The following is a 1,124,864-nucleotide window of genomic DNA, read 5'->3' as shown; positions in this document are numbered from 1 at the left end:
GGTGCTCCTATTTCCTCCCACCCTTCAAAAAAAAAAAAAAAAATGGGGGTATTTGGGTGGCGTGGGCTTGATGGGCCTGTTACCATGTTGTATGTAATATATCTAAATGCGTATCTAAAATCAAGACTGCCAGGCTGGAAAATAACTTCTTGCAGATTGAGGAATAGTATCCTGTAAACTGAGGAAATCATCCCAAAACTTTTATATTATATTTAAATTATATCTCTATGTATACATGAGAATTTTATGTGCTGTGTTTTGTGCGTGCATGTGTTCTAGAGAAATGTTTTATATATACAGAAAATGATAATAAACTTGAACAGGGTTTCAAGAAGCGCCTTGCATTGAATAACAACAGGAAGGGCTAGATTAACCACTAAATGTATTCTTTAGTCACAGCCGTGACTAATTATAATCTTAAATCCTTCATTCCAGGACATGATTTCCCTCATGCCCTGAGCCTACCAGAAAGAGACTTCGATGAAGAATTCATAATGGTATAATGGACGCATGAACGAAAAGCAAACTGTTGTCGAACTCAGCGTCCATGGAGACCCCGCATTTGGATGGTATTTCGAGTCTCAATCCAAAATGTCAAATGTCCATTTCAACCCCCTCCCCCCCCCACCAAGATACTGCTCGATGGCAGAGTTTCTCCAGCTGTTTCTTTTTGCTCTAGATGCCAGGATCTACAGTGTCCTGTGTCTCTAAGATTACCCACACCAGAGGAAATGAAAATCCCAATTTGTTCTGGAAGATTCTAAATTTCTGGGATGGAGGATTTGTCCCATAAGGGAAGATTAAGCCGACCGGGTTTACCATCTCTATGGAGAGACTAGAACTAGGGGACATAGCCTCAAGATTCAGGGGAGTAGATTGAGGACAGAGATGAGGAGGAATTGCTTTTCCCAGGGGCTGGTGAATCTGTGGAATTCACAGCCCATTGAAGTAGTGGAGATGACCTCAATAAATATACTTAAGACAAGGTTGGATAGATTTTTACATGTAGGGGAATTAAGGGATATGGTGAAGATACAGGTATGTGGAGATGAGCCTATCATCAGATCAGCCATCATCTCATTGAATGGCAGAGCAGGCTTGACGGGCCAGATGGCCGACTCCAGCTCCTATTTCTTATGCAATTATGAAAGATGATCTTGGTCTTATGGAAAATGAGGGATGATGCTGCCTCTGGTTGGGAGTGGGAGAGCAGCTAGAACCAGGAGAGCAAGAGATTCAAGATCAGGAGATGAAAAGCCTTCAACCCACAATATATTGAGGAGAGTCACGTGATGGAGTAGTGGCCAGTCGGGTAAAACTAGCTCTCTCCAGAAAAAGAGAAAAAAGTTAGGAAAAGATAAAGCTCAACAAATATAAAATATAAGAAATAGAAGATAAAGTTGCAGAGAAGAGAAAGAAGATGGCACCCAAGGAGGAGAAAGTAAAAACAACCGAAAAAAAGGTCACCAGAGAAGAAAGAAGGCGGCCTTACCTGCACGAAGGAACAGGGAGCTGTGGTGGCGAGGAGCGCCCGATCCCCGAGGTTGGTGCCTGCCCTGCATTGTTGCGACCTCCCGACCGATGGACTTCAAAAATGGCTCTCGGAGCCAAACAAAGTGCGCAATGAAAGGAAAATGAAAACACCGACAGGAGGGGTGCTCAGCAGAGGAGTGGGCAGCCACAGCGTGACCAGCTGAAGGACGCCCAATACCAGGGCGCTCAGCTGGAATATGAGGATGGCGGCAGGAAACAGACGAGGGAGAAAGACGGCGGGGTGTCGGACAAGAGGATCAAGGGCAGGAGGCCCGGCCGACAGGCAGCCTAGGAGGGGAGGACCAACAGCAAGAGGCCCAGCAAGGAGTCCTGACAAAGAGATACAAGCAGCTCATCAGGAAAAACAAAAGAGATACAGACACAAAGAAGAGAAGACCAAGATCTTCATAGAGAAATAGAAGGTAAAACAGATGGACAGAATATAGATAAAGCCTTTTTTGAAGAACAAATGAGATCATTAAAAGGATGGTTATCATTAGAATTTAGTCCAATTAAAAGAAATTAAAAGATACCGCCTCAAACCGTGCATCTTGGCGCCTCACAGTTCGGCGGGCAGCAACCTCCTTTGAAGAAGACTGCAGAGCCCACCTCACTGACAAAAGACAAAGGAGGAAAAACCCAACACCCAACCCCAACCAACCAATTTTCCCTTGCAACTGCTGCAACCGTGTCTGCCTGTCCTGCATCGGACTTGTCAGCCACAAACGAGCCTGCAGGTGACGTGGACATTACCCCTCCATAAATCTTCATCCGCGAAGCCAAGCCAAAGAAAGAAAAGAAAAAGAAAAAATGAAAAGAGCCGAAGATAAAATGCAAAGTTTAGAAATGGTCATGACAGAAATAGGGAAAAGAGTAGAGAATGTGGAAGAGTGGAAAACAGCTGTAGAAATGGAAGTAAATGACAAGAGAAAAATTGGAAGCAAGTGACAAAAAGAGACACAAGAGTTGTTATCTCAGAAAATTGATATGTTGGAAAATTATAGTAGGCGAAACAATATAAAAATAGTGGGCCTGAAGGAGGGTGAAAAAGGCACAGACATGAAGGAATTTATAAAAGGATGGATCCCAAAAGTCCTGGGAACAACAGAAATGCAGGAAGAAATTGAAATAGAAAGGGCACACAGAGCATTAGCTCCAAAACCACAGACACATCAAAAACCAAGATCCATCTTAGTAAAATTTTTGAGATATACGACAATATACTGGAACGGGCAAGGAATAAAGTTAGAGAAGATATTAAGCCATTGGAATACAAGGGTCAAAAAATATTTTTTTAACCAGACATCAGTTTTGAACTCTTAAAGAGGAGGAAGGAGTTTAATACAGCAAAAACGATTTTATGGAAAAAAGGTTATAAATTCATGTTGACATCCAGCTGTGATTAAAATATTTATACCCGGGGAGCAAAACAGACTGTTCTCAGATCCAGAATTCACAGAATGTTTGCAGGACAGGAGATGTAACAAGAATGAAAGACGGCGATAAAGTATATATAAAGATGTAAAAACAATGTATGTGTAAAGAACTTAAGAGGGAAAAGAGAAGGGAAGGAAGGAAGGGGAAAAAAAGAGCTTTGTTATATGTAGAAAAAAAAGTTTTCTGGGGGGGCTGGGGGAGAGGGAATATCTGTCACTGCAAAATCAGTTGATGCTTACAAGCAAGATCACAATCCAAATGGAAAGGAGGGGAGGAGCATTTGGGGTTAAGGTATTATTGGGTGTGGGAATTGTTGGGAGTATTTTAATGTTTTAAATGTGTTGTCGTACATTTTTAAAAAGGGAAAACTAAGAGATGAAACTGGGAAAAAGGGGGATGGAGGATGGGATGAAACGGAAAAGAAGTGTAAGCAAGATATAAAGTGGCCACGTTGAACTATATAACTATAAACATTAATGGAATACATAACCAAATTAAAAGAAAGAGGCTACTAAATTTACTGAAGAAAGAAATAATAGATATAGCATTTGTACAGGAAACGCATCTAACTGAAGTGGAACATAAATTAAAGAGAGACTGGGTAGGACACGAAGCAGCAGCATCCTATAATTCAAAAGCTAGAGGTGTAGTCACACTAGTTAACAAAAATGTACTAATCAAAATAGAGGAGGAAATAATAGATCCAGCAGGGAGACATGCAATGATAAAGTGTCAGATATACTCAGAATTTTGGAATTTGATCAATATATATGCACCTAACGAGGAGGATCAAAAGTTCATGCAGGATATTTTTTTGATGATTGCAGACACACAAGGAAATATATTGATAGGAAGGGGATTTTAATCTTAATTTGGATCCAATGTTGGATAAAACTGGATAAAAGACAAGCAAATAGAATAAAGTAGCTAAATTTATGATTAAATCAATGTAGGAAATGAAACTTATGGATATATGGAGGAGGCATCACCCAAGAGAGAAGGAATATTCATATTTTTCGAGTAGGCATAAAACATACTCAAGGATTGATATGTTTTTGTTGTCGGCCCATATTCAAGGGAGAGTTAGGAAAACTGAATATAAAGCTAGACTACTATCAGATCATTCACCCTGTTATTAGCAATAGAACTGGAGGACATCCCACTAAGAACATATAGATGGAGGTTAAACTCCATGCTACTTAAAAGGAAGGTATTTAGAGAGTTTATTGAATGCCAAATTAAAACATTTTTTTTAAACTTTATTTATTCGTTCAAAATACAAATAGTAAATAACATATACAACAATTAACCATAAACATGAACGTTATATTTTATAGAAAAAAAAAAGACCCCCCCCCCCAACCAACTCTCCTAAGGAGAGCCATAAAGAAAGAGAAAAAAAAATTAAGGAAAAATTAAACATACATATTGAGATTTAATAAATGTAAATCAAAATGTAAATATTCTGAATATAATAACCACTTATTAATAAAAAACTATAGTTATCACGCGAAACATATGTATTTTTTCCATTATTAAGCAATATTTCATCTCATTATGCACAAAGGAGGAAAAACCCAACACCCAACCCCAACCAACCAATTTTCCCCTGCAATCGCTGCAACCGTGTCTGCCTGTCCCGCATCGGACTTGTCAGCCACAATCAAGCCTGCAGCTGACTTGGATATTTACCCCCTCCATAAATCTTCGTCCACGAAGCCAAGCCAAAGAAACAATATTTCATCTCATTATGCCATCTATTAATATCAATCATATCTGTACTAGCAATACATTTTTTCGCTACAGATAGTGCTAAATATACAAAAGCAAGTTGAAATTTTATCTAATCCCAAACCTTTCAGAGGTTGCAAACTGCCCAATAAAAATACTGTCGGATCTAAAGGTATTTTAATCTTATACAGGTATTCTAAAAACAATTGAATTTTCTTCCAAAAAGATTGTATATGTATACATGACCAGACAGCATGAAAAAAAGTTCCAACAGCGTTACCACATCTAAAACACAAATCTGATTCATGAAAACCATACTTTTTTAGTTTTTCAGGTGTTAAATATAATTGATGTAAAAAATAATTAATCATTGCATGGCGTGCATTTATCAATCTAGTTACACTATCATAACAAATATCTGACCAATCAGCCTCAGAAAAAATAAAACCAATATCCACTTCCCATTTACTTTTGGATTTATCCCAACCCTTTTTATCCATACCATCCTGTAATATTTGATACATAACTGAAATATAACCCTTCTCTGGTGCCTTCATAAGTCTCAAATTTAGTCATTTCAGGTAAAATCATATCTCTACCAAACACATGCTTTACCAAAGATCGAATTTGATAATAAAGAAACAAAGAATTCTTATCAATACCATAACTGTCCCTCATCTGATTAAAAGATAAAAATTTACCTTCTTTAAAAGAATCTCTCAAATTTTCCACACCTTTAAATCTCCAATGTAATAAACTTCAATTGTGTATTGAAAAAGAAATAAGTTGATTATTATACAACAGAGTCAAAGCTGATAATTCACCCCTAGAGCCTATCATTTACTTTTCCTTTGTCCATAACTTCATTAAATGTTTTAATATAGGCACATTATGTTGCTGTAGCAAATTTATATTCCATCTAAACAAAAATTGATGTATTTAAAATTCAGAAATATTTGCCATCTCAATTTTGGCCCAACTAGGGGGCCGTTCCAAATCCATCAATGAACTAATAAATTTAAGTTGGGCTGCTTCATAATAATTTCGAAAATGTGGTAAACGTAATCCCCCAAACTCATATTTCCAAGTTAATTTATTCAAGGCTACTCTTGAAAATTTACCTCTCCATAAAAACTCCCTAACCATTTTATTCAAATCCCGAAAAAAAAAATATTATCAAGTAACTACGGAATGGATTGAAACAGATATTCATCTTAATCGTATTTATCCTACCCAATAAAATAGGTAAATCTTTCCATTTAATCAAATCAGTTTTAAATTTTTTTTATTAACAGAACATAATTTAATTTATATAAAGATTGATAATTAACATTCAAAATTATACCCAAATACTTAATTCGATCCGTCCATTTCAAATTAATAATATTATTATAAACTGAATAATCTCCTTCACTTACCGATAATATTTCACTTTTTTCCCCAATTAATTTTATATCCTGAAAGATATCCATATTTCATCAGACACTCCTTCAAGTGCAAAAGTGATTGAGCTGGATTTGTTAAATACACAAATACATCATCGGCAAATAAATTATTTTTATATTCCTCATCTAAAATTTTCATACCTTGTATCTGTGCATTTTGTCCTATCAACTGAGCTAAAGGTTCGATCACTAACACAAACAAAGCTGGTGATAAAGGACAACCTTGACGACTTGATTGAGTCAATTTAAACAGTTCCGAAATCAAACCATTCGTCAATACTCTAGCTACCAGTTTACTATATAAAGCCTTAATCCAACCAATAAAGATAGGACTAAACTTAAATTTCTCCAGAACTTTAAACAAAAAATTCCACTCAACTCTATCAAATGCTTTTTCTGCATCTAAAGATATCACCATCGGGTGATCTAAAGATTGTCGAAATCTATTAATCAAACTAATCACACGCAAAATATTATCTGAGGCATATCTATTCTTTATGAAACCTGTCTGATCCATATGAATCAACTTAGGTAAAAGTTTAGCCAATCTATTTGCTAAAATTTTAGCTATTATTTTATAATCTACGTTTAACAACGAAATTGGTCTATATGAAAATACTTTCAAAGGATCTCTATCTTTTTTTGGGATTACTGTAATTAAAGCACTAGAGCAAGACTCAGGTAATTCATAGTGTTCTCTAACTTGACGTAATACATCTCCAAATACTGTAGAAAAATCATCATAAAAAATTTTATAAAATTCAGCCGAAAATCCATCATCACCAGGCGATTTACCGTTCGGCATTTCCATCATAGCCATTTTAATTTCCAAATCAGTAAATGGTACTTCCAACTCCTGTATATCTGAATCTTCTAATGTCAGTAAATTCAACTGTGATAAAAAAAAGATCAATCAATCCATTTTCTTGTTTTCCTTCAGATATATATAACTTTTTATAAAATGAAAAAAATTCATCATTAATCTCACGAGGTTAATAAGTAATAAGAGAATTACGTCTAACAGCATTAATAGTCCTCGAAACCTGTTCTTTCTTTCATGGCCATGCCAATACCTTATGTGCTATCTCTCCCCATTCATAATACTGTTGTTTAGTCCTATTAATCATACATTCAAATTGATAAGATTGCAAAGTATTATATTCCAGTTTCAACCTGGATAATTCTATTTTCTGATCTTCTGTAGCATCTTTCTGAAATTCCTTTTCTAACTCAATCTGTTTCTCCAATTCAAGACTCTGATTTAATCGATTCTTTTTTATTTTAGAAGTATAATTATTTGTCCTCTCAAATAAGCTTTCATTGTATTTCATAATACAAACTTACTTTGAACAGAATTAGAATTTTCTTTCAAATAAAAATTAATTTGTTTTTTCAAAAAATCAATAAATTCCATATTTTTAATAACATTGTATTAAACCTCCAACGATAGGCCACTTGAATTTTCTCAGAGGTTGCATATGTAAAATATAACAAAGAATGATCTGAAATCACCCTAATTTTGTATTCCACTTGTTATATTTTACCTTGTAAATGTGCCGATACTAAAAAAAAGTAAATCCTTGAAAACGATTCATGTCTAAATGAGTAAAAGGAGAAATCTTTCTCTGTCGGATTAAAACGTCTCCAAATATCTACTAAATTAAGATCTTTCATCAACGCTTGAACCATTTTAAATTTCTTAACTTTCTTCGGAGATTTATCTAATAAAGGTTCCAAAACACAATTAAAATCACCACCAACTAAAATATTCTCATTAGCCTGACCCAGATATAAAAATGCATCTGAAATAAATATTTCATCATCTGCATTTGGGGCATAAATATTAAGTAAAGTCCAAAATTCACTAAAAATCTTACAATTCAATTTAAGAATACATCCTGCCTTTTCCTCCATTGATTGTAATACAAAAGATATTTTTTTATGTATCAAAATTGCTACGCCTTTAGCCCTGGAGGTAAATGAAGAAGAATATACATGCCCAACCCAGTCCCTCTTCAATTTCATACTTTCCTTGACATTCAAATGTGTTTCTTGTAAAAAAGCAACATCAATTTTCATTTTCTTAATATACGCTAAGACTCGCTTAAACTTAATCGGACTGTTTAAACCTCGAACATTAAAAGTAGCAAACCTCAACTTTGACATATCTACTAATATTACTAAAAACTAATAATATCTTTATATGAAAACTTAAATCAATGTAAATAGGCCCTCCAATAGGAGAACAAAAATCACAAAGGCTAGATAAAATGAAAATTTTTAAAAATTTTAAAATTAAACCCCCCCCAAAAAAAAGCTACCAAAAGGTAGTAATCCCTAAACAAAATTTGGGTGTGGATCACCCACCAGTGGCTGATGACTAATAGAACTTAGAGCAAATCTCTCCCTCCCCAGCCGAACAAAGAATAACATCAAAATATCATAATAACATAAAAAGTAAAATAAGAATAAGAAAATTCTTCTATTCATCCTCGGAATTCTATTCAAACTCGGAGCTCCCATTTCAAAAGAAGTTGGACTCTTTCCATTCCCGTTTTTCCCATTTCTGCCATTTCTTCCATTTCCAGAACAACCAGATTTTTCTTTAGGAGACAATGGTGGACTATGTCTTTGTCCTCTTATATCTGGCAATGAATCAGCAAAAATCATTGCTTCACGATCATTCTCAAAAAAACCGAGATTGATAGTCTCCATAAAACACCTTCAACACTGCCGGATAGCGAAAAGCAGACTTATAACCTTTGCGCCACAAAGCTTCTTTAACTGGATAAAATCGACGTCGACGTTAAATGACCTCTTGACTCAATTCAAGATAAAAAAAAACTCTGCTATTCTGAATCATTAACAGCTGTAGCAAGTTGTTTAGGCCCCAAATCTACAACTTCAAAAATGTAACTTCTTCTGCACTTGAGGTTTAACCTTTTTACCATTAATGGCCATAAAAGTTCCTTAATACTTTAAACTAAAATTTTAAAAGTTTAAACTTGAAAACAAGGGGTTAAAAAACAGGTACTTAAAAGTCCGGCCAGAGAGGTCGAGATCACACGTCTAGACTCTAAGCCATCTTGCCATGCCCCACCCCCCCAATTAAAACATATTTTGAAATAAACACAGAATCAGTAAAAAGACAAATTTATATTATGGGACACAATGAAAGCCTTCATTAGAGGACAGATAATAAGTTATGTAACTAAGATGAAAAAGGAGTACAATCGTGAAATAGAGCAGTTGGAAAGGGAGATAGAAAGTACAGAAAAGGAACTACTAAAAAGGGATGATATAACGAAAAAGAGAGAATTGGTGGACAAAAAAATAAAATACAAAACATTACAAACGTATAAGGTAAGAACATAATGAAAACAAAGCAAAAGTATTACGAACTGGGAGAAAAAACACAAAATATTAGCCTGGCAAATTAAAACAGAACAAGCTAAAAGAACTGTATTGGCATCAAGGAAAAAGGACAAACAAATTACATATAACCCAACAGAGATTAATTAAAACTTTAAGGAATTTTATGAACAATTATACCAAACTGAGAACAAGGGGAAAGATGATAAAATAGAGGAGTTTTTAGCTAAAATTGAACTGTCGAAATTGCAAGAACAGGAACAAAACAAACTAATAAAACCATTTGAAATAGAGGAAGTACAGGATATATTAAAAAAGCTGCCAAATAATAAAAACACCAGGAGAGGATGGATTTCCAATAGAATTTTATAAAACATTTAAAGAGTTATTAATTCCTCCTCTCCTGGAACACAAAACTTGCCAGATTCATGTAAGACAGCAATAATTACAGCAATACCAAAGAGTGGGAAGGATCCATTAACACCGACATCATATAGACCAACATCTCTACTCAACTCAGATTATAAGATAATAGCAAAATTATTAGCAAACAGATTGGCCGATTGTGTTCCAAAGATAGTAAAACAAGATAAAACTGGATTTATTTAAAAAAAGAGGAACAGCGGATAATGTATGTAAACTTATTAACCTAATTCATACAGTTCAAGGAAATAAGAAACCAACAGTGGCTGTTGCTTTAGATGCAGAAAAAGCCTTTGACAGAGTAGAATGGAACTACTTATTTAAAGTATTACAGAAGTTCAATCTACCAGAAAAATATATTAATTGGATCAAAGCATTGTGTAATGGACTGTTGGTGAAGGTAGCAGTAAATGGATATGTGTCGAACCAATTTAAATTAATTAGGTCAACTAGACAGGGATGTCCATTATCCCCCCTCATTGTTCGCCTTAGCAATAAAACCTTTGGCAGAACTGATAAGAATAGAAAATAAAATAAAAGGGATAAAAATAAAGGAGAAGTATAAAATCAGCTTATTTGCAAATGACATCATAGTATACCTAACAGAACCAGCGATATCAATAAAAAAATTACATAAGAACTTGAAGGAATATGGAGAAATATCGGGGTACAAGATCAACACAAAGAAAAATGAAGTGATGCCAATGAGTAATGCAGATTATACAGAATTTTTAAAAGAATCACCATTTAAATGGCAAACATAAGCAATCAGATACCTAGGGATCAGGTTAGATAATAACTTAAGCCACTTGTACAAACTAACTTATCAGCCACTAGTAAAGAAATTGCAGGAAGACTTAGAACATTGGAAAGAATTACCGCTAACATTGACAGGGAGGGTAAACTGCATTAAAATGAACGTGTTTCCAAGGATACAATACTTATTTCAAACGTTACCAATTCCCTTCACAGAAAAATTATTTAATGAACTAAAGAGAATAATAAGGAAATTCTTGTGGAAAGGGGGGAAACCAAGGGGAGCGTTAGATAAATTAACAGAGAGGTATAATCAAGGTGATTTTCAGTTACCAAACTTTAGAAATTATTAAAGAGCTGCACAATTAAGGTATTTATCAGATTTTTACCTGACTGGACTAAGATAGAACTAGATAAAATAGGGGAGATGGTACCGGAACATATAAGCGGGATGAAAAGTTGGTGCAATATAAAAGCTCACCAGTATTGCATCATTTACGTAATATATGGAAGAAGATCCACTTAGAAAGTAAAAAAAATGAATTAACAAATATCAAAATTATTATTGATGCAAAATCCACTAATCCCTTTTACAATAGACAACCTTTCCTTTAGAGAATGGGAGAGAAAAGGAATCAAAAGAATAGAAAATTTATTAACATTTAAACAGCTGAAGTACAAATATGGAATAACTCATGGTACAATGTTTGCTTACCATCAACTGAAAGCCAACTTAAAGGATAAATTGGGAAACAGATTGAGATTACCAGAAGGAAGCATCTTTGAATATGTGATTACAGACACAATAATAATTAAAAGATTTATAACCAACATGTACATTAAGCTGCAAGATAAGGAAAATGATGAAATAAACTATAAACCTGAACAGAAGTGGGAAAAGGATTTAAACATAAAGATAGAAAATTAAGCATGGGAAAAGTTATGTTCTGGAACTATGAAGAATACAAACACAAGGTTATGCATGAGACAGTATAATTGGTTATATATCACTCCTCAAAAATTAAAAGAATGGGATCCAACATTATCAGATAGATGTTTTCGCTCTAAGAAGGAAATGGGAACAACAGTACATGCAATGTATGAAAGTGAATGCGTTTTGGGAAGAACTAAATCAGATATTAAATAAAATCACAAAAAATAACATATCAAAAAATCCAGAGATCTTTCTTTTAAGTAACATAGGAAGTAAAGAATTAGGCCTCAAATTGGATAAAGCGCAAAAAAGATTCATTATGATAGCCTTAGTGATAGCAAAAAAATGTATAATGTTAACTTGGAAAATGGAAGAGAGCATGAGAATACAGCAATGGTACATGGAAATGAATAAATGTATTCCATTGGAAAAAAATAACATATAATTTAAAAAATAAAGTCACATTATTTAAACAAATTTGGGAACCGTACATGGAACATAACAGAGAGAGCTTGCCTCGGACCTCCACCCCCTAAAATGATAAGAAGACAAAATGACTTGATTCAGTGTGTAACAAATCGATTACGCATTTTTCTTGTTTATTTTCCTTTGTGTGAAGATATTGTTTTATGGTTTTATTGTATTGTATATGTTGAATATTTATGGGTTTTGGAGGGGGGGTGGGAAGAGGGGAGGGAGGATAAGGGGGAAAAAAAGGGAGAAAATGTCACTGTGTATATTAAATGAGAAACGTTTGTACATATTTTGGTTGGTAAGGTTCACAGAGTGAAAAATAAAAAATTATAAAAAGAACCCCCACAATATATTGAATCTTTGGAATTCCCCCCCCAGAAGGGCTGGGGACATGCAATTGCTGAGTATAGGGCAGGCATCAAGGGGGTTGGACAGTGCATTGAAATGGCACTGAGGTGAATGATGGAGGAGATATGAGGGGCTCTTGGCCTCCTTGCGTCTTGAATGCGAAGTGGCAAAGTTCATTTTAAATGGGGACTATCCAAGGTTGGGTCTCGAACTAGCGGTTGGCCTCAGACCCTCCCCCAAGCCATCCATTGAACTTTGTTGTGTTCCTGACAGAACCAAACTAATTGCTGCATTTTCAAAAATTCTAATACTTCAAAGATCCATGAAAGGTGCTGTGGCTGTCAAAGTTTCTTACTGCTCTAGTCTAGGCCAGCAGCAAAACAAAGGGGGAAAAAAAGGCTCATGAACCTCACTCCCATTTCTGAATTATTTTTGGAGGAAATAAACTACGATATTTAGCTGTAAAATTATTTTCATCAACTAATTTATTGTGAGAAATATGCAAGATGCTCCAAGATGGCAAATAAATACAAATGATCAATAAGCCCATTATCAAAGTCACCCTCCTGACCACTTTCTCTTTTGGTCAATGCAACAAGGAGATTAACTCTTTGAATGAATCTGATTCTTGAGTCTTGCTGTGTGCAGATTGGCTGCTTTATTTATTTCACAATGAGATTGACCACACTTCAAGCAGAAATTAAATGGCCCACGAAACAAACCTGAACTTCCCAATGCGATGAATCCTCTATTAAACAATCATGGTGAAAAATGTGAAATGGACTTTACTTAATAATATGGGGAAGGACCCTACAATCACGATTTGATGCTGGTCTTGAAGATTCAGTGATCTTTGAGTCTGGTCTTCCCCTTTCACACCAAAATCAGTTACTGTCAAGCATCACTTCTAATGAAGTTCTGCAGAGACATCTTAACCAGATTTAAGCAGCCAATAAATTAATTAAAAAATAATTTTACCTAACTTTTTAATCATTTCAAAACTTGAAATTAAAAAATTAATAATAGGACAAAAATGTGAAAGAGTTCAATAAAAAAATCATATTTTATCTATTCGAAGGAACTATAATCCAAGCAGCAGGGAATTTTTTTGTTCATTGTCACATGTATCAAGATGTAATGACAGAGGTCGTTTTGCAAGCAATCCAGTACACATCTCACACTCATGAATGTTCAACTCGACAGGCAGGGTGGAATGAGACTTTTAACATCTTGGCTGCTTTCCCAAGAGAGATGGAGTCGACAGAAGGAAGGTGGGAGGTGGGCTGATGAGCTGATCCACGTCCTCTGCAGTTTCTTGAGGTCTTGAGGCAGAGCAGTTCCTGTCCCACTCAGTGACGCACCCCCGGCAGGATGTCAAAGTTGTTAAGGGTGCTGGTGATAATGCTAAGTTCCCTCAGGCTTCTGAGGCAATGGTGCAGTTTGTTAGCCATGGCATTGACGTGGGTGGACCAGTGGAAGTCACTGGAAATTCTTAACACCAGAAGTTTCAAGCTGTTTCTGCCTCCTCAATGCGGACAGAATGGTGAGCTCTGCTCTGCAAGTCTATAGCCAGTTCTTCAGTCTTGTTGACAGTGAGGGAGAGGTTGCTCTCCTGGCACCAACCCCCTTTCTCTCATCTGTACCAAGTTTATGCCACTATTGAACTCACTCCTACCTAATGCAACAATGCAAGACAGATTCAAAATACTTTAAAGTGAGAAAGGCTTGAGAATAGGCAGCACAGCTTGTAGAGCTGACATCTCACAGCTCCAATGGTTGATCCAACCCTCCAGTCTCCCTGCATGGAATTTACTAATTTGCTGACGATACCACATTAATGGGTTGTATAAAAAGAGGTGATGATTCAGCATACAGAAAGAAGACTGAAAATCTGGTTGAATGGTGCACGAGCAGCAACTTTGCACTCAATGTCACCAAAACCAAGGAGTTGATTGTGGACTTTAGGAAGGTGTACAATCCAGTGATCATTGGGGGGGAAAAAAAAATCAAAGGGTGAGCAAATTTAAATTCCTGGGAGTCACCATCTCAGATAACCTTTCCTGGACCCAACACACGGTGGTCACTGTGAAGAACGTCAGCACCTCTACTTCCCCAGGAGTTTGTGGAGGTTCGGTATGACATCAGAAACCTTTGCAAACTTCTACAGCTGTGTAGTGGAAAGTGTGTTGACCAGGGTCGGATTAACATAGTAACAAGAGTAGCAAATACTACAGGCCCCGCATTTATGTACTGGGAACTGTAAGAAACATTTTTGTTTTAGTCTTTGTGCAGCAGCTATCAGATTCCACTGTGTTAATAACCCCATTAATAACCCCGCCATGGAAACGCAGTGCGGTTCCAGCTGCGTGGGGGATTATGGGTAATGAAGTTAGAATTGGCTAAAAATCACTAACCTTAAATTTAAATCGGGGTTATCAACACAGACTATTCGCGACGGCTCAATGCGGGGACAATGGTTATCTTGGTTGTACTGACAATAACCACACCAGCAGTGCGAGTATAAGACAGCTTTAATCAACTAATATGTACACTAAGAGGTCTTGTCTCTCTGCAAGACAAACCTGGAAGGCTAGAGTGTAGCTCTGGACTGCTTTATATATAAGGTCACCGGGATGATCCCTGGTGACCTAGTGGTGTAATTACATATCATCACATTGGTTACCCATAATGCCCCATGTAGCTGGAACCACTCTGCCAGTGTCACCGCCATGGAAACGCAGTGCGGTTCCAGCTGCGTGGGGGATTATGGGTAATGAAGACAGACATTGATCCCGCATGCCACCAGCCACCACCACAAGTTTCTTTTAACAAAATGTGCAAGTTTTAACAGGGGTGAGGAGCAATTTCAGTGTAAGTGCTTCCCCCCCGCCTTTTCCTCACTGCACATGCACCAGCTGGCACTATTTAGGGCCTCTTTAAAATATTTACGACAGGCCCCACAATACCATAATCCAGCACAGATGCTGAGTGGCTGCATAATAGCCTGGTAATGGGGGCACCAGTACCTCTGAGTAGAGAACTCTGCAAAAGGTAGTAACAGAGGACAGTAAATCACAGGCAAAGCTCTCCTCACCATCAAGAAAATCCTATATGCCACATTACCATCAGAGAGCAACAGCAATCTTCAAGGATCCACATCACCCAGGACATGCTATGTTCTCGTTGCTGTCATCAGGAAAGAGGTATAGGTGCCACAACACTAATACCACCAGGTTCAGGACACAGTTCCTTTCCCTCCACCATTAGACTTCTAAATAAAATACTCATTTCAGGACTCTTACTTTACACATTGTTTATTACTGATTTTTTTTCTGCATTGCACAGTTTGTTTACATTTCTTTCTCGGTTTACATTGTTTTCTCATTTGTATAAATATCTCTTCTTGAGCACAATTTTTTTGCACCACTGGTAAGTAAAAGTTCTGCCTGGCCAGTAGGAAAAAGAATCTCAGGGTTGCATGTGATGCTGTGAGTATATTCTGACAATAAATCTGAACTTTGAACAAGTTCTCATTCTAATCGGGTGGGTTTCCTCCAGGTGCCACATTCCAAATGCACATTGGTTTTTAAATTAATTGGCCCCTGAAAAATACTTTTAGTGTATTATGTCATAGACTCAAAAAAAAGTGCACAAATCAGAATGAAGCCTTTCAGCCAGGCACCCATGCCAACTATTAGACATCCATTTATGCTAATCCTACATTCATCCTGCCTGGACCAGGGCCGCCGCCTCCTTCTTCTTTCTTCCCAGACCGGGGCCTCTGCCTGCTTCACTCTGCCCAGACCGGGGCCTCTGCCTGCTTCACTCTGCCCAGACCGGGGCCTCTGCCTGCTTCACTCTGCCAAGGCCGGGGCCACCGCCTCCCCCTCGCTTCTGCCCGGACCGGGGCCTCTGCCTGCCTCACTCTACCGAGGCTGGGGCCGCCGCCTCCCCCTCGCTTTTTACACCCCAGTTACACAGCAGTAAGAAAGGGTGTGACTCGGTCAACCCCGTCAGAATCCAACCAGGTCCCTGGCCTACCTCAGAGGTAGTTAGAGAACCCAATTAAACTTACCTAGGCCATGTCCACAGGTGATTTGCGACCAGGTATGGTCCGACCTAGGAGGGGAGGCAGGCCCCTCAAGCCCGGGTAAGAAACCTGCATAGGAGAAGGCCACTCCGATATAAAACCTACGACCCAAGGACCTCACTGCCACGTCCCAGCTTGCTTGGCCACGGCACATGAACCATGGGTGTAAAGGGTGGGGCCAGTACTGCGCACACTGCACTCCATCTAAAAGCTCCTTTGCGCAGGCCCGAGGACATGTCCACGTCCTCCCCCTCAAAAGATGCACACAAACTCAAGCTGGAACATCAGAACCATACTAGACAAGGCTCACAGCCACTGACCTGAACGGTCTACCCTCATCGCACATGAAATCCTCAGACTTGACGTCGACATAGCTGCTCTCAGTGAAGTCCGCCTTGCAGATGTAGGCAGCCTCCAAGAACGCGGCGCGGGCTACACACTCTACTGGTCTGGCAAGCCTATGGATGAACGACGCCTATCTGGTGTAGGCTTCATGGTCAAGAACTCCATTGCCTCCAAACTTGAAAACCTCCCGACAGGCCACTCGGACCGGATCATGTCCATGCGACTCCCCCTTCAAAACAAGCATCGCCTCACCCTCATCAGTGTCTATGCTCCAACCCTCCAGGCGGAACCAGCAGAAAAGAACAAGTTCTACACTGATCAGCGCAACCTCATTCAACGCACCCCTACAGACGACAAGGTTGTCATCCTTGGCGACTTCAACGCTCACGTCGGCAAAGACTCAGAAACCTGGCCAGGAATCCTGGGCAAGCATGGTGTCGGCAAGTGCAACGACAACGGGCGCCTCCTGTTGGAGCTCTGCGCAGAACAGCGGCTTGTCATTACAAACACTCTTTTTCAGCAGAGGGACAGCCTGAAGACTACCTGGATGCATCCCCGATCCAAACACTGGCACCTCCTGGACTACGTCCTGGTGCGAGAAAGAGACAAACGAGATGTGTTCCACACCAGGGTCATGCCCAGCGCGGAATGCCACATTGACCACCGGCTGGTTCGCTGCAAGCTCAACCTTCACTTCAAGCCAAAGTCCAGGAACAGTAAAGCCCCCAGAAAGAGGTTCAATGTTGGAAACTTGCAGTCAGATGAAGTGAGAGGAAACTTCCAGGCAAACCTCAAAGCAAAGCTCGAGGATGCAATCCGCCTCACAGACTCATCCCCAGAAACCCTCTGGGATCAGCTGAAGACTGCCATACTGCTACACTGCAATTCACTGAAGAGGTACTGAGCTTCTCCAGGAAAAACAAGGACTGGTTCGACAAAAACAACCAGGAAATCCAGGAGCTGCTGGCAAAGAAGCGAGCTGCCCACCAAGCTCACCTTGCAAAGCCGTCCTGGACAGAGAAGAAACGAGCCTTCCGTTGCGCATGCAGCCATCTTCAGCGCAAACTTCAGGAGATCCAAAATGAGTGGTGGACTAGCCTCGCCAAACGAACCCAGCTCAGTGCGGACATTGGCGACTTCAGGGGTTTTTATGAGGCTCTAAAGGCTGTATACGGCCCCTCACGCCAAGTCCAAAGCCCGCTGCGCAGCTCAGATGGCAAAGTCCTCCTCAGCAACAAGATCTCCATCCTCAACCGATGGTCAGAACACTTCCAATCTCTTTTCAGTGCCAACCGCTCAGTTCAAGATTCCGCCCTGCTCCAGCTCCCTCAACAGCCCTTAAGGCTAGAGCTGGATGAGGTCCTCACCCAGGATGAGACATATAAGGCAATTGAACAACTGAAAAGTGGCAAAGCAGCAGGTATGGATGGAATCCTCCCAGAGGTCTGGAAGGCTGGCGGCAAAACTCTGCATGTCAAACTGCATGAGTTTTTCAAGCTTTGTTGGGACCAAGGAAAGCCGCCTCAGGACCTTCGTGATGCCATCATCATCACCCTGTACAAAAACAAAGGTGAGAAATCAAACTGCTCAAACTACAGGGGAATCACGCTTCACTCCATTGCAAGCAAAATCTTCGCTAGGATTCTCCTAAATAGAATAATACCTAGTGTCGCCGAAAATGTTCTCCCAGAATCACAGTGCGGCTTTCGCGCAAACAGAGGAACTACTGACATGGTCTTTGCCCTCAGTGCAGAGAAAAGTGCAGAGAACAAAACAAAGGATTCAACATCACCTTTGTTGACCTCACCAAAGCCTTCGACACTTTGAGTAGGAAAGGGCATTGGCAAATACTAGAGCGCCTTGGATGCCCCCCAAAGTTCGTCAACATGGTTATCCAACTGCACGAAAATCAACAAGGTCGGGTCAGATACAGCAATGAGCTCTCTGAACCCTTCTCCATTAATAATGGCGTGAAGCAAGGCTGCGTTCCCGCACCAACTCTCTTTTCAATCTTCTTCAGCATGATGCTGAAACAAGCTATGAAAGACCTCAACAATGAAGACGCTATTTACATCCGGTATTGCACGGATGGCAGTCTCTTCAACCTGAGGCGCCTGCAAGCTCACACCAAGACACAAGAGCAACTTGTCCATGAACTACTCTTTGCAGATGATGCCGATTTAGTTGTCCATTCAGAGCCAGCTCTTCAGCGCTTGACGTCCTGTTTTGCGGAAACTGCCAAAATGTTTGGCCTGAAAGTCAGCCTGAAGAAAACTGAGGTCCTCCATCAGCCAGCTCCCCACCATGACTACCAGCACCCCCCACATCTCCATCGGGCACACAAAACGGTCAACCAGTTTACCTATCTCGGCTGCACCATTTCATCAGATGCAAGGATCGACAACGAGATAGACAACAGACTCGCCAAGGCAAATAGCGCCTTTGGAAGACTACACAAAAGAGTTTGGAAAAACAACCAACTGAAAAACCTCACAAAGATTAGCGTATACAGAGCCGTTGTCATACCCACACTCCTGTTCGGCTCCGAATCATGGGTCCTCTACCGGCATCACCTACGGCTCCTAGAACGCTTCCACCAGCATCGTCTCTTCTCCATCCTCAACATTCATTGGAGCGACTTCATCTCCAACGTCGAAGTACTCGAGATGGCAGAGTCAGACAGCATCGAATCCACGCTGCTGAAGATCAAACTGCGCTGGGTAGGTCACGTCTCCAGAATGGAGGACCATCGCATTCCCAAGATCGTGTTATATGGCGAGCTCTCCACTGGCCACCGAGACAGAGGTGCACCAAAGAAGAGGTACAAGGACTGCCTAAAGAAATCTCTTGGGGCCTGCCACATTGACCACCGCCAGTGTGCTGATATCGCCTCAAACTGTGCATCTTGGCACCTCACAGTTCGGCGGGCAGCAACCTCCTTTGAAGAAGACCGGAGAGCCCACCTCACTGACAAAAGACAAAGGAGGAAAAACCCAACACCCAACCCCAACCAACCAATTTTCCCTTGCAACCGCTGCATCTGTGTCTGCCTGTCCCGCATCGGACTCGTCAGCCACAAACGAGCCTGCAGCTGGCGTGGACATTACCCCTCCATAAACCTTCGTCCGCGAAACCAAGCCAAAGAAGACATTCATCCTGTTACGTATTCTCTCCCAATGGTTGTGGTTGGGAATGCAGAGATAAAAGGCTTCGGGGGGGGGGGGGGGGGGAAAGAATTAGTCGGGAATTGGGATTGCACTGTGACCCAGCATGGATTTGATGGGCAAAGTGGCCTCCTTCTACGTCTTAACATCACATAACAATTGCAGCACTGAAACAGGCCATTAGGCCCTTCTAGTCCGCACCGAACCAAACACCCCTTTCTAGTCCCACCTCCCTGCACAATGCCCATAACCCTCCATCTTCTTCTCATCCATATACCTGTCCAACCTTTTCTTAAATAATACAATCGACTCCGCCGCCACTATTTCTCCCGGAAGCTCATTCCACACGGCTACCACTCTCTGAGTAAAGAAGTTCCCCCTCATGTTACCTCTAAACCTCTGCCCCTTAATTCTTAACTCATGTCCTCTTGTTTTAATCTTTCCTCCTCTTAACAGAAATAGTCTATCCACATCCACTCTGTCTATCCCTTTCATAATCTTAAATACTTCTATCAAATCCCCTCTCAACCTTCTACGCTCCAAAGAATAAAGACCTAATCTGTCCAATCTCTCCCTATACTCTAGATGCTTAAACCCAGGTAACATTCTGGTAAACCTTCTCTGCACTCTCTCCACTCTGTTTATATCCTTCCTATAATTAGGCGACCAGAACTGCACACAGAACTCCAAATTAGGCCGCACCAACTTCTTATACAATCTCAACATCACCTCCAAACTCCTATATTCCATGCAATGATTGATAAAGGCCAGCATACTAAAAGCCTTCTTCACCACCCTATTCACGTGAGTTTCTACCTTCAGGGAACGATGTACCGTTACTCCTAAATCTTTCTGCTCTTCTGTATTCATCAATGCTCTCCCATTTACCACGTATGTCCTATTCTGATTCTTCTTCCCCAAATGAAGCACCTCACACTTATCAGCATTAAATTCCATCTGCCATTTTTCAGCCCACTTTTCTAAGCAGCCCAAATCCCTCTGCAATCCTTGAAAACCTTCTTCATTATCCACTATTCCACCTATCTTAGTATCGTCTGCATATTTACTAATCCAATTCACCATCCCATCATCTAGATCATTAATGTATATAACGAACAACAATGGGCCCAATACAGATCCTTGAGGCACACCACTGGTCACCGGCCTCCAACCTGACAGACAATTATCCACTACCACTCTCTGGCCTCTCCCTTTCAGCCAATGTTCAATCCATTTGACTATCTCAAAATTTATACCCAAAGACTGCACCTTCCTAACTAACCTTCCATGTGGTACCTTATCGAAGGCCATACTGAAGTCCATATAGACAACATCCACTGCGCTACCCTCATCCACATTCCTAGTCACCTCTTCAAAAAATTCAATCAGATTGGTCAAACATGACCTTCCTCCCACAAATCCATGTTGAGTGCTCCTGATCAGACCCTGTCTATCCAGATGTTTATAAGTACTATCTCTAAGAATTTTCTCCATTAATTTACCTACCACAGACGTCAAACTTATAGGCCGATAGTTGCCAGGCTTCCTCCTTGAACTCTTTTTAAATAACGGAATCACATGCGCAATGCGCCAATCCTCCAGCACTATCCCCATATCTAATGACATTTGGAAAATTACCGCCAGAGCCTCTGCTATTTCCTCCTTCTCTTCTCTCAATGTCCTGGGGAAGATCCCGTCTGGTCCCGGAGACTTATCCACCTTTATATTCTTCAAAAGCCCTAAAACTACACCTTTTGTAATCTCTATATTCCCCATATTTACCCAATTTGCTTTTTTTATCTCACATCTCCCAATATCCTTCTCCTTAGTGAATACCGAAGAAAAGAAACTGTTCAATATCTCCCCCATTTCTCTCGGCTCCACACACAGTTTTCCGCTCTGATTTTCTAAGGGACCAATTTTGTAGAATTCTCACCGGATCATGAATGTCATTTCGTTCAACGAAAGAATATTGCAAAACAGAGTGGCGTGTTGTGGAGATGATTGACAGCAACTATGAGAATCCAAAAATTTTCCACTCACTAGAAATCTCAAAAATTCCTGACAGCTTTACAATGTAATAACAGGGAACTTGAAAAGCAAGAATGCTTGCCTTCATTGAACAACATAATCTAACCCCAAGCTGCATTGAACAGCTACTTAAAACTATGATACCGAGCATTCAGCAACTGTTACTGCTATAATTAAATTCATCAGAATACACTTTTCCATTTCAGTGACTCTTGAAGTAACGGAAGAATCCACTTCCCTTTCTTATTTCAAGGGTGCAGTGAGTTTCATGAGCCAGCAGAGGGACTCTCAGTGCAAAGAACAATTCTTGAGGCTCAAAAGCTGGTGTCCATCAATCCCTTGTCCAGAATACCCCCAGCAGTTCATTAAATAGCAATGCACTGGAATGTGCATCATTTTAAAGTGAAAGCAAGTCTACAATGTGATCTTGTCCCCTATGTCTATACAGAAAGACAGATTTGGAGATTAGTAACAAGGTGCAAAGAGCTCCTCAAGATGTTGTTTTGTCTAGGACGAATGGAACCTTTAATGCAGGGTGCGAAATAAAAGCAGAACAAGACATTTTGTGCGGCGATAAGAAGAACATGGAACCCATTTAACAACTGGGAAATTACAACTTCAAGTTCACACATGAAGGAATGTTATTGCAATCCAATAATGAACGTTGTCCTCTTTCCAACTCCATTGGATTGCATGATTATAATCTATCCTTAATTCTCAAAAAGCAGTTCATTTAGATACAGTGAAATCATATTACAGTATGACGAGGCAGAGAATTACAGTTGATTCTGTTGCTCAAATAATATTTCTGATAATATTTGGCGGGATGCCACTTAAGGCTGTAAAAATATTCCATAAAACAAATCATTGTTTGATGTGTACTAGGTCCAGTCATGTCATCATCCGTCAATCATTAAATGACAGAAATAAGTTTTGGCTACGTTGGTGTGTGGTTGGTGGAGGGTCATGTGGCCTCTTCATCAGGAACGTGGATTGTGGAGTGTCACGTGAACCCTCCACCTGGAACCCAGTCGGAAGTCGCATCACCTGCCAATAAAGGTTGGGCTTTGCCGACCCATTAGTGCATACCTGACCACTGGTCCCTTTAATCACCTGGCGATTACCTGAGCCAAACTCCCCAGCTTACTGTACTTTAAAAGCCTACCAGATCATTCTCTTTGCTCCTTGGTCCTGACTAGAAACACTGCGCTGTATCAGGCCGCGAACTGTGGACATCGCTGGAGAAGTCATTGATAAGGTGTGCACTACACTGAGAGTGGGAGCGTGGTATTGTGTGGGAATACTCAGCACTGTGTCGTACTCCATTAGAACAGGAAGTCGGGAGTGTATGTAGAGACTCTGTATAGTAAGAGTGTGCCAGCTACTGAATATTACTGCATATGTGAGCAAGAAAGGAGAACGTGAAAGAGTGAGAAGCTACTGGTATTGGAGATTATTATATCCAGTGTGACTGCTTAGATTTTTTTAAAGTACCGTGTTGTTTTGTGTCTTCCCCTTTACTATTTCTCTGTGTGTGTTTCTTCAGCCTACATGTGGATTTGTTTCTCTGTGAACCCACTAAACCTGATTTGATCACGTGTTGCTTATAAGAGGAAGAGATTCAAGGCAAGACTCTAGGGGTCTACTGCACTCTTCAAATTACTGCCATGACAATTCTTGGACAGAGCTTGCTTTCACATCTTACCTGCCCTCTAGCCTGGTTTATCTCACGTAGGCACATTCCCCACTAGTATTCAGCGTTACGGCGAACATCTGATTTCCAGTTTACTTTGTTTGTTGGCTGCAACAATGGAGGTCCCGCTGGTTGGGTGTTGGTCAGGTGGTTCTAAACAGGACAAGATCCCACTCTCACTTTCCTTATGGGAAACAACAGGAAACAGTTGCCAATGTCCGTGCTTCTGGGTACCTAAAGAAGCCATGCTATTAGAGGTTCAACAACTTTCCTTTGCCGAGCAAAGGTTAAGGAGGATGGTCTATAGAATTTCTTTCTGGGGATGGAGGTGTATAGGGACTGGATGACCATCGTAAAAATGAGGTGATTGTTACAGGCTTATCTTATCCTTAATATTTATTTTACATATATTTCTTAGTAAAGTTACTGTGGAGGTTTGGACCAAGGAAAGACACATATAACAACATTCTGGACACAGCATGTCTATAAGCTCAGAGCTGTAAACAGCTTACTTAATGTTCAATTTAAATGCTGAAACAATAGAATGTTTACTCAAAGACATAGGTTCAAACAGAAGAAGACTACCTGCTTATGACTCATGCTTTTGAGAAATGAAACTGAATCAGTTCAAACAGTCATGCGATTAAAGACCCTTGGAAAAGCAGCATTTTCATATCCAAATCAGAATTTTGACACAGAATCAAAGTGACTAGGAAAGATTGCCTCTTAAGCTACTTCTCCTTGTCAAGGGGATACTGTCGCCATTGTTATGGTCACTTGTTACTAACCCCACATCTAGGAAAAGAACAAGATCATTCTTGCATTTGGATCGTAACCATTTTGATGGTTACTTTGGCTGACACTTGCCTGGGTCTGTGAAAGCATCATGGAGGTCACAAGCTTCATAACCCCTACACAAGGGGAAAGTTGTGACAAATCATTTACATGAAGAAACGTTTCTCTGAAAGTAACTCGACAAGAATTGAAGAATATTGAGAAGTCTGATGACTCAGTATCTCAACTACGTAATTGGAGATGTTCCTTAAAGTTCTTGCATACCTTCAACATTTTTGGAGTTCAATTAGAAAGGGCCATTAATTTCACTGAAATATCAGAAATGTTATTACTTCTACCACACTAATCAGTGGCCATGGTGAAGAAAGAACTGGAATAAACCCAAAAAAAACCCCGTATATCTAAGCCAGCTGCAGAGGTTGATCATATACATTCTGGAGCAGACCCATATCAGGTTTCAGTTGTCTGGAAGTTTAGGCCACCTCAGTGACAAGGCGTCCCGCAGAAACCTGCCATAAGTAATAGCACCCTCTAACAGCCCATTGAACAAGGATATGAAAACCAAGAGGGGATAAGTTTAAGGTGAGAGGATTGAGTTATAATGAGGATCTGAGGGTTATGTTGTGTCTGAGGCCAGTTGGAGCTCACTGCCAGAGGAGGTGGAATCAGATACAATTGCTAAATTTAAGAATTCTAGACATGTATTTAAATAGGGAAGGCATAGAAGGATTAGGGATTAGACCCTAATGCAAGGAAATGGGATTTGTGTAGATTGGCAAAAAGGTCAGTTTGGACATAATGGGCCAAAGTGCCTGTTTCCATGCTTTATTTCATGGCCAAACCTGCTGCATGAAGGTCAAGGGCAGCAGATGAATGGAAACTGCACTTCCTGCAGGTTCCCTTCTGTGTCTCATGCCATGTGACTTGGAAATATATCACCCATCCTTTTCCATCGCTGGGTCAAAACCAGAGACTTCCCGATCGACCAGAATCCTGTGAGTGCCATCATCAGAGAGACTGAAGCAGTTCACTGTCTAACTTACCATCAACTTGTCAAGGGCAATCAACGATAGACAACAAATGCTGGCATTGCTAGATCGTAAAAATGAATAAAACAAAAAAAAACCCAATAAATTGGAACACAGAACATTACAGCTCAGTACAGGCCATTGAGCCCACAATGTTGCGCCGACCTACAAACTACTCCACAACAGCCTAATTCTTCCCTACCTCAGACACAACTATTTTTCTTACATCTCTCTGTCTGTCACATTTAGAGAACAATCTGTTTGACCCTCTCTGCTTGCAAAACGACATGGCCTTCCTAGAACAGCAAACTACCTTCAGACTGATTGTGGTACCAGACCCAATTTTCTGAGTCCGTTCATCTGTTGCTTTCCAAAACAATAATCCATTACTCCACAGCATGTCCAATTAACACCTACTTGTGAAGAACTTCAGCAAAGCAGTTTCTATCGTCTTTACACAAGAACTGGGAGTCTGGACTGTCTGACTTGAGCAGATCTCTGGCATTTTAAATGAGATCTGTGTTTGTGCTTGTTTGTGACCTACACTAAAAAAACCCCACAATTTATCTCCTTTAAAACATATCTATATACGATATAAAATATAACATACTCTGTCACACCCCAACTAATGAAGGTCAACAGATCATACGCCTTCTTGACCATCCTTTCAACTTGCCTAACAACCTTGAGGTATCCATATCAGCTTTCAACCTTTCTCTCTCTGTTACAACTGCTGTACATTTCCATGAGCAAATTTCGCAGTCAAGGAGTTGGTAAATAGAGGAATTTTATGCTGTATTGGACTCCCATGTAGAGTGCTAGGAGCTATTAATTCTTCATGCCTAGCATCCTCCATCCCTCCCGCAAAGTTAAGGTCTTTCAATTGCAAATGGTTTGAAATACACATTCCTTTTAATAACTTGAGAATTATTAATGACTAATGGTTTACCAAAAGCAACAGTCCATAAAGGATGGTGGGAACATGGAGTGAGTGCTTCAAGCATACAACTGGTTTCCAGAACCAAGCACGGGCAGAGATTTGGCACAAACAAGTTGTTCATTTTAAATGCTACTGTGTCTGTGCTGCTTTGTTTTGGAATCCATTGAGAGATGGGTGGGGACGAGATGCTGCTGGAGTGGCGGAGGAAGGATAGAAAAGAGAGAGGGAGGGAAAGTGAGAAAGAGAAATGCAGAAGAAGTGAAGATAAAGGTGAATGAAGGGAACATGGAGAGGCAGAAAGACTAAAGACAAATGAACAAGAGAGCTGGCAATAATTTAGACTCCATCAGCTGCAGAAATATATATTTTTTTAAAATAGAACTATTCTTTGAAAAATAGAAAACTTTTATCCTGTTCAAATTTTCCTAAAAATTGCAAGGTTTACAGGTAAGCCTGTCACTGAATCTCTAAAAACCCTGTGGCACAAATGAGCAAGAGTGTTTTTTTTTAATGCTTGACTAAATTATTGTGATTCACAATTCCTGTTCCTCCCAGGGGGTTGGCCGCTCTGTCTTTATTCCATTAAAGTCTTGGTTGATGATTGTACCTTCCAAGCCTCCTGTACTGCTCTGGTAAATGTCACCATGTTCTTATTTGTTGCCTCGGTTTACAGACAAGGCCTCTCCTTGTCCCACAATTCATTTGGATAATCTGGCTGACACAGTAAATGACTAACAAGTCCTTTGGGAAGCTGTAATGTTAATGAGGGCCTTGTAGACTTGTCGGATTCTCGATCGCTAACATATTGCTCATTAGACGGTCTATTCGTGTATATCTGCTGCTGTTTAATTGCAGCACAAATTAAATGTGAATTATTTTTCTTAATGAGCTCCATTGGTACAGGCATTCTCACATCATGTACCTCAGGGAAAAGGAAATGTGAGCACAGTATGTTCTGAAGGGACAATGATGGAGGGGCAGTAAATTTTGAGCATTAAGTCAAATTAGTGCTTCTGAACAAATCTCTCCGTTTGCACCGTCATCCTTTATGGACCGTTGCTCTTAGTAAATCATTTGTCATTAATAATTCTCAAATTATTAAAAGGAATGTGTATTCACAATGGAGAGCCAGCAAGAGAGACAAAGGATTCAAGAATTAGCAGCTCATATTCCTCATCTAACCACCTTTTCATAGAACTTTGAACACTACAGCACAGTACAGGGCCTTGGGCCATCGGGATGTTGTTCTGACCCATATATTCCTCAAGTACTACACCCACCCTACCCCTTAACCCTCAATTTTTCTTTCATCCATGTGTCTAACAGTCTCTGAAATGCCCCTAATGTTTCAGCTTTCATCACCACACCTGACAAGGTATTCCAGGCACCCACAACTCTCTGCATAATGATATCTCCCCTAAACTTCCCTCCCTTCACTTTTTACGTATGTCCTCTGGTGTTTGCTATTCCTGCCCTGGGAAACAGGTGCTGGCTGACTACCCTATCTATGCCTCTCATAATCTTGCAGACCTCTATCAAGTCTCCTCTCATCCTTCTATGCTCCAAAGAGTTTCCTTCTATGTCAATAGTGTGTGTTAACGTAAAGCCATCAACTGATAGAACCATAGAAACAATCATATGGTCCAAACAAGAGTTCCCAATGACCCCTCCCCAAACTGTCACAGGAATGGAGCCAGACCCCCAGTCACAAGCAAGGTGGAATGCCTGAACCAGCCCACCAACCTCAAAAAGTATGAGTTTAGTTGATCAAGCAAGAGTCTGGAATAGCACTGTTCAAGGCTCTTGAGCAAATGATTGGCCTGGTCCTCTGAGTCCCTCCAGTTTCCTGCTGCTCAAGATTCCAGGATCTGCAGTTTTTGTGTCCAGTTCAAGAGTTCACACCCAGTAGAAGAAAATCAAGATGCAAGCCGTGAGAGATTCCATGAAAAGAAATGTAAGGGCCATCACGGAATCTGACCAGCAGCAGCAGTTCCCCGCTTGCTTTACCTCTATTCTTGAATTGGCCCACTGTCTGAGCTACTCAGTCTAAACCCCATTAATCACATCAGAAGACTTATTTGCCTATAAGCTTCGATTCTGTTCTTCCTGGCCCATTGACCGGGACTTCTCTATAGAGCAATCCCTTGTCTTTTTATTGAATAGCCAGGTTCTGCCCATAAATCCCTGTCTCATAGACACTGGTGTGTTGAGGTCATGCTGACTGACTGAATCCTCCAATCTTTTGGACTTGTCAATCTTGCTGGAATGTTCTGGAACAAACTCTACCTTTGCTTGGCATTTATTTGTTGTATTTTTTTAAAATCTTCTTTTCAAAACGGATGTATTAACATATTTGCAGCAATGACATTGCACTCAATCCAGTGCTTACAAATATGTATCAATTTAAAATTTCAAGAAGATGCTTTATGTTGCTGACCCCAAGAATAGCAAAGAACACCTTCTTTGCCAGGTTTTGGGGAATTATGTCAATTTTGATTCTTCAATTCCTTCCTTTTTAATATTTCTATTAATTTTTACATAGATAACATACATGCACAAAACATTTATGGAATGCACAACAATAATGACAAATTACAAAACTCAATAAAATATACAAGCACAAATAGGACATCCATAATACAAAGGTAAATCAAAAAGAAAAGTTTAATCACATATTGGTGTGATTCTAAACCCCGACCCAAACCAACATTGCAAAGAAAAATTGTACTTCGTTCCTGAAATAAAACGGCAAAGTACTGAAATTCGGGGTTAATATTATGCCTAGAGGTTATGGAAATAATTTGGAAATGGTCCCCTTAGCATTTGAAACCTTGTATTTGCGTTATTAATTGAGTAACGAATCTTTTCTAAATTTAAGCAGGACGTAATGTCCCTCAGCCACTGAGCATGGGAAGGTGGGCAGCATCCTTCCATCTAAACAGTGTTGCACATCTGGCCAAAAGAGAGGCAAAAGACAAAGTACGACATTTGATTGGAGTTAAAAGAACATCATCCTCTCCTGTGGTACCAAAAAGAGCAATCCTGGATCTGGATTAAGGATTAAAGACAAAGTTTGAAACACATCCCTCCAGTATTTTTCAAGGACAGGACACATTAATTAAAGAAGTCTCTCCTCTCTTACATTTATCACAAGAGTTTACATCTGAATAGATACGAGATCAATTAACTTTAGACATATGGGCCCTATGTACAACTTTAAATTGTAACAAATATAAGGATGTCATAGTAACCATCTTAAAAATTAAATCCCAAACCTCATCTGATGATGAAAAGTTTAAATCCTATTCCCAGGCATTTTTAATTTTAACTAGAGGGGCATGTCTCAAACCCACCAATTTATCAGAAAAAATGGATATTAAGCCTTTGCAAAAATGTTATAAACTTTAAAAATTACATCAACAATGTTCGCATCAGGTGCCCCAGGGAAATCAGGTATCTGAGATTGAAGAAAATGTCTGATTTTCAGATCTCTGAAAAAATGAGTATTTGGTCAATTAAACTTTTCAGAAAGTTGCTTAAATTATGTAAAGCTGTTCTTAATACAAAGATCTTTGAAACATTGAATCTATGTCATTCGTGAAAAGTAAGATCATGCAAAGAAGATTGAAAAAGATGATTGGATAGACCTTGAAAGAGAAAAACTATGGTTTCCAAAATGTTTTCTGAATTGCACCCACCCTCTCACAGTGGGCCTTACAACAGGATTGGCAATTAATTTATTTAAAGAGAAGGGAAGTGAGGATCCAAGTAGTGCTGAAATTGAAACGTTTTTAGCACAGTTCAGCTCCATTCCTCCCCATATTGTTCAGTCCACAAAAACATAACGTTACGTATATTGGCCACCCATTAATAAGATATGAAATTAGGTAGCGCCATGCCTCCATTCTTTTAGATTTTTGAAGATGACCCTTCCATCTATAAGACTATTTAATTGAATAGAATGAATCAAATTTAGGAATGAAAATTGGTATAGATTGAAAACAGAATAAAAATTTAGGTAAGATATTCATTTTAATAGAATTAATACAACTGACCAAAGATACAGAGAGGGGCAACCATTGTGTTAAAGATTGCTTTAATAATGTAAGAATTTTTTTTTCTTTTCGGATATTTTGTAATACTGAGGTGATTAAATTGATTTTCCACAATCTTAGAAGGCAGATGCATTCAAAGGGAAAAGTTCACTTTTATGCAAATTTAATCTGTATTCTGAAAACTAACTAAATTGAGAAAATATTGACAGCAGGGATGGTAAGGAAGTGTCTGGGCTTGATAAGAAAAGCAGAAGATCATCCGTATAAAGTTCAATTCCCTTCCTACAAATCCCTGAAATATCCTCAGGCTCTCAAAATGCCATGGCTAATAGCTCTATGCCCAAATCAAAAAGTGAAAGAGGACACTCTTGTCAGTGTCCCCGTTGGAGATTGAAAGGTTGTGACTGTTGAAAATTAGTGAGAATTGAAGCCATAGGGCATGAATACAATAATTTAAGCCATGAAATAAAACACGGTTCAAAATTTAATTTTTTCTAAGATCATAAATAAATACATCCATTCAACTCGATCAAACACTTTCTCTGCATCAAGCAAAAGAACACATTCAGGATCTCCAATAAGTGATTTATATTAAAATAAGAGTAACTGTTTTAATAAAATCAGTCTGATCTTCAGAAATGATAGATGGTAAAATATTCTCCAATCTACAGACCAAAATTTTAACATCATCATTTAATAAAGAAATTGGCCAGTAGGAGGATCACTTTTACTATGAGAGATATACACACTTCATTAAATGTTGCCAGGAGATTACCCTGCCTAAACAAATCAGATAACAAACAACTTAATTGAAGTGAAAGCAATCAAGAAAATTATTTTAAAAACTCCACAGAAAACCCATCAAGTCCTGCAGCTCTTCCAGAATGCAATAAAGAAATAGCATCAGCTATTTCCTCTTGTGATTATCGGTTCATCTAGTCTCATTTAGTCATTTGAAGAAAGTGTGGGAATATTTAAATGATCCAGGAAACTATCCATTCAACTGCTATAATTTGTGAATTCAGAAGTATAAAGTCGGGAATAAAATTTCCTGAATGTACCATTCATCTCAAAATGATCTGTAACAATGTTATCATACTCCCTTAGACATTGTAACTTGCTGCTTAGCTTCAAAGCCTCTCAACTGATTAGCGAAAAACTTAACAGATTCATCAGCATGAATATAAAACTGACTTACTCTTCAACAGTTAGCATCCAATCAGATACATTGAAAAGGAGATCAAATTTAGTTTGAAGTTCAACTTACTTTTATATAAATCAGGATTTTTAATTTGTTCATATTGTTAATCTACTTATTTCATTAATTCTAATCTTTATTTGCCTTCATTTTTATATTCACAGTATAAGAAATAATCTGCCCCCTCAGACAAGCTTTCAAAACATCCCAATCAAACTAGAAGTTTCTGATGAAGTATTTGTATCAAAGAAAAAAAAGTTGTCTGCTCCTCCATAAATTTCACAAAGTCATTATCTGATACTAAAGTTGAATCAAAACACCAATGTCTTTTAATTTGAAGGAGGTCAGGAAAAGTCATAGATAATACAACAGAAGTATGATCTGATATTACTACACTTTGAAATTCACAATAATGAGCCAGTGGGATCAGTTGATTATCAATAAGAAAATAATCAATTCACGAATAAGTTCGATGAACACGCAAAAAGAACACTGTCTCCTATTTGGATAGAAAAAACTCGAGACGTTAGAAATGCCATAATTTGATAAAATAGAATTAATTAATGAGGCAGATTTACTCATTGTGGTAGGGCTAAGAGATGAACGATCCAAAGCAGGGTCTAACCAACAGTTAAAATCCCCACTGAGAAACAGAGAGAATATAGTCAAGTCTGGTAAGGAAGAAAAAAAAATTCAAAAACCCCTACCTCATCTACATTAGCGGCATAAATATTAGCAAAATCTACGATTTCATGACACAATTTCCCTGAAACAATAACATAAGGAACATTTATATCTGATACGACATTGTGATGAACAAAAGGAATATTTTGATTAATAAGAATTGAGGACAACCCTTCCCGACTTTAGCCTGAAAGAAGGAATGAAAATGCTGCCCCCTCAACCTTGTCATGAGGTGAGAATTATCACAACTACAAATATACATTTCTTGTAAAAATACAATAGTCCCTTTAAGTTGCTTAAAATATGAAAGCACTTTTCTTCTCTTAACCAAATGATTCAAACCTTTTACATTCCAACTAAGGAAATTCATACAATTATCCATACTTTTTCATAAATAATGCAAGTTGATTAGCACAATTAATATTGAGACACCAGGTGTCAGCCTTAAGGCAAATATTTGACACTGGTATTAAATTGTAAATATCCTTTACAAGGTCAAAATTTGTTGAGATGCCTAAAGCCATAAAACCTTGAGAAAATAACCCCACCCCCTCCCCAATCCAAAAGCCAGACAGCTGCTAAAGATGTGAACAGCAATCTCTTCAAAACAATCCATTTTGCACCCAAATAAATCTTCCTGCTGAACATGTTAGCTCTGGCTCAATTCCTGTTAATGTAAAGATAATCAGCTCTTCCAAATGATACTTTATTATAAATACACCCAAAAAAATAATTTTAAAATTTCTCATGCAATTTTAAAAAGTAGATGATAAAGTAAAAATTTGAACTATTACTACTAAAAGAAAAATGAATGTAATATTCTTCTCAGTATTATTCTTGTAAAACATTTAACAGCTTAATGGATTTAATAGAACTCCTGAACACAACTCTCCTAGGTCTATTACCCCATTAAAAATATTTTCAAGGCAAAGAGAGCCAGCCAGATCTCAACCAACAAAGATTATGTAACAAGTATTTAAAACCTCAAAAGTAATAATAGTGAGTCATCAGGTAGAAATTCACATTGGGCATGACATTGTAAGGAGATCATCTAGGTAGATCTGAGCCTCTTCAGCAGAGTGCAGCCACTTCTTGAGTCCGTTAGAAAACGTAACACAGAGACACAGTGAGGAAACTTGTAACCATGCTTGTACTACTCCAACATTATTTCTCTGTATTCGGAGTGCTGCTTCAGAACTTCGGGGCAGTAATCTTCTACAATCCTGATCTGCTGTCCACTATAATCAAGTTTCCTTCTTTAATGAGCTTCACCAATCAAAGAATGCTTTATTTGATAATGACATAGCCGAAGAATAACTGAGCGCAGCCTCTGCTCCCAAGATGACTTAGGTATTAAAGAGAAGTGAGCTTTATCAATCTCTGGTGGAGATGGGAGCAGCTCCTACCAAAGACCTCACAAAGCAACTCCAAAAAAAATTGTAGATCCAGCCAAACCCAGAAAACAGATTTTATTGTCTGCTCCTGCCTTCTTGATCAACAAATTTCACTGTAAGCTTCAAATTACTGCCACTTGATTTGGAGCCTGCATTTTCCACTTCATCGGTGAAGTAACCTAAGTGGTTCAATTCTTGCTCAACAGATGACAAACTTTCACCCTGTTCCTTGGCTAATCTCCGGAATTGGTCTGACCCAAGATACCTTTGTCTGCGCTGATTCAGTCGATCAGAAATATCCTCGTCAGATTAGTTGGAACTATTTTCTTCCCTGATTTGCCACTTCTTCTAGCATTTCAATGTAAGTATAAAGAAGGAAAGGCAGGTAATATGAAACACTTTGGTTGTAAAATAAAGAACCAAATAGATGGAAGAAATGTAAAGCAAGTGGGAGTGTCAGACTGCTGTTGTTACACCATGCTGCAGCCAACCGGAAGTCCCTTCAATTCCTTTCTCTTATGGCCAGGTGAACAATGTTATCTATGAGTAAACACTTCTGTAGCAAAACAAAAAAAGAGGTGGGGGAGCTTAGCAGATCAGTTAATGTGTCAAGTCAGGACCCCTTATCGAGATGAAAGGAGTGATATCAAGTCAAAGAAAAAGGGGGCAGGAAGGAATTGGGGAGAGGCTGAGATTATAGGATGTTGATAGAAGGTGGGAAAGGTGGAGAGACTGGTAAAGGGGGAGAACACAGGGGGGCGGGTGGAGGGTAAAGTTAGAGAGTCTTTTTCAAGAATGGGAATAGGTTGTTCATCATCTTACTCCAGTTGGTTCAAGCTGGACTTTGCTTCAAGCTTAACATACACACATGCACCCATACAGATTGGGATAGTAGTCACTTTGAACAGAGACTATCAAGTATCATTAACCAGCTACAGGAGCTATTCATCTTTGATGATTTACAGCTGTCAGGAAAGCAAAAATAAATAACTAGGCTATTTTTTTTAGTATTTCCTTGGCATTGGAAAGACATGATAAAAGTTTATTCCAGTGGTGCTCAACCTTTTTCTTTCCACTCACATACCACTTTCAGTAATCCTTATGATGTCGGTGCTCTGTGATTAGAAAGGAATTGCTCAAGGTAGTATGTGGGTGGAAAGAAAAAGTTTGAAAACCACTTCTGTTAGCAAAACAAAGAGTAAAAACTTACTGTTTTAATTGTACCTAATTGACTTGTTATGTGCACGGTTTCATAACTCCAAAGGAAATGGGCCAATTACCATTTTTTCTCAAGCAAAATATTTCAATAACAATTGGACCTGGAGCAGTGATTCTCAACCTTCCCTTCCCACTCACATCCCACCTTAAGCAATCCCTTACTAATCACAGAACATTTATGGCATAGGGATTACTTAAGGTGGGATGTGAGTGGAAAGAAAACGATCAAGAACCACTAGTTTATTCATTTTCCTCTAGGAATAACGAACCTGAGACTGTATAACTGAATCCACAATATCATGGTAAACTCTCTAATCAATCACAAGGTTTCAGTTTGAAATTAACCTGTTGAGCAATCCACATTAATAATTCCACCATGAAGAAAATATACTCAGACAACTCTCCAATGGTCATAGGTACATAGGCGTAGGTTCAATTACTTCATTCAGTGCAGAGTGGTTCAGAAATTTCAACAACTTACTGCAGGTGTTTTTGGCATTTTACGTCAATGTTTGCCTGGCAAAGTCACCTTCAGCCATTGGTCTGAAGGATTATCAGGATGGGTTTAAGATTTAGGCCTACCACTTTGCATCCATAGCCAGCCTCTCTAGGTTGGTCATGTCAATAACATTGTGATGGTTTGTCCTGAAAATGTGCTCCAGGATTAGCGAGTCAGGTCTAATGTTCAAGTTGTTCTGCACTGCAAGTTCAGAAGGAATACAGAAATTCACCCTGCACCTTGAAACATCCAAAAGAACATGGAAAACACAAGTCCCATGGTACCCCCAATATAATATTGGGAAGGACATTCGGTGGGTTACTCTGCTTCCCCTGTGCTTTGACTATATGCTTGAGCTTTGCAGTGATCACAATGCGGAAGGCCACATGCCTTACAAAACCCAAGCTTCGGCAATTCCTGCTGTAGCTACCACCTTCCCCAAGGAGAGCCAAGACCACCATTTGAAAATAGTAGAGATAATTTCATGCGATTTCAAAAGATCACTCCCACACTTCACAATGGCAAAAAACTTGACTTCTCTTGATCAATGTTTCAAATTCAGATCTGCCTTGGGCATTCTGCGAAAAGTCAACACTGAGAAAAGGAGATGGATATGGGAAAGCCCAAGGTCCCCACTGAACCTTGAACTCTCGTTGAATTATCCTTGACTAATTCCTCGCATTCTACTGTTAAGACCAGATTCTCATCTGCCTGATCAACTCCTAGAGTGGCAGGAAGCCAATGTGAATGAATCAGATTTGCCGGTCATGTTAAAATGCTGGAAACCCAGTTTGACCTTTGCCGAGTTTAAGCTTGTGAATTTGATTTTACAGTGTGTTTATTTTCCCCCCCAATCTAAACTAGCATTATGCAATGCCTGGATAGCACACTAAATTAAGCTTGTCTGTATCTTGGTACACGTGACAAGAAACTAAAATCAAATCTAAACTTAAACTAACTTGACAGCTGATTCTACAAAATATCTCATTTTATTGCACAGACTGGGCCCAACACTAGATGCAAGCTGATTAAACCGATGCCTTCTGACAGATGGATCCAACTTTCAACCACAGCACTTGCTCAAAAATAATCTTAAAATATGACCATTGTATTCAAAGGGAGCTGAAAGTCTGCCGTGTGTTCTGCTTCAGTGAAGCATGTCTCATTCCTGACTGTGCTGTTCAACCGGAGGGCTTTTCAACCCACTGGGTTGAAACAGCATGTTTGGGAAAAGCCAAAAGGTGGTGGTGTCTGCTTCCTCATCCATACTGTATGGAGCTTGGACGTGGCAGTCCTAGTTACCTCCTGCACCTGGAGTACCCAACCATGAAGTGCTTTCCTGGCCACCTGCCGCAGGAATTTAAATTAGCAATACTGGCAAAAGTCTGCATCTTAACCCAGAAGAATGTGAAGCTAGATGACCTATACTCTTCCATCAATAGTCATGAAATGAAGCATCCTCAACCAGTGTTCTTTGTAGCTGCAGAATTCAGTCACGCTGACCTCAAGGCTCCACCAGCATCTCGCCCAATATCCTCGACCACTACTACACAACTATCAAAAATGTCAACCGCTCCGTTCAATGAATGCAAATTGGAAATGGCAGAACCAGTCAATACCTTTGTACAAGCAGAATCAGACGCAAGGACCGGGTAGTAAAAGTTAGACATCACTGGGCTGAGGTATCAGACAACATCCTCGGTGACTCCTAGATACCTGTATTCAAAGGCTCAGCAATCAACTTCAATGGAAAAAAAAATGCTATCCTTATGATTTATTACTGTACTTTTCTCTGTACCCTGCACTCTTTGACTTCCTATAACACAACACCCTGTACTTTTGATTTATTATTGCACTAACTGTTGCACTCCAGTACGAGTTGACTGGATAGAACACAAAACTTTTCAATCATCTCTGTACTTATGACAATAGGCAAATCAATTCAACAATCAATCAGGCTCCCAAAGATAATTGGATGGAATTTCAGGAAATAAAAATTATTTTCCTGGCTGGTGAGCTTTAGATGAGTGGTAAGAAATAAGAGAATTCTTACAGATAGTTTCCACTCGCATCTGGAAAAGTACAGATACTTTGGAGATGGTCATCGTGGCTTTGTGCAGGAAAGGACATGGCTTACGAAGTTGATTAAGGTTTTTTGAGAAGGTGACATAGATGATTGATGAGGGTAGGTTGTCTTCAAGGATATTACTCCTGTTGGGGAAGAGATATGGGAGTATCAGAGCCAGAAAAAAGGTTCTTCCCATGGTCTGCGAGACGGCTGAATGAACTGCTCGGACAAACCCGCAGAGACTCTACTATTTACTAAGCAATATTTAATTTATATCTTTCTTTGGCTTGGCTTCGCGGACGAAGATTTGTGGAGGGGGTAAATGTCCACGTCAGCTGCAGGCTCGTTTGTGGCTGACAAGTCCGATGCGGGACAGGCAGACACGGTTGCAGCGGTTGCAGGGGAAAATTGGTTGGTTGGGGTTGGGTGTTGGGTTTTTCCTCCTTTGTCTTTTGTCAGTGAGGTGGGCTCTGCAGTCTTCTTCAAAGGAGGTTGCTGCCCGCCGAACTGTGAGGCGCCAAGATGCACGGTTTGAGGTGATATCAGCCCACTGGCGGTGGTCAATGGGGCAGGCACCAAGAGATTTCTTTAGGCAGTCCTTGTACCTCTTCTTTGGTGCACCTCTGTCACGGTGGCCAGTGGAGAGCTCGCCATATAACATGATCTTGGGAAGGCGATGGTCTTCCATTCTGGAGACGTGACCCACCCAGCGCAGCTGGATCTTCAGCAGCGAGGACTCGATGCTGTCGGCCTCTGCCATCTCGAGTACTTCAATGTTAGGGATGAATGTTGAGGATGGAGCGGAGACAACGCTGGTGGAAGCGTTCTAGGAGCCGTAGGTGATGCCGGTAGAGGACCCATGATTCGGAGCCGAACAGGAGTGTGGGTATGACAATGGCTCTGTATACGCTTATCTTTGTGAGGTTTTTCAGTTGGTTGTTTTTCCAGACTCTTTTGTGTAGTCTTCCAAAGGCGCTATTTGCCTTGGCGAGTCTGTTGTCTATCTTGTTGTCAATCCTTGCATCTGATGAAATGGTGCAGCCGAGATAGGTAAACTGGTTGACCGTTTTGAGTTTTTTGTGCCCGATGGAGATGTGGGGGGGCTGGTAGTCATGGTGGGGAGCTGGCTGATGGAGGACCTCCGTTTTCTTCAGGTTGACTTCCAGGCCAAACATTTTGGCAGTTTCCGCAAAACAGGATGTCAAGCGCTGAAGAGCTGGCTCTGAATGGGCAACTAAAGCGGCATCGTCTGCAAAGAGTAGTTCACGGACAAGTTTCTCTTGTGTCTTGGTGTGAGCTTGCAGGCGCCTCAGATTGAAGAGACTACCATCCGTGCGGTACGGATGTAAACAACGTCTTCATTGTTGGGGTCTTTCATGGCTTGGTTCTGCATCATGCTGAAGAAGATTGAAAAGAGGGTTGGTGCGAGAACACAGCCTTGCTTCACGCCATTGTTAATGGAGAAGGGTTCAGAGAGCTCATTGCTGTATCTGACCCGACCTTGTTGGTTTTCGTGCAGTTGGATAACCATGTTGAGGAACTTTGGAGGGCATCCGATGCGCTCTAGTATTTGCCAAAGCCCTTTCCTGCTCACGGTGTCGAAGGCTTTGGTGAGGTCAACAAAGGTGATGTAGAGTCCTTTGTTTTGTTCTCTGCACTTTTCTTGGAGCTGTCTGAGGGCAAAGACCATGTCAGTAGTTCCTCTGTTTGCGCGAAAGCCGCACTGTGATTCTGGGAGAATATTCTCGGCGACACTAGGTATTATTCTATTTAGGAGAATCCTAGCAAAGATTTTACCTGCAATGGAGAGCAGCGTGATTCCCCTGTAGTTTGAGCAGTCTGATTTCTCACCTTTGTTTTTGTACAGGGTGATGATGATGGCATCACGAAGGTCCTGAGGCAGTTTTCCTTGGTCCCAACAAAGCTTGAAAAACTCATACAGTTTGACATGCAGAGTTTTGCCGCCAGCCTTCCAGACCTCTGGGAGGATTCCATCCATACCTGCTGCTTTGCCACTTTTCAGTTGTTCAATTGCCTTATATGTCTCATCCTGGGTGAGGACCTCATCCAGCTCTAGCCTTAAGGGCTGTTGAGGGAGCTGGAGCAGGGCGGAATCTTGAACTGAGCGGTTGGCACTGAAAAGAGATTGGAAGTGTTCTGACCATCGGTTGAGGATGGAGATCTTGTCGCTGAGAAGGACTTTGCCGACTGAGCTGCGCAGCGGGCTTTGGACTTGGGGGAGGGGCCGTACGCAGCCTTTAGAGCCTCGTAGAAACCCCTGAAGTCGCCAATGTCCGCGCTGAGCTGGGTTCGCTTGGCGAGGCTAGTCCACCACTCATTTTGGATCTCCCGGAGTTTGCGCTGAAGATGGCTGCTTGCGCGACGGAAGGCTTGTTTCTTCTCTGGACAGAACGGCTTTGTAAGGTGAGCCTGGTGGGCAGCTCGCTTCTTTGCCAGCAGCTCCTGGATTTCCTGGCTGTTTTCGTCGAACCAGTCCTTGTTTTTCCTGGAGGAGAAGCCCAGTACCTCTTCAGTGGATTGCAGTATGGTAGTCTTCAGCTGATCCCAGAGGGTTTCAGGGGACGAGTCCGTGAGGCGGATTGCATCATCGAGCTTTGCTTTGAGGTTTGCCTGAAAGTTTCCTCTCACTTCGTCTGACTGCAGGTTTCCAACATTGAACCTCTTTCTGGGGGCTTTACTGTTCCTGGGCTTTGGCTTGAAGTGAAGGTTGAGCTTGCAGTGAACCACCCGGTGGTCAGTGTGGCATTCCACGCTGGGCATGACCCTGGTGTAGAGCACATCTCGTTTGTCTCTTTCTCGCACCAGGACGTATCTGCGAACTACATATGTCTTTTATGTCTGCGTGCATTATATGTGTGGATCTGTGTTTGCGGCTTTTTTTACACTAAGAACGCCACTTCATTAGGATGTACTTGTACAATCAGTTGATAATAAACTTAAGACAAGGTCCCTCATGTAGGTCAATGCAGAAAATTAAGTCACACAGGTCCATGGAAACTTGGTGAACTGCAGCACCTTATACCCTGAATATGCCAAAGATTGTCTGATCTCGGAAGCTAAGCAGGCTCAGAACTCGTCAGTTCTTGGAGGGGAGACCACCTAGGAACACTGGGTGCCAGGAACCTGGCACCAGCAGGAGCACCCACCATAGCACAGCATCCTCCAGCCCAGGACCACGCTGGCCAGACACACCCCAGACTCCGGACAGCTAAGGGGCACTCAAGACCTCCTTGGGAACCAAAGACTTGCTACAACCGTGGGGGACGAACCCGCCCCCCCGCCCATCCAATGCAATAAACGTGACTTAACCCCAGCCACTCCTCCGCGCTACACCACTCCAGCTGCTCTGGCCCCTGCCCCCAGCACCTCCCCACACCGACCAGGAGCCAATCCTGCGACGGTCGCAGAGACTCCGACAGCTGCCGGACTGTCTTAATCTGTAAATAATGTGTATATGTTTTGCCACTTTACTGCAACTGATCCCCATGACCCCGCCGCCCACCCAGGTCAATTTTAAAGGAGGTGAATGTGGTGGTACACCACTGGCCTACTGCAGGGGGAAACCTTTGTACTTGCAGAAGAGCATGGGGACAAGACAACACCTGGCCGTCTGTCAATCGGCTGACCTGAATGGACCAAGCCCCACCCTCCGGGATACAAGCTTGAACTTGCCCTTCGAAGTCACCCTCAGAGTTTACAGTAGTACATCTCACAGCTGGCTCTGTGGAAGTTTATGTAGTATAAAGCCTGTTGAAGAGTTGGTTTTGTGTGTTTGCTTCTGACCAACAACACACCACAGAGGCCAAATGCAAGAAAAAAGCAGGCAATAAATGGTAGGACCCTTTAAAGCAATGATGTCCAGAAGTATCTTGGGGTGCAAGTCCCTGGCTCCTTCTAATTCACAACACTAATGGATAGAGTGAAAGAGAGTGAATGGCATGCGTTCATCAGATGGGATGTTGAGTGTAAAAGTTGGGAAGTCATGTTGCAGGTGTTTTGCTAAGGCCACATTTGGAGTATCGAGCCCAATTCTTGTCAGCACACCATAGGAAAGACATGGAGACTTCAGAAAGGGTTCAGATGTTCACCAGCATGCTGCCGGATAAGAGGGAGAGGTGAGGGCAAACTTGGATTGTTTTGTTTAGTGCATGAGAGGTTAAGGGATGAAGGGGAAAGATTAAAAGGAGGCTCACAGGGCACACTGGATTTGAAACAGAGAGTGGTAGGTGCCAGCGGAAGTGGTGGAAGCTGAACTATAACTCCTGACCTTCGAAGCAGAGATGGAAGCATTTTGATAGGTCATTTACCTGGCGGAGAATGCAGAAGTGCAATTTAAGAACTGCTGGAGGAACTCAACAGGTCAGACAGCATTGATGGGTTTGGGGAGAAGGAGACAAAAGATGTGAGAGACAGGTTGAAGGAGAAACCAGATGAAAGCAGGGTGAGAAAAATTAGAGGAGAAAAAGTTAAGTATAGGAGTAGATAAAGAAGAGACAGCTAAATCAGATGGGGGTGGGGTTACCTAAAATAAGGAAAATCAATGTTCGTGCTATAAGGTTTAAAGCTATCCAGAGAGAATATGATGTGTTGTTCCTCAAGTTTGCATTTGGCCTCATCCTGAAAATTGAGGATGCCAAGGACAGACATGCCACTGTAGAAATGGTTGGGAGAGTAAAAATGGTTGTCTTAGACCCACAAGCAGAGCATAGGTATTCAGCGAAGTGGTCACCCAATCTGTGTTTGGTCTCAACAATATAGAGGAGGCCACCTCGGTGCATGCCGAATCCACTAGATTAGGTAGAACAATGAGCATGAAACTGTGATAAAGAGTTCAGACCCAAACTGTTGACTGACCATTTCTACCCTTGGTCGCTGTCTGACTTGGCAAGTTCCTCCAGCATTTCTTTATTTTCTCTGGACTCCAGCATCAGCAGTTTAGGTCTCTCAGATGTGCAATGTAATTTGGTGTCATGTTTTGGCTTAGACGTGGTCGGAAGGGCCTGCTTCTGTGCTTTCCCATTGGCTGCTCCATGAAAGAACAGAGGAAAGGTTCTAAAATCAGAAACTGCTGGAAACAATCAGTAGGTTAGACAGCACAGGGGAAAACACAAACAGTCCACATTTAAGGTCAAAGTCACTTTAGAGGGATAATGAGTTCAGCTGGTTTGCTTCATATAAAAGCTTGTTTGTTTTTGAGACATTCCACACACCCCCCACCATTTCCTGCAAAAACAGTGGTCACACCTCCTGGACACAGGAACCTTGCAACTCATATTAAAACATCTGAGCAGCTTATCCTGACGGTGACATATATTTTGTAGCTTCTGATTCATACTGTGAGTCAAAAAAAAGACAAAGGTAAGACTATATCTCATCTGGAAGAGTGAATGTATGTAATCTCATTTAAAACATTTACATCAAATGAAAACAAGTCATAAAAGGTCACCACGCATCTTCAAATTTCACCGATGAATCAAATACAAGATATCCAAGTTTTTCTGAACTTAAACAGGACATAAATATGAGAGAACGCTGTTGGAGGTCTGGAGTCTTGCCATTTGAATAAGATGACTCTTCTAGTCAACAATGTAGAGAGGGCCACAAATCTGTTGCTCAGGTACAGAAAAAACTCTCTGTGACAACGCATTAAAGACCATTCCTATCTGTCTTGTTTCAATTTTACATTAACTTCAGTTAAAAGAGCTTTTGAAACTCAGGAGTGAACCATGATCTCTGGAATTGTGAAGCTGCAGATCTGCGCTGCTCTAAGCTTGTATAATAAAGACTGTCACTCTGAGAACTGCAATGGGCGCAACATTAAACAACGGGCAAAATAGAGAGCCGATTACTCACATGCCACGTAGAGGGATGCATTTTTACTCAAGGCATATCCCAGATGGTTTCTCGCCACGCATGTGTATACACCCTCATCAGACTTTCCTTTACGGCCCTGGTGCAGCTGATAGAAAAAGAGGGAGCCATGTGGCAGGAGAGTCCGCTGGGACAGAGGGTCATCCTCGCTGGTCTCCACGCGTTCGCCATTCCTGTACCACTCGATAACCGGGTGGGGCCTGCCCTCAGCCCGGCAGTTCAGGGTAGCTGGCTCACCCCGGAACACAGCAAGGTCAGCTGGATGTTCAATTATCTCAGGGGGAGATTCTTCCAAGCGTAGCCCAGAATCTGAAATAAAAATATTCCGTTACCAGCAACTACTCCCCCAACAAGATGCCTGGTTAACACTGTATCATCAAATTCAATTGAATTTTTTATTATCATGTGAACAGAAGTACAGTGAAAAGCTCCATTTTCTATGCTATCCAGGCAAGTCAACCTCTACCTAGTATGACAGGCAATAAAAACAGTGAAAACAAAGATATTCTGGAGTAATTCAGGTCTCACAGCATCCATAGGAGATAAAGATATACAGTACAACGTTTCAGGCCTAAGCCCTTCTTCAAGGTATGAATAAAAAGCAGCCAGGTGCCTGAATAAAGCCAAAAACATTGGTTATATATTTTACCTCCTATTGATGCTCCAAGACCAGCAAGTTCCTCCAGCATTTCTGTGTTTTCACCACAATCATGGCATCTGCAGACTTTGTGTTTCATTTCAATAGCAAACATAGTGTTTCAATAAGCTGGGATAGTGTCACGCAAGACAGAAGTGGAGGGTAGAAAGAGTTAACAGTGCAAGCTATCATCTTGTGCTAATTGGAGGCCCATTCAAGAGTCGGATCACAAAAAGAAAGAAACTGCCCTGGACTCTGGAGCAAGGAATCTATTTGAATCAACAAGTGACTGAAATCATTCCACAACCAGAAACTCGTATCAATAATGTAGCTCAACGGCTGCAATAAAATGAGCCATCCAGAGATGAAACCTTCAAATCTGGTATATTTGGAATGCAACAATTTGATCATTTTCCTCAAATTGGTGACAGAAATGGAATCCCCCCCACACCCAAATGAATTTGCAAAATGCCTTCTGCAGAAACAGAAATAGTGCCAATTTGGATGAAGTGTCTCAGACCCTATAAGTTAACAGTGTGGTTTAACTTTCTTGGTCACATTTTGCCTAGTGAAGGGAGAAGGTTTCTTCTGCGAGCAGTCTAACAGGTTCGCTCCAACATTCAGACAGCTGCAGAGGTAGAAGAGCACAGTTTACAGAGTAGAGTCACAATGTAAAACAAACAACAAAACAAAATCAGAACCAAGCAAGGGCAGAAAGAGAGTTCAGTCAGGATAGCTGCAGAGCTGCCACTGTTTTTAAGCATGAGATGCTTGCTTTCACACTCTTAAATGGCAGGAGGGAGAAGAGGATGTGTCCGGAGCAGGGCTAGTCTTTTAGCAATGTTGGCTGCCTTTCTTCAGGACTACAGATACTGAATTTTTAGTTTTGACTTCAGATTTACAGCACCTGCAGAGATGTTGATTTTTATTTATTGCAAAAGGTACTTAGGAGAATGAGACCCAACCAGCACACAACCCGTGTCCCATATTAACACTCTGCCTTTCCCTTCCAGTACAAAGATGACATCCAACATCAGGCTCACTGGCAGCACCAAAAGACCCACCAATTAATTTTAAAGAGATGCTGATTGTGTTGGCTTGTGGCTCTAGAATTAATGCCCACACATCCTCAATTCCTGCAAAGTGTTACAGAAGTGGTCACCCCCACCCCTTGCAAAGACTGTTACCTCTGTTGGAGGACACACAGAGGACTCTGTTCAAACACTGTGACTAGCGCATATGTACACCTTCCAACAGATGGATGCTTGATAATGACCCAGAATGGCCATCTTGGCTAATCTGTCTCTCCCCAGCCTATGGGCTATGAACCCAATTCCTCTTCACCAGCTTCTAATCTAACCCAGTCATGTTCTACACTGTAGTGCAATTGTTACTTTGCATCCCACTCATTTGTGGTATGGTGAAGAGACTGATATTTTCTTTTTATTTAATAAATACGGGGGTGCCCGTGAAGGAAATTAGCCACTGCAAGCAGAAAGTGTGACCTGTCACAGAGTAATATGCCATCCAGATGGGAATGAGGCTCTCCCAGAAATCTATAAACCAAAATTACAAAAGGAAAAATAAATCATCCCTGCAGAAATTGCACTCATGAAATTTACCTTACTTAAGTAAGGTAACTACAACCATCTCACCAAATTTCACTCATTGCCCTGACACATACTTTCCTCGTCTGCCTCTATGTTGCCCGACCATTTTGAAGAATTTACTGGTTGTTACAATGTGTCAAGTAAACACGAGAGGGTGGAACTTGTTTTGACACACAAAAATTTTCCTGCACAAGGCTTTTCTCAAATGCAAAGGATAAAAAAAAATTCACGGCTCTTCCCCAACTCAGCTACCAAAACAGGAAACTTTTGGAATAATAGATGGCACATATTGAGGTCTCATTGTTCCAACAGTCTACCCCAAGTCACTGAGATAAACTGTCCAGAGTTCCTGTATGATTCATTGGAATATAATGCAGCAATGAAATCTATCGGACTTCTTCAAGCAACAAAATGTTTGATCTGCTCCACAGCCCAGTTCATTTTATATTGGGAGCAAGAGCTTAAAATTGCTAAGTTTCCAAAACCATTAGTTGATTGAAAGTGTTGTCTTTTCATGAGATACTAGACATCACTCTCTAAAGTAAAAGCACAAGGCTGGAGAAACTTAGCAAGTCAGACAGTGTACTTTATGCAGCCAAAATCAAGATATATAGTAAAACCCATATTTCAAGCTTCAACCCTTTAGGAAGGTATGTGCAAAATATAGGCAGGCTCTCAAACAAAATGGTGGGGATTGGGGGGGGTGGGGGGTCGGAGAACGGAAGCATAGGCCCATTGGCAGGAGGTAATAGGTAGATACAGGAGGGAAGGCACAAGACCAAACAGGGGGAGGGGGATGGCTCTGGGAATGGGGTGGGGAGCTGGAGGAAAGAAGGGATGGGGAAGAGAGGGAGAAGAGAAATTATGCTCTGCAACTTCCATCACCATCAGTCACATCTTCCCCTCTCCTCTCCTTTCCCTTCTGCCTTCCGTAGGGACTGCTCCCTCCATAACCCCCTCATCCCTTCCGACCAATTACCCCTTTGGAACCTTCCCCAGTGAACGCAGGAACATACCAACACCTCCTCCATCATTCAGGGCCTCAACTGTCCTTCCAAGTGAAGGAACACTTCACTTGTAAATCTGCAGGGGTCATCAAATGCATCCGGTGCTCCCATTGTGGCCTTCTCTACTTCGGAGTGAGTGGATCCAGTCTGGGTGATCAATTCACTGAGCACCTTTGCTCTGTCCAGATCAATGACAGGGATCTCCCAGTGGCCAACCATTTTAATTCTGTGCCCCACTCCCACTCTGACATGTCTGTCGATGACCTCATGTACTGTCAAACCAAGACCGCCCGTAATTGGAGGAACAACATCTAATATTCCTTCTGGGCACTCTCCAACTGGATAGCATTAACACTGACTTCTCTGGTTTCTGCTAACCCACTCCCTATTCTCCCTCCCATCCCCATCTGTTTGTCCTCCAGCTCTCCACTCATTTTCCTCTCCATTCACAGAACCACACCCCCCCTCCCTGTTTGCTGTTGTGCCCTCCCTCCCTTATCCACATTACCTCCTGCAATGTGGGACCACGCTCCTTCCCCCTGCCCCTCCATCATTTTACTTGGGTGCCTGCCTACATTTTGCTCATACCTTGATGAAGGGCCCAAGCCAAAAACATTAGCTATGTATCTTTGCTATTTAAAGTACGCTCTCTGATTATGTTTTTACTTCAAATCACAGCGTCTATGGACTGATGCATTTTACTTTTTACTCTCTTATGGATTTTCTACTTTTACAGCCCATTCCAAAAAGGTGAAACATATCCCCAGAGAGTTCCAAATGGTTTATAGTTAATAGAAGGTTTGAAGAGTCTGTTTCCACGCTGTACCTTTCTATAAGGCCCAATACCCACAGAGGGAAATAACACTGCCATAAGGAAAAAAAACATTCAAGAAAGTCAACATGAAATACACCTTTCACTTCAGAACAACATAGTGAACCAATAAAGGCTTCTGAAGTAAAGGCAGAAATATCAAAACTCTGCTTATAAATTGCATGGTTAATTCAGCAAACTCTAATTAGATCAACATGACATCAATTGAAGTAAAAATGTCACAGAAGGTGTTGTTCTTTTCTTCATGATGTCATGGGAACTTTTCTGTCCAATGAAGAAAGGAGATAGGACCTCTATTTCCTGTTTCATCTGATCAACATGACTCAGGGATTTGATTAACCTTTCGTCATGTGTTCAAGTGTCTGAAATCAAAGCCAGTGGCAGGATTCCATAGATATGGAGTTTGTCTTCCATATGGTTAGATGGAGAATATTTCTCCTCAAGGTATCTAACATATATGAGCAAGTGTAAAGGTAATGAAACAGTCAAACCTTGATGCCCTTTTCCTTGTCTATAGGTCCATCTACGGCTAAAACTCATTCACAATGTCTTTGGGTGCCAAGAGCTCTGACATTCTTGAATGCCAACCCATCATCAGAACATTTAAGTGAAATTTTACAGAGATATTCAGCCTCTTCTTTACATGCTATAGTTCTTCTTCCTGTTTCAGGCACAGAACCTTTTTGCCTTAAAATTGGATGCGTGTTGGTTGTTGCTTGATGGTTACACAATTTCTGTGGGATGAAGGGCCTTTTCTTGTTCTATGACTTACCCACCATATTTTAAAGTTAGACATACAGCATACTAGCAGGTCCTTCTGGGCCACAAGCCTGTACTGCCCAATCAGACCGACTAACCCTGTATGTCCGTCAAACACTAGAGGAAATCAGAGCCCCCAGATTGAACCCACGTGGTCACGGGGAGAAGGTACAGCTCCTTACAGATTGTGCTGGATTCAGACCAGTGACGCCGGTGCTGTAATAGCGTTGCGCTAACTGAATGTCAACAAGTACTTCCTTCCCAACAGATCGTAACTTTTGGGCATCCATTAATTTCCTCAGAAACAGGCATGATGTTATCATACTTCTAGGCTAAATTACTTTGAGATTGATTTAAGCTCAGTCTTTCATAAAAAGTTAAACCAGATGATACAGAATTTATCCAGTCATTGGGAATACAGGTAAAAACATTTGCTAATCAGGTGTCAATTCAATGGAATTTCCTGTAACTAATTCACTTATAACCTGCACAGATCCCAGCAACCACTTCCATTTTTAACAAGGTCTCTTGACATGAAAGCTTTTTCCAATATTCAGTAACTGCAATGAAAGACAGAGGAAGCAGGTCATTGTGAAAACAGGGCTATTTCTACTGTGAGCAGGAAGTTTAAAAGTGCAAGAATGGAGTCAGTGCCCAACTTTGGAAACAAGTATTAAAAGCACCAGCAACAAAAGCCCGACATCAGGATGTCCGTCTTTTATTCTGCAAGGGCTCTGGAAGATTTGTACTGATGATAAAATACTGTTGTTGGTGCCTTTGTAAGGAAGACAAGTGGCTTTGAGTCTGCTTCAATCCTTGCTGTCTCTCTCAATTGCATCTCCACACAAAAAAGATAATTAAATTATTTATTCAAGAGATCAACAACAATCACGTTTCCACCATCAGCATCAACTGGGGCGGTGTGTAATGTCCATCGCCAATTCCGATAAAGGAACCAAAACTTGGAATTGTATCAGAAAAAAAATCATTGTGCCTATTTTATTTATTGGCTCTGTATATTGTGCTTAAGAGCATTTGGGGATGCTTGAAAATGTTTGTCCTGTCCGTTGGGAAACTGTACAGAGCTCTTCTGGCCATAATTCACCTGAACTCGGGTATCTTCCCCAGAGGATGTTGGTGCAGGTGATGACTCACTGTTGGAAAAGCAGCAAATCAGGAACGAGGTGTCAGTGCCGCAAGACTCGCTCCACCAGATTCAGCGAAATCTGCTCCCCCTCCACCATCAGTCTCCTCAACAACAAACTCAATCAGGGACTCATTTAAGGAGTCTTCCTTTTGCTCTTTATTGATTTTTTTTCTCTCTATTGATTTTTTTTCTCTGTTTACATTTCTTTATTTGTTTTCATGTGTACATTGGGTACAGGTTTTTTTTCCACTCCTAATAAGTGGTAATTCTGCCTCGCCAGCAGGAAAAGGAATCTCAGGGTTGTATGTGATGTCGTGCATGTATTCGGACAATAAACCTGAACTTTGAAATGGTACACCGAGTCAGGATCGAAGCACTTGGACATTGAGTTTATCATCATGGAATATCCCACATCGGTTTCCACCAGCTGTCTTCTTACATATTGCAGCATCTCAGCAATATGCATCCCACTGCAAATTGCTGCCATATGTTGCCCCAGCAGATTCTCTCAGGACCTGCTCCATACTATGGAGTGGGGAAAAGTCTTCCGATCATATACTGCTGCCCATTTTCCACACCCCTTAATTTTCTCTTCCATTCCCCCTCCCCCCCCCCACCCCACCCCAATATCATTGGACCCACAGAGAGGATCCACTAATTGTACCGTCCCACTCAGTAGTATGCAAATAAGATAGCAGGCAATGCCGAATTGGGTTCTGTCATGGTTTAAATGGGAGAAACCCCATTTTATTCCTAAAAAGGATGCAATCAGTCGTTAATGGCATCACCCCTGATGGGGGAAATATTGCACTCCATTGATGAAATAGGTTTGAGACTCCTGGTAACTAGGAATGTGTAACAAGCTATCTGCAAGTTTTACCAGACAGGGGTGATAAATTCTCTTTCTTATGAACCACAAGAGTACCAGATGGACTTCCTTGCTCTTGCTTTGCCCCTTCCCACTCTTGGCATAAATACCCACTGAAGACTGACACCTTTACATTGGAACATGCATGCCCTGAAATCTTCCATTGAAGAAGGAAGTTTTGGGAGTGCAGTGGGGAACACTTCCCATCTTTTCCACAAAGAAGTTTAGGCAACAAAAGGAACTTTGATTAAATCCACTTTACCCTCTGCTTTCCACATCATCCATTTATTAGATGTTCAGATCCAGAGGTAACTCAACCTAGGAGTGAAGTCTGCAGTTGCTGTGATTGTAATCAAAACACAGAAATGCTGGAGGAACTCAACAGGTCTCGCCATGTCCATAAGATATATAACCACTGTTTCAGGCCTGAATCCTTAAGGAGGTAGGTACCTTGAAGAAGGGCTCAGGATAAAACGTCAGTGATAGATCTTTACCTCCTTTGGATGCTGCAAGACCAGATGAGTTCCTTCAGCATTTCTGTGTTTTAACTCAACCCAGGTCACACCACCTTGTATCAGCTTGGCTCGTTCAGAGAACCGATACCAGAGTCGGAGAACTTTGAGTTTCAGCCCGATATTCTGAGGAGAGAGCTTCTCAGCTAAAACTTCAAGCAGTGCTGAGGATGTGCTACATTGCTTGAGATTTCATCTTTCAGCAAAGAATTGAGGCTCAGATGGACATAAATGATTCCGTGGCACGACTCAGACTAAGAACGATTTGCTTATCACCCTTTAATCGGGTACAGGCACTCTCCTCCAATGCACAAATAAACTAATTCAGCACAGCCCAGGGATTGAATTTGGGACCTTCTTGCCTACATCACAGTTATGCGTTATTTACACACCTAACCATCAGGGATCGCATTTTAATCTTAGCTGTAATCATGTGCACATGATTACTCGACTCCAAAGTGGAACAAAATAATATCCACGTTAAAATAAAAGTGAGTTTAAAAAAACTGAGGAAGCAAATAATTCTAATTCTAGAACACCTAGTTAAAAATCAGACCTCAGAGGGAAAGAATACATATATAGAGGTTTAATTTGGAAGGCATGCAAAACTTTGGATGCTAATTCGGTTCACCTGTAGCTGCAGTGAAGTACCTGAAACAGATGTTAAATCCCTTGAACATACAAAGAATTGTATTTAAGTACAATGGTTTGAATGAAGTCCACCATCCAAATGGCTCGCTTGCGTGTCTGGATTAATGGATCTTCCTAGTGTCTAGCCAGATGCCCCTGAAAGGATGACACAAAGATTGGTGGTGTTGTGGACAGTGAGGTAGATTACCATTGATTAAAAGGTGATTTAGGAAGGCTGGAGGTGTGGGCTGAGAAATGGCTGATGGAATTTAATACAGATAAATGTGAGGTGCTACATTTTGGAAAGGCAAATTTAAATAGGTCATATACATTGAATGGTAGACAATTGAGTAGTGCAGAGCAACAAAGGGATTTAGGATTATGGTAAATAGTACCCTCAAGGCTGATACTCAGGTAGATGGTGTGGTGAAGAAGGCATTTGGAATGTTAGCCTTCATAAATCGGAGTATTGAATTCAAGAGTAGGGAGGTTATGATGAAATTGTACAAGGCATTGGTGAGGCCAAATTTGGAGTACTGTGTACAGTTTTGGTCACCAAATTATAGGAAAGATATAAACAAAATAGAGAGAGTGCAGAGAAGGTTCACGAGAATGTTGACAGGATTTCAGGGTCTGAGTTACAGGGAAAGGTTGTGCAGACTGGGGCTTTTTTCTCTGGAGCGTAGAAGATTGAGAGGGGACTTGATAGAGGTGTTTAAGATTTTAAAAGGGACAGACAGAGTAAATGTGGATAGGCTTTTTCAATTAAGAAAGGGGGAGATTCAAACTAGAGGACATGGTTTAAGATTGAAGGGGGAAAATTATAAGGGGAACATGAGGGGACATTTCTTTACGCAGAGGGTGGTGGGGATGTGGAATGAGCTTCCGGCAGACGTGGTCGAGGCGGGATCATTGGTTACAGTTAAGGAAAGACTGGATCGTTACATGGATAGGAGGGGACTAGAGGGGTATGGACCGGGTGCTGGTCGGTGGGACTAGGAGGGTGGGGATTTGCTACGGCATGGACTAGTAGGGCCGAACTGGCCTGTTCTGTGCTGTAATGTGGTTATATGGTTATGGTTAAAACTTCCTCAGGTTGGAAGAGCGCCTGCGTCTCTTCCACCACTTGGTGAAAGTCACCGGAGTATGAACGAGTGGGGAGCCAATTCATTCCCCCAACCCTGCTGCTCTGCACCACCCATCGGTTATCATCAATCAGAACATTTACTCATCAGGGTCCTTCCTTATAATGAGATAGTTTTTTTTTAAAAACTATAATTGATGGAATGTCATTACTATTTGCTTACAACTCTTCCAAATGTCTGTGGGAAAATATATTTTCAAGTTTCTCATTTCATAACACCTTTACATGAACCAATGCTGTAATCACAATTAAATCACAGTCATACAGTAGAGTCATTATTTTCATCACAGCAAGGTCGGGTGGGGGGGGCTAGGGGAGAAGGGAGCACAACACTTCCTCAGGGTCTATCGCTGAGGAGTACACACAAATGGTTATTGTGATATTTTCTAGGTCTCTCTTAAGGTCACTGAAATTCTGGATACCCACAGACATTGGGGTGTCAGCAATGGAGACAACCCCCAGTATTCCTCTACCTGTCACTGCACACCTTCCAATCCAGAAGAAATAAGCAAGCTCTTATCTCTGTCACGCTCTGGCACCAAGTGAACCCTTGCCAGATGCCCAGCTTGTGCCGGTAGGATTATGCAGGTTAGATTTTAGAAACAGTTGAGACAAGTCATGGCTAGCCCTGAATCTTTGGTCTGCATCAGGATAATGGAGCTACCCCACAGCCTCTGACAGCTCCTAGACCCATTCCACATTTAGAGAAGGAATGAGGAGTTCCTTCAACATTTTTTTTGTTCACCTGTGTGTTCTCAGCTCATTTTATCACCACCATCTTACAAAGACCTGCTTTTTCATTTCCTTTCAAAGCAACTGTGAATGGGTGTTAAAAAGATTGAAGGGGGAAAATTATAAGGGGAACATAAGGGGAAATTTCTTTACGCAGAGGGTGGTGGGGATATGGAATGAGCTTCTGGCAGACGTGGTCGAGGCGGGATCATTGGTTACATTTAAGGAAAGACTGGATCGTTACATGGATAGGAGGGGTATGGACCGGGTGCTGGTCAGTGGGACTAGGAGGGTGGGGAAACTCTCCAGGTCAAACAAGATGTACTTTCTCCAGCATGTAAATCACAAAATTCTGTAGACACCATGATTGAAGTAAAAAAAAAACACTAAATGCTGGAGAAGCTCAGTAGGTCAAACAGTGTCCTTATCAAAGGTAAGGATACATGACCAACGTTTCAAGCTTGAACCCTTCATCAAAGTACCCTTGGATGAAGCCCAAAGTGTCAGTCACATATCTTTACTTTTGCTATATAAAGGACACTGTTTGACCTGTCGATCTTCTCCAGTATTTAGTGTTTTCCCTTAAACTTTCTCCAGCATTATGTTTTTACTTCATGCACGCACAGTTTGGCGTAGCAGGTGGCGCAATGTTTATACTGTGCCAGCGATCGGACTGAGGTTCAAATGCTGTGCTGTAAGGAGTTTGCCTACTCTCCCCGTGTCTGCGTGGGTTTTCCCCAGGGGCTCCGGTTTCCTCCCACCATTCAAAACCTATTGGGAGTGTAGGTTAATTGGATGTAAATTAGGCAGCATGGATTCATGGGCCAAAATGTCTAAACCATGGTGTCTGCAGATTTTCATGCTTTATATACATTACATCTATTTTGACTCCTTACTATAGAGCCAAACAACTAAAAGGGCCATAAAGAAAAGACTGGGCTCAGGATAGCTCAAAGAGTCATCCAGTTTCTTTCTTCCTTTTCTTTTACAGATCCAATCCCTTTGGATATGTAATTAATCTAATTCTACCACCAGTTTCGGCTGCATATTCCAGATTGTAAAATAAATACATCGGGTAACACAATGATTGACATCATTGGAACATTTCTCATGATGAAGTTTTGGAGTCCTGCCAGAATTGTTTGGTAGGTAATTAGCCTTTTCCCATATTCAACAATATGTGGATATGTGCTCTTCTTCTTTTCATTTCATCGGTGTTAGTGACTCATGCCTCAAGCTTCCCATCCAAAACTACTGTATTAATAAAGGAATTCCCTCCTAAACATCACTCCCACTCTTCACTCCAATATATTCCTCAAAACTTCCTCTTTGATCAAGCTTTGGATGGCCTGTCCTTTTTAAAATCACAAACGGTAATGAGGAAGCTCTCAGGAGGGAGATGGATCAGCTCGTTGAATGGTGTAATGACCACAACCTTGCGCTCAACAGCACCAAAACCAAGGAGATGATTATGGACTTCAGGAGAGAAGTCAGGGGAGCACGACCCAATCCTCATCAAGGGCTCAGAAGTGGAGGGGATCAAGAACTTTAAATTCCTGGGTGTCAACATCTCCAAGGATCCATCCTGGAGCCTCCATGTTGATGCAATTACAAAGGTGGCTCACCAGTGGCTATATTCTGTGAGGTGTCCGAGGAGATTCTGTATGACTCTCAAACTTCTACAGGTGTACCATGGAGAGCATTCTGGCTGGTTGCATCACTGCTTGGTATGGAGGCATGAACTCTCATGACAGGAATAAACTCCAGAGGGTTGTTAACTAAGCCTGCGACATTACAGGCACCAGATTTCATCAAGGACATCGACATGAGGCAGTGTCTTTAAAGAAAAGCCTCTATCCTCAAAGACCCCCACCACCGCCCAGGCCACATCCTCTTCACTACTATCAGGAAAAAGGTACAGGAGTCTAAAGGCGAGCACTCAGCAGCACAAGGACAGCTTCTTCCCCGCCGCCATCAGATTCTCGAATGATCAATAAACCAATGACACGGCCTTACTTTTCGTGCACGGTTTTTTTAAAATCGTGATGTTGTAAGATGGTTATAATATGAATGTTTACACTGTGATGCTGCCGCAAAACCCCGAATTTTATGACAATAAATTCTGATTTTCATTATCTATTTGTGTGGCTCAGTATTTATATCGTTCAAGGTCCTGTGAGTATCACGTGAGGTTGTACATAAACACAAGCTGTTACCCATTGTGCAAACCAGCATGCCCAGAAACATAAGCACATTTTCTAGCAGGAGTGAGCAAATGAGGCTTCTATCCACTGTGTTGAGACCAATTGTAATGGCTCACTGCCCGTCATGCTGCTATTAGTGCAGCTGGTCCTTTTTGTATGTTTACCATCAACATCGAAAGAGGTTAGATCAAAGCAACATAAAAACAAGTGGCGGTTAATATTTATGGGCCAAGAGGCAACAGGAGGTATTGTAATTAAATCTGACTAAACAGGTAGCTTTTCCAAAAGTACAAAGGAAATCAAATTAAATAGATGTTCTTTTCAAAATGTGAATTAATAAAATTACTGGTGTACTCAGATGCAGGTTAGTGCCTGCATTTCTGTGGAGATGAAATTTGTTGTGTCTAGTTCAATACCTTGAAGAGGGCCCTTTTCAAAGAGATCTGTTAATCTGTACCCCCCTCACCTGGCTAGACTCCATCACAAAAGCTGCACAATACTACACCACCCTCAACTTCAAAAGCACCCAAATGCTTATTTTTGCAGCTTCAAAGGAACATTTATCGCACCTGACATTTATTAACTACTTTTTACTTTGCAATTCTCACCAGATCCATCTCTACAGAGAGAAAAAGTCATGCTATTCAACAATGGGATGACACCCGATTACTGCAAGGGCAGAGTCTTAAATAATCATGTCAGTCTCGAGCAGTGCTTCTCAACCTTTTTCTTTCCACTCACACACCACTTTAAGTATTCCCTATGCCATCGGTGCTCTGTGATGACCTTGTGGACAGGGATGTCCACGAGCTCCCTTGTGGACAGGGATGTCCACGAGCTCCCTTGTGGACAGGGATGTCCACGAGCTCCCTTGTGGACAGGGATGTCCACGAGCTCCCTTGTGGACAGGGATGTCCACGAGCTCCCTTGTGGACAGGGATGTCCACGAGCTCCCTTGTGGACAGGGATGTCCACGAGCTCCCTTGTGGACAGGGATGTCCACGAGCTCCCTTGTGGACAGGGATGTCCACGAGCTCCCTTGTGGACAGGGATGTCCACGAGCTCCCTTGTGGACAGGGATGTCCACGAGCTCCCTTGTGGACAGGGATGTCCACGAGCTCCCTTGTGGACAGGGATGTCCACGAGCTCCCTTGTGGACAGGGATGTCCACGAGCTCCCTTGTGGACAGGGATGTCCACGAGCTCCCTTGTGGACAGGGATGTCCACGAGCTCCCTTGTGGACAGGGATGTCCACGAGCTCCCTTGTGGACAGGGATGTCCACGAGCTCCCTTGTGGACAGGGATGTCCACGAGCTCCCTTGTGGACAGGGATGTCCACGAGCTCCCTTGTGGACAGGGATGTCCACGAGCTCCCTTGTGGACAGGGATGTCCACGAGCTCCCTTGTGGACAGGGATGTCCACGAGCTCCCTTGTGGACAGGGATGTCCACGAGCTCCCTTGTGGACAGGGATGTCCACGAGCTCCCTTGTGGACAGGGATGTCCACGAGCTCCCTTGTGGACAGGGATGTCCACGAGCTCCCTTGTGGACAGGGATGTCCACGAGCTCCCTTGTGGACAGGGATGTCCACGAGCTCCCTTGTGGACAGGGATGTCCACGAGCTCCCTTGTGGACAGGGATGTCCACGAGCTCCCTTGTGGACAGGGATGTCCACGAGCTCCCTTGTGGACAGGGATGTCCACGAGCTCCCTTGTGGACAGGGATGTCCACGAGCTCCCTTGTGGACAGGGATGTCCACGAGCTCCCTTGTGGACAGGGATGACCACGAGCTCCCTTGTGGACAGGGATGTCCACGAGCTCCCTTGTGGACAGGGATGTCCACGAGCTCCCTTGTGGACAGGGATGTCCACGAGCTCCCTTGTGGACAGGGATGTCCACGAGCTCCCTTGTGGACAGGGATGTCCACGAGCTCCCTTGTGGACAGGGATGTCCACGAGCTCCCTTGTGGACAGGGATGTCCACGAGCTCCCTTGTGGACAGGGATGTCCACGAGCTCCCTTGTGGACAGGGATGTCCACGAGCTCCCTTGTGGACAGGGATGTCCACGAGCTCCCTTGTGGACAGGGATGTCCACGAGCTCCCTTGTGGACAGGGATGTCCACGAGCTCCCTTGTGGACAGGGATGTCCACGAGCTCCCTTGTGGACAGGGATGTCCACGAGCTCCCTTGTGGACAGGGATGTCCACGAGCTCCCTTGTGGACAGGGATGTCCACGAGCTCCCTTGTGGACAGGGATGTCCACGAGCTCCCTTGTGGACAGGGATGTCCACGAGCTCCCTTGTGGACAGGGATGTCCACGAGCTCCCTTGTGGACAGGGATGTCCACGAGCTCCCTTGTGGACAGGGATGTCCACGAGCTCCCTTGTGGACAGGGATGTCCACGAGCTCCCTTGTGGACAGGGATGTCCACGAGCTCCCTTGTGGACAGGGATGTCCACGAGCTCCCTTGTGGACAGGGATGTCCACGAGCTCCCTTGTGGACAGGGATGTCCACGAGCTCCCTTGTGGACAGGGATGTCCACGAGCTCCCTTGTGGACAGGGATGTCCACGAGCTCCCTTGTGGACAGGGATGTCCACGAGCTCCCTTGTGGACAGGGATGTCCACGAGCTCCCTTGTGGACAGGGATGTCCACGAGCTCCCTTGTGGACAGGGATGTCCACGAGCTCCCTTGTGGACAGGGATGTCCACGAGCTCCCTTGTGGACAGGGATGTCCACGAGCTCCCTTGTGGACAGGGATGTCCACGAGCTCCCTTGTGGACAGGGATGTCCACGAGCTCCCTTGTGGACAGGGATGTCCACGAGCTCCCTTGTGGACAGGGATGTCCACGAGCTCCCTTGTGGACAGGGATGTCCACGAGCTCCCTTGTGGACAGGGATGTCCACGAGCTCCCTTGTGGACAGGGATGTCCACGAGCTCCCTTGTGGACAGGGATGTCCACGAGCTCCCTTGTGGACAGGGATGTCCACGAGCTCCCTTGTGGACAGGGATGTCCACGAGCTCCCTTGTGGACAGGGATGTCCACGAGCTCCCTTGTGGACAGGGATGTCCACGAGCTCCCTTGTGGACAGGGATGTCCACGAGCTCCCTTGTGGACAGGGATGTCCACGAGCTCCCTTGTGGACAGGGATGTCCACGAGCTCCCTTGTGGACAGGGATGTCCACGAGCTCCCTTGTGGACAGGGATGTCCACGAGCTCCCTTGTGGACAGGGATGTCCACGAGCTCCCTTGTGGACAGGGATGTCCACGAGCTCCCTTGTGGACAGGGATGTCCACGAGCTCCCTTGTGGACAGGGATGTCCACGAGCTCCCTTGTGGACAGGGATGTCCACGAGCTCCCTTGTGGACAGGGATGTCCACGAGCTCCCTTGTGGACAGGGATGTCCACGAGCTCCCTTGTGGACAGGGATGTCCACGAGCTCCCTTGTGGACAGGGATGTCCACGAGCTCCCTTGTGGACAGGGATGTCCACGAGCTCCCTTGTGGACAGGGATGTCCACGAGCTCCCTTGTGGACAGGGATGTCCACGAGCTCCCTTGTGGACAGGGATGTCCACGAGCTCCCTTGTGGACAGGGATGTCCACGAGCTCCCTTGTGGACAGGGATGTCCACGAGCTCCCTTGTGGACAGGGATGTCCACGAGCTCCCTTGTGGACAGGGATGTCCACGAGCTCCCTTGTGGACAGGGATGTCCACGAGGTCCCTTGTGGACAGGGATGTCCACGAGCTCCCTTGTGGACAGGGATGTCCACGAGCTCCCTTGTGGACAGGGATGTCCACGAGCTCCCTTGTGGACAGGGATGTCCACGAGCTCCCTTGTGGACAGGGATGTCCACGAGCTCCCTTGTGGACAGGGATGTCCACGAGCTCCCTTGTGGACAGGGATGTCCACGAGCTCCCTTGTGGACAGGGATGTCCACGAGCTCCCTTGTGGACAGGGATGTCCACGAGCTCCCTTGTGGACAGGGATGTCCACGAGCTCCCTTGTGGACAGGGATGTCCACGAGCTCCCTTGTGGACAGGGATGTCCACGAGCTCCCTTGTGGACAGGGACTTTAGTCAGGGATGGCTTAAGGTGGGATGTGAGAGGAAAGAAAAAGTTTGAAAACTACTGTTTTAATCGACCCTCATTGACTCGTTATGTGCACGGTTTCAGATCTCCAAAGGAAATGAGCCAATGACAATTTTTCTCAAGCAAAATATTTCAGTAACAATTGGGTCCAGAGCAGTGATTCTTAACCTTCCCTTCCCACCTTAAGCCATCCCTGACTAATCACAGAGCACCGATGTCATAGGGAAATCTTAAAGTGGGATGTGAGTGGAAAGCAAAAGATTGAGAACCAAACGGACTCCAGAACAATTCGTGTCCCGTTGACTCTAGGGCTGGAAACGTTGGGTCTCCACGTCTCGACCCCAAAAGGTTGACTGACCATTTCTCTCCATGGGCGCTGCCTGGCCCGCTGAACCCCCACCCCAGGTCTCGTTTTAGGCATTTAAGGAGATGCTTCATCCAATTAACTCACAGTATAACATCGGATGGGAAATAAATACTGCAGTCGGTCAGTCAGGCAGCGCCTGTGGAGAAAGAAATCGGGTCGGTGGCTCGGGTCAATGTCCTTTCCCCCGTGCACTTTTGGGGCATTTTGGAGTTTCGTCCAACTTGCAAAGGGAGAACCTCAAACTGTTTTGGAACTAAAAAGATGAAGAGATTCTATGCAACGAATTTCACTGAATTAAAATAGCAATTTGGGGATTCCTGAGAGTGACCTTAAAACTCCATACAAATCTGAAATGCTATTAAAACAAAACTATCCCACTCGCCTTCGAAAGAGGAGCAAAGTTTCCAAAGCAGCAGAACCCGGAGAAAGAGTCCGGCCACGGTCCCCATGGGCGCTGCGCATCCGAGCCAACAGCACCGCTCCGTATCGCTGGACCCCCCCGTCCGCCCGCCCGCCCGCTCCCTCAAAGTTTCACAACTCGCGCAAAACTTCTGCCAACTCTTTTTCAGGGCGCTGTCTGCTCCGCTCGTTTCCATTCATCGTTCTCCCGGCTTGAATCCCGTGGCTGTGGTTCCTTTGACGAAGCCCCTTGTCAATGCCGACCTGCCGCTCCCCTTCGCTCCGGTTCGTTGTATTTCCTTCAGGGCCGGGAGACGCCTCCGGTCACACGGTTCTCCCACCACCCCGAGCCCCGCCCTGTAATTTAACTCCTTCGAGGCGACCCATGAGCAACAAAAAAAAAGAACCCGCTGGAATAAAACCAGAATACTCAGGCTGCCAGGCAGCATCGATGAAGAGAGGAACATTACCATTAATCCCGCTGTTCTCTCCACAGAACCTGTCAGATCTGCTGAAGCATTTGTGTTGATTCAGAGTAGACCTTGAACCCAAGAGTCCACAAGGTCATCACACTGGAGGAATGAAGGCTGGGGTCCCTGGAGAGAGATGGAGCTATGGGGACAGAGAGGAATGGGGTCAGCCGTGGGGAGACGTAGGCCTTTTCACCCCGCCTTGTAAAATGGAGATTCCCCCCGGAAATTTTCCCGCGAACCTGCGGTGTGAAAATGTCGGCCTGGGAATTTTAAACGGCCTGGGGAAATTTTTCCCTGATCACCCCTCTCCCTGCGGTGTGAAGAGCCCAATGGGGCACGGGGGAAGCCTCGTGACTTGCACGCTGCATCACGTAGGCGAAGAAAATTAAAAGATATTCCCCACCTGATGACAGCGGGCTGCTTCGGCACGTCGCAACAGCAGCACAATGCGGGATGAATGGCCTTCCTCCTTAACCACATTTCCTCATGTTGCTGGATTTCCCAGAGTGGTTCCAGCTGCGTGAGGGATTATGCGAAACTAAGTCATCCATTCATCCCGCATTGTGCTACCTTTACGACGTGCCGAAGCGTCGGGGGAGGGGGGATGGGCGACAGGTGGCCGGTGATCGACAGACGGGGGTGAACTTGCGTAACTCGTCATTGGTTGGGGGAAGGACCTCCCTAAGTTGCCGGGGAGGGCAAATTCCCGGGAATGTGGACCATGGTGTGAAAGGCCCACGAGGTCCTGCATTCCGGGGAATTTCACCGGGACACAGTAGGGTCACTGCTCACCTGCGGTGTGAAAGCAGCTGTAGAAACACAAAGAAGAAGGCTGTTCAAGCCTGCTTCACCATTCAGTACGAACATGGGAGGCCAGTACCTTATCTGCACACCCCTCGATCCCTTTAGATATAGAGTTGCAATTCCTTTTTCAATATATCTAATGAACTGGTCTCAACCACGTTCTATCAAAGGGAGCTTCACAAAATTCACAACTTTCTGAACAAAAAAAAATCCTCATCTCAGTCCTATATGGTTTATCCTCTATGGCTCAGCCTACGACATCACAGGCACCAGTCATCACTCCATCCAGGACATCTACAAGAGATGGTGACTTTAAAAAGCAGCCTCTATCCTCAAGAATTCCCCCCCCCCCCCCCAGGCCATGCCCTCTTCACACTGCTACCATTGGGAAAAAGGAACAGAAGCCCAAAGACGAGCACCCAGCGGCACGACAGCTTCTTCCCATGTCCTCCGGTTCCTGAATGAACAATGAACCATAGACACTGTCTTATTTTCTATTTCTCTTTTTATTACATTATTTTTTTTTATTTTGTAAGGTGGTTTATGTAAATGTTTACACTAAGATGCTGCTGCAGAACAACAAATGTCGTGACTTGCTCATGACGATAAATCCTGATTCTGCCCTTAAACTGTGACCCTGTGTTCTAAACTTCCTGAACATCAAGAACATTCTTCCTGCATCTAATGGGTCTGGTCCTGTGAGAATAATATGTCTCAATGAGATCCCCTCTCATTCTCCTAAGGAGTCTGAATTTAAAACTGGTTGAGAAGCAGTGCAGGTGTGAACAGACTTGGAGCAATTTAAGATTGGGGGAAATTTTTCACACAGAGGAGAGTGGGTGTTCAGAACGAGCTGCCTGAGGAAGTGGTGGAAGGAGGCACAATTACAATGTCTAAAGACAGTCAGACTGGAACAGGGATAAGAAAAGTTTTGGACAATGTCAAACAGGGAAGATTTAGAAGAATAAGGCAATGTCAAGTGATCTAGGGCTGTGTTGGTCAAAAAAAAAAGATGAGCAATTTTGACAATACAATTGAGACCTTGAGTTTGTGTTTTCAACCAATATTGCTGAGGGGGCAGCATTTATAGAACATAAAGGATCGGGGATCATTCTGGGCTATTAAGATTTTCAGCTTTCAGATTTATTGTCAGAGAACAAACATGACATCATATACAACCCTGACATTCCTTTTTCCTGCAGCTGAGGCCAAATTATCACTGATTTGAAGTGCAAAAAGTAAATTGTACACCAAGACCTGGAAAAAAAGATCATAGATAAAGAATTCCCACAGGACTCAGAGCTGTTCCTGTTGGGAAACATAATAGACATAAGACTTACAATGAACCTGTCCAGATTTCAAATCCAATTCGCAATGATCGCATTGGTAGTGGCCAGGAAGTGCATAGCAGTTACCTGGAAATCCGACTCCTGCCTGAGCATTACTTGCTGGAACATGGAAATGCAAAGCTATGTTCCCCTGATGAAAATTACTTACAACTCAAGGAAAAAAATACAACACTTTCTTGAAAGTTTGGCAACCATACCTAAAGTCCATAGGAGCACAGTTATCGTGCCTCGCTGCCCTACCTTCCTGAATTGGCAGGGTGGGGGGAGGGAGATGGCAGAAGGGCCCATCCCATTCCAACCAGGTAAAGTCAAGAAAAAGAAAACACCCTGAGCACTGGCTGCCTTGGCGTGACAAACCCATAAACCCCTGATATGTGTTTCATACCTTTGTTGTGAACATCCTGAATGTTGGTTAGTTACGCATTAAATGTGGAGGGGAGGGAAGGGACATAAAATCTTGCATAGAATTGATCATTGTAAACTGTAATCAGTGTTGACGTGAGCATTAATATCAATATGATTAATAACTGTTTGAGTTTAATTTTGGAAAATCACAAATAAAATATATAAAAACTAAGCTGTTCACAGCGTAAACATGTAAACAACAAAGAATTATAAACAGAACGAATGTAAACAAACTGTTCAATACAGAGAGAACAAAAAGAAAATCAATAAAGTGCACAAGTAAGAGTCCTCAAATGAGTCTCTAATTGAGTTTGTTGTTGAGGAGCCTGATGGTGGAGGAGTAACAGCTGTTCCTGAACCTGGTGGTGCGAGTCTTGTGGCACCTACACCTCTAGCAAGAACAGAATGTGTGCTGGGTGGTGAGGGTCTTTGATGATCGCTGCTGCTCTCGGACGGCAGTGTTTTCAGTATATGCACTCAATAGTGGAGGGTTTTGCCTGTGAAGTCCTTGGCTGTGGCTTTACACTCAGGGCTATTGGCATTCCCATACTAGAGCATGGTGTAGCCGGTCAGTGTACTTTCCACCGCACCTCTGTAGAAATTTGCCAGGGTTTTTGATGTCATTCCTCTGTAGCAGGACACTCTAGTTTAAACAATTCATAGCCCAAGCTCCAGGTCCAAACCTCCAATATGATCAGAAGTGATTGATAAGGAAATAAAAACACTTCAGATCATTTTCAAGTTACCTTTTAGTAAATAAAAACAAAGGAATATATCTGAAATAGAGGCACGACAAGAAAGGTTCACTAAATTGATTCCTGCTGTTCTGTTTTGACTTTTCAGGAGAAAATAACAGAGAGTTTATGAGATGTGATCTCATTCAGTGATACAAAATTCACATGGATTAGACAGGGTAGATGCAGGGAAGAAGTGCTCCTTGACCGGAAGACCCAGTCTTGAAATAAGTGGTCAGCGATTCAGGAATGACATGGGAAGAATTCCTTCATTCAGAGGATAGAACTGCTGAGTGAATTCAAGACTGGGTGTGATAGATTTTTGGAAACTCGAAGGATATGGAGTAAGTGTAGAGAAGCATCACAGTTATTGTCACATTGATTGGCTCAATCCTGATCCTATTTCTCATGTTTATATCTACACCAGAACGAAGCTGGAAGGACAAAATGTTAGCATTGCCAGAGGTGCTGTAATGGCAGCAGGAGAGCGGACATGGAAAAGTGTGGAGCAGAGAGACAGAGCGGCTCTGCAGGGCCTTACTACCTGGTTCTAATGCTGATGACACTATAGAAGCTTTAAACCATATGTTAAAGGAGCAATTTGGTGTTTTTTCATTAAAATCTTGCCACCTCAGGGTCTTTACCCAAGGTAACGTCCCTTGTGCTGGACAGAGTACCAGAAAGTGTTGCAAACTCCAGGAGAGAAAGAACAAGGGGGTCAGAAATGGGAAGAAAAACCATCATTGAGAAGGAGAAGCATGGGGGGGACAATCCTATAGGGAAAGTAACCTTGACAGCAGACCAACGAGGAGCTCAGCATCTGAAGGACCCACTCAGGCTCTGGGCCATTGGCAACTTGGAGTCAAAGGGGCTGCTTGACATTGGTTCATGGGAAGCAGGTATCAGAACTGGGATTCAAGTGGGCAAGAAGAACTCCCAAAGACTGAAGGCTTCCTGATTGTATTGGAGGCTTGGACCAGGAGCTCGGCCTATCAATAGTTTGAACTAGAGTCTGTCCTGCTGCAAAGCCTGTGGGAGTCTTCAGATTGAATGAATGGTTGCTGCAGCAGTGGGAATGGTTGGGGACTCCACCCAGCTGGTCAAAGAGACGATGAAAAATGCAGGAATCATGTCCTTTGTGCAGAGAGGCCATGGAGACCTCAGGGCTGAGTTCTGACAGAAGGCCCCAGGGATGCTTCTGTGAGGTGCAATACCACAAGAATGCACTCTCTGAATTTTGCACATTGGAGAAGCCATTATGCAAGCAAATGCCCATGCCCCCTCTAACTGCTCCTGGGTATGGAAGGAAATGGCACAGTTAGCGTAGCGGTTAGCCCGGCGCAATTACAGTTCCAGCAACCCAGGTTCGAATCTGGCGCTGGGTGTAAGGAGTTTGGGTGTTCTCACCGTGACCTGTGTGCATTTTCTCTGGGTGCTCTGGTTTATTCTCACCGTCCAAAATGTACGGAGCTGATAGGTGTTATTGGGCAACACAGGTTTCAGTGGCTGGAATCAGCTGCATCAGTAAAATTAAAATTTAAAAAGTAATGGTAAAGGTTCCATTATTGTCAAGTGATACTATACTTAGAATGGAACATAAAATGAAATCTTTAACTTTTGTCTACTGTAAGGAAGACAGAGAGTCACCACTTTGACCAAAGCCCCTCACAGAAGTGAGGCCCCAGCGAGGAACAAACTCACAAGCCCTGGTTTACAAGACCAGTGCTCTAACCACTGAGTTATTGGAGCCTCTGCTGAGCTATTGGAGCCTCATGTAAATGACATCTCAATAGAACATAAGAAATAGGAGCAGGAATCAGCCATCCGGCCCAGCAAGCCTGCTCTGCCTTTCAATGAGATCATGGCTGATCTGATGATTGTCTCATCTCCACCTACCTGCATTTTCCTCATATCGCTTAATTCCCTTACTATGTAAAAAACCTATCCCACCTTGTCTTAAATATATTTACCGAGGTCGCCTCCACTGCTTCAATGGGCAGCGAATTCCACAGCTTCAACACTGGGAAAAGTAGTTCTTCCTAATCTCCGTCCTAAATCTTCTCCCCTGAATCTATGTCCCCTAGTTCTCATCACCCCTACCAATGAAAACAACTTACTGACCTTCATCTTATCTTCATAATTTAATACATTTCTATCAGATCCCCTCTTCTAAATTCCAGCAAGTATAATCCCAGATGGCTCAACCTCTCCTCATAGGCTATCCTTCTCATCTCTGGAATTAACCTGGTGAACCTCCTCTGCACCTCCTCCTAAACCAGTCCATCCTTCCTCGAGTAAGGAGACCAGAACAGCCTGCAGTCCTCCAGACGCGGGCGGCCTCACCAGTCCCTTGTACAGCTGCAGCAGAACCTCCCTGCTCCTAAGTACAATCTCTTGAGTATGGACTTTGGCAGATGCAGCAGCGAATAGCCAAGAGACATACGGCAGAGATCATATGCAGCAGCTTGGAATGATCTTGAGGCTTGGAAGCTGAGCGTGATAATAGCGCTGACCTGCACAAGCAGAGCAGGCCAGACTTCAGCTGGGGCAAAGAATGACGTTTAAACAGTGTAGTACAAGTGGGAAAAGGTGTAGCAAACCTCTAGGTAAATAAAAACAGGGCCACGGAGTGTGTAACTCGTGCTGAAAGAAGGCAAGAGCTTGAAAGAATTGTTGGGCATGATGTTAATGCTGGCACCTTTTGGAGAATTCATGTAGAAAATAGATGACAAAGCAAAGTAAAATCCTATCAAAACATTTAAGACACAGAGAAACCAGTACAAGATCCAGACAATTTTTCCAACTGCACAACACTGGTTATTTGGTGTTTGGTAAAAGGATTTCTAGGCCCAATCCTTCAACTATCATTAGATTTGAAATTCCCTCTCAAAAACTCTCCAACACTTTGAATCTTTTTTTTCAAGATTCTACATAAAACGTACCTCTTTTACTATTTAGTCGTGAACTTGGATTTCTCCAATTGTGGCAATGTTATAAAATTTCCTTACCAGGTATTGTGTGAATCATCAGGATATCTTACAACACAAATCTCTTATATAAATACAATGTTGGCTCTCACTTTTACAATGATCTGCTTTATGTTCTGCCATATCACAACTCCCCACTAGTGGGCACCCATTAGCTCCAGTCCTGTTCGAGAGCGGAGCAGGCACTCTGAACTGAGGGAGTGATCCTCCGTCAAGAGTACAATCATTTTTATGAGTTTCAGGTGGTAGAGGTAGGTTAGAGGGTGCCCTGTAAAGGTAAGCAGTAATAGTTCAAAGAAAGCCTTGCGCAGCATACAAATACACATAGCCAGAGAGCACGGTAACAGGCCCTTTCGGCCCACAAGCCCATGCTGCCCAATAACATGCAATAAGCCTATGCCCCTAAAATGTTTTGAAGGGTGGGAAGAAACCGGAGCTCCCGGAGGAAGTCCATGGCAGACATGGGGAGAACGAACAAACTCTGTACAGACAGTGCAAGATTCAAACCCGGATCGTTGGGTTCACCGCTAGGCTAACCGTGCCATCCCATGTGGCACTTGCTCAATAACTAAATTGAAAGATCATCCAAAATCATAATTAGTGCTGGAAATTACAAATAAAGATAAAAAGAAATACTCAGGTCAGAGAGCAATTGTGGAGAAAGAAAAAGAGTTAACATCACCAAGATTGAGCTCTGGTCGAACAACATTGACTCTTATATTTATTCTCTCTCCTCAGATGTTGCCTGACGTGCTGAGAATTTTCAGCATTTTAATGTATTTTTCTGGATTATTTTAGTCATTTTTCATTGCTCATTATCACCATTTTCAGCATGAATTGTAATATTTAAGCATCTGTGGGATCCGATCTGTGATATTTTAAGTTTGCTTTAGTGAGATTGAGGAATTATGAGAGTCATGAAATGGACAACAAAATTTCACGAACAGTAAAATGTTGCTGAGCAGATTAAGTAATCCACTTTTCATTTGATTGTAAATTCTGAGGTTTTGGCATCTGCTTTACCTGGTTCTGAATCACATGCTCTCCTTAAACTCAGCAGGGGTCCATTCCCATGCTCCATGGAAATGTACTGGAGCCACAATTACCACATTCCCTTTAAAATAACTGGATCCCTGTTCTGATGCTTCTCTAAATCCCAAACTCATTCTAAACTCACCAGGGCCCATGTCCACATTCCTTATAATCTCATCCTGTTCACTGGAACATCTATTATAGTTATGTGTTACATCCAAAAGACAACTAGTCCACCGGTCGGAGTAGTTGTTGAGGTATCAATGGGACACATCTTCTCTTGCATGGCTGCCCCGTTCCACACCGCCTGTTCCCGTGTGACCCTGGCACAGTTGCCAGACCTCGGCAAGGCCCAGCTCAGGGCGCATCTCGATGCAAGCGGCCTGCTGTTCTCATATAATGGCTTTGGCAGCTGAAAGGCCCACCCTTATGCTCACAGGCTGCCAAACCTGTCAGTGTCGTTGAGAACATCTTGCAAATTCACAAACGTTCAGTAGCACTAATGTATGTAAAAAGTGTAAAAAGTAAAATATTCTCTAAAAAGCTGAAAAAAAAGGACACTCACGGGTTTAAAAATTAAATGATTAGAAGTGTAAAATAAAACATATATTTAACTTAATTTTAATCATTTAAATTTTAAATAATTATAATTAAGTGTATAATAAAAATATAAAGTTAATTTAATTATTTAAATTGTTTTTTTTAATTCTCCAGGGACGCATTATCTCCGAACTCATCTTAATTGGTATGGTTCCACTGTTTCAAGGCACACAGGCTCAGAGGCAGGTTTCCCAGCCAGAAGACCTGGCCAGTGTGTGGAAGATCTGATAAAGCCCATTGGACTTTATGAGAAGCATGAGAAGCATAGGATCAGGTATCAGTATGGGCAGAAACTGGAAAATGATATTTCCAATTGAAATCAAAGCCATTGCAACAAGGCCAGATTTCCACAGGGGATTGATGTGGAAGAGCGGGTCAATGTGGATCAAGACCAATGTTATTTGATGCTTTCGAATGGATGGAGCCGTTGTTTGATGAAGGACGGTACTTCTGACAATGCTGCGTTCTTACAGCACTGGCACTGGCAAAGAGGCGCAGTTACGTGCTCAAGATTCTGGAGATCAGTTTTGAACTCCCTGAGATTTCAGATTTATTGTCAGAGTATATACATGACATCACATACAACCCTAAGATTCTTTTTCTTGAAGGCGAGACAGAATCACCACTTATTGGTAGTGCAAAAAAATGTTTTACTCAATGTACACATGTAAATAAATTAAAAAATCAAGTCAAACTATGCAATACCGAGAGAAAATATCAATAGGGTGCAAAAGTAAGAGTCTTTAAATGAATCCCTGAATGAGTTTGATGTATAGGAGACTGATGGTGATGGGGTAGCAGCTGTTCCTGAACCTGGTGGTGCAAGTCTTGTGGAACCTATACCGAATGGTAGTGAGAGCAGATCATGTGCTGGGAGGTGTGGCTTCTTGATGATTACTGCTGCTCTCCGAAGGCAGCGTTACCTGTAGATGTTCTTGATGGTGGGGAGGGTTTTACCCATGATGTCCTGGGCTGTGTCCACTACCTTTTGCAGGGCTTTATGCTCAGGGGCATTGGTGTCCCTGCGTCAGACTGCAATACAGTCAATCAGCACACTTTCCACCACATATCTAGAAATTTGCCAGGGCTTCTGATGTCTCCGCAAAGTCCTGAGGAGCCATGGGCGCTGACGTGCTTTCTTAATGTTGCCATTAGCGTGTTGGATCCAGGAAGATCCTCCGAGATAGTGACTCTTAAGGACATAAATTTGCACAACCTCTCCACCTCTGATTCCTCATTGATCACTGGATCGTACACCTCTGTTTTTTCTTTCCCGAAGTTAACCATCAGCTCCTTGGTTTGGTGACATTGAGTACGAGGTTGTTGTTGGTGGATATGACGTGCTCCCATTTTTCAGTCCATTTTCATTTGTGTGGGACTGTCACTTTAAGAGAACAGATTTAACAAAAACCTGCAAGTTTTGGAGTGTCTGTGAACTGACAGTGGATTTGCAGACACCATGTTCCAAAATTGGATAGATTTGAAGAGAAGATGCAGAGACCATGTGACCATATATATATTCGCGCATAGTTGTGGGTTAAGTTAGATAAGTGTAAATAAGTTAGATAAGATGTTATATCATTGTTAATTAATAATTAAAAATATTACTTTAAATATAACACCATCTGGGCTCATTTCTATTGCTGCTGTCTGTGACGTTATCAATGCACCATTCGGCCAAGTTTTCAATCTCCCTCCTATATGCTGACTCATCACCCATTTTTATACAACCCACTACCGTGGTATCGTCATCGAATTGATCGTGAGCCACTGCCAAAAATAATATAAAACATGAAAAGCTGCAGACGTAGTGAGTGAGGTAAAAACACAATACTGGAGAGATTCATCAGATCAAATAGTGTACTTTATATTGCAAAGATAAAGACGCACAACCAACGAGCAAAATGCAAGCAGGAGCCTGAACAAAATAGTAGGGGTGAGGGGCAGGGGCTAATAGGTGCATAAGGGAGGGAGGGCAGGATGAGAAGGGATGGCTCTGGAAATGGAGAGGGAAGCGGGTGGAGAGCTGGAGGAAAGAAGACAGGCGGATGGGGAAGGGAGGGAGAACGGGGAGTGGGCTAGCAGAAACTGGAACAGTCGGTGTTAATGCCACCCGGATGGAAAGTGCCCAGTCGGGACATTCGGTGTTGCTCCTCCGTGGGCGGCCTTGGTTTGACAGTACATGAGGCAAAAATAATGTGTGAGCACTCGTGAAGCAACTGATATTTATCACCTCATTTTATATCCACTTGTTTCCTTCTGCTGTCTGGAGGGGCAGGATGACTTTGCTCACAGGCTTCTGACACTGGATGGTAATCCCTGTGAGAGAGATGCCTGCCCCTCACGTTGCTTATCTCACCTCTGTCCCTGTGGGTTGTGCTTAACCCCTCACACCCCAAGCACAAAACATTGGCTCGCTCACTTGACGTGGAGCAAACAAAGTAAATTCCCCTCGTGCGCATTCACTCCTGGGCCGCGCAAGCGAGGTTTGTGCTGCTCTTTAACCTTGAAAGAATACAAGATGGCCAATGTCTGGTTGGTTTCCCTGCTTTTCGTTTTTTTTTATTTAAAATTCTCAAATCTGAAGGGTCTCTTATGTGAAATAATAACTCATGGTCTCTCTCTGCTGTTGTATATGCAGAATTTTCATTAAAAATACAGTCGCCATTGACCATTTGTTGTCCTCTTACAGATCTTTTTTCTTTACTGTACTGACTAAAATGCACCATCCCTGGGCACACAAACACATTGCACCAGAGTTGCTATTGTACACTTCGCTCAGGTTTTTCAATTTATGACATTTCACTAAACATAAAATTTTCCATCAATTCATTCCTTTCATAAATGTATAAAAGTGAACATTAGCGATGAACAAGTCTGAACAGAAATCTTCTTTGATTGGGTACATATTTCAATAAAAACCATCTAAAATCAAAGTCCAGTGTGTTATTTATCGTATCAACCAGCAGCAAACCATTCCAGTTGGTGCCTCCTTCAAATTTTTAACATAGAATTCTTCTTAAATTCAAAATTATTTTCAACACCAGCAGAAATTCTTAATTGTGCAACATTTACCAGCTTTTGTAGCTTTTAATTTCTTTTTCACTTCTGACAGCAGTGGGTTTGCTATATCTGTTGAAAAATCAGTGGCTTCCACTTCCATTATAATTTAATGAATAGGGTGAAAATTATGGGGTCTGCCTGCAAACTCCCAAGCCTATTAGGAGTACTGGATTCTGATCTTCATAGCTTTCTAATGTTCCTTCCTTTTGAGTTTGAAAGACAATGTTTCTCCGCTCGCTTAAGTCTAAATCATTGCATCAGAAATCACGCAGAAATTGAATTAGTGGTCTATTCTGACTTTGGAATTGAGTATTTATAGCGAGAGCTTGCATTGGGCTTCCTTAAAACTCCTGCAAGGTGTTGGTCCGTTCTCTCCATGTCTGCATGAGTTTCCTCCGGGTGCTCCAGTTTCCTCCCAGCGTTTAAAACATACCGGGCCTGTTACTATGCTGTATGTCTACATTTAAATTTAAAATGAAATTCAGGCATTTTCATTTGGCTTTCCGTTCACTTCCAAAATCCATTGAAGGAAATTCTTGGAAACTGGCTTTAAAGACCACTGGTAGAAGGCCATTTACTGGGCTATGACCAAGCGGAAACTATTTGACCCTGATATTTTTGTCCAAGACCAGAAATTTCATTCATTGATGAATGAAATCAAAAACACACATTAAGGATTTGTCAGATCACTGAGTTCTATGCCTTCCACAGTATAATTTTAAGTTAGTTAAAATATAAATTTATTTATATTGTTTGCTTCGATGTTTCATTTAAAAATTAAAGCCCAGAATTCAAATTTATTGCTTTATCACTTCCAAAACCTGCCTCTTTCTTCACGGTTTGCTTCATACCCTAATTTTGCCCTGATGTGACTCCTTTCTACTTAATATACCCTCTGATTGTCTTCTTGTAGATGAAAAGTCAATGCAGGTGTTCCTCGATTTATGAATGTTTAATTTATTGGTTTTAATACGTTGCCGTCAGGTCTTTGTCATAAGGGCCTTCAAATTAAATATCCATTTTTTACTATTATGAACTTCTGTACGCACAAACAAAAGTTACCAAAATTGCCATTATGTATTTTTGCCCAATCTTTTCAATTTATGAAATTTCACAACAAAATTTATCTCTATGAATGGCTTCCATCACAATTAACATTGCCAACAAAATCTTTTTCAATTAGCTACTTATTTCAATTTGATTTTAAAATATCTGCAAAGTATTCCACAAGCTGCACGGCGAACAATTCCATCAGATGTTTTATTTTCAAGCTTCTCAGCAGTTTCTGAAATTCATAATTATATTCAGCCACCACAGACATTGCAAATTATGCTAATTTAAGTTTATCATCTTTGAATTAGGGGGTGATAGAGGAACAGATAATATTTCCTGCATTAAACTGAGTGAAATGATTCATGAGCTGATAGTGTTCTTTTCCAAATAAATAGAGTACCAAGGCTCTAATGCATCATAAAACAGAAATATCAAATCACTTAGTTTCAGTATTTAATTTCTTTGACTTAGACTGGGCAATATTTTAAAGACATTCAAATCTATCAAACAAATTTGCTTGTTTTAGCTTTTACAACATCCAGGTTACTTGTCCTCTGTTACGAGTGAACACTTCATGAATTATTTCAACACAACAGTTAAACCTTATGAGAGATAATGGTAAAATATCTGTACAAGGAAGGATTAACGGGTGAATTAACAGAGGATGTTTTAAAAATGATAATCTCAGGATGTGGGTATTGTTGGCCAGTCTTTGACCTGATAGCTGTAACTGTATTGCTGACCAAACCACTGAAGAGGCAGTTCAGAGTCAAGCAGATCAGTTGGAGAATGAAGTCGCATGTAGGCCAGACAATGCAGGAGAGCAATGTTTTGTCCCAAACGGGCATCATTAACGTCTGCGAAACAAACAATCACAAAATAGATGGAATCCAAGGTACATGTGTAACAAGAATAACCTAATGGAGTTTTAACACAAAACAAATCCAGTGCAAATTTGACATGAGAAAAGGGGAATCTGGTGGGAACTGTCAGTAAAGGAACATGGCCTGTTGCAAATTTAGTACAAAGCAATCACAATGCAAAGAAATTTGCATTAATGGAGCATTTATTCATCACAAAAATGTTACAATGATTGACAAAAGTAACATTTTCAAACCTGCTGATACTCTTTGAAAGGATTGATTTTAAGGAGAATTCTTTTTTTCTCTCTTTTATTGAGTGTTTGGATTTTCTAGCCTCTCGTTATTGCATTAAGCATTCCTGCTTAGAATTTCATTGAAAATAATAGACATTCAACTAAAATAGACTTAAAACTAACTGAAGAAAATTTAAAAAAAACATTTTCCTGAGATGAAACAACAATTAAGGAAGGAAAAATCTGCAGATGTCCGGAGAGGATTTTTCGACGAAAGCCAGCGGGTTATTGCTGTATTTTTGGTGATTCTGTGTATAGCTGAAGAGAAGCTTAATTTCCAAAGATAGTCCAGCTGAATTGATGCTGAGGTCACTCATTATTGCTCATGCCTATAGGAAAGTGGCATTTGATTCCCATGATTTATTTTATTTTGGACGAATCCATTTCATCTTTAATTCTTCAAATATATAATTATTGTGAAAAATTAAATCTTATGGAGACAATTGTACATACATGGAAAAAAATATGCATTTAGAGGTAGATGAATATTGAATGAAAATTCACAGAACCACATGCATACTGTATATATTTGTTCCGATATTATAGCTACAATGTCCAATCTCTGTTTCAATTTCACTGAACAATCAATAATGAGGTGTTAGTATTTTAAAATATTTCTTAACATTTGCTTTGTGTTCAGTAAATCTACCTGTTCTCCCTGTTAAGTAGACGACTTTTAGTCAGCAGGTCTGAACAGGTACCTTTGGGATCTAACAGTGGATTTGTAAAACCAACCGACGTTACATCTGCCATGGACAGAAAGTTGCCGGTCATTCCTGCCCGCTCCCCTTGCAGTCCGTGTTAATGCTTACGTGCTTATTGACTTGGGTAGCTTTTAAAACACTAAAATCTTTAGTTTTCTTCGTGTACTTTAACCATCTATGATATTCTGAGCGTGGGTGTGGATTGATCCAGCTTTCTGGAGAGCTAAAGGAACTATAATTACGCAGGTGGAAACGGATGGCAAAATATTTCAACAGTAACTAAAGTTACATTTACTGGCAACATTTACGGGATTTTATGGTATTTTGGAAGAAAATAACATATGTTAATCTTTTGCTACTGATTGAAAGTACAATGCAAACTTTAACTTGAGAAGATATTTAAAATACTGTCATATTTTTATCCTCGTTTTAAAATTTACAATTTAAATATTTTATCCTAACTCCTTATTTTATTTTATTAAATTTGCAAGTAATAATTTTCACTTTATTAAGACCCATTGTGGGTCAGATAAAGCTATTTAGAATTCTGTTTGTTTTACCTCATGTCTGAGTTTTGACCCGTGGCCACAATTCAATAGTAAATTGATATATAGAGTTTCGTCAGGGTGTTATCTCTATACACGCAGATGCTCCAACAACTTAACAAAAGAAACACTTAACTAGTTTTACATATTTCTTTGAGGGAAAAAAAAGAGGCTTGGTTAATGAGTCAGGAGAGAAAAGACTGAATTGCATATCAAAAAGGTCATTAAAATTTGTAATCAGTCTTATTGTATTGAAGCAACAGGTGTTTATTTGAGGACAGAATGAGAGAGGCAGAGAGATGCTTCGAGAATCTGTCAAGCAATCTGGACTGTTGAAGCAAAGCAATTGTAAAGGGTTTGTGTGAAGAAGTTTTGGTACTTACTTCGAGATCTGTAGCTAGGCTTGAATGAGTGTAGATGTCTTGTCCCCTTCAGAGGCCTGTCCAGCGGACAGGTACATTGACACCGGCAGACTTTAGAGCACTCTGCCCCAGCAAAAAGAGAAAGATAAAGCAAAAGCGAAGCAAAAGAAGACATCGTTTAGGACATAGGCTGGGGAAAGAGTGGCTCCAGTAGCAACTAGCAATGCCAACATCAGCAGCACCGACTTAGTCTGATGCCTGTCTGATTCAAGCCCCTTGGTAAATTATTGGAATTTGTTATCATGCATGTTTGCAACTGCTTTTGTGGTTTTCCTCTTCTTTTTCTAAGTTGTTGAACAATGGGGGAGAAAGGCTTGAAGGCACCATGCTGAGTCGAGGGCTGAGCAGGGGACAGGGGCTGACTATAACATCTGTGGGATCCAGAGAGGGGTAGAAGAGAAAGAAAGATTCTTTCTTAAAACCCTAACTCAAAACCATGCAGACAGAAAAGAAAACACAAACACAAGGGTATGATCTGCATATAGATATACATTTTTTTACTTCTGCAATTTCTCAGTAGAAAATGTAGATTTTTGCCCGACTGAGTTGGTTTCTTCCTCTCTGAGATCAGGGAGGTATACATTTGCCATCCTTGAAAGATTGTCACATAAAGGATGTCAGTCCTTTAGAAATTCTGTTTTCAAACAGTATTGACTGTCCTGTGATAGATTTTACCGCCTGTCTGCGCTGCCTTTGTGAAATTTCTGTTGAGTTCGGGTTATAGGAAAGCAAGAACAACAGTTCGTTAAGAATGGCAAATGTTTCTAAAACAGTAGCAATAGACAATCTCCCCCCCCCCCCCCCCACCCAACTCACCAAACAAATTGCAATTTCAAATTCAAAAACATGTATGTTTAAAAAATAAATTATATTTTATTTATTAGGCATTTCACCATTCATATTAATCTGTACCATGTTTGCTTTTCAATTAGTTCTGTAGCATTGTTCAGTCGCATTGAGGTAACCATGCCCAATCAAATAAGGTTTGGCCATGGTTCGAAATGTGCTTAGCATTCCCTTGTTTTAGTTTTGCGAGTAAGCTAGCTTCCAATCGAATTTAGCTTGAATACAAATGAGCCTTGACTGGCTTCGCTAAACATTCAGTAACGAACTAGCCGCTTCATTTGATATTTAATGACGTTGACGTCAGTGAGGTCAAGGAGACTGAGTGGAGACTGGAGCACGTCACGAGTGGATTGTGTGATGTCGCCCAGGACGAATTTTAAGCCCCTCTCTCCACCACCCCCCACCCCCCTCTGCATCATGTAACTTAGTCCTCCCATTCTGGGGCGTGAGAGAGTCAAAATGTGAGAGGAATCCAATCTCCAGTCGCAAATGCTGTGTTCACACAATTTATTTGTCCTGCTGAGATTATTTGCTGGGTTGACACGCTTCATCAGGAATCCATGTTCTGACTGTTAGTTTGCCAGTTTATTGGATTGATTATTAGTTACACTGGATATCCTCTTAGGTGGCTGTCAGGCCCATCCCAGCAGGCCTGTTGTTATGATCCCAAAGGACCCCAAAACCCAGCAGCAATAGATATTCACCATGAAAAGTAGTTACTTAAACAAAAATTATTTTTAATTATCTTTAAACATGAAAACAGAATCAAACTTTAACTTATCTCTATTAACTTAACTAACCCAACTTAACCCCCTTCTAATTCTAAGTGCACATGTATGTAATGTGTGTGTAAATTTAAGAAAAGTTCTTTGGTTCACAGTTCAATCTCACTTTTCATTCTTCCAAGTTCACTGGTTTCAGGCAATTCTTATACTGTGTACAGCATTTAACATGTATAAAGTTCACCAGGCTTTGGTGCTTGAAAGGTAAATGTTTACTGCTCAGGAAGGTCCTTGTAGGTTTGCAGAGAGAGATGTGTTGTTCCAGAATTTCCACAACTGAGGTCCCACCATTAGTCACCTCAATGTCTTGCTGATGAAACTTGCCCCATCAGGGTTCTCCAGATGATAACCTCTTTCTTTCAGGCTAGCACAGTTCCTTTCTGTTTCACTTATTCCGAAAGAAACATCAGACAGTTTGCACTTCCAGCCACCTGCCACTCTGGAGCTTCTGTTTCAGTTCCAACAAGCTTCTCATGGCTTGTTTCAGCTGTGCCTCTCTATATCTCAGACTCCAAACTGCCAGCAGCATGTCCTTCTCTCTCTCACTTGCAAAACCCCCTCCTTCTCCAGCAAACAATAGGAGTCAGTCTTTTAGTCCATCTGTTGTTTTAGGTAAACAAACCTCTCAATGATCTCTGAGTGAGCACGTTGCAGAGAGGTCAAAAGGCTTGCAAAAAGGTCCAACATAGACAACCTGGCTCTTCCAAGACAATAGTCTATTCATTTCATGACATAATTTCAATTAGCACCTACATGTGAAATGTGCATAGCATTCTCCATAGTTTCTGTAAAGTCACTGAATATGAATTCTTCAGTATTTCAAATAAGGTCTGTTTTAAAGTGTGAGTATGTAACCTACTCTAATTTTACCAATTTATCTCCCCAAAACATTCCCAAATATTCCATCACACTGTGCTCCAGATATAGAGCTTCTGAAGGCAAGACCCTGCGCTCAAGATTCACAATTCAAGGTTCCTTTATTGTCAAGTAATAAAAACAGTGCAATATTATGCAGAATTTGCTTTTGTCTGCTGTAAGGCAGACAGACTCGCCATCAGCAGAAACTTCCTGAAGTATCTCTTACAGCCAGCGAAAGAGAAGCAAAAGAGGGTCACTGAGTGTCCGTAGATTCTCCTCCAACACTGCTGCAGCCTCCACAGGCATACAGAGTCTAGGCCGAATTCCATGTCTGATCCTCTGACACGATCAGGAAACCTTCAGCCCCCTCAGCACCCTCTCACATCCCAGTTCCGATACCTGGTACCCCTTCAGCCAGTCTCAAGCCAGACTCTGGTAGTCCGCAGCCTGGTGCGAATCCCTTGACTGCACTCACCAGCAGCCCGCAGCCTCATCTCGAGTCACCAACAGCTCGCCCCCTTCTGTGTGTTCTTCAGGAACTCACTGGTCTGTCGCCAGGGTCAAATTCCCATGGGGTCATCTTCTCTGTTTCTCCTTCTCAAACAGGAGATATTCTCCTTGCTTTCTGGTCCTCTGCTTCTCCGGTGTCTGCAAACCCTTGGGTCTGCTGCTGCTCATTAGGCGCCACCATCTTTGGCCCAAACGTCGCGGTCGCAGGATTTTCAAATAAAACCACCATCAGCTCCATTATTAGGCCGTTTAAAGCCTGTACGAAGTTGATGGCAGTCGGACTGGGTGGTTGGACCCCACGGGAACACTGTGTCTCTGCTCCTCATTCTCCCCAGGTCAGCACCAGTGGGACCGCTACCATTACAACAGCTCCAGCAGTGTCTGTGTCTCTGGAGGAAGTTAGGGGAATTCTGCCCACTGTTGTTGAACAAATGTGAGCTCACCTTCATTAAGGAGATGTGGGTGAGACCAGTTATTTGCCATTTAATATTAAACAAGGTTTCAAATTTACTGCTAAAAATATATATTGCATATTAAAATCTTAATGTGGCTTTATTAATTGGAAGTTTCTTTCAAACCTTCAACTTCCTTCCATTCTCTGCAAAAGTCAATCAATTCAGAGTCCATTCTTATTCCAAGGCAACATCAAAATTCACATGTATCCTATTTGTCGTAAGTCATTTGGGTGTAATTGGGCCGCACAGGCTCATGGGCCAAAATGACCTGTTACTGTGCTGTATGTCTACATTTTAAAAATTAAATTTATTTGGGACATCTAAATCACTATACAACATTGCCAATGCTCTATTAAAAGATCACAAAATGCCTCTAATTTAAAAATGATTTGGTCTCCCTCTTGATACAGAGATGGTGGGCATTATTCTTTAGATGCACAGCTGAGCACCCATCTCTTCATATGACATGGAAGAATGCCATTCAGCCCATCGAGTCTATGCTGGCCCTCAGAGCCATCTCATCCCTCCCATCATCTGCACTTATTGCCCTGCAACCTAATCCCTTTCACATGCCCATAAAACCCCATCCCCAGTGATTCTCCAAAGAAGAAACTTTGAACAGTCTATTAATCCAGCAACCCCTACCCCTTTGGGGAGTGGGGAAAGCTTGCACGAAATCTACATAGTGTAGACTTCACACAGACGACACCAGAGGGCAGGATTCAACCCGGGTCAGTGGAGCTCTGAGGTTGCACCACTGTGTTGCTCATCAATAGCCTTCAAGGCACTACTCAATATTTGGAAGAAGATTCATGTAGAAAGAAATAAAACAAATTATCAATTACCAAAACTAATATTGACGCAAAACAAGTTACTCCCTTTTACAATAGATAACCTTTCCTTTAGAGAATGGGAGAAAAAAGGGATTAAAAGAATAGAAAATTGTTTTTCAGGAAATAGATTATTATCCTTTGAACAAATGAAAGATAAATACAATATAACTCAAGATACAGCGCTGGCATATTACCAATTGAGATCCTACTTGAAGGATAAATTAGGAAGCAATTTGAGTTTGCCAGAGGGAAGTAACTTTGAACATGTGATTACAGATACAATGATAATCAAAAGATTTATAACAAATATGTATATTAAACTGCAAGAAAAGGAGAATGAGGAAACAAATGGTAAAACTAAACAAAAATGGGAACAAGATTTAAATATAAAGATAAAAAAGGAAACATGGGAGAAGTTATGCTCTGGAACGATGAGAAATACAATAAATACGAGGTTACGTATGATACAATATAACTGGATACACAGGCTATACATTACACGATGTTTTCGATGTAAAAAAGAAATGGGAACAACAATTCATGCAATCTGGACATGTGAGAAAGTAGAAAAATTTTGGGAAGATCTAAATCAGATATTAAATAAAATAACAGAAAACAATATACCAAAGAATCCAGAGATCTTCCTCCTAAGTAACATAAAAAACAAAGAATTTGGAATTGATTTGGAGGATGCACAAAAAAGATTTGTTAAGATAGCTCTAGCCGTAGCAAAAAAATGTATTATGTCAACCTGGAAATTGGAAGATAATTTGAAAATACAACAATGGTATATAGAAATGAATAAATGTATTCCATTAGAAAAAATAACATATAGTTTAAGAAATAATATTGAAATATTCGAACAAATATGGGAGCCTTACATGAAACACAATAGCGAAAACTTACCGGGGACAATCACTACCTAAGTTAACGGAAGGAAAAGGAAATTAAAAGAATGGACTCAGTGGAATTTCTGGTGTATTTTTATTGAATGACAACATTGTCTGACTGGTTTAATGTATCCTAGATTTTGTACCTTAAATGGACGGGAGGGGGGAGGTAGGGAGGGTGGGATGGGAGGAGGGAGGGGGGGGAGAAAATGGCACTGTATATGTGTGAAAAGGAAAAAGTGTGTATCATGGTTAATGTGATTTATGGTGTGAAAAATAAAAAATTAAAAATTTAAAAAAATAGCCTTCAAGGCACAAATGTAGAAAACGATCAGAAGTCCTCTAGCTACTGAAGACTACTGTTGTCTTAACCAATGTCATCCCTGTGTTTCCAAAAAGGTAGGAGGAGTGCTTCTAGGATTACTGCCAAATACTTCTTTAGTTTAGTCGATCACATCACATTCAAGGGAGCCACAGAGTCCAGGGAATAAAGGACAGGATACTGATTCTGAAGGTCAGGCAATAAAGGAATGCCCTTGTTAATTCAAGAATATTGGCTACCCTGTCTGAAACCTGCCTATCACCTCAGGAGGGAGGTTACTGCAAGGATGTGTGTGCAGTCTCAGTCTGCAGTTTGGAGAAGCCAAAGAATTCTCCCTTGCCACTCTTCCTGTCCCTGTGGAGAAATAGATGGAGTTGAGATGTCAGGGGTAAGTTTTTTAAGCTGAAAGTTGTAGGCACCTGGAATGCATTGTCGGGGGCGGTGATACAATAGGAACATTTAAAAGACTCTAAGATAAGCACTTAGATGCAAGAAAAATAAAGAGTTATAGGTGTGAGGTAGGGAAAGTTTATATTGTTGAATAGGTTCATATAGGTCGGCATGGCATTGTGGGCCGAAGGGCCTGTACTGTGCTGCAATGTTCTATATTCAAGACCAGTGAAGCAGAGATTATCAGTGGTTTCTGAATGCAAGTGATCAGCATGCTGGAGAAACTCAGCAGGTTATGCAGCATTTATCAAAAGGGCGGCAGGGTTGGTGTGGCGATTAGCGCAATGCCTTTACAGCTCCAGTGACTGGGACTGGAGTTTGAATGAAGGAGTTTGTACGTTCTCCTCGTGTCTGTGTGGGTTTTCCCCGGGGGCTCCTCTTTCCTCCCATCGTTCAAAACTTACCAAGGGTTGTAGGTTAAATTGAATTTAATTAGGGGGCACAGGCTTATGGGACAAAATGGCCTGTAATTGTGATGTATGTCTAACTTGAAAGTAAATTAAACATTTAAATTAAATTTAAAATGTTAAAGGGTTACCAACATTTCAGGCCTGGGCTCTTTGTCAGGAATAAGGAAAAATACATTTACATCTGGATAAAAAGGAAGGGAGGGGAGGGGAGAGGAGAGGAGAGGAGAGGAGAGCCAACAGGAGGTAATAATGAAAATAAACATTGGTTACCTTTTGCTTTCTATGGACGTTGCCTGACCTGCTGAGTTTCTCCAGCACATTTGCACATTGCACTCGACACCAGCATCCGCAGACTTTCTTGTTTAACTCCATTCAGCAGTTAATGTGTGGTGTACATTATCAGGCCTGCACTGGATTAATCCTGAGCTAGGAGGTTGAGAGAGAGTTCTTCTGGTCAGCAGGAATACCTGCGATGCAATGAGACTTCATTTGCACACCCACATAATCCATAAAAGAAAAGATGTAAATCCCGGATGTGGATATTGAAATGGAGACTTGGTCAGAGAAAAGTGTTTGAGGAAGCAAGAAAGCTTGTGTGCTGAATGTAAGCAGTGTTTGAAATAAGCTGTGGCTGTGTAAGGTCTACAGCCAAATCTACGAATGTAGATTTACAATGAAGGTCAACAAGAAAATCTGATGGAATATGGGAATACAGAGTAGCGTTCCCCTGGAGAAAATCGGCTACAATTTACAGAAGAGTTATGACACATTGGTTGAAGTGTGGCAACTGAATCAGAGACACATTGGGACACAAATATAATTCACACACCACCCCCCACCCACCCCGAATAAGAAAAAAGAATCAATCCGTCCCAGCAGGTAAAGGATTAAGAGTATGAAATGGAGAATGTGGCGCAGACGACGTGCTTTTGCCTCGACCTGTCTTCATTTAACATCCAGGGTCCTCCAGCCTCGAGGAGAATTGTTGTCTTTACTGGTATTTTGGCGGTTTTTGTATTTTTGTATAATTTAAGAGATGGAGGAGGGGAGGGGGAAATAAGGATTCCATCAATCATATTGTGTGGAAAGAGAACGCAATGTTTTTGCTTGTTGGATTTACACGAGTCTTTGGAAAATCAAAAATTAAATATTCCAGAAAAAAAAAGAAAATCTGCAGACACTGTGGTCTAAGTGCAGCACACAAAAGCGCTGGAGAAACTCAGCAGGTCACATACCATCCACAGGAAGTCGACGTTTCAGGCCTGAGCCTTTCAGCAGATTTACTATGATTAGCCCTTTATATTACAGCAGTGGTTTTCAAACTTTTTCTTCCCACCCACATAACACCTTAAACAGTCCCTTACTAATCATCGGACACTGATAGCATAGGGATTACTTAAAAGGGTATGTGAGTGGAAAGAAAAAGATTGAAAACCACTATATTACATAGCATGGAATCCTCAGCATTGAAAAACCTGATTCTGCGAGAGCATCTATCTTTAGGAAAAATGCAACTGTAAATCTCACAGAGAATGAATTTTGGGCATCGGGGCCTCTGTTTACATCATTTGGCAAAGAGATGCTATAAAAAAGTGTCCAATTGAAACACAAGAATACCTCACACCACATTAATCATAAATATTAATGACTTGGGGAATATAAAATAAACAGAACATACACAAAATTCTGTAACCGTGGGGCAGCGTGGTTAGTGTAGCGGTTAGCACAACATGATTACAGCTGCACAATTGTATTTGCCACCTTTAGTCAAGTTAATTCAATTTATTGTCACCTGATTGTCCGAGTACAACCCGACGAAACGGCATTCTCCGGTCCTCAGTTCAAAGCATGTCGACACACAGCCAGACATAATATATGTACAGACAAACAATACATATGCAGAACAAGTATTTTATCTATTCCAATAAATAAATAGATATTGTTTTCTATATGAGAGTCTTGTTTTACATATGAGAGTCTCAGATGGTTAGTGTGAGGAGTTTCTTTGGTCGATCAGCATCCTCACGCCCTGTGGGAAGAAGTTGTCCCTCAACCTGAGACTCCTGTATCTCTTTCCTAATGGGAGCAGCTGAAAGATGCTGTGTATGGGGTGGAAGGAGTCCTCAATGATTTTGTGTGCCCTCTTCAGACAACAATCCCAGTAGATCACGTTGATGGGGTGGGGTGGGAGGGGGAGAGAGGGAGACTCCAGTGATCCTCTCTGCCATTCGAATAGACCTGTGGATTGACTTCCGATCTGTAGCAACCGTACCACACTGTCATGCAGCTGGCCAGGACACTCTTGATAGAGCTCATATAGAAGGTTAATTTTAATTTAGACAGACAGCCGGGTTACAGGCCATTTTGGCCCACAAGTACATGCCACCCTGTTACACCCATTTAGCTTATAACCCACACAGATACAGGGAGAACATACCAACTCTTTACAGACATTGCATGATTCAAACCCTGGTCCTGATTGCTGGTGATGTAACAGCACTGTGCTAACCATACCACCTATGTGACATAATGGTAACTGGTAGCCTTGCCCACTTCAATCTTCTCAGAAAGTGCAGTTGGTGTTGTGCCTTCCTGACAAGTGAGGAGATGTTGAGTGTCCACAATAGGTCAGTAGTTAAGTGTTCTCCACTCTCTCTACTACAGAGTTGTTGACGTGTAGTGGAGGGTGGTTGTTCTTGGTCCTCCTGAGGTCCACAATCATCTCCTTTGTCTTGTCCACATTAAGCCTCAGGTTGTTACTCTCATACCATATCATGAGATTTTCCACCTCTTCTCTGTAGAGCGATTCATCGTTGTTGCTGGTGAGACCAACTATCATCTACAAACTTGATGACACTTTTGGCGATGGATTTGGTGATGTAGTCAAGGGTCAGTACCATGAACAGGACCAGGCTGAGCACATACCCCTTAGGACTATATCATTCTATATCATGCCTGTTTGAGTGCTTATCTTGACATTAATCTTCAAACTGTTTGACTCGAAAATATCTCTCTGTGGAGATTGTCAGTGGTTGACTACAGAATAGATCTGCTCCTGTCACCATGGAACTCTGACAGAGATCCTGCACTGTCCATCAGCTCAAGAACCCAGGTGACAACTGCTACTCCCGCCACTCCTCTCCCATAGTCCAGTTCATAATAGGCAACTTCACATTGCCAAACATCCAGCGACTTTTGTAGTCAGATGCCTGCAGTAGGGATGTACACCTCATGGCAAACCAAAAATCCGCTGAAATTCCAAAGGAATCCAACAGCAGTGTTGAATGGACCAATGTACAATGGCATGTTACAAAAAAAAATAGACCCAGGGATGGCTGCTTCCAGCTTTCATTCCCAAAGTCAGACACCCATAAATCTTGTCTTATTATCTAGTCTAGTCTGACAACACAATGCATGTCCACCAGCATACCTTATGTAATTCCTTTATTTAAATTTAAGACATTAATTTTGCCGTGAACTACATCATTTTCAAACTCATTAAATGCCATCATATTACGGCCACTGACCCCAAAGACCTCTTAACAACAAGACAATTGACTATCCCTTTCTCATTGCTCAAAACAAGATCTAAAATGGCCATTTCTCTTTATTCCTCAGTGTCGGAGAATAAGGGAAGATTTGATAGAGGTATGCAATCTTCTGAGCTTGGGTGAGACAAAAACTTGAGGATGAGTTAAAGTTGAAATATTCAGTGGGGAAAATCAGAGAGGATGTCTTTACTCAGAGGGTGGACTGCCCAATCTCTTTTTTTTAAACTATGCTGCCTGGTAGAAGGCATTTTGTTCCCATGAAACCCATGTGCCCAATTAAACCCAAGTAACCTACCAAACCTCATATGTTTCGCAGTTTGGGAGGAAACCGAAGCGCCCTGAGAAAACCTGCACAGGTCATGGGGAGAACTCCTTACAGATAGCACCAGATTTGAACCTGGGTCACTGGCACTGTAAATAGCAGTGCACTAACCACTGAGCTAACTCTGCTATCCTGTGGTTCTCTCCACTCATTGTTTTTCTCTCTCCGCAGAGGCCACCACTAATGGAGTTCAATCACGTGCCTGTCTGACATTGCAAAAGTGATGCAGCTCCGGTGAGGCACAACCTAGAGCTCAATGCTCACTGTGTAACTCGCAGACAATCAAGAGTTGCGATAATTCGAGGTATGGTATATCTCACACACAGTCTGTTCCAGAATGTGACACATTTGCAAAAACATTGTGATTTTGCAAAAGAACCATGCTGACTGCTGGAGAGAAAACAGCTCTTTGAAGCAGCTCTTGAGGCCCGCTATTTTTGTGGAATTCAGGGCAAAGCATACTCTGTGAATGACTTTTCAGTGGAGTGACATGTGCCAGGAGGGTCTTTTGGGCAGCAAAGTGCTTCATTTTGATTGTCTCTCACTCGGAGAGACGGCTTCATTTTAAGTGTGACGAGCAGTGAAGTTACTTGGAGAAGACCGGTGCCAGGATCTTAGTTTCATGGAGGTCACCCAGTTCGAGTCGCGCTTACAAAAAGACCAGGAGTGTTGTAACCACAGTTTGTGTGTGTAGTACGCGTCGAAAGAACCAAAGACTTGTTGATCCAAACCAAGGCTTTTATTAACTAAAAGACTGGAGCATATGACAAGTAGGTTGACCAGTCCAGAATGACCTGGTCTGGCTAGGAGCAATCCTTTAAGACCTGCCAGTCTTCCCATCAGTTCAATGTTAATTCTGGGCATCAAATTCCAAATGCTTTCGTTTTAACACTGAATTTAAAAGACAGAACTTTGAAGTAACTCTCTAGATTTTGGCCTGGACTGTAATGGTCTGGGTATATCTCACACACACACACAGACACACACACAGACACACACACACACACACACACACACACACACACACACACACACACACACACACACACACACACACACACACATAGCTGGGGATTTTTAGTGTTAAGGATAGTTTAAAAGTTAAGACTATAGTTTAAGATTTAGAAATAAAATTAGTGTTTTAAAATTAATCACTGGTTCATTGTTTATTGCTGCTCGTTACACGTTATTTTGTAATAGACTGAAGTTGCAAAACTGGCAGGCTTTTATAACCATAGACTGGAACAGCCGTCAACCTCAATGACTGATCAAGGCAGAGTGAAATGGGGAGCATGCAAGGGGCTATGGGTAGGATTGGTGTCCAGCCGGCAGCAGTCACACACTGCAATGCACAATAACAAAATGTAAATATGAATATGACACAAAGATTGTAAAAATTCTTTGTATTGTTTTCCTTTGATTATATATTTTTTATTATGATTAGTTAACTTTTGAAATACAAAACATGTCATTATTGAGAGCTAAAGGCCATTTTCATGCATGAAGATGCCACATCCTACTTGACATCACTTACCCCAAGCCCAAGGAAGATGTGTCAGGAAGCTGTAAGATCAGCAGGGGCCACCACTGCGTCTTTCGACGCGTACTACACAAACAAACTGTGGTCACAATTCATGTGGCTGTCTAACATTGCGAAAGCTACACATCTCTGGTGAGGCACAGGGGAAGTATCTGAATGCTTACTGTATAACTCGGCAGACAATCAAGGGTTGGGGTTGGCCTGGAGTGATGAGATGGGACAAGCCCCTGCTGACAAAGATGTCCATCATTGTCAAAGAGGGAACAAACATTGTTTGAAGAAATAGTTTCACCGAGGTACTCCAGGACACAGACAAACATGATGGAGAAAGTGTAGTGCCTGAAAACTTTCCAGTTTAATGGTGTTCCAGGAAGGGCAGAGGACCAAGGAGTTTCAATTGATTTGCAGGTAAGAGAATGGTTTGTATGAGAGTTAAATAAGTGAGAAATAAAGCCATCAAGATGGAAAGTACATCAGATGGTCAGGGACCTCTGTGGCGAGGAAAACATGGTTAGCGTAGCGGTTAGCACAACGCTGTTACAGCGTCAGAGTCCCGAGTTCGAATCTGGCGCTGCCTGTAAGGAGGTTGTATGCTCTCCCCGTGTCTGCAAGGGTTTCCTCCAGGTGCTCAAGTTTCTTCCCACCCTTCAAAGCATATAAGGGTTGTAGGTTAATGGGGTGCAATTGAGCAGCAATGGACTTGTGGGCCAGAAAAAGCCTGTTACTATGCTCCATCGGTAAATATTTAAAAAAAATAACATTTAAAGGTCATGGTTCCTCTTTGGAGCGGTGAAAAGTGAGAGAGGAAATGATTTCAAATAAAGATAAAGTGGGGCAGGAGAACATTAGAGAGTTTTGTGATATAGAGCAAAGTATAAGGAGAAAGGATTGAATGATACTAGTGATAAAACTTCCTGAACAAGGCGAGATAAGAAGCTATACACAAAAATATCCAGACACTGTAATTATACTTCAAACAAAAATATTGCAGAAACTCAGAGTTCTTTATGTAACAAAGATAAAGATACATAACAAACACTTTGGGCTGAGCCCTTCATCAAGGTATGAGCTAAAAGCATGCCCTTCATCAAGGTTCAAGCCCGAAACGTTGGTGATGTCTTTATCTTTGCTGTATAAAGGACATTGTTCAACATGATTATCCAACTGCACGAAAACCAACAAGATCGGGTTAGATACAGCAATGAGCTCTCTGAACCCTTCTCCATTAACAATGGCGTGAAGCAAGGCTGTGTTCTGGCACCAACCCTCTTTTCAATCTTCTTCAGCATGATGCTGAACCAAGCCATGAAAGACCCCAACAATGAAGACGCTGTTTACATCCGGTACCGCACGGATGGCAGTCTCTTCAATCTGAGGCGACTGCAAGCTCACACCAAGACACAAGAGAAACTTGTCCATGAACTACTCTTTGCAGACGATGCCGCTTTAGTTGCCCATTCAGAGCCAGCTCTTCAGCGCTTGACGTCCTGCTTTGCGGAAACTGCCAAAATGTTTGGCCTGGAAGTCAGCCTGAAGAAAACTGAGGTCCTCCATCAGCCAGCTCCCCACCATGATTACCAGCCCCCCCACATCTCCATCGGGCACACAAAACTCAAAACGGTCAACCAGTTTACCTATCTCGGCTGCACCATTTCATCAGATGCAAGGATCGACAATGAGATAGACAACAGACTCGCCAAGGCAAATAGCGCCTTTGGAAGACTACACAAAAGAGTCTGGAAAAACAACCAACTGAAAAACCTCACAAAGATAAGCGTATACAGAGCCGTTGTCATACCCACACTCCTGTTCGGCTCCGAATCATGGGTCCTCTACCGGCACCACCTACGGCTCCTAGAACGCTTCCACCAGCGTTGTCTCCGCTCCATCCTCAACATCCATTGGAGCGCTTACATCCCTAACGTCGAAGTACTCGAGATGGCAGAGGTCGACAGCATCGAGTCCAGCTGCTGAAGATCCAGCTGCGCTGGATGGGTCACGTCTCCAGAATGGAGGACCATCGCCTTCCCAAGATCGTGTTATATGGCGAGCTCTCCACTGGCCACCGTGACAGAGGTGCACCAAAGAAAAGGTACAAGGACTGCCTAAAGAAATCTCTTGGTGCCTGCCACATTGACCACCGCCAGTGGGCTGATATCGCCTCAAACCGTGCATCTTGGCGCCTCACAGTTTGGCGGGCAGCAACCTCCTTTGAAGAAGACCGCAGAGCCTACCTCATTGACAAAAGGCAGAGGAGGAAAAACCCAACACCCAACCCCAACCCACCAATTTTCCCCTGCAACCGCTGCAAGCGTGTCTGCCTGTCCCGCATCGGACTTGTCAGCCACAAACGAGCCTGCAGTTGACGTGGACTTTTTACCCCCTCCATAAATCTTCGTCCGCGAAGCCAAGCCAAAGAAAGATAAAGGACATTGTTTGACCAGTTGAGTTTCTCCAGCCTTGTTTTTGCTTCAAGCACGGTGTCTGCAGATTTTCGTGTTCAGGTGCTCCCCAATTTATGACGGGGATACGTTCCAGCAACAAATCCATTGTAATTTTTTTTTAAATTGTGTCAAAAAAGAATACTGCACCTACCATTTTTTATACTTAAATTTTGAATACCTTTATTCCCCACTGAACAGGCCATTATTGCTGAAAGCACACTGGGCATGAAAAATGTTTGAAGCATTGAACTAAAATTAATTGCTGGATGGTGAGGATACTCAAACAACTGAGTCAGGAATTTCATTCTCTTCCGATGATGCTCACGAACAGCTAGTAGAGCACACTCCCATCAACCAGCATTGCAAGAAAGTAGCATATCTCATATCGCAAGCGCGGGAACAGATCAGAATTCGAAATTGCGTGTGGATTCTAACCATTGTAACTTAGAAAAATGGGAAGTCGGACCATCAGAAGTAGGGGAGCACCTGATAAGGTAAAAGCAGGCAGGCACCTGAATAAAATGGTGGGGAGTGGTGGTGATGCAGGGGAGGAGCACTAGGCCACAGGCATTGGTGGATAGGAGCGGGAAGGCAGAAGAGAAAAGAAGCTGAGAATTGATAGGGGAGGGGATAGCTCTCTGAATGGAAAGGATGAAGGATCAGCGGGTGGAGGGAAAGTGGAGGGGCTGGGGAAATCAGATGGGGGTTGGAGAGGTTGGGGAGAGTGGCAGGTAGGGGAGTTGTTGGGGAGATGAGAGAGTGAGGTCTGGGGAGTTGAACTACATCTGCCGTTCCTTAGACCAGTTCCTCAGCTGTTCTTCACTGTCCACTGTAGCATGTATTTTGGTGTCATCACTAAACTTACTCATCTTGCCACAAAGATCCTTGACGAAACCATTTGTGGACATTGCATAAAGCAGGGTCCTAGTACTGAGCCACTGGTCATTCTGCTTCCCCCGGCAAGTTCAATGGTAACTTTGCGAACCCATTAATATAGTCCAGGTGCAGGGTCTCGATCTGAAACGACGATCAAACCTTCCCCTCCACAGACGCTGCCTGACCTGCCCCAAGTTCCTCCTACTGCTTGTTTTATGCTGCAAATTCCAGCAGATTTTCTTTTTGGTCTCTTATTTCTCCACTCACTTCATTAAATTCAGTTTCACAATTTGCAGGTAAAAGATTTGTCTTTGGAATGTCAAATTCCTTTGATAACTGGTCCATCATCTTCCATCACCACTAAAAAAAATCTTGTTCTTATTTAAATAGTATCATGTGACTTTTACCATCAACGTGGATGGGCAGATGGTGATGGTTTAACATCCCATCGAAGGAAGATGTGGGTGGGGGGTGGAAAGAAAGAAGCTTTTGTTTCTTCTCAGTCGTTGCCCTAAACGGCATCAATAACACCACTAATCTCTTTCTAAAGAATGTTCAGACTGTGCAGAGAAGCTGATATTTGTGGGAGTTTCATCTCTTTTAATTAATTATAATTCCATGTGATAGCTATCATGGGTTGGTAAAGAGCAAACTGACATGCGGCCCAAATGCCAAAGAATTACTATTATCAACAACAGAAGATGCATAGAAACATGATGTTAAATGGAGGTAACATAGAAACACCATCAACAATAGGGGACCAAAAACTCAGCTCAACCAGGTTATAATTTCCTTGAGAGAAGATGAACCCTTGGGTATCCTGAAGCAAGTGACTCACCTTCTAAGGCTCAAAAAGGTCCACGTTGAAACAGTAACTTAATACACAGCTGCAACAATATTCATCACTGTTCAAATCAAACTGATGTACTTGATTGGCAGATCACACACCACCTTAAACATTAGCTTCAGTAATAACCTTTTGAAGAACAGGGGTAGAATAAGGTCAGGAACTCTGTTCCCCTCTGATACACAAGGCATGCTGACCCGAACCAGGACAAAATCATGGCATTCTCTACAGAAGGACATTTACACTACAGGGAATGTAATGATACAAGGAGAACATAGAACATGACTGCACAATACAGGCCCTTCAGCCCTCAATGTTGTGCTGACCCACATATTCCTTAAAAAAAACTAAACCCACCCTACCTCGCAACCCATGTGCCTGTCTAAGAGTCTCTTAAATGCCCCCACCAACCCTGGCAATGAATTCCTGGCATCCACAACTCTCTGTGTAAAAAACGTACCCTTCATGTCTCCCCTAAACTTCCCTCCCTTCACTTTGTACGGATGTCCTCTGGTGTTTGCTGATTCTGCCCTGGGAAACAGGAGCTGCCTGTCCATCCTATCTATGTCTCTCATAATCTTGTAGCCCCCTATCAAGTCTCCTCTCATTCTTTATGCTCCAAAAAGTCCCAGCTCTGCTAAGCTTTCCTCATAAGAAGCTCACCATTACCTTCTCAAATACAAATAGAAGATGATCTTTGCTAACAAAACACCAAATTCTCCATGTCCAAAATAATTTTTTTAAAGTTGGTCCCATTAAAACAGAAGTTCTGGGACAAAGGGGGTGGGGGGGGGTTCTAATACTGACGGGACATTATTATATATGATAATACTATCCCCACTGCATAAATTGGAGGGTCCCAGGTCAGGTCGCAGCTCAGAGCAGCCATTCTCAGCCTTTATTCAGCTATGGCCCACTTAGAACTCTTCTCAAAGTTTATGGGCCCCCTTCCCTGTAAATCAATTATGTTTTTTTTTTTCTGTACTTCTCTCCCACTGTCTGCAAAACATTAAAAATATTTACATTACATGAGGTGCAAAGAAAACAAAGCTTTTACTTAAATATGCTGTGTCCCCCAGGATGGGGGCCCTTGGGCCTCTGTTGAGAATGGCTGGTTTGGAGCATAGTCACTGCAGGACATTAAAGTCAATGATAATTGAAATTGCCCTGGAGACATGCTCCCAAAAAGCGTATGCATTCACTAGCTCAGCAAAAGCAACAGGTATTTCAAAATTGTTCACGTGCATTTAGAAAAGTACTCAAAGTTCATTGGACAACTACCATCAGAAACCATAGAAAGAACAAACTCCCAGCTGCCATCCCTGGTCCAAACTTCACCCAGCTCCCCTGCAGAAAATTCAGGTATTTTCATCTGTACAAATCCAAGTTGATCAGCATCAATCCATGTTTCATTATTGTGCAAAGAGATCATTGCATGTACTGCCTACAGGGAAATGTTAAACTTAGGTTCAGTCCACCTCTGAGGGTGCATATTAAACATGCTGCAGCAACCATATGGGGAGCCCTGGTTAATTCATGGGGAGCCTCCATGTCGATGCAATCACAAAGAAGGCTCGCCAGCAGCTATACTTTGTGAGGTGACTAAAGAGATTCGATAGGTCACCGAAGACTCTCATGAACTTCTACAGGTGTACGGTGGAGAGCATTCTGGCTGTTGGCATCACTGCCTGGTATGGAGGCGCCAACTCTCAGGACAAGAATAAACTTCGGAGGTTATGTCGGCCTGCGACATCACAGGCACCAGCCTTCAATCCATCGAGGACATCTAAATGAGGCAGTGTCTTAAAAAAGCAGCCTCTATCCTCAAAGAGCCCCACCACCCAGGCTTCATCCTCTTCATTCTGCTAACATCGGGAAAAAGGTACAAGAGCCTGAAGACGAGCACTCAGTAGCACAAGGACAGCTTCTTCCCCATTGCCATCAGATTCCTGAATAATCAATGAACCAAAGACACTCTTCATGCACTGTTATTTTTTATATAGTAATGTTGTAAGATGGTTATAATATGAATGTTTGCTCTTTGATGCTGCCACAGAACACTGAATTGCATGACAATAAATCCTGATTCTAATCCTGATTCTGATCTGTTAAACCGAATCATGACCAAATCATTATGGTTTTAACTAAAGACTCTCCAAAACTTCTATAGGTGTACCACGGAGAGCATTCTGGCTAAATGCATCACTGACTGGTATGGAGATGCCAACACTCAGGACAAGCAAAAAACTCCAGAGGGTTGTTAACTCACCCTGCAAAACCACGGGCACCAGACTTCACTCCATCGAGGACATCTACATGAGGCGGTGTCTTAAGAAAATAGCCTCTACCCTCCACCAACCAGGCCACGACCTCTTCACCCTGCTACCATCGGGGAAAAGGTACAAAAGCTTGAAGACGAGCACTCAGGACAGCTTCTTTCCCGCTCCCATCAGATTCCCGAATGAACAATGAACCTTAGACACTGCCTTCCTTTGACATTTTTTGCACTATTTTTATTTATGATATGATATAAATGTTTACACTGTGATGTTGCTGCAAAACAATGGATTTTGTGAAATGTTCATGAAAATAAAATCTGATTCTGATGTTTGTGGGTTCTTGCTATGCACTAAGCAGCTGTCACACCGTGCACCATTAAGTGACTGTATTTCAAATACAGCTGGTCCCCATTTGACAAACACCTAACATGGACATCCCAACATATAATCATGTATCCAAATTACGATCAAGTTCAAAAATCTAATGCATGGACATATGCTTGTTCCTAAGGACATTAGATCTTGTTTCTTCTCTCTCTCCATTTTTAGTCATTCTTCCTTTTCAGACATGTGCTTTTCATTCCATTCACTACAATTCAATTTTTTTTGACAAAAATCAACTAACAAATGCCTGTAAAAACAGGTCCCATACGTTACTCAGGAAATAATAATTTCAACAGCTCTTTGCCACTGTTTGAGACCTTTAAAAGTGCTATATAAGTATAATTACTTTTGGAAAATATATATCAGGTAGAGTTGAGAATTTAACTTGATGGACAGAGAGTTAGGAAACTTCCCCATAACAGAGTGACCAAATCCAGAGGTGTAGGTTTAAGGTAAGTGATAAAAGATTTAGAAGGGAATCTGAGAAAGAAGGTTTCCACCCAAAAGGAATGCCTGAGAGTACAGTGGAGGCAGATAATCTCACTACATTTAAAAACTATCTGGAAAGCTCTTCAATTATAAATGTATACACTACTGATTGGGAACAAATGAGATGGGTATAGGCATGTGCTGAATGGTTAACTTTGCCCATCAGGATGATGGGCAAAGGGCCTGTTTCTGTGCTGTATTTAGAGTCACATAGCAGAGCCCAAGCCCTTGGCCCAACTTGTCTACGCCAACCAATTTGGCATTCTGAATCAGTCCTATATGCAAGCAATTGGTCCATATCCTGAGTCCTTTTCATCCATCCATCTGTCTAAATGCTTTTGAATGGTGTAAATTTACCCACTTCTATAGCTTCCTCTGGCAGTTCGTTCCACATACATATCATCCACTGAATTGAAAGGTTTCCTTTCAGCTCCCTCCTAAATCTCCCCCTTCTCACCTAAACCTATGCACTCGAGTTCAGAATCATTTACCTTGGGAAATAGATTGTAAGCATTCACTTTGGCGCATCACAGTTAGTGTCATGGTTAGTGCAATGCCTTTACACCGCCAGTGATCAGGACCGGGGTTCAAATCCTGTGCTTTCTGTGAGGAGTTAATACGCTCTCCCTGTGCCTGTGTGGACTTTCCCTGGGGGGGGGGGGGTGGGGGTTCCAGTGTCTTCCCACTGTTCGAAAAGTATGGGGGAAATTGGGTGACAATTGGGTGACATGGCCTCATGGTCCAAAATGGCCTTTTACCATGCTGGTCTATATTTAAATTTAAAAGCTCTATTCCCCCCTCATGATTTTATAAACCTCTATATGGTCACCCCCTCAGCCTCCTAGGCTCTCAGAAATAAATCCAATCTTAGTCAACCTCTCCCTATCTCAAGCACTCTAGTAGTGAAGTTTCTTTGGCTTGGCTTCGCGGACGAAGATTTATGGAGGGGGTAAAAAGTCCACGTCAGCTGCAGGCTCGTTTGTGGCTGACAAGTTTAGTGGCATGCAAAATATATAACACCTAATAAATAGAATAATTGTAAATACTTTTGGAAGGCGCTGTTATCGCAGCGTCAGTGAACAATTTAATGCCATAAGCTGAAGCCAGATTATCAGCATGTGATGGTGTCATTCCTCACCTGCTGGTCTCAACACAACAGGGGCAACACTGACACACTCTGGTCTGTATGTCAGGTGGTTCAGGAGCAGGTCGAAGCGGCAGGGGCTTATTTTCTCCCAATTTGACCTTTAAATTGGACCCTAATCATCCCTGCAGGGAAACAGCACTTTGTAATCCCCCCCTGCTTATGGCATACCATTTTTCTGAGCCACAGGATTCTACCGTTCCAACACAGAGCCTGACAAGCTGAGCACTGACAATGCGTGAAATGGAGCTAGGCAGAGGCCCCCAAGAGCAAACCTTTGTGCTGCCTCTCGGCAGGTGAGCGTTCTGAGTGCCAGACCACACACAACCTCCCCTTAGAATTCCAAGGTACAGACGTCCTACCCCCAGATTGCTCTTCCGCAACAGCTGAATCGAAAATGGAGTCCCTGGATGTTTTTGCGAGTTAGTTAATTTCAAAGTACATCCTACTCCGACAGGCTGCAGAGAAAGGGAGGCATGCTGGAAACGAGGGGGCCTGAAAGTGTTTTTTGTGCTTGGACAAAGAGCTGCGGGGCAATGATGGACTTCTGCTTGACTGGAGCTCAATGGAGGGAGCCGCGGCGAAGGTGCTGCACTCTCCATCCAGACCGGGTCCAGCTGGCTGCCAACAAAGAGGCGGCTCTCAATTCGGAATGACATGCCACTGAAACCCGGCTTTGTCTAAATTATTTTCCCACTCTGTGAGAGAGTGGCTGCTCAGAGAGAAGGGAATCCTTGATTAGCAAAGATTGTTCAGAAGCGTATGATGTGCGAGAAAAAAAAGGTGGTTGCTAATGGGAGGGGGAGCTTGGGTGATGAAGATTCTGGACATGTGCCAGCTATGATAGTTTGAACACAGACACTCTCTGCTGATGGGCAGTCTCCCATTCATGTTCCAATGCAGGAATGATTTTGCCAAATTAGCACAAGTCAATGCCACTTAAACAAATCCTTAATGAAATATTATTGCAACTGAACCAAACCAAAATGAAACAACTGTCTCCACAGCCAATCCAAAGTGAGCCTCATTCTGAAGGATCTTCAGCTGTAAATGCTTTGCAGGCAAAGATATATGATGTAATATAATGCACAATGACTTTTAAATCTCCTAGAAAAATCTCAAGTAATACCTTATATTCAATTCACGATAATAAATGTTAATATTATTAACAGCAAAGAACAAATTGTGTGAAATGATCATGACCATTGAAACATAAAATGTAGAACCACTGAATATTAGAGCACAGAAGCTGGCCCCTTTGGCCCTTCTAGTCTGTGGAAAACTATTATTCTGCCGAGCCCCACTGACCTGTATCCAGTCCATAGCCCTCCACACCTCTCCCATCCATGTACATGTCCAAATTCTTCTTAAGTATTAAAATTGAGCTTGTTTTCACCACCTCAGTTGGCAGTTCGTTCCACACTCCCACCACTCTCGATGGGAAGAAGTTCCCCTAATGTTTCCCATAAATGTTTCCCTTTTCACCCTTAATCCATATCCTCTGGTTTGTATCTCATCTACCCTCAATGGTAAAAGCCGACCTACATTTACTCTGTCCATACTCCTTATAATTTTAAAAATCTCTATTAAATCTACATTCCAAGAAATAAAGTCCTAACCTGTAACTCGGTTCCTGAAGTCCAGGCAACATCCAAGTAAGTCTACTCTGCATTCCTTCTAACATTGATATTTTTCTTGTAATTAGGTGACCAAAACTGCACACAGTACTCTAAAAGTAAATCACAAAAATTCTATAGACAAGGTACTTGAAGTAAAAAGCACACCGTGCTGGAGAAGCTCAGCAGGCCAGTATCCATTATGTAGCAAAGGTAAAGATACATAACGGATGTTTCAGGTTTGATCCCTTCATGAAAGTAACTTGACACCATACTCAAGCCTGAAACGTCCGTTATGTATCTTTGCCTTTGCTACATAAAGGACACTGTTTGATCTGCTGACCTTCTCCAGCGTTGTGTTTTTACACAATACTCCATATTTGGAACCTCACCATAACATCCCAACTCCTGTACTCAATACTTTGATTTATGAAGGCTAATATGCCAAAAGCTCTCTTTACACCCTATCTACTTGTGACTCCATTTTCAGGGAATTATATATCTGTATTCCAAGGTTCCTCTATTCTACCGCACTCCTCAGTGCCCTACCATTTACCATGTATGTCCTTTCTTGGTTTGTCCTTCCAAAAGGCAACATCTCACACTTGTCTGCATTAAATTTCATCTGCCATTTTTCCATTTGGTCCAGATGCCTCTGCAAGCTTTATAGCCTTACTTGCTGCCAACAACGCCTCCAATCTTAGTGTCATCTGTAAACATACTGATCCAATTTCCCACATTATCATCCAGATCATTGATATAGATGACCTTTTTCATTTTTTCTTTGTTTTGTGAATATGTTTGGTTGTGTAGCCATGGAAATGCTGGAGAAAATGAAGAGTTTCTGACAAGAATAATCCTTCTTGAGTCTAGGCATCCTCTGAAAAGTCTGAAACTGAATCGGGGAGATTTTCATTTGGTGGAGAGTGTTAGCGGTGAAGAACCCCAAATGGCCCATGGACGTAGATGAGCCATGACTGGGTGAGAGTGTGGAGCAACGTAGGTTGCTGCTTGGCTCACAGCTCCAGGGTTTGATTCTGACTCTTGGTGCAGTTTGTGTGGAGTTTGTATATTTTCCCTCAAGGGTTGTCCCTGACTGCACCTGATGCCTTCCACATCTAAAGATGTGACGGTGGGAAAATTGGCTACTGTAAATTGTCCCTGGTATGAAGGCAACTTGTAGAATCTGAGTGCACTTGATGGAAATGTCAGAGGAGTAAAATGGGATTAGTGTGGCTTTATTGTAAGGCAAGAGAGGCTGTTACCATGCTGTGGGTATCTCATTGGAGAGAATAATGGCCTTGTCTTATTCCTAGTTATGGTTAGGTCATTCATGTAACCCAGTACCAACTGTTGCACGGTTGGATGGTGGACAACTGAACCGGCTCCCCCACCTGGGTTGCCTGGTGCGGAGGGTGACTAGACACCTTGCAGGATGAAAAACAAGACCTTTCAAAGGGCAGTCGATCCCTCTTGTAGGGTCAATGGCCATCTAGCAAACGTGTGTCGTGAAGCACGGAAAGGGCATCCCTTGCATCGAAGCTTGGTCTGGTCATTCACTGCAACAGAACTTCCCCCAGCCGTCTTGGACCTCACCATGCCACTGGATTTGGGAGGGGATGTCGAGAGGGTGGGTCTGGACTTGTGCAGCCTCCTACTCACCTAAATCCATTCACAGACTCGCTGTTCCTTTCTGAGATGTGGGGTATCCTCATATCAAACCTTATAAACTGACTGAAAGGAACCATCATCATCTTATGAGATGGGTAGCCAGAAGAAGATTTATGGTTAAGGACAAATGACCTCATCAGGCATTGTATATTGGAAGAGCAGTTAAACAGCACTTTTGTTCATGTCCAATGTTCAGAGAAGTGCTTTAGAAATGTGTATTTTCTAAAGCATCTTCTGATTTGCAGTGGAGTTTTCATAAATGCTTTTAATTATGCCTGAAAACAAAATTAATTGGATTAAAGGGGCGGTGGCAATGTGTTAACAAGATTGATCAATGGTCGATGCGACAATTAATACTGGACTTCGGGTGAGAGACGAGTTAGTGTTCCAGGATCATTGCTCAGAATGTGGAAGGAGCTCAAATTTAACAGATTATTGGAGATGCAGTAAGCAATGAAGAGAATATTAATGCAAGATGGTGATTTTTGATCAAAAAAATGAGAATAGAGAGTACAAACCAAGTTTTTATAGAGAGCACAGTGACAGAGTTTGTCTGTTTAAAGTTCCATAAAGGTGCAATGATTGAGAAGGAACAAAGTATAAAAGTGTGTGTACAGATTGAGATTATATCAATGAAAAGAGTATAAATTAGTTAAAGACTCTGAAACAGCTGGAACTGTGGCAGATGATTTTAGTCTGTGGATTGACACAAGGGATTATGACATTATGCTATTAGAGAGACTTGGTTGCAGGAGGGGCAGGACTGGCATCTTAATGTTCTGGGGTTCCATTGTTTCAGACCTGATAGAGGGGGTGAGATGAAAGGGGGAGGAGTGGCATTGCCAGACAGGGAAAATATCACAGCTGTCCTTTGCCAGGACAGCCCAGAGAGCTTGTCTACAGAGGCCATATGGGTGGAGCTGAGGAACAGGAAAGGTGTGACCACACTGACAGGGTTGTATTACAGACCACCCAATAGTTAAAGAGAATTGGAGGAAAAAATCTGTAGAGAGATGGCAGTCCGATGTAAGAAACAGAAAGTTGTGAGAGGAGGAGATTTTAACTTTCCATATTTTGACTGGGACTCCTGTACTGTAAAAGGGCTGGATGGCTTGGAGTTTGTCAAATGTGTTCAGGAAAGTTTTCTAAATCGATATATAGATGTACGAACAAGAGAGGTTGCAATACTTGATCTCCTATTCGGGAACCAGACAAGTCAGGTGACAGAAGTAAGTGTAGGCGAACATTTTGGGTCCAATGACCATAATGTCTTTAGTTTCAATTTAATTATGGATGAGGGTAGGTCTGGTCCTCATGTTGAGATTCTAAATTGGAGAAGAATAATTTTGTGGAAATGAGAAAGAAGTGGATTGGTATAAGTTGTTTTCTGGCAAGGATGTGTTCAGTAAGTGGAAGGCCTTCAATGCAAAATTTTGAGAGGGCAGAGTTTACATGTTCCTGTCAGGGTTAAAGGCAAAGTTAACAGGCACAGGGAACCTTGGTTTTCAAGGGATATTGGTGATCTGATTAAGAAGAAGAAAGAGGTGTATGATAGATTGTGATGCACTGTTAGCCAGAATCAGACACACACCAAGATAAAGACTGTACAACAGGCTTTAATCCACAAAGACTTCCACAGAGCTAGGCTGGCTGTGGCTGCAGCAACTCTGAGTGAGGCCTCGGGAGCCCGACGCAGGCTTATATCCCGGAGGGTGATTGACACCCAACAGGGTGGGGCTTGATCCATTCAAGTCGACTGATTGACAGCCGGCCAGGTGTTGTCCTGTCCTCTTACACTCCTGCAGGTACAGAGGTTGCCCCCTGCAGTAGGCCGGAGGTGTACCACCTCACAGATATAGGCAATGAGGAGCAAATGAAGTATATGAAGAGTACATGTGAGCCTGACGTCAGTAGTAGGTAAATTATTGGAAGATGTTCTGAGAGATTGGATATACAGGCATTTGGACAGCCAAGGACTGATTAAGGATGGCTTTATGACTGATAGGTTTAACAAATCTTATAGAGTTTTTCGAGGAAGTTACCAAGAAAGTAGATAAAGGAAAGTCTGTGGATGTTGTCTACATGGATTTTAGTAAAGCCTTTGACAATGTCCCACATGGGAGTGCAGAAGTTTTAGATACTAGGAATCCATGGATTTGAAATTGGCTGTATGGGAGAAGACAGAGTGGTAGTGGATGATTGCTTCTCAGACTGGAGGCCTGTGACTAATGGTCTGTGTGGTGAACTGCTGCACAGAACTGTTCTGTAAATATACACATGGCTTCTTGCTCTTGACCCTGTATAAAAGCTCCAACACCATAACCCTTCCCCTGAAAGCCTGGGTCACAACACAGGATAACCTTCAAGTTTATTGTAAATAAAAGCCTATTGTTATATAACTCTAGTCTTTTGAGTTATTGATAGCACATCAGTGTGCCTCAGGGATCAGTGCTAGGACCATTGTTGTTTGCTGCCAATATAAATGATCTGGATGATAATGTGGGAAATTGGATCAGCAAGTTTGCTGACGACGCTAAGATTAGAGGTTTTGTGGACAGCGAGGAAAAAATTTCAAAGCTTGCAGAGGGATCTGGACCAACTGGAAAAATGGGCCAGAAAATGGCGGATGGAATTTAATGCAGACAAGTGTGAGGTTTTGCATTTTGGAAGGACAAACCAAGGTAGGACAAATACAGTAAATGGTAGGGCACTGAGGAGTGTGGAGGAACAAAGGGATCTGGGAATACAGATACATAATTCCCTAAAAGTGGTATCACAGGTAGACACGGATGTGAAGAATGCTTTTGGCATTTTGGCCTTCAACTCCTGTACTCCTGAGTACAGGAGTTGGGATGCTAATGGAGAAGTTGTATGAGACATTGGTGAGGCCAAATTTGGAGTATTGTGTGCAGTTCTGGTCGCCAAACTGCAGGAAGGATATCAGTAAGATTGAAAGAGTGCAGAGAAGATTACTTGGATGCTGCCAGGTCTTCAGGTGTTGAATTACAGGGAAAGATTACACAGGTTAGGACTTTATTCCTTGGAGCACAGAAAAGTGAGGAGAGATTTGAAAGAGGTGTACAAAATTATGAGAGATTGAGACAGAGTAAATGGAAGTAGATTCTTTCCACTTGGATTAGGAGAGATAAAAACAAGAGGACATGGGTTAAGGGTGTAAGGGGAAAGGTTTAAGGGAAAAATTGGGGGGACTTCTTCACTCAGAGAGTGGTGGGAGTGTGGAATGAACTGCCATCAGAAGTGATAAATGCAGATTTGCTCTTAAATTTTAAGAATAAATTAGATAGATACATTGATGGGAAAGGTCTGGAGGATTATGCAGGTCAATGGGACTGGTAAAATGATATTTTGGCACAGACTAGAAGGGCCAAATGGCCTGTTTTCTGTGCTGTAGTGTTTGCTGGTTCTATGTGGAAGGAGAGATGTGATGGAGGACCATCAGGAATCTCATGTCTTGCTTCTCCAAAAGGGTCTAAGCTGATAATCATTTCTTCATGATCAGATGTCCTGTTAATATGAATCACATTGCATGCTTGTCAAAAGTCCAAAGTTACTGGATTCTGCTCACTCAGCCTAAGAGGGAAAGAAGCTGTATTTTTATTTATTTTGTCTTAGTCTTGATAAAGGATCCAGACCCAAAACATTAACTGATGGTTTCTACTCATTGATGCTCTCTCTCCTGAGAATCAGAATTTATTGTCATGAACATGAGTCATGAAATTTGTTGCCTTGTGACAGCATTATTGAGCTTTGCAGGTGCAAAAACTGCTATAAATTTCATTTCTGTAAATACACTATTTATAACAATAAATAAATCAGTGCAAAAGAAGAGAGATGTGAGGTGGTGTCTGTGGTTAAACGTCTGTTCAGAAATCTGATGACAGAGGAGAAGAAGCTGTTTTTGTACCATTTATCTTCAGGCCACTGTACCCACTTCCTGATGGCTTTGGGGTGTGGGAAGAAACAGATCACTGGGACAAACCCAGGCAGTCGCAAGGAGAACAGACAAATTGCATACAGAGGACAGGATTGAATTCAGATCACTGGAGATGAGGCAGCAGCTCTGCTCACTGTACACTGCAGTCAACAAATTGCAATCTTAGTGTATTACTGACGAGCATCATCAAACCCAATTTTGTGTGCTTGAATGTGGGTTGATTTGTCTGCCTAGCACACAAATGTTTTTCGCTCTATCACTCTGCATGTGACAATCAATAACTCAAATCAATTTAATGCTCAGTTTGAGTAATGAGCTGAAGAACACACAGGCTGTTGGCTGCGGTCAAGGGGCTCGCCCCAGGCTGCGGACCTCTGGAGGGCCGCCGGGGTGTCAGAATCAGGAAGGGAGAAGGTGCCGAGAACCTCGAAGACTTCTTGGTTGCGTCGGATCTGGAGCTTGGGGTGCCGATGGTTTGAACTGAAGGCCATGTGGCTGCGGAGGCTGCAGACAAATCCGTTAATGCTCGGTGACTCGGGGGGGGGTGATCTTCGCTTTTGTTTCCCTTTCATTGACTGTAAGGGGCACCAGGCAATTTGTGCTGGTGGCGAATCGTTGTCTGCCTTACGGTAGGCCAAAGGAAATTTTATGTCATATTTTCCACTTTCTTACATGACAATAAAATAATCTTAGATCTTGATAAGAAATTTATTATGGTTTTCTCGCAGTCCCCGGATTAGAACACAGGGCAATCAGCTCCCATTTCCAGTAAAAAGGCACATAGAAAGACTAGGTGTAATTAGCAATTGGTCTTGGGCTTTCCGCCTGGAAAAATAACAGCTTGCAAAGGACATATTGCTGCAATTAAGGTGTGAGTCAATCAGTGCAGTCAAGCATTGAAAAGGTACTCCCTGAATAGCAAATCTGAACTTGTATCATTCACGATTTACTGCCAACGCTTTGCATGTGAAATATCTGAACTTTAGTCTCTTTTTATATTTCTTAAGAAGTTGCTGGATTTGCATATTAATTGCTCATTATGGTTTCTGCAGGAAGTTAAGTTTAGTAATTAGTGGTGTAAGTACCTTTTAACTACATGCTAATTATTAATACAATTGCAGTCAATCTCTTCAGTCTGGGATTAGAATGGCTGACACTATGGAATTAAATTTCATCAGTTTAGATCTCAGTGATCTAAAAGGAGCTGGATTGTGGCGAGTTTTTTTTAGACATACTGCTAACAGGTCCTTCCAGCCCACACTCCCCAATTACCCCAACTAACCTACTTTTTTGAAGGATATGTTAGAAACAGAATTACCTTTAAAGAAATTACTCGAGACAAAAATTGAGAACAAAGAACATTTATTATAACAACAATGCAAAGTTGGGTGCTTTCCCCTTACCCTGGGAATACACACATACACTGGGGCTCACCCAACTTTTATACAGTAAATTTCAGTATCAGAATACCCTCCCCCTTACATTCTTCTGCCCCCTGGATGGGTTTGGCATAGGCAATCCTTCCTGCCAACGTGCAATTTCAGTATACGTGGAGGACCAGGGGGTATCCTGTCGGTGTCCCTTCATGTTATTGTCCTTATTCACACCTTCCTGATTCTCGGAGCTACAGTCTCTTGGTATGCAGAGTTGGCTCATCCTGTTTAGGGTTGACTAATTTAATATGTATAACTTTGTAAATCTGTGTAAGGTTAACTAATTAGATATGTAGAACTTGGCACTTCTGTCTATCCAGACTACCTCAACTTCCTACATTCTATTGTTCCTTACCGCTCCTTATCTTATTCTTATGGTGGCTCATTGATCTTGTCACAAAGACTAGAAGATTCTTATGTTAATCGTGCTGACTCTGCTTTCCTGCATCCTAATTCCCAAGCTCATCCTGTTTGTACTGGTTACAGCCATTAACTGATGTATGAATTTTAGTTTCCTTCATGTTCATAATTTTAGATCAGTTTTCCCATCTCTCACAGATGGAAGGAAATCCACGCAGTTTCCAGTCCTAGACGATCCAAAATCAATTTAACCATGAGGAAACGGGTCTGGTGATCAATTCCGGGTGAAGCAAACATGGGTGCACCAGTGAGGTTGCAGTTGAAATGAATGTGGGAGAGATGGAGAGACAGGGAGAGGAAAAGACCACAGTGGGGAGGGGGGGTGGGCAGGAGAGTTGGGGGTATCTTAGGAGAAAAGCAAAATATGCAAGTAAAAGACAGATGGAACCAATGGAACCGGATTTGGGAGGAGTTGAGCTGAAAGTGGAAAATTCATTGTTAATACCATTAGGCTTTTAGTCTACCCAGAAGAAATATGATATGTTATTCCTTAAGTTTTTCTCTAATAGTCGAATTTCTTGGACCAATATTTTGGGTGACATTTGGTGGGGGAGGGGGTTCGATTTTTACTCAGTTTTTGACTGTGTTAAGTACCTGCATCGTTCAAGGCATCAGTGCTCGGATGGCTGAGACCGGGTGGTAAAATTGCATTCAGGGGATCAGGAGGCTAGGGTGAGAATCTGAGGTCGGGGCGTTGCGAGCTCAGATGGCCAAATGGCCAAGGTGAAGATCTGCGGTCGGGGCGCAAGGATCTCCACTTGGTGGGTGGCCAGGAAGTTGGGAGCTCGAATGGGAAGGAGGCCGGGGCGAGGATCTGCGGTCAGGGCTTTGGGAGTTCAGGCGGCCGGACGGCCGAAGCAAAGATCTGTGGCTGGGGCAGTTGGATGGCAGCCAGGAAGGTGGGAGCTCGGATGGGCAGGATGCCAGGGCGAGGATCTACGTAGGGGAGCTCCAGTTGGTGGGCGGTCAGGGCATTGGGAGCTCAGATGAGTGGGCAGTTGGGACATCAGGAGCTCAGGCGGGTTGGCGGCCGAGGCGAAGGCTCGTGGTCAGGGAGTCAGGAGCTTGGATGGGTTGGGCCAAAATGTTTGGAGAGGTGTTGATTATTACACAGGATCAACTATTACAAGAGTATATATGGTTTGTTGAGACTCACCCAGATAACTCAGCTAAAGCTGACGCCCAATTTGCATTTGGTGTCACCAATGTAAAGAATACCAGTTCAAGTGCACTAGCTGCAGACAACTGGGTTCAAGCTCATTATCATCTGACTGTATATATACAACCAAATGAAACCATGGTGCACACATACACACACACACACACACACACACACACACACACACACACACACACACACACACACAAATTACATGGCACATAATAATAATAAAAATAATAATAATGTGTACATTAATATATGATTGAAAATCAATATATATAAATATTTTGGAATGAATCTCACTCAATCTCACTAACCTGGCTGTTACAAGATCACGAGACAAAGGAACAGAAGCATTTGGCCCATCGAGTCTGTTCTGCTGCTGTTCCTCCTTTCTGATGGGAATTGGTCAATGATACTCTCTGATGGATGGAAAGGGTTCTCAATAATTCTGTGAGCCCTATGTGAAACTCCGCCTCATCTAGATGATCATAAGGGAATCCGAAGACTTTTTTCACCCAAGAGGGTAAATGGAATCTAGAATGCCCGCTGGTAGTGTCAGAACATCTCAACATTGGAAACACCACGCCAGAGAAGGCCAAGGGGCAACAGATATAAAATGGGATAAGAATTGATTGGTAGTTTAATATTTTTTAAATATGTAGACACACAGCACAGTAACAGGTGCTGTACAAATACCCCCATTAATCAACAACCCTGCACATTTTGAAGAGTGGGAGGAAACCAGAGCACCCGGAGGAAACACATACAAACTGTTCACAGACTCCGGTCGCTGATGCTGCCACAGCATTGCACTAACCGCTGCGTTAACCATGCTGTGCTAAATTGGACTGTGCGATTCCAATCCGAATCCCTGTCTGATTGCCTGATAGTTTCAGACAAGGGATGGATCATCATCTGATGCAAGTTGCAGCCACTCTCCAGGCAGCTACTGTCCCGGGTTGGTCTCAGCAGGTCCAGGAATATCATGTATTATGTTGTTGGCCTACCTAATATTTGAAATGACAAACCTGCTGTCATTGGACAGCTCCTAACCTCACCTACATTCCAAAGTGTTCAAAGAGAAATAGGAGCAGGACTAAGCCATTCAGCTCAGGCCTGAAAGTGTTGTCTGTTAAACTTTACTGCCTATGGATGTTGAGTGACCTGCTGAGTTCCTCCCGCATTTTTGGCTATTTAGCTGTAAGCTGCTTAATATTTCATTTAATTTAACAATCGATTACTCCAAACCCAGACTTACTGTAGTTGCCGATTCACAAAGGGTGTGTTGTAGCACAAAGCACAGACATTATTACTCAGAGAAACAGCGGATCAATTTTTTTCTGACTGACAACGATGACACACCAAAGCAAGTGACCTATCACCTCATGAAGCAAAGGTGTTGTCCATTTGGCCCCTTGCTGAGAGTCACCTCAGTAGCACTTTCCTCCACCCTAATATGTAAAAATTTACTGATGCCTATCTTGAGTATACTCAGAATGCCGAACCCTCCAGGGAAACTAGGGATAACCTGATTGCATTGTCACTGGTTTCTAAAAGCTTTCATTTAGTAGCTGTTTTTTTATTGACGTTATGGGGGAGTTTCTGATACAAAATGAGTCTTATAGATGGTGAGGTGATTATTTTATAGAGCTCCCAGTGGCTACACTGAAAGGAATGTTTTTGCAATAGGGAGGGCTCAGCAAAATGACAAGGCTCACAACTCCAGAGTATTGAAACTCTTAGAACCAAATGTAATTTCAATGGTGAGAAAAGATTGAAAAGAGACATGGTTCCTTCCGTTCATTAAAACTTGAAAGGTATAAGTACTGCTTGCCTATTCCCACAACGCATTAAATTCAAAATTCTTAGCCTGGATTATAAATCCATTTACAGCCTCACCCTCACCTCTTCCTGTCCCAACATCCCTCTTCAGTCCCATTGAACAGCTTCAATGGCTGTCTTTGTTACACATCCCTGCACCACCCCCTCCCACCATTCCACCCCACCCCCATTCCTCACAGCACGCTATTGACGGTGAAGCTGCTGTCATCATCCGTTCTCCAAGGCCCACTCCCCCACATCTTGCTTCTTCTTTCTTTACAAGCTACTTTGAAACCTGCTCTTCATTCACCTTTGTCAAGACAGCATGGTTAGTGTGACGGGTCGCGCAACGCTATTAGAGCGTCGGTGGCCTGGGTTCGAATCCACCACTGTCTGCAAGGAGTTTGTATGATCTCCCCATGATTACGTGGGGTTCCTCCGGGAGCTCCAGTTCACTCCCATATTTCTAAAGACATAGGTGCTGAGAAGATGAATCGGTCACATGGGTGTATTTGGGCAGTGGGGGCTCGTGGGACGGAAGGGCCTTTTACCATGCTGTATCCCTAAATTAAACCTCACAAACCCTTGTGACTCCCAGGGCACAAACAATGTTTACTGAATAAGTCACGGTGTTCTCACAAAAGTTCAAGAACAAGTTGTCTGTTTAACAAAGACATTTGGTGCTGAATGAGAAAATGTGCATGCAATGAAACTATACTCTAAGTCAGTGGTTCTCAACCTTTTTCTTTCCACTCACATACCACTTTAAGTAAACCTATGCCATAGGTGCTCTGTGATTAGTAAGGGATTACTTAGGGTGGTATGTGGGTGGAAATAAAAGTTTAAACACCACTGTTTTAATCATACCTCATTAACTCATTATGTGCACGGTTTCATCACTCCAAAGGAAATAGGCCAATGACAATTTTTCTCCAGCAAAATATTTCAGTAAAAATTAGGTCCAGAGCAGTGGTTCTCAACCTTCCCTTCCCACTCACATCCCACCTTAAGCAATCCCTTACTAATCACAGAGCACCGATGGCATAGGGATTACTTAAAGTGGTATGTGAGTGGAAAGAAAAAGGTTGAGAACCACTGACTTAGAGTATAGTTTCATTGCATGCACATTTTCTCATTCAGCTGTTCTAAGTACTATCTGAATGACCCGATTGAGTTTGTACAGTGGTGGAGCATTTAATATCAGAACATGAGAAATCGGAGGAGGAGTCGGCCATCTGGCCAGTCGAGCCTGTTCCACCATTCAATAAGATTTGTCCATGGACTCAGCTCTGCATTTCTGCCTTTTCCCCATGACCCCCAAGTCTCCTACCATGCAAAAATCTATCGTTTTAACGTAGAATAATTATATTTTTTTCTCTCCTGCCTTCTGAAATACTGAGAGACTGCAGTCTAGACTTTGGCAATACCTCACCTAAATTACCATCTTCTTTTTATAGCACCTGTCACAAGTATTTTTCGGTTGTATGAAGGAAATGGGTGCAGTGTGGCCATGACAACAGATCACCAAAGATGCCCACACGATTATCCTTCTCTTTGAAATCTCCCACGTTTCTGTCCAATGTGCTTCGCACTGGATCCTTTCAGTGGGCTTGTGGCAGAGTGGGATCAGAGCTCCCTACCTCCCACAGAGGCTTGCTGGCTTTCCCCTGCTGAGTTTCCTAATACTCAGTGAAGGTGCCTTGCTGCATCAAGGCCCAAGGTCTTCTGTTGTATCCCAGGGCATCATTAGAAACCTCTGTAACAAGAACAGCCTTTTATTCTGCAAATTCAATCGGCTCCAATTAATGCCACATTGTCCCGTGAGCTCGGCAGGATAATTAAGTGCCATGCAAAATGAAATTGAGTCGATGGTTAGCGCCATTGTCCTCTTGTGAAAGCTCTATTTTATAATGGAGTGCAGTTCTAGCCATGGAGCTATTAATGTTTTGTTATGGCGAATTTCTGCCTTTAGTTAGTGTTAGGACTTCCGATCTTTTGTGGAAGTGTTAACGTGTGTGTGTGTGTGTGTGTGTGTGTGTGTGTGTGTGTGTGTGTGTGTGTGTGTGTGTGTGTGTGTGTGTGTGTGTGTGTGTGTGTGTGTGTGTGTGTGTGAGTGTCCTACACAATTCTGCAACTCACTTTATCAGTGAGCAACTGCTGTGACCACTTTAAGGCGGAGATTCTGTGGTTCAGGATGACAAGGCTAGAACACCCATACCCTCACCTCCCCACTCCCAAACGTAAGGAGCAAGAGCTCATCAGGGTTGGTCTCACAATCATCCAGAACAAAGTAAAATGACCAGAGGTTTAGAAAGATCAGAGAATAAGTGAGAATGTGAGAAAGTATAAAAGAATGCCAATGTGATTTAAGCACTTAATAATTTGGACAGGAACATGGATGGGAGATGTATGGAGGGCTAAGGACTGGGTGCAGGTCAGTGGGACTAAGCAAAAAAGAAATGGTTCAACACAGACTAGAAGGGCTGAAGGGGCCTGTTTTTGTGCTGTAGTGTTCTATGGTTTAACTGAATGATTGGGATACAGGATGGAGCGAATGCTTGAACAATACAAAGAGGGAAGGGGATAAGGGAGTAGGGATGTTCACTGCAACACTCGTCAATGGGGAAGGGGGTCAGGGGAGAGTCACTAACGGTAGGGTTTGGGGAGGTTCATTGGGGATAGTGAGTGAAATATGAGATAGTGGCGATGGTCGCTGTAACTGGACTGTGGGGAGATTCAGAGGGAAGAGTCACTGTAACCTTTGACTGTGGAGAGGGTGACTGGGGAAGCTCACTGTAATGCTTAACCGTGGGGAGGGGCACTGTAATCCTCAACTCTAGGGTGGGTCATTATAACTCTCAAAACCATTGGAAGGGTTAGTGGGGAGGGTTACTGGAACTCTCATCCATAGGAAGGGTTGCTTTAACCCTCGACTCTAGGAAGGGTCACTTTAACTCCCGATTGTAGGAAGGGACACTTTAACCCTCGACTCTAGGAAGGGTCACTTTAACTCTCGACTGTAGGAAGCATCACCTTAACTCTCAGCTGCGGGGATGGTCACACCATCTGAGATATTTTGCAAGTTATTTGTGGATAAAAGTTGTTCCGTGCCCTCAGAGAGACGTATACCACAACAGCGAACGTCACTCAAGCTGAGGTCGCATCCACCTTGGTGGTGCAATGGATGGTCTGACCAACTTATACAGTGCCTTCTTTATAGCTTCTCGCATTGAACATATCACACTCCACAAAGTCAGGCTTGGAACATCCTCAAAGTTTGGCAGGAGAGAGAGAGAGGTGGCAGCACCTTTTAAATTATGGTTATTTAGCAGATGCCAAATTGTGATGGGGCAGAATGACATCAATGAAGTGGATGGTGAACAGCCAACAAATCCGGCAACTAAATGAGAGACCATGTCCTGTGGCAGTTTGAAAGTCTCTTCTAATATTCAGCAGCTCAGCTGTCCTGCAGCCTCATTCCCCTCTTGACTTAAGGCACGCCCCTTCTGCGGTACCTTGCGGTACCTTGTTCACTGCCACCTGCACTCCATACCTCCCCTGTGATTATTGGCTCCATTCCGCCAGCCCACCTCCTGAGCAGCATTTGAGTGCTCGATGCGCAAGTGTCATCGGAATATCAGTCAGCCATTTAAAATCAGGAGATTAGCAACTGCATCCAAAATTGTTACAGGAGCCAAGAAGTGTTGGGGTAGCCCCATGGTCCAGACTCATTCCCACTTTATCACTGCATGCACTTGCACCGAGAGCCATGTGGTGTACGCTGAGAGTAGAGGAAAGGGATAGTGGCAGTGAAAATAACAAAAAAATGCTGATGGTGGCAATCTAAAGACAGAAAGTGCTGGAAATACTCAACACACCAGGCAATACAGTAAAACATCTGTTATCCAGAATTGAAGCAGCCACCAACCTCAAGCAACTGGCAAAAAAAATCGTGGAAAATAAAGAGGGGAAAAAATAAGGAAGTTTAAAATTGGCGCACCTTGCTATTAGTTTGCCATTAACGGAACTCAAAATCTCAAGCAACCTGAAAATTCACTTATCCGGCATTTACTGATCCCCGTAAGTGCTGGATTCCAGGGGTGTTACTGTTCGAAGGCACCACAAACTTTGCCTAACTTAGCCAATCAGAATCCATCCCATCCTGACATTGCCTGATCTAGCCAATCATAATCCATTACTGGTAAAGCTCCAACACTCTCATCACGTCCAGGGTCACAGCTCTCGAGACCTGACGCCTGCTACTGCCTTGGATAAAAGTTTTGGGAGAGTGATCTTAGTGCCATTTCGTTACGCTATCATACTATCCTGGGTCGCAACTTTTAGCCTAGGTCAGTGGTTCTGAACTTTTTTTATCCATTTACTTAACATCTTGGGTAACCCCTTACGAACCATAGAGCACCTATGCCATAGGATGCAGTAAGTGCTCTGCGGTTAGTAAAGGATTTCTTAAGGTGGTATGTAAGTAGAAAAAGAAAGGTTGAGAGCCATTGCCCTGGGTTATGGCAGTGAGATAATTAATAGATACAGAGGTAAAACTTCAGGTTACAAGGAAGGCAAGAGTGAGTGAAGGAAGCCCTCCCACAGAAAAGTGTGGTGAGGGAATGGATGGTGAGATGGGGGTTAATCTAAAGGGGATCTTCTTTCTTTAAAATGTGCAGGAGGAAATAAGTAGACATGGTGCAGTAACGTGGTCCAGCTGTGAGAGTTCAAACTCCCTGCCTGCTTCCAAGGCCTGTCATTCAAACTGCTCTTTTAAAACCTGGTAACATTCCACTCCACGCACACAGCCCGTGACTAATAGGATTGGCTCTGACTCATTAAGTCCTTTTTACCCACGCTGGTTGTCCGTTCACCACAGGCACTTTTCCCAACATTTATCACGGATTAAGGAATGCTGTGAGCTCATGTTTCTACAGAAGCCTCTCAGGAAGGAATGGGTGCAGGGCAAGTGGGCAGGGGGTGAGGGTGGGCAGAGGAGAGGGGGGGCCGTGAGATACTTTTGCACAGATAATTTGGATTTTCTACTTTGAATCCTCCTCTCCCCTGCCCAGAAATAGTACTTAATCCTCCTCGTTGATTCATTCCCAACCCTTGCAAAATCCTTATGCATCAATACTTTGGTAAAAGCAGAGAGACTCGTTTAATCTCAGTTGGAACAACTTGGTTCTGCAGAATAGTGATATCCTCAGCTTGCAGAAGCAGCCAGAATACTCTCGGGATAATTAATAATCTGTTGTGATGGTGAAATTGCTATTTTCATGTTGCCCACTTGTGCAGAACAGCAACAATGTGGATTCAATGTGAATTGGCAGGCTGGTTAAAAGTCTTGACAGCTCTCGACAGCAACACTCCTTCCTTTGGTTAGCTTGCACCAACCAACAGAGAGAATGAATCCTGAATGGAAGAAGGACATTGTTGGGGCCCAATCCCCATAATAACAAGGGAACACAATGTCCACCATCTCACTGAAAGTACGACCAGAGCCTGAGATCTCTCCCACTCATGACAACTGCCCAGAGCAAGTTTGAAAACCTGACCAGGGTGAGGAACACAGAGGACAACCTAGGATGAGGCAGCAGACATAGAAAAGGAACAAGACACAAAGAAAGAGCTACAGCCTCTATGATCTCCCTGGGTTGCACCCAGCTCTATTCTCCCTGTGTGTAGGTTCTGGGATCATGACTGCATTCTTAAAGCTGTGCCTGCTCCAGATTTACCATCACAGAGGCTTCAACAACATCATCCACTCAGCATGCTCCTAGGCCTGGGACTCAAACACCCCACTGTGAAATTGGATCCTGGATTTCCTCACCTCCAGACCACAATCAGGGAGGATTGGCAAGAACATCTCCACAATCTCCATCAGTACCGGAGCACCACAGGGCTGTGATGTTAGATCCCCCCACCCCTGCTCTTCTTGCAATGCTCGTATGACTGTATGGCTCGGGACGAGAGTAACACCGTCTACAAATTCATTGATGACACTTATGGTAGTGGTTTGAATAAAAAGGAGCGATGAGTCAGAATACAGGAGGGAGATTGAAAGCTTAACTAAATGGTGCACCAACAACAACCTCACACTCAACATCACCAAAATCAAGGAGCTGATGGTTGACTTCAGGAAGGGAAAACCAGAGGTTTACGATCCAGTGATCATTGAGGGATCAGAGGTGGAGAGGGTCAGCAAATTTAAGTTCTTGGGGGTCACTATCTCAGAGGATCTTTCCTGAACCCGACACACTAATGGCATCTTGAAGAAAGCATATCAGCGCCTCTTCTTCCTCAGGAGTTTGCAGAGCTTTGGTATGACGTTGGAAACCCTGGCAAATTTTTACAGACGTGTGGTGGAAAGTGTGTTGATTAGCTGCATCACCATCTAGTATAGCAACAGCAATATCCCGAAGCATAAAGCCCTCCAAAAGGTATTGGATACAGCCCAGGACATCGCATGGTAAAACCAGCCCCACCATCAAGAACATCTACAAGGAAGACTGCTGTCGGAGAGCAACAGCAATCATCAAGGATCCACACCACCCAGTACACGCTCTATTCTCACGTCTACCATCAGGAAAGAGGTATAGGTGCCACAGGACTCGCACCATCAGGTTCAGGATCAGCTGCTCCCCCTCCACCATCAGACTCCTCAACAACAAACTCATTCAGGGACTCTTACTTGACTGAGTTTATGAGCTTTGCACCGTGCTCCCCTTCTAACACATTAATGCCCCCCCTCTAACATTCATTCTGGTGCCGACACTGCCCAACTCATTCATGTCGACCAAGATGCCTTTCTTGCTTCCATTTGGTCCATATCCTTCTGACCTCTTCCTATCCACAAAGGGCAGCGCTGGCTCATGGACCTGAAGTGTCTCTTATTGTGCACTCTCTTTCTCTCTCTCTCACTCTCTAAATTATCCATAAATTTATCCAAATGTCTTTTGACTGTCAAAGTTATGCCCTCTTTTCACTTTCTCTGGCAGCTCATTCCAAATACGGTCAACTCTCTGAGTGAATATTTTCATCATGTGCCCCTTAAATTTCTCTCTTTTCACCTTATTCAAGATTCTTTTATTATAATGTAATAAAAACAGAAAATGTAATATTACCCAAAATGTCCTTTCATCTAACATAAGGCAGACAAAGATTCACCTTCAGCAGAAATTTCTCTTACAGTCAGAGAAAGAGAAGCAAATCCTCCCCCCCACCCCCCCAACCCCCATCCAGAGTCACTGACTGTCCATGGATTCACCCCCAGCGCTTCCACAGTCTCTGCAGCCACACAGCCTTCAGTCCAAACCATTGGCAACCCCAGTTCCAGATCCTAACCTCTGACACAATTAGAAAGCCATCAGAGCCGTCAGCCTCCTCCCTCAACCCGGTTATGATAGCTGGTCCCCTTTCAACCAGTCTTCAACAGTCCGCAGCCTGGTGCAAGTGCCTTGGCCACAGTCACCCGCAGCCCACAGCCTGCTTGGGTTCCTCACCTTGAGTCACTGACATCCTGCTGCCGCCTGTGTGTTCTTCAGCTGTGGACACCATCACTGGTCACTGCCCCATGGGTTGTCTCCTCTGCTTCTCAAACAGGGGGATGGTCTCCCTGTTTTCTGGTGCCTTGCGCCAGTCCTCCACTTCCCCTGAGACTGCAACCCCTCAAGGCAGCTGCAGACAACATTGTGGAGTCCAAACCCCACAGTCGCAGGATTTTAAAATAAAAAGAACCTCTGTTGGCTTCTTTAACAGGCCATTGAAAGCCTCTATGGAGCCAATGGCAGTCAGATTTGGCAGTTGGACCCCACAGGGGAACACTGTGTCTCCATTCCCCATTCTCCACAGATCCACACCAATGGCAGTGCTACTCTCTTTTGAATGCCCTCTCGTTCTAGAACCTTCTACCCTGGGAAATATCCTGTGTGCATTCACATTATCCATGCCCCTCATGATTGCATAAACCTCCATACAATCATCACTCTGCCTCCTACACTCCAGAGGCCCAGCCAATCCAACTTTTCCCTATAAATGGTACAGCAGAGATTTACTAGGTAGGAGAATAGACTAAAATGGGGGCTGTTTGACCAGAGAAGGTAAAGGAGAGATTTAATAAAGTCATAATTCTGATGGTGTTCGTATAAAATAAGGAAAAAACATCTTTATCAGCAGTTGGATTGCGAACCAGTAGATTCTGGCATAATATAGGGAGTAAAAGGATTAGGTGTTGGTGGGAGGTATGGGGGGTTGGGGGGGGGGGGGGGTGGGAGTGAAACATGGTGGTGGTGAAAACAATTAGAGTTCATGGAGTCATGTGAAGTGAAGTAGCTCTTTCTCCCATTGATTCCATACTGACTATCAAACACCCATTTAAACTTATCCAACATGAATCCTATTTTAACCTCCTCTCCATTTAAACTTATCCAACATGAATCCTATTTTAACCTCCTCTCCAACTCCCCCCAGGTTGTCCCACACACTAGGGGGAATTTACACCAGCCAGTTAAATTGCCCAGCCTGCCTGTCCTCACAATGCAGGAGGAAACAGGAGCAGCTTGAGGAAACACGAGCCTCCAGGATGAGAAGGTTGAATTCCACACGGATGACGTGACATCAGGCTTGAGCCTGGCTCGTTAGGGCTGTGAGGCAACGGAGCTTCTGGCTGCACCATGTTACTGTTGGATTTTAATGCAGCCAGCTGTGGAACATTGGACTTGAGCTTTTGAGGAAGCAAACCAAAGAGAACATGGAGAAAGGGAAAAGAGTGAAGGAAAGTTGATTGCAGGACGATGTGTGAAAGAGGAGCTATTGGAATGTTCTGGCACAGATGAGATGAGCCGAATTGTCTCCTTCTTTGCTGTACGAGTATTGAGCCTGTGATACGGCATCCAACATTTCTTATCAGGTAGATGCTGCAGCATTTCTCAAAGTGAGTAGCAAGGAGAGTGTCATTGAAATTACTTCAGGCAGTTCCACTTGGCAGCTTATTCCTATTCCCTTGGTTTTGATCAAGTCAAGTTTATTGTCATCTCATTGTACAAGTACAACCTGACGAAACAACGTTCTCTGGTCCTTGGTGCAAAACACATGGACTCATTGGCAGACATAACACACATACACACAAACAATACTTTAAAAATTTAAATGTAGACATACAGCACGGTAACAGGCCATTTCGGCCCATGAGTCCGTGCCGCCCAATTTACACCCCATTAACCTACAACCCCTATACGTTTTGAAAGGTGGGAGGAAACTGGAGCCCCCAGAGAAAACCCACGCAGACACGGGCAGAAGGTGCAAACTTCTGACAGACAGTGCAGGATTCAAACCCCGATCCCAATCGCTGGCGCTGTAAAGGCGTGGCGTTAACTGCTGTGCCAACCGTGCTGCCCAACAAGTATGCAGGACAAGTATTCGTAGATGCAAATAAATGAATAAATATTTTGTATGTTTGCTAAAAACAGGTGCTGTTATAATGATGCCAACATGAATATCAGAGTAAACCTTTTGGTGACGACTCTGTCATCCAATGTGGCGAATTTGGGCTCGATGGTGTGTTTTAAGAATTAATTGGATTGATACATGGATGGGAGAGGCCTGGAGGGTTATGGAGTGGGAGCAGGTCAGCGGGACTAGGGAGATGATGGTCGGCACAGATTAGAAGGGCCGAATGGCCTGTTTTCCATGCGGTAGCGTTCAATGGATGTGAGACTTAAGAGACACAAACAATGAGACAGTTGCAACTGCATTTGTGGTTAGGAGTAATGGGTATGCATTTATGATATTTAATCCAGAACAGTAAAGCAGATTGGTTTGATTAGACTGCAGCAGACAACATCCTTCTGTACCAGTGACCCTCCCTCCCAGACTCTCTGCCTGGATCCTGTTTCCAAGATTAAACCAGACCAGTATCTGCAAAACCAGGGAGTAAATATTATCTTCACAATGCCTCCAGTCTATTGCTTGGCATTATTCAAAGCAAATTATTTTCATTGTATTTCATTTGTTTTATTTCTACACCATCAGGTATTCTACTGGCACGATGATCCGTAAAGCAAAAGAACAAGTAACTTTTGAGGAAGCAGTAAGACACATTTAAACACAAGGATACATGAAAAGGAAGCATTTGAGGACAAATCAAGCCCATGGGACTTAATCACTGAAGTACCTCGCTTCAATGTTGGAGCATCACTAAGAATGTTCCTGGGTTCAAGGTGACAAGAATATAGCAATGCCTGGGGCATCCATTAAATTATGCACTAAGTGCCAGAGGCATTCAGAATAGTTTGTGTAAAGTAGGGGTCTCCAAAGTGGTTAATATCAACTCCCAGGGGTCAATAGGATCATCCAGGAGGTCAATAAATGCCGGAGGTAGAGAGGCAGTCAATAAAACCAGGGGGCTGGTCGATAACGCAGGGGGTAGGTCAATATAAAATAGCGCCTCCAAACCACATTCCCCCCCACCACCCGGTCCAGCACTTGGGAGGGGGTTAAGGAGGCTTACCTCCCATGAATCTTCGTGCACCGCTGTCACATTTCCCCCTCATTGCATATGCACCAGCTGGCCATGTGCGGCCTGTGGACTCCGGGACGCTGCATTCAACAGGTAAGTGTCCTTTCTGCCCCTTAATTTGTCTTTCATTTAGGGGTTGCAGGGCCTACATCCCCTCAAATGGAGGACAAATTAACATCCAAATCGATCAGAGGACAGAGGGATTAAAAGTCAGACTGTCCGGCGTAAAACCAGACATTTGGGCACATTAGCCTATGGTTCCCCCTTACAGTTTCCCCTACAGCCCCCACTCCATCCAGCCCCCTCCCCAACCTCCCCCCCCTTCTTCCAGCCTTCCCTCCATCAACGCCCTGCCACGCACCCCCCCCCCCCCACCTGTCCAGTCTGGGGGTCGATGAGGGACTACATAGTCCTTGATGGGGTTGTAAAGGAAGATGATCCCATATCCTAAAGAAACACAAAGTCTAGTCGCATTCTGCGAGAGGTCAGAGTTGCTAACAGCTCATCCTGGGCAGGGTAAGAACAATGGAAATGCAAGCAGACTAAAGGGACTCGTGTGGATATGAATGTTATAGAGAGGGAGAGTTTCTATCAACAGAATGATTGGGTCAGTATCTGGATAAGTTGAGAAGATGGGTCCAAATTTAACTGTGACAAGTGTGAGGCATTGCAGCTTGGAAAGTTGAACCAGGGCAGAACTTGTAGGGTGGAACAACTTGTAGAATGGAACAAGCTGCCTGCTGAATTGACAAACGCAGGCTCAATTTTCACATTGAAGAAAAAAAATTCATTCGATCCATGGATGGGTGTAGGTCAGTGGGGCTAGGCAGAATACTAGTTTGGCACAGACTAGAAGGGACAAAGGGCTTGTTTCTGTGCTGTTGTATTCTATGCTGCACAGAGAGAGGATTTACCAACTGGGTTTTTATTTCCGGAAGCAGAGGAGGCTGAGGAGTTTCATAAAATCATCAGGGGCATGAATAAAATGGACCAAACACAGGCAAATGGAACCAGCCTTCAATGGTCAGCATGGATGAGTTGATTTGAAGGGGTGGTTGGACACTATGGGAATGAGGGTAAAGAAGCAAAATATTGTGGGAGGGCCTGGAAGGTAGAATGAAGGGAATGTGAAAGAATAAGTTCAACGCATATGCTTAAAAAAGGGTTAATGAATTGCGTACAAATAGAGTTGCCTTGTAACATAGGTGAGAATGTTGACTGCCTTCTAATATGACCTTCCCTTTGCCATCTCGAGATAATAACTAACACCAAGGACATCCTGTTTTTGCCACCACAAGGGAACATATTGCTGTAAAAACAGGAATCTTGCAGGGTCTCATGCAGACCCATGCCCAAAGGTGTATAAAAATGGGATAAGTACTCTGTATGCATTGAGTGGGGGTCAATATTGAGAACGAGTTACTGAACTCTTTCTTTGTACCCCTCTGCGGTGGTACTCCACTGGCCTACTGCAGGGGGGCAATGTCTGTACCTACAAGAGTGTACCGGCTGGCCTACGGCAGAGGGTAACCTCTGTATCTGCAAGAGTATAAGGGGGACAGGACTACACTTGCAGGCAGCCTCCAAGTTGACCCACACCATCCGGAAGCCCAGACACGCTTCGAGATCTGGCGGCACACGGTTGAAGCAATCATCGAGGCACCCGCAGACAGCATCCTGGAATCAAATCGGAAGAAGCTTGTTCTACTTCGGTCAAAGCTGGGTCCCTACGCTTTCGAGGCAACCAAAGGCTGCTCCAAGTACAAGGAAGCAATAGACTCTCTCGAGACCTTGTACAAGCCCCCCATGAATGCGGTCTTTGCAAGGTACATCCTCAATACCCAAGCCCAGCAACCCAGGGAAATGGCTGAGTCTTACCTGGGGCACCTGCAAGAATTGGCTTGACCGTGTCTGGCTGAACCCAGGGAAGGCGCAGAGGAGGTTGAGAGGCTGATCCAGGACGCCTTCGCCTGAGGGCTACACTCGAGGGCCATCCAGCAGAAGCTGCTGGAAGATAGTATCTACGCCCTGACCAAGACTGTGGAAGTGGACCAAACACTGGAGGCTGCAGCCCTGCACATCAAAGCATTCGATTCCAGGCTCCCCCAAGCTCCCTCATGGCTGACTCACACTGCAGCAACAGTCCTAGACTGAGCTGGGGAAGAGAACATTGCTGCGGCGGGCGCCCAGTGCCCCTGTAAGTACTGTGGGTCCTAGTGTGGGTCAGACCAACGATCACACCAGAACTGCCCGGCTGGGAACCAGTACATTTCCCGATGTGGCAAGAAAAACCACTTTGCTAAAGTGTGCCTCTCAAAGCTAGCTGGCAGCTCAGCAGCCCTGTATGACCTCCCCACCTCCCCGCAGACCCCTCCACATGCGCGTGCCGAGCAGCACCATTGTCCCCGCTACAACTTCTGCCTTCCCCAACCCCAACGGTGCAGCATCTAGCCCCACCAGCGACAATCGCAGTGTGTGCCCTTTGCACCCGGACCAGCCCCCGCTCTCACCAGCATCACTCACCAAAAACTACAATGATGACACTTCCGACTGACAGGGTGATGTCACTTCCACTGGCCGCGATGACGTCACTTCCCCCGGTGCGACGAACATGACTGGGGAAAGAGGCCAGCCACAATGCGGGCCCCCACGTGGTGCCGCCATCTTGGGCCGGGCAGAGGCTGACACGGAGGCTCCCCGACGACGATGGGGATGACGTGGTCAACACGGGTGATGACCAGGCTGCCCCACCAATGCTCCCCACACCCCCGGACGCCATAAATCACCGCACACAGCTGGAGAGTGATGACTCCGACCCCAAGATGATCCTGGCTGCCACCACTCTGATCAGGAACATCCCCCACGACCTCGGGCATTCTATGATGGGCGTGCAAGTCAACAGGCAGGTAACAAAGTGTCTGTTCGACAGTGGCAGCACTGAGAGTTCCATTCAGCTGAGCATGGCCCACTCTCTGAAACTAAAAGTCCACCCCACCACCTTCTTGATCGCCCTTGCCGCCAAGGACAAGACTGTTGGTACCCTCGGGCGGTGCTCGGCCAATATAACTGTGGGAGGGGAGACATACACAGGCGTTAGGCTCCTGGTCATGCCCAAACTCTGCCCCCCAGTCCTCCTGGGCCTGGATTTCCAGTGCCACCTCCAGAGCATCACCCTTGCCTTCAGGGGGCCCCAACCTCCACTCACGCTACACAGAGCACCAACCTACCAGCCCTGGCCAACTTCGGCCTCTCCATACTACACATCATCCAACCCCCCCCTCCCCCCCCCCCCCCCCGGCACTCTTCGCACACCTTACACTAGGCTGCAAGCCGATCGCCGCCAGAAGTAAGCGCTATTGCACTGCAGACAGAGACTTTATCAAGGTAGAGGTGTGGCGACTCCTGGTGGAAGGTGTCATAGAGCCCAGTAACAGCCCTTGGAGAGCCCAAGTCCTGGTGGTCAAATGGGGAAGTAAGCTGAGGATGGTCGTGGATTACAGACCATAAACTGGTACACCCAATTGGATGCCTACCCTCTACTGAGGATAGCGGACATGGTCAATGGCATAGCCCGCTACCGGGTTTTCTCCACGATTGACCTGAAGTCAACTTATCACCAAATCCCCATCCACCTGAGGGACAAGCTCTACACCGCCATCAAGGCAGACGGGCGTCTGTACCAGTTCCACCGAGTTCCTTTTGGAGTCACAAACAGGGTCTCCAACGGGTGATGGATCACATGGTAGACGAGCACAAGCTGAAGGCGACATTCCCGTATCTGGATAACATCACTATCTGTGGCCGTGACCAGCAGGTTCACGATGCCAACCTGGAGAAATTCCTCCAGATGGCGGGGAGCTGAACCTCACTTACAACAACGAGAAGTGAGTGTTCAGCACCACCCGCCTCGCCATCTTGGGGTACATCGTGGCCCATGGAGTCATCGGCCCAAATCCAGAGAGGATGCACCCATTAATGGAGCTACCTCTTCCCCCCACACTAAAGGCCTTCGGCAGATGCCTTGGCCTGTTCTCCTATTACTCACAGTGGGTCCCTCGCTTCTCGGACAAGGTCCGCCCACTGGCCAAAGCAACAACTTTTCCCCTCCCACCCGAGGTGCAGGCATCCTTCACCAGCATCAGGTAAGACATCACAGAGGCCACGATGCAAGCTGTGGATGTGGACTCCCCCTTCCAGCCTCCGATGTAGCCCTCACTGCTACTCTCAACCAAGAGGAGCACCCCATCAACTTCTTCTCTAGGACCCTCCACGGCTCGGAGCTAGGGCATTCTGCCATTGAAATGGAGGCCAGACGATTGTGGAAGTGGTCTGCCACTGGCGCCACTACCTGGCTGGCAGGAGATTCACCCTCCTCACCAACCAGCAGGCCGTGGCATTTATGTTTAACACCACCCACAAGGGCAAGATCAAGAACGACAAGATCTTGCGCTGGAGTGTCAAGCTGGCAACCTACAGCTACGACATCCAGTACCGCCCGGGGAAGTTTAACGACTCCCCCAATGCCCTCACTTCGACCTGTGTGTCTATGCATGATGACAGGTTGCAGCCACTGCATGAGTCACTCTGCCATTCGGGCGTCACCAGGTTGTATCATTTTATTAAGTCCCAGAACCTGCCGTACACCATCAGGGATGTCAGGGACATGACTGAGGCCTACCAGGTCTGCGCGGAGTGTAAACTCCGCTTCTTCCGCCCGCCCCAGGCCCATGTCGTAAAGTCTACCCGGCCCTTCGAGTGTTTCAGCATGGATTTTAAAGGGCCCCTGCCTTCCACAAACCGAAACGTCTACTTCCTCACGGTAGTGGACAAGTATTCATGCTTCCCTTTCACTATCCCTTGCCCGGACACCTCCACGGCCACCATCATCAGGGCCTTGGAGCAGATCTTCACCATGTTTGGCTACTCCACTTTCATCCACAGCGACCGGGGGTCTAGTTTTATGAGTGATGAACTGCGCCGGTACCTGACAGCGAGGGACACCGTGACTAGCCGCATGACTAGTTATAACCCGAGAGGCAATGGGCAAGTGGAACACGAAAACGGGGTGGTCTGGAAGGCACTCCTCCTTCCCCTCAGGTCAAAAGGGTGGGCCGTTGAATACTGGCAGGACACCCTGCTTGAGGTGCTCCATGCCATTAGGTCACTTCTGTGTACAGCTACCAATGAGACCCCTCATGAACATCTGTTCTCATTCCCCAGGAAGTTGGCGACTGGAATGTTCCTCCCAGCATGGCTTGCATCCCCGAGACCGGTGCTCCTGCATAAGCACATATGGGCACCCAAGGTCGAACCCCTGGTCGAGCAGGTTTTTCCTCCTACACGCGAACCACAACTACGCCTACGTTAGGTTCGGCAGTGGCAGGGAAGGCACCAGCTGAAGCACCCACCATTCCAAAGCATCCTTCAGCCCAGGATGACGCCGACCGGGCATACATCCCCATCCCCAGGCAGCTCCTCCTTGACCACCAGGGGCCCACTTCAGCCATGGGGGATGAACCTGCCCACCCCACCCATCCAATATGATTCTCACACATCGATCCTGGCCCCCTTGGACACCCCTCCGCGTGGCACCATAACAAGTCTCTCAGACCCCTGCCGCCAGCCCCCCCCCCACTTCCCCTCCGACCAGTGACCAGGAGCCAGTCCTACGATGGTCATAGAGACTCCGGCGGCCACCGGATCGTCTCAATCTGTAAATAGTGTATTTTGTATCGTGGGAACGATCCTTTGTTACTGCCCCCCATGGGATAATTTTAAAGAAGTGGGTGAATGTGATGGTACACCACTTGTCCAACTGCACGAAAACCAACAATGTCGGGTCAGATACAGCAATGAGCTCTCTGAACCCTTCTCCATTAACAATGGCGTGAAGCAAGGCTGTGTTCTCGCACCAACCCTCTTTTCAATCTTCTTCAGCATGATGCTGAACCAAGCCATGAAAGACCCCAACAATGAAGACGCTGTTTACATCTGGTACCGCACGGATGGCAGTCTCTTCAATCTGAGGCGCCTGCAAGCTCACACCAAGACACAAGAGAAACTTGTCCGTGAACTACTCTTTGCAGACGATGCCGCTTTAGTTTCCCATTCAGAGCCAGCTCTTCAGCACTTGACGTCCTGCTTTGCGGAAACTGCCAAAATGTTTGGCCTGGAAGTCAGCCTGAAGAAAACTGAGGTCCTCCATCAGCCAGCTCCCCACCATGACTACCAGCCCCCCCACATCTCCATCGGGCACACAAAACTCAAAACGGTCAACCAGTTTACCTATCTCAGCTGCACCATTTCATCAGATGCAAGGATCGACAATGAGATAGACAACAGACTCGCCAAGGCAAATAGCGCCTTTGGAAGACTACACAAAAGAGTCTGGAAAAACAACCAACTGAAAAACCTCACAAAGATAAGCGTATACAGAGCCGTTGTCATACCCACACTCCTGTTCGGCTCCGAATCGTGGGTCCTCTACCGGCATCACCTACGGCTCCTAGAACGCTTCCACCAGCATTGTCTCCGCTCCATCCTCAACATCCATTGGAGCAACTTCATCCCTAACGTCGATGTACTCGAGATGGCAGAGGTCGACAGCATCGAGTTCACGCTGCTGAAGATCCAGCTGCGCTGGGTGGGTCACGTCTCCAGAATGGAGGACCATCGCCTTCCCAAGATCGTGTTATATGGCTAGCTCTCCACTGGCCACCGTGACAGAGGTGCACCAAAGAAAAGGTACAAGGACTGCCTAAAGAAATCTCTTGGTGCCTGCCACATTGACCACCGCCAGTGGGCTGATATCGCCTCAAACCATGCATCTTGGCGCCTCACAGTTTGGCGGGCAGCAACCTCCTTTGAAGAAGACCGCAGAGCCCACCTCACTGACAAAAGGCAAAGGAGGAAAAACCCAACACCCAACCCCAACCAACCAATTTTCCCCTGCAGCCGCTGCAACTGTGTCTGCCTGTCCCGCATCGGACTTGTCAGCCACAAACGAGCCTGCAGCAGACGTGGACTTTTACCCCCTCCATAAATCTTCGTCCGCGAAGCCAAGCCAAAGAAGACTGCAGGGGGCATCCTCTGTACCTACAGGAGTGTACCACTGGTCTACTGCAGGGGGCAACCTCTGTACCTGCAGGAGTGTAAGGGGGACAGGACTACACCTGACCGGCTGTCAATCAGTCGGCCTGAATGGATCAAGTCCCACCCAGTCGGGTGTCAATCACCCTCCAGGATATAACCCTGCGCCAGCCTCCTGAAGTGTCTCTCAGAGTTACTGCAGCTACAGCCAGCCTGGCTCTGTGGAAGTCTTTTTGGATTAAAGCCTGTTGTACAGTCTTTACCTTGTGTGTGTCTGGTTCTGGCTAACAACGCACCACACCCCCATTCCCGCTAGCATGAGACAATAAAGAAGTGATTGAATGCTCTTTGGTTCTGCAGTTTGGATTATTTCAGTGCAGGCTGACTTTCACAGGCATACCTCTGATAGGGTGAGAATAAATGGAGCTAATATGTCAGACATTATCTGTACTTATGTTCCCAAAGGCAGATCTGCAGGACGTGCATCACATCAGACCATCCTCTTGGAGAGAGAGGAAAATGGAGCCACAATCAGACAGGAAATGGGTGGTTCTTATATAGACAGAAAGAGCATGTTACCTGAGGTTGCTGCAGGATGCAGACAGAAAATTAGATGTTATTCCTCAAGCTAACATTGAGCCTCATTGTAACGGTGCAGGCAGATTGGTCGGAGATGGAGGGATGGGAAACAAAAGTGCAGGCATCAGGAGGGTCTGGTTTACCCCCGTGGACTGACACCAGTGCTTGGCAAAGGGATTACCCAGTCTTCGTTTGGCTGCTCTAGTGTAGAGGAGCTCATGTTGTGAACACTGAACACTAGACTGGAAGAAGTCACTGCTTCATCTGGCAGGACGGTTTGGGTCCCTGGATGGTGGGATGGCAAGAGGTGAAAGGACAAGCGTGGCTTCTCCTGTGATTCAGTGAAAGTTGTCCTCAAGCTTGATTGAGGAGTTTGCACCAAGATCCAATCTCCCGATGAAATAAACAAAAGGAAAACTAACTTTAACACAAAAAAAATCCAACATTAGTAATATAGGAAATGAGCTGTTACAGTGCCAGCGACTTGGACTAGAATCTACCGCTGTCAGTAAGGAGTTTGCACGTTCACCCCAGGTCTGTGTGGGTCTCCCTGGGGTGCTCCGGTTTCCTCCCATGTTCCAAAGATGTAGAGGCTTAGCAGGTTAATTAGTCACATGGGTAGATTTGGGGTCATGGGCTGGTGGGCCGGAAGGATCTGTTACTGTGCTGTATATCAAATTAAAAATTAAAATTAAAGAAGTGTCTGCTCTTCTGATTATTCCCATTACAGGATTCTGTAATATTACTGTAAAAACACAAAATTCTGGAGAAACTCAATTGGTCAAATGGAGACCTTTATGTAGCAATGGTAAAAATACATAACTGACATTTCAGGCTTGAGCCCTTCACCAAGGTTTAGAAGAATGTTGCCGGGTGACTGAACAGAAGGGTTGTGGGGAAGGGCGGGGGTTGGGGGGGGGTGTCAAAGGCAGGAGATGGTAGGTTGAGAAGGGAGGGAAGGGACAGCAGAGATCAGGAGGAGGAGGGACAGCTGGGGTGGGTGGAGGAGTAAGGGAGAGGGAGAATTGGAAAAACTGGAAAGGGGAGGGGAAAACAAAAGGCGAGCAGGTTAACAGAAAACAGAGAAGTTGATGTTGGCCAGGCAGAAAATAAGGTGGTCATTCTTTTAATCTGCGGGTTTGTCTGGGTGTGATAGTACATAAGGCCATGGACAGACATGCGAGTCTGGGTGTGTGACTCAGAACTGAAATGGTTGGCTACTGGGAGGTTTCTGTTGTAGCAGAGGGAGTAACCACTTTGCAATTTGCAACCACTCTCTCCAATGCAGAGAAGGCCACAAAGGGAACTCCGGATGCAGTAAATCAGTCCTGTGGATGTTGCTTCACATGAAAGGCCTGTTTTCGGCCCTGGACCCTTGTGCCCACACTTCCTGCCCCACCACGGTCCAGGGCCCCAAACCAACACTTGTGCCCACACCTCCTCACTCACCATGGTTATGCATTTTTAACTTTGCCACATAAAGAACATTGTTTGACCAGCTGAGTCTTTCCAATATTTTATGTTTTTAACTTCAACAGATTTTTGTAATTTACTTCTGTAATAGTACTGTTTGAAAGCAATCTGTGTGCTCAGACCGCCACCTGCTGGAATCTGCTGGAGAAATGTGGGAAGATCACACTGTCGGTCCAAAAATATGAATGCCAGATATCCACACCCCACCCCTGAGAATCCAGACTAATGAATAAATGATCAAAATGTACCTGTCCATCTCTTCTTTATTCCTGCTTAAATTTGAATTTTTAAACTACTGCCCAACAATCGGGAAAATCTGAAAATCCCCGTGCAGTCCAGATTGTCTGTCATTCTTTTGAGCTTCAAAAGGAGCATTGAATCTAAATTGGAGGGGCTGTGGAATGGGTTATAAGCTTATACTAGTTCAGTATTAGGACAAAATTTTAATTGTGCCCCCCCAAGTTTCTGCTTATGGTAGAATCCAATGCAAGGATTTAGGGAACTAAATCCCACAAAAAATATAGTTCCTTTCCATGGAGAGTCAATGATTTGGCTTGAAGTCCTGATCAGTGATGCCCATTTACCTCCATGGACACCCACTTGACCCACCGAGTTCCTCCAGCAGTTTTTTTTTGCTCTTGAATCTTCCAGCATCTGTAGTCTCTTGTGCGTCTGGGGATATAGTTGCTGTTTGGAATTACAATCGGAATGTGAAATTCTTGAGTAGATAGAGTTCAATAATGATTAAATGAATCTGCACGCACAGACAACAGAACTATTCTGCCTGCAGAGACTAATTGAAAATGCTTTGCATTTTTTTTACTGTTATCCACTATTTTGCATCACTCAGAATTGCTTCACTCTTTTCTTTGCCTGTATTGAAATTCATTTGCTTATTTTTACACGCTATATTGCTTATTAATTTCCTAATAATCTCTGTAATACTACAGAGAGGAAAAGGAGCATTGTCCTAACTCAAGTGCTGCTGCGATCTCCCCCGAATCCCCTAAATGGTGAACTGCTGAGAAGCCAGGACGATCACAGCCCCTAATCAACAATCGCAACCAGCTGCATGACTCAATCTACCCCTTCCCTTCCCAACCCATTTTTTTTCCCACTCACATACCACCTTAAGTAATCCTTTACTAACCACAGAGAACCTATGCCATAGGTAGCTCCGTCACTAGTGAGGGAATTCCTAAGGTGATATGTGAGTAGAAAAAAGGTTGAGGACCACTGCCTTAGATCAAGCCCCTTGAGAAGTGTATACAGTGTGTACACAACACAGAAGATGACAGTTTCCAACTCCTGGGCTGAAGAAATTTTTCAAAATTAAATTTAAATTTAGACAATCAGCACAGTTACAGGCCATTTCAGCCCATGAGTCCGTGCCGCCCAATTTACACCCAATTAACCGCCAACACTCCCGCTACGTTTCGAACAGTGCGAGGAAACCAGAGCCCCCAGGGAAAACTCGCGCAGACACAGGGAGAACGTACAAGCTCTTTACAGACGGCGCAGGATTTGAACTGGTCCCGATCGCTGGCGTTGTAAAGGCATTGTGCTATCTGCATCAGAACAAGTTCAGGGAATAATTCTGAGCTTTGATTGAATGTGTTGCCAATTAACAGATCAGTCAGCAATATATAATCTCTCCTCCTACATCTGTGATACTTCACATGCCCTCCATCACTTCAACAACTTCCAATTCCATGAACCTGACCACCTCATCTTCACCATGGACACCTCCATCCTCCATACTGAAGGCCTCATAGCCATTCATTTCTTCCTCGACAATAGACCAAACCAGTCCCCCTCCACCACTACCCTCCTCCAGCTGAAAGAACGTCCTCAGCCTCAATAATGTTTCCTTTGGCTCATCCCACTTTCTCCAAGTCAAAGGAGTAGCCATGGGTACCCACATGGGCCTCAGTTATGCCTGCCTTTTTGTTAGCTATGTGGAGCAATCCATGCTACAAGCCTTCACAAGCAAGGCTCTCAAATCTTCCTCTGCTTTGTTCATGTCTACCTTGGGATTGTCTCTTGCACTAATCACAAAGCACCAATGGCATAGGGAATACTTAAAGTGGTACGTGAGTAGAAAGAAAAAGGTTGAGAACCACTGGGCTACGACCACCTGCAAAATTGGAATAACACATATTCCGACCAGCCACTCTTAAAACAGACTTCTTCAGTATCAGCTCCTACCACCCCTCCCCCAACTGCCGTCTCTCCCCTTCCCCTATGTCTACTTTCCTCTAGGTCTCGCTCTTTCCCTCTTCCTCCTTTCCTCTAGTTCTGTATTCACAGAGCCACCTCCTCCCCCAGTCAATTCTCACCTTTCCTCTCCTGTCCTCCTATCCATGTCTACCCCCTCCCTCAGTCAATTCTCACCTTTCCTCTCCTGTCCATGTCCACCCCCTCCTCTGATCAATTCTCACCTTTCCTCTCCTGTCCTCCTATCCATGTCCACCCCCCTCCTCTGATCAATTCTCACCTTTGCTCCTGTCCTCCTATCTATGTCCACTGGATTGTCCTTCAAATTCTGGCTTTCTCCCCTCTTCACTCTTAACATTGACGAAGAGTTCCAGCCTGAAATCGAGCCGCTGAATTCCTCTAGCAGATTGCCTAATAAATTGGGAAAAATCATAATAGCAAATATGAATCTTCTAGATAAGGTATGAAAGTGTTAACTGATGGGAGAAATTCCAACAAACTGAAAGAGTGAGATATTAGCACATGTTCCAATAAATAAAAGGAAGAGGCCATGTATTTATGCAAAACATTTCATAACCTCAGAGTGAACCGATGCTTTGCTGTTGTAATTTACAAAATATAGTGTTGTGAGAAGCAGAGGTGCCTTCACAGATTTCACTCGAGACAAAAATTGAGAACAAAGAACTTTTATTATACTATTACAACAATGCAAAGTTGGGTGCTTCCCCTTACCCTGGGAATACACGCAGATACTGAGGCTGACCCAACTTTTATACATTTCATTTCAGTACAGAGATACCTTCCCCCTAACATTCTTCTGCCTCCTGGATTGGTTTAGCATTAGGTAATTCTGCCCACGTGGATTCTAACTTCTTATCAGTTTATGTGCCTTCCTGCAAACTTGTTAGCCAGGAAATATCATGTCTTTGTTCTTTACTCATTAATCAATTCCCAAGACTTGCTAAAGCTATTTACTTGCTATCCTGTTTTGAAGATCCTTATTTTATTATACTTTTATAACCCTTCCTAACCCTTCCTCCCATTCCAGCATCCCTTCACCCTGATTTAACCCATAATACTTCATTTCTAATGAGCACTTGCTTGACTCCTCACTTTCCAGTATCCCTTACAGTGTCTACATGAGTGTCCAATGCAATGCTCTAGCAACCAGATTACCTCTGTTAGTGATGTTATTATTGGTCAGTAAGTGACAGGAAAACTCTGATAGTTTCTACAACTACTTCTAAACATAGGAAATAATTATTTAGGTTAAATAGTGTAAGCTCTAAGTTTAAATGGGTAATGAACTAGCTGAAGTGTTAGAGGAACTCACCAGCTCCAGTAGGTAAATAACCGACATTTTGGACCTGAGCCCTTCTTCAAGAGTAAAAAACAGACAAGTGCCTAGATTAAAAGGCTGCCGAGGAGAAGATATAAACAGACAAACTTCAGTGTGGATATGACAGGAGAGAGGAAAGGTAAGAATTAATAATTAATGGGGGGGGGGGGGGTCGGTTGGCTTTGTGAGTGCAGAGCTGGGGGAAAGGGAGAGGCAGAGACAGAGCTAGAGGAGACATGGGGAAAGTTGGGATGGGGGTGGGGACTGGCAAAAAGCCAGTCCATGTTTATAGAACAGCGTTAATGTGCAAAAAAAAATACTGACAGCAGGGGAGGTGGGCGAGTTTATGGAGTATAAAGCAGGTGAATTAGCATCTCTTTCCCTTTGAGTGGTTAAATTAAATGCATTCCTCAATTTAAAATGCAAATTTCCTCATGTCTGAAGGAACCAGGTTAATGTTGTAAGGTATCGACACTTTTCCTGAACCCCTCTCAAGTTCTGATGAAAACCCAAATCTCATGACATCAGTTGATACACCTGCTGTTAATCCCATTGTGACTTCACGCTTGTCACCCTGGGAACAGTGCTTTGCATTGTGACATCCTGTGACCTCACACTTATCTCCTAGGAAACTTGTAAAACATTCCGACAGGAACTGCCACAAAATACAATCACACAAGTATCCAAAGCCTCAGTATCATTTAGTTAGTGAGAGCCCTTTGTTTCTCATTGCAGTTGAAGAGAGTGTGTTCATTCACCTCTGCCAGGCCTGCATGAAGTAGTGTTGAACTCAGAATTGAAGGCTAATCAAGGCTAATCAAGGGTGGATGGAATAATCGTAGCTTCACATCTTCCCTAAACGACCAAATAAAATCAGACAGAGTAAAATCATTCACATTTGTCAAAACCACCATATGTAAATATGTGTGATTATTTCAATCGAGAAAGACAGAAAAAAAAGTTACCATGCTTTAGTTTTCAAACCACCGAAATCCCAATTGTTACATATCAATCTCTCCGACAATCACAACCCAATTCTCTATGGCAACACGATGCCATGGTAGCACGTTACCCTGGTAACTGGTTGGATCAGTTTGGGGGAGAGTAAAAACACGAGGAGGGTGCGATTGGTGTTGCCGATGATCTGTATGTACATTGTTTTAAGTTAAATATTTCAGCAAGATGGCTCAAAAGAAGGGCTGGTTGAAGGAGAACAACTTGTTCAGGCGGATACTGTTGTTTATCATTAGGATCTTCAAGTTATCGAATAAATCCAAAGATGAGTGAGTGGAAAATGTGTAAAAACTTTTGACCTTCTGAACATGAAGCCACCGTCCTTTGACATTTGGGTCCATTTTTAGTTCCCAGCAGAACGATCCTTACCACCCCCCCCCCCCCCCCAACTCATATACCCACAACCCATTCTCTCTTATAGGGTCATCAACTCCCCTCTGGTTCTTCCTGCCACTGTCCTACACACCATGTCAACTCTTTGGGGCACAGGAGAAAACCAGAGCTTCCAAAGGAAAACCCGGGGTGGGGGGCACAAGGAGAAGGTGAAAACACAGCAAACACATGAGCACATGGGGACAGGATCGCGCTTAGGTTAGGGGAGATAGATTTTAAAAGGATCAGCCCCTGACAGGTTTCCCAGGACAGGTACATTCTTTTCTACTTCCAGATCTTCAGCAACTTGAAGACTCTGGGGATTTTACAGTGTATAACATCTTGCACACAGCTATTAACATGACAACATGTTAATATTACTTCAATGCACTAACCCAGTGGTTCACAACCTTTTTCTTTCCACTCACATACCACTTTTAAGTATTCCCTATGCCATCAGTGCTCTGTGAATAGTAAGGGGTTACTTAAAGTGGTATGTGGGTGGAAAAAAAAATCTTTGAAAGCCATTGTTCTAATTGGACCTAATTGACTCGTTATGTGCATGGTTTCATCACTCCAAAGGAAATGGGCCAATTGCCATTTTTTTCAACCAAAATATTTCAGTAACAATTGGGGCTAGAGCAGTGGTTCTCGACCTTCCCTTCCCACCCACATACCACCTTAAGCAATCCCTTACTAATCACAGAGCACTGATGGCACAGGGATGACTTCAAGTGGGATGTGAGTGGGAAAAAAAGGTTGAGAACCACTGCACTAACCCTATAACTCTCTGCATTCTTAAATTATATAAATCCATCAGTCTCAAGCTTGAATATAGACAGTGTGTCTTGAGTGGAGAATTCTCAAGATTTACAACCCTCTGAACATGTCTTTATTTTCAATATGTGACAAATAACTTTAGATTCACCCCGCCAGCAGACACATCATCTGTGTCTCCACTTCGTTGCACATCTCAATAAGGTCACTTTGCATTCTTCTATACTCCAGGTAGTATGGATTTGTCTGCTTCTCATATGGTCAACTTGGTGAGCCATGTGGTCAGTGCACGTTCCCTTTGCAGGGACATCAGACCTGCTCAAAGAAAGTTTCAAGCAGTTCCAATGAAACCTGACGATAGCTCTATTATCTTTTGCCTTGTTGCATCGCAGCTTTCAGAAAGTTAATTGCAATAATTTCAGATAATCAGCCTTTCAAAGTTCCTTTTATTGCCACGTAATAATACATTAAAATGTAATACTTTAACTTTTTCCTCCTGTTAGGCAAACACGCGTCACTATTAGTATTGGCTGCTGCCTTTTACAGTAAGAGAGAACAAGAAGCAAAAGAGAGTCCCTTCAGAGACATTGTAAGAAGCAAAAGAGAATCCCTTCAGAGACATTGTGTCTGGGGATTCGCTTCCAGTGCTCCCAGAGCCTCTGCAACCCCAGAGACTCCTGTTCGATTTGTCGGCACCCCAAGCTCCAGACCCAAACCTCTGACATGATCAAGGAGCCTTCAGTCCTGAGGCTCTTTGGGAGCCCTTCTTGCTCTCAGAATCCCAGCTCAGATACCTGCAAGCCTGTGCGGGTCCCAGTCGCCCGCAGCCTATGTGGGCCCTTCAGCTGTTGAACCTCTCGCTGCTCCGCTGCCATGGGCACCGCTCTAAGGTGCTGTCTCCTCTGCTTCTCCATCTCAACATGGGCATTCTCCCCATTTTTGTTGCCCTTCGCTGCTCCGTCGGCACCTGAAACCCCCCCCCCCCATGGCTGTTGCCATGCGCTGGCCTCGCCGTCTTGGGCACAGATCTCAAGGCTGCTCTGGTGTTAGACCAGGAATGCTGGGGCCCTTGGTGGATTTTCCATAGGGAGGGAGCAGGCTTATACATTTGAGTCAATAATCTTTCATAGTCAGAGGGGAAATCATTAACCTGGAATGCTGGATCCGTTTCTCTCCAGATGCTGCCTGGCAAGTCTTTCCATCGTATTTTGTTTTCATATGTCCATACTTCGTCGCGTTTCAGCCTGGGCTGGTTCCAAAATAACTAAGTTTTCCTCTTTCCACAGATGCTGCCTGCCCTGCTGAGCTTTCCCAGTATTCTCCTTTATCTCCAATCTTCAGCAACTGTTATGTTCTGTATCTCAAACACCCAACAAAATATTTTTTGTTTCGCTCTTCTTGTCCTCCCCTCTCCTTACACCTCCTCCAGGCAGATCACCTGCCTTCAACAAACGTTCACCCCTTTCTCCCAATCCACACCAAGATGCCATCTGTTTTCTCTTGTACTCTACCCTTGCTCTCTCTCCCCCTTGCCCCACCCCCTAACAACACGGCTGCTTCCCAAATATCTCCAGTTCAGAAACGCGGGCACTGTTTCTCTAACCGCACATGCTGCCAGGCCTGCGGAGTCATTGCAGCATTTTATGAGGTTTTTTTTTGTGAATTTGTGATCTCTAGGATTTCCCCTGATGCAACCAACTATAAAAATCATTTAGAATGGAAAAGACAGACCCTGCAGCCCAATGAGTCAACACCAACCATCAACCACCCATTTCTACCAAGTCTGCATTATTCCTAATTTTAATTCTTTCCACATTCTTGTCAGCTCGCAGTGATCTGCACACTGAGGGATTGATTGTTCATGGTGGTTAGTTAAACCGCACATCTTGCGGGAGAAAATCGGAGAATCCGAATGGTCACAGAGTAGGTGCAAATTCCATGCAGGCAGGATTGGGCCGAGGTCTCTGGAACTGCCCAGCAGAGGCTCCAGCAGCTGATGCACTGCATCATCCACCAGCCAGGACACTGGATCAGGAAGTTTGCTGATGACACAAAGATGGGAGGTGTTGTGGGCAGCGAGGAAGATTTTCAAAGCTTGCAGAGGGATCTGGGCCAGCTGGGAGAATGGGCCAAAAAATGGCAGATGGAGTTTAATGCAGACAAGTGCGAGGTAATGCATTTTGGAAGGGCAAACCAAGGTAGGAGATATACAGTACGTTCGGGCACTGAAGAGTGTGGAGGAGCAGAAAGATCTGGGAATGCAGATACATTATTCCCTGAAGGTGGTGTTGCAAGTGGACAGGGTTGTAAAGAAAGCTTTTGGTATCATAGCCTTTATAAATCAAAGTATTGAGTACAGGAGTTGGGATGCTATGTTGAAGTTGTTTAAGACATTGGCAAGGCCAAATTTGGAATATTATGTGCAGTTCTGGGCACCTAACTCCAGAAAGGGTATCAATAAGATTGAAAGAGTGCAGAGAAGATTTACTAGGATGTTGCTGGGTCTTCAAGAGTTGAGTTACAGGGAAAGATTAAACAGGTTAGGACTTTATTCCTTGGATCGAAGAAGAATGAGGGGAGATGTCATAGAGGTTTACAAGATTTTGAGACGTATAGACAGAGTGGAGACAAATAGGTTTTTTTTCCACTTAGATTGGGGGAGATAAATATGAGAGACCATAGTTTTATGTTGAAGGGGGAAAGGTTTAGGGCGAGCATTGGGGGAAGTTCTTCACTCAGAGAGTGGTGGGAGTGTGGAATGAGCTGCCTTCTGATGTGGTGAATGCAGACTTGATTGTGTGTTTTAAGAGTAGATTGGAGAGGTACATGGATGGGAGAGGCCTGGAGGTCAGTAGGATAGGGAAGTGTTGGTCAGCACAAACTAGAGGGGCCAAAGGGCTTCTTTTTTGTCATATATCGATCAGACAGGGTGGAACACGAATGTATGCAGGCCCTGTGATTGTAGTAAAAACACAGAAATGCTGGAGGATCTCTGCAGATCTCCCACTGTCCATAGATATAAAGATGTTTAGCCGACATTTCAGTTTTGCATGCCTTGAAGAAGGGTTCAGGCCCAAAATCTCAGTAATAAATCTTTACTTCCTATGGATGCTGCAAGACCAGCTGAGTTCCTGCAGCACTCTTGTTTTTACTACGGATCAAACACCCTGTCATCAACAGTAGCAGGGAGTTGTGACAGGCCTTATCGAAAATAATGGATTGCTGAGTGGAAAGTCAAGTTTGACAAATATTAAGGATATTTTTCAAACTGTAACTAGCAGGATAGATTAGGGAGAACCAGTGGATATTGTGCATTTGAATTTCATAAAGCCTTTGAGAAGATGCAGCTAAGAGATCTTTTAAAATTGGAGCACATTGGTTTGAGGGCAATATACTGACAAATACTGAAGATTAATGAATGGAAAAGAGAGTCATAGAATCAGAGAGCTATACAAAAGGAAAAAACTCCCTTTGGACCAACACAGTTGCCTATCTGAGCTTGTACCATTTGATTGAGCCTGGCCTGTATTCCTACGGAAACCAATTTCATGTTGGGAAGCTCTTCCTATTGGGATGCCAATGGAATGATGGTAGAGTCCACAATCTACATCGGTGATTTGGTCAAGGACACTCTGTTTGTTGATCATTCACAGTTGGATGCTAAAACGAGTAAAGAGGAGGATGCAGGGAGGGAGAGGGGGGGATAAAGACAGGGCAAGTGAAAGGGCCTGACAGAAAGAAAACAATGTAAAAATGAGAGGTCATCCCACGTTAGTAATAAAGTGGTGTGAGATTCAAAGTTGCTGGTGTTCAGAGGGAAGTGGGGGTTCTTGTGTGTGAATCATGGAAAGTTAACTTGCAAGAGTAGCAGCCATTTAGAGAAGGCAAAAAGTATTTTGCAAGAGATGCATTACAGTGAGACTGTATAAAAGGTCTGTGCTTTCTACCGAAGGAAGGGAGTACAACAAAGGCTCAATAGATTGAGACTTGGGATGGCCTTTCCTCCACATGGATACTTGAGGCAGATTATGTCTATATAACGTTGGAAGAATGAAAGGTTACCTAATTAAAAAGAGTAAAGCTCTAAGTTTGCGCTAAGTTCTTGTCCTTTCTTACAGCTCTGATGACTACATGAACCTCGTGGACAAGTTGAGAGAGAAAAACCTAGTTCCCTACCAGGGGCCCATCAGCAGCTGTGCAAAGCCTGAGGTCAACCAGCACATGTTACCGCTCGATGACCTCGCACGCGAGACCTGTTTCATTGGGGAAGACCAGGAAAGTCTCAAACACCCACAGGACCAGATCAGCTGGCACAACCACCCCAATCTCAAACATGCCTACTCAGCAGTGAACAATGAGTCGCAGGGCGTGCAACAAGCGGACCTTGAATTCCAAGAGAAAAGGGGAGGAGTGCAGGACGATACCAAAATCTCCACAAGAAGCAAACTCTGGAACGATGATTCCCACGGCGACTGTGCCCATGGAAATCAGAGTCGAAAAGGCCTGAAGATATTGTCCTTCAGTGGGCCGCCGTCAGCCTTGGAAAAGCATTGGAAGAGGTGTTCCTTCAATCCCTTCTTCAGTGCCAATCAGTATCATGTCCTGGATGCAGTGGCTGACCCTCTAGAAGTCCGGGATTATAGCAATCATGGCAACAAAGCTGTGCCATTGGAAGTAAAGGAACCCTATCAAAGTAACTTACCAATCGGGAGTGCTGATCTACTGGGCCAAGCGAAATGGGACTGATTTGTCTTTGTTGTCCCCCTTTCAGCTAATAATGAATATTGCAGCACGTCTGACAGATGTAAAGATAATGGAATAAACATTTATTGCTCAAAATGCTCTCCTCTTTTTATGGTTCTCAATCAGCCATGGAAATAACTTATTTTCTGATGTTTTGCATTGCTTAATATTTAACACATTGATTCTGATTGGGTCATCACATTCTGTGCCCGACGGTACTGGTAGACTTTCTGGGTTTAAGTCAAAGAGTAAACATCAGTTCTCAAGGAGTAGGTAAGAATATTCAGCAGTGCTCATGACGGACACATTTAAAGGATAAACAGCAACCAAAAATGTAGCTGGGACCTAACTTGGGCTTGTAAGCAATCTGCAGCTCAGACAGTGAAAAAAACCAAAGCAAAATATCATGTTTGATCATTTTTAAAATATGATTAAAGGTTCAGTTACCTGCTGTACAAAACTTCACCTACAAAGAGTTTAGAGCAGATGTACATCCACTCTTAGAATATTAACAATACATTTTAGAAAAATTTTGCATAGCAATTAATTAATTCTACTAGTAACATTATGTGCTCTCAAACTTTTGCTATACTGAATCACTGAAAATGAGAAACTGAGATTTGGTGATGACTCTTCAATTATAAAATACACTTTTAAAAATATTTTATTAATGATTTTCCAATTAAATACATGTTGTTTTTTTTAAAGAACCCCAAAAGATACAGTTGAGAAGGCCGGAGGAAATTTCACCTCTTCTGCTTTTGAAAAAAATGCCTCCAGGCCTGCAGCACCATGATTCACCACCTTGGAGGCCATTTTAATAGAACTGAACACTGGCATAATTTTAAGTAGCCCATCCCAAGTGCATTGCGGTGAAGTTCAGGCATCAATTTTCTTCCAATAGAGGAACAGGTGTCATGCTGATTTGGTTCTATTGTCCACGTGTTCTATCCTGAATATTCTATTACACCTGTTTAATAATGCATTTTTATTCTCGGTCCAGTGTCAATGAACCCCAAACGAGGTATTGTGACCCCCCCACCCATGCTAGGGTGGCAAGATATCTGGTTTTAAGCCAGACAGTCTGGCTTTTGAGTCATTTGTTCTTCATCTGGTGTCACCCCGATCCAGATGTTAATCTTCCTCCTATTGGGGGCGTAGGGGCATAAAGGGGATACTTCCCAAGTTTAATGTGGCATCCCAGGGTCCGTAGGCCGTGTGCGGCCATGTTTCTTCTTGCGTACATGCGCTAATGCCAGCTGGCGCATACACAATGGATTGGAGTACCGTGGCCACTGGCGTCACTACCATCAGAGGGAGGGGGAAGTGACGCCGGTGACCCCCCCCCCCCACTCCAATCCATTGTGCACACACCAGGCAGCACTAGCACATGCGCACAAGAAGAAACATGGCCACACAGGGCCTACGGACCCGGGACGCTGCATTTAAGTGCCCCCCCCCCCACCTGCGCTAAGCGAGTTTTCGAGCTTTAGATTGTGTTCCCCCCCACCACCTCGCAGTTACCCTAATGCCCCCCACTAAGACTTCTTCTGGCACCGACCCTGTCTTGGACCTTCCACACCTTAAATTTAAAATTCCATCCCAGTGTTATCATTTGAACTGTAACACTTTTAAGTATTGCATTATGTGACCTGCTCCCTCTCTCATTTGATCAGCATTCAGAGTGGGATGTTGCTGGCCATTATGTGTCTAAATTACTTTGTGGAATTTTAGACAGAGGAATATTTTGCTAGAGTAACCTTCTGCAATCCTACAAGCCTTTGATCTTCAAATCTGGCATATCGTGGGCCTCCACCCGCTAATTGTTGGTTCAGCAATCTTCACGACTCTTTTAGGTTGGTGTCAGGTTTGCCCGGTTACCTTAGTGTTTTGCTATCTGAAAGGGGTGGAACAGTTAACATAGTGGTTATGGCCGTGCTGTTACAGAGCCAGCAGCTCGAATCCGGCACTGTCTGTAAGGAGTTTGAGCATTCTCCCCGTGTCTGCGTGGGCTTTCTCTGGATGCTTGTTTGTTCCCGCTGTTCAAAGCATACTGGTTTGTAGGTTAATTGGGTGTAATGGGCCTGTTACTGTGCTACCTGCCTAAATTAAAACTAAAGTCACAAAATAAGTGCACGTTATTGTTACTTTGATCAGCTTCAATGGACTTGCCAAGAATGGTCTAAGAGCCCAAGAGAAATGTTAGGGATTAATCAATCCATCCATTTCAGGATGGATTGGTGTCTCTGGATTCTTGTTGCCACAAACACAGGCACAAAGCCTAAACTACTTAATGACAGCAGCATGCGTAGGGAGAAACTCTGGTTGAATCTTTCCCCTCTTTATCCATTTACCATGGATAAATGTGATGTTGCTCAGCACTGCAACCAATAATTCATTGCTATACTGTAGGAAAAGTGACAGCTAATCTTTTTAGATTTTAAGGCATACAGCATGGTAACAGGCCCTTTTGGCCTAAGAGCCTGTGCCACCCAATTAACCTACATCCCCGGTACGTTTTGAATGGTGGAAGGAAACCAAAGCCCCAGGGGAAAACCCACACGGACACAGGGAGAATGTACTGATGGGCAATACCAATAACCGCAGTGACTAGATGGAGGGAATGATAGGCTTTAATATACACAAGAATCTTGATGGCCCAGATCAAGGTATAGGAATGGAGGGAAGGGAGTGGTGGCTCAACCTTAATGGCCCAGGACCACAGTGGAGGAGTCATCAGTGGGCGGGCCAGCTCCATATATACAGTAGTCAACAATAACTATATACAATGGAGGAAACATATCACCACACCTTACAGTGTGGGATTTGAACACTGGTCCCGATCGCTGGCACAGTAACAGCGCTGAGCTAACCGCAACACTAAATGTACACTCAGACAGATAAATGAAGGGTTCATTATTCGTTGACATAAACGTGGTGTGGTGGAAGAAAAGTCATCTGAGATTTTCTCAGTTTGTTCTTGTGTTTCCTGCTGGAAACCAGTGTCCTGGTTTTCGGAGTGAGCACACAATGGGGGATGAATTAACTTTCCTTCCTGTCAAATATCCAGCCAACATCCATCATTGTCTGAGGAAAATGCTCACTTGGGAGAATGAACCTGCTCGTCAGCAACAGGACTGTAACTCAGAAAGAGCGATGAACACGCTGGAGAGGCATCAGAGATTCAAACTTCATCATCCCCAAGAATTAAATGCTATTTCAGTGCCAGTGACCCAGGTTCGAATCTGGCACTGATGGTAAGGAGGTTATATGCTCTCCCAGTGTCTGCATGGGGTTTCACCAGCTGTTCGGGGAACGAGGGTTGTTGGTTGATTGGTGTATTTGGGCCATCGAGGCCTGTTACTGTGCTGTATGTTCAAGCAAAAAAAAACAATACAGGTAATTAAAGTAGAAAATCTGCAGATGCTGGAGTCGAGTGCAATACCTGAAGCCCAGACCTAAAACGCTGGTTATCCTATACTCCCAGTGGTTGCTGTGTGACTGGCTGAGTTGCTCAAGCACATGTGTATTGCACCATACCCAAGAACACATTTCATTCCCTCAGATTAGGTGTGTGCCCCAGGAGAGCATCCAGAACCAGCAGGGAGCTGGTGCTTGGGAGTTGGTCATCGGTGCTGGTAGTCTGTGGTCTGAGGACCTCTGGCCTGTCATTTTCCAGGACAGATCTGCCCTGGAACTGTTGTATCAATTGGGGCAGTGCATTCTCATGCCTTTGCATTCTGCAGCGCCATCGCCCCTCATCCTTCGGTTGGAGGTCTGGCTTTCACTGCCTTGTTATTCGGGTACAGGCATGGTTCCTCAGGAAGGATCTGTTGGTCTTGGGGGAAAGTTAAATTGCAGCATGAGGCCAGTCCTTAGTTCCTCATGTAGCTCTTTGCATCACCCATCCCCTGAACATAGTTTCTCTTGGGGAAAATAGACATTATCTATGCAAGGCTAAGCAACAAAGTAATTTTGACAGAACATAGAACAGTAGAGGACCTGAACATACAGCACGGTAACAAGCCAGTTCAGCCCACGAGTCCTTGCTGCCTAATTTACACACCTTTAACCTATGCCCCTAGTACATTTTGAATGGTGGAAAGAAATCAGAGCCCCTGGAGGAAACCTGCGTAGATATGGGGAGAACATACAAACTCCTTACATACAGCGCGGGTTTCGAACCCAGCACTAGCCACTAGACCAACTATCCTGCCTTTAATGTTGCCAAATTAAACTAAATCCCTTCTATCTGTGCATGATCCATAACCATCCATTCCCTGCCAGGGCCACATGTCTATTCAGGCTCCTCTTAAACTCTCCTATCATGTCCGATGTTGAAGGCATCTACCACTCTTATCACAAAACACCTTGCCCCACATGTCTTCTTTAAACTTTCCCCTCTTACCTTCAATGCATGCCTCTAGCGTGTGCCATGTTTACCCTGGGATATGGATCCCGACTGCGTACCCTAGCAATGCCTCTCACAATTTTATAAAACTTCAATCAGATTTTCTCCTCAGCTTCCATCACTCCAACCTCTCCTTATGGTTCATTCCCTCTAATCCTGGCAGGTTCCTGCTAAATCACAACCATACCCTTTCCAAAGTCTTCACATCTTTTCTCTAATGGGGTGACGAGAAAGGCTCACTGTACTTATATATCACAGAACAGTCCATTCGGTCCAGCTCATCCATGCCAACCCAATTAGTATTCGGGGTTACTCCTACTTGCCTGCATTTAGTCTCTATCCTTCTAAGCCAGTGGTTTTCAAACTGCCCCCATAAACCCACATTTCACCTTAAGTAATCCCTAAGCCATAAGTGCTCTGTGATTAGTAAGGGATTGCTAAAGGTGGAATGTGGGTGGAAAGGGAAGGTTGAGAACCACTGCTCTAGACCCAATTGTTACTGAAATATTTTGGTTGAGAAAAATTGTCATTGGCCCATTTCCTTTGGAGCTATGAAACCGTGCACATAACGAGTCAATTAGGTACGATTAAAACAGTGGTTTTCAACCTTTTTCTTTCCACCCACATTACTAATCACAGAGCATCTTTTGCATAGGGAACACTTAAAGTGGTATGTGAGTTTTGGAGGGGAGTTTGAAAACCACTGTCCTAAACCCTTCCTATCCATATATCTGAATCAAAAATGCCTTTTGAATATCATAACTGCACCCACGAGTGAAAGGATAAGTTTAATTAAACAAGGGGTTAATGAATTCAGTGAGAAAATACAAGTAGCTGCCTGTGAGATGGTGGGAAAATAATTTACCTTCTTAACATGACCTTCTCTGTGCTGCAGTGAGATAGAAACAAACACCACAAGAATACAAATACACCAAGAGTAAGGAGACCCTGACATTTCCCAGTTGTCTGCAGACACTACAGGGGAACATGTGATTGTAAATACAAAATTGTCAGCTGTGTGAAACTCATGTGAACCCTGTCAGGTCTCACACAAACCCCTACCCAAAGGTGTATAAAGATGAGAAGGGTGCTCCAAATGCTTTTGAGTAGGGTTAAGTGTAGAGAACGTGTTATTAAACTTTCTCTTATCTCCCCTCATTCCCGCTAGCATAATCAAGACTAAATAAATAAACTGTTGTCCACCTAGCCTAATACCCAACTAGCCTACAATCCCCAGTACATCTTGAAGGATGGGAGGAAATTGGATCCTCCGGGGGAAAACCCACACAGACACGGGGAGAACATACAAACTCCATACAGACAGCACAGGATTCGAACGCCTGATCGCTGATGCTGTAACAGCGTTACACTAACCGTACCACTGATCTTTGTGACTGTCATATGGCAGTCATTTGCCAACATAGGAAAGAGATTAAACTCTGAAGCTCATAACTTGACAACATTCATGCACTTCTGACAAGCTTAAAAGCCAGCTCTAATTATTCCATGTTTAATACTTTATGTTCCCTTTTTGTCCATTTCCTGATTTTGGCTTATTCTGCTTATTCCTTGATGAAGGGCTCAGGCAACATTGGCAATGTATCTTTGTCTCATATGGGTGCTGAAAGACCAGCCGAGTTCCTCCAGCATTTCAGTTTTTAGTACAATCACAGCGGCTGCAGACTCTCCTCTTTCATTCAAATTCAAGGGGTCCACTTAACAAATAGAGTCCAACTGCAATGAGCAGAAAATGAGGGAAGTCTTGAAAAATGGTTGTTCTAATGAATTTCACCTACCATTGATGTAACATTTCATGTGTCTGACCGGTTCTTTTTTACCATGGGAAACTCCGAGGTGGGCAGTGTCTTGGTTTGTGCTAGATACAGCCAGACCTCAAGGTGATTTTCTGACTGGGAGAGACTGGAGGGAGAGCCTGCACCTCCACTTAACCAGTTGTCGGTGAGCTCAAGAGGAAGTTGGCCTCATGTGGGGCAGAGGAGGGCATCAGTGTGTAGGGTTTCCCATCCTTAACCTGTGGCCAAACTGAAGAGGAATGTGCTGCCAGTGATGTCTGGGATAGAAATGAATGGAAATAACCCCCTGTAAGCTGAGTAGGTGAAAATAAATTGATTAGGAACTAGAATGCAGAGAGGCAGCCAGCTGTTGTGAAGCTCTACACTTCTGTGGAGAGGCAACATCACTGGAACAGTCTGCTGACAGTTACAAGCTGTCTGTCAACAGTCACAGCAAAATACCACCCATGTTCTGTGTATGGTTATGGAAGGTGAGAAGACCCAATCAATAAGAAATCAAATTCAAGGTAAATAAGCTATAGAAGTGATCAACCAGGAAACTATTCCTCTTTGGACTTGACAAGTTCAGTTCAGCTTCACTGAGACTTAAGTTTAGACATTTAAATTTAGACATACAGCAAGGAAACCGGCCATTTTGGTCCAGGAGTCCGTGCCACCCAATTTACATCCCATAAAACCTACGTTTCAAGCGGTGGGAGGAAACCAGAGCCCCCCCCCCCCGGAGAAAACCCATGCAGACACAGGGAGAACGTACAAACTCCTCGCAGACAGTACGGGATTCGAACCCCAGTCCCGACCCGTTCACTGGCAATGTAAAGGCGTTGCGCTAACCGCTACGCCAACCATGCCACCCAAGCTTTGAAAAGATTTACATTTATTGAGTGCAAACTACGCTGCAGAGGTGAAACAGCTACGAGTTGCCCTGCTTGTGACCTGCCAAGCTGACAAATCAGAGATAAAAGTCAATGCTCTATTTACAGTGGTTATCTGCATCTTTTTGTTTATCACGTGTTTATGCATGCAAGTGTTTGTTGGTTCAATTATTACAATTTGCGCTCCTTCGTCAATACATACTCCAAGTACTAGACATGAATCCAAAGACTTGGGCGATACCAGCATAGGAGTGAATGGGACACCGCACAAGTCTTCCTTTGGTGGGATGTTAAACCATTACCCATCCATGTTGATGGTAAAAGTCACATGATACTATTTAAATAAGAGCAGGATTTTTTTTTAGTGTGTGGCGGAAGAAAATGACTTTTGACATTCCAAAGACAAATCTTTTACCTGCAAATTGTGAAACTGAATTTAATGAAGTGAGTGGAGAAATAAGAGACCAAAAAGAAAATCTGCTGGAATTTGCAGCATAAAACAAGCAGCAGGAAGAACTTGGGGCAGGTCAGGCAGCGTCTGTGGAGGGGAAGGCTTGATCGTCATTTCAGATCGAGACCCTGCACCTGGACTATATTAATGGGTTCGCAAAGTTACCATTGAACCTGCCGGGGGAAGCAGAATGACCAGTGGCTCAGTACTAGGACCCTGCTTTATGCAATGTCCACAAATGGTTTCGTCAAGGATCTTTGTGGCAAGATGAGTAAGTTTAGTGACGACCCCAAAATACGTTCTACAGTGGACAGTGAAGAAGGTTATCCAAGTTCACAACAGCTGAGGAACTGGTCTAAGGAACGGCAGATGTGGTATCAGGTGTGCTATTTGGGTAAATCGAAGCGCGGCGCGACCTACTCTGTTAAAGGCAGGGCCCTAGAAAGTACTATGGAGCAGAGAGAGCTAGGGATGCAGGGACAGAGCTGGCAGCACAGGCAGACAGAGTAGTGAAGAGAGAGGTTAGAACACTTGGTTGGGTCAGTGAATACGTGCGTTGAGACGTCATGTTGAAATGGTGCAAGATGTTGGTGAGGCCACACTTGGAACGTTGTGTGCAATTTTCTTCACCTAGTTATAGGAAGGATATTAAGAGTGTGCAAAAGAGGTTTACGAAGTTGTTGCCAGGATTAGGGAAGTTCTCGCGAGGTTTGGAAAAACTAGGCCTGTTTTCCTTACAGTGTAGGAAGTTGAGGGGAAGCCAAATTGAGGTTTATAAACTCATGAGCATCACAGATAAGTTGAATAGTGATAGACTGTTTCCTAGAATAGGAGAATCTAAGAGTGCATAAATAGAAGATGAGGGGGTGGGATTTACAAAGGGGCGTAGGGGAACAGTTCTTCATGTAGAAGTTGGAACAAATTGCCAGGCAAAGTGGCAGAGGCAGGTGCGTTAGCTTACTTTAAGAAGGACTTGGAAAATTACATAGATAGAAGGGGTTTGGAGGGGTATGGCTTTAGTGTGGGCAGGTGGGACTTAAGAAGAGGGTGCGTTGTTTGACATGGATATTTCTGCATACTACTCGACCACTGATGTCTGTCCTTAGACCCTTGTCAAACAACATCAGAGGAAAAATGAACTGCCCACATTATTGTAACTGACAGGGGTTTACATGAATGGCCACTGCTAAAATTGCTTTAGGATCATTAACAGATGGGGACTTACCTTGGAACACTCTGTTACCGCATATATATGCGTGTAATAGTCGATACCGTCTAAAAGTCGACCCTTCCTATTTTTGGCCCCAACATCGGATATTTTTCATATATCGCTTGTAAAAGTCAACCTCCCTATCTTCACTTCTGGCCGCCCGCCCACTGGAGCTCTCAATGGCCCGACTGTGGATTCTTGTGTAGGCCCCAGCCGCCTGCAAACCAGAGCTCCCGAAACCCTGACCCCGGATGCTTGCAGAGGCCCCGGCCGGCCTACCACCCATCTGAGCTCCCGACACCTTGAATGACATCGGTACTTACTGCGGTCAAAAGTAGTTGGCACGTAATAGTCGACCCCCTAAATTTTATCCTAAAAAGTGGTTCTATTCCATGTGTATATATGGTATATGTGTATTTTACACAACTGTTAATTTTTCATCAATTGGCTTGCATGAGACATTTCAAGGATACAAGGATTAAGCCTTGCAAGAATTACTTAAACATTTCACACAAATGATGGTGAATATCTGTAAAAAGCTAGCAGCTGTGGTAAAATTTAAATATTTAAAATCAATTTATATTTTTATTGAATAAAGATATCCAGGGACATCTAGTGATGGTAGTAAATGGTGGGGAGAGGTTGATTAGTCATGATCTAATAGCAGATCATGATGGAGACGGTGGACTTATCCTGTTCCTATGAAATTAGCTACCAAGGTACACAGTAATGATCCTGGCTGTAATGTCAATTCAACTCAACTGTTGAAAATCATTTAGAACACTGAAAGCAAATGAGATTTAGGACAGTACAATCCCTATATGCAGACAACAAGAAAGAACAAAGTCAGGGATTTATTCCCAAAGAAAAGCTTGGCTAATGGGACATTCCTGATCTGATTTATCTTCTCCTGAAGGTCAGCAGAAACCTTTTCTAATTTACTGCCATGGAATTCAAGAGTAGTCGTTTCCGAGGGTTTGTACGACTGGAATCCTGCTCTGCTCCATGTGAGGCAGGAACCATCCAGCATCCAAGAGGAGAAGACTCCACCTCTGCAGAGCACAAGCTCTGTCAGTGAATCTTATCAGTAAATTGGGCAGCGCAAACCCCAAGTGGTTCTGGGCCCGACAGCACCACCCCACCCTCCACCTCCCAGGGGCCACAGTACAGAAGTAAAAGCCTTGTTTTCTTTTCACCTCGCTTAGTCAGTAGGAGAGAAGTACCGAAGAAACCAGAACCTGACTGCTTTATGGGAAGGGGGCCCATAAACTTTGAGCAGAGTCCTAAGCGGGCCGTAGTTAAACAAAAAAGAAGCTGAGAATGGCTAATATACAGAATAGAGAAATCACTTGGTGCTCATTAACAACATTCTAACCGACCTGTGTGGTTGCAGGAACCACTCCTGCGATTATGCTGTGTCAAGGTGAATTCTGATATGACTGCTGCTCTCTACTGCAACCTGTTGGACCAGGACATTTCCCTCATCATTGGATGGGCTCTGTTACAGGTAATAGTCCAGGTGAAAACAGCTTAGTTTCTCAATACTAATTCAGTCCAGTGAGGAAAGAACAGGCAACAGGCCATTGGGCGGATGCACCTTGAAGCTGTTGTGGACATCTCAACACTTTCCCCCAGAACCTATGGAAACCAGGAATGCTCCCTCAGAGAAACATATTTTACACCTCAGATTTTTTTAATATCTGAAATATTAGAGAAATATCTAAACAGATTAGCTAAATTCAAGTGTCTGGTTCAAAAATGTGGAGATTCCAGGAGCAAACACATCTTTGATGTTACAAGGTGATCAAGAGAAAAATCCTGAGGTGATAAATTAGGTATAAATTCCTCATGATATCTATACTGGAAACCGCCATAAATCTTGCAGACACTGTCACGAGTGAAAAGGCAAGAGAAATATCTTAAGGGTATTAAAATTCTTTTGAGACACGAGAGCAGAAGTAGGCTGATCGAGTCTGCTCCACCATTCTAATCAGGAGCTGATCCATCCTCACACTCAGCCACACACTCTGCCCTTCTCCCTGTAACCCTTGATGCCCAGACTACTCAAATACTTGTCAATCTCTGCCTTAAACACATCCAATCACCTGCTTCCACAGACTCACGACCCATTGACTAAATCAATTTTTCTGCATCATTGCTTTAAATTGATGCCCTTTCATCCTGAAGTTGTGCCCTCTGGTCCTAGACTCCCCTACCATGGGAAACATTCCACTCTGCCCAGTCCTTTCAGGATTCAAAATACCTCTATGAGTTCCCCCATCATTCTTCTGCATTCCAACAGATGCTGGAATCTGGAGCAACAAACGATTTGCTGGAGGAACTCGGCACTTCAAGCAGTATCAGTAGCCCCTTTTCTACTGGCACCCTGTCCCAGGAATTAACTGCGACAGGGTCCAGTGGAAAAGGAACACTGTCCGGAAGCCAGCGTCAAATGACGTCATTTCACGCCGGGGGATTAACCGCCTCGACCCCTACTCATATCCCCGGCCAGCGTGATGATAAAACCAGAGGAAAGGGGATAGCAGAAAGTCACCAGCTGAAGGTAGAACACTCCGATCCCTGGGGATGAGTTGTGTTCAGTGGAAAAGCAATTAAGTGTCCCAGTTAAGGGTGGCCCAGTGGAAACGGCACAAAGGACTTCCTATCCCTGGACACTGCACGGCCAATGAGCTGTAACCCAGTGGAAAAAGGGCAAGTGGCAGATAAAGGATTGATGACACGTCAAGCTGGAACTGTTGATCAAGGCTGAGAATGAAGAGGAGAGATACTGGTATAAAGTGGACAGGGTGGAGAAGAAAACTGTTTTATTTTTGTTTGAATGCCTTTATTTACTATTTATAAAAGTATACAAGATGGGCATCAAAAGGCTGTCTGACTGGGGAGAGTTATTGGAGACCCAAGTCGTTTGATGAAAACTCCAGGAATGCATCCAGTCCAGGGTGGTGGACCTGGGCAGGTTCTGACACTTGGAGCACAGATTGGTGAGGACCATCTCTGCTCAATCTGGAGGGCAGGAGGGAGGAAGCGAAAGTCAACAGCCGATTCTTACCCTTGTTTTTCCCAACGTTATTTATTTCAGTGGGGAAGGTGGAAGGTGGGGGTGGGGTGGAATACGTCTGTCATTTTGCTCAGCACTCCCTCCTTAGCTTCAGTCCAAGTGAAAAGGCTGGGGCAGTGAGGGCCCTGTGGAAATGATCCACAGCAGCCATGTAAAAAATACAAATGTAAAACAAATGTCAAAAAATGAAGGATACATTCACAATAACATTCATTAATACAGAATTAATCACAAAATAGATTTTAGACACGGGGCCTTCATTCTTATGACTGTCACATCCTTGTGACTTGTTCTTGGAGAAGAGTTTTTAATTACTGTAATTTTTTAAAAAAACAGTCCGCGCACTGGTCAAGCTTTACTTTCTTTGTCTCCAGGCAGTGCTGTTAGTCAAGTGAGTCACTATTGTCCAGGCCCAAGTCATTTACATTGGTCGTCTGCAGTTCCCCAGTGTCGTCGTCTTCTTCTTCGTCCTCCTCTTCAATCTCCTCCTCCTCATCCGTTGCATCCAGTGAGTCATCGCCCGCATGGCCAGCCATCATGGCCTGCTGCATGGCAAGGGTGGCAGTGTCGGAGGACAGTGTCTGCAGGCTGTCCATGGCTGTGGTCATGGTGCCTGCAGAGGAAGAAGCCCATTACTGTCTGTCGTGGAGATCAATGTGTTAGAGGGAGTGGAGTGGTAAATATAGGGAGAGAGGCGGAGAATGGAATGGGGAGGAGGGAGAGAGAGAGAGGCGGGGAATGGAAAAGGGAGGAGGGAGAGAGAGAGAGTGTGGTGTTTCTTTTAATGTATAAATAAACTTGGGTTCTTTTATAACAAATATATTATATTAGCTTTGTAGGCATGACCTCATGAGGCATCTATTTTGATTCTACCTCTAGCTGCAACAACTCACTCGCCCTATCATTACATTCCCTTTCCTTGAGATGTTTAATCTAACAACATGACATAGTATTCATTTCAATTTAAAGTTCAACACAAATGTAAACACAAAGGTTGGCAGCACAAACTTTTTAAAGGGTGCAGTTCTTTTTCTTTTAGAGATTCAGTCTGTCAGGTGCTTTGATAACGCATGTGGATCTTCTTAACACAGGGCCTTGTGTAGGCTCCGCTGGTCCACTACTGTTTGGCACTGGTGGTGTTTCCTCTGTTACCGTGCAGGCTGAATCCTCCATTTTTGGCTGTTCTTGTCGCGTCTCTTGCATTTTCAGCAGGCTCTTTCCATTCTTCTTCAGTATTTGACCCTCCTCTGTTCTGACAGGGTAGGATCTTTGATTTACTTCTTCCAGAAGAGTGGCCATTTTGTCCCAAGTGAGTCCCCGTGTCATGTTGTGCCGGTGGCCCTAAGCTTCTTGCTGTCTTGTCATAATTTGCCTTTTGTCTTTATTGAAGATTCTTTTGTTTCCATTCAGCACCTTTCACATTTGTTCTTGTTTGGGTCTGCAGAGTAGTGAAGTGTGGTGCGTAGTCTACATCCCATCAGAAACTCAGCGGGTGACATGCTGTGTTCAAATGGTGAAGCCCTGTAACTCAATAGAGCTCAATACGGATCTGAGCTGCTGTCTTGTACTTTCTTGAGCAGCTGTTTAACTAATATTAACTCCTTTCTCTGCTTTACCATTTGAATGAATGCAGAGGACTTGAAGTCACATGTCGAAAATCATACTCTTCTGCAAAGTTCTGGAATTCTCTACAGTTGTAGCATGGTCCATTGTCACAGTATACAATTTGAGGAATTCCATGTCTTGCAAATATCAATTTCATATATTTGATCTTAGAAGCAGCAGACGTGCTAGGAAGCAGTGCAATCTCCAGATAGTTCAATAGATAATTAGTAACCCACAAGTAATTCTTTCTATCCATGTGGAACAGATCAGTCCAAACTTTCTACCATAGTTCCGCTAATGTCAGTTATGATTATGGGTTCCTTTGTCTGCTTTGCGCGATGTTTCAAACAGGTCTCATAGCTTGAAACCATCCTATCAATGTCTGGCTAATAAAGGTGATTTCCTTCACACCAAATTGATATTTTTCTTTAACTTTAATCCATACATCTGGATGTGTTTTAGCCTCATTGTGTTGTTCTTGTGAAGATCCCCACTGGATCACGACATCCAGGTACACACGTTTCCCATTTCTGCTTTCTATGATGTGGTCCATTCTCACTACCTCACTCCTGGCACCATACGATGTCTATTTTATTGCAATAAAGAAACGGGTTCTTTTATAACTATATTTTATTATCTACCCCTAGCTAAAACAATTTGTCCCTGACTCCCTCTAGTGGTCAGGATTATCATTACAAAGGGATGCAAAATAGAATGGGGAGGAAGAAGATAGAGAGATGGGGAATGGAATGGTGAGGGAGGGAAAAAGAGGTGGGGAGTGAAATGGGGAGGAAAGAGGGAGACAGGCATGGAATGGTATGGCAGAAATGGAGAGGGAGGTGGGAGGAAAGGGAGCAGGGAAGAAAGAGATGGGAGGAATGGGGAGGAGGGAGAGAGGTAGAAAATGGAATGGTGTGGAGGAAGGGAGGGAGAGAGGTTGGGGAAGAAATGGGGAGGAGGAAGGGAGATAGATAGCACAGGCAATACTCCAGGAAGGAGAGTGGAAGGAATGGGGAAAAGAAGTCTGAAAGAGAGGGAATTGGGGGAGGGGGAATTTAGAGAACTGGGATAAGACAGAGATGCATTGTAAATGAGGGAGTAGCCAGAGAGCTTGGGATGGGGTAGTCAGGGTGAGGGGATTAAAAAGGAAGCATGAGAAGAAGAATGAAAAGGAAGTCAGAGATAAAGTAGGAAAGTTAGAAAGAATGAAAGGGGTTGGGAAAGGGAAATGGAAGTGTTGGAGGGAGAAGAGGCAGAAAAATAAAGGGAAACATTGATGAATACATGAAAGGCTAAGAATAAAAACAGGGAAGAGGAGGAAATGAGAGTGTGAGAAAAAAGTAGAAAGTGAGAGAGAGGGAGAGAGAGAATAAGGGAGAGAGAGATAAAGAAAGAGGGAAATGGAAAGAGAGAAAGAGAAAGAGGGAGAGAGAAAGGGAGAGCTGCAGACTGAAGGGACAGGGAAAGTTGAACAGGAAGAATAGAGTGGTCACAGTTTATGTGAGAGAGAGAGAGAATAGGCTGCAGTACAAGCAGATGCTGAGGAATTCTGTCTGCATTTTATGTGAGTGTTAACTGCATGCTCACTGTCCGGGTTACTGGGATTCCCTCCTTGCTGCTGGAGAACACCGGCTGCAATGGAGTCAGGCCAGAAACGCTGAGTTGGCCGGTGCTGGGATTTGATTTTCTTCGCCTTGGGAGCTGGGTCAGGGTTGCTGGCATCAAGCATTGGCTGTAGGATTCGCCGCCTCGCATTGATAAACCTGGAGCAGAACAGAGCGGTGTTAGTACAAGGCTCAAATGCTCAACAGTTTACCCCATGGATACAATTACACTACACAAAATCCGAGCATCTCCTTTATTTGTGGGAGTGCTAGAAGTTTCATATTCTCTTCCAAGCTACATTCCTTCTAACAGATAATTCTCACTATAAATAAATCACAGTCCAGGATCTCTCAATTCCCAGCCCACGTGGAAGATGCATCACCTGCAGGAGTGGTGGTGAAGCTGGCGACTGTCATTCAAAACCCACTAATGCACCAATGATTCTTTGAGCAACCTGTGTCGCCAGTCCTGTGCTACAACGGGTGAATTTAACTGCCTCCTGAGGTGACCTCAGAATTCACTCAAACCTGTAACTCACTGCCGCCACAATCTTCATTTGACGAGGGTGGGACTGTCTGCAATGACCACATCCATGTGAAAGCGGCCCATCATCATTTGTTCAGAAACAAGAGCCAGGCAATTGAGTGGGTCCCCCTGGGGGCTCTGGTTCCCTCCCACCATTCAAAACGTGTCGGAGGTTGTATGTTAATTGGCTGTAGTTGGCGATGTGGGCTCTTGAGCCACAATGGACATGTTACCCTGCTGTTTGTCTCAAAAAAAGATTGTGTGCCATTTCCAATTCATTCCATGGTACGAGAACCAGTTTCTCTCCTAGACAAAATGAGAATCAGTTCTGCTGAGATTTACTACAATACACAAACGGGCTGGAGAAACTCAGCAGGTCACGCAACATTTATAGGAAGCAATCTACAGTTATGGGCCTGAGCCCTTCATCAAGGTATGAGGTAAAACCTTGGCCTTGACAAATACAATAGGATGGGGCCCATGGCGATCTGGTGAGGTCCCATTTACTGAGAAATAGAGAGGCTAAACCTTGGTTGCTGTAGCACTGTCTCTGCTACTGTCCGCTGTTGATCACTGATCTGGGAGTAGACTTGAACCCTGGCAATGGGAATATCAGCTTCGTGGGAAGGAAAAAGGAGGGAGAATGCAAAGAGCAAACTCCTGAACGAACTACAGCTGGGCTGCCAAAACGTGGAGCAGGGCTTGCAGTGAGGCTCGCTGTCAAAATTCTTGCCAATCACTTTGTTGGGACCAGAATGAACACGTGGAAACACTCAGCAGATCAGGCAGGATCTGTGGAGTGGGAACCAGAGTTCTGGTTGGAGACACCCCCTCCTCTCACGAATAAAACAAGGCCAGTCATGCTTTCGAGTCCAGCTCTTTGCTATTGCAATGGTAGTCACTGGGTAGGGTCATAGAGTAGCAGTTCAGACCACAAATACTCTGACTACTGTTTTTAGCTCACTTCATCAAGCAATCATCAATGAAAGACCCTTTAACTTTGATCAAGGCACCAAGATCCTTTGCACAGATGCAAGGGAAGAAAATGCATGCCTCAGTACTGGTGTTAAAGGTCTTAAAAGGGGTAGATAAATGTACATTCGATTAAAAATCCATAGGAGGGGCCCTGGCTGGAAATTGTAACAGTTGTGAGTACTAACCTGGGATTTAATCCAAGATAATGTAGGTCTGCGAGGTACAATGCCAGAGCATTTGCAGATCAAAACGACAAAAAGGTTTATAATTAATGACCTTTTGGTGTGCTGGTGGGACTTGCTTTATTTGCCCACAGCATTGCCTTCTCTGTAAAAGAATCCAGCCCCAAACCACTGTGAATCATGCCTCAAATGTGGCAGGGAATTCTGACAAGTACTGGGACCCAGGGTTCAGAAGGAGAATTCAACTGACTCTCACTTCCACAGGTGCTCAGGGTCAAGGATAACTTATTTCCACTCCAGTTCTCTGGGTCCTCAGGTAGATGTTGAGACAATATGTGGGGCCTGCAGGGTCAGTCTTTAAATATTGTCAGAGGCTGAACTCACTTACTGAGGACAATGGTCAATTTCACCATCAATGTCTGCCTTTGCTAAATCCCAGATATTCCAGCATCTTCTCATGGACTAATAGTAGGGCAGAATCTTAGTACTGTAGAGTCCATTCTTTTCTAGGCTTCAGGGAACAAGTCAACAATGACATGGATATTGGCCGCTGAATGTGCACATGGGCAATCATCGTCTGCACATATGACCAGAGATTGTGGTCGGAGTGACCTGGGTTCAGAGTGGAGGCGAAATTTTAGTTTAATTTAAAATTTTAACAATACGACATGCTAGAAGGACCTTCCAGCCCATGAAACCTGCGCCATCCAACTAACCAACCGACCCCTTTTTGGAATGTGGGAGGAAACTGGAGCACCCAGAAAAAACTCATGCAGGTCACAAACTCCTTATGAACCTGGGATGCTGGCACTGTAATAACATTGTGCTAATCGCCACGCTAACCGTCCCACAGATTTACAGAACATTTTCACATTCATCTAATATATTCGCTCCACTCCGATGAAACACAACAAGGGAATTCTTGCAATGATGACAGGCATGGCAAAACTTGCTTAACACAAGAGCCACATATTATAAACTTCAGAACTTTGAGAGGCATAAGACATGAAAAAATATTACATCCACGTTTTTAATCTTACACACATATTTTGGTACAAAAATATATATACAATTGTAGCGGCTCACCGGAGGCTTAATCGAACCGGCTCGGGAGGTTCCGAGTGACGTCATGTCATCACAATGCGATGACGTCATTTGGAAAGTGTGGGGTTTTAAAAAGCTGCGTGTGATTATTTGAGCAAACGACTTTTACTGAACCATCTTGACTATGTCTGATCATTTTCTCATTCTTCATTTCACACTCTGCAACACAGTTGCTGCATTGGACATGTACATAATAATATTTATTCATGTATGTAGTTTTTAAATTGCTAATTTTTATTAGTTTCAATGATCAAAAAGTGCACATATGCATACCCAATATTTTGGTAAATCCACGTCTGGGCATCAGGAGCTTGGATGGGAGGGCGACCGGGGACGACGGGCGCTCGGATCGGCAGGCAACCAGGGCGTCGGGAGCTCGGATGGGAGGGCAGCAGGAGCCTAGGCGAGTGTGTGTAGCCGGGGTGTCGAGAGCTCCTCCCATGTGTGGGAGCTGAGGTTGTGAATGTTTATCCGGGGTTCCTCTCTGCCAACTTTTCGAACTGCAGCAGGGTAATATATCTCCAGACATCTTGGTAGTGTTCAGTTGATTTATGATCTTTATAAATTCGTGGGAACAAAGACCAGTCAAAGAAATGGAATAGAACTGCAAACAAAGAAAAGCTGGCGGGGACTCAGCAAGTCAGGCAACATCCATGGAGTGAAGTTCACAGTCAATGTCTTTGGGCAAGACCAAATTGGGAAGGAGGAATAGAAATCATAAAAAGAGAGAGGGGAGGAGTTTATCAATTTTAGGTTTTTTTTAATTTTAGACATAGCATGGTAACAAGCCATTTTGGCCCACAAGCCTGTGCCACCCAATTAACCTACGACCCCCCCTGATATGTTTTGAACAGTGGGAGGAAACCGGAGCTCCTGAGGAAAACCCACATGGACATGATGAGAACAAACCAACTCCTTGCAGACAGCGTGGGACTCGAACTTCAGTCCCGATCGCTGCCGCTGCAAAGGCGTTGCACTAACTGCTGCACCAACATTGCCGCCCTGAGAAGGGGCCAAGGGAATAGGATACTGGCCAATGAAGATGGGAGAGGTAGAGTGGAGAGAACACCACTTGGCATTGAGGGAAAATGGGAACAGGTAAAGGGATAGATGGAAGCCATTAAAACCATCTTGGCTGGATGTGGTGTGGGAACTGATCAACCCAAGATCGGAAGAACCTGCAGAATATGGTGACTGCAGTTCAAAATGTCACACAAACACCTTCAAACAAATTCATCAACACTTTCCACTGCCTCCAACAGGCAGCCAACAGACTGAAGGCTCACCTGCCCAGATACACTCTCATCTCTTCCTCCCATTGAGGAAAATGTTCACTGATTTGAAGTTGTGCACCAATGGGCTCAAAGATGGCATCTTCCCTGCAGACATCAGGCTCCTGAATGAGCCCCATGACAAAGCTCTCATGCTGTCATTGCCATGTAAGGATTGATCTTTTCACTGCAACATTGCATGCACTGTAATATGCTTGCTCTTATACACTGCCCTCCATAATGTTTGGAACAAAGACATCTTTTTTCCTTTATTTCCCCCTGTGCTCCATCATTTTAAATTTGTAATCAAACTATTCACAGGTAATTAAAGTGCACATTCCAGGTTATATTCAAGGTTATTTGTATACATTTTGGTTTGACCATGTAGTAATTACAGCACTTTTTATACATAGTTCCCCATTCAGTGCACAATAACTTGCTTCAAAGCTTTTGATCACCTTTGATGCCCGTATTTGCTTTTTTTTCCAACGTGAGGACCAGAGTTGTGCCAATGGAAGGAAAAGAAGCTATTCAGAGGCTACGGAACAAGAATAAAACAGCAAGAAACATCACCCAATCCTTAGGATACGCAAAATCAACTGTTTGTACTAGTGAGCTCGGTAATCACAAATGAACTGGTAGGCCAAGGAAGACCTCCACTGCTGTTCACTGAAGAATTCTCATCATAATGAAGAGAAATCCCCAAACTTGTGACCGACAGATCAGAAACACTCTTCAGGAGGCAGGTGTGGATGTGACAATGACTACTGTCCACAGAAGACTTCATGAACCTATATACAGAGGCTACACTGTAAGTTGCAAACCACATGTTTGCCACAGACACATGATGGCCAGATTACAGTTTGCCAAGAAGTATTTAAAAGAGTCTGCAGAATTCTGCAAAAAGGTCTGGTGGACAGATGAGACCTGTAACAGAGTGGTGGCAAGAGCAAAGGGTGGAGATGTAAAGGAACTGCCCAAGATCCAAAGCATCCCACCTCATCTGTGAAACATGGTGGTGGGGGTGTCATGGCTGCCACAGGTACTGGCAAACATATCTTCACTGATGATGTAACTGCTGGTGACAGTAGCAAAATGAATTTGGAGGTGATTAGAAACATCTTATTTGCTCAAGTTCGAGCAAATGCCTCCAAACACATTGGATGGTTTTATCCCACAGCATAACAATGATCCCAAACATACTGCCAAAGCAACAAAGGAGTTTTTCAAGTCTAAAAGCTTAAAAATTCTTGAATGGCCACCTGACCTAAATCCAATTAAGCATGTTGAAGAAAAAAACTTAAGGGGACAAGCAGAAGAGAAAATGGCTGCAGTGGAGGCTGGTATATAAATAACCTTGAATAAATCTGGAATGAGTGCTTTAATCATGTGAATTGTTTGATTGCAAATTTAAAACTGTGGAGCACAGGTGCAAATGAAGGAGAAACGTGTCTTTGTCCCAAGCATTATGGAGGGCACTGTACACTGCATGACTCGCAGAAGTACTTGTGAAAGAAACCCTTCTTACTCTACCAGGCATAAAGTGACAATAAACTTGAACCTGAATTTGAAGTTGAAACAGCGGAACAAGATCGGGGTTACCTGAAATTAGAAAATCAATGTTTCCGTCATTTGAATGACATTACAGTAACAGTATGCTACTGTCATATTCAGCTGCTGCAGTCATTTGACAAGAAAAAAAAACATTTTGATCATCTGATCTTCAAAAATACTTTGAATACAAGATGGAAACTGAGCCAAGAAAGAATCGAGTTTTGATAATAAGATTTTTAAAGCATATTCATTGGAAGGAGAATGAAGGTGTAATCCAATGTGTGTCCTCTCTTTGTGCATGTACCTTCAAAATGACCCTCGTATGGGCCAATGGGCCGGGAAGCCATACAATGGAGCAACCAATGAGCAGAAAAGACTTTGGTGCATTTGTCAAATTCAGGACCATGAATGGAAATTAAAATGAAAGCCATTCCAAGTGCCTTGAAATTTGAACTTTGAGGATAGTGCTCAAGGAATAGAAAGCACTAAACATGATTCCAAGCTAAAGGAAGAGCATTAATCACAATACAAGTAGCAGAGCAGTAAGTTTATGGTCAGATGCTGGAAGATAAATAGTGTCAGTGCAAGTCAGCAATTGCAAAAGGATGTGTCATGCCAGACCTGACAGAGATTTTTGGCTTCACACTGAGCCACAGTTGATACTAACAAGTCCACTGCGAATTTAAATAAACCATTACATTATTGGCTACACAAGTATTGACAACAAAATTGGCATTTACACCAGAGCATGTCAGTCAGAGCAGCTCGATCCAAGATACAGCAGCCCAACAATTGGGCTTAAATGTTCAGGCTTGGTCAATGAAGCTGGATTCACCATTTCGTCCCAGGAGATGGCAGCACCAGTCTACAGCAACAGCTGGTCCGTGTCGAGCCACACACGCTGCTGGTTTAATCACACCCCATGGACACAAGAGGGTTACAGAAAATTTCCACCAATGGTTCAAATCGTTTCTGGTTTGCAAAAAGCGGAAAAGGTACCATGCTATCGTCGCAAAATGATTATTTCAGTAATCTTTCAGAGATAATAAATGGAAATCAGAAAAAAAAACAGACACTTTCAACACAGCCACTGGCTCGATCATGAAATATTACTCAGATTAGTATATTAGAGCCTTTCAAAATATTAACAACCATCGCAGAGTGTGGCATTTCGCAACGTAAAATTTTTCGCAATGTTCCTAGGCTTCTGGATACTGATCCTGTTGTGCGATTTCAAATCTCTATCTGTTCTCCTTTAAAAGAAAATTGATTTAATTGGTGTAATCACACAGCATTTTGTTAATGGTATAAACCACTGGTACTGAGGTAATTACAGTTCGTGTCAGATAACCATCATTATTAAGTTTCTGAAGTGAGAGGTAAATATGCAGCATCATTATACCAGGCAGAACTATTAGCCAAATAATTTTACTTTACAATGAGGCCCAGCGGAATCTGTGCATATACACCCTGGTATTCTCTGCAGTGCTGTGTGCTCATTGATACAAGCACAAATGAGGGAAGGTGTTTTCAACTCACTTTTAGACAGAAACAAAATACCTCCTTTCTCACCTCGAGCATCTAAAACCTCTGATGCCCATGGATAGGGCAGGTATTTATCTGAACAAACAATGAGCTGCCTTGATAAAGGGTCCCATTCTGAAACGATGACTGACTGTTACTACCCATGGATGCTGCCTGACCTGCTGAGCTCCTCCATCAGCTCATTGCTTGGTCAAGATTCCAGCATCTGCAGTCTTTGTGATTCTCTTTTTGGCAAAATTTTTATTTATTCTATCTGGGACGATGTTTCACTTTGTTTGCAATTATACACCGGGCGGCATAGCAAGTGGAGTAATGAGTACAACTTTGGGATTGAAGGGCACCCACTTAGAAAAGAGATGCGGAGAAATTGTTTCAGCCAGAGGGTGGTGAATCTGTGGAGTTTGTTGGTGGTCACTGGGTGCATTTAAGGCAGAGATTCATAAGTTCTTGATTAGTCAGGGCAGAAGATTATGGGGAGAAGGCCTGGGAGTGGGGCTGAATGGGAGAATGGATCAGCTCATGACTGAATGGTGGGAAAGTCTCGATGGGTTGAATAGCCTATTTCTGCTCCTACATCATATGATCTTGGTAAATGTATTGTTTGGTTGGTAAAAGGAGATAAAAAGGAAACAAGGGAGCTGAGGGAACAGGAGGGAAGAAGGGAGAGAGGGAGTTGGGGTATATATCTGTCTGATACCACTGGATACCGTAAGCAGTTGAATGTCCACCCCCATCCTATCCTTACTCCTCTATTTACAGCTCCAACCATCCAAGTGAAGCTCTGTGAGAAATCGGCCCACACGAAGTCAACTGCAACTCAACTTGATGAGAGGTGAGGAGATGAAATCACCAACAAGGACAAATAGCAATGAAGATTAGTGAGGAATTTAAAAAAAACAAAGATAAGACAGTTAGCCCTGTAATGATGTTCAGCCACAGATACAGAAGAAGGTTAAGAAGGGCTGGGATTTTTAGTAATTCAAAGATTCCTAAGGTTTGGGAAAATCTACCCATGGATGCTGAATAAGAAAGTAGCAAACATTATTGAAAGCAAAAGGATGAGCATGCAAGCCAAGGAATTACAAGGTAGTGAGTTTAATGTCAGATATTGGGAGAACAGGGAACACTGGGAGTTGGAAGAAGAGAAGCTGATGAAGGAGTTTGCAGGGTTTGGGAAAGTTGTGTCAGGCCTGACATGAGAGGGTTATTAAGGAGATAATCAGAGAGCAATGCCAATCACTGAGTTACAATCTCACTGCCTTCAGCTGTTTATATCTGAAATGCATCTACATGGCCATATGGGTGCAAGAAAAATTACTTACAAGGTCTCTCCAATGTCTTGGTCAATATTTATCCCTGACCGTCAGCACTAAAATAGATTAAGCCATCTTTAACGCTGCTTTGATGTGGGGTCTTGCTGAGTGTGCTTTGGTTACATGTCCAAAGAACATTGCTGTGATGTTCTGAGACAATACAAGGGCAAGGTGGGCATGGGTGAGGGGGCTTTATGTGGATGTCAGGCCCAGGAGGGCTCAGCAGGAGGGATGGAAAAGAAAGAGTAGAGATGGGAAGAGTCATGGAGGGCTTCTGGGGGAGGGGCTGGTGGGCTGCAGGCGAAGAGATGGTAGGCTATAGGGGAGGAGATGGTGGGCTGTGGGAGAGGGACTGTGGCAAAGGCTGAGAAGGTGGGGATGATGGGGGATGTGGGGAAGGGCTGTGGTAGGCTGAGGGGTTGGGGATAGTAGGCTGTGGGAGAGAGGCTTTGAGGAGGGGATGGTGGTGGGGTGTGGAAGAGGGGGATGGGGTAGGCTGAGGAGATATGGATGGTGGGCTTTGGGGAAGGTGCTCTGCGGGTAGGAATGAGGGGAAGGAACAGTGGGCTGTTGGGGAGGGGATCAGTAGAATGTACAACTGCCACATAAAGCTCTGTAAGATGAGATGCAACACTGGAGAGTCACCATCCACTCAACGTTCATCTAAATCCCGATTTGGACATTTCGCAGCTGTTGCCTCCGCCATATCCCTCTCTCATTCAAGCTCCCCTCACACCCTAGCAAACTACGTTGGGAAAGTGCACATCAAGGAGACAAAGGCCGTGAACCATGGCTACTTCCAGCATGTAGTCAGCGCCAGGCTGGGATTACTGTACAAACACCAACATCAGTGGCCGTAATATTGTCTGAGGCTACTGCATTCTGGTTTCACCATGTGAGCAATGGCTGTGACCTGTACAAACCAAGCCTTCAGAACACCACTTTTTAAAAAAAAATCTTTGGTTAAAATATATTTGAAAGCATTTCTGCTTCAGCCCTTTGCCGCACCGACCACTTTCAGGGCAGTGTGCAGGTAGAAGCTAACTATGGAGCTCAATTTAATCTGCCTGTAAAGTGTCCCTTTGTTTCCGCCTGCCCTCCTACCTCCCTAGGTCTATCTGTTCCACTTCACCATAATGCTACACCGAAAAGCACATATAATGGATGAATTCTTCCAAGGAGATAGGTCCTGCTGTGTTCTCGACCCTCAGCATGTGGAGCAGCTGAAATGCTGCAGGTCCTCATACAAGGCTTCCTTTGTCTGTCTCTCTCCTTTTAACCCCGGGCGGTGTTGGAAGGGCGCCCATAGCCCAGGTTGGCAGGAATACATTCAATAAGTTTTCTATCAAAATTGTTCACAATCTGCTGCAGGCAGGATGGCTTTTAACTCTTTGTGTTGTGACAAGGGAGTGGCCGTGCATTTGTGTCACCGTCACCCTGCAGACTCAGATGAGCGAATAGAGGACCTGATGCTGAACATCATCCACAAACATACAATGACGGATACAAGCTGCTCTGCTGCCCCACGTTGACATGGGGCAGGTCCGAGAAAGAGGACCCACTGGGCAGGTTCCGAAGTGCAAGAAAATGAGGTCGTTGGGCAGGGTAACACATTGACATCTCTGCATGCTGCAGTGAATTGTGTGACAGAGTATATAGATATGTTTTTGGGAGATGAATTGGGAAAGGTTTGTTAGAGTAGGTCACATACAAACACTTTAAAACAGATCGTATTTGAAATACTGGAGCTCTGCTAATGCTAGACATATCGGCCTCACAGCCTTTGCAAAGCTTTGGAGAGTTCCCAAGAGACTTCATTAATGGATTGTTGTTTACAAAAAGGCAACAGATGAAAGAGCTTGTTGGAGCCGCCTTCTGTCTGGAGATGTTCTAAGAGGGTCATGTGGTTTTGCAAGCAAAGAGAGTAAAGCAGACTTTCAGTGAGAGAGAGAGAGAGAGAGAGAGAGAGAGACACACACACACACACACACACACACACACACACACACACACACACACACACACACACACACACATCACTTCTACAGTGTTACAGCCAGTAACAACAGCTGGGACTGGAACAGGACAAGCTAGCAAGGTTGTGAAAAACCCCATTTGGAAGACGGGTTTGTAAGTGGTTTGTTCAGCCTGGTCAAAGCCCTTATGGTTCATGCAAGAGGAGAGGACTGGCTGTCTAATATTTCAGTTGGAATAAGAGAAGCAAAAAGGCACTCTGTGGTGACCTGAAAGAAAGAGGTTATCATCTGGAGAACCTTCATGGGGTAAGTTTGGTCAGCAAGACACTGAAGTGGCTGATTAAAAAGGAATTGGTTGTGGGTGTCCTGGAACAACAAATCTCTCTCTGAAAACCGACAAGAACCTTCCTGAGCAGTAACCATTTACCTTTCAAGCACCAAAGCCTGGTGATCTTTATAAGTGTTAAATTCTGTGCAGAGTATAAGAATTGCCTGCAACCAGTGAACTTGGAGGAATTAGAAGTGAGAATTGGACTGTGAACTAAACAACTTTTCTGAACTTACACACACATTACATATACATGTGCTTAGAATTAGAAAGGGGTTAAGTTAGGTTAGTTAAGTCAATTGTGATAAGTTAAAGTGTGATTCTATTTTCATGTTTAAAGATAATTAAAAGCAACTTATGTTTAAGTAACCATTTGTCTTGGTGAATATCTATTACTGCTGGGTTTATGGGTCCTCTGGGCTCGTAACAGGTGTGGATACCTCTAGGACTGAATGCAGCAAGAATGAGAAGCAAGGAGTCAGCGGATCAGACAGCATCCATGGAGAGGAATGGATGGTCAGCGGCTGTGGTCGGGACCTTTAATCCAGATTTATCGGGTCTCGACCTGAAGCACTGACTGGCCATTTCTCTCCATCGACCCTGTCTGACCCACTGAGTCCCTTTTGCTTCTCATTGTTCGCTCAGTATTCCAGTGCCTGCAGTTTTCATGCTTTTCCCGGTGTCTGTTTTATTTCAGATTTGGTTTGGTTTCCTTGTCAATAGAATTGTGAGGGGACAGCCTGCGCCAGTACCACCTATGCACTGACCCAATAACAGACCCAAACCCCACCATCTGTTCTGTCATTAAATCAGAGCCCAGCGGAGAATATTGGAAATTGACACACACACACACACACACACACACACACACACACACACACACACACACACACACACACACACACACACACACACACACACACACACATTATTCATTTCACCTCTCAAGCCTTCTCCACAAGTCATTGAGATTACTGCCTCATTCACTGTTTTGTTTTCTCCACCTGAATGCCAGCTCCTTTTCAATTCCCTCAAAAATTGCATCGATGTGCACTGGTTAGTGGGGAGGGTCACTCAGATTTTGCTCCTGGGCCGGGGCCAAGGTTGCCATCCATGGGTGCAGGCAGTGGGCAGTTGAGGGTTCAGATCGGGCTGATTTGGGTTTAGGTCCCTGCCCGGGCATCTGTGGACGAGGATTCAACAGGGGCTTGAGTGCATTGTGGACAGTAATAACCATGTTATAATATGAACCAGTGTGCAACTGGAGACAGAGTACTACAGCATTAAAGCAATCTCTTAAATAAACCACCTTGGTTAAAGGAAAAGATTCAAAGACTGAGGTACAGTTCATGAACAGTGGTGCCAAGAGTGGAAGTGGAATAGTCCAAGCAAAGCAATCAACAATGCTTCTGAGAGGTGTTGACCTTTAATGTTTTATTGAGGTTTCAGATTCATGTTGGTACCTGAACCCGAGATGGTCCTCTAGATTTACTGCTCCCAATACATGCAGAGGATAGATCCGGCTATTGTAGTCAGACACCTCAAAACACTCTCTGAAAAGGAACCTTTTTTTAAGAATCCAGGAACGGAATGATGTCCATCACTCCAGAACCGTGGTTACTCAAAACTCAACTCTGCTTCATTTTCGGCTGGGTTGTGAGAAGAGGATTGAGAGAAATAATAACTTGCATCCAGAGGAACGAGGAGAGATGGACTGTTTTGGGTTGTTCCTGAAGGCTGGCTAAAGTTCCAGTTTGGGACAAAGCATCACAGATTAGGCCAAAGAGCTCACTGCAAAATATTATCAGTTGTTCTTCTGTGAGCTTAATGTGAAGACAATATCCATTGGAATCCAAACCAAACATTTCACTTTGGTCTGACACAAGCTGGGAACAAACATGCCAGAACTGCCATGAAGTGATTAATATACAGTTCATGCATAATGACAAACCAGGTGTCTCAGTGGACAGGTGTACCATGGAGAGCATTCTGTCTTGTTGCATCGCTGTCTGGTATGGAGGATAGGAAAAAAAACTCCAGAAAGTTGTGAACTCGACCTGCAACATCACAGGCACCAATCTTCACTCCATCGAGGGCATCTGCAAGAGGCGGCGCCTTAAGAAAGCAGCCTCTACCCTCAAGGACCCCCACCACCCAGGCCATGCCCTCTTCACTCTGGTAACATCAGGAACATACAGGAGCCTGAAGACGAGCACTCAGCGGCACAAGGACAGCCTCTTTCCCACTGCCATCAGATTCCTGAGTGGACAATCCACCTCAGGCACTACTTCATTTTATCCTATTTTCTTGTACTATTTATTTATTTTTGGAATGTAATTTATAGCAATATTTACCCTATGAAGATGCTACGAATATGCTTATTGTTCACAACAATAAGCTCTGATTCGGTCTCGAAACATCTAGCGGCACTCCTGATATGCTGCTTAATGCCTCCGATCCCGTGGGCTTGCTAATCAAGTCCTTCACTAGACCCTTTAATCTCTGGCTTCAGCTGAGCTGTTCAGGTTGCTCCCTTCCAGCCACCACCCCTTCACGTTGTTTAGAATGCCATTATTCTTTTCCCTCGATCAGCAATGACACATGTCACCGACCTCCAATTCCCCATTCCCATTCCTGGCTGCATCTGCCCAAAGCAACCTGAACATGTGAAGCAGTGAGAAGAACTCCTACTATGTGGGACTGGTAGATGTTTCTCACAGTAACATTCAGTATCAGCCTAATTACCTGCAATTTGAGATCCATGATTAAATTTGCACAAAGCCCGAGCGTTGGAATATCACTCCTCTGCAGCCTCAAATGAAACAGTCATGGGTTCTTATGTGGTGCCATTTCAACATGTATATTAACCACAGAGCAATTTCTAGACCAGAAGCTTTCCTCTGCACTCTTTTTGAGAGAACACCATAGCACAGAATGTCAAAATCCCACTCCCATTCACCACTTCCACTGGCAACTCATTCCACACTCTCGCCATCCTCTGAGTGAAGAAGTTCCACTGAGTTCAAGATGGCGGTGACAGACCCAGACTTGAAATAAAACTGGTGGCAGCGACTACCCCCGACCATGGTTGCTGCAAGAAATTAGATGTTTGGAACCATGTGCAACTTTTAATCGGAGGAAAGGGGACATCGGACTGCAGGGAGTTGTGTGTTGCCTGTGAAACACGCCGAATGGATGAGGATCCGAGTGGCTGCTGCACGGGCTATGGGACTCACCTGACGGAGGTATGGAGCTTCAGACTTGGCCGAGTGGAGGAAGCCAGGCCACTGCAACGCTGGAGGCAGTGGTTCTTCGGCTTTCTGAAAGCGTTGTCGGAAATATTCACTGTCGGGCTGAGTGGAAAGATGAGCAGTGGAGTCGGAGACAGCAATCGGCACGATCGAGGGTTGCGGAGACCAGGAGAGACGGGCCCAGGCCCCATGGACAATATGGAGGACTTGAGGCTGTGATGTCTGGGCCTCATGGGAAGGACAGCGCCGGAGGGTTTGGGATGCGGGAATCTATGACTGGGCAGTAGTTGGTGAACTTGACATCTGTGAGGGGAGGGGGGTTGAAAACCCAACCTCTTGAAGGCTGGGCGAACAGAGCCTGCAGAGGTCCCTCAGGTTCAGGGAACATTCTTCTTCACTCATAACTGGCAGATTTTTATAACATTTAGTGTAACCTGTCTCCTTGTACCATGGTCTGGTTTCTGAAAACTGATTGCATGATGCCTTGCATTGTTAGGAAGTTTTTGTACCAGGTCGGAGGAACATTATCTCGTATTTAATGCTCCAATGGTGTTAATGGCAACAAATAAACTGATACCTGATACCTGAATGTTCTTCTTAAACATCTCACCTTTTACCCTTACCCATGTCTTCTAGTTCTTGTCTCATCCAACCGAGGAAAAAAAAACACCTCCTTGCATTTACTCCAGTGGTTCTCAATCTTTTTCTTTCTATTCACATTCCACTTTAAGTAATCCCTATGCCATAAGTGCTCTGTGATCAGAAAGGGATTACTTAATGTGGTATGTGGGTGGGAAGGGAAGGTTGAGAATCACTGGTCTAGACCCAATTGTTACTGAAATATTTTGCATGAGAAAAATGGTCATTGGCCCAATTTCCTTTTGAGTTATGAAACCGTGCACATAACAAATCAATGGGTTATGATTAAAACAATGGTTTTCAAACTTTTTCTTTCCACTCACATCCCACTTTAAGCAATCCCTTACTAACCACAGAGCACCTTCTTCTTTGGCTTGGCTTCGCGGACGAAGATTTATGGAGGGGGTAAAAAGTCCACGTCAGCTGCAGGCTCGTTTGTGGCTGACAAGTCCGATGCGGGACAGGCAGACACGATTGCAGCGGTTGCAGGGGAAAATTGGTTGGTTGGGGTTGGGTATTGGGTTTTTCCTCCTTAGCCTTTTGTCAGTGAGGTGGGCTCTGCGGTCTTCTTCAAAGGAGGTTGCTGCCCGCCAAACTGTGAGGCGCCAAGATGCACGGTTTGAGGCGTTATCAGCCCACTGGCGGTGGTCAATGTGGCAGGCACCAAGAGATTTCTTTAGGCAGTCCTTGTACCTTTTCTTTGGTGCACCTCTGTCACGGTGGCCAGTGGAGAGCTCGCCATATAACACGATCTTGGGAAGGCGATGGTCCTCCATTCTGGAGACGTGACCCATCCATCGCAGCTGGATCTTCAGCAGCATGGACTCGATGCTGTCGACCTCTGCCATCTCGAGTACTTCGACGTTAGGGATGTAAGCGCTCCAATGGATGTTGAGGATGGAGCGGAGACAACGCTGGTGGAAGCGTTCTAGGAGCCGTAGGTGGTGCCGGTAGAGGACCCATGATTCGGAGCCGAACAGGAGTGTGGGTATGACAACGGCTCTGTATACGCTTATCTTTGTGAGGTTTTTCAGTTGGTTGTTTTTCCAGACTCTTTTGTGTAGTCTTCCAAAGGCGCTATTTGCCTTGGCGAGTCTGTTGTCTATCTCATTGTCGATCCTTGCATCTGATGAAATGGTGCAGCCGAGATAGGTAAACTGGTTGACCGTTTTGAGTTTTGTGTGCCCGATGGAGATGTGGGGGGGCTGGTAATCATGGTGGGGAGCTGGCTGATGGAGGACCTCAGTTTTCTTCAGGCTGACTTCCAGGCCAAACATTTTGGCAGTTTCCGCAAAGCAGGACGTCAAGCGCTGAAGAGCTGGCTCTGAATGGGCAACTAAAGCGGCATCGTCTGCAAAGAGTAGTTCACGGACAAGTTTCTCTTGTGTCTTGGTGTGAGCTTGCAGGCGCCTCAGATTGAAGAGACTGCCATCTGTGCGGTACCGGATGTAAACAGCGTCTTCATTGTTGGGGTTTTTCATGGCCTGGTTCAGCATCATGCTGAAGAAGATTGAAAAGAGGGTTGGTGCGAGAACACAGCCTTGCTTCACGCCATTGTTAATGGAGAAGGGTTCAGAGAGCTCATTGCTGTATCTGACCCGACCTTGTTGGTTTTCGTGCAGTTGGATAATCATGTTGAGGAACTTTGGGGGACATCCGATGCGCTCTAGTATTTGCCAAAGCCCTTTCCTGCTCACGGTGTCGAAGGCTTTGGTGAGGTCAACAAAGGTGATGTAGAGTCCTTTGTTTTGTTCTCTGCACTTTTCTTGGAGCTGTCTGAGGCATTGAGAATACTTAAAGTGGGATGTGAGTGGAAAGAAAAAGGTTGACAACCACTGCTGTACACTCATCTGCACTCTTCTAAACTGTTAGCTGTAACTGTGGGGGATGCTCGAAGTATTTTTCATTGTTGATTCACGGACCTCAAAGGAACCAGCTGCTGTATTTGTTCAAGAGCAGGTTGGAAAATTCAACCACACCATTTTTAAAATGGGACGGCATAGTTAGTGTATGATTAGCGCAATGCTGCTACAGCAACAGTGATCGGGACCAGGGTTCGAATCCCGCACTGTCTGTAAGGAGTTGGTATGTTGTCCCTGCGTCTGCATGGGTTTTCCCCGGGGTCTCCGGTTTCCTCTGACCATCCAAAACAATGTACTTAGGGTTTTAGGTCAAATGGGTGCAAATGGATGTCACGGACCCGTGAGCTGAAAGGGCCTGTTACCGTGCTGTATCTACATTTAGAAGAAATTTTAAAACATTTAAAAATACAACAGGTGAAGATGATTCAGTGTTGCAACTTGAAAGGCTCCGTGCTGCAACTTCTGAACCAGAAATTGTAGCACCATTTTGCTGCCCAATCGAAATAAAAGTGCATCTGTTATTCGGATCTCAGGTTGGGTCCTGGGTGTGAGGCAAGACCGAGGGAGTGGGGGCATTGTCAAAGGTCAGCTGATGAACAAATCAGCTGCAAATCAGGCAGGGGTCAGTGGTAGGATAGGAGTCAGGATACGAGTGTGAGATGACCAGGCTGTGGGTGTTGCGGAGGGGGAAAGATTACTGAAGGACCTGGGCCAGTCCACTGACAGGATTGGTAGGTCAATGGACAGTCAATACGAGACTTACCGTAGTGGAGTCTCAGTCAGCACTGCTAGGTCATCCATGGAATGACGGTCAATGACTATTCTCATGACAAAGTGTATTAACTTTGTTAGCTACACATGAATGCTTTGCATAAGAAATTATGTCATTTGATGTTGAAACCCTGCATGATGCGCAAATGGCGCATTCCTAGTCAAATTCCTAGTCATGTCAAATGAAAATGTTGAAGTTTCCTCATCTGAAGTTGATTTTCAATTAAGCCGCATGAATAAACTGCACTACATAAGACAAGTTCTAGATCTTGTATCTTTAGACATATAGCACGGTAACATCCTTTCAGCTCACGAGCCCGTGCTGGCCAATTACACCCCATTGACCTCCAACCCTGGCACATTTTGAAGGGTGGGAGGAAACCACACAGATGCAGGGAGAATATACAAGGTCCTTACAGGCAGCACTGGATTTGGACCATAGCTGATGGCACTGTAACAGCATTGCATGAATTGCGACGCCAACCATGCTGCCTGAAATGGGAGAATGACATAACTTGCGTCATATAAGAATCTTATTCCCTTCTTTTCTAAACAGTGTAGAACACAGAACATTATAACACAGTGCAGGCCCTTCAGCTCAAGATATTGTGCTGATCTATTCTTAACAATATAATTTTCCCTACCTTACACCCATAACTCTTCTTTTTCTTACATCCATATGCTTATCCAAGAGTCTTTTGAATCTCCCTATTGAATCAGCCTTCACCACCATCCCCAGCAATATATTCCAGGCACCCACCACTCTCAGTGAAAAACATACTTCTGACGTCTCCCCTAATCTTTCTTCCACTCACCTTAAACCGATGTCCTCTGGTTTTTGATTTTGTTGCCCCTGGAAAAACGTGCTGGTTGTTCACCTTCTCTAAGCCCCTCATAATCTTATCTGCATCTGTTCAGTCACCTCTCATTCTTTGTGCTGTTATATATTTTACTTTCTGGACCAGGGGTATGTGGAAACTAGAAAAGCTGAGATGTTTTTTCTTGCAGCAGAGAAGATCAACAGAACATGACTATGATTATAGGTTGATGTCAGAAATTAGAAACATTTTTCCAAAGGAAGGAGGGACTCCAACCAGAGGAATAAATAAATGTCCAGAGGACCAACAACCAGAGGAACAAACAAATGTCCAGAAGACTAAACAAATGTCCAGAGGAACCAACAACTAGAGGAATAAACAAATGTCCAGAGAAACCAACAACCAGAGGAATAAACAATGGTCCAGAGAAACCAACAACCAGAGGACTAAACAAATGTCCAGAGGAATCAACAATCAGAGGAATAAACAATGGTCCAGAGGAATAAGCAAATGTCCAGAGGACGCAACAGCCAGAGGAATAAACAAATGTCCAGACAACTCAACAAGAGGAATAAACAAATGTCCAGATGACCCAATAACCAGAGGAATAAACAAATGTCCAAAGGAACCAACAGCCAGAGGAATAAACAAACGTCCAGAGGAACCAACAACAAGAGGAATAAACAAATGTCCAGAGGACCCAACAACAAGCGGAATAAACAAATGTCCAGAGAAAAGCAGCAAAAAATTGTGGCCTAAGTCGACCAACAGAAAGGGAGCAGTCTAGACGCGATGATGAAACTGGAAAGAGATTTGGACATGTACTTGAAGAGGAAAGGATTGCAGAACTCGGGAAGAGTGCAAGGAAATGGGATCTCCTGGGTGGCCAAATGTACTATAAATTTTGATGAATACCTTTCCCGAACCAAAAATAACTTGTAAATTCTATTCAATTGAAACAGTCAGAAACCAGGACTGTCATTTACGGCCTGATATTTCAATGTGCATTCTGTGTCACAGTGACAGAAGATGAATATTAGCCATAAATTTCCAGGAACGCTGCACCCACTGTTACTAAGGAAACACTCCAAAATTAAACCAAGCTTGTAAATTTTAATTAATATTATACTTCTCTTAAGAACAGCAGATGAGAAATGTTCCCCGCTTAGTATTACACTAAATGCATCCCTAATTATCACGTTACACAGAATTTCTTATATGTTAATCTTAAATGGCCAAAAGTCTGGAAGCGATGAAAAGAGCAAAGCCCCAGGTAATAAATCCCACTGAAATCCCTGGATTTCCCTGGAAACTGAGTTATCTGCAGCCATGATACTCAATTGTCTCTGCATTATACACGTTCAGGATCAGTCGAGCAGAAAGTTTTCAAACTTGGGTTTAAATTCTTTAATCATTGCAATCAAAATATAAAGGAAAGGTTGTTAACTTGAGTGTGCCTGTACAAAATGAGCTGACCTCAACTGGGATTTATTCCACCAGATTACTGAACTTGCAAACCTGAAGCAAGGATTTGTAACCCCTGAACTCGAATAGTTATTTGATTTTCAGTCTGGTTTTCTCCAAGGACGATACAGGCTCATTAAATAATGGAAATACAACAATACGCTTTATCAATCTGTGCATAAATTTCAAAGAGCTCTTACCAGTTGTTGACCTGTAAGAGGGTGAGGTTTGTTTGGCCAGCAATCTGTCTCTTCTCGTCCTCTGTCGGGTATGGATGCTAGAGTGAAAAGGAACGACAGTTCTGTCAGAACATCTACACCAGTTTAGGGGCCCAGCAGATGCCAGTTTTCACTGTAACACTCACAGAGGAGAGGGCACAGCTGCCCCAGTCTGCACTCAGGAGAATGTCACTCGGACTGGTTCTGGCTTACACTCTCAAATCCCTGAGGGGATTTTCATATTCCAATATTCCATATTGGAAAGAGAAAGAGTAGGCAATAACAAGAACATATATCCACAAAGTAAACATATATTAAAGAATAGCTGTAAACAACTGTTGAAAGAGACAAAAAACCCAAAATGTATATAAAACAAAAACTATTCTAATAATCTAAACCCTTTTGATTATTATGTGAAAGAAAGGACCACCAAACTGTAAAACTGAGATCCAATAATCTTATAAACCCTGAAAATAATTAAGGAAAGGACCCCATAAATTTAGAAAATTATGGTTCATTACATTAGTAGAGCATCTACTTTTGTCCAGAGTCAAGTATGTCATCACATCAGAGAACCAATGAGCCTGTGTAGGAGGGACAGCATCCTTTCCTCTCATCAGTATAGCTCTTCTGACAATAAGAAGAGCAAAGGCAACTACATGGGATTGCAGCCTGGACACACTTGTATCAGCTGACTGACTTATTCCAAATAGGGCAAAAAAAGAATTAGGAGCCAAATTAACATTAAGAACCAAAGATAAGGTTCGGAAGATACTTTTTCAATGATTGGAAAGTGAGGAACATGATCAAAACATATGAAATAATGTGCCTTCTTCAGTCTTACATCCCTCACACTTTGACGAGAAATTTTATTTAATCGATTGAACTTTGGAGAAGTAAGCTCAGTTAAATTGCCATAATGGATGTCGGGCGCATAGAGAAGTTGAATTAACCAATTTCAAGACAGAATCCCATGTAGCATCAGAAAATCCTTGTTGAAAATCTTGCTCCCATCGCTTATTAGTCTTGTCCAGAGAATTACCACAAGGCATCAATAATAACTCATAAAGAACTAATAACAACTTTTTAGTATTCAGTTTAAGATTATAAATCTTCTCCACCATCTTTAATTCTGAATCTTGAGGGAACTTTAATACCAATAAATTTAAAAAGATCCTAATCTGTAAATATCTAAAAAAAAATGATGCTTAGCTACTTTAAATTTAGAAGATAATTGTTCAAAAGAGGTCAATAAAGAGATCTTGGAAAGATTGGATACCAAACTCTGACCATCGACAAAAACCAAAATCTTGTACTGAAGGTTAAAAAAAAAGAAAATAATTAGCTAAAAGAGGACTGAGAAGATGGTGGCACTGCTGGAGATGCTGTGCAGCAGCGCTGCCGCTGGTATGGCCCCATGGGGAGCGAAGATGCAGCTTTCCACTCACATCCCACTTTAAGTCATCCTGAGGCCATCAGTGCTCTGTAATTAGAAAGGGATGGCTTAAGGTGAGATGTGAGTGGGAAGGGAAGGTTGACAATCATTGCTCTAGATCCAATTGTTGCTGCAATATTTTGCTTGAGAAAAATTGTCACTGGTCCATTTCCTTTGGAGTGATGAAACCATGCACATAACGAGTCAATGAGGTACAATTAAAACAGTGGTCTTCAAATGTTTTCTTTCCACCCACATACCACCTTAAGCAATCCCTTCCTAGTCACAGAGCACCAATGGCATTGGGATTACTTAAAGTGGTATGTGAGTGGAAAGAAAAAGATTGAAAGAAAAGATTACACTGAAACCAGCACCAGTGTGGATGAGAGCTGCATTGATGGAGGTACCTGTCTCCTTTTTTCAATTGGATTACATGTTTCTATAGCTGACTCTGAACTTCAATTTTAAAATACTGTGTAACTCACTTTGTGATCTTTATTTTTTTCTTGCTTTGCAACAACCCCTTTCTTAAATGTATTCTGCCAATAAACTTGAACTTTGTCCTTCTTAAATGCCTTATTTTTCAAATGAATACATTACAGTCATGTAGTTCTACAGCAGAGATCTATCCCCTTCAGGGTGGTCACCACAACGAATGCTCAAGGGGGCATTAGCATGTCGGGGAGGGGGGCACAGTGGTATGCTCATAAACTCGTTCGGGGTGGGAGGGCTGGTGACGTGGCCAGGAGTGGGTGGAGAGTTGCTAGCATGTGTCAACCTAGACGCTAGTGATGCAGGAAGGGGTGGGGGTGGGTCTGACGGTGAGCGATGGTTACAACCATATGAGGGGGCACAGAACCTCATTTGGGGGGGCAATGCCCACAGATATCCCCCTTGACACTGACCCTCAGTCCCTTTGGTAGAACCTTTCCATGAAAAGCAAGATAGCCCCATTTGCCTTCATTTGGCCCTTATCCCTCTAAACCTCCCCTTCTCTGAATGCCTTTTGAATATGACAATTGTAGCCATTTCTACCACGTCCTCTGGCAGCTCTTTCTATTATACCCACTACTCTGTGTGAAGAAGGTACCCCTCAGATCCCTTTTGAATCATCCCCCTCTCACTTCAAATCTATGTCCTCCTGTTAGACAATTTTGGTTAGGAGTAGGCAATTTTTTGGGATGAATTACTGGGGTCATATTCCCAAAGACATGATGTTATTTTTACTGAGTAATATTCGTTATAAGGCCGAAATTAATTTAAATATTTATCAAACTGAATTTGTATTAATTGCTTTAGCAGTTTCCAGGAAATGTATTGCAATATCATGGAAGTCAGAAATAGATTTAGACATGGAACAGTGACGTGCAGAACTTTGTGGTTGTATACCATTAGTGAAAATTACTTATAACCTGAGAGATAAATATTATGCTTTTTGGAAAATATGAAGCCCATATTTACAAAATTTTGGTTTTTACATATGATTGAATCCCCAAAGACCTCAATTCTTAGTAATGTCCAGTAGACTTTTCTGTATAAATGTTTTATTTTCTTGGCATTTTATGGTTTTTCTTTCTTTTCTTTTTTTTATTCCTTTTAGGGTTGGGTTGAGGTGGGTGGGAGGATATATTATTTTTGAAATAATTTATAATTTAATGTAATTATATTGTGGTAAAAAATGTATTATTATTCAAAAAAATAACCTATGTCCTCCAGTTTTAGATTTGCCAACTATGGGGTGGGGTGGGGGGAATCTATGATTATTTACCTTATCTATGTCCATCATAATTTTATAAACTAATAATGATGAAATAATCTACTTAAATTGAACCATGTTTTTGTTTACATACACCCAAGAGATTTGAAGTCACATCAATATTCCATCAGTAGTGCACTGAAGTTCCAGGCTATATTACATGTCCAAATCTCTGGAGTGCAGCTTGAAGCCATGACTCCTGAAGTCAATGCTGACACATGCCAGGAAGTCCCACAGGTCGCAAACAAATAATTGAAGTCTCAATAATTTGAGCATTAGTACCAAATGAGAAACTAATGTTCTTTAATCAACTCAAATAAATTGTTCAGGCACTGAAGGATTAACTGAGGCACTGGTGCATCAATTTAAGAAATTTGCTACATTGTCATAATTCAACAAACACCCAAAGTGTTTTTCTTACCCTCATTCTTTGCGATGTAGGTTGTCATTTATTGCCTGTTCCTATAATTATCCTTGAACAAATGGTAGCTTGCTAAAGTTCAAATTTATTGTCATCTGATTGCACAATAAAAAAGCATCTCTGGACCATAGTGCACATGCACAAACACCCAGTACCACTCAACACACAAATGACATACATACATACATAGCGATCTAAAATAAATATATTTTAAAAATTTAACGGGCTTCTGGGATTGTTCAACAGTGTCACCTCCTGAAGGAAGAAGCTGTTTCCCAGCATAACAGTCCTGGTTTTCATCCACCGGCACTTCTTTCTTGAAGGTAGTGTCTCAAAGATACTGTGGGCTTGATGGTAAGGGCCCTCGATGATTATCTGAGCCCTCTTTAAGAACCGCTCATTGTAGATGTCGTTGATCTTCTCAGCCATCTTTTTGGAATGCTACATTCTTTCTGGTGAAGTGATTTAGAATAGGGTGTTCCAGGATGTAAACTGAGACAGAAGGGAATGTCTCCTAGTCAGGATGGAGAATGTTTCCATGCCAGGATGCAACTGTTAGCGGTTACTAGCATGCAATCTTAGCTAATATCATGTTGGCTGCGCTGCCATTCAAAGACACATCCATAGGTTGCAATGGTTATTTCTGGGATGTTGTATGCAGGACATGGTTCTATGAGTGTGACTCCCCTATTCCTAGTCTGTTGAACAGCTCTCCCAATTGATGTGTTGAGACTTCATGCACCAGCCATTTGTAAGGAAGTCAACAAAGACTGAGAGCGAATTTTTATGGGTCCATATACCGTATCCAAGTCAATCCTTCAGTTAAAATCATATTATTGTTTCAAGAAGTACATCAGAGTGGTTTACTAGACTATGTTCCACCAGGTAAGTTAAAAGCCAACTTCCTGCTACAGAAGTCATGTAGAGGCCAGCCTATGTATGGTTGGGGCAATATCGTCCCAGAAGGACTTCCATGAATCAGAAATGTGTACAAGAATCTGTAAACTCATGAGAGGAGTTGTTTTGCTTTTTTACTTCTAGATTGTTCCATTTTAAAATTAATATGATTTCTACCGTTGCTACGTTGAGATTTGAACTCAAATTACTGAAGTGTTAGTCTGGGCTTCTGGTTTACATTTCTAGTTACTTAACCATTATCCCACCATCATATCCATTTGGAATCAATGGAAATGTCTCATTCACTGATACCATGTCCTAAATGACTTATTGCAAATATTTTTCATTAGTTCATCAAGTCCAACACCAAGAACAGTTTGTTTCCAATGGCCATCAGGCTCTTGAACATTCCCTTGTTAGATTAATCATCATGACTAGCCCTCGGCGGTCAAGAATGATGGACTTCATTCTGTTGATCCATTTTTTGGCTCTCAAGTGGCTTATGGATCCAATCTTGGTTTTGAAAGATCTTCCGCATTCAGGACAGGTCGTTCCAGATGGCAGATCGGGTTTTAGTTGTTGCTGCCTCTCTTTCCATTTACTTCTCTTTTCTTCTAGTTCTGCACATCTGTTGGCTTTGAAAATTGCTGTTCCTTCTCAGCTGATGGTTTACCAAAGTTTCATGGCCTTGGCATTGGCTTCCCAAATATTGATGTTGATGTTACATTTCTTCGTATTGGATTTTAAGATGTCTTTGCATCTCTTCTGTTGTCCACCTCTTTTATGTTTGCCTTCTTTAAGGTTGGAGTAGATTTGTTTCAGCTTCCATCCGAACAACATGACCTCTCCATCTTCATTGGTTCTTAATGACGTAGGATCCAAAGCTTGTTGCTCTTGCTTCATTTAGCACACTGAGATTAGTTCTTCTATCTTCCCAGCTGATACTTAAGATGCCATCAGATATCGTCGGCATGTTGTCCAGGTTTCCAATGCATACAGAAGCACTGGGATCACCTCTGCTTTGTCTGTACACTAACATGGAGTGCCCTGACATCACAAATGCACAATTGTAGCACCGCTTGGGTTTTTTTTCTTGCGCTTGTACTTGGGTAACTGTGAATATTTATTATCAAGATATCTTTTATATTTATTATCTCTCTTGAATTTAAAATATACTCTTATGGGTTTTTTTTTATTTCCAAGAAGAACCTGTTTGGCTGCAGCAAGTAAGAACTTTGATGCACCTTGTACAATGTAAGTGACAATAAACTCAGGATCATTTTTGGAGGTGTTCCAGGAGTTGGTTTTCATTTGTTCAACCCTGGGATCTGTTAAGCTGTGTAGAGTACAGGGATGGACAGTAAGCATCATTTTGATATATTTTTTAAAAGACTTTTCTGAATGTACCATAACTCCAAACAAAATGTCACATAACTTTTAATCACCACAGCAGCATGGTACGTCGATTCAGCAGCCACTCTTTCCTCCGCTGCTTTCAATTTGTTTGCAGTGCGTCCTTCAGTCAAATATTAAGGGCACTCCCGCTGCACAACGGAGACTGAGAAATCTTAATAACCTTTAATCAAATTAAAAATTAATTTGTTGCAAGGATCAAATCATTTAGCAAACATCCTCCGCAATGACAGACAAACACAGTGCATGATCTGTTTGCTGTCTTAACCAGACAAATACCATAAGAATGCAGAGTTGTTAGAGATATCTAAAGCAGTACAAATTACTGAGGCTCTTGCTTTCAATAGTCCATGGACAAGATCATCATTAACCCCCTTCAGGGCCTCATTAGGACATGCAGCCAAGCCTGGCCCACAAGCTCATGAAGTCTTCCAATTGCATGAATTAGTGGTAATTGGGGCCTGAAGTAATGTATAGGAGAATCTGTCAAGCAGCTCTCTCACCTCATATATCACTCAGCATCAGGGCTCCAAGGTTTAAACTTCAACCTTTCAATAACGAAAGGCATACTAATTTTAGTAAATAAGAGATGATGCCTTTGTTATTTATTTTTTCAAACTTGTCCCTGACGAGTATTATATTTGCCAGTTAAAAATGTTGATGAAGAGAATGATTAAAAGCTGTACAGCAAAGTCCATTCCTCACAAGAACTCTGTGAGACAGAGAGGCGGGGCGGGGTTATAGAAGAATGATCTGGCACTGCTCAATGGGTTAATTTCCATGATTCATGAGATGATTCCTACTCTCACTGGCCAACAAGTACCCTAGCAATGTGTCAAGAACTTTTTGATCCTCACAGTCTTCCTCCTCGCACATGAATAGTGGAGGGATGAAAGCCTTTCCATGCAGCCTCCTGTCGGAAGGTACCGGAGCAAACTTAAACTGCTGATGACAAACCATCTGTTTTCATCCTGACTCCCTGGCCAAATTTCCCCCCTCTTGACCCGTGTATCCCTCTCTTCTTGAACGACAGGAAATCTTACCCAGAACTGGCGGACCAGCAGGCTTCACAACAGAGAGCTAATTCTGGAGTAAATTTCAGAAACACAGTTAACTGCTGAAAACTGTGAACGTTTGGGAAATTTGACTAGGCCTTCTGATCACGATGTGCATTTGGGAACAACATCTTTTTTTTGGTCCAGACAGTGGGGTTAACCTGCATGCAATGCTTGTTTAGAGCACTGACAGGTCCAGTCTGAGTGATATTTTTACGATTTAAATTTTAAAATGGAGGCATACAGTGCGGTAGCAGGCCCTTCCCGCCCACAAGGCCCAAATATCTCAATTAACCTACAACCCCTGTACTTTTCCAAAAAGTGGGAGGAAACGAGAGGACCCAGAGGAAACCCATGCAGAAATGGGGAGAGCGTACAAACTCCTTACAGACAGTGCTGGATTTGAACCAGGTCGCTGGCCCTGTAATGGTGTTGCACTAATCGCTATTCTACAGTGCCACCCAATTTTCCAATACACAAATTGTTGGTCATTCACTCAGGATTCTGGTTTCCTTGCATTCATCTCTATGAAATCATACAAGCTCTAGGAGCCCATGTTATACAGCACAAATGGTGATTTCTACAATCTTAGCCGAACATGTCGGGGAATAGGTAAATGAAGTTTCTCTCTTAGACAACAGTGACTTCAGGCAAGGTCATTGGTATATCTGCATGCAACCCCCTTCCATTGGAGCTTCAGGTGGGGGTCCCACTGGCTGATCTACAGAAGCTGGAGCTGCTGGACATGAGGGTTTCCGGGGTGGGGGGGGGGGGAAATCCAGCAGCCCAGGGAAGAAGAGAAAAGCCCATTCCAGCAGATCCTATCCCTCCCCAAGTGGATATTTTGGGCTCAACTTTCTGAGGAGCAATTTAGTTGGAGGCTAAGGTTTGTCAAAGACAGTGACAACAGATCTGCAAACCTCTACAGGTAGATTTACCCCTGTCTGGATTTGCGTGTAATTAAGGCAAGTCAACTCTTCGATTATGCAACAATAAACTAACAAGCAAGACCATAGTGTGTCAAACAGTGCAGAGTGTACAGAGAAGTACAAAAGCATAGTGCAGGCAATAGAGAAAAGTAGTTATAAAAGACACTGCAAGGGCATCATATTTTTTGCCATTGAGAAATCCATTCAAGAGTCTGATAGGAAAGGATCTGGAGACATGTGTCCTCAAGAACTTGCATTTTCTACTCAATAGAAGGGGGTTAAAGAATGATATTGTCGGGATGGGATGAAGACTTAAAATGTGAGCATCTTTCCCAAGATACCAGGAGGTACAGATGGAGTCAATGGAGCTGAGGTTGGTTTGTGTGATGGAATGAGGTACATTTACCACCCTCTACAGTTCCTTGTGGTCTTGGGCAGAGGAGTTCCCGTACCAAGTTGCTACGTGTCTTGACAGGATAGGTCCTCTGGTGCATCTGTAAAAGTTGGTGAGACACGTGACGAATTTCCACAGAGAAAGTAGGGTCTTTGGTGAAGAATTTTAGTTGTAACATCGAAGTGATTCGACCAGGATGGGTAGTTAGTGCTAGGTACTAATATCTCCACTGTTTATATGTACAGGGATATGAGCGTCTCTGCTTCTTGAAGTCGATTACTTAGTTTTGCTGACACTGAGAAGTTGTTGTCCTGACACCATGCCATCACACTCTCTAGCTTGGTTTAACCACACTCATCTCGGGTCCAGCCAAAGCAGCTGAGATCCACTGTAGCTGACCATGGAAGAGCCAGATGTAATGGAGTAACATCAGCATCTGCACCACTCCCGGACAATCCATCTGGTGAGGGCTTTATTGTCATTTGCTGGACATAGCAAAATTTAGCCCTTACTTGAACCTTTGGCTGAGCCCCTCCAACAGAAGATGGGGATGGAGGGTGGCGGGGTGGGGGGAGGAAATGGCAGTTGGATGATTGGAGCAGGCAGCACAGAAGGAGCCAGACAGAAAGGTAAAGGGAGCCCTATCTGGGCCAATTTCAAGCAGCTTGATTGCTTGCAGACTGTCTCATGTTTCATGGTGTCAGCAACCTGGCAGCGAACCTGTAGTACCTTTGTGCCACACCAGCATAACCAGGGATAGGACTGCAATTGCCAAGGTCCCACTGCTTCCTGATCCTATTGGAGGTTGGGATCTGGTGCTTGGGTTCCTGATGGTCTGAACAGGAGTCTACGAGAGGCCGCAGAGGCTGCGGAAGCACTGGAGGCAAATCCCCGGACGTTCAGTGTCCCTCAGAGGAGTCTCTGCTGCTTCCATTCTCTACCTCAACTGCAGCAGGGTTCGCCTTGCTGAAAAGGGGGAGGTGGAGAAATTTCTTATGAAAGGATTTTCTGCCTTAAGCAGCTAAAAATGCCAGTGGCTCATAGTGGAGAGTGGATATTGCTTAATTGTAAATAGCCATGGATTTGTTGATCCCTCAGGAAACAAAAGGGAATCATTCATTCTAATTGAGTGGATCCATTAAGGATAGTTGCTGTGATTGAAGTGTAAACACCTCAGGAATCAATATCTGCAATGCAACTGGCAATAGCCTGCTCAAGAAGACAACAAAACAAAGAGCTGCTTTTTCTCATCATCACCACCACCAGCGAGGCTAGGAGAACAAGCTATCTGATCATCTGGAGATACAGAATGCTGAAGAATCTGTTGACCTAAGAGATGACCCTAAAGGATGGCGGCCAGGACCAGCGAGGGACTCTGCAGCTGAAGGACCCACAGAAGCTGTGGGCTCTGCGTGACTTGCGGCCAAAGGGCTCACACAGGCTGTGGGCTGATAGCGACTGACGGCTGAAGGGCCCGCACGGGCAGCTGGGAACCGGCTCGTGGAAACCCAGGTAGCTGAACCAGGAGTCAAGAGTGCGCTGAGGGTGAGAAGGGGTTCCCAAAAGACCCTGGGTGCTAAAGGCTTCCTGATCGTATTGGAGATTGGAATCTGGTGCTTGGGTTCCCAATGGTTTGAACAGGAGTCTACGAGAGGTTGCACAGGCTGCAGAAGTTCTGGAGGCAAATCCCCGGGCACTCAGTGTCTATGAGAGGAGTCTTGTTTGCTTCTCTTTCTCCTATTGTTCGGGATACCGGCCAATGCTCATTATTTGCCTTACGGCAGACAAAAATTGAAGAATATCATGTAACAATAAAAATAACCCTGAACCTTTTAACCAGGAGGCAGAGAGATCTTTGTTGAATGGAGACCTTCAAAAATACTGGTGGGTGTAAGAATTAAAAAGTCACAAAACTGGCAACTAAAGCCTGAGCAATGACATTCCCCTCCATTTTAGCAGATGGATTTGTAAATGCGGGTACTCAGATAGCTGTCTGGCAGGTGGCACACTGACACAGCTTGTAAAGCTCATCGCTCCCTGGTTTGACCCCGACCCCTGCTGTCTGTGCGGAGTTTGCACATTCTCCCGCAACCATGCGAGTTCACGTCACGTGAGCATGTGGAAAGATTGTTCTTTCCAACAATCCAAAAACATTAGGGTCATTCACTGCTGCAATTGGGTCCCCACACACAGGAGGGAGTTCGAATCTGGGGGGAAATGAAGGGAACGCCGGGAGAGTAGGGGAAATGGAATACTGTATGAACAGGCAATGCCTTGATGAACTGGAATAGTTTCATTCAATGTCACAAAGAGATTGTGACAATGAGCTTATTGTCACATGTATGGTTCAAAGTACATATGTATCACAATCCTTACTTGCTTCAGCCAAACAGGTACTTTGTTAAAAATCACAATAATCACATTAAATTGAAAAGAAATGAGCACAGAAGAAAGATAATAAATATTCACAGTTATCATGGTGCAAGAAAAAATGTGGTGTTGCAATGGTACAGACAGGCCTTTTTGTTGTGTGATGGTAGTTTATTATTAGTGTAGTAAGAGGAGGTTCAAAACCCCGATGGCCAAACTGTTCTTGAACCTGACATGATAAAAGCTGAAGATGAAACCAACCGGGCAGCTCTTTTGACTGAGGCATTTCACAGATGACTTGAGAAATTTAATTTTAATTATTTAATTTTTTTTAAATGTAGAAATACAGGATAACCCCAGGCCCTTCTGGCCCACGAGCCTGTGCTCCCCAAACACAACCCATGTGACTAATTAACTTACTAATCCCTTACGCCTTTCAAATGCAGGAGGAAACCAGCGCACCTGGAGGAAACCCACGTGGACACGGGGAGAACGCACAATCTCCTTACGGATAGCGCCGGAATCAAACCAGGGTCCCCGGCACACTAACTGCATTGTGCTAACTGCTACACTAACCACTATTAAAACATGAACAGTCATCTGAAAAATACGGAAAATAAACTGAGCTGACTTTCAATAATAGTACAGGACCAAGTTGTGGTTGCACGCCCAACTTTTCCAATAACTTCATTTTATGCTAGCCATGCAAAAATTATCAACAACTAACCTTCAAATAAGGCCTCAATAACACCTCAGGACCACAGGAAGTCTGTTCACCAAGAAAAATAAATACTACTATCAGAACGAAGGGAACAATTCTTCATCGAGTAGACCATTAGAATAATAGGCAATACTGCGGCTCTCTGTCACTTTCTGCACATCTGTTTTAAGAGACACAAATTCCCTTGTAGCACTTGTGGTTAAACAAGAATGCTGTGATTGTGATTAATACACTTAGCTGGACCCACAGATATATGAGGCAAAGATACATAACCAACATTTGGGCTGAAGCCCTATCTCAAGGCGTGAGCAAAATGCATGGGGAGGGGTGCAAAAATGAAGGAGTAGGGGGACCTTAAAGGCCATAGGGTGACATGGATATGAGGGCAGGAGATGAACGCTGAGAATTGATCTGGCAAGGGGGACAGCTCTGTGAATGCAGAGCTGAAGGAAAGGACGCAGAGGGATGGGGAGAAAAGGGGCTAACGGAATCCATAGTGTGTTGACTGCTCTTCCAGGGCAGAGGGAAATGGAGGAGTTAAGTGTGATAGACTGAGCCACGTCCACAGCCCACTGCACTTTCTTGCTATCTTGTTCCTGTACCACGCAGCGACGCACCCTGACAGGGTGCTGATGACATTCCAGATTTCCTCAGGTTCATGAACATGTGGAAGTGCTGGTGCGTTATTTTGCCTGTTACATTGATGTGGGTGGACAAGGTCAAGGGGAGGCCAGTGGATGTGATGTACCTGGACTTCCAAAAGGCCTTCGATAAGGTCCCGCATAAACGACTGGCTTCCAAAATCAAGGCTCATGGGATTGGGGGAAAAGTATTGATGTGGATTGAGAACTGGCTGGCAGGTAGAAGACAGAGAGTTGGGATAAATGGCTCGTTTTCTGAGTGGCAGGCGGTGACCAGTGGGGTACCACAGGGATCTGTACTGGGACCCCAGCTGTTCACAATTTACATTAATGATCTGGATGAGGGGATTGTATGTAATATCTCCAAATTTGCAGATGACACTAAGCTAGGAGGGGTTGTGTGCACAGAAGAGGGGGTCAGGAAGCTCCAGTGTGATTTGGATAAATTGAGGGACTGGGCAGATACAAGGCAAATGCACTACAATGTGGATAAATGTGAGGTTATCCACTTTGGTAATACAAACCGGAGGGCAGATTACTATTTGAATGGCAATAGATTAAGAGATGGGGAAATGCAGAGAGACCTAGGGGTACTTGTACATCAGTGTCTGAAGGCGAGCATGCAGGTACAGCAGGCGGTTAAAAAGGCAAATGGTATGTTGGCCTTCATATCAAGAGGGTTTGAGTATAGGAACAAGAATACCTTACTGCAGCTGCACAGGGCCTTGGTGAGACGACACCTGGAGTATTGTGTGCAGTTTTGGTCACCTTATCTAAGGAAGGATGTTCTTGCAAAGGAGGGAGTGCAGAGGCGATTCACCAGGCTGATACCTGGAATGGCAGGAATGACTTATGAGGAAAGATTGCGCAAATTGGGATTGTACTCGCTGGAGTTTAGAAGATTGAGAGGGGATCTCATGGAGACCTATAAAATTCTGGCAGGACTGGACAGAATGGATTCAGATGGGATGTTTCCAATGATGGGAAAATCCAGAACCCGGGGCCATGGTTTGAGGATAATAGGCAAACCATTTAGGACCGAGATGAGGAGGAATTTCTTTACCCAGAGGGTGGTGAATCTGTGTAATTCATTGCGACAGAGGGCAGTAGAGGCAGGTTAATTAAATATATTTAAGAGGGAATTAGATCTATTTCTTCAGTATAAGGGTATTAAAGGTTACGGAGAGAAGGTGGGGACGGGGTACTGAACTTTAAGATCAGCCATGATCTCGTTGAATGGCGGAGCAGGCTCGAAGGGTCGAATGACCTACTCCTGCTCCTATCTTCTATGTTTCTGAACTTAAAACTGTCTACTATCTCCAGCGCAGTACTGATGGCTTTTCTCTTTGGAGTGATAAAGGTTGAGAGGTGACTTAAAAGAGGTGTATAACTTTATGAGGTGCATGAAAAGAATGGACGGCCAGCATCTCTTTCGCAGGGCATCTGTTTAATTTGAGTGGAGGAAAAGTTTAAGGGGAATGTCAGAGGTAGTTTTTTTTTTTGTTGCACCTAAAGTGGGGTGGGGGGGGGGGGTGGTGGTACTTCAAATGCATTGCCAGAGGAGTTGGTGGAGGCTAATACAATTGGATCATTTAAGATACTCTTAAAGGAGAGAGGTTTTCCATACTTTGTCAAAATTTTTTAACATAGAGTTAATACCGAATCCCTTTGGTGCACCTCTTCAGCACAATGGGAGGGAATGATTCTTCTTTGTCTCTGGTTCAGAGTCATGCTATCCTCTTTTGGTGAGGGGCACGATTTTACTTAACTGGAAGGATGCTGCCCCACCTACTCATGATCAGTGGTTGTGTGATGTCACGTCTTGTTTGAACATGGAAAAGATTCATTATTCAATTAATAATTCAGATATAAGATTTCAGACGTTATGGGGGTCATTTAGGACTCACAATCTTACTTGATAATTTCATCTCAATGTAATTAAATTCTCGACACAAATCTTTTCCATGTTTTTTCACATTTTCTTTCTACCTTTGCTTTTCTTTTAATATTAATCACAGACAGCATCTGGCAACACAGTTAAGCAAAGGTTTTGAGTTTTTCTTCTTTGCTATTTTCTTTTCTCTTTTGTTTGTTCCTTTTTTTCTCATTTAATTTCCGTTATTAGGTATCTATATATATATATATATATTTTTAATAGCACTTGGAATATGGATTATGGATATGATTTACAACTTATGTATGTTTTTGTTATACTGAATGTATTATTAATTTTGTCTAATTATCCATATCATCTTAACTGAATTATTTTATCTATATAAGTTCTGTATTAAAATCAATAAAAATATTTTTAAAAAGAAAATAAAGATACTCTTATATAGGCTGTAAGAATAATGGGTGGGGTTTGTTTATTAATTGTGAGGGAGGGAGGGTTTGATTGATTGTGGAGTAGGTTGATATAGTTCCGTGCAACATTGTGGTCTGAAGGGCCTGTGCTGTTCTCTGAGGCAGACCGCTGATCCTTTCCTCATAGGTTTCCTCAGTCATGTCATCTGCAAAGCCCACAGATGCGATACTCGACTGATCAAAATTAAAAAAAAGGTTTAATTCATTGACATGAGCAAACAATGATGCCAAAAGTAATTTACTCTCCATCGATAAAAAGTAATTACTTTCAATGAAGGATTTTCACCTCCAACCAGCACTCCCCCATTGACTGTGGCTGCAGCCATGCCGGTGGGAGACGATCCCCTTTGTTCAGTGACTGCAAACCTTCCTGATCCACGACCGTGACAGGCCCTCAGGGTCTCAGGATGAGAAGGTGTCAACTGCATCACGGAGGACAGGTGAGCTTGTGGGATCAACGCACAAAGTGCTAGAGGAACTCAGCTGGTCATGCAGCATCCAAGGAAGGCAATGGGCAGTTGATGTTTCAGGCCTGAGCTTGTGGGTAGACATCCAGTGGAGGAAAGAGGAATGTCAACATCCTGGAAGGGGGTCACACATCCATGACAGGCAAATCTGCAAAGCCCAGATAGTCCAATGGCTGTCAGTATCCAAACACAACCAGATTTAGTTAACCAGTTCCCACATGTTGGCAATCTGCTCCCTCATGTTCTCTAAGAACAGCAACTGGTTCCTGGAGGAATGCCTTAGCCCTTGCAGAACTGTGATCTAGTTCCAAGTGATCGAATGAGCTTTGAACTTCTTTGAGCTTTGAAGACTTTGGGTGGCCTGTCTATGTGTGGTAAGGTCAGCTTCATTGACTTGTAGAGGTTTGCATCAGTTGACATCACTCTCTCTGTGACTCCCTCGTCCACTCCTCCCTCCCCACTAATCAATCGCCTCCTCCTTGGCACCTACCCCTGTGACCCCAGGAGATCCTCCATTTGCGCCCACACCTCCTCCCTCATCACCATTCCGGGGCCCCAAACAGTCCTTCAAGTGAAGTAACACTTCTCTGGTGAATCTGCAGGGGTCATCTACTGTGTCCAGTGCTCCCGTTATCACCTCCTCTACATCAGACAAGATGCAGACTTGGAGATTGCTTCTTTGAGCACCTCGGCTCTGTCTGCAGAGCAGCGTGGATCTCCCGGTGGCCACCTATTTCAATTATCCATACTGTTCCCTTGCTGACATGTCTGTCCATGGTCACATGCAATGCCAGACACATGCACTGCCAGACTAAGACCTCCCGCATATTGGAGGAACAGCACCTCATTTTCCGACTGGGCACACTCTAACTGGATGGCATTAATATCGACTTCTCTGGTTTCTGTTAAACTCCCGTCACCCCATCTTCTTTCCCCTCTCTCCTTTTCTCTCGCTTTCTCTTCTCTTTTCCCTCTGCTTTCCCAGGGCAAAATCAATTCTCACCTTTCCTCTTATCATATCCAATTAATACCTATTGTCTGTTAGTCTGTACTCCTTCCCCTCCCATTCTTACCCCTTTCTTTCCCCATCCTTTAATCCAGGCGCTGTGCTTTTTCACTTATACCTTGAGAAAGGGCTTAGGCCCAAACCATCAGTGATATATCTTTACTTGCTATGGACGTTGCAATTGTGATCAATACACAGAAATGCTGGAGAAAATCAGCTGGTCTTGCAGCATACATAGGACACACATCTGGGTGCCACATCCAGCTGGGAATAATGTGCTTCTAGCTCTGCACAAACTCAGTGAGCATGAAGATTTAACCTCACAAAGATTAGAGTATACAGAGCCGTTGTCATACCCACACTCCTGTTCGGCTCCGAATCATGGGTCCTCTACCGGCATCACCTCCTAGAACGCTTCCACCAGTGTTGTCTCCGCTCCATCCTCAACATTCATTGGAGCAACTTCATCTCCAACATCGAAGTACTCGAGATGGCGGAGGCCGACAGCATCGAATCCACGCTGCTGAAGATCAAACTGCGCTGGGTAGGTCACGTCTCCAGAATGGAGGACCATCGCCTTCCCAAGATCGTGTTATATGGCGAGCTCTCCACTGGCCACCGAGACAGAGGTGCACCAAAGAAGAGGTACAAGGACTGCCTAAAGAAATCTCTTGGTGCCTGCCACATTGACCACCGCCAGTGGGCTGATATCACCTCAAACCGTGCATCTTGGCGCCTCACAGTTCGTCGGGCAGCAACCTCCTTTGAAGACCGGAGAGCCCACCTCATTGATAAAAGACAAAGGAGGAAAAACCCAACACCCAACCCACCAATTTTCCCTTGCAACCGCTGCAACCGTGTCTGCCTGTCCCGCATCGGACTTGTCAGCCACAAACGAGCCTGCAGCTGACGTGGACATTACCCCTCCATAAATCTTCGTCCGCGAAGCCAAGCCAAAGAAGACAACTGCTGTATACAACATGAACCTCCCATGCTGCTTGATATCTTTTACATTCTGTTAGGCTCGTCAAAACACCCAACATTTAGGTATGCATTTAGATCAGCCTTTCCATGCGTGCATCCCAATCATGGTACTTATCAAATTCTCTCTATTATTATTTCTGCCTTAATAACATCCTGCTGGCTCAGGTGCCAAACACCCTTCTGCTGCAGAAAACTGGATCAGAAGTCAATCCACAGGACCGTAAGAGTGGCAGAGAGGATCACTGCAGTCTCCCTCCCCCTTATCTACCAGGATCGCTGGCTGAAGAGGTCGTGCAAAATCATTGAGGACCCCTTCCACCCTGCACACAGCATCTTTCAGCTGCTCCCATTGGGGAAGTGACACAGGAGTATCAAAGCCAGCACCACCAGGCTGGGGAACAGTTTCTTCCCACAGGCAGTGAGAATGTGAACGACTAAAGGAACTGCTCGCACTAATCATCCAAAACTCTGATATTCATGAAACAATATTTATTTATTTGGATAGATTAAATATTTGTTCTGCTTATGTATTATTTGTTATGTCTGCCTGTGTGTTTGCGTGTTTTGCACCGAGGACCAGAGAACACTGTTTCATCGGGTTGTACTTGTATAATCAGATGACAATAAACTTGACTTGACCCTCCTAACCAATTATGATGTACAATGACACTGTCTCTTCTCTCTCTCAGCTGAAGGCTTTTCCTCTGAGAGGTGGGGAGAGGGAGGTGAGATGGGGAGAGCTGTCCAGTCGCTCTCCCCTTGAGAGCCTGTTAGACAGCATTACATTTGTCCTTTGTACGTACAACCATCTAGACACATTGTCCATCACGGAATGCACTTTTGGGACTGCTCCCCCTGTGTGGGATGTATCAATGGATGCAGAGAGTCGGTTGCTACGTCATTTTGACATTTATCCTGGGTGGACTCTTGGCCCAGGAGACATCTTTCCTCTGCATTCGACCCCTATCCACTAGGGTGCAGAGATCTTAGTCAATGAAGTAATACACAAAAGTCTGCAGACACCGTGGGTGAAATATAAACGCAATGTTGGAGAAACTCAACAGGTCAAACAGTGTGCTTTGTATAGCCAAAGATAAAGATACATAACCAACATTGTGGACTTGAGCCCTTCATCAAGGTATGAAATCCTGGAGTCACACCACTATTTTTAAAGGGTAAGCATGATTGAATATCTAGCTACAATCAAGGTTATGCTCAGACATGGTCACATGACACCCTTGTCATCGGCAACCTTTCTGAGTTAGACAGGCAGCTGGTACTTTATAAGGATGTCAACTGACATGTTAGATTAATGGAAAATGACCACATCTTTCGGAAACAGTGAACTTTTCCCTTCTGCATCTCTCAACTAGGGGCAGCACAGTTAGACTAGCGGTGAGCGCCATGTATAAATTCGCCAGTGACCCAGGTTCAAATCTGGAGCTGTCTGTAAGGAGTTTGCACGTTCTCTGTGTCTGTGTGGGGTTCCTTCGGGTGTTCCGGTTTCCTCCTGGGTTCTACAGACGTAGAGGGTTAGTAGGTTAATTGGTCACAGGGGTCTAATTGGGCAGTGTAGACTTGGGGGCTGGAAGGGCCTGTGACCATGCTGTGTCTCTAAATTAAATAAAAATACTGCAGCACAGTATTCCCTATGTGTCCACATAGATGTCTCTCACGATCCACAACAAAATTTTGCCTCACACGGAGTGGCTTCAAACAGCTGCTCATCGCCAACAGGGAAAGACAACTGTAGGCAAGTGAACATGCTGGTCAGCTTTTGACGGGACCAGATAGACAATGGTGTAATGGTTGGCTTACAGTGGCAAATTGGTAAAGATATGATGGTAACTTTGCATTCAGAAGCATCATGGTTAAGTTGGTGATCCAGGTGTCAGAGTTCTATCTTAAAAATCAGAGTTCAAATCCAACCAGGGCAGCTGGGGAACTTAAATTCAACAGTCAAAATCTTTTTATCACATGGTAAAATAGAAGGACAAAGGTTTAAGATGAGAAGAAGTTTTCAATGTGATCCAAGTATAGATTTTTAAAAATCTATACTAACCATGTTTTTTTGGCACTTGGTTGGTTAATTTCAATGCTACGGCATTTAAAGGACTCGTATAAGATCCAGACAGATGCAGAGATTTTAATGCACTCTGTTATGTGAGGTACAAACCTTGCCTATAAAAAGAGCAGCAGAGACAACAAGAGGCTGGATGATGTGGTGTAAACAAGAGAGCTTTCAAGTCCTCAACCATCATCTGTGCAGGAGAAGGCCCCTCTAAATCTCCTAGCCCTCACCTTAAACCCGTACCTCATCATCACCAATGCTAGGGGGAAACATTTCCCAACACAATTTTTTGTTTCTCAATCCCCTTTGCCTCCTCCATAGTGATCCTGTCTCTCCACCCTCTTCTCTCCATCACAGGGAAATCCTCCCTCTCCAGTGTAATCACATCCTTCTTATTATGTCTGACCAGAACTCCAGCCTTACGTCAGCTATGACCATAACACTTTATATGGTTCCTTGGCTAATTAAGTCAGATATATATCCCACCTTACCTAACTTGGACCTGGACGCCAAGATCTCTCCATTGCTCAGTACATCACTGATCTACAATAATCTCTTCCAGGGCCTGGACACTTATTGTATAAATTTGGCCTTGCTTTGACTTTCAAAAATGCAATAACTTGCCCAAACCAAAATCTGCCATTCCTCAACTTATTTACCCAGTTGATCAAGGTCCTTTTGTAGTCTTAAATAACTTTAATCACTGTCTACTATACCATCAGTTTTAGTATCATCTACAAACTTAATAATCATGCTAACTACAGTCTCATCTGATTTGTTATTATAAATGACAAAACACAATAGACCCAGCACCAATGCTGTGACACACCAGGCCTCCAATCTGACAACCAATCATCTAGCACCACCCTCTGTCTCCTGTCAGTTTTATTTCTAGCTGACCCTGGATCTCTAGGGATATAACTTTCCAAACCAGCCTACCATGGATGATACTTTCACAAAGCCATCCTGACCATACATAACACTGAATATTGAAGATTTTGCTTCCTGAACACTTTTGGGTGTATTTTATGGATTTTGGGCTACTGATCATGAAAATCATGTTAAACCTTTCCTCTTTTTTTTAAGACATATAGTGCGGCCAAAGGCACTTGAGCCCGTCCTTCCCAATTACACCCAATTATCTGACAACCCCTGGTATATTTTTGAATGGTGGGAGTAAACCTGAACCATCGGGGAAAACCCGAGTATTGAATTCAAGAGTAGGGAGGTTATGATGAAATTGTACAAGGCATTGGTGAGGCCAAATTTGGAGTACTGTGTACAGTTTTGGTCACCAAATTATAGGAAAGATATAAACAAAATAGAGAGAGTGCAGAGTAGGTTCATGAGAATGCTGACAGGATTTCAAGCTTTGAGTTACAGGGAAAGGTTGTGCAGACTGGGTTTTTTTTCACTGGAGCGTAGAAGATTGAGAGGGGACTTGATAGAGGTGTTTAAGATTTTAAAAGGGACAGACAGAGTAAATGTGGATAGGCTTTTTCAATTAAGAGTGGGGGAGATTCAAACTAGAGGGCATGGTTTAAGATTGAAGGGGGAAAATTATAAGGGGAACATGAGGGGAAATTTCTTTACGCAAAGGGTGGTAGGGATGTGGAATGAGCTTCCGACAGACATGGTCGAGGCGGGATCATTGGTTACATTTAAGGAAAGACTGGATAGTTACATGGATAGGAGAGGACTGGAGGGGTATGGACCAGGTGCTGGTCAGTGGGACTAGGAGGGTGGGGATTTGTTACGGCATGGATTAGTAGGGCCGAACTGGCCTGTTCTGTGCTGTAAGTGGTTATATGGTTAAATGGTAATCCACAAAGACACAGGGAGAGCATACAAACTCCTTAGAGCCAGCATGGGCTTCAAACCCAAGTCCTAATCGCTGGCGTTCTAACAGCATTTCTAACAGTGGCTAACTCTGCCACCCAAATTTATCATGCACCATTTTTTAGATATAACCTATTTTTGTGATTTCCTGCATATTTTAAGTGCCCACGATGCAAGCTGTTTTGGTCAGTTCATGCATGCCTGGGCATGCACTCAATGCAGGTGCTTTGCAAATGTTTTCTTAGGTCTGGGCATGCTTAGTCAGAATAGATGCAGTCAGGCTATAAAAGCAGCTCAGCTCACATATACAGATTATAGATTGAACACAGGTTGACACACATGCTCTTTAGGCAGTAGCATGGTGAGTGCATTCAACAATAGCATTTATTGACTTCAGAAAGATTCAATACAGCAGAAATATCTTGTCAATATCGCACCAGGTGCAATACATTCTGTTACAATTGTGGCGAGTATATCAGAAGGGGCAAAGATGCAGCATGACTGCAGTTATTAGGAAAGCCTATGAACTCTACTTCGGTCGTAAAATTGGCGACCAAGACAAATCCTGAGCTCTTCACATTTGTGGTGCAACCTGAGAGCTTGGCTCAGCATTATTATGCAATTAAACATGTTACATTTAATAAAAGTTAATTTGATGTTTCTCCAACTTTCTACATGATACAGAAAATCTGAAACTCTTTGTGTTCAGCATAATCCCCATTTTTTTTTTATTTTCAGGAAGCAAACCTATTGAAAAAAATTGTTCTCCAGTGTAATCAGTCCTTGCCTTTCCAAATGCGTGTAGATTTTGCCCCTCAGAATCCTCTCCTGTAATATACCAAAGAATGATGTGCTCACCAACCTGTTGTTCTGAGGCATTTCCTTACAGCCTATGGTAAATAAGGCAACAAATCCCTGAAAAATTTTTCTTCTGAGTGCAAGACTCCAATGCTCAAAAATCCAACAGAAAATACTGCCATTCTATAAGACTTGGTAGGCACACTGATTCTCCAAATATTCTATAAGACTTGGTAGGCACACTGATTCTCCAAATATTCTATAAGACTTGGTAGGCACACTGATTCTCCAAATATTCTATAAGACTTGGTAGGCACACTGATTCTCCAAATATTCTATAAGACTTGGTAGGCACACTGATTCTCCAAATATTCTATAAGACTTGGTAGGCATACTGATTCTCCAAATATAAAGCAAAATGCAAGCTGTTAGCAGAACTCAACAGGTCAAGTAGCATCATTGAGAGATAGAATTGTTGATGTTTTGGGTCAGATTGTCATCATGAAGGATTTAACCTGAAATGTCTTTCTCTGCCACAGATTCTGTTTGACTCAGCAGATCGCAGCATCTGCATGCGATCTCTTGTGCTTTCAACAAAATTCGTATGTGTCACTTGGATGTCAGTAGCAGGATGGTGGTCATTGTCAAACTTTTGGACAAAAGATTCCAAATTCAATTCCTCACCCATTAGCGAGAGATGAAATCCAGGAACCACTCTGATGTAGTTCTGGGGTGTTTCTGGACAGTCCACTAAAAGTCCTGCCTTGCACTGATGCCTCAACTAACATCACTGCCTCAGTGATTATGGCCCAGTGACTCTGACATCCATCATCACAAAGCACTTCGTAAGGTTGGTTATGGCCCACATGGGCCAGCCTCCCAGTCCACCTCAATCCACTATAATTCACTTACTATCACAATAGGTCCACTCCCCGGCCCTGCACTCTTATCTTGGAACAGCTGCCTACATCCAACTCCTGCACATTGATGGCAGCTCTGCTTTCACAAACAAGGTCACCCAAAATTCTAAAACCTGGGTGTCAGCCCTGCCTTGTGAAGCTGGATCCTTGGGTGCTTAACCTGTAGATTGGTCACAACATCTCCTCCACAATAATCCTTAACACAGATGCCCTGTAAGGTGGCATAATCTGCCCTTTATAATATCATTCCTACACACTAATAATTGTGTGGACAAACATGAACTCCATCCACAAGACTGCAGATGGCACCACTGTCCTAGGCTGGATCTCAATCAATGATGAATCAGTATACAGGAAGGAGAGGCTGGTGGCATGGTATCAGGATAATAACCTTTCCCTCAGTGTCAGCAAAGCAAAGGAGCTGGTCATTGAGTTCCAGAAATGGGAGAAGCACACACACACGCACACACACACACACACAGACACACACACACACACACACACACACACACACACACACATATATATATATACACACACACAACATATATTTTATGTTGGTGACAATGGAGAGTTTCCAGTTCTTAGGAGAATATAACTCCACCAACCCATCTTGGTCAAACCACGACGGTGCAAAGGAGGACACCATCAATTCTACTTTCTCACAACCCTGTGGAAACCCGAACACATCCCTTACTGACTTTTACAGATGGACCCACAGAACCGTATTCTATCTGGATATTTGGGAACAGCTATGTTTGGGAACTGCTCTGGCCAAGACTGCAAAACACTGCAGAAAGGTGTAAAAGCAGCTCAGTCCATCATGCAAGTTTCTCCTCCACCAATTCCCCTCACAGTCTCAGCAAAGCTATCAACGTATTCAAGGGCCCATCCCATCCCAGTCAAATTCTCCTCTCCCCAGTTCTGTTGGGCAGATGAGACATGTGTTTGAAAACACGAACCTCTAGATATGATCAAAGGCTTTGAGAAGTTGGTCATGGCCAGAATTAACTCGTCCCTAAGAGCAATTCGCCTAATGCCACAATCACTCCACTGCAGATGCAACCTCATTGGTCCTCCACTTAGCACTGGGGTTAACCTAGACAACAGCAACATGCACATCAGGCTATTTTTCATTAACAAGCTTCAAAAACTGGACCTCTGCACCTCTCTCTGCAATTGGATCCTTAACTTCCTCACCGGAAGACCACAGTTAGTACAAATTGGAAGCAACATCTCTTCCTCACTGATGACCAACACAGGGGCACCCCAAGGATGCGTGCCTAGCCCACTGCTCTTCTCACCCTACACCCATGACTGTGAGGCTAGGTATGATTCAATTTCCATCTATAAATTTGCTGATGACACCACGGTAGTCAGAAGAATCACAGACAGCAATGAGGAAGCATACAAGAAGGAGATAGATCACTTGGTTAGTGGAGTCACAACAACAGCCTTGCACTCAATCTAAGCAAAACTCTTTGGACTTCAGGAGGGGCAAACAGGAGCTCACAAACCAGTCTTCATCGAGGTATCAGGAGTGGAAAGGTTTAAGAACTTTAAATTCCTGGCTGTCAGCACCTCTGAAGATCTATCCTGGAGCCTCCATGTGATGCAATCATGAAGAAGATTCGCTTTGCCAGTTAATTGCTCTGTTTGGTTTTTTTCATGATTCAGATAAACCTTTATTGGCATCTCAGGAAAAAGTTTTAGCTTTTACCACGTTGATAGCCAATTGGAATGGAAAGATTATACATCCCCTACTCATACGTCATGATTATATGACATAATGTCCTATTTAAGTTTGTAGGAAATTAGATATAATACTAAAGATAGAAAGTTTCAATTTATGAAATTATGGGGTCCATTCTTATAATTATTAATAATTGGAATTAACATTTATTGTATGTCCCGTTCGTTCATCACCTGTTCTCCGGGGGTCGCCAGTGGTTCCACATTATTGATTTTTCTTTTATTGATTTATAAGGTAACCTTGATTAGAGGGAGGGGTTAAATTAAAGTTAGTTTAATTTTTAGTTTTTTTTTCCTTTATTTTATACATGTTATTTCAACAAATGGGTTTAACATGGTCATATAGATCATTTCAATTAAATGTTTTTGAGATATTATAACCAATTATTGATGTAGTTTTTTCTACTTTTCTCATTGGCTTTTTTCGTGCGTGCTTCATTGTATACAAATAAATTATTATGTAATTGTAAATTTTGTATTTATGCTTATATGTTAAACTTTAAAAAATTTTAAAAAGAAAGGAAGAAGGTTCGCTAGCAGCTATACCTTATGAGGAGTTTGAGAAGATTTGCTATGTCTCTTGCAAAGTGTATTCTGACTGGCTGCATCACTGTCTGGTATGGAGGTGCCAATGCACAGGACAGGAAAACACTACAGAGAATTGTGAACTCAGCCAGTGCCATGAGTCTTCACTCCATTGAGGACATCTGCAAGAGGTGGTGTCTCAGGAAAGCAGCTGCTATCCTCAAGGACCCTCACCACAAAGGCCATGCCCTCTTCTCACTGCGACTATCAGGAAGGAGGTACAGGAGCCTGAAGACGAACTCCCAACAGCACAAAAACAGCTTCTTCCCCTCTGCCATCAGATTTCTGAATGGACAGTGAACCACAACCTCGCTTTCTCTTCTTTTTTGCACTGATTTATTTATTGTTAAAAATGCAATTTATAGCAATACAGTAATTTCAGCTGTAATGCTGCCACAAAACAACGAATTGTGTGACGTGGTCATAACAACAAATTCTGATTCAAGGACTGATTCTTTCCTGCTTTTATCAGATTCTTAAGTAGATCGCTCACTATTAAATGATGATGACCTGACACTATTTTAACTACTTCTCCAAATACCCTGCACTATTTGACACGATGACACTATTCCCTACTACTATCTAGTTACACGTTTGTTTGTTTCTGACAATTGCACTATTTGCTGCATGAGTTAACCTGCCTGATGAGCATGCAAAACAAGGTTGCTCTTAACTGTTTCTTAGTGCATGTGACAATATACAATTCAAGTCACTAGAAAACCAGTTATATACAACAAGGACAAATTGGTTGTTGTGCTTCCTGTATTGTAACAATGACGAACGTTAAAAATATTTAAAGAAAAATAGAAATGCTCAGTAGGTCAGGCAGCATTTGGGGAGAGTTAATACTTTGGGACAAGGACCTTTAATCAGATACGTGGGTTCCTCCAGGAACTCCTGCTTTTATTTTCAGATTTGCAAAATCTGTACTTTCTTGCTATTTGAATATCCTTGAAAAGCTAATGAGCAAGGAAGCACTTTGGAACACTCCTACTTCGAGAGGCTTGAGGTGCAAACAGGGCAGTGAGCAAAAATCTAAATAGGATAACCTTTCAGCATAAACCACTCTCCCTCCATGGAATGAAGGACTCGGCTTTATTGGAAGATGACTGGGGACTGGGACTGCTTAAAACGGGTTGGGAATTCTTTCATATTTTTGTCCATAGTCACTGAAAGCACAGCAATGGTTCAGCTCCACACTGAAAGGCCCCATCATGTTCTTTCTATATCCGATGGTTCAGAAATAAAGTTAGCTGGTGTGAACAATAACAAGACGTAAACCAGCACCCAGCAAGGTGAGGTGTCTGGAGCTAACAGTGTTGATTGGGTGTAGACAGAACTCTCAGTGAAGTGGTAACAGGATAAATAATGAGCCATTAAAGCTCATAGTTAGCAAACTCGGTATTGGGCGAAACAGTTGGATGAAAGCAGGCAGCTCTGGTCCTGTAAGGAAATTCAATCATAACGATTTCATGTAGTGGGTAATGGAAATGGAATAACTTCTGAGGAAGGCTATTAATCCAGACAGCATGAAGCTGCTCAAAAAGCAATATGTTTCATCTGAACAAAAAGCGATGGATCGATATTGGGAGACAGACAATAGGCATCTATTACCAAGGTCAATAATAAAAGGAAAAGAAATTAATCAATTTTCCTTATTTGAATGATTTTTCAATCACAAGACTGATATAATAAGCTACTCACAGATTTCTTGTCTCACGGTCATCTTCAACATTTATCTCCAATCACCATATTGAGAAATGCAATACACAAAGGGCTGGAGAAACTCAAAAGGTCATGCAGCGTCCATAGGAAGCAAAGGGTAACCAACGTTTCGGGCCTGAGCATAACAAAGTTAGTGGGGGGTGGGGGGATGGGAAGGGAGATGAGTACAAGCGAGCAGGTAAGAGGTCAGAGATGGATGTGGGTGGGGAGGTGGAAGAGAAAAAAGCTGAGGCAGTAGCAGGAATGGGGTAGTTCCCTGAATGGAGAGGGAAGGGAAGGGGTGAGGAGCTGGTGAAGACAGTGGGATAGGGAAAGAGAGAGACTCTGGCGAGGGGTTGTGCCTAAGCATTCTCCAACCAGACGGCACTAACACTCACTTCTTCAATTTCTGTGAAACCCTCCTCTTATCCCTCTCTCCTTTCCTCTTCCCTCCCCATTCAAAGATCTACCTACTCCCCTGAACACTTCCCAGCTTTTTTCTACTCTACCATATTCACCTATGACCGCTTAACTGTTCGCCCATACGCCTTTCTTGCCCCTCCTTCCCTTCTCTCCTCTCCTCCACCCCTCCCCACCACACCCCCCCCCCCATCTTTTGATTCAGGCACCTCTCTGCTTTTTTTCCTCTGATCTTGATGAAACGTTCGCTACCCTTTACTTCCTATGGAAGCTGCGTGACCTGCTGAGTTGCACGACAATCTCAGCATCTGCAGACTTTCATGTTTAACGCCCTATTAAGAAAATCAAGTTTCAATATAATTTTAACCCTACTGTGATATAATTTCTATCTTCAGCTTATTCACACGTAATCTTTAACTGTTGGTCTCCCAGTTGTCCACAACCTATGGCAAATCAATTAAGCGTGTTGAAACAAGAACAGCTAATGTAAAAGATAAGATGAAATACCAACATGAATTTATTTATACAAAATGGGAGGCAACCATCGAGAGTAATTAACAGTACCAGTTTAAAGAGGTACAACACTGGATGATAGTTGGTGAGGTCACTGTGAGAGGGGGGGAGAAAGATCAAGTTTATCACTGAACAAATCAATTCTTCGACTTTTTAATGTTTCACTGTCAGAAAGGAATGTATCGTACCCCAATGCGTGGATGAAGTATCCAGGAAGAAAAGTCTGCAACAAACATAGTCAGCCATGAAGTTTCTCATAATAAATGACTTCAGCTGCAGATCATTTTTGCTGTTTGCCTTCCCTGCAGTTTTGTGCCACTGGGATTGTATCAGCTGTGTCTTTACTGCAGCTGTGCAGAGTGGATTAAAACAGTAGGTCATGTTATCAGGAGTGCATGAATTAATGGAAAAACTTGACTCTCATGTCGAACTCAGGAATTCCAATGAGCAAAGACATTCATTATGTACAATTCCCAAGATTATTTCAACGTACAATCCTTATTTAGAAACAAGTTGCTTTTCCACCAGCCATACATCTAACAGATGTCGTGCTGAATATCCCTTGCATTGCCAATATATTGGGAATAATTTATCCTGCACTTCCATTGGGGAATCACACACTCAATGAAAACAAATGCTCAAGCTACATTGTTGTCAAAGGCCCAAGCTAGACTTTTGTACCATAGTGATAAGTCTCTGACATGCCCTTTCCATGAACATCTCAATATATTTCACGGTCCAAAGAGTACAAGAAAAGGGATTGAGATGAATGAACAAGGCTGACATTAAGTTAATGAAAATCAAGGAAAACTCTCTATATCACATCATTGTGAACGAGAAAGGATTTTGGCACCCAATCTTAGTTATCTGCATTGCATTCTGCCCTTTATAAACCAGTCCTGCACCCTGACAACTAAAATTCCAAGGGGACATCAATTGGTAGCACTCATGTTTGCAGACCCAGATTCTATTCACGTACAATCAGCAAGTAATAAATCCCTTTGTCCACCGTTCAGCTGTGAAACGCCAGTATTTATAAAAGTAGTTTGAATTATCTGCACATAAAACACTTTAACTTATGATAAACTGAAGATTTTTCATGACAATATTATAACTTATTTCTGCTCAGTCATTACATCACAAAATATACCATTAGTGGGTGCAGTTCATTCAATAAGGCACAGTACCGATTTTATCCTCAGTGGAGAATGAAACAAAAGGACAAAAGGTGTAGAGAAGTCTCAACAAAAGGAACATTGGGATGAGATCATAAATTCTTCCAAAGAGAAGATTTACAAGGATGTTGCCAGGATTGAGGAACTGAGCTATAGGCAAAGGTTATTCACTGGAGTGTAGAAGAATGAGGGGAGATTTGATAGAGGTATATAAAATTATGAGGGGCATGGACAGACGAAGAGCAAGCAGGCTTTTTTTTTCCCACTGAGATCAGGTGAGCCAAAAGCAAGAGGGGATGAGTTAAGGATGAAAGGTGAGAAGTTTAAAGGAAACGTTAGGGAAAGTTCTTCATACAGAGAGTGGTGAGACTGTGGAATGAACTGCCAGTTGAAGTGGTGAATGCAGGCTTGATTTTGATATTTAAGAAAAAATTTGGACAGGTTCATGGATGCGAGGGGAATGGAGTGCAGGTCAATGGGACTAGGTTGAACAATAGATCAGCGTGAACGAATTGAGCCAAAAGGCTTGTTTCTATGCCATAATGTTTTATGGTTCTATGGAATCAGATTTGAAAAAGAAGAAGAACAAGGCAGATTGTGTTGGATGGAGCCACTGCCTGGACTTACTGCTTTTGGTCCCTGCCCACTTACTCTAACATTCTGGATGTAGAAACCTGAACAAACTGACATACCAGCAAGTGAAAAAAACATTTATGTTGTTTTTAATTATCCTTTACAATTAAAGACCTATATCATTGTTTGGATAGAATTAAAATGTGTCCTGTCCAACTTTTCTGTTCTGTTCCATTGTCTAATTATGTCACTGCTCTGTAGCAGGGCTCAATGACAAGTCCACAGGTGGTGCCTTAGATCAAAATCTCCAACACAAAATCTCATTGGTTTGTTGAAGGAAACAAGTCTGAATTCAAATGAGTCATGAGCAGGTGACAGCAGGCAGTTTCACATGGACAAACCAAGTTGGTTGGTCCATTAAAATAACTGATTTGGTCCATTAAAAGAACTATGATAAAAGGGAAGACAGCGGTTCTCAACAGTTTTCTTTCCACTCACATACCCCTTTAAGAAATCCCTATGCCATTGGTGCTCTGTGATTAGTGAGGGATTGCTTAAGGTGGTACATGGGTTGAAAGAAAAAGTTTGAAAACCACTGTTTTAATCGTACCTCATTGACTCGTTATGTGCACAGTTTCACAACTCCAAAGGAAATTGGCCAATGACAATTTTCCTCAAGTAAAATATTTCAGTAACAATTGGGTCCAGAGCAGTAATTCCCAACCTTCCCTTCCCACTCACATCCCACCTTAAGCAATCCCTTACTAATCACAGAGCCCCGATGGCACAGAGATTACTTAAAGTGGGATGTGAGTGGAAAGAAAAAGGTTGAAACCACTGGGTTAGAGGCTTGCTAGAGGTTGAATCTCAATTTTAATCAGTTGTGCAGACAGCAACCATTAAATCAAACTAGAACCAGTCTTCCTTCGAAGACCAGGATGGCAGGAATACACACATTTGGCTGTACAGAGAGAGAGAGATCTCAACAGAGAGTTTAAAAAAAGGCTGCGTCTGGATTCTTAGCAAAGGAGCTTGAATATGCATTTGTCAGCTGAGGAAGCTCCAATGTAAATATGCAATTCTATGATGGTATCTGCCCACATCTAAAATGATAATGATTGAAAGTGTATTTAATCACCTGCTAGACCACTCCTCATTCTCCCTCTCTTCTCTTCCCTATCCCCCTGTAACCTTTCCTTTAGCTCTCCACCCCTACCCACTCCATTCACAGAGCTCCCCGTTTACTATTGTGCCCTCTCTCCCTTATCCACCTATTGCCTCTTTCCTGTGGGGCTGTGCTCCTCCTATGGCCCCTCTCCCCACCCCACCATTTTGCTCACACCTTGATGTAGGGCTCAAGCCTGAAAAACTGGGTTAATATCTTTATCTTCGCTGCTTCACCTGCTGAGTTTCTCCAGCATTATTGTGGTAAACCACTGTACATATTGTTTGGATGAGCTGTATATCTGTTAGGACGCTTCCCCATTGCTGACTGTGCCTGAAGCTCCTCCCACAAACCCCTATATAATGGCGATTGTGCCACAGCACCCTCCTCCGACCAGGACAGTCGACCTGCAAGGATGTGCCTCCAGCTGTCAATAAAAGTTTCTCTACAAGTTCTAGCCTTTGAAGTAATTGATGATGCATCAATGATATTTTTAATTTAATCATCTGCTGTTATCTTTGTGCTTAGATGATTATAAGGCCATCACGTACTTTAAGTTCAGAGGAATTCTAATGAGGGATTCTCCCAGAAGTGTGTCTTCCATCAGATCTCCTGCTGAACGTCTGCCTGTGCAGAATAAGACCTGTTACAACTGAAACACCAACACCTCTGTTGCTCATTCAGTCACAAGGTGATTGGTAGAAAAGCCTGTGGAGACATAGTAGAATGAATGGACTTTTCTGTTCTGTTCCATTGCCTAATTATGTAATTTTATGTCCTGGAAGAGAACCATAGGAAACTTGTGGCAGAAAAGTCCAAAGATGCTCATTTACAAGTGTTTCCTAGTTGTCAGCACCAAACCTGCTACATTGCAGTGACTAATGGAGCTCTGCAGTTTAGTTCAATAGGAACTGGTGGAATGGATTTTGGTGGCCAAACACTTGCTTATCTTTAATGCTACTTTTTTCTCTATTTTTGGTTAAAGGCACTGCTTTTGTGCTCACGCACCCGGTGATTCAGCCATGCAATTTTAGCAACAGGGAAAATAGTTCACCATGATGCCCCTTCAGTATATACAGTCCCTTCAAAACAGAACACGCACAATGAAGCAGCGTTGTTCTTCAAAAAAATATTCCTTAAACAAATATTCCATCTGGGGACTCTCCAACCAGGTGGCATTAACATCGACTTCTCCAGTTTCAATTGAAACCCTCCTGTCTTTTTCACTTTCTCTAACTTCCTCCAGCTTTTCACACCCTTCCCTTCTATCTCTATTCAGAAAGTTACCCCCTCCTCCTATCACTCCTCTATGTTTTTTCTCTCCCACCTACAAGTGACCTCTTATCTATTGGTCTGTGGTCCTGTCCCTGCCCTTTCCTCTTCCCACCCCCCTCCCCACCATCTTATTTGGGTGCCTGCCTGCTTTTTGCTCAGTGTCCCTTATAGAGCAAAGGACTCAGGCCCAAAATGTTGGTTACACTTTACTTGCTAAAGCTGCAGCGTGGTCAGCTGAAATTCCTCCTTCACTCTTCTGTATTGCAGTTGTTTGTTAAAGCCCTATTTACAACTGCAACTTCATTTGAATCTCTCTCACGTGAAGGGAAAAATTGTGAATTTCCCGTGAGACCCTTGGCCCCTGCCACTCAACGAGTTCCAGTGTAGGCTGCTCTCTGCTCTCCCTCCCTTTCCTTTCCCTTTGTCTCTTTCCTCCAGGTCTCCACCCCCTTCCCTCTCCATTCACAGAGCCATCCGCCCTCCCCCTCCCTCCCTCATCCACCTATTACCTCCTGCCTTTGGGACTGTGTTTTTGTTTGGGTACCTGCCAACATTTTCCCACCCTTGATGAAGGGCTTAAGCCTGAAACATTGGTAATGTATCTTTTTATCTTTGCTACATAAAGGACACTGTTTGACCAGCTGAATTTCTCCAATGTTTACTTCAACCATCATGTCTGCAGAAACTTTGTGTTTTACTTAAATTACTCTTGTTTTCCAATTGCTTATTATCAAACATTTAATTTCTAAATTTACTTTTTACATATTTTTGTCAGTTTTCATTATTTTTGAACATAGGCAATGTTCCAGATTTTCACAGCTCTCAGATAACTGGATCTGCCAGGCGTATGACTTAGCCAGATAACAAAGTTCCATAGAGTCATGCTGATGTGAAGTCTAGCTACTGAGGAGTGGGTCTTTGACTGAACTGAAGAGCACTGCCAACCCAGAAGATGCTACAGGGTTACGGGGGGCAGTGAATGTGGACAGTCTACTGCACACTGTGGTGGGTCTGACTGTGGGCTGGATTCAACCCACAAGTCACATGTTGTCCATCATGGCATTAAGCAGTGGTGGCAACATTCCCAGATATTCAGAGATCACAGATGACCGGATCTGCCAGGAGTTCAACAAAGACAGTTACTAAGATAATAAAAAAAACCACAAAGCTGGAGAAACTCAGCAGTGTCCCTTATAGAGCAAAGATAAAAGTACAGAACCAACGCTTTGGGCTTCAGTTTTTCATCAAGGTGTGGAAAGATGTTGGCAGGCATCTGATTAAAAAGGGTAAGGGAGGGGTATGGTCCCAAAGAAGGGAGGAAGGGCATAGCAGCAAGCGGGGGAGGAGAGATGCCTCAGTGAACAGTGAGGGAAGGGGGAGGAGAGCTGAGAGAGAGAAGTCATGGGGAAGGAAGGAGGCGGGAAAGGGAAAGCAGGTTAGCAGAAACCGACCGGAAAAGTCAATGTTAATGTCATTCGGTTAGAGAGTGGCCAGACGGAAATTCAAGTCTTGTTCCTCCAAGTTGTTGGTGGTCTTGGTGCGATAGTACACAAGGCCATGAACAGACATGGGAGCAGGATGCAAAACTGAAATGATTGGCCACTGGGAGGGCCCTGCCATTGGTGCGGACAGACAAAGGTGCCCAGTGAAGCAATCTCCCAATCTGCACCCAGTCTCTCCGATGTAAAGAAGGCCACAAAGGCACCGGATGCAGTAAATCAATCCTGCAGATACACAAATGAAGTGAGGCCTGTTTGGGGCCCTTGTCTGTGGTGAGGGGGGAGGTGTGGCCTTTTTATCTGCTGGACTCACTGTAGTGGCAATGCTGCTCTGCTGCTGTGGACCCATGGGGAGTGAGGGAGCGGTGATACAGCACTTCTGCAGGGTCTAGCCACCCAGTTGGCTGCCATCGGCTCTGCATGGGCTTTGAGCAGCCCATTGAGGGAGCCGACGGTGGTTTTTATTTGAGACCCCCACAACCTCAGGGTCTGTGCCCAAGATGGCGTCACCTATTAATCAGCAGCACTCATGAGGGGCTGCAGACTCCGGGGAAGCGGAGGACTGGTGCAGGGCACCAGAAAACAGGAAGCCCAATGCCCATCTGAGAAGATGACCCCATGGGACTGTGACCACAGAGGTGAACCAGTGAGGGGGTTCTGCAGCGGGCTGCTGGCGACTCGAGGAGAGGAACCCAAGGAAGCTGCAGGCTGCTGGAGACTGGCTTGAACTGGCCGGAGGAGTACCAGGTATCGGAACTGGGATGCGAGGAGGTGCCGTGGGCGCCAAAGGATTCCTGACATTGTCAGAGGTTTGGATCTGGAGCTCGGGTTGCCAGTGGTTTAGACTGGATTCTGTGTGGCTGCGGGGGCTGCAGGAACGCTGGAGATGAATCTACGGACACTCGGTGACTTTTGGAGAACTCTCTTTTGCTTCTCTTTCTCTGACTGTAAGAGGCGCTTCAGGCAATTTCTGCCAATGGCGAATCTGTCTGTCTTGCAGCAGGCAAAAAGGGAATTTCATGTAATAGGACACAGTTTTATTACTATGACAATAAATTGAATCTTGAATCTTCAAGGACACTACTTGACCTGCTGAGTTTATTTAGCATTGTGTTTTTCCTTCAACCATGGTGTCTGCAGACTTTCTTGTTCACATCTCGCAATTAAACCTGGCTTCATAGACCGGCAGATGAGTTGGACTTTCACTGTCATGAAGAGCACTGGGTCTACTGGAGAATGATGCTTTCGGTTAGGAGAAACTGTAAACACTTTGCAGAAGTTTGTTTGCTCTGTTTCTTCTCAGTGACATTAAAAGGCAAACTGGTTCCATTTATCAAGAAAACAATGGAATTCTGGGAGTAAGATATTTTGAGTTGAAGTGCTAAATAACTAGCTCATATATGGCAAGTCAAATGGCTTCAGTTAGCGCTGCAAACCTCTGCAATTCTATCAACAGAAAGTTCCACTGAAAACAGCTACTTTGGCCCATAAGACTGCTCACCAAGGACGACATTTAATTTTCTATATTTCTTTCTATTTCTCAATCAACTCAGTAAATCTGCAAAATATTTTCTACGGCAACCATCTTTTACTTATCACACTCCTTACAACACTTTGCTCATTGTTTTATTTTTTAAATCCCAACTAAAGTCACACATATCGTGTAATATTACTGCATCCTTGTGTTGAAACGTCACAGCACAAGGTGACTCAAGAGAGAGTTATGGTATTTGCACCAAGTCATGATCTAAAATTTTATGACATCTAGTTCAGTTCACAGCTTAGCAGACCTCACATGCAACGCACCAATAAACTATTAACAAATAACACAAGTAACATTTCAGTAATTTAATATTATATTTATAAAAGGTTACAGAATGTCTTGATAATTCATCGCGCAGTTATAAAAGGAGAGGCAATCTGTGCTAGGCTGAGATGCACTCAAAGCCTTGGGATTCATCCACTTTGGAGCCCATTCTCTCCAGTCATGGGTTCTAGTGTGCAGTCTTCTGCAGGGAAACTGGCTTCCAGCTGCTCAGGAGATACAGCGTGATGCAACTGACATTTCCACCCTCAGTTTCCATGACTACAATATCTGTCAAAGCTATCATTTAAACTGAATGTTTATGAAGGTCAGAAATAACAAAAATAAAATTAAATATTTTAAACAGCAAAATATAAAAAAGAGATAAAAAGCAATTAAATAATTTAAAGCAATTCAACTAAATCAAATGAAAGTGAAATTCACGCACTTATATTTGTCTCTTGCAAATCCTTTTCATTCAGAGCAAAAGGTTTAGCTAGAATTGAACTAACTCAGCAGAAGGATTTCCCATTCGAGGTGCTGGGGAATCTGCAGATGTCTGACACAGGGTCTGCAGATGACCAGAACTTCACAAATTTCCACCTGAATCTCTGCCAGTTAAGTATGGAACATCCAGCAGTGGTGTCTAACTCTGCATTAACTACGCAAGTCATTTTACAGGGAAGATAAAAGTTGGGGTGAGATGCTGCAACTTGGATTTGGAGCATTGTGAACACACAGAAATGCTGGAGGAACTCAGTATTGTGGGCAGTTCTGGTTCCCACTCTGTGGGATGGATAAGATTGAGTTGGAGCAAGTGCAGAGGACATCCACCAGAATGCCACGTGGATTGGTTATGGGGAAAGATTACATGAGCTACCTTGTTTTCCCTGGAGCAAAGAAGACAGAGGGGTGACCTGCAGAGTTTTGTTTAATTATAGGAAGCAGAGATAGCATGGTCAGAAACTTTTTTCTCCCAGGGTGGAGAGAAGACAAGAAAGCAGACATTTCAGGAGAATGGAAGGCGAGAGGAATGCTTTAATTATACACACAGAGTGGTTGACATCTGGAACTTGCTGCCAGAGGAAGTGGAGGAATCAGACACAAAGATGATATTTCAGAGACATTTAGACAGGCATTTTTATAGGCAAGGCATTAGTAGCCTATTTAGGTAACGTTAGATTAAATAGGCAAAAAATGTTGATAAGGTGGCCCAAGAACATGTTTCTGTGACTTCATCATTTTAGACAGACAGGTTAATAATATAATCGAATCACATTGACATTGTTCACTTTTCATTGGTACTATCAGGCCTTTGGCCATCCTTGCCCAACAGCAACTTTGCTGACTCACCACAAGATGCTGGAAGAGCCAGGACCGCATGATGTTTGTGGCATGTTTGGGCAGGACCCCACGCTTACTCTTTGACTTCTTGTCTTCTCCATCCTGGAGGAGGGAGGTCAGCTCCAGATTCACCTGGTTTCACAGAGAGAACACAAAGGTCCCGATGAGGAAATACTTCTTTCAACACTGCTGCTCCCTTCTTATTTGACCTCATCCAGCATCAGCATTTGATCCACTTTTCATCAGCAGGTTCGCTCAGTTCTGCTGTTAAACAAGAAAGTCGGCAGATGCAGGGGTACAATTCTGGTGCGAGTTAAAATTCCAGCCTTTGATCTTTCCACCCAAAGTTACTATTTTAACACATTTCCATCTAGATTTCCTGGAAGAGTGGAACTCCAACAACTCTCAACAAGTTCCATATGACTAACTCAACCTGCTCAATTAATGCCCCATACATCACGCTGAACATCTAAAGCATCTGCTAAACCCATTGACTGTGCCAAGAAGGTCAAAGCACCAGGCGTAATGCTTCCAGCTTTCTCTCATAGTCACACACCATCTTGATTTGGAAACCTATCACCACCATTCCTTTATTGTCACGTAACATACGATATCAGACAAAATTGCCTTCTGCTTGCTGTAAGGCAGGCAAAGAGTCACCAGTAGTGTAGCCGGCACCCCTTACAGTAAGAGAGAAAGCTCCAGATTCAAATCTCCAAAGTGATCAGGAAGCATATCAGCTCCTGTCTGAGCAGTGACATGGATACATTCCAGTTTGGCTATCATCGTAACATGTCAACGGTGGATGCCATCTCATTGGCTCTACACAAAGCCCTGGAACACCTGGACAGTAAAGATGCAGACATCAGGATGCTCTTTATTGACTGCAGTTCAGCATTCAACACCATCATCCCCTCAAAACTGATCAGCAAACTCCAAGATCTGCAAGTTAACACCTGACTGTGTAATTGGATCATGGATTTCCTCACCTCCATACCACAATCAGTGAAGATTGGTAAGAACTTCTCCTCCACAATTTTCATTAGTACCAGAGAACAACAGGGCTGTGTTCTTAGGCCACTGCTCTATTCATTTTACACCTACGACTGTGAGGCTTACATAGGAACATAGGAAGCAGGAACAGGAGTAGGCCAAAAATGGCCCAATACGATCATGGCTGATCTAATTTATGACCTAACTTCACCTACCTGCCTTCTCCCCATAGCCCCTAATTCCTCTATCATGTAAAAATTTATCTAACCGAATTTTAAATATGTTTAATGAGGCAGCCTCAACCACTTCCCTGGTTAGAGAATTCCAAACATTCACTACTCTCTGGGAAAAACTATTTTTCCTCATCTCTGTCCTAAATCTACTCCCCCGAATCTTGAGACTGTGTCCTCTCGTTTTAGTTTCCCCGGCTAGCTCTAAAAACCTTCCTACATCTATCCTATCCATACCCTTCATAATCCTATATGTTTCTATAAGATCTCCTCTCATTCTTCTGAATTCGAGTGAATACAATCCTAGACGATTTAATCTTTCATCATAGGTCAACCCCTTCATCCCAGGGATCAACCTAGTAAACCTCCTCTGGACCGTCTCCAAAACCAGTATATCCTTCCTCAAATATGGAGACCAGAACTGGACACAGTACTCCAGGTGCAGTCTCACCAGTACCTTATACAGTTGCAACATTACCTCCCTACTCCTGAATTCAATTCCTCTAGTGATGAAGGCCAACATTCCATTAGCCTTCTTAATAACCTGCTGCACCTGCAACCTAACTTTTTGCGATTCATGCACAAGCACTCCCAAGTCCCTCTGCACAAGAGCATGCTGTAGTTTTTCACCCTTTAAATAATATTCAGCTCTTTTATTTTTCTTGCCAAAGTGGATAACCTCACACTTACCAACATCGTACTCCATCTGCCAGACTTTTGCCCACTCATCCAGCTTAACTATATCCCTCTACAGACTCTCCACATCCTCATTACAATTTGCTCTTCCACTCAATTTGGTGTCATCCGCATATTTGGCTACACCACATTTTGTCCCCTCCTCCAAGTCATCAATGTAAATTGATGAACTGTTGTGGGCCTAACACTGACCCCTGCGGCACCCCACTTACCACTCTTTGCCAACCTGAAAAACTCCCATTTATCCCGACTCTCTGCCTCCTGTCAGACAACCAATTTTCAATCCAGGCCAATATACTTCCCCGGACTCCACTTTCCTGTAACTAACTGATAAGTCTCTTGTGCGGCACCTTATCAAATGCTTTCTGGAAATCCAAATATATAACATCAACCTGTTCTCCTCTATCCACTGCACCCATTATATCCTCAAAGAATCCTCACAAGTTTGTCAAACAAGATCTTCCCTTTCTAAAACCACGCTGCGTCTGCCTGATTGAACCCTTACGTTCCAAAAGTTTCGCTATTTCATCTTTAATGACGGCTTCAAGCATTTTTCCAACTACAGACGTCAAGCTAATTGGCCGATAATTTCCAGTCTTCTGTCTATATCCCTCCTTAAAAAGTGGCGTGACATTTGCTGTTTTCCAGTCTGCCGGGACCTGCCCAGAATCCAAGGAATTTTGGTATATGACCACCAATGCATCAACTATAACTTCTGCCATTTCCTTCAGAACCCTTGGATGCATATCATCAGGACCAGGTGATTTGTCTGGCTTTAGTCCCATTAGTTTCTCCATCACTACTTCCTTTGTAACAACTATTTTATCAAGGCCCTCCCCAACATTCGCATCCTTAACTCCGCACTTGGGCATGCTGGACATGTCTTCCACCGTGAAGACTGACACAAAATATTTGTTTAATGCCTCGGCCATTTCCTCATTTTTTGCTACCAGTTTTCCTTTCTCATCCTCCAAGGGTCCTATGTAAACTCTGGCCACCCTCTTCCGTTTTATATATTTATAAAATTTTTTGCTTTCTGTTTTTATATTTTGTGCCAATTTACTTTCATAATCCTTTTTCCCATTTCTTATTACCCGCTTTGTAACCCCTTGTTGTCTCTTAAAGTTTTCCCAATCTTCCAGTTTCCCATTGCTCTTTGCAGCTTTGTACACCTGCGCCTTCAATTTTATACTCTCCTTTATTTCCTTTGTTAACCACGGTTGATTTTTCCCTCCCTTGTTGCCCTTTTTCCTGACCAGAATATATTTTTGTTGAGCATTACAAAATATTTCTTTGAAAATCTTCCACTGTTCCTCAACTGTTTCATCAATTAACCTGTGCTCCCAGTCCACTCTGCCCAATTCCTCCCTCATCCTCTGGTAGTCACCCCTGTTTAAGCATAATATATTAGTTTTAGATCTAACTATTTCCCCTTCCACCTGAATGAGAAATTCAATCATTCTATGATCGCTATTTCCCAGATGGTCTCTGACTATTACATCATTTACTCTACCTATCTCATTGCACAACACTAGATCCAGGAGAGCATTTTCTCTTGTTGGTTCCTTAACATGCCGCTCAAGAAAGCTATCGCGGATGCATTCTATGAAATCCTCTTCTAGACTCCCACGACCAACTTCATTTTCCCAATCTGTGTGGAAGTTAAAGTCCCCCATGACTACTGCCGTATCATTATTGCATGCCTCACTTATCTCTCTATTTATTTCCTGTGCCACTAAACTATTGTTATGTGGTAGGCGATAGATAACACCCACCAATAATTTTTCCCCTTTGTTATTCTTTATCTCTACCCAAATGGACTCAACATTATGCTCTTTAGATCTTATATCATCCCTCACTACTGCCTGGAGCTCATCTTTGATTAAGAGTGCAACTCCACCTCCCTTACCATCCTGTCTATCTCTTTGCACCACCTGATAGCCTTGAAAGTTTAATTCCCATTTAGGGTCACCTTGTAGCCATGTTTCCGTGATGGCTACCAAATGATAGGCATGGGTACCGATTTGCGCCTCAATTCACTAACCTTATTTCTAATACTGCGGGCATTCAGATAAAGTGCCCTTATGCTCTTTGTCCTTTGAATATCTAGTGACTTCTGTAACCTTTTCTTTTGATTTTTCTGCCCACTATTTTTCTTTGTAATTTTCTTAACACTATCATTGACCCGAAAACTCACTGCACCATCTGATTTTTTACTTTCCCCTCCCAACATTACTTTTCCTATTTTACTTTTCCTGGCCATTACTTTATCTTCCCTACCCTTTTCCCTATCACTCTGGTTCCCATACCCCTGCCAAATTAGTTTAAACCTTGCCCCACTGCTGTACCAAACATACTTGCCAAAATGTTGACACCTTTTGGATTTAGGTGCAACCCGTCCCTCTTGTAAAGATCATGCCTTCCCCAAAATAGATCCCAATGATCCAAGAAGCCAAATCCTTGCCTTGTACACCAGCACCTCAGCCACACGTTCATTTTCCTTATCCTTACATTCTTTTCATCACTTGCATTTGGAACAGGTAGTAATCCCGAGATCACCACCCTAGCATTCCTGTCTTTCAGCTTTTGTCCCAGCTCACTGTAATCCCTTTTCATTACCTCCTCCCTTTTCTTGTCAATGTCATTTGTACTCACATGTACCAAGGCATCAGGCTGCTCTCCCTCTCCTCTCAGAATATTTTGGACCTGATTTGTGATATCTCGCACCTTGCACCAGGGAGGCAGCACACCATGCGGGTATACTTATCTGGCTCACAGAACCTCCTGTCTGTACCCCTGACAATGGAGTCCCCAATAACTACTGCATTTCTCCTTTTCCTTTCCTTTTGCACCACTCTGCCAGGCTCATTGCCATTGACCTGGTGACGTGGCCCTCTTCTGTCCGGTCATCTCCCTCAACAGAATCCAACACAACATAACTGTTGCTGAGTGGGATAGTCACTGGTGTGCTCTCCGTTTTTCTCGTTTTTTCTTTCCCCCGCTGACGATTTCCCACTTACCTGACACGGGTTCTGGAGTATTTATCGCCCTGAAAGTTGGTATGACAATAACACCATCTACAAATGTGCCAATGATACCACCATAATGGGTTGTATAAAGGAAGGGGATAAGTCAGCGTACAGGAGGGAGATTGAAAACTTAGCTGAATGGTGCACCAACAACAACCTTGCACTCAATGTCACCCAAACTAAGGAGCTGGTTGTTGACTTCAGGAAAGGAAAGCCAGAGGTGTACGATCCAGTGATCATTGAGCGATCAGAGTGGGAGAGAGTGAGCAAATTTAGGTTCTTGGGAGTCACTATCTTGGAGGATCTTTCCTGGACCCAACACACTAATGGTATCATGAAGAAAGCACGTCAGTGCCTCTACTTCGTCAGGATGACATCAAAAACCCTGGCAAATTTCTACAGAGCTGTGGTGGAGAGTGTGCTGACCGGCTGCATCACGGTCTGGTATGGAAACACTAATACCCCTGAGCATAATGCCCTCCAAAAGGTAGTAGACACAGCCCAGGACATCACAGGCAAAACCCTCCCTGCAATTGATTGCATCAACAAGGCATGCTGCCATCAGAGAGCAGCAGCAAACATCAAAGACCCTCACCACCCTCTGTTCTCACTCCTGCCTTCAGGAAAGAAGTATAGGTGCCACAAGACTTGTACCACCAGGTTCAGGAATGGCTGCTACCCCTCCACCATCAGACTCCTCAACGACAAACTTAATCAGAAACTCATTTAAGGACTCTTACTTGTGCACTTATATTTTCTTTTTGTTCTCTCTGTATTTCACAGTTTGTTTACATTTGTTGAAAGTTTACATTCTTTGTTTACACGTTTTATGCTGTGTACAGTTTATTTTTTGCACCTGCAGGTAAAAGGAATGTAAGTGATGTCATGTATGTACTCTGACAATAAATCTAAATTTGAAGACATCAACGCCCAAGGATCTTCGGCCCTCTTCTTTCCCTCACCACTCTCTTGAATCCCAGCTCTGCCAGTCTCCAGCAGCCCCATGTGGATTCTTCTTCTGCAAGTGGCCCTTAGCCGCTGAACCCTTGGCTGATCTAACTTCCCTGTACTGTCACCTTCCACGCTTCTTCTCAACAGGGACTGTTCTCCCTGTTTTTGGTGCCCTGTGGTAGTCTGCTGCTCCCCAGAGTCTGAAACCCCTTGTGACAACTGGCAAGCATCTTGGGCACCGACTGTGGTGGCAGGACTTTAGGTTAAAAACATTGTCGGCTCTTCTAAAAGGCCGTTTAACGCCTGTACCGAGCCATTGGCATTAAGATCGAGCGATTGAACTCTTTGGAGCAGTGCTGTGTTTGCGCTCTCTGCTCTCTGGAGTCCGCACCATTGGCAGCACCGCCACTGCTGCAACATCTGGATCTCCTGTCCCGACAAGACTGAAGTTTCTTCCTCACCACGAACCCAATGGTTGAGCCTGTCATCAAGATATCCATCTGCTTCATGCCTTGATGATGGGCTCAAGCCCAAAACGTTGGTTATTTATCATTATCTTTGCTCGATAAAGGACATGGTTTGACCTGCTGAGTTTCTCTAACTTTGTGTTTTTACTTCAACCACAGTGTCTGCAGACTTTTGTGTTTTGCTTCTGTCTACTGCAAAACTCCGAAATCTCTTTGAGGGATGGCTACCCTAAATAAATTCTCCTTTGGTCTCCGAACTGAGCTCTGTGAGATTCTCTCACTGATCCCCATCTGTAATCCCTGCTGCTCTCATGCTCTACAGCCATGGAGTCACCCAGACATGCAGGGGGTTTTAAGATATAATTCAACAGTACCTGCTCCTGGCTAAGTGGATAAGGGACTTAGACCTGAAATGTTCTCTTTTCACAGACAAAGCCTGATCCGCCAAGAGCTTCCAGCATCTCGTGTTTTGTACATGATTCATTTCTGTTTGGTGCAAGCAGTGCTGAGATAGATTTGTCAAAGGATGAAGACTTGGAAGAAAGATGAAGACTGCTGAAACCTAGAGGAGTACATTCAAGGAAGGTGGGACAGCCTTGGCTGAAGAGTTCTTGTGAAACGAGTTGGGTCATTCTCCCAGCAGTGCCTGGCATTCCTCTGAGATTATGGCTGAGGCATTGTGACAACTTAGTACTGCAGCTGCCTGTGTTAGCCCTATCCTGCTAGTGCCTGATGAGGATCACAGGAGTTGGAGTCGAGAACAGATTCAGTTTCCTTCAACTAACATTCCATGAACACAGGAGGCATAAAATTCCTCTGTGAGCGCAGAATGTTAGCTGCAGGAAACTGGAAAAAAAATACATAAACTAACAGTAAGCTGAGTGTATTAGGTATCAGGAGCTATGAACACTGATTTACACAATCGCACACAGCCGAGAATCTCACACAAGAGTGGAATCAAATCTAAAATCTGCCAGAGATGGCGTAAAGAGTAAATTGAAAACTCATTTCTAATTGTGTACTTGCAGGGAATTTTAATCTTTTCAGACACTATGACTCCAACTTCCTGAAGAAAAAAAAGGTTGTTGAAAGCCAAGGAGGCATGTCAGTTACCATGGGAATAAGGAAACAGAGACCTGGTGGCTGCATCACCTGGAACCGGAGGAAAATTCCTTGCAAGCTATTTAATTTTACCAGGACAGGAACATCACAGTCATGCTGTGCATTGCTTTTAAAAGTATCGCTTAAATGTCAAAATAATTTGCAATAAACACCTTGAATGCACGCCAGATTTATCTCAAAGAGTGAAAATAGCTCCTTTAATGACTGAGGTTGATCAGAACTGGGGCTTTTCGCTTTGGAGCAGCAAAGAATGAGAGGTGGCTTCGTAGAGGTGTATAAAGTCAGAGGGGTTTAGGTAGGGTGGACAGCCAGCATCTATTTCCTGGGGCATCAATAGCAAATACCCGAGGACAATGTGGTGGTTAGCACCACTCTACTTCAGCATCACTGCCAGTGGGCTGATATCGCCTCCAACCGTGCATCTTGGCGCCTCACAGTTCGGCAGGCAGCAACCTCCTTTGAAGAAGACCGCAGAGCCCACCTCACTGACAAAAGACAAAGGAGGAAAAACCCAACACCCAACCCCAACCAACCAATTTTCCCTTGGAACCGCTGCAACCGTGCCTGCCTGTCCCACATCGGACTTGTCAGTCACCAACGAGCCTGCAGCAGATGTGGACATACCCCTCCATAAATCTTCGTCCGCGAAGCCAAGCCAATGAAAGACTTCAGGATCAGCACCTCGTGTCCGAATCTAGTGCTGTCTTGTAAGGAGTTTGCATGTTTTTGTCATATGATCGTCTGTTTCCTCTGGGTGCTCAGGTTTCCTCTTGCATTCCAAAGACGGATGGGGTTAGTAGGTTCATTGGTCACAAGGGTGCAGTTGAGTGGCGCAGGCTTGTTGGCCAGTAGGGCCTGTTACCGTGCTGTATCTCGAAATTTAATTTTTAAAAAAAATTTTTCACACTATGGACCATATTGACCAAAATACACATAAACCTTTCCCTCTTGAATATACACAATGTCATTTTCTCCCCCTTTTCCCCCCTCCCTTCCCTCTCTCCTTCTATATCTCAAAATTTTAAAAAATCTGTTTCAGGTGAGTGGCAGAAAGTTTAGGGAAGATGTCAGAGGTCTTTTTTTTTTTACACAGAGAGTAGTAGGTGCCTGGAATGCATTGCTAAGGTTGGTGGTGGTGAACATTTTAAAGACTCTTTAATAGAGTCAAATTATGGAGTAGGTTTACACAGGTCGGCACAACATCATGGGCTGAAGGGCCTGTGCTGTACTAGGTTCAAATATGTTCTATGTTTTAATTTGGCAAAGACTGTACCACAGAGTGAGAAGATCCCAAATTCTATCCCTGGGCAGAGATATTATGTTAAAATGTTAGCCCAGTAACACAGGATGAGTGGAAAGGGAATTACATGGAGATCTTTCCTGTTGAAACCTGAGCTCTAATAACCACAGGCCTGTAAGAGGGAGGGGGAGGGGGGAGGGGCGACAATAACTGGGGAAACCCCAAAAATGAGCTTACTAGAAGTCCGACTGCATTAAATTGCAACATTTAACTTCACTAGTTTGAATTCGAATCGCGGGAGAAGGCAGTCAATTTCGGGCGTTACTGTCAGAAATGGAATAATGAATGAAGGTACCCTCGAGATGCATATTTGAATAATGGCAGCTTTGAATATGGTAAGTAGTTCACTAACAGGTACTGAAACCCATCTCCATTTATTGGGAGTGTGGGCTTTGGTACTAAATTGCAAATGCACATCAAAAATCAACAGTTTAATCCCATTTTAGGGGTTAAACTTTCCTGTAAATGTACAGTGTGTAGCATTTCAGCCTTACACAACACACCTCACACTTGGGGGAATTGTCAAAATGTACTTCAACATGATCAGCACCTTCAGGAGTGGACAGTTTCTTACACGTGGCCTTCTCAGGTGCCCTTTCTCAACTTGGCAAAAAAGAGCAAATGTTCAAAAAGCAGGTAACATTGCACCTGCCTATCTGAACACAGGCAGGAACTTGCCTCAGAATCCTGCCTTCTTCCCATTATTCCACTGCCTCTTCTGTGTCCATCCATTTTCCAAAATATATATTCAGTCAGGAGATACAAATCTCTTTGGACATCCCAGTTGAGTAGATTCGCAAACCCTTCCAATGAACGTGAGTAGCATCAGAGCAGCAAATGACAACTCTACAACTCATTAAAAGAATCATATTTCAAAGAACATATTTGTCAACTGAGCTAATATGGATCAGGCAATCTCCATTGTTCAATTAAATCTTGTTTAGAAAGAACCAAACTCATCATATGAAAGTCCGCATTACTCCAATCAATGGATACAAGTAACAAATTGAAAGCAACGTCTCCTCCTCAATTATTATCAATACAGGTGCACCCCAAGGATGTGTCCTTAGGCCAGAATCAGAATCAGGATTTATTATCATGAAAAAGTCATGAAACTCGGTGTTTTGCACCATCATTATAGTGTAAACATTCATATTATAACCATCTTACGACTTTAATATAAAAATTTAAATAATAATAATTATAGAGCATAAAAAGTCGGGCAGTGTCTTTGGTTCATTATTCAGGAATCTGATGGCAGCGGGGAAGAAGCTGTCCTTGTGCCGCTAGTGCTCGTCTTTAGCCTCCTATTCCTTTCCCCAATGATAGTAGAGCGAAGAGGGCATGGCCTGGGTCTTTGAGGACAGGGGCTGCTTTTTTAAGACACCGCCTCATGTAGATGTCTTCAATACAGTGAAGTCTGGTGCCTGCGTTGTCGCAGGCCGGGTTAACAATCCTCTCGAGTTTATTCTTATCCTGAGAGTTAGCACCTCCTTACCAGGCAGTGATGTAACCAGCCAGAATGCTCTCCATGGTACACCTGTAGAAGTTTACGAGAGTCTTTGGTGACATACGGAATGTCCTCAGACACCTCACAAAGTATCACCACTGGTGAGCCTTCTTCATGATTGCATCAACATGGAGGCTCCAGGACAGATCCTCGGAGATGTTGACAACCAGGAATTTGAAAATTTTGACCCTCTCCATTACTGAGCCCTTGATGAGGACAGTGTCATGTTCTCCTGGCCACTTCACTACTCATTATATACTCATGACTGTGTGGCCAGGCACAATCCCAATGCTATCTACAAGTTTGCAGATGACACCACAGTTGTTGGCAGAATCACAAACAGCAATGAGGAAGTGTAGAGGAGGGAGATGGATCAGCTCCTTGAGTGGTGTCACAACAACAACCTTGCGCTCTACATTAGCAAAAGCAAGGAGATGATTGTGGACTTCAGTAGGGAGTCAGGGGAAACACGACCCAGTCCTCAACTTGGCATTAAGTAAGTCTGCAGATGCTAGTGTAGAGTGCAATACACAAACATGCTGTAGAAACCCAGCAGCATTCATAGGAAGTAAAGAGTAACCAATGTTTTGTGCCTGTTTGCCCTTTACTTCCTATGGATGTTGAGTGGCCTGCTGAGTTTCTCTAGCACGTTTGTGTCAACTTGGCTGTACTTTATTTCAACATACGGTCCATGAGGTGGCATCACTGCAATCTCCCACACACGCCCAATATTAACTGAGATCCTAAAATCGAACCCCATCTCCATGTTTAGACAAGTGCAAAATAAGTTACAACTCAGTTTAAGGGAGAGGAAAGTTTGTCCCATTTTAGGATCAACTTTCCTCCCCCAATCATTGCCCACAAGATACATATATATCTTTCATTCATTGAAATTACACTCCTTTAACAAGTAGCTACAAGATATTCCATCAACGTAGTAAAGTACTGTATAAAAATGTCACAGTAAATGTTAAAAATAGTCAGCCTTTCCAGTGTTCCACCATAAGAACAATTTTAGCATGAATCTGTGGGGGAAAACATGATGAACCCACATGCATGTGCACATACATATGTACATATAAACTCATAATACAATGAAATCTATCTCTATAAAAATCATTTAAATGGTTTTGTAATAAGACCTTGGAACTGGATGGCAGAGGTAGTTACTCTCACAACATTTAAGAAGCACTTGGATAGGCAAGAAAGAAGGCTACTGACAGAATGCTGACAAGTGGGATTAGTACGATGGGTGGTGGCATGGACATTTGAGCCAAAGGGCCTGTTCTGTGCTCTACGATTCTGAACTTCAGGATAAAAATGATTCAATTCACTGTGTGTGTAAAATACTGAAAAGCCTGTCTAAATCATGTGTGCCATTTCCTCAGTGGCATTCTGTTGAACCATGCCAAATCAGATATGCATGGGTCATCTGTAGAATATGATGCATAATGTTCTATTAAATAAGGAAGCGTGGCACATATAGATGTACCTGTTTCATCTTGTATTCATATGTGTGAGTTCTTATACAACACATGGATGAAGGAAAAAGTTCTTTAAAGTTGTTGTAAACAGCACCATGAGGCATGCCATGAGGCTGCAAGCCCCCATCACAGATCTTGCATACTGTGTCTCCTGCTCTCTAGCAGACAAGTTTAGTCAAACAGGAGCTATAATCCTTAAGGAATTGCTAGTTGCACTGCAACCATGATCAGTATCATTACAGTACCTACTTGATCAGAGTGAATATCTACCACTGAATAACTAGTAGCATGGCCCAGAGGGAAGGTTAGCATTGTGGTTTGCGCAACAGTAGTATTACAGCACCAGTGACCTGGATTTGAACCCGGCGACGTCTGTAAGGAGTTCGCATGCTCTCCCCATGTCTGCGTGGGTTTCACCCAGGAGCTCTGGTTTCATCACACCTTCCAAATCGTACAGGGTTGAAGGTTAATTTGGGTGCAAAACTGCAGCCCAGGTTTAAATGGCTGGAATCGGCTTCGACCTTGTTGTAAATAAAAAATAATAATAATAATTAAAGTAAGAACTAGGCTGGAGAGGCAAATTTAAAAAAAAAGGAAAATATGTGAGAATAATATAAACCCCTAAAATCCTTGCAAGCACATAACCATGTACAGGTAGTCCCAGACTTATGACTGCAATGGAGACAGAAGGGTTGGTTGCAACTCGAGTTTGGTTGTATGTTGGGGAACGGGGACCTCGCGCTGCTGTGGGGAATGGGGACTTCTGGCTGCCAATGGGGAACAGGGACTTAGGGCTGCCGCCATGAGTGGAAGGCCACTGTATACAGTACTTTTAATACAAAATATGAACTTGTACAGAAGTTCTAATAATTTTTTTAAAATTTGGTCATATATGCGGGTGAATGTAACTGGTGTAGGTCGGAAGTCGAGGAGTACCTGGAGTCATTGTGAGTTGATTCAGTAGCAAGCTAAGCAGTGGTTAATTTTTTGAATAATCCGAGAATTCAGGGTAATAAGGAACTGGGACAGAAGAGGAGATGAAGCCTGGGGCAGAGCTCAGGCTTGATGACCTCCTGCTCAAATTTTCTAGCGATCTAGCAACAGAAAAGACTGATGAAGCGAATTCTGTAGATTTGTCAACACAGAGTTTCAAAAGGGCATTAACCAAACTTCTGTAAAGGTTGGTTATCAAAATGAAAGCCCACGAAATAAAAGGGGCAGTGTAAGTAGGGTGAAATGGAGTTTTCTTTAAAATAAAACTAAAATAAATGGTTGTTAATCATTGAAAGGAGGTGGATGGTGGTAGGCCAGGATCGGGGCAAGAACCTCCACAGAACAATGTGAAAATGTGTGGAAAGGTGGAAAAGTCAAATTATGTAAATGACACTGGACCTGAAGGTGGTATATACACACCTCCAAGGACAGGAACAAACCACAAGGGGTGGGATGGATTATGTTATATTTTATATTATATATAGATATGTTTTTAAAGGAGATAAATTGTGTGGGTTTTATAGTTAGGTCACACACAGATGCAAACACTTCAAAACAGATCTCATTTCAAATGCCAAAGCTCTGCTCAAGCCAGACAGTCCAGGCTCTGAGTGCCTTTGAAGGATGTCTATATGGTCTTCACAAGTAGGTGTTAATTTGACATGCTGTGGAGTAATGGATTATTGTTTTGGAAAGCAACAGATGAACAAACTCAGAAGATTTGGTCCGGTGCCGCAGTTTGAGTGCAGTTTGCTGTTCTAAGAGGGTCATGTGGTTTTCTCTGAGAGAGAGAGCGAATTCAGTTCTATAGTTCAGCAGCAGCAGCTGGGACTGGAACAGGACAAGCTGGCAAGCCTGTGGAAAACCCCATTTTGAAGATGGGTTGTGAGTTCTTAGTTCAGCCTGGTCAAAGCCCTTGTGGTCCATACAAGAGAAGATGGCTGGTTGTATAATATTTCACTTGAAATAAGGGAAACAAAAAGGAACTCTGTGGTGACCTGAAGGAAAGAGGTTATCATCTGGAAAACCCTGATGGGGCAAGTTTCTTTGCCAATACACTGAAGTGGCTGATTAGAAGGAATCAGTTGTGGGTGTCTAATGAGCAACAAATCTCTCTCTGAAAACTTACCAGAACCGTAACCATTTGCTTTTCAAGCACCAAAGCCTGGTGGAATTCATGAATGTTAAATTCTGGGCACAGTATAAGAATTCCCTGCAACCAGTGAACTTGGAGGAGTGAGAAGTGAGATTGGACTGTGAATTAAAAAATTTCTAAACTTACACACACACATTATGTGCGCTTAGAATTAGAAGGGGGTTAACCTAGATTAAGTTAATAGTAATAAGTTTGATCCCATTTTCATCTTTAAAGATAATTAAAAGCAACTTTTGTTTAAGTCACCATTTTTCTTGGTGAACATCTATTGCTGCTGGGTTTTGAGGTCCTCCAGGCTCATAACAGGGGTTATAAATAGACCGGTGCAGATGTAATATGTGGGACTACAAAGGGAAGAAATGAAGAGACATATATAAATGGCACAGTTCGAAAGCCACATTTAAATAAGATTTGAAGAGAAGCTGTTTCAATTAGCGGTAGTTATGGACTTGGAGAAATAAATCGGTGCTGGAAAAGGTGAAGAAAATCTGCAGAGTGGCTAATATCTGAAACTTTCCACCTGTAAGCCAGATGGACGAGACTTAATTGGGGCCTTCAAAAGGGAATTGCATAGACACTCAGGAAAAAATCATGAAGAATGGGAGTGGCTTGATCACTTTGGGAAAACCATAAACTCTACGAGAAAAACTGCTTCCTTTTGTGTCACGCTGGTTTCATAATTCATTTAATGACATTGGATGTACAGCACAGCCACGTGACCGAACTTGTCCTTGACTTCCTTCAGCACTTCTCATGCGACACCTTCAGTCTGCTTGCCTCATTTTCTTTTTCCACTGGAACCATGCACCCCAAATTGTGCTCTAGTTCTTTTCAATTCCATTTCTCTGAAATTAGATGACTTTTGTTTGGTTTCCTTTCAGTGGCCTGATTAACCAAAGTCTCTTCTTTTATTGGAGACACAAGAGACTGCAGGTGCTGGAAGCTGGAGCAGGAAAAAAAATCTGCCGGATGAATTCAGCGGGCCGACCAGCATTGTGGGGAGGGGGGGGGGGGGGATGAAAGGATGGAACCCTTGATCGGTGCCTTTTCCTATCACTGATGCTATGCAATCCACTGCGTTCCTCCAGCTGACTGTTTTTCTTTGCTTCTTGAGCACCTTGCTCTTCAAGAGGGGTCAGAAAGACAGGGAGAAAGAGAGACACACACACACACACACAGGAGAGAGAGACACAGAGGGAGAGACAACGAGGGAGACCGAGAGAAGGATAGAGGGAGAGAGAGAGAGAAAGACTCGTGGTGGAGAATAACGACTATGAGAGGTAAGAGTAACAAGAGATAGGGTGTAAAAAAGACACAAAGCAAACATGTTATGGATTAAAGGATTATTTGATCTATAATATGTTTGCTTTGTAACTCTTTTTAGACCAATAGGCAAAATCATCTAAAGTTGCAAGTAACATCAGGACAGCTGCACAGGTTACGTGCAGGTTATTTTCTACCTATTAACTTCAATCAGCCCCAGGCCTCAATTTTAAGAAGAAAAAGGCATTAATGAGCCCAACCACCACTTATGGGGGAGGTGCACAGAAATAAAATCATAGAAAAAAAATAAGTTAATGGTTTTGTCTCTTCGAATGTGAAAATAATACAATTTGTGCAACAATGAGAGCAACACATTAAAGCAGAAGTAAATCACTTCAACCAGTGATCTTTGGTAGATGTACCACACGATGTGCTACACTACATAAACATCAGAAAGATTCAAAGGCCACTAAAGCCATCTGTTTTACGTAGCTCACAGTTCCGCCGAAAACTTAATACTAGGCAACACAGCAGGTCAGCGAATGATTCCAGAATGTTTGCCCTCATTACTTTCCCTGGGAGACTGTTCCAAATATTAATCAGCCTTCAGTGTTTCTGACATCCGTCCTGAACTTTACCATAATCAGTTGCATCCAATCTCGTGCCTTGCAACGTTAACTGAAGATCAAGGATCTCCTTGAATGCCAAAGCCAAATACAGATTGCAGTCATAGAGAGACTCTTCAGAGTGGTGTCTGGGATTGGAAAATCTTCAAAACCACTGATGTGGAGCTTTCATTTCCTCAGGAATTTCTTACAACAGCCAAGGAAGGTTTCCTTCAGACACAAACACACCAATCAATTTGCACGCAAGGTCCAACAAGCAGCAGCTGGAGGTTTATTCTTGTGTGCGTCCTCTGTGAGTAACATAGTCTACATTTCAGGTTCAATTGTAGGGACGCCTGCTGAGGATCCTGGTTCGCCATCAAGCAGGGGTTGGTGTCTTTGGCTTCGCAGTAAGAGGGCAGTGAACCTCGAGAGGAAAGGAGGTGAAATTCAGCGCAGTCTGTGCGTTCTCCCCGTATCTGCGTGTTTCTTCTTGTTTCCTCCCACATTCTGAAGGCATACGGGGTGAGTATGTTAACTTGGCAGATGGGGGCATTTGGGCAGTGTGGGCTCATGGGCTGGAAGGGCCCATTGCCATGCTGTATCTCTAAATTTAATTTTACAAAATTATGGGCGAAGATGCCACCTTCTTTGTGGATTGATTCTATGACGTAGTGGAAGTTCAAGAGAACCTAATGCAATAAACTAGGGGACACTTAAAAGTCTTCTGCCACCTCCGCATTCAACCTTCAGCAATCGAGTCAGGAGCACAGGATGAGTACTGAACATAGAAGATCTGGTTTCCTTGTACCCATTTCGATCCAATGGATCATGCGGGTATAGGAAGGAAGACTGAAGCACAGTCAAGGCATGAATTGAGGCTCTTTCCTCTTTAAACGTGCAGGTTTCTGCCTGATTCAGCCAACTTTCTATGGTCATCACTTTTTCACCGCTTGCCTGGTCTAAACCTCAAACTGCTGGTCAATATTGTGGCCAACTGTCTTGACCATAGCTCACTGAGATCCCAGCAATATTCCTGGGATAACATATTGATGGAAGTGGAGTATCTCAGCTGAATTTGATCCACTTTGGTAGGAGAAATAGACGGGTAGGCTATTATTTGGTAGGGGAGAAAATTCAAACCTCAGAGGTGCAAAGGGACTTGGGTGTCCTCGTGCAGGGCACCTTAAATGTTAACATCCAGGTTCAGTTGGTGGTGAAGAAGGCCAATGCAATGTTGCCATTTATTTCTAAAGCAATAGCAATATAACTGCAGGGATGTAATGTTAAGACTCTATAGGGAACTGGTGAGCCCTCACTTGGAGTATGGTGTACAGTTTTGGACACCTTATTTGAGAAAATATGCCCTGGCGATGGAGAAGGTTCAGAGAAGATTGACAAGAATGATGCCAGGAATGAAAGAATTAGCATATGAGAAATGTTTGTTGGCTCTTAAACTGTACTCATTGGAGTACAAGAATTAAGGGGGTACCTCATAGAGGCATTTCAAAGGCTTGGACAGGATAGATGTGGCAACAATGTTATCCATGGTAAGTCTAAGACAAGAGGACACAACTTCAGGATAAAAGGGCATCAACTTAAAATAGAGATGTGGAAAAAAAAAACTTTTAGCCAGAGGGTCGTGAGTCTGTGGAACTTGTTGCCACAGGTGGCTGTGGAAGTGAGGTGATTGGGAGTACTTAAGGGGGAGATTGACAGTTATTTGATTATGCGGGAAAAGCTGGGGAGTGAGGCTGAGTGGGAGGATGGATCAGATAGATTGGTCAATGGGCTGATTAGCCTATTTCTGCTCCTATATCTTGTGATCTTGTGAGCACAATTGCTGGTTTGGGAGAAGAAAAGTTGCGAGTAAATTGGCTTCCTTGATCTGTCATTACTAAGCTTTGAAATCTCCTTCCCAGCTTAATACAGATAGACCTGACTTACAATGTTCTGACTTATGATATTTCAGCTACGATGATCAGAATCTGTTTTAAATAAAGGTCAGTCGAGGTCTACCTGTATCAACTTGGTTGCTTTTCCCTCTTCCGTCCAATCAACGCATGCAGGTCCCTTCCCACCACCCTCCCCCCGCAAAGTCATAATTTTGGTGCTCCTCTTGTAGTGACGTCAAAGGAAACGTGCATTGACGGACAATTGCCCAGCGGCGTTTTTTTTTTAATAAAAGGTGATTTGGAAAGCTTCCGCAGTTCGCCAATACTGGGAATGGGGAGAGACCGAGAGTGCCCAGGGTGCGCGCGCTACCAGACGTAGGTTGCAAGGTGACGCCAGTGCCCTATGTCCCCACTCCTGCAAAGAGCCCAGCGTTCTGACTCTCATAACATATGAGAATGTTATATAATATTGTGAGCAAAGAACGTCGGCCCTGTTAGGTGTTGTGACTGAATAAAGAGGATGTGCAGTGATGAGACTGTCACAGTTCGTTTATTTTTGATCTGTACAGATAGAACCCAACTTACAATATTTTCTACTTACGAAGAAAATCCCAAAACAACCCCATCGTAAGTCGGGGTCTACCTTGTAATCATACTTTTGCAAACGATTGGTTGGTGAAATACCTAACAAAATATTCATTGAGATGGTTTTAACAAAACGGGATTACACATGCGGTAAATCACCTCAAACATCTAACACTGTAATACACAAAGCTGCTGACGAACCAGCTGTTCTGCTATTCCAGCATAAATATAACAAAGGAATTTTATATCATGTGGAAAATGCGTGCAGTCTCAAATATATGGGTATAATGTTATCAAGTACAGTGTGATCAATAAAGTGTGATCAAGTGATATTTTGCTGATCAATAACTTGCTCACTAATTAATGTAAAAACTCAGCAGGACAAATAGTGTACTTTATTTAGCAGAAATAAAGGTACATAACCAATGTTTCAGGTCTGAGCCCCTCATCAAAGAAACTTTCTGTTTTGCCAAGACCAGTCTGCTTCAGACTTCAAAGCAACCTTTGAGCACACCTGGTCCAAAAGAAGTGTATTTCAGAGGTGAGGACATTAAGGTAAAATATTGTCAATCATGATATCCAGGAGTCCAAGCAAAAATGAAGTCAGTTTTTGAGGTAGGAACAAAGTCTTGGGATCCCATACTACGTTAACTCAAACCATAAACTACCCCGGGACCAGTGTGGTGGAACACGGTACCGTGGGAATGTCAGGGCATGTCCTCACAGGGCTGGCTTGCTTCGGTACCTGTTCCCTCTCCCCATAACATCCCCTAATAAAGGCCAAGAGCCCTAGTCTCCTCCCTCATACCTGCTTTGGATGAGAGCCAGCAGCATGTAGAGCTAGGTCTGGGTCTTCTGATCAATGAAGCCTTTGACTCCCTGCCTCATGTCTGCGAGTGGTCATCGATCGCGCCACAAGCATCAAAAGATCTGTCTACACTATTGAAACATCACTTTTATTTGCACTAAATGCAACACAGACTATTTATCTATCCTTTTATATTTATTATCCACTTTTTTTGTCTCATGACATATTGTGATAATTTTCATTTATATTGTTTTCGATTACACATCCTACCTACATTTGTGGCTGCAGTGTAAGAATTTCAATACACACTGTATGTATGTTGTACTTTCTGTATACAGCAATAACTCTCATATTCATGAAAGTTATGTGGCACCAGATGGCCACATGTGGCCATCTCCAGCTCCACTGGAGGGGGTGGTTTAGGGAGGGGGGAGGGGTGTTTGAAATGGGGATTGCAAGGCAGTCAGCTCCGTCCAGAAACCTATTCAGCAATGCGAATATTATGGTTACAAGAGCAGGCCAGGTGATTCGGCAGTGTGAGTATCTCTGAAGACTATCTATCAATAGATCAATCATAAAATCGAATGCTCTTCATTTGTCTGGGTTAATGTAGCTTTAACAGTTCTCAAGGATTATCAAAACCACTCAAAACAAAGCCTGCTCAACTACTAGAATCCACCACCTGAAAAGTTAACTTCACACACCACTGGTGCAGTGTGTGTGTGTGTGTGTCACCTACATATAACAAGGCTTCTTCAATAGCACCTTCCAAACTTGCAAACTCTACCACAAGGGCAGGCAAAGTAAGCAAGCTAATGTGAGTTTGGCACTAAATCACACATCATTCCGTAAGATAACTATATCAGGTAGAATGCAATGGATTGGGGATAGTATATTAGCATGGAGGGAGTGACTAACTAACCAGAAATGGAGTGAGGTTAAATGAGTAATTTTTTGATTGGGTACCACAGTGATTGGTTCTGAGGCTTCAACTATTTACATTGGCTGAAGGGAGTGATTGTGGACTTCAGTAGGAAGTCAGGGGAACATGGCCCAGTTCTCATCAAGAGCTCAGTAGTGGAGAGGGTCAAGAACTTCAAGTTCCTGAGTGTCAACATCTCCGAGGATCTGTCCTGGAGCCTCAATGTTGATGCGATCACAAAGGCGACTCGCCAGCGGCTATACTTCGTGAGGTGTCTGGATTCAGTCTGTTACCAAAGACTCTTGTAAACCTCTACAGGTGTACGGTGGAGAGCATTCTGGCTGGTTGCATCACTGCCTGGTATGGATACGCCAACTCTTAGGTCAAGAATAAACTCCCGAGGGTTGTTAACTCAGCCTGCAACAATACAGACACCAGACTTCACTCCATTCAGGACATCTACATGACTTGGTATCTTAAAAAACAACTTCTATACCCAAAGACCCCCATCACCCAGGTCATGTCCTCTTCACTCTGCTCCCATCGGGGAAAAGATACAGGAGCCTAAAGACGAGCACTCAACAGCACAAGGACAGCTTCTTCTCTGCTGCCAACAGATTCCCGAATAATCAATGAACCAAAGATGAAGATACTTTATGTGCACTGTTATCTTTAGTTTTTATAGTAATGTTGTAAGATGGTTATAATATGTATGTTTGCGCAATGATGCTGCCGCACAACAGCGAATTTCAGGACTTGTTTGTGACAATAAATCCTGATTCTGAATTCATTGAAGCTAAATTTCGAATGAGATAAATATAAGTAGCTCATCAAGTTGTCTACTGGATACAAAGACCCTGTACAGGTTAAGTAATTGGGTAAGAAGTTGGCAATACAAATATTCATATGACATTATCCACTTTAGAAGGAAGAAAGTAAAAGCAGATTGTTTAAACTGAATGACATGTTGAAGTACAAAGAGATCTTGGAATATGATATGTTATCAGGCAGATCGATCAAGTAATTAGGAAGGCAGAAGGGATTCTGGCATTTCTTACAAGAGGTATGGAGTTGAAAATAAGGGTTTCAATGCTTGCGCAGTCATCTGGAGTACTAGGTACAGTTTTGGTCTCCATATTTAAGAAAGGCCCTATGTGCTTTGGAGACTATTTCATTTGCTTGATTCCTGGGATGAACACATTGATCCATATAGACAAGTTGAGCAGTTGGACCAATACTCGGTAGAGAGTTGAAGAATAAGGGGTGATCTTATTAAAAGATGAAATCCTGAGGGGAATTGGCAGGATGAACCCTGATGGTTTGTTTTGTCCGCTGGGGTCATGGGGAAACAAAGGGAAATTCTTTCACAATAAGAAAGTTCCATTTCAGATTGAATTGAGGGGGGGGAAATTTCTTCTCTTTGAGGGTCACAGTTCTTGGGAATGTTTTTATCTGGGAAAGCTGCGGATGAACTCTGTTTTCACTGCAAGTTGAGAACAATTCTCATTTTACATCAAATCTATTCAAAAGGCTGTTCAAATGGAAATAGCCCATGCATTTGTACAGATTATTATCTCGGTGAACATCCTGAAGCAGAACCTCAACTACTCAGGAACATATGAAGGCAGGAAACAGAGGCAGGAGTCGGCCATTGGCCCATCGAGCCTGTTCCACCATTTAGTAAGACCATGGCTGATCTGGCCGCGAACTCAGCTCCAACTTACCTGCCTTTACCCCTTAACCCTACTATTCAACAAGCTATCTAACATAGTTAATGTGACAGCCACTGCTACTTCATTTGGCAGAAACAGGCAGATATTTGAATGACAAGGGAGTGAAAGGTTATGGGCAGCATACAGGGCAAAAGTGTTGAGGCCGACATTGGATGAACACTGCATGACCATACTGAAGCGTGGAGCAGGATTGAGTCACTGACAGATCTTCTCCCACTCCTGTTTCTGAGGCTGATCATAAGTTGGAAATATACTGCAGTTTCTCAAGGTTGGTGGGTCAAAATATTCGAACAACTCATGTCACATCTCGAATGGAACACCTTCACCACATAGGGCCGCAAAGGTTCAAGACAGAAGCTCATTATCACCTACTCCAGGGCAGGGGTGAAGTGCTCATTCTTTAGGTACCGGAGCTCACCAAAAATGGTGACAAGGAGGTGCCGAATCTGCCCCATGAGGTGCCTGGAGTGATCCCATGAGGTGGTGGAGCGGTGCTCCGGTGAACTCTGGCAGCACTGCACCCCTGCTCCTGGGTCATTAAAAATGGGAACAATGATTTGACCGGCTCCTGTATGAAAAAAAAAATGTAAGTTAAACATAAAGCACAGAGATAGACCTTCCAGCCCACAAGCCTGTACCATTTAAATACCCCAATTTGCTGATTTTGGTGGATTGGAGGAAACCGGATCATCTGGACGAAACTCATGCAGACATGGGGAGAACATACGATCTCCTTACTGACAACTCCAGATTCGAACCCAGGTCACTGGCACTGTAATAGCATTGCGCTACCATTTAGCTAACTGTGACAGCAAATTCGGACGTCCGTTGCAATTTAAGATGTTAAAATGCAAGGTAGGTTTGCATTTGCTTCAGTTTTCTAGACTGATGTGATTAGGATGAAATATTGAAGAGAGATGAAAAAAAATGTGGCTGAACTGGAATGAAAAACAAAGAACAGAAATTGAAAATTAGTGCCATGAGATTTTAGTTAGAGACAAATGGAAATCTGTGTTAAAAAATAACTGAGTATGCTGAGAAATAACTGAGACTTTCACAACTGAGGTAGATTGTCAAACAAGGTTGTCTCTGGAGTGAAGAGGGGTTAACTGGAATTAAAGTGCAGGTCAATCAAGATCTAGTTCCATAGAAGCTCAAGAGCAGACATTCTCAGCGAGAGCCCAACGGTCCCCTGGAAGGGGGGGGGGGGGGGTTGGCGGGGCACAGCACATTTTAATTAAAGTCCTTGTTTACTTTTCACCTCATGTAACATAAATATTTTTTCAGGTATTTTCATGGAGTTGGTAGGGGACAAGTACAGAAGAAACCAAAACTTGACTGCTTCACAGGGAACCCATTAACTTTGAGTAGAGTCCTTGGGGGGGGGGGGGGGGGGGGGGAACATCACTGAAAAATGGTTGACAATAGCTGCTCTAGAGGGGCATGGTCAAAAGTTGAAAAACCGGCTCCTGCTTTAGGTGTGGAGGAAAACGGGAAATTATTGTGTGGAACTTTCGTTAAGGACCAGCAGGATTCAGTTCCCCCATTTTAGCCCCATTCCTTCCAGAAACAAGAGTGGTTCAAAAGAATTTCTGTCGAAACCACAATTATTAAGATGCCTTTAAGGCATTATATCATTATAGAAGGCAATTTTTTCCTTTGGTGTCTTAAATTACTCCAGAGTCTTGGAAGCTTGCAGTGATTGCCTCCCAGCAAGTGCTAATGAATTGTTCTACTTATGAAGATTTCTGTCAGAATTCCACTTATTCAAAAAAAATAATGAGGTGTCTTTGCAGGATAATTTGGTGAAAGTCAGTGAGAAATAGTCACTTTCCTTCTGACTTGACAGCTAGCACATCCTCTGAACCCCTGGCCTGAAAATAAATGAAGGACATCCTTAGTGTGATTAACATTCTTTTAATTGGTGTGATCAAGCTGCACCATTTAATACTGTACAGGATACTACAGTCATAATTACACTTCATGTCAGATTCCTGTCTCTGTTCACAAATTGCAGCGAATTGCGTTATTATCTCAAATGGGGTATCCAACTAAATAATTTGATTATTTTCTACCTATCGAAACAGGTGCCAAGAAATTGGATGCATCCTTTCATGGTGCAAAATACGTTGCCCACTGAGTGACAGCCCATTCAAATCTCGCAAAGGGGGTTCGGCAGATTGGGCAAAAATGTACCATAAGCAGCCCATTGGCATTCTCAGCAAAAACGGGATCCTTTGCTTCTTATAGGGAGCTGCTTGTAACTGCCCTGAATTTGATGATTAACTGGAAGTGCATAGTTTAAAGGAATTTTCAAATATATATATATATATACACATGTATAATATGGATATAAGCACGGTAACAGGCCCGTCTGACCTACGAGCCCATGTTGCCTCGGTGCACCTATATAACAATTAACTTCCTCATCTCTATGTCTTTTGGATGTGGGAAGAAACCGGAGCGCCCAGGGAAAACCCACACAGACACGAGAGAACGAACAAGCTCCTTACAGACGGTGGTGGATTTAAACGCAGGTTGTTGGCACTGTAATAGCTTTGCGCTAACTTCAATCTCAACCATGCAGTCCAACATAGCTACAGAAATGACAGTCATGAAGGCGAGAGGCAGGTGGAGGATAGCAGAGATACATCGTTCTTCTGAGGATCTGGGCTGTGATTTTTCTTTTATTGTAATGAAGAAACTTGGGTTCTTTTAAAACAACTATATTTATTAGCTAGAACACACACAGACAAGATCTCGTGGAGGCATCCATTTTGAATTTACTCAAGCTGCCACAGCTTATCTCCCAACACTCTAGTGGTCATGGTTAGCACTAGCACTTGCACTCTATCATTACACCCCTTTCCTTGAGATCTTTAATCTAACAACATGACACACAGTATTAATTTCAATTTAAAGTTCAACACAAGCGTAAACACAAAGATCAGCAGTTTTTCTTTTAGAGATTCAGTCTGTCGGGTGCTTTGATAATGCATGTGCATCTGTTTGTGTCGGCTCTGCTGATCCTCTACTGTCCAGCATTGGTGGTGTTTCCACTGTTGCTGTACAGTCTGGATCTTCTGGATTTGCAGTGTCTCTTGTGTTTTCAGCAGGCTCTTTCGATTCCTCAGTATATGACCACCCTCTGTTCTGACAGCATAGGATCTTGCATTTATTCCTCCAGAATAGTGGCCTTTCAGTCCCAAATGTTGGAATCTCTTGAGTCGCGCTGTGTCATGTTGTGCCACTGGCCCTAAGCTTCTTGATGACTTGTCATAGTTGGCTTTTTGTCTCTATTGCAGACACTTTAGTTTCCATTCGAAATTTTCGACATCTGTTCTTGTTTGGGTCTGCAGAGTAGGGAAGTGTAGTGCGTAGTCTACATCCCATCAGAAGCTCAGCAAGTGATATGCCACATTCAAGTGGTGAAGCTCTGTTACTCAATAGAGATCTATAAGGATCTGAGCCGCTGTCTTGTACTTTCTTGAGCAGCTGTTTAACTATGTGAACTCCTTTCTCTGCTTTACTGTTTGACTGTGGATGCAGAGGAATTGAAATCACAAATCAAAAATCATACCCTTCTGCAAAGTTATTGAATTCTCTACAGCTGTAACATGGCCCATTGTCACTGTAGACAATTTGAGGAATTCCATGTCTTGCAAAGATTGATTTCATATATTGGATCACACAAGTAGCAGACATGCTATGAAGTAGCGCAATCTCCAGATAGTTCAATAGATAGTCAATAACCAGCAAGTAATTCTTTCCATCCATGTGGAACAGATTCTTCCCAATTTTCTGCTACGGCTCCATAAGTCAGTTATGATCATGGGTTCCTCTGTCTGCTTTATATAATGTTTCAAACAGGTCTCACAGCTTGAAACCTTTCTGTCATTGTCATTGTTTATCACTAGCCAATAAAGAGCAGTTCTGGCCCTCCTTTTGCATTTTTCCATTCTAAGGTGCCCCTCATGCAACCTTTTCAGCACCTCTTTTTGTAGTGAATGAGGAATGATAATTCTGCTCTGTCTGAGTAGAAGCCCATTGACAATACTCAGCTCAGCTCTGATGCTGTAATATGGCTGACATTTACCTCTAGGGCCTCCTTCATTCAGATTCTTGATGACTTTCTGTAGAACTGTGTCCTTTTCTGTTTCATGTCAGATGTGGGAAGAAATTTAGCAAGCAGATTCACGTGGAGATTCAAATCTGTCCCTGTGGAACTCTCATTCACTCTGCGTCATTGCCATGGATTACGCATCAGCCAACACAATAAGTTTCCTTGGTGTGTCCACCAATTCAAAGTCATAATGATGTAGCTTCATCATCAGTTTTTGGATTTGCGGTGAATTTCACTGAGGGTTTTCTTGATTATGGCTATTAATGGCTTGTGCTCTGTCTCTGCCATGAATGCTGATTGACCATACGCATAACTGTGGATTTTCTCATGTCCATAGACCAGACCCAGACACTCTTTCCTCTATGCACTCTGTGCATATTGCCATTCAGATGTTGTCATCGACCTTGATGCATATGTTACTGGCTTCCAATCTTCTCCTACAGTAGTACAGCACCTATTCCATCTTTTGATATGTCTGTTTATATTTTCATCCTTCTGGTATGTCAAAGTACATCAAAAGTACTGGTTCTGTAGTTAGAATGGTCTTCAGTTGTCTCCATTCTTCCTCGTGGTTGTCTATCCACTTGAATTCACATTTGTCCTGTAACAACTTCCTTAGGTACATTGTTTTGGATGACAGGTTTGGTATGAATTTACCAATGAAATTGATCATTCCCAGCACTATCAATACACCTTTTTTTGTCGGTGGGTTTTGGCATCTCTAAAATTTCTTTCACCTTGCTCTTGTCTGGCTCCACACCTGCCTCTGATGGTTTATCTCCCAGAAAGGTGATTTTCTTCACACCAAACTGACAATTTTCTCTGTTTAACTGTAATCCATATTTCTGGATGGGTTGTAGCACTTTGATGATCCTTTTGTTGACTTGTTCTTGTGTGAATTGCCATAGGATCATGACATCCATGTACACAAGTATGCCATTTATCCCTTCTATGATGTTCATGGAGCATGTCTTGTTGAACACTTCCGGAGCTGAGGAAATTCCAAAAAGGTGCTTCAGCCACACGGTGTATTAAATGTACAGTATTTTGTGCTGTCTTCATGCAGTTTTATTTGCCAGAAGCCCTGGGATGCCTCCAATTTGGTGAAAAACTTTGCACTTGCCATCTCACGTAATTTAATCCCTGGTTGGAATCTCTCTTTATATTGGCATTCACGTCTTTTGGGTTCATGCACACACGTAGATCACCATTCTTCCTTTTGACACACACCATTGAATTCACCCATTCTGTGGGCTTCTCCACTTTTTTTATGACCCCTAATGACATCATTAGGTCAAGTTCCTGAATAAGCTTTTCTTTTAGTGGTGCTGGAACCGCCTTGGGGCATATACCACTGGCTGTGCGTCCTCCTTCAATTGTATCTTGTAGGTGAATGGTAGAACTCCAAACCCCTTGAAGATGTTTGGAAATTGATCCAGTATTTCTTCTATGCTGTTCAATTCATGGTCACTGTTAATGTGATACATCTTCTTGACTAAGGCTTCAGTTTTCACATGCTTTGTCACGCAGCAGTGATTCATGTCCATCTGGGACTAATGTGAACCAGAGGTGGTGCTCTTTAACTTTCACCTTGAGTTTACATATACCTTTCGTGTCGATGCTCTGTCCATTGTAGGCTTTGAGCTGTAGAGGATTTGCATGGATGTCTGGTTTTATCTTCATTGTCCTGATGTCATGCTCACAGATCAAATTGACCTTTGCTCCTGTGTCCAGCTTGAAAAGAATATTTGTTCTATTTGTATGCAATAACACATTCCACTTATCCTGCTTAACTCTGTTCACACATGGCAGTTCAGTGACTGTCAGTTTAGAATCTTTCTGCATTACCATGGCCTCAAAAAGTGTGTCACTGAGGGCCTTTTCTTCTATAGTGAGCTCACTTTTACTTCTGTTTTGTTGCCCTGTGGAAAAACATTGCTTTGCATAATGATTCTGCCCTTTGCACTTATTACAGACTCTTCTATAGGCAGGGCATTGTCTTGGGGCATGTTGAGTGCCACATCGTTTACAAATGAATGTCTCTCCTTTTCGTTGTTTTCTGTCTCATTTTTTGTTTATGTTTGTGTCCAGACACTGTGACACTGCCTTTGTTTTCACTGGCTTTTCCACTCTCACCTAACTTTTTTGCAGGTTGCAGAGCTAATTGACTGGCTTGGCATATCTTCACAGTTAAGGTAAGCTCTTATCTTTTTCTGGAACCTCTCGCTCATTTTCTTATCAATAATCCCGAACACAATTTGATCATAGATCATTGACTCTTGCAGTGATCCAAAATTACATGTTATTGCTGTTAAAAATAGTATCAGCTCTCTCCCTGCAGCTGCGTGCGTGAGCAAGGCACGTAACTGTCGAACGTTTCATTTTTCTCTGGTGAACAGTGTTCATCAAACATCTCAATAACTCTGTCCAATGTGCCCTGGCCTTCTGCTTTGGCAAAAAACAATGTATTGAAAACCTCTAGTGCTTGACATCCAGCCATGGTAAGTTGCAGTGCAATCTTAAGTGCCTCGGGTTTGCTATCGACTTCAATGGTTTGCAGGTACAGCATGAATCCTTGCTTGAACAGCCTCCACTCGTGCTCAATATTTCCAGTCCTTTTTACAGCATCAGGAGCGTTCACACTTTCCATTAATCTGCTGCTATATTGACTGATTCTCACTCCTGGTACAATATGATGTTTCTTTTATTGTAATAAAGAAACGAGTTCTTTTAAAACAACTACATTTATTAGCTAGAGCACACACAGACAAGACCTCATGGAAGCATCCATTTTCAATCTACCCAAGATGCCACAGCTCGTCTCCCAACTCTCCCTAGTGGTCAGGGTTAGCATTAGCACTCGCACTCTATCAGTACCTGGGCAGCCCCCACATAGTGTTGTGGTTCCCCTTGGCTGTGAGGACTGGGCTGATCAAGGTATTTATGATCACAGTGCATGACCGATTTGGTCTTCAGTCTGAATACTGAAGAGACCACTCCAAATACAGAGTCCATTACCTTGACCACTTAAAATCAAGGCTGCAGAAAGGATGGACTAGTTACACTTATCACAGACCACATATTTTAATTGATGTCTCATGTGCAATTAGCAAATAAAAATGTGCACACGTGCATCTAATTTCAATGTTATGGTTTCATTGCTGCCACACTCTTTCTCCTCTAGAATTGCCCTACAATTTTTCCTTGAACTTGTGCTTCAGATGAGGAAAGACAGGCATCAACAGCATATATTCTTGAAGCAGAAATAATAAAACTCCTCAGTTTTTGCTTCGTTGTTATGCATAGTTCACTGAAATATCACAAATTCAGCAACTGCAAGAGACCACTGGATTTTTGATGTGACTTTGGCAATCTTAATCAGTGCTTTGGGCATGAATTCATCAGGAACTGAAGATTGGACTGGCCAATTTCATTTAAACAGGATGCTTAAGGCCAGCAAACAGTTATGAAGCAAAAGGACAGAGTCTAATCTACTGTAGCATCTCATCTCTATGCATGGGTGAATACAGCAAACAAATACAGAATGCAAACAAATATTTTTAATTGAGTACATTGACATATCCTGAGTGATCTCCTCAGCAAATTGCTTTTTAAAAATGTATTCAGCATTATTATGTAGATCAATCTGCCAGCCAATATGTACAGTAAGATTCCATAATGATAATCAGTGCCATGTTCAGAAATATCTTTACTGGGACACGACAGGTTCTGACACTATTTATCTTGAAAACATTTTTCATACAAGCACTGTCATCTCAACGCAGTTAAGACCATACCCTGCATTAACGATATTATCACTGGGATATAATCAGTATCCTCTCTTTGTGTCTGGTGACGTTCATTATGATGTGTACCTGTTCTCGATGAGGAGAGGCAAGTCCCAAAGTCAGCCACTTAACTGAACCCGTGATGTATCCCTGTCCAATTTTCAATCTGATTTAAGGAGGCTCTTGGTCTCCGATAGTAAGGAGATTCATTCAGAAGTTCAGGCATTAGGATCTAGCTTAATGGCTTCAGCTCGAAGGACATAGAATGAGAAAAATAAAATCTTTATCTCTCACCTGTGTGTTCTGGATCTGTATTGTACCCTGCGGAATGGCCTGGGTCACCACTTGACCCTGAGAGGTTACCATAGTTACCGGCTGGTAAATTGTTCCACCTGCATAGGAATACAGCACAAAAATAACATGGAGATATTTTTCATTTCCCCATTTTTTTGGAATCTCTGTCACAAACTAATCATCATTCATATGACGCAGTTTTATTATTCCAGAGTCAAATAGGGCAAAACAGCGCAGAGAGGGCAAACGTAATGATACAGGAAATGCAGACAAAATAATATAGGAACAGCAATCCAATAATAAAAGTAAAGCAGACAAAATATTGCATGCAAATGAGATTATACGATGCATCTATTTTTCCAGCTTTTAGGAACAGTAATCAAGAGCCTTGAATCCCAGAATTCTTAACTCTTCAAACCCTGTTTGTTTTTTCATCAGTTATAGAGGAAACATACAAAACTGGTCTGTTGCTTTATGGCAATTCATTTAGTGCTTCAGATGCATGGGGCTCTTACAACAATGACAGCACATTCCTTCCCTTCTCTATACACACTGCTTAGCTCCCTCTCTCTGCTATTTTCGATCAGGTATTGCTATTAAATAATCGCTTATTATACAAAATGTCAAAATGTCTGACTCCTAATGTGACAGGGCAAATGGTTTACATCTTCGTAACTGTCGAATTGTTGGCTAGATTTAGCGTGGCTAGAGTCTTTTAATAAAAATCTGATTCAGAAAGCCTGCACATCACTACACCAATAATGTGTACACGTTTCCAAACTATGAGCACTTTTGGCAATTGACAACAGATCTCTGAATTTTTGCTCATTTCTCCTCAAACCTGGTATGGTCATTTATCAGACACTTTAAATGTCAAGAAAATTAAAATGCAATAAAAACAAAAACAAAAAAATCAGTTCAGAAATGCCACAAGATTATTATTTTTTCATCTGTAGTAAAATCTTTGGTATTTGGAATTCAAGCAACCGGCAGCCTCAAGCAACGGCAAAAGAAAACCGAGGAAAATACATTTTCAAAAATTTAAATAAATAAGAATAAAATAAGAGGTTAAAAAATGCAAGTTTAACATTGTAAATGTTCTACGAAGTAACACATAAACCTTTGGTGAAGATGAGAGTAAATATTCAGCCAGTGTGGTTTGTGCTTTGGTTTGGTTGGGCTTTGCTTGTAGCAGCTGTTTGAATAAAGTTGAGAGAAACACCCCAGGATGAAGAGCTGGTTGATGCCACTCGTCATTAGGGTGACTCTCTTAAAGTGCCTTCTTATCCCAGCTTATCCTAGTCAGGGGCTTTATTTCTAAACTTGGGGGAGGGGGCTTAATTAGCTATAATTGTTTGTCTTTCATGTGGCTCCGTGGAGGGGAAGGAACCTGCAGATGCAGCTACGGTTGAATGTTTTCAAAGAATGTGACTGAGAATAAAGTAAAAGGCTTCAAGTGAAGCTTGTTCAGTGTAAGTACAGTATAATATTTTTGTCTGTTAAACTGTTTATTCTTAATACAGGTTTATTAGTTAGGAATTGTAAGAATTAGTCTCAAACAACTGGAAAATACACTTATCCAGCATCTACCAATCCCCATAAGTGCCAGATACCAGGGGGTTTACTGTAGATAGTAAAACATATAGGAATTTTTAAAATTGTTATCCAGTCCTTTGAAGCAGTGCCATAATGCTTTTAGTTTGCCATGGTCTGCAATGTATTTAACTACAGTGTAATGGGAAAGATTATTGATCCAGGCAAAGAAAGATTTGGCAGGATGACTGAAATTTTTAAAGAAAGAAGTTCTGTAAGCTCGGTCAGTGGTTATGTTACAGGCCTGGCAACCCAAGGATTTTAAGCATACTTCATAAAATGGCAAGTTGTTAAAACAATTAGAGTCAGGCAAGTTTCGTGTGAACAGAAGAACGATGCCAACTGTCGTGAAAGTGAATGTCGTCAGGTAAAATAACTGCCTACATGAAACCCTGGGCTCTGCATTGGAGATGTAAGATTACTGCAGGTGGATAGGAATACAGAATTGAGGTTACAATTGCATTTGCTATGATCATACTAAAGGGAGGGGTAAACTCTTGCTCCTGATGACCCTACCGTACATGTTGATTCTGTAATATAATGCTGGGGAATCTTAACAAGCAACAATGGTGAGATCTGTCACCCAGTACATTAGATTTCTACATTCAACAGCACAGGTGTGCATGTTTCTGAAATTTCCGTTCGTGCTAGCCAGCAGTTGCAATTTGAACTGTCTACTCCATCCAGCGCCAGTTACCCCAATAATGATTTTGCAAAATAATTACAGAACAGGAACAAGAAGCCTTCATGTCTTGATACAAAATTAAACTAAAACTGATGTTTGCGCATCAAGTTCAAGTTTATTTTCATCAGACTGTACATATACCAGGTGAAACAGCATTTCTCTGGACCACGGGGCACACACATATAATACACAGCACATAATAATCACATAAATACGTAAAGATATAATTTAAAATAAAGTTATACAAATATTTTGAGATGATGTGCTCGGTTACAGGACACTGTTCATCAATCTCACCACCTGCAGGAAGAAGTTATTTCCAAGTCTTTCAGTCCTGAGTTTGAGGCTCCTGTACCTCCTTCTTGATGGTAGTGGGCCAAAGATACTGTGTGTTGGATGGAAAGAGTCCTCGACAATTCTTTGAGCTCTACTTAACCTATTTAACCAGTGAATGTCATCAACAGATGAAAGGGAGACCCCAGTGATCTTCTCAGCCATTTTGATGATTCCCCTCTATTAACTTCTGTTTGCAGCTACTATACCACACAGTGATGCAGCCAAACAGGTCACTCTCAACTGTGCTCCTGTAAAATGTTGTCAAGATGGGAGCCAGTAGCCTTGCCCTTCTCAACCTTAGGACGTTTCGGCACAGCTATGCCTTCCTGACTAATAAGGAGGTGTTGTGACATATAACTCAATTTTCTGCATATTCATGTGCCTATATAGAAGCCTCTTAAATGCCACAATAGTATTAGTTTTCAGCACCACTCCTGGGGGGGGGGGGGGGGGATCTAGGACATTTTGGCATCCACATTTCAGCACCGGACATTTTGGCTCTCAGTTTGTCACCCACAATTTGGTGCTGGGCATTTTGGCGCCCACAGTTTGGCACTGGACATTTTGGTCTGCAGCCCCACTCACTGTCTGCTGGCCGACTCCTTCCCACTGGTCACCCTGTGACAGCCCTGCTGGCCGCACGCTGTCACCCCAGCCGACTGCCCTGCCGGCCGTCCTGTGACAGCACTGCTACCAGCAGGACTGTCAATATGCAGCTGGCATTTCAGAGACATTTTAGGATTTATTGCTATTAAATAATTACTTATTATACAAATACTAATAATCCAACCCTCCGTTGGCAAATATTTCTGAAATACCGCAATGCCAGCGCCGAACTGTGGGCGCCAAAATGTCCAAAAGGCTACAAAATTCTTTTTCTTTGCCAAAATATCCAGTGCCAATATGTCCGATATCAACTCCTGGCAGCTCATTACAGGTACTCTATGAAAAAAATACTTGGCTTGCATGTGTCCTTTAAACATTCCCCCTCTCACCTTAAACGCATGTCCTCTCGTGTGTTACATTTTACCCTGGGAAAATCTACCTTATCAGTGCCTTATCTCGTAATTTTAGAAACTTCTATGAGGTCTTTCCCAAACCTCTGATACTCCAGAGAAAATAGTCCAAGTTTGTCTGACCTCTCATCATTGCTCATACCCTCCTGTGTGCTACGTCTGCTTATATGTCTGCATACCCTTGCACCGAGGACCGGAGAACGCAGTTTTGTCGGGTTGTTCTTGTGCAATCATATAACCATATAACCATTTATGGAGCGTGTCTGTGAGACAATGCCTGCATCCTGATGACGGATAGTGGGGAAGTCCAAAAGGTATCCCTGCAGATCAGTTGTTTGCAAATTAGCATGCCCCAGTTCTTGTCCACACAGGATCAAAGGTCAACACTTGCAATGTGCTGGCGGTCCGACATAACCACATATGGTGACACACTAGCAAGCCTGAGGGTGGTGCAACAAGCCATTGGCCTTACATCAAGGAAGTCGGGTGCATTTGGGGGACTATGTGCAGTTCATTTCATTTTATTTTGTTTAATTGTATTTTTGAAAGTAGTTTTGCTTTTGAGTCTTTTAAATAATTTGTCACTATTTCAATCCATTTACATTAGAAATATTTAGCACCAATTTAAAGGACTTTCAGAGATGGAAAGTTACAAAAGGCTCAGGGAATTCCAGAAATGCCTCCCAGTCCAGGGCCCATACTGTCTCACCACATACCAGTCAGCCTGTCCACCCTCCCCCACATCCATAGTGGGTGCAACCAGCTAACACGTGTGAGACAAACCCACGCGGTGAAATACGAAAATCTGCAGGTCCTGTGATTATAGTAAAAGCACAAAAATGCTGCAGGAATGTAGCAAGTCATGCAACGTCCATTGGAGGTAAAGATATTTGACCATCGGTTTGGGCCTGAGCCCTTCTTCAAGCAAAAGCAGGCAGGCGCCTGAGACAATTCGTCACCGTGGATGGGTGTCAAATCCGAATACTCTCCCTCAAGAGCATTGAGGGAGCTTCCTTCAACAGCAGTTCAGAACAACGGCTCACCACCACCTTTTCAAGGATGAACAGAGACTGGCAGTACCTGCCAGCAACAACCAGGTCTCTAAACATTCATTTATCAGCAAAACTCACGCAGGCTCACAAAGAATAATGGTGAGGACCATAAGCCGGAGCATAGGCTTGTCAGGCCATGTTTCATTAAACTCTGAGACAATAACTATACCAATACATCTAATCTAATCCTTCAACATACTCAAATGTATCTCGTATCCACTGAGTTCATGTTTCTACAAAGAGGGACAGTGACACAGCAACAAATAATTGGAGAAATATGATTCCTGTCAAATGACGATTCAAAACCAACCAGCTTGTGATGTTTCCCAGCTTGAGTTCATGTACCAATAACTCAAAGTTCAAAGTTAATATTTATTGTCAGAGTGCATACGTGACACAACGTTCTCTGGGATGGGATTAGTCATTTCTATACCACTAACTGGAACCTGTACTTATCAGGGATTGTAAACAAATTGTGTAAATGCAGATATAAAAATAAAAATACAGTATAAATCATGAGCATGAGTCTTTAAATGAGGAGTTATCCCCTATTGTTCAAGAGTATGACAGTTAAGGGGTAGTAACTATTCCTGAACCTGAGAGAATGAGTTCTGTGGCACCTACATCTCCTTCCTTTCGGCACAGCGAGAACAGGGCGTGACCTGGGCAGTGTGGATCCTTGATAATTTATGCTCCTCTCCAATGGCAACATTCCATATGCATATTCCCAAAGGAGTTTTGCCTGTGATGTATTGGGCTGTGTCCACTACCTTTTACAGGATTTTTTGCTCGGAGGCATTGGTGATCCCATAACCCAGTTTCATGACTAAATATGCTAACTGTGATACCCCAACTTGGTTATCTGGCATCCACTCCAAAGCCTTAACATCTTCTCCAATGGCAATAAAAACAGTTGTCAGTACTAGATAACAATATCAAGTGCTCGATATGGAAAGAGTTCCATTGTCCAGCACTGGCACAGCAGACCAGATCTTCTGGAGACACACAGGAGACTGCAGATACTGGAATCTGAAGCCACACTCAATCTGCTGGAGACTAGATCATCTTTTGAGAAGCAGAGCTGTCGTCTTACACTCCAGCGACATGGGATTAATCCTGGCCTCTGGTGTTGTTTGCATTTAGTTTGCGCGTTATTTTTGTTTCCTGTGGCATCACTAAAATGTGTGGGTTGGTAATATTAAGAAGCAGTATTTAGGTGAGTAGTAGAATCCTTGAGGAGGCGATGAGGACATAGGGAGAACATTATAGTTTTAAACAAGGAAGTCTGCAGAAGCTGGGGTTGAATGCAATACATAAAAGTGCTGGAGAAACCCAGAGGGTCACACAGCATCTATGGGAAGTAAAGGGTAACCAACGTATCAGGCCTAGACCCTTTGTCAAGGTAATAAGAAAAGAACAAACGGACATATGCCTATATAAAAAGGTGGGAGGAGGGGAGAGGAGGGAGGAAAGGGCAGGTGGAGGAGGAGCTCAGGCTAACAGGCAACAGGTGGACTCAGGTGGGAGGGTAGAAGAGCTGAGAAGTGATAGGGGTGTGGGCAGAGCGTGGTTCTCTGATAGGTGAAGGGAAGGGAGGTGAAAGAAAGGAGACAGAGGGATAGGGAAAGAGAGAGAATGGGGAGAGGGAGAATATGATGGTGTTAGGGTTGGTAGAATATAACGGGTTTGATGGCTGGGACGAACATTATGACCAAAGGGGTTTATTTCTGTACTATTATCTCTCCATCGCTGCACCCATTCTGACATGGAGAGATTGGCTTTCTGGTACAAAGCAGCTTGGAGTGAGGCCCTGCTCACAACACGACTTGTCTGAACATATGGCAGACTCTGCAGGGTTAGCTTTGATAGACAATTAAGTCACAGCCTGAGTCTTACTGCCTGTCAAACTAAAAACATTAAAAACTTGAAACTATAACATAGAAACAATTAAATATATAAATACACTTAAGCCCGCTTAATAAATTTTTAAAAATCTAAAATTACATTTTATTTAACCTCCCCCTACAGACATTTTTCTCCTTGCACAAGAACAGGATCACTGGATTTGCTCCAACTTTGACCTGCTACCGGCAGCTTTCTTAGCCTGGGTGCTGCGAAATTTGAGGAGGTGCGTGCCCTGTTATTTGGAGTCGAAAGGCAGAGTAAATCCAGAAATTTACACTCATTCACTGCGCAGAAGCAGTACTATTCGGAATTTGTAAAAGATCTGGTACAATGAGAAGAAAATGCACGGCGCACTCAGTGGACAGATTCTGGTGAATTGCTGAATGATTTACGGACCCCCGTGGTACTTGTGGTCCAGCCCAACAATGTACTTTTCGCAGGGAAACTCGCAATCCATACCCAGTCTGGTCTAGAGGTGGCTCCAGACCCTTATTCAATCAGTATCGGAAATAAGCTAGCAAGATGCTCATTTGAATTGACTTCATAGACAGTACATGCAGCTGTATCAGCACACTTTCCACACCTCGAGAACTAACTTTATAAATAAAGATACTCCTGAGTACAGTGAATGAAACCCGGAGCATCCAAGGACAAAGATGAAGACCAGATGAGTTTTCGTCACATGCCAATCAGCAGCTGTTGACGTACACAAGACCCCAACCAGAGATGGAAGAGCAAAGCAAATTCCAGTCATTTAAACTGGCGACTGAATGGAATATTATTCAGTCCTTCAAAGTATTAGTCCAGGAAATTTGTATGTTTAAACAGAGCCAAAAAAAAAGGCAAAAATATCATTTTTTAGATTGAATTAAACCGCTCAAGTTTATCCAAAAAGATCGAGAAGATTGATCCAAGTTATTGGAGATTGCTGATTTAGGGCAGGGATCTGGACCATAACGGGTCTAAGCATTCTTAGGCAATGGAAAGCACCTATCGTCATTCTCAATTTTGAAGAAATTCTCAGAAAGTCTCTCTACAGATGTTACCTGTTCTAATGAGAGTTTCCAGTATTTGCTGGTTTGGGTTTAAGCTCTGTACTAGGGCGGTTGTGAGTTGGCTCTCTTCAACATATCACAATACACATTTCTGACTGTAAATGTATCATTGAACTACTTGGGGTATGGGAACAAGTTATCCCTGGTCTCAATATAGGGAGAGAAGGTACAAGCTGGGAGGGGGGTGGGGTGAAGAAATATGAAGCTAACCATCCATTCGCAACATACGTTGATAGCCCTTACCTGTTACCACCTGTGTTGGCATGGCAGCATTCCCTTGTTGTAAAGCAGACGTTGGTACCACAATCCCCTGAGAATTGACGGCATTGGTTATTGTCGTCAGAGAGGATGGAGAGCTCTGCAACAAAAAGCAAAGGATAAGTATGAAAGGAGATGTTAACAGTGTTAAAGAGGAAAGTCTGCAGATGCGAGCAATACTCAAAAGTGCTGGAGAAACTCAGATGGTCATGCAGCATCTATAGGGAGTAAAGGGTAACCAACGTTTTGGGCCTGAGCCCTTTCTCAAGGTATCAATCCTTGATGCGTCTGAGGATGGAGGGCGCCAGGGCAGATGTTCAGGTAAGGGGTGAATTGATGGCAGCAGAGGGGAAGCCATGTATTTGGAAGAAGGAAGACATCTTGGATGTTCCAGAATGGAAGACCTCGTCCTGAGAGCAGACGTGACCAATGCGGAGGAATTGAGAGAATGGAATAGAACCCTTACAGGGGACGGGGTGTGAAGTAGTGTTGTCGATGTAACTGTGGAAGTTAGTAGGCTTGTAGAAAATAGGAAATGGTAAAGACAGGTTTCCATCTGAGGCTTTAGACAGGAATACCCCAATATTCCAGATAAACTCCTGTTTAAACCATTAACATCAAACCAATGAATAATACCAATACTCAAATTTCTTTACCAAGATCTCTGATTACTGATGATTACTTGTAAAGTTGGCCAAGATATTTAACTGCTGAACTAAATGACGAGTCAGCAATTTCTGAATAAATTGTACTCTAGCTTCCAGAAGTTTATGTCACTCAAATTAGTGTTACAGGCTTTTTAGTCTGAGGAGGTTTGTTGAGAAATCAATTTGTGAATAAATGAATTTGAATCAAGTTTTGTTGGAGTTGTTGAACTGAGAGTCCTGATGACACATTTTAAATTAGGTCAAGCAATTACTGCCCAATAGAAAAGTAGAAATCTATTAAAATCCTAATATGACCAACATTGGACTGGTCTTTTCGGTTTGGTTTCCACTAACACCCAAACTTTCTTAAAAACTCCATAGCATAGATGCTGAGGGATGAGAATGTAGCTTACATTCAAAGGAACATTGTCTGTTACAAGATTTCACTCGAGAGAATGTTGGGGCCTCTTTTGTTCGAGCAGAAGAGGTTAAGGTGCAAATTGCTGGAGTTTTCTAAATTTATGAAGTCAAGAAGAAGAGACGGTTGTCTAGGAAATTAGGAGGTGGGGCTAATCAAAGTAGCAAATTATCTTTTTCATTACCGCTTCTGCTGCACATTTAAAAAAAATATTTCAAAGTGTGACACCAGAACCAAGAAGTGAATCGGAGAGTGGAAGTATGGACTGTGTTTTGGTCAGGGTTGGATGAGGCAGAGGAGGGAGTATCCCATCTGGAGCACAAGGGGTTTCAATGGCAATGGAATTCTGGGAAAACTGGGCTGCTTCTGTTCGAATGGAGGAGGTGGAGATGTTAACTGATGGAGGCTTCAATGCTTGAGATTATTCAAAGAAGAACAATTGGGAGCTCTGGGGCCTGGATTGTGGATTGCCACCAAGAACTGGGGAGGGAGATTAAGATCCAGGGGTGAACAATACCAATGCATGACTAATTTCCAAGTTCACTTCTAGCAACTGAGGGATTAGACAACAAGGGGATAAATAAGTGATGCTTACAATAGAGAGTGAGAGAATTTCATTTTGAGGGAAATATGAAGATTTGTATGGAGGATACACATTGCCACAGAGATCACAGAGTGACACATGAATTGCACTGAATTGCCTCTTGTTTATTCATGAAGGGGACACGGTTAGCAGAACACAGCGCCAGCAACTCAAGTTCAAATCCACTGCTGTCTGCAAGCAGCCTGTGCGTTCTCTGTGTCCACGTGGGTTTCTTTCCAGGTGCGCCGGTTTCCTCCCATGTTCCAAAGAAGGGTTAGTAGGTTAATTGGTCACATGGGTGTATTTGGGTGGTGCGGGGCTCATGAGCCAGAAGGGCCTGTTACTGTGCTGTGTTTCTAAATTTAAAAATATAATTTGTGTTCAATTTGCAGTGGACACCTGCCACTCTCTACCCAGAGCAACTGGACAATGGGCAATTAGTTCATCAAAAAAAGCTGCCTTCGAAGCCTCACTTGTATCCCAAGAGCAAGTCGCTGTAAAGCGCAGTCAGATGACACTTGTTAATCAGAGAAAACTTCATATTCTCAGTGATGCACATAATCTATCTGATAACTTCAAATCTGCAGCAAAGGTCATGAGTTTACTCTTGAACAATTAATGGCGTTGGGATCTTTGAGCTGATACTGAAGAAGTGGTCTCTGGAGAGAGATTACAGCAGGAAGATTAAATATTACACAGTGATCAGAAATTCATTTTTCAATTTCAAATTAATTTGGTAGCACATCTTGGACTACTTAGAATATCGGATATACTGCAAATTCTAATTTTTCTGTACTTGCCTGATAGTTAGTGCCAGCCAAACATTCAGCTGTGTCATCACTCAACATTATGAATGACTGCAAGCTCAAGTTTGAGAAACATATCTGGTGGTGAAAAGTACGTTGCAGGGAGAGTGAAACTGCTGATTTGGCGCTTTGCAAAACGCTGATCCTTCACTAGCAAGTAGAAAAGAAAACCTGTAATTCATCAAGTATGTTTCACTGCCCAAAAAAAAATCTTCTCAGTCAAAAAAACCAAAGACTTAAAAAGTAGGAGAAAGGATTCCAGTAAGACACATAATGAATATTGTGCAACACACAATATTAACGTGCATTGTTTTAAAGGGACACACTTTAATGAAATGGTAGAATTTCTTACATTTCTAATAAAGCAACCAAAATTCAGTAAATTCAGTTAAGGTTTGGAATGATTTATATCTTCATCAGCTAAACCGATTCTTTCGATCCAAAGAACAGGGCTCCGAGTCCTCGCTTCTGAACCTAAACACAGAATGCTTAAGAGCTGCCCTCACAGAAGGACCTTCCTCCTGAGGAGAGATTAGATTCAGGACTTGCTGCCTTTGTGTGTATTCGGCAAAGCATCTCATGACTCAGTTCCAGGAGCGGTTATCACAGGCGGCTGCATCAAATCATCAAAATTCCACTGATCAGCAGTTCTAAAATAAACTTTTAATTTTTTTTACATTACATTATTCAATTTTTTTCAGTGCAAGCTTGATCAACATCCATTTTCTGCTCACTGCTGTGTTAACTGAACTCAGTGCAGGGATTTAACACCTTTGTTGGCCTGAGGGGAACAGCAGAAATTCTGGCAACATACTCAGCTCTATCCAGTGAGTCTTGCTGGAAGACTACACGACTGGAGGTCTGACACGGTCTGTCGGATAAATGGTTATCCGTCTTCCTGGGAGAGATTTGAGGCTGCAGGGAGATGCGTCTCTGCCTTACCTGCCTGATCCTCCAGCTGAGGCGTCCACGTCCCTTTCGGTGTAGAGTGGAGAAGCAAGTCTTCGTGCACCAGGCTTGTGCATGGTGGGCATTAATTTAGTGCACAGCAGATGTAATCAAAGGAGGAGGAAGCTCAATGAATCAATCCCATGGGTAGATATGGCCAGACGGGTGGAAAATAGGATGCATTCAGGGACATTTAGAGATGGAGCTAAGATATGAATGGAGATATAAACAGGATGCATATAGTTGATAGGAAACAGGAATAACAGTTGCCTCTTGAACTTAGGCTCAGGCTACTGATGTTTTGGAGAGAGAGAATTTTTATCTAAAGCTGTGCCATTTCTGAGAAGGTTACTCCACTTCAGATTGGGGCCAGAAGTACGCGTGGATGAAACAAAGTGCCTAACAAACTGGATGGGCCATTGGGACTTTGCTTTTCTGTCGGTTCTCAGTCGCAGTAAACCCTGCTGCGACTGAGAACCATAATTCAGTAAATTCACCAAGCAATGTTGAGGTTTGCAGTGCAAAAGCCGCTTGCCAAGTCTTCCCTGGTTGTCGAGGTAAACTTTCCCCTGCTCCACTCCACCCCTCCCCCTCTTCCTTTTTTTTACTTTATCCTCATATCTTACTGATTAACTTAATCCCCATTACTTTCTTGTGCTACTCATTCTAATTAGATTGGTGCAGAAAAGACAGAGAAAAAAAACTGCAGATGAAAAAAAGCAAGCTGTAGCAGCCATAGGACAGATTTACATCTCATTAAATTCCTACTTATTATTTCAGAAAATTGCTGATAAAAATGTGCATCTCAATTTGTTGGGGCTAGAAGCTTCATCATTGCATATCTAACATCTCTCTTGTCGCCCTGGCTGCGAGTTGTTGTCATGGTAACCCGCAATAATAGAAACTAATAAATTACAGTTGAGACACCAGTCGCACAATTATCAATCTGTATATGCAGATTTACTGCTAATTTACCTCACAAGGCTAACTGCAACACCAACACACTGTGGGGGTTTTTAATATGAAGTGGTTTTGCTTAATTGGGGTAGGGAGAGAGAAATTAACACATTGAATAATAGAGAATAAAATCAAGGTATCAATTTCCCCAAAAAAAACCTCAAAGAAGCAAAGCAGACTGACGTGTCAAGCAACACAAAGTCAAACTTGTTAACCTCTATATCAAGGACTGCAAATCTTAGTAGGTTTAGACTCATAGAAATAAATCACATAGATTTGGATAGATCTCCTTGTCATTGTATAGAATTTTAATGGATTAAGTGTCTATCGCACCAACTGAATTTTCCAATGATTACATTACTGTTTTTTTCTTGCACTTAAAGGAGTCAAAGGTACTTGGCAGAAGTGTCGTCAAACAAACATTTGATACCTCGTCAATGAAGTTTGGTTATCGTTCATTTTGTGAAGTGGTTTGGAAGGGAGTAGAGTTACCGGGAGGTAAGTCAGGGCCTCGACAGCTGAAGGCACATCAGTGACTGGCAGTGTTACTGAATTCATGGATGAACCAGAAATTAGAATTGGAAGAGCCTCTGCTTTTTCGGATGGATACAGTGTTGGAGAACGTCAGAGAAATGGGGGAGGGAGGAGTTTTGAAAACAAGGATGAGCGTTTTAAAACTGAAGCAATGGCTACTTCCGCTGTATGGAATTCATAGAAGCTCAAGCTCCTTTTTCATTCCTGCCACACAAAATTCTGTTGTGGAAGTTCCTTCCATTCATTTTCACAATACAAAAGTCCATTAAGCAAGAACATAGGAACTCGAAACAGGAGGAGGCCATTTTGCCCCTGTTGTGCAGTCATTTTGTGAGATGGTGGCCTATCATTTTGCTCAGCATCACTTTAATAGTCCCATATTCCTTGATGCCCTCGGTATATTCAGTGAATGTGCCTCCGTACCACCCCACCTCCATAAATCCACTGGCTGAAGAAATTTCTTCTCTTTTCAGTGCTGAATGGCCAATTCTTTAATGTGAGACCATTCTAGACACCCCTGACAAGGGAAACATTAATTCTACATCGACACTGACAAACATTCCATTGATCCATGTGGAAGTAAGATGCCCTTGCATTCTAAATTCCAAATCATCCAGTACACTGTATTTAATCTCTTCTCATTGGACTATCCCACCAACATATCATCAATATTTTGAACCCTCATTGCATTTCCTCTACAATAAAACCCCTGGTATCCAGCACCTTTGGGGATTGGTAGATGCCGGATAAGTGAATTTTCCAGATGTTTGAGATTGTGTGATTAGAAAACTAACAGCAATGTGTGCCAATTATGAACTTCTGTATTCTGTTACTGATTTATTTTTCTGTGATTTTTATGCCGGTTGCTTGAATGCCAGATAACGAGGATTTTACTTTCTCTGCTTTTCTCACCGAACCTTGAGCTATCTTTTATGATCAGTTGCACCCATCCTCTTATTGAATTTGGCCTAATAGTTAAGGATCCTGGAAGGTTTTAATTTTTCTCCACATTGGTCAATTTGCAACCAAGTTGCTGGAGTTTCTGTGATATTTAATTCAACAATTTCCATTTGCACGATCGATTTGCGAAGAGTGTTGTGTGCACTCAGATAAAGACCTTTCGATTCTGTTTCTCTATCATTTTTCTGGAGTTATGGCTGTGAGGGAGCGGGCAAAATAATCACGTGCTTAGGTTACCAAGGGAAGGGGCCACCACAGTTTTTTTTCAGTGCATGGTGCAGCTGAATCAGGGCTCCACAAAAAGGGGCCCCCCATAATAAATGAAGAAAAAAACATACAGGTTATATTTAATATAGTTGTGAGGTCTGGCCTGAAAGAAAACTGATTTTTTGATCTATTATTTCATAGTCATTAACCCTAATAGCCCGAATACGCCTGCGATTGTCTGATCTCGGAAGCTAATCAGGCTCAGGCTTGGTCACTACTTGGAGGGGAAACTGCCAAGGAACACCAGGTGCTATAGGTTGGACAAAGCGCCAACTCTCTGCCTGCTTTATGGTAGACAAAAGTTAAAGAATTTCATGTGTGTTACATTCTAAATGTAGTATTAGGTGACAGTAATGGAACCTTTACCTTTACTAAATCTTAATTTCTTGTTAATTACACAATGGAAGGGTCGAGAGGGAACCTGGCCCTGTGAGGAAGGCAAGGGTTAGATTGAGATGGAGTAGGCTTACATATGACAGCACAACATCGTGGGCCCAAGGATATGTACTATTCATTGGAGGTATTTTCTAATGTCCACATGTTTGCCTTCATTCAATTCTATGATATGGGATTCCAGATGATCACGCCTTTCACGCCAGAGAATTCATAAGGAATCACAAACATTTCACAAAAATTCCAGCAGATTGAACTACTTCTTGTTCTTCCGTGCTTGGTGACAAAGGGGAAAAGTGATTATGCACTATGTACCGAACAGAGTTGCTAAGTTACCGAGTATTCACCAAATACTTCCCACAGGAGAACCCAGTAAATGACACTTGTCATTAAAAAAAGTCATTGCCCAATACTAATGAGATAAAGACAGCAGATCACCAGAATGTTTATTAAAAGATACGTGTTCTAATTAGGAAAAATACAATATAAAAATCAATACAAATAAACATTGACCTATTAACATTCGTGTACACTGAGCTGAGTACACAATGTTCTCCATTTATTATGATACTTACTTAGTCAGTGAGCATTGCTGACTTTCACCTGAACAGTAACTCCAGGCTGATCTTTCATAGCCTGCAATCCTATAATCAGATTTTGTGTTTTAAGTCATAAACATTTCTGGCAGCTCTGATTAACTGAGCTGAATTGCCAATCGATATTTCTCAATTATAAAGGCAACTAACAGTTTGGAAAAAGGCACCCATGGACGGAACTGAAAGAGGTGGAGAGGGCAGTAAATGAGAGGACTGGGAAGGATGGAGGAACGCAGGAAATTATGGAACTGGAGGGAGGAACTAGACATTTAGGGAATTGGAGGGATGGGACTTCATGTGAGGGGACTAATGGGAGAGTCCCACTTTGAAGAAGGTGGTTCTAGCAGGTGGATTATTACCCTTTCTTTATCTTCTAGTGATGGTACTGGAGTGAGGGGATTCTTCTCTGAATTGACAGCAAACATAAGCCTAAATTGAATGTTTAAATTCCCCTCCGTAGTTCAAGGATTGTTTTACAGCATGCCCCAGCTTGGGTCATTGAACTCAATCCTTGATAAGATTTCCAAACTTGGATGAAATGATGATATCTGTGAAAGCAGCGGCAAGTGAGCAGAGGTCTCCCGTGGAAGCAACAGTCCACCTTGAAAAAGCTGTTTGCAATGGTACATAGAAACAAATAAATGTATTCCATTGGAAAAAATAACATATAATTTAAAAAATAAAGTCACATTATTTGAACAAATTTGGGAACCGTACATGGAATACAACAGAGAGGGCCTACCGCGGACCTCCACCCCCTAAAGTGATAGAATGAGAAGAAGACAAAATGACCTTATCCAGTGTGTAAAAATAGATGACACAATTTTCTTGTTTATTTTCATTGTGTGATGACATTGTTTAATGGGTTTATTGTATTGTATATGTTGAACGTTTAATGGGTTTGGAGGGGGGTGGGAAGGAGGGAGGGAAGGTAGGGGGAAAAAAAGGGAGAAAATGCCACTGTGTGTATTCAAGAGGGAAATGTTTGTGTGCATTTTGATTGATATGGTTCATAGTATGAAATTTTTTTTTTAAAAAAGCCGTTTAAGGCCAAATACGACTCTCCACCAGTGGGGAGAGAAAAAAACGAGGTTGTTGAGACATAACACATATTCAGTAAGTGATTATCCTACCAGACAAGGTAGGCAGAATGCCTGGTGTGCAAAATGACAATAAAATCTACCCAGATTGAAATAAAGCTTGAACCTGTGGAGATTTCACCAGCATTGTTGTGCATGGAAGTCCTGGCACTCACACTTCCAACATGCCTCTGAAGTAGGAAGAAATAATATGTAAATAAAACTCATTCCAGCAAAATAAAAAGAAATGAATACTTGTCCTGCATAAGTATTGTTTGTATGCGTGTATGTCTGGTTGTGTGTCTGCGTGTTTTGCACCGAGGACCAGAGAACGTTGCTTTGTTGAGTTCACTCGCTCACATTAGTGAACTTTCATCATCGTTCATGCAGACATTGGCTACCACACATTTCCTATCTTAAGGAAGTGTCTATATTCCAAAATAATTAATTGGCTGCAAAGCCATTTGTATTCATCAGCAGTTTGAAAGGCACAAAGAATTGCAACCACTTGAGGTAATTTTTAAAGAAACTATTCTGATGGAAAAATTAGTGAGATAGTTCCAGAAAATTGGGTATTTCACATTCCACTTCTGGATTTCACATAAACATGTTCAAATATATGATTAGAAATTGCGAGCTATTAATACTAGACTTAAGCAATGCATGTCAGTTCCTCAGGGGAAAAAAAATTAGTCATTGGTGCAACAAAGCACCTCCAGCCAAGGTCACAACCTCAGATGAATGGGAAATCAAAGCATTTTCACAGTACCACATGCACTGTGGTCTCAAACAATCTTATCAGATTGGATCCAAGGAGGCCTGTGATTGGGTGAAGCCGGAGTCCTTTAACATCATGAAGAATTCAACAGTTCAACCTGCCACATGAACATTAAGTGGGTCAGTTTTGGATGAATCAGAGGGGATGTAAGGACAATCTTTGGCCTGTCCCTCATTGAAAAGAGTAACAGGAGTTGGGATCTCAGATTCAGATTTATTGTCAGAGTACAGGCATAACATCACATACAACTTTGAGATTCCTTTTTTCTGTGGGCGTGGCAGAATTACCACTAATTGGTAGTGCAAAAAATAAACTGTATGCAGCGTAACCATTTAAACAAATAAAAGAACTATAACCACATAACAAATGTAAACTGATTGGGCAAGACAGAGAGAACAAAGAAAATCAATAAAGTGCACAAGTAAGAGTCCTTAAATGAGCCCCTGATTGAGATTATTTTTGAGGAGTCTGATGGTGGAGGGGTAGCAGCCGTTCCTGAACCTGGTGGTGCAAGTCTTGTGCACCTATACCGCTTTCCTGATGACAGCAGCGAGAACAGAGAAGTGGTGAGGTTCTTTGATGATTTCTGCTGCTCTCCGACTGCAGCGTTCCCTGTAGATGTATTCAATAGCAGGGAGGATTTTGCCTGTGACGTTTTGGGCTGTGTCCACTACATTTTGGATGGCTTTACACTCAAGGGTATTGGTGTCCCAATACTAGACCATGAATCTGCCAGTCATCACATTTTCCATCACACCTCTGTAGAAATTTGCCCAGGGTTTCTGGTGTCATACCAAATTTCTGCAAACTCCTGAGAAAGTAGAGACACTGACGTGCTTTCTTCATGATGCCATTAGTGTGTTGGGTCCAGGAAAGATCCTCAGAGATAGTGACTCCCAAGAACCTAAATTTGCTCACCCTCTGCACCTCTGATCCTCCCAATGATCACTCTGGGTTTCCTTTCCTGAAGTTAACAATCAGCTCCTTATTTTTTGTGACATTGAGTGAAAGGTTGTTGTTGGTGCACCATTCAGCCAAGTTTTCAATCTCCCTTCTGAGTGCTGACTCATTCCCTTCCTTTATACGAACCACTACTGAGGTATCGACAAATTTGTAGATCCTGTCATTGTTGTACTGAGTCACACAGTCATAGGTGTAGAGTAGGGGGCTAAGAATACTGTCCTGTTGTGCTCCAGTACTCCCACTCAATGAGATCTTTTGATAGAGACAGGATTTGTCAAGTGAGTTGTCTATTTCACAGAGATGTCTCCCATTTTCATATCGAGCACTGTTACGTTTGATGATCATGTCAAGTTTATTGTCATCTGATTGCACAAGTACAACTCAACAAAGCAACGCTCTCTGGTCCTTGGTGCAAAACACGCAGACACACAACCAGACATACCAGTAAACACACCCTGCACAATACTTATGCAGGACAAGTATTCATATATACAAATTCAAAATATGGTAAATATTGTTTCCTAAATACGAGTCTCGGAGGGATAGTGTGAGCAGTTCCTCTGGTCGTTTATCATTCTCACTGCCCATGGGAAGAAGTTGTTTTCCCATCTTGGTGGTGCTGGCTGTGATACTCCTGAATCTCTTTCGCGATGAGAACAGCTGAAAGATGCTCTGTGCGGGGCGGAAGGGGTCCGCGACGATTTTGTGTACCCCCTTCAGAAAACCATCCTGGTAGATCACGTCGATGGAGGTGGGGCAGGTGTGTCTGAGAAGACCCCAGTGATCCTCTCTGCCATTCTTATGGTCCTGTGGATTGATGTTGGCACTGTGATGGAGCCAGTCTGGATGCTCTCAATAGAGCTCCTATAGAAGATTGGCATAATGGTGGCCAGTATCCCTGTCCACTTTAGTCTTCTCAGGAAGTGCAGTCACTGTTGCACCTTCCTGACAAGTGATGGAGATGTTGTGTGTCCACGATAGGCCACTATTTAGGTGAACTGCAGGAAGATGATGCTCTCTAATCTCTCCACTACAGAGTTATTGATGTGTAATAGAGTGTGGTCATTCCTGGTCATCCTGAACTCCACAATCATCTCCATCTTGTCCACATTGAGATGCAGGCTGTTACTTTTGCACCATATCACAAGAATTTCCTCCTCTTCTCTGTAGTGTGACTCCTCATTGTTGCTGATGAGGCCGACTACTGTTGGGTTATCTGCAAACCTGATGACACTGTTGGAGCTGGATCTGGTGATGCAGTCGTGGGTCAGTAGCGTGAACAGGTGCAGGCTGAGAACACAGCCCTGAGGTGAACCAGTGCTCGACATTCTGCTACCGACCCAGACAGATTGTGGCCTTTCTGTCACGAAGTCCAGAATCCAGTTACGGTGTGGGGGGGGGGGGGGGGGGAGGAGGCATAGAGTCCCAACGAGGACAGATATTCCGCCAGCCTGGGAATGATGGCATTAAACATCGAGATGAAGCGGATTGCGATTTTTCTAAAGGATCAGTGTTCATGTTGTAAGGTAAAACATCATGAGATGGGAATGTGTAGGGAGTTACCCTGTACAGGGCAGTAACAAGAAGGGGAGGTGTCCTTGTACTCCTGTTAGGTAAAACATCATGAGATGGGACCGGAGAAGGAGTCACCCAGTACTAAGGAGTAACAGAATGCATCCTTGTACTTACAAGATAAGAGAGACATTGATGGATTGAGAGGCAGGAAGCTAGCAGGGAAAGGATAGCAACAGTTTTAGTCATTGGACAAGTAATGATATGATGATGTTCTAAGCATGTATCCAAGGGTATAAAAAATCACCATTTTGCTGATAACGGCAGAATGCATTCTCCGACTAACTTTGTTAGTCGCAAGTGTTACAATCCGGTAATAAAGAACAAAGAACCCTGATTTCGACTCAGCCTGGTGTTTGTCTCACTCATTCATGAACAAAGCAGACCTAACAATGTCTGAAATAAATTAGAACACAAATTCTATTTTCTGGCAATTGTTCCACTTCACTTTAGCAGCTTTTAAAAAGGGACCTTCATGATTAAGAACTTAATTAATGTTTTGACAATGTAAACAAACATTAAGATCTCAAATCCCAATCCTACCTTGTAACAAACAATTTTTCTATCCTTGGGCAGTTTCACACCTGGGTAACTTCAGTAAAGCTGCTAGCATACAACAGCCAATGCAGATATTGCTTCCTTAAAGACAAATATTATTTAGAAGTTGGCAAACTCATTTCTAATTCATTAACCAACCCCTCCAGCCACGAGAACTGCAAAGAACTTGTGCTCAAAATACTGCTTAAACAAAACCCCAATCAAAATCTCCACCAATTCACAAGCTGACCTAAGCAGCACAGCAAGAACCTTAAAGCAAATGAGAAGTACTATTAACTGGCACTTGCTATTCCAGTGCTGTATCATTCCCAATTCCAAGCAAGCCCAGATCACTGAAACTTGAATGGATGCTGCTGTATACAACATTAGAGCAGTTGACCTATTTTCCCACAATATACAGGGTCAGCGCCTGAACAAGTCTTAGCAGGGGGCATGAGGGTAACCGTGGAGAGGGGCGGCATAATCTGACTTTTGAAAACTTGCTCAACTTGGGGGGTGGGGTGGGGTGTTATGTCACCTACCTGCATCCCATGAACCTCCTCCATGCGGCGGCGCCATCCCCCTCAGATGTACAGACAAATGAGCTGCTTATATTGCAGATTGATGATGTTACACGCGAGTGACGCTGGACACCAGTAACGCTAGGTGCTAGCGATGCTAGGCTGCGGCGGGGGGGGGGGGGGGGAGATCACAATATCATGTTTTGGGGGGAAATACCTGCAAATGCCCCCCCCCCCCCACCGGCACCAACCCTGACAAAATGGCCATTGGTCATCCATCAAATACCGTGCATACTATCCCAGCATAGCACTCACTTCATTTAATTACATGGTGAATTAGTCTATCTGATCCTGCACCAGACTTGAGTGCAATTGGAATTCTCTTTGGAATCAACCAATTCAGGTTTGTCTAAATTTAAACAGGAAAGTCTACAGATGCTGTGATTTTAGCTCATACACAAAAGGACTGGAGAAACTCAGCAGGTGACACAGGGTCCATAGGAAGCAAAGGGATAAAACCAATGATTCAAGCCTGAGCCCTTCATCAAGGTAGGATGAAGGGCTTGGGCCTCCTATGGATGCTGTGTGACCTGCTGAGTTTCTCCAAAACTTTTGTGTACTGCCTAAGTTTCTTTAAATGGCTTTTTCCAACCTCTGGTTTATTTTTATAACTGGTAAAGCATATATTACTGCAAAAACAAAAGAAAAGAGGAATAAAACACAATTAATGCACATGTTCCTTTTTTTCATCTGGTTGCCGCTTGCAATAACGTCCTGGAGATTAATCTGTAATTCATAAAGGCCCCAGGACAATCCTAAAGGCTGCTGCGTTTACTTGTAATTTCCTTATCTTGCAACATTGACTGCACCTCAAAGTAATTCATTATCAGGGAACTATTGAGCTGCTTCTGACAGAAATGAGAAGGCACCATGTTAATGCAAGATTGACCATCTTACTCGTTTATTACAACTACATTCACAATTCTGGACAGCATTGGGCCAGTAGTTAAATGGGGTCCTTTCCTCCTGCTAGCCATGACAATGTGGTGCCCTTTGACATGCCTGTTATAGTAAGTTTAATACTGAGCTGCCCACAGCTCACTGGACTCATGTTATACTGGATAATAATGAGCTGCTTGCTGGATCCCTTTGCCACTGCATTCTTTTCAAGATGTGTCTGTCTCCTCAAGTAGCCAAACTATTAGCATTATTTCCAACTTGTAAAACCTGCGCTACTACTAATCACATTGTAAGACTCAATAGCTCAGGTGCCAACCAGCATAAACATCTGCATCTCAAATTAAAAACTGGCATTTCTTTCTACCTGCATTCACCATTTTAAGAAGATTCATGTTTGAGACCAGGGAATTTTCATTGATGTAAATTTTCCCTATACAAATAGATGCAAGTGTTTGCAGATGCAAATGTTTACACTGAGATGTTGCCACAAAACAACAAATTTCGTGACATGCTCTTGACAATAAATTCTGATTTTTATTCCGTAAGGCTGATACAACTCCTTAAATATGACAAATTAAATACACGATAAAATTCCCTTCCACATACCTGATCCTCATATTACCTCTTTCTCAATCCAGGCTCCGAAAAATTACAATAAATTGACAGTGTTGCTTTCAGTCTTCCTCTCAAACTCCATTTTAGTGTCAAATTTGTTTCTGACCTCATTTATGTGTGCTCTCCAATCTCCACCTGACTCTGCCAGGGTCTTAGCCACTGAAGCAAATATTCTTTCTTTAGCTTCTAGATCTCCTGTCTCGATCACCTTTACCCTCCATAGACTCGGTTGCCCAAAGCTCAGCTGTACTTAGCTAAGCATCTAGTCTTGTTGCACTAGAAGTCTGGGAGGGCTCCCTCTATTACACAGTGGATTAAGGGCACAGCTCCTGTATCAAACTGGAGAAAATCTGGAGGGTCCACATGAACTTTTTTTTCATAAATGGTAACCTTTTGTGCGTTATTTCTCTGAATTACGAGTATTTATGGAGTAAATGATCTTATTCTACAATGTATGCTCTTGTATAACCAGTAATATACCAATGATACATTTCAGCAAAGTTGCCAAGGTCGTCAAAGAGGCTGGATGTGAACATCCTGCGGATGTGTATATAACCATTTACGGAACGGAAACAGTTTCTCTGTAAAAACAGGGGGACAATGTATAATGTGAACAAAGTTGTTTTGATGTTCCAGAGTCCTGATTGAAAGATTACTTGACCTTTAACCTTTCCATTGTCTTGTCCTTCCTGTATCTTCAATCTCCTCCTGGCCCTACAACTCCACAAGAAAACTTGGATTCTTGAATCCTGAGGATCTTAAATTAACTGCTCTACCTCTTTCGGCAATGACTTCACATGCCAATGGTCCAAGTTCTGGCATTCCTTCCTTAGACCATCCCTTTATGCACAAGGTTTTCTCAAAGCTTTTAGCCGTCTTCTCTGATTCCTCCCAATACAGCTGCATTAGCTTCTGTTTTGTAACAATATCATGTTATGCCTTCACTTTTATTTTTACATTTCATGTGTCATATGTTACCAGTTGTTACTGATGCTTTCTTACACCAATAGAAATGTCTGAGTTCAAGTTGGAGGATCCTAATTAATGAACTTGGACTATTCCCAGCTGCTGGGAATAGGTCTTGTGGAAATAACTGAAAGGAAGTTCTTATCTTAGTGCTTTTGAATTGCTTGTCTCTTTATTTAGCAGTGGACTGGTGCAGAAAATGGGGAGACCATTCCCCCCCACCTCCGTTTGAGAAAAGGAGACGACCCACAGGATGGTGACCATGACGCCGACCAGCGAGGGGCTCTGATGCTCAAAAACGCACAGGCGGTGGGGCTGGCGGTGATTCGAGGCGAGGAACCCATGCAGGCTGTGGGTGACTGCGGTCAAGGGACTTGCACCAGGCTGCGGACTGCTAGAGACTGGTTCAAAACTGGCTGAAGAGGTACTAGGAATTGGAACCCAGATGCCAGAGGGTTCCAAGGGCACTAAAGGCTTCCTCATCAGGTTGGAAGTTTGGATCTGGGTGCTTGCAGTGAACTGGGATTCACCGGTAGGGTGTTGTGCTGATGGCTGGTCCTGCCTCCCGACTCCGCCCACAGCTGCTCACATCTAACCCTGGTTTCCCGCCTAAATGCAGAACCCTTCCAAAGACTACTGTGAGACCCTACCCTGAGTTATAAGCTAGTAAAAGAGTTTGTTCTCCCTCCAATCGTGAGAGCTTTTATTCACGCTACAATGCTGATAGTCTGGTCTGGAGACTTGTGAGCCTGCAGAGAATACAGGAGTGCTGGAGGTGAATCATGGACACCCAGTGACTCTGGGGGGGGGGGGGGGGGGGTCTCATTTGCTTCTCTTTCTCTGTAAGGGGCGCCGGGCAATTTCTGTTGATGGCGAATCTTTGCCTTACGACAAACTGAAGTCAATTTCATGTAATATTATATCTGTTTTTATTTAATGACAATAAAGGAATCTTGAATTTTAAATCTTGAATTTCAGATTCAGTGTGCACGGCTTCTTTGCATCTTCAGAGCCAGTAAAATGAAAAGAGTGATAAGAAGTAGCCCTCAGCATGACATGTATAACAAAGCTTTCAGGCTGCATAATGCCAACAGAAAACTTTGTGCAAGTCTTTTTCTACTACCATTCTTTTCAGATCACAATTGTTTTCCTGCATTCCGTAAAGAGTCTATTAATACATACAAAATAATTACAAGCCCTTGGGGAAGTAGCAGGGGCGTGAGACTAATTAAAATAGCACTTTCAAAGCCAATCCAGGAAAAGTTTTCCCTTTTGTGTTCTGTGATTCTGTTCTAATCATAAAAACAGTTCTATGATAGAACCAAATAGCCCACTGCTGTTTACCCTGCTGACCCATGACTGTGCAGTGAGATACAGTTCTAACCACATCATCAAGTTTACTGACGACATGACCCTGGTGGGGCTCATCAGCAAGAACGATGGGTCAGCTTACAGAGAGGAGGTACAATAACTAACGGACTGGTGCAGAGTCAACAACCTACACCTGAGCGTCAACAAAACAAGGGAGATGGTGGTCGACTTCAGGAGATCCCAGGGGACCACTCTCCCCTGACCATCGATGGCTCCACCGTCGAGGTAGTCAAGAGCACCAAATTCCTTGGAGTGCACCTGGTAGAGGATCTCTCCTGGACTCCCAACATGCGATCCATTGCCAAGAAGGTCCACCCACACCTTTACTTCCTGTGGAGTTTGAGGAAAGTTCAGTTTCTTCCCTCCACCCTCACTACATTCTACAGGGGATGCATTGAGAGCATCCTATGTAACTGCATCACCGCCTGGATCGCGAACTGCACCATCCCAGAACGCAAGTCCCAGCAGCGAATAGTATAGACTGCTGAGGGGATTATGGGAGTCCCTCTCCTTGCCACTTTGGACATTTATGACGGTTGCTGTTTGCAGAAAGCCATAAACATCATGAAGGACTCCACACACCCCTCCTGCAATCTGTTCTCCCTCCTGTCGTCCGGAAAGAGGTAGTGAAGCTTTCGGGCTCTCACGACCAGATTACAAGACAGCTTTATCCCCTAAACTGTGAGGATTCTGAGCTCCGGGGACACAGGGCTAGTATATATAACATGTGATATGGTATTTTATAAAATGTTTCTGATGTAATTTATCCATGTAAATAACCAACTCCACAGCCCAGAGAAATGCTATTTGTTTTTCACTGCTCCCTCCGCGGTTTATGGTATGAACAAGAAGTAAACGCAACTTGACTTGAAAAACTATATCTTGGATGGAATTTCGCATAGTTCCCTATTATCCTGAAAATGGCCATTTATTCAAGTTACCCGATGAGGCAAAGTCAAGATACTCACTTCACTTCTTGAAACAGAGCAACTCAAAAACCTTTAGCCAGAGTCAAAATACCAGTGTTTAAATAGGCACTGCACTGATTTTCTGCAACTTCAATGTTGTAATTTTAATTGTGCAGAAGTTCCTTTAAAAGATATACTCCTGTGTTTTATTTTTCCATGAAATGTTTGTTGATCACAACCTGAAGGTCTTGACAAGTGGTTTATTTTTATTTTTAAAATGTCATACCAAACAAGTTCACACGCACACACCTATTGGAAAAATGTGTGGATAATCAGTTTTACTGATGTTTATTGAGATATAAATATCGACAGAACCAACTTATTCCTTTCTCCAAGTGTACCAGGAGTGTAGGTTAACTGGGTATAAATTGGGCACCATGGACTCATGGGCTGAAATGACCTGGAAACGTGCTGTATGTCTAAATTCAAATAAGCACCTTGCTGTGGTGGAGTGTCACCCCAGATTGCATGCTCAACTGATCCATGGAGGCTATGCTGACCCAGAGGTGAAAGGCCGTCACTGAGCCACAGCTGAGCCTTGATGGTCAGAAACTGATCAAAATACCAAGTGAGAAATGGTGGGCACTGCTGGCTTACCTGACCCAAACCAGTGGTGATCACAAGCCACCAAAGGTGGCTTTAAAGAACGTTTAAGTAAATTAAATGCAGTTAGGGTTGTCCCTCCCAATATACAGCCAGGAGGCTAGTGCAGTGAAAATTTAACTGTTTCTCTCTCCACTGACACTGACTGAACTGCTGGGTGTTTCCAGCAGTTTGCCAAGTGAACATATATATATATATTCCAATTGCAACACCCTTCATTGCTCCTAATATTAGAACAGGAAGGCTTGGCAAAGGCAGAGTTTGGAAAGTAAAACAGAAAGTTCACAGGTGAACTTTTCAAAGATCAAGTGAATAGTGTTGCAATGTGCCTGAATGGTCCATAACCTCTGACCTATTTGCCAGTTTTCATGTGCTATTGAAGATAAGTACAATGTAGAGAACATGGGAAGCATGGTATGATCATACAAGGTCTGCTTGTATTGAGTTGCATGGTCAGACTGATGACATTGCCTGGGAAAGAGAGCGCATGGGTATACGAGACAAAGACAACATGGCCAAGAAATTTGCCACTGCAGAGAAAGAGAAGTTTAACCAGCTATGCAGATTGGCCAGTTTTGTGCATGGTTCACCCTGTCCCTCAATCCATGAGCTGTGAGAGAACAGCCTTGCGAAGGATGTGTGCCAAGCAAATATTGACAGGGAAGGGGCAGGGATTTGGGGAACTGGAGGCTGAAGAGGTGAAGAGCTGGTGCTGGAGATAAGATTGAAATGGGATCCAGGGATTGGAGTTGCAATCAGCCATCCAAAATTATCTCAGTGGGAGAGGAGCAGAATAACATTTTGGGGGCGGGAAGATCTGCTCAAGAGAAGATCAATGCTTCCATCCGAATGGACAGGGGAAGGTTGGTTCCCTGTAAGTAATGCAGGAGCAGGCCCAGTTGCCTCGATAAGATTCATTTATGAGTTACTTGCTGGCAGGCCTTGGGTGCTGAAACTTAACGGTCCATGAGCAAGGACAAAACATGTGTTACATCATTCTTGCTGCCCAGATGCTCAAAGTACTGGAGACATATTTCATAAACTTTGCATGCTTTAAAGCCTCTAGATTAAAATTTTTACACCACATACAAAAAAAAAATTGCCCAGAGCAAATCCTTCACAAATATCAAAATACAAGGCTTACATTTGCAAAAGAAAATTGGATCAGTTACCAAACACCTGGTATTAAATTAAGCACAGGCCACAGGTGATTGACAGTCAGTGGAGACAGCTCCATGGCAGCTTCACACCATCATTAGTTTAAACTGGCTTGCATAAACTACAAAAATAAAATCACTGAGCAGCAAATGCTCAAAACTTCAAAATTCACCAGTGATTTTAACGTCAAACATTTCCTGCCTGGGGAAGTGGATTGCAATCTGAAGTCTTGCAAGACAAATTATCTAAAAATAATCTTTAAACCCTTAATTTAACCACAGTGCCAAGCTTCATTGCATTCCTGTGATAGGTGTAACACCCTCCCCTAAACCCTGCACCCATTTCTCACCAGCAGCATTTAAAGAACAAGCAGGATCAGAAAGCTGGTCCCATTACTGGAGGAACTCTGCAGGTCCTGTAGCATCCAGAGGAGGTAAAGATATATCACCAATGTTTCAGTCCTGAGCCCTTCTTCAATGTATGAGCAAAAAGCAGACAGGCACCTGAATAAAAAGGGTAGGGGGAGGAGCACAGGCCAACAGGCCATAATTGGGTATGGATAGGAGGATAGAGAGGAAAGGTGAGAATTGAGCGGGGGAGCGGGGTAGCTCACAGAGCTGGAGGAAAAGATACATTGGGATAAAGGAAGGGGAGAGAGAGGGGTAGTGGTGGCAGTTAATGGAAACTGTGGAAGTCAATGTTAATATCGTCTGGTTGGAGGTGCCCAGACGGAATACAAAGTGTTCTCCCTCCGACTTGCAGGTGGTCTGTTTTTTTGGTGAGTTGGGTGTAACTAGACGATTTCCCATTGTCTTAATCATCCTTAAACAATCAGGCCCCCAAATGTTTAACCATGCAGCAGCTACAAGGCTCCAAGACTGATACTGAGTGGATGCCCTTTAATTAAAATGTTCGTCAAATGATTGCTGGCAGGATTTATTTCGTTGCATCTGCGTGAACTTATATTTTGGTACTCGCATTTTTAATACTCTTCACAACTTTCAGCCGGTTCTCAGGGATGGCGGGTACAGTTAAGCACAGTGCCAGAAGATGGCACCTGGGAAGTGGTTAGGTGGGAGAGAAGTGACATTGCAAACCTGCACACAATTCATTAATAGTTCACAAACATTTGTAATGCAAATAATCAGATTCTACTCAATATTGTAAAGCAGAAGTTAATATTCACACACAACAATATTGATTTAAACCTCCAAAATCAGATCCTGTTTTCACAGGGGCAGGGAGGAAGTTTGATCAGATTTTACATAACACAGAATAATCTGGTTTTTTTCAAAGCTTCCCTCAGCAGTGATTTTGTTTTAAGTCACATAAGACCAACCCAACGTAGAAGAAATTATTAGTCTGTGTTGCAAGCTGTGTTGGCTAAAAACCCATCAAACCTCACTTTACAAATAATCCTAATGTTGGAAGTTTCATTCCTACCCCAACATAACTGGCCTTCTCACATGGTTTGACATGAGCAGTGCCATGATCAGGGATGAGATCCAAGTTTTCCCTGACGATTCACCTGCTGTGTGAAATTTTAAGGCTCATTTACTTAATCCAGCCAACATATGGATCATTGTACTGCAATGCACAATTGCGCTGGAGAAACTCAGCAGGTTACGCAGCGTCCAGAGGAACAAAAGGGTCTAACCAACATTTTGGCCTTAAGGCCTTTATCGAGGTGTGAACAAAGAGCGGGCAGGTGGGGGGAGGAGAGGAGAGGTGGGAAGAAGGGGCAGGTGAAGGGGAATGGGGCGACAGGTGAATATGGGTGGGATGGCAGAAGAGAAAAAAAGGCTGAGAAGTGATAGGGGGAGGAGGTAGTTCTCTGAATGGAGAGGGAAGGGGGAGCCTGAGGAAAGGGGTCAGATAAAGAGAGAAAGCGAGAGATTCAGGGGAATGGTCTAACAGAAACTGATGAAGTTAGCATTAATGCCATCTGGTTGGAGAGTGCCAGATGGAATATTAGATGCTACCCCTCCAATTTGTGGGAGGCCTTGGTTTTCTAGTGAGCAAGGCCATGGACAGGCATGTTGGTGTGGAATTGATATGGGTGCTGTTGCAGTAGACAGAGCGACGTTGCTTATCGAATCAATCTCCCAGTCTGTGTCGAGCCTCTCCAATGCACACGAGGCCACAACTGGAGACATTGATCTATAATTTTCACCATTCTGCCCACACACATAACATAGCTGGCTCACATGCTTCATTACTCACCCATTCTTCACTCGTGGCCAATAATAACTGATTATCTGGATTACCATCCCTTCCCAACTTTAACACGGTGTGACTGACTTCAATTTTAATTTGGGTACTTGGCTCTCATCGGCAGGGTTTTTGCATATGCAAAGCACCGGTGATGCGGTTATCAGGAGCCAATCTGGAAGGAATGAGTCAGGATGTAAACAGGAGCCCTCCACCAAACCCAAGTTACTGGGACCAGAGGGCTAAAACTTTCTTGATGCTCAAGTGCTGATTTCAGAATGTTCCTCTGGCCTCACAAGTGAATCATGAACCTCATTTGCAATGGGAAACCCTATCCTGATGTAGTCCCTCTGGACAAATGCCTGTAGCCTCTCATCAACTCTGGGAGGCCATTCCCACAATTCTCTGGCACTCACCTCCTGCAGCTGAGATTTCCTTGGCTGCCTGATGTCCATGCAGGGTGCGGGCAAAGATCTGAGCCAGAATACTGAATAGGGACCTTCGCAGTCAGTTTCTCCAAGGTTTGCAATGCACTTGTATTCCTCATAATTAATAATTACATAATTACATAATTAATAATTACATCCTCACTTAAAATCAAGCCATAAAACACTGCAACAGCTCTTTAGCCTGCGCTGAACTATAATTTTGCCTAATCCCACTGATCTACGCCTAGTTCATCTCCCTCCATGCCTCTCCGATCCACGTACCTGTCCAAATTTTTCTGATGTTCAAATTGAGCCTCCATTCTCCATTTCAACTGGCAGCTTTTACCACACTTCCATTACTCTGTGTGAAGAATTTCCCCCTAATTTTCCCCCTTAAACCTTTCCTCTTTCACCTTTAACCCACATCCTCTGATTTGCACCTCACCTAACCTCAGTGGGAAAAGCCTTCATGCATTTACTCTGTCTATCCCCCTCATAAATTTGTATACCTCGTTATTCTGCACTCAAGGGAATATAGTCCTCGCCTTTTTAACCTTTCTCTGTAACTCATTTCCTCAAATTTCAGCAACATCCTAGTAAATCTCTGCACTCTTTTAGCCACAGAATATATTTGGCCATTTAAAACAATTGACATATCCTCCATGATACAACACAGTCATTTTGTACTACTAAATGACTATAATAATTTAACTTGAAACATCCCACCCCTCTCACACTTTCTTCTCCTGCCTCCTACACTTTCTGCATAATAGAATATACGAACTTATGAACACAAACCTCCAGATTCAATTTTCCTTCCTGCTGTTGTCAGACTTTTGAATGGACCTCTCCCTGGTGATGCCCAAACACTGCTTCAGTGTTAAATTTTAATTTAGACATAAAACACAGTAGCAGGCCCTTTCTGCCCAGAAACCCGTGCCGCCCAATTACACCCAACTGACCTACAACTCCCCCGGTACATTTTGAATGATTGGAGGAAACCGGAGCACACGGAGTAAACCTGCACAGACACGGAGAGAATGTATGGGGAAACAGCACGGTCCCGATCACTGGGACGGTAACTGCATTGTGCTAGCCGCGGCAATAACTCTGCTACCCTGTTCCTTTCTCTATAATCTGCACGTTGTCCTGGTTACACCATACCCTGCACTCTGAGTTACTGAGACACTACCCTGTATTTTAGTTTTATTATTGCATTTAAGTACGAGTTGACTGGCCTGGAGAGCTCGCAAAACAAAGCATTTCTCGGAATCCTGATACACGTAACCACGAACATTTCAAACCTTTTCTCATTACATTCCCAACAACGCTCATGTGCACATTAGGGGCAATTTACAACAACAACTTAACCTACCACCCTGGATCATGGGAAGAAACAGGAACTCCTGGAAGGAGCCTTCATGGTCAAAGGGAGGATATCCAAACTCCACATGGACAGCACTGGAGGTCATGATATGACCTGCACAAGTAAGGTTTCTGCATGATGTTACTTGGGGTTTTCTTCCGTCTGTTTTGTGGATATAGAATCAAGTTCTCCAAAGGCCGTGCAGAGACAGCACCACCAAGAAAAGGTGATCTTGAGTTCTGATCTCCAAGAGGAGAGTTGAATGATGAATGATATCACCTTGTGCACTGGAAAAGCAATGATATCAGGATTGCAGGTCAAATGATCCAGAAATTTATGGGAAAACATTACATAAAGACAACAGAGTAAAACTATATTTTACGTTTGAGAAGAGAGCGCACATCGCTGAGATCATTTGATCGGTGCTCTCTCTGAGCCCACCTTAGATGAAGCAACTCTGGAATTTGTGCCATGACCCTACCTGTGCTGGGAGAGTATGTGTCACAGCGGTTGGGGAGTATGGGCCTCCCAAGTCATTACGAAGTAGGTTGTCACTGTGCATCTTTGTCTTAAGACAAGTTATGTAGCGGTTGCAGAAGTCTTTGCAGAGCTCGTTGACTTTCTCCAGTTCCAGCAGATGTATTCTCAGAACCTGAATGGCTTTGACCATCTGCAACAAACCAGAAAGGCAATCACACCCAATGCACTCTGTCCTCGTTGAGAAGCCATCCATTTCGCACAGGCATCACTTCAAAAGGCAGCCCACATTCTTCCAACAAGGAGGATAATCTGAACAAAAATTACTTCACAGCATATCCCTGCACTGCATTCTGGGTCAGGTGGCATCATTACGACGCGATCCTATCATCAAATCCTATCTCAGAGAAAAAACCTATTCATTTGTTTCATTTTCTCCATTTTACAGTCCATTGTTCAGCCAAACAATGAAAGATGGTGTCATTGTACACAACTTTTAAAAACCCATCAATGCACTAATTAAATGTCAATGAACCGAAACATTGACCATTTCTCTCTCCACAAATGATTTATTGAATACAGCAAAATCTCTGTTATCCAAAATTCAAGTAACCAGCAAAAAAATTGCAAAAAATAAATGGGTAAAAAATAGGGAAGATTAAAATCGGCGCCCCTTGCCATTAGTCCTCCATTCACGCCACAAGCAACAGGAAAACTCACTTATCCAGCATCTACCAATGCCCACAGGTGCGAGACATCAGTGAGGGGGGGGGGGGGGGGGGGTTTACTGTAATTCCAGTGTGTCTGCTGTTATATCCAGCAGGCACAAGACTTTGCTCCAGTTGTACCGATCAGCCCTGGATACAGTATTAACATTAGATTCAATGATCTTTGATTTCATACAATATTCACCACAGGAAGAAATGCACATACAAATGCATCCATGACCTAGTAAATGCAGACACACATATATACGAATACAAGAAGATAAGAAATATGAGCCTTCTCTGTTCATCAATTAATTAATGGCTGATCTGCTCCACATCTGCTGTTCGCATAAGAAGATCACATTAGAGAGGGGAGATGGGCATAATCAGCTCGCATCCTGATGAATGGCAGAGTAAGGTTGAGAGGCTGTTGTTCACCAATTGCAAAGGTTTGAACCCCACATATCTTTTCACAACCTTCTAAGCTAACCTGTCACTTTGATTAACGGTGCACATACACCCCCTGTTCTTGCATCTCTTTTAGAGCGGTGCCCTCCAGTTTATATTCCTGCCTTTCATTGCACCTGCCCAAATATAACATTACTCACCTGCCACATGTCTGTACATCCCACTGATATGTTTGTATCTTGCCTCTCGCCTTGGGTTACCGTACCTCCAAGTTTTATATCTACAAATCTTAAAATTATGCCCTAAACATTCAGGAGTGTCAGAAATATGAATTAATGACAGATTTCCCTCCATTCTGAATAATCTTCCAATACTATTTTCTGTTTCCTATTAGTTAGCCAATGTTAAGTTTTAAATTTAGACATACAACACGGTAACAGGCCGATTTTGGCCCACGAGTCCAAGAACACCCAATTGACCTACGCCCCCGGCATGTTTTGAATGGTGGAAGGAATCCAGAACCCCTGGGGAAAGCCCATGCAGACAGGGGTGAGAACATACAAATTCCTTACAGACAACGCGGGATTCAAACCCTGGTTCCGATCGCTGGCGCTGTAACAGCACTGCTCTAGCCGCTACACCAACCATGCTGCCCCATTATGTTATTCCATGAATTTCAACCTTGATAACATGCTTATGGTGAGGCACATTTTCAAACATTCTTTGCAGCCTCACCTTAACTGCAGTTCTGTTTGTCATCCTCTATTGCTTCATCAAGCATCTCTATTAGCTTAATACTACACAATTTCCCAGTAACAAATCAATTCTGATATTCTCTAATCGATCCTATTTGTCAAAGTGACGGCTCAGTTTTCCTCGATTATTATTTGTCGAACATCCCCTGCCACTGTGGTTTAACTGACTGGTTTGTCGAGGCAGGGTTTTCCCTTTCTCATTGTTTTAAAACAAGGGTGTAACCCACAAAATAATTTCCTCAGGCATTACCCTGAATCTTTATAATTATGGAAGATTATTGCCAGCACCTCTATTACTTTCCTCTCAGCCCGGATGTATCCCATCTTGACCAGGTGGTATTTAAACTTTAAGACTTTCCAACTTTTTGGTGCTCTTCTCAAACACTTTTTTCTTGCCTATCCAAATCTTTACATCATCCTTTACTGAGACTGTTGCAGCTGACCCTGTTAAAGGCAACAGCCTGGAATCACAGATGGCAATGAGGAAGCGTACAGGAGGGAGATAGACCAGCTCGTTGAGTTGTGTCACAACAGCAACACTGAACTCAACTTCAGGAGGGAGTCAGGGGAACGCGACCCAGTCCTTATTGAGAGATCAGTAGTAGAGAGGGTCAAGAACTTCAAATTCCTGGGTGTCAACATCTCTAAGGATCTGTCCTGGACCCTCTATGTCGATGAAATTACAAAGATGGCTCTCCAGTGGCTATACTTTGTGAGGAATTTGAAGAGAATGGTTATGTTACTAAAGACTTTCTGCAGATGTACCATGGAGAGCATTCTGTCTAATTGCATCACTGCCTGGCATGGAGTTGCCAACACTCAAGACAGGAAAAAAACTCCAGATGGTTTAAACTTACTTAAATTTACATTTAGACATACAGCACAGTGACAGACCATTTCGGCCCATGAGTCTGTGCCACCAAATTTACACCAAATTAATCTGCACCCCCCGGTAGGTTTCGAACGGTGGGATAAAACCCACGCAGACACGGGGAGAATGTATAAACTCCTTACAGACAGCATGGGATTCAAACCCTGGACCCAATCGCTTTCGCTGTAAAGGCATTGCATTAAGTGCTACGCCAACCATGCCACCCGGTTGTTAACTTGGCCTGCGACATCACGGGCACCAGTCTTCACTCCATTGAGGGCATCTACAAGGGGTGGCATCCTAAGAAAACAGCCTCTGTCCTCAAGGATCCCCACCACTCAGGCCAGGCCCTCTTCACTACCACCATCAGGAAAAAGGTACAGGAGCCTAAAGATGAACACTCACCGGCATATGGGCAGCTTCTTCCCCGCTGCCATCAGATTTCTAAATGAACTGTGAACTACAGTCACTGCCTCACTTTGTCTTTTTCCTTTTTTTGCATTATTTTTATTTACTTTGAAATGGGGTTTATCGAAATGTTTGCACTGTGATGGCTACCGCAAACAACAAATTTTGTGACAGAAGTAAAACATGAAAATCTGTAAACACTGTGGTTGAGTTAAAAACACAATGCTGGAGAAACTCAGCAGGTCAAACAGTGTCCTTTATAGAGCAAAGATAAAGATACACAACAGATGTTTCAGGCCTGAGTCCTTCATCAAAGAATGGAAAAATGTCGGCAAGCGTCCGAGCAAAGGAGGATGGTCACCAAGGCAGGATAGGTGGAGAAGGAAAGGAGGGGACAGCGGCGATCAAGGGGAGAAGGGAAGGCTGGGTGAATAGAGGGGGAAGGAGAACTGGAAAAGGGATGGGAAGGGGCGAGAGGAGAGCAGGTTAGTGGAAACTGGAAGAGCCGATGTTAATGCCATCCAGCTGGAGAATGCCCAGATGGAAAATCAGGTGTTGTTCCTCCAATTTGCAGGTGGTCTTGGTAGGATACTACATGAGGCCATGCTCAGCTCAGACATGAGTCTGGGAATGTGGCACAGAACTGAAATGGTTGTTTACTGGGAGGTCTCTGTCACTGGTGCAGATGGAGCGAGGTGCTCAGTGAAGCGATCTCCCAGTCTGCGCCCAGTCTCCCCGATGTGGAGAAGGCCACAAAAGGGAGCACCGGATGTAGTAAATTTTGTGCAGATACTGTTGCTTCACATGAAAGGCCTGTTTGGGGCCGTGGATTGTGGTGAGGGAGGAAGTGTGGGCACAAGTGTGGTACTTCCTGCGGCCACAGGGGAAGGTGCCGGGGGGGGGGGGGGGGGGGAAGCACAACAGAGTCACAGAGGGAGCAGTTTCTATGGAAAGCTGAGGAGGAGGAGAGGGGAATATGTGTCTGGTAGTGGGATCCTGCTGTAAGTGCCAGAAATTCCAGAGGATAATGTGTGGATGCAGAGGCCAGTGGGATGGTTGGTGAAGATAAGGGGGTTTCTAAGTTTCTGCATCAGGGGGCAGAAGAGCAGGAAATGGAGGAGATGTGGGGTTAGGTTTAGGGTTAGTGGAAGAAGGCAGACATTTCGGAAGATCTAGACTGGAAGACCTCATCTTGGGAACAGATGAAGCGAAGATGGAGAAATTGGAAGAAGGGGATAGAATCCTTGCAGGGGTCAGGGTGAGAGGAAGTGTAGTCCAGGTAATTGTGGAAGTTAGTGGGTTGGTAATATACAGTACAGGATGTCAGTAGATAGCTTGTTTCCTGAGATGGAGCAGAGAGATCCAGGAAGGGGAGAGTGTAGAACATTTACTAAATTTTGTGACATGTTTAGGACAATAAATTCTGATTCTGATCTTTTTATAGTCATTTTATTCTTTAATGCCAACCCATAAACACAACTGCTGATTTATAATTGAATCCAAGGTGGGATCCATGACATAATCATTACGGTTCCGATTATCTGAAACGGTCGGGACTGGATGTGTATCGGTTAATTGCATTTTCCGGATATCTGAGGAATGCCTTTACACAGTCCAGTTTAAGCAACAGAATACTTGAGTATCGGCCATCGCCAATCCCAACACCTCCCCACCGCCGATGCTGAGCCTGCCTGTGAGTCCAAGGTCCCCCCTCCAATCCCCAACTCCTCCTCACTGCTATCGCCGAACCTGCCCGGGAGTCTGAGGTCCCCGCTCTGACCCCAGCCCAATAGCTTCAACATAAAATAACAACAAAGAACAAGGGAAGGTTTTTCAAGCTTGAAATAAATTTTAATTCTTACCTTGAGTACACGAGATCTCCGTGGGATTCAAAATGGCACTAACAGTGCGTCAGAGTCCCACTTGAGCATGGCAGGTTAAAAAAAATTGCAACTATTTTTCAATGTGTCACCGAAAATATTTGCAGATAACTGAGAATTTTGGTAAAGTGGTTTTCAGATAATCGGAAACGTATCGTATTACTGGACACCACCACTCTGCCTGTGAAAATAATGCGCGTTTCCCAACACAAAGCCAGTTATGTGATCAACGCATTCATAAAATCAAAGGAAGATTATTTCCATTTATAGGATAACATTCATGACCATCTGATATCACAAATGAAGTAAATCTGATGACAAGGTAGCCACTGTTGGAAAAGAGAAAAGCAGTAACTCAATTCATACCAAGCAACCTTCCACAAATCGCACCCAACATCATGACCATGTTGTCTGTTAAGGAATAAATATTGGCCAAAACATCGAGGAGAATACCCCACTCTACCTCAAAATTGCGTCACAACCCTTACAGGCAACTTAGTTCTCACTTAAAATCCAAAATCTTAAACACTTGAGTGTTCCCCAGTACTTCACTGAAGTGTCAGTCTGGATTTCATGCTCCATTTTCTGAAGTGGAAACTGAACTTGTGACCTACAGATTTGAAATTGCAATCTACTGAGCCCTTTCTGACACCTTTATACACGTTTAATGCACCAATCTACTTGAACCGCAAATCACATACGGCTTCTGTCATGAGCAAACCATCTCTATTTGGCCATGCGATGGGATTTTAATTAGATAACTGTGCAGAAAATCTCAGGCTGGGAATAATACCTGACTCAGACTCCATTCCTGGAACAAAACACTCTCGCCTTGAATCCCCGCCACAGGTAAGTAGGCATGCGGGTTAGTGCAAGGAGCTTTGGATCACATACCCTCTCCAGTAAACTGGGGATTAAACAGTTGCACAGCTACAACCTGAGAGAGCAGCTTGCTGTTTAAGTCACTGTACAAGGGCACGGGGAGCGGGGTAGTGGGGGGAGGAAGCAGTTAATAAATATGCCAATTACTCCAGCTCATTTGTGCAAAGATTCTCATTTACAGCCCTGCTGCAGTATATCTGTCCTGATAAAGACCTACAGTCAGATGTAAAAATTGAACGGATCATAAAAAATACAGATGCAAAATTAATTGACTTCACAGTGCTTTGGCTGATTTGGCGGATAATGATGAATTCTGACCTTCTCTAATTACCCTGTGAATGTACAACCCCGTGGAAATCTCAGTGCATATGAAATATGTCAGCCTGTCCCAACCACCACAAATGTTATCGGCTATCTTTTCTTCTCCGTGCCAGGGTGACACCAAGCACTCTTTATCTCCCTCTCCCCATCGGCAAGTTTTGACTTGTCTCCTTTACGCCCATTCAATGGTAAAAGCAAATGCAGGATACAATGGCAAATTGAAAGCTGACAGCAGGATAAAGAAATGAGGATTAAAAATTGCAGGTGCTGGAGGTCTGAAATAAGAAAAAACAGAACATTTCTGAGAACACTCAGGTCAGGCAATGTCAATAGAAAAGTCAAAGAGAGTGAATGTTTCTTTGCAGACTCTTTTCAGAGCTGTTACCTAATGTTTCCAGCATCTTCTGGTTTTATTTCTGAATGGACCAGGGGTTTCTCCAACATTATCTGAGTAAATGCCTGCCCACTAAAGCTTACCTGCTGTGATCTCTCTCCCTCACTCATTAACCTGCAATCTGACCTTTCGCACACCCACAATCTGACAACCTCAACATTAGAACCCACCATCTTTTGCAAGTCATTCCTCCTCCTCATTCCCCTTCCCCTCCCCCACCCAATCCCATGTGGTGGTCTTCCACCATGGACTTCCTTCACAACACCCTTCTTCACTGCTGTTATCAGACTCTTAAATGGGCTTCATTGCCCTTCAGCTGTTTTAACTGCACTTTCTCCATGTCCCTGTATTCTGACATCTTGTAACCCTGTATCCTGCCCTGTTATTTGATTATTGCCCTACCTGCTGAACTTGAATGGGTTGAATTGACTGGATAGCATTCAAAACAAAGCTTTTCATGCATCTTCAATTTTAATCTTTAATCCCATACTCAATGTTGCCTTTATGTGTCTGAATCAAAAATTTCAAAAACTAAAACAGTGGGGAAACGTTGATGGGTATAACAGCAGGCATGCACATGATGGGCTGAATGGCCTGTTTCTACAAAATGCTATTACACTGCCAGCAACCCAGGTTCAAATCCGTCGCTGTCTGCAGGGAGTTTCTACATCGGCCTGTGTCTGCGTGGGTTTTCTGCGGGTGCTCTGGCTCCGTCCCACATTCCAAAGACATGCAGCATTAGTAGGTTAACTGCTCACATGGGTGTAACTGGGCGTCATGGCCTCACAGGTTGTATCTCTAAATTAAAACTTACAAATGTAAATTTTTAAAAAATAATTAATTTTATTCCTTTTAATACATGCTGTTGGTGGTGTATCTTTCTGTACCTGCGCGACTTCAGCAAGTGAGAACGTTTATGCAAGTGGACATTGTATAGTAAAACCCCCATTATCTGGAATTCAAGCAACCGAAGCCCTCAAGCAACCAACAAAAAAAGTTGCAGAAAATAAATAGGTAAAAAATACTGGTGTAAAATTGATGCGCCTCGCCGTTAGTTCACCATTCAGGCAACACGCAATCTCAAGCAACCGAAAAATTCATTTATCCAGCCTCTATCAAGCCCCACAGGTGCCAGATACCAGGGGTTTTCCTGTATTTTATTGCGTAAAGGATAATAAAATTTCATCTCCTATCTCTGAACACAATGGTTAATGTCAATATGACCACCTGAGGGACAAGAGATGAAATGAAAAGGAGGCTTCATTTGGCAGCACTGCATTTTCATTACCACCTGCATCACTTTCCACCCCCATGCTCCATAGGCTACCATGTCCAAATGCAGCAATATCTCACATGCAGTTGCATGAATGGGAAAGGAAATCTTCAGAGAAAAGTGACCGTCATTTCAGGAAGACTTTGAGACATAGTGACTTGGTCAAAAGAGCAGATTAAAATTATCTGAACCCCTCTGAGCAACTTTGAATTCCTTCACTTACGCGGAGTCAGACATCACCCATCCGCTCTTGCTCTCCTTTCACTCGCATACGCACATTCCACTGATAACGCCAGAAGGAAAATTTCTTGCACATTGCTGTTTTTCTGTTGGAAAGCAGCTAACAGGTAATTAAATGAAACATCAATGCTTGCGGTCTCATTAATATTCATCAAGCAAACAGCCCTGGTGCTGCACAGAGCCATCAACCAATGGCTGCAGCGGCACCAATTTAGGAAAACTTCAATTTAAAGACAGCTTAAAGGGTACACCTGTGGTCACAGCCCGAACACATTTTCCAATAGAAAAGAAAACCTGCCAATCATACTCTCCGTTTATCATTTGTGTAATAATCCATGGTTAACACCCTGGAATCACAGTTAATAATCCACCAGAAGTGAGCAATCATTTGTGTCACTGCCACAGTGCAGGAATCCATGACCTACAAGTTCCAGCCTTGAGCCCTGAGTGCTCAGTGCTCATCAAGCTTTGATTTTCACTCCTTTTTTCAGATGCAGGATTGTGTTAAAAAAAATGAATCACAGAAGGGGACCTCCCCTTGTCATTGACCCACCATACAAGGGAGCTAATAGCATTCAATCACACAGCCCAGAGACTGCCTCAAAAGGAATGAATAAAATGTCGATGTAATATTGCTCATCCAGTTTCCCTGCAGGATCAGGTTATTTTAATGACTACACATCTTTTGTAAATGAATAAGTTGGTACCTCTTTCCTCAGGGTGTTTGGTCCCGTCAACTAAACTAGATTTTACTTCCAATGCTTGTTACTCTCTCCAACTTTCCAATAGCTATCAGGTCTTTAATCTCTCCTGGTTATATTAATCATGGACTGCTCTGACACCACAAGTTGATTATCTAATCTAATATAATGCGAATTTTTAAATTGCACTATAGCAGTGGTTTTCAAACTGCCCCCAAAACTTATGTTCCACCTTAAGCAATCCTTATGCCATCAAAGCTCTGTGATTCGTAAGGGGTTGCTTAAGGTGTGTGAGTGGGAAGGGAAAGGTTGTAAACAACTGTTTTAATTGTATCTAATTGACTTCTTATGTGCACGGTTTCAGAACTCCAAAGGAAATGGGCCAATGACAATTTTTCTCAAGCAAAATATTTCAGTAACAACTGGGTCTAGAGCAGTGGGTCTTAATAATCACAGAGCACTTAAGGCATACGGATTGCTTAAGGTGGAATGTGAGTTTAGGGGGAGGCAATTTGAAAAACACTGGTCTAGATAGTAGAAAATGCAATTCAGTAAAGATTTTGTCAAGAAAATGGAGAGAGATTGAGTCATCTGGGACTGCACTTGCTGCAATTTAGAAGAATGAGAGGGGATATTATAGAACAGTGGTTCTCAACCATTTTCTTTCCATTCACATAAGTGATCCCTACGCCATCAGTGCTCTGTGATTAGTAAAAGATTGCTTAAGGTGGGATGTGAGTGGGAAGGGAAGGTTGAGAATCACTGCTCTGGACCCAATTGTTACTGAAATATTTTGCTTGAGAAAAATTGTCATTGGCCCATTTCCTTTGGAGTTATGAAACCGTGCACATAACGAGTCAATTAGGATGATTAAAACAGTGGTTTTCAAACTTTCTCTTTCCACCCACATACCAGCTGAAGCAATCTCTTACTAATCACAGAGCACCTATGACATAGGGATTACCTAAAAGTGGTGCGTGAGTGGAAAGAAAAACCACTGTTATAGAGCCTATCATCAGATCACCCATGATCACAATAAATGGCGCAGCAGGCTCGATGGGCGAGATAGCCGTCTCCCGGGTCTGTTTCTGATGTTCTTATAATAGAGATTTCTCTTCGATTAAATATTTTGCAGATGATGTATTATTTGTCAGAAGAATAATATCATAGATCTAACTCCAGTCTTCCACCGTTACCTGGCCTTGCCAACATTGTCTGATCATAAAAGAAAAAGCATGGTCTTATTTTACAGGAGTGAGGGAGGGGTGACTGTGGAGCAGAGACCCTGCAGGGCAATAGCCAAGTGTCCTTGGCGGGAAGCTGCCTGGAGTTCGGTGAAAAGGAACACAATCCATCAATGCCTGTACTTTGAAAAGCATGCCGTCTCCATGCTTGTTCTGCCTTCTCCTGTGGGCTGAAGGATAAGCCAAAGGAGTCTTCTGCCCTCCGTCAAAGGGTTTGCTTCATCTCCCACTATGAACAGGAAACTGCAAGATGTGGCAGACATCAGCAGCAGTGTGGCAGTTTCTGAAGCTCAGAAATTCAGAGCGACTCTCTGTCCTGGGCTTCAACAAGCCAAACAATCCAAAACTATGTCGGTTATTAAGATCAGTGAAGTTGAAAGTCACACCAGAAACAACAAGGTTTGGGCAATGACACCTTGAATTTGGGGGACTTTAATGTGAAAGAAAACACACCAGTGAACAAAGATACAAGCGGAACGTCTGCGTTGAATTTGTTTGGTGCAAATATTGCTCAAGGTTAACCCAATTTTCCCTGCACAGATCTGGGTTTTGTTTCTTGGATTTGTGTGAAGGAATGTTGAGGTTGGAGTACATAGATCACATTACAGCAGCTGGAAGCAGGAATCTCTTAATCTGAACTCAATGGCCTGTCAGCATCTGACATCCCCTCAACCTTCAGTAGCAGGAGGTGAAAAAGGGCTTACATCCATTTAGAATGGGATATCTGGCAAGTGATTAATTTTAGTGATTAAAAAAGTATTAGTGAACCTGTGACCTACATAGAAAGAAATACAAGAGAACGTTTTAGTACCCATTACATTTTCACTTAACTCCTCGTTTACATGGGCGACACATTTTTTTTATTTTTATCCATCAATATTTATCAAAGTGTGACATACCAAACTGTCTATTTCGGGATCATCGCTGAAGAAGGGTTTGTGCTCCTGCTCTTGCTGGTGAACAAAGTTTTCAATGTCGACATCGAAGCTTGCTGAGGTAATGCACTCCGATCCCTGCGTGGCCTGCTCACATTTTTCAAACAGGAGGGCGAGGAGAGGAAAGAGTGGATGCCTGGGAGGGAGTGGGATAAAAGAGAAGGGGGGGGGGAAATTGAAATGGTCATTTTAACTCATTAAATCAACAAGAATTGGCAATCAAAGTGATCATTCAATGAAATGAAACAGTTCAGTGAAAATATATGATAATGATAAAGGTAAAGGTTCCATTATTGTCTACATTTAGAATGTAGCATACATGAAATTCTTTAAAATTTGTCTACCGCAGTGGTTCTCAGCCTTTTTCTTTCCACTCACTTAAGTAATCCCTATGCCATCAGTGCTCTGTGATTAGTCAGGGATTGCTTAAGGTGGGATGTGAGTGGGAAGGGAAGGTTGAGAATCACAGACCCAACTGTTACTGAAATAATTTGCTTGAGTAAAATGGTCACTGGCCCATTTCCTTTGGAGTTCTGAAACCGTGCACATGACAAGTCAATGAGGGATGATTAAAACAGTGATTTTCAAACTTTTTCTTTTCACCCACATACCACCTTAAGTAGTCCCTTACTAATCACAGAGCACCAATGGCATAGGGAATACTTAAAGTGGTATGTGAGTGGAAAGAAAAAGGTTGAAAACACTGGCCTACCACAAGGCAGACAGAGAGTCGCCACTTTGCCTATGGACCCCAGGACGCCGACTAACAAGGTAAGAATGCACATTCTGGCTCTTACGACCCTGTATCCCTGTTATAGTTTGTAATACAATGTAAACTGTGCAAATTTTAATTGTTTTTTAACACATTTTCGGACGGATGTGCGGATGGACGCAAACCGTATAGGTCGCAAGTTGGGGAGTAACTGTATATTAAATTATCCTAGCATGAAAAGTGATAATAAATCTAAAAGATGGATAGATCATAAATATTCAGTTACAAAATTGAAAGAAACAAAAGTGGCATTACAATAGTGCAGACAGGCCTTTTGGTGATGCTGGAGTCATTCATGATGTGTACAACAAGAGGAAGTTCAAGGACCTGATAGCTATTGGAAAGAAATTATTCTTGAACCAAAGATGCTGGTCTTCACATTTCTATGTCCCTCCAACAAGTGGCAGTGAGAAGAGATAGCGACCAAGTTGCAACGGCTGCTTTTTTCAGACAGCGCCTCACTAAGATGTCTTCAGTGGACAGGAAGTCAGAGCCTGAGATGGACCTGGCTGCATTTACTACTTTTGGCAGCCTTCTACAGTTCAGCACACACAAATGACCAAGTGGCTGTCAAAAGAGCCTTCCTGATGCCCAAAAGGTCAACTGTCCATTTCTTTCCATGCCTCCAGCAATTTCTGAGTGTTGTTGATGTGATGCACTCTTTCCAGAGTGCACCTGTAGATATTTGATATTCAGTGACATGCCAAATCTCCTTAGAATGTAGAGGCTGATCTAAGGTTTCCTCGATATGCTTCCACCAGGAGACGTCATCAAATATGTGGACTTTTTTGCATTCAGTGTGATCTTGTGAAAAAGTGGAAAGGTTTTGGAATAAACTGAGTTTATTTTTAGGGCAAATATGAAGATAAAGATACCAAAGGAATCAAGAATATTTTTACTTGGAGATATTTATGACATGGATATAAAATTGAAAATCGAAAAAGAAAAATGTTTAAGTATTGCAATAGCAAAGAAATGTATAACGATATCATGGAAAGATGACAAAGAAGTGTTATTAAGTAGATGGTATAATGAGATGCGGAATTGTATACATTTGGAAAAAATTATGTATCGTTTAAGGAATCAAGTTGAAAAATTTTATAGTATTTGGAAATCATACTTGGATTTAATGGATAATTTTCTGTCCACCTATCTTATCCACTCCTCTTAATTTTTAATAACAATTAATGACTGTCTATGTTAATATTATTGTATATTAAATGATAGGTGTTTCTTACTTTTGGGTGGGGGGATGGGGAGAAATTTTTTTTGTATCGTTGGCTACGGATATTTAATAATGTTTTATTCATTTTTCCCTGTAATGATGCAAACAATTATTTTTTTTTTAAATATGCAGACTCCAAGGTACTAACCCTGATCCCATCACTGTCGAGAGGTGTGTGGCCTCTTGGCCACCCTTCCTAACATCCACAATGAGCTCCTTGCTTTTATGGATGATGTGAGTGAGAATTTTGTTCTGGATCACCAGCTCTCGATCTCCATTTTGCATTCCAGTTCACCATTTCCTGTTATTCGGTCAACAAAGGTGGCACTGTAAGCAAATGTGTGGATTGCATTTGAGCTGAACTTGGCCAGGCCATCGTGAGTGTACGCGGAATGGAGTAGGGAACTAAACGTGCAGCCTTGAGGTGCCATTGTGTTAAAGGGCCAGAGGTGATGTTGCCGATGAGGAAGAGGGGGATGCTGTTGCAGAGGTGACAGAGTCCCAGATCCCTTAGTTTGATTTGCTGGTATGATGGTGTTGAATGTCAAGCTATAGTGAATAAACCATGTGATATGAAGCTAAATGATAGATTTTCAAATTTTTAGACAAAGATTTCCTCCATCTGCTGATCTTAATCTAACTTCATGAAGAAATAGGGCCTTAATATTCATTTTAATTTGGACAGACAGCACGGTAACAGGCCACGAGTCCGTGCCACCCAATTTACACTCCATTAACCTACACCCCTGGTACATTTTGAACAGTGGGAAGAAAGCAGAGCCCCCGGAGAAAACCCACGCACACACGGGGAGAACATGCAAATTCCTTACAGACAGCGCGGGTCTGGTCCCGATCACTGACGCTGTAAAGGTGTTGCGCTAACCACTACGCCAACCATGCTACCGAACAGAGATAGTAACTTTCATGGGGAAACAGTGGGGAAGCGAAGCCAATTGAATGACAAACTGGATGATGGACTCGAGTCATATGATACTTAACAGAGAAATAGAGGAATGATGGACTTGGGTCTTATGTTTTGAAATCATTGGGGGAACGCAGGTATGATGGGGTACTTCACAGCTCCTGAGACCTGAGTTCAATCCTGACCTTGGGTGCTGTTGGCGTGGAGTGTTCATGGTCTTTATGTAACTGTGTGAATTTCCCCATCACAACCTCATGCTGGTGTGCAAGCTGAAGGGCCGGTTTCTTTAATGTATCATTCTATGATTTGCATAATTCAAAATTGAAGTTGCTTTTGGGCTAAGACGGCTGCAAGGACCCAGACATCATGTGGGAGATGGGACATGTGAAAGATGGAGGGAACATGTGGGAGATGGGATATGTAGAAAATAGAGGAGATGTGTGGGAGATTAAGGTGATGTGTGGGAGAAGGGACGTGTTGAAGATAGAGGAGACGTGTGGGAGATGTGACAAGTGGAAGATGGAGGGAACATGTGGGGGATGGGACGTGTAGAAGATAGAGAAAAAGTATGGGAGATGGGACATGAGGAGGATGAAGGGGGCATGTGGGAGATGGGACATGTAGAAGATAGAGGGGACATGTGGGAGATGGAGACATGGGGGAGATGGAGGGGATGTGTGTGAGATGGAGGGGCATGTGTGAGATGGGATGTGTAGGAGATGTGTGGGAGATGGAGGGGATGTGTGCAAGATGGGACATGTGAAAGATGGAGAGAACACATGGGTGATGGGATGTGTAGAAGATAGAGGGGACATGTGAGAGATGGGATGTGTAGAAGATAGAGGGGACTGTGGGAGATGGGACGTGTGGAAGTTAGAGGGGATGTGTGGGAGATGGAGGGAACGTGTGGGAGATGGGACATATGGAAGTTAGAGGGGACGTGTGGAAGATGGAGACGTCTGGGAGATGGAGGGGATGTGTGGGATGTGGGACATGTGGAAGATGGAGAGAACATGTAAGGGATGGGATGTGTAGAAGATAGAGGGGATGTGTGGGATGTGGGACGCGTGGAAGATGGAGGAGATGTGTGGGAGATTGAAGGGACGTGTGGCAGATGGAGGGGACATATGGGAGATGAGACTTGTGGGAGATGGAAGGGACGTGTGTGAGAATGAGGGGAGTGTGGGAGATGGGATATGTGGGAGATGGAGGGGACGTGTGGGAGATGAGACGTGTGTGAGATAGAAGGGACGTGTGTGAGATGGAGGGGATGTGTGGGAGATGGAGGGGACATGTGGGAGATGAGACTTGTGGGAGATGAAAGGGACGTGTGTGAGAATGAGGGGAGTGTGGGAGATGGGATGTGTGGGAGATGGAGGGGACGTGTGGGAGATGGAGGGGGCATGTGGGAGATGAGACGTGTGTGAGATGGAAGGGACGTGTGTGAGATGGAGGAGATGTGTAGGAGTTGGAGGGGATGAGTGGGAGATGGAGGAAATGTGGGAGATGGAGAGGACGTGTGTGAGAATGAGGGGAGTGTGGGAGATGGGATGTGTGGGAGATGGAGGGGACGTGTGGGAGATGGAGGGGGCATGTGGGAGATGAGACGTGTGTGAGATGGAAGGGACGTGTGTGAGATGGAGGAGATGTGTAGGAGTTGGAGGGGATGAGTGGGAGATGGAGGGAATGTGGGAGATGGAGAGGACGTGTGTGAGAATGAGGGGAGTGTGGGAGATGGGATGTGTGGGAGATGGAGGGGACGTGTGGGAGATGGAGGGGACATGTGGGAGATGAGACGTGTGTGAGATGGAAGGGACGTGTGTGAGATGGAAGGGAGAGTGGGAAATGGGATGTGTGGGAGATAGAGGGGACATGTGCGAGATGGGAGGGCACATGTGGGAGATGGAGGGGACGTGTTGGAGATGGAGGGGACATGTAGGAGTTGGAGGGGATAAGTTGATGATGGAGGGGACGAGTGGGAGATGGAGGGAATGTGGCAGATGGAGGGGATGCATGGGAGATGGAGGGGATGTGTGGGAGATGGAGGGGATGTGTGGGCGATGGAGGAGACGTGTAGGAGTTGGAGGGGATGAGTTGGTGATGGAAGGGACGAGTGGGAGATGGAGGGAATGTGGGAGATGGAGGGAATGTGGGAGATGGAGAGGACGTGTGGGAGATGGAGGGGATGCATGGGAGATGGAGGGGACGTGTGGGAGATGGAGGGGACGTGTTGGTTATAAGAGCATGGTGAGATGTGGACTTAGAAAGCACTGGTGAGGTGCTGGGATTGAAGAGTGTTTGGAGAAGATTCACAAGAATGATTCCTGGAATTAAAGGATTAGCATATGAGGAAAGGTTGAAGGCTCTTGAACTGTACACCTTGGAATTAAGAAGAATTGGAGGGGACCGCCTGAAGAATTTTGAATGTTGAAAGCCCAGATATGAAAATGTTGTTTCTCACTGTGGGGGAAATCTAGGACAAGAAGGGACAAATTCAGGATTGAGTGCACCCATTTAAAACAGAGATGCAGAGGTATTTCTTTATCCGGAGAGTGGTGAACCTCTGGAATTTGGAACTTCAGTGGCTGTGGAGGCCAGGTCGTTGGGTTCACTTAAGGCAGAGATTGATTGGTATCTGAAGAGACAGGGTATCAAGTATTATGGGGAGTGGGGCTAAGCGAGAGAATGGATCAGCTCCTGAAGAGATGGAGCAGATTCAATGGGTCAAGTGGCCTACTTATATCTTATGGTACCAATGGGTATCATAGGTTCCCTGCAGCAACAGGCTCCTCAATGGACCCCATAAAAATAATTTAACACTGACCTAGCTTTGTGCTGATTAATCTTTTTATTATAATCCTAGACTCTGTTAGTAGTGTGTTCTATACACACAAAATAATTGTTTAACCGCTTAAACGTGGTAGCCCAGCCTTTGTTTTCTTTTTCATTTTGTTTCTTAGGGTGACATTTTTGTTTTAAAATTTGATTCCTTTTCACGTTTGGCCTTGAAAAGATTGGGAGGCTCAGTTTCCATGTGTTGCTTTTATGTTTGTACATTTTAACCGTTGTTAATGGAATCCCGATCTCATTGTATCATTCTTATGTTTATTAATCCAAAACTTAGTGAAAAAAGATTGAAAAAGAAAGAATGTTAGAGATCATCTGTTGGTCTGCTCGCAGAAGAACTTTTCTCATTGCACTAGGTACTTTTATGACAAAGCAAATTTAACAAATCTCTGACCTCTGGTTCTCGACTCTGTTGCCCTGGGAAAATAATGACTATCTGTCCTACCCACTCATGATTTTATAAACCTCTGCTCCTCAGGCTCTTATTTTGCAGTGAAAATAAACCCACCTGTCTAATCCCTCCTCATAGATTCCCTACAGCAACATCTGGGTGAATCACGTCTGTTCCCTGGAGTGTGGCAACCAGACTCTTCCCTTCCCTCCCCATCACTCCTCAGCTTTATTTTTTTCTCGTACCCTCCCTCCCATGTCCACCTATTACTTCCTGCCTGTGCTCTTCCCCTGTCCCTCTCCCCACCATTTTTCCAGGTGCCTGCCTGCACTCTGCTCACACCTTGACGAGCAGCTCAAGCCCGAAATGTTGGTTATGTACAGTAAGATCCCCGTTGTCTAGAATGTAAGCAACTGGCAGCCTCAAGTAACCAGCAAAAAAAAAGGTAAAAATACAAAAATTGGCACCCCCGAGCCAATTTTTGCCAATTTCAGGCAACCGGCAAATTCACTTATCTGGAATCAACCAATCCCCATAGGTGCTGAATACAGGGGTTTCACTGTATCTTTATCTTTGCTACATAACTTGCTGTGTCTTGCTGAGTTTCTCCAGCAATTTTGTGTAGACTCAACATAATACTATGAGTGAACCAACCAATGTTCTGACTAGCTGCAACATGATGACTCAATGGTCTCAATCCCTTGGCCAATGAAGGCAAGCATACCAAGTGCCATTTTTACTACCTTATCCACCTATGTTATTACATTCACTCCAAGTTCTCTCTGTGCACCAATGCTTCCTGCCATTTATTCTACATGAACTTCCAGAAAGTGACATTCCAGAGTGCATCACCTCACACTTGTCCTAATTAACTTCCACCTGCCATCCATCCCACTCAACTTCCCAGGTGTCCATGAATTCATCTAATTTTTATTCTCCCCACGTTCTCATCAACTTGTCCCCAACTCTGCAACTCGTCTACACATTAGGAGCAATTTAGCGTGACCAATTTACCCACCAGCCCACACAGCTTTGGGGTGTGGGAGGATACTGAAGCATTTGGAGGAAACCTACGCAGTTCCAAGGAGAATGTGCAAACTTCACACAGGCAGCAGTAGAGTTGGGATTGGTCCCGGATCTGTGGAGTGGTGAGGCAGCGATACTACTAGCTGTGCCACCCATTTATACCATTTTTTCTGATCATCAGGATGCCAGAGTGCCAATCCCCCCATTTTCATCAACCCAAAGCTGAGAACCAGTGGTTCCCAACCTTTTTCTTTCCACTCACATCCCACTTTAAGTAATCCCTATGCCATCGGTGCTCTGTGATTAGTAAGGGATATGTGAGTGGGAAGGGAAGGTTGAGAACCACTGCTCTAGACATAATTTCTACTGAAATATTTTGCTTGAGAAAAATTGTAATTGGCTCATTTCTTTTGGAGTTCTGAAACCGTGCACATAACGAGTCAATTAGGTACAATTAAAACAGTGGTTTTCAAACTTTTTCTTTCCACCCATATCCCACCTTAAGCAGCCTTTTACTGATCAGAGAGCATCTATGGCATAGGGATTACTCAAAAGTGGTGTGTGAGTGGAAAGAGAAAGGTTGAGAACCACTGCTGTAGAAGTAATTTAAATCAATATAATGGCATCCTGCTCATTCACCTGAACAGTCAAGTTAAATCCAGCAGAAAAGGTTAAGAGAATTTCTGGGATAAGTATCAGCACATTTTGTTCCCATTCTCGAATCTGCTTTGCAACTCCATGGCAGTGAGAGGATTGTCCAGAACAGTTGTCACAGAGTCTGATTGAATTGCTGTAATATGCCGATCAATTCTTGATTGCATAAGCTCAGTGCATGCTTCCAATTCCTTGCACATCCAAAGAACCTAATGATGATGTAACTGAATTGAATTATTTATCGTCGCATGCACTGAGATACAGTGAAAAGAGTCGTCTTGCGTGCTATCCAGGCAAATCAACCCATACTTAAATACAACAGGCAGTGCAATAATAATGCAAAACTGCAGGATTTAGTGATACAGTTGGTCAAATGTGTGTAGTATAACGTTACAGGACAAAGTGCAGGGTGTAGTGAAAAGCGCAGGTAGTACAGTGCAAGAGCACCATTTTTTACTACTGAGAGGTCCATTTAAGAGTCCGATAATAGCAGGAAACAAACTGTAAAAACACAATGCTGGAGAAACTCAGTGGGTCAAACAGCGTCAAACAGCAAAGATAAAGATACGTAACAAATGTTTTGGGCTTGAGTCCTTCATCAAGGTATGGAAAAATGTTGCAAGCTTCTGAACAAAAAGGTAAGGGGGGGGTGAGGGGAGGAGCACGGTCCTATGGGTAGGAGGTAATAGGTGGAGAAGGGAGGGATGGCACAGCAGCAAGCAGGGGGAGGGGGGATGACTCAGTGAATAGAGGGGGAGGGGGATGGAGCTCTGAGGGAGAGAAGACAGGTGGAAGGGAGAATGGAGAGTAGGTTAGCAGAAACCAGAGCCCCTTCACTCTGTCTGCACCAGTGACAGGGACCTCCCAATGGCTAACCATGTCAGTTCTGCATCCTATTCCCAGACTCGCATGTCTGTCCATGGCCTCATATACTATCCCATCAAGACCACCCATAAATTGGAGGAACAACACCTGATTTTCCATCTGGGCCAGATGACATTAACAATGGCCTCTGGTTTCTGCTATCCTGCTCTCCATTCTCCCTCCTTTCCACCTGTCTTCTTTCCACCCACTTCCCTCTCTATTCACCCAGCCATTCCTCCTCTTTTCTCTACCTATTACCTGCCTTTGCTTCTGTGCTCCTCCCTTCACCGACCCTTCCCCCATTACCTGTTTGTTCAGATGCCTGCCAAAATTTTTCCATACCTGGATAAAGGCCTCAAGCTTGAAACATCGGTTCTGAATCTTTATCTTTGCTCTATAACATACACAGTTTGACCTGCTGAATTTCTCCAGCATTGTGTTATTCATTCAACCAGAGTGCATGCAGATTTTTGTGTTTTACTTAGGAAAGAAACTGTCCTTGAATTAAAGATTCACATTCTCAAGCCTAATGGAAGGAGTGTGTGGGGGGGGGGGGGGGGGGGGGCGGGGGAGGGGTGAAGGACACTGGATGTAAGCGAGAGAGTACTGGCTCAAGATTACAGACAATACAAAGACCCATGGGTGATTGGGGTGATCCTACAAAAGTTGAGCCCCTGCTCATACTCTGTTCTAGTGGGAGACAGACTGTGGAAATGACACATTGACCATTTGCGGCCATTGTCTGACACCAAAGTCCATGAACTATCTCACGACCGAGAGGGGGCAGAACCAGACCTGAAATCCAACCCCTTGGGCCGAATGAAAGGGTGGCAGCGATGGATAGCCCAGTAACTGCGACAAGCAGTCCAGCACGTAGAACCCGGGGGCCAGTGAAGGCCGGCAGTCGCCGTCGAATGGAATATCAATGGGTCCCACCCAGAACAGGCCCACATGCCACATTGAGGCAGTTCAAGAGAGAAAGAAGACAACCTGAGTGCTTCAAGGACTATGTTCCATATATTATCAAGTTCCATTCCATATTATAATCATTCAGTATATATGTTCTAATTTGCAATAGTAGTCATTGGCCCAATGAAGTGATGGTTGTTAGAGGGGGCCCACTCAATATTTATTGCACGGGGGGGGGGGGTTGAAAGGTGTTGTGTATAAGCCAGCCCTGCTGTTCATTATGACATCTCTCTCTCTCTCTCTCTCTATAAACTGTATGTCAGTAGCCATGTTAGTCTGATGGTATTAAAGAATGAGAAAAGCACCACGTCTCCGAGACCTAATTGTGTAAGTACATACACAACAGTGAGTGAGTACAATGAGAGTTGGTTTGTTATTCATGAGGTGTTCCATGAGGTCTCGGTATCATCTCAGTGTTCCTGGGTAAGGGATTACCAGGAGTCACGAGGATATTATTTTTTTGAAATGATGCTTTGAGAATATCCTGAATGTGTTTCCTCAGTCTGCCTGGTAATTTATTGTTAGAATGAGTTTGTAGTGGCCCGCTAACTGGGACATGACCCGGTACACAAAGTGGTCGACGACCGCGGTGACCGCGCAGACCCCACGGGGGCCAATGACCTTCATCCCAGGTGACCTCCCGCATGGCAGGAAGCAGTGAGCAAAGGTGGGAATGCTGACCAGTTGAAGATTGGTGCTGCCGTGACATCACTCCCATTGTCACCAGCGATGAGAGAATAAAACCAGAGCTGCCAGTGCAATAAATAGTCTTTGACTCCTCGTGTATGTGTCTTCTTTTCACATTTTGCCATAGCGCACACACTACAAGCTTGGAGTATCTGATTTGGGAGTATGCCATCAGAAATAGAAGCCATATAATTTGCCCATTGAATGTGGCATAATGTTACGGAGCCTTGATTCTGGGAATATTTAAGGGAGAGGATACTGATATTAGTCAACGTCCTGCCCGTGGATTTAATGAAGTTTACAGGGATAGCAGTGATCCCACTCCAATGCTCCGTGATGAAGGTCATCCACCGCTGATTGGACAAAAGGACAATGAAACCTGCAGCCCGGCAAATCAAGAACTAAGGTTGAGGTCTTGATCCTGAAAATGCTTTTTCCTCAGAAGGTCACTGGAAATGATGAAGAATTGCCTCATTGATGTCAGCCTTTCCTGGGAGTTGGACACCAAAAATGGCCCCCATTTTCTTGTCTCTTCCTGGACCAGTGTGTCGGAAAAGTACATTGGTTGACGATCTTCATTCTGCAGAAACTTAATCACAAGGCTCATTTACCTGTAGACTTCAGTGAACAAATTGCTAATTATTTTGCCCCTCTAAATCCACTGTACCATGACAATGTATGTTGGCTCTGGAGTAGAAGTAAAAACACAGAAATGCTGGAGGAACGAAGCAGGTCTCGCAGTGTCCATAGGAGATAAAGGTAACTGATGTTTCAGGCCTGAGCCTTGAAGAACTGCTTCTATGCCAAATGTGACAGATGTACAATGGGGAAAAAAATTCTTAAATTCTCACATGCTTTGCATGTTATTGGCATATAATTGGCTTTCCTTGTTCCAGTCAAATAGTCTCCAGTTGTAATCTTCATCCCTGCTTTTGATATAGCTAGATTCTTAATTATGCCAATCTTCTCCTGGTCTACCTCCCACTTTGAACCAAGACCATTGTAAACATTAGATCCTATTCACCTAACTGGACGTGGGGGAGTTTGAGCCGACAGGTCGACCACCTTTGTTAAAATTGTGATCCTTAACTGGTCACTGTCAATTACCCCTTAGAATTAAAGCAGATGCACTTGTTTGCAGAAAATAATTTGCAAGAGTGCAGGGAAATTAGATCACTTCCTTGAGAGCAAAGATGCACTCAATAGGCTGTATTATTAGAAATGTAAGCTCCTTGCAATCAATAGCTCGAACAAAGCCTTTGGGTATTTGTCCTAATTTCTCCTAAAGTTGCTTGGTGAGAAAATTTATTGGATAATTGCCCTGTAAAGCCTTGGGATGTTTGAGCATGTCAATAGCACTAAATCTATGCAAGCTTTATAAACTGTGCTTCAAGAATAATCTTTGTGGTGGAAGTACATTAAGATGTCTGAAGGAAATGATGGGCGTTAGAGAGATACAAATTTGTTATTTCCCATTCTTTAAGGAGGTTTTTCTCAGAAACCCAGAGTAACCTGAGCTTGAGTGTTGAGTTCGCCACCTATACTGTCCATCAGGAGGACATTGAGCCCAAGACCAGAAAGTGGAGAGAGCTGGACGAGAAAAATCAAAATCTGGGAAAGGGAAAGGGAATGCGTGAACCATTTTTTCCACTGTTATTTCAAAGACTGTCTTTTAATCCCTGCTGATTCCAGACTTTCATTACTCTCATGCAGTTACACCAGATGTCAATGACAATGTAATTGCTCAATTTGTGTCCACATTATGCAGTCTAATGGCACGATTTTATATTGGAAAACATCCATACTGCAATGTTTTCAAAGCACCCGAAAGTTAGTTACCATTTCCACCTAAACATTTGCTAAATTCCAGACAATGACGAGAACCTTTTGGCAAGTTTTTCCATTCACACACAGACTCCTATGCTTGTTAGTGACCGGTCTGTAAAATTTTCTCCACTCTTGCTTCACACATCTTTGCTTTTTGTGAGTACAGTAATCAATATCAAAGCAAACGAGGGAACACCACATAGCAAAACATATTTCCATCATAAGGTATACCAATGATCCACTTTCATTTATTTTTATGTCTTACTTTGATACATATAATTTAGAAATAAATACAGTTATGCTTTAACTACAATGTTTAACACTACATGTCTAGACCCTCACATTTCTTGGATTTCAATGGACAATAAATGAAAGGTAAAGGTCCCCTTATTGTCACGTAATACTACAAAGATTGTAATTCTTTAACTTTTGTCTACTGTAAGGCAGGCTATTTTGTCCAGTGTCCCTCACAATAGATCTCAGCCAGTTTAAACTCTTGATATATAGATTATTCTGCAATATAGGACTATCATAATGTAACAAAAGTAAAGTATGAAGGTCTGCTGACACCATTGTTGAAGTAAAAACACAATGCTGGAGAAACTCAGCAGGTCAAACAGTGTCTGGTATTAGCAAAGGTAAAAATACATAACTGACATTTTGGGCAAGAGCCCTGCATCAAGGTATGGAAAAATGTCAGCAGGCATCCGAATCAAAGGGTAAGGGGGAGGCGTGGTCGCGAAGGCAGGAGGTGATGGATGGAAAAGGGAGGGAGGGCACAGCAGCAAGCAGGGGGAGGAGGGAAGAGAGGTGAATAGAGAGGGAAGGGAGTGGAGAGCTGACAGGATGAAGGGAAGGGAGGGGGAAAGGAGAGCAGGTTAGCAGAATCCAGAAAATTCAATGTTAATGTCATCTGGCTGGAGAGTGCCCAGAGGGAAAATCAGATTTTGTTCCTCCAATTTACAGGTGGTCTTGGTGGGATAGTACATGAGGCTATGGACACACATGTGAGTATGGTAGTGTAACACAGAACTGAAATGGGTGGCTACTGGGAGATCCCTGTCACTAGCGCGGACAGAGCGAAGGTGCTCAGTTAAGTGATCTTCCAGTTTGTGATCAGTCTCTCCAATGTAGAGAAGGTCACGAAGGGAGCACCGAATGCAGTATCACAAGTGAAGTGTTGCTTCACTTGAAAGGCCTGTTTGGACTGTGGTGAGGGAGGAGGTGTTGGCGCAAGTGTGGAACCTCCTGTAGGCATAGGGCCATAGGGGGATTGGAGGGGAGGGATGAGTGCATGAGAAAGTCAACAAAGGGAGCAGTACCTACAGAAGGAAAACAAGGGAGGAAAGGGGAAAATGTGTCTGGTAGTAGGATTCTGTTGTAAGTGCCAGAAATTCCGGAGGATAATGTGATGGGTGCGGAGGCTGTGGGGGTGGGGGGGGGGGGGGTGGTGGATGGTAGGTGAGGACAAGCGGAATCCTATGTTTGGTGCACCTGGGAGCAGAGGGGGACAGGGTAGATAAGCGGGAAAAGGAGGAGATGCAGGTGAGGGCTGAGTTGATGGTAGTGGAGTGGAAGCCACATTTGTGTAAGAAGGGAGACAATTTGGAAGATCTGGACTAGAAGACCTCATCTTGAGAACAGATGTGGCGGAGACAGAGAAATTGGGAGAAGGGGATAGAATCCTTGCAGGAGACAGGGTGTGAGAAAGTGTAGGCATGATAGTTATGGGAGTTAGTGGGTTTCTTATATATGCCAGTGGAAAGCTTGTCTCTTGAGATGGAGACTGAGAGATCCAGAACAGGGAGAGAATTGTTGGAAATGGACCAGATGAGTTTGAGATCAGGGTGGAAGTTGGCCACGAAGTGGATGAAGTTGACAAGCTCATCACAGATGCATGAGGCAGCCCTGATGTAGTCATCAGTATAACAGAAGAAAAGTTGTGGGGCATTGCCAGTGTAGGTTTGCAGCACAGATTTCTCCACAAGGCCCACAAACAGGCAGGCGTAGCTGGGACATGCAGGTAGTAGCTACTCCTTTGGTTTGGAGGAAGTGGGATGAGTAAGAGGAGTTGTTTAGAGTGAGAACAAGTTCTACAGGCGGAGGAGGGTGGAGGTAAAAGGTGACTGGTTGGGTCTCTGGTCCAGAAAAAAATGAATTGCTTTAAGACATTCTGTATGGGAGATGGCGGTATAAAGAAATTTGACATCCATCGTGAAGATGAGGTGGTCTAGTTCGGGGAATCTGATGTCACTGAAGAGTTGGAGGCCATGTGAGGTATCGCGGTTGTAGGTGGGGAGGGAATGGACTAATGGAGAAAAGGTAGAGTCAAGGTAAGATGAAGCTAGTTTGGTGGTGCAAGAGCAGGCAGAAACAATAGGTCTATCCGGATGTTTGGCCTTATGTACCTTGAGTAAAAGATAGAAACGAACAGTGCGGGAATGGAAGACAATCAGGTTGGAGGCCATTGGAGAGAGGTGGCCAGAGGTGATGAGGTTGGAGATGATGGCTTGATGAGCTGCGGTGGGATCTTGCAGGCAAAATCTTCGCTAGGGTTCTCCTTAATAGACTAATACCTAGTGTCGCCGAAAATGTCCTCCCAGAATCACAGTGTGGTTTTCGCGCAAACAGAGGAACTACTGACATGGTCTTTGCCCTCAGACAGCTCCAACAAAAGTGCAGAGAACAAAACAAAGGACTCTACATCACCTTTGATGACCTCACCAAAGCCTTCCACACCGTGAGCAGGAAAGGGCTTTGGCAAATACTAGAGCGCCTCGGATGCCCCCCCAAGTTCCTCAAGATGATTATCCAACTGCACGAAAATCAACAAGGTCAGGTCAGATAGAGCAATGAGCTCTCCGAACCCTTCTCCATTGACAACAGCGTGAAGCAAGGCTGCGTCCTCGCACCAACCCTCTTTACTATCTTCTTCAGCATGATGCTGAAACAAGCCATGAAAGACCTCAACGATGAACACGCTGTTTACATCCGGTACCACACGGATGGCAGTCTTCAATCTGAGGCGTCTGCAAGCTCACACCAAGACACAAGAGCAACTTGTCCGTGAACTACTCTTTGCAGACGATGCCACTTTAGTTGTGCATTCAGAGCCAGCTCTCCAGCGCATGACGTCCTGTTTTGCGGAAACTGCCAAAATTTTTGGCCTGGAAGTCAGCCTGAAGAAAACTGCGTTCCTCCATCAGCCAGCTCCCCACCATGACTATCGGCCCCGCCCCCCACATCTCCATCGGGCACACAGAACTCAAAACGGTCAACCACTTTACCTACCTCAGCTGCACCATTTCATCTGATGCAAGGATTGACAAAGAGATAGACAACAGACTCGCCAAGGCAAATAGCACCTTTGGAAGACTACACAAAAGAGTCTGGAAAAACAACCACCTGAAGAAACACACAAATATCAGTGTGTACAGAGCCGTTGTCATACCCACGCTCCTGTTCGGCTCCGAATCATGGTCCTCTACCGGCATCACCTACGGCTCCTAGAACGCTTCCATCAGCGCTGTCTCCGCTCCATCCTCAACATTCATTGGAATGACTTCATCACCAACATCGAAGTACTCGAGCTGGCAGAGTCCACAAGCATCGAATCCACGCTTCTGAAAACCCAACTGCGCTGGGTGGGTCACGTCTCCAGAATGGAGGACCATCGCCTTCCCAAGATCGTGTTCTATGGCGAGCTCTCCACTGGCCACTGAGACAGAGGTGCACCAAAGAAGAGGTACAAGGACTGTTTAAAGATATCTTTTGGTGCCTGAACATTGACCACCGCCAGTGGGCTGATATCCCCTCCAACCGTGCATCTTGTCGCCTCACAGTTCGGCGGGCAGCAACCTCCTTTGAAGAAGACCGCAGAGCCCACCTCACTGACAAAAGACAAAGGAGGAAAAACCCAACACCCAACCCCAACCAACCAATTTTCCTTTGCAACCGCTGCAACCGTGCCTGCCTGTCCTGCATCGGACTTGTCAGTCACCAACGAGCCTGCAGCAGACGTGGACATACCCCTCCATAAATCTTCATCCGCGACGCCAAGCCAAAGAAAGGAGGAGGTTATGTAACAACTAAATAATAATTTTCTATTCCTGAATGGAGAACATTAACTGGCTGATTATGCCTCATGGATGTGAAGGACGAAAACCCAAAGAACATCAACGTTGAACACCAAGCCATAATGCTGAGACAAATTTGTCTTTAGGATGGCTGGTGGAACTGAGTGCAAAGGTAATATCATTTTGATCTGCTGGAGAATAAGGAAAAGCCACAAAAAAAAATGACATACTTCAGAACAAGTACATTCAAAAAAGCAAATTATGCTTCTTAAATAAAATAACATTTGAAACCATTCACCATTCTGTTAGTATATAATTATATGCATTCCTGGAGTAACCAATTAATTAAAAATATTGTTGAATCCAAATGTATTCATGAATGTCCTTCAGATACCCAACAGTATTTACATTTGATAAGATGTGGTATGATACATCTTCTCTTAAAACAACTTGCAGTTGTGAAAAAAATTGGTTGCAGATGGAGAATGCAAGGTAAATAATCATTGCAGATGTATCTATAGATAATAGCTCACCATTTAAACACATGGCCTTGTTGTTAGAGTCATGACTTTGGCTCTAGCTTGGTCATTCATGGTGACAATTGAAATTTAACACAGGAACTTGAGAAATAATCTATTAGCATAATGGGGAACTCTTATCAATTAAACAATTTACAAGTTAATTGCCACCAACCTCTGACACCCATTAGCAATGAAAATAACGTATTTTTAGTACCAAAGAAAGCTAATCATTCGAAGTGGGTCTATAAAATGGTTGGGTTAAGTTTGACCCATTGATTCAACTAGTCTACAATTACTTCTTAGCCTTTTACTCGACATGGACAGTCTGATAGAACTCCTCAGCTTGTGGTACCTGAAATTGCTAATTAAAAATAAAATTACTATTTAAATTTTGAGTTCCTGACGAGGCTGAATAGAAGGCTCTGCTTGGTGTGAGAAAAGGTGTCGTATATTATAAAATGATCCATCTGATCCCACTTTAATATAAACCTGTGATTCACGGTGGAATAAAGGGAAATAACACGCTCACATCAATCTGCTCCTCTCAGAGGAACCGGCAGCAATATATGAAAGGCAAATTCCAGCAAGTATTCTCTGCACCTTATGAACCCTCTTGGTCAGCTGTTGCCTCTTCCAGCCATTCATCTGCCTCATGGTCAATTAGAACACAGGAAGACCAGAACTGTCCGTACATGGGTGCCAAATTGGTTGGAATTAACGCCCGTGAAATATCTGGTGTCGAGAGTTCAAATATGTCTGGCCTACGATGACCTACATTTACGGGCACCCTCTCATTCCAACTCGTGCTGCTCTTTTACATAGCGAATTTAAATACTTCAAACTGAACTGAGGGTGACGGAAGAAATTATTTGGATGTGGGTGGGGGGGAGGAGGGGGAGGAAGAACAGACTGATCTTCAATGAGTCTGTACAAATATACAGCTAAACTGCTGTGACATTTACTGCAAGTGAGAGGTCATTTGCTGTCTCTAATAATAAAAAAAGGATTTGACATTGCCTAATAAAGGCAAATGAATTCATGTAATGGGCTAATTTAGCACATTCAGTGCAGTTCTGCTCGCGAGCTGAGGCAGCAGAGAACATAGACAGGAATACAGAGAAGGCTACAACTGCGGCAGTTTCCCACTTAACAACTCATTGCTTCAGTCTCATTCACTCCCAAATGAACTGAATCTGCTCCTTTACATGATGCTCTTTAACCCCAAACCAGATGTTCCCTGTGATTTGTTCCAAATGAGCAGCCTCCATGTTAATAGGGAAGGTTCAGGAAACTGACCTGAAATTGCACTGTACATCTGAGCTGGAGATTTAACTGCGTGTTCCTGAAATCCAAGTCTAAACTGATGATGGTGTAGCAAGGCAAATTGAGCACCTGAGATCCCAATCCCTTAATGAGATTTAAGGACTGGGAAATAACAGCAGCAGAATTAAAGAAGTAAATTCAATGATGATCAGATATGCTAGTGGAACCCTGAGTGAGAGTAAAAGGCACAAAGGAAAAATAAGAAACAAAATATTCAACATTGGTTTTTTTTAATAAGCCAGATGTCGCTTGAAGTAAGCACCTAACAAGTTCTGCCAGCTGTTGGATTTGTCCCCTGCAAACTTAGAGTTTGGCGGAGCTCGTCAGTGGAAGTGACAGTTTTTGCTCAAAAGAAATCGGTACACCTCAGATCAGAGTGAATTGGAACGGCGCACCTCTTGCAAATTCACTATTGAACAAGGAGAGAACCAATGGCGAGGTATAGGCCTCTCATGGTCAAAGAGCCTCAGTGGTGTATCGAGGGGGATTATGTGCTGGACTCTATCTACTTTAGTAAGTGATCGGCAGTTGTTTGTAACCTGCCCATTGTTCCTTGCGTCTTGAAGCTCTTTACTTTTGCCAGTTCATTTACAGAGGGCATCCAATCAATCCAAATCAGTCATTTCAGGTAGCTGACCTTTCACAGATCTCCGTAGTCTTGATCTGTTACTTAGCCTGCTATAACAATGGCCGTGACAACTCTTCTCAGTTGATTCACAAGTTTCTTGCTGATCCTGCGGTCCGCTTGTTTAAGACACACATTCCTGACGCTTGCACACAGAAGGGTTGATGCAAATCACTAACAGTACTACAAGCGTTAAACCATGCCGATAAATGCATGTACTTCCATGACACAGATAAAAATGATGTGAAGAATCGCTTATTTCCATAACCCTTTGTGTAAATATGCAACTTTCACTCCATAAAGCTGGTGAGGTGAGATGAATTGAAAATGTCTCATCTGAGAGTGAGAGATTGTTGCTTGGCAAGAGCAGTAAGAGTTCTGGAAACAAAGCAGATTCTGTGAGGGTTAACTGGCTAATTTAGTGGGTTTGTTCCCGATAATCGTGCGGTGTGAAATGTCCCAATCTGGCAGGGCGAATTAAATTCAACCAGGCTCTGACAACTTGGCGAGGGCAAGCGTCAGAGCCCGGCCGAGTTAACTCACTAATCGCCTTCGGGTGGTGTGAAAGCACAACCTGCTCTCGCATTGTCACCACTGGAAGCGGGAACCCCCTTAAAATACCAGGTTGCTAATTAACCAGGTAAATCATGGTGTAGTGGGAAAGGATCCCAAGTAAGTCTACCCGTTTCCTAGGACGGTTGGCAGTGTGAAAGGGGCTATTGATACACTAAGTGGAGGAATAAGCTTGACAACATAAACGTTACATGAAAAAATAGTTTGTGAAATGTGATCTCAAAACTTCCAAATTATCAGAGAAATTCACTTATTTCACTAATGTCCTCAAGGACCCCTGTCCCACCATAACCTTGTGAACTCAAAATGTCCCAGCAAGCTGCTCTGTTCAAAACCAATTAGAATGGGCAATGATACATTAGCCCAAGCCATCATCGGCCATATTCCAGAGGCAGGCATATCAAGGGGCTGAATGGCCCTCAGCTACTCTAAGGTATGTTTGAATACAATGTGATCAGCAGCACTTCTTGTTTCTTCCTATTCTTTACATTCCGAGGAGCTCCATACAAAGCTCAGCTTGTGCAGAAATAAAATTCATGACTTTAATGCAGGGATTCTGAGCATCGAAACCAACAGGATGCAACAAAAGCAGTTTGTTGAGGTGTGTTCCTGGTGCTGATTTGTGCAGATTGGAATGTGCCAAATTTTAATCATAGTCTAAGTGTTAATTAAGGAAAATACAATTAGCTTCAGTTCCCTACATAGGACCTTAATACGATAAATTGCCATCAACAGATTTCTACTCAAAGTTCAGATGCTGGGAAATACCAGGAAATACTCAGTGATAGACATTGCTTAGTCATCAGTGTTTATAGAATTTTACTTTAGCATTGAAGCAAGGGCCCAGACAGAGGAACAAAATGCAAAAACTTATGCGGCACAAGATGCAGCGAGTCTGTGCTGCTTTCATTTTATTTTTTTTAATTTAGGCGTTCAGCACAGTAACAGGCTCTTATGACCCACGACCCCATGCCACCCAAATATCTCAATTACCCTACAACAGTGGTTTTCAAACTGCCCCCTAAACTCTTATTCCACTTTAAGTATTCCCGATGCCTTCAGGGCTCTGTGATTAGTAAGGGATTGTTTAAGGTGGTATGTGGGAGGAAAGAAAAAGTCCAAAAACCACTGTTTTAATCGTGCCTAATTGACTCGTTATGTGCACGGTTTCATGACTCCGAGGGAAATGGGCCAATGACAATTTTTGTCAAGCAAAATATTTCAGTAATAACTGGGTCCAGAGCAGTGAATCTCAACCTTCCTTTCCCACTCACACACCACCTTAAGCAATCCCGTACCAATCACAGAGCACTTACGGCAAAGGGATTACTTAAGATGGAATGTGCGTTTAGGAGGGCAGTTTGAAAACCACTGCCCTACAACCCCCATACATTTTGAAGGGTGGGAAGAAACTGGAGCACACGGAGGAAACCCACACAGTCACAGACTAATTACAGACAGCACTGGATTTGATCCTGGGTCACTGGTGCTGAAACAGCATTACGCTAACTGTGCCACATTGAAGGGACTATCAGATTGTTCTAGCTTTGCTGTTCTTTCATTTTTTTTCCCCCCTCCTTCTAAGAATCTATCCAATATCTGTCAAATCTCCTTCAATCACTCTTCTGGGTTTTCCAGATCGTGGATTAGTACACAAAAGAAATTTTCTTCAGCCCCTGTTACAGTGGGACTAGGCAGAAAAATAGTTTATCACAGACTAGAAGGGCCTGTTTCTGTGCTGTGATCTTCTACGGTTCCATGGTTCTATGCTCTTTTCCCATTTATCGGCAACTTGCGTGGTGCTCTGTGCTAGTAGAAGTGGTTTCCCTTTACTTATAACAAAAGCTCCTCAATGAGCACCTTGATTAAATCTCCCATCTCCTCTCTGGATGAAGGAGAATAATCCCAGCTCCTTCAGCCTCTTCACCTAATTGACGTCCTGCCTGATATATTGTTAGTTAATACCCGTTATCAATCCTTTATTGCTTATGGCAATCAATGTTACTTCGAGCAGTCCATCACACAGGATGTCACGTGAACCCAGCACCTTTCTGCACGCTGTGAAGCAACAGTCACAGTGCTACTGGGATAGCTTTTACAAACTTCATTCGTTTTGAAAAATCTTCCAACAACCTCTCCACAAATATGAATTTCAGAGGACATTTTGATCCTGTGCATAATTCACCATCAGAGAAAAATATATTTATATCTGTTTTGAAAGTGTGCATCATTTCCCCGATCGCCTTCAGACTTCAGTCATCGTTACAAAACCCATGGGACAGGGGATTCTAAACATAACATGAACTGAGTATTCGAATGTTCCTGGGAACATCAGCAACATAACATTCAAGTCCACCAGGGAACATGCCGACAGCAACCAACTGCCACAATCAGAGAAACCCGCGCTCTCAGAAGACAAGGGGACCAGACGAGGTCAAAGGGAAAATGTTAAAGTGCCTCCAGGGCTGTCTGATATTTAGCTATAGAGCAGTGCTCCATCTTCTAAAAAACACATAGGCTCCAGGCTAAAGTATGGTTTGTTTTGATCTGTAATAATTCTATGCTTCCATTAATTGGCCCATGAAGATGAGTGAATTGCAAACACAAATAAATCCTAAATAAACTAAGGAATACAGTCAATGTCAAATGCCAGAACTAACTTTTAATTGCTTTCAACCACTCCTTCCAACTTTGCTCCACCTTGCCCCAAAAGATTGAGCTCAACAGGTGAGAGAGTAAAATAAAGAACTACTGCCATTCACAACTATGGGACTTCCAAAATGTTTTGAAGCAACTTTTAACAATGTCTTCAGACATTGTTGGGTGGCTCAGTCAGCATAATGGTGAGTGCATCTTTATAACAGCACCCGCAGCTCAGGTTTCAGTGAGTAAGGGGTTTGAACACTTGCCCCGAGTCCACATCTGGGTCATGGTTTCCTCGGGATGCTCCAGTTTCCTTCTACGTTCCAAGATGTAAAGGGTTAGCAGGTTAATTGGTCACATTGGTGTATTTGGGCTTGTGGGCCAAAGGGCCAGTCACCATGCTTTATCTCTAAATTAAATGGAATCTGTAGTTTGTTTGGTTTTCACCACATTTCTACACCCAATTCATTGACCAATCTGATCAGCGAATGCCTTGGAGTAAGATTCTTAAGTATTTCGACTGCTTAAATTTGCTTCATCTACCCTCATGCACTAAATGCAGGCTCTGGCAATGAGAGAGATTGTGACAAACTACTTTTAAGTCTATGGAGATATACAATACAGACCTTTTGGCCCATCAGTGCTCTCCATAACACCAAATGAGACTAATCTTACCCTCCTACTCATCTTCCGAACAGCTCCCTTCCAGATTTTGCGATTTAATAGGGGCAATTTACAGTGGCTAATTAACCTACACTTTTTGGGATGGAGGTTGAGAATCTGATTATGTGGTGCCAATACAACAATTTTTCTCTCAACGTTAGCATGACAAAGGTTAATTGTGGGCTTTAGGAGGGGCACACTGAGGGATCACGTCTTTATTGATCAAATGGCTGTGCAGTACCTTCAAGTTCCTGGGAATCCATATATTGGAAGACTTCACCTTAGTGCAATTACATCAAGGCAACCATGAAGAAAGCACAGCAACTTTCTCAGTCTGAGGAAATTTGACATTATCGAATATTCTTCAAACTGCTGTAGGTGTACTGTGGAAAGTAAACTGGCTAATGGCCCGGCTTGGAACTTCAAGTGACAAGAATGCAAAGCCAGCAAAACATGGCAAACATAGCCAAGTCCATCACAGGCATTCAATTCCCATCCATTAAAGACATCAACGTTGAGGGGCTACCTCAGGAAGGCAGCCAACATCAGAAAGGATGTTGGTCACAACCTCTTCTCACTGTTATCTTCACACAAAAGCCCGGAGCCCAGAGAGGATCAAGAAAGAGTATTTTTTTCAGGAGGGAGGGGGGGGGGAGAAAAAGTCACTGTTTCTGTGTGAAAAAGAAAAAGTGTGTATCATGGCTAATGTGATTTATGGTGTGAAAAATAAAAAAAATTTAAAAAAAAAGAAAGAGTATTTTTTTCCAACAGGTAACTTTCCTGTGTCACCCTTATATAAACAACTCCACTATTGAAACATCACATTTTTTTCTTTATATTAACTGCAATTGTGAATATTTATTTATCCTATTTTTTTGATCTCATGGTCGTTTAATTTATATGATTGTTGTTGGGGTATTGAACCTACCTGTGTAGCTGCAGTAAGTAAGAAATTTAAATAACTCATAAAAATCTGATCTCACTGTGGCCAAACCAGAGTGGGTCTTCTATCAGTGACATTTCAAGTTATCCAGAGGTGATGTAGAACTAGAGGCGAACTTTCAGATCTATTTGTCAAGGACAATACTTGACTACATTCCACTGAAGCCCATTTTACACCCTTGTTTATGTTGAGAGAATCAGCAGATAGGGAATGTCTCGGGCAAGGTACCGAGCCTGTCTTCCTCCTGGCCCACAATTACTTTCGACTGACGTTTATGAAGAATAAAACAAATAACTAGAAGAACTGTAAAGTCAGTGCCGCACCCGACCAGTTTGCCAATGGACACGCAAGGTTAAAATGACACCCATTAAAGTTTGATTTACTGCACGGCTCTGGGGAACAGCAACCCCGTATGTCATACATCCCCAAAAGGAAGCCTGTGATTTATTGCTGTGCCTGCAATCAATTTCAAAGGACCACTGGGATCACCAGGCCCCGTGAGCACAGACCCATCAACATTTATCCTGCCCACAAAGCCCTTTCGTGTAACTGCTCTGTCATTGCTCCCCATTATCAGATGTGAGGAAGTGAATCATTAGTCAGTCATTACTGCGAGAGTGCCATGGCAGGGCAGGCATCAAAATGAAATCAGCTTATGGACAACATTGGCATCTTCAGCAGATATTCTGTTGCATTGTTAAAAGCAAAGAAAGTTAGGGAGTCCATATCAGACAAAAGAAAGTCAACAAACTTCCAATACAAATCTTTAAAAAATGTCGTTATGGATATTTTTTTTCTGTGAACAGATTCTAAATTGAGACCTTTTTTAAAAGTTAAAGATAGGCAAAAAGGGGACGGGTGGTCTCACTAATAAAGGGCCTTGGTTATGAGAATTGGATTAGGATCGATGTAATCTTAAAGTTACAGGAGTATTCAGGCCAGGTGGCCAAAGTTAGATTATAGAATTGAAGAGCTGTCCACTTTTGTCCTTGCTCATCTATGGACAAGAACTTGTTCTTTTAAATTTGCAAATATTTACTTTGGGACTAAAAATTCTGCTAGAAATATGATACAGTTAAGGTCAATGAGAAATGCTGAGGGTTTGACAAAAAAGAAGCAATGGTGTCCACCTGCAGAACAAAATGAGTTTTAATGATCATGAAACAATGATCAGTTTAAACAAGAAAAAGGACAAAAAGAATCGTGAGTTAAAAATAGTCACTATAAAGATTTTCTTTTTAAAACAGCACTGGTGATTTTGACAATAAGTGAACTGGGTCCTGGTGAGTGTTAAAGAGCCAGGGAATTAAAAAAAACCTCCTTCAGGGTAAGAGAAACATTTAGCAATCTAATAGTCATAGTATTTTAATTATATTTCTATTAGTCAAATTAATTGAATGAATAGAATCATGGCAGGGAAGCTCCGATCTGCAGAATGCCATGTCCTGCGCCATGTAGGAATTTGAGGGCTCTTCTAGTGTGGTCAGGTGTAGGGGGAATTCAGGCTACCTGTTCATCTGTGAGTATGTGCATTTTCCGTGGAGCATCCTTTTGGAGGTGGCCACCTCAAAAGAGTTCAAGCGAAGTGGGAATGGGTGATGCTAATGAACATGGACCGGCAGGTAGAGCGTGGAGGGCTCTCGAGCCAGTATTCAGCTGTGAGTACTGACGAGGGAGAGGTCTCACTGGTGTGTTGCCAGATCCGAGACGGTAACACCACGTGCAAGGAGGGACAAGAAAGGCCAAGCGATCAAAAGTTAGTGGATTTGATAGCTAGAGGAGCAGGCATCACCTCTCTCAAGGCAGGGTTGCAGCTATTGCAGAGCAGCTGAAGTGAATGTCTAATGGGAGGGTGTGCAGCCAAAGGCTGAGGTCCTGACTGGTACCATTGCGTAGGCAGGAAAAGAGATGAGGTCTTGAAGTAGGTTGTACGGGGTTATGGTGGAGATGAAGAAGTCCTGCAGGAGATATGGATAGATAAATATGAAGAAAAGAGGACTTTGGATTTTGGGGGCATGATGCTTAGTTTTGGAGGAGCTGGTACCTGTACAGGTGAGATAGATTACACAATAAAAGAGCTGGGGCCATGAGAAGGCCTGTGCTTTACAAGGGTTTAAAGAGTAATGTCAGATGGGAAAAGCAATGTAGTAGAGGAAGGGAGAAAAAGAATGCAAACAAGATCTGGGAGAGAGAAAAAACACTAGAGCAAAATGGTTTCACACGACCAGACATCAGCAGAAGTCAATGTGAAGGATCATCAAAATGGCCAAGAAGATTCCATTCCTCTATTGATGACTTTCACTGGGAGAGCAGCTTAAATAGAGGTCAAAGGATTATCGAGGACCCTTGCCTTTTACCCACCACCTTCAAGAAGGATGTACAGGAACATCAAAAATCAGGCTGGGAAATAGCTCTCTTCTTGCAGGCTGTGAGATTGATGAACAGTATCTTGTAATCAGCTGAATAATTTCAAAATATTTATAAGTGATTATTTAAATTATGCCTTTGTCATTATTATGTGCTATGTATTTGGTGTGCACATGTGTGAACTGTGGTCTGGAGAAATGCTGTTTCGTTTGGTTGTGGAGTATATGAACAGTCAAATGATAATAAACTTGAACTGAGAGAGAGGGACAGTCAACGTACAAGGTCAGGGAGCAAAAATGGAAACTCAGGTCTCTGACATTCTTCTGTGTGAAGGAAGCTCGTCGATCTCTGTTAAAGCTCATTCTCCACAGAAGTTCCCCGACACGTTGAGTATTTCCAGTAGCTCAGTTTCTATTTAGATTTCCAGTTCACACCAAACTCCTCTTAATTCCCCATATTCTTCCCACATCTCCACCAGCTCTCCGCAGAGTTACTCACCTACTTTACTGCTAACTTACGGTGATCAATTAACCTGCCGACCTGCTTGTCACTGAGATGTGGAGCATTGGAGGACACCCACGCAAACAAAGGACATGCAAACTCGATGAACCTGAGCTCAAAGGGACCAACAGTATTATAGCACAACACTATTATCGCACCAAAAACCCATGTTTGAATCCAGCACTGTCTGTAAGGAGTTCGGATGTTCTCCCATGACTTGACTCCTGGTTCCAAACTACCGAGTGATGAGGAAGCCATCAGCATCCATTTGGGAGCCTTGCTTGCCATCGGCGCTCTCACCAATCCCAGACTGGCTCCCAGCAACCCTTGGCCTAATGTGAGGACTTCAGCAGCTGAGCCCAAAGTTGGAGCCTAGTCTGTTGCTGTGGATTCCTACCCGCTCAGCTCCTCTTTCAGGCTTCTCCTATTCTGTGAATGGACCCTCTCCTGCTCTAGTGCCCTGCTCTGATTCGCTGCTTCCTCAGAGCCCACATTCCTCCACGCTACAAGCCTAAGCAGCCAAATTTAGGCACCATCAACTAGGACACAGGCCTCCAAGGTCATCAATCTCAAAGCCACCGTTGGTCCAATTTAAACCTGCATTGGGTAGTCAAGCAGAATAGGGCCAGGCTGTAGGACCCTGTGGAGGAACACTGAATGACTACCTCACCCACCCCCCCCACACCTTCAATTGGGTCCACTCCAAAAGTAAAGCTGCCATTACATCAGAACCAAACCAAATGAACTGATCAAGGTAAAAAATAGCCAATTGGAAGAGGGCCAGTTTCAATAAGATGATATCACATCTGGCTCTGGCATCAAAACTGTAATTGAACATGGGGGGGGGGGGGGGGGGTCGCTTTTCATGTGAGGTGCCTTACCTCACATCAAAGTGCACTGCCAAAAGAGTGAGGGGCAAGGAAATCAAAACCACAGCACTATGTATGACACAGAAACGGAGAGTAAAACTGTAATGAGTTTGTACATTCTCTCCGTGTCTGCGTGGGTTTTCCCCACCATTCGAAACGAACCGGGGTGTACGTTAATTGGGTGTAAATTGGGCGGCACGAACTTGTCGGCCAAAATTGCCTGTTACCGTGCTGTCGGTCCAAATTCTTTTTGAAAAATATCTAAATTTAAAAACAGTGCAGAAAAGGCTAATGCAAGTGAAAACCTGGCAAAATACAGCAAGTTCAGGAACAAAGTCCGAAATGATTATAAGAGCACAGAGTAGGAGGAAATATTGGTGGCAGGCATAAAAGAGAATCCAGAGTATTCTGCAACCAAGGGCAGGATGTAGAAAATGGAGGCAGAGGAAATGTCTGTGAGGAATTGTCTTCAGATTTAACCAAGGAAGACATAGCTGTTGAATTCTGAGACATCTGAGAATTGTGTTGAATTTAACAACTAAATAAATAGCTTTTCCTTCTACAGTAGTAAACCTTTCACCTCTGTGATTAAGGGCTAAAGTCCCAGTCCAAATCACAGTATAGAAGCTGCAACTTCTACAGAACTGATAGGGGATGTCAATTTCTAGATTTATTTTTGGTGTGGTGTTAAACTGAGGCATTCCCTCCTCTGTCAAGAGGGCATGAAATTCCCCTTCGACATGATGTGAAAAACATCTTGTGAGTTCTCTCCACTGTGAGGAGGATAGACAGACTAAAGGCAAGCAGGCTTTTTCCACTGAGGTTAAGTGAGACATGAGCCGGAGGACATGGATTCAGGGGAAATATTCAAAGGGAAGATTAGGAAGAAAGTCCCTCACGCAGAGTGGTGAGAGTTTGGAATGAGCTGCCGGCTGAAGTGGTAAACAAGGGCTCAATACCGACATTTCAGAAAAATTTGGATAGGTACATAGATGGGTGGGGTGTGGCGGATATGGTCCAGGCGCAAGTCATTGAGACTTGGCAGAATAATAGTTTGGCACAGACCAGATGGCACATTTCTGGGCCACGATGTTTTATGGGTCGATGTTCTTGTCGAGATTTATCCCTTAATCAGCAAAACATTAAAAATGATGATGAGCTCATTGTTAAATACATTTCACTATGTACATATCTGAAATTCTCAACTTGCTGCAGCTGAACAGGTACTTTGTTAAAACAAAATGCAGTGAACTCATGACTATCTGCGTGCCTCACTTTGCAGATATTGGCTGTCACTTTTTGGCCATTTCAGCATTGGCTACAATTCAAAAATGTTTCATTTAAGGCAATTGTGAGATGGTGAAGACCAGTATATCAATGATTGATTTCTTTTTATCCTGAAAACATCGTGGATTCAGGTTTCCCCGGACATGGTTCTGCTTTTACATGAGGCAGCTGAATAAATATGACCCATTAGCTCTTGTTGATTATTCCCCAACCATTAAAATCAAAGTGAGTGTCAGGGTGTAAAAAAAACTGAGGCCAAGCAACTCAATGAGCGTTCTGCCAAATCCTCCTCGTAAGTTTTAATTAAGCAGCAGGCATCTTCAGCATTATTGGCTGATGTATTTAAAGCAGTGGGTTCTGATTGACTAATGAGATGTCAATGTGAATAAAAATAATGGCAAGAACTTCATCAAACTGCAAATAAAATAATGATTGCAAGAAAAATTGCTGCATGAAATAGTACTTGGAGGAACAGCAAAATTTGGGAAGATTATGAACAACAGCTAATTTAGAAATGTTGTGGACCACCAAAATCAAACCTTATTCACCCGCCCCTCGTTTGCCGACTGATATAAAATTACTCCTGAGCTAGCAGCATCTCAAATTTAAAATTCTCATTCTTGGGTTTCAATCGTCCTTTGATTTCAACGCAACCTATCTCGTCCAGATCTCCAAACAGATGATCCAGAAAATCTGGCCTTCAGGGATGGGAGTCAGAAAAGACAATGGATGTTATAATCTGGAGCCAAAAGCAAACTACTGGCGGAACTCTGTGGGTCCAGAAGCATTGCAAGAGGGGAGGGTTGATGTTTTGGTTTGAGACCCTGCATCAGAACTGAGAGGCTAATATAAAGAGGAGTGGAGCATGGGGTGTGATAGAAGCCTGTAGTGATGAGATGGGCGAAGGACAGTAGGCAGATGGAGCCTTTTGGAACACCAGATTACCTTCTTCCAAGCATTTCCTAGGTCTCAGCTCTGGATTTCTTTCCAAAACCTCTTTGCTTTTTCTGCCTCTATTCTCTTCGATTCTAATGCTGTTAATAGTCAAAACTTCCCATGATTTCACTTTCCCCTCCCACTATATTATTTTCAGTGTTTCCACTAACTTCTCTTTTCATTTAAGTGAGGGTTATGGGCATGAGATTGGGGAAGATTAGACCAGTGGTTCTCAACCTTTTTCTTTCCACTCACATCCCACTTTAAGCCATCCCTATGCCATCGGTGCTCTGTGATTCTTTAAGGTGGGAAGGGAATTCTTTAAAGTGGGAAGGGGATTCTTTAAGGTGGGAAGGGAAGGTTGAGAATCACTGGTTTAGACCCCATTGTTATTGAAATATTTTGCTTGAGAAAAATTGTCATTGGCCCATTTCCTTACTAATCACATGGCATAGGGAATATTTAAAGTGGTATGTGAGTGAAAAGAAAAAGGTTGAGAACCACTGGATTAGAGTGTTGTGGAGTAGGTTACATAGGTCAGCATAACATCATGAGCTGAAGGACCTGTGCTGCGATGTTATGCTGTATGTTCTAAGTGCTGTCCAATAACATCTCCTGAAAATAATTTTAATAAGTACGCCTACTGCATTCAGCGACGTCTCACCACAACTATACTTGATGGTTCCTATGTTGTCACACTCTTGAACGCTCTTGCAGTATTGAACATGCATAAACTACATATTTGGAAAATCAAAGCTATTATTTTTGGTCCTTTCCCACAATGTCCATTCCCTAGCCACTACTATGTCTCTCATTTTGGCAACTATCTGCCATGGAACTGAACTTTCATGGTCTTTGACTCAGATCTGAACTTCAGACCACATTATCTGTTGCTTTAAATACATTACTCAACTACTTCCGCACATGAGATTACCAGGCTCTACACCTGCCCCAAGTTCCTTGCACTTGAAGCCTTTAATCTGGATGTAACCCTACCAATACACACCAAGGCAGTTTGTTCATTCTACCCTTGATAAACTGTCCCATTCACCCATCACTTCACTTTCTTGCTAATATCCTAGACCTACTTCATTTCCCTTTTAATCAACTCACCTTTAAAACACTATTTCTTCAAGAAAAATACTTGTAGCCTGCACTCCTAGCTATTTTTGAATTCTCTTCCAAACCAACATCCAGATCTGTTAGCCTTCGATACCATCCTTTTGACCCTCATCAACGTTATCACACCGATCCCCATGGCTTCAGATGCCACTATTAATGACTGCAATTCGTATCTAAACCATTTCATCCATTTTAAGAATAAAAAGTTTTCAATCTAAACCAGGCATGAGGACTCTTACTTTGCTCATTATTCATTAATGAATATTTACTTTCTGCATTGCACTCCCAGAATTCTTTCAACAGGTAGAACATCACAATCCAAGTCAAGATGTTTTATCTCCTTTGCTCTTTCTGCCTCGGGAATAACAGGCAACACATCTCGACTGTTGCTAATCCATTTCATAAGAAAGAAATCTCCTTTATTACAGATCTCTTTTAACTCGTGATAAAGATCTATGGCTTCTTTTTCTGAAACCACTGAAGTAAGACAATCATCAACATAGACATTATTTCTGATGATGCTTATAGCTTGAGAACTAAATTGTTCTTCTTTATTTTTGGCACATTTCCTGAGAGCAAAATTTTCACAACTCGGTGACGAAGTTGCTCCAAATAAATGAATTGTCAATCTGTATTCAATCATATCTTTGCTGTAATCACTATTAGGCCACCATAACAATCGTAGAAAATCACGAACTTCTGATGGTACTTTCACTTGATAAAACCGCTTCAATATCTGCAGCAATTACAATAGGCTCTTTACAAAAGCTTATCAGAATGCTTATTAAAGTACTGGTTACGTCTTCTTTGACTTGGCTTCGCGGACGAAGATTAATGGAGGGGTAATGTCCACATCAGCTGCAGGCTCGTTTGTGGCAGACAAGTCCGATGCGGGACAGGCAGATACGGCTGCAGCGGTTGGAAGGGAAAATTGGTGGGTTGGGGTTGGGTGTTGGGTTTTTCCTCCTTTGTCTTTTGTCAGTGAGAAGGGCTCTGCGGTCTTCTTCAAAGGAGGTTGCTGCCCGCCGAGATACGCGGTTTGAGGCGATATCAGCCCACTGGCGGTGGTCAATGTGGCAGGCACCTAGAGATTTCTAAAGTTGAGAATTCAATGAAACTCCTTGAAATTATGCTCCACAATCAAATACTACACGTAGTTTCTCCTTTTGTGGATTTATAACTCCATGATGAGGTAAATACCATTTTCTACCATCTTTACATTTCAAGATATCTTCTGATACCTTTCCTACATAACCCTTGGTTATCATGTCCAACATGACATTGGAATATTCCAAATGAAAGGAAGAATTTCTTTTGAATTTTCTCCTCAAATTCAGCATATGCTGTTCTGCAATTATATTATTGTCTAGTATACAAATTTATCTTTCCTTTCAAGGTAATGCTATACAGCAATGACCATCAACATGTTTAACAGAATTTGAAACTAAATCCAAAAAATGTTTATCTTCCTTCAAAGGTTCTTGAATATCTTTGTGACATTCAGGGAAATCAATTTTAAACTGTTGTTCCCACAGATCATTAAGATTGACAACTGAAATTCTGTTGACATTTACATTCGACAACTCCTGATCATTATTCATTTTTCTTCCTAATGGTCCTTGATTGTCCATCCAAGCAACGTTCTCATGGCATAAGGTCCGTCATTTTGACTCCTTATTACTTCTAGAGGTTCAAGATCCTTTGGTCTATCTAATCCAATTAACATCTCGATTTTAGCATCAATTTTGGGCAAGAAAATGTATTTTAGATGATCCCACTGTTTGATATCTTCCTGATAAGGAATATGCTCTTTATTCACAGGCATAGTCTTCTGAGTACATGCACTTGGAAGATCGCAGAATTCATTGCTATTCAATTCAGCAATCTGTAAACCTGAAACTATATTAGCTTCAATGTTTCTTTCATCAATCATTGTCTTCAACAAGATCTGTGATCTTTTACCATGTAGATTACATTTATTCATTAATTCAACAGTACAAAATGATGCAGAACTTCCTGGATCAAGAAATGCGTAGGTCTTCAGTATGAAGCTTTCTTTTTTAGCTTTAACCTGTACAGGAACTATCGAGAGAGCTTTGTTACCAGCCCCAGTAAGGCTGTTTGTCTTATCTGAAACTGAAGCATCCTCTCTGACTGTGTCTTTAGTCTTGGATTCAAATTGCTTGACTTTCTTCTCAACTTTATTTTGTTGAGAATGCAGTAATTTGGGATGTTTTAAACTGCATATAGTACAAATGAGTCACTTATTACAAGTTTTCCTGATGTGTCCTTTACACATGCAATCAAAACATATTCCATTCTTCTTTAAAAAGTTTAATTTTTTGTCATACGACTTTGTCTCCAATCGTGAACATTTTTCTAAAGCATGTGTACCTTTGCAATGCAAACAGCTTTCCTAGACAGTCTGATCTTCATTTTCCTTTGTTTCCTTGTTGCTTGTATCTGACAGCAGGAACAAAGATGCTTCCCTTTGGTTTTTGTTGAAATGATGATTTGGACTTCTTCACATCCTTAGGAACTATTGATGTATCCTTAATGTTTCCAAATGCTGGTACATACATACAAACATGCCATTCCAAGAATTGTACAACATCCTCAAAAATGGCATCCCTTCCGGAAATCATTTTAAGCTCTGCAACTTCCGTTTTCCATAAGTCCTTCAGCTTATAAGGTCATTTGCTTATAATAATTGATAAATTAGCAAGCAAAATCAGCTCTTGTTAATGTACACCACTTCCCATTGTACTACAACATCCTCTCAGAAATAGTGCATATGCTTGTAAAGTCTTTGTGTCCTCTGATTTTATTGCTGACCAAGAAAGAATCTTGTCTATGTGGCCCTTGCGATTTTATGTTCATTGCCATAATGATGAAGTAATAATTCTTTTGCCCTTTTAAAACCTTGGTCTGGATCCATATATTGGCAACTTTTGGCTAACTCCTTCACTTGTCCTCCAGTATATTGATCGAGATAATACAGACGATATTTGGCGTTTTTAGTATTACTTTCAATGTGATGTTCAAATGATTTTATGAACGTCAGATATTGTAATGGATCGCCATTAAAAAATGGAATTTCCTTCTTAGGCAAATGATATGAACCTTGTTGCTGTGCTAACATAGCAGAAATTTCATTTTGTTTCGCTAAGAGTGATAATATATTGTCTTGTCCACCATGGTTTGTGACTGGTTGTCTTGTAGTGAATGGAGCTGGCTGAACTTGAACTGTGCCATAGGTGTTGGACCTTGATATGTAAATGATGGCTGTGATGGCATTAGTCGAGATCTTTGACTGGTTGCTGGTTCTTCAGCCACACGAAGAGACATCAATTATTGAGTATGATCAACCCGCATGGTTGCACCTGGTTGAAATGCTCTTCTTTCGGGAAGATTCATAAATTGTGCGCTCAGAAGGGATTGAATGTCGTTAACTCTTTCCACAGGTTAGTCATTGACATTCGAGCACTAGCAGTGGCACCCGTGGCTCCTTGCTCGAGTCTACACGTTTCTTGTGTCTGCAGTTTCCATTGGCCTGCTGGAATGTTAGGTGCTAACCCTTCCTGAGCTAATGCTTTTACTCTGCCCCATATTCATAGCACATTTGAGGAACAATGTTTTTCTTTTTCCCTATTCAATAGTCTTTTTGATTCTTCTTGCTGAATGTTCATTTCAACTTCTTGCCTTAGTTGCTAATTCTTCATTTCAGCTTCCATATATTTTAAAGCATGTCTTTTCTCACACCACTCACGTTGTGCACCTTGGCATGCATACCTGTACTTGCTCTAGATGCCTTTGGAGGCCTTCCTATGCTCATATCCTTGGAAATACTATCATCAGGATTCACATCTGAACATTCAGATACCGCTGACTGAGTCTCTATCTTCAGCATTTCGCTTGGTGCAGCACCAGTGGGACTGTTCCAGTTCCACTAATCTCGAAGTCAGCGAATGAGGTCTGCAGTGCCTTATCATGCTTGGTAGTTGAAGCCACTTCTTCAATAGTGGCTGGCTCCAACTTCCTGCCAAACGTTGTCAGTCCGCCTTGCTGGCTCAACTCATGACCAGACAGCTCTGTGAGAGGAGCGGTTTGCTCAAGGTCTTTAACCCGATGAGACCTCTTCTTCTCCATCTTGAATTCTTCACACTGCAGCCTGTTTTCTTGCCTGGCTTATCTGGTTCCTCGGAACTGTAAACAAATTTGGATCTTGCATGGTCCCTTTAAGAGAATTTCTCTATTGGCTCCACCTCTGCGTTTCTGTAGTATTCACAAACGGTCTTTATCTTCAAGATCAGCAGGTGTCCTGCAAGGCTAGTTCGATTTATACTGCGCCATTCCAACACATACTAACAAATGTTTCTAGAATCTTCTTTGGCTTTCTTTAAAGCTTAAATGCTGAAATTCTTTAACAAATTGAGTTCTTTCTTCCAAACAAAGTTCACAATTTTGTAACTTTTTTTGAATATATAATGTAGATGACACTTTCCAATCTCTCCTATTTCTCAATTTCAAAACATGTCATTTTCACAGAAACATAAGCTTCGATATGGTGTGAGCTTGCAGGCGCCTCAGATTGAAGAGACTGCCATCCGTGCGGTACCGGATGTAAACAGCGTCTTCATTGTTGGGGTCTTTCATGGCTTGGTTCAGCATCATGCTGAAGACGATTGAAAAGAGGGTTGGTGCCAGAACACAGCCTTGCTTCACGCCATTGTTAATGGAGAAGGGTTCAGAGAGCTCATTGCTGTATCTGACCCGACCTTGTTGGTTTTCGTGCAGTTGGATAATCATGTTGAGGAACTTTGGGGGACATCCGATGCGCTCTAGTATTTGCCAAAGCCCTTTCCTGCTCACGGTGTCGAAGGCTTTGGTGAGGTCAACAAAGGTGATGTAGAGTCCTTTGTTTTGTTCTCTGCATTTTTCTTGGAGCTGTCTGAGGGCAAAGACCATGTCAGTAGTTCCTCTGTTTGCGCGAAAGCCGCACTGTGATTCTGGGAGAATATTCTCGGCGACACTAGGTATTATTCTATTTAGTAGAATCCTAGCGAAGATTTTGCCTGCAATGGAGAGCAACGTGATTCCCCTGTAGTTTGAGCAGTCTGATTTCTCGCCTTTGTTTTTGTACAGGGTGATGATGGTGGCATCACGAAGATCCTGAGGCAGTTTACCTTGGTCCCAACAAAGCTTGAAAAACTCATGCAGTTTGGCATGCAGAGTTTTGCCGCCAGCCTTCCAGACTTCTGGGGGGATTCCATCCATACCTGCTGCTTTGCCACTTTTCAGTTGTTCGATTGCCTTATATGTCTCATCCAGGGTGGGAACCTCATCCAGCTCTAGCCTTAGGGGCTGTTGAGGGAGCTGGAGCAGGGCGGAATCTTGGACTGAGCGGTTGGCACTGAAAAGAGATTGGAAGTGTTCTGACCATCGGTTGAGGATGGAGAGCTCGCCATATAACACGATCTTGGGAAGGCGATGGTCCTCCATTCTGGAGACGTGACCCATCCAGCGCAGCTGGATCTTCAGCAGCGTGGACTCGATGCTGTCGACCTCTGCCATCTCGAGTACTTCGACGTTAGGGATGTAAGCGCTCCAATGGATGTTGAGGATGGAGCGGAGACAACGCTGGTGGAAGCGTTCTAGGAGCCGTAGGTGGTGCCGGTAGAGGACCCATGATTCGGAGCCGAACAGGAGTGTGGGTATGACAACGGCTCTGTATACGCTTATCTTTGTGAGGTTTTTCAGTTGGTTGTTCACACCAAGACACAAGAGAAACTTGTGCGTGAACTACTCTTTGCAGACGATGCCGCTTTAGTTGCCCATTCAGAGCCAGCTCTTCAGCGCTTGACGTCCTGCTTTGCGGAAACTGCCAAAATGTTTGGCCTGGAAGTCAGCCTGAAGAAAACTGAGGTCCTCCATCAGCCAGCTCCCCACCATGATTACCAGCCCCCCCACATCTCCATCGGGCACACAAAACTCAAAACGGTCAACCAGTTTACCTATCTCGGCTGCACCATTTCATCAGATGCAAGGATCGACAATGAGATAGACAACAGACTCGCCAAGGCAAATAGCGCCTTTGGAAGACTACACAAAAGAGTCTGGAAAAACAACCAACTGAAAAACCTCACAAAGATAAGCGTATACAGAGCCGTTGTCATACCCACACTCCTGTTCGGCTCCGAATCATGGGTCCTCTACCGGCACCACCTACGGCTCCTAGAACGCTTCCACCAGCATTGTCTCCGCTCCATCCTCAACATCCATTGGAGCGCTTACATCCCTAACGTCGAAGTACTCGAGATGGCAGAGGTCGACAGCATCGAGTCCACGCTGCTGAAGATCCAGCTGCGCTGGATGGGTCACGTCTCCAGAATGGAGGACCATCGCCTTCCCAAGATCGTGTTATATGGCGAGCTCTCCACTGGCCACCGTGACAGAGGTGCACCAAAGAAAAGGTACAAGGACTGCCTAAAGAAATCTCTTGGTGCCTGCCACATTGACCACCGCCAGTGGGCTGATATCGCCTCAAACCGTGCATCTTGGCGCCTCACAGTTTGGCGGGCAGCAACCTCCTTTGAAGAAGACCGCAGAGCTTACCTCACTGACAAAAGGCAAAGGAGGAAAAACCCAACACCCAACCCACCAATTTTCCCCTGCAACCGCTGCAATCGTGTCTGCCTGTCCCGCATCGGACTTGTCAGCCACAAACGAGCCTGCAGCTGACGTGGACTTTTTACCCCCTCCATAAATCTTCGTCCGCGAAGCCAAGCCAAAGAAAGAAGCTTCGATATTCCGAATTACAATCTTATCACTCCAATAAACCAAATTTTGTATTTTCAGCTGTAAGTAGCTTTAATTCATTGATAATGAATAAACATTTTGCATAAATTCGCATCAAGATTTTCATAACTTGAGTAAATAAAGCATACTGTAAAATGATAATGATATTCTTCTTTAAACAGTTAAACCAAAATTAAGATGATTAAAATGAAATAAGATGATTAATATGATGAGGCAATAATATGATGATGAGATAAGATGATAATAAGATGAATTCAAAGAAAAATATTTTGATGCCTCCTCCATGGTTCTTCGAAGAATGAGAAACAAAACTCTCGGTTTGCTCAGATATTACAATTTATGATATCATGGAACCTATGGTAACACCATCAAAAAAATTTATCCTTAAAGGAATAGTCATAAAATTAACAAAAATCAAAAACACAGGGTTTTAATCTTTACACCAGTTGCAAAGTGGAGTATAGTTGCCCAGAGTTTGTAGTGTTATGGATTATGTAATATTTTATATTCAGTATAGGAGATAAATTGTGGCTGGTTTTTTATAGTTAGGTCACACATAGATACAAACACTTCAAAACAGACCTCCTTTAAAAGGCAAGAGCTTGAATCAAGCCAGACAGTCGAGGCTCTGTGTGCCTTTGCAAAAACTTTGAAGAATGCCTATAGAGACTTCACAAGTAAGTGTTAATTTCTGTTCTAAAAAGATCATGTGGCTTTTCTCTGAGAGAGAGAGAGAGAGAGAGAGAAAATTCAGTTCTACAGTTCAGCAGGAGCAGCTGGCACTGGAACATGACAAGCTGGCAAGCTTGTGGAAAAAACCCATTTTAAAGACAGGTTGTGAGTTCTTAGTTCAGCCTGTTCAAAGCCCTTGTGTGGTCCACACAAGAGGAGATGGCTGGCTGTAAAATATCTCACTTGAAATAAGGGAAACAAAAAGTAACTCTGTGATGACCTGAAAGAAAGAAGTGTTCATCTGGAAAACCCTGTTTCTTCGCCAAGACACTGAAGTGGCTGATCAGAAGGAATCAGTTGTGGGTGTCCAACGAGCAACAAATCTCTCTCTGAAAACCAACAAGAACCTGCCTGAGGGGTAACCATTTACCTTTCAAGCACCAAAGCCTGGTGAACTTCATAAATGGTAAATTCTATGCACAGTATAAAAATTGTCTGATACCAGTGAACTTGGAGGAGTGAGAAGTGAGATTGGACTGTGAATTTTGGTTTAACTTTTCTGAACATTACATACACGTGCACTTAAAATTAGAACGTGATTACGTTAGGTTAAGTTAATAGTAATAAATTAAATTTTGATCCCATTTTCATGTTTAAAGATAATTAAAAGTAATTTTTGTTTAAGTAATCATTTGTCTTGGTGAATTTCTATTGCTGCTGGGTTTTGGGGTCCTCTGAGTCCATAACAGTAGCTTCTTGACTAGCACTGAGTAATGGTGCTGAAGGCTAAGCTGTAGTTGATGAAGAGCAGTCATATGTATCAGTTACTGTTTCCAAGGTCTTCCAGAGCTGAGTGGAGAGCCAGCGAGACTGGATCTGCTGTGGAGCGATTGTGATGATGGGCCAATTGCAGTGACTGTGACAATAAACTTTAACTGTGATGAGCCTTCTTTACGACAAAGAAAATGCCAGAGTCTTCAGTTTCCCACCTCCATCTTTTTCTAGTTTTGACCACTGACTGTTTCTCTCTACAGATGCTACCTCACTAGACACTGAATGCTTGCTTCCATTCTCTGTTCTTATTTTGGATGTACAACAACCGTAGTATTATGTTGCACTTGAAAAAAAATTACCTCGCATGCATCAGTGATGCAATTTTGTGTAGATTTGAAGAATTTCCTCACCAATGTATTACTCCAAACATCTCAAGTCAAGTCACCTTTATTCATCGCTCATACCATGCTCGCACAGTAGGACGAGATAGCATTTCTCCAGGACCATGGAGCACACTTCCATAAATATGTTAGGAAAGCAGTTAACACATTAAAATATTTAATATATATAGACATGTACACTGAAATTCCATAGTACACTACCCCACATCTGTACTGGGAGTTTAGGAGCCTGATGGCTTGTGGCGTGGGGGAAGCTGCTTCCTACTCTGGATGTAAGGGCCCAAGTGCTATGCTACCTCCTGCCAGATGCCAAAAGGGAGAACATTTTACATGCAGGATGTGTGGAGTCTTCACAATATTTATTGCTTTTGCCTGCATCGTGTGGTGTAGCTGTCCTTTGTGCTAGGAAGAGGTCCCCCAATGGTATTTTCCCCTGACTTCACAATCCTCTGCAGGGTCTTGCAGTCCGAGGAGGTACAGCTTTCAAATCAGGCGGGGATACAGTTCCACAGGATGCTCTCGATGCATCCTCTGTAGAATGTAGCGAGGATGGAGGATGGGAGATGAACTTTCCTCAGCCTTCGTAGGAAGTGGAGGCGCAGCTGGGCTTTCTTGGCTATGGATCTGGTGTTAAGGGACCAGGTGAGATTCTCCACCAGGTACACTCCAAGGAACTTGATACTCTTGATAACCTCAATGGTGGAGCCGTCAAAGGTCAGGGGAGCGTGATCTCCCCGGGCCCTCCTGAAGTCAACAACCATCTCTTTTGCTTTTTTAAAAATTTTCATATATAGGTTGTTCAAACTGCAGATGTTCCTCCTTTGGAAATGTCTCATGGAGTTGTTCTGTTTCCTTACTTTGTATTTCACAATGTGTGCTAGTGCCAACAGTTTATGAAGGACTGAAAATGGTAAAACATGCATTTCTTACAGCTCTCATTGATATAGAAATGTCCTGTACACTGGAACTTTCAGAGCGGCACTCTTGCTAAACCTTTGGTACAAAATATAATGCCCCAAATGAGCCAGGGAAATGATGCTGGTCAAAGAGCAAACTCAAGGATATCGACTTGGACAAGGAGTGTGTAAGGTCACTGGTTTATATTGTGTTTTCTCTTATTTCTTTTTCAATATTTTTATTGGAGTTTTCAGAAATCTTTGGCTTGGCTTCGCGGACGAAGATTTATGGAGGGGGTAAAAAGTCCACGTCAGCTGCAGGCTCGTTTGTGGCTGACAAGTCCGATGCGGGACAGGCAGACACGGTTGCAGCGGTTGCAGGGGAAAATTGGTTGGTTGGGGTTGGGTGTTGGGTTTTTCCTCAATAGTGCATAAGCAAAAGCCATTGTGACAGATTATCTTGTGTTTGTATTGTATGTTTTGGGGAGATAAATTGGGGTAGGTTTTTTTAAGCGTAGGTCACATACAAACACTTTAAAACAGATCTTAATTAAAATACTGGAGCTCTGCTCATGCTAGACATGTCAGCATCAAGAGCTTTTGCAAAAGCTTTGGCGAGTGTCCAAGAGACTTCACTAATGGATTGTTGTTTACAAAAAGGCAACAAATGAAAGATCTTGTCGGAGAAAGATCTTGTCGGAGCTGCAGATTGTCTGGAGTGGAACGTGCTGTTCTAAGAGGGTCATGTGGTTTTGCAATCAGAGAGAGTAAAACCGGCTTTCTCTCTGAGAGAGAGGGAGGGAGAGGGGATTCAGTTCTGCAGTTTCACAGTCAGCAGCAGCAGCTGGGACTGGAACAGGACAAGCTGGCAAGCTTGTGGAAAACCCCATTGGGAAGATCAGTTGTGAGTATTTAGTTCAACCTGGTCAAAGCCATTATGGTTTATGCAAGAGGAGAGGACTGGCTTCCCAATGTTTCACTTGAAATAAGTGAAACAAAAAGGAACTCTGTGGTGATCTGAAAGAAAGAGGTTATCATCTGGAGAACACTGAAGAGGGGCAAGTTTCGTCACCAAGACACTGAAGTGGCTGATTTAAAAGGAATCAGTTGTGGGTGTCCATCGAACAACAAATCTCTCTCTGAAAACCGACAAGAACCATCCTGAGCGGTAACCATTTACCTTTCAAACACCAAATCCTGGTGAAATTCATCAATGTTAAATTCTGTGCACAGTATAAGAATTGCCTGCAACCAGTGAACTTGGAGGAATGAGAAGTGAAGTTGGACTGTGAATCAAAGAACTTTTCTGAAATTACACACACATTACATACACATGCACTTAGAATTGGAAGGGGATAAGTTAAAGTGTGATTCTGTTTTCATGTTTAAAGATAATTAAAAGCAACATTTGTTTAAGTAACCATTTGCCTTGGTGATTATCTATTGCTGCAGGGTTTTGGGGTCCTCTGGGCTCATTACACCATTAATCAAAGGTAATATATAAAAAGAAATATACAGAAAAAAGTTATATAAGAAAAATAAAACTATTATATATAAACAATATCAACAGTCAAACAGAAACAATAGTAAACAAATAATTACAATATATGGCTAATTGAAAAAGATTTAAAAAAGTGTTTTCTCTAATTTGCAGAGACTGCATTCAGAAATTCTTGCAAAATCCTTGAGCATTTCTGTTCAGTCTTGATTTCACCCCTTTGCTACACAGATAATCATACTTGCACACATTTTTGAACATTCCTATTACATTTGCAAGTAACTGTGGACGGATTTCATACCTCTACATTGTTTTGGTACATGACGTGCATTGTGTTATAAACAGTAATTGTTTCGCCGTCAAGCATGGCATAATCTTTATGTATCTCCACTCTGAAAACCTTTGCATTTCTGATCACTGCCCTAAGCACACTTTTATTTCTGTATAGTTCTCTGCAGATGCTCCCCACACCCCCACTGGTACATTGCTCAGCAAATTCTCTTCCCACCCATGCTTTCAAACCCCTGTGTGTCACTCTGTACATCTTTCACAGCCAATCCCTGTCTTGGATGCAGCGGTTAAAGCTGTCCATACCTGTACACTGCTCTTTTGTCAGACTCCAGCTGTGCTTGAGGGTCAAGTGGTACTGTGGCTACAGGAGTAGCAGTGGCGGAGGATGCTGGAATATGTACTGGCTGCGTCTTGGTAGTTTGCTGTGCCGTGGCTGTCATCTGTGCAGGATGAAACACAATAAAAGCATTACAATGAATCATAGAAAACACTGCAGCACAGAAACAGGACCTTTGGCTTATCTAGACCATGCCAAACTATTAATTCTGCTGAGTCTCAATGATTTACACCTGGACCATAGCCCTCCATACCCCTGCCATCCACATATGTGCCTACATTTTTCTAAAATGTTGAAATTGAGCCCGTATTCACCAATTCAGCTGGCAGCTCGTTTCGAAGGTTCCACCGAATGTTCCCTGTAAATGTTTCCCCTTAACCTATGTCCTCCAGCTTGTCTCACTTAACCTCAGCAGAAAAAAACCTGTTTGCATTTAGTCTAATTATCCCCTCACAGTGGAGAGAACTCACAAGATGTTCTTCACATCGTGACAAAGGGGATTTCATGCCCATTTGACAGGGCAGGTAATGCCTCAGTTTAACACCTCACCCAAAAGAAATCTGGACAATGTGTCCGTCCCCGGTTCCTCCCCCCCCCCCACCCCACCAGTACTGTTGAGATTACAGCTTCTATACTGTGATCTGAACTGGGACTTTCATCTCAGAGGTGAAAAGTTTTCTACTGAGAAAAGAGAAGCCATTTATTTATTAGCGTAAATTAAAGACATAATTCTTGTCTCCCCTAACCTCAGTAAAAATGCCTGCTTGCAATTACTCTAAGCTCTTCATAATTTTATAAACATCTATCAAATCTCCCCTCATTCTTCTACACTTCTGGGAATAAAGTCCTAACCTGTTCAACCTTCCACTGTTACTCCATTTCTCCAATTCTAGTAAACCAGCTCTGCCCTCTTTCAATCAATCTTTCCTATAATTTGATGACCAAAACCTCGCATAATACTCCAAATTTGGCCTCACCAATGCCAACTCCTAGACTCAATACTGATACTTCTGAAAAATAATCAGGGCCATTTTGAAGATCTTGCCTGATCAAACTATCTTATAACCATATAACAATTACAGCACAGAAACAGGGCAATTTGGCCCTTCTAGTCCACACTGATCCAAGTACCCTCCTCTAATCCCATTTCCCAGTACTCTGCCCATATCCCTCCATCTCCCTCCCATCCATATACTTATCCAACTCTTTCTTAAATGACAAAATTGACTCTGCCTCCACCATCTTTCCCGGAAGCCCATTCCACCCAATAACCAATCTCTGAGTAAAGAAGTTCTACCTCATGTTACTCCTAAACTTTGCCCGTCAACTCTCAACCCATGACCTCTTGTATCCATCTCTCTTACTCTCAATGGGAAAAGCCTTTCCTCATCAATTCTCTCTATCCCTCTCATTATCTTGAACATCTCTATCAAATCCCCTCTCAGCCTTCTACATTCCAAGGAATAAAGATCTAATTTGCTCATTCTCTCCTTGTATTGCAGATGCTGAAACCCAGGCAACATTTTTGTAAATCTTCTCTGCACTCTCTCTATCTTGTTAATATCCTTCCTATAAATCAGTGACCAGAACTGCACACAGTACTTTAAATTTGGCCTCACCAATGCCTTGTACAGTTTCATCATTACTCCTTCTTCCTTGCTCTACACGTACACCTATTCTTTGGTGAGTTTCAGTGAACTAGTTATAGAGAAAAATGGGAGGGGATTCATTTCAAACTTCTTCACAATGGCAGGTAATGCTTGTCATTACTCCTTGACATAATTAAAATGAGAAATCCCAAAATGTGCTAGCTAATGAAAGAATGGTCATTGCATCTTCAATCCAAACCATGGCTTCGGTAGCAGGCATCCTTGAGTTCTGAGTGCAGCTACAAGAGGACCTGGGTGGGAAGGCAGTGAAGTGCCATGTTCAGGTGAGTGTAATTTGTGGAGCATTGTCCATCCCTGTCTGAAGCAAACCGTTCTACTCCTTAAACACATTCATCTCCTGCTAGAACTAAGAAAAAAACTTAAAGAAAAAAAATCCAGAGCATTGTGAAGCTCTTGTTGGGAAACATGAGATGTTATGATGCAGATATTTACAATTATGATTGAAGAACATTTCCAAGTGGAAGAGGGGTGACGGGGCAGTCCAGATGGAATAAAATAAGAGGGCAGAGAGGGCACCTGGAAGTTGGACAAAATTGGCAATGCTAGAGGAGAGACGGAAGGGCAGATTAATTCAGAGATTCCAAACTGGGGCAGCACATTTAGTGTAATGGTTAGTGCAGTGGTTCTCAACCTTTTTTCCTTCCACTCACATCCCACTTTAAGTTATCCCTATGCCATCAGTGCTCTGTAATTAGTAAAGGATTCATTAAGGTGGGATGTGAGTGGGAAGGGAAGGTTGAGAACCACTGCTCTAGACCCAATTATTAGTGAAATATTTTGCTTGAGAAAAATTGTCATTGGCCCATTTCCTTTGGAGTTCTGAAACTGTGCACATAGCGAGTCAATGAGGTACAATTAAAACAGTGGTTTTCAAACTTTTTCTTTCCACCCACATACCACCTTAAGTAATCCCTTGCTAATCGCAGAGTACCTATGGCATGGGGAATCCTTAAATTGGTATATGGGTGGAAAGAAAAAGGTTCAAAACCACTGGGTTAGTGCAATACTGTTAACATGCCAGTGACCCAGGATCAAATCTGGCGCTGTCTATTTGGAGTTTGTACGTTCTTCCTGTGTCAGCGTGGGTTTCCTCCAGTTTCCACCCATGTTCTGAAGACACACAAGCTTGTTAGGTTAATTGGTGACATGGGTGTATTTGGGTGACATGGGTGTTTTTGGGTGGCATGGGCTCATGTGGGCCAGAAGGTCCTGTTACTGTGCTGTATTCCTAAAAAAAACCTCAAGTCCAAAGGTATTTCATATTTGCTTTAGGGTGAGAAATGATTGAATCAGCCCACTGGGTCCATGCAGACGCATTTATCCCATCACCCAGTACTTGGTCCTCAGACCTCTATGCCAAAACGATTCAAGTGCTCATCTAAACATTTTGTAAATGCTGTCAGCATCCCAGCTTCTACTCTCTCAACCCAGCTTCTACTCTCTCATCCCACCTTCTACTCTCTCAACCCAGCTTCTACTCTCTCATCCCAGCTTCTACTCTCTCAACCCAGCTTCTACTCTCTCAACCCAGCTTCTACTCTCTCATCCCAGCTTTTACTCTCTCAACCCAGCTTCTACTCTCTCAACCCAGCTTCTACTCTCTCAACCCAGCTTCTACTCTCTCAACCCAGCTTCTACTCTCTCATCCCAGCTTCTACTCTCTCAACCCAGCTTCTACTCTCTCAACCCAGCTTCTACTCTCTCAACCCAGCTTCTACTCTCTCAACTCAGCTTCTACTCTCTCAACCCAGCTTCTACTCTCTCAAGCAGTGAAGTCTAAAGTTGCAATTCATTCTGTTTAAAAAAAAATGCAATGGCGCTTTCAATTCCTGAAATGGTCTTGGGTTAAAAAGTGATCTTGGATAACAGAGAACAAGGTGGCACCACTTAGTATGGATACTCACCTCCCTCTGAAGGGAATGTCATCAACATCTGCAGCCAGACTGAGATGTTCGGCTTTCAGGCGAGAGACCTGGCAGGTCCACAGCACGTACTGCTTCAGGGTCTAATGCACTCAGTATCCAAGATGCATATCCAGGTATTGGATATCTGGCTGAATGTTTTTTCCCTGAATAATGCGACCAACTGCAACCTGACTCCCTCAAAAAAATAGTGCACCAAGGGATAGAAAGAAGCAACCCTCAGGTTTCAGCATGAAGTCACATTTGTTTGCAATGCATGTCAGTACATTGAATTTAATAAATGCAGAAGCAGAGTATCACAATTTCTGATGAAGACATAAAAGATGGCAGGAGGTTTGCAGAATGGGCAATGCGCAGTCTGGAAACATGATGTTGGAAAGAAGCAAGACTTAAACAGGGCAGAGAGCCCTACGCAAGCAGATGCCTGGATTATTAAGATGACAGTGCGAGTGGGGGAGATCATTAAAAAAGGATCCTTATATTTTGCATCTAACAACCAGAAGTTTATGCTGAGATAGTGTGATGGACAACACACAGAAACTGAAAAAGTACTCCTAATCTGCATGGTTTAATACCGCAGGTGCACTGCCTTCACTCATTTGATCTTTGGACGGACACAATAATTAATTGAATGAAATGCACACCCCTGAATGTAAGGACTTATTGTTGTTGTTGGCAGTCAGTTCACAGTGTGAACTGCAGTCAATCAAAATAGATAACCAATGGCAGCTTGGAACAATAAATGAATAGACAGCAAAAGATTTTAATTCATGTCAGAACAAAGCAGCAATGATTAAAGGGCTGAACTGCAGCCTATCCAGCCATAAAATCTTTCATTAAATGTTTAAGGCCCAATCTCACCTTGCAAAGTCCCTCCATTAATCTTATTACTTCCTCTGCACCCTGTGGTATTTAACACAAATGAGCTAAATGGGTTTTCAATTCACTTATTGACACCTCAAAAGATTTCTGGGAAGGGACTGACAATTCAGTGTGACTGAACGCCAGAAATGGAGCACCACAGAAGCTCTAAAGGCAACTTGCTGTATAGGGGAGCTGTTCCGTGTAAATCTATCTGCATCAGCCATAAGGACCACAGTGACTATAGCGGCGGACCAGTGAAGGGGCTCTGTGGCTGAAAGACCCACGCATGCGGCAGGTTGCTGGCGACTCGAGGCAAGGAACCCACGGAGGCTGGGGGCTGCTGGGGACTCCTGTCGGGAGACTCACACCGGGCTGCGGACTGCTGGTGACTGGCTCGAAACTAGCTGAAGGGATACCAGGTGTCGGAACCGGGATGCGAGGATGGCGCTGAAGGGTTCCTGACCATGATGAAGGTTCGGATGTGGAGCTTGGGTTGCCAATGGTTTTGGCTGGACTCTGTGTGGCTGCGGAGGCTGTGGAAGCACTGGAGGTGAATCTATGGACACTCGGTGACTTGGGCGGGGAGGGGGGCGAAATCTCTTTTGCCTTTCTCTCTGACTGTAAGAGGTGCTTCAGGAAACTTCTGGCAATGGCCAATCTGTCTGCCTCACAGCAGGCAAAAACAATTTCATGTAATGTGATCCTGTTTTATTACAATAACAATAAATTGAATCTTGAGATTGACCTGCCACCTGAGGAATTTAACGGGTCTCCAATACTGCTTTCTGATTCCAGCATCTGCAGTTTTCTGTGTGTATCCATTTGACCAGTTGAGCTCCTCTAGCAGCAGATTGTGTTGAGCTCCAGATTCCAGCAACTGCAGTCTTCTGTGTGTCTACCTCCACATGAATCTGGATGATCTGTCATCAGTACTGAGTACAGTTCTGGCCACTACACTATAGGAAGGATGTAGTGCCGTTAGAACGAGTATAAAAGATATCGTCAGGATGTTGCCTGGAATGGAAGGCTTTAATTACAAGGAGAAATTGGATAGGCTGGGTTTGTTCTCACTGGGGTTTATAAGGGGCAAAGATCAGACAGAATGAGTCAGGGTTGAGAGTTTTAAAATAGAAGCCATAGGTTTAAAATGAGAGCTATAGGTTTTGAAGTGAGATATCACTGTGGCGGTGTGGAGGGATAATGCACACAAATGGGATTGGCAGTGATACCACCCAAAGGTAAACCCCAAAGGTGGATGAGACAAGTTGTTTCAGTATCACTCTGCATCGTGTGACATGTATGAGGCCACGGTCAGTGACCTACCTTGCGAGCCTAGGTTCCAATTTAATTGGGAAGCAAAATTTAAAAATAAATGCACCAACTTATAGAAGTGGATGAGAACCATTCTTCAACTGATCAACATACACAGGAGAGCACCATGCCTACAACATGAGTGAATAGCCCTCTAGTAAATGACAGCACATTACTCTGAATCAGGCAACCCTCCCATCTGTCAGTAACATAAAGGATTTTACAACTTCTGACCATCTGTATCACACAGCAGAGAAAAATGTGGCTCTTGTATGTACAACAATAAAAACTCATCTTCTGTAATTTTGTTATTATTCCTGCTCCAATCCTGGCTCTTTTACCTGCCACCGGAGAGAACTCAAATCTACCTTCCCAAAAAAAACATCTTTCCCAAATACAACCCCAACTCCTTGACAAAAGATTATTAAAGTGCTCCAGTCCTGAATCCTCTATTCCTTCACCAAATACAGTCCGGCACTCTCTAGATTCTCTCAAGTAATCAAGTTCTCTCTCTCTGCCCAAACGAGATATACTGCACCAATCCACCACAAGCTGCTTTCAGAACCAGAGGAATGGCTCCAATCAAATCCTCTCCACTTCCAGGCCCACTTGGCCCATTTTCTTCAAAAGCCAGGTCCCCTACGTGCTGAGGCAGCAAGGGGTGAGGATCTGGCATTTAAAATGCAAGGTCAAAACTAGAATGCTGGAGGAACATAGCTGGTCTCGCAGTGTCCATAGGAGGTAAGGATATATTACCAAAATTTTGGGCCCTCTCTTCAAGGTAGGAATGAAAAAGCACAGGCAGCTTACATTGAAGGCTGGGGGAAAAAAGGGGGATGAATGGGAGGAGCCCAAGGCTACAGACAAAAAGTGTTAATTGGATATGATAAGAGGAAAGTTGAGAATTGGTTCTGTGAAAGCAGGGGGGGAAAGGTGTGTGTGTGTGTGTGTGTGTGTGTGTGTGTACTTGAATGAGAGAGAGGAAAGAAGATGGGGCAGGGGGTATTTAACAGAAACCAGAGATATTGGTTCCCTCGAGCTGAAGGGGTTCCCAAATGGAAGATGAGGTGTTGCTCCTCCAACTTGCAGGTGGTCTCAGTCTGGCAATGCATGAGTCCATGGTCAGTCATGTCAGCAAGGGCATTGGACGGGGAATTGAAATGGGTGGCTACTGAAAGATTCAAACTATTGCGGCGGATGGAGCCGAGTGCTCAATGAAGTGATCTCCCATCTGCATCCAGTATCTCTGATATAGAGGAGACCACAGCGGGAGCACCAGATCCAATCAATGATCCCTACAGATTCACAATAGCTGCTTCACTTAGAAGAACTGTTTGGGGCCCCGAATAGTGGAGAGGGAAGTGGTGTGGGCCCAGGTGGATCATCTCCTGCGGTCAGAGGGGGCGATTAGTGGAGAGGGAGGAGTAGATGAGGGAGTTACAGAGTAAGTGGACCCTGCAGAGAGGGGAGTATGTGACTGGTGGTGGGATCACATAGTTGGTGGCGGAAATGGCAAAGGAGTATATGCTGCATCCAAAGGCTGGTGGGGTGGTAGGTGAGGACAAGGGAATCCTGTCCTTGTTGCATGTGGGGGGCGAAGGGGGCCAAGGCAGATGTGCGGGCAGTGAAAGATATGCGGGTGAGGGCCAAGTTGATTGTGGTAAAGGGAAAGCCATCCAGTGCTGGATCCGCTGATTTTCAACAGTCCTCAGGATCTTCAACCTCCCCAACCTGCTCTAAAGGCCATTATAGAACTGCCTACTACTAACACAGGTCTACACCCAACCTGAAATAGTTTTGTACCCTCTTCTCATGCGCAATTAGACTTAATTGCTTGTGAATTTTTATGCATATGGTAAGACTTAAGTACGTGACAACCTTTATTCACTTCATTATTCAATCTGGATGACAATGTCAGTTGTTATTGTAAGTTTGCAAATGACACAAAGCAAATGGTACAGTGACAGCGAAGAAGGTTTTTACACTGCTGCTGGAATAATTGCCCACAAAACATTTTTCACACTTACCTTCTGGAGTGGCCATTCACACAGGAAGGACATTCACACTAAATACCTGAGCTGCGGTAATTTCATCGGCTGGATGTGGGTTGATGTCGACCATGATGTAGACCCTGCATGCAGCGTAGAGTGTGGACCTTGTATTCATTGTTGCAGACTGCCTGCAGTCCAGTTTAGACTGACTGCAGGTCTTCTACAATAATGTCTAGCGGGTGCCGCAGGAAAAATTTCAGAATGGGAATGAGTCACTCGTGTCTGTTCCGAACATTTTACACGGCCTACGTTAAGGGAATTTTACAAAAATTTCCCGTTACGCAATAGCTGTGTAAAAACCATATGAGATTACAACAGGATCCAGATCAACTGCAAAACTGACCCAACGAATGGCAGATGGTGTTTCACTTGAAAAAGTGAATGGTGTGACATTCTGGCAAGTTAAACTAGGGCAAGATCTACATAGTAAATGGCAGGGTTCCAAGGTTATTTTAGAACAGAGGGATCACAAGGCACATGATCATAATTCCCTGAAGGTGATGACATAGATAGACCTGGTGATGAAGGCACTGTTGGGCATGCTTGCCTTATCAGTTGGGGCATTGAATACAAGAACTGAAATGTCATGTTACAACACTCATCATCTCCTCACTTGTCAGGAAGGCACAACAGCGACTGCACTTCCTGAGAAGACTGAACCAGGCAAGGCGACCGACAAGCATTATGTCAACCGTCTATAGGAGCTCTATCAAGAGCTGGCCGGCTGCATCACCATGTGCTACGGTTGCTGCAGGGAAATGGATCGGAAGTCAATCCACAGGACCATAAGAGAGTGGCAGAGAGGATCAGTGGAATCTCCCTTTCACCCCCCCCCCCCCCCCCCACTCAACGTGATCTACCAGGAGCGTTGTCTGAAGAGACTGCACAAAATCATCGAGGACCCAACCCCTTCCACCCTGAACACAGCATTTTTCAGCTGCTCCGATCGGGGTAGAGATACAGGGGCATCAGAGCCAGCACCTCCAGGCTGAGGAACAGCTTCTTCCCACAGGCAGAGAGAATGCTGAATGACCAAAGAATTTGCTCACACTAACTATTTGAGACTTATATGAACAAAACAATATTTATTTATTTATTTGTATAGATAAAATACTTGTTCTGCATATGTGTGTCTATCTGCATGTTTTGCACTGAGGACCAGGGAACGCTGTTTTGTTGGGAAATACTTGTACAACCAGATGACAATAACCATGACTTGAACAGAACAACATATTGGTGAGATCACATGGAGTATTGGTGCAGTTCTGCTTGCTAGCTATTGGAAATATTAAGACTACAGAAAAAGATGGAAAAGGGTGTTATTAAATCTAAAGAGCTTGAGCTTTAAGGAGAGACTAGCTGGAGTGGGATTTTTCTCCCTGGAACATAGGTGGCTGAGAAGTGATCTTATAGACATTTATAAAATTATGAGGGGTTCAGATCGGGTAAATGGTCAGTCTTTTTTTTTCCAGGCTAGGTGAGACTGAAAATAGAAGGCATAGATTTAAAATGAAGGAAAATATGTAAAGGGCACCCAAGAGGCAGCCTTTTCACACAGAGTGTTAGATACTTGGAATGATCACCCACTGTCTGACATCTATCATTATGAAATGCTTTGAGAGGTTGGCCGTGGCTCACGTTAACTCCAGCCTGAATCCAGCGCGATTCACCGACCAATGCACAGCTCCACGGCAGGGGGCCATTTCCCTGAACACGGCTCAGGCCATCAAATAACCTCGGCTCCATCTACACCTCCCACTGCCTTGGAAAGATAGCCAACATTTTAAGATACTTGTCCCACCCTGGCAGCACTCTCCTCACCCACCCCCTCCCCTCCCCCCCCCCCCCACAGTGAGATTCAAGAGAGTTTATTTCTTGCCATTATCAGACTCCTGAACTTTCATCCCTAACGTCGAGATGGCAGAGGTCGACAGCATCGAGTCCACGCTGCTGAAGATCCAGCTGTGCTGGGTGGGTCACGTCTCCAGAATGGAGGACCATTGCCTTCCCAAGATCGTGTTATATGGCGAGCTCTCCACTGGCCACCGTGACAGAGGTGCACCAAAGAAAAGGTACAAGGACTGCCTAAAGAAATCTCTTGGTGCCTGCCACATTGACCACCGCCAGTGGGCTGATATCGCCTCAAACCGTGCATCTTGGCGCCTCACAGTTTTGCGGGCAGCAACCTCCTTTGAAGAAGACCGCAGAGCCCACCTCACTGACAAAAGGCAAAGGAGGAAAAACCCAACACCCAACCCCAACCCACCAATTTTCCCCTGCAACCGTGTCTGCCTGTCCCGCATCGGACTTGTCAGCCACAAACGTGCCTGGAGCTGACGTGGACATTTACCCCCTCCATAAATCTTCGTCCGCGAAGCCAAGCCAAAGAAAGAAGAAAATAATATTGCCTTTGCTCCATACCAACCGATCTCTCTGTAACTTTTTTTTTGGACTTTTGGACCATGTTTTACTTGCTGTACAATATAAAGATTTCTTACTGAACTACTCATGAAACAAACTTTATCATTGATTCTTGGGATGATTGACAATGATCATGAACTTGAACTGACTGCCGCCAGAGGAGATGGTGCAGCACGTAGAATTAATGTCCATGATTAGGAAAGGTTCACAGGGATGTTGGGCAGCACAGCCAAATGGGAATCGCTCAGGTCAGCAACTTTGGTCAGCCTGGCCAAGTTGGGTTGAAGGGCCTTGTTTCCACGCTAAATAACTCTTTAAGTAAATAGCTTGTTTGACAGAGCAGGCATTCGGTACGGACAAATGTGGTGGAAAATGAAAAGGAGAGCTGTGTGTTGCCTGACACAAGGGAAAAGATTCCCTCCTTCCCCCTCCCATTTCCTTCCCCAGGGAACTCTTTTTGGATTTTGATCTCAATCCCATTTTATTAAACAGTCAATTTGTTTCTCAAGGGAGTGACAAGGATAAGGTTGCTTGGTTCATTATCAGCTCTTTCAAAAGCCATAAATTCTTAATCCCTGCTTCAGTGTGAATTAAATTGGGCACTTCACACTCAACTAACCCCATTCTACATTCCTTTGTACTTCCAGCTCTTAAATCTCCACAGGTTTTTAAGTTTTATTTGGTCGGCTCACACTCACCTACTACAGATACAAGCCTCCCCAGGGACCTTTATAGAAGCTTAGTCGTCCTGGTATCAAGCCTGTGGAAATGACTGACAGCCACTGACTGCTATAAATCCCACCTCCCCCCCTTCACAAATCCTCAAGGACAGAATTTATGCGCAAAGAACAAAGAAGCTTAATTTAAGACATTCCAATTTATTTTCCTTCTCCTGATCACTGGGCAATTCGAAGCGGCAGCAGATTGTTAATGAGTGGATATTTGTCTCAATATGTACCACGGAGCTCTGACAAGATAAATCTGTACCCTCTGTGTTATTTTATGTGCAAGTGCCAGCTCCCTGGGCATTTCAGGTCATGGCATCAGGGCACGCACAGACCAAATCATCCGTGCTTCAATCCCTGATAGAGGCATAGAATTGACGAGTCAGGGAAACAGGACCTTCAGTCTGCCATGTCCATACTAACCCACCTGTCTTAATCCTATTTTCCAGCACTTGCCCTGCTGTCCTCTATACATAGGTCTCAACTGGACACTTCAGAAAAGCTGGAACCTTGAGCAAACAATGAGCTGCTCGAGGAACTTGGCAACATCCGTGGGCAGGAGCGGTTAGTCAACATTTCGGGTAAGGATCCTTCATCTTTTTAAACCCTGTCAGTGGCTTTGCTTCTACCTCTCAGGGATTGCATTCCAAGGTACTCACCACTTTCTGGGTGAAGAAGTTCTCCCTCATATCCCCTCTAAATCTCTTACTTCTTTTTATAAATCAATGTCGTCTCATTTTATCTACCTTGATAAGGAGAGAGGATCCTCCCTGCACCCTCTTTCCAACAAACAGTGACGCCCCTTTCCTCTTGTGTGATCACTCGGTCCTACAGCTGAGACCTCACCAATGTTTTATCAAGTTGAAGCATTATCTTCCTGCTATTTTATTCAATATTCTGACTAACAAAAGCCAGTGTTTGGGCGGCATGGTTGATGTGGCGGTTAGCGCAACGCTGTTACAGCGTGCCAGCGATTGGGACCAGGGTTTGAATCCTGTGCTGACTGCAAGGAGTTTGTACTTTCTCCCCGTTTCCACGGGGATTCCGGTTTCCTCCCATCGTTCGAAACACACTGGGGATTGTAGGTTAATTGGGTATACATTAGGCGGGCTCATGGGCCTGTTACCGTGCTGTATGTCCAAATGTCTTCTTAACCATGATCTCTACATGCTTTGGAATCTTCTTTGCCATTTTTAATTTTGATAGCCATGAAACAGGTGAGTAAAATAAACTGGTTTCTCAGTCATGTCACAGAGTTGTTTGAGTATGTAGTTTACATTAAAACGCTGGAAAAACTCAGCAAGTTATGCAGGAAAGATAAAGATATATAACCAACGTTTCGGGTCTGAGCACTTCATCATGGCCAGCGCCTGAACAAAACGGTGGGCAGAGGGGCAGGGGGAGGAGCGCAGGTGGATATAAGATAACCTTTTATTGTCATTGCACAAGTACAACAAAATTGAGTGCACATCTTGATGGTGCTCCCATACACCAAACAATGAAATATAAAAACAACACAATAAAACAATGCAACAGCCAATGTCTGGTGGTATTCAGTTCATGTAAGGCTCTGGGGTAAAAACAGTTTTTAAGTCTGTTTGTCCGTGAGTTAATGGACCCAAAATGTCTACTGGAGGGCAGCAGGTCAGGCAGATGATGACCAGGGTGGGAAGGGTCCTTTTGGCTGCTCTACTGAGACAGTGAGAGCTGAATAAATCATCCAAAGAGGGCAGTGTGCAGCTGATAATCTTCTGGGCCGTAGTGATGACCCTCTAGAGGTCCTTCTTTTCTGCTGCCGAGCAGCTGGGAAACCCCGCCGGAAAGCAGTAGGCCAGCACACTCTCGATGGAGCATCGATAAAAGGAGACCAACAATTTCGCCTGCAGTTTGATTGTCCTGAAGATCCTCAGGGCACAGAGTCGTGGTTTAGCCTTCTTAACTACTGCGGTCGTATTGATCGTCGATGAGAAATCTTCAGCAAAATGCGTATCCAGAAACCAGTGTCCCTTTCCACACAATCCCCATTGATACATAATGGGACTAGAACTCTACTGTTCCTCCTGAAGTCTATTGGAACTTTTGTTTTTGAGGAGTTCAAGATGAAATTGTTCTCTGAACACCATGCTGTCAGCGTTTGGACTTCATCCCTGCAGCCTGTCTCATCTCCTCTTGAAACGTCCAATCACAGTTGTGTCGTCCACAAACTGGGTAGAATACGTGGAGGAACAACCATGGGAAGAGAGGGAGTAGAGGACGGGTGTGAGAGATAATAGAATATAGGAAGTAAAGCTAATATGAGTGAAATAAGAATACTAGACTAGATTAGAGGAAGTTAAGTAAGTGCTGAGTAGGGATGAATTCCGATAAGGATGAATTCCGATAAGAGTGAGGAAGGGTTACGCAAGTATAATAGAATAAGGGTCTTATAGTGGTAGAAAGAATTAGCAAGTTCTGCATATAGAATTAGTAAGTCCTGGGGGTTGAGATGTGTGAATAAGGACAAAGGCAAATTCATGAATAAGGACAATGACACGATGGGACCCAGACAGGATACCCCATGGTCTTTCAAGTTTACAGAAACTGGACGTAGGCAGACAGAATTACCAAATGCCAAACCAATCCAGGAGGCAGAAGAATGTTAAGGGGGGGAGGGTACCTCTACACTGAAATGAACTGTATAAAAGTTGGGTGAGCCCCAGTATGTGTGTGTATTCCCAGGGTAAGGGGAAGCACCCAACTTTGCACTGTTGTACAATAAATGCTCTTTGTTCTCAATTTTTGTCTCGAGCGAAATCTGTGAAGGCACTTCTGTTTCTCACAAATGGGGATTCGTCCGGGATCGCACTCCCTCCACTGACAGAGCGCCCGACGACGGGGGTAGGTGCACCCCAGCTGATTCTGCTGGACTGCCGGATGACGGGTAACTGGTCAGTGGACGAAGCGAGTGATATCCAAGAAGAGGCATTGAGAACAAACGACGGGAGAACGTTAAGGAAGTGCGCTAGGAATAGCTACTGGATCTCGGTAAGAGGAATTTATTTACCTGCTGGTATGGGAGGAGTAAGTAGTAAGGGAATCAGTCCTGAAGAAGGACGGGAAGATCAGATACCTAAACATAGTCCGTTAGGATTAATGTTATCTGATTGGGGTGCGTGGAAAACCCGTGGGAAGGATAAGCAGACCATGGTCAGGTATTGTTGTCAGGAATGGGTTAAGAATCCGATAAAAGGGAGTTCAGTATATTGGCCAAAGTTCGGATCCGACTGAACATCTGGCTCTACCAAAATCAAGGAGACAATACCGGGAGTAGCGAATACTCAGCCTGTTGCCTTAGTGAATCGTTTAATCAGATGATATTGGACGAAAAGAAAGATACAAATAAGAAGGATGAGGAACCTTCTGCCCCCGAAGTAAAGGGATGGGATGTGTAACATTCCCTTCCTCCACCTTATGTTTCCCCTGTGCCGGCTCCCATCCCCTCCCTCTCCCCTACGCTTTACCTTTCTTCACCTTTCCCTCCCCCTCCACAGTTACAGAAAGAAGGAGAAAGTAAGAGTGGTATGATTCGCTTACAGAGTGCAAAATTACCGCCTCAATTGACACGAGAGGGAGGAGACTTTGATTGTGAGGGTCATTCAGAAGTACAGTATGAGGCCCTTCGGGAGGAAAGGGCAGGACTCTTTGATTTGTCTCCCAAAGGGCAGGAACTTAACCATCATAGAGGAGGAGATAAGACAGAAACTAACTGGATGAGACCTTTACAAGAGGTTCTCTTGGGAGGGGATGCAGGGGGTCTCGGATTTGTAAATCTGCCTTTGACTAGTACTGAGGTGAGCAATTTTAAGAAGGAAATGACCTCTCTGATAGAAGACCCTCAGGGATGTGCAGAACAATTAGATCAATTTTTGGTACCTAATATATATACCTGGGATGAATTATTGTCTATCTTTAAGACTCTATTTACTTTGGATGAGCGTGGAATGATCCGCCAGGCAGGGATCAGAGTCTGGATATTTTCTAGTTCCCCAAGCTGGAGTTTGCTTGTTGGGACGGGATTTACAGGACCAATTGGCTATCGGTACCAGACCACAGGGATCAGGTATCGGGGTTCAATTTTATGTTCTAACAGAGGAGGATCGAGAACTAATAAATCCTAGAGTATGGGATTAAATGCTTACCCTTAGCTTTAATTAGGACTCGCACAGCTCCACGTAAGGACCTTGCTGTCTCACCATATGAAATGATGTTTTGTCTTCCTTACATGGGATTCCACACTGATACCCCTACCCCTGAGGCTAATGACCAGTACATATCTAAATATTTACAGGGACTTTCTACTTCTCTGTATGACTTAAGACAGAAGGGTTTATTAGCTCAAACCCCACCCCTGGAGTATCCTATTCATTCTGTTAAACCTGGTAATTGGGTATATGTAAAAGCGTGGCAAGATCATAAACTAAAACCGATATGGGACGGCCCTTATTGTGTACTTCTGATTACAGACACTTCAGTGCGAACAAAAGAAAAGGGGTGGACTCACATACAACGCATTAAACAAGCTAATCCACAGACTAAAGACGTTGATAATACACCCTCCACCTGGCGTGCAGTCTCGCATCCTTCTGGTCGGAAAGTTACGCTACGCCGGGAAAAAGTGCTGTAATGTTATTTCTATTATTTGTTGTATTGTTTTTCTGCTGGTTCCCAATTTTTGGGAAACCACCCAAATGTACACAATGTATTAAGTCCTCCTGGAATAGAGGCAGCAGAGGTGATAATTACTTTGAGGAATGGACAAGTTTACCTTTAGAATGCAGACAGGGCACAGGTATAGAGTGTATTCATAGTGGGGTACCTTATTTAGTAATTTAGGATCCCAACATGGACCAGGGAAATAGAACTGCCCTAGGGGAGTGGATTGGGTTGGCATCCTGGCCTCTACAGATATTAAAGAGATGAGTGCTAAAAATATGGTACAAAGAAGATGGTGGGAAAATGATAGGCAGAATATTAGTCAGGGCTATACCTGGAGTAGGGATAAAGGGGGTATATATGCTAATGCTCGCAGACAAGCTGCTACTCACAGGTTAGGTAACAATAAACGCTCCCACCTCCCCAACTTGGCATCTTGTAAATCATCCTTTGGGTCACGAATACATTCGGAAGGCTAAAGGCCATCACTATAAGGGGGATTCCAGTTGTAAACGGCTCAAGCTGCTCCAGAGTACAACAGCTGTTTGGCATTTAAACCGTTTAATCAGACTCCAGGCAGTTTTGGAGATTATCACCAAACAGACAGCGACGGCCTTGGATTTATGGGCTGAAGAACAACGACAGATACGAGCTACAGCTTATCAAAACCGTCTGGCTCTCGATTACTTGTTGGCTGCTGAGGGCGGCGTTTGTGGAAGATCGATTGATGACAACGGTCACAATGGACAGGGGGTTGAACTTTTTACAGGTGACCTTATAGCAGTTGGACTCGTTATTTTAGCCATCATGATACTAATTATTTGTGTGCAGTGTTTAATTCAACGGACCCTTCGTCAAATCACTACCACCCAAAGGATGTATGTTTCCCAAACTCCGTCTGATGATGTTGAGATGGCAGTTAATTTGCTGACTCGCTGGGAAAAAAGACCAAGCTTCCAGTTGAGAATTTACTAAGCGTAGCTAAAGAAAAAGTGTGGATTGAGAGAGATAATAGAATATAGGAAGCTGGAACCTTGAGCAAACAATGAGCTGCTCGAGGAACTTGGCAACATCCGTGGGCAGGAGCGGTTAGTCAACATTTCGGGTAAGGATCCTTCATCTTTTTAAACCCTGTCAGTGGCTTTGCTTCTACCTCTCAGGGATTGCATTCCAAGGTACTCACCACTTTCTGGGTGAAGAAGTTCTCCCTCATATCCCCTCTAAATCTCTTACTTCTTTTTATAAATCAATGTCGTCTCATTTTATCTACCTTGATAAGGAGAGAGGATCCTCCCTGCACCCTCTTTCCAACAAACAGTGACGCCCCTTTCCTCTTGTGTGATCACTCGGTCCTACAGCTGAGACCTCACCAATGTTTTATCAAGTTGAAGCATTATCTTCCTGCTATTTTATTCAATATTCTGACTAACAAAAGCCAGTGTTTGGGCGGCATGGTTGATGTGGCGGTTAGCGCAACGCTGTTACAGCGTGCCAGCGATTGGGACCAGGGTTTGAATCCTGTGCTGACTGCAAGGAGTTTGTACTTTCTCCCCGTTTCCACGGGGATTCCGGTTTCCTCCCATCGTTCGAAACACACTGGGGATTGTAGGTTAATTGGGTATACATTAGGCGGGCTCATGGGCCTGTTACCGTGCTGTATGTCCAAATGTCTTCTTAACCATGATCTCTACATGCTTTGGAATCTTCTTTGCCATTTTTAATTTTGATAGCCATGAAACAGGTGAGTAAAATAAACTGGTTTCTCAGTCATGTCACAGAGTTGTTTGAGTATGTAGTTTACATTAAAACGCTGGAAAAACTCAGCAAGTTATGCAGGAAAGATAAAGATATATAACCAACGTTTCGGGTCTGAGCACTTCATCATGGCCAGCGCCTGAACAAAACGGTGGGCAGAGGGGCAGGGGGAGGAGCGCAGGTGGATATAAGATAACCTTTTATTGTCATTGCACAAGTACAACAAAATTGAGTGCACATCTTGATGGTGCTCCCATACACCAAACAATGAAATATAAAAACAACACAATAAAACAATGCAACAGCCAATGTCTGGTGGTATTCAGTTCATGTAAGGCTCTGGGGTAAAAACAGTTTTTAAGTCTGTTTGTCCGTGAGTTAATGGACCCAAAATGTCTACTGGAGGGCAGCAGGTCAGGCAGATGATGACCAGGGTGGGAAGGGTCCTTTTGGCTGCTCTACTGAGACAGTGAGAGCTGAATAAATCATCCCAAGAGGGCAGTGTGCAGTTGATAATCTTCTGGGCCGTAGTGATGACCCTCTAGAGGTCCTTCTTTTCTGCTGCCGAGCAGCTGGGAAACCCCGCCGGAAAGCAGTAGGCCAGCACACTCTCGATGGAGCATCGATAAAAGGAGACCAACAATTTTGCCTGCAGTTTGATTGTCCTGAAGATCCTCAGGGCACAGAGTCGTGGTTTAGCCTTCTTAACTACTGCGGTCGTATTGATCGTCGATGAGAAATCTTCAGCAAAATGCGTATCCAGAAACCAGTGTCCCTTTCCACACAATCCCCATTGATACATAATGGGACTAGAACTCTACTGTTCCTCCTGAAGTCTATTGGAACTTTTGTTTTTGAGGAGTTCAAGATGAAATTGTTCTCTGAACACCATGCTGTCAGCGTTTGGACTTCATCCCTGCAGCCTGTCTCATCTCCTCTTGAAACGTCCAATCACAGTTGTGTCGTCCACAAACTGGGTAGAATACGTGGAGGAACAACCATGGGAAGAGAGGGAGTAGAGGACGGGTGTGAGAGATAATAGAATATAGGAAGTAAAGCTAATATGAGTGAAATAAGAATACTAGACTAGATTAGAGGAAGTTAAGTAAGTGCTGAGTAGGGATGAATTCCGATAAGGATGAATTCCGATAAGAGTGAGGAAGGGTTACGCAAGTATAATAGAATAAGGGTCTTATAGTGGTAGAAAGAATTAGCAAGTTCTGCATATAGAATTAGTAAGTCCTGGGGGTTGAGATGTGTGAATAAGGACAAAGGCAAATTCATGAATAAGGACAATGACACGATGGGACCCAGACAGGATACCCCATGGTCTTTCAAGTTTACAGAAACTGGACGTAGGCAGACAGAATTACCAAATGCCAAACCAATCCAGGAGGCAGAAGAATGTTAAGGGGGGGAGGGTACCTCTACACTGAAATGAACTGTATAAAAGTTGGGTGAGCCCCAGTATGTGTGTGTATTCCCAGGGTAAGGGGAAGCACCCAACTTTGCACTGTTGTACAATAAATGCTCTTTGTTCTCAATTTTTGTCTCGAGCGAAATCTGTGAAGGCACTTCTGTTTCTCACAAATGGGGATTCGTCCGGGATCGCACTCCCTCCACTGACAGAGCGCCCGACGACGGGGGTAGGTGCACCCCAGCTGATTCTGCTGGACTGCCGGATGACGGGTAACTGGTCAGTGGACGAAGCGAGTGATATCCAAGAAGAGGCATTGAGAACAAACGACGGGAGAACGTTAAGGAAGTGCGCTAGGAATAGCTACTGGATCTCGGTAAGAGGAATTTATTTACCTGCTGGTATGGGAGGAGTAAGTAGTAAGGGAATCAGTCCTGAAGAAGGACGGGAAGATCAGATACCTAAACATAGTCCGTTAGGATTAATGTTATCTGATTGGGGTGCGTGGAAAACCCGTGGGAAGGATAAGCAGACCATGGTCAGGTATTGTTGTCAGGAATGGGTTAAGAATCCGATAAAAGGGAGTTCAGTATATTGGCCAAAGTTCGGATCCGACTGAACATCTGGCTCTACCAAAATCAAGGAGACAATACCGGGAGTAGCGAATACTCAGCCTGTTGCCTTAGTGAATCGTTTAATCAGATGATATTGGACGAAAAGAAAGATACAAATAAGAAGGATGAGGAACCTTCTGCCCCCGAAGTAAAGGGATGGGATGTGTAACATTCCCTTCCTCCACCTTATGTTTCCCCTGTGCCGGCTCCCATCCCCTCCCTCTCCCCTACGCTTTACCTTTCTTCACCTTTCCCTCCCCCTCCACAGTTACAGAAAGAAGGAGAAAGTAAGAGTGGTATGATTCGCTTACAGAGTGCAAAATTACCGCCTCAATTGACACGAGAGGGAGGAGACTTTGATTGTGAGGGTCATTCAGAAGTACAGTATGAGGCCCTTCGGGAGGAAAGGGCAGGACTCTTTGATTTGTCTCCCAAAGGGCAGGAACTTAACCATCATAGAGGAGGAGATAAGACAGAAACTAACTGGATGAGACCTTTACAAGAGGTTCTCTTGGGAGGGGATGCAGGGGGTCTCGGATTTGTAAATCTGCCTTTGACTAGTACTGAGGTGAGCAATTTTAAGAAGGAAATGACCTCTCTGATAGAAGACCCTCAGGGATGTGCAGAACAATTAGATCAATTTTTGGTACCTAATATATATACCTGGGATGAATTATTGTCTATCTTTAAGACTCTATTTACTTTGGATGAGCGTGGAATGATCCGCCAGGCAGGGATCAGAGTCTGGATATTTTCTAGTTCCCCAAGCTGGAGTTTGCTTGTTGGGACGGGATTTACAGGACCAATTGGCTATCGGTACCAGACCACAGGGATCAGGTATCGGGGTTCAATTTTATGTTCTAACAGAGGAGGATCGAGAACTAATAAATCCTAGAGTATGGGATTAAATGCTTACCCTTAGCTTTAATTAGGACTCGCACAGCTCCACGTAAGGACCTTGCTGTCTCACCATATGAAATGATGTTTTGTCTTCCTTACATGGGATTCCACACTGATACCCCTACCCCTGAGGCTAATGACCAGTACATATCTAAATATTTACAGGGACTTTCTACTTCTCTGTATGACTTAAGACAGAAGGGTTTATTAGCTCAAACCCCACCCCTGGAGTATCCTATTCATTCTGTTAAACCTGGTAATTGGGTATATGTAAAAGCGTGGCAAGATCATAAACTAAAACCGATATGGGACGGCCCTTATTGTGTACTTCTGATTACAGACACTTCAGTGCGAACAAAAGAAAAGGGGTGGACTCACATACAACGCATTAAACAAGCTAATCCACAGACTAAAGACGTTGATAATACACCCTCCACCTGGCGTGCAGTCTCGCATCCTTCTGGTCGGAAAGTTACGCTACGCCGGGAAAAAGTGCTGTAATGTTATTTCTATTATTTGTTGTATTGTTTTTCTGCTGGTTCCCAATTTTTGGGAAACCACCCAAATGTACACAATGTATTAAGTCCTCCTGGAATAGAGGCAGCAGAGGTGATAATTACTTTGAGGAATGGACAAGTTTACCTTTAGAATGCAGACAGGGCACAGGTATAGAGTGTATTCATAGTGGGGTACCTTATTTAGTAATTTAGGATCCCAACATGGACCAGGGAAATAGAACTGCCCTAGGGGAGTGGATTGGGTTGGCATCCTGGCCTCTACAGATATTAAAGAGATGAGTGCTAAAAATATGGTACAAAGAAGATGGTGGGAAAATGATAGGCAGAATATTAGTCAGGGCTATACCTGGAGTAGGGATAAAGGGGGTATATATGCTAATGCTCGCAGACAAGCTGCTACTCACAGGTTAGGTAACAATAAACGCTCCCACCTCCCCAACTTGGCATCTTGTAAATCATCCTTTGGGTCACGAATACATTCGGAAGGCTAAAGGCCATCACTATAAGGGGGATTCCAGTTGTAAACGGCTCAAGCTGCTCCAGAGTACAACAGCTGTTTGGCATTTAAACCGTTTAATCAGACTCCAGGCAGTTTTGGAGATTATCACCAAACAGACAGCGACGGCCTTGGATTTATGGGCTGAAGAACAACGACAGATACGAGCTACAGCTTATCAAAACCGTCTGGCTCTCGATTACTTGTTGGCTGCTGAGGGCGGCGTTTGTGGAAGATCGATTGATGACAACGGTCACAATGGACAGGGGGTTGAACTTTTTACAGGTGACCTTATAGCAGTTGGACTCGTTATTTTAGCCATCATGATACTAATTATTTGTGTGCAGTGTTTAATTCAACGGACCCTTCGTCAAATCACTACCACCCAAAGGATGTATGTTTCCCAAACTCCGTCTGATGATGTTGAGATGGCAGTTAATTTGCTGACTCGCTGGGAAAAAAGACCAAGCTTCCAGTTGAGAATTTACTAAGCGTAGCTAAAGAAAAAGTGTGGATTGAGAGAGATAATAGAATATAGGAAGTAAAGCTAGTATGAATGAAATAAGGAATACTAGACTAGATTAGAGGAAGTTAAGTAAGTGCTGAGTAGAGATGAATTCCGATAAGAATGAATTCCGATAAGAGTGTGAGGAAGGGTTACGCAAGTATAATAGAATAAGGGTTGATAGAAAGAATTAGCATGTTCTGCATATAGAATTACTGGGGGTTGAGATGTGTGAATAAGGACAAAGGCAGATTCATGAATAAGGACAATGACATGATGGGACCCAGACAGGATACCCCATGGTCTTTCAAAAACTGCACGTAGGCAGACAGAATTACCAAATGCCAAACCAATCCAGGAGGAGTTAAGGGGGTGGGAGGGTACCTCTACACTGAAATGAACTGTATAAAAGTTGGGTGAGCCCCAGTATGTGTGTGTATTCCCATGGTAAGGGGAAGCACCCAACTTTGCACTGTTGTACAATAAATGTTCTTCGTTCTCAATTTTTGTCTCGAGCGAAATCTGTGAAGGTACTTCTGTTTCTCACAATGGGGATGAAAACACGTCCTTGGGGGGAGCCGGCACTGAGTGAAAGAGTAGAGATGAATACTAATTTTAACTGACTGGGCGCGGTTCGTTAGAAAGTCCTTAATCCGGACATAAATAGATTGGGAAAATCCTAATTCAGCAAATTTTGTAACCAGTCTGCCCTGGATGAACATGTTAAAAGCAGAGCTGAAATCTATTAAAAACATTCTCACATAGCTCTCCTGGTGTTCCAGGTGGGACAGTGCAGTGCGAAGAGCAGTGGCAATGGCATCCACTGACGACCTGTTTATCCTATAGACAAATTAATAGGGATCAAAGGTGGGTGGGAGGCTGGACCAGCTTCTCGAAGCACTACATGATGACCGGTTTAAGTGCCTCCAGATGATAATCATTGAGGCTGCTGATGACATTCTTCCTTGGGATGATAGTGGCAGACTCCAGGCAGGGTGGGATGATGGATTTAGACAGGGACAGGTTGAAGATCTTTGCGAAGACCTCTGAGAGCTGGCATCTGCACTCTTTCAGTTCCCTTCCTGTCAGGCCATCAGGGCCGGCGGCTTTCCTTGGATTCGCCACACTGAGCGCCCATCTCACATCACAGTGAGGATGTGGCTGTCAGAGGCTGATGAGGGCACTGTGTTCGTCTCCACTGCCTTCACCTCAAATCGAGCAAAGAAATGATGAAGATCCTCAGTGTGGCATCACCGCTGAGTCATATCATTGCTGGTTTTATGATTGGTGAAATGTTAGATGCCCTGCCACACTCACCGTGGACCATTATTGATGAAATGATCCTGTATCTTCCTCTTATAGGCTGTTTTAGCATCCCTTAATCTTCCCTTCAGGTTGGCTCTATTGACACCGTATAGTCATCCAGGGCTTCTGGTTGGAATACTCCCAGATACATTTGTCATCAATGATATTGTCAACACATTTCTGTAAGTAGCAGAGCACAGCAGATATGTACACCTCCAAATATTGATCTTCAAAAATATCCCAGTTAGTTCTTTCAAAGCAAGGCTGCAGCTGCAAGGAAGCTCCTTCTGGCCATATCTTAGTCTTTATATAGTGGGTTGAGCTGTCCTTCTAAATGGAGTGTATGGTGGGATTAAGAGTATGGATAAGTGATCTGACTGACCTAGGTGTTGTAGCAGTATTGATTTAAAGCCATTGTTAATGTTTGAATAAACTTTGTCTGGTGTCATCCCCCCCTTTCAGGAGGACTGCCTTTAAATCTGCATGGTAAAAATCTCCAACGATATAATGTGGGCTGCTTCAAGGTGGGAGCTCTGTTGCAAATTTATAGCATTGAGAAGATAGTCTAAAGCTATGCCCGTATTAGCATCTGGTGGAATGTCCTCCATCAGCCAGCTCCCCACCATGACTACCAGCCCCCCCACATCTCCATCGGGCACACAGAACTCAAAACGGTCAACCAGTTTACCTACCTCGGCTGCACCATTTCATCTGATGCAAGGATCGACAAAGAGATAGACAACAGACTCGCCAAGGCAAATAGCGCCTTTGGAAGACTACCACCTGAAGAAACACACAAAGATCAATGTGTACAGAGCCGTTGTCATACCCACACTCCTGTTCGGCTCCGAATCATGGGTCCTCTACCGGCATCACCTACGGCTCCTAGAACGCTTCCATCAGCGCTGTCTCCGCTCCATCCTCAACATTCATTGGAGCGACATCATCCCTAACATTGAAGTACTCGAGATGGCAGAGTCCGCATGCTGCTGAAGACCCAACTGCGCTGGGTAGGTCACGTCTCCAGAATGGAGGACCATCACCTTCCCAAGATCGTGTTATATGGCCACTGGCCACCGAGACAGAGGTGCACCAAAGAAGAGGTACAAGGACTGCCTAAAGAAATCTCTTGGTGCCTGCCACATTGACCATTGCCAGTGGGCTGATATCGCCTCCAACCGTGCATCTTGGCACCTCACAGTTTGGCAGGCAGCAACCTCCTTTGAAGAAGACCGCAGAGCCCACCTCACTGACAACACCCAACCCCAACCAACCAATTTTCCCTTGCAACCGCTGCAACCGTGCCTGCCTGTCCCGCATCGGACTTGTCAGTCACCAACGAGCCTGCATCAGACGTGGACATACCCCTCCATAAATCTTCGTCCGCGAAGCCAATCCAAAGAAAAGGAATGTAACAGCTGTAACTATGACAATATTTAGGCCCCTTGGAGGATAAATAGGCCTGCATTTAACTGTCAGGTACTGCAGCTTAGTAGAACAAGGCCCTTTCAGCTCGACCCTCCACCTCGAGGGCAGAGGCAGCAGCAGATCTTAACTTGCGGACTCACTTTTCAGGTGCCAGCCCTAAAAGGCTGCTGCAGTGTTGCCTGGTCCACCTGAAAGGGCCTATTCATATCCAGAGGCGCCTCGTAGCACCCCCGATCTGATGGAGATGGGGGGATTGGTGCCGCAGTGCCATCTGTCATAAATATGTGGCATAGCAATGGCCTCTTCCCTGCCCATAATCCCCCAAGCAGGTGGAACTGTTCTGTTTCCCACAACAGTTCCAGCTGTGTGGGGGATTATGGGTAGGGAAGACCGCCCTTGCTATGCCGCATCAGGTAGCAGGATGGGGGGGCTGTCAGGCAGCGGAGAGGGGGGCTGTCAGGCAGCAGGGCAGGGGGTGTGGCTGTCAGGCAACAGGAAAGGGTGCTGTCAGGCAGCAGGGTGGAGGGGGTTATCAGGCAGCGGGGCAGGAGGCTGTCAGCTAGCAGGACAGGGAGCTATCAGGTAACAGGGAGCTATCAGGTAACAGGGTGGGGAGACTGTTAGGCAGCGGGGAGGGGGGCTGTCAGGCAGCGGGGAGTTGGGTCACCAGCTGATGGAGTCATCAGCCCGCCCCTGGGAGCCGCTTACAGTGGCTGCATATTCAGGTGCATCCGCAGAGCCCAGTAATCCACCGATTATCCCTCCCCGAAGAGGGTTGGCATCGGTGCCTTGGAGGTGCTTCTGTCACATTCAGGTGAGTATGTCTTTAGCCGCAAGGGGAGAGATTATGCGGATTTACGCTGGGGTGTTCAGGCCACCTGAAAGAGCCTTATGATTTTCGCATTAGTGTACCAATGGCTAAGTACATACATGCATGCATAACCCCTCCCTTGTTTTTAGGGGTTTACAAACTGGGGCTGTTCAGCACCCGTGTTTCCTACCTGTGTAGCAGGTCCCTGCAGCCCCTTACACACTGGGACACAAATTGCCCAGTCAAATAGCAATTTAAGGGCACTCATGCCCCTTTGGTGATACAGTGAATGAGGTGTCACACACTCACCACATTGCCGGAGGCCCCACAGAGAATCCCCTGTTCCCTCTGTTGGCCTCCAAAACGTAAGTGGCCGGGGTGTATGTGGAACCAGGGTGGGGGGGCGGTGTTGAGGCCGGGGCAAGCATGGATTTGGAATGCTGTCAGGGTCGGGCTAGAACACTGTTGGGTCTGTAGGAGGAACATGGAATTGGGGCTGGGGGAGAACACTGTTGGGGCCATGGTGGAGGGGGGGAATGCTGACGGGGCAGGGGCGAACGCTGTTGGGCTGGGGTAGGGGGGAAGGTGTCAGGGCCAGGGGAACACTGTCGGGTCGCTGGGGAGCAGAGTCAGGGCAGCTGGAATGGCTATCCTTCTTACCCATAATCCCCACATGGTTCCAGCAGCGGGGGAGGTGGTGGGGAATTATGGGTAAAGATGACGGTCAGTGTGTCTGACCTCAACAGCTAACAACAGTGACCAATTTTGGTCACCCAACTACAGGAAGGATATCAAAAGGATTGAAAGATAGAGTAGATAGCGTATATGCAGGCAGGCTTTTTTCCACTGAGGTTAGGAGAGATTTTTTTTTAAACTAGAAGACATAGATAAAGATTGAAAGGGGAAAAGTTTAAAGGGAACATGAGGGGGAATTTGAGTATACTGGGAGTGTGATCAGCTGAATTGGTAAATGCGGGCTCAATAAGAAACAGTTGGATAGGTACTTGGATGGGTGTAGGGGTGGGTATGGAGGGATAACATTAAAGTACAGGTCAGTGGGTCAAGGCATGACAATAGTTTGTCACAGACTTGAAGGGCCTTTTTCTGTACTGTAGTGTTCTATCATTCTATCTGACTCTTTAATTTCATTTCTCTCCACAGGTGCTGCTTGACCTGCAGGACTTTTCCATCACATTTTTGCGCTTTCTGGTCATTTGATTTTAATTCGCTGGATTCAATTCTGTCATATGACAGGCTTGGCAGATTAGGCAGTACTGTAAACATGAGTTGCAAATTTACAGCCTGAAGCATTTCCAATACTCTGAAGAAGTCAGGAGAATGTGAACCAGTCCTCATCAAAGGCTCAGTAGAGGAGAGGGTCAAGAACATCTTTGAGGATCTGTCCTGGAGCCTCCATGTTGATACCATCATGAAGAAGGCTTGCCAGTGGCTACTTTGAGAGGAGTTTTGAGGAGTCACTGAAGACTTTCGAAAACTTCATCAGGTATACCATGGAGAGCATTCTGGCTAGCTTCCTTACAGTCTAGTTCAGAGGTGCCAATGCTCAAGACAAGAAAAAACTCATCCTGTGACGTCTTCATTCCATCAAGGACTCCCACCACCCAGGCCATGCCCTCTTCACTCTGCTACCTTTGGGGAAAAGGTATGAAGACGACGCTCAACAGCACAAGGACAGCTTCTTCCCTGCTGCCACTAGATTCCTGAATGAACCAAAGACACTGCCTTACTTTGACTCTTCATGCACTATTTTTGTAAGGTGGTTTATGTAAAACTTTGCACTTTGATGCTGCCACTAAACAATTAATTTTGTGACTTGTTCATGACAATTGATTCTGAAGGTTTCTTTCTCTGCCGCTCTCACCTTTCATACCTCCTTCACATCTGTCTTCCCTTTAAAAGCATATCTGGTTTCTCTTCATTCTCTGTCCTTTTCTGTGGAACAGTCTTTTCCCCATTCCTTTTTTCGTTCTTTTTTTCTATTACCTCCTTTAATTTTGCTGCTTCTTGAACTAATGTCTAAGTTGGACCAAAACTAGGATTATTCCTCATTGTTCAGCATGAGATTGGTACAGCTTGCAATGCAAGTTGATTTGGAGGAAGTTAATTTGGTTCATTTTGCTGCCCAACCCCCTGGGTGTTTCCAGTGCTGTGCCAGTTACATCAATGCTTTACTTCTCTCTCTCCTCTGTACTCACTCATCCTTTTGGTACTCTCCACAAATCGTTTGTCTCCTTTAGCTGACAGCATCACCATTTGCAGGATCTCTCTTGGCCACCATCCTATTGGTCATCACCTCCATTCTCTTGGAGTGAAACAAGAAAGTTTGCAGATGCTGTAATTGTGGCACAGTCACTACGATCAGGGCATCTGCAGATGTTCTTGTTTCACTCCATTTGGAGTCCACTGTGACATCTCTTCAAGGGATGGGCACCCTGAAGAAGTTCTCCTCCCACTACAATCAACAGTCTTCATTCTCTCCATGCCTTCCCCTATACTGTGATTTAAAACATGCTTGTTTCTAACTGCCAACTTTGGTAATAGGTCACGAACCATTTCTCATTCACAGATGCTGCCCAACCTGGTGCTTATTTCCATAATTTTCTGCTCCGATTTTGGATCTCTAACATGTGCAGAGTTTGGACACTGTTGGAGATCATTGTGCTGCCAGGGAGTAGACCACACATTTCACTAAATGAGAGTAGACCAATGCCAGCAGAAGGAAGCCACCAGAACCAGTGAGAAATGCTGGTCAGACATGGAAATTCCACAAGTGATGCTTTCAGACCTGAAACTCGGGAAAAGACTCTTTAACTACATGTATCTGAACAGGGGCAGTTGAAGTACAGGTATACAATCCTTTGTCCAGACATCTAAAATCCAGAAAGCTCCAAAATCCAGCAAGTAGGGAGAGAGATGGCAGCGCGAGTCGGGCGGGTGAGAGTCCGGCAGCGTGAGTCGGGCAGGCGAGAGACTGGCAGCATGAGTCGGACGGGCAAGGAGGAGAAACCGGCAGCGCAAGTCGGGTGGTTGAGGGGGGGAGACTGGCAGTGTCATATAGATGACACTGAATAAGTGTCATCTATAGGATATACTTGTGACAGAGGTGTTTAACATATTAAATTAGTTCAAGGAGATGAATGATTGGATATATAGGCCTTCAGTGCTTGGAATTTAGATAAATCTGTTCTAAGTGGATGCCCTTCAATCCTGAAGTTGTGCATTCTTGTCTGAGACTCTCCCACTATAGGAAACAATCTTTCGACCTCGTTTCTGTCCATGCCTTTGAACATTTAGAATATTTCAATGAGATCCCCCTCATTCTTCTAAATTTCCAATGGGTACAGCACTGAGTCATCAAGTGCTCCTCATATCATAGCACTTTCATTCCCGCAATCATCCTAGTGAAGTTCCTCTGAATCTTCTCTAACGTCAGCACATCCATTCTTAAATGAGGAGTCCAAAAGAGGTCACAATACTCGGTGAGGTCTTACCAGTGCCTTATAAAGCCTCAACATCACATCCCTGCTCTTGTATTCTATTCTTGAAATGAACACCAGCATGGCATTTACCTTCTTCACCACCGACTCAACCTGCAAGTGTACCTTCTGGATATCCTGCACAAGGACTCCCGGGCCCCTTCACATCTGGGAATTTTCAATTTCTCCCCATTTAGAAAATAGTCTGCTAATTTATTTTTCTACCAAAGTGCATGACTGTACACTTTCCAATATTGTATTTCATTTGCCACTTCTCTGCCCATTCTCCAAGTCTATCTAAGTCCTTCTGCAGCCTCCCTGCTCCCTCAACACTACCTGCTCCTTCACCTTCCTTCGTATCATCTACAAACTTTGCCACAAGGCCATTCATCCATAATCTAATCACTGATATGCAACATAAAAAGCGGCCCCTGTGCAACACCGCTAGCAACTGGCAGCCAACCAGAATATGATCCCAGTATGCTAACTCTCTGCTTCCTACCAATCAGGCAATACTCTACCGCGATATTATGTTTCCTGTTATACCATGTACGGCAACGTCAAAGTAGCCTTATGTGCAGCACGATATCAAAGGGCCTCTGAAAATCCATTGAATCTCCTTTATCTCACCTGCTTGTCACCTCTTCAAAGAATGCCAATAGCTTTGTCAAGCAAGATTTTCCCATCAGGAAAACATGCTGGCTTTGGCCGATCTTGTCATGTGCCTCCAAGTATTCTGTAACCTCATCCTTGACAATTGGCTCCAACATTTTCCCAATCACTGACGTCACACCATAATTTCATTTCTGCTGCCCCTGTCCCTTCTTTAATAGAGGGATAATATTTGCAATTTTTCAGTTCTCGGGGACCATACCAGAATCTATTGATTCCTGAAAGATCGTTACCAATGCCTCCACAATCTCTACTGTTATTTCTTTCAGAATCCGAGGGTGCCATCCACCTGGTCCTGGAGATTTATCTGCCCTGACGCCATTCAGCTCTCTGAGCACATTCTCATTTGAAAGAGTGATTGCACTCACTTCCCTTCGCTGATATCCTTGGACATCCGGCACCCTGCTAACGTCTTTCACAATGAAGACTGATGCAATATATTTAGCTAGTTCCTCTGCCATCTCCCTGTCTCCCATTATTATTTCTCAAGCGTTGCTAATCAAAGATGGAAATCAACAGAAGTTGGGATATTAAGTGATATGTGGAAAGTTGGAGATGAAATAAAAGGTCAGCCAAGGTATTGAATGGAGGAATGTAGAAATTTCAGATGCTGCATCTCCAACCCAAAACGTTGGCTGACCAGCTCTATCTGTGGATGCAGCCTGACCCACCGAGTTCCTCCAGCAGTTCACTGTTTGCTGATGAATTAAGGAATAGGTTTAAATGCACAAATGGGCCTTCTTCTACTTCAATGTTTTATGGATAGGGTTTGACAGCAGCTGAATCCTCACTTCCTCACACCTTAAAACCTTCTCCCACCCAAAGTGCACACCAGGAGTGTGATGGAATACTCTCCACTGGCCTGGAAGCAGGCCAATGGCCTCTAGGACAAGGTGGTCCCTTTGTCTGGCACAATCTCAACATTCCCTCCCTGGACAGTGCCTGTAATACAACTGTATAAAATTATGCAATGTCTCCAGTGATTCTGAGGTATTTTTCTTGGAAAAGATTACAATAACTATGAGGTAATGGCCATATAAAAACAGAAAAAAACAAAAGGACAAAGGGGTCCCATGGCTGATCCAAAATGTTGTCCATGTTTCGGTGTGTCCTCTGAGTCCCCTTGTGACATTCTTCTGTCAATCTCGGCCTTGCAGAATATAATTCAACAACATGAAATGAACAGCCGTAAAACGCATCAACCCAGCACGAAACAGAGTTCAAAGGATTTCCAAATGTAAAAAGGAGATTTTTGTCATTTTGCTTTTCCTCTTATCCTGACAAATTCAAGACCGTCTGGCCCTTCAAGTTTGAATGTTTTTTTTAAAGCAAGAACAGGCCACATTTAATTTAGAGATACAGCATGAGCCCTTCTGGCCCATGAGCCCACGCTGCCCAATTACAACCACGTGGCCAATAAACCCAGCAGCCCTATATGTCTTTTGGACTGTGGGAGTAAACTGGAACAAACCCATGTGAGCATGAGGAGAACATACAAAATCCTGACAGACAGCAGCGGATTTGAACCTGGGTCGTGGCTCTAGCCTTCTCCAACCTTCCATCGCCCTCTCGTCCCAGGCCAACCTATGTAATCTGTACGATACTAGTCCCAAGGCAAAGTTCCTTCTTAAGTACAACAATAAACAGTGCATTTTGCCCCTCCAAATGTCCTGTTTGTTTCCTCCTCCCTCTTCCTTCCACTCCAGCGTTGCCTTCTGTGCCGGTGACAGCCACAGTCAAATGGTGAGGTTGCCACAATATTGTGGCCCACTGTGCCAAGTCCCTACATGGTGGCACAAGCAGCCGGGTTTCTGACTGAAACAACAGCTTCTACTTTCAGTGTGGCAGAGATATATTTAGCAAATGTCAGATCCCAGACACCTGCATCCTGCACAGTCCCATCAGCTGAATATTGAGAGAATTGAACAATTTCCAGTTGCAATACATCTTTGGCAAGTGACAGCTTCAAATAAACATACGCATAATGTATGAACCCCCCCCCCCTACCCCACCCCCATTCCCTCCGTATCACATGTCACTTTTCTTTCTGTTCTGCGGCAAGAGGGAATGAAGTGACTCCCATTTATTGGAGCAGTGAGACAGTGCAGAAGGGACAACAACTGCCAATCCAGTAGCAGCCAGAGTAGAACTTTGCGCAAAATTTTTTGACCACAATAGCATTCACAGACATAAATAATGCAGCCCTACTCTGCAATGTAGGTGATGTGGCGGCGCATATTTCTGTGAGCGAACTGGCCCTGTTTGTTCCGCCATGCTAGCAGGGCAGCTGCAGAAGATGACGCTGTCAGGGCTTGCTCATTGCCATGTGATGACGTCACCACTTCGTGGGGTGAAACTCCTGTTGGCCTTAATGGAGCATGTGCGAAATAAACAGTTCTATTGGAAACCCCACTGAGTTCAGTGGTGTGTTTCTGTGTTGTAGCAGCTGCAACAGCGCTAATTTTTTTATATCATGGCAGGGTTGACGTCATGGAGGGGGGCATTCGTTGGGCCATATCCCTCCCCAAATGAGTTATTGTGCCCTCCCCACCCAAATGACACACGAAACTGCCACATAAACATGAGTTTGTGCTTCCCTGCCATTACCCTAATGCCCCCCCCAAACTAATTAGATTTTCTCTGACGCTGACTGCAGCACAGTAACAGGCCCACCCAGTCCACGAGTCCATGCTGCCAAAATACACCAATTAACTTATAACCTACATATGTTTGAAAGGTGGGAGGAAACTAGAGCACCCGGAGGAAAGCCACACAGACACAGGAAGAGCATACAAACTCCTTACAGACAGTGCTGGATTCGAACCTGGGTTGCTGTTGCAATAATAGCATTGTTCTAACCATGATGTGCGGTCAGGAACAAGTAGAATGTTCTTATTTAGCATTAATGTTGTAATGAACTTTACTGAGAAAAATCACTCTGTGAAAGGACATGGGGAAATATGTCCTCCTACTAAAAGCCCTTCTACCTCCACCTAATCGCTTTTCTTCTTTGTTTGTCCACTGCTTTTCCCTTTGTTCTTCGGGGAATAGCTAATAAATCACTGTGTCTGCTAGTAACTGCTACTGTAGAAGTCTTCAGATTGAGTCAAATTTTTTCAGCATCTGGCTTAACATTCCCGAAAGACCAGCAACCTCAAAGTCTGGGAAACACTAATCTGTCATTCTGCTGAAGGCTGGTAAGGGCAAAAACCAATCAGCAACTAACCTGAAAGGCATACAATTATAGCTATTTGTGAGAATGGAGCTCCAATTTGGCAGTGATAGCATCAAATAAGCATTCCATCTGATGACACTCCTATTTTGGATAATGATAGCAGGGATTAGCTCTTGAGCTGCTAATGTACATCCTGATATGATCGAGTACATGATTCATGTTGCAAATGTGTGTTTATTTACCAGTTACTCAGAAAACATCCGTCTGGCCCTGTCTTTAAAACTTGCATTCGGGTTTTGGTGGACATTTCCACCCTGTCATTGCTTCAGCCTGAGATCACCTCCTGATTCAGAAAGGAGATCCTTGTGGACAAGAAGTTGGTACTCTTTTGTATTCAAATTGGCAGTGTTCTGCAATTAAAATGGGTAATTTATTAGAACAAATAACTGGAGTAAGATTCCCACAGGCTCCAATGTTATTTAGACTGGGAAATGTTAGAGGGATTAAACCTAGAGAATATGTAACAAGTACATTTTAATCCAATTGGCTTGGCAATAGCTCGAAAATATATTGCTATAACTTGGAAGCCGGATATTGATTTGGGAATGGACAGTCAGCCTGCAGAAGTTCGGAGCTGTATAGTAATTTAAGAGATAAATATCATACATTTTGGAAAATATAGAGCCCACATTTACAAACTGTTGATATTAAAAGTTAAATGAATCTCGAATATTCCCTTTCTCTTATAGATTTCTATGATATTTATATGTTTAAAAGTATCAGAAAGTGAAGTGCTCCTGTTGTGGTTTTCTTGTCCCTTTTCATTTTTTAAATTTTTTTAAAGTTTGTAGGGGATTGGGGAGAGGGGATTTATAGGAAGGTTTCTTTCTTTTGTATTTTTTCACTTACTTTTTTTTCATTTTCATAAAATACCACATGTACTTGGATTAAGTCTGAAATATTGTGATTTGTTTGCTATGTGGTTTTTTATTAAATAAAACATATTAAAAAAGGGACATCCATCATATCAATGACCAAGAAGATGAAGGTGGCCTCCTCAATGACAGTCATCTTGTGGCACTTATGTCTATCATGACAAACTGAGGGGTGTCACATGATACGGTAGAGTCAGGAAGTGGAAATCTGACTCTCCCAGGAATTAGTTTAAAAAGTGCGAAATAAGCAAAGTACATTTAACCAAACTTGTTAAAAACTGCTTAAGAATTACTTTACAATGATCTAACCATGTCACCTAAAAGAGGGAAGACCATCACTGGCCCTCGCGAACACAGACAGAACATAGACAAGACAAATAAACAAGGCCTACTGTCTCGATGGATCCAGGAGGGGAGGTGAGAGCTCATCCCTGGGTGAGTCAGGGCCCCTATGGGGGCCGTCCGACGCTCCCCAGCATCATCACATCCGCTTCGCAAGGGTGATGGCATCGAAGAGGAAGATGCTGAACTGTGCATGCACAGGAAGATGCGCATGTGCATACTAGAAGAGCTCCAAGATGTCGCTGGGGAGCCAGCAGGATTTTTTGCTGGTTCAGACACATACCAAGTGTCATTTCAAGAACAAGAAGAGATTTTTTTTCTATATCTGATTCACAGGCCAGCGATGAAAAGCAAGAAGGTCAAGAAAAGGAAGTAGCAAAGCAGATAAAGGTAGGAAACTAAAAATGCCACAGGAAAAAGATTGTACAAGTGCTCAGTTATTAAAAGAATGGAAGCAGGAGAGGAAACATTCAGATAAACAGATGAAGAAGTACTTGGTATTGTACATAAATTGCAAAATAAATTGGACAATTTAGATGAGAGTATTAAAGCTGCAGGCTGGTATGGAGGAGGTACAGGATAGACTGGTGAAAATAAAGAATGAGACTGATGCAAGGGCCATTGAAAAGAAACAACTTTAGGTAAAATTTGATCTATTAGAGAATTTTAGTAGAAGAATTAATGTTAAAATTGTTGGTCTTAAAGAAGGTGATGAGCCAATTAAGATTTTTTCAAAGGTGGGTTCCAGAAGTCCTGGGACCGGACAAAATACTATTGAAATTTAAAGGGTGCATCGAGCTTTGAGACCCCAGATCAAAAGCCAAGGTCTATACTCATAAAATGTCTTTGCTGTCAAGACAGAGAAAATATTGGATGTAGCAGCACAAGGTGCCAAAGACAGGCAAGGTCCATTGATGTAGCAGCACAAGATGCCAAAGACAGGCAAGGTCCATTGGACTTTCATGGAACAAAGATATTCTTCTATCCTGATATAAGCTTGAAAATGCTGAAGCGAAGGAAAGAATTTAGTATGCTGAAACATGCTTTATGGCAAAAAGGCTGCAGATTCAATTTGTGCCATCCTGCCACTTCGAAGATTTTCTTGCAAGCCGTCAGAACAAGTTCTTTACAGATCATGTTCACGTGGAAGAATTTGTTGAAACGCTGCAAGAAAGATTTTTAATTTTTTTTTTACTTTCTGAACAGGCGAGATTGATAATGATAAACATCCAGGGTGGAAGGGGGAGGGGGAGTGTGGAGTTGATAGAGAAGTTATGGAATGACAACTATCAACTCGTGTGTGTATTTGTGGCAGACGCCGTAACCCGTAAAATGAAGGGAGGTAATGTTGTGTATTATTTGATCGACATTAATGGTGTGGGATTTTTGTTATTTCCTTTTTATTTTTATTTTTGAATATTATGCTTGTTATAAAGTTAAGCTGATAGTGTATTTCTTTTTCCCTACCTAGATTTCTGAAGAAGACATCCCTTAATACGATAGACAATGAATTCTTGAATTGCTGAGGAGGTGTGAGGAGAGATGTAAAGGGGAAATGTTGCTGGACTTGGACAAAATTAAATATAAATGAGTAACATACTGAGCTTTCTAAGTTTTAATGTGAACAGGCTAAACAGACCCATGAAGAGGAAGAGAATATTGACAGATATTTTTAAAAAATGAAAGTAGATCTAGCTTTTTTTTAACAAGAGACTTATTTATTTGAAAAAACATCAGAAAAGAGACTGGGTGGATTTGTCACAGCCTCTTCATTTAATTCAAAAGCAAGGGGAGTGGCAATCTTAATAAAGAAGGCCTTTCCAGTTACGATACAAAATGTAGTGATTGATCCTGCAGGAAAGAATGTTATAGAATATTGTCAATTTTTTTTTCAAAATTCTGGACCCTTCTGAATATATATGTGCAGAAAGTGGATGACAAAAAAATTATAAAAGAAACATTTTGTAATTTGGCAGGAGCACATCATAATATTTTAATAGCTGAGGATTTCAATTTTTGTCTAGATCCAGTTTTAGATAAATCAACTAAATAGTGACAAGGGCAAAGGCAGTGAATGCCACTTTGACATAAATGAAGGACTTGAATTTAATACATATATGGAGAAGAATTCACCCAAGAGAGAGAGAGTGATTATTATTTTTATTCAAACAGTCACAATTCTTATTCTAGGATAGATTTATTTTTAATATCAGCACATTTCCAAGGTAGTTATAAATCAAGTTAGTTATAAAGCAAGAATTTTATCTGATCATTCACCTTTATTAATAAGACTTACAATGTTAGTTGAAGAAGAATCAATTTATAGATGGAGATTTAATGTCATTAAAAGGACCAGATTTTTGTGATTTTGTTAGAAGACAAATTCAAAATTTTCTTCAGATTAACTCTAATTTGGTTAATAATAAATTTATTTTATGGGATGTGATGAAAGCATACTTAAGAGGACAAATTATGTAACACTTCTAAAATTAAGAAGGATTATTTGAAAGAATTGGATTACTTAGAAAAAGAGAGAACATTTTTAGAAAAAGACCTGCAAAGACGGACTTCCAAGGAAAAACGTAGAAGACATAAATAAGAAACATTACAAACATATAGAAGAGAAATCAATCATGAGAATTAAGCAGAGATATTATCAATTAGGTGAAAGGGCTCATAAGGTCCTTGCTTGGCAGTTGAAAACAGAACAAGTTTCAAGAATGTTTAATGCAATTAAATTAGAGTCAAATGTGACTACCTATAAACCTCAAGAAATCAATGAACCTTTTAAGCGATTTCATTCTAAGTTATACAAATCAGAATTGCAGAGAGATGATAACAAAATAAAAGATTTTTTGTCACAAATAAGATTACCAAAGTAAATTTTACAAGAACAAGCGGAGTTGGATGCCCCTATCACCCCAATGGAGGTGAAGGAAGCATTAAGCTCATTACAAAGTGATAAATCTCCGGGAGAAGACAGTCTTAAGTGTGAATTTTATAAAGAATTTAAAGATCTGTTGATTTCTCCTTTTTTGAAAGTATTAGGTGAGATGGCAGTAATACACATTCCCACAAAATCTTTTTCTACTGCGATATAAAGTTAATACCAAAAAAAGACAGAGACCCTTGGAAGCCATCATCATATAGACCTTGCAAAAATTTTAGCTAATAGATCAGTGTTATCAACCTTTTCCTTTCCACTCACATAGCACTTTAAGTAATCCCTATGCCATCAGTGCTCTGTGATTAGTGAGGGATTGCTTCAGGTGGGATGTGGCTAGAAAGAAAAAAAATTGAAAACCACTGTTTTAATCATCCCTAATTGACTTGTTATGTGCATGGTTTCAGAACTCCAAAGGAAGTGGACCAATTACAATTTTTCTCAAGAAAAATATTTCAGTAACAATTGGGTCTAGAGCTGCGATTCTCAACCTTCCCTTCCCACTCACATCCCCCTTAACAATCCCTTACTAATCACAGAGCACCGATGCCATAGGAATTACTTAAAGTGGGATGTGAATGGAAAGAAAAAGGTTGAGAACCACTGAAATAGATTGACACCATTTTTACCAAAATTGATAAATATGGATCAGACAGGATTTGTGAAAAAAGAAAATCTGTAGATAATGTAACTAGATTATTTAGTATAATACATATAGGACAAAAGAGGGGAGACCTATGAGTGGTAGTGGCTTTGGATGCATAAAAAGGATTTGATAGATTAGAATGGGGCTTTTGTTTAAGGTGTTTGAAAGATTTGGAATGTGCAGGTATTTGCAAATTGGGTTAGAGCTTTCTATAATGAATCTAAGGCTAGAGTCATTACAGGTTTCACCACCGTTTCCATTAATTAGATCTAGTAGACAATGATGTCCATTATCACCTGCTCTATTTAGTGACTGAACCACTTGCAGAATTGATTCAATCTGATCCTGATATTAAAGGATTTAAAGGTAATCAAGAGGAATATAAAATTAATTTCCTTGATGTGTTGATCTACTTGACAGTACCAATATTACATAAATTATACTTAAAACTGGAGGAATATGAGAAAGTTTTGGGTTATAAAGTAAATTGAGATAAAAGTGAAATTATGCCTCTTATAATAGGGAATTGAACTCAGTGTCAACAGGATACCAAATTTAAATGGCTGACAAATGGAATAAAATATTTAGGGGTAAAGGTAGATAATAAATTAAATAATTTAAATAATGTATATAAATTGAATTAAGTACCTTAACATGAAAATTGGAGAAGATTTGAATAAGTGGAAGATTCTGCCAATAACACTATTGGGTCGGGTGAATTGTGCTAAAAATGTATATTTTCCTAGCATGCAATATTTATTTCAAATATTACTGATAATGATGCTACAAAATGTTTTCAAAAATTAAATAAATATACAAGAAATTTTCTTTCGATGCATAAGATGTTGAGAGTTTCTTTAGACAAAGTGATGTGGAAGTTGAATTAGGAGGTTTACAGCTATCAAATTTAAAAATTACTACTATAAGGCAGCTCAATTTAGATTTTTGGCCTTTTTTTTGATGAGGGAGAAAAGCCAGCATGGATTAAAATAGAAACTGATAAAATAAGAGAGAGATTATTGGAAGACTTCATATATAAATGGGAATCAAAATTAATATCTGGGGAGAGGAAAGCACCTTTGTTGAAACACTTGATTAATATTTGGAATAAGGTAAATGATGAAACTGGAAGGAGAAGGGTTATTTTGCCTAAAATGCCTTTAATACAGAATCATCTTACTCCATTCTCAATGGATAATCAATTTTTAAACATTTGGTCTCGGAAAGGAATTAGATATATAGAAGATTGTTACAAACGAAGGAGCTTATTGTCATTTGAACAATTAAAAAATAAATATGGGATTCAAAATAATACACTTTTTTGTTATTATCAATTACAAGCTTATTTAAGAGATAAATTAGGTCCAACCATGTTCTTACCAAAATGTGGTGATTTGGAAATAGACATATAAAGAAAATTATTTCAGCTATGTACACTTTATTGCAGAAGGGACCACCTAAACATGTGATATACAGGTCCAGACACGATGGGAGATAGATTTAAATATTCACATAGATGAACAAAATTGGTCAGAGTTATGTCGAGACAGTACGACAAACACTATAAATGTTAGATACAGATTAGTTCAAAATAATTTTTTATGTCAATTATATCTAATGCCACAGAAGTTAAATAGATTGTAATCAGATTTATCAGACCAGCGTTTTAGATGTTGCCAGAAGATGGGTACTTTTTTTTTACATTGTACTTGGTCCTGGCCTAAAGTGAGACCCTTTTGGATAAATTTGGCAACCTTTTTTAGAACAAGTTATAAGAATTAAATCCCACAAAATCTAATGTTATTTTTATTAGGTTATATGGAAGGGATAAGGACAAAACTGAAATCATCTATATATCAAAGAGAATTTGTAAAGACTGTCTTGACAGTGTCAAGAAAATGTATAGCAGTATCATGGAAATCAGACACCTACCCAGGTATGGAGGGATAGAACATAGAGATGCACACCTGTGTTCCTCTTGAGAAGATTACTTATAATCTGAGAAATAAATATGATGTATTTTTGAAAATTTGGTGTCTGTATTTACAAACTGAGGAGATTAATTTATAGATGTTTGCCCTAAACTTTGAAAACTCATTAACCTCCTTGGAAGTATTAAAAGATACAAATGATGAGAGCCGTGTGGTGAGGGGTGCCCTTTGGCAACCAGGTTTCTATTTTTATGCTTTTTCTGATTTTTATTCATTTTTTTCTTGAGGTTTTGTTTAAGGGGTGGGAGGGGTTGGGGTTTCATACCATCATTATAATGGATTTGATAATAAAATTTGACTACTGTATTTTACATCTGGCTATGATTACATGTATGGAAAAAAATTAAATAAAATTGCTGGAAGAACCTGAACCCACTTCAATTCACCTACAGGTATATCACAGCAGGTCAACAATGGATCCCATCTCACTGGCCCTCACTCTGCATTAGATTACCTGGACCAGAAGATCACTTACATTAGGCTGCTGTTCCTTGACTGCAGCTTGGCGTTTGACACCACCTTACTGGCAAAGCTAATAATCAAGTTCAGAGTTCATGGACACTGTTTGTGACTTTGCAACTGGATCCTTGATTACCTCGACAGCAGACCCAATCAGAGTAGATTGGCAACATCACCCCCCTTCTCACTGAGCAGCAATGTAGGGGCACCTCAAGGCTGTGTATTTAGTCCCCTATTCTAGTCCCTCTATTCTTCCGATTCCAAAGACAATTTGGGATCTAATACCATTTATAAATTCGCTGATGGCACCACCATTGTCAATAATAGATCATGATGAGCCAAACTGTAGGATGGAGCTTGAGAACCTGGTTGTGTGGTGCCAGAATAACAATCTTGCTCTCAACATCAACAAGAGCGTACTGTGGAGTTAAGGAGGGAGAGGCAAAGGGACCAAGCATCTGTCTTCATTGATGGGACAGAAGTGGAGACTGTAGCAATTATTTTCCTTTATAATTGCTTGAAGGATAGCAGAATGTTATTGTCGTCTATGACTTGTTCAAACAAATCCTGACTAAAGTTCAGTTGAGTTTTCCAGAGTTTATTAAACATTGTTAACATTACTATCAGTTGCTATACATTGTTACAAGCCATTAAATGTTCTTAGGCAGTGCTAAAGCTTTATTAGATGGTCAATAAAAATTGTTGGACATTTTAATTCATTACCATTTCGTAGAACAAAGGAAACTAAAACCATCATGTGTAATCTCTTGCTAGCTATAAGACCTTGGCTCGAAGACATTGCTCAGAGACATTCAAAAGAAAATGTAAACAATCACTTGAAAGCCACAAAACAGAATTTGCTTGCATAAAATACATTTTAACCCTTACAATACCAGTCCCTAATTATTATGTCTTAAAAATAATAATTGCCATTACAAAGAAAAAGAATCAAACATAGTACACAGTAGTATACATATCGGCTAAGTTTCAAAAGAAAGTGAAAGACAATTATCAAAGCTTTCTGCCTCTTGTAAAAGACAGATCTTGGTAATTGTTCTGTTCAGAAAGCCACTTTTAGTCTTGATCCGAACTTGATGTACAAGTCCTCTTTTATCCTGGAAGGTATCAACAATCTTCCCCATCAACCAGGAATTTCAAGGTGCTGAATGGTCCATGATGATCACAACATCCCCAGCCCTGAAATTGCGCCTAATTTTTAACCATTTCTGTCACTCCTGCACCAGTGGAAAATATTCTTTCACCCATCTTTTTCAGAACAAATCTGATATAAATTACACTTGCTTCCACCTGCGGCAGGAATATATGTCTTCCGTCTGAAATTGCCCTCGAGGCAACAAAGGATCAGTCTTAAGAATATTCATTTCCTTTCTCAGTCTTGAAATTTCATCTGCAAATCTCTTTCTTTGGCAAAAGCAGATTATCTCATTAATCAATTCTTCAATTGTGAGACCTTTTTCTTGAGTCTCATGATCGCCTGATTCTTTTTGTGTTTACATCTGGTACCCTACGGATGGCAGTCTCTTCAATCTGAGGTGCCTGCAAGCTCACACCAAGACACAAGAGCAACTTGTCCGTGAACTACTCTTTGCAGACGATGCCGCTTTAGTGGCCCATTCAGAGCCAGCTCTTCAGTGCTTGACTTCCTGTTTTGTGGAAATTGGCAAAATGTTTGGCCTGGAAGTCAGCCTGAAGAAAACTGAGGTCCTCCATCAGCCAGCTCCACACCATGACTACCAGCCCCCCTACATCTCCATCGGGCACACAAAACTCAAAACGGTCAACCAGTTTACCTATCTCGGCTGCACCATTTCATTGGATGCAAGGATCGACAACGAGATAGACAACAGACTCGCCAAGGCAAATAGCGCCAAAAGAGTCTGGAAAAACAACCAACTGAAAAACCTCACAAAGATAAGCGTATACAGAGCCGTTGTCATACTCACACTCCTGTTCGGCTCCGAATCAAGGGTCCTCTACCGGCATCACCTACGGCTCCTAGAACGCTTCCACCAGCGTTGTCTCCGCTCCATCCTCAACATTCATTGGAACGACTTCATCCCTAACATCAAAGTATTTGAGATGGCAGAGGCCGACAGCATCGAATCCACACTGCTGAAGATCCAACTGCGCTGGGTAGGTCACGTCTCCAGAATGGAGGACCATCGCCTTCTCAAGATCGTGTTATATGGCGAGCTCTCCACTGCCCACCGTGACAGAGGTGCACCAAAGAAGAGGTACAAGGACTGCCTAAAGAAATCTCTTGGTGCCTGCCACATTGACCACCGCCAGTGGGCTGATATCGCCTCAAACAGTGCATCTTGGTGCCTCACAGTTCGGCGGGCAGCAACCTCCTTTGAAGAAGACCGCAGAGCCCACCTCTCTGACAAAAGACAAAGGAGGAAAAACCCAACACCCAACCCCAACCAACCAATTTTCCCTTGCAACCGCTGCAACTGTGTCTGCCTGTCCCGCATCGGACTTGTCAGCCACAAAGAAGCCTGCAGCTGACGTGGACATTACCTCTCCATAAATCTTCGTCCGCGAAGCCAAGCCAAAGAAAAGAGATCTTTTTGATGGATGTTATCCGATTGGAATTGAGCAGAAACAGCACTTATTTATTTGTTCTCTCTGCTACAATTCAGATATAATCATTTAAATCTGAGCATCCATGTTGTTGCCTTTTTCAAATGATTCCAGGTTGAGAAGTAATAGATTAAACAGGTAACTGTATCCATTCGTTCAGACATTATTTGACCAGCATTTGCCCTTTTACTCCAGATTTCAGGATCCTCTAGTAAAAGTTCTTTTAGTTTATCAGGATTTTGAGGCCACTTCTTTTGAGGCTGTTGAAGAAATCGAGGCCCTGACACCTACATTTCATTCTTCAGAAAAGACTTGACTTTCAAACTTCAGAAGCCAGATCAGCAGGATTCTTAACTGTATATCTCTACTGTATTGGATATGAGACTTTATCAATTTCAGTGATTCTGTTAGCTACGAAAGTTCAAAACCTTGTGGTTTTATTCTTGATGTATTTGAGCACAGAGGTGCTATCAGTCCAAAATATGGAGTCTTCAACTCTCTCTCTTTTCAACATTGTGTCCATTTTGCTCACCATGGTAGCAGCCGTCAACTCCATTCAATGGAGCCACTCTGGCCTTTCCCATTGCAAATCCACAATGTACCTGATCCTTGTTGTCATGCAGTAATAGGTAACTAATAGCTCCATAACCATCTTTACCTGCATCAGCAAAATGATGCAATTGAGCAGATGTTTAAATTCCAAAATTTGTGGGTTTGAAGCATTGGTCAGTCTTGAAGTCTTCCAGCTGACGAAGAACCTGTATCCAACACGTCGATTCCTGTACAATGGATTCTGGTATCCCATCATCCCAACCAAACTTTTTCCTACACAAAACTTGCTAGACAACTGGTGCCAATATTCCTAGCAGATCATATATCGAACTGACTGTTGATAGAATCCCTCTTCTTGTGAGAGATTGGTCCTTCAAAATGATTTTGAACTTAAAAACATCTCACTGAACACCCCATTATACACCTAACACCCTCTCCACAGGAAGGTTGTCATGGACTAAGTCCAAATTCTTCATTTCTTTGCCCTCTCTTTTTCAGGTATGGCAGCCAATACCTGGTGACTTATTATCCATTTGTTAAGTAGAAACAGATCACATTTAACTCATGATAAAGACCTATTGCTTCTTCATCTTTAGCTGCAGAAGTGAGTTAGTCATCCACATGGAAGTTATTCCTGATGGTGCTTATAGCTTGAGAGCTAAATTGTTCCATATTGTCCTCAGCACACTTCTTCTCAGTGGATTGTCATCTTGTCGTGGTGGAGAAGCTTGTGTGGTCCTGAGATCCCAAGGGCGATGATGCCTGGAGCTAAGTTCCCAGTAGGGTCACCCATGGCGGTAATGTCGAGGGTGAGGCCTCTAACAAATAACACTCCAACCATGTCCTCAAAGGCAGACAAAGTTACTTTGACCTCAATGGCTGTTAAGGCAGACGAAGGCTGCAACAAACCATCAGCTCCACTTGTATCTTGGTGCCACCATTGCAATTCTTCTCTCAGTTCCGTGACCTTCATCTTCTCAGCACGTAGTTCCTCAGGGGCAGCAGCTTAGCGGCGGCTGCCATATTATCCTTCTCCATCTAGCCGACCTTTGCACTCAAGCATCAAAGATAACTCCAAAGCCAAAACAGTCTTCAAAGGACAAGTGGCAGTTTCTCCAAACTGTGTTCCAACTTTGAATAAACACACAGAAGGTATCCTTTAGTAAGGGTTTCCGCTTCTTCAATGGCCTTGGTGATGCTGTTGATGATCTTGCCTCCTTGAGTTTGAACATCTCTAAACAGAGCCCAAATTGATCCAGTCCAAATTCCAAATCCAATTTCCAACTTTTCTATTAACTTAAGTTCAGTTTTTTTATTGACTAAAAATTATAGCGACCATTTTCCTTTATAATCGCTTGAAGGATATCAGAATATTGTTGCTGTCTATGACTTGTTCAAACAAATTTGTATTGAAGTTGAGTTTTCCAGAGTTTATTAAACATTTTTAACTTTATTATCAGTTGATGTACATTATTACAAGCTCTTAAGTGTTATTAGACTGTGCTAAAACTTCATTATATGGTCAATAAGAATTGTCAGACATTCTAATTCCTTATCATTTCATCAGAACAAAGGAAACTAAAACTTTTAACATGTGTAATCTCGAACAAGCCATAAGACCTTGGCTCAAAGACATTGCTAGGAGACCTCAAAAGAAAATGTAAACAATTGCTTGAAAGCTACAAAACAGAATTTGCTTGCATAAAATACTTTTTAACCCATACAGAGACGGTTCGAACCTTCAAGTTCCTGGGAATCCATACACTTCAAGCCAGCACATCGAGACAGCCGTGAAGAAGGTGCTTCAAGGCTCCACATTCTAAGTCTGAGGAAATTTGACGTTATCAAATTCTCCTTCAATCACTGACATGCCTACTGTGGAAAGTTTACTCATGGACTGGTTTGGAAACGGGTGTCCATGAATGCTGAAGGTGGAAAACTTAGCCAGGTTCATCATGCGCATTGACCTCACATCCATTGAAGACATCTATGTGAGATGAAAGCTGCCAACATCATAAAGAATCCCCACCTCCCTGGTCAAAACCCACCATCCAGGTCAGTACATCTTCTCAATGCTACCTTTGGGAAAGTGGCACAGAAATCCAGATCCTCCAGGTTCAAGTACAGTTTCATTCCAACAGCAACACTTAAACCTCCCCTTTCCACACTAACTCCAACAACAAACTGCTCTGGGGCCAACAAAACATCTGAGGGCACCAATGAAATGTCACTTTTATCTTGCATTATCTGAAATGGAATATTTATCTATCTATCTAAGGTGGTACAAATGGCGTAGCAGTTAGCACAATGCTATTGCAGCACCAGCAATCAGGACCAGGGTTTGAATCCTACACTATCTGTAAGGAGTTTGTACATTTGCCCTGCATCTGCATGGGTTTTCCCTGGGGTCTCCGGTTTCCTCCCACAATTCCTAATGTGCAAAGGGTTGTAGGTCAATTGGGTTTTATATTTATTATCTCCTTTTCTGTTGTAATTTAACTTTGAATATTGTAGTTGTGTATCTTGGTACCTGTGTGGCTGGAGCAAGTAAGAGCTTTGGTGCATCTGTCCATTGTACTTTTGTATATGAATGAGCGACAAATGGCACCACACAATCAGATTTTGTCACTACAAAGGAATAAGTTGTTTTTCTAAAGAGCTTTCATCTCAAACTCCTCAAGCTAATCTCTTTGGATTGGGCACCAGGGGCGTTTCTAGGGTATAGCAGGAATGCCACGTGCCCAGAGTGCTACTTGAAGAGGGTGGAGGTGGGGTGCCACTTGAAGGGCCTCCCTCCCAACCCCTGCTGTCCCAGACATACAAGGAACATGAGCCTATTTCTTCTACGCTCGGTACACTCGTCATTCTTTCTCGTTCTAGCGTTCACTCTCAACTTGCACAACGCCAATAGAACATGGCGTCTACCAACGCCAGTTTTCACGAGACCTCCTTGTCGTCGTTTATTTGGACGCATTGGCCACCTGCCACAGGTGCTATTTTGCATAAATACGCCCCTGTTGTGCACACACTCCAAAGTTAGCCACAAACACAAGAAGACCACAAGATAAAGGGCTCAGTGGGTATGTGGTTGATTACACAGGTACTTTCACACTCTTGTAACATGGTGTAGGAGAGTTGAGAGGAATACAGACACTCAGTTGCAATCCACAAATGTGCTGGAAAAAACTCAGCAGATCAAGCAGCACCCAGAGGAAGTTTCGGGCCTGAGCCTTTCATCAACGTATGAACGTAAAACAGGTAGGTAACTGAATAAAAAGGTTTGGGGAGGAGGGGGAAGGAGAGGAGGGAGGAAGGGGCAGGGAAATTGGTGACCAAGACAAATCCTGGGCTCTTCACATTTGTGGTGCAACATGTGCAGTCAACCTGAGAGCTTGGCTCAGAAGTACTTGGAAGTCATTGCCATTTGCAGTCCCAATGATATGGTGAGAACAGAAGGATCACGTGATGGACTGTTACTTCTGTCTGACCGATGCGTCTAGCTTCTCTGCTAAATAATAAGAAATCTATTGAATACCCCAATCCACTTTCTGCCATGAGACCAGTGACACGTGACGACAGTTTGCCAGTTCCAAAGCCACCAAATGCACGGAGCCTAGATGATGCAAGTGAAGACGCCACAATACATGAATCAGGTGTGGTAAACCACACTGATCCAGATTTTGAACCGTTTATGTCTGGTTATCCTAATGTGATAACATAGCCAGAGTTAAATGACCTGGTCAGGGTCTCAGGTTGGTCAAAACCAGAACGACTTGATTTAAGATTGCAAGGATGGCGTTTGCCGTCAGTAGGTCAGAAGAAATTCAGTCTTTTGGAGTCATCAAGAACCTATGACATACTTCTTTATGCAGGTTGACAACCTGCAACAATGGCATTTTTAATAGATTCAAAGTTAAGCCTAAAAGCTGTCCTGTTACAGAATGGCAATGCCTACCCTTCAGTACCCATTGGCTACGCAGTATACATGAAAGAAACATATGATAACATGGAATTGTTATTGTAACACATACAGTACATGGAACAATTGTGGTGATCTAAAGGTACTGGAAAGCAGCTGGGATATACCATGTACTGTTGTGTTACTTGTGAACAGGAGAGCCATGCTAAAGAGTCACTTTACATTAAACAGAACTGGCTGCGCCATAAGCATTTAGTTCCAGATCAGAAAAATGTGGCAAATAAACCACGTCGACCCAACAAAGATATTTCTGCCTCTTCTTCATATAAAAGTCAGATTGATGATAAACTTTGTGAAAGCAATGAACAAGGAAGGTGATGGATTTCGCTATTTGAGACAGATGTTTCCAAGAGTAGCTGATGCCAAGATTAAGGAAGGCATTTGTGTTGATCCACAAATCAGACACGTTATCAATGACAGGCAATTCGAAGATCTGATCGTGAGGCCAGAGAAAATAACGTGGAAGATATTTAAAGATGTTGTTGAGAATTTTCTTGGCAACTACTGAGCACCAAACCACATCCAGCTGATTGACAACGTGCTTCAAGCAGGCAAGAACGTGAAGTGCAGCGTGGAATTGAAAATTCATTTACTGCATTTGCACTCGGACTTCTTCCCTGCTGATCTTGCAGCTGTCAGTTTCACTCGGACATTGTGATCATGGAAAAGCGGTGTCAGGGGAATTAGAATCCATCAATGCTGGTCACCAACATGAGAGGAATCAGAAAATGATAACAAATGAAAAACAGCAGCAAAACTTTTTTTTGAGTCAGTCAAACTAACACAATTAAATATGCTAAATTCAATACAAGTTCATTTACCTCAAACTACTTATGTGATACAGCAAATCTGAAATTATCTTGGTGTTCAGCTTAAAGTTGTCTATGATAATCTTCAGTTATTTTTCCACCAGGAAGCAAGCCTTTTTAAAATATTTGTTGTCCAGTGTTATTGAACATGCCTGAAGACCAAGACATTAATAATAGTAATTAAGTTTCATAAATTTAAACCTCACATGTGGAAAAAAAAGGATATAATTGCTCTTCCTCAAGTATAAAAATTGCAGGTAAAGGAAATCATTTCACAATTTTTACAGATATGTTACAGATTATCTAACAGTTAAGCGGTTTTAAGAACTATTAATGCACCACATACATTGTTTTAAAGGTAATGTCCAGGGGTGCAGAGCTAAATTTTTAGATGCCGGAGCTCACTAAAAACAGCGACAAGGAGGTTCCGGAGTGGCCCCGTGAGGTTCCGGAGCGACCTCGTGAGGTGCCAGAGCTGCGCTCTGGTGATGTCCGTCCGGCAGCACTGCACCCCTGGTAATGTCAAACCAATGTTATTTCACGCAAGTAGTGAGCTGTCAGCGGGTCAAGCAACATTTCAGGTCAGGATCCCCACAACTTCATTTTAGGTTATTGCAATTTGTCAGTGGCTATAATCTTCAAAGTCCAGCCTGCAAACCAAACTTTCAGTTGTTCCTTCTCTTTCCAGAAGTTATTGCAACTCCCTGTGCCTCACTGGATGCAAAGTCAATGGAGTAATTCCATCTCTCCCAACCATATCTGTCCAAACCACCATAACCATTATCCACATACTCCGACTTAACTGACCCACATTTAATAAAAGAATCGGTCCTAATTCATAGAATTCTATGCCCAGGCCAATTCTCAAACGAGAGAAATCTTCAAGATTACATTGCATTTAAATATTGAGATTTTTTTTATCAGAGTTGAAAGAGAACACCCAGGAGATCAAACGAAAATAAAGAAATGCTACAGGACTTCTATGTTGATTTTTTGATTCTAACTCAATAAAACTCTTGGCTGTAGTGTGGAATGGGCAGAATCCAGTGGGTCTCCTTTGTGAGGAAGAGATAAATAGAGAGTAGGTCTATTTGCCTGCCTGACCAGCTGGAGGATTTACTTCAAGTTTTCAGTATTAAATACACTTTTTTCCTGCACACGGTAACATTACAAAAGAGCAAAGAGAGAGTAAAGGAGCTGTGCACCACTAAAGAGGCACGGAATATCTTCCCATTAGATTCAGCCTTATTGTCAGAGTTGCATACATGATATTACATACAATCCTGAGATTCTTTATCCTGCAGGTGAGGCAGAATTACCATTTATTGGCAGTACAAAAAAAAATGACTGCAATTCAGAGAGAGATTCTTATAAATCAATAAAGTGCAAATGTAAGAGTCCTTAAATGAGTCCCCAATTGAGTTCGCAGTTGAGGAGTCTGATGGTGGAGGGGTAACAGCTGTTCCTGAACCAGCTGGTGTGAGTCTTGCAACACCTACACCTATTTCCTGATGGCTGCAGCGAGATCAGAGCGTCTGCTGGGTAGTGAGGGTCCTGGGCGGTTGCTGTTGCTTTCGTTCTTGACGGTGGGGAGGGTTTTACCCATGATGTCCTGGGCTACCTTTTGCAGGGCTTTACACTCGGGGCATATTTTAAATAATTAAAATTCCACTGAGGAGTGAACAAAAAGAAAATCCTCATACAGGTACACGATCCTTTATCCAGACATCTAAAATCCAGAAAGCTCCAAAAACCGGCAAGTGGGGAGAGAGACGGCAGCACGAGTTGGGCGGGCGAGGGGGAGAGACTGGCAGCGCGAGTTGGGTAGGCAAGGTTGGGGGGGGGGGTGGGGAGAGACAGCAGTGCGACTGGAAAGGGGTTGGGGTGGATACGGCAGCATAATTCAGGTGTTCTTAAATCTCGCTTTCTGAAATCTGGAAAAATCCGAAATTCAGAACACACTGTCTCCCAAGGGTTCCAGATAAAGTATTGTGTACCTATACTTGGAACTATTAAGACTACCTGTACTGCAAACTGTTAACTTAATGCAGCTTGTAACCAGTAAACTTTTCCGTTATTCTCCCACATCCATGTGACCATTGTAATAAAGTATGTGGATGAGCTCCAATTTTAAAATTAATTGCAGGGATATGGTTCTCAGAATTCCATAAGAGTATCCTCAGGGCGAAACTCCACAGACTGAGCTCTCAGTCTTCATTTACTTGAAACCCACCTGTTGGCTCTCTTGGTACGTTGGAGGGGGCACACTCTGGGCTGCCATCATGGTCAACGATGATGCAGGGGACGCATGTTGCATCATGGGATTGCTTCACATCGAGAACCTAGAGAAACAACAAATAAAAATGGATTTTACAGCTGCTTCAGTGAATAGATAGTGAATAAAAGAAAAAGCTCCAATTCCAAGTGTGACTTGAACCTGTGTGACTTATTTTAGGTAAATGAGAAATTCTGCACATGCTGAGGTCTAGAGCAGTACACAAAAGTGCTGGAGAAACTCAGCAGGTCACTCAGCACACATGGGAAGTAAATGGCAGTCGCTATTTCGGGCCTGAGCCCTTCATCACAAGTGTCGACAATCAGGCAGACGCCCAAATTAAAAGGCAGAGGGGGTGTGGGGAAGGAGGCGGAAGGACCGTAGGCTAACAGGTTAGAGATGATAGGTGGATACAGATAGGAGGGTAGTAGAGAAAGAAGCCGAGAAGTGATGGGGGAAGTGAGCTCTTTGATAGAAAGAAGGGAAGGCTGCGGGTACCTGGAAGAAGGGAGACAGTGGGATAGGGGAAAGGGAAAGACCAAGTGAGGGGGGTTAACAGACCTTGGAGAAGTCGATATTGATACTGTCGGGTTGGAGACTGGTGAAACAGTATTGCATCTCCAATTTGTAGGTGGCCTCAGTTTGGCAATGAGTATGACTTGTGCTACTTTACAAGGACATTCAGCAATGCCAATAAGAACTAAATCACATATGTAGCTTGCAAAACTGCGTTAACCATTCAATCAGAAGGAATGGCATGCTGTACCATATTTACTAATATCTTGGTCCATATAAAGTAAAAGTAGGGGAAGGGTAAAACAGCCAGGGCAGGAATCAAACAAATCACAAGCCTCACAGGTAAGTGAACTGTGCACTCAGTACAGGTACAAAAGGAGCAAGGGGGGAGAGAATGTGGAGAGAGAGAGTGTGAGGGAGAGAGAATATGGGGAGAGAGAGAGTGTGGGAGAGAGAGTGGGGGAGAGAGAGTGGGGGAGAGTGGGGGAGAGAGAGTGCGGGGGAGAGAGTGGGGAGGAGAGAGAGTGGGGGAGAGAGAGTGGGGGAGAGAGTGTGGGGGAGAGAGTGTGGGGGAGAGAGTGTGAGGGAGAGAGAGTGGGGAAGAGCAGCAATGAGGGGGAGGAAGGATGGTTGAGAGGGAAGGGAGGGAGAACTGGAAAGACAGGAAAAGGGCAGAGGGAAAAAGTAAAGACAAGCAGGTTTAGTAGAAAGCAGAAAAGTCAATGTTAATGCCATCTGGCGGGAGGGTGTCCAGACAAAAAATAAGGTGTTGTTCCTCCAATTTGCGGGTGGCCTAGGTGGAATAGTACACGAGGCCATGGTCAGACAGACAGAGGGAGGGAGGGAGAAGCAGGAAAAGGAGTGGGATGGGGAGAGAAAAGGAGCAAGGAGAAAGAGCCACTGAGGGGAAGAAAGAACAAAGAGAAATGGACAATTAGAGAGAGAGGGGGAGTAAAAGAATGTGGGGGAGAAAATGACAAAGAGATCAACATCAGTCTTCTCCTTCTCTCCCAACACTTCCCGTAAACATTCTAAAAGTGCAATTGACTTGTGGTCAAGGAAATATCTCAGGATAATCAATGAAGTCTAATTAATACAGAAATAACATTAAAACCTACACTAAAGCACAGAGATTGTTCTTGCAAGGTCAAAATCAGGGTTCTATTTATTGTCATGCTGACAAAACCCTTTGTCCTTTACTTGCCCTGTAAAGAGAGATGCTATTAGTCAGACGTCACTGTAAACAAAAAAGAAAACAAAAGAGAGTCTCTCCATACACATCGCATGTCTATGGATCCCGCCATCTCCTCCGACACCACTGCCTCTGCCCCTATAACTTCCAATAGCTGCACTGCCAGTGGTGGACCTGGTCTCACGACACCCAAGTGGCCCCTCCTTGGCCCTTGGGTCCGAACCCCCCAAAGAAACTGGGAAGCTGTCAGGGTCCGAGGCCCTTTGTGACCCCTCTCCCCATCAGTACCCTCATAAATCCTGGACCCAAATTCATGAAGGCCGAGTGCTCAACGGTTGTTACTAACCTTACTTTTCAAAATTTTCTCCCATTTCATAAAATCAACTAGACATCAGATCTGTACAATAATAATGGTGATGGGCTGCTGTGATGCACCTGCTGCTGCTTCTCATTGCTTTGGTCCTGCTCCTACGTCCTGGTTTGTCAATGTATTCAAAATCCCTGTCCGGCCGTTGACCATAAAAATCATCAGTCTCGAGAAGAGAAAACATCTCGAGGTTGTGGAGCTTGCTGACGACATGGCCAGCTTGTTGACCATTCCAAATGGCTCCTGGAAATGATTGGCTAACTAGCTCATTAAGGCTGAATGTGGTTGGTAGGTCCAGAGTCCCAAATAAACTGGCCAAGTGAGGATGCCAGATGTCTTCCCTGAGGATATTATTGAACCAAATTAACCTTCATGGAAATCCAATACTTTCATTAATATTTCAAATGTATTAGGTTACCTGGATGTAGTTATCCCAGATGGTATGTTAGGATTCAGACATGTATCTGGATCAATAGTCTAGCCTTGAGCGATTTCTGCTGTAACTAACAATTGTAATCCTTAAAATAAGCCTTTGGGCAAGGTCACTAACAAAAACTCACTACTTAGCTCCTTGATTTATTCTTCCTGACTCTGCTGTTGGTCTTGTTAGCAAAACTGATTTTGAAATCATCTTCATTTTGCAATGAAACAATACAATCTATTTCATTATTAGTATTATGGGGATCATATTAATGGTTCATGCCTATTGAAAAGATACAACTTACTGAGGAGACTTTTCAATTTAGCAATTCAAAAACATTGATCATTAACCTGCCTTCTAAAAGCACAGAGAGAAAGGAGGAAGATTAAATCTACAAAATTATATAGAAATATTACAAGAGGAGACTCACGAACTATTCTGTTAGATTAAAGTTAATGTGGATTTTAATACTATTGACCGCATTTCTGCAACACTTTGTGCTCTGTCGTCTATCAATATCAGCTGTGGACACTTCGATTGACCAAGAATTGACAGGCTTTGGGCTTTTATTAGAGTTGATGTGAAGAAGTCCTTCTGAATTTCACTCCTCAATGGTCTGGATCTGCTTTTCAGCAAGGAACTATCAAGGGTGAGAAAGAAGAAAGGACCAGGAAAGTAGCAGAGAAAGAGCATCAAAGAATAAGTGAATCAAGTCCAGACAAGGAAAATACACTATTTTGGATCGGGTGCAAAAAATCACAAGGGTTGGAACCGGTTGAATAGGACCATGAGAGGAATGCTTCAGAGAAAGGTGAAGGATTTTAATAAATCAAGGCATTGAGTAGCTGGTGTTTGTTAGTGACCTTGCCCAAAGACTTATTTCAAGGAACATTGAAGTCTATAGTTTAGTAACTGCATCAATAGACCAGAGCTGGATTATTGATCGAGATTTCCACTATATCAGATGGGAATAATTAAATTGAGGTAAAATAATAAATTTGAAAGACAAAGCAAGTATCAGTGAAGCTATTGAAATCCATTTGGTTCAATAATATGCTCAAGGTAAGCTTGGCGCAGCGGTTAGCATCAGAGTGAGTTTTCTCTGGGGTCTCCGGTTTCCTCCCACCCTTCAAAATGTACTGGGGGTGTAAGTCAATTGGGAGTTGGATATGGCATGTCTCAATAATCTGGAATCCCTACCTGTTCCGGCCCATACACAAAGTTCACACTTACTGAGCCAACCAACCATGCTTCACTGGGACCAATTGGAGATGGATGATAAATGCTGGCCTTGCTATAAATATGGCCTCTCTCTTCATGGGACGGTAGAGCAGACACGCAGGGCAGCTCGCCCATTTCAATATTCGTTCCACAAAATTTAATAATTTGGGAAGAAAATCATAAATCATGCTTGTCACCTTCTGGGCCCAACTGCTGGTCTGTCAAGTTAGGTTCCCACACCAGTGCAATCAGAATTATTTTCAGGAAAACCAAGTGATGAAAATTTAAAAAAATTTCAATGCTCCATTCACAGCACAAGCTATATTATTGGTCATTCTTCTCGAACAATTGATTGATTGATGGAATCGGAGGTCAATCCACAGGACCATAACTGTGTCAAGAGAGAATCATCAGAGCCTACCTCCCCCACCCCCCCCCCCCTTCAATGTGATCTACTGGGATCATTGTCTGAAGAGAGCTTGCAAAATCGTTGAGGACCCCTTCCACCCTGAACACAGCATCTTTCAGCTACTCCCATTAGGGAAGAGATAGAGGAGGATCAGATCCAGCACCACCTGAATGACTCAAAGAATTGCTCACACTAACCATGTGAGACTCTCATATTCAAGAAGTAAAATTTGCTTATTTATTTGTATATATAAATAGTTGTCCTCCAGATCTAGGTAACGGAACTCGTCTTTAACCCGGGAACTGCCTAAGTTCAACTGAGTGGCCGTACTTTGCACACAAGCCCAGTTAATCAACATCACCAGGCCCATCACTGTGGAAAACATTAATGACCTTTCCAACTATATTTGCATTTTGGACTTCCCTAATTTTTCTTTTCTTCTTTACTTTCAAATAACTCTTTTAAAGCGACTGATTCTTTTTTCCCCTGCAGACCCTCATCCCATTAACCCATTCCAGCAAGATAAAGAGTCGAGGGTTGAGAAGATCCAAGGTTTAAGGATCGCTCGGGTGAGGTGGGATAATGGTCAATTATAATCCAATGGCAGACATAGACCAGTGGTTCCCCACCTTTTTCTTCCCACTCACATCCCACTTTAAGTGATCCCGGTGCCATCAGTGCTCTGTGATTGGTATGAGGTTGCTTAAGGTGGGATGTGAGTGGGAAGGGAAGGCTGAGAACCACTGCTCTAAACCCAATTGTTACGGAAATATTTTGCTTGAGAAAAATGGTCATTGGTCCATTTCCTTTGGAGTTCTGAAACCGTGCACAAAACAAGTCAATTAGTGGTTTTCAAACTTTTTCTTTCCACTCACATACCACCTTAACTAATCCCTTACTAATCACAGAACACCGATGGCATAGGGATTACTTAAGGTGGCACGTGAGTGGAAACAAAAAGTTTGAAAACCACTGACATGGACCTTTAAGCAGCATATACTGCACCAAATAACACCAGGTGCTGTAGGTTTCTGTGAGGAGCGCTGGACAAAGTGGTGGTTCTCTGTCTGCCTTATAGTGGACAAAGAATTTCATGCATGTTATATTCTAAAAATAATGTAGTATTACATGACAATAATAGAACCTTTATCTTTACACTGATAAGCATCATGCAGTTTTGCAACCAGATTTAATCGGACACAGAATCACATTATTTCCACAGCCAAATTATATTCGAAATTCTGGCTATTTGACCAACAAATACCAAGGCCCCTGAGCCAGCACTGCCACTCACTGTGATCATCCATAATCATTTCCCCCGTTCCTGCCTTCTCCCCACATCCCTTGACTCCACTATCTTGAAGAGCTCTGTCTAACTCTTTTTTGAAAGCATCCAGAGAATTGGTCTCTACTGCCTTCTGAGGCAGAGCATTCCACAGATCTGGGTAAAAATGTTTTTTCTCAACTCCGTTCTAAATGGCCTACCCCTATTCTTTAAACTGTGGCCTCTGGTTCTGGACTCGTTGTACAGCGCATTGAAAGAACCAAAGACTTGTTGATCCAAACCAAGGCTTTTATTAACTAAAAGACTGGAGCATATCACATGTCGGTCGACCAGTCCAGAATGGCCTGGTCTGGCTAGGAGCAATCCTTTAAGACCTGCCAGTAGGTGTGGCTACGCTCTCAGCCAATCACAATCATCCTACACTACAATCTGTACATAAACACATTGATGATAGAATCTGTACTATCACATTCACCCCTTCTTTGAGAACTGACCCTGGGGTGGATGGAGGGCTGTTTAAAAAAAAAAGAAAAAGGGCCCAGTGAAGGTTAGGGGCTGTACCGGTCAGGGGGCCTGACCGTCCGGTGTGACCGCTGTGGTGCTGGGATTGGGGTCACTGGAGTCTTGTCGCCGGCAGGCTCGTAGGGTGTGGCCACTGCTTCGCTCAATTCCCCAATGGTGTTTCAACAATCTGGCCTGAGCTGGAGGGGTGGTGCTGGTGCCTCTGTTCAAGCACATAACCTGGGGGAGAAGGAATGGGGGAGGTTGGGTTAAAGGCACTGCTGCACCTGATCTGGCTTGGGCTAGGTCCCTTACCGAGACTGTGTCCTCCCGCCCATCCGGGTACTCAACGTAGGCACAAGGCAGGTTCACATGGAGCAGAGTTACTCGGTAAATCAGGGGTCATTTTTTGAGTACCAGACGTGGCGTCATAGGAGGACTGGCCTGGGAAATGTGAGCCACGCCGGTATGGTTGTTCCCGATTCGGATTTCCTTGGGAAAGAAAACATCCTTTCATGCGGGGTGGCATTGGTCACAGTGCATAGGAGGGAGCGGATGGAGTGTAGGGCACCAGTGAGCATGTCCTGCCAACGAGAGGTGGGGAGACCTTTGGACCGGAGGGCAAGCGTAACCGCTTTCCAGAAGGTGACATTTTCTCTTTCGACTTGCCCATTACCACGTGGATTTTAGCTGGTGGTCCTGCTTGAAGCAATACCACGCTCCAGAAGGACGAGGACCCTCTATCACTGTGGATGTAACTGGGGTACCCGAAGATGGCAAAGATACTGTGGAGGGCCTCTAAGTCCGAGGAGGCAGTCATGTCCAAGCAGGGCACAGTGAACGGAAAGTGGGTGTAGTCGTCGATGGCCGTAAGGATGTGTTACGGTTGGTCAACAGTAGGGGCCCCTTGAAGTCCACGCTGAGATGCTCAAAGGGGCGAGTGGCTTTGATGACGTGGGTGTTCTCCGGACGGAAGAAGTAGGGCTTGCACTCAGCGCATACCGGGCAGGCTCGGGTCATGGAGCAAATCTCCTCGACCGTATAGTGAAGGTTGCGAGCTTTGACAAAGTGCATGAACCTAGTGACCCCTGGTTGACAGAGCTCCTCGTGGAGTTTCTGCAGCCTGTCCAGTTATATATTGGCACCAATCCCCGTGGAGAGCACATCTGGCGGGTCGTTGAGTTTACGTGGCCGATACAGTATGTCATAATTAAAGGTGGAGACCTCGATTCTCCACCTGGTGATTTTGTCATTCTTGATCTTACCTCGCTGGGTATTGCTAAACATGAAGGAGACCGCTCATTGGTCGGTCAGCAGTGTAAAGCGCCTGCCAGTGAGGTAGTGTCTCCAACGACATACTGCTTTAACTATGGCCTGGGCCTCCTTCTCGACAGAGGAGTGTCGGCTCTCAGGACCCTGGAGGGTTCTGGAGAAGAAGGCTACCAGCCGGCCGGCCTGGTTCAAAGTGGCTACCAGTGCAAAGTCGGACGCATCACTTTCGACTTGGAAAGGAATGGACTCATCGATGACGTGCAGCGTTGCAGCAGCGATGTTCGATTTGATGTGGTCGAAGGCCGCTCTGGCTTCGGTTGACAGGGGGAAGGAGGTGGTCTTGATGGGTGCCCGTGCCTTGTCGGCATAGTGTGGAACCTATTGGGCATAGTAGGAGAAAAGGCCCAGGCAGCGACAGAGTGCCATCTGGGTGTGGGGGAGGGCAAGTCCATGAGGGGACGCATGCGGTCAGGGTCCAACATGACCACCCCGTTCTCCACCACACAACCTAGAATTGTGAGCCGAGTGGTCCGAAATTCACACTTGTCGAAATTGTAGGTCAAGTTCAGCCAAATTGCAGTCTGAAAAAATTTCTCAAGGTTGGCATCGTGATCCTCCGTGTCATGGCCACAGATGGTGACATTGTCCAGATACGGAAAAGTAGCTGTTAGCCTGTTCTGGTCCACCATCCAGTCTATTCCCCGCTGGAAGACCGCGATGCCATTTGTGACCCCAAAAGGTACCCTGAAGAATTGATACAGCTGCCCATTCGCTTCGAAGGCCGTGAAAGGTCGGTCTTCACGGCGGATTGGGAGCTGATGATAGGCCAAACGCAAGTCAATGGTGGAAAACACATGGTATTGGGTGATCTGATTCACCACATCCGTGATCCGTGGAAGAGGGTACGCATCCAGAAGCGAGAAGCGGTTGATTGTCTGGCTGTAGTCAACTACCATCCGCGGCTTCTCCCTGTTCTTAACAACCACCACCTGGGCCCTGCAGGGACTCGAGCTAGGTTTGATAATGCCCTCGTCCAGCAGTCTGCGCACCTCGCTTGTGATAAATTTCCTGTATTCATAACTATATTGCCGGCTTTTGGTGACCACAGGCTTCAAGCCAGGGGTGAGGTTTGAGAAGAGCGCTGGTGGAGCAACTCGGAGGGTGGAGAGGCTACAGGTGAGGCCCCGGGGCGCGGGGACGGGTTGCTCGGGCTGCCGACAGACAGAGAGTGGAGCGTGAGGCCCCCCAAAGTGCAGGGAAACGGTTTGAAACTGGCACTGAAAATCCAGTCCCATTAGTGAAGGGGCGCACAATTGGGGAAGGACTATTAGATTGAAGTCTGTATATGTGATGCCCTGGACTTTCAAGGTCGGCACGCAATACCCCTTTACCCCAGTTGAGTGCGATCTGGTCGCCAATGGAATCTTCTATGCAGTGGGGAGAATAGCCAGTCCTTAACGGAGGGCCAGGTCTGGGCGGATAAAACTGTCAGTTGACCCCGAGTCAAATAAGCAATTGGTATAGTGTCCATGCACTTTAATCAGTTCCATTGCTTTTGTGAGGGGTTGGGGGAAGTCCTGGTCGAGGGTTACTAATGCAGAGACTTGTAATGGGGACAGTGGAGTCCTGCGCGATGACATCACGCAAACAGTTGGGCCTGAAGAGACAGCGTCGAGGAGTAGGTGTTGATGTCTGCAGGCTGCTGGGGGGGTCAGCCAGCCAACGGTAAGTGTTGGGGGTCACTGCTTGATGTCGGCGGTGGGGCGGTCAGCGGCGGCAGGTCCCTGGTCGGCAGCATTGAGTCCTCGGTTGGCAGCGTCGGATGCAGCTGCGGGTACCTGCTCAGCTGCCTCAGTGGTGGCGGGTCACCAGTCGGTAGCGGCGGCGGGTGTGGCGTGTCCCTGGTCGGCAGCGGCAGTTGAGGTCAGGGTTGGGGCCTGGTCGGACATTGCTTTGTGAGGGAGGGTGATCGTCATTTAGGCGAGGGTGGGTTGTAACTTCCGCGCTCAGTGTCTGTCCCATGACATCAGGCGCTGCCGCACGGTGGAGCCCTCGCTCTCTTTGGATGAGAGCTCTGAGGAAGAAGTGTTTGAATGGGAGGGTGGCGATTTGGCTTCACACGAGGCACTGTGCTTGACAGTGGCAATTTTGGAGTGACAGACTACAGCAAAGTGGCCGTTTTTAAGGCACTTCTGGCATCTGGCTTTTCTTGCCGGGCACTGGGACCTGCTGTGCTTGTTCCTCCTGCAGAAATAACACTTTGGGGTTGAATCGGGCAGCGTAGCGGCAGCCAACAGGCCGTTGGTGTGCCGGGGGGTAGTAGGGTAAAGGGAGGGCATCCTACTCACATCTGAGTGTAGGTTCCAGCCCCAGGAGTACACATCCATACTTAAGACCGCAGCCTCCATTGTCTCTGCGATCCAGATCACGTCCTCTGGGTTTTCTCCCCCGTGCTCTAGCAGGCGCTGCCTCACCTCATTCGATCGAACCCTGGCCACATACCCATCCCCAATTAGATCATCTGTGGTTTCCGCAGCAGTTCTATCTGTGCAGGCACAGTCCCTGCCCATTGCCCTTAGTGCCTGAATATAAGCTCTACAGGACTCACTGGGCTGTTGTCTCCTTGTTGCAAGTTTGTACTGAGCATAGACACCGTTCACCGGTCATTCATAGAGCCCTTTCAACACCTTCATGGCTGCGACGTAAGTGGTCGCCTCCTGGATACTCTGGTAGACTCTCGGGGACACCATAGTCATCAATATTAGTAGTCGATGGCTGTCCTCTATCACAGCAGGGTCAGAGAGCTATATGTTTCAAAACTTCTCACCCAGTGCTTAAAGTCATTCGAGGCTGTAGCTGACTGTGGGTCGATGTCGAGGCATTCCAGCCATAGCATACACTCCATCCCTTCAAAATTAGTTAATAAAATTGCAGAGCGCGTCGAAAGAACCAAAGACTTGTTGATCCAAACCAAGGCTTTTATTAACTAAAAGACTGGAGCATATCACATGTAGGTCGACCACTCCAGAATGACCTGGTCTGGCTAGGAGCAATACTTTAAGGCCTACCAGTAGGTGTGGCTACGCTCTCAGCCAATCACAGTCATCCTACACTACAATCTGTACATAAACACATTGATGATAGAATCTGTACTATCACACTCCCCCAACATCGGGAACATGTTTCCTGCCTCTTGTGTGTCCAATCCTTTAATAATATTATGTGTTTCAATCAGATCCCCCTTCATCCTTCTAAATTCCAGTGTATACAAGCCCAATTGCTCCAATCTTTCAACAGGTGACAGTCCTGCCATCCTGGGAATTAACCTCGTGATCCTACACTGCATTCCCTCAATAGCAAGAATGCCTCTCTTCAAATTTGGAGACTAAAACTGCACCCAATACATCAGGTGTGGTCTCACCAGGGCCCTGTTCAACTGCAGAAGGACCTCTTTGCTCCTATACTCAACTCCACTTGTTATGAAGGCCAAAGTGCCTTTAGCTTTCTTCACTGCCTGTTGTACCTGCTGGTTTCCTTTCAGTGACTAATGAACCAGGAGACCTAGATCTCCTTGTAATTCCCCTTTTCCTCACTTGACACCATTCAAATAGTAATCTACCTTTCTGTTCTTGCCACCAAAGTGGATAACCTCACATTTAGCTACATTAAACTGCATCTGTCATGCATCTGCCCATTCACCCAACCTGTCCAATTCACTCTGAATTTTCACAACATCCTCCTTACATTTCACACTGCCACAGCTTTGTGTTGTTTGCAAATTTTCTAATGTTACTTTTTATCCTTTCATCTAAGTCGTTAATGTATCTTGTAAATAGGTGCAGTCCCAGCACCAAGCCTTGCGGTACCCCACTAGTCACTGCCTGCCATTCTGAAAGGGATCCATTAATTTTTACTCTTTGTTTCCTGCCTGCCAACCAATTTTCTATCCATGTCAGTACCCTACTCCCAATACCAGGTGCTCTGATTTTCCCCACCAATCTCCAATGTGTGACCTTATCAAAGGCTTTCTGAAAGTCCAGCTACATTACATCCACCGGCTCTCCATTGTCCATTTTCATAGTTACATCCTCAAAAATTTCCAGATTAGTCAAGCATGATTTCCCCTTCATAAATCCATGCTAACTCGGACCGATCCTGTTCCTGACATCGAAATGCTCCGCTATTTCATCTTTTATAATTGATTCTAGCATCTTCGCCACCACTGATGTCAGGCTAACTGGTCTATAATTCCATTTACTCTCTCCCTCCTTTCTTAAAAAGTGGGACAACACTGTCTACCCTCCAATCTGCAGGGACTGATCTATAGAACATTGGAAAATGATTACCACGATTTCTGGAGCCATCTCCTTAAGTACCCTGGGATGCAGGCTGTCAGGCCCTACCAGCTTGGCTAAAAATTTTCAACTCAGCAGCTGTATTCTCAATTACTTTTTTGAAATAAAAAAGCAGATGTTTCGATGTTTCATTCCTAAGTGGTCTAACAACTCTCACTTTGCATATTCCAACCAAAAGAAAAAAAAACATCTCTCTCCATCTACAAAGTTGGAAATTTACAAAAATAGGAAAATGGGTGCCACAACGACAGTGCCACTGGGACTGCTGCTCGATTGCTCCAGTAACCTGGGTTCAATCAGGGACTGTGCTGTCGACATGAAATTTGCCTGCTCTCCCCACGACTGCGACGGTTTCCAACCACATGCTAAAGTCATTTGGGTTGACAGATAGAATAGCCATTGTAAACTGTGGTAAGGGGGGTCATAGGAGTCAAGGAAAATTTTTTTGGGGAAAAGTAGACTATAACATGCCCAGCATTGTCTCAATGGATTATAAGAGCTTGCTGTACACTGATTAGTTACCGTTCTTTAAATGGCCTCCACTTTCCTCCTCTCTCAAACAGCTCAATTCCATATTTCAGAATCTGGGCACCCTACACTAAGCACAGCTTCTAATTTGCACCTTAGTTATTTTAACATTCAAAATATGCATTAAACTAATTATCCTTTTTCACCATTTGAAAATGTAAAGGAGACAGGTGTCAAAAATGCCAGTTGCCAGTTAGGAAGCTAACCAAAATTATCAGTATCTGCATCCCTCCTGAGGAACCACTCATGAGTGAAACCATTCATCACTTCACATTGCAGGCCTGACACATACTTTATAAAATTCTGTGCCGCTTATAGCTCCCATTATGGAAAAAAAAACAATAAAAATGTCAAACAAATGAGGTGAAAATACCCCTCATTGCTCTCTGGATATACTGTGTGGCTTCATATTGAACGAAAATCGATCACGGAGATCCTAGGATTAGCTCCTGTGTTGAGCGAGCTGCTTTTAGCCTGGATGAGGGGAATACAATCAACGTCAAGCCATTTGGAAGGGGAAAATAACAAAACGTCCCTTGCCAGAAGCATCGGCATAAGCATTGCAAGGGCAAAATTTAGATGCAGCTGTGTAACACTCTCCCAGGCTTAAAAAGCCTGGTGATATTGTCCAAGCAGCAGAATTTAATCATTTTTTTCCTCCAAAAATAGACTTGATTCGCAATAAATTATTTTTAAAAAAGAGAAAGCCATTCTGTCTTTTCACATCCATAGTGTCAAAATCATATCTGTACATTCTAACAATACTCACTGTGACATTTGTTTTCTAAACACAGGGGCTCCCCTACTTACGATTGCCCGCTTTATGATTTTTCGGAGTTATCGAATCCGTACTTCAATTTCGAATTCCGATCTGCTCCCGCGCTATCCAGCAATTAATTTTAGCTCAATGCTTCAAACATTCTTCATGCCCAATGTGCTTTCAGATGTGTCTGTTAATGTTTTTATTTTGTGTGGCATGAGGGTATTCAAAATGTAAATATAACAAAATGGTAAGTGTGCTTTTCTTTCACGACTTATGATAGGTTTGTCGGAACGTAAGCCCATCACAGATTGAGGAGCAACTGCACACAGTTACCACCTCTGTGGTACCTTGTCACTCTCCTCTCTGTTGTTTAAAGGACTATCAGGGGTTTTTACGAGGCTCTAAAGACTGTGTACGGCCCCTCACCCCAAGTCCAAAGCCCGCTGCGCAGCTCAGACGGCAAAGTCCTCCTCAGCGACAAGATCTCCATCCTCAACCGATGGTCAGAACACTTCCAATCTCTTTTCAGTGCCAACTGCTCAGTCCAAGAATCCGCCCTGCTCCAGCTCCCTCACCAGCCCTTAAGGCTAGAGCTGGATGAGGTTCTCACCCGGGAAGAGATTTATAAGGCAATTGAACAACTGAAAAGTGGCAAAGCAGCAGGTATGGATGGAATCCCCCCCAGAGGTCTGGAAGGCTGGTGGCAAAACTCTGCATGCCAAACTGCATGAGTTTTTCAAGCTCTGCTGGGACCAAGGAAAACTGCCTCAGGACCTTCGTGATGCCATCATCATTACCCTGTATAAAAACAAAGGCGAGAAATCAGACTGCTCAAACTACAGGGGAATCACGCTGCTCTCCATTGCAGGCAAAATCTTCGCTAGGATTCTCCTAAGTAGAATAATACCTAGTGTGGCCGAAAATGTACTCCCAGAATCACAGTGCAGCTTTCGCGCAAACAGAGGAACTACTGACATGGTCTTTGCCCTCAGACAGCTCCAAGAAAAGTGCAGAGAACAAAACAAAGGACTCTACATCACCTTTGTTGACCTCACCAATGCCTTCGACACCGTGAGTAGGAAAGGGCTTTGGCAAATACTAGAGCACCTTGGATGCCCCCCAAAGTTCCTCAACATGGTTATCCAACTGCACGAAAACCAACAAGGTCGAGTCAGATACAGCAATGAGCTCTCTGAACTCTTCTCCATTAACAAATGCGTGAAGCAAGGCTGCGTTCTCGCACCAACCCTCTTTTCAATCTTCTTCAGCATGATGCTGAATCAAGCCATGAAAGACCTCAACAATGAAGACGCTGTTTTCATCCGGTACCGCACGGATGGCAGTCTCTTCAATCTGAGGCGCCTGCAAGCTCACACCAAGACACAAGAGCAACTTGTCCGTGAACTACTCTTTGCAGACGATGCCGCTTTAGTTGCCCATTCAGAGCCAGCTCTTCAGCGCTTGACGTCCTGTTTTGCGGAAACTGCCAAAATGTTTGGCCTGGAAGTCAGCCTGAAGAAAACTGAGGTCCTCCATCAGCCAGGTCCCCACCATGACTACCAGCCCCCCCACATCTCCATCAGGCACACAAAACTCAAAACGGTAGGGAGAGTTAGGAAAACGGAATATAAAGCTAGACTATTATCGGATCACTCACCCCTGTTATTGGCAATAGAGCTTGAGGACATCCCACCAAGAATGTATAGATGGAGATTAAACTCCATGCTACTTAAAAGACAGGATTTTAGAGAATTAATTGAACGACAAATTAAAATGTACTTTGAAATAAATAAGGAATCAGTGAAAGATAAGTTTATACTATGGGACGCAATGAAAGCATTAATCAGAGGGCAAATAATAAGTTATGTAACTAAGATGAAGAAGGAGTACAATCGGGAAACAGAGTTGGAAAGGGAAATAACAAATACAGAAAAAGAATTAGCAATAAAGGAAGATACAACTAAAAGAAGAGAATTGGCAGACAAAAAAAAATATGAAACACTACAAACATAAGGTGGAGAAGAACATAATGAAGACAAAACAGAAATATTATGAGCTAGGAGAAAAAACGCACAAAATTCTAGCGTGGCAGCTTAAGACAGAACAAACTAAAAGAATCGTATTGGCATTAAGGAAAAAGGACAAACAAATTACATATAATCCAACGGAGATCAATGAAAACTTCAGGGAATTCTACGAACAACTATATGAAAATGAAAACGAAGGGAAAGAAGATTAATTTCTAACTAAAATTGAAACTACCAAAATTACAAACAGAGGAGCAAAATAAATTAATAAAACCATTTGAAATAGAGGAATTACAGGAGATATTAAAAAAACTACCAAACAATAAAACACCAGGAGAGGATGGATTCCCAATAGAATTCTATAAAACATTTAAAGACTTATTAATTCCTCCCCTCCTGGAAGTAATCCAACCAGATTGATAAAACACAAAACATATCAGATTCATGCAAAACAGCAATAATTACAGTAATACCAAAGACAGGGAAAGATCCACTAGCACCAGCATCATATAGACCAATATCTCTACTTTACACAGATTATAAGATAATAGCTAAACTATTAGCAAACAGATTGGCTGACTATGTACCAAAAATAGTAAATCTAGACCAAACTGGATTTATTAAAAAAAGACGAATAACAGACAATATCTGTAAATTTATTAACTTAATTCATGCAGTAGAAAGAAATAAAACTCCGACAGTAGCGGTTGCTTTAGACGCAGAGAAGGCCTTTGACATAGTAGAATGGAATTATTTATTCAAAGTACTACAAACATTCAGCCTACCAGAGAAATATATTAATTGGATTAAAGCATTATATAAGGGGCCATTGGCGAAAGTGACACTAAATGGATATATATCAAAACAATTTAACTTAAGCAGATCAACAAGGCAGGGATGTCCACTATCTCCCTCACTGTTCGTGTTAGCCATAGAACCACTAGCAGAACTGATAAGAACAGAAAATAAAATAAGAGGGATAAAAATAAAAGAGAAGGAATATAAAATCAGTCTATTTGCAGATGATGTTATAATATACTTAACAGAACCAGAAATATCAATAAAAGAATTACATAGGAAATTGAAGGAATATGGAGAAGTATCAACGTACAAGATCAACGCAAATAAAAGTGAAGCAATGCCAATGAATAATGCGATTTCACAAAATTTAAGAAAGAATCACCATTTAGATGGCAAACACAAGCAATGCGATACCTAGGTATACAACTAAATAAAAATCTCGGCCATCTATATAAACTAAATTATCATCCATTAATGAAAAAATTACAAGACGACTTAGAGCATTGGAAAGACTTACCACTCACACTGATAGGAAGGATAAACTGTATTAAAATGAACATTTTCCCAAGGATACAATACCTATTTCAGTCATTACCAATTCACTAACAGAGAAATTCTTCAAGGAGCTAAATAATAAGGAAATTCTTATGGAAAGGGGCGAAACCAAGGATAGCATTAGATAAATTAACAGAATGGTACAAACAAGGAGGCTTACAACTACCAAATTTTAAGAATTATTATAGAGCCGCACAATTAAGATACCTATCAGATTTTTATCAAACAAGGGAAAAACCAGATTGGACCAGATTAGAACTAGATAAAATAGGGGAGAAGATACCTGAACATATACTATATAAATGGGATGAAAAATTGGTGCAATGTAGGAATTCACCAGTATTGCATCATCTGCTCAACATTTGGAAGAAGATTCACGTAGAAAGGAATAAAACAAATTACCAACTACCAAAACTAATATTGATGCAAAATCAACTAATCCCTTTCACAATAGATAACCTTTCCTTCAGAGAATGGGAGAGAAAAGGGATCAAAAGAATAGAAAATTGTTTTTCGGGAAATAAATTATTATCCTTTGAACAAATGAAGGATAAATATAATATAATTCATGATACAATGTTTGCATACCACCAACTGAAAACCTACTTGAAGGACAAATTGGGAAACAGTCTGAGGTTACCAGAAGGAAGCAATTTTGAATATGTGATTACAGACACAATGATAATTAAAAAATTTATAACAAACATGTACATCAAACTGCAAGAAAAGGAGAACGAGGAAACAAACGGTAAACCTAACAAAAATGGGAACAAGATCTAAACATAAAGATAAAGAATGAAACATGGGAAAAGCTATGCTCCAGAACTATGAGAAATACAATAAACACGAGGTTACGCATGATACAATATAACTGGATACACAGGCTATACATCACACCTCAAAAGTTAAATAAATGGGACCCAACAGTATCAGACAGATGTTTTCGCTGTAAAAAGGAAACGGGAACAATAATTCATGCAATTTGGACATGTGAGAAAGTGAAAAAATTTTTGGAAGATCTAAACCAGATATTAAATAAAATCACAAAAAGCAATATATCAAAAAACCTAGAGATCTTCCTCCTAAGTAATATAAGAAATAAAGAATTTAGACTCGGTTTGGATGGAGCACAAAAAAGATTTGTTATGATAGCCCTAGCTTTAGCAAAAAAATGTATTATGTCAACCCGGAAATTAGAAGACAACTTGAGAATACAACAATGGTATATAGAAATGAATAAATGTATTCCATTAGAAAAAATAACACATAATTTAAGAAATAACATCACAATATTTGAACAAATATGGGAGCCATACATGAAATACAATAGAGAAATCCTATCATGGACTTCCACCACCTAAAATGACAGAAGGAGAAGATAACGAAAAGAACTGACTCAGTAAAATTTCTTGTTTATTTTTATTAAGTGACAACATTGTTTAATGGGTTTAATGTATCTTATAGATTGAACTTCAAATAAATGGGAAAGGGGGTGAGGGAGGGAGGGAAGGGAGGAGGGAAAAAGGGGGAGAAAATGACACTATATATTCAAGAGAAAAAATGTCTGTATGTATCTTGGTCAATATGGTTCATAGCGTGAAAATAAAAAAAAATTTTTAAAAACTCAAAATGGTCAACCAGTTTACCTATCTCGGCTGCACCATTTCATCGGATGCAAGGATCGACAACGAGATAGACAACAGACTCGCCAAGGCAAATAGCGCCTTTGGAAGACTACACAAGAGTCTGGAAAAACAACCAACTGAAAAATCTCACAAAGATTAGCATATACAGAGCCGTTGTCATACCCACACTCCTGTTCAGCTCCGAATCATGGGTCTTCTACTGGCATCACCTACGGCTCCTAGAACGCTTCCACCAGCGTTGTCTCCGCTCCATCCTCAACATTTATTGGAGCGACTTCATCACCAACATCGAAGTACTCGAGATGGCAGAGGCCGACAGCATCGAATCCACGCTGCTGAAGATCAGGTCACGTCTCCAGAATGGAGGACCATCGCCTTCCCAAGATCGTGTTATATGGCGAGCTCTCCACTGCCCACCGAGACAGAGGTGCACCAAAGAAGAGGTACAAGGATTGCCTAAAGAAATCTCTTGGTGCCTGCCACATTGACCACCGCCAATGGGCTGATATCGCCTCCAACCGTGCATCTTGGCGCCTCACAGTTCGGCGGGCAGCAACCTCCTTTGAAGAAGACCGCAGAGCCCACCTCACTGACAAAAGACAAAGGAGGAAAAACCCAACACCCAACCCCAACCAACCAATTTTCCCTTGCAACCGATGCAACCGTGTCTGCCTCTCCCGCATCGGACTTGTCAGCCACAAACGAGCCTGCAGCTGACGTGGACATTACCCCTCCATAAATCTTCGTCCACAAAGCCAAAGAAATACCTTGACCATAGTCCATAGCAAGTACAAAGAACACCCCAACGCCACAGAGACGATAACGAACAGATGAATTCCAGTTGTAGGAAACAGCAGCCAAATAGATAAGGCCTCATGATGGCCAAAATCATTAATTGCACGTCAACCATATAAGCTCATTGGAAATCATGACGATTTATATACTGCACACTTTCAATGGTTTAATTCAGGCAAAACGTTTGGCTAACACAACAGTTCTCTTTGCTCTAACAATCTTCATCAGTCCCTGAGCACCACAGGGCTGCGTTCTTAACCCCTTGCTCTACTCAACTTACACCTACGACTGTTGAGTCTCAGTACGAGAATAGCACCATCTACAAATTTGCCATGATACCACATCAGAGTGGGTTGTATAAAAAAAAGTGATGAGGCAGCATACAGGAGGAAGATGGAAAAACCTGACTAAATGGTGCACCAACAGCAACCTTGCACTCAAAACTAAGGAGCTGATTGTTGACTCAGGAAGGAAAAGCCAGAGGTGTACAATTCAGTGATCATTGTGGGATCAGAGGTGGAGAAGGTAGGCAAATTTAAGTTCTTGGGAGTCACTATCTTGGAGGATCTTTCCTGGACCCAACACACTAATGACATCGTGAAGAAAGCACATCGGTGCCTCTACTTCTTCAGGAGTTTGCGAAGGTTTGATATGACACCGGAAACCCTGGCATATTTCTACAGGTGCAAACTGTGCTGATGGGCTTCATCACAGTCTGGTATTGGGACACCAATACCCCTGAGCGTAAAGCCCTCGAAAATTTAGTGGACGCAGCCCAGGACATTACAGGTAAAACCCTCACCAATATCGAGAACATCGACAGGAAATGCTGCCTTTGGAGAGCAGTAGCAATAATCAAGGATCCACACCACCCAGCAAACGCTCTGTTCTCGCTGCTGCCATCAGGAAAGAGGTAGAGGTGCCACAAGACTCGTACCACCAGGTTCAGGAACAGCTGCTATCCCTCCACCATCAGAGTCCTCAACGACCATCTCAATCAAGGACTCTTTCTTGAGGACATTACTGATTTTTTTTATTCTCAAGTTTTTTTTTAACATTCATTATCTGTTTACAGTTCTTTATTTGTTTACACGTGTACTTTTTTTCTGTACTAGCCTGGCCTGCAGAAAAAAAGAATGTCAGGGTTGTATGTGATGTTATGCATATACTCCGACAATAAATGTGAAATCTGATATAGTCCTATGGTCCCTTTTATGGATTAACATTTCAGTGGAAAGTGCAACTGTCCCTTAGTATTGCATCGATATATCATCCTTAGTGATGAGCTAAAGACCCTGGAGTCCAATTGGGATGCATAACCATCTGATGTCAATTCAGATGTGAGCCATAATTTACACAGCAGTAAGATACACAGGCAACAGACTACAGTAATTTCCTCAATCTCTCACCGATGACTCTCGGAGACCGAGTGTTTTTTTTATCCCCAGAGTTAATGGTGAGCTAACAATGTTCATTACCGACCACATCGGGTCCATTTTAACTCAAAAAACCTCTGAAGTTATAATCAATTCTGTGTATTTCACCAAGGGAGCAGTCAACACTGATCTTCATGGAGTTTGTTCCCATCACTCCTCCTTTTCCAGCCAATTCAGTCACATGGTGAAATGATGCGATCGTTAGAGGCACCTGTGTGCTTCCACACATAATCCTTGCACACTGAACACCATCTTCATCTTGTGTGAATGTGAGCAAGTAGTAGCGTTCTTTCAACGTGCTCCACCCAAAGGTGCTGGAGAAACTCAGCAGGTGACAGAACATCCATATGAAGTGGAAGGCAGTCGAATGATATCCGACTAGAGAGCTCAGGCCCAAAACATCACCTGCCTTTTCATTTCCGTGGATGTAGCATTTCTCCAGCCCTCCTGCGTCGGCCCCAGCTTCTGCAGATTTTCTTGTTGACCAGCAATTGGCTTGGAAAGAGACCCATGGTTGGGGTTATTGAAGTGGGTCAGTAACTGGGCAACCTAGAAGGGCATCTATGTTTGCCCTTGCAGTGCTCATGTGGGGGTTGTGTTATTTTGGCTTTCCATTCATCTTCTCCTTCATTCTTCAGGTACATCACAAATGGCAACAGCGTTCAGTGAGGTGCGTTGCTAATAATAGTCACCTCTTGGAGACGTTGACATTTGCCACAGGAGTTTACTGCCCAATGATAAATGCTGGTTCCCAAATTTACTGTGACTGCATCTCAGCTGTAGGAGACGGTATAACTTCAGAATGATGGCATTGCTTCTCAGGGTGCTTCCAGGTACCTTAGGATAAAAAGCGCCATGGAGCATGGAAACAGGCTCTTCAGTCGAATTTCTCCATGCTGAACAGGTTGCTGGTCCCTCTTGCCTGGGCTTGGCACACATCCCTCTAACCATTTCCGATCCCTGTTTCTGTTCAAACATCTTTTAAAGTGAAAACACTGAATTATTGGAGGAACTCAGTAGAGTATCCACAGGCGGTAAAGATATACAACCGACGGTTCGGGCCTGAGCCTTTCTACGAGGCTGGCTGAGTTCCCCCAGTATTTTGGTGTTTTCTCTACAATTAGAGCGTCTGCAAACTTTTGTGTTCCGCTACAAATGTCTTTTAAATGTGGTCATTGTACCATCTTTATCACATCTTGTTCTGTAAAATGACCATTCTCTGTGTGAGAAAGCCTTTTGAGACTTCGTCCACCCCCTCTCAACCTATTTCAAGATTATCCATGTCATGATTTTCGGGGAATGATGTACGTTTACCCCAAGATCTCTCCATTCTACCACACTCTCCAGGGCCCTATCATTTATTGTGCAAGTCCTGCCTTGGTTTGACTTATCAAAATGCAATGATACTGTGCTGAAGCTCTGTTCTTCTGCAACATCTCAGCCCAAAACTTTAATAGGCATTCGTTCATTGCACAGGAAACACATGCAGGGTAGATGATCATGAATATCGAGCACCTAGTGACTCACGTCCAGTATGACATAAATACTTTCACTAAACTGAAGTGTCAGCTTCATTCATTTATTTTAGGTCTAAAACAAGATCCTATTCTCTTTTGTAATGCATGCCAGTAAATCCACTGAATGATAACTGAAGGCACACAACAGTCACAGGGGTTCCATAGCTAAAATGTTCTGAGCAGAGGTGGCTGGTAAGGTAACCACCATCAGCAGTGAGACGATTGGTTAAATGCCAGGAAGTCAGAAGCAATTCAGCAGATGGAGGATGGATTTTATCAGTAATAAATTTAAGACAGCTGTAATAAATAGAAGTGAAACATCATTTCTCAGGTCAAGTTTCCTCGGGGTGACGGAAACTCAGAGATCTGAAATGTTCCAGGTTTCGGCAATTCAGTTAAGATTTTTAAAAAACTATTAACTTTTGGACCCCTGGGCTTCATGTCCTACTGCTGAAGCTCGGTTGGAGAAAGTTCATGGATCCACGTTAGAGAGGACAGTGACCTACCATGTGGACAGTCAGCCTGGTGTTCACCTTCACTGAAACAATGAGATGTTAGAAGGTGTCTAAATTTGTTAAGGTATTTCTTGTGACGAGAATTGGGGCCAATCATACTGGGGAAAATAAATATTTTCAAACAGAAAATGGAACAACAGGAGAGAAATCAAAAAAGTACACTGTGCACAAATCAGAGAGAGCCTTGAGGAATGTGTGCTTTTGATCATTACACAATCGTCTGTTCTTCTGCAGCAATGAGCCCCATAGGCACGTCAATGTACAATAGTTCCGAAAATAGCGCGGAGTCTGGACTAGGTAAATCCAGAATTCTTTTGGAAGAGTGCCTGAATATAATTTTAAGGATTTGGGTTACGAATTTTAGTAATGCTTCTGACAACTCTTGCTAGTATCCAAACTGTTGGTTTGGATTATGCTGGGGTTTTTTTTTCCCAAGAGTTCTGGATAGACCTGCTAGTTCTTGTTTAAATGCCAGCAAGAGTCTCGTGAGTGAAAATGAAATTCAAAACTTGATGGTTGAGTTCCATACTGCGCTCTACTGTGTGAGTCCATAGACTGCAATTAGCCAACAGCCTGCAAGTCGCCATCAACACACAACCTGTGTAAGTCAACCTATCCAGATGCAGCTTGTGATCCATTTTTATCTGGCACACTATCCAATGTAAAAGTAACACGTGGACCTGGCCCACTGATACAACTAGTGGAAAAAAAAGTCAAATTCACGTTGCATTGATTCAAATTTGCATCACGTCGTGTCAAATTCACATCGTCACATCACGTCAAATTTGCGTCGTGTTGAGTCAGAGTCGCGTCGTGTGGTGTCAAATTCACGTTGCATCAAATTCACATCACGTTAAGTCAAATTCGCAACATGTCAAATTTGCATCACGTCAAATTCTTTGGCAGTACATACATGTGTGTATGTCTTGCTATTGGCATCAACAACTATGTCACCCAATATCGAAATGCTTTCAAACAAACACAATCAAGTTTCCCTCTGGTTGAGCTGCTGTCTGTTTTGGGGTTATTTTGTTTTCATTGTGACCAATTTTTCTTCTTAAACTTTTATGTTTTTTTTTGCCCACCCCTGGCATAGATTGTGCAACTCCTTCGATCCCAAGTCACCAACAGCCTGTGTGAGTCCTTCAGCCGCTGAGCCCCTTGCTGCTCTGCTGCCATAATTACCTTCCCTATAGGGTTGTCTCCTATACTTCTCCTTCTCAACAGGATGTGTTCTCCCCGTACCCAATGTCTTGTGCTGGTCTGCTGCTCCATCAGAGTCTGTACCCCCCCCCCAAAGGTATGTGGCCAGCACAGGCACTGCCATCTTGGGCACAGACCCTGTGGCTGCAGGATTCTTTTTAAAAAAAATTGGCTCCTCTGATTGGCAGTTTAAAGCCTTTACAGAGCCATCAGCATTCGACGTGGGCAGTAGGGCCCTGCTGAGCAGCGCCCCGCTCTCCCGGGTCCGCACTAGTGTCAGCACTGCCGCCGCAGCAGCTCCAGCAGTGCCATCGTTTTTCTTTTACCTTACTGGATGGGCCAAGCTGAGCACATAATATTACAGTGGAGCTTACAATAAAGACTCAGCCAACCAGCATAACTACGTCCAAGAGATTTAAGCTGAAAGGGTTTTTTTTTTTTTTTTTAATTTTTTATTTTTCACACCATAAATCACAATAGCCATGATATACACTTTTTCTTTTCCACACATTTACAGTGACTTTTTCTCCCTCCCCCCTCCCTCCTCCCAAGCCACCCCCCCATCCCCCCCCCCCTCTCATCCATTTTAGTTATACAATCTAGGTTGCATTATTTCAGTTAGACAATGTTGTCATTCAACAAAAATACACCAGAAATTCTACTGAGTCCATTTTTTTTCTTCTCTTCTCCTTCCATCAACTTAGGTAATGTTTGTTCCCGGTAGGTTTTCGCTATTGTATTTAATGTAAGGCTCCCATACTTGTTCGAATATTTCAATATTATTTCTTAAACTATATGTTATTTTTTCTAATGGAATACATTTATTCATTTCTATATACCATTGTTGTATTTTCAAATTATCTTCCAATTTCCAGGTTGACATAATACATTTTTTTGCTACAGCTAGGGCTATCTTAACAAATCTTTTTTGTGCATCCTCCAAGTCAATTCCAAATTCTTTATTTTTTATGTTACTTAGGAGAAAGATCTCTGGATTCTTTGGTATATTGTTTTCTGTTATTTTATTTAATATCTGATTGAGATCATCCCAAAATTTTTCTACTCTCTCACATGTCCAGATTGCATGAATTATTGTTCCCCTTTCTTTTTTACATCGAAAACATCTATCAGATACTGTTGGGTCCCATTTATTTAACTTTTGCGGTGTAATGTATAGTCTGTGTAACCAATTATATTGTATCATACGCAGCCTCGTATTTATTGTATTTCTCATCGTTCCAGAGCATAACTTCTCCCATGTTTCCTTTTTTATCTTTATATTTAAATCTTGTTCCCATTTTTGTTTAGTTTTACCATTTGTTTCCTCATTTTCCTTTTCTTGCAGTTTAATATACATATTTTTTATAAATCTTTTGATTAACATTGTATCTGTAATCACATATTCAAGGTTACTTCCCTCTGGTAAACTCAAGTTGCTTCCTAATTTATCTTTCAAGTAGGATCTCAGTTGGTAATATGCCAGCGCTGTATCTCCCGTTATATTGTACTTATCTCTCATTTGTTCAAAGGATAAGAATCTACTTCCTGAAAAACAATTTTCTATTCTTTTAATCCCTTTTTTTTCCCATTTTCTAAAGGCAAGGTTGTCTATTGTAAAAGGGAGTAGCTTATTTTGCGTCAATATTAGTTTTGGTATTTGGTAATTTATTTTATTTCTTTCTACATGAATCTTCTTCCATATATTGAGGAGATGGTGTAATACTGGAGAAGTTCTATGTTGTACCAATTTTTCGTCCCATTTATATAATATGTGTTCAGGTATCTTTTCCCCTATTTTATCTAATTCTAGTCTCGTCCAGTCTGGTTTTTCCCTTGTTTGATAAAAATCTGATAGGTACCTTAATTGTGCGGCTCTATAATAATTTTTGAAGTTTGGCAATTGTAAGCCTCCTTGTTTATTGCTGAAAGGGTTTTCAAAGCAACCTAAAGGGACTTTCATTTTAAATTACAGAGAGAATGTTTGATATCGGAAACATGCTAACAGGAATGAGATACAATTATTACATTTAAGAGGTGTTTAGACAGACATGTAAATTGGCAAGGCACAGAGGGACGCAGCCCAAAATAGAAAATGGGATTAGTGTTGACAGCACAGTAATGGTGAGGCAAAGGGTCCATGTCTGAGCGATACAACTCAATGCCTCGATGATTCGAACTGACTGCAGTATCCCATTTTTTTGGCCACAAGGTATTATCGCAATAATACATTTCACCTACATAGCAAGCTAATGAGAGAACATTGCACTGCCTTCTAGCTTTGTAATTGGCAAGGCTGCTGTTATTACTAAACAAGGATCAAAGGTCCATGAAGTAACCTGTCGCTGGGCAGCTGGAAAGTGATCTAGTTGTATTTTGGGTCTTGGGAATGAAGATCCCTCGCAGAAAGGCAAGCCACCAGCTCAAAGATTGACAGACTTTGAATGTCAGGCATAAACGTTCATTGACGATCATACCATCGTCAATGCTACTCAGATTCACTTTTATTGTCATATACATGAGACGCACAAAAAGCCTTTGCTCTGCTTGCCCGGCAAAGGCACATAACAAGTCACCAAGAAATCTGGCTCTTTTCCGAAACAAAAACAAGAAGCAAAATGGAATCCCTTCAGAGGCTTCAAGTCACAATTTCTTAGTGAATAAAACACCCATTACTTGCATGTAACTAGATCTTTTCAATGTTGAGGCATGGGCTGCCATCAGATTCCCAAATGATCAATGAACCAAAGACACTGCCTCACTTTGACTTTTCATGGACTATGTTTATTTATTTGTAAGGTGGTTTATATGAACGTTTGCCCTGTGACGCTGCCGCAAAACAACAAATTTTGTGACTTGTCCATGACAATAAATTCTGATTCCGATGAGGGTGAGTATCACTGAGCCACATAAGTGCTTGTTAAGCACCTACCTCCAACAAGAGAGGGGCTAATGGCCCATTTGTGACATGCAGTTGCATTATTACCACTGAATCTTCATTACCAATAACCAAGGAGTCACCAATGACCAGAGGTGGAGCAGGCCATTGACACACAGGAGGTCAGGACCTGGAGATTCACTTCCAAAACCCATTCTGCATCTCTAAAGCACACATGGAAGTGTTGTGAAATATTTTCCATTTGCGTTGGTGCAGTTCCATAACACCAGAAACTCAACACTATACAGGACAAACTTGCCCACTTGTTTGACACACCAATCCACTCCACCAAGCATTCTAACGCTAGCAGATCATGGTTGCTGTTTTTGCTGCCAACAAAATGTGCTCCAGACAACTAACAGACTTGATTTTGACATTGCCTCTCAAACTTCCTTCTCCACAATGCAGGCAGGGTAGGAGCACCAGAGCAATGGTGCTTGGCAGGAATGTGCAGGTAGTAAACGTCCAGCCATTTGTCCACTGTCACCGCCTTATTATGTCTATGGTGAAGAAGTTTCCCTCCTCACTTCACTGCGAGTTCTGTGAAACTTTGGTTTCCCACTTTTATCTCGATGATGGGTCTCGACCCAAAACATTGACAAATAATTCCTCTGCAATACCAAAAAAATGTGCTGGAGAAACTCCAGTTCCCCAGCACATCTGTGCATTGCACTCGTGCCCCAGCATCTGCAGATTCTTCTGTCCCATCTGACTTGCTGAGTCCCTCCAGCCTCACACTGTTCACTCAAGATTCCAAAAGATGCAATTTTTGTGTTTCCCTATTTCACTAGGATATGACTAGCTCTCCCCGCCCAAAAACATTGTGGGAATAATTCAACAGACAGGCATCTTCAACTTCAAGGACAGCTAACAATGAATAGTAAGTGCTGGCCTTGCCAGCAAAACCTACATCCGACAAATTAATAAAATAACAGCTTCAGAGTGTTCTCAAGATCAAGACAGACTTGATAGCTGCAGGGCCTGCTTTCTGTGAGGTAACAATTCTATCACTCCACATTAGTGGATGGGGCTCTTCCCAATGGTCCATATCTTCAGACATTGTGGAGGATTGAACGGAGATATCCTTCCAGGAAAAATGATCACAGAGTCTCTGAACACAGGAACAGTTCCTTAGTCCCACCACATCTACAACGACACTGTACACATCAGCATCAGTCTCATTCACCCAGGTTTGTCCATTGCCAACAATTCAATGCACATTTGTCCTCTGGGCTACTCTTCCGGCCTTTTATACAGCCACATTCACAGGCATTGAGGAGGCTAACAGCACTTAGTGCAGAGAAAATGTGTCACAGGATACCTGGAAATCAAATTAGGTTTTCTTAAATTGCAATCCAGAGTCAGGATAAAAGGCTGCACTGATTGAAAGAATCGCATAGGATAGGAGACTATTCAACCCTATCTGGAAGAGAAGTGAGGCAAATACTTCTATCTCCTTGCACTTCTCCCCCTAAGGGAATGTAATGGGTGGGGATGGGGGAGTAGCTGCATATTTCATTAGTGCTTGGAAGACAAATAATCAGAGGATTCGCTGACTTGCAGAAACGAAGCATCGACCCAGAGGTCGTTCCTCCTAAAAGCTCCAAAATAGAAAATAGTCTGCCCTCCCCAGAGTCATTCATGAAACCCTACTCTTCTCTGAGTAGAAACTTTTCATAGGCAGCCAGAAAACACAAACACAGTACTCTCTCAAGGTCCAAGCCATGACAACCACACTAATTCACATTTTTTTGGCCACGAGTCTGGACAGATTGGTAACGGCAACTTTGGTCGAACATGTGGAGGCTTCTTCAGCGGAGTTGACAGACTGATGAGTCTCAGTGCAGGAGCAAGAATTGCTTCCAAGTTATGAAAATGCTAAGAAGAAAAACTTTCTCACACAGAATTCTTCCAACCTTTGCTAAAAGGACAAATTTAACTCCTTCCATCATCACATTGCCATTGACAACTTTTTATTGTTCCTGGAAAGGATGCTAACCTACTCAGCTCCTCAAAGACATTAGGTGCATCATGTCCAGCACAGGCCAGAAGGCGATCTTTTTAATACTTGGTGCTAAATGGCCCAAAGAGAAATAGTGTGATATGAGTCAAATTACTTTACTGTTAGGTTTTTGGAAGGTGGGGTTGGGTGAATTAGGTGAGCTCACAATGCAGGCATGGAGGGCAAGGGGAGGTGAGAGACCAAGTGCACAGGTAGGTTGTTTTCAATGCACTAGACGCAGGTAGGTGAACCAGGGGTCACAGTTTAAGGATGTGGGAAGTTTTTTAGGACTGAGATGAGGAAAAATTTCTTCTCTCAGAGGGTGGTGGATCTGTGGAATTCTTTGCTGCAGGAAGTAGTTGAGGCTGGTTCCTTGTCAATATTTCAGAGTAGGTTAGACTTGGCCCTTGTGACTAAGGGGATCAGGGGGTATGGAGAGAAGGCAGGAACTGGGTACTGATCAGCCATGATCATATTGAATGGCGGTGTAGGCTTGAAGGGTCAAATGGCCTACTCCTGCAGCTATTTTTCAATGTTTCTAAGTTTCTACATCTGGGTGACAAACAAAGCAAATAAAATCAACTCAGCTTACGTAGCATCATAGAACATGTTTGAAGCAGACCAGTGTCCCATGGTGGATATTAAATTTAGATTACTTTTGAAAGGGACCAGGGAGACCTCGTGCAGGATACCCTAAAGGTTAACTTGCAAGTTGAGTCAGCGATGAAGAAGGTAAATGCAATGCTGGCATTCATTTCAAGATGAATAGAATATAAGAACAGGGTTGTGATGTTGAGCCTTTATAAGGCAGTGGTGAGACCTCACTTGGAGGTTTGTGAGTAGTTTTGGGCTCCTCATTTAAGAAAGGATTTACTGACGTTAGAGAGGGTTCAGAGAAGGCTCACAAGGATGATTCCAGGAATGAAAGGGTTATCATATGAGAGCATTTTGACAGCTTTTGGCCTGTACTCATTGGTATTTAGGAGAATGAGGAGGGATCTCACTGAAACATTTTGAATGTTGAAAGGCATGGTCAGAGCAGATGTAGAAAGTTTGTTTCCCATGGCGGGAGAGTCTCGGACAAGAGGGCACAACTTCAAGATGGAAGGGCATCCACTAAGAGGAATTTGTTTAGCCAGAAGGTGGTGATTCTGTGGAAATTGTTGCCACAGGCAGTTGATGAGGTCGAATAAGGCAGAGATTAATAGGTATTTGGTTAGCTGGGGCACCAAGGGTTATGGGGAGGAGGCCAGGCAATGGGGCTGAATGGGAAAATGGATCAGTTCCTGATGGAATGGCGGAGCAGTTTCGAAGGGCTGAATAGCCTATTTCTACTCCTATGTCTAATGGTCTTATGTACACAATAAGGGGTGGTTGAGTTTGGAAATAATTGAATTATTGGACAGAAACATCCTATAAGGTTTTACTTGTGAGCTCCGGTGGCAGGAATTATGAAGCATTCAATGAAATATAAGCCCATCCACGGCATCGTAGTCATGGCCCTGTCATTTCTCATTGTGATTCCAACCAAAGCTGCCTCACCAAACGCAGCTGTTTACACTTCTTCCATCTATCCCAATCCTGCTGTGAGTTCCACATTTTTACTTAATGTTTGCCAAATTTTGATTTTCAGGCCCATGGTCTCTTATTCTGCAACAGTAACCACACATAATTCACTGGGCTGGAAATGCTGTTTTGTGTATGTGGTCATGAAAGCTCTCAAATAATGACCACTTTTTCTCACCTTTCTTCTGTTGACGATGTTTGTCCATTCTTTTTACAGTGTTTTGAATTTATTATCCCTGCATTTACATTTGCCAATTACAAAGATCGAAGCTGCTTTTTCCGAGCTTTGTTCAAATGCCTGCAATCAACACATTTAAAATAAAGATAACAACAAGAATTGGTGCTGAATGAAAGCAGAGTTGACCCAAAACGTGTCCTAAATTACAATAAATTGCTTTGATAACCGAGTCAGAAGATTAGATGAGAATGCGCGGCCTTTGAACAGGCAGTCCCACACACCCCGTGGAAATGTTCAAATTCATTGGCAAGACAGTGCTGAGGGGGAAAGTGAGGCATGAGGAGGAAGCAAAGAGATTGCGGTGGGTTACAGGCACATTACATCTCTCACTTAGTATTGTTTACTTCAATGCAAAACAAATCAAAATAGAGAGTTTTGGCAGCTTCGCTCCAGAAATTGAATCATACTCTTCCCAGAACACAGCAGTGTTAAGTTATTAGATTCGCAGCTGGAATTCTGGACCATTGATTTATATACGAGTTTGAATCCTCATATAGCATCCAGGAAAAATGAATTCAAATAATGAAATAAAATCTTGAATTGAAAAATGTTAGTCTCAATATTAGTAACTATGAAACTATGGGATTTTATAGAAGCCCATCTGGTTCCTCAGGCAAGAAAACCTGCCATCCTTGCCCACTGTGGCTTAGATGTGATTCTAAACACACTGGAGTGGTTAACTCATCCCTAACAAGACCAATTCTTCACTGCCCTCTGAAATGACAGCCACTCAGTTGTCACATAACCACCATATTAATAGAGGATGGGGAGAATCGGTGAGTAGATGAGCATTGACCTCAGCACCCATTTCAGTCATGTTACAAGCCCAGTTGATCTTGCAAAAACATTTGGTTTCTGATGTCTAATACAGGACAAAGTCAAAGTTCAGATTTATTGTCAGAGTACAGACGTGACATCACATACAACCCTGAGATTCTTTTTCCTGCGGGCAAGGCAGAATGACCACTTATCGGTAGTGCAAAAAACTGTACTAAAGAAAACATACATATGTAAAAGAGAGAATTGTAAACAAAGAAAGGTGGAGGGGTAGGTAGCAGTTGTTCCTGAACCTTGTGGTGTGAGTCTTGTGGAACCTACACCTCTTAACTAATGGCAGCAGGCTCTAATCAAACACAGCCTGACAGTCATACTGATAATGTTGGACCTATCTTTTCCATTTACCATTCCAGGATATATCCTGCTGCACTGGCAGGACAAAACTTCCAAGGAAGTAGTCCTTCAAATATTGAAGGTTTGATGACAGACCAATGGAGTCTCACGACATCAGATTAAAGACTGACGGGGAAACCTCCTCCTTATTACCACCTGTTATGTCTCTGTGTTACTTGGGAGGCTTCGTAAATAACTTAGAGATGCAAGATTCAAATAACAGAAGAGACTTTACTTACTGATGCCTTCCACCAGCTAAGGAAACTGATCACATACACTCATATACATACGCCCCAAAGTGGTGCACTACAGTTACTACAGTGAGAAGGGTGTAGTCTTACACGTTTACAAAACTTCACATGATCCTGACTATATAACACCACCTATTGCCCTTTTTCAACTGATTAACATTTGGAAGGCATCAGGCCCTAATGGTGTACCTGCCAACGTACTGAAAATTTCTGTCAACTAACCTGCTGGATAGTTCACAGACATTTTTAAACTCTCACCACTGTAATTGGAGGTTCCCACCTGCTTCTAAAGGGCATCATTCATCCTGGTGCCCAAGAAGAGCTGAGTGAGCTGCTTCAATGACAATCACTCAGTAGCACTAACATCTACTGTGGTTAAATGCTTTGAGGGGATGGTCATGGCCAGAATTAACACGTACCTAAGCAAAGGTCTGGACCTGCTGCAATTCGCCTATTGTCACAATCACTCCACAGCAGACATAATATCACTGGCTCTCCACTGAGCTCTGGATCACCTTGAAAACAGCAACTCATACATATTACAGCTCAGCTTTCAATACCATTATTCCCCCAGTGCTGGTGAAAAAAACTCAAAATCCTGGACCTCTGTAACCCCCTCTGCAACTGGATCCTTGACTTCTTCATTAGAAGACCACAGTCAGTATGAATTCAAAACAACGTTTCCTCCTCTCATACGATCAACATAAGCACACTTCAAGGATGAGTGCTTAGCCCAATGCTCTACTCACTGTACACCCACGACTGTGTAGCCATGCACAATTCCAATGCTAGCTACAAATCTTCTGATGAGACCACAGTGGTGGACAAAATCACAAATGGCAATGAGAAAACTTACAAGCGGGAGATAGATCAGCTCGTTGAATGGTGCCACACGAACAACCTTGCGTTCAGGATCAGCAAAACCAAGGAGATGATTGTGAACTTCAGGCGGAAGTCAGGGGAACATGACCCAGTCCTCATCAAGAGCTTAGTAGTGAAGAGAGTCGAGAACTTCAAATTCCTGGGTGTTCGCATATTCAAGGATCTGTCCTGGAGCCTCGATGTCAATGCAATCACAAAGAAGGCTCACCAGCGGCTATACTCTGTGAAGTGATTGAGGAAATTCGGTATGTCACTGAAGACTCACATAAACCTCTACAGGTGTACCATGGAGAGGATTCAGGCTGGTTGCATCACTGTCTGGTATGAAGGTGGCAACTCACAGGACAGGAAAAAAAAACTAGTGGGTTGTTAACTTGGCTTGCAACATCACAGGCACCAGACTTCACTTTATTGAGGACATCTACAAGAGGTAGATCTCAAAAAAGCAGCCTTTATCTTCAAAGACCCCCACCACCCAGGCCATGTCCTCCTCACTCTGCTATCATTGGGAAAAAGGTACAGGAACCTGAAGACGAGCATTCATTGGCACAAGGACAGCTTCTTTCCCTCTGCCATCAGATTCCCGAATAAACAATGAACCAAAGACACTGCCTTGGTTTGACATTTTTGCATTTTTTTTAAGTTTATTTTGTAAGGTGGTTTATATAAATGTTTGCACTGTGACGCTGCCACAAAACAACAAATTTCATGTCCTGTTCATGAAAATAAATTCTGAAGAAACACAGCAGATATATTGGGTGGGAGATTTCAATGTCCATCACAAAGACTGGCAGGTAGCATTCAGCTGAGAAGTGATGAGGAGAGGGTAGTTCTCCACCTATGTTCACCTATTACCTCTACTTATTACCCTGTGCTCATCCCCCGGCCCCTTCCTTCCTCCTCTCCTAATTCCTCCCTCACCTTTTTATTCAGGGACCTGCCTACTCTTTGTTCATACCCTGATGAAGGGCTCAGGCATTGGTTACCCTTTCCTTCCTATAAATACTGCAGCACCTGCAGAGTTTCCCCAGCTCGTACAGTATGTGTTCTGCGCTCGACTCCAGCGGCTGCAGGCTTTCCTGTTTAACCATGCAAATAGCTGTGGCTCTCAAGCATGGATCTGAGGCTGGGCATCCTTTTGGTGAGCCACTCATTCCCTTGCTCCCAAAGTCTATCTACCAATTGTCAGGAGTGTGATCATGTACCACTTGGTGTGCCTGTCTCAGCACAGCTCAAACAATGTTGACAAAGTTGAATGTAATTAAGGAAAGAACAACCACTTGATTAGTATCCCATCACTGCCCCAAATGGTCATTCCTTTCACTAGTCTCCCTCTGAGGCTGCAGTGGGTGCCAATAACAAAATGACCACAGCCTCCACCACCCTTGGAGTTTCTCCACTACTTTTGTGCATTGCACTTGACCCCAGCCTCTGCAGATTTTCTGGTTTACCTCTTTGTGGTGATGTTTCCTCCATTATATTTAGTTATTGTTGGTTATGGAGCTGGCCCGCCCACTGATGACTCACACCCTATGACTCTTCCCTTGTGGTCTTGGGCCATAGAGGTCGAGCCACCTCTCCCTTCTCTCCATTCCTATACCTGGATCCGGGCCAGCAAAGTTCTTCTGTATATTAAAGCCTATCGTTCCCTCAGCCTAGTCTTGGTGGTTACTGATAGTGCCCTGCAGTCTAATGACTAAAGCCTCCTTTAACAAAGGCCAGCAAACTTTGTCTTTATAATTGTTTGCTGCAGCTGTTAAATTTCTATGATTTATGTACAAGGACACCCAGGTCCCTTTGAAGACCATCATCATTTTTACAACTCTCACCATTTATGGAATTCAGCAATCCTCACATCATGTTCCTGAGAACTACCCATAAAGTGATACTCCGTAAGTCAGAAACATCCATTTTCTATAGATACCCATGTTGCATCACTCCACACACACTTCCTATAACTCTCTAATATCACTGAATAATCACATGAACACAACCTATAATTAAACTAATGGAATATATATATTGTGTCCAGTCATTAATGAATATCATAAGGTATTTATGATCTTATTTTAAAATGTATGGAATAAGGTTCGTCAGGTCATTTGTAACCTAGAGGGGGGCCTCTGTGCTTGCTATCCTACACATTATGGAGAGCCTTACAACTTTTCCGCACTTCAGTAAAACAGGAAAGTCTGCAGGTGCCTGTCTTCTTCTTTCTTTGGCTTGGCTTCGCGGACGAAGATTTATGGAGGGGGTAAATGTCCACGTCAGCTGCAGGCTCGTTTGTGGCTGACAAGTCCGATGCGGGACAGGCAGACACGGTTGCAGCGGTTGCAGGGGAAAATTGGTTGGTTGGGGTTGGGTGTTGGGTTTTTCCTCATACATAGCTGACGTTTTGGGCGTGAGCCCTTCATCTGCACTTTATTCCATTTATAATGCCCTTGCCCATTTGCCCTGACTGCCTGTGTACCTTAAGGTTCTTCTCATATTCCTCACAGTTCACACCGACATCCAGTTTGTGTCATCGATAAATGTGAATATATTTCACGGAGATTGTGAACATTGGGCACCCCACCCACAATCCCTACTCCACCTCAGTTCTTCAGTCTCCCACTCAAAACTGACTCATTCATTCCTGATCAATCTTCTCTGTCTGCTCCAGTTTATTTCATCTTTCATTTCATTTGGTTTAATCTTATTTTAACAGCCCTTTATTAGTCTTTTGAAAAGCCAAAGATTCCCCATCTACTGGTCCTTTCTTATCTACTTTGCTCATTATAACCAAATGAAAGAGCCAAATAGGATTCCCTTTCATGAATATATCCTGACTCCTCAATTCTCTTTGTATTTATTCCAACTAAAATCATCTAATGGAAGAAGATATACTGTGCTTCTGTATATATCCCAGAAGGGTGACAGGGTAGGCGTAGCAGTTAGCGCAATGCTATTACAGCGTCAGTAGAATTCAGAAGAGTTTGTACGTTCTCCCTGTGTCTGCGTGGGTTTCCTTCAGGTGCTCCGGTTTCATCCCAGCCTTCATAACATACAGGGTTGTAAGTTAATCGGGGTACTTGGGCGGCACGGATTCGTGGGCCAGAAGGGCCTGTATGACTAAATTTAAAATTTAAAGTCCAGTAGACATGACACCTTTGTGTTGCAAGCAAAGTATGAATTTATGCTGAATGCTTTCCCACTACTAAACTAATTCACAATTTAAAAATCATTTACGTCCTCACTTCCTTCTGCCATGGGTCAAATCGCTTTCTGTTCACTTGGTGATTACATGATCTTGAATCCAACAGCTGTAACCAGCTGAACTTGCTTTCTTTTCAATCCTCATTAGAGGGAATTATTTTGGGGGGGGGGGGGTGAAGAAAGGGGAATCAATTCAATCTATATTAGGACCAGGCATGTCAAATATCAGAAATGTGCACAGGATATGCTAACTTAAATGAAATAATGTATGCAAATCTTGAAACACATGGGTATATGTTCAAGATCTTTTAATAGACTCAATACATACGTTGTTCACTGGAACTCCCAACAACGAGTCATGAGAGGAAAACTGATCTTGGAGTTTTCGTAAGAGCATTGAAATGGACTTCCGCAGCCTCTTAAAGAGAAATTTCAGTGATCCTGCTTGTATAAAGTGCTTAGGTTACTGGTTTCTCTCTTGTTGAATAAGAGCCACAGGTTCAATGAAGTTAAAATTCATTCAAATCCTTCATTATTCCAAAGAGATATCCCCCTTGACATACCAACAGCACTCTGCACAGGCCCATGTGCCCTGCTGTAAGCCTGTCTCAATTATGTTTTTACACAGCTGCTGCATACTGGGAAATTATTCCCAAATTCCCGGAATGCAGGCTGTGTAACAAGATCGGAATGGAAATGAGTGACTCATTCCCGTTCCAACGTTTTACCTGCGGCACCCCGAGACACCATTGCGGTCTGCCTGCAGTCTAAACTGAACTGCTGGCGGTCCTGAACAAGGGGCTAATGAATACGACGTAACGGGCGACGTTGACCCACGTCCAGCCTACGTAAGTACTGCAACGTGGTAAACTCGCGGCGATATCCTGACACAGGTCGTTTTGTGTTGTCGGCCACTCCAGAATGTAAGTGTGAAAAGTGATAACAGAAAAATAATGTCATTTATATGTAAAGAACATAAATGTTAACTGTGCCCCATAATGTGACAGCTAATTGCCGCAATGTGATTAACAGGTTTAGGCATCACAAGAGCCTATTCTTCTGTCTCCCTTCCTCTGGTCCCCACCCCTCCCTAACATTCTTAGCCTTCTGCCCTCTCCCCCTATCATCTTGGCCTCTTTCTTGTCTATGCTCCCACCTGTTGCCTCTTACCTGATAGCTGTGCTCCTCCCTCACTCTTTCCCCAACCTTATTTTGTTTGGGCATCTGTATATTTTTCCACATTCTTGAATGAGGGGGGTCAAGCCCGAAACATTAGATGCCTTTTACTTCCGATGGACGCTGCATGACCTGCTGAGTTTCTCCAGCACTTTGGTGCATGGCATCGTTGCCTCGTTATCAAAAGCACTGTGGGCATCTGAGTTGGCTCCAATACAAGTTTATGCAAATTTGTTATGGCTGCTGTTTTAATGCCAGAAAAGGATGTGAGTGGGAACGACCTCAGAAAATACTCAGTAGATCAGGCAGCGTAGGTGAAGAGATAAACAGCGTAAATGGCAGGTTGAGGACCTTTCATCAGTCCTAAGAAAAACTGGAGTTGCAGAGAAGGGTAGAGAAAGGGGAATGTCTACGATCGAGTGGAGAAGAGAGCGAATGACACAGAAGTTACATGATTCTCTTCAGTTTGGAGGAGCAGTCTCACTGCTTGCACAATATTGGTGTTTTCCTGTCCTCATTTATCTCCTTCCCAATTACATTTGCTCTAGACAGCTAAGTTGCGATTGACAAGCTTTCACTAACCTCTTAATAACAACTATCATAATTGAATACAGCATCGTTAAAGTAACGGCAAGTCTCAGGAACAGTACTGGTCAAAATGTAGTGAATTAGAAAGGTTTGGAAGCCTCTACCAGAGTTTGGCACTTGGCCGCTGACGACACATCCACCAATATTGAAGTGATTAAAGTTTTGGCATTGGAAAACCATAGAGCTCCCAATGAGTTAAAGGTGGCAGTGAGAGACTGGAACTCAAGGATGAAATTTTTAAAGCTGTGGTTTTGGTGAACTGGGAGCCAACGTAGGTGAGCAAGGACATTGATCACTGGATGATTATTTAATGTGTGTTCACACACATACCACAATGATCTGGCTTAACATGTTCATGTAGATTGATGGGGGATTTAAACACAATGGGAGACTATCAGGATTTCAACTGTGTGAAAATTAATCTTCGATTTGGGAACTGACTATAACACCATCGACAAATTTGCCGATACCTCAGTAGTGGTTCGTATCAAGGAAGGGGATGAGTCAGCGTACGGGATGGAGATTGAAAACTTGGCTGAATGGTGCAGCAGTAACATCCTTGTACTCAACATCACCAAAACTAAGGAGCTGATTGTTGACTTCGGGAAAGGAAAGCCAGAGGCATTCAATCCAGTGATCATTGAGGGATCAGGGTGGAGAGGGTGAGGACATTTAGGTTTTTGGGAGTCACTAGCTCGAAGGATCTTTCTTGGACCCAACACACCAATGGCATTGTGAAGAAAGCACATCAGCTCCTCTACTTCCTCAGGAGATTGGTATGACACCAAAAACCCTGGCAAATTTCCACAGATGTGTGGTGGAAAGTGTGCTGACCAGCAGCATCACGGTCTGATATGGGGACACCAATACCCCTGAGTGTAAAGCCCTCCAAAAGGTTGTGGACATTGCCCAGGATATCACAGGCAAAACCCTTCCCACACATCAGAGGGCAGCAGTCATCAAGGATCCACACCACCCAGCACATGCTCAGCTCTCGCTGCTGCCATCAGGAAAGAGGTAGAGGTGCCACAAAACTCAGACAACCAGTTTCAGGAACGGCTGCTCCCCTCCACCATCAGACTCCTCAACAACAAACTCAATCAGAGACTCATTTAAGGACTCTTACTTGTGCATTTTATTGATTTTCTTTGCTCTCCCTGTATTGCACAGTCAGTTTGTTTGTATTCTTATCTATTTACAGTTCTTTTGATTGTTTACATGCTCACATTGTGTTAAGTTTATTTTTTTCGTGACCAATTAGTGGAAATTCTGCCGTGTCCATGGTAAAAAGGAATCTCAGGGTTGTATGTGATGTCATGTATGTACTCATAATAAATCTGAAATCTGACTGGAGGGGAAAGGCTAGTTGGAAATTAATTACTATGTTTTCAAAGAAAGTGGGGTAAGGAGATGATGGGTTCTCTTGATGTGTTACTGGAACAGCTACCTTGGTCATTCAAAGGTTAAGATACAAAACATGTGAGATGTGATTGGAGTGGGAGTGGAAAGACATGAAGAAATCCAAAGTAACTACTGATGATTAAAATATGGCCATGGGATGTAGACATTGAAGCAGGCTCAGTTGGGATGTTGACTGACACCAGTCAACATTCAAAACGTACAGGGTGTGTAGGTTAATTATGTGTAAACTGGGCGGCACGGACTCATGGGCTGAAATGGCCTGTTCCCTTATTGTGTGTCTAAAAATAGAAAAAAAAAGAATTTACAACAAAAACAGGAAAAGGAGGGCAAGAAACCGAGACAAAGGAACAATAACATATTCCAGAAGAACACGCCCATGATGGATGGGTCCAAGTTGGCTCATTATTGCCCAATCAGACCATTCTCAGTAATCAGTAGAGTGATGACAGGGAAAACAAGCTGCTTCTACTTCCCAATTATCAGGTAATTAGTGCCCAGACTTGACCAATGCCTCAGAAGGGAGGTGATAATATCACCAAGGCAGCCCTTTCAAGCAAAGAAAGTGCCCGTTTGAAAAGGTGGAGGTTCTTCGCCCTTGTGTCTAAAAACTTACCTCTCTGAAGGCACCATGGCTGGCTCCAAGGCACTGACTCTGACCCTTCTCGGGGAAGGATCATCGGCAGAGCACCGCACTCCGCCACCTGACCTGAATGTACAGCCGTTGAAAGCAGCTGGTTAGGGGTGGGGCGATGATGCTGTCAGCCCGCGACTCATCTCCCCACTCACTCCTCTCCCCCCATGACCCCCTCAAGGCAGGGGCGGCAGGTGGGAGCCGTCAGGCAGTGGGGCCGGCCAAAGCCGTCAGGGCAGCGGGGGCCAGCGGGAGCCATCGGGGGGCGGCCAGAGATAGCCTCATGGGCCGCTTCAGCCTCCGGGTTGCTCTCTGCAGCTCAAAATGCAGCAAACCAATGGTTGTCTTCCCTACCCATAATCCCCCACACAGCTGGAAATGTTCCGGGAAACACAGAGTGGTTCCAGCTGCATGAGGGATTTTGGGTAGGGAAGACGGCCATTGTTCTACCACGTATTTATGACAGCACTACGGCACCAGTCGCCCCACCTCCATCAGATCCAGAGGGCACTACGAGGTGTCGCTCAATATGAATGCAACACTGGAGCAGTCTTTTAGGGCTGCTGTATGAAAGGTACGTTTTAAGTTTTCGATCTGCGCTTGCAGCCAGCTTCCAGGTGGAGGCCTGACATGAAATGGCCTAATGACACACTGGTAAAACTGAAGTCGATGGGGTCGAGGGAAAAGCAATCCAATTCAAAGAATTACTTCGCGCATAAAATGGGACCTATCGGTTATCCATGTTGACATGCACGCTGATGCATTTGCCTACACTGAACTTGTAATCATCTCGGCCTTTCCTGTACAAGCGCCTTCCCAAATGTCCTTTGAACAATGCAATAGTATCTGTTTCTATCAACTCTTCTGGGCAACTCATTCTCAATATTCATCACCTTGTGTGTGATAAACCTACCTCCCAAATCTCCTTTAAATCTTTCTCTACTCACTTTAAACCTGTGCCCTCTAGTTCTAGACTCCTGTCCTGGGGATCAAAAGATTATGACTATTGTTCTCATCTATGCCCCTTATAGTTATATAAACTTCTATCAGGTCACTCCTCAATCTTCTACAGTCCAGTCAGAATAAGTCATGCCAATGCAATCTTTCCTTATAACTACGAACTTCCATTCCAGGCAATGTATTGATGAATTTCTTCTGCACTGTGTCTAATGCTAACAAACCCTCCTTGCACCTGAAGATCATCATTGTTCATCAGGATTCTTCCATTCACTACATTAAAAAAAAAATTTAGACTTACAGCACGGTAACAGGCCATTTCGGCCCACGAGTCCACGCCACCCAATTAACCTACACCCCTGGAATGTTTCGAACAGTGGGAGGAAACCAGAGCCCCCGGGGAAAACCCACGCAGACACAGGGAGAACGTACCAACTCCTTATAGACAGCGCAGGATTCAAACCCCGGACCCGATCACTGGCGCTGTAAAGACCTTGCACTAACCGCTATGCCAACCGTGGTGCCCCACCAGAATTTTACTCACCAAAGTGCATCTGCACATTGTACTTGTGTATATGACAATAAACACACTTGTCTGCATCAAGTTCCCTCTGCTACCATTCTGCTCAATCTAGCTAATTTATGTCCAAGGGTATCCTAAAACAACATTCTCTCTACTATTTATGACACTACCAATTTTTGTGCCTTCAGCAACCTACTAACCTTTCCACCTACATTCTCATCCAAGTCATTTATATTTATTAGAAATGAACAAAGGTCCCAGGGCATTCGTTGTTTGTAATTTTGGAATTATATCTTGCACAAAGGAAAATGGTTGCAGCTATTGGCAATCAATAACCCCAGCTCCAAAACATCACTGCTAGCAGGATTCCAAATCCAACCATCATCAGGTGGTTCAGCAATGTCAGAAGTGGGGATTTTCACTGATGATTGCAAAGTTCAATCCCAATCACAATCCGTCAGCGACCGAAGCAGTCCGTGTCCAAACGCAGCAAGACCTGCACAGCATTCGGTCAAGCACTGATAATCAGCAAATGCCACTTATGCCATCAAAGTGCCAGACGATGACCTTTCCAACAACTTGACCACCTGACTTTTGCCTCATTATCACCAAGTCTCCCACTGTCAGCAAACTAGGAGATCACCACTGGCCAGAAAGTGAAGTGAACTAACCAAATTAATACCAAGCTGCAAATGAAAGTCTTAGACTGGGCATCTCATGGCGCGTGACTTATCTCTTGAAAAATCAAAATCCTATAGCATATACAAAGGACGTGGCAGGGATCGGATGGAACGCTCTCCAATGTTTGACAAAATCCAGGGTAAGGTGGTGCTGCATCTGCAGCGCTGGTGTGGACCTGCAGAGAATGAGCAGCGGGATCACAGTGCTCCCACGGGGTCCAACCACCCAGTCTGACAGCCGTCAGGTTCGGACAGGCTTCAAACAGCCTGTAAATGGAGCTGATGGTAGTTTTTTTTTAAATATTGCGATCGCGGGGGTTTGTGCCCAAGATGATGGTGCCTATGATCGACACCAGCAACGGGGGGGGGTACAGACTCTGGGGAAGCAGAGGATTGGCGCAGGGCACCAGAAAAGGGAGGAGACCACCATCCTCCAGTTTGTGAAGGAGAAACAGACGAGACAACCGGTGACCATAGTGACAGACCATAGAGAAGAAACGTATATGGCAGGGTGGCTAGTGACTCAAGGCAGAGCACCCATGCAGGCTGCAGGCCACTGGCAAGATTCACACCGGGCTGTGGACTACTGGAAACTGGCTCAAGGCTGGCTGAAGGGGTATGAGGTATCGGAACTGGGATGCGAGAGGGTGGCGAGGGTGCTGAAGGGTTCCCAATCGTGTCAGAGGTTTGGATCTAGAGCTCGGGCTGCTGATGGTTTGGACTGGACTCTATGTGGCTGCGGTAGTTGTGGGAGATGAATCCACAGACCCTCGGTGACTCTGAGGGGATTCCTTTTTGCTCCTCTTTCTCTGACTGTAAGAGACGTTTCAGGCAATTTCTGCCAATGGAGAATCTGTCTGTCTGCCTAGTAATATTCCACTGACTTTATTACATGACAATAAATTTAATCTTGAATCTTGATTGGTAGCCCATCCACACAACAAACTTTTACTCCCTTCATCATTACAGCACAATAACTTAATTATGTACCATTTGGAAAATCCACTGAGATTACTCAGCAACATCTCACAAATCTACTTCTATCACCAAGAAAGATAAAGGCTACAAATGCTTGAGTAGGTTACTGCCAGCATATTGCTGCCTTCCACCCCAACATTTCACCACCCCCCAACCCCCCAACATTTCACCAAGTCACACTTTATATGAGCTCGGGAAACATATCAAAGTCCCAAGACTCCTGGAACCACTCCCAAGACCTACCATGGAAGTATCTTCACCAGATGCCCAGCAACACCACACCACACTTTCTCCAAGGCAACTGCATTTGGACAATAGTCCTGACTTTGCAAACGAATCTCAGGTACAGAAAAATTAATAAATAAGCATTGCAGAATCATTTTTAATTAAGGTTTCCATCCACATCCCTTGTTTAAGTATTTAAGAGGGTTCAAGACAAACATACAAATACGAAGAGGATGGAGGCATTTCTATTAGGTGCAAGCAGCACATATCTAGTTTGCTTTGGTCTCACATTCAGCACAGAAACGTGGGTCTGTTCCCGTGTGAGATTGTTCCATGTTTTATTCCAAAAATGTGCAGGTTGGAAGGTTAATCAGGCACTGTGTATTTTCCCTCATGGCAGGCAAGTGCTAGAATCTGGGAGGAATTGACAGAAATTTTAAATTTAGATATACAGGCCAGTTTGGCCCACGATTTGGTACCAATTTACACCCAATTTATCTACAACCCCTGATACATTTCAGAACACGGAGTCCCCAGGGAAAACCCACGCGGACATTGGGAGAACGTACAGACTCCTTCCCGATTGCTTGCGCGGTAAAGGCATTGTGCTAACTGCTATGTCAACCATGCCACATGTGGGAAAGTAGAATGAGATGAGCATACGATTGGTCCAAGTGAATGCTTAGAAGAGGTGGGTTGAAGGCCCTGTTTTCAAGATGTACGATTTTGATTCATGGGAACTGTAGGGTTCAAATAAGCTGTGATCTTCCTCGATTGTTGCTCAGAAACTCTTTGACGTAATCTCAGGATTGCTTCAGCGTCTTTCTTATAAGGGTCATTCTTACTGCGTCATTCATTAACTTATTGCATCAGTTGGTCCTGTACCTTGCATTGGCTACAGATGCAAATTTAACTTGCACCTGGTTGTAATTACTATTGTTTTGTATTTTGCAAACTCTGGAATTAATTCTCACCTATGATGAATATTTGCTTCATCCAGAGGATCTGGGAGCACAGCCAGGTCTGCATCCGATTATTGCTTCCAAAGATAAAGGGCTAACTGCATCACCCCAATCTGTTCACAATGCACAGTTGAACTGAGTACAAGGCAACTGGGTGATGTTGGAAGAAGCAGTCCAGTTGGGGTGGGGGGGGGGGGGGGGGGGTGGTGCTAGAGGGTTAATGAGCGGGTGGGTTGGGTGCACACCCATCTCCCACCAGTAACACAGATTCAAGTTCACATCCCCTGTAAGGCTGCAGGTGAAAGAGCTTGTGAGGAAACACCTTGACACTGAAGAAATTTGACAGCTCATTCTGGTTCCAAACCCATTCATCTTTAATGTAATGATATAAATGTGGGCAAAATGTTTCTCAAGATCCATACACTCTTACATGTCCTCCCAGATTTACATTCTCACTGTGGTGTAATTAAAATTGACCGCACCATCTTCTACTCTGTCCCCAAACAGCAAAACATCTCTCCAGGCTATGGGTGAAACATAGAAGTGTGCAGATGCTGTGATTGTAGAAAAAAAACACCGAAATGCTGGAGGAACTCAGCCGGTCTTTCAGCCTCCATAGAAGACAAAGATATATTGCTGACGTTTCAGGCCCAAAATCTTCGTCATCCTACAGACGCTGAAAGATGAGCTGAGTTTATCCAGCATTTCGGTATGTTTTTACTATTTCTTTAGGTTTTACCTTCTTCCTTCCACTTTCTTTTTTAAATTTAGGGTTTTTTAAAAATTATTTTGTAACTTGAAGTTCCTGCCTTTGTTTTCACTTCTTTCCAACTCTGTCAAATCAAGGTTTAGAAAACATTTTGTTTTTAAAATGTGGTTCTATTAGCAATGCACAGTTGAACAGCTACAACAGCCACAACCTCTTATCATCAGATAGACAGGTCCAATCCTGACCTTCGGTTTTGCCTGTGTGGAGTTTGCACATTCTCCCTGTGACTGCTTGGGTTTCTTCCGAGTGCTCCACCTTCTTACCACATCACAAAAACTCTTGACTTGCTGCATCTGAAGTGTTATCTTAAAAACAACTACACTTAATTGAATTAAAAGGAGCCAATAATTATTTTTTAAAAAGGATAGATAATAGTCAGGCTAATCCTGGAGCAAGAAATAACTTTTCAACAGAGCACACAAGCCTTCTGTGGTGTCTGAGGTAGATGAATTGACCACTGCAATTTTCCCCTTGTGTGTCATAGATTCGGGAGGAGTTGGGGAATGGGGAGTCAGCTGTGAATGCAGATAAAATATCTTGCAAATGGTAGTGGGCTCAGGCCAGTACATAACAGGCAAAGGGTGCCCCACATCGAAAATAATCTACATTGAATGTTGCCATCAGAGAGCAGGATCAATTATCAAGAATTCACACCATCCAGAACATGCTCTGTTCTCATTGCTACCATCAGGAAGGAGGTACAGGTGCCAGAGGACTTGCACGACCAAGTTCAGGAATAGTTGCTACCCCTCAACTATCAAACTCCAGAATAGACTCATTTAGAGACTCATTTAAGAACTCTAATTTTGTGCATTTTTTTTACGGGAGAGAAGTAAAGGGAGAGAGGAGGGCGACAAAGGGAGGGGGAGATAGATGGAGAAGGAGAGGGAGGAGAGAGATGGGGAGGGAGGGGTGAGAGAGGGGGAGAGAAATGGGGAGGGGGAGGGAAAGAAGGGAAGGGAAAGGGGGGAGAAACCGCGAGAGAGTGTTTGAGTGGCCAAATGTGTATATAATGTTCCTCTCATCAAGCTGTGTTGGAATTTCCAGTGCACCACAGATTACTGCAACCTTACACAGAGCCCATGAAATTTTTTTAAATAATGCTAATTTTCACTGAGCTGCAGATTGGAGAAGCCAACAGTGCAACCAGACTGAATTGAAAATCAGGTCACTGAAGTACGAGTCCCTGCTGTCTGCAGATTAGTATAGATGCCACTGCTGAAGGTGAGAAAGAGATAGCCAGAGTGAAGGGAAGCAGATGAGGGACTGGGGTTGGGAGATGCGGGGGTAATAAAAATCAGTAATGGAAGTAGCATTAACTGACAAAAGTTTCAAAGATACCCGTAAGTCTTGTTTATTCTGATTAAGATTGCCAAATATACCTTAAACAATTACGTCTGCCCAAAGCAACCAGTGGTGCAATTGTAACTCCCTTTGACTTGTTTCAATTTCTCTGTATGTCCTTCGGTTTATAGAACGCGGAACAAACTTTTCAGTGGCTGATGGACGCAGTGGGCCAGGACCTCCCATTTGCATTCATCTATTTGGACAATATCCTCATCGCCAGCTGCAGCCACAAAGACCACGCCGGCCACCTGAGACAACTGTGCACCCGAATGAGTGAGTTTGGGCCAACGATCAACCCCACGAAGTGCCAATTCAGCTTCGACACCATCCTGAGGCACAGGATAAAAAGACATGGGGATACACCCCTCACCAAGAAAATTGAGGTGGTCCGGCATTTCATTAGGTTGCACAGTGTAAAAGGATACAATAAAGTTTTACCACAGGTTCATAACGGCAGCGGCCCACATCGTGCATCCCCTCTTCGCGCTGACAATGGGCAAGTCAAAAGACATTACTTAGGATGATGAGTCTTCCAGGATGTTCCAGAATGCCAAAGGCGCACTGGCCAATGCCAACCTTTGGTCCACCTACTGCCCTGACAGTTGATACCCCCGGCACAACAGTGCTGAAAAAGCTGATTGAAGGACAGTGGCAACCCCTGGCCCTTTTTAGCAGCCACTTCTGCCCTCCAGAGCTCAAATACAATGCTTTTGATGGAGGGCTATTGGCGCTGTACTTGGTGGTAAGACATTTCCGTTACTTTTTGAAAGGCTGGAAATTCAAGGTCTTCACCGATCACAAGCCGCTGACCTTCGCCTTCCATAAGGATTAAGACCTGTGGCCGACCCAACATCAGACACATGTCCTACCTTTCTGAATTTACCACGGGCATACAGCACATCAAGGGGGAAAAGCAACGTGGTAGCCGACGCTCTGCCACACTCCACGATCAAGTTGGTACACGCCCTGTCCTAATGGGTTGACAATGTGGTCCTCACCAAAGCACAGCAGCAAGACCCTGAGATCTCCGCATATAGGACAGCCATCTCTGGTCTCAGAGTGGAGGACGTCCCCATCAACCTGGATAACCTGACACTGCTGTGCGATGTCTCCAACGACAGCCTTCGCCCCATCGTCTCAAATGCATGGAGGTACCAGGTTTTCGATGTCATCCACAACCTGGCGCATCCCGCAATCCACGCCACGGTCAAAAGGTTGGCCAGCAGGTTTATCTGGCATGTCCTCCCTAACCAGGTCAGCCAGTGGGCCAAAACCTGCACGAACTGCCAGTCCTCCAAAGTGCAGGTTCACACGCGTGTCCTTTCAGACTTTTGAACCAGCGCACCACAGGTTCAGCCATGTACACATCGACAAAGTGGGGCCGTTACCAGTTTCCAGTGGGGTGAGATACCTCTTGACATGCTTGGCTGCTCCTCGAGATGGTCTGAGGTGGTCCTGCTGGCAGATACCATGACAGAAACCTGCGTGAGGCACTCATCGACACACGGGTATCTAGATTCAGGGTCCCAGAGCACCTAACATTGCACGGGGTGAGGGGGGGTATAATTTGCCTCTGGGTAGCACTGGCTAAGTTCCTGGGGACACAGCTCCACCACACCTTGTCAGGTTACCCGGGCTGATGGGGATGTCCTCCACCCTGAGACCGGAGGCGGCTGTCCTATACGCGGAGATCTCAGGGTCTTGCTGCTGTGCTTTGGTGAGGACCACGTTGTTGACCCATTACGACAGGGCATGTACCAACTCGATCGTGGGGCATGGCAGAGCATCGGCTACCACATTGCTTTTTGCTTATCACCCTCAGGCCAATGGGTTGGTGGAGCGACTTCATAGGCACCTCAAGTCAGCCTTGATAGCCTGGCTCAAGGGTCCCAACTGGGTGGACGAACTGCCTTCATTCCTGTTGGGAATTCATACCGCGCTGAAGGAGGACTTCAATGCCTCAGTGGCAGAGATGGCCTACAGCACCCCCATAATCATTCCCGAGGAGTTCCTGGCTACCAATAAATGCCCGGAGTGACACCGGCCGTAGTCCTAGGTGACCTCCACAGGGCGGGAAGATGGGGAAACTCTGGTGAGAATGCCAGCCAATCCCAGGCCTGTGCTCTGATGATGTGGGGCCCTGATGCCTGGGGCCTATATAAGCATGACGACCAGAGCAATAAATCAGCCTCGTTTTCCAAGGCTTTGGTGTGCGAGGCATTTTTCTCCACGCTCGCGAAGTACGAACGCTACAGTGGCTTAATTTCTAGACCATGATACATTATAATTGTGGAGCAGAACTGTATGGAGCGTCATTGTTGGTTCGCTGGGATGAAGATGGAATGTAGAGATAAAAGTACAGGTACTAAACTATTAACAGGTTGTATCTTACTCCATTAAAGTGATATTAATATGCCACCTAACTGCATCTCTCAGAAACCTTGTAAACCATCGTGTAAACCATGAGTGGCAGTTACTGTTGCATCATCAGAATCTATAAACTGGACCGGGATGAGTGATATGTAATGTTTGCTCTCGTTAACTTGGTTTTCCTCCCATGTCCCTAACTCTTTCTGCCTCTCATTTTTATGGTCCAGTAATCAGCTCACAGACTGAACAAACCCTTTCGCAGGCGCAGAGCCCGGAGAACTGTCTGGTGCGTGGTAAAAGCAGGATAACCGTTTCAATTTGAAGGGTTCGAGGCCCAGTTAAGGAGGCCCAAACTCACCTGGTGTGCAAGTGTCATCAAGAGAAATCTCTCATTGAATTGTCCAAAGATACACATCACCCACCAACAGCGACTATATTTCATTGCAAGTTGCAAAAAGGATATAGCTGGGCACTCCAGAATCAGGATTTATTGTCACAAACAAGTCATGAAATTTGGTGCTTTGCTCTCCTTCCTGAAGAAGCACCTGCCTGCTTTTTGCTCATACTTTTTCAGGCCCAAAATGTTGGTTACCCTCGACTTCCTGTGAACGCTGTGTGTCCTGCTGAGTTTCTCCAGCACTTCTGCGTATTGCAAAGTAGCAACACTCACCACTGACCAGACAGGATCTGTGTGCTAGAATTCCAAGTGTTATCGATTTTCCTTTGCAGGATCCATGCTTCAGCTACATGGCTGGCATGGTGACGATTGATCGCCGTTGCACAAAACTCAGTGTTTGATTTAAGCAGTGGCTGGGGACTTTGTGCGGACCTTCCAGCCAGATGCAGGACTGGAGTAAACTGCCTAAGCAAAAACAAATGATACATTTCCTCCCTGAAAAGAGATGAGTGAAGCAGTAGGATTTGTATAATTAGCAGCTTTTTTCCCCCAAACATTTAAAATTGAATTTGAATTTTCAAACTGATGCAGTAAATATTTCCTTTGTTAATCTCAATTCAATTTCAGATGCTCCCTGCATTGTTTCTCAGCAGGGGTAAAGGTTCACATCTATTTTCAGGTCTCTGCCTGTGTTATGTGAATACAGTACAACTCCAATTATCCAAAATTGGATTCTCCAAGATCCTCATTAATCCAAAAGTGTTATAAAATTTCAGGTAAATTAGGATATCCGCAACAAATCAGATATCCTCGTTTATCCAAAGTTTTTTCGGAGCCAAACTCATCGGGGATGTCGGTCTGCCAGCAGCGGTGGGGACAATGGGCTCCAGGCAGCAGCAGGGACCTCGGGATCCCGGCAGCAGTGGGACCTCGGGCTTCTGGCGGGAGCGGGGACGTCGGTCTGACAGCGGGAGCGGGGAAACCGGACTGACAGCAGGAGCGGGGACGTCAGGCTCCTGGTGGCAGCATGGACCTTAATCTCCCAGGCAGAAGCGGGCCTCGGTGGTGATGTGTCAGTGATCTGCAGCAGCCAGCAATTTTTTTGGGTGAGAATTAGACAATATTTTAATGCCTTAAAAGCCTTGACCTGTTGTTTGTTGCTGTTTAAACACTGTTACAAGTGATTTGCTGTTGCTACTGGGTTGTTTTTTTTTAAATGGCCAGTTCTCCAAAATAAAGTGTTTATATGACATAGGCCTGGTCCCGAGCATTTCGAATAATCGGAGCTATCCTGTCATCCAAACAAAGGGAGCAGAATGGAGTGTGGATGGTATGTGAACAAGACCTCTGGATTTCCACCATTGCCATTAGTGTTGGTCTGCACCAGTGGTTCCCACCCTTTTTCTTCCCACTCACATCCCATTTTAAGTATTCCCTAATGCCATTGGTGCTCTGTGATTAGTAAGGGATTGCTTAAGGTGGGATGTGAGTGGGAAGGGAAGGCTGAGAGCCACTGCTCTAGATCCAATTGTTACCAAAATATTTTGCTTGAGAAAAATTGTCATTGGCCCATTTCCTCTGGAGTTCTGAAACCATGCACATAACGAGTCAATGAGGCATGATTAAAACAGTGGTTTTCAAATGTATTTATTTCCACCCACATCCCACCTTAAGCAATCCCTGAGTAATCACAAAGCACCTATAGCATATGGAATACTTAAAGTGGGATGTGAGTTGGAAGAAAAAGGCTGGGAACCACTGGTCAACGCCAATCTTTCCTACTTTTCCCAAAACCCTAACATAGGAGCAGAATTAGACCACCTGGTCCATCGAGCCTGCTCTGCCGTTCGATCATGAACGATTTATTTTCCCCTCTGAATCACATTCCCCTGCACTCTCCCCTTTGGCTCACTTACTAATCAAGAACAGGTCAGCCTGTGCTTTAGAACAACTAATGTATGGCTTTAAATCTACTGTGGTTTAACTCATCCCTGTTATTATTTTTCAAAAATCTTTAGCACTACTTATGCTGAAGGTAAGATGCAAAAGGGGATTACAATTATATTCTTCGCATACTGAAGATTGGCAGCCAGATCGTTTTGTAGACCCAGGCAGGTAACGGAGATGCAGTTCACAGCACGATACAAAAGCAGCCCTTGTGAAACATAAATTTAGGTGAGGATCAAGTGGATCTACTCAACCTTTCCCTCACGATGTATTATTACAGTTGACTCCTTCCTGGTCATAATATCTCCTCGTGTGGCTCAGTTCCAAGAAAGAACATTGTGTCTGACATCATTTCTGTGAAGTGCCTTGGAATATTTCATGAGGCTTTTCGAAGCTGTGTGACACCAGATTATTTTTTTTCTGTGCATTTCTGGAATAGAGTCTATCTATGTCACATTATTGCTGCATGTACCCTACAGGATTGCAAGGCCAGTGATTTAACATCACAATAATGCAATTACACAGTAAAATAAAACTGATATGCAAATACAGTAGTATCTGGGAAAAAGAAAATAAACTGCCCAAGGGTCAAATCTGCTGGTCGGAAAGAGGACGAGAGACCAGAAACCCTCCCACTGACTGCAGTTGATTTCACTCTACAGTGGCACAATTTAACAGAACAAAGGGAAGCTGTTTGGACAATGCACCTGTATTGCCCGAAAGAGCAATTCACACAGTCCCATTTTCCACACAACCTTTTAATGAATGCCAACTCTTTCAGCTCGGATTCTGATTTGGCAGAATTTCCTCTTTTCTTTCAGCCACCCCCCAAACCCAGCTCCTTCCAGGATCTCACTCCAGTGTGCAGTCTGCAAATACAACCGAGAAATTAACTCTAAGGTTGTAGCCATGGAGACTGACCTTGTAACTGAGCATTCACGGGTTGTTTCAAATAAATTTGTTGACATTTGATGGAATTAAATAGCAAAAACTGCCCTTCAACATGTTGATACTTGAAGAGGGGAATTGAAAAAAAATCAAAAGGAAGCCCTGGAACCAGACTGTAGATGGTAATATTGTTGAATCGAATGAATAAACGGAGTCAAATTTAAAAAACCTCTTCAGCCCATTTCAGCTCATTCCTACATACGCTAATTGTCTCATTACATATTAGCTGCATTCTTAATTGCTAATTCTGCCTCCATAACCCATTCAGCAGATAATTACAAATCTTGTTTATACTGTAATCTCATTAAGGCATTTGTCGGGGTATCTATCCTAATTACCGTGTGCTGGGGTAGACTAGACACCAATTTTGGGTGAAAATGTAGAATTGCAATGGGCAGGTCCACCATTTGGCTTTTTGAGTCTGTGCCAGAATAAACCCACCTGTTTCTCACTCCTTCTCCCTGGCCTGCATGCTATTTATCAGAATCAGTATTTATTGTCATGAACAAGTCATGAAATTCGGTGTTTTGCACAAAAAGAAAGACAGTGTCTTTGGTTCATCGATTATTCAGGATCTAATGGCAGCGGGGAAGAAGCTGTCCTTGTGCCATTGAGTGCTCGTCTTTGGGCTCCTGTAGCGTGAAGAGGGCATGGCCTGGGTGGTGGGGGGTGGGGTCCTTTGAGGACAGAGGCTGCTTTTTTAAGGAACCACCTCATGTAGATGTCCTTGATAGAGTGAAGTCTGGTGCCGATGATGTCACAGTTAACAACCCTCTAGAGTTTATTCTTGTCCTGAGAGTTGGCACCTCCGTACCAGGCAGTGATGCGACCAGCCAGAATGCTCTCCACGGTACACCTGTAGAAGTTTATGAGAGTCTTCGGTGACCTACCGAATCTCCTCAGTCACCTCACAAAGTACAACCGCTGACGAGTCTTCTTCATGATTGCATCAATGTGGAGGCTCCAGGACAGATTGTCAGAGATGTTGACACCCAGGAATTATTTTCCCTGAGGCCAACACAAATTTTCTTTTGAAAGCCCAGAGGATTCCAAAGCATTACCATTTTCTGAATAAAACATGGTCTCCATCATTTTAAACTATCTGCTAATTTAAACTATTTATGCATCGAAAAAGCATTATGATTTTGTACACGTCTACTCAAACCCTCTTTGCTCCATGGAGATTATCACCAGTGTCTCCAGTTAAACTTATCACTCAAATCCATAATTTCCAGAAGCATTCTGATCTTTTCTGCACCACCTTTACAATTTGCTATCGCATGATGAACCTTGCTGATTCACAGTACACTAGTTTGGATCAGACAGCATTTCACAACCTCAGTGTTTTCCTACCCCATGGCCCTATTGATGAACCTGTCAGGACACTCAGCTGAGTGTTACTAGATGCTTTTAAACTGCACACCTGGGTAGCCCTCCTGGTACCCAGGTGTGTTTAGTGGATCGAAGGTGGTCCCTGCAGGGAGATCGCCCTATTAAATCGCCAACGCGGTGAGTGACACGTCACTCACTCACTGGATGAAATGAAGATTTTAACCTTACTCTTCTTGGGAAGAACGCTTAAACCATGTTATAATATCCCCTTTCCTGACCTGCACTGCTGAGTTCCTCCTCCACATTTGAAATTGGTGCCAACGTGCAGCCCAGTGACGCAAGCGCTGACATCACTGGAATAATCAGGTCAGCCATTTTCGTTTTCAAGCCACTGGTGGATGAGACCGAGGTAAGTTTAACTGGGTTCCTTGACTACCTCCGAGGTAGGGCAGGGAGCCGGTTGATTTAGGAGCACGGTGAGAGGGTCGGATCCTGTTAAGCTGCCTTGTGAGTGAGGCGTGAACTGGGCAAAGTTTGCCCAGTTAATCCGATTTTACAAGGCAGCTTGAAAGCGCCTACTGACACCACGTAACCCCGTACTATCTGTCGCGTGGTTGGTGACAAAACCGGCTGCCCAACCAGGCTTGCCTAATACGTAAGGTAGCTGGACACCCTGCAGGATGAAAAGCAAGACCTGTCGAAGGGCGGACAAACCCTCTGGTAGGGTCAATGGCCATCTAGCAAACACGTGCCGTGAAGCACGGAAAGGGCATCTCTTGCATCGAAGCTTGGCCTGGTCATCACTTCCCGCAGCTGTCTTGGACCTCACCATGTCGCTGGATCCGGCAGGGGATATCGAAAAGGTGGGTCTGGACCTGTGCAACCCCATACTCACCAAAATCCATTCATGCACATGCTTTTCCTTTCTGAGGAGTGGGATATCCTCATATCAAACTCCACAAACTGACTGAAAGGAACCATCATCATCCTATGGGATGGATAGCAAGAAGAAGATGAACCCCACATCCCTAGATTCCACCTGCCTTAATAATTACTCTCCAAAGACATCCAATGACTCATGCATATACACTATATATACTCAGGTATCACTACTTCAGGACATCTCACAGTGCCACAGTGGATTTTTTTGCTCCTTATTCTTGATGTCAAAATGCATTGCTCAAATCCTCTTCGGAAGGAAACTTTGAGAAAGAATGCTAAGATTGAGGGAAGAGGAACATTTGTTTGAATGTGACAGATTGAAAGACTTTATGATGAGGTGAGATAGCATTGGATCACATTATTGGATGGTGGGATCCATCTAAATGGTTCATTAGAATCTTACAGTTAGTATAGTGGTTAATGTGACGGTGCTTCAACGCCAGCCACCTCGCTGTATGTCTACGTCAGTTATGCACCTTTGTCTCCGCTATGTAAAGGACACTGTTTGGCCTGCTGAGTTTCTTCAGCATTTTGTGCTTTTAATTCAACCAGGGTGCCTACAGAATTTTTGTGATTTACGTTGTCTGCAAATAGTTTGTAGGTTCTACCCATGTCTGCGTGGGTTTTCTTCGGATGATCCATTTTCCTTCCACTCTTCAAAACATACAGGGGTTGTAGGTCGATTGGGTGCTATTGGGCAGCACGGCCTCATGGGCTGGTGGAGCCAGTTACCATGAGGCATGTCGAAATTTTAAATTTCTTCCTTTCCATTGATAATGTGTGAAGGTTAATGAAGAGTATATCGTCACCAGTGATTTTCAGAAAGGTTATGGCCCAGATCCCAAGTAAAAGCTAGCTAACAAAGTTTGGGAGTTGTGGACTAATAATCCTGGCATTGAGAATTCAAGTTCACCAACTCCATTTGAGAATATGAATTCTGTTTTAAAGTGTAGCAGATTGAGACTAATTTGATTGCAAAGAGCAAGCTAAGACAGTACAAGCAGTGGTCTTCTATGCTGTTATGACTCAAAGGCTTTCTTTTTTTTTTATTTTTTATTTTTCACACCATAAATCACAATAGCCATGATATACACTTTTTCTTTTTCACACATTTACATCTTCATGAAGTTGATTCGCCTGCCATCCGACTCTGTTACCCCTGTCCTCTTGTTGCATGTCACTGTCCTCTACAATGTTCATCATACCGCCAAGCTTGAAGTATTTCAATCCCAATATCAAAGTCATTAATATAGATTACGCAAAACAGCTTCAACCCTGATCCCTACTAATCAGCATGCTTTACAATGCCACAACTATTTACAACGACTCTTCAGCTCATTTTTGTTATTTTACTGCACTGACATTTTTTTTGTGTCTCAGTTTGTGTAAAGCAGCTCTTATGTGGGACCTTCTGAAAAATCTTCTGAAAATCCACGCATGCACTGCATTCCCTCATTGTCTTTTTCTGCTACCTCAACAGAACACTCTTATCAGCATTCATCCGTTGTTTCACATCCTGCTACCTCATCAGAACACTCTTATCAGCATTCATCCGTTGTTTCACATCCTGAGGCAACGGGGAAAAACAAAATAAAGGTAAGATTCAAACAGGTCATTCAAATCGAACAGATCTCAAAGAGCCTTGGAAAGTATTAACAAATTTAAATGTTTAATCCCAGGGTGTGCTGAGGTGCCATTAGCGACATGATTATCAAGAACAATCTGCTCCAATTGGAGTTGCACCTATTAATAACGCAACAAGCACTTTGGAAGACTAAAATTGACTTTTGGAAACTTCAGCTGCGTGATTAATGGGTTACGGTGATTTTATTAAAAAGTGTATTAAAGTCAAATCCACATTATCCAGCGCCAACAGGGATCGCGGATGCTGGAAATGCAAATTTTCCGGTTAACTGAGACTCAGTTTGACAATGCTGAACTAAGAATACACTGTTTAAATGAAGAGCAATTTGTAAAACATAATCAGTATTTCAATCGTTTAAAGTTCACTTTAATTAAGTAATTCCCATAACTTAGAAAATTTATATTCGAATCCCAGTTACTTCTGTGTAACAGCATTGTACTCGCCATGCCACCATTATAATCAATCCCCTCCCCCAGGTTTACAGGTAACGCCGTACTAATATTCTTAATACTAATAAAAATAAAGGCTAGTCAGGGATAGTGGGACACTTTGGGAGAGTCACGCCAGGGGCAAGCGGCATTGACCGGCTGTTATCCTGGGCACCGCCATTTCATTCCAATGTAATTTTATTGAAACTGTATTCAAACAGCTGCTGCGGGCAAAGCACGTCCGGGGCGCTCTGCTCGTTGAATGTTTGCTCCCACCTTCACCAAAGCAACCCAACTCACTCCATGCAAATGTCCCGGTCAGGACCTCGATGCACTTTCCACGCAATGACAACCCAACTCACCTCCACACAAGTGGAGCGCGAATTGAGGGGCATTGCTAGTTCGGCAGGGCAAACCTGCGCATCTCCAACAAACTCTCCGCACTCCCCTCTGCCCAGTCATATCGTTCCATGTATTTATCTATTTATTTATTTGTCTTCTCAATTTTTATTGCCAGTTGTTTGAGTTTCCAGTTAATTGAATTCCAGATAGTGGAGATGTTACTGCATCACAATTGTCTCATGGTTCAAGCAGTGGGGTCCTACTTTTGAAAGCAGTTAGATCGGGACCACAAATGCTCACACTGTCGAATTTCCACATGTAGCAAGCATATAATCTTGGGTTCATGGGATGTTTGTTACACATTCACGTCCACTCTCATTTTTCAGACATTATTTCTGCCCAGCAGTTTTTTTTATGGATACAGAATACAGGTTGGCGTAGTGCTTAGCGCAACGCCTTTACAGCACCGGCAATCAGGACGGAGGTTTTGAATCCCGCGCTGTCTGTAAGGAGTTGGTACGTTCTCCCTGTGTCTGCATGGGTTTTCCCTGGGTCTCTAGTTTCTTCCCACCTTTTGAAACATACCAGGGGTGTACCAGTAATTGGGTTTAAACTGGGCGACACTGGCTCTTGGGCTGAAATGGCCTGTTACAGTTTTCCAGGTCTAAATTTCATTTTTTTTAAACATTTTCATGCGTGGCCCATCTCGAACTTCCCTCAAGAAGGTAGTAGCAACCTGCCTTTGTGAATTACTGCAGTGCATTTGGAGAAGGTCGGGCCATTGGGCAGACTCCAGGATATGGACTCAGCGATGATGAAGGTTAATACATTTCCAAATCAGGATGCTATGCCTTCTACTGATCAGGTCCTTTTAACAAACACAGTCAGGATTTTGACAAAGAAACCTTGGTGCATTTCTTGGAGAAAAGCAATGCAATCATAGTGTGATGGTGTTGGGAGTTTTGAGTGACTATCAAGTTGGCACTTTGCTTTGGATGGTTTAAAGCTGACGTGATTCCATCCAGTGCAGCATTTTAACTATTAGAACCATAAACACTCTGACCCATTCTAAATATAATGAATATATAATTTTTTTAAATTTAGACATACAGCACGGTAACAGGCTATTTCGGCCCATAAGTCCATGCTCCCTAATTTACACCCAACAAACCAACACACCTGGTATGTTTCGAAAGGTGAGAAGAATATACAGACGCAAGAAGAGCGTACAAACTCCTTACACACAGCACAGGATTTGAACCCCAGTCCAATTACTGGCACTGTAAAGGTGTTGCACTAACCTCCAACCATGCCGTTAGAAGCAAATGAACAAATTAATACATGTAGTACAAAAACTGCACATTCTGATGCAGCTTAAACAAACCACAACCTGCAGCAAAAATGTCACGTGACAGTACAATTGCTTCCAGTAGAATGAATGACGTTGACACTTCAGCCTAATTAAATAAAGCACAAGGATATTCATTTGAGACAAACAACTCTGCATCTTGCCACTAGGACAATAATGGCATTCAGTCCTCCCTCTCCCCAAACTGGCAGCAGCAATTTTGTTTAACAAATAAGATTATGTCCTGAACAAATTATCAGCTATGGTCTCCACAGTGAAAATGTGTAGTCAGTCATGACTGTCATTATAAAAACTAGCAAAGGCTGCTAAGGTCCTAACAGGCTGAAAATATCATTGAGGAATAAGGAAATGGCAATGAGTCCAAAAAAAATGAAGAATCTGTAGCCTCTTTTCCACTGGCACCCTGTCCCAGAAATTAACTGGGAATTTACTGGGACAGGGTCCAGTGGAAAAAGAGCACTGTCCGAATGACTGGGTCAAATGACGTCATTTCACGCTGGGGATTAACCGCCTCTACCTCTACTCATATCCCTGGTGTTTGCTTACGCCAGCGTGCTGATAAAACCAGTGGGAAAGTAACAGCAGAAAGTCACCCACTTCCAGATGAAGGTAAAAGCAATTAGTGTCCCAGTTAAGGGTGGGCCAGTGGAAGCAGCACAAAGGGCTTCCTATCCTGGGACACTGCACAGCCAATGAACTGGGACGCCAGTGGAAAAGGGACTTGTATCTATTCCCAACGGAGACACAGAAAATGTCTAGAAACTGTGTAGCAGTACTGACCTACATTGGATGGTAAACTCAACTAAATTAGCTCCACCTGAAACAATTTTCCCAAGACTATCATTGCATTGATTTGTCCAAGAAATGTACTGTATTTTGTCACATTCCTGACTATAACTGTTATAAGGACATGGTTAGTTGAAGAATGAAAACACTGCCCACAAATCTTCCTCCAAATGACCTCCTGATTTGGATGGTAATGGAGAAATTAATGAACAGAAGGATGGTAAATACCCAGGGCCTGATTACCTGCATTCCTAGGTTTTGAAGGGGATGTACAGAGATTCTACAAACTTAGCCTCACATCAACAATGTGGTGAAACCACTATTATACGCATTTGCCATAGGTAAAGGTCATGACTGGCTCGTGACTCCTCCCCCTTTCTTCCCCACAAAGGCTGTCACACCACAAGCCTGCCCCCAGTTCGACTCCGGGCCAGTGTGAGCGACCAACACAGGGATGCTGGCCATCTCTTCTAAATAAAAACCTTCAGTCTCGGCAACTTCAGTCTTTGTGCAATTGATTGTGCTTCAAACAGTAAGGAAAATGTTGCAATCCATTATCAGGGCAGGAGGAACAGAGCATTTATAAATTAATAATAGGATTGGACAGAGTGCATATGGATTTATGAAAGGGAAATATTGTTTAACAAAAGTACTGAGGTTATTTTTGTGAGTGAAACCTGCAGATTAGATCAAAGTGAATCAGTTGATGGTCTAGATTTGGACTTCCCAAAGGTGTCACACAAGAGATTATAAACCACAACTAGATCACAGGTTATGGGGGTAAAATGCTGGAGAATAGATTAGTGGGCAGAAGACATTGTTTTGGACTAAATAGATACATTTTTGGGTTGGAAATCTCTGATTAGTTATGTGCTATAACTCTCAGTGGGTGGGAGGAGGGGGCCTCAGCTGCTCACAATGACTTGTTTGAGGGGTATCAAGTGTTACGTATCCAAGCTTGTTGATGATGCAAATTAAGTGGCACAACGAGCTGCGGAAAAAGCACACAGAGACTTCAGATGATGTGGACAGGTTCATTTCATGCGTAAGCTCAGATGGAACATTATGTTTCAAATTAATCAGGGATGAAAAGGTACAGCCCAAGGGTGGGTTCTTTCATCTCATCGTGCCCATGCCAAACAAGATGCCCATCTATGCTAACCCTACTTGCCAACATTAGTCCAGTATCCCTCTATTCTTTCAAATCCAAGGACATGCCCAAATTCCTTGGGAACATGATCATATCTGCCTCTGGCAGTTCATTCCAGATAGCCATCACCTTCCAGAACCATCGATACAGCACAGAAAACAAGCAATTTGGCTTCTCTAGTCTGTGCTGCCCATCATCTCCCTAGTCCCACTGACCTGCTTCCACTGCTTCCAGGTCTCTCCAATCCATACACCTATATAATTTACTCTTAAAACGCAAGATCGAGCCGGCATTCACATCAGGTGGGAGCTCATTCCACGCTCCCACCGCTCTGAGTGAAGAACTTCCCCCTAAACCTTTCCCCCTTCAGCTTAAAACTATAACCTCTTGAGTTGGGGGAGATAGTGGGGAAAAAAACTATTTGCATCCACTCTGTCTATACCTCTCATAATCTTCAGTGTGAAGAATTTAACCTTCAGATCTTCTTTAAATTTCATTTCCCTCATCTTAAAACTGTACTTTCTAGATCTAGATTCCCCTGCCCTAAGAAAAGTATGCTATCTATCACCCCCTGCCCCCCAAAGTTTAATGAACTCCATACGGTGACCCCTCTGTATCCTGTGTTTCAGTGAGAATAAACCCAGTGTGCCTCCTCATAATTACAGCTCTCTATTCCAGGCAACCTTCTGGGGAATCTTTCTGCACATTTTCTGTTGCTACCACATCCTTTGATAGCGTGGCAACCAAACAGTAGGAAATACTCTTCAGTGTAGTCTCATCATTGTTTTGTGAAGCTACAATACGACTCCCCAACTCTTCCACTCAAAACCTCTGCCTCTGAAGACAAGCATAAAAATGGGCTTTTTCACTTCCCTCCTCACCTGTGTGTACACCGCTTTCAATGAGCTATGGACATGCGTTCCAGTGTTTCTGTACACCAATGCTTCTGACGTCCCTGCCATTTTCTCTAGATATCCTTCCAGACCTAACTTTCCAAAGTATACTTCCTCAGTCATTTGGATTAAATTCCATCTGCCAGCTCTTTGCTCAAATTTACCGCTGCTTTATGTTCCCGCTGCATCCTCGGAGAACATTCCTCAGTATCTCCGACTCTACCAATGCCAGCAAATTTACATCATACACGTTCTCATCTAAGTCGCAGAAGGATCTACGTGTCCTCTTGTGCGCGAATCACAAAGTTAAGAAGCAGGTACAGCAAGGAATTAAGAAGGTAATTAACTGCCATTTCGATAAAACCCTGGTGAGCTCAGGGTGCTCCCTCTTGGTCGATCTGGAAGGTGCGGCGGCACCAACAGTTCCTAAGAAAGTTGGGCAAGGCTATCGGCCCCAACCTTGACATTTTACAGGTTCACATTTGAGAGCGTCCTATCTGGCTGCATCATTGTATGTTAAAGTTGCTGCAAGTCAATATACACCGGATTGTTATTACAGAGAATGGTTGAGAAGATCACTGAGGTATCCCTTTCCTCTACTGATGGCATTCACTGGAGCATTATTGAAGAGCACACAGTATTTTTGACCTGCTACCATCAGGTAGAAGGTGCAGCAAAATCAAAAACAGGACTGCCTGGCTTGGAAATATCCTCTTCCCACAGGCTGTGAGAGTGATGAACCATATTCATTAACCTTGGGTCTCTTATTAATGAAATTGATGACATTATTCCAGAATATTTATACATATTTATTTTATGTTTTATTTTTATATATGCTTGTATGTGATTGTTATCTGCTGAGTGTGAGAAATGTACTATGTGTATGTGTGGGTGCACTGTGGTCTGGAGAAACGATGTTTGCACAGTCAGATGATGATGAACTTGAACTTGGAGGAAAGATATGCTTGTGACAGAGAGAGTGCAGGGAATGTTCTTCAGATTGGTCACTGGTCTGGTAGGTTCTCTTGGGGGGGGGGAAAAAACACATTTAGTTGAGTTTCACAAGGTAGCAATGGGGATTATAATGCCCTTGACTGGAGAGGCCAGAACCAGTGTTTCTCCATTCAGTGAATTGGTAAATCTTTGGCATTCTGACCTAAAACAGCTATGGAGGCTCAGTCACTGACGACGGACAATAGAGTTTTGAATCTAATGGAATCCAGGGGATTGGCGTTGGTGTGTTAAACGCCACAAATGTCGAAGTTCACCCATGATCATTTTTGGTGGCAGGGCAGGAACAAGGGGCCAAATGGTCCAATTCCATTGGAACTTCCGACATTCTTGTACCTTTATTGTCAAGTACAATTACGCACGTTCCAAATTACAGCTGGAACACCCACCCGCTGCAGCTGGTAAATGAGCAGGAAATGTCAACGATTCAATGCAAATGTTAAGAATTAGACACAAGTGTAATAATTGGAACCTGCCCAAAATGGACCAGATGTACAATGAGCAAGTTGTGCACATACAAATGAAAATCAATCAAAGTTTCCAAAACCTGTTTTGTTTCAAGCTAGTTTACAGTTTACACGTTCCAGCAAACCCATCGCAAGTTGAAAAATCAATAACGCACCTTGTGGCAGACTGCGCCACTACTTACTATACCGGAACTTCGGAGTCACTGGTCTTTGCAGGCCCGGGAGTTTCCCGGGGCGAATGACACTAAGCCTTCTGGGAGCCACGTCATTTTTGGGAGTCACATGACGCGGGGAGCGCACGATTCATGGATATTTAAATGACCGTAAGAACGCTATTGGACGCTCACAGCCTCTATTGTGCCCTTTGTTGCTTCACCACCCACTACAGTAGTGACCTGCCACATTGGTGAGCCTGACAGTCCAAATGACATTTTGGACCTCACTATGGAAGCACAGAATGCCATTGTACTCAAACTTCCAGCATTTTGGACTTTGAAGCCACAGGTCTGGTTCAAGCAGGCTGAGACCCAGTTCCATTTATGCCAGATTACCACTGGAACAATCAAGTACTACTACGTTGTTGCATCTCTGGACCAAGACACCTCGGGGCATATTATCCATTTCTTATACCAGCCTCCAGCCAACGACAGGTATGAAACCATCAAAGACCTGCTCATACATATTTTCGCCCTTTCCAGATGCAACAGGACAGCATGACTTCTCCATATGGACACCCTGAGCGACCGCACTCCTTCTGAGCTAACGAACAAGATGCTGCCACTCATGGACGGATCTAAGCCCTGTCTGCATTTCGAGCAACTTTTTCTCAAGAAAATGCCAGAAGATATCCTTTTGCCCCTTGCAGACGGTGACTTTAATGACCCCCTTCGACTAGTAGCCTGTGCTGATGAGTTGTGTCACGCTAAGCATCACGGCAGACTTTCGATTGGGCGCGTAGCAGTGTCTTGGTAAAGGGCAAAAACCCTGCCCACTCCAGAGAGCGGTGTGGCATCAGACTTGACCGGACACAACGCAGCCAGAGCAGTGGTGCTATTACCATCAGAGATGGGGAGCTGCAGCCCACTGTTGCCGTTGACCCACATGCATCTGGGTAATGCTGAAGCCACGTATCTCACTGCCATCTTGGGACTGAAATTGGAAGACATATGTTTTGGTCCAGCAAATGCCTCCCTACTTTCGGACGTGTCCACTGGCCATCTGAGGCCCATTGTACCTGCTGCATCAGGTGTTTGGCACCATACATGGTACAGCTCACCCTTCAATTAGGATGACAGCAAGGCTCGTGGTGGGTACATTCATATGGCATGATCTGCATGAGCAAGTCGGTGCTTCTGCAAGGGCATGCATCCAGTGCCAGACATCAAAAGTTAAGCCACACCAAAGCCCCACTACAGGGTTTTGCACCCATGCAGCGCAGGTGTATCATATCCACATGGATATCATCGGCCCGTTACCCCCGTTCAGGGGCGCTACTCACCTCTTCACAAGAGTAGACAGGTTCACAAGATGGCCAGAGGTTGTCCCGCACTCCAACACCTCTCCTTCAGCTTGTGCGAGGGCCGTCATCACCAATTAATTGCGTATTTTGTATTATCCATGCATATCTCCTCTGACAGTGGTGGTCAGTTTACATCCGGGATTTGGTCCACAATCGCACAGTTGCTGGGTGTGCAACTACATCAGGAGATCCCGGGCACTAATGACGCTAAGGTTTCTGGGAGCTGCGTCATTTCCGGGAGTCACGTGATGCAGGGAGCATGCAAAATCTCGGATATTTAAATGATGGTAGGAACGCCATTAGTCAGATCATCAGCTCATAGCATCTCATGTTCTTTGTTGCTTCACCATCCACTACAGTAGTGACCCGCCACAATTTACCATTTCTTAAAATTAAATGATGAATAGCTTTATTCCACACTGAAAAAAACCAGCTGAAAGCACGCTGGGCATCTTGAGCTTTGCCTCGGAGTAATTACTTTCCTCTTTTTCTTCTCACCACGAGCAGGAGGCGCACATGGGTATTTAGTTGATACGATGAGTTGTTGACAGTACACTCATTCGCTACAGAGACTGCGAGCGTGATTGAGTCAGCATCACGTGAGAGTATGCTGTACGATACTATCACTATATGCTGCATTGCCCAGCATCGTGAGAGGGTAACAGACCGCATAACGCAAGCACAGAAGCAGATTAGAATTCAAAATTGAGACTACGTATTGTTGTGGCGTTAGTTGACGCCACAACATCGTCAGCTGAAGGGCCTGTACTGGGCTGTAACGTTCTGCGTTCTATGTACCCTCACACCAATATGTTGCAGTTCTGATTCCTCACCTCCTCCTTCCAACAAAAACTGTTCCAGTTCCCCACTCAGTCTCTGAACTGCCAATACCTGCTCCCGCCCCCAAACCTCCAGGTTACTGGCCACTAATCCTTTCCCCTACCCTGATACCCATCCCTCGCCACCCAATCCACTCCTTCCACCAGCAGATACTGTGCCCTAACAAGCCCAGCCCTGGGAAAGCAGGACCTGGTTGCACATTCTCAGCTCTGGTCTCAAGTGGAGGTGAAGTTGTGGATGTCGAACCATTGAACAAAATCAGAAATGGAAAGCCACAAAATACTCCAATGCACATTGAAGAATACAAACAAACAAACGCATTCCAATCATCTAAAAAATTTGCCTTCAGCCCTTTGAAGCCATTCATCTCCTTTTGAATGAATGGAGACAATTCTCCTCCAGATTCACCAACATTTCATCATTCAAAAGGTTTGCTCTCTTCACATCTCTCTGGACCATTCTTGTATCCTTACAAGTTCTCTCTTCTGGGAGAAATAGTGGCGGCGGAGTCAATTGTATTATTTAAGAAAAGGTTGGACAGGTATATGGATGAGAAGAAGATGGAGGGTTATGGGCATTGTGCAGGGAGGTGGGACTAGAAAGGGGTGTTTGGTTCGGTGCGGACTAGAAGGGCCTAATGGCCTGTTTCCGTGCTGTAATTGTTATGTTATGTGATGTTATCTACTATCCCTCATGGCACGGTACTTTCCCATGCAACCGCAGGAGGTGTAATGCCCTGTTCTTTCATCTCTTCTCTTCCCAACATTCAAGGGCCCAGTCTTTCCAGGTGAGGCAGTGATGATTCACTTGTACTTCTTCAGACCCAGTGTTCTACATTTAGTGTGGCCTTCTCTACACTGGAGAAACCAACTGCAGATTGGGTGATGGCTTTGGAGCAGGTCTGTGCTCAGCCTGCAGCAGAGCTCCCCATTGCCAGGCATTCATTATTTCTCATTCCGGCCTCACAATGACACCGCTGTCCACAGACTCCTATATGATATCAGGTTCCAGAATATGCTCAAGGATCAACGCCTCATTTTTTGTCTGGGCACGTTCCAGCCTGCAGAATAAATACTGAATGAGCCAACTTCAGGTAACTTGCTCTCCCTTCTTGCATCAGGACTGGCCGGTGTTTATTCCAACCTGCTCCGCAAATCCCAGACAGTACAACATCACCCACACTTCACAATAGTTGCAACACAAATGAGACCCAACCATTCATTCAACGAGCTTGTCCACCGTTATACCCTGCTGTGGACATTGCCTCTGTTCCACTCATCATCTCCTCCACCTTCTCTGTGAACCTGCTTTCACTCATTCTCAATTCTGATGAAGGGTCTTCAACCCGAGATGATAACTGCATCTCTTTCCGCAGATGCTGCCTGACCTGCTATCGTTTTACAGCCTCCTTTGGTTTTTAATCTCCAACATTAGCGTTTTGGAACCGCCACGTGATTGCTGCCTGACAGTGAGCTCCATGCAGAGTTTCAATCTCTGAGCACGCTTGGGAACAATACAACAAGGAGTTGATAGCAACTTCAAGACTTCCTCATCTCACCAAACTATTGTTATGACAACCCTTTCAATCAAATCATGATTTCATGTTTTAATCTATCTCTACAGTATCTTTATGACTGTTATCTGAAATTTCAATTACATTTTGTATAAATACTTCAAAAAATAACTGTGATGCTCAATTAATAATTTAAATGACAGTAGAGCAAAAGCGAAATAAAACATGAAGCAAATTGCAATAAAAGCACACTTCTCTTCTAATGGATGCATTTTGCATGTTATATATTAGCATGGACTGGATTTTGCAAATTGAACAACAAATTGCCTGCTAATTTTAATTTGCTAACCAGTGAAAATCAAACGTGCCATTTTCTCTGCTGAGATTAATCTGAAGAGTCGCTTTTCTCACCACTTCCCGTCCACTCCTTTCCCTAACTCCAGACCGCGGTGTATCCCTGACATCACTGAAGACATTTGCTTTTGCTCCTTGAGATTGCTCTCACCCACTTTTATTTTCCGTTTCTCACCCTCCAGAAGCCCTTTCAAAAACCCGTTCTGAATAATTTATCCATTTCCTCAGCCTTGCAGCAATTTGACACTGCTCCGCGAGCATGGCCCAACCTTATTTCGGAGGTGGTATTTGCTCCACAAATTAAAAATGCAAGCCAATATCGCCACATCACATCATTGCCCCGTGATTTGTTTGCTGTGAATTTAGAATCAAGGATGGAGTGACTTAAGCAATGCAGAGACAAAATGGGGGGTGGGTGAATTACATGTTTGTTCACCAGAGATAGGCATTTTGGAGCTGGAGAAAGGAGCAAGAATCACACAATGGAAACTTAGAAAATGAAGGAAACTTGGATGATTCTAATTAGGTGACTTCTTACTTAATTACAGCGGTGACCGCATCAAATGATGGATGCAGATCTGGATCCAGCTCGATGTCAGGATGCACGTATATGAATCACCTATTTCTTGCTTGACAAGGTTACCCGCTATTACCTCTTCGCAACCTTCTGGAGTTTAGGCCAAGCCAATATCAGACTAAAATTATTTAAAAGAAAATCTTAACTTGCTCGTTTTCAATTTCCCAGCAGTCGTCATGATTGTGTAAAGTAGGTCACACCGAGCAATGGCAGAAAATTAGGTGAGTATAAATGGGAGCTATTTGCCAAAACCTGAGGAAGAGCTATTCTATGAAAGCACCTTCAGAGCAGCTGTGTTGCATCTACAATGGTTTTAGTGTTTTCCTTTGTACAAGCCATGACAAAGATTTGTTTTAATGAAATGCTGCAGTGACCTTGTATTGATGTAAAGTCAAGCAAGAACACTTGGGTACAATGCAAATAAAAAGATTATAACTCAGATTCAAGGTACCTGAATCAATTATTTTTGTGATATTTCTTAACAAGTTTCATTCAAGGGAACTCCTTATGCTTCCAATTGTACAATTCCTAGTAAGCAGATTGCAATGTCAGCTGCAGCAACTGAGCGGCCAGTAATTCAGTCTGGAATGTAACTGCTCTGAAGAACACATAAGCAGAGGTGATTGTCCTCCAACAAACATCCTGCCAAGCATAATGATAATGAGAATTCCTCGCTCTCCTCTGTGTCTTGAGTTCCACTGGAGCTCCTCAAATGCACGCTAGGCCAAAAGCTCCTAATTTGGATAACAGGACCTACCACCCCACAGATATCTGCCCTGAACAATGTTCCTAGTATCTCAGCTCCATGAGTAACGTATCCTACCCACAGCCAAAGAGAAATGCAAAGCCAGGTTTACGCTAGCCTCTAATCCAGTGACTCTCAACCTTTTTCTTCCCACTCATGTGCCCTAGGTGCTCCGTGATCAGTAAGGGATTGCTTAAGGTGGGATGTGGGTGGAAAGAAAGTGTTTGAAGACCAGTGTTTTAATCATACCTCGTTGACTCGTTATGCGCACGGTTTCATCAATCCAAAGGAAGTGGGCCAATAAATGACAAATTTTCTCAAGCAAAATATTTCAGTAACAATTGGGTCGAGAGCAGTGATTCGCAACCTTCCCTTCCTACTCACATTCTACCTTCAGCAATTCCTTACTGATCACAGAGCACCGATGGCATGTGAGCGGGAAGAAAAAGGTTGAGAACCACTGCTCTCATCCTAAATTACCGCCATTTTTAATAATTTAGACACGCAGCACAATAACACCCAAATACACCAATTAACCTACAATACCCGTATGTTTTGAAGGGTGGGAGGAAATTGGAGCACCCGGAGGAAACATACACAGACACAGGGAGAACAGATAAACTCCTTCGAGACAGCACCAGATTCGAATCTGGGTTGCTGTGCTGTAATAGTGTTGCGCTAACCCAGCCGCCCAAAGTCAAGGAGAACCATTCACCTCCAGAAAATAATTGCTTTAAGTACCTTGAATCAAATATATAATGGCTGTCTAATTACACAAGTTTAATTTGCCTCTTTCAGTTATATCCAAATGCTCTTGTTTCACTTCACATCAGTGTCAGGTCGCTGAAGTATTTCATTCAAAGTAATTTCAGTCATGTCTTATACAAAACAAAACACTAGTATCATTGTCGATGCAACCTAGGTGTTTTAATGTGATGTATAATTACACCTTTCTTGTACTGTTTGGATAGAGGTTGCATCAAAGTTGGTGACAGTTAAAAAGAATGCGAGGTAAGATTCAGTAAGAAGGCCATGGTTGAGTGGTGCTTTTTTTGCAATGCAATCAATAGCACCTCCTATAACTTTGGTGATGGTTGAGAATAGGCTGAAGGGATGAAAATTGGCCATCACACACCTTTTGTACACAAGATATATTTGCAACTTTCCGCAATACATCGTCAGACATTCAGAACTGTCGGATGACCATCAACTCGGTGAAAGGTGCCCTGCTGCTCTTTCAGCACACGGAGATGTTGGTGTGGGAATGCTGCCGACTGGTGCGTTCTCGGCTGCAGGAGTACGTGCTGAGGGTTGGCGCAACCAGCACGAGGGCTCTGTGGGGAAGAACTACAGCCTAGAGCAGTGGTTGCCAACCTTTTTCTTTCCACTCACATACCACTTTAAGTAGTCCCTACGCCATCGGTGCTCTGTGATTAGTAAGGGACCACTTAAGGTGGGATGTGGGTAGAAAGAAAAAGTTTGAAAACCACTGTTTTTAATCATACCTAATTGACTTGTTACATGCTCGTTTTCATAACTCCAAAGGAAATGGGTCAATGACCATTTTTTCTCAAGCAAAATATTTCAGTAACAATTGGGTCTACAGCAGTGATTCTCAACCTTCCCTTCCCACTCACATACCACCTTAAGCAATCCCTTACTAATCACAGAGCACCAATGGGAACGGGATTACTTAAAGTGGTAAAAGAGTGGAAATAAAAAGGTTGAGAACCACTGGTCTAGAGTCCTTCCGATACCCTGGAGGGGCTGAAACCAAGGGGCAGAGTAACGACAAGGTGCAATGCTGTTAACTAGAAATGTTACAAAATATACAATGGTGGAAATGTATGGATACGACACTAAGGATACACAGGGATTTTCTTTTATAAATCGTTTATTGTTAAGAAAGTCTATTTTCTGTTTAAAAAAAATGTCAGCTAGATGCCAGAATCACAAAAAAGTCTGTAGATGCCAGGATCTGCAGCAAAACACAATCTGCTGCAGGGTCTAAGCAGGTCGACTAGCATCAACAGAAGTAGCAAAAAAATGGGCCGTGTTTTGGGATAAAAAAAACTTTCATCAAGACTGGGAATGGGTAGAAGAGAAGTGAGTGTGAAGAGGACAGGGTGGGAGGGAGAGCACAGGGCCCCACAATGGGATTGGAGCACCAGGGAGAGGTGAAGCATTAACGGACAGAAGCAATAGATCATCCAGACAAAGGGGGAGAGAGCCGTAGAAAAGTTTGAAGTAGGGAAGAGGAGGATGGAGTGGTATGGAAGACAAACACGGCCAGTGCTTGAATCGGTTAAGGAGATCAGAATCCCGGTGTAAAGAGAGACCAGATGGAACTGTAAAGTTTTGGGGTTGGGAGAGAACGGAAGAATCCAGTTGGGAGGTTGAAGGGGATAAAGACCAAAGAAGGGAAGAGTTGAGAACATGTGTGGGGGGAGGTGAGGGTGGGGAAGGATGGAAACCAATGTGGATAGGGTGAAGAGCAGGTTTTTTTTAAATTTAGACATCCAGCACGGTATCAGGCCCTTTCGGCCCACGTGCCCCTGCCACTCAATTACACCCCAATTAACCTACAACCAGTGGTAGGTTTTGAACGGTGGAAGGAAACTGGAGCATCTGGGAGAAACCCACACAAACGTGGGGAGCACATACAAACTTCTTATAGACAGTGCAGGATTCGAACCCCAGTCCTGAACGCTGGCGCTGTAACAGGATTCCACTAACTGCAACACTAACCATGCCACCTGATTCTTACCAAGGATGGGACAAATTACTTGAAACCACAAGAAAGAGTCCTTAAGTGAGTTCCTGATTGAGTTCGTTGTTGAGGAGTCTGATGGTGGAAGGGGAGCAGCTGTTCCTGAACAAATCTTGTGGCACCTAAACCTCTTTCCTGATGACAGCAGCAAGAACAGAGCATGTGCTGGGTGGTGTGGATCCTTGATGATCACTGCTGCTCTCCGACTGCAGCGTTCCCTGTAGATGTTCTCAATAGTGGGGAGGGTTTTACTTGTGACGTCCTGGACTGTGTCCACTACCTTTTGGATGGCTTCATGCTTAGAGGTATTGGTGTCCCCATATCAGACCGTGATGCAGTCAGTCAGCACATTTTCCACCGCACCTATGTAGAAATTTGCCAGGGTTTCTGGTGTCAAACCAAACCTCTACAAACTCCTGAGAAAGCAGAGGTGCTGATGTGCTTTCTTCATGATGCCATTGGTGTGTTGGGTCTAGAAAAGATCCTCCAAGATAGTGACTCCCAAGAACTTAAATTTGCTCACCCTCTCCACCTGGATCATACACCTCTGGCTTTCCCTTCCTGAAGTCAACAATCAGCTCCTTAGTTTTGGTGACGATGAGTGCAAGGTTATTGGTGGTGCACCATTCAGCCAAGTTTTCAATCTCCCTCCTATATTTTGACTCATCCCCATCTATTATACAACCCACTACCATGGTATCGTTGGCAAATTTGTAGATGGTGTTATTGTCGTACCGAGCCATACAGTCATAGGTGTAAAGGGGGCCAAGAACGCAGTCCTGTGGTGTTCCAGTACTGATGGAGATTGTGAAGTCCTCAATGACTGTGGTTTGGAAGTGAGAAAATCTGTAATCCAATCAACAGTGGGGTGTTGAGTCCTAGGTCTTGGAGTTTGCTGATCAGTTTTGAGGGGTGTTAAATGTCAAACTGTAGTCGATAAAAAGCATCCTGATTTGTGCATCTTTGCTGTCCAGGTGTTCCAGGGCTTTGTGTAGAGCCAGTGAGATGTCATCCGCCGTAGACCCATTGCTATGATAGGTGAACTGGAACGTATCCATATCACCACTCAGTCAGGAGCTGATACACTTCAACACCAGCTTTTCAAAACACTTCATCACTGTTGATGTAAGTACTATGGTTCTATAGTCATCAAGGCAAGTTACTACAATCTTCTTGGGCACCGTAAGACTGACGTTGGTTTGAAACAGGTGGGTACCACACCCTGCTGGACTGAGATGATGAAGATATCCATGAATTCATTGGTAAGTTGGTCAGCACAAATTTTTAATACTCAGCCAGGTACTCGTCTAAGCTGGATGCTTTCCTCGGATTTACCCTCCTGAAGACAGTACGCATGTCATCCTCAGATATGGACAGGATGGGATCATCAGGGGACGTGGGGGTGCAGAGAAGTTGTCCTTTGCTGTTACTGTCGTCAAATCAGGCATAGAAGGAGTTCCTCTGGGAGTGTTTTCCGCTTTGTGCCAGGTTATGGCATTTAGGCCTCTCTCACCTTAAACCTTTGCCCTCTGTTTTTTTGCCATTTCCCCCATGAGTCCATGGCTCTCAGAAATATATGAGGTTGCCTGCCTCCACTACCCTCACCCCAGCCTCCAACACTCCAGGGAAAACAATCCAGGTTTGTCTCCTCTAATCCGAGTAACATCCCGGTGAACCTCATTTGCACCCTCTCCAAAGCCTTTGACCTCCTTCCAGGGGTGGGGCAATCAGAACTGCAGACAATACTCTACAAGTGGCCTTCATGAAGCCTCATGCAGCTGCAATGCGAGTTGTCAACATTAAAATGTTAATTTATACATACAGCACAGTAACAGGACCTTCTGGCCCATGACCCCATGCTGCCCATGTAATCAATCAACCGATTAAGGCATTACGTCTTTGGAGCATGGGAGGAAACCGGAGCATGCAGAGGACGCCCACGTCATCACAGGGAGAATGTATAAACTCCTTATAGACGGTGGTGGATTTGAACCCAGGTTGCTAGTGTACTATGCTAACCATACCACCTGACCAAAGCCAAGCATGCCATATACCTTCTTTACCACCTTATGCATGTGTTGCCACTTCCCTTCAGTCTCAGCCCCTCAATGCCTGGTAACAGAAGACTGTGGTACTTCCCACAGTGCCCTTACGTTGGCTGCACCAACCCTCACTGCTTCCCTTAGCATCTACTCCTGCAGCCTGGAGTGTGCCAGTCGGCAGCATTCCATTACCGAGCGTGCCGAAAATCCAACAGGTTACAGGCAGACCAAAGTGCTAAGTTGATGCTCTTCCGGCAGTTCTGGATGTCTGACTCTGTGTGCACCCTTGGCCACACCCTGTAAATCAGAGAGACGTCTGTCACGATGCTGCTGGGGATGAACTCTTAGGAGGATTGCTGCAACCTTCTCCACACACTCTGAGCAAACCCAGAATGTAAAGAGGTGGACGCTGTCTTTACTCCAGTGCAGACAGTATGTGTGGTGGCTGTTGTTTCAGTTGTACAGGAAGATCTGACTGGGAGATCTCTTCTCACTACCAGCCAGGCCAAGTTCTGGTACTGTTTAGTGCTTAATGAGGCATTCTGCCAGATGACCTGAACAGTCTGTTCCTTGAACCACCCACCAAGGGCCCATCAAGACCTCATCTCCCAGTGTCTGCAGATGCTGATCAGTGTGCAGACTGAGTATCTGAACAGAGGGCGCCAACATCGTACATGTACAGGGAGGTCTTGATCTGAGTGCCTCCACTGCCTGGCAAAGTCACTCCTCATGCTCTCACCCTGATGGATTCAGCAACGGGCTCCATGCAGCACACAAGTAAGACCAGAGGGAGTGGGCAACCCTTGCCTGACTTCAGACTTGATGGGGACACTATCTGCTTCCCACCCATTGATTTGGATTGCATGACAGACTTGCTCACCAATATCCTGCCTTGGATACCCTCGTATTTGACTTCCCAAAGTGCAACACCTCACAGTTATGCAAATTAAACTCTATCTGTCATTTCTCCACCCAGATCTCCAACTTTTTTCTATTGTATTGTATCCTTTTGCACTGTCCTGCCATATTCCTCCTCACTGTGCACAATAATGCCCATTTTCATGCTATCTGCAAACTTACGGATCAAATCGCCTTAAGTTTCAATCCAAATCATTTACATATATTACAAACAGCAGAGGTGCCACCACCAGTGATCCTTGCAGAACATCACTGGTTACAGATGCTCAGTCAGAAAAGCACGTCCATTTGCCTTGTATGACCACACCAATGATATATTCAACTTAACAACTCACCATGGATCCCATATGAATTAATCTTCTGAACCAGCCTACCATGAAGAATGTTATGGAATGCGTTACTGAAGAATCCATCTCCACGTCATGCAGGCAAGACCCATAACCCGGTTCTCTTCAGTCATCTGTACCACATCTTCAAAAAACAATCTTATTTGTCAGACAGCACCTCTCCAGCACAAGCTAGGATGATTATCCTGAATACTCAGCATGCTTTACAATTGCGAGTAAACTTTGTCCTTCAGCATCTTCAATAATTTCCCCACCGCTGATGTTAAGGTCACCGCTCTATAATATTCTCCAGACTTTGAAGACTGCACCAGTGATTAAAGAAGATACATAGGTCCCGATCTAGGCAACAGCAATCTCCTCCTTGCAGAAAACTGACAAGAGTCAAACTGACTAGACACCAGTAAACAAAATAGGGTTCCTGCCAATCTGGTACTGCCGTGGCCATTTCTAATTCTGCCATCTTTTTTTTTTATTCCATATTATTTCATTAACTACATGGGATCAGGTCCCCTCATGAAAGCGATTTGTGAACCGACTGGGAAGTAAACAACAATGGCTTTAAAAGTTTAACATGTCACAACTTGTTGTTTATTAACGGAGTCCTGAAATTGCTGGAACAATACAAGGTTAATTCAACGAGTAAGAAATATTATACCTACTTCCTCCTCTCTATGTGATTGAGCAAGGCCTTTGATGCATTAATATTCTTTATCATTTCCCCATTTAAGAGTGACTGCAGATCATGGAGATTAATGTACCTGAATTGCCTTGAGACTTTGAAAGGCAAGATCAGGCACTTGGATTAAAACTTGCTTCTTTCTTTCTTCACAGAAGGTATTAATTTCACCCTTTGCCCAGATGCAGCAGGCTTTGCGAGCAGTTCCTCCCTGCACCTAACCGTCTCTCTGACGGAGTGATCGGACGCCCTACACCATTGTCGAAGTTCCAAATGGGTTGAGCTTTGCAAGTGATTTCTCAGTTGCGCTCTGTCACGTGGAGACAGAGAGTGAGCAGCCTGTTGGAATAATTCGCAATTCATTTTTCAGGAATTTGGTCGCTTCTGTTAGGATTCGCATGCAGAGTCAACTGAATGGAGAATGTACAACCGCAGGGAAGGTAAAGCAAGTTACTTGTTTTTAAAAAGTTATGTGTCATAGTATTATTTATAATGATTTAAAAATGATTTTAATGGCTTTTATTTATATGTTCAAATATTACTTTATACCTGTTCATATTAATTTCATCTTTAATCATTCAGAAGCCATGAAAAATGTTTGCAGCTTTGACAGACAGTGAGGTTAGCAGAGCTTGGCCCCAGAGGGGTTTTATGTAAGAGATTGATCAAACGGGGCATAACTCACGTTCCAGACTGTCTGAACCAGGGGTTTCACCTCAGCTGCAGATGGCTGATCTCACTCAGTCAAGTCTGGAGCACAACTCCATGTGGGTTTGAATGGTGCGTGCTCCTGAACAGGTGTTGAAAAGCAGAATGGAAAGCATCCAGGATCTCTTGCGATTTATGATTTAGGACCTTTGGGGTGGACTTGAAGGTACAATGTAGAGACTACCACAAGATGGGATTTTGTTTTCAAAATAAAGAGTGAAGGAACGAACCTACATTTGTGAGACTCATCGGGTAATCTCAGGTTTACCCAATAGAACAACCTCCAATGTAAAATAAGGAAGAAGAACAGGGACGGGACGGCATCAGCCCTTAAACAATGAGGTAAAAGGCCACATAATTCCAATGAAATCATTTGAAAGGTAAACATTGATCAGAGCACTCAGAGGAAATCCTCTCTCTTCTTCAAATAGCATCAAAGTTCAGATTTATTGTCAGAGGACACACATGACATCACATACAATCCTGAGATTCTTGTTCCTGCGGGCCAGGCAGAATTTCTACTTATCATCAGTGCAAACTATACTTAGGATAAAGATGCATATAGAAAAGGGAGATGTGTAAACAAAGAAATATCCAACACTACCTTAAACGTGCATTAATAAATCTGCAAGGTATTATTTGAATTTGTAACAATTAATTCTGGGCTTTGCAATAATAATTATCCTACAGCTAGGCAAAAAGTGGGAAGATTCCTAACTGTGGCTTTCATGCCCTTCATAAAACATCCCCAGGGTGCTCCACAACCAATACCATACCTTCTGGAGACATCACAGTGGTAAGGAACGTACCAACTTGCACGGAGAAAGCTCCCTCAAACAATGCAACAGTGACCACTTCAAGCCATTTGCTCAACCAACTGATGTAATGTGGTTGTAATCTTCACACAAAGGAGTTTGATTTGAGCATGGAGCACAATCGCATGGTGAGGTAGAGATTGGAGAAACAGATGTTGGTCAGGACTATCTGATGCCAGATATTCCCTTCCCCTCCTCCCTCCACTACAAGTGCCAAAATACTAAACGTTGGCAAACCAATGTCTGATGCATCCAAAAAAAACTGGAAAAATGCTGGTAAGGCAACAGTTCAGTATCCGTGGAAAAAGGAAGGGAGTTAATGTATTGAAACCAAAAAGTCTGCAGATGTATGATTGTAGTTAATGCACAAAAGTTCCGGAGAATCTCCAGACAACATCCATAGGAGGCCAAGATATCTCACCAATCTTTTGGGCCTGAGCTCTTCGTCAAAGTATGAGCAAAAAGCAGGCAGGGCTGTATATAAAGGCGGGAGAGGAGAGAAAAAATGGCAGGGGGGGTGCGCACAGTCCAACAGCCAAGAATCCATAGATGGAAATGGATGGCAGGAGATAAAAATTGAGAATTGATTGGGGGAAGGGAGTAACTGTGAATACTGAGCTGAAAGAATAGAGGTAGAGGGGCAGGCAAAGAGAGAGACGGACCTAAAAGAAAAGAGACATGGGGATAGAGAAAGGTGTTGGGGTGGAAAGATGTCCCAACAGGAGAGGTCGATGTCAATGCCATCTGGTTGGAGAGTGCCCAGATGAAATATGAGGTGTTGTTTCTCACATTTGTTAATGACTCATGTTGAACTGAGACAGGGTCTTTGGCCTAATGAACTGCAGATCCCGCCAGAGCCAGGGTGCTTCTGACGGTTTCAGTTATTTCAGGTACTTGATCGTCAGTTTCACCAAGCCATTCCATTCCAGGGGAAACAGTGAAAGGCAGATTCCAAAAAGCAGAAACCCAATGTGATGATGGTGTGACAGGATGAAGTGAACAACCAGTGGTGCCTGCACAGCCACAAGTAAACCTATAAATCAACAGGTGCAAGCCTTGCTCCAAATGTGCAGGCTTATCTTCAGCTTGCCACACGATTGTGGCTCCTGGCCAAATCAAACATTTTTGTGTGAACACTACAATCACTTTACATCAGTGGCTTGAAATGGTTATCAGAGCACCACAGAGGCTATGAGCTGCAGATAAACCTGCCAGCAGCCCACCACAAAACAAAGCAGTAGATGTGCACTGAGTGATTAGGGTGTGCTCAACAAACAAAGTGCTTCAGGTTTATAGTCACCAAGTTCTCCAATGCACATCTGCAAAAGCAGCTTTATTCTTAGCTCAGATTAATTCCAAATTGACTTTCACCTTGATTTCCAGACACTGACTCTCCTAGACCCACAAATCCTTTTATAGTCCCGCTAAGTTCAGAAAAAATGTTGACTCCAAAATGAAACAGTCATGTAGGATTCATAGGAGAAATAAAGGAGATGGAAAGGGAGAGAAGAGAACAAGTGGGCAGAGTGGAGACGGAGCGAGAGAGAGAAAACAAATATTAAAGGGCAATACCCCAAAAAGGGTGGAGAAACTCAGCAGGTCCAGCACAGTTGGGCATTGGACTGCAACCCCAGTGCCTGCAAACTTCCCTGTTGGAATAAAAAGGGAGAAGATGAAGAAGTAAGAAAGGCAAATAAAGAGCAGTTTCAGCTGCTGGAAATCCAGAATAAAAAGAGACGGCGTTAAAAACCCAACACGGGTCAGGCTGCAGCTGTGGGAGAAGAATCAGTTCACGATTCAGGTCAAAGACCCTTCAGTAAGACTGTGAAAAAGACAAAGCAAGTTTGTTAAGCTTTAGGGAAAGTGGTGTCTTGGGATAAAAGCAGGATGACCATGGGGATAAGCCATAACAAAATTTTCTGGTCATGTTTATTGTTTCTCTTCTCTTCCCAGCCTGACTTTCTCAGGAAAATGAAGAGAGCAGCCCATCCCAAGTATCACAATTGGTATGCTTTCTGCTGCTCCAATCAGTCCACAATTTTGAATAGTCTCACAAGTGTCTTGAAACCTTCAATGGTTCTTGTTCAAAATCAGAAGGATCTTGTTTTGGATAATCCCAGAATGGCAAATCTGCCATCGCACTTCCCGGCTCCAGTATTTCTAATGTGAAGGGCTGGCCATTTTATTTTGCGGGCTTAGGGAAACAATGGGCCTCAGCACGAAGCCACGCGGAGCGGAGGAAAACTCATTCAGTGCTCTGCATCCATCGTGGCACAGTTTGCTGAGTAACATAAAATTGCACTTCTCCCCGAATGTTTGCCCTTGAATTTGATTTAACTATTTGTGCTTCCACTGTGAGAAGGTGTTCGGTTGAAGCCGGCATTTAGTGTAGCATTGAGGGAATGCTATTTTGTGAAAAGAATGTTGTTCCTTAGAAGAAATGGGTTCGATCCAAAGACATCCATGCCATGGTTGAACAGTGAACAAGATTTAAAATTCAATACTCTGGAGATTCAGAAAGAATGGAGAAATAAGACAAAAAAAACGTGCGGCAGACAAATTGAAGAGTCTTATGGAAGTTTTCAGCCTGAAATGTCGACAATTCCTCCCCTTCCGTCTCCACACAGATGCCGCTCGACCCGCGGAGTTGCCCCCAGGAATGTACCCTTCCTGCACAATTTGCACAACCAACCCTTTGTGCTCAAGCCCATCTTAAGTTTGCTCAATGACCGAGCATCCAGATGATCTTTGCAAGGGGGAAATCTACAGGAACAATTCACTGGAGGACAAAGTTCCCGCGTTGGTGAGTATTCTCTGCGGTTTGGCTGCAGCAAGCAGTGAAATGCATGGAAGCCACAAATAGACTTGTTCAAAAGAAGGCGTACAAATGTCAAGATCTGTCTTAGCCCATAGTAATATGGCTGGCTTGCTCTTTTAATAAAATAAACACAATTGAACATATTTGAACAATATTTCTCCAAGTTCACTCTATTGTGTTATTCACTAATGATTTATTGGAGTGGGACCAAGACCTTGCCCACTGACCAAAGCATGACAATGGGAAGAAAATAAATCAGGCCAGGCACCAGAAAACAGAGAGCAACCAACCCAAGCAAACTCATATTTAGGTGAATCATTACATCATCATTTCCAAAAGAAAGGAACGATTCTTGACGTGCTTAGTGGATTTTCTTTCTCATGTTAATATGCAGTATCAAAATACCCTGCTCACAGCTTCACTGCCAGCAGAGTTTGTTTTTTTTTAAAAAAAAAGAATGCTGGGCCCGTGAGAATAAAAGGCGGTGGATTTAATTATGCATCAATTGTAATGCATAGATTTTCGTTTTCTGCTTCACAAAATCTGTTTGAGAACGTCAGTGGGGGGTTAATGAAAAGGTCGATTAGTCATTTAGGATTCTCAAACTAACTCAAACTGCAAACATATACTGCAAATGAGATTAGCCCTTCGTGGAATCCGTTTAAGGTTTTAGCAGAGATTTATGCTATCAGCCTTTGCTTTGGAATATAAAAGCTTTATTTTATTTTTACAATTGTTAAATTGGAATGAAAATTAATTGCAGTAAGAGATCCATGTGAAGGAACCGTGTGCAATTCTGTCTACTTAAAGATGAGCTTGAAATGTAAGTGCTAATGGAGGTGGCACTTCCCCATTCCTGAACTTGGCAGAACAGCAATATCAGGCATACCCCAAGCTGCCAGAGAATTTGATGTTTATTAACAGTTCCTTTGTGGGGTAGGCAGACATCCAGCATTGTCCTGGAGTTTCCAAGAACGATGGATTAATATTCCACACAGATCTGCAAGTAACCCCAGGAAAGATAATTATAAAAGCATTAAAAATTGTCTTTTTTTTTTAAATGTTTTTGACAGAATTTTAAGGAAAGGATGGGGCAGTTTAAGTTGACAGACGACAACGATAAAAGAATTAGCTGTCTCTTTCTTTGTAGCAAGGCCAAGTTGGTGTCCAAAGTCAGGGAAAATTAAGCTCGCTCCTGTCGCTATACTTATTATGCACTTTAGAAGTCTGTCATTCTGCCTCTCCACCAAACAAGCACATGATGTGCACACAAGTATCAGCCTCACCCCCTCGCTGTCTATTATTACAGAGGGAACAGCCCCTGCTGACCATCTCCAGTCTCATGCATTAACTCAGCGCCACACTTCCACTACCCTCGCTGTAGTACGCGTCCCGAGAGGTCCACGGGGTGGGAGTTGGGGTAGTCCTGTCACAGGGAACAACAACAGTCCTATTGCATGGCCATCCAGACACGCCATAACCCTAGGAAGCAGCACATCATGAAAAGAAACAGATGAATTTCAAGAGCAAGATGCAAAAGTGCTGGAGAAACTCAGCAGGTCACACAGCACCTTTAGGAAGTAAAGGGTGTCCAACAGTTCAGACTTGAGCCCTTCGTCAAGGTATTTTAACACAGCTGAAATCTGACAAATGACTCCAACAACCAACATCACCCTTCAAGATTTCCTACCCTGCCCAGAATGGATACCGCTGGTGTATAGCAAAGCTGATCAACAGCAGTCAGCTTTTCGCTGACTCAACTCCAAAAAGAACAGTGGCACTGCCGGAGCCGCTGTAACGGCATCGCTGCCGCTGGTGCAGACCCACAGAGAGTGGGGAGTAGAGACACAGAGCTCCCGTGGGTTCCAACTGCCCACCCAGCCCGACTGCTGTCAGCCCCATACAGGCTTTAAACAACCTGTTAAAGGAGCTGACGGTGGTTTTATTTAAAATCTCGCAACCGCAGGGTCTGCGCCCAAGACACCAGCGCCCATGATCAACAGTAGCCACGACTGGTTCCAGACTCCAGGGAAGCAGAGGAGTGGCACGGGGCATCAGAAAATGGGGAGACCACTCCCCCGCTTGAGAAGGAGAAGCAGAGGAGACGACCCACGGGATGGTGACCCAAGTGGCAGACCATCGATGGGTTCTGCTGGTGACTCGAGGAGAGGTGCCCATGCTGGCTGCTGGAGACTGCGGTCAAGGCTGAAGACTGCTGGAGATTGGCTCGAATCCTGCTAAAGGGGGGGGTGGGTTACCAAGTATCGGAACCAGAATGCGAGAGGGTGCCGAGGGCACTGAAGGTTTCCCTATCGTATCTGATCTGGAGTTCAGGTCACCAATGGTTTGGGCTGGACTCTAGGTGGCTGCGGAAACGCTGGAGGCGAATCTACAGACTCTCGGTGACTCTGGGGGAATCTCTGCTTTGCTTCTCTCTCTCTCTGACTGTAAGAGGCGCTTCAGGCAATTTCTGCCGATGGCGAATCTGTCTGCCTTGCAGCAGACAAAAGGCAATTTCGGGTAATACGGCACAGTTTTTATTACATGACAATAAATTGAATCTTGAACGAGTTTATCATCATCAGCACAAAATAAAAATGAGGATGAGTTTATTGTCGTACATTATGTAACGAAATTCTAAACTGGTTCTTGTTTGGAAAAACTATAAGAGTAAACTAATTGAATTGAATTAAAAGAGACAGCAAATGCATTAGATAATAAATGATAATTGCAATATTCGCGCAAAAAAAAAATGTCATGCCGACAGTAACAAGGGGAAGTTCCAAGAGCCTGATAGCTGCTCTTGAACCTCGAGATGCTGGTCTTCAAGCTTTTCTACCTTCAGCCTGAAGGCAGCAGTGAGAAGAGTTTGTGAGCAGGGTAATGGGGTCCTTCAAGATATTGGCTGCCTTCTTTGGACACCACCTCTCATAAATGTCTGCGATGGATGGGAAGTTGGAGACAGTGTTCGACCTGGCTCTGTTTGCTAGTTTCTGCAGCCTTGTGTGTTTATGGGCACTTGAGTTGCCAAACCAGGCTATGGTGCAACCAGTCAGAATACTTTACAGAGCACGCACCTGGAGAAGTTGATAGAGTATCCAACAACATGCCACATCTCCTTACACTGCTTAGAAAGTATTGGTGGGCTTTCCTCACAGTTGCCTCAATGTGCTGCCTTCAGGAGAGGTCCTCGAGTATGTGGACTCCCAAGAACAGGTATACCCCACTTTACAAAACTAGAGTGTTCCTACAGAACCTTTTGTAAGCCGAAATGGCATGAAGCAAAGAAGCGATTACCATTGGTTTTTATGGGAAAAATTTTTGAGCATTCCCAGACCCAAAAAATAACCCACCAAATCATACCAAATAACATCTAAAACCTAAAATAATGTGAACATATCTTAGAAGCATGAATTATATGATAAATTATATGAAGAATTAATGTATGTACAGAGTAGTTTCACTTACCAGAATCGGGAAGACAGCAAGTTTTGGCCGGCCACCCTGCAGCAGCCCCACTGGCAGCGTGCTGACAGTGCCACCGGGCTACGCAATGACAGCCCCACCAGCCGCGTGCTACCAGCCCCACCGGCTGCGTGCTGACAGCCCCACCAGCCGCACGCTGAGAGCCCCCACCAGCCGCACGCTGACAGCCCCACCGGCCACTTTTTCATAAAAGTGAAAATCCTTTTGTAAAAACTAGCACAGGTTTCTTCGTAAAAGTGAATTTGCGTAGTGGGGTATCCCTATACTTGAACGTACTAACCTTCTGCACCTTCATTCCATCAATACAGAGGGGTGGATGGTCCCTCAGCCCCCCCTTCCATCAATCAACAATAAGCTCTTTTGTCTTGGAGATGTTGAGGGCACTACCCAAACAGTTTTCGGAACTACAGATCTCTAGATTTTAAGAATCTTGAAGCTTGGAGTAAATCTAAAGTAAATTAAAAAGCCACATTGTCTTCAGGATCTTCGATAAGAGTTGTGAAATCATTTTTTTTTTTCTTTGTTAACACCCTGTTGTATAGTTCAGCTGGGTATAACATCTGGACATTCCTAGTTCTGCTCATTGTTTATGTTAACTCAGCCCAGCTGTCCATGGAGCACAACTCATTCTTCGGCTAGAAAGGAAGAAGCCCAGAGAATTTCTGCTGCTAAGTGTCCCACTGTGATCTCTGCCAGTGAGCAAAGGTGTGTGAAGGTCAAGAGGAGGCACATTGAAACAAGAGCCCACCAACAATCAGAGGCCAAACCCCCAAACTACAGTCTGTGCAGAGAGTCACTTGGGAGCACATGGCACCCATGTTATCACAGTCATCAAGACCTTAGGAGGAAAGCATCAGAACGGAAGATTCGATCATGATTGAATTGTACCTTTTTTCCATTTTGTTGCCTTTGCTCTGTATCACTCCAATGAAAATTGGAGTCTTGAAAGCTCCAACTAACTCAAGAGTGGTATACTTTTGAATGCGAGAACTCCAGATTTCAACCACATTATATAACAAGTCACTTCTGCGTTTACACTTGAATTGTCCAAATCCAATTGTGTCCCTTCATTTATTACTTCACAAGCAGAATGAATTTCGCTGTACCTCATCTTTTAAATCATTTTATATACCTGGACTGAATGTGCCTTTAACCTTTGATAATCAAGGGAACACAAGCTATTTAGGAACTCCTGGTTTAATTTTGTTGAATCTTCATTTCATCCTCAATATTTTCATAAAGTCGTTACTCCCTCCCTTTCAAGTCCTATCCCCTCCAAATAAATGCATTATTAATTCTTTTTTTTTTCTGTAGTCGTCTCAGTAGCGAGGTGAGGAAAGAAAATATAGTAACAAAAAGTGAGGCAAGGAACATTTATGCTGAATTTTCCATTCATTATCAGTTCCCCCTTCATCTCACAAGAATGAGCTTAAAAAGTATTTGCTGAAAAAGGGGCTTGAATTTTTTTTGGAATATAGGCAGATGGCTCAGTAACACGCCCTTCTGGTCCATGAGCCTGTGTCATCCAAATATGCCAACTGACCAACAAAGCCCGTATATTTTGGAAGATGGAAGGAAACCGGATCAGACAGAGGAAGCCCATGCAGGTCTCGGGTAGAACGTACCAACTCTTTATGGACACCACCAGATTCGAACTTGGGTCACTGGCACTGTAATTGTGTTTAAGAAGATAAACATCAAGAAATTCCCACCAATGATTTTCCTTCATTGGGCCTTAGGCAGTAAGGATTATTTTATTCAGGGGATGAAACTGCAATATTCTGTGATGCACATGCTGGTCCTGCCAGGTTGAGGTTTGTTAGTTATTAAATTACGTTATGGTGTACAAAAATAAAGCACATTTCTACAACTTCACTTCAAGAAGCTATGCAATGCCCATCAAGTAGAGATATTGTTAAAGTGCAGCAGTGGCAAAAATAAGTTCATCTGGCCTAGTGAACTGTGTTTTAATACACAACAAATCTTCACCATATGAAGGAAAACTCATAAATATTTACATGGAATGAGCTTTACTCTGCCCTTAGAGTAACTGGCAGGACATTACAAATGAAACTTTATTTATCTTCTATCCTGGGGCCAAAATTGCAAATGTATTTTTCCCGACCAATAATAGTTCCCCCAAAGAGATCATCGAATAGCAACAGAGCCCAATGAATATAATGACAATAGGTTGACAGTAGGTTGTAGTTCAACGTGTACAGAGCCGTTGTCATACCCACGCTCCTGTTCAGCTCCGAATCATGGGTCCTCTACCGGCATCACCTACGGCTCCTAGAACGCTTCCATCAGCGCTGTCTCCGCTCCATCCTCAACATTCATTGGAATGATTTCATCACCAACATCAAAGTACTCGAGCTGGCGGAGTCCACAAGCATCGAATCCATGCTGCTGAAGGCCCAACTGCGCTGGGTGGGTCACGTCTCCAGAATGGAGGACCATCGCCTTCCCAAGATCGTGTTATATGGCGAGCTCTCCACTGGCCACCAAGACAGAGGTGCCCCAAAGAAGAGGTACAAGGACGGCTTACAGAAATCTCTTGGTGCCTGCCACATTGACCACCACCAGTGGGCTGATATCGCCTCAAACGGTGCATCTTGCTACCTCACAGTTCGGCGGGCAGCATCCTCCTTTGAAGAAGACCGCAGAGCCCACCTCACTGACAAAAGACAAAGGAGGAAAAACCCAACACCCAACCCCAACCAACCAATTTTCCCTCGCAACCGCTGCAATCGTGCCTGCCTGTCCCGCATCGGACTTGTCAGTCACCAACGAGCCTGCAGCTGACGTGGACATACCCCTCCATAAATCTTCGTCCGCAAAGCCAAGCCAAAGAAAAGAGATTGTAGTTACTATGTAAAAAAATAACCTGGTGCAAGATTATATTACCTGGGGTAATAATCGCCAATACCTGTTTAAGGTGAGTGGAGGAAAGTTTAGGGGAGAAGTTCAAGGTAAGTTTTTTTAAACAGAGTGCCTGGAATGCATTGCCAAGGGTGCTGCTGGAGGCTGATACCATGGAGACAGTCAAAAGACTCTTAAATAGACACATAGATATAAGAAAAATAGAGGGGTATAGGTAGGGAAACATTAAGTCATTGTGGAGTGGGTCAGCGCAACATTGTGGAGTGAAGGGCCTCTACTGTGTTGTAATGTTCTACGAAACGAATCACAGCCGCACAAAGCATAACTTTTTCACCACTGACACAAGAAAAATTTCAGTGTCTGGAATTTTCTTCAATATCTATATATGGATGCACATTGCAACAAAGCTGACAACTCTCGCCCATCCATAGATGTCCCCCAAAGTAGTGTTTTCGGCTTTTGAGTTGCCGCAAAATGACTGACTAGACCACTTAAGTGTGTGTCACATTAATGTGGAACTGGAGTCCCAGACTGCTAGGCCAGTGATGCGTGGCACATTTCCAAACCTAAAGGGAACCAGCTGTGTTTTTAAAAATAACTTCGAAGCTGTCAGATTGCTGCAATGATACCAGCACTTTATTGCCATACTTCGTAAAATGCTGGACACATTCCCAAACTTCCATAATGGGATTTTAACCCTCGTATCTAGTTGAGGCCTCCGAATTGCATGGCATTCAAGCCATTTACTAGAAGTGGTGTGAAGCAGTCTGAACACTCAGTAACCACTTCCACTCACGACCCAGAATAATGCTCTGACAGCAGAAGTCGAGAACATAAATAATAGCTGTGACAGAAGGCCATTCAGTCCCTCACTTCCATTCCATGAATAAAGAAGAGTAAGGTGGGCTTTTGACACACCACAACCAATTAGGGCCGGCATGGTTGGCATAGCGGTTAGCACAATGCCTTTACAGTATCAGCAATTGGGACAGGGGTTCAAATCTCACGCTGTTTGTAAGAAGTTTGTACATTCTCCCCATGTCTGCATGGGTTTTCCCTAGGGCCTCCAGTTTCCAAAACATACCAGGGATATAGGTTCATTGAGTGTCACAGACTTGTGGGCCAAAATGGCCTGTTACCGTGCGGTATGTCTAAATTCAAATTTAAAATACCTCCATCCTTAAATATCCAAAACTCTTCATCTTTAATACTCTACGCCACAAAACCTCCAAGATTGTCAGAGTTTGGGATTTCCAAAGATTCGCTTCCACCTGGATGATGAAATGTCTTTCCACCTCACACCTTAGTCCTTAATCCCTGGTTTGAGACCATTTGGTCAGGGGAAAACATCGTCTCCGTCCCAACTCTGTTATTCACACAAGATCACCCTTTAAACCTGTACTTCTAAGTGACAGATTGTGAACCTAAGTCTGCTTAGAAAATCAACTGGTCCCAGATTCACACCGATAAACCAATGAACCCCTCCCACAACAAGAATACCCTTCGCCCAAGAAAGACTAGACTTGTGCACAATATTCTAAGGTGGTCTCATTTATTATCTACTAAAATCTTCTCACAATCAAGACCAACTTGCTGGACACCTTCCCAAATCCCTGCTGAATCCGTACAATAAACTTCAATGATTCTGTGCAAGGACAGAGAGGTCCTTCTGAACACTAGCATCTCTCATTCCCCGCTGAGTTTTTTTTAAATGCCACATTACTTATCAAAGTGCATGACCTCATTTTTTTAAACCCACATCATATTCCATCTACTTTATAATCATCCATTAATTTAGTCTGTCCATGAACCTAGAAATCCCTCTGCATATCCTCCCTTTGCCATTAAGCTTTAGACCAGTGGTTCTCAAGCTTTTTCTTTCCACTCACATACCACTTTAAGTATTCCCTAGGCCAGTGAGGCTCTGTGATTAGTCTGGGATTGCTTAAGGTGGGATGTGGGTGGGAAGGGAAGGTTGAGAATCACTGCTCTAGACCCAATTGTTACTGAAATATTTTGTTTGAGAAAAATGGTCATTGGCCCATTTCCTTTGGAATTATGAAACTGTGCGCGTAACGATTAGGTACGAGTAGAACAGTAGTTTTCAAACTTTTTCTTTCCACCTTCAGCAATCCCTGACTAATTAGGGACCACCGATGGCATAGGGAATACTTAAAGTGGTATGTGAGTGAACCATTGCACTAAACAGGTCTTTTTGTGGTCCCAGTAAGTTTATAGTGAAGGGTTGCTGTCAATTTGTGGCTCCATTTCAAATTCAACCACAGCAACTCTGCAATCTAAATTCAGTTAATACCAGATTCCTGTCGAAATGATAAAATTAAATCACTGCACCCACTGATCCCCTGCTGTAAATCTATATGTTCGTACTATTGCACTATGTATGAGATGTCCACTCAACTGTTGTAAAACAGCCTCTCTTGCTGCATGTATCAATGAACTTGAAAACTAGTCTTACACTGAAGTTTATTATGAAATCACTGGATTGTTGTAAAGCCCATCACTGAGGAAATTTTCTTTGGGGAAGGAAATTTGTCATCCTTCCTGAGACTGGCCTATATTTGACTCCAGAAAATGATTGACTCCTAAAATGTTTTCAGGAATTTGGAGATGTTCTAGAGGCACATGGCACGGAAACAATCGCGCCCCCCCCCCCCCCCAATCCCTGTGGACCATTCCTCACCCATTTAGACTAATCCGATTTTAAAAAATATACATTCTCCAACCTGCAATGAGCAATTTTTCGCAATATCATGGGCCAAAGGGTCTATTTCTGTGGTGCAATGTTCTGGGTCCAACAGGCCTCCAGATGCATGCTTTTTTTTGGTAATGTGTGATGAATTTGGAGGACTGTGGAGACTTCACACTGGACCAGAGGTGAGGCCTGAACCTGGATCATGGCTGCTGTGAGGCAGCAACTCTTCCAGCAGCAACACTGTATCATTCTAACATATTATAGAATATAGAGCATTACAGCACAGTACATAGGACCTTCAGCCCACGATGTTGTGCTGACCTTTGCAAACTTACTTCACCACAGTCGAATTTTTCCCTACCTCTCACCCACAACCCTGTTCTTCTTGCACCAATATGCATATCTGGGAGTCTTTACAATGTCCCTATTGTACCTGCATTCACCACCACCCCTGGCAATGCATTCCGAACGTCCACCACTCTTTTTAAAAATAAAACACTTACCTGCGACATCACCCCTAAACTTTCCCCACTCATCTTAAACAGATGTACTCCGGAATTTGTTATTGCTGTGGCCTAACCATTATGTTAAAGCAGATTTAAAAGAAACCTTCAAGTGTTGTCACCGCTGTAAGGTAAAACATCATGAGATGGGAATGTGTAAGGAGTTACCCTGTACAGGGCTGTAACAAGAAGGGGAGGTGTCCTTGTACTCCTGTTAGGTAAAACATCATGAGATGGGAATGTGCAGGGCTGTAACAAGATGTGAATGCATCCTTGTACTTACAAGATAAGAGAGACATTGATGGATTGAGAGGCAGGAAGCTAGCAGGGAAAGGATAGCAACAGTTTTAGTCATTGGACAAGTAATGATATGATGATGTTCTAAGCACATATCCAAGGGTATAAAAAATCACCATTTTGCTGATAACGGCAGAATGCATTCTCCGACTAACATGGTTAGTCGCAAGTGTTACAATCCGGTAATAAAGAACAAAGAACCCTGATTTCGACTCAGCCTGGTGCTTGTCTCACTCATTCATGAACAAAGCAGACCTAACACCGCTCAACCCAAAAATGGCCCATTTCATCCTAACTGCTTTCAATTCATTATCCAATTATCAATTTACACAAGTCCCATGCATTTTAATGTTCCCAAATAAAATCTAACAGAACTTTATCAAAGACCTTCTGGAAATCCAAACATACAACGATTGGCTTATGCGCTTTTATTAATTTCTACAACAAAATTTTAATTAACACCAATTCCTCATTCTCAATAGCCCTGCTGTTTTTCACTATTTATAAAAGCTTCATGTCTTCTTCCCTGAAAACAATGAAAAAAATTGCTCAATATTTTTTTTCATTCAAAAGGTTCTCCAGTCTCTTTCTATAGTGGTTATCACATCTTTTCCTTTTTATGTAACTGCAAGAGCTTTTACAATCTACTTTCCTTGCTATATTACTTTTGCACTTTTCCATCTGCTATCAATGTCTTCACCCTCTTTTGCTGAACTCGGAATTTTTCCCAGTGCCTGCTCTTTTTGGCAATGTTATAAGCTTCTTCATTTGATCTAATACTACCCCTGCTAACTTATGGATTGATCACTTTTACAGCTAGGTGTTTAAGCCTGAAAGAGATAATGACAACGAGTTTATTGTCATACACATTGTACAAATGTACATACACACTGAAATTCTTACTTGCTGAAGCTGAACATAGTGCACTCCGTGATTAGTGCAACAAGGGAAGGGAATATATATATATATATACACACACACACACACACACACACACACACACACACACACACACACACACACACACACACACACACAATGTACACCCCTACATGCATCTCTAAGTATACCCACATAATATAATAATTTCTCACTTTCTGGAAACTTTAATACTCGCTGTGATTTTCAAAATATGATTCAGCAAAAGAGAGGAGTTCATTTCTGGCTGATATTTAGAAAGTTCAAAGGATCACATCCAGTTTTAAGCATCTTGGATAATTTTGTTTCAGATCATTTCACATGAAGTAACAAAGATACAATAATTTTTTAAGCTTGTTAAAAGGTTTATAACATAAATATGAATAGTATATCATTATTTGCACTTCTGCATACACAAACGTGTTTGTGCTGTTGAGTGGCACGCCTTCAGTTGCAGTATTCATTGTTGGAATCGAGCACTCCCCAAGTCAGACTTTGCACAGTTCGTTACAGAATAACCTCAGAACAGCCTTGACATCAGTTCCCCCCACATCAATTAATTGGATTTTTGTGTCAAACGAGGCTTCCCCCCCCCCTTTCCATAAGGATTAAAATGTGTTTGGATTATATGTTTCTCTTTCTCAGAAAGACTAAGAAGACCTTCATTTACTCAGGCAAGGTTTGACCTGACCCTTGGAACTCCCAAGAAAAAGGTCCAAACATTAGACTTAAATAAGCCGGAAAGCTGACAGCAACATATTATTTATCCCAATAATCAATAACACTGAAAGATAACTTGCATTAAGCTTGGTGGATGCTGGAACTTAAAACACAAACAGCTGATTAAAACCCAGGCGTTTGAACTCAGATATGCTAGCCGGCATGTTTGATTTTTTTTTATTTTTAGAATCTATGAAGCAATTATACAGAATCAGTGTTGGCATTAGGCTAAAACAGAACAAGGAAGCCAATATCTCTCTGAAGCAACCATCAGGCAACATAACACTTGCAGAGAGACGAGCCCCGAGTGAGTCACCAAGTCAGAAAGTTCCTCAGAAATGGGTTTCCGATTTTCTTCACCATGACAATTTTTGCATTGACCTAGTACTCATAACTTTCATTAAATCCACAACACAAAATTAAAACTTTAATTGAATTTTAAAAATACTTGACAACTTGAAACGTTGCACATCTTTCGATCGGCCCAAAGTACTAAATAATTGCTTGCATTTCTTTTAGCAGTGTAGAAGATTACTCTCCTGGCACTGATTTGAATGCTTTTAGCTGCTATCTCTTTGAGGTGAAGGACCTCATTATCAAGTTCAGTTCAATTTCTATTCATTTTTAAATTTCTTCCAAGTACCAGTTTTTAAACTTCCTGCATGCTCAGCTCTATAAACAGTGATAACATCACACAACAGAAATATGCACTCATCCCTTCGCATCGACGTGAAGCAAAGTGCACCCAGGCAACGCGATCAGTATTTCTCCCATGCCTATTCACTTCAAGATTTTCCCACTTTGTCTTCTCACGTGCTTGTTAAAAGGTTTATAACACAATTTCAAGGAAGAGAAGGGAAATTATTCCTGCTGTCCTTCCCCGTATTTATCCTCAATCAACATTGTCGAAGGCAATGTTATCCTGTCTCGTCGCTGCATTAGAGGACTTGCTGCATTTTCTTCCTTACAACTATGGTTGCAATGTACTTTGGAAGGTTGAGGTCCCCATGGTTAAGTATGAAAAAACTGCCACAATTAAAATGGTAACAGTCAGATCACGTTGGTAATAAATTGCAGCTTTGTGCTACATAATAAACAATACAACTGTTTTCTTCCTTCTCCCAGAGAAATAATCAGCATTTATACCTATAGACTTCTTCTTGGCTTGGCTTCGCGGACGAAGATTTATGGAGGGGGTAAATGTCCACGTCAGCTGCAGGCTCGTTTGTGGCTGACAAGTCCGATGCGGGACAGGCAGACACGGTTGCAGGGGAAAATTGGTTGGTTGGGGTTGGGTGTTGGGTTTTTCCTCCTTTGCCTTTAGACTTAACCTATCAGGATTTGTGCAATCATTTCTGCACAATTCCCTTTCTATCCTCCATGTATCACTTCTTCAATCTTTTGTCATTTTAAAGAATCAATCATCATAAAGAGATTCCCCCCCCTCTCCAAAAAAACAGACTTTCAGAATTGGCATCCCTTTTCAGACTCCACATTCTGAAACCAACAATCACACAATGTCATGGGTTCCCTTCCTTTTTATCAATTTTAATTGGCAACCTGGAATCTATTCAAATCCTTATTCTGTAACCTCACACTTACATTGATGGCATTTTGTAAATTCACAGGGCTAGAACTGCACGGTTGCCGTAACGGTTAGAGCACCAGCAATCGGGACCGGGGTTCGAATCCCACAAGGAGTTTGTACGTTCTCCCCGTGTCTGCATGGGTTTTCCCAGGGGCTCCAGTTTCCTCCCACTGTTCAAAACGCACCAGGGGCGGGGGGCGTAGGTTAACGGGGTGTAAATTGGTGACACGGACTTGTGGGCCACAATGACTTGTTACCATGCTGATTGACTAAAATTTTAAAGGAACTAAACTCAGCAGCTCCCGCAGCATTCATAACTGGCGTCAATATATTATTAATGTTTCGGGCCTGAGCCCTTAAAAGTCAGGCAGTTACCTGAAGAGGCATGGGTGGTCGTGGTTAAGAGGGCAGGAGAAAAAAAACCTGAGAATTGATTGGGGGCGGTGGTGGTGGTGGTGGGGGGGGGGGGGGGGGGGGGGGGTTAACTTTGTGAATGCAGAGCTGAAGAAACAGAGATAAAGGGATATGGAAAAAGAGGGAGATAAGAGGTGGGGAGCAGAGGAAATGAGAGATAGGGATAGGGAAAGAGAAACGGGAGGAGGAAGGGGTGGGGTGGAAGACCCAATGAGAACACTAATTCCATTTTGTTTTGATTTATGTGTAATATCTATGAAAGGTGACTATGGGTTAGTTAAACAACCCTTCATTTATTTTGGCCACAATGGTCAAGTTCTATCACTGAACGGCCTTGCTTACCTAATCACAATTTCAAGTGACACACATTCAGTCAGATTTCAAGCAACTGGATGAAAGATTTTGTCAGTTCGTTAGCAACCCATTTGAGAACTGTTTATGTGTAGATCTGGAGTTCAGGTTTGGGCCTTCCATCACTAGCCCATTTCACACTGGCATCCTACTAAATTAGCCGTTCAGTGGCCTGGGATAGGAATGGGAGTTTGACTTTTCACACTTGACTACACCTAACAGGAACACTAAATGCTATCACACTTGCAAGGAGCCATCCCTGGGGTTAGGACGGTTCTATCTTCTACTGGTGACATTACGACATATCGAGTGATGGTGAAGCTGCCCTAAATCCTGATCAATGTATTATCTTGTATTTGAACAAAATTAATCAAGCCTAATTATGAGCCCTTCAGTCCCTGTTGTTGTTGTACTGACCTATATAAAACTTTATAATGGACCGTGGGAAAGTGCTAGCAATAAATAGTAATAGCTGACAATTTTTCAACGGAGGGGGGGGATGTTTGTAGCTCTACAGTGCAGAATTATATACCGTGAGAAAGTTTGTAGCGCTATAACGTACAAATTTAAACACCGTGAGACAGTTGGTAGCACTATCATGTACAATTTATAAATACTGTGGTAAAAACCAATGGCGGACCTGCCATCCCAGAATGCCATGCAGCAGAGAAAGGGCTGTATGCCCGGCTGCATGCACAGAGCACTCAGAGGGGGAAGTCAGGTCCGCCATTGTTTTACTCCCATGGTCTTTGTAAATTGTGCGCAAAAGCGCTACCAATTTTCCCACGCTTTTTAAAAATGGTCCGCTATTGCTGTTTATTTCCTCTCTCTCTCTCTCCCCACTGCGACTTTCCCATGGAAAATTTTATACCTTCATTTTAATCTTTTCTTCCTGCACTCACGCAAAAACGTGGCTCATTTTAATCCCACAATGCAATTAAGCTTTTCACGCTTACCTGATTGAAACGCCGGCATCTGCAGACACCAGGGATTGTACTAGGGGTCAAGGCCGTCAATCCCCGGTGTGAGATAACGTCACCTGACGCCAACATTGAGCTGATTTTGCTTTCACGCAAGACATTTTAAAAGCCAATTGGCAGTTAATTCCTGGGATCATTTGCAAGTGTGAAAGGGGCTATTGCTTCTCTTGAACAGCTTTACAATATACTCACAGACATCATGAAACCATTTTAGCTAAATTAGCAGGCAACCAGCACCCACAAAACAGACTGGAAGTTGATTTCTGACTAGGCCAGAACAAGGGGTGGGGCAGGAGTAGGGGCTGGTGGGCCAGTTGGCATGGGCCTACAACTTTGAGGGCACCTACTTCCCCCTGGTAGAGGCAAAGGGGGGACTTTTTGCCTTGGTAACGAATATTGATGTAGAGAGAGTCAAGAGGGGAGATCCTTTAGCACAAAATATTAATATTTTAAAGAAGATTCATAATAGATTAATACAGATAAAATATGGATAAAAAATGCAGATAAACAAAAAGCAAATTATCCTCCAAATGTATTATGTTTCTGGTTGTGGTGGCCACACACACAAAGAAAAATATACAGCATCTTTTCCCATTCTTCTCACAACCAGCACAATTCTCGCCAAGCAAGCATATTGTGTGGAACGAGTGACCGTGTCTGCCTTCTATCGAGCAGTAGCTCGATAGAGCCCGACTTCCCCATCAGTTTCTTCGTGCTCATACATTTGTTGTGTTGTGTAATGGGTTTATAAGTAGATATCTGCGCTGAGCCTGCGCAACACCCACACACACACTCAACACAACACATCTCTTCATTAAATTTCAGGACTGCAGATAAATGCTATCACTTTGAGTCGTCAGAAGTCCTGTGAGCAGTTTCAATGGTTGTTGATAAAAGATGCATTATTATGTCTTAAATTAAATGTTTCATTATTAACTTTGTTATTTAGTGCTGTGTTTTGCATTTTATACACTTTACTTTTTATGCTAATATATTTTACATTATGTGAACTATAAAGTACAAACTTTGTGAAAATCTTCCAGGTCAGTAATTTTGCTACCACTTTCTAACTAATAGATTTTGTAATATTTTATTTTTATATAAAGCTAACCAGTTTCAGCTGTAATATCTAAGTCATATTTAAGTGACATTCAGAGTGAATGCTTCTTCTTAAAAGAATTTTTGATGTGAATTTCAAACTCGATGCTGTTGTGGAAAATTTATGGACAAATATTGAACTTGAGATTGGGCGATGTTTTCCCAAATGTCCTCAATCCACTGCTCATTTTTCTGTCTTTGCAGCAACAGTGGCCTCAAATGAGAGGAGCATCAGTGTCCTAAAAGGAACTAAGTTGTACTTTTGGTCCACAATGGTGCAAGAACGTTTGGATGGATTAGCAATTTTGAATATCAACTGTGTTGAGGCAAAGTCGCTTGATTTTTCTGGGGGTAATTGAGGAATTTTCCCAAAGAAAAGCACCTAAAGTAGTTCTGAATGTGAAGAAGTGATGACCATTTCTGATCTGAAATTCCAAATACTGAATGAACATGAATGTACTATTGTATTTACTCCATCTTATTACAGAACTGTACTCTATTGTCTTATATACATTTTGAATAAAATTGCTTGCCATAATCTTTTTTTAATAAATCATTCTGGTTCTTTTAATCTGTGCTATTACTTGAAAGTAAATCATGTACAATACACGTACATACCTATACATAAATCAAATATATTTTGCACTGATTACAAAAATACTTAATTAGCAGTTTGAAATGGGGCCTACATTTCCCATCTGGCCTGGGCCAACTACCAGCTTTTCATTGGCCAGTTTCTAACATACAGTGGAAAGGAAGGTACAATTTTCTCTTACATTTTATGATACTGTGGCCATCAGTGACACTTGGTTGCAGGAAGGGCATGTTTGGCAGTTAAATAGTCCAGGATTCCATTGTTTCTGGCATAATAGAACAGGGGGGATCAAAGTTGAAGGAGTTGCATTGCTTATTAGAGAGAACATTACAGCAGTGCTGTGGCAGGATGCTTTGGAGGGGTCGTCCAGCGAGGCTCTTTGGGTAGAATTGAGGAATGGCAAAGACATTAATGGGAGTGTATTATAGACCACCAAATGGGAGAGGGAATTAGAGGTACAAATTTGTAGGGAGATTGTATATATATGTAATAAATATAAGGTGGCAGTTATGGGAGATTTCAACTTTCCAAACATTAACTGGTATGCTCATACAGTAAGAGGGCAGGAAGGGGTAGTTTGTTAAGTGTTTTCAGGAAAATTTTCTTAATCAATACATAGAACAACCGACTCAAGAGGGGGCTGTAATGGATCTCCTATTAGGGAACGAGGTAGGTCAGGTAACAGGGGTTTGTGTTGGGAACATTTTGGGTCTAGTGATCACAATTCTACAAGTTTTAGGGTAGTAATGGAAAAGAATTGAGGTGGAAGCAAATTTCGAGGGGATAAGAAAATATTTGGAGCGAGTGGTTTGGGATAAGATATTTTCAGGGAAGGATGTAGCAGATAAATGGAGGATATTCAAAGGATAAATGTTGAGAGCATGAAGTTGGTATATACCCGTGAGGATTAAAGGAAAGGCTAGAAACTGTAGGGAACTTGTTTCGGAGGAAGAGGGATGTGTACAAAAGGTATAAACAGCAGGGAATAGGTAAATTGCTTGAGGAAATAAAAGGAGTATGTAAAAAAAAAAAAATTAGGCTAAAAGGAGATATGAAGCTGCTTTGGAGGGAAAAGTAAAAATAAATCCAAAGGATTCCTATAGTACATTAAAAGTAAAATAATAAAATTGGACCCCTTATAGATGAAAGGGGTCGACTCCATGAGAAGCCATAGAAGGTGTGTGAAATTTAAACAATTTTTTTCTTCAGTATTCACTAAGGAGAAGAATATTGAGCCAGATGAAGTGAAGAAATATAGTAGGGAGCTCATGGATAATATAAGAATTAATGAGGAGGTAGTGTTGGCTATAATAAAAAAGATCAAGGTGGATAAAACTCCAAGTCCTGACAAAATATTCCCTAGGACCCTGAGGGAGGTTAGGGAACAAATAGCAGGGGCATTGACAGAAATATTTAAAATGTCACTGGTCACAGGGGAAGTGCCAGAGGACTGGAGGGTGGCTCATGTTGTTCCGCTGTTCAAAAAAAATCCAAAAGTAAACATGGTAATTACAGGCCTGTAAGTCTGATGTCAGTGGTGGGTAAATTAATGGAAAGTGTTCTTAAAAATGGTATACATACAACTAGATGGAAGGACAGGAGTTGATTCGGAGTAGTCAAGATGGTATTGTACGTGTTAGATCATGTCTAACAAATCTTATAGAGTTTTTCGAGAAGGTTACTAAAAAGGTTGATGACTTTAGAAAGGCTTTTGACAAGGTTCCCCATAAGAGGTTTTTAGTAAGGAAATTCGAAGCATTAGGTATTAATGATGAAGAAGTGAAATGGATTCAACAGTGGTTGGATGGGAGATGCCAAAGAGTAGTGGAGGAAAATTGTTTGTCGAATTGGAGGCTGGTGACAAGTGGAGTGCCTCAGGGATCGACGCTGCGTCCACTGCTGTTTGTCATATATATTAACGATCTAGATGATGGGGTGGCAAATTGGATTAGTAAATTTGCAAATGATACAAAGTTTGGTGGTGTTGTGGACAGCAAGGAAGATTATCAAAGCTTACAGAGTGATATAGGACATTAGAAGAGTAGGCTGAAAGATGGCAGATGGAGTTTAATACTGATAAATGTGAGATGCTACATTTTGGTAGGACTAATCAAAACAGGTCATACTTGTTAAATGGTAGACAACTGATGAGTGCAGTGGAACAAAGGGATTTAGAAGTCATGGTACATAATTCCATGAAAGTTGAATCACATGTAGATAGGGTGGTGAAGAAGGCATTTGGTATGTTGACTTTCATAAATCAGAGTATGGAATACAATAGTTGGGATGTTATGTTGAAATTATATAAGGCATTGGTGAGGCCAAATTTGGAATACTGTGTGGAGTTTTGGTCGCTGAATTACAGGAAGGATATAAACAGTATTGAGAGAGTGAAAAGGAGGTTTACAAGAACGTTGTTGGGGTTTCAGTTACAGGGAAAGGTTGAGCAGGCTGGGACTTAATTCCCTGGAGTGTAGAAGATTGAGGGGTGATTTGATAGAGGTATTCAAAATTATAAGGGGGACAGATAGAGTCAATGTGGATAGGCTTTTCCCATTGAGAGTGGGGGAGATTCAAACAAGAGGTCATGGATTGAGAGTTCAAGGGGAAAATTTTAAGCGAATTTCTTCACACAGAGGATGGTGGGGGTGTGGAATGAACTTTTGGCAGAGGTGGTGGTAGAAGCGAGATCGATGTTAATATTTAAGGAAAAGTTGGATAGGTATATGGACAGGAGAGGTATGGAGGGTTATCGGCCAAATGCAGGCCAGTGGGAGAAATTGTTTGGCTTGGGTCGAACTGGCCTGTTTCTATGGTTATTTAAAAATGTTCAAATGCTATATCCACTAACGCCAAAATATTTTTCTCTCCAACCAATGACGAATCTCGTGATTCACATTTTACATTTTTATCAGCCAGTTTCAAATCAATGAAACCCTCATCTAATTTAATGACAGAATAATCATGGTCATTAAGCCTCCATTCACCCACAGACAAACAATGGTCATGTTATACTGAGGCAGAATGGGGTGCATATCCTTCGGTGTTCCTGATAATGGAGGAGAAATTGCAGAATATCGGTCACAAAACAGCAATGAGGTCAGCAATCAACAACAGCAAAATGGGCGGAATGAAAATAAAAGCACAAAATAACAACAGAAGTTTCACACGATCAGCATCAAAGTGTGCCAAACTAAGCATATGCTCATGTAGAAAAAGCCATTCATGAACACCAGAAATAATTATCTATTTTTCTCCAGGTTGTAACATTCATGACAAAAGATTCAATCAGTTTTATGTGATCTCTCCCAACATACATGCTTGCCAATATTTTTTTTTAATCACCATTAGTGAAATAAACATCTGTTAGTTCCACCATTTGCGTGGAGTTTGCTCATTCTCTCTGTGATCATTGTGGGTTTGCCCGAGTTCTGGTATCCTCCCACAGAAGACGCTCCATTCGTTAGGATAGAGAGATACAGGAGATACTGGAATCTGAAGCCTAATGCAATCTGCAGGGGGATCTCAGCAGGCCAAGGAGCATCAATATGAGAAAAATGAATGGTCGAAGATTCGGGTCAGTACCCTTCTGGCCAGAAATGTTGACCATTCTTTTCCTCCCACAGATGCTGGTCGACCCACTGAATTTCTCCACCAAATTGTATTCGGCAGTTGTTAGATTAATTAGCTACTATGTATTCCCTCTGGTGTAGGTGGCTGGTGGGAAGTGTACTGACTGGCTGCATCACAGTTTGGTATGGTATGCTCCTGAGCATGAAGTCCTGCAACAGGTCACAGCCCAGGACATCACAGTTATAACTCTCCCCACCATTGAGAACATCTACAGGGAATGCAGCCGTCGGAGAGCAGCCGCAATCATCAAGGATCCACACCACCCAGCACATGCTCTGTTCTCGCTACTGCCATCAGGAAAGAGGTAGGGGTGCCACAAAACTCGTACCACCAGGTTCAGGAACAGCTGCTCCCCCTCCACCATCAGACTCCTCAACAACAAACTCAATCAGGGATTAATTTAAGGACTCTTACTTATGCACTTCATTGATTTTTTTTCTGAATTGCACAGTTTGTTTACAGCTCTTTATTTGCTTACATGTGTACATTGAGTACAGTTTTGTTGCACTACCCAAGTGGTTACTCTGCTTCTCTCATAGGAAAAAAGAATCTCCATATCAGCAATGATGATGCTCATGGGCAGCATCTTCTATCAAACGGTGGCGAATGCCACTTGCAACTTCACATGGAACAGCCATGTCTAATTGCAAACAAAAACCATTTTCACCGGAGAAGCAAAAAAAACTGGCAGATGCTGGAACCTTGCACAAAGGGTTGCTGAGTTCCTCCAGCAATTCTTTGTCACCTGCTCGCCCACACCCCCCCCCCCCCCCCCCCACCCCTCAGATCAGGCTCCAGAACACTTTGGAGTGAAGCACATTGTCATTTTGCCTGTGCCAGCCCCTTTTTAGCTCTGTGTGTGTGTGTGTGTGTGTGTGTGTGTGTGTGTGTGTGTGTGTGTGTGTGTGTGTGTGTGTGTGTGTGTGTGTGTGTGTGTGTGTGTGTGTTCTCTCCCCTTTCACAAATGATGGCAGGCAGTTGTCATTTTCAAGCTTGCCCTCTGCCACCAGCTCCCTTTTTTTTTAGCTCAAATTAAACAAGATTGCACGTGCCATACGTAGATGGCGGCGCTAATTCCAACACAGGATCTTCATGATAAAACCAAGCCATGTCTGGCTGTGCATCTAAGAGAACTAAATATACTGGTATCAGAGTTCAAAGGAAAAATTGTCTCTTAAAGACCAAGCAACAACAGAATATTAAGCCTTTAATACTGTGCAGTTATTTGAGATCATTTCACTCTTTCTGCATTACACTACATATTAACCCAAAACGGCACTCCAAATGTAAGTTTATTTGTCACAAAATACCAGGTGCCTACAGGAGAGTGCGAGCAGACCAACATATCAGCTCTAACGTTCTTACAGTCATACAAAGAGCACCATTGCAGGGGGAAAGGACTACATTGAAAAGAAAGATCAATTAGCGTCAAGCTTGTGCAGCCCAAGAGCACCGCTATGGTGTTCATTCAAGAGCCTGATGGCTGTGGGGAAGAAACTTGTCAAGCTTATTGTCATCCGATTGGACAAGTACAAGACGATGAAATAGCATTCTCAAGTCCTTGGTAGAAAACACAGATACACAACCAGACATAGCACACCTATAGACAAACAATACATTTGCAGGACAAAGTATTTTATCCATAAAGATAAATATTGTTTTGTACATATGAGAGTCTCGGATGGTTAGCATGAGGAGTTCATTTGGTCGTTCAGCATTCTCACTGCCTGTGGGAAGAAGCTGTTCCTCAGCCTGGTGATATTGACTCTGATACTCCTGTAGCTCTCCCCAACAGGAGCATCTGAAAGATGCTTTGTGAGAGTTGGAAGGGGTCCTCATTGATTTTGGACGCCCTCTTCAGAAAACGATCCCGGTAGATCATGTCGATGGAGGGGAGAAAGGGAGACTCCAATGATCCTCACTGCCACTCTTATCGTCCTGTGGATTGACCTCTGATCCATTTCTCTGCAGCAACCATACCAAACTGTGACGCTCTCAATAGAGTTCCTATAGAAGATTGAAATAATGGTGACCCATTTCAGTCTTCTCAGGACAAGTGAGGAGATGTTGAGTATCCATGGTAGGTCACTAGTTAAGAGAACCCCAAGGAACTTGGTCCACTCCACCTCAGAGTTGTGGATGGGTCTGGAGGATGGTGGTTCCTGGTCCTCCTGATGTCCATAATCACCTCCTTCGTCTTGTCCTTGTTGAGAGTGAGGTTGTTACTCTCGCGTCATTTCACGATATTTTCCACCTTGAAACTGCCTTGAAGCCTTCTGAAGTGAGCCTGATGCCTCAGTGGAAACCACAATTGATGGCCGAGATAAGACTGAGACAATCTTAACAGCCCAAAATAAGAACCAAACACTGTCCGGGTTACTTTTCTTCCATCTGGGCACCCTCCAATTGGATGGCATTAACATCAATTTCTTCAGTTTCTGTTAAATTCCCCCTCTCCCATCCCTCTTCTTCCCCCTGATGTCTCCCCACCACCCCCCCCCCCCACACCCCCGCCAGCTCTGTCTGTGTCTCTCTCTCTTCCCTTTTCTCTCTGTCTCCTTTTACAGAACCAAAATCAACTTTCACCTTTCCTCATCATATCCAATTAACACCTTTTGACTGCTGGTCTGGACTCCTTCCCCTTCCATCCTTCAGTCTTTATTCAGATGCTATCCTGTTTCTTGTTTTGCCTTGAAGAAGAGCTCAGGCCTGAAACGTCTGTAATACATCTCCTATGGACGCCGCGAGACAAGCTGAGTTCCTCCAACATTTCTTTCTGCTTTTACTAAAATCACAGTATCTGTAGATTTCCGTCTATCACTCTACTCTGAATATACTTATATTCTAAATATACTTATATCTGTTCCTTTTGCTTTATCTGCGAGTGGGTCATTGGCAAGATGGAAGAGAGCAGCACCCCAGATCCACTAAACAACCTGGAAAATTAAAGATGAAGCTCAAAGAAATAGATGGATTTTACCTATTACCCTAAATCAGTGGGTGGTTCTCAACCTTTTTTTTTCCACTCACACACCTCTTTAAGTAATCCCTATGCCATCGGTGCTCTGCGATTACTAAGGGATTGCTTAAGGTGGTATGTGGCTTGGGAGAAAAAGTTGGAAAACACTATTTTAATCATACTTAATTGACTTGCTATGCACACAATTTCATAACTCCAAAGGAAATGGACCAATGACAATTTTTCTCAAGCAAAATATTTCCGTAACAATTAGGTCTAGAGTAGTGATTCTCAACCTTCCCTTCCCAATCACATCCCACCTTAAGCAATCCCTTACTAATCGCAGAGCACCGATGGCATAGGGATTACTTAAAGTGGGATGTGAGTGGGAAGAAAAAAGTTGGGAACCACTGCCCTAAATTCTGAAGAAAATTATCCCTAAAGGTAGTCAAACTAAACATTGAAATAGTCGCCCATCTCCATGTGATTCTTGGGAAATGGCTGATGCAAGAGCAGGAAGTGCATTTACAGCATATTAGGTGAAATGTTCATATGTTTTATTATCAAGTATAACTCCTCTTTGTCTTTCATCTCATTTTTCTTCAACCACATATTTGAGTAACACGCCTTGATAAAATTCAAAATTTCTCAATCGTCATATACTGATGTAATAATACATAGGATTTGCCAATTTTTATCAGCTATAAGGCACAGAAAGAGGTGGCACCAACATCGCCTGATGCCCCCAACTATAAGAGAACGAGAAGCGAAGGAGAGTCCCTTGAGAAATACCAAGTGTCCGTGGATTCACCTCCAGCACTCCCACAGCTGTGCTCCCAGATCTGATACTGTCAGGAAGCTTTCAGCATATGATGTTCCTTCAGGGCATTTTCTGCACTCTGCATCCTCTTGAAGACCTGGTCCCGGATAACAACAGCCCTATGCAACTGCTTGCAGCTAAACTTATTGAGCAGGGCATGACCACGTTCCTTTTACAACCCTGATTAAAGTCGGCTGACTTCACATCGTCGTTACTTTGAACATCGTTAAGGCAATGTGGGTTAGAAGGAAAACACATGACGATTGAATGCTGCTACACTTTGCATCTGAGAATTTGCAAAGAATGCCAAATATTCTGGTGGGGGGTACTCCCGTAAAGACACATACAGAACCTTGCTTACATCTTCAGCACCATGTCTCAAACCTGTGCCCCACCAAGACACAACAAATGCCAAACAATTTTCATACCAGACTACAATCCTCGTTGCATGATCAAAAGTTTGCAATCCATTGCCCAATTCCTGTGACAGAATAAGTTCAGAAAATGGACAACAGCAGGTGAAAGGATGGCCCACCAAAGCCTTCTCAAGGACAGATCGAGATGGATGTGAAAGCACAGAAATGCTGGAGGACCTCAGCATCATTCTGGCCCTGACCCTTCTTCAAGGTGCAAGTGAAAAGCAGGCAGGCACCTGAATTAAAGAGCTGGCAGAGGAAAGAAAGGGCAGGGTGAGGAGGAGCACAGACCAACATACAAAAGGTGATAATTGGGCATGGATAGGACAAGCGAGGAAAGGTGTGATTTAATAGTGGGAAGGGGTGGCTCTGTGAATGCAGATCTGGAAGAAAGGAGGCAGAGAAAAGATAGAGATAGAGAACTAGAGAAAAGGAGAAATGGGGGATAGATGAGGGGGGGAGGGTTAACGGAAACTGGAGGTCAATGTTTATGCCATCTGGATGGAGGGTACCCAAGTGGAAAATGGAATGCTGTTCCTCCAATTTGCAGGTGGTCTCGGTCTCACCTTGCACAGACAAACACGTCGACGTTGGAGTGGGGTGGGGAATTGAAATGGGTTGCCAGTAAAAGAGCTGGGAATCCCCACTATTGTGGATCTCCTAGCCATAGGCAGATATCTATTTTTGTTCCTCCCGCTCACATTCCAACAATGGACATTCAGAAAATGTTAACTATCGAAGCTCTTACAATAGCAAATAGCACAGGTTTCCCTGGCTGCAACAACATCTTTTAGAAAACTGACTATTTTGCAGCTAGGAATGATATCAGAACAAGGTATTTTAAAGGTAATTAATAATTTTTATTTTAAACACACGATCTCCTTGTATTTTGGGAAAGGCATCAAAAATTGGCCCCACAGTGGCTACATAATCAGTTTTAGAGATGTTAAGTTGGAGGATAAGTATTGCCAATGACTACTTGCCTTCGGAGCATCACGTCACTGAAGCCTTTCAACCAGACTCCTAAGTGAGTCGAATAAATTGTGCATCACCTGATCATGTCTGAAACAGGAATCCTTCAATGTCAAGTGTTGACAAGGTTCAACATTCATTGACTGCACTCAAATGAAGCTTGAATGGGTTACTGAAATGATTACATGACATCCTTCAAGGGCCTTTGATTTTGGTTAAAAATGGTCTTGTTCCTGAGTAAAACTGTCCTTGCTGTGTTTCATTTCATTTGTTTACTCCAACACATCATGCCTTCACTAGACAATTAAGAATTGGATTCCTGAACACTTTTGGGTGTATTTTAAGAATTTTGAACTGCTGATCACAAAAATCACTTTCAACATTTCCTATCATATACCATGTTTTAAATATTACCTACTTTTGAGATTTCCTGTCATATTTCAAGTACGAGTAAATTCCCCACAAAGCAAGCTGTTTTGGTCAGTCCAAGCATGCCTGGGCATTCACTCAGTGCAGTGGCCATCCAAATGTCCTCTTAGGCCTGGGCATGCTTAGTCAGGATAGATGCAGATAGGCTATAAAAGCAGCTCCCATGTACAGGTGCTGTGCATTACATTGATTATAGATCGAATGAAAGTTGACACACATCTTCTTCAGCCAATAGCAGAATGAGTGTACTTAGCAAAAGCAAATATTCTATTCAGGAAAGTTCAATACAGCAGAAATGTCTCATTAATGTCATAACAGCTGCAAAACATTTGTGGTGAATATACGCTTAAAGCTCATAGGCACAGTACGGCTGCACTTATTAAGAAAGCCTAAGAGCTCTACTTTAGTCGTAAAATTGGTGACCAAAACAAACCCTGGGCTCCTCACATTTGTTGTGCAACATGTGCAGTCAACCTGAGAGCTTGGCTCAGCATTATTATGCAATTAAACATGTTACATTCAATAAAAGTTAATTGAAGGTTTCTCCAACTTCCAACGTGATACGGAAAATCTGAAATTATCTTTGCATTCATCTTAAAGTTTTCTATCATAATTCCCATTTTCTTTCAGGAAGCAAATCTTTTGGAAAAAACATTGTTTTCCACTAGAATAGAACCAGGCAACTGTTGAAAAAAAATAAACAAATCAAGAAAACCTGATCCAAAGTTTTGCGGACATGTTCACATTTTTGCCTTGTTTCAAGTACTATTATTTAACAGTCATAATTTAATGGGATTTCCCACTGACTATAAAAGGCTGTGCTCTGAAACCTGCATTCCAAATGAGGCAGCCGCTGTTCCTTCCTCACACCCTTCAATACCCCTCCCACAATTATGGTCTTCTGAAAGGATGGGTGCGGAAGTAACCTGAAAGAAATTCCAACCACAAGGGGGTAATGTTTTCTAAACCCTAAACAACTCAGACACAAATTTCTACTCAGGCTCCCTGGTGGTTTCGTGAACAAGTCTGGCTCCAGCACAGAGAATAAAGATTTATAAACAGTAGCAAAAAGCATTTAATATTGTGGAGTCAGATAATACTTTGTTCATCTGAAACTTAACCTCCCTTTTTATTTCAGAAACCAGTTCTGGTGGCCTACATTCAATGATTAAAGGCCTGTACTCACTGTGTCTTCCAGTAGGTGGCTATTATTAAAGACATTTAATCACATGACAACTGAACAAATGACTTTGGATCAAGTGACATCCACAGGTTGGCTGACAGGGAAAACCACTGATAGAGACCAATCATAGAGAATGAAGAAGAGGCTGGATAAAATCATTCCATCCAATAAATCAGATGGTAATTGCACATTTCAGGCCACGTTTTAACAGAATTAATCTCATCTTCCCACAACTGTGCTGCCACCCGCCCATCACCTTCAGCTCTGGTTACATGCGAGGTCACAACCTCGATGACAGCTTGACCTTTGATGATGCTGGCCTGTGTCAACTACTTCTCAGTCTCCAGCCCAATACAGATATGCCCCATTTACCTCGTCATTTCCTCCGTCACCTCTGCAACTTGAGAAGGGCCTATTTTCCAAATTCGCCCACCTCTGTTGAACAGACACCGAGGTTTGCTCTATTCCTCTCAAGGGATACCTGTGGAGTGCTCCCAGAAATTTTAGGGGATTCTTTTCTAGATTTCCAGCAACTTTTGCTCTTCGCTGATTGATGCTTGCAATTCTAACTTTGAAAAAGAGCAGCTCAGAAGGGGACCCAGCACAAAAGGCAGTTTTGCTTGCCTTTCCAGAGGACAGATAACTGATAAATAGTATTGGTTAGTGCAACACGATAACCATGAGCCAGGTTCGAACCAGGTACTGTGTGTAAGGAGTTTGTACATTCTCCCGTGACTGCGTCGGTTTTCTCCGGGTGCTCCGGTTTCCTCCCATGTTCCAAAGGCGTACGGGGTTGGTAGGGTGATTGTTATCGTGTGGCGCAGGCTCATAGGTTGGAAGGGCCTTTTACTCTTCTGTATCGCCAAGTTAAAAATTAAATCAAAAGTATCAACATAGATGTTTCTTTTCCTCTCAAACGGGCCATGAGAAATCTATTGAGCCCCTGGTGCATGCCCTCTCATAGATCATTACAGCTCAGGACAGGCCTTTTTGGCCATGATGTTGTGCCAACCTACGTAAACTACTCAACAACCACCTTATTTTACCCTACCTCATACCCATAACCCTCTATTATTTTTATATCCGTGTGACTAAGTCTTTCAAACGTCTGCCTCCAACACCATTCCTGGCAGAGGATTCTGGGCATCCACCACTCTGGGGGAAAACAAATGACCTCTGACATCTCCCCTGAACTACCTGCCACTCCGACAAATTGATCAAAATATTAAATTTCATTTATAAAAATAGCACTGGCAGTAGCGAGAAAATGTATCACGATTACATGGAAGTCCAACTCCCCTCTACTTATAGTACGATGGACTGCGGAAGTAAGTCCTATGGAAAAAAAAAATCACATAAAACTTAAAGATTAAATATGAGACTTTTGTAAAGGTCTGGCTGCATAGGGGCCCAGATACAGTAATAAAAAGGAACAAAAAAGGGATATAAAAGTATCTATGTAGTTTCCCCAACTACCTCCTTAAAATATATGTAAGCTCTGACGGTGAACGGATCTGTATGTATGAAAGGGGAGGAGGGATTGAGGGAGGGAGGGACTGTTTTTGTTTGTTGCATTTGTGAGAAAAAGTTTAATATTTTATATTTAAAATGTCACTATGTATAATTTTTGAAATTTTTAAAAAAACCTGCCACTCACCTTAAACAGATGTCCTCTGTTATTTGCTTTTTTCACCCCAAGAAATAAGATGTTGGCTGTCCGTCCTACATTAGCCCCTCATAAACCCCTATGCCTCTATTAAGTCACCTCTTATCCTTTGTTGCTCCGATGAGAAAAGCCCTGTCAATGTTCCTTCATACTACATGTCGTCAAATCCAGGTTAATCTTCTCTGCATCTTCTCCAACGCATCTACATCAGTGGTTCTCAACCCTTTACTTTCCACTCGCATGCCATTTTTGGTAATCCCTATGCCATTGGTGCTCTGTGATTAATAAGGGATTGATTAAGGTGGGATGTGAGTGGGAAGGGAAGGTTGAGAATCACTGCTCTAGACTCAATTGTTACTGAAGTATTTTGCTTGAGAAAAATTGTCATTGGCCCATTTCCTTTGGAGTGATGAAACCATGCACATAACAAGTCAATTAGGGACAATTAAAACAGTGGTTTTCAAACTTTTTCTTTCCATCCACATCCCACCCTAAGTAATCCCTTACTAATCACAGACCACCTATGGCATAGGGATTACTTAAAATGGGATGTGAGTGGAAAGAAAAAGGTTGAGAACCACTGCTTTAATCCTTCCTTTAATGTGGCTCCTGGACTCCAATTTAAGATATTTTAGTTCTTTTGCTTTTTGTACATTCATCCCTTTCCATTTGAAATTATGTTTTAATTTCCAAGTCAATAGCCATGTTGAAGTACTATAAAAAAATGTCCATCCTTTGATCTCTAGTATCTCTCTTGCTCATTACTGGAAACGATCTGTTATCATTTACTCATGAGCTCAATTCACCCATCCACAGATGATCCTTCACAAAATGCCAATCCCACTAATCACCTTTCTGTTTCTCCTGGCTTTGTTGAAGATACTCGGCATGAGCCCACCTTACTTCTCAGTACATCTATACACTCCCTCCCCTCAACTCCCTCAAGCCTTCACTTCCTCAATGGAACATCTTCACATATTGGAAATATAATGTCATTCAAGAGAAAATCCTGGAACCTCCGACCCAACAGCACTGTGCAGCTTACTTCACTCCAAGAAACTCTCCCCAAAGGAAACAAAAAAAATCATGCAATCAATATCAGCCTTGGCTCCAACCCCATTTTGAAAGGCTGAATGGCCTGCTCTGCCACCACTCCAATCACCCACAAGCCCCCGCCCCTACCCCTACCAATTCTTCCTGGTCTTCTTCTTGTCCACCATCCCAAGCCTACCTCTCATCATCACCTTGTGCCAGTCTTCTCCACTTTGTCTGCCATGCCAGTTCTCATATGGCTTCTCACAATCCCACACGCGAACCCCTCTGCTGAGTTTCCATTTCCCACTCTCCCGCTCCCATTCCCACTTTCACGTCGAAGACCAGCATTCTGAACTCTCACATTCCATCCACATCTCAATGATCTCCAGTCCATGGGCTGAGATGCAAATCAAAGGTTTATTCTCACTCCTGTCGAAGTTACAAAGTGTGGAAGACTGGTTAGGAAACCTGTTTGACTGCAATCAGAATCATTGTGAACACTGCAGGGCAGAACATCAACAAGGCAGCGCAGGGAGGTTGAAGGAGAAGCAATTATTAGTTTAGCCATCCCGGGGGGCGGTGGGGGGGAGACATTGCTGGCAACGGCCGCATCTCTAATTGCCCCCAGATTTAAGAGACAGATATGAGCCAACCACAATTAGTGGAGTCGGAATTGCAGGCCAAGAAAGGGTGCCAGCTATACCTCCCTGAAGCCCGTTAGCGAACAAAATGGATTTTTAATGACAATCCAGTCATTTCATGATTACATTTACTAAATGAGCATTTTGTATTAAGTACCAGATTTATTTAATCAGTTGAATTTATAATTCATCTGATATCACAATGGGATTGAAATTCATGTCTCCAGATCAGTGGCCCTTAATTTCAATTGCTGATCAAGTAACTTCTACTGTATCCCGTGAAATCCGCAAGTTTTGGTGGCCCTACTTATGACAGCAATAGTGTGGCCAACCCCAGCCCAACTGAGAACAGTCAATGGTAGCCTCTTTTAAACTGCAGCACCTGGGTCGCCCTCCTGGAACCCAGCTGCGATTACTGGGGCAAAGGTGCTGGAAGCACCTTTCAAATCACAGGGGAATCAGCCCATTAAATCAGAAACCCAGCGATTTAAGGGGGATCCCGCCCCTGCAATGACATGTCACACAGTCACCAGATGTTCAGCTGCTGGCTGCCCAGGGGCGCACCCACGCAAGCGCTGACGTCACCGGAATAAGCAGGTCAGCCACTTTTGGTTCCAAATCGCCCGTGGACGAGACCTATGCAAGTTTAACTGTGTTCCCTGACTATCTCTGAGGTAGGTCAGGGACCCGGTTGGATCCCAACAGGGTTGGCCAGGTCAGATCCTTTCAAACTGCCATGCAACTGCAGCGTTAACCCCATTTTACAGGGCAGTTTGAAAGGGCCTAATGAGGGAGTCTGGCCAGAGCACCACAGGTTTGTACGGTGACCTATTGCATCAGTGACATAACAGCAGGATCGTTTCTCATGTAGAGCAGCACACATGGGGAAAGGTCATTAGCACCAGTCAGACACTACATGGATAATCCACTCCCCTGAGATTCAGAAGTGTAATCACCATCAGGGAGGGATACAGGGGGGCATCAAAACACATTGTGTTATCTCCTCTCTCTTTGCTGTCAAAACAGACAGCAGCTTTAATCAAACAAACTTCGGAAAGGGAAACAAAACATTACATTGGATACTCTATAGCTTTTCTTTGTACCGGTTTCATTGCATAGCAGGCATGGCAGCTCTTGACCTCCCTCATTTTACATTTTTTATTAATTTTTCTCTGCTAAATCCCCATAAATCCTGATGATGAATTCTGTCTTGCTCTTGGTCCTGATTTTATTGGGTGGGACAGCCCGAGAGAATCTATAACCATGGCAACATCTTTGTCGTGACTCAATGAAAGAAATAGTCCTAATTGCAAGAGATTTTTTTTAAAATGATAGATAGAACCTGAAGTTTAACCCCTTCTCCAACCCCGCTGCCACATTTCACTCGAATTTGAAAGGTGCTAGCATTAGGATAGAATGGGTGTCCTTGTACATGAATCACTGAAAGTTAGCAACCAGTTACAGAAAGCAATTGAAAAGGAAATTTGCAAAAAATTGCTGCAGTCTTCTGTGTCTCCAAGAAGGAAAACTGACCTTTAATGCAAGAGGGCTTGAAAACTTGATTAAAAATGCTTTACTCCTATTAGCCACCTGGTGCAATTGCACTGGGAATATTGCACACAGGCCCAAACTTTCATTTCCAAGGAAAGATATGATGTATTAGAAGTTCAAGACAGATACATTCCTGGGATGAAGCGCATCTTTTGGAACGTAAGGGTTCAATCAGGCAGACGCAGAAAGGGAAGATCTTGTTTGACAAACTTGTTAGGATTCTTTGAGGATATAATGGGTGCGGTGGATAGAGGGGAACAGGTTGATGTTGTATATTTGAATTTCCAGAAAGCATTTGATAAGGTGCCGCACAAGAGACTTATCAGTAAGTTACAGGAAAGTGGAGTCCAGGGAAGTCTATTGGCCTGGATTGAAAATTGGTTGTCAGACAGGAGGCAGAGAGTCGGGATAAATGGGAGTTTTTCAGGTTGGCAGAGAGTGGTAAGAGGGGTGCCGCAGGGGGCCCACAACTGTTCATCATTTACATTGATGACTTGGAGGAGGGGACAAAATGTGGTGTAGCCAAGTTTGCAGGTGACACCAAATTGAGTGGAAGAGCAAATTGTAATGAGGATGTGGAGAGTCTGCAGAGGGATATAGTTAAGCTGGATGAGTGGGCAAAGGTCTGGCAGACGGAGTACAATGTTAGTAAGCTTATCCACTTTGGCAAGAAAAATAAAAGAGCTGAATATTATTTAAAGGGTGAAAAACTACAGCATGCTGTTGTGCAGAGGGACTTGGGAGTGCTTGTGCATGAATCGCAAAAAGTTAGGTTGCAGGTGCAGCAGGTTATTAAGAAGGCAAGTGGAATGTTGGCCTTCATCGCTAGAGGAATTGAATTCAGGAGTAGGGAGGTAATGTTGCAACTGTATAAGATACTGGTGAGACCGCACCTGGAGTACTGTGTCCAGTTCTGGTCTACATATTTGAGGAAGGATATATTGGCTTTAGAGACGGTCCAGAGGAGGTTTACTAGGTTGATCCCTGGGATGAAGGGGTTGACTTATGATTAAAGATTAAATCATCTAGGATTGTATTCGCTCGAGTTCAGAAGAATGAGAGGAGATCTTATAGAAACATATAGGATTATGAAGGGTATGGATAGGATAGATGTAGGAAGGTTTTTTGAGCTGGCTGGGGAAACTAAAACGAGAGGACACAGTCTCAAGATTCGGGGGAGTAGATTTAGGACAGAGATGAGGAAAAATAGTTTTTCCCAGAGAGTAGTGAATGTTTGGAATTCTCTAACCAGGGAAGTGGTTGAGGCTGCCTCATTAAACATATTTAAAATTCGGTTAGATAAATTTTTTCATGATAGAGGAATTAGGGGTTATGGGGAGAAGGCAGGTAGGTGGAGTTAGGTCATAAATTAGATCAGCCATGATCATTTTGAATGGCGGAGCAGGCTCGATGGGCCATTTTTGGCCTACTCCTGTTCCTACTTCCTATGTTCCTATCTCCTACAAGGCGAGTTTAAAACTTCTTTCACACTTGCATCCCAGTAAATTGGCTGTTCAGTGTCCTGGGATAGGTATGGGGATTTGGCCTTTCACACTAGACCACTCCTAACCGGGACACTGAACGCTTTCACACTTGCAAGGGTTTAGTCTGTTCAGCTTTTAATAGGAAGTGCCTGCAGTGCAATTGCCCGTTTCGCACTTGCCTGATCTCAACGCCAGCACCTGCAGACGTCGGGGATTGTACTAGGGGTCGAGGATGGCAACACCCAACATGAGATGATGTCACCTGACGCCGGCGATGAGCAGATTTTGCTTTTGCACTTGCCACTTTAAAGGCCGATTGGCGTTCGATTCCTGGGATCACTGGCAAGTGTGAAAGGGGCTTAAGTTTAGAAGAATCCCATTTTAATGCATGAAGTTCCAGTCATGATCGAGATGAGATGACATTTCCCCTGAAGCCATAAGAAACTGCAGAGAGAGGGAAAAGATCTGCTGGAAGAACTGAGGCAGTCAGGCAGAGTGAAATGAACAGTCAAAACTCTGCTTCAGGACTGGAAGCTGGCTTTCAACCCAAAATATTAACCTCTATCAATGTTATTTCCCCTGGTGATGGGTTAAGAACTAGAGGACACAGTTTCACGTAGCCACTCAAGACAGGAGCTGATAAGCTTCTTCAACACCAGCCTTTCAAAGTAATTCATCGCTGTTACTATAAGTGCTACTGGTCGACATGGTTCAAGGGCAGAAGAGAAAAACAGATTAAATGATGGGGTGGAGCACTGGAGGAAAGAAGAGGGAAAGAGAAAGAGATGGAGGGATTGGGGGAGGGGAGGGCCTAACATAAACTGGAGGTACTTTCATGCTACCCTGTTTTACATTTAAACTTAACAGCATGCTTTGACAGTTGATATCAGCTCACAATGTGAAAAATGTAGAATTGTCCATTTTGGCAAGACAAATCAAAAGTAAGCATGTTACTCAAGTTGCAAAAAACCATAGAACTTCAAGACCTTTGTCCCAGTCGCACTGGAGAAAGCCCGCTGATAATAACGTCTTCCAATATTCCTTACAAGCCCCAGAAATGAAAACCAGCGCCTTGTTTCGATGACTCGCCTTTGCAGTATTACAAATAGCCTCCTGTCAATTGCAGGGTTGAGCGCAAATTGGGAATTTATCCAATCCTCTGCCAACAGAAACAATGTCGACATGAGGAAGAACAAGGAACTGGCAAGAAATCACAACCACAAGTGTCCAAGGAAAATACTCCTCTTCCCCCAGTCTGTGCCATGGGAGACCTTCTCGAGGGACTGCACAAAATATTTCTCAGCAAAACACACCAAATTAAATCTGCAAATTGCACTTAAAGATTGCAATTTCAGTCATAGTCATAGATGAATTTGAACTCGTATGCACATTAATACAGATGCTCAGGAGTCTTATCAGGAGATGGAGGCAATAGGTTTATTTGTACCGCAGAATATACATGACACAAGATCCTTCCTGCCCTTGAGGGAAATCCAAATCATTTTTGAAGTGTGATCATATGTAGCGTTAAATAGAAATATGATCGGCCAACAATGGCATATAATTTCCTAGAAATATTTGAAGAATTTTTTATCCTCAGAATTAAACACAGCAACAATATTTTTCAGACTAGAAGGGCTGAAGGGGCTGTTTCTGTGCTAGGAAACTTTAATTGACATTTTCTTTGATCACATGGAATTTCCACGTCGGTGAAACATGAGATGCTGTCCCGTATACTGCTCTTTGTGGTGAACACCCGCATAAATTGAGTGAAAGACCTAAGTGTGCAGATGCTGTAAATGTAGATATACCTTGAAGAAAGGCTCAGGCCCAAAACATTGGTTATATCTTTACCTCCTTTGGACACAATGTGGTCTGCTGAGTTCCTCTAGCATTTTGGTGTTTTTACCAGCCTAAATTGGACCATTTTATTCTGGGAGCACATTTTGTTGGGCACCATTGATTGTGTACTCTTCTCTACATCACAAAAAAGTACATGATAACATGTTTGTTCCTCCCCCAACCCCTCTCCTCCCAGGCGCACTGGAAGGACCTCAGCACACCTATCAACAGGCATGATTTCAGAGAACATACAGAGCAAAAATCAACTGTACACTATGTTCATGTGTAAAAAATGTAAACGGCTGACTGCAATACAGAGAGGAGAAAGAAAACAAGCAAACAATAAAGTAAGAGTCTTTCAATGAGTCGCTGATTGAGTTTGTCATTGAGGAGTCAGATGGTGGAGGAGGAGCAGCTGATCCTGAACCTGGGTGCGAGTCTTGTGGCACCGAGACCTCTTTCCTGATGCCAGCAGCGAGAACAGAGCGTGTGTTGGGTGGTGTGAATCCTTGATGATTGATTGCTGTTGCTTTCCACCATCCCCACCTCAGACACACGCAAACATGCCACTTATGAGCAGCGGTGAGGTACAGCCTCTTGATACTGGAGTTCACACCATTCAATGATACCATCAAAACACAATACTGGAGAAACTCAGCAAATGAAACCGTGTCCTTGACATGGCAAAGGTAAAAATACGTAACCGACATTTTGGGCTTGAGCCTTTATCAAGGTATGGAAAAATACCTTGAAAAATTCGGGCAGGTGCCTGAATAAAAGAGTTGGGGGGTGGGGGGGGAAGAGTGTGGTCGCAAAGACAAGTGGTAATAGGTGGAGAAGGGAGGGAGGGGATAGCAGCAAGCTGGGGCAGGAGGGATGTCTAGGTGAAAAAACACCAATGGCATCATGAAGAAAGCCTCTACTTCCTCAGGAGTTTGCAGAGGAGCTAGTGGAGTTGTTCAAGTGAACCGGTACGGACTTGAAGGGCCAACATGGCCTGTTTCCATGCTGTAAACGGTTTTATGGTTATATGGTTAATAGAGATGGAAGGGGGGAGGAAGAGGAGAGCAGGTTAGCAAAATCCAGAAGATTCCATGTTAATGCCATCTGGCTGGAGAGTGCCCCGAGGGAAAATCAGGTGTTGTTCCTCCAATTTGCAGGTGGTCTTGGTGAGATAGTACATAAGGCCACGGACAGACATGCGAGTGTGGAAGTATGACACAGAACTGAAATGGTTGGTTACTGGGAGGTTTCTGTCACTAGTGCGGATGGAGCGAAGGTGCTCATCGAAGCAATCTCCCAGTCTGCGCTCAGTCTCCCCACTGTAGGGAAGTCCACACCAGATGCAGTAAATCAGTACTGCGGATACACCAATGAAGTGTTGCTTCACTCAAAAGCCCCGTTTGGGGCCCCAGTCTACAGTGAGGGAGGAGGTGTGGCAACTCCTTCGGCCACAAGGGAAGGTGCCAGGGGATTGGTGGGGAGAGATGAGTGCACGAGGAAGTCACAGAGGGAGCGGTACCTACACAAGGAAGAGAGTGGAGGAGATGTGTCTGGTAGTGGGATCCTGTTGCAAAGCCAGAAATTGCAGAGGATAATGTGTTGGATGTGGAGGCTGGTGGGATGGTAGGTGAGGATGGGGGGGATTCTGTGTTTGTTGCGTCTGGGGGCAGAGGGGGCCAGGGCAGCTGAGCGGGAAATGGAGAAGATGTGGGTGAGGGATAAGTTGACAGTGGTGGAGAGGAAGCCACATTTGTGGAAGAAGGCAGACATTCCGGAAGATCTGCACTGGAAAGCATCTTCAGAAGAGATGCAGTGGAGACGGAGAAATTGAGAGAAGAAGATAGAATCTTTGCAGGGAAGAGGCTGTGAGGGGGTGTGGTCAAGGTAGTTGTGGGAGTTAGTAGGTTTGTACTATATGTTGGTGGAAAGTCCATCTCCCGAGATGGAGAAAGGGAAGAGTGTTGCCAGAGATGGACCAGGTGATTTTGAGATCTGGGTGGAAGTTGGATGCGAAGTTGACAAGCTCACCATGGGTGCATGAGACAGCCCCGATGTAGTCATCAAAATACCAGAGGAAGAGTTGAAGGGTCTTACCTGTGTAGACGCAGCATGATTGCTCCACAAAGCCCCCAAACAGGAAGGCATAGGTAGGACCCATGGGGAGGGATTGGACCAATGGAAAAAAGATGAAGACAAGGTTAAGATTAAACTAGTTTGGTCGGATGAGTGAGTGGAAACAATGGGTTTACCTGGATAGTTAGGTTTGTGTATCTTGGGTAGAAGGTAAAAACAAGCAGTGCAGGGATGGGAGACAATGATGTTGGTGGCAGTTGTAGGGAGGAGGCCAGAGGTGACGAGGTTGGAGACAGTGGCTTGATGAGCCATGGTGGGGTCATGTGGAAGCGGTAGGTAGGAGGAGGTGTCTGAGAGCTGTCACCTGGCCTCAGCAAGGTAGAGGTCAGTGCACCAGACCACTACAGCGCCACCCTTCTCTGCAAGTTTGGTGGTGAGGTTGGGATTGTTGCGGAGAGAATGGAGGCAGGGCATTTAGAGGAAGAAAGATGGGAAACAGAGGGGAGTGGTTAAGTTGAGATGGTTGATGTCTTGGTGACAGTCAGAAATAAAAAGATCCAGACTGGGGAGCTGGCTAGGATGAGGTGTCTAGGAGGAGGAAGAAGGCTTAAAGCAGGAGAAAGGGTCTTCAGTGGGGGTGGCGGGTGGCAAGTCACAGTCATGGAAGTAGGCCCGGAGACAGAAGCAAATGAAGAAGAATTCAGCATCGTGGCGTGCATGGAACTCATTAATGTGTGGGCGGATTGGGACGAAGATAAGTCCTCTTCAGAGGTCCGTCCGAGAGCTCCGTCTCAGAAAGGGTGGGGGGGCGGGGATGGAGGGTTAGAGAGGTCAGAAGGTGGAGATTCAATTATTGTGACTGACAACTGTAACCTCAACTCTGCATTCCTGTTATTCCCAAAATCTTTCATCTCTTGCTTGTTTAGAAATTATTCATCTCCTAAATATTCAGTCTGCTTCCACTGTTCTAGTGAAAGAGAGTTTAAAAAAATTTCACCACCCCCTTAGTTTTAAACTGCCCCACCCACCACCAATTTTAGATCTTCTACCACAAGGAAACAATCTCTACACCTATCCTGCCAAGAGCCTTCACATTTCAATCACCTCCTTCCACCAAACATATCTCCACTCATTCCAAGTATTATAGAGTAAACCCTATGTGCTTCCAACACATTTACATCCATACTAAAATGAGTACACCAATATTGCATAAATGTGGTCTCATCAATATGCTTTAGAAACTGAAGCGTATCCTCCAAATTATCTGGAGCATGTACATCTCCCAGCTTCATGTGAATCACGTAATGGGACTCCCAGATTTCTCTGCATCTCCAATCTCTCACCGTTGAAACAATGCATTTAGTTTTCAATTATATTGTCAATGGACAATTTTGTATTTTCCACCACACAAGTTGCCACATACCTCCAACAACCTAGGTTTGAGGCGAAGCTCCGCTGGTGTCTGAGTGGCGTTAGCACGGTCTGCCCATGAGCATGTGCCTTTCTTCTGGGCATTTCAGCTTTCTTTCACGTCTCAGTGATATGCAGGCTAGTAAGTTAATGGACCATTGTAAAATTTCCCTGGGCTCTTAATGAACAGTGGAATCTAGAGGGTAGTTGATGTGAATGTATTGGAAAACCAAATGGTTTGGGGACAGGATTAGGGTGAAAATGAGTGATTGATGGTCAGCAGAGATGGTGAGACGAAGGACCTGTTGCTGTGGAGTATCTCTCAAAGATTCCATGATTCCATTTCCTTGCAACTTAGTTTCCAACTGTCATAAGCAAGTTTAGTAATGCTACCTTTACCTGAGCCACATGAGTAAACCTCCTGTTACATCCTTCACCACGGTTTTTTAAAAACATTTTCTATGTCACCTTATCAAATTACTTTTGGAAATCTTTGTGCAGTGCATCTGTTGAATCTATGGGCTAATCATTCACCCCTGCCTCCCCCCCCCATCCCCAATTCTCCCTATTTGCTGTCAGCCCTGAACTCCTAATCCCCCAGAATGCTATCACCTTCCCAATTTCCCAGGTCCCAATTGACGTGGGGATTTCTCAATCCCCAAGCAAGGTGTTGCACTCCAAACATCCCACCCCACAGTGATCCTCAGGGATCGTGTCAGCCTCATCATATCATTGACCATTCCCTGTGCCTTTCAGAGGTGGGCTCGGAAATTGGAAGCAGGGAAGGCAGTCACGTTGCCTGTGATTGAGTGGGAAAGTATAATGAGAAAAAGGGACCCTCATTAATTGGGTATCTGATGCCCCTCCATTGTTCCGAGGCCATCAATATTCCTGTTCTTGCCTCGTGTTAGTAGGTCCGACTGGTATTGCTATTATAGAGTTCTATAGACAAACAGTATGGAAACCCACTTTCCACCTCACCAAGTTTACATTTACCCAAGATCTTTTGCTTAATATTTGCACCTTTAAATAGAAAGCATGTTAACAGTATAAGCAGAAACCATAGCAAAAATAGCTCATCCAAGGTTTCAGCTCTGGTTCAGAATCAGTATTGTCTTGGTAATCCACAGCCTAGTGGAACACCAATCATATGCGTCAGCTATGGAGAGATTGTGACCGTAGGCAAATTGCAGTGGATCCAGTCCTTTGCTTCCCTATAAACCACCCCCCCCCCCAAACAAAAGACCCTTTCCAGACCCTCATAACCTAGGCATGATTGCCTAGGTTCAATGCATCATTGAAGAAGTAATCTTTCGGATACATCATTAAACCAAAGGTTTCTCCACTGTTTCAGAGGGATGTCAAGTCCACCCATGGCACCACTAGAAACCAAGGCCGCTCTCCTGGTATCCCTGAACCAACACGTAAGGCAGGTAATCTTGAGGATGAGGTGGAAAGTTGAAAGGTCACACTTGCCCTCCTGTAGTCAGGATTAAAGCCGTTTATTGCAGCAGAGCTTTACTCAAAATTAAACCTTTAGCACAAGATCAGCATCTTGGAAATTAGGATTCAGGAACAGAGAGAATTCATAAGGTAATAACCAGTGACAAGCACATAACTTTCACTGGTTTATACAGTATTAGCCCATCAAATTGATTTTCTCATTATAATATATGCTCAGCAGGTCACAAAACACTGCATTTACACCTTCATTTCAAATGAAGGGAGTGCAAAATCACTCATTAAGTTGGGGGGGGGGGGTGAAGAAGCCAGTTTTGCCTTTGACTTCCTGGTGAGTAGGCAGATTAATCCTATCTCAGTTTACTGCCTGAAACTAGGGTGATGTCACCACTTAGAGGGCATCAGTCATGAAGCAAAACATTACCTGACATATTTATTTGACAGGGCATCTTTGCGCTCGTGCAGGTTGGAGCAAGCCAAGGTAGATCAAATCTTTATTAAAGGTAAGAAATCAGAGACAAGTGAGTTCAGGAGTTGAGTTGCAACTGTTGAATAATTATTTGACCCCTTGCTGCTGACGACAGACATTATTCTCTCTTTGGCTGGCATGCACGGTGATATTTATAGTTTGAAAAGGTCAGCCTGATGGAAAAGGACCAAAGGAAAAATTATGGCTCGGAATTTTAGTAAAAGACACAAATACTCCACCCCCAACACAGGACCCACAGCTACCACTTTCCAGTTGTTCTAGCATTTGATGGTGACTTTAAGGAAGAGTTATAGAGAAAACATAGTTCTTCCTGGTTTATATTACACTCAGGAAAGTATGAACCATTGAAAGCATTATCCTGACCTCAATGAAGAAATCTGACAATTTAGAAAAGCTGCAAGAAGCTGGTTTTCTTCTACAGAGAGAATATAAGGAGGAGGTTGAAGAGGGATGTCAAATTTGTATGACTCAATCTTCCAGATTAAATTTTTGAGATTAAAATTTCCATGAGTTCTAAACAAGAGCAACAATACCATTTAAATGATAACATATAATTTATGAAATAACTATCTTTTTTTTGTTAAAGTTTGGACCCCTTATATGGATTGGATGTGTATTAACTGTTAAAATATTACGTGGGTGGTGTGGTCCCCAACCATGACACATTTAAATGTATTGTTTTAATTATTCTCCTCCATCTTTCTTTTCTTCTTTTTTTGGGGGGTAGACTAGTAGGGACGTGGAGGGATAGGGATGAGGGGAGGGGAGTTTTATGGGATAAAATATGTATCACATTGTATTTTGCATGTATTATCTATTATTGATTATAAATAACATTTTACAAAAAAAATACCATCTAAATATCAAAATAAGAAAGAATGGAGATGAGGAATGGGTTTCCTTTACCTCTGCTAGTAATGAGGAAGTATTCCCCTTAAATTTGACATATTGGGATTCAAATATCTCAAACAAAGCCACATTGATATTTAAATCAGTAAAGTGACAAAAAGCAAAATATCCCTTAGATGATGTGAATTCACGGAACACTACAGCGTAGAAATAAGTACTTCAGCCCGTACAGTCCATGCCAAACCATCATTCTGCCTGGTCCCATTGGCCTGCAACCGGACCATAGCCCTCCACACCCCTCCCATCCAAGTACCTATCCAAATCCTTCTTGGATGTCAAAATCGAGCCAACATTCACTACTTTCAGTTGCCAACTCGTTCTGCACTCACCACTCTCTGTGTGAAGAAGTTCCTCCTAATGTTCCCTTTAAACATTTCACCTTTCACCCTCAGTCCACATCCTCCCGTTCTTGTCTTTAATGGAACGTTGTTAAAACTGCTTCTCCCAATTACTATATGATCAGCTGATTTAATAATGCCCTGATATTGCCAATAGGAAGATGTGCCAGTAGAAAAAGAACAAGAAATATCTTCTCAGCTAATTCTTCAGGGTAAGGATGAGTTTCCTCCAGTCGAAATCTGTCGGCTCCAAGAGGGTTTGTGTGGGATCTGCAGTCTCTGCCACAGGGGCATGGCATTAATGGGATGGGTTGAAGATTTTAGCCCGAGAAAAGCCATTGCCTGGTCTTGACCATTTATAATTCACAAACAGGTCAGATATCATTTCCCCCATAACATTCTTGCACCTGTCTAAAAGCTCCTGTCATTTCAAGTAGCCATTATCTAGGAACACTCACAAATTGACATGAATGTTACTTTTATATTTCAAGGGGATCTGAATATCCTTTGACCAAGTATTCTGTCCTTGTGTAAATCTCTTCCTATGCCAAGACTTGGAGTAGAGTATGGAGATCTAGGGGAGGTCTGCAAGGAGATGAAGTGGCTGGCAAAGAGTTACTGGAGCATACGTTGTTATATAGTCAAAATAGTGTGAACTATTTTGCAACAATACACTCTTCTCACAGTCCACCACTGTGAGGGGTGGTTGAGTGTGTGTGTGTGTGAGAGAGAGAGAGTGAGAGTGAGAGAGAGAGAGAGAGAGAGGGAGGGAGGGAGGGAGAGGTAGGGAGGGAGAGGGAGGGAGGGAGGGGGGAGAGAGAGAGAGAGAGAGAGAGAGAGAGAGAGAGAGAGAGAGAGAGAGAGAGAGAGAGAGAGAGAGAGAGAGAGAGAACAGTTCCCTGAGATGGTGGAAGGCATCAGTAAGTAAAGTCTATTCTCTTATCTGAATCTTGAATCTCAAAGTTATTTAAGAAGCCTCCCAAGTAACACAGAGATATAACACATGCCAATAGGGGTTCATTGTAATTAGGGCCAAGAATAGAGAGTTAAACAGGAAAATCTGCATCTACTGGGGTTGCTGCTCAATACACAAAAGAGTTGGAGAAACTCAGCAGGTCACACAACATCTCTTGGAAGTCAAGGGAAGTCAATGTTTTGGGCCTGTGCCCTTCATCAAAGTATTAGCACAATTAATTCAGGCACTTGAATCAAAAGGTGGGGGGTGGGGGGGGGGAGATGAGAAGAGGAGCGAGGAAGGGGCAGGGGAAAGAGCACAAGCTAACAGGTCATGGATATGGGTAGGAGGATAGAAGAGGAAAAAAAACAGAAGTGAAAGGGGGGGGTAACACTATAAATGGAGAGAGAACAGGATGGGGAGCTGGAAGAAAAAATGCAGAGGGATAGGGAAAGAGCAAGACCCAGGGGAGAGGTTAACAGAAACTGGAGAATGCAATGTTAATGCTGTCTGGTTGGAGTGTGCTCAAACAGAATATTAGGTTTTGCTCCTCCAATTTGCAGGTAGCCTTGGCTTGGCAGTGAACAAGGCCATAGATAGACACAATGTGGGAATGGTTCATGGAATTGAAATGGTTGGTCACTGCTACATCCTTCTTATTGTAGCAGGCAGAGTGAAGGTCCTCAAGAGAGAACAATGACATTCTCTCTATCCTTGCAATCCCTTCTGAACAAACAGGAGGCAGTGACAATGGGGAAGAGAGAGGTTCATGACAGTTTTCCTGCAAAGGAGCACATTTCCATTACACAGGATCCTTTTTCCAATTGGATGCCATTAGCACCCTCAGTTTTGGGAAAGCATTGTAGGGTCTTTCATGCAGTGAAAAAGTACAACTGTAAAGGTGGAGATTCTCTGCCCTTACCTCAGGAGACTTACCTCTATGAACATGCCATAGCCGGCTACAAGGCACCGACTGCAATCCCTCTCAGGAAGCAACATCAGCAGAGCGCTGCACTCCTGGACTCATGATGGGATTCAGGCGATCAAGGGAACTCTCGTCACAGAACACCCAAGCAACAACCATTGTTTATGGCCTTTTCAACCTTACAAAGTGTTCTATCAACAAACATGGATCAATCTTTGTGAAACAAGAAAGTCTACAGACACACTGAATGTGGTAAATACAGAAAAGTGCTGGAGAAACTTAGTAGGCCCCACAGTGTCCAGAGGAGGCAAAGATATATCACCAACATTTCAGGCCTAAGCCCTTAGTCAAGTCAGCCAAATGGAGTGAATCAAACAGTCTGTAATAAATGCACACATCTTGATGAAGGGCTCAAGCCAGAAACGTTAGTTGCATATCTCTGCCTCCTCTGGACACTGCAGGACCTGCTGAGTTTCTCCAGCACTTTTTAGGCTTTTACATGAATTAATCCTTCTCAAATTCAGCAACCTTGGCATGGCATCATCACCCAATGTTCTAATCCTCATCTGTGGATCTTTTTGGAAACACAATCCCATTGTAAAACTGGGTCAAACGCACCAACCTCGACTGGACGACCAGGATGCGTTCAATCTCAGTCATCTCCACCTAGAACTCTGCGTCCTTGCAAACACTAATGTGAGGAGTGTTAGAAAGTGGCATGGTCCCACAGCTGACTGGTATTCCACATGCCGTAAATCAGCATTTTACACACCATCAATAAAAGCAAGTTTGATCAAGAATAAGCCTGTTTCCCATCAATCCAACTAAAGAATAAGCTTACTAGGAGCTGGACGTACCTCAACTAAGCTTGTTCTTATGAACTATTCAATGGGGATCAAATCCAAATTGATAGATTTAATCTTCAGGGGGCTGGAAACTGAAATGCTAAATCCAAGGTGTTTTTTTTTTAAATAACAAGATTCAAAATATATACAGCCTGGCATTTAGCTCCCATTCCACACACCCAGTGGGAGAGAAATGAACAATTAGAGACAGCCATAAAAAAAAAGGGCTTACTGCAAAAGAGGGAATGTGAAACTAATGTGGTAACTCCCTTGATTGATAATGGTAGACACGGCAGCAGGTCAAAGCTACACTAACACACACAGCTCTTGGTAACACTTCTAACCCTTAATTAGTTTAGCACAAATAGACAGCAGGACCCAAATTATTCAAACACCAGTCCCATCATTAATTGTAAATAAAAGGGTTCAACATTTTGATTATTTTACACCCAGTAAAAATCTTGGTGTAATTATGTTATAATCTTTGTCTGTTTATTATTTCCCTGTCATATGAGCTATGGCATCTTGGCCTATGGCCATGCAAGAAGAAGACAAGTATTGCAGGAAAGTCCCATCCCATCCTCACTTGAAACTCATGCATCTTTCAACTCACAAATACTCTTCCAGCCAATTAAAATTATGTTAACTGAGACCAGGATGTCCAATCTAGAATCTTTCTGGAATAGCTCATCTACACACAAGCCATGGTACTTACTAGCGTGATTACCCTGGAATCCAATGAACAGTTCCAGGATGATGTGCATCATGTGCCATGTCACCTGTTGGTTAATAATATGATCCTTACTCAGCACTTTGTGTCTTGTCATTTGTTCATGAATAAAGAAATGATATGATCTGATTATTTAAATGACTGCACAAAAATAATTGTGAGAGTTTAAAGAATCCTGGGGAAAAAAATTGCACATCTCAGATAGCAGCTCACAGATAACGTGACAACATCCAAACTACAGGAGCTATGAAGTGTCCAGCAATTTCTGCCCTTAAGTCCAGCACAATTAGCACCTGTGATGAGATTCTTAGATTCCCTGCAGGCCACAAGATTGCTTTGATGAATGAATAGCGAACTAAGCACGAGTGCAACGTGTGCTAGAATTGGAAGCTCCACCACACCTGAAAGGAAGAGAAACCTTACCAAAGGCACCTGATTGTGAGGTCTGACAGAAGGCCCATAATCCAAAGGGCAGTTAGCTGTTCAAAAGAACAGACATCCAGCAACTTGGTGAGAGTCATGATGTACATGGATTCTGTAGCCCTGTGAAGTACATCATTGAGAATCTGTAGATTAACTAAGCAAGGCATTTCATCACTCATTGAAAGGAACATCATGAAAATCCCTCTGGTATAGCTCTGTCCTTGACACTTGAAGTCCAAACTCTGTTCTCCAGAAAACTGCCTTGGTCCAGTCTCACCATCACCCCTGACTTGCTATCTGGACAACAAGCCTTCAGGACCAGAGAGTATCCCTGCTCTAAAATTTGGCAATGCGATCACAATCTCATTTTCCATCTCAGAGATAATGAATCTGATTATGGCCACCACAGAGGAGTTTCCAGCATTCCATCATTGCCTGTCGGTCTTGACTCAAAACTTCAAACATCCCTTGGCCTCCACAGATTCCTTGTGAACAACCAAGTTTATCCCACTGCTCACTTTTGCTTTGCAAATGGTTGAACAGGGACTCATTTAAGGACTCTTGCTTTTGCACTTCATTGATTTTTTGTTCTCTCTGTGTTGCACAGTTTGTTTACATTTATTTATTTGTTGACATGTATATGTTGAGTACAGTTTTGTTTTGTTGCACTACCAGTAAATGGTAATTCTGTCTCACCCGCAGGAAAAAAGAATCTCAGGGTTGTATGTGATGTCATGACATTAAATTTGAAAGGCTGTACGATGAAGAGCGGTGAAGATTTCATCCGTCAATGAACATAATCTTCTGCATGCAACTCCAAAAGAAACCAGTGAGCAGCAACAACCATGTACATGGCCTTGTTCGACCACAAATTCTACAGCGTCTAAGTCGAGCAAGACTGATGGTTCCCCACAACAACTCTCCCAATCTTGCCCACTGTCATGCCTCATGTCCCACAGGTTTCTCATTGCCAAGGTGATAACTCACAGGACAAACAGGAACACGTTCAGCCAATTGACTTTACTGCTTCCCATTAAATCTGCTTGCCTTTTCTTTTCTCTCCCCCTTTCCTTGACTTCAAGTTCGTTCACCCACCCCACCCTCCCTCAATGCTGCTGTCCCCTCCCTCCTTTCTCCACCTATCATCTCCTTCCCTTGCCTCCCCCCTCCCCCCCACTCTTTTGTTAGGATGCTTGCCGCCATTTTCTCATACTTTGATGAAGGGTTCAAGCCCGAAACATCTGTCATGTATCTTTGATTTTGCTGCATAAAAGACACTGAGAGCTTCTCCAGCACCTTGTGTTTTTACTTCAACCACGGTGTCCACAGAATTCTATGATTTACTTCTCCACCTTTTGGGAATCTCTGTCCCCTGACCACACAAAGTGTATGAGCAGCATTTGGAATTTCATTGACAAATTCGTATCCAAACATCCAGAGCACGCAGAAACTCAGTGCAAGTACTGAAGGAGACACCGCCTCCCAAACAACCCTCCCGCCTGCCTCGCCGAGCTCTTCCTGCCTCACCTATGGAGACCTCTGTGCGAGACACTCATCCATCACCTTCGACGCCAAGGAAGTGCGTTAGAAACATAGAGCACTGAGGCACAGAAATGGACCCTGCGGCCCATCTAGTCCATGTCGCCCCATTGACCTGCAGCCAGACCATTGCCCTCCAAGCACCTCCCATCCATGCATCTATCCAATTTTTTTTTCTGAAATTTGAGCCCACATTCACCACTTCAGCTGATAGCTCGCTCCACACTCTCACCACTACATGCCTTCAACATCACTGGGACTGTCCAACAGAGGGATCATTAACCTCAATGCTGCGTTCTCTGCTCATCACCACGGTAACTATGTAACCAGATAATTAAAGAAAAGCCCTCGAATTCACACAGCACACACTCCTGACCCCAGAAGGTTGCAGCTAAAAAAGGCATCTTTGATGTGCAGTCATTTTTGGAATCTTGCAATGCTTGAAAACAAAACCCACCCTTGGCTCAAATAATATCCACATTACATTACCTACTCAGCAAACACATGGTACTGAAATCATAACGCTACACTAATCCCACATTTAATTCTCTCCATATTCCTATCACGTCTCGCCTTAATGCCCTCCGGATTTCCATTCTCATGTCGAGCCATTTGAACCCTAGCCTGTTCCCAAAGGTAGATGATAATTGTGTTCCAACAAGTAGACTGTACTCAGGGAGGCAGGTCAGAGCTCACGTGTAAAGATCAGGCAATTGGATGAGATGCAGGAGATCTGTTACCTCCCTTGAAGTTCCTTTCCATGAAGGTATGAATAAGATTGAAAGAGTGCTGAGACATTTGAAGAAATGAGTTATATGAGAAAGGACTTTGTTCCCTGGAGGGTAGAAGAATGAGGGAAGATTTGATAGAGGGAAATAAAATTCTGATGGGTATAGACTATTACGCTGTTCCACTGTTAAGCTGATGATACTCAGCTCTATCTCCTCCTGAAGCCCAACGATAAAGCAAAGATAACCAGCCTCATCGACTGTCTGGAGGACAATGTGCTGGATGGCTCAAAACTAATCTGAGATCATCTTAATTGCCCCCGCCTCCCCCCCAACTTCTTCAAAGATTTCTCCAATACTCTTGGTAACTTATCCACCCTCATTAAACGACACGTCAACTCCCTTGGTGTGATATTGGATTTCACCAACTTTGACAAACCAGTCAATGCAGTAGTAAAAGCTAGCTTTTTCCAGCTCCGCACTGTGGCCAAAATCAAATCATTCTTGGCACTGAAAGACCTCGAGAAAGTTATCCATCCTCTCATTTTCTCCCGTTTAGACTACACTAACTCTCTTTATGCGGGAATTAGTCAGTCGTCATTATCCCGTCTACAGATGGTTCAGAATGCTGCAGCAAGGCTCCTGACTGGAGCCAAGAAGAAGGACCCTATCACCCCTTTTCTCACCTCCCTTCACTGGCTGCCAGTACGGCTCAGGATAGATTTTGAAGTTCTCCAGTTTGTTTACAAAGCCATTATTGGGCTAGTCCCCTCCTACATCACCAATCTACTCATGCCCTACTCTACTTCAATACTCCTCAGATTGGCCAATTTAGGGCGCTTGGCTGTTCTGCACTCAAATCACAATCTCAGGGGAGATCGCACCCTTGCAATAGCAGCCACCAAACTGGGGATCAATATTTCTCCCTCCATCAAATCAGTCCCTTCCTTTAACTCTTTTAAATCCAGGCTGAAGTCGTACTTTTATTCATAAGTGTTTGGAGGTGATTGTTGATTGTTACCATGTTGTATGTACAATTCTGAACCTCGGGGACCCATTTAATACTGCATTTTAGCTGCATAAGTTAAGATGCAATTTATGATCTGTTCAGTACTTTCGTCAACACGAGTTGTTTTAAATAACTAAACGAAGACAGAGTAAATACAAGTAGGCTTTTTCCACTGAGGTTAGGTCTTTGGCTTGGCTTCGCGGACGAAGATTTATGGAGGGGGTAAAAAGTCCACGTCAGCTGCAGGCTCGTTTGTGGCTGACAAGTCCGATGCGGGACAGGCAGACACGATTGCAGCGGTTGCAAGGGAAAATTGGTTGGTTGGGGTTGGGTGTTGGGTTTTTCCTCCTTTGCCTTTTGTCAGTGAGGTGGGCTCTGCGGTCTTCTTCAAAGGAGGTTGCTGCCCGCCAAACTGTGAGGCGCCAAGATGCACGGTTAGGTTAGGTGAGCTACAAACAAATGGACATGAGTTAAGGGCAAAAAGGGGAAAGTTTAAGGAAACTATTGGGGGGAAACATCTTCACAGAGAAAATAGTGGGAGTGGTGGGAAATGAGTTGCCAGCCAGAGTGGTGGCTCAATTTTAATTTTAAAGAAAAATTTGGGCAGGTACACAGACGGGAGGGGTATGGATGGCTATGGACTGGGTGCAGGTCAGTAGTTTGGCGCAGACTAGAAAGGCCTGTAATGCTCTCTGCTTCTATGAGGGAAGGTGGAAATGAGGGTGGGAGAAAGAGGGGCAGGCCAAAAAACATACACTTATATGGGCTGTTCAAATGAATTTTAAAAAATCCCAAGCAGTAGAAATGAAGATACGAATTTGATACTATGAATTTTTTAAAATCTTTACACTACCCTTTTTGTGTATACAGGTACTCATATATAATACCATGAATGTGAAAAGTCCTAAACTGTATATTTTCTTTTATCATGAATGAAGTATATTTTGAAATATTAAAATAAAAATTCTAGATGCTATACAGAAACATTATCAGACAGTTGACACGGAGACAAAAAAGATTAGAGACTAAAATAACTTAATCAAAGAGGGGCATTTAAATGACAAGAAAGAGATCAGAGGTTTAAGGACGGAATTCCAGGATTCTAGCCTGGCCAGTCGATCAATTTATCAATCTAGAAAATTTTTAACAACTACAATTACTAAAATAGTAATTTTCATTCAAGATTCAATTAAGTGACAAGCTGTATCAATTGTGATTTAGAGCAAGGCAAGTAAATTTAAATGTGACCAGTTCTCTATAATCCCAACACAGAAAACCCCTCCAGTTCCATCCCCACCACACGTCAATAGCAGAATCTCAAATGTCAAACCATGCACTACTCCCACATAACAGTGAAATCGTGGGACTCACTGCCTCCTGCAATCCTTGCACGTTGGCCTTTTTCTTCTCTTCTTAGATGGCTATATTTAGCTTTGAATAATCCAGCAAATGCAAATGGACAATAGCAAGCACACTGCAACAGCAAGAAAAAAAAATGTGAAAATCACTCAGCAGATTACAGTGAAGAGAAATAGTTGACATTTCAGGTCCCAGATTCTGACAGATTTGCTCTTACAAGGATCCCAGACAACTTTGTCTTTCTTTCTTGCTAACTCTACAAATGCCATATGACCAGCTGAGTGGTTCCCAGCATTTTATTTTCTATTTCCAGCACGTGCGGCTACAGTTAGAGTTATTCACTTCTTGTTCCTTCATCTTCCTTGATGGTCAAGGTAGATTAAATAGTCTGCCCATCCATAGATTTCTACGACTCAAAGAAGACAATAGACCTTTTTAAGCAAGGAAAATCTGCTATTGAGATTCTCCGCCTTTGCGTCTAGAGACTTGCCTTTCTGAATGCGCTGCGGGCGGCTCCGAGGCGCCAAGTGCAACCCTTCTCAGGGAAGGATAATTAGCGGAGTTCAGCGCTCTGCCGCCTGGCTTCAATCTACAGCCGCTATGGCGGCTGGTTAGAGGCGAGCTGATGACATCACAGTGAAGTCGTCAGCCTGAGACGCAGGAGCGGGATTCTTAAAACGTCGATAGTGTGCACTTGAGGGGGTGTTGGATCTCTGTCTGGATACTAAGATCGGCTGAAAACATCACAAGCATCTGCCACGATCGGCGCGCATGAATGATGTCCACGTTGGCAGGCAGCGCTGTGGCACCAGTCGCCCCACCTCCATCGGCTCCAGAGGGCGTTATGAGCGGCCGCTTAGGACTGCTCTATGAAAGGTAAGTTTTATGTTTTCCCGCTGCTCTTGTAGCCGGCCTCCAGGCAGAGACCTGGCATGAAATGGCCTAATGGCTTCCAATTCCACCTCCTGTCTTTTCAGCAGGGGAAATAAATAATGCTACGAGACCATTTACTGTGTGTTTTAGAAAATAACAGTGTCTAGAAGACTTTCCACTGTCAAAGTGGTACTGATGCAGAAAAGTCACCATCTTTCCCATTCCATGGCCAATGGTCGTCAGATTAGTACGGTATAGTAGGATATCTACAAATGGTCACCATAATCAAGGTTTGCAGTTGCCTTGATTTAATTTAATCTTTTCTCCAGAAGGCACAGCGCTACAGTTAGTGTAGCCTCTTCTCAGCATGCTAGACACAAGGTTCACTCCTGACCTTGGGTTCTGCCTTGCTGGTTTGTATGCTTTCCCTGTCCCTTCGAGGTTTGCCCTGGAGGTGGGAGTGGGAGGGGGCTGCTCATTTTCCTTCCCAATAAACACGTGCTTAGCAGGTTAAACGGTAAAATTGCTCCTGGTGTGTGCAGCAAGTGGCCGAATCTGGTGGGGATTTGATGAGATTGCAGAAAGAATGTCACAGTTAGTGTTATGGCTGGCACAACTCTATTACAGTGTAGGCGACCTGGGTTCGAATCCAGTGCTGTCTGTAAGGAGTTGGTACGTTCTCTCTGCATCTACCTGGGTTTCCTCCAAGTGCTCCAATTTCCTCCCACCCTTCAAAAACGCACGGGGATTGCAGGTTAATTGGTGGACCTGGGTGAAACGGGCTTGTGTTACTGAGCTGGGTGTCTACATTTTTTTTAATGGGGTTATTTAGGATTAGTGGCTGGAGTAAACCTGGTATTGCATTTCTCTATGCCTGTGAGAAGGATTAATTGTTCATGGAACTGAGATATTAGAACTATGTTCATAGATAAGTATTTGGACAGGGAAAAGGAAAGAGAGAGGCTCGTACTTCACCCAGCTCACTCAACTTCTCATGCACCAGCAAGTAGCCACAGTTTGGTCACTGAACTTTTCTCTCTCCAGCTCAGACACAGAGACTATCGGACTGCGGAATCAGCATCCAACAACTGCATCTTGGCTGATCTTGCTCTGTGTGAAACAACACTATACTGTGAAGGATTCTGCACTGTCCCCTAAGCCATCAGATATGGAACTTCCATCAGAAATGTTAACACAAGGCATGGAGTCCAATCTAACAGAATCCTATTGCCAAATTTGTAGTCAAAACACAGCATTAATTCCAGCAAGAATTTTGCAGGTGTTAGCTCAGAAAAGAGGCCTTGCAACTTAAGTTTTCAGGGCCACAGCTGTGAACGACTACTCACACAAACAATCAGCTTAAACCCCATCAAGGGATACTTCCAAGAAGTAAAAGTGCATGTAGGAATCAATCTGTGCCAAAATGGAGAACTGCCTGAAGGAAATGGTGCAGTTGGCGTAGTGGTTAGTGCAACGCCTTTATGGCACCAGCGATCGGGACGGGGGTTCGTATCCCACGCTGTCTGCAAGGAGTTTGCACGTTCTCCCCGTATCTGCGTGGGTTTTCCCCAGGGGCTCCAGTTTCCTCCCACCATTCGACAGGTAGAGGGGATTTAGGATAACTGGGTGTAAATTGGGCTACACGGACCTGTGGGCTGAAATTTAAATTTAGAAGAACTGCAAATGCTGGAACCCTGAAACTCAATAAGTCAAAAAGACACGGCTGAATCTTTGTCTTGAAAATCTGCATGAGAACTAAGAGAGAAAAGGGGAGGTGGCCAGCAGTGAGAGAGGAGTGGCCAGCCAGGTGAATCCAGGTGAGATGGGGTGGTTGTCAGATGAGCCAGGTGTGGGAAGGAAGGGCAGAGACAGCGCAGAGGCTGGGAGGTGATAGGTGGAGTAACTGAAGAGGATCTAGGCCAACTGCCAACGTAGAAAAGGTCGCATCGAGTGCACAGATTGCAGGATCCATGTGAATCTCTGACCTGTCCGGAATGAATGTTTAAGTCCCTGAATGGGGAAGAGGGATGAAGTGAAGGGACAGATGTTGCATATCTGGGGATGGAAAGCGGACAGTTGGGGGAAGGGACGATCAAATTAGAGAATTACAAAGAGAATTGCCCCTGCAGAAAACAGAATTCCCCTTTTACACAGGCGATTAAAGACGGGTATTATCTGCCTTTCGAGTGCTTCACCTAGCTGTGTGAACACATCGAAGGCAGATTGGGGGGGGGGGGGGGAGCGGGGGGTCCTGAACTTACCCGGGTTTTATCCGCCAAGGTAGGTACTGTCAGAGGAGGAGTGGGGCTATACGACACGTCTCGCCTCTTTTGCTTTGGGAAGCCAGCTTGTTGTGTAAAAGGACTCATTGATCCAGCTCTTTTCTGTTCTGTGTGAACAAGCAAGCCGGCTTCCAGAGACAGGTCGAGCATGCTGCAATAATGCGGCTTTTCAATGTAAAAAGAGCAATGGAGAGGAGAAGATGTGACTGGTGGCAGGATCACGGCTTAATTGGCAGTAATATCAAAGAATGATTTGCGGCATGTGAAGGCGAGTAGGATGAAAAGCAAGGAGCAAGGGACCATCTCTGTTCTGACGCAGAGGAAGGTGGAGGTGACAGCAGAAATGCAAGAAATGGAGGAAATGCAGGCGTGGGCTTCATTTACCACAATGCAAGGAAGACACATCTCTTGAAAAGGGGCATTGCAGATATCCTGGAGTGGAAAACCTCACCTCAAGAACAAGATGCAGTGGAAATTGAGATAAACTGGATCTGTCTAGAGGTTCAGAATTCATTTTGTTTTGAACAACAGCATTCAAAACATTTCTGATGTAAATGTCAAATTAAATTAGAGACTCTATGACCTTAAAGCTGAGCGGTTCTCAAAAGCCTCAGACAGTACATGGCCAAATGCAAAGCCTAATTCTGCACATGCTCGCAAACACCACACAAAAAACTCACCCAGCATATAATACTTAGTCCACCAAATACGCCCCCAAGGCACACTAAAACACAACCTAGTGCATGCCACACAGGTAAAAAACCAAAGCATGTACAATTTCTCACAGAAAGTGCACATGCAAAGGTAATCATGGACACCCCACATAAACTTTAAGCGGTACCCATGCAAAAGTGCTAAAATGTAAGCCATCTTTTAGCTGTGCAAGTCCAAACCCATATATTCCCACCAATGAACAAAATCATGAAGAAACACTGTCTAAACAGCATTCAAGCAACACGCCAGGGCCATGAGATGAGAGGAAAGGGAACAGAAGCCATAAACTAGTCTGTTTCTGCATCCAGTTCATTGCACTTCTGTGAATCCTCATCACCACACGTCGTAAAGCAAATGTTTGGGGCCAGCTGTACCCCAGGATATTGTTATTTTCCTAAATGAGTTTAAGCCCAAGCCTTCAAAGTCTCAAAAAAAAACCAACAAATCCAGTCAAATTATAATAGGGATCCCCAAGAGACCACACTCAAATATCAAGGCAATGAGTCATATTAAATCAATGTCCCCAGGCTTCTCATGGTCATATGAGTTTCAAATCTCTTCACCATAAACTCTCAAGAGTCCGAACAACACTTCAGGAACCAATGCCACTGACAGACAGTGAGCAGATGTTTCTGAAGACACTGTCTACAAAGCTGTAATCAGACCATCGATCTTTTGAAAGCATCCGGTAACTCCCAACGAAAAGATCATGGTCACGCATCAGTGTTTCATTATTGCCAGAGTGAGAAGTCCCTGCGTTTCACCCTTTGACTCTGCAGACATGGTTGATCTACACTCGAGGGACGGTCACAGAGTTGGCTTAAGTACCACAAGCTAGAAAGAGTGGAACGGTCCTACTGTTCACGATCTGCCAGTGCCTGTCTGCAGAAGTCAGACAAACACAGCCACAGGAAATAAGTGACTTGAAATGATTAAAGAAACATTCTGTGCTTGAAAGAAGTTTGACAGTAGATGCGTCTTCAAGACTATTAACACATAAAAGGTTTTTGGTTTGCTTGTCCATGAAGCACCAAGTATACATACATGTACAACAAGCAATTATGAAGATAAGCAATTCATTGGTTTATATGGTGTTGGAAGCTTGTCCAATTGAGATTATACAGGGCTCTGCTGACTGCAGATCAGATCTTCAGAGCAAAAGAAGATCATACCTGTATGGAACCAGCACAGTGTAGATTTACTAGAATGATTGCTGGAATGAAGGAACTGCCTGTGAGCAGGGACGACATGTGGCTTGTACTAAATGGAAGTTTAAAATACGAGATCATCTCACAAAATGCAAGTTTGACATTCTCCCAGCTGTAAAATCTAGAACTAGAAGGTAGTCTCAGGAGCTGGCCACTTCAAAATTAAATGACAACATTATTTTGCAAAAATACAAGTTTTAATTTACCTCTTCATGTCTATTCAAGGTGAAGACTGATAGGGTATTTGTGCAACAAGTGAGCTGGTGGACAAGGATCGACAAGGATCGAACGGACGACACTTAAAATTTATCGAACGTTAGAGCAGGCTCGAAGGGTTGGATGATATAATCTTGCTTACATTTGATAGGTAAAGGTTCAATTATTGTCACATGATACTGCATTTAGAATGTAACATGCATGAAATTCTTTAACTTTTGTCTACCATAAGGCAGACAGAGTTACCACCCTGTCCAGCGTCTTTCACAGAAAGCTACAGCACCTGGTGTTCCTAGGCAGTCTCCCCTCCAAGTACTGAGCAGTCCTGTGCCTGCTTGGACAATCCCAGGCATATTCAGGCCATTTGGTGCTGTTAATAGTTAAGATTATAACACCAACTGCTCCATTTTGTAATTTCGTGAAATGGAGCCCTTGTCTGGGTAAATATAATTTGCCCTTTACTCTCCTAAGCCAATAGTTTTCAAACGTTTTCTTTCCACATCCCACTTTAAGTAATCTGTATGCCGTAAGTGCTCTGTGATTAGTAAGGGATTGATTAAAGTGATATGTGGGTGGAAAGAGAAAGTTTGAAAACCACTGTTTTAATCCTACCTCATTGACTCGTCATGCGCACGGTTTCAGAACTCCAAAGGAAATGGGCCAATGCCAATTTTTCTCCAGCAAAGTATTTCAGTAACAATTGGGTCGAGAGCAGTGATTCTCAACCTTCCCTTCCCACTCACATCCCACCTAAAGCAATCCTTTACTAATCACGGAGCACTGATGGCATAGGGATCGCTTAAAGTGGTACGTGAGTGGAAAGAAAAAGGTTGGGAACCACTGGTCTAGCTGATGCAACATGGAGAATTGCTGGCGGACAGATCCAGTAGCTTTGAGACAACACTTCAACAAAGTAAATCATTAGAAAATGACCAAAAAGAACTCAAAACACCATGTTATCAAAAAAAGTCATTCACCATTTTAATCAGCGCAATATCATGAAAATACCACATTGCTGGAAGTGCTGTGTTTTGAAAGTGACGCGAGTTACAAAGTTACATCTGTCCATGCAAAATGTCTCCTGACACCAGCACAAGAGAAGCTGCTATTGAAGATCATATCCACGGGCCCCATAGTTTTAAGCAGCAGAAGCTTTCTCTGATTCAGCTAATCCCATCGACACCTCCACCAAGCCCGTCGTACTTTTCTTGCCCTACGGCCTTGCACAATTATTCCTTTCGGCATTCACTCTCACAGTTCTCATCTGTTTTTCCTGACTTTTCACTTGCTTTAAACCAGTTGTGCAGCTATTTTTCCACCAGTTTAAACTAAAAGCATTTGATCCAAAGTGTTAACCTTTATCGCTTTGCCACAGAGACTCCCCAGCGTTAAAGTATTTGCTGTCAGTGTGTTCTTCATATCTGACTAAACCCACAATACAGGACACAGACGACGTTCATTTAAGAGTTCCTCTGTAACTCTCTGTGAACAGCTGCGGCTCAGAATGCTGCAAGACACAAAACACAATCTTTAAAGTGTGAAAGCATTTATTGTTTGCAACCAATATTGTGTTACAAAGGCCTGAGTATTTCCTACAAATTTTTGTTTTTAATTTCAGATAAGATTGGCAGAACGCTGCAGGATTTGGACATCAGTTACCGTGTGATCCTTGCTGAGCACGAATTTTGTTTCTTGTCATGTTCCTTCCGGTGATGGTTACCGCGTGTTAAAAGGAAATGTCAGCCGAGAGCAGTCTGGGGACACAAAACGTGTGTTTCCCCTCATCTTGCCCTTGAAAACTCGTGTCAAAACTTCACACAGTGATCAGCAAAGGAGCCCGGCAATAACCAGCATGGAAGTCGCAACCTCTTGAGGAAAGACGCTGGGGCTCCAAAAGCAACAGCAATAAGGTTCAAATTCTCCCAGTTTCACCTCCCTCTTCTTTGAGTGGGCATAAAAAAAACGAAGAACATGCTTTTTCTGTTTTCAGCCGTTAACAGTGCGCACCTTCCATTATTTTTGGTTTAGATTCCTATTATCATTTGGATTTTTTTTCCCAAACCAAACATTGGGTGAATTAAGACCAGTAAATCAGTACCCAGTGTTTCTGAAATTAAGGACCATAAGCAGAGACAAGAGTGACAAATCCAGTCCCACCAAGAATTCAAGACTGAGCCCGAACATACAATACACACACACAGCTCAAGGCAAAGTGCATCCAAAATTATTTGAAGATGTTATGGTGTTGTAGACTTCCACAGAACAGAAAGAGGCCCAAAGGCTGACTGAGCTCATCTCATTTGCCTGCATTTGGACCACATCCTTCCAATACTTATCTCTCCATTATCTAAAGGACTTTTGAAGATTCCAATTATCCCTGCTTATACGACGTACACTGACAGCTTTTCCATGCACCCGTCCACCTGTGTGAAGAAGGCTCCATTCAGGCCCCTTTTAAATCTTTCTCCTCTCGCCTTAATCCATGGCTTTTTTTTTAAACTTACCCATGTCCCTTCATCTGAAATCCTACTTGAGTTTCCCATGATCCATGGAGACAACCCTATCCAGCCTCCTTATAATTCAAGCCTGCCAATCCCAGCAACATCCTCCTGAATTACTCCTACACAATACTTTTCCTTTAGCTCAAGGTTCAAGGTTCCTTTATATTGTCACGTAATAATACATAAAAAAGCAATATACATGATAAACTTCAATTTATGTCTTCCATAAGGCAACAAAGGATCAGCACGAGCATTTCCCGACATCTAACACAATGGGAGAAAGAGAAGCAAAAGAAAGTCCCTTCAGAGACAATGAGTGGATTCACTTCCAGCGCTGAAGCCACACAGACTCCTGTTAAAAGCTTTTTTTTTGGAATCCCGAGCACTAGATCCACACGTCCGATACGATCAGGAAGCCTTCAGCGCCCAAAGCCCGAAGGGAGCCCTTCTTGGCCTCAGCACCCTCTTGAATCCTGGTTCTGTTACCTGGTTCCCATGCACCAAATTCCAGCAGCCCACAGCCTGTGTGGGTTCTTTAACCGCTGAGCCACTTGATGGTCTGCTGTTATGGTCATCTTCCCTAGAGGGCTATTTACCATGCTTATCCTTCTCTGTTCTCCCTGTTTCTGGTAAGCTGCTGGCCCTCTGCTACCCTCAAGAGTCTGCAACCCCTCATGGTATGCTGACCAGCACAGGTGCCGCCATCATGGCCACAGATCTCCATGGTTGCAGGATTTTAAAGAAAACATCATTGGTCCATTTAACAGGCTATTTAAAGCCTTTACAGAGACGTGGGCATCAGAACCAAGTAGTTAGACCAGGGTCTGCACCAGTGGTAATGCTGCCATCACAGCAGCTTCCCTGTTCTTGTACTCAATAGGAACCAATGAAACAAGCATACCAAATACCTTCTTCACCACAACGTCTACTTGCTTCACCACTTCCACAGAACTATGTATCTGATCCCCATTCATCTTTGTTCTATTACATTCCCCACCCAGAGTTACCATTTGTGGTGCATGTTCTGCCCAGATTTAACCATCCAAAGTCCAACACTTCACACATGTCTGAGTTAAATGCCATCTCTCATCCCGTGGAACATATTATAGAGATCCAGGTGTAATTTCAGATACCTTTTTCACTGTCCACTGCAGCACTGATCTTAGTGTCATCCACAAACTTACTAACCACGTTAACACATTATCATCCAACTTATTTACATACACGACCAAGTGGCCTGCACACTAATCCCTGCAGCACACCACTGATCTCATGCCCCAATCTGAATAACAACCCTCCACTACATCTGTCTGCTACCTTCATGCTAATGCTGCATCCAAATGGCCAGCTAGCCTTGATTCCCAAGCAATCTGATCTGTCTCCATTGCAGGACTTGTCAAAGGCTTCGCTAAAATCCATACAATTTCAACTTTTCTTCACTCATCAATCAACTTGGTTATCTCTTCAAAAGGAGGAGATACAATTTCCTCTACATAAAACCTATCCCGAATCAGTCCTTGCCTTTGCAAATACAAGTGGATCCTGTCTCTCAGAGTCCCCTCCAATAACCTACCCACAACTGGCATTAAGTTCCTCGGCCTGTAGTTTCCTGGCTTATTTTTACAGGCTTTTATAAAGAAAGGCACAACATTAGCCACCTCACCCATATTTAAAGATGATAGAATGATCTCTGCCAGGGTGCCCACAATTGTTTCCCTGCCTTCCCACAATGTCCGAAGATACTGTTAATCAGGTCCTGTAGGTTTATCCACTTTTATGCGTTTTAAGACCTGCAGCGCCCCCTCTTCTATCAGGTGGGCTCTCTTAATCACTGTTTATTTCCTCGAGTTCCCTAGTCCCCATATCTTTCTTCACAGTGAGTACAGATGAGAAATACTCATTTAGGACCTCACCCATCTCAGTGGCTCCACATATAGATGACCTTGCTGATCTTTAAGAGGCCCTATTCTTTCCTGAGTTAATCTTTTGCCGTTAATATACTGAAGGAAAATCCCAAGAGATTCTATTAATCACCTTATCTGCCAGAGCCATCTCAGATCCCTTCCTTATTTTCCTCTTAAGTGATTTCCTGCATCCTCTACACTACTCAAAGGATTTGCTTGAATTTAACAGTCTCTCACGGACAAGTGCATACTTCTTGACCAGATCATCAATATCTCTGGGCATTTAGGGTTCCCTGACCTTGCAAGCCTTACCCTTCGCTTGAGCAGGAACGTGCTTTCCCCATCTCTTTTTTAAAAGCCTTCCACTTTACTGGCACCCCTTTACCTTGTTCTTAAATTAGACAGCCAATGCAACTAGATATATATAAATAAAAAGACAGCACAAATACAATGGACCGATTACTTTCCTTTTGTAGAGCAGGCATGTGTGTTTTATCATCCTAATGTTGTGGTAATCTCACTCACATCAGTCCATACATCATAGGAAACACATTCAAACCACATGTATAAACAGGGTTGCAGCAATTCCAAGATGGTGTGCTTGGCAATGGATATTTGGAGCTAATTCAACCTTCTGAGAAACATTCTTTGTGCTGGTTCTACCTGGCAGATAAATTGTAGCTGGATAGTGGATTTCCTCCCCATTTGATTCATATGCCAATACCAATAATTGCTCCATAAAGTGGGACATCACCTAGACAAACATAAGGATCACTTACTGGGGCTTTAGATTAATAACTGCACAGCTTTAGCTCTTTAAGATCCATCAATACCCACACGCATACTTAAAAAGATATTTAAACCACTGGCCTGCCAAGAATGCCTCCAGGTACACATTTGTCAATAGACTGACTCAAAGATACTGTCCAAGTTACAGTGGTGGGTTTTCATAAATATTACACACTTGGGAAAAAAAGATGCCCCAAAGGCACAAAGCAAAATTTGCATTAACATACCATTTGTAAGTCTGGAAATTGTCTTTGCTAATACTCAGCATAGTGCACCCCTCCACAGAACCTTCCAACGGTCATCCCACAATCTACAAGTGAGTTTCAGAAATGCAGGGAGGTGATAAAACTAGATGGACCTAATTATTTTCATTATGTGTTATATTTTTCAACGACGTAGATTATTCAGTCTCACCACCATCCACTGGCATTTAGACTCAAAAAGCATAAATAGATCTAATCATATTTCCCAATCACATGCCTCCATAACCCATACAATTTCTTATGATGGCAGTTTCTATATAAATCTTGAGCAGTTAAATCCGGCTCGATGACCTCTATATTTTGACCACTGAACTGACAGAAATAGTTGCTTTCAACTATCCTGTCAGTTAACCCTCTCTACTATTTTTTAACTCTTCCCTTTCAAGCCTGTTCATTGCTCCACTCTGTTCATTTTCATTCCATATTTCAGCTCCATTCCTTTTCTTACTGCATATTTCTTGTGTGCAAGATTTTCTGATACGGAGTTTCTTGCAATTTTTGGAGAATTCTCCTTGAGGTGTCAAGGTTCCAGACCCGGAGCAGTGTTTCCAAGTGGGATGCGTACTCCTTTCTAAGGAGGGGTAGGAGGTGCTAAATTTCGGTGAGCCTTGAATAATATTGACATTAGTTAAAAAGTTCGCCAAAACTGCACAAGTAAATAAATTTACACCAAGGTTGCCAGCCGACCTGACTATGAGCCCAGAGAGCCCATACACCCAGCAGCAATAGCTATTCACCAAGACAAATGGTTACTTAAACAAAAGTTGTTTTTAATTATCTTTAAACATGAAAAAGGATCAAACTTTAACTTATTACTATTAACATAATTTAACCTAACTTATCCCCCTTCTAATTCTAAGCACACGCGTATGTAATGTGTGTGTAAGTTCAGAAAATTTATTTAATTCACAGTCCAAACTCACTTCTCATTCCTCCAATTTCACTGGCTGAAGACAATTCTTGTACTGTGCAGAATTTAACATTTATGAAGTTCACCAGGCTTTGGTACTTGAAAGGTAAATGGTTACCGCACTTGTCAGTTTTCAGAGAGAGATGTGCTGTTTCCTTTTAATCAGCCACGTCAGTGTCTTGCTGAAGAAACTTGCCCCATCAGGGTTTTCGAGATGATAACCTCTTTCTTTCAGGTCACCACAGAGTTCCTTTTTGTTTCTCTTATTCCGTGAAACATTAAACAGTCAGTCCTCTCCTCTTGCATGAACCACAAGGGCTTTGACCAGGCCATCTTCCAAATGGGCTGTCCACAAGCTTGCCAGCTTGTCCTGTTCCAGTCCCAGCTGTTTCTGCTAGCTGTAACACTGTACAAGTGATCTCCGTGTGTATTTCTATCTCTGTCTGATAGAGAGAGAAAAGCCTGTTTGACTCTCTCGGCTTGCAAAACTACATGACCCTCCTAGAACAACAAGCTCTCTTCCAGACAATCCGCAGCTCCAGCAAGATCTTTCATCTGCTGCCTTTTGTAAACAACAATCCATTAATGAAGTCCCTTGAGCATTCTTCAAAGCTCTTGCAAAAGCTCTGATATGTCTAGCATTAGCAGAGCTCCAATATTTCAAATAAGATTTGTTTTAAAGCATTTGTATGTAACCTACTCTAACAATCCTTTCTCAATTTATCTCCAAAAAAACATTTCTATATACTGTCACACCAAGACATCCCCATATTGGCCCTGTGATGTCATCAAGCACTGATGGGTTACAGTTGTACCTTACAGAAAGGAAACAATGGACCATTCATTAAAAAAAGGTACAGAAGAAGTGGGCTAAAAGTGCAGTCCAGATCCTACTGTTACAGAATGGGTTAATAAAATTATGATTAAAAAATATCTTAAAGGGGTAAGTTTGTGATATTTAGTTGTTAGATCGCATTTCACAAACAAGCATCTCAAGTGTCATGCAGGAGTAGACTTTACGTCTCCAATTGGCTTTGCTGAGACAATGGGAGAGTACATGTAGGTGTTAGCATGTTTGAATGGTGCCCAGGCTCAAGGACTGAAAATCTTTTGCTATTAAATTGGTGTCAGAAGTTTAAATTACAGGTTGAAGGTTGCTATTCTAAGAGGGGTCATGTGGTTTTGCAAACAGGGAGAAAAAGTTCATTCTTTAGGGCGAGAGACAGAGACTGAGAGATTCAGCAGAAGTTGATGTTGAATACTGCAAGTTTGGAGACCTGCTGCAAGACCCCATTTTCAATACAGGTTTTGAGTTCCAAGTTCAGCCTATTATAAATCTTTACAATCAATGCAGAAGCTGTGGCTGGTTATTGTGTTTCTCCTGAAATAGGGTAAAATGAAGAACTCCTTGTGGAAGAAGAGGTTATTATTTTGGAAAAACCCACGAGGGGGCAAGTTTCTTCAGCAAGACACTTCAGTGGCAGATTGAAGGATATCAGTTTGTGTGTGTGTCCAATGAACAATGAATATCTCTCTCTCCAACCAACAAAGACCTTTCTGAGCAGTAACAATTTGTTAAAGCACCAGAGACTGGTGAAGATCATATCTGTTTAATTCTGTGCACAGTGTGGAAAATTGCCTGATACCAGTGAACTTTGAGAAGTGAAAAGAGAATGATTGGACAGTGAAACAGAACTTTCATGACCACATCCACATTATATATGGTTAGAATTAGAAGGGGGGGGGTTAGGTTAATAGTAACAAATTAAATATTTATCTTATTATATTTTTAAGAAAATAAAACCAGTTTTGTTTAAGTAAATAAATGTCTTGGTGAAATCCAGTTGTTGTTAGTTTTTGAGTCTTTGTGGCTCATAATACTACTACTGGTAGTTACCTCCAAACCAACCTCCACTTCTGCACCCAATAGCAATCACATTAAATCAACTATTTTAATAATGCTTAATAATACACCCAGATTTCCATCAAATCTACAGAAAAGCAACGAGGATGGAGTTGGCTGAGCCAGTTCTGCAGTGCTACAACTGTCACCTTTCGGGTGAGTTCAACCAAGGCACCACCTTTTCTCTCCGATGCATACAAATAATCATTTGATGTTGGTGATTGGGCAAGCCATTTTGACTCATCCTATCGCAGACATTCCCTGTGTTCTACATATCCCTCCTCCATCTTTTACTGAAAACTAACTTCCTTCTCTCGCTTTACCCATTCTGAAGAAGGCTTACAGACCCAAAACATCGATCATTTCTCCTTCCATAAATATTGTCTTTGCTGCTGAGTTTTGTTTTGCATTTTCCATTTTTTTTCAACAATGGTCCAATCTACAGTTTTTTTTAAATTACTCTCCAGTGCTATTTTGAATAGCAGTATTCTTCCTGATATCTAAGCCAAAACATATATTCTTCAACCTATGTTACTAAATTACATTATTTTATCATTACTGATTTACTATTTTGCCACATTAGACAAGCATCAACCACAACACAATAGAGTCTGTAATTCAAACTTTGAGCTTGACTATAAGCTATGGGACATCTTACTGTGAGCCACACAATAGAAAACCATGCTTTCTTTCCCACGAATAAACACCGCCTCAGTCAGCAATGAATCCTTCTCCTTCAAGTTGCCAAATTAGCATGAAAATATTGAATGTGACCATGAAAGCGAAATAAAGCAGACTGAGTTGGCATGGGAAATAACAGCCGAATGTCGTAATAGTAATAAATCAAAGTAGCAGTTTACATTCAGCAGTTCCATGCCTGTCACCACTGAACTACTTGGGACCTACAACCTACATGGCTTGAAAGTGACACAAAGGCTGCTTGACAGTGCATTACCCTAAAGTCTTCAGAAAGTGGAAGGAAATCTGTACATTGCTGTGAAGAATTGAGTGAAAGATCATGGATGCCACTAAAATCACGGTCATGTTCTTGAAACCTTTCGTTCAATAGTCTTTAGAACGACTGCTTAAGCAGGTGTGCGGGGGGGGGGGGGACCTCCAAGTCACGTGAGGCAGCTCCCAGAATACCTTTTCCTCTTATGCCCTGCCACCCATAACCTCTTGCCTGTGGGGCCTCTGCTCCTCCCCCCCTCCCCACCTTTTCATTCAGGCCCCTGCCTGCCTTTTGCTTTGACATGGATGAAGGGCTCAAGCCCGAAGCTTTGGTTACGTATCTTTACCTTTGCCTCATAAAGAACGCTGCGTGACTTGCTGAGTTTTTCCAGCACTTTTGTGAAAACTACAATCTGTAGACTTTCTTGTTTAACTCAAGGAGTACATCTAACCAGAGCTGACAACCCTGAATGTCAGTGGTGACAGAAAATTTAACTACTTTGTAGGGAAGTACAAGTTCTAGAGCTTCACCCAATTTTCCCACTCACCAAAAGCTTAAAGCTTCTTCATTCTACTTCAAGGATTTCTGTACGATGCTCTGTGAAACCCACCTCTTGAGTGAATAGTGAATGAAATACCAGAATATGTGGTTATGCAACAAATTTTCATTGATAATGCACCCGAGAAAAGTCTGGAATGGTTAGAAATGTCCAACGTAAACTGCAGGTTGGTGGTGGACAGCCAAGACGCTGCATTTGGGCAACTGTACACCAGCATCACACTCACCTCATTAACTGACTGTTCAAGCGAGTGTTCCAGGTCTCTTCGACTGTTAACCTATCAGTCAACCCATCTATGACAATGGCCACTTAACACCTTGAGCTGGTAGCAACAAGTTAAACGAGAGCAGGTCGTCTTGCTGCAACTTGATCACCTACCCCATTTTCCAGGCTAGAAATCAATTCAAACAAGCAAGCCCTTCGGCCCATCGTACCTGTAACGTCAAGCCCCCATTTCCGCCCATCCCAGCCTAAACTACTTTCTTATCAAGCAACTCTCACAGACTCCACCATTCTCCTGAACATCAGGGACAATTTAAAAAGCAGGGAATTAATCCATAAAACTCTGTCACTGGGACATGGAAGGAAACCACAAAGGATTTATTCCCTGGAGTGTAAAAAGAATGAGGGGAGATTTGATGGAGGGATACTGATAGATTAATTGCAAGCAGGCCTTTTCCAATGAGGTTAGGTGAGACAAAAACTAGAGGACATGGGTTAAAGTTGAAAGGTGAAATGTTTAATGGGAACATCAGGGGCATCTGCTTGAATGACTACAGATCATCCACCATGATGCAGTGTTTTGAGAGGCTGGTGTTAAAACATATCAGCTCCTGTCTGAGTGGCGGCAAGGATCTGGTCCAATTTGCTTACTGCAGCAACAGGTATCTGTTGTGTAGAGTCATCTCTCTGCCTCTACACAAAGCCCTGGAATATAGCAAAGATGCTGTTTATCAAATACAGTTCAGGATTCAACACCATTATCCCCTCAAAACTGATCAGCACCCCAATGTGCAATTGGATCGTAGATTTCCTCACCTCCAGACCACAATCAGTGAGGATTGGTAAGAACTTCTCTTCCACAAACTCCATCAGTACCAGAGCATCACAGGGCAGCGCTCTTAGCCCCCAGCTCTTCTCGCTTTACACCATTGACTATTTAGATCAGTATGACAATAACACCAGCCTCAAATTTACTAATGATACCACAGTAGTGGGTTGTATAAATGGGGGCTATGAGTCAACACACAGGAGGGAGTTTGAAAACTTGGCTGAATGGTGCACCAACAATAACCTTGCACTCAATACTAGATGTGTAGGATCCAAGCGATCATTCAGGAATCAGAGATGAAAGTGGTGAGCAAATTTAAATTCTTGGGAGTCACTACAGATGTGTTGTGGAAAGTGTGCTGACCAGCTGCATCACAACCTGATGTGGGGGCACCATCTCTGAGCAGAAAGCCCTGCAAAAGGTAGACAACACAACCCATCACGACACAGGTAAAACTTTCCCCATCGAGAAAATTTTACAGGGAACGCTGCCATCAGAGAGCAACAGCAATCATCAAGGACCCACACCCCCAGGACATGCTCCGTTCTCACTGCTCCCATCAGGAAAGAGGTATAGGTGCCACAAGACTCGCACCACCAGGTTCAGGAACAGCTGCTCCCCCTCCACCATCAGACTCCTCAACAACAAACTCAATCAGAAGCCGCTTTCAGATGCTCGGATGCAGATGATGCGCCGGCAGACGCTGCTTGGGGAGTGCAGCTGGGACATTCAGGTGGCCGCGGAGAAGACGCCTTTCTGTCACCTGAATGGGCTGGTTGAAGGAGAGCCACGTCCGAGCGAATGCCGGCTCCTGTGGACTGTGGCCGTAGTCCCACTGCTGCTTTCAGGTGCAATGGGGGATGCTCCAAGCCGGAGAATATACCTACAGGAGGAGGGTTAGGTAAGTGCTCCTCCTGGCCGGGTTCTCCACTTTCAGGTTGCCACCCGACAGCCACATTGGGTAGAATAGATGGCTTTACAGTTGGGTATTCTGGTCACCTGAAAGCAGCTAAAGACTCATTTAAGGGCTCTTACATTGCACATAATTTGTTATTGAATATTTATTTTCTGTATTACAGTTGTTTGCACCTCCTTTACGTTTATAGTTAGTTCTTTTTTTATATTCATATATTTTCCTGAGTACAGTATTTTTCACTATCAGTAAATAAAAATTCTTCCTTGCCTGCAGGATAAAGAATCCCAGGCTTGCTTGTCATGTAATGAAGGGATTAACATGTGAGGAATGTTTGATGACTCTTGGACAGTACTCCTTGGAGTTCTGATGAAGGAAACCACCATAAAAGCATTTTGAATGTTGAAAGGCCTGGACAGAGTAAATCTGGCAAAGATGTTTCTCATGGTAGGAAAGTCAAGGACAAGAGGAGCAGAATTGAAGGGCACCCACTTAAAATGGTGAGGCGGAGGAATTTCTTTCGCCAAAGAGTAATGAATCTCTGGAATCTGCTGCCACGAGCAGCTGTGGAGGCCAGGTTATTGGGTGTATTTAAGGCAGAGATTGATAGGTGTCTGAATAGTCAGGGGAACAAGGGTAATAGGGAGAAGGAAGGGGAGTGGAGCTGAGTGGGAGAATGGATCAGCTCACGATCGAATGACAGTGGACTCGATGGGCTTAATGGCCTGCTTCTGCTCCTATCTCATTGTCTTATGGTCATGTATGTACTCTGACAATAAATTTGAACTTCATGCAGAGTGTGAATTGAGGAGCTGGCTAAAGTGATAAATGCAGGCTTCATTTTGACACAAGAAAAATATGGATAGGAAGTGTATGGAGGCTATGATCCAGGTGCAGGTCAATGGGACTAGGCAGAATGATGGTTAGCATGGACTGGATGGGCTGAAGGGCCTGTTTCTGTGCTGCAGCATTCTATACAGTTCTATGAATTCACATATTGAGCCCACACAAAAAGCACTGGAGATCACCATGGTCTCAGACTTCAGTTCTCTGCATGGTCTAACCAAACCACCCTTGTCTGACCCATGCAATAAGCATTTAATTAAATCATTTGCAAAGATTAGAGATCAAGAAAGTATTGTAACCTCAAAATGAAAAATGCAGAGTTTCTAAAGAAAACATTTTCTGAGTGCCGTTATGAATGAAAACTTCTTCATCACTTTATTGGTTGCATGGGATAAGAGGTAGTCCAAAAATATCACTGCAAAATGCATTTGCTACCATAATGATGTTTTAATCATGCTTTTTTGCCTATCCCCCCACCCCCACCCCTCTACAATTACATACAATGGCAACCACTCACAGCTTTCCTGATCCTGTGCAAAGTCCAGCAATTTGAAAAATGACAAGCCCTTCTCCCAGTGAGAAACAATGGGCAACAGTTCCATTATTGCTATTTTTGTCTGTTCAAGGTCAATATTTTGTCCTTTGCATTCTATTGAACTCCCCCCCCTTTCGCCTCATCCTATTGCCCCCTGTCATTTATTCTCTTGTCATACCAAAGATTATGCCCTTCTGTTCTCTTCTCCTCCCTTCTCTACCCTTGATTTGGAACTTAGTGAGTTACACTGATAACATGCGCCAGCTGTGGAAAACTCAATGATAATTGGTTCCTCTCTCTCTCTCTCTCTGCTGCTTGCCCAAATGAATAACACCAGCATTTTATATTCTTATCTCAATTTCAGCTGATAGTCTGCCAAATCACCCGCGTTCCTCAAAGTATGCTGTCATAGTGCATCACTGCGTGGGACATGAGCTGCTCCAATCAATGCCAGAAGAAATTACTGGGATTGTGTGCACAGCTCAGACCATCACTGAACCCCACTATCCCTCCATTGACTCCATCTACACAGCCTACATATTAAGAGACTTATCCCATCCTGGCCTCACACTCTTCTCCCTCCTCCTGTTTGGAAGAAAATTCAAAAGTGCAAGATTGCACACCAGATTTAAGGACAATTTCTTTCCCATTTAATTTGTTTACCCTGTACAAACTTCACTCCAGTAAAATAAGGTTCCAACTCATTGACTCTGCATTTTGTTTCTATACTCTGAATGGGTTGAGTTGCTGGATTGCACACGAAGCAACATTTCAGTAAACTTGAAGTGAAATTAATTCCAAATTTCCAATGGAAATGAACCGTTTCTGGATATATAGCAAATATATCAAATCTTCCCTGCTTGTGGCTTAATTGGATGAGGAAAAGAATTTTGCTCTCAAATACCGCTTAAACTGAAGGGCCCACTCATTATTCTTGGTGAGACATTATGATTAAATGTGTTTGCCTACTTTAGGGCAAAGTGTCTGCATGTTCTCATCATTTGGAAACTGCCACTGATAAAACAAAATCTCAAAGGATCCAGTGACAAGTACCCTTTCAGTCATTCGTCCTTGTTGCAAACCAACTGAAGTGCACCTGGTTGTCCATTGTGAAGCCATGTTTGGGTGCTTCAATCAGTCTGGCAGATAGGCCCGGACAGAAGTCAGAGAAGCTAGTCACTTTCTGTGGAGGGGCCAGCGGTTGCTAATCTGATCTCAAGCATGAGTGAAAGAGGGTACATCGAAAGGCCGGGTGTAGCGGGCCGAGTGACTGTGTGGTTTGACAGGCCGAATCGCCGCACCATTCGGCCAACCCAAGATGGCGCGGGCCCCCCTTCGCTACTGAGACGGCTGCGGTTGAGTCCACGTGTGGACTAAGGGAACTCCCTGGTTCTGAGTGGGGAACCGCCGGCCAAGGAGTGGCGCCGCGACGCACTAATGTCACTTCCAGAAGCCGGCGCACATGTCACCGGAAGGAGGTGTCCCCTTCACGCAACGTGGTGAATTCAAACCATAATATTGGTTTACTGGTTCACCCTCATAACATGTGAATGTCTCTTTATTCTGTAGCGCTGCCGTAGCAAACACTACATAAGCATCTTTAAAGTGGATAGCTCCACAAATCTGGATGAAATAAATCTTAGGCCGCAGAAGCTTAAAACATGTCTCCAGGACTGCTGATGGAAGCACTGCAGTGTTCATGATGCATGCTGTTTCAAAGGGAATAACTCAAATGGTTTCAGGCCAATTGCATGACATTGTAAAGCTGCATTTAGAAAGACAACCAGATGGATTCGCTAAGGGTAACTCATAATTTAACAACTGACATTTTGGGTGGAGGAACATGCAGCGTGCTTGATGTGATCCACGTGGATTTTAGGAAAGCTTTACACATTGCCCAGCTTGACTTTCTGGTTGAAAGATTAAAGAAAGTGCAGGGGATCCAAGGCAGAATGGCGACTTGGCTTCAAGTGTCAGGAAGCATTGGGCAGTGATTGCCGGGCATTGTGTGACTGGAAGGCTTTTACCAGTACCGTTCCACAAGGCTCAGCACTTGCTGTTAAAGCTGCATATGTTAACGGTTTAGACTTAAACATAGAGTGTACTATAAACAACTTTGCAGAAGATGCAAATAATATATATATTCTGATTGAGGAAGGAGGAACGAATCCAATAATTTCCAGTTGGCTCTGATCTGTTGAGAGCAGGAAAATGATAAATGGACTTGAATCAATTTGGGAAAGATCAGAAAGGCAAGGGAATAAATGGGAGAATATTGAGGGATGTGGACAAGCAACGAGATCTCAGAGACAGTGTCAAAGGCAGCAAGTCAGGTTACCTGACGAAGGGGCCCAGGATCAAAGCATAGGTTATCCTTTATTTCCTATATATCTGCTGGGTGACTTTGAGTTTCTCCAGCATCTTTGTGCACTGCACTTGATGCTTGTATCTGCAGATTTGCTTGTTTAACAGTAAGACAGGTTGCTCGGATGGTTAAAAGGGTGTTTGCAGGGGACGTTTCCTTCATTACAAGAGGCCACTGAACATAAAAATAGGGATGCTTTGCTAGAATTGTATATGGCAGTGGATCAATCACAGTTTAATTCTGATCATCACATTACAGTTAAGACACATCGCACTGTCACAGCTGCAGAGAAGGTTTGTGTGGATGTTCCTCAAGACCAGGAAATTTAAGCAACAAGGAAGGGTTGGATCGCTATGAATGCTTGGAGAAGGGAAGCAGAGGACATGGAAAATGTATAAAAGCTGGTGGGCATGATAAACCAGGAAAGGTCTATTACCCTTAGCAGAGAGAATAAAATAATTGCTTGATGTGTCATCTTTTCTTTTCCAACTAGTTGGGGGGGGGGGGGGGAATAAATTCGCCAAGATGCTACCAGGACTAGAGAGGTGAGATGTGGGGAGAGCCTGTCTCTCCACTTCCAGCAACATCAGACACTGAGGGGAGACCTCATTCTTTGGCTTGGCTTCGCGGACGAAGATTTAAGGAGGGGTAATGTCCACGTCAGCTGCAGGCTCATTTGTGGCTGACAAGTCTGATGCGGGACAGGCAGACACGGTTGCAAGGGAAAATTGGTTGATTGGGGTTGGGTGTTGGGTTTTTCCTCCTTTGTTTTTTGTCAGTGAGGTGGGCTCTGCGGTCTTCTTCAAAGGAGGTTGCTGCCCACCAAAATGTGAGGCGCCAAGATGCACGGTTTGAGGCGAGATCAGCGCACTGGCGGTGGTCAATGTGGCAGGCATCAAGAGATTTCTTTAGGCAGTCCTTGTACCTCTTCTTTGGTGCACCTCTGTCACGGTGGTCAGTGGAGAACTCGCCATATAACACGATCTTGGGAAGGCGATGGTCCTCCATTCTGGAGACGTGACCTACCCAGCGCAGTTGGATCTTCAGCAGCGTGGATTCGATGCTGTTGGCCTCTGCCATCTCGAGTACTTCAATGTTGGTGATGAAGTCGCTCCAATGAATGTTGAGGATGGAGCGGAGACAACTCATAGAGGTATATAAAATCACCAAGGGCATTTATAAAGTGAAAAATCAAGACAAATTAAGGTTATTGTTAAATTCTGCCTCACCCGCAGAAAAAGAATCTCAGGGTTGGATGTGATGTAATGTATACACTCTGACAATAAATCTGAAAAATGTTAAATGTTTTCAGGTGTTGTGCATTAATATTTTAATTACAAAATAATTTAAATTCATAATTTTGAAAAAATTTGCAAAACAAACTGTCGACGACTAAAAATTTCACAACATTTCAGGCACATTCAGAGTTTGAAAGCCCAGAAGCCTGGCAATGATTGATGTCTTTCCTGCATTGCAGTGAGAATAGCCTTGTTTGTTGATCAAGTGTGGCTTGAGGCATTCAGTTGGTACAGGTAAGGAAGTTACAAGTGGCAAAGACTATTCAATCACTGAGGCATGTCAGACATGTCCTGAGGATTGTATTTTGGGCACCACTGCTTCAGATGTGCTCAAGGACAGGATAAACAGCTCAGCATATCTAGCAGGGCCAGGATTCTGGTCCTCAAGGCCCTGGATGCAGAATACTCAGAACTTCAACAACTTCACTTCGGTCAAAGACACCACTCTGCACCTGTCAGAAGCCCGGTTTCAGCCAAATTAATTTATCGGACCTCCATTCTACTCCAATGGGTAGGGCTCACAGCCAATAGTTGTCCATCTCTCCTCATCCTCAAACCGGTGGTACAGGGGTTATTAAGATCAGTACTGTCAGGCTGGGAAATAGCTTCTTCCAGTAGGTTGTGAGATTTATGAACTGTATCCTGGAACAGCGTGAATCATTCCAATATACTTATTTATATTTGGTTAAAATTAAATCTTTGTGCACATGATTATTATGTGCTGCGTATTGTGCATGTGTGGGCACTGTGGTCTGGAGAAATGTTGTTTTATCTGTATATGTACAGTCAGATGAAATTGAACTCACATGATCAAGTAGGTAACTTCAACGCCCCTCCCTTTACGTGCACGTGGTGTAAAGCAGTGTTCAATCGTGACAGCCACAATTTTGATGCACTCTTGGAGAGGCAAGCAGAGCACAACCAGTGGTAGCAAGAACTACCTCAGGGAGACAAACACACCAGCATTGGGCCAGCTCTCGTCAGGAATACCAAGCTGAGGTTTCATGGTGATCGAGCGATCCAACCATACACTCATACTGTGGTTAATACACCAGAATGCTGGAGGAATTCAGCAGGTCATGCAGCATCCATAGGAGGCAAAGAAACAGTATATCACAGCATATAATGTTTCAGGTCTGAGCCCTTTGCCAAGGTATGAGCAAAAAGCAGGCAGACACCTGAATTAAAAGGTGGGTGGGGGGTGGGGGGGAAGGAAGAAGCGGGAGGAGTACAAGCCAACAGGCAAAAGGCAGTAGGTGGGCATAGATTGGAGGGGAAGGAGACAAAAGCTGAGAATTGATCTGAGGAGGGTGGGAGGAGAAGAATCCTCATACTCTGCTTCTTGTATCCCACCACCTCCATCCCGACCTCTCTGCACGGTAGCACTCAGTCCGCAGTGGCTAGTTCGAGCTTCCAAGTCATTTCAACTCCCTTCTCACAATAACCTGTCTATACTCAAGCCCGACTCTATTGCCACAGTGAAGCCAAACCCAAAATGGAAGAACGAGACCTGTTCTGCTAGCGTGGCCCACAACCCTAAGCCTCGTGCATTGAATAACGATCGCCCTTTTTGCAGCTCCCATTTCCCCCAGTTCACTCATGTTCTTTCTCACTTTCTCCAAGGCTCCCTGTCAGCAGCTAGACATTACTCTCCCCCACTTGGTTCCGTCAGCCCATCACCCTCATATTGATCGACTTCCTTTGGTTCAGTTTTCCTGTCACCTCCCTACCTGGTTCCATTTATCTATCAGTCTTCTCACATCTGGTTCCCACACTCACAATGTGCCTCCACTCCTCTCCTCTCACACACAAGTTACACACTGCATTCATACTCAGCTGTTATTCACCCCCTCCCTCTCACTGCAACCTTAGTAGCCGATTGCTCTCCTTTTAGTGAGCCCCGTTGTAAAATCTGGACAAGCAGCAAAGTTACAGCAAGTAAGCAGTGATTACGATAATGACACAGTGACATCGGACCTCAGCCCCCGTGAGCTTAGACAACACTTAGGGGTGAATCCACACAAGCTAAGGCGTCAAGTACAAACAGCCAACAACCAAGTGAGGGAGAAGTGAGTACGGAGAAGCACTCGAGGAAACTTGAGACAAGGGTTCCGTGGGATAACTCAAATGAAATCTGGAGTGGCTGCCTGACAGGCAAGCGCTGCAAAACACCACACCAACAAGCAACAGAACTTTGGGCAGGGCATAGAACATAGAGCATAGAAGCCCATCTCTTCCAGGCCAAATCCAACCTTGTAGCGCCTGATGACGGAACATCCGCTGCAGCTCAATCTGACCCGACGTCTCAGTCAAGAACTGAACCAGGTTGCTGAAATTGAAAAGCAATTTTCCATTGGTTTAGGTTGTTCGAACCGTTTGCGATGTGCAAGTGCAATCCCACAATGCACTTGGGTTGTTGATGACCTCCTGGGGGCAGCAGTGGATCACAGGCCATAATTACAATGGTTCATAGACAAGTACATGCAAACAGAATTTATTGTCATGAACACATGGTGAAATTTGTTGCTTTGCGGCAGTGTTACGTGTCCAAATATTGCTATAAATTATATATTTAAAAAATAAATCAACTAGGGCAAAAATAAGAGATAGTGAAGTAGTGTCTGTGGTTCATTGTCAGAAATCAGAGGGGAAGAAGTTGTTTCTGTACTGTTTTGTACCAATAGGGAATGCTAAAGGGGATAAAGCCAAACACAGGCAAATGGGACTTGCTCTGGAAGGAAGCAGGATGAGATGGGCTGAAGGGAAACACAAAACTCTGAGACAGGGTCAGATTGACCTGTAATGGATGTTCCGACATCGGGCGCTCCTTGGTTGGATTTGCAAATAGAGTTGGCCAGCCTGGAAGGGATGGGCTTCTAAGCTTTGCCTGAAATTCTGTTGCTGTGTTTTGTAGTAAAAACACTAAAGTGCTGGAGGAACTCAGGAGGTTACACAGCATCCATAGAAGGTAAAGATGCATAACCAACACTTCAGAAGTGAGGTGTGAGCAAAAAGCAGACAGGCTCCTGAATAAATAGGCTGGAAGGGGAGGCAAGGAAAGGGCAGGGACAGAAGTCAAGAGGCAAAAGACCTGGATAGGAGGACAGGAGAGGAAAGGTGAGAATTGACTGGGGGAGGGGTGGACATGGATAGGAGGACAAGGAAAGGTGAGAATTGACTGGGGGAGGGGTGGACATGGATAGGAGGACAAGGAAAGGTGAGAATTGACTGGGGGAGGGGGTGGACATGGATAGGAGGACAGGAGAGCAAAAGTGAGAATTGACTGGGGGAGGGGGGGTGGACATGGATAGGAGGACAGGAGAGCAAAGGTGAGAATTGACTGGGGGAGGGAAGTGGACATGGATAGGAGGACAGGAGAGGAAAAGTGAGAATTGACTGGGGGAGGGGGTGGACATGGATAGGAGGACAAGGAAAGGTGAGAATTGACTGGGGGAGGGGGTGGACATGGATAGGAGGACAGGAGAGGAAAGGTGAGAGTTGACTGGGGAGGTGGGTGGCTCTGTGAAGGCAGAGCTGGAGGAAAGGAGGAAGAGGGAAAGAGAGAGAGAAAGCTAGAGGAAACAAACCATCGGGGTAGGGGAAAGGGAGAGCGGAGAGGGTTTTTGGGAAGAAGTGGTTAATGGAACCTGGAGATGCCATCTGGATGGAGGGCGTCTGTGCAGAACACAAAGTGTCGTTCCTCCAATTTGCAGGCAGCCGCTGTCTTGGCAGTGCACGAGACCATGGACAGTCCTGTCAGCACGAGAATGGGGTGTGGAATTGGGTAGGAGCACCTATTTCCATGCTGTATCAAGTCACCTAATGGTGCAAGTACAACCTGTCGAAGCGGTCCTCGGTTCCCAACATGCAGACACACAACCAGACATAACACACATCCAGACAAACAATAAAAATTATTGCTTTGTACAAATGAATGTGTCAGATGGGTCGTGTGAGCAGTTTCTTTGCCTGATGACTCCAGGCCGCAATGATAACGAACACACGGGCGGTTACAAAAAAAGGCAGAAAAGGGGACTCGTTGCATAATTCAAGCAAATACCAAATACTCCTGCCTGCCTCTGTCCATTAACCCGTCACTGCCGCTGAGTAAGTAGACAAATAATTCAGGATAACGAGAGAAAGAGAGAGCAAATGAGAAAGAGCAGAAAAGGAAGCGGGAATTAAGGAAGAGCAAATGGTCTTTTCTGTGAAGAAGGAGCCAAAGGTGGAATGTTCTAGGGAAGAAATAAAAGAAAAACCCTTATACATTTCAAACCCACATCAGGGAACTTTACATCACAAATACTTTCTTGTTGGGCCCCATTCGCTTTTGGACAGACTATCCTTATTCTCCTATTGCTCACACGCCACATTCCCGTCTGCTGAACGCACTGGAGCAGCAGTTCTGAGGCAGAATTGTTCGGAGAATGCAGACCTCTGGTTGGTTGCCGCGGCGACAGACATACCATAACTCTGACCCCAGAGGAGGGTTACGTTCTGTCCCAGCAGGGATTCCAAGCAGCTGCTCTGCAGCTGTTGTATCGTTCCAGCTCCCACAATGCCCTGCTCGCCCACCCCCCCCACCATTCTCCCCCACCTTACCCAGTACTAGAGTGCCAACTAAATAGAGTTCAACAAGTAAAATAAATAGAACGCCAAGTTCACGCAGACAGCTAATCCACACTTAGCTTTAAAACACAAGGGTTAGCAATGTCACAGAAACAGGATACTAGCATTTGATTGTTTGTGAGAAAACATTTTTAAAAAATTGCCTGAAGGAGTTTATTGCTTGCCCATGGCACATCGTATTCTAAACTTGAAAATCTCCATCAGGATGCCCTGCAGAAGTATCGTTTAGATGATTAGTTTGATTCTCATGGATAGGCCAGGCATGCAACTTTCATACAGCCAAGCTACAATGACCCAAGGGAATCAAAACAATAAAAAGTAAAACTCCATGAATAATTCTTCTGATGGAAAAGACACTGGAAACATTTTGACGCGAATCTAAAGCCCCTTTCACACTTGCAAGTGGTCCCAGGAATTAACAGCCAATCGGCATAAAAAGGGTCTATTGTGAAAGGAAAATCTTCTCAACGCCGGCGTCAGATGGCATCATCTCACACCGGGAATTGACGGCCTCAACCCCTAATACAATCCCCGGCGTCTGCAGACACCAAGCGTTGCAATCAGGCAAGTGTAGAACGGGCGATTGCATTGTGGGATAGAAATGACCCAGGTTTTTACGTGAATGCAGAAACGTGAAGGAAGAAAATATTAAGATGAAGGTATATAAACTTTGCCGTGGGGAAGTCAGAGAGACAGGAAATAAATAGCAATAATTAGCAATAATGGACAATTTTTAAATAGTGCAGGAAAGAGATGACAGCAAGCTACGACAATGAAAACCTCATAATGGGAAACGAACTTGCGTAAATGCAAAGACAAAATAGGCATGAACAGTGCTCCCACAATGACAACCTACAAAACTCACCTAAGTGGCACATGGGATGTGGGGTACTGGCAACTACAGTCAAAGGACTTGCACCAGTTTGTGGACTGCTGGAGACTGGCAGAAGGTGCACCAGGTATTGGAACCAGGATGTGAGAGGGCATTGGAGGCTTCCTAATCATGTCAGAGGTGTGCACCTGGAGTTCGGGTGCTGATGGTTCGGACTACAGGCTGTGTGGCTGTGGAGGCTATGGGAGCACTGGAGGTGAAGCTACAGACATTAAGTGACCGGGGTGGTGGAGGAACTCTCTTTCTCTGGGCAATATAAGGGGCACTGGACAATTTTGGCTGATAACGAATCTTTATCTGCCTTATGGTAGACCAATAGAAATTTCATGTAATATCACTTTTTCTATTCTATTACATGAGAATAAAAATATCTTGAATCTTGAAATGGATCAAAATGATTACATTGAAAAAATGGTCCAAATTGGCTTTAATCACTGCAGAGGATTGGAAAAAAAAGATGGAAAGCAACTTTTCTACTTGTTCACCAGATGTGGATCTCTGTGCCAATACCGGCATTTAATGTCCTTCCCAAAATGCAGCTGACAGAGGAGACAGTCAAGAGTCAAACACGTTGGTGGGTATTAAGTCACGACAGTTTGAGGCCTAGATGGTGGATGTCATTCCCTGAAGGGCACAAGTGAAAAAGATGGGGTTTATTTTCATTAAAATTGAGGAGCTTCATGCTTAACATTGCTGGGACAGGCTTTAATTCCTGATCTATTTAGTTATCTACATTTAAGTTCCACAGCTGTCATGCTGGGATTCAAACTCACGTCACAGGCTGCCAGACCAGTAAGTTAGCCACGACACTCCTGTATCCTATTACCCTGGAGCTCTCCACCCAACAGTATGGTGGAAGTACCTTCAATGAGGGATTGCAGTAGTTTACCTGTGGTGACCTTTCATCATCTTCCCGAGAACAATTGGGGATGAGTAATTAAATGCTGGCCTTGTCAGTGATGCCCAGTGTGCAAAAAAAACCCCTTAATTCGAGACTAATGTGGTGGAGTGTTAAATACGAGAGAGGCATATGAAATTCAAGTACCTCCCTATATAACTGTAAAGCAACATAGTGAAGAGTCAACTTGGACAAATTGCATGGGTATATTTAACCTGGGAGATTTTATTGATAAGCAAGATTAGCAGCCTGGAAACTAAATGCATCAGATTATAATGACTAAGAGAAAGCTGAAGTGAATAGTGGAGGAGTTATACAGGAAAGTCTGCAGACACTGTGATTGTAGTGCAACACTGAAAAGTGCTGGAGTAACTCAGCAGGGCCACACAGCGTCTGAAGGAAGCAAAGAGATATAACAACATTTCGGGCATGAGCCCTTGGTCAAGATCTCAGGCCCGAACTCTTCTTCTATCCCTTTGTCTCCTGCAGCTGCTGCAAGACCTGCTGAGTTTCGTCAGCACTTCTGTAATTTGCAAATGATGGAGACAATGAGCAGACATTATGGACAATCATGAAGTTATCTTGGCACAAAAGTCAGAACAAGAAATAAGCAAGAAAATAAGGAAGCTATTAGAAATAGATTTAAAGGAAAAGGAATTTTTTTTTAAAAAAGGACAAATCCTGGTATCTGGTTGAGAAATGATGAGCAGTAAAAGGTGATAGAAATGAATAGGAGTATGAAAAATTAATGTAAGCAACATGCAACTTTTGTTATGAAGGGAAAGAGAACAACAGGTACCATGAACGTCTTGAAAAAGTTAACGACTAGATTCTAAATGTAATCGTTGAGGAATTTTTCTGTCAACAATTACAGGAGAACTTAACATTGGAGTTGACAATAGTAGTGGAGAAGCTTCACAGGTTAGCAACATCCAAATGCTGTCAACATTTTGGGCCTGAGCCCTTCATCAGAGATGTGTAAAATCAGGTGGGGTGAGAAGGGAGGGGGGAGGGGGAAAAGGAGGAGGAGAGGCTAACAGTTAAGGGGGGGGGGAGAAGATGGATACGGTGGGAAGGTAGCGGGGACCTGATAGGAGTCAAGAGCAGAGGGCCAAGAAAGACGGACGGTCCTAGTAAGTGTATAGTCATTACTTGGAAATCAGATACAGATTTAGGGATGGAGAGATGGCATGCAGAATTGAATAGTTGTATTGCACTTGAGATGATAACATAATTTACATAATAAAATCAATTTTTTTTTGGAAAAAAATGGAGCCCATATTTACAATATGTTGGCTTGAAAATTTGAAAGATTCTCTGAAAGCCCATCCTGTTGGTAACCCCAGCTCCATTTTTTTTACAAACTCCAAAAATTTTTTCTTTTGGTGTATTCTGAGGGGGAGAGTGGGTGGAGAGGGAAAGAGAGGAAGCAATTTTGTGTGTGTGTGTGTGTGTGTGTGTGTGTGTGTGTGTGTGTGTGTGTATATAATATATACATATAACACACACACACGCATAAATTTTCTCTTGTAGCTTTATTGATTATGTGTACATTGATGTGGTTTTAAAATTCTTAAAATAATAAAAATATGCAAGAGTGAGATGGGGGAGTGAGAAAAAGAAATAGGGGAAGTGGCTGAACAGAAATTGGAGAGGTCTACACTCTTGATGAAGGGCTCAGGCCTGAAACATCGACTGCCTTTTACTTCCTCTGGATGCTGTGGGACCTGTCAAGTTTCTCCTGCACTTTTGCGTAATGCAGTAGATCCCAACACTTTTCTTGGTTACCAAGATAAACGAGACTAGTGTGGGTGGAACATTTTGGTTAGCATGGAAAAGTTGGGCTGAAGAGCCTGCTTCCACACGCAAAAACACTGGAAGGAAGTTAATAATGAATCAATGATGATGGAATGATAAATCAACAGGACTAAATGATTCCCATCCAAAAGTAAGAAGATGGCAAAAGCATCATAATATACCAAAATTCTTTTGATTCAAAAGCATTCCATTAGATATCAGAATTGTTCAAGAATGTTGATGGGAAAGTTAAACAAAAACCATCATCAACTAATTGGGGATTTTAAGAGCAAGTCTTAGCCACCAGAAAATACTCTTATCTGGCATCTACCAATCCTCGTTAGGTGCTGGATACCAGGGGTTTTATTGAATTTTTTTTAAACCTCCAGTTGAGTTCCTCCACCATTTCTGTGTTTTTAACTACAAATTGCAGACTTTTGTATTTCACTTTCTCAGCTCTACTCCCCATCACCTCCCTAATAAAGCTTGTACCTCAGTACTACCCCTCCCATGGCAGTGCTGTCCTCCAGCACAGTTCCCTCAGCTCTATCTCACCCCCTTCCTCCGGCCACAGTTCGGACATCTTGGCATTTTAGGAATTAAACCAGAAGGCTGAGTACAGGGTTAATGGTCAGTTACTTTAACAGTGTCAAGGGAGGAACAGCAGGACCTTGGGGTCCAAATCCACACATCTCTCAAGGTGGGCACACAAGTTGATAGGATAGTTAAGAAGGCTTTTGGGATGTCAGGCTTCATTAATAGGGGAACTGAGTTCGAAAGTCGAGAGATATGTTGCAACTCTATAAATCTCTGGTGAGACCACACAAGAGTATTGTGTTCAGTTCTGATCACCACTTTACAGGAAGGATGTGGAAGCTATGAACAGGGTGCAGAAGAGATTTACCAGGATGTTGACTGGATTTGAAAATAAGTTTTATCAGGCAAGGTTAGTGGAGCTGGGCCTCTTTTCCTTTGGAGCACAGAAGGATGAGAGGCTTAACAGAGGTCTACAAGATTCCAAGAGGCATGGATAAACTGGATAGCCAGGGAGGGAATAGCAAATAACAGAGGACATCTGTGCAAAGTGAAGGGAGGAAAATTGAGGGGAGACATCAGGGGTAAGTTTCTTACACAAAGAGTTGTGGGTGCCTAGAATGCCTTGCCGGGGGCTGGTGTTGGAGGCTGAAATATTAGGGGCATACAAGAGACTCTTTGGCACATAGATGAAAGGAAAATAGAGGGTTACGGGATAGGAAGGCTTTAGTACATTTTTTTTTAAAGGAATATATAGGTCGGCACAACATCAAGGGCTGAAGGGCCTGTACTGTGCTGCAATGTTCTATGCTAGTTTCTAAAAGTGAGGGACTGAATTCCAAGAAATGTTCTAGCTGTGGAAATCAAAGGACAGGTCATGCTTCAGAATCTTGTTTGAGATATTTGAAGTAGGGCTTCAGTGGGCGGGGACTCCCTGGTGGCGTTATTTAGACAGACTTCAACAGAGCATGAAGTGAGTGATTCCTGTTCTTTTCGAATCGACTGACCAAAGAAAGAACTGGTACCTCACAACTGTGAGAAGCCCTAAAGGTGTGCTTAGCTGTAATGTTTAAAAAAAACAAGCCAGTCAAGTCACACATGGTCACACCATACAAAAGCAACAAGACGGGAGTGAGCTGATAACTTCTGCGTACAAAGGAAGCCTTTTCAAAATAGTGCAGTGCGGTTTATAGATCACTTGAGAGGGTAGAAATGATAACTGATACGTTTTAATATTCAGCATGAGATTGCAGGTGCAACAAGTTTTACACACACAAGACCCTTGGGTAAGTGAACTCATTGTCAAATTAAGCACATTACTACCTCCATGGTAACATGCAACTCAATGCCCGAATGCACAGGACTACCCATCTTTCTCTGGGACCAGTGGTGACTGAAGGAAATCTCCATTAGCACTGGCTACGTTCTTGAGACAGGAAGTCTCCTGGTGATGGGCACTTGGCACGTGTCCTCAGGCACAATGTACAATACTCTGTGCCATCAATCAGCCACGTACCTTCACTCGGCAGAGGTTTTTGCCATCACATACCTCCTGGATAGCCTTAAGCACAATGCATGAACACTGAACTATCCCATTTTTGGTAAACCACATCCATATCTAGTGGCATTTCTCCATTACTGCTCTCAAACCTTTCTTTTGCTGCTCCCTGCCCAATATCTCCTCCCCCATATGCCTCTCCATCTTCTGTTCTATCACTTTTGGGCCCCTCCGAAGTCCCCAACACTTTCCCCCACCCCTTTTTTTCCCCTACATGGCATCTGCACATTTCCAGCATGTGTCACATTTGTTACTGCTTCAATTCCGAGTTGAGTTCACATTCCACCCCTGTCTCTTCTGAAGTAGAGTCCATTTACACTGTAGGGACTGGAGAAAACTTTTTCTGAGGATATATTCCTCAAGGAGATTTATTTGGATCTCTTCGAGCCTATTAGTCTGCAACTAGCCCACATTCCATTATTTTGAATGGAAAACATTTCACAGTGATGGAAAAAGGGCAGCATTTCTTTCACGATCCAGCTGGAAGTCTACCATGAGCGTACAGAAGCCCTTTAATAAGCCTCTATTGGCTCATCTGAATCAATCAAATTAAACATTTACTGGATTGAAGAAGGGTCTGTTTTTGTAAAATTGTTTACATTTTCTCCTGAATAATTTCTTACCAGTTCCCCTTTCTCCAGCCCCATCTTATGAGCACTCAGCCTCCCACATTGAGTAGAGAATCAGTGAAACAAGAAAATCTGCAGATGTTGGGGTGAAACACGGAAAGTGTGCTTATGTGGTGATTGCAGAAAAAAAAAGAACACTCTGGAGGGAACTCACCACATCCACAGAAGGGAAAGATGGAGAAGCGACGTCTCAGGCCGGAGAACTTCTTGGAGGACAAATGCTGAGAAACTCAGCAGGTCATGCAGCATCCAAAAGTACAGGGTACGCAATATTGTGGGCCTGGGACCCGATTCACTTACTTGTTTTACTTATACTGAACCCACACACATGAACACAGACACATCAATTATTTGCATATCTAATTGACTAGAGCCAGTGTAGACAGTGAACTTCAACTGCAGGTGAACCATGTTACTTTCAGACAGCCATTAGGGTTTCTAGACTGCAGGCATGTAACGGCACAATAACGAAATTTGCCGCAACACGGGCAGTCAAAACAGGAAAGTGCAGGAATTTTTTCGTCAATTCCTGCACCACGATTTATCCTGCAGGACCCCGACAACTTTTCGGAGGAAGCCGGCAGACTAAATCGCAAAACTCTCCTCATGAATTCGACGTGCAGCCGATGACTTGGGCCACGTTGCTCCATGTAAAAGCAGCGGGACTAATGCACAGAGGAACTGAAGGGATGCTGTGTAAACGACCACAAGGTGAGTAATTATGTTAATTTATGTTAAAATTTTCACAGATTTTTCCAACATTGCTGTCTATAAAAAAAAATCACTCATGACTGATCACTCCCACATCTTCTGACCCATCGTCACTGCAGGAATTTTTTACGTCACACAACTTGGTAGAAATGAGTCAGTGTCTTGTAAAGCATCAAGCAATTCATTCTCAGCAAGCCTATAAACATTTTATTCGAAGCCTGCTGGTGCAAAATACAGTGGTACGGTGTTGTGAACAACTCACTATAAAATCAAAGGTGCTTCCTTTGTTCTGTCGGCAATGAGACAAGCATATGTTTCTGGTTCTCCGTGACTATGGCAGGCAAGCAAAGGAAATTAGTTTAATCCAGGGGCAGTGGGTCACAGTGGAGGAGAAGCATTATGCTGAATTTAGGCTGCAGAGAGAGCAGTGGAGGGTAGAACGGGTAGAATTCGTCATTAGAGGCAGATAAAGATCAGTGGATGGAGGGTGACATTGGTAGATGAGGAAGAGCGGCCAATGGTTAGAATGGGAAGGGTACATTGACAAGCAGTGTAGAGGCGGAGAGAAGTGTCACGTTGGGAAGGAGGACAGTTGGGGATCAGCACTTAGATGGGTTCGAGGGGGGGGGTGGGGGGTCACGGTGCAAGAAAGGGACGTGCCTGGAGACAGGGGTGACGTCTCATGAATGGATGCTGGCAAGCCAAGCAAGTACCCACTCAGTCAGGGGCTGCTCGAGAGTTCTGTAGGCCTGCACCAGAGAGCAGCATCCAAGCTCTCATGAACAGCATTCAGTGCACTTGTACAAGATCCTCTTCAAGGACCAAATTGGCAGGATGTCAACAATTACATTTGATCTTTCATTAAAATTGGATCAAGATAGGCATAAAAATGTCCATTTATCGTCATTCAACTTTTAGAACATGGAACATGAAAGCACAGCACAGGCCCATTAGCCCAAAATGCTGTGCAAACCTATGTAAACCTACTCCACAACAATCTAATTATTAATCATGACCCACTATTTTTCATACATCCATGTGCCACGTCAGATTTTAAAGCAAATGGTTCTTCCCACTCAAAAGCAGTTGAATCTCTCTGAACCATCAGTGGCGAAGAAGGTCTGACTTCCCTTTGTAACCTCACTGGAGAAATCAACTCTGCCCATTTTTAAGCAGCCAAATTTACGCTTCTCTCATTGCTTCTGCAACTTCCAACAGGACCTTTGTGACTTCTACCTCCCATAGCCCAGGTCCTTCATCAGGATCTAACGCAAGAAAATGGTGAATAATTCTCGGTTTTGGTCACCTTCATTCATCAATGAGGAAGTAAGGGAATCAGCAGGTTGGCCTTGTAGGGGACGGTGGAACCAAGGAGAAAAAATTAGAGATTTGAGGAGGTCATGGAAAAGGGAACAATTTAAAACAAGATAAATACTCCACCCTGCAAAGACCCTGGTAATAGATGAAGACCCATTAGTATGCATTGTTCCAGCTCTCCAAAGCTTGCTTCAAATCCAAGGTCGGTTCATGCATTTAATGAGAATTCACTAGATGTCCCATTCTCTGGGCACTGAAGGCTTCCTGATCATGTCAGGGGTTTAGATCTGGAGCTCAGGTTGCCGATGAAACGAACAGGAGCTGTGGGAGAGCACTCGGTGACTTTAAAGGGACTTTCTTTTGCATCTCTTTCCCTCTTGCTGTAAGGAGCGCTGGGTGACACTAACACCAACTCTTCATCTGCCTTACAGCAGGCAAAAAGTAATGTCATGTAATATTACATGTTCTGCACTATTACATGATCATGAAGGAATCTTGAATCCATGCTGATCTAGTTGTATATCTGAGCTACTCCAATCTGCCTGCTTTAGGCCCATATCATTCTAAACCTTCCACATCCATCACCTAAAAATAATTGTCTTATAAGTACAGTACAAATCCGATTATCCAAAATTGGATTGTCCAAAATCCTTATTTATCAAAAAAAAATTTTTTTTTAAAAAATTCAGATAAATGAGGATATCCAGAACAAATCAGAAATCCTCATTTATCTGAACATTTTTCGGAGTTCAACAGACCGGGGATGTCGGGCTGCCAGCAGCAGCAGCGGACCTTGGGCTCCCGGCAGGAGCGGGGACCTCAAACAACCGGGCAGGTCGTGGAACTCTGGGCTCCTGGCACAAGCAGGGCCTCAGTGGGGAGGCATCGGCCAGCATTTTTTTGGTGAGAACTTAACATTATTCTAATACTTAAAAAGCCTTCCCTTGTTGTTTTTTGTTGTTTAAACCCTGTAACAAGTGATTTGCTGTTGCTACTGGGCTGTTTTTTTTAAAAAATAACCCCAAAAAAAAGTTTATCCAAAATAGGCCCAGTCCTGACCATTTCGGATAATCGGAGTTGTACTGTATCATAACTGTACCTTCCTCTACAGCTTCCTCTGGCTGCTTATTCCATACGCCCACCACCTTCTGTGTGAATATGTTTCCTTCAGGTCCCTTTTAAATTGTTCCTGTCTCACCTTAAACCTTTGATTTCTAGCTTTGTCTCCCCTACCGTGGGGGGGAAAAAAAACTGCGAGCTTTCACTTAATCCACGTCCCTCATGATTTTATATACCTCAGAAAGGTCACCCCTCACTTATCCAGTTTTCCCTTATACCTCAAGCCACTCCGGCTCGGTAACATCCTCCCGAGACTTGTTTTTGCACTTCATCAGGCTTAATATCAACCTTCTACAGTCAGGTCGCACAATTAAAATAACACATATCTGACAGTCAACTGATTTTGCAAAAAACACCATCCACATGCAGGGCACATTGGAACCAAATTTTATAGCCATGGACAATACTTTGAATCTTTCTTGTTGAGTTCCTTCTACAGGTGTACCGTGCAAAGCGTTCTGGCTGGTTGCATCATTGTCTGGTACAGAGGAGCCAACGCTCAGGACAAGATAAAAACACCAGAGGGTTGTTAACTCGGCCCGCAACATCATGGGCATCAGACTTCACTGCATCGAGGACATCTACAGCAGGCGGTGCATTGACAAAGCAGCCTCTATCCTCAAGGACCCCCCCACCATCACTCTGGCCATGCCCTCTTCACTCTACTACCATTGGGAAGGAGGTACAGGAGCCTGAGACAAGCACTCTGCGGCACAGGGGCAGCTTCTTCCCCACTGCCATCAGATCCCTGAATGATCAATAATCGAAAGACACTGCCATTCTTTGACATTTTGTGAACTATTTTTTTTTTAAGGTGGCTTACATGAATGTTTGCCCTCTGATGCTGCCACAAAACAATGAATTTTTGACTTGTTCATACCAATAAATTCTGATTCTTTCCTTTTACTAAAATAGCTGGAATGATCTGAATGTCTTTCGCATTACTCAGACCTCTTAGACACTGAGTGCCCAACCACCTGTGGTCATTCGGGCGGCACAGTTAGCACAACTCTATTACAGCACCAGCGACCCGGATCGAAGCCGGCATTTGTACGTCCTCCCTGTGACCTGTGTTGATTTTCTCTGAGTGCTCTGGTTTCTTCCCACCCTTCAAAAAAAACGTACAGGATAGGTAGGTTAATGGGCAGCATGTGCTCATGGGTTGGAGGGGCCTGCACGTCTAAATTGAAAATGTAAAAATTACATTGACAAGAGACCACACATTTCACAAGGTTCTTCTATTTGTTCTACCTTATTGCAAATTAGTGATCTTAATTTGTGTGCATCAACCAGGAATAATAATTAAGTACTGAAGCTAAAATTAAGTTTGAAAGGGACCCCTCTGGTCAATCAATGTTATTCTTGCAGCAAAAAATCCTGTGAAACAAGACAGGATTGAAGGGTAATGTGTGTGTGGGCTGAATACAGCTTTCATTCAATCTAACCGGCAGCACAGAGATCTGAACAATCAGAGCAGCAAATAACTTCAAACTGGCTATAAACATCCCACCTAGTTAAATCAAATGTAAACAGAACACTCGCACATGCAGCAGGCTACCCCAGCCTTGATCCTCGCCAAATCCGGCTGAAGGTCTCGCTCCTAGCCAACCACTGCCGTTCATCTCCAACATTCTTCCAAGAAAGCAAAATACTTGAAGATATTAATACTGATCCCAAACCCTCCCCCCTCCCCCAAACACACCAATGTCCTCAGGTTGCTCAAAGCAGTGCAATGGAGATTAATCCTTTAAAGCTGTTTCGTCAGGTTGTAATTGTGTAATTGGATGTAGTAAACTTGAACTTGGACAAATGATTAGACAGCAGTAGTGAAGAAGGTTGGCAATCATATCCAGCCCACCTTTTGCTCTACTCTGCCTTTGATGTTTACTGGTTTCCTTGACATGGACGACCATTGCTCAGAGTTTGCTTACTTCAATCAGTTTGTGCTGGCTCCACGCCGATGAGTGAGGCATTCCGAAGCCACAATTACCCACGAAGCCAGTTTCCAGCCTCGTGAGAAATCAGGTAAGTACAGAAACAAATGACCAGAGCACCTCCTGCAGGGTGTTGTTGCAGGGTGACATTTTAAAACACAATTTCTAAAGCCAATTGTTGTCTTCTTGCAGCTGGAGATGTTTAATGGAAGTTTCCTTGTCAACAAGACATTTCCAGGGCAGAGACTGCTAGGCCCTTTCAGTCACCAGTACAAATTTCTTTTAAAGCAATCAATGGCATACGCCATTGAACTAACATGTCATAACTTAAGATTTGAGGTCTGTTCTGATCTTTGCACAAAGGTACAACTCTTCCAATGCATATGTTGTTCTGCAGGTGGATCATTTTTATATTCATTTTTTTTTGTTTGTTTTTGTTTGCTCCTTCTGATATCTTCGAGTGTTTGATCTCTCAGTACCCACACACACACTTCTGCCCAATCAATTATGCCCCATGCTTGCCTTTCGAAAGGTTATCCCACCCCACCCACCCCAGATAATCATGCATCCACCAACACACTCCTCATCCCTGTCGTGCCTCATCACCAACTTGCAGATTTAGTCCCCAATCTTCTCACTCATCTATTTCTCTCCTGTCAACAGTTTCACGTCTTCTGCCACTTGGAGTCTACAGTTGATCTGGGTCTTCCATTTCCAGGTGAACATGTGCAACATATTTCTATCACATGGTCAGGGCCTCAGGCCTCATGCATAGAGTTCCGAAGACCCATGCGTACAGAAATTCATAAGAAGGAGTAGAACCACTTGGCTTTCTCTGAAACTGAGTAAAAGCAGAAAAGGAGGAAAGTCACCAGTGAGGTGAGGACCAATACAAAGTCTCTTCACATCTAACTATGCCATCTTGGTACCTCTCTCACCCGAAAGTAGAATTAAAGTACAAAACCCAAAAGTAGAATTGAACCCAGACAAGTGCAAAATAATGCAGTTTGCTAAGTTATACCAGGGCAAAACATGCACAGTAAATGACTGGGCAGTGTTGAAGAGAGAGACATGAAGAGAAGATGCATGACATGCTTGTCCTCATCAGCTAAGGCACTTCACAGACATTCAACATCTTGGTTCAGAGTATTTTGTAAAGGTGCAATCATCCCACTGAGGGAGATATATGATTAAAATGGAGAGGATGTCACTTGAATTGAAGAGATAGCATCTCTGGAACAAAGGAGGGTGAGAGGCAATATGATGGAGGTTCACAAAATTATGGTTGGCAAGGATAGGTTAGGTAGTCAAAGTCTGCATAAAGTAGATGAAGAAAAGGAGGTGGATGTCCACTACATGGACTTCAGTAAGGCCTTTGACAAGGTCCCACATAGGAAGAAGTTAAGTCACGAAGGTTCAGTCATGATGAGGTAGCAAATTGAATTTGACGTTCACTTTATGGGAGAAGCCAGAGAGTTGTGGTGGATGATTGCTTCTCAGATGGGAGGCCTGTGACTAGTGGTGGGCCTCAGGGTTCGATGCTGGGGCCATTGTTGTTTGTCATCTATATCAATGATCTGCATGATAATATGGTAAATTGGTTAAGTAAATTTGCAGATGACACAAAGATTGGAGGTGCTGTGAACAGCGAGGAAGGTTTTCAAAGCTTTCAGAGGGATTTGGACCAGTTGCAAAATGGCAAATGGAATTTAATGCAGACAAATGTGACAGTTGCACGTTGGAAGGACTAACCAAAGTAGGGCATACAACAAAAAAAGTAGGGTACTGAGAAGTGTGGGAGAAAACAGAGGGATCTGGGAATACAGATACATAAATCCCTGAAAATGGTGTCATAGGTCGCTAGAGTTGCAAAATAAAAAAAAGCTTTTGGCTCACTGACCTTCATAAATCCAAGTATTGAGTACAGGAGTTGGGATGTTATGGTGAAGTTGTATAAGACATTGGTGAGGCCAAATTTGGAGTATTGTGTGCATTTTTGGTCACCTAACTACAGGAAGGACATCAATAAGATTGAAAGAGTGCAGAGAAGATTCACAAGGTTGATTGCAGGCCTCGAAGAACTTAGTTACATCTGCCTTTGATGTTTACTGCTTTCCGTGAGATGGACGACCGTTGTTCAGAGTTTGCTTACTCCGATCAGTTTGTGCTGGCTCCACGCCGATGAGTGAGGCATTCTGAAGCCACAATTACCCACGAAGCCAGTTTCCAGCCTCGTGAGAAATCAGGTAAGTACAGAAACAAATGACCAGAGCTCCTCTTGCAGGGTGTCGCTTTACAGGTTAGGACTTTATTTCCTGGACCGTAGAAGAATGAGGGGAGATTTGATAGAAAGTTATAACGAGTATAGATAGAGTAAATGCAACCAGGCTCTTTTCCACTGAGGGTATGTGAGATACAAACCAGAGGACATGAGTTAAGGGTGAAAGGGGAAACATTTAAAGAGAACATTAGGGGAATCTTCTTCACACAGAGAGTGGTGGGAGTGATGGTTTATAACTAACTGACAGCTGAATTGGTAAATACAAGCTCAATTTGGGCATGTAAGCAAAAATTAGATGGATACATGGATGGGAGGAATATGGTTCAAGTGCAGCTAAGTGGGATGAAGCAGAAACGTAATTTGGTGCAGTTGGAAGGGCCTGTTTCTGTGCTGTAGTATGCTATGTGCATCCAAAACTAGAGGACTGAGGTATAAGGTGAGAGGCAATAAAAATCTGGGGAAAATTTTCAAGTCTCGTTGGTATCTGGAATGAACTGCCAGGGGAGGTAGGAAAAGAGATTAGAGGCATCTGGATAGCTTCTTGAATGAGCAAGGCATGGAGGGATATGAAATTAATGCAGGGAAGAGGGATCAGTATAGGTATGTGTCATGGTCATCACAGATGTCATGGGCTGAAGGGCCTGGTTTCAATGCACTACAACTCCATGAGCATTAAAAAGACCAATGACACCATTTAAGGATGAGGAATTTCATCCAATATTTCTCAACCCTAAACAAACAAAAAAACCCATCAATTTTAATTTAGAAAATCAGTGAACCGGTGCGGACTCGATTGGCCAACATGGCCTGTTTCCGCTCCGTAAATGGTTATACATACAGCATGGTAACAGGCCAAATACACCCAAATGACCTACAATCCCCAGTACATTTTGAAAGTTGGGAGGAAACTGGAGCCCCCAGGGAACACCCATGCAGACACAGGGAGAACATAGAAACTCCTTAAAGACAGTGGGGGATTCAATCGCAGGTTCCCATCATTGGCGCTGAAACAGCACTAACCGCTATGCCATCCGTGCTGCCCAAATGAATGATGGTTAAGGTGTTTGGTAAGATGTCTGTAGTTATTGTAAAGTACCTCACAAATTAAAAAAAAACTTCCATTTGACTACAGATTAGGACCAGTCTTGTAAGACAGTAATTAAAATGTTAGTTGCAGCAGGAGAGAGAATTTGATATCAAGGCACAGAAATCCAAAAGTGGATTTGATAAAATGCAGAGTTCAGTGTGAAAGGCAATGAGAACAAAGAACATTCACAGTTTTAGATCCAAGAGATGGAGAAGGTCTAATGATTCTCGCTGGTGCTACTCAATCAGCAAATAACCAAATCACCATATTCCTTCTGTAATTCGCACCTGCTGCTACACTATAATACACACAGAATCGCAAATGTTTGCAGCGATTTATGCTGCAGTTGTTAAAGTGAGAACCTCATAAACTGCTACTACAGTTTAAGGGAACAGCTGTGAGTGAAACCATGAGATTCAGATGAGTCCAGCACTGTAGTTTTTCAATTCCAACATCTAATGAAGGAGTGCTTAAAGTTATGGAACTCAAAATTGCCTCTGCTGTTATTATACAGTGGCCTTTCTCTTTCAGAACAATTCCAATGTGGATCCGTCAACTAAGGCACCAGAGCCTGAAACTCAAATTATTTATTCCAGAAGAGAAATTCTGGAAATGTAGGAAAAGTGGACACAATTCTCCCCACTGCACCTCAAATCTGTCACAACCCCTTCCTTCTGGCACAGGGCGTCAGGGCTATATCACTGGTACGACTTTCACACCTGCATTGAAAGTGGCAAAGTATCACAGGAGAGTTCAAATCCATCATAAGACAAGCCAACAAGAGTTTTGGGCATGAATCCATCATTTTTAAAAACTCTTGTGGGCCAAAGCACACAAAGCATTAGGGTGTCAATGTGGACGGTCAACACTTTAGTTCCCACGATTGAAGGGTGGAAGCAGGAAGATCCAGGGGAGAGTGGGCTTAGAGGTCAGGGCCCAATCAGAGCCACAGCTCGGGAGCTGGGGTTCAGAGGAATGGTCCAGAGGCGATGCTGTGGGCAAACTGAGTTTTCGGTTGAGAGGAATGCATAATTAAAGGGGATCTAACCACCTAGTTATTGGTGCTGCGCTGGAACGAGTTCTGTGAGATCTCTTAAAATACTGCAATCAAACAGCAAACAGAGTTATTAAAACAAAATCTAAAATGATAGAAATACTCAGTAGACCAGGCAGCACGTATAGAATAAAAAGTGGGGCCGGTTCGCCTGCCTAGTGGTGAGCCGCCACACAAATAACAAATGTAAACAAATTAACTGTGCAATACCGAGAGAATGAAAAAAAATCAATAAAGTGCACAAGTAAGAGTCCTTAAATGAGTCCCTGATTGAGTTTGTTGTTGAGGAGTCTGATGATGGAGGGGTAGCAGTGGCTCCTGAACCTGTTGGTGTGAGTCTTGTGGCACCTATATCTCTTTCTTGATGGCAGCAACAAGAACAGAGCTTGTGCTGGGTGGTGTGGGTTTTTGATGATCACTGCTGCTCTCCGACAGCCATGTTCCCTGTAGCAGGGCTTTATGCTCAGGGGCATTGGTGTTCCCATACCAGATCATGATGCAGCAGGTCAGTACACTTTCCACCAAACCTCAGTAGAAATTTGCCAGGGTTTCTGGTGTCATACCAAACCTCCGCAAACTCCTGAGGAAGTAGCGGCGCTGATGTGCTTTTAAATTCAGATTTCAAGGTTTCTAAGAGATACAGCACAGAAACAGTCCCTTCAGCCTCTGGGTTTACACAAGTCCAAGATTCTATTCTTTGTTTTGTACTCAAAAATACCGTATATTTCAGCATATAAGTCAAGTCTTGAAACCTTCAAATATCTCTCAAAAAATGGGAGCCAGATACACTTTTGAGACTTTAAATTCAACTCAAAAAACTGCTCGATGCTGATTCGGTGTATAAGTTGACTGTTGAAAATACAACTGCAACAAATTTTCATGCTGGAGGTATGTTAGAATGAAATTTATATTGAAAAAAAAACATTTAGAAACCTTCAAAATCACTCTCACTATCATCGTCTGAAGCAGAGGTGGCGGCAAGAACATTCAGACTCTCAATGTTTAAACAGTCATCATATGAGTTCCAGCCTGTATCTGATGAGGTGTTTCAGCTTTGTCGTCAGTGTCGCACAATAAATCATCTTCCGTACCATCAATTGCACGAGAGATACCGCACTTTTTAAATGATTTTATCAGTCCCTAACTTTGTTCTATGCCTTGAGCACGAGGTTACACAGCACATCAAGTGATGGAGCATGCATTGCCCCACCTTTTGTAAACTACTTTTCTGCACTTGGCATCCATGTATTCCATTCCTCGTGAACATGGTCTTTGAATGGCTTGTTCAAGCAGACATGGAGAGGTTGCTATATACATGCCAAACCACCCGGGATAACCGCCATGTAAGTATTATGTAGTGCTAATCTACTTTTAGTGTTCTCAGTTAACTCAGACCAGCAAACTCCGTTCTTTACGTAAACCACCTGTTCCACACTTTGTCTAGCCATAGTTTTACACCATTTTCATCCATCCATTCTTTTTCATAAAAATGTACAAAAATAACTGCTGGAAATATTATTTTAGGTTCAAGTCCCATCCGCCATGCATGATTACACCACAGTAAACCTGGTCCTTTCATGGCTTGTGCTCCTGCCTTTCATGTTGAAATTAAGGGGGGCTTCGTCCATGCTTCCAATATTTGCCAATGCAAACTGGTATTTCTGCTGGTTACATATAATAAATAAACTGGTCTAAACTTACAACTTTATAATCAAGATCTTTTGGTAGTTTCTGTGCAATTTATGTTTTTTTGGTGTAATACCAGATTTTTTCCTGTTCATAAAATGATTGCACCAGCCTTAAGATCATCACTGAAATCTGAGTGCGACTTTGCCCACATCAGTGCAAAGGATCTTACTTTATTTCAGGTGACTATGTAGCAATCTTCCCTCTGTTCACATACCCATTCTGCAACATGATTTTCCAACTCTGGCCAATGAGTCTTCTCAGAGAACATTGCCTTTTTGGTATTTTTCTTAAAATCTCTTTTTTCTTCCTCCAATCTCTTACCCACTTCTCATATATATCAAATTTTATTGCAGCAACCCAGTTGCTGGATTTCTTAGCCATTTCCATTACTTCTAACTTAAAACTCGCTTTATACTTTCATAATTTGTCCAGAGCCTCCATGATAACAACCACCTCAGTCATCGCAAATTTTGAGGGTCGAAATATGCCCGATATATGATAAAAACCATTGAAATGAGGCTGAAAGTGGGAACCTGACTTATCTGCCAGCTGACTTACATACCAAAATATTTGCCACATTAAGTTTTTCCTTTGTATGCCCAATAACGACACACAAAGAGGTTCCACTAGTCCAGCATCATTATTAAGATGGGAAAGAGGAGCAAAAGAGCCCCTTCGGAGACATTGAACATCCATGGTTCCACTGCCTTCTTCAATGCTGCTACCTCCTGTGCCCCTGTGGCCTCCATTGCCACATGGCTCCCTGTCTTGTTCAGTGGTGAACCTGGAATCCAGACACCCAGGTCACCTGCCTCAACCTCCGAATCTGAACCCCTGAAGCACTGGGAAGCTGTCAGCGCCCGAGACCCTTTAGGAGCCTTGCTTGCCATTACCACCTTCACGAGACCCGTATCTCACAAACAGCAGTCCTCCCTGAATCCCATTCTTTAAAATTCTCTGCACATTCCCAAGCATCACCTGTGGCAGAGTATGCAGATCACACAGAGAACCTCGTAGCATTCTGAAGAACAGAGTTGAAAGCAAGCACCTCAGAAACCAGGGAATTGGCCAAAATGACTAAAATAGGAAAGATAAAAAAGGAAACTCAACGATTATAGTCCAACCGGACAGGTATTGGGAGAGGTTGATGGGGACAATCATCTCAAGGCACAAACAAGTCATAAAGAACAAGGCAGGATAGATTATTCTTAGCACAAGCACAATGGATGACTGCTGAGGGCCATTTTGAGACCAAGGCAGGGACAGAAATCAGGGTGGATTCTAATTTGGAGTTGTTTCAAAGGCCAACATAAACTTGGGAATTCACAGGATTCAAGGCTGTTGTGAAGAAAGGGAGAAAAGGACCATGGAAACTGAGTAGTACTTTGCAAAGATACAATCATCAAGAAATTAATGGCCCTCCTAGCAATCATATCTCATGGGCAAATCCATATTGATCAACAACATTCATCAAACACGAATCCTCACCAATTGCTCCCCTCCTGGAAGATACAGACAGAAAATGAACCGCCTACCAGATCACAGAACCTAGCCCGAGTTTGAAGGCGATGAGAAACCAGCTTTTAATCTGAAGGGCTCAACACTAAAGTCCTGGGCCAATAATTCAACAAGGTATTAAGGAATGGTGTTCCAGAGATGCTATCTTATTAGTGTGACATTGAACCAAGGCCCATTCAGCCCTATAGGAAAATGTACAGAAGTTCCAGGGAATGATTTAGAGGATAATGCCCAAGGCAATGCTTATCTCTTACATCATCATTAAGCAAATAATCTGCACATAATCACACGACTGTTTATGGGACCTTGCTATGCACAATTGGCTTTCTTATTTTCTAAACTACTAAACTTATTGCATTTCAAAAGCATTTAACTGATTGTAAAAACACTTAGAGCCAGATCAAAACTGAACACATCTCTCTCTATCATTCATAGGCATGGACTCCAATCTGCACAAAGCAAGTTATTCACCAAGGAGCCAGTGCAACAGGACCAAAACCTCACAGGAAATTATTGTAATGTTTACGAAAATTGCCTTCATTATCTCGAAAAGAGAGGTTACATTCAAATCCGGTGTGTTAAAATAATTGGATGGCTTTGTGCAATGATATTTACTAACCCATCCATTACCTGGATAGTTTATTCACGATCAGCCCAACATGAAGAAACTCCACCCCCAATGATAGGGGCACATGATCAACACCCTGAAAAAGCAGTGAACGATTCAGCACTGGTACATACAGAAAAACCATTTCCTCCATCAGCAAACAAGAGTTTGCAGCCTGAAGATGAAGTCAGGCCTTTATGGAACAAGATCTTTTTTTCCTCAGCACGTCATGGAAATCTGCACAGAACAACTGAGCCCATTTGCGAACCCTGCACTAGAGACAGAGTCTCTGGTAAATTGTTAAAACTTAAGAAGGCTCTAAAAGCTTCAGGGTGAATTCGAGGTAACTGGTATCTGCCAGCTTGTGAATTCTCTTTGCATTTTGGAGTCAGGTAGCTGTTTCCTGCCCATCAAGTTTATTATACAATGGAAGAAAAACTTGTTTACTGTCCCCTGCATTTGATAAACATGAAAAGTTACACTTTTGTTTTTGGGATACAATGGGCAGCAAGATTAGCATTGCGGTTAGCACACACTGTTACAGCGCCAGGGATCGGGACAGGAGTTTGAATCAGGCTCTGTCTGTAAGGAGTTTATACGTTCTCCCCACGTCTGTGTGGGATTTCTCCCCACCCTCCAAAACACTTCCACCAGCGTTGTTAGAACGCTTCCACCAGCGTTGTCTCCGCTCCATCCTCAACATTCATTGGAGAGACTTCATCCCTAACATCGAAGTACTCGAGATGGCAGAGGCCAACAGCATCGAATCCACGCTGCTGAACATCCAACTGCGCTGGCAAGTCATGTTTCCAGAATGGAGGTCAATCGCCTTCCCAAGATCGTGTTCTATGGCGAGCTCTCCACTGGCCTCCGAGACAGAGGTGCACCAAAGAAGAGTAACAAGGACTGCCTAAAGAAATCTCTTGGTGCCTGCCACATTGACCACCGCCAGTGGGCTGATCTCGCCTCAAACCGTGCATCTTGGCGCCTCACAGTTCGGCGGGCAGCAACCTCCTTTGAAGAAGACCGCAGAGCCCACCTCACTGACAAAAGACAAAGGAGGAAAAACCCAACACCCAACCCCAACCCACCAATTTTCCCCTGCATCCGCTGCAACCGTGTCTGCCTGTCCCGCATCGGACTTGTCAGCCACAAACGAGCCTGCAGCTGACGTGGACATTTACTCCTCCATAAATCTTCGTCCGCGAAGCCAAGCCAAAGAAGAAGAAAATGTACGGGGGGGGTGGGGGGGGTGCGTAGAAAAGCATTATGTAGACCAACATTTCCAAAGTGACCATGAGAATACAACAGTCAGTTCAACGTAAGCAGTGAAGAGTGGAGGGAAGGGGGGGGTTAAAAGCACACGGTGACTATATCTAGGAATGAGATGAGGGAACCAGGTGATCGGCAGGTATGAGCAGTGACATCAACGCACCTGTAATACATGTTGACAATCCCAGTGCCAACCTGTAGTGTACAGCATGAGTCTTGTACTCTACTGCAGGCAGATGAGGGGTCTGTGCTGGTATTTCTCAAGATTATCTCGCATTACCAGGGCAGCTCTCATTTTGCAGGTGGGTTTCCCCTCCCATTATGATCAGTCTTACTGACCTTGCCCTCATTCCATCATCTCACACAACCCTCTCTCTTCACTTGCTCCTAAATCCCCACCACTTGTATTCCCTACCGCTCGTTCATTTCCTGCTTTTTAAAAAAAACTCTAACAGAAACAGCAAATTCCAGAGAAGGACCAATGAGCAAGATTTGCGTTTCTAGTTAAACAATAGAAGTCTGCAGACGCTGGGTTAGTCGGGCCTATTTCATTTTGCGTAATGCTTGGGGAAACCAGAAAATATGTGAGATGCCACCAGCAAGCTTCCCCTTCAAGAGAAACTCGAGACCTCTATCTTTTGGCCCAGAAGGTTCCCAAGCGAAGCATGATTTAGCTTGTGGCAATGCAAAGAAGGGATTCTAATTGCTCATCCATTATAAACCAGTTTGCCCAGGGCTTACAAATTCTTCTGAATCTCTTTTGAGGTACTGCAAATAGGGCGCGTATTGCAATTCACAAGACTAGTTCAATCATTTTGTGTAACAAACCCTGGTTTGGGTCATTTGAAAGCAACTTTCTCTACTTTCTTTGGCTTGGCTTCGCGGACGAAGATTTATGGAGGGGGTAAAAGTCCACGTCAGCTGCAGGCTCGTTTGTGGCTGACAAGTCCGATGCGGGACAGGCAGACACGGTTGCAGCGGCTGCAGGGGAAAATTGGTTGGTTGGGGTTGGGTGTTGGGTTTTTCCTCCTTTGTTTTTTGTCAGTGAGGTGGGCTCTGTGGTCTTTTTCAAAGGAGGTTGCTGCCTGCCGAACTGTGAGGCGCCAAGATGCACGGTTTGAGGCGATATCAGCCCACTGGCGGTGGTCAATGTGGCAGGCACCAAGAGCTTTCTTTAGGCAGTTCTTGTACCTCTTCTTTGGTGCACCTCTATCACGGTGGCCAGTGGAGAGCTCGCCATATAACACGATCTTGGGAAGGCGATGGTCTTCCATTCCGGAGACGTGACCCACCCAGCGCAGCTGGATCTTCAGCAGCATGGACTCGATGCTGTCGACCTCTGCCATCTCGAGTACTTCGACGTTAGAGATGAAAGCGCTCCAATGGATGTTGAGGATGGAGCGGAGACAACGCTGGTGGAAGCGTTCTAGGAGCCGTAGGTGATGCCGGTAGAGGACCCATGATTCGGAGCCGAACAGGAGTGTGGGTATGACAACGGCTCTGTATACGCTTATCTTTGTGAGGTTTTTCAGTTGGTTGTTTTTCCAGACTCTTTTGTGTAGTCTTCCAAAGGCGCTATTTGCCTTGGCGAGTCTGTTGTCTATCTCATTGTCGATCCTTGCATCTGATGAAATGGTGCAGCCGAGATAGGTAAACTGTTTGACCGTTTTGAGTTTTGTGTGCCCGATGGAGATGTGGGGGGGCTGGTAGTCATGGTAGGGAGCTGGCTGATGGAGGACCTCAGTTTTCTTCAGGCTGACTTCCAGGCCAAACATTTTGGCAGTTTCCGCAAAACAGGACGTCAAGCGCTGAAGAGCTGGCTCTGAATGGGCAACTAAAGCGGCATCGTCTGCAAAGAGTAGTTCACGGACAAGTTTCTTTTGTGTCTTGGTGTGAGCTTGCAGGCGCCTCAGATTGAAGAGACTCTACTATGTCCAATCTCTACTATGTCCAATCAAAAAAGGTCATCAAAAGAAAATGCAACTGCTGCTATTACCACAGAATATTCATATCTTTAAGTAAATTGAATCTGTTTCTGTCCTGTCCATTGTACTTATTGTATTTACATTTTCATTAGACCAGAGGGTCCTGAAGATTGCAGGACCCAAGCTGAAATTGGAAGAGTTAACCGGACTGACTCTGGTTGGAAATAGACTGCATGATTGAGTAAATTTTGTAACTTGCAATATGAACTTTGTCAGAAGAAAATTGAATCAGGAATGCTCTTCAATTAGCTTTTTTTTAAAAACTGAGCTGAAGCCACGTTTTGACAGCAGCAGAATATTGGAGGGGTTTAAATACCAATAATAATGTTCTCAGAACCATCTAAATCCAACAGTTCACAATTACGCAACTGAGGTTTATCCCAACTGACCGTTCGTCCGCGAAGCCAAGCCAAAGAAAGATTGCACAACACAGGTACACAATCTTTTATCCGGACACCTACCAAAATCCAGCAAGTGGGGAGAGAGATGGCAGCGCAAGTTGGGCGGGAGAGGTGTGGGGAGAGACGGCAGTGTGACTTGAAGGGGGTGGGGTGGATATGGCAGCACAATTCGGGTGGGCTTAAATCTGGAAAAATCTGAAATTCGGAACAACTGTCCCCCAAGGGTTCCGGATCAAGGACTGTGTATCTGTATTGGGGATTACTCAGCAATGCTCAGGCAAATCACTTCTATTTAATTTATTTCACTTCAGTTTCATGCATTATTTGATCATTTTTACTAACATTTTAAAAATTACATCTTTGAATTATCTACTTCAATCTTAACAGTTTTATAAACGCCACTGAATGTCTGAGAAATTGAAAACTGCCATGCAGCATTCGTCACCAACGTTGCTGCAGAGAGAGGGCTTTACCTGCTGTTAAAGGAAATGGGGCAGTTTTGAGGCATCCCCTTCACTGTTCCCCAACCCACATTAGTGAGTCCAGGATGCTTTGGAACAGCAAGTCTACCTGTAAGACAGCCAGGCAGAAACCACAGATGGGATTCTCTGTGCAGGAGAACACGCAAGCACTAACTGGACCTTGACCCAAACATGGGAGACAACCAAAGAAGCTTCACTTCACACCACTTCTTCCCCATCTATGCCATTGACTCCACCCTTATTGTCACACACGTAATTACAATGGAAAAATTCTTTCCAAAATCCACAGATGCCCAGCGTCTCTGAAGGGACTCACTTTTGCTTCTCTTTCACCGATTGTTAAGGCACCAGCCAATGCTCACGGTGACTCTTTGCCTTATAGCAGACAAAAGTTGTTCTTTGGCTTGGCTTCGCGGACGAAGATTTATGGAGGGGGTAAAAAGTCCACGTCAGCTGCAGGCTCGTTTGTGGCTGACAAGTCCGATGCGGGACAGGCAGACACGATTGCAGCGGTTGCAAGGGAAAATTGGTTGGTTGGGGTTGGGTGTTGGGTTTTTCCTCCTTTGCCTTTTATCAGTGAGGTGGGCTCTGCGGTCTTCTTCAAAGGAGGTTGCTGCCCGCCAAACTGTGAGGCGCCAAGATGCACAGTTTGAGGCGTTATCAGCCCACTGGCGGTGGTCAATGTGGCAGGCACCAAGAGATTTCTTTAGGCAGTCCTTGTACCTTTTCTTTGGTGCACCTCTGTCACGGTGGCCAGTGGAGAGCTCGCCATATAACACGATCTTGGGAAGGCGATGGTCCTCCATTCTGGAGACGTGACCCATCCAGCGCAGCTGGATCTTCAGCAGCGTGGACTCGATGCTGTCGACCTCTGCCATCTCGAGTACTTCGACGTTAGGGGTGTAAGCGCTCCAATGGATGTTGAGGATGGAGCGGAGACAACGCTGGTGGAAGCGTTCTAGGAGCCGTAGGTGGTGCCGGTAGATGACCCATGATTCGGAGCCGAACAGGAGTGTGGGTATGACAACGGCTCTGTATACGCTTATCTTTGTGAGGTTTTTCAGTTGGTTGTTTTTCCAGACTCTTTTATGTAGTCTTCCAAAGGCGATATTTGCCTTGGCGAGTCTGTTGTCTATCTCATTGTCGATCCTTGCATCTGATGAAATGGTGCAGCCGAGATAGGTAAACTGGTTGACCGTTTTGAGTTTTGTGTGCCCGATGGAGATGTGGGGGGGCTGGTAGTCATGGTGGGGAGCTGGCTGATGGAGGACCTCAGTTTTCTTCAGGCTGACTTCCAGGCCAAACATTTTGGCAGTTTCCGCAAAGCAGGAAATATACATTATGTATATTACATTTTTAATGTATTATTTCGTGTCAATAAAAGGAACTTTTGAAATTGCATCAGCCAAACAGGTACATTAGTAAAAACAACCTCAATCGTATGCATCAAGTTAGCTTGTCTGGAAAAGGGTAATAATTTTTTTTTGTATCAAAGTATTCTATACTGAGCTACTATAGATGTCAATGTACATGTTGAGGAATCTCTGTACATGTTGTCGAGTTGATGTATACACAGGAAAATTTATGTACACCTCCAGGCTTGCATGCTGAACTTAAATACATCACTGCCTCTGTCACATGGACAGAAAGTGACATCAAAAGCGATGTCATCAGCTCAGATAAAAACCTGCATTGGATGCAGGTCAATTTCCCGTGTTTTCCACAGCACGTCCGCCATTTTTAGAGCCGGTTCGCTTGCTGGTAAATGGATCGCCATAGAAAGTTAACCAATATTCACAGTTAAAGCAAGTGCAAGATAAATAAAGTTCAGTAAATTAAATGCAGTTAGGAGTTTTTGTGGGACGAGGATAGTTCATCATTAGGGTAATAAGCAGAGGTTCAAGAGCCTCAATAAACATTGGAAAAGAACAGTTCTTAAACCAAGAGGTGCTGGACTCCAGGTTTCTGTACCTTCTCCCTGATAGGAGCAGTGAAGATCCTTTGTGATGTGGGCTGCCTTCCTGAGGCAATGTCTCATATAGATCCAAGGCTGAGCAGTTTTGTGTTGCCCATCAGCAGGCGATTCAATGATATCTGCAGGGCAAATGAAGTCAATCTGTCCACACATTTGCTTCACTGCTTATTTTATTCAGTCCATGCATCCACCAGTTCAGATCAGAGAGTAAAATGTGATTAGATTCAAGATTGTCATGCAATAATGCACAAAGTTTTGCCTGCTGTAAAGGCACACAAAGAGGTGCCACTAGTTTAGCCTGATGCCCCCAACAGCAAGAAAAAGAGAAGAAAGAAAGAGTCCCTTCAGAGACATTGAGTGTCCACAGATTCAGCTGCAGCCTCTGGGGCCACACTCGATCCATTGGCGAACCTGAACTCCTAGATTTGAACTCCCGATATGATCAGGAATTTTTTCAGAGCCCGAAGCCCATCGGTAGCCCCTCCTGCCCTCAACACCCACGCGAATCACGTTCCCAATACCCCGGTTCCTACGAGCTGATCTCCAGAAGTGCTCTCCTACCCTGGCGCCCTGTGCTGGTCCACTGATCCCTCAGAGCCCGCAACCCTTGTGGTCTACTGCCAAGCATGGGCACTGCCACCTTGGATAATCAGTTCTATGGGTTTGGTTTCAAAGATGTTGAGAGAATCACCACTGACCTATTAAAAGGCCATTTAGAATCTCAATGAGACAGTCAGTATAACGACCGGGCAGTAGGGCCCCATGGAGGAGCTCTGTATATTTGCTCCCCGCTCTCCTGGGTCTGCAACACCTCCTGCTGAGCTGCCATTTTGATATAGATTTCCTACTTCCAAGGTGAGAGAAATGGAGTTGAATTGCAGCATTAACTTCCACACCAGAGGATACTGATCAAGTAAACAGTCACTGTGGCTTTCACAAATGATGCATCAGAACATCAATACTAGAGCAAATGGCACACTCAGTCAGGGTTTACAAACTGGATTTTAACGAGTTTAACCTGCCAATTTGGCAGGTTATCTACCCATGTACAGGCCAATTGGTGGGAAGAATTTTTTAAAAACTGCATGGAGGTGGATGGCCAATCCATGTAGACGTACTGTGTAGCTGCTGCTGGTCAACTTGTAATCGATAGATGGCTGCCCAAGTGGAAGGTGGCATCAGTGCATGCATGCGTCATCAGTGACACGTTGGTGGGGAGGTTCGAGTGTGGAGAGTGAGCAGCTCGGGTTAGGACGCGTGTGTCCACAAAGTGAATATAGATCAGTTTTAGCGACTTCCGGCAGGGATTACCGGTGACTTCTGGCAGGTGCATGATGCATCATGCACCCGCCTCACCAAAGGGGCGGGATAGCCCTTAAAGTGGCCAGTCACCGTTCGACTGGCTAATTTAGAGCCTACTGTGTAAGGGGCTGCAAGGGCCTGCTATACGGGTAGGAAACACAGGCCCCAAGCAGCCCTAGTTTGTAAACCCCTAGTGATTACATGTAAACTAATGCCAGTGTGGACAATGAGGTCAATTTGTTAAAATTCGATTATTGAGAAAAGATCTAGTTTCCATCTAGTTTCCATCTAGTAATGGTGTATTTGGATCATTTACAAAGGCTAAATGTGTCATCCTCACCATATTTCCATAAATGTAATAAATGCAAGCCTTCACTCATGAAGTTGCTTGTCTTTTAAAGAAATTGCTCAAAAAATATCTACAGGTGGTCCCTGGGTTACAAAAGCCCAAGTATGGACACCCCTTCATACGAATGAACTCTCATGATATAATTATTAAATCCCAAAGTCTGGCGCACACACATATGCTCATCTCTTCAAAAGGCTCAACTAGTTTCGTCGCTCCCTCCACTTTTAAGAATTGTTCTTACAATTCGTGTGTTTTTGGTGTCATTCATTCCAGCTTGAAAACTCATGCAGTTTGGCATGCAGAGTTTTGCCGCCAGCCTTCCAGACTTCTGGGGGGATTCCATCCATATCTGCTGCTTTGCCACTTTTCAGTTGTTCGATTGCCTTATATGTCTCATCCAGGGTGGGAACCTCATCCAGCTCTAGCCTTAGGGGCTGTTGAGGGAGCTGGAGCAGGGCGGAATCTTGGACTGAGCGGTTGGTACTGAAAAGAGGTTGGAAGTGTTCTGACCATCGGTTGAGGATGGAGATCTTGTCGCTGAGGAGGACTTTGCCGTCTGAGCTGCGCAGCGGGCTTTGGACTTGGGGTGAGGGGCCGTACACAGCCTTTAGAGCCTCGTAGAAACCCCTGAAGTCGCCAATGTCCGCGCTGAGCTGTGTTCGTTTGGGACCAAGGTAAACTGCCTCAGGATCTTCGTGATGCCACCATCATCACCCTGTACAAAAACAAAGGCGAGAAATCAGACTGCTCAAACTACAGGGGAATCACGTTGCTCTCCATTGCAGGCAAAATCTTCGCTAGGATTCTACTAAATAGAATAATACCTAGTGTCGCTGAGAATATTCTCCCAGAATCACAGTGCGGCTTTCGCGCAAACAGAGGAACCACTGACATGGTCTTTGCCCTCAGACAGCTCCAAGAAAAGTGCAGAGAACAAAACAAAGGACTCTACATCACCTTTGTTGACCCCACCAAAGCCTTCGACACCGTGAGCAGGAAAGGGCTTTGGCAAATACTAGAGCGCATCGGATGTCCCCCAAAGTTCCTCAACATGATTATCCAACTGCACGAAAACCAACAAGGTCGGGTCAGATACAGCAATGAGCTCTCTGAACCCTTCTCCATTAACAATGGCGTGAAGCAAGGCTGTGTTCTCGCACCAACCCTCTTTTCAATCTTCTTCAGCATGATGCTGAACCAAGCCATGAAAGACCCCAACAATGAAGACGCTGTTTACATCCGGTACCGCACGGATGGCAGTCTCTTCAATCTGAGGCGCCTGCAAGCTCACACCAAGACACAAGAGAAACTTGTCCGTGAACTACTCTTTGCAGATGATGCCGCTTTAGTTGCCCATTCAGAGCCAGCTCTTCAGCGCTTGACGTCCTGCTTTGCGGAAACTGCCAAAATGTTTGGCCTGGAAGTCAGCCTGAAGAAAACTGAGGTCCTCCATCAGCCAGCTCCCCACCATGACTACCAGCCCCCCCACATCTCCATCGGGCACACAAAACTCAAAACGGTCAACCAGTTTACCTATCTCGGCTGCACCATTTCATCAGATGCAAGGATCGACAATGAGATAGACAACAGACTCGCCAAGGCAAATAGCGCCTTTGGAAGACTACACAAAAGAGTCTGGAAAAACAACCAACTGAAAAACCTCACAAAGATAAGCGTATACAGAGCCGTTGTCATACCCACACTCCTGTTCGGCTCCGAATCATGGGTCCTCTACCGGCACCACCTACGGCTCCTAGAACGCTTCCACCAGCGTTGTCTCCGCTCCATCCTCAACATCCATTGGAGCGCTCACACCCCTAACGTCGAGGTACTCGAGATGGCAGAGGTCGACAGCATCGAGTCCACGCTGCTGAAGATCCAGCTGCGCTGGATGGGTCACGTCTCCAGAATGGAGGACCATCGCCTTCCCAAGATCGTATTATATGGCGAGCTCTCCACTGGCCACCGTGACAGAGGTGCACCAAAGAAAAGGTACAAGGACTGCCTAAAGAAATCTCTTGGTGCCTGCCACATTGACCACCGCCAGTGGGCTGATAACGCCTCAAACCGTGCATCTTGGCACCTCACAGTTTGGCGGGCAGCAGCCTCCTTTGAAGAAGACCGCAGAGCCCACCTCACTGACAAAAGGCAAAGGAGGAAAAACCCAACACCCAACCCCAACCAACCAATTTTCCCTTGCAACCGCTGCAATCGTGTCTGCCTGTCCCGCATCGGACTGGTCAGCCACAAACGAGCCTGCAGCTGACGTGGACTTTTTACCCCCTCCATAAATCTTCGTCCGCGAAGCCAAGCCAAAAGAAGAAGATTCCAGCACTGTGGAGGATGTCATCATCCTGAGTGATACTTGTGCCTTTCGGACAGGATGTTCAGAGAAACAGAACCAGTTTGTTACCCAAGGGCAGCCTGGGTATCCTTTTCCCATCATCAAGACCACTGGATTTTCTCCTCTATCAGTGCAATCTACCCACAATCTCATAGTTCAGATTCTGATCACAAGTGGCAAGAACTTCCATATTAACCAAGAAGCAAAGCGTTAAACGAGAGATGCATTCAAATAATTCTGATCAGCCGAAAATCCAGCTGTACAGGTTCCCAGGAGGAACTAGAAATTGAGGCAGTGTGTTTTCCCCTCCTCGTACTTGCACAAAATACACGTCTGTATTTTATATCAGACTAAGTTGGAACTGAATGCAATTTCCAAGAGAGCTAGTGGGAACACAGAGGTTGGCTTCAACCTTCAACTTCTAGCCCTTGTCAAAACTCTTGAGGAAATTAGCAGGGATTGAAGTTCAATGGTATTTAGAAAACACTGAATTTCCTTAAATCCCCTTCTTGCAGAATGCAGCCTGCAGCTTTCCATGGAAAGCCAGTGCCAATTTTCAATTAACATAATCACCTCAATAAAATACTGAAATGACTAATCAAGCTTTGGCGAGTACATTTTGGACCATCTGACACATAAGGTGTCTGTGCCTTTTTTTACCGACAGCACGTAATATGCTCACCTCGAGGCTTTCAAAGCAAGGCCTAAACTTATTTCAATAAACTGGTAGTTATGTCTGGGTTCTAAACCCCTCAAGACTTCCAACTGTGTTTTAAAAAAACTCAACAGCTGTCTCACAGTACATATTGATTTGCATCCATTATTCTGAAATAAACTTAAACATAAAGATCATCTGACTCATACTAAATATGCTCCCCTGGTTGGGATTTACTTTGAACCCTGCATTACTTGAAGAGAACCCCATACAGACAATACCTTATCAATGCTTTCAAATCGCTTTGCACTCTGAACTTGCATCTCCTGTACCTTCCTTGTGCTGTTTAAGTGACCAACAATTCTCCACCAAGTCAAGCATATTTTAATTTGTGTTCTCCACAACGTCAGCTGCCTAATGCACAACCCAGAATTCTCTCTGATTAGAAACTGTTGTTTCTCTATTTTTTCTTCGTCTATATCTTTGATTCAGCATTAGGATATTCTCCATTTTGCTTGAGAAAAATTGTCATTGGCCTATTTCCTTTGGAGTTATGAAACCGTGCACATAACGAGTCAATTAGGCCCAATTAAAAAAGTGGTTTTCAAACTTTTTCTTTCCATCCACATATCACTTTATGTTCTTTGGCTTGGCTTCGCGGACGAAGATTTATGGAGGGGTATGTCCACGTCTGCTGCAGGCTCGTTGGTGACTGATAAGTCCGATGTGGGACAGGCAGGCACGGTTGCAGCAGTTGCAAGGGAAAATTGGTTGGTTGGGGTTGGGTGTTGAGTTTTTCCTCCTTTGTCTTTTGTCAGTAAGGTGGGCTCTGCGGTCTTCTTCAAAGGAGGTTGCTGCCTGCCGAACTGTGAGGTGCCAAGATGCACGGTTGGATCACTTTATGTAATCCCTTACTAATCACAGAGCACCGATGGCATGGAAAGAAAAAGGTTGAGAAATAGAACTGAGAACCACTGCTCTTCACCTTTACACTGATTCAATTACCTTTATAAAAAAAATACCAATGGCAGATGCTGGATATGGACTGAAATCCATCCAGGGATGTAGTCCATGAAGGCAATGTGGCTGGTTAGGGGCAGGCTGATGATGTCACGATGATGCCGTCAGCCACCACCAGGGCTCCCACAGTGATTGGTACTGGGGTTAGGGCTCCCTCCGGCCACCCAGAAAGTCCTCTTCATGTTCCCCCTCTGCCCCTCGCTCCTTCCTTCACCAAGGCCTCCGAGACTGAGAAGCAGGAGGGCAGTGAGAAGCCAGAGAGTGCAGGAATTGATGTGCAAGGTGAGGATGAGTGGAGGGAATCCAGCCTGGAGGTCCAGCAGGGGCCAGGAGGGTCGGAGCCCGCCGAGCTACCAGGGCTAGAGGGCGAAGGGACCTGCATGCAGTGTTCAACGGTCCAGGAGAAAGGAAAAGAGAGGCTGAGGTGTGGACACAAAGAAGCAGAGCTGGGGAGTTTGATGGATGAAAGAGGGGAAGTGAAGAGCCAGGCTTGGCGTGCCAGAGAGGTAGCACCAGGCAAAAGAGCTGGAAGAAGGAACCTCAAGTTTTATCATGAGAACCTCTTTTTGTTTTAATGCGGGATCAATGGCCACTCTGTGTTTCCCAGAGCAGTTCCAGCAGCATGGGGGATTGTGGGTAACGAAGACATCCATTGCTCGCTGCGTACATTTGACCTCACGGTGACGGGTGGCACTACTGCACCACTTGCCCCACCTCCCTCAGCTGCGGAGGACGGCTCCTGACACTGCTCTCCACAAAAGCAAAGCTGGAGCGGCCTTATAGGTCTTCTCTATAAATGATAAGTCAGTTTTTTATTCCCTCATTGTGCCGGCTTCAATGTGACATTGCTCCATAAAAAGGGCTATTATCTTGTTTACATCAGCCAAATATTATTTGATTCAATCAGAAACTTTGATCGACTATGTCCACATAAATTATCTTGCATCATTTGATTGGGTTAAGGCAGAATGTAATTTGTTGCTGGCTGGTGAGGTTGAATTGGGTTATTCTGGCAAAAAAATCTCCAAATATTCACCATTCACCCTGCGGTTGTCTTGGAGATTGCATACATTTCAATCAAACCACCCCTCATTCTTCTAAACTCTAATAGATAAAAGCCAAGCCTGTCCAAACTTTTCTCATTCCAATGATTAGTCTAGAAATTCTTCTCTGATTGCTTTCATTGCATTTACCTTTCAATGCATCTCCTTGAAAAAGGACACCCACAGTACTTTCCCAAAAGAGCCAACCTTCACCTCTCTATCCTGGCAAATTACTTTGCAGTCAATACAATGGACGCCAAATCTTCCCTGACATTCATGGAGTTCGGTTCCTTCCATCGAACTACCCAAATAACTGCTTCAAATAACAATGCAGTCTCAACCAAAATCTGCTTTCTTGTAGTTGTGACCTGTGTCCCTTTATCTATCATAGTTTAATTAGACAAGTGCGAAGGAATTGAAGCCCAGTCAGTAAATGATGCCAAATATCTGAGCCTCCCAGAGTCATTCCAGTTATTTCGATGGAATTAATTTGAAAGAAAGGAATACTGCCCACTCCCAGGAGAATCGAGAGTTGCACAATCAATCAGAAACAAATTTCTGGGCCAGGTTTTTTCATAATTTTCCACACTATTCACTTAACACTTTACAATATTTTTGTTTGAAATGTTTACAGATTCTGGCCCTCAAGTTAATTGTTGAGGAGAGGTAACTCTGAGGACACCACATCAAATTGTCTTGCAACAGTAAGAACTTCTCACATTGATTTTTGGCAACATTCCTTTCTCTTTACAGGCATTGTCATTTTTACTAGGGAGACTAACTCAAAACTGAATGGCATTCCTAACATTGGACCATGGCCAATGTCCAGCAACATCATTATTCCCTCAGTGCTGGTCAAGAAGTTCCAGAACTTGAAGCAGGAGCTTTTAAGAGTTAAGATTCCTTATTGTCATGTAATAGGAGAGAGCATGTCATATTACAAAAAATTGCCTTCTGCCTGCCTGAGGCAAAGAGTCACCATTGGTGTCACCCGGCGCCACTTACAGTAAGAAAGAAAAGCAAAAAAAAGTCCCTTCAGTGACAGAATGTCTGTGGATTTACCTCCAGAATCTGTATCTTAAATGTCCACAATTCCTAAGCCCTCTTCCCACAGCGCAGATGCTGCCAGACCTGCTGAGTTCCTCCAATGGTTGTTTTTTGCTCCAGATTTCAGTCCCTGTAATCTCGTCTCCAGCATTTCTGAATTGGTTGCCTTCATGCAAAACTTGTGGGGCTTTTGTGATCTCACCGTAAGCCCAATACTCTTGAGATGAAAGCCTCACTCCCAATTGCTTCTAAAGACCAAGGCAGCACTCCCTCTTCTAAAGTTCGCAGTCAAACATGATTGCGATTATTTGTTCGCCCAAAGTTCTCTCTCAAGACCATCAAAAGGTGCAGGTTACCCTTCTTTGCATTCTCATTCGAGCAACAGTTATGCAGAAGAGGACAAAGCCAGCAGACGTGCCAGCTGTGCAATGGTGAACACCCAGAGAGCACATTTATCAAGCAAGTCCGTCTCAGTTCAGGTGGGCGAGCTGCCAGCATTTCTCTGCTTCATCATTCATTACACTTGTGAGAACACAAGCGGTAAGCCAACCCCATCTTAATTAAATTGACTCAGTCCAAATTAAGAGTATTTTCCCATTCTCCAGCCAGCCACAAACAAGAGCGTGGAAGGCTGGAAGTCAAATCGGGATACTTGTGTTTACCCGCACAACTCCAACCCAAAACAGAAACTACACCGGGACCACCAAAAGATTTGTCTGCATGACTGAAATATCACTTTTTTTTTTCCTTGCACTAACTGAATATTTTTCTACCTACCCATTGATATTTATCATCTTTTTTTCTCTGTCTTGCATTTGGGTTAATTTAAATTTTTACTAATTGCAGATCGTATACCCTATGTACCTGTTTGGCTGCAGTAAATAAGAATTTTGGTGCATCTACATGTTGTACTTATGTGCATGACAATAAACTCACATTGTCACATGGACTAAGCAGTTCACAGGGCAAATTCGTGGTGTGCAAAAAGTTGTGTCGGGAAACATGACTGGCATGTGGCCCAGGAACAAGAGCACCCAGTTGAATAGTTTTCTGCGGGACTGAGAATGCGGATACTTCTTTTATTTCCCCAGGATGTCGCTGGATTTTAATACCCACCCAAACATACTAATCAGAAAATACATTTGGTGTCTTACCCAAGGAGAGGCAACTCTGAGGACACCACATCAAAGTTTTGGTGCACAAGGTTAGTTCTGGGGTGATGTTTAGAACACTGCAAGCCATTGACATCAGGTTAGTACAAGCTAGTACAAGTTCGCCTATCATAGCAACAGGTCTATGCCATCTCACTGGCTCCACACAAAGCTCTGGAACACCTACACAGTAAAGATGCTCTTTATCAACTACAGTTTGGCATTTAACACGATGATTCCCTCAAAACTGATCAGCAAACACCAAGATCTGGGAGTTAACACCCCACTGTGTAATTGGATCATGGATTTCCTCACCTCCAGACCACAATCAGTAATGATTGGTAATAACTTCTCCTACAATCTCCATCAGCACCGGAGCACCACAGGACTGTGTTCTTAGCCCCCTGCTCTACTCACTCTACACCTACAACTGTGTGGCTTCGTATTCTCCCCTTTCACACCGCCAATTCCACGTGGGCTAACCAGCTAATTTAGTGGATCCTTTCCCGGTAATTACACAGTGTGAAACATCCTAACCTGGTGGAGCAAGTTAAATTCAACCGGGCTCTGACACCTGGTTGAGGCAAGTGTCAGAACCCAGCCGAGTTCACTCATTAATTGCCGTCTGGAGGTGTGAAAGCACAACCTGTTCTCACATTGACACTCCTGGAGGTGGGGACCCCCCCTTTAAAATGCCGATTTACCAGTAAATCATGACGCCATGGGAAAGGGTCCCAAGATGCAGCATGCCCAGTAAGTTTTCCCATTTCCTAGGAGGGTTGACAGTGTGAAAGGGGCTACGCTATCTATAAATTTGCCAGTGATATCACAGTCATGGGTTGTATAAAGGAAGGGGATGAGTCAGTGTACAGGACAGAGATTGAAAATTTGGCTGAATGGTTCACCAACAACCACCTTGCACTCAATATCACCAAAATTAAGGAGCTGATTATTGACTTCAGGAAGGGAAAGCCAGAGGTGTACGATCCAGCAATCATTGGGGGATCAGAGGTGAAGAGGGTGAGCAAATTTAAGTTCTTGGGAGTCACTGTCTTGGAGGATCTTTCCAGGACCCAACATGCTAATGGCATCGTGAAGAAAGCATGTCAGCACCTCTACTTCCTCTGGAGTTGGCAGAGGTTTGGTATAACATCAAAAACCCTGGTAAATTTCCACAGAGGTGTGGTTGAAAGTGTAATGACCAGGTGCATCAAGGTCTGGTATGGAAACACTAATATCCCTGAGTGTAAAGTCTGCCAAGAGGCAGTGGGCACAGTCTGGGACATCACAGGAAAAACCCTCCCCACTAATGAGTACATACACAGGGAACACTCCCATTGGAGAGCAGCAGCAATCAAGGATCTGCACCACCCAGCACATGCTCTGTTCTTGCTGTTGCCATCAGGAAGGAGGTATCGGTGCGCCAAGACTCGCACCACCAGGTTCAGGAACAGCTGCTACCCCTCCACCATCAGACTCCTCAACGACAAACTCAATCAGAAGCCCTCTTCTCATTGCCAGCCACCAAGGGATTGGGGGAAATGCAGGGCAGGCTGAACCCAGCAGCGTTTCACACCACACCATTTTTTGCAGGAAATTCTATACTCAGGATTTTAATGGGGTCCCGCCTCCAGTGGTGATATCACAAGTGACATATTACATACAGCGCTCTGACAGCCCAGTTGACTGCAGAGATATTTCATAGCAGTCAGAGCTTTACATATTATGATCTTCAAAAGCACAAAATCACAATCAGATTTATTTGTCAATGTTTATTGTTGAAATGACTCTCCCACCCTGCTCCTCTCATGGTCCCCCATGCCGCCCACTCCCCCTGCCCTGCTCCCCTGACTCCAAGCTTTCTCACTCCCTCTGTCCTGCTCCCTCATCCCGCTCACTCCCTCATGCTGCTTGCTCCTCCACCCCGCTCCCTCACATTCCCATCATGCCGGACCCACTCCCACATGCTGCCCGGTTCCCCAGGTAACACGACAGCAGGGGACTGTCAGATCGGGGCTTGGGCAGCAGGGAGCTGTCAGAGAGAGGCTCAAGCAGTGGAGCAGGGGACTGTCAGAGAACAGCCAGCCGCAGTGAAATTTACCTGCCAGACTGAGGAAAGCACGCAGACACTGGCGTCACTAATCATACCTGATAGGACTGGTTGTTATTTCACACTGCCAGAGGTGATTGGTGAGTTAACTCGCCCAGGCTCTCCTCTCTGCTCGGAGCAGAGTGGAGAACCCGGTTGAAATCGACTCGCCCTGCCCGGTTATTTCTTTTCACATCGCACAATTCCTGCAATTAGACCCTCCAATTTGGAGGGTTAACTCACACGTACTCGGGGGTGTGAAAAGGCCTACAGACTCATTTAAGGACTTGCATACTTTATTATTTTTCTTTTTGTTCTCTCTGTATTGCATAGTTTGTTTACATGTTTACGCCGTGTACAGTTTATTTTTTGCACCAATTTTTTGCAACCAATTAGTGGTAATTCTTCCGCGCCCGCAGGTAAAGGGAATCTCAGGATTGTATGCGATGTCATGTATGTACTCTGACAATAAATATGAAATCTGAATGATTCTTGTACCTGGGAAAATAGGATTGGCATCATTTCCCCTCCATCAATACCACAAGTGCTGCTTCCCCAAACCAGCCCACCCCCACTGCCCTCAAGGGTGACTGCGAGTAGGATTACGAGATGTGATTTCCATAGGCACAAACGCTACTGGTAATTATAGCGTTCATGCATCAAATGCTAACACATTTTCAAATATATGCATACATTTCATTTAATTTCACTTCATTATACGACTAATGTAAAATGCATAGTGTCTAAAAGCAGTGATTTGACACTATATGAATAAATAATGCAAATTGAATCACCATCATAGCCTTGGCCTAATCACCCAATCAAGTGCCCGGCCAATTATCTTTGCCTCCCACGGCCTCCCAATTGCTTTAAAAGTTTACATTCGGATAGCAAAGCAGCGAGGTGCCACTACCAGTGCCCACAGCATCTCATTTTAATAGAATCATTATCAAATCAACACAGCTCCCAGCCTCTCTAAAGACCTGTTTACACAGAGCCATTTAATTCTGATCTGATGGAAATTACCTCCTCGTTTTGGATTTAATCTGGCTGTGTAAATGGCTGTGTGTGAAGACTGTTATTGTACCAGCTAGTATCACAACACCGCAGCTCCACTCCCAAACAACACGGATCGTATGGTTGCATCACTCCTTCCACCATCCACATGCCTCGCCCACAATTCCAAACCTTAAAACCCGCAGCAGGAAAACAAAAATATGCTTCCAATCAAGCTTTGCATTCCATGGCAGGAGTGGCCGTCAGCTGCCAGCTCTCTTGACAACAACTGCTGGATTCAAGTCCCACTGCCAGTCCCAGGGTGACACCACAGAGAGGAGTTGCTGGACTGGCAGGCGAGACATTAAAGCCAGGACCCAGCTGAACATACATGACCCCATGCTGCCATTGGGCAGCATGGTATCCTGGCCAAAACCTGTCTCCATCTAACATCACTAAAAAGGAGACTCTGGTCCTAATTGCCCTGTTGCAATATGGCGGCTTGTTTCCATTTCCTATATTGTACATGCCTATTCACCATTGGGTGTAACCCACAATGAGATATCCTTAAAGGGACAGACAGACAGACACTATACACATGGATACTTTTGCTCTTTTGATAGTGTGGAAACCTATAGAATGAGTGAAGCCAGAATGCATTCTCTCATCACATCACCATTTCATTTCTACTCTTTACTGCAACAAGCTCAATCTCTTCATAGCAGCTAAATCCCCCCAATGGATTTCTCTATGACCCTCACTTTTCCTTACAGAGCCCCTGGAGGTGTGGGGCAAGTGAGCGGTGCAAAGATGGAGCCTTTCCATCGGATTTGGTGCTCGCTCCCAAATTATCAGGGTGCAGACATCTCCATGCCCATTGGGCAAGTTGACCATGAGGTGAAGAGATGAGAAAATGTGCTCAGGCATAATTTGCTCAAATTAATCTGGGTTTTTTATGTTACAGATATGATTCTGCTGCCTCCAGTTAAGTATTTAAACAGTTGAATTTCTGGGTATACATGCCAGGACTGCTTTGAACATGGAACGTCATGATAAAATTACAGATTGCTCATCAAATCCAACAAATACTGCTGACGTTATTAATACCTGTGTGTGCAGAAGGAAACTATCTCAAATAACCAATGAACTGAGTGTTTCGGGCAGATTCCCTTGTCACCTTTATCAATAAGAAGTGATGCCTCAAGAAATTGGCCTCTCTCCTCAAGGACCCTTGCCACCTAGGCCATGAACTCTTCACACAGCTACCATCAGGGAGGAGGGCCAGGAGCCTGAAGACGAACTCCCACCATTACAAAACAGCCTCTTCCCCTATGCCATCAGATTTCTGAATGGAGAATAAATGACAGACACACCTCATTTTTTTATGATCTTCATTTGCACTAATTTTACATGATAGAGGAATTAGGGGACATGGGGAGAAGGCAGGTAGGTGGAGTTAGGTCAAAAATTAGATCAGCCATGATTGTATTGAATGGCGGAGCAGGCTCGATGGGCCATTTTTGGCCTACTCCTGTTCCTACTTCCTATGTTCCTATAATTTATTTTTAAATAGTGTATTTATGGAAATGTAATTTAAAACAATTTTTTCTCCTATAAAGCACAACACTGCTGCCGCAAAACATCAAATTTCATGACGTGCTCCTGCTCCTCTACAAACTACTTCTATGACCAACACATCACCATCACTTCAAAAGCACACAAAGTCTCCACATTGGAAGAAACAACAACAATTCAAACAAACAGAATTACTTAGAAGAGGTTTTGCTGTGGCACAGTTTAACTCCTCCAAAAATCTGTCCTTTTGCCAAAATTGGCAAAAACAAAATTGTGGCACATCACTTAATCATTAAATTGTTACAGCTTCTACTTGCGACTTCACCAAATTGTGCGCTGCAACTCATTTCAAGCAGATTTATTGCTTTTAAGGAGACGGTTGGGAGTGAGAAGTGGAACAACATCCCCAGGTAGGAAAGTAATCAGGAAGGGGTTCAAACTCTGATCATTATCCAATGACCCTGTTAGATTTCCATAGCCAAATGCTCCAGTTAAAAGGGGGTATAAGTTCACTAATATTCAGCTACAGTGCCCACAAAGGAATATTGGAGAGATATTCAATATTAGCCCCTTTTAAACTGCAGCACCTGGGCAGCACTCCTGGGACCCAGGTACAATTACTGGGGCAAAGGTGCTGGAACCACCTTTTAAATTGCAGAGGGATCTACCCATTAAATCGCCACCCCGGCGATTTGGGGGATCACGCCCCGCAATGACGCATCACATACTCACCGGAAGTACTGCCATATGTTCGGATGCTGGCTGCCCCACCAGAAGTACTGCCATGTGTTCGGATGCTGGCTGCCCGGTGACGCACACAGGTGCTGACGTCACCGGAATAAGTGGTTCGGCCATTTTCATTTTCAAATCGCCCGTGCACGTGGCCTAGGTAAGTTTAACTGGGTTCCATCTCTGAGGTAGGTCAGGGACCCAGTTGGATTCCAACGGGGTTGACTGGGTCGGACCCTTTCAAGGGCTGCGTAACTGGGGCCTAGTTAACCCCATTTTACATGGCAGTTTGAAAGGGCCTACTGAAAACTGTCCCTGGAACTCTACACTATTAAGAGAAGCCACAGGATGGAAAGAGAATACACAATGCCAGACATGGGCTGTGCTAATTAATCCTTTCCTCTGTAGTCTCTGGTTTTAGTTTCCTTCCTGCTGTGTTGCAGAGACAAAGAACTGACTTCCATTTACAGAGTTTATTCTTCCAGGCTGTAGAGACACTGGATGACAGGGATAGAATTCACCCACATCATTGAATGGTCTGCCAACCTTGACCACATCCTTTCACTTTGAAGACATGGGTTAATTACTAATCACTATATCTGTACATTGTATTAATAAATTTCATTCATTCATCAATCGACAAATAACACAAATTTCTTCAAAGCGAATGATTACTGATTTAGATTTCAACATACACCACGGTAACAGGCTATTTCAGCCCACGAGTCCGTGCCGTCCAATTTACACCCAATTAATCTCCGCCCCCCCCCCCCCCCCCCCCCCCAGTACGTTTTGAACGATGGGAGAAACTGGAGCTCCCAGAGAATCCCCACGAGACACGGGGAGAACGTACAAACTCCTTACAGAAAGCAAGGGATTCAAACCTCGGTCATGATCGCTGCCTCTGTAAAGTTGTTGCACTAACTGCTACGCCAACCGTGCCGTAAGCGACTGATCTGAAGAACCAAACCGTTTGCTCAGAAAATATATCAACCCGTGTGACAGAGCTGTGTCGGCTTCCACTTCCTTGTTCCTGATGTTGCTAATCTAGAATCTCTAACGGTGTTTTGGTGAAGTGCCACAATAACAGGCGTAGCAGCAGAACCAAAACAACAGCCCTGGTACGCACTGCACAAGCAACACTAATCAAAACAATGGCGAAAGGTTGCTTTTCAGACTTGGAGGGATGTTCTCTGCCAAGAGATTGGCTCGAGGACCACTGTTCTTTCTGCTATACACCAATGTCCATGTTAGCGTATTAGACACAGCATGGATAAGTTCCTTCAGCCCACCGACTCCGTGCTGATCATCAACCACACATTTACTCTATTAATCCCATTTTTAAAATTTACCCCATATTCTGACCAATTTTCCCCAGATTCTCTTATGGTTTTGAAGGGCAGTTAATGGCCTTCCTGCTCACATAGAACCACCCTTGAAGTTAAATGACAGAATTGCTGGCTTTGTAGTCAAGTTTGCGGAAGATACAAGGATGGGGGGCGGCGGGGGGGGGGGGGGGGAGTGAGGAAGTAGAGAGCCTGCAGAGGGACAGGTGAGGAGATGAGGCAAAGAAGTGGCAGATGGAATAAAGTGCAGGGATGGATGTGTGCGGTCAAGCGCGTTGGTAAAATGAATAAAGAAGTAGGCAATTTTCTAATTGTGGAGAAAATTCAGATGGCAGAGATCCAGAGGGACTTGGGAGTCCTAGTGCAGGATTACCAAAGGGTTAACTCATAGGTAAGGAAAGAAAATGCAATGTTAGCATTCAATTCAAGAGGACGAGATAAATAAGGGCAAACGAGTCACGCTTACGCTTTGTAAGGCATCCTTCAGGCCACATTGGGAGTATTTGTCAGCAGTTTATCTGAGGAAGGATATGTGCTGGCATTGGAGACAGTTCAGAGTAGGTTTACAAAAATGATCCCAGGGATGAGAGGGTTACTGAAGGAGGTTCTGGGCCTGTACTCACGGGAGTCTCGAAGGATAAGGTAGGATAAGATACGGAATATTGAGAGGGATGGATAGAATGGGCGAGGAGAGATATTTGCAGTACAGATGCCTAACCTTTTATCCAGAATCAGAATCTTTTGACGTCATTTTGATTTCAAACCCTTTAAGCAAATGCTCGCACCTATCCCCCACTATCTGTTGTTTCTCCCCCACCCCGTCATCCATTGTCCACCCTCCCCCCCCCCCCCCCCACCCTGCCATCATGCACCCGTACCACCAGCCATCAGTCCATCATGCCCCCTTCCCCACCCCAGGGCCAGTACCAGACTATTTTGCTCCCTAGGCCAGGCTGAGTGATGGTCCAAGGTGCACCATAGGGGAGGCTCTTGACCAGTGCATCAGTCAGGTAGAGGTCAGAGACGATGGGGTGGCCCAGGAATTCAGCCAAAAAGGCGGTCAGCGTCGGCTGCTCAGAGTCAACGGCCAAGCGGGGTAGAAGGCTGGACACAAGGTGCAGAGCTGCAAGAGGAGCAGGCGGCAGCTCTGCACCTTGTGGAGCCAACCGCCGACAGCTTTCAAGCTCTCCACCAGCTCATCGGGCCAGCCCTCAGGTACACCTCGGCAACCCAGCACCATCCGTCGAGACCAGAGTTAACAGTGCACAGGACCAGATCGCAGTGATGGCTCAATGCAGGACCAATGGCCGTCTTCATTACCCATAATCCCTCATGAAGCTGGAACTGCCCTGCCGGCGCCAGAATGGTTCCAGCTGTATGGGGGATTTTGGGTATGGCAGACAACCATTGCTCCATATTGAGCCAACCACTGCCTGCTTCTCTCCCACCAGGTGCTGGGAGCCGAGTGTCTCCTTTCCACCAAAGGTAAGAGAGGGTGGGAGGGGCGGGGTCTGGAGAGGAGTCTCCCTCTGAAAATGGAGAACCTATTATAGGAAATTAACATTACTTATGTGTAATATCATCTACCGAAAAAAGTGCTGGTTTCTGGAAGTTGCCAGTTTTCAGAATTCTGGAGAATAAGTTAGGTACCTGTAGTGGGAGTCAAAGACCAGAGAGCACAGCCTCAGAATGAAAGGACTTCCCTTTAGAACAGGTGAGAACAATTCTTCTGCCAGGCAGTGGTGAACCTGTGGAATGTGTTGCCTCAGATGGCTTTGGAGGCCAAGCATTTGGATATATTTGAAGCAGATGGCATTGATTAGAATGGGTGTCAAAGGTTATGAGCAGTAATTAGGAGAATGGGGTTAAAAGCAAAAATGCATCAGCCATGATTTTAATGGCAGAGCAGACTTGATGGGCTGAATGGTCTAATCCTTCTCCTAGGTCTTGTGTTCAAGGGGAACTTCCAGTTGCAAATCATGCTTGTGCAAATCTATTATTTTCAATGACATAGATGTTATGACATTAATCCATTCATTTAGAACTCTGCCAGGAACTATTAGTCCATGTTGGGCTACTGCAGTGGTTCTCAACCTTTTTCTTTCCATTCACATCCCACTTTAAGTAATCCCTGTGATATCAGTGCTCTGTGATTAGTAAGGGATTGCTTAAGGAGGTCTGTGAAAGGTTGAGAATCACTGCTCAAGACCCAATTGTTACTGAAATATTTTGCTTGAGAAAAATTGTCATTGTTCTAATATGTATCTACCATTCAACACTTAAAATCTAGGCAGGGTTTCCTAATGTTTCTGGATATAAAAGGCATCATTTTAAAAATTACAGAAGCCACAAACTTGGAGACATGGTGAGTGATGAAGAAAGATTATCAAAAAAAGTGGGCAGATTCGTGTCAGAAGAAACATCGTGCAGAGTGGAGTCGTGCATCTGAAGGAGGAAGAATGAGGAGAAATTAGGCTGCATGATCTGAGCTTTGGTGGCTTACAAAGACCGGAGGATAAGTTGATAATGCTGCTCAAAAATAACAATGGATCCCAGAATTATTCTAGGAGGGCACAAAAAGTACAAAGGTTAAGTAATAATTCATTAAATCACAAGTGAGACCCCAACTGAGTATTCTGCTTTGAACTTTACACTGTAGGAGAGATATCAAGGCATTGGGGAGAACACAAGAGATTTACTAGAAATTTTCATATCGCCGAGGGACATGTTATCTGCAGAAATTAGGCAAGTAGGGATCAATCATATCTGCTCCAAGAAGAAGTTTGGCAGAGATAGAAATAAAACTTTGAACTTTGTTTTTAACATCTTGGAAACTGTTATGAAATTTGAATTCATTGCCTGAAAAAAAAATGAGGAGAAGGTAGTTTTCAAAGTTTAAATATCTGAAGGGGAAAAGCTTGAAAGCCTACAGCAAAACAAAGAAGGTGAATGTGACGAGTTGGATTGCTCCTTTGTCAAATTTGAACTGAAAGGCCTCCTTCCTGTTTGCATGTTTATAGGTTTTTGTCTCTGTACAATGCTAAAGGCACCAGAGGCTATCAAGAGCAACTGTAGGTAGCGCCTTCAGCGTGGGAGAATAAAGTGGTCAAGGACAGAAGCTTATTGGCCATATCCCAGGGGCAGCCTGACCTTGGAACATAATATAGAAAGATGCCAGGAACCAGGAAATGGAAGCTGACATTCCTTTATCACGCAGGTTGCTGTATTTTCCGAACAAATAGTTTTGAATTATTCCAAAATACTCCTGGCAAAATATTTATTTATAATTGCTGCAGTAAAATAAATAATTGTTATAATTGCATGCTCGCGCACACACAATGCAGAAGTTGTGAAGAAAACAGTAACTGTGGATCTGCGAGGGACAAGCTAACATCAGGATTTCTTTCATCGCATCCAATATCCATTAGTTCAGCAGTTTCTTTACATTTTCATCTACTTAATGATAGAGAGTCAACCATTCAAAGCAAAGACCAATCTTCAAACACTTCATTAAAATAAAGGAGGCAACATATATGTGAGGGAGGGGAACATACAAATTAGATATTTAGAACTACACGTGTGACCAAAATAAGCACACACCAAGGTACAGGATTTAAAAAGATAGATAACATGCTGGATGCAAGCTGCAAGTCACTGGAAAGGTTTTAATCTGATCAAACGGTTGACCTGGAACCTATTTTGTTCAATTTCACTATACCACAAAAAGCTGGGAACATGGCGACTCAGTGGATGATTTGCAGATGTGTTAGTTGACCGAAGGCGGGCTCGTGCGCTTCACCGCTGGCTTCCCAATCTCACCCAAACCCCAAGGGGGAATGAGGAGGATCGGAGGATCATCCAACAGGCTACACTCACACACTCCCTTGTGGTCAGTTTCAGATTTCTTTTGGCAAAGCCTTCCAGTCAAATTTCTGCTTCTCTTTGGCAAGGTTTACAGCGAGGACACTCAGGGAATCAAACACAACTAATCTTGCAAAGTGGGTAAAAGAACGTGCTTTAATCCTGGATCTATAAGTTAGGATTTTTTTTAAAAAAAACAATTCTAGCTGAGGTTACTCTGCGTGCAACAGAACCCACTGCGGTGGTGCAGAAAAATTCAGAACACTGAAGAAGAAACCATGTACTTGCTCTTTTGCTCATAACTAGCGCAGACTGCTTAAGTTGGAATACATTAGCTTTTAATGAAGTGAATCACACCAGCCATCCAGGCAGCTCATTTTGTGCAATTGTTCACAGCCATTACCAGAAGCAATTACAAAGAGCTGCTGCAGTAATTGGAAAAGCTGGCAAGAGCCAGCAGAAATGGCAATAAATAAAAAAATATTCAGCTTGCTCAACTTCAAACAGAGACAAAAACGAAATCAACACAATCAAAATTGAGCTGCAGCAGAAATAACATAAAAGGAAAGTGCTGGATGATGCTAAATATATATGGTTCCCTTATCTTCCTGGTGCCAGAGACTACTGAAAGGTGATGGAGGTACATCTCTGGATCTGCTACTGCACCATATCACTCCACTTCAGCATTTTTGCAATACAGGAGAAAATCTATAACTGAATGATTCACGACAGTCCACAATCAATTTCAACTGAAGCTTCCAAAAACTAGTGTAAAGCTGTTGGTCTCAACCTTTTTCTTTCCACTCACAAACCACTTTAAGTATTCCCTATGCCATAGGTACTCTGCAATTAAAGGGATTGCTTAAGGTGGTATGTGGGTGGAAAGAAAAAGTTTGAAAACCACTGTTTTAATCCTACCTCATTGACTCATTATGTGCACAGTTTCATAACTCCAAAGGAAATGGGGCAATGACAATTTTTCTCAAGCAAAATATTTCAGTAACAATTGGGTCTAGAGCAGTGATTCTCAACTTTTCACATCCCACCTTAAGCAATCCCTTACTAATCACAGAGTACGATGGCATAGAGATTCCTTAAAGTGGAATGTGCGTGGAAAGAAAAAGGTTGAGAACCACTGGTGTAAATCAAAGAAACTAGCTCCTTGACTTTACCAGATTTATTTATGACAAGTTGCAAACTTGCAACCCTGAATACAAGGGACTTCACCCAATCAAACACAGACAGGGTCAAAATTAATCGATGCATCTAGTCTCATCATCAACATTGAAAAGGGAGGCCAAGATAAGACAAGGAGCGGGAGCACGATATATTGTGGGTTTTTTTTAAATCTCATAAACCATCCAAAAAAAACACAAAGAAAGAATTAAATCCAGAGGTTCTGGAAAATTAAAGCTACAGCTAATTTCAATATCCTGGGAATTCAGGGAGGCAACAGCATGCCACGTGCAGAATACTTGCCAGCTGGAGTACTATTGTCTCATCAGCTGGTGCTAAACATGTTGGGATCATCCAAGTCGTATGATTTTCACTGCAAATCCCATTGGTGACTGTAAGTCTGATGCAGTGCAACAGGAGCTACGTAGAACTAATTCTATATCTTAAACAGTAAAATTACTGGTCCTCACTTACAGGGACCAGAAGGCAAAATCAGTGTCAGTCACAAATGGATGTCATTGAAATCCTATCGACTTCTCTCAAGTCCGTCAGGGAAAGAAACGTGCCATTCTTACTCAGTCTGGCTTGTACATTTTCAGACCACGAAGGAGATTCACTTCAGCTTCACCAAAATGATAGAATCATGAAGTCTGTCCAGTCCTCACTGGCATTCAGCCACTCACACGTTCTCTCGCATTCCCATCAACTTCCCCCCAGGTTCCAGCCCTCACCTGCAGACTGGGGACAACGTAACCGAGCAAACCGCATGTCTGGGCAATATTTGAGGAAACCAGAGTGCCCGGAGGAAGCCCACAGAGTCAGAAGGAGAATGTGCAAACTCCACACAGACAGATGGTCTCAGGCAGAGCGAGACCAGCTGCACCGCTGCGCTGCCCAAAAAAAATTCAGTCAGAACTCTGATCTCGCGAACAACTCTCAGTCCAAAAAAAACAATTAAGGGCGGAAATTGAATGCTGGCACTGCCCCTGGCTCCACCATCCCATGAGCACGTTTTTATTTTAATAGCATAGTGTTGTTGAAGGCCCTTCTGATGCATGAAACCCATGCAGCCCAAGTTACACCCAATTAACCTACCAGCCCCATACACTTTCGGAAGGTGTAAAAATTGAAGCATCAGGAGAAAACCCACGCAAGTCATGGGGACAAGGTAGAAGCTCCTTGCAGGCAGGGGGGCATTTTTGAACCCTGGTCACTGGTGCTAATAATAGGACTGCATTCATCACGAAGCAAATCATGCTCTGAAAGTTATGCTACAAATTCTCGTGTATAATGAGAATCTGCTGCAAAAAAAAGAAATCAGAGTGTTAAATATCTCGGTTACATAAAATCTCCAGCCAGACAGAGCACCAACAGCTTGAGTGAATGTGTTGGATGGCCCACTGTGAGCCTAGGTCATCATGGAGCACTGAATCAAGATGTCACCCTCCTTTATTCAAGGTGACTGAATATAGAAATGATTGCTCTATTGAACTGAACCGTACAAGATAAAGATTAGGGAGACAGGCTAATGAAACAGGACTCAAAGACCGTAATGCTGATACCTGAACTTCAGTGTTTATGTCAAGAAAAATACTGACAAGAAAAATCACTCGAATGTGAAGTTATCTCTGGCCCTTGCACAACTAAGTTCAATCAATTACACGGGATGGGAAAGAAAGAGGCATCCAGCAGCAGCATTCACTACTCCCAAGTCATGAAGTACAGAATTTCCTTTTGCTGCAACACATCTGCAAGGCTGAATTCTAAGAACCAACCTCTGCTTTTCATGCCATCCCACACACCTTCAGTGTGATTGCTGATGAACTGTGCGAATTGGGGGGGGGGGGGGGGGGGGAGTTTATGCCCAGTATCCATAACCAATGGGAGCATCATTCCATGCAAATACATTTCACATAGAATCCTTTCAGCAGACCCCATTTTCACCTCATTTGTCAACATAGAATCCAAATCGTTAGGTGCTTTTACACAGCCGCTGAAGAGCAGAAATTTTCTGCTCCGGCGGCAGTGAAAAAATGTTGAGACGGAATTTATTATGTAAATTCCATCCCGTAATTCTGCCACCAGGACCCCTCCACATTTTTCAGTGCTCCTGCAGTGTAAAATGACCGCAGCCTCTCCATAAGAAACAGGCCTGATGAATACGACGTTCCCCCTCTGACAAACTCCGCAACACAGGAAGGCTGTGTAAATTACAACATCGGGACACGCCGGAGGTAAATATGCTAAAAAAAAATTCCAGAACACTTCCAAAGTTTCAGTGTATAAATGCCAATTGTAAAAGGCTAGTGCAGCCCAGGTTGCACTTTCTTTCAAAACCACTTTGCCATAAACTCAACAACTGCTCCCCTCAACCCTTACTTTTTATATTTCTTATTTGCTTTTCTTAATCAGAAATCCTGCATCTACCAAGTTTTACAAAGAAACAAGCACAGAGGAGGAAAGAGGAGTCTTTCCACTGAGAATATTTACATGGAACACTGCCATCGGAGAGCAGCAGCAATTATTAAGGATCCATGCCTACCCAGGATGTGCTCTGATCTCGCTGGTGGTACAGGTGCAAAAGGACCCATACCACTAGGTTTAGGAATAGTTGCTGCCCCTCAACTATCAGACTTCTGAACAATACACTCATTCAGAGACTCCAATAGTTCTTATATTTTGCTCATTGTTTATTACTGTATATACATCCGCATTTGCAGTTTATTTACATTCTTTCCTTCTTTGTTTACAGTTATCGGTAATTAGAAATCCTGCCTGGCCTGCAGAAACAGAATCTCAGGGTTGTATGTGATGTCATGTATGTACTCTGACAATAAACTTGAACTACGAGATCCTTTGTCACTTTTAATGCACAATCTTTCCTCGATCGGCCAGGTAAACATTATTAAAATAAGGCAGCCAAAAGTGAAATCATTCAGTCTGGAAAAAAAAATGTCCATATCGAAAGCAAGGGTTTTCAAACTAAAGCCAGTCTGAACTTCTGTAAATTTGTCAAATTTTTTCAAATAAAATGCTAAAAACTTGATGCTGATGTGTCACGTGGCACTTTGAAAGCACGGTTGAATTCTCCGGCTCTATTACATGAGCTCACTACTGAGAAAAGGACATGTAATTGAGCAAGACTCAATGTTTTCATTCTTATGCAAGATATTTGTCCCTTGTTCCAACTCAGTCAAGCCCTGTCTTAAACCAACAGCTGAAGACATACAACAGGTGGTCAGAAACCCAATAGCCGATGGAAATCTCCATTACTCAACAACATCTGGCTTTTGGTCTACAAACCCTTTCAGGGTCAGAAAGAGACACACATTCGGAGACTGGGCACAGATGGGAGGCTTAGGAAACCTAAACCAAATTGAGACCCCACCAGCAGGGATTAAACAAGTACTTCCTCCACCCACAATCTCTCGCGAAGCCAGCGGAAATCACATGGTTCATACCTAACCAACGTGCTGACTGTTCCCATACATAACGATTGGGGTTCAAAACCAAAACTTAAAATCCTGAAATTGCTACATTTTAACCATTCCAATCAATGCTCACTCAGTGCTTAACAAAGCAACTAAATCATATTCACAGAAGGTTCCAAAGGATAAAAAGATTTGGCTTTTGATGGAATTAAGATGATGATTCCAGCTGAACTGTAGTTTCAAAGAGATCATCTAAATTCCAGAAACTCCACGTGAAGATTAGGCAGAAGCTGGAGGTTAACCCCAGTAGGGAACCTCATCAGAGAGCAATCGAGAAATTTATCCAAATACTATACGGAGGCTCCAGGTCCCAGAGACCAGGACCCTGTATCGACGTCACATCAAACAACTGGAGAAATTCCACATGTGTGCCCTCCGGCTCCATCCTTGGCATTTGTTGGCCAGACCCTATCTCCAACCTGGAGATCTTGGGTCGCGCGAAGTCCACCAGCATTGAGTCAAACTGCCATGTAAAATGAGCTCATCTGGGCAATTTGCCCAGTTCGCGCCCCAGTTACATGGCAGTTAAAAAGGGTCTGACCCAGTCGGAATCCAATCAGGTCCTTGACCTACCTCAGAGGTAGTCAGGGAACCCAATTAAACTTACCTCGGTCGCATCCACAGCTGATTTGAAAAACAAAAATGGCCGACCCGCTTATTCCAGTGACATCAGCACTTGTGTCCGTGCATTATTGGGCAGCCAGCCTTTGAACATCCGGCGGTACTTCCACTGAGTACGTGATGTGTCATTGCAGGGGCGGGATCCCCTTTAAATCACTGGGTTGGTGATTTAATGGGTAGATCCCCCCCCCCATGCAATTTAAAAGTTGCTTCCAGCACCTTTGTCCCAGTAATCGCACGCAGGTCCCAGGAGGGCAACCAGGGTTTAAAAGGGGCTCCTAATCATCAGAGCCCAGATGCAATGGGTGGGACACATTATCGGAATGTACGACCACCGTATGCCTCGCTAGCTGCTCTATAGCGAACTGAAGACCAGAAGCAGACCTCAAGGTCGGCCATGCAAGTGCTATACAGATGCTCTGAGGGAAACCCTATGCTACTGTGGCATCCATCCAAGAGAACTAGAAGCTGCAGCTGCTGACAGATCCCATTGGCGAGCCCTGGGGTATGAAGCCTACACCAGTTTTGAAGACAGGCGCTGCCAAAAACTGATGGAAAACCGTGAATGGCATCACAAAGCAGCTGCCACAGTTATTATTACAACGGACTTCCAGTGCCCCCATTGCACTTCCAGACTGGGACTGCAAAGTCACCTCTGTGTCCACAGATGAACTGCACAAAAATGTCTCCTTTGAAATGAAGGACGACAATATAATATATAATATACATAGAGTCCTTGGCACAAAATGTTAATTGTTTCTTCTCCACAGATCCTGCATTCCTCACTGAGTGTTTCCTCCATTTTCTGTTTTAATTCAGATTTCTTATAAGTGCAGTTTTTTTTGGAGTGCCCTCCCAATTCAACTACAGTTCAACATTTAACACCATCGTTCCCTCAAAACTGATAGCAAACTCCAAGACCTGGAACTCATCACCTCACTATGTAATTAGATCCTGGATTTCCTCACCTCCAGACCACAGTCAGTGAGTATCCTCCACAATCTCCATCAGTAACAGAGCACCACAGGGCTGTATTTTTAGCCTTACTTTACACCTACAACTGTGTGGCTCGGTACCACAATAACACCATCTACAAATTTGCCAACGATACCATGGTAGTGGGATGTATAAAGGAAAGAAATGAGTCAGCATGCAGGATGGAGATTGAAAACTTGGCTGAATGGTGCACCAACAAAAACTAAAGAGCTGATTTTTGACTTAATGAAGGGAAAGCTAGAGGTGTAAAATCCAGTGATCACTAGGGGATCAGAAGTGGCAAATTTAAGTTCTTGGGAGTCAGTATCTCGAAGGACCTTTCCTGGGCCCAACACACTCATGGGATTGTGAAGAAAGCACATCAGCTCTTCTACTTTCTGCAGAGAAACCCTAGCAAATTTCTACAGATATGCGGTGGAAACTCTGCTGACCAGCTGCATCATGGTCTGTTATAGGGACACCAATACCCCCGAGTGTAAAGCTCTCAAAAAAGGTCGTGGATACAGCTCAGGACATCACAGGCAAAACCCTCCACACTATCGAGAACATCTACAGGGAACGCTGCCGTCAGAAAGCAGCAGCAATCTTCAAGGATCCACACCACCCAGCACATGCTCTGTTCTCGCTGCTGACATCAGGAAAGAGGTACAAGTACCACAAGACTCACACCACCAAGTTCAAGAACAGCTGCTACCCCTCCACCACCAGACTCCTCAACCACAAACTCAATCAGGGATTCATTTAAGGACTCTAACTTGTGCACATTATTGATTTTTTTTCTCCTCTCTGTATTGCGCAGTTTGTTTACATTTGTTATCTGTTTACATGTATACATTTCTTTTGCACTACCAATAAGTGGTCATTCTGACTCACCCACAGGAAAAAAGAATTTCAGGGATGCGCATTACATAAATCTGAACTTGTAGGTACAATTGCAACATTTAGCCAGGTATGTGAATCAAGAACACATGCAAATGGAATTAGCTTGGGTAGACAACTTTGTCACCATGTGTGGTAAAACTTCATGACTCTAAATCCCATGCCTCTCCAGAACATAAAACTAGAGCAGCACAGGATCAAGGATGGGTATTTCTGTTGCCCAAGTGCCAAATCAGGACGCACATTTCCTCACAAGAAGGGCCACCGACTCGATAGTTTTATTTTCCCTCTAAAATAATTGCTCACAAAATAAAATTATTGAAAGACTGAGTATCTGTGCATCACAATACACCCTCCATATTGGCAATTGAATGAGAGCAGTTTCTTTTACAGACTCAGTGGTAAGATCTCCCTGATACAATTGATTGATCTATTCTTGACCAGTCAGGGGAAGAAACAGCAGTTGAATTCAACTCATGCTCTCATTTATTCTGCAATCTCGAACTTTGCTGAAAATACAACAACTTAAATTTTTTTAAAGCCCAAAATACCGAAAACAAGTTTTCAGATCATTCATGAACAGGAGAGAGAGAACAAAGAAAACCAGAAAGACAGGGTTTGAACATTAACAGAAGCTCAAAGAAGGTGGAGGGGTTTACAAAAATACTTTTAATGAATTAACCAAAAGAAAAGTTAAAGTACAAGATCAGCCATGACCAGGTTGAATGGCAGTGCAGATTAGAGGGGCCAAGTTCTCACTCCTATTTCTTACGTTCATTTGAAACTCCTGCCCTCCTCCACCATTCTACCATATCACATAATTCCATAAGAACTGTGACTTCAATCCTCTCTGCAAAGGAAGTTCCAAGAATTCCATCCTTAAGGCATTGGCATTCTAGGAGATGACAGAATGGCAGCGGATGATTGCCTCTCTGACTGGAGGCCAGTGGATCAAGGATCGGTGTTGAGTTCATTATTGTTTGCATCTACACCAATAATACTGTGAATGATAATGTGGTCAATTCAATCAAGGGTGGCCATTCCAAAGGAGGACACACACACACAAAGTGTGTTTGCAATTGTTGTTTTTGTAATACCATTTAAATCTCAAAAACTTTTTTAGACTCACTACATATATGTTTTAAATATGTATTTGTGTGTGTGAGAGAGAGAGAGTGAGTGTGTGGGGGGGGTGTGTGTGTGTGTGTGTGTGTGTGTGTGTGTGTGTGTGTGTGTGTGTGTGTGTGTGTGTGTACACAAATATGAGGTGTTGATCTTTCAAAAGACAAATTAAAGTAGGACATACACTATACTCAGTAAGGCACTGAGAAGTGTGGTAGAACTGAGGGATTTGGGAAAGCAGATAAATAATTCCATGGAAGGTAGATAGGGTCATAAAGAGAGCTTTTGGCACATTGACCTTCATAATCAAAGTACTGAGATGCTATGGTGAAGTTGTAGAAAACATTGCTGAGGCCAAACTTGGAGTATTGTGTGCAGTTTTGATCACCTGACTATGGGAAGTTATCAATAAGATAGAAAGAGTCCAGAGGAGATTTATTAGGATGTTGTCTGCACTTCAGGAACTGAGTTACAGGGAAAAAGATTAAACAAGATAGGACTTTATTCCCTGGAGCGTAGAAGAATGAGGGAGATTTGATAGAGGTATTTAAAATTATGATGGGTTAGATAGAGTAAGTTCAAACAGGCATTTTCCACTGAGGTTAGGAGAGATAAAAAAAAGGACATGGGTTAAGACTGAAAGGGGAAAAGGTTCAAGGGGGCACGATGGAAGTGTTGAATGAACTGCCGGCTGAATTGGTGAATGCAAACTTAATGTTGGCATTTGGGCAGGGAGGGATATGGTCCGGATGCAAGTCAGTGAGACGAGAGAGAATAATAGTTTAGCACAGATTAGAAGGGCTATTGTGTTCTATGGATACAAGGTTCTAAATTCCTTCTCATATTTGTCTGATTGACTGGCTCTCATATGACTCCTGATTCCAGAGACTCAGGCAAAGAAAAACAACTCTGGACTGATCCTGCCATATCTGAAAGAATTTTCACTGTTTGAGGCAGTTCTCATTTTTATGAGCTGTCCTTGAGTGCAACCCCTACATTAATTAGATCCTGTGAGTTAAAGTAAATATTAAATCATAAAATTCTGCAAATTGTAACTTTGTAATCAAGTCATTTCCTGTGAACTATAACTTTAAAAATGTCCATTCCGCAATGTTAGCAGGGAATTGAAGTGCGAGCGGTCGGATGGAATATTTAGACAGAAACATCTACATTTAATGAAAACTGGATTTGATGACTTTATTGAAAAGATATTAAAGGTTGATCCAGTAACTAATTTGAGTCAGAAATACCCAAGAGAGCTTTTCTTGCTGTTTAGCAATTCTCATTCAGACTTTGCATGTGAAGTTTAACGACAAGTGACTGATTTCACAAAAAAATTGATACCTTTTCCTCAAATAAATTAGTTTCAATGCCACAGAAAATGTAATATGATCCTTCTCTAGTACACTTCCAGCAAACTTTCAAAACAAATTGCGGCAAAATGAATGGAAGATTTCCTTCATCTGCTTTTCACTGATCTCCACCTTTCTTTAGCACTTTTGCGGGAGAGGACAAGGGGAAAGGAAAAGTAAAAGATGAAAGCAGGAGCAAGGGAAGGGGATGAAAGGGTAGGTGGAATGTCAAAAGGAAATGTCAAAAGGTCGTTGTTTTCCAGTCAGATATTTGGAAAAGATGTGTGGGCCTTGGATGGAATTAGATTGAGGTTGAGTCACAGAGTTTTAAAACATGGAAACAGGTCCTTCAGCTCAACGTGTTCACGCCAACCAGGTTGTCCACCCAAGCTCTTCCAATTTGCCTGCATAAAGCCCATACAGTGCTCTCCATAATGTTTGGGGCAAAGGCATTCCCCTTTTATTTCTCCCTGTGCTCCACAGTTTTAAAATTGTAATCAAATAACTCACGTGATTAAAATGCACTTTCCAGATTTTATTCAAAGTTATTTGTATACATTTTGGTTTCACCATGTAGAAATTACAGGAATTCTTATACATAGTTTCCCCATTTCAGGTGACCATAATGTTTGGGACATTTGGCTTCACGGGTGTCTATGAGTACTCAGTTATGTTTAAATCCTTCATTGGTGCAGGTACAAGAGAGCTCGGCTTGCTTTAAAGCTTTTGATCACCTTTGGAATCTGTAGTTGCCATTTTTCAACACGAGGACCAGAGTTGAGCCAATGAATGTCAAAGAATCCATTATGAGGCTGAAAAACCCACAACAGTAAGAGATATCACCCAAACATTAGGATTACCAAAATCAACTGTTTGAAACATCATTAAGAGAAAGAGCGTACTGGTGAGCTCAGTAATCGCAAAGGGACTGGTAGGCCAAGGAAAACCTCCGCCACTGGTGACAGAAGAATTCTCATCATAATGAAGAGAAATCCCCAAATCCCTGTCCAACAGATCAGAAATGCTCGTCAGGAGACAGATATGGATGTGCCAATGACTACAGTCCATAGAAGACTTCATGAACAGAAATACAGAGGTTACACTGCAAGATGCAAACCACTAGTTAGCCACAGAAACATGGCAGCTAGATTACAATTTGCCAAAAGCATCTGCAGAATTCTGGAAAAAAAAGGTCTTGTGACAGAAGAGATCAATATTAACCTGTATCAGAGGGATGGCAAGACCATAGTGTGAAGGCGTAAAGGAACTGCCTAAGATCCAAAGCATCCCACCTCATCTGTGAAACATGGTGGTGGGGGTGTTATAGCCTGGGCACGTATGGCTGCCACAGGTACTGGCAAACTTATCTTCACTGATGATGTAACTGTTGATGGCAGTAGCAAAATGAATTCTGAGGTGTATAGGAACATCTTATCTGCTCAAGTTCAAGCAAATTACTCCCAACTCACTGGATGGTGCTTATCCCACAGGAAGATAATGATCCCAAACATACTGTCAAAGCAACAAAGGAGTTTTTCAAAGCTAAAAACTGGAAAATTCATGAATGGCCAAGTCAATCACCAGATCTAAATCCAATTGACCATGCCTTCCATACATTGAAGAGAAAACGAAAGGGGACAAGACCCCATGACAAGCAGGAGCTGAAGATGGTTGCAGTAGAGGCCTGGAAGAGCATCAGCAGAGAAGATACTCACCACCTAGTGATGTCTCTGAATCACAAGCCCCTTTAACACTGGCACTAAACATGGGTTCAACCAGGCAATTACCTGGGTATTTAGTGGCTCACTTGTCAGTATGAATGTCCCAACAGGGCAGTTGGGTGGAGGGTAAAAATCAACTGGGCTCTGATACTGCCCAGGGGGTTACATCAGAGCTTGGCCAGATTGACTCAGATCCAATGTGAACGGCCAACCTGTTCAACCAGGTATCATTAGTGACGTTAGTGCCTGCATGCATGCATCAGTCTGGTAATTTTAATATCAGTGCAGTTATATTTCAAAGGGCAGCCAGTGGAGCTGTCAGCGAGTACCTGTGCTTTAAATAATCTCAAGATTACTTATAATACCTAATACAATATAAATGCTACATGAATAGTTGTTATACTCTATTGTTTAGGAATAATGACAAGCTGGTCTGTGGGTTTGTCCTCATTTTGAACAGTCTGATGCCCACTGCAGTAGATTTTCCCATGCTCCTCTATACATTGCACGTGTACGGTTTATTAAACAGTGCGTGGTTTTTTTCCAGGCTCTTTCTTAAATTGAGTGCGTGATTCCAATGCCCTATGAGTACGTAATACGCCACTCGGGATGACACTACTGGAGGTTAGCCCCCTCTTAGATCTGCGATATCCACATGAACCAGGGAATTTATGGTCCAGTGTGAACAGGTCACCTGGCAATGGGACGTTTACTCACCTGTTTAGTGGGTTGCCTGTGTAGAAGGGGCTTTCAAGCAGTCATTGCATGCAAGGGATAGGCAACAAAGTACTAAACATGACTTCTTTACAAAACATATACCACTGCTATGTTCCAAATATTATGGTGCCCTGAAATGGGGGGGGGGGGGGGGGGGACTATGTATAAAAATTGCTGTAATTTCTACATGGTCAAACCAAAATGTACACAAATACTCGAATAAAATCTGGAATGTGCACTTTAATTACATGTGAACTGTTTGATTACTAATTTAGAACTGTGGAGCTCAGGGGAAAAAAAAGGGGGGATAAAAAAGGTGTCTCTCACAAATATTATGGAGGCCATTGTATCCTTTGAACTTTTCCTATCCCGGTCTTTCAAACATTACAATTATACCTGTACTACCATTTCCTCTGACAGCTTGCTCCAATGTTCCCACAACTTGTGTCTGAAAAGTGTACCCCTCCAGTCCCATGAGAAGGACGACAACTGCATGATTAGTCTGCCAACACAAGTGAAAAATGGACACATCAGAACTCTGTAAGTTGACTGAAACAAAGCTTTGTTACACTTGGGCAGCTGCCTGGTTGCTCAATACAAACTAAAGAACCATAACCAAAATATTGTACAGAGAAGCAATGGTAATTCTCAGTCTTCAAATGAAATGTGCCAAAATTAAGTAGGAAAACTAAGAACAACAATATTGGCAACTGAAAAACTTCAGCAAAAGCTCATCACAACTTGGAAGCAACCGAGTCTTTAAACTGCATTCAAGTAGATGAGCTTGGATCATAGGAGCTGAGATTTCCAGTTAAATCAGATATATGAATGAGCTGCATGGTTGGTGTAGCGGTTAGGGTTCAAATCCCGCGCTGCCTGTAAGGAGTTTGTATGTTCTCCCCCGTCTGCGCATAGTTTTTCTCCGGGGGGGGGAGGGGGCGGCTCCAGTCTTCTCCCATCATTCAAATCATACCGAGAGTGTCGGTTAATGGGCTGGAAAATGGGCAGAATGGACTCAAAGGCTGAAAAGGCCTGTTACTGTGCTGTACATCAAAATTTATCAATCAATTGTATGGGGTAGAGCAAGACTCACATTCATAACGATGAGATCAATGAAAATTTCAGTGTCTAGTTGAGGCAATTAAAATAAATCCATTTCATGGGAACCTGGGATAATGGGCCAAGGAGGTGTTCAATGTGGAGGCTCTTCAGCTACCGATATTAACATTGAACCTCTGAGAAAAATGGCAAATTTACTCTTGCTAAGATGTTGTAGTTGATCATGTTAAACCATATCAAATTTCAAAAGACAGATTTTTTTAAAACTGACAAAAGACGTGAAGGAGGATTCAACGCTTTTTTAAAAAAAAAATACAAAATGGGAACTACTTCTCTTGTTGGGTTTTTCTCATTCTGATTAAAATCTCTCTCCAAGTGACCAGAAATGGGTAAGTAGTTCGATTTTCATTTTGATGATGAGTAAATATAACAAGACTCGTACTAATCAACAAATTTTAAAGATCTGCATTTTCCATGAGCAGAGAAGTCAGGAAGCAAACTCTCAGAGTTAAACAGGAAAGTCTGCAGATGCTGTGATTGTAGTGCAATACACAAAAGTGCTGGAGAAACTCAGCAGGTCACACAGCGTCTATTGAGTTTTTTTCCAGCACTTTTGTGTATTGCAAACTCTTACTTGCTGCCCAGTTCACATTGTGGGCTTTAAGCCAAAGAAGAAAATAACTGTCCAACATCTGGACGTAAAGATTCATTATTGCACTCTGTACAGATAGATCAGCACAAAGAAAACCAGTCACCATCATATAAGGTGTCTTAAAATACTGCAGTCAGAGAGTTCAGCAGGAATACACACCAAGTTACAAGCAAAAAGGAAATAGATTTGCAGTCCGATCAACCAATGCCCTCAGCACAAAACTCCCTTGTTTTCCATCAGACTTCCACTTGCCATTCTGGCCCATCCTGTGCCAAAACTGAGAACACACTTGATCACATCCTCTCTTCCTGCCAAGATGCAATTTTTCACTGTCAAGCATTAACAAAGAATCACATTAAAACCATCTCCCATTCTCTCTCTTTCCCCCCCCCCCTCCACCCCCCCACCCTTACCTTGGTTTCACTTCACCATGTCTGCAAAATAAATAAATGTCTGGACGCAGACCAACTGAGGACAAAAGCTTTGCAATGATGCCAAAGAAACCAAGCGGCAAGTCTGTTATCTCCGAGCTGGTGGTAAACCTCAGACAAAGTGAAAAGCCTTGCACAAATAAACCAGAGCCTCAATGCCCGAATCACATCTTCTTCACTGAAGTAACATATTCCAGCTTTTCCTCCATGGGGGAAATTGAACTCCACTTACAAAAGATGGCAAATGGCATTTCTGCCCCTGCCATCAGGTGACCTGCAGCTGATCTCTGCACAGGCATGCAACAGAACAAATATCATTTAACCTTTAGACCGAGCAGCAGAGCACTTGCCCATCTCCAACAGGATATTTGAAGATTGGATTCTGAATCAGATTCAATGCTTTTTTTTAAAAAAAAAGGAAGATTACATTAAGTAACCCAGCTTCCCTCTTCATTGGCTGTGCACCACAGGAGCTGGTCAAAGCGAGGCACCTTTGCAGCTGGTCAGGTATCAATGCAACTTAGTTGGGAAAATGGCATGGCTGTGAATGCCACATTTTCTATTTTAGTCAGTGAAGAAAGAATCTTGTGCAAAATCCTGGTATTCTCCCAATCCAGTGAGGCTCTACATTTCATAAAAATGGTTTCCTTTTACCCTTGTAGCAACCAGTTCCAAAGCCAGTTGTCTATAGCTGACCTGAAAATGGAATTTATGGATTGATATAAAAGGCCATGTAATACTACATTTAGAATGTAACATGCATGAAATTCTTTAACTTTTCTCTATCATAAGGCAGACAGAGAGACTCCACTTTGTCCAGCACCCCTCACAGAAACCTACAGCACCTGGTGTTCCCAGGGCGGTCTCCCCTCCAAGAACTGAGCAGTTCTGACCCTGCTTAGCTTCCGAGATCACAAAATCCCAGGCGTATTCAGGCTATTAGATGTTGTACATTTGGAATCTTCTTTCAAAAGACTGCTCAGTGATATTCCTCAAAGAGGGAAACTTGCCACCCTAATTTTAACAGGCATGCAAATGCTTCCGTCATACGACAGTAAAACCCCTGGTATCTGGAATTCAAGCAACTGGCAGCCTCAAGCAACCAGAAAACACTTACCAGCATCTACCAATCCCCATAGGGGCTGGATACCAGGGATTTTTACAGTAATTGTTTGACTAGGACTATCCCTTGCTCATCACAAGGAACAAACTGTAGACTCATCTCCACTTCACAGACAAGTTAGAACAGTTAATAACTGCAGTCTAATGCAAAACAGAAATTGGTGGCAGTATTCAACAGGTCTGGCAACATCTGTGGAAAAAGAGAGTTAACTATTCAGAAGGGTGACTTTTCAATACAAAGTGTGCACGGTGAAATGTTCTTGACTTGAAAAGTCAACTCTGCTTCACTCATCATGCATGCTACCTTACGTGCTGATGATCTACAACATTCTCTGTTTTCTTACACATTTCCAGCCCAAGCAGTTTTTTCCCTGATGCCACGTCCAACCCAAGAGTGAAGAATAACTGATGACGGAATAGCTCTTAATTTACAATACATGCTCCAGGCTTTGGGAATTCCTGCAGCAATAAATGTCTTCACTTTCTCTTTTGCTCAATATTTATTTGGTTTATTGCACTGCAGGAATGTAATGGGACTGGTGAAATCTTCATTGTCCAGATCGCATGTTAAAATGAATCCTTCCAGTTCTAACAGGATTAGCAGCAGAGAGCAAAATATTATCCAAGATTACTTCAGTTGTTGAAGGCCAATGGATGACACCAATGGAGCAATGAAAAGAAAATAGTTGATGCACAGTGAGGGTTTTCCAACAAATCTGCACTTTCAGGCAAATTCAAGGGGGAAAATATTAGCTTTTAAGCTCAGTATTGGATTTCAGTTATACCTCAGGATTGGAATTTGGGCATTCAAATGCAAGACTAGTCAACGACATAAACATTTCAAATGACAGCCAATTCAAACAAAAGCAGCTGGCTGAATTCTGGATACAAATATAAGCAACCTTCTCTGAAGTATAAATGAGGACCACAAGGTATTGATGGCAGAAGCTAGTAGATCTCCAAAGGTGTATGGAAATCAGTAAAGATTGTGAACCCCAGTTTGGTGACTGGAGTATCATTCAGGAAGACTGTCTTGGTTAGGATAAACCTATCTCAACATGCATTTGGAAGACCTGCCACTGGCCCAGTTGAGATCCTACTCTATAATTTGGTCTTGCTGAATGTTAAAAGGAGGTCGGTCAGTTCTCTCCTATTACATTGCCTGAAACCCATACAAGCTTCATGAATGGATAACTACCAGTTGCACCGTGACAACAAGAAATCCTATGCATGGAGTTGATACTTTGGTTGTACCAGCTCTTCACAGCATCTTGCCAACTTTACAAGTTGCTTTGAACCCCTTACTTCAGGAGAAATCACCCAAAGCTCTAAAATTCACAAATGCGGGACACCAGACATCGGTAGTGGGGAAAATGCTCGAGTCAGTTATTAATGATGCGATTGCAGCAGATTTGGAAAGTAGTGATATCATTGGACAGAATCAGTGTGGTTTTATGAAGGGAAAATGATGACTGACAAATCTTATAGAATGTTTTGAGGATGTAACTAGTAGAGTGGATAAGGGAGAACCAGTTGATCTGATACATCTGGACTTTCAGAAGGCATTTGATAAGGTCCTGCACAGGAGATTAGTGTACAAACTTAAAACACACAGTATAGGAGGGATGATATTGAGGTGGATGGAGAAATGGTTGACAGACAGAAAGCAAAGAGTAAGAATAAACAGGTTCTTTCACAAATGGCTGTCAGTGATTAGTGTGGAACCGCAAGGCTCAATGCTAGGAGCACAGTTATTTACAATATATATCAATGACTTAGATGAGGGAATAGAAAGCAGCATCTCCGAGTTTGCAGATGACATGAAGCTGGGTGGCAGGGTTAGCTGTGTAGAGGATGCTAAGAGGATGCAGGATGATGTGGACGTTAGGTGAGTGGGCCAATGCCTGGCAGATGCAATAAAATGTGAATAAATGTGAGGTTATCCACTTTTGAGGCAAGAACAGGAGAGAAGATTATTACCTAAATGGTATCCATTTAGGAAAAGGAGAGATGCAACGAGACCTGGGTGTCGCTGTGCACCAGTTGTTCAAAGTGGGCATATTGGTACAACAGGCAGTGAGGAAAGCGAATAGTATGTTGACATTCATAGCAAGAGGATTCAAGTACAGGAGCAGAGAGGTTCTACTGCAGTTGTACAGGGCCCTGGTGAGACTACACCTGGAGAATTTTGTACAGTTTTGGTCTCATCTGAGGAAAGACATCCTTGACATAGAGGGAGTGCAAAGAAGGTTCACTAAATTGATATCAGGGATTGCAGGACTTGTATATGAAAAAAGGTTGGATCGATGAGGCTTATACTCGCTGGAATTTAGAAGATTGAGGGGGGTGTTATAGAAATGTATAAAATTCATAAGGGATTGGACAAGTTTGATGCAGGAAGATTATTCCTGATGTTGGGGAAAACCAGAACCAGAGGTCACAGTTTTAGGACTGAGATGAGAATTTTTTTTTCCTCTCAGAGAGGGGTGAATCTGTGGAATTCTTTGCCACAGGAAGTAGTTGAAGCTGGTTCCTTATCTATATTTAAGAGGCAGTTGTATTTGACCCTTGTAGCGAATGGGGATCGGGGGTATGGGAAGAAGACAGTTACTGGGTACTGATGATCAGCCATGATCAAAATGAATGGTGGTGCAGGCCTGAGGGCCAAATGGCCTACTCCTGCACCTGTTTTCTATGTTTACTCCAGAACTCTGCAAGACTCAGTGTGTTCCTTTCAGTTTAGTGGCTTGGCAACCACAACCACACCTTTATTGAAGTGACATTTCCATTTCCCACACCTCCTGTCTTTGTGGCCATGGCAACTACAAAGTGCCAATTTACATTGAACTCTAGATAGCTTTTTGCTGTCATCACACCCACTGGGAACGAGGCCCAGACTGCATCAAATTTCTTTCATAGCACAGATTCAAGCTCGTGCCTCAAAGATAAAAGAGCCACATGCCAGTGCAACAGATTATACTCAACAATTTAATATTCTGATCACAGGCAAGTAATTGAAAAGTTATACAAAATACCTCATGGTCATTTAGATCATTAAAACAGAAGAAATAGGAGCAGAAGTAGTCTGGTCTGACAGGCCCGCTCTGCCATTCAATAGGATCAATGCTGATCTTGTGGTTTCAGCTCTACCTATCTGTCCTCCTCTCTTCACCCTTAATTTCAAGTTAGCAAAAATTTATCTAAATATATTTACTGAGATCTCAAAATGCTCTACTATATTCTTTCATTATTGATTTACAAGATGGAGGAATTACTTGTCCATTTTTAACTGCCATTGAGAATGTATTTGCAGCCATCTCTAAACACTGCAGATCTTGCTGGTGAAGATCTTCTGACAGAGCTTGTGGATAGGATCTTCTAGGATTTAAACCCTGGGTGGCACAGTTACAATGACCAGGGTTTGAATCCCCTGCTGTCTGTAAGGAGTTTGCCTGTTCTCCCTGTGTCTGCATGGATTTTTCACGGGGGCTCCAGGTTCCTCCCACCATTCAAAATAAATGTATTAGGTGTGTAGGTTAATCAGGTATAATTGGGTGGCACTGGCTCGTGGGCCGAATGGGCCTGTATAGTGCTGTATGTCTAAAACAATTTTTAAAAGAAATATATTTCCACAAAGCATGTGATGTTGCCTTGTTGTTGGGTGGGGGTGGGGGTGGGGGTGGTGGGTGTGAGTGGTGTTGTCAGAGTAGCCCTAATGCAGTGGTTGTCAACTTTTTTCTTCCCACTCACATCCCACTTTAAGTAACCCCTATGCCATCGGCGCTCTGTGATTAGTAAGGGATTGCTTAAGGTGGGATTTGAGTGGGAAGAGAAGGTTGAGAATCACTGCTCCAGACCCAATTTTTACTGAAATATTTTGCTTGAGAAAAATTGTCATTGGCCCATTTTCTTTGGAGTTATGAAACCGTGCACAAAACGAATAGATATGATTAAAACAGCGGTTTTCAAACTTTTTCTTTCCACCTTATGCAATCCCTGACTAATCACAGAGCACCAATGGCATAGTGATTACTTAAAGTGGGATGTGAGTGGGAAGAAAAAGATTGAGACCCACTGCCCTCCCTAATAGTTAACTGTAGATGACACCTATTTTTAGCTGATGCACAGCATGTGGTTGGGGTGATAAAAGAGTTGCTTTTAAGGTGACTTTGAGTATTGATAAACCTCATCCAAACACACGGATGAGGAATGAATTGAGCAGATGCTGAAAGGAATGATAAATCCCAAACTTTTCAATGGGTTAGAAACAGCCGGCCTGTAGTATGTTCATTTAGACAGGGATCAAGCCAAAAAAAAGTATGCTGGAAACTACTCACACCTTTTTCTTTGGGGCTGTTCCACAAGTCTCACAACGTCATCATCCAATGCACCAAACACTCAGTTTGAAATAACTTGTCAGTGCATAGAATACAAGCCTTGCTCATTTTAGACTTCAATCTAACTACTCGAGGCTTAAATTTAAATTTAGATATACAGCACGGTAACAGGCCATTTTGGCCCACGATCCCGTGCCACCTAATTTATACCCAATAAATCTACACCTCCAGTATGTTTCAAATGGTGAGAGAATGTACAAACTCCTTACAGGATTCAAACCCTGGTTCCGACCAGTGGCGTTGTAAAGGCGTGACACTAACCACGCCATTCAAGTAAAACACAAAATCTTTAAGTCTGGCTCGGTGGCTGAAATGTTCTGAACCAAAATTATTACTTTGACCCCTTTTCAAAGATTTCATATTACATACATCGAAAGGAAAACCAAAACTGTTCACAATAATTTAAAGGCGAGCTTCTTTGGCTTGGCTTCGCAGACGAAGATTTATGGAGGGGGTAAATGTCCACGTCAGCTGCAGGCTCGTTTGTGGCTGACAAGTCCGATGCGGGACAGGCAGACACGGTTGCAGCGGTTGCAGGGGGAAATTGGTTGGTTGGGGTTGGGTGTTGGGTTTTTCCTCCTTTGCCTTTTGTCAGTGAGGTGAGCTCTGCGGTCTTCTTCAAAGGAGGTTGCTGCCTGCCGAAATGTGAGGCGCCAAGATGCACGGTTTGAGGCGCTATCAGCCCACTGGCGGTAGTCAATGTGGCAGGCACCAAGAGATTTCTTTAGGCAGTCATTGTACCTTTTCTTTGGTGCACCTCTGTCACGGTGGCCAGTGGAGAGCTCGCCATATAACACGATCTTGGGAAGGCGATGGTCCTCCATTCTGGAGACGTGACCCACCCAGTGCAGCTGGATCTTCAGCAGCGTGGACTCGATGCTGTCGACCTCTGCCATCTCGAGTATTTCGACGTTAGGGATGAAAGCGCTCCAATGAATGTTGAGGATGGAGCGGAGACAACGCTGGTGGAAGCGTTCTAGGAGCCGTAGGTGATGCCGGTAGAGGACCCATGATTCGGAGCCGAACAGGAGTGTGGGTATGACAACGGCTCTGTATACGCTTATCTTTGTGAGGTTTTTCAGTTGGTGGTTTTTCCAGACTCTTTTGTGTAGTCTTCCAAAGGCGCTATTTGCCTTGGCGAGTCTGTTGTCTATCTCGTTGTTGATCCTTGCATCTGATGAAATGGTGCAGCCAAGATAGTTAAACTGGTTGACCGTTTTGAGTTTTGTGTGCCCGATGGAGATGTGGGGGGGGCTGGTAGTCCTGGTGGGGAGCTGGCTGATGGAGGACCTCAGTTTTCTTAAGGCTGACTTCCAGGCCAAAAATTTTGGCAGTTTCCGCAAAACAGGACGTCAAGCGCTGAAGAGCTGGCTCTGAATGGGCAACTAAAGCGGCATCGTCTGCAAAGGCGAGCTAAACAACTGGAAAATGGCAGGCTTCAATCTGGAATAATAGAAGCCGAGACTACTTGCTTTGTCTATAGCTTTATGACCTTTCTGTGAACCTTGAGAGATATAAAGACACTAATCAATATCTCTCCTCATCCCAGGCTTCATTTCTGTTCATTGCAAGGTGTTAAAGATGGTTAGTGTTGGTCCGGCCCTAAATACAGTTCTCAAAAGTTAATGGCCTTTAAGAAATAATGGGTCCCTAATCAATACATAAAGATTGCTTTCAGCTATTTGAATCATCTAAAAAACACAAAACATCTTGCCCTCAGCAAAACTGTGGCTCATTGCCCCCAACACCTTTGAATTTATATGGAACTATTAACAAAACACAAAAGGTTCCAAAGGCACTTAACAAAATTACCACTGTACCAAAGATCTGGATCGTTAATACAATACAGTCATGCGTGGATTAAAATCCATGATTCATTCTGTGAAATAGGGTGCTATGCAACTTGATTTGGACGCTGTGTGAACACCATATTATCTGGTTACGTCTGCTATGTCCCGTTCTCCGATCAGACGTAACCGGATAATTGATTTGCTTCGATTAATTCATTAACTCATACTGATTTCAATTTGTAACCTAAAAATATGCACACCATAAATACAGAAATAGGCAATGGATAATCTATTATAACTCGATGGGACCACGGACGTATATGCGGTTGGACGTTGCCAGAATGGATGCTAAGCGGAGCGTGACTCCATGCGACTCCACCGTGGTTAGTAAATACTATCTGTGAATAGATTTTTCCATAATTTCTTTACCCACTGTAATTCTACAATGCATCTTTAAATTGGTCACAATCAGGAGATATTCCTCTCATTTCATGAGGCTTCACTGAGTCCTTTGAGAATTTTCAGGTATGATGAATTGCTTGTCATCAGTTGTACCAAGGCACAGTGGAAAATTTTAATTTTGCGTGCTATCCAGGCAGCTAGCTAAAAGTCGCCATTTTGGATTTTCAATTTCACAGGTTGCACTCTCCTTCCCATATACCACTGTGACCTTGCCTGTATGAAATTACCACCGTGACCTTCACTGGGATGGTTCTGCCAGTGGAATAAATAATGGAGGAAATGGCAGGATATTTGGGAAAGCTGTTTCTTGTCTGTTGGATTAGTCTCTCAGTGATTATGGGAAGGACTTTGTCAGGTCAGCTGGACTGGGGTTTGCTTCATGGCTGTGCATCAATGCACTGTCTTGGTCAATGCCAAACGGTCTATACGGTTTCTTTTAAATCTTCTTTAACATAATGGTTAGGCCACAGCAATAGCAAATTCCAGAGTACATCTGTTTAAGATGAGTGGGGAAAGTTTAGGGGTGATGTCACAGGTAAGTGTTTTATTTTTAAAAAGAGTGGTGGACGTTCGGAATGCATTTCCAGGGTGGTGGTGGATGCCGGTACAATAGGGACATTGTAAAGACTCCCAGATATGCATATTGGTGCAAGAAAAACAGGGTTGTGGGTGAGAGGTAGGGAAAAATTCAACTGTGGTGAAGTAGGTTTGCAAAGGTCAGCACAACATCGTGGGCTGAAGGGCCTCTGTACTGTGCTGTAATGCTCTATATTCTATAATACGTTAGGATGATACAGTGTTGCTGCTGGAAGAGTTGCTGCCTCACAGCAGCCATGATCCAGGTTCAGGACTTGCCTCTGGTCCAGTGTGAAGTCTCCACAGTCCTCCAAATTCATCACACATCACCAAAAAAAAGCATGCATCTGGAGGCCTGTTAGACCCCAGAACATTGCACCACAGAAATAGACCCTTTGGCCCACGATACTGCGAAAAACTGGCTCATTGCAGGTTGGAGAATAATTTTTTTTAATATAAATCGGTTTAGTTTAAATGGGTGAGGAATGGTCCACAGGGATTTAGGGCAGGGCCAATTGTTTCCGTGCTCTGCACCTCTAGAACATCTCCAAATTCCTGAAAACATTTCAGGAGTCAATCATTTTCTGGAGTCAAATATAGGCCAGACTCAGGGAAGATGACAAATTTCCTTCCCCAAAGAAAATTTCCTCAGTGATGGGCTTTACACCAATCCAGTGATTTCATAATAAACTTCAGTTCATTCAGTTCAGTTGAACTAGTTTTCAAGTTCAAATTCATTGTTACATGCAGCAAGAGAGGCTGTTTTACAACAGTTGAGTGGACATCTCATACATAGTGCAATAGTACGAACATATAGATTTACAGCGAGGGATCAGTGGGTGTAGTGATTTAATTTTATTATTTCGACAGAAATCTGATAACGGTGAAATTAACTGAATTTAGATTGCAGAGTTGCTGTGGTTGAATTTAAAATGGAGCCACAAATTGACAGCAACGCTTCACTATAAACTTACTGGGACCACAAAAAGACCTGTTTAATGCAATGGTTCACTCACATACCACTTTAAGTATTCCTTATGCCATCGGTGGTCCCTAATTAGTCAGGGATTGCTGAAGGTGGAAAGAAAAAGTTTGAAAACTACTGTTCTAATCGTACCTAAACGTTATGTGCCCAGTTTCATAATTCCAAAGGAAATGGGCCAATGACAATTTTTCTCAAGCAAAATATTTCAGTAACAATTGGGTCTAGAGCAGTGATTCTCAACCTTCCCTTCCCACCTTCCCACCCACATACCACCTTAAGCAATCCCTGACTAACCACAGAGCACCGATGGCATAGGGAACATTTAAAGTGGTATGTGAGTGGAAAGAAAAAGGTTGAGAACCACTGGTCTACAGAAACACCACTATTTTTTGTGCACTGACTGTTACTGTGTATATTTACCTATCATTGATATTATTTCTTTCTCTATGCCAAATGTAGTCCCCTTGCTTAAAAAGGGTAGCAAGGATTATAGTGGTGAATTATAGTGGTGTGCAAGTGATTGGAGAGGATTCTTAAGGCCAGGATTTGAGAGCATTTGGAGAAGTACAGTCTTCTCAGGGATAGTCAGCATGGCTTTGTGAGGGGAAGGTTGTGCCTTACAAGCCTAATTGAGCTTTTTAAAGGGATAACCAAAGAAATTGATGTGTATATATGAATTTTAGTAAGGTATTGGACTAGATCCCCAATGAGAGACTCATTCAGAAAGTTATGGGATCTATGGACCTTGGCTGTGTGAATTAAAAATTGACTTGCACGTAGAAAGCAGAGAGTAGTAGTGAACAGAAAGTATTCTGCCTGGAGGTCAGTGACTGATGGAGTTCCGCAGGGATGTGCTCTTAGACCCCTGCTTTTTGTGTTTTTCATAAATGACCTCGTAGATGAAAAAGCAAAAGAAGGCGTCAAAAAGTCTGGGGACGATAAGAAGGTTTGAGGAGTTGTGAAGGGTGTTGAAGGTTGTTGTAGGTTACAAAAGGGTGCAGAGTTGGGTGGAAAAGTGGGAGATGAAGTTCAATCATGTTGAGTATAAGGTGATGCATTTTGAAAGGACAAACCAGAAGGCTGAGCACAAATTTAACGGTCAGATACCTAACAGTGTGGAGGAAGAGAAAGATTTTGGGGTCCAAATCCATACATCTCTCAAGGTTGATAGGATAGTTAAGAAGGCTGATGGGATGCTGGGCTTCATCAATAGGGGGATTGAGTTCAAGGCAGTAGGTCATATTGCAATCTACAAATCTATGGTAAGACCACACTAAGAGCATTGAGTTCAGTTCTGGTCACCTCATTATAGGAAAGATGTGGAAGCGATGGGGAGGGTGCAGAGATTTACCAGGTTGTTGCATAGACTGGAAAATAAATCTCATGAGGCAAGGTTAGCAGAGCTCGGACTTTTCTCTTTGGAGCAAAGAGGGATGAGAGGAGACTTAATAAAGGTCTATAAGATTCTGTGAGTCAGGGTTTTTTTTCCAACTACACAGAGAGGTGTGGGTGCCAGGAATGCATTACCAGGGTTGGTGATAAAGGTTGAAACATTAGAGGCATTTAAGAAACTATTAGACAGCACATGGATAAAAGAAAAATTGAGGGTTACAGGGTAGGAAGAGTTTAGTATATTTTGGTGGAAATATATATAGGTCAGCACAACATTTAGGGCCAAGGGGTCTGTCCTGTGCTGTAATGCTCTATATTCTATGTACTGGAGTATTTTAATGTGCACTATTCCAATCAATGGATCTACTACATGTTCAGTTGCAGGGAAGAATTTTGGTCCATTTGCACATTATGTGCATGACCAGTAAACTCATTGTTATTATTATTAAGTAGTCATCAATGGGCTCGTTGAACTAATCTGGGGAATAGATGAGCCATTCACACCAGGCTAAATCATTGTCTAATTCTTCTAACTCTTCCAAATCAGCCAAGACATAACTGAAATGTAACTGCAGACCTGTTGGTCACCAAGTGAGATCTATCACAAAAGCAGCTGGCCAGATTTTAGTTCCTGCAGCCCAGGCCCAACAAACAATTAAGGCAAGACACTTGCTGGCAAATGATGATCTGAAGTGTCCATTTCACATCAACCAGCCAAGTTTTTTGTACAAGCAGAACAGTTTAAAAAATTACGTGAATGCAAAATATCATTAGATAAAGGCAGAATACCAAAAAAAAACACAGAATACAGTCAGAAGAACTGAAAGCAGAGAATGTTTTAAGTTGTCATTAGATGCAGAATAAATGAATCCCCAAGTAAATTCTGTGAACTGAAGACAAATGACTAAGATCAAAATAGTTATCCATGAGATGCCTTTGATAGAAAGCTATTTGTGAAGCCTGCAAACAGGATGTTGACAGAAGGCTCTTCAAACTTTTGGCCCCTGTTCCAAAATTGGCATTAACCACTGTTCCCATTTATTTGGGCAACCGGTCCTAGTAATTAATTGATCTATCATATCAAGCTCATCCAGCTTTGCCTTATAATCAGCCTCTTTTGCATCACATCAGCAGCTTCTTAATTGCACCATTGTTATCACAGACCTACCTCATACCCATCACCTCCCTCCCAAGCATCCACTGCCTTTGCCTGATGGGCTTCTAAATGAAACGACCCCCCCCCCCACCTTCTCATTTTGCCTTAGTTACCATGCCTACTTCCAACATATTCATGATCAATGAGAGATTTCCTTGGCGACAGCACTTTGCTTCTGTTGGGGGGTAAAAAAACACCAAAGAAAGTGGTTTAAAATCCTGCAAAATTTGTGATGAAATGTCCACAAAATCTGCATTGACAATAAGGGATGAAGCTGTTGGTTGTGGTGTATTTGGATGCACAGGAAGAATCTGATATAGGGCCACATATAGTTATTGAGCTCAATTGGGGTTCATGTTGGACTCGATTGAGGTTCATGGGATTGGCAAAGAACAAGACTGACGACCAAAAGTAAAAACACAATGCTGGAGAAACTCAGCAGGTCAAAGAGTGTCCTTTATATAGCAAAGGTAAGAATACATAATCATGTGTTGTTCCTCCAATTTACAGGTGGTCATGGTGGTTAGTACATAAGGCCATTGTCAAGAGTATGGGAGTGAGGCACAGAATTGAAATGGTTGGCTACTGGGAGATATCTGTCACTGGGTGGATGGAGCGAAGCAATCTTCCAATCTGCACCCAGAATCTCCGATGTAGAGAAGACCACAAAGGAAGCACTGGATGCAGTAAAGGAATCGTGTGGATACACATGAAGTGTTGCTTCACTTAAAAGGTCTGTTTGAGGCCCTGGACTGCGGTGAGGTGGTGGGGGAGGGAGGCGTGGGTGCAAGTGTGGCACCTCCTGTGTCCACAGGGGAAGGAGTAGAGAGAGGGCAATTGGTGGGGAAAGAGGAGTGCAAGAGGGAGTCACAGAGGAAGTGGCCTCTATGGAAGGCAGAGAGGGAAAGATGTGAATGGTGGTGGATGCGGAGGCTGGTGGGGCGGTAGGTGAGAATAAGAGGGAATCTATGTTTGTTGCATTTGGCGGCAGAGGGGGCCAGGGCAAATGAGCAGGAATAAGGGCAAATGAGGGTTGGATTGATGGCGGTGGAGGGGAAGCCACATTTGTGGAAGGCAGCAGACATTTCAGAGGATCTTGTAATTCTGGCTCTACCAGACACATCTTCCCCTCTCTGCTTTCTATAGGGACTGCTCCTTCCATGACTCCCTCATGCACTCAGCCCTCCCCACCAATCACCCCTCCCAGCACCTTCCTGTGGCCACGAGGTGCCACTCTTAAGCCCACACCTCCTCCCTCACCACGGTCCAGGGCCCCAAACAGGCCTTTCAAGTGAAGCAACACTTCACAGGACTGATTTACTGCATCCGGTCCTCCCTTTGCGGCCTTCTCTACAACGAGGAGACTGGGCGCAGATTGGGACATCGCTTCATTGAGCACCTCGCTCCATCTGCACCAGTGACAGGGACCTCCCAGTAGCCAACCATTTCAGTTCTGCACCACACTCCATACTCGCATGTCTGTCCATGGCTTTATGTACTATCCCACCAAGACCACCTGCAAATTGGAGGAACATCACCTGATTTTCCATCCAGGCGCTCTCCAACTACATGGCATTAATGTCGACTTTTCTGGTTTCTGCTAATCTGCTCTCCTCTCTTCACCACCACCCCCCCCCCCCCACCAACTACCTTCCCCTTTCCAGCTCTCCCTTCTTCCCTTGCCTCTCTATTCACCCAGCCATCTCTCCTCCCTTTAATCACTGCTGTCCTCTCCCTTCTCCACCTCCTGCCTTTGCAACCACACCTCCCCACCCCCAACCCCACTCTTTGTGACATTTTCCCATACATTGATGAAGGTTTAAAGCCTGAAACATTGGTCATGTATTTTTACTTTTGCCTTTGACCTGCTGAGTTTCTCCAGCATTATGTTTTTACACTGTCTACAGATCTTCATGTTTTACTTAGGGCTTATGACCAACAGCAATCAGAACAGAAATAAACAGATTACAATTTTGAGATGAGCAAACAAGGAGGGACTCAGCAGGCCAGGCAGCGTCCACAGAGCACAATGGTTAATCAATGTTTCCACCTAAGACTGTCATTTTTGGTCAGCTTGTCATACCTTATTAACTCCTGCATGCAATATTCCAGGGCTACAACCAGATGCTCCTTGTACAGCTTCTCGGGGGAACGAGCGCAGCAACTGCTAAATTTAAATCCAATTCTCAGCTTCACTGTGGGAGTCAGATTTAAATATTTTAATGAAGCATTTTGCCTTTCACATGAAACTTATTGCAATTGGCATATACAAAGCTAATTGATGTCATGTGAATTCTTTAAATTTTCTCTCTCCATTCCAAACTTCCCAACTCATCAGGGAATGGAAGAGGGTTTACTATCAAGGGTCTTCCATCTGATTCTTCCTTAATGAAAACTGCCATCCTGAATCCTGCACAGGAAAGTTCTGGCACCTTGAAGCAACTAGAAATTTTTCATTTTTAGATCGCATCCCAAAGTCGCTTCAACCGTTTAAAAAGGACAAATGGATTTAGAGGACTACCTGGGATTGCATCCCAGATCCTTATAGATTTCTTTGCTGATCAGATCACAGGAAAACCTGGAAATAATAACCTCATCCTCATTTTGTTTTTTATCCACAGACAACTGTCACAAAAAATAAAAAATACAATGATTGCTGTTTTAAACTGGTCCTGTCCCAAGAAGGTTCAATGAGGACATTTAAGTGTTCCAAGATTCAATAGCAACATCTCCCCTCCACTTGAAAAATTCAAAATGACAAACTGAATTCATTAGATTGATATACATGGAAGAAAAAAAGCTTCAATTAACACTCATTCAAAGAAGCAGCAGCAATTACGAACAGTCAGCGAAGAGTATTTTGAAATATGGTCACTGCTACAAGAATTGCCAGTTGCCAACGAAACAGATGGCTGAACAATCTATTTCACTGATAAAGCTGTACAATAAATTTTGGCCAAGACCACATGGAAAACTCCCTTGCAGTGTTTCAAATTATGCTCTGGAATCATTCATTCAAGGAGGAAGATGGGGGGGCCCTCAACGTAATGTCTGAGCTGAAACCAAGTACCACATAACCTCAGTCAACCGCCAGTCTCAATAATCCTCAATGAACTCACTGAGCTCGACCTTTTCATGCAGACGCAAATTTGCCCATGGATTTTTGAAGGGCATTTCACCTTTAAGGGAACTGCCCCAAAGTTACTGCTAAAAGGTGAAGATTCCATTAATGTCACCTAATACGACATTTAGAATGTAACATACATAAAAGTCTTTGTCTACCGTGAGGCAGAGTCCAGTGCACCTCACCAAATTACGACTCACTAGATGTAGAGATTGTGTTAAAACACACAGAATCTTACGTTCTTCCTTTTATTATAGAATCCATGGAGTCAGTACACAAAATATTCAAATATTGCAAGGGCAATTTAAAACAATTTTTCATGAATAAAAATGAATACGAAATTTCCTTCAATTTAGAATCCAATTCCATACAATTAGGAGCTCATTATCGAAAGGCAGCAGAAACAAGTTTGCTCCTTGGTGGTGATTGGGCAAGCACCGCTTTTCAAGTTCTCTAGTTCAGGAGGTCTGGTGCTCGCTCAGAGGCTCTGCCACAATCCACTGTCCGCACTCTTGGTTCAGAGTGATTCAAGCTGAATTACATTGGTCGTCTAGAGTCTGGAGATTTCCTTCCTTGAAGAAATTCAATGAACGAGACAAGTTCTTACACAATCTAGTTTTAATTGTTACCATTTTGAGATTAGTCTCTTGTTTTTTTTATTCCAGATATATTTCATGACTTCAATTTTCCAATTGTCGTGCTGGGTACTCCAATTCACATCTCCAAACCAACTGTCCAGGAAAGCCCCTAATGCTACAGTGAATCTATACCACCTATTCCTACCAGCTCTCCCCCCTTCCTCCTCCCCCCCACCTTTTGATTCAGATATTTAGCCACGATGAAGAGCTCTGGCCCAAAACGTTGATTTCCTTTTACTGCCTTGGATACTGCATGGCCTGATGACTTTCAGCACTTTTACAGTCTCCAAATCTCTGCAGGTTTTCTTGTTCAACAGTCATGCTGACTGCCGGCATTTGGACTGCTTCATTGATATCCTGCATGCAATGCAAAACCTATGGGCCAAACAATGTCTGCTGATATCAATTCATTTACCAACTGCTACTGAAGCAAAAGGCACATATCACCTGAAGATCGTCCTTCCTCTGGTGAACTATCTTTACAATAATATCTCAACTGTAATGGCTCCTATTCACCAAGTTGTATTCACCTGCTGATTACTTACATTTTCCTGTCTTTCAGTTGGCTAATAGAAATGCTACAGTTCAAGGATCCTCAAATATTCTGATAGATGTCAGTCACAATTAAATGTTTGAGTAGAGAAGGCTGCAAAACTTCTCAAATATGAGGATAATAATTATAAAGAAGTCATCCAAAACTTTAATTTACTCAAACGGCCCGGTAACAGGTCCTTCCAACCCACAAGCCTAGATGTAGCATCTTTGTAGCATCAAACATCGGCTCAGGGAATCTCTCAGCCATCCACAAGACAAGCAAAGTGAACTAGAATCCAGTCACTGCAAGGAGTTTTCAGAGGTGTCATCTTCTCACAAATCAGAACTTGGATACCTGAACACGAGATTGGTTTAATAAAAAAAAAACAGGGGTCGAAAATTTTTCAATCCAACATAGTTGCTTTTGTCTTTTTTTCATTCAAATCATGATCACCACCTGTGTTCATCCCTGACTCTGGGACTGTCCTGAAGTCTCCAAGGACTATGTGTCAAGCAATGCAACAATACTAGGACATGTCTTAAAAAGTGCGCTCCATCATCTCAAGTGGACATTTTTCTGTTCCTTAGTTATGATGGGAGGAATTTAAAAATAGGCAGACGATGCCATGTGCCAAGCAACCAATAGAAAAAGAGTGTGACAAAGCCTCGCGGCGCAAGTCCAACCAGATTTGGCAACCGTCCTCGTACAACAATGATACTTGTTACAATGCTGCATCTGGCCAACAGGTTTCAAAGCTTCTGGAGTCGGCTTGTGCGCAAAGAACAAGAAATGCTTTTAAATTTACTTACAATGTCGATTCCTCTGTGAACGGCAAGGATTTTTAGGAAAATTTCAAATGCTTCTCCCGTGCATCTGTAGAAACACAAGGCATCACCACTCACAGATTAACCAGTTGTTCACAAGAATTTCCAACACCTAAACTATGACATTTTACATCTTCAATTTAATGGAAAGTCTGAAAGAGCCCTATAAATAGGCAAAATGGAATTGGTGCGAAGCCAAAAAGGGGGGAGTGAAGTGGAAACAAGAAAGGAAAGGACCACCAGAAGATTGAGATCTATCAAAGTGCTGCTAACCAAGAGCCAATGAAAGCCAATAAACATGTGTATGAAGCAAAGGGGCAGAAATCAGCATGCTGTTTCTGAATGAGTTCAATCTGTCAAACTTGGATCTTTGGCAGGAAACCCCAAAACCTCACCAAAGACCAATGTACAACATCTTGACAGCACAGTGGCTACGATATACACTGCCATCCATAATGTTTGGGACAAAGACACAATTTTTCCTTTATTTGCCTATGCTCCAATTCTAAATTTATAATCAAACTATTCACGTGTAATTGAAGTGCACATTCCAGATGTTATTCAAGGTTATTTGGTTTGACCATGTAGAAATCACAGCACTTTTTTTTACGTCGTCTCCTCATTTCACAAGCGGTGAACAGTGGTTGGTGAACACAATGGCTTCCTTACACCATTCTGTATTGATGCAATTGCATTCTCCGCCGCGGACTTTGCCACACTGCGCAGCGTCCCTGTCAGCTTGAAACAAAGCAAGCCATCACGACTCGCCCCAACCAGAAGCCATGGATGACTGTAGAGATGCGCGAGCTGCTGAAGAACCACATCTCTGTCTTCAGAGCGGGGCGGTTTTGGGCAATGCAAGCACCAAGCTGTCCAAGGCCATCAAGGAGGCAAAGAGGGCTCATCCCTGGAGGATTGATAATCACTTTCCGGGACAGCAGCGACACACGATACATGTGAGAGGGCATCCGTGCCATCACCAACCACAAAAGTCCACCAGCTGCCTGTGCCGGGGATGCCTCCCTCCCGGATGTTTTGTGTGACTTCTATTTTTTTTTAAGCCTACGGCACCTGGTATTCCCAGGCGGTCTCCCATCCAAGTACTGACCAGGCCTGAGCCTGCTTAGCTTCCGAGATCAGACGAGATCGGGCGTTTTCAGGCTAGTATGGCCGTAGGCTCGTGTGACTTCTATGTGCGCATTGAGGAGATAAATGACGTGGAGGCGAGGAAGTCCGTATCTCCCCCATCCAAACAGGCAGATGTGCCGGTGTGTCTCATGACGGCTGAAGTGAGAAGGATGCTGCTCATGGTCAACCCTCGTAAGCTGTGGGACCAGATAATGCTACTGGCAGGGTACAGAGAGGATATGTGGACCAACTAGCTATTGTCCTCACAGACATCTTCAACATCTCCCTGAGCAGAGACGTCATACCAATGTGTTTCAAGGTGGCCGCTATCATCCCTGTGCCGAAGAAGCCCTCAGTGTCCTATCTTAACAACTACCTTCCTGCCTCACTCATGTCCACCATCATGAAGTGCTTCGAGAGGCTAGTCATGGAGCACATCAAGATTCAACTGCCCTCCTCATTGGACCCCCTGCAGTCTGTGCACCATCCCAACCGATCTACAGATGACACCATTGCCACCACTCTCCACCGAGCCCTCACCCACCTGGAAAATAAAGACTCGCATGTTCGAAAGCTGTTCATAGACTTCAGCTCAGCATTCCACACAATCAGAACGCAGCATCTGATTAGGAAGTTGAACTTGTTGGGCCTAAACACCTTTCTCTGTAACTGGACCCTCAACGTTCTGACTGAAAGACCACAGTCAGTCTAGATCAGAAACAGCATGTCCAACACCATCACACAGAGCACGGGGGGCCCCCCCAGGGCTGCGTGCTCAGCCCACTGCTGTTTACCCTGCTGACCCACGGCTGTGCAGCGAGATACAGTTCTAACCACATCATCCAGTTCGCTGACGACACGACCGTGGTGGGGCTCATCATCAAGAACGATGAGTCAGCTTACAGAGAGGAGATGCAATCACTAACGGACTGGTGCAGAGACAACAACCTACACCTGAATGTCAACAAAACAAAGAATGATGGTTGCCTTCAGGAGCCACTCTCCACTGACCATCGATGGATCCACCGTTGTGGTACTCAAGAGCAGCAAATTCCTTGGAGTGCACCTGGTCCCCCAACACTAGATCCATCTCCAAGGTGGCCCGACAACACCTTTACTTCCTGCAGAGGTTGAGGAAAGTTCAGTTTCGACTCTCCACCCTCACTACATTCGACACGGGATGCATTGAGAGCATCCTATGTAACTGCATCACTGCCTGGATCGGGAACTGCACCATCCCAGAACGCAAGTCCCTGTAGCGGATAGTAAAGACTGCTGAGGGGATTATTGGGGTCTCTCTCCCTGCCACGTCCATCATAATGGCCATTGTTTGCAGAAAGCCATAAAGATTGTGAAGGACTCCACACACTCCTCCCACAATCTATTCTCCCTCCTGCCATGCGGGAAGAAGTACCGAAGTGGTTGAGCCCTCACAACAAGATTGCAAAACAGCTTTTCCCCCAAACCATGAAGATTCTGAACTTTAGGGACACAGGGCTACATATATAATGATATTTATCAGTGATATGTTATTTATATTAAAAGTTTCTGATGTAATTTATCTATGTAAATAACCAGTTCCACAGTCCAGAGAAACACTATCTCGTTTTCACTGTACACTGTAATGGCTATGGTATGAATGACAAAAAAATGCACTTGGCCTGATTTCAGGGCACCATAACGTTTGGGACATTTGGCTTCACAGGTGTCTGTGAGTACTCAGATATGTTTAATTGCTTCATTGGTGCAGGTATAAGAGAGCTAGGCTTGCTTCAAAGCTTTTGATCACCTTTGGAGACTCTAGTTGCCATTTTTCAACATAAGAACCAGCGTTGGCCAAAGAAAGTCAAGGACATTTATATGAGCCTGAACAACAAGAATAAAACAGGAAGAGTCATCGCCCAACCCTGAGGATTACCAAAATCAACAGTTTGGAACATCATTAAGAAGAAAGAGCGTACTGGTGAGCTCAGTAATCACAAAGGGACTGGTAGGGCAAGATAGACCTCTGCCACTGGTGACAGAAGAATTCTCATCATAATGAAGAAAAATCCCTAAACACCGTCCAACGGATCAGCAACACCCTTCAGAAGGCAGGTATAGATGTGTTAATGACTACTGTCTGCAGAAGACATCATGAACAGAAATAGAGGCTACACTCGAAGATGCAAACAGCTAGTTAGCCACAGGAAGGATGGCCAGATTATAGTTTGCCAGGAAATATTTAAAAGAGTCTGCAGAATTCTGGAAAAAGGTATTGTGGACAGATGAGACCAAGATTAACTTGTATCAGTAATAGCAAGAGCAAAATGTGGACGCGTAAAGGAGCTGTCCAAGATCCAAAGCATCCCACCTTTGCCATGGTTTGCATCTTGCAGAGTGGCTTCTATTTCTGTTCATGAAATCTTCTGCAGACAGTAGTCATTGACATATCCGTACTTGCCCCCTTAAGTGTGTTTCTGATCCGTTGGACAGGCGTTTTGGGATTTTTCTTCATTATGATGAGAATTCTTCTATCATCAATGGAGGACTTCCTTGGCCAACCAGTCCCTTTGTGATTACTGAATCGACCAGTAGGCTCTTTCTTCTAAATGATATTCTAAACTGTTGATTCTGTTAATCCTAGTTTGGGTGATGTCTCTTACTGTTTTATTCTTGTTTTCAGCCTCATAAGGGCTTCTTTGACTTTCATTGGCTCAACTCTGGTCCTCATGTTGAAAAATGGCAACTACAGATTCCAAAGGTGATCAAAAGCTTTAAAGCAAGCCGAGCTCTCTTATACTTGCACCAATAAACCAATTAAACATACCTGAGTCCTCACAAACACCTGTGAAGCCAAATATCCCAAACATTATGATGCCATGAAATGTGGGAACTATGTATAAAAAGTGCTGTAATTTTCACATGGTCAAACCAAAATGTTTACAAATAACCTTGAGTAAAATCTGGAATGTGTACTTTAATCATAGGTGAATTGTTTGATTACAAATTTAAACTGTGGAGCACAGGGGCAAAAAGGCAAAAAGGGTCTTTGTCCCAAAGATTATAGAGGGCCCTGTATTTGTAGTTTTCTGGACTAGAAGGGTGTGTAGTGCATCGAGGATCAGCCAAAAATCAGAGATCAAGTCGACTCGGCTGATATCCTCTAGTTTTGGAAAATGAGAGAGGATTTCTGAATTTTGTACCTGAGAGGGCTGCAGAGCCTCAATAATTGTTATTCAAAACAGAGTTGTGTAGATTTCTGGTTATCAAGGTAATCAGGGTGCTATGGCAAATGATCAACTGTGATCTTAATGAATGATACTGCACACTTGAATGCCCAAATGGTCCACGGATGATATAATTTCTTACGCTCTTGTATTATTACATGCTTTCATCCAAGCCTCGGTAACATGCCGCCTTGATGGGATTACCTAACAGGTCGCATGAAAAATGCTGAAATGGTCACTGTGGTGATACAAATATGGAACTGCCGATGGATAGCTGGCCCATCCTCCACTGGTGACTCACTCCCTGGTACCTCCTCCCCTTGTGAATCTGGAATAGAGGTCGACCTCCCTCTCCCTGTCCTCAATCGAGCAGATGGAATTGGGCCTGCTACAAGTCTAAAGTAATAAAGTGTCTCGTTCCTCACTCGACGACTTAGGAATTTTTTTTTCTTTGAAAATTTTGTTTTTCATTTGCATCAAAAACAAATACAACATTCTGATCCATAATCATACATAATAATAAAATGATGCAAAAAGAATATATAATTTTATATTTCACCCCACCCCCCTGACACCCACACCCTCCCCAAAAATATAGGGAAAAAAACCTGCCTGAATTTATATCATTCATTGAGTAATTAAATTTCAATCTAACAAATATAATCTTTTTTAAATTTTTTTTTATTTTTCACAATATCAATCAAAATACACACCAACATTTCCCTCTTGAATATACACAGTGGCATTTTCTCCCCTTTTTTCCCCCTCCCTTCCCTCCCACCCCCCACTCCAAACCCATTAAATGTTCAACATATACAATACAATAAACCCATTAAACAATGTCATCACACAATGAAAATAAACAAGAAAATTGTGTCATCTACTTTTACACACTGGATCAGGTCATTTTGTCTTCTTCTCATTTTATCATTTTAGGGGGTGGCGGTCCGCAGTAGGCCCTCTCTGTTGTGTTCCATGTACGGTTCCCAAATTTGTTCAAATAATGTGACTTTATTTTTTAAATTATATGTTATTTTTTTACAATGCAATACATTTATTCATTTCTATGTACCATTGCTGTACTCTCAGGCTCTCTTCTGATTTCCATGTTGACATAATACATTTTTTTGCTACAGCTAAGGCTATCATCATAAATCTTTTTTGTGCTCCATCCAAATAGAGTCCAAGTTCTTTACTTCTTATATTACTTAGAAGAAAGATCTCTGGATTTTTTGATATGTTGCTTTTTGTGATTTTATTTAATACCTTCCCAAAACTTTTCCACTTTCTCACATGCCCAAATTGCATGTACTGTTGTTCCCATTTCCTTCTTACAACGAAAACATCTGTCTGATTCTGTTGGGTCCCATTTATTTAACTTTTGGGGCGTGATATATAGTCTGTGTAACCAATTATATTGTATCATGCGTAACCTCGTATTTATTATATTTTTCATAGTTCCAGAGCATATTCCCACATTTCATTTTTTAATCTTTACATTTAAATCTTTTTCCCACTTTTGTTTGGGTTTATAGTTTATTTCATCATTTTCCATCTTGCAGCTTGATCTACATGTTTGTTATAAATCTTTTTATTATCATTGTTTCTGTAATCACATATTCAAAGATGCTTCCTGGTAATCTCAGTCTGATTCCCAATTTGTCCATTAAGTAGGTTTTCAGTTGGTGGTATGCAAACATTGTACCATGAGTTATTCCATATTTGTACTTCATTTGACCAAATGATAATAAATTATTTCCCAAAAAACAATTTTCTATTCTTTTAATTCCTTTTCTCTCCCATTCTCTACAGGAAAGGTTATATATTGTGAAAGGGATTAGTTAATTTTGCGTTAATAATAATTTTGGTAGTTGGTCATTTGTTTTTTTTCTTTCTACGTGAATCTTCTTCCATATGTTGAGTAAATGGTGCAGTACTGCTGAACTTCTATATTGCATCAGTTTTTCAACCCACTTATAAAGTATATGTTCTGGTTCTTTCTCCCCTATTTTATCTAGCTCTATCTTGGACCAATCTGGTTTTTCCCTTGTTTGATAAAAATCTGAGTGATACCTTAATTGTGCTGCTCTATAATAATTTTTAAATTTTGGTAGCTGCAAACCACCTTGTTTGTACCACTCTGTTTATTTATCTAATGCTATCCTCGGTTTCCCCCCTTTCCATAAGAATTTCCTTATTATTCTCTTTAGTTAATTGAAGAATTTCTCTGTTAAGGGAATTGGTAATGATTAAAATAGGTATTGTATCCTTGGGAAGACATTCATTTTAATGCAATTTACCCTTCCCATCAGTGTTAGTGGCAATTCTTTCCAATGTTCTAAGTCTTCCTATAATTTCTTCATTAATGGCTGATAATTTAATTTGTATAGGTAGCCTAAATTATTATCTAATCTAATACCTAGGTATCAGATTGCTTCTGTTTGCTATTTAAATGGTGATTCTTTTTTAAACTCTGTAATCCGCATTATTCATTGGTATCACTTCACTTTTATTTGTTTTGATCTTGTACCCCGATATTTCTCCATATTCCTTCAATTTCTTATGTAGTTCTTTTATTGATATTTCAGGTTCTGTTAAGTATATTATGATGTCATCTGCAAATAAATTGATTTTATATTCCTTCTCCTTTATTTTTATCCCTTTTATTTTATTTTCTGTTCTTATCAGTTCTGCCAATGGTTCTATTGCTAAAGCGAACAGTGAGGGAGATAATGGTAACCCTGCCTAGTTGAACTACTTAATTTAAATTGGTTCGATACATATCCATTTACTGTCACCTTCGCCAATGGTCCCTTATATAATGCTTTAATCCAATTACTATATTTTTCTGGTAGGTTGAACCACTATAATACTTTGAATAAATAATTCCATTCTACCCTGTCAAAGGCTTTCTCCGCATCTAAAGCAACAACCACTGTTGGTATCTTATTTCCTTGTACTGCATGGATTAAGTTAATGAACTTACAGACATTGTCCGTTGTTCGTCTTTTCTCAATAAATCCAGTTTGATCTTGTTTTACTATTTTTGGTACACAGTTGGCCAATCTGTTTACTAATAGTTTTGCTATTATCTTATAATCTGAATTAAGTAGAGACATTGGTCTATTTGATGCTGGTGTTATTGGATCTTTCCCCGTCTTTGGTATTACTGTAATTATTGCTGTTTTACATACATCTGACAAGTTTAATTATTAACTGTGAAAGGAATTAAAGGATTTTGCTTTAATAACATTAGAGCTATTTGTAATTCTTCATTCCTCTTTCTCCATGGATTCCATTCCATACTTTGGGGATATATTTTTAAAATTGGTGTGCCTCTTTTCCCTTTCAACAGTTCTTCATGTCATTTATTAAAATATATTTGGAATTATTTTCCCCTATTTTACTCATTTCAATTTGTACCCACGCTGTCTTTTCATCAGTCTGATAACAAGAAGACATGAGTTGAGCTACTTCATAATAATTTTTAAAATTAGGTATTCGTAGTCGATCCCCCCCGCCCCCCGATCATATTTCCATGTTAATTTTTCCAATGTCATCCTAGGCATTTTGTCTCGCCAAATTATTTTTTTTACATTTTTATTTAAATCTTGAAAAAATGTTGTTGGTACAAAAATTGGAATTATTGGTAAGAGCCTATCACAGCAAAAAACACAGTGGTAGAGAAACTCAGCAGTTCAAACAGCATCCTTATACAGTGTGGCTGTGGAGGCGATTACAAGGTCGTAGAGCTCGAGAGCACGAGGGACTATGCAGGGGGAACAATGAGAAAGGCATCCCTTGAAGAGATTTAGCAGATTTTTACTCCATTCAACAGCAATACCAGTTTGCATTAGCATTCATGCAGGTGTGTGAAATGAGACAGGTCTGGGCATTTGTGTGCAAACGGAGGCCCATGAATAACGGAACTGCAGGGATAGAGAAGGGAAATAAAAATGTCCTTGGGTGAATGAAACATAAACCCCAGCAACGAGTTAAAAGTTTGCAGATGCTGGGGACATAAAAGTGCTGGAGAAAATCAGCAGTTACGCAGCATTCATAGGAAGTAAAGGGTAACCAGCATCTCAGGCCTGAGCCCTTCATCGAGGATGAATGAGGCAGGGGGAGGTGGGCAGGTTAACGGGCAAGGCAATAAGAGAATATAGGTGATGGGGCAGAAGAGGGAAAAAAAGCTAGGAAGTGATGGGGGAGCAGGTAGTTCTCAAAATGGAGAGGGAAGGGAATGGTGTGTAAAATTAAAATGGTTGGCACACACCATTCAGAGATACAGACATGGCCTCATACAATGTCAAACCAAGGCTACACACAAATTGGAGGACCAGCGCCTAATATTGTGTCTAAGCTCACTCCAACCAAACATCGACCTCTCGTTTCCATTAAACCCCTCCCTTGAGTCTCTTTTTTCCCTCTGTCTCTTTTCCTTGCCTTCTCCACTCAGAGCTACTCCCTACTGCCATCACTTTTTAGCTTTCTGCCCCCACCCCATCTACAACCTCTTACCTGTGCTCCTCTTCTCCCTTCTCTCCTCATCCTGAATTTTTAATTCAGGCGCCTCTCTGCTTTTCACTCATACCTTGACAAAGAGCTCAGGCCCAAAACATTCATTACCCTTTACTTCCTACGGACACTGCCTGGCCTGCTGAGATGCTCCAGCACTTTTGTGTATTACAGTAAACCACAGGAATGTAACCAGACACCAATTTGTCTCTCAATAACACTATATTTACAAATGGAGATCAAATATTAAATAAGCAGATGATGCAAGTGTGCAACACTTGCCTTAATATCAAAGTAAACTCTATCCTTAGCAAAGCATCAATCTGCCACAAACTGTGGGATTAATGATCTGATAAAGGGCAAAAGGTGAAATCCAAGATGACAACAGGCATTAGGATATATGATTAGAAGTCATATTTTAAAAGGAGAAAGGTAATCTCATAAGAAATAGGAGCAGGAGTCAGCCATCCGGCCCGTCAAGCCTGCTCCGCCATTCAATACGATCAAGTCTGATCTGATCTCTGTGGGATCTTTCTGATAACACAGTAATGCAACAGCCAATGAGGTTTGACTCCTTACAGTCTTGTGAATCTTGCATGGCAAGATCATCAATGGTCTCTGAGCCAACAGACAATCAAAGCAGTGAGCATAATTGACACTTGCAAGAGTTAAATTTTAAATACAAGCAAACAGGCTGAGGATCTCTGTTGGTTGTAAGCACTGCTTGCATTAATAAATACCGCTTCCCCAAGTAGCTCCTTCCACAGGGCTGATTTATAGAGGAAGTGTGCGTCACCCTCCTGACTATTGTCGATCAACACCCTTCTACTGAGCTTTGAGGAACAATTTTGAACTGGGTACACACTAACATCAACGTCAAAACTCAAGGATTTCCAGTGCAACCAAGGCAAAGAGGTGGAAACTCAAATTATTTTGTTCTCTATCTGTCACAAAATTTGCACCAGGAAACAACTGGATCTTCAGTCAATGAATGTTGATACTCTACAAGCCCTTACAGTGCCTCTGTTCCCTCCAAAAGAGACCGAGCATAGTAATAATGTAAATTCATACACCTAGAACAGGACAGCAAAGGAAAAGGACTATCCCGCGCCCCCCACCCCCCATGTCTGTGCCCTACATAATGCCAAATTAAACAGAAACTCAGCTGCTCACACATGATCACTATCCCTCTATTCATAGCTAACCACACATCAATCTAAAAGCTCTTAAACACAAATAATGTTTCTCCTTCTAACACTTAGCACTCTGTGTAAAGAGCTTGCCGTGCACATCTCTTGTACACTTCCACCCCCCGCATCTTAAATGCGTGTCCTCTTGTTTTTGACATTTTTATCCAAGGTAACAGATTCAAACACAAAAGTCTGAAGGCACTGTGGTAGAAGTTAAAAAAAAAAGTGAGAAATTCAGCATGTCAGTGTCCTTTATATAAAGATACATAATCAATGCTTCGGGCTTGCCAAGGGTTTCCCAGACTGGGTTCCATGGAAAGGCATAGAGGCTATGCGGAAGAAATGACAGGGATTAATAACGATCTACCTGCTTTTCTTTAGATTTTAATTTGCTTTAATTTGCTTCTGGGACGACAACAAACAGTGCACTCCACCACAAGAGAACAAAATGGCATCATGAGGCCTGACACCAGCAGCACAGATGTCAGGCCTGCGCATCATTTTCAACCAATAAGGATCCAATTTCTTTTGGCGCGAATCTGGCCAGACTTTTAAAGATATTCCACGTGTGCAATATTAAGAAACATGGATCATTGGATTAAAAAAGAAACTAGGAGACAGGATAATTCACCTGAAGAAAAGCACTGAGGTGCCACCATTTTTTCATGAAGATTCTTCGGAAAAATTAAGTGTTTTAAAGAAACAAAGGTTTGACGAAAATTAGCTGTCGCATGGATTCAGCTCAGCTGCGAATAGAGAGGCACCAGATGTGCAAACATTGAGATGATCTGTGAGGACAAGAAACAATCTCATTTACCCCATTAAATGTAAATTAGCGGCAACAAATGATTTCAATGAATGGCAAGTTTATTTACTTTCTTACTATCCTTGTGTATATACACCAGGTCTTTTAAACGGTAATTGGTGTTTGGGGTTCTGCAATTTCCAAGTACTCCCCAAAAGGGTTCAGTGGGCTAAAAGGTTTGGGAAGCCCTATAATTTAATTTTTTTTTAAATCAGGCTCCAAATCAAACAATCAGCATTTCTCCAACCTCTCCCCATATAGCTTATCCCTTCTAATCTGGGCAGTACCAAGGAAAATCTCTTCAGTTCCCTTTCAAAGCCTTCATATCCTTTCTAGAATAGGGCAACTAGAATTGAACACAGTATTCCAAGAGCAGCCAAACCAAAGTTTTCTATCACTGCAACACGACTTCCTCACGCTTATTTATACTCAGTACCTCGCTCAATGAAGGCGAGCAGGCTTTATGCCATCTACAAGTAGCTATGGACTTGGACTCCCAGAACTCTCTGCTCAATATTTTTGCAAATTCTGCCATTAACTGCACATTTTCCCCTGACTTATGACCTCCCAAAGTGCAACACCTCACATTTGCTCAGATGAAACTCCATCTACCATTTCTCTGCCCATATCTGTAACTGAGCCATATCTTGATATTTCTTTGAACACCCTCTATACACTCCACAATTGCATCAACCTTTGTGTCATCTGGAAACTTATCATTGGTCGCTGACCTCCAGCCAGAACATCCCTTCCTCCACTATTCCATCTTCTATGGGCAAGGAAATTCTGAATCTAAATGATCAATCACCAGGGATACCATCCACCATTATCTTCTGGATCAGCTGACCATGAGCGACTTTGCCAAATGCCTTTCTAAATTTGATGTAAACAACTTTCCCAACCACCTTCGTCACCTTTTCAAAAAATTCTGTCAAATTTGTGAAATGTGGCCTGCCCCGCACAAAGCCAAAGCTGACTGTCCTGAATCAGGCATCAATCCTAGCTATCCAAAAAACAACATTCTCTCCAACTGCCCCCCTTCCTCTGAGGTGAGACTCGCCAGTCCTAGAATTTCTGAGATTCTCCTTATTTCCCTGTTTTGAACAAAGCAATAGCACTGGCCTCTCTCCAGTCCCCTTAAACCTGACTTGTGGCTAGGGAAGAAACAAAATCCTTCGTCAAGGCTCCAACAATTGCCTCCTTCAATTATCTGGGATATTTTCTGCTAAACCCTGAGGATTTATCTGCAGTCATATTCTTCAAAAGACCCAGCAGTATCTACTGCTTGAACTCAAAATGTATTTTGCATTCTCCACAATGCTCTCATTACCCTCCATGTCCTTTTCCACAGTGAACATCATCCTCCTTCCTCTGACTCCAAGCACAAAATCCTTCCTTTGTCCTTGAGTGGTCCATCATCTCACTCATTATCCTCTTGTTTTTAATACAAATAAAATCCCTTAGGATTCTAATCCTACTTGGCAAGACCCCTCTTGGCCTTTCTAATATGCTGACTGACCTCTTTTCTGCAATCTTTGTACTACTCAAGGGTATATATGAATTTGGCTTCCTCAACCTTAAATGCGCTTCATTTTTTTTTTCTTTTTCAACTAAATTCATGATCTCTCCAAGAAGATCCAAGGTTCTCTTATCTTTTATATTGAAACATGCCTATACTGGACTTTTACGAGCAGGGCCTTAAATAAATCCACATGTCAATTGTGGACTTGGCCAATAACAGCTGCTGCCAATCAAACCCTGCTAGCTCCTTCTCACAATGTTATAACTTGCCCTGCACGACATGTATTTCAACCATTAGCCCCTTTTGCACCGGTACCTTGTCCTAGGAAGAATTAACTGGGACAGGGTCCAGTGGAAAGATTGTCAGCACGCCGGCGTCAAATGATATCATTTCACGCTGGGGATTAACCACCTCGACCCCTACTCATATCCCCGGAGTCAGCTGATGCCAGCGGGCTGATAAAACCAGTGGAAATGTGGGACAGCAGAAAGTCACCAGTTTCCAGTCGAAGGTAGAACACTCCGATCCCCGGGAAGGAGTTGGGTCCCAGTTAAGGGGGCCCAATGGAAACGGCACAAAGGGCTTCCTATCCCGGGACACTGCACGGCCAATAAACTGGGACACCAGTGGAAAAGGGGCTATACTATCATCAGAAACTCCACAAATTGAAACAATGGAAAGAATACTGAAAGTTCTCATTGGCTGAGTTGCTTCCAATCAATCGTCACTTTTAACAGCAGAGGGAGTAAATTAAACCAATGTCAGATCTGGCTTTGCAATCATTTCTGCATGTGATATGAGGAATGTGCCCATTAATTGCCCAAGAGCAACTGTATGAAGGAATGCAGGGTCAGAATGTTTCAGAAACAATATAGAATGTTGCATTCTCCAACTGACCAGCGCTGCTTGCTAGGAATTTGAAGGAGCTGTGTGTGTGCGCAAAATGTTTGCTGCATTCTTGCATTAAACTAAGTGACAGAACAAATAAAATTATCCATGGGAGATGTCCCCTCATATTCAGAGGTGCTACAAAAATAGCTCACTTCAATTTTATTCAGGGTATTTGTAAACATGAAGTTATAGTTCTAACAGTGCAGCTGTTCATCTAATCCTTGCCAAGTTTGGGCATTCTTGATATGGCTACAAGTATGTTATTCTTTTTTACCACAGGGTGTAGGAACATGCATAAACAATAGTTCATCCAATCATGACCATTGGCACTATGCAATTCCATTGAGAGTCAGTGAACAGCAGCCAGCTGCAGGGACCACAGCTGGATTTTTACCCCTCTCCAGCTCAGAGAGGATCAACAGTAGTTCAGCCCAAACAAACGGAGGATGAGATCAGCTAAATTGAAGCTGATCAGTACTTGGAGCCATGCTGTGGTGGTCATTACAGAGACTCGGATGGCTCAATGACAGGAATGGATACTTCAAGTGCAGGGTTTTAGGTGTTTCAGAAAGGACTGGGTGGGAGGGAAAAGAGGTGGGGGCCGTGGCCCTGTTGATCAGAGTTAGTGTCGCGGCTGCATAAAAGGTGGACATCGTGGAGGGATTGTGGCTGCGGCGTCTCTGTGGGTGGAGGTTAGGAATAAGAAGAGGTCAGTAACTTTACTGGGTGTTTTTTTTTAAATATACATTGCCCAATAGGTACAGGAATCGAGGAGCAGATAGGGAAACAGATCCTGGAAAAGTATAATAATAAGAGATGTTGTGATGGGAGATTTTAATTTCCCAAATATCAATTGGTATCTTCCGACAGCAGGGGAGGGGAAATGTTTTACCATGCGTAGGCCAGATGGTATGTTTTTCCAGTGGCGGCACAGTACAGATAAATTTAGATCACGGGCTGGATCCAGAAGCCTGCGGGCCTGATAAATTTATATTACAAGCCAGATATCTGGTCCGCGGCCTTCATGCCTGCCCTAGAGCAAGGGCTTTAGATAGGGTAGAGTTTGTTAGGTGCGTTCAGGAAAGTTTCTTGACACAATATGTAGATAAGTCTGCAAGAGGAGAGAGGGTACTTGATTTGGTTTTGGGAAATGAACCTGATCAGGTGTCAGATCTCTCAGTGGGAGAGCATTTTGGAGATGGTCATCATAATTCCATCTCCTTTACAACAGCATTGGAGAGAGATAGGAACAGGCAAGTTATAAAAGTGTTTGATTGGAGTCAGGGGAATTATGAGGTTATCAGGCAAGAAATTGGAAGCTTAAATTGGGAACAGATGTTCTCAGTATGGAAAAAATGTGGCAAATGCTCAGGGAATATTTTTGTGGAGTTCTGCATACGTATGTTCCAAAGAGACAGGGAAGTTATGGTCAGGTACAGGAACCGTGGCGTACAAAGGCTGCAATAAATCCAGTCCAGAAGAAAAGCTTAGAAAATGTTCAGAGAGCTAGTAATATTAGTGATCTAGAAGATTATAAGGTTAACAGGGAGAATCTTAAAAAGGAAATTAGGAGAGCCAGAATGGGCCATGAGAAGGCCTTGGTGGGCAGGATAAAGGAAAACCCCCAAGGCATTCTACAAGTATGTGAAGAGCAAGAGGACAAGACATGAAAGATTAGGACCTATCAAGAGTGGCAGTGGGAAAGTGTGTATGGAACCGGAGAAAAGGATCACTATAGAAAAGGATCTTGGTGTTTGCAATGATGGCTTGCAGCAAACTGAAAAACTTGAGCATGTGGATATTAAAAGAGAGAGGATGTGCTGGAGCTTTGGAAAAGCAAAAAGTTGGGTAAGCCACTGGGACCGGATAAGGTGTAGCCCAGGCTACTGTGGGAGGTGAGGAGGGGATTGCTGAACCTCTGGTGATGATCTTTGAATCATCAATGGGGATGGGGGTGGGGGGGGGGGGAGGTTCCTGAGGATTGGAGGGTTGTAAATGTTGTTTCTTTATTCAAGAAAGGGAGTAGAGTTTGCCCAGGAAATTAGATCAGTGAGTCTTACTTCAGTGGTTGGTAAGTTGATGGATAAGATCCTGAGAGAAAGGATTTATGAAGATTTGGAGAGATGTAATATGATTAGGAATAGACAACGTGGCTTTGTCAAGGGCAGGCCGTGCCTTATGAGCCTGATTGAATTTTTTGAGGATGTGACTAAACACATTGATGAGCAGTAGATGTCGTGCATATGGATTTCAGCAAGGCATTTGATAAGGTTCCCCATGTAAGACTTATTGAGAAAGTAAGGAGCCATGGGATCCAAGGGGACATTGCTTTGTGGATGTGGAACTGGCTTGCCCACAGAAGACAAAGAGTGGTTGCAAATGGGTCATATTCAGCATGGAGGTAAGTGACCACTGGTGTTCCTCAGGGGTCTGTTCTGTCAGAGGTTACAGCAGGACATTGATAGGATGCAGAACTGGGCTGAGAAGTGGCAGATGGAGTTCAACCCAGATAAGGTGAAGTGGTTCATTTTTGTAGGTCAAATATGATGTCAGGATATAGTATTAATAGTAAGACTATTGGCAGTGTGGTGGATCAAAGGGATTCTTGGGGTCCGAGTCCAGAGGACACTCTAAGCAGCTGCACAAGTTGATTCTGGGGTTGAGGAGGCATACAGTATATTGACCTTCATTAATCATGGAATTGAATTTAGGAGCTGAGAGGTCAGACCCAACTGTACTGTATTCAGTTCTGGTTGTCTCACTACCGGAAGGATGTGGAAACCGTAGAAAGGATACAGAGGAGATTTACAAGGACACTGTCTGGATTAGGAAGCAGGCCTTATGAAAACAGATTGCATGAACTCGGCCTTTTTCTCCTTGGAGCGATGGAGAATGAGAGATGACTTGATAGAGGTGTGCAAGACAATGAGGGGCATTGATCGTGTAGATAGTCAGAGGCTTTTTCCCAGGGCTGAAATGGTTGCCACAAGAGTGCATAGGTTTAAGGTGGTGGAGAATATGTACAGATGAGATGTCAGGGGCAAGGTTTTCTTAAAAAAAATAAACGCAGAGAGTGGTGGGTGCATGGATGGGCTGCCGGCAACAGTGGTGGAGGTGGATACGTTATCGTCTTTTCAGAGACTTTTGGATAAGTACATGGAACTTGGAAAAATAGAGCGCTATGGGTAAGCAAAGTAATTTTAAGACATGTTCGGCACAACTTTGTGGGCCGAAGGGCCTGTATTGCGCTGCAGGTTTTCTATTTTTCTATCTATGTGGAGCTGGCTGAGTTTGCTACATTCCGCAGTCTTCAATGCTCCTGCGCACATGAATTACCCAACCAGGCAAAGATGCAAACAGTCAGTATACTTTACACAGCGCACCTGTAGAAGTTTGATGCAGTATTCGATGGCATGCCGAATCTCCTCAGAAAGGAAAAGCATTGGTAGTCCTTTTTCTGCAGTTGCCTCGACGTGCTGGCTACAATTGAGGTCTAAATTATGGACTGCCTGCAACCTGAGGGTCCTACTCCACCTCCGTCCCATCATTGCGTGTGGACCCTCAACCTCCCCTTCCTCAAATCAACAATAAGCTCCTTGGCCAAATGGAGGGCAAGATTGCTGTTCTAGCTCTACCCAACCATTCCCATCCTGTATTCCGACTCATCCTTTCCAGTAATTCGGCCACAATACACTTCAAGATTATCAAAAGGTGAAAAGAAATATGGTTTCCAAAAGGAGTTATTTTTGCCTGAGTGTATCATTTTTTAACTGCAATGTTTGTTGCCAGACCCATTCAATTGGAAAGATGGGATGGGGGGTTGAGGGGGGGGGGGGGGGTGGAAAGTAATCAGCAACAATGCATTGCTCTCATTACCCGAGATCCAATCAGAATTTAAAAGGGGCCACTGAACCAATCACAGCACCCCATTCACACCAGATGTGGTTTAATCAAGGTTTTATAAAGCTTACATAATGTATTCCAGCCCTCCAGAAAAAAACGCAGCAGTCTTTTCACTTCTTGATCACCCCAGTGGTTCTCAACCTTTTTCTTTCCACTCACATACCCATCTCTGCCATTTAAATAACACGTGCCAAAGACCCTCATTGGTTGCCCATTTCTTCTGTTCCATTTAGTAAGCCAGTTATCCCCACTTTCTCAAGAGAGACACGTCAAAAAACAGACACAAACACTTCACTTCCTAGTGAAGTGTTTTTATTTAGTGCTTCATTGTCTTTGGAATGAAATCATACATCCAATAGGATTTCAAAGATTGATCCCATCTCTGCCCTCAAGGTGCAGTGTTCAAGGTTCAAAAAAAATCCATATTCTGAGAAAGGCTCACTTCAAGGACATTTGGGGCAGCGCAGGTTGGCGTGGTGGTTAGCACGATGCCTTTTCAGCTCCAATGATCGGGATCGGGGTTTGAATCCTGCGCTGTCTGTAAGGAGTTTGTACGTTCTCCCTGTGTCTGTATGGGTTTCCTCCGGGGGCCCCGGTTTCTTCCAACTGTTCAGAAATAAAGTACTGAGGTTGTAGGTTAATTTGGTGTAAATTGGGGGGTATGGATTTGTGGGCCGAAATAGCCCGTTACTGAACTAAAAAGACATTTAAAAAAATAAATAAATAATGTGTTGCCACTCATCATTGACTGGGGCAGATATTGAGACTAGAAACCTTGTTCATAACACCAGTGACTAAAAATATGATGATGGGCTGCCAGTATTTCTCAGCTACTCAGCTCTTAACTGACATTTCAATTTCCAAGAACAAGAATGGAACAATCGTGTCAATACTAGGAGCAGTAACTAAATGCTTTGTCAAAGGGGTGGGATTTAGAAAGGTGGCCTCATGCCAGTTGTGTTGAAGGGGGCTTCCGGAGTTGTCAGTGGTGCTGAGATAAGGGAGAGGAAGCAGATCAAAAGACCACAGTGAGGAACAGAGAGATGGGGCAAGGGTGGTGGTGTAATAGAGAAATGTTTAAAATTTGGGCTAAGCAGTCTGGAATTTATGTAAAATAATAGGCAAATAGGATAGCACAAGCTGAGAAATTGGTTGAACAGTTCTGGATGAGCTTAAGTTCATGGGGTGGGGGAAGGGGGGGGAGAGAGAGATAAGAACAATGGATTGGAACAAGTCGCCCAAAAGAAAACAAAAATCGAAGGTTGAAGCAGCATTGACAAAGATAGCAATGGGAATCAGATGACATCATGACCCATTCTGGTTTATGCTGAAAGAATGTTGGGGCAGAGGGGGAGTTCCTGCTCTTCTCTCTCCTTCCAACCATTCAAGATCCCAAAACCTTTCCAGGTCAAAACAACTTGACATTTTCTTCCACATTGGAGAGTCCAAACAACTCAGGGACACCTCCATTCAGTTTAAGTTTCAGCATCTGGTCACTTGCCAAGTTTATCCCTGCTCAACGCTCGGTCCTCAGCCTCCTGCGCTGCACAAGGAAACTCAAGCTTGAGAAACAATAACTCACTCTGACTGCATTCAGAGTTCACCAAGGTCAGGTAATGGCTTTGCTACTCTTGTTTACACCTTCCCTGGATTATCTTGTTCCATTAATGCTCCTTTCGCTTTGCAATATCATCCTTCGTCATCATCCAGTTGCTTCTTGCAATCTTATCACAGATTATTATTCTTCTTTCATCCCTCATTTCCTCAAATCAAACTTTTTATCCAGTTCTGATGAAAGATCACTGCCACAAAGCATTCAATCCATTTTCCTCTTTATAACCACCTGAATATTTAGAGCAATTATTCATTTTATTCACAGCGACTGGAGTTGGTTTGACCCCAATAATTTCCCACATAAAGTCATAATCTATGAAATATGATGAGAAGTGCAAATGCGCCGTAATTCTGACTTGCTGCATCCACACAGATACACAATACACCAACTATGATGGGACAAATTACTATCATGTGCTACCAGGCAAAAAAAAAGTAATAAATATAAACAATATTCACAGTTGCAGTTAGTGCAAAGGTAAAGGTAATAGATGCATTTTGTCATCTCTTGGAAATTGCCATATTTAGTGATCTGAAGGGATCACAGGCATTTAAGTCCAGATGTCCAGATCAGTACAGCAGGAACAGGTATGGCCTCTGGAAAGCTATCTCCCAGGCAAAGTATAGATTCGGGATGAAAATGGAAACAAGGGACACACGACAGCCATGGCAGAGCCTGAATGCCATAACCTGCCTCGAGCTCAAATCCAGTTAAGTAGCAGAGGGCAAAGTATCTCTCCCAAAGGAACTCAACACCTTCTTTGATGACAGTAACAGCAAAGAACCATCTCTCCTCACCCCCACATCCCCTGACGATCCCACCTGAGGATGACGTGCATGCTGCCTTCAGCAGAGTGAATCCGAGAAAAACACCCACCCCGGATGGAGTTCCTGGCCGAGTACTAAAGATCTGTGCTGATCAACTTACAAAGGTATTCATGGATATCTTCAATATCCCACTCCAGCAGGGCTTGGTACCCACCTGTTTCAAACAGGCGTCAATCATACCAGTGCCCAAGAAGAGTGCAGTAACCTGCCTTAATGACTATCGACCAATAGCACTTACATCAACAGTGATGAAGTGTTTTGAAAGGCAGGTGATGAAGCCGATCAACTCCTGTCTGAGCAATGACACGGATCCATTCCAGTTTGCCTTTTGCAGCAACAGGTCTATGGCAGATGCCATCTCACTGGCCCAACACCAAGCCCTGGAACTTCTGGACATTCAACACCATCATTCCTTCAAAACTGATCAGCAAACTTCAAGACCTAGGGATTAACACCCCACTGTGTAATTGGATCATGGATTTCCTCACCTCCAGACCACAATCAGTGAAGATGGTTAAGAACAACTCCACAATCTCCATCAGTACCGGAGCACCACAGGGCTGTGTTCTTAGCCTCCTTCCCTACTCACTTTACACCTACAACTATGTGGCTCGGTACGACAATAACACCATCTACAAATTTGCCAATTATACCACGGTAGTGGGCTGTATAAAGGAAGGGGATGAGTCAACATACAGAATGGGGATTGAAAAATTGTCTGAATGGTTCACCAACAACAACCTTGCACTCAGTGTCACCAAAACTAAAGAGCTGATTGTTGACTTCAGGAAAGGAAAGCCAGAGGGATACAATCCAGTGATCATTGGGGGATCAGAAGTGGGGAGGGTGAGCTCATTTAGGTTCTTGAGAGTCACTGTCTTGGAGGATCTTTCCTGGAACCAACACGCCAATGGCAATGTGAAGAAAGCACGTCAGCACCTCTACTTTGCGGAGGTTTGGTAGCACATCAGAAACCCTAACAAATTTCTACAGATGTGATGAAAAGTGGTCTGACTATGGTGAATGTCTGCCAAGCTGCCGGTCTCCCCTCTGGCGAGCCATGGTGTACTAACATTGACTGTGTATTATCTCTACTGTTAAGGACACTCCCCTTGGGTATAACTGTGTATGCACCTAATGTCTTTCATTATTGTACCACGAGTTTCTGCTAATAAAAGCCATGATTATTGTTTGACCACATCGTCTTTGTCTACTTCATCAACTGGCACTTCACTGACTGGCTGCATCATGGTCTGGTATGGGAACACCAATACTGCCAAGCGCAAAACCCTCCAAAAGGTAGTGGACAAAGCCCAGGACTTCACTGGCAAAACACTCCCCACTATTGAGTACATCTACAGGGAACACTGCCATCAGAGGGAAGCAGCAATCATCAAAGACCCTCACCACCCAGCACATGCTCTGCTCTCGCTACTACCATCAGCAAAGAGGTATAGATGCCACATGACTCTCACAACCCTGGTTCAGGAACAGCTGCTACCCCTCCACCATCAGACTCCTCAACAATAAACTCAATCAGGGACTCATTTAAGGGCTTTGACTTGTGCACTTCATTGATTTTCTTTGGTCTCCCTGCAGTCAGTTTGTTTACATTCATTATCTGTTTACAGTTCTTTGTTTATGTTTTACACTGTGTTCAGTTAATTTTTTGCACTACCAATTAGTGGTGATTCTGCTGTGCCCGCAGCCAAAAGGAATCTCAGGGTTGTGTGTGATGTCATGAATGTTCTCTGACATGAAATCTGAAAATCAACCATGACTGGAAGCTGGCCTTGAAAACTCAATGGCCTTGTCTGCCTTGAGTTCCCCAAAGCAGCAGCAATTGGAGATCATGCTACAGTACCAAAAAATTTAGCCAAATGACTCTAAAGAGGCCATTCTGTCAAACACCATCCTCTCCAGGAACAAGCAGCCAAATATGGACATTGAGAAATGTTCTCTATCCTCAATACTAGGAAAAACTTCAGCGCATTTGTTGAGGGAGAAGTGTTGCCCAACAGAGAGAGATCCTCCTGGTGTTCCTTGCCTCATGTCAAAGGAGTCACTAGTTTCACCTAAAGAGAGGGACAGATTTGAAAAAGACATGCCAGGTTTCAGCTTCAATGGAAAATGTCATTGTGCAAGGCATCATTACAAGTCCTTGGAGGGGGGGAGGGGGGGAAAGAGTGTGGGTGAGGGGAGCGATTTCCATCTGTCATTCCCTCTCTCACCTCATCTCCATGTCTTGAGTCAGAGAGGAGGAAGTGTCAGAGAGAGCAGGGATTGGGGGCAGGATATTTGTTTTTGGGGTGTGGGGTCCAGCATTTATTGTCCACTCATAACTGACCACCCCCTCCCCATCAGCCCCAAATTCTGTGGCCATTGTAGAGAGCAATACAGAGTTAACTCCATCAGTGGGTCAGAGGCCACATGTAGCCCAGGCTAAGTGATGCCACCAGATTTTATGCCTCAAGGCCCATTACGGAACCAGATGAGGCCTTTACAAATATGATACCTCTATGGTCACCATCAAATGAAGTTTGGAAAAGCAAGTAATGTCTTCAAGGGCAATACGTGGTATTCAAACACCAGCTATGCCTACAATAGACATATTCTTAATATTCCATTTTGGCAGATGACCACAATTTCCAAACTGTTCAGTGAATGCAATTCATGCAACAGGTAGTGCTACTGTCTCCTGGCTTCATTATTCTTGATCTGCAGCCCTGAGAATGGAGTTCACATGTACTTCCCATGACCCCCTCCCCACCCCACCCTCATGGGCTTCCCTTTGGATTTTCTCCCACATCCCAGATTAATAAGCCATTGGAAATTACTCCTAATATAGGTCAGTGGGAGGAGAGTCAGAGTGGAATTCATAGTTGTGAATGAGAGAATACATTACTGGGTTGATATAATGGCTCCGAGCCTGCATAGACTCAATGGGCCAAGTAGCCTGTTCGGGGCCACGAGCAATACGAGATACAAACTGCTGGCAGTCTGGTTCATAACGTTAGCAATCCTCTCACACCATTGCTTGTCTCCAGTTTAATGGCACAGCTTTATTTTCCCATGCAGAAGCTGGTGAACAGACAAATTCCAATGCTACATCGTGCTCAAATTCAGAAAGGAAAACAACAGTCTACGCCTGCTCCTACTGCTTTAAGGAAGAATATCAGGGCATTGGGATGGGAGTGTTGAATTGTGAGATTTTGTGGAAGCTGACAGAATTGAAAATGATTATAAGGACAGGGAAGACAGATAAATTATATGGATATGCTAATATTCCAGGGGATGTTGGTATCAAACAGGTAATGGTGCAGAATCTGTTGGAGAATATGAAGGTGGACCAGTCCCCAAGGGAGGTAAAAGAGATTACTGGGACCTTGGAGATCATCGCATCCTCTCCGGCCACAGGAGAAGCCCCAGAGGATTGGAGAGTGCCAATCTTCTTCTTCTTTCGTTTAAGGACCACAGGGATAATCCAGTAAATTATCAGCCTTGCATCAGCTGCAAAAGCCATCAGAGAGGAGCTCCAGTTTCCTCCAACTCTCCAAAATCGTACTGGGTTGGTAGGTTAATTGGGCAGCACAGGTTTCAATGGCTGGAGTCAGTTTCTGCTGTGATGGAAAAAAAAATAAAGAAGGATTCTTCGGAATAGGCTTTACAAACACCTGGAAAAGCATAGGCTTCTTAGCGACAGTCAGCAGGACAATGGATTGCAGTAAGGTATTTGACAAGATCCCTCACAGTAGGCTGTTCCAGATGATTAAGAAACAAGGGATCTACAGCATCCTGGTGGACAGGATTCCAAATTGCTTGACCTTGGAAGACAGAGGGTAGTGATGGTTCTCTGACTGGTCTGTGATCACAGGCTCCTCTGCAGTTTGGGTAAATATGCAGACAACACAAACATTGGTGGTGTGAACAGTGAGGAAGGTTGTCAAAGGACATCGCAGGATATAGACCAGTTAGAGATATGATGGAGGAACCGCAGATAGAATTTAATTCAGACAACTGAGAGGTGTGCCACTTTGAAGTCTAATGCAAGACAAAAGTGTACAATAAATGTAGAGGACAGTTTCTTTGATTGGAGGTCTCCAATCAGTGGTTTTCTGCAAGGATCAGTGCAAAGTTTGTCATGAATAAACCATTCAAACAAAATTTGGCAGAAGTCTTTGAAGCACTGATGGAGTGAGGGATCTTGGGTGCATGTCATATGACCTCTCCGTCTGGAACCTGGTGGGAGTGTGGATTGTAGAGGCCCATGTGACCTCTCCATCTGGAACTTGGTGGGAATGTGGGTTGTGGATAGTCATGTGACCTCTGAATCTGGTGAAAGGAGGAATGTTTGACGGAGATATGGAATGCATTTTTATTAAATAATAGATTGGTAGGAGACAGCATGGGAAGAGGGTGGAAGATACAATTGTGACGTTATCCTCTCTAAATCTCAGCACCGGAGCAAATATGACAGAGACAGAAAAAGTGTAAAAATGGAATAAAATAATTTTGTATGATAGCCCATAGTGCCAGTCTGTGACCCAAAGCACACACCGTTTCTCCCTCCCCATATGCTGCTCACTGTTTTGCACCATTTTGCATTCTTTTGGATGCGCTGCTTTCATTTCCATTCAAAATCAGCCATCAGATACAACTGAGTTTCTGCCTCAATTGTCCAGTGCTACTTCAAGCTGACATGAACACTTGTTTCTGCCTGCTTGAGTGACTCCAATTCAGACAGCACTAACTGGCCCACTGCATGCGAGGTTTCTTCATCAACTTCGCTGATCTCCTCTCGGCCCAATAAATGTTTCCTTCTGGTTGACATCCACCAGCTTTTTGAATGATCCACTCCAGACCAATTCCACTCCCAAAGTAAAATCATCCTCATTCGCCTTAAATTAGTATCAACTGTTGAGTAGTTTTGGCTTTCCCTTTCACTACTGTAGATTAGAAAGCGCAGAGGCTATTTCTTTCTTAACCATAGAGTTCGCCAAAACAGGAGTTAAAGTTCAGGGGGGTTAATCAATTTCTTACGTCCTTTTGCAAAAGGACAAGCTTCGTTCAAGACCTTCAAAGTAGGGAAGGAGCAGAAGCCATACAGTTTGCATGATCAAGGATCAAATGTAGCAGGAAAAGGCCAAGAGTTCTGCTACTGCGATCGTACGCATCTTCAGCATTAAACCATTGTTCTATAAAAAGCTGGTTATGTGTTTACTGCTTCCTAAAATGATACCTTTAGAAATCAGTAGGCTCTGCCATTTCCTGCAATTCCACACTTCCCACAGATGTCCAGTGGATGGTTGGCTACAGATACCGGGGCTGCCAACACAGCTTCGCTTTGAATTGCCTCTTCCCTACAGTCATTTCCATTAGGGAATGATGGCCCTGGGAACAGTGCCTGTGCAGACAAGGGTGAGACTCTTGGCTCAGATGCAAAACCACAAATCTCAGAACTTTTTTTTCCTCAGTACCAGCTGTACTGGTAAAGAATTTATACCACAACCATATCTGATTACTCTGGTCCCCACATCACACATGCTTCTGGGAACAAGCAAACAATTTGAATAGAAGACATGGAACTTCAAATTAGATTTCCCTTTAAAATCTTTCTTCTCTGCAAATGGTTAATTCTTGAACCAACATATGTAGGTAATGGGACATCAATATCTGTTCTTCATCTTGAAACGTGCAAATACAGAATATCACCTAGTGCATTAGTTTTGTTACAGCTTGCACAATCAGTAAGGAAAGAGTTCCTACAAGGGGCTCATTTTAACCACAAAAACAATCATTAACACAAAATCTTTATCTCTCTTCACAGACATTGCCTGATCGTGGAGCACTCCTAGTATTTTCTGTTTGTGGAGCTTTTAGATCAGAAATCTGAAGAATTAATTTTGCAATAATCGGAATTGTTCTATTAGATTACCTTCTGTAAATTTCTAGTGACCTTCATCAGAACTATACAGCAAGGGAAATCTCTCCTCTCAGCCACCAATTACTAAATTCCACACTCAGTGAAGCAATAAACACTGAGTCTGCCATTTTTCTTCTGGATGATATCTGGCTCAATAGCTGTGGCTATTGGAGGACACAAGATCTTTGGAAGAAAGTGTCCTTGATGATTTTTGCCCATCCTTCTAAAGAGAACAGGAGTGAGAGGAGAACATTCTTCAGGATGTTCATTCTGTGGAGCAGGAACTCGGTAGAAAATATAAATCACGAGAAGAGTTATGTGTGGGTCAAGCTCCTGTCAATCTGCTCCAACAATGCAGATTGCAACACTTTAGAAACATTGTCTCTCTCTCTCTCTCTCTCTGCAGATGCTGCCCTGACCTGCTGCGCGTTTTCAGCAATTTTTTTAAAAATTAATTAGTTTTGTATACAGTACAATATATAGAATTGTGTTCAAACAAAACTTACAATTATCAAAATAGAATAAAAAATAAATGGTTGTACTGTACATAAAGGTGGAGAGAAAAAATTGTAAAAGAAAAAGAATAGATATATGTGCGAAGCTACTGTGATAACGAGGCCCCCCCCCCACCATCCCAAAAAGAAAGACAGGATATTAATAAAATAGTAGAATTAAACCAACATGATAAGGTTCAACCATTAAGATTAAAGAAAAAGAAAAGTGGTGGTAGGGAGTAGAAAACATTTGATATCCAACCCCATAATATCTAAATATGGTTTCCATATTTTTAACTATGTGTCACATCCATTTCTAATATTAGAAGTCATCTTTTTGAAGGGAAAACAATTTTGCATCTCCCTCTTCCAACAATCAATTTTAAGACTGGATTCCGATTTTCATGTAATTGCTGTACATTTCCTGGCCACCACCAATGTGACTTTAAAAAATTTTAATTGATATTTTGACAACTTCAATTGGCGTTCCAAATCACATACATTTCCCAAAAGAAAAAGCTCAGGTGTTAATGGTAAACATATTTTTAAACTTGCCCACATCTTTCCAAAATTATGTCACCTTGGTAAATTACCAGGTCGAATGTATAAACGTACCAATTTCTGTGCCACATCTAAAACATAAATTTGGAAAATTTGGATTACATTTATTTAATTTATGTAGCATTAAATATAATAGTTTTTTTTATTTCACACTTGCAGCATCTGCAGCTTTTCAAGCATCCTTTATGGAAGAGCCAGGAACCACGAACCAACCAGGAACATTACCCTTTATGCAAACAAAACCTATGGGGAATCTGGAAATCGGAAACAAGTAAAACAAATTCAGTGACATGAAATTTAAACTGTTTTTTTCTTCAAGTAGATGCCTCCTTTCCAAGTACCATTTTTCCCTATATCCTATCAACACATTTATTCACATTACATTCACAACCAGACCAAGAATAATCCACTTGAATTAATAACTGTCTGCTGTGCCAGAAATGACAGCCATGGTTGACACTACGATTGGGAACTTACATAAACTGTTTGGTATTATTAAAAACAACAACCACGGAAGGACTTAATGCAACGAAGACTGAAAGACTTGCCATGGACCACTCGAAACTACTGAAATGTAACAAGAGGCATTTTCATGCTGGACCTCTGCTTCAAAAGTGGATTAAAATTTTAAACTTACCGTGGGCTCCACTCCACTTACCTGCCTGTTCCCCTCAGCCCTTAATTCTCTAAAAATCTACATCGGTGCCTTAAATACATACTATTTCCTTGGGCAGAGAATTATATAGATTTACTCCTCTTTAGGTGAAGCAGTTCCTCCTCATCTCGGTCTTAAATCTGCTCCATTAAATCTTGAGACTATGATCCTTTAGTTCTACGATCACCTGTCAGTGGAAACAAACTCTCTCCTTCTATTCTTTTCATTTCTTTCCCCCAAGTAATCTCTCCTCACAACATAACCTCTTCATTTCCAGAATCAATCTGGTGAATCTCCTCTGCATCACCTCCAAAGCCAGTACATTCTTTCTAGACTAGAGAGACCAGACCTACACACCAGGCATTGCCTCTGCAGTATCCTGTACAGTTGCAGCAGAACCTTCCGCTCTTAAGTTCAATCCTCTGGCATTAAAGGCCAACATCACGTTTACCTTCTTGATTATCTGCAGCATCTGCAAACCAACATCTTGCATATCATGCACAAGCACTCCCAGGTCTTTCTGCATGACAAGCTAAATGAAGGAAGTGAATGCAATATCTTGATGTTTGCAGATGGCACTAAACTGGGTCAGTAAATGTGAGAGATGAGGAAGATTCCAAGGAGGCGGCTGGGTAACTTGGACAGACAAGAGGGATTGGGCAAATGCAGTTTCATGTCAGGTTACCCACTTTGGTGGCAATGACATGAAAGGGGATTATTAACTGGTTGAAAAATTAGTAAAGAGGAGGTGCAACGAGACTTAGGTATCATGGTGCATCAGTCATTAAAGGTGGAATACAGATACAACAGGCAAGGAAGGAAGCAACTGGCATGTTGGTCTTTATTGCTAGAGGTTTTAAATATTGAAGCGGGGAGGTCTTACTGCTTACCTCCCCTTATCACCTCAGCTTCTGTCTCTTCTACCCTCCCGTCCATATCCACGCATGACCTCTTACTCATTAGCCTGTACCCCTGCTCCCCCACATTTTTTTAAAATTCATGCACCTCCCTACTTTTTGCTCATGCCTTGACAAAGGGCTCAGGCCCAAAACGTCCATTATCCTTCACTTCCTAAGGCTGCTGCGTGACCTGCTGAGATTCTCCAGCAATTTGGACATTGCAGGTCTTACTGTAGTTCCTTTGGGCTTTTGGAGAAAACACATCTTGAGCCACCATGAACAGTTTGGGTCTCTTAATCTGAGGAAGGACATTCTTGCTCTCAAAGCGCATTGAAGATTCACCAGGCTGATTGCTGGGATTATAGAACTGACTTACAAAGCAGACCATCTAGAATTATACTCATTGAATGAGGAAATTTCAGAGAGATTATAAAAAATTCTGACAGGATTAGACAGGTTAGATGCAGGAAGAATATTGTAGGTGTTGGGGAAATCCAGAACAAGGGGACATGGTACAACGATAAGAGGCAAGCCTTGCATGATGAGAAGATCTTCACAGTTCAGTGGAACACTCCTTGCCACAGAAAGTGATTGACGGCAGTTCATTACAAATTTTCAAAACGGAGATGGACTCTCCTCTTATGACTACTCCTGCATCTATTTTTCTATGAACCTACACCAGCTGCAGTTTTTCACCATTTAAATAGTTCTTTCCAAAGTGGATCTCACATTTACTGACCTTGTACTCCATCTGCCAGATCTTTGCCCTCTCACTTCACCCATCTGTATCTCTCTGCAGACTCCGTCCACTGCATCATTAGTTTTTCCATTTGCTGTCATCAAATATAAATGTGCTAAATTTGGCTGCCCCCTCCAAATCATTAATGCACGAACAGTTGCAGGCCCAGCACTAACCGTTGTGGCACTCAGTTCACCACTGATTGCAAACCAGAGAAACGCCCACTTATCCCAAATCTCTGCCTTTTATTGGTTAACCAATCCTCTCAGGGTAATACTTCACCTTTAACTCCATGCCAATGCAAGTCTTTTGCACTGCACCATATCAAATGCTGTCTGGAACACAAAGAAAACTATTTCCACCTGCTCTCCTTTATCTTCTGCAGTCGGTAAATCCTCAAAGAACTCAAGTTTGTTAAACAGGACCTGCTCTTCCTAAATCCAATGCATCAGCCTAAAGGAACAATATCTATCCAGCTGTCTTGCGATCTCTTCCTTAATAGTAGCTTTGAGCATTTTCCTAAGGAAGTTCACTAGCAAAGAGTCACCTACCTTATCTTGACATTCTTTTCTTAAAAAAACAGTAGCTTGACATTTGCCATCTTCCATTCTACTAGGGCCTGCCCAGAGTCCAAAGAATTTTGGGAAATTACCACTAACGCATCTGCTACAACTTCCGTCATTTCTTTCAGTCACCTCCAATATATCTCATCAGAACTAGGTGACTTAACTACCGTTGGGGCAGTATGGTCGGAGTAGCGGTTAGCGCAATGCCTTTACAGCGCCAGCAATCGGGACCGAGGTTCGAATCCCACGGCGCCTGTAAGGAGTTTGTATGTTCTCCCCGTTTCTGCGTGGGTTTTCCCGAGGGGGGGGCTCCTGTTTCCTCTCACCATTCGAAACTTACCAACGTGTAGGTTAATTGGGTGCAAATGGGGCAGCATCAACTCATGGGCCAAAATTGCTTGTGACCATGCTATCTGCCTAAATGTAAAAACAATAATTTAAAATTTAGGCCCACAAGTTTGCTCTTTAGTGTTCGTACTGAGGCCCTCACTTCCCATCGGCTCCCTCACAGCAATCTCTGGCATATTACCAGCATCTTACACAGTGAAGATTGACACAAAATATTTACTTTGGGCCATTTCCCCATTACTCATTATTAATTCCCATCTTCTCATCTTCTAAGGGATCTGTGTTTGCTTTGGCCACTTTATTTATAAAAACTTTTAATATCTGCTTTCATATGCCATGCTAATTCACTTTTTTATACATCTGGGCTTGGATTTCTCAGATCCCAAGTTTTATTTTTCTCTTCATTCCAGAAATTACTTTTAGAATATGTTGTATTCATTCAGAATGTCGTTTCTGTCGATTGGGACCCAGAGTACAATGTACGCAAGAGCCAGGATATGTGAGCCACATATTTTCATTAAACATACCCTCCACCCTTTAGATCAGAGGTTCTCAACCATTTTCTTCCCACTCGCAACCCACTTTAAGTAATCCCTATGCCATCGGTGCTCTGTGATTGGTAAGGGATTGCTTAAGATGGGATATGAGTGGGAAGGGAAGATTGAGAACCACTACTCTAGACCCCAACTGCTACTGAAATATTTTGCTTGAGAAAAATTGTCATTGGCCCATTTCCTTAGTTATGAAACCGTGCAATTTAATCAATTAGCGAAGATTAAAACAGATTCAGGATTCAAACCTTTCATTTCCACCTACATACCACTTTAAGCAATCACAGAGCACTGAAGGCATAGGGAATATTTAAAGTGGGATGTGAGTGGAAAGAAAAAGGTTGAGAACCACAGCTCTAGATTCACAATATAATCTCAACTTTGTGAGACACCTTCATCTACACAAATTTATTTCCAGTTTTCAATATCAATTCCAACGACTGACAATTGGAGCAGGGTTAGTTTTATAATGGGCAAGGCTGCCCATGAACAACTGGGCACAAGATCCCTCCGCATTGTGGCATTTCAGAAATAAATACACCACCCTGTCCTCCACAGCACACTCAATTCCTGCAGATATTAACCGAAGCAGCAGCACTCAGACCTTGCAATATTTGTAAACATCTTCTCACAACTAGCTTGATGATAACTTGAAGGGCTCAAGCCCGAAACATCATTTATATACCTCCGTCTCTTGAATGGACCTATATTAATACAAAACGATGCCATGTACTGTTGAACTGTATTTTTCTTTAACACTATACTTTACAACTTTTGTTTCACTGTAAAACTGTCCTTATTAATGAAATACCTGCTATGCATAGGTTCTCTTCCCTGAACAGCATGCAAAGTAAAGCTTTTCACTGTACATCAGTGCACACGACAATGAGTAACTCAGTTCAATTTACTGCAGAAAGTGAGGCAAGAATGTCTTTGATCATTAAGTGCACTGCAACTCAATGGTACACACCGTCTTACCTACCATTCATATCGTCTGCAAGACAGGGAAAAAGACAACAGCATCAATGCCCATTGACAGAGACCAGAGGAGACCACCACATGCATAAAAATAATGCTTTGTCACTCTGGGTATTGTGGGGAAAACAGCAACTGGCATCCGTCCCAGGGCTACTAGTTCATTGTTCAGATGTAAAGGAACTGTGGGACACAAGCTGAAAGGAACTGCTTTCACACACAAGATGTATTGAAGGTTCAAAACAAGTGCAAGGAATGTGAAAAACATGGCCCCCTGGGAGCAGTAATGTAAAAGGTATCTTTACACTTGACATTATTCTAAAACATGTAATTATGATGAAAAAGAAAATAAATTGCCAATTGGTATTTTTTTTGCTTATACCAGTGGCTCTCAACCTTTTTTCTTTCCACTCACATACCACTTAACCCTAGTGCCATCGGTGCTCTGTGATTAGTAGTAAGGGATTGCTTAAGGCGGTATGTGAATGGGAAGGGAAAGTTGAGAATCACCGTTCTGGGCCCAATTGTTACTGAAATATTTTACTTGAGAAAAATGGTCATTGGCCCATTTCCTTTGGAGTTATGAAACCGTGCACATAATGAGTCAATTAGTATGTACAATTAAAACAGTGGCTTTCAATCTTTTTTCTTTCCACCCACATACCACCTTAAGTAATCACTTACTAATCACAGAGCACCTATGGCGCAGGGAATATTTAAAGTGGTATGTGGGTGGTTTATACCTTGAAGAGCAGCTCAGGCCCAAAACATTAGATATTTATATATTTTTACCTCCTATGTACGCTGCAAGACCAGCTGAGTTCATCCAGCATTTCTGTGTTTTTGCTTCATTCACAGCACATGCAGGCTTTTGTGTTTCATTCATTTGATATTCTTGTTCTTTTACAATTTTTCGCTGTTGCTCTCCATATTTCTGAATATGCCAGGAACTACAGGTGACAAGACATTCCAATCAAGACCTCTCTACTTTTCCAACGCTGCATCTCTGCAGTTGCGAATATCGGCAGCCAAGACAGTTCCCCTATGCTGGTAGGGAGTTTTTGTGGAAGAACAGGCAGAGAGGGCAAAATTGCAGCCATTGAGATGAGTTGCAATGCACCAGGGACACAGAGTCAAAGTAGCAAATAAAGGGATGAAGGTTTTGTACTTTGCAAGGTTTTGCAAGCAGCGTAGGAAACAAAGTGCATGACCTGGCAGCACAGATATACGTAGACGGGTACGAGTGGCCATCCCAGATTTGCAGCTAAGGAGGAAAAACCCAACACCCAACCCCAACCAACCAATTTTCCCCTGCAACCGTGTCTGCCTGTCCCGCATCGGACTTGTCAGCCACAAACGAGCCTGCAGCTGACGTGGACATTTACCCCCTCCATAAATCTTCGTCCGCGAAGTCAAGCCAAAGAAGAAGAATGTCCAAGGAGACATAGTGCATCAAAAGGATGAACAAGTGAGCAGAGGGGGCGACATTGCTCTGTCAGTAAGGAACAGCATTCAATTATTAGAAAGAGATGGCATAGGATCAGAAGATATAGAATAACTGAGTTGAGTTAAGAAATAGCAAAGATGAAAAAGACACTGTTGGCCTCCAGACAGTAGCTAGGAAGTGAACAAATTACAACTGCAAATGAAAAGGTGTGTCATAAAGGCAATGTTATGGTAGTCATGGGGGATTTAACAAGCAAGTAGCCATCCCACATCTCCATCGGGCACACAGAACTCAAAACGGTCAACCAGTTTACCTACCTCGGCTGCACCATTTCATCTGATGCAAGGATCAACAAAGAGATAGACAACAGACTCGCCAAGGCAAATAGCGCCTTTTGAAGACTACACAAAAGAGTCTGGAAAAATAACAACCTGAAGAAACACACAAAGATCAGCGTGTACAGAGCCATTGTCATACCCACGCTCCTGTTCGGCTCTGAATCATGGGTCCTCTACTGGCATCACCTACGGCTCCTAGAACGCTTCCATCAGCGCTGTCTCCGCTCCATCCTCAACATTCATTGGAATCACTTCATCACCAACATCGAAGTACTCGAGCTGGCAGAGTCCGCAAGCATCGAATCCATGCTGCTGAAGACCCAACTGCGCTGGGTGAGTCACGTCTCCAGAATGGAGGACCATCGCCTTCCCAAGATCGTGTTCTATGGCGAGCTCTCCACTGGCCACCGAGACAGAGGTGCACCAAAGAAGAGGTACAAGGACTGCTTAAAGAAATCTCTTGGTGCCTGCCACATTGACCACCGCCAGTGGGCTGATATCGCCTCCAACCGTGTATCTTGGCGCCTCACAGTTCGGCGGGCAGCAACCTCCTTTGAAGAAGACCGCAGAGCCCACCTCACTCACAAAAGACAAAGGAGGAAAAACCCAACACCCAACCCCAACCCACCCTTGCAACCGCTGCAACCATGCCTGCCTGTCCCGCATCGGACTTGTCAGTCACCAACGAGCCTGCAGCAGACGTGGACATACCGCTCCATAAATCTTCATCCGCGAAGCCAAGCCAAAGAATGAAAAAAAAATTGGGAAAAGCAGATTGGGACTGGATCTCAAGAAAGAGATTTTGTAGAAAGCCACCAAAGATTACTTTTTAGAGCAGCTTGTAGAGGACCCCATGAGGGGATCAGCTGTACTGGATTGGGTGCTGTGTGATGGCACCAAAGGTGATTAAAGAGCTTAGAGCAGTGGTTTTCAAACTGCCCCCCCCCCCCCACCAAACTCACGTTACCCTTTAATTAATCCCTATGCCATAAGTACTCTGTGATTAGTAAGGGATTCCTTAAGGTGGGGGGGCTCGTTATGTGCACAGTTTCAGAACTCCAAAGGAAACGGACCAATGACAATTTTTCTCAAGCAAATATTTCAGTAACAATTGGGTCCAGAGCAGTGATTCTCAACCTTCCCTTCCCATTCACATCCCACCTTAAGCAACCCCTTAGTGATCACAGAGCACCGATGGCACAGGGATTACTTAAGGTGGAATTTGAGTTTAGTGGGCAGTTTGAAAACCACTGGCATAGTGGTTAGTGAAACACTGTTGCACCATCAGCGATTGGGTCAGGGTTTAAGTTCCTCACTGTCTGTAAGGAGTTTGCATGTTCTCCCCATGTCTGTGTGAGTTTTCCTTGGGGAGTCCAGTTTCTTCCCACCATTCAAAAAATGTACTGGTGGTGTAGGTCAATCGGGTATAATTGGGCAGCACAGACTCATGGGCTGAAATGGCCTGTTACCATGTGAGTATGTCTCAGTTTTAAAAAATAAATTAAGAATGATGGTTGGGGCGGGGGGGGTGGGGGAGGGAATCTCAATGAAACATTTCAAATGTTGAAAGGTGTGAACAATCTTTCTAAATAGATTGTTTCCCCTGGTGGGAAAGTCAATGACAAGAGGGCACAAACTCAGGATTGAAGGGCGCCCTCTAAGAACAGAGATGCAAAGGTATTTCTTTAGCCAGAGGGTGTTAAATCTTTGGAATTTGTTGCCACTGTCCATTGTCGAGGCCGGGTCATTGGATGTACTTAAGGCAGAGATTGACAGGTTCTTGATTAGACAGGGCATCAAAGGTTATGGGGAGAAGGTTAGACTGTGGGGCTGAGTGGGCAAATGGATCAGCTCAGGATTAAATGGTAGGGAAGACTCAACGTGCTGAATCGCCCAATTCTGTTCCAATGTCTTATGGTCCTGTGACTAACTCTGTGTGTGATCCAGGTGAGATACACAAGACTCTGCTCACAATTGCCTTTGACAGGCAACACATTTAATCAGTGGCACATGGAAACTATTTTAACAGACAATTAGTTCCCAGGAGAAAATATTTACTCTTGCAAGTGTGATGTATTACAGTCTGTACACAAATATTGTTTGATTACTGGCCAACTTTGGAAGGAGATATCCACAGTGGATATTGAGAGACAATTCGCGATGAATAATAAAGAACAGCATTATTCACCACTTAAATCACGCAACTTTAGATTTTAACTTTAAAATAAAGTCACAGAATCAGAGTCAAGCATCCCTTTACTACACCCCCCCTACCCCCCACGAATCCACATGATCATTTGCACTTATCCGCATACTCCACTGCTCGCCTACACCCTTAAGGGGAATTTGCTGTGGCCAATTAACCTACCAGCCCGCATGTCTTTGGTCTAAGTGGGGAATCAGGAGCACCTTGGAAAGCCCACAGGATCGCAAGAAACCACAGAGATTGGGATTGAACGCCAATGGCTGGAGCAGTGGGATCCACAACTCTATTGACGGCACCTTCTGTGCTACCAGAAATCCACGGATTTTCCAAGTCCAGTCATCCCTTCTCAGAGGGGAAATCCTGTCCAGCTGCGAGAGAGGGCCTGCTTTTCACAGAAAGCTGAATGGTGAAGCACTCCTTCAACAAACAAATAGGATTAACACAAAAACAAACATTATGGAGACATTCTGTCACTTTTGTCAACCCCTCCTTGGAAGACCTCAACCATCAGGAGAGTCTCACAATTGTCTCGCATCTCATCCCAGAAGAAACCTTACCGATGAAATGTGTATCAGAACCATTCAACTCTCGGGGGGGTGGGGGGGGAGGTGGTGAAGAACGACAAGCTAAAACATTCCCCCATCGTTTTTCTCCTTAAAAGTATTTTCCATTATTATCAGACTGTGGCGGCTCGCCCACCCGGCAAGCAAACCAGCTCCAGCAATCACGGGCTGATAAAACCAGTGGAAAAGGGACAGCAGAAAGTCACCTGTTTCCAGTTGAAGGTAGAACACTCCGATCCCCAGCGTCGAGCGTGTTCAGTGGAAAAGCAATTTGTGTCTCAGTTAAGGGTGGCCCAGTGGAAATGGCAGAAAAGGCTTCTTATCCCGGGACACTGCACAGCCAATTAACTGGGACGCCAGTGGAAAAGGGGCTTCAGATTTGTCGGTACAATCATCAGGCCTTTTCGCACCATGGGTGAGCAGTGACCCTACTTGGACACAGGTGAAATTCCCAGGAAGGCAGGACCTGCCGGGCTTTTCACTCTGCAGTCCAAATTCCACCATGGCAATTTAGGGTGTCCCGCCCCCAGCGATGACATAGTGAGTGAAACATTATGCACTTGACAGGAAGTCCTACCGGAAGTCGGATCGCACAGTAAAGGTGGACGAGGCTTTTCCAAAAATCAATAAAACTAATCCCCATGTTCTTAAAAAAATTCAATCCTAATGCAGAAACACCTCTCCCACATACTTTGACGTCACAACGCTTCCTCTGCTTGGTCATTTGTCGATTCAGGACGCAGGGAGAGGGTGGCCCGGGAAAATTACCCAGGTTTGCAGGCCGATACTTTCACACTGCCGGTTCACGGGAAGATTCCCGGGAATCCCCAGTTTACACGTTGGTAATGAAAGGGCCTAATGATTCACTGTCAGTCCCTCGTGAGCTGTTAATACACGTTGAAGCTCGTTTCTTTGTTTTGCCTTCCCACAAGTAATGTGCATCTCCATCTGAACAACCAACAGCATTACAGACACTGGGACCAATGGAATACACACCCCAGAGGGAACACTACCATGGGTGGCCCAGTTAGCGTCACAGTTAGCACAAGGCTGTTGCAGCGCCAGACCCCCAGGTTCAAATCCACTGCTGTCTGTAAGGGGGTTGCACGTTGTCTCCAGGACCTGCATGGGTTCCTCCTGGGTTCTCTGGTTTCCTCCCACCCTCCAAAACGTATGGAATTAGCCAGTATGGGTCTCAATGGCCAGAATTGGCTTTTAACATGTTGAAAATAAAATAAAATTAAAATTATTCTAATTTTGATGACCAAGCAGCCTCCAGGTGCAACAATGAGCTTAAATAGATCAGAGATTGAAAATAAATGACCAATCAAGGTGGAGAGGACCAAACTGAAATGTTTCACAAAAGTTAGTGAACTAATTTTAGTAATGTGATTATTAAAAAAACAATTTTGCAACACTCAAGATAAATGATGAATTCATTAATGTTCCTTTTAACCTCAAGATGCAAAGTTCCCTTTATTGTCATATAATGAATAAAAAATGTGATTTACATGATAATGCATCAACTTTCTCCTAAACAGAGTCGCCATGAGCATTACCTGGTGACCCTAACAAGAGAGAGAAGCAACAGAACCATTTCAGACACTGAGTGCCTGTGGATTTGCCTCCAGCAGCCTCACTGACTACTGTTCAAACCACTGGCCATGCGAGTTACTTGCTTTTTACCATATTTTCTGAGAATTTTTAAGTCCAAAGAGAGCGACAGCTTTTTGCTTGTGATGCCTGAACAGCACACAAAACTTACCTTTGCACTGCATCCTGTTGCACGGGCCAAGAAACTTCACTAAACCCTCAAAACTAACTTCATATGTTGCCAACACTCACCCAGCTTTTATTTCAACAGGGGCTTGGAGCAGTCAGATGGCAAATAAGGTCAAATTCATAAGAAAGTGGAGGGGGGGGGGGTTGAAAACGATTTGAACTTTCCTCAGCCACAAACCAACTTCCAAGTGAATTAATTCAGATGAAATAAATTACAAAAAGCCACAATAGAATCAGAACCCATAGCTTCTTGGTCCTAGGTATTCACGATTTATTACGGGAGAAGTATGATGAAAATACTTTGAACCACTTAGAAGTAGATTTTGGCTGAAGCAGTGGTGCCAAAATGAACACAATGTGGAGATAGATCATATTAAGTGTTAAAGTTCTCCACAATAGCAATATTGAAACTAGCAAATGAAAATAAGAAACGTTTACATGCAGAATTAAAATATTTTGTGAATGCAACAGAAAATCAGCTTTTCTTCATTGAATCCAACAGGAAAGTCTGCATATGCTGGGATTAGAGAGGATGGTGAGGGCAAGAATGGTGCCGAAGGCTTCCTGATTGGATCTGGAGCTCTGTGCTGCTAATGGTGTGTGGGGAGGGTCTGTGCAGTTGCAGTCGCTGCAGGAAAATCCACAGGCATTCAAGGTATCTGAAGAGACTCTCTTTTGCTTGTCTTTCTCTCTTACTTCAAAGAGTCAGGGCAATACTAATGGCGGCTCTGACGGCCTTATGAGCAAGTAAACCATTGCGTAATCTTACATTTTTTGTATTATTACATGACAATAAAGGAATCTTGAATTGCCATGGAAGACACAAGCATGCTGGGAAAATTGAGCACATAGGATGCATAGGAAGTATGACCAACGTTTCAGGTCTGAGCCAAGCGTCAAGATACAAGCCAAATGCAAACAGGCGCCAAAATAAAAAAAGGGAAGGTGAGGAGAGGAATAAGTAAGGGACAGGAGGAGGACCGCAAGCTAACAGGTCACACACGAGATGGCTGAGGAGGAAAAAAAAAGCCAAAAAGTGATTCTGTTCCATTCACATAGGCCACTCTAATCTTCCAGTTCTCTTTCACCTTCACTTTCCCATTCATTGGGTATATTTAAGATCAAAGGTAGATTAGTTCTTGATTAGCAAGGGAATCAAAGATTTATGGGGAGAAGGCAGGAGAATGGAGGTGGAAATCCATCCAATGATGAAGGGCGGATCGGATAGGCCAAATTCCCTAATATTTCTCCTGTGTCTCACGATTTTATTGCACTCCCACACAGGCCTTTGTTCCAACGATGCCCAGCACAAGCTCAAGGAACAGCTTCTCATCTTCCACCTCGCAATTCTCAGGACTCAGTGGAGAATTCAACAACTTCCAAGTCACCAGCCTTTCTGGCCTCACATCAACAATGGCCAGTTCTTGCACATTCAGTCATTTACTACAATAACTTGGTGTTCCCTTCTCTCAGGAGGGACTCCTTGTCCTGATGAGTCATCACAGAATCCTTCTTTTCCTTCCCATTTCCATCAACACCACCTAGTTCTGACAGGCTCCCCCCCACCCCCCCCCCCCCCCATTTTCCCCCTCCAACTGCTTAGACTAATTATGATACCTGGACAACCATAACCTCCACTCTGTCACAGACGTTGCCTGTATTCTCTTCACAGCTCTCCCTCTCTGCAACTGAAACACACCTCTCCCGATTCCAGTTCTGACAAGGGGTCGCCATCTTGAGGTGATGACCATTTCACTCACTGCTCACTCACTATTGCTGGCATTTTCTGTTCTTTTTCCATTCATCACTCAATGGCTTGGTGCGCTTCTTCCCCTCTGCCATCTACATCCTTCTCAAATCTTTATTACTTACTGCTGCATCAAATTCTTGAGAAAGTGCAAAGGAGAAATGAATGCTTCAAGCTTCCATTGACATCCTAGTAGATTAATTATGGCATCACGCACAAGATTTGCCTTTGGATTCACGCCACGCCTTTAATACAGTACATTGCATGTCACCCAATTGTAAACTTGATGTCAAGACTTAAGCACAATTATATCTCATATTAAGAAAAAATTCACCAAAATGGATCCATTGTGACACTGTGAGCATACAACGGCACTGATTTACCACAGCTTACAAATAAATAATGAGTACACTCACTCGTTTATTCAGCATATCATGAAGACGGCTTTTTTTTTAATTATTCCCTGGACACGACATTGAATTCTTCGACTCCTCAAACACCAGCCCAGCCAAACTTCTCCAACCTTCTCACTGGCTCACTGTCATCCTCCTGCATCCAAGATTCCACACCTGCATAACATACATGTGCATGCGCGCTATTACTCCCGAGCGTCGCGTCGCTGACGTCAGCAGCGGCACCGCTCCTAACGAAGGCAAGTACGCACCCGTGACAATAACAAAGCCAGAAACACAAGATTTATAGATGCTGGCACCTTAAGCAAATAATTGGCGGAGCAATTCAGCAGGTCCCAGAGAATCCATGGGTCGAAATGGCTAATGTTTTGAGTCTGAATCCTTTTACAAGACCAACAACCTGGAGACTCCTCCCCAAGCTTCTTCCCAACCTTGTGTATGTAATTTCATCGTTTTTTAATAGTGGCCTTGAGAAAGGGTTCAGACCCAAAATGCTGACTGACCATTTCTGCTGCTGACCTGCCGAGTTCCTCCAGCAATTCTTTGTCTGCTCAATCAAGCCAGTTTCAGCTTTTTCCAAGATGATGATGCAAAACACAAAAGTGCTGGAGAAACTCAGCAGGTTACGCAACGTCTATAAGGAAACAAAGGGATAGAACGAACATTTCAGATCTGAGTCCTTCGTCAAGGTACGAGTGAGGATCTGCTGAGTTTCTCCAGCACTTTTGTGTATTGCACTACAATCACAGCGTCTGCAGACTTTCCTGTTTAACTCCAAGATCATAATGCCTGGTTAGACCTATAGGTCAATAGGTATTCTGCAATGGCACTCAAAAGTATTCTAGGAGCTACTAGTCATAATAATTATTGCATGTTGTTCTATATTAATTTGGCATCCATTTACATTTGGAGCATTTACAGAGGGAGAGAAAAGATTGAACGGACACAAAAGTGAATTAAAAAATAAACAAACAAAAATATTCAATTATCTTACAAAAAGTACATTTTTGGAGGCTAGAAAGCGAGGAAAATCATCAAAATTCAGAAAATGGGAGGAGTTGGCCTTTTGATCCAGCGAGCCTGCTCTGCCATTCAGTGTGATCATGACTGAATTTCACTTAACTATCTATTCCTGTAACCCTCATTTCTCCTACTATTCAAAAATCTGTCTATTCATGTCTTCAATATATTTAATGAGGTGGCCTCTATTGCTTCATTGAGCAGTGGATTCCAGAGATTCATACGCTCTGGAAAAGCAGTTCCTCCTCATCGCACTCTGAAATCTACTCCCCTGAATCAAGAGATTATGCCCACTCGTTCTCATATCAGTTGTCAGTGAAAATAACTTTCCTGCTTCTATCTTTTTTTTCCTGCTTCCACAAGATTCCTCCTCATCCTTCTGCACTCCAATGAGCATAGTCGCAGTCTACGTCTCTCCTCATAAGAAAACTACCTCATTTCCAGAATCAATCTGGTGAATACACTCTGTCCTGCCCTCAATGCCACCATCTTCTTATGGGTGGCACGTTTGGCATAGCAGTTAGCATAACCCCTTTACAGCGCCAGGCATTGGGATTGGGGTTAAAATCCCACGCTGTCTGAAAGGAATTTGTACGTTTTCCCATTTGTCTGCGTGGGTTTTCCCCAGGGGTCCGGTTACTTTGCACCGTTGGAAACGTACCCGAGGGGGTAGGTTAATTGGGTGTAAATGGGGCAGCAAGGACTTGTGGGCCAAAATGGCCGGTTAACGTGCTTTATGTCTAATTTAAGTATTTTTCAAGCAAGGAGACCAGAATGGCCCATCGTACTTCAGGTGCAGTCTCACCAGTGCCCTGTACAGTTGCATAGAGCCTCTTTCACTCAGTCACTTTAGTAATGAAGGCCAACGTCCCAAATGGCTTTTGAATCAACTGCAAACTAACTTTTTTGTGATGTACAAGCATTCACAGGTTTCTCTACACAAAATGCTGCTTCACTGTCTAAATAATCCCCCTATTTACTATTTTTCCATCCGTGTCATATCTACCAGTGCACTCTTCTGCCAGATCCTTGCACCTCACTTAAATTCATCCATGTCTCTCAACAGACTGTGGCCTCTACACATTTTGCTTTGCCACTCAATTTAGTGTCATCAGCAAACTTTGATACCCTACATCTGGTGCATTCCACCAGCTTCATCTAACTGCAAGAAACGTGAAAAGATAGATGGATTAAAAGGCAGATTTAAAGGGGTTTGATCTTGTAATCATTTGTGAAACATGGCTTATGGTGAAAATGTGCAGAACCAAAATATTCCAGGATCCTATTTTAAAAAGGAATAGATTGAGGAATGAATTCTTCACTGCCACCTTTTCTATTTTAAGTTAGGATTAACAAGAATCCTTTGGAGGAAACCATTAGAATTTAACAGTTTAACTGAGTTACACACCAGCAGACACGAGAACATTGGCTCAAAGAGGAAACGAGGGGGAAAGGCAGCAGAAATAATTCATAGTTCCTAACATACATGTCACGAAGAAATCTCCACTGGAAGTTCTATCTTTCCAACATTAAGCTGTGTTCTTTTTACGAAAGAGGCTCAAAGTGTTAATAGCAGCAAACAAAGATAGAGATACATAACCAACGTTTCAGGCTTGAGGCCTTCATTAAGGTATGAGCAAAATATAGGTAAGTGCCCGAATAAAATGGTGGAGGTGGGACAGGGAGGGGTATCTTTAATGGTTTGACCAGCTGAGATTCTCCAACATTCGACCACGATGACTGCAGACTTGCGTGCTTTACTACTTAACCAGTCTTGGTTTGACCAGGAATTGCTAAAGGATACAATGTATATGATTTCCAACATACCAAAAAAAATTGCAAGACCTTCCAACAAACCTGTATTAATTTAGAGATACAGCTTGGTAACAGACCCCTTCAAGACACAAGCCAAATGCACCCATGTGACCAATTAACCTACCAATCCTTTTCTTTCTAAAATATTTTTACTGAGAGTGACAATTATACATAAATTAAACTGTACCATTATTTTTTAGGATGCAATTGCAGAAGAAAATAATAAGAAAAAACCCAGATGGTCAAACCCCTTCCATTTAGTAAGGTTTGAAAAAAAAACACCTAACATGGATCACCCAGAGGAAACCCATGCTGGTCATGGGAAGAGTTCACAAACTCCTTAAAGACAGCACTGGATTCGAACCCTAGTCACTGGCAATGTTATTGAATTCCTTCAACAAGTCAGTGAGTCTGGCCCCACTCTTTACCCCCTTCGCAAACATGAGATCACACATTACTAGAGCCAAGGATCTGTTATTGTCAAGACACTTGAATGAACCCCAAAATAGTAAAATTATATTTTTTTTTGCTCCCTTTCAAGTGAATCTCTCTCCAATTCTGCACATTTACATTGTGTCTTACTTGTTAAACTATGTATAAGATATCTAACTGGTTTACTTGTAAAACAACCTCTGTCACTCCATCTTGGTACATGTGAAAATAAATGAGCCTGAAGGACAGGAGAGAGCAGTCAAAAAAGATGTTGGTCCTTTAGAGGAAGGAATAATAGCAAAAAAGAAGATTGATTAAATAATTTTAAAATGCTTCTTCACAGCTGGATCTTTTACTTAATATTGGGAGCAAGCAAGAGTCGACGGCAGGTGATGAACTTCAATCTCATCAATGATGCATAGCACTGAAGAGGTTCAAGTCATGAGAAGTTCTAAATCACCTCAACCTAAAGGCCAACATCCTCAGGCTCAAAAAGAGATGGGTCCAGAGACTGGGAAGACATTAAGAATGATCTTTCAAGATTCTCTACATTCAACAACAGTCTCAAGCAGCAGGAACACAACTACTCAAGGAAATGAGGGGAAAAAGTGATAAGGAATCACAAAGAAGTTAGCTCAATATTCAGCATTTTAAAAAAAATGCTACAATGGATTCTCAAGAATCTGGTGACAAAACCCTTGGATCAATGAAATAAAAATTACCTCTGATAAATCTGCACTGAATAAAGTTGTGACTAGTAAATTACACTGGCAAAAAATTCAAATGCATTCAGATTGTCTGGATTTTTGTATCCATCCAGAAAAACTCTGTTACACAAAAGCTGATGTTGGAAGGGATTAAAAGAGTTGGAAGACCTTTACTAGTGGGGTCCTATGGATATTGGTGTGGCCCTTACATTAACTCTGTTCATCACAAAGGTACAAAATCTTGTGATCTTGTTATTAATGTATTTAAGCACTGATGTACTGTCAGACCAAAACAGAGTCTGCTAACTCCATCTGTAATACAGTGTCCATTTTGCTTGCCATAGTAGCGGCAGTCAACTCCATTAGAGGGACAGTGACTGGCTTTAATGGAGTCACTCTGGCTTTTCCCATTACAAATCCATAATGTACTCACTCTTGGTTATTTCACAGCACTAAATAACTGACAGGACCAAAACCACCTTCGCTTGCATCAGCAAAGTGGTGTAACTGAGCAAATGTGGCAATTCCAAAGTCTGTTGGTTTCAAACATCTGATGACTTCAAAATTTTCTAACATTTCAAGACTCTCAATCCATCATTTACAAGAATAGGATTTAAAAGACATTCTGTAACATATTCAATTTGACTTGAGAAAAGCAAAGTTGATTACCTAAATATACCTTTCATCTTACTTTCCCGATGTGCAAGGGATAGAACCAGATTCATTTCACTTGTGAATCTGCAGAGGTCATCCAATGCTCCTGAGGTGGCTTCCCCTACATTGGAAAGACTGGACGCACACTGGGAGGCCATCTTGTTGAGCGCCTACGCTCTGTCCATTCCAATGGCGTGGATCTCCCAGTTGCCACCTATTTCAATTCCCCACCCCATTCCCGTGCCGGCACATCTGTCCATGGTCTCATGCACTGCCAGACTGAGACCAGCTGCAAAATGGCGGCACAGCACCTCATCTCCCAACTGGGCACTCTCCATCCAGTTGGCATTAACGTAACGTCTCCAGTTTCTGTTCGTCCAACTCTGCAAGAGCCAACCCCTCCCCTGATGAATTCTCAGCTTTCCTCTCCTGTCCTCCTATCCCTGCCCAATTATGGCATTTTGCCTGTTGGCCAGTGTTCCGCCCCCTGTCCCTTCTTCCCCAGCCTTTTTATTCCTGCATCTGTCTGCTTTCTACTCATACCTTGAAGGACTCAGGCCTAAGCTGTGGGTGATATATCTTTAACTCCAATGGACGCTGTGTTCCTCCTGCATTTTTATGACAAGTAAGATTATGCAAAGATTGCACTGAAGAAATGGAAAAACTGTGGTTAGGTGCATATAAAGATTGGGATTATTAGCTCGCAGTGAGACAGAAAAAGCATCTACGAGGTCAACCTGGAATATGCAAATGTGCTGAAGAAGCCTAGCAGGTCATGCAACAAACTTGAGGGTGTGGAAAGGTCATTATGGAACACAAGTTATACAGAGGACCAGCCTCGATTTTACTGACAAGCAAAGTATGCAGAATGCCACTGACGATTACTACTTGTACCTCTGGTTCTCGCGTTCCCAAATATAACCAACAGTCAGACTAAATTCCATACAATTTGCACAATTGAAAGTAGGAAGGATGCAAAAGTGGATATCCCCAAGTGAGTGATTTCTTTTTAAAAAAATTTTAAACCCTCACTGCAGTGAGTAACAACATTTTTCTTTCTGATTGCACAAGTACAACCCAACGAAACAGAGTTCGCTGTTGCATGGTGCCACACATGCAGACACCAGACAAAACAAACAATACAAATGCAGGACAAGTATTCGCATAGACAAATAAATATTGTTTCATGAATATGAGAGTCTCGGCTGATAAGTGCGAGTGGTTCCTCAGATCAGAAACATACTTAAGGAGGTAGGCGTGAATGTGTCGGTGACGACTGTCCGCAAAAGACTTCATGAACAGAAATATAGAGGCTACACTGCAAGATGCAAGCCATGGCAAAGGTGGGATGCTTTGGATCTTGGGCAGTTCCTTTACATCTCCACAATTTGCTCTTGGTATCACTCTGATCCAGGTCAATCTTGGTTGGTCTCATCTGTCTACAAGACCTTTTTACCAGAATTCTGCAGCCTCTTTTAAATCGTTCTTGGCAAACTTTAATCTGGCCTTCCTGTTTCTGCGGCTATCTAGTGGTTTGCATCTTGCAATGTAGCCACTGTATTTCTGTTCATGAAGTCTTCTGCGGACAGTTGTCATTGGAACATCCATACCTACCTCCTGAGGAGAATTGCTGATCTGTTGGACAGACGTTTTGGGATTTTTCTTCTGGTGACTATGTATAAAAAGGGATGTAATTTCTACATGGTCAAACCATAATGTATACAAATAATCTGGAATGTGTACTTTAATCACATCTAAATTGTTTTGATTACAAATTTAAAACTGTGGAGCACAGGGACAAATAATAGAAAAAAATTGTCTTTGTCCAAACATTATGGAAGGCACCGAATTTCCCAAAGGCACTGCACCCTCCCATTAAGGTCTGAGAAGACTCAACCTGGCTGCTTTAAAGCCACAACTCAAATGTGTTTGAAATGCTGACAAAACATCTGATCAGAGTGTACGTTGTCTTTCCCCTGGACCAGTAGTTTTCAACAGGTCCAACAGTGGCAGAGAAACATGCCCCTGATAACCATGCGCCAACTTTCCATCCTTGACTGATGAAGCAGTGTTCTGAGGTGGGACAACCTGTGTAAGCAGTAAAACTACTGCCTCACAGCTCTAAAGCAATCCTAATCTCTGGTGCTCTCTCTGTGTGGAGTTTACACGTTCTCCCAGTGACCATCAGTTTCATCTGGGTGTTCTGATTTCTTCCTGCATTTCCAAGATGTGGAAGGTTGAGAGGTGAATTATCCAGTGTAAATTGCAGGAGAGCTAAAGAATCAGTGGAGGGGAAGGGGCAGTGTGGGAGTTCATAGGAATGTCGCAGGCCAAATTATCTTTTCAAATACTTTATATCTTTGTTATTGATGATGACTCGTAACAAAATCGTTACTCTCTGCTGCATCTCAATCACTACCGGGAATGGCTTACTGGAGAGTTTGCAGGATTTCTACTAACATCGTGAATCAGCATCAATGGTGAAAAGTACTGAACCACTTTCTAAAGATTAAATTGCCACTGCCATTTTGCAGGCAAGACAACAAGGGAACACAATTAAATAAATGCTCATGATATATAAACCAAATGGCTTTTCTAAAATTCCTTGCATTTTCTGTTGCGTGGTTCTCTGGAATACAATACCAGTGACGCACCGCTAATGCTTGCATTTTTCACCATCCGCTGAATGATCGGGAGACAGTTTCACCCCAATGATGAGAATCACTGTATCATAAACTCACAGATTAATGGAGCACAGAAGAAAAACATTTGTCTTGTCATAACAGAAAAATGTTAAAAATTACAGGAAAAGAACAAAGTCACGAAATTGGCCCAGTTAATAAGAATTTTTGCCTTTTTATTGATAAATTGCACTTAAAAGGATTTGGGCCAATCACTTCTGCTGGGATTTGCACTCATGCTGATGTCACGTTTCTGCCACAAGAACTATTGGCTGGCATTCGTGCACAGATCTTAGTTGCTGAACCCACGCGTTCAGGTCACTGAGCTCACTTTGGCAGCACGGATGAAGCCATCTTGCTGATTGTTGCTTTTGTTCAAGAGACTTGTGATGGAGTATCTCAGATGTCGCTCAAGGGAAGGACACAATCCAATGCAACTCCATGACGTCTAATGTGAGAAATCTGCTGCCTGAAATCTTTCTGTCACTCAAGGTAATGTGATTTCCTTGCTCAAAGTTCAAGGTTCCTTTTATCGTCAAGTAATAAGAAATGTAACATACTCAGTATACTTCAACTTTTGTCTGCCACACGGGGAAGCAAAGACTCACCATTAGCCTGGCACCACCTCCTCCCCCTTCAACTAATAAGAGAAAAAGGGGTCCCTTCAGAATCACAGGGTCCGTGTATTCACCTCCAGCACACCCACAGTCTCAATCCAGTGGGAGCCTGACCTCAGGATCCAAACCTCCAATCAGGAAGCTTTCAGCGCCCAAGGCCTTTGGGGAGATGATCTTGCCCACGGCATCCTCCCGAATCCTGGTTCCGATACCATGTTCCCATGAGCCAGCCTGCGAGGGTCCTTCAACCACAAGTCGCCAGCAGCCTGTGTAGGTCCTTCAAGGGCAAGCTGCATTACTGAATTGAAAAGTCGATTGCCTTGCAAACTCCAAAGAAATTCTTATATATAGGACATCCATTTGAAAGTAAATTATCCAGTGATGATTTCTAAAATAGAAAACATTATTCTTCAAACATATACCTATTAAAGAGATTTCATCAAATTCTCACTTAGATTTCATTAGTAATTACCACATATCCTTGTGTAATTTTATGCAACTTTTTGGCCAAAATATCTAGAATTTTCCATACACCTCATGTGAAAGTCTTCACACGTAACAGATCAACAGCTGCAAGTCCCTGTGCATAAATGTTACAATGAGGAAATGAATGGTTTAGGATGACTGAATTATTTGTGAATGTGAGTGCTTGAGAATTCTTACCAATTTCTATCATTATAGTTCTTCCTCTAAAGCATTCAGTTTCAAGGTATAACTAAAAATCAAAAGGATTGCAAACAGGTATTCCTCTTTTATGTTAGTAGCTGTTTGATGTCGATAGTTTTATTTTCTATTCCTTTAAAAATCACTTCTGCGCCTCACAAGATCTCATCAGTGTCTTTACTATTCACGCTGCAACCAGCGAGGGAGGTGCAGTTCACCCTTATAACGAGAGGGGAGTGCTTTTTGGCTGCGGGCGTGTAACGGGGTGGGGGGGGGGAGGGGGTGGCGAGATACAATTTCACAGCGTAGATATGCAGAATCAGCTGAAAGAGTGCAAATGCCGCAGTGGTCGAATAGTTGCGCTGACATAATTGTCGCACAACATTGAAATTCGCAACCAGTCACCGTGCACCGACCTCAATGCAGAGCGGATCAGCACTGGGTTGAGTGACAATAACCTCTCACCCTGTATTCATTGTGTTTTGTTCTTTATTCGTTTCAAGATCACTTGGACTTCTGCTACTGAGAATGTACTTTAGATTCTCGTGTGAATTTCAACCCCACCAAAAGTCGTATCCGTAGGCACTTTTACACAGCACTGAACAGCAGAAAATTTCAGGAAAATCTCTGCTCCAGTGGCAGTGTAGAAACGGCAGGATGGAATGCAAATTCCATCCCGTAATTTTTCCACCGGGACCCCTACACATTTTTACAGAGCGGCTGCAGTGTAAAATGACCGCAGCCACGCCGGAAGAAACAGGCCTAATTAACACGACGTTCCCCCCCCTCCGACAAACTCAGCAACACAGGAAGGCTGAGTAAAAGTACCACTGTGTAAACAACCACATCGCGACAGGCCCGGAGGTAAGTCTACTAATTCTTTTTGGAATAATTCCAAAGTTTCTGTATAGAAATGCCAAATTTAATAGCTGACCCTATAAATTTAACATTTAAACAAATTGTATAGAAAATTTGACTTTTACACAAGTATATATTGCAACTATATCTTGTCCACTTTACATTAGCATTGTGTTGGTGTCTATGGCAAGACAGAACTATGGAAGGCAACCGAATTATATATTAAATAGAGGCCTCTTAAGAATCGAGACGGAGGTCATTTTAAAACATTTTACCAGGTAGTTAAAAAGGGAATCTCTTGTCTGGTACTGTGCCCAGCATGGATACACGAGCAATGCTGCAGTGCACTGATTTCCTTCCAGGACCAGAAATAGATGTGTTCTTTGTAAATGTAATACTAGATCTCCTTGGCCTTGGTAGGAAAATAAAGATAGGTACTTTATAGCATAGTTTATCATCAAAAGCACATTCCATTATCCCATTACTAATGATGCAGTTACGTGAAACAGCTGTATTCTACAAGAGCCAGAACTACTAACACCCCGATCGATTACAGGTTAATTGAGGCATCCCAAGGTCAATTGGAATTTATTTTCTGTCACTGAAGACGTTCTCTGGAGTTTGTTGTTTTCTCCCATTGAACAAACTAAAATTTGGGGCAGCACGGTTAGCGCAATACTGTTACTGCACCAGCAATCGGGACTGGGGTTCAAATCCCACGCTTTCTGTAAATTGGTTCTCCCCGTGTCTGCAGGGGTTTTTCCTCCCACTGTTCAAAATGTACCAGGGATTGTAGGTTAATTGGGTAGCATGGGCTTGTGGGCCAGAAGCGCCCGTTCCCATGCCGTACGTCTAATTTTTAAAATATTAATATGTTTAACCTCAAGCCTTTGATACTTCTGTCTAAGTTTGTGTAGGCTCACTCATCGAACCACTGCAACAATATTACCAAAGTTCAGGCATCTGTCATCAGTTTTGCACTTCCCTCATTTGTTGATCTGAATTCCTTGGTCTACAAGAAATCAAGCAAGTTCCCTCTACACCTACTTATGAGCAATGACACCAAATTTCGAAATATGCCGACCGTGCTCAAATTCAATCTTTAAAATGTTGATGTGAAGCAAATAAAAACCATTAAAATCCGCCACTAATAATGATGGGTGTAGATAGAGTAAATGCAAGCAGACTTTCTCTACAGAGGTGTGGTGGAATGTGTGCTGACTGGTTACATCACAGTCTGGTATGGTGATACTAATACCCCTGAGTGTGAAGCCCTGTAAAAGGTAGTGGACACAGCCCAGGATTTCACAGGCAAAACCCTCCCCATGATTGAGAACATCTTTAGGGATCTTCACCAGTAGCGATCATCAAGGATCCACACCACATGCTCTGTTCTCGCTGCTGCCATCAGGAAAGAGGTTATCGGTGCCGCAAGACTCGCACCAGCAGGTTTAAGAACAGCTGCTACCCCTCCACCATCAGACTCCTCGACAACAATCTCAATCAGGAACTCATTTAAGGACTCTAACTTGTCCACTTTATTGATTTTTTTTAATTTAAATTCTGCATTTCTCTATCTGTTTATATTTCTTTATTTGTTTACACATATGCATCTTTTTGCAATCACCAATTGGTGGTAATGCTGCCTGACCCACAGGAAACAGAACCTCAGGGTTCTTTGTGATGTCATGCAAGTGCTCTGACTATCAATCTGAAATCTGAACTTCTCGCAGAGAATGACAGGAGTGTGGAATGAACTGCCATCTGAATTGGTAAATGCAGGCTCAATCTGGATAGGTACATCAATGGGACGGATATGGTCCAGATGCAGGTCAGTGGGACTAGGCAGAATAGGACCACACGGACTAGAAGGGTAAAAAGGGTCTGTCTTTATGCTGTAGTGTTCTATGGTTCTCATAACTAATACCAGTTCAAGCCAATAAAATAAACCACATTTTGGAAGTTAATTATAACAAATTATATATTAACAAAATTTAATGGTCCCTATTTGTATAATAACTATGTTGAATCCAATAAAGAGATTTTTAAAAGAAAGGAAGTTACAATCGACACATGATTGCCACACAAAAAAAATAAATCAGGCAGTGCTTTACTCGTTCAGCTTTCTCTGATCCTTTGCTCTAGTTACCCTCAATCTGGTGCTCCCTGTGTACTAACTCTATGACACCCTTATTGTAACAAGTCTCTGAGGCACTAGAGTACAGAAGGCAAGTCAGCCACTTAAGTCTCGAGTCGTATTTTATGACGAATTAAGAGAACACTTAAAACGAGCAAAAGATCCAACTTGATTATATGGTACAGTCGCCCATCTGCAAAACTACAATATTCTTTGAATAGATATTATCACAGTTTATTATGTGAAACAGTAAAAGCCCTAACAACACCAACCAATATGGTATTCTCAAGGCCGCAGGAGACATTGTTAACCTAATGGGACACGAAGGAAAATGCCAATCTCCTTCCCATCCACACTCACACACACCACCGACAGATTGCACAGATTGATTTTGTTTTTCCACATGACACTTTTAAAAGTTCAGCACAAAATCCCAAAGGAACAGCTCCAGCTGCCGCTCACTTGGTTGTACTTTTACCTTTAAGTCAGCAGGTCCTGATTTAAAGCTTTGTTTGAGATTAGAACCCAGATTCTAAGCTTACGTTCTAATGTAGCACAAGAGATAACTGCATGGATGTTGGTGCTGAAGCTCAAGGAGACCCTGATTGCCCTAAAATCAAGTTTGCTCATTATTATCATTCAGTTGTAGGAGGAGAACTGAACGAAACAAAGGTCTTTGGTCCTTGGTGTAAAAACATCCAAACACAGACACAGCACACTTATTTACAAGTTATTTATATGCAGTGTGAAAAAATGAGAGAGAGAGAGGAGAGAGAGAGAGAGAGAGAGAGATAAATTAATAAATAAATAGATAGATGTTAAATAAATAGTAGAGTCTCGGAGGATTTGTACGAGCAGTTTATCAGTTATTCAGAAGTCTCACTGCCCGTGGGAAGCTGTTTCTCAGCCTGGTGGTTTAGGCTGTGATACTTCTGCATCTCTTTCCCGATGGGAGTCACTGTAAAATGACTGTCTGTGTGCGGGTAGTAGGGTCCGGAATGATTTTGTGAGCTCAAAATCACAATCGCGCCTTCGTGGTAGTAGCCCCCAAAATGGGGAACAACATACCTCCCTCCGTCAAATCACCCCCTTCTTTTAACTCTGAAATCCAGGTTGAAGTTGTGTTTTTACCCACAAGTGGTGTTTTGAAATGATTGCTACCATGTTGTACATACAATTCTGAACCTCTGGTACCCGTTTTATACTGCACTTTTAAATAGCTGCTTAAGTTAAGATGTAATTTATGATCTGTACAGCACTTTGGTCAGCGCGGGTTGCTTTAAATGTGCTATATAACTAAACTCTTCAGCCTATGATCTTAGTTGATCACGTTGATGGTGGCGGAGGGGGGGTGGAGAAGAGTGATCCTCTCTATCACTCTGCTCTACAGCAACTGTACCACACTATAAGGCAGCCAGCCAGGATGCTCTCGATAGAGCTCCTGTAAAAGGCCAATAGGATGCTGGCTGGTAGTCTTATCTGCCTGTCTTTTCGGGATATGCAGTCGCTGTTGCAGCTTCTTGGCAACTGAAATGTGTGTCCAGAATAGGCCACTACTTAAGTGGACTCCAAAAAAAAAACTTGGGTGTTCTCGACTCTCTCCACTATGGAGCTATCAATTTGTAGTGGAGGGTGGTCGCCCCGAGTCCTCCTGAAACCAACAATCATCTCCTTTGTCTTGTCCACATTGAGACTCAGGTTGCTATTCTCGCAACATAACACGAGATACTCCATCTCTTCTCTGTAGATGAATGGTCACAAGAAACAAAAAAATTCTCAAGGCACAATTCTCGGCTGAGCCTCTTGCCAAAGACCTTCCTGTCAACCATAGATCTAAAGTACATTATTTAATAATCAACAGATTTACAATCAAGTTGGCTGCTGCTTTTCCAAAATTACAACAGTAACCAATCGTCAAAAATAAATTTATAAATAACTATTAGTTTGTTTTGAATATTCGTCAAGTTTAATCTTTCAGAAGTGTCCAGGGAATACCAATACAAAATGCATACATTAACTACCCCAGGAACTCCTCCAGTCCACAGAACTAGAATTGCAGTTGCCTATATTAGAGAGCGGGCAATGTTTTAAAAAAAACTAACCAATCCTTAAATCCAGCATCTATTGCCTTTCTTAGAAACTCAGCAACATGAATGGAGAGTTCACGCATCTATATTTAGAGCACTTTATTCTGCATGGACAATCAGAGTGCATTTCAGTAAATTAAAGCACAGTAGCAGCAAAATAGATATCCTTGCATGAGAATTAAAAATTTCAGGCCACAGAGGAAATCAAGCCAAAGAACAGTACTGCACAGAAATAGGTTCATCAGCCACAGTGTCTGGTGCTAAAAAAGATGTTTGGATTAAAGTTCTGGTGCATGCCCATGATACATAACATTCCACTATTCCCCGTATATACATGTGCCGTTCAAAGAGCTCCTGTCATATCTGCTTCCACCACTATCCCTGGGAGCTCATTCCAAACACCCTGCCATGGAAAAACAAAAAGCCCCTTCAAGTGTTTCCTTCCTCACTTTAAACACATTGCTTCTAATTTGTGACATTTTCACCTTGTCAAAAGGATTGTCTATCCTATCAATGGCCCCCATAATTATATAAACTTCTATCACATCTCCCCTCAGCCTGATGCTCCAGAGAAACCTATCCATGTTTGCCCAACCCCTCTCCTTTGCTCACATCCAGGCAACATCCTGGTAAATATCTTCCATCCTCTTTCCAAAGCCTCCACGTCCTTCCTGTAATGAGGGGCGACCAGAATTGCCCACAGTATGGCAAGTCAGAACAAGTTTTATATTGTGTACAGCTGCAACATTCTCCAATGCCTTTACAGCATCAGCAATTGGGATCGAGAGTGCAAATCCCACATTGTCTGTGAGGAGTTGGTACGTTCTCCCTGCGTCTGCGTGGGTTTTCCCCCGGGGGCTCCGGTTTCTTCTCACCATTCAAAACATACCAGGGATTGTAGTTAAATGGGGTGCAAATTGTGAGGCATGGACTGATGGGCCAAAATGGCTTGCTACCGTGCTGGATGTCTCAATTTAAATTAAACAACCTTTTTACTCTTGGACTGAATTGCCATGCCATATACCTTTTTTAAGTCACTTGATCTACTTGTGTGGCCACTTTCAAAGGGCAATGAACCTGGGCTTCTAGATCTCCATGCCAATCAATACTTTTGAGAGTCCTCCCATTAACTGTTGACTCTCCCCTTATATTTGCCCTCCCACAATGCAACTCTCTAATAAAGGTACATCTGCCAGTTCTCTGCCCATATTGACCTACATCTTGCTGCATTCTTTGACACTCCACCAATCATGATTCAAGATTCCTTTTATTGTCACAAAATAATGAGATAATCATGACGTACTTTAACTTTTTGCCTGCTGTAAGGCAAATGAAGAGTTGCCATTAGCATTACCCAGGACCCCAACAACAAAGGAGAAGCAAAAGAGGGTCCATTCAGAGACACTGTGTCTGCTTCAGCTGTCACAGAGACTCCTGTTCCAACCATCAATATCCCAAACTCCAGATCCAAACCTCTGATATGATCAGGAAGCCTTTCATGTCTGAGGCCCTTCGGGAGCCCTTCTTGCCCTCAGCACCTCCTCAAATCCAGATTCTGATACTGGCTCATGGGAACCAGGTTTCCATCAACCTGGTGCGAGTCCATTGATCACCCCCCCCCCCCAAAATTGCTGGACTGCTGCTGTGGTCACCTCCCCTCCCCATCAGTTACTATCTCTGGTTTCTCCTTCTCACCAGCGAATGTTCTGCCCATTTCAGGGAACTTGTGCTGGTCCATTCTTCTCCCAGAGTCTGCAACTCCTCATAGTATGCTGCCCAGCGCACTGCCACGTTGGGCACAGATTTCTGTGATCGCAGAATGGTTTTTAAAAAATCATCCTTTAACAGGGCATTGAAAGCCTGTGACAGCTGTCAGCATCAGGACCAGACAGTAGAACCCTGCGGAGCAGTGCTGTGTCTCCACTCCCCAGTAGCAACTCTGTCATTACGATTATTATCTTTTTAATATCTTCATGTCATCTGCAAACCTACTATCCCACCCACCTAATTTTTCATCCGTCAATTCTATGCTTCATAAACAAGGGTCCAAACATTGATCCCTGTGGTACACCACTAGCCAAAGACTGCCCTGTTTTCTCTGGGCTAGCCAGCCAGCCATGTGCAAATCCAAAATTCACCATGATTTCATGCAGCTTTACTTTATGGATTTGCCTACTTTCAGTGACCTGGTCAAATCCTTTACTGAACTCCATGTAGATAACATCCACTGCCATACCATCATCAAAAGAAAAACTTGTATGACAGGACCTTCCCCTCAGAAAGCCATGCTAACTGTCCCTAATCTGACCACAGCTTTTCAAATATTCATAAATCCTATTCTAAAGTATCTTCTCCACCACTGTTAATGTTTGCTGGTCTATAATTTCCTGAATTATCCCCATCTCCCTTCTTGAAGAAAGGAACAACGCTGGCTACAATCCCATTCTCCGGGACCTTGCCTGCTATTCGCGAGGACAGAAAGATCTTTGCCAAGTCACCACCAATCTCCACTCTTGCCTCTTGCAATAACCTGGGAAATATCCCACCAAGGCCTGGGGCATCCACCTTAATGCTCTTCAAGAGACCCCCCGCAGCACCAACTCCTCCTTGATCTCAAAATGCTCTAACACATTTGCATTCTCTACACTGCTCCCATGTTACTTCATGTCCTTCTCCTAGTTAAATACTGATGCAAAGTACTCATTTAGTACCTCGCCCAATTTCTGACTACAAGTATAAATTCCTAACTTTGTCCTTGGGTGGTTCTATCCATTCCCTAGATTTCCACTAGTTTTTAATCCAAGTATAAAATGCCTTGGGATTTTCTTTAATGTTTCTTGCCAAGGACTTTTCATGGCCCATTTTGGCCTTCCTAATATCCTTTCCTGCAATCTTTACATTCATCTGAATTTAGCTTCCTAAATGTTATATACAGTTCCTTTTTCTAACTCATTTCCTACCAGGTTTTCAGTTCTTGCCATCCCCAACTTCCTGCTTACTGGAACATGCCAGTCCTGGACACCAATTACTGGTCTTTTATGGACTTGCCTGATCACATCTGTTCCCAATTAACTGCCCATTGCTCCTGATAAGAATGTCAGGATTTCCCCTCCCTCAATTTAGCTTCTGCAACCCCCTCCCACCCCAATAAAGTCAATACTTAACTACAATTATCTTGAAGTTTAAGGAATTGTGATCACTTTTGCCAAAATGCTCTCCAACTGAAACTCCAAATCACCTGGCCAGGCTTATTTCCCAATACTAGGTCTGGTGTGGGCACCTTCCCTGGTAGGACTATCTACAAGCTGCTTCAATAAACCCTCCTGCAAGCACCTAACAAATTCGGCCCCATCAAAGCCCTGAACTCAAGGAAGTCCCAGTCAATTGTCAGGAAATTAAATTCTCCCATTACAACACCTTTCTTTTACATCTGGTTACGTATCTATTTTTCTCTCATAAATTCACATAATCAAGTTTCATATAATTATTTCTTTGATACAGATGAGAATCAAATCTTATAAATCCTTGAAATCCTGCTGCAATCACTGCAGTGGAAATAAATATTTCACTGCACGTTTGTCATCTTTAAGGATTTCCAGCATAATGTCCAAATAGTGAATCTTCATAGTTGCAAGTGTCACTTGTTAATAATGCATTGTGAAACATCAATTCGAGCTAACCTTCTTTTCAACTAGCAACCACAATCCATTGACTCTCAGCGATAGTTAACCGCACTGCACCCTAAAGAAAAATACCTCTCCCCGTCGTTTCTGAATGGGATTAAATCATACTGATTAGGGTCCAGGCCTAAATTTCCTTGGCACTGAAGCTCCTCTGTGCAAAAGCACAGGGAAATATTTAATATTTTCCACAAGCAAATAAAAACCCCTTTATTTCAAATCGAGGCATTCAGATCAGCAGCTATAAATTTTGGAGAAAAGCAGGTAGCCTCCAGTTTCTTAATGTAGAATTTCAAACCTGGATGTAGATTGGTGCAGCTGGCCATCGGATTGGGCTGACAATGTCCCAAGATTGTCCAGGCCTGGTAAACAGGGATGTCTTGAACCCTTTAGGAATTAAATGTTGCTAACCAGTGTACTACTGTGATCACCTAGAACATAAATCACAGCAGATTTTCTAAAGTATTGATTGTTACTTCTTCCCCCCCCCCCCCACATTTGTTTATCAGCTTTTGGAGATGGAGGAAAAGACTTCATGACAAGTTGTAAGCAGGAGGTCATATGATGAAACTTTCAGGAATGCTGTCAAACCCCTGGCATCCAGTCCCAATGGGGATGGGGGTTGGAAGATAAGTGAATGTACTAGTTGCTGGAGATTGCATGTTGCGTGATTTACGAACCAACAGTTGCCAATTTTAAACTTCTGTATTTTTCGCCTTTTTTTTGCCAGTTACTCGAAGCTGCCAGTTGCTTGAATTTCAAATAACAGGGGCTTTACTGTTTACAACAGCAGACATTGCAACTCTGGATAAACTCTCACAGAAAAATTAACATGCAGTTCAATTAAAAAGTGTTCACAAACTCATCAAGCGTCTGACGAGTGTATTTTTAATGAACTCATGGATTTATGACAAATGATTTCAAGCTACATTCATTGCCAATGTCAATGCACTGCTGACTCAAGGGGACAAGATGAGCACAAAAGTCTGGCACTTTGAACAAGGAAAACCAAGATTTGTCCTGATGAAACAGGTCATTATTGATAATTCACATCTTCACATTCATCATATGAAAACCAAATAGTTGCACTACACATACAAGTGTACCACAAAGCAATGCCTCAAATCAGGTGCTACTTTCTCAGAGGTCTCTGGAAATTTCCAATTGCACAGATAATCCATTAACAGACGTGCAAGTTAGAAATCGAACCTCACTCGATTATCAACAGCTAGTTTAAATGAATTTGGAAGCTGAGAGAGGGTCTTCAGACTTTCATATTTCCCTTGAAAGAGTTGTATTGTCCTTGAACATTAGGCTTTGGCTGCTAAGCACAGAGCTCCTCAAATTTGGGCAGACAGAGACGTACCAGTTCCAAAGATAAACCAATTTCCACCTACATCAATTGGCATACCTTGGATTGGCCAGTCAGCATGAGTGCAAGGAACTAGAGTGTACATTTTGAGATCTCACATGGTCCAGAAAAAACGTCATATTTTTTAAATGTTTTCATTAAAATAACCCAAGATCATTTGTACCTATGCCATAAGTGCTCTGTGATTGGCAAAGGATTCCTTAAGGTGGTATGTGAGTGGGAAGGGAAGGTTGAGAACCACTACTCTTGACCCAATTGTTACTGAAATATTTTGCTTGAGAAAAATTGTCATTGGCCCATTTCCTTTGTAGTTCTGAAACTGTACACATAACAAGTCAATGAGGTATGATTAAAACAGTCGTTTTCAAACTTTTTCTTTTCACTCACGTTCCACCTTAAGCAATCCTTTACTAATCACAGAGCACCTAAGGCATAGGGAATACTTAAGGTGGAATGTGAATTTAGGGGTGTAGTTTGAAAGCACTGGTTTAGAGATACAGCACAGTAACAGGCCCTTCCAGCTCACAAGCCCATGCTACCCTAATAAGTCTTTGGAGTGTGGGAGGACACTGGAATACATGGAAAAACCCATGCAAACATAAAGAGAATGTGCAAACCCCTTACAGACAGCAGTGAATTTGAACCTGAGTTGTTGGTGTTATAATGGAATTGTGCTAACCTTGTAGTCCCAGTTTTTCTTTGAGGTGGTTCCATCGAATTACTCAGTTGATAGAGCCTTAGGATCTATCTGTGCAGCACTGCTTCAGTAATCTACAATTTTATGAAGCTGGAAATTATTTGATAAGAAGAATTTCTCCATGTAAGTCTCTAGAAAGGAGTTCAAATCGAGATGCATACAATCAGTTGAAGCAAGACAAACAAAACAAATACTCCCAGATCACCCTTGGCCAAGCAATTCAATTGCCTCAAACACAGGACAAATTGACCTAACCTTGACCAATGCATTTAAATCTGTACTAGTGGCACCACACCTCTAGGGGAACAAATACAAACTGCTGAATGGCCTAAGGCAGGGCTTCAACCAGAAATGTCAACTGTTCCTTTCCCTCCATGGATGCTGCCTGACAGGTAGGAATTCTTGCAGCAGTGTGTCTTTTGTTCTAGATTCCAAAATCTGCAGTCTCTTGTGGCACCACCAGGCAATGCAGCCAACATGCATCCAAAGAGGGGAAAAAAATTTGGTTGATGCTCCCTCCTGCAACAGGCTGCCCTCCGATTCCCTTTGTCCTAGTACTCAGAACACGGGCTACTTGGGAAATACAATATTTTGGGTGTTGTATCAATACCCTTTGGCGAAAATTGTGCTCCTTGTGAGATTGTTACAAATACAGACTCAAGTTGACTCCTAGAAAGAACCTGATGGGGGAAAATGCAGCAGGTCAGAACGAATGCAGAATCTTGATCCAAAATATAAATGTCCCTCCTCAGATGCTGCTCAACCTGTGAAAAAATGACCAGTGTGATTTCCAGGTGAAAATCCGATGTAACATCATTAATTAAGTTAGTTATCTACTCCAGATTGGAGGGGAGTGGGGGGGGGAGCAGATGAGTTTAAAAGCACTTTGCACATATCAGTTAGACCAAAATATGTAGAGAGTCAAAGTAGCTTGGTTTTGCAAGAAGGGGCAAGTTTAAATGATTAAGAGTCTATCTTAATGCAATATGACTATAGATGAAGAGAGAAATAGAACAGAATGACCATAGGAACAACAATGTAATAGTTGATGCTGCTTTGGCAGATAATGTGAAGGTAAACCCAAAAGGTTTCTACATGTATGTTAAGAGTAAGGGACATAACTGGTCAATCACGGTGGTCATCGATGTGTGGAGCCTACGAGATGGGGGGAAAATCTTAAAGATTTTTTTTGCATCAGTATTTACACAGGGAATTGGCGTAGTGTATAAGGAAGGAAGGGAACCAAGCAGTCGTGTCATGGAACTATAGAGATTAAAGAGGAGGAGGTGCTTGCTGTCTTAACAGCAAATAAAGGTAGATAAATCCCCTGGGCCTGACGTGATATTCCCTCGGACCTTGAGGTAGAATTGCAGGGGTCCTGGCAGAAATATTTAAAATATCTCAATCCACAGGTGAGGTGTTGGAGGATTGGAGGGTTCCTCATGTTGTTCCATTGTTTAAAAAAGGCTTCAAAAGTAAACCAGGCAATTACAGGATTATGAGCCTGATGTCAGTAGTAGGTAAATATTTGGAGGGTGTTCTGAGAGATCAAATATAAAAGTATTTGGACAGCCAAGGGCTGATTAAGGATAGTGAGCATGACTTTGTGCGTGATAGGTTGTGTTTTTAAAAAATCTTGAGTTTTGAGATTACCAAGAAAGCTGATGAAGGAAAGGCTGTGAATGTTGTCTATGTGGATTTTAGTAAGGCCTTTGACAAGTTCTCACACGGGAGGCTAGTTCAGAAAGTTTAGACCCCAAGTATCTATGGAGAGGTTGCAAATTGGCTGAATGATAGTGGAAAATTGCTTCTCAGACTGGAGGCCTGTGATTAGCAATGTGCTTCAAGGACCATTGTTGTTTGTTGTCTATATCAATGATCTGCATGCTTATGTTGTAAATTGGATCAGCAAGTTTAGTGAATAAACTAAGATTGGAGGCATTGTGGACAGTGAGGAAGGCTTTCAAAGTTTGCAGTGGGATCTGGACCAACTGGCAAAAATGGGCCAGAAAATGGTTGATGGAATTTAATGCAGACAAGTGTGAGATGCTTCATTTTGGAAGGTAGAACATAGATAGTAAATGGCATAGCACTGAGGAGTGTGGAGGAACAACAGGATCTGGGAATTCATTTTCATAATTCCATGAAAGTGGCGTCACAGGTAGTCAAGGTTATGAAAAAAGGCATCTTGGCCTTCATAAATCAAGGTACTGAGTACAGGAGTTGGGATGTTATGGTAGGGTTGTATAAGACATTGGTGAAGCCAAATTTGGAGTATTGTGTGCAATTCTGAAGGATATCAGTAAGTTTGAAATAGTGCAGAGAAGATTTACTAGGATGTTGCCGTGTCTTCAGCAGTCAAGTTACAAGGAAAGATTAAACAAGTTAGGACTTTATTCCTTGGACTGTAGAAGAATGAGAGGAGATTTGATAGAGGTTTACAAAATTATGAGGGGTATAGACAGATTAAATGTGAGTAGGCTTTTTACATTTAGATTAGGAGAGATAAATACAAGAGGATATGGCTTTAGGGTGAAAGGTGGAACAAGTTGCCATCTGATGTGGTAAATGTAGTTTTAAAAATAGACTGGATCGATACATGGATGGGAGTGGTCAGGAGGGTTATGGAATGGATGCAGGTCAGTGGGCGAGCATTATGTTTTTTGGCAAAGACGAGAAGGGCTGAATGGCTTGTTCTCTGTGCTGTAATGTTCTATGGTTCTAAATTTATAGATATAGGGATTACAAAAAGCAAGATCATGGGAAAAAGCACCTTGAGAACAGATGCACAAGCCACATTGTGCAGGACATGAAGAGAGAGGATTTGGAAGGCGTTGAGCATAAAGGGTGGGTGGCTTGCCAACAAAGCTTTGGAGTACAGTATAATCAGAATATTGCAACATCAGAAGAGGTGCTATGCCAGTTTTCCTCCAAATCTTCTTGCATAATTCCTGGGGATATTTGGTTGGATAATGTGTCAAAGGTTTATGCTGCATCTGAGCTATGCTTCATCAGCGGATGGGAAAATGTAGCTGGTCATTTACACCATCTATAAACCATGTTGTATTTCCCTAATACCCAAGGTGTGTGAGGATAGCGTAGAGTTTATTCACAATAGGGTGTATACATGTGTGATCGCAACGAATCATGAATAAACCTGTACAACTGCAAAGCTAAACAGAATCTGCTGCAGGAACTCAGCGAAGCAAGCAACATCAGTGGGTCAAAAAGAATGGTCAACGTTTCAAGCCAAAACTTGATTAAGCTTGATAGGAATTTGTTGTTCAAAACGTTGACCATTATTTCTCTGCTGCTTGATCCTCTGAGTTCCCCCAGCTTCCTCAGCTTCAGATTCCAGCATCTGCCATCTCCTGTGTAGAATTGCAAAGTTTTATTGCTGATTTTGGACGCCAAGGCAAGAGACAAGGGGGATTCAAACCATCTGCTAACATTTCAGCAAAGCCACATATCAGATCAGCGCTGAAGTCCAGAACTGTTGTCCATGCATATTCCAAAACATCATTTGATGGAAAACAAACAATGATTTTTTTGATGATAAACAGCTGACTATGCAATCTATCGCAATGGCTGCAGAGGGATTTACAGTCACTTCCAGCTATCAGACAAATTTGGGGATGGGAGAGAAGACCTAAAAATAAGGGCTTTGATATTTAACTGGAGGAAAGTAGACATTGTAAGGAAGTCTCAGAGAGCAACAGTGAAATGCAGAGGTTATAATGGCATCAATTGGCCAATTTCTGGGCAAGCAGCCACACTCGCGAGCAAGATAAGAATCTAGTCTTGATTTGAAATTAACTTGGAGACAAATGTGTGATCATTGAAAGAGATTCCACGGCTGAACAGTAGGTCAACATGGACAACGGAGCCACTCTTCCAGGAGACAGTGAAGGTCCACGGATAGGAAGAGATGCGCGGCTGTGTGTGGTAGTGGCGGCACAAACAAGAGGGAGCAGGTGGATCGGGAACAATAGGGTTCTGAAGGGTCTCAGTAGCACAAGCTGCAATGAGAGGAAAAGAACCGTCAACAGCTCAGACCAGAAGCCTTTATTGAGATTGAAGTGTGACTGTGTGGTGACAAGGAAAGTAACCCAAAGAGATACAAACCTGTTGAATTTGATGATACACTTGTGGTTTAAGGAGTAGGATAGTTAGTTTGTTAAAATTAATATCCTGATGAATACAATTAAAATCCATTTTGTACAGGTTTAAAAAAAAACTAAACACCCAGCCACCATAGTATGGCTCTTCACAGAATCTTCTTCTTTGGCTTGGCTTCGCGGACGAAGATTTATGGAGGGGGTAAATGTCCACGTCAGCTGCAGGCTCGTTTGTGGCTGACAAGTCCAATGCGGGACAGGATAAAGTCACAGAATAAAGTCACAGCAAACTTGGCTCCATCAGGACAATGCCAGAACCAAGAACTGCAATTCCAATCACATACCCTGCCCTTACCCTACATTATCCTCTCTCAAGTATCTTCCAGATCACTAAGGAATCTCTGATTGATTGTTTCAAGCACCTTTACAAGCAGTTAACTCTGGGCATGTCTGAGCATCACTACCCCCTCTCCAAAAGGTTAAATCTCCACCCTTTTAAAACTTCAACCCTCGACTAGCGAGAAGGACTTCTCTGGATTTTTACTCTGCCTGAGTCAACTGCAATCTTGTACATCCCTTTTAAATCTGCACTTAAAGTGTGTTTGCTCCAAGGCAAAAAAAACCCCAGTTCGTCCATGAAATCATTCACAAAATCTCTTCTGCATTGCACAGCTCCCAGCTATCCTAAAGTTACCTGGCCAGAATTGAACAGCCAGTTGTGCAGGTCAGACTGGTTTAATGCAATGTTTCCCTTGCGTTAGTATTCTGGAATTTCCTGGCCTTTCTTTACGAATCCCTGGATCTTTTTTGCTTTAACTCTCTTCAGCATGCCTGCCCACTTCCACAATCCATGTACAAACATGCCCAGGACCTCTATTCCTGCACTTATGTGGAACCAAACTATTCAAGCCATCTTCAGTTATTCTTTCTGTGAGAATAGATCATTGCACTCTCGCCAGACACTTGCCGGCACATTCACTTCAGTCTCACAGGAGACTGCAGATGCTGGAATCTGCAGAGGGAGAGCAGTGAGAAAGGGACTTGCAGAACTCATGCTGAGGACTTCTTCAAAGTTTACTCCGGCTCTGTGAAGAGACTTCAGAAGTAAACTGGAGTCCTGATGAAGGCTTCTGGCCCAGCTTGTCAACAACTCCTTTCCCTCCCACTGATGCTCCTACAGCAGGTTGTTCTGCTAACTGGCCTTTTGTGGTATTTCTTTTTTTATATATAAATCAAACACCTCTGAAAATCCATGTGGACAACATCGACTGCATTTCCTTCTGTTACCTCATCAAAAATTTAGAGTCAATCACGATTTGCCTTTATCAATTCTGAACTGGTTTTCCTATATTGAACTCATTTAAGACAATAACTATCAATGGTGATTTAATGAACTACATTGAAAACAGGACAAGATTTGGTGCCAAAGCTCATGTTCTAGTTTCATAACCCTTCTGGAAGGGATTGAACATTTTGTGGTGAACATAAATGGGAAATTTCAACCATGTCGAATCAATGCAAGAGGAATTTTGTATCAAGGCTGGCTAAACAGAATCCAGCACAATCTATACCTTCAAGGTGTACAACTTCTCCACATCAGATGGTGCAAGAATCTGATACTGGATATTCCAGCGTATTCTCCCCATCTTCAGCAGTTGACTCCCAACTGTTAAACATCTGAAAACAGGAAACAGCACAATTCTTTTGCCGTTCCAAGCAGCTCCCACAGTACACCACAAAAGAAAATGAGACCTTCCGGGGTGGGGGACACATTCAATAAGCGCCTTCATTGACAGAAGGAGTTAATATTTAAAAAAATAAATCAGAAAATCTAACAAAGAAATATGGGGAGAAGATGCACAGAAAGTACCACCTTGTGACAGCGATGCAAACATTCATTCCTCCAATGCAATCTCTTTTCAGTGGAAGAAGATAATGCATCAACACACTAGCTTGCCCATTCGTGGATAATCAGTTCTGCAACTCGAAGATCATCAAGTCAGACCATCTTCCGTTTTGCATCAGAGCACAGAACCTTTCCCTTGCTGCATTAAATAAACCTTGGAGAATATACTGAACCAGTCTCACCACCAAATAATATTTCTGTGAGATGGGAAGAAAATAAATTATCCAGAGACATCTGTGACATCATGTAATGACCTAGGCAAAAGAATGACGAAATTCAGAAATACTGCATTTATTGAGCTTGATGCGTTTGGAACTTCTGAAGCTCAACTACTTTGGTATTCGCTCCAACACTAAAAGATGGATTTCCAGTTTCTCACCAAAACTTCTCTTGCAGGTGTGCGTGAATGGAAAAAGCACTGAATGGCATCCGGTGTTAAGTGGTACACCCCAGGGCACAGTGTTAGGCCCACATTTGTTTTACTCCACATCAACGACATTCACGGAAAAGTTACAAGCAACACTAGACTATTCGCGGACGATTGTTTGGTATAGCGTCCAATTAAGTCAGCTGATGACCAGGATACTCTCCAAAAAGATCTTGATAGCATGGTAGAATGGTCACAAAAATGGGGCATGAAGTTCACTCCTTCCAAATGCAAAACCATGCTTGTCACCAGGAAGAGAAAATCAAGCAAAACATCATACAAAATCCTGGGTGTCACCCTTGATGAAACCAAACAGACCAAATACCTTGGCATCAACATCCAGAACGACCTGGGTTGGAATGATCAGATGCATCATACAACATTGAAGGCAACAGGAGTCCAAAATTTTCTGAGACACAGTTTCCATCATTGTTCAACTTCTGTCAAGGAGAAGTTGTACTTCACCCTCGTCAGACCACATTGGGAATATGTAGTAGCTGCGTGGGACCCAGACACAAACAAAAACACTACTCATCCTATGAGTCCCAAGACAGGCAGGCTGATTTGTCACAAATATATATGGAAGCAAGTGTTACAAAGTGCTTGGATTCATTAAAGTGGAGCTCTGACCAAGACAGATGGGAAGCACACCACCTGACCTGTTTTTACAAAATGCTAAACTGCCAGCTCAATATAGATGACTAATCCTACACCGAACCCAAGCCTGCTGGAAGCAGACGAGGGCAGGCAACCCAATTTGTATTATCATCTTCAAAGACAGACATGTACAGCAATTAATTCTTCCCCCATACAATTAAAACACAGAATAATCTTCACCCTACCACACTCACACAACAGACCCAGGTAAATTTAAGGCAACCCTTCTTCAAAGATCTCCTCAAGCACACCCTCCTCCAACTCCAGTTTAAATTCCATACAGATATTTTGGAGGATCAAGAACCAAGTTGCGGTTGGGGGGGGGGGGGTAATGGGATGGAGGTGTTAATGCGGCTGAGGAATAGAAGTTCAAGTCATGGTGATTATTATTCAACTGCTTCAACTAATTTCACTTTCAAACAAAAATATTTGTATTTTTCCCCAAAATTGTCACTACCATTTAAAGATTACAGCAAATGTGACTTTTAATGTGTGTTTGTTGTGATTCAATTCACCCAACGGTTCTCAACCTTTTCCTTTCCACTCACATACCACTTTAAGTAATCCTTATGCCATAGATGCTCTGTGGTTAGTAAGGGTTGCTCAAGGGGATATGTGAGTGGAGAGAAAAAGATTAATTGTCCCTAATTGACTCGTTATGTGCACAGTTTCAAAACTCCAAAGGAAATGGGCCAATGACAATATTTCTCAAGTAAAATATTTCAGTAACATTTGGGTCTGGATCAACCTTCCCTTCAACATACCACTTTAATCCCTTACTAATCACAGAGCACCAATGGCATAGGGATTACTTAACGTGGGATGTGAGTGGAAAAAGGTTGAGAACCAATGAATTATAAAACAAAATGTAAAGTTACCCCATCAGGAGATAATGAGAGTGTGTCACTAACCCAGATCATAGCACATTCTCTTTGGGATCAGATTCTACATTCATCCACAGGAATGCAGAGATTTGCCCCCTCCCCCTCAAAAAAATGCATCAACACAGAACCAAGACTGTCCAGCTCTGTGTTCCAAATTCCACCAAGCTCCAGAGTCACAATGAAAAGTAGGAATCAACACTCCAGTGTTATTTTACCAGTAGATGTTAGTTCACAAGAACAGAATGTTTCTAAACACCAATAACATTTTTTTTTCCCCTGGGACAAAGTAGTTGACATTGCCAGGAAAAGAATAGTTTTGCAATGCAGTCAATCACATGAGATCTCATCAGGACAACTGCTTCGAGGGCAAAGAAAGACTGAGAAACTCAAATGCCCTGGCACATTTGTGGTTTACAGCAGCCATTCTCAACAGGGGCCATTCACCACCCAACCCCCCCTCTACCAGGGGCTACAGCATTTTTCTTTTTGGGGGAGGATGGGCACGGACTACTTTTTTTTTCATGTAGTCGGTAAGAGAGAAGTACGGAAGAAACCAACTAAACTTGACTGCTTAACATGGAAAACTTTGAGCAGAATCCCAAGGTGGCCATAAACGAAAGGTTGAGAATGGCTGGTTTCGAGGGGTGTCAGCTACATCAGAAAGTACTCCTTTTGTAGTGGAGTGTTGGCCTTGATCCAAAATACGTGGTTTCAAGTCATTTTCAACTGAACCAATAAAACTGTGTACAGAATGCTTTGCTGCCACTTCAATGTCCTCTGCAGGTTCTGAATCCACTGAACATATGTTGATGTCATGTGAGAAATATCACTGTGTGCACAAAGCCTTTGGACACCACAGACCTCAAACATGGAAACAGTTCTTAATCAGAGAGTTGGCGTGTTCCTCAGTATTTGTTATATACTACCACTGTACTGAAGGGTGTCCGTCTTCCTCCATCTCAGTGACTTCTTTAACTTTCCATCTTTAGTGATCACCCTAATGAACCAAAGCGAGAACGTTTGCAGAATTTGTCTGGCACGCTCAGACCTCAATTCTTGCCATGTTATCCTGTAGCCCTATCGATCAACCACATTAGACTGAGAGTTGTGATTAATAAGCTCTAATCACCTTAAGACATCAATACATCTCACATGTTGCTGGCCCGGTTCCAAGGCAGGTACTGAGGGAGGAGTTTGGGTGTAACAGCCTTTATGGGGATTTCTGGGAGGGAGGAGTCACAGGTTCAGGGGGCGGGCCAGCTCATAGAGTATAGTGGTTGCACCACAGATCCGCTCTCCAACTTTTTTTTCTGTAGAATGGCACAGACGAATAATTCAAGGTCCTATAGTACACCTTGGATTTGTGATGTGTAGAATATTAAACGTCTTGCTGAACAGAAGATTCAACGGGTCCAAGCCCCAAACAATAACCCTGCAGCCATGCACTGAGATGACCAAACCATGGGGAATCTCAAACCAGAGGGCATAGCTTTAAGGTCCAAGAGGAAAGATTTAAAAAGGACCAGAGAGACACCAAAGGTGGTGAGTGTATGTGAAATGAGCTGACAGAGGAAATGGTAGAGGCAAGCACAACTGTAACACAGAAAACAGATTTAGACAGGGGCATGGAGAGGAGGAGGTTCAAGGGATATAGGCTACACATAGGCATGTGAGACGAGCTTGGTCAAGTTGGCCCAAAGGGCAGCGCTTCTGTGCTCTAGAACCCTTGAAAACTTTGGCAGGTAAATTATGTAAATTTATTCCAAAAATAGCTGAACTCCCAATCTGGCATCAGGTTAGAATACACAATTCCTAAGGGAGAAAACCTACTATCAGACCTATAAATGTTGGAAATAAAAGCCCATGTATACAAAGATCTGTAAGGAAGGAGGAAAGATGGTGGTGGACACACTGAGAGCAAGAAGTAGAGGCACAGCAATCCCACACAGACCATTTGCCCAGTCCGACCACCACCAGCTCCGTACAGGCTTTAAACGGCCTGAAAAATGTTAAGACCACAAGGTCTGCGCCCAAGATAGCGGTGTCTACGATCGGTAGCAGCCACGAGGGCTTGTAGATTCCAGGGAAGTGGAGGATTGTTGGCACAGGGCACCAGAAAACAGGGAGAACACCCCCCCCCCCCCCACCCCCAACCCAGGAGAAGCAATGGATTCAACCCACAGTACAATGACAATGGCTGCAGACCAGTGATGGAGTTCTGGAATTGAAGAAACACAGACTCAAGGTGGAAAGTTGGAGACTGGTTGCGAGAGGGTGCTGACGAGTCCTAATCACTTCAGAGGTTCAGATCTGGAGCTTGGGCTGCTGACGGTTTGGACTGGACTGTGTGGCTACATAAGCACTGGAGGCAAATCCATGGACACTCGGTGACTCTGGGTGGACTCTCTTTTGCTTCTCTTTCTCTGATTGTCAGAGGTGCTTCAGGCCATTTCTGCCAATGGCAGATCTGTCTGCCTCACAGCAGGCAAAAGCAAATTTCATCTAACATTGTACTGTTTATTGCACGTCAATAAATTGAAACTTGAAACTATCAAATTTGACACATCCAGTAATCTCCACACAAGCTTGACATTTCACTAATGTTTGAAGGCACTGGTATTGCCCAAATAACTCACAATAAAACAGAACGTACAAGAAACAATGTGCATTTCCATAATTACTTACAGAAGCTCAAGATTGCCCATAGCCACTGACACAAGTTGAAAGTGCAATCTGCTCTAATGCATGAAATTTGACAAAATTTGCAAATCAAAAATCTCAATCTGACAAAATAATCCATTTAAATGAGGATGGTTGAGGGGTACATGACGACCAGGTCACTGTGGACATTGCTATTCTTTAAAATGAAGTGCCATGAGACCTCATACATCCATCATGCCTGATTTAATACACGGCCACCAACAGCCCTGACAACTCTGGCAAACTCCCAGTGGCAGAGTAGTGTTTTTTAAAAAAGAAAACTCAATAGAAATGATTGAGAAGCTGCATGTGATCCATTTTAAAATTGGGGCTCATTTTATTCAGTATTCTTTAGATCCCCCACCACAGCACATACCATTTTATGGCCAATCAGAGCAGACAGTGAGTTCATTTCCACCTCACTGAAAAAACTCTTTTAATTTATGTGGTACCATATTTGCATACAAGGCATTTTGTTAGGTGAAGTGGGTTAGTGATTATACTTTCATCTCTGGAATCAGTGCAGAATTCAGCTCGAGTTGATCAGATGAAAGACTTCTCCCCTTAAAAAGTTTAATTAATCGCAAGCCAGCTACTGGTCTACAGGGCAAAGCTAAATGCTTTATAATTTGAAGTGTGTGATCACACGCCGATAAGCAACAAAGATGAGTATTGTAAAAAGTAGAAAGAAAACATGAGTATTACAAGGCCCTCTATCAAAGCCAAATTTATGTGGGTCAGCCACATAAAGCTTTATACAAACAGCAGTGGTTCTCAACCTTTTTCTTTCACTTTAAGTAATCCCTATGCCATAGGTGCTCTGTGATTAGTAAGGGATTGCTTAAGATGGGACGTGGGTGGAAAGAGAAAGTTAATTGATTACTTAAAGTGGTATGTGAGTGGAAAGAAAAAGGTTGAGAACCTCTGTAATACAGACAATTCTGTATCTGAACTGGAAACAACATTGAAGCTTTAGTCTTGAACAACTTGTTCTGCCCCCGAATCTGTTCATACTCAATGGGGTAAGTGCAGAGAGAGATGTGCTCTCCTGTTAGTTTAGACTAAGATTATTATTTCAAATTGTTTGACAAGATAGAGCAGGATAAATACTGGCGATATCTTGGATTCTCCCTTTAATAAAGAAAGCAAAAAAATTTTTTTTCCCCCAACTAACTATGGCAGCTCAACAAAGATAAAACAGAATGAATTTAAAAAGTCCAAAAGTCAATCTGCATAAAGTTGCAAAAGCAAAGAACTCTTGAGAAATCATTCGATGTAGTGATGGGCAAAGAAACTGTGGGATCTCAAACATTTACTCCATCTGAGGGCTGATGGACCACGCAACAAATCAGCAGAAAGTACAGGCCAGTTTCAAAGTGCAAAATACTTTTGCCGACCAAGTACATAATGAGGCAAAAACAAAAATTGTATTCAATATTCCGAACGCCAATCCATCCCAAAAGGCAAACTCAACTTCTGCTCCACAATCACTTGCCTTTATTCAGCTATAGGTTATACATGCATTGTACTCCTGAAAACTGACCATCCTTTCTCAAGAAATCACACACACCAGAAACTCTGTGGTCGCTGTGCTGTGCAGCACACAAAAGATAAAAAACACACAGAAGCTGTGAGTAAGTTGGACTAACCAACTGGCTTTACTGGAACTCTCCGAGACCTTATCAGCACAACCCACATGATTCTTTTCAGCCCCTCCCACCGGGAACATTGTGATGTCAGCCCAGTGCGAACCTGCACCTCCATGACCCAGTTTCACTTGCAGAGCAGTGCAGCCCGCTACATGACCACCAACAACCCCCCACAAGAGCCAGTGCTCAGAGGTGCCAAGAACAATTTGTATGATTGGGAGGCCAACCTCTCTGCCTTGGGGAAGGAACAGTTACTGGTTGGTCGAGGTCAAGGTGTACCAGTTTGAGGCGGTTGACCGTAAACATTTCCTGCCTACTCCCAATGTCCAAAAAGCATGTATTCCCGTCGTGTCATAACACTTTGTATGTGTTAGTAGCACCACAGGTGTCCTCCTGGCCGCAAGCCACTGGTACCAACTCTCCTGGAATAGTCAACAGGGCCCCATAGACGAGCTCAGCAGAGGATGTGGCTAAATCCTTCTTCAGCACTGTGCAGATGCTAAGGAGCACCAAAGGCAGCTCGTCCATCCAATCCGTGCCTCAGAGCCGCCCCATGAGGGCCATCTTCAAATGCTGATGAAACCTTTCCACCAGGCTGTTGTGTGATGTAACTTGGTCCCTGGGAGCTGTGCCAGCACTGCCTATAGGCCGGACTTGAATTGTGCCCCCTTGTCTGACGTGATACTGGAGGGAGGCCAAAATGGGCTATCCAGTAGACAATGAGGGTTCTGGCACAGGATGTTGTGGAAGTGTCTGAGAGTGGAACAGCTTCCGGCCATCTAGTTAACCTGACTACCATCGTGAAGAGGTATGTGGCACCTCTGGAAACGGCAGTAGCCCGACAATGTCCATATGGATGGTCAAATAGTCGGCAGGAAAGACTAAAGAGAAGCTTTCACATCCCTCTGAACCTTGTACGTCTGACAGTGCAGGCAAGTTCTGGCCCGGTGGCCGACCAGTTTATGCAGGCCATGCCACGTGAATCTATCTGCGACCAGATGAGTGGTCGGCCAGATGGATGGTGGGCCAACCCATGCAGCATGTCAAAGACGCAACGCCGATGAGCCTAGGTCGACCGGTGACATGTCACAGAGAAATGTGGCTTTGGATGGCCCAAAATGCACATCTTCCAGCTGTAGCCCTGAGAGTGCAGTGCAGTAGGATGGTATCTCGCTGTCCTGCCACTGGGCCGCTGCAAGCGTCGTATAGTCAATTCCATGAAACAGTGAGAGCACAGAAAAGATGGACGAATGGGACAGATCATCAGCCACGAGGTTATTCTTGCCAAAATTGTGCTCAATAGCCATCGTGTAAGAGAGGTGACGCTGCTGCTTTGCTGACCACAGGTCCGACTCCTTGGTGAAGGCAAATGTGAGGGGCTTGTGATCGGTGAAAATTGTGATATCCCATCCTTTGGAGAAATAGCAGAAATTACCTATGCTAGGTAGAAGGCTAGCAACTCCCTGTCAAACACACTACACTTCTACTCCGAGGATTGCAGGTGTCTGCTGAAGAAAGCGAACAGTCTCCAATGTCAATCAATCAGCTGCTCCAAGATGCCGGCAATGGCCGTGTTGCATGCGTCATCTGTGAGGGCAGTGGGCACATCAACGCGCGGATGCACGAGAAGGGTGGCGTTGGCCAGAGTGTCTTTGGCCTGGTCGGAAGTTGCCATAGACTCCATGTTTCAGCTGAGTCCTTTGGTCTGACCAGACAGAGCTTGAAAATATTATCCTGGAAGATGACAGCAGGAAATGATTGTAAAAGTTGACCATCCCAACGAACTCTTGCAAACCTTTGACCGTAGTTGCTTGGAAAACTTACAAATGGCCTCAACCTTTCATAGAAGAGGGACTGCACCTTTTTAATCGATGCAGTGCCCAATGAAATCGATGGGTGTCAGGCCGAACTGATTTTTCGCTGGGTTAATGACTAGGCCGTAATTGTTCTGGCACTGGCAGAGCAGACTCAGGTGTGTTAGGTGCTGCTGTCACGAACGACTCGCAATGAGGATGTCATCTAGATAGATAAACACAAAATCCTGACTGCACCCCACCAAGTCTATGAGTCTCTGGAAAGGCTGCACTGCATTTTTGAGGCCAAATGGCTTGCAGCAGAACTTGAAAAAGTCGAACAGAATGATGAGGGACGTCGCTGGGGTGCATGGGGTTCTGGTGGTACTCCTGGAGTAGATCTATTTTTGAGAAGATCCTCGCTCCATGTAGAATGGCCGTGAAGTCCTGGATGTGGGGAACTGTGTACTGGTCAGCTATCGTGCTATCACTGAGCCGATGGTAATTCCCACAAAGTCTCCATCCCTCAGAAGACTTCGGCACCATGTGTAGATGAGAGGCTCATGGACTGTTCAAGCACCAAATGATTCCCATCTCCTTCATCTTTCTGAATTCTTCCTTGGCGAGCCAGCTTATCGAGAGGAAGCCTAGATACCTAAGCGTGTAGCAGTGGTCTCTACGTGAGGATATGGGGCTGGACGCTACTTTTCAGAACCGCACTGGAGAACTGTGTCATTATAATGGCCAGGAATCCTGCCAGGATTCTGACAAACTCATTGCCCAATAAGGTTACCGAGTTGAGGTGGGGGAGGAGTGGGAACTTGGCTTCTCGAAAGGTGGGTGGGGTGGGAACTTGGCTTCTCGAAAAGTTGGGGGGGGGGGTGGGATCCTGGCTTCTCAAAAGGTGAAGGACTGGAAGGTCCTGGAATTAAACAGACAGTGCCCTTTCAGGTCTACCAGGAGGCAGTAGGCTTGAAGGAAGTCTGCACCCAGTAGGGCCTTAGACGCGTCAGCCAAAGTGAAGGTCCGGGTAAAACGGCAGGAGTCGAACTCGAGTGGGATGGTCCGCACCCTGTACGTGCGCATGCTGGTATCGTTGGGACCCTCCTGACTTCCTGGCGCAGGGTCTCAGTTCGAGGGGGGCACGACGCTGAAATCCGCCCATGTCCACGAGGAAGCGCCACCCCGAGTGCCGGTTGCTTAGATAAAGGAGGTTGTCTTGGACGTCAATGGCAGCAAGGTGGACAGCAGCGGTGGGCTTCAGAACCACATTTCTGATGTTAGCAACACCACCGCTCCAAGTTTGAGTCTCCACGTGCTGCGGCTGTCACCGGCCTCCTCGGTGGAGTGGGAGAGAGACGCTGGGGATGACACAGCAACTAGGTTAATGGATGCCCCGTCATATTGCTTGGTGTGCCACAGAACATCCACATGGGCTGCTAATTTGCATGGGTCGCTGAAGTCACCGTCAGCGAGTAGGCAGATGTTTTCCGGCATCTGTTCGAGAAATATCTGTTCGAACAGTACGCAGAGCCCGTGTCCATCCATTAACGCCAGCATATCATTCATAAGGGCAGACCATGTGCGGTTGCCCAGGCCATCCATGTGGAGCAGCTGTGCCACTCGTTCACAGCGGGAAAGGCAGAAGGTGCAGATAAGGGTGCGTTAATTGCCACATACCTCCTGGCAGCTGGTACAAGAAGTCGATGTTTCATCCAGCCGTCTCCTGGTCAAGCGAACTGACCACGTAGTAACATCTGGTGGAGTCTGCAATGATCTGCCTGACCTAAAACTGGGCCTCAGCCTGTTCAAACCAGACTAGTGGCTGTGAGGTCCAAAAGGTCGGCAGCTTCAGCGAGACTGCATTCTGTGTGCTCGTGTTGTTCATCGTGGGGTTCAAAATGCTGTTTTGGAACATCAGTGTCACCACTGTGGTTGGTGGGTTATGCAGCGAATTAAAGAAAAAAACCACACAGAGGCTGTGAGTGAGTTGAATCAACCAACTGACTTTACTGGAGCTCCCCGTGAGCTTATCAGCACCACCCCCATAATCATTTGCGGCCTCCTCCCCGGACCATCGTGACGTCCGCCCAGTCCGAGCCTGCACCTCCGTCACCTGGTTCATTCCGCTACAACTCTATAATTTCATTGAATATTTACCCAAAATTAAACTAATGGAATGAATACAGAATTCGTTCATTAATGAAGACCATAAAACATGAGTATGAAAAATTCCCATCTGAAAAGATGCTTCACAAGAGGTATCAACAAATTTATGCAAAGTCCATTTTTGTAAGTAACACAAGAAGCTCCTGAATTTCCCCAGTGTAAGTGTCCATTTGGAAACCTCTGCTCTGGATTTACTGGGGCACAGCAGTTAGCAGAACGCTACTACAGCGCCACCAGTTCAAATCTGGTGCTGTCTGTAACAAGGTTATGTACTTTCCTCCTGACAGCGCGAGTTTCCTCTGGGGGCGCTCCGGTTACCTCCCACATTCACAAATCATGTGCTCAGTAGGTAATTAGGTGGCACGGGCCTGTTCCCATTCTGCAAAACTATCAGTAAATATAGACAAAAACATTTCAAATTCCCTCAGAGACTCTCCTACTAACATTAGGCTCTCATGCCAGATGCAGCTCGGGAGGTAGAAACTTTTATATTTCCGAAAAAAAGAGCAAAAGATGGAAATTTTGTACAAAAAACCAAAGAGAAAAATGAATATTATAATTGAATCTTTCTCAAACAAGGAAGACATTTCTCACTGGGCTTGAAAATAATAAAAATTGTCATGTACTAAACATCACTCTGCAACCTCCTTCATCTGTACAATCACAAAGTACTTTGCTTTTAACAGCAGCTCCTGCTTCCACCTGACATCCCACTGCAACACTCAAACTTGCAGTTCCACATACCCCAAACAAAATTTCACTTCCTAATACACACACAATCTTTCCCCTCTTAAAATACAGTTTAAAACCCATCCATCTTAATAAGTTTGGTTGGTTGGTTCCTGCTTATCCTGCAAAACATCATAATTAAAATGCACCATAAATTACAAGTTATGGCAGCATATTCTACTACAAAAGTAGGTTAACAGCACAGGAAGATAAAATATCCCAATCTCTCTTTTTTTTAAATTTTTTTTTTCACACCATAAACCACATTGACCATGATACATACATTTTCCTTAAATATCCCAATCTCCAATCAATATAGGTTGAATCCTAGGAAAGATGAAAACAAGTTTCCATCGAGACGCTGTGCCACATTTAGCACATGGATAAACTGTCACTGTGTCTGAAGAATTTTTTTTTTTGTAACTTTCTTCCAGAGTAATGGGGATGAATATTTCTTGGGCTGCCATCAGGCAAATTCAGAATTTGACAAATTTGGACCAGCCGCATATCATAGGTTCCTCTTGCGAACCATACTCTGGTGTCTGTGGAATACAAAAAGGGAATTGATGTACCAGTGAGCATATTGAAGTTTGTGTTTAGGGTACAGAGATGCCAGTTCCATTTTGTCCCCCTATTATGTCAATAGAATGCAATGGAAAGTACTCCATTCACCATCGAAAGTAGACTTCATCCTCATTGCTTCAAGACAATAAAACATGGCAGAAAATCATCAAGAGAACATATGCTGACCCATTAATTTGAAGCGGCATAGACCAAAAGAGTGGTGTACATTTTCATTTAAAAACAGCTCAGTTCAGTCAAACAGAGCTCCCGTATGTATAAACACAAGTAAATGATCAGAACACGCAAGCAGTTTGTCTGATCTCAAATCCAACAGCAGCTCTAGAAAAGGTAGGCAAGACATGGTTAATCTCCAGAGCCCAACAATGACTATGAACTGCCCAACTTCGTTCTGGGAAAGGTGGGGAAGCAGTTGATATAATTTCCACCATTTTTTGGGGGTCTGAAAGTCTGCACTCTGGAAAATAAAACAAAACAGGGTGTTGATGTTTGGGCTGGACAAGAATGGGCTCCTAGGTGTAGCTCTCAAAATGAGTACCCACCAGCACTAAACTCAAATGAAGATAATCTACCAAAGAAAAGCATTGGAGAATTTTATATTTAAAAAAGTAACAATTACAGCACAGAAACAGGCCAACTTGACCCTTCTTGTCCATGCCAAGCACTTTCTCCCACCTAACCTACACTCAACCCATAATCCTCCATTCCTTTCCCATCCATATACATATCTAACTTCACCTTAAATGCTAATATCGAGCCTGCCTCCGCCATACACCCACCACTCTCTGAGTAAAGAAGTCCGTCCTCATGTTTCCTCTAAACTTTTGCCCCCCCCAACTCTCAGCTCATGTCCTCTAGTTTGTATCTCCCCCTTTCTTAAAGGAAAAAGTCTCTCCTCATCCACTCTATCTATACCACTAATTATTTTCAATACCTCAAATACCCTCTCAACCTTCTGTGCTCCAAAGAATAAAGACCCAACTTATTTAACCTTTCCCTATAGCTCAACATTCTAGTAAATCTTCTCTGCACTCTCCCCAATTTGTTGATATCTTTCCTTACTTTGGTGACCAGAAATGTACACAATACTCCAAATTTGGCCTCACCAATGCCTTGTATAATTTTAACATAACATCCCAGCTCCTATACTCAATGCTCTGATTTATAAAGGCCAATTTACCATAAGCTTTCTTCACCACCCCTATCCACATGTGACTTCACCTTCAGGGAACTATGTACCATTATTCCTAGATCCCTATGTTCTACTGCACTCTTCAATGCCCTACAACTCACCATGTATGTACTATTTTGATTAGCCCTATCAAAATGTAACACCTCACACTTATCTGCATTAAACGCCATCCACCATCTTTCAGCCCACTCTTCAAACGGGCCTAAATTTGATAGAATAACCAATAAGAACTGCAGATGCTGGAATCAAGAGTAAACAAAGAGCAGCTGCAGGGACTCAGCAGATCAGGCAGTATCCATGTAGTTAATGTTTCAGTCAGGTCTGTTTAGACCAGTGATTCTTAACAGTGGGCATATGCAACCTCCACCCCACCCCCCCCCCCCCCCCCACCCCACAACCACCCTGGGGACACAACACATTTAAGAAGGCCCATGGATTGAAATCAAAATATATTTTATGCAGTTGGTCAGAGAGAAGTACAGAACAAATCAACTAAACTCGACTGCTTCAGAGCGAAGGGGACCCATACACCGAGCAGAGTCCTTAGGGGAATCATAGCTTAAAAATGGTTGAGAAAGGCAGGTCGAGACTAACAAGTCCCAACCCAAAACCATGGCTGACTATTTCGCTCATTGATGCTGCCAAACCTACCAAGGCACTCCAGCTTCACTTTGATAGGCTGGTTGTCCCAAGGTGCTCTGACATACTTGTTCAGTTAACGGGCTCAGAACACATTACTGTTGGAGTTGTAGATAGTTCAGATTGTTGCCTTAGAAGGATGCAGGTTGGCTGAAAAGTTGTGCAGGGCAGTAGAAGGTGCAATTTAATCCAGACAAGGGAGAGGTAATGCATTTTTTAATCACGTAACATTGGCAGGGAATATAATAATGAGTGCATTGTGCTTTAATTTTGGTAGTCTATTATCAGGAGTATTTTGATTGAATAGGATTGTTTTCATGGGTTAATGACAGCTGAACTATCAGACTCTACAGCAATTTAAAACCAACATGCAATTCTGTAGACACTTCCAAAAACAGATAATGCAATCTGCAAACCATAAACAAAGCAACTTGAAATAGTGACAACAACTGAAGGCAGGAAGTTGGTCTGGATTTTGATTCCCATTTCAGAAATTCTCAAGGACACAGTAAACGGCAGAGCACTGATGTCTAGAGGGATCTTGGGGTGCAAGCCCACAGGTCTATGAAAGAAATGGCACAACTACATTGGGTGGTAAAGAATGCCCTTGGCATACTTGCCTGCATTGGACAGGGTGCTGAGTAGTAGTTAGAGCAACGCTACTACAGCGCCAGCAACCCAGGTTTGAATCGAGCGCTGTCTGTGAGGAGTTTGTATGTTTTCCCCCATGACCTGTGTGGGTCCCCACTCCCTCCAACCACAGCTCTCCCCCCCCCCCCCCCCACCGCCGAGGTGCTTGGGCTTTCTCCCACCCTCCAAAAATATACAGATTAATTGAGTGTAATTGGACAATTGAGTGTAATTGGGCAAAACATGTTCCAATGGCCGGAATTGACTTCTGCCATTATAAATAAAAAAGAAATTGAAAACATTAAAAATTATTTCAATTTTATTTGCAGCACAGGAGAAACGGATTCCATCCATTTAAACCCGTGCCAACCTAAATTAACCTACAACCCCGCACGCTTTGATTGGTGCGAGGAAAGCGAACCACCCAGAGTAAACCCACATAGACATGGGGAAAAAGTACAAACTCCTTGATTTATTAAAATCATGTGGCAGTTGAATAGCACTTTGGTCAAGCCACATTTGGCATCTAGATTTGGGTGCTGCATTACAGGAAAAATGTGAAGGCTTTGCAGAGAGGGACTGAAGAGGTTCAACATATTGCCAAGATTAGAGGGCATTAGCTACAAAGAGAAGTTTGATTGTTTTCTCCACAGCATCGGTGACCAAGAGGGGACCTGATGAAAACATGCACAATCATGAGATAGAGTGGATGGTGTTTCTCACATGGCACAAATTTCAAATACCAAAGGTGAGACAGGGCAAGTTTAATGTAGTTTTAGGAGGCAAGCTTTTTGTCCCCCAAAACACAAAGAAGTGAGCCCCTGGAATGCACAGCCTGGGGAAGTGGTGGAAGCAGGTTAAAGATTAGACAGGCACATGAACAGGCAAGGAATGCAGGGATATAGATCAGATAGAGGTAGTTTAATTAGCATCATGGCCATACAATGTCAAAATGAATAATGATGGTCTCAGATCCAAAACCCTAAAGAATATTGAATGAAGAGCTTTTATTTTGCCATTACTAACAAGGATCGATGTTTGGGATGGATAGTTGACTGGAGACTGGATTTTGGCTGCTCAAAATTTCTGAAATCAATCTGGTGGACCTCCTCCGCACCACCTCCAAGGCCAGCACAGAACTGCACACAGTCCTCCAGGTACATCCTCACCAGTACTGTGCACAGATGCAACAGAACCTCCCTGCTCTTAAATTTCATTCCTCGAGCAATGAAGGCCAACATCCCACTTCCCTTCCTGTTACACCTACAAAACAAACTTTTGTGAATCATGCACAAGTCTCTCTGCACAACAGCTTGCCCCAACATTTCACTATTTAAATTACTATTTTCCTTCTATAGAGGATAACCTCACAATAACCAACATTGTACTCCATCTGCCAGACCCTTGCCCACTCACTTTATCTGTTTTCACGTTCTGCTTTTTCAATGAATTTCTGCCAACAGCAATCCTGATGGGTTTGGTCTCCTCCAAATAATATGGTCATTGTGAGCAGTTGTGGGTCCAGCACTGATTCTTGTGGCATTACATTGATCGCCAACCAGAGAAACACTCTTCCCCCTCCCAGCTCTCTTCTATTGATTAACCCATCTATCCATATAAAATGCTATGGCAGCACCAGAGTTAGAATCTAGTGCTGGCCATATGGACACAAATGCTGGAGAAACTCAGCTGGTCAGTGTACTTTACATTGCAAAGATAAATCGCCAACATTTCAGGCTTGAGCCGTTCATCAAGGTATGAAAAATTGTTAACGGGTGCCTGAACAAAATGGTATGGGTGAGGGGAAGGGGGAGGAGCACTGTCCCACAGGCAGGAGGTAATCTCTCTTCTGGCCATCCATCCCATAGGATGATGATGGTTCCTTTAGGTCAGTTTGTGGGGTTTGAGATACCCCACTTCTCAGAAAGGAACAGCATGTGCATGAATGGATTTCAGGTGAGTAGGGGGTTGCACAGGTCCAGACCCACCCTCTCGACATTCCCTCCCAGATCCAACGGCATGGTGAGGTCCAAGGCGGATGGGGGTAGCTCTGTTGCAGTGAATGGCTAGACCAAGCTTCAATGCAAAGGATGCCCTTTCCATGCTTCACAGCACATGTTTGCTAGATGGCTGTTGACCCTACGAGAGGGTCTGCCCCCTCTCTGACAGGCAGTAGGAAATAGGTGGACAAGGGAGGGAGGGCACACCAGCAAGTAGGGGAAGAGGGATGGCTCTGTGAATGGAGCAGGAAGGGGAGAACTGGAGGAAAGAGACAAAGGGGAAGGGGAGGGAGAGAGGTGAGGAGGCAAGCAGAAACTGGAGGTCTATGTTAATGCCATCTCTCCTCCCCTGCTTGCTGGTGCACCCTCCCTCCCTTATTCACCTATTACCCCCTGCCTGTGGGACCATGCTCCTCCACCTCACCCCTACCAGTTTGTTCAGATACCTCCCGACATTTTTCCATACCTTGATGAAGGGCTCAGGCCTGAAACATTTGTTACGTATCTTTATCTTTGCTATATAAAGGACACTGTTTGACCTGCTGAGTTTGACCACAGTGTCTACAGACTTTTGTGTTTTACCACTGTCTGCGCATTCTCCCCGTGTCGGTGTGGGTTTTCTCCAGGTCCTCTGGTTTCCTCCCAGCCTCTAAAATGTACAGTGTTGTAGATTCATTTGGGCGTAATTGGGCCCCATAAGTTTCAACGGCCAGAATTAGCTTCTACGATGCTGTAAATAAAATAATGTAAAAATTTTAAATGTAATATATTACCCTTCTCCCCCTCCCCAACTCCATATGCATCTTATGGATATGTCTTTTATGCAGCACCTCATTGAACATCTCCTGGAAATCCAAGTATACAACATTCACCTTTTCCCCTTGACCCACTGTGCTTACTATAATCCTCAAAATAAAACTCCCAGTTAAACAGAACAGTTGTGTATGTTCAATAGAACAATTTCAATCCATATGTCTCTTCTTCCTTAGTAATGGCTCAGACATTTTCCCAACTAGCCTTTTGGCCATGTCTTTTTTTTTTAAAAATGGCATAACATTTTCTGTCTTCCAAACTGCTGTGGCGTGTCCAGAGTTCACCAAATGTTGGTAAATTCATCACAAACACCTCTGCTACAATTTCCAACCCTAGGATGCATTCCATCAGGACCAGGTGACGCATCTACCTTCAGGCCCTCTAGTTTGCCCAGCCCTACCTCTATAGTGATTGCATTGAGGAGCTTGCCTCCCATTGTATCCTTAACATTAATCTCTGGCATATCACCCGTGTCTTCCACTGTGAAGATCGTCACTTGTTCAAGGCCCCAGCCATTTCCACATTGCTCATCAGTAATTGTCCCTGTTCATCTTCCAAGGGAACCATGAGATTTGAAAAAAAAGCATTGGAAGTGGGGGAGGAGCAGAGGGAGGAAAGAAAGACAGGAACCAGCTGAATTGTTACAATGGACCCAATGGCCAACTGTGCTGCAACACTGCAGTTGTATTTTAAAGCGCGTGACAGAGGGCATTGTACTAAATATATTTGAAACTGAACTTTTGTGTTAGATTCTGTGCTCATTAAGCTCCAATTACTAACAGGCTCCATACAGCCACAAACAATCAGCAATTCAAATACTTTTGAATGCAGAGTTCGCAAAATAATGTAAAAAAAATGCAACACAATTACAAGTGAAATTATACATTTTAAAATGTTTCATTAGAAAGTATACCAGAAAGGTGGAAAGCAAATCTACCAGCATTTCGTTGAACAGCTGGCATTAAACAAGAACACCCCCCTCCACCCCAGGAAATACTTCTGGAATATTGTACCTCAAACTGCTTTCTGTACAACCATATTCATCCAGTTCACAATGAAAGCCAGAAGCAATTCAATCTAGGCAAGTGCTCCACCCTACCAGATGACAGCACTGCCATTTATAATCAAGGCAACATCAAAGTGCATCAGCACTGACCAGGATCATATATTTGACCGTTTCTCCTCCAGACCGGGGTGGGGGGGAAAATCACCCTGAAAGTTTACAACATAAATACTACATCATCCTTCAACTCACATGGCTTGGAACCACTCCTGAACACCCTCTATTGGAATTTATCACTAATACTCACTCAAGATCAATGTTTTTTTTTGTAAAATGTAGTCTGAACTGCACACAGCCACACATGGTCTCATGGGCTGGGTAGTGTTGATCTCCCTTGGAGCATCCTCACCCTATCACTGTATCAATTTATGGCATCCTTTACCTCTTAGATACCCTCTTGTTTCCTAAGTGCACCTTCACTACAAGATGTGGATGCTTTTAAAAAAAAACAAGATCCAGTTACACCCACAAAGTGGAAGAGATTAATGCACAAATTTCTCCAGGAACTATTAGAATGTTTTGGGACGATCAGATTCTTTCCTGCCACAATGCCATTCCCAAATCATCCACACAGTGTTGAAAACCAAATAAAATAGAAATCAAAGCCACGGACTCTTCAAACAGAATTTCTATTTTCATAGAGCTTTCAGAGGATGCCATAGAACCCTGTCTAATTTTCATTTGCTGAGACCCTTTTCAGCACAGCCTTTCCATTAGAAAGAGAGTGGCCAGCAACCCAGCACTTTATTTCTAATGGTGCGTCTTCGCCTTCTGCACACCCCCCCCCCCTCAATATTTAAATAATGTGGCTGCTCAAATGTCCACACAGTAAATTGAGGAAAACAGGTAATAAAGTTGGATCGATCACTCTCAGATTTGAAGTCAAGCCTTCTCTTCCTAACCGGCGCATTGGGCTTGGAAAGTGTTTCAAACCTTCCGACAGGCAAAATGAAAAAGAATGTTTTGCTTTCCAAATGAACAATCCCACCCCCCAACCAAAAAAAAACTCCATACTTTCAAGCCAAAATCTGAATTCATCTAAGTTAAATGCGATGCCCCCAAATTACTTCTCAGTGGTGTTTCAGTGCAAACTAGCGCTCACTCCACGGAGCCAACTCCGCCAGTTAACTTTGGCAAGAAATTATGTTCTCCTTTGTACTTGCACCTTCGTTCTTTCCAACGCGTTTTTTTTTAATGTCCAAATTATGGGATGACCCCAAAAGCAGAGTGACAGACGGAGAACACAGCTGGAATGGTCGCACTTCGAGTGAAGTGGTAGCACCCAGCAAACTTCGTTGAATGGAGCGCCAACCAGATGTTAATATACGGAGGAGGGGGTCGAGAACAAGAAGTGTGTGCTAAATATTAACTGAAAACTATTTCGTTCCCCCCCCCCCCCCCCCCAACAAAGGCATACCTGACTCCGGCACAGAATTCCACTACGGCGTTCCCCTTTACTCCCATTCCAAAGGAGTCACTGCAATCCCAGCAGAACCCCGACAGCAACATACAGATTCTCGAGAAATTAGTTCTGCCTTTAGCGAGACTGGCCCGTGGTGGACCCCTCCGCAACTGATCGGTTAATCCTCTAACCTGACTGCTCGAGGTTTGATGCACATCTATGACAGGAGACATACTGCCTGCTTAAAAGGGAAGACATTGTGAAGGGTTTTAAGTCAACAGCCGAGATCCGTTGAGCAAATTCGAGTGATGGCAAAGGGCATCACGTTAATGTTTTAAAAACCCAGAATGGTACAGATGTGAACAGATTTTGGAAATTGCATTGCCAGGGATCGCAAGAACGAAATCGGGGCTCTTCCCACATAAATAATGGTTTAAATGCATTCCACGCCGGGGAAAATAAAAGATTAATTTGATGATGCCAAATCAAACCAATCCCCGAATCCATAATGCAAAAGAAAAATCAGATAAGTCAAGATTTCATTTCCTTCCCCTCGATTTCCTTTCGTCACATTACAATAGACCAAATATGTAATCATACAAACATGTTGCAGCAGACTAACGGATTGACACTGAAAGCAAAAGAAAATCCCGAAAAGTAACATGTCCTCAATTTTCTCCTTGTCCACCAGAACAAATACACACACACAAAGTAAAAGGCAACATCTTAAATCCGGGAAAAACAAAACCTGGGGATTGCAAGCAGTTTTTTTTAAAATAAAAATCACAGCCTCAAACTCTGTTCGAAAGTATCTAGAGCACTATTTTTTTTAAAAAAACATTGCAACGCCAAACTTTCAGCGCTGACAAGAACAAATTAAATGAACTGTAACCGAGCAAGTGTCCCTTTTAATCAGTACCAGGCGCTTCTTGATACAAGAGGGGGGAGGGAAGAACCAAGAAAAGTACATCAGGTCAATAGTTGTATCAAAATAAAGGGTCAAGGTGGCGGTAAAGAGGTAGAGCAAGGGGAGCTTCTTCCTTCGGTGCGGATAGGAATCCTCCCTTTTAATATCCCAGAAAGTAGCATTTTTTTTAAAGGCAGGATAAATTACCTGGGGGGGAAAAAAAGGGTTACAGCAGAGTTCTAGCAAATAGAACATTCCTTAAAATACATCATCCATTAGTTCTCCTGCATTTTCAAGTAGAAAATGTTTAGAAGTTGAGATTCGAGCGCCTAAGTCGGTAGCTCTGTCAGAAAGCTACGGGATTCCATTAGCTCCCCGCTCAGCGTTTAACAATGCATCCACTTTCTCCACCACAAACCACCCTGCATCAACTGCGAAATCTAAGCGAGAGGACGGGAACGAGGTGGGTCGAGAGCGAAGAGGTGGAAAATGCGGAGTGGGAGCAGCAATACACGCAGTCATTGAAACATGCGTCTTTTCTTCCGGTTGGGACAATGACTGACTGAATGAAGCGGCTGCCCCCGCTTTTGCAGCCACAGTGTGCAATGTATCCGTGTGCGCCGCTGGTGCCACTGGCTTGCCCCGTGATACACTGTTGCACCGCGGTTCCTCGGTCTCCCTGTGAATGACAGCTTACCTTCATGCCAATCTTCATCAGACTGACACCGCCGCGGCGCCGCCACGCGCTCACATCGAGACATCCCCATGACGTCAACGCGCCCCGGACACGCCCCTCCACCCCGCCCCCGCGCTGCGATTGGCTGTCGGCGCGGCCTCCAATGCGCGCGGGAAGAGGATGCCGCGTGTTGATAGGTGGTGCCCCGCGGTCTGCCCCACCTCCTCGGAGTGGAGGAGGCGGGCGCGGAGGAAAGGGGGGCGGCGAACTGTGTCGTCTGGCCCATTGCTTCCCCAAGTGTAGCCACTCGGGCTACGCCTCGGTGCAAACCAGCCCGGCCTCCTGACATCCAGGCTGCGATTCGCCAGCAAGGCTGCCACTCCAGCCTCACGCTAGAGCTTCCGTTCTAAATCATTAATAGTCATAGACTAACCAAATATTTCAGATTTCATTGCTTTATCAGGTATCAAATCCAGTTGCCCTTCTATCAGGTTGAAGAAGTCAACCAATTTCTGGCTTGCACTGAACTGTCAACAAAACCTGCAGAAATCCCCTGGCTGCTCATTCTCCATATACTGGGGAGGGGAGCAGGGGGCGATTTTCCATTCCCAAAGACTGTTCTGAAAGTTCATGAGTTTCTTACTCCTGATTTCAGTTGGGTTTGAAGGCAGGACTGACCCTGGAAGGCTGGAGAATCTCAGCTGTTGTGTTCATTCAGAAAACTGAAACCACAATGGGGAAAAAAAAACACTGGAGAAACTCAGCAGTACTTTTTGTTGAATTTTTTTTTGATTTTCCAAGACTCACACAAATCCAAAACAACAATACAATCTTTCTCAACAATGATATATTATATCCAGAGTCCTTTTTTTCTCCCTGCCTACCCCTCCCATACCCTAATACCACAAGAAAAAGAAAACGAGTCCCTTTCCCAGCCGTCTCCCTTCCCTCCCATGCCCTTATACCACAAGGAAAAGATATTGTAAATTAAACAAACCTAAAAAGCCAAAAATCTTATAGTCCCCTTCAAGAAACTAAATATAAACCCGGAGTAACATAAAGTAAAATGAAAAAGATACAAAACAAGAGCACGTCATCTGCGTCATGACCCACTTCATTTATGTCAATCATTCGACGATTAGTATGGATTTTTCGATTTATCTGTGTACCTATATGTTGCAGATAAGGCTGCCGTACCCTAACAAATGTGTCATATTTCTCCTTAAATTGTACATGATTTTCTCCAAGTGAATACAACTCTGTATCTCCGTATCCTATCGTGTCATGTTTAGTTGGGAGTCGGACTTCGACATGACTGCTATACATTTCCTGGCTATCGACAAGGCAACCTTCAGAAACTGAATTTGGTATCTGGACAGTTTAAAACTCATACCAGAAGGCACAATTTCGGATCCTGTGGAAAATCCACCTTTGTGATTTTTAATAGAATGTCCTCCCAGAAGGATCTCACCTTTGTACACAGCCAGGTTGAGTGTCCACTCTTGGCTGGTTACAATCAACAAAACCTTGTCCCTCCCCAAACCTGAGCGAATACCGGCACTGCACTTGTTCCTGTAACTGGCAACATTTGAGACACAACTATGTTTTTGAAGAGACCACCAACAACAGTGGTTGACACCCAACTGATGTTCAGCTTGTATGCATAGTTTTCTGACTAATATGCAAGATCTAGATACTGTTTGCATTTATGTTTTCACATAAAGGTGAATAAAGATGATTAGAGGATGAGTTAAAGGCAAAAAAAAATCATTCTCTAGCTGACTGATACAAGTAAGACACCAATAAGGGTTTTGTATAGGTCCTTAGCTATTCATACTTTGTATTATTATCTCAGATGAAAAGAGAGAATGTAATATGCCCAAAATTAAAACAGGATGTACTGAAAATATTCAGCAGATCTGTTATCATCTATGGGGAGAGAAACAGATTTAATATTTCAGGTAGAAACAGGCCCACAGACTCAACTTGTCCATGCTGAACAACATGTCCTCCTACCCTAGTCTCATTTGCCTGCATTAGACACCCCTCCAATCCCCTCCCAGCCATGTTATTATCCAAGTGTTTTGAAAGCTCCACCACCTTAACTGGCCGCTCACTCCAAATTCCCATCACCCACAGGGTGAAGAACTATCCCCTCACTTCCCTTTTAAATCCCACCCCTCACTTTATAGTTATCCCCTTGCATGTAAGATTGTTCTACCCTAGGATACTATATCAGACCATAAAGCACTTCAGTGGGTGGTGAAAACTGCCCAACAGATAATTGGCATCCAATTGCCCACCATTGAGAGCATCTATCAGGAATGCCGTCTGGGCCAGGAGAAGAGGGTCATCAAGGATGCATCTCACCCAAACTATGGACTTCTTACTCTTCTTCCATCTGGTAGGCGCTACAGGAGCCTCAGCTCTCGAACCAGCAGGTTGAAGAAGGGCTTTTTTCCCCGAGGCTGAGACCCTGCTGAACCTTAAATCACAGCACTGAGTGATAGTGCTGTCAGTACTTTTAGAATTGTTTGCTTGCTGAATGCACTTGTTTTTATTTGAACGTAGTTATTTGTATATAGCACGATTTTTAAATTCTGGTTGGATGCCTATTGTAACTCATTGGCTTTGTATTTTACTTGGCACAATGACAATAAATTAATCTAAGTCTAATACAGGCTGTCATTATTCACCTTATCTATACTCCTCGTGATTTTACAGACCTCAGCAAGATCCCTTCTCAACCTCCTATGCTCTAATAAAAACAAGTCAAGCTCCTTCCATCCCTCATGATAACTCAATTTCCCTAATTCTTTTAACAACTTTGTAAACCAACTCTGTACCCTTTTCAACTTTATATCCTTCCTCTGTCTGATCATCCCAGCACTTGTATTCAATGCCCCAAACAGTGATGTCAGTCTCACAGGTTGGTGGGTACCCAGATTATCCTTAGAGCCCTTTTAAAGAGGAGTTGACTTTTTTATCTGTCCTTTTATTTTCATCAGTATTTTCTGGCTTTGCTTATTTTGAAATGTATTAAAAATATACTGATGATACAAAGTTAGACAGGAAAGTGAGATTTGAAGAGAAAGCAAAAAAATCTGCAAAGGAAGGTAGATAGGTTGGCAAGTGAGCTGAATATTACATGGGAGAATGAGGTTCAGCACTCTGCTAGAAGGAATAGTGAAGCAAATATTTATGAAGTGATTAACTTGCAAACATTCCTGTGCAGTGGGATCTCAGTGCATTGATTCATGAAAAATTATGAAGAGACATGAAGCTAAAGCAAACCATCAGGAAGATAAATAGTATGCTGATCTTTATTGCAAGTGGTTTGAACTATAAAAGTTTTAAAAAAAATCTTGCTGGGATTTTTCAGGGCATTGGCGTATGTTGTGCAGCTTTGGATTTCTGCACATGAAAAGGGGTCCAACTGATGTTGGAGTCAGTGCAGCATAGATTAATTAGCTTAATTCCTAAGATGCAGCATTTATCCTGATTGATTGAGGAAACTGGAGTTTAGAACCAGAAGAGGTCATCTCACTTACATAGGAGATTCTGAGAAGGAATAATGGGGTGAATGTTGACTAGTTGTTCCCTCAGGCTTGAGGCTTGGGGCATAGTTTCAGGATTCGAAAACAGCCACTTACCATTGAGATGAAGAGAAATTTCCTTGCTTAAAGGGAATCTTTGGTATTCTCTACTTCAGAGAACTGAGGGTCATCGTGGCTGATTACTTTCAGGCCTCACAATGGAAATAGATGGTAAAAGGATCTGCAAGAAAATGGATGAGGCCCAGGATCAGCCATGAACATACTGAAAATTAAGCGGGTGATAAAGGACACAGTGGCACAGTAGCTTCTTGTCCCAGAACTATCACCTTGGTCTCCTAACACATGACTCTTCTTATCCACACCTCTCCTTCAACCATGTGCAATTTCTTTTTCCACATGTCAAATTGCTTATGGCTGTCCTTCTTTGGCTTGGCTTCGCGGACGAAGATTTATGGAGGGGGTAAAAAGTCCACGTCAGCTGCAGGCTCGTTTGTGGCTGACAAGTCCGATGCGGGACAGGCAGACACGATTGCAGCGGTTGCAAGGGAAAATTGGTTGGTTGGGGTTGGGTGTTGGGTTTTTCCTCCTTTGCCTTTTGTTCGTGAGGTGGGCTCTGCGGTCTTCTTCAAAGGAGGTTGCTGCCTTATGGCTGTAGTAATAATCTAAAGGCTATAATATCCAAGATCCTGTTATTTCGTTCAGCATGCTGGACTTTAAACAAAATCTCTTGCCCACTCTTTTCTAATGTGAACAGTTTCGTTCAGCAAAATGGAAAATACTGAATATATTCTGAGAAACAGACTGTATCTAAATCTGAAATCAAAGTTAATGTTTTGGATCTGTGACCTTTCATCATAAATAGAAGTGAGAAATTGCAGAAAAGGAAGAGGGATGGAAATGGCTAAGAGATTGTCCATGAAATACTGAAGCACAAAGCGATGTTCATGCTGGTTGAGAAAGAGGAATGAAATTTATTAATGACCTGAATGAAGGAGGTGAAAATAGAAGTTAGTAATAAAAATAGACTTAAGAGAAATATTTAAAAAAAAAGCATAATGGAATCATGACACAGAAACTACTGCAGATGCTGGACACCTGAAGTAAAATAGAGATTGTTGAAAATATTCAGCTGGTCAAGCAGCATCTGAGGAAGGAAAAAAAAAAGAGTTAACATTTCAAGATATAACTTTCAATTAGAACTGACCAGTTTGGATATAAACTGGAAAGGCTGGTTTTCTAAAGTTGTTGAATTCTGTGTTGCCTTGAAAGATGTAATGTGCTAAAAAAAAAATAAAATGAGATCTGTTTCCTAAACTTACGTTGGACTATAAGAAATTGAAATAAATTCAGCAATTTCAGGAATTCACAGTTTGTATTAGATCTGTCAGTTCTGATGAAAGGCCATTGATCTCCAATATTAATTCTTGTTTTTTTTTAATGTCGACAGATGCTTCCTAACCTGATTATTTCAGCATTCTCGGTTTTATTTCCAGTTTCTTTGGCTTGGCTTCGCGGACGAAGATTTATGGAGGGGGTAAAAAGTCCACGTCAGCTGCAGGCTCGTTTGTGGCTGACAAGTCCGATGCGGGACAGGCAGACACGATTGCAGCGGTTGCAGGGGAAAATTGGTTGGTTGGGGTTGGGTGTTGGGTTTTTCCTCCTTTGCCTTTTGTCAGTGAGGTGGGCTCTGCGGTCTTCTTCAAAGGAGGTTGCTGCCCGCCAAACTGTGAGGCGCCAAGATGCACGGTTTGAGGCGATATCAGCCCACTGGCGGTGGTCAATGTGGCAGACACCAAGAGATTTCTTTAGGCAGTCCTTGTACCTTTTCTTTGGTGCACCTCTGTCACGGTGGCCAGTGGAGAGCTCGCCATAGAACACGATCTTGGGAAGGCGATGGTCCTCCATTCTGGAGACGTGACCCATCCAGCGCAGTACTATTAAATTTCTCACTGCTCCAGTACTTGTTGTTTCTCTTTCTCTTTCCTGTTTCTGTTCTTTTCCTTTCATTTATCACCATCATCTCTCTGCCATCATGTGTCATCCAAACTTCCTTTGTCTCCATCACAGGCATTCCCTTTGTTCTTTCCACTCCTCCGGTTTTACTGCAACTTCGAGTATCTTTCATCACTAACTTTTCTAAGTTGTGATGAGTTGTCACTCTGTTTCTCCCTCAACAGCAGTCTGACTGACCTACTGAGTATTCCCAACATTTTCTGTTTTATTTGTAATGTCCCTTACCATGCAACCAAATAAACAATTGTTAACATTTCTCCTTAAAGAGTATGCCACCTAACACCCTAGTTACAGAATCCTTATTTTACTCTTTCCTTTCCATTTCCTTAAGTGCCTAAGCCTTTAGATTTCACTACATGATCACAACTCCCCCAATTTCCTCTGTCCTCCTAAAATTAGACCTTAAAATTCTGAGGACTTTTGTGGGCTTCAAATTCTAGGCGGCAGCCACTGAATTAATTTATACCATCTTCCCTTCCTGATGAGCTCTTATACAGATATTCTGTGTACAGAGAAGAAAATCACATTACCAGAATGAAGAGGATATCAATACTAAGCTTCTAAATAAGAAAAATATAAAGTCAATAACTTCTTAATTCTATAGTGAACCACTTACATCCATCAATAACTAATTCCTGAATTTTAAATTGTTATACACACATTGCGGACAGTCATGAATATTTTAAAATTGTTCGGCTATAAAGGTTTAAACCAAAACATTCAATTAGCTTAAATGTTTCATTTCCATCAAAGATCTTTAATTTTATTTAATTTACTTTTAATTTTATTTTATTTGGTAAATCCTGGTCTGTTTTTGTACTGTAAATTCTATATAAAGCTGTATCTAAATACAGTATACATTGCCTGCACCAATTATCCAAAACTACATTTTTATTTACTTTTTTTTCTGGATTTATTGCCCTGCAACAGCACGGCACTAACCACTACACTAACTGTGATGCCCAGTGGAGAAGGTAATCCTACATCTTTGCTGGGAAGGAAGATTATGGTCTTAAAGAATGGCAATTTATTTCCAGGTCAGGCTGGTGTGTGGCTTGGAGAGGAACCTTCACATGATGATGCTGCTTGGTCCTCTTTTCTTTCTTGGTGGTTGGAGTCACAGGTTTGGGTATAGCATTATCATTTAGCAGGATCAAAACGTTCCCTAGTTTTACACATCATAGCTATTCTTTGTTGGTGATCATCGAGCTAACATGGGCCTGCAACCCACTAAGAGCACGCCAACCACCAACCAGCTATACATCAGGGGCAAATAACTGTGGCCAATTGACCTACCGACTCACACATCTTTAGAAGCAAACCAGAACACCCAAAGGACACAGTTTCACTATAAACAACCATTTAAAACTCTTCACAATTTAAAACCCTATTTTATCCAATACTGGTACTTTCCAGTTCTGTAATTTTATTCTGATGTTTTCCAATATAATTTTTGTAAACAAGAGACATTTAGTACTCCAATTTTGTTTTGTCAAAATTAAAAATTAAACTTCTTGGTTTGTAAGGTGTTCAAGAAACAAAGTTCAATATTTTTTGCGCTCTTCAAGAACATTTACACGTCATTTATCTGAATTCTCTGTTAGATTGTTTGCCTGTTTTTGCGGTACAGTTCTTTCTTTGTTGTACTCCTCAATTTTAAAGAAAATAATTGCACCCACACAGCCTTGGAATATTTCAAAGCAATTTACAGATGATAACATGAGTTGTATACCAGTAAGTTTGGTGCCATTTGCATGAAGATCCCACAGTAATATGGTGATGACCAGGTGGCTCAGAGCATAATCATTGCCTAATTCCCCATCTGAAAGGCATCACCACTGTTATTGCAACAGTCTCCAGTATGTTAGAATGTTTTGGTAAAATACTGAATTTCTTTTTAAAATTTGAATTAACATTTTCTTTCTTTTCTTTTTCAATCTTTTTATTATTATTATAATTTATAAACACATACAGTTCAAAGAGATATTAAAAAAAAACATAGTAAGTAATGAATTAATACAGAGATATTAAACAATAATATTACAGAATAAAAATATATCATAAAAAAAATTTTGATCAGTTTAGGGTGTGAACTATCTCTAAAAAAAAGATATAATTAATAACAATATATGAAAAAAGAGAGAAAAAAAAACCCCAAAAAAGAAGAAAAAACAAATCTGAATTTAAAAAAACTTTAAAAAAAAACTTTAAAAAAAACCTACAGATATAGCTAAACCACGCCGATCACTCCGATCTCATCTTACAGCCCAATTATCATACATAATCATAAAAAGAAAACAGAGCCAGATCAACTCACCACAAATGAAAATATTGAATAAATGGTCGCCAGGTTAACTCAAACTTAGAAGGGGATTCATAGACAGAGTTTCTAATTTTCTCTAAATTTAAACATAGTATGGTTTGGGTAAACCATTGGAAAACAGTGGGAGGATTTACCTCTTTCCAATTTAATAGTATAGATCTTCTAGCCATTAGTGTAAGAAAAGCAATCATACGATCCGCAGGAAGAGATAAATAAGTCAAATCTATCATAGGTAATCCAAAAATTGCAGTAATGGGATGTGGTTGTAAATCAATATTCAAAACAATAGATATAATGGAAAAAATTTCCTTCCAATAATTCTGTAAAGAGGGACAGGACCAAAACATATGTGTAAGGGAAGCTATTTCCAATTGACATTTATCACATATAGGATCGATATGAGAATAAAAGCGATGGAGTTTATCTTTAGACATATGAGCTCTATGAACAACTTTAAACTGTATTAGTGAATGTTTTGCACATAGAGAAGAAGAGTTTACCAGTCGCAGAATTTTATTCCAATTTTCATTAGAAATATGAAGGTTGAGTTCTCTTTCCCAATCATTTTTAAACTTTTCAAAAGTCCCAGAATATATTTTTGTAATTATATTATATAATTTAGATATACACCTTTTGGAGGGAATTTTGAATATAGTATATCCTCTAAAACAGTCGTAGTCTCCTGATTGGGAAAAGAGGGTAAAGTCGAAACTAAGAAACTCCTAATCTGCAAATATCGAAAGAAATGAGATCGAGGTAAATCATATTTCATGGATAATTGTTCAAATGACATGAAAGAGTTATCCAAGAATAAATCCGAAAAGCATGTTATACCTTTAACTTTCCAGAGTAAATAAACTTGATCAATTAGAGAGGGATGAAAAAGGAAATTTAGTACAATAGGAGTTTCCAAGATAAAATGACTGAGGCTAAAAAATCTCCGGAATTGAAACCATATACGTAGTGTATGTTTAGCCATTGGATTATCAATTTGTTTATATAATTTAGTAAGAGTAAAAGGGAGAGCAGCTCCCAAAATAGAGCTAATTGAAAAATTTTGTATCGGTTTAATTTCTAAATTTACCCAATGGGGATTTAGAGATAATTCTGAATAATTCAACAAATACCTTAAGTAACTAATATTAATTGCCCAGTAATAAATTCTAAAGTTGGGTAATGCCAACCCTCCCTCTAGTTTAGATTTCTGTAAATATTTTTTCCCCAATCTAGGATTCTTGTTTTGCCAGATATATGAGGACAATTTAGAATCGACCTTATCAAAAAAAGATTTAGGAACAAAAATAGGTATAGCTTGGAATATATATAAAAATTTAGGTAAGATCATCATCTTAATAGCATTAATTCGGCCTATCATGGATAGGGATAATGGTGACCAATTGGTAAGTAAACTGCCGATCAGGTCCAATAGAGGGAAAAAATTAGTCCTAAACAAATCTTTATGTTTTTTAGTAATCTTAATCCCTAAATATATAAAATGGTCTCTAGCTATTTTAAAAGGTAAACTATCATAAATAGGGACCCATCCATTAAAAGGGAATAATTCACTTTTATTTAAATTCAGTTTATATCCCGAAAAATTACTAAATTGGGCTAATAAAGATAAAACGGCAGGAATAGAATTTTCAGGATTGGAAATATATAACAATAAATCATCTGCATATAGTGATACTAACATTTTCTAATTTTCCGCTCCCATGATTGTTACTCATTGGAAGGTACTACTTGGGTTGGGAGGAGTCATTAAAAATGTTTAATTTTATCCTCACTGGAGATCCATGGGAGCCAGTGGATGGCAATCAGCTACTGGAATTGTACTAAGTTTTACTCCTTTCCAGCCACCCAAGACCCTTCAGCTTTTGCCCTGACTGAGATTAACCAGCTCAGTGTGAAACCAAGGACTCAACTTGGCATCTTCAGTCTTTCTGGTTTATTATTACATGGGATGTCATTACTTTTTAAAGTTATCATAGCAAACTTTATTACAAAGGTGCATCACCAAAAGTTTATCTCATCTGATCACTGTGTGCATTAGGTCAGAAAGTGGTTCTGCGACAGTCTGATTGTGTAATAAATTCCCATATTCACATCTTTAGCTTCATACAAGGTATTGTGATGGAATTGTGTTATCTTTAGTTATAAAACATATAATTTTAGAAAAGCTATTTTGAATGTTGGATTCAGGGACACACAAAGAAGCTAACACACAGAGAACACCATTTTGCAAGGCACCATATCTCTTAAGTCCAGCTGTAAACAAGGTTGTATCATTGTTCAGTGAAAACTGTAAACAGCCATAAAATTGGAGTGCTTGTCCATTGAAAGTAAATGCAATGTCGTTTACCTAGAGAAACACAGGAAAGCCATTTGCTGGTTAGCTGTGCAGACAACTCAGAGGCATTTGCTCGTAAACTTTTGGAAGAGAGGAGCTTCAAACAAAATCAGCAGTGATTTCATGTCATGTGATTACATCATTTTAAGAGGCATCTTTAATATTGCACCAGTTTCATCTGAAGTCAGGGATACAGAGACATCTTCAGTGAAAGAGGTCCTGATGTATCATGGGAGATACACAATATCAGTGGCAATGAAGAAAATCCTCTTCATTTCACTGTTTCTTTGTCAAAAGAGGGCAGATCTACTGTGTCCATTTGGAATGTTCACTTCATTTAACACTTGCCTGGGTTTATAAAATCATCGCGTGAAACACAGGTTCTGAAACCTCCATGCAAGAGGAGATTTGTGGAAAATCATCTGTATGAAGAAACATTTTTCTATAAACAAATCTACAAGAATTTGTGAGTTTGAGAACTTTTGAACAGCAGTTTAAATACGCTGAGTTTCAACACAAATGATTTCTGAGACTGCACTTTAAAATCATTTCTTCAGAATTATGCCTGAACTGCAATGGTTCACTTTTGTCCCACACACACACACACACACACACATTTGCGTATAGTGGGGTTATGTTTAGAGTTAAGTAAGATTTTATATTATTATAGTTATTAATAATTTTTTTTGAAGATACCATTGTCTTGGTGAATTTCTATTGTTGCTGGTCTAGGTCATAACAGTATACTTAACAACCTGATTCAGTCACAATGTATTGAGTGTAGAAGACAATAATTACATTGTCTCTTTCATGGAATTAACTGCTACTTCTCAATGACAAACTCAATCAGAGACTTATTTAAGGACTCTTTCTTGTTCACTTTATTGATTTTCTTTTTGTTCTCTCTGTATTGCACAGTCTGTTTACATTCATTATCTGTTTACAGTTTTGTTTGTTTATATGTTTATACTGTATACAATTTTTTTTGCACGATCAATCAGTGATAATTCTGCTGCGCCTACAGGAGAAAGTAATCTTAGGGTTGCATGTGATGTCATGTAAATCTGAAATCTAAATAGTGTAAACCATCTCCAAGCTAAAATTAAAATAACAAATTTTTAAATCTTTAAGGCAGTAACAATGCAAGGCCTTGAGAGGCCCAAATCAAAGATTAGAACCTATAAATTAAGGTGCTAGAAGGCAGAATAGCTTGAAAAATAAAGGCCAAATGTAAATAAAGTGTATCCCCTAGAGATCTGCACTGAAACCACTGTTGTTTACCCCATTCATGAATGATTTTAGCTCAGAAACCAGTGTCATTTTAGTCATCTTGGCTCAATGGGAACATATTTACTTCTGAGTCATTAAGTTATTCTCCAAGAACGAGTCAAAATTCTTCTGACATTGCACTCTTGGAAATGGCATAATCCGAACAAGTCCTTAAACTAAGCCTTTATCTGCTCTCTCAGAGAGAAGTTAAAGATCCCAAAGCACAATTTCAAATAATAGCATAGGTGTATTTCCACTGCAATTGCCAATATTTATCCAGTAATCAATAGACAAATAACAAAGACTATTTGGCTCTTACTTTTCCTTTTGTGGGAACATGCTTTGTCACTGTGCATATAGTTTTAAGACTATATCAAAATTACTTAGAATTGAGCTCTGTGTTTCTCAACATCAATTATTCCATTAATCTAGTGTTGAGAAAGTATAAAGAGATGTGACATTATAGTCCAACAAAATTCAATGCTTTACGTCAAAATAATATTCAAAACAGATTAACAATAAAAAAACGCCTCAATTATTTATTTCTTAATTTCTAACTTTTTTTATGGCAGGTGGTAAGGAAGGTTGCAGTAATAGCTTTTCTGTGACTCCTTTTGGATAAGGGTATCATAAAGACTTGTAAGTCATTTGCAAATTTTTACATAATCATACCCTTTAAAGGTTTGCAAGTGGAACAATAATGGACTTTATAAATTATAAAACAGAAACATGACTTTCCTTCCAATTTTGTGAAAATAATATTCATGTAAAGAGCAAAAGAATCCCAAAGCCCTCCTACAGAGTATTTTCAAGAGAGAGTAGAAAACATGAAACTTCTTAGAAGTTTCCTAATGATGGTATGAAAACTTAAGAGGTAGTTTTAGTACTTATAATATTACTCTATGATGTTTCAGGTTCACACTGACATGGTATGCTGAATAAAATATTATTGAGTTTCACTGATATATTGTAGGCTGCTCATATTCGTACAAATAGTGTCATCATTCATTTATTGCCTTACAATTCAGAAATGCAAACCAGTTCCAGCTGACTTCCTTCAAGCAAACCCTTGAGCACCTGCAGTGGGAGTTAAATCTAAAAGACAGAGATGGCACCAGGAGAGTCAAAAAGAATTTCAGGGCATTTATTTTTCCTGCAGATCTATTACCAAACCCTAACTGCTCAACCATATCACAGGGCACCAATTTCTATTGTATTTTGGAGTATATTCTATTATTTTTGTTTCAACTATTCTCAAAAAATATTATGTGGTTAGAATTGTGAGATTCCATGGTGAGCAAATATTCTGATACTTTTCTCTGCACTATAGCAGTGGGTACATGTTATAGTCTGAGATGCACGGGAATATTTCTTTTTTGAGATGTGTCGAGAACTCATTGTCCAGCCCTAATTATTTTTGAAGAGGTAATGATAAATCAATTCCTTGAACCCTGCTATCTTTTAGATGAAGTTATTCCTACAATGTTGTTGGGTAGAGAATTCCAGGATTTAGACCCAATAATGATGAAGTAACAAGAATACATTTCCAAATCAAGATGGTATATGACTTGGAGAGAAACATGCAAGTGATGGGAGTTCAAATCTGTCCAACGCTCCTGTATTCCCTACTTGTTTGGGAGTAGCCTCAGTGAATAATTGCAGTGCCTATGGAGCCACAATGCATCAGTTAAGGAAATAAATATGGAGATGGTGCCTATCAACTCTTAAGTAAAACAAACAAGATTTGTCTGGTACAACAGCCAAATGTACACATTGCAGTTTATAACAGATGGAGTCAATTTAATTGGCTGAAAACTGGCTTCTCAATATTGCTGGCTGAATTTGGTTGAAAATGCCTTGTCTTTAGGATTCACCTGCTGGGCCCTTTCATCTTTGAGGTCAGTGATATTATTGGAGCTTTCCACGACTCAGGGGTGGACAACCTACGGCCTGTGATCCAAATTTACCTGGCCCAGTGAATGGCTGCCCCCTCAGCATGACGCTCCCCTCCCCCCTCTGTGCATAGTTCCCACTTTCAGTGCGCAGCGCCCCTGCTCTCAGAGTGCAGCACCCCCACTTTCTCTGCAAGGCTCCCTCACTCTCCGTGTGCGGCACCTCTTCTCCCTGGGTTGGACTCCCACTCTCTCTCTCTCTCTCTGTAAATCCCTCTCTTTGTGTGTGGGAGTAGCCTTGGTGAATAATTGCAGTGCCTATCTGTGAGTAAATCTCTCTCTATCAATTCCTCTCTCTATCCGTGACTTGCTCCTTTCTTTGTGTGAGGCTCACCCTCTCTGTGTGACATTACCCCCTCTCCATTGTGACCTTCTCCCCCTCTCACTGCTGTTTGTTTTGGAGTTAGTTATTTTGTTTTCATTGTAAATAATTTTTCTCCTTTTTGACTTGTATGTTTTTTTTATTGTGTCATTTTAACGACTATCTTGTGATCTTTGGTACATTTCCAGATTTGAAAATGCCCTCCCTGACCTGAAATGCATCATCGTATTTATTCCATTTATCTATTATTTATTTATTTGTTTAATTTCTGGTAGCATCAGTGAGGCCAGCGTTCAACCACTGACATACCATCCAGCCCACACTTGGTGAAAGGTTGTCCGCCTCTGCACTAGCTCCTGAATTGGCCACCTCTACACCAACAGAATAGTGTGACTGAGTCATAATCAAATCTGCATTTATCTGGAAAAAAAATCTATCTGCTGAAATTCATTAAACCATGAGCTTGTCCTCAGAGGCATTTTTATTGCCAGTGTATTGGGGGTGAGGATTGTGAGAAGCTTTCAAAGTTAATAACTAATGAGTGCAAATTATTCAAAAGGAAATTTTATTTTTCACAAAATATCTATTATGTAAGCACATTCTGATGATCTTATTCTTTGAGCCAGAACAATGTGAAATTATACTTCTTATAAATACACTACCATCCACCTCTTGCTCTGTGAGAGATTGATACATCCATTTTCCCAGCTTGACTTTGATGTTTCCTGAAGGCATCCTTGTTTCTCTTGTTTGTAAGTAGGATTCCCCCTTGGAAGATTCCTTCGCCACTGGACTGATCCTTCTATGTGGTGGGTTCATTTGTCTCAACTAGTAATTCCTTTTCCAGGCAGAAAGACCTACTTTGAGAACTTCCTGTGTGAAAAGAGCATTAGCTTTACCATTCATTATTAAATAATAATGATACTAAACAAGCAATGTTGTTTGTGTCGTTATTTACAAGCAATTAAAGTGTTTCAATCATAAATTAGTTAATATTGTTCATGTATAAAAGAGCCAGCTCTTCAGCGCTTGACGTCCTGCTTTGCGGAAACTGCCAAAATGTTTGGCCTGGAAGTCAGCCTGAAGAAAACTGAGGTCCTCCATCAGCCAGCTCCCCACCATGACTACCAGCCCCCCCACATCTCCATCGGGCACACAAAACTCAAAACGGTCAACCAGTTTACCTATCTCGGCTGCACCATTTCATCAGATGCAAGGATCGGCAATGAGATAGACAACAGACTCGCCAAGGCAAATAGCGCCTTTGGAAGACTACACAAAAGAGTCTGGAAAAACAACCAACTGAAAAACCTCACAAAGATAAGCGTATACAGAGCCGTTGTCATACCCACACTCCTGTTCGGCTCTGAATCATGGGTCCTCTACCGGCATCACCTACGGCTCCTAGAACGCTTCCAACAGCGTTGTCTCTGCTCCATCCTCAACATCCATTGGAGCGCTTTCATCCCTAACGTCGAAGTACTCGAGATGGCAGAGGTCGACAGCATCGAGTCCACGCTGCTGAAGATCCAGCTGCGCTGGGTGGGTCACGTCTCCAGAATGGAGGACCATCGCCTTCCCAAGATCGTGTTATATGGCGAGCTCTCCACTGGCCACCGTGACAGAGGTGCAGCAAAGAAAAGGTACAAGGACTGCCTAAAGAAATCTCTTGGTGCCTGCCACATTGACCACCGCCAGTGGGCTGATATCGCCTCAAACCGTGCATCTTGGCGCCTCACATTTCGGCAGGCAGCAACCTCCTTTGAAGAAGACCGCAGAGCCCACCTCACTGACAAAAGGCAAAGGAGGAAAAACCCAACATCCAACCCCAACCAACCAATTTTCCCCTGCAGCCGCTGCAACCGTGTCTGCCTGTCCCGCATCGGACTTGTCAGCCACAAACGAGCCTGCAGCTGACGTGGACTTTTTACCCCCTCCATAAATCTTCGTCCACGAAGCCAAGCCAAAGAAAAATAAATGTTTAAAACGCCAAGTGTGTCAGACATGGAAAATCTTTGCATGCAAGTTTCTTTTGTGGAAGAACTTATGGTTCAGGACCATCAGAGATTTAAGTAAAATTCAGTCAACAATTGAGAAAGAACGAGAAACAATGGAAAATTAAATAGTCATTTAGATTGAAACAAGTAAAAGAATATGAAATAACATAAAGAAGTTGTAATTGGATTGAGGGAAGAACATAAATTAAAACATCAAGTAAGAATTTTCCACCATACAACTTAGAATCCTCACTTTCAACTTTTAATTTTTCTGGGATTGAGAGAATAAGTAGCGTTGCAGGGACATAAATCTCACCATTAAAATAATTCATATATTGTTAAATATCAGCCATTGCCTAATTTGTTTTAATAGCTCATACACAGCAATTTCTTGAATATCAAAGGGCAGTTGAGAGCAAAATCTCATATTCACAAGGCTAGCAGCAGGTGGCACATCTGCCATCGATTTAAAATGTTAATTTAGTTTCTACTTTCACAGATACTGTTTAATCTGCTAAATGTTTCCAGCATTCTCTCTTTCCAGAGCAGTGCAAATCAGCTGGCATTTTGTGGCAATTCACAACTCACAGGATATGTTTACGTCACTACACATTGCCTGTAAACCAATAATAATATGGATGTTAAACTGCTGTTACTTGTCCAGCAAATTTAGACTCATTATGATTCCTGAATCAGGTAGTAAGTATACCTGGGAAAAAAAAACACAGTTCATTTTACCTGTCTGGGAGAGCTTTGCAAAGGTTTCACATTCCAGTTCAATGCTCCTGGCTTCTAATAAGTCCGATATAACAAATGGGAAAAATTGACTCTCTCCTCTGCTGATAACAACTCTTTAATCCAACCTAACATTTGATGCCTGTCATTTAGTGGAAATTTAGAGCAGACCAGGTGTGAATGCTCCGTTACAACCTGTCAATGAACTGATCTGGGAAACTTGCTGCCAAATTCCTCCAGGAATTTAAGTGAATTTGTTGACTTTGTGCCAATGAACTTAACTGCGCATCTGGGAACATGATGGCTTAGTTTAGACATGGTCTTGAGACAGATGATTGTGGTACTGAGTCCTCCATATATCCCAGTCCAGAAAATCAACAAAAGATAATCAATAACTTACAAGAAAAAAATCTGGTACAGCAATCAAAAATCCTGAAAATCCAGTTACAGACCTATTACATAAATGAAGACATAGAGTTAATTTATAAGTACAGTGGCATGAGATTACCTTCACCCAACAAAAGAAGTATTCAACAATCCATCACTTTTATTATTTTGGGAAGATCTCGTACATGCTGCAGTAGTAGATTTGGAAAATACCGAAGACTGAATCCTGAGAATTGCTGAGGAGGAGCCTGGGAGAGTCCACAACAGGGTTGGGAAGCACTGCAGCAAACCAGCGCATACCTCAGGCCTCACACCAGGCTGCGAGCTGCTTGAGGCCAACTCCTGGAAACCAGGTGTCGGGATCAGGATTCGTTAGGGTACTGATGGCAAGCAGGGCTCCCGAAGAACCACAGGATAGCTTCCTAATCACTACAAGGGTTCAGAACCAGGGGATGGGAACGTGATTTGAATGCCTCGAGCTTGGGTGTGTCTCTGGACTGGACAGGTCTATGCAATTTAGGAGGTTACGGGAATGCAGGAGGCAGCGCATCAGAGGAGTTGGCAGGGTGCACACAGTGTCTCTGAGGGGTTAATACATAAAAGTGCTGGAGAATCTCAGTAGGTCCCCCAGCATCCATAGGAAGCAAAGATACATAACCAATGTTTTGGCACTGGGCACTTTGAAGGACACCTGCTGAGTTTTTACAGCAATTTCGTGTATTAGTTACAATCACAGCATCTGCAGACTTTGTTAACAGTTTCACCATATGTCTCTGAGGAACCTCTTCTGCTTCTCTGTCTCATCTCGTGACGCTAAACAAGTGGCAGCTCTTTGTGTGCCTTTGCAGGACAAAGGAAAACAAATTTTATGTATATGTGTACATGACAATGAAGGAACCTTGAATCCGGAAGATACATGAATTTTGTTTGTAGCTCTGAAGCTGAGTATTCTAAACGTTTTTATTTTTGATTATATACCTTATTCAGTACAGTTTTGCAATTTTAACTATTCCAAATATCATTTATTTAAAAAATTGCAACTTGAAAGCTAACATTAAGATTATTCCTTCATTCTTGACTGTCCAACTAAATGAAATCAGCCTAGAAATACTCTGGATCTATAATAAGACTGAAAAATTCACAATCTCTTTACATTTCCTTCCCCATACAGGTCTCAATGGCCTTCATTTCTTTCTTGACAAAAGACCCAACTAGTCCACCTCCACCACTACCCTTCCCCTGGCAGAACTTTTTCTTGACAAAAGACCCAACTAGTCCACCTTCACCACTACCCTTCCCCTGGCAGAACTTTCTTGACAAAAGACCCAACTAGTCCACCTTCACCACTACCCTTCCCCTGGCAGAACTTTTTCTTGACAAAAGACCCAACTAGTCCACCTTCACCACTACCCTTTCCCTGGCAGAACTTTCTTGACAAAAGACCCAACTAGTCCACCTTCACCACTACCCTTTCCCTGGCAGAACTTTTTCTTGACAAAAGACCCAACTAGTCCACCTTCACCACTACCCCTTCCCTGGCAGAACTTTTTCTTGACAAAAGACCCAACTAGTCCACCTCCACCACTACCCTTCCCCTGGCAGAACTTTTTCTTGACAAAAGACCCAACTAGTCCACCTTCACCACTACCCTTCCCCTGGCAGAACTTTCTTGACAAAAGACCCAACTAGTCCACCTTCACCACTACCCTTCCCCTGGCAGAACTTTTTCTTGACAAAAGACCCAACTAGTCCACCTTCACCACTACCCTTTCCCTGGCAGAACTTTCTTGACAAAAGACCCAACTAGTCCACCTTCACCACAACCCTTCCCCTGGCAGAACTTTTTCTTGACAAAAGACCCAACTAGTCCACCTTCACCACTACCCTTTCCCTGGCAGAACTTTTTCTTGACAAAAGACCCAACTAGTCCACCTCCACCACTACCCTTCCCCTGGCAGAACTTTTTCTTGATAAAAGACCCAACTAGTCCACCTTCACCACTACCCTTTCCCTGGCAGAACTTTTTCTTGACAAAAGACCCAACTAGTCCACCTCCACCACTACCCTTCCCCTGGCAGAACTTTTTCTCATCCTCAATAACTTCTCATTTGACTCATCCCACTTTCTCCAAGTCAAAGGCTTAGACATGTTGGGTTTGTGGAGCAATCCATGCTGAAAGCCTACACAGGCTTGGCTCACCAACTCTTCCACTGTTACACCGATGACTACTTTTGTGCCGCCTCATGCATCCATATTGAGCTCATCAACTTTATTCACTTTGCTGCTAACTTTCACCACGACCCTAAATTCACCTGGACTATTGCTAGTGACACTCTCCCCTTTCTTGATCTCTTTATTTCTATCTCAGGAGACAACCTTTCTAGACATTTTGTATAAACCTACCAATCCTCACTACTACCTTGACTACAGTTATTCAAACCCAGTCCCCTGCAAGGATTGTATTCCTTTCTCTCAATTCCTCTATCTTCATCATATCTGCTGCCATGATGAAGTCTTCTAGTCCTGATCATCTGAGATGTCCCCCTTCTTACAAAATCATGGCTTCCCCTCTACCACCATCAACTCAGCCCTTACCTCCAACTCCTCCATTTTCCACTCATCTGCCCAGGCCTCCTCTGCCCCTAGCCACAACAACAGGATTCCCTTTGCCCTCATCTACCATCCCACCAGCCTCCGCATCCAACACATTATCTTCCACAATTTCCATCACCTGCAACATGATCCTACCACCAGACACATCTTCCCCTCTCCTCCCCTCTCCACCTTCAATTGAGACTGCTCCCTATGTGTCTCCCTTGTCCATTCATCCCTTCCCACTAATCGTCCCTTTGGCACCTTCCCCTGCAGCCACCATTGAGCCCACCCCTCCTCCTTCACCATCATTTGGGGTCCCAAACAGTCCTTCCATGTGAAGCAACATTTGTGAATCTGTGAGAGTCATCTACTGCATCTGGTACTCCTGCTGTCAGCTTCTCTACATCAGAGAGACTGGGAGATCTCTTCACTGAGCATATTCACTTTGTCTTCATCAATGACAGGGAACTCATCGTGGCCAAGCATTTTGATTCTGTGCCCCACTCCTGCACTGACATGTCTGTCCATGGCCTCACTGACTGCCAAACTAAGGCCACCCATAAATTGGAGGAGCATTACCTAATATTCCGTCTAGGCCCTCTCCAACTGAATGGAACTAAGATCAATGACTCCAGTTTCTGTTAACCCACTCTCCATTCTCCCTCTCTTCCCTATCCATCTGTCTTCCTTCCTCCAGCTCTCCACCCCCTTCCCTCTCCATTCACAGAGCTCTCTCCCTCCCCATTTGCTGCTGTGCTCTCCCTCCCTTATCCACCTATAGTTTCTGCCTGTAGGACTGTACTCACCCCCCCTCCGCCCTTCCACATCACCATTTTATTCGAGCACCTGCCTACTTTTGCTCATACATTGATGAAGAACTGAAGCCCCAAACATTGGTTATGTATTTTTATTTTTTCTGCATAAAGTATTTTGTTTGACTTGGGTTTCCCCTGCTTTGTGTCTGCAGACTTTTGTGCTTTATTCTTAAAATTTTACAATGCCAATACTTTAGTTTTGGAATTGCAATTTTTAGCATGATCCAAGAGCACTTTTCCTTAATGCTCTTTTAACTTAATTCAATTAGTGCGCTATTATGGGGGTTTTCTTTTCAAGTACCTTTTTGGCTGAGGCATGTAAGAATTTCAGTGCAAATGTGTATGACAATAAACTCATTATCATTAATAAGGAAAGCTGTCGTTCCAACCATTGTGACTAGAGTCAGTTTGCCTTTCAGTGGAGTGACTGAGGCGAGGGTGGAGGTCAGGGATCAGACTCTTGATTTTTTGAAATATTAATTTATTAGATTAATTACTGGGGAAGACCTTTATTCCAGGATACATTCAACACCAATAACTAGAAAGGGATGAATGGATGAGGTACAAAGATAAGAAATCTCCAGGAGCATTTTCTAATTCTGAAAGTATCGTGAGTTCACATGAAAGCTCCAAAAACATTATTTGAACTTGATCTTCAATTGTCCTCCCATGAATTAACATATTCAAAACTCACTCTCAAGTATGTGTGCATGCGGGCGCACACACACACACGCTCTCTCTCTCTCTAGCTCTCAAATGTTGCAGGTTCCAAGAAACCACAGAAAGACAGAGATAGGAGTTATTCAAAGCCTTTGCTTTTCTATTGAGACTCATGGCAATCTCATCAGAACTCTGCTACCACCCTGAAATACATTGCGGTCATGAAAGAATACCCAAAGTGCCATCTGGGAAGCAATTACTCTCCACTGGCAGAACATTGCTGTTCTTGGAATCGAGAACTGATTTCCAAAAATAACGAAAGACCTTGGGGAGCACTCAGCTACTTTGAGTGATTTAGTTGTCCAAATAGGCACTGGCCTAGAATCTTTAACAGCAGTTGTATAGTGTGGGTCACAGCAGATCAGCACTCTCTTATCTGTCCAAGTCTGATCAGCCGTGCAATCTATATATTGGCAGTTAATCTCTTCTTTTCTCTTTGGCTTGGCTTCGCGGACGAAGATTTATGGAGGGGGTAAAAGTCCACGTCAGCTGCAGGCTCGTTTGTGGCTGACAAGTCCGATGCGGGACAGGCAGACACGGTTGCAGCGGCTGCAGGGGAAAATTGGTTGGTTGGGGTTGGGTGTTGGGTTTTTCCTCCTTTGCCTTTTGTCAGTGAGGTGGGCTCTGCGGTCTTCTTCAAAGGAGGTTGCTGCCCGCCAAACTGTGAGGCGCCAAGATGCACGGTTTGAGGTGATATCAGCCCACTGGCGGTGGTCAATGTGGCAGGCACCAAGAGATTTCTTTAGGCAGTCCTTGTACCTTTTCTTTGGTGCACCTCTGTCACGGTGGCCAGTGGAGAGCTCGCCATATAACACGATCTTGGGAAGGCGATGGTCCTCCATTCTGGAGACGTGACCCACCCAGCGCAGCTGGATCTTCAGCAGCGTGGACTCGATGCTGTCGACCTCTGCCATCTCGAGTACTTCGATGTTAGGGATGAAAGCGCTCCAATGGATGTTGAGGATGGAGCGGAGACAACGCTGGTGGAAGCGTTCTAGGAGCCGTAGGTGATGCCGGTAGAGGACACATGATTCGGAGCCGAACAGGAGTGTGGGTATGACAACGGCTCTGTATACGCTTATCTTTGTGAGGTTTTTCAGTTGGTTGTTTTTCCAGACTCTTTTGTGTAGTCTTCCAAAGGCGCTATTTGCCTTGGCGAGTCTGTTGTCTATCTCATTGTCGATCCTTGCATCTGATGAAATGGTGCAGCCGAGATAGGTAAACTGGTTGACCGTTTTGAGTTTTGTGTGCCCGATGGAGATGTGGGGGGGCTGGTAGTCATGGTGGGGAGCTGGCTGATGGAGGACCTCAGTTTTCTTCAGGCTGACTTCCAGGCCAAACATTTTGGCAGTTTCCGCAAAGCAGGACGTCAAGCGCTGAAGAGCTGGCTCTGAATGGGCAACTAAAGCGGCATCGTCTGCAAAGAGTAGTTCACGAACAAGTTTCTCTTGTGTCTTGGTGTGAGCTTGCAGGCGCCTCAGATTGAAGAGACTGCCATCCGTACAGCATATTAATGGATTAAAGGAAAAAACACAAAGGAATTAAAACAAGCCCAAGCATTTTAAATATGCTTTGGAAGCAAGAATCAATGAAGGTCAACAAGATTAGAGATGAATGATAACTGAACCTTGCTGGAGAAGAGAATGAGAGATAGAGGAATTTGTTTGGTTAAAGTTGTTGTTTGGTAGATTGGAGACCAGCTATGAAGTCAATAGCTATAAGTCTGGAAATAACCAAGGAGGTCTTGAACTGAGGACTGATGTGGAAGTCAGAAACTATTTACCAGTATTATTAAAATCATAATACCCTTGCTGAGGGGTTGAAAGCTCAGCATGGAATAAAACAGGATGACGTTTGCAAACAATCTAATTTGCCACAGCTGATGAACTTCCTTTTGTATAGATCTGCCACTAAGTGAGCCATCAGTACCAACATCTGTTGGCCCACCCACAAGTAAATTGTTAATATTTCTTTATAATTATCTGCTGGCATTTTGATCTCATCAGCAAGTCATATTTTGCTGTTTCACTTGCTCCTCTGGCACCTTCTGCTTCTTTGATCATTTAGTCTTGTTCCATTCCTCTTAGCTTGCATGCACATTCCTCATACCCTTTCCACTTCAATTTTTACTTAGCTAGTTACCAAGTCACTTAATTTATCATCTTACTTAAGCCTCTATTTCCTTCCATTTATTTCCCTCCTATCAGTTCCTATGCATAGCTTCTGGACAAGCTTAATGGCTTCCATGTTGCCTTGAAGGAGAAAACAATCAAGAGCTCTCACAAGCTCCAGTGACTCTGTTCCCAGTCAGGAGAGTGAATCCTCAGAGAGCATCCAGCCCAGATGGTATATCTGGCCTGGTGCTTAGAACCTGTGCAAACCAACTTGCAGACATTTTCAATTTGTCTTTACACCGTTCAGAGGTCCACACCTGTTGCAAAAGGGCATCCATTAATCCAATGCCCAAGTAAAGCAAGGTGATGTGCCTGAATGATTATTGGCCAGCAACACTGATGTTTACCATGATGAAGTGATTTGACAAGTTGGTTATTGAGTGAATCAACTCCCATCTCATGAAGAACCTGGTCCGACTTCTGTTTGCCTATCTTCACAATGGATCGTTGGTAGATGGCATTTCACTGCCTGTCCACTCTGTGTCAGGTTGATGTACACTAACTAAGGCTTGGTGATCATCACCATCATCCCAGCAAGACTCATGACCAAGTTAAAGTATATGAGACTCTGTCCCTCAGCAACTGGATCCTTGACTTCCTCATCAGTGGACTCCAATCAGTGCGGATCAATAACATCACCTCCTCTATCCTGACCATCAACACAGGGGCACGCCAAGACTGTGTACTTATTTCCCTACTCTATTCCTTTACACCCATGACTGTGTAGCCAAGTCAATCACTGATTTACTGACGACATCACTGTTGATGGCTGAATAATTGGAAATTATGTCCGAATACAAGAGAGAAATCGAGAACTTGGTTGGGTGGTTCCAGAACAATAATCTTGCTCTCAACATCACCAAAGCCAAGGAGATTATTGATCATTTTAGGAAGGAAAGGCCAAGGACCACACACCTATCTGCATTAATGAGGAGGTGGAGAGAATTAAGTTGGTTTATTGTCATTTGACTGTGCACATACAACCAGATGAAACAGCATTTCCCCAACAACAGTGCACACAGATACACACATAATACATTTTGCACACAGCACACAATAATTACATAGAGACATAGACATATAATTTAAACATTCTGGAATAAATTACTCAGTTTGATTTATATGAGACCCAATTACATGATACCGTTCATCAATCTCACAGCATGGAGAAAGAAGCCACTTCCCAACCTGATTTTAATGCTCTTGTACCTCCCTCCATCGTAGATATTCCATGATGGATGATGGAGATTTTCAATAATTATTTTTTTTTAATTTAGACCTACTGCACGGTAACAGGCCATTTCGGCCCATGAGCCCGTGCTGCTCATTTCTTACCCAATTAACTGACACTCCTGGTATGTTTCGAATGGTGGGAGGAAACTGGAGCCCCTGGAGAAAACCCACACAGACACAGGGAGAATGTACAAACTCCTTATAGACAGCGGAAAATTCAAACACTGGCCTCAATCGCTGGCACTGTAACGCCACTGCGCTAACTGCTGTGCCAACCCTGCCGCCCAAAGCAACAATCCTGGTGAATGTCATCGATAGCGAAAATAAAGATTCCAGTGATCTTCTTTGCCTTTTAAATCTTCTCATCTGATTAAGAATACTGTAGACTCAAAAGGAGAGAGGGCAGTTTTCGGCTAAGAGTGCTGCCACTACATAGTGCTCTGCCATTAAGATGGAACTACACAAGAAAGACTAATGTAATTAATTTCACATTATAATCAAAAATTTTCAATGCACAACCAAGTTTAACTTGGTTTTCACTTGGGTGCCAAATTTTCATGTGTATAGAATGAGGTCATTGTAGTCTTGCAGGGGCTGGCATTGTTGCCTATCTAATGAAACCTAATGAAAGATGCTTAAGTTTAAAGTTCAGATTTATTGTCAGTGCACATACATGACATCACATACAATTCTGAGATTCTTTTTCCTGAAGCCAAGGCAGAATTACCACTTATTGGTAGTGTAAACAACTGTACTCAAGAATACAGATACATGTGAACAAATAAAGAAATGTAAACAAACTGACTGTGCAATACAGAGAGAAGAAAAATCAATAAAATGCAAAAGTAAAAGTCCTTAAATGAGTCCCTCATTGAGTTTTGCTGGTAGAGGGGTAGCAGCTGTTCCTGAATGTGGTGGTGCAAGTCTTGTGATAATGGTGTGCATTATCAGGCAAATTACTCGAAATTGCAGCTCGATGTTCTGATGGTTCTTAAATAACTCAATTGTAAATTATGTACATAAATTTAATTAGTATATTAGATCACAAAATGACAATCTGTAGATTCCATTGCTCTTTATGCAATACACAAGTTTAGATATCAGATCACATTGCTCGGGTGTCTTACCATATAACCATTTACGGAGCAGAAACAGGCCATGTTGGCCTTTCGAGTCTGCACCGGTTCACTGATTTTGTGCGCCCTCTTCAGGCATTGGTCCCAGTTTGTATGACTCGGTCTTGCACTCGTTGTGAAACACCTTGGAGGTACAGTTTGTTACCGGTTTGTTTGACTCGGTCTTGCACTCGTTGTGAAACATTCATCAGAACTGAGGAAGAGAGAAACAGGCTAGGCTAGGAGGCAGGGAAGGTGGGGAATGACAAAGAAAATTTCTCCCATCAAGTGGCAGTTAACACTTCGTGTTGGCAAAGTGTTGAAAATACCGTATAGCTTGAGTCATGATGTATGGATTGGACTAAACAAAAGGAAGGAAAAATAAAAAAGGAATGGAAAGCAAAGTGGCCAGTACTGATACAAACTGAAAGAAAGCACAAGGTATCTATAATTGGAGAGTTCAATCTTGAGTTTTGCAATCCTCAACGTGTGGATCCTCGAGTTTGTGATGGGCCTTGTCATAAATGTGCAGAAGGCACAGATCAGATTGGAAGTGGGACAGCGCATTAAAGTGGCAGGCATCCAGAAGCACTGGGTCATTCCTGCGGACTGAGTGCAGGGGCTTCACAAATCACTCACACATATTCTGCATTAGGCTTTTCTAATATAGAGGGAGCCACATTGTGAACACCAATGGTTTATTGGATAATTATGTCAACTTGAACACTGGATCAATCTGTATATAAAGTCAGTTTGTATTGTTATAGAGTGCAAGAATGTTGGTTAACTGGTTACCTATTAATCCTGTAGATGAACTCCACTCTAGAAGCTTGGAGACAAAATGTGAGACTGTGGTGAGACATAGGCAGACCAATGATATTTACTGTCAACTTAAAAGCTCAGTGCTGCCTTTTCTGACCTGAGGAAAAGGATGATTGGAGACAAAGACTCAAACCTCAAGACCCAGGTGACCAGTGATCCCTTGTTATTGAGATTTAGGCTTCCAGCTCCACTGGGCACTAGACCCCCTGCAGTTCGCATACAGACCCAACCACTCTATGGACAATGTCATTGCCATTGCCCTCCATCTAGCCCTCACCCACCTGGAAAACAAGGACTTGTATGTTCGAATGCTGTTTATTGACATCAGCTCAGTATTCAACATAATCATTCCACAGTACCTGATAAGGAAGTTGAGCCGGCTGGATCTAAGCACTTCCCTCTGCAATTGGATTCTCAACTTCCTGTCGGGGAGTCCTCAGGCAGTCCGCATCGTTATAATCTCCAAGACCATCACACTGAACACGCCCCCCCCCCCCCCCCCCCAGGGCAGTATGCTGAGTCCACTGCTGTTCACTCTGCTGACCCATGCCTGTACAGATAAACACAGCTCAAACCATATCATCAAATTTGGTGATGACACAACCATGGTGGGCCTGATCAGTAAGAATGATGAGTCAGCATATAGAGGCTAAGTGCAGTCGCTAAGTGATTGGTGCACAGCCAACAATCTGTAGCTGAATGACAAAAAAACAAAAGAGATGGTTGTTGACTTCAAGAGGCCCTGGGGGGAACCACGCTCAGCTGACCATTGACAGCTCCATCGTTGAGGTCATCAAGCTCTTTGGAGTGCACTTGGCAGAGAACCTCACGTGGTCCCTTTACACAAGTTTCATAGCCAAGAAAGCCCAACAGCACCTCTACTTCCTGCGAAGGCTGAGGAAAGTTCATATCCCACCCTCCATCCTCACTACATTCTACAGAGGACATATCGAGAGCATCCTGTGAAACTGCCTCACAGCTTGCTTTGGAAGCTGTACCTCCTCGGACCACAAGACCCCGCAGAGGATAGTGAAGTCGGCGAAAAAGATCAATGGGGGCTCTCTTCCTACCATGAAAGACATTTACAATACTTGATGCAGGTGGAAGGCAATAAACATTGTGAAGGTCTCCACACACCCCTCACATAAACTGTTTTCCCTTCTGCCATCTGATAGGAGGTACCATAGCACTCAGGGTATTATATCTAGATTGGGCAAAAGTCCCCCCCCCCCCTACCCAAGCCATCAGGCTCCTGCAGCCCCAGAACATTTGGGGATTGGATACCAAGTTCTTGTACATGTATTAATGTACAAGTAATAAATGTGTTGAACTTCTATCTAACTTATATGCTCTGTGGTCCTGGAGAAACGCTATCTCGTCTTTAGCATGCGAGCATGGTATGAACGACAAATAAAAGTGACTTGACAATAAAAGGAATCTTTTGACCGTCTCAGAACGGATTCAGTCCCATTTTGGGAAGAGATTAGGAGGCAGTCAGAGGAAGAGATTAAATGTGTTCTTGAAGCCTTCCTGATGCAAATTTCCCATGGACTCCAGAGAATTTCTGGCCAGCGATCCCTCGAAGTAGTTCTGATGCTTTGGTAGTGTCATTGAGAGCCTCCACCCTGAATTCTGGCATAAAAGATAGAAGGAACCAACAGACCCAAACCTTTTCACCCTCCAATCCCACTGGCAGCCTCCCAGTCCCACAATGTCACTCCTGGAACCAAATCATTTCATGGCCCCAGCTCGTGCTAAAAAGAACAAAATAAGTGACTATGTATTATTTCCATACTTATCCCGTCACTGTATCGTTTCGCTAAGAAGGTTACGTTGTCGCTCAATTGGTCTTTGTCCTCGCTCAGGCTCCTCCCGTTACTAAGGGTTCCCTCACCTCTCAGTAACGGTGATGCCTATTGGTCGCACCGCTGAAGTTGTCCAATAGTAGCGGCGTTTGTTCACACGCACGGCAGGGGGTTGCTAGGGCTGAAGTGCCGGAGCCGCGATTCCCTCCCTGGTCGCCCCCGCTCGGTGAGCGCTTGCTGTCAGGCGGGCATGGTCCTCAACCCAGCCACCCTTCCCACCGCGTGGGGGTCGTGGCTGTGCGAGGAGATGAGAGCGGTGGCGAGGGTCAGCGACCTGAAATGTTACACCTCCGGCGGCAGCCGCCATTCTTCTTGTCGGCCGGAGAAAGCGCTGAGTTGGGAGTTAGGGTGGGGGGGCAAACTGGCCGAGCTCCGGGGGGGTGGGGGGGGGAAAACTGGCCGAGCTCCGGAGGGGGTGGAAAACTGGCCGAGCTCCGGAGGGGGTGGAAAACTGGCCGAGCTCCGGAGGGGGTGGGGGGGGGCAAACTGGCCGAGCTCCGTGGGGGGGGCAAACTGGCCGAGCTCCGGGGGGGTGGGGGGGGCAAACTGGTCGAGCCCCGGGGGGTGGGGGGGGGCAAACTGGCTGAGCTCCGGGGCAAACTGGCTGAGCTCCGGGGGGGTGGGGGGGGGAAAACTGGCCGAGCTCCGGAGGGGGTGGGGGGGGGCAAACTGGCCGAGCTCCGGGGGGGTGGGGGGGGCAAACTGGTCGAGCCCCGGGGGGTGGGGGGGGGCAAACTGGTCGAGCCCCGGGGGGTGGGGGGGGGGCAAACTGGTCGAGCCCCGGGGGGTGGGGGGGGGCAAACTGGTCGAGCCCCTGGGGCGAGGGGGGGTAGGGGGGTGATTGCGAGCTGAACTTGGAGTAAGTGTAGGGTGGAAAGTTAGCACTTTAAAAGAAAGCAGATCCCATGGATGGTGACAACAAAGCCCAAATAGTAAACGAATTGGAAAGGTATTGCAGTTTCAGGTAACTGTTGGAGGTGTGAAGCCCTGAGAAAGAAATAAGAGGCTCTCTGGACAATACTGGATGATTCGAAATGTGAAACTTTGAAATGAGTGTAATTCACAAAAAAAGGACCAACATCGCCCTTGTGAATGAAGACAAATGAAATTAAAATAGAATATTCAAAATGTTGCATTAAAAGGTTTGCTTCCAGGAGTCGACCTAGTTTGCTATCCAAATGCTGTAAAAGGTGGTTGGATCCATGTTGACTTGATGAAAGAGTTATTGGGGGTGAAATTCAAACATTGAAAATGTACCAAATCAGGTTAGCCACTCCTTGTTCGTGCCTAAAAGGAAATCTGGGGTATGTAAATGGCAGGTATATCACTTTCACACACCAAATTTGCATTGCATCTCCAGGTGTCTTCAAGAGGGGAGGGGTGGGGGGGGGGGGGGGGAGAAAAATGATTGGGGCTACATAGAATTTGTTGATAATGGTTATGTCAGAAAATGATGGATGTAGATAGTTAAGGATTAAGTGGTGGGGTTGGTTAGGTGCAGAAGAATTAAAACAGAAATGTTTAGTGCCTTAGTAATTTAATGAACTCTATAGATGGTCTTCTCTGTGTTCCAGCAAATCCTTTTGCATTGTTTACTGATGTGAAATAAGAAATTACTTCAAAATACATTACTCTCACCTCATTTGATTTTACTGTTGAAACAATTAATTTGTTTCCTCCCTTTGATATAGTTGTTCGCAAACAATTATCTTTAAGACTTTTATTCCCTCAAGGCTTTCCTGCAAACTTTCCAGCAATTAAGGAAATTAATGAAAGAACATAAAAATAGGAAGCATTCAAATCTCGTGCCTACACTGCTATTCACTCGTGACAATCGTCTTAGTGTTGCTTTCCTGCAGTAACCATGCATCTTCTGATGGCCATAACATCAAAATATTAATCAGTCTCTGTCTTGAAAATGCTCAGCAACTGTGGAGATTTACAGTATTCTTGGGTAGAGAATTCCAAAGAAACACCCCCTCTTGATGAAACTTTTATCTTGACCAACCTCTAATTTTAAGATTTTGACCCCTGGTTCAAGACAACTCAGAGAGGGTTTTTGAAAATAAATTGATCTCCTGATATCAGTTTTTTGATAGCAGTGTGTGGGATCAAAATATTTTACAGTTAGCACCCATGAAATGTAGGAAAAAAAATTACAGGACTGATTTAACTGGTATGAATGCCTTGGATTTATCATGTTGAAGGCATTATTGAATTAGTGTTACAAATAAAAAGTAAATTAATTTCTAAAGCAGTAAAAATAATTACTTTCAAAATAGGCCTGAACTTAGCAATAATATAGAGTGTCTGTACATCGAAGTTTCTTTATTTTTGTTGCCTTGTATGTGCCAACTTGGAGCACATGTTTTTAAAGTAATAATTTCATTTACCAAGCTTGTTCCCTGTACATGTGATATCAAATACTTTTCACATTATAGCTGTAGTAAAACTGAAATAATCAAGCAAAGTGATATGCCTCAACACCTTGATAAAGTGCTTTGAGAAGTTGATTATGAGACAGATCAGCTTCTATCTCAAGAAGGAATTGGACCCACTTCCATTGACTATCATTACAATAGGTCAATAGCAGATGCCATCTCACTGACCCTCCTCGCTGAATTTGATCGCTTGGAACACAGGAACATTTATGACATTAGCTATACAGCTCTGTGTTCAACAATGTTGCATTAAAAGGTTTGCTTCCAGGAGTTGTCCTAGTTTGCTATCCAAATGCTGTAAAAGTGTTGACTTGATGAAAAGAGTTATTGGGGGTGAAATTCAAACATGGAAAATGTACCAAATCAGGTCAGCCACTCCTTGATCATACCTAAAGGAAATCTGGAGTATGTAAATGGCAGGTATATCACTATTTTACACACAAAATTAACTAAAGGATATGGGACCCTATTCCTCCCCCTGCAACTGAAGCAGCAGACCCCAATCAGTGTAGATTGGCCACATCACCTCTTCCACACTGATTATCAATGAAGGGGCACTCCAAGGCTGTGTGCTTTACTCCCTGTGGACTCCTGATTGTGCAGCCAAGTTCAGCTCCAACTCAGTCTAAAAATCTGTTGTTGGTTGAATAATGAAAGGATGAGTCACAATACAGAAAGGGGATTGAGAATCTGGTTGTATGGTGCAAGAACAACAATCGGTCTTAACCTCACCAAGACAAGGAATCTTATTGTTGATTTTAAGAAGAAGAGCCTGAGTGTCTACACTCTTATCTACATTTACAAGATGGATGTTGAAGGGACTGGAATTGTTGATTTCCTGTGATTCCATATTTCAGAAGACTTCTGGACCCAACATATATGAAGAAGGCACACTAATGTCTGAAGAGATGAATGATCAAATTTCTACAGGTGGACTATGGAAGGTGTTCTCATTGGTTGCCCCACAGCCTAATTTGGCAATTCAAATACTCAGTAACTGAAGATACAGAGCCAGGTACCAACACAGGCTCTGACCTCCCATCAATTGAAGACGTATGAGGCAGCCAATGTCATGAATGATCCCCATGTACCCTAGTCACAACCTCTACCTTTGGGCAGAAGCCCAAAGACCAGTAGGTTCAATAATAGTTTATTTCTAACAGCTGTCAGGCTTTTGAATCTCCCCTTGCTACACAAATCATGGGATGTTCCGACAGAGCAAAGGGACTGTCTGCACTATTTTCTCTACACTAAGTTAACTGAATATTATATTATCCATACTTTGCATTGATATTTCTTTAATTGTTTTTACAAAGCACCTGTTTGGCTGAGCAATTAGGAATTTTGGTGTGTGTGTGTACAATGTGTAAGACAATAAACTTATCAACTTGTTTGGAAATCCTGATGGTTCAACATCTTGCTCCCTCCTTTGAGATCATCCTGTGCCCAATTCCCATGATCCCTTGAAATGCATTGAGGATCTTGTCCCTGTGTTTATTCTAAACATGGGGAACTAGTTTCCCACTCTTTCTTTATACACACCACAGTCTTGTTTCCCATGTAACTTTTAAACTCACTGGGGCCCTGTTTACTATGTTCCCTTTAAACTCCTCTGATTCTCTAGAAAAATTATTATCCCACTGTGCAACATCCTAAAAGTTGATTAAAAAACCTGATGTATTCATAGAAGTAATATCCTGTCATGCAGAAAATCTGCCATCCCCAACCCAACAGATCCCAAGGGTGTGGGATTATCAGTGTTTAATGTACATTGTTTTTGGGTAACATCATGCTAGATTTTTTGTAAGCAAGTTCCTTTTAGAATGATAAGGTAGCATTATAGATATTAAGGATGAACTGATTTTTACAGCACCTGGAAGATGAGAAGAGAAGGCATACCTGGCTAGTTTTACCCACTACTCAGCAGCCTGCTCAAAATGGTTTGCTGCCAATGTGTTATTTAACAAAAAGGGAAAGAACGTTTAATTAAAATATAATGGGGGAAAATGTAAGCAAGTCACTGAATAGATGCACAAAATTTATGGTGAGGCTGGGTTGTAATCATTTACTACTGAGATTTTAAAGTTTGTATGGAGCTAATGCTATTTTACCCTACTTGCAGAAACCTTGACAATGGCTGGTATCGTGATGGGAGTAGGACCAGGGATTTTTATCCTTGCTGTTATTTGGGTTTTGTGTTTACTGATATGTAACCTGTTATCTCGGTCAGGAGGCATGATCAGGTAAGGCACTGTTCACGACTTAAAATTTATAGGTAAATGTATAGTATAATGCATTTATGGTTTTGCCTTTCTCAGAATTATTAATATGAAGCCTTGTCTTCAGATGAGTGCAACTGCAGCAAACTTAGCTCAACCATTTTTCTCCATTGAGATACTTGTTTACAATAGTTTATCTGTTCCTCGTGAAGACCAAGGACCAAATCTCAAATTTTATTCTGAACTGTTTATTTCTGAATGACCAGTAATTTTATTAAACCTTTTCATTCTGGATCTGTCATTTTATTTAAACTTTCTATACTCAACTTGCTTTGAAGCACGAAACCAAACATAAATTCTTTCCTCCTTCAGTCAAATCTCCCTTCTTCTTTTGACTTTTGTGTGAGTATCTTGAATTCTGCATAGCTTATACTTAGTAAGTAATAGGGGATGGATCTACTCATAGCACAAGGAGCATAGATAATGGGAGAAAATAGGCCATGTCACTAAACAAAGGGGACAATGAGCATGAGAGAATGTGATCAGGCAACATATTACAAATGAAGAATGGGAGGGAATGGATCTCTAAATGTTGCTACCAAGCAAAAATCATTGCTGTATAACACAATTGTAGCTTTTTGTACCAATTTTAAGAAAAAGCTCCTTAATACCTTCTTGGATTATTTGTAAAGTACTTGCACTTCACAAATTTATCACCATTCAATATTCAAGAGGTAAATTGCTTGTAATGATCTCTTTATATCTGTATGAAGTGTGTGAGCATGCAATAATTGCACAAAATATTTTTTTAAAATAGCTTGTATACATACAAATGGGTTTTGCTATACATATATTTTATTACATTTATTATTTACTAGTAAGAAATGGGTACATTTGGCTTTCCAATTAGCCTTTTGATAAGGCACATGATGCTTCGAAACAAGATTGGAGCCCTTAGAATTGCGGGATAGGTATTAGTATAGAGAGTATTAGTATTAGCTGACGGCAAAGAGCAGAAATAAAGGTTTTTTTTCTGGCTGGCTGATGACTTGTAGTATTCCACAGTGGCTACTGTTGGTTCCACTATTTTTTTTTACATTATATGTTTATGATTTGAATGACAGAATTGTTGGCTTTGAGGCCAAGTTTGCAGGGAATAGGAAAATAGGTGGATGGACAGGTAGAATTGAGGAACCAGAGTGCAGAAGGACTTGGATAGGCTGGGAGAATGGGAAAAGAAGTGGCAGGTGGAATACAACATAGGGAAGTGTATGGTCATGCACTTTGGAAAAAGAAATAAAGATGTAACCTTTCTTTAAATGGGGAGAAAATGTAGAAAGTGGAGATCAAATTCAGGATTTTCTAAAGGTTAACTTGCAGCCTGAGTCGGTAGTCAGGTACCATTCATTTTGAGAGGACATTAAATACTTGATAATCCTGCAATCTTGAGATCTGTTGGTGTAGGGATGACTGATTTTCTGCATGACTGGTTATTACATCATTAAATACATTAGGACAACTTATCAACTTTTTAAGATATTGCACAGTGGGATAATAAATTTTCTAGAGAATCAGATGAGTTTAAAGAATGTAGTAATAAAAGTGAGGATGTAATGCTGAAGCTTTACAAGACAGTGGTCTGACCACATTTGGAGTATTATGAGCAATTTTTGGCCCCATATTTGAGGAAGGATGTGTTGGAAAGAGTTCAGAAGAAGTTGATGAAGATGATCCCAGGAGTGTTTGATGGGTCTGGGCCTACAATTGCTGCAGTTTTGAAGGATGGGGGTGGGGGGAATCTCATTGAAACCTACTGCATATTGAAAGAACTAGAGATATAGTGGATGTGGAGAAGATGTTGCAGTAATGGGAGAATTTTGGACCAGAGGGCACTGCCTTAGAATAAAGAACATTTCTAGAACATCTTTTTCGAACAAAGATGAGGAGAAATATCTTCAGCCAGAGAATGGTGAATCAGTAGAATTTGTTGCCAAAGACAGCTGTGTAGGCCAAGTCATGGGGTATAATTAAAGCAGAGGGGGATGAATGGCAAAGCAGACTCATTGGGCTGAATGACCCAAATCTGCTCTTTTGTTTCATGGTCTAGTGGTTAAAATTGAGTTTCTTATAAAGAAGAACAGTGAGAGAAGAATGGTATAAGTTAAGGCAGTGGAAAGGACATACTTAATATCAAGGCAGGGATTGGGCTTCTGCATAGTGAAAATATGCGTGGTCGGGATAGGATTAAGATGGATAACAGAAAGTAGACCATAACAAATAAACCTAAACGCAAGCAAATTTAAAGACAAACTGGCATCAATGACCAATAATCAGGGGACCAATAGAGGATACTTTGTTTAAAGTAATCTTCAGTTCAATGATTTTGATCTTCCAAGCACTTTGCATTGCTTAGCTTCCGAGATCAGACGAGATCGGGCGTTTTCAGGCTAGTATGGCCGTAGGCTCACTTTGCATTGCTAGGTAGTTCAATTATATGGAATTGATGGGAATATCTCATGTGTTTTTTTATGCAGTCGGCTCTCGATTGTATTGGTTTTCCTCTTGGCATTGATACTCACCTTGATCCTCATCTTTTTTCCTCGAGCCAAGGAAACACCTGAACCAGTGACTGAAAAAGTGGTAAGAACAGTGTTTGTATCTGTACTTTTATAACCTTCCTCTGAGCTTTTATTAAAAACAATGAACTGTGTGCAGGCAGCAGAACTTTATCAAGCCTCAGGCAATCTCATTTTTCACATTTGCAGTGCACAACATATTGATTTTGGCGAAAGATGAAGTACTGTACCTACAGCATAAATCCAGGAAAACTCCCAAAAGAATAAATCAAAGATTTAAAGTAAAAACCAAATAAACCCGAGCAGTAAAATAAATTCCCTTTGCTATATTATTCCTTCGCTCAATCCATTTAATTACAGGGAGTTCTTCTGGGCTTTCATGTAGTCCTGCGGTCAAAAGATCAAGGCTCACTTATTGAGGTCACCTGAGCTGATATGACCTCTAATCTTTTATTTATAAATTATGTCAGCATATAGTGGAGTCTCATATTAGGATCAGAATTTTATTGGCCTCACCTAAAACACGATATCCTCTGTGGTGCATCTTCAAAAAAATCTCAGCATTTCCAGGGCTGCACCACCCTCTTCTATTTTTGATATTAGTGGGCCAGCTCTGAAAACTGCAGTCATTGTTGAAAAAGTTTTAAATACACAGGACAAAAGAGAATAAGAATAAAAAAATCATGAAACACAATAAAATACTGAGATAAGTCTGACTTGAAAATATGATCATAAATAATTAACAACCATTGAATAGAAAGTATGAAGTTAACAAGGATGAGGATTAAATGTATTGTTCTCTCTGAGGTCAGTATAGAGATCAATTTCAATAATGTAGACTCTAGAAACCAAAGTTAAGAAGTTAGGGTTATTTGTTAATATGTATTAGATGAAGAAGCTGCATTTTTAAAGAATTTAAGGAATCAAGGCACTTGTTAACCCATTAAAGTACCAGTACTTGAAAAAAAAAGTACCAGTACTTGCTGGAATTCAAGAATGAAATGCTAATTTTATTACACGCTGAAGAGGAATGAGGACAATGACCTGAGGGTTTGTGGTTTGAAAGAAGTTGATGAATTTGGAACACTTGATGAGGCTGCATGATGAGTGGAGCTCTCACTGTGGCGTTGAATATGAACACCATGCAGAGTTTGGAGAAATATCTGAGCTATTGTAGTTTGTACAACAGGGACAGAGTTCATTTGAGAGGAAATTAGAAATACCCACAAGCACCTATTAGCATTGATGGGAAGCAGGTAGAAAGAGATTTCTGAGATCTACCATATCTGTGCCTTGTAATCTTGCATACTTCTATCAGGTAATGTCTAGTCTTCTCCATTTCAGGGAAATATCCAGCATTTCCATTATCTCTCCCTAACTAAAGTCCTCCAATCCTGTCAACATTCTGGTTAACCACCTCTGCTTAACTTCTTTTGGAACGGAAAAACAAAAACAAAAAAAAATCCAGCACAGTATTCGTTGACTAGTGGTGCTTTAGAATTAAAATAGAATGTAGAACACTGGTGTTAATTGATTTAATTAAAATACGAGTGTGACTTCTATTATTTTGTCGTTAGTACTTACAGTGGCTTTATTTTACAGTCACTCCCAGTAGTTTGCTTCCCCCAAAGGAGGGTCAGAAACCCACCTTCTACATGTTGGTGGAACTGATTTCAGGAGAAATAAATAGCACCTTTGGTTATCTACAGCCATAAGGACTGACAAGGTGATGTGCAAAAACTCGACAGAATCTTCAAAATAATAGTTCCCTAATTTGGGAATAATTTAGCCTGGCTCATGCAATTCACTAGCTGACTGCAACACTACCCCCAGCAGATCAGATGTGAAATTTTACAAACCTGACATTAAAATGGAACTGTGCTGCAGTGAGCGTCGGCTAACTTCCATCTATGATCAAATAATAAACTACCAGGATACCAATTAGCAGGGCACAGGGCAGGACCTCTGCTCACGAACCAATGAGCTATTAATATTACATAGACCAAGTTCTGTGTACTGCTCGCAGTACCAGGCCCCACTAATTGGCTCATTAAAGAATGAGGTGTGTTAAACGAGCGCCCGACGAGTCCACAGGAGATTTTGTTCTGCCACTGAGGTGGAGCTTATTCTTCCTCAACATCTTTGCAGTGAATCAAGCTCCTTGTATTGCTGCATCAGAATATACAGCCAAATTCTCCTGGAGGGGCAATGATTACTATTCGCTAGCATTCTGTCACTGCCTCTTTTTGGCTTTTTCTCTCTCTCTCAAATCTAATGAATATTTTACACTGCATGTGAAGTTGCAGATTTACATGTTAACATTACTGAGATATTTCAGATAAAGCTTTGTTTAAAATCAGATTGCAAGAGTAGCACTGAATCTCTTTGGTAAGTTGCATGTAAAGGTTTATGGAAATCTTTGCTTGTCAGTCATGTAGAAGGTGCATGATCAAGAATGGGTTTAGGTATTTGAGCATTGATTTCTTGTAAAATTCAGTTAAGATTTTCAGGAATTGTGTAAAGTTGTATGAAGAAAATATTAATGCTGGTGGGGTAAATTCATGGCATTTATGAATATTTGAGGCTCATCCACACATTTGTTCTCATTGTTCTTAAATATGGACTCCTTTCATTGAACCCACTTTGTCCACATTCAGAAATAGTAGTTTATGAAGATATCTTTTTTTTTAATTCAGAATCAGAATTTATTGTCACAAACAAGTCACAAAATTCATTGTTTTGTGGCATTATTACTATGCAAACATTCAAAGAAACCATCTTACAACAATAACAAATGGTGCACAAAAAGTCAAAGTGAGGCAGTGTCTTTAGTTCATTAACCATTCAGGAATCTGATGGCAGTGGGGAAGAAACTGTCCTTGTGCTGCTGAGTGCTCGTCTTTAGGCTCCTGTACCTTTTTTCCAATGAAAGCAGAGTGAAGAGGGCATGGCCTGAGTGGTGGGGGCCCCTGAGACATCACTTGTAGAAATCCTTGATGGAGTGGTCTGGTGTCCATGATTCTTTGGCTTGGCTTCGCGGACGAAGATTTATGGAGGGGGTAAAAAGTCCACGTCAGCTGCAGGCTCGTTTGTGGCTGACCAGTCCGATGCGGGACAGGCAGACACGATTGCAGCGGTTGCAAGGGAAAATTGGTTGGTTGGGGTTGGGTGTTGGGTTTTTCCTCCTTTGCCTTTTGTCAGTGAGGTGGGCTCTGCGGTCTTCTTCAAAGGAGGCTGCTGCCCGCCAAACTGTGAGGCGCCAAGATGCACGGTTTGAGGCGTTATCAGCCCACTGGCGGTGGTCAATGTGGCAGGCACCAAGAGATTTCTTTAGGCAGTCCTTGTACCTTTTCTTTGGTGCACCTCTGTCACGATGGCCAGTGGAGAGCTCGCCATATAATACGATCTTGGGAAGGCGATGGTCCTCCATTCTGGAGACGTGACCCATCCAGCGCAGCTGGATCTTCAGCAGCGTGGACTCGATGCTGTCGACCTCTGCCATCTCGAGTACCTCGACGTTAGGGGTGTGAGCGCTCCAATGGATGTTGAGGATGGAGCGGAGACAACGCTGGTGGAAGCGTTCTAGGAGCCGTAGGTGGTGCCGGTAGAGGACCCATGATTCGGAGCCGAACAGGAGTGTGGGTATGACAACGGCTCTGTATACGCTTATCTTTGTGAGGTTTTTCAGTTGGTTGTTTTTCCAGACTCTTTTGTGTAGTCTTCCAAAGGCGCTATTTGCCTTGGCGAGTCTGTTGTCTATCTCATTGTCGATCCTTGCATCTGATGAAATGGTGCAGCCGAGATAGGTAAACTGGTTGACCGTTTTGAGTTTTGTGTGCCCGATGGAGATGTGGGGGGGCTGGTAGTCATGGTGGGGAGCTGGCTGATGGAGGACCTCAGTTTTCTTCAGGCTGACTTCCAGGCCAAACATTTTGGCAGTTTCCGCAAAGCAGGACGTCAAGCGCTGAAGGTCATTAATAATCCTTTGGAGTTTTTTTCTTGTCCTGAGCATTGGCACCTCCGTACCAGACATTGATTCAACCAGCCAGAATGCTCGCCAAGGTGCACCTGTAGAAGTTTTTGAGAGTCTTCGATGAGATACCAAATCTGCTCAACCACCTCACAAAGTTTAGCTGCTGGCGAGCCTTCTTCGTGATTGCATCAACATGGAGGCTCCAAGACAGATCCTTGGACATGTTGACACCCAGGAATTTGAAGTTCTCTCCACTACTGAGCCTGGATCGTGTTCTCCTGATTTCCTCCTGAGATCCACAATCATTTCCATGGTTTTGCTAATGTTGAGCGCAAGGTTGTTGGTGTGACACCACTCAACGAGCTGATCTGTCTCCCTCCTTCCTGTACGCTTCTTCATTGCCGTTTGTGATTCTGCTGACAACCGTGGTGTCATCGGGAAATTTGTAGATAGCATTGGAATTGTGGCTGGCCATAAGTGTATAGTGAGTAGAGCAGTGGGCTAAGCATGCATTCTTGAGGTGAACCTGTGTTGATAGTAAGGAGGAGATGCACTGATTGGTCTTTTGACGAGGAAGTCACGGATCCAGTTGCACGGTGGGGGGGTTCAGAGGCCCAAGGTTTGAGCTTCTGAGGGAATAATGGGAATAATGGTGTTGAAGGCTGAGCTTTAGTCTATGAAGAGCAACCGTAAATTTTAACTCCCAGGCAATAAGTGGAAGCTTAACTGTAACCTCTGTAGATTCGAATTATAAACTTGATTTGGTATGTTAAATGTTCAGTGACATGTATTTTGCCATTGTGGTCAAGCTGTGACAGCAAGAAAAAGATATGACAAAGACTTGATTAATGGGGAAATAAGTTATTTTTTGATAATGCAACCTTCAGTTGGTCAATCTCACTGGCCAGGAAGTACTATCTGGAATGTACTTTTCCCACCTGTGACTTTGTAAATTGCTTAACATTTAGCTGATGACATAGGTTAAGTCTTCATGATTGCAAAGTTATGTGTACAACAGACTGTCAATAATTTTGAGACCTGCTATTGATGCAACTGTTATTGAACATGCTGATGAATAGTTCTATCATATTGCATGTGGCATTGTAGCAACATCTGTTTCTCTTGTTTATGTGAATTAAACAACACCGTTAAGTACAATGTGGTAAAAACATTTTCCTTAATCCTCAGTAGCTACTCTTTCATTTATTGTGGAACATCAGATATAAATGCCAAAAGTTCTCGTTCTTCAATCCCTTAGAATCAAAAATGATTTGCTTCAGCTCCCAGTTCTTTGGTTTGAATTAGATGAAGGTGTGCAGACTCAATTATTGAATAGACAGACAGTGCTACCCAAGGAGGGTGGGTAGAAAGGTTGAGATGTGTGTATTTCTTTTGCATACCACTTCTGAGTGCACAGGTCATAATCTCAAAATGATCAATGGCTTTCTGATGTTCTTTCTCCATTTTGAGTGAATGTAGGTCAGGGATTCCCATGGGTTAGCTGGGATATTTCAGAGACATTAAGAATGCCCTCAAAGCCTTTTCTGTCCTGAAAATCTATTACTGTGATGGAGTGAGGAATAGAAAACTTGTTATAGAAAATTTGCATGTTCTCAATGTCTCATCAATTTATAAAGATGCACCACAGCTTGGTACAGGAACTGCTCTGCCTAAGACCACAAGAAATTGTGGAGTTAAGAATGCAACTCAAGCCACTACACAAAACCAACTTCACCTTTCCACTTTCTGCTGCTGTGGGAAAGTAGCCAACATATTAAAAGATCCATCTCACCCCAGTCATACTCTCTTATCCACTCTCCTGTTGGGCTGAAGACTTATGTTTGAAAAAGGACAATACCATATTCAAGAACAGTTTCTTCCCACTGTTATCAGACCATTGACTGGATATCTCATTTGTAAAGTGATGCTGCTCTTGCAGTTTTTACTCAACTTTTCTCTAAAATTCTATACTCTACATTCCCTCTGGTACTTAAATATGGGTTGACTAGCCTGGATAAGATGCAAAACAAAGTATTTTACTATATCTTGGTACATGTGACAATAAGCAATTCAATTGTTTTCAGAAATTGGAGTTCAGTGTTGGCATATGATTAATGTAGCTCACTCTCAGCTTAGAGAGCATGATCAGGGATATTGCTAGGGGTATTGTACTGGGGAAAGAAGCCGATATTGGTTTATCAATTCTTCCAATGGGTTTGGAGGATTTTGCAGATGGTTTTTGTGATACTTCTGTCTTGCTTGGAGATGCTTGCTGTATGTTTCTGAGTGGAGATCAATTGGTGCTATTCAGTAGATGGTGTGCTTTTGGGTAGAGGTCTTTAAATCCTATTTTCTATTTTCCTGGTGCACTGGAGAAATTGATTAATGCAACTTCATCATTGATCTCTGCTTTCACTGGGAAGTTACTTCTGAGATATGGAAAGTGATCCATGTTTTTCAGGGCTTCACTGTGAATTTGATTGTTGGAAGTAGTGATGTGCACCAAAGCAGGTTGTAAAAAACTTGTCTTCTGATGCTTAATGTAAAGCTTGGCTTTGTGCATCAAGTGAATGAGTTGAGACATTTCTGAAGATGTATGTACATGAGCACCATTTGCACTGCCACAGAGTGAAGGGATATGGCTGCTGCAAGAATACTGAGCAATAATTGCATGTTTCCCTCCATATGATCGCAATCCAGCTAGTTACAGAAAGGGGAGTATCCCTTCAAATTCAAATAAAAGCCTGTGCTGGTATCTGTTAATAGCAGTTAATAGCTCCCTATGCAGTGGTGAAGCCACCAGATGTCACAAAGCTTCCACTTCATTTCATCTGCATGACTCTGGCTAATGAATGACGTACAGTAAACCACCCATCCCCCCCCCCCCCGTATCCGGAATTCAATCAAGCAGCAGCCTCAGGCAACCAGCAATATTTTTTTAAAAAAATGAAAATAAATAAATTTAAAAAAAGAATCAGAATACAAAAATAGATTTGAAAAATGCAAATTTAAAATTATAAAATAACACATAAACCTTTGATGAAGATGGGAGCAAATATTCAACTAGCTGAGTGTCTTGGTCGTGCCCAGCATGAATAGCTGGTTGATGCTGCTCGCCGTTGGGGTGAATGTTATTGTCTCCTTATCCCGGCTTATTAAAAGTTGTCCCAGTCAGAGGCTTTGTCTGTAAACTTGGGAGGTTAATTATCATTTTTTCGGACAGCTCCTCAAGGAGGAGGTACCTGCAGATGCAGCGATGGTTAAATGTTTTCAAAGAATGTGACTAAAAGTAAAGTAAAATGCTTTAAGGTTTATATATTCATGCGAGTGAAGTTTGCTCTGTGTAAGTACAGTAGAGTTTCTTTATGTCTTTTAAACTGTTTATTCTTAATGCAGGTGTATTAGTTAGGCCTTGTAAGAACAAGTCTCAAGCAAATGGAAAATACACTTATCTGGCCTCAAACAATCCCCATAGGTGCTGGACACCAGAGATTTTTTACTGTATTTAAGTTCTATGGAACATGAGATTCTGTGACCACTACCCATCCCTATCTCTCCCACTTTCACAATCGGACAATGAAGATGGCCTTATGCTACAGATAGCCAGTTTGTATCTGGGCAAAAGGGCAACCTGTAGCTTTTCTTGGATACACCAACCTTGCAAAACTTATGTTCATGTGAATGAAATCAAAGTTGTGGCTGAAGTATGTGACACTTCCCAATGAATTGACCTAACTGAAGCATGAACACCTCCTCCTTGAAGTCCTTGGATGGTATTTTCCCCCACTGATTGCTCTTCTTCTCATCATCATTTTTATAGTAGTTTTGCTCATTCTTCCTGTCATATGGGACTCCAATCAAAATGGCAACTAAAGAAACCTTGCATGGGGATTCTGGTTAATGCAGAAAGCTTGAGCTCCTGGTGCAGTACTTGTATCTAATCAACAGTGCTTGCATAATCTACTTGCCATGCTTACTTACAGCAGCCATTATTATTAACCAGGGAACCTCCTTTCCAATTTGATGTCATGCCACAAAAGTAGCATGCTTTGTATATCTAATTGGAAACAGCAATCAAACCAGCAAAAGGATACATTTTACAACTGTATGTATATTAATTTTGCTTTTATCAGATTTTCATATGAAAAGATTACTTTAGGTCAGTGGTTCTCAACCTTTTTCTTCCCACTCACATACCACTTTAAGTAATCCCTATGCCATTGGTGCTCTGTGATTGGTAAGGTATTGCTTAAGGTGGGATGTGAGTGAGAAGGGAAGGTTGAGACCCATTGTTACTGAAATATTTTGTTTGATAAAAATTGTCATTGGTCCATTTCCTTTGGAGTTATGAAACTGTTGCACATAGCGAGTCAATGAAAACAGTGGTTTTCAAACTTTTTCTTTCCACCCATATACCACCTTAAGCAACCCCTTACTAATTTCGGAGCACCGATGGCACAGGGAATACTTAAAGTGGTCTGTGAGTGGAAAGAAAAAGGTTGAGAACCACTGCTTTAGGCGCAATAGAATTTGAATAATTTCCCTCTTTATTCAAGTGGAGGGAAATAATAACCATATTGTGTAAAGATAGCTTGTAAATTTTGTTACATCATGAAGAGAGTTTGGTTGTTTTTCCAGACTCTTTTGTGTAGTCTTCCAAAGGCGCTATTTGCCTTGGCGAGTCTGTTGTCTATTTCGTTGTCGATCCTTGCATCTGATGAAATGGTGCAGCCGAGATAGGTAAACTGGTTGACCGTTTTGAGTTTTGTGTGCCCGATGGAGATGTGGGGGGGCTGGTAGTCATGGTGGGGAGCTGGCTGATGGAGGACCTCCGTTTTCTTCAGGCTGACTTCCAGGCCAAACATTTTGGCAGTTTCCGCAAAACAGGACATCAAGCGCTGAAGAGCTGGCTCTGAATGGGCAACTAAAGCGGCATCGTCTGCAAAGAGTAGTTCACGGACAAGTTTCTCTTGTGTCTTGGTGTGAGCTTGCAGGCGCCTCAGATTGAAGAGACTGCCATCCGTGCGGTACCGGATGTAAACAGCGTCTTCATTGTTGAGGTCTTTCATGGCTTGGTTCAGCATCATGCTGAAGAAGATTGAAAAGAGGGTTGGTGCGAGAACACAACCTTGCTTCACGCCATTGTTAATGGAGAAGGGTTCAGAGAGCTCATTGCTGTATCTGACCCGACCTTGTTGGTTTTCATGCAGTTGGATAATCATGTTGAGGAACAGAGCCGTTGTCATACCCACACTCCTGTTCGGCTCCGAATCATTGGTCCTCTACTGGCATCACCTACGGCTCCTAGAACACTTCCACCAGCATTGTCTCCGCTCCATCCTCAACATTCATTGGAGCGCTTTCATCCCTAACGTCGAAGTACTCGAGATGGCAGAGGTTGACAGCATGGAGTCCGCGCTGCTGAAGATCCAGCTGCGCTGGGTGGGTCACGTCTCCAGAATGGAGGACCATCGCCTTCCCAAGATCGTGTTATATGGCGAGCTCTCCACTGGCCACCGTGACAGAGGTGCACCAAAGAAAAGGTACAAGGACTGCCTAAAGAAATCTCTTGGTGCCTGCCACATTGACCACTGCCAGTGGGCTGATATCGCCTCAAACCGTGCAGCTTGGCGCCTCACAGTTTGGCGGGCAGCAACCTCCTTTGAAGAAGACCACAGAGCCCACCTCACTGACAAAAGGCAAAGGAGGAAAAACCCAACACCCAACCCCAACCCACCAATTTTCACCTGCAACCGCTGCAACCGTGTCTGCCTGTCCCGCATCGGACTTGTCAGCTACAAACGAGCATGCAGCTGACGTGGACATTTACCCCCTCCATAAATCTTCGTCCGCGAAGCCAAGCCAAAGAAAAGAAGAGAGTTTACATTCAGAGTTATTCTGTATTTTTTCCCAACTTTGGGGCATGTAGAATGCTAATTAAATAAACCTTTATTGTTTACTCCTTAAAGTGTGGGTTCTTTCTAGAGTAAAATTACTGCACACATTTGTCTTTTTTTTAGTAAAGTAGGATATATTCAGGTAGCTCTCATGACTGGGAGCTTATTTTTTCTCCATCCTTAGTTTAGGACACAGATCATTTGCACTGATGTTCCCATCATTCTGACTCAGAAAATTTAACTCAGCACAGACTGATAATCAAAATCTTGACCTTTGATCTGTATCTCAGGACCACACTCAGGTAAAGTTTATCTTTGGCAAAATGTTATTGGAGCATTTATGCATTGTCTGTTAGGATAAGGGTCATTAGATATTATATTCAAATGGAAATTCTTAATTTTTTTCACATGCTTAGTTCCTTAGCTATGGGATCTGGATAGAGGGAGGCATTTAGTTGCAGCTGAGGTTTTCCTGTGAAGAGAGGAAAAGACATTTGCAAGACTATCTGCTTGTTGCTTGTTAAGTTGCTTTGCTTTAACTAAATAAGCAAATTACCTGTTTGTTCTCTTGGTGCAAGAAAGTATTGAAAGTTGAATACATTCCTTCTTTTTTCTTGCAGATCATTGACGAATTCTTTATTGGCCGCTATTGTCTGCTGTGTATATTGATTGTGGGATTTCTGGCAGGCTTAATTCTACTATTTCCTCATTATATTGTGGAACATATAGAAGCAAAACCTCTTCGAAGCTTCTGAGAAGCAATCTACAGAGTCCTTGGACTCTGTGTGTGAAAGCAGGATTTGTAACTTACCTAAAAGTTTATTTTTGTGAAAACCATGGTGGTGGATATTGAAATACCTCTCAAGGAGCAGTAGACTAGCATTAATTTAAATGTCAGTTCTCGTTTTTAAAAGAAAAAAAATCCAAATGAATTGTTTGTTTTTTTAAATTTTTTTACCATTTCCCAGAGGTATGTGGTTTCTGTTGGAAAGGAAATTAAGAGATTTACTTTGAATAGAGCAGTGGAAATAAAAGGCTAGCAGTGAGAACATGTAAAAATTTGGAGAGAATGACTACAAAATTACAGAAATGTCAGCACAAAATAAGGGTACTGATGGATGATATATACTGGCACAAACATTTTTCAACCAGTCTGGTCTCCCTTTTTCCTATGAATCCATGGAGATACAAATGGTAAGTGTCCCTTCATATCAAATGGCCACTCACAATTCTTATATCTGAACAAAAATGAGCAACTGTAGATGGGTTAAAAAGACGAATCTTGTCTGTTTAACCCAGGGCCCTTGTTGCCTTTTTTTTACAGAGTTTTGCTTCCAGTCTTCGGATGATTAACAGAGACTTAATCAGAAAATATTTCATTTCTGTGTTTGAGAATACTGGAGAAATGGGAAATAACCTTTGTTTCCTTATCTGCAAATTCCAACAATCTAGATTACTGTATATATTTTATTGTATGTGTCTTAGTGTTACTGTAAACATCTTAATATTTTAATGTGTTTAACTTCTAACAAGTTTATGCTCCATGGTCCTGGAGAAACACTACCTTGTATTTACCGTGCGAGCATGGTATGAACGATAAACAAAGGTGACTTGAAATAAGATGCAGCATTTTACATTAAAATAATATCAGAATATATAAGGCATAATACACATCCTGCCTTCTCACAGTTTAACTCTAATTTACGTCTGAGACCGTACCTAAGGGATTAATCTGGTGAATCTATACAAAACCACAAAAAGGATTTCAAGCTGGAATTTTGGTCTCTACAATCATTGAGGTAATAGAAGAAAATGCACTACAGGTTTCCTATGTTGCTGCCAGGTATCTGAAAAACAAAGACTAGGAAAATTTGAGTTATTTTATTTGAATAGAGGAGGTTAAAGGGTTATTTGCTAGTTTAAAATGGTGACCGAACATCATAAAAAGCAAACAGAGGGAGATGGTTTCTATGCTCTTATATAGTGACTTCCAACATAGTGAAATATCTCAAGGCTGTTCAGGTATATGTGAGCAAAAACATTTGGCACCAAATTGTGTGATTATAGGTCAAAAATTTGATAAAAGAGGTAGGTTGTAAGAGCACCTTTAGCGGGAAGGAAGGAAACAGAAAGGTTTGGGGAGTGAATTCATGCATGAAGAGAGATGGCTTTCAAAGATGTTAAAATCAGTGTTGTAAGAAAATGAAAATAAAGGAACGTAGATATCACAAATCATTGTTGTCAGAAAATTGCAGAGAAACAGGGAATTATTTGAAAACAAGGGTGAAACCTTTAAGATTGAGGAGTTGCTCCAGGGGACAGATAAATTGTAAGAAACTTCTATGAAGATTTACCCAAAGTTGTGATTCTAAAGGTCTGATTGATTGAGATAGTAGTAACATTTAAAAATCATAGCTGAAAAATAGCAAGGGCAACTTGGTTCACTGACAGCATACAAGAAATCTCTAGATGAGCACTTGAATTGCTTAGGAATGGGGCTCTGGACCAAGGGATCGGCAATGAAATTAATGTGGAAGGGTGCCCACTGTTAGGCATGGATGAGATGGACCAAATAGCCTATTTCTATGGTGTATACACGAGGATTTAAAATGGCTCATGTGAACTGGTTGGGCAGAACAATCTTGTTCTATGTCATATTTAAAAAGCAATTCCCTTTCAGTATGTTCTGGGCAGAAGCCAGAGTTTTTTTAAATCTGATGATAAAGAATTCTGTGTGAGGCATGGCTAACTTGACAACAAAGAATCACTCTGTGGGACCAATCAACCACCCCATTTTGAAGATTTTTTACAATTAATTATTTTACATTGACTTTTTGTATATTGAGAATTTCTTTTCGATTGTAAAGACTTCATATTTTGATAACTATTTTAAATGTTAATTTTCTGTTGTGGTAATCACAGTTTTACATGACAAGAACTCAGCCAGTCAAACAGCATCTGAGGAAAGAGAACCATTCTAAGGAAGGCTTATTGGCCTTGAATGTTAATTGGTTTCTCTTTCCACTGATGCTGCTTGATGGGCATATGCGGTTTTATTTGTTTACCATTATAGCTGCTTAAAAAATGAAAATGCAGACAAATCAGTGCATTGCAAATTATTTAAATAAAAAAGCTGTTCAAACACTAAACATTTGTGAATTTGTGGAACTTGCAGTTTCCTTTCCCTGTTTGTCCATTGATGTTTGATGAAGAATTTGACACTAGGTGGCATTGCAATGCCACCTAGAGACTTAGAGTAAGAACTGTACCTGTGTAATAGTGTGCAATTATAGCAGAAAAATGGGAGAAATGGAAACAAATTTCTAAATGAAACCCATAAAGATAAATGGAGCATGAAAGAATAAAGATAAATCAAGATTTTAAAAAAATATAATGCATGTGTGGTGCTGTCATACACTACAGCAATTCTGTATAATAATTATGGCTAAATTTAATCTAGATGAGATTGATTTATTCGGCCCTATGTGATTAGATATTCTTACTATATGATTGATTCTTTTCCCTGATATGCTCTTTCCCATGAATTCTAAGAGCAAAGCAAACTTAAAAGAAAGAAGAATCAACGGAGTAGCACAATATGAAATGTAAATGTAGGAAGTGCCTAGCCACTAAGGTTTTCAAGAAAAAAAAATTGGGTTTAAAGTGTACTAATCTTGTATGTATAATTAAGTTTTTCCAGTTTTTTTCTTTTGACTGATAAAAATGTAAATGGAGTTGAATGTACAGATCAATGATATAATTAAATGAATTTAGGAATGAAAAAGATCAAGTTTTAAGATTGCTGATAAACTGGAAACAAGTGGGAGGGAATGCTATGATATCTTTTTTCTGCAGCCAGGATATAGGAAGGTGGACTGATAGCACAAAAAACCTGGTGAATTTAATGTAAGATTATGCATTTTCTAAATACAGAGACTACAAATTAGTGGAGTAATTTGTGATGGATCGAGGTGTTCTTATACATGAAACAAAAAGGTAGCATAAAGGTTCAAAAGAAAGACACAAGCCCTTTATTTACAAGGGGGTTTAAGTTTAAAAATATTTTTTAAGTGATATCAGATATTGTGAGTACTTAAGTTTTGGTTCAGTATTTTTGGACTAGCGCAGCAAGGAAACAGGCTCTTTGGCCTGCTCAGTTTGAACTGACAATCAAGCACCCATTTGTACCAATTTACACTAATTCCATTTATTTCCCCACATTCCTACCAATGCCCCTCCAGATTTTACTCCTCATCTTCATTCTAGGAGCAATTTACAGAGGTCATTTAACCTCTTAACCAGCATGTCTTTGGGATTTGGGAGGAAACCGAGCCCCTGATGGGGGAACCCACGTGGCCACTGAGAGGATGTGCAAACTCCACACTTTCTTGCAGTATTAAAGTCAGGATTAGATCCAGGTGGCTGGACCTGTGAGGCAATAGCTGTAAAGTATTGGATTGGAGAGAGAGTAACTCCACAAGAGAGTTACTGAACTAATTTGTGAGATAATAGGGTTGTCTGATTATAGTTTAGAAAACATGGGTGATCTTATTGAAACAAAATCCCAAGGGGCCATAACAAGCTAGATATTGAGATGTCTTCACCAATGGGGGGGATCTTGAATGAGGGGTAACCCAAGACAAGGGAATAGTCATTTAAATCAGTTACATGTGAATTTCTTTCTAGAATTTTTTACCCTGGAGAAATAAAGTGGCTGGATCACTAAAGATAGCTGAAGAGAAGGTAGATACATTTTTGAAATTGAAAGTGGAGAATTGAGGGGATGTGGAACTGGCACAGAAGATAATTTGACAGAGGAGATCAGATCATTGAATGATGGACCAAACTTAGGTGCCAGTCGGCCAATTTCCACAGCTATTTTCTCATGTTCTGTCACTTGGTGTTTATGGGTGTTGTGTTAGCATCAGAAGCATGTGATTACAGGACTTTATCACACAGGTTATTGTTGAGGGTTATCTGATTGAGTTTTGGATTGGTGCAACTATTTAGAAGAGAGATAATCTACAGAGATACTGTCTGGGAGCCCATTATTCCAGTACTATTAAAGAATAATGTTTTCCTGATGTCATGACCAAAGTTACTCATGCAACTAGTGCAATTAAACCAAAAAGCAAAATATTTCAGACATTGGTAAACTGAAATGAAACAATAAATACTGGAAATCCTCAACGTATCAGTCACCATCTGTGGAGAGAGATTTTAAGACCAGGCTAATTGGTCAGTGATCACATTCCTACTTGCATTTTCTTGTTTGTAGACTGACTGTTGCAACAGTTTGGCCAAAATTATAGCAATCGTCATATTTCCTATCTGTTACTTTTAGATCATCCAAACTAATCTCACTGCCCAGTAGTCTCTCCATTGAGACTATTATGCTCTGCTTTAAAAAATGTAGATTTTCTCTTTCAAGGGGGCAATATTCTCTGGCTCGACTAATACTAATGACAAGGATTTTGTGCTCTACCCACTGTGCAGAAAGAAAACTCTACTAACCTTTCCTCACTCATTTAGTGACAGCTTTAATTTAATACTCACCCATTATTGATTCTCCTACTCAAAGATGGAGTTTGATTGATGTTATCAAACACAACCTAATTTAAAATGTCATCATTAAATATCCCCTTGACCTTTTTATCTGGAACTAAATTAGATCTGACATTTTGGATATGGGGTTAGTGCAGGAAAGCAAAGAAGATAGAATGTCAGTTCTGAACATTGAATGGCAATGCAGGCTCAAGAGGTCATATGACTTTTTGCAGCCACTTCTTAAATTAAAAAGGAGAAACTTTGCATTATATTGCCACCTTTGACTGCTACTGCATGTCCCAACCCGTTTTTTTTTTAAATTTATGACACAACCACAATGGTAATGTGACCCAATTGTACACAGTGAACTCCTACAAATAGCACTGCATGAATAACAATACTGTATTTTTGGTGACATTGGTTGAAGGATAAACATTCACCAGAACAATATGGATAACTCACTTGCTTGTTGATATAGTCTATGGGATCTCTTGTATCCATGGGAGGTAGCAGGCAGGATTTTGGTTTAATATTTCAGTTGAAAGATCACATGTTTGAAGCTCACGGTCACAGCGGATGGCTAGATTTTAATACTTGAATGTCCCCAATCTGGAAGATGGCCAGGCCATCTATTTAGTTTCACAGTGGATAAATAATTTCACTTACTGAATATTGGATGAAGGTGCACCTGCCAATTGCTGGCTTTTTTTTCCCCCATAGTGAATACAGTATCTCCAATTCGATAATTCCTTGAAGAAAACTTGTCAGCTGTAGCTCAGTTGTTTGTGCATTTGCCAGGGTCAGGAGAGGGTGACCTCATTCCAGAAATGAGAGTATTTGATCTTTCCAGTTAATTATTTTTTTATGAACCACACACTCATTAAGTAATCAAATTTACTTTTTTTTTCTATTTTCATGATCATTCAGTAGTTTAATTGTCATCCACTGCCTAAATTCTATTAACACCTTGTAATTTTGGTTTGGAAACAACTGTGACACTCATCTATGCTAACCCCATTGCCCTTTATTAAGTCATATTCCTCAACACCTTTCCCTTGTAAGTACTTGTCAGAATGGCTTTTAAATGTTGTAATTATATCTGTCTCTACCACCTCCTCTGGCAGTTTGGTCCAGATAACTATCTCCACTCTGAACTTAAACTTCTTTCAGACTCCCTTACCTTGGAAAAAGCCTCTGATAACACTATCAATGTCCTTCATAAATCTTCATAAGGTCACTCCTCAGCCTCCTCTATTTTGTTGAGAATAAATCCAGCTTTTTCAATCTTTACTTTTAATTGCAGTCCTCCATTCCAGTCAAAATACTAATGTCTCCTTTCTGCACACTCTCCATTCTTACCACATGTTCCTTGTAATGGGGTGGGCAATACTCTGTGATCAAAGCTATATTTTGTATGACTGCAAGAGGAATTGCATTTGTGTCTTATGGGGGAAATATCATCCATTGGATAATATTATGTCTTCATTTAGGAAGATCTGCAAGGATAGCCTTGGGAATTGTCAGTGGTGGGAAATTTGTTGGCAGGAATTCTCAGACACAGGATCTGGTTGTGTTTGGAAATGCAAGGACTGATTATGCATGGCTTTCTGCATGGAAAATTATGTCTCATGAATTTTTTGTAGAGGTGAGCAAAATAATTGACATGCACAACAAAATTCTTCTCTGCGGCAGCTGAACAGGAAGTTGAACAAAAACGATAGAACAACTAATAATCAACTACAATAGTATACTTAATTGAGTTAATAAGAAAATAGATCATAAATATTCACAATTTCCTGTTGCAAAAGATAATTGACTGATCAATCATGCTGACACTCCCTTTCTGGTGACTGGGGAAAGTTAATGTGAATATGGGCAGAACAAGAGCAAGGATGAAATTTTGAGATTCTATAGGGAACTTTCCTTTGGTGAGATCTCACTTGAAGTACTGTGTACAGGTTTGGGCACCTTATTTGAGAAAAGACGTGCTGTCATTGGAGAGGGTTCAGAGAAGATTTACTGAATGAAACCAACAATGAAAAGGTTAGCATATGAGGAATAATTGTCAACTCTTGGACCATACTCAATGGAGTACAGAAGGACCTCATAGAGGTATTTTGAATGCTGAAAGGCCTGGACAGAGTAGATGTGGCAAAAATGCTTCCCATGGTAGGGGATTCGAGAATAACTTCAGGAAGAGCATCAATTTAAAACAGAGGCACAGAAACATTTCACTAGTTAGAGGGTTGTGATTCTGTGGCAATTGTTGCCACAGACGGCTGTGAAAGTGAGGTTGTAGGGTGTATTTAAAGCAGAGATTGACAGGTATTTGATCAAGGGTTACAGGGAGAAAGCCGGGGAGTGGGGCTGAGTGGGAGGATGGCAGAGCAGACTCGATCGGCCAATGGGCCTACTTCTGCTCCTATATCTTGTGAATAAAAAATGGATTAATGTAGGATGAGTGTAACCGCATGGCTGATGACTGAAGGTCCTTATTTTAGTGGTGCATTTCTCTGACCCCATGACTCTTCCCGAAAGGTGGGCGGAAATGGTTCCCAATAAGAAAGACAGGAGGTGAAATGAGTAGCAGGAATGAGACCCAATTAAATAATTCCCATGCAGCGAACATTTCAAGGACCTGACTGAGCCAGGAATGATCGCTGCTAATCTATGCTTATTCCTTTGCTTTGATACTTCTATTCCCTCTAGTCTCTCTTGGGCAATTCATTCTCTTACCCTCTCTCTCTTAACATCAGTTTGCAAATGTTGAGTGAAACAAAAGTCTGCAGACGCTGTGATTGTAGTAAAAACACACTGAAATGCTGGAGGAACTCAGCCGGTCTTTTCCATGTCTATAGGAGACAAAGATATATCGCTGATGTTTTGGGCCTGAGCCCTTCTTCAAAAAATAAGCCAGAAGCAGGAAATCTCAGAAAGTCTCAGAATTCAGACAATACTGGCTAGGGGAGGAATCCAGACCAACAAAAGGTGTTAATTGGATATGGTAAGAATTTATCATGTTAGTGCGAAAGGAGATGGAATGGAAAGACAAGATAGGAAAAGGCGACGGGGGTTTATTGAAAGCTAGAGAAGTCTATATTATTGCCATCCGGTTGGAGGTTGTCCAAACAGAAGATGAGATGTTCCTCCAATTTGTGGGTGGTCTCAGTTTGGCAGTGCATGAGGCCATGGATAGACATGACAGCAAGGGAATGGGAGGGGAAAATTGAAATGGGTGGCCACTAGGAGATCCACGCTATTGCTACAGGCAGAGCCGAGGAGCTCAACAAAGCGATCTCCCAGTCTGAGTCCAGTCTCTCCGATGTAGAGGGGACCACAATGGGAGCACCAGATGCAGTTGATGACCCCTGCAGATTCACAAGTGAAATGTTGCTTCCCCTGAAAGGACTATTTGGGGCTTTAAATGGTGGTGAAATAGGAGCAAGTGGAGCACCACCTTCGGTCACACAGGTGGTAGTGTTGGGGGGGGCAGGGAAACTAGTTGGTTCTATTGTCCAGAAAGAAATGAAGGGGATGATTGGTAGGGAGGGAGGAGTGGACAAGGGAGTCACGGAGGGAGCAGTCCCTGAAGAAGGAGGAGAGGGGAATATATGTCTAGTGGTGGGATCACATGATAGGTGACAGGAATGGCAGAGTTGGATGTGATTGGTGTGGAGGCTGGTGGGAGAGTAGGTGAGGACAAGAAGAATTCTTGTTGAATGTTGGGCAGAGGGAACCTTGGCAGATATGTGGGTAATGGAGTGTATGCAGGTGAGCGCTGAGTTGATGGTGGTAAAGGGAAAGCCATGTTGTTCGAAGGAGAACATTTTTCATGATCTAGCATGGAAGACCTCATCCTGTGTGTGGATGCGATGGAGATGGAGGAATTGAGAGAATGGAATGGAATCCTTACAGGGGACAAGGTGTGAAGAGGTGTAGTTGAGGTAGGTGTGGGAGTTGGTGGGTTTATAGAAGAGGACAGTCGAGAGTTTGTCTCCTGAGATTGAGACAGAGAGATCGAGGAAAGGGAGAGTGTTGCTTGAGATGGACCAAGTGAATATGAGGTTGGGTGGAAGTTGGCAGCAAACTGGATGAAGTCAACAAGCTCATCATATGTACATGAGGCAGCACCAAAGTAGACATCGACATAGCAGCAGAAGAGTTGAGGGGCATTGCCTGTGTAGACCCAACACATAGCCATCAAAAAGGCAGGCATAGCTGGGGCCCATGCAGGTAGCCATGACTACCCCTTAGATCTAGAGAAAGTGGGATGAGTCAAAGAAGAAATTATTGAGGATGAGGATAAGTTCTGCCAGCTGGAGGAGGGTGGTGGTGGAGGGGGACTGGTTGGTTCTATTGTCCAGAAAGAAATGAAGGGCTTTGAGGCCTTCAGTATGGGGGATGGAGGTAGGAATTCAATATCCATAGTAAGCATAAGGCAATTGAGTTCAGGGAACTGGAATTTGTTGTAGTGATGGAGGGCATGTAACTTGTCCTGGATGTAGGTGGGGAGGGACTTGACTGGAGGGGACAAAGCAGAGTCAAGGTAAGTGGATCACACGGACACAATCGGTCTGCCGGGACATTTGGATTTGTGGATCTTGGTTAGGAGGTAGAAATGGCTTAATGTTGAATGACTCCTTCCTCATGATTCCCTGCTTCTTTTACTACATTATCTGACCTTCTCATGAGGCCAGCTTGGCTTGCACTCAATCACGCTGAACCTCTTGTGCACTTTAACCACTTTCCACAAAAGGACAAGATCCCTAACTTTTTAAAAATGATCTGGATGTTTTCTTACTACATGGATCCTGGACTCTACATCACCTTTGTTGACCTCACCAAAGCCTTTGACACCGTGAACAGGAAAGGGCTCTGGCAAATATTAGAGCCCCTCAGATGCCCCCCGAAGTTCCTCAACATGGTTATCCAATTGCACGAAAACCAACAAGGTTGGGTCAGATACAGCAATGAGCTCTCCGAACCCTTCTCCATTGACAACAGCGTGAAGCAAGGCTGCGTTCTCGCACCAACCCTCTTTACTATCTTCTTCAGCGTGATGCTGAAACAAGCCATGAAAGACCTCAACAATGAAGACACTGTTTGCATCTGGTACCGCACGGATGGCAGTCTCTTCAATCTGAGGCGCCTGCAAGCTTACACCAAGACAAGAGCAACTTGTCTGTGAACTACTCTTTGCAGATGATGCCACTTTAGTTGCCCATTCAGAGCTAGCTCTCCGGCGCATGACGTCCTGTTTTGCGGAAACTGCCAAAATGTTTGGCCTGGAAGTCAGCCTGAAGAAAACTGAGGTCCTCCATCAGTCAGCTCCCCACCTTGACCACCAGCCCCCCCACATCTCCATCGGGCACACAGAACTCAAAACGATCAACCAGTTTACCTACCTCGGCTGCACCATTTCATCTGATGCAAGGATCGACAAAGAGATAGACAACAGACACGCCAAGGCAAATAGCGCCTTTGGAAGACTACACAAAAGAGTCTGGAAAAACAACCACCTGAAGAAACACACAAAGATCAGGGTGTACAGAGACGTTGTCATACCCACGCTCCTGTTCGGCTCCGAATCATGGGTCCTCTACTGGCATCACCTACGGCTCCTAGAACGCTTCCATCAGCGCTGTCTCTGCTCCATCCTCAACATTCATTGGAATTACTTCATTACCAGCATTGAAGTACTCGAGCTAGCAGAGTCCGCAAGCATCGAATCCATGCTGCTGAAGACCCAACTGCGCTGGGTGGGTCACGTCTCCAGAATGGAGGACCATCGCCTTCCCAAGATCGTGTTCTTTGGCGAGCTCTCCACTGGCCACCGAGACAGAGGTGCACCAAAGAAGAGGTACAAGGACTGCTCAAAGAAATCTCTTGGTGCCTACCACATTGACCACCGCCAGTGGGCTGATATCACCTCCAACCGTGCATCTTGGCGCCTCACAGCTCGGCGGGCAGCAACCTCCTTTGAAGAAGACTGCAGAGCCCACCTCACTGACAAAAGACAAAGGAGGAAAAACCCAACACCTAACCCCAACCCACCAATTTTCCCTTGCAACCGTTGCAACCGTGCCTGCCTGTCCTGCATCGGACTTGTCAGTCACCAACGAGCCTGCAGCAGACGTGGTCATACCCCTCCATAAATCTTTGTCCGCGAAGCCAAGCCAAAGAAAAAGAAGAAGAAGGATCCTGGCCAGTATGAAACTATTTCATCCCCATTTCAGCAAGGAGACAACAGAATGTGAACCCAATGTAGCAATGAAGGGATCCCACAGAGATTCTAGAGCTAAACAGCACATGCAAAACCTTGGAGTCAGAAAAGGCTGCAGATGCTGGAACCTGGAGCAAAAAACAAGTCCACTTCTCCCTCACACCAATCGTCCTCATGGGACCTACCCCTGTGACACAGGAGATCCTCCACTTGCCCTCGCATATCCTCCCTCACCACCATTCAGGGCCCCATCCAGTCCTTCCAAGGGAAGCAACATTTCACTTGTGAATCTGCAGGGGTCATCTACTACATCTGGTGCTCCCATTGTGGTCTCCTCTACATCAGAGAGACTTGGCGCAGACTGGGAGATCACATTGTTGAACACCTCGGCTCTGTCAGCAACAATAACTTGGATCTTCCAGTGACCACCCATTTCAATTCCCCATCCCATTGCTTTGCTGACATGTCTGTCCATGCACTGCCAGACTGGGACCACCTGCAAATTGGAGGAACAACATCTCATCTTCTGTCTGGGAACCCTCCAACCGGATGGCATTAACATTGATTTCTCCAATTTCCATTAAACCCAGCTCCCTCTTTTCCCTTTGTCACCTTTCACAGAACAAAATCCTCTTATCATATGTAATTAACACCTTTTGTTGTCCTGGACTCCACCCCAGCTATCCTTGTCTTTTTTCTGCTGCCTTCTTGTTCTTTGTTTCTTCCTTAAAGAAGGATGCAGGCTCAAAACATCGGTAATACTTCTTTAACTCATGGACACCGCAGGACCAGCTGAGTTCCTCCAGCATTTACATGAATTACTTTATCTTTTTTCTATAAATCATCTGATAATATTGCCCATCTTGCCACTAAGATGCTCAACTTTATTTGAGATAAAGCCCCCTGTTTACTTCCAATTTCTCCAATTTTAATGCAAATTCAATCTGTTTTCCACTGCACAGATAAATCGTGACTAGTTGAGGACTTCCAGCATATTCTGGTTTTATTTCAGACTTCCAACATTCTTCCAGCATGGCCCATTTTCCCACTTCCAGAATTGGTGGCAAATCTTTTGTCCCTTACCATAACTCCTGTTGGTCTGTCATTTCCTTTAAATATTTCATTTCTAACTTTTAAGTGCTTCCTCTAATCATACTTATTCAGTTTTGCCTTGGCAAACATTATCCTCCCATTCATTGATCATTTTCACTCCTGTGAAGGGCAATGGGACCACCTTCTGGATTAAAGACAAAAATCTCATGAGATAATTTAGATCAGTCATTCCCAAAGTGGGCAGTGCCCCCCCTCCCCACCACTGAAGACGGTGGAAAGATCCAAGGGGGTGGTGAGGAAAGAGGGGGCTGTCTGAATGTTTGTTTGTATCTTGATGACGTGGTCTGGACAGGACATGATCCACACACCAGTCAGATCAGACACCAGACTGGTGATCATCGCATTTTCACGTCTTCAAGACCTAAGGCTCCAGGTTTGTAAGCATTGCAAGTTATCTTCAATCTTGTAATGTACATTTAAATTATATTATAATTTAAATATGTTTGGGGGATCCCCACAATATTTCCTTCTGTCTTTCTGCTGTGGTTTGCTGCGATTTACATGCTTTTTAAATTTGTTTTTTCCTAGAAATGCTTTGTTTTGTCGTTCTCCTCTGTAGCGGTACACAATATATTAATTTATATATATTTGTGTAACATCAGGCAGTGTTAACTTGTATTTCATGAATGCACACGTTATACATATATAGGTGATGTGTTACTGGCTACATGTCATAGTTTTCATCTAATAGTAACTTCTAATGTTAAGCGTTAGATTTTGTATTTTCACATTGTGCTTGTATTATTGTGTGTCATGCACTTTTCCTAGTAACTGCATTGCTATTACATTTCCTTATACTTTTTCCTGCTGCATTTTGTTGTGAATGGCATGATCTTTACAGTGTTCGATTAGTTGTTGTTTTAAATTTGCAGTCGACCTAATACCAAGAAAGAGAATGTGTTTGTTGTATGCATGTGTGGGTCGGGGGGGTGGGTTAGGGATGTGTCCTGGGAGCCAAGGGGGCGGCAGCCTGAAAAAGTTTGGGAACCACAGATATAGATCAAGCAGAGGCCATGGTTATTATGCACTAACATTTGAAATGGCAGGTTTAGTAAACAAAGAAAGCAATATAATGAATGAGAGGTGTCTTAAACCATGGAGGAGCCCTTCTGCTGGTTTGTCTGTCTCTTGGCTAGGTACAGCAGTTATTAGCTGCAAAATATGTGAAAAATATTCTGCTGAGCTCTAAATTTAGCTGCAGAGTGATAAACCTCTGGTCCCCAGTCTCCCAGATTTGTTCAAAATTCCTGTTTTCATGAATTAACTATGCTAGATATTTTATAAGCCACAAAGGGGGCAAGGATCAGCTTTGTACTGCTCTGAAGTTTTCTCAAGCACAGTTTTTTTGTTCTGATTTATTGTATCATTATGGGAATCACTTCTCATTAAAAATGTCACTGCTCCTGTGTATAGCCTTAAGGCATTGCCTCAGATTGTTTAACTGAGCAACCTGTGGAATATTATTATGCTATATTATTATGTATTATTATTATGTATATTATATGTATATTATTATGTATATTATATGTATATTATTATGTATATATTATGTATATTATTATGTATATTATATTATTATGTATATTATAAAACAAAGGACTCTACATCACCTTTGTTGACCTCACCAAAGCCTTCGACACTGTGAGCAGGAAAGGGCTTTGGCAAATACTAGAGCGCCTCAGATGCCCCCCCAAGTTCCTCAACATGGTTATCCAATTGCACGAAAACCAACAAGGTCGGGTCAGATACAGCAATGAGCTCTCTGAACCCTTCTCCATTAACAATGGCGTGAAGCAAGGCTGCGTTCTCGCACCAACCCTCTTTTCAATCTTCTTCAGCATGATGCTGAACCAAGCCATGAAAGACCTCAACAATGAAGACGCTGTTTACATCTGGTACCGCACGGATGGCAGTCTTTTCAATCTGAGGCGCCTGCAAGCTCACACCAAGACACAAGAGCAACTTGTCTGTGAACTACTCTTTGCAGACGATGCTGGTTTAGTTGCCCATTCAGAGCCAGCTCTTCAGCGCTTGACGTCCTGTTTTGCGGAAACTGCCAAAATGTTTGGCCTGGAAGTCAGCCTGAAGAAAACTGAGGTCCTCCATCAGCCAGCTTCCCACCATGACTACCAGCCCCCCCACATCTCCATCGGGCACACAAAACTCAAAACGGTCAACCAGTTTACCTATCTCGGCTGCACCATTTCATCGAATGCAAGGATCGACAACGAGATAGACAACAGACTCGCTAAGGCAAATAGCGCCTTTGGAAGACTACACAAAAGAGTCTGGAAAAACAACCACCTGAAGAAACACACAAAGATCAGGGTGTACAGAGCCGTTGTCATACCCACACTCCTGTTCGGCTCCGAATCATGGGTCCTCTACCGACATCACCTACGGCTCCTAGAACGCTTCCACCAGTGTTGTCTCCACTCCAACCTCAACATTCATTGGAGCGACTTCATCCCTAACATCGAAGTATTCGAGATGGCAGAGGCCGACAGCATCGAATCCATGCTGCTGAATATCCAACTGCGCTGGGTAGGTCATGTCTCCAGAATGGAGGACCATCGCCTTCCCAAGATCGTGTTATATGGCGAGCTCTCCACTGGCCACCGTGACAGAGGTGCACCAAAGAAGAGATACAAGGACTGCCTAAAGAAATCTCTTGGTGCCTGCCACATTGACCACCGCCAGTGGGCTGATATCACCTCCAACCGTGCATCTTGGTGCCTCACAGTTCAGCGGGCAGCAACCTCCTTTGAAGAAGACCGCAGAGCCCACCTCACTGACAAAAGACAAAGGAGGAAAAACCCAACACCCAACCCCAACCAACCAATTTTCCCCTGCAACTGCTGCAACCGTGTCTGCCTGTCCCGCATCGGACTTGTCAGCCACAAACGAGCCTGCAGCTGACGTGGACATTTACCCCTCCATAAATCTTCGTCCGCGAAGCCAAGCCAAAGAAGAGAAAGAAGAAGATATTATATGTATATATTATGTATATTATTATGTATATTATATTATGTATATTGTCCAGTCTAACTCTACTGCCTCATTTACCCCACTCTGCAATGATCTTTCATTCACTATTCTCTTCCTTTATGGAACTCTCTCCATTTCCTGCTCCCAACTACTCACTTTGATCACAACTCTTCCTCAGTCAGTGAAAGGTAAAAAGTTAAAATGGAAAAAAAATTAAGTACAAATGTGGTGTAAACTCCCCTCAACCCTCCCACCCGCCCCCCCAACCCACCAACCCTCTGCTAAAGTATCGAAGAAAAGAAAGAGAGAAAAAAGTTAGAATGTCAAAAAGAAATGCGTCTCAATTCAAATAATATTGGAACTGGGGGTTACCAACAGGATGGGCTTTTAGAGACTCCTTCAAATTTTCAAACCAACATAATGTAAATATGGGCTCCATTTAAAAAAAAGATAGATTATGTAATTTTCTCAAGCGGAATACAAGAATGCAATTCAGTATGCCATCTCTCCATCCCTAAGTCTGTATCTAATTTCCAAGTAATGGCTAAGCACTTCCTAGAAACAGTTAAAACTAATTGTAAAAATTCAGTTTGATACATAGTTAATCGTAATTTAGGTCTAACCACTTTAATATTATCCAACAAAAATAACATCGGATCCTAATATTTTCTCCAAAAATTTTTTTTTACCTCTATCCAAAAAGGTTTTTACTCTAGGACAATCCCAAGTAGAATGGAAAGATGAATGGACTTCCTGATCACATCTAAAGCATAAAGTTGGGTTCAACTTTATAAATTTTGAGAAGTTAAATATAATTGATGTAGAAAATTATATTGAACCACTCTATACCTAACATTAATCATTTTCATCATATTTTCCTTACATAATTGCATCCAGTCATTTTCATCTATTCATATTTTTAAATCAACCTCCCATCTTAAACTTGATTTATGAATTTCTAACTTAGGAGCTGCTTTTTTTGAATTAATTTATACCACCCTTACATATCAATAATTTCCATTCATTCTGTCTAGGTAGTATCAAATTATGACCTAACTTACCAACTAAGAAAACCTTAACTTGATAATAACAAAAAAAAATTATTTGAGGCATAATTTTTCCTTCATTCATTGAAAAGTAATAAATTTACCAGCTTCTATTTTCTTAATCCCCATTCGATTCTAAATCCTCAAAAAAATGATTATCCATAGAAAAAGATATAAAGGCATTTTTAGAGAAAGGTACTTACGAATTTTGAGTGCATCCCGATATTTCCAGACTCCTGTTTGGCATTGCCATAACCTTTTGTAGAAAACTCTTCTCTACTTGGTCCTTTGATTCTTTTAATTTCAACAGTGAACGTATTTCAAAAGTAACACTCTGACTGCATTGGGATGTGAATGCATTATGTAATTACATATATCTTTTTCACTCATGCCTGTGGTTGTAGCTGAGGTTACAACCTGTTCAGAACTGGTTCAGATCACTCAAAACTGCTGGGTGATCTACCTAATACAAGAATTACTTTTAAGAATGGGTTGCTACAGTGACAACATTGGTTAATTAAAGAAACTTGACTGCCATAGTGAGGTATCAAGTAAATTGTTGAACATGATGTGCTTTGAGAACATATGATGTATGGCACAAGATAAAAGGCAATTAAAATACAACTGGAGAAATCAGAAAATTATGCTGATAAGCTGCAATAAAATACAATAGGAAGAGGTCCATGCAAAGTATCAATCCCAACACAGACCAGTTAGTTTGAGTGGAAAATAAAAACAAAGAATGCTGGAAACAGTCAGCAGGCCAGGCAGGATCTGTGGAAAGAGTTGAAGGACTCTTTAAATTAATGCAATATTTTGGTGGTAAAGGTTCACTGCAGAAAATAAATAGGTAAAAAAGACAAAAGTTTAAAATTGGTGCCCCCCCCCCCCCCCCACCATGGTGGCTAGTTCATCAACCGCACAACATGCAATCTCAAGCAACTGGATAGTTCACTTATTCAGCGTCTACCAATGCCTATAGGTGCCAGACACCAGGGGTTTTACTGTATATAAGCCATCTCTTGGATGAAGTGGAGATTCTGGATGAAAATGGAAACAGCAAAGGATACCCAACAGTTGTGGCAGCGACTAAATGTCATAACATTTAGAATGTAACATACATGAAATTCTTTAACTTTGTCTACCGTCAGGAAGATGGAGAGTTGCCACTTTATCCAGCGCCCCTCTCAGATATGAGGTCCCAGTGAGGCTGTGTAATTATGAGGTAACAACTACTAAACCACCAGGCCATGAGGTGGAAAATCTTGGGGTAAAAAGTTCACTTTTTGAATAAGTGCATGGAAACTGACCCTAGTTCCTTTTCCCAGCCAGCAGGGCAACACAATCTAACTGCAAGTGAGAGAATACCAGGTGGCAAATCAACCTAATCTACTGTACTGAACCTAATGATGCTTTGTTATTGGAAAGAGATTGACATATATATGGGAGCTCCCATTATCAGTTACTAGAAATAAATTGTGGTTACTATTTATATTGGTGGGAGGAGTGGGGTCAGGAATGGTGGTTGCTGCAGGCAGAGTGATTTGGACAAAGGGAAAAAACACAAATAAATCTATCACAGGAACTAAATAGCATTTAGTCTAAAGAATGAAAACAGAAAACTCCTATCTATGGATTTTCAAGTTACTTCGTTCTACAGATTCCTCACGAGTGTTTCCAATTTGACAAAATAAAACTATAACAGGGTATTTTTCAGCCCAGTGCTTTCTAGTTATTGAAATCATTTTGTAGTCCTGATTATAGTTCAGGAGGCCAGCAGTGAATATGTGCACATTGAAGCTCTCAAAATAATGTCAGAACAAGATGAGCAGTTTTCGTGATATTGACCCAAAGACCAAATATTGGTTTGATTCATCTTCAAACTGCTGGTTTTCCATTTAAGAGGACAGACAGAAAGATGAAGCCATGCCAGTGTAGTACTTCCTCAGTTCAATACATAGAAGCAGGAGTAGGCCATGTGACCCCTTGTACCTGCTCCTCTATTCGGTAAGAGTGCAGCTGACCTTTTCAGAATCATTTTCCGGCACTAACCAGCGTGGATACCCTTAATATGCAGTAAAATCTGTTATCCATAATTCAAGCAATCAGCTGTCTCAAACAGCTGCAGAAAATAAATAAGTAAAAAAGACAAAAGATTAAAATTGGAGGCCCCCCCCCCACGGTGGCTAGTTCATCAACCGCACAACATGCAATCTCAAGCAACTGGATAGTTCACTTATTCGGCGTCTACCAATGCCGATAGGTGCCAGACACCAGGGGTTTTACTGTATATAAGCCATCTCTTGGGTGAAGTGGAGATTCTGGATGAAAATGGAAACAGCAAAGGATATCCGATAGCTGTGGCAGCGACTAAATGTCATAACCTACCACAAAACCAAATCTGGTGCAGTAGCAGATCGAAAAGCTTCACTCCCAGAAGAACTCAATGCCTTCCATACCACAGTATTTGACCACAGTAACAGGGAAGAACTACCTCTCTGCACTCCCACATCCCTTGATGATCCAATCCTGTCTGTATCTGAGGATAACGTGCATGCTGCCTTCAGGAAGTGTAAATCCAGGGAAAGCATCTGGCCTGGATGGAGTACCTGGTCAAGTATTAAAAATATGTGCTGACCAACTTACTATTGTATTCATGGATATCTTCAAAGTCTCATTCCTGCAAAGCATGGCATTGTTATGAGCCCAGAGGTCTCCAAAACCCAGCAGTATTTGAAATTCACCAAGATGATGGTTACTTAAACAAAAGTTGCTTTTAATTTTCTTTAAACATAATAACAGCATTAAACTTTAACTTATTGCTATTAATTTAACTTACCCCCTTCTAATTCTAAGCGCATGTATTTGTAATGTGTACATGTCCAGGCAAGTTCTTTGTTTCACAGTCCAATCATTCACTTCTCACTTCTCCAAGTTCACTGGTATCAGGCAATTCTTATACTGTGCACAGAATTTAACATTTACGAATCTTCACCAGGCTCTGGTGCTTAAAGTTAAATGGATACCACTCAGGAAGCTTCTTGTTGGTTTCAGAGAGATATTTGTTGCTCATTGGACACACACAAACTGATTTCCTCCAATCAGTCACTTCAGTATCTTGTCGAAGAAACTTGCCCCATCATGGGTTTTTCAAATGATAACCTCTTCTTCCAGGTCACCACAGAGTTCCTCTTGTTTTCCTTATTTCAGGAGAAACACTCTACCCAGCCATTTCCTCTTGTAAGGATTACAAGGGTTTTGAACAGGCTGAACTCAGAACTCACAACTCATCTTCCAAATGGGGTCTTTCAACAAGCCTACCAGCTTGCCATTTTGCACCCTCAACTGCTACTGTAGAATTAACTTTTCTCTCTCTCTCTCTCTCTCTCTCTCTCTCTCTCTCTCTCTCTCTCTCTCTGAGAGAAGAATCCTGTTTTTTTTTTCTCTCTCTGCTTGTAAAAACCAAATGACCTCTCCCAAGGCTTCAAACCCAATCTTTGAAAGATCTAATCAGTACTTGAGCCTGGACTCTGTTCCAATTTCACCTCCTTTTGAAGTTCTTTCCAAAGGAGTTCCACTGTCTCTGCAAAATCAACTGGAGCCTCAACGACCAGCTTTAGCAAAGCTCTTGCATTTTAAATGAGATGTCTTTTGTGAAGTGTTACTCTGCGAACTATAACCGACACTAACCACACAATTTATCTCTTTTAAAGACATATTTATCCAATAACCATTCTAATATCCCCCGTAACAGTACTACCTGTTTTCAACCAGGCGTCAATCATACTGGTGCCCAAGAAGAGTGTAGTAACCTGCCTCACTGGTATCAGGCAATTCTTATACTGTGCACAGAATTTAACATTTACGAATCTTCACCAGGCTCTGGTGCTTAAAGTTAAATGGATACCACTCGATGAGTACCATTTACATCAGCAGTGATGGCGTGTTTTGAAAGGCTGATGTTGAAGAGCACCTGCTCCTGTCCGAGTTTACCTATCACAGCAACAGGTCTACGGTGGATGCCATCTCATTGGCTCTACACAATGCCCTGGAACACCTGAAAAACAAAGATACATTCATCATGATGCTCTTTATTCACAACAGTTTGGCATTTAACACCATCATCCCCTCAAAACTGATCAGCAAACTCCAAGACATGGGATTCAACATCTGTGTAATTGGATCCTGGATTTTCTCAGCACCAGACCACAGTGACAATTAGTAAGAACATCTCCTCCACAATCTCCATCAGTATGGGAGCACCACAGGGCTGCAATCCTAGACCCCCACTCTACTTGGTAAGTCAATAACACTATCCACAAATGTTCCCATTATATCACATCATAGTGGGTTGTATTAAGAAAGGTGAGGAGTCAGGATAAAGATTGAAAGCTTAGCTGAATGGTGCACCAACAACAACCTTGCACTCAATGTCATCAAACTAAGGAGCTGATTGTTGACTTGAGGAAGGGAAACTCAGAGGTTTACAGTCCAGTGATCATTGAGGGATCAGAGGTGGAAAGAGTGAGGAAAGTTCTATCTTGGAGGATCTTTCCTGGACCCAACACACTAATGGCATCGTGAAGAAAGTATGTCAGCGCCTCTTCTTCCTCAAGAGTTTGCAGAAGTTTGAAGGTTTGCCATTGAAAAACGCTGGCAAATTTCTACAGATGTGTGGTGGAAAGTTTGCTCACTGGCTGCATTATGGTCTGGTATGGGGACACCAACACCCCTCCAATAGATAGTGGACACAGCCTAGGACATCACACCTTGATGAACGGCTTATGCCTGAAACATTGGTTATGTATTTTTACCTTTGCTATACAAAGGACACTGTTTGACCTACTGAGTTTCTTCAGCATTGTGTTTCTACAAGACAAAACCCTCCCCACTATCAAGAACATCTACATGGAACGCTGCCATCAGAGAGCAGCAGTAGTCATCAAAGACCCACACCATCCAGCACACACTCTGTTCTCACTGCTGTCATCAGGAAAGAGGTATCGGTGCCACAAGACTCGCACCACCAGTTTCAGGACAGCTGCTACCCCTCCACCATCAGACTTCTCAACAACAAAAAAACTCAATCAGGGACTCATTTAAGGACTCTTATTTGTGCACTTTATTGTTTTTTATTAATATTTTCTGAATTGTACAGTCAGTTTGTTTATATTTGTTATCTGTTTACATGTCTATGCTGTGTATAGATTTTTGGACTTCCAATAAGTAGTAATTCTGCCTTGCCTGCAGAAAAAATATCTCAGGGTTGTATATGATGTCATGTATGCATTCTGACAATAAATCTTAAATCTGAATCTATATAAATCTGCACTCAAGAGTCAACTGAACTTTACATAAATTTTAGGACTTAGACACTGTCTGGAGCAGGGGATTCCATACCACAGAACCTCTGAAACTTTCTGAGCTGCTTTCTTTATGTTTTTTACATAGCCACTGTGTTCCAGGAAATTATCGCCATTTTCCCAGAATGCAGGCTGTGTTAAAAAAAAAGGTCAGAATGGTAATGAGGGTACCATTCCCATTCTGATATTTTACCTCCTAGACCCCTGGTAAATTTCCCAGAACATCTGCAGTCTAAAGTTAACTTCAGGCATTCCGCGAACAACAGGCTAATGAATAGCACTTATAGATGACGTGTGTTGCAAGTCCTGCCTCTTTAATTACCACACTTCCGGTATACCATCTATACTCAAGTAAGGAAACCGAGATTTTGAGTTTTGGTTGCTTGTGTGTGAACGACCAATGCCCAAGATGTCGGACATTCTTCAGACCAGTAAAATCACAGATATTCTATCTAAAAAAAACATGTTTGCTGACTTTCACCACTGACTGAAATGTTAACCATTGCTGCATCAACCACCCTCTCCACTGCTCACCCTTGTGATGTTTGATTCTGCCAGTGGTCTTGCTCAACTGCTTAACTTTCATCCTCCACTAAATGCAGTTCATTCAGAATAAAATATTCACATCATCCTTGCATTATACCTCCAAGCTAGACTGACACCCCAAGTCCTTGAATGCTTTCCAAATTTTCATCCTCATTCTAAAATTCAAGCAAGGCACTTCAAATAATACATTTTGCATAAACTACCTAATGTGAAACAAGAATTGCTAAATAATTGTAGGATTCATCAATTTAAAAGGCATTACTTTTCATCTTTTGTTAATATCTGTTTTTTATAATTGTGCAGTTGAAGGAGACTTTGGGGGAAGGGAATAATAAATGCAACATAATCTGTGGGCTTTGGTTAAGTATTCTGTTTGAAACACAAATTGCAAGCCAGTTGTTAAGTAAATGCCTGCAGCAATAGGGGCAGATGTTATCAGTCAATCACAGTACCTGATTTGGAGAAAAGAAGAAGCTGAGGGATAATGCTGGAAAACTAATGAGCAGTTAATGATGACAGCTAGTTACTACATTCTGTTCCATATGTGAATTGCAATATCTAATTTCCAAATGTGAATATGAAGCTCTTGCACTAAAATTATGGAACTTACTGCTGTGATGTTGCCCATCAAACAGGCTCATGCTTTTGATTTTTTGTAAACTCCCTGGTGTAATTTGTTTCTTCTTGCCATCGGGAAGCCAGTCTCTCTCATCATTCAGGCACATGGTTTGTTTTAATTACCCGATAGAAATTCAAAGTGTGCGATCAGATTTTCAAATTGGCTAAATTGGCTCTTTGTTAGGTGTTTGGCTCAGATCCTTGAGATCTACATTTGTAATTGAGGAATGAAAACAATGACATAGTTCACCATTTGGGTCGAGCATATTTGAAAAACAAGTCACATAATTGCTGAAGCTTTACTGGTCAGACCCAAGGCTTAAAACCAATTTGAAAAAATGCATCTAGAGAACTTAGAAGTCCCAGAGTCATGTTTGGAAAATCTCATTAATCTTAGTAACATGAAAGCACTTTTCAAAGAAAAGATTGTGTTTACATTAGAAATCAGTTGTCCAATTTGTTGGTCGTGGTATTGGACTTTGATCTCATCACGCTGCAGAGAAATGATCGAGCTCAACATCTTTCATATCTAATCCACTTCAACATCAGCGTTATTGAAAAAACCTCCCACTTTAATCGAAATTAAGCTCTGGATAGTGTATAGGGTAACACTTTGATTACCTTATTTCCGATTCCATTATGTTTTCAGGGTTATTACACCCACAAGGAGATTTCACATTATGAATGAAGTACTATGGAAAAAGACCAGTGAATTCTATAATTCACCACAGATGTCCCAGTAGTGTTCCATGCACATCATTAACCATTTTACTGATATTACTGCGGAAAATAGGCAAATTGCTCCCGGATGCCAGTAATTTAGAAACATCATGATTGGGGTTATTGCCTGTTTTACTTTTGACTTTAGAGGAAATATTCCAAAATGAGCAGAGCGATGGGAACCATTGGGGCACCAGGGGTGTCATTGGTACCTCTGAGCAGTAAGGCATTCCTCTGTCAAATTGCTAATCAGCAATGCCTGCTGAAATGATGCTTGTGTGGGCATTCGGTGATGACAGGGTACAGCTTGGTTGTGATGCTTTCGGCAATCAAATAGTCCACTATCATTTCCTGCAAGGCTTGAATACAAGGTTATTCCCAGGCACAAATGATCAACACGTGGCTTTAAAAAAAAGGCGAACAGCTCTCTTGAACTCCATTCAAACAGCACTTTCAGGTGAAACAAGATAATGAGAATGGCAAAGGTAATTCAGTGACTAATCAAATAGTGTAAGCGAGTCAGGAAGAAAGTGATTAAATAAGTAAATATTTTTTGGTGGTTGAGGGGTTGCTAGTTTGCAGTACTGAGAAATTAAATCAGGACATGGCCCTCATGCAGGGTCTTGACCTGAAACATCAGCCCCACCTTTGCCTCAACAGCTGCAGGCTCCTTAAGCAGCTTGATTTTTTTCACTCCAGACTCCAACATCTGCAGTCTCCTGTGTCTCCATAAGTAAAGAGTGGAAGACAAGTGAGTAATTGAATGATTGCGTTACTGAGAGAAGGGTTAATTATTTGTGTCGTGTTTGAGGTATTGAATGAACTCCTCAGCTGAGAAGGTGTGCTCAATGTGGGAAGGGTGTTTGAGTGAGTGTTTACTCATTGGGTATAAGCTGGGGAAATATGGCAGCTGTCTTTTCTCTGAGTCAAGCAGTCATGGTTTTTGAGCCCTGGGCTGCAAATTGAATCATGTGAACTTGGATGACCTTTCAATGTACTACTGCCACGCTGAAAGTGTTGACATCCTGGTGAGTCATTAAACCCATTCTTGTGGATATAAAACATCCTAAAACAAAACTCTCACTAAACCTCAAATGACTGGAGAGAAATAATTCTTTGATCTTTGTTCCTTTCTGTTTGTGGAATCATATTGCATGCAAATTAATAGAGGTGTTCTGACATTTCAACAACACTTAATTTTCTGTGAAGTACTGTAGGATGACCTGAGCTTGTAAAAAGTACTTACTGAAGGCGTATTCTTTTTCTGGTGTGTCCGTTCCATCCTCAACATTCATTGGAGCGCTTTCATCCCTAACATCGAAGTACTCGAGATGGCAGAGGTCGACAGCATCGAGTCCACACTGCTGAAGATCCAGCTGCGCTGGGTGGGTCTTGTCTCCAGAATGGAGGACCATCGCCTTCCCAAGATCGTGTTATATGGCGAGCTCTCCACTGGCCACCGTGACAGAGGTGCACCAAAGAAAAGGTACAAGGACTGCCTAAAGAAATTTCTTGGTGCCTGCCACATTGACCACCGCCAGTGGGCTGATATCGCCTCAAACCGTGCATCTTGGCGCCTCACAGTTCGGCGAGCAGCAACCTCCTTTGAAGAAGACCGCAGAGCCTACCTCACTGACAAAAGACAAAGGAGGAAAAACCCAACACCCAACCCCAACCAACGAATTTTCCCCTGCAACCGCTGCAACCGTGTCTGCCTGTCCCGCATCGGACTTGTCAGCCACAAACGAGCCTGCAGCTGACATGGACATTTACCCCCTCCATAAATCTTCGTCCGCGAAGCCAAGCCAAAGAAAAAAAAGAAAAAAGAAGTTCTTGGGTAAAATACTGAGGATTTTGTGTTATCTTTAAGTAAGTTGTTAGCTGATGATTTAATTATACAAACAGGTAACGTGATCAGTTTTGGATTCTTTTGGTGAAGGATTGAGGGACCTCCTACTCCAAAGTCACCTGTTGGCAATCTGAAAATCTAGACAGTGGGCTTATGTTCTCTACAATGCCAGCAGACATTCTGGCTGGGTAGGTGATTCCAGGATTCCCTTGCCAACTACCCTGGTTTAAGGAGAACAGTTCCAGCTTCACCAATATCCTCATGCCAGGCATTATTTGAGTAAATATTTTCTGCAGTCATCAAGCTTTGGATGTAACACTTGCAGCATGTTGAAATTGTGGATTCATTGATATTGGTGTATTCAGAAAGGCTGATGGGAAATATTAACCATACAAACTAGTGAGGCAGGTGGGGGATCCAAGACTTGGTGCTGGAGGACATTTCGCTTTGAGCTTGTCCAACAGGTTGGAAATTCTTGCTCCCTGTGTGGCTGATAATGAGGGCTGCAGTCAGGATGAGTAACCTAACCAGGGCAATGTGGTTCAGGGATCGATCCAAGAGGAGCAAGAGAAGAGAACTGTTGTGGTAATTGGGGATATTAAAGTAAGGGGTATTAACACTATTCCCTGTCATGACTATCAAGAGTCCCAAAGGCTGTGTTGTCTGTCTGGTGATGAGTTTGGGGCACCTCATCTTATATGCAGAAGAATTTAAAATGGGAGGGGAAAGATCCAGTTTCTGGATTCCATGTGGGTACCATTGACATAGGAAGCTCAAATAAAACGATTCTGCTGAAGGAATTGGAACAGTTAGGGACTAAATTAAAATGCAAACCAAATGTAATAATCTCTGGATTGTTCCTAAGCCACCTGAAAATTGGCACAGGGCCAATAAGATTAGAATGTGCAGCTCAAAGATTGACATGGGAGAAGTGGGTTTGAATTGGTGGGACATTGGCACCAGTATTGGGGAAGGAGGGAACTGTTCCAATGAGATGGGCTCCAGCTGATCTGTGCTGGGAACAGGTTCCTTGCAAATCACATAACTAGGAGTGTGGATAGAGTTTTAAACTCAATAGTTGGGGTGGGGTGGTGGGGGAGGAGGGCTGGTGGGATCAACAAGTTGGAAAAGTATGGGTAAACCTATAGGGAAGAATTATACAGGAGAGATTACTGAAGTCTCCAAAATTTAAATGTTTGGAAAGAGATAAGAATTTGACCTCAATCAACATGGAGACAAAATGTGAGAAGAAGAATGGTGAATACAGGTCATAAGCTGTTATATTTAAATGCAAGATGTGTATGAAACAAGGTAGATGGGCTTAAAGTGCAGTTAAAAGTCAGAAGGTATGATGCTGAGGGCATAAGAGATGAGGCTGTTAGAAGATCACAGCTGGGAACTAAACATCCAACACGCAGGCAGGTGGATAAAGGGATAGGGTGGATCTTTTGGTTAAATAAAAATTAAATGAAATCCTTTTTTTAAAAAAAATATTTTATTTTGAGAATTTTCAATCAACATGCAGTCAAAACAAATGTAATCAAAAAGAAAAACATCACTATCCATAATATTAACAATATAAGACAAATATCGATCCGCATGTCGATATTAAAGAGTAAACGTGTGATTCAATTATTTTAACATCTGAAGGTGGTTAGGTCTTCTGGACTGGATGAATGACATTCCAGAATTCTGAAGAAATTGTGCAGGCATTAATAGTGATCTCTCAAGAATTACTAGAGACAGAATCATTCCAGAGGACTGGAAAATGGCAAATGCCACTCCACTCTTTAAGAAGGGAGAGGCAAAGGACAGGAAACTACAGCTTAGTTTGCTTGACTTCCATGGTTGGTCAGATTCTGGATTTATTTTGAAAATTTTCAATCAACATGCAGACAAAACTGCCTGCGTTTTGTGATACTTGGAAGCGCTTGATAAAAGAGGAAGAAGTCAGTATGGATTCCTTCATGGAAGTAACAAGCAGGACAGACAAAGAAGAGACAGTGGATGTCATTTACTTCAACTTTCAGCAGGCCTTTGACAAGGCGCTTCACGTGTGGCTGCTAAACAAGATAGGAGCCCATGGTATTACAGGACTGGTACGAGCATGGGTAGTAGATTAGCTGACTGGCAGAAGGTGGTGAGAGGCTTGCTACTGTTTAGTGTTGGTCAGTCTGCGGGGACAGAGTTGGAGCTGCTACTTCCCTTGTTATACTGAATGTTAGTGATTCCTAAAGTGGGCACTGTTGCCTTGGGGCGGTGGAAAGATCCAAGGGGGCGGTGAGGAAAAAGGGGGCAGTCAGGGGGGGAGGAGGGCAGTGAATGTTTGTTTCCTATTGACATGCTCGGGACAGGACATGTGCCACATTGATGTCTGCAAGGGCCAAGGCTCCAGGTTTGTAAGAATTTTAAATGATATTCAGGTTGCAATATACATTTAAAATACGTATAAATACACTGACCATCCCCTGCCCCACAATTTTCGGCCTTATTGCCCACCCATCAAGCTCCTGATGACTGATCTTTTCAATGAGCTCCCGACGGCTGACCTTTGCCCAATGAGCTCCCAATGGCCCAATTGCGGATCTTCGCCCAAGCTGACTGCCCACGAATGGTCTGATCGTGGATCCTTGTCCCGGCCACCCACCCATCCAGCACCCAACAGCTGATATCAACCCGACCATACGCCCATCCAGCACCCAATGGCTGATCCTTGCCCTGACCACCCGCCCATCCAACACTCAATGGCTGATCTCCCCCCCCCCAACCCCCCCACCCATCCTGCACCCAGTGGCTGATCCTCGCCCTGACCACCCACCTATCCAGCACCCAATGGCCTGAAGACAAATATAGTTACAGTTGAGATGTAAATTTACCCTTTCGTATGCTAAATAAATCGGTTTACGAAAAGTTTTATTTGTTAGATTAGTTGTTGTATGTGTGTGGGGGGGTGGGGGGGGGGGTGGCTACGGATGTGGCCTGGGAGCCAAGGGGGCAGCAGGCCGAAAAAGGTTGGGAACCACTGCTGTATGTTAATCATGGATGACAGAATTAATGGGTTTATGGCTAAGTTTGTGAATGATGTGAACGTAGGTGGAGGGGCAGGTAGTGTTGAGGAACCAGGGAGTCTGCAGAAGGACTTCAAGCTCATTTATTTTTATTATTATTATACAATTGTGAAGTACAACTAGATGAAATGGCATTCGTCAGTCCTCGGTATAAAAACATGCAAATACATATAAAGATATATAAGTGATTTATGTGCAGTACATGTATAAAACATAAATGAATATTGTTAAATCATAGTAGATTCTCGGAGCAGTTCATCAGTCATTCAGCAATCTCACTACTCGTGGGGAACAAGATGTTTCTCAGCCTGGTGGTTCTGGATCAGATACTTTTTTATCTCTTTCCTGATGGGAGTAGCTGGAAGATGCTGTGTGTGAGGTGGTAGGAGGTCCTTAATAATTTTGTGAGCCCCCTTCAGACAATAATCCTATTGGATCACGTCGGTGGGGGGGTGTGTGTGGATGGGGACCCCAGATCCTCTCTGCCACTCTTATGGTCCTGTGGATTGACTTCTGACCCAATGCTCTCCAGTCGACAGCAATCATACCACACTGTGATGCAGCCAGCCAAGACGGTCTTGATAGAGCTCCTGTAGAAAGTCGACAGAGTAGTGGCCGGTAGCCTTGCCTGCCTCAGTCTTTTCAGGAAGGGTAGTCGCTGTTGTGCCTTCCTGGCAAGCGAAGAGATGCTGTGGGTCCAGGTTAGGTCACTACTTAAGTGGACTCCAAGGAACTTGGTGTTCTCTACTCTCTCCACTATAGAGTTATTGATCATCCCTCATCCTCTGAAGTCCACAATTGTCTCCTTTGTCTCATCCACCTTGAGACAGGTGGAGATTTTCCACCTCTTCCCTGTAGTGCAACTAATTGTTTTTGCTGATGAGGCCGACGACTGTTGTGTCACCTGCAAACCTGATGACTTTTGGAGCTGGATCTGACATTGCAGTTGTGGGTCAGTAGCATGAACAGGAGCAGGCTGAACGCACACCCCTGTGGTGCACCAGTGCTCAGCGTGACAGTGCTCCATGTTCTGCTAGCGACCCAGATAGACTGTGGTCTATCTGTTAGGCAGATGAATTACACTGCAGGGAAGTGTTTGGCCATGCACTTTGGTAGAAAGAATAAAGATGTGAACTAGTTTCTAAATGGGGATAGAATTCTGAAAATGGGGGTCCATATTAACTGGGGAGTCCTAGTGCATGATCCCCTAAAGGTTAACTTGCAGGTTTTGTCAGTAGTAAGGAAGGCAAATGTATTCATTATGAGAAGACTCGGATATAAATGCATGCTAAGGCTTTGTAAGGTGTTCTTCAGATTACATTTGGGCCTCCTTACCAAAGGAAGGATGAGATAGTGTGGAAGTGGGTCCAAAGAAGGTTTACGAGATTGAAGCCAGAGGATTGATGTATGAGGAATGTTTAATGACTCTGGGCCTGTACTCACTGGAGTTTAGAAGGATGAGGAAGGATCTTATTGAAACTTTCTGAATCTTGTAAGGCCTGGATAGAGTGGATGCAGAGAAGATATTTCCAGTCGTGGGAGAGTCTAGGACCAGATGGTAAAACCTCAGAATAGAAGGATGTCCCTTTAGAACAGAGGTAAGGAAGAATTTCTTCAGCTGGAGGGTGGAGAATCTCTGGAATTCTTTTCCACAGGTGGCTGTGGAGGCCAAGTCATTTAAAGTGGAGGTTGCTATGGGTTAGTATGGGTCTCCAAGATTTCAAGAAGAAGGAAGTGAAATGGGGCGGATAGAGAAAAATAAATCAGCCATGATCAAATGGAAGAGCAGATTTGATGGGCTGAATGGCTTGATTCAACTCCTATGTCTAATGGTCTTAACATACAGTAGTCAAGGTATTCTGATCAAGGAGGAAATTAGAGTAGGAAAAGGAAAACCAGCATAATGATGATAACATTCTTTACCAAAAACGTTAACAAATTTTATTTTAGCAGGGTTCTAAATGCAACAGTTTGTATTGTGAAGTAATCATTAAAAATGAACCATGTTGGGTGAAATGCAGATGAGGGAATGGGATAATACGCTGTGTGTTCTTTTGGACAGATAATATAATCAAGTTAGTTAAGTTGATGACATTAGATTGGATTTGGGAGAAAGAGTTGTCTGAATGGAACATTACCAAAAGCTTGAAATAAGTAAAGACCAAAACATACATTTCCAAGAAGAGCTTGGAGTACTTGTTTGTAATGGTTCATTAATTGGCTGAGATAGTGAGCATAAGGTAGAACAGGGAATTTTTAGCCAACCCCTTGAAATGGTGTATATTTTCATGCAAAAGGAATAAAAATCATGTTGCTAACTTGAAACCTCTGATCTGGAGTTAATGTTAGCCTTAACATGCCTTGACTATATTCTGATTTGTTTAATATTCAGAGTTCGAAGACGACAATTATTTACCCCAGTGGTTCTCAACCTTTTTCTTTCTACTCACATGCCACCTTAAGTAATCCCTTACTAACCACAAGCACCTGTGGGATTATTTAAAGTGGTATGTGAGTGGAAAGAAAAAGGTTGAGGACCACTGGGGTAAGTTAGCAACCTGATGTAGAGCTGTCTTGCTGTTATTGATTGGTTAGTAAGGGGTTCCTTAAGGTGGTATGTGAGTGGTTAAGGAAAGGTTGAGAACCATTGGGCTCACCAATCCATTGACAGCGATGTGATAATTACAGTGATGCATTTTTTCCTGAACCATCAATTGCTGGATTCATTGTCCCTTTTGGTAACGTGAATTTTGGAAAATATTGAAATCTAATGCCCTTCTAACACTGTAACACAATCAATGACCACCCCAGACACAAAGCAAGTAGTTAAAGGCTTTATTAACCAGAAAACCTCGGCATGCCTCTACATACTGCTAGCTCATGCCCAAGGCAGATATGGAGGGAGGAGACTAGGGCCATCAGCCTTTATTAGTGATCTTACAGGGATGGAAGTCAGGCCAGCCTGCACAGTCCAGCGAGGTCATGCCTCCACCACATTCACCTTTCTTGAAATGCCATTTCCAGAAATGGACAAAACGGTAGCTGAACCAATATTTATCAAGGTTCATTGCAGCATTTTTGCTCCTCTGCTCTGTCTCTATATAACCATATAACAACTACAGTATGGAAGCAGGCCGCCTCGGCTCCTCTAGTTCGTACCAATTTAAATGATCTCTAGTCCCACTTACCTGCTCCCTGCCCATAACCCTCCAATCCCTTCACATTCATGCACTTATCCAACATTTTCTTAAATGACAAAATTAACCCTGCTGCAACCACCTCTTCCAGAAGGACATTCCATACAGCCATCACTCTGAGTGAAGAAGCTCCCTCTCATGTTACTTCTAAACTTTTTCCCCCTAACCCTCAACTTATGACCCCTCATTCCAATCTCACCCACCCTCAAGGGAAAGAGCCTATTTACATCTACTCTATCTATCCCCCTCATAATTTTAAGTACCTCTATCAAATCCCCCCTCAACCTTCTACACTCCAATGAAGATTTTCATTCCTGATCACTTTTGGGTATATTTTATCAATTTTGGGCTGTTGGTCACAAAAGTCACCTTAAAATTTTCCTATCACATACCACTTTTTTAGATATAATCTATTTTTGTGATTTCCTGTCATATTTTAAGTCTCCTTCAAGCTATAAAACCATGAAATGTCGCATTTCATTGAAAACTCATTTTCTGCGTTCACACTTGGACTTCTTCCCTGCTGATCTTGACGGACATGGTGCAAGGTTTCACCAGGACAATGTGACCTTGGAAAAGTGGTAATGGGGAAACTGGAATCCATGATGCTGGCCAACTATGTTCGGACACACACGAGACTCATCAGATGCTGTGTATAAATGAAAATCGGCAGCAAAACATTTTTAGGTCAGTTGAACTAACCCAATCCTAAAGTGATTAAGCAAGCTAAATTCAATAAGAGTTAATTTAAGGTTTCTCCCACTTCCTACATGATACAGCATATCTGAAGTTATGCTTGAATTTGTCTATCATAATCCCCTTTTTTTCCCCCCAAAGGTTCTTAGGGAGCAAGCCTTTGTGTGTGTGTGTGGGGGGTGGGGGGGGGGGAGAGAGAGAGAGAGAGAGAGAAATGTTTTCCAGTGTAATAAGCCTATAAATAATTATTTTCAGGGATGTAATTCATTTTTACTACATGGCATTTTCAATGTTGATGGTGGAGAAAATGAGCTCATTAGTTTCTTTGTCTAAGATGATCCAGCAGCTCTCTCTCTTAGAAAAACATAAAAAGATTGCAAATCTAATGGAAGTTTACCACCTGATGTCAAGCAGGAATATTCCTGGAATTTGAATAACTGTTGATGTTTATTAGATTTAGAGCATGTAGGTTTTCTATCAGGCAACAAACTATTCTTGTGAATATTTAAATCAGGAGATCCTGGAAAAACTGTTTTGAATTCTGACATTCAAGGACCATACATGAGTGGAAAAAAATAAAAAAAAATTCCAATGGCTTTGAATTAAAATGGCTTAGTTCTGAAAAAAATATGAATTTCATGAATTCAAAGATTGATTTTAGTTTTCCCAGTGTTTTTTTAAAAAAAATGACCCAACAAATTATGATGTCAGAGGTAAAAAGCTACTAGGGGTTAAATATTCAGTGCTAAAGTATTTATTGATTTTCAAACAATGAAGACATAAATGATACTGTTTGCTGAACCATTCAATACCATAATGTTTCTGATGCACTCATTTCTGAATGCCGGTTAATGGAAGTTAAGGGTGAATTGATGTGAATTCATTCCGCATGATGGTGTTGCACCATTGGCAGCCAATGTTGTCTTCAAGTCAATGCTGTTAGAACCATTAGTAGTTTCAGATTGTAAACCTACAATAGAAAGTTTTAAATTTAGAATAATTGAAACAAAAAGGAACTCCATTACTTCTGTTTGGTTACCTTGATTTTCTCTCAATTTCCTGGGCTGAGGTCCTAATTTTTTTTCCTAGTCTTGGTGCAATGGGTGCTGATCATTGTCTGGAAATTTGCCTAATCACCTGGTCCTACACAGTAAACGCAGCAGGGTACTCATCTGTGGGAGTTTCCGAACAGTCTGGCCAATATTAGTTTAAAACAAGTACACCCAACCTTGATCAGAACACCAGACTGCTTTATTTCTCATTACCTGAAGGAACAGAAAAAAATGGTAGCACTGCCAGAGCTGCTGTTATGGCAGTGGGGCTACTGGTGCAGACCCAGGAGAGCAGGGAGTGGAGGTAAAGCGCTGCACTGCTGGATCCTACTGCCTGATCCTGATGCTGACGGCTTATATAAGTTTTAAGCGGCCAGTTAAAGAAGCCGATGATGTGTTTTTTTGAAATCTTATGACCACAGATGCCCAAGGTGGCTGCACCTATGCTGGGCAGTGTACCACGAGGGGTTGGAGTCTCCATGGGAGCAGTAATCCAGCGCAGAGCATGAGAAATGGGTAACCCCACCCCCCCCCCCCCCCACCATTGAGAAGGAGAAGCATGGGGGGGATGACTCTACAGGGAAGGTGACAATGGCAGTAGACCACTAAGGGGCTGAAGATTCCACACAAGCTGCAGGCAGTGTTTGAAGGACCGACAAAGACTATGGGCTGCTGGAGACATGGAACTAGGCACCCAAACCAGGATTTGAGAGAATATTGGGGCAAGAAAATCTCCTTAAGGGCCTCAGGTACCGAGGGCTTCCTGATCATATCAGAGGTTTGGACCTGGACTTTGGGTTGCCAATGGTTTGACCAGGAGTTTGTGAGGCTACAGAGGCTGAGGGAATGCTAGAGGTAAATCTGTGGACACTCCAAGACCTGGGACTCAACACCCCATGTGTAATTGGATTATGGATTTTCAAACCTCCAGACCACAATCAGTGAGGATTGGTAAGAACATCTCCTCCACAATCTTCATCAGTACTGGAGCATCACAGGGCTGCATTCTTAGCCACCTGCTCTAGTCACTTTACACCTACAACTGTGTGGCTTGGGTTGTATAAAGAAAGGTGATGAGTCAGCAAACAGGAGGGAGATTGAAAACTTGGCTGAAAAGCACTAATAAGGAGCTGATGGTCGACTTCAGGAAGGAAAAGCCAGAGGTATACAATCCTGTGATCATTGGGGGATCACAGGTCGAGAGGGTGAGCAAATTTAAGTTTACAGGAGTCACTCTCTTAGGATCTTTCCTGGACCAACCCCACTAATGGCATCATGAAAAAAAGAACATCAGTGCCTCTACTTCCTCAGGAGTTTGCAGAGGTTTGTTATGACACCAGAAACCCTGGCAAATTTTTACAAATGTGTGTTGAAAAATGGCTGCATCACCGTTTGGTTTGAAGATACCAATACCCCTGAGCGTAAACCCTTCCAAAAGGTAGCTCAGGATGTCACAGGCAAAACCTTCCCCACTATCAAGAACATCGACAGAGAACGCTGCCATCGGAGGGCAGCAACAATCATCAAGGATCCACGCCTTCCAGCACACGCTCTGTTCTCGCTGCTGCCATCAGGAAAGAGGTTTAGGTGCCGCAAGACTCGCAACAACAGGTTTAGGAGGAGCAGCTGCTCCTCCTCCACCAACTTATTTAGCTGACGTTGATGAAACATACGTACTTACTAAATTTTCTAAGGGATTTGCCTTCCAAACAATCTTCCAAACCTTTGAGGACAGAATACAAGGATAATCGAAAAGCTCCAAAATGTTAACACATTGAAGTGTATCTGGTACCTCAGCTCAATCAAATTGTCCTCTGCTGTGATGCAGCTAATTATATTGTTGATATTATTAGTAATTAGAAGTGACAAGCAGGCTAGATAAAGGAGATGCAGTGGATGTCGTGTATTTGGATTTTCAGAAGGCCTTTGACAAGGTGCCACACATGAGGCCCAAGGTACAACAGGAAATATATGAGCGTGGGTAGAGCATGAAGCAGAAAGTTGGAGTTACAGGGATCATATTCTGGTTGGTTGCCACTTGCTAGTGGTGTTCCACATGCGTCAGTGTTGGGGCTAATTCTTTTCATGTTGTATATTCAGTGATTTAAATTATGGAATTAATGGCTTTGAAGCCAAGTTTTTAGATCATCTCTTTGCAGATCAGACTCAGAAGCTGAATGAGCAATTGAGGTCAGGTGACCCAAGCATCACTATAAAAGTGAGGGACGGTATAGCGGATTAGTCATCGGAGTGGTCTGAGTCAGAGTGGTAAGGCTTTGGCTCAAGACGTTTGACGATAGAGGCTGAGGAGCTGGTGGGGGAGTTGAAGTAAGTAAGTGCCACCCTACTCAAGGACCAAAAAGGATACAGCAGGTAGGCATAGGTAAGGGTAGGTTTTATTTATCTTGTATATTTTTTCCTCTAATCATAGGCAGTGCAAATGGAAGCCAGGGCAGGGGAAGGCTCCTCTTGCAGAATGTGGGTCATCGGAGAAGCCAGCAGTTTCATCTGCGAGAAGTGCATCCAGCTGCAGCTCCTTACAAACTGAGTTAAGGAATTGGAATTAGATAAACTCCAAATCATTCAGGAGGCTGAGGGAGTGATAGACAGGTATTACAGGAATGCTTTCAGACCTAGGAGGCAGGAGTAGAGTATCTGGGTGACAGTCAGGAAAATGAAAGGGAACAGGCGGGCAGTGCAGGACATCCCTATTAGGGAACGAGACAGGAGAAGTGACAGAATTATGTGTCGGTTAACATTTTGGGTCCATGATCGTAATGCTATTAGTTTTAAGTTAATTATGGAGAAGGATAGGTCTGTGTCTTGGGTTGAGATTTTAAATTGCAGAAAGGCTTATTTTGAGGAAATGAGAAAGGATGGAAAATGTATGAGTGGGATAAATTGTTTTTGGGCAAGGATGTGCAAGGTAAGTGGAGGACGTTCAAAGGTGAAATTTTGAGAGTACAGAGTTTGCATGTTCCTGTCAGGATTAAAGGCAAAGTTAACAGGCGTAGGGAATCTTGGCTTTCAAGGGATATTGGGGATCTAGCTCAGAAGAAGAGAGTGGTGTATTGTGGGTATAGGCACAATGGAGCAAATGAGGTTCTTGAGGAGTATAAAAAAAACTCAGAAATCAGGAAGGCTAAAAGATTGCTTTGGCAGACAATGTGAAGGAAAATCCTAAAGGCTTCTACAGGTATATTAAGAGCAAAAAAATTGAAGATCAGAGTAGTTGACTATGTATGGAGCCAAAAGAAATGGGGAAGATCTTAAATGTTTTTTTTCCATCAGTATTCATTCAGAAAACTGGCACAGAGATGAGGGAAGTCAAGAAAACAAACAGTGAGGATATGGAATCTATACAAATTAAAGAAGAGGTGGTGCCTGCTGTCTTAAAGTAAATAAGGGTGGATAAATCCCCAGGGCCTGACAAGATATTGCTTCAGACCTTCTGGGAGGCTAGAATAGAAATTGCATGGGCTCTGGCAAAAATTATTTAAAATGTCCTAAGCCATTGGTGTGATGTAGATTGGAGGGTAGCTCATGTGTTCCATTGTTTAAAAAATGTTTCAAAAGTATCCCAGGGAATTTTAGGCCAGTGAGCCTGTCTTTAGTAGGTAAATTATTGGAAGGTGTTCTAAGAGAGCAGATATACAATTATTTGGAAAGCTAAGGACTGATTCGGGATAATCAACATGGCTTTGAGCAAGGTAGGTCATGATTAACCAATCTAATAGATTTTCAAGGAGGATCTCAGGAACATTAATGATGTGAATGTTATCTTCTCGGATGTTAGTAAGGCCTTTGACAAGGTCCCACAAGGGAGGTTAGCCAGGAAGATTCAGATGCTCGTTTTTCATGGGGAGGTTATAAACTGGATACAACATTGGCTATAGGGGAGAAGCCAGAGAGTGGAAGTGGATGATTGCTTCTCAGACTGGAGGCCTGTGAATAGAGTTGTGCGTCAGGGATCTGTGCTGGGACCATTTTCACCTATATCAATGATCTGGATGATAATGTAGTAAATGTGTTCAGCAAGTTTGCAGATGACACAAAGATTGGAGGTGTTGTGAATGGCAAAGAAGGTTTTCAAAGCTTGCATAGGGATCTGGACCAGGAGATAAAGTAGGCTGAAAAAAGTCAGATGGAATTTAATGTCAACAAGTGTGAGGTGTTGCATTTTGGAAGGACAAACCAAGAAAGGACGTACAAGGTAAATAGAAGGGCACTGAAAAGTGTGGTAGAACAGATGGATCTGGGAATACGGAGACATAGTTCCCTGAAGAAGGCGTCATGGTAGATAGGGTTGTAAAGAAAGCTTTTGGCTTATTGGCCTTCATTAAAAAAATATTGAGTATATGAGCTGGGATATTATGGGCACTTTTTACAGAGTATTGTGTGCAGTTCTGGTCACCTAACTAAAAGAAAAATATTAATAAAGTTGGAGGAGTGCAGAGAAGATTTACTAGGATGTTGCCTGGTCTTTTGGAACTGAGTTACAGGGAAAGGTTAAACAGGTTGGGACTTTTCTCCCTGGAGCATAGAAGAATGGGGAGAGATTTGATGGAGGTATTTAAAATTATGTATGGGGTAGGCAGAGTAAATGGAAGTAGACTTTTTCCTATTGAGCTACAAGCCAGAGGGCATGGGTTAAAGGTGAAAGAGGAAAGATTTTGGGGAAACTTATTCACACATAGACTGGTGGGAGTGTGGAACGAGCAGTCATCTGTATAGTGAATGCAAGCTTAATTTTAGAATTTAAGAACAATTTGGACAGATACATGGATGGGATTGGTATGGAGGGCAATGGACTGGGTGCAGATCAGTGTGACTTAGCAGTAAAGAAGTTTGGTATAGACTAGAAGGGTCCCAGGGCCTGTTTCTGTGCAGTAATGTTCTATGTTTCTATTATACAAAGATAGGTGGAGGAACAGGTAGTGTTAAGGAAAGAGGGAAGCTGCAGAAGGACTTGGACAGATTAGGCCAATGGTTCTCAACCTATTTATTTCCACTCACATTCAACCTTAAATAATCCCTATGCCATAGGTGCTCTATGATTAGTGAGGGATTACTTAAAGTGGTATGTGAAAAAAGTTGAGAACCATTGGATTAGGAGAGTGGCCAAAGAACTGGCAAATGAGATATAATGTCGGAAAGTGTACAGTCATGCACTTTGGTAGAAAAAATAAATAGGTAGACTATTTTCCAAATGGGGAGAACATTGAAAACACCTAGTTGCAAAGGGATCTGTGAGTCTTTGTGCAGGATGGCCTGAAGTTAACCTTGCAGGTGACAAAGGCAAATGCAAAAGCTGGCATTCATTTTAAGAGGAATGATATAAAAGAGCAGGGATATGATGTTGAGGCTTTATAAGGCTCTAGTGACACCTTACTCGGAGTATTGTGAACAGTTTCCTCAGTTAAGAAAGGATGTGCTGATGTTGGAGGAAGTTCCCAAGGATGAATGTTTGACAGTTCTTGGCCTGCACACGTTAGAATTTAGGAGAATGAAGGGGATCTCATTGAAACATTTTGAATGTTGAAAGGCATGGACAGAGATATAGAGAGGTTGTTTCCCTTGGGAGGAGAGTCGAGGCCCAGAGGGCACAACTTCAGGACAGAGATTCGGAGGAGTTTCTTTAGCCAGAGGGTGGTGAATTTGTTGCCACCGGCGGTTGTGGAACCCAAGTCATTGGCTGTATTTAAGACAAAGATTGATAGATTCTTTATTAGCCAGGGCATTGAAGGTTATGCAGAGAAGTCCAGTCAGTGACGCTGACATGAAAATGGATCAGCTCATGATTAAATGGCAGGGCAAACTCAATGGGTTGAATAACCTATTATTCTCCAATGTCTTATGGTTTTAATTGCTCAAGCTATTTCTCCTTGTGCTTGCAGCATTTCATCTCATCCCTTTTCAGTGGTACTGCTCTTGCCAACTAATGTAATAGACCTTTTCCGGTTCCACTTACCTGGTTCCGATAATATCAATAATTATTAATGGCAGGTTAATAATTATAAATGCATTTTTAAAATTTCAGTGCTGTTACGCAACAGAAATATATAAACTCGTATCTCTTCTATTGATTTAATGTTAATTTGTATCACAGTACCACAGAAAGCTACTCACTCCAAAAAATTAGTTCTTCTTCCATCCGAGAGGGATATTTTCTGTTTTCTTCCGCAACTTGTAAAGTTAAATTAAAAAAAAGTTATTATGGCAATTAGCATGCACATTTTTAAATGCAACAAAGTAAATAGTAAATTATGCTATTAAATAATTAGAACAACATCATTCTGGACATCCCAAGAAAACTAATTCTGAATCCGGGATAGGGATGCAATAGAATTTTAAGTACTCTGTCAGTGACAACACCAAAAGAATGATAAATCCCAATGTTGTAAACCACCTAAGTAAGAGAATTTCAATGCACTGATTATAAACTTCCTGTGTTGTCTAGATGTAGGAACCAATCTCTTTTTTGTTTGAAAATTGTACAAGTCACTTTTCTACTGGGGAAGAAAGCAGGATATTAAACACAATTTAGCCAGGAAATTACTTGGGTCTAGCATATGGACAGGGATATTTTTCAGAGATCTTTTATGGAATCGTGAAGAGCAGGTTATGGCGAACTGAAGTGGCAGAAACAGGACTCTCACAAGAAAACAATGGCTTGTGCTAAACCTAGAATTAAAGGCAGATTATTGAGCAGGTTAGAAACTGGCTTGTGAGTGACAAACAGGAAATAAAAGTTGCCAACAGTAATAGTGCAACGCTATTACAACACCTGCAACCTGGGATCGAATCCGGTGCTGTCTGTAAGGAGTTTGTATGTTCTCCCCCTGTCTGCGTAGGATTCCTCCAGGTGTTCTCGTTTCTTCCTAACCTTCAAAATGCACAGGGAGTTGGTTGTAGATTAATTGGGTGTATTTGGGCAGAAGGGCCTGTTACCGTGCTCTATGACTAAATTTAAAATGTAATACATGTATTCTACTTAACAGATGTGACTATAGCTATCAAGTAGAATTTGTGTTTCCACAGGTACTATTTACCGTGCATAATTAATGTCTTGGAGAGTGGATTGGGTAACTGTGACTACTTGTGACACAACCAGCCCCTTTCACATTGGCAAACCACTAAATTGGCGGTTCAATTAACCATTTTAAAATACCAGTAGAGTTGTTCACACTGGACCAATGTTAACCGGCTCTCTGCGCCCTTTCACGTTCATCACCTGGCATCGAAGAGCAAAGGGCAAACTATATGCCCTGTTGTAGTTTGTCAAATACCACATTTGATGAAAATGTTTGCTTTAAGATTTCAGTACTCCACATGCAGGGGCAAAATTCCGACTTGCATCCATTTTGAGACATGGTCCCAATTACGGTTATAAGTCAGGGAGTACCTGTATACAAGCTCTTTTTTTGTGGAAAAGGTTCTTTAATTGAGGAGTGTCAAAAGCAAAATTTATAATTTGAATGACTTGCCCTTAGAAAGGGGGACAGAGAAAGTCAGTTGAGTTTAGAATCCAATGTATTTCATTAGATTTAGGCAATGATTTTGTAATTATTTACCTCATTCATGGCATCATCAATCTGCTTCAGCTCTTCGTAGCGATCCCTCGAATCTCGCAATGGTTGCACTGTAGCTTCTTCAATCTGTGGGAATAACTAACAGCAAAAATACCATGATTGGTGCGATGTAAGTGTGGTAATGGTGCCCCAGTCATAATCAAACCTCATTGCACAGTCAGTTTAATGCATGTGCAGACTATCCATTCTCCCATTTTTTTTGGCTATACTCCCCCCCCCCCCCCCCCACACACACAAAGGACTCTACTCAAAATTTATGGGCCCCCTTCCCTGTGAAGCAGTCAAGTTCTGGTTTCTACTGTACTTCTCTCCCATAGATTAAGTTTTAAAAAAAAATTATGAAACATTAGGTGAAAAGAAAACAAGAGCTTTTATTTTAACGTACCGTAGCCTCCAAAGGGTCTGTAGGGCCCCTGTTGAGAATGGCTGATTCAGACTGTTGACTTCCAAAAAAAAAACATTGGTTTGGAAGTATTCTTGCATTCCTCTTGGATCGTATAATCAAGTATTACACATTTGTAATGGAGGGTAATTTTCTCTTTTGAACAGTCTCTTAGGCATTGGATCTCCTTTTAAGCACTTGACATTCTATACCCCTTCTCCCCCACCATGTGAGGAAATTAGCTTATATTTATATAGAAACACAATATTGTTCTATGAATAATGAAAACAGAAAATGCTGGAAACGCTCAGCAGGTCATTCCATACATGCAAAGAAAAGCAGAGCTAGTAGTCCAGGCTGAAAAGCCTTGATCAGTTCCAGCATTTTCTGGTTTGTTTTTGATTTTTATCCTTGGCAGTGTTGTTGGTTTTTATATTTCTGTGTACTTTGTGTCCAGATAGCTTTGTAATGAAAGGGCCCACAAGCAACAATGTTCGTGGAATGAGAAGCAAAGTTGTAGAACTCATGCTTTACCATACCTTTTCTGATCTTCTACAAGGTCAGATACAACTATTGTTAACCTTGCAACTGGGAAAACATTTCCTCCATGGTGCTCCATTATCTCAATTTTGTCAGTTAAGATGGCTGAATCAAAGCTCAAGAAATAACCTGCGGACTTAGAGTGTAGAGGCACCGTTTAGCCAGTAGTGTAGCTTTTATTGGGTCAATGATGCAACTGAACCAAGGGAGAATATTTAGCAACTGGTCATAGGCTAGTGGGGAGGGACAGGGACAGCCAGAGGTTGTGGGCTAAATTAAGGACTGGAATCCAGCTGCCAGTCAGGTAAGATCAGGATAGGGAAGATGGCTGGATGTTGTAGGCGTCAGAATTAGGACCTGATGGGGTAATCACTGCTCAGAGTTGGGGGCTGTGGAGATTAGACTCAGACAATTTGGGGGCCTTGAGATGGATATGTTATTATCTAGACAGGGGTATGGGATATGGGTTGGGGTTTGAGGGAGGGTAGGGCGAGAACCAGTCATAGATATGACCCAAGACCTTTTGGTGGAAAGCAATGTTCATGTTGTTGAAATGGTCTGTTTGTAGGCAGATTGATGGACAAAAGCTTGATGAGATGGTGGAGGGACCTTAAAGATGAGAGATGGGACATATTTTGTAAGAAGGTCCAAATCCAGTTTTGCATCATGAAGTCATAATTATCACTTAATTTAGAGGAATACTTGCCAAATGTGGTGATATTTTAAGCAGTGCATTCCCATCCATCAGGATTTAGGTTAGAATTACCCAGCTTCTACCTGCAGTAGATACAGGGTTAAGTCTAAAGAGTTGGGCAATCCAGCTTCCCAAAGAAAGATTCGTCATGAAGTTAGAAGAGCGATGGATTCTCTTGAACACACATTTGGCTTTCTTCCAGAGTCATGCCAGTATTGTACAATAGTTCAGACGATCTCCAGTCAAAATATAAATGAGTAGGATTGAAAATAAGAAATTTCCCAGATTTGATGTTGCTCAGTTTGAATTGAAATGTTGACAGGGAGCAAGTCTGCAGAAACAGTGATTGAGGTGAAAACACAATGCAGGAGAAACTCAACAGGAAGCAGTCTAATAAATGGTCTTTGGCACTGTGTGTCCCTATAATTAATATATTTATTTAAACAAAATGAATGAATTCGACAATTGAATAGTTATTAGACTGATTGCAAAGGCGATTGTGTTATTTGCATTATCTTATTCCAAAAGTGACAAGAAATGGGTTGTTCTATTGAAAACTACCCAAGTAGAACACAAATAAACTATATTGAACAAAATAAATTGTGGTTCATTTCCCAGCACCACACCTTGATGGAGGTGTTGGACTCTTTTGCATCTACTGTTTATCTTACCTTCATCAGTGTTTCAAACGTTGGTATGAGGACAAACTTGATGAAACCAATCTGGGCTGTGGGTTTGGTAACCTTGTCCCGATCCATGAATGGGGCAACTGGAAGACCTTCAGATTTCTCTCTGTCACTCTGCAGGTGAACACCAGTTGACAATATTGTAGATGTGCTTTTAGAAAGAATAGAAATTTTGCCAAGGGAAGGTGTTCAAGATGAACATGATGCATTTAATTATTATCCTAATAAAAGAAAATAAGTCTGCATTTTGCAAAAGGGTACCGGTTACTTTACTATATGTCCATCACCTGTGTAAGCACTCAACCCAAGGATCTGCTACCTCCGTCGGCCGCACTTCATTAGAAATACCGCAGCATTTGATAAAGAGCTGACTACGACTTCCACCTTCAAATAAAGAATTATTTAAAAAATCTATACATTGATCTATCATAATCAACCTTCAGTTTTTATACACAATATACAGAAAACTTATTTTCATTTTCCTTTGTGTACCTTTATACAAGACACACGCCAAAGCTCCAGCACCCCTACGAAGATGAGAAAGAGAAGCAAAAGAGAGTTCCTTCGAGACAGTGTCCATGGATCCCACCACCTCCACAGATGCTGTCGCCTCCTATCCATTCCAGCAGTGAACCAGAGTTGGATGCATCCAATCACCTTCCTCTGTCCCTGGTTCCAAACCCATGATGCTGTCTGTGCCTGAGGCCCTTCAGGAGCCCTGCTCAACATCAGCACTCATGGATCCTAGTCCCAATACCTGGTTCCCAGGTCGATTGCCTGCAGCCAGGTGTGAGCCCTGCATCTACCAAACTCTATGCCGCACCCCTACCCTCTGGGGTCCGTTCTCATGCCTCTCCCATTTGGCAGACTCCCATCTCTCGCTTTGGTGGCCTGCACTGGTCCGCTGCTTCCCCGGAGACCGTAACCCTTAAGGTTTGGGCTGCCAAGGACAGAGGCTGCCATCTTGGGCAAGGGTCTCTGTGAGTCTTGAATATTGAAAAAAACTGCTGTCAGCCTTGTTCAACAGGCAGTTTAAACCTGTACGAATCCATCAGGTGGGACAGCTGGGCAGTGGAACCCTGCAGAGGAGCACTGAAAGATTCACCAGCAGCAGCATTGCAATCTTTTTTTTTAAATTTTTTTATTTTTCACACCATAAATCACATTAGCCATGATATACACTTTTTCTTTGCAATCTTGAAGTTGATCTGAACCAAAACAGTCTCAACTTCCTTCCCATCTAAATATGAACCAGTTTGAATCTTGGTTTAAACTATAACCTTCATGCTTTTTACTCCAAATGTGAGCCCTTCAATCCAACTGTATTCAGGTTTCCGAGCCAAATCTGATCTGGTTCCAAAGACTAAATTTTGGTTGTAGACAATTGTCTTGCTTCCTCACTTCATTGTTCCTCACTTGTCAGGAAGGCACAACAGCGACTGCACTTCCTGAGAAGACTGAAGTGGGCCAGCATTATGACAGCCTTTGATCAGAGCTGACTGACTGATAGATGTCTGAAGAAGACGTGCAAAATCATTGAGGACTCCTTCTGTGCCACATACTTCTGTTAGCTACTTCTGTCGGGGAAGAGATACAGGAGGATCAGAGCGAGCACCACCAGGATGAGGAACAGCTTCTTCCCACGGGCAGTGAGACACTGAATGATCAAAGGAACCACTCACCCTAACCATCTGAGAATCTCGTATTCATGAAAAAATATTTATTTATTGGTATATTTGAATACTTGTCCTGTGTATATATTGTGTGCTATGCCTGGTTGTATGTCTGCGTGTTTTACACTGAGGACCGGAGAACGTGTTTTTTGTCAGGTGCATCTTGGCGCCTCACAGTTCAGCGGGCAGCAACCTCCTTTGAAGAAGACCGCAGAGCCCACCTCACTCACAAAAGACAAAGGAGGAAAAACCCAACACCCAACCCCAACCAACCAATTTTCCCTTGCAACCGCTGCAACCGTGCCTGTCTGTCCCGCATCGGACTTGTCAGTCACCAACGAGCCTGCAGCAGACGTGGACATACCCCTCCATAAATCTTCGTCCACGAAGCCAAGCCAAAGAAAAAGAAAGACAATAAACTTGTAATGTGTACTCGAATCTAACCCCAAATCCATCTCCAAATAGTGAACTTTGCAAGAAATTTTTGGAGAATGATGCTAAAAGTGCATTCCTAGAAGAGACAACCAAGACAAGATAGCAAACGATGTCATCCGAATCCATCATACCAAAAGTGGTAACACAAGAAAAACAATAATTCAAGTACATCCAGATATGGCTCAAAGAGGGAGAATCTGGTGATTGCGACAGAAAGAAAAACATTAGGATGGCCTCATTCTTTTCTGTGAACCACGTAAATTCAGAAAAATAATCTGCAAGATGGATTGAATAAAGGTTTTGTGCTTGCCCAAGGATATCCCCAAAATTGAAGCAGAATTCTAGAATAAGTTTTCCTTGGCTTCACTGACAGCAAAAGTGTCCGATTTGAAAGAAAATGATTACTAATTTACCCAAGTGCTAGACCTTGAGATTATTTAGTCAGCTAGTGTAAAAACTAATATACCTATTTGGAGCAACATTGGGGGAAAGACAAAAAGCATGGAAGCTGAATGGAAGATACCCTAACAAAAGAGGGAGCTGCTGGAACAATGGGGTTCAATTTCCCTTTCTTTGACAATGAACAGTTGGCCTGTGACTGGGATGTTGAGCTTACTCCTTTAACTACAATGCCATGTACCCTGATGGTGGTATTAGATAGGGAATACAGGCTCTTCATCAACAACCCCATCAGTTTGTTAAAGAAGAAGTAAAACACGAAAGTCTGCAGACACCATGGTTGAAGTGAAAACACCATGCTGGAGAAACTCAGCAGCGTACTTTATGTAGCGAAGGTATGATTAATCAAGAACCTTGATGAAGGGCTCAAGTCTGAAACGTTGGTTATGTATCTTTATCTTCGCTATATAAAGTACACTGTTTGACCTGCTGAGTTTCTCCAGCATTGTTTCCAGTTTGCTAAACAAGCCTACCTCTATCTCATTGACAGCCATTAAATATTTCCTAATACAAGAAAACAAGCCTACATTTTGCAAAAGGGTAACAGCTACGTTACTATATGTCCATTACCTGTGTAAAGTACTCTTCAAGCAAGCAGTCGACCCAAGGATCTGCTACCTCCGTCGGCCGCACCTCATTGGAAATATCGCAGCATTTGATAAGAAGCATTTTTAGCTGAGGAAAAGAGACGGATTATCTGAGACCAAGTATAGGTTTCTTCATTGTTACATTTCAGTATTTTTTTCTCCCTCACTCAACTTTGAATTCATTTTAGACTCCAGTTTTTCAAATACTAGAGGACAGAATTACTTAGTAGAAATGTGCAGAATTCATCCTCACTTACTACTGATTGATGAAAAGTACAAATTGAAAATGGCACCATGAGCCTTTGCAATATTTTTGATCTTTGCAACTGAAGTTTGCCAACTTGATGCAGCATTTTAGCCTGATTGTTTTAGGGCCAGTAAAGTATAAGGAAGAAATTTCTATGGTAGTAATACTAAAAAGAACCGAGTTAAAAAGACCAATGCTTGCTCTAACTTACACTCATTTTATGTTCTTCATTCAAGAAATCAAAAGTATCAACCTTTGGTTTGAATGAGTCCAGTATCTCTCCATGTCGTGCCATGTCAGTGGCTAGAATGAGCGTAATAATTCCCTTTTTGGGAAGGCAGATAGACCGAGTAAAAAGCAAATAAAGACAAGATTAGTTCAACCAACCTTGGGTTCAATCTTGAGCAGAATATCCCAAATGACCTGGAGCATGCACATTTCATTGCTCAGTGTCACCAAGAACAAGATTTCAAAACTTCAAGTTAAAATTCAATATAGAATGTGTAGTGGATAATATTAATTTTACTTTTTGTTATTTTTAGAGATATAGCACAATAAAACCCCATACATTCTTGAAGGGTGGGAGAAAAGCAGAGCACCCGGAAGAAACCATATAGTCGCAGGGAGAACATAGACAGCACCGGATTCAAACCTGGATCTTAGCCACAGTTGTGCTAACTGTTTATGCCACATTGCCATTAATTAATGAAGATGCAATGAATTAAAGTCCATTTGCATGGAAACAGATTGAATGATTCTAATCACAAAGATGGATTTGATTACCTGAAACAAAAACGAGCTGAGAAGGATTTTAAAAAAAGCCCATGTCATCTTTATTCTCTTAAAATTGCCATGAATTAATGACATATTACTAATTACAGTGATCTCTGACCTGTCTGATCTGTTTAAAGACATCCGGATCCACATTGGCGAAGATGTTGCATTCTGGCTGAGAAAGAATTTGGAAGGCAACAGCGCAGTGATGGTTCTCCAGAGGGGAAATGTCATTGTAGCGGACAGCAAGCTCAGTGCGGGCATTGATTTGATACCTAAACGGTATTTGGAAAACAAACACCTACCTCACTTACTGCAAGTTTTCACCATGATTATGTAAATAATACCTCAATCACAGACCACATTGTCGTCAATTCCTCAGCTAAATTTTAAAATGCATTCAGAAGTAGATTTAATTTTATTAGATCCTGTCCATAAGTGAGTATACAGCAGGAGGAATAACATGCTCAGGGCATGCAGCACCTTTGATACATAATGCAATTTGTACAACTTCCCTCGAGAAAAATAAAGCCAAGTTGTAGAACAGTGCAAGATCAAATAATTTGAGTTGCAAAGACAATGGTAATCAAAGCCACATTTCGGAAAAAAAAACAGGCTAAAAATCGACACTATATATTGGTGGAAAAAATGATGATAAATAGGATTTGTTAGTTGATTTCTAGAAATAAGGAATTAGGAAAGCTTTTATATTAAAATACAAGAAAAAAAAGCAGTAGTGAAAACATTTCTTTCTTTGGCTTGGCTTCGCGGACGAAGATTTATGAAGGGGGTAAAAGTCTACGTCAGCTGCAGGCTCGATTGTGGCTGACAAGTCCGATGCGGGACAGGCTGACACGGTTGCAGTGGTTGCAGGGGAAAATTGGTTGGTTGGGGTTGGGTGTTGGGTTTTTCCTCCTTTGTCTTTTGTCAGTGATGTGGGCTCTGCGGTCTTCTTCAAAGGAGGTTGCTGCCCGTCGAACTGTGAGGCGCCAAGATGCACGGTGGTGGTCATATTAGTCTAGGAAATTAGTATGAGAAGATATGAAATGGCCTGTTAAATGCAAAAGAAATTTCTCAACAAGTAGAATAGTATAATTCTTTGGGATTTTAATTTTGTTATGCAGACTGGACAAGCCAAGCCAGATAAAGTAGCTTTGAGGGCAAGATCTTTAAGTATATATTAATGGGTGAACACACAGTCTTTAGCCCAGAGTATGGGAATTGGTAACCAGAAGACATCAATTTAAGGTGACAGGGGAGAGAATGAGAATCTGAGGGGTAACTTATTTTGCACAGGGGCGATTGGAATGGGCTGCCAGCAGAGATGGTTGAGGCAGGACCTATTGCAATGTTTAACAAAAATGTGGATGGATACATGGATGGGATGGGTTTAGGGAGATATGGGCAAGCGCAGGCAGATGGGAACAGAGTAGGTGGGACATTTTGGTTAGGGTTGGATCTGTTTCCATGCTGCATGATTCTATTCAAAATGTTTTCAGAAAAAAAAAGTATGAAACCAATGGGGAACAGGTTGTTTTTTTCATCCAGTATTGTGTAATTACACAGGGTTATTTTACTGAAAAGCCCCATTTTCAGTCTTTATTTAGCTATGGCCCCTTTAGGACTCTTCTCAAAGTTTATGGGCCCCCTTCCCTGTGAAGGAGTAATTTAGTTGGTTTCTTCCATACTTCTCTCCTGTGCACTGCATAAAATAACAAAAACAAAATATGATTTCAGTCTGTGGTCACCCCCTTAAATGTGCTGTGGCTCCCAGGAGTGTTGTATATAGTGAACGACTGCTGTGAAGGCTTCTGTGGTGAGGTGTTGCCACAAATCTATGGATTTCAACTTTTGAGAGAGATGTGGTTTCATATGTGTCCCAGGGTCTTAAATTTCCAAAGCTAATTACAAAGGAATGAATGGTATGCTGGTTTGAGAAGACTAGAATACAGTGCAGACTCAATACTGTATAACATTGCTGTCAGGGGACATTTTAAAACGCAAGTCCAGGAGGTAGCTTAAAATTTACCTATTTTCCTTCTTGGGGGACATGATAATGCCCATGGTATATCAGAAACTGTGATATGATGAGGCACATTATATCAAGGTTGCATTGTGTTAAGGAATGGCAAACAAATAAATTATTTCTAATTCACAACAAATTCGTGTTCAAATGAGGAACAAGAGTAGACCATGGTCAACTGGAGACATTAAAAGGTACAAGTTAGTACAGCCCTTCTCAATGGGGGCCACAGCACATTCAAGGGAAGGAATGGACTGAAGTTGCATTGTTCTTTATGTAGTCAGTAGGGGAGAAGAACAGAAAAAGGAAAAGATTATCAAAAAGGTACTGGTTGGTATTTAGGATTGCGAGATAAAGAAAAAGGTGCGGATACCATACTGTTATGCAGAGTGAATTCAAATTTATAGAATTAAGTTGTACAATTTACAGGAAATTAACATGCTCTAAATTCTATTGCTGGTATCTGAAGATTTAACTGGCACCCATGGATATGTAGTATGTTTGGATTTTTTTAAAAAACATTCAGTACAGTAGTAAGAAAGTAAATTGTTACAGTTTTATATAAATATTATATAAATATAAATATTATATAAATATTACATTGATAATTGGTTTTCAGATGGGTTAGGGTTCGGGTTCCCCATTGAAGTGAAACTTTTTTTTTATTTTTGGGAAGGCATTGTTTAAATAGGACAATACTGCAAGGCCCAAGGTTGGTTCTCAGCCATCATCAGTCTATAACAATGAGTGCAAAATTTCCAAAGTGCAAAGCTATCTGAAAAAGTAAAAGATGAGGAGTTTACATTAGCAAAGGAACCTGGACCAGTTAAGTTTGTGATTGGGGAAAAAAAATGGAGCACAATAAGTATAAAATCTATCCACTTTGGTAAGAAGAGTGGAAAAATGAAATATTCCCCCCCCCCCCCCCACCTCTCCAACAAAGGTGAATCACTGAGAAGTTTTGGGATACAGAGGAATTAGGCACCATCCAACCCATCACAATTTTATTTTCTTGAAAGGATATTCCAAGTAAAGATGGCGTAGAACTGACCTATGAAAATGTGTTTAAAATAAAAAGGGAAAACTTGAGAGGGTACATACCAAGACACTGTTTTCTCAGCCTGGAGAGTCTAAACTATATTACGGTTAAAGAGATGACTAGTTAAAGTTAAGATGATGAGATTTCTTGACACAATGATTTTGAACCTGGAATTTTTTGCCTCAATCATCTGGGGCTTTGTATATTCAGGACTGAGATCAATAGATTTTTGCGAACTAAGAACAACAAAGATATGGAAATCAGACAAGAACATTCAGCTTTCATCTTAGTGGATGGCAGAGTACACTCAGAGTGAAATAATCAGCTGCTTCAAATTTTTACATTAACATTGTTTAATGAAGATGGATCGTTGCACACCACACTAGTCTACAATGTTCAAACTAGGAGCTTCAGCTCCTCCAACTTAGTTTAATTTTTGAAGAATTTACTATTTCATTGTTGCATTTCCCAGTGCCATATGGAACATGCCGCTCTCAATACAGGATATTAGGAAATTTTCCACACGTCAAGTAAATTCCTATTAGAACAGATCACCGGTATTTACACACAAATTATTTTACAATCATAACACAATCAAACTCACGCATTGTTGTATCCGGGATGATCCAGGTCGTGACAAATGGCTCCAGTCATTAAAATCACCAAATCTGTCGGAGTAAGTCTCTCCTGTGCAGTATCAACAAGGTTAACACAATTACTGGATAATTAATAGCTTATTCTCTAACTTCAAGTGTCAAGATTCACTTCCAGATTGATGATGCCTTGTATGTGAATTAAGTTAGACTGTAGAATAAAATCTGTCCACTGAGGGAGTTGTTCGTAGAGCAAATCTATTCAAAATGCTGGCAATAAGACTAGTGCAAAGTAACTAGCACTCCAATGAACACATAAACCATTGAGTAAACATACCACTCTGCATTTGGGTGTGGTTGTATAACTATTGTCAAGGTCTGTCCTTCATTGGGTTTCTGAATTTAATTCTCTTAAAAAGAACTCTTATCTATACTTAAAAGTGCTGGAGAAACTCAGCAGGTCACGCAGCGTTATTTAAATAGCGATCAATATGCAAAAGTGCTGGAGAAACTCAGCAGGGCGCACGGCGTTCTTTATGCATGATCTGCTGAGTTTTGCCAGCACTTCTGTGTGATGAACTACAATCTGCAGACTTTCTTGTTTAACTCTCTTTTATATCACTTAGTCAATCAGGCTAATGAATGTCTACCATTAGAATAAAATATTTCTGACACATTATAAAAATAAGTTGCTAAAAAAAAAGTTTCAAACAGGTTTGACTCAGATACTAGCATTCAGCTTTGTTATTTGAAAGGTACCCAACAATTAAATAAAGTTTGTTGTAAGAAGTAAAACAAAAGTCTGCAGACACTGTGGTTGAAATGAAAACACAGTGCTGGAGAAACTCAGCTGGTCAAACAGTGTACAGGCATACCCTTTTTAACACGATTTTATATAGTGCAGGTTTTCATATGACACAGTTTCTAATTTTAATATAGTAATAACCAAAAAGTGCACGCCCTGTAATATGGTGATCAAATAGAAACACCTGGGTGACAAGACATTAGTTTGAAGAATGGTTCACAACCTATTTATGTCCTGCAACCAAAAGTTACTATAGAGATAATAACTTGGATTTAAAAATTTTATTGTTGTTTGACAATACACCAGGTCATTCAACTGCTATTTCTGAGTTGAATGAAAATGTCAAAATATTTTTTTTGCCTCCAAACACAACTTCATTGCTGGAACGTGTCTTTGTCACGTTCAAGGCTTATTATTTGTGACAAACATTTTCTCAAGCCACGAAAGCTGCAACAGGAGAAAATCCCATAACTTTAACACAGTTTTGGAAAGGTTATAACATCAAGAATGCAGTCGAAAACATCAGTGAATCATGGCTTGAAGTGACTGCAAGAAACATGAGAGCTATGTGCCATGGTCTATTACTGCATAATGCAAATGATATCACAAGTTTTGAAGAGCAAATTAAAACAGTGTAGCGGCTACTACTACGGTAGAACTACTAAAGTAATACAAACACACAGGCCAAATTAGTCACCTCAAGACTGATTTATTCAGGGTTTACAGGCTTCTTTTATATACTACATGTCCTGGGCTCCACGGGATAAGGTGGGATGTCACTACGAGTTTGCTGCAGGTTTAAATTAAGCCTTGTGAGTGTCCCGCACCTTCCGGCAGGAAACTGAGCAGATCAACATCCCGTTCCTCAGCACTCAGTATCTCTAGTGTGTGGTCCATTAGGTGAGTATTCAGCTGTCCATATTATGGTTCCACACACCAGCAGAACCGCACCGGCAACAATTCGCGATACCGCGCTGTGCACCCGCTTGGCCTGGTACACAGCCACTACAACTGTCATAGGAACATAGGAAGTAGGAACAGGAGTAGGCCAAAAATGGCCCATCGAACCTGCTCTGCCATTCAGTAAGATCATGGCTGATCTAATTTATGACCTAACTCCATCTACCTGCCTTCTCCCCATATCCCCTAATTCCTCTATCATGTAAAAATTTATCTAACCGAATTTTAAATATGTTTAATGAAGCAGCCTCAACCACTTCCCTGGTTAGAGAATTCCAAACATTCACTACTCTCTGGGAAAAACTATTTTTCTTCATCTCTGTCCTAAATCTACTCCCCCGAATCTTGAGACTGTGTCCTCTCGTTTTAGTTTCCCCAGCCAGCTCAAAAAACCTTCCTACATCTATTCTATCCATACCCTTCATAATCCAATATATTTCTATAAGATCTCCTCTCATTCTTCTGAACTCGAGCGAATGCAATCCTAGATGATTTAATCTTTCATCATAAGTCAACCCCTTCATCCCAGGGATCAACCTAGTAAACAGTGTCTCTCAAGACATCGTGGGGATTGGAAAAGGTCTGGGATTTGAAACTTTGGACTGTGACAATGTGCACCAATACATTAATTCGCATTCAAGTGAAGTTTGATGATGAGTTTGGCAAGAATTACAAAATAATATTTAATGTTAAGACTAAAGAAGTTGATACATATCACCGCAGAAGTGCAAACTATATTATACAAATATTTTCTTAAATAAACAATGTTCACTTATTGCCAATAAAGATCTTTGTCATTTTTCAGTTTTATATATCCCTTTTAAATATTTTATGCACATGTTCACATAAGAGTTCTAGGTAAAATAATAAATAATGGTAGCATTGAAACATATTTCATGAAAGTACATTGTAATAATGCTTTGAACAGTGCAGTTTTCCCTATCATTTGGAACATATTAAACAGGTTACACCACGTATGCCTGTACTTTATAGAGGAAAGATAAAGATACATCACTGACGTTTCAGGCTTGAGCCCTTCTTCAAGGTATATCATATATCTTGATTAAGGATTCAAGCTTGAAACGTCTCTTATATATTTTTATCTTTCCTCTATAAAGTACACTGTTTGACCTGCTGAGTTTCTCCAGCATTGTGTTTTTAAATTAAGTTTGTTGATGTGCAACTCTTGATAGAGCACTTCATGAAGCATTGCTTCATACTTTGTTATTGCATTGATGCACGGTTCTAGTTTCAGCTGGATAGTCATACAGCAATGAGCATGAACTTCTGAGTAACAATGAAAATGTCCTCGACATGGTGCTCTTATTTCCTCTTGAGTTATTGATGCCGTCTCACCATTACATATGTGTAATCCTCTTTGTTATGAATTAAAAGAGAAGATACTGGAAACCTTGACGATTAGGCAGTATTTATGGAAAGGTCATCACCATTTCTCTTTCCACAGATACTGACTGACCAGCTGGGATTTCCTGTCATTTTTCTGCTTTTTATTTCAGTTTTACAATTCATTCAATTTTATGCCTTTCAACCTTTTCTCATAATTTTATAGATGTTACTTCTCACTAATTAAAGAAAGAAATGTGCTGAATTTATTGAATCAGAACAGGGCAAGCAGTCTGGGTCAAATTTGTCCATGTGAATTTTATTGAATCTGATCTCCAACTTCCATAGCAAGTGTTCTCTGTAAGAATTTACACTTCAAACAAGTCTTCTCCTATAGTATTGCATCTAACTGCAACAAAATATCCATCTAGTCCTTGCTTCCTATTGTCTTTTCTCCTTTCCCCTCCATAGAAATTTGTTTTCTTCACCTCAATGACATCATGTGGCACTGAGTTCCACATTCATTCCTTTTAGTGTTTATTGGTGACTATAATTCAAGTTTCTGTCATCATTTCATGAGGCCAGAATTTCCCTTATTCTAAAACTATGGAAAGAGTTAACTGTTTGTTCATCTTATAGACCGATTTCATTAGATAAAATCTTCATAGCCACACTAAGTAAAGTTTTAGCATTCAGGTTAGAAAAGATTCTACCAATAATTATCGACTCTGATCAAGCCGGTTTTATTAAAAAATTGTTATTCTTATTATAATATTCATCGATTATTGAATATTTTGTATTTTTCCTCCACCCAAGGGATGGAGGCATTTCATTAAATGGCATTTCATTAAATGCTGAGAAAGCATTTGATCTGGTGGAATGGGAGTATTTGTTTGTTATATCAGAAAAATTAAATTTTTGTCCAGATTTTATTAAATGGATTAAATGATTATATTCCTGTCCTAGGGCCTCAATTCAATCTAATCTACAATGATCAAAAATGTTTAGGCTTAACAGGGGAACACGGCAAGTTTGTCCGCAAAGTCCTTTGCTTTTTGATATAGTACTGGAACCCTTAGCCGTTGCTGTCTGACAGTGTCGAGAATTTGAAGGTATAACTAGATATGGAATTGAACATAAAGTATCTCTTTATGCAGATGATCTTTTACTTTTTAATTTCAAATCCTGAGATTTCCATACCTAATCTATTAGCTTTATTTGCCCAATTTAGTCTGTTCTTGGGTTATAAAATAAATTTGCATTAAAGTGAACTTTTAAAGGCACTTCTGCCATTTATTCTAAATTCTCATTTAAAATAGTGTAAGATTAATTCCAATATTTAGGAATTACAATTATGATAAATGTTTTGAAATAGAATTTTCTGGTACTACTTAATAAGATTAAACCATTACTATTGGTCACCCTTATCTATTACAATGATGGGTCAGATTAATTCAATTAAAATTAATGTTTTGCCTAAATTTCTCTTATCTTTTTCAAGCATTAGCTACTTTTTTCCTAAGTTATTTTTTAGTTCATTAGATTTGGTTCCTTTTTCCCCACACAAGGCAGGGAAAACAACCATGTATAAATAAAGCCCATCTTCAAAAAAACTAAAAGAAATGGGGGATTATCACCTCCAGATTTTAGACTTTATTATTGAGTGACTAACATATGCAATCTACTTTTATTATAAAATTTTGATAAGTCAATGAATTGTCCATCTTGGGTAGAAATGGAATTGCATTTTCCCTCCAAATAATCAATTTTAGCGATCTTTGGTTCCTTTTTACAATTTTCCTTTTCTAAAATGACATCTAACCCGTTAATGAGACATAGATTAAAAATATGGGCCCAATTTATTAGAACATTTTTTGGTCTTAGTTTTTCTTTGGCATGTCCTATTGTAGATGATCAGTTTTGGAACCATAGATGATAGATGTAGGTTTTAAGGGATGCTTTAGGTTAGGCATTCAAAATTATAAGGATCTTTTTATTTGAGATAACTTTGCTTCCTTTGAACAATAATCTGTCAAATTTAATCTTTACAATTGATTTTTTTAACATAATTCAAGCATTCAAAGACTGTTCCTTTCCCAACAATTATTATACTCTAGAATGAACGCCATACTGGTAACATAGTGATTCTTTTGCTCTATACTAACTAATCTCTGTCATTCTGCACTGTGCTTTTACTGCTGTGTATGGATTGATTGACTGGATTGCTGGCAAAACAAACTTTTTCACTGTATTCTGGTATATCCAATAAATTTGAAATGGAATTATGTTTGTTTTAGTTCAGCATGTCCACTATTCTAATTTAAATTTTGTATTAATATGATACGAGTGGCATAGTGTAGCAGCACTAAAGATAGACTACAACTCCCAGAAGTCCAGCGAACCAGCACGGGACGTCATGACGAAGCGCACGTGGTTCATTGTTTTAAAAGAATATGTGCGTGACTCGAGAGAATGAGTTCTGATTTACCTGCAACTGTGTATATCGTTATTTCGCGTTCATCAGCCAGCACTGTGTTTTCAGTGGCTCCACAAGTTTGTTAGCATGTGATCATGAAAGGACAATATTCGGCCTGTGGGTTGTAGTTACACTAAAGTGCAGGTAAGTTGTCGATCTCCACTCACCTGCAACTCACACAAGTGGATCATACCATACATCATCTGTGTCACACAGAAGCAGTGGCGAAAATTATGGAAAGGATTGTTTCGGTAGTTCTCCTGAATGCTGAGCTAGATAGATAATAGAAAATAAGCCTAATTATTACATACAAAAGTCAGAGCAAGGAAATTGGATAGATTGAGAGAAGAAATGGTTAGATGTAATTGGTCAGTCTTTGGACCACGCAGTTAAGAAAAAGATGAGGCCAAATTTCTTCTATCATGGGGTTGAGGTCAAGGAATTCTTTGACCCACAAAGCTCTGGAGGCTGAATTCTTGAATAATAAAAACTGAAGTATAATGTTGCAACCCGTAAAGAAGTCAAGGATGAAACACAAATCCTGCAGGTGCCAGAATCTTGAGCTATTGGAGAAACTCAGCAGGTCAGGCACCATTCATGGGAAGAAATGGTCTACCAACATTTTGGATCAGTCCCTTCATTGAGACTGAAGTAGGAAGGGGTGATAGTAAGTACATGAAAGGGGAGAAGGGGGATGAGGTTATTAGAAAGAAAGTGGGAGAGTTGGAAAGGCTACCATGGAAAGAGTGAAGAGATGTAGAGCAAAGATGAGGACTTGGGTATTGTTGTACAGTGGAACCAAGTGGGGTTTCACGCCATTGGGATGAAGACTGTCTGGGAGGAAATAGGACGTGTTGTTCCTCAGGTTTACTTTTAGCCTCACCTTGGTAATGGATGAGGTCTGTGTGGTAATACTGTGAGGAATCAAAATGCTTGGCCACTGTAAGTTCTAGCTCAAGCTCAAGTGTTCATCCAACCTGCGTGAGGTCTCACCAAAGTAGGGGAGGCCACGCCAAGTACAGTGAATGCACTTGATCAGGTTGGATGATGTGCAGGTAAAGCTCTGCCTCACCTGCAATGTCTTTCTGGGACCCCAGAGGCAGCAGGGAGATGTGGGAACAAATTTTCACCTTCTGCAATTATTGTAAGAAGAGCCCAGGGAGTTGGAGGGGTGGGAAGGGTGAGTGGGTGGCGGGGGGGTGGAGAAGAACACACCAGTGAGCCTCTGAGAGATTGATTCCCCATGAAAAGCAGATGGGGAGGGCAGAGGTGGCTTGCGGTGGGATCCTGCTGAGGTTGGCAGAGATGTCGGAGGGTAATGTATCAGATGCGGAGGCCAGTGGGGTGGAAAATAATGATGAGAGATTATGGAGAGAGGGAAGGAGAGTGGACGAGTAAAATTGGAAGAGCTGTTATCTTACCGAATGAAGGAACAGGCCAGAGGGGCTGAATTACCTTCATATGTTCTCATTCTTGTGTTTCATCCTCAATGGCGAGGAAGTAGAATTGAGTGTATAGCTCTTTGAATAGACAAGGCACAATGGCTGCATTCCAAACAATACAATTCTAAAAGTACTTCTTCAAAAATATTATGGCCTAGAAATACAATTGCACAACTGTACTTTATAGCACTCTGTGAATGTAAATCAATAGTTTCCAGAGTTAAATGCAATAACAATACTTTCTGGACCATTTCACTTCAGTCTGGGAATTTAGCTGAGCATGCACTTGGAAATTGCACTTAAGTGTTTCACCAGCACATCTAATGACATCATTCTCCTTTTAACGGTTTTCAAATAAAATTAAGTCACATTATTCTGAATAACATTTGTTCTTGTACACAGTCCTGCCTATGAGCATGGACTGTAGCCACATTATTTAAAGGGCCATTCTCACCACCTGTATGGAGTCCATTGCAGGATAAGTACCCAATCTGCAACCCATTCCTATTAATTGGAAAGACCTTCTAAGACCTTATATTACTCCTAAAGTTTTGCCCCCTAACCTTTACCTTATGACCCCTTGTTCCAATCTCCCCTACCTTCAGGGAAAAGAGCCTATTCACCTCTACTCTATCTATTCTCTTCATAATTTTAAATACCTCTATCAAATCCCCTCTCAACCTTCTATGCACCAATGAATAAAGACTCAGTCTACTCAATCTTTCTCCGTATTCAAGATACTGCAATCCAGGCAACATTTTTGTAAACCTTCTTTGCACCCTCTCAACCTTATTGATATCCTTCCTATAATTTGGAGACCAGAAATGCACACAATGCTCCAAACTTGGCCTCACCATCACCCCACAGCTCCTATATTCTATGCTATGATTTATAAAGGTCTGCATACCAAAAGCCTTCTTTACCACCCTATCTACATGGGAATCCACCTTCAAGGAACGCTGAACAGGGGAAACATCATTCCTCCACAAACCAAAACCACAAAGCATCTTGCAGACCTTTCTCTCCAACTTCAATCCCTACGAGGAGCAACGTCTCCAAACGTTTTCACCAAAACAATTATCACCAAGAGAGGTAACAGTCCATGGACAAGCCCCCAACTCGCACTGCTGGCTGCTTTGCCAGTTGGGGTCAAGGTCAGTGTTCAGTTTCCTCACAACTGGATCATCCCAGCTTGCTATGGGATGGTCTGTGCCCTATCTTGCAGTTTGATGCTCATGACAGCATTCCTACTGTTCTGCATTGAAGGAAAAGTGCTTCCCCTTATTTATTTTCAGAAGGAATAATGATCTTGACTGATTGATCTGTTTTATGGGCTTCCCCAAGGTACACATGATTTCTAGGAGCTCTTCACAATTCAGTAAATCTTCAGCTCCTTCACCATTCCAGATATTGTTTAAGTAAAGCTTCCTCCAGGTACCCTATAAGCTCACATTCTTCGGCCACAGATGTTGCTCATCATTTTTCAGGAATCCCACAGCAGAGCCAGTGGTTTGGGGGGTGGGGGACAGGCAAGAATCCACTTTTACAAACAGGTGCCTCTAGATGTTAAGCCATGCACACTATGCCACTGGCCTACAACACAGGGTCATGGCGGGGGAGTGGGGGGCATTCATGGGCTATGCTCCCCAAATAAGTTATTATGCACCCCCCACCCACCCACCCACAGCATAAGTGTCACTGGGTGACAGCATCGAAGGGGGCGTCACCAAAATGGATCACGCGGTTTTGTCTGCATGCGCTATAAGCGAACACGTACGTCTGGTACATCAGAGGGAGGTGACAGCGACAGATATGGCACTTGTGTCCACCCAACCGAGTTCTCAAATGGCAGTTTGTGCCCCCCTGCAGTTACCCTAATGCCCCCCGATTAGATTTGTTCTGATGTTGAGTTTGCTACAAGATGAGATGCATTGTCTGTACCAGCCTGCCAATATCCTCCAGAAATCACCAAGATTATATTGTTATAGTGAGTCGTACAGCATGGAAACATCTTCAATCCTCCAGTCCACACTCATTATTAACCACTCATTGGCATCATCACCAACTCCCTTTAGATTCTATCACCCACTTATGCAGTAGGGACAATTTACAGTGGCCAATGAACCTACCAACTGGTATTCTTTGGGATTTTTGGAGCACTGGAAGAAGCCCATGCAGTCAAACTCCACCTGAACACCACCCAATGTCGGGATTGAACCCAGGTCCTTGGTCTCTGATGCAGTGGCTCAACAAGCTGTGGCACCTAATATGTTCTCATGCATTATCAACATTTCACACAAATGTGGCTTGAGCTGCTATTCTTGGTTTTTACTTCAGATTTACAGCATATTATGGGGCTTTTTACCTTCCATTTTCTACTCCATTAATTAGAGAGACCAAGCGACACCAGCTGGATGATGGTTTTGCACAGAGATCTGGAGAATACTGTTTCGTCGGGTTGTACTTGTACAATCAGGTGACAATAAACTTGACTTCAGGTGAGCACAGGAACCAAAGGATCAGCAGGGGAAGAGGAAATAGCAAAAGTGGCCACAGTAGGGACAACAGAAAGAGGACTCTACCAGATTTCACTGGAGGGAAGACGTTTTTGGACATGCTGCCAAAGAACACAAGGTTGGCCTCACCTTCTCACAAATATAATGATCCACATATCTACAGCCCAGTGGTTCAGTATTAGACATTAGAATGTCCTCATGGCCACATCTCCACTCAATCCCATTGAGTCACTTAGTCAAAAGCTGAAACAGAGGGATCCTTAAAAATTTTTTTTAAAAATCATGCAGATGCTGGAAAATCTGAAATAAAAATAGAAAATGCTGTAAACATTCAATTGGGAAGCATCTGTGGAAAGAGAGACTGTTATTGTTTCACCCCTTAGTTCAGTTGTCAGAACTGGCAAAGAGAGAAACCAACTTTCAGAGTTAGAGGGGATTGAAAAGAACAGAAAGAAGATCTCTCTCAGCATGTTACCAAATAAGTTAATATGGAAGTTAAACTCCAGTTCAATTTCTTTGACTGTTAATGAATTGCGAAAAACAGGCCAAACTATACACATAGAAAGAGAAAAAGGAGGCAAAATTACAGATGGAGGACAGAAATGGACAGCTCTTTTTCAATCTTTTTATTTTTTTTAGAATAAATATAGTAAAATGAAGAAAAGGGAATGAAACTGAAAATACAATATCACATATGTGTATATATATATATATATATATATATATATATATTATGTCAAGATAAAACTTCAAATAATATAAACTCAGTCCCCCCTCTGCACTGGATGAAGACTGAAAAGACATATGGACAGCTCTTGTACAGAAAAAGAGTGAATTACTTCAAGTTAGAGAATTCAGTGGAGTGCAGAAGGCTGCAGTGTGCTGATACGCAAGACTTCTTTAGTTCCTTGTGATTGCACGGGGCCTTGTTGAGAGGCCACTTTGTTTTCTGACTATGGCCTCAATGCAGGAGATCAAAGGTTGATAAGTGAGAAGGGAATTGGCTTGGGAAATTAAAATTGGGGGTGGAAGGTGCAAAAGGTTTGGGTCACTTCTATTTTTTGTTTCTCCGTTGTAGGACAATGGCACTGTGAATGCTGAATGAAGTACAGTAAAATCCCCGTTATCCAAACCCTGGGCCTCTGAACCCTACTCTGCAACTGGTTCCTGACTTCCTCATTGGAACACTACAGTCAGTACAAATTGTGACCAATGTCTCCTCCTTATTGATGATCAACACAGGTGCACCTCAAGGATGCACGCTTAGCCCACTTCTCTACTCACTATACACCCGTGGCTGTGTGGCCAGACACAATTCCAACATTATGTACAAATTTTCCAATGATACCACGGTTGTCGGCAGAATCACAAACGGCAACAAGGAAGCGTACAGGATGGAAATCGATCAGCTCATTGAGTGGTGTCACGCCAACAACCTTGCACTCAACATTAGCAAAACTCAGGAGATTATTGTAGACTTCAGGAGAACATGATTCAGTCTTTTTTGAGGGCTCAGAAGCGGAAGGGGTCAAGAACTTCAAATTCGTGGGTGTGAACATCTCTGAGGATCTGTCCTGGGGCCTCCATGTCGATGCAATCACAAAGAAGGAGATTCAGTATGTTGCCAAAGACTCTCAAAACTTGTACAGGTGTAACATGGAGAACATTCTGGCTGTTTGTATCACTGTCTGGTACTTGGGTGCCAATGCTCAGGACAAGAATAAACTCCAGAGGGTTGTTAACTTGGCCTGTGACATCATAGGCACCAGACCACTCCATCTTCACGCCATTGAGGATATCTACAAGAGACAGTGTCTTAAGAAAGCAGCCCCTATCATCAAAGACTCCCATCACCCCAGCCATGCCCTCTTCACTCTGCTACCATTGGGAAAAGGTACAGGAGACTGAAGACAAGCACTCAACAGCACAAAGACAGCTTCTCCCCTGCTGCCATCAGATTCCTGAACAATTAATGAAGCAGACACTGCTTCACTTTGACTTTTTGTGCACTATTTTTATTTATTATTGTAAGGTGGCTTTGCCCTGTGAAGCTACTATAAAACGACAAGTTTTTTGACTTGTTCATGACAATAAATTCTGATTTAGAATTCAAGCACCTGGCAAAAATATTGTGGAAAATAAATTGGTAAAAAATATGAAAGTTTATAATTAGTGCCATGCTAGCAGTCAGTTTGCCAATCCACACAACACACAATCTCAAGCAACCAGAAAATTCACATAGCATAGAATATATAGGAGTTGGGAGGTGATGTTGAGACTGCTCAAGGCATTGGTGAGGCCAAGTTTGGAGTATTGTGTGCAGTTCTGGTCTCCAACGTATAAGAAGGATATCAATAAGGTAGAGAGGGTGCAGAGAAGATTTACTAAAATGTTGCCTAGATTACAGTATCTATAATACGGAGAAAGATTGAGTAGACTGGGTCTTTATTCATTGGAGCATAGAAGGTTGAGAGGGGATTTGATAGAGGTATATGAAATTATGAGGGGAATAGATAGAGTAGATGTGAATAGGCTCTTCTCCTTGAGAGTAGGAGAGTTTGGAACATGGGGTCATAAGTTAACGGTTAGGGGGGAAAACTTTAGAAGTAACATAAAAGAAAGCTTCTTCACTCAGAGAGTGGTGGCTGAGTGGAATGACCTTCCGGAAGAGGTGGTTGCAGCATTGTCAATTTTGTCATTTAAGAGGAGGTTGGATGAGTACATGAATGTGAGGGGGTTGGAGGGTTATGGGCAGGGAGCAGGTAGGTGGAACTAGTGAAGTTTCACTTAAATTGGTGTGGATATGGCCTGCTTCCATACTTTAATTGTTATATGGTTATATAGCATCTACCAATCCCCATACCAGGGGTTTAACTGTACATTGGATTGGAAGTGAAACACTGCTTCCCCTGGAAAGACTGCTTACATTTCTGGTTAGTGGGAAGGGAAAAGGTGAAAGGATGGTGGTTGCATCTCTAGTAATTGCAGAAGATCCTCCAATTACATCCAGGTGTTCAATTGCTATTATGACCACTCCTATGTAGACCACCATGCAAAGTGACCCACACACAAAAAACCCAATGCAGAGAAATGAGCTTCTTCAAGAGAGTCTCTGGGATATATCCTATAAATAAAGGTATAATCTAGTATACCAATCTTTATGGGTTCCCTTTTGAAAGTACGAGAAATGATTCTTAACATACATGGCCTTTGATCAGGTTGGTTTAGAAAGTGCAATGTACAAGGAGCAATGAAGCTATGGGACTAATCAATTGTGCTCAGACAAGTCATATAGCAAACCAAGGATTATGTGAACACTTTGATCTTCAATGGGCATATAAACCAGCTACTTGATTACCCCACGTCCACATTGATTGCACATGATTAATTTCTTCTGGAACAAATACAACTAAGAAATAAGTGAAAATGTCAACTGATGTGTAGAGGGCTGCATTAAGGTTTACTTCCAGAGCTATTGAGCTCCATACCACACAAGCTCTTCCCCTCCTCATGCCTCATTAATGGAACACCTCAATTACTCAGTCTCAGACTTCCACAAAGACCACGAAGACCCAGCATTGAAGGAAAACTAAATCATTACAATCACATAACCAAAATGGGACTCAAGGTTCCTTTTTCTCCTCAACCCAAAACACGATTGATTTCTAACATTTCTAGTTCTAATGAAGCCATTGGCCAGAACATTAATTCTTATTTCTATCTCCTCAAGTGCTGCCTGTTTTTTTTTTGTTCTTCTGGCAAATTTCTTTTTGTTAGAGAACTTGGGGTATCATTCTCTTCCCATTATCTCCCCTTCAACATAATGACTTAGATGTTGACGTGCAAGAGAAATTTGGATGGGAGGGTTATAACCTGGGAGCAGGTCAGTGGGGCTCCACAGAATAATAGTTTGGCACAAACTAAGTGGGTTGAAGAGCCTGTTTCTGTGCTGTAGTTTTCTATAAAACCTAAATGATAGAAATGAATGTGTGAAACTCCTTTTTCATTGGGAAAGCTTTCAATTTTTTTCTAACTTTCCCATCAGGTCTTCCCAATGCACAAGAGGTTATATGCCATTTGAGACCTGTGAATCTCCTTACCATCTCCTTCCTGTCAGTCCAGTCAGACTCTATATTCTCATGCTCTGCTTGCTTAATTCAATCTTCATTAATTAAAATGTTTGAGTAATTTTAAACACCGACAAGGGGGAGATTTTGGTCTGCCTTCTGGAATCTCTGGCTCACTGCCCATTCTGACCTACATTGTTATAAATTACCAACTTTGCCTCAAAAGCAGCAAACTTACCAGCCAACGTTTCAGTATGATGGGATTCATGTTAAACTCTTCCACCAATCCAAGATCATGGTACATGTATTCAAGACAGCTGAGCATCTGCCAAGAATGATAAATTATAGTTATTACACACTTGAACACCAATGTGTTATTACCATGAATATGAATTTACAAACCTCAAATGTCATTGGAGACATTAAAAATAGGGTTTAACCTATAAAGGGGTGCCATACAACCATAATCGAACAAAGTTTTATGGTTCCTTTATTATCATGAACACATTTGTTTACCATGTGAAAACACTCAAAGAGACACTACTGGTCCAGCGCCACTATCAAGAAGAGAAAGAGAAGCAAAACAAAATCCCTTCAGTGACACCTCCGGTCATGCCCCCTGCACCTTTGTAATCTCTGTAGCCATGTGGTTTTCCATTTGGTCCAGTGTGAACCCGGGCTCCAGGCATCCAAGTAACCCTCCTCGGAACCTGGTTCCAAACCCCCGATAGGATTGGGAAGCCAGGCCCTTCAGAAGCCTTGCCGGCCATCAACATCATCGTGAATCCCAGTTCCCATGAGCCAGTCTCCAGGACCCTGGCATGCCAATCTCCTCACTGCTCTGCTGAGGAGGCCCTCTTCTCCGTAGAGGGCTTCTCCTTCTAGCCTGGGGAGGTTGAGAGGGGGTGTTTTCGGGGCCCTGTACTTGGCTGCTGTTCCCTAGAGCCCATATCCTTTGAGGTTTTGGCTGCCAAGCATTGGGGAAAATCTCTGTGGGTTCTCCGATGTAAAGGAAATTGCGGATGGCCCCGTTCTAGAGGTGGATCAGTTTTCTTGGCCAGTTACATTAGCAGTAATCTTCTTAGGACATAGAACACTACAGCACAGTACAGGCCCTTCAGGCCTCGATGTTGTGTCGACCCATATCTTCCTTAAAAATTACTAAGCCCTCCTTACCCAATAACTCTCTATTTTTCTTCCATTCATTGTGCGTATCTAAGAGTCTCTTAAATCCCCCTAATGTTTCAGCCTCCATCACATCTCTGGCAAAGCATTCCAGGCACCCAGAATGCTGCGTTAAAAAAAAAACTTGCCCCTGATGTCTCCCCTCCCTTCACTTTGTACACATGTCCCAGCCTCTGGTATTTGCTCTTTCTGCCCTGGGAAACAGGTGTTGGCTGCCCATGCAATCTATGCCTGTCATAATCTTATAGACCTCTATTAAGTTTCCACTCATCCTTCTACACTCCAAAGAAAAAACTCTCAGCTCTTCTAACCTTGCCTCATAAGACTCATTTCCCAATCCAGGCAACATCCTGGTAAATCTCCTCTGCACCCTCTCCATAGCTTCCACATCCTTCCTATAATGAGGTGACCAGAGCTGAATTTTTTAGAATTGCAACATGACCCCTCATCTCTTGAACTCAATTAATAATGAAGCCCAGCATCCCATAGGCTTTCTAAACTATCCTATCAACCTGTGCAGCAACCTTGAGGGATGCATGGATTTGGAATCCAAGGTCCTTCTGATCATTCACACTCTTAAGTAACTGACCATTAACCCTGTGCTCAGCCTCTGGTTCGTCCTTCCAAAACACATCACCTCACACTTAGCCGGATTGAACTCCCATCTGCCATTTTTCTCCCCAACTCTCTATCCTATCCATTTATTCTTGTAACCTTTGACGATCTTCAGCTCCATCTATAACTCCTCCAACCTTTGTATCATCTGCAAACTTACTGACCCATCCTTCCTTCCACCTCTTCATTCAGGACATTTAAGAATTACAAAGAGCAGGGGTCCCAGAACAGGTCCTTGTGGTACTTCCATTAGTCACTAACCTCCAGGCAGAATACTTTTTTTTCTTATTCTCCGCTTTCTTACCGACAAGCCAATTTTTTTTATCCACACAGCCGAAGATCTATGGATCCCATGCCTTATGACTTTCTGAACAAGTCTCTCATGGAGGATCTTGTCAAATGCCTTGCTAAAATCCATATCAACCACATCTACCACACTACCCTCATCAATTTCTTTTGTTACCTCCTCAAAAACCTCAATTAGGCTCATGAGGCACGACCTTCCCTTCAGAGAGGACTATCCTTGGGTTGACCATACTTCTCCATGTGCTTATAGATCCTATCCTTAAGAATCCTCTGCAATCGTTTTCACACCAGTGACGCAAGACTCACTGGTCTATAATTCCCAGGATTCTCCCTTATTACCTTTTTTAAACAAGTGGGCCACATTTACCATTCTCCAATCCTCTGGCACCTCCTCCATGGCCAAAGAGGACTCAAAGATCATAGCTACTGCTCCAGCTACAGGTATCTCTTCCCTCACTTCCCACAGCAACTTGGGGGTGGGGGGTGGGATATCACATCCGGCCCCAGGGACATTAATCTTGATGTTTTTAATAAGATCCAACACTTGCTCTTCCTTAATCTCCACATTGTCCAGCACACAAGCCTGTTCTATTCCAACCTCACCCTGATCAAGGTCCTTTTCTCTTGTGAATACTGAAGCCAAGTATTCATTTAGGACCTCCCCATCCTCATCTGCCCCCAGGCACCTGCTGCCTCCTTTATTCTTTAGCGACCCACCTTCATTCTCGTCATCCTTCTGTTCTTCACACACGCATAGAACGCCTTGGGGGTTCTCTTTAATTACAATGCCAAGGCTTTCTCATGCCCCCTTCGAGCTCTCCTAAGTCCTTTCTTGTTCTTTCCTGGCTATCATATACTTTTATGAGCTCTTCCTGCTTCCTATATCTAATGTATGCTTCTTTCTTCCTCTTGACCAGCTGTCTCACCTGTTTCATCAACCACAGTTCCCTTTTCCTACCATCTTTTTCCCTGTCCCAATGGGACAAACCTATCCTGAACTCAACAAAAGTGGTCCCAAAACATTCTCCACATTAGTTCAGCGCTTTCACCCTGAACATCTGTTTCCAATTTACTCTTGCTAGTTCCTGCCTCATTCCATCATAATTAGACCTTTCCAATTTTGTCTTCTTTTATCCTTATCGATAGCTATGATAAACCTCAAGGAGATGTGGTCACTCTCAACAAAATGCTATCCCGCCAAGTGGACTGCCAGCTGATCAGGTTCATTACCCAGAACCAGATCCACTATGGTCTCTCCTCTCGTCAGCTGCTCCACATACTGTGTTAGGAATCCTTCTTGAACACACCTGATAAATTTAGCCCCATCTACCCTTCTTGCAGTCAGTAGGTGACAGTCAATATTATGGAAGTTGAAATCACCCATAACCACGACCCTGTATTCCTGCACCCTTCCAAAATCTGCCTAATTTTCTGCTCCTCAGTGTCCAGAGGGCAATTTGATGGCCTATAGACTTCGTGCAGTGATATCTCCCTTCTTACTTCTGACTTCCACCCACAACGTCTCAGTAGACCCTCCTGCCTTTCTATAGCTGTAATGCTACCCCCCCATGTCTTTTACCTCCTATCCTATTCCTTTTAAAACACATAAACCCTGGTACCTGCATCAGCCAATCCTTCCCTTCTTCCAGTCAATTCTCTGTAATGGCTACAACATCATAGTTCCACCTAATAATTCATGCTCTAAGTTTATCTCCTTTATTCCTAATAACTGGTTACATTTATGCCTGTCCTTCCTCATAAACTCAGAACACATAGCATCATCCTTTGACCTTCTGCCCTATTCTCACCCCCCTGCCAAACTAGTTTAAACTTTTTCCAACAGCTCTAAAAAAAAACCTGTCCTCCAGGATATCAGTCCCTTTCTAGTTCAGGTGCTCCCTGTCCTTTTTATACAGGTCAGACCTTCCCCATAAGAGATCCCAATGATCCCCAAATCTGAAACCCTGCACCAGCTCTTCAGCCATGCATTCATCTACCATAACTTCTTATTCCTACCCTCTCTGACATGGCACAGGCAGCAATCCTGGGATTACTACACTTGAGGTCCTACTTTCTACCTTCTTACCTAACTCCCTATCCTCCCTCTTCAGGACCTCATCACTACTCCTATCTAGGTCATTGGTCTTCATGTGGACCACAACATCTGGAGACATCAGAGACATCCTTGACCCTGGCACCTGGGAGGCAAAATACTATACAGGAGCCTCAATCTCACTCACAGAACCTCCTATCCGCGGTTCCCAATCACCATAGTTCTCCTCCCCACTTTCCTTCTGAGCCAAGGGTCCAGCCTCTGGACCGGAGACATGACCACCATGACTTGACCCTGATAGATCATCCCCCCCACCCCCCAACACTATTCAAAACAGCACACATTGTTGAGGGGAACAACTGCAGGGGCACTTTGCACTGCCTACCTATTCCCCTTCCCTCTCCTAACAGTCACCCAGTTACCTTCCTCCTGACATTTGGGGGGGGGGGGGGGGTGACTGTCTCCCTGAAGCTCCTCTCTATCACTACCTCTACCTCCTGAATGAACTGAAGTTCATCCAGCTCCAGCTCCAGCTCCCTGACTCGGTCTCCCAGGAGCTGCTGCTGGATGCACTTTTTGCAGATGTCATCATCAGGGACAATTGTGCTGTCCCAGATTTCCCACATGCTGTAGTTGGAGATTTTCACTGCCCTAACTGTCTCCATTAACTCTTCCTAATTAAAATAGAAAGATCTTATCTGGCTTTACCTTGATGGAATCAAGCTCGTCCTCAACCACTGCTCACCATAGCCTCGTGAGCCAAAGCCTCTAAGTTGCACTCCTACATTAGGCCAATCAACACACTGGCTACTCCGCTTGAGCAACCCCTCTTTGAATTTGTCACTGCCCTTATCTTTTTTACTCCTCCCATCAATCACTGCTCTATTTAACCCTTAACTTGCTTTCTTCTCTATTTTTGTTTTGAATATTTTATTTAGCAATTTTTAAACCACCACAATAAATACATTTCCTTCAGTAAAAAACTTTCAAAAATCATACATGTGGTATACAAAATCTCCCCTCCCTCTCTAAACCCCCCCCCCGCCAAAAAAAAAGAAAAATAAATTAGAAGTGAGAAAAACTGGAGAATGTCAAGAGGATAAACTATATATCGTAAAGTATTTAATAATATGGTGCTGGAGGTTACCAAAAGATGGGGGCATCAGACAGTCTGTTAAACATTCATACCAACATTTTGAAAATATTGGTGCCATATTTTTCAAAAAGCCTGATATTTATTTTGTAACTATAAGTAATTTTCTCAAGTGGAATGCAGCAATGAAACTCTGCATTCCATGTCTCCATCCCTAAATCTGTATCCGATTTCCAAGTTATTGTTAAACATTTGTTAGAAACTGCTAAAGCAATCTCTACAAATTCAATTTGATACATAATTAGTTTCAATTTAGGTCCTATAAACCTAATATTACCCAACACAAATAACTTGACCCCTGTCATACGTTCCAAAATATTTCCAACTTCCAAATGGAAATGTTTAAGTTTAGGACATTTCCAAGTAGAATGCAGGAATGATCCAAACTCTTGTCCATCTAAAACACAGATCTGATAATGCAGGGTTCAATTAAAAAAAAACTTTTGAGGAGTCAAATATAACTGATGCAAAAAATTATATTGAACCAACCTATATTTAACATTAATCATTTTTGCCATATTATCTGTACATAATTCCATCCAGTCTTCCTCATCTATTTGTCTATTTAAATCCACTTCCCATCTTAATCGTGAATTATGCACCCCTATTTTGGGGGCTTTCTTTTGAAGTAAATTATACACTACAGAGGATGAATTTACTTACATTACTATTATGAACCAATAATTCCAATTTACTCTGGCTAGTTAATGTCATATTTGGACTTAATTTATCAGTCAAAAAACCCTCAACTTGATAATAACAGAAAAAAGTATTATTTGGCACATTATATTTATTCTTCATTAGTTCAAAAGTAATAAATCTTCCAGCTTCAAAACAATCCTCTATTCTCTCAATACCCATCCGCATCTAAGTCCTCAAAAATTGATTATCCATAGAAATGGAATAAGTCTATTTTGATAAAAAGGCATTTTTTGTGAAATTAAACCTTTTGCACCAATTTCATAATCAATTTTATTCCATGATTCAATCAGTTGTTTCAAAACATGTATATCTCTGCTTCCAACCAACAATTTTGAATTCCACTTATAAATAAAATCTTATATATTAATTTCTCCTATTTTACTAATTTTTATATTCACCCAAACAGGAATTTTTCATGCCAAACAATACAGTAATAAATCTGCCTTTTAATAATTCTTAAAGTGGGGAAGTTGTAAACCTCCCAATTCAAACTTCCAAGTCAATTTTTTCAAGGAAATCTTCATCATTTCCCTTTCCATAAGAACTTTCTAACATTAGTATTCAAATCCTTAAAAATGTTTTGAGGAATTAAGATGGGGATCAACTGAAAAAATATTGAACTCGGGAAAATATTCATTTTAATACAATTAACTCTACCTACTAAAGTTATAGGTAAGTTATTCCACCTATTCAAATCCTCCTTTATTTTATTAATGGCAAATAGTTCAAGTTATATAGATTATTTATATCATAATTGACCCTAATACCTAAATATTTAATTGCAGCATCTGGCCACCTTAATTGAGTGGCCTTTCTACATTGAGTATAATCCCCTAAACTAAGGGCAAAATTACACTTTTGTCCCAATTAATCTTGTACCCAGAAACTTCACCATATTCTTCCAATCTTGTATGTAATTGACACAAAGATTTCATAGGGTCTGTCAGGAAAACCAAAACATCATCAGCAAGCAAACTTATTTTATATTCTTCTTGATGAACCTTTATACCCTTAATTTTAAAATCTTGTCTTATTAACTCTGCTAAAGGCTCTATGGCCAAAATAAACAAAGCTGGTGATAAAGGACATCCTGGTCTACTCGATCTAGTTAATTGAAAGATAGAAATTTATCCATTAGTCCCTACATTTACAGACAGAATTTTATATAAAGTTTTAACCCAATCTAACTTGCAACGTTGTCAGCAGATTGTTACTTTTTAACAAACCCGCTTTGATCCATATGAATTAAATTTGGCAAATATTTAGCTAGTCTATTCGCTAAAATTTTAGCAATAATTTTATAATCTGCATTCAATAATGACATTGGTCTACAAGATCCAAGATCTTTATCTTTCCTTGGGATTCCGCTGGTTGCTGAAACACTTCCACAAAAGTCCTTAAATTTCTTTAAAAATTCAGGCAAAAAACGATCCTCCCCTGGTGACATACCACTCTGCAATGAACTCAACACCTCACTAACTTCTCTTGCCATAAGGGGAGCATCTACATCTCTTTGATCCTGATAACTCAAACTAGTTAAACTTATTTGAAATTTTAAAAATTTTCACAAGTAGACATAGGTAATCATCTTAGAATTATTTTTAATAGCATTAATTGTTCTAGTTTGTTCCGTTTACCAACTGTTTTCTTGGCTATCTGTGCCTTCCCCTTCTTTGAAGCCATTCGGAAAACTTAGCACCCAAATTCCTAAAGCTTATTAATCTACTAAAATTTCAGAAATAATTTTTTAAAGTCAGCTATTAATTAGTTCTCCCAGGAGAGGTGTACTTTCACATCTCCCACTCACACCTTCACACCCCCGCCCTCGAACCCTCCCTTTTTAAATGCCCTCACCTCTCAAGCTGGTTCTCAACACTCACAGCTCTTCTTCATCATTACCTATTTATTTCTGATGGTCATGATGTGACTGGAGGTCAAGTTCCATGATATTGGAACTGTGATAACACTGAAAGCCTCTTTGGGTTCCCTGAAGGCGTCTTTGACTGTGTCATTTTAGACGTGATGAAGGAGGCAAACACCTCCAGCAGATTATTCAACCCTCCAGATTTGTTCTGGCATTTCAGAAATCATAGACCAATTTCCACTCAAGGATGCTGACATGATCATTCAGAATCACAGACAATAAAAATCAGGTCTTCAAACATTTTTCTTCATTAGTTATAATAAAATGAATAAGGGAACAAAATTACTTTTTGCAAAGTAAATGGGGTTGGCTACATATTTTCGTGTTTTGCAAAGGAAGTGTAATGGAATTATATAATGAGCCTATCATAATTACAGGGAATATTCAGCAGGCAAATCATATCTGTGGGAAGAGAAAGTTAAAACTTATCAAGTCAAAGACCCTTCATCAGTTTTGACAAATTTCAGAGTTTGTCTTCGACCCAAAACATTAACGCTGTTCCCCTTCCCAAACGCAGTCTGACCTGCAGAGTGCTTCAGCATTTTCTGTAATTATTCAGCCATAATTCTATCAATACCACAATGGCCAAGGCAAAATGCTGTGCAATGTTACATCAATTGGATTTACACCTTGCCGTGGCCAGTTATGAACTTTTTCCAAGCTGAAAGAATTTTGAGAAGTACGGAATTGTTATCACAGTTTTAAGATTTAAAGTACCATGGAGCATTTAGTTCTAAAGCACTTCCTTTGAGTAATAGACAGAAAAAGGCAAGGGAGACATAAGTGAAAGGCAAGTTCATCAAACATTTTCCCTGTTCTGCATGGCATCCAGACAGATGACTCAGATGAATACCAAAATGAATTAGGAAGAAGCAAGCAAGCAGATGGAACAGAAAGAACACAAGCTATACTGGACAGGTGTGATAAAATGGGCCAAATAAACTACACAACATTTGCACACATTGTGCAGCAAGATCATTATTACAGAACTGTTGCATAAAAGGGCCATTTCCACTCGAGAGAAGATGACAAAATAAACAGGGGCATCAAACAGCAGGGTGAAATTCACCAGACAATTATTTTCAAGTCAGTTGTTCATCTATTCCTTGTTCCCTCTTCTTTGAGAGAGCAGTCTCAGCAAAAACGGCAATCACAAGAACAGCCCACGATGTCTGTGCTGACCATAATGCCACATGGGACCATATTTATCACATTTCCTGCCTGTGTTCATGTCCTTGTCTGAAAGACTCTAATGTTGCCATCATATCTGCTTCCACTGCTTCATTCCAGACATCTACCATTGTCTGTGTAAAAATATGCATCACAAATCTCCTTTAAACCTCCCACCCTCCTTAAATCTATGTCCTCTAGTATTTGACATTTCACCCTGAGAATTAAAGACTATTAACCCAAGTTTGTTCAAACTCTCCTTTATAATCCAGGTACATCTTCTGCGCACTTTCCAAAGCCTGTGCATCCTTTTCATCATGCAGCATTCAGAACAGCACGCAATACTCCAAGTGTGGCTGAACCAAATGATCTGTTACGACTCTGCAGGTGGTTGACAGTACCCAGGTAAGGCAGCTTCATGGTACCTCATTGTACTCCCAGTGCCAGACATCAAAAGTTGGTTTCTTCAGTGCCTCAATGGTTTCCTGGGATAGTGTATACTGTCAAAACACAGGCAAAAATAATTAAGGGTCTTGGTCAGCAACTGCTTTCTCTAGCAGGCTTTGACACAACACATAAATAAAGCAGAATGTGTGGTGGTTTTTCAGCTAGTGACTCAGCTGGCAGCTCAGGGTAAATCACCAAGTCCATCAAAGAGAGAAAACTAAATGCTAAATTGGCCTCTTTTGGCATCCTTCATTTTCTTTATAGGCAACCTTGACCCCAAGTTCAGGATACCTTCTTTAATTCTCTTCACATTTATCTACCCACTCTTATTCTGACGCTCATTGGCATTTTCTTATACTTTGATGAAGGGCTCAAGTCCGAAATGTCGGTTCTGTATCTCTGCTACATAAAGGACACTGCTGGGTCTCTCCAGCCTTGTGTGTTTTTACTTCAACCACGGTGTCCACAGAATTCCGTGTTTTATCTATCCTTCTCTTTCCTTGTAAAGATCTTCTCAAAACTTAGTGCTCCCAACATTGACTTCTGAAGACCTGTGCCAAATCTTAACTCATGCTGTGAAATATTGTAGAACATTTTAGCAACATGATCTGCATTTGTTGGTTTGTGGGGTCAAGATTAAATTGAAGAGTGTAAGGGAAGGAGGAGTCTGTGAAGGGTGTGAAGACAAGGATGAGATTTTTTAAAATGGTGGTAATGGGAAACACAGTACAGGGACCTCCATGTTTGGGACAAAGACATTTTTTTCCTTTATTTGCCTCTGTGCTTCACAGTTTTAAATTTGTAATCAAACTATTCACATGTGATTAAGGTGCACATTCCAGATTTTATTAAAGGGTATTTGTTTACATTTTGGTTTCACTCTGTTGAAATTACAACACTTTTTATACTCTGGTGCACTGAGGTAGCAGCAGGCAAGCAGAAAACTCAAAACACTGTACAACAGGCTTTATTCCAGTAAAAGTCTGAACACCAGTTCATACCTTAGTGGCTCCCGTGTGACTGGCTCAGGAGGGGCCATCTCAGGTTTATATTCAGGTCAGCTGATTGACAGCTGGCCAGGTGGAGTCAGCCCCTTAGGTGGTCTTCCTGCAGGTACAGAGGTACATAGATCACCCCCTGCAGTAGGCTGGTGGTCATATTACCACATTCACCCTCTTCTTAAAATTGTCCTGGTGAGTGGTATTTACAGATTCCGGAGGCCGTCGGAGTCTCTGGGACCGTCGCAGGGTCGGTACCTGGTCAAAGGTCGGCGAGGGTGTGGTTGCTGCCTGAGGGTTGGCTGGTCCAGCGTAGCCATGGCAGGCATCAGTGTGGGAAGTGTGGTGTCTATCTGTACATCTGTCCGCAGGAGGTGGCTGGGCGGGTGTGGTCTGCCAGGAGAGTTCTCTGGAGAGCGGAGGGAGGACATCGGATACCGGGTGGGCCAAGGGTACCAATGATGGGGAGGTTGGGCCAGGTAGTTGTGATGCTGGGGTGGGGTGGGGCCCCTGCTGATGCCAGATCCCTGGTCGAAATGATGTCCTCACGGCCACTGGGTACCTGATGTAGGCGTAGTTCTGGTTGGCGAGGAGGAGCACCTGCTTGACCAGCGGGGTTGGACTTATGGGTCTGCACATGTTTGTGGAGGAGCACCAGTCCCGAAGATGTGAGCCAAGCTGAGAGGGAGACCCCAGTTGCCGATTTCCTGGGGAACGAGAAAAGGTGCTCATGAGGGGTTTGATTAGTAGCTGTGCACAAGAGCGACTGTATGACGTGGTGTGCCTCGGGGAGAGCCTCTTGCCAGTAGTCAATGGACCAGCCTTTGGACCTCAGGGTCAGGTGGACTGCCTTCCAGATCACCCAGTTTTCACACTCCACTTGCCCATTGCCCCTCTAGTCGCAATGCCTCACGCTACTAGGTACTGGCGCAACTCCTCACTCAAGAATCCAGACTCCCGATCACTGTGGGTGAATGCCACAGTGGATGATCTGCGTCAGTGCCCTGATAATGGTGGCTGTGGAGGTGTCAGGGCAAGGGATGGTGAAGGGAAAATGGGAATATTCATCTACGACCGCGAGGAAGTAGACATTCTTGTTCATGGAAGGCAGGGGCCCTTGACATCAATACTGACCTGTTTGAAGGATCATGTAGCCTTGATGACGTGGGCCTGTGATGGGCGGAAGAAGAGTGTTTTGCACTCCAGACAGACCCTGAATGACTCAGTCATGGTCCTGACTTCTTGGATGTTGAAGGGGAGGTTCCGGGACTTGATGAAATGGTACAGGCGCATGATGCCCGGGTGATAAAGGGTGTCGTGCAGCGCCTGCAGTTGGTCAGACTGCACAGTGGCACAGGTCTGGGACAGGGCGTCAGGGGAGTCATTGAACTTCCCTGGTCTGTACTGGATGTCATAGCTGAACGTGGCTAGCTCGACTCTCCAGCACAAGATCTTGTTGTTCTTGATCTTACCCTTATGAACATGAAAGCCACTGCGCATTGGTCGGTGAGGTGGGTGAACCTCCTGCCTTCCAGGTAGTGGCGCCAGTGGCAGATGGCTTCCATGATCACCTGGGACTCATTTTCAATGGTGGAGTACCTGAGCTCGGAACCGTGAAGGGTCCTGGAGGAGAAGGCTATGGGTCACTCCCCCTTGGTTGAGGGTGGCTGCAACGACAACATCAGAGGCATTTCACTCCATCTAGAATGGGGTGTCCTCGTCCATGGCATGCATCGTGGCATCGGTGATGTCCTGCCTGATGTGAGCAAAAGCTGCTGGCGCCTTGGGTGTGAGGGGAAAGATTGTGGCTTGGGCAGTGGGCGGACCTTGTCCGAGAAACAGGGAACCCACTGGGAGTAATAGGAGAAAAGCCCAAGGCACTTGCGGAGGGCCTTGAGCGTGTGGGGGAGGGCCATTCCATTAGAGGATGCAGGCGTTCTGGGTCAGGACCAATGACACCATATACCACGATGTACCCTAGGATGGTGAGGCGGGTGGTGCTGAAAATGCATTTCTCTTTATTGGAAGTGAGGTTCAGCTCCTCGGCTGTCCAGGGAAATCTTCAGGTTGTCATCATGGTACTGCTGGTCGTGGGCACAGATGGTGACATTGTCCAAGTAGGGGAAGGTCGTTCTTAGGTTGTGCCGGTCTACCATGCGATCCACCTCCCTCTGGAAAACAGAGTGACCCCAAACAGGACCTGGCGGAACTGGTAGAGGTGCCAGTCTGTCTTGAAGGTGGTATATGATTTATTCTGGGCATGCATAAGGAGCTGGTGGTAGGCCGACTTTAGGTCATTTGTCAAGAAGACCTTATAGTGGGCTATCTCACTGACCATGTTGGCTATTCAGAGAAGAGGGTAGACATCCAGTTGGGTGTACCAGTTTATGATCTAGCTATAATCAATTACCATTCTCAGTTTGCTACCCCCTTTTACCACTAGGACTTGGGCTCTACAGGGGCTGGTGCTGGGCTCTACGCTACCTTCCACCAGAAGCTGCCTCACTTCTGCCTTAATGAAGGCCCTGTCGGCCAAGCAATAGTGCCTACTCTTGGCAGCTATGGGCTTGCAATCTGATGCAAGGTAGGTGAAGAGGGCAGGAGGGGTTACCCGTTGCGTGGAGTGGCCGCAGGTGGATTGGGGTCAGTCGCTGGGCTGTGTGCTATGGAATGTGAGCGAGGGGTGGTGCCCGCCAAAGGTGAGGGCAAGGCTTTGAATGTGGAACTGGAAGTCCAGCCCTAAGAGAACTGGGGCACAGAGCTGGGGCATAACCAGGAGCCTGAACCCTTGGTATGTTCCCCCCTCCCCACTGTCAAATCCACTGAGCAGCACTCGAGGGCCATGATGGAGTGGCCCTGGGCAGTGAAAGCGATGGAAAAGTTTGTGGGATAGATTTTGAGCTTTAGTGACCGGGCCACATTCGGGTGCATGAAGCTCTCAGTATAACTGCTATGGAACAGGCATTTTGTTACCTTCCCATGGACAATGATATCCATGGGGAATATCACTTTTTAAAGTGGTGGACACTAAGATAATCTCAGATCCGACCCGCTGCTCCCCAATGGATGAGGCGAGTTGTAGCTAGCAGATTCCTTCTGGGGCATGGAGTGCGTCAGGTGGGCGATCGGGTATATGCCCATGTTGACCATGTCGTCTCATCAATGTGCAGTCAGGGCTAGGCTGGCCCAGATGGCGGTGCCTGGTGGACGCACATGGCATCTATGGAGTCGGGTGACCCAACCGGCAGTGAAGCGGGAGGTAATGTCATCTGAGCAGGTGGAAGTGACATCTTTGATGCAGGCAGAGGTCGTCTGGAGGAAGATGGAAGTGCCTGGAGCGAACACACTGCAGCGATACGGGTCAGCAGCTGGGCCAGAAGTGACGTCGGCAGTGAGGGTGGAGGTGGCAGAGCGAGTAACAGCGTCGCCTAGTCCTTGCATGCGGTGACGTTCGGAAGGGCTCCCAGCTGGTTGTGGAGGGTCGCAGTGCTCCCAACAGGCCTGGAAAGGCACACCTTAGTGAAGTGGCCTTTCTTCCCGCATCTGGAGCAATGAGAGTTCCTCGCTGGGCAGCCTTTGTGGGATCGCCTGTCTGGCCCACAATGAGGCCTGCAGTACTTACAGGGTGAGCTGCGCTGGCGGCTGCGATCGTCTCCTCTATGTAGGGCCCTTCGGCGATGGTGGTTGTTTGCATCTGCCAGGCCGGGGGTTGGGGAGTCGGGCATCAAAGACCTCTGCATGCAGGAAGCAGATTACCTCCATTGTCCTGGTAAGTGAGGCCATGTTTTCCTCCAGCAGCTTCTGTTGGGCGCTCCTCGAGGGCAGCCCTCACATGCAGGTGTCCTGGATCAGTCGCTTCACTTCCCCCTCACTCACCCCGGTCTCGGCCAGGCTAGCTCACGCAGGGCCCCCAGGTAGACATCTGCTGCCTCACCTGGCTACTGGGACCTGATGCTGAGCAGATTCTGGCCACAGAACACATTTTTCAGGGGCTTGTACATGGTCTCCAGGACAGCCATCGCAGGTTCGTAGTCCGTGCAGTCCTTGACGGCCTGGAAAGCTCGAAGGCCCAGCTTGGTGCGGAGCACTATGAGCTGTTTCTGATTGGTGTTAATCATACAGCTTCTTGGACTTTTATTGGCACAACTCTGGTCTTCATGTTGAAAAATAGGAAATACAGACTCCAAAGGTGATCAAAAGCTTAGAAGCAATTAAACACATCAGTAATCACAAACACGGGGGAACTATGTACAAAAAGTGCTGCAATTTCTACATGGCCAAACCAAAATGTATACAAATAGCCTTGAATAAAATCTGGAATGTGCACGTTAATCACGTGTGAATTGTTTGATTACAAATTTAAAACAGTAGATCACACGGGAAAAATAAGTCTTTGTCCCTAACTTTATGGAGGACACTGTAGGATGCATGGTGGATGGTTCAACAGGACTTACCATAGTAAGGATGTAACAAGTCTCAGAAGGGTGTGAGATACAGGGATGCACTCAAAGCTTGACCATTCCACAGCCTTACAAGGTAGAAGAATTGAACACCCTTTAGCTAGCTGTAGTTAATTTATACATATTACATCGCCAGATAAAACACCTCTATTCTGTGTGGCATGATGTCCTGCCAGTCTTACACAAGGTGGCACAACAGTGCTGGGTTCCAGCTTCTAGTATTTGAAATGGACCCAAATGTGCTTTGAAGTGATCAGATAAATATTTGAGAGAAAAAAGACACTGGGCTTTGGAGAATGAGTGCAAGTAATGGGCAAGCTCAACTAAAGAGTTAGTATGTCTACTATGGTGGGACTGGTCGGTCACCTTCACTATTTTACCCTTCTCTGAAGTCTCCTGCTCTCCAGGAAGAGAAGTCCCAGCTTGTCCAGCCTCTCCTTATAACACTATTATTTTCTATAAATTTCCTTTACATGCTGCATGACCTGCTGAGTTTTTCCAGCACGTTTGCATATTGCTCAGTGTCTGCAAACTTTCCCGCTTAAGTAGATTATTTTGGTGAGAACTTTGTGATGCGATGCACTTCTCAAATGGGAATCAGCAAATGGACTGCACCCTCGGGTTCTGAACGAGGTAGCTGTAGAGATTGTGGAGGCATTGGTAATGATCTTTCAAGAATCAATGGTTCCGGTGGACTGGAGGATCGCGAATGTCACTCCGCTCTTTAAGAAAGGAAGAAGGCAGCAGAAAGGAAATGATAGACCTATTAGCTTGACGTCAGTGGTTGTGAAGCTGTGGGAGTCAATCATCAAGGATGAGGTTACAGAACATCTGGAGGTGCGTCAAAAGATGCCCAAGTTAGCACAGTTTCCTTAAATGAAAATCATCCCTGACAAACCGATTGCAATTTTTTGAAGAAATCACAAGTAAGGATAGACAGGGGAGATGCAATTGATGTGTATTTGGACTTTCAAAAGGCCTTCAATAAGGTGCCACACATGAGGCTGCTAAACTAGATGAGAGCCCATGAAATTACAGGATACAAGCATGGGTGGAGAACCGCTGATCGGCAGGAAACAGGGAGTAGGAATAAAGAGATCCTACTCTGGTTGGCTCCTGGTTACCAGTGGAGTTCTGCAGGGGTCGGTAGTCGGTATTGGTGCTGCTTCTTTTAACATTGTATGTAAATGATTTGGATTGTGGGATAGATGGCTTTGTGGCTAAAGTTGGAGATGATACCAAAATAGGTGGTAGGGTGGGTGTGCTGAGGATATTGAAAGGCTGCAGAGAGAATTGGAGAATGTGCAAAGAGTGGCAGGTGAAATACAATGTTGGAAAGTGTACAGTCATGCACTTTGGTAGAAGAAATAGACAAGCAGACTATTATTTAGATGGGTGTAAAATTCAAAATTCCGAGGTGAGAAGGGACTTGGGAGTTCTCGTGAAGGATACCCTAAAAGTTGACCTCTGGGTTGAATTGGTGGTGAAGAAGGCAAATGCAATGTTGGCATTCATTTCTAGTGGAATAGCATACAAGAGCAGGGATGTAATGTTGAGACTCTATAGGGCACTGGTGAGACCTCACTTGGAGTCCTGTGTACAGTTTTGAACGCCTTATTCGAGAGCTGGCATTGGAGAGGGTTCAGAGAAGATTTACGAGAGCGATACCATGAATGAAAGGGTTAACTTACGAGGAACGACCGTCAGCTCATGGACTGTACTCACTGGAGTACAGAAAGATGAGGGGAGACCTCAGAAGCATTTTGAATGCTGAAAGGCCTGGACAGAGAAGATGTGGCAAGAATATTTCCCATGGTAGGAGGTTCTAGGACAAGAGGGCACAATTTCAGTGTAAAAGGGCATCAATTTAAAACAGAGATGCAGAAAATTTTCTTTAGTCAGAGGGTCATGAGTCTGTGGAGCATTTTGCTTCAGGCAGTTGTGGAAGCGAGATAATTGGGTGTATTTAAGGCAGAGATTGACAGGTATTTGATTAGTCAGGGCATCAAGCCTGACGGAGAGAAAGCCGGGGAGTAGAGGTGAGTGGGAGGATGGATCAGTTCATGATTAGAATGGTGGAGAAGACTCGATGAACCAATGGGCCGACTTCTGCTTTTATATCTTGTGACCTCACAAAATAATGAATTTGTGCAATGGATTTAAATTACCCACAATCATGTTAGGTTATTCTTATTGATTAGGGTAGCACAATGCTGTTACAACACGAACGATCACGATTGGGGTTCGAATCTCACACTGTCATAAGGAGTTAGTACATTCTCCCCACATCTGCGTGGGTTTTCCCCAGGGGCTCTGGTTTCCTCCCACCCTTCACTGGGGTGTAGGTCAATTGGGTGTAATAGGGCGGCATAGGCTCATGGGCCGAAATGACCTGTTACCATGATGTATGTCTACATTTAAATTTAAAATTTAACAACTGAGGTTCTTATGTAACTATAAATATTAACCTCCAAAAAATTTCCCTTTGTTGCCAGATTATCCTGTTGGTATATACCGTTCTCTTAGTGCTGTGGCTCAAACAGGCTTTTCACAACTCCCTTCTCCATCAAAATGGCCAAACAGTAAATCTAGAGCAGCCCAGCTCACTGGTGGTTTCCAGGTCAAAGGCCCAAATCGATTCATGGGAATTCTTCCCCTTAGCTTGAGGGAAACCACATGGGACATTCCCATGAGTAACAAGAAGTTGCAACTTTGGCATTTTTGGTGGTTCAGATCCTGCTACTGCAGACTTTCTCCATGTTTCAAAGAATATAGAAATATACAGCAGAGCACAGGCCCTTTGACCCAGTGTGAACTACTGCCCAGTAAAGGGGAAGATATGAGGACCAATTTCCCTAGAGACATATTGTTCTCCATATTGTGCAGTTTTGAATCATATAAACAATGATAAACTTAATATCAGTTAATCAGCAAGCTGGCCATACAAGCATCAACATTGCAATCTGCTTTGCACCCTTCCTTCCTGACAAAGGGTTTCAGTCTGAAACATTGACTATCAATTTCCTTCCATGAATGCTGCTTGACCCATTGAGTTCCTCTAGGATTTTGTTGTTGTTGTTGTTGTTCAAACTCTCAATCTCTTTTCCTCTGCTTTGAATCCACTTCTTATCTACCTATCGATTGCTGCCCATCTTTACACTTGTCCTGAACTCTTCCTCCTTCCAATCCACTATGATTGACAGTTATAGTTTCAATAGTCATTATTCATTGCAAACACTCTATCTAATCCTATTGCACCTGCTGAACTCAAGTATTTTGCTTTGCAATTACCTTGGGATATTTTGGGACATCACGTTGTGGTGTCAGCTTTACAGGTTCCTCCATGATAGTGTGTTTGCAAGGTGTGTTTGACCTGGCAGAAATAAAAGAGTTATTAAAATGAGAAAATTGCAGCTGTTTCCCAGCATGGAGTCACCTATGGCTCGGCGCAGACATTCTTTTCTCCACATTGTGGATTCAAACCCCATTCCAGACACGCATGGACTGACACTCCAGTACAGCACTGAAAGGCAGCAGACATCATAAAGGATCTCAGGCACCACTTCTCTCACTGCTACCTTCGGGTAGAAGGTACATACCAGCACCTCTCAGCTCAAGAACAGTTTCTAAGCAACAGCTGTCAGACTCCTGAACCTCCCCTTGTTGGACTAATCATAGTCTGCTCCAACATCACAAAAGGACTGTCGCACTATTACAAGTCACTTTTATATTTGCACTGTTAGGTAAAAACATCATGAGCTGGGAATGTAGAGGGAGTCACCCAGTGCTGGGCCGTAACAAGATGCAGTTGTGACCTTGTACTCTCAAGATAAGAGTGGGGATGACAAATTGATGTGCAGGAGGCTAGCAGAGAGGGACTGCAACAGTTTATTCATTGGACAATGTCATGGTATGATCATTTACTAAGTACGTATCCTAAGGTATATAAAAAACACCACTTGCTGATAACGGCAGAATGCGCCTTCTCCAACTAACACTGTTAGTTGCAAGTGTTACAATCCGGCAATAAAGAACAAAGAACCTTGATTTCGACTCAGTCTGGTGTTTGACTCACTCATTCATGAACAAAGCAGACCTAACAGCACCCAAGATAACTGTGAATATATATTAGTTGTCTTATGTATTTATTCTCATTTCATTTCATTCAACTAGTTTACTATCTTAGTTCTTCTTCACAAATACCTGTTTAGCTGCAGCAAGATTTTTGATTTACATGTGTGACAGAATTGTGTTATTATTAATCTTTAGTTATAAAATATATATCTCCTAGAAAAGGATTTGTGTTTGGATAGGGACAGACACACTTACAGACACTCACAATTACACATTTTCGGAGCTGCAGTGTCTGGAAAGCTGAGCTATAAAAATTAGAATTGAATGGTTCATTCAATTGCTGGAACAATTGAATTGCTAAGGACAAGCGTCTGTGGACACAAAGAGGACTTTTGCTTCAATGATCTGTGCTTTCAGCAGACAATTTGGAAACTTATCAACTCATACTTTTGGAAGAGATGAAGACTTCAAATGGAACCAGAAGTCATGATCAAAGGAAGTCATGTGATTAAAGACATTTGAAATGTTTTATTTTCACTGTGAATATATATTAGCTGTCTTATGTATTTATTCTCATTTCATTTCATTCAACTAGTTTACTATCTTAGTTCTTCTTCACAAATACCTGTTTAGCTGCAGCAAGATTTTTGATTTACATGTGTGACAGAATTGTGTTATTATTAATCTTTAGTTATAAAATATATATCTCCTAGAAAAGGATTTGTGTTTGGACAGGGACAGACACACTTACAGACACTCACAATTACACATTTTCGGAACTGCAGTGTCTGGAAAGCTGAGCTATAAAAATTAGAATTGAATGGTTCATTCAATTGCTGGAACAATTGAATTGCTAAGGACAAGCGTCTGTGGACACAAAGAGGACTTTTGCTTCAATGATCTGTGCTTTCAGCAGACAATTTGGAAACTTATCAACTCATACTTTTGGAAGAGATGAAGACTTCAAATGGAACCAGAAGTCATGATCAAAGGAAGTCATGTGATTAAAGACATTTTAAATGTTTTATTTTCATATTGTACCAAGAAACATCTTAAGTCAGAAATGACTTAGCCTCCAGTGAGTGAGGTAGTGTTCTTATTGTATTCTCTTTACTATGGAAGATACACAAATCAGTGACAAGGAAGAGCCACTTTAGCTGTCTCTGAAAAGAGGACAGTTTCACCATGTCCATTTCCACACAGCCACTTCATGTAACCCCTGCCGGGGTCTGTGAAATTATTATGGAAGAAAACATAAGTTCTGAAACCTCCATGCAAGAGAGGGAAACAATTCTCTGAAAACAGCTCTATAAGAATTTTGTGAGTTTTGAGGTCTAATGCCTCACACCTATTCCATAATTTTGAGCAATAATTTTAAGAACCTGAGATTCTTACTGACTGAACTTTAAAAATTAATTCTTTTACAATCATGTGTAAACTGTAATAGTTTTTGGACCTGCCGCACACCCACATTAAGTTTAGAGTTAAATAAGAAGTGTTGTGTTGTTAATAAAAATTGTTTTAAATGTACCATTGTCTTGGTGAATTTCTATTGCTGCTGGTGTAGGTTGCAACAACATGTACATTGTACAATGTGCATGACAATAAACTCATCATTATCATCGTTGTAGGAGAGCTGCAGTGGTGAAGGTTTCATTCTTTGGGACTCAGTGAAGGATAGGGAAAGTCCCATGGGATTATTTGAAGATTATTAGTGGAGTTGCCTGTACTAGGTTTAACTTGCACCCATTGTATGGTGTTACTGGAATTCCCTATTTTTCCAATAGTCATTGCCCTTCTTGGATGATTGTCTCTCACCTGTTTCCCAAAGACAATTCATCTTGAAGTATCTTCAAATCACTCTTGCACTTCTCGATCTCAACCACCTTTAATCCTTCCACTGAAAAAAAGAATGTGAAAGTTAACAAATTAAAGGAGCAGCCGGAAGAATGTAATGCACCCCTTGTTCAAGGTGATTAGAATTGAGCAATGCGACAACTTCCCTGTGGAGCCCAGGGCTATAATTCTACCTGGCAGTGCTTTAGGATCCACAGGAGGAAGGGCACCATCACCCTTAGCTTCCAAGCTAAAGGGTAAAGAAAGCTCAGAAAATGGTGTCACATCTCACGGTTTAATGTAGATGACAAAATTCTGTCCAAGGCATTGCTTGTTGAGTCAAATCCACTCTGGTGCTGGAGACCCCAGATCACATTAGTCCATAGCTGACAGGGAAGGACTCAGACTGTTCTGCAGTACCTGGGACTTTGCTAATTATGTGTCATTTTAGGGTAATTTGTGGGGGGTGGGAAGCTCGAACTAGGATTTGGCTTTTGAACAAGATCTCATGTTGGGGCTGAGCAGAACATCTACAATTAGCCATGTTTGTTCTGTTAACATTAACAGTAACTCAGTCCAAGTAAAACACAGAGAAGCTAGAGGGACTCAGTGTGTCAGTCAGCATCCATGGGGAGATGTTCAATGTTTTGTGTTGAGACCCTTCACGGAGACGAAGGTGGGAAAGTGAACTGGACCTGGGCCAAGCTAATAGGTTACCAGATAGATGAGAGAGTGGGAAGAAAAGTAGAGGAGTGAAAAGTGAGTACTGGAATGGACGAGGAAAATGGGAACAGGTGAAGAGAGATGGAAATGTTGAGACCAGATTAGGGTGAAGTTACCTGAAACAGTCCTCAGTAATGGATTGAAATGGGAAAGTCCACCATTTCAAATCTGGTTAGGGAGGTTCCTCTCTCTCGACCTTGCTATGGCTCAGCATCAAAACTGTGTCGAATTCAGCAAGGACAGATGCACGCATGTGAAATTTGGAATCTCAGGCAGTGAAAACTCTCAGGTCAAAGTCTCCTTGTTTCTAGACAACAATTGCCTTCTGCTCAAAACGTACCTGTGACTACTTGTAACCATCCTCTCTGGCCAGAGTGACTCAGATTAAACATGAGGCCTTGTTCTTATGCAGTTGGTCTGACCTTTGCTCCTTTTACCATCAGGTCTGATCACCTCAAAGTGCAGGGATCATGGTTCTGAAGTGCCGGTGCTTTCACCCAGAATTGGGTGGAGTACATGGCCAAACTGAAGGAGAAGCTGGGATTGGAGGAGCAGTCAATTTCAGGAAAGAGCCTGCTAGGAGCTCCAGAAATTAGTGTACAAGAAAGTCCCACAGCCACATCCTGCAGGGTGCTAGAGATCAAAAACGGATCAGATTTGTAGCGACAAACACAATTCTCCAGCGAAAGATGGGAAAGCTGTTCCTAACACATCCAGCTGTAGCTAAGTGTGAAGCAGGATATGTGAACACCAAATTTCACAACCTATTCGAATTTTTTTTTTGGTGTTAACAAATAGATCTGGCAATGTTCCCATATTATGACCCGTTCAGTTAGACCAGATCTTAACACCTGACCTTCTGCACACAGAGCAGCATCTTTGACCTCAAGGAAATGATCTACGTGAAATGCCATCAATGAGATGTCATTCCTGCAGGAAAAAGAGAAAGGTCATCTTTCTCCAAGCGACTGTCAAAGACATTAGTTGACTGCCTCATTACGAGGACTCAAGCACAAGCAACATTAACTTGCTTGGCTGTTGTTGACGGGTCTCCTACCAGTTTCAGTCCTTCATGCACAGTTTCAAACTGCCAATCATCTCTGACTAGAAGATACCTTTTACCTTTCGTATGATATAATTTCTAAAGTTTTCTTTGGTTTATCATCCCTTCCTAATACCATTAAGTTTTTCTTTTAGATGAGGGTCAGGCTTTCTTATGTTTGATGAACGCTGATCCAAGGCTTTCCAGTGTTTTGGGTTTTTTTTTTGTTTTCTCTTCTTCATTGGTTTAGAACAAGAATGTGAAATTTTTCTCTTTGATGGAGTATGGGGAGATGAAGATATTATTATGTACTGTTTGTTGTATATTGTAATCTTTTTAATTATGCATCCTTCCATCCATTGTTTATTGTATATTAAAATCAATAAAAAGATAGAAAAAGAAAGAAGATACCTTTTCCAAGAAGGTCTCGAAAGAGTTGTAGTGATCCTTGTAGTGACTCACCCTGAAGGACAGCACTGTTTGTATTGCACTTTATGGGGTGCTCCCACAGAGCACAATGCGTTAAACATTGACTGTTGTTGGAAGATTATCTCCCAAGTGAACATCTTTTAGGTTTCCTGCCACCAATCAAAATGGTTGTAGGTCGACTGGGTGTAATTGGGCAGCACGAGCTCATGAGCTGAAATGGCCCAATATCATGTTGTATTGTCTAAATTTAATCTTGCAATTCACAAATTCAAGGAATGGTAGATGTCAGAATATTTCATATGGCATGCAGTGGTCCAAGATATACAGAAGCATGCAGTGGGGAGAGGCTACATCATGGGAGCTTTCTGCCATTACGTGAACAAACCCATGGTTTGTATGATCAGGGAATGGGATTGAAGGAGATGTTTCCATTTTGCTGATGTAGCAGGAATTTGTTACATCAGTGAAATAATCTGATGAAGGGACTTTCACCTGAATTCTTGCCCATTTCTGTTTCCACAGATGCTGCCTGACCTGCTGAATATTTCTAGCAACTGCTGCTCTTACTGTATTTCAGATTTCCTGTGTTGCTTTTCAAGTGAAAATATCTACCTTGTATCTTCTTCTTTGGCTTGGCTTCGCGGACGAAGATTTATGGAGGGGGTAAAAAGTCCACGTCAGCTGCAGGCTCGTTTGTGGCTGACAAGTCCGATGCGGGACAGGCAGACACGGTTGCAGCGGCTGCAGGGGAAAATTGGTGGGTTGGGGTTGGGTGTTGGGTTTTTCCTCCTTTGCCTTTTGTCAGTGAGGTGGGCTCTGAGGTCTTCTTCAAAGGAGGTTGCTGCCCGCCAAACTGTGAGGCGCCAAGATGCACGGTTTGAGGCGATATCAGCCCACTGGCGGTGGTCAATGTGGCAGGCACCAAGAGATTTCTTTAGGCAGTCCTTGTACCTTTTCTTTGGTGCACCTCTGTCACGGTGGCCAGTGGAGAGCTCGCCATATAACACGATCTTGGGAAGGCGATGGTCCTCCATTCTGGAGACGTGACCCACCCAGCGCAGCTGGATCTTCAGCAGTGTGGACTCAATGCTGTCGACCTCTGCCATCTTGAGTACTTCGACGTTAGGGATGAAAGCGCTCCAATGGATGTTGAGGATGGAGCGGAGACAACGCTGGTGGAAGCGTTCTAGGAGCCGTAGGTGATGCCGGTAGAGGACCCATGATTTGGAGCCGAACAGGAGTGTGGGTATGACAACGGCTCTGTATACGCTTATCTTTGTGAGGTTTTTCAGTTGGTTGTTTTTCCAGACTCTTTTGTGTAGTCTTCCAAAGGCGCTATTTGCTTTGGCGAGTCTGTTGTCTATCTCATTGTCGATCCTTGCATCTGATGAAATGGTGCAGCCAAGATAGGTAAACTGGTTGACCGTTTTGAGTTTTGTGTGCCCGATGGAGATGTGGGGGGGCTGGTAGTCATGGTGGGGAGCTGGCTGATGGAGGACCTCAGTTTTCTTCAGGCTGACTTCCAGGCCAAACATTTTGGCAGTTTCCGCAAAGCAGGACGTCAAGCGCTGAAGAGCTGGCTCTGAATGGGCAACTAAAGCGGCATCATCTGCAAAGAGTAGTTCACGGACAAGTTTCTCTTGTGTCTTGGTGTGAGCTTGCAGGCGCCTCAGATTGAAGAGACTGCCATCCGTGCGGTACCGGATGTAAACAGCGTCTTCATTGTTGAGGTCTTTCATGGCTTGGTTCAGCATCATGCTGAAGAAAATTGAAAAGAGGGTTGGTGCGAGAACACAGCCTTGCTTCACGCCATTGTTAATGGAGAAGGGTTCAGAGAGCTCATTGCTGTATCTGACCCGACCTTGTTGGTTTTCGTGCAGTTGGATAATCATGTTGATTAGGCAATGCATAAAATGCCAGTTTTATTAACAGACAACATTTCAGGGGGAATAGCTCTTGGAGATCTCGCCACAACATTGGAACTTCCTTTCCCTGTGGCCAAGAATAATCCATAGTAAAACTCCAAAAATCCTGCATCTCGATGGTCTGTTATCTGGTTGGGCTGTGATCAGAGGGTCAAGAACGCAAGCAAGATGTACAACCAAGGCCAGGATCTGGACTGTGGGTTGGGTGTCGGGCTGGACCAAAGTTGAGGTTCGGAAGACCAGGAACATGGGTAAGCTCAAGGCTTGAGCTGACATCCAGAGTGCCTGTATTTTTCCCATTCCTCTTTAAACTCATTCAGAAATTTTTAGAACTACTGTTGTAAAAAGATAAAGAGCTGTTTGGGTATAAATGAATTACATCCAATAGTCTGAAAAATCTGAAGAACTACCAAAGTAACAGGAATGTTAGATCATTGGAGTTTTACTATAGGATGAATTTAAATCTAAGCATACAGCAAGGTAGCAGGCCATTTTGGCCCACGGGTTCGTGCCACTCAATAAACCTATATCCATGGTACAATTCGAATGGTTGGAGGAAACCGGAGCCCCTTGGGGAAAACCCACACAGACACAGGGAGAATGCACAAACGCCTTACAGACAGTGCAGGATTCGAACCCCATCCCGATCGTTGGCGGTGTAAAGGTATTGCACTAACCACTACATCTCATTCTTCCCTGGAGAATGAAAAGCACATCACACCTTTCCTACACAGGCATGTCTATCCATGGTCTTGTGCACTGCCAAACTGAGGCTACCTGCAAATTGGAGGAACAACACCTAATATTACGTCTGGGCCACTTTCCAACCAGATGGCATGAACATCGACTTTGTAAAAATCATGAAATTGTGGAGGAAGTCAATAGGCTGCATGACCTGCTGAGTTCCTCCAAAATTGTTGCGTTTTAAAATCACAAATTACAGCATCTGCGGAATCTTGTGTTTCATTCCATTAACATGGACGTCTTCATTTCTGTTAAACCCCTTCCCCATCTTGCCCCCTTACCTTGTCTCCTTTCCTTCACTTCCCCACCCTTTTCCTCTCCATTCAGACAAGTACCTGAACCACCCCCATCACTTCAGGATTTTCTTCTACCTTCCCAACAATTTTAAAATTTTAAATTTAGACGTACAGCATGGTAACAGCCATTTCAGCCCATGAGTCCATGCCACCCAATTTACCTACACCACAAGTACATTTTGAAAGGTGGGAGGAATCCAGAACTCCCCGAGGAAAACCCACGTAGTCACGGGGAGAACGTACAAACTCCTTACTGACAGCACGGGATTTGAACCCCAGTCCTCATCACTGGCATTGTAAAGGCATTGCACTAACTGTTACACGAACCCGTGCCATCCAGTATCCACCAATAACTTCTTACCTGTTGGCCTGTGCTCCTCCTCTTCCACTTCCTCCCTCCTCTCCCTCCCCCCACAACTTTGCATTCAGGTACTTTCCTGCTTTTTGCTCATTCCTTGAAGGGATCAGGCCCAAAACATTGGTTACCCTTTACTTCCTATAGTTGCTGCATGACCTGCTGAGATTCTCCAGCATTTTTGTGTATTGCGCTATGATCACAACTCTAGAGACCAATTGTTATCTCTCTGACTGTTTCATTTGTCTGAGCATTTATTACATTATTACTTATGTTATTTTCAACCCTATTTACTCTTATTTAGAACATAAAGAAACAGGAGCAGGAGTTGGCCATCCGGCCAGTCAAACTGCTCTGCCATTCAATGAGATCAAGGCTGATTTGATGATAGGCTCATCTCCACATACCTTCCTTTACCCCCATATCCCTCAATTCCATTAAAATCTATCCAACCTTGTATTACTGAGATAGCATCCACTGCTTCAATGGGCAATGCACAGATTTTCCCACCCTTAGATCTCACTACGACTCTTGCATGAATGAGTTAATGTGGCTAGCTTGGTTTCTGAGGAGACCCCCACCCCCCAAATTGAAGTTCGTACAGTGAGGTGACAAGAAGAAATCTGGAAATATTCAGCAGGTCCGAGAGTAGGTGTGGAAAGAGAAACGGTTTTATAATTGGTTATCAACTTTCATCCACTGAGGACATAGCACACCTCAAACTTCCCCCTTACCCTTCCCAAACAATTGAATAAGATGCACAGTAGGTTCAATTTGGAGACAATTACGTGAACGTAATTACGTCTAATAAATGTGTTTGACAGATCATTGCAGTGAAATCAAATGAGATCCTTGAATCTGAATGCAACAGTTGTATTTGATTCCCCTCACACTTGACCTGATTTCCAAATGCTTTCAATGCAGGTTGTTGAGTTCATGTTGAGATGGTACTCTTGAGCCTGCCCCATCTGGTCGCAACGTCAACACAGGATTGATGAAACTGCTTTGGTTGCAGTTGTTGGTATAATTAATGGATTTTGATACTAATTATGGGCAGTCCCCTGGGTTATGACATCATTCTATTCCTGAGAACGATTTTAAACTAGAATCTTTCTTGAGTTGGAAATGAAGGCAGCGGTGTATGGGGAAGGATCACAAATACAGCGGTGACGAGGGGGCCTGCAGGTGTGGGAGGAGTGCTGCCTGCTGTGCTCACTGGCTTGATGAGTGTGTCTGCTCAGCACTCCTGACTCTGATCAAGCAGCCCTTCAATGCTGTGACTCATTTGTACGCACAGAGTGTCTGAAAGTGGAAGAGTTGGTCACCAGGGAGTATCTATATAGTCTGGTCAACACCCTCATGGTAACCATAGGCACAAAGCAACATTCAATTCAGTTAACACAGATCTGCATCTCAATCTCACCACATGCCTTGATTTTCTTGCCTTTAATAACCATGTCTAATAAAAATGCTTCCATTCTCATCTTTAAAAATTGGTTACCTTATTATATCAAAGGCAGATGAAAATGACTTTACCCAGGTTAAATCACTTGGTTGATCATTTCACAGAATGGGCTTGTGTTGTAACCATCAAATCTGTAGCGACTATATTATGGAAGAGCAATCCCTCATGCCATGACCTTGCAAATTCTTTCCTTTCAGTTATAGCCCAGCACTCTTTTGAATGCTACCATTGAATCTGTCTCCACTATGGCCCCCAGACTCTTATTCACGATTCGCAAAATATAGATCAGCTCGTTGAATGGTGTAACGACAATAACCTTGCACTTAATGTTACAAAACCAAGGAGATGATTGTGGACTTTAGGAGGAAGTCAGGGGAACATGGCCCAGTCCTCATTGAGGGCTCAGTAGTCAAGACCTTCAAATTCCTAGGTGTCAACATCTGAGGATCTGTCCTGGAGCCTTCACATTGATGCAATCACAAAGAAAGCTCACCAGCTGCTATAATTTGTGAGGCATTTGAGGAGATTCAGTATTTCTCCAAAGACTCTAAACTTCTACAGGTTTACTGCGGAGAGCATTCTGGCTGGTTTCATCACTGCCTGGTAGGGAGGCGCCAACTCTCAGGTCAAGAATAAACTCCAGAGGATTGTTAACTTGGCCTGTGACTTCACAGGCCAGACTTCACGCCATCAAGGACATTTACATGAGACGGTGACTTTAAAAAGGAGCCTCTATCCTCAAAGAGGCCCACCACCTAGGCCACGCCCTCTTCATTCTGCTACCATTTGGAAAGCCTAAAGACAAGTACTCAATGGCACAAGGACAGCTTCTTCTCAGATGCCATCAGATTCCTGAATAATCAATGACCCAAAGACACTGCCTTACTTTTTGTGCTGTATGATTTTTTAAATATATATATATATATATATATATATAGGAATGTCACAAGATGGTTATAATATGACACTGTTGCAAAACAACAAATTTCATGACAATAAATTCTGATTCTGAAAAAGTTTTCCTCCTGTTACATTATCTTGGTGCCAATCTTTCTGTGTCCTTGCTCTCGACCCCCTCCCCCTCCCCTGCAGTGATAGAAACAGTTTCTCTTCTACCCACTTTCTATACATTTGATGTTTATAAAATCTGCAAGATTCACTTCCAATCTCATGGAAAACAACTCAGCTTCCAGTCAATCTACATCTGTCCTCCTTGAAATAGTTTTGCTACTGCAAGATCTCCAAAGCCTTCACATCTCTTCTAAAGCGTGATGTCCAGATGCAGTCTACCAATTGTGGCCAATTTAGTGTTTTATGAAAGGTTCTCCATGACCTCATTGCTCTGGCCCTCTATTCTTCAAGTTAGAAAGCCCAGAGTCTTTAATGCTTCATCAGCACCTTTCTAAGTGAAAGGATACCCAATCAGGAAATGAGACCAGGCAATTCTCTGGACGATTTACAGTATATTAGCATGCCGGTGTACATCTAATGGCATCCCCAGTGAATAAAGAGAAGTTGGAGGGACTCAGCATCCATGCATAGAAATTGGAGGCATGGTTAGCACAGCGGTTAGCCTGATGCTATTACAGCACCAGCGGCCCGGATTCGAATCCAGCACTGTCTACAAGGAGTTTGTAGGTTTTCCCCGTGTCACCATGAGCTTTCCCCTGTGCTCCAGTTTCATCCCACCCTCCAAAATGTATGCGTTTGCCAGTTAATTTTGGTGCAAGTTCACGGCACGAGTTTAAATGGCCGGAAATGGCTTCTAGCATGCTGTAAATAACGTTTTTAAAACTTAGAGTGGCACCGATTGCGCAGCGGTAGCACAGCACTGTTACAGTGCCAGCTACCAGGGTTCGAATCCGGGAAGGAGTTTGTACATTCTCTGTGTGTCTGGGTGAGTTTCCTCCCGGAACTCTGCTTTCCTCTCATTGTTCAAAGCATACAGAAGTGTAGGTTAATTGGGTGGCATGGTATTGTGGGCCAGAAGTGCCTGTTATCGTGCTGCATGTCCACGTTTAAAAGGTTAGTCCACAGATGCTGCCTGCCTGCTGAGCTCTCCAACTTTATTTTATTCCATCAAGATTCCATCATCTGTGTTTTTGGCTTTCTCCTCCCACAATATCCTATTTGACCCTTATTGGACTGAATCAGACCTTTTGGTCGTGACCTACAATCTTTTTTTGAACATCAGGGCACAACTACTTCATCGAAATCTCAGTTATTTAACGGAATGTTGCTTCAACTGGAGATGTGATTTGGGAGCATCAAGACTTGCTCCAACCTGCTCAAATGCCCTATAAAAAGTCTACTCTGGCTGCTGAATTACTCATTCAATGGGAGACCCCCTGCAGCCACACCCCAGATGCCAATTACGTGGCAATGCTTGGCTGGTCAGCAGCCTCAGGTGCAGAAACTTGAACATACCCATCAACAAAGAATCTCCTCTAGAATCTTCAGCCATTGCTCCTTGCAAAGAGCAACACCAACGCAGGCTCAAGTTTTCCAAGGATGTGATAACAAAATACTCCGGAAGGTCCTTTAGCCACATTGCTTCTGCCAGAATTGGTCTCTCATCATGGTCAAGACCAGTTTCAACCTAATGATCTCATCTCAGGATCTTTCCATGTGGCCAACGCATAGTCCTTCCATGTTCCCAAACTCCACTGCTCACGGATGCAGGCAAGTGAATGGGATTTGCCAGTAATGGTTGCTTCCCACACACTGGCATCCGTGGACCATGCTCATGTGCCCACAGGGACTCCCTTTCCTGACCCAGACCTTTTCCTCAACAGAAACTGTTTTATTCATTCAAAGTTCAGTTGGGCCTGGATCTTCAGAATATTGCCAATTACCACAACTATTCATGACAATGTTCTCAGCGAGACCAAACTTCCAGACACTTTCCGTATCTGGGGCTGCCTGTTGGAGGGATGGATCCTGAGGAACATGGCCTGCTCTGCTTCCCTCACCTCTTGCATCTACTCGCAACTCCACCACCAGCTACTGAGTACCAGTGCAGGGAGAAATCATGCAATAACCGAAGAGTTGGGGAAAATACCAGAGGCCTATGTAACAATATTAATATTTGGGGAGAATTTATAAGATTTAGAGTAGGTCACATACATACACACATTTTAAAACAGATTTATTTGAAAGACTGAAGAATTCACATGTCAAGACCTCTGGAGAATGTAAGCACCTTTCACAAGTAGCTGTTAATTGAACTGTCATAAAATGCTTGACCATTGTCTTGCTGGAGTCATGCTGTTTTTCTGCAAAGTGTTCACAGAAAGGTCAATTCTGAATTGTTTACCTAAGATAACAACAGATGGAGCAGAAGAAAGAACTCCTGTTGTTTGCTGGAGAAGATGGGGGCTTTTGAAAGACACAAGTCACATGCTCTCTTTGGAGTTTCAGTTGGAAGAGAGAGAGAGTTGAGTTAACAGCTCAGTCAGTCAGTCAGTGTGTAGGACACTGACAAGTGACTGAAAAGTGCAATCCAGGGAAAACTATTTGAAACTGATGAAAGCAAATTCCAGAGCAGTAGATGGCTGGAAGTGCTATCTGTCTGATGTTTCTCTTGAAATAGAGGAAGGAATGGAACTCTGTGGTAGCCTAAAGAAAGCAGTTACCATCTAGAAAACCCTGATGGGGCAAGTTTCATCAGCGAGACCCTGAGGTGACTAGTGGTGGTACTTCAGTTGTGGAAATCCTGGAGCAACAAATATCTCTCTCTCTGCAAACCCTTCAAGAAACTTCCTGAGCAGTAAACATTTATCTTTCAAGCATTAAGCCTGGTGAACTTTATACATGTTAAATTCTGTGCACAGTATGGTGATTGCCTGCAACCAGAGAACTTGGAAGAAGGAGAAGTGAGATTGAACTGTGAACCAAAGAACTTTTCTTGAATTTACACACACGTTACATACACGTGCGCTTAGAATTAGAAGGGGGTAATTTGGGTTAGTTTAGAATATAGTATAAGAATAGAGTTAAGTTAAAGTTTGATTCTATTTTCATATTTGAAGTTGTTAAAAAATAACTTTTGTTTTGAAAGCCACTTGTCTTGGTGAATGTCTATTGCTGCTGGGTTTTGGGGTGCTTTGGCCTCGTAACACCCACAAGTGCGGAGACTTCCTCATGGTGACCTGAAGACACGAGCACCTGGACTCTCAGCCTGTGTGACTGGAGGTTCAGGCTGAAGAGAAGCAAGAATAATGGCAGCACGGCAAAGGGAAAGAAAAGGCAGCATCAGAACAGAGAAAGGCATCGACTGTACAGATAATCTGGGATTTCCCAAAAGATCACAAGAAAACTGCAAAAATCATCATCTCAACAAAATCATTCGACCCACACTCTAAAATTTAGCACAACACCACAATTCAATAATAATTAGCGGGAGGCCCGGATAACATTATTATCATTATCTTCTCCCTCTGCAAGACCACATACATTGTGAATGAATCTCAATTCAATTACTGGTATGCCTCTCTATAATCCCTTTCATTGGTTGCAGTTCACTTTGACATAGCCGGTGAGGGGGATACAATTATGTATTTCTCGTAAAAACACAATGCTGGAGAAATTCAGCAGGTCCAACACTATGTATAGCAAAGATAAAGCTACATAACCAAAGTTTCAGGCTTGAGCCCTTCATCAAGGCCCAGGCAAAATGTAGGCAGGCACCAGCACAAAATGGTGGGGAGGAAAGGGATAGGGGGAGAGCATGATCCCTAAGGCAGGAGGTAATAGGTGGATAAGGGAGGGAGGGCAATGTATTTCTGCATGGTTCCAGTGAGAGGGGTTTCTTATCTGATCAACTTCCAGCCAGACTCTTCCTATGTAACAACATTCCTGACCTTATGGCATGCTGAGTTCGCTCCTAGCATTGATCTGGCTGATGAGAATCCCAGACCTCCTTCACTCCATTTAGGGTTTTTCTCCTCCTCCATGGCAGTCATCATGTGTTTTGCTGGGTGCCTTGGAGAGCATTCCTTTAAAACTGAGTCCCTCTTATGCTGGTGCTCTGCAACAGGCTTAAATTGCAATACATCATGCCAGACCCAATGGAGGACTTCCCAGCTCCCTCTTTTGCGCAAATTTCTGGGATTAAACCATTGCACTCTTTGACCAATTGTAGAATATTGAATGGAGTTGATTCAGCGTCAGACAGCACAGAAACAGGCAATGTATCTGCACCAACCATCCATTTACATCATTCCATTCTCCTCATATCTCCATCAATTGTCCCAGGATTCCACCACTCACCTACATACACGGAGCAATTTGCTTAACTTTTATTTTAAGTTGGAGATACAGCACAGTAACAGGCGGATCCAGCCCATGAGCCCATGCTCCCCAAATATGACCAATTAACCTACTGAACTTTGGAGTATGGGAGGAAACCCATGCAGACACAGTGAGAACATCCAAACTCCTTGCGGTCATTGGTGGATTCAAACCTAGGTCGCTGGCACTGCAATAAAGTTGCACCAACCATCATGTTGGCTGTAGCTAAACTATCTGCCAGTCCTTTGTATGCGGGAAGAAACGAAAACATTTATAGGAAGCTCACTGTCAGAGTGAGAACATGCAGACTTCACACAACAGCGTTGCAGGTCAGTGTCAAACCCAGATCACAGGAGCACAGAGGGCTTTCCTAGGTGAATGGGGTGAAATATGAAAGTCTGCAGATGCCTGGGTCAAGTGCAAAACACAAATGTATTGGTCCTGCTGAGTTTCTCCAGAACTTTTGTGTGTTGCAGCTTTACTACTTGCACCACTAATTTAGTACACAATAAAAGATTAAATCAATAACTAGCAATTATAACAGTTCCCTTTTAAAGTTTCCACCAACTTCATGTTCATTATTCATAATCATGGAGTCTAAAGGCTACACCATGGAATAAGCCCTTTTTTAAAAAAAGGCGTGCATACAGCATGGTAACAGGCCCTTTCAGTCCACAAGGCCGTGCCGCTCAATGACACCCAATTGACCTTCAAACCCTGTACGTTTTGAATGTGGGAGGAAACCAGAACCTCCAGTGAAAACCCACGCAGACATGGGGAGAATGTACAAAGAGACAGTGCAGGATTCAATCCCTGGTTGCTGGTGCTAGCCAGCATACTAACTGTGCCATCCTTTGTTCCATCGACTCCACAAGCTCATCAGCACCTCATTCTACTAATCCCATTTTAATCTCCCCAAGTTCCCATCAACTGCCCTCCAAATTCTATGGCTCATGGACATGCTTGAGATAATTTACAATGGCCAATTAAACTACCAACCTGCACATTTTGGGGATGTGGGAAGAAGCCCGTTCATTACAGGGAGAAAGTGTAAACACCACATAGACTGCACCTATATGGCCAATTAAACTACCAACCTGCACATTTTGGGGATGTGGGAAGAAGCCCATTCATCACAGGGAAAAAGTGTAAACGCCACATAGACAGCACCCAAATTTAAGGTTGAAAATGAGTTGCTGAAGCAGAGAGAAGGGAGCTCTACCAGCTGTGCCACACATTCTAGCCTTTCCAGCCAAGGTAATTTATTTGTAAGATTCTAGTTTCCCTTTATAAATGAAGCATACAAGTTAAAAATCTAATAGGAGCTTGACTCAATTAATTGGTTCATTGCACAGGGAGCACCTAGTACACTACTAAAGTTGAAATAAGTCAATGCATGATGGACTAGAGATAAAAGCCAAGATCTTTCTCACCTGCATGACTTAGTAAGGTTCAAAGTTCCTTTTATTGTCATGTAATAATACATATAAATGTAATATTTATCATAAACTTTAACTTATAGCAACCGTAAGGCAAACAGTTGCCTGACTCGCATCCCTAACAGTGGAAAAAGTAATCTGCTTACATTATCGTTGAAACTCCTCCAACTCATGCTGCAGCATTGTGGGGTCATGAACACTGCAATCAGTTCAGGAGTATTTATTTATAGTGCACATTCTTCTTGAAGTTACCAAGTTTCATTGAGGGAAAAGTCAGAGCGAACGAATTTGAAGTTCCTGGCCAAAGTTCAATGTTCATTTTAACAAAAGCTGTTTCAATTTAATCCCAAACAAAACTGAGTTCTTCCTTAATTTTTAAAACACACTGAATTATGGTTTCATATCCACAAGCCTGAATGGAGTTGTATGGCCAAAAGTCACACCATTTTTCTATATGGGAATATCTCCTCATATCAATGGGACCTGGTCTACATTTTATCCCTTGATTGAGTGCAGAAAAGGCCTTTTGGCCTGTCATGTTCATTGCATTTCTCTATTCCACTTCCATTTACCCATATTTGGGTCTTTTGTGCTTTAGTTTCTCAGCCACACATTAACATTCAGATAACTTTCTGATGAAATAGGTGTGGTCCTCGTCTCATTTAGGCTTGTGAAAGAGGAATACATATTCACAGCCTAATCTGATTTAAAGTTAAATTTTGAAGCTTACATTCAACTCTCTTCTCCAATGCAGCCAATCTACTTGAGATTTCAGTTTTCAGATCATTAACTTTGAATATTCTGGAAGAGAGAAAAGCAGTCAACAGCCATGAATATGTAATTTGTCAATCATTTATACGATATCCTCCTAGACAAAGAACATTGGGGTCCAGTACAAAGTTCTGCTGCTATTTTTGCAATAGGGAAGTAGGGACTCTTCTGGGGAGGGAAATTCGGAGTGCCACGGTTCTCCTTTTGAAATAGTTTGCTGAAGGGTTGGGTGATATACGATGGATTTTTAAGATTTACAAATTGCCTTCAGTGTCCCTCCGAAGTAGAGGGGAAAAGGTTGAATTTGAACTTGGTCAGGGATAAGCCTAATTGTTGTTTCTAGTATTACTTTTTAAAAATTTGTATGGAAAAATGCAATTGGACATGCATAACCAAAGGAACTATGGTGCACAATAAGCGATCTCAGCGCAAGAAAGTTGTAGAAAAGTTAAAGAGCTGACTACAGATTACCTCGAAAATTGGTCAGCGACTTGGGTTAGAACGTTCTGCAGCAAATCTTCTTCTTCTAGGGGTAGAAAGAGAGGAACTAATGCAAGTTAGCTGTCACAAAACACCTTCAAATCTTCAATAACATCCACCTTCCAAGGACTCCTCCCTTTACTGCACAATGAAGTGACTCAATGACAGGCAATGGCAATTGGAACCAGGTTGTTGGAGGAGGAAAGTCACTCAGTTACCATGCAGCCTGGAGTGTCCTCTTCCTGAGACTACACTTCATCCAAACCTGCTGCCAGGCCAATGTTTCATCCAAAAACGGTCAATTACACAGCTGCATGCAAATCTTATCGTGGAATAGTTAGAGGACAGGAAGAAGCTATTGGGCCCCATTATGTCCATGCTGGGTCTCTACCAGAACAAATAACCAGTACTAATTGCAGCCCTTTTCCTGCACCGTGTAATTATCCAATTCCCTCTTGGTGGCCACAATGGAACCTGCTTCCATGACATCTGCGGACAGCGTGCCCTAAACTCTAAACGCAAACTGCCCAACACAGTTGTTCCTCATTTACTTCTTACTTCTCCTCCCCTTCATTTTATACTTGCATCACATAGTCCTCAATCCTTCCACCAAATGGAACCTCTTCCCATCATCCTCTCTTGTCCAGTCCCCATTGCTTTAGGTGCTTCATCAAATCTCTCCTCAACTTTCTCCAAACAAGATAATTCTGCCCATCTTTGTAACTGCAGACCCCCATCCCAGGAGCCATTCTCACTGAGTGTTTCAACTCAGCTTAACAGCATTAACACACATTCAATTCAGTATGTTTATAGGCCTACAACAGGAGGATCCTTTCCAGTGTCAGCGTCATTTATGCTATGAAAACTCATTCAAGTCAAAGGTCAACATTTGCAACTAAATAAGTGACAAAGAATTCTAACTGGGCTTGAGAATCTTCTATGGAAGACCAAGCCCTGCATTCTCTTGCCAACACTCAATGTGCACATTCAATTAGAAGATATTTTCTGTTCAGCGGTTGGAGGGGTGGCTGATTTTGTGGATGGAGATTCAATCCGTTGGAGTTAAACAGGGAACGTCTGCATTTTAATCCCTCCCTCACACCAACAAGTCAATCTGTGGCCTTATGCACAGCCAAACTGAGGCTACGCACAAATTGGAGGACCAACACCTCATATTCCACCTGAGCACTCTCCAACCAGACGGCATCAACATCAACCTCTCCACTTTACATTAAACTCCTAACACGAGCGAATCTCTCTTTCCCTGTCCCTCTGACTCCTTTCTTCCATATCTTCACCCCCTTCCCTTCCCTTCCCTCTCCATTCAGAGAGCCCCATGTCACTTCTCAGCTTTATTCTCTTCTACCCTCCCACCTTGGCCTCTGACCTGTTAGCCTGTGTTTCACCCTGCACCCCTTCCTCCCTCTTCTCCCTTTTTTATTCAGGCACCTGCCTACTTTCTGCTCGTGCCTTGACAAAGGGCTCATGGCTGAAATGTTGGTTACTCTTCACTTCCAAAAGATGCTGTGCGACTTGATGAGTTTTCCAGCACTTCTGTGTATTGTACTTCAATTTGCTGTAACGTACATACAGGCAGAAAGCCCAGTAACAGGCCCCTTTGCCCATGAGCCTCTGCCATTATACCCAATTAATCAACAACCATGATATGTTTTGAAGGATGGAATGAAACTGGGACACCTGAGGGAAACTCACGCAGTCATGGGGAGAATGTACAAACTCCCTACAGACAGCGCCAGATTTGAACCCCAATCGCTGGCACAGTAACAGTGTTGCACTAACCATTACACTGACCTAACCACTACACTGACCTAAACTTTCACCCCATCAGGGAATTGAATCCTGGTCTCCCACATGACAGACAGGGATACTAACCACTATTTTTTGAACTTTGGCTTGGCTTCGCGGACGAAGATTTATGGAGGGGGTAAAAAGTCCACGTCAGCTGCAGGCTCGTTTGTGGCTGACCAGTCCGATGCGGGACAGGCAGACACGATTGCAGCGGTTGCAAGGGAAAATTGGTTGGTTGGGGTTGGGTGTTGGGTTTTTCCTCCTTTGCCTTTTGTCAGTGAGGTGGGCTCTGCGGTCTTCTTCAAAGGAGGCTGCTGCCCGCCAAACTGTGAGGCGCCAAGATGCACGGTTTGAGGCGTTATCAGCCCACTGGCGGTGGTCAATGTGGCAGGCACCAAGAGATTTCTTTAGGCAGTCCTTGTACCTTTTCTTTGCTGCACCTCTGTCACGGTGGCCAGTGGAGAGCTCGCCATATAATACGATCTTGGGAAGGCGATGGTCCTCCATTCTGGAGACGTGACCCATCCAGCGCAGCTGGATCTTCAGCAGCGTGGACTCGATGCTGTCGACCTCTGCCATCTCGAGTACCTCGACGTTAGGGGTGTGAGCGCTCCAATGGATGTTGAGGATGGAGCGGAGACAACGCTGGTGGAAGCGTTCTAGGAGCCGTAGGTGGTGCCGGTAGAGGACCCATGATTCGGAGCCGAACAGGAGTGTGGGTATGACAACGGCTCTGTATACGCTTATCTTTGTGAGGTTTTTCAGTTGGTTGTTTTTCCAGACTCTTTTGTGTAGTCTTCCAAAGGCGCTGTTTGCCTTGGCGAGTCTGTTGTCTATCTCATTGTCGATCCTTGCATCTGATGAAATGGTGCAGCCGAGATAGGTAAACTGGTTGACCGTTTTGAGTTTTGTGTGCCCGATGGAGATGTGGGGGGGCTGGTAGTCATGGTGGGGAGCTGGCTGATGGAGGACCTCAGTTTTCTTCAGGCTGACTTCCAGGCCAAACATTTTGGCAGTTTCCGCAAAGCAGGACGTCAAGCGCTGAAGAGCTGGCTCTGAATGGGCAACTAAAGCGGCATCATCTGCAAAGAGTAGTTCACGGACAAGTTTCTCTTGTGTCTTGGTGTGAGCTTGCAGGCGCCTCAGATTGAAGAGACTGCCATCCGTGCGGTACCGGATGTAAACAGCGTCTTCATTGTTGGGGTCTTTCATGGCTTGGTTCAGCATCATGCTGAAGAAGATTGAAAAGAGGGTTGGTGCGAGAACACAGCCTTGCTTCACGCCATTGTTAATGGAGAAGGGTTCAGAGAGCTCATTGCTGTATCTGACCCGACCTTTTTGGTTTTCGTGCAGTTGGATAATCATGTTGAGGAACTTTGGGGGACATCCGATGCGCTCTAGTATTTGCCAAAGCCCTTTCCTGCTCACGGTGTCGAAGGCTTTGGTGAGGTCAACAAAGGTGATGTACTAACAAGGAATAGGTTAAAAATTAAAGTAACCTTGAAAGATTGTGGAGAACTGTCAACGTTGTATTTTGGCTGCAGATTTTACACAATCCCAAATATTTGCAGACCTTTAAGTTGTATTTTGCTTTACAATCATTTTACATGGTGCTTCTCCTCAGAATAGCGGAGATAAAGAATATTGTGGGTTGTGGGAGTATCCTGTAATCTTTTACCTCTCAAATTGCCATCTGGCATTAACACTGACTTCTCCAATTCCTGTTAACCCCTCCCTCCTCTCACCCTCCAACTCCTCACCCCTTCCCTCTCCAAATAAGGTGCTACCCTCTCCTCCATCACCTTTCAGCATTTTTCTCGTCTACCTTCTCGCCTGTATCCCCCTACAATCTCTTGCCCATTGGCCTGTGCTCCTTCCTCCCATCTTTCCTCTCCCTTCACCACCACCCCCCACCTTTTTACTCAGGTGCTTGATGATGAAGGGCTAAGACCCGAACTGTTAGTTACCCTTTACTTTCTATGGATGCTGCGTGACCTGCTGAGTTTCTCCAGCTCTTGTGCATTGCACTTAACCCAAGTGTGCTTAAATCCATCCTTTACTCATCCCTTTTTTAGAAAAAAAACATGATTCTAACATTTATTCCAATTCAATATCACCAATGCCACAAGAGCTGCGAATTTTTCACAAAACTACAAAGAAACTATTTGATCCCTAGACCACTCGCTTCACAGATTAATCAGTAGGAGGAGCCTATGGCAAGATAGGTTGTACGCCAATCTAATGGCACAGTTAGCTATTACAGTGGCAGTGACCCGGGTTCCAATCCAGTGCTGTCTGCAGGGAATTTGTACGTTCTCCCTGTGTGGTTTTTCCCCAGGTGCTCTGGTTTGCTCCCACCTTGCAGGGTTATTTTATTGTCATATAATAATACATTAAAAATGTTAGGTACATGATTTACTTTAACTTTTGTCTGTCGTAAGGCAAACAAAAAGCTGTCATGAGCATTTCCCAGAGCCCCTAACAATAGGAGAAAGAGATGCAAAAGAGAGAGGCTGATAAGATAATTGGGTGGCACAGGCTTCAGTGGCCAGATTGAGCTTCATGGAGCTGGATCATTAAAAATTAAAAAGTGATGAGCTTGAATAAATAAACGATCTTTGCTCAATTGTAAAAGAATATGGACAGAAATTTGAGTAACTTAAGATATTGGAATCCAGAGCAAAATAAAAACAAACAATGCGATTGTATATGCCTTCAGGAGCACAGTTCCCGGCATTTGGGCTGTGACTTTTCAAGATCTTTCGAGCGTTGGTTCCCTTTCATACAGTGTTTGGTAGAATTGGAGCCAGTCCAAAACAGAGTCACTAGTCTAATTCCTGGGATGAGAGGGTTTCTCTGTCAAGAGAGGCTTGACAGTTTGCATCTGCAGTCCCTGGAGTTTGGAAGGAACTTACTCCAACATGTTAGGGATGCTTGATTGGCTTGGTGCTGACATTTTCACTCATGGGAGAGTCATAAACAGGAGGATGTAATTACAAGATATAGGGCCAGCCATTTAAAACTGATGTGTGTAGAAATGTCTTCCAGTGATGAATATCTGGTATTACTCCAGGGGTGGTGAAAGCATGATCATTTGAAATATTTGAGGTGGAGATAGCTAAATATTTCCAAGATCGTGGAATATGCCCCCAGTAGAGCACAGAGTTAAATCAGCCAATGGATAACTGAGGATGTCGTGTAGGGGCTCTTTCAATGGCAAGGCTCAGATTCCATCCTGTAACTACATGAGTGCCCTGGTTTCATCCCATCCTTCAAAATGTACCTTAGTCATAGGTCAATTGGGTATAATTGGGTGGCAGAGGCTTGTGGGCCAAAGGAGCCTATTACGGTGCTGTCTGTATGTATATTACAGCAAACTGAAGTTCAATATCATCACTACCTACATATGTTACCACTGTTAAAGTCAAATTTTAATTGTCTGAGAGGATGAGCAAATGTAGGTTCTTGGGAGTCACTATCTTGGAAGATCTTTCCTGGAACCAACACACCAATGGCATCATGAAGAAAGCCTCTACTTCCTCAGGAGTTTGCGGAGGAGCTAGTGGAGTTGTTCAAGTGAACCGGTACGGACTTGAAGGGCCGACATGGCCTGTTTTCGTGCTGTAAACGGTTATATGGTTATAATACACAGAAGTACTGGAAAACTTAGCAAGTCACTCGGCATCTTTTGGAAGTAAAGTGTAACCAAAATTTTGGGCACGAGGAGAGGGAGGAACACAGGCTAACAGGTCAGATGTCATAGGTGGATATTGGTGGGAGGGCAGAAGAGAATAAAGCTGAGAAGTGACATGGGACTCTCTGAATGGAGAGGGAAGGGAAGGTAATGGAGAGATGGAAGAAAAGAGACAAAGGGATAGGGAAAGAGAGACGTGACAGGAGTTTAATGCAAAATGGAGAAGTTGATGTTAATGCCATCTGGTTGGAAAGCCCCCAGTTGGAATACAAGGTGTTTTTCCTCCAATTTGCATGTAGCCTCGGTTTGGCAGTGCATGGTACACTATATATAATCTCTGCAGTTCTCCATCATCTTCTATCTCAACCCTATTTCATTTAATTTTGCGTAAACATTGATTATAGTCAGTTGAGGCAATGACATGCATCCCCAAGCTCTGGGTGATGGAAAACTACGATTCACAATTCTCAGAAGGAAATTCTCCTTACCCTTTGGGGACCAATAAGCTTTCTAAGAAAATGCCCACAATTTAGATGTAACAAGGAGACCTCCCGATCTTCTGTCCTCCAGAGATTATGGGCTTATCCTCTTTCTTCCCTCCTCACTGATCATTGAACAGAAATCAATCCAGTGAAAATGTATAAATTGGTTTTGTGTTTCGTTGGGTTGCACTTGTTCTTAAACAAGAATGAAGTTGAACTTCTTGTACCTTTCCATCAGTCGCTCCATCATCAAATTCATATTTTAATGAATGCAGCTATAGGCACGTAAAGAATCAATACCTGTAAGTTGACCAGGACTGAGTGGGACCACTCTGTAAGGGGAGCTAAAGAGAAAGAGAGAAGAGCAACATGTCAGATGATTGAACTCTGTAACATAATTTACATGAATAAATGAATATCCTTTTCCAGGTTTAACATATAGATTTGGCCTTGAAATGAATACACAACAAATGATTCAATTCCTTGAGAGGCGATATGGAGGAATTTATTAAAGCAAATTACTTGAAAATTTCCAATCTAATTCTTAAGGTAATATTTGTGTGCATTTGAAACACTAATTACATATTTCTGCCTGTGATGGCAGAGCAGTTGGAGGGATGGGAAAATACTGTGGCCATAAGACTTTGGAGCTGTAATGGAAATAATGAAATGGTTCATGTTAATGACAAGTTAATACATTCCTGTATCAAAACTGTCAATCAGCTTTAACATCCAGCAACAGGGATTTGCTGTGGCCACTTCCAATTGTACTCAAAATAATTAATCTAATGACAGGGGCAAGAGGAAGGGGAACGTAGAACATTACAGCAAGTACAGTACAGGCCCTTCTGCCCTCAATGTAAATGTACTTCGCACAATCTAATTTTTTCCACCCTCACACACATAATCCTCTATTTTTCTTATATCCATGTGTCTGTCAAAGAGTCTTTTGAATGTCTATCTTGTACCAGCCTCCACCATCAACCCCCCCCAACAAAGCACCCACCACTCTGTTTAAACCTACCTCTGACTTCACCTCGGAACTTTTATCCACTTACCTTAAACAGATGTGACCTGGTATTTGCTAATGTCATCCCAGGAAAAAGGTGCTGGCTCTCCACCCTATCTAGGCCCCTCATAATCTTATGCACCTCTATCGAGTCCATGCTCATCCTTAGAAAGAATGAGGATTTATAGTGTAAAAGATGACAGGTTGTTCCTTGGTGGTTATTAATGTTTAGTGCAGGTGAAATTTTATCACCCACAACTATTCAGCAAGCATATTCATTGATTTTAATATTAGAAAAAAATTGACTGCTTAATACTTTACTCTGCGCTATCTTTGCAATAACAAATTAGTATTAATGTGCAGAGCACTGAGTTATTACTGTACTCTTGGTCCACCCAGCCTAAACCTCGCAGGTAGGTTTACACTGCACTTGAAGAAATCCTCTGGGCCTACACGCTGGGACATGGCACACAGTCTGCCCCCCCCTCCCCCCCCCCCCCACACTGGTATTCCTTGAGGAATAGCTTGATGTGGAGGGACTGCCTGTGAGGCCTGATGTTGGGAAAGTGGTGCAGCGACCAAGATTTGTGCTTAGGATGAGACACCAGTGGCAAAGGAATGCATGCACTGCTGGGGTCAGGCAGTTCCCGCTCCTTGTCCGACAGTGTGTCCCATCACCTTCCTGTGGATGGGATGCAAGGTGTTGTCTTTCCTTTGCACAGAGAGGGTGGATCAGTGGCAGAGCCAATGAAGCCATCGCCTCACACTGACAGAGACTCAGGTTCAATCCAGACCTCTGGCATAGTCTGTGTGGAATTTGCACATTCTCCCTGTGACCTCATGGGCTTCCTCTAGGTTTCCTCCCACATCCCAAAGAGGTATGGGGAGGTTAATTGCACACTGTAAATTGCCTCCGTTATGTAGGTGAAAGGAAGAATGTGCAGCGGGGAGTCAATAGGAATGTGGGGAAATTATGTAGAAATGTAAATTGATGGTCAACAAAGACTTGGTGGGCTGAAGGGCCTGTTTCCATGCTGTTTGTCTCCATAAAAGACATGGAGACATCAGTTCCCCTTACATTGAATGCATGGTGATGAGACAGACTTAAGATGGATCGGTCAATACTCAAATCAAATACCGCCAGTCCTCAGTCACCGTACATGCACACGCACACCCACCCACATACCTCCCCATCATGTCAAGGTTCAGCCTCAAGCCCTTTATCTCAGCACCTTACTACAGCACTGCTCACCCAACACCACTCCTCAACACAACGCCTCTCCTCCTTGAACCATGGGATAGTTCACTGCAAGATTCAAACCAGGTTCCCAGCACAGTTCTAATCAGTAACCGAGGGCAGAAATTCACACCAGACCTTATCCCTAAAGACCCCCCCCCCCCCCCCACCATCCAGGCCATGTCCTCTTAACTCTGCTGCCATCAGGTAAAAGGTCAGGATCCTGAAGATAAGTACTCAGTGGCACAAGGACAGCTTCTTCCCTGCCGCCATCAGATTCCTGAATGAACAGTGAACCAAAGACACGGCCTCACTTTGACTTTTTGTGCACTACTTCAATTTATTTTTGCAAGGCAAAACAACAAATTTTGTGACTTGACCATGACAATATATTCTGATTCTGACTCCCATTGGGGAAAAAAAGTGAACATTTCGAGCAAGAGCCCTTCATGGTCCTCCTCCAGCAGATTGCTTTATGCTCCAGATTCCGACATCTGCAGTCTCCCGTGTGTCCCCAGCTCCGTAATTCACCTCGCCATACAGGATGCTGTAATGACCAATCTTGTATGTTGGTTCCATTAGTGCTTTTGTCCCTGTTCAGCACTTGCTGGGGGCTAAGATACCAGCGTGTACCTTCCTCAAACAGTGCCGCTGTGATGCAACAATTGATTGTAACAAGCAAATTTCTTAAATGTGGTGATTTAAAACAATCATCAGAAAAGGCATGAATTTTTAAGAGTGCAGCAGTTGGCAGTAAGTTTGTCGATGTTTCTTTAAAATGCAGTTGAGGAGTTCTCTCTGGGGGGGAAAAAGCAGATCCGTGAAATGACATCAGTTATCCAAACCCCACTGAGCCCAGAATGTTATGCAGCCATCTTTCTCATAAAAAAGAAAAAACATTAAGCGTGATTGCAAAAAGACTTCCTTCTAAATTCAATGGTTCTACTTTGTATGATGCTCTGCTCAATGCCAATGTAAAATAACATGTTCAATAGAATATACTCGAGGCCATTGGTTCTCAACCTTTTTCTTTCCACTCACATACCACTTTGAGTAATCCCTGTGCTAACAGTGCTCTGTGATGAGTAAGGGAATTGCCTAAGGTGGGATGCGAGTGGGAAGGGAAGGTTGAGAATCACTGCTCTAGACCTAAATGTTACAGAAATATTTTGCTTGAAAAAAATTGTCATTGGTCCATCTCCTTTGGAGTTATGAACCAGGCACATAACAAGTCAATTAGGTACGACTAAAACAGTGGTCTTCAAACTTTTTTTTTCCACCCACATCCCATCTTAAGCAATCCCTTACTCATCAGAGCACTGATGGGATAGGGAATACTTAAAGTGGGATGTGAGTGGGAAGAAAAATGTTGAGAACCACTGCTCTAGGCTGTTTATTTTTAAAATTTATCATAATCAATTTGGGCTCCAATTTATTCAGACATTTAATCTATGTCTTCCTGGACATTGTATTGCCAGAAATGACAAGCATAAACATCAGGCAAAGATATCGATCAACATATTTGAACACGCTGCTGTGCAGAACACAGAGGTATTTGCGAGTTGGTGGGATTTAAGGATAAAGGATTTAAGGATAAAGGGTCAGGTTGTTTTTCCATCAGGAAAGGAGAACGGAGAGGAAAAAAATGCTAAAATCCAAGAACCCAGACTGAAGAAATTTCACTGACTTTCTATTTCTATTGATGACCTCAACTTTATCCCTGACTGTTTCTGATTGGCAAACCATAAAGTTATTATTGCCCTATACATTAAAAAAAAATCTTTGCTTCAAGAATTATCAAGATCAGAAATTTTACAATTTTATTTGAAGATGTCAATATCGATGATTTAAAAGGTGGTTTGGGCATTTTAAATAATTTTGAGAGCCTTCATGGTAAAGAGCAAAGGTAGCTGACATGTCCAAAAAGAAAGGAACAAGGAATTGACCTCACCAAGTAGCTCACCAAAATGAGAAAGCAATATTGGAAAAAGAACTTGGCAATAAAGACCAACCAATACACAAGGTTTTAAAAGAAGTTAATGGGGATATTGCAAACATGCTAGCTGTGATATTGTAAAGCTCCTGATTTTAGAATTATTCCTTTAGATTGGAATACAAAATTGTAAATGCAACAGAGATGGAGAGCGAGTATTATAATGGTGTGAGAAAATTATTGCAAGCCTTAATGAAAGCAGAATAACCAAGTATTTAAAGAAACCTATGATTGTTGAAAGCCATCGTGAAATTCAAAAGGTTTTTTTTAAAAAATCATAGTTAATTGAGTATATTGAACTTTGAGGAAGTCATTTGAATATAGCAGACATAATGTCATTTATGTCAATGACTAAATGAACCACTCACCCTTACTCTCAGAGACTCTATTTATTTAAACAATATTTATTTATACATTTTGTCCTGCATATATATCGCTTGTCTGTACGCGTGTTATGACTGGGTGCGTGTCTGGATGTTTTGCACTGAGGACCGAGGAACACCGTTTCATCTATTTGTACTTGTGGGATGCTAAATAAAATTAAACTTGTACTGATCCAAATTTGCCAAGAGATTTACCTCTGGAAGTGACAGCAATTTATTAATCTTGTAAGGCAGCAGCAGTGGAAATAGGGACAAAATTGAAAGTGGCTAGAATATTGCAACAAGTTCTACAACAGGAGCTGAGCTATTTACTACATTTATTAATCTTGAACCACATATCCTGGTTTACTGGAAACATTAGGGTTTTAAAACAGGAAAACCTGTTGACGCTGTGATTGAATATACAAAAATGCTGGAGAAACTCAGCAGGTCACGCAGCATCTGGTAAGCAGTGATGCTGCACGACCTGCTGAGTTTCTCCAGCACCTTTGTGTTAAGGTAAACAGCTTGCAGAGTCCTGAACTGTGGCCTCGCCTTGAAATTGCACATTAAAAAAAAACACTAGTCCTGCAGTGTCTGTAGGAGGTAAAAGATAGATTACCGACATCTCGGGCCTGAGCTCTTTCTCAAGGTTGAACCTTGAAGAAGGGTCAGGCCTGAAACATCAGTAAGACCTTGTTATCTCCTATGGACACTACAGGACTGGTCAAGTTCCTCCAGCATTTCTGTGTGTTTTTACTGCAATCACAGCACATCCAGACTTTCACGTTTCACCCTCTTCTTTATCCTTGCTCTCAAAAGTCCATTAGATTGATCTAGTTGTTACTGTGATATTTCATTGTCTTTTCCATCAGCCCCTGTATATAAAATAAATAACCAGAACATTTCTGGTCATTGCAAAGTAGGTTATTTCACACAGGGGAATTCAGCTCAATAATTGGATACAACTTTGGCCTTTGTCCACAATCATCCAATTTGATTTGTGTACAAGTCCACAAAGCAGTTGCTCAGAAAGAACTGTTGGAAGGCAAAATTCTGCAAGTTGTGGAATTTAAAGCAGTAGATACTGAAAATGATCAGCAGCTGATATTGTATCCCTGGGGAAACAGTTCACTCAGTTCTGACAAAAAAAAATCACCACTTGAAACTTTATCTCTGTTTCTCCCACCACAGATGCTGCCAGATTTGCCGAGGGTTTTTAGAATTTGCTTCTCAGTAAAGTTGGTTGATACAAGGACAGTACTTTTGATAAAAATACTTTCATCTGCAGAACACATTGGTTTCACTTTTGTTATTACCATATTTATAACGTACTTGAAACTGTTCAAACATAAAGAAGTCATTAATAGAAATGAACCATATACATGAAAGAACTCAATACACAAAGTTAGACAAATACTCATATTCTTCATTCAAGATCCTACACGTATTTTTGAACATTGAGCTGCTCTATGAGATTAGCTCCATAGTTAAGATCATGAGATCATCAATTAATTATTCTGCATTATTAACTATTCTGCACTAGCTTTGTTACTTCAATATCACTTTGTACCCAAGCAGTCATACCTTGGTGTGTTCGATGGCATAGTTGGGTCAATGGCTAAAATAGCATCATCTTGATCCATGAGCATAATCAAGGTGTCTCTAAACAGAATAAATAGACAAATTTTTCATGAACACATTGGTCAAACCTTTCGCTCTGCTTTTCCAGGTTTGCAGGAATCCAGATAGGATTCATGTAAATTGACTAAAAGCTTTTGATTTTCCATGCACAGGAACAGACAGGAATCTAAACTCATCAATGTTTTGAGATGCTGTGTTAAACACACAGAAGTTATATGAATTCTCATGTAGGTACCCTTAACGTGCTTAATGACTATTGGGTGGACCTCCCACCACACTGACCACACAGGCAAAAACAAAATCATAGCTTAATATTCACCAGTCCCCACAAGAGATGCAAGTACTTCATTCACATGGAAACAAGCCCTTGAACCCAATGAATCTGCCAAACTTCAAACATCCATTTTACATTAATCCCACTCGGTCTGAATTTCTCCTCCCCACATTCCCCCCATCAACTGCACCTCCACAGATTCTACCACTCACTGGGGCCAATTTACAGTGGCCAACTAACATACCAACCAGCCCATTTTTGTATGTGGAAGGAAGCAGGGGTATCCAGAGGAAACCCATAGTCCCAGGGAGAAGATGCAAACTTCATTGAATGTAAAACACTTTGGCAAGTCCGGCGATGGTGAAAATTCCACATGAAAATGTACTTCTCTCAGTATTATTCCCATTAATTCAAACATATCACTGCTGTTTTAGTGAATCAATGCACGTGCTTGAATCGATGTGCTGGATAGATACGGAACAAGGGAACGCTGAATTTGCATGACGAGATTTGTATGAAAATAAAGTTTTGACCATTTAAGTAAAGATCTGTAAGATTAGGATCAATCCAGTTATTACAATGCAATTTCATTTGAATGAGTTACAAACTTCATTGCAATTCCACACTAAACATTTCTTGCCCCAATGAATAAAATGAGCCATTTCTTTCTCTAACCTGGCGAGCCCAACAGTCGTGCACAGCAGCTCCTTGATGTCACTTGGTCTGCAATGTCTGCTGAACATCACCTGCAAGCAAGGGGTTGTATTACAGTTGGGTCATCATCACAGAATAAATGACAGGGAACAGAGGTCAAAAATATATTGGAGCAACTGTAGATGCTGCAATCTTGAGTGAGCCGAAAGAAACTGGAGGGATTTGATGGGCCAGGCTGTCTCCGTGGAGACAGTCTGCAGATACATCGATAGATTAGGTGAGTGGAGGAAGGGTCTGGCAGATGGTGTACAATGCTGGCAAATATGAGGTTATCCACTTTGGAAGGAAAAATGGAAGATCAGAATATTATTTAAATGGTGATAGGCCCTATCAACAACTCCAAAGCTGTAGAGTGAGGAATGATAGACTTTACTATACTTCAGACATATCTGGCCTGATTCCGTGTGCTTGACTGAGGACAGGGAGAGGGAGGTCAACCTTTATTGCAGGGTCACAAGGAGAGCGGTTACCAGGGAGCGAGTCATCAGTAGGGGGGAGGGGGGTGGGCCAGCTACCCATCTGCAGTCACATATTCATATCACTACATTTACCCCCTCTTTTAAAACAAAAACCCCACCGGATTAAAAGTCCTAGAGGCTCAGCCGGTTGGATGGTCTCTTTTGCCTCTGTGATCAGCGCAGTTCTGCTGGTGGTATAATAGTCAGCTCCATATCATCAGTCGTGAGTCCTGAGGCTGGGGAGGGAGGGAGGCCTGGCTCTGTCAGAGGTAGGGCTTGGTTGTACATGGGGGCAGCCATGGTGGTCAGAGCAGCTGGAGCAGTGTCCAGGGTGTGTGGTGTGGTAGGTGGGGGTGGGTCGCTGATCTTAACTAGAGTCCCTGATGGGGGCAGTATGGGTGTAGGTAGGACATGGGTTGAAGAGGGTGGGGAGTGGGCAAGGGTCTCCAGCATGCGTCAGGTCCTGGACGGGGACTGTGTCCTCATGGCTGTCCGGCTACACCACATAGACATACTGAGGGTTGGCTTGCAGGAGTTGCACCTCTTTGACCAACGGGGTCGGAGCTTGTGACCCCTCACATGTTTCCACAGGAGGACCGAGTGTGGCTCCAGTCGCCGACTTCCTGGGGAAAGAAAACATGCGTTCATATGGGGTTGAGTTGGTAGTGGTGCATAGTAGAGATTGGACGGCATGGAGTGCTTCCGGCAGACTTCTTGCCAATGGGATACTACCAGGCCTTTCAATTTAAGAGTCAGGAGGACAGTTTGTGCTTGTTCACCATCCAATCCATTTCCCTCTGAAATATAGAGCCTCCCATCCACTTCAAACGCAGTATATTGGCAGTCTCCTGGGTGTAGTGGGAGTTAGTGGTACGTCGACTTTAGGTCAGTGGTGGAGAATACCCTGTTCTGGACGATCTTGTGACCATGTCAACGATCTAGGGAAGGGAGTATGTGTCCAGCTGTGTGAAGTGGTTGATCGTTTGGCTGTAGTCAATCACCATTTACTTCCACCTCTGACCACTACGACTTGGACTCTCCACAGGCTGGAGCTGTGCGCTATGACTGCTTCCGCCAGGAGTCACTGCACTCTGGACTTTATGAATGCCCTGTCCTCAGCACTGTAGTGTCTGCTCTTAGTGGCTATGGGGGTGTACGGAGGGTGGAGAGACTGCAAGTGGGGGCTGGGTGCCGGTGGGTGGGGTGTGTGTCCATGAACTGGGGGTTGTACACAGTGATGAGTGGTTGAGGCTCCCTGAATGCCATCATAACACTCCTGAACTGATCTGGAAGTCCAGCCCCACAAGGATCGATGTGCAGAGCTGAGGCATTAACAGTAAATGGAAATGGTCATAACATTCACCCTGCAATACAACACAACACCCACAGATCTTGGAAAATTGGTCCTTTGCAGCCATTGATATCGTGCCGCTCGTTGGTCTGACGGGGAGAGCGGGTTTGTGAGCAGTGTTCAGGTGGATGAAGCTTCCACTGTTGAACAGACAGTTAGTTCGTTTCCTATTTACCTCAATCTCCATCATCGTGTGGGTGATCGGGTGAGGGCTGCCCTGATCCAAGATAATGGACACCAGTACCAGGTTGCCATCACTGTCGAAGTGGAAGCCCATTCAGTTGGATGGCAGCCCCCATGATGAGGACAGGGTCACAAGGGGAGGCGTTATCAGGGAGCGAGTCACCAGTGGGGGAACGGGCCAGCTATTCATCAGCAGATACATGTTCATACCACTACAAACAGCAAGCATGCTGCCGTGCAGAAGGACCTGGGAGTACTTGTGCACGAATCACAAAAGGTTAGTTTGCAGATGCAGTAGGCGATCAAGGCAGAAAGTAGAATGTTGGCCTTCATTGCTTGAGGGATTCAAGAGCAGGGAGGTCATGCTGCAACTGTACAAGGTAGTGGTGAGACCACATCCCAAATATCGCGTGCTGTTCTGGTCTCCTTACCTGAGGCTTTGGAGAGGAGGTTCATCAGGTTGATTCCAGGGATGAAAGGGTTAACCTATGAGGAGAGATTGGATCATCTGGGACTGTACTCACTGGAATTTAGTAGAAAGAGAGGGGATCTTATAGAAAACAAAATTATGAAAGGCAAAGATAAAAGTAGGGAAGTTGTTTCCACTGGTAAGGGACATAGTCTCAATTTCCAGGGGAATAAATTTAGAAGATGAGGAACTGCTTTTCCCAGAGGGTAGTGAATCTGTGGAATTTGCTACCCATTGAAGCAGTGGAGGTGACCTCAATAAGACAAGGTTGGATAGGTTTTTACATAGTAGGGAAATTAAGGGATACAAGGAAAAGGCAGGTAGGTGGAGATGAGGCCATCATCAGATCAGCCATGATCTCTTTGAATGGTGGAGCAATTTGACAGGCCGGTTGGTTCCTATTTTTTATGTTCTCATGTACATTCAATGTATCAAGTCCATACCCTTTGTCCCGACCTGAAACAGTGACTGTTCTTGCTCTCCATTGATGCTGATCGATCTGTCTGATCCCTCCAGCTTCTTTTGTTTGCAGAATAAGTATCAACTGCCCACCAGCAACAACAATTTTTATTTATGAAATACCAAAGATGTAGCAAAACGTTTTAAGGTGTATCAGAAAAGTTGCATCAAGCAAAGGTTGATACTCTCATAGAAGGAAATATTTGGACAGTATATGCACATGGTTTGGTTGGAATTCCAAAGGTTTAAGCCTTGCAAGAGAAAGCACAGTTAGAAAGATTACAGTCAGGGAGAAGGAGGCAGCCAGATTTAGGACAGAGTAGATACGTTGAAAGGTTTCAGGGCTTGACAGGATTATAGCAACAAAAGGAATTGGATATGAATTTTAAAGTAAGAGGGGTTTAAAATGCTATTAGTCCAGATCAGGTGATCAAGCACAGGGTCAATGACGAATGGGAATTGATGGAGATTGGGAAACAAGCGGAAATTTTGATGAGTTCAGGTATCTTGAAGATAGATCAGGGGTGACAAACAAGGAGGGTTTTGCAATGATCAAGTCAAACGATAACAAAGGCATATGAGATTTTCAACAACTGGTTGATCAGAGGTGGGAAGCAGAAATAGACAACTTTAGTGATGAGGAGTTGAGGTTTGAATCTCAAGGCCATGATATATGTTACAAATAATTTAACTCTGTTTCAAATAGTGCTGGGAAGGAGACAGTTGTAACAAACAAATTATTTAATTGGAGATTTTTTTAACCTTATCTAATATTGTATATTGGTGAGAAACATGGCAATTGGTAAATAGTGGAAAGATGAACAACAGGCGGGTATGGATATCAACATTGTTGTACAAGGATATGCTACCAAAGAGCAGTGAGTGTTTGGAAAACCTCCAGATCCCACCCAGTCCTGGAAGATAAATTTCTAAATTTGACATGGATAATGCCTTTCAATGGCAAGTTCATCACTTAATGAAGCAAATGTTAGTTAGTGGTGAGCTGCTTCAAATGGTAGATTAGTACATACAACCATATCATTACACTTACCTACAGGCACAGGCTGGCCCACCCTCCTGATGACATCCTATCCTAGATTCCTCCCTGGACTCCTCCTCTGTGACCCAGGCCATAAAGGTCGAGTCACCTCTGCCTTCCCTCATTTCCCTAGCTTGGACCTGGGCCAGCAGTCTCGTGTGTGTAATAAAGCCTATCGCTCCCCTTAGTCTTTGTCTCTGTGATTATTGGGGCAACTGGTAGCGCCTAACAGTACGACATGTAGCTTGGTGAAAATGCAGAAATGCTGGAGGAACTCAGCAGGTCACACACCCTGAGGAGGCAAAGATATATTTCTGATGTTTCAGGCCTGAGCCCTTATTCAAGGTGTGAGTAAAAAGCAGGCAGGCACCTGAATTAAAAGGCTGGGGAGAAGAAAGAGCAAGGGGAGGAGCACAGACCAACAGACAAAGAGTGATGATTAGACATAGACAGGAGTGGTTCTGTGAATGCAGAGTAGGAGGAGAGGAAACAAGAAAAGAATGAGCGCAAAAGAGTGCGAGGTTCTCCTTTCCTCTAGCTGTCTCCTTTCCCTCTCTCCATTCCTCCAGCTATCCATTCAACAGATCCACCTGATCAATTCTCACCTTACTTTCCTCCTATCAATGTCCAATTATCACCCTTTTTCTGTTGTCCTTGGCCTTTCTTTCCTTCTTCCCAGCCTTTTAATTCATGTGCTTGCCTGCTTTTTACTTGCATCTTGAAGTCTCAGGCTCAAGGCATCAGTTTACAATCTTTGCCCCGAATGAATGTGGTGAGGCCTGCTGAGTGTCTTCAGCATTTTGGTTTTTAACCATACTCACAATGTCTGCAGACTTCTGTGCTTCATGACATGTAGATTGGAACAGGATCACTCGAAATGGGAATAGGCCATTCATCCACTGGTGCCTGTACACTACTTAAATAGATCATGGATTCCTCTTGTAAGATAATTATGTAATTTAGTTCATATTCTCAAATAAACTTGCCTATTAAAATAATTTGGGTTTCCAAAGCTCCAATTGCCCAACTGCAAACAATCTTGTGGAGGAGATATAAACAGATTTCTATCGATGAATGTAAAATAACTTCCAGTCTCAATTCCTGGATAGCCTTGCTTTAATGTTATTGCTTTGTCTTGTTCTTGGTTCTTACACCAGAGGAATGGGATTCCTGTGGATAACTTAGAAAATCCTATTAACATTATAAAGAACAGAATCCTATTATTCCACTTTTCCAGATGCAAGTGAATACAAGATAATATTTTTTAAATTATAATATTTATTAGTATCTTTATAAATTTCAAATTAACTTGCTATAACATTACATAATAAATACTAAATAATTTTCAATTTTCACCTCCCCATCCCTTGCCCCTACAGATAGAAAAAAAGATTGCATTTATCGTAATAATTATTATAACCACGTTAATAATTACCATTATATATTTCTTGATAAAAGTACCATATTTTTCGGGGATGGGGGAATTGGATTAGAAGGTATGGATTAGTCTATATTCATAAATCTCATACAAGGCTCCCATATTTGACAAAATTTATCATAATCATCTCTCATAAGTAATTTTTTCTAATGGGAGACAACATTTTATTTCATTAAACCATTCTTCTAATTTAACATTTTTCCATTTCCATGTTTTAGCTACACACTTTCTTGCAATTGGTGTTGCTAGACTCAAAAATCTCTTTTTATATTTATCTAATTCCAAATTAATGTCTCTATTAAATATATATTACCCAACAAAAAATATTCTTGGATCTACTTTAACTTTTAATATCTTCAGTAAGATAACACATAATTCTTTCCAATTTTTTTTAACCTTTTCACACAACCATACTGAATGCAAAAAAATTACCAACCTCTTTTTTTACATCCAAAACTTTGAACAGAGAAATTTAATTTAAATTTATTCAACGTCTAGGGTATATAATACATTTGATGCAAATTTTATATCTAGCATTGCTTGTATTAGTCACACTATCTCTACACAATTTCTTCTTGAATTTGTGTATTTAAATCCTGTTCCCAATTCAGTTTACTTTTATACAAATCTTTTTTTTTTCTTTTACTTCTTGTAATTTATTATACATAGTAGTTATAAATCTTCGAATAATAAAGGTATCGTTATAACATATTCAAATTGACCAAACTCCGGAAGTCTCAAATTCATTCCTTTTTTTCCTTCAAATATTATAGTAATTGATAATATGCAAATATTGTATTTTGTAATATCCCATATTTCTCCTTTAATTGATCAAAAGTCATTAAAAAATGAACCTTTAAAACAATCTCGAATTTTCTGTGTACCTATTTCATACCAATTGTCAAATAAAGAATTATTCATTGTAAACGGAAGAAGCTGATTTTGTTTTAAAGTCAATTGAGCAAACTGATAATTCCTTATATCTCTTTCCACATGTATCCTGTTCCATATTCAAAACAAATGTTTTAAAATTATTATTTCTTTTCTACCTTTAAAAATTTCATAATTCCATTTCTACAATATTTTTTCTTGACTTTCTTCACCTACATTATTCATCTCAATATCTACGGAAGATATTTTTCTTCTTAGATACCAAGAAGACAATAATCTCAATTGAGCTGCCTTATAATAACTTTTAAAATTTGGTAAACTCAAACCCCCTTGATCTTTTTTCCATGTCAATTTCTCCATACTTAGCCTTGCCGATTTTCCTTTCCATAAAACACCCTAATATTCTCATTTAATAGTCTAAAAAAAACATTTAAAGTACCTGAATTGGTAATGTTTGAAATAAATATTGAATTCTGGGAAAAATATTCATTTTAACACAATTCACCTGTTCTATTAATGTTATTGGTAATTCCTTCCATCTTTTTAAATCTTCCTCCAATCTTTTTAAAGGTGGTAAATAATTCAATTTATACAAATTATTCAATTGATTACTTATCATTATCCCCAAATATTTAAACCCCTCATTTTGCCATTTAAATTTTATTAACTTTTTACATTGTGTATAAACTGGATTAACCATTTCACTTTTATCCACACTGACCTTATATCCTGAAACTAATCCATGTTCTGTTAATCTTTCATTTAGTCTATTCAATTAAAATTTTGGGTTTAGTAAAATATACTATAACATCATCGACAAAGAGACTAATTTTATGAACTTTGTCTTCCATCTCAAAATTTGTAATTTCCTCATCCCCTCGAATCACTTCAGCTAATGATACTATTGCCAATAATGTTGAAAGTGGGCAACCCTGCCTGGAAGGCCTTCCTAATCTAATCAAACCCAACTTTTGACCATTTTCTACTACTTTCACCTTTGGTTCATTATACAATGCTTTTATTCCTTTTATAAAATGTCTCAGGAAATCCAAACTTGTATACCTTTCTATTTAAGTCCCATTCTAATCTATCAAATGCTTTTTCTATATCTAAAGTAACTGCCATCACTGGAACTTTCTTTTTTTGAACCACATTTATCAAATTTAAAAATCTCACTATATTATCTGCTGCCTTTCTTTTTGTAATAAACCACATCTGGTCCATATTAATCAGTATGTAAGTATCTTAACCAAATGATTAGCCCACAATTTGGATACAATTTTATAATCTACAGTTAATAAAGATATTGGTCTATATGAAGCTGTTTATAATGGATGTTTCCCCTTTTATGGTATTACTATTATCAATGACATCTTAAAGGATTCTGGTACATCATTTACTTCTCTTATTTGATCTAATATCTCCAAAAATTGGAACCAACAATTCCTTAAATTCTTTATAAAATTCTACTGGAAAACCATCTTCTCCTGGCATTTTATTATTTTGCACTATTTCCAGAACCTCGTATATCTCAGCTTCTGTAAATGAATTAGATAATTATTTTCTCTTCACACATATTTGGTCATTGCATTTGTTGCAAATATTTTAATTTCATCTTGTTTTTAACTCACTTATATAACTTCTCACAAACCTCTCTAAAATTTTAATTTATTTCCTTCAACTTATAAACCATCTGACCATTCTTGTCTTTCATTGCTACTATAGTTCTAGATACCCATTCTTTCTTTAACTGCCATACTAACACCTTATGAGCTATTTCTCCCAGTTCATAATACCTCTTTAGTTTGCAAAATATCTCTTTCAACTCTACATCTTGAACTCTATATCTTATCATATTAAGATTGACCTTTTTTGTTTTCATTAATTTCTTCCTTTCCTCATTTGGACTAATTTGTATTGTTTTCTCTAAGCCAGTTATTTTCTTTTCTAATTGATCTACTTAAATAGTCCTTTTTAAAATTTTACCGTGTAACTAATTATTTGTCTTCTTAAATATGCCTTTAAAGCATCCCATATAACAAATTTATTCTTTACTGAATCTTTATTATTTTCCATAAAAATACTTATTTGTTTTCTTACAAAAATCTTCCCTTTTCAACAATACCTTATTTAATCTCCACCCATATCCACTAATTTTATCTTCCTCAGATACTATTGGCAATAACAAAGGGGAATGGATTGAGATTGCATGTGCCAAATATTCCACCTGTTGTACTCTAGACTGAACTTGAGCTGTCAATAAAAACATGCCAATTTGTGAATATGTCTTATGTTGAAAAGAATAAAATGATAAATCTCTTTCATTCATATGCATTTTTTTCTAAATATCAATTCCATATCTACCTTTAATTCTTTTACTTCTTTAGACACTTTACTATCTCCTACATATTTTCCCGATCTATCCATTTTCGAATTTAATGTCAAAGTAAAATCTCCTCCCATTAAAATTTTACCATTGACATTTGATATTTTCATAAAAACATAATGTATACATTTATTATCTTCTACATTAAGAGCATATAAATTCAACAAGGTCTAATTTTCTGAGTGGATTTGACATTCTACCATAACATATCTTCCTGCCACATCCTTTTCTACATTTAAATTTTTTACTGGTAGATTTTTATTTAGCAATATTGCAACTCCTTGAGCCTTTGAATTAAATGAGGCTGCCACTACTTTACCCATCCAATTCCTTTGTAATTTATCTAATTCCTTCTCTGCTAAATGCCTTCCTTGTAAAAAAGCTATATCTATATTTTTTTCATAAATACCAATATCTTTATGTTTTATTCGATTTTGTATCCCATTATCATTAAAACTCATAAAATTAATCTTCCCAATCATTTTCAATCAAATTAACCTTCTACTCATCCAGCCTTCATCCTCCAAATCCCCCTTTAACATAACAAAGGCATTATTCTTTAATAGATCTATTATACCAAAAAATTTGTGGAAAGAAGAAAAGTTGAGAAAGAAGAAGTGATAGAAAACCCTAAAATAGGTGCATGCAAAAAAAACCTTTATTAATTGCCCTTGTTTATAAGAGTGGTAATCAGCCTACACCCACACACATGATTCGGTGGCAGCCAGCAGGGTGGTTGCCCCTCACCCCCCCCCCCCCACCGAATCTTATACTGACCAGCCTTTACACAAATCTTCAGTTACTTAACTACCTGGTGATATTATTTTAACTCTCTACCCTTATAATTAAAGAAAAGTCAAATAAACGCATAATCTTCCAGTTTTACCGTCAAACCGAACAGTATACCTCCTCACCCCTTACTGCCCATCTTAACAGGCAAAGATTCAGCAAAAGCTTTGGCTTCATCAGGATCTGAAAAAAATTATGCTAATCATTAAGAAAAATTTTCAAATACAGCAGGATATCTCAATACAAATGCACATCTCTTCTTCCACAAAAGATTTAACTACATTAAATTCCTTTTTCTTTTTCAACAGTTCAGAACTTGTATCCGGATAGAAAAAGATCTTGTTTCCATTGTAGATCATTGAGGCTTGTCTAGCCTTCACTTTCTTTGCTGCTAGCTCCAGCACTTTCTCTCTCACCTCATAGTGAAGGAAATTAACCAATATTGGATGAGTGTTTTGACCTTCTTGTGGTTTTGATCTTGAGATTCTATGCACTCTTTCAATTTCAATGTTTCCTTTAAATTCTTCCATTCTCAGTTCTTGTATTATCCAACTTTGTAAAAATTTCTTCATATCCTGACCTTCATCACCTTCTTTAAGCCCACAATCTTGATGTTGTTTCTTCTACTGTAATTTCTCAAAGTGTCCATTTCTGATTAAAATGATCCTTCATTATTTTTGATTTTGTTTGCAAATTTTTCACCTGGTCTTTTAGTTGCTGTATTTCCAATTAATTTCCTTATATTCTTTCTTCCATAACTTCTAATTTCTTATCCATTTGCTTTACAGTTTTCTGCACCTGACCTGTCACGTTTCTGTCACTTTATCAGATAGGACTTTAAGAGTCTGTTGCAATGATCCTTCCAGAGACGCTGCAGATTACCCATATATATTTTGACCTCCGAAGCCAACAATGGAGTTTCTTTACCAACCTCTCTGAATCCTTGTTCTATATTCGATTCAACTTCTACCTCTATTAGTTCTTCACTTGGTTCTCCTCCAGCACTCTCAGGTTCAGGATATTTCTTTAAAAGTGCCTAAGATTCTTTTTATTTTCTGTGCATGTGCAACTTCTCGTGCCTGCGCAGTAGACGTTCTTCCTCAGTTACCAGCGGCCATTGTCGGGGAAACCCTGAGTGAAAGAACTCAAGGTCTCTCCAATTCTCTGGCATTCACCATGGAGGACCTCCGAACAGGTTCCTTCTTTGAGGTCGGCCTTATTTCTTTCTCCTGGTCCTTTTCTTTTTCCAGCTCCAGCGCTGTAATAACAAGTTTTTCCTCCGTTGGGTGGGATCCTGTTCTTCAACTCTTTCGACAGATTCTTTCATATAGTGAGTAGGGATTACATTACTAACTCCATGTCATCACGTGACATAGACCCCAAGATAGTATCATTCTAAATGATTGATATTCTATAACAGAATATTTTATACCAGGAAGATCACAGTCTGGGTCGGTAGCAGAACGTTGAGCAATGTCACACTGAGCACTGGCACACCTCAGGGCTGTGGGCTCAGCCTGCTACTGTTCACACTACTGAACCATGACTGTATCACCAGATCCAGCTCCAACAGTGTCATCAGGTTTACAGATGATACAACAGCAGTTGGCTTCGTCAGCATGAGTTACACGACAGAGAAAAGGTGAAAAGTCTCGTGAAATGGTGCGAGAATAACAACCAGATTCTCAGCATGGACAAGATGAAGGAGATGATCATGGACTTCGGGAGGACCAGGAACGACCACCCTTCACTACATATCAACAACTCTGTAGTGGAAAGAGTGTATGAGACCAGGTTCCTTGGAGTTCACTTAACTAGTGACCTATGTAGATAAACATCTCCTCACTTTTCAGGAAAGTGCAACAGTGACTGCACTTCCTGAGAAGACTGAACCAGGCAAGGCTACTGCCATTGTGTTAACCTTGTACAGTAGCTCTATTGAGAGCGCAGGGTCAGCACCAGAAGTCTTAGTAGGGGGGCACAATCTAACGCTCAAAAACTCACTCAGCTGGGGTGGGGGGGTTAAATGCTGCATCCTGGGGTCTCTAGGCTGTGCATGGCCAACGGATCCTGGAATGCCACATTTAACATGGGACATTCCCCCTTTCTCCCCTATACCCTATATGGAAGGCAAATTAATATCCTGCTTGCAGTGGCACCAGATTGAAAACAGATTATTCAAAAGCCAAGCTGTCCAGCCTAAAACTGGACATCTGGCCACCCTAGTGAGTGGATGGAGTGAGATCACAATACCTCATTTGAGGGGGAGGGGGCAATGCTCAAAATGCCCCCCCCCCCCCCTTGGCACTTACACTGTCACAATGTGGTACAATTGATGCAGAGCAACGGATTGAAGGTCAATCTACTTGACCATAAGAGAGGCAGAGAGGATCATTGGAGTCTCCCTATCCCCTACCCCCACCCACCCACCAAAAAAAAAACATTTGATCTACCGGAATCATTGTCTGAAGAGGGCGTGCTAAATTGTTGAGACCCTTTCCACACTGCTCACAGCATCTTTCAGCTGCTCCCGTCAAGAAGGAGATACAGGGGTATTAGAGGCAGCGCCACCAGGATGAGGAACAGCTTCTTCCGACAGTCAGTGGGAACTGCTGAACGACCAAAGGAACTGCTCACACTAACCATATGAGACTCTCATATTTACGAAACAGCATTTATATATTTATTTGTATAATTGAATACTTGTTCTGTGTATATATATATATTGTCTGTATCTGTTATGTCTGGCTGTATGTCTGCACGTTTTGCACCAAGGACCAGAGAACTCTGTTTTGCCAGGTTAAACTTGTGCAATCAGATGATAATAAACTTTGACTTGACTCTTATAGGTCCCATAATTTAACTTTTTAGTGCCGGGTTGTTTTTTCAGAAGACTTGTTCTAAAGAAAACAAAAATTCACCATGTATCTTCCTACTCATGGTCATTTAAGTGACTGACCTGACTTGAAAACATTGTTCATCCTTTTGATTCACAGAGTCCAAACCTTGGCAATGTACATCACAGCGCAAAGTCATCACCCAGACGCTTGCAGAAGATCAAGGTGGAAACTCGTGAAGGATGGGCTAAAGGTATGCTCCTATTGACAAGACCTTCATCCCAACTATGGATAAACTGAAACAAATACAAAGCAAGCTTCTCCTGGTGCTTGCAATTCACAAGCCATACCACTAACAAAACTAAATGCAACACTGTAGTACTTCCGTAGAAGATCAACTGACGAGAGGGATAAATTGAATGCAGAAAACTTTTCCATCATAGGAGAGAGCATCTTGGAGCTTCTGTATAATCACAGGTTTAAGTTCCCCAACCATGTTCTTAATGTTCCTGCTTGTTTGCTTAAAGCTTCAATTATTAATTTTTTATAATCTATGTATAGTCATAAAAAGGCCACAATTTGCATGTACAAATTGCAGACTCGGTGAACAAAAAGGACAAATAATTATGTCATATGCAGTGTGAATCCTGTCTTAATCAAGTCAGTGAGTCTGGTCACAGTTGCAAATTAGTTCTTAATATAAATCACACAAGTGTGAACCTGACACAAATACAAATTGGGCTTTAACATAAAAACTAACACCCCAAAATAAAATAATTCCTTAACAAGTGCAAATCTCACATTGAACAAATCATGTTTCAATATCAATTATCACTCTCATAAGTGGGCAGGAAATGAGAGCACACTACAGAATATTACCTTTTGAGAAACATTGTCTTTCTCCAAGTAGATAATCTTTGGTACATAGGCAGAGGAGGATGCTGATCCCATTTCCTGTTGGCAGGCAAAGAACGCACAAGACGGGATAGGGACTGCAACGCTCAGCTAGAGGAGCTCCTCCTGTGACCGGGAAACTCAAGCAGGTGTGGCTGAAATGCAGAAGGCTGAAAAGGCAGGGATCTGAAGATGTTTGTCCACAATTAACCAATCTGCCTCCAGCTGGGTATTGTTGCCTTGGCAAACCAAGTGATTCCATCCGATTGCATAAACAGCTATTAACCATAGCTTGAAACTCCTATCACCGTGGGCTCTGTTAATTACTTGCCTCATTAAGGCACAACCAAATTAAGCAAATATCATCCAAAAGACACTTGACTTAAATTAAAAAGGAGTTAGGAGGATGTTTTGTGCAGGGGGTTCACTCACTGTTTGACTGGAGTGATTGGTTCCAGTTTTATCTAAATTGGTGGATTGTGTGAAGAGCAGCTGTGTTGGGTAATAGACTTGGATTTGTAATGTTAAAGGGTTTAATGGTAAAGTTTGTAAAGTTAAAGGGTTTAATGCTAAAGTTTGGGAAAAGCTACAGAGAAGATCTGCTCTTAATCATTATTTATTAATATTCTTCTGCTTCCATTCCTCTGTCTCCTAAGTTTAAATTAGTGATTCTTTCTGCATTACCGTCTCCGATTCACGTCTATCTGTGAGCTTGTTGTGGTGAATATCATTGCTGACTACTCCATTGTACAACGATTCACAACTCTGTATCTTCACACTTACCATCCATGCATGCCGAAGTTTTTGCCACAAAAGTAAAATAAAATTTATCATGGGGTCATGAGGTCAGCATGGACACAGTCTCAAGATTCAATTTATTGTCATGTAATGAAACAGTGTCATATTACATGAAATTGCTTTTGCCTGCCGTGAGGCAGACAGATCCGCCATCGGCAGAAATTGCCTGAAGGGCCTCTTACAGTCAGAGAAAGAGAAGCAAAAGAGAGTCGACCCAGAGTCATCGAGTGTCCGTAGATTCACCTCCAGCGCTCCTGCAGCCTCTGCAGATTCTACAACCACACAAAATCCAGTCCAAACCATTGGCGACCTAAGCTCCAGATCCGAACCTCCAACACAGTCGAGAACCCTTCAACATCCCAGTTCCAATACCTGGTATCCCTTCGACCAGTTTCAAGCCAGTCTCCAGCAGTCCGTAGTCTGGCGTGAGTCTCCTGCCAGCAGTCTCCAGTCTCACCTCTGACTTGGTTCATTTAAAGCTCGTACTGTCGTACAGATGAAATGGCGAATATAAACTTAGAGATGGAAGCAGAGAGGCAAAATGGTACATCTCTTTACTCTTTAGGTTCAGAAAGGGATAAAAGCAAAACAACCAATGTCTGCTACTCCTGACTGGAATCTTGCGATTTCACTGCAAAATTCCATGTTGGGAATATTGAGATGCCCACAAATTTGTGCTTTATCATGATGTTTAGTAAGATTTCTCCATATTCTGCCCAGTTCTAGTGATGCATAACACTGCACAATGAAAGTTTTGCCTCCTGAACACTTTTGAGTGTATTTTATGGATTTTGGGCTGCAGATTTACAACAGGTCTATGGTGAATGCCATCTCTACACAAAGCCCTGGAACACCTCATTCATCAGGTTGCTCATTATCGACTACAGTTCAGCATTAAATACCATCATTCCCTCAAAACTGATCAACAAACTCCAAGTTCTGGGAGTTAACACCCCACTGAGTAACTGGATCATAGATTTCCTCACCTCCAGACCACAATCAGTGAGGATTGGTAAGAAAATTGGTGAGAAAATCTCCTCTCCAATCTCCATCAGTACCGGATCGCAACTGGGCTGTATTCTTAGCCCCCTGCTCTACTCACTTTACACTTAGGACACTATCCACCATCTACAAATTTGCCGACAATACCACGGTAGTGGGTTGTATAAAGAAAGGTGATGAGTCACCATACAGGAGGGAGATTGAAAACATACCCGAGTGGTGCACCAACTATCTCGAAGGATCTTTTCTAGAGCCAACACACTAATGGCATTGTGAAGAAAGCACGTCAGTGCCTCTACTTCCTGAGGACTTTACGGAGGTTGTTAGGACATCAGAAACCCTGGCAAGTTTCTACAGATGTGCAGCGGCAAGTTTGCTGACCAGCTGCATCATGGTCTGGTATGGGGACACCAATATCCCTGAGACTAAAGCCCTCCAAAAGGTAGTGGACACAGCCCTGGACATCACAGGCAAAACCCTCCCCACTATTGAGATCATCTACAGGGAATGTTGCTGTCAGAGAGCATCCACATCACCCAGCACATGCTCTGTTCTCACTGCTGCCATCAGGAAAGGGGTATAGGTGCCACAAGACTCATACCACCTGGTTTAGGAACAGCTGCTCCCTCTCCAGCATCGGACTCCTCAACAACAAACTCAATCAGGGACTCATTTAAGGACTCTTGTGTACCTTATTGATTTTTTTTTACTCTCTCTGTATTGCAGTCAGTTTCTTTACATGGAACCATAGAACAGGCCACTTCTAGTCTGTGCCGAACTATTTTTTTTGCCTAGTCCCACTGGCCTGCACCCAGTCCATAGCCCTCCATTCCTCCCCCATCCATGTACCTGTCCAAATTCCTCCTAAATGTTAAAATTGAGCCCACATTCTCACCTCAGCTGGCAGATTGTTCCACACTCCCCCCGCTCACTGTGTGAAAGAGTTCCCCCTAAACTTTTCCCCACTCACTCTTAGCCCATGTCCTGTGGTTTGTATCTCACCTACCCTCAGAGGAAAAAGTCTCTGTCTATCCCCCTCATAATTTTAAATGCCTCTATCAAATCTTCCCTCATTCATTTATGCTCCAGGGAATAAAGTCCTAACTTGTTTAACCTTTCCATGTAACTCAGTTCCTGATGTCAGGGCAACATCCTAGTAAATCTTCTCTGCACTCTTTCAATCTTATTGATATCCTTCCTGTAGTTAGGTGTCCAAAATTGCACACAACACTCCAAATTTGGCCTCATCAATGTCTTATACAACTTACTCAATACTTTGATTTATAAAGGCCAATATGCTCTTTTAATAATCCTATCCACCTGTGATGCCACTTTCAGGGAATTATGTATCTATACTCCCAGCTCTCTCTGTTCTATTACACTCCTCAGTGCCCAACCTTCTTTCTTGGTTTGTCTTTCCAAAATCCAACACCTCACACTTGTCAGCATTAAATTTCATCTGCCATTTTTCCAGCTGGTCCAGATCCCTCTGCAAACTTTGAAAACCTTCTTTGCTGTCCACAACACCTCCAATCTTGATATCATCTGCAAACTTGATGATCCAATTCCATGAGTCAGCATAATGGAGGGAGATTGAAAAGATAGCTGAATGTGTTATCATCCAGATCATTGATATAGATGACATAGAACCATAGAAAACTACAGCACAAAAAATAGGCTATTTGGCCCTTCTAATCTGTGCCAAAACATCATTTCTCTCATCCTGCAGATCTGCACCCATTCCATAACCCAACAGACCACTCCCATCCAGTTTATTCTTAAAACTTAAGAGTGAGCTCACTTTTACCACATCAGATGGCAGCCTGTTCCAAACTCCCACTACTATCTGAATGAAGAAGCTTCCCCTAATGTTCCCCCTAAACCTTTCAGCTAAAGTCATGTCCTTTTGTATCAATCTAAATGGAAAGAGTCTACTCACATTTACTCTGTCTATTCCCCTCATAATTTTCTAAACCTCTATCAAATCTCCCCTCATTCTTCTACTCTCTATGACAAACAACAATGTTCCCAGCCCTGATCCCTAAGGCACACCACCAGTCACAGGTCTCCAGTCCAGGAAGCCATCATCCACCACGACTCTCTGGCTTCTCCCGTCCAGCCATTGTCGAATCTAGTTCACTGTTTCACCATGAATCTTCCTGACTAACTTCCTATGTGGGACCTTGTCAAATTAAAGTCCTTGTAGGTAACATTCACAGCCTCTCCTTCATCAACTTTAATGGTAACCTCCTTCAAAAACTCTATGAGATTGGTTGAACGTGACCTACCATGCACAAAGCCATGTTCACTATCCCTTATCAGTTTCTGGGTTCCAATACCTTTCAATAATTTACCTACTAATTATGTCAGGCAAACTAGCCTATAATTTCCAGGTTTACATTCGGAGCCCTTTTTTAAACAATAGGACAACATGAGCTACCCTCTAATCCTCTGTCGAACCCATGGGAAAGGACACTTTAAATATTTCTGCCAGGGCCCCTGCAATTTCTCCACTAGCCTCCATCAAGGTCCGAGAGAAGATCTTGTCAGGCCCTGGGGATTTATCCAACTTTATTTGCTTTAAGATACCAAGCACTTTCTCCTCTTTAATCTGTATAGGTTCCATGACCTAACTGCTTGTTTTTCTTACTTCCCATGACTCTGTCCCTGTTTCCCAAGTGAATACTAGTGAAAAAAATTTTAAGATCTCCCCCATTTCTTTTGGTTCCATACAAAGCCGACCACTCTGATCTTCAAGGGGACTAACTTTGCCCCTTACTATCCTTTTGCTCTTAATATACCTGTAGAAATCCTTAAGACTTTCCTTCACATTGTCTGCCAAAGCAATCTCATGTCTTTTTCTTTGCCTTCCTGATTTCTTTATTGAGGTTTTTCTTGGATTTTTTTAATACTCCTCAAGTACCTTATTTGCTCCATGTTGCCTACACCTGTTCCAAACCAGATCCCCAATATCCTTTGAAAACCAAGGGTCCCCATCACCTTCCCTTTAATCCTGACAGGAACATACAAACTCTGTACTGTCAAATTTTAACCTTGAAGGTCCTCCACTTACTTCGCACATCCTTGCCTGAAAACAATTTATCCCAATCCAAGCATTCTAGATCCTTTCTCATTTCCTCAAAATAGCTTTTCTTTAATTTAGAATCTCAACCATCTATCCTTCTCCATAATTAACTTGAAACTAATGACATTATGATCACTGGACCCAAAATGTTCCCCTACACATACCTCTGTCGCCTGTCCTGTCTCAGTCCCTAAATGAAGATCCAATATTGCATTTTTTCTCATTGGTACCTCTATATATTGATTTAGAAAACTTTCCTGAACACATTGGACAAACTCCAATCCATCCAGCCCTTTTACAGTATGGGAGTCCCAGTCAATATGTGGAAAGTTAAAATCTCCTACTATCACATCCTTAGGTTTCCTGTAGCTGCCTGCTATCTCTCTACAAATTTGCTCCTCCAATTCTTGCTGACTATTGGGCAGTCTATACTACAATCCCATGAGGGTGGTCAAACCTCTCCCGTTCCTCAGCTTCACCCATATAGCCTCAGTAGACAAGCCCTCTGGTCTGTTCTGCCTGAGCAGAGCTGTGATGTTTTCCCTGACGAGCAATGCCATATCCCTTTCATTCCACCCCCCCAACCCCAACACCATTCTATCACTCTAAAGCAATGGAAGTGTGGAACACTGAGTTGCCAGACCCACCCCTCCTGCAACTAAGTTTCACTAATGGCCACTGTTATGCGCCCAGAGGACCCCAAAACCCAGCAGCAATAGAAATTCACCAAGACAAATGGTTACTTAAAAGTTACTTTTAATTATCTTTAAACATGAAAACAGGATCAAACTCTAACTTATTACTATTAACTTAACCCCCTTCTAATTCTAAGTATGTAATGTGTGTATAAGTTCAGAAAAGTTCTTTGATTCACAATCCAATCTCACTTCTCATTCCTCCAAGTTCACTGGTATCAGGCAATTCTTATACTTTGCACAGAATTTCCCCAGGTGGTGGTTGAAAGGTAAATGGTTACTGCTCAGGAAGGTTCTTGTCAGTTTTCAGAGAGAGATTTGTTGCTTGTTGGACACAAACTGATCCCTTTTAATCAGCCACATCAGTGTCTTGTTGAAGAAACTTGCCCCATCAGGGTTTTCCAGATGATAACCTCTTTCTTTCAGGTCACCACAGAGTTCCTTTTCTGTTTCCCTTATTTCAAGGGAAACATTATACAGCCAGCCATCCCTTCTTGTATGGACCACAAGGGCTTTGAACAGGCTGAACTAAGAACTCACAACCCGTCTTCAAAATGGGTTTTTTCCCCAAGCTTGCCAGCTTGTCCTGTTCCAGTCCCAACTGCTGCTGCTGAACTGTAGAACTGAATTCTCTCTCTCTCTCCCTCAGAGAAAAACTACATGACCCTCTTAGAACAGCACTCTGCACTCAGAGAGACTGCGGCAACGAACCCAATCTTTAAGTCCACTCATCTGTTGCTTTCCAAAACAATAATCCATTACTCCATAGCATGTCCAATTAACACCTACTTGTGAAGTCCTTATAGGCATTCTTCAAAGTTTTTGCAAAGGCACTCGGAGCCTGGACTGCCTGGCTTGAGCAGAGCTCTGATATTTTAAATGAGATCTGTGTTGAAGTGTTTGTATCAGTGTGTGACCTAACTAAAAAAAACCTGCCACAATTGATCTCCTTTAAAACATATCTATATACAATATAAAATATAACATAATCTGTCACACCACAATGTCAAAATTCCACATTTCAATCCATGCTTTAAGCTCGTCTGGCTTTCCTACAACATTCCTTGCATTGAAATAAATGCACTTAGGAAAATTTCCACCACATTTAACCTGAAAAACACACACAAATGCTGGAGAAACTCACCAGGTCAAACAGTGCCTTTATGTAGCAAAGGTGAAGATACACCACCAACGTTTTGGGCTTGAGCCCTTCATCACGCCCAAAACGTTGGTGATGTATCTTCACCTTTGCTACATAAAGGCACTGTTTGACCTGCTCAGTTTCTCTAACATTTGTATGTTTTTTTCACTTAACTACAGTGTCAACAGAATCCTGTGTTTTACCACATTTAACCTGTTGACTTCATGCACTATCTGTTTAAAGTTCTCTATTTGTTTACAGGTTTATGCTGTGTACAGTTTTTTTTTGCACTACCGATAAGTGGTAATTCCGCCATGCCCACAAGAAAATGAATCTCAGGGTTTTATGTGATGTTGTGTATATACTCTGACAATAAATCTGAAATCAGATCACAAAAAGTGCTTTAAATTGTACTTATCACATACTGTTTTTAAATACAACCAAATTTTGAGATTTCCTGTCATATTTTAAGTTTACTTGTATATTGCCCTCAAAGTTTGTCTATTGTTGGACACTGGCAAAAGAGGCATCAGATTCTGAGTACAAATGAAAATCATATGTCAGCATAATTATGCGATTAAACATTCTGAATTTAATAAAAGTGAATTTAATGTTTCTCCAACTTCCTATGTGATTCAGAAAATTGGAAATTATATTTGTGTTCAGTTTGAAGTTGTCTATGATAGTCCCCAATTTTTTTTTTCTCAGGAAGCAAACCTTTTGAAATTTGTTGTCTAGTGTAATTGAAAAATCAAAATTCCTTGGATGCTGTCAATCTCAGCAGTTGTTCGAAGCGCATCCATGAGGCAGCCTCGTGACCTCTCCTGCTTCCCTGATGAATTTTGCACGCCTACTCACTCACTAAAGATAAGAAAAAGAGCAAGTCCAATTTTATTGCTGGAGAACTAAACTGGAGACACACGAGAGACTGCAGATGCTGGAATCTTGAGTAGAAAACAAACTGCTGGAAGAACTTAGTGGGTCGAGCAGCATCCATGAGAGAAGGCAAATGGTCTTGATGAAGGGATCTGATCCGGAGCATCAACTCTGCTTTCTCTCCAACTGCTTGACCTGCCGAGTTCCTCCTGCTGATTATTTTGTTGCTCATTGTCCAAGTACCTTGAGTTAGATCACTAAACACCACTATCGTGAATTTCGTGTTGTTTTCTGACTCCAACCAGGCAGCAATCTGAGAAAATCAGTACGAATATTCTGGAATTTTCACTGAAGAAGTACAGGTGGTGTACGGTTGGTGTAGCAGTTAGCACAATGCGCGCCAGCAATCAAGATTGAGGCTCAAATCCGGTGCTGTCTGTAAGGAGTTTTGTACATTCTCCCCAGGGGCTTCGGTTTCCTCCCACTGTTCAAAACACATTCCAGGGGTTGGTCAGTCAACTGGATGTTCTTGTGCGCCGCAGGCTCATGTGCCGAAAGGGCCTGTTACCGTGCCATATGTCTAAATTTAGAAATTTAAAATCAGTTGGTGTCAGATACAAGGGGAGGTTCCAGAATATTGCCAGAAAGTAGTTCCACGGCCACTTTGCTCCAGGTTACATTACAGAGCCAAACAAGCAATCGATTGCCTTGACATCCACTATTGTGTCCATCCCCAGTGTGACCTTGGTTTTTATAAAGTGACATCAAAAGGTGCCTGGAAAAAATAGGCTGTTTCAAATCCAATTCAAGGTCGTATTCAAATCATCACCCAGCACTTCAACCAATCTCACAGCCAGTACTTCAAAGATGGAGATGGAATTTTTCTATATTTAGATTATGATGCATTCTGTCTTGACATGTTGGTCTCCAAGGAAACCAATTCCAATTCACAGTTTTAATGCTGAATGAATGGCTCATATATTCAAATAATTTCCCCATGGTCTAATGGAACTACGAGTTCCTTCCTGTGTGAAATCTTAAGCACAGATGTGCAACTCATTTAAATAGATATTTTAATTGACTGTAGCGTTGTTAATTAATCCACCTGGGAAATTGCGGTGTTGGATAAAGAAAGACATGTTTAACATCCCAACTTCTGCAATGAGACCAGGATCTGAATAGATTATAGTGTTGGCTCTGTGCACTGGATCTAAAGAGGTTCTATGTGTAAACACACTGCTTTCAACACAAGAAGTTTGACTTTGATTATTTTTCTGTAAATATTATTGACTACATATTACTCAGTGGAAGGCAGAAGAGAATAATGTGAAGCATTTCTGGAAGATAATAAGCTGGCTGGAAATGATATCCAAACCCATTTTCAAATTACATGTTTTCATTTGGTAGTGAGTTATAACAGTGTAATATTTTTATAATGTTCACTCCAGATAATCTGATTTTGGGCGGCGGTGACTTGAGATGAATTGACAAATCTTCAAAAAACTAGTGATTCGTTAGTCTCAGATTAAGGACAGTAATGGCCATATTTCAACAGCAAATTATTGAAGTTCAATTGGAAATTTGGTAAACTTCAACATTCTGATAATTTGGCCATTGTTCAGATATTCTACTACTTCAGCATCTGGTTCGTTTATTAAGCTGATCTTGTCAGATAAGGTTAAGGAGAATCCCAAGAAATCCTACACTTATCTATGATCTCGTAAAGCTGTAAGGATAAGCCAGAAAACTTTTCTTTGGCTTGGCTTCGCGGACGAAGATTTATGGAGGGGGTAAAAGTCCACGTCAGCTGCAGGCTCGTTTGTGGCTGACAAGTCCGATGCGGGACAGGCAGACACGGTTGCAGCGGCTGCAGGGGAAAATTGGTGGGTTGGGGTTGGGTGTTGGGTTTTTCCTCCTTTGCCTTTTGTCAGTGAGGTGGGCTCTGCGGTCTTCTTCAAAGGAGGTTGCTGCCCGCCAAACTGTGAGGCGCCAAGATGCACGGTTTGAGGCGATATCAGCCCACTGGCGGTGGTCAATGTGGCAGGCACCAAGAGATTTCTTTAGGCAGTCCTTGTACCTTTTCTTTGGTGCACCTCTGTCACGGTGGCCAGTGGAGAGCTCGCCATATAACACGATCTTGGGAAGGCGATGGTCCTCCATTCTGGAGACGTGACCCATCCAGCGCAGCTGGATCTTCAGCAGCGTGGACTCGATGCTGTCGACCTCTGCCATCTCGAGTACTTCGACATTAGGGATGACAGCGCTCCAATGGATGTTGAGGATGGAGCGGAGACAACGCTGGTGGAAGCGTTCTAGGAGCCGTAGGTGATGCCGGTAGAGGACCCATGATTCGGAGCCGAACAGGAGTGTGGGTATGACAACGGCTCTGTATACGCTTATCTTTGTGAGGTTTTTCAGTTGGTTGTTTTTCCAGACTCTTTTGTGTAGTCTTCCAAAGGCACTATTTGCCTTGGCGAGTCTGTTGTCTATCTCATTGTCGATCCTCGCATCTGATGAAATGGTGCAGCCGAGATAGGTAAACTGGTTGACCGTTTTGAGTTTTGTGTGCCCGATGGAGATGTGGGGGGGCTGGTAGTCATGGTGGGGAGCTGGCTAATGGAGGACCTCAGTTTTCTTCAGGCTGACTTCCAGGCCAAACATTTTGGCAGCCAAGGATACATTACTGATGGGCATTCTGACAGACAGCATCTGTTTGCATTTGGAAAGGCAAGGATTGATTGGGGATAATGAGCACGGCTTTATGCATAGGAAATCCTGTCTTACGAATTTGATGGGGTTTTTTTGGAGGAGGTCACCAGAAGATGGACAAGTGTAGGATGGTAGCCATTGTCTACATGGGCCTTAGCCAAGCCCTTGACAAGGTCTTGCGTGGTAGGCTGGACTGGAAGGTCAGGTCATATGGGATCCAGGGTGAGCTAGCCTATTGGATACAGAATAGACTTGATGGTAGGAGACAGAGGGTGGTAGTGGAGGTGGGAGGCCTGTGGCCAATGGTATGTTACATTGATTAGTACCTGGTTCACTGGGTTTTCAATCTATATTAATAACAGGGAAGGCCATATCGTTAGCAATGGTTTGTAAATTTTCAGTTGGAAGCATAGTTGGCAGTAAATGTGGTTATTCAAATTTACAACAGGATCCAGATGGACTGAGAAGGTGGAATTAAACAGGTAGAATTAAACTTGGACAAGTGTGAGATGTTGCACTTTGGTTGGTGAAATCAAGGCAGGACTTGCATGGTGAACAGCTGAGACCTGGAGTACGTTCTAGAGCAGGGGTGGCCAAACCGCGGCTTGCGAGCCACATACGGCTCTTTGACATGTAATGTGTGGCTCGCAGGGGGGGTAGCTGTCGGCAGCGGGGAGGGTACGTGTCTCGCCAGCGGAGAGGGTGACTGTCGGCAGCGGGGAGGGTGGCTGTCGGCAACGGGGAGGGTGGCTGTCGGTGGGTCGCCAGCTGACTGTCAACAGCCTGCCCGCTGCTAGGCACCTGAAAGCTGCTAACCGCTTTTCCTTGCTGCTTTCAGGTGCCTAGAGAGAACATTTGGTGTGTAGACTTGATTAGAAAAAAAACATTTGCAAAACTGCTCCCTTTGAAACAGGGCTTCTTCACTATCTGCAGTCTATCAGCATTTTGCAAATGGATGATTTGCAAGACAAGGTTTGGAAAATTCTTTCCCCAACAAAACTGTACCAGGGGTGGGCAACCTCCCGTGCTGGCCGCCCCAGCCCTGATGTCCCACACCAGGGGGCTGTCAGGTAGTGGGGAGATGGGTCGCCAGGCAGTGGGGAGGGGGACTGTCAGGCGTGGGGAGTTGGGTCGCTGGCTGATTGTCATCAGTCCACCCCCTGCTAGGCACCTGAAAGCGGGAGTTTAACTGGATCAGGGTGCAGGTTGGGGGTGGTGGGATTTCATCTAAATATTCCTAATATTGAAAAAGCTGGATAGAGTGAACATGGAGAAGATGTTTCCAGTGGTGGGAGAGTCTGGGACTAGAGGGTGCAGCCTCAGAGTGAAAGGACCCACCTTTAGAACAGAGATGAGGATGTTTTGTCAACCGAAGGGGGATGAATCTGGGGAATTTGTTGCCAAAGATGGCTGTGGAGGCCAAGTCAGAGGTTGATAGATTCTTGATTAGTAAGGGTTTCAAAGGCCATGGCGAGAAAGCAAGAGAATGGGTTGAAAATTCGTCAGCCATGATTCAATTGGCGAAGCAGACTCAATTGGCTGAATGGTGCAGTTCTGCTCCTACCACTTATGGACACAACATGCATCTCGAATGGCCATTGTGAAGACAAATCTCAAATTGCTGACTTTAAACTTTTGTTCTGGAAGATACGAAGTGAGAGTTCTATTACAAAATCCCAAAATGATTAGCTGGGTTTAGCATTTTAGTAATATTATAAACATTGCGGGCAGATGTAGGAAATTTTAAATAGCTTTTTTTTGGCATTTCATGCTCTTTCGGTGACTGTTCTCCTGAGTGGGTCTCTGGATTGAGTGCTCTCATATGCGTGACAAATCATTCACCACATCATCCACCCACTCTACTGATTATTGATTTGCACAGTCCCACTTCTAAGGCTCTGATATACAGGATATTTTATTTTGAATCAATGAATGGAGAGGGGCAGAAGGCCATCATTTGAATAGACACAGTGTTCTATACTTCCAGAGGTTTGGCCGTAAAATTAAATGCAACACATCCGTACTGTAATTGTTATATGTTATATGGTTATAATACTTGATCAGAGCTGCTGAATTATAGGGGAAAAATATCACGATCAACTCCAAGAGGAAATGACACTTTACCAGGCTGGTAACAACATGTGCAGTTATAATATCAGCAAAGATTGTGGTTTGAGCTGATGCAGAAAACAAAATGAAGCAATGTCCTAACAGAGGTTTAAATATAAATCACATTAGATGTAAATAGTTTTAACAAGGCCCTTGGTTAAGGCAGAAAATAAAATCAGAAAGCACAAGAGAATGCTTTTTCAAATCCCCTGTCCATAGTCAACATTATCGATGATGTTTTTTCCTCAATATATATTAAAAAAATCACTCAAGAGAACAAAACCACCTGGACCAGATTTCAGTATCTGCAGTGTGTGTTCACCTGGACCTTATCCCAAACACTTCCGCCTTATATAATCACACAGTGTGCATATCGGCACAAACTATAATTTAAAACAATACGTATCTATCCATCAGCGCCAAGCAAACCTGGTTAAAAATAGCAAGATGCTGTATGATCTTCTGGTAATGGGAATGCAGGGACGAAGGAATGGGAGAACGCTCACCAAGGGACCCAAGATAGTCATGTGACATACTAGAAGATAGGATTAATACTAGAATTTGTCATGAACTTGTCACAAAATTCTTTGCTTTGCAACAGCAGACGGGCCATAAATTACATTTAAATAAATAAATAGATAGATAAATGGTGCGAAAAAATAGAAGGGAGGTAGTTTCTATGGTTCACTGTCCATTCAGGAATCTGATGAAAGAGGGGAAGAAGCTGTCTTTGTGCCACTGAGTGCTCGTCATCAGGTTCCTGTTCCTCCTTCCTGATAGTAGCAGTGTGAAGAGGGCATGGCCTAGGTAGTTGGGGTCATTGAGGATAGAGGCTAGTTTCTAAAAACACCGGCTCTTATAGATGCCCTCGATAGAGTGAAGACTGATGCCCGTGATGTCACAGGCCCAGTTAACAACCCTCTGGAGTTTTTTTCCTGTCCTGTGCATTGGCATCTCCATACCAGTGATGCAACCAGACAGAATATTCTCCAAGGTACACCTGTAGAAACTTTCGAGAGTCTTTGGTGACATACCAAATCTCCTCAAACTCCTCACCAAGTATAGTTGCTGGTGTGACAGAGTATTTAGAGGTTGTTTGGGGGTGAGAGCAGGTTGCACACACACATTTCAAAACACAGAATCTTTGCAGGACTTTTTGCAGAAAGCAACAAAGTTGCAGAATACAGTTTGCCTGGGAGAGCATGTGATCTTAGCAGGCAGGGGAGAACAGTTTTGCTCTCAAAGAGGGTTGGTGTGAAACACAGAGGAGAGAGACAGAAATCAGTTCCAGAGGGACAAGCTGGCAAACTTTGGAAAGCTGCCTGGTCAAAGGAGAAGACAGGTGGTATGAAAGGTGACCTGAAAGAAAGAGGATCATCTGGAGAACCCTGGAGGGGGAAAGTAGGTTCAGTAATAAGTTAAAGTTTAATTCTGTTTTCCTGTTCAAATATAATTAAAAACTACTTTTGTTTAAGTAACCTTGTGTTGTAGTGCATATCTATTGCTGCTGGGTTTTGGGGTCCTCTGGACTCCATAACACTGGCGAATCTTCTTTGTGATTGCATTGACATGGAGGCTCCAGTACAGATCATTAGAAATGGTGACACCAGGAATTTAAAGTTCATGACCCTCTCCACTGCTCGAAGAGGACTGGCTCATCTTCTGACTTCCTCCTGAAGTCCATAATCATCTCATTGGTTATGCTAACGTTGAGCGCATCGTTGACTCAAGGATCGAGTGCATAGTGGATGCAGAGGCCCAGGTTTTGGAGCTTATTGATCAGCAATGAGTGAATAATAGTGTTGAAGGATGAGCAGTTGTGGACCAAGAGCAGCCATAAGAATGAGATACTGTTGCCTTGGTGATCCAGAGCTGAGTGCTGAGCCAGTGATAATAGCATCAACTGTGGAGTGATTGTGATGGTAGGTTCATTTCAGTGGATCCAGATCTTGACTTAGGTGTGTGTCAATTCTAGCCATAACCAACCTCTCAAAGCATTTCTTCACAGTAGATGTGAGTGTTACTGGGCAATAATCATCGAGGCAGCTCACTCTGTTCTTCTTGGGCTCTGGGATGATTGATGTCCTTTTAAAGCTGGAGGGAACCTCTGATTGCCGTAATGAGAGACTGAAAATGTTCGTGAACCCTCTGGCTAGTTGGTTGGCACAGATTTGCAGTACTCCAACAGGTACGCCATCAGGGCCCGATGCCTTGCGAAGGTTCACCCACTTGAGTAATGTTCTGATGTTGGCCTCAGAGACAGAGACCTCAGGTTGTCAGCTTTTGCAGGGATTCTCATTGGCACTGTTGAGTTCTCCTTCTCAAGACAGCATAGAAAGTGTTCAGCTCATTGGGCAATGAAGCATCACAGTCATCTATGGAGTTCACCCTCACTTTGTAGAATGTAATGGCCTGGACTCCTTGGGATAGCTGGTGTGTCTCTGTCTGGAATTGCTTTTTTTGCTGCTGAGAGAGCCTTCCAGGTTGCACCTGGACTTCTTGTAGAGATCTAGATTCCCCCTGCCTTAAACACCCTAGATCTTGCCCTCAGCAGGTTGCAAATCTTCTAATTCATCCAAGGCTTCTGGTTGGGGTACTCTCCATATGTAGAAATGGGCACACATTCATCCATGCAGGACTTGATGAAGTCGGTGACACATGTTGCATATTCATTCAGGTCTAAGGATGAGTCCTTGAATATGTTCCAGTCCACGGATTCAAAGCAGCCCTGCAGTCGTTCCTCTGCCTCCCTTGACCACACCTTCGCCGTCTTCACCACTGGTACTGTGGTCCTCAGTGTCTGCTTGTACTTCAGGAGTAGAAGTACAGCCAGGTTATCAGACTTGCCAAAGTGCGGACGTGAGATAGCTCAGTAGGCTTTCCTCATGGTGGGTAGCAGAGGTCAAATGTGTTGGCTCCTCTGATCTTGCAGGGTACATGTTGGTGATGTTCATTAAAGACTTTTTCAGGGTGGCCTGATTGAAGTCCCCTACAATGATCGGGAAGGCATCAGGAAGTGCTGTCTCATGGCTGTTAATCACAGTGCTCAGTCCCACCAGTGCTAGCCTGACATTAGCCTTGGGCAGAATGTACACTGCGTCCAGGATGATGGGGGTGAATTCCCTCAGCAGGGAGATTGGGAGGCACCTGATTGCCAGATGTTCCATGAGGGAGCAGGACTGGGGCATAACCATGCATATTTGTACTGATGATGACACAAATGCTACCTCCCCTGGTTTTCCCTGACAATGGTGTCCCACGAGCAGGGTGGAGGGTATAGCCCTTGGGCTGTAGCGCTGTGTCCAGAATGCTCTCATTTGGCCATGTTTCTGTGAAGCACATCACACAGCACTCTCGGATATCCTCCTGATGTTGAACCTTGGCTTGGAGTTCATCGAGCTTGTTTTCCAAGGATTGTACGTTGGCCAGGAGGATGGTAGGGAGTGGAGGCTTCAGGGCCCACCATCTTAGCTTAACTTGTTCCCCCCCCAAGTCCTCATGGTCTGGTCTTCATTAAACTGTCCATGGGTCATCTGCTCTCAACTCCCTCGGTGTTTAAATGGTCTGTGCATTAGCTGTTTAAATCTGCCCTGGTGTTTAAATGACATGTGCATCGGGTGCTCATAACTCCTGCAGGGAGTCTTCCACTTTCCTTTTAGCTCACTTCAGGCTTTGAATAGAAAATGCAAGCCACAGGTCTGCTGAGACTCACTCATTCCAGCTGACTCTCTCATCCTTGTCTATGTCAGGGCCTTCCCTCCTGAGCCATTGTGTAGCTCACAGACGTGTCATCCTATATTTAACAAACAGTGACATTTACAGCAGTCAGCTTGGCCACAAAATAAAGCTGGTGAACGAAGTGTGTCATCTGCACGGCACAGGTGGTTTTTACAGTATCCTTCACAGACAAGCACATCCTCAACACAAGCAAAACCTGGGCCTACCATAGCAGAATTGCAACTTGTGCCCGTTAAGTACAGCAAAGATTCTGCTAGATGCCGTACAAAATATAACTTGATGTCAGGAGATATTAGGACAAACTGAGGAAAGTGTATTTTAAGGAGATCTTAAAAATAATCCCAGAGCTTGGTAACCAAGAATCAAACATGATTTGCCAGTGTGACCCAATCTTTGTCTGTCTGGAATGTATAGGGAACCATCTAATTTGCTCCCTCCAAAAAGAAAATCATACAGTAATGGATTTCAAAGTTTGGTAGTCTGATGGCCACGGAAGCCTTGTCTGGGCCCGACCACGTGAATGGAAGCACAGGCACAAGATTGTCATGTGAATGACCACAAGGCCTCAAGGATCAGAGTATTCCTATAAATATTTTGCCTTGATCCACAGGGCAAATCACAAAAGATCATGTGGCCTTATGAAGAGAAATAATAACACCAAAAGGGCTGGAGAAACTCAAAGCAGGTCACACAGCAAATTTTGGATACAAACCACAGAGCAGAACTCATTGAGCCACTGTTGAGAACATGGAACAGAGACCCTTGTCCTCAACTATCACACCACCAGCTTCCACATCCACTCCATAATTTCAGCCACCTACGGCATGGTCGGTCCCATCACCAGACACGTCTTCCCCTTTCCTCCTCTCTCTGTCTTCTGTAGGGTTCCCACCCTCCATGACCCTCGTCCACTCACCCCTTCCTACCAATCGCCCCCTTGGCACTTTCCCTTGTGGCTGAAGGAAGTGCCATCCTTGCGCCCACACGTCCTCCCTCACCACCATTCGGTGCCCCAAATAGTTCTTTCAAACTTTCACCTGTGTATCTCCAGGGATTCATCTACTGCATCCGGAGCTCGCTTTGTGGCCTTCTCTACATCAGTAAGACTGGACACAGGCTGGGAAATTGCTTTGCTGAGAACCTTCACATCAGTGACAGGGATCTCCCAGTGGCCAACCATTTCAATACTGCACCCCACTCACGTGCTGTCATGTCTGTCCTTGGCCTCATATCCTGTTCCACCCATACATTGGAGGAGCAACACTTAATTTTCCATCTGGACACTTTCCAACTGGATGGTATCAACACCAACTTCTCTGGTTTCCGCTAGCCTCCTCTCCGTTCTCCCACCCTTTGTCTTCTTTCCTCCAGTGCTCCACCCCCTTCCCTCTCCATTCACAGAGCTACCCCCTCCAACCTTTTGCTGGTGTGCCCTCCCTTCCTTATCCAATTTTTTCCCCTCCCCCCTACCCTTTTGTTCGGACACCTGCTGTCATTTTGTTCACATCTTGATGAAGGGCTCAAACCTGAAACATTGGATATGTATCTTTATCTTTGTTATATAAAGGACTACTACTCTTTGCAGATGATGCCGCTTTAGTTGCCCATTCAGAGCCAGCTCTTCAGCGCTTGACGTCCTGCTTTGCGGAAACTGCCAAAATGTTTGGCCTGGAAGTCAGCCTGAAGAAAACTGAGGTCCTCCATAGCCAGCTCCCCACCATGACTACCAGCCCCCCCACATCTCCATCGGGCACACAAAACTCAAAACGGTCAACCAGTTTACCTATCTCGGCTGCACCATTTCATCAGATGCAAGGATCGACAATGAGATAGACAACAGACTCGCCAAGGCAAGTAGCGCCTTTGGAAGACTACACAAAAGAGTCTGGAAAAACAACCAACTGAAAAACCTCACAAAGATAAGCGTATACAGAGCCGTTGTCATACCCACACTCCTGTTCGGCTCCGAATCATGGGTCCTCTACCGGCACCACCTACGGCTCCTAGAACGCTTCCACCAGCGTTGTCTCCGCTCCATCCTCAACATCCATTGGAGCGCTCACACCCCTAACGTCGAGGTACTCGAGATGGCAGAGGTCGACAGCATCGAGTCCACGCTGCTGAAGATCCAGCTGCGCTGGATGGGTCACGTCTCCAGAATGGAGGACCATCGCCTTCCCAAGATCGTATTATATGGCGAGCTCTCCACTGGCCACCGTGACAGAGGTGCAGCAAAGAAAAGGTACAAGGACTGCCTAAAGAAATCTCTTGGTGCCTGCCACATTGACCACCGCCAGTGGGCTGATAACGCCTCAAACCGTGCATCTTGGCGCCTCACAGTTTGGCGGGCAGCAGCCTCCTTTGAAGAAGACCGCAGAGCCCACCTCACTGACAAAAGGCAAAGGAGGAAAAACCCAACACCCAACCCCAACCAACCAATTTTCCCTTGCAACCGCTGCAATCGTGTCTGCCTGTCCCGCATCGGACTGGTCAGCCACAAACGAGCCTGCAGCTGACGTGGACTTTTTACCCCCTCCATAAATCTTCGTCCGCGAAGCCAAGCCAAAGATAAAGGACACTGAGTTGCTCCAGCGTTGTGTCTGCAGACTTTGTGTTTCACTTTGTGGAACAGAGACCCAAAGGGCCAATGAAAGAAATACATGCTTTCCAATCCCCAAGGAAGACAGAATAAACTAGACAAAATTGCACATCGTAAATTTTAAACAGATGATTTATTTTAAAACATTTTCTTGGGATGGGCGCCATTTATTGGTGCATTCAGACCCTGGCACCAAAGGCTAATTTTTACCTTGTCATGAGTACAGATGAACATTGGAGTCCATTTCCAGGCAGCATATTACACTGCTCCTTGGGTCAGACACAGGAGAGGAATCTCAGTGGTGAAGTAACTATTGCCTCTTGAAACTCCCCTAACTGCTCTAACCCTTAGCATAAACTACACGATGATCACAAAAAGATCTGCATTATACGGAAACATTCCTTATTGTTTTATACTAACTGCAACCATGAATATTTATCGATCTTTTAATATTTATGACCTATTTTTTTTCAGTCTTGCATTTGTGGTCATTTACATGTTTATATCTTGCTACCTGCATAATTTCATTGCATCTGTACATTGAACATAGGTATATGGCAATCAACTTGCATTGAGCAAAGCATCAACATGAACATCAAATCTCACCTTGCCTGATGGATATGTTAAAAGATGTAGCAGGTGTTGGCCATTTCATCTCATGTCCCTGCTCCCCTATTCAATAATGTCCTGGCTGACCTTTATCTCAGAACCAATTTGGTCACACTTTTCTCACTTTCCTCGATTTCTTCAAATCCAAAAAAGCCATTGATCTTGATCTTAAAACAGGGGATGGCCAAGTGGTCTATATTGACCCCTGGGGGTCGATGGGACTATCCAAGGGGTCGATAAATGTCTAGGCCAGTGGTTCCCAACCTTTTATTTTCCACTCACATACCACTTTAAGTATTCCCTATGCCATAAGTGTTCTGTGATTAATAAAGGATTGCTTAATAAAGGATGTGGGTAGAAAGAAAAAGTTTGAAAACCAGTTTTAATCATTGATTCGTTATGTGCACAGTTTCAGAACTCCAAAGGAAATGGGCCAATGGCAATTTTTCTCAAGCAAAATATTTCAGTAATAATTGGGTCTAGAGCAGTGATTCTCAACCTTCCCTTCCTACTCACATACCACCTTAAGCAATCCCTTATTAATCACAGAACACTTATGGCATAGGGAATACTTAAAGTGGTATGTGAGTGGAAAGTAAAAGGTTGGGAACCACTGGTCTAGGCTAGAGAGAAATTTATAATTGAAAATATTTATTTATTTACTTTGCATGCTTGGGGGTCGATGAGAGATCAAGGATTGCATAAAAAGTTTGCCGACCCTTGTCTTAAACACACTCTGCAACAGAGCCTCAAAGCCACTGAGTGGAGAATTCCAATGATTACTACCTTTCCATTGGGAGAAGAAATTCTCCTCGGATCACTTGAGAATGTTGATCCTTTATTTTGAAGCTGTGGCCCTTGAAAGTAAACAACTCCATTCAGTGGAAACATCAGCTCCATCGCTGCCCTGCCACGTCCCTTTCAACTTTGGTGGGTTCATTCTTTCAAATGCAAGAGTGCAGGCCTGGCTTGTCTCCTCCCTCTGCAAACCACCAACTCTTCCCCTCCCATGCATCAATGTTGCGAGCCCTCGCTGCATCCCCATCAGGTAGGGAGACCTGACCTCGTCAAGTCACTTTATTTATTGTTCATACCATGCTCACACAGTAGGATGAGATAGTATTTCTGTCGGACCATGGAGCATACATTAGGAAAGCAGTAAACACATTAAAATATTAAGGTACTGAGACGTGTACACTGAAAGTGCACTACCGACATCTGTACTGGGAGTTTAGGAGCCTGATGGCTTGGTGGGAAAAAAGCTGTTTCCCACTCTGGACGTAAGGCCCAAGTGCTTCGGTTCCTCCTGCCAGATGACGGAAGGGAGAACAGTTTACATATAGGATGTGTGGAGTCTTTCACAATATTTATTGCTTTCTACCTGCATCGAGTGTAGTAGATATCCTCCATGCTAGGAAGAGGTTCCCCAATGGTCTTTTCTATTGATTTCACTATCTCTGCAGGGTCTTGGGGTCTGAGGAGGTATGGCTTCTTAACTAGGCAGCGATGCAATTGCACAGGATGTTCTCAATACATCCTCTGTAGAATGTAGTGAGGATGGAGGGTGGGAGGTGAACTTTCCTCAGTCTTCGCAGGAAGTAGAGGCTCTGCTGGGCTTTCTTGGCTATGGAGCTGGTGTTAAGGGATCAGATGAGATTCTCTACCATGTGTGGTCAGAGGAACTTGATACTTTTAACGACCTCAATGGTAGAGCCATCAATAGTCGTTGTGGTCGTTCTGGGCCCTCCTGAAGTCATCAACCATCTCTTTTTTTTAAATGGTCAGATGCAGGTTGTTTGCTCTGCAGCAGTTTGTTAGTGTCCCCACCTCATCTCCGTTGCCTCCTCGTTCTTACTGAAAAAGCCCATCACTGTCTTGTCTTCAGCAAACTTGATGACGTGGTTCAAGCTGTGTTCAGCTGCAGAATTTTGGGTCAGCAGAGAGAACAGCAGTGGACTAAGTACGCAGCCCTGGGGGGGGGGGGGGGGGGGGGCGCCATGCTCAGGGTGATGGACTTGGAAGTGCTGTTACTGATCTGGACTGCCTGAGGTATTTAGGAAGTCAAGGATCAAATTGCAGAGGGAGGCATTTAGACCCAGCAGGCCCAACTTCCTTATCAGGCACTGAGATCGGATTGTGTTGAATGCTGAACTGAAGTCAATAAACAGCATTCAAACATATGTGTCCCTATTTTCCAGGTGGGTGAGGGCTAGATGAGGGCGATGGCAATGGCATTATCTGTGGAGCAGTTGGGTCTGTATGTGAACTGCAGGGGGTCCAGTGACGGGGGGCAGCAGGTGCTTGATCTGCCTCAAGGCGAGCCTCTCGAAACACTTCATGATGATGGATGTGAGTGCGGTAGGGCAGTAGTCTTTGAAGCAGGAAACGGACAACTCCTTTGACACAGGGGCAATGGTGGTGACTTTGGGACCACAGCGCTGCTCAGGGAGATGTTAAAGATGTTGGTGAGGACATCTGCTATCTGAGCCGCACATCCTCTGAGCACTCTGCCGGGAATGTTATCCGGTCCAGCAACTCTCCTTGGGTTGACCTTGTCTAGTTCTCCCCTAACATCTACCACTGTAAGGCACAGCACCTGATAATTTGGAGGAGGGGTGCCACAAACTGCGCATAGAAGTTGTTCAGTTCATCTGGGAGGGAGGCATTAGCAGCACATGCAGATGGTTAGTTTAATGTGGACCCCTTTCCACATGTGTTGTGTGTCCTTGATGTCCAGGAAGCGATTGTGAATCCAATGGGCCTGATGGCCTTAAACAGCTTTGCTCTTGCAATCACTATGGATGCCTTGTTGGCCTCTCGGTTCCGGAACAGCACTTGCACCTCCACAGTCACCCATTGTGATAGTACAGGATACTATCACCAATGTATATATTTACATATAGTAATAGTGATTGGCTGAGAGCCGTAGCCACGCCTACTGGCAGGTCATAAAGGGCTGCTCCTTACCAGACCCAGGTCAGTCTGGACTGGTTGACCTCAATGTACTATGCTCCAGTTAATAAAAGCCTTGGTTTGAGTCAAGAAGTCTTTGAGTCATTCGACGCACTACACGCATGGCTTCTGATTAGAGCGAGTAGTGATATCATCAGTACACTTATACACAAAATTCCAGATGCAGTTACACCAGGTCTCAATACAATTACTGCTCACTATATAACATTGTAGATAATCAACAAGATTTCGTCTCTCTCATTCACCTAAGAATGAAGCATTACTTCAGCCCACAGTTCATATCTTTGGGGTTTTTCGTTATATTTGGTTCATTTCCATCCTGACACTGCTAAGTGACAAATCAAACCATCAGGCCTTCATAATGTTTGGGACAAAGACACCTTTTTTTCCCCCTTTATTTGCCCCAGTGCTCCACAGTTTTAAATTTAAGTGATTAAAGTACACATTCCAGATTTTATTCAATGTTATTTATAAACATTTTGGTTTGACCATGTATAAATTACAGCATTTTTTATACATAGTTTCCCCATTTCAGGGCATCATAATGTTTGGGACATTTGGCTTCACAGATTTTTGTGAGGACTCGGGTATGTTTAATTGCTTCATTGGTGCAAGTATAAGAGAGCGAGGCTTGTTTCTAAGCTTTGGAGTCTCTGCAGTTGCCATTTTTAAAAATGAGGACCAGAGTTGTACCAATGAAAATCAACTGATCAACAGATGACAGTATTGCCACCACACTCCATCTAGCCCTCACCCACCTGGAAAATAAAGACTCGTATATTCGAATGCTGTTCATAGACTTCAGCTCAGCATTCCACACAATCATACTGCAGCACCCGATTAGGAAGATGAACCTGTTGGGCCTAAACACCTTCCTCTGTAACTGGATCCTCGACTTCCGGACTGGAAGACCTCAGTCAATTCAGATCGGAAACAGCATGTCCAACACCATCACACTGAGCACGGGGGCCCCGCAGGGCTGCGTGCTCAGCCCACTGCTGTTTACCCTGCTGACCAACGACTGCGCAGCAAGATACAGTTCTAACCACATCATCCAGTTCGCTGATGACATGACCGTGGTGGGGCTCATCCCGAACGATGAGTCAGCTTACAGAGAGGAGGTGCAATCACTAACAGACTGGTGCAGAGACAACAACCTACACCTGATCGTCAACAAAACAAAGGAGATGGTGGTTCGAGCTGTGTGTAGCTGCACACTCGTGGGTTAGCAGAGTGAAGATCAGTGGACCAAGTACACAGTCCTGGAGGACCCCCGTGCTCAGTGTGATGGTCTTGGAGATGCTGTTTCAGATCCAGACTGCTTGATGTCTCCCCGACAGGAAGTCAAGAATCCAATTGCAAAGGGAGGTGTTTAGGTTAACTTCCTTATCAGGTATGATTGTATAGAACGGTGAACTGAAGTCGATAAACAACATTGGAACATATGAGTCCTTTTTTTAAAAAAAAACAGCCTGCAGAATTCAAATAACCTTGAATAAAATCTGGAATGTGCATTTTATTCACCTGTGAATTACAAATTTAAAACTGTGGAGTACAGGGGCAAATAAAATAAAAAGTACCTTTGTCTCAAACATTATAGAGGACCCTGTATATAATTAACAATAAAAAGAGAACAGAATGAGCTCTATAACTGCCTTGTAAATAAGTAACTGACTTTGTGTGCATATAACACTGCATTGGAAAGTTCAACTTGAAAGTCTGCAGACATTGTGGATAAAATAAAAAACACAACACTGGAGAAACTCAGCACTGTATGGAGCAAAGATAAAGATACATAACCAATGTTTGGGCCTGAGTACTTCATCGAGGTATGAAAAAATGTGGGCAGGTGTCCAAACAAAAAGGTGGGGGGGGGGCGGGGGAGGAGCACTGTCCCACAGGCAGGTGGTAATAGGTGGATAAGGGAGGGAGGGCACAGTGAATGGAGAGGGAAGTGGCTGGAGAACTGGAGGAAAGAGACAAAGGGAAAAGGGAGGGAGAGCAGGGAATGAGCTAACAGAAACCAAAGAAGTTGATGTTAATGCTTCTGGTTGCCTTGTCAAGTCTGAAATATTGATTCTGTATCTTTATCCTTACTACATAAAGTACACTGTTTGACCAGCTGAATTTCTCCAGTGTTGTGTTTTCCCTTGGGAAGTTTAAAACAGCTTTGCCACTATTATTCTCAGGCTTGTTGCATTCTTAAAAGCCATTTGTTGGTCAACATTTGAAAATTCCATCAGCTGGTTTTGAGGCAGAGTGGGGAGGTCACTGTAAATGCAAAGTCCAGAGCATGAACACTACAGTATTGTTCCACCACAGTGAAGTCTCCCTCCCACCTCCTTCCCCACAATCCATGCCATTTAAATGGACATGGGAAAAACCATTAGAAGATGACAGAGTGAGTGACTGCACTGTCTTTTCATAACCTGAACTGTGTCCTATCCAGTGCAGTTAACACACACACAGACAGATACAGGAAGAGACAGGCAGATGGAGAAAAATGTTTTTTGAAGCTGCCCAAGACCTAATTAAACTGGATCAGGCCAGAGCACAAAAGATTACCCCCCCAAAAAGTGAAAGGCATCATATACATCAGTGATTCTCAACCTTTTTCTTTCCACTCACAAACCACTTTAAGTAATCCCTAGGCCATTGGTGCTCTGTGATTAGTAAGGGATTGCTTAAGGTGGTTTGTGGGCGGAAAGAAAAAGTTTGAAAACCACTGTTTTTATCGTCCCTAAATGACGTTACGTGCACGGTTTCATAACTCCAAAGGAAATGGGCCAATGACCGTTTTTCTCAAGCAAAATATTTCAGTAACAATCGAGTCTAGAGCAATGGTTCTCAACTTTCCTTTCACACCCAAATACCGCCTTAAGCAATCCCTTACTTAATCACAGAGCACCAAAGACATAATTACATAAAGTGGTATGTGAGTGGAAAGAAAAAGGTTGATAAATAATGCATCACACTGAAGAAATGAAAATAATCCATTGGTGTTTGATTTTTGAAACCTGTATTTAGAAATACTCCACTTGGAAACAAAATTTACAAACGATGTGCATATTTTATTATCATTAAAATACATGTAACACAGCCTGTGTTCCCCCAAGGGAAACCATTTCACCATAAATTAATAGGTGACTTTCATTGAAAGTCAGTGGCTTAAATTTAGCCGACAGTGTCATTAATCTTTTTGTTGTTAGTCTCTAGGAAGGAAGTAGGACATCAAAGAACCTCTTTATTCTTCTCTTTCTTCACACTTCGTTCCCACACACTGATGGAGGCGGGCAACAGAACTTTGATGTAGAAAACAGAATTAATCGACAAATTTAATTTAATTTTCCAGGTCTTGCGATCTTCTCAGTCAGAACTCCTTGAACCTGGAACACAAAATGGGGGAGGAAACTAATGAGGAATTAGTGGTAAATATCCGGTACTTATTATATAAAAAGTTTCTGCTCCTTCCTCCAATTCCGTTCCTTCTTTAAAAGTATTTCTCCCATCCCTTCTGGAAACGGTTCACCTTTCCTGAGATAAAGGACTTAGGTTTAATCTGGTCTCTGGCACCTTGTTTGATCCGAGGGGAAGTCTTGCTGAAATCGGCCACAGGAGGTTCAATCAGGAGTCACAGGGCCGATCGGGGAATTAAGTGGCCCAAGTCCAATGGCTCTGTCTCCCCAAATCTCCCTGAGCAGGAAGCAACAATCTCGGAATCTGGCCCATTCATGATTTTTATGAAGCAACCTTTCTGAAGGAACCATACAGATTATACTGTTTCCAGGCAAGATCTCATTGTGGTGATGTAATGGAGGAGTTAGACCAGCTTATGCAAGAAAGGATGCAGTTGCATCAGAAGACATCATCTAAATTCCACCATGGGTCCCAGGGATGCATATGAATCAGTAGACATTATCCAACTTCCACCATGAGGTCCAGAGATGCAGTTGTCTTTTGTTGGACGCAAACTATCAGGAGACCTTGAAGATGATTAAATCATTTGTTCAAAGAGATAAGATCTGAAGTAAACAACTTTTGGGTAATATAAGCCATGGTCCCACTGCTGAAGTTTGAGACTCTCCAAGAGGTGGCAACATCTCTCAGCAAGAAGAAGAACTTCAAGAGTCCAGCTAACGTCCCGGTCGAGGGAGGTGGAGAAGCAGCTACCAGCGCCCCAACAACCTACTACAAGTGTGCAGTCATTGCCTTGCTTCAGCAGTTGGGACCAGTCCAGGCATGGATAAGTATAATTGGGAAGGGCTTGCATATTGTAGTGTGAATTCAGCTTTAGATTTAGTAATAAAGCCTTGTATAAACTGAACTGCTCTTGGTGTGTGTGTGTCTATTTTCTTTCGGTAGCTCAAACACTATGACCAATCTAAAACGAACAAAATGAGAGGTATAAGTTTACCCAAGACAGGTGATATGACCACCAGCCTACTACAGGGGGCAATCTCTGTACCTGCAAGAAGACCACCTGACCAATCGTCAATCAGCCGACCTGAATAGACCCCCTAGGGGGCTGACTCCACCTGGCTGACTGTTGATCGGCCAACCAGAATATAGACCTGAGCCGGACCCTCCTGAGCCAGTCATATGGGAGCCACCAAACCATGAACTGGTGTTCAGACTTTCACTGGAATAAAGGTTGTTGTAGTCTTTTGAGTTTTGTGCTTGCTCACTGCTACCTCAGCGCTCCACATTCATCTTAACCAAAGGTCGAAAATTCTTTTTCTCCCACTGATGCTGTTCGAACCGCTGAGTTCTTCCAGCAGATTGTTTTGTTCCAGATACCAGCATCTGCAGTCTCCTGTGTCTAATTTCAACTCCTCATTTGTCCCAATCCCATCATTAATATTGTTTTATCGCACATACTCCACTGTGTAGACTGGAAATTTTAATTGGCTAAAATACTAAAAAGCAAGCAACAAAACAATTGGCCACAAATGAAGGCAGGTCATTCAGGGATGATGAGAGAGAAATCCTGTGTGCAAAGCTTATAAAATGTAAAACATTATTTCAATACCGTGATAATGCCAGAAATCAGCCACAACTTCACAGCACATCCATTTTTTTTTTCTGGACAAGGGTTAAATGGATAGTGATAAAGGGTCAAGGTTCAAATTGGCTCACACCAGATCTTGAGGTTTATTCCAATGCCAAAGAAGCATCATCATTTCCTGCCAACAGAGGGAGCTTGTGAGACAAGAGGGTGGGAGAATCTCACTGATGGTGCCTGTCTGTTCAGGAGACAACTTGATCTCCAGACAAGCTGCTGGGCACCAGCACAGAAACAGAATAGGCCGGAGGTCAGGTCTCACCTCCAGAAATATTTTGTTCATAAAATGATATGATGTCAACCTGACAACAAATTTTCGATCCACAATACAAGACCTGCAATGCATTGAGAATTCCTCACAAATGCATTTGCTAGAAATTTGAAAACAAAAAAAAACCCAGAAAGATGTCAAAACACCCAGCATCTACAGATGAATGAATTAACGTTTCAGATTGCAGGGCCCTCTTTAGGTAGATTTGGGAGATGATTACATCAGCCCCGTTCTCGAATGCTCAAAGGCACAGAGCCTCCGGATTTCAGATCACTCCTCATTAAAGCTACCTGCAGCCAATTCTACAATGAGTGGTTACGTGGAAGTCATCAAATCTCTACAGCAACCCTCAAACCTCTGGGAATAAAAGTGTTGTTTAGCTAAAATGAACTACAGGTTACACTATTTTTGCTATCATGTTATTGGGGCTGTAGGCCAGTTGTTCACTGCTCACTAGACAAGATGCTACCTGCAGGAATGAATCTCCAACCAAGGGTGTCAATGTGGACACTTACAGCCTCTGAACTGACTGATGCAGCAGTGATGGAGGGTGGAGTGTGTGGAAAAATGAGAGTATTTGCCCAGTTCTTCTGCATAGGACTATGCCCCACTAATCCATATAAAATGGGGGAAGAAAGGAGGGGTTGGGTTAAACAATTATCATCAAGCAGTTAACCCATCCAATGTCCTTGCTGTCTAGTCATGGTAGCCTTTGACAAGTCTTTTGAAAGAAAAATCATTGAGAAGTTAGTGCAACAGGCTCAAAATAACATGTAATTCAATGTACATTATCATATGAATTCACCTGTGGATCTATAAGTTATTAGGATCATTCACTTACCCTCTCTGTCTTGGAAAGTATCCGCACCAGCCCCGAATCTCCTTAAATGCTAATCTGCTCAATAACTGTTTGAAATGAAGGTTGGAGAAACAGGTTAATGAAACATTTTGCTCAAATTTCCAGAAAGATGAAGTGAAAATTTGCTTCAACTTCATCTGACAAGCTGATACACTTTTTCCACTGAAAAGCCGCATTATTGCCATATACACGATCCGTCTCTGGAAGCCAGCTTGCTTGTTCACACAGAACAGAAGAAAATCCGGGTCAGTGAGTCCTTTTACACAACGAGCCAGCTTCCCGAAGCAAAGGAGACAGGATGTGTAGTGCAGCCCTGCTTCGCGTCTGACGCTACCTGCCTTGACGGATAAAAGCCAGGTAATTTCAGGACCCCCCCCCCCACCCAATCTGCCTTCAATGCGTTCACACAGGCAGTTGAAGCATTCGAAACACAGATAATGCCTGGCTTAAATCCTGTGTAAAAGGGGTATGAGTCTGACTTAGTTATGTGCCTCATGGTTCAATGTTACACTCAGTCTATGATCAAGAGACTGCCGGAGTGAGTGGAACTGGAAACCACTGTTTCATTAAAGGGAATTTATAGTAAGAAACAAAGCAGAAAGAAATGACTTGAAAGTCAAACTGCAGCTGTTAGAAATCGGAAATAAAAACTAATCGGCAGGTCAGGCAGCATCAGTGGGAAGGGAAACAGTTTTTACAGAGTTCACATTTTGGGTCAAAGATCCATCATCAGAAAGTCTCTCCAAACATTTAATTTTTTTAGATTTAGACATACAGAGTGGTAACAGGCCCTTCTGGCCCACAAACCCATGCCTCCCAAATACCGCAATTACCCTACAACCCTGTATATTTTGAAAGATAGGAGGAAACCAGGGCACCCAAAGGAAATCCACGCAGACACAGGGAGAACGCACAAATTCCTTATGGACAGTGGTGGAGTCACACCAGGGTCACTGGCGTTGTAATAACGTTAAGCTAACTGCTTTGTTAACTGCGCCACTCTCAAACCTGCTGAGGGCTTCCAGCATTTTGTCTTTACAAAGTAATGAAAAGAGACCACAGAACATGGTGACGTACCAGACAGGCCAAGATATCGGACGTAATCAACATATAAAATACATTATTCCAATCAGTGAGAAGTCCTGCCAGCAAGGGTCCTAACGCAGCACCTGGAGAGGAACAAAAACAGTCTCAGCTGCATCTGAAAGCGGAGCAGGCAGGATTTCTTACAACATTATTGGCTCACTTGATGTGGACATCACTGGCCATCGCAACATTTATTGCCCTCAAGCAGCCTTGGCTCAGTCACGTTAACCACAATGATGGATCAAGACTCGCTCAGAGCAGACTGGCCATGGATGGACTGGAACCAGGCGCCAATAAATAGCCTCGTCCACCTCCAGCAAAAGGCAATATTTTTTTTAAATTTAAAAAATGCAGTATGATAACAATCCCTTCTGGTGCCCCCCATATTAACCCTAGTGACCAATTAACATACTAACCCTGTACATTTTTGGTACATGGGAAGAAACTGGAGCATCTGGAGAAAACCCACGCTGTTACAGGAAGGACATGCAAACTCCTGACAGGCCGCAGCAGATTTGAACGTTATGCTAACTGTGCCGCCCTCTACATCAATTTACACACCAAAACATGAAAGTAAATTTAAGATCTTAAAGAATTATTACACCTCAATGTGCTTCATCTCTTTCTAGGTCTCTCTGACCACAAGTCACAATGCAAATGGGCTCACAGCACAGACTCTCATAAGGGATCAAATACAGCTTTTTTCTTTGAAAAAAAAATATAGATTCAGTTGATAGTAAATTTGTTTTATGGGATGCTGTAAAAGTTTATTTGAGGGGACACATTATTAGTTATACTGTTAAAATTAAGAAACAACATGTAGCTGGAGTTAGTAGATTAGAGGAGGAGATAGAGATTTTGGAGAAGGATTTACAACAAAATTCTATGGAAGCTAAGAAAATATGCTTAGTTAATATGAAGTTACAATATAATTTGTTACAAACTTATAAATTTGAGAAATTATAACAGAGAACCAGACAAAGGTATTATGAATTAGGGAAAAGAGCTCACAAAGTATTAGCTTGGCAGTTAAAAATGGAACAACCTTCTAGAACAATAAATGCTATTAGATATGATTCAATTATTACATAAAAATCTCAGGAAATTAATGAGGTGTTTCAAAAATTTCATGAAAAATTATATACTTCTGAAGTATTAGAGGATGAAGCTAAAATTGACAATTTTTAAATCTGATTTGGATTTACCCTTTTTGAGTGATAAGGATATTAGGGATTTGGATTCTTCCTTTACTGCTAAAGAAATAGATGCACTTCGATCTATGCCTAGTGGGAAGTCTGAATTTTATAAAGAATTTCAGGATTTATTAATCTCTTTATTGATGGACGTTTTGAAGCAGGCTTCAGAGATTCATTCTTTTCCGGATTCTTTTTCTAAATCAATTATTAGTAATCCTTAAGAAAGATAGGGATCCACTCAAAGCAGGGTCTTATAGACCTATTTATTTATTAAATGTTGATATAAAATTTTGGTGAAGGTTCTAGCTAATAGGTTAGCTAAATATTTAGCATATTTAATTCATTTGTATCAGGCGGGTTTTATTAAAAATCATTATTCGGCAGATAATATTGTGAAGTTAATTTCTTTAATTAATGTTTCTCGGGAGGAATCCAACTAACCAATGGTTATTTCGTTGGATGTAGAAAAGACCAGAAAAGTGGAGGTTTTTTTTTAATTTAAAGTTTTGGAGAAATTTAAATTTGACCCATTTTTTATTGGTTGGATTAAGGCTTTATATAGAAGTCCTACTGCCAGACTCATGACAAATGGACAGTTATCTTCACCTTTTATGTTATCCAGATTGACTAGGCAAGGCTGCCCTTTGTCACCAGCTCTATTTGTATTAGTTATTGAACCTTTGGCTCAGGTGATTAGACAAGATAGTAATATTGAAGGTATTAAGATGAAATCTGATTAATTTAAAATCAATTTGTTTGCAGATGATGTTTTGATACATTTAACAGAACCTCAGAATGTTTTGAGGAACTTACATAATAGATTGGAGAAGTATGGTGAGGTAGGGAGGAGTCACATGATAGAGTAGTGGGTAAAACCAGCCCTCTCCAGAAAAAAAGGAAAAAAGGTAGGAAGAGACAAAGCTCAACTAAAATAAAATATAAGAAATAGAAGATAAAGTTACAAAGAGAAAGAAGATGGCATCCAAGAAGGAGAAAGTAAAAACAACCAAAAAAAAAGTCACCGGAGAAGAAAGAAGGCCTCTCTTACACGAAGGAACAGGGAGCTGTGGTGGCGAGGAGCGTCCGATCCCCGAAGTTGGTGCCTGCCCGGCGGAGTCGTGACCTCCCAACCAGTGGACTTCAAAAATGGCTCTCGGAGCCAAACAAAAGTGCGGAATGCGCAATCAAAGAAAAAGAGGACACCGATGGGAGGGGGCTAGGCAGAGGAGCAGGCAGCCACAGTGCGAACAGCTGAGGGACGCCCAACACCAAGGCGCTCAGCTGGAGGATGAGGAAGGCGGCAGGGGAGGGAGCGAGGAAACAGACAAGGGATAAAGATGGAGGGGTGACTGACAAGAGGATCAACGGCAAGAGGCCTGACTGCTGGGCAGCCCAGGAGGAGAGGACCAACAGCAAGAGGAGGCCCGACAAAGAGACATCAGGAAAAACAACAGACACAAAGAAGAGAAGAAGACACAAACACAGGTAAGGACATAGAAGAAGAGGAAGAAGAAGACCAAGATATTCACAGAGAAATAGAAGGTAAAACTGATGGACAGAATATAGATAAAGCCTTTTTTGAAGAACAAATGAGATCATTAAAAGAATGGTTGTCATTAGAATTCAGTGCAATTAAAAGAAAAATGAAAAGAGCAGAAGATAAAATGCAAAGTTTAGAACTGGTCATGACAGAAATAGGAAAAAGAGTAGAGAATGTGGAAGAGTGGGAAACAGCTGTAGAAATGGAAATAAATGACTTAAGAGAAAAATTGGAAGGAAGTGACAAAAAAATTAGAGACACAAGAGTTTTGATCTCAGAAAATCGATGTGTTGGAAAATTATAGTAGGCGAAACAACATAAAAATAGTGGGCCTGAAGAAGGGTGAAGAAGGCACAGACATGAAGGATTTATACAAGGATGGATCCCGAAGGTCCTGGGAATGACAGAAATGTAGGAAGAAATGGAAATAGAAAGGGCACACAGAGCACTATTTTCGAAATCGCAGACACATCAAAAATAAAGATCCATCTTAGTAAAATATTTGAGATATACGACAAGAGAAAATATACTGGAGCGGGCGAGGAATAAAGTTAGAGAAGATAATAAGCCATTGGAATACAAGGGTCAAAAACTTTTTTTAACCCAGACATAAGTTTTGAACACTTAAAGAGGAGGAAGGAGTTTAATACAGCGAAAATGATTTTATAGAAAAAAATTATAAATTCGTGTTAAGACATCCAGCTGTGCTTAAAATATTTATCCCTGGGGTGCAAAACAGACTGTTCTCGGATCCGGAGTAAGCACAAGAATTCGCAGAATGTTTGCAGGACAGAAGAAGAGATGAAGAGATGTAACAAGAATGAAGAAAGGCGATAAAGTATATATAAAGCTGTAAAAACAATGTATATGTAAAGAACTAAAGAGGGAAAAGAGAAGGGAAGGAAGGGGGAAAAAAAAGAGAGCTTTGTTATATGTGTTAAAAAAAAAGTTTTCTGGGGGGCTGGAGGGGGGGGGGAAGAGGGAATAACCGTCACTGCAAAATCAGTTGATGCTTGCGAGCAAGATCGCAATCCAAATGGAAAGGAGAGTTGTGGTTGCCCGGCAAGGAATAAGAGGCAACTGAGGGGGGGGGGGGGCGAAACATTTGGGGTTAAGGTATTATTGGGTGTGGGAATTGTTGGAGTATTTTATGTTTTAAATGTGTTGTCGTACAGTGAGTTTAATAAGGGAAAACTAAGAGATGAAAATGGGAAAAGGGGGATGGAGGTGCCGAGGAGATGGAAAAGAGGTGTAAGCGAGATATAAAATGGCCACGTTGAACTATATGACTATAAACATTAATGGAATACATAAACAAATTAAAAGAAAGAGGCTACTAAATTTATTGAAGAAAGAAAAAATAGACATAGTATTTGTGCAGGAAACGCATCTAACTGAAATGGAACATAACAAATTAAAGAAAAACTGGGTAGGACACGGAGCGGCAGCATCCTATAATTCAAAAGCTAGAGGTGTAGCCATATTAATTAACAAAAATGTACCAATCAAAATAGAGGAGGAAATAATAGATCCAGCAGGGAGGTATGTAATGATAAAGTGTCAGATATACTCAGAATTTTGGAATTTGATCAATATATATGCACCTAACGAGGAGGATCAAAAGTTTATGCAGGATATTTTTTTAAAGATTGCAGACACACAAGGAAATATATTGATAGGAGGAGATTTTAACCTTAATTTGGATCCAATTTTGGATAAAATTGGACAAAAGACAAGTAAAAAGAATAAAGTAGCCAAATTTATGGTTAAATCAATGCAGGAAATGAAACTTAAGGATATATGGAGGAGGCAACACCCAAGAGAGAAGGAATATTCATATTATTCGAGTAGGCATACAACATACTCAAGGATTGATATGTTTTTGTTGTCAGCCCATATTCAAGGGAGAATTAGGAAAACTGAATATAAAGCTAGACTACTATCAGATCATTCACCCCTGTTATTAGCAATAGAACTGGAGGACATCCTACCAAGAACATATAGATGGAGGTTAAACCCCTTAAAAGACAAGAATTTAGAGAGTTTATTGAATACCAAATTAAAACATTTTTTGAAATAAACACAGAATCACTGAAAGACAAATTTATATTATTGGACGCAATGAAAGCCCTCATTAGAGGACAGATAATAAGTTATGTAACTAAGATGAAAAATGATTACAATTGGGAAATAGAGCAGTTGGAAAGGGAGACAGTAAGTACAGAAAAGGAACTAGTAAAAAGGGATGATAAAACGAAAAAGAGAATTGGCGGACAAAAAAATAAAATACGAAACATTACAGATGTATAAGGTGAAGAACATAATGAAAAAAATAGCAAAAGTATTACGAACTAGGAGAAAAAACACATAAAATATTAGCTTGGCAACTTAAAACAGAACAAGGTAAAAGAGCTGTATTGGCATCAAGGAAAAGGGACAAACAAATTACATATAATCCAATGGAGATTAATGAGAACTTTATGGAATTTTATGAACAATTATACCAAACTGAGAATGAGGGGAAAGATGATAAAATAGAGGAGTTTTTAGCTAAAATTGAACTGCCGAAATTGCAAGAAGAGGAACAAAACAAACTAATAAAACCATTTGAAATAGAGGAAGTACAGGATATATTAAAAAAGCTGCCGAACAATAAAACACTAGGAGAGGATGGATTTCCAATAGAATTTTATAAACCATTTAAAGAGTTATTAATTCCTCCTCTCCTGGAAGTAATGAACCAGGTAGAAGAAACACAAAACTTGCCAGATTCATGTAAGACAGCAATAATTACAGTAATACTAAAGACGGGGAAGGATCCACCAACACCAGCATTGTATAGACCAATATCTCTACTTAACTCAGACTATAAGATAATAGTGAAATTATTAGCAAACAGATTGGCCGATTGTGTACCAAAAATAGTAAAACAAGATCAAAGTGGATTTATTAAGAAAAGACGAACAGTGGATAATGACTGTAAACTTGTTAATCTAATTAATGCAGTTCAAGGAAATAAGAAACCAACAATGGCTGTTGCTTTAGACACCGAAAAAGCCTTTGACAGAGTAGAGTGGAGCTACTTATTTAAAGTATTACAGAAGTTCAATCTACCAGAAAAATATAAATTGGATTAAAGCATTGTATAATGGACAGTTGGTGAAGGTAGCAGTAAATAGATATGTATCGAATCAATTTAAATTAAATAGGTCAACTAGACGGATGTCCATTATCCCTCTCATTGTTCACCTTAGCAATAGAACCTTTGGCAGAATTGATAATAGAAAATAAAATAAAAGGGATAAAAATAAAGGAGGAGTATAAAATCAGCTTATTTGCAGGTGACATCATAGTATACCTTACAGAACCAGAGATATCAATTAAAGAACTACAAAAGAAATTGAAGGAATATGGAGAAATATCGGGGTATAAGATCAAAGCAAATAAAAGTGAAGTGATGCCAATGAGTAATGTGGAATATACAGAATTTTAAAAAGAATCACCATTTAAATGGCAAACACAAGCAATCCAATACCTAGGGATCAGGTTAGATAATAACTTAAGCCACTTGTACAAACTAAATTATCAGCCACTAATAAAGAAATTTGGATTATATGGGGTTGAATTATTACATCCCCTTCCTGCTCAAAACCATGGTAATTAACTGATGAATTTTGATGTTATGTGATCTCCTCTTTCTTTTTTTGGGGTAGATTAGAGGGGGGGGTGGTTTAGGGAATGGGGTGGGGGATTGTAGGGGATTAGTTTTTAAAACAAAATATGTGTATATATATTGTGTCTTTTCTAAGTTTTATTCATTTATTGTATATTTAACATATACATTATGATTTAATAAATAAAATTTTCCAAAAAAAAAACAGCACAGGCTGTCTGAGGCCATCAAAGAGAGCACCGTCAGAGACTGAAGGCCAGTCATGTGACCACCCTGGCAATGATCCCCCCAGGCCCCTGGGAGATGATGCAAACACAACGGACAAATGCAACAAACAAGCCCCGGGTGGTGCTGCCCTGAGTGTGATGCGGGTTGTCAGTTCCGTTTCTATTTCAACCCTCCCCTGCGAAGCTTTTGACAGTTCAGCAGGCCACTTATCATTAGATCACACATACCCTCAATCTACATGCACTTTGGCTCAGTCAGGTTACTCAACTCACTTACATTTTGAGCATATGTGATACTTCAATGTAAAGAATAGCCCCCCCTTCATACAAGTTCCCTCTGCCCTCTCAAACCTATGTCTTGCACAATCGAGTCCTTTCACCAAACAAGTGAGTGTTTCATCGATAGTGGCCGTTCTCTTTGATGGAGGAGTCGAGCACCAGAGATCACGGGAATAATATAGGGGATGGGGAAATACATGCAGTGCAGAATAGGCTCTTCAGCCCATCACGTTCATGTTCATCTAGACTAATTCGGCAGCTTCACTGCCTTGCCTATTCAAGTGCCTCTCGAAATGCCTCTTGAACGTACTGACTGTATTTGACTCCACTGGCTCCTCTGGCAGGCAGTTTGAAATAGTAACCAAGAAAATCTGCAATTGCAAAGATTGAGTGCAATACAAAAGTTCTGGAAAAACTCAGCAGGTCGCACAGCATCTATATGAAGGAAAAGATAACCAATGTTTTGGGCCTGGGCCCTCAGTCAGGGTCCAAAACATTAGTTCCCCTTTACTTCCAATAAATGCTGTTTGACCAGCTGAATTTCTCCAGCAATTTTGTGCATTGCTCCAAATACTTACTTCTCTGTGGAAAATAAAACTTGCCTTTCAAATCTCCCCTCCTACCCACATCCTCTTGTTTTGGACAATCCTACCAGGAGAAAAAGATTACGACCGTCTACCCTAGTGGCTCTCAAACTTTTTTCCCCCACTCACACACCACCTTAAGTAATCCCTTACTAACATCAGAGCCCCTATGGATCTCCCCTGTCTCTACCTTGGAATTCTGTCTGGTTGCATTACAGTGGGTAATGGAGGTGGCAATGCATAGGACAGGAAAAGGCTACAGAGAGTTGTGGACTCAGCCACATCAGACTTCACTCCATCGGTGCCTCAAGAAAGCGGCCTCTATCAAGGACCCTCACCACCTAGGCCATTCCCTCTTCACTCTGCTACCATCAGGAAGGAGGTGCAGGAGCTTGAAGTTGAGCACCCAGCGGCACAAGAACAGCTTCTTTCCTTCCGCAATCAGATTTCGGAACAGATAATGCACCACAGACAGTATTTTGCTTCCTCTTATTTTTTTTTGTAGTCATTTATTTATTTTTTGCAGTAAATTATTTATTTTTAAATGTATTTGTTAAGCAATATTTGCAGTGTTGCTGCCACAAAACAATGAGTTTTGTGAAATGCTCATGACAATAAATTCTGAGTCTGAAGCCTTTCCAAATGTACAGTGATCCAGTCCCTTTTGATTTTCTCCACTAGTTTCCCTACCACTAACACAAGGCTCTCTGGCTTTGCGAAGTTTTTGATTGCGATTTGAATCTGGAATATGCTGCCTGCACATGAGAAAAACTGGATAAATATATGTTGGAGAAAAATATGGAGGGCAATTGAGAAAGGGCCCAGAGCCAACAGAATGGGCCTGGTTCTGTGCTGTAACCGTTCTAAGCTTCTATGAATCCGTCAATAATCATATTTTGAGGATAGTTCCTTCATTGGCCAACAAAATATAACAGTTAACAGCGGGCTAATTGTAAATGAACACAATTAAAGTCATGGGAAATGTGCTACAGTGGATGAGACTAGAAATTACTTATAAGTGCAAAATCCTTGTAAACCAGGGGTTTCAAACATTTTTTTTTCCACTCACATACCACCTTAAGGAATCCCTATGCCATAGGTGATTAGCAAGGGATTCCTTAAAGTGATATGTGGGTGGAAAGAAAATGTTTGAAAACCACTGTTTTAATCGTCCCTCATTGACTCGTTCTGTGCACGGTTTCAGAACTCCAAAGGAAATGGGCCAATGACAATTTTTCTCAAGCAAAATATTTCAGTAACAATTGGGTCTAGAGCAATGGTTCTCAACCTTGATTTAAGCAATCCCTTACTAATCACACAGCACCGTGGCATAGGGATTACTTAAAGTGGTATGTGAGTGGAAAGAAAATGTTTGAAAAGCAATGCTGTAAACAAAGACTTAAAATGATTGATTTATTAATCTGATTTAAAAAAAGGAATCTCACTTGGGTCAGCAAAACTGGACTTGAAGACAGTAACAGGGTCATGAGCTGTTCACTCACCAACTGAGCCTGTTCCATCAATGACTGCAGTGACAGTCGACAGTGCTTTCGCGTTCCCTTTCAGACACTTGTGAGTTCCCTGGAGACAAGGTCACAAACACAATTCAATATACAATGGCAGTTCCTTTGTTTATACACAGCTACCCCCCATTCTCCTTTTTGAAAGCTCAACTCGTAAAGGATGAGCCAATTCTTTCACCCGCTCAACCAGTTAAGACCTACTCTCTTCCCCACTGCGTGCCCCTCACAGAGAGCCTCCAGCTCCTCACCAGATCAGCAGCTACTGCAGTTGTGATCAGTGCATATGGGCCGTTCACAAGAGTTCCACACAAGATCAGCATCCCTGCAGGGAATGAAATAATTATTTCATTTAGAAACAAAACTGCACCTTCACTGGACAATCAAAGACTCTTGACAACCAATGAAATAGTGTTGCTGGTGCGATGACCCAACACCCCCAACGTGTACATTGAGGCACCATCAACAGAACCATGTAGTGTTCAGACAATAAAGGGTAAGTGGCATTCCCCAGAGGAACAACTATTGTCCAGTGGGAGAACTCAGTGGTTATTTCCCATTAATCATGCTACAGAATACATGATTACAAGGGGCCGAGATAGGGTGGACAGCCAACACCTACCAGTGTGGAAGAAGAGGGTCCTAATCCATAGATCTCTCATGGCTTCCATGCACATTGATAAGGTAGTTAAGAAGGCTTATGGTTTGCTGGCCTTCATTATTTGTGGGGTGGGGGGGGGAATTGAGTTCAAGAGTCATAAGGTAATGTTATGCTTTATAAAACTCTAGTTAGGCCACACTTTGGAATATTGTGCTCAGTTGTGGTCGCCTTATTACAGGGAGGAATTGGAAGCTTTGGAGAGGGCGCAGATGATATTTACCAGGATGTTGCCTGGATGGAAGGTGTCTCATGAGGCAAGGTTAACAGAGCTAGGGTTTTTCATTTTGGAGCAAAGTAGGATGAGAGGTGACTTAATAGAGCACTACAAGATTATGAGAGGGATAGGTGGAATGGAGAGCCGGCACTTTTTCCCTGGGGCGACAATGCCAAATACCAAATGGCATCTGCATTAGGTGAGAGGAGGAAAGTTTAGGGGAGACATTACACAGAGGGTGGTGGGTGCGTGGAATGGATTGCCATGGGTGGCGGTGGAGACTGGTCCAATAGGGACATTTAAAAGACTCTTAGTCAACCACATGGATACAAGAAAAAAGTTATGGGTATGAGGTAAGGAAGGTTTAGATTGTTGAGTAAGTTTACTCTACAGCACAGAAACAGGCCCTTCAGCCCATCTAGACTGTACCAAACTATTATTCTTCCTAGTTCCACTGACCTGCACCCAGGCCATAGCCCTGCATACCTCTCCCATTCATATACCTCTCAAAATTTTTCTTAAATGTCATAATTGAGCCCGCATTCATCACTTCAGCTTCCATACTCTCACACTCTCTGTGAGAAGGTTAAACGTTTCACCTTTAATTTGAAGGTGTGGAAAGATGTGTCAATGCAGGAGTGCTTTCTGGGCCCACAGCTCCTTTACACACATTTACATCTCGCCCCTGCAATTCTCTCTCCCCTGTGTCTCTCCCTACATCCCTCTCCCCCCCTGCCCCACCTCTCTCTCTCCCCCCACTGAAGAGTGTGGATGAACAAAGGGATCTGGGAAGACAGATATATAATTGCATGAAAATGGTGTCACAGGTAGACAGGATTGCAAAGAGATCTTTTGGCATATTAGCCTTCATAAATAAAGTATTGAATATAGGAGTTGGGATGTTATGGTGAGGTTGTATAAGATATTGGTGAGGCCAAATTTGGAGTATTGTGTGCAATTTTGGTCACCGAACTACAGGACAGGAGGAAAGTTATCAATAAAGTTAGAAAGGGTGCAGAGAAGATTTACTAGGATGTTCCTGGAAATAGCAGTTAGCGCAATGCTTTTATAGCGCCAGCAATCGGGTCCGGGGTTTGAATCCCGTGCTGTCTGTAAGGAATTCTCCCCGTGTCTGTGAGGGTTTTCCCTGGGGGCTCTGATTTCCTCCCACCATTCAAAACGTACCAGAGGTGTAGGTAAATTGGGTGACATGGACTTGTGGACTGAAATGGCCTGTTACTGTGCTGTATGTCTAAATTCAGGAACTGAGTTACAGGGAAAGGTTAAACAGGTTAGAACTTCATTTCCTAGAGTGTAGGAGGGGAGATTTGATAGAGGTATATAAAATTATGAGGGGTATAGTTACAGTAAATGCAAGTAGGCTTTTTTCACTGAGGGTAGGTGAGATACAAACCAGTGGACATGGGTTAAGAGTGAAAGGGGAAAGGTTTATGGGGAACTTCACACAGAGAGAGGCAGGAGTGTGGAATGAGCTGCCAGCTGAAGTGGTGAATGTGGGCTTACTTTTCTCATTTAAGAAAAATTTGGGCACAAATGAAATTTATTCATAGAATGTTTGACTTGGAAAATCTATTGGTACGGGCTAATATTGAGTAAACTAAAATTGGTGAGAAGATGGAGCAATTTATAAACGGAATTCGCAAAATAATAATTCAGCACAGACAAAAGGACTGAAGAGTCTCCTTTCCTGCTGTATTGCTCTCTGTAAAAACATGGCTCTATACAGGTTGTTGAGTAATGGTGATCGGGTGAAGCTTTGAGCTCCAGTGTACAGTGGTGTGGGAGGAAATTATTTTGCACCTGGTTCTGGGACACACCAGCAATGGTGACATGAATTGTGTCTGGTCTAATTTTACAACTCTCTACCCCCAAAGAACATAAAAATTAAACCACGTGACATAAAATCTGGGGCTTCCATTTGTTGGAAACAACCAGATCTCAAATAATAAGGAAAAACAAAGGAAATCCCTCTGGACTTACCTATAATTATTGAAAGTCCATTTTTCCCAATATAGTTATACAGGAAGAGCTGAAACAAAAATGAAACACATCAGCACCTGGGTTATAGATAGTTTATTTGACTAGTGAGGCTCTTTTTGATTACAGTGTAACAGAATTGGAATTTAATAAATGCAAGGAGAAAACTCACTTCCCAACATTAGAATTAATGTTAAGGAAAAATAAGTTAGCATAACACCTTTACAGCGCCAGCAATCGGGACTGGGGTTCTAATCCCGCGCCGTCCGTAAGGCGCTTGTATGTTCTCCTGTGTGGGTTTTCCCTGGAGGTTCTGGTTTCCTCACACCGTTCAAAACATACTGGGGAAGCCAGTTAATGGGATGTAAATTGGGCGGCACAGGCTCATGGGCAGAAATTATCTGTTACCATGTTGTATGTCTAAATTTAATACAAATGAAAGACTTTAAGAAATTTAAAATTTAATATAACCTTGGTTATGTAACTTGTTGTTGCATGCTTGCAATACTTCACTATTCTTCTCCCCCCCCCACCTCAAATCTCCACCCTCCTCAATCTCGGTGTTATGAAGCAAGACAGACAGATCTGGGCCTTTTCTCTTTGGAGCAATGAAGGATGAGAGGTGACTTAATAGGGGGATACAGGTTTATGAGGATCTCAGATAGGATGGCCAACCAGCAGCTTTTTGCAACTATGGCAGATTCCAGAAGACACCTGTTTAAGGAGAAAGTTTAGGGGAGATGTTGGAGGTAAGTTTTTATTAAACTCAAGAGAGCGGTGGATGCCTGGAATGCATTGCCAAGGATAGTGGAGGAGGCTGGGGCAATAGGGACATTTAAAACACTCTTAGACAGGCACATGGATGCAAAACAAATGGAGGGTTATGGGGGTAAGGTTGGGAAAAATTAGATTGTGGAGTAGGTTGGCACAATGTCGTGGGCTGATGGGCCTGTACTAGGCTGTAATGTTCTATGATCACACAAAGGTATATATTCCCTTAAGCAGGCCCTATACTTCCTGTAAACTTCTTCCCACCAGATTTAATCCTATTACTGACCTTTCCTCACTTTTGATGATATTGGGATCGAACAATGTTTTAGTGAGAGGAAATTTATAGGTGAATTCTGGGCAGCTTGAGACGACCAACCACACATCAAATCAACCAGGTATTTTCCAACTCCAATCATGAGTTAAGACAGTGCAATGCTGTTGACGGGTGTGAGGGCACTGGTGGGTGAACTCTCATCCTGAGTCTTCTTACCAGATTGGGAGGTGGCCCAAATCACACCAATCTGGAACTTCCATGGATATACTTACCTGCAATTTCCCTTCCTTTGAATCATTACTTAATGATACATGATGCCATGACATCATTAGTATCAAAGAAAGATTTTGTTGTTTGGTCGACATTTTGGACATACTCAGCTCATACATTCACCACCGTCCTTTCTCGGGGCGAGGCGGGTGGAGGGTTCTAAAGGGGTCGGGCCTTTCCTCAGGTGGTGTCAAATCTGAAGGAATCGCGGGCTGGGGGGCTAGGTTCCCCTTGCGCTGCGTGCGCACGCCCACACACGTTTTGCAACTAGCGCACAAAAGGAATACTGAAAATAATTTAGTAACTAATAATTATACTTAGTGAAAATAATCTCTTAGCTAACTGCTCCTGTTAACTAGTTCGTCGGTTTTTCAAATATCACATTTGCACATCACTAATTTACGTCACCTCACCTTTCCTGTTCTGGTTTGTACAGCTGCAGCCATGTTTGGGGGACAGTGTTCATATCGTAATGTTTACGAAGATCTGTTTCAAATTCTGTAGATAGTAAATTTTTTTTTCAATAAAATTCAAATTCGATAAAAGTCGAATTCAAAAGTGAAGAGCATGAAAGCACAAAAGAACTGCATTTGTTTAAAGTTGAATGGCTTAACAGAATAGTTGAAACTGCTGCACTGAAAGCTCATGAGGTCATGAGCGTTCATCTGCGAGAAATATTTATGTATGATTTGGAAACTGGAGTTATCTGTATTATCATGATGGGAATGTTGCTGGAGAATTTGTTCGTGGAAAGAAATATTTGGAAACTTGAATTTTTGAAGTGTCATTTGGCAAGTAAATTGCATTTGGACGGTGTACAAAAGCTCAGGCCACAAAACCTGTCGTTATCCATTGCAGGAGCACTACACGTGTTACGTGATAGTTCAGATGAGTGAGAGCGAAAATGATCAAACCCAGAGGAGATCAAAGTTCTTATCGACAGCGTGTTGTTAGCTGTTAAAATGAATAACTCTTTACGTTCAGTTCAATACATTAATGAACATATGGAAAAGTATGTTCAACACCCAGACAGCTGGCGAAGCAAAATTTATGGGTTCAAATTTCTGGAGACTATATTGTTCAGAAAGAACAATAAAAAAAAGCATAAGCAGATTTTCACACATTAACAGTTGATGAAATCACATACATATCTGTCAACAAATGTCTCATTCTGTACTTCGTTCAGATCTAAAGATTGTACTGTATAGAAACACATGTTTTTTTGGCAGAATAGTTCTACTACAGGCGTGCAATGCTTCTATTGTTTAAGCGATCAATTTTACATGTGCACAAGCATTCAGTGCACACATACTTTTGTCAGAGGAAAAAAATTTGCACAAGATTTTTGCTGACTGATAAAAATTAGAGGGAACATTGGTTGGGGGGTTGGGTATTTTCTTGGGGGGGGGGGGTCTAAAATGGTTGGGCCTTGCCTTCCGGTAGAGACAATAAGTCTGAAGGGATTGGATGTTTTCTTGGAGGGGAGGGGTCAGGTCTAAAGGGGTTGGGCCTTTGCTCCATCCTCCTCCAGGCAGCATGGACTCTCATTTACCCAAAAAGCCTTTCATTCAGTCACAGAGAAACAAAGCGAAGAAACAAGGTATTCAGCCCATCAACTCCATGCTGACCATTTTTACACTAATCCTACTCTCACTCATTTCATTCTCCAAAACCAAGGGCACAGTTGCCAAGTGCACTCAGATATCTGGGTCCAGCCCCATGGTTATCCTTCCTACAACATGAACCAAGCACTAATTTCTTTCCGGGTGAGATAAATCTGTTTTTGTGGTTCTGAATCGGTTCGCAGAGTGCAACCAGTTTGTGGGTTCCAGAGCAAAGGGCAAGAGGAGGAAAGGGGAGGGGAAAACATTGGATTTCTTACAGAAAAAAATGCTTAGATGCACGCATGTTTTACCCTTTCTCTGGCCCGTCCAACAATTCTTACCATCGGAGCTGCCATGATCAACATAATCCAGCACGTAGAGGCTCTCCCTCCAGTGTAATCAGAAACGATTCCAGCCAGAATCCCACCTTGAGAGACAGAGAGTGACAGTGAGCAACCTTCACATCTTAAAAGTTGGGGAAATTCAGGGCATGCCTATGGCTCCTCTCTGTACTTTTACATTGAACATCAAGGAAAGACTTTGAAGCTAACGCATTAGAAGACCCCGCCGTGGCCAAACTCCCTTCACCCTCCTCCCCCGGGATGAAGATTCGCGAGTGGGAGATCGCATACCACCTGATTCAAGCTCAGCTTTTGTCCCGTCACTATCAGACTCCTGAAGGGATCTCACACTAGTAAAATTATGTTGCCTTCACTCTGTACCAACTGAGCTCAAACTCTGCCCTTCAGCTGTGTTTTACTTGCTGAATGATGTACGGTAGATTCAGCTGGAAGCAAGTTTTCTCTCTGCACCTTGGTACACATGGTAACAAACTTAAATTGAACTGGAAAAGCCAATTTTCTAAAAGTTTGAGGGAAAATCTAAACCACTTGTAAGAACATGAATAGCAAAAGTAATCAGTAAAAAGAGATGGAAATCTTTTGTACTGTATATGCCGTTGTATAGGATGATCCAAAAACTTAAAATTTTCACCTTAAAATAGGTCACCCTATACGCTGGATCAAAAATGCAAATCTTGACAACGAAGTCTCAGTGCCATGACCAACTTCCCATTGGCTCCGATGCCCCGTTAATTATTTGCAAACTCAGCACTCCTCCATGGGGTCCATCTGCCCAGACCGACTGCCGTTGGCTCTGGACAGGCTTTAAATGGCCTGTTACAGGAGCCAACTGTGGTTTATTTTAAAATAGCCAAATAAAACTGAAACCTTAACAGGGTAATTTTTAATTAAAATATTCTGATTTGCTTTTAACAGCATCTACTTGTCAGCGATAAGTTCCAGATTTTGGGGGAGGGAGTTATCTTCTACAAAAGGTACCACTCTAAATCAACTTTTTAGGTGGAAATTCGAGGGTCATCCTATATAGTCATCCTATATAACAGCATATATGGTACTTGCTCAGAAGTTTGGAGTAATACAGCAAAACCCCGGTTATCCAGAATTCAAGCAATCGGCAGCCTCAAGCAACAAGCCAAAAAAATTACAGAAAATAAATAGGTTAAAAACACTCATTTAAAACTGATAGTTCACCAATCATGCAACACGCAAGCTCAAGCAATTGGAAAATATCAACTTCTTCCAATCTCTATTGATGCCGGATACTGGGGGTTTTACTAAATTTACAATGCATGAACAGACCAAAAGTGGTGTTGTGTGTGAAGGAAAGATGGCCTCCCTGCCTGTCTGGAATGTGTGCATCGCGGGTGGTCGTGTTCTCCCCATCTGAAACTTATTCAGAAATCACATCACCTGTCAATCAAGGTTGGACTCCGTCCACCTATTAGTGCACACCTTCCCGTTGGCCAATTTAAATCACCTAGGGTTATTATTGGCTAGAAACACAGATCAGCATTGTATATAACACCAACGCACAGCACATTCTCTCTCTGCCTTGTGTTCCAAGCCCCAGACATTGCTCCACATCAGGTCGCTACTGGAAGTGTCGTGGACAAGGTGTGCACTATACTGAAGCTAAGCCATAGTAGGAGGAGTCACGTGATGGATTAGTAGCCGGTAGGAGAATATCAGTCCTCTCCAGAAAAGAAGAAAAAAAGTGAAGGAAAAGCAAATGTGATACATAAAACACAACAAATAAAAGATAAAGGTGTAGAGAAAAGAAAGTGGCACCTAAGAAAGAAAAACCATAAATGGGAAAAAAAAAAGAAGGAAAGACGCTGGAAGAGAAAGGAGAAGGCCTTACCTGCACGAAAAACCAGGGACCCGCCGTGGAAAGAGGAGCCCACTCCCTGAGGTTAGTGGAGACCCTGCAGGGTCGCGACCTCCCGACTGCAGGACTGCAAAAATGGCTCACTGAGCCAAATAGGTGCGCAATACGCACAATAAGGAAAAGGAGAACACCGACGGGAGGGGGGACCAGCTGTGGGGTGAAACTACACAGCACGAACAGCTGAGAAATGCCCGACAGCAGGGCTCCCAGCTGGAAGAAAAGGAAAGCAACGGGAAAGGGAGAGATGAGAAAGAAAAACAGAAGCAGGAGGCCCAACAGACAACCATCCCAGAAGAAGAGGACCAACATCAAGAAGCCATGAAAAAAAAACCCAACAAACTGAGGCAAGCAGCTCAACAAGAAAGTCAGAAGAGACACAGATACAAGGAAGAGAAGTAGAAGACACAAACCCAAGAGCAGACACAGAAGAAGAACACCAAGCTCTGCACAGAGGAATAGAAGGTAAAATGAATGGACAGTACATAGATAAAAAAAATTTTCAAGAACAAATGAAAGCATTAAAAGAATGGTTGACACTAGAATTTAGTGAAATGAAATGAAAAGTACAGAAGAAAAACTGAGTAGAATAGAGCTGGTCATTACAGATGTAGGGAAAGGATTAGAAAATGTGGAAGAACGAGTAATGGCGGTAGAAATGGAAGTGAACGACTTAAAAAGAAAATTTGAAGAAAGTGACAAAAAAGTTAAAGAAACACACGAGTTGTTAGCTCAGAAGATGGATATAATGGAAAACTAAAGTAGGCGAAACAACATAAAGACAGTGAGCCTTAAGGAAGATGAAGAAGGCAAAGATATGAAAGAATTTATTAAAAAATGGATCCCAAAAGTCTTGGGAATGCCAGAAATGCATGAAAGAATGGAAATAGAAAGGGCACACAGAACATTAGCCCAAAACCACAGTCACAACAAAAACCAAGATCTGTTTTAGTAAAATTTCTGAGATATATGACAAGAGAAAATATATTGGAGAAGGCAATGAATAAAATGAGAGAAGGCAAAAAAACCACTGGAGTACAAAGGTCAAAAAAAAATTTTCTACCCAGACACAAGTTTTGAGCTTCCAAAGAAGAGGAAGGAGTTTAACGCAGCAAAATCGATCCTATGGAAAAAAGGCTATATATTTATGTTAAGATATCCAGCGGAGCTTAAAATAGTTATCCCGGGGGAGCAAAACAGACTGTTCTCGGATCCAGAGAAAGCATGAGAATTTGCAGATCGCCTGCAGGATAGAAAGAGAGATGAAGAGATGTAACAAGAACGAAGAATGACGACAAACTACATATAAAGATGTAAAAATAATGTATAAGTAAGAACTAAAGGAGGGAAGAAAAGGAAAGTAAGGGAGAAGGGGGGAAAAAGAGGAGGGGGGTTAAAAAAAGAAAAAGAGAAGAAAAAAGAAGGAGCTTTGTTTTAATGTGAAGATAAAAGTCTTTTCTGGAGGGGGTTGGTAGGAGAGAATAACAGTCACTGCGAAATCAGTTGACACTTGCGAACGGGTTCGTAGTCCGAATGGAGAGGGGAGTTGTGGTTGCCCGGCAAGGGACAAGGGGTGACTCAGAGAGGGGGGGTTAAGGGAATTTTAGATGTGGGAGTGGTTGAAGTATTTTATGTTTTAGAAGTGTTGTCATACAGTGCGTTCAAAAAAGGAAAACTGAGAAATGAAAATGGGGAACGGGGAAAGGTGGTGGTGAGGAAGCAGAAATGAGATGTAAACAGAGTATGAGATGGCCATGTTGAACAATATGACTATAAATATTAACAGAATACATAACCAAATCAAAAGGAAGAGGCTATTAAATTTATTGAAAAAAGAAAAAATAGATACAGCATTCGTGTAAGAAACGCATCTAACTGAAGTGGAACACAATAAATTAAGGAGAGACTGGGTAGGGCACGTAACGGCAGCATCATACAACTCAAAAGCCAGAGGTGTAGCTATATTAATCAATAAAAATGTACCAATCAAAATAGAGGAGGAAATAATAGATCCAGCAGGGAGGTATGTAATGATAAAGTGTTAGATATATTTAGAACTCTAGAATTTAGTCAATATATATGCACCTAATTAAAAGGATCAAAAGTTTAGGCAAGATATTTTTTGGAAGATTGTAGATACGCAGGGGAATATATTGATAGGAGGGGACTTTAACCTTAATTTGGATTCAAAGATGGATAAAACTGGTCAAAAGACTAGCAAAAAGAACAAAGTAGCCAAATTTATGGTTAAATCAATGCAGGAAATGCAACTTTTGGATATATGGAGGAGGCAACAGCCAAAGGAGAAGGAATACTCATATTATTCAAGTAGACATAAAACATACTCAAGGATTGACCTGTTCCTGTTGTCAGCCCATATTCAAGGGAGAGTTAGGAAAACGGAATATAAAGCTAGATTGTTATCTGATCACTCACCCCTGTTATTAGCAATAGAACTGGAGGACATCCCACCAAGAACATATAGATGGAGATTAAACTCCATGCTACTTAAAAGACAGGAATTTAGAGTATTTATTGAGGGCCAAATTAAAATGTACTTTGAAATAAATACGGATTCAGTGAAAGATAAATTTATATTATGGGATGCAATGAAAGCCTTCATCAGAGGGCAAATAATAAGTTATGTAACTAAGATGAAAAAGGACTACAATTGGGAAGTAGATCAGCTGCAAAGGGAAATAGTAAGTACAGAAAAATGACTAGCAACATGGGAAGATACAACAAAAAGAGAATTGGTGGACAAAAAATTAAAATATGAAACACTACAAAATATAAGATGGAGAAGAACATAATGAAATTAAAGCCGAAGTATTATGAGCTAGGAGAAAAAACGCACAAAATACTAGCCTGGAAGCTAAGCCATAGTATTGTACTAGATCAATACTTGCAGAGAGCTGCACCTTCATTGGTACAGGGAACTAGGTGTGTGTAAGAATAAAAGTGTGTGAGCGGGTTGAGTACAGGTTTTTTTTTGGAATATTTTATTTAACATTTTTCAAACTTAATCCATAATAAAAAACACACTACATTCTCCAATTATATACAAGCTTCACTGTCGAGCCCAATTTTTTCCTGCCATTCCCACCCCAATTTTCACAATTAATACATTCAGACAAAATTAAATAGACAGTTTCCCTAAACAAAAAAGGGCAGCAATAAATTAGCCCTCATCCCTCTAACATATATCAGTATCCCTTTATCTTCCTGACAAGGACATAAGGACCAAAAAGTAAAACAAAACAATTACACTTAAAAAATCGTTACGAGAAAGTAAAAGCAAACTCAAAGGAAAAAACCATAATCATAGGATTTGTCAGTACCCCCACTACTGCCCCCCAGGTCTTTAAATGTTAGTGTCTTAACCTGATTAAGATGGATCCCACTACCCACCCCTCCCTCCATGGAGAAGGCAGAAGGGAACGGATAGAGCGACGAAGCACAAAGAACCACATCTTTGCACCTGTATAACACGGGTACGGTTGCCAAATTTTAAGGAAGGTGTAGTATTTCATCCTTAAGTTATAGGTAATCTTCTCCAGGAGAACATAGCTCTGCATATCTGCGTTCCAACATGCAATGCCTTGATGAAGGTCGAGCATAGATTTACCACTGTTGGAGTCCAACCTAGGTCCGAGGTGAATGTCTATATTGTTGCTTGAGTGAATAGTGATCGAGTACTGTTTAACGTTCTCCCCTGTTTGCTTCCCATGTGTTAATTAAAGTTACATGTTACTGTAACACTTGTGTCCAATCTCATCTCTCTGTGAGCCAACCAAATCTGACCCTCTTCCCAACACGACTGATGGGGAGCCAGTAAATTGGTGACGAATAAAATGGACTTTTTAAGATTATTAATTATGATAAAGGAAAAACTGGCTTCATTTATAGGACAAAGTTGGGTCAGTAGAATAGGACTGCACAGCAATAATTCAAGTGTAAGCAACAATGTCATAGACTGACAATGAAGTTATTAGGTCAGAACCTAGCAAAAGAATTTTTCTTTTTAACTAGAGCAGTGAGGAAGTGAAATTTGTATCTTGGAGCAATGACAGGGCAAGAGGCTGTATCAACATTTATGATGAAATTATTTAAAGAAATGGAATCTGTGGTAATAGGAACAGAGACGATTCTGTGCTCAGAATGACTTGTATGTGTGGGGTGATAAACAGACTGCATTAGAACACCTTTGTCCACTTTACAACTTGTGTGTATCAATACAATATCAGAATGGATAATGCAACTTAATTGTTAAAAGATGGTGTTTTCTGTATTTAAAAAGGAAGAATCAATGCATTGTTTTTACAGGGATGACCAGATGCTTTCCTTCAGTCTAAGATGCAAGCAAATCTCAGCTCTTTTACACAGAGAGCGGGGAGGGAATTATAGTGTCAATGTTTCACGATTGGACAAGTGAGAAAACTAATGTTTCGAGATGCAGGGGATTAGTGGGGTGTAGTAAAGAGAAGAGCACATCTCTGGTTTGGCAAGGAGGAGGATATGGAACTCCAAGCTAAAATGCTTTTATAAAGTTGCCAGTTCACCAGAGCTTACCCCACCAATAAGTGTCATACAATTAGTGACCATCCCCAACTACATTTTTTAATATATATACACAGCATGGTAGCAGTCCATTCCAGCGCACGAGTTCACACTGTTCAATTAAACCCACGTGACCAATTAGCCTACTAATCTTGCACGTCTTTGGAATGTGAGAGAAAACTGGAACACCTGGAGAAAGCCCACGCAGACACAGGTAGAATGTACAATCTCCGTATGGACAGTGCTGGATTTGAATCTGGGGTGCTGGCACTTCCATAGCCACTTCTCTAACTGTACCACTCATCCGAGTATGCTCTCTCCTTCAACAGACAACATGCACTTCATGTGAATGCCATTAAGATTAAGAGGCCAGCTTACATCAGGGTGGTATGGTTGGTGCAGCAGTTAGGGCAACGCTTTTACTGCGCCAGCAATTGGGACCGGGGATTGAATCCGGCACAGTCTGTAAGGAGTTTGTACGATCCCCCCATATCTGCGTCCCCAGGGGCTCTGCTTTCCTCCCACTGTTTGAAATGTATTTGGGGCGGAGGTTCATTGTGTGTCAATTAGGCGGCTCGGATTTGTGGGATGAAAAGGCCTGTTACCGTGCTGTATATCTAAATTTTAAAAATTAAAAATTAAAAAAATATATATTTAAAGCACGGTAGAAGCAGATTCCAGGCATTTAAACCCATGCTGCCCAATTACACCCAAATTAACCTACAACCCTGTACAATTTGGCAAGTGGGAGGAAACTGGAGCACCCAGGGAAAACCCATGCAGACAAGGGCAAACTCCTTGCAAGCAACACCGGATTTGTCCATGGGTCACTGGCGCTGTCGTAGCATTGCGCTAACTAACCACATATGTTGAACCTGCTCTCTCCTGCCCAATTCAGAGCTCTCGATAGCACACAGGGGCACTAAAGTTAAATGTAGCTTCCCTACCACTAACTGGCTGAGATCATTGCTGGAGGTACTGATGAAGACAAACAAGGAGCTTGAAAAAGGCAGGATAAAGAGCTGCAGTAAATTGAAAATTTAAAAACCTTTCTAAAATCTGGATAGTATTAAATATTTCAATGCAGGCCTAAGGTCAGAGTTAGAACCAGACTAGATATTTTAAAGCATTATTGTCCCTAATTCCAGCACAATTGTAAAAAGCTATACATCGTTACAAAGAGAGAGGCAGCGCGACTCGGGCAGGAAGGAGAGGCAGCACGACTTGGGCAGGGGGGAGAGAGAGGCAGCGCGACTTGGGCGGGGGGGGAGAGAGAGGCAGCGCGACTCGGGCGGGGGGGAGAGAGAGGCAGCGCGACTCGGGCGAGGGGAGAGAGAGGCAGCGCGACTCGGGCGGGGGGAGAGGCAGCGCGACTCGGGCGGGGGGGAGGGAGAGGCAGCGCGACTCGGGCGGGGGGGAGAGAGAGGCAGCGCGACTCGGGCGGGGGGGAGAGAGAGGCAGTGCGACTCGGGCGGGGGGGAGAGAGAGGCAGCGCGACTCGGGCGGGGGGGAGAGAGAGGCAACGCGACTCGGGCGGGGGGAGAGAGAGGCAGCGCAACTCGGGCGGGGGAGAAAGCGGCAGCACAACTCAGGCGGGTGAGTAGATAGAGAGTGGTCTATCTTTATCATTTACCACCTCCCCATCCAACACCACTGTTGACCCCCCCCCTCTTGCAATTACTTAGAAGTACTGCCATTTTAATATTATTCCATTATCCAAAAAATTCCAAAATTCGAAAAGTGTCTGGTCCTGAGGATTTCAGGTAAAAGATTAAGCACCTATATAAGTTTGTAAGCCACGCCATTGAAAGAGAGAGATTAACTTAATGCACGTTGTTTGCATAAAATCATTCTCTTTTCACTTAATTTCCCCGGAGAAAATATCCCACTTTTATTGGGAAGAGTTGCTGTAGATTGCCTGCTCTTTTAACACCATATTATTGAATTAAATTGATTTTGTTGGCTCCAAAGATTTATGAGGCCTCACCCCACCTGCAATTCATTGACAATATTGCTTCAGCCAACAAGTCCGAGAAGTCTATACATCTACTCACGACCTACCAATTATACCACCAACGTCGAAGAGCGTCGAGAGATCTCCAGCAGCCTTAGGATTCAAATGAGCTGAAATATGAAGAAAATAATTAGAGAAGCTCGTCCACCCTTACTGCAGGAAGTCTCTCAATGCAAGAACTTGTGCTCATCTTCACATCTGATGGAAGTGTGAACTGTGACTCAGTTGGTTCCACTCAGTCCAAAGTCAGATGCAAGGCAGCCCAAGACAGACTCCAAGAAGCCAGGCACATCTGCTAGGGTGTTGCCACTGTGCCAGTGGAAGCATTTTTTTCCCCTCGAGGAAACATAATGAAAAGGCCTACTTGTGCTAACCCTTAACCAAATTTCGTTGCACCTCTTCAAACAAGCAGAAGCGTTTAACCATTTAATCTGGACATTTACTTCAATGTGGTTGGTGACCCCTCTGTCTGTGATCACTGGTTGTCACCTTTCCCACTGTTATGGAGCTCCAGATCACCCAGAGTTTGCGAAAGGTGATAGACTAGGCTTACTGAGCTGTTTTTTTATCATCTCCACCTGGAACAGGGGCAGACACTTGGAAACCAGGAAAAGACAGATGAACGTACTTTTGGAAGTATCCTCCAAAATGGGATTAGAGAGAAAAATCCACAAATCAGATATATTTGCTTAACACAAACCACAATTATAATAATGGTGTAAATTAATGGCCTTACAGCCCAGAAAGAGCACCCCGACCCCTCCCCCCCCACCCGGCCCAACCTGTCTCAGATAACAAGTTGGCTTCCCAAGCTACACTCATCAGTATCCCTTGAAACTTAAGCAATGAGAAGCATCCTCATCAAATCTGGAGTTGGGAAAGCCTCGGAGCGTTGCATCAAGATCTTTGCAGAATCCACAAAGGAGAATACAGACACACGCAATGCAACAGTGCCAGACCGTGGAGGCACTTCTCTCTGCACACAGGGCTTTGCTGTCTCCAGCTTGGATCTGCCATCAGCCCACAGAATGAGGTGGACGGGTCTCACCAACTAGAATAGCAAGAGTGAGGCCAGTTTCCTCTGTCCACCCTCTGCACTGTTCACCCCAACACCTGCAACTTGAAGGTGCTGGCCTGACAGAGAAACCTGGGCTCACACCAAGCACTGGTTGGAACAGAAAAAGGGAGCGTAGGAGCAGGGCTCTCTCCTAATGCGGGAAAGAACCCTGGTTGTCAAGTTCAAGTTGCTCTTGGCATTGAGGTGTGAGTTGCTCGCACATCTGGCCTCTAACTGCCTCACTGGAGCCACAAAGGTATCAGCAGTCAACACATTCCAACCCATCACTCCACCCGTCCATGATGGGAAAGTCCCTCCATCTAGCTCAACAGCAGAAACTCCTGGTCAGCCCCACCTCAACCAATAACTTGTTTTGCTGCACCAAGCCGGATGGTCTGCTGTTTCCATCTTTTCTTGGGAGAACACCAATATATATTTTATAATGGTTTCCAAGTGTCCGCCCCTGTTCCAGGAGATACAGCCTTTCCAGCATACAACCCCATGCCGCCCAAGTACACCCATTTGACCAATTAACCTTCTAACCCCATATATCTTTGGAACTGGGACACCCGGAGGAAACTCACACATCCACAGGGAGAAAGTACAAATTCCTTACAGACACCAGTGGATTCAAAACTGGGTTATTGGCGCTGTTATGGCATTATCCTAACTGCTCCACTAACCGTGTAACCCTAATATCTACTCCAGTAGCACTCTGGAATCCAACTGGAAAAAAAAATAGTTTCCCCCTTTCAAAAAGCACAAGTACATCCAACTCACCCACGGATGAAATGTAGAGTGGTAACCAGAACAGGAACGTGTAGCTGACAAGTTTGGCAAAGAGCAAACACAGCGAGAACTCCACCACACCCTGTCCAAACAGGAGAAGCATTTTCAATTACCATGCTCATGGAACTATCGGGCTGCACTCGCCTTCTCTTTACCCGTTCCCCCATCATCTGTTTAAATCCAAACTCCAATAAAAAATGCTGGAAAAACTCAGCAGGCTCGGCTGCATATAACCGTTTTGAGTTGAAGACCCTTCATCAATACTGGGAAGACGATAAAAGATGCTCATTAAATTGCTGGGAGACTGAGCATTTCGGTTTTTATTTAAAATTTCCAGCATTAATAGTTTAAAAAAAAAATTTAAACCGTTGTATTCTCTTTACTCTGAAATGATAGATGGCCTGAAAATGAACTGAGTAGATCTTGGTAGACTCTTTCAGAATCCCTCAGGATATCCAACCAACACCAACAAACCAACAAGCTCACTTTCCCTTTGATTAAACCCAGACAAACACAAGACCCATTACATTAAAATGACTACATGTTAATTCTGCTTTGAAATTACATAATACAATGCTTCAAGAACTACATCATCCCTTTTCTTCACATTTTTCAACTCTTCATTGAGTGATTATCAATAAATATGGTCTTTGTTCACAAATGAAGGTGCTGGAAGCACTCGGCATCCTTAGAGAAATAATGTTTCAGGTCAACAACCCTTTATCAGAACTGGGAAAGAAAGAAAACAAGTTAAAGTCACGGTGAAGGGAGAGGAATGAAGGTTAGGATAGAGCAAATGTTTCTAATCATATGAAGTGGAGATTGCAGTGGAGATAGGCCTTCCCAGTCAATGGGATGACAAGGGCAGCTCGTGAATGAGAATATAAGAGTGCAAAATTCTGAGCGTAGAATATGCCCGGTAGGTCAGGGAATGAAGAGAGAAAAACAGAGGATATGTTTTATATGGATATAAACCAGAAAGTTATGAGGCACGGGATCAGTGGAACCTTGGCTGTGTGGGTAAAATATTGGCTTGTAGGAAGAAAGCAGAGAGTAGTAGTGGAAGGAAAGTACTCTGCCTGGAGGTCGGTGACTAGTGGAGGTGCCGCAGGAATCTGTGCTGGGACCCTTGCTCTTGGTGATCTTGATAAATGACCTGGATGAAGAGGCGGAAGGATGAGTTAGTAAGTTTGCGGATGACATGAAAGTTGAAGGAGTTGTGGATGGAGCTGAAGGTTGTTGAAGGTTACAAGACAATGCAAAGTTGGGCAGAAAAGTGGCAGGTGGGTTTCTATCCGGACAAGTGTGAGGTGATGCAAACCAGAAGGCTGAGTACAGGGTTAGTGGTCAGTTTCTTAAGAGTATGGATGAACAGAGGGACCTTGGGGTCCAAATCCATACACCCCTCAAGGTCGCCGTTCAGGTTGATACAACAGTTAAAAGGCCTTGGGATGCTGGGATTCATGAATGGGAGGATTGACTTCAGGAGTAAAGAGGTCATGCTGCAACTCCACAAATCTATGATAAGACCACACTTGTTTTCAGTTCTGGTCACCTCATTATGGGAGGATGTGGAAGCTATGGAGAGCGTGTAGAGGTTTACCAGATATTGCCTAGATTGGGAAACAAGTCTTATGGGACAAGGTTAGCAGAGCTGGGACTTTTCTCTTTGGAGCATAGAAGGATGAGAGGAGACTTGAAAGAGGTCTACAAAATTATGAGAGGCATAGATGGGGTGGACAGCCAGCATCTGTTTCCCAGGGCAGGATCAGCAAACACCAGAGGACATATGTACAAAGTTAAGGGAGGGAAGTTTAGGAGACACATTGGGGATTTGTTTTTTTAAAAAACAGAGTTGTGGGTGCCTTGAACACCTTGCTGGGAACAGTGGTGGAGGCTGAAACATTGGGGACATTTAAAAGACTCTTAGACACATGGATGGAAGAAAAATAGAGGGTTATAGGGTAGGGAGGGTTTAGTACTTTTTTTGGAACATATTGGTCGGCATAACATCGAGGGCCAAAGGGCCTGTACTGTGCTGTATGTTATAATTACAGCGTTCGAGGACTTGAAGCAAAATGGCCAGTTCTGCCACAGAGCTTAGCAAGATCAAATTTCAATTTTATGACAATGGTTTGTTTCACAGTTATACACAGGAAGGGATTACCAGGCTCCTTGGTACTCACCGGTATTTTCAGTGCTCCCAAGAAGCTAATTGCCGAGGGCTGTGCGTTGCTGACAATGGGATTGAAGCTGCCTTCAGAATGGCTAGGGCTGATGAAAATCTCATCCACACTATCATGGCGTAACAACGGCTCCTGTTCTGGCTTGTCCTGTAGTGCACAGCAAGGAATTATATCTCATGCAGCCCAAAGGGATAAAAACACAGCTCGTCCTTTGACAGCCTCCAGACTAGGCCTAGTTGGCTTCCAGAATAGGTGGTGGTGGATAATTCAAGGCCTTTATCTATCTTTCAATTGTATCTGCATGGCTTTTGCTCTCCCTTCCCAAGCCACCATTGAGGGAGACTACAAGAGTTTATGAATGAAGAAATTACCCACATAAAATAGTGATTCAAGCCCCGAGAGGGAAACATAATTTCCAGAGAGGTATGACAGTAGCTGCCTCACTTCTCCAGTCCTGATGTCTTTTATGAGGAGGCATTTGCATGTTCTTCCTGTGACCCTATGGATTTCCACCCCATTTACTCCACATTCCACCTACATCTCAAGGACGTGTGGGCTGGCAAATTAATTCGCCCCTGTAAATTGTCCCCTATGTGTAGGTGAATCTGTAATGAGAGTTTATTGTCATATACACATGTACAATCCACCGAAATTCTTATACAAGAACATCAGAAATAGGAGCAGGAGTAGGCCATCCAGCCCGTCAATCCTGCTCTGCCATTCAATGAGATGACAGGCTCATCTCCACCTACCTGCCTTTTCCCCCATATCCCTTAATTACCCAATATGTAAAAATAAATCTAACCTTGTCTTAAATATATTTACTGAGGTTGCCTCCACTGCTTCAATGGGCAGCGAATTCCAAAGATTCACCATCCTCTGGGAAAAGGAGTTCCTCCTCATCTCCGTCCCTGAATCTTGAGGCTATGTCCCCTAGTTCTGGTCTCCGCCACGAATTAAAATAACTTATCTACCTCTACCTTATCTATGCCTTTCATAATTTTATATGTTTGTATAAGATCTCCTCTCATTTTCTAAATTCCAGCAACTTAGTCCCAGACGACTCAATCTCTTCTCATAATCTAACCCCTTCATTTCTGGAGTCAACCTGGTGAACCTCCTCTGGACCACCTCCAAAGCCAGTACAGTAAAATCCCCATGATCTGGCACCTACAGGGATCACAGATGTAGGAAATACAAATTTTCCGGTTGTCTGAGACACACTCTTACAATGCCTAATTAATAGACCTGCATTAAGAACACACAGTTTAAAAGACAAAACAAAGTGCAAAATGTAAAGTAATTTGGAAAAAAAAAATCAGTATTTCAGTCTTTAATTATGAAAGTTCACTTTAAACAAGTAATTCCCATAACTTACAAAATTTAAATTTAAAGTGGAACCCCGATCGCTGGCGTTCTAAGTGTTGCACTGTTACACTAACCTGGCTCCCTTCATAATTAACCTCCCTCTCCCCTGTTTACAGATATACCCAATGCTAATAAAGATCTAAACTCTTACTAGGCAGGGATAGGGAGATACTTTGGGAGAGCGGCAAGTGGCATCGACCGGCTCATCAAACTGATGTCCTGGTCAGGCCCTCGGCGTAACCCAGCTCACCTCCATGCCAGTGTCGCGGTCAGGCACTCAGCACAACCTAGCTCACCTCCACACCAGTGTCCCGGTCAGGCTCTCAGCGTACCTGACTCACCTCCACGCCAAAGTCCAGGTCTGGCCCTCAGTGCAACCTGACTCACCTCCACGTCAGTGTCCTGGTCAGGCCCTCAGCATAACCCGACTTATTTCCCCGTCAGCATCCTGGTCAGGCTCTCAGTGCACTTCCCTTTAAATCTGAACCTTATTTGCAAACTCTGCAACCTCGTTGCGCTAGCCACTATGCTAACCATACCCCCCCCCCCCCACCCCACCATCCTTAACTAATATACCCAATATAGATAAAGACTCTTACTAGGCAGGGATAGGGGGACAGATTGGGAGAGTCACCCCAACGATGAGCGGCTTCAACAAGCTCTTCATCCTGTGCGCCACCATTTTATTCAAACACAACTTTATTCAAACAGCTGCTGCAGACAACACAACTGGGGCGCCTGCTGGCTGAATTTTTGTCAGCAAGGAATTGTGTGTTGCTTCGGAGAACATTTACTTTTACAATTTTAAACTTTTATGTAAAAAGTTTTTTATTCGTTTTTAAATATTTATCTATTTCCTCTTTTTTTTAGCCATTTGAGTTTCTGGTTGATTGAATGCCAGATTATGGGGATTTTACTGTACATCCTTCCTCAAGAACGAGAGCCAGAACTGCACACAGTACTCCAGATGTGGCCTCACCAGTATATAATGCACGTGCAGCATAACCTCCCTGCTCTTAAAGTTCATCCCTCTAGCAATGAAGGCCATCATTCCCTTCTTGATAGCCTGCTGCACTTGCTGCAGCCAAACAGGGATGCAAGACATACCAACTAAAATTACCTACTTTATCACAATGTGCCAAGACAGAGAGAGAACAAATAAAACAGGGTAGATAAATATTCACAGTTGCAGTTAGAGCAAGAAAAAGAGGTGATATTTCTACAACATGGACTACTCTTTTGGTGGTCCTGGAATTGTTTATGGTCGAGGTTTGGGTAGTTCAGGGAGGTACAAGATGATAACTGTTAGATTTTTAAAAATGTTGAATTTAGAGGTGCTGGACCTCAGGCTTAAAAGTAGTAGTGAGAAGGGATTATAACCAGGGTGAATGGGAGTGGGGGTCCTTCTGAATTTTCCTACCTTCCTGAGGTAGCAACTCACATCGATGCAGAGAGTGAATAGGAGGCTGGGATGGAAGTCTGGTGGCAGCAGATGGTGATATCGGGAAATTTGGGGGGTGGGGGGGGGGTGGTGGTCAGAGTGGGATTACTGGGAAATGGGATATTGAAATAGAAAAAAAAAATTGCCTTCTAATCTTTGCAACATGTAGATCTGATGGCAGATTGATTCCGGAAAAAAATTTGGAAGAAATGGAATCTCTGTCCACCCCGTTCCCCCAAATAAACTTTAAGTGTAAAAGCAGGACACTGTTTTGCCAGAGCCTGTACCCACTCCAGCACAGAGACCACTAGAATTCAAGAGGGGCATCACTGAAGGCAGCACTGGAGGAATTGGGTAAAACTCAATGCTGGAGAAACTTAGCAGGTCAGTGTACTTTAAATTGCAAAGATACGTAACCAATGTCTCAGGCTGGTGGGGCAGGGGGTGGTGGTAGGGAATAGGATGAATTATACAGTGTAGGTTTGGTTCAAATGGTGTTAGGCCTATTTCATAAACTCTTTGATTCTAAAGGTACAGAAAGGCAGTCAATCTGCTTACATGGTGTTGAGGAGAAGTGCAGCCCACATCTTCAGGATCTATAGATAAAAGATGAAACGTTTATCAACACCAAACATCATTATATTTATTTAAATAGGATCATCCTATGGAGTTCTTTCCCTCCCTGGCTCTCCAGCTAGCCAGTTTAACCACGCAGATGTCAGATACATAATTCCTTGAGAGTTGCATCACAGGTAGATTGGGTCGTAAAGAGAGCTTTTGGATTGATGGCCTTCATAAATCAAGTCTGAGTGTCGAAGTTGGGATGTTAAGGAGAAATGGTAGAAGACATTGGTCAGACCAAATTTGGAGTATTGTGTGCAGTTTTAGTCACCTAACTACAGGAAAGATATCAGTAAGATTGAAAGAGTACAGAGAAAACTTACAAAGATGTTGCCTTGACTTGAGGAACTAAGTTACAGAGAAAGTTTAAATAGGTTAGGACTTTATTCCCTGGAGTGTCAGAGAATGGGAGGAGATTTGACAGAGGTGTACAAAATCATGAGAGATAGAGAGAGAGTAAATGTGAGCAGGCTTTTTTTTTGCACTGAGGCTTGGTGAGATAAGAACTACATGGCATGGGTTAAGGGTGAAAAGGGAAATGTTTACAGGGAATTTCTTCATGCAGAGAGTAATGAGATTGTGAAATGAGCTGCCAGCTGAAGTGGTGAACGTGGGCCCGATTTTCACATTTAAGATAAATTTGGATAGGTACATGGATGAGAGGGGTATGGAGGGCTATGTTCCGGGTGCAGGTCAATGGGACTAGGTGGAATAATATTTCAGCACAGACTACTGTATCTTTACACTTATAGCGCATGCATTATATGCGTATTTTACAAACCAGGTACTCCTCCCACCCCCACCCCCCCCCCCCCCCCGGGCATTATGTGTACCCACTATACGAGAATATTTCTACATGTTGAAAGAACGCGCACAATTAATAGCGTGTGTGGGAAAGTCAAACCAGCAATTTATAGTGAGTGTTGGAATATTAGCGAGCATGGGAATAGAATCCACACAATTTATAGCGGGCACAGGAAATTTTGATCTTGGGAATAACTCTGTACTGAATGCCATGGTCTTCCTATTAAACAGGAAATTCTAGCTAGGGTACTGCATCTTATCAATGTTTGTTGTTCAGACCTGTCCCTGAGGGAGGAGATTAACATATCAAGTGCCTCTGACTTGAGGCAACATTAGAAGTAAAATTCTGCTCAACTCTGAAGCCTTTGATCTCTTTAATTGCTTTCTCTCCAAAGCTTGTTAATGTGTTGCAACAGGATATCATCGATATAATGGGCAATTGACACCTGTGGGGGAAGTTGATTGGGTGTTAATTGCGGGAGATTAACTGTTGCTGATACTGGCATGTGCTTTATCTCGTTCCACTTAAATTCAAATTGCTTTTACCAGATGGAATTTAGAATACTACACCTGTGCGGCATATGCGTGTGCGCATTATAGGAGTGAAAATATGGTAGATGGGCCATAGAGTCTATTTCTGTGCATTAATGACTTTAAAGGTGTGCGGGAGATTACAATGATGCTGACTGATGGGGGTCCCACCACACTTTTCCCCCACAGACATGTTTGAGAAAGCTGGGGGGAGGGTTGGAGGGACAGTCCCACTTTCCTCCCACCCCACATGAAAGAAAATTTACCTGCACCCTAGTGTCAATCAAACTTGCCAGTCAGAGCATCACGGTCACTATGACAACTACTTGTCTAAGGGCTGGTTTCTCCAGCCATACAATCCCCATTTCCACAGAACAGAGAGGCACTTTGCAATGGGGAGATGGGAGGAGTGGACTTTCGGCACAAAGCTATGGTCAAGTTTCTGGCACATCAGAAATGCTGCTGCACACAACACTGGTAATCAAAATGTGGCCACATTGCAAGTTTGTCTGTAGCATTTGGTTCTCACCCGGCACATTACACAAAGCAGGAAATCCTTCATGCACAAAATCAATGCAATACTTACATTCTATCAGAAATAAGAAGCAGACTATTCCCATTCCTGCAATAATGGCACCGGGCACTATGAATGATAAACCCCAGGCAGAGGACACGAAGCTCCCAGCAATCAAAGAGCCGAGAATATTCCCAACTGATGTGTGAGAATTCCAGATTCCCATAATGAAACCTCTCCTGTCAAATTGAATAGGGGAGCAAAATTAACATTATGCGCTTTGAAGAGAGTGGAAAAAAAAAATCACAAGAATAGATTTAATAAGAGAGGAAAGATGGCCAAAGCAGGCATTCTTAAGACTGAATTTGCCCAAAATCTACATGGCCTTGGCCTCCCTCAGCTGGATATTGCAAGCAATTGTCTGGGCAAATGATCTACTGCACAAGCTTCAATCTGAAGGTATGCCATGTTTACTGGAGTTTCCTCTTCCATGGCGTCCTGGTACTGAGGACCACTTGAAGAATCTTGAAAGGAGATGGATACTATTTGCTCAAGATATGGACGCCAGGCAAGGCTACAGGTCAGCTTTCATTTTATTGAGGACTAACGGGCTTAATTTCTTTTCCTTTCATCTGATTGACTTATTGCCGACCAGGCAGAGACCTGCTACCCGTCACTCATGGAGGAGGTCAGTGTTAGGTTGTGTATTTGGGTGTTGAGGTATTTAAACATTTGTGTTGAATGGCACTCAAGGCACAACATAGCTCTCATAATGTCAGCAGTCACACAGACAGCAAACCTATTGAAAGATGGCCAGATCAAATCCCAGTTTTAATGAGTAGCTATAAATATGCTCTTTTCCCGAGAGCATCAGTAGAAAGGCTTGCCCAATTGCTTCCCTCATGAGTTAAATCACATGAGAAGGCACCTTTAATAGCCCAGTCCCTCCTGAAATCAGGCAACAATGGGTGCCAGACTCAGTTCCATTCCTGGTTCAGCTTGACCACAGCTTCAACTAAGTGAGCCTCTGATAAAGATCGAAAAGAAAATTTGACATTTATAATAAAGGCACATATTTCAGCACCTTCCAGGCATTTTTTTCCTGATGGATTACTATTTAATCTCACAGAAAAACACAGCAATGCTTGTCCTCTGGCACGATAGAAAGGCCATTCAGCCCACACGTCTGTGTCAGCTCATTTTAGAGCCATTAAATTTGCCTCAGTTCCTTGCTCTTTTCCACAATTTATCTTGTATTATCTCATGAGGAAGCAATAGTTGTCTTGGTCCATCACGTCTGTACCAACTCAGACCACAAAACTCTCACTTAATTCTTTGTAATCTACTTTCACTTGCACGCCTGTCAAACCCACCCTGACTCTCCTATCACCTAACTACACCAGGGGTATTTTATAGTAACATTAACCTACCAACCAGTATGCCTTGGGGATGTGGGAGGAAACCAGAGCATCTGGGGAAATCCCACATGGTTGTAGGGGCAACAATGCAAACTCCTTACACAGTGCACTCCCAGAGGTGAGGGGCAAACTTGGTTGCAGGAGCTGTAAAGCAGCAGCACTTCCTGTTGTATCACACTGCCACCTGTTGACCATCATTTCTATCTCATGAAGGATATGCCAGTTTCCTTTAAAGTCATGATGGTATACCACATCACACTTCCTGACCACACAGGGGTTTACAACACAACATATTAATTATTTCTCACCCCACAGATTCTGCCCAAACTGCTGAGTCTTTCCAGTATTTTCTGCTTTTGTTTCAGATTTACAGCATCTGCAGGTTGTTTAAAATTCTATTCCCATTTAAAGATGTTAAATCTACAGTCTTCTTTCTTTTCTTTGGCTTGGCTTCGCGGACGAAGATTTATGGAGGGGGTAAAAGTCCACGTCAGCTGCAGGCTCGTTTGTGGCTGACAAGTCCGATGCGGGACAGGCAGACACGGTTGCAGCGGCTGCAGGGGAAAATTGGTGGGTTGGGGTTGGGTGTTGGGTTTTTCCTCCTTTGCCTTTTGTCAGTGAGGTGGGCTCTGCGGTCTTCTTCAAAGGAGGTTGCTGCCCACCGAACTGTGAGGCGCCAAGATGCACGGTTTGAGGCGATATCAGCCCACTGGCGGTGGTCAATGTGGCAGGCACCAAGAGATTTCTTTAGGGAGTCCTTGTACCTTTTCTTTGGTGCACCTCTGTCACGGTGGCCAGTGGAGAGCTCGCCATAGAACACGATCTTGGGAAGGCGATGGTCCTCCATTCTGGAGACGTGACCCACCCAGCGCAGCTGGATCTTCAGCAGCGTGGACTCGATGCTGTCGACCTCTGCCATCTCGAGTACTTCGACGTTAGGGATGAAAGCGCTCCAATGGATGTTGAGGATGGAGCGGAGACAACGCTGGTGGAAGCGTTCTAGGAGCCATAGGTGGTGCCGGTAGAGGACCCATGATTCGGAGCCGAACAGGAGTGTGGGTATGACAACGGCTCTGTATACGCTTATCTTTGTGAGGTTTTTCAGTTGGTTGTTTTTCCAGACTCTTTTGTGTAGTCTTCCAAAGGCGCTATTTGCCTTGGCGAGTCTGTTGTCTATCTCGTTGTCGATCCTTGCATCTGATGAAATCTACAGTCTAGTACATTTATAACCACAGGTGTCTATCCTATAGCAGTTTAAGTTTTAATTTTTTTTTTAAAAAAAAAGGAAATTTGTTGAGTAAGAACAAACATAATGTAATGTCCTCAAAAGGCACCAGGTTTAACCCATGTCCTTGAGCTAAAGAAACAGTGGGACACTGGAGGAACTCAAAGCGTCAAGCAGAATCCACAGTCAGTCAACGTTTCGGGAAGAGACCCTTTATCGAGGCTAAATTAAGAAGAGTGATATTCCATCTATTGGGGGGGGGGGGGGCAGAAAAGAAGCTGGGGAGGGACCAAGAGGAGATCAGGTATTGTACAGAAGGTCTAGAGAAAAGTAGATGGAGAGACCACAGGGAGTTTGGAAGGGGTCTCAACTCAACACACTGACTGACCATTTTTCTCCATGGATGCTGCCTGACCTTCTCAGTTTGCTCAGGATTCCACGGTCTGCCATTTTTTTTTGTGCCTCTCCTTTAGAGAAGAGAGCCGGCCATCCGTCAACTTTTGTGTGACTCACATCCATATCAACGAGGTTGAGTAAATTGTGTAGGGCCTGTGGAAAAATTTCACTGCTATTTCTCAGGGCTCTAGAGGTAGTTAATAAACGCTGAGCACTGCAGCAATAAAACCCACTTGCTAAGAATGGAAGCAAAATTTAATTGTGTCATCCAAAAGTTACAAGGGCACGACCAAGAGAGATGGGGAGTGGGGGTGTGGGGGGGGGGATGATAAAGTGTCAACAGCGGGGAAAAAAAAAGTTTCACTTCCTCTCTCAGGGGGATTATTTATCCACCAAACCATTTCACATGATGAGATGGATGGGTTGACATGGAACAATTCATCACTGGCCTCTTACAAGTCCTGAACCTGCAATTAATTTTTTTTGTAGATTCAGCAAAATAGAGTACATACTTCCCTTTTCCAAACCAGTTACCCACGCAAGCAACAACAGCTGGCCACCCTGTGGTCTGCACCAAACCATTTGCAATCTGTGGGGGAAGAAAGAGAATAAATTACTTTTCCGAAAGTTACAGATAAGACTCAAATCGGTCTTAAAAAATGAGCAACTATGGCAATAGTTGCAGATAGAGAGAGGAGGAAGGGAGGAGGGAGCTTGCCTGTGCCATTCAGTGCCACCTGGAGAGCACAGAAACAGGCTCTTGTTGGAGAGCTTGTATGGCATCTCCAATAGTCACACTGCACTCCTGCAGCTTTCTCCAGATTATACCACCCACCAACATGCTGGGATTTTACAGCAGCTAATTAACCAACTTTGATATCTTGGGACCGTGTTTAAAAACAAAAAGGAAATTGTTAAATACCAAGACTGAACTTCAAAGACTGCCCTTTGAGGAGGAAGACCTTTTTGGCTGGAGTGAGTTACACTGAGAAGCCAGCCACATTCCCCAGAGCACATTCACCCCTGTGGGAAAGGATGCAAAGGCAAGGTACTGCTTTTTCCAACAAGGGATGATATCCTTAAGCTGTACAGGTGAGAGCTCTGTGCCCGCACTTGGTGTGCACTTGTGTTAGAAGTCCCAACTTGTTGAAAAAGGAGCAAGAAAAAATAAAACCTTGCTATTCAAAAGCATTTGACCAAGTAATCAATTTAGCACCATAACTTATGCAAAGCAAAAACTGTCAGGGTTTTACAGTGGCCCTTCTTGTCTATGCCTACCAAGTTGTTTACCCAAGCTAGACCCATTTGCCTGCATTCGGACCATATTTCCCATCCACGTACCCATCTAAATATCTTTTAAATTTTGCAATTGTACCTACTTCTACCACCAGTTCTGGCAGCTTGTCCCTTATACCCACCAACTTCTGTGTGAAAAAGGAGCCTCTCAAGTCCACTTTAAATCTTCCCTCCCCCTCTCAAATCTGCTCTCTAGTTTTAGATTCTCTTACCCTGGGAAAAAGACTATTCCCCTTATCTACACCCCCTCAAGATTTTGTATACCTCTAAAAGGTCATCCTTTAGCCTCCTCTGTTCTGGGGGAATAAAAAACAGGAGATTCTCCAGTTTCTTCTTGAAAATCAAGACCTCCAATCCAGTGAATCTTCTCTGCAGCCTATCCATCTGAATGACATCTCTCCTATAGCTAGGTGACCAGAACTGTGCACAATACTCTGTGTGGTCTCACCAGTACCTTGTACATCTACAACATGACCTCCCAATTCCTGAACTCAATTCCTCGATCGATGAAAGCAAATGTATCAAAACATTTTAAGAAAAAGGCATGAAATAACAGGAGTAGACCATCTTGCCCGTCAAGCCTGCTCTGCCATTCAACAAGATAATGACTGATCTGACTGTGGACTCAGCTCCACATACGTGCCTCTTTCCCCCTTAACCCTTAATTCCCCATATTCTTCACCATTCTGTCCCTCTCTATCCCAGGTCTCTCTGTCCTCTCCAGGGTCCCACCATTTACTCTGCAAGTCCTGCCTGGTTTAATCTACCAAAATGCCACATCTCCCACTTGTCAGAGTTAAATTCCATCTGCCATTGCTTGGGCCACTTTCCCAGTTGATCGTGCTCCTGTTGTATCTTAGACACCAATTTTTGACATCATCCTGAAACTTACTAACCACGTTTTTAATTAATTCAAACACACACGAGGGCAGGAAGAAGGAAACAGTGCAGAATGTGTTTCACGGGGATCAGCGGCCTACCCTTGCCTCAGAGAGCTGCAGTTGCTCGACAGGCTCCCAACCGCTTAGCCGCACTGACCTGTATAAACACGTAGAACCAGATGCTGTGAACCTGCCAGTAAAATCCAAATCCAAAGAGTGCAGTGAACAATCCACTGAGAAACATCCCAACAGTCAGGTAATATCGCAGAGGGACACGCTCCCCAAAAATACCACTAAGGAGAGGAGAGAGAAACCAGCCTGAGTGTGGGTCGATATCAGAAGTAACGTGCTGTCAGCATACAAAGTCCTGGATACTACAGCAACTGGCCACGAGGCATAGGTTAGCTTGTATTTAAATTAAACTTCAGTGAGATGGAAATCTCCACAGCTATCAGGCTCTTGAATCTCCACTCACTACACCAGCCATATACTACTCAGGGGCAAATAAAAGACACATCTGCATTGTCGAAACATCACTTCCATTCCCTGCATGATCTGCAATTGTGAATATGTATTTATTCTTGTGAATACTTATCTATCCTTTTGGATTTATTACCTCTTGGCACATTGTGGTAATTACATTTACCCCATTGTAGTTTGTACCTGTGTGGCTGCAGCAAGAATTACAGGATTTGTGCAATACAACAATAAATTTTCATCAATGCTAGTTGAAGTTTAATTTCTTTAGACAAGTTCTAATAATGGACTCCCTTCAGAATACGCTAAAAAAATTGCTTCTAATTAAGTTAATAATCTCGAGTTATTGACATTTTTATTTTTAATATAGAGTTACTGCAAGGTAGCAGGCCTTTCCAGCCCATGAGCATGTGTTACCCCATCCACCCATGTGACCAATTAGCCTCCTTAGCCCATACACCCTGAAAATGAGGGAGGAAACTCTAGCGAAGATTCTTAGCCAAACAAATTTAAGAACAAATAGAGGGTTCTGGGTGTGAGGTAGGGGAAAATTAGATTGTTGTAGGGTGGCTTTACATTGGTTGGCACAATATCATGGGGGGGGGGGGGGAGGGGAAGAGCCTGAGATGTTCCACGTTCACTCAAAGAATGTCCACGCCGACATAGGAAGAATGTACAAGCTCCTTACAGACAGTGCCCTGATACGAACGTGGGCTGTGTTGTACTCGCGTTGCACTCACTGTGAATTCAACCGCGCTAACAGGCATTCAATATTAAAGCAGAGTTTAGGGGAGCTTTGCTCTGCACATTTATTGTCTTGGGATAGGGGGAGGGCACATTCATAATTGAGAGCTACACCCTGACCACAAATTCACACACTGGCTCAAACTTCTATCACACTCACCTGAAAAACATTCCAATGGCATAAGCTATCAAGAAGGAGTTATCCAGTGCTGCAAACAACATCTTGTAGCTGGGTTTATCTGAAAAATCAAATTGCAGAGCAGTTACAGATACCTAGAGAACATCTATCTCCTGCATTACAAGTGGAATGCGGCCCCATTACGGCCATGCATTACAATGACTTGGTTTCTGGGCCACAAAACCCAGCATCTCAATCAACTAAAGCAGCAGATGGATGGAGAAAAAGTAACATTCAACACCTCTGGCCCCAAAACACCTTGACAGAGACTTACAATTGTCCTTGCCTCCTGGATTATAACTCAGGAGTTTCTCATTGGGCTGAGCAGAGAAGCAGCTTTCACAACTCGGTTTCCACTGCTTCCACCAGGCAGACCATTCACATCAGTGGTTTCAAACTTTATCCCTATGCCATTGGTGCTCTGTGATTAGTGAGGGATTGCTTAAGGTGGGATGTGGATGGAAAGAAAAAGTGCTCAAGGTGGGATGAGGGTGGAAAGAAAAAAGTTTGAAAACCACTCTTTTAATCGTCTTTAATTGACTCGTTACGTGCACGGTTTCAGAACTCCAAAGGAAATGGGCCAATGCCCATTTTTCTCAAGCAAATATTTCAGTAACAATTGGGTCTGGAGCAGTGATTCTCAACCTTCCCTTCCCACTCACAACCCACCTTTACCAATCACAGACCACCGATGGCATAGGTGGAAAGAAAAAGTTTGAAAACCACTGATCTATACCATCAAGGAAACTATTGCGAGCAAAGAATTCCAACTACATTTTATGAATAAAGCCATAATTTTTGGTTGCTTCGAGCTGGTAGGTACAACACTATCCCTACTTGTAACACCGATGCTAGACCCCTCCTACCCCACACTCAGCATCTTCCACCTACTCCCATCGGGAAGAAGATACAGAAGCATCAGAGCCAGAACCACCAGGCTGACAAACAGCTTCTTCGCATGGACAGTGAGATTGCTAAAACAACTTGCTGTGACTCTACTATTTATTAAGAATATTTATTTATACATGTATATAAAGGTTCCATACTACATTTAGAATGAAGCATACATGAAATTTGTCTACCATTAGGAAGACAGAGAGTCACCACTTTGTCCAGTGCCCCTCAGAGAAATGTGCCCCTCAGAGAGATTAGCCTCTCAGAGAGATTAGCCCCTCAGAGAGATTAGCCCCTCAGAGAGATTAGCCTCTCAGAGAGATTAGCCTCTCAGAGAGATTAGCCCCTCAGAGAGATTGGCCTCTCAGAGAGATTAGCCCCTCAGAGAGATTAGCCCCTCAGAGAGATTAGCCCCTCAGAGAGATTAGCCCCTCAGAGAGATTAGCCCCTCAGAGAGATTAGCCTCTCAGAGAGATTAGCCCCTCAGAGAGATTAGCCCCTCAGAGAGATTAGCCCCCAGCGAGGAACGAACTCACGACCCCTGGTTTACAAGACCAGCACTCTATCAACTGAGCTATCAGCTATCCGAGTTATATCTGATTGGGTGGCTGGCACTGTTCTGCACCATGGTCCAGAGAATACCATTTTGTTAGGTTGGATGACAAAGTCCTCAGTTTAATTTTAAACAACATGAAAGGGTTTGTGACATTCTAATGCTGTCTGATCAGGATTGGCAAATTATCAACAGGAACCTTGATAGAAACCAGGTGATGAAGACTCTTGCTCAGGTTGACAATGAGTGAAGACCATGAGACACAGGAGCAGAATTAGGCCATTCAGCCCATTGAGTCTGTCCCGTCTATTCCATCATGGCTAATTTACTATCTTTTTTAACCCCATTCTTCTGACTTCAACCCATAATCCTCAATTCATTTCCTAATCTACAACTTCTTGACCTATATCTTAAATAGATCCAATGATTTAGCTCAGCAGCCATCTGCGGCAATGAATTCCATGGATTCATCACTGAATTCCAACTGGATTCTCAATCAGCAACTATTATGCTCATTACCTTGCCTTGGATAAAATTAAAAACAAACAGCAACTTGCTAGAGGCCACTCTAGGTGGTGCAATTACAGTGCTGATACACCCACAGCAGCTAGTGAAGGCAAAATGGATTTTAGTTGTAACACCTCAGGGAAAGGCCTGGCATCCAGTCTGACACACACTGGTATCTCACAGTGATCAGGATGCATCTCCAAGAACAAGAGGCCCCAGGAACAAGAGGCCCCAGGAACAAGAGGCCCCAGGAACAAGAGGCCCCAGGAACAAGAGGCCCCAGGAACAAGAGGCCCCAGGAACAAGAGGCCCCAGGAACAAGAGGCCCCAGGAACAAGAGGCCCCAGGAACAAGAGGCCCCAGGAACAAGAGGCCCCAGGAACAAGAGGCCCCAGGAACAAGAGGCCCCAGGAACAAGAGGCCCCAGGAACAAGAGGCCCCAGGAACAAGAGGCCCCAGGAACAAGAGGCCCCAGGAACAAGAGGCCCCAGGAACAAGAGGCCCCAGGAACAAGAGGCCCCAGGAACAAGAGGCCCCAGGAACAAGAGGCCCCAGGAACAAGAGGCCCCAGGAACAAGAGGCCCCAGGAACAAGAGGCCCCAGGAACAAGAGGCCCCAGGAACAAGAGGCCCCAGGAACAAGAGGCCCCAGGAACAAGAGGCCCCAGGAACAAGAGGCCCCAGGAACAAGAGGCCCCAGGAACAAGAGGCCCCAGGAACAAGAGGCCCCAGGAACAAGAGGCCCCAGGAACAAGAGGCCCCAGGAACAAGAGGCCCCAGGAACAAGAGGCCCCAGGAACAAGAGGCCCCAGGAACAAGAGGCCCCAGGAACAAGAGGCCCCAGGAACAAGAGGCCCCAGGAACAAGAGGCCCCAGGAACAAGAGGCCCCAGGAACAAGAGGCCCCAGGAACAAGAGGCCCCAGGAACAAGAGGCCCCAGGAACAAGAGGCCCCAGGAACAAGAGGCCCCAGGAACAAGAGGCCCCAGGAACAAGAGGCCCCAGGAACAAGAGGCCCCAGGAACAAGAGGCCCCAGGAACAAGAGGCCCCAGGAACAAGAGGCCCCAGGAACAAGAGGCCCCAGGAACAAGAGGCCCCAGGAACAAGAGGCCCCAGGAACAAGAGGCCCCAGGAACAAGAGGCCCCAGGAACAAGAGGCCCCAGGAACAAGAGGCCCCAGGAACAAGAGGCCCCAGGAACAAGAGGCCCCAGGAACAAGAGGCCCCAGGAACAAGAGGCCCCAGGAACAAGAGGCCCCAGGAACAAGAGGCCCCAGGAACAAGAGGCCCCAGGAACAAGAGGCCCCAGGAACAAGAGGCCCCAGGAACAAGAGGCCCCAGGAACAAGAGGCCCCAGGAACAAGAGGCCCCAGGAACAAGAGGCCCCAGGAACAAGAGGCCCCAGGAACAAGAGGCCCCAGGAACAAGAGGCCCCAGGAACAAGAGGCCCCAGGAACAAGAGGCCCCAGGAACAAGAGGCCCCAGGAACAAGAGGCCCCAGGAACAAGAGGCCCCAGGAACAAGAGGCCCCAGGAACAAGAGGCCCCAGGAACAAGAGGCCCCAGGAACAAGAGGCCCCAGGAACAAGAGGCCCCAGGAACAAGAGGCCCCAGGAACAAGAGGCCCCAGGAACAAGAGGCCCCAGGAACAAGAGGCCCCAGGAACAAGAGGCCCCAGGAACAAGAGGCCCCAGGAACAAGAGGCCCCAGGAACAAGAGGCCCCAGGAACAAGAGGCCCCAGGAACAAGAGGCCCCAGGAACAAGAGGCCCCAGGAACAAGAGGCCCCAGGAACAAGAGGCCCCAGGATCAGCACCAGAAAGGGGATCATTCTAGCACTGCACAGAGAGTTTGGGTTGAAGCACTCCTCAAGGACGCAAAAATGCTGGAGGAACTCAGCCAACCTTGCAACGTCCATAGGAGGGAAGGATGACTTACCGATGTTTTGGTCCTGAACCCCTCCTCAAGGTACAAGTAAAAAGCAGGCAGGTGCCTTTATTAAAAGGCTGGGGGAAAAGGGAAGATATGATATGATGAGAGGATAGGAGGGAGGAGAATTAATTGGTGAGAGGGGGTTTGTTTTTGCCTCCGTGAAGGGAGTGAGAAAAAGGAAGAGAGAGTCAGCTAGAGGAAAGAAAGGGGTTAGGGGCTAACAGAAATTGGTGGGAGCCCAGACAGTATATGGTGCTCTTCCTTCAATTTGCCTTTTGTCTCTCTCCCCACTCTTTCCCAGCTCTTCTTTCTTTTAGCTCTGTCTATCACTTCCCTGTCTCCTTTCAGAGCCAAAAAATATCTCCCCCACCCCCACAAATTAATTTTCACCTTTCCTCTATCTTGTCCTCTTATCATATCCAATTAATGCCTTTTCGTCTGTTTGTTCTGGACTTTTACCCCCTCCCATTCTTCCCTTCTCACTAGCCTTTTAAATTCAGGATCAAGAACCAAGAGATGTCAATGCTTTGATAGGGTTAAGAGGTATATCAACAATGTCCTTGAGAAACTACAGTAGCATGACAGCTTGGAGAAGGGAGAGAAATGCTGCAAATCTGAGATAAAATAAACAAGCTACCGGAAGCTCCCAGCATCAGGTAACATCTCCAGAGGGAAAAAAAACCCAGGAGTTAATGCTTCAGCTCAAAGACTCTTCATCAGAGTTGCAGTTGGCTTCCTGAAGAGGCCAAAATCTGGGATGGATCCACTCTACTGGCTAACTTCTACACCAAGCTGATGGTCCTTCTTAATGCCCAGTTCTCTGCGAGTGTGATTTTGCAAAACAAACAAAAAACAAAATGCAGCTTTTGGACATTATTTTTCTCCACTTTTGCACACACTGGTTTAAGTTCAAGAACAGATACAAGCTGAGGGGCTCTATACCAAGAAACTCCCTGTCATAAATGGCCTTTGATTCTATCAGGTCAACATGTCATCTTGTCTGTTTAAATAAACTGGCCGAGAGACATCAGCTGTTCTTTCATTCTTAAACAGTCAATTATGGGCTAAAGAGCGGGATTAAGCCATTTAGCCAATCGACTTTGTCCTGCCATTCAAATCATGGCTGATGAATTTTTCCTCTAAACCTCATTCTCCTGCTTCTCACCATAACCTTTGACACCCTTACTAATCAAGAATCAATATACTCAAAATGACTTGACCTCCATAACCGGCTGTGGCCAGGAATCTCACAGATTCACCATCCTTTGGCAGAAGAAACCACCTCATCTCTGTTCCAAAGGGAAGTCCTTTTATTCTGCGGCTTTGCACTTTCACTTCCATTCTATCCAGCCCCTACAATATTCATTATATTTTGATAAGATTTGCCCCCCCCAACATCTTTCTAAACTCCAGTGAGTACAGATCCAGCGTCAACAAACACTCCACACATGTTAACCCTCTCATTCTCATAAACCTCTTCCAGACCCTGTCCAATGGCAGGACATTCCCCCTTGTTTTTGGGGCCCAGAAACTGCTTCAAATGTAGTCTGACCAATGCCTCAGCATTACATCTTTGCATTTATAGCCTAGCTGTCTTGCAATAAATGCTAACATTGCATTTGCCCTCCTTGCCACTGGTTCAAGTTAACCTTTTGTGAATACTGCTTTCTGAATTCCCTCCCCAATTAGCAAATAGTCCACTTCTTTATTCTATTTCCCAAAGTGCACAATCATATACTTCCCTACTTTGTATTCCAGCTGCCATTTCTTTGCCCATTCTCCAAACCTGCCCAAGTTCCTCCAAAGGCTCTCTGCTAAAAACAGATTACAGCACAGTAAAGACCCTTCAGCCCATGATGTTGTACCAGCCTATATAAACCTAGCCAAGATTCCAAATCTTCCCTAGCTCACACCCATAACCTTCTATTTTTCTTTCATCTATGTGCCCGCTGAGTCTTATAAATGTCCTTATTGTACCAGTCTCTACAAACACCCACAACTCTGTGTTGTAAAAAAAACCTAACCGTGACAACTCCCCTAAGCTTTCCTTCCCTCACCTTTTACAGATGCCCTTTTGTGTTTGCTACTCGGCCTGGGGAAAGGGTGCTGGATGTTCACCCCATAAATGCCTCTCATAAATTTCTATTAAGTCACCTCTCATCCTTCATTGCTCCAAAGAGAAAAGCCCTCGATCTGATAATCTTGCCTCATCAGACATATTTTCCAATTCAGGCCACTTCCTGGTAAATCTCCTCTGCACCCTCTCCATAGCTTCCTGTAATGAGGTGACCAGAACTGAACACAATATTCTAAGTGTGGGTCTAAACAGAATTTTATACAGCAAAATTACCTCGCGGCTTTAAACTCAACCCCCAACTAATGAAGGCCAGCATACCATTGCTTTTTTAAAATTATTCTATCAATCTGCACAACATAAAGAGATCTATAGATTTGGACCCCAATATCCCTCTGTTCTTCCACACTGCCATTAACCATGTACCCATTTTCAAGTTCAGCCTTTAAACTTCACACTTATCCAAATTGAAATTTATTTGCCATTTCTCTGCCCATCTCTGTATCCTGCTGCAACTGGCAATATCTTTTTACATCATTCTCAACTCCTCCAATTTTCATGTCATCCGCAAACTTAATGGCCCATCCATTTATAAAATCACAAGAGCAGGGGTCCCAGAACAGATCCCTGTGGAACTCCACAAGTCACTGACCTCCAGCCAGAATACATTCCATCTTCCACTATCCTCTGGTTTCTGCAGGCAAGCCAATTGTGAATCCACATAGCTAAGGTTCCATGCCTCATCTCTTTCTGAATGAGTCAAATGCCTCACTAAGATCCATATACACCACATCTACCTTCATCAATTTGTTTTGTTACTTCCTCCAAACACTCAATTAGGCTTCTGATGCACGACCTCACCAAACTATCCCCAAGAAGACTATACTTCTCAAAATGCTCATAAATCCTGTTCTTTTCCAATAGTTTGCCCAGCACTGATGTAAGAATCTCTGGTTTATAATTCCCAGGATTATTCCTCCTACATTTTGAAACAAGAGACTATATTTGCCAGTCTCCAATCCTCCGGTACCTTCCCTTGTCCAGGAAGGAAGCAAAGATCATTGCCAATGCCCCAGCAATCTCTTCCCCTCGCTTCCTGTAGTTACCTGGGGTATATCTCCTCAAGTCCCAGGGCTTTTATCAATACTAATGTTTTTAAGAAGAGCCAGCACTTTGTTTTTCTCAACTTCAACATGTTCCAGCATGTAAGCCGGTTCTGTGCTGGCCTCATGTTGACTTCTCTGATGAACACTGAAGCAAAGTATTAATTTAGGACATACCCTACCTACTCTGCCTCCAGGCACTTGTTCCACCCTTTATCCTTATGTGGCCCTACCTTCACTCTCGTCATCCTTCTCTTAAACACTGCCATAGCACCTGCCTCAACCACCTCCTCTGGCAGCCCGTTCCACGCACCCACTATTGTCTGTGTTAAAAAAAATTACCCCTCAGGTTCCTATTAAATCTCCCCCTCCTCACCTTAAACATATGTCCTCAGATTACTAATTCCCCTGGTCTGGGCAAAAGACTCTGAGCATCTGTCAAATAGAATGGGTGCACGATAGCATAAAAAAGGGTGAATGAGTGTCTATAGGAGGTAAGGATACAGTATATAACCAACATTTCGGGCCTAACTCCTTCCAGTGTTTAACTCAATTTAAGATTAGCCTTTCTCCACTTGCTCCTAGATGTGGAAACAAGGGTGACAAGTCTTTCTTTTCCCCAGCAAAGTGTATCCTGGTGACACAGAGGACTTATGAAGAGAGATTCTCACCAAATGGAGCCCAGTCGCACCATGTATCATTGTCAAGGTGACTTTTGTTGCCATGGCCAGCGATTGCAGAACAATTCCTGTGGAGTTCACTCTGGAAAACAATTGTACTTTTTTGTGAGTAACATACTGTGAAAGATAAAGCCACCACCTGCCCTAGGAGTTGATTGCCCATGTCCTGCTCCCCCCATCCCAGTCTCAATACATCCCAATTCAATTGGCCAATTCAATAACATGATTGGAAAACCTATAAAACTGCAGATGCTGGAATCAGAAGCAAATAACGCAAAATGGAGGAAAAGCTGTCAAGCAGCATCTGTGGGAAGAGAAAGACCTTCCCTTTCTCAGAGCTGCTCAACTGGCCGAGTTCTTCCTACATTATCTGCTTTCGAGTCACCCCTTCGCTGAGGAGAAGCTACATCTTTCTGCATTTTAAGGAATTGTGGAAAAAAAAGTTTAATTTAATTTGGAACCATACAACACTACAGCACAGAAACAGGCCCTTTGGCTCTTCTTAGTCTGTGCTGGACTGTCCCATTTACCTGCACCTGGACCATAGCCATCCTGTCCGTGTACCTGTCCAAATTCTTCTTAAATGTCAAAATTCAGTCCACATGCTCGTTCCGCACTCTCACCGCTCTCTGCATGAGAAAGTTCCCCTTTCAACATTTCACCTCTCACCCTTAACCCTCAGCCGACCTGAATGGACCAAGCCCCACCCAGTCGGCTGCCAATCACCCTCCGGGATATCAGGTCAGTTTCAGAGCCAGCACAGCTACTCTCACGGCCAGCTCTGTGGAGGTTTGTGTGGAATAAAGCCTGTTGAACAGACTATGTTTTGTGTCTGCTTTTCTGCTCAATGGCACATCACAGTAACAAGCCCTTCCGTCCCACGAGCCTGCACCAGCCAAATACATCCATGCGACCAATCAACCTACCAGCCCCCCGTACACTTTTTTGATACTTCCAATGCCGGTCGTGATCACAGCAGGCAGACTTTAGAGCCACAAGCAGAAGATAAGCAAACTCTGCCAGGAGGATAAGGCCAAGTTTACAACACTGCAAACATCACAGTGAGGATCTGGGCATGCACATATCATTACTCCAAATTAAAGTTCACCCCTTCAAAAGGAACAGACGCAGCTAGTGGGTTTTTTTTTGGGGGGGAAAAAATAGTGGGAAATACAATTCAACATATAAATGGCCACCTGAACCATTAAAATGCTTCATTTGCAAAGGACAAATAAAAGCTTCTTTTTATTAAAAGAAAGAACTGTTTGGGGCACAGGGTGAGGAAATGGATGGAAGCAGACTGATGCACAAAGTGAAGGGAGAAATGTTTGGGGGGGCATCAGGGTTACTTTTTTATTATTAAATGCAAAGAGTTGTGGTTGCCTGGAATACCTTGCCAGGGATGGAACATTAGGGCATATAAGAGACTCTTAGTCACATGGTTGAAAGAAAAAAAAGAGGGTTACGAGGTTTAGTATTTTTTCCGGTAGGATTATGCAAGTCGGTACCACGTTAGAGGGCCAAAGGGCCTGTACTATGCTGTGATTGACAAACATTTCTGCCATGTGTTTTTTGGGCATGTTACTATAAATCACAGTTCAGTCACATCAGGCCAGATGCCCAGCTACAGTATTGATTTTGTACCACCAGGTGCCAGTGAGAGCACAAAGAGGGCAGGAGAATGTGATGGGAGCAGAGAGCAGGTCGAAAAGTCAATTTTCAAGGAGATTCTATCAAAACGCAAGGCATGGTTTCACTTCTGTGGAGTCGCCCATCTACATGAAGCAAACACCCACCTCCCTTGGGGTGAAAGGGAACTTCACTCACACCCAAGCAAGCAGCAGAGCTGAAAGATCTTTGGAGTCAACTATCAAAGGAAACAAACCAACAAGACGGAAAACAAGGAGAAGGAGAGTGACCAGGTTGTGAGGAAGAATTCTGTGGCTTCGAGGGGGCATCCAGTTTGACTTCTCTTGCAAGAGAGATGTTGCTCCTGGCAGTAGCTCCACGGGTACAGTCAACCTTGATCACACAACAGGACTTAATTTAAAAAAAAATTAATGATACAGCCCAGTAGACAGCCCTTCTGGCCCATGAAACTCATACAGTTCAATTACACCCAATTAACCAACCTCCCTGTACTTTTTGGGAGGATGAGAGGAAATGGAGCTCCTGGGGTAAAAAAAACCCTCACAGGTCACGGGGAGTACAAACAAACTCCTTCAGGCAGGCTAGTGCCAGGGCTAATGCCCAGTTGCTCCTCTGAGTCAGGAGGGAGTGTCGATGGTCAATAGTGGAGAGGGTAGATTTCCAGACGGTCCATCTATAAAAGTTGGCAAGAGACATTGAGGAAGTGGAGGTGCTGACTGCTATGTTAATCATGCCACCCAAGCTCATCTTCTGAACCAGTCCTGGCTGCCCCACACTATTCCTATCAGATTTTCCACTTTCCCTTGAGGCACTGGCTCTCACTGACATTTTTCCCCCCTCCCTGTTGAACCTCAACAACTAGCGCTAGTACCACAGAACGCTACAGCTCAGAAAACAGGCCATTTGGCACTTCTAGTCTGTGCTGACAATTATTCTGTGAGTCCCATTGACCTGCTCCCACTCCATAATCCTCCAGATCTCACCCATCCGTGAATCTACCCAAACAATTCTTAAAACTCAAGATCAAGCCTATATTCACCACATCAGATGGCAGCCCATTCTATACTCCCACCACTCTCCGAGTGAAGAACTTTCCTCTAATGTTCCCTCTAAACCTTTCCCCTTTCAGCTTAACCCAATCCACTCTGTCTATACCTCTCATAATCTTGTAAATCTCTATCAAATCTCCCCTCATTCTTCTTCACTTCAAGGAATGAAGTCCTAACCTGTTTAATCTTTCCCTGTAACTTAACTTCTTCTTCTTTGGCTTGGCTTCATGGACGAAGATTTATGGAGGGGTAATGTCCATGTCACCTGCAGGCTCATTTGTGGCTGACAAGTCCGATGCGGGACAGGCAGACACGGTTGCAGCGGATAATTGGTTGGTTAGGGTTGGGTGTTGGGTTTTTCCTCCTTTGTCTTTTGTCAGTGAGGTGGGCTCTGCAGTCTTTTTCAAAGGAGTTTGCTGCCCGCCGAACTGTGAGGCACCAAGATGCACGGTTTGAGGCGATATCAGCCCACTGGCAGTGGTCAATGTGGCAGGCACCAAGAGACTTCTTTAGGCAGTCCTTGTACCTCTTCTTTGGTGCACCTCTGTCTCAGTGGCCAGTGGAGAGCTCGCCATATAACACGATCTTGGGAAGGCGATGGTCCTCCATTCTGGAGACGTGACCTACCCAGCGCAGTTGGATCTCGATGTCGATCCTTGCATCCGATTAAATGGTGCAGCCGAGATAGGTAAACAGGTTGACCGTTTTGAGTTTTGTGTGCCCGATGGTTATCCAACTGCACGAAAACCAACAAGGTCGGGTCAGATACAGCAATGAGCTCTCTAAACCCTTCTCCATTAACAATGGCGTGAAGCAAGGCTGCGTTCTCGCACCAACCCTCTTTTCAATCTTCTTCAGCATGATGCTGAAACAAGCCATGAAAGACCTCAACAATGAAGACGCTGTTTACATCCGGTACCGCACGGATGGTAGTCTCTTCAATCTGAGGCGCCTGCAAGCTCACACCAAGACACAAGAGCAACTTGTCCATGAACTACTCTTTGCAGACGATGCCGCTTTAGTTGCCCATTCAGAGCCAGCTCTTCAGCGCTTGACGTCCTGTTTTGCGGAAACTGCCAAAACATTTGGCCTGGAAGTCAGCCTGAAGAAAACTGAGGTCCTGCATCAGCCAGCTCCCCACCATGACTACCAGCCCCCCCACATCTCCATCGGGCATACAACTTAACTACTGAAGATGTGAAAACATCCTAGTAAATATTCTCTGCACTCTCTCAATCTTATTGATATCCTTCCTGTAGTTAGGTGACCAGAATTGCAAACAATCTTCCAAGTTTGGCCTCACTAATGTCTTAAGCAACTTCAACACAACATCCCAACTCCTATACACAATACTTTTATTTATAAAGGCTAAGGTACCAAAATCTTTCTTTACAACCCTGTCCATCTGCGACACCACCTTCAGAGAACGATGTATCTGTATTCCCAGATCTCTCTGCTCCTCCGATTTCCTCAGTTTTCGGCCATTCATTGCATATGTCCTACCTTGGTTTGCCCTTTCAAAATGCAACACCTCACACTCCATCTGCCATTTTTTGGCCCCCTTCTCCCAGTTGGTCCAGATCTCTCTGCAAGCTTTGAAAATCTTCCTCGCTGCCCACAACCCTTCCTACCTTAGTGTTGTCTTCAAATTTGCTGATCCAATTGACATTATCATTCAGATCATTGATATCGACAACAAACAACAATGATCCCAACACAGATCCTTGAGGCACCCCACTAATCACAGGCCTCCAGGCTGAGAAGCAACCATCCACTACTACTCTCTGTTTCCTCCCACACAGCCAATTACAAGTCCAGTTTACAACCTCTTTGTGGATACCTACTATCTGAACCTTCTGCACTAACCTCCCATGTGGGACCTTGTCCAAGGTTTTACTAAGGTCCACATAGACAACATCCACAGCCTTTGCTTCATCTACTTTCTTGGTAACCTCCTCAAAAAACTCTACAAGACAGCCCATGGCTATCCAAATACCTATATATCCTATCTCTCAGAACTCCTTTTAATAATTTATTTACTACTGACATCAGGCTCACTGCTGTATAATTACTTAGTTTATTTTTGGAGCCTTTTTTAAACAATGGAACAACATGAGCTACCCTCCAATTTTCAGGCACCTCACCCGTGGCTAAGGACATTTTGAATATTTCTGCCAGGGCCCAATTTCTACACTAATCTCCCTCAAGGTCCAAGGGAATATATTTACTGTCAGGCAGCAAGCACCTCCTCCTCTTTAATCTGTATTTGTTCCATGACACTTATGTTGGTTTCCCTTCCTTCCTTATACACTATGTCAGTTTCCAGAGTAAATACTGATGCAAAAAAACTCTTTAAGATCTTCCCCATTACTTGAGGCTCCACACATAGACGACCATTCTGATCCTGAAGCGGACCAATTTTGTCCCTTACTATCTTTTTAGTCTTAATATATAGAAACGCTTCTGGTTTACCTCTGCCACAAAGTGTGAAACAAATAACACACACCCAAGAAGTCAAATTGAAGACTGATTTATTGCACTGGCAGTTCTGTGCTATTCCGGCTGATGATGAAAATATCATTCAAATAGGTGAACACGAATGGGAGATCCTGGCCCACTACATCCTTCAGCTTCTGAAAAGTCTGGGCTGCGTTTTTAAGTCCAAAGGTCATTCTCAAGAATTCAGAGTCCCAAAGGGGAAATGACAGTGGTTTTAGGGATGCCATCGGGATGGACCTAGCCCCTGATGAGGTCGAGTTTTGAAAACACCCATGCCCCTTGTAAGTTAGCAGTCAAGTCTTGGATGTGGGGTACAGGGAACCTGTCAGGTGTGATGGCCACAATGAGGCAGCGATAGTCACCACATGGCCTCCACTCTCCTGCTCCCTTCGATACCATGTGCAGGGGGGAGACCCAGGGGCCGTCAGAACGCTGTGCTATACCCAGCTCTTCCATTTTTTAAACTCCCCCTTGGTGAGGATGAGCTTCTTGGGGGGGAAGGTGGCACGTCCTGGTGTGCAGTGGGGAGCCCTCGGAGAGAATGTGGTGCCTTACCCCATGCTTTTGATCGGCAGAGGAAGACTGTGGTGCCACGATCGAAGGGAACTCTGCTAGGATCCACGTAAATGCATTGTTGGACAGAGTCGAGATTGGGGGGGGGGGGGAAGGTAACTTGGCTTCCCCCGGCGGGGTGGTTTGAAAGGTTCTGGTGTGCACCAAGCACCACCCTTTAAAGTCCACGAGCAGGCAGTGGGCTCGGCTCGCAGGATATGCTCCCAAGAGCAGTTGCACCACTGCCGCCATCGTGAATGCCAAAGCGGAAGGAGACGGTGCGGGTGCCAAACGTTCATATGGTGGTACTATTCATTGCCTTCAGTACTTGCCCAGTTTGCCATTCCAGGTGTCAAAGGCCAGGGGTGGGGGTGGGGGGAGGACACTTATTTCGGCAGCCAGTATCCATGAGGAAGTGCCTTCCTGAAGATAGTCTCACATGTGGAGGAGGCTGTCACATTGGCCACTGACACAGCCATTAATGATGGTTGGTCATGGCGTTTCCCTGAAACGTGCAGAATGGGAGGCCCCCGTATCCCATCGTTGGTGATAGTTCAAAACTGTTAGGTCGGGGTGGGGGGTCCACTTGCCTCTCTGTTTGCTGTGGCCTTGCTGCCTGTGACTGTGTGTGGGGCCCTGTGATCTGCTCCACCGAGGCATTGTTTTCTTTCTTTGCTCTCCAGAGTGTGTCCGCCCGGGCTGTGACAAACCTGGGGTCGCTGAAGTCCTCATCAGTGAGCAAGAGTTGGATACCTTTGGGCAGCTGCTCCATGAAAACCTGCTTGAAGAGCAGGCAAGGTCCGTGTCCCTCAGCAAAGGTGAGCATCTCACTCATGAGAGCGGATGGGACCCTTTCCCCCAAAACGTCCAAATGCAACAATTGGGCGGCGCCTGAAGGTGCAGGTTAATAGCTCCTTGAGAGCATTGTATTTGCCTTGCTCCAGAGACTCCTACAAGAAATCGACAACCCTTGCTGCCATGTCCTGGTCGAGTGTGCTCACCACGTAGTAGTATCGTGTGTTGGCTGCGGCAATCTGTCGAAGGTGGAACTGGGCCTCTGCCTGTTTGAACCACATGTGTGGCTGCAATGCCCAGAATGTTGACAACTTCAACGAAATCACATGAAGAGCCGCTTAGTTCATTATCTTCGGGTCCAACTGCCAGTTGAACCTGCCAGGGTGTGCGCACTACCGTGAAGAGTAGAAAGAATGACACACACCCAAGAAGTCGAAGACCGATTTATTGCACTGGCCTCCCTCTGCTTATACTCCTGACAACAGGAGTGATATCACAGCAGGGCTGGCCTTAGATTGGTTGGCATTCCTGCCGTTGCTCATTGCTTCCTGCTGTGCAGAGTCACCTGGGACGAAGGTCATTGGCCCCCGTGGTCATTGGCCCCCGTGGTGTCTGCGGGGTCATCGCATTCGTCGGTCATCTTGTGTACTGAGTTGCATCCCAGTTAGCAGGCCAGTACAACCTTCACATATCTGCCAAAACAACCTCATGTCTTCTTTTTGCTTTCCTAATTTCCTTCTTGAGTATTTTCATGCATTTTCTGTATTCTTCAAGAACCTCATTAGCTCCTTGTTCCCTATACCTGCTATACACCTCCCTCTTCTTCTTCATCAGATCCCCAATATCCCTTGAAAACCAGGGATCCCTATGCCTGTTAATTTTGCCTTTAATCCTGACAAAAACATGCAAACACTGCACTCTCAAGATTTCACCTTTGAACTTCCTCCACTTACTTAACACACCCTTTCCAGAAAACAACACATCCCAATCCACTCTTTCTAGATCCTTTGTCATTACTACAAAATTTGCCTTCCTCCAATTTAGAATCCCAACATGAGGTCCAGACTTATCCTTTTCTAAAATTAACTTGCACCTAATGACATTATGGTCAATGCACCAAAAATGTTCACCTATACATACATCTATCACCTGACCTGTCTGGTTCCCTAGTAGGAGATCAAGTATTGCATCCTCTTTCATTGATACCTCTACATATTGATTTAGAAAACTTTCCTGAACACTTTTGACAAACTCCAAGCCAACCAGCCCTTTTGCAGTAAGGGAGTCCCAGTCAATATTTGGAAAGTTAAAATCTCCTACTATCACAACATTCGGCTTCTTACATTGGTCTGCAATCTCTCTACAAATTTTCTCCTCCAATTCTCTCTCTGACTATTGGGCAGTCTGTAATACAACCCTATCAGTATGGTCACACCTTTCCAGTTCCTCAATTCCACCCATATGGCCTCTGTAGGCAAACCCTCCTGGCTGTCCTGACTTCACACAGCCGTGGTATTTTCCCTGAGTAGCCACTTCTCCCCCTTACATCCCTCCACCTCCATCATGTCTGAAGCAACAGAAGCCTGGAACATTAAGCTGTCAGTCCTGTCCCTCCGGCAACCAAATCTCACTAATAGCAACAATGTCGTAATCCCTTGTGTCAATCCATCGACTAAGCCAATCAGCCTTTATAACAATATTCTTTGCATTAAAATAAATACACCTGATAACATTTCTATCACATTCTTTGGCTTGGCTTCGTGGATGAAGATTTATGGAGGGGTAATGTCTACGTCAGCTGCAGGCTCGTTTGTGGCTGACAAGTCCGATGTGGGACAGGGAGACACGGTTGCAGCGGTTGCAAGGGAAAATTGGTTGGGTGTTGGGTTTTTCCTCCTTTGTCTTTTGATAGTGAGGTGGGGTCTGCGGTCTTCTCCAAAAGAGGTTGCTGCCCGCCGAACTGTGAGGCGCCAAGATGCACGGTTTGAGGCGATATCAGCCCACTGGTGGTGGTCAATGTGGCAGGCACCAAGAGCTTTCTTTAGGCAGACCTTGTACCTTTTCTTTGGTGCACCTCTATCACGGTGGCCAGTGGAGAGCTCGCCATATAACACGATCTTGGGAAGGCGATGGTCCTCCATTCTGGAGACGTGACCTACCCAGCGCAGTTGGATCTTCAGCAGCGTGGATTCGATGCTGTCGGCCTCTACCATCTCGAGTACTTCGATGTTGATGATGAAGTCGCTCCAATGAATGTTGAGGATGGAGCGGAGACAACGCTGGTGGAAGCGTTCTAGGAGCCGTAGGTGATGCCGGTAAAGGACCCATGATTCGGAGCCGAACAGGAGTGTGGGTATGACAACGGCTCTGTATACGCTAATCTTTGTGAGGTTTTTCAGTTGGTTGTTTTTCCAGACTCTTTTGTGTAGTCTTCCAAAGGCGCTATTTGCCTTGGCGAGTCTGTTGTCTATCTCGTTGTCGATCCTTGCATCCGATGAAATGATGCAGCCGAGATAGGTAAACTGGTTGACCGTTTTGAGTTTTGTGTGCCCGATGGAGATGTTTGGCCTGGAAGTCAGCCTGAAGAAAACTGAGGTCTATCACATACAAACCTAGTAATTATTCCTTTGTGTGGATAGCATGAAAATGTACTCTAGAAGTACCCCCTCACCCAGTTGCAATACACACACACACTCACATGCAGGAGAAACTCAGCAGGTCATGCAGAATCCATAGAAAGTAAAGGGCCTTCACTACCCATTTCTTCCTATTGAATGCTGAGGTAACCTGCTGAGTTTTTCCAGCATGTTTGTATATTGTACTCAACCCCAGCACATTTGTATATTGTACTCAACCCCAGCAGGTGCAAACATTTCTTGTTTAACAACCACACCCTTCTTTCCCTAAAGTCATAATAAGCTTTTTGTTTCCAATTGACATTGAGGGCAAGATTGGTCTTCTGGCACCTGACAACTAGATTTTCTCACTTCATCTAATACCCTGACTCATGATCATCAGTTACTTGGCCAACAACAGTGGCATCATCAGTGAATTTATAGATTGCAGTGGAACCAAACTCGTGATCCAATCTTATGTAGAAAAAATGGCCAAGGGACTGAGCCCACAGCCTTGAAGTGCCCTTGTTGATGGTCAGCCAGATTATGTCATTCTGCACCTATTAGATCACAGAACATTTGGCCCACGATGCTGAGCCGACCTATATAAACCTACTCCACAACAATCTAATATTTCCCTATCTCACACCCATTGATTTTCTTACATCAATTGTACCAGGCTTCACAGCACCCCTAGCAATGCATTCCAGGCACCACCAGTCTCTGAGTAAAAAAACCTACCTCTGATGTTTCCCCTAAACTTTTCCTCCACTCACCTCAAACCAATGCTTGCCTCAGGAAAAAGGTGCTGGCTGTCTACTCCATCTAAGCTCCTTATCATCCATAATCTTATGTACCTCTATTAAGTCACCTGTCATCCATTGTCTCTCCAAAGAGAAAAGCCCGGGCTCTGACAACCTTGCTTCATATACCATGTTTTCCAATCAAGGCAACATCCTGGCCCCTATGTGGAGTGGTTTATTTAACTCCTTCACAGGGCAGTTAAAAGCCAACCCCATACCGGGGGCCTGGAGTCACACACTGGTTAGAGATGCATCTGGAGGAGATCAGTAACACAAGCTAATGCACTAGTGCCATGCCATCTTTCCTGACTGAAAAAGAATTAGTTTATATTCCCTGGGTGTGTGGCACTTACAAACTCGTCTTCAGATCAATAATCCAGTTCATTAATCTGCAAATCAACCACCATCTTTATGTAAAACTACCCCCTTTCTAACCAGAGCTGTGACTCAACTCCAGGAAAACAGGCTTCACAATCAATAATCTAGACCAGCCGAAGAAAGGTTGAGAATGTCTATGCCTTATTAGGACCCTGCCCCAAGTTTATGGGCCCCCTTCCCTGCGAAGCAATCACACTGTGGGTTCTTCAAGACTTCTCTCCTACCGATTACGTAAGAAACAACAAAAAATTATGTTACACGAGGGTGAAAAGAAAGCAAGCCTTTTACTTGAATGCACAGTGGACCCCAAGGGCCTTCCCCCCCCCCCCATTGAGACTGGCTCTAGACTAGATGTGGCTTAATTGAAAGGCCTGGAGACTCAGTTGAGGAAACAAACAGGGGTCAAAGTTTTCTTCAGTTTCTTTCAATGGACACAACCCTCTCTTTCCTCATTGCAATGGTCACTTAAAAACACACCGAAATGCAGGAGGAACTCAGCTGATCTTTGCAGTTTCCATAAAATACAAAGATATATTGCTGACATTTCGGGCCTGAGCCGTTCTTCAGGGAATAAGCAGAATGAGCCAAAAGCAGGAAACCTCAGAATTCAGATAGTGCCAGCTGGGGGAGGAATCCAGACCAATATGATAAGGGGCGAGGTGACAATTTATCATGTTTGTGCAAAAGGAGATAGGGAAGGGAGTGACAGAGCTGGGGGGAGGCAATGGATTAAAAAGTAGAGAAGTCAATATTATTGCCATCCAGTTGGAGGATGCCCAGTCAGATGAGTTATTGTTCTTCCAATTTATGGGTGGTCTCACTCTAGCAGTATAAGAGACCATGGACAGACACGTCAGCAAGGGAATGGGATGGAGAATTGAAATGGGTGGCCACTGGGAGATCCACGCTATTGTTCAACAAAGTGATCTCCCAGTCTGTGCCAAGTCTCACTAATGTAAAGGAGACCAGAACAGGAGCACCAGATGCAATAGATGACCCCTGCAAATTCACAAGTGAAATGTCCCTTGTCCACTCTTCCCTCCCCACGACACCTACTCCCGTAACCATAGGAAATGCTCCACTTGCACCCACACAACCTCCCTCACCCCCATTCGGGTTCCCAAACAGTCCTTCCGAGAAAATCAACATTTCATGTGAATCTATTGAATTTGGTGCTCCCACTGTGGTCTCCTCTACATTGGAGAAATTGGGAGATCACTTTTTTTGAACACTTTACTGTCTGCTGCAACAGCATAGACCTCCCAGTGGCCACCCATTTCAATTCCCCATCCCATTCCCCTTGTTGACATGTCTGTCTATGGTCTCATGCATTGCCAGACTGAGACCACCTGCAAATTGAAGGAACAACACCTCATCTTCCAACTGGCACTGTCCAACCAGATGGCATCACATCGACTTCTCTGGCTTTCATTAAAATCACCCACCCGCTTCTTCCCCAGCTGTCTCTCCCTTCCCTGTCTCCGTTCACACAGACATGATAAATTCTCTCTCTCCCCTTATCACATCCAAGTAACACCTTTTGTTGGTCTGGATTCCTCCCCCAGCCGACACTCTCTGAATTCTGAGATGTTTTAAGATTTCCTGCTTTTGGCTCTTTCTGCCTAATCCTTGAAGAAGGGCTCAGGCCCGAATCGTCAGCAATAAGGACACTGATAGTCCTGCTGAGTTGCTCCAGCATTTTGGTGTAGTTTTACTACAATCACAATGTCTGCAGACTTTCGTGTTTCACTGAATGGCTACGTACCTTAACGATGCTGATGGGCTTGCGCGACAGGTGATAACTTGCGTAAAATAGGAAAGTTAGCAACAGTGTGAAGCCACGGTACCTGGATAGAAATAACAAGATTGAATTAGACTCGCAAAAGACCATGTGCGGACAGAGTCCCAAATCAATAATGCTGCCATGATGACTGATTGCAAATGGGGCAGTGTCCACATTCAGAAATTGTAACATAGGCTATTTTTGATCACACTCGGGAGTTGTGCTAGGATAGGTACAGGCTAGCGTAGGGAGAGCAACAACAGACATTGTTGTCACCCCACTCGAGAAACAAAAACCATCGTTAAAGGTTTATATGGCCTGAAGTGTTATTTAGATACAGGACGGTAACAGGCCCTTGCGACATGAGCCAGTGCCAGTACACCAATTAACCTACCACCCCTGTATGATTTTTGGAGGGTGGGAGGAAACCGGAGCATCTGGAGGAAACCCACACAATCACAGGTAGAAACAGGCAGTGACAGATTTGAACCTGGGTCACTGGTGCTGTAATAGCATTGTGCTAACTGTGCCTGGGCCAGAATTTATTAACTTGCACGCTTTTACTCTCAGTTGCAGGCAGGCTGCGTAACGCAGCTCAGAAATAGGCCATTCAGGCCAAATTATCCATGCTGACCACGGTGCCCTCCTTGTTTTGCAAAAGAACATGTCCAATAAAACCTCAGAACGCAATTTTTCTTTATCTATTTAAATTTATCTAAAACGATGGAGAACACTTTCACAGAGATAATTTGCAGATTTTTCTCCTCTTCAATTTGCCAAGGAGCATAAACATTCGAGGGAAAGGAGCAAATCCCAGCTGCTGTCTGATTGCTTTGTAACACTGTTTGGTATTACGACCAAACTGGCCAGCTCACCCTGCTGGGATGAAGTGGAGAAGAGGTCCTTCTTGTGAGTTGGCAGAATTTGGCCACTTGAACAAATGAAGGAAAAAACTTGAAAGAAACAACATAATCTATATTCAAATCACCTCTCCCCCAAACCGTTACATCAAATAATCTATGTTCCACGCTGCTATATCTAACACAGTTATTAAAAATATTTTATTTAAAATTTTCAACCATGTAATTATACAATTTATATAAAAAATGCTTAAACAAATTTAAGATATGTCAATTACATGGTATTAAACCCGTCCCCCTACCTCCCCCCCCCCCACTATTTAGAATAAAAAGTATGGTAAATATGGAACATAATTCATTTAAAAAATATATAAAAAGAAACCAAGATAGAAAGATAGAGCATGGTTCTGGATTGCACAGAGGGTTGGCTCGCACACTGAACTCTCACAGTGTTTATACGTATGTGACTCCTAGGGAAAAAGAATGATACAGGCCGGAAGTATATTTTCTTTTTACATATTTATACTGGCTCCAAATCTGCATAAAAAGTGGATAAAAATTTGAGAGAATTTAGCAGAAGAATGTATTTATAAAATGGGACTCAAAATTAATAACTGGTGCGAGTGAAGTACCTTTGATTATATCTAACACTCTTGACTATAAATGTGACATCAACTACCAAATACCCCTGGGTAGAGCATCATTGATTTTGAGCCTGATTAAGTTTTAGCCGCCTTCATCACCTGTACGTGGAAAAGACAAAGCTGGAAGACTATCTTCAGAGATGTGGAAGTGGACAAGAGTTAATGGCACAGGAAATTAGATAATCATGTCCAAGATCCAGCCGCTGACAAAGTAATAGGAGGCCAAGGAGCTGATTAGAATCCAATCATCCTTCAGCTTTTTGGAGAAGCATGTAAAACCAGCTTTCTCGAAGGTTTAGAATGAAGCTTGGTCAGGAGAGACCCATTCTCAAATATAAAGTTTTAAAATTAAGGTGTGGGGGAGTGGGAATAAAATGATCAAATTAGGAACTAATAGGCAAATGTCATGATATCATCATGTGAGGAGCACTTGCACGAGGTACTGTTGTGACAAGTACAGAAAAGTTTTGTTACCCAGCCTGAAATGATAACAGCAAATGGGCTGGACCTTGTAAAACCATTAACTACGATCACAGCATCTGCAGATTTTCTTGTTTCGTTCTGGAAGCCTCAGACACAAGTCTCCCTTCAATGGGCAATCACTGTCAGATGTGAGACACTGGCAAAGCTGCTCCATTGGCCACAGATGAGGAGAACAGTCAGGTGTTTGTTGCTCCTCGTCTTCAGTTTTCCTGGTCTCCGCAAGCAAGTGCGGGCATGATTGGAATCAAAAGGATGAAGCAGATATGGACTCCCTGCAGCATCATTAATGCTGAATGAGGACAAGATGACATTCAGGCAACCTAATGGATTAACACCCCAATTATGGGTTTTCACTCTGCTTCTTTGATCACACAGACTAAAGCCAGTGGTTCTCAACCTTTTCCTTTCCACTCACATACCACTTTAAGAAATCCCTATGTCATCAGTACTCTCTGATTGGTAAGATGGTATGTGCGTGGGAAGGGAAGGTTGAGAACCACTGCTCTGGACCCAAAATGGTTATTGAAAAATTTTGCTTGAGAAAAATTGTCATTGGCCCATCTCCTTTGGAGTGATGAAACCGTGCACAGAACAAGTCCATTAGTGGTTTTCAACCTTCTTCTTGCCATCCACATCCCACCTTAAGCAATCCCTTACTAATCGCAGAGCACCGATGGCACAGGGATGACTTAAAGTGGGATGTGAATGGCAAGAAAAAGGTTGGGAACCACTGGCCTAAACAGAGAGTCATGGAGACTGTTCGCACAGTGCTTAGAAATCACTACAGGCTCACGTCAGAAACGTTCTCCTTGAGTGGACTATAGCAGAAAAGAGAAAAGAGGAACCATTCAGTGTTGCCTGTGGCAGAGTCAATAGGAAATTATTGTGAATTATTTTTAGTGAGGATATTAATCAGAAATATTGTGTAATTTAACCACAACACACCAAAGCAAACTGAAAAATAACAGGATGAGACCACAATTTAAAACAGTGTATAAACTAGTCTCTCAGCAATTAGACAAGATATCTGATTTTAGTACAAGTTTATTATTAACTTCTTTGCAGACGATGCCGCTTTAGTTGCCCATTCAGAGCCAGCTCTTCAGCGCTTGACGTCCTGCTTTGCGGAAACTGCCAAACTGCCAAAGTCAGCCTGAAGAAAACTGAGGTCCTCCATCAGCCAGCTCCCCACCATGACTACCAGCCCCCCCACATCTCCATCGGGCACAAAAAACTCAAAATGGTCAACCAGTTTACCTATCTCGGCTGCACCATTTCATCAGATGCAAGGATCGACAATGAGATAGACAACAGACTCGCCAAGGCAAATAGCGCCTTTGAAGACTGCACAAAAGAGTCTGGAAAAACAACCAACTGAAAAACCTCACAAAGATAAGCGTATACAGAGCCGTTGTCATACCCACACTCCTGTTCGGCTCCGAATCATGGGTCCTCTACCGGCATCACCTACGGCTCCTAGAACGCTTCCACCAGCGTTGTCTCCGCTCTATCCTCAACATCCATTGGAGCGCTTTCATCCCTAACGTCGAAGTACTCGAGATGGCTGAGGTCGACAGCATCGAGTCCACGCTGCTGAAGATCCAGCTGCGCTGGGTGGGTCACGTCTCCAGAATGGAGGACCATCGCCTTCCCAAGATCGTGTTATATGGCGAGCTCTCCACTGGCCACCGTGACAGAGGTGCACCAAAGAAAAGGTACAAGGACTGCCTAAAGAAATCTCTTGGTGCCTGCCACATTGACCACCGCCAGTGGGCTGATATCGCCTCAAACCGTGCATCTTGGCGCCTCACAGTTCGGCGGGCAGCAACCTCCTTTGAAGAAGACCGCAGAGCCCACCTCACTGACAAAAGGCAGAGGAGGGAAAACCCAACACCCAACCCCAACCAACCATTTTTCCCCTGCAGCCGCTGCAACCGTGTCTGCCTGTCCCGCATCAGACTTGTCAGCCACAAACGAGCCTGCAGCTGACGTGGACTTTTACCCCCTCCATAAATCTTCGTCCGCGAACCAAGCCAAAGAAAAGAATTATTAACTGACTGTACCCATACAACCAGATGAAACAGCATTTTCCCAGACTACAGTGCACACACACAAATACACCCACTGCCGTGGGTTTAATACTTCAACAGCCAGGTTATAGCTCACGGTTGTAGTTCCTTCGAAACTTGCAGAGGAAAGAAGACGCGCACACCGGGAGGGTGTATTTGACCCTGAGTTTATTCAGGGACAGCCCTGCCTTTTATAGTGAGCTCGGCCGCGTCATCACCAGGACGTAGCTTGATCGGGCCACCAACGATTGGTCGGTTCCAGCATCCGGGCCCCAATTGGGTCCCCTGCGATCCACCGGCAGTGGCTGGCCAGTTTGACCGTTCCACCGGCGGCCTATGGAATCGCGTGTCTCAGTCTGTGCGAGGTATTGCCGGCCACTCCGTTCAACGGCCATTTCCAGTGTTAGCCAGAGGTGTGGGCCACGACAGCACCATCTATTTCTCACACAGCAACTTAATAACTACAAAATACATAAAAATGTGTAAATATTCTAGAATAATTGACTCAGTTTCATTAATAAGAGACCCACGGTTGCAGGATACTGGCCATTAATCTCTCAGCATGCAGGAAGAAGTTATTTCATTCAGTAAAGGTAAAAAAATATGTAATTCCTCTACATGTTCTGCAGGTTTATCCAGAAAGTAAACACTCAATTCATTTCTGGATCTCAATCAAGTCACTGATGCTACAAGTTATTGTTGCATTTCTAGGTTATAAATTAGAGGCAGTCTACACAACTTTCTTGGTCAGTGCAATTAAGCTAGACGGATAACATCTTAAAGGTTATGACTTAGGATTACAATGGCTACAAGTGAAAAATTCAATTTGAGGGTCATCCGTAATGCAATGAGAACAGCTCTGGACACAAAAACTGGAATTGAAGCTTGGCAGGTAAATGTTTCCCATTGTCCAATTACAGTTTCAACAGTGGAAATGCTTCTGCTACATGATGAAATACATTCCTGTAAGGGAATAAGGATCAGAAAGTAATATTTGGACGGCAGCCTGGTTAGTGTAGCAGTTAGTGTATAATGTTATTGCAGCACTCGGTAGCCGGGTTCAAATCCGTTGCGGTCTGTAAGAGGTTTGCATGTTTTCCCTGTGACGGCATGGGTTTCCTCTGGGTGCTCCAGTTTCTTCCCACTTTCCAAAACCATACAGGGTTTGAGGGTTAATTGGTGTATTTGGGCGGCATGGGCTCGTGGTCCAGAACAGCTTGTATCCATGCTGTACCTCTAAATTTAATAAAAGCTTGAACTCCATGGAAAGCAAAATGGAGCAGGAAAACCAAGTCACATGACATACAACAGGTCAGGAAACATCAGACATCTGATTGACCAGAAGACGATCAGGCAAGAAGTGAGAAGAGGAAATGGCAGACACCAAACGTGCATGAGGAAGTAGTTCAAACTTATTTACAATCTTATTATATGAGTACAACCCGATGAAACAGCATTCTCTGGTCCTCAGTTCAACATACTGCAAACACATACAATCGCTAGATATGCATAGCACTTATATACAAATGTTAAAACAAATAATATTTTTGTTAAATAAATAATTCAGTCACAGGGAGTTTGTATGAGCAGTTCATCAGTTGTTCAGCTGTCTGTCTGCTCGTGGGAAGAAGCAGTTACCCAGCCTGGTGGTTCTGGCTTCAGTACCTTCTGTGTCTCTTTCCCCAAGGGAGTCACTGAAAGATGCTGTTTGAGAGGTAGTAGCGCTTCTCACTGATTTTGTGAGCCGCCTTAGACAATTATCCTGATAAATCCCATCGATGGGGGGGATTGAGGGGGTGGGGGAGGGGGACCCCAGTAATCCTCTTTACCTCTTTTATGGTTCTGTGGATTGACCTCTGATCTGATGATCTATTGCAACCATACCAAGCAGTGATGCAGCTGGCCAGGACACTTTCGACATAGCTCTTGTAGAAAGTGGACAGAATGATGGCTGGTAGCGTTGCCTGCCTCACTCTTCTCAGGAAGTGCAGTCTTTGTCACACCTTCCTGACAAGTGAGAAAACATTGTGTCGAGGACAGGTAATTTCGTAAGTGGAATCCAAGGAAATTCGTGCTCTCTACTCTCTGTACCACCAAGCTATTAATTTGTAATGGGAGGTGGTTGACCCTGGTCTCCCTGATATCCACAATCATCTCCTTCATCTTGTCCACATTGAGATTCAAGTTGTTATTCTTTCATCATTTTGAGACAGCATTTAGTCAAGGACCACTGCTTTCCCCTTGTACAATAATAAATTAGTCACGCCCAGATACTTCACGTTTCCCAATTTGCAAATAATCCAAGACGACCAGGATAGTAATAGACTTCAAGGAAATAGAAGGGAGCTTCTGAAGTGAAGACAGGAATTAAATTTAAAGTTGTGAAATGTGAAATTACATTTTGGTGGGAAGAATGTGTGGACAATATAAACTATAGTACCTAACCCTAACAGGGTAAAGGAATACAGGAAACTGAGGGACATGCAAATACAGTAAAACACCTAGTATCCGGCACCTATGGGGATTGGTGGGTGCCGGATAAGCGAGTTTTCCGGATCCTTGAGACTTACTCTTACAATGCCGAACTAATACACCAGCATTTTGCATAAACAGTTTAAAAGACAAAAGACAGTGCAAAATGTAAAGTAATTAGAGAGAAAAAAAATCAATATTGTCGAATTTAATTATGTAAAGTTCATTTTAATCTGGTAATACCTATAATTTACAAAATATAAATTTAAATGCGAGCCCTGGTTGTTGGTGCTGTAACAACATTGTGCTAATCACTACCCTATCCATGCCACCATCATATTTCACCCCACTCCCCAAGTTTACAGATAAAGCCTTACTAACATACTTAATAATATACTGATAAAGATAATGAGTCTGACTAAGCAGAGATAAGGGGACACTTTGAGAGAGTCACCCCAACAGTGAGTGGCATCAACCAGCTCTTCATCCTGGGCAACACCATTTTATTCAAACACAACTTTATTCAAACAGCTGCTACAAGCAAAGCATGAACAAGGCACTCTGCTGGCTGAATACTTGCTCCCATCTTATGTGTTACTTAGAATTTACTTTTACTATTTTAAACTTTTATTCAATTTTGTATTCATTCTTATTTATTTTAATATTTATTTAAATTAAATTTACACATACAACATGGTAAAAGGCCCTTTTGGCCCATAAGTCCATGCTGCCCAATTAACCTACACCCATGGTACGTTTCTAACAGTGGGAGGAAACCGGAGCCCCTGGGGAAAACCCATGCAGACACGGAGAAAACATACAGACTCCTCACAGACAGCGCGGGATTCGAACCCCGGTCCCGATCGCTGGCACTGTAAAGATGTTGCACTAACTGCTACACTAACCGTGCCTCCCTCACTGTAGTTCTTCAACCAAACACAGAAACATCCAATATGCACATCCTTAAGTTAAATCAAAGCTGTAATATTCACAATCGAAAAGTTCTCCATACTACAAATACTGAGAAACACCATAGTGAGAAATCAGCGATCATTTGGAATGTTTTATCCCAGATTTTGAGCTGGTTAAACAGCACCAGGGGGAAGTTCAGAGTTTTCTGCTGCACCATGCATTTAGCATCCATGCCCTTCCAACCCAAATGACAGGAATATCGTTTCATAGAGCATTTCAGACAGAGCTCAAAAGATTGTTGCTAGGCAAGGGTTTCCAGGGATATAGAACAAAGACAGGCAAATAGGGCGAAGATAGAGTTCAGAGTGGGAAAGCTGCTTATGGGCTCTTTGTTCCAGAAATATTCAACCATTTCTCCAGAGGGAAATGTTGGGGCTTGTATTTTCTCTGTACAACCCAGGAAACCAGAGGCCAATTGTTACAGCACTGGAATCTGGGAACTTGACATTAAATCTGCAATTGCAAACGCAGATGGAGTCTCAGAGCTATGCAGGGAGAACGAGTCAAAGTCACTGTAATCCTGAAAATTGTTTGATTCCAATATCAGTTGTGAGTTTAATTCTTCCCTTCAAATGCCTTCTGGGATTGAAGACTATTTGCTTCCACTCCAGTGTTGTGGCTTCTGGAGTGGTCAATCAGGCCAACATTTCAATGTTTCCATTGATAGCACATGAGGGGAGCGAGTATTCTTTGTACCACATTGGTTGTGGCCCTATGCATGGACAAGGCTCTCAGTACCTGTGGAAGGGAACATGACTTTAATCAAGTGGACGAGGGAGTAAATCACACGAAGTTGTTGGAATGTGATAAGGTATGTTTGGTAGGTTTCCTGCTTTTCAATCTGTCTTGTAACCGTACTGTGCAAGAGGGAGTACATATCCTGTAGCAATTGATTAAAGACTTGTTTGTTTTGGGTTATAAAAGCTTGTTCTCTGCCTGATACGGGCAGAGTCTCTGTTGTGGACTCTCCAAGGTTAACCTTGTCAATAAACTCTTCTGAAACCATCTCCCGGGCTGTGTTTTCTATTTAAGTAATTATAGAGTCCCGAAGAAATCGGCGACAGTACCTCACTGAATGTTCCTTGTCCATTTTGAGCCGTCATGGTTCATGGGGTCCCAGGAGTCAGTGGAGACGTTGTACTCCAAGGAAACCTTGAATCTTTCTCTCCATTCATAGAGAATTTCCCCCTGTGGCAGAGCACCTGTCACGGGCATGTGTGTCAGGCATCTAACTGACATGCTTGTCTAATATGCCAGACAGAGTAACAATGGGCTGAAAGTTGGGGTTCTTGTCCTGGAAGAAGTTTGTTCCTCTTTCCAGTGAATTTGGGGGATTTGCAAAGCCAGGATTGGTGTTTTGTTTTTTCTTTGCAGTGCCTCAGGATGCCTGCAGCATGTTGGCCATGTCTCAGAAGTCCACAGGAAGGCAGGAACCACTGCTGCCTGGTAGTTTTCTCCCTGATCTGAGGAGTTTGCCTTCAAATTCCTTTTCTTCACTGCTCCTCTCCTATGTTGAAGGGGATGGGGAGAAAATAATATCATGTATGCCTATCTTTGCCTTGAAGTGGTTCCTGAGATATTCCAGAGGGTGTAAATTGAATCGAATGCTGTTCACGAAAATATTTCCATCACCACATCCAGTCTTCTGGAAACTGAACCTTAAACCCTTGGACACAACTGATTTAAACAGCAAGTGGCTTATGGCAAGTCACAGACTATCTGAGATGCCCGGATATTTTTTTTCTAAATATTTATTTATTCATTCATTTATCTATTATATAACACACACACACACGAATCGCTACACTAACTGTACCGTCCTTTCAATGTCTCATGCAACACACTAATTCAAGTTCACAAAATGAGGAAGTTCTGCAAGTTGCACTCCCAGTGTCCTTGCCAAAACTTATCCCTCGACCAACATCACTGAACATTTACTGTGTCTTTGACAGCGTTTCTGTTCACAGAGGGGCCCCCTGCATAAACCAGAAGGTTAAAGGGCCAGGACAGCTCAGAATAAAAATGTGCACAGATATCTTACGACACAGCAATAAAGCCCAAAGAATTAGCATCACGCCATTTTTTTTCCATTCTTAAAACAAAAACACAAGCTAGGTTTGGAGACAATTGCTATAATAGCTTAATTAGGAAGCACAACAGAAAAGTATTTGTCACAGACCAAACGTGCCAAAAGGGAAATACACCTCAAACATTCACTCTCTGGATTCTGTAGTCCAGGAGATTCCAGGATGGTTTACGTAGGGGTTAGCGCAATGCTGAATCAGGCGCTGTCTGCAAGGAGTTTGTATGTTCTCCTTGTTTCTGCATGGGTTTCCTCTGGGTGCTCTGATTTTCACCCATCCTTCAAAGTGTACCAGGGTCGTAGGTTAATTTGTACATTCAGGCGGCGCAGTCTCGTGGGCCGGAAGGGCCTGTTACCATGCTGTATGCCTAAATTTCCTTCAGTTTTAGACTTGGGTCACTGAGGAGCCACACAAACCTTTCCCAGCTGAGCGCTCTCAACCCGTAACAGTTCATCGGTTTCTTCCTCTGTAGGCGCTGCCTGACTTGCGAATATTTCCAGCATGTTTTTAATTTCATGTGGGCTGCATTTGCGTTTTCTTTTGACTTTATTTTGCTCTTTCCCCTTCAAAACGGGTGACCCAATAGCCAGAGGCATCCAGGCATTAATTTGTCAATGCTACTCAATTCAAAAAATTTAAACTTTATACTTAATTGTCGATTCTTTATGTCAGTTCCAACCCTATCAATTATGTCAGCAGTTATTTCCTCTGAAGTGTACATTCTATGTAATTACTCTTTTCTTCCACATCCTCAATGAAACACAGGAGGAGAGAGGAAGGAGAGGATGGAACCGTGGTCATCCAGCAGTCTGCAATTCACTGAGACTTAAGTTTTATTTTATAAACAGGTGGCCAGTAAAAGGCAACTTTATCAATTGAAACTAGATTATGAGTGATGAGCTGTGCCAATTCCTGCTGGCCAGGGGCATCACCATCAGCAGGACCATGAGTTATAACCCCAAGGGGAATGGTCACGTAGAGAGAGAGAACAGCACCATGCGGAAGGCCATCCTCCTTGCCCTAAAGTCCAGGAGACTGCCTCTTCCAGAGGTGCTCCACTCCTCTTGATCTCTGCTATGTACTGCCAATAACACTATGCCTCATGAAAGAATTTTCTCCTTCCCCAGGAAGTCCATGTTGGGGGCAACACTACCCTCCAGGCTGATGTCTCCGGGGCCGGCCCTGCTAAGAAAACACACAAGGGGCCATAAAACCAACCCCCTATTTGAAAAGGTTCAGCTCCTTCACGAGAGCCCCCATTACACGTATGTGGCTTGCCTGGATGGGTGCGAGGAAACGGTCTCCATCGGGGACCTCACGCACGTGGGAGCTCCTGAGGAGTACACTCACCAAGCAGCATTCCCACCCCCCATTCCATGGACACATAACACATACCACTGCACCCTCCCCCCACCCCAGTCACTCTGGCCGAGCCGTCATGCTCCCCAGCAGGTCGACACAGCGCTGGAGGTCCAGGACTAGATAGCAGCTCTGGCCACAACAACTGGCGCTCTGCCAGTCAGTATGGAAGATCAAGTCACCGGACTGGCTTAACCTGTAAGACTTCATGCCCCAAGTCACCCCGCCAGCACTGTATTCCTGATGACCTGGCTCCGTCCTGCCTTGTGACTGTACCTGTGGCCCCTCCCTATTTGACCATCTATAAATCCTCTAACACCCTGACCCTTCCCCAGAAAGCCCAGGTCACAGGATGAGGTCCCTGTCCACTGTAAATTAGTGACTCAGTCTCGGCCTCTCAAGTTATTTACCGCGCGTCATCCTTAAATCCCTTTTTATACACCCACCTTCAAAATACTTCTTCAAGCTGTCTTTCTGACATCGTCTCCCTGAGCAACCATGAGTCAATCATTGATAAAGCTTTAGATGTAGAGAGCCAGTGAACTGAATGCCACAATGTCTGTGCACATTTATTAATTCTCAGAACATTCCTGCATTATTTCAGAGAATGAAGCACACTTTTCAATGAAATATGCTTTGCAGTGAAATGCGACATAAAAACCTCAATACTTTTTAAACGAAATAGATAACTAAAGATGCAATCTGTTTAACACTGAAACAAAAAGGATGTGTAACTGTAATCTGCAAATGCTGTGAAACCACAGAGGACCCCAAAACCCAGCAGCAATAGAAATTCACCAAGAAGTTGCTTAAACAAAAGTTGCTTTTAATTTTCTTTAAACATAAAAACAGGATCAAACTTTAACTTATTAACTTAACTCCCTTCTAATATGTTTATGTTCAGGAAAGTTCTTTGTTTCACAGTCCATTCATTCACTTCTCACTCCTCCAAGTTCAGGCAATTCTTATACTGTGCACATAATTTAACATTTATGAATTTTCACCAGGCTCTGGTGCTTAAAGTTAAATGGTTACCACTCAGGAAGGTTCTTGTTGGTTTCAGAGAGAGATTTGTTGCTGGTTGGACACACACATAAACTGATTTCCTCCAATCAGTCACTTCAGTGTCTTGCCAAGAAACTTGCCCCATCATGGGTTTTCCAAATGATAATCTCTTCCTTCAGGTTACCACAGAGTTCCTCTTGTGTCCCTTATTTCAGAAGAAACACTCTACCCAGCCATTTCGTCTTGTAAGGACCACAACGGTTTTGAACAAGCTGAACTCCGAATTTACAACTCGTCTTCAAAATGGAGTTTTCAACAAGCCTGCCAGCTTGTCATTTTGCAGCCTCAAAAGCTACTGCAGAACTGACTTCTCTCTCTGCTTGTAAAAACCAGAACCCCTCCCAAGGCTCCAAACCCAATCCTTGAAAGATCTTTATCAGCACTTGAGCCTGGACTTTTCCATTTGCACCTGCTTTGGAAATTCTTTCCAAAGCAGTTCATTTCCTCTGCAAAGTTTTGGAGCCTGAATGTGTAAGAATAAGTGTAAGTTTGTGAAGTGACCTACACTGAACCCCATACAATCTATCTTAGAGACATCTATATATAAAATATATAACCTGTAACAACAGAAATGCTTGAGGAACTCAGCAGGTCTCACAGCATCCAAAGAAGGTAAAAGTATATGACCGACCTTTCAGGCCTGAGCTCTGCTTCCATAAACGTCAGCGAAAAGGGAAGAAAGAGCGGGGGGATGAGTACAGGACAGATAGGAGGATTGATCGGGATGGGGGGCTGCTCTGTGATTGCAGAGCTGGAGGAGATAGAGGGATAGGGAAAGAGAGAGACGGCCTTTATATGGTGAAACCCCGCATTATAGCCATCTAATTTAAAAAAAAGATGATTTTACCTTCTATGCAGGTGACCTATAAGGCAGATCCCATGGTGCTTTTGACCAGAGCTGAAGCAGGCGGGGCGTGTGGTGCAGAAGCGCCCCCTGCCACCGTAACACCAAACTTATGCACCAAGAAGGGTAGCTGCCTTTACTGAAAATGGTGTCCGAAGAGCAGGTAAGAGCACTAATGGAGATCCGTCCAAGTAATCTTAGGACTCAGGCAGATCTCCTGTGCAACTTAATTGCCTCACGTGGTTTTTTTAAAAATTTGCACTCCTGGGTCATGGGCTGACGGGGTCATCTCAATGTCACCAGCCCTCCCCTTTCCAGCCGCTTTCAGCGCCGTTCATTTTATGGAGGAGGTGGAGCGACTACACTCCACTTTTAAGTGTACCCCACTAGGTAGATGGAAGCTGGAGCGTATTCCAGCAGTTCGTCCACCTTCAGACCTTATATGGGGGTAAGTGCAGCGATGTGAAGATGGAGAATCTCTGTCTTTACATTTGCCTTTTATTCCCCCCCCCATAAAAGGGCCTAGACAGAGATGCATACAGAGCTAGAGGAAAGAAGAAATAGGATAGATGGGGCGAGGGTTAATAGAAACCAGAGGTCCAAATTAATACCATCCGGTGGGAGGAATATGATGTGCTGTTCCTCCAATTTGCGAGTGGTCTGAGTCTGGCACTGCAGAAGACCATGGACAATCCAATCAGTGTGGGAATGGGGCGGGGAATTTAAATTGGATGTCACTGGGATCCTAACCGTAATGTGTGTAAATGTAGTGGCCTCTAGGATAGCCCATGTATAAATATGAACGATTTGATAGGATCACATGCAGTTCTGGTCATCTCTTCAACCTATCCTCAGGTCTAGATCAACCAGGAAAGTGCTGACATCCATAATGAAATATTCAATATTAAAAAAAACTAATCTCTACGGGGATTGGTAGATGCCAGAGAAGTGTATTTTCTGGTTGCTTGAGACTTATTCTTACAATGCCTAACTAACATACCTGCATTAAGAATAAACAGTTTAAAAGACAAAAAATACTAGACTGTACTTACACTGAACAAACGTCATTTGCATGAATATATAAACCTTAAAGCATTTGACTTCATTTTCAGTCACATTCTTGAAAAGATTTAAACGTCACTACTTCTGTAGGTTCCTCCCTCTCCACAGAGCCGCCCGAAAGTCAAACAATAACATTGTAGATAATTAACCTCCTCTCCCCCAAGTTTACAGATAAAGCCACTGACAGGTGCGACTCTCAGTAAGTAGGGATAAGGAGCAGCATCAACCAGCTCTTCATCTTGGGCAACGCCATTTTATTCAAACACAACTTTATTCAAACAGATGCTACGAGCAAAGCATGACAAAAGCACTCCGCTGGCTGAATATTTGCTCCTATCTTCACCCAAGGTTTATGTTTTTACAATTTTTAAACTTATTTTTTACCCATTATTTTATTCTTATTTAGTTTAATTTTTAAAAATTTAATTTCCTAATTTTTTTTGCTGGTTGCTTGAATTCCAGATACCAGGGGTTTTACTGCAATATGATTGAAGACGGGGAAACCACGCTTGACTAATCTACAAAAGTCGATGAAGATAAACCAGTTAACACTGAACCCAGTAGATGGGGAGGAACAAATGTGCTTGGAATTTCAGAAGCCTTTCAATTAGATCCCACGAGTGGTTTCTGTGCAAGGACATGGAGAAATGGAGACTTTGGTAGAATTTTGGACCGAAACCTACATTCTTGCTTGGAAATCCTAAATGTCCACGTTCTGGCTCCGGTGCTACACTAACTTCCCCCATTTCACTGAAAACTGCATTGAACTGTAATATCTAAAAAACATGAATTTAAAATGGGCTGGGCTAGTAATGAGCAGAAACCAGAAGTCCAGAAAAGGAGGGGAGTGAAACAGGAAAGTCTGCAGATGCTGTGATTGTAGTAAAAGCTCACCCAAATGCTGGAGGAATTCAGCCAGTCTCTCAGTGTCCTTAGGAGTTAAAGATACATTGCTGATATTTTGGGCATAAGACATAGAGGAGACCACAGTGGGAGCAACGGATGCAGTAGCCGACCCCCTGCAGATTCACAAGTGAAATGTTGTTTCAGGTGGAAGGATTGTTGGGGGCCCCAAATGGTGGCTACACTTACACCCTCACCTCTACATCGGAGACACTGGACTCAAACTGGGAGATCACTTTGTTGAGCACCTCAGTTCTGTCTGCTGCAATAGTGTGGATCTCCCAGGGATCACCTGCTTCAATTCTCCATTCCCTTGCTGACATGTCTGTCCATGGTCCAATGCACCGCCAGACTGAGACCACCTGCATATTGGAGGAACAACACCTCATCTTCCAACTGGGCACTCTCCAACCAGACTTCTCTTGCTTCCGAACTTCTTCCCTCCGAGCTCTGTCTCTCTCTCTTCACTTTTCCCCCTGCCTCTTTTCACAGAGCCAAAATCAATTCTCACCTTTCCTCTTATCCAATTAGCATCTTTCGCTGGTCTGGACTCCACCCCTCGCCAGTCCTTCAGTCTTTATTCTGAGGCCTTCCTGGAAATAAGCCTTCTTTGCTTATTCCTTGAGAAGGGCACAGGATAAAAACATCGGTAACATACCTTTAGCTCCTAAGGATGCTGAGAGACAGGCTGAGTTCCTCCAGCATTTGTGTGTATTTGTCCAGAAAATGAGTTCATTGTGATTATGTTGGTCGCAAGGCTATCGGAGGCTACTTTGACTGCGATCCGATTAATGAACAGAAAACAGGGTGGGAATAAATGGATCCTTCACAGATTGACAGGAAGGGCCTTTGGCAACTGAGAAATCAGGGGGCCTAATATCACTGTAATTTGAGGGGACCAAATGCAACATTTCCAAATTGTCTCCTGCAAAACAACCTCCATCACTGCATTTTGATTCATGTGGCAACAACCTTAAACTTGAAGCAATAAACTTGCAGAGGGACAGGGCTAAACTGAGGGAGTGGGCAACATGCAGATGGATACAATGAAGAAAAATGATATGTCATTCATGTTAGTCCCAAAGAGAGCCGAGCATTTTCTAAATGGCGTGAGGAGATCTAGAGGGAACTCCGCAGATGCGGGAGGCAGATTGGGAAATTCATTTTTTTTTTTTCCAATCGAGCTTTGAGCCCTTGAAAATACTTCAGATCTATTAGGAAAGAAAATGGTACCTTTACCTTCATTGCAAGAGGATTTTAGCCCAAGAGGAAGGACATCTTAACTATGTAGGACTTTTATTGAAATCACACTTGGATTTATGTACAACATTGGTGTCTTCATCTGAAGTAGAATATAGTTGCTAGAGGGGGGATGCAATAAAGATTCAGCAGGGTAGCTTCTGATGTAGCAAGTACATCTTATGAGGAGAGATGGACCTGGTTGCCCACAGAGGGCAGAAAGTGATAGGAGGAGTGTATTCGGTCTGTGACTCGTGGTGGTCTGCAGGGATGTGTTCTGGATCCATTTTGCAATTTTTAATAAGTGGCTTTGATGAAGAAGAGGAAGGGGGACGTCAGTAAGTTTTTGCAGATGATATGAAGGTTGGAGGTGTGATTAGTGTAAAAGGCACTTCTACACAGCCGCTGAGAAGCAGAAAATTGGTGCAAATTCTCTGCTCCGCTGGCAGTGTAAAAATGTTGTGACGGAATTTATTTGCTAAATTCCATCCCGTAATTTTTCCATCAAGACCCCTGCACATTTTTACGGAGCAGCTGCAGAGTAAATTGACCGCAGGCTCTCTGTAAGGAAGTGGGCTAATGAACACAATGTTCCCGGTGACGCACGGTGATGCATTCAGCTCGCAACGAAAACGCGGGACTTTTAAATCTGCGGCGTACCAAGAACACATTCAACTTGCATGCAGCAGGTGACCATGACGGCCGCGTCGAAGCACTGGACTGCCTCCGAGGTCCAAGACCTCCTCTGGATCTATGCTGAGGAAGAAATTGGCCTGCACCTTTTGGTCGCAGGATAGTGACATCATTTACAATGTCCGCGTAGTGACGATGTGCATCGGACATATGTTGCGCGTTGACGTCCACCATCTGACAAACTCCACAACACAGGAAGGCAGTGTAAAAGTGCTTCCTGTGTAAATGACCACTCCAAAGGTAAGCATGCAATTTTTTTTTATATATAAACGGAATTTTCCTTTACTCCTGTGTAAAAATCATAATAGATTAACAGGAAGCAGAACGGCAGAGAAGCGACAGATAGAGTTCAATCTAGAAAAGTGTGAAGTGATGCATTTTGGAAGATTGAGTTTGAAGGCGGTTAACAGCCAGAGTCTTAGCAGTGCGGAGGAGCAGGTGAATCTTGGGGTCCAAGTCCATAAATCCATCAAGGTTTCCACTCATGTTGAGAGGGTGATTAAGAAAGCGTGAGATGTGCTGGCCTTCATTTATCCGGGGATTGAGTACAAGAGCCATTAGATGATGTACAGCTGTATAAAACTCCACTTCGACCACACTTAAGAGTGTTGTGTTCATTTCTGGTCACCTCATTGCAGGAAGGATGTGGAAGGTTTTGGGAGATTTACCTGGAATGGAGAATATGTCTCATGAGGAAAGATTGAGCAAGCAAGGCCTTTTCTCTTTGGAATGACAGAAAATGAGAAGCAACTTAGAGGTGAATAAAATTATGACAGGCATAGACAGGGTGGACAGCCAGCACCTTTTTCACAGGGTGGCAATGCCAGAGGACATCTGTGTGAAGTTAATGGAGGAAAGTTTAATGGAGACTATTTTTTTAAAAATTTTTAGGTGTCTGAAATGGATTGTTGGGGTTGTTACCTTAAGGACATTTAAAAGACTCTTAGGTAGGTAGGTACATGGATGCAAGTAAAATGAAGGGTTTTGGGCTGTGACAGAAGGAAAGGTTAGATTGATGTGAAATAGCTGGCACAACATCATGGGCCAAAGGGCCTTCTGTCCTGCAATGTTCTATATTTAGTGATCAGCCTATATTTTCTAAAGTTCAGAAGAATGAAAGCCAACTCCATTGAGACACACACAATTTATAGAGAGCTTAAAATGATAGATGCAAACAGGATAGTTGAGGAATTAGAACTATGAGTCACACCACAGCAAAAGGGATGGTCCATTTTGGACAGAAACAGGGAATTTTTTTTCTTCCTTCAAGGATGGTGAATTCTCTACCAGAGATCAATGACTGCTTCTCAAAACTGAGATAGACAACTTTTTCGATATTAGATGATTCAAGGGATACTGGGATCAGGCAATAAAATATCGTTGAGATTGCAGAGGAGATTTTATGGAATAACACTGCGAATTCAATGAGCCAAATTATTTACTCTATGTCAATGATTTTCAAGGTTTTTCTTTCCACTCACATTCCACTTTAAGTAATCCCTGTGCCATAGATGCTCTGTGATTAGTAAGGGATTACTTAAGGTGGTGTGTGGGTGGGTAAAAAAGGTTGAGAACCACTGATCTGGACCCAATTTTTATTGAAATATTTTGCTTGAGAAAAACTATCATTGGCCCATTTCCTTTGGAGTTATGAAACCGTTCACATAACAAGTCAATGAAGTACGATTAAAACAGAGGTTTTCAAACTTTTTTCTTTCCACTCACATACCATCTTTAAGCAATCCCTTACTAATCACAGAGCACCGATGGCATAGAGGTTACTTAAGGTGGTTTGTGAGTGGAGAGAAAGAGTTTGATAACCACTGCTCTATGTTCTAACTGATTCACTGCACATGCAGAATGAGGTCTTCCAACTTGAGTGGGAATGAGTGCATCAGATGAATATATTTGGTAACAGTGACTTTTTCAGTTTCAGTTCTTTCACATCATGACTAATAACTTTGATTTGTACATTCCTTGACCAGGACTAATATCAGGGATGCATGCGAGGATGCATTCAGGCTACAACTCTAGTGCTGCTGTTAGGTGTCTTTTGTTCTCCTGTTGTCAGAATCGAGAACCCCAGTCTCATCCAATTAGAGTAGAGCAGCGTGAGGCACCCTGCGCCATGTAGTTATGTTCTGGTTATTTGGACCTTGACCCCTAATTTGCACACACAGAATTTACACGGAGCCATCTCTGATCCGCCATGACCTTAAATTTTAGTGACCCTAGAGAGAGGAAGAATGGAAACTGCTCTGCATCATCTTGTACATGCTTTCCACTGAGAAACAGTGCCACCCTTACAACCAATGTCAAGTAAACATATGAAGGGCACTAAAACTGGCACCATCTATTTAGCCTCCATCAAACATGCCGGACACACACCACCTTGTCACTTCACTGGTTTACCTCCTGATCAATGGCAAGATCAGGAAATGAGGAGAGACGGATTATTTTTCTTCACATTAAACATTAAAGCAAGTTTAACACTATTAAATTATAAGTAGATGAGCTCCTCAACCTGAATAAGAAAAACTATTTCCATTATTGAGCAGTCAACAACCTAAATTGGAGTAATCACAAATTTTCCATCATTGCTTTTGAAATGTTGATGGAAGACTATAGCATTTCTTAAGGTAGTGGTTAAACATTTGACTGTGTACAGCAACGGTTCTCAACCTTTCTCTTTCCACTCACATACCACCGTAAGTAATCCGTATGCCATAGGTGCCCTGTAATCAGTAAGGGATGAATGAGTGGAAAGAAAAAGTTTGAAAACCACTGGAAGGCCAGGACAGATATGGGCCAATACCTTTGCTGGTTCTGATTTGATTATTGCTGGGCACCTCAGTTAGTAAAATGAAGCAGCAGAACACTGATCAGCTAGATCCCAACTACAAGCCAATACTTTCTATTTTGCAGCAGGCAAAGTGGAGGAGACTTGCAAGACAGCAGTATGGAAGATTTGGAGGCAGAGAGTGGGAAGGAATCTGCTGGTGGAAGGAGAGAGAGAACACATATTTAAGACATAGATTTTTGCATTGTGGGACAACTAAGGGTTATGGGGAAAAGGCAGGTAATTAAAGCTGAGTCCAAGATCAGATCAGCCATGATCTGGTTGAATGACGGGCCAGAAGGTCTCCTTCTGCTTCTTTATGTTCTCAGGTGGAAGAAAGGGACAGCATAAACAGCAGAGAGTTGCTCAGGAAGAACAGCAGCATGACAAGGTTCCCATTGAACTTGATCCCTTGCACAACCCTTTTTTTCAGGCCAGACTGAATGTTTTGCTTAATTGTTTGAGATACAGAAAATGATAGCCTAAAAACATCTGGCCACTACTGCGTGCAGGAAGAACAAAAACGAACCTCTGGCACTGGGAAGACAAGAGACACAGACCGACAAACAGACATTCGGGGCAATGGTCCCCTCTGCTAACAGCAATGGTCTTGATTTCAAGGCTGAGCCTTTGGATAAGTGAGCTCTTGGAGGAGCAGACCAACAAAAAGCACTGTGCTCCCCAGCGAGGAAGTGATCGAACTGTTCACGGTGTTACTGCCGAGCTTTGCAGGCAGCGCCTGTGTTGGGGGGGGGGATCAACCTAGTAGCCGGAGAAGCAAGAATCGGATTTCTCTCAGTATGTCCAAAATGCCGCTTCAGCCTGGCGGTGGGGGGGTTTGACAGAGACAGCGGGGTCACACACTCGGGTGCGAATACAGAAACGCCGTGGTGGGGCTGGAGATCGAGGGGAGAAAGGGCAACACCACCTCCCAGACTGGGGGCTCCACGTCCCCTTCGGAGGATGGGTTATGTCCTCACCGTGGTGTGTGGGGGGGGGGGGGGAGGGGGGGAATAATTAGAAGGAATAATTAGAAGGGACACCGAGCTATCCCTCTCCATCCAGACAACAAAGCAGCCCTTACCAGCTGTCCCTGGTGAATGCCTGAACACAGCGGATCCCCGGAGGTAGAGCAGACCGCATCACCCACTCGATAATGGGCACCAATGTCACCCCACAGAAACGTACAGACAGACCTCGAGCCAACTCCCCTGGAGAGAGAAAAATAAAACTGCACCGAGATTTCTGCTCGCCCTGTCTCAGCTCAATGGAGTTCCGTGACTGATGGCTTCAAAACTGCTACTGTATCCACGGGGCGCCGGTGATGTAACAAACTGCGTGGAAACAATGCATGATTACAGCCGGGCGCGACAGCACCGTCACAGAGCGAGGCTTCCGGCACCGCTCAAGGTGAACGCTCTGCCAGCGCACCCCTCTCGCATGTGATTCGCTGCAACTGACGCGAGAGAATCGAGAAGCCAATGGAAGTGACCCTGAATGAAAAGCGCCTGCCTTGCTGCTTTCAGACTTGGATCATCCTTTGACTCATGGACTCAGGCCCCAATCGCTGGGTCATCCTTGCACCTTTGGGCATTGCAAAATTCAGCCTGGGGGCCAAAAAGAAACACGAGTCAGGCAAGGCGGAGAATTCCTCAGGCAGGTTGAGCAAGTAAAAGCGGAGACAAATCAAAGCCTGGACTCTGAAATGCCTGTCGCTATGAGACACTTCCCTTTTTCTTAAAATACAGAATTTTAGCCTCTTACCTTTGCTTGACTTCGATTGACGAGCTCATCCTGGGTTCGTTTCTCGCCCGCGGCACTCATCACTTCTCCTCCCGCTACGCTGATCTTCTTGTAACTGGCCCGTTTCGGAAATATCTGGTCTCCTGTTACTCCCCTGATGTCATCCTGTTTGAATGCTGGTGCCTTGTAACCGATATTATTTTCTTAGATTTAAATGAATGACTTTAGGGTGAACGATGTTTTTTCTCCCCCTCTGGGCTTGTGTTTTAAAGTTAGCAGTTTTGTGTAACCTTTGGGGGGGAGGGGGGATGAAGATATTTTCCCTCTTGTGTTAGCAGGCTTTGGAGTCAGCAAATTCTACACATACAACTTTTCTACATACTGTGGCTGTTACGGAATTATTTTTCCCATATATAGCGTAGTTACAGTACATAGTAAATTGCTACATAGTAAATGGATTCTTCTTCTTCTTTGGCTTGGCTTCGCGGACGAAGATTTATGGAGGGGGTAAAAGTCCACGTCAGCTGCAGGCTCGTTTGTGGCTGACAAGTCCGATGCGGGACAGGCAGACACGGTTGCAGCGGCTGCAGGGGAAAATTGGTTGGTTGGGGTTGGGTGTTGGGTTTTTCCTCCTTTGCCTTTTGTCAGTGAGATGGGCTCTGCGGTCTTCTTCAAAGGAGGTTGCTGCCCGCCAAACTGTGAGGCGCCAAGATGCACGGTTTGAGGCGATATCAGCCCACTGGCGGTGGTCAATGTGGCAGGCACCAAGAGATTTCTTTAGGCAGTCCTTGTACCTTTTCTTTGGTGCACCTCTGTCACGGTGGCCAGTGGAGAGCTCGCCACATAACACGATCTTGGGAAGGCGATGGTCCTCCATTCTGGAAACGTGACCCACCCAGCGCAGCTGGATCTTCAGCAGCGTGGACTCGATGCTGTCGACCTCTGCCATCTCGAGTACTTCGACGTTAGGGATGAAAGCGCTCCAATGGATGTTGAGGATGGAGCGGAGACAACGCTGGTGGAAGCGTTCTAGGAGCCGTAGGTGATGCCGGTAGAGGACCCATGATTCGGAGCCGAACAGGAGTGTGGGTATGACAACGGCTCTGTATACGTTTATCTTTGTGAGGTTTTTCAGTTGGTTGTTTTTCTAGACTCTTCTGTGTAGTCTTCCAAAGGCGCTATTTGCCTTGGCGAGTCTGTTGTCTATCTCATTGTCGATCCTTGCATCTGATGAAATGGTGCAGCCGAGATAGGTAAACTGGTTGACCGTTTTGAGTTTTGTGTGCCCGATGGAGATGTGGGGGGGCTGGTAGTCATGGTGGGGAGCTGGCTGATGGAGGACCTCAGTTTTCTTCAGGCTGACTTCCAGGCCAAACATTTTGGCAGTTTCCGCAAAGCAGGACATCAAGCGCTGAAGAGCTGGCTCTGAATTGGCAACTAAAGCGGCATCGTCTGCAAAGAGTAGTTCACGGACAAGTTTCTCTTGTGTCTTGGTGTGAGCTTGCAGGCGCCTCAGATTGAAGAGACTGCCATCCGTGCGTGCATGAGTTTTTCAAGCTTTGTTGGGACCAAGGAAAACTGCCTCAGGACCTTCATGATGCCACCACCATCACCCTGTACAAAAACAAAGGCGAGAAATCAGACTGCTCAAACTACAGGGGAATCACGCTGCTCTCCATTGCAGGCAAAAATCTTCGCTAGGATTCTACTAAATAGAATAATACCTAGTGTCGCCGAGAATATTCTCCCAGAATCACAGTGCGGCTTTCGCGCAAACAGAGGAACTACTGACATGGTCTTTGCCCTCAGACAGCTCCAAGAAAAGTGCAGAGAACAAAACAAAGGACTCTACATCACCTTTGTTGACCTCACCAAAGCCTTCGACACCGTGAGCAGGAAAGGGCTTTGGCAAATACTAGAGCGCATCGGATGTCCCCCAAAGTTCAACATGATTATCCAACTGCACGAAAACCAACAAGGTCGGGTCAGATACAGCAATGAGCTCTCTGAACCCTTCTCCATTAACAATGGCGTGAAGCAAGGCTGTGTTCTCCCACCAACCCTCTTTTCAAATGGATTAATGAATATACATATACCCAGGTGGAATTTCGAGGCAACAAAATGTTTTTTTCTCGTAGTCCAGCTGTATTTCAGGCAGTGATTGGTTGTTGCAAGCCACTAAAAACATTTATTTCTACCTAAAACTCAGCCAATTGTATGCATTTTCATAAAGTTCAAAAAACGAGAACACACTAATTTAAAGTGAAAATATTGGTTGCAAAAAGGCGACGATCATTTTGTTGAAAAAGTCATCCATTCCATTGCTCCCATCCACTTACTGAAGCATTTTTTTTCCTTTACTTACCCAAGCATTTTTTTTCCTTCACTTACCCATCTCTGCAGTTGGGAAAATATCTTATTGTCAACTCTAACTGTACTGCAGAGGCAAAAAATGATTCAGATAATGAAAAAAAACAGTATAATACAAGAGGAGACAAACTATCAGATTGAGTTAAGATCCCAGTAATGTACAATAATCAAAAGGTGGCCTTCTTGCATATAACAGCAGTAAGGACCAGGATGAGTGTTGAAAATTCACGTGACTATGTAGGAAATTAAAGTCACTGTTGGATATCTCAGATAGTGACTTGTCTTGCAGATATTGATGAATAGCTGTGGAGAAAAGTTAGCAATTCATATGTCATGACAAGAACATTGGATGCTTGCAGCAGTGGCAGATGAGACCATTGTTTGAAATCTAGATTTATAGCCAGACATGACATTCAACCCTGATACCCTTTTTACACTGATTCTTCAAACCAGGTAGAATCCTCCTTTAATATGTCTTGCCTGCCAGTATAAATGCATCAAAGGTGGATGGGGTGGGGGGTCATTTCACCAAGGCAGTATCATAGGTGAAGCAAGGCAAGCGTAAAATGGTGAGCTGTGTTGCCAGGTCCAAACGGGAAAGGAATGTGACGTCCTGCCTCTTTTGCTCCAGGAAGTCGGCTTGCTGTGTAAAAGGACTCAATGACCCAGTATTTCTTCTGTTGTGTGAACAAGCAAGCAAGCTTCCAGAGACGGGTCGTGTATTCAGTGATAATGCAGGAATGAGATACTAATTCCTGCAGGCCAGACAGAATTTCTACTTAGCACTCATGCAAAAAAAAACTGACAGGACAAATAGGTATATAAAGAGAGAAATGTAAACAAGAAGCAAGTGCAAGCAGACTCTGCAATGCAGGAAATAAATATTGAATAATAAATAAACTGCAAAGTAAGAGTTCTAAATGAGCCTCCAATTGAGTTTGTTGTTTAGGAGTCTAATGGTAGAGGGGTATTAACTGTTCCTGAACCCAGTGGAACAAGTCTTGTGGCATCTACATTTCTTTCCTGATAGCAGCACCATATTGTGTGTGGCGTAGACCCTTGATGATTGTTGCTGCTCTCCAATGTCAGCATTCCCTGTAGATTTTCTGGATGGTGGGAGCATTTTGCCTGTCATGTACTGGGCTGCAACTATTCCCCTTTGTAGGGCTTTTTGCTCAGAGATATTGGTGCCCCCATACAGGTGTAATGCATGCAGTCTGCACACTTTCCACTACACATCTGCAGCAGTTTGCCAAGGTTTTCAAAGTCATACCAAACCTCCTCAAACTCCTGAGAAGAAAAAGGCACTGCATCTTAATTTGACTGAATCTTGAGCTGCAGGAAAGGTGGCAGCCAAAGGAAGAAATCACTGGAAACCTGAAATAAAAACAGAACACTTTGGGAGCCTTCAGTAGGTCAGAGAACATCTGTGGAAAGAGAAAAGTTAATTTTTCTGGTCGTATATTTCATCGGAAATCACTCCAAACGACGACGGCTTCACTTCAGCAACCATCTAATGTTACTTTTTTTTAATTGACAATATTCTGGGTTTCCATACTTTCAATAAACATAGAGTAGAAAATAAAAAATATAAATTCAGTAAAGACATCTTTTGGACATTGATTCTTGTAGTTTCAAAACACTTCCAATTGGAATTTATTGTTATGAACAAGTCATGAAACTCGGTGTCTTACACCAGCATCATAGGGCAAACATTCCTATTATAACCATCTTACAACATTACTATTAAAAAACTATAACTACACGAAAAGTAAGGCAGTGTCTGTAGTTCATTGATTATTCGGGAAACTGATGCCAGCGAGGAAGAAGCTGTCCTTGTGTCGCTGAGTGCTCGTCTTCAGGCTCCTGTACCTTTCCCCGCCCCCCCCCCCCCCCGATGGTAACAAGGTGAAGAGGGCATGGTCTGGGTGGTGGGGGTCTTTGAGGATAGAGGCTTCTTTTTAAAGACACCATCTCATGTAGATGTCCTCAATGGAGTGAAGTCTGGTGCCTGTGATGTCACAAGCCGAGTTAACAACCGTCTAGGGTTTATTTTTGTCCTGAGAGTTGGCGCCTGCATACCAGGCAGTGATACAACGAGCTAGAATATTTGGTTTGGCCCATTTTGCAGTTTCAGCTCAATTTAATTGTCATTCATGATCACATGTTAAAGGTGGACTTTCTTGATCTTTATTGCTCAAGGGAATTTTCAAAGACACAACTATATAGCAGTATATTTTAAGAGATGCCTGTACTTAATTTTAATTAGTTGAGAAAATTCAGTATTCTCATTTATGATTTTAAAACTGATTTTATTTAATATCTACATATGTAAATCACAAATATTTCAAATTAGAAGCACAAATTAAAATAGCAGAACACTTCACTCAATTGATTCTCTATTTATTGGTGAGAGTAATTGACAGGAAAACCATATTTTTATGTCAAGTCTGCCCACAAGTCAGCACTCAAAATAACATAAATAAGAACACCACCATCAAAATAAAATGGAATAGGCATTTGCCACTTATAGATTTGTCTATCATTTGGTCATGATGACTTCACATCATTAGTTTGAATATTTTATTAATAGCCACATCATTACTGATAGCAACTTGTTTTTTTTCACACATTTAGTGTTGCTAAATTAAATGTGTTTGAACCTTACAGAAGAGCCATCTGCAGGAAACAGTTAGCAGCAGTGCATTTTAAATGCACAAGTTCCCTTTCATACAAATCATTCACCTGTCAAAAATCGTCCAAGTCAGGTTGTCTATACTCTCCAAAATATCTTAGAGGAGTTCCACTTAGAGCCCAGTGAGAGTTGGAGGTGACATATGATTGCAAAGCATGAAATAATGAAACACACGTTTTGAAGTAGTCCTTTATTATTTTTTAGGCTTTGATACCTTTTTCTTTGAAATAGTCAAAGATGGTGATATTTTCAATTTTATGAAGCTTTAAGCTCAATTTGAAAATTGATTGAATAGCTTTAAAAATCAATTTTTAAATACAAAAAGCAAATTTAATAATTCATCAAATATTACAGATGTCAACTGAAAAAGAAATCATATGTCCCCAATCACAGTTTACATATCGGAGTATTTCAGTGAAAATTAATTGGTGGACTAAATCCAACTACCCAAAGTAGATAAATTACTTCTTGATTGGACACGAATTCATTAATGCAAATTTCTTCATTGAGGCACGATGTCTGTAATGTCCATCCCAAGTGTCATTTGAGGATAACACAGACTGCAATGCTCTGGCATATACTGTGGAAGCAGGAAGGAGAAATAGAGAGGCACAATTTCATGAAGTCTAACCTTCAGCTTGATTTGATTAATACAACCATCATTTGCCTGCAACAGGAATCAAACTGTGCAGAAGGCAAACTTGGAAATCAATCGCATATGACATTGGATAATAAAGATTTTGCTTTTGGATGGATTTTATGGATTTTTGGCTACTGACCACCTTAAACGTTTCCTATTACATAGGTCATATTGTTTAAAATAAAAGCTATTTTGTGATTATATTTTAAGTCTACAAGTATATTCCCCACAAAGCAAGCAGTTTTGGTCAGTCCAAGTATGCCTGGACATGCACTCTGTACAGGTGCTTATCAAATGTTGTCTTAGGCCTGGGAAGGTTTAAACTAGTTTGGCAGGGGGGTGGGGAACAGAATGTGAGAGCAGTGTCCAGGGCGTATGGCCACCTAGCTAGGAATAAAAAAGATAACAAAGGTAGGATGGAGATTAGGGTAGAAGGTAAAAAAGAGAATATATGTGGGGGTCATTCTCTGAGATGCATATATTTTAATGCAAGAAGCATAGTGAACAAGGTAGATGAGCTGAGAGCATGGATAGATACTTGGGGTCACGATATTGTGGCAATTAGAGAGACCTGGCTACAGGAGGGGCAGGACTGGCAACTTAATATTCGAGGATACATTTGTTTTAGATGTGATAGATCAGGGGGTAAAAAAGGAGGAGGAGTTGCTCTGCTTGTTAAGGAGGACATTACTGCTGTGAAAACCATAAGGTAGTGATCATGGGAGATTTTAACTTCCCTCACATTGATTGGGATACCCGTACGGTTAGAGGGCTGGATGGGCTGGAGTTCGTTAAATGTGTTCAGGATTGTTTTCTAAATCAGTTAGTAGAAGAACCGACTCGGGATGGTGTAATACTGGATCTCCTGTTAGGGAACGAGCTAGGTCAGGTAGCGAACATTAATGTTGGAGAACCAATTGGGTCTAGTGATCATAATTCTGTTAGTTTTAGGGTAGTTTTAGGGAAGAGCAAGGAGAGGCCTAAAGTTGAGGTTCTGGATTGGAAAAGAGCAAATTTCGAAGGAATAAGAAGGGATTTGGGGAGTATTGAGTGGGACAGGATATTTTCAGGTAAGGATGTTAATGAAAAATGGAGGATATTCAAAAAAGAAATTTTGAGGGTACAGAGTAGTTATGTCCCAGTGTGGATCAAAGGAAAGGCTGGAAGTCATAGGGAGGCTTGGTTTTCGAGGAATATTGGAAATTTGGTTAGGAGAAAAAGGGAGGTGTACAAGAGGTATAAAGAGCAGGGAGCTGAGACGTTGAAGGAGGACTACAAGGAGTGTGGAAGGAATCTTAAGAAAGAAATTAGAAAGGCCAAAAAAAGGCATGAAGAGGCTTTGGCTGACAGAGTAAAAATAAATCCAAAGGGTTTCTATAAGTACATTAAAAGTAAAAGATTAGTGAGAGATAAAATTGGACCCCTTGTAGATAGCGAGGGTAGGCTAAGTGAGAAGTCTGAGGAAATGGGGGAAATTTTGAATGATTTCTTTGCCTCGGTATTCACAAGGGAAAAAAATGTTGAACCAGTTGAAGTAAAGAAAAATAGTGGGGAGGTCATGAAGCATATAAGGATAACCGAGGAGGTAGTGATGGCTGTGTTAAAAACGATAAAGGTGGATAAATCGCCCGGACCGGACAAAATATTCCCTAGGAGACTCATGGAGGCTAGTGGACAGTTAGTGGGGCCATTAACAGAGATATTTAGGATGTCACTGGCCACGAGGGTGGCACATGTGGTTCCTCTGTTTAAGAAAGGGTCCAAATGCAAACCTGGGAATTATAGGCCTGTAAGTCTGACGTCTGTGGTGGGCAAGTTGATGGAAAGTGTTCTGAGGGATACTATTTACAAATTTTTGGAGGTACAGGGATTGATAGGGAGTAATCAGCATGGTTTTGTCAGGGGTAGATCATGCTTGACAAACCTGATTGAGTTCTTCGAGGGGGTTACAAAAAAGGTTGATGAAAGGAAAGCTGTGGATGTTGTCTATTTGGACTTTAGTAAAGCTTTTGACAAAGTTCCCCACAGGAGGTTAGGAAAAAAGGTGGAGGCATTAGGTGTAAATAAGGAGGTAGTGAAATGGATTCAGCAGTGGTTGGATGGGAGGTGTCAGAGAGTAGTGGTAGAAAATTGTTTGTCCAATTGGAGGCCGGTGACTAGTGGAGTTCCTCAGGGTTCAGTCCTGGGTCCACTATTATTTGTTATATACATTAATGATCTGGATGTAGGGGTGGGGAATTGGATAAGCAAGTTTGTGGATGACACAAAGATGTTGCATTGATATAGGGGACTAGAGGGGTATGGACCGGGTGCTGGGACAGTGAGGTAGATTACCGTAGATTAAAAGGTGATTTAGGAAGGCTGGAGGTGTGGGCTGAGAAATGGCTATGGAATTTAATACAGATAAATGTGAGGTGCTACATTTTGGAAAGGCAAATTTAAATAGGTCATATACATTGAATGGTAGACAATTGAGGAGTGCAGAGCAACAAAGGAATTTAGGAGTTATGGTAAATAGTACCCTCAAGGCTGATACTCAGGTAGATGGTGTGGTGAAGAAGGCATTTGGAATGTTGGCCTTCATAAATCGGAGTAATGAATTCAAGAGTAGGGAGGTTATGATGAAATTGTACAAGGCATTGGTGAGGCCAAATTTGGAGTACTGTGTACAGTTTTGGTCACCAAATTATAGGAAAGATATAAACAAAATAGAGAGAGTGCAGAGAAGGTTCACGAGAATGTTGACAGGATTTCAGGGTCTGAGTTACAGGGAAAGGTTGTGCAGACTGGGGCTTTTTTCTCTGGAGCGTAGAAGATTGAGAGGGGACTTGATAGAGGTGGTTAAGATTTTAAAAGGGACAGACAGAGTAAATGTGGATAGGCTTTTTCAATTAAGAAAGGGGGAGATTCAAACTAGAGGACATGGTTTAAGATTGAAGGGGGAAAATTATAAGGGGAACATGAGGGAAAATTTCTTTACGCAGAGGGTGGTGGGGATGTGGAATGAGCTTCCGGCAGACGTGGTCGAGGCGGGATCATTGGTTACATTTAAGGAAAGTCTGGATCGTTACATGGATAGGAGGGGCCTAGAGGGGTATGGACCGGGTGCTGGGCAGTGGGACTAGGAGGGTGGGGATTTGCTACAGCATGGACTAGTAGGGCCGAACTGGCCTGTTCTGTGCTGTAAGTGGTTATATGGTTATATGGTTATACTATGTGAGGATAGATGCAGACAGGCTATAAAAGCAACTTACATATACAGATGCTATATGTTGCATTGATATAGATTGAATGTATGATGATGCATATGTTCTTCAGATAATAGCATTTATTGTCTTCAAGAAGATTCAATACAGCAGCTACAATACATTTTGTTACATTTGTGGTGAGTATTTGTTTAAGGCTCAATGTTGTAGCATGACTGCACTTATTAAGAAAGCCTGTCAGCTCTACTTTGGTTGTAAAATTGGTGACCAAGAGAAACCCTGGGCTCCTCACATTTGTTGTGAAACATGTGCAATCAGCCTGAGAGCAATGTTTCAGTACCATTATTTGATCATTATTCAATTAAAAACTGATTTAATGTTTATCCAACTTTCTACAGCAAATCTAAAATTATCTTTGTGTTCAGCTTGAAGTTGTCTATCATAATCCCCAATTTTTTTGTGGAAGCAAGCCTTTTGTTGTCCAGTGATATTGCTCTCTTAAGCCTGCAGTAATGGCTAACATCATTTATTCACCAAGATTATGGATCCTATTGATAATTTGTTTCTACAAGTAGCTTGTTCAAGGACAATCATATTTTTCAAATAATTTTAGCAGCCTTAATTAATTAAGCTGTATGCATTTATTACTTTAATTAAAAAGTGATGCATCCCATAAAATCTGCAGGAAAATGAGCCTTTCAGTTACACGGGAGGTATGATGTGAAACCAAAAAACTTTGAACTGCCGAGAAATTAACAGCATAAACAGGTGAGGAGCTACAGCAATTTTCAAGCTTCAAAAAGCAACAGTTTAATGTAACTGCTTATTTTAATTGATGTAATTTTTAAAAATTGCTATCTTTAATGACAAATTTCTGAACTCAAGCAAGGTTCATAGAGTCATATAACAAGGAAATGGCCTCTCATCCTAACTTCTCTGCCGTCCAGGTTGTCCGTACAAGCTAATTCCATTTGCCTTCATTTGGCCCATGTCCCTCCAATCCTTTCCTAGTCAAGTACCTGCCTAAATGTATTTTAAATGTCACAATTCTACCCACCTTTCCAGTCTCCTCTGGAAAAGGTTGCACCTCTGGCTCATTTAAAATCTTTCCCATAATTTAAAATATGTCCCCTTATTTTGGATTCCCCTATCCTGTGAAAATTCTTTGTCCCATGACTTTATACACCTCTATAAGGTCTTCCCTCAACTTCTTATACTCCAGGGAAAGGAGTCCCAGCTGATTCAGCATCTCCTTGTAACTCAAGCCCTCCAATTTCAGTAACATCTTTGTGATTCTTTCCTGCACCCTTTCCAGCAAAATGATAAGCAGGGGAACCAGAGGGTCTGCAATATAAATACAGAAACTTTATGTGATAACATTTTTAAAAAATCAGACCCAATAATAGCCTTAATGGAAGACCCAGCATACCAGAGGAAACCAGAGTGACTGTCAACCTATCGCTGCAGATATACCTTCGATTGTTAGTAAAACAAAAATATTGCCTTAATTACTTGGGGACAATGTACGCTCATATAATTCTATAAAATTAAACTTGCAAATAACTAAAATGTTGATAATTGAATATACTTGATCAAAACAGTAATTGCTGGAGTGCTGTGTACATTTTAACTTACTATTACATTTCCCGCAATTGAAGTCCTTTTAAATAATTTTAAATATCCAATTATTTTTCTAAAGTCACTAACGCTTAGCTTTGTGTTGGTGATAAATCATACGTTGATTCATTAATATGTCCTAGTTATTGCAATTCTAAATTCATATATTATTTAATGTTATGTAATAAAACAGAAATGTAATATTACACAAAATTGCTATTGGTGTGACTTGAGGCAGATGAAGATTTTCCATTTGCATTTGAATTTCCCAGTGCTCCCACCTCCCCCCCTAGAGTCACCAAGTGGATTTGGCTCCAGTGCTCCTGCAGCTCCACAAGATTCCAATTCAGTTCAATCCATTGGCAGCCCAAGCCCAGGTACAAACCTCTGACACAATGAAGCCTTCAGCATCCAGGGCCCTTCAGAAGCCTCCTTCCCCTCCACCCCCAACCAAGCATCCTCTTGAATCCCAGTTCCACAATGTTAATTATAGAACAGATTTGATCAATATATAGTAGTTTAGTTTCAATGTGACAAGGGAAAAAGATGATACATCAAGGTTTGTGAATATATACGGAAGAGGTCATGAAGGCAGATGCTATTACGAAATTTAAATTGCATTTGGGCAGGGACAGGAATAAAGTAGAGGGATACAAGCCTAACAGAGGCAAATAGGATTTGTGTAGATATCATGGTCAGAATAGATATTTTGGGCTGAAGGGCATGTTTCTGTGATGGTCGTTTCTATGATTTTATGAGGTTATTTAACCATTAACATGATTTGGAATGAGCAATGGGTGGGAGCATTTTTATTAAGTTGGATCTAATCTAATCTCTCAAGGTTTAAAGAAAATGAGAATGAGGAACCCTTATGAGACTTTTAACCAATATGAAAACATGAATTGTATACTGCAGGTAGATGTTCCAGTGTATGTATTGTGCAGAATTCTCTATCAATCTCTCTCACAACTCTCTGATTCAACAAGATGAACAGCTCTTAACTAAGTGTTCTTGAGAAGTTAATAAATGCAAATATGTCTCCACTCTTGCCAGGAGCCCGACATCCTCATTGCTCCTGCCGGGAGCTCGACATCCCCACCGTGAGCCCGCCGCCCCCACCAGAAGCCTGACGTCCCTGCTGCTGTGGGAGACCAAAACGGCACCAGGTAACTAGGGACAGCAGCGTCATTTCACAATCTGCACTGTGTTTGGAACACATGCGCAGATTGCTGTCACTCTCTCCCCCTCCCCAGCAACGGCAATTTGTGCATGCGTTCCAAATCACCTCTATTTTTTTTTTAAAAACCAGCTTTGGCTCCATCATAGCATGTTTCTTTGACATCACTACAAGAGGAACACCGAAATGATGAGGTTTGGGGGAAGTAGCAATGGGAAGCAATCTGCATTCGCTGATTGGAAGGAAGCATTTCCTTCAGAGAAGGTAAAGCAACCACATTGATAACAGGTAGACACCAACTTACCTTTATTCAAAACAGATTCTAATCAATGTAACTTCAAAATATCGTAAGTCAGAACATCATAAATTGGGGTCCATCTGTATTTAGAAAATTGTTCTAAACATTAGTATCTAGTTTTAAAGCATACCTTTTGGATTTTTGTAGAAGACACAATTATTTGCACACTTGTCTGGATGTGAATCCCAGAAATCAGATCCACAGCAGCAGAGGGGAGGTAGATCAGTATTCTGCAATTTAATCTTTTCCAGCATCTCTGCTCTTAAGGCTTCAATGTATCTGCAACAAATTAAAAGTGGCAAAAAATGTTGAGTAGAAGCAGCAAGTTTACACAGCCAAAATACTATAACTCATTACTAAAGATAATATGGATAATATTTCCTAATTAAATTTGCTGTAATTTAATATCTATGTTCAATTCCATGATTCATTTTTTGCTAGAATCTGCCTTCGTGATTTTATTTACTGAAAGGCCAATAAACAATTTTAAAACAGATGAGCATTGCTTTTCGGCAACCATCACAACTTTAAACAGTTTATCAATAGATTGCAAGGAAGGCAAAGAGCAGAAAAACAAAAGGAAATAAATTATATTGCAAATGTACCCATTTAAAAAACTTATTCCATGTACATTGGGTGAATACCTTGAAGGATCACGAACAAAATGTATTTTATTTTTTCCATTTGACGCAGTTTTGAACGTCATCTTTATCACTGAGAAGTTTCTTTCAAAACATTGCATCACAAATTTCTTCCATGTAAACATTTTTAACTGCTAACATAATTAGACTCTTCGATATGACATAACAAAAGAACTTTCTGCATACTTTGCAAGCGTAATATTTCACAGTCTTAAACCGACAAGCTTTGTGACAAACATGAACCGCAATGCAATTAAAAGTAGTTCAATGTGATGAATTCCACACTCATTCTTTATCAATTTGCTTAATTTCCCTGCTTTGTTATCTTATCATTATATTCCATATTGTTGCTGTTCAATCTTGCATGCAAAGATAGAGGGTTGGAGAGATGTCACAGTCTGGTTGGAGTCCAGTCCACATTAGTATTTAATTTGTGGTGGATCTATTGGTTCAAATCACAGCTTTCAAATCAGAAGACAAATAACAGAGATTAATTTAGGAGCTATCTAATTTTAAGTAGATTCAGCACAAATTCTCTTAACTAACAATTAAATTTTTTTTGTAATATTGGCCATGTGCAGTGGTTGATGCTGATCCCTGTATTTATTTTCATCACATAAATATCACATTCATTGTATTTCTTGAAAAATGATGCGTATTATTTAGTCGATTAAAGGACAATTTAATTGATGACTTATGTCAATGTTTTCAAAATCGGGGTACCTTGTACTCGCTCGATGACGTTGACTTTTGTTTTGATCTGCTCTCTTCTGTTTTTCCTCTTCCTTCAATTGGATAGACCTTTCACTTTCAGACACTGACTCTCTTTGATGAGTGAGCTCAATCATCCTTCTCTCTTCTGTTTCTCTTAGTTTCTCCTTCTCCTCTTTAATTCTAAATAAAATATTAAAGTAACATGGATTCAGGTTTGTGGTAAAGATCGGCTAAAAGTTTTGGTGGGTACATTTGAGCACAAGTAAACAAAGTCTTTGTGAAATAGACATTTATAAATATGTAGTTTAAAATAACTAGTTACTTTTTTTAAATTCCCTGGTAATATAGTCACTTTAAAAACTTTTTAAGATAGCATGATGAAATTCTTTACTTGTGTAAACCTTAATTTTAGTCCACAACTCCTTCTGATTTATCAATTCCCATTAAACAAAACTGTACCAAAGTTCAAACATCACATGTTCATTATCAAAAAGGTGAATACATCAGGATGCTCTTTATCAACGACAGTTCAGCAGTCAACCCCTTCATCACCTCCAAGCTGATCTGCAAACTCTAAGACCTAGACCTCAACATCTCACTTTTCAATTGGACCCAAGATTTCCTCACCTCCCAATCATAATTAGTGAGGATTGGTAACAACATTTCCTCCACAATCTCCATCAGTATCAAAGCACAATGATACATTCTTAGCCCCCTGCTCTACTCACTTTCAACCCATGATTGTGTGGCTCGGTACGACAATAACACCATCTATGAATTTGCTGACAATAAGACAGTAGTGGGTTGAATAAAAGGATTGATGAGTCAGCACACAGTGGGGTGGGGGGGGGGGCGGGAGAATATAAAACTTGGTTGAATGGTGTACTAACAACCACCTCGAACACAATATCATCAAAACCAAGGAACTCATCAGGACTTTAGGAGGAGAAAACCAGAGCTGTACGATCCAGTGACCATGGAAGAGGTGGAAGCAGTGAGCCACTTTAAATTCCTGGGAGGCACCATCTTGGAAGACCTTTCCTGGACCCACCACATGAATGTCATTGTGAAGAAAGCATGCCAGCACTTTGACTTTCTCAGGTGTTTGTGGTTTAGTGTGACATCAAAAATCTTGAAAAAACTTCTACAGATTGGAAGTGGAAAGTGTGCTGTCAGGCTGCATAACAGCCTAGTATGGGGTGGGGGAGGGTGGGAAAGAACCACTACCTGAGTGGAAAGCCCTGCAAAAGGTACACAGCCCAGTACATATCAGGCAAAACTCTCCCCACCAACCAGAAAAAGTAAATAGAATGCTGCAAACAGAGAGCAGCATCATTATCAAGGACCCACACCACCCAGGGCATGCACTGTTCTCGGTGCTACCATCAGGAAAGAGGTATACGTGTCACACGACTCATACCACCAGGTTCAAGAACAGCTGCTACCCCTCAACCATCAGACTCCTGAACAACAAACTCAATCAAAGACTTATTTAAGGTCTCTTACTTTGCACATTTATTATTAAATATTTCTTTTCTGTATTGCAGTTTGTTTACATTTCTCTCTTTTGTATGGGTTTTTTTTTGCACGACCGCTAAATAGAAATTCTGCCTGGCCAGCAGGAAAAAGAATCTCAGGGTTGTATGTGATGCCATGTATGTACTCTGACAATAAATATGGACTTTGAAACAGGTGTAAGAGCCAAATTCTGTGTCAAAATATAACAAGCACAGATCAATTCTGATTTTTTTTTCTAGTTGAATCACCAATTAATTTGTTGAGTTACAGCCTTGCATCATGTGATGCAGCAACAAGATCTTCTGCCTCACTGCTCCTGCATCCTTGGTACAATCCTGACCTCAAGGATCATCCTTATGGAGTTTCCATATTGTCCTTGTGATCTTCCCACAGGTTTCCTCATTTATCCCACAGGCGAGTAGATTAATTGGCAACTGTAAATTACCCGTTTATGTAGGCTGATGTCAAAAATAATCAAAGGAGAGTTGATGAGCATTGTAAGAGCAATTAAGTGCAGGGGGTTCTTGAAAATAGGTGAGGGGAAATGAGATAATGCGATTGCACTGCATGGAACGAACATAGGTCCAAAGAGATGAACAACTTCTTTCTGTGTCATTCTAAAGGCAAAATAAAATATGTACATCACTCACTTCGCTATTCTCTTCAAATGTTGTTGTTGGCGCCGTTGTTCTTTCACCTGCTCTCGTTCAATATCCATGTAGAGTCGACGATTCATTAAATACTGGCTGCCACGCTGGGAAAAATACATTAAAAATGGAAATAGGCCAGTGCAACTTGTATTTTGTAGCATTCTGCTTATCGACAGGCAACCATTTATTTTGGAAAGAGGTCCCTGTTTGAAAATGCAATGAGCTAATTCATTCAACAGGTTCTTGAACCATTTTCATATTTGAAAGCATCCATAGCACCTGAGGTGGCTCAAACTAATATTTTGCAAGCAAATGTAGAACTACAGCTTGACCTTATTAGTTTATAATCAGATTTGCTTTTCTGAGATTTGTATTAGATGGATAATGGAAAAGCAATTCAAGTAACTTTCAACAGATTATTTGACTTCAATGAGACATCAAATCGGAGGCTAGATGAGCTGATTCTACCTATCCTGACCCAACAAAAATCAAATGATACTTGAATTCAATGCTATGCTCTCCCCTTGAAAATTTTGTATCTTGAAATTCTATCTTTCCACTTAAAATGACCTGGCTCCACTGCCATCTCAGAATTACACAGGTTCACCACTCTCAGAGTAAAAAACTCTGCCCTAAATATCTTGCCCTTCTCTTGAGACAATAAACCATGGTTGTGGAAATCCCAACTGGGAGGAAAAACCAGCTCTGCATCCAACCAACCCTCCAACCTGTCAGAATGTTGTTATAATGAAAACTTCTCTCCTTTTTCTGAAGGACATACAGATGCCTTCGAACATCAATATTTACAAATCTATCACCAGTTAAATAATACCGTGCCTTTCTGTGTAGAGACCCTCTCATTTATCCATGTTATTCTGCATTTTCATTGTTGGGTTATGTATCTAAGATATAACAAATATTTTCACAAGATACAAATAAATGCTAGTTGTCCACAAATGCATTTTCAGTTAGGATCACTGGAAATAATGAGGGATAGGAATTCTGATATTGGTCTAACCCTGGGATCATTAACTTTGTCAGTCTTAGCCAAAATCAACATTTAAATTCAAATGAACACTAAAATAAAAGAAGAAAATACCAGATTCAGTTGCTCATGCAGCATTTGTGGTGGAAGAGAGTTCATTTTGCAAGTTGATCACCTTGCACAAGGGCTAGATAAAGATAAAAATCTAACATATTTTATATTGCAGAGGATTAGGGCGGAGAAAAGGGCACAAGTGGATGAAGACTAAATGAGCTGGTAGTGTCTATTGGAAGACCATGATGAAGACCTGTTAATTGTGAATAAATAGGGAAATATTGACGCATGTAGGGATCTGGCTAGCAGAAATGCAAATGGAAGACAAATAAGAGCAGAGGCAAAGCAAGTTATGCAGCTGGCATCACAGGCTCCATTGACGGAATCCAACTTGACCTCTACATCACAAGCTCCATTGATCTTTGATCGGAGTCCAACTTGACCTCTACATCACAGGCTCCATTGATCTTTGATCTGAGTCCAACTTGACCACTACAACACAGGCTTCATTGATCTTTGATCGGAGTCCAACTTGACCTCTACATCACAGGCTCCATTGATCTTTGATAGGAGTCCAACTTGACCTCTACATCACGGACTCCATTGATCTTTGATCTGAGTCCAACTTGACCTTTACATCACAGGCTCCATTGATCTTTGATCTGAGTCCAACTTGACCTCTACATCACAGGCTCCATTGATCTTTGATAGGAGTCCAACTTGACCTCTACATCACGGACTCCATTGATCTTTGATCTGAGTCCAACTTGACCACTATATCACAGGCTCCATTGATCTTTGATCGGAGTCCAACTTGACCTCTACATCACAGGCTCCATTGATCTTTGATAGGAGTCCAACTTGACCTCTACATCACGGACTCCATTGATCTTTGATCTGAGTCCAACTTGACCTTTACATCACAAGCTTCATTGATCTTTGATCTGAGTCCAACTTGACCTCTGCTGCTGTCCATGTGGAATTCAGATAGTTCTTGTGAATATGTGGGTTTTGCCAGGTGTCTCATTTTTATTCCCATATCACAAAAAATATTTTTTCTGAGTGCTTCATTGATGGTGATAAATAATACCTTAAGTCTGAGTGGGAGGAAAATCAAGGTGAAAATGATAGGCATGTTTTTATTAAATTGAAATGTTTATTAACACATGTACCAATAGAGGGAAAAGCTTTGTTTTGTGGGCTATCGAGAACTGTCAAACCAGACAAAAATTATAATGAATGCAAGGAAAATATCTGCATCTACAAAATGTAGCTATGCTCTGGTACCTTCTTTGGAGTAAGCGAGATTAGATCACAAGAAAATAAGTGGGAGGCTAGCATTGGTGAAAATGTTCTGAACCAGCAGACTTGATAAATGGTTTCCTTCTATGACAAGAAAATATGAAAATGACAGAAGAGAGGAAAAATGCTACAACTGTGAAATACAATCCACTGTAGTTGTTGGACAGTTAAAATTAAAGAGAATGCTGGAAATATCTAGCAAATATGGGAACATGAAAATTGAGTTTACATTACAAGCTTTTCACTTGAACTCACTGAAATTGCCAAATTCAATGCCTGGTTCAAGAGCTGATTCATATTTTGTGCAAAGTTGTTTTCTTAAGTTTTTTTTCATGTATTTTTTCAGTTGAAAACTTTCTCTTTTCACATTCAAGTGAAACAGACAATTAGAACATACATACCAAATGTTTGCCTTTGCTCTACTCATCCTCTCAAAAGTAAATAAAGCCTTCTTTCTTCCCTCAAAAAATAGTCACTCAGATAGAAAGATGATCAGTGAGCCATTAACCATAAGAAGTTGTGTAACTCCTCTAGAGGAGAACTCACCTGTTTCTTACTCTCTTCCTGATCTACACCTGGCCGCAGAATGAGCATCGCCTTGTAGTCAGGACTAAACCCGAGGCAGGAATCCGTGGGGTAAGGCTCACGATAAAGACTGCTGCAAGTCTGAAATAATTTTTATTTACAAGGAATTAGATCAGAGTTCCCACCACTTAAAATGAAAATTATTTTCTGATATATGCATCTTTAACAATGTGCAAAAAGTGAGATAACATTTAATAATGTTTTGCTCCATGCTGATTCCATCCCATATTTATGTTTTGTTTATCTTACTATTCACAGTGGAGAAAAGAGGGTGACTGGGATGGAATGAGGCTTTAAGGAAGCAGAATTTATAGATGTGGTCAATACAGGGGAAAGGGGTGTATGTGAACATGACCTGAACTGTGTTCACAACCCTGTGTAGTTTCTTCCAAACTTGGGTGGGACAATTCCCGGACCACACAGTGATGCAAATTGATAGGATGCTTTCAATAGTACACCTGTAGAAGTTATTAAGGGTCGCTGGCGACATGCCAAATGTCTGAGGAAATTAAGGTATTGATGAGTAATTTTGGCCATGTGAATAGACCAGGTCAAGTCACTGGAGAGGTTTACTTCCAAGAACTTAAATCAGTCTTCTATTATCACCTCAACCCTATTGATGCAGATGGAGGTGCAAGCTCCTCTTACAGAAGTCTACAACAGGCTCTTTGTTTGTGGATATTTAGGAGAGAGTTTGTTGTCCTGGCACTAGCCTACTAACCCATCTATCTTCCTTCTGTCCTCTTGTCTCATCATTGTTAGAGATTAGAGATCCTCCCTACGTCAGGAATGTCATCCACAAATTTATAGAGGGAATCTAAGCAATGTTTTCCCCTATAGTGGTGGGTGTACAGGAGTACAGTCAGGGATTGGGTGCACTGCTTTGCAGGGCCCAGTGTTGAAGATGATCATGGAGGATGTGTTGCCACCAACCCTCATTAATTGTTACCTGTGGGATAGAAAGTCATGAAACCAATTGCAGAGGGATGCTGCAAGGTTACCTAGATTGGGAATTTTTATTTGGTACATTGAAGGCAGAATCATGATCGTGTTCCTTGGCTGAGTGCAGGAAGATGGCAGGCATCTGCTGTGGATATGTTGCTGCATTATGTTAATTTTAGTGTGTCAAGGGTGGCTGATAGGCTAAAGTTAATGTGAGCCATAATCAATCTTTCAAACCATTTTATGATACTGGACAACAGAGCCACCGGCCAGTAGTTATTTTGGGCCATCCATTACATTCTTCTTCGAGACTGGGAAGATAATGGACTTCTTGAAGCAGGTGGATACTTCAGCTTCTTTTGATCTCAACCACTACTGCTGGAACATTCACAGGAAAAGCTGTCTGCAAATATTGTGAATACTGTATCAGCTCCAAGACCTGACTGAAATGTAATGGCAACACACCTGCTTTTAAAGAAATAACACTTTGGACAGGACCATTGATTTTTAAATCTTAAATAGATTTTGGTCCGACTTTAACTATAAAGTTTGGAAATCCAAAGTCTAACCTTCTCATGCTGTGGCTCAGGCTGGAAAGTAACATGCTTCCTGTCTGTTGATTTCAGTGGTTGTTCCTGCAACTCTGCAGGAAGGTCATGCTGGTCTTTCAAACATGTGAAATCTTCCGTGACACTTAGCTCCCTCTCCCTTCGGGATGCTGAATTCTGGAAAATACAAAGCATGCAAATCATAAACTTAGAAGATCCTCCTTGTTTTTTAAATTTTGTCATGTTCCTTACCACTTCATGGAAGCAATTAATGAATCTATTGAGAAAACCATTTCAAGCTACAGATATTAATATCTACTAAACTACAAAATGTCTAATCCATTGATAAGAAATCACTGGCCATATGCATCAAAACAATGAGGTTTGTTTTTGATTTCTGTCTATAATCACGCAAAAAAAGTTGTAATATCATTTATATTGAAATTTAGACATAGAGCACAGTAACAGGTCCATGAGCCCGTGCCACCCAAATACACCCATGTAGTGGGCTGACCGACTGTGCGGTTAGATGGGCCGAATCACCACCCCAGTTGACCTACACAAGATGGCACAGGCCTCCCTTCCCTTCTGAGGAGAAGCCCGTGGTTGCCGACATGTGTTCCCTGGGGGACTGCGCCGCTTCTGCATTGTGTGCTGCTGAATGGGGAGTGACGCTGCGACGTGCTGACATTACTTTCTAAGGCCAGTGCTTCCCTCACAGGAGGTGGGTGGTGTCGAGCAGCGTGAGGAATTCAAAACAAAATTCAGTTACTGGTTCACCTCGTGCTATGTGGACATCTCTCATTTCGGTACCGTTGCCATTAGCAGACACTACAGTGGTGACCCTGAGTGTTCCAGCGTCTTTGGAACTCACCTCGAACGTGACAAAAACGTGACAATAGCTGCGACCAACGCCATGGGAGTGAATTTGCCTTCTAGGCAAATCAGCCCAGGAATTGGTTAAAACTGGACGAATCACAGATCCAGATCAGAGGCAATGTCTCGGAGGATACCAAGTTCTGGCACGTCAGCAGCGTCCTGGACACTGCCACTGCAGCAAAAGAAAGCTCCTTTTTGGAAAATCCTCCTATGGAGCAGAGCGCAAGTACGAAAAATTCCAGCATTTCCTCCTCAATTCCCTGGAGTTCAGTTGGCGCAAGCAGGTCATCCGCATCCTGAATATGCAAGGGCTGGGCAATAGGAGTCCCTCCAAGCTCATGCACGACATGATGGCCCTAGCAGACAGACAATGAAACCGTATCTTGTTCAAGGCTCTGTTCTTCTCCAAGCTACTGGTGCATATTTCCTCGGCAATATCCAACATGGATTTCAGCGCCGCATACCTGGTAGCCAAAAAAGTAGACAGACTTTTCCACACCCCGCCACAGAGTTCTTTACGTATGCAACCGATCTATGCCGTTGGTGCCACTGGTTCAGCTTCCCTACTGGGGCCACCTGCAGTAGCCGCGGCCCAGCCGCAATGTAACGACCACTCAGACAAACAGAGCAATTACTGTATCTACCACTGCAGATGGTGCCGTAATGCCCAGCAGTGTGTCCATCCATGCTCCTCCCACAATGCCAAGTCAAGTGCCGTCGCGGCAAACGGACAGGCCTGCCGGTGATAGTGGCCTCGGTGGTTGGCACATAAAGGCCTACGCTACCTCAGGGTCCAGCAAATAAAGAGGGATTTCCTAGTAGACAAGGGCGCAGAGATAAGCCTCATTCCGCCAACATATTTTGAACTCAAACACAATCCCAAGGGCCTTCCCCTACAGGCAGCCAATGATTCCTCCATTCCAAGTTTCGGCACCAGCCTGGTCACAATCCACGCCGTGGACATGGTTTTCGACTGGAAATGTACGATTGCTTCAGTGGGACAAGCCTTACTTGGAGCAAATTTCCTCCAGGCACACAAGCTCCTGGTGGACATTAACAGATGCCATTTGGTCAACGCTACCATGTACTAGTCGTACCCCCTCACTCTACGGCAACGCTCCTTTCTGCTGTTAGGAGTCCACGTTCTGGACTGTGACGAATATGCTCTCCTACTGGCCAAGTATTCCCTGTTGGTGCTCAACTTTCAAGACGCTAAAGCAGCACATGGCAAGGAGCACCACATTGAGACCACGGCCCCCAGTGTTCGCACAGCCACGGCACCTCCCGCAGGACAAACTCCTTCAAGCCAAGACAGAGTTCACTGCCATGGAGGAGTTGGTATTATCCGTCGCTCAAACAGCCCGTGGGCATCCCCACTGCATATGGTCCAGACGCAGCCGGCTGCCTGTAAATGGCAGAGCTGCAGCCCAATAATGTCATTACGCTCCCTTTGTGTGTCTTCTTTCTTCAAGTTCAAGCTCAAGCTATATTATATATATATATATATATAGATATATATATATAAATATATATATATAAATATATATATATATATATATATAAAAATATATATATATATAAATATATATAAAAATATATATAAAAATATATATATACGCACGCGCGCACACACACACACACACACACACACACACACACACACACACACATGCACACATACATACACATATATAAATATATTCTACCCTTCAATTGTATGTAGATACAAAAAAAATCTCAATACTTCTGAAATTAGAGTAGGCAAAGGTGAAAAGTATGGAATGAAGAAAGCATTGCCAAAACCAAATGGGAAAAAAATGGTATTGTACCATTTGTAATGACAGTTGAAGGCACATTAACCTACTTGCTATCACCTACAAGACAAATTTCATCCGTTCTTTGATATTAGCGATTCTGATGCTGGTGTGAATATTTAAACATTCACAGTCAAATTGTTCTATCACTGTTAGCACAGTTGCATGACAAGTTCATTTTTGCTTTCTAGACTAGCAAATGATAATCATTTGGACCTCCTGTAAAAGGGCAGAGCTTGAGCCAATCCATTCAGGGATGGTGGAGGAAAAATTTTGATTTTGAAAGAAACTCTGAAGCATACTTCATTCCATACTCTGCAGCCCAATACTCTGATCTCACACCTCCAACCATTGACCTCAGGTTTCAAGCTAAACTCTATCAAAGTTATGACAATAGTTTTATCTCATGGTGGGGCTGGGGGCGGGGGAGGGGCTACAATGGTTATGAACAATCTACAAATTGCTTTACAGCTAAAATCTAAATACTAAATTCATTTTCAACTCCAATTTTAAAAAAACTAAATAGATTGATGTTTTGATTCGTAAATTAACTTTTTTTGAAGATTCCTTGTGGTATCATTGTATTGCCTTATCCAATTATAACTAACATTTACTTATAGGGAGCTAGGACTTAAATTATTGGCCAGTACAGGTATATTCAATAGCTCTGCAAGTCCTTCCATTGTAAAGAATTAGTGGGGAGGGGAAAAGTTAAATAGGACAAAGGAAATATCTTTAAATAGGATTAGGCAATGGCTTTAATGGGGTTAAGTTGCAGAGGTCTTCTGCTCAAATGGGGCTAAATGGATGGACAAAAAATAGGTACAAACTAATGATATGAGGACAGTTTGAGAGTGGAAATACAAAGAAAAGGAAAGAAATACAAAATGTAGCAGTGTGGAACATGCCTTGCACAAATGGAGAGAGAAAATCTGAGCCAATATTACATATGAATGACTTGCAGCACTAAAGACCAGTTCTGACATAGCCAGGGGTGCAAATGGAAGAGGCCAGAGACATAGGTCAGAGTGAAAGTGAAAGAGAAGTGGCATCTAAATGTGTGGTCTGAATGAATGCAAGTCCCACAAAGGGGGGCTGGGGAGAGAGGGTGAGGAGGAGGTCACTTGATCTGCTTTTGATTTCTCCAATCTAAAATAGAGCATATTTTGAACACCTAACATCTAGATCAGACAAATCCAAGTGAATTGCTGCTTTATTTGAAAGAACAGTTTGGGTCACTGTTTGGTAGGAAGCGAAGGGGTAAAATGTATTCATCTCCTGCTTAACAGGGAAAAATGCCACAAGAACAAAGTAGGGACAGAAGACCACAGAGTTGTGAAGGAGATGATGCCTTTGAAATGCTGAAAAGGGAGGGAAGAGATGTCTAGTGGTAGAATAATGTAAAGCTGGTGGAAAATCAGGAAGTATGATGCATTAAAGCAGGAACTGGTGGAAGGAAGTTGAAGATGAAGAGAAAGTCTAACCTTTTATCTGCCCAGGCCGAGTGAACAAAAACAGAAGGTGCAGAAAATAGATAAGATATGGTCAAGGCTCTGCCAATTATAGTAGAGTAGAAGGCATAGTTCAAGAAACACATCTTTGAGAAGTCTGGTCTTTGGAATGAGATGGAGAAACTGGTGAGTGGAATGAAGCCCTTATAAGAAGCAGGATAACAAGAGCTGGGAGAGTCAGTAGGCTTGTAATGTATTTGTCACTAGCTTCTCTTCTGAGCTGGAGACAGAATGAGAGAGATCTCCATTAATTTGTTGACAAGGTATCCATTCCAACATATCCACATGGCCACCCTGCATCACATTATCCTGGAGACCTAAATGCTTTCTCCTTTTTCTAGTCAGGTCAAAGACTCTTCGACCTGAAATGTACTATCTGAGCTTCTTAAAGCATTTTATGTTTTTAATCTCAGATTGGCAGCATCTGCAGAGCTGGTTACAGAAATCACAATTACCAAATTAATTCAAAAATAACTTCTACCCAAGTAACATAGTGGGTTTACACGTTTAAAATTGATAGAAACAAATGTGATCAATGGACAGATAACTCACGTCTTTTGTTGCAGACACCTTCCAAATTCCTCCTGGAAGACTTAAGCACGAGTTCATTTGTGGTACTGTTTGACAAGATGCAAGCCTATGCCGAGCTTCTTCTCTAACTTTACTCAGCTGAAAGAAAACAATATTCTAATATAACTTTCACAAGAATTTTTTTTTGGGTCACTAAACACAAACAAAATGGCATTTTCAAGACAACTGTGTTCTCACTTAATATTATACATGCATCCAGGTCACACAAGTCTTAAAATTCAGGCACAATGGAATAAATGGAAGTACAATAGAACTTGAGAGACTTTAGGTCTGTGCTTGAACATCTCCAGAGAACATGATTCCAATCACAGCAGAGTCTAATTTTCCAACTTACCACCAGAATTGTTAGCCTTGTAGCGTTGCTTGGATCTAAAAATTAAACAACTTTAAGGAAGTAGTACCTGTTGTTTAAAAATTTCCAAAACAGAGCTTCTCACCTGCCTGGCTTGATCATTGAATGCATCTCCATCTTCCTCCTTTTCATCATCTATCCCCTGAATAGATACCAACCTTGAGCTTGGGCTAAAAATAGCAAACCCAACGTTATTACCACGAAGTAAGCAAGTGCTTTTATTTGGAATGAGCTGCTCAGCGGAGGCAGAGGATTGTTTTATCACACGATCATCTCTTTTAACCTAAATTGAAACAGCAAAGCAATTAAGTTATCCATATAATTAGACCATTATCTCTGCGATACTTCAAGTAGATCATGAAATAGACTATGATTTTACTTTGTGATTTCCTTTGCCTCTTGAGTAAACTAAAGAATCGCATTTTATTGCATAACATTTCATCCATTCTGCATAATCATGCACTAAATTAATGAGACAGTTGAGGGAATTATTAGAGATCTAGAATTGGTGTCTGATGAAATGTAGCATTAACACTTTCATTGTTTGGTACTGGAGCAAAGTTATTATGACCAAAAACTATGCTTGAGATAGGAGGAGCTGGGTTGAAATTAAAAAGAAAATTAGAAAGCCAAGAGTGCAAGGAAAAAAATATTCACAGGTAAAATCAAAAATATATTTATAAATTCATTAGAGGAAAAAATTACCCATATTAAAGTCCAAAATTATTGGCAATTTCTGGATGCAGAACATGTAACCAGGTCTAAATGAATAGTTCGTGCAGATGTATAAAGAGAGGAATGGACAATTTTCTAGTTCTTTCCAATTAACTAGATTGAGTAGACAGGGTTGTCCTTTAACACCAACTATGTTTATTTTGGCAATAGAGCCTTTAGCGGAGTTAATAAGACAAAATTTTAAGATTACGATTCATCAAGAAGAATATAAAATAAGTTTGCTTGCTGATGATGTTTTGGTTTTCCTGACAGACCCTATGAATTCTTTGTGTCAATAACATACAAGACTGGAAGAATATGAAGTATCTGAGTATAAGATTAATTGAGACAAAAGTGAAATTTTGCCTCTAGTCAAGGGTGATTATACTCAATGCAGAAAGGCCACTCAATTAAGGTGGCCAGATCCTGCAATGAAATATTTAGATATACGGGTCGATAATGATTTGAATAATTTATATAAACTAAATTATTTACCATACTTAATAAAATTAATGAGGATTTGAACAAGTGGAATAAGTTACCTCTAGCTTTAGTAGGCAGAGCAAATTGTATTAAGATGAATATTTTTCCTAGTGTTCAATATCTTTTTCAGTCGATCCCCATCTCAATTTCTCAAAATATTTTAAGAACTTGAATATAAGAGTTAGAAAGTTTTTATGGAAAAGGAAAATGGCAAGGGTTTCTTTGGAAGTTTGAATTTTGAGGTTGACAACTTCCCCATTTTAATAATTATTATAAGGCTGCCAATTTATTAATGTATTGTTTGGTGTAAATAAAATTCTTGGTTGGATTAATATAGAACTTAGTAAAATAGGAGAAATTGATGTGCATGATTTTATTTATAAGTGGAATTCAAAATTGTTGGTAGGAAGTAGATATACACCTGTTTTGAAACAGGTGATTGAATTATGGAACAAAATTGATTATGAAATAGGTACAAGAAGTTTATTTTCAGGAAAAATCCCTTCATGTCAAAATAGACTCCGTTTTCCATGGATAACCAATTTTTGAGGATGGATGCAGATGGGTATTGAGAGGATGGAGGATTGTTTTGAAGCTGGAATGTTTATAACATTTGAACAAATGAAGAATAAATTTCATGTGCCAAATAATACTTTATTTTGCTAATATCAAGTTAAAGCTTTTTGATTGATAAAGTAGGTCCGAGTTTGACGTTACCTAGCCAGAGTAAATTGGAATTATTGATTCGTAATAGTAATGTAAGTAAATTCATCTCTGTAGTATAATTTATTTCAAAAGAAAGCTCCCAAAATAGGGGTGCATAATTCGTGATTAAGATGGGAAGTGGATTTAAATAGAAAAATAGATGAGAAAGACTGGATGGAATTATAACCAGTTAACAATATTGCAGCATGGAAGCAGACCATTTTGGCCCTTCTAGACCACACCAAACTAAGTCCTCTCCTCTAGTCCCACCTCTCTTTTCTCTTTCTTTGGCTTGGCTTTGCAGACGAAGATTTATGGGGGGGTATGTCTACGTCTGCTGTAGGCTCATTGGTGACTGACAAGTCCGATGCGGGACAGGCAGGCACGGTTGCAGCGGTTGCAAGGGAAAATTGGTTGGTTGGGGTTGGGTTTTTCCTCCTTTGTCTTTTGTCAGTGAGGTGGGCTCTGCGGTCTTCTTCAAAGGAGGTTGCTGCCCGCCGAACTGTGAGGCGACAAGATGCACGGTTTGAGGCGAGATCAGCCCACTGGCGGTGGTCAATGTGGCAGGCACCAAGAGATTTCTTTAGGCAGTCCTTGTACCTCTTCTTTGGTGCACCTCTGTCATGGTGGCTAGTGGAGAGCTCGCCATATAACACGATCTTGGGAAGGCGATGGTCCTCCATTCTGGAGACGTGACCTACCCAGCGCAGTTGGATCTTCAGCAGCGTGGATTCGATGCTGTCAGCCTCTGCCATCTCGAGTACTTCGATGTTGGAGATGAAGTCGCTCCAATGAATGTTGAGGATGAAGCGGAGACAGCGCTGATGAAAGCGATCTAGGAGCCGTAGGTAATGCCGGTAGAGGACCCATGATTCAGAGCCGAACAGGAGCGTGGGTATGACAATGGCTCTGTACACGCTGATCTTTGTGTGTTTCTTCAGGTGGTTGTTTTTCCAGACTCTTTTGTGTAGTCTTCCAAAGGCGCTATTTGCCTTGGCGAGTCTGTTGTCTATATCTTTGTTGATCCTTGCATTAGATGAAATGGTGCAGCCGAGGTAGGTAAACTGGTTGACCGTTTTGAGTTCAGTGTGCCCGATGGTGATGTGGGGGGGCTGGTGGTCATGGTGGGGAGCTGGCTGATGGAGGACCTCAGTTTTCTTCGGGCTGACTTCCAGGCCAAACATTTTGGCAGTTTCTGCAAAACAAGACGTCCCACCTACCCTGCCCATTACCCTCCAATCCCCTCCCATCCATTTACCTATACAATTTTTCCTTAAATGACACAATTGACCCTGCCGCCACTACTTCTCCCAGAAGCTCATTCCACACAGCCATCACTCTCTGAGTAAAGAAGTTCCCTCTCATGTTACTTCAAAACTTTTGCCCCTTAACTCATGTTTCAATCTTTCCTACTCTCAATGGAAAAACCCTATCCACATCAACTCTATTTATCCCTCTCATAATCTTAAGTACCTCTATTAAATCCCCTCTCAACCTTCTATGCTCCAACGAATAAATATAAAGTCTTTTGTAAAATATGGCACCCATATTTGCAAAACGTGGGTATGAATGTTTAACAGACTCTCTAAAGACCTCATTTCTTGGTAACCTCCAGTATTTAAAAAATTGGATGATATAAATAGTTTATTTTCTTGATATTCTCGTCCTTTTTCGGCTTTCCTTTATTTTTAACCTTTTTTGGGGTGTGGAGAGGGGGATAAGGGGAGGGAGAGAGGGTTTTTTTTAATACCACATGTAAATTTTTGAAAGTTTTTTTATTGAAGGAAATGTATTTACTATTGTAGTTTAAAATTGCTAAATAATAGTCAAAAAATAGAGAAATGACACAGGGTGCTTAAAATGATGAAGAATGTGAAAAATTGGAAGTGTTAAATAGAGAGGACATAACATCCTTTAAAAGGGAATAAATTACTAGGCTAGATTTTTAAAAGGCTAACAACATCATGAGCTTCGGTTAAAGGCATGGTACCAGACGTCTGGAAAATAGCAAATGTACCACAGTTAATCACAAAAGGGGAAAAAGGGACAGACATAGCAAAGGCCAGTTGATGGTATACAGTTTGAATCATTAAATCATCAAAATTGTACAGAATTTGGTCTTTTTAGCCCACCATGCTCATGCCATCTGTGATGTCTTTCTATGTTAATCCCATTTGCCTCCATTAGGCCCATAACACCATGTCTTTCCTATCCAAATACCTGTCCAAATGTATTTTAAAGTAATTGTTTTCACTCAGATATCTTTTATATTTCCCCTCTCAACTTAAACCTGTGCCCTACAGCTCTCGACTCACTTGCCCTGGGGATAAGATTCAGACCATTTATCATAACTATACCCCTCATAACTTTTTAAACCTCCACAAGGTCACCCCTTAGCCTCCTACATTCCATTTAGAATAATCGCACCCACTTTAGAGTCCTGAATTCCATATCATGTCCTGGTGAAGCTATCTTTACTGCTGCCATATCTTGCTGCAGTACAGTGATCAAAAATGGGCACAATACTCAAAGGGCAGTCTAACCAAATATTCTTGTACAGCTGCAACCTGACATCCCATCTCTAATACTCAATGCTTTGACCTACAAAGGAAAACATGCAAAATGCCTTATTCAAAACACAATATCACCATGTTAAGGGAACTAGGAACTTGCACCCCAAGTTTCCTGTAAACAAATGTTCCTAAGGTCCCTGCCATTTCCTCTGTGTCTTTTCACTTCCCAGTTCTCTAGCTCACAACTACTATTTGCCATTGAGACCAGTATGGACTCTGGACTAGTGGCACTTATTTTTACAAACAATTTTGCATATTTTTGTACATGACAATAAAGTAACCTTGAAACATATCATTTGACATAAACTTCTTATAATTTTTTCAACTCAATGAACATTTTCTATATTTACCCCAATGATTTCCCAATAAATATAATGTATCCAGTTGTTATTGAAAAGAAAAACATTTTAATATTATTCATTTGGCTAACAAAACATTTATGGGAGAATCTGCATAAATTCTTATTTCTAATAGTCATGTCTTCTGTGCAGAGAAGACTAACTAGGATGTTGCCTGGACTTCAGGAACTGAGTTACAGGGAAAGGTTAGGACTTTATTCCCTGGAGCATAGAAGAATGAGGGAAGTTTGATAGAGGTATTAAAATTATGACGGGAATAGACAGAGTAAATGTAGAAAGGCTTTTTTCACTGAGGGTAAGAGAGATACAAACCAGAGGACATGATTTAAGAGTGAAGGGGAAATGGTTTTGGGGGAATGTGAGGGGGAATTTCTTCACACAGTGGTGAGTGTAGAACAAGCTGCCAGATGAAATGGTGAATGTGGGCTCAAATTTAACATTTAAGAAGAATTTGGACAGCTGCATGCATGGGAGAGGTACAGAGGGCTATGGATTGGATGCAGGTCAGTGGGACTAGGCAAAAAAAATGGTTCAGCATGGACTAGAAGGGATAAAGTGGCCTGTTTCTTTGCTGTAATGTTCTAAGATGTGATGGAGTGCAAATCCTTCCACATGCCAAGCATCAGTCTGAGACTCCAGCTTAGTCCAGAATTGTCTTTCTGCATTGATAAAAGCCTTCTGTAGATTGTACCTGGGCATCTCTGAATTGCAGTGGTCTTAAGTGTTCAATCCCCTGGTGTTGCAGAAGATGCTCCAGTGGTTCTTTTGGAGTACCTTCTTTAAGCTAACCCGATTAAGTCCCCAGTGATGACTGAAAAGGCAAAGATGTTTGATGATCATGGTGTGTAGATTTTCCCATGCTAGCTTAATGTCTGCCCATGGAGTTCTGTAGACTGCAGTCAAGTCAATGGAGGTGAATTCCCTCAAGAGATATTCTCCAGGGACTATGTTGACTAAAAGAATTAATGTTTCAGTCTCACTTGGATTCCATTTAAGCACATTCTAGGTATTGTAATTAATGTTACAGTGAGTTGGGATCAGATTCCAGTTGGTAAAAGTTGCCCTCAAATAATATCTCCACAACTATATACATTTTTGAAAACTTAGAAATTGTGTCAAATTAGATTAATATTAGCTTTTAACATACCAATTTCTGAAAAACTGAACACAAGAAAGAAAATCATAATTTTACATAGTAGATATATGAATCAATGTCTATCTTACCGCTTCATAAGTTCGCTGCTGTTGATGCTTCTTACATATCCGGGAATATTCAGTAACACGGTGCTTCACCTCATCTTGAAAACGTTTCAAATTCTCTGCTTTTGCTCGATTAATTTTCTCCAGTTGCTCATCGACTTCAAGAGCAGAAATCTGAAAATAAAGCCAGCTCTTAAAAAGAACACTGAAAGATTTATTTTTATTGATTTCAGAAATAAGCAAGGATATACAAAACATTTATGGAATACATTGTAGCACCGCTGATGGCAGAGCTACAGAAGAAAATGCCTGGCTCAGGTGGAAATGAGCAGGAAAATCTGTTTAATTCTCTTTCCAGCCAACTTTTATGTCAAAATTCCACTGAGGTTTTTTCCAAAATTCAAAAACATTTTCAACCTGTGACATCAGTTCGGCTCCGAAAAAATTTTGGATAGCTGAGGATTTCTGATTGTTTCGGATATCCTCATTTATCCGAAAAACATTTTGGTGCCGAACAGATGTCACATCCGGGACCAAAAAAAATTTGAATAACTGGGGATTTCAAATAATCCAATTTTGGATAATCAGAGTTGTACTCTATTTTATAGGTTCTCCCCAATCGTAATTGGTACCAAAGGATCAGTTGTATCTTGAAATGGATGCAAATCAGAATTTTGCCTGCATGTGTGGAGTACCAAAGTCTTAAAGCAAACATTTCAATCAAATGTATTTGACAAACTATAACAGGGATACAAGGCACATAAAAACCAAAATGTATGCACTTACTTTGTTAGTCAGCATGCATAGGTTGGCGAGAGTTAAGGGCATAAATTTAATATTGTCAGGGTGCTTAACTGTCAACCGAACTCCGCTACCCAAACCAACCATGAATGCACCAACTGAAGACTCGCACATGCACACAGAAATCAAGATGGCCGCGCACAGCCTATGGACCCCAAGACACTACAAAGTAAGTACGCACATTTTGGCTCTTACATGCCCTGTATCCCTGATATATTTGTCAAATACAACATAAACTGTGTATTTTTTTTTCTCTCTATATATACACATACATACACACACACATACATACAAACATATATATATACATATAACATACACAGACATATTTTAGTAGTATGTACGGATGGACACAAGTTGCAGAGGTCAGAGTTAGGGAGTACCTGTATTTTTTTTTATACATGTACTGCATATAAATCACAAAGCTATAGCACACATATTTACGTGTTGGCACATTTTTACATGAAGGACCAAAGAATGTTGTTTTGTCCAGTTGCACTTTACAATTGTATAATAATAAACTTAGCACTTGAGCAAAAGATTTAATTGGACAAGAAAAAGCTTAAAAGAAAACCTTGATTTCTCTGACTGAAGTTCAAGACCTCACACTTACCAACATTAAGACCTGGCAAATAAACAATCTAACTACCATATATTTCGGCGTATAAAAATCTCAAAGAAAATCTGTCGCAGTCAGGTTTTTTTTGGTTTCTCAAGGGTCGACTTGTATGTCGAATTAGTTTTTCAAGGATTGACTTATACGCCGAATCAGTGCGGATTGGATTTGGATTTTGAGCTGAATTTAAGGTCTCAAAAGTATATTCAGTGTATAAGTCGACCTCCACTTTTTGAGAGATTTTTTTTGGATTTCATGACTCACTTATACGCCGAAATATACGGTAGATCCTGTTAATGGATCATGGTATCCTTATTACAGCCATTTTGTAACACCGGCCAAATATGGAAACCTTGTATATTGATCCTTCCCCTCGGACCTTGCGGTGGCCAACCTTTTCATTTAGACATACAGCACCGTAACAGGCTATTTCAGCCCACGAGTCTACACTGCCCAATTAACCTCCAACCCTAGTCTGTACTTGCGAGCCAGTTACAGTGCTGTATGTCGAAATTAAAAATTAAAAGTTTGGCCACCCCTGCTCCTAGGTTATTAATATAAATAGTGAACAATTGCAGAGAAAGAACTAACCCTTGCAGTACTCCATTTGTTAATGCCTTCCAGTCTGAAAAGGAAACATTTATTCCCATCTGGCCTGTTAAGCTTGTACCACCATCCAATAAGATCGTGGGTGATCTGGCCATGGCCTCAGCTCCGCTTTCTTGTCTGTTCCCCGTCATCCTTAATTTCCCAATTATTCAAAAATCTGTGTCTTTTACATTTATTGAAGCAGCCGCTACTACAAACCAATTCCACAGAATCTCAATCTCTACTCTCTGGGAAAAGCAGTCTCCCCTTAGCTTTGTCTTAAATCTACGCCCACGAATCTTGAGGCCATGTCCTCTAGTTCTAATCTCATCTATCAGTTCATAATTTTATGAAGATTCCCCTCCAATCTTCAACACTCCACTGAGTATAGTCCCAGGTTATTCAATCTCTCCTCATAAGATAACCCCCTCTTTATGGAATCAGCCTGGTACACCTCCTGTGCATTTTCTCAGTCTTCCTCAAGTAAAGAGACCAGAACTGCACACAGTACTCCAGTGTTACCTCTATCAATCTAGGTGCAACAAGACTCACACCACCAGGTTCAGGAACAGCTGCTACCCCTCGACCATCAGATTCCTCAACAACAAACTCAATCAGAAACTCATTTAAGGTCTCTTAATTGTGCACTTTATTGATTTTCTTTTTGTTTTCTCTGTATTGCAGTTTGTTTACATTCATTATCTGTTTACAGTTTTTTTATTTGTTAACATATTGATTCTGTGAACAATTTATTTTTTGCACTAACAATTAGTGGTAATTCTGCCACGCCCACAGCAGTAATCTGGAGCCTTTAGGGGGCCCATGGCTGTGACGCCCTCATATCGTCCAATATCTAGAGCCCAGTCGCCAAGGGCCCTAATCACATCCTCTACCGGATGCCACTCTGCCCACAACTGTAAATCCCACCGCAGCAAGGAGGGGCCCATCACCCAGACAGCAGATTTTTCCAGATCCAAAAGGATGTGTTACTCTCCATGGCCTCAGACAGCTTCCTGACTGTACAACCCTCCCAGATACCTGCTTCTGATGGGGTACATGCTGCTACCAACCTCGACCCAGATCTGGAGCACCATGTGGCCACAGCGAAAACATTGACCAGCCTGCACGCATTCAACGTGCCGTTATTCTCTCTGGCTCAAATTTTAAGTGAGTGATCTAGTGTCCCTTTTGTTACAAGGCTTCGTGTCAGTGCTGCAGGAAGACTGTCATGGCTCTGTGGCTCCCCTTACATCCTGTGAACTCCGATTATTTGAGGAAGGACACAAGATGGTGGCCAATCTCCTCACTATGCAAGTCCACACTTTTTGACCATTACACTGGCTTCCAATGCTCCTCCAGGATGCTGGCCAGTCTGCCAAACCCAGCAGTATCTTTGATTGACCACGATACTCTGTCCCCTGTACACATGGGGACCTTCATTTTAGCCTTTTGCCAGAACATTGCTCCCACCCAATTGCCCAGTTGATTTTCCTTAAACCTCGTAGTGCCAATCTGTGGTAAGAAAACAAATTTGAAGGGTTCAAATAGTAACAATCTTCACTACAAATCAGTATGAAATGGTGAACCTGTGGCGGCAAGCCATTAGGCAGGCGAAGCGGCCCCGCTTGTAACATACGTGGCGGGGCAGCCGGCCAAGATGGCGCCGTCGGAGGTTTCCCCTTCAACCTCGGCACTGGGATCAGAAGCCCGCGCTTGGAAACCCACGTGACGCCCTGGTGACGTCAGCGCCACCAGCGTGGTTCTCAGCCAGGTCCGGGCTGGGAGTAATAGGCCAGCCAGGCAGCCTGCAATAAATCAGTTCTGCTCACTGAGCTCAACCCGTCTGGTTGTGTATTATTTCAGTAAGCAGTGTAGCTGCCGCTATAAACATTATTTACACATGACACCAATACCTAACAGGAGACACACATACATCCACATGTAAACCAGTAATGTTTTGAGACGTTTGCGAAATAATACTGATGTTAATTTGTGGGTTCATACAATCAGTACCTACCTCCCGTATCATGACAAACAGTTACGGCACACCAAGTGTACCTATCTACAAGTTACAAAGGCAAGACGCGATAGTGGTTGTTCTAAATTTGCATTAGACCCAATACCAAGAAAGAGGTGTGTGGTTTGTGGAGATGGGGTGGGGGTGGGGGCTAGGAATGTGGCCTGGGAGCCAAAGGGGCAGCAGACTGAAAAAGTTTGGGGACCACTGATCTATTGGATTTGTTTACCCTAGAGTGAAGGCCAAGAAGGGAGAACTGGACAAAGTGAGGCATAGATATATTAGAATCTTTTGCCAATAGTAGGGGCAAAAAGAGGGGATAGTGATAAATGGGAGGAAAGAGGTTCAGAGGGGAAAACAGGGAAAATATGTATTTCCTTAAATTCATGGAGTGGTTGAGAAATTGAACCCACTGACAGAGGTGGTGGAATGAAATACAACTGTTTAAGAGGCATTTTAAACTCGAAAGATACAGTATAATGCGGATAAATGGGATTAGCTTGATTTGGCAAAGGGGTGGGCAAGGATGCGATGGGCCGAAGGGCCTGTTTGTGTAGTCAGGCTCCGGACGTTTCCATGGAAACACGCAGAAGCCCACGCAGGTGGGGGTGGGGAGGGGTGGTTTAGTTCGTGCAGCTGCACGCTCGTCTCCTTCCCCTGCAAAGGCCAGGCTTCCCCACAGCCGGGGGCACAGATGCCCCCACCCCCCCGCCTTGGGCACTTACAAAGGCCGCGTTCTGCTCCCCGGGCTGCTCCCTGGCGCTCTCCACCCACGCTCCCACCGGCACCACGGCCTGGTTCCTCTCGGCCAGCACCCTCACCGCGCGGGAGCGCCACTGGCGGCGGGTCTGGCCTCCGGCGGGCGAGCAGCGTCGCGCCCTCCGCTGCATCACCGAGCGCTGCTCGCGGCCGCAAGCAGCAATTCGCACCAACCGCCACTCAATGACGACGACGCGCCGGCTCCTCGCCCACTCTCGCGATAGCTTCTCCACTCCGTCACCGCCATCTTGGTAAAGGACACTTGGTCCAACCATAAAGATATTCTCCAGAGTTTACCATTCCTCCTCTTTTATGAATTCAGAGAAAAATACATGATATCACCTGCAAGCCTGAGATTCCTTTCAATGCTGACGAGGCAAAATAATGTCTTATTGGTCATTCACAAAAGAAACTACACAAAGGTATTGGACTGGGGGTGGGGGTGGGGGTGGGGGGGGATGGGGATGGGTGGGGGGGGATGGGGATGGGTGGGGGGGGATGGGGATGGGGGGGGGGGAGCACCACTTTCAAAATGTGCTCATTGGGAGCCTGCACACTCCCTAGCTGCTCCTCAGATCGTAGCTGTTCTTGAACCTGATGGTGCGAGTCTTGTGGCACCTGTACCTCTTTCCTGGTGGCAGCAGCGAGAACTGGATGGTGTGGATCCTTGATGATTGCTGCTGCCCTTCGACCATCAAACTCCTCAACAACGAGCTCAATCAGGGATTGCTCCAGCATTCCCTGTGGATGTTCTCGACGGCGCAGAGGGTTTTGCCTTTGATGTCCTGGGCTGGTACATTTTCGTTAAATCCACAGAAGTGTAAGCTGATCTTTAATGGTTTGTTTAGACGGGGGTGTAAAACATGAAGAGTCTCAAATCTTGATCTTACCCTGTTCCCATTTCCGAATCTGGCTATTCATTTTTGACTCAAAATTGTTAGTTATTCTGCATATTTCTATTACTATACTACCAGATCTGTGAAGTAGAAGTGGAAAACAGTTGATTTTTTTAATGCAATTTTCCCTAGACTATCCAATTTGTTGTTTTGTGGCAGCATCACAGTGCAAACCATCTGACAAAATAAATAAAAATAATGTAAGAAAATGTCAAAGAAAGGCAATGTCTGTGGTTCATTGATCATTTAGAAATCTGTCCTTGTGTCATTGACTGCTCGACTTTAGGCTCCTGTACCATTTTCCCACTGGTAGCCTGGTGGTAGGGGTCTTTGAGGATAGAGGCTACTTTCTTAAGACATCACCTCATGTAGATGTCCTTGATAGAGAGAAGTCTGGTGCTCATGATGTTGCAGGCTGATTTAACAACCCGCTGGTGTTTTTTGTTGTCCTGACCATTGGCACCTCCACACCAGGCAGTGATGCAACCAGCCAGAATGCTCTCAAAAGCACATCTGTAGAGGTTTTTGAGAGTCTTTGGTGACATACCGAATCTCTTTAAATACCTCACAAACGAGGTGATTGCATCAACATGGATGCCCTAGGTCTTGACACCCAGGAATTTGAAGATCTTGACCCTCTCCACTACTGACCCCTCAGTGAGGACTGGTTCGTGTTCTGATTCCCTCCTGAAGCCCACAATCATCTTCTTGGTTTGATTTTGCTACATTTGAGTGCAAGGTTGTTGTGATTCCACTCGACTAGCTGATCCATCTCCCTCCTGTACACTTCCTTGTTTCCATCTGTAATTCTGCCGACGACCATGGTGTCACAGAAAAATTTGTAGATAGCATTTGAATTGTGCCTGGTTACACTGTCATGGGTGTAGAGCACACATGGCCCGCGGTATAATTATATTTGGCCCACAAGATCATATTAAATATATATTAGAGTTGGCCCGCTGTCCGCCGCGCCAGTATAGCGCATGCACACTGAAGGTGAAAATGAAGACGCCGGAGGTGTGGAGGGATCTCAGAGTCCCAAATCCCGGGGATCGGATCGCCGCACTCAGCCCGCCCGGCTTCCGGACACACAGACGCGGCTGGAGTTGGGGACCATCCTCGCTGGGTCTGTGCTTCAGCGGCGGCTCCGGACTGAACGTCTCATTGGCAATGCCTTCCCCCTCGCTCCGTGTGCGGCGGACCCTGCCTTCCGCTCCTTTTGTTGGAGATGAGCCCGGCGCCGTGAGATCACAGTTTAATCCCTCTCCAACCATGGGGGGGGGGTGGGAGCAACGCGCTCTTCTCAGCCAATTCCTCCACCGCCCCGGACGCCGGCGTTTCAACGGGGGGTTCGGGTGCCTTCGTCAGGCGACCGACCTGTTGGTCCAAGACAAGAGGAGAGCGTACAAACTCCACACAGACAGCACCTGAACTCGGGTGAACGTGGAGCTGCGACCCCACATTCCACATCAGGACTGTGTGTAAGATTGGGAGCAGTGAGACGAAAGCTTATTTTGTTCCTGTGATTTAAGCCTTTCTTGGTGTGGGGGGGGGGGGGGTCCTTCTCTGACCACTTGCCTAACAATTAACCTAATCAGACGTGGAGTTACCACAATACAACAGTTATCAACCTTTTTCTTTCCACTCGCGTCCCTGTGCCATTGGTGCTCTGTGATTAGTAAGGGATTGCTTAAGGTGGTCTGTGGGTGGGAAGAAAAAGTTTGAAGACCACTGCTTTAATCATCCCTCATTGACTCGTCATGTGCACGGTTTCAGAACGCTAAAGGAAATGGGCCAATGACAATTTTTCTCAAGCAAAATATTTCAGTAACAATTGGGTCTAGAGCAGTGATTCTCACCCTTTCCTTCCCACTCACATCCCACCTTAAGCAATCCCTTACTAATTACAGAGTTCCAATGGCATACTGTAGAGTGAGTAATGTAATGGGCTAAGCACACATCCTTTAGGTACGCCTGTTTTGATCTTCAATGAGAAGCAGAAGTTTCCAATTCATACTGACTGTGCTTTCCAATGAGGAAGTCAAAGATCCAGTTTCAGTGTGGGGTGCAGAGGCCCAGGGTTGGAAGCTTGTTGACCAGCACTGAAGGAATAATGCTGTTGAAGGCTGAGATCTAGTCGATGAAGAGCAGCCATATGTATGAGTTGCAGTTTTTGAGTGGAGAGCCAGTGATCCATCTGCTGTGGTGTGATTGTGATGGTAGGAGAATTGAATAAGATGTCAAGTAACTGGGTTAAATCTCTACCAAAAACATATAAGAGCAATCTGACAGTCTCGTTTGCCCTGCAAATTCTTTACTATTCAAGACTTTGTCAAAACAGCTGTAGATGAGTATGTCCCCACCAAATCATTCAGGGTTTTCCCCAACCAGAAGTTCAGGATGAACAATGAAATCTGGAACCTGCTGAGAGCCAGATCATAGGCATTTAAGTCCGGAGATCCAGATCAATACAGAAGAAGCAGGAATAACCTATAAAAAGCCATCTCCCAGGCCAAGTGAAGATTCCAGATGAAAATGAAAGCAAGGGATGCCCAACAGTCGTGGCAGGGCCTAAATGCCATAACCTGCTACAAAACCAAATCCAGTGCAGTAGAAGATAGCCTCCACACCCCCACATACCCCGATGATCCTATCCTGCACGAATTCGAGGATGATGTGCAGCCTGCCTTCAGAAGTGTGAATTTGAGGAAAGCATCCAGTCTGTATGGAGTACCCGGCTGAGTATGAAAAACCTGTGCTGACCAACTTATCAATGTATTCATGGATATCTTCAACATCTCATTCTGGCAGAGCGCAGTACCCACCTGTTTCAAACAGGCGTCAATCATACCAGTGGCCAAGAAGAATGTAGTAACCTATCTTAACGACTATCGACCAGTTTCTTTTACATCAACAGTGATGAAAGGCTGGTGTTAAAGGATATCAGCTCCTGTCTGAGTAGCAACATGAATCCGTTCCAATATGCCTATAGTAGCAGCAGGTCAACGGTGGATGCCATCTCACTGGCTCGACACAAAGACTTGGAACACCTGGACAACAAAAAATGCATTCATCAGGATGCTCTTTATTGAAAACATTTAATACCATCATCCCCTCAAAACTGATCAGCAAACTCCAAGATGTGTGATTCAACACCCCACTGTGTAATTGGATCCTGGATTTCCTCACCACCAGACCACAATCAGTGAGGACTGGTAAGAACATCTCCTCCACAATCTCCATCAGAACCGGAACATCACAGGGCTGCATTCTTAGCCCCCTGCTCTACTCACTTTACTCCTGCAACTGAGTGGCTTGGGACGACAATAACGCCATCTACAAATTTGCCAATGTTTTTGGGAGTCACTATCTTGGAAGATCTTTCCTGAACACAACACATCATTTTTAGACTTGAATTAATCCAGACTATCATGAGTGTGCCCATTCGCACATACCGGGTGTTAGCCAATCAAAAGCCTTGAATGAATCAGAGGACTTGCTGAGGGCAACATCAAGGGCGTTTAAGGCCAGGGATCTAGATTTCTACAAGAAGTCCAGGTACAACCTACGGTAGGCCGTCTCTGAAACAAAGTGGCAATTCTAGAGGAAACAGAGACAGACATTTACAAACAGGGAATGCAGGACATTACAGCCTACAAAGCAAGGGTGAACACCATAGTGTTGCTTCACTACCTGGTGAGCTGAACACCTTCTATGCCTGCTTTGCTGAGAATCCCTGCAAAGCCTGAGGACCCTGTGGTATCTGTCTTGGAGGCCGACATCAGAACATTATTCATGGGGGTAAACCCTCGCAAGGCATCAGGCTCTGACGGCATACCTGGCAGGGTACTGAAAATCTGTGTCAACCTCTCATTGCTGCAGTCAGAGGTTCCCACCTGCTTCAAAAGGGCATCAATCATCCCAGTGCCCAAGAAGAACAGATTCTTTGAAAGTAATCTGGTGAGTATTTTTTTTAAAAGACCCTCTTTTTTTTTCTTTTTAATCCAGGTGTTAGTAAGGTTAATTACAAATTTCTTCAATGTTTTAAAGAAAAAAGCAGACAAATAATAAATGTGAAAAGAAAGATAATCTAACAATAAGCACCTTCAGGCAAGTAACTTGTTTGTTCACTTTGCCATCTACTTGCCAACTGGGTAGAGTTTGTTCCAAAGTGCAACAGCTTAGAAATTCTAACATATCCATAATTTGTAAGCTGTGTGCTAGAATTTAAACAATCGCTTTTGCAGCATTTATTTTAATTTTATTTAGTGTATTATTTGCATATGCTGCCAAATTACTTCCAGATCTTCCATATTTATGCACAGATGACCTTGACCAATTACACAGAAAGGGTTTTCTTTACTAAGAATAATATTTAAAAGTGACTTTTTGAATAGGTCAAAGCCTGGTCTGTCCAGCATTTAGCATAACCCAGAGATAAGTTTCTTTTATCTACAGTCCTCACAGAAAATTTTGAGTTTTGCTTGTGGGATGTGGTGGAACATAACAGAAATATGCCTGGTAATTATGAGCCTGATACACATGATGTTGCAATAATTCACAGTGTGACTGTAGCACTATCAATTAGTCCCGACAAACCAGATCGAGATTAATAGGCTTTAATCCCTGTAATTTACAGTCATACCTTACATGCAGTTAACTCAATTCCAAAGCAGTACTGAGGGAGGGAGTTTGGGCTTTGTTAGGGATCCTGGAGGGGGAGGAGTTACTAGTTTGTTAAATTAGTAGCAAATCCACATGACCAAATCCAAGCAAATTAAAGTAACAGTTTAATTTAGCAACAACTGCACAAGCCAAAAACATTGTATATTTGCATCATGCCCACATCATAGTATGCCAGTCGAGTTGTTACCCCAACACCCTTGTACTGATGATGATCTCAAACTCCTTCCCAGGAACAGGTGGTGTCTCCCCATTCCTCCAGTTCCCCAATCCTCCTCTTGGGCTTTCAAGGTTCCAGTTCTCACTCACTGATTAAACTTATTCTTACCTTATTTCCAGGAACTCAACCCATCTTTTGTAAAGAAAAGAATAGAGTATGGTTTTTTTTTGCACATTTCGCTCATCACTCATTTGACGCTCCTCTCCTGACACAAAAGACCAATAAATCTATGGTTCAGATAATCAAAAATGAAACTTTTTCAGCAATCTCAATGAAAGTTTTACTGACATTTTACAGTATTGACACTCTCATCTTGCCTCCTTCAAAATATGGTCAAATAGCGAATATTGTTCATGACGAATGGTGGTGGAAAAACTGCTCTTTAGAGCTGGAGGTTGTTGATCAGGACTTGATTGGCGCAGAATTCAGAAAGGTTACATACTTCGATGAGCACAGTCACATGCAATTACCTTGGTAATTTCCCTCAGCACCCATTTCTTATACTAACTCCAAATTTCCTTAATTCTCTTAAAATGTAAAAATCTGTAGATTTTTTTCATGAATAATCTTAGTGATTGGGCCTCCTCCATCCTCTGAGGTAGAGATACCAAAGATTTTACATTCTCATTAGTGGACAGTGAGGAAGATTTTAAAAACTTGCAGCAGGATTTGGACCAACTAGGAGAATGGGCCAGTAAATGGCAGATGGAGTTTAATGCAGACATTTTGGAAGAGCAAACCAAGGTAGGACATACACAGTAAATGGTCAGACACTGAGGAATGCGGAGAAGTGAATAGATTTGGGAATACAGATACATTGTTCCCTGAAGGTGGGGTCACAAATGGACAGGCTTGTAAAGAAAGCTTTTGGCATTTTAGCCTTTATAGCTCAAAGTATTGAGTATAGGAATTGAGATGTCATGTTTAAGACAATGGTGAGGCCAAATTTGGAATATTGTATGCAATATTCTGGTCACCTAACTGCAGGAAGGATATCAATAAAATTGAATGAGTGCAGAGAAGATTTACTAAGATGTTGCCAGGACTTCAGGAGTGAGTTACATGAAACAGGTTAGGACTTTATTCCTTGGAAAGAAGAAGAATGAGGGGAGATTTTATTGAAGTTTACAAGATTATGAGAGGTATAGACAGAGAGGACATGAGTAGACTTTTTCCACTTAGATTGGGAGAGACAAATACAAAAGGACATGACCTTAGTGTGAAAGGGGAAAGGTTTAGGGGGAATGTAAGGGAGATCTTCTTTACTCAGAGAGTAGTAGTGTTTAGAACGAGCTGACATGGTGAATGTGGGCTCAATCTAAGGTTTTAAGAATAAATTGGATAGATACATGGATGAGAGAGGTCTCAAGGGTTATGGAATGAGAGGAGGTCATTAGGACTAGTGGAACAATGGTCAGCACAGACTAGAAGGGCTGAATAGCCTGTTTTTTGTGCTGTATTGTGCTATGGTTCTATGCATGAATTACTTTAACTAAATTGCTCCACTAATATTGTCAGTTTTAAAGAAATATGTTGGTGAAGGACTGACTTGTTACCAGGAGTTTGTCAAAAACAATTTGTTTATGGAAGTGGAATAAATGGAAAGAGATGGGGGGGGTTAAAGGAATGTGTGAAATTTATAATGTATTAGGCCATAGATTCTCAAGGTGGGCTGTATGCCCTACTGGTGGGGTGTGGGAATATTTTGGTGGGGCGTGGGGCTTAAGAATATTTTAATGGGGCATAGGAATATTTTGGAAAATAATTTAAAAATTGGTTTGAAAAATAAACTCGTTCTGTTGGTGTGAAAGATGTGACTTGGCAACACTCTCAGTGGAACACAATTGTGGTAACTTCCAAATAAAATTACTTTGTTCTTTTTATTTTCATAATGTGGTTTTGCTCTTCCGATATTTCTCTGTTGGTTTCTCTGTTGTTTCTCTTATTTGAACTGCTGTTATCCTTGGTCAATATTATAATTATATTTTTTCTTACCAGTCTTATTATCATCCATTCCAAATCATCTCATTAGCGATGAGGATTCCAAATTAACTCAGCAATCACGTCTCCGTCCATACCCCTTTTTGTTTTCAGTTCAGTAGTGAGTGAGATCTGTATGTATCTTTGTGCACTAGTGTATTGATGATTGGGTGGGGGGGGGGTCCTACCCAGGCACAAGCCTAAGGGGGGGATGCCAAAATCGGAATAAAAATAGGGACTCCAGAAAGTAAAGCATGAGGCTAGTGCAGTTCTGATGCACTCTCTGCGAGAAAAAAATTGTCAGAAATAACGCGTGTTATTTTTTTCATTTTTTTAGGGTTAGTATTCTTCCTTTGATTTGATCTTTACTTTTATTACATTTTTAAATTCTAATACATAATAAAATATTGATTAATCTGTTTCAGAGAGCTGGCGCTGTTGTATTAATCTGTTTCAGGGAGCTCGTGCTGTTGTATATTCAAAATGAGCAGATTCAGCAAGCAAAAGGTTCATCGATTTTCAGTGGAGTTCTTGAAGTTTGGGTTTATATCTGCTGTACATGATGAACATGCGCCTTTTTGCCTATTATACCAACAGACTTTGACAAATTAATCAATGAAAGAAGGCCGCTTTGAAGCTCATTTGAGGGTAAAACATCCTAACCATGTCAATTCAAAATTGGAATATTTTTAATCACTGAAAGGGAAGTTTGAAAATAGATCAGAATCATACCCTTGGAGCTAGCAATGAAAATTTTCTGCTGATAGCAAAATATGGGAAGAATCATATGATTGGGGAAGAACTGATTAAACCTGTAATATCGTTTTTCCTCAAAACATTTCTGCAAAAGGATGACAAAGGTGTCTGGGTAATGCCACTGAGTAATAGTACTGTCTTCAACAGAATAGATTATTGAGAAGTTGAAATCACAAAAGTTCTCAATACAACTGGATGAATCTACCATACGGGACAGTGAAGCTCTGTGAGATATATTGATCAGGAAGCGCTTCAAGAAGAGATGTTGTTTTGTGAATAATTAGAAACAAGCACTACAGCTGTTGATATCGAGAGCAAGCTCAAAAATTATTTGAATGAAAATTAAATACCAAAAGGAAACATTATATCTTGTGCTGCAGATGGTGCACCTACTATAATGGGTTAAAAAAAAACAGGATGTTCAGAATTAATGAAGGATGAAAACCCAAACAAGTTGGTTGTGCATAGTGTTTTCCATTGAGAATATTTAGTTGCCAAGAAAGTTTTCCCTGTGCTACAAGAGATACTGCATTCTGTGATCAAGTGTATCAATGCCATTAAAGCTAATGCCAAATGTGAATGTCTATTTAAGCAGTTTTGCGTCGATAAAAATGGAGAACATGTGAGATTATTGCTTCACACTGAAGTAAGGTGGTTGTCAAAGGGAAACTCATTCAAAAGGTTTATGGAACTGTTTGATTTCCTCAGCGAGTCTTTGAATGACAAACCTGAAATGAAGCTTTTGCTAAAAACAGATGGCAAAGCTTATGTGAGTTACTTGATGGATATTTTTGAGAAACTAAGAACATTGAACAAGCAACGCCAAGTGGTAAATATGACGCTCGTTGATCCAAAACCAAAGATATTTGGATTCATGACACTTCTAGAATTATGCCAAAAGGAATATTTCTGCAAGAAATTTCAGTCAATTCTATTGGTTGAATGTGTGAAGTAACTCTTTTTTTCCTTTGGCTTGGCTTCGCGGACGAAGATTTATGGAGGGGTATGTCCACGTCTGCTGCAGGCTCGTTGGTGACTGACAAGTCCGATGCGGGACAGGCAGGCACGGTTGCAGCGGTTGCAAGGGAAAATTGGTTGGTTGGTGTTGGGTTTTTCCTCCTTTGTCTTTTGTCAGTGAGGTGGGCTCTGCGGTCTTCTTCAAAGGAGGTTGCTGCCCGCCGAACTGTGAGGTGCCAAGATGCACGGGTGGAGGCGATATCAGCCCACTGGCGGTGGTCAATGTGGCAGGCACCAAGAGATTTCTTTAAGCAGTCCTTGTACCTTTTCTTTGGTGCACCTCTGTCTCAGTGGCCAGTGGAGAGCTTGCCATAGAACACAATCTTGGGAAGGTGATGGTCCTCCATCCTGTTGCTGCCACCACCGGAGGCCCGAGGTCCTGTTGCTGCCGCCGCCGGAGGCCCGAGGTCCCGCCGCCGGAGGCCCAAGGTCCTGTTGCTGCTGCTGCCGGAGGCCCGAGGTCCTGTTGCTGCCGCCGCCGGAGGCCTGAGGTCCTGTTGCTGCCGCTGCCGGAAGCCTGAGGTCCTGTTGCTGCCGCTGCCGGAGGCCCGAGGTCCTGTTGCTGCCGCTGCCGGAGGCCCGAGGTAAAGTAACTAATGCTGCTACAAACATCATAGTTGACCATTTGAAAATGTTGGTTACTGACTTCAATGATAGATTTTGTAATTTTTAAGGCAATGGCTTTTCCCTCTTGGTTAACTCAGCCAATGCTGGTGGACTTATCTGAAGTTCCAGCGCAATAACAAGAGGAATTATCTGAGTTGCAACATGATGAATCTGTGAAAACTCTGTTCTCAGTGAAAGGAACCATGATGTGGCTGTCTCATGAGATCAAAAAGAAATGCCCAAACTCAACTACTTCAGCAAGGGAACTATTGATTCATTTTCCATCATCTTATTTATTAGAATGTGGCTTCAGTGCTGTTAGTGATTTGCTACAAGCTAAGAAAAACCAACTGGAAATTACAAAATATGAAGATTTAAAGTTGAAACTAACAAAATTTGTCCCTCGAATCAAAAAATCTGCAGCCAGCATCAGGGCAAGGTTCCCTCTGAAGTGACGACAATTGTTGAATGTGCATTTGAGATGGCTGACATATTGAAGTAGTAGTTGAATAGAAAATATGCGTTCCAGTGTATTCCCAACCTTAATTGCATTGAAATACACTTGCAGTAAATGATTTCATTAAAAATTCTTTTGAATATATAACTTTTTTCCGCTAATGATGCGATGTACGATTTTTTGAAAAATTTAAGTGGGTCCTAGGGCAAAAAAGGTTGAGAACCGCTGTATTAGATATTTTGTCAGGATTATGTTTCCTGAGGTAATTATGATGATGTGTATAAAAGCACGCTAACAGCATCAGATCTGAAAAATAAATATAATGGAATTTAAGACGTCAGTTTGCCTTTTCTCCATACAGATTGCCTGAGGTTACAGATTGCATATGAAAGTTTCTATTTTAGATTTTTGGCTCTCAGATTTTCTTCCCCCAACTAAACTATAATGCTGGTGAAATATTTGTCCATGTCTGTGGTATGATACTGCCCTCCAGAGTTTAAAATGATTTTGAAGCTTGATGGAATAATGAATGGAAATCTTAATAATCAATCCCACTGAACATTTTAGTGAGAATAGAATTATCTGTTCTTTTTTGTACTACAGAACCTCACTGGAAGTCAGATGGAAAATATCGCTGTGGATATTCATAGCAGAAAATTATTGCTGCAGAATAATCTTTTCTGAAGTATCGAACTTGCAGTTGCATCATATGGAGTTTTTATCATATTTATTTGCCCATAAAACATAAATAATTGACAATGAACCATTGGGATTAATAATGTTTCAATTTACTTACTCATTTCTGCAGATTCAGCTGAAAATTAGGCATTAAATTTACATTTTAAATTTAGATATACAGCACGGTAACAGGCCATTTCGGCCCATGAGCCGATGCTGCCCAATTTACACCCAATTAATCTACATCCTGATATGTTTTGAACAGTGGGAGGAAACCAGAGCCCGCGGGGAAACCCCACGCAGACATGGGGAGAACATACAAACTCCTTATAGACAGCGCGGGATTTGAAATAAGCAGTGGATATTAGTTCTCAGTTTGTAGGATGTAGGGACATTGTATTATAGTCATCATCAATATATGTTTGTGGGAAGAAAGAATATTACAGTAGTGGAACCCCCCCCCCCCCCCACCCCCTACAAAATAAAAACTCTACTTTGAAGAGATATTGGAGTTGTCCAGAGCATGATTTATAAGAGAATTTCTCCACCGTTTGATTAAAACATGCCATCACTGGGTATTATATTCAGTTCTGGTCACCTCATTATTGGAAGAATGTGGAAGCTTTAGAGAGGGTGCAGAGGAGATTTACTGGGATGCTATGTGGATTGGAGACTATTAAGAAAGGTTCAGCAAGCTAGGACTTTTCTCTTTGGAGTGACAGAAGATGATGGCAATTTAATAGAATTGTTTTTTTAAAAAACTTTATTTAAAGACTTTAATCAAAATACAATTAAACATAACAAAGAAAAGTGAAAAATATTTTTTTATATATATAAAGAACCCCTCCCACCCCTTCAGCCAGCTCCCTTAAGGGGAGCCAAATTTAGAAGTAATACAGTGAATATAAAGAATATTTCAAAGTATTTCTATATTCATATACTTCAAATAAGGAGACCACATTTTAACAAAAATAGAATAATTATGATGTAAATTACATGTAATTTTTTCCATAATAAAACAAGTTCTCAACTCATTATGCCAGCATGTTATATTAATCTCCACATTATCTTTCCAAGTACTAGCTACGCATTTTTGTGCTACAGACAACACTAGACATACAATTGCAATTTGAAATTTATCCAACCCTAGTCCTTTCAAAGAAACCATATATCCCAGCAAAAAAATTGATGGGTCTAATGGCAATTTAATCTTAAATAATTTTTCCAAAACCAATATAATTCCTTCCCAAAATGGTTGTACTTTAACACAAGACCAGACAGCATGTAAAAAAGTTCCAGTACATAGTCCACATCTAAAACAAGAATCCAAACTACTAAACCCATATTTTTTCAATTTCTCTGGAGTCAAATATATCTGATGCAAAAAATTATAATTAACCATTCCATATCGTACATTTGTCACTTTATTTACACTATCATGACACATAACTTGCCAATTATCTTCTGGAAAAACATAGGTTAAATCACTTTCCCATTTAAGCCTAGACTTCTCCCAGTCTGGTTTATCCATTGCATCTTGTAACAATTGGTACATATCTGAAATATAACCTTTCTTAGGTACAGAAGAAATCAAAGACTCAAATTTCATCACCACTGGTAAATTCATCTCTTTACCATAATTATCTTTTATCAAAGCTCTGATATTTTCAGGTAAGGATGTAAATGAAAAATGGAGGATGTTCAAAAAAGGAATTTAGTGGGTACGGAGTAGATATGTCCCAGTGAGGATCAAAGGAAAGGCTGGAAGCCATAGGGAGGCTTAGTTTTCGAGGAATATTGGAAATTTGGTTAGGAGAAAAAGGTAGGTGTACAAGAGGTATAAAGAGCAGGGAGCTGAGAGTTTGAAGGAGGACTACAAGGAGTGTAGAAGGAATCTTAAGAAATAAATTAGAAAGGCCAAAAAAGGCACGAAGAGGCTTTGGCAGACAGAGTAAAAATAAATCCAAAGGGTTTCTATAGGTACATTAAAATTAAAAGATTAGTGAGGGATAAAATTGGACCCCTTGTAGATAGCGAAGGTAGGCTGAGTGAGAAGTCAGAGGAAATGGGGGAAATTTTGAATGATTTATTTGCCTCGGTATTCACTAGGGAAAAAAATATTGAACCAGTTGAAGTAAAGAAAAATAGTGGGGAGGTCATGAAGCATATAAGGATAACCGAGGAGGTAGTGATGGCTGTGTTGAAAAAGATAAAGGTGGATAAATCTCCAGGACTGGACAAAATATTCCCAAGGACACTCAGGGAGGCTTGTGACAGATAGTGGGGCCATTAACAGAGATATTTAGGATGTCACTGGTCACGGGGGTCGTGCCAAAGGATTGGAGGGTGGTGCATGTGGTTCCACTGTTTAAGAAAGGGTCCAAATGTAAACCTGGGAATTATAGGCCGGTGAGTCTGACATCTGTGGTGGGTAAGTTGATGGAAAGTGTTCTGAGGGATGGTATTTACAAATATTTGGAGGTACAGGGATTGATAGGGAGTAATCAGTATGGTTTTGTCAGGGATAGATTATGCTTGACAAACCTGATTGAGTTTTTCGAAGGGGTTACAAAAAAGGTTGATGAAGGGAAAGCTGTGGATGTTGTCTATTTAGACTTTAGTAAAGTTTTGACAAAGTTCCCCACAGGAGGTTAGGAAAAAAGGTGGAGGCATTAGGTATAAATAAGGAGGTAGTGAAATGGATTCAGCAATGGTTGGATGGGAGGTGTCAGAGAGTAGTGGTAGAAAATTGTTTGTCCAATTGGAGGCCGGTGACTAGTGGAGTTCTTCAGGGATCGGTCCTGGGTCCACTATTGTTTGTTATATATATTACCGATCTGGAAGTAGGGGTGGAGAATTGGATAAGCAAGTTTGCGGATGATACAAAGATTGGTGGTGTTGTGGACAGTGAGGAAGATTACCGTAGATTAAAAGGTGATTTAGGAAGACTGGAGGTGTGGGCTGAGAAATGGCTGATGGAATTTAATACAGATAAGTGTGAGGTGTTACATTTTGGAAAGGCAAATCTAAATGGGTCATATGCATTAAATGGTAGGCTATTGAGATGTGCAGAGCATCAAAGGGATTTAGGAGTGATGGTAAATAGTACCCTCAAAGCTGATACTCAGGTGGATGGTGTGGTGAAGAAGGCATTTGGAATGTTGGCCTTCATAAATCGGAGTAGTGAATTCAAGAATAGGGTTTTTTCCTCTGGAGCGTAGAAGATTGAGGGGGGACTTGATAGAGGTGTTTAAGATTTTAAAAGGGACAGACAGAGTAAATGTGGATAGGCTTTTTCAATTAAGAGTGGGGGAGATTCAAACTAGAGGGCATGGTTTAAGATTGAAGGGGGAAAATTATAAGGGGAACATGAGGGGAAATTTCTTTACGCAAAGGATGGTAGGGATGTGGGATGAGTTTCTGGCAGATGTAGTTGAGGCGGGATCATTGGTTACATTTAAGGATAGACTGGATAGTTACATGGAGAGGAGAGGACTGGAGGGGTATGGACCGGGTGCTGGTCAGTGGGACTAGGAGGGTGGGAATTTGTTACAGCATGGACTAGTAGGGTCGAACTGGCCTGTTCTGTGCTATATGTGGTTATATGGTTATATGGTTATAATACACAAATAAAAAATTTACAGATATATTGAATTTCTCCCTCAATTGATTAAAAGAAAGAAATTGGCCCTCTTCCAAACAGTCCTGAATTATCTTTATGCCCTTAGAATTCCATCTCTTTAAATGATAATTAAACATTGAAAAAGGAAAAAGCCGATTATGATATAATGGGGTTTGAATTGATAATTTACCCTTTGATCCTAAAACCCTATTTCTTTTAACAAATGTTTTAATACTGGCATATTACATTTCCACAATAAATTCACATTCCACTTAAATATAAACTGGTGTACCTCAACTTCGGATATACAAGCCATTTCCACCTTTGCCCAACTCGGGGTTGGTCCATATCCATCTATCTGCTAACAAATTTCAACTGAGCTGCTTCATAATAATTTTGAAAATGGGGTAACTGCAATCCACTTAATGTGTATTTCCATGTAAGTTTATACAAAGCTACTCGTGCTAATTTTCCCTTCCATAAAAATTCCCGCACCGCTCTCTTCAGATCCTGAATAAAACCCTTTGAAAGTAAACATGGTATAGACTGAAACAAATATTGAATTCAAGGAAAAATATTCATTTTAATGCAATTTACTCGACCAATTAATGTTAACAGCAACTCTTTCCATTTAGTCAAATCCATTTTAATCCTTTTTAATAAAGAGACATAATTTAATTTTTATAAAGACTGAAAGTCTGCGTTTACTACTACTCCTAAATATTTAATTCTATCTGACCACTTTAATTTTATAATACCTTTATATTCTGAATAATTTCCATCCCCAACTGGCAATATTTCACTCTTATCACAGTTTACTTTATATCCAGACAACTCCCCAAATTTTAACAAACAATCTTGCAAATATTTCAAAGACTGTTCCAGTTCCATCAAATATACCAGCACATCATCTGCAAATAAATTAATCTTATATTCATCCTCCACAATTTTTATTCCTTTAATCTTATAATTTTGTTGTATTGTCTGAGCTAATGGTTCGATAGACAATGCAAATAAGGCTGGTGGCAATGGACAACCTTGTCGAGCTGATCGCATTAATTTAAATGGGAAAGAAATTTGGCCATTTGTCACCACCCTAGCAATTGGATTTGTGTATAAAGCCTTAACCCAACCAATAAAATAAGGGCCAAAATTAAACTTCTCTAACATCTTAAATAAAAAATTCCACTCAACCCTATGAAAGGCTTTTTGCTGTTTAAATGCATTGACTAAAGTTATCAATCTAAGAATATTATCAGATGCATTTCTATTTTTAATAAAATCTGCTTGAAATATATGTATCAACTGAGGTAAATATTTGGCAAGTCTTCGCTAACACCTTCGCTATGATTTTATAATCGACATTTAATAAAGAAATAGGCCTATACGAAGATACTTTCAATGGATCCCTATCCTTCTTGGGAATCACAATAATTATAGCACTCGAGCAAGATTCCGGTAACAACTGTTCCTCAGTTACTTGTTGCAATACATCTCCAAATACAGAAGATAAATCTTCATAAAATACTTTATAAAATTCAACTGAAAATCCATAAACTCCTGGTGACTTTCGATTTGGCATCTCCTGTATAGCCTCTTTAATCTCAAAATCCGTGAATGGAGCTTCCAATTCTTTAACCTCTTCCTCCCCAAAAACAAGTAAATTTAATTTAGATAAATAAGATTCAATAGAACCAGCATCCTGCTTTCCCTCAGAAGTATATAAGTTTTAGTAAAATGAATAAAACTGTTCATTAATTTCCTGAGGTTTATAGGTAACTGTTGAATTCTTTTTCACAGCATTAACAGTTTGGGATGTCTGTTCTGTTTTTAACTGCCATGCTAGTACCTGATGAGCTCTCTCACTCAATTCATAATAATGTTGCTTAGATTGATAAATTAAATGCTCATACTGATAAGTTTGTAAAGTATTATAACATAATTTCAACTTCATTAAAGCAGCATTTTTTAAATCTTCTGTAATAACATCTTTCTGAAATTCCTTTTCGATCTCAGTAATTTGTTTCTCCAATGTTAAACTTCCCTGTGCTTTTTAACTTTCGTGGTATAACTAATAATTTGCCCTCCTAATATGCTTTTAAAGCATCCCACAATACAAAATTATTACTCACTGAATTAACATTCTCAGCTAGAAACAAAGCAATCTGCTCCCGACAGAGACACCGACCGCGCAGGTGATTCTTCCAACACTACACTGCACGCCCCCGGACCACCAGGCAATGTTGCGGGCTCGCGGGTCTGTCTTCGCTCAGCTGATCCACCCGGACTCACGGGTGCGCGAGTCAGAACCGGCCGAGCTTGTCGCTGAACCGGTGCCATCTTGCAGATGCGCGATTGGCGCCGGCGTGATACTTAATCAAGCAGGAGTCCTCTGAGGCTCGGGGCTCCAGTCGACGACTCCGTGGCTTCAGCTTGGTAGGTCGGCCTTAATTCTTCAACACTTTTGAAAGGTAATTTCTTTTGCAATTGAGCTTTTGATTTTTTCACGTTTGCAGCCATTTCAATCCTCCACTATTCCAAAATCTATAAAATACTATTTTTAACCACTTTTTACAAGTTTTAAAATCGGGTATTTAGAAGTCTAACTGGGGGAAGGTGGAACCACACGTTTTCCATCTACGCCATCTTGCTGCGCCCTCCCCCCATTTAATTGAATTGTATAAGATTACGAGAGCCATAGATATTTAGATTGGGTGGGCAGCCAGCCCCTTTTTCCCCAGGGTGGCAATGACCAATACCAATACCTTGTACAAGTTCTACCCATTCTTTAGTCTCCTCTTGCTCTTTGTGTAAACCACAATTCCTATAATTTTATTCATTTTTAAATGCCACTATTTTTTCACACCCTGTTTCTGTTTTCTGAATCACCCTTTTCATTTTTCTGTGACACTTTCTGTTCTCCTCTCATGTTTGGTATGTTACATCTGCTACCTTATCCAGTAAGTAGTTTTTAATTCGGTGTCTCTATATTTGGCATCTCACAATTTTTCTGTTTGGGAACATAATTCTTGATGGAAGTAACAGTTAAACTGATCCAGAAGGCCACAACATATTGATCTTTTTATTTAAATGACAAAATCCCAAGAGACAACTTCAAGCCCATTATCAAACCTCCATTGAGGAGTATAGTAAGACCTGCAGTTAAATCTGATGCTGATCCCTGTAAATGTGCTTGGGTGTTATTTAATATTTGTAGTTTGTACATTTTGAAATGTTTGCAGATTAAGTATCAAGTGCATAATCTTTTTGGCAAAGGGGCAAATAGCTCATTTGCTTCTAGCCAAAGAAATTTCTACTCTGCTCATTCTCCCCCCCCCCCACCCCCCGCCCCCTACCCCACCCCGCGCCTTTTAAATCGTTCAAAATTAAATTTATTGCCACAGTAATAGAACAGTGTCATATTACATGAAATTCCTTTCTCTCTGTTGCAAGATTCACCACTGGCAGAAGTTGCCTAAGCGCCTCTTACAGTCAGACTTGCAGTCAGAGAAAGAGTCAATCTATAGCAGACCACAATCTTCTGACAGCATCTCCTGCAGCCCACAGCTTCCGTGAGTTCCTTGCCTTGAGTCGCTGGCAGCCCACTGTTTGCACTGGTTCCTCAGCCGCAGAGCCCCTCACTGGTCTGCCTCCATGTTCACAGTCTCGGCGGTTATCTCTTCCGCTTCTCCTTCTCAGGTGGAGGGTGATCTTCCCGACCTGTGGTGTTCTGCTCCAGACCTCCATTTCCCTGGAGTTTGCAGTACCTTGTCGCTAATGCTGAATAATAGGCTCTGTCATCTTGGGTGTAGATCCCGCAGTCGCAGGATTGCAACTAAAACCACTATCAGCTCCCTCAATGGGCCATTCCAAGCCCGTTTGGAGCCAACAGCAGTCAACTGGGTAGCTGGACCCTGTGGGAGTGCTGCATCTCCACACCAGGAGCAACGCTGCTGCTACAGAGGCTCTGGCTCCAACGGCTCCAGCAGCCCCACCAACTTAATGTTAATCATTAGTCCCTCATTAAAATTAACAGACTTTATAACTCTTCTGCATCACTATGGGAACTCCATGCGCCTTTATTTATTTGTATCCAGCTCCAGATCACAACATAAATATTAGCTCCCCCTTGAACACAGAAATCTGTCTAACAAAAGTGTTGAATTTATGGTGGGATGATCAGAAAAATGATTTACTAAGTTTATTTCTAAAATATTGATAGAAGAATGTCCCTTGACTAAAATGATATTTTATGTTGAAGTTTAACATTCAGATAAAAGACCAAAAACGACAAACAAGTCTTTCATTTTGGCAGGTCAGGATTTTGGAGTCCTTAGTTCTCGACCTCAATAAGTCCCTGTACTACTCCTTTTGTCTTCTGTGCCAACCAGTGTTTCATAACACACAACACAGTGAAACCTTGTTACTAGAAATCTGTTGTAGGATCAAACGTTGACCCTGATTCTATTATGTTCAAGTAAACTTATTCAAAAGGAGAAGCCATTCCTGGCTGCAGTCAAGCCACAGACTGCACAACTCTTAGTTACCACACATTTATTATCAGAATAGATGGGATAGGGTCAATCAAAGTTATTGCCATTTAATTTTTGCTACACAAATTTGAAAAATCAACCAGTGGAGGAGTAAATTATATTTTCTCCCTGAGTGCTCAGCACTGATTCCCAAATCTTTCCAAACTCTGATGAGTAATTGGAGACAGATTTGCTTAATGAAAAGCTCATTAATCTCTAAATATCCAAAGGACTTCTGTGACTTTATTTTTCAGTTGAATCCCAAGTAGGACGTGTGCAAGACTTGGAAGACAGTATTGGTCTAATTAAGTTGAAAATAATAAACTGAATTCATTTTCATAAACAACGTTAAGTGTATCTAAAGCAACTTCAACATACAAAAAAAAATTCCCAGATGCTTCACTGTGATATTATTAAAAAATAATCAATAGTGACAATTGTCAAACAACCAAACTTTTTACAATGTATTGAAGAATGCCTATTTGTGTGGGGTTGCAGCAAAGGCAAGAAATAATATACATTCAGAAAGTAATTTCTCAAAATATTTGACAGTACTTCTCCACTACTTTTTAAAATCCGAAGTGGAACTGGCATGTTTAAGTTAGAGTCAAATAACAACAAATGATTAATTAATAGTCCTAAAATAAGAAATAATCTTTCAAAAATAATGCCTGTGATATGACAGAATGAGTAAAGGAAGAAAAATTACAAACTAACATTTTCAAATTGAATAAAGGAAACTTTAATGGGTTACAATAAAAGTAAACAGGCAAAACTGCTGACGACGTTTGAAGTATTCAAATAAATATTAGTTCCAATACAACTGCAGCCTGTACAATTAAGCACCTATTGACAATGAACAGGATCTAATTTTGGAAAGACTTACACAAACGTAAGGATAAGTAGAAAAACAATAAGCTGAAGATACTATGGAAAACAACAGGGTTCCAAAGAAAGCAGTGATGTGCAAAATAACCCCAAAAGGCATCACAGCTTATAGCTAAAAATTCTTAAATCTATTAAGGGAGAGAGAGTGCTAATAGGAATTATGACAAAACCTAATATCTGCTCATATTTGTTTTTGAACTACTAATAGATTTTAATTAATTTACACGTGTGCATGAGATTCCCAAATGCCCAATCCAAAATTCATGTACAAAACATCTGATAAAGTTTATTGCCATATACATTGTACAATGTACATAAAACAGTATGCATAATTGAATTAAAATGCGACAATAAATACTGAATTTTGACAGTAAATATTCACAGTTATCATAGTGCAAAAAAGTCACTTTGCAATAGTGCAACAGTACTTTTTTGGTGATCAGAGCAGTCCCTAATTAGTGTACCAAGGGAGATTCAAGACCTCGATAGCTGTTGGAAAGAAACTGTTCTTGAACCTTGAGCTGCTGGATTTCAGGCTTCTGTACCTCCTATTCAAAAGAAACAGAGAAGGGAGGTTATGACCAGGGTAATGTTGGGTGCCTTCATGAGGCAGTGTCTCTATGACAGATTATGTTGTATTTTAAATTGTATATAGATATGTTTTCAAGGAGATAAATTGTGGCAGGTTTTTTTTAGTGTAGGCCACATACAAACACTTCAGAACAGATCTCATTTAAAATACTGGAGCTCTGCTCAAGTCCAGGCTCCGTCCGGGTGCCTTTGAAAAAACTTTGAAGAGTGCCTATAAGGACTTCACAAATAGATTGTGAAAGCAACAGATGAAAGAACTCGGAGGATCGGTTCGGAGCCGCAGTCTGTCTAGAGTGCACCTTGCTGCTCTAAGAGGGTCATGTGCTTTTGCAAGCAGAGAGAGAAAAATCAGGCTTTTCTCAGAGAGAGAGAGAGAGAGAGAGAGAGAGAATTCAGTTCTACAGTTCAGCAGCAGCAGCAGTTGGGACTGGAACAGGACCAGCTGGCAAGCTTGTGGAAAAACCCCATTTTGAAGATGGGTTGTGAGTTCTTAGTTCAGCCTGGTCAAAGCCCTTGTGGTTCATGCAAGAGGAGTAGACTGGCTGCCTAATGTTTCACTTGAAAAAAGAGAAACAAAAAGGAACTCTATGGTGACCTGAGAGAAAGAGGTTGTCATCTGGAGAACCCTGATGGGGCAAGTTTCTTCAGAAAGATACTGACGTAGTTGTTTCGAAGAAATCAGTTTGTATCCAGCAAACAACAAATCTCTCTCTGCAAGCCGACAAGAACCTTCCTGAGTGGTAACCATTTACCTTTCAACCACCAAAGCCTGGTGAAAATCATAAATGTTAAATTCTGTGCACAGTATAAGAATTGCCTGCAACCAGTGATCTTGGAGGAGTGAGAAGTGAGATTGGACTGTGAATCAAAGAGCTTTTCTAAACTTACTCATGCATTACATACACGTGCGCTTGGAATCAAAAGGGGGTTCCGTTAAGTTAACAGTAATAAGATAAAGTTTGATCCTGTTTTCAGGTTTAAAGATAATTAAAAGCAACCTTTGTTTAAGTAACCATTTGTCTTAGTGAATATCTATTGCTGCTGGGTTTTGGGGTCCTCTGGGCTCATAACATTTCACATACATGTCTTCAATGGATGGGAGATCAGATCCTGTGATAGACCTGGCTGTGTTTGCTATCTTGTGCAGCCTTCTGCATTTCTGAGCATTTGAATTATCGAACCAGGTTGTGATGCAAAGAATCAGTATATTTTCCAGAGTGCATTTGTAGAAGTTTGACATAAAGGTATTGGTGTGCCTTAATCTCTGGAGTGTACGCTGTAAAATAGTGAATTTATAAAGTATGAGTATTTAACTAGTAGTGATTGTTGGAAAGAAGGTAGCAGAAAAATAGATGGTCAAATAATTGGGAAGGAATGCTGGTCAGATGATGATAATTTGCATAAAACATTGCATATAAAGCCCAGACTCAAAAGGGGGCATTGGCCACCAGCATACACATTTGAAAGTGAATATACAATTCTCTACCAATTGTTCAGTTATATATTGCACAAAAGAAGGAATGCTTCAACAATCCATGTTAATTGCTGAATCAAGCCAGGCATGTTTTTTTAAAAATTTTCAATGATATATCTCAGTAGAAGGCCGTTCCAGCTCGTGAAATCCAATTAATGTACCAACCCCATATGTTTTGGAGGGCATGAAGATACTGGAGCAGCTGGAGAAATCCCACACAGGTCCTGGGGAGAATGTACAAACGGACTCCCATTGATTCGAGCCTGTATCGCTTGCATTGTAATAGTTTTGAGGTAACTATGTTGCCTTCGTATTTAGTGACTACTAACTAAATAAATATCAGCTAGAGCGTCTGATTTGGGAATAGCATTATTATCACAAGGAATAATATTCAAATCAAAATTGTATACTCATCATTCTCAGGATTTGTAATTTTGACCTAGGGAATGTTCAACTATATATTTCGCGAAGCTTCTTCATCCCTTTATTCTAGTATTTCATTGCACAATTCTTGTAAATGCACACTCAGAATTCTGCCATCAAGAATGTAAGTATTTTTTCTTAATTTGGACACAGAAAGTTTGTACAAACTTGCTGCATTTCTATGTGGCTGAACTGGGCCAAGCTGGATTTGGTCCACTGCCCAGACTGAACTGGCCCACACTTGCCTGGGCTGGATGCAGAGAACAGAAGCTAACTTTTTGCCTCAGGAAGTTGAATGCTGAGGTGTACAAAGTTTTCAGTGGCAAATAAAGAAATGGCAGGTCGGGGTCATTTACATTGGTTTGCTTTATTGGTCTTTATACGTTCTCCCCGTGTCTTCGTGGGTTTTCTCCGAGGGCTCCAATTTCCTCCCACCCTTCAAACCATACCAGGGGTGTAAGGTAATTGGGTGTAAATTGGGCAGCACAGACTCAAGGGCCAAAATAGTCTATTTCTGTGCTATATGTCTAAATTTAAATTAAATCTACATAGTGCTGATGCCTGTCCCTAGAACACCCTGACATCCTTTTAACAAGGCAAGACCAGGGTAAATTCAGCCTGTGAGACTTTGTAACCTTTTTTAATGTGATCATCAGAAACATAGAATATTAACATCATGTTCATAGTTTAAAAATTCAAATATTATGTATACCCATAGTATATTTTTAAATGATAAATCATTAACCAAACATCTTTTACTCCAAATCTCTTACTTGAGAATTCCATTCAAATATACTTGCATGTAAGTGGCTGATTATCAGGAGTCCTTTCATACTTTAACTGGTTGTCCCATATCTTGCCATGCTATTTGCTTGTTGTCCTACTCTTTCTTCGTATGACAGTCCTGCCATCCCAGAAATCATTCCAGTGATCCTTCTTCTCTGGCAAATATATTCGTTCTTAGATAAGAAACCAAAATTGTGCTGTCTGAATATGCCTTGCAATAATTGCAGGGAAGCTACTGTATCAAAACCTCTTGCAGTGAAGACGAACGTTCCAAATTCTCAAATGCTTTCAGCCACTGAAGTAGCAGGGCATCAATTTTCCAACCTATAATTTTAATAATATGCTACCTTATAGTATTTCCTTAATTTATTTATATTTCTCTCTCGTGTATTTTATCCTTGCCCTCTGCTGGGAAGAATATTGCAATAGTGTAACTAATTGCTGTAGCATTCTATGGTTCTAATTGGAGGACTCTCTTAACTCGTAACTGTCCTAAATTTAATTGTTTATTGTCACATTATCAAGATACAGAGAAAAGCTTTGTGTTGCATTCTATCCAGGCAAGTCAACCTATTTCCTCTTTTAATATATTCATTAATTGTTCATTCTTCAGCACTATTTCATATCTGTTGCATTCTCTCCAAAGGCAGCGAAATAAGTTGGTAAGGAAATTGTAAATGAATTTATCATGATTCATATGATTTAGATGTCATCTGTAACTGTGATATCCTTGCAAGATTTTTCATGTTTTCCTTTGTCAGGTATTTCCAAATACTTTGACTCTTTGTTTGTGGAGTTTCTGGTGGAATGGGGAGCTAATTTGCAGGCAAAGTTAATGGAAAACATGAGGAGAGACCATCTAAAATAAGTGATACAATTGTGAAATGGGTTGGTGAACAGAAAGGAATTGTTACCCGAAAGAGTTGTTAGCATGAGGGGTCAATAAAGTGGGTAAAACATCTTATCAGGGGATTTAAAATATTTTATTGGGGGCTCCTTTTCTTTATTAGCAAGATGTAGAATATAAAAGCCAAAAAAGTAATTAGAGAGCTGCACACAACACTAAGTAGGCCACAACTTAAATGCTGTGTAATGTTTTGGTCCTCATATTATAACTAAGGCAGATTACCTGAGTATCAGCCTTGAGGGTACCATTTACCATCACTCCTAAATCCCTTTGTCCCACCATAGGAAAACTAGTTATTTGAAAGAAAGGATAAGCTATGGATGTTTTCTGTGGAATAAAGAATACTGAGTGGATACTTAACTAGGGTTAGCCTGGTGGTTAGCTCAAAACTATTACAGCGCCAGTGGTCCAGGTTCAAATCCGGCACTAGCTGTAAAGAGTTTGTATATTCTCCCTGTGTCTGCATGGGTTTCCTCCAGTTGCTCGAGTTTCCTCCCACTGTTCAAAACGTACCATGGATTGTAGGTTAATTGGGGTATTTTGGCACCACGGACTCGTGGGCTGGAAAGACGTTACTCTGCTGCAGGTCTAAATATTAAAAAGAAAGAAATCATATAATAAGAAGCCTGACTGGAGTAAATTGAAAAGACCTATTTTATGTAGCAGAGGGTCAAAGATCAAAGGCCAAAGATTTAAAGTAATTGGAAGAGGAATTACAGGGCAGTTGAGGAAATATTTTTTTCATCCAATGGTTGATGGTGACATGGAATTCATTGCCTGAAAGAATGGTAGAGGTGAAAACCTTCATCATAACAATCTTGCTTTCAATTTCAGTAAGATTCCACCTGCATTGAATTCGCCCATCATTACTGAATGAAGATCTACCGAGACCAATGCCTGAAGAGGGCGCACAAAATCAGTGAACCGGTGCGGACTCAAAAGGCCAACATGGCCTGTTTCCGCTCCGTAAATGGTTATATGGTTATATGTTGATTTAAAGCAGTGGTTTTCAAACTCCCCCCCCCACCCAACCCACATTCCACTTTAAGTATTCCCTAAGCCATCAGTGCTCTGCGATTAGTAAGGAATTGCTTAAGGTGGTATGTGAGTAGAAAGAAAAAGTTTGAAAACCACTGTTTTAATCGTCCCTAATTGACTCGTTATGTGCACGGTTTCATAACTCCAAAGGAAATTAGCCAATGACAATTTTTTTGAAGCAAAATATTTCAGTAACAATTGGGTCCAGAGCAGTGATTCTCAACCTTCCCATTCACATCCCACCTTAAGCAATCCCTTACTGATCACAGAGCACTTATGGCATAGGGATTACTTATGATGGAGTTTGAAAACCACTGATTTAAACGGTGATGACCTGAAGGTCTATGGACCTCGTGCTAACAAGGTTCTTGTGCAAAAAGCACTTTATGAACTAATATGATCATGGTGGACATGGCCTCATGTGTTGTCAATTTTCTACGATTCTATGAAAATATGGATCTGTGTGATGAAGAGTTTCAAAGAGAAAAACTGTTCCTTTGCGGAAAGGTTGATTTGATAACAGGGATGTCAATGGTTAAATTGAACGTCAAAACATTAGTCAATAACTGACCTCAGCACTTTCAGTTTCAGTTCAAATATCAGTTCCCATCTTTTCTTAAGAGGTTTCTTTCTTTTGTAAAGAGTAAGGACAAGATCTCCATCTTTATGTTTCCCCATCCCTGCTGAAGTTGGCATGGGTGCACTGTGCTGAAAGCTTGGTAATAAATTAGAGAACACTATCCTATTCAGGAGCTTGGCAGTGCTGAGGTCTGTTGAAAACTCCTAGTGGTACTGAGGACGTGCCCTGTTTGCACAAATAATGCAAATTATCATCAGGCAGGACCAAGAGTTAGTTCGAAAATGAAGGCAGAAAGGGAAGTATTCTCAAGAGGTTTCCCTACTCTGCGCTTATTTAACATTTTCTTTTTTCTCCTAGCATTGTCAGGTAGGATGTAGATTTGAGTCTATCTTTTTTTAAATATATCAATTCACCCTTTCTTAATTTTTGATGCATCTCTGTTCCTGCTACAAAGGTTTCTTGGTGTGCATGACGAAGTCTTGTAAAATTCGGTGTCACGACATTGGAGTGTATCTAGCATAAGAAAACTTTTAATAAGTCTTGGGTGTTTTTAAAAAAATGATTTGTATTTCTGTTTGTTAAATACAATAGACAGAAACCATGTCAATAGTCCACTCTAAACAGCATGGGCCATGACATAATTCTTGTGTCATTTCCAGAATGAGACTTATGGAAAATCTGTATTGTACATTGGTGGTGTAAATTTTTATGCTTGACCAGAGTTCATGTTGATCCAGTCTGTCATATTCGGGTAGCGTAATCAGTTTGCAGAGGCAGAAGGTCACGCAGTTCTGTGTGGGCATTTGGTGTGCAGTCGCTCAGTCTTTAACTCTTTCAACTTTGACATTTGCCATGGAGAAGTATTTATGATAAGGAAATGTAATTTCATCACATTGTATCTATACGTTCTATGATTTTTCAACTATATTTTTGGCCTACATTTTGTTGGGGTCATATTTTGGACCAGTTAAGGTGGAATTTTGAAAACTGCCTGATCATCAAATGTTTTTGATCAAATTTCTGGTGATGGTCATTTTTTCCTACCAGCTTCCTCTCTTTATTTTATTTTATGTTTCTCCTCGCGCGTTCTGCTCATTACTGTCCTTCACTGGTGCCATGCTGAAAAAGATCTTTGTTAGTGTATGGGTCTAGACAGCAACGACTGTTGTTCAGTTAATTTGGTTGAGGGGAGCAGTCACACAATTTTCTCTTAGCAGCCATCTGCACAGTTGATGCACTTTCTAATATCAATAAATGAACGGAAAGTGGGATCAAAATCAAATTGAATTTTCCCTCCCTTTATCCGAGTGTGTGTGGGGGATGTGTGTGAAATCCAGTCGTAGTAAACCAAGCTGAGATCATCTAATTGAACTTTGCTTAGGTATCAAACATGGTATCCTCTTGAACTCTAGAAATGTGATGTGATTAGAAAGCAGAGCAACTAGAAATTAAATTTACAGTGACAACAACAAAAAAAATTGATTGTCAATCACACCATTAGTTGGAATTATTATAAGGACTGACACACTGCAAATAATCTCATACTGAATTATTTTTTGATTCAAGATTTACCTTCCTCTGTGAATCATAGTTAGGCTTAATATTTTGATGTTTATATCAATTGTGTTTATATTCAACTTTGTACAAGATATGGTTAATGACTCCTGCAAGATTATGGGTTCATATGTTTTAAAAATTTTGATCCAGCTGGATGTCCTTCAGAATAATTATAACTGTTATCACCCACTAAAATGCCTACAGTATGTGACATGTTGTAATGGGGTTGCTTCCTTATTTCACATGTTTTGGTTCTATTCAGCATTAGGCCACTATTGGAATGAAATTTTTAATGCATTTTCCCACATTTTCCCAGTTACTATTCAACCTCATCCCATTACAGCTTTATTTGGTGTGGTGGTAGAGAACAGTCAATTATCGGTGTCAGATTGTCGTGTGATAGCTTTTGCCACTTTAATGGCTAGAAGATGTATTTTGCTAAGATGGAAGGATTCTATCCCTCCCAGTTATGCACAATGGATGATCCAAACCTTATCATGCTTGAACCTCAAGAAGGTTAGATATAATGTTTTGAAAACTGAAGTTTGATAAAATGTGGCACACTTTTATGGAATACTTTAATGTTTAATGAATAATAGAGTGGTTTACTGTTTTGTAATTAACATTCAAAGCATTTGTAGTCTCTTCCTGAACTTTCTTAATTACATCTAAGGCCATTCGCCAACATACCGTTGCTATACATACATACATACATATTATATAAAATTCAATTTAAAAATCTTAACAATAAAATAAAATAAAATAAAATACCTACTAAAAGCAGAAGATAGTTGGTGATGTTGGAGGCATTTCAGGAATGCACATTCCTAAGGTAGCACAAGAAGAAGTTGTGACCAGGGTAATGGGGATCTTTTATAATATTGGGAGCCTCCTTGAGACAGCATCTCACATGGGTGACTTCAATAGATGGGAGGTCAGAGCCCATGATGGGCTGGCTAGGTTTATCACTTTATGGAACCTTCTGCATTCCTGGCTGCTCAAGTTTCCAAACCAGGTTTTGATGTAACCAGTCTGTATACTTTCCACAGTGCACTTATAGATGATTGATAGTTTTTGATGACATGTCAAATCACTTCAGGCTTAAAAAGTAGTTGTTGAGTATTAACCAAAAGAAAAATTCCACAGCAACACATGTTTTTCCCTTGTTTCTATATCTTCTGGATGGATTTTCATCTCACCTTTGCAAATTATAATTCTGTCTATCTTAATTCAGTCAATGACAAATTATTAAAATCTCTGCTCTAAAATTATTAAGATGATCAATAAATATGTGTGAAATTGTATTGGGGTGGGAATGAGAAATTATTCCAAATACAATGACTACTTAATCAACCTTGTAAAATTCTTTGAATAATTTAAAATGATTAGGGAGAAGGAGTATATTTTGGGCAAAACCCAGCAGCAATAGATATGCGCCACAACACAGGGTTACTTAAACAAAAGTAATTTTTAATTATAATTGAACAAGAAAACAGAATTAAACTTTAACTTATTACTTAACCTATTTAAACCCCCCTCTAATACTAAGCACAGGTGTGTGTGTGTAATGTGTATTTTTGATTAGAAAGGTTATTTGGATCACAGTCCAATCTCACTGGTTGAAGGCAATTCTTGTACAGAGTTAGCATTAACAAAGTTCACCAGTTTTTGGTGTTTAACAGGCAAATGATTACCACTCAGGAGAGTTCTTGCTGGTTTTCAGAGAGAGATTCCTTTTCCAGGACATCTGCAACTGATTCCTTCTCAATCAGCCTTGCTGATGAAACTTTCCCCCTTCAGGGTTCTCCAGAATATCCTCTTTCTTTCAGGTCTCCTTTCAGATCACCAGTCTTCTCCTTCGACCAGGTAGCCTTCCAAAGTTTGTCAGCTTGTCCTTCAGGAACTGATTTCTGTGTCTTCTCTCTGTTTCAAACCCTCCCTCTCTGAGAGCAAAACTGTTCTCCCTCTGCCTGCAAAAATCACATGCTCTCCCAGGCAAGCTGTACATACACTCTGCAGAAGTCCTGCAAATATTCTGTGTTTTAAAATGTTTGTGTGCAACCTGCTCTAACAATTCCTCCCAAACCACCTCTAAATATTCTGTCACAGAAGGCCCAGACTTTATCCAGGCCCATGCTATGGTTATCTTTTTGTGAGATATGTCGAACTGTCTTTCCTTCAGTCCTTAAATCTTCTCCCTCAACTTTGCTTCCAGTATAGGCTAAGAAGGAGAAACAAAGAGTGTGCTTCAATCTAGCTCGGTGGTTCTCAACATTTTTCTTTCCACTCACATGCCATTTTAAGTAATTCCTATGCCATCTGTGCTCTGCAATTAGTAAGGGATTGCTTCAGGTGGTATGTGAGTGGGAAGGGTAGGTTGAGAGTCACTGCTCTAGACCCAAATGTTACTGAAATATTTTGCCACCTAATTACACCCAATTGACCTACAACCCTGGTACATTTTGAATGGTGGGAGAAAACCGGAGCAATCGGAGGAAACCCACGCAGACACAGGGAGAACATGCAAACTCCTTTCAGAGAGTGCAGGTCTTGAACCCTGGTCCCAATCGCTGGTGCTGTAACAACGTTGAGCTAACCGTGCCAATTATTAATCAAATTTTTCAGTTCATATATTGAGACCCTCAATCTCAATGTAAAATTCAATTATCACAAGAAAAATGAACAGAAGTAGGCCATTTGGCCCATTGAGTCTGCTCCACAAATCCACCCTAAGATAAACCGTTCTCACACCTAGTTCCAAGTTCCGGCCTTTTCCCCATACTCCTTTATACCTTGACTAATTAGATACCTATCAATCTCCCCCTTAAACTCCCCCAGTATTCTGGCCTCTGCAGCTTTAAGTGGCAACCAATTCCACAAATCCACAACCCTTTGGCAAAAGAAATTTCTCCTCATCTCTTTTTTAAATTGTAATTATAGATTACAATATAATTAAATTGTGAGAAGTTATATTGTAATTGCTACTACTTGGGGTTGACTTTACCATCAGATCTTTAATCAATAATGAGGCTCTCGAACATTAATTAAACCTATTTTTCATTGCACAATACTAGGTCCAGTATAGCCTACCTGATGGATGGCTCCACAATGTGCTATTCTAAAAAACTATCCTAAACATTTACCCCTCCATAAATCTTCGTCCGCGAAGCCAAGCCAAAGAGAAGAAAAAAGATCCTAAAAATATTATCTTCCTTCTCACATCATCTTGGCTCTCTTTGCTCACTTGATTTTTCATTTTAATCTCTAAAGCTCTCATTATTTATTCCTTTATCCCTGTCTTACCTTGTACTTTCTGTTGCTGGAAAATGGCAAATCTACATATCTCCCACAGTTGACTTCTGGCCTTTTTATTCTTTCTATCCACCCAAACCATTTCTACATCATGATTCCGTGAACTTGGATCAATTTTTTTCTTTCCATTTAGATATGTAAATGGAGCCACTCCTCTATTTTTCCAAATATTCAGTCCTTTCCAAACGCCATGTATTCTGGAATATTCAAATCACAATCTATGTGATCCTGCACCCAAGTTGCTATATTTATTGTCAGATCGTACTTAATTGTTTGCATTTTCACCAATTTTGTTTCAAATTGTGCACGTTCAGATAAAGCCTTTTAATTTTGTTTGCTATTTTTGTCATTTCTAATCTTATCTGCTGATCTATTTTTCGATTTGTATTGTCATTTCCTTCCTGTTACAGTCTGCTTATCAGTCACATACTGCAACCTTTATAACCTTCTTCTAATCTGTAATGGATTGCATCCTCCAAATTTTAATCCCTTCCCCATCCCTTTTGGTTTGAAATCCTATCTATAATCCTCGTTTGTCAAACCCATATTGTATGTTTTAATCCTGCATTCATTAGGACCCAAATTGTGCAGCCCTTGAACTAATTGACTATGATCCTCTGTCAGCTCAAAGTGTTCTATTTGCAATTATTTTTCCTTTAGAAAAATGCAAAGATTGGAAGCTCGATGGATAAAATGATCATTTCCAGCTCAACATGTTATGACACAAACCAGATACAGGTGCTATGCACATAAAATGGAAGTATAAAACAAGCCATTTAACTGAACTCATGTGCACAAGCTTCTGCCCAACTTATTTCATCTCTAGAAGAATGAGAGGGGATCTCATAGAGACATTTCAAATGCTGAACAGATTGGACAGAGTAGATGTGAATAAAATGTTTCCCTTGGTGGGTGAATCCAGGTCAAGAGGGCACGACTTCATATTAGAGGGTACCCATTTAAAACAGAGATGAGGAGAAATTTCTTCAGCCAGAGGTTCGTGGAATTCGATGCCACATACAGTTGTGATAACATTTTAGCTCAAGGTGGATTTGCAGTGCAGACTCGATGGGCCGAATGGCTACTTCTGTTCCTTTATCATGTAATCGCGTGAAGATTTTTCTCTCACTGGGAGCTGCATTCAATTCTAATGCTGAATTACAATAAATATCTTGAATGTTTGTCAGCAACATTGGAGAATAGGAGAGTGATTTTATTTCCTATCACTCATCCTGAAGACTGCTGGTTGTACTGTTCTCCTGACACTGGACTCCAGTGAAAGTCTGAAGTTTGAGTCCACCAGGAACCAATGTTCCAGCAGCTGAATAACGCTTGAACCAGAGACAAATTTCTTCCAAAATGAAATTAAGTAATTTTAATTCCATTCTCACAGTGTCAAAGTACCTTGCCAATTCTCAGAGTGGTAAAACTCTTAAGATTACTCAACCATGACAATGACATTTTCCATGAATAAAAATAACCCTGAAGATTCTACTCGGCTTATATTTGTCACTTGTGATTCTTCTCCTCTCTTTATTTCACTCATTATAGACTGGAGTTATTAACTATTTTATCTAACATTTGGGCATTCAGTATAAAGTGTAACCCAAAAGCAACATTCCTATATAACTATTAATTTTCTTAGATCTTAATTTTTTAGAACCTAGCAAATATTCATGTTCTAATTTTAAACATAAAAACTATTAAGGTATCAGGTTTTGGATACATCTCTTCTGTGTAAAATCCAAAAAGGGCAACTTATTGAAATTATGAATGCATATAGAATTGAATTGACAATTTAGAAGGCTGCATTGAAGGGCCTTCAAGCCACATAAAACCCTTGGTAATTGTTTTAACATTTTCACCAAGATAAAAAATAGGTGTCACCACTGTTAAGCTCCTTCCCCTAAGAAAATTGTTTTGAAAATCAGCTATCTCTCTCTGTTCATCTTCTCTCCAAACAACCCAACAACAGAAGAAAAGAAAAGAAATAAGCATTGTATATCCAGAAAAAGAACGATTAATGGCCCAGTATTTGTGTAAAGGTCTTTAAAAACAGTTCTTGCCATATCTGGTATTCATCAACCTTAGATAGATATCAACCTTATGATTTGTAATACCTGTTTGTTGGAATTATTTTGGAACAGATATCTAATAAATATTCTTTTGTAATACAATATGTTAACTAATTTACAACATGAATTAAGATTTTCCACTTAAATTTATTAATAGCTGAGGACCAAATATTTAGGTATGTCACACTCCATCAACAGTCTTCCAACCTGAAAATAATTAATTATTCTTCCAGTTATTTTTAACTTAAACCAATTGTCTATTCATGCTAAATTGTTATTCCCATTACTAGGGGAAGTTTACAGTAAAAAATTAACCTGCCACTAGATCTTTGGAGCATGGGAGGATTCTGAAACATCTGGAGGAAATCTGCATGGTTTTAAATTTTGTACAGGCAGTACCTGAGGTCAAGGTTGAAACTGGGATGCAAGAGCTGTGCAACAGTCACAGCACTAACAGATGGCACTACTCTAATTCCCTTTGTTGCATATTCTCACAGATATCAGCCCAAGGCAGGGTGCGGAGAGGTATCATCATTGCAGCCATTTCATGCCCAAATTTCCAGCCACAGGAGAGTGTTATGAGCAAATTAATGACTGCTGAACTGTTGAGAGGGTATTGGGGAAGTGAGTGCAGGGGAAGGATATGGTGGTATGAACGTGTGCTTTCAGGGACCTGGATAGGTTGATGAAGAACCGGATATATGTTCTACTGTAAAGGGGCCAGATTCACTCTGGGGTTACAGTCAGGTGCTCTTGAGAGAAGATTGAAAGGACCTGACTGTAGTTTATGAAGGTCTGTATTTTAGGTAAGCCCACCATACAAGTAAGTGCCATTATCCACCTTACCTGCGCCTGCACACGGAAGAAAAGTAGACAAAGGTTTTACTTGTTCATACTGGAGTTTGGGTGCCATCCCTAATGCAACAGTGTAACAATAAAAACTGAAAAAAGATCAGCTGCAATATACAAATGTACTGGAGAAACTCAGCAGGTCACGGAGCATCATAGATAACTTTTTGTAATATTGATGTGGATTTTGAGGTGTCCCATATTATTGATACCAAGTTTTCTCTAACTGTTGGCTATACTGAACTAAATTTAGATTTATCTGAATTAACCCATCAGCAAAACTTTACAATTAAAAGGTCTCTTAATTAAGTATAGATTGACAGAAAATTGAAATTATATTCAGAGAGGACACAAGATTGATTTCAAAGGTAAATGCATTTATGGCTGAGTTATCGACTGATAACACATCAACTGTGATGAACTGGTTTTGAAAGCCTGGTGTTAAAGCATATCAACTCCTCTCTGAGCAGCGACATGGATTCTTTGCAATTTGCCTATCGGAGCAACAGGTCTATGGCGAATGCCATTTTACTGGTTCTATGCAAAGCCCTGGACTACCTGGACAGCAAAGATGCATACATCAGGATGCTCTTTATTGACTAAAGTTAGATATTTAACACCATCAACCCCTCAAAATTGATCAGCAAATGACAGGACCTGGGAATTAACATTGTAGTATCCTATAAGTTAGCATCCCTACTGATATATCTATCTTCTGACTATGCAATAAAACCAACAAGGTCGGGTCAGATACAGCAATGAGCTCTCTGAACCCTTCTCCATTAACAATGGCGTGAAGCAAGGCTGTGTTCTCGCACCAACCCTCTTTTCAATCTTCTTCAGCATGATGCTGAACCAAGCCATGAAAGACCCCAACAATGAAGACGCTGTTTACATCCGGTACCGCACGGATGGCAGTCTCTTCAATCTGAGGCGCCTGCAAGCTCACACCAAGACACAAGAGAAACTTGTCCGTGAACTACTCTTTGCAACGATGCCGCTTTAGTTGCCCATTCAGAGCCAGCTCTTCAGCGCTTGACGTCCTGCTTTGCGGAAACTGCCAAAATGTTTGGCCTGGAAGTCAGCCTGAAGAAAACTGAGGTCCTCCATCAGCCAGCTCCCCACCATGACTACCAGCCCCCCCACATCTCCATCAGGCACACAAAACTCAAAACAGTCAACCAGTTTACCTATCTCGGCTGCACCATTTCATCAGATGCAAGGATCGACAATGAGATAGACAACAGACTCGCCAAGGCAAATAGCGCCTTTGGAAGACTACACAAAAGAGTCTGGAAAAACAACCAACTGAAAAACCTCACAAAGATAAGCGTATACAGAGCCGTTGTCATACCCACACTCCTGTTCGGCTCCGAATCATGGGTCCTCTACCGGCATCACCTACGGCTCCTAGAACGCTTCCACCAGCGTTGTCTCCGCTCCATCCTCAACATCCATTGGAGCGCTTTCATCCCTAACGTCGAAGTACTCGAGATGGCAGAGGTCGACAGCATCGAGTCCACGCTGCTGAAGATCCAGCTGCGCTGGGTGGGTCACGTCTCCAGAATGGAGGACCATCGCCTTCCCAAGATCGTGTTATATGGCGAGCTCTCCACTGGCCACCGTGACAGAGGTGCACCAAAGAAAAGGTACAAGTACTGCCTAAAGAAATCTCTTGGTGCCTGCCACATTGACCACCGCCAGTGGGCTGATATCGCCTCAAACCGTGCATCTTGGCGCCTCACAGTTTGGCGGGCAGCAACCTCCTTTGAAGAAGACCGCAGAGCCCACCTCACTGACAAAAGACAAAGGAGGAAAAACCCAACACCCAACCCCAACCAACCAATTTTCCCCTGCAGCCGCTGCAACCGTGTCTGCCTGTCCCGCATCGGACTTGTCAGCCACAAACGAGCCTGCAGCTGACGTGGACTTTTACCCCCTCCATAAATCTTCGTCCGCGAAGTCAAGCCAAAGATATACAAAGAATGCTAAGTCATTAACCTCATTGCTTTATGTCAATGATCTGTTGCATAATTAGTACCCAAGGAATGTCCACTATAACCATAAATGATAAAAATTTAAGCTCTGTACAGTTATGACTGAACCACCTGGGAATGTGACTTGATCACGGCTTGGTCCATGTGGTATGTGAAAGGAAATTGTCCCGCTCTCTTTGGGAGAGACTGGCATACCAAAATCAGATTAGATGACTGGCCCCTCCTCTTGGGTCCACCCCCATCGGTCCCAATATTAAGCCTGTTTTCCCACCCTATCTCCAATTTACCATTGTAGATACCGGCCATTAAGTGTAAGCTAATAAAAGCGTGTTGTGCTCCGCACAAGTCTCCAAGTACCATAGATCACGTTACAATATTATTAGCTTACTTTTGGAAATGCCTTCACAGTCGTGGAGTTCGTCTGCCTGTTCCACCATTGAGCTCTGGGTTGGATTGTTCTCTGTCAGGGACCGCACCTCGACCTTACCGCTATGGAAGCCATATTGAAACCAGGCATGCTCCGGGTCGACCCTCTGTTCCAGAGGCCCCGGAAGAATTTGCCTACTGGTTGGAGTGCTTCCAGTCTTACCTAACGCCCACCCAAGAAGTCTTCCACTCCGACAGCCTCCAGAGATTGGCTCTCCTTTCCCGAGTCAGTCTCAAAGGATACGCAGTCATCAGGGACTGCACAACATATGAGATGGTCATTGAAGGCCTGAAGGTCCACTACGTGAGACCTCAGAACGATGTGCTGGTGAGACACTGACTAAATGTTGGCAACGACCGGGTGAATCGCTGGACAACCACGTTCTGGAACTATGGACACTGACAAGAAAGTGCCACTACAAAGCAGTCTCAGTCCTGGTGAGAGAAGAAGAGCAAGTCTGTGATACACTCATTGCTGGAGTGAGATTGACGTACGTGAGGCAGTGACTGCTGGAGTTGGGGAAGAAGGACCATGCCAGTACCCTTGATCTGGCAAAATCTCTTGAATAGGCCCAACTAGGAGTGGACGACCTTTTTAATGAAAGCAGCGCTTTCTTGGAAGACCAAACCTGCGGAGCGCAGCCATCCCCAGTACTAACTACCGCGACCACATGCAACCAAGGATGCTACTTTTGTGGAGAGGCCAAACACCCCCGTGCCAGATCCCCTGCAAAAGATTCCGTGTTCAGGATGCAGTAAGAAGGGACACTGGGCAAAAGTCTGTCGGGCCAAGGGGAACCCTAGGAAGGTGACCGTGTGTGCGCGACTCCTGAACCATTGTATGCCCCATACTCAAGCCCAGTAGTGCGGGTCCCTGCCTCCCCATGCTGCTCACCACTGCCATCTTGCTGTGACTCATGGCGGGAATTGCTACCAGAAGTGAAGCATCGAGGAGATCCGGAAGTGAGGGAACAGCGGCCATCTTGCCGCACCTGTGATTGACGCTATCTTCCCGGCCCTCAGATCAAGATGACATTGAGAAGGAGAGCAATTCAGCCTCCGGAGTGCTGGCATCAGTCACCCTCGACCAAGCAAAACCCCACCAGATGAACAACTCAATGATGGAGGTGAGGGTAAATGGTCATTTGATGGATTGCTTAATAAACACTGGCTCAACTGAGAGCTTTATAAACTTTGCAACTGCTCGACAGTACGAATTAAAGGTTTATCGTATTTATCTAGTGTTGCAATCATATTCAGAGACTATTCAGGGGTATTGTACAGTACACTTAACTGTAAAAAGGGGGGAATTTTGTAAGTTACAATTGTATGTACTGGAGAGTTTGTGTCCTTCTGTGTTGCTGGGCCTAGACTTCCTGTGTAACCTTAAAAGTGTGACCATGGAGTACTCAGGACCACTCACCCCAGTCATGGTGTGGAATGGAAGGTCCCAAAAGTCCGACACTACATGCAGTCTCTCCACGCTGAATATGGGACCCCCCCCCCCTTGTTTCAGAACCTAACCCACGAATATAAGCTGATAGACCCAAAGAGCAGGCAATACACTGCAGGGGACTGAGAATTTATTAGAGCTGAAACACAGTGGCTACTTAAAGAAAAAAATCATTGAACAGCCCATGGAGAGCCCAGGAGGTAGTCTTGAGAGGAGGGGAGAAAAGCCCAGGCTAGTGATTGACTATAGCCAAATTATTAATCGCTTCATACTCCTGGACGCATACCCCCTCCTTTGAATCTCGGATATGGTGAATGAAATTGTGCAGTACCAGATCTATTCAACCATTGACCTGAAAGCTACATATCACCAGCTCCCAATATGTTCCGAGGACCATCCCTACACAGCATTTGAGGCAGATGGGCAGCTTTATCAGTTTCTGAGGGTCTCTTTTGGTATTACAAATGGGGTCTCAGTCTTCCAGAGGCAGATGGATGAAATGGTAGATAAATATGAGTAAGGGCTACCTTCCCCTATTCGACAATGTCACCATTTGCGGACGTAATCTGGAGGACCACAATGCCAATCTTCAGAAGTTTCTCCACACAGCCAAGTCCATCAACCTCATGTACAATGTCAATAAGTGCGAGTTCCAGACTAAACGCCTATCCATCCTGGGTTATGTGGTGGAGAATGGCCCAGACCCCGAGTCTATGCACCCCCTCCCAAAGACCATGAAAGCTTAAGGAGGTGTCTGGGCTTCTTCTCATACTACGCCTAATGGGTGCCTCATTATGTTGACAAGGTCTGCCCCCTTTTAAAATCCACCTCCTTTCCATTACCGGCTGAAGCCCAGGTGGCTTTCAGCTATGTCAGGAGCTATATCACTAAAGCCACCCAGCATGCGGTGGACGAAAATGCACCATTCCAGGTGGAGAGCAATACCTCAGACGTAGCTCTGGCCGCAACCCTTAACCAGGCTAGTAGCTTTCTTTTCTTGCACCCTATAAGGCCACGAGCTCCAAAATCCTTCAGTGGAGAAAGAAGCTCCAGCCATTGTGGAGGTCATCAGGCACTACCTGGCCAGCAAGAAATTTACACTGCTCACTGATCAGCGATCTGTAGCATTCATCTTCAATAACACAAAGCGGTAAAATAAAGAATCCAACTCGCAAGGTGAAGGATCAAACTCTCCACCTTAAACTATGAGATAGTGTATAGGCCAGATCCACTCAATGAACCTCCAGATGCCCTGTCCCGAGGAAGATGAGCTGCTGCACACAACAGCAGATGCGGTCAATTCATGCCAAGCTCTGCAACCCGGGCATCACCCGCATGGGTCACTTCGTCAAGGCATGCAATCTGCCCTTCTCTATTGAAGACATCAGGTCATGCCAGGTCTACGCTGAGTGCAAACCACACTTCTACTGCCCTGACAAAGTGCACCTAATAAAACCTTCCTGCCCCTTCGAATGACTCAGCGTCAATTTCAAGGGGCCCTTTCCTTCTACCAACAGAAATGTGTACTTTATTAATGTATTGATGAGTACTTGTGTTTTCCGTTCACCATCCCCTGCCCAGACACCATGACCACCACAGTCATCAGAGCTCTGCACTCCATTTTCACCATGGTCGGGTATCCCAGCTATATTCATAGCGATCGGGGCTCATCGTTTATGAGCAAAGAGCTACACCGGTACCTGCTCATAAGAGGCATCGCCTCAAGCTGGATGACTAGCTACAACCCCCTGGGGAAATGAAAAGGAGAATGCAACAGTTTGGAAAACTGTGAAATTAGCTCCCCAGTCTAAAGGCCTTCCAGATTCATGCTGGCAAGAGGTTCTACCCACCACACTCCACTCCATAAGATCGCTTCTCTGCACTGTGACCAAAGCGACTCCTCACTAACTAAGGTTTGCATTCCTAAGAAAATCCAGGTCGAGGATCACTCTTCCAGTCCTGCTGAAAAAGCACATGAGGAAAAACAAAACGGACCCTCTGGTCGAGAGAGTGCACTTAATGCACACAAAACCAATGTATGCTCATGTGACATACACAGTCTCGATCAGAGACCTGGCACCTTCAGGAACTAAGGTCCCAATGCCCACAATAGGCCTGGAACCTCCAAATTCCCCATGCAGTGTTCCAAATGACATGGTTCCAACCACGCAACCTTTGGATCCTGAACCCCCAATTCCCCTTTGAGTCTAGTATCCAAGACCCATAGGAGGCACAAGAAGTTCTGGAAGAGCAAAAAATCCACCAGTTCTAAAATGTTCGGCCAGAATAACCAGACCCCCAGACAGACTCAACTTGTAAATAATTGTAAAAAGCTCGAGTTGCTGAACGTGGTCTCTGTTTTCACCCGCAAGTCCTCTTCTGAAGGAAGGGGTGAATGCAGTGAACTGGACTTCACTGTCTATGGGTAGATTAGATGGCCAGCCCCTCTTGGCTCTGCCCCCATTGGTCCCAATATAAACCCTGTTTTCCCAATTTACCTGAAGACCATTGTAGATACTGGCTGTTAATTGTCAGCTAATAAAAAGCGTTTTTGTGCTCCACACAAGTCTCTGAGTACTATCGATCACATTACAACTATTTTTTCCTTAATCCTGGAACATGCAGTATTGCCCAACTGCTGAATGTTGAGAGGCAGCAAGTTCCCAGTTTCCGTGTTTAACTGTGCATGTATGGCCACTGGAGCCTGCTGCTTGATTTACACTTTATAACTACAATACTGATAGCTTCATTATTTTTACTTCAAAGTTGAAGTCCATGTGCTGAATCAATTTATTGTATCTATCATTAGTCCTTGCTATTCTGGGTGACACTGAGGAATTTTAACCATGTAGATGAAATATCTGTCATCTGGCTGCTTTTTTGGACTTTTTCTTACCTAAAATGGAAATCAAAATGATCACTGCCATCCGCCTCTCCTTCACCAGAAATCAATGTGGGTAGAGGTTATTTCCTAAATGTCATTCTTGCTTCATAATTGTTATTGGTCATACTTCAAAACACTATTCCTGCATTAGAGTTTATCTTTATAATAAAATGCCTTACAAATGTGATTTTCTATACATGTACTATCAACTTTGTAATGAGTAGGCCAAGACTTGCAAAGAAACCAGTTCCCTCCCCTTCCAAGGGCAATGTAACTCCTCAATACTGTTTAACATATAAAACATCTGGAGCCTGGTGGTGACCTCAGTTCATTCAATTTAGATTTTTTTTTCAGTCTGCTGTCTCTTATATTCAAACATGTCAGATCTTGACTGCACCATTTATGCTTCTGTATTGACTGCACCTCATCTCAGTTTTCCTGCTGCTTAAACTCTGTACACTTGTTTATTACAAGGGTCACCTGGCTAATTTCCCTTATTCCGTCCTCTATGAACTGGAGGTCATATAGAACTCACATGTCTGTGGCTACCTTCCATCAAATTCCATTCATTCATCACAATGCTTATTGATGTACACTGAATCCTGGTTAAGCAATACCTATATTTCAACATTCCCATCTAGTTTTCAGTTCCTTTAATTAATTTGTTCTGCTCTACATCAGTAATCACTAGCTCCCAAGCCCTCTGAGAATTAAGCATTTCTCTGGTTTCTTGATGATCCCTCAATTCAGTTGTTCACCAGTGGTGGTCATCCAGACCAAGTAAGGCCCTGTCAGGGAATTATCTCTTAAAACCTCAGTACCATCCTTCGTCATTGCCACCCTATCTCTCTTTCTTCCTTTAACACATTTCTTAAAACTCACCTCCTGGTTAATACCCTAATAACTCCTTGCCTTCATCTGTGTTAAATTTTATTTAATGATGCTTCTATGAAAGTTTCTGGGATGTTTTGTCACATAGAAATTATCAAACATATATATTTTGCTGTCGTTGTAATATAGGTTATCAAATAAAATGGTCCAGGTCCCTCATAGAGATCATTTGAAATCCTCGCCAAAATCTAGTTACAAGTTTAAATTAGCACTGATACTTCCTGTTATCTCTTTTGGGAGTAAAAACAAAGACTTCTGCGATTATTATTATAACTTTTAACTGCCTTTGAAATCATGTCAAACTAATTCCCCTGTGAATTGACTCTAAAACAGTTCTCTGGGGAAAGCAGCTTCTTTTAAACTTCTCACCTTCCTTAAAATTTATGAACTTTAGTGCTGGGTTTTTTCCTCATTATCTGCATTACATATTTGTTCCATTCAGCTTTGACCATGCCCTTCTACTTTTAAAGATGAAGCTTAGATCTTTTTTTTTGATAAACGCATGAAGCCTGACCAATCTTATTTGAATTCTTTATAATGATTCACATACTATTTTTGAGATTTAAAACCAAAATACCACCATACTCACTTGTAATTCTCTTTAGTGAAGTCTATTCCAATTTATAATGTAATGCATTCTAGATGTGAACTTTATTTACCATGTTGGTAGCTTTCTCTCTAAACATTACTAAAGATTGCTTCAAATTCTCTTCTTTTTTTTTAACTGAATACCTTTTATAGATATGTAATCTTTATTTATTCTTTTTGCATCATATATCCATATTAAACTTAAAACTTCCACATCTCAATTCTCCTTCATAAAAAGTTAAAAAATCTATTTTAAAATGATTTGTTTCTTTAGTGTCATCAGAAAGATCGATGATGCTGTTATAAATCTAATTGTTCCTAGACATTGTGTACAGCAACATTCATGTTTATTTAATTTCCCTGTGAAGTTATTTTCTAGTAATCATCACCCTTTGATTTTTGTGCTTAGACAATACATTAAACGATTTGTTGTCAATTTCATGAGCCTTCAACTTTCACTCAAATCTCATGCCAAATGTATTTTAATCATTTGCTTTAGAAGTGACCTACTGAATTAGCTTAGGCACATCACCAATAAACTTGCAATATGTTTGTGAGACGTAACTTTAGATATACCAGATGTTCTGAAGTTTGATTTTTGGAGTTTAGAATTTTTTGCCAGTGTACTTGTATATTGCATTTTTAACTGGGTTATTCAGAAGCAACTTTATTACTCGAGCAACAAAATACCATAATCATTCAATTAAAGAGAAGTCCTTTCATACTGGTGTTCCTGGATGAGCCCAGCTCAGTGTTTAAAGGAACAATCTGTCTTCCTGTAAGTCCTTTGGTTTGCTCCCATATCGCAAAGACATGTAGATTGACAACTTAATTGATTATGTAAGTTACACCTAATGTAGACGAGTAGTAGAAAAATCAGAATCAAAATTTCTTCGCCAAGTCACAAAATTCATTGTTTTGCAGCAGCGTCCCAGTATAAAGATTCATATAAATCACCTTACAACAATAAATAAAAATAGTGCATGAAATAGTTCATCGATCATTCAGGAATCGAATGGCAGCGGGGAAGAAGCTGGCCTTGTGCCCCTGAGGGCTCGTATTCAGGCTGCTGTACCTTTTTCCCAATAGTAGCAGAGCGATGAGGGCACGGTCTGGGTGGTGGGGGGGTCTTTGAGGATAGAGGCTGCTTTTTTAAGACACTGTAGTGACACGCAACTATGCCATGATGAACCGATCCCACTTGTTACACGCAGTCAGTGGGGCAGTCGTGACAAAGATGGCAACGCGCATCCGTCTCTTCTGCTCCAGAACGGAAGTAAGCATTCGTCCTTGCATCAGCGTGATGCAAGCAGTGGGACGTACTCGTGGCCCGACTGCTGGCCTGATAAGCGAGCGCGTAAAGTTTGAATAAACATTCTGCTGTGACACTCGAGCTAACAGCCTGTGTCTCCAGTCTGTTTGACTGCTCTCACACAGCACGCTACAACATTGTCTCTTAAAGATGTCCTCAATGGAGTGAAGTCTGATGCCTGTGATGCTACAGGCAGAGTGAAAAACCCTCTGGAGGTTTTTCTTGTCCTGAGAGTTGTCACCTCTGTACCAGACAGTGATGGCACCCAGCTAGAATGCTCTCCATGGTACACCTGTAGAATTTCTCCAGAGTCTTCTGTGACATACTGAATCTCCTCAAAACCTCACAAAATATAGCATTGGAGAACTCAGGATGGAGTTGATGGACCTGAGAAAGAATGGGTTGCAGAAAAATAAATGGGGGAATGGAATTGGTGGCATTGTTTCTAGCTGGCATATTACAATCTGCTGTTGATCTATGTGGTAAGGAAATATATGGTAAATATATGTAAAATTATCAGATATAATATAGATAATTAATGTTTCATTAGAGAGAAGGCTTGGATTGGACTGTGCAGCTGTGGGTGTTGCAGGTCCATGGACACTCAGTGACTCTGAAGGGACTCTCTTTCACTTCTCTTTCTCTGACTGTAAGAAGTGCTTCAGGCAATTTCTGCCAATGGGAACTCTATCTGTCTTACAGTAAACGAAAGCAAATTTCATGTAATACACTGACTTTATTACATGACAATAAAGGATATTGAATCTTGTATTAACAATATCTTTTACCACATTGCAGTACTAAATCACTTCTGAAATTACACATTTTGGTGTAGGCTTTGGTTTTAATGGGCAAAATGTAACAACTTCTATGCAAATCCATTTCCTCTTGTTGTCAAAAGTAAAGCTGGTTAGAAGGGTTTTCATCAGCAAACATTATGTTCACAAAAAATGGATGATCTCAGACTATTTCAACAGTTGTAAGAATTTTCAGACGTGGTGAACCATTTTCATTAAAAAAAAATGAATTTGGATAAGCCTTTCCATTTTCAAACTGATAAACTTCCCAGTGTTTAGAATCCATCATTAAATATAGATAGTCTGGGAAACCGATAATTAATTTCTTCACAGAATTTTTTTTTAATCAATTTTTGGAACTGAATAAATAGAGCTGTACAGTTCGTGTAAAGTGTGCTGTGTCAATCTTGTACAATTAGTAAGAAGATGTAAATGGAGCTAAATGCTGCAGTTTTTCTGTTTAGAGTTTGCTTAGCTTTCTGTTGGAGGTCAAAGCACAAAATCTCAGCTGATGCTATATTTTAGTGTTAAAGAGATGCTGAACTATTAGATATAATGGAAGTTATGTTAAACAAATATATCATTTCCTTTCACATAGTCATGAAATATCCTGGTGCATACATCTTCTTAGATATTTTCAAATTAGGAGTTTTCTACACTCTTTTCTGTCTAATTTTCCATTTGCCTTTTCAACTAATTTAATTGATACTCTTCTTCAATTAAATCTTTCCCAAAAAGGATTGATCGCTAATATTTAGATCAGCTTACTCAATTTACGGTTTATATTCAATGATACAATTAAAGGTGCTTGGGAATTGGAATTTGAGCAGCTACTTTCTGATGAATTATGAGAAAGAGTTTTTTGACTTGTCCATACTTCTTCAATTTGTGCCCGTCACTCTTTGATTCAGTTCAAGATAGTGCATATATAGGGCACATTGTCTAAGGACAGATTGGTCTGTATTTTTCCTAATATGTTCAATTTGTGATAGGTGTAAATCCGAAGAAGCTACTTTGACTCATGTTTTGGTCCTGTACAAAGTTAGATAATTTTTTTTCAAGGTGATTTTGAAACTTTGGCAAAAGTGTTGGACTCACAACTATTTTTGAGATCACAGTATTGGGATCAGACTTTGCACCTACTTCAGCCCAAAGGATAGTAGTCTTTTCAATGTTGATGGCAAGTAGAGCTACGTTACTCAAATGGAAACATTGCAATCCATCAACTTTATGATGATAGCCTTAGCGGTAGCAAAAAAATGTATTATGTCAACCTGGAAATTAGAAGATAGCCTGAGAATACAGCAATGGTACATAGAAATGAATAAATGTATTCCATTGGAAAAAAATAACATATAATTTAAGAAATAACATCACAGTATTCGAACAAATTTGGGAACCGTACATGGAACACAACAGAGAAGTCCTACCGCGGACCTCCACCGCCTAAAATGACAGAAGGAGAAGAAGATGAAATGAACTGACCCAGTGTGTAAAAGTAGAAGACACAAATTTCTTGTTTATTTTCATTGTGTGACGACATTGTTTAATGGGTTTAATGTATCATATATGTTGAACGTTGAGTGAGTGGGGAGGGGGGAGTGAAGGAGGGAGGGGGGAAAAAGGGGAGAAATTGACACTGTGTCTATTCAAGAGGGAAATGTTTGTGTGTATTTTGGTTAGTATGGTTCATAGTGTGAAAAATTAAAAATTAAAAAAAAGCTACTTCAATGGCTTTCCTCCATTATGTCATGCTTAGATTTAGAAAAAATTAGAAGTTGGACATTTGATATGACCTGTAACTTCGAAAAAGAACTTGCCGACCATTTGTTCAATATTTTCATATGACTCAAACTAATAAACAAAATTGAACCGCTTCCAGTTTGTTTTTTTTCTCCAAGTGCATTGTATTTACTCAGAAAGAATCTCTTTTCTACTTACTTTCAGAATGGATTGGCCAGTTGTTTTTAAAAAAATTTTCATCTGAGTTGGATATTTTTCTTTGTTTTATGCATTAACTTTTTATTCATTCACTCAATGTAACTGTCAATATATGGAAATGTTGAATTAATTTTAAAGTACTTGACTGTTATATTCAAGGACAAATTACATTTCTTTTTCACATTTTTTGAATATTACTCTATTTTTTGTGGAAAATTAATATAAAGTTTGAAAAAGAAAGAAGTAACCTGGTGCAAATAGAAGTATAGTGGGTTCTGCTGCTTTTCTTGCCAATGGTCATTTCCAACGAAAGTTACTGAAATAAAAGTTCATAATCCTATTTGTCAGCTGAGCTATTTCAAAATTGTGACACTTGTGTTCCCGCAGCGACTTCTTTTCAAAGGTAATGCGTTGGTTTTAGGCTGCTTTACAGCATCCTTAGATAATACAAGATGGTATTTAAATTTAAATCTTTCTTCTTTTTATATATTTTGTGTGACTCAAGGCTCCTGAGGTATTGACATGAGGTTGGTTACTTGTTTCTAAAATTTGCTGCTCTTGCTGTTTTTCATCCGCTATTCAAATATCATGAATCTAAGATGTGATTTAATTATGACTCTAAAAGAGGTGAAATGTTCAACCTTATCCTTTATGTGTATATATATTTTTTTTTTAAATTTTTTTATTATTTATATATATGACACATCAGCTATATAGGAGGAGCAATCAGTGCAGAGGAGGTAAACCACAAAAGATTTTAGAGGGCCGGGAGCTCATTTTAATCATTATGAATCACGTCTAATTGTGATTGTACAAAGAGCAATATATACAAATATGGGATGTCAGAAAATGTATTCTGATTCTTGATTAGATTATCACGAGGATGTTTATATTGTAGGAAAGGTATTCTTATACACTATGTAGACATGAATTGATTGGATAGCCAAGTAGGTTTGGCTACTTTCAGCGAGGTGTCGTACCACCTTCATATAACACCAAGAGAATGAACGACGTAAAGCATGCCAAATGGTGCAGAGAACCCCAAATTTATAGTGTTTTCTAGTTATGCTGATTTTTTGCCTGCCTTTTACAGAACCTACAGTTAACAAAACTATAAATTAAAATCCATAACATTTATCTTCAGAATATAAGAAACGACAAAGGTTTGTCATGACCCAATTTTAGATTCTATTATTGGGCAATAAATATAAGAAATATGTTATTGTTATTACAATTTGATAAAATAGACGACTACCCTAACTGGGTTGAAATAGAGTTCAAATCTTTTAAAAATACTTCTACATGGGTAGTTTTAGGTTCATCCTTACCTTTTTCTATTCCAAAATTAACAAAGAATTTAATAATGAAACAGAAACTAAGAATTTGGGTTCAATTCAGAAAATCTTTTGTATTTTTGAAATTTTTGTTTACTCATCCGATTCTGTCTACTCATTTTTTTCCAGCCCTCCATTTTTGATGCAGGTTATGAAGAGTTAAAGGTTAAAGATCTTTGTATTCAACAAAATTTTGCATCTTTACAACAGTTTATGGTGGAATTTAATTTATCAAATAGACATTTATTCAATCTAAACTTCCAGAATTTCCATGCCTTCTTGGTCTGAAGTTAATAGACAAACCTGAACTACATTTTGTTCATAAAGATATAATATCCACTTTGTATTATAAAATATTGAATATAAAGACAGTTCCTGAATTAAGATCAAAACTGAATTGGAGAATGATCTCAGTTTATCCTTCTCAGAGGAAGATTGGCAGAGGAAGATTGGTTCACAATTCTAGGCCTTATCAAAAATTCTTCTCTTTGTGCTAGACACTTTTTGATCCAATTTAAAGTAACACATAAAGTACATTTTTCTAAAGTTAAACTGTCTCAAATTTATCCTGAAAGCCTCTTTGATACACATTTTGATCATGTCCCAAATTAGGAAAATTTTAGACAGATATTTTTAAAACCCTTTTGGATATCTTCATGATCAATCTTGAACCCTGTCTGTTAATAGCAATATTTGGTTTTTCCAAGGCTGAGAAAATAAATTTTACCTGTTGAAATGGAAAGATGATTTTCCACCTACCCACTTGCAATGGTTACAGAATGCCATGTCCTTTTTGAGTCTCGTGAAAATGAGACTCAAAAAGTCAGGAAAAGTAAGGTCACGTTTGATGTCATGGGGTCCATTTATGGTCTATTACCACAATTTGAATAATTAAGGTACATGGATGTGGTAGATTGGTGTGCTTTGCTGGACCTCCGGAGGTCACTGTTCGATTGCAAGGCTGCTAATAGTATTAATTCAACTTTGTTTAGTAGGAGGGGTTTTTTTTCATTTAGTTAGTTTTTTTTTCTCTCTTTTTTGGGGCAATAATTACTTATGGGTTTGATTGCCATTTCATGTACTAGCATTAATATACAATATGATAATCAATATAAATATATATTGTATTTGGCTCTTTAGGAACCTATTATGTCTAACTCAATAAAAAAATATTTAGTTTTGCCAATCATTAATCAATTAATATTTTAGATTTGTTATAAAACTAATTATATTTACTATCCAGTAAGCAGTAAGTTTATATTGATTTTTTTTTATTGCAAGATGAAGTTGAGAAGCTACTTACAATGGCTCTCAGCAGGATTTTAACTGTTGTAGCCACAAGACAAATGACCAGAACAAGGAATATAAAAGCAGCTCTGCGGACTACTAAATGTTGGTTTGAGAGCTTTGCCAGGGAATTATGCTACCGTCAGAAACATTATTAATGCAGCCAAAATACTGGAATTCAAGATTAAAATACAATGCCATGCTCCGTGTGTTGGACGAGACCTCACAGCTGTCGAATAAGCTGAATTTAGAGACGTGCACAATTAGTAATCTTTGCTGACTTTTAGTCTGTTCAACTTGCTCACCAGCAACATGTTTATTTGATCATGTCTCAGTTCTATTTGTAGGGTCTTGCTATGCACTTTGGCTGCTGAATTACGTCACAATCACAGCTTCAAAAGAGATGGCCTGAGGTTTTTAAGTAGATGCTGAGCAGAGTTTTCAGGTGCTAACTGCATGTGATATCCTGAGTTACTTTTATGTGATGAGAGAGGTGTGAAGTACAGGCTCTTTTGGACCAATTATGGTTTTTAGACTACAATGTCAGGAAAAAAGTTAACATAATTACCGCCTGTGTGGACATTCATACTGGGCACCTTTTTAGACTGCAAGTACCTGAGTGCAACAGTCCCACTGGTTGGACGTGCAGTAGAGTGGATGAGCGACAACAAATTTTTATGGTATGATTTACACTGCAGGCTTCCTCCAAAAGGTTGTAGGGGTCCTGCAGGATAAATTGCAGTGCAGGAATTGAATCAAAATACCTGCAAATTCCTTTTTAGACTGTCCGTGTAGCAGCAAAATTCCTTGATTGTGCTGTTATATGCCTGCAGTCTAAAAATCATAAATGTTACAATTAACCTTTCCAATAGGTACCAATAAACATTGCCGTCTTTCATAGAGAGCACTTACCAACCTTGGGCTGACCAAGATGTTCCATGAGAGAGCTTACTTTGTTAGAATATGCACAGTTGTCATTGGGATAATGATTATATTGTAGCATGTGAAGCTAAGTATGTTTCTTTACTAATTTGGGAAAACAGAAAGATATTGAAAGACGCACCCTAATACAAACCTCTCACTGGGTTGGTGGCTATTTACAAATCCCTAAATTAGAAAAACACAACAGAAAAGATCCACTTTTGTTAAAAAGCAATTTAAGCAAGTTTGTACAAATGATGAAACATGTTCTCTGAAGCAAAGTAGATTTGATTTCTTGCTTTATATCAGGTGATCCCTTTCACTCACAGCTAGAGGATATTGCAGTTTGCTGGGAAGAGGCGGATAGGGAGGGGGAGTGGAGGGTGATGCAGTGTTTCAAATGCCAACTCCATTTTCTAATGTGAAAGTGATAACCAGTCAAACTTCAATTACAGAAGAGAAAGATGTGGATGTGATGGAAAATAAAGAATTGGGGAATGTGCTTCTTACTGTTCCCATTAGCACCTCTCTGTTGTCTGGCGCAACTTGACAGACAGATTTGCTACTTAAATTTCCAAATCGAACATCCTGTGCCATTTATTGAGTTTAGTTATAATTTTGAGGTAAAAAAATTAATAGAATCTGTTCCCAACTGCCCAGCCATACCAGGTATCTGAGCCAACATTGCACAAAGTCAACCAGCCCTTCTAATTTGTATAGTAATGAACCAGTTCTGATGAAAGGTCATCAATCTGTGATGGTAATCTTTTTATTTTCTCCATAGTTGCTCTCTGGTCTTATTAGTATTTTCAGCAGATTTATTCTCATTTCAAATTTCCAGTAACTACAGTATTTTGATTCTCACTGATCCAGCATTGTTTATTTTCCTTCCTTTTCTGTTCTTATTCATCTCGCTCTTTGCATACCTCCTCTTGATGGTTCAGCTACATCTAACAAGCCTGCAGCATCCCCTTTCAGGTGGGCCCACCACCGTTTGTGTTGTCGCCACTGTAGAATAATACCTAGTGTCACCGAGAATGTTCTCCCAGAATCACAGTGCGGCTTTCGCGCAAACAGAGGAACTACTGACATGGTCTTTGCCCTCAGACAGCTTCAAGAAAAGTGCAGAGAACAAAACAAAGGACTCTACATCACCTTTGTTGACCTCACCAAAGCCTTCGACACCGTGAGCAGGAAAGGGCTTTGGCAAATACTAGAGCGCCTCGGATGCCCCCCAAAGTTCCTCAACATGGTTATCCAACTGCACGAAAACTAACAAGGTCAGGTCAGATACAGCAATGAGCTCTCTGAACCCTTCTCCATTAACAACGCAAGGCTGCGTTCTCGTACCAACCCTCTTCAATCTTCTTCAGCATGATGCTGAACCAAGCCATGAAAGACCTCAACAAAGAAGACGCTGTTTACATCCGGTACCGCACGGATGGCAGTCTCTTCAATCTGAGGTGCCTGCAAGCTCACACCAAGACACAAGAGCAACTTGTCCATGAACTACTCTTTGCAGACGATGCCGGTTTAGTTGCCCATTCAGAGCCAGCTCTTCAGCGCTTGACATCCTGTTTTGCGGAAACTGCCAAAATGTTTGGCCTGGAAGTCAGCCTGAAGAAAACTGAGGTCCTCCATCAGCCAGGTCCCCACCATAACTACCAGCCCCCCCACATCTCCATCAGGTGCACAAAACTCAAAACGGTCAACCAGTTTACCTATCTCGGCTGCACCATTTCATCGGATGCAAGGATCGACAACGAGATAGACAACAGACTCGCCAAGGCAAATAGCACCTTTGGAAGACTACACAAAAGAGTCTGGAAAAACAACCAACTGAAAAACCTCACAAAGATTAGCATATACAGAGCCATTGTCATATCCACACTCCTGTTCGGCTCCAAATCATGGGTCCTCTACCGGCATCACCTACGGCTCCTAGAACGCTTCCACCAGCGTTGTCTCCGCTCCATCCTCAACATTCATTGGAGCGACTTCATCCCTAACATCGAAGCACTCGAGATGGGAGACAGCCGACAGCATCGAAATCACGCTGCTGAAGATCCAACTGCGCTGGGTAGGTAACGTCTCCAGAATGGAGGACCATCGCCTTCCCAAGATCGTGTTATATGGCGAGCTCTCCACTGGCCACCGTGACAGAGGTGCACCAAAGAAGTGGTACAAGGACTGCCTAAAGAAATCTCTTGGTGCCTGCCACATTGACCACCGCCAGTGGGCTGTTATCGCCTCAAACTGTGCATCTTGGTGCCTCACAGTTCGGCGGGCAGCAACCTCCTTTGAAGAAGACCGCAGAGCCCACCTCACTGACAAAAGACAAAGGAGGAAAAACCCAACACCCAACCCCAACCAACCAATTTTCCCCTGCAACCGCTGCAACCGTGTCTGCCTGTCCCGCATCGGACTTGTCAGCCACAAACGAGCCTGCAGCTGACGTGGACATTTACCCCTCCATAAATCTTCATCTGCAAAGCCAAGCCAAAGAAAGATTGTTTGCAATTTAATATGTGCTTGATTTTCTACTTTTCCGAGTTCTGATTGAAAAGTATTGGATGTAAAACATAATTCCTTTCTTCATAGATGCTGCACGGCTGCTGAATACTTATTTCAATTTTACTTTTACTTATTTCCAGTATCTCAGATTTTACAACTTCTTCCAGGGATTGCTGCTTCTTTTTGTAGTGCCAAGAGAGATATTTCTCCTAATTCTGAGAAAAATTTCTTGTCCGTGCTAGATCCTCTCTCCTTGGTTGGCTCTCTGGAGCAAACCTGGAAGGGGCTCTTGGACTACTGAAAAGGACTACTGTTCAACTCTACAACAAAGCTAAAGTCATGAGAGACCACAGATGCTGTCATCTGGAGCAAACAAAAACAAACTATGGGAGGAACTCAGCAGGTCAGGCAGCTTTTGGAGGCAGAGGTTCAACCTGAAATTACCCATTCCTCTACCTATGAAGATTCTGTCAAGCCATTGGGTTCCTCCAGCAGTTTCCCATAGTCCCACAACCACTCAGCGGTAATATAGTGCCCATTTTTGATTTTACCTACAGCTCACCTGTTCAAACAGCTGAGCCTTCCACTAGTCCAGTTTCAACAGTGGGACAACTCTACTTCAGCAACATCAGTTTTCAAAGGTTCCTTTTATTGTCATGTAATAATACATTAAAATATAATCTGTATGATCTACTTCAACTTCTGTCTGCTGTAAGGCAGACAAAAAGTTGCCGTGAACATTGCCCAGCGCCCCTAACGTTAGGAGAAAAAGAAGCAAAAGAAAGTCCCTTCAGAGTTACTGATTGTCTGTGGACCTTTGCACAGCAATCTAAAATCCTTCCAAAGATATACTTAATGAACTTACTATTGTGAGGGATTATTTGCCTGTTGTCTGAAAACAACTGATAAAAGAGAGAAATAAAGTACAATTTCAAGTAAATTTCAGAAATGTAAATTAAATTAATAAATTGGAAGACTTTTGTGTCGTTACAGAGCTTTGCTAAATCAAAGATGTGATTTGTGTTATTTGTTGATATATTAAGTGGTAACACAGCAATTTATTCCATTATGATGATATAAGCTAAACAATATATTTGAAAAATGTAGCAAAATAAAATATTTTTATTATTACAAAAATTTGCAACCTTGAGAGGAGAAGCTATGGACAGCAAAACTCCAAAATCTATATAATTATAAGACATAGGAGCATTGAGTCTGTCTCATCATTTAATCAAGAGCCGATCCATTTTCCCACCCAGTCCCACTGTCCAGCCTTCTCCCCATTGATGCTCTGGCTAATTAAGAACTTAGCAATCTCTGCCTTAAATACATCCAATAACATGGCCTCCGCAACCTCCCGTGGCAACAAATTCCACAGATTTACCACCCTCTTCCTATGCAGCTCTGTTTCAAGCAGGTACCCTGAAGCAGTGGTTCTCAACCTTTTTCCACTCACATATCACTTTAAGTAATCCCTAAAGTTCTGTGATTAGTAAGCGATTGCTTAAGGTTGTATGTGGGTGGAAAGAAAAAGTTTGAAAATCGCTGTTTTAATCATACCTAATTAACTCGTTATGTGCACGGTTTCATAACTCCAAAGGAAATGGGCCAGTGACAATTTTTTCTCAAGTAAAATATTTCAGTAACAATTGGGTCTAGAGCAGTGATTCTCAACCTTCCCTTCCCCCACTCACATCCCACCTTAAGCAATCCTTTACTAATCACAGAGCACTGATGGCATAGGGATTACTTAAAGTGGGACTTGAGTGGAAAGAAAAAGGTTGAGAACCATGAATCTAGCAGATGGTGCCAAACCTGATTTTTGCATGTTATTTTTATTAGTCGTCCAACACATTTTAATTCACTTTTTAAAATATGTTGCAAGGCATGACAATGAATTTTACACTGAACTGAACTGAGCTTAAAGAGAATGCGGGATTTGGGCCCTGCAATGTGGGGGAGGGAGTGCAATAAATGGGGCTTCTGTGGTTTTAAAGGAGCATGGGAATTGGAACCCAGTGAGTTGAAAGGAAATGCAGGTAGAAGGGGCCCTTGTAAGTTGAATGGGTGCATGGCAAATGTGACCTGGCAGAACAATTGGGATTTCTGAAAAGTTGAATAGTGAACTATTGAAATGTTACTACTAATAAATGGCTAATAGACTTTCCCTTCTCAATATCATTACTGATCTCTTATCGCACCTTGTAATTTGCAATTTTCAGGGAATGAATGAGAATGAAACAGGATTTTAAAAAACCAGCAGTTAGTTTGTGGACACTTTCAGCCCTGGGAGATGTTGTCCTGGCTGATATTACTATGCTCATTGAACTGCTTCCTGCACTCTCTATCAACAAAGGTGCTGTTTCTCACAGAACAATTCTTTAATTAGAGCCAGGGGAAGGAAATAAACCAATGAAAAGAAGAAAGGAAGTAAGTTCTTTGTCCACAGTTACTAGGCAATCTGAAGTTCACAAATTGCTGATTTCACTGAGGTGAAACATATATTTTCACTTCCTAAGTCTTTATTAATTATTACTTGTGATTCATTCAATGGAATCCTCTATATGATGCACCTAATCAGTCCAATCCAAATTGTTTGGTGAGAAATAAAAACATTGTGATTGTGGACAGTCTGTATAAAATGAATGGATATGTTTGCTATCTTGAAACATGTGGCACAGACCAGACTTCTGACACTTTGATACTCTCAATTAAAACTCTCTTCCTTCCATTTTTCTATCTACTTTAAAAATCTTACCCAGGCCCTCTCTCCTCTCTCTCACACTTCAATGTCCTTATCCCTGCTAGTAATTCCTGTTCAAAAGAATTATGCTTCAATAGACAGTAAAACAAAAAATTCTGAAAATGCTTTCATCAGAATTTATTGTCATGAACAAGTCATGAAAAATTGGTGTTTTGTGGCAGCGTCACAGTGCAAACATTCACATAAACCAGTTTTACAACAATAAATAACAGTACATGAAAAGTAAGGCAGTGTCTTTGGTTCATTGATTATTCAGGAATCTGATGGCAGCGGGGAAGAAGCTGTCCTTGTGCCACTGAGTGATCATCTTTAGGCTCCTATATCTTTCTCCCAATGGTAGCAGAGTGAAGAGGGCATGGCCTGGATGGTGGGGGTCTTTGAGGATAGAGCCTGCTTTATTAAGACACCACCTCACATAGTTGTCAAAGATGGAGTGAAGTCTGGTGCCTGTGATGTCGCAGGCCGAGTTAACAACTCTCTGGAGTTTATTCTTGTCTTGAGATTTGGTGCCTCCATACCAGGCAGGGATGCAACCAGCCAGAATTCACTCCACGGTACACCTGTAGACGTTTATGACTGTTCTCAGTGACAACCGAATCTCCTCAAGCACCTCACAATGTATTGGTGAGCCTTCTTCATAGTTGTATCAACATGGAGGCTCCAGGACAGATCCTAGGAGATGTTGACACCCAGGAATTTGAAGTTCTTGACCCTCTCCACTACTGAGCCTTCGATGAGGACTGGGTTGCATTCCCCTGACTTCCTCCTGAAGTCCACAACCATCTCCTTGGTTTTGCTAACATGAAAACTGACAAAAGGCCCAGGCCTGAAATGTCGGTTACCCTTTACTCCCAGTGGATGCTGTGTGACCTGCTGAGTTTCTCCAGCATGTTTGTGTGTGGGTATAAATCTGATTTTCTCTCAGTCTTAGTGATGAGGGTTGGTCTCATCTGCCATCCACATATTCACGTTGCCCATGAATTTTTACTTCCTTTGCTTTCCACTGTCTTCAAGCCTGCTGACACTGGTAATGGTCCCTAGAGTTCAGAATAATCAGCATGTGGCTTTGGTCAGAACCTTTGATTCGTAAATCCCAGAAAATTTATCAATAGATTTCTGTAACTTTTCAGAACTGAGAAAAGTGTATTAGATATATGAAAGGTTTCTTCCCATGCTCTATGGCTCCATGTCTCATGTGCACACACACTGTAAGGAACATATCATATCAGCCTGACTAATTTTAATATTATAATTGTGGTGGTACACCACTGGCCTACTACAGGGGGCAACCTCTGTACCTGCTGGAGTACCATCGGCCTACTGCAGGGGGAAACCTCTGTACCTGCAAGAGTGTAAGAGGGACAGGACTACACCTGGCCTGAAGGGATCAAGCCCCACCCGGTTGGGTGTCAATCACCCTCCAGGATATAAGCCTGCTCCTGCCTCCGAAGTCTCTCTCAGAGTTGCTGCAGCTACAGCCAGCCTGGCTCTGTGGAAGTCTTTGTGGATTAAAGCCTGTTGTACAATCTTTAGTTTGTGTATGTCTGATTCTGTCTAACAGCGCACCACAATAATCATGAACTTGAAATGCTGTTCAGTGGTTATAAAGTGGATTTGGGAAATTCTGAAAATGACATATATCTTTTTATATAGAATTAAAGAATTATATTGCATAAAAGGACAGTTCACCTGTGTTATCTCTTTGAAAAGCTATTTAATTAATTCTCATCTGCTTTGCCTGTGTTGCAAATTTCTCCATTTCATGTCTGTATAATTGATGTTTGAAAATGACCATTTCCACCAACTTCTCTCACGAAGTTTAAAAAAACTCATCTCTGCTTGGATTTTTTTAACCAATTATCTAAAAAAATGTTTCTTCTTCCCTTTATCAAAACTCTTCATTTTGAACAGCTCTATCAACCATCTTCAATCAATGTGAGCATCTACAGTCGTTCCAAGTATCTAAATCCCGCATGTCTTGATCTTATGTCAGTTTTCTGATGTACCAGATCATTCTTTAAATGAATTTCATTCCAGATAAGTGAAAGATCGCTTGAGATTGCAAACTTTAAAAAGGTCCAACTAATTTTAGCTTTAATACCATTAAGGACCAATAAATATCATATTTTTTTAAATTAAAAAGTAGGCTGCAGTACTAATGAGGGTACTTCATTTGGCCTCTTTGTTTAGGCAAGTAAAGCTGCATTTTATGTTCCATTTGACACATACTTGATTTCTTTGTACCCATTCAGGAAGGGTATCGTTACGAACTTTGTTCTTACAGTTGTAGTATAACTCTGATAAATATAGATTTACCGTATATTTTGGCGTGGAAGGCAACCACCCCCCCCCCCCCCCCCCCTTTCAGCCTCATTTTTAGAGTTTTATGGTATATCTGGCATACAAGTCAACCCCCATTTCTGGAGGTTCCCCGATGTATAAGTCAACCCCCAAAGCTCGCAATGCCTGAGATGGTCTGTTGACCTGAATATATGTTGACCCCCATAGTTCATGCAGATTGATCTGCTGGACGTTGGCTGGAGGTGATTGCTATCATGGAGGGTCCATCGACATAATGGAGCACACAATGAAAATATGAAGTGGGCTTTAAGTTAAAAGTGATAAAAATGGCCAAGTAAACCAAGTGTGCCTCTGCCAGAAAATTTGATGTGAATGAGAAGTGGGTAAGAGATTGGAGGAAGAAAGAAGAGACTTTAAGAAAAATACCAAAAAAGGCAATGTTCATTGAGAAAAGGAATTACTCGGCCAAAATTGGTAATTCACATTGAAGAAGGGGTATGTGAACAGAGGCAAAATTGCTACATAGTCAAAAATAAGAACATTTGCACTGTAATGAGCCAAGTCACACCCAGAACTCAGTGATAATTTTGAGGCTAAAGTAGGCTGGTGCAATCATTTTATGAACAGGAGAAATCAGGTATTGTGCCAAAAAATAAAAATTGCACAGAAACTGTCTTGATCATAAAGTTATAAGTTTTCACCAATCTATTATTTGAAACTGGCAGAAACACCAGTTTGCATTGGCAAATATCAGAAACACGGATGAAACCCCCAGGAATTTCAACATGATAGGCAATAGAACAGTGGAATGGAAAGGGGTTAAAACTGTGCAAACCAGAAGTACAGACCACAAAAGAACCAGGTTTACTGTGGTATTATCATGCATGGCCAACGGGACAAAGTTAAGACCCATGGTGATCTTCAATCCCAAAATTAAACAGAAAATGAAATTCCCTGCAGGTATTTTTGTACATTTTCATGAAAAAGGATGGATGAATGAAAATGGTGTAAAATTATGGATGGTCAATGTGTGGAACAGGCTTTACTCAAAGAACAGAGTTTGCTGGTCTGGGATATGTTTCGTAGCCACTTAACTGAGAACACTAAAAGTAGATTAGCACTACATAATACTTACATGGCGATTATCCCAGGTGGTTTGGCGTCTATATTACAATCTTTCAATGTCACCGTTCAAAGACCATGTTCACAAGGAATGGAATACATGGATGTCGAATGCAGAAAAGTTATTTACCAAAGGTGGGGCAATGCATGCTGCATCACTTCATGTGCTGTGTAACTTCATGCTCAAGCCATGGGACAAAGTTAAAATAGGGACTGTGATAAAATCGTTTAAAAAGTGCAGTGTCTCTTGTGCAGTTGGAGGCACGGAAGATGATTTATTGTGGGACACTGACGACAAAGCTGAAACCGCCTCATCAGATACAGACTGAGACCCATATGATGACTGTTTAAACAGCGAGAGTCTGAATATTCTTGCTGCCATCTTTGCCTCAGACGATGATAGAGTGATTTTGAAAGGTTCTAAATTGTTTCCAGACAATGATGGTGATTTTAAAGGGAGCTAATTGTGATGTGGTTTTCAATAAAAATCTCAATAAAATCTGTTGCATTCGGGCTTTTTTTTGTTTTTCAAGGGTCGACTTATCCATCGAATTGGTTTTTCCAGAGTCGACTTAATACGTCAGATCAGCGCGGATTAGATTCTGAACTGAATTTAAGGTCTCAAAAGTATATAAGTTGACCCCCATTTTTTTAGAGATTTTTGGGTGGGGGGGGTTTCATGACTCAATTTTTAAGCTGAAATATACAGTAATTTGAATACCCACTCTATCTTCATTCCTTTGAGAAGTGTATATCACACTCAGCAGAATTCCAGGATAAAATAGTTAAGGTATCTGTGAAGGGTGTCTGAATGCTAGGAATTCATTGCTAATAGATGTGGTCATTTGGTCTCACATCAGCTGAGTATAAAAGTTCCATTGTAATTTGTAGTTCATGACTAACCAATCTGCACAGACCATCTTCAAAGGGAAACATTTTAATATTGTATTGTGTTTCCAGCTTAACAGTGATTTTCTCAGTCTGATTCTGTCGGAAGAAAGTCTCTATTACAACATGTATATTGTATACATTATCACTAAGGGAAACAACCAAGTAATGAAAGGCTGATGCTGAATACATTGAAATGCTTACTTCTAACCAACTGGATGCTTCAGAAAATGCACGTTAATCCATTTGTGGACTAATTTGCAGGTACTTTGGGTAATAATAGTATTGATATGATCTTTGTGACTTTGGGGGTACATAGTTCCATGAAGGTAGCAACACAGGTAAACAGGATGCTGAAGAAGGCATTTGGCATGCTTGCCGACATCAGTTAGGTCATTGAGTACAAGAGAAGGGATGTCATGTTACATCTGTACAAGAGTTAAATTATTCTGTGCAATTCTGGTAACCCAGCTGTAGGAAAGATATCATTAAGCTGGAAAGGGTGCAGCGAAGATTCTCAAGAGTATTGAGGGTCCAAAAGATTTGAATGAAAAGAAGCTGGATAGGCTGGAACTTCTCTGCCTGAAGCTTGGGAGGGAAGAGGGTGGGGAGGCTAAGAGGGAACTTTATAGAAGTATATAAAATCATGAGAAGCATATCCCTGTGATAGTACAGATTCTATCACCACCGATGATAGTGTAGGATGACTGTGATTGGGTGAGAGTGTAGCCACACCTACTGGCAGGTCTTAAAGGATTGCTCCAGGCCAGACCAGGTTATTCTGGACTGGTCGACCTACATGTGATATGCTCCAGTCTTTTAGTTAATAAAAGCCTTGGTTTGAGTCAACAAATCTTTGGTTCTTTCGACGCACTCTACAGTCCCTAGTGTAGCAGAATCCATAACTTGAGGGGAAAGACTACCTTCTTCACATGGTGAGTATATGGAATGTGTTGCCAGAAGGATAGTATAGGTGAGGAGAAATCTAATTTTTCAAAGAGAATTCGATAGGCACATGGGAAAGGATTACAAATATATAGAACAAGTACAAGCACATTGGACAAGCTTGGTTGGCATTGGGCTCGTTGAACCAAAGAGCCTGTTTCTGTACAGTACAACTAAGGGACTCCCATGATGCAATGTATCATTAGAGATAATTCTGATCAGCAATTCAGTTCAATTAAGACAGTTTATTATACGTGATATATTTTGGACTACTCGGGGACACCCTTCAAGTCTAACAGGAATTACCTATCTATGATTAAATTGAAACGTAGATCAAAATTAGAACAGCAACTATTATTAAGTGTGGTGTAAGGTAAAAACATCATGAGATGGGACCGGAGAAGGAGTCACCCAGTACTAAGGAGTAACAGAATGCAGATGTGACCTTGTACACTCAAGATAAGTTTGGCACTAACAAGCTGATGAGCAGCAGACTAACAGTGAAGGGTAGCAACAGCTTATTCATTGGACAGTGTAATGGTCTGATAATTTACTAAGTATGTGTCCTGAGGTATAAAAAAACACCACTTGCTGATATCAGGAGAATGCGCCTTCTCCAACTAACACTGTTAGTTGTAAGTGTTACAATCCGGTAATAAAGAACCTTGATTTCGACTCAGTCTGGTGTCTGACTCACTCATTCTTGAACAAAACAGTGGCCACAAGAAAATCATATATAGAAGTCAACAGCGTTTTGCATTAGAAGAATATTGAACTTCACCATTTCCTAAGGAATATATAATTTACACAACATTTTGTAGTTGATGCCAAGGGACGTGCTGAACTTTTCCCTTGTCTTCTATTTATGTAATAATTTTTTGCAGGTGAAATTATCCAATCAGTCATATTGAAGATCATTAGGAAAAGTTGTAGAATAGACAAATGGCATGTTTGTGGTTATATCTTTACATCTACTAGCGATACCTTTTAGATTTATTGATTGATATGAATGAATCTTTAGTTGCTAAAAGCAAAAATGAAGAATCATAATGCAGTGGTTAATTTGCAGCGACCTCTCCCCCCACCCCCCCCCCCCCGATTGTAACCTCTCTTCCCCTGCAGCAGCAACCTCTTCCCCCCGATCATGGTCCCCCTCTTCCTCCCCCACCCCACCGTGGCAGAGGCACCTCAGCCAGGGGTTTCCCCATGATGCCAGACGCAAACGCTGATATCACCAGAATAACCGGGTCAACCATTTTCCCCTTTCAAACCGCTAAAGCAGGATGCCCGGGTAGGTTTTACTGGGTTCCCTGACCGCCTCTGAGATAGGTCAGGGACCTGGTTGGGTTCTGATTGGGTTGACCTGATTGGACCCTTTCAAATCGCCATGTAGCTGGATCACTAACCGTGTAAATTGCCCGGTTAACTCCATTTCACATGGCAGTTTGAAAAGGCCTAATGTGATGCTTGTACAAATTGACGAGGGAGATTCTATGGCCATTTCTTGGTGTGGGCTGACCTTAGTCAAAGCTACACTGGAGATCCCTCTGTTGACCTTTATAGTTCTAGCCTGTGCAGGATAAATAAAGGCTCATAAGATTAACATGGAGGTAACAGCAAATGATTGGAGAAGTAAATAGTAAGTTAAGGGTGGCAAAGTAAAAATAAGGAAATTGTGCTGAAAATACATAGAGATTGATGAGATCAGACCTGGAGAATCGTGCACGCTTATGGTTTCATTACCTAAAGAAGCATCTACTTGCTTTAGAAGAAACGTAATCTAGATTCTCCAGACTAATACATTAGGGTGGGTATGGCCATTTGAATAGAATACCCCTTTATTCCAAAGTGTGGAAGAACGAGTAGTTTGGTGTGGGAAGCATGTTTCCTGTGGTTAAAGGAGGAAAAACCCAACACCCAACCCCAACCCACTAATTTTCCCTTGCAACCGTGCCTGCCTGTCCCGCATCGGACTTGTTAGTCACCAACGAGCCTGCAGCAGACGTGGGCGTACCCCTCCATAAATCTTCATCTGCGAAGCCAAGCCAAAGAAAAGAAATAAAGGTTGAGCATTCAACACTGAGGTTAAGAGAAATTTCTTGACCTCTGTTTGTGAATGTTTATAACACTCCACCCCAAAGGGCTATGAATATTCAGAAGTAGTGCATGTTCATGATTAGTGGATTTTTAGATACAAAGGGAGCTGGTCACAGTGATATTGAATGGTGGAATGACCTCAAATAGCCTGCTTTTTCTTCCATGTTTTAGATTTCTATGCTCTTAAAGACTTAACAATCATGATTTCTCATTTGTCTCCAGAGAGTTATTCCTCAAGTGCAGGATTTATCTTCATAGTTGGCCAATACTCAAAAAAATCTCGGGTTCATAAACTAAGTGCTTGGATCAAATATCATAATGCTTCTAGTATCTTGTGGTAATTAGTATCAAAATGGTGAAAATTTTGCAGAGAAAATAAACGAGTCATAATCCAGGGCGATAACACTACACGAGTGGTAGAATGATCCATTGCTAGATGTCCTGTACTTTTAACATTAAAGTTCCACCTTCCTTCTCGGGTATATACAGAAGAACCAAATGTTGGTAAAGTAGGTCAGTGAAGTTCTCCTTGGTGTTCTGTCCTAATATTTGTCTCCTAACCACTGTTCGTTTGTAGGCTCTGACTTGCATTTCCAAGTTTAAAGTCGTGACTGCACCTCAGGTGTTTTAAGAGTGACCAATGGAAATTCTCTTTAGACCTGAGTCACAACAGCACATGAACAAGGGAATGATCTAATCCAACGTCACATTTTCAGATGACAACACTCCTTTTCTCTTAATGGCATTTCGTTCTTGTTTTCAGTGGCAGCAGAGGGAGTGAACATAACAACACAAGCTCACACCACCCATGGTGTTGTGGGAGGCTCAGTCTTGCTTTCTATACAATACACAGCCAGCAGTTCCGAGACTCCTGTCATTCAGTGGCAGCTGAAGAAAGACAAACCCATCCCTTTGGTCCAGTCCTATGGTACAAGGATCCTGGGCAAGTTACGGCCGGAGTACAAGGATCGTATTGTGATCTTCCGCAATGGGTCTTTGTTGATCCACAACCTGCAGCTAATCGATGAGGGAATGTATGAAGTTGAGATTGCAATCACAGATGATGCTTCCACTGCAGCACAAACACTCAATTTAACTGTCGATAGTAAGTTGTTGACAAACTATCTAAGCAAGTGGATTATGATTTATGTTAAAATAATTCTCATTTACCTTCCACCTTTGAAATTTAATTTTTGTGTTTCTCCTCCATTGTAATCCTGCTACTCTTATGGAGGCACCAAATTGCACTGATTACTGTATCCTGGCCACCAGCCACCTCTACCCATTCATAACTAATGAGCATAGGAAGCAGTGAGCCTCAACAGATGCTCAGTTAAAGGAAAGGATTCTATTACTTCTTCAGTTTTTTTGTTGATCATGTGGGATTGAAAGTAAAAATCACTTCCCTTTACAACTACTTGAAGATTAGGTCTGATGTGTCCCACCTTAAATCAAGGGACTCTCACTAATTGTAGTGCCCCCATCACCCCTTTGATTGGCATCTACAAACTCAGTGTGAGGACTAGAAGCAAGACTTACCATTCTCCTGGTCAGAATGGCTCAGTCACCTCCATGATTTGTCTACTCTATTTGTATTTCAAACCCCCAGCTTGCAAGGGAATAAAAATCAGTTCTGGTTCTTGTTCCTGATTTTTTTTTAAAATTTAAACATACAGCCTGCTTAGTAACAGGTCATTTCAACCCATGAGTCCATGCCGCCCAATTACACCCAATTGACCTACACCCCCCAGTACGTTTTGAAGGGTGGGAGGAAACTGGAGCCCCCAGGGAAAACCCACGCAGACACAGGGAGAACTTACAAACTCCTTACAGATGGTGCAGGATTCAAACCCTGGTCCCAATTGCTGGCACAATTACAGCATTGCACTAAATGCTACACCAACCATGCCACCCCAATGGACTTGAAATCCCTCTTGCTTTAACATGCTGATAAACAGACTTCAAGTAAGAATGAGATTAGGTTTCTAAAAGAGTTGGAGATCCAAATATGCCAAAAATATTTCAATGTAATATAACCACAAAAAGAGCAAATTGTATCCAGACCATATTTATCACCAGTAATTCCCCAACTAACCAGTCAACTGTGTTCCTGATTATTACGCCAATGAACATATTTCTGACTCCTCAATTTTTAACTTGCTGCTAGTAATGAGTGAACAGATTAATATAACCATATAACCATTTACGGAGCGGAAACAGGCCATGTCGGTCTTTCGAGTCCGCACCAGTTCACTAGAACAACCCCACTAGCTCAAAACTCCCACTCACCACCAATAACCCTCCAACCCCCTCACCTCCATGTACAAATCCAACCTTCTCTTAAATGACAGAAGGGACCCTGCCGCAACTATCTCATTTGGAAGTTCATTCCATTCTGCCGCCACACGCTGAGTGAAAAAGCCACCTCTAATATTTCTCCTAACGTGTTGCCCCCTTACCCTTAACTTATGGCCTCTTGTTCCAACCTCTCCTGCCCTCAGAGGAAAGAGTCTGTTTATGTCTAGTCTATTTATTCCTTTCATAATTTTAAATACCTCTATCAAGTCCCCTCTCAGTCATCTACGTTCCAATGAATAAAGTCCCAGTCTCCTAATCTCTCCCTGTAATCCAGATGCTGTAAGCCAGGCAACATCCTTGTAAACCTTCTCTGCACCCTCTCCACCTTATCTTTATCCTTTCTATAATTTGAAGACCAGAAATGAGCACAGTTCTCCAAACCTGGCCTCACCAATGCCTTAAACAGCTGCAGCATCACCTCCCAGCTCCTAAACTATGATTTATGAAGGCCAGCATACCATATGCCTTCTTAACCACCCTGTCTACATGGGAATCCACCTTCAGTGAACTCTGTACCATAGCACCCAGGTCCCTCCTCTGCGTGCCTCAATGCCCTCCCCTTAACTGCATATGTCCTATTCTGGTTATTTTTACTGAAATGCAACACCTCACACTTGTCTACATTGAATTCCATCTGCCATCTTTCAGCCCACTCTTCCAAACAAACGAAATCCTTCTGTAATCCAAGATAATCTACCTCACTATCCACCACTCCCCCTATTTTCGTATCTTCCACAGATTTGCTTACCCAGTTAACCACACCCTACTCTAAATCATTAATATATCTGTTATGTTTTCAATATACTAGAACATAGAACATTGCAGCACAATGCAGACCCTTCAGCCTGTGTTGTGCCAACCTGTGTAAACCTATTCATAACCATCTAATTTTTCCCTACCTCACAGCTATAACATTCAATTTTGTTGCATCCATGTGCCTATCAAAGAGTCTGATGCCTGGTTAAGTTTAATAAAATTGCTAATCTGCTTCAGATTACTTTGGATAAAAAGCCAGCTGTATTGAAAACATCCACTTTATTAACTTGGCATAACCTAGTCTACTTACCTCAACAGCTTCTCAGCTTCCACCCTCTGTCTGAGTTGTTCATCTAAAATTCTGCTGTCAGCATCCACCAAGTTCCATTCATCCATCACCCCTGTGCGTGTGGTCTCTCATTGACACCATCCACCCATCTCCCCAAATCCTATTTGTATGTCTTTGGCCTGGGGCCAATTTAGACTGAATTTGCTCCCACACCTATTCTATAACTGCAAGTTGTTGTTGTTGTTGTTGTATAGGACACTCTGTGTTTTACAGCCTTGTGCCCATTGTCTGTTTTCTGCCTTGGATTATCCAGTCCCCGTGACGAAGCCCGTGGTGGTCTTATCATCCTCCACAGTATTGGAACGGAGCGAATACATAACATTAAACTGTTCACATGAAAATGGAACAAAACCAATATACACATGGCTGAAAGGAGGGAAGCCCCTAGAAAATGATGAAAGGTACTCTTTGTCCAGTGATCAGAAAACACTGACTATCTCACAGGTCCACGTAACTGATGATGACATTTACAGCTGTACTGTGGAGAACCCAATCAGCAGCTCTCGAAGCATGCCAGTCAAACTGACTGTGTACAGTAAGTACAAAAGCAATATTTAGAGGGACACTCGGGATCAATGGGGAAAGTGGGAAGATTTAGAGAAGAGATCTTATGGATAACAAGTGAATATACAATGACATTTAGAATGGCACTTCAAATATCGCAGCTATTTTAGCTATTGCCAAAAACATCACCTCAGAAGTCACAGTCATACAGAATGAAAACAGGCAATATGGTCCATTGTACCCACACTGATCAATGGGCATCCATTTATATTAAGCTTCTCTTCCAGAACTTGGCGCCCAGGTGATTCAAATTCTTGTCTCATCACTTCTTAAAAGTGTCACCAAAAGGTTTCTGAAATATTTAGTGTGTTGGTTCTGATGTTCAAGAACACCTGACAATAAGGTATGGCAAGTGACTTATAAAGTCAAAAAGCCAGAGATTCTCTGCCCTTGCATCAGGAGACTTACCTCCATGTATGTGCCCTGGCCAGCTCCAAGGTGCCGACTGCAATCCCTCTCGGGGGGGAAGGGTCAGCGGCAGTGCGCTGCGCTCTGCCACCCTGCATGAATGTTCTGGAGCTGCAAACAGCTGGCTAAGGGCGGTGATGTCATCAGCCCACGACCCATCTCACTCAGCCCTCTCCCTCCATAACCTCCCTCAGGCCAGGGAGGGGCCTGCCAAGGCCGTCAGGGCAAGGGGAGTTGGCAGGAGCTGTCAGGGCAGGAGTGGCTGGCAGGGGCCATCAGGGCAGGGCCAGCTGGCTGCTCCAGCACCTCACCAGGCCGCTTCGGACTTCAGGGCCGCTCATCAACTCCAGTGGCTTAATACACAGCAGAGCAATGACCATTTTCCCTACCCATAATCCCCACACAGCTGGAACTGTTCTGGGAAACACTGAGTGGTTCCAGCTGCATGAGGGATTATGGGTAGGAAAGATGGCCATTGCTGCGTATTTATGACAAGCAGTGCCCTGGCAACAGTCGCCCAGCCTACAGCAGCTCTGGACGAAGCACTGAGGCACCACTCTACATAAAGGCAGCACTGGAGCAGCCTTTTAGGGATGCTCCATGAACAGGTGAGTTTAACATTTTTATCTGCCTCTGTAGCTGGCCTCGAAGCAGAGGCCCAGCATGAAAACACCTCATGATTGATTTACTCATGAGGCATAGGGAAACTTTGTAGATCCACTTCTCGGGATCCTCCCTGCGAAGGATCATGTGGAAAATTCCTGCATGTAACACTGCTAGTTTGTGAAGTTGTGGTGCACTGTCGGTCAGAAACAAACACACAAAACCAAAAGACTGTACAAGAGGCTTTATTCAACATAAACTTCCACAGAGCTAGCTGTGAGAAAGTGCTGCTGTAAACTCAGAGTGACTGCGAAGGGCCGGCTCAGGCTTATATCCCAGAGGGTGATTGACACCCGACTGGATGGGGCTTGGTCCATTTAGGTCGACTGATTGACAGCCAGCCAGGTGTTGTCTTGTCCCCATGCTCTTCTGCGGGTACAGAGGTTGCCCCCTGCAGTAGGTCAGTGGTGTACCACCACAGAAGTGAATGTTTATGGGCCTCCACAGAGAGACCTTTTGGAAGTCTGGAGCCATACCTTCATTTTAGCCCCATTGAAGACCCAGATGATGAATGGATGATTTAGACAAGAGACTCAATCCCCTTCTAAAACTTTTTTGACCTTTGATCTTTGGTGTCTTAACCTCTACCCTGGCCAAATGCACCCTACCTTCACATGTTGAGATCAAATGGTGAATTAAGTAATGCTAAAGAGTTATGGTCAGATCAAGCCTACCCTCCTTATAAGTTTAAGATCAATTGCAAGATGATGTTGAAAGAATTATAAACCAATGCAGAAAGTTGTTAGAATCTGGCATGTACAGCAAGGAACAGTATTGGATTCAGAAACTTTAAATCTTTTCAAAGGGAAATAAATATAAATTTGAAAATTTTATTTTGAGGCAAAATAGAACAGATCAGGCAAATTAAGGCAATAATTTTCATCCTGTGCAGTAATTACTTTGAAATGTTCTATTTGTGTTTAAAATGGTTGAATAATAATTTGTGTTTCCATAGGGCGGAGCTCGTTATATATTATCCTGACTACAGGTGGGATTTTCATTCTGGTGACTTTGGTGACTGTGTGTGCTTGCTGGAAACCATCAAAAAAGTAAGATTTTTCTGAGATTCTTGGTACTTGGTACTTACAGAATGATTAATTAAAGAGTCTTGATGTAGTTTAGTGATTATGTTACTGCATTGGTTTAAACTGAATTCAAATCCCATACTGGTAATTGAAAAGCACTAATTCATTTAAAAATCAGAAAATATAAAAGCTTCATAATTATCACATAACTTTTCTCAGTTCATTGATGTCTTTTTAAAGTGTTATAGAATAATAGAAATGTACAGAACAGAAACAGGCCCTTTGGCCCTCTTCATCCATGCCAACCCTTTCCTATTTGCACTAATCCCATTTGCCTTCATAAGAACTCTAAGTTCTTGCTATTTCAAATATCTGTCCAAATACCTTTCCTAATTCATCCCGCAACATGAAACCAGTCCCACATTGCAATGTTTGTTTCTTAATAGCATTTTTTAAAATTAGACATACAGCACAGTGACAGGCCATTTCAGCCCACTAGCCCATGCCACCCAATTTAAACCCCATTAACCTACATTGCGGTACACTTCAAACAGTGGGAGAAACCTGGAACTGAGGAAAACCCATGCAGACACAGCAAGAACGTACAATCTCCTTACAGACAGTGCAGGATTTGAATCCTGGTCCTGATAGCTGGAGCTGTAAAGGCGTTGAGCTAACTGCTATGTCAACGATGCCACTTCATCATAAGAATATTATTTCTCTTGGACTCTTTGATTCTTCTCTGCAACTCATCAAGATCATTGTTGATTTTTTTACCTCATTGCCTCATGCACAGTCTTTTTTTTACCATTTAATTCCTTTGGTATCCGAATTTCTGAATCTCTATGTCTTGAGTAAACTCAACAACTGAGGTGTCACCATCTCCTAGAGTAGAGAATTCCAATTTCACTACCCTCTGAGTGATGAAATTCCTCCTCCTCTCCATCCTGAATGATCCACCCATTATTATGAAACCTGTGACTGCCAGTTCCAGGTTCTTCAGCCAGGGAAAGCATTGTCCCTGTATCCAGCCTATCAAGTCATGCAAGAATTTTGTGCTTCAATGAGTTCTCTGCTCATTCGACTAAACAATAAAGAGTGTAAACCTAGTTCACTCATTCTCCCTTCATATAACAAATCTATCATCCTGAGAACTACTCTGGTGAGTTTTCACTGCACCTGTGTTAAGGCAAGTATATTGTTGGGTAAGGCGACGAGAGCATCACGCAAAGCTCTAACAGCAGTCTCATCAAGGACCTATACAAATGCGGTAAAATTCCCATACTCCTGCTTTCAAATCTTCTTAAGATGAAGTATAACATATTTATTGCCTTCATAATCACTGGCTGAACTTATAAAGTAGTTTTTAGTGGCTTGTGTCTATGTACACCTGGGTCTCTTTGAACATGAAACAAATCCGATCTCATCATTTAAAAAATACTCTGTTTCTCAAACAAATAAAATAACAGGACTGTCAGAGCTGCTGTTACAGCAGCGCCACTGCTGCTGTGGACCCAGGAGAGCGGGGAGTAGAGACACAGCGCTGTTCTGCAGGGTCCTACCACGTGGTACAATTGCCGTCAGTTCGTATGGGCTTTGAAAGGCCTGTTAAAGGAGCAGATGGTGTTTTTTTTTAATTCTTGGACTGCACCCAAGATGGCATTGCCTGTGCTGAGCAGCGGAACATGAGGAGTTGCAGACAACAGGGGAGCAGCGGACCGGTGCAGAAACAAGGAGAACATGCCCCGTTGAGAAGGAGAAGCAAAGGAGATGGCCCTACAGGAAGGACATTAACCATGGCAGCTGACTAGTGTGGGATTCAGCAGCTGAAAGATCCACACAGGTTACGAACCTTTGGTGACTTGCGGTCAAAAGACCCACAAATGCTCCAGACTGCTGGAGGGTGGCTCATGAGGACCACTTATCGGAACCGGGATTCAGGAGGGTACTGAAAAATTCCTGGATGTATCGGAGGTTTGGATCTGGAGCTCATGTTGCCAGTGGATGGAACAGGGGTCAGTACGGCTGCATAGGCTGCAGGAATGCTGGAGGTAAATCTATGGACACTCAGTGTCTCTGAAGGAACTCTCTCTCTTTTACTTCTCTATCTCTTACTGTTATGGGTGTCAGGCATTGCTCACTGCAACTCTATGTTTGCGTTACAACAGGAAAAAATAAATTACCTTTCTTTTACACTTTTTTTAATCTTATTATTACATGACAATAAAAGGAATCTTGAATCTTATCTTTTCTGATAAGGCACCCTGTTGTATCAAAATATTGAAGAATCACCTTCTCAGAGGAGGGTGAAAAATATTTGCAATTCCTTTTAGCAATTCCATGGAAAGGCCTGTTACTGTGCTGTATCTCTAAGTAACATAAAACATACAGAAGCTGTAAAATGCATTAAAAAAATCAACATGAATCTGTCTGCTTCAAGCCTCACTGGTTTTCTTGTTTATTAAGAAATAAAGGCAAAGTTGAGAAAGAGGAATTGCAAGATACAGCTGAGCAGAATGAAGATCGAGCCAAACACGAAGGTACAGTGTATTTTGCCTGAAGTGCTGGTTGTACGTGGGCCAGGTGAAAGGCATGCCTCTGACAAGGCAATGCTGGTGGGATGGTTGAAAAACCAATTAATACAGTCTCCTGAGCAAATTATTTTGTTTTCCTCTTGGTAAAGTGTGTATGTATAGAAAACTAAGAATATTAAAAATCACCAAAATATAGTGGACTGGAAATTAGATGGATTAGAACATTGTTTTTAATTACTGCCTAAGTACCTTGATATAAATTGACAGTCTTATTCAGAGAATCCGCAGGAATGACCCTTGTGGTACATAAGCCTGACACAAAGGAATGCTTTCTTGTGGAGGCTGCTCTGAATGTTGTCAGCACAGAGCAGAGAACTTTAATCTGCTGCCTCCATAATAGCTAGATTGAATTACTTGATGCAATAATGAACATTAGCCGAGATATTATATCCCATCGAGCAATGATTTGTTGCATTGTGATGGAAATATTAAACGTGAAGGCACATGAGCCACTAGGCATGTGGAATTATCTGAACTGCATGCAATGCTTGTTCTGAAGTCGGTTGCAAAATTATCACCCACAAGCAATATCATTACACATTGTAATGAACCAAAGCAACAGGTTTCAGGGGAATCTCTGTGTTTTGTTGGTGCCCTTACTTTATCTGGACTGTTGTAGAGAAGCTGAAGCCTCCAGATTGTTACTTTTTCTCTGTTATTTTTGAAAATGTTCACTCAGCACTCCTCCAGCTATCGATGTCCTCGTTTCCACTTAATTTACTCCTCCCACTTTCACCTCGATTTCCATCCCTCATAATCCTTTCATCTCTGCCTTCCTCTGTACTGTGAAGGAAGAGATCATGGTTACGATCTTCTCCCTAATTGTGATCTCCTCCTTCACATACACCCTTCCCTGACTTTCTCTCTCCAATGATTCTGCTTTCTCCATCTTCAAAACCTTCCAGGCCCTATTCCCTCTCTATATCTGCAGCTTCAACTCTCTACTATGCTGGGAGGATATGTTTGCACAGGGATCCTTTCATTTGCACTCAGTGTCATTGGCCTAAAACATGTTTACATTTTGCTAATTTGGATCATATCTGCGCAGGTTGTTTAAGAAGCAGTTCTACCAGAAGCTCTGTGTGAACTGACATGAAAGGAACAGGGAGAAAATGGAAATTCCACACAGACAGCAGCGGAGGTCAGGATTGAATCCAGGTCGCTGAAGCTGTGTGGCAGCAACTTCACTAGTGGTGCCATTGTACCAACCATTTCCTTGCATACTGAGTATATCTTAAAACAGTCTGTCAACATCAAGGTCATCCCATTGGAGTGGGAAATATTTTCAAGACCTCTTCGTTTTCTATTTAATTGCAAATGAGGGAGAACACTGGAACTGACTTTTTTTCACAGCGATCTAACTAAATTTCACCCTGCTTTCTCAAAGATCCATGGCTTCAATAAGGATTGTAAGCTTCTCCACTTTACCGCTTGCCTTTAACTGCACAAGAGTTACTTGGGTCTACAACAGAAAGGGACTTCACTCTCTCAATGCCCTACTGATTTGCAACAATACACAATTTATGATATGGAACAGTGCTACTTCCTGGCAGCTGTCATGGTCTTAATTATCTGCCAGTCTGCTGTGTCATCTTCAGTGAAGCTACCATGACTGACCACAGGTTGTCTACTGGATGACAAGGGCCATCTGAGACACAAACCATATACACGTGGAAAACGTGCATACAACAAAGGCAACATGAACTGTGATTACCGTCATCATTCTGGAGTTCTGATGAAAAGTCACCCAAAACGTCAAATCTCCTCACATGCTGTCCGACCTTCTTATTATCTCCACAATTATCTATTATAATTATTTCACTCCCAGGGCCCCTTAGGAGGAAGCTTGGACTATTAAGCAGAAAAAGGTCACGTTTCATGGTAGTTTTACTATGTAATCCATATTAGCTCAGGCTATTAGACAAGCAGGCAGAGAGTAGAAGGAAGGAGAGGAATCGCAGAGGGGAGCAGGCCACTTTTATATCCCTTTTGGTCCCATCTGCCTGTGACAAAATCATTCAATTGCATTACCTGTAAATGCATTCTGAATTTCACACTCCACTATAGTCTGCATCTTACCTTCAGTTGTCATTGATCATCTCTTGGACACAGTGCAAAAATAAAATGTAAAAAAATTCCAAACAAAATGTATATGGAATTGCTTGGAAATATCACCCTTATATAATCCTTTAGTGCCCTAGAACAATTATTCATTGGCGTCTGTTACAGAACTGGTGGAAAGCACCTGACCCTCACATAGTGCAAGAGAATGCAAATAGCCTTGAAGGATGACCTTGTTCAAATATGAACTTAGAAGGTCAGTTGTAGATGGCACACTTGTGGTGTAGGCCTAAAAAAGAAATTAAACTGCAAGAGGAACTCAGCAAGTCAAGCAGCATCTGTGAAGGGAAGGAAAACCTGGTTGAAAAACTGCATCAGAACTGAGTGTGTGTGGAGGGGGCAGGTAGCCAGTATTCAGAGGAAAGGGAATGTGGTGAAAGTAGACAATAGGTGGACCCAAAAAGGAGCAAAAAATGATGGGCACATCAAGTTGAGAGGGGAAGGGGTGTTTGGAACAGATGCAAGTGAGTGATAGGTTGAAGCAGACATGGGGTAAATGTAAAAGGGGGGTAGATGGAATGAGGTAAAGGATGGGAGGATTAAGGTGGAGACAGGCTGGTGGGTGATGAGTGGGCACACAATGGCTCTGTGATGAATTCTGAAAAGCAAGGAGAGAATAGGAACCATCTAAGGGATTCCTTCCAAGGGAAGCAACATTTCACTTGTGAATCTGCAGGGGTCATCCACTGTATCCGGTGCTCCCGTTTTGGTTTTTTCTACATTGGAGAGACTGGGCACTGATTGAGAGATCACATTGTTGAGCGCCTCGGCTCTGTCCACTGCAATAGCATGGATCTCCCAGTGGCCACCCATTTCAATTCTCCATTTCATTCCCTTGCTGACATGTCTCTCCATGAACTCATGCACTCCCCTTATCATATCCAATTATCACCATTTGTTGGTCTGGACTCCCCCTCAACCCCCCACCCCCCAAGCTTGCATTGTCTCCATTCTTCCTGTTTTTGCTTATTCTGCAAAGAAGGGCTCAGGCCCTGAAAAGTTGGCGATATATCTTTCTCTCCTATAGACAATGAAAGGCCGGCTGAGTTCTTCCAGCATATCGATGTGTTTTAATTACATTTCACAGTGTGGTGATACAATCTCTACATTAGCTGCTCTCCTACCAGCCTACTGCAGGGGGAAATCACTGTACCCGCAAGTAAGCAACCTGGGAGGCTGGCCCCACCGGCCCACTGTCAATCCTCGGCCTATATAAAGAGTTGTGCTGGCCCCTTTGGTAGTCAGTCGAGCACAGGGAACCAGGAAGGTACTGAGACATGTGTACAAATTTAAGCAGATTAAAGCCTGTTTGTACAGTCTATGTACTTTGCGTTTGAATTCTTCGCTCAGCAGGGCTCACACACAGCATCTACAGATTTTCGTGTTTTACCATTTAAGGGAGAGATAGGGAAGGGAATTTGGAGGATGAAGTAGATGGTTAGTAGATGCCCAGAGGCTAAGGGCAAAATGGGTGATGGGGTGGGTGGGTGGGGGGGGTGGTGGGGAGTGGGTTTGGGAAAGGGTATGAAAATGAAAGGAACAGGGTTATATCAGAATGACAGAAAAGGCAAAGAACACCAAGAAGTAAGGGTTACCTGGAACTGGAACCATTGTGCTGTAGACTACCCACGCACAATATAAGCTCTTGTTCTTCTTGGTTGTATTTGGCCTCACCCTGGCAGAGGGAAAAACCAAGAATGGACAACTCGGTGTGGGAATTGGGAAGGTGAGTTGAAATGGCAAGCAACTGGAGGATCGGGTGGCCATTGTGGTCAGTGTGCAGGTACTCTGTAAATCAGTCACTGATCCGCGCTTGGTATTGATGATCCGCGCTTGGTATCGATCGTGTAGAAGAGCTCACACCAAGAGCATCACATGAAATAGATGAGCTTGAGGAGGTGCACATAAATCTTTGCCTCACCTGGAAGGGCTGCTTAGGTCTCTGCATGGTGGTAAGGAAAAACGAGTAAGGATAAGTATTGGCCTTCTAATGGTTGCCGGTGAAAGTGCCAGGGGTCAGGGAGGGGTAGGTGAGGATGCCGACGATGGAAGTGGATGGGGAGATGAAAATGTGACATGTGGTGGGATTCCACTACAGTTAGTGGAAATGATGAAAGATAATGTACTGGATGCAGAAGCTTGTAGGATGAAAGATGAGGCTCAAGAGAACTACCTCTGTTCTGTGTGGGAGAGCGAACTCCACGAACCACAGTAGATCTCTCATTTCCACTCTGATCGCTCCGTGGTGAGAGCCCTGGTCTTGTAAACCAGGGGCCGCAAGTTCATTTCTCTCTGGGGCCTCATTTCTGTGAGGGCCGCTGGAGAAAGTAGCGACTCTCTGTCCTCTTTATAGTAGACAAAGTTTAAAAAAAAATTTCATGTATATTTTATTCTAAAGGTAGTATTACATGACGATAATAGAACCTTTACGTTCCCTTAGTGCATTTCTGGGTAGTCTTTTGGTGCCTTTTTTCTCCTTTGTTTCTCTTCCGAGTGTCGGAAATGGTTGAGCCCATGTAATGCCACACTTGATTGTTTCCCAGATCAGCTTCTGATGTAGACTGCATTGCAAATTCTTGCCTCTATTCACCACAGCAGCAGTGTACTTACCCATCAGGCGTTGCAGGCAAGATTAAACTTGCTAGCCATTCATAACATTGGGTCCCCATCTGAGACCTGCAGCCAATAAACAGCACATCATGTTCATATCACAAATTAATTCATTATCCAATTTGATCCACAATTCCTTTCCAAGTTACCTTTCACCTTAATGTACCTGATCCTTTTTTTAAAAAGGCTCAGCTGCCATCAAGTGTTAAGAATAGAGTATTACAAGACCTAAAATTAAAGCAACTCATTGAAAATAATTTTATTCTTCTGTGAAAATATATGAATGGAGAGGGAAATCAAGATGTACAAACAGATAGTGACCCATCACTAAATTTTTCAGCTATTTTAGAAATTTAAATTAACATTTATGTGTTAATAGTCTGTTCAGAGTGAATATAGCCAGTACAATCTTTCTATCTTTGGCTTGGCTTCGCGGACGAAGATTTATGGAGGGGGTAAAAAGTCCACGTCAGCTGCAGGCTCGTTTGTGGCTGACAAGTCCGATGCGGGACAGGCAGACATGGTTGCAGCGGTTACAGGGGAAAATTGGTTGGTTGGGGTTGGGTGTTGGGTTTTTCCTCCTTTGCCTTTTGTCAGTGAGGTGGGCTCTGCGGTCTTCTTCAAAGGAGGTTGCTGCCCGCCAAACTGTGAGGCGCCAAGATGCACGGTTTGAGGCGTTATCAGCCCACTGGCGGTGGTCAATGTGGCAGGCACCAAGAGATTTCTTTAGGCAGTCCTTGTACCTTTTCTTTGGTGCACCTCTGTCACGGTGGCCAGTGGAGAGCTCGCCATATAACACGATCTTGGGAAGGCGATGGTCCTCCATTCTGGAGACGTGACCCATCCAGCGCAGCTGGATCTTCAGCAGCGTGGACTCGATGCTGTCGACCTCTGCCATCTCGAGTACTTCGACGTTAGGGATGAAAGCGCTCCAATGGATGTTGAGGATGTTGAGCCAGTACAATACCAACTTCTCAAAGGACTGGCATATCCCTGAGCAAATTAGTTAAATGTTAATGTTTTTAAAATATATTTAAGTATGAAAATACCAAATATATAGATGAGGAGACAATTTCTGGAACCAACCAATATTGATCTTCAAAAATTAGGAATGTGTTTGATCACTGAATCGTGGGTAAGGTCAACGTGAATCACAAAAGATCAACAAATAGGTCTTCTCTTGGGGGAACATTAAGGGTTATGAAATTCATAGAGAGGTTAAAATCTGATCTAGAACCAGTTAACAGCCAAAAAAAATGAGTAGCTGGAGGAGGTCGGTGGGTCGGACTGCATCTATGGAGAGAATAGCTCGATAGTGGAGAGCACCAAGTTGCTTGGAGTTCACTTAACTAGTGAACTATTGTGGACACACAACATCTTCTCACTTGTCAAGAAGGTGCAACAGCGACTGCACTTTTTGAGAAGACTGAAGCGGGCAAGGCGACCTGCCACCATTATGTCAACCTTCCACAGGAGCTCTACCGAGAACATCCTGGCCAGTTGCATCACAGTGTGGTACAGTTGCTGCAGTGAAATGGATCAGAGGTCAATCCATAGGACAATAAGAATGGCAGAGAGGATCACTAGAATTATCACTCAACACCACCCCCCCCCCCGCCCCATCAGCGTAATCTACCGGGATCGTAATCTGAAGAGGGCACGCAAAATCATTGAGGACCCCTTCCAACCCTCACACAGCATCTTTTAGCTGCTCTCGCCAGGAAAGAGATACAAGAGTATCAGAGCCAGCACCACCAGGCTGAGGATCAGCTTCTTGTCAAGGGCAGCAAGAATGCTGAACGATCAAAGAACTGCCCACTCTAACTGTCGGAGACTGTCATGTTTATGAAACAATATTTATTTGGATATATGAATACTCGTCCTGCACATGTATTGTTTATCTTGTATGTGTGTTACATCAGGTTGTACGTCTGCGTGTTTTGCACCGAGGACCAGAGAACACTGTTTCATCAGGTTGTACTTGTGTAATCAGATTACAATAAACTTGGCTTGACTTGAAATGGAGAGTCGATATTTCACATCAAGACCCTTCACTGAGACCAGAAACACTGACTTTCAATTCCCTGCCATTGATACGACCTGACCTGCTGAATTCCTCCAGCAACTCTTTTTGTTCAAGTTTCCAGCATCTTGTTAATGATTCCATGCTATTTCTGTTTCTTTCTCAGTAGAACTGCTACCAAAAGGGGCAGAGCATAAACGTGAGCGAAAGAACCCGAAGAGATTATATGTCATCAAAGAAAAGGTATGAGAAGCAGAATCTTGTTCCTGATTACTATAGGTATTTCACTTACTCGGTGACGGATCAGGAACTACAACCCAATCATAAAATCTGTTTATTTAAACACATATGCACAAAATATGTAGGTTTGGCAATCAAATGTGTTAAAAATATCATTGAATGTTTCATTGAATTACAGAAAACCTGTACACAGAAGGATACCATTCAGCCTATTACTGACTATATGGGTCAAACAAAGAACAACCCAGCTTAATTCTAACTTTCAACACTCAGTCCATAGCCATAAAGGTCACAGGTCATAAAATGTGAATCCAATACTTTTTTTTTAAATCTGAAAAAGAGGCTGCCTTACCTTCCTTTTTAATTTCCTCATCTTTCCTCTAATTCTTTAAATCCTTTAAGTCTATAAGGAGCTTGTATGTTCTCCCCTTGTCTGCGTGGGTTTTTCCCCGGGGACTCCAGTTTCCTTCTCCCATTCGAAAAGTACCGGGGGTTGTCGATTAATTGGGTGTAATCGGACGGCACATGCTCATGGGCCAAAATGGTCTGTTACCGTGTTGTATGTCTAAATTTAAAAAAGAATTAAAATCTGTGCTTCCTGGGTTTTGGCCTTAAGATCTCTCATATTTTCTCTGTCTTAACCCTTCATAATCTTATCCACTTCAATTAAATGCCCCCTTAGTCTCTTCTATGCCAAGCATAACTACCCTGGCATAACTAATCTTTCTCTATAACAAAGTTTTAAGTTCCTAACAGCAATCTCCTCTGCACAATTACTGAAGCAATCTCATTTTTTGTACCATCTGGTGATCAGAGCTCAATGCAATCCAACTAGTATTGTATATACATTTAGTGTAATGTATTTGAAGCCTTGGCTAATAAATGCATCTTATGTGCCTTTTTAATCCTATTGTCCTGGCTTGCTGTCTTCAAGCCACCAAGGACTCCAAGTCCCTTTGTACATTCACAACTCTCAGTATCCTGCCAATCACTAGATACTCTTTCCCTTTTTGACCTCTCCAATTGTATTTCTTCACACTTTTCTAGGTTAATATGCCACTTCTCTAAGCAGACCATAAGAAATCTAAAGCTTTGCTCCTTTTTGTTAACTGCAACTGCTGCATCATGACCCCAGCATTGAATGTTACAGCACAGTAAATCTACTCCCTAACAATCTAATCCTTCACACCTATAACCTATTTTTCTTCCAAAAAGCCTTTTAATTAGTGATATAGATACCAACATCTTTTGGAGAGGAAAACAAAAGTAATTTCCCCTTTCGATCTTTTGCGAATAATTTTAAACCTAACCACTGGTTATTCATCATTTGCCTGTGGGGATTGTGCTTCAGCTTTCAATATTCACCTTGATTTCACCTTGGAAATCTCCTATTAGTTCATCTTTAACAATTTCTAAGAAGAACCCCATTCTCCCCTTAAACTTCTCCAGGGAGAACATTCTCAGCTTCTGAAATCTCTTGGCATAACCACAGTCTATTACCATCTTGGCCAAATTCCTCTGCATCTCTGCAAGGCATTGGCCACCTTTATAAGGTGAGGTGACCAAAAGTGTACATAGTACTCCAGCAGAAGCCAAGCACTAAACCTAAAACCTATCTGCACACCAATAACCTTTAAGACAGGATACCTTCAATATGTCATAAAAACAATAGCCCAGCTAATTAACTGGAGCTCTGAACTCACAGTTAAATTTATGATCTTCTAATTCAAAGGTGAAAGGGCTTGTAACAGAAAAATATGATTCCTCCTACAGTGCATCCCCAACTTTATTTCCATTGATAACCATATCCTTAGCCTCTAAGACAATAACCTCTGGAATTCTTCTCTAAATCTGACCACATCTATACTTCTCTTTCCTCCTTTAAGATGTTCTTTAAAATCCAGTTCTTTACCATATTTCAACTTTCCTCAGATCCCTGAATATCCTGGATTAGAAATGGTTTTAAATATCATCCCTCTAATGTACTTTGGGGTATTTTTGGTATAAATGCAAGTCGTTATTTAACTTGGTCCCTTCAAGACTGCGAGTCCTTCAAGTTTACCACTTTGTTCTATCTTTTTAATTTATCTACATTTTTAAAATTCAAGCATTCTCTCGTTTAAAACACTGTATTCATGGTGGTTTTTAATGTTGTCCATTAATGTGTAATGATTCCCAGCACGATAGACTTTATTCTGTAACAAGACTTCTCAGAATTAAATGATCTTACCTAGCCTGTTGTCTTTTCCAGGATTCTCCAGATGAAGATGAAGAGGAAAAACTCTACATTGATTCCAAAAATGCAACAGATCAGGTTGAATTCATAGTTCCCTCCATCTCTCCAGCTCGATCTCCAAGATCAGGTGGGCAGTCACCAAGGCGATACAGCAGGTCCCCTGTTCGATCTCCTGGGTCTACCAGACTGCAGAAGTCACCAAGTGGATCTCCCAGCTCAGCAGCACCCCAGAGGAGTGCCAACCGCATTATTCGTCCCACAGGAGTCCAAATAATCATGGAGCAAGATGAGGCTAATGTGGAAGAAAATTAATCCTTAAAAAGATTTTATAAATTCCGTTACAGACATAAAATATACTGTAGGTGCAGAAATATCAATATCAAAGCCTGGAGAGCATCCAAGGCCCTTCCCTCTTGCCCCCAATAACTGTTTTTCCTGAGTGTATATGCAATGCTCATAACCTTGTTTCCTGCAACTAGTGCTCAATAAGGAAGCCCTTGGTCCTAAAATGTAAATCAAGATTAGACTCCTGGCATCAAATATATAAACTATCCACCAATGCACCTCATTTGAATAGTGCCTATTTTGTATTGGGTAGGTGGTTTAATTACTCAGTTTTGGACATTGTAAGTTTCAGATGTGTTAAATGTAATAGTAGAATTAATGATCCATTTTTAAATTGTAAATGGAATTATTTCTATAGTGAACTCCCTGATTGGCCATCAGGTAACGGAGATGCAGGAACTAAAGATGCAGAAGGACATGGCTCTTCAATGATTGTAACTTTAGGGGTTCAGAGAGCTTGCAGAAATCCCACTCTAACAGTGGTCTCTCTTCTCCTGGTAGGCCTTACCCAGATGTGGCCCTGAGCCACATGAATGAACAAGATCCCAGGACTGATATACTGTGCTGCACTGGCAGCTCATGGCACAACAATTTTGTGTCCATAGGTGAGAATGGGGAGTGACTTTCACCCCTAATCCTGCTAAAAGATGCAAGAATATAGACATGAACAGGCCTATTTTGATGCCATCTTCAACACCTTTAGGCATGCGTGAAGAAAGGCAAATCTGAAAATGTTGACGAGATTTCCCAAAGGAAAGGCAATGGATAGCTTTACTTGAATAAAAACACAGTTTAATGGACCTGAACCAACACCAGTTATCAGTGGCAAACACACATCTTCTGTTTTATAGAAGCCAATGCAGGTCATTCCAATTAATCCTGCTTCTGAGGTGACCTCTTCGAGATTAGACAACTGGTCTGGGAATGGTCCTTCACTGCAAGATGGTTAGAGAGATTTCAAAAAGATCAATATTTTTAAAAAAGTATTACAGCCTATTCAATCCAAAAAGAGCCAGGAAATGAGGATAGCCAATGTACTGGAACCAAGTGATGGTCTGGCAATGATCATGTTTTTCATGACTCAAAACAGGGCACCAAATAGATCACTTTTGTACTTCAAGCTTTAATGACCCATCCCACTGGTTATTCTATATTACATGAAAATGATAACTGTACATTAAAGATGGTTTCTGGTGACCTAATAATTAGCCACTAACTCCCTGAGAAAATGCAGGTATCTTCACAACAAGTTAGTGTGGGAAATCAGCTTGGCTGAGATGCTTCCTGCAGTTTCAACAGTCTTCTCCATAATCTAAGTTCCCTTATGGAAAATTGTCTATTTCAGTGAGGTGCTGGAGTGCTGCTAATACATGATCAGTATCCCAGAACCCCAGGGATAGGGGAGAGACAATCAAGAAATGGAATGCTTTGAATACAACTTTACCCAAATAGTTTTCAGTATCAGAGAGAGGCTGATACTTTAAATTATTCAAGTGACCTATTCCTTGTCCAAACACAAGATGCTTCCGATAATAAGATGTTCGAGAGGAATAAATTGGGTGAACACAAAGAGTCTTTTGCCTAGAGCTGGGGGATCAGTAATCAGAGGACATAGGGGGGGACAATGGGGGGGAGGGAGAGATTTAACAGGAATCTGAGGGGTGTATTTTTTTACACAGGTGATGGTGGGGGTATGGAACAGGCTGCGGGAGAAGTTGGTTGGCAGGTACTATTTCAATGTTTAAGAAAAAGATTGGACAGATACATAGGATAAGTTGAGAGGGATGTGGTCCAAACATAGGCAGATGGGACTTGTGTGGCTGAGACATTTTGGTTGGCCTGGGCAAGTTGGCCTGAAGAGCCTGTTTCTATGCTCTGTTTTGGTCAGTGAGATAGAATACTGCGAAGCAGACCCAAAACACCTTCCAGGCAAATTCTCTCCACTGTATTAAGCAATTGTTTTGGTGGTCTTCTCACCTTTATTTACTTCATATACAACAGCATATATTCCATCTTAGGAGTCCCCAAGCAGCATCAATATCGACCTCCAATTTCCAATAACGCCTCTCCCTCCATTCTCTCACTTTCCCTCATTTCTCTGACTCACTTCCTCCAGCTCCCCGGCCCCTTTCCTTCCTGTGTCCTATCAGGGACCATCTTCCTCAGTCCTCTGTCTCTCCCCTTCCCCCCTCCACCTCTATCATCTCCTCGCTCTTCTTCCCCTTCCCTTTTGTATCTGCCTTTCACCAACTAGCCTTCCCCCACACCACCATTTCCCACCTTCTTATTCATGCTTCTGGGTAATTTTCAGCATATCTGAAGGGCTCATACCAAAACGTCACTTGTCTATTGCTTTCCATGTGTGACTTGTGAATTCCTCCTGTACCTTTGTGTACAGTACTAGTTCCCCAGTATCGACAAACTTCTTGTTTATCTTTATTATTGGCCAATGGTCATGGTGAGCAGGAATATACTTTCCCTGTTACTAATTTTCAATGATAAATTCTCCAAAAGCAACTTGTAAGCTTAAACTTTATGGAAACCAGCACCTTTGTACAATTCCTTTCTATTCTCAGAGCCTATTCTTCATTCCAACTTCTCCCAATTTTCTGTCATTCCCATATCTGGGGATCTCGAATTGTAAGAACACCAGATAACTCAGGGCTTGATCCTTTGTTCCTCAAGCCTCTTCTCCTCGCACCCCCCCCTCACCTCATTTCCTTGCAATATTCAGTCATGTAACCATAATAATGCAATTTGAAACAGAAAGAGTTTGTAACCTTCATCAGAGTTAATTCACATCGAGAAAGTGCATCTATTGGTCAGCAACCCTGATTCTTGTGCATTGACAGGGAGCCAACATCATACCACTATTTACCATTCAGTCCTTCATTTGCAATGTTATTTTTAATATATATATTTTAATCACTCTATAAATGCATTGCAATGTGCTGCCTGGTGATATCTTAACACTGAAGTATAAATATGGAACTCAATCTGGTTGATTCCTTCAGAACAGTGTCCCAATGTGTTGTCTCCCCACAGTGAATGACCGACATACCACAGTGTCCCAATGTGTTGTCTCCCCACAGTGAATGACCGACATACCACAGTGTCCCAATGTGTTGTCTCCCCACAGTGAATGACTTACATACCACATTGCCGTTTTTGATAAAATTCCATCTTTTATTTCTGTAATTTCCATCTTAAGACCCCGTGGCTATCCACAGTCAAAACACTTATCACATTTCTGCATTCCAATCTTTAACAGCCTGGCCACACACCCCATGTGAGATTCCCGTCTCCCTATCCCTTCCATGGTAAGTGGATGGATATCATTCAGCAGTTCTATTTAACAGCTAGGGTGGAAAGAGGGCAATGCATATAAGCATTTTAGCCAAACACTGGTGTCTCCAGCAATAAAAATAGAAATTACTTGGGCCACTCAACAGGGTAGGCAAGTATCTATGGTATGAGGAACTGTTAACGATCCAGGTCTGAGACCCATGATTTGAATTAGACCAAATGCAAACAAATGAGTCTCGACCAGACAAGTTGGGCTTCAGGGCCTGGTCCATGCTGTATAACTCCATGACGAATTCAGAAAGAGAGTTAGTTTTTAGGGTGAAAAGGGAAAGGTTTAGGGGGAGCATTAAGGGGAACTTCTTCACTCAGAGTAGTGGGAGTGTGGAACGAGCTGACAGCTGACGTAGTAAATGTAAGCTCACTCTTGAGTTTTAAGAATAAATTGGATAGATATATGGATAGGAGAGGTCTGGAGGGTTATGGAATGGGTGTAGATCAGTGGGACTAGCAGAATGATGTTGTGGCACAGACTAGAAGGGCCAAATAGCCTGTTTTCTCTGCTGTGGTATTCAATGGTTCTGCTTGAGAACCAAGAAAACCCCCACCTAATGTGGCAGTTCAGGGACAGTTAAAAGTAGACTGTGTCTGACTAATCATTGAATTTTTTGAGGATGTAACTAGTAGAGTGGATAGGGGAGAACCAGTAGATGTGGTTTACCTGGATTTTCAGAAGGCTTCTGATAAGGTCCCACACAGGAGATTACTATACAAACTTAAGGCACACGGTATAGGGGATATGGTATTGAGGTGGATAGAGAATTGGTTGACAGATAGGAAGCAAAGAGTAGGAATAAAGGGGTACTTTTCGGAATGGCAGTCAGTTACTAGTGGGGAACCACAAGGCTCAGTGCTAGGACCCCAGTTATTTACGATATATATTAATGATTTAGATGAGGAAATAGAAAACAGCACTTCCAAGTTTCCAGGCGACACGAAGCTGGGTGGGATTGTAAGCTGTGTAGAGGCTGTTAAGAGTGTGCAGGGTGAGTGGGCAAATGCATGGCAGATGCAATATAATGTGGATAAGTGTGTGGTTATCCACTTTGGAGGAAAGAATGCGAGAGCTGAGTACTGTCTTAATGGTATCCAATTAGGAAAAGGGGAGATGCAAAGAGACCTGGGTGTTGCTGTGCATCAGTCATTAAAAGTGGGGAGGCAGGTGCAGCAAGCAGTAAAAAAGGCGAATGGTACGTTGGCATTCATATCAAGAGGATTTGAGTTCAGGAGCAGAGAGGTATTGATGCAGTTGTATTGGGCCTTGGTGAGACCTTACCTGGAGTATTGTGTTCAGTTTTGGTCTCCTTATCTGAGGAAGGACATCATTGCCGTGGAGAGAGTGCAGAAAAGGTTGACCAGGGATGGCGGGACTTGCATATGAAGAAAGGCTAGAATGACTGGGCTTGTACTCACTGGACTTTAGATGATTAAGAGGAGGTTTAATGGAAATGTTCAAAATTCTTAAGGGATTTGACAGGCGAGATGTAGGAAGATTGTTCCCAATGTTGAGCAAGTCTAGAACCAGGAGTCACAGTTTAAGGATAAAGGGGAAGTCCTTTAGGACTGAGATGAGGAAGAATTCTTTCACTCAGAGGGTGGTGAATTTATGGAATTCTCTGCCACAGGAAGTGATTGAGGCCGGTTCCATAGCTATATTTAAGAGAGAGTTAGATTTAGTACTTGTGACTAGGGGGATCAGGGGCTATGGAGAGAGAGAGCTGGAACAGGGTATTGAGTGGATGATCAGCCATGATCATATTGAATGGCGGTGTAGGCTTGAAGGGCCAAATGGCCTACTCCTACACCTATTTTCTATGTTTCTATGTAAGTCATCCTTGGTTCCATCCAATCCTACCCCCCACAACCAAACTCTCTGCTACCTAGATTAACTTGTTTCTCTCTTTCTGATGAAGGGCCTTGGACCTGAAACGTGAACAGTTCCACTTTTCATGGATGCTGTTTGACCCACTGAATGTTTTCAGCATGTTGTCTTTTTATTTCTGATTACTGTGTTCCTGATTTTTATCGACATCGCCAGAGCACCTCGTCTGCTTGCTGTCAGCTCTGAATAACAACAAAAAAATCTCAGAATCAATTTTGGATGCAGACTGTGAATGCACAGAGCAGGCGAAATGTTGCTTTCACCTGACCGTTCCAATAGCTACGACTTTGAGTTGGAGGCAGTAGTCTGTTTTAAGGGTAGTTCAGGGGAAAATTCCAAAATGGAAATTGGTAAGATTTTTATTGAGGTATTAAAGAATAGGAGGGAAGGAAGCTAAATGGAATTAATACTCAGATTAGATGTAATATAAATAAATGGCAAACATGCTTGAGCTGATGAATAAACTACCCCTGTTCATGTATTCTCAAGTTCTCTGTCCCAGCCAGTGATGATCTATGGTTTAATGTTGTTTAGTTGAGATCTACCGGCATCTGACCACATCATAAAAATGGGGTCTGTCAGAAATTTGCATATATTGATATAAATGCCATTCTTGACCTTACTCCTCTCACCCTTGTACATCACTAAATCTTATTGTCAGTCAGCAGAAGTGTGTCTGGATCTGATATAGTCCAACTTTAATGCTTGCTTTAGAAAATGAGAATCCCTTATATTGCTTAGAAACCAGTTTTCTGGACTGACCACTAATCCAACACAGCCTATTTTTGATTTGGTACTTGGATAGAACATTTTATTTCAGGTTAATTATTAAATGGTTTAGCCGCCATTTTGAGGCATGCAGGTGCCAGTAATTTTTTTTATTAATTATTCTCTTCATTTTGGGAGAATTGACATGAAGCTGTGACAAATGTCAATAAAGGTTTATTGCAAATTTCCCATTCCTCAGCCTCAAACATTTCTTTAAAATCTTTTTCAGAATACATTAAAAAATGCTCCGTTCAAGCCTTGGTTCATTTGGATTGATAGTATTTGATTTTGTTTGATCCCCATTAAATCACATCAAACTACCATAACTGAAAGTAGGAATCTATTCAGACTGGTAAAATCTCCAGGCATTTTATTGAATCAACTAGATTCTGACCCAGTGTAACAGTATAACTTGGATAACCAGTTTCACATCCCTTCTGATATTTATCTTTATCACTAACTTCATGAAACATTGAAACTGGGAGAGATATAAAATTAGCAGCTCTTGCGGCATTACTGATAGACACAGAGTTAACATCCATTCCTGGGGGAACTGCGTGCTCTTCTTTCCATTGTACTGTGGGATCTTCGACCTCAGTCAGAAGTGCAGAGTGTTCTTCAGTTTAACTCAACATCTCAATTGAAGAACCCATCTCTCGGGTTCTGCGCACCCCTCTCAACATTACACCGTGTATCGCACTGATTTAAACTCTGGACTGGGAAGATAATCTTGAACCATCGAGGCCAACATCAGATTATATTAGATCATTCAGTTTTTTTGATACTCTATGTAGAATGGAATAGATGATGAATATTGCACCCCAATGTGTCTTATTCAGAAGTGTATGTTTGGTTACATCCGTGTGAAGTGTTATTTGTAACAGTAACTGTCTCAAATATGAATATGTCAGAGCTGTATTGAACACTTCAAGTGCAGAACCCTTATAATTTTTAAAAATATTTAAAATTTATAGACAGTGACCTTATTTTTTTCATCTAATATTTATCTGAACTTATTATTATTACTAAGCCAACTGAAAGGGATGGTAGCGTTCAGTATGTGAGGGAATTGGACTACATTAAACATTTGCTGGCTAAATGTGACATACCATCACAATGAAGGTGGTCGGCAGAAACATGAGATTAACACCTCATATATATTGCTGAGCGAATATCTTGTTTTAACTTTCTTCTAAGATCACTGCATAAGTAAAAAGGAATTGTATTATAATATTCTGGCGTGAAAGACGAGGTACAAATTCAAAATGTTCTCGTCTTTGCTGAACACCGGTTCCTTTAGTATGGGTTCCGCATCCTTATGAGGAACTGGGCCAGGGTTTGTCAAATCGTTGCAGTTGTTACAAGACATTGATGAGGCCTCATTTGGAGTACTACATTCAGTTATGGTCACCATGCTACAGGAAAGATGTTGTCAAGCTGGAGAGTTTGAAGAATAGATTTACAAGGATGTTGCCAGGGCTTGCGGGCATGATTTGGAATGGTTGAGCTAGCTAGGGCTTTATTCCTTGGGACGCAGGATGAGGTGTGATTCCAGAGTTGTGCAAAACTTGAAGGGCCGACATGGCCTGTTTCCGAGCTGTAAACGGTTATATGGTTATATGGAATAGATCCAGTGAAAACCCAAGACTTTTGTCGAGAGGGGAAATCGATAACCAAGGGGATACTGGTTGAAGGTGAGGGGAGAGGAAGCTGAGGGGTAACACAGAGGGTGGTGGGTGTATGGAACAAGCTGCTAGAGGAGGATCAGGGGCTATGGGCCAAACACAGACAAGTGGGACTAGCGTGGGTGGGGTTTTTTGGTTGGCCTGGGGAAGTGGGACTGAACAGGCACAATTGCACTGCGGGTCATCCCAAAGAACCACCACACCTCCCAGCACAGCTGATTGCTTCAACTGAGACGTTGCAAATGGGTTTGATACAGGCTGATGGAGATGGATCCTGGATCTCTGGTAAGGCAGCTATTGATTTTTCCAGATTCCTGAATGTCTACTTCAGCAAACAAAGGAACCACTCACATCTGCTGTAAAATATAACCACTTTTGATTTTATTCATTTACCTTACATAAGGTTAAAATACCGCCATTTAAAAAAGATTGTATTGCCAAAGTTTGACTCATTGGTGAATGAAACATTGAAGAGCACATCCTATTTCCTTGCCATGGACCTCCATTTGGAATGAGTGAGTGCATGCAAATTTGTGCTTTCCCCTTTAAGGGGTATTTCCTATCGTTTAAACCTTAACTAAACGATTTATCCCATTTACAAGCGTCGAACAACATCCTTGGGATGCAAAATTTGGAATGTTTGCAGCAGTTTTCTCAGAAGGAAAATGTGTCTTTTAATAGCTGGTATTCTGGTCAAAATCCTACACAGTGAAGAATTCAGTGGCAAGGACTGTGGAATGTAAATTGCATGGCTGAGGTACAAACCGGTGACACATGGGAGACTGCAGATGGTGCAACCTGAAGCTAACTCAATCCACTGGAGGAACTCAGCAGGCCAAGACAAACTGCCTGACTCACAAGCAACTGCAGTCTGAAGCAGAGTTTTCTTTCCTGTTTCTGAGCTCAGGATGGCGTGCAGCACACGTCTGTCACCGAGACAGTAAAGCCAACGTCCTGATGCAGGATCTCCACCAGAGATGCCGACCGAACCTTTGTCTCTGCAGATGCTGCCTGACCTGCTGAGTTCCTCCACCAACAGTGGCAGAGCTTGAAGGGGGGGGGGGGGGGGGGGGGTGGCAAATGGTAATGCAGTGACCTGAAAGAGTTCCTTAGAGGAATGCTGCACTCCAGTCAGACCAGTTTCGCCTACAGACTGAGGAATGTTGAGAGTTACTGCGGCTTTGTTCTGGTAACCATGGCAATGCACCATATATAAAGCAATCCTATTAAAAGTCTGAAGGGAAAGTTTGGCAAAGAGTTTTATAGTCTCACCCACCCATCTGAAATTAAACAAGGGTATTTATTTATCTTCTTTTGAATTACAAAATTCCATTTTTTTTGTATCCAATTAGTCAGAAATTCGACAACACACATTCAACAACTGCATCAAGGTAGCACCTGCCAGGGATCCTAACTGGCACACAGGATTGGACTGGAAAACTCAAAATCAATTGCATTTTCCTGACAGTTTTCCACAATTACGTGCACACCAATAATCCCTCTTTCCCCTTTGAGTTGCAACCGCCAGAATCTATGGCAGAAAAGACAATTGTCAGTTCAAATGGTTTTAAAAAAGCGAACCGGTCTAATCCCACTTTCCAGTGCCCTCCTCGCTCACTGTAATACATTCCACACATTAACTACTGGGTGTGACATGCTGCCCCTCCACCACCCATTGAATTGCAAAATATTAGAACTTAGTGAACAATGAGAAGCTGGTGGGACTCTGGATCAGATATAGAGTCTTGATACAGAGTGTCAACCATGAAGCCTCGACTGGCCACTTCTATCCATGGACCCGTTGAATCCCTCCAGCTTTGCTTTGTTCACATCATTCCAACTCATCACGACTCCTTCTGTGATGCCACCCCCTCCCCCAAGCCTGCCCCTTCTCCCTCATCCCACCTCCATTATTCTTTTCCCTCACGTTACCCTGCCCTTGCTGCCAAGCCATTGCAACATCTTCCTGCCTTTTTAACAAGAGCATGTGTCAGATTTACACCCAGTAAATGTTTTACAGACTGAAATATGGAAAATGGAGAGCATTTAGCCGGGTAACGGCACCAGCAATTCAAGTTCTCCCAGTTCAGTGTCTGCGTGGGTTTTCTCCATGTGCTCCAGTTCCCTCCCACGATCCAAAGATGTATGGGGTTGGTAAGTTAATTGATCACACAGATGTAATTAGGTGGTGCGGGCTCGTGGGCCAGAAGGGACCGTTACCATGCTACAATTTTTTTTTAAAAGATGAATAATTCATAGAAACCCACAGTGCACAGGGATGGCAAATTGTGAACACATTCCTACAGCTGCCCTCACAAGCCTGTCCAATGCCCATTGCCCCATATGCCCACACTTGTTTGCCAGACACTCGTTCTAACTTCCTTACTGCCCCAAACAGACTCAATAAATGGTCCCGATCCAAAACATTAACTGACCACTTTTACCCATAGATCCTGGCTAACCCTCTTCACCTGGTTTTCTCTTTAACCTGATCAGATGATTTTTGGTTGACAGTCAAACTGCCCTTTGCTGAAACATGTGCAATATTAAGTCACAAGATGTTCAAATAGAACTTAAAGCAAACAATTTTAATCCCCGTTTATTTCCTGAGTTGCTCCTGGTGCGTCCAAGGGATCCTGTAACCCCAGGGCTATGCTGGGACTATCTGGGATTATATACTGGTTAAGGAGGTATAGCAGTGAAGAAAAGGGGGAAATGGATGCTAACTAATATGGTTTTTACGCAAAATTCCCACAACGTAGGCAGTGTAAAAAGTTCGGAGCGGACATGAGTGACTCATTCCCATTCCAAAATTTTTCCTGCGCCACCCCCTTGACAATTTTGCGGGGTTCCTTCAGTCTAAACAGCAGGTGGTCTGCCACAATAGGTTAATGAATAGCACGTATTTGCAAGTCCCACCTCTTTACTTACCGCACTTCTGGTATTCAGTGTAAAATCGTGTAAGGGAACGGAGGTTTTCAGTTTTGGTTGTTCATGTGTGAAGGTAAGAAAAAAATTTTGAACAGAAAAAAAATTCTATGTAAAAAAAACCATAGAAGTGTGGGTTTCCTCAGGAGCTTCTGAGCAAGAACATGTTGATTATTGGTCCCTGGATGGTCCTGCTAATGACCAGTGCTACCATCTAGTGGCCTTGATGGGATATGGCTTGTAAATACATTCCTGTCAGGGACTTCACTGGGTTTACAATTGTGCTGGGGAACCCCTGAGTAAGCTGCATTTATCAAATTGCTGACTGCGGTACTTCATTAGCAATGCAGCTCTTCAAATGCATGTGGTGCTTTATCCACGATTTATATCCAAATAAAATCTTTTTACTCACGCTATTGGAATGGTATCCAGACCTACGTCAGAATCTGAACACTTAATCCAAATGGGCCATCAAATCGCAGTTTCTGTACAAATGCCAGAGCAGTAAAGCTCACGTTCACATAGAATCCTGAAAGTCAAATCACTCTCCCCTTCACCCCAATTGATTAAAATCCGCAAATTAGAAAATCACCATCCAAATATAATTAGAATTACTGTGATTGCCGCACAGGCCCTGCTTAGTCTGAGATAATAGTTTTCACCAGACCATTTCCTTCTTGTTGATTGATTTTGATTCCCGGGCTTCAAATAAATACCTTACTCACAAAATTCATGGCAGGGGGGTACTAAACTAAGGAGTAATTTGAATCAAAGGTAGCCAGAGGTATGTGGGTGAAATTCTAAGTCGTGACAGAAGCAAAGCAGTCACCCATTTCCTACCCCACTTTCCCATTGCTCTCTGCATTGTTCTGTTGCTAGAGTTCAATGTTGGCATTGCTGGCACCCAGTGTATTTAAAACTGTTACAAAATAGAACCACAATTCTGAGAAGTGCCCTCAAAAGTATGCCAAGCCACCTGGAAACTCTGGTAGAGATACAAACTGTCGATTAGAAGATTCTATGTGCATTTAAAAGATGACTCAGCTTGGAATGAGGAACAAAATAGATGGAACTGTCAATAACCAAGTAAACCAGGACTTGGTCCATGCTATACTTTGAGGATGTTTTTAATGTTGCTGAACATCTTCTTTGCATTTTTTTTTTACTTCTCTCTCATTAATGCACTTCAGCACCAGCTTCGTAACTTGAAACGTCTCTGCCTCTCCCGTTCCACCTTCAGGACTTCAGTCCGACATCAATCTCCGTGCTCTGATGGGCAGTGCAAATGGTCAGCTCTCTACCTGCTTCCTACACCAGCTGCCACGGCAGCAGCTCAACAGGCACGTGAGGCAGGGCACGTGCTTCCACCAGGCCGAGGCTGAGGAGGAGTGGATCGAGATGAGGTCCTCCTGGGACACCACAAGCATGGCTTCCTCCGTCTGAACTGAGGCCGAGGAAGAAAGGCTTAGAGCCTCGCGGAAATTCCGCAGAAACCAAAGGCTTTCACTGGGCAGGCTGGAATCAGCAGCTGTAACAAGAAGAAAAATAACTTACTGGATTCCAAACATAATTTGATTCGCGGGGGGGGGGAGGATGATGAGTTTTTTTTGCGAGTTTTTTGGCAGACACTTTGTGGTAACATTTTCTGATCTCTCACCATGATCTTTTAACATAGTGACAAGAGTAGGCCATTTGCTCCATAGAACCATGCAGCACACAAACAGGCCCTTTGGCCCATCTATTATTCTGCATAGTCCCAGTGACCTGCACTATACTATATCCCTCCATAAGTCTCCCTTCCATGTACCTGTCTTTTCTTAAATATCAAAATTGAGCTCACATTCACTACTTCTGGTTTCAGCTCGTTCCACACTCTCAGTGTGAAGAAATGTCCCCCTTATTGTTCCCTTTAAACATTTCACCCTGAACCCATGTCTACTTGTTCTTGTCTCAGCTTATCTCAGGGAAAAAAGCCTGCTTACATTTACTCTATCTATAACCTCATAATTTACTATACCTCTGTCAAATCTTCCCTCATTCTTCTACACTCCAGAGAATGAAGTCCTAACCTGTATGGCCTTCTCCAATAACTCAGTTTCTCAACATCCTTGTAAATCCTCTCTGCACTTTCAATCTTATTGATTTATTTCCTGTTATTCAATTACCAAAACTGCACACAATACTCCAAATGAAATCACCAATGTCTTTTATTTTAAAAAATCACAGCGCTGCCACTGGTGAGGACCCAGGAGAGTGGAGACACAGCACTCTTCCAAAGGGTTCAACCACCCAGTCCTGAAGGCATCTTATTTTAAAATCCTACAATCGCGGGGTTTGTGCTCAAAGCGGCAGTGCCTGTGCTTGGCAGCAGCCTCAAGGGGTTTTGCAGACTCCTCTGTCTGTACCAAGGCTGAGGAAGAAAGGCTCAGAGCCTCGTGGGAATTCCGCAGAAACCAAAGACAAGACAAAATGGGCCCTTTGGCCCACAAAGTCCATGCTAACCATCAAGCACTCAATTTAGTCCTACACTAATCCCAGTTTATTCTTCCATCATTCTCCTCCAGATCCTGCTTCTCACCGAAACACGAAGGGCAGCTTACAGCACGCAATTGATCCACCTTTCGGCATAGATGGGGGTGGAGAGCCAGCAGCATTTTACTTAGGGGGACAATGGCAAATACCAGAGGAAATCTGTTTAAGATGAATGGAGGAAAGTTCAGGGGAGATGTCAAAGGCAAGATTTTTGAAAAAGAGATTAGAAGGCGCTGGAATGCATTGCTAGAGGTGGTGGTGCAGGCCAAGAAAATTGCGACTTTCAAAAAACTCTCAGATGGGCAGGGATATAAGTAAAATAGAGGGAAATGGGTGTGAGGTAGGGAAGGATTCGACAATTGTGGAGTAGGTTTACTTTGGTCAGCATGTCGTGGGCCAAAATGCCTGTACTGCAATGTTCCATATCTTTAGGATGTGGGAGGAGCATTGGGAAACCCACATGGTGAACATAGAAACTCCACACAGGATTGAACCAAGTGTAGCCGTGAGGTTGCAGCTTTATTGGCTGAGCCGTACTACCCCCTGTGTTAGTGGTTCCTCACACTGCTACTGCCTGCATGTTTAAGGAACATGGATGTGTATCCAAGTCGGCACGGTGTGTGACGTGGAGGTAGCTCAGTGCTGCTCCATTATCTCTGTAGCCTTGATCTTCTGCATGATGGAGGTGATAGGTTGAGAAGTGCTGGCAAGGTGCTGTGAGGCACTGCCGCACTGATTAACATGGACTTCCAGGCTTTCGATTAACATGGCTTCCAGGCACATCAGTTTCAGAGGTGAAGGAGCCGGGGAGGCTGGTGATAAGGACAAGGCTGACAAAGCAGTGACTAGGGCAGCACGGTTGGCGTAGTGGTTAGCGTCTTACAGCGCCTGCGATCGGGACCTGGATTCGAATCCCGTGCTCTCTATAAGGAGTTTAGATGTCCTCCTCATGTCTGCGTGGGTGTAGGTTCACGAGGTGTAAGTTGGGCGGCACGAACTCATGGGCCAAAATGGCCTGTTACCGTGCTGTCTGTCTAAACTTTTTTTTTTAAATGTAAAAAATTGAAATTTAAAATTTATACACATTTCTACTCTTTAACAATTGATGCAGGGGACATACTCAGGGAAGTTGAGCTAAACATTGATCTGGTCTCAACAGAAGTGACCAAGTTCAGTTGAGGTCACCACATGATCGAAAGGCTGTGAAGGAATCCGAGAGGTCCAGGAGAAGGGTGATGAGAATCGTTCATGGGATGAAGGATCACAGTTACAAGGTTTAGGGAGGAAGGAGTTGTTCACTGTGAGGAAGACATGGCTGAGAAGAGAGGAGATGGATGTGTATAAAATTAGGAGATCTGCATGGAGAGTGGCAGTTCCTGAAAGGGGAGCAGAACTCAGGTGTAAATAAAGAGGAGAACAGGAGGAAAAACATTTTTCTGCAACATTTTGGGAATCTGAATGGCAACTGCTTGAAGATGTTGTGGGGAATTTCCACTGTGGACTTCAATAGATAAATGAACAGCGTTACGTACATGACAGTACTGATAAAGATTAGCCCAGACAGTCTTATATTTAAAATAATATTTTAATTCTTAATTAACAATTATATAACAGCTACTCTAATTTAACAATCTTATCTAAATTTAACTATATTAATATACAATTATCTAACTATGCATGAATACATTGGTGTGTGTGTGGAATTCCCCAAGCTTAAGGCTCAATTCTTGGAAGGCAGTTCCAAGTTCATAAATTCGGTGATGATACGTGGGCTTGAGATTGATGCGAAACACAGGCTTTAGGTGGTTGAGGCACGCAGGCCTTAGATGAAGTTAGCCGTTCCTAAAATGGGTGAGAGAGACTGGGGGTTACAGAAGGTGGATAACTCACAACACCCTGGTTGAGGTGCTTCAGAGAAATACCCTTTTTTAGACGAGTACCTTCTTCAGCAATTAGAACCCTTTTGGTGGGTCAGTAGAAGTAGAGTGGTTTTCCTTCTGCAAAATTTAAAACCTCTTGCATGGGTCAGTAGATGAAGAGCGGGCTCTCATTCCTCAGTAAGCAAAATGAAAAATTTTGACAGTGTTGCCTATGACCACACAATGAGGCCAAGTGGGTTTCTCAGTCTCACAAAGGAGGTCGAAGAGACGGCTCTCTTGTGCCGCTTCTTTTAAAATGGCCTCCATCCACTCCTGTGTGTTCAGTCTTTATCTGTCCATCTCATAGTCTCTATACCAGGCATCTCCAGGGCCGCTCCCCTTCACTCTGCATATGTATCAATATTTTGGAAACTGCAGTCTTCAAAGCCTGCTGCTAGTTCAGTCACTTTCCCAAAGGCTACAGGCTTTTGCTAAATCTGGTTTCTTAAAGGGACAATCCCACACAATAAAATGAACAGAAAAATGGGAGAACATCACATCTTCCACCATCAAAGAAAATTTTTAGCTGCAAGAGCAAGATTTTAACTGCAAACCACTAGGTTTGAAATAATACATGACATGTCAGGAAAATATACATTTTTCAGTAACACTGCAAACTTAATCTCTTGAAAGGCAATCACCAAAAATTTTTTTAGAGAACTCTCTTTATCACCAAAAAAAAAACTCCCTACGATTTTCTACCTATGGGAATGGGAATGGGAAACGCGGAAATCATCTGAACTGGACAGGGACCAACTACATAACCAAGGTAAGTCACAGTAACATGGCCCAAGTTCACTCTTTGCCAATTTAACAGTAAGATTGGTGTTCGAGTTTGTCAAATAGTTTCTCTTAGGCCAATTCACAGACTTCCTAAGACTGATCTTTATATTTCAAGACATAATCTAACAATTTCAACTGGACATCCTCATTAACCCATTGTTCCTTCAACAACCCTAAAGGTCCTTTAACTTTCTGTTCAAACCCCAACTCAAAAATGCTAAAGCCCAAGGACTCTTGTACAGACTCTCATGCTGCAAACAAAAGCCAATGGACTCCCTCATTCCAATTCTTCTCATGCTCAACACAATAGGTCCTCATTCTGGGTTTGAGAGTCGAATGGAACCTCTCTAAGACCCCTCGAGACTGGAGGATATTCAGGTGATATGATCTGGTTAGCTCCCATTCTGCAAGCTAACTGCTGAAACAATCCTGACATGGAATCACTCCCCTGATCGGATTGAATCTCCTTAGGCAAAGCAAACCAAGTAGGTAACTTTCCAAAAGTTATTGACACAATCTTAACTTTAATATCTCCAAATGTCATTTCCTTAATTTCCTCCTCAGAGAGGGCCTCCGCTCTCACCTCACCACAATCAAGATCTGCGTTTTGTCCCACCACACACTCTTTCCGGGATAACGACAAGTCCTTACTCCTGAGTTTGCCACCAGAACTCTGGCCCAAACCATCTGTACAGGCCGGATATGTATTCAAATTTGTCTTGGTTTCCTCAATAACTGGCTGGACTGCTACTTCAGATGACATTTCCTACAATGAAACCAAACCCTCCGACACAAAAGACCCAAACTCCTTAATATTACCAACTAGACTGGAACTCTCTTGGTTTCCAGGTGCTTCAACTTTTTGAATACAGGAGACTGGTTCTGCCTCCTTTTCTCTCTCTTTCTTCTTAACACAGAACAATTCGCCATCACATGACCAGGCTTCCTACAATAGCAGCACAGGGGACACGAAGGCCTTTTTCTTTCCTTGCTTTCCTTCATCTTCACCCTGAGCATTAATTCCCGATATGTTTTCTAACTTACGTAGACATTCCACTTAATCCCTTAGGAAGGTCTTATTTGGCATAAATTCAACTCTCTGGCAGGTTCCTCTTGGCACGAGCTTAACCCAGTGGGTTAAAGCATACTCATCCAATATTCCAGCAGATTCTTGCCAAGTTTCCATTTCTTCCTCCGTCTTTTCCTCTCGGCTTTCTCCCTTCTAAGTTTTTCCGATCCTAGCTCAAACTGCTTTTGTGTTTTCTCTCTCGCCTCCCTGCAACCGCTAATCTAAATTCTTCTAATTCTAGCTCAGCCTGCTTTTGTTGTTCTCTCTCTCTCTCTCTCGTCTCTCTGCAACTGCTAATCTGATCTTCTCTCATTCTAGCTGCTTTTGTCTTTTGACTTCCTCAAACTGCTTTTGTCTTTTGAGTTTCTCAGCCTCCAATCTCCTTTGCTCTTCCTCATTTCTAAGTTTCATTCTCTTATCCTCCAATCTACATTTTTCTAATTCTAGGTCAGCCTGCTTCTGTTCTTTATCATACTCTACTCTAAGTTTTTCCAACTAAAACTGCATTTGTTCTTTCTCTCCAAACTTTCCTTTTGTTACATAATAGTCAACTATAATTTTCTGGATCTCTGCCTTTTTCCTTGCTGGCTTCACCACCAACTTTTGTGTGATAGTCAATAACTCACCCTTTCTGGACCCCTGCAAACCTGCAATGGTGGGCAGTCCCAGAAACCCATCAATGTCCCTCACTGCTATTGTTACACACACAAGCCTTTTATTTGGCTTAAAAAACTTCTATTCAATCAAATGGAAAAATTAGTCGATCATTTGGCTCCCAATTTGGTGTGATCCCAGATGACGATCCCCCAATTTTGTTATGTACATGACAGCAGCGATAAAGATGAGCCCAGATGGTGTTAATTTAAAATAATACTTTTAATTATTAATTAACAATTATATAACAGCTACTCTAATTTAACTAATTTATCTAAACTTAACCACATTTATATACAATTATCTAACTTAAACTTTAACTATGCATGAACATATTGGTGTGTGTATATGTGGAATACCTCAGGCCACTACAGCTTAAGGCTCAATTCTTGGAAGGCAGTTCCAAGTTCATAAATTTGGTGATGATACGTTGGCTTGAGATTGATGCGATATGAAGACTTTAGCTGGTTGAGGCACACAGGCCTTAGATGAATGGCGAGACACGCAGGCTTTAGATGAAGTTAATACTTCCTGAAGTGGGTGAGAGAGACTGGGGGTGACAGAAGGTTGATTACTCATGACACTCTGGTTGAGGTGCTTCAGAGGAATGCCTTTTTCAGATGAGTGCAATTAGAACTCTTTTGGTGGGTCAGTAGAAATAGAGTGGCCTCTCATTCATCAATAAGGAAAATGAAGAATTCTGACAGTGCTGCCTTTGGACCACACAATGAGGCCAAGTGGATTTCTCAATCTCATCAAGGAATGGCCTCCAGCCACTCCTGTGTGTTCAGTCTTAATCAGTTTGTCCCATGGCTTCTCCAGGGCCGCTCCACTTCACTCTGCATATATATCAACATTATGGAACATGGGAGTCTTCAGAGCCTGCTGCTAGTTCACGGTTACTTTCCCAAAGGCTGCAGGCTTTTGCTAAATCTGGTTTCTTAAAGGGACAATCCCACACAATAAAATGAACAGAAAAATGGGAGGAATGGCACCACAGCGATGAAAATTTTGCAACTGTGCAGAAAAGACCAGTTGGGATGCTCTGGTACAGACCTGGCATTGACATGAAGGGCTGAATGGTCTCCTTCTGTGTGGCAACCATTCTATGATTCTCATATCAATAATTTCCAGTGTCCGCACTTTTTTTGTTCCTAAATACGTTGATAATATTTATTCACAGTTGACACCAACCTGGCTCATCTCCGTCGTAAAGCTTGGCAAATTTGTTTAACTCCAGTTTGGGTAGGCATTGTTCCACAGGTACCCAATGGCCTGTCACAGGGCACAGCAGCTCTGTTGGCTGATACAGGAGCTGCAAAGGAAAATACAGGGACTAACTCAGGCTTAACTCAAAAGCTGTCAAGACACTGTGCAGAAATATGAACTTTTCAAATGTTTTGTTGAACCTGGTTAACTTTCTGTTTATTCTAATCAACTCGTACAGATTTGAAATGCGTGATTAGACCTAGAATAACGACAGCACCTGCGGCACAATGACGTCACCTTGATGTGACTGTCACCTCTTGTGGCACAATAATCTCAGCTGCGATAGGGTGAGTTTTTCGTTTGTAAAGTAAGCTTCCAAGATAAAAAAGCAGAATCAAAACCATAAAGGCATAAATTGAGATTTTAAAGCACATCCTCCAAAATTATTTAATAATGAAGACATTTTTTAAAAAGTGGGGGAGGCCGAGATCCATTTTAGCCCCATTTTCTATCTTGTCCAAGAGGACAACTACCATCCACTATGATATGCAGTTTTAGTTTGTAAAAGTGAGTGGCAGACTCTTCAATTTAACAGAGCTAAAGTTGACAAATTTGATCAAATTCTTTGAGGTTGAAACAGGGAAGGATGATGCGGTGTATTTAAGTTTCTAAAAGGCATTCGGCCAAATACCACACAGGTGTCTGGTGCATAGATTAAAAATGTGTGGTACTAGAGGGAGTGTGTTAGCAAGGACTGAAAACGGGCAGAATGATAGAAAACAGACAGATGGAATAAGTGTCTCCTTTTCAGATTGGACAGAGATGATCTGTGACTTATTAAAATCTCTTGGTGCCTGCCCCATTGACCACCGCCAGTGGGCTGATCTCGCCTCAAACCGTGCATCTTGGCGCCTCACAGTTCGGCGGGCAGCAATCTCCTTTGAAGAAGACCGCAGAGCCCACCTCACTGACAAAAGACAAAGGAGGAAAACCCCAACACCCAACCCCAACCCACCAATTTTCCCTTGCAACCACTGCAACCGTATCTGCCTGTCCTGCATCGGACTTGTCAGCCACAAACGAGCCTGCAGCTGACGTGGACATTTACCCCTCCATAAATCTTCGTCTGCGAAGCCAAGCCAAAAAAAAAAACAAAAGTCCTGGAGGAAGGAGCAAGATTTCCAAATTTGCCGAAGATACCAAAATAGGCGAAGGAGCATGTTGTAACAAGGAGGCTGTAACACTGCAATGGGATACAGAGAGATTGAATGATTGGGCAAAAGAGTGGCAAGTGGGGTTCAATGTGGGGAATTGTGAGGTCATGCACTTCGATAAGAGAAACCAAAAGGCAGCTTATGATCTCAAAGGAGAGACAAAGCAATTGAGTGCAGGCCCAACAAGTAGTTGTGGAGGCAAACAGCATTTTGGCCTCCATTGCCAAGGGGTTGAAGTTTAAAAATATTGTTGAAATTTAATGGTGATGAGGCTTCACCTGGAATAATGCGGACAGGTTTTTCCTCTTATAGCATCCCACAGAGTGGAAACAGGCCTTTACTCACTCCGACCAAGATGTCCCACCCACACTAGTTCAATCCGTCTGTGTTTGGGCCAAATCCCTCGAAACCTATCCCAGCCATGTATTTGTTCAATTTTTTTTTAAACATTGTATTAGCACCTGGCTCAACCACTTCATCTGGCAACCTTTCCATACACCCACCATCCTCTGGATAAAAAAAGTTACCTCAGATTCCTGTTAAATCTCTCCCCCTTCACCTTAAACTATGGTTACCAATTCCCCTACTCTAGGCAAAGGCTGTCTGTGCTTACCCAATCTATTTCTCTACTGATCAATGAGATCACACCTCATCCTCCTGTGCTCCCAACCCTAGCTCAACCTCTCCTGAGCCACCCCTCCCCCCATCCCCACCACCCCAAGTCCTGGCAGCATCCCCATAAATCTTCTCTGCACCCTCTCCAGCTTTACCCCATTTCTCCTGCAGCATAGTGACCACAACTGAACATAATCATCCAAATTGGGCCGCTCCAACATGACCCTCCGATTTCTGTAGTCAGTACTCTGACTGATGAAGGACAATGTGCCAAGAGCTTTTTCGAATGCCTAATCTTCCTGTGACACCACTTTCGAGGTACAATGTACCTGTATTCCTAGATCCCTCTGCTCTGCCACACTCGCTAGAACCCTACGAATTGCTGCCTTTCAGGCATGGTAATGTGGCCAAAGAATGATATGGTTGTCCTGTGCTAGTCTGAAGATTAAACCAATCACTCAATGTTTCTCACTGCCAAACCCTGCGGCCAATTAAGCATTAGGCAACCCATGGTTCAGCAACTCTATCAAAGTAAATCAACAGTGTTATATAGTCAGGATAATGCGAACTATTTTGTAACCGCGTAAGAATACACCCTTCTCACTGTAGTGCATCACTGTAGGGTGTATGCAGATGTATAAGGGTGTGTGTGAACAGTTTCCTGAGGTGGTGGAAGACATCAGTAAGTAAAGTCTCTTCTGTAATTTAAATCTTGCATCTCTAAGTGATTTAAGAGTCTCCCAAGTAACCATTACCGTCAGTATCAATATTTGATCCAATTATAAGCAATAAAGGAGCCAAGATAAAATGTTTAGATCTGGGTTAGATTAGGTTCTATTCCCAGAGATTACAAGGCAGCCTAGACCTCGACGCTAGTGCAGTGAACGTCAGTGAGTTTCTTTCAAGTATGCACCAGATCTGCTTCTGAAAGTTTAGGGGAGACATCATGGGTAAAATAGAAAGTAGTGGGTGCCTTGAATGCATTGCCAGGGGTGGTGGTGGAGACTAGTACAAACAAGAAATTTAAAAGACTCTTGACTGGGCACATGGATGCAAGAAAAATAGATTATGTGTGTAGGGTAGGGAAGGTTTAAATTTCTGATAGGCTTATATAGTCGAAGGGCCTGTACTGTACTGTTACGCTCTATATTGTGAGTGGGCCAGAGATCACCTGTCACCAAAACAACAGGGACACGACAGAAATACTAGATTCCAGGATAACCATGTCACTTCTGAGCTCCTGGACGACCTTTGAGCCTGAAAGGACGGAGGTGAGAAAGGAACTTCCCGCAGCCTCAAATCAGCCTGGATCTCTCCTTTCTCAGTTCGCTCCAGACGAGGGGGCAGTTGTCACAGTTGCCTGCATGAACTATAATCTGAGGTCAGGATTGAACCCGTGTCACTGAAGCACTCCTGCACCCAAACCATACATTGTACTATAAAATTTGCCCAAGACAATGGTGCTTACCTTGTATTTTACTTTAATACATGTGTGCACATAAGGACCCAAGTAATAATACTTCATTCTTGGAGCCTTCTCATTCAGTCTTTGGGTTAGTGCTATTTCCCTGGAAGACAGTAGAAACAGTGCCATCCTTAGCAACCTGTCATAGCTCAGGTCTCCCTTCCAAAGATAAAGCATCAGATCAGAATGGAACAATCCCCTTCCTCCACACATCATGCCTCTATTGCAGAGAGCAGTGGAGGCAGGGCCAGCAAAGCCATTGGAGGGCTGATCTTTGGATAGTAGGGGAATCCAGGGTTACAGGATCATAGACATTAACATCAACATTACAGACCCGAAACAGGCCACCACAGCCCTTCTAGACCGTGCCCAACTATTATTCTTCCTAGTCCCACTGACCTGCCACCCAGTCCATACCCCTCCTATCCATGCACCTGTCCAAATTCTTCTTAAAGGTTAAAATTGAGCCTGCATTCACCACCTCAGCTGGAAGCTTGTTCCACACTCCCACCACTCTCTGTGTGAAGAAGTTCATAGAAACATAGAAGATAGGAGCAGGAGTAGGTCATTCAGCCCTTCGAGCCTGCTCCGCCATTCAACGAGATCATGGCTGATCTTAAAGTTCAGTACCCCGTCCCCGCCTTCTCTCCGTAACCTTTAATGCCCTTATACTGAAGAAATAGATCTAATTCCCTCTTAAATATATTTAATGAACCTGCCTCTACTGCTCTCTGTGGCAATGAATTCCACAGATTCACCACACTCTGGGTAAAGAAATTCCTCCTCATCTCGGTCCTAAATGGTTTGCCTATTATCCTCGAACCATGGCCCCGGGTTCTGGACTCCCCCACCATTGGAAACATCCATTCTGTCCAGTCCTGCCAGAATTGTATAGGTCTCTATGAGATCCCCTCTCAATCTTCTAAACTCCAGCGAGTACAATCCCAATTTGCGCAATCTTTCCTCATAAGTCATTCCTGCCATTCCAGGTATCATCCTGGTGAATCGCCTCTGCACTCCCTCCATTGCAAGAACATCCTTCCTTAGATGTTCCCCATCATATTCCTCATAAACTTTTCCCCTTTCACCCTTACCCCATGTCCTCTGGTTTGAACCTTACCTAACATCAGAGGAAAAAGCATGCCTACATTTACTCTGTCTGTACCCCTTGTTATTTGAAATAACTCTATCAAATCTCCAAATATTTCATTCTTCTACACTCTAGGACATAATGTCCTAACCTGTTTAATCTTTCCCTAAAACTTAGTTCGCTGTACTCTTTCTATCTTGCCTGAAGTAGCTGAAGCTAACCCATAATCTTTAAGTCAAAGGGAAACACAGAAGGGAAACAGCTCTTTTGGCCTGTTGATTCCTTGACCACCATTAAGGACCCAATTTCATTCAACATCCTCCTGAGTCTGATATTTACCTGGACCATGGGAGCAACTTCTAGTGGGCATTTAACCTACAAACACACATGCCTTTGGGAGAGAACCACAGCACCTGGATGAAATGCACACAGAGCGGGTTGTTACAGGGAGAGCGCACCAACTGCACACAGACAGCAGCGGAGTCCAGGATTGAACCTGGATTACTGGCCCTGTGAGGGCCGCCCTGTCACCACTCCTCTTACTGAGTGGCTGACTCTTGTTCCTGATTCATAGTCAGACATACGGATAATGTTTCCTCGCTGAAAATTATAAATGTTTAATACTTAATTACAAACTACAAGGAAATCATGCTTCAATAAGACAGGCATTAGTTGCTTCGGGATTGGTGTGAGAGCAGAATCACTGTATTTCAGCTGCTTAAAGTAGCAATAGGTTTCTTTGTTGCCACTTACTTTACCGGATCCAAGGAATATTCCTGCTGTCCCCAAGCTCTAGAAAAGATTTTCAAAAGATGTGGCTTCCACTCTACCATTATCAGCTCATCCCTCACTTGTATCTCCCAGACATCTGCCTAGCACCACCACCCCCACCATTCCGCTCCTAGAAGCAACAAGGGCAGGATTTCCCTGGACCTCACCTATCACCCCACCAGCCTCCGCCGCAAGGGGAGTGGGACAAAGGTAGGGGGAAGACGTTAAGGTCAAGATTTGTGCAATTGGCAGGACGACCACCTGGTTAAAATGGGAATGCTGACTGCCATGGTCCGAATCCAGACTCAGACACCTTGTGGGCCTGTAGGCTGGACCAGGATGCTGGACAGGGCAGATGGAGAGGAAAGAGCCTGGCCTCAAAATGATTGTGGATTAATCGGGAAAGGGAGCAGGGTCCCTTCCTTTTCCATTTGTCTTCTTTCCTCCAGCTCTCCACCGTCCCTTCCCTCTCTATTCACAGGGCCATTCCCCCCCCCCTTTGTTGCTGTGCCCTCCCTCCCTTATCCACCTGTGGGACCATGCTCCTCTTCACCCCAACATTTTGTTCAGACACCTGCTGACATTTTTCACACCTTGGTGAAGGACTCAAGCCCAAAACACTGTTTGTGTATCTTTACCTTTGCTCTATAAAGTGCACTGTTTGACCTGCTGAGTTTCTCCATTGTTGTGTTTTTAATTCAACCACAGTGTCCGCAGACTTTTGTGTTTTACTTAAGGATTTAGGGAGAGGTATTGTGGGGGAAGAATCTCTCTGAATTGTTTCTTCCACTCCATTATGTCTGTCTCTGCTTAGAAATGTACACCAGTGTTGTCTCTGGTTTTCTGACTCATTCTCCATTACCGGCTTGGCAGCACAATTAACGTAGCAGTTGGCTCGACGTTATTACAGCGCCAACCACCCAGGATGAATCTGGTATTGTCTGTAAGGAGCTTGTACGTTCTCCCCGGGTCTGGATAGGTTTACTCTGGGTACTCCCGTTTCCTCTCACCCTCCATATTCGGGTGGCACAGGCTCGTGGGCTGGAATGGCCTGTCACCATGCTGAATATCTAAAACAAATGAGTTCATCCAAAATTCTGTCAGCTCTTCAAACATTCATCTCCCAACATATTTCATCCTGTTCTTCCACTGTCCTACTTCTCGATTGGTGCGCGATGCAGTAACACCACAAGTTTTCGATTCCCATCCAACATCCTTCAACACCTTTTCCATCACTGGTTTTCGACTGCAGCGAACCCCATCTGTCAAGGATCACAGCCTGGTTTAGTGATTCAAAGACCCAGCAACAAGAAGACTGCAGAAGGCAGTAAACATAACCAGGTCCATCGCCGGCTCCACCGCCCATCCATTGAAGATGTCTCCAGCACATGCCTCAAGAGGGCAGCCAACATCACCCTGGCCACATCCTCTTCTCACTGCTCCCTTCGGGCAGAAGGTGCAGAAGCCTGAAGACTAGCACCTCTAGGTTCAGGGACAGATTTTTCTTCAATAGCCCTCAGGCTCTTAAACCACTCCGACATGACAAAAAAGGTCCGCCTTCTCTATTGTATGCCACTTTTTTTTTCTTGCACGATGAATATTTATTATATCTCTATCTTTTGTATTTATTAACTCTTTTTAATTTAATGTGTACTATTATTAGTTTTTTTAAACAAAATACCTGCAACAAGTAAGAATGCTGCTGTGTATGTACTTAGTACAATGTGTATGACAATTACCTCCATTCTCACCCTCCACAGGATGCAGATTTGGAACCCTGGAATGACGGCCACGAGGCTTGGTCAGCATTCAAAGTGAATTTCCAATCATTAAAATGGAGGATTACAGCCTCTGAGCTCTCATCTTCTATCAGCAATGCTTGCAACACTACACAAAAGTGCTGGAGAAGCTTAGCAGGTCATGCAGCATCTATAGGAGGCAAAGATGTTTTGGGCTTGAGGCCTTCTTCAAAGTGCGAGTGAAAAGCCGGCAGGCGTTTGAATTAATCTTTGCCTCCTGTGACACCAAGCAACTCTGTATTTTCATAAAAACAAGTCGACACCTGACTTGACTTCCTATGGACGCTGCGTGCCAAGCAGAGATTCTCCAGCACTTTTGTGTATGGCACTACAATCACAGAGCCTGCAGGCGTTCTTGTTGACTTGCACCATTTGCTTCTGTACAATTCATTTCTCTGAATAGTACCTGAGAGCAGAGTAGACCCCCAACGAGAGAGAGGAGTAATCTGGATCGTAGCACAGATACTGCGAGTTGATTCCTTCGGGTAGTATGTCCAACAGTCCAAGAGCTATAATCTTCCCGTCCAGCAGGAACTGCTCGATGAAGGAGCCGTAGCCAGTGTCTGGGCCATCTGCAGGGTCCTCCCCCTGTTAGGGAGAGAGCAAACACAAGGTCACAGGTTAGCTTCAGCAATAGAACGAAGCACACTTTAAACAGCTTCAATCTAACCCAGCTTAACAAAGGCTATTTCCCCACCAGTTCAGGACAGGCATTGAGAACTGGTGGTGCACATTAAGTCTTTAAAAGCATGCAAACAAAATTTTAAAATGAGGTGCAATTAAAACAACTGATATAATCAGGAGCTTTTCAAGCAAAGATTAGGTGAATTGTCACAGTCTTCTTCTCAGGGGAAGGGAGTCCAAAACCAGAGGGTGTGAAAGGGGAAAGAATTAAAGGGGCCAACGTCTTCACACAGAAAGGGGTGGGCATGTGTGGAGCACGCTGTGAGAGGAAAAGTAGAGTGGGTAAAATTACAGCATTTACACACAGCTACATGGACAGGAAAGGTCTAAAAGAATGAGAGCCAACAATTGGTACTTGATCTGGCAGACGATTTGGGTAGCATGGGCAAACTGGACTGAAGAGCATACTTCCATGCTGTCAAACTCGATGACATGGCAACACATACGTGGCTAGATGTGGCCCTAACGACTCCAATATGTTATTGTTGATTGGAGACTTCTGTGAATCATCGTCACCTGCCTTGGCCTGCTGGGACCACCCTGCTATTTCTATGCCAGAGTATATAAAGTATATAGTACAGGTCTCTGTCTAGTACACATACAAAACCTTTAACATTTCATCAGGACAAATTAAGTTGTTAAAACAAAAATCATGGCAACATTTATCTCTTAAACCATAATTTCTTCTTTGGCTTGGCTTCGCGGACGAAGATTTATGGAGGGGGTAAATGTCCACGTCAGCTGCAGGCTCGTTTGTGGCTGACAAGTCCGATGCGGGACAGGCAGACACGGTTGCAGCGGTTGCAGGGGAAAATTGGTTGGTTGGGGTTGGGTGTTGGGTTTTTCCTCCTTTGCCTTTTGTCAGTGAGGTGAGCTCTGCGGTCTTCTTCAAAGGAGGTTGCTGCCCGCCGAACTGTGAGGCGCCAAGATGCACGGTTTGAGGCGATATCAGCCCACTGGCGGTAGTCAATGTGGCAGGCACCAAGAGATTTCTTTAGGCAGTCCTTGTACCTACCAGCTAAGTACAGATTTATTTTCCACTCTTCCAAGTCTGTATCGGTGACAGCAGTGGAAAGGAGTTGCTTTGTTTTTTTTTCCCTCTTGCCACACAGCCAGGTGAATGAAGCATGAAAAGTCACTCAAAAGTATTTCCATTAAATGTGCCCTCACGGCTCACCATATGGGTTAGATTTAAGCGTTAATTTTCCAAACATTTACTGCCCCGTGCTACATGCTTCTTGAGAGTTCAAGAGGGAGAAGGACATCCGCTAAAAAAGTGTGGCAGTCAAGGGGCATCCCTGCCACTGTGTGACCTGATGCCCTCGAGTCTTGAGTCAAGGTTGGAGACCACTCTCTCCAGCTGGTGATCCAATCGCCGAAGAAGTACCATACATACCCAGGGAATGTGAGGGAGGAAACTGGCAAGTTGGCTGCAGGGACAGTTTGATAATTGTGAACGTATCATAATGCTGTCTGACAAGATCAGCCATGATTTCATTGAATCGCAGAGCAGGCTCGATGGGCTGGATGACCTAACCTTGCTTCTGTTTTTTATGTTCTAGTGGAGGGACAGCTCTCCCAACTTGCACACCAGTCCCCAGATAATGATCAGGAAGAACTTGTGAGATCATCTGTACTTTACCCATTTCTGAATCCAGAATCCGGATGGTCTATTTAGTTTGGTTCTGACTCTGTTTCAGTAGAGTGTAGGGGTTAGTGCAAAGCTATAACAATGATAGCAAACCGGGTTCAAATTCGCCGCTGTCTGTAAGTTCACCCTGAGTCCGCATGGGTTTCCCTGGATGTTCCTCGTTCCACCCATGTTCCAAAGCCGTATGGGATTAGCAGGTTAATTGGTCACATGGCTGTGTTTAGGCAGCGAAGGCTCATGGGCCAGAAGGGCCTGTTACTGTGCTGTATCTCTACTTTAAAATTAATCAAACATCGTGGCTTGGCTGAGGGAGATTTGCACTGCTAGGTTGCTCATTCAAGCCGCAGCTCCAGCGCCGTGCTTAGAGAGTGTCTCATTGTCACAGAGGTTCAGGACGGACACAGAGTGAGGTCGCGTCTACACTCCGTGGATGTAAAACACCCGACTCATTATTTGGAAATGAGACCCAATACTTAAAACTTTTAAAAAATGTGATTTGGTCATTACTTCATACCTTGTGGTGCATAAAACCATATAATTGTTTTCGATGTTATAACAATAATCCCACCCACAGCTCAAAAGTTTGGAAGTTTCAAAAGGCACTTTTACGCAGCCGCCGAAGAGCAGGGAATTTCCGCTCCAGTGGCACTGTTAAAATGTCAAGATGAAATTTATTATGGTAAATTCCATCCCGTAATTTTTCCACTGGGATCCCTACACATTTTTACGGAGCGGCTGCAGTGTAAAGTGACCACAGCCTCTCCATAAGAAACCGGCCTAATGAACACGACGTTTCCCCTCTGACAAACTCCGCAACACAGGAAGGCTGTGTATAAGTGCCCCTGTGTAAACGACCACATCGAGACACACTAGAGGTAAGTAATTTTTTTTTCCCGGAATAATTCCAAAGTTTCCAAGTAAAAATGCCAAAAGGCTGTTATTTAAAACTACCATATCCCTTCTTTTTTTAATTTTATTGTTAATGAGACAATTCTGAAGGACTGGGATCTTTCCTTTACATCTACATCTTGTGATTGGTCTGTTCTTTTGGATGTCAAAGCTCAATATCATCCAACAATGAACCATGCATCCCACAGTAGTTACCAAAAGCGGATAAAGGCAGCATTATTTGCAGGTTACTTACCAAGAGAGGAGTACTGCAGAAAAATCTTCTGTACTGTAAAAAATAATACAACAATCAGATATTCAGATGAGAACAGGAACCTCCAGCCTCACCCTGTATTCCATTCATCTTTTTGGCTACACCCAGTAGATGCATATCTGTTTTGCAGAACCTTGGAAAGCAGGACTGTCCACCAGTGAATTAGGCTTGGAGATCAATGCATTCAATTTGAGGAGACTGGCATCTGGGTTCAATTCTGAAACCCACATCCTTCTTCTTTGGCATCCATTCCTTGCACAAGGGGCCTTCACGTTACTAGTGTACATGAATTAGCTTTTGCTTTTGTGAACTCTTTGTTCATTATAATGAGGAAAGTCAGCACTGTTTTCTACATTGGGTAGCCAGTGTCAATATTAATTACTCACAGGTCAGAGTGGCAAAGATTATTTATTACGCGAGCCTCTGTTTTGTTGAGAAAGCAATGAGCTAACACAATCAACGATGCCAACTATCCGTGGCATTGAATTTTGCGGAGTAACTAAGGACGTTACTGCTCCTCAATGGGAAATGGACATAATGATGGATTTCCAACTATTCATCACTGATTCCATTTAGGTGTTCAACCTGGATTTGAACTGCAATGGCAGGAAGATTCCTAGACAGAAACTGCAGCTTCAAGATTGCTCAAGGAATTTAAATTTACATTTTAAATTTAGACATATAGCACGGTAACAGATCATTATGCCCCAAGAGTCTGTGCTGCTCAATTTATGCCCAATTAACCTACACCCACTGTACGTTTTGAAGGATGGGAGGAAACTGGAGCCCCAGGGAAAATCAACATAGACACGGGCAGAAAGTACAAACTCCTTACACACAGCACGGGATTCGAACCCCAGTCCTGATCGCTGGCGCTGTAAAGGACAGATAGTACTGTCTGTTCAATGTCATTATACAGTCCTTAACACATTGCCATGTCTGCAATCTCGCTCTGTGTAAATTGACTACCATTTATACTATATTTTATAAAGTATTTTGGAACATACAGAGGTACAAAGGGCAAACTATAAAAGCAAGTTCATTTTCTTTTTATCTTTAGTCGTATCTCTGGGAATCCATTAGCCAAAAGTATTTGATCTGGCAATGTGCAGATCATAAATGTATTCCCGAGTTGATTATTTTGCTGAGTTCAGAAGAATTTCCAAAGTTTTTTTCAGTGATATTTAAATAATCTGAATAAAATTTAAATGATCAGATCCAGCTTTCTGCCATTATATCCTTGACATCCAGGTTGGGACTGGAAACGTCATCTTTTACTGATCTTTTGTAATGACTTTAATGAACTTTTGCCACCTGACAGGGTGGATTTTGGGAAAAAAAACTTCCCACAGTTGTAGCATTCAACTACTTAACAATTTCAGTGTTTATCAAATATTCATTGATCATCCTCTCTCTGAAGAACTTAGTGATATTCATACATTTGCACCACACAAACATGCTGGAGAAACTCAGTGGGTCATGCAGCTTCCATACAGAGTAAAGGATAACCAACGCTTCTGGCCTGGATCCTTCGCCAGACCCAAGGTGTTGATTACCCTTGACTTCCTATGGATGACCTGCTGAGTTTCTCCAGAAAGGTTCCGTGTTGCACTCAATCCCAGCGTCTGTTAAACTCCTTGGTCCTCGATTTGCACTTCATAATTTGAAGCAACGTTTGCAAGCACTGCACTCATAAACTTTGCAGTCATCTACCCAATCTGTATGTTCCCTGTCCTCTAAAACAATGTTGCTTGATCCTTCCAAACATAGCCTTTCCCTAAACTACACCATTTTTGCAGCATGAAAGTCTAGGGTCAGAGATAAAACTCCTGCCCTCATCTGAATATCTGAGTGCAGACCTCAAGCTGCGATCGGGCTGGTAGATGAAAGGAGCTCAACTTTCTCCACATTGCCACACTATTGCTTTTGTTACTTTGCAACAATGAGGTATGAAAACCATCAAGTCTATCCAGTTTCCAGATACTTTTCACCTGCATTTTTGGCTATGTAAAAACCATTAGTGGAGGGCATGAGATAAATTTTTTTAATTAAAAATTCTTTTGACATAACAACATGGCAACAGGCCTTTTGACCCATGAGCCCATGTCACCCAATTAACCTACAACCCCTGGTACATTTTGAACGGTATGAGGAAACCAGAGCACCCGGAGGAAACCCACGCAGTTCTGGAGAGAACATACAAACTCCTTACAGACAGCGGCAGATTCAAACCCTGGACCTGGTCAGTGGCACTCCAATAGTGTTCCGCTAACCACTACACTAATTCTCCCACCCACTATTACAACTATCCACTAACAATTTACTTTCTTCTCAAGTTAGAGGGTGAAGAACTTCAAATTGCTGGGTGTCAACATCTCCGAGGATCTGCCCTGGAGCCTCCACGTTGATGCAATCACGAAGAAGGCTTGACAGTGGCTAAACTTTGTGAGGTATCTGAGGAGATTCTGTGCATCACCGAAGACTCTCATAAACTTCTACAGGTGTATTGTGGAGAGCATTCTGGCTGGTTGCATCACTGTCTGGTACGGAGGCGCCAACTCTCAGGACAAGAATAAATCCAGAGGGTTGTTAACTCAGCCTGCAACATCACTATCGAGGACATATACATGAGGCGGTGTCTTAAAAAAGCAGCCTCTATCCTCAAAGACCCCCACCACCCAGGCCATGCCCTCTTCACTCTGCTACCATTGGGGAAAAGGTACAGGAGCCTAAAGACGAGCCCTCAGCGGCACAAGGACAGCTTCTTCCCTGCTGCTATCAGATTCCTGAATAATCAATGAACCAAAGACACTGCCTTACTTTTTGTGCCCTGTAATTGTTATTAGTATTTTATCTTTATAGTAATGTTGTAAGGTGGTTATAATATATGTGTTTGCACGATGACGCTGCCATTA

The 1,124,864-nt window shown here is 42.7% G+C and overlaps 9 protein-coding genes, 4 long non-coding RNA genes and 1 other non-coding gene across 37 annotated transcripts in view; 5 read left to right on the top strand and 9 right to left on the bottom strand.

The window, feature by feature from the left end:
* The window catches only part of robo4 (roundabout, axon guidance receptor, homolog 4 (Drosophila)), a 144,311-nt gene extending 83,504 nt beyond the window's left edge, over positions 1–60,807 (bottom strand). For 3 of the 4 annotated variants that reach the window (XM_069894496.1, XM_069894497.1, XM_069894498.1), the window contains exons 1-2: positions 60,474–60,807; positions 43,530–43,856 (exon numbers count right to left, since the gene is read on the bottom strand). In XM_069894496.1, coding sequence (XP_069750597.1) covers positions 43,530–43,856; positions 60,474–60,687 — 541 coding nt within the window. In that variant the 5' untranslated portion in view covers positions 60,688–60,807. Of the gene's footprint in view, positions 1–42,530; positions 42,668–43,529; positions 43,857–60,473 lie in introns of those variants that run through there. The other variant, XM_069894499.1, reaches the window with a different exon arrangement.
* A 67,228-nt stretch (positions 60,808–128,035) lies between these two features.
* Positions 128,036–132,475, bottom strand: LOC138741031 (uncharacterized). The gene is made up of 5 exons (XR_011343276.1): positions 132,312–132,475; positions 131,671–132,201; positions 131,341–131,424; positions 130,288–130,418; positions 128,036–128,477 (listed from the first exon to the last, which is right to left on the bottom strand). It is a non-coding gene; the product is annotated as an uncharacterized lncRNA (long non-coding RNA).
* LOC138741030 (uncharacterized) lies at positions 132,391–138,348 on the top strand. 2 transcript variants are annotated; one of them, XM_069894495.1, is made up of 2 exons: positions 132,391–132,492; positions 137,628–138,348. In XM_069894495.1, the coding sequence occupies exon 2, from the start codon at positions 137,641–137,643 to the stop codon at positions 138,253–138,255; it is 615 nt and encodes a 204-aa protein (XP_069750596.1). In that variant the 5' UTR covers positions 132,391–132,492; positions 137,628–137,640; the 3' UTR covers positions 138,256–138,348. The 2 variants fall into 2 exon arrangements, with proteins under 2 accessions (XP_069750596.1, XP_069750595.1); XM_069894494.1 differs by having other exon boundaries at positions 132,422–132,629.
* An 11,919-nt stretch (positions 138,349–150,267) lies between these two features.
* Positions 150,268–692,838, bottom strand: pknox2 (pbx/knotted 1 homeobox 2). 6 transcript variants are annotated; one of them, XM_069894489.1, is made up of 13 exons: positions 692,773–692,831; positions 606,566–606,629; positions 503,417–503,519; positions 374,498–374,606; positions 324,221–324,357; positions 281,898–282,069; positions 270,919–271,107; positions 247,218–247,332; positions 239,333–239,430; positions 209,395–209,517; positions 173,078–173,154; positions 153,282–153,457; positions 150,268–150,702 (listed from the first exon to the last, which is right to left on the bottom strand). In XM_069894489.1, exons 4-13 carry the CDS (start codon positions 374,582–374,584, stop codon positions 150,473–150,475), a joined length of 1,404 nt encoding a protein of 467 aa, XP_069750590.1. In that variant the 5' UTR covers positions 374,585–374,606; positions 503,417–503,519; positions 606,566–606,629; positions 692,773–692,831; the 3' UTR covers positions 150,268–150,472. The 6 variants fall into 6 exon arrangements, with proteins under 6 accessions (XP_069750590.1, XP_069750589.1, XP_069750594.1 ...); XM_069894488.1 differs by lacking the exon at positions 503,417–503,519; XM_069894493.1 differs by lacking the exons at positions 209,395–209,517; positions 503,417–503,519 and having other exon boundaries at positions 692,773–692,838.
* Positions 335,702–340,963, top strand: LOC138741801 (uncharacterized). The gene is made up of 3 exons (XR_011343769.1): positions 335,702–335,799; positions 338,007–338,242; positions 339,721–340,963. It is a non-coding gene; the product is annotated as an uncharacterized lncRNA (long non-coding RNA).
* Positions 607,640–607,758, bottom strand: LOC138742146 (5S ribosomal RNA). The gene has a single exon (XR_011343946.1). It is a non-coding gene; the product is annotated as a 5S ribosomal RNA (ribosomal RNA).
* Positions 657,538–664,611, top strand: LOC138741800 (uncharacterized). Its single transcript, XR_011343768.1, has 2 exons — positions 657,538–657,673; positions 664,477–664,611. It is a non-coding gene; the product is annotated as an uncharacterized lncRNA (long non-coding RNA).
* Positions 692,839–707,085: 14,247 nt separating the features above from the next.
* On the bottom strand, positions 707,086–721,332 carry LOC138741028 (uncharacterized). The gene is made up of 2 exons (XR_011343275.1): positions 720,926–721,332; positions 707,086–707,410 (listed from the first exon to the last, which is right to left on the bottom strand). It is a non-coding gene; the product is annotated as an uncharacterized lncRNA (long non-coding RNA).
* Positions 721,069–866,059, top strand: tmem218 (transmembrane protein 218). 7 transcript variants are annotated; one of them, XR_011343274.1, is made up of 6 exons: positions 721,069–721,161; positions 725,559–725,679; positions 728,190–728,295; positions 812,842–812,974; positions 865,023–865,116; positions 865,828–866,059. XR_011343274.1 is itself a non-coding variant. In XM_069894484.1 (5 exons), the coding sequence occupies exons 3-5, from the start codon at positions 725,570–725,572 to the stop codon at positions 738,854–738,856; spliced, it is 351 nt and encodes a 116-aa protein (XP_069750585.1). In that variant the 5' UTR covers positions 721,108–721,161; positions 721,954–722,137; positions 725,559–725,569; the 3' UTR covers positions 738,857–741,760. The 7 variants fall into 7 exon arrangements, 6 of the variants coding, with proteins under 6 accessions (XP_069750587.1, XP_069750588.1, XP_069750583.1 ...); XM_069894484.1 differs by lacking the exons at positions 812,842–812,974; positions 865,023–865,116; positions 865,828–866,059 and adding exons at positions 721,954–722,137; positions 738,722–741,760 and having other exon boundaries at positions 721,108–721,161; XM_069894486.1 differs by lacking the exons at positions 812,842–812,974; positions 865,023–865,116; positions 865,828–866,059 and adding an exon at positions 785,965–786,162.
* On the bottom strand, positions 771,814–853,726 carry LOC138741026 (high affinity cGMP-specific 3',5'-cyclic phosphodiesterase 9A-like). 3 transcript variants are annotated; one of them, XM_069894481.1, is made up of 19 exons: positions 853,537–853,726; positions 852,525–852,595; positions 851,519–851,596; positions 845,631–845,674; positions 839,337–839,391; positions 838,825–838,895; positions 824,367–824,448; positions 821,766–821,847; positions 812,995–813,069; positions 803,700–803,786; positions 795,604–795,708; positions 789,863–789,945; positions 786,315–786,471; positions 785,634–785,747; positions 785,159–785,263; positions 782,007–782,135; positions 779,702–779,797; positions 778,257–778,313; positions 771,814–772,045 (listed from the first exon to the last, which is right to left on the bottom strand). In XM_069894481.1, exons 2-18 carry the CDS (start codon positions 852,590–852,592, stop codon positions 778,266–778,268), a joined length of 1,479 nt encoding a protein of 492 aa, XP_069750582.1. In that variant the 5' UTR covers positions 852,593–852,595; positions 853,537–853,726; the 3' UTR covers positions 771,814–772,045; positions 778,257–778,265. The 3 variants fall into 3 exon arrangements, with proteins under 3 accessions (XP_069750582.1, XP_069750580.1, XP_069750581.1); XM_069894479.1 differs by lacking the exons at positions 785,634–785,747; positions 812,995–813,069; XM_069894480.1 differs by lacking the exons at positions 785,634–785,747; positions 812,995–813,069; positions 853,537–853,726 and having other exon boundaries at positions 852,525–852,960.
* Positions 866,060–891,141: 25,082 nt separating the features above from the next.
* slc37a2 (solute carrier family 37 member 2) lies at positions 891,142–976,357 on the bottom strand. Of its 2 annotated transcripts, none has more exons than XM_069894478.1 (18): positions 976,143–976,357; positions 954,773–954,854; positions 942,658–942,748; positions 934,910–934,988; positions 933,686–933,821; positions 931,864–931,940; positions 928,385–928,551; positions 926,401–926,438; positions 923,034–923,180; positions 920,839–920,929; positions 919,049–919,111; positions 910,522–910,607; positions 907,265–907,313; positions 904,640–904,713; positions 904,371–904,449; positions 895,361–895,452; positions 894,266–894,330; positions 891,142–891,477 (listed from the first exon to the last, which is right to left on the bottom strand). In XM_069894478.1, exons 1-18 carry the CDS (start codon positions 976,169–976,171, stop codon positions 891,462–891,464), a joined length of 1,461 nt encoding a protein of 486 aa, XP_069750579.1. In that variant the 5' UTR covers positions 976,172–976,357; the 3' UTR covers positions 891,142–891,461. The 2 variants fall into 2 exon arrangements, with proteins under 2 accessions (XP_069750579.1, XP_069750578.1); XM_069894477.1 differs by lacking the exon at positions 976,143–976,357 and adding an exon at positions 975,463–976,084.
* Positions 976,358–980,808: 4,451 nt separating this feature from the next.
* Positions 980,809–1,013,466, bottom strand: ccdc15 (coiled-coil domain containing 15). The gene is made up of 13 exons (XM_069896283.1): positions 1,013,285–1,013,466; positions 1,012,916–1,013,001; positions 1,012,583–1,012,810; positions 1,011,992–1,012,272; positions 1,007,269–1,007,418; positions 1,001,296–1,001,493; positions 1,000,820–1,000,936; positions 996,085–996,240; positions 994,535–994,654; positions 991,648–991,751; positions 989,489–989,659; positions 988,255–988,403; positions 980,809–981,766 (listed from the first exon to the last, which is right to left on the bottom strand). The coding sequence occupies exons 1-13, from the start codon at positions 1,013,464–1,013,466 to the stop codon at positions 981,648–981,650; spliced, it is 2,061 nt and encodes a 686-aa protein (XP_069752384.1). The 3' UTR covers positions 980,809–981,647.
* A 61,906-nt stretch (positions 1,013,467–1,075,372) lies between these two features.
* Positions 1,075,373–1,094,308, top strand: LOC138741024 (hepatic and glial cell adhesion molecule-like). The gene is made up of 6 exons (XM_069894476.1): positions 1,075,373–1,075,519; positions 1,078,131–1,078,412; positions 1,080,468–1,080,561; positions 1,083,004–1,083,077; positions 1,090,055–1,090,128; positions 1,092,377–1,094,308. Exons 1-6 carry the CDS (start codon positions 1,075,447–1,075,449, stop codon positions 1,092,671–1,092,673), a joined length of 894 nt encoding a protein of 297 aa, XP_069750577.1. The 5' UTR covers positions 1,075,373–1,075,446; the 3' UTR covers positions 1,092,674–1,094,308.
* A 6,455-nt stretch (positions 1,094,309–1,100,763) lies between these two features.
* LOC138741022 (arginyl-tRNA--protein transferase 1-like) overlaps positions 1,100,764–1,124,864 on the bottom strand; it is an 87,850-nt gene continuing 63,749 nt past the window's right edge. For 5 of the 6 annotated variants that reach the window (XM_069894470.1, XM_069894471.1, XM_069894472.1 and 2 more), the window contains 5 exons: positions 1,121,932–1,121,964; positions 1,118,859–1,119,040; positions 1,114,796–1,114,895; positions 1,111,484–1,111,604; positions 1,100,764–1,104,860 (listed from right to left, as the gene is read on the bottom strand). In XM_069894470.1, coding sequence (XP_069750571.1) covers positions 1,104,622–1,104,860; positions 1,111,484–1,111,604; positions 1,114,796–1,114,895; positions 1,118,859–1,119,040; positions 1,121,932–1,121,964 — 675 coding nt within the window. In that variant the 3' untranslated portion in view covers positions 1,100,764–1,104,621. Of the gene's footprint in view, positions 1,104,861–1,111,483; positions 1,111,605–1,114,795; positions 1,114,896–1,117,300; positions 1,117,916–1,118,858; positions 1,119,041–1,121,931; positions 1,121,965–1,124,864 lie in introns of those variants that run through there. The other variant, XM_069894473.1, reaches the window with a different exon arrangement.

The sequence above is a fragment of the Narcine bancroftii genome, chromosome 8 (assembly GCF_036971445.1).
Source record: "Narcine bancroftii isolate sNarBan1 chromosome 8, sNarBan1.hap1, whole genome shotgun sequence".
NCBI classification, from domain to species: Eukaryota; Metazoa; Chordata; class Chondrichthyes; order Torpediniformes; family Narcinidae; genus Narcine; species Narcine bancroftii.
This window is presented reverse-complemented; position numbering and strand designations above follow the sequence as displayed.

Bases quoted from the DNA above. Each gene is read 5' to 3' on its own strand.
- LOC138741030 (XM_069894494.1), top strand. From the start codon at position 132,529: ATGGCTCAAAAGAAGGGCTGGTTGAAGGAGAACAACTTGTTCAGGCGG. The intron at 132,630-137,627 runs GTGAGTGGAAAA...CCTTTCTTACAG, and splicing joins TCGAATAAATCCAAAGATGA to CTCTGATGACTACATGAACC.
- pknox2 (XM_069894489.1), bottom strand. From the start codon at position 374,584: ATGATGCAACATGCGTCCCCTGCATCATCGTTGACCATGATGGCAGCC. The intron at 209,518-239,332 runs GTGAGAGATAAA...CTGTGAAACCAG, and splicing joins TACAGATCCAGAACACACAG to GTGAATCTGGAGCTGACCTC. The intron at 153,458-173,077 runs GTAAGAGCTCTT...GTTCTGCTCCAG, and splicing joins CTCTTACAGGTCAACAACTG to GTTTATCAATGCGAGGCGGC.
- tmem218 (XM_069894482.1), top strand. From the start codon at position 725,570: ATGGCTGGTATCGTGATGGGAGTAGGACCAGGGATTTTTATCCTTGCT. The intron at 725,680-728,189 runs GTAAGGCACTGT...TTTTTTATGCAG, and splicing joins CGGTCAGGAGGCATGATCAG to TCGGCTCTCGATTGTATTGG. The intron at 728,296-738,721 runs GTAAGAACAGTG...TTTTTCTTGCAG, and splicing joins AACCAGTGACTGAAAAAGTG to ATCATTGACGAATTCTTTAT.
- LOC138741026 (XM_069894481.1), bottom strand. From the start codon at position 852,592: ATGTTCAGCAGACATTGCAGACCAAGTGACATCAAGGAGCTGCTGTGC. The intron at 821,848-824,366 runs GTGAGAGACAAT...TATTTCTGCCAG, and splicing joins GAATTGTCTTTGGGAAACAG to GTCAAACACACCTTGCAAAC. The intron at 789,946-795,603 runs GTGAGTGGAGAT...GATACTGCACAG, and splicing joins TCCACTTGTGTGAGTTGCAG to GAGAGACTTACTCCGACAGA.
- slc37a2 (XM_069894477.1), bottom strand. From the start codon at position 975,521: ATGCGGTCTGCTCTACCTCCGGGGATCCGCTGTGTTCAGGCATTCACC. The intron at 923,181-926,400 runs GTAAGCAGATTG...TGTGCACTACAG, and splicing joins GCACTTCTCCTCAACACCAT to GACAAGCCAGAACAGGAGCC. The intron at 895,453-904,370 runs GTGAGTGAACAG...GTTCCTCTCCAG, and splicing joins TGATGGAACAGGCTCAGTTG to GTGCTGCGTTAGGACCCTTG.
- ccdc15 (XM_069896283.1), bottom strand. From the start codon at position 1,013,466: ATGTCACCAAAGACTCTCAAAAACCTCTACAGATGTGCTTTTGAGAGC. The intron at 988,404-989,488 runs GTACCCCGATTT...AATTTGTTGCAG, and splicing joins CGTCATCGAGCGAGTACAAG to ATACATTGAAGCCTTAAGAG. The intron at 981,767-988,254 runs GTATGCTTTAAA...CTGCTTCCACAG, and splicing joins CTTCTACAAAAATCCAAAAG to TATATGCCAGAGCATTGCAG.
- LOC138741024 (XM_069894476.1), top strand. From the start codon at position 1,075,447: ATGTATGAAGTTGAGATTGCAATCACAGATGATGCTTCCACTGCAGCA. The intron at 1,078,413-1,080,467 runs GTAAGTACAAAA...GTGTTTCCATAG, and splicing joins AGTCAAACTGACTGTGTACA to GGCGGAGCTCGTTATATATT. The intron at 1,090,129-1,092,376 runs GTATGAGAAGCA...TGTCTTTTCCAG, and splicing joins TATATGTCATCAAAGAAAAG to GATTCTCCAGATGAAGATGA.